General features: G+C 45.7%; 18 protein-coding genes and 2 long non-coding RNA genes across 43 annotated transcripts; 11 read left to right on the plus strand and 9 right to left on the minus strand.

The window, feature by feature from the left end:
• Nucleotides 1-6804: 6804 nt before the first annotated feature.
• WNT4 (Wnt family member 4) lies at nucleotides 6805-59471 on the plus strand. Its single transcript, XM_079987200.1, has 5 exons — nucleotides 6805-6931; nucleotides 48354-48589; nucleotides 54457-54588; nucleotides 56481-56623; nucleotides 58391-59471. The coding sequence occupies exons 1-5, from the start codon at nucleotides 6855-6857 to the stop codon at nucleotides 58856-58858; spliced, it is 1056 nt and encodes a 351-aa protein (XP_079843326.1). The 5' UTR covers nucleotides 6805-6854; the 3' UTR covers nucleotides 58859-59471.
• Nucleotides 59472-83576: 24105 nt separating this feature from the next.
• CDC42 (cell division cycle 42) lies at nucleotides 83577-106118 on the minus strand. 3 transcript variants are annotated; one of them, XM_079987338.1, is made up of 6 exons: nucleotides 105993-106118; nucleotides 95440-95581; nucleotides 91390-91462; nucleotides 89909-90018; nucleotides 89599-89796; nucleotides 83577-84971 (listed from the first exon to the last, which is right to left on the minus strand). In XM_079987338.1, exons 2-6 carry the CDS (start codon nucleotides 95542-95544, stop codon nucleotides 84882-84884), a joined length of 576 nt encoding a protein of 191 aa, XP_079843464.1. In that variant the 5' UTR covers nucleotides 95545-95581; nucleotides 105993-106118; the 3' UTR covers nucleotides 83577-84881. The 3 variants fall into 3 exon arrangements, with proteins under 3 accessions (XP_079843464.1, XP_079843465.1, XP_079843466.1); XM_079987339.1 differs by having other exon boundaries at nucleotides 105951-106045; XM_079987340.1 differs by lacking the exon at nucleotides 83577-84971 and adding an exon at nucleotides 85156-86450.
• A 3013-nt stretch (nucleotides 106119-109131) lies between these two features.
• Nucleotides 109132-114083, minus strand: LOC307222178 (uncharacterized protein C1orf50 homolog). Its single transcript, XM_079987343.1, has 4 exons — nucleotides 113896-114083; nucleotides 112608-112694; nucleotides 111627-111758; nucleotides 109132-110427 (listed from the first exon to the last, which is right to left on the minus strand). The coding sequence occupies exons 1-4, from the start codon at nucleotides 114058-114060 to the stop codon at nucleotides 110242-110244; spliced, it is 570 nt and encodes a 189-aa protein (XP_079843469.1). The 5' UTR covers nucleotides 114061-114083; the 3' UTR covers nucleotides 109132-110241.
• A 1042-nt stretch (nucleotides 114084-115125) lies between these two features.
• Nucleotides 115126-140693, plus strand: P3H1 (prolyl 3-hydroxylase 1). The gene is made up of 15 exons (XM_079986917.1): nucleotides 115126-115654; nucleotides 120057-120209; nucleotides 121580-121769; nucleotides 122642-122773; nucleotides 123527-123666; nucleotides 125015-125104; nucleotides 125416-125468; nucleotides 126626-126747; nucleotides 127278-127405; nucleotides 128746-128841; nucleotides 131594-131744; nucleotides 132066-132183; nucleotides 134086-134161; nucleotides 136805-136945; nucleotides 139901-140693. Exons 1-15 carry the CDS (start codon nucleotides 115163-115165, stop codon nucleotides 140123-140125), a joined length of 2307 nt encoding a protein of 768 aa, XP_079843043.1. The 5' UTR covers nucleotides 115126-115162; the 3' UTR covers nucleotides 140126-140693.
• A 7130-nt stretch (nucleotides 140694-147823) lies between these two features.
• CLDN19 (claudin 19) lies at nucleotides 147824-157640 on the plus strand. Of its 2 annotated transcripts, none has more exons than XM_079987318.1 (5): nucleotides 147824-148207; nucleotides 152527-152691; nucleotides 154565-154649; nucleotides 156723-156869; nucleotides 157049-157640. In XM_079987318.1, exons 1-5 carry the CDS (start codon nucleotides 147985-147987, stop codon nucleotides 157125-157127), a joined length of 699 nt encoding a protein of 232 aa, XP_079843444.1. In that variant the 5' UTR covers nucleotides 147824-147984; the 3' UTR covers nucleotides 157128-157640. The 2 variants fall into 2 exon arrangements, with proteins under 2 accessions (XP_079843444.1, XP_079843445.1); XM_079987319.1 differs by having other exon boundaries at nucleotides 147826-148207; nucleotides 157235-157640.
• A 4955-nt stretch (nucleotides 157641-162595) lies between these two features.
• LOC307222170 (claudin-16-like) lies at nucleotides 162596-171754 on the plus strand. Its single transcript, XM_079987331.1, has 6 exons — nucleotides 162596-162722; nucleotides 165035-165166; nucleotides 167267-167369; nucleotides 169552-169716; nucleotides 170201-170395; nucleotides 171616-171754. The coding sequence occupies exons 2-6, from the start codon at nucleotides 165053-165055 to the stop codon at nucleotides 171702-171704; spliced, it is 666 nt and encodes a 221-aa protein (XP_079843457.1). The 5' UTR covers nucleotides 162596-162722; nucleotides 165035-165052; the 3' UTR covers nucleotides 171705-171754.
• Nucleotides 171755-174246: 2492 nt separating this feature from the next.
• Nucleotides 174247-193473, minus strand: LOC307222167 (claudin-16-like). Of its 3 annotated transcripts, none has more exons than XM_079987325.1 (5): nucleotides 193383-193473; nucleotides 178646-178781; nucleotides 177814-177978; nucleotides 175793-175857; nucleotides 174247-174601 (listed from the first exon to the last, which is right to left on the minus strand). In XM_079987325.1, exons 1-5 carry the CDS (start codon nucleotides 193410-193412, stop codon nucleotides 174407-174409), a joined length of 591 nt encoding a protein of 196 aa, XP_079843451.1. In that variant the 5' UTR covers nucleotides 193413-193473; the 3' UTR covers nucleotides 174247-174406. The 3 variants fall into 3 exon arrangements, with proteins under 3 accessions (XP_079843451.1, XP_079843449.1, XP_079843450.1); XM_079987323.1 differs by lacking the exon at nucleotides 193383-193473 and adding an exon at nucleotides 181583-181943; XM_079987324.1 differs by lacking the exon at nucleotides 193383-193473 and adding an exon at nucleotides 180144-180319.
• On the plus strand, nucleotides 184373-195501 carry SLC45A1 (solute carrier family 45 member 1). Of its 2 annotated transcripts, none has more exons than XM_079986925.1 (9): nucleotides 184373-184445; nucleotides 185533-185941; nucleotides 187091-187183; nucleotides 187665-187889; nucleotides 189284-190023; nucleotides 190619-190772; nucleotides 192297-192473; nucleotides 194150-194355; nucleotides 194582-195501. In XM_079986925.1, the coding sequence occupies exons 2-9, from the start codon at nucleotides 185545-185547 to the stop codon at nucleotides 194846-194848; spliced, it is 2259 nt and encodes a 752-aa protein (XP_079843051.1). In that variant the 5' UTR covers nucleotides 184373-184445; nucleotides 185533-185544; the 3' UTR covers nucleotides 194849-195501. The 2 variants fall into 2 exon arrangements, with proteins under 2 accessions (XP_079843051.1, XP_079843050.1); XM_079986924.1 differs by having other exon boundaries at nucleotides 184407-184508.
• A 3268-nt stretch (nucleotides 195502-198769) lies between these two features.
• LOC307222049 (putative oxidoreductase YteT) lies at nucleotides 198770-221693 on the plus strand. 3 transcript variants are annotated; one of them, XM_079987074.1, is made up of 16 exons: nucleotides 198776-198876; nucleotides 201234-201383; nucleotides 202343-202453; nucleotides 203385-203469; nucleotides 204783-204856; nucleotides 206187-206246; nucleotides 208180-208287; nucleotides 209713-209769; nucleotides 211592-211722; nucleotides 212335-212389; nucleotides 213117-213209; nucleotides 214717-214851; nucleotides 216584-216685; nucleotides 217001-217165; nucleotides 217668-220651; nucleotides 221016-221693. In XM_079987074.1, the coding sequence occupies exons 2-15, from the start codon at nucleotides 201288-201290 to the stop codon at nucleotides 217782-217784; spliced, it is 1389 nt and encodes a 462-aa protein (XP_079843200.1). In that variant the 5' UTR covers nucleotides 198776-198876; nucleotides 201234-201287; the 3' UTR covers nucleotides 217785-220651; nucleotides 221016-221693. The 3 variants fall into 3 exon arrangements, with proteins under 3 accessions (XP_079843201.1, XP_079843200.1, XP_079843202.1); XM_079987075.1 differs by lacking the exon at nucleotides 201234-201383 and having other exon boundaries at nucleotides 198770-198876; XM_079987076.1 differs by lacking the exon at nucleotides 208180-208287.
• LOC307222226 lies at nucleotides 214993-215992 on the minus strand. Its single transcript, XR_013841646.1, has 2 exons — nucleotides 215484-215992; nucleotides 214993-215449 (listed from the first exon to the last, which is right to left on the minus strand). It is a non-coding gene; the product is annotated as an uncharacterized lncRNA (long non-coding RNA).
• MRPS16 (mitochondrial ribosomal protein S16) lies at nucleotides 221529-539422 on the minus strand. Of its 4 annotated transcripts, none has more exons than XM_079987375.1 (4): nucleotides 539419-539422; nucleotides 225202-225226; nucleotides 223430-223690; nucleotides 221529-222349 (listed from the first exon to the last, which is right to left on the minus strand). In XM_079987375.1, the coding sequence occupies exons 2-4, from the start codon at nucleotides 225212-225214 to the stop codon at nucleotides 222225-222227; spliced, it is 399 nt and encodes a 132-aa protein (XP_079843501.1). In that variant the 5' UTR covers nucleotides 225215-225226; nucleotides 539419-539422; the 3' UTR covers nucleotides 221529-222224. The 4 variants fall into 4 exon arrangements, with proteins under 4 accessions (XP_079843501.1, XP_079843500.1, XP_079843499.1 ...); XM_079987374.1 differs by lacking the exon at nucleotides 539419-539422 and adding an exon at nucleotides 226180-226311; XM_079987373.1 differs by lacking the exon at nucleotides 539419-539422 and adding an exon at nucleotides 226067-226182.
• Nucleotides 226377-239936, plus strand: CCDC27 (coiled-coil domain containing 27). 2 transcript variants are annotated; one of them, XM_079986971.1, is made up of 14 exons: nucleotides 226377-226488; nucleotides 227145-227245; nucleotides 228037-228258; nucleotides 228430-228559; nucleotides 229789-229920; nucleotides 230365-230510; nucleotides 231782-231961; nucleotides 233219-233449; nucleotides 234651-234846; nucleotides 235439-235569; nucleotides 237225-237302; nucleotides 238337-238549; nucleotides 239471-239575; nucleotides 239696-239936. In XM_079986971.1, exons 3-14 carry the CDS (start codon nucleotides 228085-228087, stop codon nucleotides 239822-239824), a joined length of 1845 nt encoding a protein of 614 aa, XP_079843097.1. In that variant the 5' UTR covers nucleotides 226377-226488; nucleotides 227145-227245; nucleotides 228037-228084; the 3' UTR covers nucleotides 239825-239936. The 2 variants fall into 2 exon arrangements, with proteins under 2 accessions (XP_079843097.1, XP_079843096.1); XM_079986970.1 differs by having other exon boundaries at nucleotides 239471-239936.
• On the plus strand, nucleotides 241684-260346 carry LOC307222005 (uncharacterized protein). 2 transcript variants are annotated; one of them, XM_079986995.1, is made up of 13 exons: nucleotides 241684-241994; nucleotides 242719-242856; nucleotides 244528-244714; nucleotides 246494-246741; nucleotides 250753-250927; nucleotides 252249-252349; nucleotides 253340-253411; nucleotides 254446-254574; nucleotides 255508-255630; nucleotides 256629-256793; nucleotides 258149-258316; nucleotides 259049-259209; nucleotides 259750-260346. In XM_079986995.1, the coding sequence occupies exons 1-13, from the start codon at nucleotides 241928-241930 to the stop codon at nucleotides 259813-259815; spliced, it is 1800 nt and encodes a 599-aa protein (XP_079843121.1). In that variant the 5' UTR covers nucleotides 241684-241927; the 3' UTR covers nucleotides 259816-260346. The 2 variants fall into 2 exon arrangements, with proteins under 2 accessions (XP_079843121.1, XP_079843120.1); XM_079986994.1 differs by having other exon boundaries at nucleotides 241688-241994; nucleotides 253340-253426.
• On the minus strand, nucleotides 262206-333747 carry TP73 (tumor protein p73). 2 transcript variants are annotated; one of them, XM_079986989.1, is made up of 12 exons: nucleotides 333624-333747; nucleotides 313403-313648; nucleotides 279569-279755; nucleotides 278913-279028; nucleotides 276021-276130; nucleotides 274621-274763; nucleotides 273763-273851; nucleotides 273213-273337; nucleotides 272669-272823; nucleotides 270907-271039; nucleotides 269977-270070; nucleotides 262206-266650 (listed from the first exon to the last, which is right to left on the minus strand). In XM_079986989.1, the coding sequence occupies exons 1-12, from the start codon at nucleotides 333663-333665 to the stop codon at nucleotides 266330-266332; spliced, it is 1761 nt and encodes a 586-aa protein (XP_079843115.1). In that variant the 5' UTR covers nucleotides 333666-333747; the 3' UTR covers nucleotides 262206-266329. The 2 variants fall into 2 exon arrangements, with proteins under 2 accessions (XP_079843115.1, XP_079843116.1); XM_079986990.1 differs by lacking the exons at nucleotides 269977-270070; nucleotides 270907-271039.
• WRAP73 (WD repeat containing, antisense to TP73) lies at nucleotides 367246-390649 on the plus strand. Of its 2 annotated transcripts, XM_079987095.1 has the most exons (12): nucleotides 367246-368547; nucleotides 370209-370361; nucleotides 371695-371811; nucleotides 380048-380120; nucleotides 381926-382029; nucleotides 383264-383350; nucleotides 383913-384047; nucleotides 384159-384236; nucleotides 385003-385108; nucleotides 386369-386494; nucleotides 388330-388521; nucleotides 389715-390649. In XM_079987095.1, the coding sequence occupies exons 1-12, from the start codon at nucleotides 368479-368481 to the stop codon at nucleotides 389828-389830; spliced, it is 1356 nt and encodes a 451-aa protein (XP_079843221.1). In that variant the 5' UTR covers nucleotides 367246-368478; the 3' UTR covers nucleotides 389831-390649. The 2 variants fall into 2 exon arrangements, with proteins under 2 accessions (XP_079843221.1, XP_079843222.1); XM_079987096.1 differs by lacking the exon at nucleotides 383264-383350.
• On the minus strand, nucleotides 391377-396283 carry TPRG1L (tumor protein p63 regulated 1 like). The gene is made up of 5 exons (XM_079987258.1): nucleotides 395953-396283; nucleotides 395068-395159; nucleotides 394093-394269; nucleotides 393608-393761; nucleotides 391377-392805 (listed from the first exon to the last, which is right to left on the minus strand). Exons 1-5 carry the CDS (start codon nucleotides 396193-396195, stop codon nucleotides 392611-392613), a joined length of 861 nt encoding a protein of 286 aa, XP_079843384.1. The 5' UTR covers nucleotides 396196-396283; the 3' UTR covers nucleotides 391377-392610.
• On the plus strand, nucleotides 406477-613316 carry MEGF6 (multiple EGF like domains 6). Of its 5 annotated transcripts, none has more exons than XM_079986726.1 (39): nucleotides 406477-406595; nucleotides 420742-420876; nucleotides 429234-429343; nucleotides 446479-446583; nucleotides 487189-487311; nucleotides 527270-527392; nucleotides 550333-550458; nucleotides 552859-552981; nucleotides 555229-555351; nucleotides 556200-556337; nucleotides 561194-561316; nucleotides 562858-562980; nucleotides 563864-564031; nucleotides 564832-564963; nucleotides 566978-567106; nucleotides 571449-571577; nucleotides 571723-571857; nucleotides 572578-572712; nucleotides 576016-576141; nucleotides 577100-577231; nucleotides 579242-579370; nucleotides 579456-579587; nucleotides 582604-582732; nucleotides 584196-584324; nucleotides 584426-584554; nucleotides 585895-586023; nucleotides 589119-589247; nucleotides 593780-593908; nucleotides 595986-596114; nucleotides 597387-597518; nucleotides 598718-598846; nucleotides 599641-599769; nucleotides 601370-601498; nucleotides 603208-603336; nucleotides 604063-604191; nucleotides 606276-606404; nucleotides 607552-607683; nucleotides 609560-609607; nucleotides 610896-613316. In XM_079986726.1, exons 1-39 carry the CDS (start codon nucleotides 406579-406581, stop codon nucleotides 610958-610960), a joined length of 4770 nt encoding a protein of 1589 aa, XP_079842852.1. In that variant the 5' UTR covers nucleotides 406477-406578; the 3' UTR covers nucleotides 610961-613316. The 5 variants fall into 5 exon arrangements, with proteins under 5 accessions (XP_079842852.1, XP_079842851.1, XP_079842854.1 ...); XM_079986725.1 differs by lacking the exon at nucleotides 406477-406595 and adding an exon at nucleotides 411423-412186; XM_079986728.1 differs by lacking the exons at nucleotides 406477-406595; nucleotides 487189-487311 and adding an exon at nucleotides 411424-412186.
• Nucleotides 613317-615646: 2330 nt separating this feature from the next.
• On the minus strand, nucleotides 615647-652603 carry ARHGEF16 (Rho guanine nucleotide exchange factor 16). 2 transcript variants are annotated; one of them, XM_079986940.1, is made up of 15 exons: nucleotides 652370-652603; nucleotides 645000-645591; nucleotides 637416-637467; nucleotides 636049-636224; nucleotides 633098-633154; nucleotides 631365-631525; nucleotides 630867-631019; nucleotides 630219-630348; nucleotides 629358-629432; nucleotides 628047-628139; nucleotides 627415-627572; nucleotides 624189-624389; nucleotides 622359-622432; nucleotides 617992-618093; nucleotides 615647-617114 (listed from the first exon to the last, which is right to left on the minus strand). In XM_079986940.1, exons 2-15 carry the CDS (start codon nucleotides 645561-645563, stop codon nucleotides 616975-616977), a joined length of 2136 nt encoding a protein of 711 aa, XP_079843066.1. In that variant the 5' UTR covers nucleotides 645564-645591; nucleotides 652370-652603; the 3' UTR covers nucleotides 615647-616974. The 2 variants fall into 2 exon arrangements, with proteins under 2 accessions (XP_079843066.1, XP_079843067.1); XM_079986941.1 differs by lacking the exon at nucleotides 652370-652603 and adding an exon at nucleotides 651611-651717.
• A 15481-nt stretch (nucleotides 652604-668084) lies between these two features.
• Nucleotides 668085-1116454, minus strand: PRDM16 (PR/SET domain 16). Of its 4 annotated transcripts, none has more exons than XM_079986789.1 (17): nucleotides 1116251-1116454; nucleotides 946368-946717; nucleotides 869894-869944; nucleotides 728635-728769; nucleotides 713476-713578; nucleotides 706005-706203; nucleotides 705662-705809; nucleotides 701460-701613; nucleotides 697824-699228; nucleotides 693804-693888; nucleotides 688319-688488; nucleotides 686919-686996; nucleotides 678575-678744; nucleotides 678144-678318; nucleotides 674001-674231; nucleotides 672310-672484; nucleotides 668085-668470 (listed from the first exon to the last, which is right to left on the minus strand). In XM_079986789.1, the coding sequence occupies exons 1-17, from the start codon at nucleotides 1116285-1116287 to the stop codon at nucleotides 668336-668338; spliced, it is 3801 nt and encodes a 1266-aa protein (XP_079842915.1). In that variant the 5' UTR covers nucleotides 1116288-1116454; the 3' UTR covers nucleotides 668085-668335. The 4 variants fall into 4 exon arrangements, with proteins under 4 accessions (XP_079842915.1, XP_079842914.1, XP_079842917.1 ...); XM_079986788.1 differs by having other exon boundaries at nucleotides 693804-693891; XM_079986791.1 differs by lacking the exon at nucleotides 672310-672484 and having other exon boundaries at nucleotides 668085-668413; nucleotides 674064-674231; nucleotides 693804-693891.
• Nucleotides 1116455-1116512: 58 nt separating this feature from the next.
• LOC307222245 lies at nucleotides 1116513-1119470 on the plus strand. Its single transcript, XR_013841671.1, has 3 exons — nucleotides 1116513-1116728; nucleotides 1117382-1118596; nucleotides 1119187-1119470. It is a non-coding gene; the product is annotated as an uncharacterized lncRNA (long non-coding RNA).
• The last annotated feature ends 24652 nt before the right edge of the window (nucleotides 1119471-1144122 follow it).

Genomic DNA, 1144122 nt, shown 5'->3' on the forward strand with positions numbered 1-1144122 from the left:
TAAAGTAATCAGACGTCCACCTTAGCAACCAGGTCTGGAAACCACAAATTAATAATAATAATAATCTTTCATTTCAAGAGGAAGAATATACTGTCATTTCAGGAAGAAATGCCAAGGTATCTCACAAACAAAAGTGAACAGCAAAATGACAGGAATAACATTTTTTTTAAAGAAGATTCTCCCAGTAATTAAAATCCATAGTAAAACAACTGTGTTAAAACATGCATAATTCATGTTGGATTGTATCCAACGAAGTCCATCCTGAAATTAATGGACCCAAGGTAGTCACAATCAAATAAGTTCAATCTGGCAATGGAAGAAAACTGGCTCAGTGGTTAATAGGCTGCCATGGCATATTCCTTAGTGCAAATCACTGCCTGGGCTGCAGCATCCTGCCCCAGCTGTAGCCAATTTTTATTTTTATTTGTACCCCACCCAACACATATACAGTGGAGCCTTGGTTTATGAACAGCTTAGTTTATGAACAACTTGGATTAAGTACACTGCAGACCCGGTAGTAGGTATTTTGGTTTATGAACTTTGCCTTGGAAGCAGAACATGTTTCGCTTCCTGTCGAATGTGTTCCATTTGTAAATTGAGTCCCCCGCTGCTAAAGGAAAGCACGCCTTGGTTTAAGAACTCTTTGGTTGAAGAACGGACTTCCAGAACGGATTAAAGTCCATAAACCAAGGCACCACTGTACTGTAAAAGCATAATAAAACACCAAACATTAAAAACTTCCCAATACAGGGCTGCCTTCAGATGTCTTTTTAAAGTTGTATAGTAACCTATCTCCTTGACACCTGATGGGTGGGTGTTCCCTAGGAAAGGTGCCACTACCTACAAGGCCCTCTGCCAGTCGATAAAAGGAATATGGGCATCATGGAGATGAGAAATAGCCTAAACACGATGCAGAGCCTTTGCAGCATCAAAAGGAAGAAATGGGTGTTATTTTCTCCAAGGTGAACAACTCGGAAGCCTTCACAACAGAGTTAGAGTGGAGATGAAAGGATAGATTGCAGTCTGATAACACTTGAAAACTGCTGACAGGGGAATAAGCCCTAGCGCGCACACACACACACACACACACAAACCTGAAAAGGGACCGTGAGCAACAGTCAGTGTAACTGCAATGCAGGAGGGAGAGAAAGGCCCCAAAATGGTATCTATTTTCGGGTCCTGCTTGCAGGTGTCCCACTGGGACAAGATGAGCCTCTGGCCTCATCCAGCTGGACACTTCTTATGTTCTTATATTCCGTTTTGGTTCACAATTGTGTCACAATGTCCAAAACAGGTTAGACATGAGTAACAACAGGAAGAAGCAAATAATAAGAAAAATGCCATCAACATAAATGTGGCGCTTTGAACCCAGCCCATCATCATTGTTGCCATTATTATTATTATTATTATTATTATTATTATTATTGCTATATACTGAAATGTATCTCTGCTCTGATCTCCCCTGATCCCAGAGCCTTGCACAAAATTTGGCTATTGGGTTAATCATAAATTCTGGATCAGCCTCAAGCAAACCAGACTTGAGTGACTCTCAACCCACCACAAAGGCCTGAGGATAAGCAGAGATTGCTTCTGGTTTTAAATGTGGTAACCGGCTACACAGCACAGCACCCAACCCTAACTTGTGTTCACTTGAGTATTCCTTGCAAAAAACCCTTTAAGGTAGGTCAATGCCAGTTTTGGTACCAATAGTTTATTTGATTCCACTACCACCACCCTGCTAAATTCTTTTTAATATACAGTGACTCCTCTTTCAATTCACCCTCTCACAATCCCCTGCCCACAGCTATATGCATTGATTCTCCTTGAATAATAAATAAATAGACTCTGATAACAGAGCTAAGGAGAATGGTAAAACAATAACATAATAAATGTTTCCGGATCCAGGCAACTTGCTTAATGAGTATTCGTCCTCATTTGTTTCTGGGGAGAATAGATGATCCCAGCATTTTCCATATTGCAAAGGAAGCGGCTTTGTTTCAAAAGAGCCCCCAATCAGCGCTGATTGTGCTTTGATTGAATTTGCCTGGATGTGATTGAATCCCACTCAAAAACAGTGAGAGTCTGGAAGCACTCTGTATTCAGTTCTGCATAGCCACCTCCCATTTCATGGGGACCAGGCATTATTTGACAAGGACCCCAAGGGTCATCAATGCAAGAATCACAGCTAAAGAATCCCTGTCAGATGACCATCCAAACTCACACTGTGGCATCTTCCTTACAAGGAACAAGTTGGCCCTCAGCCTCCCTGTATCCAACCCCTTGGTACCTCTATGCCAATGCCAGCACCGCAGTGAAAAACAGATGATCCAGCAGGGAGGAGAAAAAGAAGAGTTTGGATTTGGTATCCCGCTTTATCACTACCCAAAGGAGTCTCAAAGCGGCTAACATTCTCCTTTCCCTTCCTCCCCCACAACAAACACTCTGTGAGGTGAGTGAGGCTGAGAGACTTTGAAGAAGTGTGACTAGCCCAAGGTCACCCAGCAGCTGCATGTGGAGGAGCAGGGAATCAAACCCGGTTCACCAGATTACGAGTCTACCACTCTTAACCACTACACCACACTGTGGTTGCAGGATGCAACCACAGAGCATGGTATGTAGAGCGTCATTCCTCTGCCACTCTAGGCAGATGTGTTTGTTGGTTAGGATGCAGGCAGCTGGGAAGATTGGACCAGGGGAGATCAAGCTGAAGGTGGTCTTAGATTAGGCTTCCTCAACCAGACGTTTTTGGCCTACAACTCCCATGATTCCTAGCTAGCAGGACCAGTGGTCAGGGATGGTGGGAATTGTAGTCTCAAAACATCTGGAGGGCTGAGGTTGAGGAAGCCTGTCTTAGATTCTGAAAACAGTTTAAATGGGGCAGGAGGACCATCCAAGTGAACCCACTTCTTCTTTTTAACATGGACTTGGGATACTTACCAGTTTCCAGATCTAGTCATGTCAAAGCATGGTAGTCTGCCCCCACCCATTGCCATCAGTCGGAAGGGGGAAGACCACCTTTCCTCAGAGGCCTTCAGAACCCTATCCAGACATAGCAAGAAGGTTTCCACATCTCCAGACCAGTGAGACCAGCCTTCCATATCTCCAGAACAAGATGAGGAATCTTGAGTTGCTGCAGCACTGGCCGACTTAAACGTCAGCCTGTTCCAGAAATGATGGTTGTGAGAGTCCAACTCTCTAACCTTGGTATGGGGGGTGGGAGATATTCAGGCCCAGCCCCAAAGGGGGATGGTGCTCAAGTCTTAAATTATATGTGATCATGTCTCCCTCTAGTGGCTAGTCGAGCAACTGCTAAGAGCCTAAGACCTCAAAATCACCTCTGCGCTTCACTGGCAGTCTATTCCAAGTCTTCCCTTGGAAATAGAAAGGGACGCAGGTGGCGCTGTGGGTTAAAGCCTCAGCGCCTAGGGCTTGCCGATCAAAAGGTTGGCGGTTCGAATCCCTGCGGCGGGGTGCGCTCCCGCTGCTCGGTCCCAGCGCCTGCCAACCTAGCAGTTCGAAAGCACCTCCGGGTGCAAGTAGATAAATAGGGACCGCTTACCAGCGGGAAGGTAAACGGCGTTTCCGTGTGCGGCTCTGGCTCTGGCTCTGGCTCTGGCCAGAGCAGCGATGTCACGCTGGCCACGTGACCTGGAAGTGTCTCCGGACAGCGCTGGCCCCTGGCCTCTTAAGTGAGATGGGCGCACAACCCCAGAGTCTGTCAAAACTGGCCCGTACGGGCAGGGGTACCTTTACCTTTACCTTTACATCTCAGCTAGCGAACATGGATTTCTTAGAGGTCAGTATGTAAAAGGCGCTGGACTTTGACCAGAGAGCTAAGGGGGGAAATGTGGATGTGTGGATCACATGTGTGGATTCTTTTCTTAGCTCCAAAGCGAGTCATTGAAATTAACAGGAATAAGTTGTCTAGGTCAATTAAATTCAGTGGATCTACTCCAAATAGGACTGTTGGATACAACCCACTGCCTTCTAATCTCACCTACTTTACAGGGTTGTTGTGAGGGTGAAATGTGAGGACTCCACATATACCACAACTGCTGGCTCATTGGAGGAAGACGTTTTTTTAAAAGCCCAAATAATAAAGATAACAACAATAACAATAATAATATTGCCGATTGGGAGGGGTGCCCACCTGCCCATGTTTGGCCTTCCAGGGAGGAGGGGAGCAGCAAAAGCCACTACAAAAGCGCGCACACACACACACACACACACACACACAGAACTCCAAGGAAAACAGAGTTGGTAGGGTGGAAGACAGGGAGCCTGACTGTAGGTGGCGCCAGAGCCAATGGCTGTTTGAGCAGCCAGGCTCTTTTTATTGATTACATACAGAGAGAGAGAGACACTGACGCTTCTGCAGCCTAATAACAACAGCACCAGAAAAAATATACAACATGCCCACATCACATCATCATTTCAAGGAAACCACTACATTGTTTCTAAGAAAGAGCTGCTTGAGATGATAATGGGCTCCCTCGGAAGGTGGTGGCTTCTTCTTCACTGGAAAGTTTTGAAGCCGAGTTTGGGGAGTGGGGGCATCTGTCAAGGATTCTTTAGCTGCGACTCCTGCATTGAAGGGGGTTGGACTAGATGGCTCTTAGGGTCCCTTCCAGCTCTACCATTCTATGATTCTAAGTGGCCTATGGACTTTTTAAGAAGAAGAAGAAAAAGGAGGAGGAGGAGGAGGAGGAGGAGCTCAGCATCTGGGGAACCTGCCCAGGGAGACCAATGAAAGTCTTTATGGGTGCTATTGTGCCCATGGGCACCACATTGATGATTCCTGGTGCAGACAATGCTGAGCTAGATAGAAGAATGTTCTCACGCAGCGCAAAGCAGCTTATATGGTACATCTTTTCCAATGACCCTTCTTCTACCAAAATAACACCGCAGGGGTGGGGAGCCTGTGTCCCTGCAGGTGTTGCCGGACTACAGCTCCCATCAGCCCCAGCCAGCATGGCCAAGGGTCAGGCAAGATTGCAGCTGGAATCCGTGGACATCCAGCGGTTCCCCATCCTATTACCAGTGCAAGCCCAAGCTGAGGCTTTTGGGGAAAGGCAAAGGACTTTAAAACAAGTATTGGAAGCCTCTCTCTCTCTCTCTCTCTCTCTCCCTCCCTCTCTCTCTTTTACTGATCTACTGCAGCTACTCTCTCTGGGCCAGGAGACAATGGAAGGAATGCAGGCCTTCTCTGCATGGATTTTTAAAAGTCTGAAAAGCAGAAAGAACCACCACTGTAGGACAGGTCAAGGCCTGCCCGTCGTTTCAGCCCATGCCAGTTTTCCTTGTTCTACCTTCGGCTATATACCCAGTTTAGCGGAATTCTGCTTATTTTGCATAAATTGCTGGTTCTGCTAATCCAGGGGAAGGGGAGAGCTTCAGCTGTCCCTGAACTCTCACCTGCTCAGCCCCACCCCTGTGCAGCTGAGGTTTCCCCTGGCAATAGGGCCTGCAGACTTTCAACCTTCTCTCTCTGTGGCCCTGAGGGCTGGAAACTTGACCTTTAAAAGGAAGGAGGGGGTTGTGTGGGTGGAGCTCTACACCAAACACATTTCACAGCTGAGAAGGTAGTACAGTACAGTTTATATCTCAATCCCTTAAGAAACAGTTAGGTAAAGGTAAAGGTCCAGTCGTGACCAACTCTGGGGTAGAGGTGCTCATCTCGCTTTATTGGCCGAGGGAGCCGGCGTACAGCTTCCGGGTCATGTGGCCAGCATGACTAAGCTGCTTCTGGCGAACCAGAGCAGCACACGGAAACGCCGTTTACCTTCCCGCTGGAGCAGTACCTATTTATCTACTTGCACTTTGATGTGCTTTCAAACCGCTAGGTTGGCAGGAGCAGGGACCGAGCAAGGGGAGTTCACCCCGTTGCAGGGATTTGAACCGCCAACCTTCTGATTGGCAAGTCCTAGGCTCTGTGGTTTAACCCACAGCATTTCATAAATGAGCTCACATAGCAAGCAGACCATTGCTCTTTAGCCATTCCCCTAGCTCATCCTTTAAAGCTGTGTTCACTGCCAGAGCTGTCAGCTCTATTACCATAGGAAGCAAACAAAAGCAAGACCACCCAGGCACCTCTGATCATGCACAGAGTGCCCTATTTCTCAACTTCCACCCTTCCCCAGGCTAAGTCCCTGCAACCACATCCAGGAAGTTTGGACTTCCAAGGCAGAGAGATGGGAGAGGCTTCAGGCAAGCACTTCCCCTTCGAGAAAACACATGCGGTGAAAATAAAAGGAAGAGGGCTTCTCCGAGCCAGTGCAGAATGCTTAGCGCATTTCCAGAATAACCCAGAAGAGCTCTAGTTGCAGGGAGAGAGAACGAGAAAGAAGAGAGATGTGCTTTGGAAATAGGCATAGTTCAGACTTGCTTGCGGAAGATCGCCTCCCCGGACGCCCGCTCTCTTACTCGGGAGTAGCCCGCGCGTGGGCTCCGCTCCGCTTTACTCCCGAGTAAGCCCCCTCGGGCCGCGGACGGCAGCAAGCGAGGCGGCTCCCGGGCGCCGCGCGCTCCGCCTCAGGGGTGTCCCGGTCCCGCCCCGAGAGCCGCCTCCTGGGGCCGCGCCCCGCCCGCCCGCCGCTCCATCCCGGGAGCTCCCGGCCGAGCTGACAGTCCGGCTCCGCAGCTGCCGCCGGCGCATCAGCCCCGGCTGCGCCCTGCTGCTCGAGCCGTCGGGTCGGAGCGCCGGGCGGCCGCGGCAGCAGCACCTGAGCCCGGGCGGCCGCGGGTCCGGCTGCGCTGCGGCCAGCCGCCGACGGCCCCACGCCGGCCCTGCCTCCTGCAGCCGGGGCTCCGCTGCCCCGCCGTCCGCGCTCGCCCGCCCGGCCGCGCCGTCCAGGATGAGCCCGCGCTACTTCCTGCGCTCGCTGCTGCTGCTGATCCTCGCCGCCTTCTCGGCCAACGCCAGCAACTGGCTGTGAGTGCGGGCGCCGCGACGGGGTGGGAGGGAAGGCGGAGGAGAAGCCGAGCCCGGCCCGCCGGCCGAGGAGAGCTAGGGGCCGCCGGGAGCTGCCGACGCCGCCCTCGCTTGCAGCAGGTGCCGGCAGCCGGAGCAAGCGCCAGCCTAGCCGAGCCAGGCAGTCTGCGGGCAGCGGCGGAGACGGAGCTGTCGAGGTTCCCTCTTCCTCCCTGGTCGTGTCGCCTGGCTTCACCCAGCTCGGGAAGGGGGATTGGGACCCCGAGCAGGTCCCATTTGCCTACCTCATCAGACCCTGCTGCCTGGACGGGGTCTCTTTCTGGGAATTATCCGGCGCGCACTCCGTCCCTTCGAGGAGCCAGGGTTGGCGAGCGAGGCGCGCTGCTCTGCTCTTAGCTGCAAACGCACGTTTTGTTTAAAAAATCGTCCTTCTGTAGGCAATAGTATTTCGGGACTCGAAGCAGCCTGGAGATCCAATCCTAGACCACCGGGAGGCTGCGAGTGCGCCTTCTGCACGCGCTCAAGGGCAGTCTTGCCGTGGTAGTCCCCCCCCCCCAATCCCAGCATCGGCCGTTCTTGGCCGTCAGAACCCCTTCAATGAAGCTCCAAGGCGTGTCGAGGCTGTAGGTCTCCCAGGCTAGAATCCTCTGCTCACTTTCCTAGGAGTAAGCCCCATTGAATTCAGTAGGACAGAAGAATTCCCACTGAATTCAGTGGGGCTTACTGTGCTGTGAGCTCATTAGCCCCAGAAGCTGATTTGTGTTATTTTATTTTATTGATGTCTTTGACTCCTGGAACATGGGCAGCAGACAGAGGGCCTGACTTGAAGAGCTGGTGTGATTTTTTTCAGGTTGGCCTACCTTGTGGGATCATTGTGACATGAAATAACCTGATGTATGTTAGCCAGAGTGCCTTGGCGAAAGGCTCTCATGAACAAAAATGAGAACTTATTGTAGAGCAGTTTTCGGAACAGAGGGTGTGGTTTCATGGGAAAATCTGACACACACACACACCCTGCATAATTAAGTTAATATTATTAGCCTTGATAAAACAGTGATTGCTGTGCAATCTCTCTGAGTGAACTTTTTTAATCTCTAAAAGCAATAAAATCCACTAACTTTTATTTTTTAAGTAAAAATGAGCAAGGACTGAAAGTGAAGACCTCTGCCTTTAAAGCCGATTGAGTTAAAAAGTTTTGCAAAATAAGGTTTTATTTTGTTTTCAGTTGGTTTAATAGCTGGGCACCAGGGCTGATAAGATTGTGAATTTAATGGCCACCTGTTGTACTTCCAACTTTGCTTAACCCAAACGTGAATTCTGCTACCCATTCTGTCCTCTGGGTCTTTCTAAATGCTGTTCAGAGTGTGTTAACTCTTGTTTGCTTTATTGTGAACAATACCACTTTTTGTGGAAGGGGGAAGGACCTAGATGTGGTTCCAGGCTTGCAGAAAATTGGGTGCCGAGGAGAGGAATAGCAGACAGTTCCTGGGGCTTGTGTATACTGCAAGGGTTGTGCTGTTTGGCCGCACAAATGTACATCTCTCAAGCTTTTGGAGTCCGTGCAGTTAACTCCCCACTTAGCCTGTTAGCATTTTCCTGTCGAACACCCACGATGCTCGAGTTTTGCTAAAGTCGCTCCGCCCTGTCGATAGAAGCAAATCCCACTTGGAAGCCAGTGCTGATGTAACATTGAAGAATTTGGAGGTTCTGCGCAGCTTGATTCATATCTCTGGGTTCCAGAAGGGTGCCTTATTGTGCTTGCTCATCCAGCAAAATGTAGTCTAAGAAAAATATTCTGTTGCTACTGTCAGAAGCAGTATTGCCTAGGAGTCGCAGGTGAGGAGAGTGCTGTTGTGGTCGGGTTGTGCTTCTGTGATTGGCTGACTGGCTTCTGTGATAGCACATTGAGGGACTAGATGAGCCACCAGCTTGTTCCAGCAGCAAGGCTCTTTTTATGTGCTGGCGCACTCTGTAGCGTTCAAGAGAAGCCAAGCAAGAAACTGTGGCATCTGGTAGTTTGCAAGGGCAATGTCTAAGAGCCCTGTTGTATGTCCTTTGAGGGAGACCCTATTTGAGTCAACTTGGCTCAGTTCATTGGCTTGAAGTTTTCTGTTCTTGGGCTTCTTGCAACAGCATCTGCTACACCATCCAAAAGTAGCTGGACTCATAGTGTGTGTCTTTGCTACAGATCTTAAGAGAGGGAGCTGTGAAAGTCTCCTATCTCCCAATGCCACCCTTTGCTAACCTCCTTGTGGCATTGCAGTAGATAACTGAAGAATGGGATTGTCGCCTGTCACTACCAATCTCTGGTGTTCTCCAGATGGAAGGGTTTTCCTACCTAGTTAAAAGCTCTTGGCTACCTGCGACATTCAAAGCTGCTTTAGCAATGGTCTGATTTAAAGCTGTGAACAAGTCTGATTTCTTTGGGGTTTGGTGCCTGTTTTGAGGCAAGCCATTGCGGGACTTTAAACTGCACCGTAGGCCTATCTGTTTTGTAGAACTGTAGGAACGTGATGGTTCTGCACCCCATTCACTGTGTGTACACGGCTCAAATATTACAAGTCAGCTTTTCGTTTAAAAAGCATCAGTCAAGTTACTAGACCTCATGCTTTGAGAGTGGGTGGGCACAGAAGAAGGGTGAAATCCCAGAAGCCACAGAAATGGACAAAATACATTTATCGGGGGGGGAGTTCTATTTGGGGGGGCACCTGTTAAGGCTTCTGGTTTTCTCCCCGACATGGGCAGAGGCAGGGTGAATCTATTCGTAGTAGATCGAATAGCGTCTAAAATGTTTGGCTTGCATGCTTTATCCAGCTTGTGGTTTACCATGCATAATTAACCATAGATTGCTGATTTGGGTTGATGATTAACTTGAAGAATCCAAGATGGCAAATAACTTGGGTGGCTTTCAAAGACAAATGCGTGGAGGATAAAGCTATTGATGGCTCCTAGCCACAATGGGTAGGCTGTACCTCCACAGCCAGAGGCAGTATTCCGCTGAATTCCAGTTTCTGGGAATTGCAGGTGGGGTGAGTTGCTGTCCTGGCCAGGTGGGCCACTGGGAGAACAGAATGATGGACATAGATAGCCATTGGCCTGATCCAGCAGCCATGCTTGTTCTAAACTTGGTTGTAACCTACACAAGTGGAAGAAATAATATTTTCCTCTTTCTAAAGTTGTAAGTGGGATCTTGGTGCTTTTGCTTATTTGATTCTGGGGTGTAATATACAGGAAATAGAATGGCAGAGTTGGAAGGGACCATGAGGGTCATATGTAGTCCAACCCCATGCAATGCCCAATCTTTTGCCCAATGTGGGGCTCAAACCCACAACCCTGAGAGTCTAATGCTCTACCAGGTGAGCTATCTCAGCTATGCAGTACACAGCAGAAGAGCCCTTCTCCAATCCAGGAGAGGTATGTCTCACCATCTCTTTGCCAACTCTTAAAATGCTTGTTAAAGCTTTACATTCTTTTAATTTGAGCCTTTGTGATGACATTTTTAGGCTGCTGTGGGATTGGGGGGGGGAAATGCTGTGTATTTTGTCTTACTGTATTTTGTCTAACAGTGATACCTCGGGTTAAGTACTTATTCGTTCCGGAGGTCCGTTCTTAAACTGAAACTGTTCTTAACCTGGAGCATCACTTTAGCTAATGGGGCCTCCCACTGCTGCTGCGCCGCAGGAGCATGATTTCTGTTCTCATCCTGAAGCAATGTTCTTAACCCGAGGTACTATTTCTGGGTTAGCGGAGTCTGTAACCTGAAGTGTATGTAACCTGAAGCGTATGTGACCCGAGGTACCACTGTGTTTATTTTCAAGACGCCTTATGTTTGATTTTCAGCACAGGGAAAAGGTGGAGTAGAGATGTCAAATCTCCATAATGGAAATGTAGGGAGCTGTTTTATGCAGAGTCAGACTGTTGGTCCATCTAGCCAATGTTGTCGACACTGACTGGCAGCAGCTCTCCGGACTTTCAGGCAGGGGACATCCCCAGCCCTACTTGAAGATGCCAGGAATTGAACTGGGACCTTCTGTATGCAAAGCAGGTGCTCTACTGCCCTTCCCTTCAGACATAGAAACCTTGGGATCTGCCTTATCTTGAGTCAGATCCATTGGTCCATCTAGCCAGTGTTTTCTACACCGACTGGCAGCAGCTTTCCAGGGTTTCAGGCAGGGGGACACCCCCAGCCCTACCTGGAGATGTTAGGGAGTGGACTGTGCATGCAAAGCAGATGCTCTGTCTACCACTGAGCCATGGTCCTTCTCCAAATAGTGATGATGATAATGCATGGCTTCTTTGACTTGTAGATTTGTGACCAGCTTAGGGTGGAGCTACACATCTAAGAGATGCCTGGAGGCTGCTTTTTCTAAGAAAAAAAGAGGGGTGTGTGAATCTAGAATGCAAAGGCAGTGTATGTGTGTACGTGTGTGGTTAACCCTTTTCCTCACTTGCTGCCTGCTTCATGTCTTTTCCAAACTGCCTCCCCAAAGCTCTTGCCTTCCTACAGAGCCCCCCCCCCCAAAAAAAAAGTGCCTTTGCCATCTACGTGGAGGACTGTTTGTGAGCAATTCAGAGCAAATGAAGAAGGGGGCGAGAAAGGGTTAAAACAGCCCTCTCCCCACCACAGCTTCTCAACAAGCCATTTCATTGCAATACATTTTGCACAAGGGACCTTGGCTGAATTTCCCTGCGGTGCTAAATAAGGCACCTGTAGGAAGGTGGCTCTTCGTGCAACTGCTACAAGTTTGTAAGTGCCATTTTTGCATTTGTTGCAGGAGTTTTTGGGGTGCTGGGTGCTGCAACTAGTCCTAGATACCTCCTCCTTCCTCCCCAAGCCCTAACCCCCTGCAGCTGTTTTTTCTTACCAACACCAACCCATGGCTTTTAAAGCAAACAATCCAATCTTCATTTGATGTTGTTGTGCGCATGCCTGCTGCAAGGCTGCATGGGGATGGGATTGGCCCTGAGAGTTGAAGCGCTGTGATTTCACATGACTCTGCCTGCCTGCCATCTGACCTACAAGCAGTCCAAGACGTGGACCTGATTGTCAGCTTCCCTCTCCTCTTTAATCTCAGTGTTGCCCTTGCAGAACTCAGCAGGGGGAAAGGATGGGGACAAAACTAGAATGAATTCATTTTGCCTGCTGTTGGCTCTGGCGCCACCTACTGTTGGGCTCCCTCCTTTCCATCCTATCAGTCCCAACATGCTCCAGCCAGGCATGTTTACTGTGCATGCTTAATATGTGCATTCTGTGTGACATGCGTGCATGGATTATTTGATGCAAGCTAAAGCACTTGCCTCATGTTAGCCCCTTAGAGTCTCAAATAACAGTGATTACACCTACGTGGTTGAGAGCAAGGCATGAGAAGTCAAGTTCAAGGACTCCTCAGTGTCCTTTGGAGCAGAGCTACAAACAGCTTGAGTGGATATATGTTTAGGGCAGTGGTGTTGTGCTGAAATTTTCTGAGCAGGGATTAACCAAGGCCTCCTATTTCTCCGCCATCACCCTTCCACAGTCACAATTGGTGTGATCCGTACAAGCACAGGGCTGTAGCTCAGCGATTAGAGCATCTGCTTTGCATGCAGAGGGTCCCAGGTTCGATCCCCAGCATCTCCTGCTAGGACTGGAACTCTCCCCCATCTGAAACTCTGGAAAACTGCTGGTGACCAATGGAGAGAATATTGGACCACTGGGTCCAAGTGGGTATAAGGCAGCTTCCTGTTCCCATGTATGGGCAAAGTTGGCATTCTCCATGGTAGCACTCGTGGCAGGGATTTGACCTCACTTTGGATGAACTAAATGCAATTAGACTGGTGTATCAAAGCTGCTAGGAGGTGGAGGAATGAACAGAACATCTCCTATTCAATAAAAAAGATAAGAAGAACCAGAACTGTCCCGCTGTATAAGACCAAAGGCCTGTCTGTGCCAGTTTCTCAGAACATAAAGTCGCTCCCACAAAAGGTAACTATCCTCCTTAAAAGAGGATTTGACAAGTTCACAGAGGAAACGGCTATCACTAGCGACTAGCTATGAAGTCTACGGTCTTCCTCCACTGTCAGAGGCAGAACACATCTGTACTGAATTCTGTTGCATTAGGATCTGCTTGCGGGGGATTTCCCATAGGTATATATATGGCTGGCTCCTGTGAGAACTCTGGGCTATGGCAGGCCTCTGGCCTGATCCAGCTTGGCTCATCTTCTCTTCCCACAGTTGCCAACCAGATGATTCTGGGCAGGACATGTTGGCCCTTGCTCTCTCCTGCTGTTGCTCCCCCGCAAATGGTATTCAGAAACCGCTGAAACCGCTGATGGTCTTGAATTTGTCTGATCCACTCTTAAAGCTGAGCTGGTAGCCGTATAGCACTTTGCCATGAATCTATTTCTAGAGGGGTAGCTGCGATAGTCTGTTGCAGGCAAAACATGAAGGAGCCCTGTGACACTTTAAAAAGGTAAAGAACCCTTGACAGTTAAGTCCAGTCGCGAACGACTCTAGGGTTGCGGCGCTCATCTCGCTTTACAGGCTGAGGGAGCCAACGTTTGTCCCCAGATAGACTTTCCGGGTCATGTGGTCAGCATGACTAAGCCACTTCTGGAGAAACCAGAGCAGCACACGGAAATGCCGTTTACCTTCCCGCCAGAGTGGTACCTATTTATCTACTTGCACTTTGATGTGCTTTCAAACTGCTAGGTTGGCAGGAGCTGGGACCGAGCAACGGGAGCTCACCCCATCACAGGGATTCAAACCACTGACCTTCTGATCGACAAGTCCTAGGCTGAATGCAATTGGACCACAGCGTCACCCGCGTCCCACTTTACAGACACTTTACAGACTAACAAATGTGCAGGGGTGCTGACTTGAATAAAATATCAGGAGAGGCAGGTAAGCACATAATCAGTCACAAGACATGGTGCACACTCACCATTTGAATGGCAACGCCCATCACCGTTGGGGGAGCCCAGCCCTCTCAATTTTTTTTTTTTTGGGGGGGGGTTGAAGGGACCGTGGTCCCTAGGAGTTCACTCCTATACAATGTATGTATTGTGGCAGAAGCTTTTGTGGACTTTAAGAAGTCCATGTTTTCAGGTGGATGAAGCAGAACCTCAGCTGGCAGCTGGAGGCAGGACAGGCCAGAAAGAAAGGAGGAGAATGTAAGGTGGGAGATGATTGGTAATGAGATCCAGACAAGTACAGTTGGTGATAATTGAATTAGGTGATAGCTGAAAGGCAATGAGATGCAAAACCAACAAACAAAAAAGTGCAGTTGGTGATAATTGAGCTGGTGCTTAAATGTATGTGAAATATGCGCAGTTACCCTTTGCAGCAGCAAACCAGTGATGATTCACTCAGCACGGCTAAGATAATTGCATTAAGATCTTCAATGATACAGGGAAACATTATCTTTATTCAGACCCAAATGAATAGTGCTGAGCTTCTTGATGAGTTATAATTCAGCAGTTTTCATGAGAGAGTCTACCTTTCAAATTCTGCTGTCAAAATATAGCTCCTTTTGATCCCAAATTACACTGAATTACAGATTACATCCACAAAGGGATTTTCCTGTTGGTGAATTCACTGACATTGGGGGAAGGTCCTGAGGAAAGCCACCCTCTCAGTCTCATTCTTTTGCCTATAATAGGTATAAAAATAGGTATAAAAATATCAACCTTGCCAAACAGGGTTGTTGTTTAGGAATTTCTAAGATAATGTGTGTGATTCACTTCTAATCTGATCTATAGGTACCGCCTTTATCAATGAAAGGCAGCCTAAGCTGTAGTAGCCACTCCAAGCTTACTTGGGAGTAAGTCCTATCGAGCACAGTGTTTATTGCTGAGGAAGCATATACAGTGGTACCTCAGGTTATATACACTTCAGGTTATAGACTATGCTAACCCAGAAATAGTACCTTGGGTTCAGAACTTTGCTTCAGGATGAGAACAGAAATCACGTGCCAATGGCGCGGCGGCAGCAGGAGGCCCCATTAGCTAAAGTGGTACCTCAGGTTAAGAACAGTTTCAGGTTAAGAACGGAACTCCAGAACGAATTAAGTTCTTAACCCGAGGTACCACTGTATAGGCTTAAGCAATTAGTCAAGCAGAAAGACAGCTGATAAGTACTGGGTCGGGCCCAGCCTTGGTCAGTAGATGTGCCCATTGCCAACCTGGTGCCCATCAGCCCCAGCCAGTGTGCTGAGTAAGCCCCACAGAACTGTGTGGGGCTTGCTTTGTACAGGCCTGCACTGTAAACCATATAGATCTCCTTGTGGTCATTTTATCTGCCCTGGGACTGTGGAATCAGAGAGTCGGGGGTACCCCAGAGGCCATCTAGCCTGACCCCCTGCCAGTGCAGGAAATCCGCAGCTACAGCATCAGCTGGGTGGTCTGCTCTGAAACCTTGCTCACCTGCTTCAGGGCATATTCCAGGTTCCCTCTATGTGAGGGGATGAGTGAGTGAGTGCCTGTCTGTGGCCTCTCTGCCACCTTCCAGATGTCTAAGGGAGAGGAATTTTAATTATTTGTTTTTCACTTCAAGGGCTGCAGTCCCTTTGGGGCAACCTTCCCCGGGGGGGGGGGGGGGGGCAGATGCAAACGTGGGCAGAGCAATCAATGCAAATGTGACCTTTGTGCAAAAGGCTAGTTTCTCCACACGCTGACACACCCCTCTCTATGCACCATCCAGGCCAGTGAGAGATGTTATCAGAGCTCAGGGACACATTCCAGCCAGGCAAAAACACTCTGGGAGGAGATGAAGAACGACTAGTGAGGGGTGTGCTCTGGAGAGAGCCCCCAGGGCCAGATAGAGAGGCCTGGAGGGCCGCATTTAACTTCTGGACTGAGGTTCTCCACCCCTGTTTTAATGTACGAGACTTTGAGATCTCCGCTCCCCCCCCTCCAGCAAAAAAAGCTTTTAAATAGTGCACAAATTAAACATTAATTCTGTGCAACTTCTATACAGGACAACCACAGTTTGGGTCCAGCAGGATGTAAAGACCGTTTTACAGGTCACCACTGTATTCTGGGATCCCGACGATTTCTCTTTCCCTCCCTTATTTTTATTTTATTGTTTTAAATGGACCTGGGCTGCTTTGCGGGGAGACAGATTTTGGGCCCCTCCAGACATCCTTTTCATCACACAGCCATGAGAATTTGCAATGATGGTATCAGGGCTGTTTTACACGATCCTGCTGTCAATACTGTTTTTGCACCTGCAAGAGGTTTGTGGGGCAGATGTGTTGCTTCATTTTCCAGCATGCGTGTGCCCTGCTGAGATCCTGTCCATTTTCATGCCATAAAACTTTCCGGTTCATTTGATTTTTGTTTTTGGCCCGCTTTTGTTGTGCTGTGCTCCAGACAGCACGGGGGCAGAGGGAGCAACGCAGAGCAGTTAACAAAGGGAAAGGATGTGTGGACAGTCCACCGTGAATCCCCTAGTAACACACTATTGTTGCATCAATGGCGTGCTCCAGAATGCACCTGCAGCTCCTGCCCCACCAGTCTGGAAGTGGGGGAAAGTGGGGTATAAAATATAATATAATCCTAGAACTGTAGTGTTGGAAAGGGACCCCAAGAGCCTTCTGGCGGTTCCCTCACTGCGAGAAGCAAAGCTACAGGGAACCAGGCAGAGGGCCTTCTCAGTAGTGGCACCCACCCTGTGGAATGCCCTCCCACCAGATGTCAAAGAGAAAAACAACTACCTGACATTTAGAAGACATCTGAAGGGAAGTTTTTGATGTGTGACATTTTAATGTATTTTTTTTTTATTAAATTTTTTATTAAGGATTTTTTAAATACAACAAACCGAATAAAACATACAAAAATATCATGTGTCATAGCATATTTTCTAATCCTCTTTGGACTTCCTCACGTCTCCCGCTCCTGCATTCCTAGTTTATAAAAATTAAACCAGCAATTTATCACCTTATCCCCACCTTACAGTCAATTTTTACAATATTATATCTTAAATTTTAGATATGTTTGTTTCCTCTTTGACGCATTAAAATTAATCCAATAGTTATCTAAAAATTTGGTTTTTTCATAAGTTTAACATCTTCATAGTTCACTTCATCTGTTTCCATGGTGCCCAATTGTTTATGATCAAACATCCTGCTTAGCATTCATACAATTTACAATACTTTTGCAAATATATCTTAAATTTTCTCCAATCTTCTTCCACCATCTCCTCTCCCAGGTCTCGGATTCTGCCCGTCATCTCGGCCAATTCCATATAGTCCATCAGTTGCATCTGCCATTCCTCCAGTGTGGGTAGATCTTGAGTTTTCCAGTGCTTGGCAACGAGTATCCTTGCTGCTGCTGTTGCGTACATAAAAAATGTTCGATCCTTCTTTAATACCCCTTGGCCGACAATACCCAAAAGGAAGGCCTCTGGTTTCTTAAAAAAGGTATACTTAAATACCTTTTTCAGCTCATTATATATCATTTCCCAGAAAGCCTTCACTTTGGGGCAAGTCCACCAAAGGTGAAAGAACGTTCCTTCATTTTCCTTACATTTCCAACACTTATTATCAGACAAGTGGTATATTTTTGCAAGTTTGACTGGGGTCATGTACCATCTATATATCATTTTCATTACATTTTCTTTCAAAGTGTTACATGCAGTAAAATTCAGCCCAGTAACCCACAATTTTTCCCAGTCCTCAAACATAATATTATGCCCAATGTCCTGTGCCCACTTTATCATAGCCGATTTAACCGTTTCATCTTGTGTGTTCCATTTTAACAGCAAGTTATACATTCTTGAAAGTACCTTAGTCTTAGGCTCTAACAGTTCCGTTTCTAACTTCGATTTTTCCACCTGGAATCCTAATTTTTTATCAAGTTTAAAAACTTCTTTAATCTGAGCATAATGTAACCAATCTCGCACTTTGTCTTTCATTTTCTCCTGACTCTGCAATTTCCAGTTGTCTCCATCTTTTTCTAATATTTCCCAATACTTCGGCCATTTGGCCTCCATATTGAGTCTTTTTCGGGCCTTAGCTTCCAATGGTGAAAGCCACCTTGGAGTTTTATTTTCCAGTAAGTCTTTATATTTTGTCCAGACATTAAACAATGCTTTTCTGACAATATGGTTCTTGAAATTCCTATTAATCTTAACCTTGTCATACCATAAATATGCATGCCAACCAAACGCATTGTCAAAACCTTCCAAATCTAATACATCAGTATTCTCAAGAAGCAGCCAATCTTTCAACCAGCAGAAAGCTGCTGATTCATAATACAACCTTAAGTCTGGCAGGGCAAAGCCCCCTCTTTCTTTCGCATCAGTTAATATCTTAAACTTAATTCTGGGCTTTTTGCCCTGCCAGACAAATTTGGAAATATCTCTCTGCCACTTCCGGAAACACTCTGTTTTGTCCACAATCTGTAATGTTTGAAATAAAAACAGCATTTTTGGCAATACATTCATCTTTACAGCAGCAATTTGGCCTAACAAGGAAAGTTTCAATCTTGTCCAAGTTTCTAAGTCTCTCTTAATTTCAACCCAACATTTCTCATAATTATCTTTAAATAGACTCAGATTTTTTGCTGTTATGTTCACCCCTAGGTATTTTACTTTTTTAACCACATTTAACTCTGTCTCTTTCTGAAACCGTTCTGACTCTGTAACTGTCAAATTTTTTCCCAGCACCTTAGTTTTCTGCTTGTTTAATTTAAATCCCGCTACCCAACCAAACTCTTGAATTAATTGTAATACTTTTTTCGTACTAGATTCTGGCTCCTGTAAGGTCAAAACTAGGTCATCTGCAAATGCTTTAAGTTTATATTGTTTCTCTCCGACCTCAATCCCTTTAACCAACCGGTCCCCTCTGATCGTGTTCAAGAGCACCTCCAGGACCGAAATAAATAACAATGGGGAAATAGGACAGCCCTGTCGTGTTCCTTTTTCAATTTTGAACTCTTCTGTAATCACATTGTTTACTATCAGTTTAGCTTTTTGTTCAGAATAAATTGCATCTATCCCATTTCCAAAACCCCGTCCCACCCCCATCCCTTCCAAATTTTCCTTCATAAATTTCCAAGAAATATTATCAAAGGCCTTCTCCGCATCGATGAAAATTAACACTGCTTTTGTATTGATATTTGTTTGCAAGAGTTCCAAAATATCAATAATGTTCCTTGTATTAGCAAACAAATGTCTACCTGGGAGAAAGCCTGTCTGGTCCTTCTGAATTACCTGGTTCAAAACTTTTTAAAATCTACTTGCCAAAATGTCTGCAAATATTTTGTAATCCACATTTAGAAGAGAGATGGGGCGGTAGTTCTTAAGTTGGGTCTTTTCAGTTTCCACTTTTGGTATCAATGTGATAAACGCTTCTTTCCACGATTCCGGCGCCTTCTTCCCCTCCAAAATTTCATTGCAAACCTCCAGCAATGGTTGTATCAAATAGTCTTTCAATGTCTTATAGTACTTGGAGGTGAGCCCATCTGGCCCTGGGGATTTGCCCAGTTGCGTGTTCTGAATGGCTTGTTCAATCTCTTGTCGTGTTATTTTAGAGTTCAGGATTACTCTATTTTCTTGTGATAATTTTGATAGTCCATTCTTTTTCAAAAATTGTTTTATCTCAACTTCATCTTGCGGCCCTTGAGAATATAATTTTTTTAAATATCTCTGGAAACATTTTCTAATATCCACAGGGTTCTGAATATTTCTTCCTTCAATCTCTAAATTTGTAACAGTATTTAGCTTTTGTCTCTTCTTCAACTGCCATGCTAGCAGTTTTCCACATTTGTTCGCCAATTCAAATGTTCTTTGTTCATTTTAATGTATTTTTAATCTTTGTTGGAAGCTGCCCAGAGTGGCTGGGGAAACCCAACCAGATGGGCGGGGTACAAATAAATTATTATTATTATTATTATTATTATTATTATTATTATTATTATTTTATTATTGCAAAGTCAAAGCAATGATTTAAATGGCTCAGGACCGCAAAACCCGAAGGAACACCTCTCCCCATAGAAACCATCCTGGACTCTGTGTTCATCCTCTGAGGCCCTTCTTTGTGCGCCTTCTCCGCGTGAGGTCCAGAGGGTGGAAACACGAGAACGGGCCTTTTCTGTAGTGGCTCCCCATTTGTGGAATGCTCTTCCCAGGGAGGTTCACCAGTAGCATTCATTTTATATTTTTAGGTGCCAGGCAAAAACATGTCCTCTTCAGCAAGGCCTTTAGCAGGCAAATGATAGATAGATAGATGATAGATAGATAGATAGATAGATAGATAGATAGATAGATGATAGATAGATAGAGTGCTTTTTCTGGGGAGACTCAGGGGTACGCATACCCCTGAACATTTTGTGAATCTTTGTACTTTTGTCCATTTACTGTATTTATTTTTCCCGATTTGAACTGTAAAATGGTGATTTTTCCTGAGTCAAAATGGGAGTACCCCTAAACATTTTTTGGGAAAAAACGGAACTGGATAGATAGATAGATTTTATTATCTGTACCCTGCCTATCTGACCGGCTTGCCCCAGCCACTCTGGGCAGCTTCTAACACATATAAAAACATAATAAAACATTACACGTTAAAAGGCTTCACTAGCCAGGCCTTTTAAATGTATCTTCTGGAAGGGGAGGTTTTGCTGTTGTGCCTTTAGTTATTTACTTGTTTTTATCCTGTGTTATTTTATTCTATGAGCTGCCCTGAGATCTTAGGATGGGGGGGGTACCTAAAGCTAATAAATAAGTAAATAAAATTAAATGAATAAAGCAGGGCAAACTATCCTACGAGCCCTCATTGAAAGGTGTCTCCGGGGCCAGTTTTTGGAGGCGAGGACGGCCTCTCTTAAGTCTGGGCTTCCCAGCACAGCTGTCCTTTTGATGTCGTTCTGATGGTGACCCTCAACTGGGAGTCCCCGAAGAGTGTGTGTGTGTGTGTGTGTGTGTGTGTGAGAGAGAGAGAGAGAGAGAGAGAGAGACTGACTGACTCACCAGGCACAGTTCTTTGAGCTTGTCCTTCAGAAGGGGTGGGAATGGGGGGGGGGCTTGCTTATTTATCAGCATCCAAAGTTCCTGCCGAGCCTGTTCCTTTTAAATCCAGCTGGCCGTGTGGGGGCTACAGCTGTGCGTGGAGGGAGCAGAGCTGTGCTGCCTGCCAGGAAGAGGCAAGATAGGAGCTCGCTCCATGGAGATGGCACATCTGCTGTGACACCTCCAGCACCCCTTTCCGAAATCCCGGGGAACCACTGCCAGGAAGTACGGACAGTGCCGAGCTTAGAGCTGACTCAGTGGAAGACAGCCTCCGAGATCCCTGAGAAGGGCTTTAATAATAATAATAACAATAACTATATAATAATAATAATAATAATAATAATAATAATAATAATTTATTATTTGTACTTCGCCCATCTGGCTGGGTTTCCCCAGCCACTCTGGGCGGCTTGATTAAAAATACATCAAAACGTCGCACATTTAAAGCTTCCCTAAACAGGGCTGCCTTCAGATGTCTTCTAAATGTCAGGTAGTTGTTTATCTCTTTGACATCTAATGGAAGGGCATTCTATAGGGCGGGTGCCACTACCGAGAAGGCCCTCTGCCTTGTTCCCTGTAGCTTTGCTTCTCGCAGTGAGGGAACCGCCAGAAGGACCTCGGCGCTGGACCTCAGCGTCCGGGCAGAATGATGGGGGCGGAGATGCTCCTTCAGGTATAATGGGCCGAGACTGTTTAGGGATTGGCATCCCTACATATTTACAGCAGGCTGTGGTTGAGATGCCAGGGCTGTGGCAAGTGGGAGGTTTGTGTAACTTTTGGAGAAGGGCCATAGCTCCATGATAGAGCATCTTCCTTGGAATGCAGAATCGTAGAGCTGCAAGAGGGACCAAAAGGCTCATCTAGTCCAATGCAAGAATCTTTTGCCCAAACTGGGACTCAAACCCACAGCCCCATCTTCTTGATGGGGGTGTCACTCTCCACTCCCTTGGTCATCTTGCTTGCCCTTTTCCGAACATCTTACAACTCTACAATATCCTTTTTGATAGGATTCCCAGAGGCGCCTGATTAGTCTTTCTGAGAACAGGGTGCTGGGATAGATGGGCCTTTGGTCTGATCCAACAGGCTAGGTCTTCTTACCTTTTTATCCTTGGGATATAAGCAGAGAGAGAGAGTTTAGCCAACTGGGTGGGATACGATTAAATGGACTGCCTTCTCCTTGCCATTAGACTTCCACTGCCTAACCTGGAGATAAACTCTAGCCTCAGGGCAAAGGGAGATGGGGGAGACCACATACCATATGCATTACTGGAGACGAGCATGAAACTGTTGCGACTCGTTCTGGGTGCGAGCTGGAGGAAAATGCGCCAGAGGGCTTCTGTCTCTCGCTCCTGAGTGTGGCCAATCTGTGTCGGCAGGTAGCGACGGAGGGTGTTAAGCCTGCCTTGGGTTTTTCTTCTCGTGGTCTGCCGTCTGCACTCCAGGGATGGGCATTTCTGTCTGTCTAATTTTCTCATTTCTTCCCCACCCCCAACCCCCATCTTAAGCAGAGTTTTCCGCATCGGTTTGCAACTGAAAAACAAGGCCTTGTGAAAATTTGACAGCATTAGAGTACGAATTTTGGGGTGAGCAATTTTGCCTAATATACAGTGGAACCTTGGTTCTTGAACTTAATCCATTCTGGAAGTCTGTTCGACTCCTGAAACCGTTTGAAAACCAAGGTGCAGCTTCCGATTGGCTGCAGGAGCTTCCTGCACTCAAGCAGACGCTGCGTCGGACGTTCGGCTTCTGAAAAATGTTCGAAAACCGGAACACTTACTTTTTTGTCTTTTTTGGTGTTCAGGAGCCAATTTGTTCGTCAACTAAGCTGTTTGAGAACAAAGGTTCCACTGTACTCGTGTTTGCAAAGAAATCCCACCCTAATAGAGAATGCATTTTTAGTATGTCCTTTTCAGGAAGATATTATTGCATTGCAAGGGGTTAGACTAGATGATCCTTGGGGTCCCTTACAACCCTACAGTTCTGATATTCTATTATGTGTGCCTTTATGCACACTTTACACTGTTACATGCATTTTTTTGGTACTCATTGCTGGGCTGGAGAGATGCCTTGCAAAATTCAGAGAAGTGGGAATTTCAAAGGCTGGCCATGTTTCCGAAAGCGCGAATAGGTTTGTCTTGAAAGAGAAGGGAATGAGATTTTCTCTGAATGGCCTCCTTGGAAAGGAGGCACCTCTGTCCATAGCTGTCAACTTTTCCCTTTTCTTGCGAGGAATCCTATTCGGAATAAGGGAATTTCCCTTAGAAAAAGGGAAACGTTGACAGCTATGTCTCTGTCTGAAACTAAATGACACACCCTTTAATACTAAAAAAGGAAACCTCTCTCATTTCAGCTGGGAGCCTCTTGCTCTGTTCTTCCACGTGGTTTTAAGGTGCTAGTCCCTGTGAGGCACTCCTGACGGGCCTCCCTTCAACTTTGCTAGGAATTGTTCATCTAAAAATGAGCTGAAATTCAGACCTGTCTCCTGCAAGCTGGCAGGCATCTTGACTGCTCAATGGCAGCTGGTGCCCATTAAGGCTGCTGTGGCAAAGGGCAAGGAGGCCAACAGTAGGTGGCGCCAGAGTAGGGTTTTGTCCCCATGCTCTTCTCTGATTCCGGTTTTGTCCCCACACTCTTCTCTGATTGACACAGAGACTCTCCAATCTAGTCCCTGGAACTTGTTCCCCAATGTCCTACCTACCTATAGTCCTTTCACCTCGAGAGGCAAGGGATGGAAACATCAGACCCTTCTGGTCAAGTAAGGGTCTTGATTGGCTGCAAGATGAGGAGACCATAGGTGGCAGCTTTTATTACATTTTTGTCTTATTGGATGGAGAGCTTTCCCCCACCCACCCACCCACCCTTCCAATCCACATCTAGGAGGACTTGAGAGACTGCCAGAGGGCCAGCGAACATAGAGTTAGACGACTTTCAGGAGATATCAAATGCTTGGACGGCTTCCGTGCTGGAATGAATCTGGTCTTGCAGCATTTTTCCCCTCTCTCTTCCCCCACTGCTGCCCCATCCTGAGCTGTGATAGGCCTGTGTGGGTCACCTGGGGTCCCCCCAACGGTGGGGTGGGGCCTGCGCTTGGCCCAGATCCTGCCTGCTGCATGCCCAGGTGTGTGTGGCATTCTCTGTTGCTTTAGCATGGCGGGGGAGGTGTTTGCTGTCTCCCCAGGCAGCTTGGTGGAGTCTCCCTTTTTCAGAAAACCTGCCGGATTAGTGGTTAAGCTCAGGGAGCGTTTCACAAGACAAGAGGGTGTTTCTTTGGTTTTTCTTTCTCTACCTCCCCCCCCCTTCCCTCTCCCCATGTCCCACAAGCCCTTTAAAAAAAAAATAAAGTAAAAATAAAGCCTGTAGGAACTCGCACTCCGTGGCATTTTGGAGAAATCAAATATAGAAGGGAACGTTCTGTCAGATTCTCGGTGCGAATGGCACGTTATACGCAGCCGTGCGTTTCGTTTTTCCTCAGTGCTAGAGACATAAGAAGGGACACGGGTGGCACTGTGGGTTAAACTGCAGAGCCTAGGACTTGCCCGATCAGAAGGTCAGTGGTTCGAATCCCCACAACGGCATGAGCTCCCATTGTTCGGTCCCAGCTCCTGCCATCCTAGCAGTTTGAAAGCACGTCAAAGTGCAAGTAGATAAATAGGTACCGCTCCGGCGGGAAGGTAAACAGCATTTCTGTGTGCTGCTCTGGTTCGCCAGAAGCGGCTTAGTCATGCTGGCCACATGACCCGGAAGCGGTATGCTGGCTCCCTCGGCCAATAAAGCGAGATGAGCACTGCAACCCCAGAGTCGTCCGCGACTGGACCTAATGGTCAGGGGTCTCTTTACCTTTACCCTAGAGACATAAGAAGAGGCCTGCTGGATCAGGGCAGTGGATCCCGTTCTTCCAGGTGTCCCTGGGAAGTCCATCAGTGGGCCCTAAGTCCAGCAGGACTCTGCCCACTTCTGATTGCCAGCAACTGGTCACCAGAGGAATAATACCTCTGAAAGCGGAGGTAGAACTTGGCCATCATGGCTAATAGCCACTGCAAGCCTTTGTCTCCATGAATTCCATAGTAATCATATAATTGTAGGGTCGGAGGGGACTCCAGGGGTCATCTAGACCAACCCCTACAATACGATCTCGGCTAAAACGTCCATGACTACCGAACCTTTGCTTAAAAAGGAGTCCATTCCACTGTCAAGCAGGTCTTTGTGTCATAAGGTTGTTCCTGATGATTAGTATGAATAACAACAACAACAACAACAACAACAACAACAACAACAATAGTAATAAATTATTATTATTATTTATTATTTATTTGTACTTGACCCATCTGACTGTGTTGCCCCAGCCACTCTGGGTGGCTTCCAGCACATACAAAAACATAATAAAGCATTAAACCTTAAGCTTCCCTAAAAAATAATAATTTCCTTTCCTGTAACTGGAAGCCATTGATTCGGGCCCGACCCTCCAAAGTAGGAGAAAACGAGCTTCCTCCATCCCCCATGTGGCAGCCCATCTTGTGGCAGTGAGTTCCATAGTTCAGCTTATGGGAGAATGGGAAGAGCCTTGAGGCCGCCCATCCATAGTTAGTGCCTGGAGAGCAGACCCAATAAACACACAAGACGCAACCGGCTGTACTTTTGAATAAATAAGGTATACTATTCATTGTGGGGGACGCAGGTGGCGCTGTGGGTTAAAGCCTCAGCGCCTAGGACTTGCCGATCGAAAGGTCGGCGGTTCGAATCCCTGCGGCGGGGTGCGCTCCCGCTGCTCGGTCCCAGCGCCTGCCAACCTAGCAGTTCGAAAGCACCTCCGGGTGCAAGTAGATAAATAGGGACCGCTTACCAGCGGGAAGGTAAACGACGTTTCCGTGTGCGGCTCTGGCTCTGGCTCTGGCCAGAGCAGCGATGTCATGCTGGCCACGTGACCCGGAAGTGTCTCCGGACAGCGCTGGCCCCTGGCCTCTTAAGTGAGATGGGCGCACAACCCCAGAGTCTGTCAAGACTGGCCCGTACGGGCAGGGGTACCTTTACCTTTTTACTATTCATTGTATCAAATTGTAGATTTCAATGGAAGTCTCATCGAGTTCAATGAAAAAAGCAGAAAACCCAGTGGATCAGTTCATTCTCTAGTCAGTTCATGCATAAGGTCCATACATGTAAAAGTATCTATTCCACCTGTCTGTTCAAAGAGTCCAATAATCCACATGAAGCGTTGTTACAGTTCTACAGAATCCTTTCACAGAGTCCAAGACAAGGATTTCCGGAATATTAGCCTTGTTTTGCCATCCTAGGCTTCATCAGTAGAACAGGCTCATATGTAATATTACAGGATAGTGGATCTTATAGCATAGTAGCGGTTGCAGTTAGACATGCCAGACACACCGTCCCAGTCTTCCTCAGTGTGGGAAGGTGTGTTGCATTTATATTTTAATGGTAGTAATTGTTTCTAAATTGCACACCTGACATCAGCACATGCACATTTTGTGCAAATCTCTTTCCTTGGGAGGGAGGGAGCAATGCATAAGCGGCTGCCTTGATTACTATCAACCAGAGTCATTTTGGACTCACAGCTGTTCATGGAGGCGCAGGTCAGTTCTGTGTCCAGGGCAACTGTCTACCAGCTCCACCTGGTACACAGGCTGTGACCCCACCTGCCCGCAGACTGTCTCACCAGAGTGGTGCATGCTCTGGTTATCTCCCGCTTGGACTACTGCAATGCGCTCTACGTTGGGCTACCTTTGAAGGTGACCCAGAAACTACAACTAATCCAGAATGTGGCAGCTAGACTGGTGACTGGGAGCAGCCGCCGAGACCATATAACACCGGTCCTGAAAGACCTACATTGGCTCCCAGTATGTTTCTGGGCACAATTCAAAGTGTTGGTAAAAAAGGTAAAAGGTAAAGTTGTTGGTGCTGACCTCTAAAGCCCTAAATAGCCTCGGTCCCGTATACCTGAAGGAGCGTCTCCACCCTCATCGTTCTGCCCAGACACTGAGATCCAGCTTTCCTCACTGGTGCTTCCCTCCCTGTGAGAAGTGAAGTTACAGGGAACCAGGCAGAGGGCCTTCTCAGTCGTGGCGCCCACCCTCTGGAACTCCCTCCCACCAGACGTCAAGGAAATAAACAACTATCAGACTTTTAGAAGAAATCTGAAGGCAGCCATGTTTAGGGAAGCTTTTAATATTTGATGAATTATTGTATTTTAGTATTTTGTTGGAAGCCACCCAGAGTGGCTGGGGAAACACAGCCAGATAAATAAACTTTATTATTATTATTAGTATTATTATTATTATTATTACTACTACTACTACTACTATTACTTGGAAACTGCTTTCAGCAAGTCTAGGAGCTCAGTGATAGCCAAGGATAGGCTCTCTACCTGATCAATAGTTACTTTTTTAAAAAAGAAAAAAAATTAGCATGTTATATGCAACATTCTGGAAATATTAAGAGTATAAGGGGGGGGGGTGCAAAAAAGGTAATTCTACCAGTATTACAAAAAGCTTATACAGTAGACCTCAGGTTACAAACACTTCAGGTTACAGACTCTACTAACCCAGAAGTAGTACCTCGGGTTAAGAACTTTAGCTCAGGATGAGAACAGTATTGATACAATGGTCTGAATTAATATCCAACGTACTGTTGAAAAAAATAAATAAATAAATCGTATATCTGTATGGTATTTCAATATATGTCATTGTATTATCCAAGCACTCCAATTAATTTTAATACATTATGCATATCCTGAACTGATCTAATTGAACATTGCAAACCCATGTTGTACATTTGGCAGTAACCAACGTTTCTTGTGATATTTAGGGAATATAATTCAATTAGCCATGAAATTATTCTGGTTTTGGGTTGCGTCTGACTGAGTCCTGCTCAGAGACGAACCATTGGAATGAATGGACCTAAGCTAGTCATGCCCATTAATTTTTAGTATTAGTAGTAGTAGTATTTAGGGTGTGGGGCAGGCAGATGTGGCTGGAGCTTCACAGGCCATATTTGAACCCCTGTCAGATCACATTCCCTGTTTTTGTTTGTTTGTTTGTTTGTTTGTTCTGACTGGGTTGCCCCAGCCACTCTGGGCGGTTCCCAACAATAGTATTGGGAGTAAGTATAGCATTGCATTTAGGGCTATTTTTTCATCCTAAAAACTTTAGGGTTGTATCCCACTCTAGTCCTACTTGAAGGAGAGCCACTGAAAACAACAACTTTAGACATGTTCATGTACTTTAATGGATCTACTCTGAGTAAGACTACTGTGGGATACAACCCAGCAATTTCTATGGGTCTACTCTGAGTACAGCTTAGTCGGGCACAATCTGCAAATATTTTATTTTTCTCTTTTTTAAAAAAACAACAACTCATACTCCAACCACACATATCCCCCCCCCTTTCGTATTTTTCTGGGGGGAGCAATTCTTAATGATTTTATGCATTAGCGCAGAAGTAATATAGTCTCATTAGCTTGTAACAGTTCTCTGTAATTGCCACATTCTAGGGAAGTGCATTCTAGGGTGGCGCAAGGGACGCGGGTGGCACTGTGGGTTAAACCACAGAGCCTAGGACTTGCCGATCAGAAGGTAGGTGGTTCAAATCCCCAAGACGGCATGAGCTCCTGTTGTTCGGTCCCTGCTCCTGCCAACCTAGCACTTCGAAAGCACGTCAAAAGTGCAAGTAGATAAATAGGTACCGCTCCGGCAGGAAGGTGTTTCCGTGTGCTGCTCTGGTTCGCCAGAAGCGGCTTAGTCATGCTGGCCACATGACCCGGAAGCTGTACGCCAGATCCCTAGGCCAATAAAGCGAGATGAGCGCCACAACCCCAGAGTCGGCCATGACTGGACCTAATGGTCAGGGGTTCCTTTACCTTTACCTTAGGGAAGTGCATGGTGTTTTTTTTATCTAACCCCCCCCAAAAAAAAACCCCTTTGTGGGAACCCTAAGCCCAGTTCACCCTATATTCCCTAATTCGTTCTGGCTCTGTATCATGTTTGACAAGCAGCCCATAACATCTTTGCAAATCCATGTTTGTTGTTTTTCATTATTAACTTCTCAAATTCTCTTGCTTCTCTTAATTGCTTGTGTATGCTGAGATATTCCTGAACACAATAGAGAACATAGAAGTGTTCACACCAAAGGGAAGGAATCCCTTTCCATCTGAGTAAGAGAGTATATTCCTCTGGAATATTACATCCTGAAAACACACACACACACACACACACACACACACATCTCCATATTTTAAAGTTTCCACCTAATATCTTCTGAAAGTGTACCTTCATTATATGCTGCTCAAACCTTGAAATAAGAGAATTTGGTTCTCTTACCAAATTTACACAGTTTGCAATGCACACTAAACTCTAATTTGGGATGAAACTAAAGCAGAATAATTAGGCAAACTGAATACTCTGAAACCGCATCCTCTGCTCGCTCATAAATGCAGCACAGGGACTTGGCGGTACCTTAAACCCAACAAAATAATGATGCTCAGAGACTTTTGTGAGCTACAGTCCAATAATGAGAAAGATGTCATGCTTGCCTCAGTTTTCAGGTGTAGAGAATGGGCACATGAGGAGGAAGTGGTAAACTGTGGAACTGGATGGAAATGAGGTACATACCACCTTCTTCTTCGTAGAATAATAATAATGAAGAAGAAAAATGCTTTCAGCTCAATTTTTATCTCTTTACCTGCATGCATATATGCACGCCAACTGGGGATAGCATTGCATATGAGGACATATGCTCCAGATACCTGCCATCATAAATCTTAGTTTTTAATGTAGGCACAGCCCTCTCTCGTGTCCTCACCAAACCTGCCTTTGAGGGTGGCGGGAATGAGAGAAAAGCCCTCCCCAGACAAGTTCAGCATTAGCGAAACCTTTACAAAATTAATATTCACCCTTCTCTAATTCTAACCAAATTCTTTACTATGGTCTTTGGTAGTTAAGTTACTGTTATGAGACTCAGCTGCTTCTATTTTGGCTAATTCTATACCATGCTGCTGTTGCATGGAATCGTTGTTAAAACATTTTTCTGTAATGGTATATAAGCTGTGTTTTGCTCTTTCAGAAAATGTTTTTAATTGTACGATTGTATTGCTGAAACCCACCCCTGGGAGCTTACGGTGAAGGGGGCTGCAGAGAAATCTGACAACTGAATACATAAATTGACCCTACCTTTTTGTTTGTTTGTTTGCTTGCTTGCTTGGTTGCTTGCTTTGGCAAAATTGCTTTGAGGCAGCTTTGCTGCCGGAATTGCAAAAATACAATAAGCCATGCAAAATGAAAGCAAGACGCACACACACACACATCCATATGCACCCACAACATCAGATAAAAACGCCAGTAAATATAAAGACGGTAGGAGCCAAGCAAAGTTAAAGAGAAACCCAGATAAGAGCAGCAGAGAGGTCAAGCATCATTAAAAACCAGTGAGGTTGAACTGAATATTTCTTCTGTGCCTTTATTAATCCTTTGCGCCAGAATTTCCTTGGAGATATATATATATGTATGAAGGTAATAGCACATCCACACACCCCTTCCCACCTCCTGGGTTATTGCTAATAATTTTTTAATGCATAACATTCTGAATAGCAATTTCAAAAGCTTACAGAACTTTGTGTCTGTTTTCTTGCTCCAGTTCCAACGACGACTTTGTAAGGCGGACCAGTTTTGTTCTCGCCCTGTGGCAAATGGGAAGCAGAGGGCGGGCAGAGAGACTGGCTTGCTTTAAGAAAGGAGTAGCCAACATGGCGCCCTCCAGATGTTGCTCCCATCAGCCCCAACCGGCACAGGCAGAGGTGAGAAGTGATAAGGTTTGTGGCTCAGCAAAATCTGGAGGAACTGCCATGGCGGCCCCTGCTTTGAGGCCACCTGATGATGTCAGTGAGCCAGTGTGGTGTAGTGGTTAAGAGCAGTAGACTCGTAATCTGGGGAACCGGGTTCACGTCTCCGCTCCTCCACATGCAGCTGCTGGGTGACCTTGGGCTAGTCACACTTCTCTGAAGTCTCTCAGCCCCACTCACCTCACAGAGTGTTTGTTGTGGGGAAGGAAGGGAAAGGAGAATGTTAGCCACTTTGAGACTCCTTAAAGGGAGTGAAAGGGGGGATATCAAATCCAAACTCTTCTTCTTCTTCTTCAAAATTCGAACTCAAGCTCAGTTTCTACAGTGATTTCAAGGAATGACTTTTGGGGGACAGAGGTGAAAAAGCCAAAGATGTCTTGAGCCTTCCCCCACCAATATAGAGGGTTGTTTTGTTGTTGTTTTGGAGGGGAGAGCAGTCTTGTAACAGCCTGCTTGATGGCAGAAATCCAGAGCTACAGCAGGAACCCTGTGCAATAGAGTTTGACCGGGTTGGGGCAGGACATGTCAATAACGACATATGATTGACAGGTGGGTCGTCCCATCTGCCGCAGTTGGCTTGCTCGGCAGAGCAAAAATGATTTCCCGCCCCCTGTTTTGGGCAATTGATTTGTACAGTCAAGAAGATGCTCAGGCAAAAATCTAGGCTCCCACAAGAGGCAGGGATGGCCACCAAACTGGATCCTGAAGGGTAAGATTATCAATGGCTACTACCCACAATGGCTGTTTCCCATTGCCAGAGGCAGGGTAGGGTGCCTCTGAATACAAGCTTCTGGGAATTGCAAGTGGGGAGAGTTGCTGCTGCTGCCCTTGGGTCTGGCTTGAGGCATCTGGTTGGCCACTGTGAGAGAAGGATGCTGGACTTAGATGGGCCACTGGATCGATCCTGCAGGGCCCTTACTGTCTTATTCCAGAGAGGTGCTTGCCGCCCATTCTGGTTCCTCCCTGGCCTTGGAAAGGGCACCGCAGGACAGGGGCTTGTGGCACCTCGGGCTGGGTCGAGGGCGTGGCGCCACCACCTCGCCTCTTATTTTTTACGAGAGTGTGTGTGTGGCGAGGCAGCCCTGGGGGCGAAGACTTGACTTAGAGAAGAGCCCAGGCAGCGGCGCTTCGGTTGCTAAGCGGATTGGATGTTTTTGTGTAAATGTTTTTCTTACGCAGATGGCCCGAGGACTGTCTGTACGGGAGATACAGTGTCTGCAGAGGAGGGACAGCAGGTTTGTGCAATGTTTTTCTGGCCTGGGCATGCTCGGAAAACATTGTTACCTGGGCAGCCAGCTCCCCTCGTAGGACTGCAAGGGGAATAGAATGGGCTTCTGGCTCCCCGACGTGGCACCTGATAGGCTGCAGTGAGATAGGTCAATGGGACGATCCAGCACCCAGGCTGTTCTTACAGTTCCATTTCTGATTTAATTTTCATCCATCTATTGTTCAGATCAAGGGAAGCAACAGTCCCACTCTGTTCTGCCTTGGTCAGACCACACCTGGTATACTGTGTCCAGTTCTGGGTGCCACAATTTAAGAAGGGTATTAGGGGGCTGGAACTTGTACAGAGGAGAGCGACCAAGATGACCAAGTTGAGGGAGTTGGGTATGTTTAGCCTGGAAAAGAGGGAGATATGATAGCCATCTCCAAATATCTGAAGGGCTGTCTCATGGAAGATGGAGCGAGCTTGTTTTCTCCTGCTTGAACCAATGGCTTCGAGTAACAAAAAAAATGAAATTCTGACTAAACATCAGGAAGAACTTTCTGAAAGTAAGAGCTGTTCAACAGTGGGATGCATATACATTGGGATATATTTTTAAAACCTCCCCTTCAGAAGGCTTGTTGAACAAAGTCTTCAACAGGTGTCCAAGAGACTACAGAGATAGTGCCTGTCTGAAACAGCAGAGAGCTTGCTTCACAGCTGAGTAGGGGTTTGGGCCCAGGTCTGCCCAGTTTGAATCGTATAGTTGGAAGGGACCACAAGTGTCATCTAGTCCAACCCCCAGCAATCTTTGGCCCAATGTGGGGCTCGAACCCACAACCCTGAGATTAAGAGTCTCATGCTCTACCAACTTTAACCACCACACTTACCATTAAGAACAGGGTCGCAATTCAGCTTCTCTTGGTGTGGGATTGCAATTTTATTTAAGCGTAGAGCCATGCGGTTCTGCTTAGAACTGGGGTTAAGACATAAGAACAAAGTAAGCTGTCTTGTACTGCGTCAGACAAACACCCATCTAGTTTAGCACTGCCTACACTGACTCTAGGGATGCGGGTGGCACTGTGGGTTAAACCACAGAGCCTAGGGCTTGCCAGTCAGAAGGTCAGCGGTTCAAATCTCCACAATGGGGTGAGCTCCCGTTGCTTGGTCCCAGCTCCTGCCAACCTAGCAGTTTGAAAACACATCAAAGTGCAAGTAGATACATAGGTACCACTCCAGCGGGAAGGTAAATGGCATTTCCATGTGCTGCTCTGGTTCGCTAGAAGCGGCTTAGCCATGCTGGCCACATGACCAATGAGCTGTACGCCGGCTCCCTCGACCAATATAGCGAGATGAGCGCCGCAACCCCAGAGTCGTCTGCAACTGGACCTAACAGTCAGGGCTCCCTTTACCTTTACACTGCCTCTATCTCAGCTCTCAGGCATGGGACAATCCTTACCTGTAGATGCCAGGGATTGAATTTAGGACCTTCTGCATGCAAAGCAGATGCCCTAACACTGAACTGCGGGTTGTTATTTTTTGAATAGCCTGGGCTTGCAACATCTTTGTAGCTGTTCTCTGATGCACTGTCTTTTCAGCACCCATAGGTGACGAAGAGGCTTTTTTTTTGAAAAAAATGATTCCCCCTCCCCTATGTAGGCAATAGTCTGGTTGTACTGGTAGGGTGAATGACCCAGGGAGCAGGGGGAGGCAGGCTCCAGCAGGGTAAAGCCAGAGAAAAGCTACCACTTAACTCTACAGGAATTTCCCCCCTCTGTTGAGTCCTGCAAGAAGCTAATTTTAGTGTTGCAAGAAAAACAAGAGTGGGTTTAAGGGATCCTTTTCTCCTCCCAGCAGAAGCTCTTGGGCTTAGCCAGGAGTAGGCAGGGCTCCTCTTCGGAGCTGGCAGCAACTTCTCTGCAGCCCTGGCTTGGCGGTACCTCCAAGCGGAGAAGAGGTCTCGCTCGACGATCAGAGGTTAGCTGGCAGGCAGCACCCCCCGCCGACGACTCACCTAGCAAATCTGCAGCCTGGACTTTGGCGGCGTTCCAGGAACACACAGCTTGGCATGTGCAACTGAGTCAAAGGAAACACCCCTGATATTTTTTGTTTTTCCCCTTGCTATTTTGAGGTTTACAGGTTGCCTCCCTGCGCTAAGGGCTGCTAGGCAATCGTTTAAAAAATGCAGTTCCGAAAGCTGCATTTGATGCCATTTAATTCTAATGGGTTTAGTGCTCTCTCTGTCCAGCCCCAGATCTATATGTAAGCACCTCGGGGCTTAGACCTGACTCGTGACTGTGTCAGTCCTTTAAGCAGAGGCGGGTAGATTTCAGAGTTGTGGGAAATAGTTTGGTTCGGAATTTTTTATTTTACCAGAACCAGTTGGAGCCATGTGCAAAAGACATGTAGTTAGAATTAAAGAGCTGAGTGCTTCGTTGGAGCACATTCTGAGCCTCAGAAGTTGTTTCGGTACCAGAATTGACCTGAACTCCCAGCCCTTTTACACCCATTTCATTTCAAGAAACCAATTTCATATTTGTCATTCGTTTTATCACCTTGAGCAAATAGTTGGAATTCAAAAGGTGTTTTATGTCCTTTATACATTTTTAGACTTTTGTGATCCCTGCATTTCACGCAACCTGTACTGAAAGGCTGCACTTTCTTTCTTGTTTGCAAAATAACGCAGTCCTGTACGTTACGACGTGAACCTCCTCTGACATGTTTACGTAATGTTTGTCTTATACGAAGGTTTGGGGAGAAGAAGAAGAAACCACCATTCTGTGGCTAGTCACGAAGCAGGAGCTCCCAATCTGTCTTCTGCCCCAGTGTATATTTCGTTTTTCATTCTTTGCATTTATACCCCACCTTTTTCTCTAAAGAGCTCAAGGTGGCGTTTAGGGTTGTCCCACTCCTCAATTGATTCCCACAACAACCCTGTAAGATAGGTTAGGCTGAGAGGCCAGCAACTGACCCAACACCACCCAGTGAGATTCATGACTGAGTGGGGAGTCTGTCCCAGATCCTAGTCCACACTTGCATGTGGAAGCTCCTACTGAAGCAGCTTAATAACAACTGTTTACCTATACTTTGGATTTATAATTATGATTAGGAACTGCCAGTGGTCACCCAACTACCCTTGATTTTGAGAGCACTTTAGAGTTTGTTTGCTTCTTCATTAAATTTATATCTCTCCCTTCCTCCCAAAGGAGCCCAGGGTGGCATACACATCACTAATAAAACAATACAATCAAACAACTAAAAGAAAGAAAGAATAGAGGCAATTAAAAATCCCACATATAAATACAATTAAAATCAGTTCCAGTACAGATGTGGATTAGGATCAAAATATCTTCTTGAAAGTCTTCTTGAAAGAGGAAGGTCTTTAGCAGGTGCCGAAAAGAGAATAGAGACATCATCCATCTAATATTGAACAGGTGTTCTAAAAGATGGGGGCCACCACACTGAAGGCCCTGCTCCTATATCGTATGGAACGGTCTTCCTGATAAAAATGTATCTGCAGAAGCTGTCTCCTAGAATGCAGTGCCTAATATATAAGGGACTGAGATTACCTTTTAGGTATTAAATTACGATGGTTGCAAAGAGAAGCTCGGAGTTGTGAACATAAATGGGATTCTGGGTTTCTGTTTAAACTGATGAGATGTTTCTGTCTGTGGGGGAGCCTCTTGGCGTTTTTCTGGTCTGATAATGAGTAACCCAAGCATGTCAGGGTCGCACTTTGGAATAGCAGTGGCTGAGCAGTGTCTTAAGATGGTTTGCGCAGAGTAAACCTTTCATGGCGGATGAGAGCCTCATTCACCAGCCAAGCTTCTTGATTCAAAAGCATGCCCATGGAGTCTTGTGCCACATAATAATATAATAAATATTTTTAAAATTTATATCCCACTCTTCTGGCTGGGTTTCCCCAGCCACTCTGGGTAGCTCCCAACAGAATATGAAAAACATGATAAAACATCAAACATTAATAACTTCCCTAAACAGGACTGCCTTCAGATGTCTTCTAAAAGTCAGATAGTTGTTTATTTCCTTGACATCTGTTGGGAGGGTGTTCCACAGGGTGGGCGCCACTACTGAGACGGCCCTCTGCCTGGTTCCCTGTAACAAGCACAAGCAACAAGCAAACCAATAAATCAATAGATTTGTTGTGCCACATGACCAGATCCTGTGTTGAGGATTCGTACGGCTGTGCCCCCCACTGCGCTGTGCAAAGTTGCAAATGGTGGTGGCAGAATCAGGTCATGTCCACGAACCACATACTCCATATCCGGTGTGCTCAATTTGCTAGCTTTTGAAGCCTCGTCCACACCATGTTAGCCACAATCCATATCGATCCCATAGTTTCTTGACCAGGCATAGACAAACTCAGCCCTCCAGATGTTTTGGGACTACAACTCCCATTATCCCTAGCCAGTGGTCCCAAAACATCTGGGGGGCGAGTTTGCCTATGCCTGTTCTTGGCAAACAGAATCGTGGAATTGTCAGGTTGGAAGGGAACCCAAGGGCCATCTTAGTCCAACCCCTGCAATGCAGGAATCATGGCTAAAGAGTCCCTGGCAGATGGTCAACCTCTGCTTTAAAAACTCCATGGAAGGAGAGTCCACCACCTTCCAAGGAAGTCTATTCCACTGCCAAGCAGCTCATATGGTCAGAAGGTTCTCTCTAATGTTTAGCCAGAATCTCCGTTCTTGTCATTTGAATCCATTGGTTTTTGGGTCCTGCCCTCTGATGATCTCATATACCTTACAATAACCCTGAACGAGGCATTATGGCATAGTGGAACCTTCTCTGGCTTGATGTCCTTCAGATGTTTTGAGCTGCAACTTCCATCAGCTCCAGCCAGTATGGCCCATGGTCAGAGATGCTGGGAACCACAGTCCAAAGCATCTGAAGGAGGGCACCAGACTGGGTGGAAAGATTGGCAGAGTGGTTAAGAGTGTGGGGCTATAAATGGAGAGCATTAGGTTCAAATCCCCACTCCTCCACATAGCTCATTGGCAGAACGTGAGCCAGTTGCTTGGGCTTGATCCCCACAGGGTTGATGAGAGGATAAAAGCAAGGAGAGCCACATACGCCATTTCCTTGGAGGAAGGTTGGGATAAAAGGAATGAGTGAGATAACCAGCTTCGAGCCAAGAGAGGGTGACTCAGGAGATTAGTGTTAAAGGCAGCAGAGTCTAGAGGAGACTTGGGCATTTGCTAGGGCTGGCTCCAGGTTTGAGGGAGCTCTTGGCCCCTGAGGGCCGCCATTTTAATATCCCACAATGCCCTGGTGTGCCTGATGCATTGTTGTTGCTCTAGGCCATTGTGGGGAATTTAAATGGCTGCCTGCCGCTGTTACCACTGCCAAGTAAGAGGCCTAGAATAGGCGTCGGTGCTGGCGATTCGTGCTGGGGGACTGGCTTGGGGTCCCAGCAAGTGCTTGAGGGTGCTGGGTGCTGGTGCCAGGCCTGCTCTGCACAGATGGAAACCTGAGCGAGACGGAAACCTGAGTGAGAACGCTCCCGTTCAGTTCTGTGCCAAGACACGTGCCCCAGCAGTTGGCTTCCAAAGGCGAAAAGGATGCTTTCTCTCTCTCCCTCCCTCTCTCTGTTTGGACTCTCCTAAACCTGAGAAGCCGCAGAACATTTATTTTGTTTGTTGTCCGTAAAGAAAGGGAGGAGAACCTGTCAAGCTGTCAGACAGCGAAAAGCTCACGGGACGTGTCGCTGCTCGCATTCCCCCCCCCCCCAATTGGCGTGAGCGAATTCGGCCTAGAGGGAACTAACCGACTTTGCTCTCATAACAATGTTCCCCTGAAAATCTCTCTCCTTTTCTCTGCAATTTATTTCTCCTCTCCTCTCCCTCCCCACCCCACAATCCTACTTTTACCTGCTCCTACCTGCATAAGCACCAGATCTTAACTGACCTGCAAAAGCTATTCTCCACCCCCTTACATTACTTTTGCCACACGGCTGAAAGCTCACTGCAGGTTAAGCTTGTTTCTAGAACATGCAAGGAACTCAGAGTTGCATCTGGTGCTAGAGTTAGCCAGAGCAAAGGTAAACGTAAAGGGACCCCTGACCATTAGGTCCAGTTGTGGCCGACTCTGGGGTTGCGGCGCTCATCTCGCTTTACTGGCCGAGGGAGCCGGCATACAGCTTCCAGGTCATGTGGCCAGCATGACTAAGCCGCTTCTGGTGAACCAGAGCAGCGCACAGAAACACCGTTTACCTTCCTGCTGGAGTGGTACCTATTTATCTACTTGCATTTTGACGTGCTTTCGAACTGCTAGGTTGGCAGGAGCAGCAACCGAGCAACAGGAGCTCACCCCATCATGGGGATTCGAACTGCCAACCTTCTGATCAGCAAGCCCTAGGCTCTGTGGTTTAGATCACAGTGCCACCCACACACCCCTTTTTTTTAACCCAGAGTAGACCGCTGAAATCAGTGGTCATGACTAACCTGCATTGCATGGACCCAACTCTACTGTTCTGTGGTTCTAACTTAGCTCCACTAATTTCAATGGGTCTACCCTGAGTAAGATTTAAGTCAGCTGTAATTCTCGCTGCACTGCTTGTTTTTCATTCAAAGGGAAAATACTTCAGGGGGGATTGATTTGTGAGTCTCTTCATACTGGGCTTTGTTTTGCAGGTGCATTCTGCAACATGTCATCAAAACAGTAAAAATTATACTGGACCATTCACATAACATTTGCTTTATATTTATATGGGAATAGCTGCAAAAAACAATGGAGCCCATTTAAATTATATAAATAAGTACTTGCAGTATGAAGTCTTGTGTTGTAAGAACTGTAACTTTAAGAACTTGGGTTGCGCTTCCTTGCCTCCTCCTCCCTTCCATTCCTTTTTCCTCGTGTGTTATGTCTTTTTAAATTGTCAGCCTGAGAGAACTGATTTCTGCAAGCTGCTCTGAGAGCCTTTTTGGCTAAGATGAGGGCACAGAAATGTCATAAAACTCATAGATCATGTCAGCAGCATGGATATTTATATTTAAAGGTTTGTACAATGGGTTTTAAGGGTTGCAGGAAATGCTAATCTTACTCAGAGTAGTCCCACTGAAGCTAATTAATATGGCTTAGATGTCTGGCTCTTTTAAGGCTATACAGAACCTTCTCTAACTACATAGAAACTTTATTCTCAATAATAATGGATAATACTTTTATTTTTTTATAAAGCTGTGCTATTTGTAAAGGGAATCTTATTCTCCCATAGGAGCTGTGCTGGATCTTTGTTCTTTCATCCTTCCAGGCGACGGCGCTTTGTAGTTTAAATTTTGGACTCCTTGTTATTTTTGCACTTGTTAATAAATCAATAAAAGGGGTGGGTGGGTTACGGGCTAGTAACTTTTGCAGGTTTAATTTACAAGGCTGGTTTCCATGCTCAATATACACTTCAGAGAATCCTTGGTCATCTATGGTGACCAGATGAGTTAAACATAAGGCTATTTGGGACCGTGACTGGGATATCATTAGAGTCTCTGGGGCACCTATTTAAGACATTTTTGCAGAGTCCAGGAGAGGCCCTGGGACTGGTGTGAGCTGCAAGGAGCAACATCTGGCAGCTGTATTTCTAGAGCTGATGCCATGACGCTCCACTCTATCGCTGAAACCACACGCCTTATCTTCATTTTCATCCTCTGGAGCCGCAATAAGTGTTTGTTTGGGAAGGCTCTTATCGGGAGAATCTGTTTTGGAAACGTTTGAAAGGGCTCCTCCTCCGCTTGAGTTTCGGATGCTCCCATCATCTGGAAAGGTCTGGGAAATATCTTGGGCCTTTGAACGGGCGCTCTCGTCCATTGCCAACTGGAATTCTCTCATTCTTCCCTGGCACCTCTTACTGCTGCCGCTGGGAATATCTTATGCTGCTTGCAACATGGTCTTGGGAAAGGGACAGCAGAGGCTGTAGGACACAGCTAGTGGGGGGGCGGGAATCTGTGGCACACTAGGTGTCACTTGGCCTACAATTTCCAGCATCTTTGGTCATACATTGGCCATGCTGGCTAGTCCAACTATGTCTAGAAGGTTGAAGTTCCCCATCTGGGCAATAGGGGGCATCTGGGATTTCCGGCAGGTTGGTCATGGGCAGAAGAGGACTGCCAAAAGAGCCGTGAGCCAGATTTTGGCATTCCGAAGGTCCAGTCTTGTGACTGCTTGCTGATGGTGCATATACAGTACGGATGGGCAAAACTGTCCACTTTGACTTCTTTCTCTTTCTCATTTCCTCCACTCTTAAGGTCATTTCTCCACATTTCTATCTCAGTTTGCATTTTTTAAAAATTGTGAGAAACCACCGGCATTACAGTGTGAATTTCTGCTGAGAAACGCAATTTTTTGTGCGCAATTTTGCCTAATGTTCACATCATTTCAAAGCAATTTCTCCTAATGCGATGTGTTTCCCCCCACAAATATAGGCCTCTATAGGCACACTTTACCATAGTAGGTGTTTTTGTGTACACGCTGCTTGGGGCTGGAGAGCTGCCTTGCAAAATTCCAAGAAGTGTGGGTTTCAAGGGACGCTTTGCGTGTTGTTTCAGAAAGTGCAAATTAGAGTGTTTGCCTTTAAATGCAAACTGAATTCTCTCCCTGTGTCATCTAGAGAAATACAGTTGTCATGATTTTAGATGGGGTATTATTATTTGATACGTTTTTGATTCCCGCACTTGCCTTTAGTTGGACATATTATTGAATTTTTGCTTTTGCTTATTGGTCTATGTGGATCAATAATACAGTCGTACCTTGGTTTTTGAAAAGCTTAGTTCCCAAGTGTTTTGGCTCCCGAACACCGCAAACCTGGAAGTAACTGTTCCTGTTTGCGAACTATTTTTGGAAGCTAAATGTCCGACAGGGCTTCTGATTGGCTGCAGGAGCTTCTTGCAGCCAATTAGAAGCCGCACTTTGGTTTTTGAATATTTTGGCAGTCCAACGGACTTCCAGAATGGATTCCATTCGACTTCCAAGGTATGACTGGAATTCAAAAGCCAATATATATATATATATATATATATATATATATATATATATAAAATACAAACTAAATTGAATTTCTCCTTCACCCCTAATATCCAGCAAAAAGAGAAACAAACCCCTTTGCCAGAAAAAAATGAGTTATATCTCTGAAAAGCATTCCTGCATCAAAGCTGCTCCATTTGGAGACGCTGTAACTTGGAGAAGGAAGGTCTTCCAGGCTCAGTTTTCAGCATCTGCTGTTTAAAAGGGCCAAGCAGCAGGTGACCTGAGACCATGGAGAACTGCTACCAGTTAGAGTAAGTAATGATGAACTTGAGAGTGCACAATGGCTCAGCATGGCCGGTCCGTATGTCCACCTTAAAAGAGGCCACCAGATTCTTATGTGAAATTGACAAATTTCTGACGCCTCCGACAGCCAGGAAGATCAATATGGACCCTGTGGAAAGGGAAGTCAGGGGTGCACAGAATGCTGCTGCCCCTTCAGCTTCTGGTGGGCATTATGGCTACAGAACAGTCAGGAAAGCCATCACCAAGAGCGAGGAATGGAGATATTTCTAGGGTGGGCCATGCACAGTTCAGAGTATAGTTGGAGCCAGCAGAGAACGGCTACTGTTTGGTGGCGGGCTTTGGAATGAGGAGAATCCATAGCATGTTTGAGGAAGAGCTGTGGATACAGCATCCGGATGGCTTGGCTGGTTAGAGTGTGGTGCTGATAATGCCAAGGTTGCAGGTTCAATCCCAGTGACACCTGCATATTCCTGCATTGCAGGGGATTGGACCAGATGATCCTCAGGATCCCTTCCAACTCTACAAGTCTAGAAGGTCCCAACTTCAATCCCCAACATCTGCAGGTAGGACTGGGAGAAATCCCAGTCTGGAATTCTGGAGAGACACAACCAGTGAGTGATACTGAGAGCTAGATGGACCAAGGGTCTGGCTCAGTATAAGCCAGATTCCTCTGTTCCATGTTTGGCTGCAAGAGCAAGAGCAACGGTTCCCAAGAGTTACTTTTATTTTTATTTTTAAAGCAAACAAGTCAGGCAGACAGAAGGCGCTGGAGGTGTCGATGGGTGGATGGACTAAGCTCTCTGTCGTTTGAAGGCTTCTTCTGGCTTGGTCCCATTCCATCCAAAGTTGCTTCTACTCACAACCAAACATGGAAGAGGCCTTTCCTTAGGCTGCTTCCCCCACCACCCAGCTTGGCTTGGAAGAGAGGAGGGAGAGACTTGGAGGTGGTTGGGGCCTCAGGGACCCCACAGGATGTGCCCAGTCCCCAGTGGGTTAGTCTGCAAAAGGCTTCAATTGGGGCTGGGACCCCGTGGTAAAGGGCATCTGCTTTGCAGGAATAAGGAGCTCGGGTCAATCCCCAATGGCCATCTGTAGGCAGGGCTGGGAATGTCCTTTGCTTGCTTGAAATACCAGAGGACTACTGCCAGTCTGTGCCAACCTCATGGTGCCAGATGGATGCAAGCATTGTTGCCAATCAGCTTTCTTCTCATTACAGTGGTACCTCGGGTTACATATGCTTCAGGTTACATCCACTTCAGGTTACAGACTCCGCTAACCCATAAATAGTGCTTCAGGTTAAGAACTTTGCTTCAGGTTGAGAACAGAAATTGTGCTTTGGCGGCGCGGCGGCAGCAGGAGGCCCCATTAGCTAAAGTGGTGCTTCAGGTTAAGAACAGACCTCCGGAACGAATTAAGTACTTAACCCGAGCTACCACTGTAATCAACTAGCTTAAGGAGTCTTCTACATGAGTCTCAAAGCAACCTCCACACAAACACCAGGAAATCATCTGCAAATGCTTACGAAAACATTGCCCCCCCCCAAAAAAAACCCAATTGAAAGGCTGGTTAAAAAATCAGCACAAACCACAGAAAATACCTTTCCACCCAACTGGAAAAGCCTGCTGAAAAGAACAAACAAATATGTCTTGAAATGCTTCTGCTTGTCGTATCTCAGCAGAGATACAGGGGCAGCCACGATGAAAGCCCTGCACCGAGTTAATTTGGGCGGGCTTCCAGTCTTGGGGGGGTGGCAGAGGGGACAAAGGACGGACTCTCCCCTGTCACTTCCTGGGTCTGTAAGGAGCAAGGCAGCCTCTCGAGTAACTTGGGCCTCAAACTATATGGGGCCTTCTATTTCTCTGCCCAAATCTTTAGCTTCTCCTGGCGGCGCAGCCTGGCTTGCCCAGTGGTTGAAAGGCCTGACTCTGTGAAGAGAACAGGGAGCCAGGAAAAGCTCAGCCTGGCCTTCAGGAGGGAAGTGGTTTTGAGGGAGCCTCTGGTGATCAGAACGCTGCCCGTGCTGAGGGAGGGTTGTGGCAGCCAGCGCTGGCAGCCAGTGTCCTTCGCTCTGCTGACTTTGGCCGGCTCTCCACCACTTTGGCTTCTCCTAATAGCCCTTGGATACACTGTGACTCCTCAGCCCTGACAGGGCAAGTCCTATCCCTCTCCATTCTGGAGAGACAAAGGACAGCTGTTGAGCTCGGGAGAGCAGCAGGCTCCCAGGCCGGGGGGGGGGGGGGGAGAGAGAGAGAGAGAGAGAGAGGGAGAGGGAGAAGAGGCAGGGAGAGGAGGGAATACCTCCAAGCCCATGTGTACATCTTGCGTACAGTAGCAGCTAGGGATAAGTGAAATCTGTCCGTTTCAGGTTCAATTCTCCGCTGTTAAGTTCCATTCTTTATGTTTCCACACTGGATTGCGCTTAAAAGACCAGGGGGCGAGGGATAAGGTCCTCACAAAATATTCGTCAGCAACTTGGTTCGTATTCCTCCTAACGGACACATGTTTGCATGCAAGCTTGAGTAATTATACACGTGTTTTGCAAAGCAATTTTCCCTAATGTAATGGGAGGAATTGAGTGTCATAGTCCTCTGGTTGTTCCATTAGCACAAGTATTTGTGCTTGCCAGGCAGAACAATCCCTTGTCTGCGGTTCTGGGGCTTCTCCTGACTCTCCAGAGCAGATCTGGGGGGATATGTGTGGGGAGGAGAGGGGAAATCCCCACCGCACTAGCAAGAGCCCTTCCTCTGGCTTCTACTAGTGCACCAGTTTAGCTGAATGCGCCCCAATGCATTTTCCAATGCCGTTTTCACTAATATATGCATTTTTACGCACACTTGACTGTTGCCTATATATTTTTGCATGCATTACCTGGCTGGAGAACTGCACTGCAAAGTCTGGAGGCGTGTGCATTTAGAAGTGTGCATTTCTCTTTGTGTGTTGTTTCAGAAAGTGTAAATTCAGTAGCTTCGCTTTTAAATGTGGACGGAATTGAATTTCTTCCTAACCAGCAGAGCGCTGAAAGCTGTGCAGTGTGGAATAGTGTGCGATGCTAAGGAGTGGCATTCTAGGACAGGAGTGTGTCGTGCAGATACACTTTCTTTTGCATGCTTCGGGGTGGATCGTAAACGCTACACCTCTTGACTTCTGGGGCCTGTGGGATGTCGGGGGAAGGGATCCTGGCGCCCTCTAGCACCCAAAGTGGTGAAGTACAAGGGGAACTGGCAAGACCAGCAAAAGAAGCTATTGAACAGCGATGGACCAGTGCTCAAAGCTGGGTGATGTGTTTGCAAAAGCATCTAGCTCTTGCAACAGCTTTTTGAACTCGAGTTGAGTCAGGCCACTATCCCGTGGCAAGAGGAAGTAGGAAGCTTGGGTCTATTTCTGCTTTGTAAAACGAAGCCCGTGAAATGAGTTGACTAGCCAAGGGCTGAGATGCCTTTTTTCAGCCCGGGGGCCATATCCCTTTCTGCACAACCTTTCAAGGGCCACAAGCCAGTGGTGGGCAGCAGCAGAGGCCCAAAGTGGCTGGAGCAATGGATTCAAATATTATTCTGTACACTAAGCTAGTTTCTAAGGGATGCGGTGGCGCTGTGGGTTAAACCACAGAGCCAAGGACTTGCCGATCAGAAGGTCGGCAGTTTGAATCCCCACAACGGGGTGAGCTCCCGGTGCTCGGTCCCTGCTCCTGCCAACCTAGCAGTTCAAAAGAATGTCAAAGTGCAAGTAGATAAATAGGTACGGCTCCGGTGGGAAGGTAAACGGTGTTTTCGCGCGCTGCAAGAAGGTGTGGCCTGCTGAGACTCTCAAGGGCCAGACAGAGGTTTGGAGGACCACATTTGGCTCCTGGGTGTGAAGTTCTCCATCCCTGGATTAAAAGAGCGCTATGGTGTTGGTGCCAGTCTTCCTTTTTTAATTCATGACAGAGTCATTTGTTATGAAGAAGAGCAACGAGGGCAATTTGCTGGGGAGCTTCCTGGCATCCACAAAGCGCTTTCTGGCTCATGGTGCAATCCTGTTCACAGCTCTTCAGAAGTAAGTCCCATTGAGTTCAGTGGGGTTTACTTCCAAGTAAGCAGGGTGCAGGATTGTGGCAGGCCTCTCAGGGCAGTACCTCGAAACAGCTACCCAGGGGGGGAAGGCAAGGGTGACCTAATCAGCAAAAGGTCATCCTAGCATCAGGGAGATCCGGGTTCAAGTGCTTGCCCATCCAAGGTGACGCTGGGCCAGTCATACATTCAGGGCTTCGCTTTACCTCTCAGAATTGTTGCAAGGGCGAAATGGGAGGAACTGTGTATATCAGCTTCAGCTTTTTCAGTGGTGTGCGGGGGAACGGCAGAATGAAAATGCAATAAAACTATTTGCAACTTTTTATTTGTCAAAAAGAAATTGTCGTGGTTTCACAGCGATCCACTTCCTTGGTGGGTGGTTATCGTAATCTTTCCTTTTAGAACTTCTCTTTCGTTCTTGTGACAGTAATGGTTTAAGAGTGGGGAGCTGATGAAATCTTTTGGGGGTGACTCGTCAGGTGCCCATCCCCATGGAGAACTCTTTGCAGAGCCGGCCCTGCTGTTAGGCAAATGCAAGCACTGGGTGTTGGCGGGGGGTGGACAGGCAATAGCATCTTGGTGTCTGAAGTCAGAGGTGTGTGGCCTTTATTCCCGAAGTTAGCCTGCTGGCCTGCGTACAGTAGAGAAGGCTGTCTCACTGCAAGCCCTGGGGGCAGCATTTAGCTGCCGGTTGAGTCAACTTCTATACAGTGGTACCTTGGTTCTCAAACTTAATCTATTCCGGAAGTCCGTTCCAAAACCAAAGTGTTCCAAAACCAAGGAGCGCTTTCCCATAGAAAGTAATGCAAAATAGATTAATCTGTTCCAGACTTTTTAAAAAACAACCCCTAAAACAGCAATTTAACATGAATTTTACTATCTAATGAGACCATTGATCCATAAAATGAAAGCAATAATCAATGTACTGTACTATAAAATAGATAAGACGGTATTGTAGATGATAAAACTTAAAATATATTTTTTTCTTACCTGCGCTGATGATAGTCATTGTTTGGATGGGGGGCTTTTATCCATTTCCGCAGTCACACAGTCAATCAATCAGTAGCTCAACTGGGTTCCACACAGTCACAAAAACAAATTAACCGAAAAAGCCTCAAAACCAAAAATGCAAAATAAATAGCAAAAGTGCAAAACTTAATCCGTTCTGGAAGTCCATTTGACTTTTGAAATGTTCGAAAACCAAGGCGCAGCTTCTGATTGGTGCAGGCGCTCTGGAAACAATAGCCGACAGCCGCATCGGACATTCGGCTTCCGAGAAACATTCCAAGTTTTCAGCATTTGGGAACCAAGGTGTTTGAGAACCAAGGTACCACTGTGCATGTATTTGCAGTGCGGAAAGTCTGTTTCTCAGCAGCAGGGCTCCGCTTTGCAAGCAAAAGAGCCCCAGGTTCAAGCCCCGGCATCTCTAGCTGGGCTGGGTGAGGCCCCTGCCCAAAACCTTGGAGTGCCACTGCCAGTCAGTGTAGGCATTACTGGACTAGATGGACTATCAGGATGACTCCGTCTAAGGCAGCTTCCTATGTTCCTTCATGCTAAGCAGCTAAGTGTGAGCTGGCTGCACGGCTGCACACACCCCATATATTTCAAGCACACTTGGAGCGCATCATTTCCCCCAAAGAATCCTGGGAACTGTAGTTTGATCAGAGTGCTGGGGGTTGTAGCTCTGTGTGGGTTAAACTACAGTTCCCAGGATTCTTTAGGCAACGTGATGTATGTGACTCACTTTTATTTTAACCTTTTCAAAGCTGGTGGAGGCAGCTTCTTTTCACTAAGCGTTTGGAGACAGGGTCAGAGATGGAGTAGCCACGGCTGCTGTTTCATTTTTGTGGGTTTTTCTTTTCTTTTCTTTTCTTTTCGTGGGTATTTCCAATGTATTTTACTAGAGTTTTGAATGATCTTATGTGGCTAGCTACCATGGGGTGCTCTTTGAGCAAAATATGGGTTGTATATTAAAGAGAATGAAGTTGTATGGACAAGAGTTGGGGGCCAAAGCAGACGTGACGTTATGGCGCCTTTGCATTTAATGTGCAAGTTTGGGGGGGGGGGGAATGCAAAAGAGCATCAGATGAGGCAGGGGCTATACTGATAAGTATCAGAATCACAACAGATATGGAAGGGGGGAAGGGAGGGGTTATCCCCGCAAAGCAAGCAAGATAAGGGATTTTCATCAGGATTGCAGCCACGGTTATTTACCCCTCCTGTCTGTTGCAATTCTGATCATTATTGCTATAACTCCCTTTGGCAAGATGGGGTACCTCCATCCCATGGGCCCATCTTGGAAAGCCCTGAGGCCATTTGTCAGAAACCACAAACCTCGCCTGCCCATCAGTTGACTTGGTTTGTGATGCCATCTGATGGGCAGGAGGGCAAGGTTAAACCCTGCATTGGATGTGTGCACCTTTTCCCCTTAGGGAACAGATAAGGCACGCAGCCAACACATCAGGATTTAACCCCTTTTTTTGCTCAACACCTGATGGGCCAGGGTTTGACTCCTGCTCAGTTTTGCGAGATTCCATGCAAAAATAAAAACCAAAAAAAAAAAAACTTGAGGACTTCAGAGCACCTTGAACCTGATGTCATTTGGGACCTCAGTTGACTGACAGCTGAGCAGCCTCACCCACTTGTCAAATTTGGCCTCTGGAGGCCGATCCTGATATGCTCCTGGCCCGTGGAGCTGAAAAGGTTCTCTGCCCCCACTTCAGAGTATATATATCCCACTCCTCCATGAAGATTACTGAGGGTTGTGCTAGATGACCCCCGGGGTGCCCTTCCAGTTCTGTGATTCCAGGGATCAGACCTGAGACCTTCTGTAGTCAAAGCCGTTGGGCCACAGCAATGGAGGAAAGGGTTAAATGATCTTTACACCCCTACTGCTATTTGCATTTCTTAAACCTGCATGCTCAGTGCAAAAAAAAAAAAAAAAATATGCAATGAACCTGCAGTTTGGCCTTTGGCTACTGGGTTTGCTGTTAAGTGGCTGGTATCCACTGCTCACTTCACTGTTGTCCTTGTTCCTCCTCCCTTCTCTCCCCACCCCCATATCGTCCTAGCAGATATTTGGCAAAGCTGTCTTCTGTGGGAAGTATCTCTGAGGAAGAGACCTGCGAGAAGCTGAAGGGTCTGATCCAGCGGCAGGTGCAGATGTGCAAGAGGAACTTGGAGGTCATGGACTCGGTGCGCCGGGGGGCACAGCTGGCCATTGAGGAGTGCCAGTTCCAGTTCCGCAACCGCCGTTGGAACTGTTCCATGCTGGACAGCTTGCCAGTCTTTGGGAAAGTGGTGACACAAGGTGAGGTTTCCCCCCTTTGGGTGCATTGGGCCACATGCAGAAAGTTCCCTGGGTAGTGGGAGGGACCTAGCTCAGTGACAGAGCCTCCCCTTTGCATGCAAAAGGTTCTGGGTTCAATCCCCAGGCTGGGAGATACCCCTGTTCAACAACCCTGGAGGGCTGTCACAAGTCGGTGAGCTAGATGGGCCTGATGGTCTTCCTTTGGTGCAAGGCGTCTCCCTGTTTAAGCAAGCTTTTCTCAGAATCATGAGGATCGGGGTCTTGCTTTTTTAATAGAAGGGCCATGGCACAGTTGTAAAAGCATCTGCTTTGCTTGCAGTGGCTCCTAGGCCAATCCCTGTTGTTTCCAGGTAGAGCTGGAAATGTCCCCTGCCAGAAACTTTGGAGGGTGGCAGTGGTCAGTGTGGAAAATACGAAATCGCTGGACCAATGGTAGGCCTGGATGATACATCAATATATCGCCCAGGACCAGTATGAGGAGCAGACCACGATGTCGGTTTCACTCAGCAGTACAGTGGTACCTCGGGTTAAGTACTTAACTTGTTCCGGAGGTCTGTTCTTAACCTGAAGCTGTTCTTAACCTGAAGCACCACTTTAGCTAATGGGGCCTCCTGCTGCTGCTGCGCCGCCGGAGCATGATTTCTGTTCTCATCCTGAAGCAAAGTTCTTAACCCAAGGTACTATTTCTCGGTTACCGGAGTCTGTAACCTGAAGCATCTGTAACCTGAAGCGTATGTAACCCGAAGTACCACTGTATATCGCTGGGGAAATCGCCACCTCTCCTGATTCCCTGTGCTAACAGTGTCTGTGAAAGTTCCTTCCTCCAGCAGCGCTGCTAGCACAGGGACTCAGAAGCGGTGGCGGTTTCAGCAGTGATATATCGCTGAGTGAAACCGCCATCACACTCTGCCCTCATACGACGGAAAGGGAGAAACAAGCTGTATCGGCGAGGTGCTGATACAGCTTGTTCCTCCCTCTGTATCTTTAAACTGCTCAGCTGAGGAGTGTGCAGCAGCCCTTGCCTCAGTTGAGCAGTTAAAGGAGCCCCCAGCCCAGTGCTGGCTCCCACAAGCTGGCAGCAGGGTGGGGGCTCTGTGAAACTGCTAAGCTAGGGAGAGTGTGGTTGCTGCACCTCGCAGTGAGCAGTTAAAGGAGCCCTGATGTTCTTGCCGTTCACACATAAGCAAGGAGAGCTCTGGGGCTGTCTCAGCTGGGGGACGGGACCTTTCCACCCTCCAGCTGAGCAGTGCGAGCAAACTGCATTATCCCAGCCTGCAAGCCTAGGTAAAACTGCCTTGAGGTGAGAACTAGGGCAGTTTCATCCAGTGTCTCTAAGGCAGAGGCCCATGTATCTTGTTTTTTCAGCATCGCGGTATATCTGTGATGTTTGGCTGGCAATGCACCACAATGTTGAAAAGCTGATATCGCCCAGCTCTAAGCAATGGTCTGACTCAGGCAACAGCTATCCTACTTTAAAGAAGCAGGTTGATTAGGAGAGATGCAGGCATCTGAGGCATAGGAAGATTGGGGGAAAAGTTTATATGTATTAGGGGAGAGGCATACTTCTATAAAGGCTTTTGGGCCAAAGCGCCGCGCTCCCCACCCTGGCCTTCAAGGTGGTGATACACAGTTAAAATCATTTTTAAAAAATAAATAAATAATGCAATTCAATGCGTAGCATACTTAACTGACCAACCAGCCCAGCATTATGCATTACAAAGGTGTGTTTTTTTAATTTATTTAAACATTTTTTCAGTACAAACAGCAACTACAAAAAACACATACAACAAAAACCACAATAACACTAATAACACAATTTAACAATTCAGATTTGAGTACTGATATACCTATAACTACACCTTTTTGACAATATTTCCCCACTTCTCTTCCCCCTACTTCCCACCACTTTCTGCCTTATCGCTCAGGTATTCCTTCCAGATTTTTTCATATTTATCCATTCTTAATTTGCGTCGATATGCAATTCTTTCGTATGTAACTAGTCTGTCCATATTGTCAATCCATGTGCTCATCGGGATCATTTTGCGGCTCTCCCAATTCATCAAAACAAGTTTCTTTGCTTCTAATATGGCACAGTACATCCTTTTTTAATTTTTTTTACCCCTTGTAATCTCCCACGTTTTCGGTATATAATTTAGAATTAAATTCAAATCCCCTAAATAACAATTTCTTTTTATTACTCTTGCTATATATATCCTCACCTCGCACCAAAAGGATCTTATCATCGGGCAGTTAATCATGATCTGTACTAAGTCTGCATTTTTACTTCCACATTTCCAGCAGTTGTCTGCATTTGTTATTTCCTTCTGGCAAAGTTTTGCTGGAGTCCTATGCATTACAAAGTTGAAGACAGGCAGGATTAATATCCAAGCATCTCCGGCCATTGTCCCTCTTGAATGAGGCTGGTGGGACCACAAGATAGCACCCCCCCACCTCCGCTCAGTAGTCTCATAGTTCAGGTGCGCTAGATACAGCAGCCAAGCAGGGTCCTCTGGGAAAGGGGCTCACAAGTGGGGCATGAAGGCAGCAGACTCCTCCGGTTGCTTGTTTGCAGCACTCTGGATTCCAAGGTAGACTGCACCTGGATTTGGAGGTTCTATTTCACCGGCACAGCTGATAGCTACCAAATCAGACCATTCATCCTCCCATGAATTTGTACAAGGGTTCAAGGGTCCAGGATTAAGGTCTGGGATTGGTTTGGGGGCATCCTTCAGATGCTCAGTTATATACACACACCACACACACACAAAACAACAACCCAGAGGTCTCTGCCTTTCTCTGTGAACAGCCCCCCACCTTACAGCTACCCACCCATGCTCAGGTTGCCATCCTTGCCACCACTGCGCCTCCTTATTTACCGTATTTTTCGCCCTATAGGACGCACTTTTTCTCCTCCAAAAATGAAGGGGAATTGTGTGGGGCGAATGCAGGCTTTCGCTGAAGCCTGGAGAGCGAGAGGGGTCGCTCTCCAGGCTTCAGGAAGCTATCCGCAAGCCTTGGGAACCTGCGGGAGTTCCCGCCGGGCTCCCAAGGCTTGCGGACAGCAGCCTGCAGCCCGAAACCTGGGGAGCGCAGCGGAGCGCGCCCTGGGCTTCGGGCAGATATCTGCAAGCCTGGGGAGACCGGCGGGAAGTCGCTCCGGTCTCCCTAGGCTTGCGGACAGCAGCCTGTTCTGGGGGCTGGGGTTGGGGGAAGCTCGGGCTTCCCCCGCCCCAGCCCCGCACCTGGGGGGGAATTAAAAAAAAATTCTTTATTTCCCCCCCCAAAAAAACTAGGTGCGCCCTATGGGGCGAAAAATACGGTAACTTTCCTCTGGCCGTCTTCAGAGCAGGGCTGCAGATTTGTGCTTGCAAGGGTTTCGCCCTGGAAATGCCAGAAATACCAGCGAGTGAAGTCGTCTCCCTCTCGGGCGGCCACAGAGCGAAACCCACGGACGCTAGGCCTGCTATTAACCTCGATTAACTCGGAGGTCGCTCGGTTGCTTTGAGTCTCTGGTGCCTGAGCCGTCCTGACCGCCGGGACGTTTTATTTCTCTGCGCCCATTCCCCTTCTCAAACACCCCTCTCTCCTGTTGAGGCTCTGGGATTGGTGTGTGTGTGTGTGTGTGTGTGTCCTTCCCTGCTGGCTGTTTGGGGCTGTGAGAATGGAGCAAAGGCCTCTCGTTGGAGCCTGTGCCAGGATCTTCCAAGACAGAAGGGTCTGTTCCAGTCTAACCACCCCTTGGCAGGGACGGAGTGTTGCAAGACATAATTGAGAACTGCTAAACCAATATTCCTCTTTCATTAACTCCACCCGCATGCACCTACCCACATGAGGGTGACTGGGGGGGGGGAGGTCGAAAGAAGAACACACACACAGCCACCAACATAGCTTCACCTCTTCTTCTTCTTCTCCTCTTCCTCCAGCCCCTGCTTTTGCAAAGTTGCAGAGAGAAAGCAATAAGAGGAGTTCTCAGCCTGGCTTGGTAGATGTTCCCAGCCTGGGAACAGAGCAGAAAGAGTATTAGAGAGGAGTTTGGATTCTACTGAGAGGAGTTTTGGACAGGGGTGTGTGTGTGTGTTTAATTTTCCTTGCTAGGCTTTAATTGGAACCGCACGGGTTCAAATACTGACGCAGCAAGTAAGCATACAGGCTGGGTCTGGAACCATGGTAGAGAAGGAAAGGTTTAAGACACAGGTAGGCAAACTAAGGCCCAGAGACCGGATGCGGCCCATTCGCCTTCTCAATCCAGCCCGTGGACGGTCCAGGAATCAGCATGTTTTTACCGTGGTACCTCGGGTTAAGTACTTAATTTGTTCCGGAGGTCTGTTCCTAACTTGAAACTGTTCTTAACCTGAAGACCACTTTAGCCAATGGGGCCTCCTGCTGTCGCTGCGCTGCCGGAGCATGATTTCTGTTCTCACCCTGAAGCAAAGTTCTTAACCTGAGGTACTATTTCTGGGTTAGCAGAGTATGTAACCTGAAGGGTATGTAACCCAAGGTACCACTGTACAGTGGTGCCTCACAAGACGAAATTAATCCGTTCTACGATTCTCTTCGTCTAGCGGTTTTTTCGTCTTGCAAAGCAAGCCCATTGACGGCTTAGCGGATTAGCGCTATTAGCGGTCTAGCGGCTTTTAGCGATCAGCTGAGAGGCGGCTTATCAGCGGAACTCGCAAGATTTTTTCGTCTTGCGAAGCAACCCCATAGAGAAATTCGAAAGCACGTCAAAGTGCAAATAGATAAATAGGTACTGCTCCAGTGGGAAGGTAAATGGTGTTTCCGTGTGCTGCTGTGGTTTGCCAGAAGTGGCTTAGTCCTTCTGGCCCCATGACCCAGAAGCTGTACACCGGCTCCCTCAGCCAATAAAGCGAGATGAGCACCGCAACCCCAGAGTTGGTCACCACTGGACTAATGGTCAGGGGTTCCTTTACCTTTACCTTTAAGAATCTGGGGCCCATGGCAAGCCCTGTTTATGGAAGTTTTTAATGTTTGATGTTTTATTGTGTTTTTAATATTCTGTTAGGAGCCATCCAGAGTGGCTTGGAAAACCCAACCGGATGGGCAGGGTATAAATTTGTTGTGGTGGTGGTGGTTGTTGTTGCTGGTTTCTTTGTTTGCTCATTAAGGAGCCAATGAACTCAGAGGTTTGGGTAGTGTTGTCTTTTTGTGCAGACTGAAGTTCTAGTGCCTTTTAGGAGCAATTCACCTGAAGATGGTCTTCCTTGCACAGAGATGCAGTCCGTGGGTAAAACTGAGGTTAAGTAAATAAATAAACCTCAATTTTACCCACAGACTACATCTCTGTGCATCTCCATTGCTCGCCATGCTTTGTTTTGTTTTCAAAAGGGGGCTGTGGATCTTTCTCCCAAGAGCAGCAATGCAAAGATGAACAGCAAGCAGAGAGATAAGCAGATAAACAAGCAGGTTTTGTGCAGAACAGCTTTTGCCAGTTTGCTGTCCTCCAGATGTTTTGGTCTACAGCTCCTATCAGTACGACACATCTGGAGGGCACCAGGTTGGTGAAGGGCTTGTGCAGAGCAATGAGCCATTTGGCCAGATCCATGTAACATGTAGGTTTGTCCCCTAAAAACACTGCTGAGTTCCACTCACCCAAGCACAGGTTATGCGCTAACTCGTGCCTCTTTTGGGGGTTGGACTAGATCAGGCTTCCTCAAACTCAGCCCTCCAGATGTTTTTGGCCTACAGCTCCCATGATCCCTAGCTAGCAGGACCAGTGGTCAGGGATGTTGAGAATTGTAGTCTCAAAACATCTGGAGGGATGAGTCTGAGGAAGCCTGGACTAGATAATACCTTGGGTCCCTTTTCAATGCCACAATTCTATTATTCTTCTCTGCTTTCTCCACCAGGGACACGGGAGGCCGCCTTTGTGTATGCAATTTCCTCCGCTGGTGTTGCCTTTGCCGTGACGAGGGCATGCAGCAGCGGGGAACTCGACAAATGTGGGTGCGACCGCACGGTCCATGGGGTCAGCCCTCAGGGTAAGTACATGAGTGGGAGTTCAGGGGGTGGAGGTAGGACCACTGAAGGGCTGGGCGGCCGACAGCTCTCCAGAGCAGGGACGTCAGGACGTTTTCTGCTCTGCGCCAAGTTTGTCACATGCAGAGCTGTTTCCATTCCACCCAAAGTTGCGTTGTTTGCTGTGCTGTCTGCTGTGCCCAAATAGCGTATATTATGTAACTGTTTATGTAAATGGTGTTGCTGTTGTGCTACTCCACCCCAATCCCTGTATGTGCAAAGGAACGGCAATTACGCGCCGTTTTGCAGACTGAAAGTAACAGCAGCAGGAGATCCTGGCCATTGTTCACTCAACTTATTTCCTTTCTGGATATGGGACAAAATAAGCAAATGCTGGCAATTTCTGCCCCCATTGCCACCTCCATTGGAATTCTCCAACTTCCCTGCTCCAGAAGTCACTGGACTACAACTCCCATCTGCCCTCACCACTGACTATGCTGGCTAGACCTGGTGGGAGTTGGAATTCCAGGATATCTGCAATGTGCTCTACATGGGGCTACCTTTGAAGGTGACTCGGAAACTACAAGTAATCCAGAATACGGCAGCTAGGACCCTATAACACTGGTCCTAAAAGACCTGTGTTGGCTCTCAATACGTTTCCAAGCACAACTGAAAGGGTTGGTACTGACCTTTAAAGCCCTAAATGGCCTCAGCCCAGTATACCTGAAGGAGGGTCTCCACCCCAGTCGTTCAGCCCAGACATGGAGGTCCATCTCCAAGGGCCTTCTGGCTGTTCCCTCACTGTGAGGTTACAGCGAACCAAGTAGAGGCCCTTCTTGGTAGTGGTGCCCGCCATGTGGGGAACGCCTTCCCATCAGATGTCAAGGAGATAAACAGCTATATGACTTTTAGAAGACATCTGAAGGCAACCCTGAATAGGGAAGTTTTTAATGTTTGATGTTTTATTGTATTTTTGTATTTTGCTGGAAGCCACCCAGAGTGGCTGGGGCAACACAGTCAGATGGGCAGCATATACCGTATTTTTAGCCCCATAGGGCGCACCTAGTTTTTTGGGGGAAAAATAAAGGAAAAATATATATCCCCCCCAGGCACAGGGCTGGGGCGGGGGAAACCCGAGCTTCCCCCACCCCAGCCCCCAGAACAGGCTGCTATCCGCAAGCCTAGGGAGCCCAGCGGGAAGTTGCGCCGGGCTCCACAGGCTTGCGGAGAGCTGCCCGAAGCCCGGGTGCGCAACGCAGCACTCCCCGAGCTTCGGGCTGCAGGCAGCTGTCCGCAAATCTGCAGAGCCCAGAGGAAGTTTCTGTCGGGCTCCGCAGGCTTGCGGAGAGCTTCCTGAAGCCTGGAGAGCGAGAGGGGTCGATGCTCACCGACCCCTCTCGCTCTCCAGGCTTCAGCGAAAGCCTGCATTCGCCCCATAGGACGCACACACAATTCCCCTTCATTTTTGGAGGAGAAAAAGTGCGTCCTATGGGGCGAAAAATACGGTAAATGATAAAATTATCATCGTCATCTGGAAGGACATTGTTGGCATAGATGAGCTTTTCTCAAACTTGGTTCCCCAGCTGTTGGTGGACTGCAACTTCCATCACCCCTTGACATGCAAGGGGCAGTGTTACAATTCAAGGACACATTCAAGACAGGCAAAAGCATCAAGGTGTGCACAAAGCAAAGCCTCTATGGGGCATCTCCTGAAGACAGGAGATGTTGCCTGGGGGAGTCCTAAGGGCCAGATAGAGGCCTGGGGGGCACATTTGAGTTCCCCCACCCCTGCCCTGTAGCCTCCCAGAGGGAGGGCGTCCCTCTCTTGCCATTGGGCTGCAGCCCTGTGGAATGAGTCATGCTGTCCTCCCCACATAAGTGCTGCCCTTTGTTTTCCTTCACCTCCTTGCTCTAGGCTTCCAGTGGTCCGGCTGTTCCGACAACATTGCCTACGGAGTGGCCTTCTCTCAGTCCTTCGTTGACGTCAGGGAGAGGAGCAAAGGGGCTTCCTCCAGCAGGGCGCTCATGAACCTTCATAACAACGAAGCCGGGAGGAAGGTAAGAGCAGAAGGCTTGTGCATCTTGCTTCCCAGGGTGTGGGACAGCCACACACTGCTTCCTGGCTTTTGGAAGAGAACAAGTTTCTAGCCCTTAAACCTGCAGAGAGAAACTTGAATGTGTGGGAAACAGCCGGTCAAGACTTTCAGATGACAGAGGAGGAATGAGCACTCTGCGTTGCCCTCCTCTGTGTGTCTGCATCATCTCTTCTCTTTCCAGCCAGCAATGGCTGATGGGAATTGTAGTCCAACACATAGGCAGGGCATCAGGTCAGTTAAGACTGCGTTGCCCTACCATGTCTCTCATGGCCAAGTGAACAATGCAACATTTTAAAAAGCTTGCAAAACTGGCAAGAAACGAAAATAGCTGCCATGTTTGGAGGGGGCGTGTCTTCTGTCAAGCATAAGCAGATGTGGACTAACTTTTACTCTCAGTACATTTGGTATATTTCATTTCTCCACCATTAAGGGTTGGGTTTTGTAAGAAGGAATTTGGGGTGTCTGGGGGACTGGAATGGATATACACCCAATGCCTGAGCCAAAAATCCACCGATATCTGTAATCAATAAAGTTGTGGCCCTTTCTAATCCAGAACATTGTCTGCTTGAATTCATTAATCAGACACTACCGGTGTGTTGGGTATGCCACTGCAATTGGGCCTCAAACGAACAAACAAGCTTCATGTTGAGTCTCCCTACTCCCCCCCCCCCCGAACCAAAGTACTTCTCCCATCCCACTCCCACTGACATATGGGTAGTGGATGTCACCTGCCTCAAAATCCTAAAGTGTTTGCAGTTTGTGTAATTCCATTTACAAATCTCTTTCCATGAAATATCTTGAAGCCATTTCACACAAACACGAAAAACCCATTAGCAATAAAAACAGTTTCATATATAATTTAAAACAACAACAATTAAAGACAGTTGAGAACATAAGAAGAGCCTGTTGGATCTGGAGGCCCAACTAGTCAGGCACCCTGTTCTCAAAGTAGCCAACCAAGTGCCCTTGATAGGAATCTCGCAAGCAGGATCTGAGCATAACAGGACTAACTGCCTAACTGCAATTCCCTGCAACTGGTATTCAGCGGAGGTTGATGATAGCGGATTTAATAATAGTAATAATTTTAATATATATAACCTGCCCACCCGGCTGGGTTTCCCTCGCCCCTCTGGGCGGCTTGCAGCACATTGTGACTAGCAGCCATTGCTAGCCTTGCCCTCCATGAATTTGTCTAATCCTCTCTTGATCCAAACTGGTGGTCATCACTGCTACCTGCAGGAGCAGGTTCTGCTGCTGAACCATTTGCTGAATGAACCTGCCCCGAATCTCCCAACATTCAGCTTCCCTGGCTAGCCATGCCGCCTTGATTAAAGACGTCACAAATGTCGGGCATGTCCTCATTGTCGTCGTTTGCCACTTTGTTGTTCGTGTCTTGTTTTATGGGGGGGGGGGGTTAAAGAACGAAAGGAAGAAAGGAACGTGTTTGTAAGCACAGTGGTACCTCTGGTTGCGAACGGGATCCGTTCCGGAGCCCCGTTCGCAACATGAACAGAATGCAACCTGCATCTGCGCGTGCACGGGTTGCGATTCATCACTTCTGGGCATGTGCGTGATGTCATTTTGCGCGCATGCGCGAGCGGCGAAACCCGGAAGTAACCCTTTCTGGTACTTCCGGGTCGCCGCGGGACGCATCCTGAAAGAACGTAACATGAAGCGGATGTAACAAGAGGTATGACTGTAAATGAATTTCTGCTCCTTCCCCACCCAGGCCATCCTGAACCACATGCGGGTGGAGTGCAAGTGCCACGGCGTGTCCGGCTCGTGCGAGGTGAAGACCTGCTGGAAGGCCATGCCCCCCTTCCGCAAGGTGGGCAACGTGCTGAAGGAGAAGTTCGACGGGGCCACGGAGGTCGAGCAGCGGAAGGTGGGCTCCACCAAGGTGCTAGTCCCCAAGAACTCCCAGTTCAAGCCCCACACGGACGAGGACCTGGTCTACCTGGACTCCAGCCCCGACTTCTGCGAGCACGACTCGAGGAACGGTGTCCTGGGCACCAGCGGCAGACACTGCAACAAGACTTCCAAGGCCATCGACGGCTGCGAGCTGATGTGCTGCGGCCGAGGCTTCCACACGGACGAGGTGGAGGTGGTGGAGCGGTGCAGCTGCAAGTTCCACTGGTGTTGCTTTGTCAAGTGTAAACAGTGCCACCGAGTGGCAGAGATGCACACCTGCCGGTGACGTGGGCAGAGCAGACTCCGTGGCCAGAGCAGGGCCCAGAGACCGCTTCTTCGGGGTTGCCCCGCTTGGGAGACGCTTCAAAGGGAAACAGATTTTTTTTTTTTTTTAAGGAAAAATATTTAAAAGTTCCAATAGGGATTGTCTTTTTTATTTTTCAACGTTGTCATTGTCCACTTTGGCCTGCTGTATTTATTGCCCAGAACCAGAAACCTTTCTTCCTGGCTTTGGGGGGGCAGGGGTGAAGGACAGGGGTTTGCTCTGCTCCATGGTGCTGAAGGGAAAAGTGTGCCCCCCCCACCTGCATCATCCCGAAACCCTCCTGCCTCCACCTACAGACCTGAAATGGAAAGGAAAGGTCTCGCCTGGAACAAATCGCCCTTTGCAACGATGCATGTTTGAGACTAGTGGCTGATCCTGGAAAGGGGGGGGGCAATTAAAAAAGAAAGAAAATGTGGTGTTATGGAACGATTTTGGATGCAACTGCTTTTCCACCAGGAAGACATTGGGGTTGGGTTGGGGGGGGGCGTCTGAGGCAGATCATCTAAAGGGCAACGTCCCCCTTCCTTCCTGCATCTCCCCACATAATAAACGCGGGGTGCAATCTGCCAAGACATCTTCCAGGACATGTCTCGTCAAAATGAACTCTTGCATCATTGTGGGTCACTTCTATGGGGTTTGTGCAGAATGAGGTTCGCAACCTGTGAGTCTGTCTCTCTCTCTCTGCCAAAGTAATTTCCCAAAAAATCACAAGCCCTTGTAGCAGTGTTCAAAACTCCCATTGTTCTAGGCGCATTTTGTGACAGAGAATTTAATTAGCGCAAGCAGTTTCTGAGTGCTGGGCGCTGTACTGTGCCTAAGATTTCAGATTAAAAGTGCAGAGCGGAAGGAAAGGAGGACCTTTTTCTGCCTCCCCACTTCCAGCTATTCTCTGAAGAGACCCTCTTAAGAATTTTATGGGGGGGGGCAGGGGAAGGACCAGACCATGTGAAAAATGAACCTAATATTTTAGCTGCGGTTCATTCATTTTCAGCTTTGTATTCTTCTTATAAAAAAATGTGCCTAGACATTGTTGCGCCCATAACCTAGGTGTAAGGTGCCATTAAGTTCCTAGCTTTGATATCTCAGTTTCTAACACTGCCTTGTAGATAAGCTTCCTTATCTCCCCCACCCCACCGACTCCCAGGGCTATTTGTAATACTTGCTGGGGGAGGGGGGTTAATCTAAGCCAGGACTCTGTATGTGGATCACATATGGGGAACCTTTGGCCATGCAGATGTTGCTGAACTACAACTCCCATCAGCCCGAGCAAGCATGGGCTATGGCCAGGGGTGATGGGAGTTGTAGTTCATCCAAAACACCTGTGTGGCCAAAGGTTTCCCTTTACCTGTTGTAGATCCTAGACCAGGGGTGAGGAACCTCTTTCAGCCTGAGGGTTATATTCCCCTTGTGGACAGCCTTCCGGGGTCTTGTGCTACTGGTGGGAATGGCAAAAGTGAGTGTGATCGGATGCCCTCTATCCAGGCGAGAGGTTTTATCACAGTTCAAGGACACACTGCCTTTGATGAGGTTATAGAATAGAGCCAGTGAGGGGTGAGGCCTGGGCAGAGTGTGGGAAGGGTACTTTGCACATGCACAGAGGCACCACCTGACCCCACTTAGTTACAGTCAGGGGTGCCAACTTGAATAAAATACGGGGGGGGGGGGGCAGGTAAGACCTGCCCTGCACAATCAATCAAAGGTGTTGTTTCTACAGCAGAACCATGGAACTGCTGTCCAAACTGAACTAGGCTCATTGCTTTCTTTCCCTGGTACATATTAAAGGCAAACAAAGATGCCACAGACAGACCAGATAGTGATCAGCAGGAGGAATTTGCTACCCACATGGGACAAATGAATAGGTAGGATTGAGATGCTGGTGGAACGGGAGAGAGGAACCGGTGAGGACCAATCTTACCAGATTGAAGATTTGGTTGTAGATGAAGAAATCAGTGTCCACCTCGAAAATGCACCCACGTGGAAGCAGAAAATCTAAAGCAAGGCTGGGGGGAGCTGTGGCCCCTCCAGATGTTTTTGGACTCCCAACAGCACCAGCCAATATGGCCAAAAGTCAAGGATGATGGGAGTTGGAGTCTAGCAAGATCTTAAGGGCCACTGCTTTCCCATCTGAAGGTTGGATCCATCTTTGCTGAGCAGCCTAAACCCTAGTTGGGTCATTCACTTCAATGGCTCCACTCTGAGCAGGGCTAGCATTGGATACAACCGTAACTCTCCGCAAGCCACCTGATGGCAGTCCGTGACAGAGGGCAAGCTGAGACAGCTCAGTTGGTAGAGCACAAGACTCTTAACCTGACGGTCATGGGTTCGAGCCCCATGGTGGGTAAAAGATTTCTGCATTGCAGGGGGTTGTGGTAGATGACCCTCATGGTCCCTTCCAACTCTGCAATTCTTTGGGTCTATATGTACATAGGAGTCAATCCCACTGGAGTGGATGGGCCTTGTTTCTGAGATGAGACATACAGTAAGTCTCCTACCTGCCACTGCTATACAATAGGGGACCTCTATGTCCATTTGTCTTGGGGACATTTGCTTAATAAGGCAGCCAAAGTCCCATGAAAAGCACCACCACCCAACCTCCTGCTGCTTGATTCTGGGACAGTCTGTAGGATTGGTGGATGAGCAGAGCACATTTTTCTTTTGCTCTATGGGCCTCGCGTTTTTCTTCTTCCTAACAGAGTGAGGGGAAAGGTTAGGGAGGGGGGGGATGCAGGCACACATTCAAGGCTGTCTCTGCTGTGGCAGTGATGTGGCGGGGGAGTGCTGTGGTCACTGGAACAAGCTCCAGATGAGGTCCGGCTGGAATATTTTGGCCGCTGAACGACACAGCAGCAAATTCAGTTGTTGGGAACCGAGCTGATTGCCCGGAATGGGCCCCTTTGCTCTCTCTCTGCCAGGAGGGAGAAGGAGGCAGAAGCTTGCTTTGGACCCAACGTCCTGCCCCATCCGCAGTCTTCCCTGTAGACTCTCTTGCCTTGTGGCAGAAGCCAATTCTGCTTATTTTCTGTGGGTGTGCGAAGAAGGGGGCTGAAAAGCATCCCTGCCCTATTATTGGCAGCCTTTTAGCAAATGATGCTTTCTTACTGCACTTTTTTAAAAAGTCTGGATACCCATTGGATACATCTGGCGTTCGGCCTCCGGCAGACTCACCACTAGGTGAGCGATAGATGTTGTGGAATTTGCCCTGTGTGATTCATGGCACGGAAGGAGAAGGTAAAGGTAAAGGGACCCCTGACCGTTAGGTCCAGTTGCGGACGACTCTGGGGTTGCGGCGCTCATCTCGCTTTATTGGCCAAGGGAGCCGGCGTACAGCTTCCGGGTCATGTGGCCAGCATGACTAAGCCGCTTCTGGCAACCAGAGCAGCGAACGGAAAAACCATTTTCCTTCCCGCTGGAGCGGTACCTATTTATCTACTTGCACTTTGACGTGCTTTCGAACTGCTAGGTGGGTAGGAGCAGGGACTGAGCAACGGGAGCTCACCCTGTTGTGGGGATTCGAACCGCCGACCTTCTGATCGGCAAGTCCTAGGCTCTGTGGTTTAACCCACAGCGCCACCCGCATCCCTAAGGAGAAGCTAGCTCTCCTTTAAAAAAAAAATCCACATTCTGAACATCTCCAGTTTAAGCGCCAATCCAAATGTATGGCTGAATGCTCCTATGAGGATGACACATCCTTAATAGTCATGCTCTGGAAGTCAGGGACAACCACAATGTTTATGTCCCTTCATTCACCCTAGCAGTGGGGAAGCCGCTGACAGATCAGGTCAAAGGCTTATCATACTCCTGTTCTCACAGTGGCCAATCAGATGCCCCAGTGGGAAGGTCCCAAGGAGGACCTGAGTTCCATAGCAACTCTCCCGAGCAACTGGCATTCAGAGGCATATTGCCTCTGGCACTGGAGGTAGAACACCACTGATAACCTTATTCTCCTCCATCAACTTGTCTAATCCTCCTTTAAAGCCATCCAAGTTGGTGGCCATCACTGCTTCATGCAAAGCATGTGCTCTGCATAAACAACAACCCAGGTTCAATCCCTGGCCTCTCTGGTTAAGAGCTAGGAAAGACTCCTGGAAACTGTGGAGAACCACTGCCGGTCAACACAGGCCAGCCTTTCCAACGCCTGATGTTCTCCAGATGTTTTTGGACACCCAGTTGCCATCAGCATGGGGCTTGTGAGAGTTGGAGTCAGAACAAAATCTGGAGAACACCAGGTTGGGGAAGGCTGGCGTATTTATTGAGCTAAGTCACAGTGGGTCTCCAGCTGGACTACAACTCCCATCATCCCTAGCTAGCAAGAGCAGTGGCCAGGGACGATGGGAATTGTAGTCCAAAAACAGCTGGAGACCCAAGTTCGGGAACCATTGGCCTGGGTAGAAGTCAGCTTCTAACTTTAGGAAGAGTGGTGTTTCAACGGGGTGCCACCCCTTTCCCCATTCAACGGAATGACATTTTTTTGGGACAGTCCCGCGCTCCGTTTCCTGCTCACAAAACCTTGCCACCAGGCTGGGTATGAGAATGCAGCTCCTCAAGTTGAGGCGCTCTCTCCTGCTTTTCGGGATGAGTCCGGCGATGTGGCTGCCAGCAGGACACTTGTCAGGCTTCCCGCACGGATCCAGCTAGGACAACAGCCAAGAAACGCAACCGAGATCAGCATGTATGATTAGCATTCCTGGACACATCGCTTGAAGAGTGACCCTTGTAAATGTCAGCCTGCTCCAGGATTTGCTTTTTCTTTTATTTATGTTGACTGTTAAAAAAAGAGTTCCAAGTGAAATTAGCTGAGGGATTTGTTTTTCTTGACATGAAACAGCGTTGACACTGGCCTTCCTGCTCCTCATGTTTTCGGCTCTGCAGCATCATCCTGACTCAGACCAGCAGCCCCACTCCCTCAGTCACAAGCAGATTGAGGCTCCCCTCAGCCTCGACAGAGCCTGCATCAAAGATCCCTTATTCCCTCTTCCTTCATCCTCTTAAAAACCTAACAGGCTTCACAGTACTCACTGAAAAAGATGTCACAGTGGCCTCTACTACAAATGACTTCCTTAAAAACAACAGCAGCAGGATTAAAAACCTGTACAATGGGTCTGAAGGCTGCTAAAGCTCCCCCTAGTCAAAAACGTAACTTGTTTTTCTCAACAATCTGAAAGGCAAATTTGGGGAAGGGTCGTAGCTTACCTGTAGAGCAGCTACTTTGCATGCACAAGGTCCCGGGTTCAGTCTCTGGGAATGGCTGGGAGAGATTCCTACCTCAAACCCCAGAAAGCCTCTGTCAGTCAGTGCAGACTAAATGAACTAGATGGATAGATGGATACTCTCACGCAATATACTGAAAGAATGGGATAAATTTGCGCCTGAAACCTACAAGGGCTGCTGTCGGACACTGTCAGGAATACTGAGCTAGATGTACTAATGGTCTGACTAAAGCAGCTTCTGACGTTCATTCATGCCAAGGTGGATTGTACTTCATCACAACAGACCTATCTGCTTTCTTACAACCAATTTAAGGGGTGGCCCTGGCTGTTAGCTCCCTCCTCCTCACTGCCTTTGTATGGCTTAATGAGAAGGATGGGGACAAAACTGGAATCGGTCGGCTCCACCTGTCATTGATGCTAGCTCCCTCTACTGTCTGTCTCCTTGTCTCTTGTCCTATCAACTTTGAGGCCGGTTTGGTTCGGTGTCATCGCTCCAAATGCCATTTTATGGGTGCCTTTGCACACCATAGCCACTTAAAAAAAAGATGGCTACAAGGATGAGGCTTGAGCCACCTATAGTCTTCGTTGGAGAATTTTTCACGGTGACGGGTGGTAGCAGAAAGCAGGGCAGTGGAGAGGTTTCCTGGGAATGCACGACTAGAGACGACATTGTGGGATGGGCTCGCCTGTCAGCTGTTGGCATTGTTCTGCAATGCAAGAGGTAGCAACCACACAGAATGGAGCTGAGGCACCAGCCTCACAACATAAGGGGGCAGCTGGGAAGCTCTGGGTGGCCCTGGCTCCTCTCCGGATACTCCAGCTGGCTGGCGATAATTGGAAGAGTCTGCGGAGTGCTGTAGCCTGCCTGGAACAGGGAGTGATGAGCTGGGTTTCAGTTTCCCAATCTACTGCTCTAGACCAAGGCTGGCCTGCTTATGAATAAACGAAGCCATCCATCACTAGCAGCCTCCTTAACCCTGGTAGGAGGTTAACTCCGGCCTTGGAGTTCCAGCGGCTCTCAAGGCAGCTGCAGAACAGACGACCTGTCTTCCTTTGCGTGCGAAGCAAAGTGTGCCATAGCTCGAAGGCAGAACACTGGCTTTGTATGCAGAAGGTCCCAAATTCAATCCCTGGCATTAACAACGCTGAGGTAGGCCTGGGTCAATGATCAGAGTCAGTATAAGGAAGCTTCCTATGTTCCCAAAACAAAAAGTACCATCCCGATTCCCTGGAGCTATAGGGATCGCTGAGGGACAGGCTGTTGATTCAGAATCAAGTGTAGTTCCTTTCCTCCAGATTCCAGTTCAGATACAAACACAGCAAAGTGTCAGAGTCCAGCTGACACAAAGCCATTCCAGCCAAAGCTTCACAAAGGACCCAGGTGCAGGCTGAGCCTTGAGCAATTCAGGAAGTTTAGCTTAATAATAATAAAGATTTTATTATTTGTACCCCACTCATCTGCCTGGGTTGCCCCAGCCACCCTGAGCGGCTTCCAACAAACATAAAAGCGTAATAAAGCATTCAAACATTCAGAACTTGCCTATACAGGGCTGCCTTCAGATGTCTTCTAAAAGTTGTACTTATCTCCTTGACATCTGGTGGGAGGGATCATAATAATAATAACAATAATAATTACAGTGGTACCTAGGGGTTACATACGCTTCAGGTTACAGACTCCGCTAACCCAGAAATAGTACCTCGGGTTAAGAACTTTGCTTCAGGATGAGAACAGAAATCATGCTCCAGCTGCGCAACGGAAGTGGGAGGCCCCATTAGCCAAAGTGGTACCTCAGGTTAAGAACAGTTTCAGGTTAAGAACGGACCTCCGGAATGAATTAAGTACATAACCAGAGGTACCACTGTATAATTTATTATTTATACCCCACCCATCTGGCTGGGTTTCTCCGGCCACTCTGGGCAGCTTCCAACAGAATATTATGTTTAATAGTCTATTAAACATTAAAAGCTTCCCTAAACAGGACTGCCTTCAGATGTCTGGTTGTTGCTTTTCTCTTTGACATCTGGTGGGAGGGCGTTCCACAGGGCGGGTGCCACTACCAAGAAGTCCCTCACTACCAAGAATATTCCTCCTTCAGGAACTCAGACAGGAAGAGCATAATGGCAGGGCTATTCTCCACTGCTGTGGGTTTGCTGAGTGCAGGATTGGACACGTGGACATTACCAGATTGATTTGTCAAGCAACGGTCCCCCCAGTTGGGGAAGGGTCATGGTTCAGCAGCAGAATACACGCCCCAAGTTCAATCCTCCACTGCTCCAGTAATAAATGATCACGTAGGTAGTGGAAAGACCACGGACAGCTGCCGCCAATTGGTGTGGGCCAAGGCTGGGGAACCTGTGGCCCTCCAGGTATTGCTGGACTCCAACTCCCATCAGCCCTCAGCAACTATGGCCAATGGAGAAGGGTGACAGATGCTGTAGTTCATCAACATCTGGAGATGGGCCACATAGAACCATAGATGGCTCCCTGATGCAGGGCATAGACAATGCAGGGAGAGAAAAATAGGTCGCAGCTTCCTATGCGACTCTTGTCAATCCTCTCTGGAAGGAAAGCAAAAAGCAGGGGGTGGGAAGAAGCAACCTAACTGATGCAAAGTAAATTAAATGCTTCAATTTCATTTTCTTGCTCCCAGTAATAGAACCTGCAGGCATCCTATTCCCCCCCCCCAAAAAAAGAAACATTCTTAATAACTGTTTATGATATTCATGTTCAATCCTCCAGCTAGGAACATTTCCAAAAGGAACTTCTGTTCTTGATTTGGTCCAGGTGGTCTTTGCAACAGCAAACGTTTGATACCCACAGAGGCCAAACTTTACTTTTCATGGAGGTTGCAGTTTTGTCAAGGTTCACTTCCAGCCATAACTACACAGCAGAGCAGGGGGGTGGGAGCTTTTTAGCTGGATGGCCGCATTCTCTTCTGGGCAACCTTCTTGGGCCACGTACCCATGGTGGGAGGGTCCAAAGGCAAAAATGAAGGTAACTTTTACCTTTGTACAGTAGGCTAGTTTCTACACATACCGTATTTTTCGCTCTATAAGACGCACTTTCCCCCTCCTAAAAAGTAAGGGGAAATGTGTGTGCATCTTATGGAGCGAATGCAGGCAAAAGCAACGCGAAGCCTCCGTAGCACAGCGGGAACACTCCCGCTGCGCTCCAGAGGCTTTGGGTGGCTATCCCTGAAGCCAGGAGAGCAAGAGGGATCGGTGTGCACTGATCCCTCTTGCTCTCCTGGCTTCGCTTCACTGGAGACGCGCTGCACAGCTTTCCCTCTCTGCGCAGCGCCCCTTCAGCGAAGTGAGAGAAATGGAAGGGGCTCCGCTTCTCCTGCCACTTCACTGAAGGGGCGCTGTGCAGAGAGGAAGAGTATATATTTTTTCTTGTTCTCCTCCTCTAAAACTAGGTGCATCTTATGGTCGGGTGCGTCTTATAGAGCGAAAAATACGGTACATATCTCTACACTCCCATCGAGGTAAGGAAGAAGCATTATAAGAGCTCAAGGACACATTCCAGCCAGTCAAAAATACACCAGAAGGGCAACTCATGAGGGACTCAGCTCTAGTTGGTATAGGGCCTTGGGAGAGTCCCACAGGCCAGGTAGAGAGGCATGTGGGTGGGGGGGACATTTGACTCCCCAGGCCTGGGGTTCCTCATCACTGCAACAGTGGCAAATCCAGTAGGCTAATCATCCCCTAATCCAGGGTAGAGAACCATTTAGGTTCTACGGACCCAATCCTTATTAGAATAGGTATTGCAGGTAACATTCAGCAGGTGGGCGGGGCCGTCTGCCTGTCAATCACCTGATATCAGGGCTTCAAAGCACCTCGCTGGCAGGAAGGCGCTGGTAAAACGGAGGAAAGAAACCTTCCTTTTAGCAGGGGTTTCAACGCAAACCCCTTTGTGACTCTCCTTGATGGCGTTTCTCCCCCCCCCCCAATCCAAGGGGGAAACAAAGTCAAATTGCCGCAGACAATTTTGGGTCTGCCCTTCTTTGAATCATTTTGGCTGTCACAGCACTCTGCTCTCTGTTGGCAGCTCAGGAGAGGGGAAGGCCAAGGCTGACCACTTCCCTCGTACGTTTCCCCCTGCGGCACAAAATTTTTGCTATGAAGCTGGGCTGGTGCGAGACTTTGGATGCTACTATTCCAAACCACATGGTGCTTTTGACTCTTGTTTTTTGAACCTTGGTCTCCCTTGTTTTTATACCGTATGATTGGCTGCAATATTTCCATCATGTAGCCTGACTCACATTTTTTAGTGGTTCTTTCCCACTAGAGAGAGAGATTTTTTTCTGTAATTCTGGCAATTATGTGTTCCGCTCATTTGAGCTTATATTCCTTGCTAAATGTAGAACTCTTCTGCTTCTCTTGTGCCAGGAACAGAAAGGACTATTCTAGCAAGGCTGGAATATCCATTTGCCAAATCTGAGCTTTTCACTAGAAGCATGGGGCTAGTCCCTGTGCTTGTAGCCTAGGGGCGGGCAACTTTTTGCAACCAGAGGCCATGTTCCCTCATGGGCAATCTGTGGGGGCTGCAGAACCATGGTGGGTGGCATCAAATGCAAAAGTGGGTGAGGGATCAGGCATGACTTTTGCCTTTGCATAGCGAAAGTCAGAGGTTGCTACATAACACACAAACATCTCTCCATCCTGGAAAACAAGAGGGATTATCACAGTTCATGAAAACATTCCAGCCAGGCAAAAGCACTGAAGGAGGGAACAGGGTCGCTGAGAGGCAAAGCCTGAGAACAGAGGGTGTGGACTGAGAAGAGTCCCGACAGCCAGGTAGAAAGGACTAAGGGCCTGGTCTGAGATTCCCCTATTCCACCAGTGGGAAAAGCAGCACCTCTGCTCCAGGTAGTGGCGGAAGCTGTGGCCTTCCAGATTATGTTGGACTATAGCTCCCATGAGTCTCAGCCAGAATAACCAAATCAAGGATGATGGGAGTTGTAGTTCAGCAATATCTGGAACCCCACTGGTCTCTCAGTCTCCCATCTAGAGTACAAGGCTGACCGTTGTTCGAGATGGCAATGTTAATGCTGCATTTTTCACCTAGGTGTGGTCCAGTAGGGACCCCAAATCAGCTTATGTCAGGGGCAGCCGATGCAGCACACTTTTGATGTTTGTTACACTACAACTCCCATCATCCCTGACCATTGGCCATGCTGATGGGCACTGAAGTCCAACCTCATTTGGAGGTCCCGAAAAATCCCTCATCCCTCAATGGTAGCAGATCCAAGGGCTGCATGGCTGCCTCGAGAAAGCAGGGAGCGCATCCCTGCCCAAATGCCGTCATTTCCTGATGATTGAGCTTGGCTGCTTTTCCCAGCAGCTGGGAAGGAGAGAGGGCAGAGGGAAACAGCCAAGCCAGACAGAGAGAAAGTGAGCAAACTCAAAAAAGGGTTCTCTAAACTGGGTGAATGGGGAGGGAAGCGGCAAGTGCTTTTCAATGTACCATATTTTTCGCTCCATAAGACGCACCTGACCATAAGACACACCTAGTTTTTAGAGGAGGAAAACAAGAAAAAAAAATATTCTGAACAAAACAGTGGATGTATGATTTTTTGTAGTTCATGTTGTGATATGTGATTTGACGGTGAGTTTGGGGTAGCCCAATGCAAAAATCCTGAGGATCCATGTGGATCCATGCTTTGTAACCAAGTTTTTGTGCCACTGCAGCCTCACGAAACAGTGGGTGTGGGTGTGTTTTGGTGCAGGCTGTAGCCACGGACATGAATTTGGGGTGACCCAATGCAAAAATCCTGAGGATCCATGTGCTTTTACCTCTTCCTTCCCAGGCAGCCTCCTTTATCGCTAGTGTCCCTCATCTCCCTTCCGATCGCTTGCCAATCAGCTGCTCAGTGGCTTTGTTTCAACACCCCTTTCCCTCTTTCTAAAAAAGCACGATCTGCTTTTCGCCCCTGGGCAATTCAGCTCCAGGGGCCACGCATTCGCTCCATAAGACACACGGACATTTCCCCTTACTTTTTAGGAGGAAGAAAGTGTGTCTTATGGAGCGAAAAATACGCTATGTAAGGGTAAACGAACAAGCAGCTGACATACTAAAATCAGACCTCTGATCCTACCATTCAGTGGTTAGCGGCCGTGAGAAACTAGATGCTGGACTTGCCTCTGGCAGTGTAGGAACTTTACAACATAGATTTTGTGGCTAGTAGCCTTATCCTCGATGAATCTGTCCAACCCTCTTTCAAAGCCTGCCAGTGCCCATGGGAAGAGACAGGGTCACTGCCGGCACCAGGAGGGTCTCTACACACATGGTGCCTCGTCAAAAGTGTCAGCGATCACAGCAAGAATGAGACGAGCTCTCCTGAAAAGAAAGGGAGAGAGCCTGGCAAGAAGCCCCGCAGGACTGACAAGAAGGATGTTCTCAATGCAAGATAAGTTAAGTTGCTGGTGGAGCAATAAAACAAAACAGAAACAGAAACACACTTCTCTTTTACCCCTCCGCAGAGTTGTCCTCAGCCGAGGAATAAACAAAAGGGGAAAGGAAAAGGAACAAAGACGCATGGGGCACCCAGCATGTTCTAAGTGCGCAGGGAAAACAACCAGCAGAAAGCAGAGCAAAACCTGGGGCAGCGGGAAGAGAAGATTCCTTTCCAGCATGGACCAATCAAGGGAAAGGGCAGGGCACAGCCGTGAGGGCACTCCACTGTTTATCCCGAACATGACATGTACTTGAGAACAGTCGGGAAGATGCTTGCCCCGTCCTGGCTGTTGTTCGTGTGACCCTAGGTAGACCCCCCCCCTTGCACTGTGCAAACATCTGCTCTTTAAGTGTCCAGTGACAGGCCTCTAGTCTGATCCAGCAAGGCAATGCTCCAGTTACGCTGTTTCTCGACTTAGAATAATGCCACCTGGTGGCCTAGCAGGGAGTATATTCAACAAGTCGCCTTCTGCTCCTTGCCAGTGCTTGTAGGGTCTATTTGCATTTTTAACTGTTACCACCAGGGTTAAAAGGAAGGGCGGCTGTTCAGGGGAAGAGCACCTGCTCTGTTTATCCGGTGCTAGTCCTACTCGAGAGTAAACAAAACGGAATTAATGGGCATCTCTAACTTAGGTCCATCTATTTCGATGAGTCTGCTCTGAATAGATCTTTGTTGGGCACAATCCTTAGCTCTTTAAGGGATGCATTTGACCACAACTGAAATGCTGAGCTCAATTTTAGAAGCTTACTGTAGGTTCGACCTTCCCACAGCTCTTGCCCCTGAGCCTTCAGCTTGGATTTAAAAGATCGAGTCACTTTATAGACCCTTCCATCTGTTTAAAAGCAGTGTGCTCAGAGAATCACATAACTGGCTGGGACCTTAAGAGGTCATCCAGCACAACCATGGGCTCAAGGCAGGAAGCAAGTACAACATGCCTGACAAATAGCCATCAAGTCTCTGCTTAAACATCTCCAGTGAAGGAGAAACCTTCCAACCTCCTGATGCAGCCTGTCCCATTGTCAGACAGAACTTGCCACTAGGACGTTTCTCCTAACATTTAACTGAGATATACCTCCCTGTAGTTCCCATCAATGGTTCTAATCCTGCTCTCTGGAGCCGCAGAGAACAAGCCTGCTCCATCCCCTTCAGATAACTGAGAAATACCATGTCTCTCCCTTCATCTCTTTCCTTTTCCAGATTTCCTCATCAGCCAGTCCTTTGCCCCCAATGCTGCCATCCCCAAGCAGTCAACCTTAAGAGATTTGTGGGATGCGAAGGCAAGTGCTTATCCACCTGCCACAGGAAGAGATGTGCATGTTGTGATTTGCAACACACAGGCCTTCCAGCTTAAGTATAACAGGCACTGCCAGTAATGCTATTCTGCAAGGAGGACAATTCCTTTCTAAATAGGAATTAGGTGTTGCTGGAGGACTATGTAAAGATATTTACTGTCCACAGTTTGAATTACGCCAGAGCCACATTAATTATAAGCTTGGGAGTATAAGATGAGGACATCTGTAAAAGGACCGTTATCTAAAACTAGCAGAAATTCCACAAGGATTTCAGGAAAGTGCTTCCCACTTGAATATCCATGTGCAACAAGGGCAGCTAAAAAGGTATTTTGTTCCAAAGAAACATGTGGTCAATTCAAAGTTACCCAAATATCTTACGTACGTTCTGACAGCTGTTCAAGGTCTTCTTGCTCATTGCTCAATTTCCCCATCTATCCTGGCCCACAGGCAAATTATCATCATCGTCTTTGGGGAGGTGGGGAGAGAGGACGGTATGTTGCAAGCTTTGCAGACAACTTTGTTGTCACAACAGAGGGTTTAAAATGTGTTGCCTGCTCATTGTCTCCAACCCTTTCAATGAATTACAAACTCATATTGAAGCATTATGAATTTTTGGAGGAGTGAGGGGGGGGGGTTGTGTGTGTGTGTGTGTGTGTGTGTGTGTGTGTGTTCTGTTCTCCTAATAGCATACTACCTGGGACTTGCAAAGCAGTTTGGCCCCAGGAAAGCCTGCGTGTTACAAAAGGAAAACGCTTCTGCAGGAAGTAAAAGCTGATAGGACTTTTGCCTCCGAGCTGTGGTTGAAAAACTGTGCTGCCTTGCAGAAACTGCTTGCTTCCTGTATCTGTGGTTGAGACAGATGCAACCAGTAGTCACCTCTACAAGCGTCAAGGAAGTCCCCATCTCTTTCATAGGAACGTAAGCTGCTGCTTTAAACCAAGCCAAACTATTGGTCCCTCTAAGCCCAGCATCGTCTACACTGACTGGCAGCAGCTCACCAGAGCTTCAGGCAGGGTTCTATCTCAGCCCTACCTGGAAATGGTGGGGATTGAACCTGAGACCTTCTGCATACAAAGCAGAGGCTCAACCACTAAGCTATGATCCTTCCTCAGGCTAACCCAGCAAAGGTTTCCCTATGAATCTTGATTGCCTCCATAAAAATTAAAAGCAGTCACTGAAAGCTACTTATTCCCTCTATTCCATTCATCTAACTTCAACCATTTCTTTCTCTCTAATATTACCTTCCAAATTACATCTCTGATCCTTCGGTAATTCCAACATATTGCGTTGCTCCAAGAATTATGTCATTTTTATCCCTTTCACCTGCCTCTCGGTTTTCAGATAAAACACTTTTATCTGGCATTTCAACTCTGCTTTTCACCACAGCGAAGCACGGAAAGCCTATTCTCTCTTTCTCTTTCTCCTTTCTCGGTGGCAAAGGCCTCAGATCGTTTTACTCGAGTGCTGCCTTAATAAATTTCTCCACCTCAAAGAGCATTATAATCACCCAGCTCCGACGGACTTAATGCGTGTAAAGCTATCTTAATCAGCAATGCCCTGACAAGTGTGTATTGTTTCTCTAAGTCTACCTGATTTCCTGCTCCAACTCTCCCTCTCTGCTGAGATTATCCTCCTGTCCAGCCTTGCAACATAGCTGTTGCCTGGTTATGTCAATGCAAGGCACAGACACCTACAGCGCATGCATGCACAGAGCACACAAGCTCGGGTTGCCATCTGCTAGAAAGGAGTATAGACAGACACCAGAGGAGGGAGAGACAGACAGAGAGAGAGAGAGAAGCAGAAAAGGTCTGTTCAAACTACCCCTCCATGGCTGAGGAGGTGCTAATAAAGACCAAAAAACGAGCCTTTTGTCAGCTACACTCCTGATTTCGGGACCAAGATCATGTCAAGGCTGCTTTCTCCCTGTTCCTTTTTCCAAACGGCAATCAGTTATAGCTTGATTTCCAAGGCTCCGACAGAAGAGGAGGAGCACGGGCTGTGCTTGTTTACACATGCATCATTCTTCTGCAGCTCAGGGCCATAGCTCAGAGGGAGAGCATCTGCTTTGTGAGCAGAAGGTCCTAAGTTCAGTCCTCCGCATGGATGGAAATGTCCCCTGCTCAAAACCCTAGAGGTGCCACTGCCAGTCACGGTTTGCTTATACAGACCCCTGGACCCACCTCTAATCCAAACCTGTGTTTAGGGACCCATTCATTTCTCTCTTAAGAACTGGATTGGGCGGACAGCTCAGTTAGCAGAGCATGAGACTTTTAATCTCAAGGTTGTGGGTTCAAGCCCTATGTTGGGGAGAAGATTCCTGCATTGCAGGAGGTTGGACTAGATTCCCCACGTGATCACTTTCAACTCTACAATTCTATGGATCTTTTTTTAATCATACATTTATATCAAGGGTGGGAAACTTCAGAGCCAGAAACCAACTCTCTCTCTGGCCCCTGGGGCTCTCTCCAGGCTGAAATCTCACCAGCCATGCTTCACACACCCCTTGAGTGTTTTCACTTGCTGGAACATGTCCTCAAACTCTGATGGTATCTCTCTCTTGCCTAGGTGGAGGGGAGAGAGGTGTGAGGGTAGCAACTAGCCTACAGTACAAAGGCAAGACTTCAGTTATCTGCTTCACCAGCTTTTGCCTCTGGCCCTATCCACCATCGGTATGTTGCCCCTGGAAAGTGGCCCAGAAGGAAATGTGGCCTTTGGGCTTTAAAAGCTCCCATCCACCCATCCAATTTGATATGGTGGTAGTGCTGCTGCTGTGATATACCTTAGATCAAGCCATGACTCGGTTGAAGGTCCCGACCCACCAGTCGAAGACCAATGGTATAGCAGGGCTGCCGTATGTCCAGATTTTCCCAGACATTACCGGTATTTCAAAGGCGGAATTGTCATCTGGAGGGAGTTTCCGAAAGGCTCAACAACTTTGGGGGGGGGGGGGACACACATGGTTTTTACTTTTTGAAATATGGCAACCCTATGTATAGGGTGGCGCTGTGGGTTAAACCACAGAGCCTAGGGCTTGCCGATCAGAAGGTCGGCGGTTCGAATCCCCGCAACGGAGTGAGCTCCCGTTGCTCGGTCCCAGCTCCTGCCAACCTAGCAGTTCAAATGCACGTCAAAGTGCAAGTAGATAAATAGGTACCGCTCCAGCGGGAAGGTGAACGGCGTTTCCGTGCTCTGCTCTGGTTCGCCAGAAGCGGCTTTGTCATGCTGGCCACATGACCTGGAAGCTGTACGCCGGCTCCCTCGGCCAATAAAGCGAGATGAGCGCCACAACCCCAGAGTCGGTCATGACTGGACCTAATGGTCAGGGGTCCCTTTACCTTTATATGTATAGACCAGTGTTTCTCAACTTTGCGCCTCCACTGGTCATGGATGATGGGAGTTGTAGTCCAAAAACAGGTGGAGGCCCAAGGTTGAGAAACATTTGTACAGACAATACTGATCTACATGCCACCAACTGCTTGAAATTCTATGCATGAGCATTCTTGGAAGAAAGCTAGTGTAGTGGAACGGACAGAGTGCTGGACTATGACCTGGGAGACAAGGGTTCGAATCCCCACACAGCCATGAAGCTTACTGGATGACTTCGGGCCAGTCACGGTCTCTGAGCCTACCCTACCTGACAGGGTTATTGTGAGGGCAAATTGGAGCAGGGAGAACGATGTGCACCACCTTGAGCTCCTTGGAGGAAAAGGTGGGATAGAAATATGTATGTCCATCACAAATTTGCAGCTGGTGAATATCCTTGATATTTGCAGATCTTCATGTAATTTTAAAGCATATTCCTGCTGTACCGGGATTAACAGCAGGAAAAGAGGAATGGATTTTATGTGCCCTAATGGTCACCAAGAGGGACGCAGGTGGCGCTGTGGGTAAAAGCCTCAGTGCCTAGGGCTTGCCGATCGAAAGGTCGGCGGTTCGAATCCCTGCGGCGGGGTGCGCTCCCGTCGTTCGGTCCCAGCGCCTGCCAACCTAGCAGTTCGAAAGCACCCCCGGGTGCAAGTAGATAAATAGGGACTGCTTACAAGCGGGAAGGTAAATGGCGTTTCCGTGTGCAGCTCTGGCTCTGGCTCTGGCCAGAGCAGCGATGTCACGCTGGCCACGTGACCCAGAAGTGTCTCCGGACAGCGCTGGCCCCCGGCCTCTTGAGCGAGATGGGCGCACCAACCCCAGAGTCTGGCAAGACTGGCCCTTACGAGCAGGGGTACCTTTACCTTTACCTTAATGGTCACCAAGACACTTCTGCTTCAAGCCTGGAAGGATAAATATCCACCGTCAATAATGCAATGGCTTGGTGACCTCAACACCCTTGCTAAATTTGACTGCACTTCATACAAATATATGAAGTATATAATAAATATATATATATATATATACACACTTCATATAAATTCATATATTTGGATGCCATCTATATTGATCTGTATGTGTAAACTGAGACCAATGTACTGACGTTGAAATGTATTGTGAATGTGAGCTGACCAGGAAAGGTATGCGTGTCATTCTCTTTGTATTGTTTTCCTCTTTCTTTTACGAATTTGCAAAAAGGATTTTTTTAAAAAAAGCATATATATTTTAGGACTCTGTAGCTGATGCTTTTGACAACCAGGTTAAAATGGTCCTGTCTTGGCACCCTTCAACCTACAAGGCACCAGCAGAAGACAATCTACTAGCATGCTCACAGTGTTCAATCTAAAATGCCCCCCTTCATTTTGCACACCTCCCCGTCCTGATGATGTTCACCCAAGTCTATACCATCACTCACAGCCACAGAAATTCAGTAAGAATGGCTTTCAAGCCTCTTGGAATAGCCAACCTAACATCTAACTGATATACACTAAAACAGGGGTAGGGAACTTTTCCCTGAGCCAAGTTTGCTAGTGTGCAACCTCTCAAGGGCCACATGGCAGCAGATGGTGGTGCAACGACTGTGCCTCTTATCATTGTACTACAGCTATGTAATGGTCAGAGGTTTCTTCTGCATCGAAATTTATATATCCAGGTAAGTAAGAGGTATTATTGCTGTTCAAGGAGACATCCCAGCTTCAAGGAGGGTAGGGGGAGACTGGAGGAGTGGGGCATGGGGAGGGTGTAGCCTGGGCTGATTCCTGAGGGCCAAACAAAGAGTCTCAGGGGGCCACATTTGCCCTCTGGGATTAGGTTTCTCCAGCCCTCAGCTAACAGAAGGGCAAGATGGAAGGCGGCAGACTCTCCTTCACCAGAGGTTTTTAAACAGAGATTAAATTGGGGATTCTGTAGCTGGCATTCCTGCATTATAGGGGGTTAGACTGGATGATCCTTGGGGACCCTTCCAAATCTATGGCACCTGCCATAGGGTAGCAGCTGCATGTGAACCAAGCAGCAATGAAGTGGGCAGGCCATAGACCCCCAAGCTGAACTCTGGGACCCCTATAAGAGGGTTTTATGGCTGCGGCCAGAGTGCTTCAGCAGTCCACCATCCCAACTTGAAACCCGGCAATTGCTATAGCTTACAAAGCACACCGCTAATGCCCCCCCCGCCTTCTCTCACACGCTTATTGTGTGTTTTCACAGAGCCTTGCACTTCAGGAGCAATTAGCAGCAGAGTTGAACTAATTCCCTGCACCGCAGCTCCAACACAAACAGCACGCGCTGGCTCCCACTCAGCACCTCTGTGCACACTCACCTCTGTGTTTGAAAAGGGCCAGGCCGGTCTTGCCAAGAACAACACAAATAACTCAGGGCTTCTTCAGGTTAAGAGGCGGCCTTGGAGGGGCAGAGTGGCCCGGCCAGCAAGTTACTCTCTCTCTCTCTCTCTCTCTCTCTCTCTCTCTCTCTCTCACACACACACACACACACACAAAACATACACACGAGTCCACTCAGCAACCGGCAGAAAGGCAGCCTGTGTTCCAAGGGCCTGGGGTCAAGGAAGAAGAGGACGGAGGAGGAAACAAGGCCCTGTGTATGGAGAACTCTTCCCCTGCCCCAGATACATACACCCCCCGTCACGACTAAAGGTGGAAGGGAAGGACGGGCGATGCAAGGCCGTGGCTGTGGTTTCAAAACAGCTCCGGCTTTCGAAGAGCTCCATTGAGATGATATAAATACTCTGCAAACAGCACCTGTGTGGGCAAGAGACCCAGGCGTGCTGGCCAACACTGCTTCAACACTTACAGCTGAAACAACAACGGCCGGGGGGGGGGGGGAGAGAAGAAGGGAGGGAGCTCCAAGGGCGTTTCCAGCTTCCAGACTGGGAAGGAGCAGTAGAGCACAGCACCGTGAGGACCCAACGCCAGGAAGCACTTGGGGAGTGGGAAAGCACCAGCTCTCCCTGAGCTGCTCGAACAAAGCAAGGTGTCCTGCTCGGGAGTGTTTCGTAAGCAGAGTTGTGACTCGCCAGAACTGCTTTCTACACAAATTTCTTTCCCCCTCTCCTAACTATGCATACTTAGGTGGTGCGGGCTTCCCATGAGTTCCATAAAGGCTGTGCTTCAGGGGTTGCTAACTTTTTTAGGCCCGTGGGCACATTTGGATATGCTGTGGGCACCACTTCCTCTTGTCATTTCACACCTTCAGATCAGTCCATGACATAAAGACTAAAAATGTGTGTACACACACTTCCCCAAGAGATATGGGGGAAAGTCTAGGAGAATTAACCCAAGCCTTGGAAAGCACAGAGCTGAAAGAGGAAGTGGGAATGAGAGTCAACCTTCCAACTTCGCCTTTATGGGCTTTTCAAGGGAGAAAAAGGCAACCACCCATCACCACTTCATGGCTAAGGGGGAAGTGATGGAGGAAGAAGTGGAGAAACTTCACAGGCCTCATGAGAACAGCAGAAGGGCCCCACTGCCCCCACAAGTGCCGAGTTGGTGACCGCTCATCTACTTGCTCAAGCCATGGGGTGGGTGAGTGGCCGGCGAATTGAGATCTATCGAGGAAAGTTGCCGCGCAGGTTTCCTCACCAAAGATGAGGACCTTGGCTGGCTGTGTAGAACAAAGAAGCAGTTCTAAAGAGTTGGACTCGACCTGCTGGAAATAGTTTTGATCACATGACTCAGGGTTTATAGCCACAAGGCTCTCGCAGGCAGATTTATAGGATGGAAACATCAAGATCTTAGTTAGCTGGCCTTGCTCTTCTCCTCAAAGTGCATCGGTGGTATGACAGCCCTGTGGATTACGCTGCAGAACTTACAACGTAAATTGTAAAAGAAACAAATAACACATTCAAGGCAGTAACAGAAGTATGGGGAGCTAAAACTGTCATCGTCCCTGGCTATGTTTCCTATGACTGATGTAGATCAGTAACATCTGAAGGGCCAAAGGTTACCCATGTCTACTGCAAGGACAGGAGAGGGAAACCTGTGGCCCTCAGCCTAATATCATATAAGTGGTAAAGAAGAAAAATGGGGTGAAAAAGGGAGAGGGAGAAAGAGAAAGGCACAAAGAGAAAAACAGAGATGGATGTGGTCCATTTGCTTTTGGCTCCCACCTGACCCACTGCTTGTAGGTGTCCCCTGGCAGATCACCGAGGAGGGAATGTGGCCCTACATAGAAAGGTTCCCCCTCCCACACAGAGAGAGTAATAAAATCCTGTCTTATCAGAGGCCAACCAAATGCAATTTATAAACCTCTACAGACTTTACAATAACTGGATGGTGGTCTGAAAGGCAGCCCACACACCTAAGTACTTTGGGGGTGGCAACAGACTGCTTACACATCATCCATTTAAAGCACAGCTCCCCACAAGGAATCCTGGGAACTGAATTTTAACTCACAGAGCTACAATTCCCAGACCCTTAACAAACTACAGTTCCCAGGATTCCAGTGTGTGTGTGCGTGCTTTAAATGCATGGGGTGCATACAGCCAGTGTCACACACTTCAGGTTTCAGAGGAAGATTTTAGGCTCTCCAAAAGTCTTTCTCTTTTTCCATTGTTTTAAAGAGCTGCAGAAAAATCGACAGGTTACTTGCCCCCTCACCCACACCCCCGCCATGTCTCGTGGAAACCAATCTTACTCAACAGAGACAGCTAGACAAGAGGATGTTTAAAAGCCCAGGTTATAAAAGAGAAAATTAAAAACAACCACAGCCTGCTCTTCGACTTAAGTTTATTTTTCCTAGTGGCAAAATGCACGTTCAAGGAAGACGAATGGGAAAGTTTGGGTGACGCTAGCTCTAGAAACAGGAAGGATGAGGTGAAACTTGGAATGCTGAACTGCGGTGTGGGCAGCTGTCCAAGGTAGCTCTCCAGATATTCTCAAACTGCCCATGGAGCAGCCTGCAACCTTGGAGACACCGTTGTCTCTTTAATAAAAAGTCATTTGCCCGTCAGAGAGGAGACAACACTTTTGCACAAACCAGTAGGATGTGGACATGAGTTGTACCATGCAGACTTTCTAGAGCAGAATCTGGTCCTCAACACGCCTGGGCCCAGCTGCTCAGCTCTTCAAGTGAAATCTCTGTTGATCTCTTTGGAGCACATTTGTAAACAGCTCGGCAGCTTGTCCGCTCCATGCAGCCAGCACTGAGTTTAACGCGGAGACACTGGAAACATGAATGACTGCATGCAAACCCCAGCCGGAGATTGCTAGGATATGTCACGCCTCTCGTGAACATCTTGTAACAGAAGCCTTCCCTCTTTCTGGGGAGGGGTGGGGAAGCAACAGAGCAGCATTGCTGGCAAAGGCAGTCCACTTTCACCATCTAGTGGCCCCCCTCAGAAATGCGCAGAGGTTGGTTCCATCCTAAATTCCTGCAGAAAGTATACCAATCTGGCTATGAAGGGTCTTGCAGCTCAGAATATGATATGGGTTGGTACACAACAAAGGCTGTATGCTGGGAATGAGTTTTATATTAAAGGGGTGCACAGTATTCTCCAGAAACTGTTCCAGTGGCTAGGGGTTAATATTATTTCATACCGCAAGCCCTTCATTACTTCTGGAGATAGGAACCTGTGATTCTCTAGCTGCTGTTAATACTCTCATCAGTCCCAACCAGCACAATCAATGGTCAGAAATTATGAGCTGTAGCCCAGAAACATATGGATGCCCACAGGACTTGAGCACATCAGCACTGTCTTCTCCTACAGTTTCCAACAACTAGTACAAAACAATCACATCTTGTGCAGGGGTTATAGTCCAGGAATGCCGCAACTACTCTTACCTACCAAGCAAGGCAGGGGCTCTTGCAGGGCCATCCAAGTTTGTGCTTCTTTTTGTTATTTAGATTGAGTTAACTCTTCCATTTTCTAAAGGAAAACTTCTTGTACTACCTACTTAATACAAAATGTTATTGGGACTCTTATCAGCACAAGCCAGCATGGTCAATAGTTATGGATGATAGGAGTTGAAGTCTAGCAACAACTACAGTGGAACCTTGGGTTACGTACCATCCTCCTTACGAACGCTTCGGGTAACAAGCTCCGCTAACCCGGAAGTAGATGCTCCTGGTTGCAAACTTTGCCCTGGGATGCGAGCAGAAGTCGTGCGCCAGCAGGAGGCCCCATCAGCGAAAGCACGGTTTCAGGTTAAGAACGGACCTCCGGAACGAATTAAGTTTGTAACCGGAGGTACCACTGTAAAAAAACACCAGCTCAGAAAACCTGGCTTTCTCACAGGTCCTATTCCCCAAGTTGGGACCAAAGGATTCCAAAGATCAGAATACAGTATCACAGGAATAAGTATTCTAATACATATTACAAGAGGGAGGAGGGGGAAGAGCAGAGTATGCATATAAAAACCACAGCTGCCTTCTGTTAATTTTTCATTCAGTACGGGCCCCACAAATAATTCCTGGGAGCTGCAGATGAAGAAGCAGGCCAAGGAACTAATTATCAGCTGCTGAAGAGACTACTAGTGTCCTGAGAAAATTCTGTTTTATTTGTTCTGTCCTATTTCAGTATTTTAAACTGCAGGCTACCTTAAGTGCACTGACAGACAGCAATTAAATGCAGTTAAAAGTTTCTGGACCCCCCACCCCAAGCCTCTCTAGCCCAAGCTGAAAGACAAAACACAACTGCACTAATATAGAGTGTCATGACAGAAGAAAGAATGCCTAGCAATATTCTGATGTTGCATATATGCACACAAAAGAGAACACTAGCTCTTTTTTCACCTTGCTGATTGGTGGTTGAGGAAAAACTCTTGTTTTTCTTCAGCCTGGACTGAAGGCAAGAAACTCAAGAAAGCCCAGGTAAGTACACCCTTCCCTTTGGCAATTCATTCAGATCTGCAGAGTATATGGTTAAATTATGTACACACTAGCTATACTTGTTGTTGGAGAGGCTTGCCCCCCACAAAAAAAGGGTAATCACTTTGTCATCCAGAACTGTATAATAGGGATTATGGCAGATTGCCCTTTCCAGCTCCCTTTTAACCATGAAGTCTCAAATCACTTTTAAAAAAACCATGCAGACAATGCCCAGTGAAGGCTCAAAAATCAGGAGCAAGGGCAGGAAATCCACCAATCAAAAAAAGCAACATTTAGCGGCCTCTCTTTTCCATTCTGCTTATTGAATAACAATTCCTGTTTGCAAAACAGCCTCTAAATGAAGTATGGATCTTGCAGTGCTAAGCATTACATACTTTAAACTAAACTACTATAGTAAGGCCAAACAGGACACAGATGACTAGCCTATGCGCCCTACCAACGATGGTGGACGCCAACTTCCATCAGCCCTTACCAACAGGACTAATGGACAGGAAGGGTGGGAGATGTAGTCCGGTCCAGTGACATCTGGAAGGCCAAATGTTATACACCCCTAGACTAAAGCATCAGGTCTAGCAAGGGCCCCTACCAGAGCACACTTAGATGAAAAATCCAGAATTGAAATTGCTGTATCAGAGGATGATCAACTCACAGGTTGAATGAACAGATGCCAAGACTTGTCCAAAATATAAATAACACTGCTGTAAGCCAAGTACATCATAACTGATCACTAAAAAAACCCTACCCACAATATACATAGTAAGCGCTAGAAGCCAACACTCACATTTCATTTGTGACCCATTCTCAGGGTGCTACTACTCTAGGAATTTCTTGAAGATGTTTTACTTCAACTAGGCTTTGAGATGTGCTTTAATAGCTAGAAGCTCACAGCGCAAGAAGTTATTCATGGACATCCCAAAAAGTTTGTTTGTTTGCCGTTATTTTACAACAAGAGAACAAACTTCTCTTTTGAGGAAAGGCGCCACATTTGGATACTAAATCCAAACCACAAGCATAAAGTAATCAATGGACATTTTCTTCTACGCTACAGGGTTCTGGAATGCACAAAGTAAAAAGAAAATCTCCAAAATCCTCCCTACAAGGCAAAATAAATCTCAAAACTGGCCAAGAAGCCTCCAGTCAGCAAAGAATGGAGGGAAGTTTTAAACTAGTTGCTGTAAAGTGAGTCCTGAAAAAAAATTATATATATATAATTTATATATATATATATATATATATATATATATATATATAATATATATATATAAAAAGGGGTGTGTGTCCTGAACTCATAGCTAAAGAAGAGGTTCAGGGAGGGAAAGTGTGCTTATTTCTTTAAAAAGACACACAGACTATAAGTTGTCTCCAATCTCAATCCTACTCAGAGTAGACCCATTGAAGTTAATAGACATGATGAGCTAAGATTCATTAATTCTAATGGGTCTATAGTGAGTAATATTTAGCTGGATTCAACTCTTTAGACATAAATCATAAATAAAAGTATTCTCAGTCGGGCTTGTGAAGATACTTTATGTTTAATACATCTGAAAAATGCATATACAAAGAACTTAGACATGGAAAAAAGCATCAGTTCAACACTAACGAGACTATAAGAATTAGAATTTGGGAAGACTGAGAAATATTAAGCCAGAGTATAGTTCTAGTAAGATCCCTATTAACACTGGAGTCAAAGACCCTCACATGGTGTGTTATACTAAGCAACAACCTGGGGAGGCAAGAGCTGCTGACACACAATGCACTTTTAAGGTAATTCCTCTACTGGTCCCCAAGGTGCCGTATTGAACATCTTTCCCATCCATATTTTCTCCTGATGGAGGCGTATCTCCTTCCCCCTCTTCAAAGAGAATGCTAAACCGTTTTGCGGCATAGTCAGCTGGTTAGCTTCAACCCTCCATTACAGCAGGCAAAGGCCATGTGAGTGGGTTTCAAAATCTCACTCATGTGGCTGATCAGAAGCCTCTGCTTGCCAAGAGAGAGGCTGGTTGTTTAGCAAATCCAAGGGACTGCACTAACTTTAAAAAGATGCAGTTCTCCCCTTTCAATTAATGCCTAATAATGTCAAGTTTTGAAAACTAACTACAAAAGAATTAGTAATTGGCAAAGTTAGGTGGGGTTTGTGTAGATGTGTGTGTGCGTTACACACCCAAAAAAACAAAGCTTTTGGCGTAATATATAAACAAAAGACTTGTTTACACATTTCATGTTTTAAAGGGCAAGATGGGAATTTCTGACCTGCTTGGAGAAAAGAAAGGGAAACAGATCGAAGGCAACTTCAGAGGAGGTGCAGGATGAACTACACCCCTCTTCAAAGGAGCACCAGTTTTGGGACATTCTCATTTCCAGAATACGTTCCAAGGACTGAAACCTGCTCCCCCTAGACTGCAAGCTGGCCACAGAAGATCAAAGAATCCAAGCAGCACCAGCCTAGCATGATGGGGAAAGGCTTGGAGGCCAGAGCCTAAAAGTTAGTCTGTTACAGAGAAAAATCACCACAAGCATGCCTGAATTTTAAAAACAAAGAAATTAAACAGTAAACAAACAAAAAACCCTAGTACTGATCAGTGTTTGCTGAAATACAATATTATTATTATTTTTTAAAAAAAATTCAACTAACTGAAGGGCACTGGAGGAAGAGCACTAACATTTGCATCTCACACAGGGAGCGAATGGGAAGAGGGTGCACGACATTTGTCATTATTGCAAAAACAAATGGGAAAATCTGAATCTTTAGTTTGATTTCAACATTGCTTTTAGTATGACATCAACACCAGCTTTGCAGAAGGGGGCCGTGAAGGGATGTTCATAGCAGCACACATCTGCGGCTCTTCTTCGGCTCCGGAGGCTCCAGGGCAGCCAATATCGCCTCGTCAAATACATTCTTTAGGCCTTTCTGAAAAGGGGCAAAGAGAAAGGGGCTGTCTCATTTTCTGGGTTATTAAAAGCAAACCGTGTTTTAAAAAGCCGACAAAGTTAAAGATCGAGTAGAGATGAAGATCCTGCAGTGAAGCAATATTCCTTTCCGAGTGTTTGAACCTTGTTTATCAGTTTTTTAAAATGATGATGATAATAATAATAATAATAATAATAATACAGAGCACTCAACATTTAAGCCCATAAAGCAGCCTGAGGACATTTTCAGCAAGTCTCAATATTTCAAGAAATGAAGTATATGTACTAAAGCAATTCCCATGGACTGTGTGTGTGTGTGTGTGTGTAAGTAATATTACAACTCACATGCTAATGACAATGCATTATCCCCTGTGTTGAAAAAGAAGTAATGATCCAAGGAAAGGGAGCAAGTGACACCCAGGTTAGATTAGCAAGCAAGCAAGAATGGAGAATCCTTTGGCACAAATCAGCCAAGCCTTCATGTGTTACTGAAGCAGCAGAAGTAGACTTGGAAGCAAGGAATGGTAGTAGACTTCAATAATGGGAAAATGAACAGGTAGGTACTATAGTGTATAAATGTTAAACTGAAGCAAATGAATGCAGACAGGAATAATGCTTCATCAGGCATTTATACAAACAACTAATTTTAATTTTGAAATGTAAAGAACTACAATTGTATGTCTTTTCCTTCCTTCAGACAACAGAAGCCAAATGGTATGACTTTGTTTTAAAGAAGCTTTACATTTTACAGTTGCAAGTTTTGAGAATGAGTAAAAATAAGTGATACTGTGTCACTGAAAACAGAAGTTAAGACGTCTGTCAAGCAGTAGCAGGTACACCAAACTTCCTTCCCCTCCCACTTAGAGGACCAACAAATACTCCACTACAGCACAAACAGCCAAAGCAACAGCAAGCCCCACTGCACAGAGGAAAACCAGAAAATCCTTCACCATTTCAGCATCACTTGCAGGTCACTATGTCAGGTACAATCATCATGCAAATACAGTTAACAGAGCCACAAGAGAGAAAATGAATTGCACATCACTTCTCATTTGGATATAAAAACTCTTAACCAGGTTTTCACTTATTCCTCTCAAGTTTAACTTTTGAAATAGACCTTCAGTCCCTTAGCAACCTAACTTATAAAGCTATTAAAGATCCAGCAACCCAAGAAGCAAAAGGTTTAAGCGAGTCCAGTTCATGTTCCATAGCCATAACGAATTGTATAAGCAGTTTCCAATCCAAAAGCTAATACAGAGTTTGCTCTAAGACGTTAAGTAAAGACACAGCTTCTTTCAATCAGGATGGTTTTATTTGTTTTTCAACCAACTTTCTACAGCAGCAGGACAGAGGAAGCAGCAACAAGAAAGGAAAAAAAGAGGAAACTGTTTTAGAATATACAGCATTTCCGTTTGGGTTGAGTTTCCGGAGGCTCGAGGGCAGCTAGGATAGCCTCATCAAACACATTCTTCAGACCTCTCTATAAGACAGAGGGAAGGAGAAAAAAATAGTAGCCAGGTTAGAGGATTAGAGAGAGACACAAACACACACACACTCACACAAGCAGATACAAAGAGCATTCAGGATAAAGGTGGTCAGCAAAGCAGATTTACTTTGTAACAAAGTAGATCTTTGAGGGAAAGAGGAAACAAGACAAGCACGGCAGAGGATTAGCAAGAATGCTACCTGGATACTTGTAGATGTTTTCTTACCCTATGAGTGAAATATTGTATCTCTTTCCAAAAGAAGCTTTGTAAATTAAAAGGAAGAGCTGAAAAGTAGCTGTGTTAGTGAACACCTCAAAGTTGCATGTCCCTCTCAAAATGAAACAAAATCTACTCAGGAAGGCTCCTTCCTGGCACTGCCACCACCACTGCCAAGAAAATCACAAGGTAGTTGCTTATCTAAGGGTATGCCCTGCTCAGCTGCAGTCCCTCCCATTTCACATCCTGATGGCACTTGCTCTGGGTGGCCATCTGCTGCTGTCAAGTTCATTTCAGCAACAACACCTACCTACACAGATCTTTACGAAGGGAGAGCACCACAGGCAATACTTTTGGCCAAATGTAACCTCTAGTTATTTCAAAACTTACTGATATTACAGCAAAGGATGGGTGAGGTTAGAACCCTCATAGGGTGGCATGTCCCGGGAATTTATTTGCTGCTCTCCAATTTCATATTGCTACTCATGAGTAGCAAAATACTCACCACCTACTTTCATGGTTTAACAGCATGCTGTGCCAACTGTAGAAGAACCTAATGGATGTAAATGTAGGCTCAAGTGCTGTTCACAAGCAGTTGGGAGGACTGGCTATCAACAAATCTTTCAGCAATTCTCAATGAATGGGAAAAATCAGTACTGTCTCGACCATGTTAAGAGTTAAGACAATTCCACGCCACCTCTCTGGGGTTGCCATAAAGTCCAGGGAAGCAAGGATTATTGCAGCTCAAGAACACTGGTTTCGGCATGAACACACACCAACTTATAAAATGGTATGCTCCAGTTACTGTGTCAACAACAGCAATTATGGCCCCTGAGGTCACTAAGACAGGTAAAAGAAATCAGAAATGGGAGCTCTAGACAACTGTGTGTTCTGAACACCAAGTGAACAAAAGTTTCTGTCTACAACAGACACATCAATGCACAAACCTGCAGCAACAGGATTTCTAAGAAAAGGAACAGCAACTCTGTAACAGATTTGCCACTGTCACAAATTGACAGATAAATATTTGCAACTGAAACTGAAGACACTGGACTCGCCTAAATCTACTGCGCTATACGCAACCAATAGCCCAGAGAGTGAAAGAAATAGGTCCTGCAAATATACATCTTACCAGCATAAACACCCCACGCCCAAACAGACCATTTTTCATTTATCTGTCTGCTTTAGATAAACAATCTTGCACTGAACAGAAGTTTCGTGGAAAAAAATGATGTAAGTGATTAAGTGATTTGACGTCATGGAATAGGCCTACATGATCATCCAAGCATGTAGTAAGCTCAGCTGAATATCCTCTGGAGAGCCACAGAAGGGATTTCCTGCAACCAGGGACTGCATCCCTGTGCCTGCTGTAATCATTTGCCAGCTCCATTACACAAGTATCAGAGTAATAATAAAGTAGTGTAATGGTATAATCTATTACACCATAAAGCAGCAGTTTCTACCTTGCTTTGTTCTTTATACAGAAAAGCAATTTAGATGATCCTGGATTATGAGTGTGAAAGCAACTGTTCTAAATACAATCTCAAGCTTAACATGCTTGTTAACTTTGTTTTAGATTTGTGACAGGCTAGCCTTTGAAAAGCCATTTCACAAAAACAGGTTGTTTTTTTAATTCACTATGTTTTCTATAAATTCTTGCCTAAAATGGGTTTAGGAACATTTAAAAGGCCAAAAGCGATATTATCATTTGAGACAACTACAGGCTACAGCATACAGTAATGAGATTCCCTACTTTAGCTATCACCAATATGCAGCCCTCTGGATGTCTGGACTACAACTCCCACCAACCGAATGGGAGTTGTAGTCCAAAACAACTGGTGAGCACCAGGTTGGCAAAGGTTGCCTTAACTTGGAAGAATTATGTGGAAGATTTTGGCTGGAATTTCTAGTTAGAATCTATGAAATCTCAGAAAGAAGGGCCTGCTGCAGCAATGGGTGAGAGCACCTGGTGGTCACAGCTCAAAACTACAGTGTGTTTCACCACTTGTGTATACCACCAAGTGATAATGAGAACTTAGGTAAAGCCCTAATGCTATTCACAGAATTATAAGCAGAAATATTTCCAGCCCTACACTTGATATTACAGTTCCATGTCCAACTATGTGTTGGTTGAGATTTGGGAAAGGGATTTGTGGGAAGTCACAATTCCCTGAAAAAGCCTAATTTCTGAAAAGGTGTCGTAGTTTTGCTGCAGTGCCAGTAATATGCAGGAAAAAATAACTCAAAACCTTAAGCCATTTACTATTTTGCAAGTTCATCATGATTCTCATGCATAAAATCAACTGATTAGGTATAATTACTATTGCAGTTCCATAACACCACTGTTTCACCAACATACATGCATTAAATTTAGCTGTAAAGTATGCTATCTCACATATCAGTTTATTTTTATTAATAGGTGTTCCCTGTGCATCAAAGGTAGGTGAAAAACTTATTCAATTCTGTATGCGTTAGATAAGACTGATTTTGAATTGTCAATCATACCGGTGCACTTGTTTTAATTAGTGTTCTTGCATTAGAATCACTCACACTATCACCTAGAACCCTTACAGAATATCAGAACCCACGGTGATGAGATACACAGCTTTATCTGACTATAATTTAGCCGTTTTTCGTAACAATTAACCATCCTGACAAAATTTGTGTTTGTTCTATTATATGCTCAATGATAAACACGTGTAAGGAAAATAATTTGTTTGCAGTAAAAAATGCTCAAGAAAGTAAGTGCAAAATACTTGATAAATTTTTGAAGCTAGTTCTAGTATGTTCAGGTGAAAAACATTTAAATTCTTCTCATGCAGCTAGAATGAAGCATAAAAAACTCACTTCGCCAAAGAGCATGTTTAGCTATTCCACTCTACTATGAAAGAAATAGTCCAGAACACCACAAATGAGAAGCCTTACCTGTGTGAGTGCAGAGCATTCCACATATTTGACAGCCTTCAAGTCCCGTGCCAGCTTTTCAGCAGTCTCAGGAGTGATAGGCTTCTGCTTATTCTTGGCAAGTTTCTCAATTGTTGAAGGGTCATCTCTGAGATCAATTTGGGTCCCAACAAGCAAAAAGGGAGTCTTTGGACAATGGTGAGTGATTTCAGGTACCCACTGAAGAGAAGATAAAATGTGATGGTCATAATGCAAATATCAGGATCCAACAACACAGGACACTTTTTACAAAGCCTGACAAAAATTAGTTTGGGGGTCAAAGCATACTCACCTTTTCTTTCACATTTTCAAATGAAGATGGCGAGACCACTGAGAAACAGACCAGAAACACATCTGTCTGTGGATAGCTGAGGGGCCGTAATCTGTCATAATCTTCCTGTCCTATTAAAATTAAAAAATGACATCAGAAGCCTATATTGAGGGGGAAGGCCTTATAAATGTGCCATTTTTTCCAGATAACTATGCAGGCATACGGGGGCGGGGCGGGGGGGAGAATACTACCATAGATTAATAACTTCTTACACCCCAAACAACTTATCTTCCTTGCACCTATCTATGCTCTCAAGATTATGGGCAGACAACAGAAAACTGACAATTTTCATCTAGTATATCAATTTATCAACCGGAAACCAGATCAAGCAGCCACCTTGATTATTTTATAGAATGGTGGTATAAATACCCTAAGAAATTCAGCCTGAGATTTTCAGTTCCATGTTGGAAGAATTCTTTGATACCATTACCACAGGTGCCATGAGTCTGACTTACTCTGATGTCAGGCAGATAAGCAGCAGCAATTCTCCACTTCATCCAGAGAAAAAGCAGCCTATTACTGCCATGCACATTGCAAATTGCCAAATCACCCTGTGAGAAGTAGACACTGCTCTCCACTGACCAGAATTTGGCAAGCAACAACTCCACTGGAACCATCCTTCCTCCCTGCTGATCTGCCACAGCGCTTACTCACATGCACTACACCATCTATGCATAAGTGCCCATCCCAGCCAGGCAAGAACTGGAAGCCTTAGTCACCCTCTGTGCTTAATTTCACAACCTAGAAATACTGTGAAACATCATGAAAGCTGTATGAATGGCCATGTCCACCCTGCCTAAAGGCAAGAAAGGATAGAGTGCTGCCAAAGTAGCATTCCTGGATTGGAAACAGAAGTGTACACACACAATCCTTAAGACAACATACTGCATAACATAGCCACAAAGGGTGAACTATGTTATTTCATACACCTCAGATGAACTAATACAATAAACCTTCCCCCATTCTCACAAACTATGCTACATCCTCCCTTCTACTCTTCCTGTTACAATGGCTTCTTCCTCTTTACTTCTTTCCCTTTACTGTCCTGTTCATCTTCATTCTGTTCCTTCTCTAGTCCCCCAAGAGAAGTGCCTACCAGATTAGTTCTCAATTCTAGCTGAAACAGCCACTTTTACTAGAAGAGTAAGAGTCTCTCCACTATATTTTAAATCCCTTTCACACCCTCACAAAATGGTCTGAGCTAAAAGGCTGCCTAAGACGTTACGGATGCAGGATAACAAGAGACTGAGCTTCATCACCTGGGGCCAACTGGAAAACACTGCTTTGACCACATAATACAGTCATATCCTGCAATTCTGTGTATACTTGATGGTTGAAAGTTTTTTTCAAAAATCGAAAGCCAGTCTTGAAAATTTAGGTAAGCAGCTAGGAAACAAAGTCACCTGCTTTCTCCATGGGTTTAATTTCAAAAGAGAGCTTACCTGCTGTATCAAAGAGGCCTAAGGTATATGGCTCTCCACCAATCATCACTGTTACAGCATAGTTATCAAACACCTGGGGAATAAGAGAGAAGAGGCAGAGTGAAAACATCACCTTCTAAACATGAGCCATACACAGGCAGGTAAACCAACAGTCAAAACAGAAGTGTGACTTTGTGTTCATGACCTATCAGATGGCTGAGTTCAATTATCACCACTAGACACAACGACATTGAAGTTGGCACACCTGCCAATAAAAAGATGCTTACAAAAACCTTATTATATTCTTCAAAATTTGCAGTTACCACCGTTATGAAGTACAAAGCATAAAGTAAGCAACACAGTAAAACTATAGCCCACTCTTGTCTACTGAAAATCAAATGAAAAAACTGATTGTAACAAGTAGTTAAAATAAATAGCACAATTGTTTCTTTCTCTCTCTCATTTTTAAAGCTGAACAAGCAGATTTGAAACTTTTATTAAGACTCGAATCTTAAAAAGGTTCAAGTTTATGTTAACATTTACATCTTAATGCAGGTAGCACATTGGTCAACTAGAGAAAAATGGGTTCAGGGCTCTGATTATGGTGTAGCAGAATAGGCAAAGCTGAACATTTTACCTACTACACTACATGCATGTGCGAGCAAACATCCACAGAACACAATCCTTTCCTACAGAACATCTTAACTGCAAGCTTCCCATGCTTAGCAAACCATACAATAATGCTTTGTATCATGCCATTGTTTCTTGGTCTCACTGCTGAAACAGTACAGCAGCAGCCTCTCTCAGATGCTAACTGAAATAAAGAATTGTAATTTCAATGATATTCAGTATGAAATAGGGTGTTTGGACAGTCTATTCTGGAGAGCCCAACTTGCAACAGAATTTCCTTTATCAAATGAGATAAGTGAGGATCTTCAGATTATGGCTTTGTAGCAACTCACTTTTATGTTTTATTTAGCTATATAGATACATGCTTGCTAAATGGAAACCAATTCAGTGGCAGAGGGGGGAATGCCCTAAAGGGATACTATAGGTAAAGGTAAAGGTACCCCTGCCCGTACGGGCCAGTCGTGTCCGACTCTAGGGTTGCGTGCTCATCTTGCTCTATAGGCCGTGAGCCGGCGCCGCCTGAAGACACTTCCAGGTTACGTGGCCAGCGTGACGAAGCTGCAGCTGGCGAGCCAGCACCAGTGCAGCACACGGAAACGCCGTTTACCTTCCCGCTATAAAGTGGTACCTATTTATCTACTTGCACTTAAGAGTGCTTTCGAACTGCTAGGTGGGCAGGAGCTGGGACCGAACGACGGGAGCTCATCCCGCCGCGGGGATTTGAACCACCAACCATGCGATCAGCAAGTCCTAGGCACTGAGGTTTTACCCACAGCGCCACCCGTGTCCCTAAAGGGATACTATACTGATCTAAAGATAAGCCTTTAGTTAGGCAGCAGTCCACAGTAACTTATAAGGGGGGTCTATGCTCTTATCAAAACTAGAGGAACTTGTCTTACACCAGAAAGCCCTGGTTCGCTTTATCATGCTATTGTGAGGACCAAGATGTGATAGCCTGAAGGGAAGATCAAAGGAATGCCAAAAGAAGTCAGCTTAAAGCACAGCTGGTCACATCCTTAAGGTATGATATGGTAAGTGAGAACAAAATAACACAATACAATGATTTACTGTAGAGCACAGAAGATCCATTAACTGCTAAGGTGTAGGGGTTAGAGATGTAAAGGTATGGAAGACAACTGGGGAAAAAATAATCTGCCAAAGTCTTTAAGTTTTCCAGTGGAAAAATTAGAGACATAGGGGAAAACACGTGGAAAAAACCCTCTTCTGAACCCTCTTTTTCAGAATGAAGAAAATACTTTTAAGCCTTAAGGTTTAAGGCAAGGTTTTAAAATACTATTTTATCTTTACACTATCAAAATGCTTTCCAATAATCATGTAATTATTCTTTAAGGTAAGTGATGAGTAATTCCACTTTTAGCATACTGTAAACATGGAGATCTCACAAATTCCCTGATTCTCCATCAAGTGAAAACGTTGTCTATGTTTACGAATACCAAGATCAAGAAATAAAATAATAGTTTAGAGTAGAAAGGCTTGTTTCAATCTGTTGAAACCTTCAGTTTCTGAAATTTATTGAAGTAAAATAAGAATTCAGAATTGAATTTCAGTATCTTCCAGACATTGTTACTGAATAAATAAAGGCTTGTGATGCTAGTATTTATAGCAAGTATGGCCAAACTTGGCCTTCCAGATGATCTGGGACTACAACTCCCATCATCCCTAGCTAACAGGACCAGTGGTAAGGGATGATGGGAACTGTAGTCCCAAAACATCTGGAGGGCCAAGTCTGCCCATGCCTGATTTATAGGTAAACATTTTTAAAAGTGGCATGTGGCTTTCATGTGGTTCATTTTGACCACAATTACTACTACACTTACTTTGTGCTGTGATTAGAAATTTATAACACTGTACTACTTAGTAATTTAACTCAACATTCAAGCTGATCATTTTTTTCTGAAACTAAAAAAGGAAAACTCAACATCCATATTTAATTATGTGTGGAGGACTCCTGAATGGGGTTACTGTGCCCCTGAAGGACCAGGTGCACAGCCTGGGAGTCATTCTGGACTCACAGATGTCCATGGAGGCACAGGTCAGTTCTGTATCCAGGGCAGCTGTCTACCAGCTCCATCTGGGTATGCAGGCTGAGACCCTACCTGCCCACGGACTGTCTCGCCAGAGTGGTGCATGCTCTAGTTTTCTCCCATGTGGACTACTGCAATGCGCTCCTCGTGGGGCTACCTTCAAAGGTAATCCGCAAACTACAACTAATCCAGAATGCGGCAGCTAGACTGGTGACTGGGAGCAGCCGCCGAGACCATATAACACCAGTCCTGAAAGACCTACATTGGCTCCCAGTACGTTTCCGAGCACAATTCAAAGTGTTGGTGCTGACCTTTAAAGCCCTAAATGGCCTCGGGCCAGTATACCTGAAGAAGCGTTTCCACCCCCATCGTTCCGCCTGGACACTGAGGTCCAGCACCGAGGGCCTTCTGGCAGTTCCCTCACTGCAAAGCTACAGGGAACCAGGCAGAGGGCCTTCTTGGTAGTGGCACCCGCCCTGTGGAACGCCCTCCCATCAGATGTCAAAGAGATAAACAACTACCTGACATTTAGAAGACATCTGAAGGCAGCCCTGTTTAGTGAAGTTTTTAATGTGTGACATTTTAATGTTGCCCAGAGTGGCTGGGGAAACCCAGCCACATGGGCAGGGTTCAAATAATAAATTATCATCATCATCATCATCATCATCATCATCATCAATACTATGACCTGTTAAGTTAGAGTCAGTCTCTAGTTCTGCTTTTTCTGTTGCAAATAAATTGGAATCTCTCTGAAAGAGGGATTATAGCTTATGTGTATGCTTATCCCACTGCCTCCACTGGTGTTGCAGATTTTCTGTCCCCCACCCCCATCAGCTTGCTACTCCATCTCAAATGCTGGATACATCTGTAATTACAGTTTGAATAAAACTAAGGCTTCTGTCGTTTAAAGAGTCATAAATGCACCTGTTACCAAACAGTTCAATTTATGTGCTATATACTTTTTATGGTCTTTAAAGACTGATTAAGTACTACATACATTTCAAATTTTATTTTTAAAAAATCAGAAATTTTACACCTGTGTAGTGATCAAATAGATCGTTGACAGAGCAAACTAGAGACTTATATAATTACTTATATGAACTGAGAACCAATGGCCTCAACAAAGGAGCCTGCAAATTACCATATCTACATGCTAGGAGAAATACTGATTCCCTCAAACAGAATATGGATTCAGAAACATGGTAAAACATACAAAAATACAATGCCACAGCCACATCATGTATACACAATATCGTTAAAAGCGAAAACTCATAAAATACAGGAATCAACTAATGATATACATGTACCAGTATTTAATTTAACTGACAGGATTAAGATTCCTTATTCCCCACGTTGCACAGAAAAGAAAAATATGAAAATGTTGCTCTTTACTCACCGTTGGTACGTATTCAGAGGGGAATTTATTTGTTGTGTAAGAAATTAGAAGACATGTTTTACCAACAGCACCATCACCCACAACTACACACTTAATCGTCTGCATAGCTGAAGTCTGCTACTTTATCAGGTCCAAGATTAATCTAGAAAGAACAAAAGAAAACAATTGCATATTTTTATAATTTTGTACAATGGGAAATATTTTTTGAGCCCAAGCCCAGCTTCTGTATTAGCACCCCAATAACTTTAGTCAACGCCTGCCAACCTAGCAGTTCGAAAGCACCTCCGGGTGCAAGTAGATAAATAGGGACCGCTTACCAGCGGGAAGGTAAACGGCGTTTCCGTGTGCGGCTCTGGCTCTGGCTCTGGCCAGAGCAGCGATGTCACGCTGGCCACGTGACCCGGAAGTGTCTCCGGACAGCGCTGGCCCCTGGCCTCTTAAGTGAGATGGGCGCACAACCCCAGAGTCTGTCAAGACTGGCCCGTACGGGCAGGGGTACCTTTACCTTTACCTTTAACTTTAGTCAAACAGGTCTATGACAGTTGAAGCAGCTAAAAAGTTGAAACAAAAAATTCAGAGGCAAGAGACTTTCAGGAGGAATCTATTTTCCTTCTCAACATCTGATAAGGAACCACAATTGATTAAAGAATAATTTCAAGTTGGGCTCTAGTTTTATTTCCTCATCACTTGGAAACCCAATAAACCTTCATGGAAGCTCAAAGGGCCTACATGAAGGAGAAAACATTGCTAAAAAGTTACTGGCACGTTATTTAAAAGGTATTCACCATTAATGCTCCCCTACTTTCAAATACTGTAAGGTTAGGAACAAGAAAGAAGCAAGTATTTATGTAGGATCTATGTGCATTTTGTATGATTTTGTCTATGAAGAAATGTGATATATACATACATCTCAACCCACTTCAATTTCTATCTAATCTGAATTTCAAAGTTAGTAACAAGCTTTAAATGTCTTGCTCTTGCCAAGCTGGGGACCTCCAGCCTACATATCCGGTACCACAGCTGGAATCTGCCTTCTAACCACAAGCCCTTTCCTTCCTGTTTTGCAAGTAGACACCCAGAAGTAAGAATGACATCCTAGCCAACCAAACACACACACTAAACAATTGATATTTTAATTTCAGAAACAATTTCTACTACATAGGAAAATTACTATCTTTCGCACCACACCTTTTGGCCTGTTTGAGATCAATAACATTAAAACGAACCCTTCAAAATATGGCTTGACATGGCATCTAATTCCACCCTTTGGTGCTCTAAATCAGTTTCCAGTTATTAAAGAAAATACAAATCAGATGCAGCTCTTTTTGCTATTACTGTGGTGAGAGGTTAATGCGCTTTTCTGAAGATGAAACATTTCAGAAAGTTACATATGCATACATATGCATGCTGCCCACTTCCTTTAAAAAGCCCCATTTAGTACAGCTACCTTTGGGTTGCCATGTGTCCAGGATTTCCCAGAATACTGCAGTCGGAAGAAGTCCAGGTAGAAATCGCAAAAAAATAAGAGTCTGGGGAAATCCAGACGTATGGCAAGCTTTGTTGGCAGTGTTGTTTTTTGCAATTTTCCTTAAAAATAGCTTGAAGACTTTCCTGTCCAGATTTTCACTGTTTGAAATGCTAAGCTAACTACAAAAGTACCTTGGTTTAAGAACAGCTTAGTTTATGAACAATTTGGGATTAAGAACGCTGCAAACCCAGAAGTAGGTGTTTTGGTTTGTGAACTTTGCCTTGGAATAAGAACATGTTTCACTTCCTGTTGAGTGTGTTCCATTTGTAAACTGAGTCCCCCACTGCTATGGGAAAACACACCTTGGTTTAAGAACGCTTTGGTTTAAGAACAGACTTCCAGAACGGATTAAGTTCATAAACCAAGGTACCACTGTGTTTCCTTCATCTAGATAAGTACATTGTTCTTACTTCTAACAGCATAGATACACACTGATCGATGAGGTCACAGCTCCCTCCTACTGTTGGGTGTGTTCTCCTTTGAGTCACTGTACTTTGCCTTGTTCCTTTCCTCTGTGTGCTTTACTATCTCTTTTGCAGAGACACACCAACACAGAAGTAGGACTGGAAAAGTACTGAGGAATATTGGATAAGGTGGGAGGGCATACATCTAGCTTGCCTTTAGCAGTTAAGAAGCATTATTTAGAAAGCTTTGCTAACACTTGTTAACACCCTCTCATCAAAGCATACCTCACTCACTAAAGTCCTTATGCTGATGCTCAGCTATGGCAGCACAACTACTTAACAGGGCCTTCTGATGCACGCCCACCCACTTTGAACACAAGCCACACCTTACTGTGAGATGTAATCTCAGTAGAGCTTTCTTGACTTTCCTTCTCTCACAAGTGTCACATTTTACCTAGTTCACAAAGTGTTCTTACAAAAGTCAACCAACAGGAATGTTACCCATTCTTAGACTTCACCATACCAGCCACCAAAGGAAGATAGGTAGCTCTTCTAATCTTACATATACTACCCTTCAGATCGGAAGAGTAAACTAAAAGGAAAATCCACTGATCATTTTCAGGGTATCCTGGTTCAAACAATTATGCAGCTATGACTAATTTAAATGAATTTTCCATTTTGTAAAGCAAAGTGTAGACTAACAATCTGCCATAAGTGGTCAAACACAAGTACAACCTTTATACTAACCTGTAAGAGTAAATAAGAAGCTTTACTAACACAGTCCATATCCACAACTGCCCTGACCTGAAAATATGTATTTTGCTCTGGAGAGAGCCCATGGTCAAGCAAGACTCTCCAGTATTCTTCGATGCTTGGAAAAACATGAAAGTCTGACTTCAGCAGCATTGGGAAATGGTAAGGGCTGTTCCTGATCCTGTGCTGAGCCTGAGACACAAGACGTCTTGCTGCTTTCTGAAGTTTAATGGAATGGGGACATGGCTCCATTCCTCTCCTCAGCTGTGGCGAACAACACTCAACATAATGTTATAAGACCCTGCCCCTTCCTGAAAGGGGTGGGGCAGGGCCACGATAATACATTTTAGCTGGCTAAATAAGCCAAAATTTGTTGACTCTGATAGCTACCTTTCCAGAACAAGGACTAGCACAACCACAAACATTAACTGAAAGTGGTCATACCTGCAAAATTTAGATAGTTAAAGGGCTTAAAACAAGAATATGAGCTCATATAGGTAGGCTCAGTGGATTATTTTTGTGAACCAGAGATGGAATCTGAACACCAGTAATAAATTCTTTTCTGAGTGGGGCTACTGTTAGATCCCAGTATCAAGCCCACAATACACAAACACTGTGCCATACTTATAATGCTTTGATGCCCAAAGGTAGATTTTTCTCTAATCTCATTACATGTAAAAGTATGAGAAAAGTATTTTAGAAAGTATGGAGTGAGTATCTAGAGATTAACACTAGGTATATATTAGTTTCAACTGTTGTTTTAAACCTGAAAGCACTGGATGATACCTTTTAAAGAAAACAAAAAATACAATCCTGACTTTTTTTTAGTATTCACCCTGGTATTTGCTTTCCTAATTTTGAGGTGAAATGAAAAACATGTTTCCACACACATCATCACCCTGTTCAGATTACATATTCCAAATAGCAGAACACACACACTAGAAACAAGGAGATGAAGAGCACTGAGCAGATGCTTTGCTTCACAGAAGCTCCTAGCAATAGAGTCAACAGACCCCTGGATTATTTATCAAAAGAATTACTGGTGCCCTGAAATCTAAGAAGCTACCTGAATTCCACACAAATAATAACCAGCTGCACTCTTCCTAAACTCACTATGCTAATTTCTTCTGACACACACTAATAGAAAAAAGAGAGCATTGTTATAGCTTGGTTTAAAGCAGTTCTTCATGAACATTTCTAAGCTAAGACTACCTCATCAGTAGTTAACACTGAACAAATTTTACATTTTTAATTTTTCATCTTTAAATATATTTGAGTAGAATTTAAGCATGACAGAGGCAGGGGGAAGCAAGCCTATGTCTTAAAGGAACCACATAATAGCAAGAGAGTCAGTGTGGTGTAGTGTTTAGAGCAGGCATCCGCAACCTGCGGCCTTCCAGATGTTTTGGCCTACAACTCCCATGATCCCTAGCTAACAGGACCAGTGGTCAGGGATGATGGGAACTGTAGTCCAAAACATCTGGAGGGCCGAAGGTTGGGGGTGCCTGGTTTAGAGTGTCAAAACTAGAACCTGGGAGAGCAGGGTTCAAATCTCCACTCAGTTATGAAGCTCACTAGGTGACCTTGAGTCATTCACTGCCTCTCAGCCAACCTACCTCAACAGATTTGTTGTGAAGAGGGGCAGAACAATGGACACCACCTTGAGCTCCTTCAGAGAAGGTGGGATATAAATGCAACAAATAAATAATAAACAGATAGCAATCAGTCTAGCAAAAAAAGGGGAGGGAGCCCCCAAAATGAAAATAGCTATTCATTGTGTGACCCACACAGGAACATGTTAGTATTCACATGGGTCATGACTCACAAGTGTGAGAAACCCTGATTTAAAATGACAAATATAAAGTATAGTCAAGATCTTTAAAGTAGGCAAGTGTGATACTACCAGTCCAATATAGCAGGTTAATTTAGGAATGTCTCATTGAGCCCTTGGATCCAGGTTCCATTAAAATAAAAGACCTCAACAACACGCTAAATAAAACTGAATGCATTGCTTTCATAAGATATGAATTAAAAATTCACATATGCATAATGGACATGACTTTTAACCTTTCCTTAAAAAATAATTGATGAATGTAACACCCATGGGCACCACAGTGTTCTCAGACACATCACTGATGCTTGCCAAGGTCCTCTGCCTATCTCTATTTTATGGTTTTTTAAAAAATAATAATGAGGGTTTATTTTTAAGCTTTGGGGTTGTAATGGGGGGGGGGTTGCCTATCCTTCGTATGCATAGTAAGAGTCTTTCTTTTGTCTGTGTTTTATTGGTTTGTGGGGATGTACATGCTCTGCCTGCTGAAGGCAGAGTCTGCACACTGCCAGTTTTCTTCTCTGAAAACTGTATCTGTGGTGCCCACCACGGTTTCTTAGATTTCCAAATGCTCCTTGGACCCAGAAAGGTTGGGAAACCTGAAAACAATTGCATGGGAAAAGTAATAGGAAGTAGAACTCTTGCAATCACAATTTCGAAAGATTCACGTCAATGAGACACACACACACACACACACACACACACACACAACCATCATCAGATAGAAACCTCAAGTTTATGCAATGGAGATAAAAAGGAATAGGGAAAGGAAACTGTTAGATTAACAAGCACTAAAAATAAATTAAAAAAAGAACAGCTTGCTGATTGCTTTGCTAAGCAAACAAGTAAACAACGATTTTTGCAGACACAATTCAACTAGACTAAAGTGTTACAATAGTTAAAACAGTATATAATTTGTCCCATCTTTCTAGAAACATTGTCCTCTAAAACCAATTGTATTGTAAAGAGGTGCTACTCTCTCTGTAAACTGAGATTTGCCCACATACTCCCTAGGTGGCTACTAACCCACAGTAAAGTCCTCCAAATGCCCTACAGTAATCAATGAGAATTATTCTGGGTGAACATGGCTGACATTTTTCTAACACCATCTATCATCTGTCTGCATAAATGCACAAGAAATATCTGGGTTAACTTCTCTGGACACATACATTAGGGGATTTGATTTATAGCTAACAGGCAGTACATAGCTTCAAGGTCAGATTAAGTGCATCAATTCCTAGCCAAAGAAGACTACAAACACAGAGCCACTACAGAAAGTACCAGGTTACCATTTGCTTCTTTCTTATCATAAAGGAAGCTTCATAGGGAGTTTCTATACCAAAAAGTACTATTACATGATTCAGTCTATGCTGGATGCTAGTCAACATGCACAAGCACACTATGAGAAAAGACAAGTTTGCAGCCATATGCAGAGAGTTTAATTACAAAGTAAAATGGCTTTTATGGCTGTCCTTTTAGTGTCCATGCTTGGAATAAATAGCTGATCCTCGTACTGCATACACCTCATTGCACGCATACAGGCTCAAACAACCTAAGGAGTTTCCATCACAAGATTTCTGTGAACATTCTTCCAGTACAATATTTGTTAACAGAAAGCATGCTTCTGGTGGTCTCAATACCTGGGTACCCAATAACTCACTGTACTTTTACACACAGCAGTAAGACTGATAATAAGGGCTGTAGCTCAGTGGCAGAACATCTGCCTTCAATACAGTAGGTCCAAGGTTCAATTCCCGCCATCTCCAGGGCTGGGAAAGATCCCTGCAAGAAACCGTGGCAGATCACTCACTGCCAGTTAAGTGCTGGCAGTACAAAGCTAGCTGGACCAATGGTCTGATTCGGTATAAGGCAGCTTCTTATGAGCTAGTTGAAAGGAATTACCACCTCACTTTGCAATGAAACCAACAAAACAAATCTGCATTTAGAAGGTCTCAAATTAGTTGTGCAGAAGGCTCAATTATTTCTGGCAGCCACATACACAGATGTGTAGGTGACTACTAGGCAATAGTCTGAAGATCTCAAAACCTTGCTACATTTGAATGCACTTTCTATAAACACCAACTTCATTTTGGTACCTATTGAGAAAATATATATCAAACTGTGTGTGTAAATTAAGATGAATGTTTATTGTATTGTGAAAGTAAACTGTCTTTTTGTTTTCCCCTTTAATAAACTTGCAAGCAAAAAAAAATCACAACAAAATCTCATTCTACTTAACACCATCTTTGATCATGATGGTATTAGCTTCACCACACTGGCCAATTCCTTCTTACACTCCAAGGACCCCAATCTGGACAGATAATAATAAAATCTGAGAATTTATAGTGTCTTCAAAGTGCTTCAAATAATCCTTACAACCATTCTCTAAAGCAAGGGTGTGCAAACTGAAGCCTTCCAGAGGTTGCTTGGACTACAACTCCCATCAGTCCAGCTAACACGGCACACTGTCAGGGATGAAGAGTGTTGAAGTCTAACAACATATAGGTCAGAAGTTGACCACAGCTGCTCTAAAGCAGCTGTATTATCCCCATGTTGCAGATTTGGGGGCAGGCGAAAGAGGAGGACTGATGCTCTTCTCCTAAGACCCACTTGTGCAGAGCTGAAATGTGAATCAGGGTTTTCTCAAATGATAGCTCTCCGCCATTCTGCAACACCAGCTGTACGTAGAACAGTGGACTGACTCAGTACAAGGCAGCTCCATATGCCAATTGTTTGCAACATGCAATTTATTCTGTGAAAGTACTGTAATGTATTCTGTTCTGTGTGGTTGATTTTAAGATTTGTTTAAAAAATGTGAACACCCAGCCACAGTGAAGTTATAGATTCAAGGAGTGCATTAAGAACCTCAAATCTGCTCTTATTATTGTCATGAAACAACAGCCTCATAAATAAGTCACTAAAGTTTCTAGCCTTACTTAAACTTGCCTACTAAGTGGGCTATTGGGCTGTGTTTCTCCTCAGCCAACATAAAAATGTAAGCTAGTGGCCCTTCTAGCAGGCTATAAAATTAAAAATGCGTGCTTAGTTTCCAGGCTGCCCACAAACAAGGAGGCTTCCCCTTCTTCATGGCCAACATGAAAATGAAAGAGACTGGCAGGGGGAGTCTGTCCTCCCCCACTTATTCACCCAGATGCATGGGATCCCTTTCTGTCTAAAGTCAGAGGATCTTCTTAACGCAAGGCGGTGATATAGTACCACTAAAGATCAGCAATCTATCTCCTTGATCTTTCATAAACATCTATATACATGGACAGCAATGTATATCTGACTGCGAGGCTAAGGCAGAAAGGGTGGCTGGTCTATGTGTCACCTAGCCAATTCCAGTCTCCTAGCCACTGAATTATTGGTATTTTAATTCACATACTGCAGGTGGCAGGACAGAGAATACCAATAAAGATGTTCAAGGTACTCAATATATATTAACTTACATCAACCCTGACAACAGTCTTATGAAATAGGCCAGAAATATTAGCATCCTCTTCCAAATATCACAGATGGGGAAAGTCTTAGGTTGGAGCAGCTTCATCTAAGGCCCATCAATCCTGGTCATTGCCCACACTTGCTACGGCAAGTGAATTGTAGATCAGTGACATCTGGAGGGCCAAAGGTTCCCCATACCTTACCTAAGCCCACCTATGGAGTTTCTGGCAGCAGAGGACAAGGGAGAGGAGAGAAATACTTCCTGAATAGTAGCTAAACCTCTCTACTGATTCACCAGCTTTGGAGTGGGGGTGGGTAGGTAGTGATTATGGTTTTCATACTGCAGAGAAGGGAAATATATTACACCAGTTTTGGGTTCAGACTACAGTGGTGCCTCGCAAGACGAAATTAATCCGTTCCGTGAGGCTCTTCGTATAGCGGTTTTTTCGTCTTGCGAAGCAAGCCCATTGACAGCTTAGCGGATTAGCGCTATTAGCGGTTTTTAGCGGATGAGCTGATAAGCGGCTTAGGGCTTAGGAAAAGGGGGGGAGGGGAAAAAACCCCGCAGGAACTCGCAAGACATTTTCATCTTGCGAAGCAAGCCCATAGGGAAATTTGTTTTGCGAAGCGCCTCCAAAACGGAAAACCCTTTCTTTCGCCTAGCGGGTTTTCCGTCTTGCGAGGCGTTCGTCTTGCAGGGCACCACTGTACATTTGCTGCATGTAGCTCACAATGAAATCGACAGGACTTGAGGCAAATCATGGCTAACTTGTCCCATGGATTTCAATGCAGCTACTGTACTCAAAACTGCATGCAATCCATAGCATTTAGAACTCACAGCACTTCACACGTAAACTGGCTGAAATCCTAATTAGGAGATCAGCATTATTATCATCCCCTATTTTAGCTAAGCCTGAATACAAAATAACCATAGAGTATGTTTTCCCTCCATCCTCCATTTTCCTCTCCATGTTGTCTCCCTCCTTTCCGTTTCCTATATTCTCAGTGACAACAACCTGTCTACAAAACTCCATTTCCCTCTTCAACGTATCTCCTTCTGTACTGCAATACAGGGACCTGCCCTGTCACCCTTTGCAAGCCCATCAGAAGAAGAGACCTCTTCCACAGGGACCCCCTTCACTGACATTACAGACCTGTCCTACATTACAGACCTGTCAAGAGACAGGGCCTACCATCCTATCCTCTGTAATCCCTTCTGGAGCAGAGACCTCTTCTCTCACTCTCTGTAACACCCCCTGAGGGCAAGGGTGAGAGGCAGGGGCATGCCAACAGAGATCCCCTTTCCTCCTCCAGCCTCTCTGCTCCACTGGAAGCAGGGGTCTGTCCTCTCCTCCCAAGGTAATGAACCTGTCCTCCCATCTGCTCCCTAAGCCCCTCACAAGATGGGGGGGGGGCAGGGTCATAGTCAATGGAATCCCCCATTTCTCTCCCCCTCCTCCTGCCTCTTTCTTGCCAGTTTCCTGCATTAAGAGGGCCTGTCATGGGGGAGGGTGCTGCTCCCAGCGGGGAGGCAAAGGGACATCCCCACCACCTCAAGAAAGATCCTCCCACCCTGCCTTGTATTCTGGTGGGCCAGAGACCGGGTCTCTTCTGCCTTTTTCAGGCCCAGGACACACTTTACACCCAAACATGCATTTTGGGACCGATTTCTTTTCACTATACACACACACACACACACACACACACACACATATATATTTGTGAGGCAGCAGGGGCTCTTGTGGCAGCCCCCCTTAGATCCGGCCACGAATGGTCTCCAGGTGCTGGGTCGGGGGCCTGATCCAACAGGAGCACCGCCCGCCACTCAAACATATATATAGCAAAATGTTTTTATACATTAGAAATGCACGTTTTAACCCAAACGTGCATTTGGGGGAGCCCTTTCTTTCAAGCGGGTCTGAAGCAGACTAAAAAGGCCTGCTCCATATAGGCCTGGATTGGGGGGGGGGGAGAGAGAGAGAGACCTGTCCCCGGGAGGCCCCCTCCCTGTTCTCTCTCTTCCTCTCTTCCTCTGCATTGGCGAGGGCCCCGTCCACGCCCAGCTGGGGGGGGGGGGGAGATTGCGGCGGGGATATACACGGAGGAATGTGGGGGAGGGGGGAACCGAGACAGGAAGAAAGGGGGAAAAAGACCGAGCGGGGAGGCCAGCCGGTAGATAAGGGAAGCCGGCGGAAAGGCGGCCCGGTGTCCGCCCTCAGGATGGTGCTGGTGGGGAGAAGAGGAACTGTCTCCTCATAAACGGGGCGCGCGGATAAAGAGCCTAACGGACGCCCCCCCCCCATCCTCCGCCAGTAGCCCCCCTCCCCCTCTTCCTTCCTTTCTTCTTCCTCCTCCTCACGGAGCTTCCGGTCGCCCCTCCCCCACCTCGCTCGGGAAACCGTTTCCCCTCCCCCCCGTCAATCAAGCGGAAAAGGATAAAAAAAAAACCCCAGGGCGACAGCGGCGGCGTCTTCCCCCCATCGCGCCGCCTCCGCCCCACCGCCAAGAAGAAAACGCCCCCCCCCCTCCACCCGCGACCCCTCTCCGTACACACCCGGGCCCGTCCGCCTTCGCCTCGGCGGCACCAGCGCCTTACCTCACGCAGGGCGCTCTCGCTCTCCTCCGCCGGGCGTTGGCAGCTCGCTGCGGGGTCTCCTCGCCTGGGCAGCAAGGGCGGGAGGGGGAGGAGGGCCGGGGCGTGCGCGCTGACGTCACCGCGCTCCGCAGGAGGCGGGGCTCCGGGAACGGAACAGAGGCTTCGTCGTTTCGAGTGGGAGGGGGAGCGGATGAGCGGAGCCTATTTCTATTTATTTATGGCGTTGATAGGGCATTCCTTTTCCTCCAAGGGGGTGTACGCCGTTCTCTCCCCCACTCCTCAATACAATACCCCCCCCACAACAACAACCCTGTGAGGTCGGCCGAAACTGATTCCAAGGTCACACCCGGTGAGAGCGTTCATGGCTGAAGGGGTGGGATCTGAACTCAGCTCTCTCTCCCAGGTCCCAGTCCTGGGAACTGCAACCAACGAATCCATCTTTATTATGGTCAAATACCAGGCAGTTCCCAGGAACTGTAGTTTAGCCTGCCTGTCTGCAGCAAGCAGATTCCTGGCTATTATTTATTTTGGCCTTGGACATAGGAAGTAGGCAGATCTAGACAGTTTGACCATGACTCTCAGGATTTAGCCTCCTCAGCATCTCTGGCATAAGAAGTCTGAGCGAATTGTATTTATTATTACGAAATAAAATACCGTATTTTTCGCTCCATAAGACGCACCTGACCATAAGACATACCTAGTTTTTAGAGGAGGAAAACAAGAAAAAAAATATTCTGAACAATGGATGTATGATTTTTGTGGTTTATGCTGTGGCCACAGACATGTGATTTGACGGTGAGTTTGGGGTAGCCCAATGCAAAAATCCTGAGAATCCATGTGGATCCATGCTTTGTAACCACGTTTTTGCGCCCTATTTAAAAAAAAACCCATGATCTGCTTTTTGCTCCTGGGCAATTCGGCTCCAGGGACCACGCATTCACTCCATAAGATGCACAGACATTTCCACTTACTTTTTAGGAAGAAAAAAGTGTGTCTTATGGAGCGAAAAATACGGTATTATTACTATATTTATTCATACCCTGCCTTTTTCCCTGTTGTGCACTAAAGGTTGTTTCGGATAAAGTTAAGAAGAGCTAGAAATATAGCAGGGGAAATCATTAAAAATAAACAGTGATAGAATTAAAACTCTCTATATATTATCTGTTAAAAACATAGAGATAATTACAATAAAAATAGCACCAGCATGGTAAGAGTAAATTGGGCAGGTAAATTTCTGCCTGGCTTGGCAGGGGATGCTTCCCAGTAGATCAGCTTCCCCAGTCCTCCGTTCTGTAGAACCAAGTGCCACCAGGGTCTGTCCATTTACCCACCAGGTGCCCTTCTCTTACCCCCTCCTGGTCCCCATGCCAAGTGGTATTATTGCCCTATTTCACCCTATTCCTTGGAACCACTTGGCAACACTCTTCACAGTAAGCATCTCCTTAACTAGATAGAACTTTAGCGGTCACTAAACAACTTTTGAGCATGTTTGTTGATATTACTACTATGTTTTCCACTTAGGCCTCCCAATACTTAAGATATGGATTGATTAAAGGGGTTTTAAAATTAAAAAATCAATTATGGAAGAAATTAAAGGTAAAGGTAAAGGTACCCCTGCCCGTACGGGCCAGTCTTGACAGACTCTGGGGTTGTGCGCCCATCTCACTCAAGAGGCCAGGGGCCAGCGCTGTCCGGAGACACTTCCGGGTCACGTGGCCAGCGTGACAAAGCTGCATCTGGCGGTCCCTATTTATCTACTTGCACCCGGAGGTGCTTTCGAACTGCTAGGTTGGCAGGCGCTGGGACCGAGCAGCGGGAGCGCACCCCGCCGCGGGGATTCGAACCGCCAACCTTTCAATCGGCAAGCCCTAGGCGCTGAGGCTTTTACCCACAGTGCCACCCGCGTCCGATTAAGTTACATTAATCCAGCTTTGTCTCCCAAGTACTGGAGAGGTTGTCCTGGTTGAGGCTCTTACATGTCGTGGCACTATCCCCATGGTGCCCTTTTCTTCCTTCCTCAAACGTCAGTGGAACAGCCAATAGTTTGCTTCCTTATGCTGCATTATCATTGTTGTCAAATCTCAGTTGATCAATATGTGTCCATTTTTATTGATAACATTTAAAAAATTTAACTCTTTGCAATGCTTTTTATGACTGTATTCACTGGCATGGAGTCCTGTCACCTCTTTTTTTAATTTTGCTGCCCTTAGCAGCCATTTTTTGCAGCCAGCCTCAGCAATTTTATCAAGATATGAGTGCCAACATCTCTTTTTCTAATTCATTAAGAAACAGCACTGGGTCTATGAGTATGCAAGCTTTAGAACTGCTGCCGCTATGATTCGCTCCCCAGTACCTTAAGACAGGAGTGGGGAATCATTTTCAGTTTGAGGGAGGCAGTAGGCCAGTGGCGTGCAGAACAGGAGGGGTAAATTATTATTATTAGCCAGGTTACAGGGAACCAGGCAGAAAGCCTTCTCCGTAGTGGCACCCACCCTGTGGAACGCCCTCCCACCAGATGGCAAAGAGAAAAATAACTACCAAACTTTTAGAAGACATCTGAAGGCAGCCCTGTTTAGGGAAGCTTTTAATATGTAATAGGTTATTGTATTTTAGTGTTTTGTTGGAAGCCGCCCAGAGTGGCTGGAGAAATCCAGCCAGATGGGTGGGGTATAAATATTAAATTTATTATTATTATTATTATTGAGTTTCTGCGTCTCATCCACAAAAGGTTTCTGCATTCACTTACAAACACACACACATACGCATCTGCCTTTCAATACAAGCAAGCACACTTTAAGGACACATTCCAGCTTGGCAAAGAAGTTGTGAAGCAGGGGTGTGGCCTTGGGAGTCCTGAAGGGGCCACATTTGGCCCCCAGGCCTGAGGCTCTCTACCCTGCTGTAATATTTGCAATGGTAAAACATCCTCTGCATTGGGAGTCAAGTCTCCTAACCACAGGACACTTTTATGACCAAGGTGTGTGATAGAAAAGAAACCCAAGTCAGTCGCTCAGCTTCGGGGCAGCTCTGCCTGGCAAGTACCAGCACTCTTCCGGAGAAAGAGTTGCATATCCTTTGTAGGCAAGTGTCAGGGAGGAGTCAAAAACCCACTTCCTAATGCATGTGCTGGAGTCGGTCCTCTTTTGCAAGCATTTGTTTTTAATTGAGGGAAAAACACCAAGCATCAACTTAGTTCAAAAAGAACAACATAATTGTGTTCTCTCTTTGAACAACAGCCAAATGTTCTGTAGGAAGAATCACTCACTGCAGCAGCCTTATGTATAGAGCTAACAGCCTTGCTGGATCAGACCAATGTCCCAGCTAGTCCAGTGTCCTGTCCTCACAGGTACCACCCAGATTCCAGAATTGAGAATAGGTGCACTCTCCTCTCCTGTGGTTTCCAGCAACTAGTATTGCTGCCTCCAATTGTGGCAGCAGAGCATAGCAATCATAGGTAGTTGCGACCGATAGCCTTCTCCCTCCATGAATTTGCCCAATCCTCTTTTAAAGCCATCCAAGTTGTGACTATCACTGCCTCCCATGGGAATGAATTCCCCCGTTTTAACCCTGTGCTGCAAGATTGCCCTCCAGTTCAGATCATCGCCTCTAAAGTCAGACCCTGACAGGGTCCAAACTAGAAGCAACTGACTAGGAAAAAGACCTTGGAGTCGTAGAGTTATAGCCAATGCTAGTCCTACTCAGAGCAGACCCACGGAAGAAGATGAGCATAGCTCTGAATAGGATTTAGTTGGATACAACCCAAGAGTTCTCTTGATAATACTGGCATATTATTTTCAACAGATTTACTATTAATTTCATCAGATCTGTTCAGAGGATAGCTTATTTGGATGCACCGTAAATAAATTAAGGAGTCAGAACCTCTTGAGCTATTGCAGATCTCCCAGCAGATCCTGATCTGTCTTCTGTCCATCCCTGATATAGCAGGATAATTCTTGTGTGGTTTCTTGGTTTTGTTTTAATTAGTCATGATGATATTGGGGTGGGGCCTCCTTGTTCAGCAGTAAGATTGACCTGGTATGCAGCTACAGCCTTCCATGTGCTCCTTTAACCTGGGGCACTGCAGATATATTGGACTACAACTTCCATCAGCACCAGAAAGTAGAACTGGCTGGGACTGATGGGAGTCGTAGTCCAAAAAAACAATTACAACGCTGGAAGTGATGGGAATTGTGGCCCAAAGTGTGTAGAAGGCACCAAGTTGGGAGGAGGAGTTGGTCTAGGTCCACCATTACATAGTAAGGCCTCGGAAGTTGGGCTCGCTGCAGGGGGGTAGCGCCGCTTGCTGGTTTAGCAGCTTCTCGAGAACGTTGAGCTCAGCGTCGCGCTTCTCGATGTCATCCGAAGGAGTCCAGGACATGTCGTGCTGCAGTTTGTAGGCACCAAGGAACTCGCTTGGGCAGCTGGCCCCCCATTCCTATGAAGGGGAGAAGAGAGAGAAGGAAAGAAACACTTATCAGAATGCCAGCAGAGAGTGTCTACACTGTGCTCTTGATGGAGCACCAAATCACTCAAAATTCACATGCAAAACAGATGCTCTCTACAGCTAGGCCAGTGTCCTTCAGGCTTGGGTCCTTGGCTGTTGTTGGACCACAGCTCCCATCACCCCTGAACACTGACTAGGGATGACTGGGAGCAGGAAGCCAACAAACATCTGGGGTGCAAGCCTGAAGAACCCTGCACTATGCTATGACAAGCATGTTGGCCGACCCCTAAAGCAGCCTTCTCCAAGTACACTGGTCCCAGCATATCCTACCCTGAATGATAGCAGTTCTCCGGGGTCTAAGGTCTCCAGCTGGGATCGGGAACATGAGTTCCTGCAGACATTGCTGGACTTCCAGATCCCACCAGCCCTAAACCACCATGCCCAGTGGTCAGGGATGATGGAAGCAAAAGTACAGCAAAATCTAGAGGGCTACAGGCCATGGTCTCCAGAGCCTCAGGCAAGAAGTCTTTCTCCATCACCTGGAGAAGCCAGGGACTGGAATTGGGACAGATCTGCATTGCCCCAAAGTGATGCAAATCCTGAAGCAAAGTTCTTAACCTGAAGCACTATTTCTGGGTTAGCGGAGTCTGTAACCTGAAGCGTGTGTAACCAGAGGTACCACTGTACTTTTTTTCTAATTCCGACACAATCCTTAGGAACGTAAAGAGAGTCAGGCTCGTGGCCCATCTAATCCAGCACCCTATTCTCACAGTGGCCAAGCAAATGTCTCTTATGAAGCACACAAGCAGGAACTGAGCGCAATTGCAACCCTCCCCTCCTGCAGTTTCCAGCAAATGGCACTCAGAAGCATACTGTCTCCAACAGTGGAAGTAGAACATAGTCATCAGGGTTAGTAGCCACTGCCCTCCATGAATTTGTCTAATCCATGTTTAAAGCGATCCAAGCAGATGGCCATTGCTGCCTCCTGTGGAAATGAGTTCCTCCTTATCTGTCTTCCAATATTCAGCTTCATTGGATTTTCATCAGTTCTAGTCTTACGGGGGGGCAGGGGGGACTTTCTTCTGTTCATTTTCTCCACATCAGGCATTATTTTTACAAGCCTCTATAATGTTGCCTCTTACTTGCCTGTTCTCAAAACTCAAAACCCTTTTAAAAGAAGGGGTCAGTACCTTAGGTGAAAGCATGGAGAAGTAGCGCTGGCCACTATCCCGCCTGTACAGGTAATAGACATTGCCCGGCTTTTTCACAAAGTTGCAGGCAACGTGGTGCAGATCAGCATCTCTGTTAGCCTCTTCCAAAACCTAGAACACCAGAGAGAGAGAGAGAGAGAGCATTAACACCCCACAAGAATCTTGGATACAAACAGTTGGCAAGAATGTGGCACTGATAACGCCAAGGTTACAGGTTCGATCCCCATATGGGACACCTGCATATTCCTGATAGAGACCAAATCACTGAAAATTGGCATGCAAAACAGATGCTCTCTACAAGTAGGCCAGTGTCCTTCAGGCTTGGGTCCTTAGCTGGTTTGGACCACAGCTCCCATCACCCCTGAACACTGGCTGGGGATGATTGTGAGCTGGAAGCCCACAAACATCTGGGGTGCAAGCCTGAAGAACCCTGCACTATGCTATGACAAGCATGTTGGCCGACCCCTAAAGCAGCCTTCTCTAAGTACACTGGTCCCAGCATATCCTACTCTTCAAAGTCCCTTCCAACTCTACAATTCTTTGATTCTATGAAATATTGCTCTTTCTCTCAAGCTTGCTGCTTTCCTCCCAAATCACATCACTGAAACTTTCAACTCTAAACTCTGGCTTTGTCCTTCTAACTAGCCTGTGCTGGGGAAGGGGGCCCACCCATTTGCCATCTCACACAGAGTCCTTTTCCTTTGTTCCCCCTTAAGGGCCCATCACCCAGGCAATCACCTCAGGGGACTTTTTTTTGCCTGCAGAGATCTTGTGGACCTCTTTGCATTTGGCTTTGAAGGCACCAGCAAACCAGCCAATTGGCTAGTGTGCTGTAGTGGTTAGAGATGGGGTAGCTGTGAGGATAAAACAGGGAAGTAGAGGAAAAAACCTCTCTAGGGTGCATTATTTTAGAACTTTGCAAGCCCTTTATAATGGAGTTCTTCCCTTCCCCACATTTACCTTTCTGGCTTGTTCCTGCAAGTACCGGATTTGTTCTGCTATGACAGTCAGTCTGTTGCAGGCATTTGCTCGGGTGAAATCATCAGCCTGTAGAAAAGAACGGAAACAGGAATATTTTTTAAAGAAGACTGGAAATCTGGGTCTCCATATAAGCAACAAAAGTTCAAGGGTGGTTTTTGTACAGCACTTTGAGACATTTGCGCAGAAGGGCATTCATAAATGAACAATAATAATGCATTTTAAATTAGTGAAGACCTATTGAAATTAATGGAAATAAGTTAAGTCATGGCCATTAATTTCAAGGTGTGTACTGAGGGGTGTAACCAACATTAGTGTGCTCAAACATTTTGACATATGTGAGTAGCAGTAATGACCCTTTTTTTGGTGTTGTTGTTTAGTCATTTAGTCGTGTCCGACTCTTCGTGACCCCATGGACCAGAGCACGCCAGGCACTCCTGTCTTCCACTGCCTCCCGCAGTTTGGTCAAACTCATGCTGGTAGCTTCGAGAACACTGTCCAACCATCTCGCCCTCTGACATCCCCTTCTCCTTGTGCCCTCCATCTTTCCCAACATCAGGGTCTTTTCCAGGGAGCCTTCTCTTCTCATGAGGTGGCCAAAGTATTGGAGCCTCAGCTTCAGGATCTGTCCTTCCAGTGAGCACTCAGGGCTGATTTCCTTCAGAATGGGACTCTTAAGTCTCCTCCAGCACCATAATTCAAAAGCATCAATTCTTTGGCAATCAGCCTTCTTTATGGTCCAGCTCTCACTTCCATACATCACTACTGGGAAAACCATAGCTTTAACTATACAGACCTTTGTTGGCAAGGTGATGTCTCTGCTTTTTAAGATGCTGTCTAGGTTAGTCATTGCTTTTCTCCCAAGAAGCTGGCGTCTTTTAATTTCGTGGCTGCTGCAGAGTACATGGTTCTCCCCCTCCTAGTTAATCCCCACAACAACCTTGTGAGGTAGGTTAGGCTGAGAGGCAGTGACTGCCCTAAGGTCACCCTGTGAGAGCTTCGTGGCCAAATGGGGATGTGAACCCCGGTGTCCCAGGTCCAAGTCCAGCATTCTAAACACTACACGAAACCGGCAAATGCAATTTGGGGGGCACGCTGACATGCTCACCCTAGGTGTCATCCAGAGGCCACCATTGCCAAGGCCCACGGAACAACCACCGAACATTCAATCAGGCATTAATAAACAAAAAAAAACCCCACTCTGCACGTGCCCGGAGGCTCATCAAACACAGGCGCTCTGCACGCTCTCAGAGGCACCCTCCTCGCTCACCTTTTGCACCTGCTCTGCTAGAGCCACCAAGTCCGAAGGCCGAGCCTTCCGCGCAGACGGCGCCAGCTGGAAGTTGGACTCCACCAGCGCCGCACCCTGAGACAAGGCGGCCGGAGACTCAGCAGCGACACCGGCTTCGGACTCCGCTTCCGCCCTGGCCGCCATTCCTCGTGGCACAAGCCCCTCCCCCTTCGACCTCCCATTGGCCTCCGATCGCCTTACGTCAGAAAGAAGGCGGGGCACCCAGGGGACAGAACGGAGTAGGCGGAGCCAGCCTTTCCGCCAATAGGGAGGCCACGAACGGGGGAACGGGGTGGGTGGACGAGTCGCGGAGGGGCGGAGCCTCAGGAGATTAGAGGCGCGGTTCCCTTTTGTAGGCGTGGCCACTCAGAGCCCCTCTTAAGAAAGTAGGCAGGAAATGGGCGGAGCTTCTGGGAGCGGTGCATAGACTTGCTAAAATTTTAGACTACCACTAGGCTTCTGAAGTGGTATTGCGGGTATCAGCCGAACTTTCTCCCACCTTTTTCCCCCAAGGGGAAATCCAAAGTTTTAAGGTTAGCTGTGACTTAACAAAGTCAGGGAGGAAAGTGCCAAGCGAGTAAAGTCCCTCCTTTTTATGATCCAGGTCTTGTTTCGCTTGTGACATTTAAGAAGCGCAATCGGAAAGAAATCTCACTGCCTTCGGTGTACAGTAGCTGTGCAGCCCTACCCGTTTCTACTCAGAAGCAGGCTATTGAATTCAAGGGGATTTACTCCCATGTAAGTGGACTTAGCATTGCACCTGCCAAGAACATTTTTATTTAGTCAAGTCCATCCAACAGAACACGGACGTGTGTTTTGATTTTTAGCTTTTGATGGGTGAATCTTGAATGTTTTAAACAGCTGCTTCTGAGAGTTTCTTTTTTATTTCTTGAGTCTTCTTCTTTTTTTATAAACCACTTCGAGGTTCAAAGCAGCGCATCAAGCTTCGCAATGAACAAATAAAAATAGCTGAATAAGAATTGCAGGAGAGTAGAATAAAAAACACACAATTTAAACCTAGCATTAAAAATAAAGAGCACCCATAAAAAAATTCGGCGTGGTTATGCACAAAACTGGGAGTACGTCTCTGCAGGGAGGGCGGAGTCTCTGGAAGAAGAGATGCCGGGGGCGGGGCCTCCGGGAGAGGGGCGGGGCTATTTGCTACCGGGGGCGGGGCCTCTTCCCTGTCGGGGTGGGCGTGGCCAGCCCCCCTGCGCGCCCCTTCGCAGCCGGCGAGCGAGCCACGATGGCGCCCCGGGATCTGCTTGCGCGGCCCCTCTTTGGGCTCCTGGTGCTGGCGGCGCAGCTCTCCGTCCCTGCCGTCGGGGCCGAGACGGACCTTTCCTCGCTTCCCGCGGACATGCTGCTGGCGGCGGGCACGGAGGCTTACGCCCGCGGGGACTGGAGCGCCGTTATCCTGCATATGGAGAGGGCGCTGCGGGCGCGGGAGGCGCACCGGACGCGCCTGATCCAGTGCCGCTTGCGCTGCGCTGCCAACAGCACCGACGGAGCCCCGTCTCGCCCGGCGGAGGACGAACAGCAGCACCCGGCGCCTCCCGCCGTCGGAGAGCGGCGCCCGCTGGACGACCTCCGCTTCTTCGGGCAGCTCCTCCGCCGCGCCGGCTGCCTCCGCAAGTGCCTCCCCGACGGCGCCTCCCGCTACCATCTCGGCGAGGAGACGGAGCTGGAGTTCCGCAAGCGCAGTCCGTACAACTATCTCCAAGTGGCTTATTTCAAGGTAGCCTGTTCACTTGGATCGGGGACTGATGACGATAGGATTTGGGGGGGGGGATCTTTTCAAATGGATCGGGACCTTCTCAGGGAGGAAAGGAGTCACGGGAGCCCCTCTGGGGGATCTATCCAGCTTGGTTTGGATTCCTCCTGATCCTCTCTGCGTATTTACCGGGGAAGTAGGCCCCGTCGAGTTCAGTTGGATTCAGTTTTAGCAAAAGTTAGAGGGGGTTGGAAGAGATGGTTTGATGGTGCTGCTTGGAGCCCTAACTAATTTTAATATTCCTTTAAGAATGTGAGAAGAGCTCAAATCTAGTCTAGCATCCTGTTCTCACAGTGGCCAACAAGATGCCTATTGAGACAGCTTTGTCAGCAGATCAGGAGGCTCTTAATCTCATGGTTGTGGGTTCGAGCCCCACATTGGACAGAAGATTCCTGTGTTGCAGGAGGGTGGTCTAGATGACCATTGGGGTCCCTTCCAACTCTTAAAGGTAAAGGGACCCCTGACCATTAGGTCCAGTTTTGGCCGACTCTGGGGTTGCAGCGTTCATCTCGCTTTATTGGCTGAGGGAGCCGGCGTACAGTTTCCGGGTAATGTGGCCAGCTCTAGTGAACCAGAGCAGCCCACGGAAACACCATTTACCTTCCCAGCAGAGTGGTACCTATTTATCTACTTGCACTTTGATATGCTTTCAAACTGCTAGGTTGGCAGGAGCTGGGACCGAGCAACGGGAGCTCACCCCGTTGCGGGGATTCGAACGACCTTCTGATCGGCAAGTCCTCCCCAGGCCTTTTGACGACTCTGCTTTGCACTCCAGATGCTTCCCCATCACTAGCACGTGGCCCTCAGAAGATTTCCCAGAAGGGAATGCGTCCCCCTGGCTGAAGAAGAGTCCCCGTCCCTCCACTAGGCAGTCCTGGCAGTAGGGAAAACGCTTCCTTGCCATCTGACATTGTGTAGGTTGAGGTCGAAGAAACGTTAATAGGTTCGATGGAAAGAAACAGAGAAACTAGGCTACAGGTGAAGAGGCTGGAGGAAGGAGAGAGAAAGAAAACAGAAATTGCAAAGCCGCTAAGAGACAGAGCTGAAAATCTGCACAATCTTTCGCATCTCCACCTGCAAAATTGGGTATAATAATAGTGGTTTATCGTGCAAGCTTGTAAGGATTGCAGCTAGATAAATGCATGTGAAATACGCCAAGTGCTTAAAAGTGCCATACCGTATTTTTTGCTCTATAAGACTCACTTTTTCCCTCCTAAAAAGTAAGGGGAAATGTGTGTGCGTCTTATGGAGCGAATGCAGGCTGCGCAGCTATCCCAGAAGCCAGAACAGCAAGAGGGATCGCTGCTTTCGCTGGCTTCTGAGATTCAGAATATTTTTTTTCTTGTTTTCCTCCTCCAAAAACTAGGTGCGTCTTATGGTCTGGTGCGTCTTATAGAGCGAAAAATACGGTATTAATCGTATCTGTGTAATAAATTGCAGCTGTGGGTGAAAATAATCACACTGGGAGCAAGCAAAAAAACAGCACCATCTGCATCTCAAAACGCATCCATTATCAGAGAAATGGTTTTGCCGTTGCTGGCAATTGCAAGCAAGAAGAGCGCTGTTGCCCTCCGGTCCAGCTTGCAGTGTTCCCATTGAGACTTCTGATTAGTCACTGTGACAGGAGGATGCTGTACCAGGTGGGCCACTTGGTCCAGCATGCATCAGATCTGTCTCACATCCATGCTTAGGACTGGACCTGCCACTGCATTTCAGCCCCAATCCTGCTGCCCCATGAATGAACCTATGGGCTTTCTCTTTTGCCTCATGCACCAGTGACTGGGTCAGTTGCAATGCCATTGACCAATGCCTGGTCTTTGCCCAAGTCCTAGAAGTATCTCCCCTTTGTTGGAAGTCTGGGGAAAGTTGGAGAACTGAATCGGTCATTCCAGATTTCCTGTGGCACAATTGGAAAACGAAGGAATACTTTGTCCTTATATAGGAAGCAGCCTTGTAGAAAGCCCTGGGTCTCGGTTGCAATGTCTGAACAGAACAAAGCAGAGATGGAGGAGCTGATGAGTTTGAGCTGCCTGGATTCAGAGACAGTTATTGCAGAAAGGGTTTTGCCTTTAATCACTTTTCCAGTTCTGAAGAGTTGACCTGGCCTGTCTCTCTTATAGTCTCCATCCATTTGTCTGCCACATGTTCACTCCAGCCACTTAGAAAGTGTTTTTCCTGCTCCTTCCCCTGCGGCCAGAAGTTCAGCCCTTCCTCTCTCGTGTGTCTCTCTCTCCTCCCTACTTCCTTAGGAGGGGCGATGTGCCACGTCCATAGAGGGGCTGCGCAGGAAGACGAAAAAGAGGGGGGCCCTCCCCCGTGGTCTCAGGTTTCAGAGCCAATTCAACAACTGGAGTGGAGAAAGCAAATATGGAAAGAGCCAGGCTCTCTTTCTCCCCCACCAAAAACCAAAACCCTGTTGACTTCTCTGTGTCTGATTCCTAAGCTCTCTCCATTCTTAAAAGGCAAAAACCCGCAGTTTAATCCTCCTGCTTTTCCTATCTATCGGATACCGTGATTTATGTCCTCCAGCTGGCTGCCCTGCCTTCGCAGTGAACTGCTTGTGGGGTGTTTGCATGCCTTCCTGTTAGTTTTGGGGGGCCCTCTCTAGAAATCCTTTTCATTGTGCGTTTGTGCAAAGCTGTGCTCATGATGGTATCAGGACGGTTAGACGCGTTGCACAGACACACGCCTTCTTTTCCGAGTGATGCGTGTTCCAAAACTTCCTGCTGGAATCTTTTCGCAAATGTTCTTGGTTTTTTTTATTTTCAATTACGCTTTATTGTTTTTAGAAAACACAATCCATTAAAACAGCAACAAATCACTACGCAGGCATTAATAACAGCAGCAATCAGGTTTTTCCTCCAAAAGCCATTTAATATATATATATGTATATCTTTTAAAAATTAAAATATATCAATCATTTTCCAAGTAATAAAACCAATTAAAAACCCAGCAACAGGAAAATTTTTACTAAGAAATAGGGGAGGTCTTTTAAGAGGGATCTGGCCAGCTTCTTTAAGATTACTTCTAAAGCACAAATGTTGGAAGCATTTCATTGTCTATATCTCTCAGCAAACTTGAATGGAGTGGCCATAACAAATCTCATTCATTTTTTTTTTCTGCTTTGATGTGCTGTAGCTCCAGAATTGCCCCTCCAGATGGCAATAATAGGCTAACCCTAGGGAAGCATCACAGAACCATGAATAAAGCATGTGTGTGGACTCTTGCAGAATTCACACAAGCAATTTGGAGGGGGCTTTGGTGTGTGTGTTTTTTGGCTGTTCAGGGATGGCAGATAGTGCGACCTGCTGGCCATCAGAGTAAAAAGATTGCCCGCCGAGGGCAAGCCAGCCCAATGCCCTCAGGTGCCATGGAGGTGACTGCAGTATTGCCAGCGTTGTTGTAGAATTCAGCTGCCTCCCTGGTTGGCTTTGAATGGTGGTAGAAGGGGGTGAGGGAGGGGCAGCCTTTTCTGCCTCAGGCAGCAAAATGTCTTTGGCTGGCCCTGAAACTCTCAAGCAGCAGGGCTTGTTGCAATTTTGGTAATCTCAGGTTCAGCACCTCTGCATGTGTAGAAACTGGACTGCTATACAAAAGTAAAACATTTTATCTGCCCAGGCTCTTGGTTTTTAATTGGGAAGGTCACGTGGGTGTAACTTGGCTGTTTTCATGCTCATTTTTTAAAGTGGGGTAGGGAGAACTTGGGTAAGATATATATTTAAAAAGAACAATTTGTTTTGCTGGTGTGTTTGCATCCGATCTTAATGTCTGTTAGGTCTGTTTTTGTTGTTCACTTTGAGACAACTAATCGTCACCATCATTATTATCATTTTCAAAGCTTCACTCACCGGCCTCTGATACAGTGGTACCTCGGGTTAAGAACTTAATTCGTTCCGGAGGTCCGTTCTTAACCTGAAACTGTTCTTAACCTGAGGTACCACTTTAGCTAATGGGACCTCCCACTGCCACTGTGCCGCTGCCACACGATTTCTGTTCTCATCTTGAAGCAAAGTTCTTTACCCGAGGTAATATTTCTGGGTTAGCGGAGTCTGTAACCTGAAGCGTCTGTAACCCGAGATACCACTGTACTACTCTTTACTAGCATACCCTATAATAGCATAGGGATGTTTTAAATATTTAATGCTGTATTGTTTTTAAGACTTGATTGGGAGCCACCCAGAGTGGCTGGGGAAACTCAGCCAGATGGGCGGGGTATAAATAATAAATTATTATTTTTATATACCACCACCCCCCGCCCCACAGAGGTTTGGCTCAAACAGAATGGGACTGTGAAAGGCTCCCCACCTTTGGTCCACCAAATTTCATCTTATGTACACAACACTGTCTTTATTCCTCCCTCCCTCAGATCAACAAGCTCGACAAAGCCGTGGCCGCAGCCCACACGTTCTTTGTGGCCAACCCTGACCACATGGAGATGCGGCAGAACTTGGACTACTACCAGATGATGGCAGGCGTCAAAGATTCTGACTTTGTCGACTTGGAGGCCAAGCCGCACATGGTGAGAACGCCATTGGCCACTGTATGTCACCCATGCCCAGATTCTCCCCCCAACACACATACACACATATGCACAGAGAGAGTACATATTCTGCCCACAGGAGCTAACTCCTAGGGCCTGAGGGATCTCCAGCCCCCCAAATAAAATATTTGAGGGGATTGTCCCGTCCCCCTCAAGTTGATGGGCATTGCCATTCAAATGGTGTGCGTGCACCACATCATATGATCGATTATGAGGTGCGGGGTTTACCTCCCCCCTCCCCAATATTTTATTCAAAATGGTGCCTCTGATTCTGTCTATGAATTATTACCTAAGCTGGTCCAGAATCTATCCTGGGCTACCTAAATTCCACATTTTGAGCCACAAATGTGGTCTCCAAATGGGTCTTTCTGTGGACCGTGTGGCTTTGCACAGGAGACTTAGCAAGTAGGTGTCAGAGTTCAATCCTGCCCAGGGCTGAAACCTGGGGACACCTGTGAGGAGGAGGGAAGCCAGAACCCTCCCCCTCACCACAAAAAAATAAATAAATTCCGGCATCCCTCAACATTCAAACACGGTCATTCCAGCCATAAGAATGGAGGTTTCCACAGCAGCTGCTTGGGTTCCTGACTGGAAAATTCCCACCACAGGGCCTAGAGGTGGCCAATCCTGTTTCACCGCCTGAGGCGAAACAGCAATTGCTGCCGGCCCACTCCCCTTCTATTGCCGGAACCTCCCAGTTCTTGCAAGAGACAGGGTTCTCCCCAAAGTATTGAAGGCAACTCAAGTTCTGGGCTCAGGGACAGGTAAGATGAGTGGCAACACCACATGCTGGAACACCTCATTCTTGCTGACAGTGGCAGGAACAATGGGATGAGCTGGTCCAGACCAGAGCAGCTACATTGCTTGTCGAGCCAAACTACTTCCAGCATATAACACCTTGCTTGTGGGATTTGCATTGCTGGCCAAACTGCAACTGGGCCAAGTTTGGCGCTGACATACAATGCACGGTGCTTCTTACTGAACACCTGAGCAGATGGCCTGCTCCCTTACGTACCTCCTTCCGGTTTCAAAGATCCCAGAAGCCCTCTCCTCATTGACATGCAGCAGGGCCTCCAAGGTGGGTGCCCCATTCTGGGGAATCCGACAGGCACCCACCCTCTGTGCTTTCCAGAAATAACTGAAGGAATTTTTGTTCTGACAGGCTTTGCCAACTAGATAAAAAGGGTCTTTGCTGCGAGCCTTAATACAGTCTGAGAAAGGATTCCTCCAAGCATATGCTATGTGCAGTCTAGCTAAGATTGAGGTTGGTGGACTAGCTTCCAATCTGTGCTTCCTATCTCTCGCACAAGTTCTGACTGCTTCCCATGCTTTCCCCTTTTTTTTTGTAGGAAGAATTCCGCCTGGGTGTGAGTTACTACACAGAGGAGAAGCCCCAGGCGGCCATCTTGCACCTGGAGAAGGCACTAGAAGCCTACTGGGTCGCCGACACAGAGTGCCGAGCCCTTTGCGAGGGGCCGTACGATTACGAAGGCTACAACTACCTCGAGTACAACGCGGACCTTTTCCAAGCTATCATTGGTGAGCCCCAACCAGCGGCCGGAGTGTTGTGGACGAGCGAAAGAAACTCAAGGAATTCTTTTCTCTAAATGCCGAAGCGCCCCATTCAGTTTGTGGCTGGACTGCGCCACTCAGGAGCAGGGGACGTGGGTGGCGCTGTGGTCTAAACCACTGAGCCTCTTGGGCTTGCCGATCAGAAGGTCAGCGGTTCAAATCCCCGCAGCAGGGTGAGCTCCCATTGCTCTGTCCCAGCTCCTGCCAACCAAGCAGTTCAAAAGCATGCCAGTGCAAGTGAATAAATAAGTACTGCTGCAGCGGGAAGGTAAACAGCGTTTCCATGCACTCTGGTTTCTGTCACGGTGTTCTGTTGTGCCAGAAGTGGTTCAGTCTTGCTGGCCACATGACCCGGAAGCTGTCTGAGGACAAACGCCGGCTCCCTCGGCCTGAAAGCGAGATGAATGCTGCAACCCCATAGTTGCCTTTGACTGGACTTACCTGTCCAGGGGTCCTTTACCTTTTTCTTTTTTTTTTAACCACTCAGGAGCTTACGAAGTGAAGAGGGATGGGAGTTGGTTTGCCAATGCAGTCTGGGAAAATTAAATCCAAACCACAGCTGCAAAGGGGCAAAGCTTGCATTGATTGGCAAGTCCTGTTTGCAAAGGAGCAGTCAGGAGCTCAGTTTAAGGTTTGTTCCTTGTAGCCACAGCCTTTCCTGCCCCACACCTGACGTCACATATAACATTAGGTGTGGGGTAGGAAGCCATGGCTTGGTCTGTCCTGGGTCTGATATGGCATACAGCATGTAGGTTACTGCCTCTGGCCTGCAAAACCCCCTCTAACTCTCTGGTCCTGTTTTTAAGAAGAAACCTGGTTTGTCGTCTTTTTTTTGGCAGATCACTACACACAAGTGTTGAGCTGCAAGCAAGGCTGCGTCACAGAACTTGCATCTCAAACCGGAACTGAGAAGCCCATTGAGGACTTCCTCCCATCTCATTTCAACTACCTTCAGTTTGCCTACTACAACAGTAAGTTGAGAGAAAAGGTCCAGGTCCAATCGTTCTTATTTTTGTGGTAAGAAACTGGCCTGCTTCCCCTTTCAGTTGTTTTACCCTGTGCCACCTTTTCCAGGAAAAATTATCCTTTGGACCCTCATGATATCGCATACCTAAAACGCACCACACATTGCACAGTATACAATAAATGTGTTTGTCTAGATAATGTGTTAATATATACACTTCGTAACACCCAAAGAGGCTTCTAAGCGGTTTGCAAGTACAGTGGTACCTCTGGGTACGAATGGGATCCATTCCGGATCCCCGTTCGCATCCTGAAGTGAATGTAACCCGTGCGGGTCGCGGTTTGCCACTTCCGTGCATGTGTGTGATGTCATTTTAACCGTCTGCGCATGCGTGAGCGGCGAAACCCGGAAGTAATGCCCCTTCAGCGAAGCGGGAAGAGAAATGGAAGGGGCTCCGTTTCTCCTGCCACTTCGCTGAAGGAGCACTGTGCAGAGAGGAAGAGAATTTTTTCCCCTTGTTCTCCCCCTCTAAAACTAGGTGCATCTTATGGTCAAGTGCGTCCTATAGAGCGAAAAATACGGTACATTCTCCCTCCACTGTTATGCCTCTGAATAGCAGTTGCTGTTGCTCCCAGGTCCTGCTTGCAGGGTTCCCCTTGGGGGATCTGCCCCTCTGGACCAAATGGGTGCCTAGCCTGATCCAGATGCAGGTCTTCTTCTTCTTTTTGCGTCCTTATGTTAGTTCTCTCCCCTTTTCCAGGCGGCGACTACGAGAAGGCCATTGAGTGTGCCAAAACCTATTTGCTCTTCTTCCCTAACGACGAAGTGATGAAACAGAACCTGGCCTACTACACAGCTGTGCTGGGGGACAACCTGGCCACGCCTGTACGCCCCAGAAAGGTGAGTGTCCTGGCAGGTGGGGTACAGGGGCTCACGGGTACAATGAAAAGCAGACAATAAATACTGAGACTAAGTAAGTGAGCATATTATTTAAAAAGCACTGAATCAAAACAAAACCGTTTTAAAAACACAACAATGCGGTGGGAAGGATAACACACATACACAAACAGAAGGCCTGCCAAAACACAATGGCCAGTTAGTGGCCAAAGATCTGTCTGAACAAGAAAAGAAAGTCTTTTCCCCCACAGGGATTCTTAGATAAATGTTTTGTTTTTTCTTTCCATTTTACATATATTTGCTGATTATTATTTTTTACATCAGTCCATATTCTGCATTTTCTTCAACTTACCTCTCCTCCTTTCTGCAGTTACTTATTTATATCTTTTTATTATTGCCTATCCCATTTATATTAGAAAAGAAAAGAAAGTCTTTGCCTACCAGCAAGAGGAAAGCAGAGAGGAGACTGTCCTAGTTTGGAGTGAAACTTACTTTTTGTAAATTTATTCAGTGAGTGGGGTCTTAAAAATATGCTTTGGGGTGTGAGGAATTCAAACCTGCTATTCTTTTTGTGATCGGACAACATTTAGCTTGGTAAGTCTATATTTGATGAAGAGGCACATAAACTGCTTTCGGGAAACCAAAGAATTGTAATTTTACCTCTTGTAAATGTCAGGTAACCAAAAATATAACTGCAAGTGCTTGGCAGTCATTTTTTATTATTTCTATGCAGTTTCACACACGTTTCGCTTACCAAGCAAAAGTATATTATATCAATTCAACCAAAATACAGTGGTACCTCGGGTTAAGTGCTTAATTCGTTCCAGAGGTCATTCTTAACCTGAAGCACCACTTCAGCTAATGGGGCCTCCCACTGCTGCTGTGCCTCCGGAGCACGATTCCTGTTCTCATCCTGAAGCAAAGTTCTTAACCCGAGGTACTATTTCTGGGTTAGCGGAGTCTGTAACCTGAAGCGTCTGTAACCTGAGGTACCACTGTATGTTTCAGATTCCCAAGTCGTGTTACGACTTTTTAGCGCCCCTCCTTTTTCGGAATTCAAAAGTTGAAACAATTCAACACACCCCTACCAGCCTAGGCTCCCCGTGGAAAGAAGTTCCACAATCTGGGAGCAGCTACTAAGCCCCTCTCTCTCACCAAACATGCCTGGGAGGGTGGCAGGATTAAGAGAAAGGCTTCCCTAGGAGATCTCAGACCCCAGGCTGAGGGAGATCTGGTCCTTCAGCTGAACCACGCCACAAGGTTCCCCACCCCTGTGCTGGCTAATCGAGGAATCTGTTTGATTTGCCCGCTTCTGACTTTTCTGTCCTCCTTTTCTCCCCCTGCCCCTCAGGATGTCGAGCTCTATTGGAGACGCAGCCTTCTGGAGAAAGAGCAGCTTTTCTTCGCCTACGACGTCTTTGGGATCCCCTTCGTGGACCCGGTAAGAGGCGGCTCCTTCGGCCTGACACCCATTCTGTTTTGCCCTTTTTTTAAGGAAAGGCGGATGAGGGAAAAGTGCAAAGTATGGGGCCTAGGGCTTTGAGGTGGGGAGGTGACAGAGCTGGTGCTGTGTGAGTCAAGGAGGAAGGGATCTGCGGAGAGCTACAGTTCCCATCATCCCCAGTTTCTGAGTACAACGACTGGGCAGCTGAGACCAGGAAGCTCAGCAGGCCCAGAATTCCACCACCCCCGGTTGTAAGTTTTCGGTGAATTCCTTGCGCTAAGTTCTTTTTCTCTCCCCCTGTTTTTAAGGACACTTGGACACCGGAAGAGGTGATACCGAAGAGGCTGCAAGAGAAGCAGAAGTGAGCGCCTTTTTCAGTAGACTTTCTCTCCCCCCCCCCTTTTTTTTAAATGCTTTTATATCCCACTTTTTCCTTCAAGGAGCCCCAGGTGGCCCCCATGGCTCCCCTCCTCATCTAATCCCCAGAACAACCCTCCAAGGCTGAGAGGCAGGGACTGGCTCCAAGGTCACCCACTGAGAGCTTCATGGCGAAGTGGGGATTTGAACTCTGGTCTCTCAGGTCCTAGTCCAATACTCTAACCACTGCACCATGTTGGCTCTCTGCTTATGTCTCTGCCTGGCTTGTTCTCTCTGGCTGCCTTATAGCTCGGAGCTAGGCTTTTGAAGCTGGCTCTCCTCCCACATCTGCATGGGAACTCTTCCCCCCAACCGCACCGCCCAGGCCAGCAATTGGCTCCATTCCAAGGTCTACCTGTTAATAATAATAATAATAATAATAATAATAATAATAATTTATTTATATCCCACTCTCCCCAGCTGAAGCTGGGCTCAGAGCAGCTAACAACAGTAAAAGTAACACAGTTTACATAAAATCACAATCAATTAATTGAAATACATTCTAAAATCAGTTCATTCTAAAATCAATTCTGAATCAAATTAATGGCAGCCATTGGGCTAGAGTTCTATGAGGATTACCGAAGGAGGGGGTCAGACTGTACCTTGGCCAAAGGTCTGGTGGAACAGCTCCGTGTTGCAGGCCCTGCAGAAAGATGTCGAGTCCCGCAGGCCCCTAGTCTCTTGTGACAGAGCGTTCCACCAGATCGGGGCCAAGGCTGAAAAAGCCCTGGCTCTGGTTGAGGCCAGCCTAACCTCCCTGTGGCCTGGGATCTCCAATATGTTTTTATTTGAAGACCGTAAGGTCCTCCGTGGGACATACCAGGAGAGACGGTCCCGTAGGAACAGGGGTCCTAGGCCGTATAGGGCTTTAAAGGTTAAAACCAGCACCTTGAACCTGATCCTGTACTCCACTGGGAGCCAGTGCAGCTGGTATAGCACCGGGTGAATGTGATCCCGCAGTGAGGACCCCGTAAGGAGTCTCGCCATGACATTCTGCACCCGGTGGAGTTTCTGGGTCAGTCTCAAGGGAAGCCCCACATAGAGTGAGTTACTGTTGACCTTCCAGCCAATGACGCCGCCCTGTCTCTCCATTCTCTGCAGGGTGGAGCGCGAGACGGCAGCCCGCATCTCGGAAGAGATAGGCAACCTCATGAAGGAGATTGAGAACCTGGTGGAGGAGAAGACGAAGGAGTCCACGGACATGAACAAGCTCGTGCGAGAAGGTGACAGGGCAGCCTGGGTGTTTGTCGGTGGCCAAGGGAAAGGGTCTCTTCCCATGGCTCCAGCTCTTGTTTCCCAACTGCAGGGTCTAATCCATTTCCTCGCGCGTGGGGAACCTGCGGCCCTCCATAAGGACTCCCAACTCCCTTTAACCTTGACTGTTGGCTATGTTGACTGGAGATGATGCAGGTTTCAGCAGCATCCAGAGGGGCCACACCCCTGACATGCCTCTAACCCAGCTTCTGCCGCCTCCTCTCTGGTTAGACTGCTGCAGTGACTTATGCATGGGGCTGCCCTTGAAGACAGCTCCTAAACTGAAGCTAGGGCAGAGCTCGAGATTATTGACTGGAAGGACGAGGCTTAGTCCCAGCTCCAGCTGCACCCAGCGGCCAATTGGCTCCCCCAGAGGACGATGGACTACGGCTCCCAGCATCCCTATCGGTTGAGGGTTGATGGGAGCTGGAGTCCAGCAGCATCTTGAAGGGCCTCTAGGATCCATAACGCCTTGACTGCTTCTTGTTGCCTCACACAGGAGGCCCCTTGGTGTACGACGGGCTTGGCATCACCATGAACTCCAAGCTGCTCAACGGCTCCCAGCGTGTGGTGGTGGACGGCTTTCTGTCCGAAGAGGAGTGTCGGGCGCTGCAGAGGCTGACCAATGTGAGTAGCTGCCCCTCAGGTCCCAACACAGCACTGTGGATGCTCTGGGAGGCTGCAGCTTGCTCTAGAATCTTGGTCTAGGGGGGTTCTTTCTCAGCTCAGCTGCCTTAGCTGTTTGTCTGACCCTAGAGATGCACAGGGATTGAACCATGAGGGGCCAGTTCTCAAGCTCTGCCATTTGGCCTGAGATGAGTCCTGCTTGAGGGACGCAGGTGGCGCTGTGGTCTAAACCACTGAGCCTCTTGGGCTTGCCGATCAGAAGGTCGGCGGTTCAAATCTGCACAAGGGGGTGAGCTCCTGTTGCTCTGTCCCAGCTCCTGCCTATCTAGCAGTTCAAAAGCACACCAGTGCAAGTAGATAAATAGGTACTGCTGTGGCGGGAAGGTAAACGGCATTTCCGTGCACTCCGGTTTCCATCATGGTGTTCCATTGCGCCAGAAGCAGTTTAGTCATGCTGGACACATGACCCGGAAGGCTGTCTGTGGACAAACGCTGGCTCCCTCAGCCTGAAAAGCGAGATGAGCAACGCACCCCATAGTCGCCTTTGATTGGACTTAAACGTCCAGAGGTCTTTTACTCTCTTTTTTTACCTGGGGTTTTCACCACAACCCCAGAAGAAAAAATGGATTGAAATGTTCAGTTTTACTTGGAGTAGACTTGCTAAGATGTGTAAGACTGAATCAGATAAGTGCTGGAGATGCAATGAGGTTGAGGGTACGTGCTTTCATGTGTGGTGGACCTGTAAAAGAGTATTGGGAAATAATTTATAATGAATTGGAAAAAAATGTTTAAAAGCACCTTTCCTTTTTGTTGGGGATGATTCAGATGGAAATTCCCAGGTGTCAAAAATGGTTATTTATATGCCACTACAGCAGCCCATGTTTTTTAGCCCCAAAATGGAAATGAAGCGAGGTTCCCAACCAAAGAAGAATGGCAACTTAAACTGATGGAATACGCGCAGCTTGCGGATCTAATGTATAGAATAAGAGAACGAGAAGAACATTCGTTTAAAGAAGATTGGAAAATGTTTATTGAATACATGGCAGGGAGGGGAATTGTGTACACTTGAAAACATTGGCAGCATTAAGATAAATCCAACAATGTAAATAAGTATCGATGGAAGTAATAATGGAATACGGAATGGTTTAGTTTATATAAAATATGCAGGGATTTATGCTATGTAAAATGAACCATGGAGACAGAAGGGAAGTCACTGCTATTTTAAGGTTGTATAAATGAATATTCTAAATTGTAAAGCACAAAATTTAACACACACAAGTAGAGAGAGAGATAAATGTTCAGTTTTATATATATATCTTCTCTACCCTCTCCCAATGCAGGCAGCTGCCTCTGCTGGTGACGGCTACCGTGGGAAGACCTCCCCACACACCCCCAGTGAGACTTTCTATGGCGTCACCGTCTATAAAGCACTCAAGGTAAGTCTCTGAAAGAGCAGAAAGCTGTGCTCGGACTTCTGGGGGGAATCCAGGACACAAGAATCTAAGGGGGGGGGCCTGCTGGATCAGGCCGATGGTTGACCTAGTCCAGCATCCTCTTTGCACCGTGGGAAACCCACAAGCAGGATTCGAACACAAGACCCCTCTCTCCTCCTGTGGTTCTGCTGGTATTCAGAAGCATCGCTGCCTGCTTGAATGGGCCTGTTTCCTGTGTAAATCTCTGTCTTTGTCATCAAAGACGCAGGCGGAAGTTGCTTTCCGTGATGTTGGGGCTGTAACAAACACAGAAAGCATTGTGGCCTCCTCAGCTAGATCCCAACCTTACTGCGGAATAAAAAGCCATGGTCGTTTGTTCCCTCAACTTTTGGGGAGTTTTGAATTGTCGTTGTTAATTTTTCTTACCGAGAAACGTTTATTATTTTTGTTTTGTTTTTTTATAATAATTTTTATTGAGTTTTCCATATTTGTCATAATCACATTTTGTTACATATATCAATAACCTTAAACATTGCTCGACTGAGCACCGATCTCTTTCTGACTTCCAAACATGTTTACTAAATTCTTAGCATCTCTATAACCCCCTTTTTACTTTCTATCTTCCTTTAACATTTCACCTCATTATATGTAAATCAGCTCCTTCTATTCACATTACAAAACATTCCAACTCAAACCTACAAACGTTTTCAAATGTTTGCAATTTTCTTTCATATAAAATATAAATTTGCTCCAGTCCTTTTGGAAGAGTTCGCCGCGCCGATTCCAGATCTTCCCCGTTTGTCTTTTTTGTAAACAGCTATTGAGGTGGTTGTTTTTGCTGTGTGTGTACCTTCAAGCGGCAGGCCTAGGATAGCTCAGTCGGTAGATCACAGGAATCTTAATCTCAGGGTTGTGGGTTCAAGCTCCAAGTTGGGCAAAAGATTCCTGCATTGTAGGAGGTTGGACTAGATGAGCCTCGAAGGCCCGTCCAACTCCGCCATTCTATGATTCTGCGAAATGTCATGAAATAAACAAATGAACCAGGTGCCTGGGTCAGGGAAGATGGAGCGCAGGACCTGTTGTCTTCGGGGCAGTAGTCCATTTTTAAGCCGGTGAGCCCACGGTAATAGGGACCAGGACAGGCCGCTGGGAGAGCTCATCAGGGGAGTTGGGCTGGGTGATCATCAGTATGCAGATGATACCCAGCTCTCCCTCTCTTTCAAATCGGAACCAGTGAAGGCGGTGAAGGTCCTGTGTGAGTGTCTGGAGGCAGTTGGCGGGTGAATGATGGCTAACAAATTGAGGTTGAATCCTGACAAGACAGAAGTACTGTTTTGGGAGGACAGGGGGCAGGAGGTGTATGGGGACTCCCTGGTCCTGAATGGGGTAGCTGTGCCCCTAAAGGACCAGGTGCGCAGCCTGGGAGTCATTCTGGACTCACAGCTGTCCATGGAGGCGCAGGTCAATTCTGTGTCCAGGGTCTGGTACGCAGGCTGAGACCCTACCTGCTGGCAGACTGTCTCACTAGAGTCGTGCGTGCTCTGATTATCTCCCGCTTGGACTACTGCAATGTGCTCTACGTGGGGCTACCTTTGAAACTACAACTAATCCAGAATGCGGCAGCTAGACTGGTGACTGGGAGTGGCCGCCGAGTCCATATAACACCGGTCCTGAAAGACCTACATTGGCTCCCAGTATGTTTCTGATCACAATTAAAAGTGTTGGTGTTGACCTTTAAAGCCCTAAATGGCCTCGGCCCAGTATACCTGAAGGAGCGTCTCCACCCCCATCGTTTAGCCTGAGGTCTAGCTCCGAGGGCCTTCTGGCAGTTCCCTCCCTGAGAGAAGTGAGGTTACAGGGAACCTTGCAGAGGTCCTTCACGCTGGTGGCACCTGCCCTGTGGAACGCCCTCCCATCAGATGTCAAGGAAATAAACGTTTAGAAGACATCTGAAGGCAGCCCTGTTTAGGGAAGTTTTTAATGTTTGACCGTTTATTGTGTTTTTAGTATTCTGTTGGCAGCTGCCCAGAGTGTCTGGGGAAACACAGCCAGATGGGTGGGGTATAAATAATAAGAAGTTGTTGTTGTTGTTGTTGTTGTTGTTGTTGTTGTTGTTGTTGTTGTTATCTGGAACTTGAACCTCCTCTGTGTGCCTCATAGGGCCCTCGTATCTATGGGACCGCCTCTCCTGGTATGCCTTGCAGAGGACCTTAAGGTCCATGAATAACCATAGTTTAGCAGTCCCAGGCCCTAAGGAAGTCAGATTATCCTCCACCAGGGCCTTTTCAGTGATGGCTCTGACCTAGTGGAATGCTCTGTCCCATGAGACTAGGGCCCTTTAGGATTTAAGCTCCTTCTGTTGGGCCTGTAAGACAGAGCCATGCCGCCTGGCCTTTAATTTGAATTCAGCCTGATCTTTTATTTCCCTTCTCTTCCTTCCCCCTCCCCTTTTATGAAGATCACCTGCTCTGAGACCCCACAGCTAATTCTCCTCTGGCCTCCTCGCTGGCTCAAGTAGGACCAATTCAGCCAGCTGGCCCTGGGGATTATCTAATTGATTTTTGATTTTTGAATTTTATTGTTATTCATGTTTTTATACTATATTTTATGCTGCTTTTATAATTAAGTGTTTTAAAGTGTTTTAAATTTGTTGTTAGCTGCCCTGAGCCCAGTTTTTGAACCGGGAAGGGCGGGGTATAAATAAAAATTTATTATTATTATTATTATTATTATTATTATTATTATGCCTCCGCAGCTGGGACAGGAAGGCAAAGTGCCCATGCAAAGCGCTTACCTCTACTACAATGTGACTGAGAAGGTCCGGCTGGTGATGGAGTCCTATTTTCGCCTCGACACCCCCCTGCATTTCTCTTACTCCCACCTGGTGTGCCGCACTGCTATTGAAGGCAAGTAGGGCATTCTGCACATCCTCTAGCGCAAAACACCCTGCCTCAGGCCACACCCCCTCACCAGGCCACACCCCCTCACCAGCCCTGCCTCACACCCTCTCTGGGTGTTTCTGGCCTGGCTGGAATGTGTCCTCCAACTCTCGCCAGGCCTCTTGCCTGCCTGGAGTTTGCCTTTCCAAAAGCACCATGAGGACTAGGAACGTGAAGGGCTGCTGTCTTTCGAAAGCTGGATCTTTCGGGTAATTGAATCTTCGCTGCCAAGTGTGGCAGGCTGGCCGCAGTGGTGCAAACTTTCAGGGCTGCTTGTCTCCCGTGCAGATAAACAGGAAGACCGGGCGGATCCGAGCCACCCTGTACACGTGGACAACTGCATCCTTAACGCAGAGGCTTTAGTGTGTGTCAAAGAGCCGCCAGCCTACACATTTCGGGACTACAGGTAATGGCTGTGAGGAAGTGGAGAGAATGAAAAATTCCTTCTCCACTGACAACAGCAAGGCACTGCGGTGGTTGTGCTCCTGAGCAGCTTTTTGACCTCTTAAGGAACGGCACAGACCCTGTGCCCCTCTAGATCAGCCTTTCTCAACCTGTGGGTCCCCAGATGTTGTTGAACTACAACTCCCATCACCCCTAGCTAGCAAGGTCAGAGCTCAAACCCACAGGTTGAGCACTGCTGCTCTAGATGTAGTTGGACTACGACTCCCATCAACCCCAGCCAGTGCACCCGCTGGTCACGGAAGATGGGAGTTGTAGTCTATAACATCTGGAGGGCCACAGCTTCCCCATCCCTGGGCTAAAGGCTCCTGGGAGCACCATCTGGAAAGGAGGCTGTGTGTTGTGTCCCTGCATGAGTGGCTGCTCTGCCATTGGGAAACCTGAGGATCTCTAGATGTTGCTGGGCTACTGCAGCAGCCATCAGCCCCAGCCAGCATGACCAGCAGTCAGGGGTGAGGTGGGAGTTGTAGTCCAGCAACCTCTTGAAGGTCAAAAGTCTCTTGCCCTGTTCTTAAGATAGTTGGCAAGGTCTAGCTGCCTGAAGACCCACCCTTTTAGGACAGTGGTGGGGAACCCATTTTTCTGGTGGTGGAGCCAGGTCAATCAGCAAGAGGGAGTTGCAGGATTGCATAGTTCACTCCCTCTATCCCTCCAAGACTTTTCACACACACACACACAGAGAGAGAGAGAGAGAGAGAGACTGGGCTCACGTTCATGACTTCTGCCTTGTTTATTTTCTTTAAGTGTCTATCCCAGGTTTTTCCACCAGGGGACCTCAGAGCCGCTCCAAAGACTTAACGTTACCCAGCATGAGAGTAAAGCGATTAAAATACCCATTTAAAACAATATAAGAGCAGCCTGTCAAAAGACCAGCATAGGGAAGACATGTCAGGCACAGGTGGCCAACCTCTGCCAGGTTATTCTTGAAATAGCAACTTGCCGGAGTCCCGTGTCCGGTTCTGGGCACCCCAGTTTTAGAAGGATATCAACAAGCTGTAGCATGTGTGGAGGAGGGCGACCAAGAGGATTAAAGGGTCTGCAAGACAAACCTTATGAGGAACGGTTGAGGGAGTTGAGTACGTTTAACCTGGAGAAGAGGAGACTGAGAAGTTGATAGGATAGAGCCATCTTCAAATAGGCTGTCCCAAATGAGATATAACAACCTTGTTTTCTGTTCTGTGGGCTGCAACGCTGGCACCCAAGGGAACATGTTTGGTTCACCTATCTCCATACATTTTGCTCAGCCCCTTCTGCTCAGAAGGACTTGGCGGGGTTTCCAATTTCCATCTTGAACAATGAGGACTAGAATCCCTCTTTTTTTTAAAAAAAAAAAAAGGAAGGAAGGAAAAGGGTAGGCAGTTCTGATGAATATTCCCTGCACTATAACAGAGTCTGCCTTTGCTCCATAATGCACTGCAAATTAGAGTCTGGAGCAGCAGTTGCCATTATGGTGCCCACGGGCGCGATGGTGTCCCTGTGGTCTTCCCATGGTGTTTGTAGAGCCTCTGAGGGCCCCACCCCATGGCCACGTGGTAGCAAAAGACCGATTATCTTTTTTCTCCCCTGAGAAGAACATAGAGCTGAAAGGGGAAGTGTGACATTCTATCTCTCTTCCTCCTCCAGCTCTGTGCCCTTTTTCAAGTCTCAGATCTGTGGATGTGCCCACGCCACTCTCTTAAAAAGGCAAATGAGCCCCGTGGCCAAAAACCTTGGCAGCCCCTGGGAAGAGTGTCCTTTAAGGACACTTTCAAAACGAACCAGGTGAAAGTTTGTCTGTGTGTTTCTCCGCTCCACCAGAAGGAAAGGCATTGACATAATATCTCCCCCTCTCCTCTGCTAATTCTAGTGCTATTCTCTACCTAAATGGTGACTTTGAAGGAGGAGCTTTTTACTTCACGGAACTGGATGCCACGACGGTGACTGTGAGTCGGTTGTTCCTCTTTATGTTCTGTGCTCTTTCGTGTGTCTTTGGGCAAAGGGAATCTCCCCCCCCCCCAGGTCATCTTTGCTGGACTCCACAGTCTGTGTGTGACCCTTGGTGCAAATGAGCCAGGCCTGTATTGCCTCCAATATTCGCCCTGCTCAGAGTAGACCCACTGAAGTTAGTGGATTTCATTCGTTTCAGAGGGGCTATGCCCCTTCTGTGCTGGATTCTGACGTCTTTTGTACATTGTGCAAATAAGCATAATTGGATCTGGGCACGTCAAAGAAGCGTTTCAGATTGCAAGCTTTGTACAAGAAATCAGGTTAGCAAAAACGGAACTCCACAGCGCCATCTGGTGTCACGGTGTTAAATTGCATAAACCAACGCATATAAAGCGTTTTCTCTTTGCCAATGTAGCTGAGTCCTGGTTCTGTCTCTTCCGCTTAATGATAGCAGCTATACCAGGGCTCACCAACAGATGCAGCGCTGCCCCCCTGAGTGCCCACGAGGTCTCTGAGCCTCCTTCCCACTCACTCAGTGGCCCTCAGCTGCCAGGTGGTGAGACTGGTTTGCTTTGTCTCCCCTGAAACCTCCTTCCTAGAAGGAGGAAGTTGGAAAAGTCACACTCTTTCCCACTTCCTTCCTTCTCTTTTCTGGGAGTAGACAGAAGGGGTAGGGTGTGGGTGAATCCTTTTTTCTTTTCCTTTTTAAAATCCTTTTTATTTGATTTTACAGATATAAAATTATTACATTCCAAATGCATATCCACATGTAGATATTACTCTGAATCTCGCGACTTCTCCCCACTCCCTCCGTGGGTCCTATTATTAACATTTACAGCTGCATATTATTCCATACTCTATATTTCATATCAGTCCAAATTATCATTACAAGTGAGATTAAAATCCTGCTAATGTTTCCATCTGCTTGTAGTGGTCTCCTAGATCAGTTTTTGTCCTCTTGGTTCCTGAGTTTCCCAGTCAGCTTTGCCATTTCAGCTTAGTTTGCTATTCCTCTCTGGTAGCGACTTTGTCTTCCTTCTATCTCTGGGCTAGTAACATGCAAGCGGCTGTACATAAAAAGTATTTTCTGCTCCTTTGGGATGTCAGTACCTATAATTCCTAATAATAAAGCTTCTGTTTTTTTCACAAAAGTTATTTTAAACATTTTTTTCATTTCATTATATATCATCTCCCAGAAAGCTTTTATTTTCTTACACACCCACCACATATGATAAAAGGTACCTTCTTTTTCTTTACATTACCAGTAGATATTTGTACCTGTTCCATACATTGTTTCAAACAATGTAAATCAGAACCAGTGAAGGTGGTGAAGGTCCTGTGTGAGTGTCTGGAAGCGGTTGGAGGATGGATGGTGGCTAACAGATTGAGGTTGAATCCTGACAAGACAGAAGTACTGTTTTGGGGGGACAGGAGGCGGGCAGATGTGGAGGATTCCCTGGTCCTGAATGGGGTAACTGTGCCCCTGAAGGACCAGGTGCGCAGCCTGGGAGTCATTTTGGACTCACAGCTGTCCATGGAGGCACAGGTCAAATCTGTATCCAGGGCAGCTGTTTACCAGTTCCATCTGGTACGTAGGCTGAGACCCTATCTGCCTGCAGACTGTCTCGCCAGAGTGGTACATGCTCTGGTTATCTCCCGCTTGGACTACTGCAATGTGCTCTATGTGGGGCTACCTTTGAAGGTGACCCGGAAACTACAACTAATCCAGAATGCGGCAGCTAGACTGGTGACTGGGAGCGGCCGCCGAGACCATATAACACCGGTCTTGAAAGACCTACATTGGCTCCCAGTACGTTTCCGAGCACAATTCAAAGTGTTGGTGCTGACCTTTAAAGCCCTAAACAGCCTCGGTCCAGTATATCTGAAGGAGCGTCTCCTCCCCCATCGTTCTGCCCGGACACTGAGGTCCAGCTCCTAGGGCCTTCTGGCGGTTCCCTCACTGCAAGAGGCCAAGTTACAGGGAACCAGGCAGAGGGCCTTCTCGGTAGTGGCACCCGCCCTGTGGAACGCCCTCCCATCAGATGTCAAAGTGATAAACAACTACCTGACATTCAGAAGACATCTGAAGGCAGCCCTGTTCAGGGAAGTTTTTAATATGTGACATTTTAGTGTATCTTTCATCTTTGTTGGAAGCCTCCCAGAGTGGCTGGGGAAGCCCAGCCAGATGGGCGGGGTACAAATAATAAATTATTATTATTATTATTATTATTATTATTATTATTATTAATATTATTATTATCATCATCATCATCAAACTTACTAGGAGTCAAATACCACCAGTATTTGTTCATGAATCCTAATGTGCCCGGTGGCCTAGAAAGGCCATTTGCCTTCCAGGTGTTTGGGACTACAACTCCCATCAGCTCCAGTCAGCACAGCAATCCCGGCGGGGAACAATTCAGTTTGGGGTGTGCTGTCCAAATCAAAATGGTCCTCTGATTATTTTTTAATGTTGCATTTTAATCTTGTTTTTAAGTTGTATTTTAATCCATTGTTTTTATACCCGGTGTTAGCCGCCTGAGCCCGGTCTTGGCTGGGGAGGACGGGGTATAAATAAAATTATTATTATTATTATTATTATTATTATTATTATTATTGTCCCCTTTGTTGGTTTCCAGGCAGAGGTTCAGCCCCAGTGTGGCCGGGCTGTGGGTTTCTCATCAGGCTCCGAAAACCCGCATGGCGTGAAAGCCGTGACCAAGGGCCAGCGCTGTGCCATTGCCTTGTGGTTCACTCTGGACCCCCGTCACAGCGAACGGGTATGTAGAATGGCTGTTGCTTTGCCTCACTCCTCCTTTCTCAACCCCAACATGCCCTTCTTTTTCTCCCACCCCCATATCCAGGCCTGTGTGTAAAATTCTGCAAAAAAAAGAGGGTTTTGCTGGGTTTCACTTCTGCATTACAGGCGACTCTGCCTCAAGTTTTCTGCCTCTGCCCTTTCTCCCAAGAAATTGTTTTCTAAAACACCTGGTTGTTATGCAGAGGGCAGAGGAAGGAAGCCTAGTGGGTAGGCGCCGCATCGAAGGAGATCTTTTGGCTAAGCGTTTGGAGGCACTTGCTAGATGGCAAGAACTGTTTAGGTCCCAGATATGGATTCTGAAGATCCATTATTGGCTAAAACTAATTTTTCTTCCCGGTAGGGTCTGGCACCCTTAACTTTAACAGACACATGCAAAACAAAAATGGGGAAATCCTCACTGCAAGAGAAACCAAGAGAAACGTAGGGTTCACACTGCAGGCTCTGATAACCTGTGGATATGAAAAAGCTGAATCCACAATTAAACAACGAATAGGGTGATGTTGAGCTGCAATACCACATGAGTTGAAAGGACAAGGTATCCAAAATTTTAAGGTTAATTGGAGGGGGATTATCCAAAGGGAGGTATTTATCCAAAATAGAAATACCCAAATTTAGAAGAGCTTTTTATGCTTGCCAGATTTAATGTCCTTCCACCAGCAGGGCAGATTTGAAGGCAAACCATATTCAGAACGAACATGCCTCTGTGGTTTGAAGGAAGTTGAAACTGCTACTCAAGCCCTACTGCGCTGTCATTACTACAAGGTTATACGCTCTATATTTGTCACTCCAGTCACGCAGCAAACCCCCAAGCAGAACTGATGATTATTACTTAAAATACTTAATAGAGAACAGAGAACCAGACACTACCTTCAAAGTGGCTAAATTCCGTGCTGCTTCTATAAAATTAAGGAGACAAGCTTTGAATGAATCTAACGACCAATGTCTAAGTATAATAAGAATATGTTTTTTAAAAAAATTATTTGTACCCCGCCCTCCCTAGCCAGAGCCGGGCTCAGAGCGGCTAACATCATATAAATAATACATTATGCATAAAAACAAGCAATTGATCAATTAAAATGCATCCCAAAATTAATTTAAATAAATTAAAAGTAAAGTTCAAACTGGACAAATGACAATCCTCAGGTTAAAACTGAAAGCGGTTAATACTCACCAGGACCAACCAGTTTCCACTGATATTATAATACCCTGTGAGTGGGCTGGGAAACCTCCTTCGTGCTTGTTCTTATACAAATAGAAAATGAGTCAGACTGAACCCTGACCAAAGGCCTGGTGGAACAGCTCCATCTTGCAGGCCCTGCAGAAGGATGTCAAATCTCACAGGGCCCTGGTCTCTTGTGAGAGAGCGTTCCACCAGGCCAGTGGTTTTAAATTATGTTTTAAATTAGCGATTAAGGTTTTAGTTTATATATTTTAGCTGTTGTATATCTGAATTATTTATTGTGTACTAGCTCGCAGAGCTTAATATTAATCAATTTATGTTTGTATGCTCTCTGCACTCTGGTCAGTGACCGAAATATTCAAGAGCTGTTTGATTGTAGGCCAAGCTGCCTAGGAAGATGGTGTGTTCTCCTTGCCTGCAGGTTGCTTGGCTGCAGCTGCACCCCACAATGAATGGGTGACCTCTTAGGGATGTACCAACGATACATTTCTACAGAAGGCTTGCTAGTTTGCTCACCTTGTTCTCCTCTCATACCTTTCATAATTTCCCAGGCAGCCCTGTGGAGAAATGTGTTGGGATGTAATTAGATGCTAAGGGAGGATATATTTATTAGATATTACTCCTCCTTCCTCACATTTGTGCATTCAGCAGAGTGTTTAAAAGGGAAGCTTAAATAGGCTAGCGTTCGCCTTTCAGTGTTAGCAATCCAGGATGCTTTGAGGCAGAGTGGATTTTCCTGTTATTTGCCCCCTTTTTCTCCCCCTTAAAATAGCAACCACACAGTCTTGTAACGGGTAAAAATCACTCAGTATGCCTCCTGAAGAATAACAGATGCAGCCGGTTTGTTCAGACAGGCTTAAAGTAGCAATTCAGTTACTAAAACATGCTAAAGTCTAGCTTAAGATGGAGTCTGAACTTGCAGGTGTTCTCGTGGCTGAGAAGGGTGGAAAGAGGATGAGCCCAGGCAAGGAAGAGGATATATAGCTATGCCTTCTTCCTGCCAGGACCACCAAGTTCTCCCTAGCAGTTTTTCAGGAACACTCTGTGACCCTCAGCCCCTTCATGTGCCTTCTGGCAAAACATGAGTCGTTGGTTAAATATCCTGCACAATGCGCAGCTGCTTTAGGTGCGGCTGCAGTTTCGCGATCATAGCACCTGCTTTGCATGCAGAAGGTCCCAGGCGGAGCGCATTTTGGGAGCCCCTGTTGTAGAAACGATAATGTCAGATGGCAATGGTGGTTGCTCCTGAGTAACCAGTCAGGACTCCGACCTGTCTTTTGCAGGTTTTATTTCGGTGCAAAACTATTTACAGTGCAGAGCCACAAGTTCGTGTCTGCCTCAATCGCTAGCAGAATCCAGGAGTGGTTGTTTCCGGGACCTCCCCCAACATAAGAGCTTCGTCACCCCCAGCCTTCCTTCTTTGCCTTTTACACCTACGCACAGGGTGGGCGACAGAAGGGGCATGCTTCCCTCCTGGCCAGCTTGGCCAGGAGCGGTGCTGAGGCTCCCAGCAGCATCCTCTGGTCCTTTCCCCTCTTTCCCACTGGAGGTGAGGCTTTCCTCACCACAGGAAGAGGAACTGCATCGCAAGATTTCCGGAGGTTCCCTGTAACCCAACTGCCCCTCTGCTTCCCTACCCTGTTCCGATGGCAGTAGCCTGACAGATAATAATGAGAGCTGAACCCCATCCCACCCCACCCCCTGTAACAAAGTCTCCTTCCTCATCCGCCGCAGGAGAGAGTCCAGGCCGACGACCTGGTGCGGATGCTGTTCAACACGGAGGAAACAGAGTTGCCTCCAGAGAAGGAGACCATGGCGGAGAAAGAGATTGTGGCAGAGAAGGAAATCGTGGCGGAGAAAGAGATTGTGGCGGAGAAGGAAATCGTGGCGGAGAGTTCCACGCCAGCCCCAGCAGAAGACCCTGAGCAAGACGCCACTTTAGGGAAAGACGAGCTGTAATCTCTCGCACGCCAACACACAAATGCACACAACCAAGAGAGCCCAACGAGAGGCACCAACAGGCAGAACTTTTGGGGCACCGAGAAGCATAGTGGGCCACCAGCCTGTGGATTGGGACCGCCGTCCGGCACACAAACAAGACTGAACATGACCACCTCCCAAGTGCCTTACATATGGTTGCTGTGGCCCAGGAGGATTTCTTTGGAAGGAGAAGGGGGAAGCTTCCTGTTTCCATCTGCCTCTCCCCCTCCCCTGATGTTCTGTTTCTCCAAAGGGGGCCACACCACCAACTGCATTTTCTTTTTCCTTTTCTTTTTTTAAGGGTCCGGAGGGGTAGCCAGTTTTGGGGTCGCAGGGAAAGCTCTGCTGCCCAGAGACTTGAATTCAAATCTCCACTCGGCTGCGAAACTTAGCAGGCAACTTGTGGGCCTGTCGCCGTCTCCATATCTAACCTACCTCACAGGGTTGTTGTGAGGATAAAAGCAGAGGCAGCCCAACAGGCCCTGCCCTGAGATCTGTGGAGGAAGAGTGGGATGCAAATGTACCAAATAAAATAAGATGGATACCACTTTCCTGCTCCGGAACAAGTAAGTGTCTCATATAGGTGGAAACCTGTCTTCATACAGAGGTAAAATTTGCATTTGTTCCCCGCCCTCGTTTGCTTCTTGCCCCGCCCACCATGAGCATGTGGCCCCTGGAAGGTTGCCTAGAATGGAAAATGGCCCTTGGCTTGAAAAAAAATATTCCCTATCTTGAAGTAGAGGCTGGATGGCCATCCGTCAGGGGTGCTGCAGTTGAGTCCTCCGTTGAACAAAGGGGTTTTAATTCCGGAATGACCTCCAAAGCCCTTTCCAGCTCTAAAATTCTATGATTCTGAGTGTCCCTCAGTGGCTTGGGCACTGTATGTAAAATGAAGTAGACAAAAGATTCTGCTTGTAGGCTAAAGCAGACACGACACAAGAGGAAACTAAACAGTGGAGGGAGGAGGAAATGAGATGATGTGCTGACACGAAATGGGGAAAAGGAGTTCAAAAAAGGGGAACGTTCAGTGAGATAAAGGAAAATATATGGACAGGGTAGTTCAATCTGCAGCCTTTTTGGCAGCCCTCGGCAACATTCAAGAAAAAAATAACCTTAAAGCCTTAAAATTTTACTTTTTAAGTCATGCACTATTAACAAAAGCGCATGCAATCTGCGTATTAAATTTGTTTAACAATTAAATCTTATTAGTTTTGTATTTAAATATGTATTTAATTAAATACATGGTTTATATTAAATGAGTTTAACTATATTGCAAACCCTTCAATTTTGTGTTAAACAAAACCACTGGTCTGTATTTAGATCAGTGTTGTCTATGTTGTTTGGCAGTGACTCTCCTGAGTTTACTCTCCCAGCCTTATTTGGGAGATCGAACCCAGGATCTTTTGCACGTGAACCACTTGCTTTGCTGCAATAGCCCCTTTGTAACTGAAAGACAAGGGATGCGGGTGGCGCTGTGGGTTAAACCACAGAGCCTAGGACATGCCAATCAGAAGGTCGGCAGTTCGAATTCCCGCGACGGGGTGAGCTCCCGTTGCTCAGTCCCTGTTCCTGCCAACCTAGCAGTTCGAAAACACGTCAAAGTGCAAGTAGATAAATAGGTACCTCTCCGGCGGGAAGGTAAACGGTGTTTCCGTGTGCTGCTCTGGTTCGCCAGAAGCGGCTTAGTCATGCTGGCCACATAACCTGGAAGCTGTACACCGGCTCCCTCGGCCAATAAAGCGAGATGAGCGCTGCAACCCCAGAGTCGGTCATGACTGGACCTAATGGTCAGGGGTCCCTTCACCTTTAACTGAAAGACATTGCATTCCTCCTCTCCAGGCTCCCATTGGGCCTTGTTCTTTCCACTGCTCTCTTCGCTGTCACTGCGTTTATTGTCCTTTCTTCTCTTCACTAGAAACATCCTTTTTCTCCTTAAGAAAGCACTTCTCTCCCCTTCATCTGCTTCTACAGTCCCTTTGTGTGTCTCTAATCTTGCAGGCCTCCTCCCATTTCGTATAACTGCTTATTTTCTGCCGCAGCGCCTTAATTACGAAATGACATTCCTTCAAATATCCCCACTGCTCCACCTAAAAACTACTTTTGAAGAAACCTCCTAGAACAGGGCAGTCCTGCTTTTCATACCAAGGGGACAGCAAGAGTATTTTGGCACAAAAACCTACAGGCTACGTGCCGAATTAAATTCAAGCACGTCAAAGTGCAAGTAGATAAATAGGTACCGCTCCAGCAGGAAGGTAAACAGCGTTTCCGTGCGTTGCTCTGGTTCCCCAGAAGCGGCTTGGTCATGCTGGCCACACGACCCGGAATCTGTACGCCAGCTCCCTCAGCCAATAAAGCAAGATGAGCGCCACAACCCCAGAGTCGGCCACAACTGGACCTAATGGTCAGGGGTCCCTTTATTTTTACCTTTAAGCTGGATTTGGACCTCACCGCACTTCAAATACAGAGTAACAGTCCCTCTGCCTTTCTGACTGTCCTCTGTCTGCTTTGGGGCACTACAACTGAACAAGGGTGTGGGGAGAATCTCTCTCCACTTCCTCCAAGCCAGACACCGTTCTATAAACCTCATATCATATCTACACTGCCTCCTCGCAGCACATGCGAACGCGTCGCGCTCTCCTTGCGAGGAAAGAAGGTGAAAGCCAGGTTGCAAAGCGTGAGCAGATTGCTAATGAGCGGGGAGAGTTAAATATTTGCAGCTTGGAGGTGGAGGAGTGAGGAAGGCGGTCGAGGCCCAAGCCCAGAGGGCAACTCTCGGCCAGGGGCCATTTCTCAGCTGTGGGGAAGGGGAATCGAGATTGTGGTTCGAGTCTTCTCGACAGCTTTTTTGGGTGCGTGATGTTTTGGTGGGCCCCCAAAAGTAATAAGCTCACAACTGGGAATGTTGCAAAAAAGGAAAGGAGAAGAATCCAAGTCCTCTAAGGAGGTGGGGAGCTTTTGCAGCCCAGGGGCCACATTCCCTTATGGAGAACAGTCTGGGGGCCACATTCCAAGGGTGGACAAGGGCTGGGTGCTAAAGGTGGGCAGGTCAGTTGATATGACTCTTTAATAACAACAACAACAACAACAACAACAACAACAACAACAACAACAACAACAATTTATACCCCACCCATCTGGCTGGGTTTCCCCAGCCATTCTGGGCAGCTTCCAACCAAATACCAAAAACAATTCAGCATCAGACATTAAAAACTTCCCTAAACAAGGCCGCCTTCAGTTGTCTTTTAAAAGTAAAATAGTTGTTCATTGCCTTGACATCTGCTGGGACGGCGTTCCACAGGGCGGGTACCACTACCGAGAAGGCCCTCTGCCTGGTTCCCTGTAACCTCACTTCTCGCAGCAAATGAACCACCAGAAGGCCCTCAGTGCTGGACCTCAGTGTCCGGGCAGAACGATGCGGGTGGAGATGCTCCTTCAGGTATACAGGGCCAAGGCAGTTTAGGGCTTTAAAGGTCAGCACCAACACTTTGAATTGTGCTCAGAAACATACTGGGAGCCAATGAAGATCTTTCAGGACCGGTGTTATATGGTCCACTCCCAGTCACCAGTCTAGCTGCCGCATTCTGGATTAATTGCAGTTTCCGAGTCACCTTCAAAGGTAGCCCCACGCAGAGCGCATTGCAGTAGTCCAAGCGGTAGTCTTACCTCTCTAAATGTGGCAACAGACTGTATTCCAGCTGCACAATTGTCACACACAGTTCCACACAACCCTCTCCCTCATAGGAACATAGCTGCCTCAAGCTGTTGCAGCATGGGACCTTCTGCACTCAGTGCAGGTGCTCTTCCTTTGAGCCATGTATGCTCCTAAGGACGTTGCTTTATACCATGTTAGAGCCCAGGTGCCCTTAGCTGAGTGCTGTTTGGCAATAGCTCTCCAGGGCTTCAGGTAAAGGACGTGGTAATGCCAGGTGTGGAACCTTTAACCTTCTGAATGTGAAGTGGGTTTCCTGCTCCTCAACTATGCTCCTCCCTCAAGGAAGGATGCAAGACTGGTGCATTATATCAACTCCGATGATATCTCGCTCACTTTTGTCTACTGCTTCTCCAGATTCTTCCCCAGGTCTGCTAACGTGCCATCCTCTTTCGGCGGAGATTCTGTGGATTTCACCTTCTGTATGCAAGGCAGGAGATCTCCGCCACTGCTCTATAGCCCTTCCTTTGCAAATCGCCCTGAATGAAATGGGTGGGGTGGGGGTGGGAATGCAGTGAAAAGTTTGGAACGAACCAACGACTGAACGTGTAAGCACCCCACAAGCGAATCAGAACATGAATGCAAGTGCTCATGGTTGCATAACTGCCCCGCACACCTATCTGAATGAATGCTCTATAAAGGCTGGATATAAACTAACCTCTGCGTAAGCAGTGTGCAAGCAGGTCAGGAAGAATGCACGACAGAACAGTCAATGTGAAACGGGCCCTCAGAAAACCTGCCTCTCCACACCTATTAGCCTATGAATATATTCTGTGTCAGCTGAAGTTTCCAAGCCATCTGCAACAGCTCAGTCAGTACAGCATAAGACTCTTAATCTCAAGGTCACGAGTTCGTGTCTGACCTTGGGCAGAAAATCCTGCATTGACGGGTTGGACTAGATGACTCATGTGGTCCCTTCCAGCTCTATGATTTTGTGATTTTAGAGGGTAGGCGTACGTTGAGGCTTCTCCAAAAGGCCTTCCTCTTGCGCATAAGAACATTAAGAAGAGCCTACTGAATCAGGCAAATGGCTCCTATACCCAGCATCCTGTTCTCACAGTAGCCACCAGATGCAGCAGGACCTGAGCACAAGAGCCCTCTCCGCCTTCTGTGGTTTCAGAAGCACTATTGCCTCCAACCATGGAGGCAGATTGTGGCCATCATGGCTAGTCGCCATTAATAGGTAAAGGGGGAACATTGACCATTAGGTCCAGTCATGGGTGACTCTGGGGTTGCGGCGCTCATGTCACTTTATTGGCCGAGGGAGCCGGCGTACAGCTTCCGGGTCATGTGGCCAGCATGACTAAGCCACTTCTGGCGAACCAGAGCAGCGCACGGAACGCCGTTTACCTTCCCGCTGGAGTAGTACCTATTTATCTACTTGCACTTTGACGTGCTTTCAAACTGCTAGGTTGGCAGGAGAGCAGTGGCGTAGCGTGGGATATCAGCACCCGGGGCAAGGCAAGTAATTTGCGCCCCCTAACCCGTGGATTTTAGTAGGGGCAGAGAGCTGCGAGTGCGAGCACGCCCCCCCCAGATGTTGCGCCCGGTGCGGCCGGCCCCTCCTGCACCCCCCACACTACGCCACTGTAGGAGAGTTGCCATTAATAACCTTTTCCTATTAATTTGTCTGGTCCTCTTTTACAGCCACCCATGTTGCTGGCCATCGCTGCCTCCTTGTGGGAGGGAGTTCCACAGATTAACCGAGCGCTGCACAACAAAGTGCTTTCCTTTATCCCTCCCCGAACCTTCCACTTCATCCGGTGCCTATTGGAGTTCTGGTGTTAATGAAGAGGGAAGGAAACATTTTGCTCTTTGCTTTCTCTACTCCATGCATACCGACTTCTAAAAATCATGTGTCTTGGTGGAGCGCACCAGCAATTCTCTCAAAGGCAACCCTGCAGAGCAATTTTCTAAACTGCTTTAGGCAGGAATGCGCAGGGCGCGAATTGAGTTCTGGCCTCGGGCCAGGATTCACGCTGGGGGCAGCAGACGCTGCGTGCACTGAACTGCAAGATATAGTCTGTTTGTGACTGTGGTTTTTGTTTTTTTTCCACCAGGATTATTTTAATTTTTTTTAAGCATTCTTTCTTTTACACACATACTTGCAGGGTGGGGAGAGTCAATGTAATCAGCAGGAAGCCAAACACTCCCAACGGTTTCGTGTCAATAAGGTTTTTTGTTTACGGACAGAGCCCACCCGGATTCCTAGCCCAAATGCCAAGCGCCCCCCACGTACGGGGCCTAGGCACAAAGCAAGCCTTTGGACAAGGAGAGGGAAAGGTTATGCTCATTAGCATGCAGCTCAGGGCTACTTTACTAGACAAAGGGCAGGAGTTGAAGAAATGAGAGTGGGGCAGGTCAAACTTTCCAAAGGCCATTGTGTTCGGAGGCCCTGATCCTGCTAAACGAGGCACCTGACACTGACTGCAATGGTGCCCATGTACCACAGGAGCCAGCTCCCTTTGCCCCCCCCAATAAAATATTTGGGAGCCCTCCCCCCCCCTCAGTGCTGGGTTAAACCCTGTGGAGGCCCCATGGCAGTCAAAATCTCAGGGGGCCCCTTGCAAGTTATCTCAAAGCTTCTACTCGGTTTGACTGTAATTTTCTTTCAAGATCAAATCAACGCTATTTCGATTTCTTGTTGTGGGGCCCCTCAAAAGTGTGGGGTCCATAGGACGGTGCCTACTCTTCTAATTTGATAATCTGGCACTGCCCCTCACCCTCCCCAGTTGATGGGTAAAAAGGTAAAGGTACCCCAGACTATTAGGTCCAGTCGTGGACGACTCTGGTGTTGCAGCGCTCATCTCATTCTATAGGCCGATGGAGCCAGCGTTTGTCCGCAGACAGCTTCCGGGTCATGTGGCCAGCATGACTAAGCCGCTTCTGGCAAACCAGAGCAACGCATGGAAACGCCATTTACCTTCCCACCAGAGCGGTACCTATTTATCTACTTGCACTTGACGTGCTTTCAAACTGCTAGGTTGGCAGGAGCAGGGACCGAGCAACAGGAGCTCACCCCATCACAGGGATTCAAATGCCAACCTTCTGATTGGCAAGCCCTAGGCTCTGTAGACCACAGCGCCACATTCAAATGGGGGGGGGGTGCGTGTGTGTGCTGCAACTTGTGATTGATTATGTGATTATGTGATCCCTATGGGTGTAGCCAGGGAAGCAGGAAGGGCAGCCGCCCCCTTCCTAAAACCACCTTAGCTAAAAGTAGAAATTGTAGAAAGGTTTGGACAGATTTTTCTGAGCACTTGGGGGCAAAATAAAGTCATTTAAAACACCAGTTGTTGAGAAATATCGTTCCAAATCTACTAGACAGAGCAAGACAGAGGATGATGACAAGTGGGTGTCCTGCCCCCCCCCAATTCCTGGCTATGCCCATGCCTACCTGCCCCCCAAAAATATTTTATTCAAATAGATCCCCTTGGCATGCACCAGTTTTTGATGCATATCTGTGGGGGAAGCCCTCCGTCATCATTCTACGTGTGCATAAGAATGTTCCTTACAGCCTGACCCTCTACAAATTTACTCACATCCCTTGGGACTTAGAACCTGCTGCCTTGGGGATGGAGGTTCCTTCCAACTACAGTGGTACCTCGGGTTAAGAACTTAATTCGTTCTGGAGGTCCGTTCTTAACCTGAAACTGTTCTTAACCTGAAGCACCACTTTAGCTAATGGGGCCTCCCGCTGTGCCGCACGATTACTGTTCTCATCCTGAAGCAAATTTCTTAACCCGAGGTACTATTTCTGGGTTAGCGGAGTCTGTAACCTGAAGCGTCTGTAACCTGAGGTGCCACTGTACCATTCTGCGGTTCTGTGTGATGCCTTTTGCTCATCGCTGCGAAGGGTCCAGCGGAGCTCAAGCTGCCTGGACTCGAGGGCTGGCTCCTCCCGCTCCGGGGCCAGCCTTGCTATGGGGTGGGGGGAGAGAGAGGACGAGAGCAAGGGAGCGCGGGCGGGCGAGCTCGTCCGCTGCCAGAGCGTGTTCCCTCGCGGGGGTGGCCCCTGGCATCGTCGGCCGCCGCTGCAGTCGCTGCCGCAGATCGCCCCGTCGGAAGAGGCGAGCCCTCTCCTCTTCCTCCTCCTGCCGTCGCTCCCCGCGGTCCTCTCCCTCTCTCCATGGCCAGCGCGGGGCTGCAGCTGGTGGGCTACTTCATGGCCCTGGCCGGCTTGGTGGGCTCCATCTGCTCGTCGGCGCTGCCCCAGTGGAAGCAGAGCTCCTACGCTGGGGACGCCATCATCACGGCCGTCGGGCTGTACGAGGGCCTCTGGATGAGCTGCGCCTCGCAGAGCACCGGGCAGGTCCAGTGCAAGCTCCACGAGTCGTTGCTCTCGCTCGACGGTGCGTCCCAGGGGTGCATGGGGGCGGGGGGAGCGGGCGCACAGGGAGAGCCGGGGCTGCGGTTGCGCCTCGCTGGCGTCCTGCAGGCAGCCTGCGGGTTGGTAGGGGAAGAGAGGCTCTCGCCTGACGGGATGTAGCGCAGCCTCCAAGCGTCTGTAACCCGAGGTACCCCCCTCTAAATCAAGTACAGTGGTACTTCGGGTTACAGACGCTTCAGGTTACAGACTCCGCTAACCCAGAAATAGTACCTCGGGTTAAGAACTTTGCTTCAGGATGAGAACAGAAATCGCGTGGCGGTGGCAGAGGGAGGCTCCATTAGCTAAAGTGGTGCTTCAGGTTAAGAACAGATTCAGGTTAAGAACGTACCTCCGGAACGAATTACGTTCTTAACCCGAGGTACCACTGTAAATGACAGTGGACACTGTAGAAAGATTTGGACAGATTTTTTTTCTGAGCACTTGGGGGGGGGGTCAAGAGAAATTTAAAACTACTGTTGTTGAGACCCTTGATTCCGAATCTGCTAAGAAGAGGTTGATGACAGGTGGTTGTCCTGCCGCCGCCGCCCATAAATCCTGGCTACGCCCATGGCAGCATCCACGGATCTGGAACCCCTTCCCACTCAAATGTGCTGCGTGTTTGTATGTGGTGGGTTTTAGCTACGCAGTGGTGGCGGCTGAGAGCTCTGCTTCTCTCTTCTCATAACATAGAAAAGAAAAGCTCCCCCCCCCCCCAATTGCCTTCGATTGTCTCCAGTGCATTGAATTGAATTTAGGGGCAGCGACCTGTGTTGTTTGTTTGTTTGTTTGTTCTTACGTTACATTTTCAGGCATTGTCATATTACATCACAAAACTTATTATACTGTAATTTTCAACCTGTACGTATACTTTATATGCATAAAGAGAAAAGGGAAAGGGAAAAAAAAACAAAAAGAAAAAGCTATTCCAAACTTATTCCAAAATCATATTCCTGTCTATCCCGTTGTATATTACTTTTTTTTTTCTTTACAAATGAATGTACTCTTATTATTGTATATTTCTTTACATTTTACCTAATACATTCCTATATCAATATGCACCCTTGGTCTTGTTCCTCAACTCAGTCTCTCCCCAACGTCAATTGAATGCTTGCCTAGATAGTGAACCTTTACTGTATTTTTGAACATATATCTTATATCTATCCCGCTTTTCCATAAATTTTTGTTTTGAGTTGCCTCTCAGGCTATTTGTCAGCTGTGCCATTTCAGCAAATTCTTGTAGCTTGACATGCCAGTCCATAATTGTCGGGGCTCCTTGTGTTGTTGTTAATGTGAAAATGCCACACAGTTGATATCTCCTCCTCCTCCTCTTTTGCTTTTATTTTTATTACAGTATTAGCTTTCATATTCTTTCATATCCAAGCAAAACCTTGGCATCATATAAAGGCATTGCGAGTGACCTCTGGTGAGCCTTGTCTCAAGGGAAGGCTCAAGGTGATAGTTATTATTGTTTAACATTTAGTGCTGTTTCGTATCCACGTTGAGCCTTGGCATCATGTAAAGGTGCTGGAAGTGACCCCTGGTGAACTTTGCCTCAAAGGAAGCCTCGGGATGACAGTGGTAGCTGTTTACTATTTGGGGGCTGCCTCCAAGTAAGTGCTACCCATTGCAATTACCATATTGGCCCGAATATAAGTCGCACCCGAATATAAGCCAGACCTTTAAAATTGGAGAGGGGGAAAGAAAAGAAGGGAATATACCCAAATATAAGCCTCTTCATTCCTCCCTGCTCCTGGCTGCATACCGTAATGTCATGAATATAAGCCACACTTTGACTTTCCACAGTCGGAATATGGGGGGAAAGTAAGGCTTACATTTGGGCCAATGCGGTAATGAACCTAAGTTACTACTAACTGATGCCTACTAACTTCAGCGGGTTTACTCTGAGTTGGACTAACTCTGGATACAAACTATAACTATTGATAATTATTATTTTGCAGTATTCAGTATCCATGGTGGGAGGGTGAGTCCCACTGTCATTGTTCTGCAAGAGCACCCCTCCATGCAGTAATGTTGGAGATGCACTGAAGAAGAAAAACAATACAGTGGTACCTAGGGTTAAGTACTTAATTCGTTCTGGAGGTCTGTTCTTAACCTGAAACTGTTCTTAACCTGAAGCACTACTTTAGCTAATGGGGCCTCCTGCTGCCGCCGTGGCACCGGAGCACGATTTCTGTTCTCATTCTGAAGCAAAGTTCTTAACCCGAGGTACTATTTCTGGGTTAGCGGAGTCTGTAACCTGAAGCGCCTGTAACCTGAAGCGTATGTAACCCGAGGTACCACTGTAAAGAGGAGTGGTGTATGGACTTTCCAGAATAAACCCAACATTAATGCCAGGGCCAGGCCGGGATGTTTTGCTGCTAGAGACAAAGTGGAAAATGCTTTCTCCACTGCTGTGTGCCCGCTGTTGTGTGCCAGCCTGCCAGGTGGGCATGCAGTGGAAAAGGAGCCTGACAGTCATGGTGCACATTCCCTGGCAGCTGGATTTGACACTCCTTGTGGCTGTCTGGAGCCTGCCGCCTTGAGGCAACCGCCTCGCTTCGCCTCATGGATGGGCCAGCTTTGACTAATGCAATTTGATTGTGGAAGACCCCCCAGAGGGGGAAAGCTACCAGTCAGTAGGGATGCTGATTCTTCAACAGATTGCTCTGCTACCAGCTCTCTTCTCTAAGTGCTTTGCATGGGCAAAGCAACCCTGAACAGAGCGAAGATCTAAAACAGTAACTGTGCGCGTGCGATGTTCTTGCATGGGTGCAACTGCTTGCTGAGGATTAACTATTATTTATTTATTTAGCTAGCTGGCTGGCAGTACACCTGGTGTTGCCCCAGGAATCTAAGAAACAGAGACCAAAACCCACTCCTCACTATTGGGAGCCCATCACGCCAAACTGGAATTAGGAAATCTTCAGAGGCATCCAAATTGGCAGAGTTTGGGCCTGACAGATGGATTCAAAATGGCGCCCATGTGTCAGTGTGAGAGAGTCTGTTATCCTCTGCATTGGAGACCCCTTTCAGAGCAGATGGAGCCTTTGGCCTGTGTGCCAGTGGATCTGATTCAAGGTGTAGAGCCCGGGTTAAATAGCTCTTTGCCTCTGTGTCAGAGCTTTTTCATAAGTGTTGCATATAACTGTTAAAGGAGCCCTTTGCCTATGTGTCAATGGGCGAGAGTCATTGGGTAGAGCTGTAAAGAGCTTTCAGCCAATGTGTCAAAGAGGCCTTTAACAGGTAAGGGAGCCCTTTGCCCATACATCAGAGGTTGGAACAAGGCACTCTTAATTGGGAATGAAATGAAATGAAATGCCTTTGTTAAAAATTAGTTCCTGGAAGGGTTGCCATGTGTCCTCTTTTTCCAGGTCACATCTTCTTTTTCATGGGTAGAGGTAAAAAGGTAAAGGTAAAGGACCCCTGGAAGGTTAAGTCCAGTCAAAGGCGACTATGGAGTGTGGTGCTCATCTCGCTTTCATGCCAGACAGCTTTCCGCGTCATGTAGCCAGCATGACTAAACTGCTTCAGGCACAACTGAACACCATGACAGTAGCCAGAGCGCACAGAAATGCCATTTACCTTTCTGCTGGAGTGGTACCTATTTATCTACTTGCACTGGCATGCTTTCAAACTGCTAGGTTCGCAGGAGCTGGGACCGAGCAACAGGAGCTCACTTGGTCGTGGGGATTCGAACTGCCAACCTTCTGATCAGCAAGCCCAAGAGGCTCAGTGGTTTAGACCACAGCGCCACCTGCTGTGTAGAGTCATCATAGTGATCCATAGTTAAAAGTAGAAGTCTGCAAATGTGACCTCTTTTTTGCTCTTCAAAATATGGCAACCCTATGGGCCGTTTTGAAGGGATGCGGGTGGCTCTGAGGGTTAAACCACAGAGCCTAGGACTTGCTGATCAGAAGGTCGGAGGTTCGAATCCCTGCAACGGGGCGAGCTCCTGTTGCTCGGTCCCTGCTCCTGCCAACCCAGCAGTTCGAAAGCACGTCAAAGTGCAAGTAGATAAATAGGTACCACTCCAGCAGGAAGGTAAACGGCGTTTCCGTGCGCTGCTCTGGTTTGCCAGAAGCGGCTTAGTCATGCTGGCCACATGACCCAGAAGCTGTATGCCGGCTCCCTCAGCCAATAAAGCGAGATGAGCGCCACAACCCCAGAGTCGGCCACAACTGGACCTAATGGTCAGGGGTCCCTTTACCTTTATGGGCCATTTTAAGCAACTTAACCCTGCAATTGCAGCTGCCTCTTTCTCCCCTTGGACACCCCAAAGACAGGCACATTCTTGTTTTCCAGTTCATATCCAGACTTCCCGGGCACTCATGGTGGTCTCCATCCTCCTGGGCTTCGTGGGGGCTGTTGTCAGCGTGATCGGAATGAAATGCACCAAAGTCGGAGACGAGAATCCCGTGGTGAAAAGCTGGATCGCTGTGTTGGGGGGTGTCTTCTTCCTACTAGCAGGTAAGTAAGCTGAAGGCCATATATACCCTGTGGGCCTTGTCCCAGTCTGGGTGCCAAATGGGGCCCTCTGGGCATCTCCCTCTGACCTGGGGACTCTCTCTGGTCCCTTGCCTGCTGTATTTGTACTCTCCTTGGGTGTTGTTGCCTGGCTGGGTTGCGTCCTCAAACTCTGAGCATCCCTATTGCTTGCCTGGATGGAGGACAGACGTGTGTGTATGATAACACGTGGAAACTGGATTGTGCTGCAGATCTGGAGGCTGGTTGGCTGCCACTGCTGAGTGCCTTCTCCATGCTACTGCTCCTGCAGTATTCAAGGCCAGACTATGTTTCCGGGCATCTTTCACCTCTCTGGTCTGCTCCTCCTGTCATTCTTCCTGTTAATCAATAGCAACAGATTCCAAGGCGGGATGCAGAGGGGGTGGGTGACCAGCAGTCCAATGGTCAGCCTGGGTATCTGAATCCTGGGGGCAAGGCCCTTGAGGCTGGCAGGTGGGGGAGCCAGTGGAGCTGGGTGGCTGCTGCATCATGCTCTTGCTGTCACCCCACAGATTCCCTGGGCTGCCTATTTGCCACCACTCACTACACTGAAGTGGACAGTGACGTCTGTTGGTGGCCAAGGTAACTGCAGCCTGACAACAGTCTTACATTGCTATTATACAGTAAGACGAGAGTAATATTTATTGCTCCACCCACTTTTGCTTCAGGTCTGCTGCCCACCACTGGCACGTAGCCCCCAGAAAGTTGCCCAGAAGATAATGTGGTTGAAAAATACACTCCACCCTTGCTTTATTTGGTGGACTCGAAGTGGCTCATAACAAATACAACTTTGTGGAAACAAGTTAATGAGGTGGATTATTCCTCAATAAGAGGGTTATCGGGTGCACCTGTTCTGGGCACATCCTGGCTTGGAGCATGAAATGCATATCAAAGTTCTTGTTATACTGGTGCTTAAATGATGATTTGGGGAACGCAAGCATGTGTTCAAGATAGTAAAGGAAAAAGCTAGATATATCAGCTTGCTCCGAGGCTTAGTAAGGGCAGTAGGTCAGGCAACATAGCAGTTTCTCCTTGGTCCTATGCCTGCAGATAAGCCTTATGAAGTACACCAACCACTGAATATTGCTTTCGGGGATGGGGGAATTGGAGACATGTGTTACAAGACAGCAGCAGCCATAGGAGATATAGGACTGCAGGGCCCATTCTCATTGGCTCTGCTAAGAGACCATCTCTGTTTGGCTGCTCCTCCCCTCAAACATTTTCCATTCAAGCTGTTCATTTACTACTTTAAAGAATGGGTTCCTGGGCTTGCTTGTATTTCTTCCCCCCACCCTTTTGTTTATAACACAATGCATGGCATGGAGAAAGCAGACAGAGAAAAGCCCTTCTCCCTCTCTCACAATATTAGAACATCCCATAAAGCTGAATGTTGGGAGATTCAAGACAGATAAAAGGAAGTCCTTCTTTACGCAGCCCCTAGTTGAACTATAGAACTCACTCCTGCAGGAGACAGTGAAAGCCACCAACTCAAATGGCTTTAAAAGAGGACTGGACAAATTCAAGGGAAGAGAGGGCTCTCAGTGGCTACTTGCTACAACATCTATGTTCTACCTCCACTGTCAGAGATATTACGCCTCCTAATACCAGCTCCTGGGAATCACAAGTGGGGAGAGTGCTGTTGCACTCGTGTCTAGTTTGCGAGCTTCCCACAGGCATGTGGTCAGAGACTGAGAGAATGCTGGACTAGATGGGTCCCTCCTCTGATTTAGCAGAATGTTCTCATGATGACTCCCAATCCTGGAACATGAGTGTAATGTGTAGTTTGGCCCCCAATTCCTATTAACTGGATCATTTGTGCTGTCTTCTCTGTTCCCAGGTCTGTGCACTATGACGGCTGTTTCATGGTACGCGGCACGGGTGACGTACGAGTTTTTCAATCCCAGCACGCCGGTTAATGCCAGGTGAGAGCAGGGCCTGCGCCAACCCAGAGTGTGCTTTCTTACACCTCTTGTCAAACCAGAAATCACAGCAGCGGATGTGTGCCTTTCAAAACCCAGAGAGATTGTCCCAGTTGTGTACAGCATCCCCCCTCGATCACAGGTGGGGAACGTTTTTCAGTCCAAGGGCCACATTGCCTTCTGGGCAACCTTCTGAGGACCACATGCCAGCTGTGGGAGACCGTAGAGGAAAGGGATGAATGTAAATGTTACTTTTGCACACCAGGCTAATTTCAATACACACTCACAAACCCATCTCTACGGGGCCAGCAACATGCCTTCGCTGTCTGAGATCTCGCTGGAAATCAGTGCTGATTTAATGCACCAGAGCAACACAGCACGTTAACCCACCATAATGGTGCAAACACAAGATCAATCCCTCCCATAAATTTCTGAAACAGGAAGCTGATTGTCACACCATGTAGCTCAGTATTGTCTACAGTGACTGTTAGCAGCCTAGGGTTCCAGACGAGGGTTGTCGCCTAACCCTACCTGGGGGATGCCAATGGATGATCTCCAGCCCCTCCGGCATGCAAAGCAGGTGTTCTGTTCTTCTGCCACTCCACTGTGGCCCTTTATTTTTTGCCATCTTGAGGCAACTGAGTTTGCATGTCAAAGCCCCAAGCCACCCCCAGGAGAATGAAGACACAAGGACACAGAAATTAGGTTAATGTTAATGGGCAAAATTTAGGCCACAACTTTATTGATTACAGAATGTGAGCGGTATTGGCTTAGGCACTGGCATCAACAGACTATATCAGACTCCTGCCCTCCTTGCAGGGAGTCTTTTAGGGGTAAACCACCAGCAGGGGGAGCCTCGCCAATGTGGATCGACTCGAGCATCCCCTGGGTTCCCGCTGGGGTCGTGGCATGGCCCTAGTCCCTCCCCGGGCTTTGGACGAGATCCACACCCCTGGATTCCTTTAACACAGGGGTCAGCAAACTTTTTCAGCAGGGGGCCGGTCCACTGTCCCTCAGACCTTGTGGGGAGCTGGACTATATTTTGAAAAGAAATAATCAGCAAATTCCTATGCCCCACAAACAACCCAGAGATGCATTTTCAATAAAAGCACATATTCTACTCATGTAAAAACACCAGGCAGGCCCCACAAATAATCCAGAGATGCATTTTAAATAAAAGGACACATTCTACCCATGTAAAAACATGCTGATTCCTGGACCGCCCACAGGCCGGATTTAGAAGGCAATTGGACTGGATCCGACCCCCAGGCCTTAGTTTGTCTACCCATGCTTTAACGGAATACTCTTGAGCACGGAGGGGCAGATGATGGCCGCACCTCCCCTCCCCCCCCCACAGCTATTCCAGTGTCTAACCGCCTAACCTTACAAAGTTGTGACGATTGCTATGAGGTAGGCGAAAACCAAGTGGCCAGTGCCAATTTGTCAAGTGGAAAAAGTCCTACCAGGCCCCTCAACGGCGACCAACCGAAGTCCATGGCAAGGCCAATGACGCAACCTGAACAAAGGGTGGGAGGGCAGGAGATCCGCGGTGTGAGGCTGAAAAGGGGCGATTGTGCTGTGGTTTAAATTGACCCCAGACATGCCCCCCAAGCCGCCTGACTGGCCACTTGGCTAACTGGCGTGGCCGGGCCTCCCCAGTGTAAGGCGGGACACAGTCCCGCCCCCCATAATAATGTAATAATTTATAATAATAATAATAATAATTATATCCTGCCCATCTGGCTGTGTTTCCCCAGCCGCTCTGGGCAGCTTCCAACAGAACACTAAAATACAATAACCTATTCAACATTAAAAGCTTCCCTAAACAGGGCTGCCTTCAGATGTCTTCTAAAAGTCTGGTAGTTGTTTTTCTCTTTGCCATCTGGTGGGAGGGCGTTCCACAGGGCGGGTGCCACTACCGAGAAGGCCCTCTGCCTGGTTCCCTGTAGGAGGGGAGGCTTGGCGGCTTGTCCGCAACGCGTCCCCACAAAGAGGTGGAGCCGATTTATCAGGATGTACACCTCAACATGTCTGCTGTTATAATCTACACTTTTTCTTCTTCTTTTTTGGCCTTAGGTATGAATTTGGACCTGCTCTCTTTGTGGGGTGGTCAGCAGGCAGCCTGACCATGCTGGGCGGAGCCTTCCTGTCCTGCTCCTGCCCCAAACCGGAAGAGAGAGGGCAGCAGTACTACCGGCAGTCGCAGCCTTCCACAGCTAGAGAGTACGTCTGAATCCCAAGGGAAGAAAGAGTGGAGACAAGTGACGGGTGGTTCCTTTACGTGTCTGTGGAATGGAGAGGGCCAAGTTGCCTCTTGCAGCTCCAAGCAGGCTAGAAAGTCCAGAGGCACAGTATCTCAGGGGTTGTTGTTGTTATTATTGTTATTTTTGGTTCCTTCTCAGATTCATGCACAAGAAGGGATTTGGAACGTCTTCCCCACCCACAGCTCTGCAAAATGGCATCACAGATGGGCCCGTGTGAGCGGTGGGAAGGGAGTCCCAACCTCGTGATATGTTTTCCACCCACCTGTTGTGTATCTGTGGGCTTGAAACTAACAGCCCTCTTTTTATTTCCCCTTCATTTTTCAGGCCCCCTGTAAAAAGGGGAGATCAGTCCGTGTAATGCCTTCAGGGGGAAGAGAGAGACATGGTTCTGGGCCTGAGCTTTTCAATCCAAGAGACCAAAGTGACTATAGCGAGGACATTTAAAAAAAACCAAACACAAAGCAGACACCTCACTGTGTTTCCCCAAGACCTCTTTTCCTTATTGGGAGAGAGAAAAATGAAAAACCAGAAATGCATCTTTGAAAATGAAAGTTGCTCGTTTTCGAAATGTAAAAAGGTTGCATTAACTTTTCCCCATGGTACTGTTTATACTGCTTGACAATATGGTTCTACCTTTTCAACAACGACAACAACAAAATATATAAATGTTTCTAATGGTTTGTACTAAACATTTGTCCTATTAAAGTATTTTTATTGCCAGCTTTCTAAAGTTTGTTGTATCCCTCCCCAGATTCTGGGGTGCCTTCCAAGTGCTGAACTGAATGGTCCAGCAAGTTCACTACCCATCACATTTTGAGGGGAGGGGGGTAGTAGAGAAATTTATATACTCAGCCAGGCTAGCTCAATATTCTCTGCATTGAGGGCTTCATGTAGGGCACCTTCCCAGACCTACCTGGAGTTGCTGGGGATTGAACACAGGTCCTTCTGCATGCAAAGCAGGTGTGGACTGAACAGAGTTTTAAAAGTCCCATCCATAGCAGCAAAACTGAAGCAGAGGAATTAGGCTACCTTTTCCCTTCTTACTCTGCTTAACAAAGATATAAGAGAACAGACTGGAAAGCAAGTTTAGAATATGGTTTACTTACTACATAGGCTTGTACTGGTTTTCAGTTAAAGGTAAAGGTAAAGGGACCCCTGACCATTAGGTCCAGTCATGGCCGACTCTGGGGTTGCGGCACACATCTCGCTTTACTGGCCGAGGGAGCCGGCGTACAGCTTCCAAGCCATGGGGCCAGCATGACTAAGCCGCTTCTGGTGAACCAGAGCAGCGCACGGAAACACCGTTTACCTTCCTGCCAGAGTGGTACCTATTTATCTACTTGCACTTTGACGTGCTTTCGAACTGCTAGGTTGGCAGGAGCAGGGACCGAGCAAAGGGAGCTCACCCCGTTGCGGGGATTTGAACTGCCGACCTTCTGATCGGCAAGCCCTAGGCTCTGTGGTTTAATCCACAGCGCCACCCGCGTCCCTGAGGGTTGAACTACAGCGTCCAAAATGCATTCAGGGGAGGAAGGTGCTTTGAATGTACTTTAGCATGGGCACATCCCAAGAACCTGGGAATTGCAGTTGGCACATCAGAAAACTACAATTCCCAGCACCTTTAACGAACCACAATTTCCAGGATTCTTTGGAACCGGGGTGGGGGTGGGGAGAGAGAGAAATGTGCTTTCGATGCATGGTGCGTACACAGCCATATAAACATAGGAGTGGCTTTACATTGAGTCAGATCACCCGTACATCTAGCTTAGCCGGCAGTGGCAAAACAGGGTTCTGGACAGCAGCCCTTTCCTAGCCCGGTCTAGAAATGCCAGGGATTGGATTTAGGAGCTTCTGCATGCAAAGTGGATACTTTGCCCATCCCTATAGCTTGAGGGGAAACCCATACAGTAGTACCTCGGGTTACAGATGATTCAGGTTACAGACGATTCAGGTTACAGACTCCGCTAACCCAGAAATATTACCTTGGGTTACGAACTTTCAGGTTAAGAACTTTCAGAAATCATGCTCCGGCGGCACGGCAGCAGCGGGAGGCCCCATTTGCTAAAGTGGTGCTTTAGGTTAAGAACAGTTTCAGGTTAAGAACGGACCTCCAGAACGAATTAAGTATTTAATCCGAGGTACCACTGTATTGGGAAGACCAATAAAGTCAGCAAACCCAAGACTGTAGCTGCAGATCCCTGGTGGCAAAATTAACTCTTGACCCCATAATGTGTCTGGTGTGCCAGCATCCTGCTTTGCCTGGCTTCTGATGGAATCGCCCCCACCCCACTTGCTAGTCGTCCAGTTGCTACTGGGGAGCCTCAGCTTTGCTGCTGCCTGTAACTAGCCACTTGAGCCAAATCGTTCATTCCTCTCTCTCCCCCACCTTTCCTCTCATTTTTGGGGCTGATGAATGCAGGAAACGCTAATTAACCTAATCCGTCTGCACACGCAGGATGCCATGGAAAGGGGTGGGGGCAAAGGAGAGGTAATCTTCTCCCCTGCGGCTTTTGTGCCTAATGTGGGCTAATTGGGGCTGCTTTTCTGAAGTTCTAGGCAGCTTCAGAAGCCTCTGCAAAAACCAGCTGGGCCCAAGATATCACGAGCTGCCAAAAGCAGTGTGTGTGTGTGTGTGTGTGTGTGTGTGTGTGTTCAGGTGTCAAGCCAGCCTGGAACTGGTTTGGGCTCAGTTCTTCTTTAAGCCATCTAAACAGGGGTGTTGATCCAGTAGCGGAGCAGGTTGCTGTTGGATACAGCTGAAGACTGCAGTCTACCTAGCTCAGAGGTTTTCAACCTTTTTGATTCCACGGCTCCCTTGACCAACTGCATTCTTTCTGCGGCAACCCTATGGGGCTCAGGAGCCCAGTTATGTCCCCCCTTGCAGAGCTGGCAGCCTCTCACCCTTTTTTGAAAATCCTCCCTTTGTGGAGTGTTCCTTCAGCCTCCTCTCCCCTCTCCTTGGGAGTCCTCCAGGCAGCCGCTGCCGCCGCCCTTGGTCTCTGAGCTGCCCTCCCTGCCCCATAGAGAGGTGTCTCCTCCCACTGCCCCACAGGGATCTGGGAAGCACCCCCTGGTCAGCCCTAGAGGCACCATTTGCCTGGGGAGCTTGTAGCCAGGGCTACTGCAACAAACAGCTGTGCAAGCCTTTGGGAGGAAGACAAGATAGGGCATCAGAGAAGGGAGGGAAGGAGGGACAGATACCAGTGTTGCCTGCAACAACCTGACCATTATTCAAGGCACCCCAGGGTGCCACTGCACACTGGTTGAAAACCACTGAACTAGCTTATCTCCCTTCTTATGCTTCTCTGTCTTTAAACCAGACTTGGACCCGATAGCCTTTCAAATAGAAGGCTAGAATGATGTGCATTCTTCACCATTTCCCCTCAGAAAATGGCATGCAAAACAACAAATACAGTGGTACCTCAGGTTAAGAACGTAATTCATTCCGGAGGTCCGTTCTTAACCTGAAACTGTCCTTAACCTGAAGCACCACTTTAGCTAATGGGGCCTCCCGCTGCTGGTGCGCCGCTGCTGTGCGATTTATGTTCTTATCTTGCAGCAAAGTTCTAAACCCGAGGTACTATTTCTGGGTTAGCGGAGTCTGTAACCTGAAGCGTCTGTAACCTAGAGCATCTGTAACCCAAGGTACCACTGTACATGGCACACACTGACACCTGGCCCAGGACTCTGAAAATCACACTTCCACCTGTGGCATGTAAGCCAGTATTACATACAGTATACAGTGGTACCTCGGGTTACATACGCTTCAGGTTACAGACTCTGCTAACCCAGAAATATTATATCGGGATAAGAACTTTGCTTCAGGTTGAGAACAGAAATCATGCTCTGGCGGCGCGGCAGCAGCAGGAGGCCCCATTAGCTAAAGTGGTGCTTCAGGTTAAGAACAGTTTCAGGTTAAGAACGGACCTCCGGAACGAATTAAATACTTAACCCAAGGTACCACTGTATTAAAAATGGCAGCATGCTCTCCTCCAAAGGATACCCAAAGTGAACTTTGCTGCACACCCACCATACATGTAAAGGACACCTGGGAACTGTCTTTTCCCCCACACAAAGCAGCCAGCACATACTGTATAATAAGCAACCAGTTCCAGGAATCTTTGTGGGAAGGCATGTGTTTTAAACCTGTGGGGCAAAGGACGTAACGGCGTACAAACTTACAAGTGCTCTTACCCCCCCGTGTCACAAACAAAAGAAGTCAGGGCTGAGAAAATGGTGACCTGCCAACCTTCGCCTAGTGAGTTCATGGCAATGAAAAGAAAAATCAGATTTGAGTCAGGCCAGAGTTCCCAATTTAAGATTTACATCCCCAAATAGCTGGTGTGCACTGTGCTGTCTTTGAGCATCAAAGCTCATCTTGCAGGAGGTTTCGGACTTATCCATCCTTGGTCCAGATAAGAGGAGGGGGAGGGTGGACCTGGTTGAAAAGTCCGATAAATGATATTCTCTGAACCTTTTCGAAACCCCAGGCAACAAAGCAGTCTACATGGCCCTCCTGAACCGGCCTCAAGACTTTGAGCTGTTTGGCAGAACTCCAGAATGTTTCATACCAAAACACAGAAGCCCTTTCTTCCGCTTTAACAGACACTTCTGTTTGGAAGGGCCCAGCAAGCAGCCTCTTGTCTGATGACAAATGAAGCAGCCGTGAGAATGATTTAACTGTTCACAGCAACAATGGAAGCTCCAATCTGTTATCTTAACGCTCAGCATCAAGAGGAGGCACCCACACTTTGCAGGCACTGGGAACAAGCACGTGTGACAATTCCAGCTGCAGACTTGGGAAATAGGAAGAGAGGGAGAGGTTTTTGACCTTTTCTGCACCAAAGCTGCGGTCTTAATCACAGGCCATAGAAGGGGCTGTTTGCATCAATTCTCCAACCCCACTGCAATGCAGGAATCTCGAACCCACAGCCCTGAGACTAAGAGTTGCCTGCTCTACCAACTGAGATATCCTGACATCTTGTGTCTCTCTCTCTCGAGTGCTCTTCCTCTTTAGTCTCAGGGTTACCCCTTGTAGAACTCATCAGGGAAGAGGATGGGGAGAAAGCTAGCATTGCTTGGCTTTGCCTGTCATTGGCTCTAGCGCCACCTACTGTTGGGCTCCCTCCCTTCTGTCCAATGGGCACCAGCCACCCCCGATCCCGCTGGCCACTGTTGGCAACAGAATACCAGACAAAGATGGATTTTGGTCCGATTTAGCAAAATCATTGCATTCTTGACCTCTGAACAAACCCTCTACCAGGAACCCAGGGATCCCGCAGGAAAGGCTCTCAGCCTTTCTTTTGGAGAGGTTGACTGGAACCTCTAATTCCGGAAATAATTGATGTAGCCTTGATCCTCAGTGAAGAAGTGATGGATTTAGTTCTGGAGGGAGGGCACACCGCTGTGTGCCAGTATCGCCTGGCAAGCTCCCAAAGATGCCAATACCTGTTTATGCTTTCTGACCCATAGCCATTTTAATTGCAAGGAAGCCCATCACGCTGTTAAAGCCCAAAGCACAGCTGACATGGCTTGGATTTTATTTTTATTTTTTAAGGAATCTGATCCAGAGACAGTTTCTATTGCTACTGAACAGGCCAGTGGCAGGACTGCCAGGTGGGGTTCAATTCTGCCCCCTGTACTGCCAGGTGACGGTTCCTGGGTTTGGTGGTGCAAACTCATGTCACCTTATTGACGTTTTAAAACTCCTGGAAAAGACTTAACCTGAATTTCTGACTTCTCTTCAGACGTTCTGTGGGATCTCCTTCGCAAGGATGTCAGAAGCAGAGGCTCTTGTGCACCCGACTTAAAGGTAAACTCCTAATGTTGTGATCTTCCTTGGGAGGGTGTTGTGGTCTTTGAGAGAGGCTCTGTCACTGAGTTAAGGGCCTTCCCTTCAGTCTCCTGTTTCCACCTCCAATAGGATGGGGGCAGGAGGATAATAATACTAATAATTATTACAGTCTTATTTTCTTTCTGGAAAGATGGGAGGGTTTTTCTAGAAATGGCGGAGGAATCAGATTAAGTTCACATTTAAAGGAAAACCTAACAAAGTCACTTTCTCCGAAACAATCACTGAATCAAAACACAGAGAATTTTTATTCCCTTCACAGAGCTAACAGATCCCGGAGTTCCCTAGGAAGAGGGATCGGCTGTTAAACCACTCTGGCAGTTTTAGCTCTGTGGGAGGAATAAGGGTCTCCTAACAACTCTCTGCACCCTTAACAAAGTACAGTTCTCAGGATTCCTTGGGGGAAAGCCATCACTGTTGAAAGTGATATGCTACTGCAGTGCAGATGGGGCTTTAGTTAAGTCTTGACTGAATGTTTGTTGTGGTTCGTTTGCGGGGCTGTTATACAACAATGAGCAGTCAGTGAGCAATTTGTTCTGGTGTGCTTGCAGGACTTTTTGCTGCCTTCCCCCACAGAAGTCCGCTTCCCTTTTATTTATTTTTCAAAAGTGGATTCGTTTCAAAAGGGTGACAGAGGGCTTTGATCTGTTTTCATTGCACAAGCCTACAATTATGCCATGCACTAGGATCCCTCCTGCAAAACACTGAGAATCTCAGGACATCCTTTGTCATCCTTTTCATCAACACATCACCAGCTCCCTTCCATCATGCCTCCTTCCCCTGGTGCCACGAGTTGGGTTGGTTACTTTCCTTCCCTTTCCCGCAAACACAACCAGGCCGTGCAGGTGAAAACTAAAATCATTCATAGCTCAGAGGCAGAGCATCTGACCTCCATGCAGAAAGTCCCAGGTTCACTTCCTGGCATATCCAGGTATGGCTGGGCAAGACCTGGAGAAATGCTGCCAGTCAGTGTAGAGAGCACTGAGCTTTTAAAAAGAAAACCCACCCAAATTCCTGTGGACCAAAGAAGCCAGGGCCCTTGAGCGATGTTCTGTGTGCTTCTTTCTAGGTCTTAGTGATGCACATAGAGACCTATAAGCTCAGCTAACTAGCCAGGCTAGAGGCCTTCTGCCTTATCCCATGTTAGGAGCAGCTTTAGTCCCAAGGTTGTAAACAACATCCTTAAGTGTTTACATTTGACAAGAGAGAGTCCTTTGTTTCCTTGCCTAATGAATAGGTAATGAAGGAAAGACCATACACGGTATAATTAGTATTGTGTTGTAACTTTAGATTGGAGGAAGTTTATGCATATGTACAGTGGTACCTCGGGTTACATATGCTTCAGGTTACAGACTCCGCTAACCCAGAAATAGTACCTCGAATTAAGAACTTTGCTTCAGGATGTGAACAGAAATCACGTGGCGGCGGCGCAGCGGCAGCGGGAGGGCCCATTAGCTAAAGTGGTGCTTCAGGTTAAGAACAGTTTCAGGTTAAGAATGGACCTCCGGAACGAATTAAGTACTTAACCCGAGGTATCACTGTATTGCTTTAACAGATGACAGCTATGTATATAAAGCAGGCCTCACCCTTTTGGGCTTTGCTCAGCTTTTGGAGAGTGATTCCCACTGAGCCATTATTGCTAACACCCTTTGTTTTATCACAACCACGTGGAGATTTCCTTCAGCCTCAAACGTTAATTTTGCTACATTAGTATGCCGTTCTAAAATTTTTTTTCTAGCTTACCTTATTCCTTGGGGAACCCTTTTTTATGTGGCAAAGCTGGCAGCACAGAGGACAATTCAGTTGCTTGGAATTGGCATTATTGCACAACCCCCTCACCCTTTTTAAATTTTTGTAAGGGTGGAAGTCTTTTCCTGCTTGCCTAACTCGGGTTTCCTCAAGCCATTGGTCAAGGAAATCAGCATGAAACAATATATATATATGATTCTGATAGTTTCTTGGGAGCAGAGTGCATATATGTGGACTCTGAGCACATGTGCGTTTCACAGAATTATAGAATTATAGAGTTGGAAGGGGCTCAAAGGGGCATCTATTCCAACCTCCTGCAATGTTTGTGTGTCTTCATTCTGTAAGTTGTTTTTTTTTTCAAAGGACACCCATCTCCCCACCCAAAGCAAACAGGGGACAAGCTGGAATCCCTTGTTGGGAGCAAAGTTCAGAGGGTGGCGCTGCAATTTGGGGGGAAGCCGTGGTAATTTGGGGCAGGGTGGGGGTGGAGAGATACCCAGAGTCTTACGTGTGTCTCCTCCTAGCCCTTCATAGTTCTCCCAATGGCGGTGGCTTTGCAACTGATGTCCTTCTGCGTCGCTCTCATTTCAACCCTCTTCCTGGTCGCGGCCACATGGACCGACTGCTGGATGGTTAATGCTGATGACAGCTTGGAGGTGAGGGCGAGGAACAGGAACAGGTAGCTGAGCTCCAGCATGTTTTACTACGCTGGGATAGCCAGCTTGGTGCCTATATATGCAACCATTCCTATTCTATAGATCTGTAATTGCATCCCTCTTCCCTCAGGGCCCGTCCATAATAAGAAAGGTTGCAGTCACCCTTCTCTGCTTGTGGAGTGCTTTCCCTGGCCATGCCCACCTGGGGCCAACCTTTACATCCAGTGGAGGCAGTTCAATCTGCCCTCAGCCAGGATTAGGGTTAGGGTTAGGGCTCTCTCCCACCTCTCTACCAGCTTACAAGTTCAGAGGGTGGCGCTGCCTGTTGGCTCCCCACTCCTTAGTCTCAGTGTTGCCCCTTGCAGAACTCAACAGGGAGGAGGATGGGGGCGAAACTGGAATCACTTTGCTCTTTCTGTCATTGGCTCTGGCACCACCTACTGTCAGGCTCCCTGCCTGCAAAATGGGCACATTTTGGCAGCTAAAGTGTTCGTCTCTCCTGGGGTACCTGATGAAATTTGATTGTAAGACAGCAAGATAAACATGATTGTAAGCCAGCCCTGAATTAGGCAACCAACTAGTTTTAGTAGTAGTAGTAGTAGTAGTAGTACTATAATAAATAATAGGTGATGCAAAGGTACTGGTATGCTTTTGAACTGCTACGTTGGCATAAGCTGGGACAGAGCAACAGGAGCTCACACCATCACACAGATACAAACCACCAGCCTTCTGATCAGCAAGCCCAAGAGACTCGGTGGTTTAGACCACAGCGCCACCCGCGTCCCTAATCATAACAGGAACTGAGCCCAGTTACCTATTGGAGCTCTTTGCCGTGCAAAGAGAGTAACATATGGCTTGAGAATCCAGTTGCAGCAGAGTAAATATTTGAATTATTTGAAATGCAGTTGTAACAAACAGATTACGCTAGTAGGACTGCAAGAAGTTTTGTAAGGAGGATTATGCGAAATGTTGCAGAGAAGATTATGAAGAGAGCTATTAGTGAAGGATAATTAAAAGTAATAGAGAAATTAAGAAATGTAGATTAAGTGATAAAGATTGAAAAATCTTCAGATGTGGTTGATGGAAGTCCACAATATTGTATAAGATAAGAAAGTATGTTATATGATTTTTGGAAATTATTTGTAAAAATCAATAAAAATATTATATAAAAAAAGAGAGAATCCAGAGTCGACTCTACCTGTTGCAATCCAACATGCAGAGATGCTTGTGGAGTAAGAAAAGTAGTTTATTATAGGTAGTACATAACTTGAATAGGGAAGTTTTTTCGTTCTATCCTAACCAACTAATCTGGGCAAGACAAAGGCAGCCATGCTTACTCCTTTGTTCTCAGAGGATGGACCCAAGGTGTCCTCTCATCTTGAGGTCCAAAAGAAAAGTCAGAGGAGGTGGAGGAAGTTGTAAATAGGATGCAACCTAAGATGTTTCAGTCTAAAACATCCAGTCCTTTCCAACTTTGGCCCTGGCCTGGTGTAACGCTCTGTCACAAGAGACTAGGGCCCTGTGGGATTTGACATCTCTCTGCAGGGCCTGCAACACGGAGCTGTTCCGCCTGGCCTTTGGGCTGGACTCAGTCTAACCACCCCTCTTATTATTATTATTTTTTATGGAACCCCATATATGGGATTTTGTATATAAATTTTCCCTAGGCTCTTTTTGCTGGCCCATGTAGGACCAGCATGGATAGTTGGCCCTGGTGAATAGTTGACGTTTTCTTCCCTTATGGCTTTGATCTATAGGCTACCATTAAAACGAGGCTGCATTTTAAGTTGCATTTTATACTGTATTCTAACTTATATTTTTATCAACTTTTTTGTTTTGTTTTAAAATGTTTTTCCTGTATTTATATTTGGTGTTAGTTGTCCTGAGCCCGGTCTTGGCCGGGGAGGGCGGGGTATAAAATATTATTATTATTATTATTATTATTATTATTATTATTATTATTAAAAACCAGTGAGATAAAACAGTAAGCTTAAAGGTACAGCGATAGCCTGGAAATGTGGAGATCCCTTTCTCTATCTGTCTCAGCCCCAAAGCAACCCCCCTTTTTGCACCTAAAACTTCCAATGATGTTCTTTGCAGGTCAGCCACAAATGCCGAGGGCTGTGGAGGGAGTGTGTCACCAACATGCAAGATGGCATCAGGACCTGTGACCAGTATGACTCCATTTTAGCAGAGCACCCCTGTAAGTCTCCAACAGCTGATGGGCTGAAGCATCTTCGGGTGCATTCAAGTTTCTCAGCCTTTGCATGATTGCGACCTTCCCCTTCTACAGTTCGCCCCAATTGTTGGGGGTGCTAGGAGGTGTTTCTGAGCATATTAAGATTGCTAAAAGGGCTGGAACTGATGATCAGGCCTCCAGGGGTGGAGTAAAAATGAGGGAGAGTCCTCTTTAAAGTAAGGTTGGATAGGCTTACGTCCGGGGGTGGAAGAACTGGATTCGGAACTGGTGGGCCAAATCTTTATCTCCTGCCCCCCCCCTCCATGGGCCAAGTTTGACCTGTCAATCATCTGACATCACAATGACATCAGGGGAGCTTTTCTTTAAATACAGTGGTACCTCGGGTTAAGTACGTAATTCGTTCCGGAGGTCCATTCTTAACCTGAAACTGTTCTTAACCTGAAGCACCACTTTAGCTAATGGGGCCTCCTGCTGCTGCCGCGCTGCCAAAGCACGATTTCTGTTCTCATCCTGAAGCAAAGTTCTTAACCCGATATAATATTTCTGGGTTAGCAGAGTCTGTAACCTAAAGCGTATGTAACCTGAAGCGTATGTAACCCGAGGTACCACTGTAGAGCTGTGCACTGAGGCCCTGACCATTGTCTGATCATTGGGGCTTGCACTGTACAAGACATGACTTCATGGGCCAAATCGGGAGCCCCAGCAGAGTTCTCCACCAGTGGCCTATAGTGATGATAATAATGCGCCTGTGATCTGTGGCAATGCAAATATTCTTTGGCAAGCTGTATCTCTCTCAGCCTCAGCTTGTCTTTTGGCAGTATAAGGGTAATAATACTGCCCTACCTTTTTAGAGTTGGACGGGGGTAGTGCTAGCCTGGCACAGGCTTCAGCCAAAATCATACCCTCCAACATTTCTCCAATAAAAATAGGGGTGTCCTATATAACATCATCATCATCAACAACAACAACGACAACTTTATTATTTATACCCTGCCCATTTGAGTGGATTGCCCCAGTCACTCTGGGCGGCTTCCCAACATATATAAAAACATAATAAAACATTAAAAGTTTTTTTAAAACTTCCCTACACAAATGTCTTCTAAAAGTTGTAGAGTTACTTATCTCCTTGGCTTGGGGGTCACGTAACTCCAGGCCCTCCAACATTTATCCGATGAAAATACAGTGGTACCTCGGGTTACAGACGCTTCAGGTTACAGACGCTTCAGGTTACAGACTCCGCTAACCCAGAAATAATGCTTCAGGTTAAGAACTTTGCTTCTGGATGAGAACAGAAATCGCACGGCGGTGGCAGCGGGAGGCCCCATTAGCTAAACCTGGTACCTCAGGTTAAAAACAGTTTCAGGTAAAGAACGGACCTCCAGAATGAATTAAGTTCTTAACCCGAGGTACCACTGTAGAGATTGCCTAAGGAAAAGTGGGACATTCTGGGATTTAATCAGAAACCGGGACAGCTTCTGTAAACTGGAACTGTTCCTGGAAAACGGTGACTCTTGAAGGGTCTGGTCTGCAAAATGGGGCAGGGGCAGGAGGCACAATCTTGGATGGGCTGGAGGTCAGAGGCACCAAATCAGGTAAATAAGGAAGTGGGAGCTAGAGGAAGAGGCAGAGAGGTCGTCAGAAGACAGATCAGGTGCCAGGTAGAGCAGGGAAGAACCAGGGGGGAAGAGCCATAGCTTAGTGGTAAAACATCTGCTCTGCATGCAGAAGGTTGCAGGTTCAATCCCTGGCATCTCCAACTATCCTAGGAGAGACCCCCTACCTGAATTCCTGTATAGCTGCTTCCAGTCAGTGTAGACCATCATGAGCTGGATACACCAATGACTCAGTATGTTAGCTTCTTATGTTTCTATTTAAATCAACTCTATCTGGCACCTTGCTTTAATTTTAGGAAAGGGACCTAGCTCAGTGGTTATAGCTCCTGATATGCATGCAGAAGGTCCTATTTTAATCCGGGTAGAGAAATGGGAGGGACTGCTGCAAGAAATCCTGGAGAGCTACTGCCCACTGGTGTAGACATTGATGGTCTAAGTGGACAAATGACCTGGCTCAGTATTAGACAGACCTTCAGGGTTCCTCCCAATAGAGTCAGCAAGGGAACGTCAGACCAGTGGGATGCTTCTCTGACTGACCTTCAACTACCTTGTATTTTGCTCTCTCTTCTCAGTGAAGATTGTGGTGACTCGAGCATTGCTGATCACAGCTGACATCCTCTTGGGATTCGCGTTAGTCTTGCTGGCGCTGGGCCTCGACTGCATCAAGTTTCTCAAGGACGAGCCGCACGTTAAGCTGAAGATGCGCTATTCATCAGGATTAGTCCTGGGAGTCGGAAGTAAGCGCCTTTTCCATTGGGGTCTGGCTTTGTTGTTATCGACCAGGACAGCTACCGAGGCAAGCCTTGAGGTGGAAAGTGGAGTCTCCTGTACAACCTCTCTCATCCCTCATAATCACACAACGGGATGCATTGTCCCTGATTCTAGGACAGGACCACACTGTTTTTCATCCAAGTCTCCTTTTCTGCTCCTTTAGATAAGACAGCCATCCTGTGTTGTGCCATGACTCACAATGGAAGCCATTTTGTGTTATGCCCCCAAGCCTACAACCAGCAGCCATTTTGTGTTATGTTGCACACCTCAGGGCAGCCATTTTGTGACTGGCCCAAATATGCCCACTGGCCCAAAATGGTTTGCGACCCCTGGCCAGTTGACATGGAGAGATTTTGCCACATATATGAACATATACAGAGGGATTTGGGTAGTGGCCCAGCATATGGCCTCTGCCTTTCTTAAGATAATTGTGTTTTCTTGGCCCACCAGGTGTCCTCGGACTGGTGGGCTCTGTCTGGTATGCCGTCGACATCTATATGGAGAGGACCACTCTTGTCTTGCACAGTGTGTTCTTGGGAGTCCATTATGACTTTGGATGGTCTTGCTGGCTGGGAATGGTGGGGTCCTCAGGATGCTTCGTGGCAGCCATTGTGTTGACTTGCTGCCTTTCTGCCGCCGCAGGAGGTCAGTACGAAGAGTTAAGAGTTCAGAGACAGCAGTAAAGGTGGTGTAAGAGGAAAAATCGTAGTAGTTATCACTGGCTGTGGCTATCCCCCAATTGTCCTAAGGGAGGGGTAGGAAACTTGTGCCTTCCTATAATGCTAGGACCTGGGGCCATCCAAGAAAACCAAACGTAGGAGGACTCAGGACAGAGAAAAGTACTTCTTCACACAACACATGTTCAAATTGTGGAACTCACTATAATAAGAGGTAGTGAGAGCCACCAACTCACGTACCTTTACAGGAGGACTAGACAAATTCAGGGAGGCTATCAATGGCTACTAGCCAGTTATCACTATGTTCTGCCTCCACTGTTGGAGACATTATGCTTTGGAATACCAGTTGCTGGGAACCACAAGTGGGGAGGGTTGCTGTCATGCTCAGATCCTGCTTGGGGCTTCCCCTTATGGGCATCTGGTTGGCCACAGGATGTTGGACTAGATGGGCCTTTGGCCTGATTCCGCAGGGCTCTTATGCTCTTACATGTTCTTACCCTTATGTTCTTACATTCTCCAGATATTCTTGGCCTACAGGTTCCAACCACCCTACCTAGCTACTAGCCATGCTGCCTAGGGATGATGGGCCCTAGCTGAATTCCTCCCACCCAACAGTGAGAATTTGGAGGTGATGTCAGGAAACCCTGCTCACGGTGCTCCCCCCACATGGGTGAAGATAACCTAGAAGGGCTGTTACAAGATAATGTATGCACAGTGGTGTAGCATGGTGGTGGGGCTACCGGGGCGATTGCTCCAAGTGCAAAAATTGTTACGAGTGTGCCTCTGCAGCTTTTGCCCCAACCTTTTGCCTGCCTCACCTGAACAGCACTCCAAGCAGGAGCTGGGAGAGGATGGGCCCTTGCAACCTTTGGCTGTGTAGCGCCCCCCCCCCACCAGCAGAGGAGGCGGGCAGACGGCGAGACTTGCCACGGTGGTGGTGCCCAAGCCCAAGGAGGTGCATGCACATGTTCAGCCGCTGTGCTGAAGCTCCGTCCAGTAGCAACATCAGCGCCGCATGGAAATGCCACTTAGGGGGCACAATAATTTTCTTAGTGGGGCAATACTTTCCTTGCCCCGGGCAGAGGCAACCCACGATATGCCACTGTGTATGCACCACTCTCCAAGAGCACTAGAGAGGGCCACGTCGATTTCTAAATATTGTGACTTCAGTTCTTCTTTCCGATGCAGGTGCTGCCCCCCGCAGGAGACCTCAGCGCCCGACACACCATTCGCCCATAGTCACTTGCAAGATGTATGCCATGGCTTCCCGCGTGTGACACGGAAGCAAGCGGTCCCAGTGAGCGAACTGCCTCTGGGACAGCTGCTCATGAGCTTTTTCTCTCCATGCTGGCTTCGGAGGGAAGGCAGAAGACCACTTTGGGGCCTTGCCCGCACGACGCGTGCCTTCTCCCCCCCCCTAAAAAAACCACAGTCCTGTGTGGCTTAGATGACTGCTGGTGAAGCAGAAATAGGGAGCCCCACCTTGCCCCACCCCTGATATTGTGACTCTGGCTCAGATCCACTCTCTGATGCTTGTACATTGAGCACAGCTGTTTGCAGAGGAAGCCCTACAGACAAACACACTTGTGCCCTAGAGCATGGAAATGCTATTGATCACAACACAGCTTCTCCACACCTGGGCTGCATTCACATGGCAGTTTATTCCATTTTCCTGATCTTTCCCTATCTGTGAATTTCCACATTATATTTGTGCTTCCGCATAATGTAAAAGCCCCTTCCAGAAATGCAGCAGAATATGGTGTAAGCTGAGGACTCATTCATGTGCTACTTGCCTCCAGAAAAAGAAGAAAATCCTTTGCAAATAGCATGGAAATGAGTATGAAACTTGCACTACATCCTACTATAGTTCTTTGTCATGTGGAAGCTCAAATGTGATGTGGAAATTAACAGCTAGGGACATGTTGGGAAACCAGAAGGAATCACTATGTGGTTGCCGTGCGGCCCAAGCTCTTTGGAGAGAATCATGATGCCACATACTGTATATTTATAGCACCCCTAGATGAGATGTGGGGTTGTCATATTGCAACAAGGGCTGGATGGGGGCAGGGGGATTCAATTCATCTCACATTTAAAGGCAAACATATGGAAATTTGTACTTCTCGAAATAGAAGTGCAACCATTATTCAAAATTTACACTTCTCTGAATTTTGTAGTGTGGTTCTCTGACCAAGTAAATGCCTCTATTAGGGGAAAGGGTGTCAAAAAAAATAACACCTGTTAGTGGGGAAAATGAAGTTCAAACTGTATTCTATAGGGGGAGATTGCTTTGCCAAAGTGTGTTTCTTAGGGGAAATTGCATAGGAACCTGTGCATATTAGGAGAAAATTGCACCACAACACTGACAATTTTTCACAAGGACTTTCAAAAAGCATTGGAAACTGATGTGGGAACAAAGAGGACTGAACTTAAGGTTGGAAATATGAGAAACGGAGAGAACCAAAATGGACAGCTTCACCCATCATTAAATACTGGATGTCTTTTGCCAAATCACAACTCCCTTTTTTTATATATTTGCAGCTCCAAGGGAGGATAATGTGTCACCTTTCAGCACTTAAAAACAAATTTGCAAAACTTCTCAAATGCGACAGAAATGGAACGAATGCATGGCTAAATCTGAGCCCCCTTTTGAGCTTGAGACCAAGGCCATGTGGTCCTTCTGGCTGCTCCCCGGTTGGCCCTGCTACCAATCAGTAAGCAAGTGCGAAGACCAGTCTGATGATGCAGAAAAGACACAATGCAATCCAACCAGCCAGCTGCTTCTGGTTTAATTGGAATCTTGCTTTATGGTCACACCCGCTTCATAAACCATATACCGTATTTTTCGCACCATAGGGCGCACCGGACCATAGGGCGCACCCAGTTTTTAGGGGGGGGGGAAATCAAGGAAAATAATATTTCCTCTCCCCCCAGCCCCAAAGAGCAGCGTACAGGCTGCACACAACCTCTCCCTGCCGGAGAGGTTGCGCACAGCTATGGAAGAAGGCGAGGCAGCGAGCGGGATGGATCCCGCTCGCTGCTTTGCCTTCCCCTTTAGCCCCCTGCAGCCTCTCCCTCCCGGGAGAGGCTGCGTGGGGCTAAAGAATCCATAGCCCCGTGCAGCCTCTCCTTGCGGAGGGGTTGCGCGCAGCTATGGAAGAAGGCAAGGCAGCGAGCGGGATGGATCCTGCTCGCTGCTTTGGCTTCCCCTTTAGCCCCGTGCAGCCTCTCCTTGCCGGAGAGGTTGCGCGCAGCTATGGAAGAAGGCAAGGCAGCGAGCGGGATGGATCCTGCTCGCTGCTTTGGCTTCCCCTTTAGCCCCCTGCAGCCTCTCCTTGCCGGAGAGGTTGCGCACAGCTATGGAAGAAGGCAAGGCAGCGAGCGGGATGGATCCCGCTCGCTGCTTTGGCTTCCCCTTTAACCCCCTGCAGCCTCTCCTTGCGTAGGGGTTGCGCGCAGCTATGGAAGAAGGCAAGGCAGCGAGCGGGATGGATCCTGCTCGCTGCTTTGGCTTCCCCTTTAGCCCCCTGCAGCCTCTCCTTGCGGAGGGGTTGTGCGCAGCTATGGAAGAAGGCAAGGCAGCGAGCGGGATGGATCCCGCTCACTGCTTTGCCTTCCCCTTTAGCCCCCTGCAGCCTCTCCTTGGCGGGAGACGCTGCGTGGGGCTAAAGAAGCCATAGCCCCGTGCAGCTTCTCCCTGCCGGAGGGGTTGCGCGCGGCTATGGCAGAAGCCTGCATTTGCTCCATAGGACGCACACACATTTCCCCTCAATTTTTGGAGGGGAAAAACTGCGTCCAATAGAGCGAAAAATACGGTAGCTTTTAAAGCACGTGGCATTTAAAGCATATGGCTTCCACTAGAGAAGCCCAGAAACTGTAGTTTCCCCCCTCACAGAGCTATAATCCCCAGCAGCCTTTACAATCAAATTTGCTAGAAAGCCAACGGTTGGTTTGTCAGTGGAGAGAGGGCTGGACTCCTTCTTCATAGATAGGTTTGTGGCCCTTTGGAGGTCAGTGGGCTGCAGAGAAGGTTCTGCTTTCTCTTCGGCGCCTGGGCATCGAGGCAGTTGGCAGCGATCAGTAAGGCACCGCCGGAAGTGGCACAAGCGGCGCCTGCGGCAGCCATCCAATAGGAGTAGCCAAGCTCGTAAGTCACGCCAGGGATGCCCAAGCTGACCTGAAAGAGAACTGGGATGGTGAGCAATCCCTTTTCTTAAAAAAACAACAACCAGGAAGCATTTTTATTAGGTATAGTAGGTGAAGAAATACCAAAGGGTATCATAAATTGTTCATGTATGCTACTACTGCAGCAAGGACTCCTTTAGCCCCAAAATGGAAGCAACAAGAAGTACCAACGATTGAAGAGTAGCAGATGAAAATGGTGGACTATGTGGAATTGGCAAAGCTGACCGGGAAAATCCGAAACCAGCATGATCAAGCTTTCCTAAAAGGCTGGAGTAAATTTGCACAATATTTGAAGGCTCATTGTAAACATTTACCAACACTAGTAGGGTTGTAAGAAATCTTGTAATGATAATGGTTATTACCTTTTTTATTTATTTGAACATGGAGATAAGTTGAATGAGAAATATGTAAAATGGAAGATGTATGAACGATATGATATATGTGTGAACTTTGAAAGCCGTGAGACAGGAGGGAGGGGAGTTGATTCGGCTCAGAAGAGCAAAAAACAATGTGGATAATAAGATTATGCTTAAATTTTGAAAATGGAAAAGCAATAAAAATATTACAAAAAAAGAGATGGTGAGCGATCCCGGACACTCTGCAGGCATCGAACCGGGTGGGAGCAGCACATTTTAAAAGCATGTGTTGATTACCATAAAAAAATTCTCACTTGTAGGGCTTTGCGGGTAGAAAGTCCCAGGTTCAAATCCTGACATCTCAGGTACTTCTGGGAAAGGCCTGAGACCCCAGGGAACTGCAGCCAATCAAGGTAGGAGGTGGATGGGGAATGCCCTAAAGAATCCATGTAGCTTCCAAGACGTTCTATACTAAACTCCATTCCCATTGGGGAATGGCCACAACTGTGTGGTAGAGCACCTACTTTGCATGCAGGAAGGTCCCAGGTTCAAATCTAGCCATCGCCAAGCTGGGCAGGGAAAGACTCCCTTCATTGAGAGCTGGTGTCAGTCAGCTAGCAGACTCTGGCATAAGGCAGCTTCTGCCATATATCTCAGTCGGTAAAGCTCGAGACTCTTAATCTCAGGGTGGTGGGTTTGAGCCCCATGTAGGGCAGAAGATTACCACAAGGCAGGGGGTTGGACTAGACGACCCTCATGTGGTTCCTTGCAACTCTACAGTTCTATGATTCTTCTGTTCATATGTTCTTTTAGGCTACCTTACTTACCTCAAGCTTATACTTTTGAACGGTGTCGATGCCATACCACAGTGAAGCAACCACTCCAGAGAGCCCTGTGAAAGGGAGACCATTCCACATTAGAGTTTCCAGCTGCCGTGGCTTCCTTAATAATAATAATAATACAGTGGTACTTTGGGTTAAGTACTTAATTCTTTCCAGAGGTCCGTTCTTAACCTGAAACTGTTCTTAACCTGAAGCACCACTTTAGCTAATGGGGCCTCCTGCTGCCGCCGCGCCGCCGGAGCACAATTTCTGTTCTCATCCTGAAGCAAAGTTCTTAACCCAAGGTAATATTTCTGGGTTAGCGGAGTCTGTAACCTGAAGCGCTGTAACCCGAGGTACCACTGTAATAATAATAATAATAATAATTTATTTATACCCCGCCCATTTGGCTGGGTTTCCCCAGCCACTGTGGGCGGCTTCTAACAGAATATTAAAATACTATAGTCTATTAAACATTAAAAGCTTCCCTAAACAGGGCTGCCTTCAGATGTCCTCTAATATCTCCTCTAAGGATAAATAGAATTTTAAGCTTTCTCTTTTTTTGAAAAATAGCTGTGCACACACCTCCGGCTGATGTGTATCCACCTAGCTAACTTTTATTACCACTGCAATAAATAGACAATGCCAACTTGGGCCCATGAATTTCAATGTGTCTATTCTGAGTAGGATCAACACTAGACTGACCTCCACTTCATACAGGGATCAGGGTGGGTTTTTATTTAATCTGCATTGAAAGGTGAACCTACCCACTTTTATTTTTACATTTCTATCCCACCTTTCCTCAATGGAGCTTAAGGTGGCATACATTGTTCTCCAGCTGCTGATCATATCCTCAGAACCACCCTGTGAGGTAGTTTAGGCTAAAGGACAGTGGCTGGCCCAAGGTTACGCAGTGAGCTGAGGGATTCGAACCCAGGTCTTCCAGGTCTTAGTCCAACATTTCTAACCATTACGCTCTTAACCACAATGGCTTTCTAAAACAATTCAAGAATACAGCCATCCTTAGAAATTCGCGCTTCACTGGATCTTGCAATGTATTTCTTGAGCCAAGTAATGTTTACAAAAGTGTATATGATATTGGGAAGGAGGAGAAACCTACAAATGCATTATATTGGGGGGAAATTGCTCTGCAAAAAAAAGGTGCGGATTAGGCAAAATTGGAAATGGTAAAAAAAAAAAAGCGAATAGTAGGAGAAATGTGCACTACAATTGGGGGAAGGGGGAATGAGAGCCTGTAAAAAACCGAAATTGGCAGATGTGCCCATCCTTGGTGTCACACTGAATTCTGGAAGGGCGAGATCTCTTCGTCATATTCTAGAACATCATCCTATGAATCAGGGTCATATTCAGTGCTAGTCCTAATCTGAATAACAGCATGACCAACTTAGTTCAATGGGTCTGCTCAGTGCCAGATTTACGTATAAGCTAAACAAGCTATAGCTTAGGGCCCCACTCTCTTGCCCCTCCCCCCCCAATTTAAAGGTCCATGAACTACCATATAGCATATATTCAACACAAAAAACAGTGACAATTTGTTGTTGACAAAGGCCAGCTGGACATATAAAGGGCCCCATTACCTTCAGTAGCTTAGGGCCTCATCAAACCTAAATCCGGCCCTGGGTCTGCTCTGAGTAGGACTTAGTTGGAGACAACCCTATACTTCCACATATTACTCTCTTTCAACTTACATTTACTTATTTTGAGCAATCTGCACTGCTTCATCATTACAGCTGTTCAGACTGCAAGAAGTTGCAGGTGCAGAGAGCCATAAATGCGGGATTGGGTTTAACCACCCCAATACCATTGTGAGCACAAATCATCATGAATGTGGAATAAAAGGGCATCTGGAGGGTTCCTCTGTTTTTTGGTTGCTGTTAAAGGCTTTAATGCGGGACTAATGTAAAAAGGAAGAGGAAGGAGGCACCCTACAAACAAGACTGTGGAAGGCAAGGTCTAGATCGAGTACTATTCTGCCCCAACCTGAAACAAGGCAAGGCTGTGCTTACCTCCTAAGAGGAACAGGATGCCAGCAGCCAGGGAGAACTTCTGTTTCTGAAGGACTCTGTTGCGCATTAGCTTGGTACATTTCATGCCAGCAATAAAGGGAGGTATGGCAGAAAGAGTCAGAAAGGCAGAGAGGATCACCAAGACCCGAGTGACCACGAGAACAGCTGGTGGGATGGGGTGAAGAATTGAGAGAGAACAAGACTTTAGAACATGGAAGGCACCTTGAAAGGAGATCAGAGTTTAATGGTAGACTGCAGGCAAATTTTGCTGTGGGGTTTCTGATGCTCACTTCTTTAATAATGACAGCAACAACAACAAAACCTCTCCCCCTTCTCTCAAAAACCTCCTCTGGGTTAGAATAATAGAACTGTTGAGTTGGAAGAGACCACTAAGACCATCTAGTCCAACCCCCCTGCAATGTAGGAATCTTTTGCCCAACGTGGGAAACTTCACTCCCAACATGGGTTGCCATATGACTGGATTTTCCAGGACATTTAGCAATTTCCACCTGGAGACTGGTGACCCGCACACCTTGTAACCTGACCACTGTTTGGCCATTGTTGTGACTTATGGAATAAACCCACTGGCAATAACTGAGCTGAGAGTCTTAGAACTGCATCTTTGACTGGGAGCCTCTGATCCCAGGTTCAATCCCCGAAAAACTGCAGGTGAGGCTGGGGGGAAACTGCTGTCTGAAACTTTGGAGAACCAGTGCCAGCCAGTGCTGGTATTATTGAGCTAGATGGACTAATGGTACAGGGCAGCTTCCCGTGTGTCCTGTCCACCTTTGCAACCTGCTCCAACTAGGTGGACCTGGTTTATTTTCCTCACCTGGATGCTCACTGAGATAGGAGATTGGGATGTCACAGGTCCAGAGGTCAGCGACGTTATCAAACACACACTCACTCCACAACCCCCGGCACCGGGCACTCAGCCCTACCGAAGACAGGGGGTCCTTGGCATCTTGCTAGAGAAGGGAAGAGAGAAGAAATGTTCTGTGCAGGAATGAGGCACCGCCGGGGTTTTTGTACAGACAGGTGAGGTGAAGTGAGATGGAGTTGAGTAGAAAGGTGTTGGTGGACTAACTCAGTTGTACCCAGGCTGCCCGCCCCTCCAATTGGTTGGAGCCTCAGGATTGTGGCAGGAGGGAATCTGTCCCTTATTCGAGGATGGAAAGAACCTGAGGCTCTCCAGATGTGGTTGGACTCCCTGAAGCACCCTTCAGCCCCAAGCATGGCTAATGAACTGGGGTGGTGGGAACTGTAGTCAGTGGAGGCTGGTGCCCATGAGGTCTGGTAGGATAGAAGGTAGGGAGGCCAACAGTAGGTGGCACCAGAGGGCATGGCAGGCAGAGCCAACTCATTCTAGTTTTGTCCCCATTCCCCCCCTTGAGTTCAACGCTGAGACTAAGGAGGAAGATGAAGACACCCAGGACTGCACTCTGGACTCGTTGTAAGAAAGAAGGAAGGTGAGCAGGGAGGAAGGATTGGGGGTTGGGTGGAGAGAGACTTCGAGAACTAATTTTTTAATTAGAGGTTCTTAAGCAGGGGCCTGCAGACCACGGGCTGTTGATGAACCCCATTCAGCGGGTCCACAGACCAGGACAGTTGAGAATATCATATTTTTTGCTCTATAAGACGCACCAGACCACAAGACGCACCTAGTTTTTGGAGGAGGAAACCAAGAAGAAAAATAATCTGAATCTCAGAAGCCAGAACAGCAAGAGGGATCACTGAAAGCAGCAATCCCTCTTGCTGTTCTGGCTTCTGGGATAGCTGTGCAGCCTGCATTCACTCCATAAGACGCACACACATTTCCCCTTACTTTTTAGGAGGGAAAAAGTGAGTCTTATAGAGCAAAAAATACGGTAACTTCTTCACACAGTGCGTAATCTGTGGAACTTGCTCCTGCAGGAGGCAGTGGTGGCCGCCATACTTGGATAGCTTTCAAAGAGGATTGGAGAACCTCTTGGAGGAGAAGACGATCAATGGCTGCTATCCATGGTGGCTGCGTTCTGCCACCATGGTCAGAGGCATCAATGCTTCTGAATACCAGTGGCTGAAAACCACAGGAAGGGCGAGAGGGTTCTTGTGCGCAGGTCCTGCAGGGCAGGTTTCCCATTTGAGGAATCTGGCTGACCACTGTGAGAACAGGAGGCTGGGCCAGATGGGCTATTTATTGGCCATATCCAGTAGGCTCTTATGTTATCATGTTCTGACTGTCCTGTGTCTCAGGCACTCTCATCCTCACAGCCCACACTCTCTCTTTTGTCTGTCTGTCTGTCTGTCTGTATGTCTGTCTGTATCTTTCTCACACACAGGCAGCTCACTTTTATAAATATTAGTAAATACGTTTGACAGAGCAGGCTCCTGTGCATCCAACAACCGGAGAAGGTTCAGCAACGAAGAAAGGAAGAAGCGGCGATGGCTCCCGTGGCCAGTGTTTACCCAGCAAGGGCAAAGCTGGGGGCACTGGCCCCTCTTTATCAAAGTCACCAGAAGCAGGTTTGACCTTTCCAGGAGTACACCGGCCCTCGCCGCTGCGGTATGTTTTCCCCAGAGCTTAACGTTCCTATAGCAACCAGGCCTTGGGTCTGACAACAGCACAAGCCAAGCACCCCTCCAGTTCTTCTATCAAGCAAGTTTTCAATTTCTTCAGAGAGGGAAAGGGGGACCAAGAAAATTTTGTATGCTGGGATGAGGGAATGGCTCTGAAGCTGATCCAAGGTGAAGAATTTCCCAGAAGGACTTTGTGTCTTCGTCTTGTAGAACACAGTGCTAGATTGCCCAATGGACTGATTAAGCACATGTTTCAGGTACCAGCAAAGCAGGGGTGCACACACACACACACACACACACACACACACACAAATGTATTTCTTTTGGGAAGTAATTTAACATTTGAGATTTCCAAAAAATAAAAAGCTTCTAAGTAATCATCATGGGGAAAATCAGACCTTTGTTGGGCTTCCTTATACTCCACTACAAATACTTCCCTCATTATTCCTCTTCTCTTTTTATTACTTATCTCCTCCTAATCCAGGGAGTGTTCCTCCTAACACAGATCAAACTAATGAGAGGAAATCAGATCCTGTTGCGTGTCACAAATGACATACATGCATGTGCATTTCGGCATACATACGAGTTCTGTGACATTACAAATACAGTGGTACCTTGGGTTACATATGCTTCAGGTTACAGACTCCACTAACCCAGAAATAGTACCTTGGGTTAAGAACTTTGCTTCAGGATGAGAACAAAAATCATGCTCTGGCGGTGCAGCAGCAGTGAGAGGCCCCATTAGCTAAAGTGATGCCTCAGGTTAAAAACAGTTTCAGGTTAAGAATGGACCTCCAGAATGAATTAAGTACTTAATCCGAGGTACCACTGTAGTACAATTTTATTCTATGTTTCAGTATTGTTTTTATTTTTAATTGCACATGGCGGGGGGAGGCACCATATCTTGTCAGTGCTTGGGACTTCTGCGATCTAGTGTATGCTATCTACACCTTGCATGGAGGAGAACAGCCCTGCAAAATCAGAAGAAGCGCAAAGGTTGGCTACATTGCACTTAACATCTCGTTTCGGAACTTAAAGTTTGCCTTTGGAAATTGAAATCAGACAGGTTTGTGCATCCCTACCCACAGATGAAGCAGGAAAAAATGAAAAGAACCAAGGAAACCAAAGGGCAGGTATTTGGCACAACACAGATTCTGACCCCCCCCCCGCCCCCTTCCCAGCTTTAAAGTCCTCTTAATTTGTTTCTTACCCTCCAGCAATCTGCTCCGGCGCCCAGAACGAGAAGCAAAAAGCCCAGCCCTCCCAGTCCCATCGCCAGGATGTCTGTTGCCACTGCCATGCCCGGGATCTCCATTCCAGGCTCAACTGGGAATTTTCCTTCACAACATCACACACACACACCACACTTTTCTTCTTGGAACCGGTAGACCAGAAGGTGACCAGCAGATCTAAGTGGAAAGGACTTTGAGAGGAAAGCTGGTAAAAGCCAGCATGTTCCCCCTTGTGGAAATGGAAAGAACATGCATTTTGGTTGGCGAAGTCAAACTGCTGTGTTAGCTGCACAATCAGACTGTCTCCAGGTACTTTGAGATCATCTGCAAGTGGTTACACCGGGGTTCAGGTTGCCAGGCTTCATGTCACATTTGCCACCTGCGTGCTTAATCTGGATTACTTCACTACCTAATGAATTTGTTTTGTTGTTGTTGTTGTTCTTTAGTCGTTTAGTCGTGTCCGACTCTTCGTGACCCCATGGACCAGAGCACGCCAGGCACTCCTGTCTTCCACTGCTTCCCGCAGTTTGGTCAGACTCATGTTTGTAGCTTCGAGAACGCTGTCCAACCATCTTGTCCTCTGTCGTCCCCTTCTCCTTGTGCCCTCCATCTTTCCCAACATCAGGGTCTTTTCCAGGGAGTCTTCTCTTCTAATGAGGTGGCCAAAGTATTGGAGCCTCAGCTTCAGGATCTGTCCTTCCAGTGAGCACTCAGGGCTGATTTCTTTAGGAATGGATAGGTTTGATCTTCTTGCAGTCCATGGGACTCTCAAGAGTCTCCTCCAGCATCATAATTCAAAAGCATCAATTCTTCGGCGATCAGCCTTCTTTATGGTCCAGCTCTCACTTCCATACATCACTACTGGGAAAACCATAGCTTTAACTATATGGACCTTTGTTGGCAAGGTGATGTAGAATTTGTTCTAGAGTTATTCAATTGTTGATTTTGTCTTATGGGGATGCAGCTTCCCTCCCCAGCTATGCTATGCATTTTGATAGGAAAGGGTTTTAAAAATGTATTTGTGAGACTCTTTTTTGGCACAGTTTGTTATGGAAAAGGAGCATACATTCCGAATCACCTGGTAAAACCTCCATATGGATGGGGGGCTGTATAATAGGAACACATGAAGCTGCATCACACTGAGTTAGATCATTGATTCATCTAGCTCAGTATTGCCAACACGGACTTGGCAGCAACTGCCCAGGATTTCAGGCAGGGGCCTCTCCTGGGCTTACCTGGAGAAGCCAGAAGGGAATTGAACCTGGGACCTTTGGATGATGCTCTGCCACTGGGCTACAGCTCTTCCTCATCATCATTCTGGACAGGCCTGGATTTAGGTTTGATGAGGCCCTGAGCTACTGAAGGTAATGGGGCCCTTTATATGTCCAGCTGTCCTTTGTCAACAACAAATTGTCACTGTTTTTTATGTTGGATATATGCTATATGGTAATTTATGGACCTAATAGGTATCTAAAGCCATTTGCACGTAACAAAATGTGTATTTTATCAAAGTAATTGTTGAACTGAAATACAATTAAGAAGTATATTAATAGCGATATTTTAGGGAGCAGGCTAGCAGGCAGGGTCTATTACTTACATCATAGGAGCCTTGTTGTATAATTATAATTATAATTATCATCATATATACTCCTGGTATTGAAAACAATTATAAAATTTATAGAGAAGAAATTTAAAACTGACTTCCAATTAATCTCACTGTATTATATTAATCTTCTTATATCTTATAGTGTGGTGGTTTGTTTGATTTTTCTGCTATTTGTTTGATTGATTGATTGATTGTATGTTTGTTTACTTGTATGTATGTCTGTTTTTCATAAATGTATTTATTTTAAATTAATAAAGTTATATTAAAAACAAAGGAGGCCTGTTGTTTAGTCATGTCCGACTCTTCGTAGCTTCGAGAACACTGTCTAACCATCTTGTTTTCTGTCGTCCCCTTCTCCTTGTACCCTCCATCTTTCCCAACATCAAGGTCTTTTCCAGGGAGTCTTCTCTTCTCATGAGCTGGCCAAAGTACTGGAGCCTCAGCTTCACCGTTTGTCCTTCCAGTGAGCACTCAGGGCTGATTTCCCTAAGAATGGTTAAGTTTGATCTTCTTGCAGTCCATGGGACTCTCAAGAGTTTACACAACACAAAACACTGTTGCTGTATGTAGGTTTTATTTTATTTCTTTTTTTAATCTTATATTTTGGAAATGTACCTCTAGGGTTTTTTTTCCCTTTAATTTTTTTGGGGGCCCCCAAGAGAATGGGGCCCTAAGCTATAGCTTGTTTAGCTTATGCGTAAATCCGGCACTGATTCTGGAGTCAACAGAATCCAAACTTTCCTTTTCTTTTTTTAGAAAAAGGGTTTTGTAGGGATACAATCCAGCGATTGCCTCGGTACCCAGTTCTCAGCAAACACCTCCCGTGCTGTCCAAAGCATACCTGAATCTGGATCCTCCCTCAGCAGAGACTTTTCCGTGTGTGTGTGTGTGTGTGTGTGTGTGTGTGCGCGCGCGCGCGCCTCCCCTCCCGTCTTTCAACCAATCCATTTCCTGCCCTCCGCCGTTGGGTACCCGTGCAGCAGGATGCTGAATCGCATCCCTGGCTCCTGCCTCTTTAAGGCACGGGGTGGACGAGGTGGAGAGAAGGCGGATGCGTTTCTGCAGGGCTGGGGGAAAGGCAGGGCAGGAGACACAGTGACATCACCCAGCCTCCTCCCCAGCCAGAAACGCAGGATCCTAGTGCAGGGGGGCAGGAAGAGAGGGAGAGAGAGAGGACGGAGAGCGAGCCTGCCGCCGCCAATCCAAGGATCCCGGGGAAAATTGCAGGCATTATTGTAAATATTATTTTTAATTCTTATTATTATTGGAAGGATGCTCCACCATCTATCCTAATACAGGTAAATCCATTTCCTACTGAATCATTGCCAGCCTGCTTCCTAAGATCTTTGAGACCAGGCCCTCCTTGCTAAAAGAGATGGGGTGGGCGCCGCCTTACCTGCCTGTTTTAGCTCCAAAAGGGATGGAGGGAGGGGGGTGTTTGAATGATGGTGGTTAAGAGAGGGAAATGTGGTGGAATTTTAAGGTGTGCTGTGGACTTTTGCCTTCACAGAGAGTGAACGGCAGTGACTGAGGGTTTTATCCCACAGATTAGAATAATCCACTAGACTGAGCCTTAGCCTATGAGGGTGTCTAGACTACATATTTATACTCAGGGCTCTTTTCGTGAATCTTAAGCTTTTTTCTTTTCTTTTTTTAAGTTTCTACTCTTTTGGATCCGGAGATAGAAGGACAAATGAATTTTCAGGTTTATTTCCCCACCCCCTGTATTGTTTTTATGAGGGAACAGAGGGGATTTACCAGGAACAACCCAATCTGGACAAGCCAGACTGGATTGCTTAACTCAAAAGGTTCTAACGGATCTATCAATTAGCTTCCTGCTACGTACAAGGGAATGTGCCCTGCTACTAGCTCACTAGTGAGAGTGAGGAAGGTTGATACTAATCAATATATCCTCTCCTACTATCCTCAACATTCCCACAGGAATGATGGGAACTGTAGTCCAAAACCAGCTGGAGACCCAAGTTTGGGTAACTTTGCACTAGAGGAACTCATTGTGCTGGCTCAAAGCTAGCACAGCTGTTTTGTTGACTGTGACCCAACGTGCTTTAAAAGTATGGTTTGGATGCGACCGATGCCACGTTGCAGAATACCCCTGCCCAAAACAAAACCCCAAAACCCAAAACCCCACCTGTAGACTTGGGATGGATGTCCACTTGTCATCTAGTCCAACCCCTTGCTCTGCAGGAAGGCAGATCTGTGCAGCTGAAACTTCCACTCCGTATTGCAAGCCTGTCTGATTTAGGGCAGCTGGAAAATGTTGCCAATAATAAGTAAAGATAAAGTGCCAGCTTTTCTTCGTAGGCAAAATCCACGATGATTCCTCCCACCACGGCGAGCCCTTCCAGCGACACCCTCTTCCCCACATTGTCATCTCAGGAACTGTGGAGGTCCCAGTTGGCATGTTATGCCGGATCCGTCACCCGCCACATCAGCCACCGGGCCAACAACTTCAAGCGGCACCCAAAGAGGAGGAAACACATCCGGCCTTCCCCTCCCCCGCCGCCCAACACCCCTTGCCCCATCGACCAGGTCCACTTTAGCGAGATTCACCCGCAGAGGTCCTTCTGGGAACTGTTGTTCAATGGGTGCATTCTCTTCGGGATCGAGTTCAGCTATGCCATGGAGACCGCCTACGTGACGCCTGTCTTGCTCCAGATGGGCTTGCCAGATCAGCTGTATGGAATGGTCTGGTTCATCAGCCCAATATTGGGTGAGTGCTGGGGCCCCGATCCTCAGGAAGAGAGGTTAACTGCTCTGGGAACTGGTGGGACTTGGCAAAGCGAACCGTGGCTGGGTTGTGTCCAATGCTAGTTCTACTTAGTCAACAGTCCATTGAAGTCAAGGGGGCAGCCAGCTCAGTGTCATTCATTCTGATGGGTCTGCTCTGAGAAGGGCTTGGTTGCATGGACTTGCGATGTTCCTAAGGGCATTCCCCTCCTGCTGGTCCCCAGTCACAGGCTGAACTGGTGCCGCCCAACCCAGATTGGCCTTTAGCTGAGACCTCTGTCTTGCTCTCCGTGGTCAGAAAGTGCTGAATGACACTCGTCTTTCTAACTCTCTCTCTCTCCCTCCCTCTCTCTCTTTTTGGCAATATAATTTTTTATTGAAATTTTCAAACATTTCCACAGTAAATTCCATATCCATATTGTTTCATAAATCCCCCCCACAGTGTTTCCACTGAAACATTTTCTACTGTATTATAACTTTATCTATTACTAAAAGTTTCTCCATTTACTGTTATCTTGGCGTTTTCCTTCTGTTGCTTTTATCTTGAATCCTGCTGATGATTTCATTTGACTATGGTGGTTTATTTTAAAAAAAAATTGTTCCCAAAAGGCCTCCATTCTTTTGTGAAAAGTTTGTCATTTTTATCTTTAAATTTTGCTGTCGTATTTGCCATTTCTGCATCTGAAGGCAGCCCTGTTTAGGGAAGTTTTTAATATTTGATGAATTATTGTATTTTAATCTTTTGTTGGAAGCCACCCAGAGTGACTGGGGAAACCCAGCCAGATGGGTGGGGTATAAATAATATAAAATAAACAAATAAATAAGTAAATGAAATTATTTTAGAAGCCATTCCTTTTTTGTCGGAACCTTCTCTTCTTTTCATCTCTGTGATTATAATATTCTAGCTGCTGTTTTCACATACATAAATAGTTTAGTCATCTTCTTTGGAACTTCTGTCCCTATTATACCTGCAAGGAAAGCTTCCGGTCTTTTGGGAATAACCCATTTAAACATTTTCTTCATTTCATTATATATCATTTCCCAAAAGCCTTTAGCTTTTTTTGCCCCCCCTTTTTTTTACATTTCCACCACATATGGGGGAATGACCCATCTCCCTTCTTCTCTCTTCCAGGTTTCCTGCTGCAGCCCCTGCTGGGAGCCTGGAGCGACAGGTGCACTTCACCTTTTGGACGGAGGAGACCCTTCATCCTGGTCCTCGCAATTGGTAAATACAGTCATACCTTGGGTTTCAGCCGCTTCAGGTTGCGTTTCTTCGGGTTACGGACCACCAAAACCCGGAAGTGACCTGTTCCGGGTTTTGGTAGTCGTGCATGAGCAGAAGAGCTAAATTGTGCTTTGCACATGCACAGAAGCGCCGAATCGTAAACTGCGCGTGCACAGATGTGGGTTGCGAACACTGTGGGTTGTGAATGTGCATCCCGCACAGATCACGTTCGCAACCCGAGCATCCACTGTAGATGCTTTGTTTGACCCAACTCCCCCAACCGTTCTTCATAAGGCTTGGTTTCCAGATCCAAGGCAGCATTTACAACTGTTGTTCCATCTGCCACTGGCCATGTGACCCCTGGAAAGTTGCCCAGAAGGGAACGCAACCAATCTGTTGGCTCATGAAAAAGTACCAACTTGAACCCGAGCCTTCTTTGCTGTTTTCTGACTGCCTTGATTTGGTTCCTCCTCCTCCTCAGGGGCGTTGTTGGGCCTTTCGCTGATGCTGAACGGCAGGGATATGGGCACGGCCTTGACCGACACTGTGAGTGACCACAAGTGGGGAATTGCATTCACCATCTGCGGAGTCATTCTGATGGACTTCTGTGCTGACTCTGCAGACAACCCCAGCCACGCCTACATGATGGATGTGTGCAGCCCGTCAGATCAGGACCGAGGACTCAACATGCACGCGCTGCTAGCTGGTGAGGTTTTCGGCATATCAGCAGTGGCAGTGCTGGGCATTTGCTTATTTTCAGGATTTAGACCTGGCCCTCTAGCTGAAAAGACGCCCAGAGCGGCTGCTGAGGCAGTTCTGCCCCTCACAAACTGAAATGTCCACAACAAGCAAGGAAAAAGGGAACGGGAGGGAGGAGGAAAAAGCAAACTGGAGGATAAGATCTTAAATGTACAGTGGTACCTCTGGTTACATACTTAATTCGTTCCAGAGGTCCGTTCTTAACCTGAAACTGTTTTTAACCTGAGATACCACTTTAGCTAATGGGGCCTCCTGCTGCAGCCGTGCCGCTGCTGCCCAATTTCTGTTCTTATCCTGAAGCAAAGTTCTTAACCCAAGGTACTATTTCTGGGTTAGCGGAGTCTGTAACCTGAAGCGTATGTAACCTGAAGTGTATGTAACCCGAGGTACCACTGTAGTTGGTGATTTTTTAGTGTTCTGATGACATAACACATATTATTTTGCTGTAAAGTGTGAGCCAGTATAGCGTATGGGAGATCTGGGTTCAAATCCACACTTTGCTTGGCACCCTTGGGTCTGCTGGTATCTCTGAGCTCAGCCTACTTCACAGGGTGGCTGGGTGTGTGCAGAACCATGTATGCTGCCTTGAGCTTAACTAAATTGAAGTCATTTAAATAATCCTTATAGCCAGTGCTTTTTTTCTAAACAAATGTTTAGGGGTACTCTCATTTTCCTACTCATATTGAAATACTGCCCCACAATGAGGCCAGACTTAGATTCTCAAAATGTTTAGGGGTATGCGTACCCCCAGAAAAGAAAAAAAGCACTGCTTACAGCAACACTGAAAGATAGGTCTGCATTATCAGATGGGCAGATAAAGCTAAGAGGAAGAAAATGTGGGTCTAAGGACATCTAGGCATGTTCATGGCAGAGGTGAGACTTGAGCTGGGCAATTTTATGATTCATCGTAGCTCAGCCTCTTAAGTCTCTGGGCATTTATGTATTACATTTATACCCTACCTCTCCTCCAAGGATCTAAAGGTGGTGTCCGTGGTTCTCCCCCATCCATATTATCCTAACCCTGTGAAGGGGGTTAGGCTAAGAGACTGCATGGCCCAGTCTCCGGGTCCTAGTCCGACACACTAACCACTAAACCACACTGCCTCTCCACGTGCATCTCCAGATAGGGCTGTGAGAGAACTCTACAATCATGGAATCGTAGCATTGGAAGTGACCCAACAGGTCATCCAGTCCACCCCCTGTTTGAAAGCCTGGAGAGCTGCTGCCTGACAGTGTAGGCAATACTAAGCTAAATGGACCAATGGCCTGAACTGTCATAAGGCAGCTTCGTAAGTGCCTGTGAGAGGCGATTTCAACTTTGTTCTCTTCCCCCCTTGGCAGGTCTTGGAGGTGGCTTTGGCTACGTTGTGGGAGGAATCAACTGGGACCACAATGGCTTCGGCAGGGCGGTAGGGGGCCAGCTCCGGGTCATTTACATTTTTACCTCAATCACGCTGACGCTAGCGACTGTCTTGACTTTGGTCAGTATTCCCGAAAGGCCCTTGCAGTCTTTCAGCAAGCTGAAGAAAGTGATGAAGAGCCCCAACTTCCCTCTTCCTCCTTCGCCACCCCTTCTCTTCGAGGACTGCGGGAACGAAAACCTCGCGGCCCAGAACCCCGTCCGTTTGTACGCCAGTTTCACGAGCCCCATTTCCCCACTCAGCCCCCTCACGCCCAAGTACGGCAGCCTCATCAGCCGGGACAACTCCTTGACGGGGCTGAGCGAGTTCGCCTCATCTTTCGGAACCTCGAATATCGACAGCGTGCTCATCGACTGCTTCACGGCAGGGCACGATGGCTACTTGAGCATCCCGGCTAGCTTGCCCCAGCAGGGCATCAGCGTCAGCCTCCCTAGGGCCCCTGAAGGATTCCACTGCCACGAAAGTGCCACCTTGGAAGCAGGAGAGAATGTCGGGGTGCTTGGGCCAGAGGGAGACTGCCTGAGGGTGGGTTCCCTGGACGCAATAAAACCACGGTCGTCGGGAATCCTGAAAAGACCGCAGACTTTAGCCATCCCGGATATTATCACAGGGAATCTCCCCGAGAGCAGTAGGAGAAGGAACGTAACCTTCAGCCAACAGGTGAGTGGTGAAAATGGTTATTTAGTAGTCAAGTTCAGCAAAAGGCCCCTGCAACTTGTTAGAAGCTTCCTTCTTGCTGATTCTGTCTATAATGGTTTCCAGGTTGGTTCAGCTGTTTAATCAACCTCCTCTCTTATCCTTAATAGGTTAAATCCTGCTCCACAGGGTGGAGCTTTGGCCGCTGATTCCCTCCCATTATTCCTGTTCTCCTGCAATGAAATGTTTTGTCCTTGTGGGGAACAGGGACTTACTTAATTATGGGGTAATAAAGGGGCAATTCATCAGTTTACGCTGGGCTGAACTGCACAGAAAGCCATTGAAAGCCAAAGGCGGGTGGAGGAAGTTTCTAATTAAGGGTACAGTATCCCTGAAAAGCTCAACAGCACTTTCCACACAGACATGCTGGGGGCGCACAAGTGCATTTTACTGGGGAAACATCACTGTAAATCAAGTCTGGAAAAAAAGATGAGCAGAGGAGGAGGAATATCTTACTCCGGAGCTATGCCAGAGACGTTTTGCTCTTCCTGCTCAGCTCCCGTTCCATGTTGCTTGTACGTTTTTGTATGCCGACCAGGGCATCCTCTTTGCGGTGCAGGTAGCAAACATTTTGCTGAACGGGGTCAAGTACGAGAGCGAATTGAACGGATCGAGCGAACTGTCTGAGCAGCCACTTTCAATGAAGCTCCTTTGCTCAACCATCTGCCGGATGCCCAAACCCTTGAGGAACCTCTGCATCAATCACTTCCTAGGTAAACCTGTGAGTTGCTCCTGCTTTTGGCTATATTTGCACATTTGTGGTCCCAAGACTTCACATGCCTCCAAAGCAGTGGTTTTGCAGGACCACTTGCTGGTCTTCAACGTTTGCCCAAGATGAGGCCCCGATTTTGGCTGATTGCTGCCAAACAGAGCTACTGGATAAAATGTGTCTGTCTGTATGTGTTTTGAAACCTATTACCCGTAGTGGACAAAATACATTTTCTGGGCACCTGAAACTGTCAGCACAGGGATGGGAGGCTCTGTCCATTTTGATTCTCTCAGTTCCTTATTTTTTTCCAATCTTAAATTCAGTTCTCCAATTTTTTCAGCTATTTGCATTCAAATAATGATTTTTAAAAATGGACACATCTTTAAATGCACACTTTGCCATAATACATGCATGTCTGTATATATTGTTGTGAGAACTGCAATGCAGAATGTGGATAAGTATGAATTGTGAAGGATAGTTGTGTTCTGGCTCGCATATTATTTAAGAAAGTGAAAATTTGGCAGATTCATCTTCAAATGTGTACTGAGCTGAGTTTCTCCTTTATCCTTTTGTTGGCTTTTATTTGCATCCCATTCAAATTATTATTTGCCACTTTCACAGTTATTTGTTGGATGTGTGACACTGGCTGATTTACGGTAGTTTAAGCATGCTGTCTTGATTGTTCTGGAAAAGCCATTTCCCGAATAGCATGGAAGAGAGAGGAACACACGAAAGAGCTGAGGGTTAAAAGAATCTACAGCCTTTTTGGCCTTACAATTTCAAACTAGTGGGGAGAACCTTAGGGATGCAACCTGGTACCTAATTCATAGTAGAGGCTATATTAAGGTAAAAGGTAAAGGTACCCCTGCCCGTACGGGCCAGTCTTGACAGACTCTGGGGTTGTGCGCCCATCTCACTTAAGAGGCCAGGGGCCAGCGCTGTCCGGAGACACTTCCGGGTCACGTGGCCAGCGTGACATCGCTGCTCTGGCCAGAGCCAGAGCCGCACACGGAAACGCCGTTTACCTTCCCGCTGGTAAGCGGTCCCTATTTATCTACTTGCACCCGGAGGTGCTTTCGAACTGCTAGGTTGGCAGGCGCTGGGACCAAGCAGCGGGAGCGCACCCCGCCGCAGGGATTCGAACCGCCGACCTTTCGATCGGCAAGCCCTAGGCGCTGAGGCTTTAACCCATAGCGCCACCTGCGTCCCTCCAGAGGCTATATTATCAATTAGCAAATGTTAACAACAGTGCCAGCATTGTGGAATGGGTGAGACTGCAAGTTAAGCGGTAGTGGTGCCATCAGAAAAACTTCAGGGCAGATGTCAAAGAGCCCCATGCAAGTAGGGACTGGCTTTCTGCAAGGGTTAATCAATTTCCAAAATTTTCTTTTATACAAATCACTGCTTCTCTATATAGCCCCAGGGTTGCCAAGTCCTTGGAAGCAGGCTGCCTTGCATAACCGCTGCTTGATTTTCTCGCCTTCCAAACTGTGCCGCCTCCTTCACTGTCTTCCAATTCCTCCCCCAGGCTGGCTCTCCTTCGAAGGGATGCTCTTGTTCTATACCGACTTCATGGGGGAGGTGGTCTTCCAAGGGGACCCCAAAGCCTCTCACGATTCTGCAGAGTATCAGAAGTACAACGCCGGAGTCACCATGGGCTGCTGGGGCATGTGTATCTATGCGTTCAGCGCCGCCTTCTATTCAGGTACAAAACCTCTCCGGCCTTCACCATGGAGACCTTTTTTTGCAGGGCACATGCTGTCTGGTTTTGGACATCGCCGTGGCTTTGTGTAACATCTGCGCACATTCATGTATGTGAATGCATAAACACACGGGGCTGATGCTCCTACTCAGTTTGCCCTTCCCACCCACCCCTGAACCCCCTGCCCACAGCCCACCTCCCCTTAAGGTAAAGGTAAAGGGACCCCTGACCATTAGGTCCAGTCATGACCGACTCTGGGGTTGCGCCGCTCATTTCGCTTTACGGGCCGAGGGAGCCGGCGTACAGCTTCCAGGTCATGTGGCCAGCATGACCAAGCCACTTCTGGAGAACCAGAGCAGCACACGAAACACTGGAGCGGTACCTATTTATCTACTTGCACTTTGACGTGCTTTCGAACTGCTAGGTTGGCAGGAGCAGGGACTGAGCAACGGGAGCTCACCCCGTTGTGGGGATTCGAACTGCCGACCTTCTGATTGGCAAGTCCTAGGCTCAGTTGTTTAACCCACAGTGCCACCCGCGTTCCCTCCCCCTCCCCTTACTCCTCGCCAAAGATACTCTGCTGAGCCTAGAATGAAAGATGGCCCCAGGCGTGCCTTCCTGGGGAGAGTATTCTGCAAGCATCCCCCTTTCTTCTTGACAAACTTTTGAAGCTTGCCCATGCCACCCTGACACCCTGTCTCTCTCTCTCTGCCCTGCTGCTGCAAGCCCAGCTTCGCCACTCTCCACTTCTGTCAATAGGCAGGGAGTTCCAAAGGGTGGGTGCTGCCACACCAAAACAACAATTTCTTACACACAATGGCAGGGATGGGGGAACTGTTGCCCTCCAGACATTGCTGGGCTCCAGCTCCCATCACCCCATGTTTGAAAGCAACATCTGGATTCCCCACTCACTGTTATGGCAGGCTGCAGTCCAACACGCATGTAAATAGCAGCAGTTTTGAATCATAGGGTTGTAGAGTTGGAAGGGACCCAGAGGGTCACGTAGGCCAACCCCCTGCAATGGAGTAATCTCAATCATATACGAGATGGCCATCCAACCTCTGCCTTAAGAGCACTGTAGAGAAAGTGCCAAAACAGATGATGAAGAAGAAGAAGAAGAAGAGTTTGGATTTGATATCCCGCTTTATCACTACCCGAAGGAGTCTCAAAGCGGCTAACATTCTCCTTTCCCTTCCTCCCCCACAACAAACATTCTGTGAGGTGGGTGGGGCTGAGAGACTTCAAAGAAGTGTGACTGGCCCAAGGTCACCCTGCAGCTGCATGTGGAGGAGCGAAGACGTGAACCCGGTTCCCCAGATTACGAGACTACTGCTCTTAACCACTACACCACACTGGCTCTCATGAATGTTTAAAGGAGAGGTGATGCCCATCATTACTGAACGTTAGTATTACTGGCTGAGGGTGAAGGAAGTTGGAGCCTCACAACTTCTAGAGGGTCTCCCATCTCCCCCTGCCCCCCCGCGTTGAAGTTATATAACAACAACAACAACAACAATTTATTATTTATACCCCACCATCTGCTTGGGTTTCCCCAGCCACTCTGGGCGGCTTCCAACAGAACACTAAAATACAATCACCTGAGTTGCCCCTCAGGCCACAGCAAAACCCACCGGATCTGCTCGAGAGAATAGTCAATGTCCTTCCTTTTCATTCCACAGCCTCCCTGGAAAAACTGGAGGAATATTTCAGCATCCGCACACTGTATTTTATAGCCTACCTCGCCTTCGGGCTTGGCACAGGACTGGCGACGCTGTCGCGGAACGTCTACGTCATTTTATCGCTGTGCGTCACTTACGGGATTTTGTTTTCGACACTCTGCACGCTTCCGTACTCGCTGCTGTGTGACTACTACCAGAGTAAAAAGGTGAGCCTCGGGTTTGGCAGCCCCCAATGTATCGCTTGGGGGGGGGGTTTCCATCTCATGGGTATCAAAAATATACTTGGCACTGTGGGTTGAGGGACGTAGAGGAAGGAAGGGGAACCTGCAGCCCTCCAAAATGGCTGTCCTCCCTGCCTTCCGTCCCACCACTCCCAAGGGGTGCCAGAAACCGTTTTCCAACCAGAGGCTTTTTCCCCTGTCCCCTGAACAGTTCGCGGGATCGAATGAAGATGGCACCAAAAGAGGCATGGGGGTGGACATTTCCCTCCTGAGCTGCCAGTATTTCCTGGCGCAGATCCTCGTCTCCATAGTGATGGGGCCTTTGACAGCTGCCGTGGGCAGCGCCAACGGGGTGATGTACTTTTCCAGCGTGGTCTCCTTTGTCGGCTGCCTGTATTCGTCCCTCTGCGTTGTCTACGAGATCTCGCCAGGCGAGGAAATGGCCGAGGAGCAACAGCCGCTGATTCTGAGCGCGTGAAGCTGGCGCAGGGAGGGGGATCCTGCGCCGCAGTGCTGTGCGAGAGACAGTGGAAGGGGGGGACCACGGAGCTGTGCCCTTAATAAACAAAAACCACACACAAACCACACATGACTCCTTTTGATGTCTTTAAGTGGAGAGGAGTGGCAACCTCAGAAATGCAATCCTGCTCATGTCTACTTAGAAACAAGTCCTGCTGAGTTCAGTGGGGTTCATTCCCAAGTAAATAGGTCTAGGGTTGAAGTCCAAGGATGCTCCTAGGTTGTCAATGCTCTGTGAGAGGGAATCAAGCATGTGAGAGGGTTCAAGTACTCGACAAATCCACTGAAGTTAAGGGAGCTTTTTTGTAGGTTGGAAAGTGTGGGGTGAATAAATTATTAACCAAAAGGGAGCAGTTCCCTCCAGGCATTTTTCTTATTCTGTATTCAATTGTAGAATTGGAAGGGACTCCCGAGGGTCATCCAGTCCAATGCCTGGCAACGCACGAATCCTGCCCACAGCCATCCCTGAGTGGGCTTGAACCACCAACCTTCTGCTTAACAGCTAGGCACACTGACCCATTGCGCTACCTGAGATTTGTGCTCATGATTATACCTGAGCAAACCTGCTTTCAATACCATTTGCATGTGCAAACGTTTTAGGACGGGCATACAGCTTCGTTTCCAATTTGGGCATTTCCTTTCACTTCCTGCTGAAATCCTGGGACTCTTCATATCACAAATGTCCCAGGCGGTGTGGCTGTCCTGATTTTGTTGCGCTACTGTGGCAACACCGGGCGCATTCAGACATGGGCTGTGTTGTCTTGGTTTTCACAGTTGTAATGCTGGCGCCTCTGTCCTGTGTTCCAATGTTCCTTTCCCACTGCAGGGACCTGTTGTGTTATGGAAATGTGGCTTTTTGATCAACATACCAGCTTGTCACCAGCTAAATTTCATTCACAACAGTGGGTGCGGTCGGACACAACGACGAATGTCGTTGGACAAAGTTGCCCCTACTCCAACTTTTCCACACATGCATGGTTCTGTTCTCACATGTGAACAGGGATAACTGAATGCAGGCAGGGTCAGATTTAGGTTTGATGAGGCCCTAAGCTACTGAAGGTAATGGGGCCCTTTATATGTCCAGCTGTCCTTTGTCAACAACAAATTGTTACTGGTTTTTTGTGCTGAATATATGCTATATGGTAATTTATGGACCTAATAGGTATCTAAAGCCATTTGCACATGTTGCCGTGAACCAGTCCATGCAGAATGCAGGCACCCTATATATAGACATGAGCAAAGCAGTGATATTTTAGGGAGCAGGCTAGCAGGAGGGGCCCATTACTTACATCATAGGAGCCTATACAACACAAAACACTGTTGCTGTATGTAGGTTTTATTTTATTTGTTTTTTATCTTGTACAGTGGTACCTCGGGTTAGGAACTTAATTCGTTCCGGAGGTCCATTCTTAACCTGAAACTGTTCTTAACCTGAAGCACCACTTTAGCTAATGGGGCCTCCTGCTGCCACCACACCGCTTCTGCGTGATTTCTGTTCTCATCCTGAAGCAAAGTTCTTAACCCGAGGTACTATTTCTGGGTTAGCGGAGTCTGTAACCTGAAGCGTCTGTAATCCGAGGTACCACTGTATTTTGGAAACGTACATCCAGGTTTTTTTCCCTTTACATTTTTTTTGGGGGGGGGGCAAGAGGGTGGGGCGCTAAGCTATAGCTTGTTTAGCTTATACATAAATCTGGCACTTAATGCAAATATACCGTATACCGCTTCAGATTTTGCCACTTTACTCCTGCAGTTTTCTCAGTTAGTAGGCTGGTTTGTTTGTTTGAAAAATGTAACCCGTCATTTCAAACAAGCAGCCCAGGGGTAAGGAACCTTACTTCCCAAGAGCCATATGCCTCTGGAAGTGATCTGTTGGAGCATCACAGCAGTGCTCAAAGCAGTTTACAGAGATCCACAGGGGAGCTAAATAACTTTAAAAAGCATTAGCCATGGGGGGGGGGGAGGAGAGCTCAGCGTCGAATCCAATAAATGCCACATCAATATCAATATTAATATTAATATTAAAAAAAGCAATAAACACATAACAGCTTCCTCTAGTGAACTCTGTTGGTGAATGAAATGGTCCATTCAGAAGCAAGGAGGCTGTCAGCATACTCAAGAGGAAAAGCACTATTGTGGCACAGGGCAGGGAACAGCACAAGGGTGCTTCTTGGGAAAGAAAAAGCTGAAAAGTTGTGGTTGTCATGGAATATCCTGGAGAAGGAATGGCTAGCTGGTTGGCACACTCCACACTACAACATTTTGTTGTGGGTTCTCACTTGTAATAAAGGTAAAGGTAAAGGACCCCTTACAGTTAAGTCCAGTCGTGAACGACTGGGGTTTTGGCGCTCATCCCGCTTTACTGGCCGAGGGAGCCGACGTTTGTCCACAGACAGTTTTTCGGGGTCATGTGGCCAGCATGACTAAGCCGCTTCTGGCGAAACCAGAGCAGTGCATGGAAATGCCGTTTACCTTCCTGCCAGAATGGTACCTATTTATCTACTTGCACTTTGATGTGCTAGGTTGGCAGGAGCAGGGACCGAGCAACGGGAGCTCACCCCGTCGCGGGGATTCGAACCTTCGACCTTCCAATCAGCAAGCCCTAGGCTCAGTGGTTTAGACCACAGCGCCACCTGCGTCCCTTCACTTGTAATAAGGGTAACAATACATGCCTAGCACATCATTCTAAACATTTCACATGCATGCAGTCTTTACAGCAGCCCTGGAAGGTAGGGGTGTGTATTATTATCTCCATACAGCAGATGGGATTCATGTTACAAGAAAGGAGATTCCGAGTAAACATTAGGAAGAATTTTCTGACGCCAAAAACTCTTTGATAGCAGGAAGAGCTCCCTTGGAAGGTGGCAGGCAGATACAATTAAATAACCACACACTTTGAAAATAAAATTATCAATATGCACTTGCATAATTAAGAATAAATAGATATAAGCAGTAGTTACAGGTAGGTAGCCATGCTGGTCTGCCGTAGCCAAAACAAAATAAAAAAATTATACATGATAAAGCTATTTTTAACCATCTCACCCCTTGCTTTTTCCTGTAAGACCAATTGCAGTTGTTAACAGTCCGTCAACAGGTTTACCACACCTATCAGCCAATCACCCATTCCCACCACCCTTCTGAGTAATACCCCTCCCCACCTCTCACTGTATATAAAGGTCTGGTGACTTCTGTTTCAGTGTATCTGAAGAAGTGTGCATGCACACGAAAGCTCATGTGCTCGTGTGCATGCACACGAAAGCTCACCTTAGAGACCAACAAACTTAGTTGGTCTCTAAGGTGCTTCTGGAAGGAATTTTTTTAGATATAAGCAGCATGTACATATCCGCTGAAAGGAGATTGCTACATAGCTCAGTCGGTAGAATATAGACTCTTAATCTCTGGGTTGTCAGTTAGATTCCTGCATTGCAAGGAGCTGAACTAGATGACCCTCGTGGTCTCTTCCAGCTCTTCAATTCTATGATTCTATATTATTATTATTATTATTATTATTATTATTATTATTACTTTAAAGGATAGCTGAGGCTGCAATGCTACACAAGTATGTTGCACATACTTACCTGTGAGTAAGCTCCGCTGGTCTCAATGATGCTTACCTCTGAGTAGGCACTGTGTGGGCATCTCCTTAGCTCAGCGATAGCCTGGTGAGCTCCAGATGTTCTTGCCTACAATCCCCATAATTCCTCACTGTTAACTAATTGGGGTTGGAGTCCAAAGCTAACCGGTCTAAACGCAGAACCAATCAACAGCTGGCATCCTCATTTCCCCGCCCCAACTTTTCTTGTCGGCCAATAAAATTCCTCCCGTGCGATGTCATCCGCGCCCATTGATTGGCTTGAGTTCGGAGAGCCCCGCGTGAATGGGGAATCTGGAAGTGGGCGTGGCTCCCTGCCCAGCTGAGCTTTCTGTTCTGAGGTCGGTGTTAATCGTGCTCAGCGATCAGATCAGAACAAGCTCTGCTATTGTCCGGTGAGTCTCTCTCAATGCAAACTATAAATCTGATAACACGAAGGGATGCTGTTAGCGGGAGGAAATCACTTTAAAACAAACAAACCAGGGTGATGGTCTCAAAACATTGCTGAAAAGCTTCCCCGACGTTAGTTTCAGGTTTAAGATACTTCCCTCCTCTTGCTGTTTAGCCAGCGCTATGTGGGATGTGCCGGGCTTGCATTTTTAAGCTGTATTAAATGCTTTTACACCCCACGTTTCCTCCAAGGAGCTCAAGGTGGAAAGGTGGTGGGGCTTAAATATTTAAATATTAAATATTTACCAGGATTTGTATTTTGCCTAATAATAGTAATGGTAATATCATCTGTAAGCGGTTTACATAAAATAACATAAAACGTTCATTAAAAAAATAGCTTTTTCTTTATTTTCCATCTCTCTTCCTTCTCCTTCTTTCGATTTATCCTTTTCTTGTATTTTCCTCCTTCTGACTTAGCTACTTAATCTAAAAAAAGAGCAGTTTTATTTCGGCATATCATAAAAATATACTTTGTAATGGGTATGTATCTTTGAATAAGTATCAACAAATAAAATAAAATAAATGAGACAAAAGTTATTAAAATACAGGTAACGTGTTGTAGCCGACGTTCAAATCAAAGTAGACTCGTTGAAGTTAATGGGTTATTAATTTCAATGGGTCTGCTCTGAGCAGGACTAATGTTGGATGCCACCCCAAACTAACAGTTTTAAAAACAAATTGGACACACTTTATTCACAGAAGCATAGAAGATGGCTCTCATATCACCTCTCGGTCTTCTTTTCTCCAGTCTAAACATACCCAACTCCTTCAGCTGCTCCTCATAGGGCTTGGTTTCCAGACCCATGATCATCTTGGTTGCTCTCCCTTGCACACTTTCCTGCTTGTCAATATCCTTCTTAAACTGTGTTGCCCAGAACTGGATACAGGATCTGACTAAGGCAGAATAAGAGTAGAACTGTTACTCCCATTGATCTGGACACTATACTTCTGTTGATCCAGCCTAGAACAGTGTTAGCTTTTTTTTGCTGCTGCATCACACTCCTGACTCTTGTTAATCTTGTGGTCTACTAAGATCCCTAGAACTTCCTTATATGTACTGTGCTGCTGTCAACCCAGATGTCCCTCGTCCTATAGTTGTCCCTATTGGAATTCATTTTGTTATTTTTGGCCTAGTTCTCCCATCTGCTAAGGTTATGTTAAATCCTTGAATCTTGACTCTGTCTTATGTGGTATTAGCTACATTTCCTAATTTGGTGTCATCTGCAAGTTTGACAAGCACCCGGCCCAGTTCCTTCAACCAAGTCATTTATAAAGATGTTGAACAACACCGGGCCCAGGACAGAACCCTGCAGCACCCCACTTTAAAAAAATATATATATATAATTTTTATTGAATGATTTTATGTTACAAAAAAATACAACCATACTACCACTAAATATAATTAAGAAATAAAAATTACATACATCAATATTTAGTTTATTTACCGTCTTATTTCCTCCCAAACATTCCATACAAAAACACACATATGTGCAGCCACCCACCCCCACACCCCCGCACACAAAATGATAATAATGAAAGTAAATATTTTCCCCCTTTTATCTTCCAAAATCTTTTCTTCAACTTTGATTTCCTGTCAAGTCCCTTTGCATATATTTTATCTTACAATCGAATGTACACAAAACAATAAACCTTTCTATATAAATTTTCCAATACATTCTGAAAACATAATACATCCTTAATTGTTGTCCACCTCCTTTTAGTTAATCTATCACTCGAATGCTAGCACGGAGTCAAAACTATTATTTTATTTTTGCACATATCTTCTATAACCATCCCATTTTCCCACAAATTTTTGCTTTGAGTTTCCTCTGAGTTTACTAGTCAATTGAGCCGTCTCCACCAATTCGTGTAATTTGATTTGCCAATCTGTTATTTTGGACCCTTGTGATCTTTCCATCCCTTGGCCACAAGTATAGGAGCCGCTGCAGTTGAACAACACCGGACCCAGGACAGAACCCTGCGGCACCCCACTTCTCACTTTTTTATGAAATGACAAGGAACTATTGGTGAGCACTGTTTGGGTTTGGTCAGTCAGCCAGTTTCAAATCCACCTAACTAATATTGTCTAGCTAGTCTACATTTTACCAGGAAGTTCTACTGAAATCAAGAGACACTACATCCACAGCATTCCCCTGATCCAGCAAACTTGTAACTCAAAAAAGAGAGAAAAGAAATAAGATTAGTCTGGCATGACTTGTTTTTCAGAAACCCATGGTTGGTCTTGGTAATCACAGCATCTTTTTCAAAGTGCTCACAGACCGGCTGTTTAATTCTGTTCTAGGACCTTTCCTGGTATCTACAGCAAGCTGACCAGTTGGTAGTTGCCTTTTTGAAGATGGGAGCAAAACCTTCCTGCTTCCAGCCCACAGGGACTTCACCTGTTCCCCAAGAATTCTCAAATGTTAGAGGAGGAAGCTCTGAGATTCCAAATGTGAGTTCCTTTGGTAATCCTTGAACGCAGCTCAGCAGGCCGTGGATAGGTGTTGAACAGTTCTACCTTCTCTCTGACACCCAATAGCATTTCTTCATCTTCTCCATGCAGAGGACCTACTATTTGCTTGTTCTTCCTCTTGCTTCAAACATAGCTGCAGAAAACCATTTTTTATTATTTTTAACCTCTCTTTCAAGCTCGTTCTGAGCTTCTCCCTGCAAGCGTTGACTACTCATTTCTACATCATGATTTTCCTCTTCTATACATGCCCGTTTTAAATCTAAGAAAAATAAAATAAATGTTTTTATTGATTAGTTTAGGGTAATTTGGAATTTGATATTGAGTATAGAATTCTACTTTGTGAGACTCCCCTCCTCTTCTTCTTTTTAAATATATATATCAAGTTTCTAGACCTTATGACTGAGAAGTAGGCTTGAAATTGTAGGGACATTGTAGAACATTTTAGAAGCTGTTGATTAAGGCCTGAGGCTTCACAACCTCTTGACATTTCCCTGAATCTCTGCCAAGATTAGCAAAAGAAGCCAGGAAATGCAAACAAAGCAGACATGTACGGTAAGTAAATTGTGGTTTGTGGATAGTTTCATTTCCTGAATTCTCTCTGCAAAAGTTCTTTTCATTTTCTTTCTTTCTTTTAAAAAATAGGTCGTTTCGTTACATATAACAGTACAAATGTTTCAGAGGTGCAGAAACAAACAATGGCCTTGCATGTTTGACATCCTGTGGCTCACAATTTAAGAAGGAGAATGTTGCAGAGCAGAGACATGGTTATTGCGGGGAGATAAAAAGAAAGCTATGAATAATATGATCACAATTCCCTGGAAGTACATTGAAGCTGTCAGCAATAAATTCTGGGATGCAGTCAAATCCAGATAAAGCCATAACTCTGCAGGAACTTCCCAGCCGTAAGCTTGTCCTAAGTTTTTGTTTCCTTGACGCAGATGGAAAGCAACACCGAGATGTCTCGCCAAGTCACTGTTCTCGTGATTGGAGCTGGAAGTCGGGGAAGGAATTATTCCTCTTTTGCTCAGCAGTTTCCTGCACGCATGAAGGTAAGAGCTGACCAGGGATCTTCTGAGACTTGTGAACACACCCTTCTACTGATGTCAAAATAGCTCCAGGTGCAGTGGACTTCAAACCAAACACTTGATACTCATCCCCCCCCCCCACCCAGCAAATGTCCCATTTTTCTTCAGTGTGATTTTTGCATAGCACAAACACCCACACCCACACACCAATGATTTGCAATTCATGCAATTCATGATTTTGCCAGGGCAAAAATTATGAAACCGCTATCACAATATGGACTTTAAACTGGTTTTGGACATTACAGTGGTACCTCGGGTTACATAGACTTCAGGTTACAGACTCCGCTAACCCAGAAATAGTACCTAAGGTTAAGAACTTTGCTTCAGGATGAGAACAGAAATCGTGCTCCGGCAGTGCAGTGGCAGCAGGAGGACCCATTAGCTAAAGTGGTGCTTCAGGTTAAGAACAGTTTCAGGTTAAGAACGGACCTCCGGAACGAATTAAGTACTTAACCCGAGGTACCACTGTATATCAATATATCAACCAGTCCTATTTACAGGTGCGGAGAGTATTGCTTTCACTCAGGCTTCCCGTGGGCATCTGATTGGCTGCTGTGAGCATAGGATGTTGAACTAAATGGACCACTATGCTTTCCATGGTACAGTCGTACCTCAGAAGTCGAACGGAATCTGTTCAGCTTCCAAAACGTTTGGAAACCAAAGTGTGGCTTCTGATTGGCTGCAGGAAGCTCCTGCAGCCAACCTGAAGCTGCAGAAGCCACGTCGGACATTCGGCTTCCAAAAATTGTTCGCAAACGGGAACACTCGCTTCCGGGTTTGGGGTGTTCGGGAGCCAAAACGTTCGAGAACTAAGCTGTATTGAAATAGCCTGCATTGGACCGCTATAGTCCAACTATCTGCTTGCGAGATGCTGACAGCTTTCTCCCTTTGTTAGGTGATTGGTGTGGCAGACCCACATCCATTTGCGAGGAAGAGGCTCCAGGAAGCTCATGGCATTGACGAGGACAATGTGTTTGATGGTATGCAATTATTACTCTATATCTCTGCCCTGCCTTTGCTGCCCTGCCTTTGCTGTGGTCTTCAGCATAATTCATGTAGGTGTAGAGAGGGGGGGAATTGAGAAAATTGACCACTATCAGGATGTAGCCTCTGGGTGTCAGAATTCTGGTGAAAATGAAAGAGGCAATTGCTAGTGTGGTATAGTGGTTAAGAGCGATAGACTCGTAATCTGGGGAACCGGGTTTGCGTCTTTGCTCCTCCACATGCAGCTGCTGGGTGACCTTGGGCTAGTCACACTTCTCTGAAGTCTCTCAGCCCCACTCACCCCACAGAGTGTTTGTTGTGGGGGAGGAAGGGAAAGGAGAATGTTATCCGCTTTGAGACTCCTTTGGGTAGTGATAAAGCAGGATATCAAATCCAAACTCTTCTTCTTCTCTTCCAATGTTAGCTTATTCGTCCTATGTCTGGAAAAGTAAACCAACCCAGCAAATACCAATTGTTGTTGCTGATTTCAATATACCTTGTATTTTCTTTGCATTGAAAGGGGGGGGGGTCTGGATAACCCATTGACAATGTAATTTGGGTGATTCTTTATGGAAATAATGTAAACTCAATTTCGGCACAGCAGACCATGAGACAAATAATGTAGTTTTTGGCCAGAGGTGAACTGCAGAGGAACAGAAACGGCGCTTCATTCAGGGCGGAATGGAAAAACGGTGCCTTCTTACATCCCTGTGACATTGCACAGAAGCTAGAAGTTTCTCCAGTAAATATGCTCCCCATCTCCAAAGAGCTTACTGCAACATGCACACTGCTATTTCTCCCCTGCCCCCCCCCCCCCCGCCAGTTTTATCCTCACAACAACTCTGTCAGGAAGGCGAGGCTAAACAAAAATTAATACATCTCTCTGACTGTTTTGGGGCTTGGTTTTTTCTCTCTCCTCCTACCTCTGGAAACATTGGCTGAGATCTTATTTTGCTTTGTTTCACACACTGAGTTGTATCCAATGCTAGTGCTACTCAAGAGTAGACGCGTTGAACTAAGGTAGGTTGATTCATTTCAGTGAGTTTTGTCTGTGTAGAAATTAGTTGTATACACCCCATTATGGTCCCCCCCCCCCAAGATGTGAGAATGTACATTTGTGATAAATGCCTGTTTGTGGGTACGGTGATTCCAAGATAGATAAATATTTTTTAGAATTTTCTTCCTAATAATCATTTAAAGATTATGCTAAATAACAGGAAATGGAGGGGAAGAGAACCCAGCAGCATAATATGTGTAATTTTCTGCTCTTGCAGTTCATCCTTTCACTGTTCAATCTTATTCTTTTAAGACTGGACAGCAGCGGCTGAGAAAGAGAGGTTTGCAGATGCTGTTATCATAGCAACACCCGACAGCCTACACAAGGTACTGCTAACCTTCTCCCACTCGAGGCTTCTTTTGAGTCAAGCCTGAGTCATCTTGACTCTGCTTGCATGCAAACAGTTTTAGTGGCAGTGCTCAGCTTAGCCCTGCGTGAGAAATAAAAGTAGAAGTAGTTTAGGGATATACTTTGAAACAAGAAGGAGTTTAGCTTGAGCACACACAGCCTCTGAATCTAACAGTGTCCCCCATACAGCCATGGGAATGCCCACCAAGGATGTTGGAGAATGGAAAGCAGAGAGGAAATTACCAATGTCAGTTTGTTCCTTCCAAGTCGAGAAATACAATCAGTATTCACTGCTGTTGCTTTTGGTCTGCAAAGGATGTGAAATTGGTTACATTCCGCCTCCCCCATTTCCTTTTATGTTTATACGAGTGGGGTAGAGTAACTCGACGGCAATTTATTGTGCACAGTGAATTAACTCTGCAAATTACCTAAGCCACGTTGTTTCCTGACAGCAGGATGAATAGCATCCATTTTGGCAGAAAGCAAACTGCAGAGGCATAGAAACAGCGCTGCATGTGACGAGCGCAAGGCAGAACAGAAAAGGATGCTGCCTAGTTTCCCTAATATCCGCTTTGCCATATCACACACACCCCTTTCCCCCTGAAGCACCATGTGTGCTTATCCATGCATTTTAGTATGGTTTTTGCAAAGTTTGTTTTACGCATTAAAAACTGTTCTGAAGGAGGAGGCTGTTGGAGTGATCCAAGGGCCAGCCAGTTGCCACTTTCCAAAACCTTGCTTCAGGAAAGGGATGGGGTTATGAGATTGTGCTTAGCGGTGGCTGGTGCCCATGGAGACAGGTAGGGTGGAAGGCAGGGAGCCCACCAGCAGGTGGTGCCAGAGCCAGTGGCTGGCAGAGCCAAGGAAATCTAGTTTGGATCCCATCCTCCTCCCTACTGAGTTCTACCAGGGGCAACACCGAGACTGTGTAGTAGGATGCTGGCGGTCTGTGCCACACCTGGGCTAAGCTGTAAGTAGGAAGGAAGGAAGGTGGGGGCAGGCTGAGGTTGCCTCATGCAACCTGATGGGCCAGCCCCCACTGATTGTGAATGATAACAGGAACTGGCCAATTGTTGCTGTGCAATTCCGTCTTCTGCTGAAAGCCAGAAGACCACCATCCAAACACAGCCAAAATGGAGTCTTTGCGGTTCCAGAGGAGAGGGACCACTGAATAGGATGTCTGCCTTTAAGTTGCTATATATAAAAAAAGAGAACCATGTATTTAGAAAAATCCTTTCCCAAGACACTAAGGATGCATTGAAATGTCAGCTGCTTGATGGTAATTTGTGGTGGTCTCTTCCCCACCAGGCGCCGGCAGTGGCTTTTGCCCACAAAGGATACCACATCTTGCTGGAGAAGCCCATGGCGGTAAGTGTTGCCTGTGTTAGAAACTCTCATATACCGTATTTTTCGCCCCATAGGGTGCACCGATGGTTTTTTTTTGGGGGGGGGGGGGAATAAAGAAAAAAAATTATTTCCCCCCCAGGTGCAGGGCTGGGGCGGGGGAAGCCCAAGCGTCCCCTGACCCCAGCCCCCAGAACAGGCTGCTATCCGCAAGGCTAGGGAGACCGGCGGGAAGTCGCACCGGTCTCCCCAGGCTTGCGGATATCTTCCCGAAGCCTCCCCGCTGTCCCCCGAGCTTGTGGGGCTGGTGGTGGGGAGAAGCGCTGCTTTCCCCACCGCCAGCCTCCAAACCAGGTCAGGTTTGGAGGCTGCTATCCGCAAGCCTTGGGAGCCCGATGGGAACTCCCGCAGAGCTCCCAAGGCTTGCGGATAGCTTCCTGAAGCCTGGAGAGTGAGAGGGGTCGGTGCGCACCGATCCCTCTCACTCTCCAGGCTTCAGCGAAAGCCTGCATTTGCCCCATAGGACGCACACACATTTCCCCTTCATTTTTGGAGGGGGAAAAGTGTGTCCTATAGGGCGAAAAATACGGTATATATTAGGCATTAAATGGCTCCTTAAACCAGGGTTACAGCTAGTTGCCTTTTGGGGGCCAGACAATTCGAAAGTTGTATTTTTCAGTATGACTTTTTGGTTCCTGAAATTCAAGTAAAATATAACGGATAGAATTCGTTATATGTGATGCTAGTGTGTGAAAACAGTCGAGATCCAAGGATCCCCAGGCATGCACCTCCAGGTGCACCTTCACTTGGCTGAAGGCCTGGTGCAAAATTTCCCCTGGAGAATTTCGAATGCTGTGTGCTGGCAGGACCTCTTGCTGGAGGAAATTGTTGAGGCCACAGTAGCAAGTCCAGGGTTAAGACGGTTATAATTGCTGCATGCTGAACCATAAGGACATGCTTTCCAGTGGAAAGGAGAAGCTGTCTCAGAGCATGCCAAGCGAGGGTCTTTCCTTCCTGGGTCTGTTTTCTGGGCTCCCAAGAATTCTTCCTTGGTTTGTTCTTCTGCTTCCTGTTGACTCTTCGACGCACTTCCTCTGCCTTTGTAGCACTTGGCTGAGATCGAAAAATGTGCACTCAGCTGAGCCAAAAAGTGTGCATGTCAGCTATAATTTCTTTCCTCAGGCCAGAATCTCTGACTGAATTCCTTGTGAGCAGTCGAGCATTTCTTTTGTAAGTCTCTGGGCTTAATGGTCTCGTGTGGTCAGCCAGCCGACCTCGCTGTCTTCAGAAGCCCTCCTGCTCATTCTGAAATTCTAACCACTGCTGAGAAGACCCAAATGCCTTCAAGTGTGACTCTAGCTGGTTGTTGCTCTTCTTCCATTGACCGTTTCCATATGTCCACATCCTGGGGGCGTTTTTGGACTACAACTCCCATCATCCCTTACCCATTGACTGTTCTTGGCTGGGGCTGATGGGACTTGGAGCCCAACACTGTCTCTGGAAGGCCTAACCCCTGCCCTGGAGGGATAGGAAATGCTCTATGCTCTTAAAATAGGTAAGAGCAGGGGGTAGCCAAGGTGGTGGCCTCCAGATGTTGAACTACAACTCCCATCAGCCATGGTCAGTAATCAGGGATGATGGGAGTTGTAGTCCAGTAATACCTGGAGTGCATTGGGTTCCCCATCCCTGTGCTAAAGGCTCATCCGGAAAGGAGTCTCCCTGCTGTGTCTCTGCATAAGTGGCTGATCTGGCTTTTATCAATGGAAACAAAGCCAGGGAAGCTGTGCCCTTGGGATGTTCTTGAACTACAGATCCCAAGAGCCCCAGCTGGCATTGCCAGGGATGTTGAGAGTTGTAGTCCGGGGGGGGGGGCAGTAGGTTGGCTTATCCCCAGGTGAAGTGACCAGTGTTGCCTTGGCTGAAACTGATTGCATTTCCCCCCCTTTTGATCGATCAGGTAACACTAGAGGACTGTAAAGAAATAGTTCTGGCCTGTAAAACCAACGACGTCATCCTCGCAGTCTGTCACGTCCTGCGCTACCATCCAGTGTCCTTGAAAATAAAGGTATGCCAGCTAGGCAGACAGTGAGGGGAGGACGTACTCTTAAAAATATCAGCCCTTCTAATTCCAGGTTCCCCCCCTCCAAACCCAGTGTTGAAGGAACCACTTCTCCTTTTTTATATATATAATAAATTTTATTAAAGTTTTGAAGGTTACAGAAAGAAAAATAGAAAAAGTTAAACAAACAAAGCGCAAAAAAAACAAAAAAACACACAAATCCAACCTTTACATAACTTTCTTTCCTTTGCTTATTTCCTTGACCTCCTCACACCTCCCTTTTTTGTATTCTAATTCAATTAGATATTTCAGCAAATCCTTTCCATCTTTATTTTTATCCTAATGATTTATCTTAATATACTATAATTTTACATTCTGTTCTTTCACCAATTAACAATCCATTTTTACTTAATCCTTTATATCATTTCTGCTAAAACCACATTACTTCATTCCAACATCCTTCTAACATTCCTTAATTTTACAATGTTTCTGTAGATAAACTTTAAATTTCTTCCAATCTTCTTCCACCTGAAGGAACCACTTCTCACAGAGACTGAGGACCAGGAGTTTTTAACTCAGAGGTAGCGTTTAGAGGAGCCAACAGGCAACCCGTCTAACGCAAGGCTTCAATACTAAGCCTCTCTCTCATTCACGAGAGGGTGCAGTCCTTTTAAGTGCAAGGAAACAGTGCAGTTCTTACAGGAGTCAAAGGTGGCTTGCCTGCCCTTTATTCTCCTGGTAGAAAGTTCAACGCTGCGGTAATTCACCCAGCCGGCCCTTGACAAAATGCTTTCCTTCACACTATCCATTTTCTATGTCTCCTTCATGTTCTCTTCTCATACCCCTACTCTACACCTCTGCTGGCACGCACAAAGTTTTTCTTTTTTAAGGAGATGGTTAATGAGGGTCAAAAGGCACTCAGAAGCTTGACCTTAATTACATTCACTTCTTTCACAGGGGAAGGTGGCTGAGAGGTTCCTCTGTGAGTTCTCGCCCAGCCTCCTCATTGGGTGCAGTTGTCTCCTGACCCTGTACCGAACACAAACCTCAAATAAACAGAGGAAACCAACTGCATTCGCTGGATTGGTTTCTGTTCCAGGCAGGGGGTGAACGAGTAGACACCCTCGGTTTCTGCTCCCGTTTTCTTTTTCTCTGACAACTCTCTGCCCTATCTGTTTACAGTGGTACCTCGGGTTACATACGCTACAGTTTACATATGCTTCAGGTTACAGACTCTGCTAACCCAGAAATAGTGCTTCAGGTTAAGAACTTTGCTTCAGGATAAGAACAGAAATCATGCTCCAGCGGCGCAGTGGCAGCGGGAGGCCCCATTAGCTAAAGTGGTGCTTCAGGTTAAGAACAGTTTCAGGTTAAGAATGGACCTCCGGAATGAAAATACTTAACCCAAGGTACCACTGTATTTTTGTTTAGGAACTCCTAGACGCTGGACTGATTGGAGACATCTGCCACATTCAGCACCTGGAACCTGTAAGTATAGAATCATAGAGTCGGAAGGGACCTCATGGGGTCATCTAGTCCAAACCCCCTGCAATGCAGGCATCTCAGCTAAAGCATCCATGACAGAGGGCCCTCCAGCCTCTGCTTAAAAAACCTCCAAGGGAGGAGAGTCCACAACCTGTCAAGAGGGACCGTTCCACTGTCAAACAGCTCTTCCTGTCAGAAAGTTCTTCCTTGTGTTTAGTTGGAATCTCCTTTCTTGTAACATGAAGCCCCGGGTTCGAGTCCTACCTCCAGAGCAGGAGGAAACAAGCTTGCTCCATCTTCCATGTGACAGCCCTTCAGATATTTGAAGATGCCTGTCATATCTCCTTTCAGTCTCCTATTTTCCACGCCAAACATACCCAGCTCCTTCAAGCACTTTTCATTAGGCTTCGTTTTCAGTATTACATGCCCAAGTTACACTGAATCCTATGAAACACGCTTCCCTGCACTCATGATGTAATAGCATGCCTCCCCGTTTTCTCCTGCCTGTTTCTCTTTTCCCTTTGCCCCACTAGCCCCATGCTGCCCTTATTCAGCCACTTGCCTGCATGCCTTTGTAATTATATCAGTTCTGGGGAGTGGCACAGTTTGTCAGCTTTCTCCTGCTTAGTCTCAGTGTTGCCCCTTGTAAGACTCAGCAGAGAGGAGGATAGGGATGAAACTGGAATCCATTGACTCCACCTGCCACTGGCTCTAGCGCCACCTACTGTTGGGCTCCCTGCTTTCCACCCTACCAGTCATCCTTTTGGGCAGTGTAAAGGTAAAGGTACCCCTGCCCGTACGGGCCAGTCTTGACAGACTCTGGGGTTGTGCGCCCATCTCACTTAAGAGGCCAGGGGCCAGCGCTGTCCGGAGACACTTCCAGGTCACGTGGCCAGCGTGACATCGCTGCTCTGGCCAGAGCCAGAGCCGCACACGGAAACGCCGTTTACCTTCCCGCTGGTAAGCGGTCCCTATTTATCTACTTGCACCCGGAGGTGCTTTCGAACTGCTAGGTTGGCAGGCGCTGGGACCGAGCAGCGGGAGCGCACCCCGCCGCAGGGATTCGAACCGCCGACCTTTGGATCGGCAAGTCCTAAGCGCTGAGGCTTTAACCCACAGCGCCACCTGCGTCCCTTTGGGCAGTGTACCTGTCCCCAAATTCTTGGTCAAGGACCATGTGTGTGGATGCTGCAATAAAAGACAAATAGTACATTACCGAGCTATTCCAGCCTACTTGTAAAAGTGTTTAGCTAAGTTTCTGAGCGGGTGGGGAAGCTCTCATAATAATTTCTTGCATTTATTTATTTGCACAGATTTGTGTTCAAATATGAAAGTCTGTTGGACAGTATACATTTTTTAAAAAGAAAGAAAAAAGAATGTCCTAAAACACACACACAAAACATCAGAAAAGCTGTGTTTGTTTACGTGTGCCTATACTAGTTTATGATTTGCATTGCATGAACATGTAAACGTTATAATTTGCTTATGCTTTTAAGTAAGTTGTAAGTCTCTCATGGGCCTCTAACAAGTGACCAACAAATCTAATACTTATTATTATTATTATTATTATTATTTACTAAAAGTTCACGTTATTCGTGGTACAGAGTTGGGCCACCTTTGGGGAAAAGTCTGTTTAAACTAAAAAGGTTTTATTGTCATCCCTGGCTGATAGAGCTAATGGGAGTTAGGGTCCAGCAGCTTGTGGGGAGGCAAATTCCCCACCTGAGTTTTAGCGCTTCATGCTTTCCATTCCAGCAGCTCTTGCTCCCTGTCTCGAGACTAACCACGAACTGTTTTTCTCTCCCTGACCCCGCCCCCCACCCAGGTTGGATTCTGGCATTTTGCCCACTCCTTTGTACGAGGAAACTGGCGGAACGAAGCCGAGAGCACCTTTTCGCTGCTCGCTAAATCGTGCCACGATGTTGACCTCATCAATTACTGGATGGGCAGCAGAAGGTACGCAAGGAAGAACCCTTCTCTCTTAAGAAGCTGCTATTGTTTGCAGAGGCGGAAAGGGAGCGAGGTTCCAACTAAAGAAGACTGGCAACTTACGTTGACAGAATATGCACAACTTGCAGGCTTAGCATATAGAATAAGAGAGCAAGAAGAATATACGTTTAAAGAAGATTGCCAAATGTTTATTGAGTATATGGAAAATAACTGCACAGCTGAAAACGCTGGCAGCATTAAGATAAATTCAACAGTGTAAATAATCTTTGATGGGTGTAATACTGGGGAAATGATTGGAATAGTTTTTGTAAAATATGCAGGGGTGTGTGTGTGTGTGTGTGTGTGTGTGTGTGTGTGTTTGGGACGTTGCTCTTGTGGAAATCAGACAGGCCCCTGCAGCCCTGAAAGATGCCAAAAATGCATTTGTTTCAAGTTCCAAGTGTTTTAAAGAGAATGGATCTTGTTCCACGTTGGCCCTTGGTCTGGATTTTATTATGTTTTTATTGTACAAAGTCTTGATACTTAAAAAAAAAAATGTGCTGATGTTTTATAAATATTATTATAAATAAATAAACCTCAAAATGCCTCTTCCCCTTCCCTCCCTGATTCTTCTTTCAGATGTTTGAAAGTGTCGTCTTTTGGCAACCTGTCCCATTTCACGAAAGAGCACAAGGTTGGTCAAACTTTCCAATGAGTACTTTTTTATGTTTTTAAAGGAAGAGTCTTTTGTGCATTTGGGTGACTGCAGAATTTGAGCAGCCTCCTGCCAGCTTTCAACTTTGCCCCTGAAATAAAATCAAGCCTCTAATCCATACTGTGGAAACAATGATGTTCTGAGATGCAGTCTGTGAATTTAATAGTAATAATAGTTTATTTCTTATACCCCGTCCATCTGACTGGGTTGCCCCCAGCCACTCTGGGCAGCTTCCAACAAAAAAACACACACAATAAAACATCAAACAATTAAAAACTTCCCTTTACAGGACTGCCTTCAGATGTCTTCTAAAATTCATACAGTTGTTTATCTGTTTGACATCTGATAGGAGGGCATTCCACAAGGTGGGTGCCACTACCGAGAAGGCCCTCTGCCTGGTTCCCTGTAACTTCACTTCTCACAATGATGGAACTGCCAGAAGGCCCTTGGAGCTGGACCTCAGTGTCTGGGCTGAATGATGGGGGTGGAGACGCTCCTTCTGGTATACGGGGCCGAGGCTTTAAAGTTCAGCACCAACACTTTGGATTGTGTCTGGAAACGTACTGGGAGCCAGTGTAGATCCTTCAGGACCGGTGATATATGGTCCCGGCGGCCGATCCCAGTCACCAGTCTAGCTGCCGCATTCTGGATTAGTTATAGTGCGCCATTGTTTCTCAGCAATGACTTCTCTCCAACTTTCCCTTAGCCGGAAGGTGCCGCAGATCGCTGTTTAGACTGTTCGGTTGAAGAAACCTGCCCGTATTCAGCAAAGAAGATTTATCTGGCACAGGCCGAGAGGGTAGGTACTGAGAGGGGTTCTAACCTTGGAGATAGGTTGATTTATTTATTCCCCCACCCAGCGGCGTAGCATGGGTTGTCAGCACCCGGGGCAAGGCAAGTAATTTGCGCCCCCTAACCCGGGGCAAGGTAAGTAATTTGCGCCCCTAACCCCTAACCTGCCGCCGCTGCCAGCTTCTTCTTGCTGCTGCCTGGGCTGGTCGGGTGTGGTTCTCTCCCACGCTCAGTGCTGCGCTGGGCGGCCGCTGCACTGTCCCTCCCCCAGATAGTCCCTCCCTCGCTCTCTCTCCACTCCGCACTGCAACGCACGCCTGGCACCCTCCCCCTCCACAGTGGGCGGCGACCCGGCAGCTCGGATCGGATTCGCACAGCCAGCACTGCAGTGAGAGAGAGTGAGTGAGCCAGGTAGGGACAGAGAGCTGCGAGTGCGAGCGCCCCCCCCAAAAATGTTGCGCCCGGTGCGGCTGGCCCCCCCTGCACCCCCCACGCTACGCCACTGCCCCCACCACAGGTTAACAAGTTACTCAGTAAGGAAAAACAAAACAAAACCAACGACTTGATCTTTTTTCTCTTTTTTCTGGCTGTAGAGGTGTGCATTGATCAATTTGCAAGTGCCTGGCGGTTTAGAAAAAGTTATGAAAATGATTTCAGTTTGCAACAAGAAAATTTCACACACACAAATGTGTGTTTCTATATCTATGTAATTTAGTGAATAATAATAATAATAATAATAATAATAATAATAATAAATTTTATTTATACCCCGCCTTCCCTGGCCAGAGCCGGGCTCAGGGCGGCTAACGCCAAATCACAGTAAAAACATAATAGGGGAAGGGGAAAACCAATTTAAAATACAGGTTAAAATGCAATTTAAAATGCAGCCTCATTTTAAAAGTAGCTCATAGATCAAAAACATTAGGGGAGGGAAACATAAGGGTCAGACTGAGTCCAAACCAAAGGCCAGGCAGAACAGCTCTGTCTTGCAGGTCCTGTGGAAAGATGTCAAGTCCCGCAGGGCCCTAGTCTCTTGTGACAGAGCCATATATCTTGCCGTTCTCCCAACTTGGGATTCAAGGTAGCTTTCGACATTTAAAAACACCATTCTAAAATACAAAGTAATAAAAAGAAACAAGTTAAACGTGATAATTAAAGTACATCAGGACATATTGGGAACCGGAAGCTAAAATACAGTTTGCCCCGTGGTCAGCAGCCCAGAGGTCAGCATTGTCCACACGTTAGTTTCCAAAGGCCTCTCTTAACAGGAAGGTCTCAGCCTTCTGGTGGAAGGGCATGATAGAAGGAGCCAGTCTAACTTCCCTTGGGAGAGGGGCTAGTTGGGCTGCAGCAGTGTGGTGTAGTGGTTAGTGGGCTGGCTGGGGAGAGCCAGTCTTCAGACTCTGGCTCCAGCGGAGTTCTTCTTGCGTTCCTAAGATCCAAACTTGTTGAGGATGGGCTGGATCCTGCTGGGACGCTGCTGTTGACACAGTCTTCCTTTTGTTTCATCCCAGGGATACTTTGGGTGGCCAGTGTCTGTGGTCTGCCATAGCGGTGAGTACGATATAGAATCGCTGACTGACGCCTTGCGCCACGGCCCCTACGGAAGGTGCGTTTACGAGTGTGACAATGATGTTGTTAATCACCAGGTATGCAGCCTTGCACTAAACCTTCCTTCCTCTTCTCCCCAGCCGCCCTCCTCCGGTTATTTCCTAACCAAATTGACAAGTCACAGAAATGTCAGCATTATTGTCTTGGAAGATGTTTAGTAGGGCAAGTTCTGGGTTGACTTCTAAAACTTAATTAGTTATTTTGCATATTTCTTATATGATTGCTGTCCAGAAGAGTTGGATTTTGGGGCATTCTCACCACATGTGGAGGTATGTGCCTGTGGATTTTGGTGAGGTTCGCCAGCATTTTCGTGAGGTTCCTGGGCATATTAGCGCTAGTTTCCCTGGTGTTAGGTACCATCTGTGAGTTTCAGAATGAGTTCTTTCCTTTCCACTGATACGGATTTAAAGGGAGGTTTAGACCACATTCTAGTCCATTGGGTGGGGTTAATCTCCTAGCCTATGCTCCCCACCCTCCAATTATCCTCTGCACCTTTGCAGTGAATATTTTCTAGAAGTATGAATTGCTTGACTTTAATATAGTACAGGACTGGGGAACCTTTTTTCAAGCTGAGGGCTACATTCTCTCCTGGGTAATGTTCGGGGTGGCAAAAAGGAGGCAGAACAGTGCAGTTTTCTACGCACATACATCTCTGTCTGCACATACGCACATACTTTGTGCAGTTTTCTACACACATACATCTCTGTCTTCCGTTTGGGAAAGCAAGAGGCACAATCAGAGTTCAAGGGCAAAGTCCAGTCTGGCATAAACTCTCAGGGAGTTGATAGTTTAAGAGCAGCTGGCTCCCAGTGAGTCTGCAGGGGCAGTCAGCTATGTGGCAGTATCTGACATGCACCTCTGATGGCCTCCTGACAACTGACACAAAATAGCAAGGGGACAGTTCCTTATATCATTTCATTTAACCAATCAGAAACGTCCCTTCAGATTGGTGAAAATAGTAACGACTCCAAACCAATGAAAGCTGGCCTTGCTTTTGAATTTGAAACCCAAATGTCAATGCTCAACATAAAACTTCTGAATGGTGACATTTTTCATTGTCAGTTTTGGGGGTGGGAAGGTTTGTTACGGCTCTAGTTTGCTAATTTAAGACAGGGTTTCTCCAGCCATTGTTGGACTACAACTCCCATCATCCCTAGCTAGCAGGACCAGTGGTCAAAAATGATGTGCTGAAGTTCTCACCCTGGGCCAGCAGGGGGATACTGTAGATAGTTTTCACTCAGGTCCACGTCAGTTATTTTAGGCGGGAAACCCTGGGTTGTTGTTGCTACAATGTTGACAGCCGGCTGCTTATAAAAGCAGGCCAGCTGAGCTGTTTGCTGTTCAGTTCTGTCCAGCTTACAAATAAATAGCTGCTCTGGAGAAATCGCTGTGTCGCCTGCTATGTTCGCCCACAACCTAACAGAGATTGTAGTCCAAAAACAGCTGGAGACCCAACTTTGGGAAACCCTGATTTAAGATTTCAAGGTTTCATATATTTGTGTATGTGTATAATCTCAATCTCTCTCTCTCTCTGTCTGTCTGTCTGTCTGTCTGTCTGTCTTTCTATTCCAAGTTTGCCAACTCGCAGTTCTCAGATAGTTTGTTCTATAACTTCCACCAGCCCAAGTTGGTGCTTACAGAAGGCATGCTTTGAAACCAGTCTTGAGAACTAGGAGCATCCGTTTAAATAATGGAAATTGAAACCTGCTTCCAGCTCCCTACCATGTTCTGTACACTGGTCTTCACTTGTTGTTTCATGTCCCTCCTCAGGTTGTCAATATGGAGTTTGAAGGTGGAGCCACTGTTGCCTTCACAATGGTTGGCTTCACACACAAACTAGGCGTGAGGAAAACAACCATCTATGGGACAAAGGTAAACTTAACTGCAGGGCTCTGTGCATGAAATTGGCCGCACTCAGGGAATTCCCAATTCTGCAATCTGATCTCCAAGGTACCTAGGCCAGTCACTGTCTCTCTGCCTTACCTACCTCACAGCGTTGTTGTAAGGATAGACTGGAGAGTGGGGGGAGGGAGAGCATCCATTACCTTGAGATCTTTGGAGAAAAGGTGGGGTGTACATGCAATACTGAATAAAATTAAAATCCTTCAGTCAGTTTCACCTTTGGTCATATTAAACACTGGTGGTCTTCATAAAACAGTTTTACCTTCCTGCGTTTTTTATTTTTAGGGAGAACTTTCCTGCGAGGGTTCAGAACCAGTGGAGATTTATGATTTCCTGGAAAGGAAGAAAAGCAGCTTTTCTCCAGATAAAGCAGCCTGTGTCCCAATGTGCTTAAGTGCTCACAGTGGTGCTGACTACTACCTCATGGAGAGTTTCATTTCAGCTGTAGCAGTGAGTTTATTATGTGCATGCACCCCGCTTTAATTCCCCAATAAGTATAGAATTGTATTGTCACACACACACACACACACACACACACACACACCTCTGCGTCTGAGATTGCCCACTATGCTTTCAAACCCATCTTCAGAGTCATAAAGACTGTACTGTGTGTACACTGGTTTCTGATAGCTACAGGGCACAGCCTGCAGTGATTTCAAGACTTTGTGTGTCTTGGAACATTGCTGAAAACTTTTTTTTTTTGCATGCAAATGCAGATTTGTACACATGGAACATTCTGAATTGGCCTTGGGTAAGGCTTCTATCAGCCTCAGTTCCATCTTCTGTACAATGGGTACACCTAATAACAGGACCTACCTTGTAGGCTCACCTTGAGGATTCCCAAGAATAAATGTGAATTCAAATAGTCTGAACGGCTCTACAAATGCTAGGCGTTTATTATTCCTCTCCAGGCCTCGCTAAAACATCTTTTGTTTTTCTCTGAAAAAAACAGGAGAATAACCCATCTCTGATTCGAACCGGTCCAGAAGACACCTTAAACTCTCATCTCCTTGTATTTGAAGCAGAGAGATCCAGAAAAGAGAATCGGGTTGTGCTTCTAGAGCTGTGAAAAAGCTAGGGGAGGTGATGTTGTATCTCATGGGCAATTGCTATGCTGGTTTATGATTAACGCTCCTCTATGCAGCTGAATCACTTATGATGTAGGGAGCAGCTTGCTTGCATACTTAAAATGAAGCAGTTAACAGCTTGCATTCCAAAGATGTTAAGGGCAACCTTATCATTCCTTTATAGCACAAGAACTACAGGAACGTATTTCAATTTTTAAAGTTTGCATTCAAGGAAGACACGCCCTCCCCACTTGATTCTGCAGGAATTTCTCTCCCTGGAAGTCCCTAAGAAGCCCCCAACAGTAACCAGGGAGGGAGGGCTTTCAGTGGGGCTTTCAATATTTTGAGGAACAGCACCACTGCTGAGGTATGGCAGTGTGAATTCTTTGCACTTTTTGGAAACACTCCAGGACATTTTGGTATTTATCATTCTTCCCAGCTGTGTGAAAAGGTCTGTTTTAGGTGTTTCATATTGTTTTCAATGCTCCTGCCAACCTAGCAGTTGCTCCTGCCAACCTAGCAGTTCGAAAGCACGAAGTGCAAGTAGATAAATAGGTACCACTCCGGCGGGAAGGTAAACGACATTTCCGTGCGCTGCTCTGGTTCGCCAGAAGCGGCTTAGTCATGCTGGCCACATGACCCGGAAGTTGTACACCAGCTCCCTCGGCCAGTAAAGCAAGATGAGTGCCGGAACCCCAGAGTCATCCGCGACTGGACCTAATGGTCCCTTTACTTTTACTATTGTTTTCAAGCCGGTGCTTGCACTGTTCTTAAAACCTGTTTTCATTGATTTTACTGTATGTTTGCAAATCGCCTTACAGGAAAGGTGCTTCATAAAACAATTTACCCATAGATCAGTCTTGTATTTGAGGAGCTCCCCTCCAGAGTTTCAGACAACTGCCCGTTTCCCCTTCCTACCTGAAGATGCCAGAGAACGAGATATTTTAATTAAGGATGTTTTAATGCCCCAATAGAAATACACATAAAAATTGTCCAGTAGCACTTTAAAAAGGTAAAGGTAAAGGGACCCCTGACCGTTAGGTCCCGTCGTGGCTGACTCTGGGGTTGTGGCACTCATCTCGCTTCCCGCTTTATTGGCCGAGGGAGCCGGCGTACAGCTTCTGGGTCATGTGGCCAGCATGACTAAGCCGCTTCTGGCGAACCAGAGCAGCACACGGAAACACTGTTTACCTTCCTGCCGGAGCAGTACCTATTTATCTACTTGCACTTTGAGGTGCTTTTGAACTGCTAGGTTGACAGGAGCAGGGACCGAGCAACTGGAGCTCACCCCATCGCGGGGATTCGAACCGCCGACCTTCTGATCGGCAAGTCCTAGGCTCTGTGGTTTAACCCACAGCGCTACCCGCGTCCCTAGTAGCACCTTAGAGGCCAACTTAGTTTGTTCTTTATTACAGCTAGGTAGCCGTGTTGGTCTGCCGTAGTCAAAACAAAATGAAAAAATTCCTTCCAGTAGCACCTTACAGACCAACTAAGTTTGTTCTTGGTGTGAGCTTTCGTGTGCATACACACTTCTTCAGATACACTGAAACAGAAGTCACCAGACCTTTATATATAGTGGGAGGGTGGGGGTATTACCCAGAAGGTGGGAATGGGTGATTGGCTGACAGGTGTGGTAAACCTACCGCTCTCCACCCTCTCACTATATAAAGGTCTGGTGACTTCTGTTTCAGTGTATCTGAAGAAGTGTGCATGCACACGAAAGCTCATACCAAGAACAAACATACATTTCTACTGTGTCAGATCAACATGGCTACCTACTTGAATTTAATGCCCCAATGGAACTGTTATTCCATCACAACAACCACCCATTATCTGGAGTAGCGCTCACATTGAGTTACAACAGTTGCCTAACATCTGCATTTTCTGAAACGAATACATTTTTGTTCCGGCTGGTTTTCCTAGCAGGGTGAATGGGTCTTTGCCACAGGCATCAGTCTTAAGTATAGTTTGAGTTTTGTTTTAAATGCATTTTCTGGTTTTGAATGGCCATTCACGTACATCACCTTGAGACACTTCAGAATGTGATTAACAAATCACTGATGGTAATATTCTGTATGCAAAGCAGATTCTCTACCACTGAACTTCCCTTCAGACAAATTTAGCCCCTCCCCTTCAGACAAATTTACAAAGGATAAAGCAATTAGTGGCTAGTAGCCACGTTGGCTATATACTGTTATTAATTATTAATTTAATTTATATATTGCCCTATACCCGGAGGTCAGTAATGGAGGCAGTATGTGTCTGAATACCTAGTTGCCTGGAAGCAATATTGTGTGATAACCATTTCATTCATCCCCTCCTTGTTGGCATCTAGCTGGCCTCTTGGGGAGGGGGAGACTGAACAGGACCCTGGACTAGATGGGCCCTTTCGATTTGCATCAGCAAAGTTCTTAAGTTCTAACGGAGTGTTCTACCCCTCCTTTGCCAGCTGCTAGCAGAACATCTGCTTTGCACGCAGAAGGTATAATGATACAATTCTGTGATGCTATGAATACCTGGCATCTCCCAGTAGGGCTGGGAGAGAACCTTGCAGAGATGCTGCCAGTCAGTGTGCAGTGTTTCTCAACCTTGGGTCCCCAGATGTAGTTGGACTACAGCTCCCATCATCCCTGCTCACTGGTCCCACTAGCTAGGGATGATGGGAGTTGCAGCCCAACAACAGCTGGAGACCCAAGTTTGAGAAATACCTGTGTAGAGAATGGGCCCAGTGGTCTGATTCTGTATTTTTAAGAATTCGGTTGCTCATTATGGCAGCACCTACACTTTGGGACCCCCTGCCTTCTGAGATTGAGCCTTCACTTTATTCAATGTCTGATAAAAACATTCTTGTTTAGACCTGCCTACGCAGGTGGCGCTGTGGGTAAAAGCCTCAGCGCCTAGGGCTTGCCGATCGAAAGGTCGGCGGTTCGAATCCCTGCAGCGGGGTGCGTTCCCGTCGTTCGGTCCCAGCACCTGCCAACCTAGCAGTTCGAAAGCACCCCTGGGTGCAAGTAGATAAATAGGGACCGCTTACTAGCGGGAAGGTAAACGGCGTTTCCATGTGCGGCTCTGGCTCTGGCCAGAGCAGCGATGTCACGCTGGCCACGTGACCCGGAAGTGTCTCCGGACAGCGCTGGCCCCTGGCCTCTTAAGTGAGATGGGCGCACAACCCCAGAGTCTGTCAAGACTGGCCCGTACAGGCAGGGGTACCTTTACCTTTACCTTTTACCCAGATGCTTAGAAAGTTGAGGTAACTTTAAAACTGTTTTACTGTTCTAACCTTTGTATGTTTTAAAGCGAAGCTGTAAATTTTTATTGATTTTGCTCTATCTTTTTGCAAACCGCTTTGAGGTCTTAAAAAAATATATCATTCAAGCTATGTATAAATTTCACAAAATAAATAATAAAAGCCATTTTGCAAACTGATCTGCCTAATGCACTAAGGAGGAAACCCACAAAGCAAGACTATTTAGATCATGGTGCCGATAGTGCCAAGGTTGCAGGTTTGAGCCCCATATGGGATATCAGCTTATTCCTACATTGCAGGACTAGATGATCCTCAGGGTCCCTTCCAAGTCTATAATTCTATGATTCTTTAGTACTGTTTAGTCTGCTTGTGACGGCCAAGAGGTGACCAGGGCCCTCAAATCTCATCCACTAACCCCTACAAATGATTTTGGGTTTTTTGCCAGACACACCTCTTCTTAGGCATCCTCAGACATTCATATATACAACATACCAAGACCTAGAAACTTTATTTTTTTTTATTTACCAGAAAGCTGAATTTTGCACCTTTTTAGTGGGAGGAGGTAGATCAGCAGGCAGGTGCGTAGATGGAAAACTTCCCTTCCCTCCCATCAGTCCATTAACATTCCTCTGCCAAAGTGGTCCAGGAGGAAAGCCTTTCCCCCCAATAAAGTATCTCACAAGCAGTGACAGTGCAGACACCAGAGAAGCGTTAAATCTGGCCAAAGGATGGAGAAAGAACTGAATTTTTGAAGATGGGAGCAGGAAACCTCTGGATGGTTGGATGATGATAAATGCCCAACTGGCAGCAAAGGAAGTGGACAGGGATCATGGGAGTTGCAGTCCTGCAAAGGCTCCCATCCCATGTTGCTGGAAGTACCTCTCCCAGCAGGTGTTACAACGCTTATGTCGAGTCAGGCTGTGAGCTAGGCCATGGGGTGAGGAAGCTGCAGCCCTCCAGGTGGAACTGGGCTCCAGCTCCCATCATCCCTGCCCACTGGTCATTCTGGCAGGGGTTGAGGAGGGTCCAAGAGCATCTGGCGGGCCGCACGTCACCAAACCTGAAGAAGGCTGTGGCTCTATCATGTTGCAAGCAGAGACAGAGCCTGTATCTGCTCGCTTCTCCTGCACAACAGGCGGTCCTTCATCCTGGCATTGCCTTCTGAGCTGGTAGCGAAAGCCCCACATTTTGCTCTTTATTCATTCCGAGCTGGGCTTGCTTCTTCCTGAGCAGCCCTCTCAGCCTGCTGGGCTTGTGCTTTCCTCACTCTTTCGGCGTTTGTGATGGTCATCGGATGCAGGGGGAGGAATCCAGAAAGCCCTGGGCGGGGGAAAGAAAAGGCACTTTGTTGTTACTGTCTATACTCTTCACGGCAAGGGTGGGAGAACCTCTCTCAGCCTGATGGGTCACATTCGCTTCCGGTCAACTTTCTAGGGGGCATGTATGAATGGTGCGTGAGGCCAGAGGCAGAAGCGGCTGGAGCAATTTGTGTAGTTATTACCTTTGCACAATAGGCTGCTTTCCCTACCCTCCATCCAGGAAGCTAAGCAAAGAGGCATTATCAGAGTTCAAGTCAGACACCTGAGAGTGTGAAGCAGGGGCAGTGAGGGGATGTGGCTTAGGCAGAATTCTGAGGGCCAGGTACAGATGGCTGGAGGGCCACATTTGGTCCCTGGTTCTGAAGCTCTCCTTCCCTGCATTATGTCTCGAGGTCAACTGTCTAAAGCAAAGCACAGTGGGTGGGGAGAGTCAGGACACACAAAATCTGGAGTTCATTGCCTTCAGAAAATGTACTGACTATTTTGCAGTCATATGTTAGTGCTGCTGTTAAGACTACAACTCTCATCTGACCCAAGCCACATGGCCAATGGTTGGGGACACTGGGAGTTGGGAGTCCAAAAAGATACAGCTTCCCCAACCCTTGACTTAAGCGCAAAGCTGTGAAAGAACTGATTGCCTGGTTGCCTGTGGCATCAGGAAGCACACTGTGCTTTCCATTTCACTTGTTTCCCTGGACAAATTTTCAGCTTAAAAATAAATGGGAGGATTAAGAAAAAAATTCCTGCATTGAAGGTAGTTGAATTGGAGAAGCCCTGGGGCCTCTTATACCCCCTATGATTTTACGAATCATCATCATCAGGAACTGTCTTAGTTCAATGGATAACTGTACAATAATCAGAATTTTATTCAGCAAAAAAACCCCCACAGGGATAGGTTATAATAATGCAGGAGTTTGGCATGGTGGAGAAACTATTAAAAGTATAAGCCACATTTAATTTTGGTATAAATGATTTGTTCAGCAAGCAAAATGTCAATCTAAGTAAGGGAACACAGAAAGCGACAACAAAATAGGAGCAACATTCCCCCCCCCCCCAAAAGAAGGAAACCGGGTGGCATTACCCAGAAGTTTCTCGACGGGCTTGGTGAGGTGGGCGCCATTGGCAATCCAGTATTTCAGCCGCTCGAAGTTCACACCAACGATCCTCTCGTTGTGATCGTTGGGAAGCGGGTCGTAGCACCCAATCTGCTCCAGGTGCTTCCCGTCCCGGGCTCGCTTGTTCTGTGCGGCCACGATCCGAAAGTAAGGCCTGTTGGCACAGCCACCCATAGCAAAGCGGATGACTGTATGCGCATTGTGGTACTTTTTCAGGAGGCAGTGCCCTGGAAGGGAGACCGTGCAAAGGCAACGTCAACAGAAACCCTGCATTTATTGAAGATTTCCCTCCAGCGGTTAAAACAAGCTGAAGGAAATACTTCTTTACACAGAGCATAGTTAAGCTGTAGAACTCGCTCCCAATGGAGGCAGTGATGACCACCAACTCCATAGTGCTTTTCTTCATCTGCAATATATGTCACTCATAAATGCTGATTTTTGTTTTTACACCCCACCCCACCCTGCCTAGAAGTACCAAATATCTGTTTAGTTACAGTTAATTTTTAAGTCGTTTCAGTCTTTAAACAATGGTTAAAAAAAGGTAAAGATAAAGGACCCCTGACAGTTAAGTCCAGTCGCAGATGACTCTGGGGTTGTGGTGCTCATCTCGCTTTACAGGCTGAGGGAGCCGGTGTTTGTCACAGTTTTTCTGGGTCATGTGGCCAGCATGACTAAGCTGCATCTGGCGCAACGAAACAACGAAACCAGAGCAGCGCGCAGAAATGCCGTTTACCTTCCCGCTGGAGGTTTATCTACTTGCACTTTTTGGCATGCTTTCGAACTGCTAGGTTGGCAGGAGCTGGGACTGAGCAACAGGAGCTCACCCTGTCATGGGGATTTGAACCGCCAACCTTCTGATAGGCAGGCCCAAGAGGCTTAGTGGTTTAGACCGCAGCGCTACGTGTGTTCCTTAAACAATGGTACCATTCCACAAATCGCCATGTGTTCTTGGGGGGTCTATAAATGGGTTCTATCGATGTTGCACGCGTAATAAAACTATGCCCTGTTGATTGAAGAGTAGTGGCTTTCTTCTCTGTTCAACTCTCTCGGACAAGGGCTGCCAGTTTGTCCATTAATATCAAGCCGCAGAGTTGTGACATCCAGATCTCAAACGTGTCTGCTTTTAGAGTCTTCCAATGCCTTAAAAACCATACAGCAGTCCACTTGGATGGCTTTAAAAGAGGATTCGGCAAATTCCTGGATGAGAAGGCTACAAATCACGATGTCTATCTTGTTATTATTTATTGTTATTGCTATTTACTGAATTTATACCTGACCCTCCATCCCCAAGGAGCCCAGGGTGGTAAACAGAGGCAGAGTTTAAAAAACAAATCTAGCAGAGTTAACACATTCTAAAAACCATTACACCTAATACCGGTCAAAGTTAAAAGCATTTCCACCCCCAGTGATCTAGAGGCTGCCCAGAATAGTATTCTTTAGCCACCAAATGCCTGGGTAAATGGGAAGGTTTTCAAACTCCTCCCAAAAGTTAATAAAGATGGAGGAAGTCACGCAACTCCACTGCTGGAGGTGGTAGGCCTCTAGGAATCACAAGAAAGGACAGCACTGTTGCGCTCGGGGCTTCCTGTGATCTTCCTATAAAGGGCACCTGGTTCGCTGCTGTGTGAACAGGATGCCAGAACTGATAGGTCTTTGGCCTGATCCAGCAGGGCTTTCTTACTGGTTCCAGTGTTGCTCCATCACTACACAAGGACAAAGTATTATTAATTCCACTTACCCAGCTGAACCATGATGTCTGGTTCCTGTGGAGAAGGGGAAACAGAGGTAACAAATCAGATCCCAACACTTAAGTCTCATTTTAAAACAAACAAAAAAGCACCATCAGCTTACAGTTATGAAATGAGGAACCAGGCTACCTAAATTTCTGCAATTCTAAAATAAATGAGGGGGATGTGGAATAGAAGCTAGGCCCAGGGAATGAGAACACAGAATCCTTGTGGTCCATTCCTCAATTATTCCTAACCCAGAAATGTAGAAAGCTCCTTTTATACAGTCAGACCCACCAGTCCATTTACGACTGCCACCTTTGTTCTGGCAAAATATAGGACAGGATGGGGCAGAGCAGTTGGGGGGGATTATTATTTTTTTCCAGTTGGTGCTGAAGTGAATTCAAAGCAATCTATTATAATCTATTGGCGCCTCTGAAATTTGTCACACACACACATCCACGAATTTGTAAATTTGTCTGTGCTTGGCTACCCACAGCATAAATACATGACCTTTCTCACACCCTTTCGAACACATGCATTTGGAGAGGATACCTAACTTGGCCGAGTGTGTGTGTGAGACACACACACACACACACAGAGCATGTTACACTGAAATACGTGGCAATCCTGTATTATACAGGACAGGCGGCGACCCTGAATTTAACACAATTATCATCTATCCGCAGCGGCTCTGCAAGGTCTCACATAGCGGACACCCCCGACCTTGGGACCTTGCAGATGCAAAGCAGAAGCTCAACCACTGAGCTACGCTCCTTCCCCTCAAAATAAAGTAAGGCACTAGTCCACATGGTTCCGAGAAAAGGGGCTGATTGAAAGAAGCAGCCGGCTTCTGCCCCGCGTGGCGAGCTGTACCTGCTGCCTTAGCCCTTAGCTGCCATTCCCCAAACCCGCGCAAGGCAACTGGGCGCGCTCACACGAGCACAATTCCCCTCCAAGCGACAACCGCATACATAGATTCTACTTACAAGGTCCTCGAGGTCGGAAACCACGTGAGGAGCGCGAGTCGGCCCCGCGCATGCGTGCCCGGATGGGATGGGAGGTGCGAGCGGCGGAACGAGCGTGGGAGAGGCGACCAATCAGAACACGGTGTATTAAAAACAACAACGCCGAAGCGTATGCGCCAGAGGGCGACGGGAGCTGTAGTTCCGCTTCCGCGTTGCTAAGCAACCGCATTAGGCCGCGAAGGTGGGGAACCAGCCAGCGCGTTCCTTGGCCGGGCTCCGGCTCGCGCGGCCGGAGAGCCGGGGAGGGCGCGGGCCGTGGCCCTTTGGCAGGTGAGGGGGAAGGCGGAGGAGGAGAACGGAGCGAAAGGCCGAGAGAAGCTTCAGTACAACGACCGAGAGAGAGAATAAGAGAACAGGTCCCGCCTCTGTCTTTTGGCCACGCCTCTTTGGCCGCGCCTTTGTTGCGGTTGCCGGGTTCCGATGCGCATGCGTGCGCTGGTAGCCTACATGGAATCGTACTGTAGTTGGAAGGTGTTCCCAGGGTCGTCTAGTGTTTCCCAACCTTGTGCCTCCAGCTGTTTTTAGACTACAATTCCCATCATCCCTTGCCACTGGTCTTGCTAGTCAGGGATGATGGGAGTTGTAGTTCAAAAACAGCTTGAGGCACACCAAACATATTAAATTGGCATCCTTTTAATGGATTAATAGATGAATTTAAATAACTATGCACGTCATCAAACCTTGATATAGGTGCTTTAAAAAAAAAGTATAGAGATAGTTTGGTATATACGCTGAACTTAAAATTTAACCACCCACACTTAAAATTGTGTGCTGTTGCGTGTTAGGACAGGCTGTCTGTAATCTTGTCCCCCCCCCCTTTCCTGTTGTTGGAACATACCAGCACATCGAAAACAGCTGGAAAAGGAAATAAATGTGGGTCTCTCCTTGTTCACTCAGCCCCACCATTTTATAATTTGTCTTTCCAGACGGATCGACAAAAACGTTTGATTGGTTCATCTAGCCACTAAACCTTGCGGCCCTGAAATAGATCGCTTTATGCCACGTTCCTAACTGCATTTACTCAAAGGTAAGTTTTAATAGTGAAAGTGATGTTATTTGTGGAGGATAAGGTTACCTGTGGCTACTAGACAGCTGTGCTCTGCTGTCGAAGGCAGTAGAACTCTTGAATACCTTTTGCTGGGAGAGAGTATATCTTCACTCAGGTCCTGTTGACAGGCTTCCCAGGGGCTTCTGGTTGGCCACTCCGAAGACAGGACTTTGGACTTTTATTTTTATGAACTCAGTTTTTATATCGCCAGCTATCAAAAGATCCCAGGGCTATGTCCGACATTAAAAACACATTACAGAACATGCATGATAAAAACATAAAAAGCATACTTACAGATAGCCTAATAAGGCAATAGTCATCCTCACAGCCCTCTCCCACACACTTTCCACAGGCTATAGCTTATTTAATGGCTAAAGGCCTGGGTAAAGAAGAATGTTTTTGCCTGGTGCCTAAAGACATGTAATGATGGCTCTGGGGAGAGCGTTCCACAATCGGGGAGCCACCACAGAAAAGGCCCGGCTCTTGTTGTCACCCTCCGAACTTCTCTGGGGTGGGGGATGTAGAGAAGGGCCTCAGATGACAAGCGCATAGTCCGGGTTGGCTCAACCTTTGGCCTGACCCAGCAGCCAGGCTCTTCTCAGCCGGAAGTATGTCCCACGCATGTTCAGTAGGCATGGGGGCGGGGGGGGGGCGGGATGTCTATTCACAGACACAGAGTGCATAGGCTCACAGTCTTTGTTCAGTCCTATATACCCCATCTGACAATAAGAAGGTCTCTTTTTCTCATAACGGGCTTTTAAACATTGCAGGGCTCTTTACCCCTTTGTTGCAACGAGAGCAACTGAGCCGCTGCCCTCATGGAGAAACGCGGCACCTTGATGAGGAAGAGCTTCACTGTGCTGCAGGAAATGAGCAACCGGAAGCAGCGGCAGCAGTCGCAGCAGAACAATCCAGTGTGGACTCCTCCATCGAGCGGCAAAACCATCTCCAGCAAAGCAGGCCAAGCAGTGAGGGAGTACTATGAGAAGCAGGTAGGCAATGCCTTGATACGAGCAGAATCCTAGCACGAATTTGAAAGGGCCCTGGATGTCATTTAGTCCAGCCCTGCCTGCTCAGTGCATGATGCCGTCAACGGCAGAGGTTGCCGACGCTGTGCCTCCTTTCTCTTCTCCTTTGCACCCTCAATTCCTCTCCTTCCCCAGGCTAAGGAAGAGCTGGCGAGCCCTACAAGGTCTCCCTACACGCCCGAGGTGGAGGAACTGCGGAAATCCTTCCTCATGCGCCCTGGGTGCCCCAGGTACAGCCACAGAGCTACTTCAACATCTCACCTTGGTAAGGCTCAAGAGGAAGAGGCAGTCTCTGTGGGAGGCCAGGGTGGTGTAGTGGGCTGGAGGACAGCTTTCCCCAACCTATGGTTCTCCATCCAGGCACTGCTGGGCTGCAACTCCCATCAGCCCCCAGCCAGCATGGCCAATGGTAAGTAGTGGTGGGAGCTGGGAGTACAACAACTTACGGAAGGCAGCAGGTTCCCCATCCCTGAGCTAGGAGGAGCAATGGGCTGAAGTGTTTTTCTGTAGTGCAGAGATGGGGAACCTCAGCCCAGCACCAAAGATGGCCCTTCATGCCTCTCTTTTGGGCCCTTGGGACTCTCTCCAGGCTACATCCTGTTCACAGCCCACACCCCTGCTGTGTACCTGCATGTGTGCTTTTGCCTGGCTGAGATGCATCATTGTACTCCTTTCCTTTCCCTAGCTAGCAGGACCAGGTCAAGGATGATGGGAATTGTAGTCCAAAACAGTTGGAGGCCCAAGTTTGGGAAACTCTGTCCTAGTCCTGCACTCCACCCTCGTCAACACACAGGAAGGATAGAGAGAGGTGTGGGGTGCCTATAGAGACTAGTCTACTGCAAAAGTAAAGTTTAAATTTATTGCTCCACCCAGTTTTGCCTCTGGCCCCACCCACCACTAGCATGTGGCCCCCCAGAAGGTTGCTGAAAAGGAAATGTGGCCCTTGGGATGAAAAAGGTTCCCCACCCTGCTCTGGGGGCTGCACTCAAGCAGGTGAGATGTGTGCAGTAGCTAGGAGCAAGCAGTCATCAAAGTACTTTAATGAGCACCTTTCCATCCATCATTATTAATCAAGAAGGCATCCTAACTGAACTCAAGAAAATCTGACTTGAACTGTCAGGATGTTGACGTACATTCCAGATAACTGACTCCTGAGCTTGCTAAGTGCTGTTGTAACCCTAACCTGCCCCTCTTCCATAATCTTCTCACGTCCAAAATGTCTCTTCGGGTAGGCATGAGAACCAGTGGTCCTCCAGGATGTTGCTGGACTTCAGTTCCCACCAGCCTCAACCATCATGGCCAGTGGTCAGGGAAGAGGGGAGTTGTGATCATCCAGCAACCTGCTGAGAGCTGAAGGTTTTGTTTTGCAATTTGCTGCATGCTGTCTAAACTGAAAAAGTGGTGCCTCCATTGTTGGCGATTTCCATGCATTGAGTGTGTGAAAGACCCATGTAACCGTCTCCTTCCTCCTCCTCCTCCTCCTTCTCTTTGCAGGGAATGAGATAACCAAAGGCCACCTGCCTTGCAACATCAGCACCATAAGTCTGTCCTCCCAGCTCTCCTTGGAAGAATGGAACTTGATACTTCAAAGACCAGATATCTTTGAGTCAAAGAGCTGCCTCAGATGTGAGTGCCTTTGTCTGACTCGCTGGTTCCCACACAGATCCCTCCCCTCCCCTCCCCTTCCTGCTGCAAACCGGAGTTTACACCTCAGGACTATGCAGAAAGGGGTGTGGGGCAGGCAGCTTTTGCTATGTTTAAACAAAACTGCAGTGCTTTCGTTTCAGCTGCTATAACTCGCCTCTTTTCAGGCAACTGAGCTGGACGATTTCTAGCCTTCCGATGCGGTACATCCCAGGACAGCCTTCTTTTTATAATGGCAATGTATTAAATGTATCGTTAAAGGGCTCCATTATTGCCCATGGCACTCTGGGTGCTTCCAGACGATTGCTAGACCCGTGTGGGTTTCAGTCGCATCCCAGCAGATTCAGGACTAGCGTCGGAGATGATCCATAGCACTACCTTGACGGTGCCTTTCTCTCCTCCACTCCATTGCCATTGCGCACACAGATTGTCCGGCCTCATCTACTCAGAGCATGTCTGGGTTGCCTAAGTGGAAAAGTTTCACTGAGGGCTTCTCAGGCGGCGTCTACCCGAAAAGCCAAACCCGCAAAGGAAGCAGAATCCCATGGTACGTCAGTCTGCTTCAGGAAAAGGTAAGGATGTAACTTTCAAAGCAGCTTGGCAGAGGAAATGGAGCAGGGAACTGGGCCGTGCAAGGCTTACTGGAAAGCACTGGCACTGGCCAGGCCCATCCTGGTACCCTGGATGCTGAGCATGGGGGGGACTCATGCCTGTAGCGGAGTTCTTCAGTATAACCACACTGTTGTGATGTTTAAGGCAACTTTACTTGGTCACAGTAGCGGCCTCTAGGGAGAACGCAAAAGTGGAAACTGCAAGCCTATGAATTACGCAGGCTTATATAGAGCCATGCCCTCACCTTAGTTTTACAGGTGCATGGAAACTAAGTCCCGTTCTCAGACGGAAGGCATGCCTGCCATATTGGAACCTGCTCTCCATTGGACAAACATTAATGCAGCCAGAGTAATAGAGCTATCCTTCTGCAGTTACAGGTTTTTATATCATGTGTAGGCTATTTATCAAAGCATATACAGTTCTACAATTTCCAGTACGTGCCCTTCCAGGGAGGCACCCGAAAGTGGGCCTTCTGGTGCAGGTCAATGGATCTGAGTAGGGTTCAACACCAGGAGAAGCACTCTGAAAGATACAGGGGTCCTGAACTACACGGGCCTTTATAGATCCAAGTCAGCATGATGAATTGGGACTTGGGAACATACAGCTGATGGAAAGATCTCTGGCTCCTGGAGATCATCTGCCTGTCAGAGTAAAAAATATTGGGCTACATCAGCAGTCTTCCTTGTATCTGAGCGTGGCTGTCTTTCCTCCCTACCCCATACAACAGTCAAGGGCACCTGTTTTCAGCTCGAGGCCACATTCCCTTGTGGGGAGCCTTCTGTGGGGCCCGCATGCCAGCAGGGGGCATGGCCAGAAGCGAAAAGTAGGTGGGTCAGCAGGGGCAGCTCTTTCCCTTTGCACAGCAGCCTACATTCCAGCAGGGCTTCTATACAGAAGCATCCATTTCTCCATACCCTGCCAAGGCAAGTAAGAGGCAGGAACCGAGCTCTGGGACACCTTCCAGCCAGGCAGAAACTCTCAAGGAGGGCATAGAGTAGGGCCAGTAAGGGGGAATGGCCGAGGAGTGCTGCAAGGGCCAGGAAGAGCGGCCTGGGTGGCTGCATTTGGCCTGTGGCCTGAGGTTCCCCACCCTTGCCATGTAAGTGGACAAAGTGTTTATTGTAGAACCAGCCTTGCCTGCTGGGGCACCCATGTCATGCAACTGTAGGAAGTGTCTTTGAGGTCTCAACCTGGCTGTTCTCATATCTCTCCCCGCCCCCGCCCCCCCAAGGATACAACTTTGCAAAAGATGGAAGCGGAACTCGTCCGCCTTGCCAACTGTGAAGCGGAGAGCGTCCGGAAGGACGACGTGATTTCAGTCCTCCGGGAGGAGCTGGAAGTGATGCAGATGCAGCTGGACCAGGCCCAGCAGGGGGGTGAGCTCGCCCCAGTGGAGAGACCCGCCCAGAAGGTTGGCCCAGTCCTTCTTATTTGTTTATTCATTTACTGCCTTTCTGTCTTGCTTTTCCTCCAAGGAGCTGAGATTGGCGTATACGTGGTTCTCCCCTGCTCCACATTTTACTCTCATAATAATAATAATAATAATAATAATAATAATAATAAATTTTATTTATATCCCGCCCTCCCCAGCCGAAGCCGGGCTCAGGGTGGCTAACAACAATAAAATAATACAACATTCTAAAATCATTTCATTCAAATTAATTCAACTCAAATTGATGGCAACCATTAGGCTAAAGTTCTGTGAAGATTGCCAAGGGAGGGAGTCAGGCTGTGCCCTGACCAAACAACCCTGTGTGGTAGGTTAAGCTGAGAGGCTGAGGCTAGCCCAAGGTTAACCAGCAGGCTTCACACCCAATTGGGGATCTGAACCCGGGCCTCCTGGGTCCTAGTTCGACACGTGAACCACTGTTTTTTAAATTTTCATTTCAACAATTTGCACTATACGTTAAGATTAAATGTGAGTTAAAACTATGAAATCAGCATTCACTTGGATAACCTGCTGAGATCATCTTTGGCCGGCCTGAACTCAACTGGAAGGGAGCGCCACAAAAATTGGATCCAAGGCACTGAACACAGAGAGGCTCCTAGTGGATACGAGCCATAGGGGACCACTGGCAGCTACCTCATTGCAGGGTGTTGGACTGGATAATCCCCATGGTCACTTCCAAATCTATAATTCTCTGATTCTCTGATTCCTGCATTGCAGAGGGTTTGACTAGATGACTCACGAGGTCTCTTGCAACTCTGCAGTTTCAGGAAAAGAAGGATCCTGAACCACACAACACCACATTGGCCGTCTGTGTGTAATTCTGTAAGCCTCTATATGTGCCAGGGGCTCTTACTTTGCAATCTAACTAAAGGGAGAGCAGGGAAAGTGAATGCATCCTCTGTGCTAATGGCAAATGCTTGGGGATATGTTTGGTGGATTCGCCCTCTGTGGTGGCTGGTGCCTATAGCGATTGGTAGGGCGGAAGGCCTGGAGGCCAACAGTAGGTGGCGCCAAAGCCAGTGGCAGGCACAGCCAGAGCCAATGGCAGGCAGAGTCCCTATGCTTCCTATGCTTTGCATCCTCTGTGCCCAGTATTTCCTACAACAGTTCTGAGATAACCTTCCAAGTTCTAGCAGCATTTCCCCAAGTTACTGGAGGGCTGCGCCCTCAGTTTCCAGCTTCAGTGCCTTCTGAATCTTTTATCCCTCTCCTTAAAAGGAACCGGAAGAAAAACTTACGATGCAAGTGAGTGACCCAAACCTGCGCAGGCGAGGTGTCTCTCTGCCGGTCCTTATGCAGCAGAAGAGCATCCCAGAAGAATTTCGGCAGGAATTGGAGCGGTTGAAATTGGAGCTGGCCCAGACAGACAGACAGGTGGACTCCAAGATGGCGCTCCTTAGCAAGACGCTGCTGAAGGATCAGAATGAACTGGAGCAGCTGGAGAAAGAGGTGAGCCTGAAGGCTAGTTGGGGAGAATTTTTTCTACACTCAAAGCAAATTCGTTTCCCAAGCTCTGGTGTCCTTAGAGCCGAAACAGCACTGTCCACACAAAAGAGGGAAGTTTTTGCAGGCATGGGGAACACACAAAGATTTGCAGAAGTACAGAATGTCTATGGGGTTGGGCAGAACCCTGCCCCCTCCCCAAGCTAGAGATGGGCACCCTTTGACCTGTGGTTCAATTGTGGCCCCCAGGATTGCCTACCTGGCCCTTGGGAGTCCCTTTCCCTTGCTATCCTGCCTTTCCCCCAGGCGACAGCAAGACCTCAGTCTCCAGTGTCCAAACTGACCTGGCTGGCACCCTCCTTATCAGGGTCAGAGTCAGCAGTGGTGAAGTTAGGTCGTTTTAGACTCTGGTCTTAAGGACCCTACTACTTTAGAAGGTTCAATCCCCAGTGTCTCCAGGTCACCCTGTTGAGGTGCTGCCAGTCCGTGTAGACAATGCTGAACAAAGTGGAGCAAGCTTCTGGCTTGGTTTAAGAAAGCTTTTATGTGCCTAAGTCATCCTCATCACTTCGCTTACTTCCAAATGTTGTCCGTCCTGCTGCTGCGTTTAACGGGGGCCCACCTGCTCACTCTGTGGGGTCCCAGGACCTGTACTCTAAAGTTCTGCCTCGTTGGTGAGTAAAAGGTCTAATCCAGGCAGGGAAAATGGAGGAAGAAGGGGAAACGTTTGAGTAGAGGAACCTAGCAGAGGCCAGTTTCCCCATTTTCCAGTTGTAAACTTGGTTCTGCACATTTCTGCAGCAATTTGCACTTTTGAAGGGAAAAAACCCCCCAACAACCCCTAAATTCTCATGAGAATTCACCAGTATTTTAGGGTGGATTTCTCCTAACATACCCTTTTTTTTGGGGGGGGGGGATGCAGTTTTCCCTACTATAATGAATTTTTGAATGCTGTTTTCAGTAAGGTATGCATTTCTGTGCAAATCTTCTCCTTAGGGTATGCATATTTTGCATACTTTTCTTGCTTGGAGAGCCGCAGCACAAAATTTGGAGAAGTGCAGATTTCAAAGGCTAATTGCATTCCAGCTCACGTGTTGCTTTGAGAAGTACAAATTGGGTAGTTTCCTGTTAAAACGCAAACGAAATTGGCTTTCTCCCATGCCCTTACTTTGGCATCCCAGTCTTTCTTTGCGCTCTCTCTGCGCAGTACTCTGAAATACAGGAAAAGGTACGCTCGGAGGGCGAGGAAGAAATGCGTGTGGAAAGTAGGTCTTACGAAGAAGTGCATATGGAAGAATCGGAAGAGGAGCTCCTTTTTATCAAGCTTCTCGAGTTCCAGAGGATGAACGACGAGCTGTACGACGAGCTGGAGAAAGTGAAATGCGATTATGACATGGCCACAGGTACCTTTGGAAAGCTGAGATGGTTATATATGGAAACGGGTTGGCTAATATTTTCCTTGGGGAACCAAGAGTCACCCCTTCTGGAGGCAACCTCACATTGTAGGCGCTGATTTAAATGGAACTAAGGTGAGGCCACTGAGAAACAAGAGGGAGTTGTGAGCATGCTCAGTGGAACCCTGAGGTTAGTTGAAATGCAAAACAATCATTTTGGAATCCTAAGCGGGTGACCTCCTCAAGAGCCCAATGAGAGTTGAGCGTGCCCAGCAACCATGGATTGCTGAGTGTCGGTTGGAAAAAGAAAAGAAAACCAGGGAATGGGGAATGGAATGGAGTTTCCTGGGATTGGGCATGGTAGCCCATTGGAAAAAGAAAAGAAAACCAGGGCACAGGGAACGGAATGGAGTTTTCTGGGATTGGGATTGGTTGTCCATTGGACGAGAGCATGCTTGCAAGAAGGCAAAAACAAAACAGCAACATTGGTTTGCAGGTCCCTCTCTTGTTAATTCAGAGGGTTCATGCTAGTGGAGAGTTTCTGGCGATCCATACTGGGTGGCCTCAATCACATTCACGGGCTTTTCTCTTGATTCCCTAGGCGCGATATCTTCCTTGCAAAGGCAGCTATCCTTTGAGGCATCCCAGCTCAGGAAAGCTCACGCAGAGCGAGAATCATTGCAGAAGGAGCTGAGGGAGCGGGGAGCTCAGCTGGAAGCCATGTCTAATAAAGTATGTTGATTGGGGGGTTGCACAGTTCTGCTGGGTTTGGAATGCGGGGAAGGCTGAGAATTCTTTTAATTTTTTAAGGCGTGCTCTGAAACAGCTGAATGCATGAGATGGTGAGGAGGGGGCCATTTCTCAGTGGTTGAGCACCTGCTTTCTGTAAGGAAGGTCTCCACTTCAGGACACTTTTAAAGATGTAGGGAATTAAAATTAATTTGATGTGAATTTGTTACAAATAAAGAATCGAATGGAAAACAACTACAGAGTGGGAATGATTAGGTTTTTTATATACATAGATGGAGGAAAATGAAGGTTTTGTTTCAGAAATAATAATTAATGGGTTAATGTGGATTGATAAACGGATGAACAGTCCTCACTGATAACATTGGAAATGTTAACTAATGCACAAGCAGGAGTTGACAAATGGATGGACAAGGACAAAAGGGGGAAATTGTGAATTAGAGATAATTATGAAATATAAGCAGCAGTAAGGGTTAATTATTGGCACATCTGGGAAGCCATTTTTTTAAAAAAAAATAATGTTGTACAGTGGTACCTTGGGTTAAGAACTTAATTCGTTCTGGAGATCCGTTCTTAACCTGAAACTATTCTTAACCTGAGATGCCATTTTAGCTAATGGGGCCTCCTGATGCTGCCGTGCCACAGCTGCGCGATTTCTGTTCTCATCCTGAGGTAAAGTTCTTAAACTAAGGTACTATTTCTGGGTTGGTGGAGTCTGTAACCTGAAGCGTCTGTAACCTGAAGCGTCTGTAACCCGAGGTACCACTGTATTAAAGTTGTTTAATTCATTACGGATTAACAACTTTTAATTGGAGGGGGGAAAAGGTATCCAGTTCAATCCCCACTATCTCCAGATAAGGATTTGGAACAGCCTCCTCTCTGAAACCTTGGACAGCCACAGGCATTCATGCAGCCAATACTGAGCTAGTTGGACCAGTAGTCTGACTCAGCATAAGATGGCTTCTTAGGTCCCTGAGAGGGCTGAGAGAATGGATTGCCCCCTCCACATGTTTCTAGCAGGTTTGCTGCTAAGATCCTAATTGCCTTATGGTGAGATGGCAGGTCTGTGGCTGGCTGGAGGTCCACGTGGCACTTGGAGGAAGTTGCCATGGCTTAGTGGTAGAGCATCCGCTTTGCAAGCAGAATTGTCCTGGGTTCAATCCCCAACATCTCCAGGCAGTGCTGGAAAGGTCCCCAGCACAAGATCCTGCAGAGCTGCTGGCGGTTGGAAGTAGACATAAGGACGTACCAAGGGCCCTGCTCTTGGATCAGGCCAGTGGCCCATTTTGTCCAGCATCCTGTTCTCACAGTGGCCAAAAGCACAAGAGTACTCGTTCCCTCCTGTGGTTTCCAGCAACTGGTGTTCCAGTAGCATTACTGTCTCCCAACAACGGAGGCGGCGCACAGCCACTGTGGCTAGAATCCATTGACAGCCTTCTCGCAGCCATCAGTACCTCCTGTGGGAGCAAATTCTGCAGTTTAAGTAAAGGCAATACTGAGTTAGGTGCAGCTGTGCTCTGGCTCAGTCTAAGGAAGCTTCCTGTATTATTATGGGCTGTACCTTCCAGCTGGGATTTCCGCCGGGCCACGAACATACTAAATGGGGTTGTACCTTTATCATGCTTGCCTTTTTATTTTAGTTTAGCAACTTGAGAGAGGAGAGGAAGCACGAAGAAATGATGGGCTCCATCGAGAGAGAGAATTACAATCTCAGGCAGGTGAGTTGCTGCTCCCTGCCAGTAGCGAGGGCGAATATCTCAGTTTTGGTTTCTCTCATTTTTTTCGGTCTTAAACTTTGATTCTCCACATTTCCACATCAGTTTGCATTTTTTGTGTGTGTTGGGGGGGGGGGGAGTCCTCAGGAAATTCCTCAGCATTTCCATTTGAATTTCTCCTAATATGCCCATTATTGCATGCATTTCCCCATTATTTCCCCATGTCCATTAATTGATGCATTTTAAAATTATATTTCCCCATATATATGCATTTGCAGGTACGCTTCACCCCAGCCTATGCATTCCCCCCCACCCCACCTTACCTGTCGGGGGAACTGCACTGGAAAATTTGGGGAAGTGTGAATTTCAGTGGATGGACTGTGCTTCAGTTCATTTCTTGTTGCAGAAAGTGCAAATCAGGTGGCTTTGCCACTAAATGCAAACTGAATCCACAAAGCAGGTTCCTAAGTTCTAATTGTGGGTCTCCAATGTGGTGCCCATGGGCACCAGTGTGCTTGCCAGTACCTCCTAAGGCACCTGCGAAAGAAACTGAGCTTTTCGTGTGCCATTCCTGTTTCTACAGCCTCAGCCTCTCTTACATTCAAGCCATTATTCTCTTTTGTCTTTTGCTTTATTTATTACTACATTTCTATCCCACTTGTCCTCCAAGCAGCCCAAGGTGCTGAATACGTGTCTCCCTCTCTCCACTTTTATCCTCACAACAGCCCTTTGAGGTAGGTTAGACTGAGATATAAGGATGGGCCCAAGCTGTCCCCCGACAGCAGCCATCTTCTGATATGCCGTGCCCCCACAGCAGCCATTTTGCACTCTCCCCTCACATTTCAACTATTGCTGCGCACAGTCTTTGGCTGGATAAAAATTCAGCGCAGTGTGAATTTTCAAAGGATAGCTGCATTTTGGTTTGTTTATTTGTCCAGGAACTGCAAATTAGGTAGTTTCCCGTTAGCAAACAAAATTGAAACCTCCATCCTTACTCTTAGTTAACAGTTCTATCTTTATCCTCTCCTGCCACGCAGGACCTCGCTGATCTGGAATCCAAACTAACTGACAAGAGCCAGATGATCGACGACTTGCAGAGCAATGTCAACCGGCTCCAGGCCGAGCTGTTACTGAATCAGCACCATGTTGGGAACCAGCTGAGCCGGCAGAACGATCTGCAGAGGCAGCTGGAGATCTTGCAGCGGGCAGAGCAGCAAACCAGAGTCACTCTGGAGAGCATCAGTGCCAGGGTAATCTTCTCCACAGATCGCAGGGCTTCTTCAACCACTACTACCACCACTGTTACTGCTATTAGGTCCTTGTTATTACCGTTATTAACATTTGCATTTCTTATCGACCCTTCACCACAGCAGTGCAAAAATACGCTACTAAACTCAGTTAAAACAAAGGCAGGGCCATTGGTCCATCTGGCTGAGTATTGTCTACACCAGGGCTTCCCAAATTTGGGTCTCCAGCTGTTTTTGAACTACAGTCCCCATCATCTCTGACCACTGGTCCTGGTAGCTAGGGATGATGGGAGCTGTAGTGCAAAAACAGCTGGAGACCCAAGTTTGGGAAACCCTGGTCTACGTCGACTGGCAGAGGCTCTCCAGGAGTTTTGTGCCCAGTGCAACTTGCCAGGGATTGAACCTAAGACCTTCTGTGTTTAATGCATACTTGCATACTTACATGCATATGTGCATGTAATGTTATGAACATACGTTTATGTCTACACTCAGGCCCAAAGTATTTTCACTAGTATCTCAGGAACAGAACTGAATTCTGTCGGTCTGAAAAACGGCAGTGCGATTCAGTCACGTGCTGGGAAATCCAGATTGTGCAAATCAGGTGGATTTGGTGTTCTTGTGCAATAAACCCACTTCCGAGAAAACCAGACCTTTTGCTGTAAGGAAAGTGACAGGGATATCCCCTGGAAAATGAGGGATAAGGACTGCTTGGTGCGATGTTGTTCAACCTTCTCCCAAATAAATCAGAATAAGCAGTGGTCCTACTCAGAATCTTTGTGCACATGTATCAGGACGAATGTAAACAGGTTGTCTGGGAGTGACCTTGTCTCACTGCATTAGCTTTGATTCTAAGGAATGACATTCTCTAAGTTTTGAACTAAGGCACTGTCCACTTCATTCCCCCGCCCTTCTTTTCACTGAAAGTTTGAAAGGTTTCGGAGCAGAATCATCCAGGCAACTTACAGCACCCCTGGCACCAAGTCTCCCCAGGCCGAAATCACAGACGACGAAGTTTTAGAGTCCTTGCAGGTAAAGGCAACCATGTGGAAGTCAGATTGTCACTGTGGCTGCAGTGCAGAAGTGGGATGGGGGAATGGAATAGCTGCCTCCATTTCTAACAGAAAGCTCCTCTGTGGATCTGTCTTCCAGAAAATCATAACAGACCGTCTAGACTTTTACCAGTTGCTGAAACAGAAAGGGGTGAAAGTCCCAGCTCTGGGCGCCTCCGAACCACCCCCTCCAATCACTACCTCTAAGAAAAAGAGTTCCAGCAGATAGAGATTTGAAAGCTAAAGTCTCTCTTCACATTCTTTCCTAATTGGGGCTTGATCCATTCTTGGTCATCTTTTATAATTCCTTTTCCTGACTCCAATTAAATGATTGCACTTAATGTTTAGTTTTTCTCTCTGCCCCACTTGCCGCTTCCTCTTATTCTTCAAGAAACCTGCTCCTACTATGGTGTAAGATGCTAATAATTTGCATTACCACCGAAGCAGTCATGTCATATCGTTGCAATTTAGCTTGAAGACTCAACAGTAGCAACTACTTCCAAGAACACGTTATTTATTTTAATTTTATTGCTAGGGGCCTCGTACCTGGTGTTGCGCAGGAATTCTAAAAGAGACACACACAAATCAGTGCAGTTTTTAAATCAGTGGTTGAAATCAGTGCAGGGTTCAGTTCTCCATTGTGATTCCAAATGGCTGTATCCAGACATGGAAGAAAACTTTCTCCTTGATCTCAGGAACCATTGTGCCAAATTTGTGACAGTATCTTAAGAGGTGGCAAAATGAACAGACAAGCAACTTTCCAAAATATATAGCAGTCTGCATTTATAGCCTTGTGGCAAGAAATTCTGTAAGTTTTAACTGTGCATCAATCTGACACAAGTGTAAAAATTGCTCAGGAGTAACCCTTCAGATGAGATATATTTATAGGGTTGTATCCAGTTAAATCCTAATCAGAGCAGACCCACTGAAACAAATGGATCTGTTAGTCACACCCATTAATTTCAGTGAGTCTGCTATTGAGTAGGACTAACGTTGGTTCCCACCCTTGATATTGATGGAATAAATATCGATGGGAGGCCAGGTCATTCATTATCTGTGTTCAGTAAGGCACAAATAAATGCACATTTGCTCTGTTCCGTGACAAGAAAAACACAATTCAGTCTGCCTTCCTGATTCTTAATTGGTGCCCAGCATCCAAACATCAACAAAAATCACTGCCACGCCCCTTGGGAACCCTCATGCAAAGTTTGGTGACAGTATCTCAGGAGGCGGTATGAACTCATGCCAAAAAATGGGTGAAGTCACACCCAAAATGTTTCAGTACGCTATGGTAATTCAAAATGGCACCTGGAGTTCAAACATCAATGCACGCCTCATCTTAGAAAGCTTCGTCCCAAGGTTGGCAGTGGTATCTTGAGAGGTGGCCAAACCTATCCCAGAAAATGGGAAAAGTCACGCCAAAGTGATGTTTCGGTCTGCCACCTTGATTCAAAATGGCGCACGGCATCCAAGCATTAATGTAGATGGCTGTCCCCACCTGTGAACAAGCTACATTTCCTTTGTTGCTTTGAAAATAAATTATATTAAATAATAAAATTATTAATAAATTTTAATAAATATCTTTTTAAAAAAACTGCATTTCCCTGGATTTTTGGGGAGAGAAACTGTGATTGTTTTAAATGATATAATACTGCTTTAAATGTTTAGCACAGCTGGGACCTAGGAAATGAGTGATGTTTTAATTTCTCCTGGGATTTGGGGGCAGATGCGAATTTGGTGTGCCTGGGTATGGCCTAGAGAGAGTCCCAAGGGATGATAGACCAGGGCCAAATGAAGAGGCCCCGAGGCCTGAAAAGATTATGGTGCACACACACGCCCGCAATTGGAGTTCAAGATATCAACAACATTAAACTGTGAAATGTAATTTTAAAATAAATTTAAGCATGGATTTGTTGCAACGCAAGGCCGGATCTGATTTCCTTGAGTTATTTCGATCTGCGTCAGTAGGATCGCTAATGATCTCCCGCTGTCGTGGGAGCTGCCTCCATTAAGGCAGACCGGAACCGGAGCCTGTCCTGCAGGATCTCCTAGAACATTGCTTGAAAACTGCCGCTCTGCAGACGGAACGAGGAACTCTGGCCCACAATCGGAAGCCCCCTGGAATCCCAGAAGCAGAACCTTCGAGATAATTTGAAATGAAACGGACCTTCTCTGTTCCTGGACACTGGGCCTGGTGCCTCCTGCCTGCAGATCCCAGAGACATAACAATACCTGCCTGCAGACCCACAGACATGCCGCCAACACCGTCCTCCTAATCCTGTCCGCAGCCAGCAAGATGCGAGCTAACCACAAAGGAGGGGTTTAACTGAAAATGCTAGTGAGCCACCTGGCTTCTCTCCTCTGCCTCATCACCACACAGGTCCTAAGCAAGATCCATGGTAAGACCCTTACGTGATGGGTGGGAGACAAACGAAACCTAGAACCCCTTCTGTGACTGCCATTGTAAAAATAAAAATGGTTCTTAGATTTCATAGAACCAAAGAATTTCAGAGTTGGAAGGATCACTTAAGCCAATCACCATCAATGCAGGAAGCACAACTAACATTTCTTGCCTGCCCGTAAGGTCACAGGATTGCATTATTGCAATGTCAAAGGTAAAATATTAAAATCTGTTAAATGCATGATCGAGGGTGGGTCCCAAAAGTGTGTATCTCAGGTGTTCAGCGTCCTGATGAAATCGCCAGGAGACTTCAAATCAGCTAGCGCAGGAATGTCCAGCTTTTGTGTTAGTTGCCTCTCTTCATTTAGGGATAATTTGTGCCCGTTAGAAGAGGAGGAGCAACATTTTGGGGGCTGAGGGCTATATTCCCTTGTGGATATTCACCCCCCTTCTCTCCTCTGCACCCATCCATTCATTCTGTCTCTCCTACACACACAAACTCAAGGGTGCTGAGGCTTTTCACCCCTAGGGCCTCATTCCCTTCTGGGTCCGCAACTTTCAATGAACTTTACTCTGAACTGGGTAAGTCCCAGTATGTCCCACCCCAGGAAGTGGTGATTTAACATTTATTTGTGCCCTTTCTGACTACTGAAGCCATGCGCCTCCATTTTGAGGGTGGTGGCAGTGATCAACAATTTTGCATCTCTTCCCGGCCTCTCTAGATCCACATAAACAGGAATGTGTCACCAGGAGGATTCTCTGTCACCCGAAGGCCATTTGCCAACTTGACAAGCTGACATCTGATTACTATTGCCGGTGTCTGCCAGGCTACAATGGGGATGGAATAAACAATTGCCAAGGTAAGTTAATACCTGTGTGCACATCTGCCTCTTATGGGGGCAGCAGAGACCCGCAGTGGCTAGAATTCAGTCTTCTATACCACGTTAAAAACATTCCCTCTCATGCACACAGATAGCCCAAGGAACCCTAAAAATGCTTTTAGTGCAGTGTGTGTGTGTGTGATGCGGATGGGTGAATCTGTGGATTTTTGTTTCTCATTTTCCCAATCCTAAATTTGGTTCTCCACATTTCCACATCTCATTGCATTCTTTTTTTAAGTCCTCATGAAAATTAATCAGCATTTTAGTGCAGATTTCTCCTAATATACACAAGCTTCTATGCAATTTTGCCTAATACACACATTTTTTACAGAGCAACTTTTCACCATATGGATTTTTGTAAGTCATATTCACTAATGCAGGCATGTCCAAAGTCTGTTTCGGGGACCTAATCTAGCCCACTGGTTGATTTAATCCAGCCTCCATGGCCCAACAGCTAACAACTTTGGTCGGGCCTCATGCATGTTCACTTCATCAAATCTGGCCCTCTTTGAAAAAAGTTTGGGCACCCCTGCATGCATTCATTTTATGCACACTTTGCCCCAGTATATGTATTTTTGCACTCGGCTGCGGAACTGCACTGCAAGTTTCAGAAAACTGCAAATTTCAAAGGAAGGTTGTGCTTTGGTCCACATATTGTGTGAATTAAATGTGAATCAAATGCGAATTAAATGAGAATTAAATACAAATTTCTCTTGTATCCCTAGTATCCAAGTATCTTGGAACTGGAAAGACCTGGATTCAGTGTGTCTGTGTGTGTGTGTGTGTGTGTGTGTGTGTGTGTGTGATTAATTATTGTTTAATTGCTTCATGATGTTTTCTGGGATGTGATTCATAAATGAAATAAGTGAATAATAATTACTCACCTTTGTAACATTGTGTGGTCTTGGTTGATCACTCTCCCTCCCTCTCCCAGACTCCATTTATCCGATCTGTAAAAGAGGGATATGATTAAACGCTTCCTTCACAAAGTTCTTCTGTGGAAGAAAGAGATAAAGACAGATACTGAAAGATAAATTTGTCGACTGAGATTTGCTGCCTATATTATTAATAGCAAGTGTTGCAGAGACTAATATTGACCAGTTTGAAGCTATTGGAAGCATAAGAACCGACTCCTTTTGGAATAAATCATTGTTCAGACTCTTAAAAATATTATTCAAACTTTTACTGACAGAACTCTTTTAAAATAAAAAAGATATATCAAATCACATCTCCAAAATATCCATACAATGCATTGTGCTGTCCAGCAAAAAGAGTCACATTTTATAAAATATGAAATAATCCAAACAGACCTAAAAGCAAAGGTCTCTGTCTCTGTCTCTCCACACTCTGCATTCCAGCCTCCAGACTGTTTACTCTCCCTTCAGGAGAACTTCGTTTACATGCTCACTCCCTTGAGTTTGGGAGAAAAGACTCAAAGGCAACTTGATTCAGAATTGAGATTTGCAACCCAATACCTCTCACATAATCTAAAGTCACAACACTCACATGTTAGCTACCAGAGAAACAACGATCAGTTAATCGTTAACTTAGCAAGAGCTCAAAGTGTTCTCCTTGGCTTTAATATACTGTAACCTCGTTGAAAAACCTACCTACCTACCTGAACTGACCTCACTCTTTGTCTGCATGCAGACCCTGGGTTCCGCATCACCATTTCCAATGCATCTGTTTGCGATGGGTTCGGAGAGCAGGTCTGTCTCCTCAAGGCAAGAGAGAGGAAAGTCACCTTCAACATCACGGTCTCCATCTTCGGCAGACGCCACCAGCACGAAGTGAGGTGGTACAAATTCTACTCCGGCCAAAGCCCACAATTCTACAGGTATGCTTGCGTGGAGTGCAAAATACAATCTGGTGTGCATCTCTTAAGACGTAGCCCTATCTGTAGTCCTTTTCAAGGCAGCTGTTCACCAGAGGTGAATTTCGGGGAACATGACTGGTTTGCCCGTAATGGGCACCGAGCTGAGAGGGTGACTCGGGGGCAGCGCAGCAGTGACTTAGAAAGCAAGAGGCAGGGAGGGGCTGGATTTTGGCATCACTCCAGTTGCCGCTAAAATCTGAAAGCCCCAAGTCCACCACTATGGCATTTGAGATGTCTTTCTAGTTCTGAGCCATTACAGAAACTTCAACAATAACAAGAGGCTTTAAAACAGCCAATGAGTTGCTCCCTTCAAAACGAGACAATGAACACAAGGCAGGCACCACATGTACAATGTCACCAACAATGACTTATTTCAGAAATTATTGCAGCCCCAAAGGCTGTTGGGCAGGACCACCCAAGGTGTAATTCCGCCCCCAAAGCTTATTGCCCATTCCATGAATATGTGCGAATCCATATTCCAGCTAAACGAATCCTATTCCAGCTAAACTCTGTCAATTCCCCAAGTCCTGTTCCCAGATGGATTTCAAGCCTGAGGAAGGAGCATGTAAGGAGTTGAGAAGCGCTGTAAAATATGAAAATGATGCTTGGATGGTACTTTACACCTAATAAATTATCTAAAATGTATAAGAAGGCTCCTAATACAGCGGTACCTTGGGTTAAGTACTTAATTCGTTCCGGAGGTCCGTCCTTAACCTGAAACTGTTCTTAACCTGAAGCACCACTTTAGCTAATGGGGCCTCCTGCTGCTGCCGTGCCGCTGGAGCACGATTTCTGTTCTCATCCTGAAGCAAGGTTCTTAACCCGAGGTACTATTTCTGGGTTAGCAGAGTCTGTAACCTGAAGCGTATGTAACCCGAGGTACCACTGTAATTGCTGGAAGTGTAAACAGGTAGATATAGATATAGATGTAGATATAGATATAGATATAGATATAGATATAGATATAGATATAGATATAGATATAGATATAGATATAGATATAGATATAGATATTCCATACGTGGGGGACTCGCAAGAAAAGGAGGGTATTTTGGGAAATGATACATGATGAGATAAAAAAAAGATGTTTAAAATGAGTTTGTCCGAAAAGCCTGAAGCATTTCTGTTAAGGATTATAGGGGCAGAAATCCCCACCCCACCCCGCCAAAATGCTATGCATGTAACAACATCAGCTAGGATTCCACATGTGAAAAAATGGAAGGAAGAAGAAGTTCTAGCCAAAGAAGAATGGATAAGTTAGGATAAGGAACTATGCTGAACTGGCAAAATTAACAGCAAAATTAAGAGAATCTAGTGATGAGTCTTTTATGGAGGACCGGATGCCTTTTTCAGACTATTTAAAGAAATATTATAGTATGATGAACTCATAAGCAGGATTTGAGCTACAAGCAGCAGAAGGAATTAGATTACAATGTTGTGATTTGATAGACAGAAGATAGGGGTGCAGCAGAAGGGGAGAAACAACAACTCCATGGGGAAAGGGGTGAGAAGTTGACAAAAAGAAGGGGAAAGACTAAATTGTGCTTTGACTGTATATGTTGAAAATGTTGAAATTTAATGAAATGTAATTGGAAAGAGACAGAGAGAAGCACTGAGAAACCGAATGCAGGCAAGGCTGAAATGGTTTCAAAGCTTGAGAGTGTATCTTGGGAGATGAAATTAAATGGCTTATTTGGTACATTCTCAGCCGTCACTTACCCCATGGATGTTGCTTTGCAGCTATCGGAGAAGATTGGCGCTTGGGAAGAACAGGCCTCTGAGGATGGCTGTGCATGATCGTGGGCAGGCGTTGACACTACTTTCAATCAAAGAGGATGATTTTTACCCAAATCTTTTCTGGGCAGAAGTGAAACCGAGCACACCACCCACCAAGGCGGCCGTGGTTGAGGCCTATGACCTGACAGGCTTCCAGTTGTTAAATCCTTCCAATCTGAGATACTATTTTGCTCTGGATAGCATGCCTATAGGTAAGGCAACTTTTAAATTCTCCCCTAGATTTGTTGCAACTTGACTTCAAGACAGCAGATATGCTCAAGGAAGGAAGGAAGGAAGGAGGAAGGAAGGAAGGAAGGAAGGAAGGAAGGAAGGAAGGCCGATGCTCACTCTATGCAGTGGTACCTCGGGTTAAGAACTTAATTCATTCTGGAGGTCCGTTCTTAACCTGAAACTGTTCTTAACCTGAGGTACCACTTTAGCTAATGGGGCCTCCCGCTGCTGCTGCGCGATTTCTGTTCTTAACCCGAGGTACTATTTCTGGGTTAGCAGAGTTTGTAACCTGTCTGTAACCTGAAGTGTCTGTAACCTAAAGCGTTTGTAACCCAAGGTACCACTGTATAACAATAGTATAACATTAATATGCATCCACTCCTCATGTCAGTGCTGCCTTAAAATAGCAGCAGACATAAGTTTCAAACCTGGTCAGTTCCTCTCCATACAATGAGATGATAATAATAATAATAATAATAATAATAATAATAATAATAATAATTTATTATTTGTACCCCGCCCATCTGGCTGGGTTTCCCCAGCCACTCTGGGCGGCTTCCACAGAAACCAAAAATACACTAAATATCACAGATTAAAAACTTCCCTGAAGATGTCTTCTGAGTGTCAGGTAGTTATTTGTCGCTTTGACATCTGATGGGAGGGCGTTCCACAGGGTGGGCGCCACTACCGAGAAGGCCCTCTGCCTGGTTCCCTATAGCTTTGCTTCTCGCAATGAGGGAACCGCCAGAAGGCCCTCGGCGCTGGACCTCAGTGTCCGGGCAGAACGATGGGGGTGGAGATACTCCCTCAGGTATACTGGGCCGAGGCCATTTAGGGCTTCAAAGGTCAACACCAGCACTTTTAATTGTGCTCGGAAACATACTGGGAGCCAATGTAGGTCTTTCAAGACCGGTGTTATGTGGTCTCGGCGGCCGCCCCCAGTCACCAGTCTAGCTGCCGCATTCTGGATTAGTTGTAGTTTCTGAGTCACCTTCAAAGGTAGCCCCACGTAGAGCGCATTGCAGTAGTCCAAGCGGGAGATAACTAGAGCATGCACCACTCTGGCGAGACAGTCCGCGGGCAGGTAGGGTCTCAGCCTGCGTACCAGGTGGAGTTGGTAGACAGCTGCCCTGGATACAGAATTGACCTGCACCTCCATGGACATCTGTGAGTCCAAAATGACTCCCAGGCTGCGCACCTGGTCCTTCAGGGGCACAGTTACCCCATTCAGGACCAGGGAGTCCTCCACACCAGCCCGCCCCCTGTCCCCCAAAAACAGTACTTCTGTCTTGTCAGGATTCAACTTCAATCCATTAGCTGCCATCCATCCTCCAACCGCCTCCAGGCACTCACACAGGACCTTCACCGCCTTCACTGGTTCTCATTTGAAAGAAAGGTAGAGCTGGGTATCATCTGCATATTGATGGACACCCAGTCCAAACCCCCTGATGATCTCTCCCAGCGGCTTCATATAGATGTTAAAAAGCATGGGGGAGAGGACGGAGCCCTGAGGCACCCCACAAGTGAGGGCCCAGGGGTCTGAACACTCATCCCCCACCACCACTTTCTGAACACGGCCCAGGAGGAAGGAGCAGAACCACTGTATGACAGTGCCCCCAGCTCCCAGCCCCTCTAGACAGTCCAGAAGGATGTTATGGTCGATTGTATCAAAGGCCGCTAAGAGATCCAACAGAACTAGGAAACAACTCTCACCTTTGTCCCTAGCTCGCCGGAGATCATCAACCAGTGCGACCAAGGCAGTTTCAGTCCCATGATGAGGCCTGAATCCCGATTGGAAGGGATCCAAATGGTCCGCATCCTCCAGGCGTGCCTGGAGTTGTTCAGCAACCACGCGCTCAATCACCTTGCCCAAGAATGGAAGATTTGAGACTGGGCGATAGTTGGCCATACTGGCTGGGTCTAAAGATGGTTTTTTAAAAAGCAGTTTAATGACCGCCTCTTTCATAGGATCTTTCAATGTTCCCTCACAAAGGGAAGCATTCACCACCCCGCAGAGCCCATCACCCAGCCCTTCCCGGCTTGCTTTTATTAGCCAGGATGGGCAAGGATCAAGGAGACAGGTGGTTGGTTTCACACGTCCAAGCAGCCTGTCCACATCCTCGGGGGGTAACGGATTGTAATTGATTTCATGCAACTTGACCAGACAGAGCTCTAGCACTCTCCCGCCCCAGCCCTGCTCCCACGAATATGAGTGATTTTATCTGCAAAAAACTTTGCAAAATCGTTGCAGGAGTTCTTGGGGTCTTTACAAGGCCCCGGTGGTAAAGGTGGTTCCGTTAAATTGCGAACCACCTGAAAGAGTCTCCTGCTACTATTTTCTGCAGATGCAATAGAGGTGGTGAAGAAAGTCTTCTTCGCCGTCGCTATCGCCACGTGGTAGGCTCGACGTTGAGCTCTAACCTGTGTCCGGTCAGATTCGGAGTGAGTTTTCTGCCACCGACGCTCTAGCCGTCTCAGCGCTTGTTTCATTGCCCTCAGCTCCAAAGAAAACCACGGGGCTGTCCGGGCTCCATGCAATCGGAGAGGGCGCTTCGGAGCCAGACAGTCGATAGCCCTGGTTAACTCTGCATTCCAGCGGGCCACCAGGGAATCAGCTGAAAGGCCATCAACATGGGATAAAGCATCCCCTACCACTCTCTGGAAACCATTTGGATCCATTAAGTGGTGGGGGCAGACCATCCAAATTGGTTCCACCTCCCTGCAGAGGGGAAGGGTCGCGGAGAAGTCCAGTTGCACCAGGAAGTGATCTGACCATGGCACTTCTTTTGTTTCAAAAATGAATACACACACACACACTTACACACACACAAACTTCTATATTTCTACATACCAAAGGAGGTCCCCTTCCCGTACACACACTGAGTGTGTAGAAACACAACCTTGTTTCTGACCAGCTTCATTTCATTCCAAATTAGCAGCCAGATTCACTGTTAGAAGGAACGATAGTCATTTTGACTGAATTTTGCCAAAAGTTGGACTGTTGGGTGAGCGATGAAAACCCCAAATTCATGTAAATGCTGCACAAGTTATGGAAATTAAAGCAGACTGAGCAGTTCAGCCCTTTTTTTGTTGGATGTTGTTATTTTTAAGTGGTCTTTGAGAGCACTGTAAACACGAGGCAAGTAGCTGTAGGAGCTCAGAATGTAACAGGACAGCGGGTGGAAGGAGATGTTCTCAGTGCAAATGGGGCACTCTTCCAACCACCTGCCTTCCTATTTAAAGCTGGTCTAGAGTGTGGCAGTTTCCTCTTCCTTAGTCCTTGCAAAACGAAGCAGGGAGGATGACAGGGACAAAACTGGAATTGTTTGGCTTTACCATTGGTCTGCCATTAGCTCTGGCTCCATCTGTCATTGGCTGTGGATCCACCTCCTGGATCCATCTCTCTGCCTTCAGCCCTACCAGCTCCTGCAGCAGAGGGGGGGGGGAGCCAGATGTTGTCAGACTCCCAACTCCCATCAGTGCCGCCCGGCATGACCAAATGGTCTGGGATGATGATGGGAGTTGTAGCTGCGGGGGGTTAATTTCAGCAAAAGCAATAAATACAGCGTTGCACTAGCCTATTCACTGAGGAGGTGTACCTGCTCCTTAAGCCAGGAGTAGCCAATATGGTGCTCCTCCAGATGTCGTGAGACTCCAGCTCCCATCAGCCCCAGCTAGCATAGCCGACAGCCAGGGGTGGTGATGGGAACTTTAGCCCAACTTCATCTAGAGCTGGATTCCCCTAACCTGGGTGTCTGGCTCTTTTTGGACTACAATCCCCATCACCCCTGATGACTGGTCCTGCTGGTTAGGGAAGATGGGAGTTGTAGTCCCAAAACAGCTGGATACCCAAGCTTGGGGAACCCTGATCTAAAGCTTTGCAGGTTTCCTTCCTCTGCCCCATAGCCACAAGTCAACACTCTTGACATGGCACCTCACGACCCAGTGCATCAAGAGGTCTCTCTGTTTTCTTCTTCTGCTTCTATTTTTAGAGGTCGGAGAGTTTTTGGAAGGGGACAACGTTGCCATCCAGTTGCCGAAATACCTCCGGCTTCCTCCGTCCAGCTTTGTCCGGTGGATCAAGGAGCCCCGCCCCATGACGCTGCTGGACAGCCATGCAGTGGTGTTGGCCAACGGCCTGGATGAGCTTGAGATCAGAGGATTAATGTACGCTTGCCATCATCCGGGTGCTTTCAGGCTCAGCCTATAAACAGAAAGGTGTCCTCCAACTTCCCACTTTAGGGGAAGGGCTTATTTATTTTGACGGTGTCTGCCATGAGAATCTTTTGGGAACTATGAAAAAAACCCACAGTTTAATGTAAAGGGGGGTGGGGGTGGGATTGCTTCTTGGTGCATTGTAATGCTGAATGTTTATATTTTAATTTTTGCATCCTAGGCTTTTAAGGAAGCCTCTTTGGTTATCAAGAAGTATATATATTTATAATAATCTTCGTAATAAATTGTATGCGTCAGGGGTGGGGAAACGTGTGGCTCTCCAGATGTTGTCAAATTCCAGTTTCTATCAGCACCATCCAGCATAGCCAGCAGGGAAGGTGGGAGTTGTAGTCCAGCAATATCCTCACTGAGAAGGCTGACACCTTGCAGTTCAAAGGTTCTTCACTGGGGAGAACAGGTTCCAGCTGCTCCTAACACAAGAACATAAGAAAGGCCTGCTGGATCAGACGAACAGCCTGTCTGGCCCAGCATCCTGTTCTCACAGTGGCCAACCAGATGCAGGATCCGAGCGTGAGAGTGCTCTTCCCTTCCTGTGGTTTCCAGCAAGTGGGATTCACAAGCATTACAAGCCTTTGCTCACGGAACTGATCTTTGTTCTGCACGTGTAAGGACCTGATCTTCTAACGCAGTAGCCCCTACATTCTGGGAAGGAAGGGTGTTGTGTATCATAAGAACATAACAAGAGCCTCCAATGGCTCACCTAGTCCAGCATCCCTGTGGACACCCAGATAACCCAATGGGAAGCCCAAACGCAAGACCCGTGTTCAGCAGCACTCTCCCCTCCTATGCCTTCTTGCAACTGGTATTCAGAAACAACCTGCCTTTGTCAGGGGAGGCGGTGCATAGCCATCATGGCTAGCAGTCTCCGATATCCTCCATGAATTTCTTTAATCCTCCTTTAAAGTTGGTGGCCATCGCTGTCTCTCCTGTGGGATCAAGATTCACAGCTCATGCACTGCATGAAAAAGTACTTTTAAAAAATCTGTCCCAAATATTCCAGCATTCAACTTCACTGGAGGTCCATGAGTTCTAGTCTTACAGGAGGAGGGAAGAAGCATTCCTCAGTCTACTTTCTCCATGCCATACATAATTTTATAAAGTTTTAACTAGATTAGAGTGTGCACATGTGGGAGAGAGAATGTGTGTGCAAGAGAGTGTCTAGAACTGAGCATTTCTATATATTTTTGCTCTTTGGGTTTCAAGATTTCATGAAGCATATCTCACCATTGTTATCCCTTTCCTCGTCTCTTAGGGACACTGACTTTGGCTATTTCCGAGCACTTGTCTACGATTTTAGCCCTGATGTCCCTGGAAGGGTGTTAAATGCTCAGAGACTCTTCTTAATAAATAGGGGTATGGAATCTCACCCTCCTTCCCTCTTTTTTTTAAATCCTGTTTTGGTTAATGGTTGTTAAAGCGATACACAACAATTCTTTTCTTGCTTGTCAGTTTATGCCCAACCATCCCAGGTTTCGCTCTGCAATAGCGTTGGCTGCACAAATGAACAAACAATGCCTGAATAGCTCAGTTGGTTAGAGCGCAGTGCTGGTAATGCCAAGGTGGCAGGTTTGATCCCCGTATGGGACAGCTGCATATTCCTGCATTGAAGGGGGTTGGACTAGATGATCCTCAGGGTCCCTTCCAACTCTACAATTCTTTGACTCTAATATTATAGGTATTAACTATTCTGTACCAAAGTATGCTCAGAGCAGCTTATGATGGTGTGGCCAAACAGTACCTGCAACAACCATTTCAGCAAGTTTAAAATACAGCCCAATCTCCTTTCTCAATCCATTCACTTCATCTGCTAGATATTTTGGAAAGTGGTTTGTTTGTCTGCCTGCCTGCCTGTTTGTTCGTTTGTTCTCTATACGTTTGGACAGCTCTCGAGGTATCGTCACCAGACTTGGCACAAGGGTTCTTGAGGTGGGGCTGGCAAACTTCGTTACTGTTTGAATTCCAGGCGCCATTTTGAATCAAGATGGTGGGCCAAAACATGACTTTGGACTGGCTTCACCCAATTTTTTGTGTGACGCATCCAAACTCACAAATTGTAGCCATTTTTTTTTAAAAAAAAACACCATCCTTTTTTATTTATAAAAATATCTGGGCAACGCTCCCTGCTAATAAAATATAAAACAGAAGCATAAGAAAAACAAGATGAAGCAATGACACAGTGGAAATGTGATCATTGAAACATTTTGGAATCATAAATATACAGCCTCTATATTCCTAAATACTGTGTCAGTAAGGCCGTGCTTGGTACTCTTTTTAATCTGAAGACCCTGTTGTGGTATTTTGTGTCTGCGTTCAAGTTTCTGCTATTCACGTGTTTCCTATCAGATATCAGCAAAACCTGCAGTGGAGGCCGGGATGAAGAAAACTGCAAATGCAATCCAGGATTTGAGGGAAATGGTATACACTGTGTTGGTAAATAATTGTGAGCTTTGCTTCTTCTAGTCTTTATTTTAGCATAGTACATAATGATCATTATGCTGCTATAAACAACCATTTATTTCCCACATATAGCGTTGATGCATGAATTATTGTGACATACACAAAAACAGAGGGGGACGCAGGTGGCACTGTGGGTTAAAGCTTCAGCGCCTAGGGCTTGCCGATCGAAAGGTCGGCGGTTCGAATCCCTGCAGCGGGGTGCGCTCCCGCTGCTCGGTCCCAGCGCCTGCCAACCTAGCAGTTCGAAAGCACCTCCGGGTGCAAGTAGATAAATAGGGACTGCTTACCAGCGGGAAGGTAAACGGCGTTTCCGTGTGCGGCTCTGGCTCTGGCTCTGGCTCTGGCTCTGGCCAGAGCAGCGATGTCACGCTGGCCACGTGACCTGGAAGTGTCTCCGGACAGCGCTGGCCCCTGGCCTCTTAAGTGAGATGGGCGCACAACCCCAGAGTCTGTCAAGACTGGCCCGTACGGGCAGGGGTACCTTTACCTTTACCTTTACACACAAACAGAGCCATTTTGTGTGGTGCCACACACCCTACAGCATCCATTTTGTGTGTGTGGCCCCACAACAGTACCTTAAAATTCCTATTGTGTCCGTAGGCTGCAAAAAGGTTGGCAAAACCTGTGTTTAGAATACCTAAAGCTCAGTGGTAGCACACATGCCCTGCATGCAGAAGGTCCCAGGCAGGGCTGGGGTGGAACCTTGTTGGAAACCCTGCAGTGCTGCTGCCAGTCAGTGAAGACAATATTGAGTGAAAGGCAGCTTCTTAAATCCCTGTTTAAATCACCGCTGTATTCAGAACCATGAGGACTGGGACCTTGCTTTATTTTTAAAGGAAGGGCTATCATCCAGCTCCATTTAAAAGGATTCAGGTGGCAGGGGAAGGGCTGGAGAGCTCCTGCCAGTCAGTGTAGACAATGCTGGAATTTGATGTGCACAATGTATGTAGAGCATGGTCCTATATAGTCTCGTTTTCTTCTTTTCTGCAAAGACATAGATGAGTGCAAAAAGGAGATGCCCGTGCATTGCCTGGCTGAAGCAACCTGCATCAACACATACGGATCATATTTTTGTCGCTGTCCGAAAGGCTTGGAAGGAGACGGTGTGCTCAGCTGCATAGGTAGAGGGAACGTCAGCGTCTCTGGTTGTGAAGAATAGTTGGGCTGGGCTGGGGAAACTGTGTCGCCTCTGGGTATTGCTGCAGAGTCCATCACTGACTGTTCACCCCAAGGTCCTAGCTCAATTTAAAATACAACATTAAAAACAGGTTTGTTTGTTTGAGATATATATATATATATATATATATATATATATATATAATGCAATCACAATAATAACAGGGTGGGTCCCCAGGGATATACAACTTGAGTGCCCAAGGCTAAGGTAAAGAGGTGCAGCTTTAGCATACAATGTAAACTGCACAGTGAAGGTGCCAGACACATACCTGTGGGGAGGAGTTTGACTACCTGGGGGCTGCCGCAGAGAAGGCCCTCTCCTGGGCTGCCACCGCCTTTGCTTCTGAGGGTGGTGGAATTACCAATTACCCTCTGCCAATCCTAGCACCCAATGGGGGCCTGTAGGAAGGCAGGCAGTCTTTCAGATGCTTGGGGCCTTAGGGCTTTAAGCACTCGAGTAAGCAGCTAAAATTGGGCCTGGAACTGACAAACATTGTGGCTATGTGAGTCCCAAATGGAGCCCCAGTAACCTGACCACAGCATTTTGGAGCCATTGAAGTATACACGTCTTCAAGGGCAGTCCCATGCAGTGTGGATTGCAGTAACCCAGTTCGGCTAACAGATTATCTCTGAACCTTGGCTGTGCCAGCTGGAGCTCATGGGCATTGTGGGAGGGTTCCAAAAATATCTGGGGTGTTATCAGCTCACCGCTTACAGGCCCCCCATTTCTGGTCCGTAATGGGTGGCCTGTAGCTCAGGTGTAGTAGACCTGACTTTGCATTCAGAAGTTCCAGGCTCAATCCCTGGCAGCCCCAGCAGACAAGGAAAAAAACAGGTCTGAGACATTGTGCAGCTTCTCTCTCACCCCCACCTTTTAGACATAGACGAATGCACCAGGGATTCCCATGCCTGCAACCAGGACGCGACGTGCCTGAACACCCTGGGATCCTACTTCTGCGTTTGCCAAAGCGGATTTATTGGTGACGGTGTTCACTGCGATGGTAAGTTGCACAGACTGAATTGAATTCCCCCCTCCATCCCTACGCTCTATAACCAATCAGATTTGTAGAATGGCTCCAAACTACTACGAGAGAAAATGAAACTACCTCCTGCCGTCCCGCTTTCTCTACACCACATTATTAAGACTTTCATGTCTTCCTATAATTGTGGGCTTTATCCCTAAACTGAAAAGTCTTCCTTGGGCAGGGAAATGTCCTCTCCCTTGACCATCTTTGTTACCCTTTCCTAGTCATATGATATTGTTCTGGAAACACGTTGATTATTTATGGGAGAAGTGTGTGTTGGATGGTTATAAATGAGCAGGAGAGGACAGTTTAATTAGTAATTATACCTCCTCTTACTCACTTGTGTGAGAATGCAAATATGTATTTCAGCAGAGTTAAAAACCACCATCCATGCACATCTTATCTCTATAAGCTATTATGACAAGGTTGAATAACCTTTTAGAACAATTATTATATCCAAGGATGCTTTCGGCAGACTTGGATTGCCTTTTCCCATTTTTGTTTTGCTTTGTTCCCCTCTGAACAAAGAAATCACTCTCAGACTGTTTAGTAAACAAGAAAAAGACAAATTTAACTCACATCAAAAGTTTTATCAGGATCCAATATGTTACAGGGATGACAATCAGGCAGGCAATAATCCTTAAACGTTACAGATATCCATAGTTCAAAATGGAGATTGCTACCTGGAGGAGAGCAAAGAAACGTCCTCCCCCATCGCAGGCAGGGGAAAAAATGAGTGTGTGACCCAACAGAAGAGGCAGGGATTAACCCATTGTCTTTTTCCTGTGACCAGGTTTGGGGGTATGACATTATAGAGTCCCCTCTGTACTGGTTCTGAAACTCCACGGTGCCATTGCCTCTGTTTGTGACTGCCTGCCAATCGTGCATTTGAGATTTGGGTTCCACATCCTCCCACATGGTGTGCATGTGTGTGTCTTTTTGCTGGTGTTCACCTCTCTCTTCTGCTGTTACAGCAAAAAGCAACTGGTCCCCATGGTCTCCGTGGTCCGTCTGTTCCGCCACCTGCGGCCTCCAGAACCAGATGCGCATCCGGCAGTGCACTCACCCGGAGAGCGGCATGCGATGTGTGGGCCCTTCCGCTGATCTCAAGCTCTGTCCTAAGACGCAACCCTGCCCATGTAAGCTGGCCTTCACTTCTTAAGCTGGGGCAGACAGACCTCCCTTGCAAAAGCACGTTTCTTTTATAACTTCATGGGAGCCCACCAGACAACCTCCAGTTGTGCTCACACCGCTAAGAGGGTGGTCATATGCAAGTCCAGATTTCAGTGCCATTTGTGCTTGTAAGCATTGGGTGGGTAGGTGGGGGTGACACTTTCATTTCCAGTTAGTGCATATTCCATAACCTCCTCCTGAGCAATCTCACAAATTTCTATGCCGGAAATGTTCTGGTTTATATTTGTTCCACTTTTGCTGTTCTGCAGCCCCTCTGGACAGCAATCATGTGGAAGCCTTGGGGAAGCATCCCAGAACAATTAATAAAGCAGAATAATTCCACCTCTAATGTGGCACCACTCTTCTTGTGTCAAAAACAGGTTCCAGAGCATGCTTGCAATAAAACACCAGTCTGGAGAGGCCCATGGTTTCTTCCAAAGAATCCTGGTTTGTTCTTGCAAGTCTGGTTTCCCTCAGTTTCTCATTTTTCCAATCTTGACACTCAGTTCTTTACTTTCCCAAGCACTTTGCATTTCTTTTCTCTATCTTTTTTTTTAAAAAAAAAATTCCCATGAAAATGTGTCATTGTTTCAGTGCAAATATATGCTCATACACACATTTCTGTTTGCACTTTCCCCTAACAAATGCATTTAAGTGTATATTGTTTTGTTGGAGAACTGCACCACAAAATTCAGAGGAGTGCAAAGTCTGAAGGGCAGTTGTTCTTCATATTGCATCTATGCCGTTATTCTGCATATTGATTTAGGAAGGGTGAATTAGGCAGTTTCTCATTTAAATGCAAACAAAAACAGAATTCTGCCCTGTACCTATTCTGAGATGCCTCTCCCTCTCCCCTCCCCTGCTCCCCCACATCTCTCACTGATCTCACAGCACCTCTTATGTCCTTTGTCACTTGACCGCTTTTTATCCCCTCTTCCCTATTGTTCAACTCAAGTCCAGAGGAAGTGGAACCATTCTCCTCCCACCCTCCCATTCCTATTTCCTTGTGTGTCGAGTATTTTTAGATTGCGAATCTTAGAGCTGCTAAGCTTCTCTTAGACACACTCTCTCTTTCCCCCTTTTTGCTAAAAGGTATGGAATAAATGCTGTGAATAAATAAAGCCAGGGTGGAGAAAAAGCCGAGGAAATAGCAAAGAGTAGAACTGGGAAGATCCTAGCACTCAAAACACATGCACTTAGCCACTGGCTATTGTGCAACACCAGTCATGTCCACAGAAGAAGGAGGAGGAGGAGGAGGAACCTGCTTGTCCAAAACTGATGTCGAGAATTGGTAAACAATTTTCTCCTTTCTTTCCTTTAGACAACGGCCATTGGTCAGAGTGGTCACCCTGGTCCATGTGTTCGGAGAAGTGTTCTGGGATCAAGAAAAGGATTCGAATCTGTGACAGCCCTGCTCCTTCCGGAGGGGGCCTGCCTTGTGAAGGGGAGAAGGAGGAGCTTGCAATGTGCAACGACAGCCAGTGTCCAGGTGCAGCCATCATCTTGCAGAGGGATTGGGCGATCATGAAGGGGACCTTGCTGGGAGAAGCATAAGGCACCCTTTGGGCTTGAATGCTGAATCCTTAGAAACCTTGAGGGAGTTCCCCAGCTGTGAAGCTCTTCCCAAAAGGCGAGGGCGATGGGTTGGACTGGCAGGTGACTCTTACGCCAACACACCAGCAACGGGACAGGGTCCTCTCTTACATCTGAAGGCAGCAGACAAACATAAAGAGCACTTCACTTCCACTCCTTCATCCATCCCTGTGTCTGCCGCCTGAGGCTGCTGCTGCCTCTTTCTGCCTAATACTAGGGCCGGCCCTGTCTGAAAGCATCCAAGAACAGGCTGCTCTACGGGTCTTTGGTTTGATTCAGCAGGGCTCATCTTACATTCTCACATTCCCTTTCCCCAAGACAAGAACATAAGGAGAGCCCTGCTGAATGAGGCCCCACCAGTCCAACATGCCGTTCTCACAGTGACCATCCCACGAATCGCTTGTTCCTTCCACACTTTTCAATGCACTTCCCCATCACTTTCCTAACTGCAAAAGTCTTGCTTCTTCAGCATGATTCTTTCACCTGCCTCCCTTTAATTGTGCAATCCTGAAGTATGCACTTGAATATTTCATAGAAAATACTGACCGTCTGGCTGCAGCGGAATATCATGGACTGACCCAGCTGGTGGGAAGCCCAAACTGAACCCTTTGCTTTCTCTCTGCCTCAGTTGACGGAATGTGGTCTCCCTGGGCTTCCTGGACTCCCTGCCCCGTCACCTGCGGACTAGGAGTCGTGAGCCGATCTCGACAGTGCAACAACCCTGCCCCACAGCAGGGAGGGAATAACTGCAGTGGGCATGGGTATGAGGAAGGCTCTTGCGGATTTCCGGTGAGAGAAGCAGGTTTTTGAAATCGTGGCTACAAAGGACAAGAGAACGTTTTCAGACAGGGCTGGGGAACCTGTGACTACAACTCGCATCACCCTTGGCCATCCTTGACTCAGATTCCGGGAGGGGAGGACCCAGATCAGGATCATTGCACCAGTGGAGGGGGATTTAATTGTTTTAGCATGTCCCCTCCCAGGACAAGTAGCAGTTTTGGAGGAAGGGTTTTAATTTAGATAGCAGGCCAAAGGGAAAGGGCTAAGGGATTTCGCCGCTAGCAAACTACTTTCCAAAAGCATTCTGTCCCACATGGTTGTTGTTGCTCTTGTTGCTGTTTTTAAAAGGCAAGCATGTCCTGTGCTTTCTGTTCTGAAAATTGCAGTGGTGAGGTTCGAGCAATGCACAGGAAATTCAGCATCTCCAACCTGCAGACTGTGCCTGCCCCAGCACAATCTTTCAATATGTTGTCAGTCTGGATATTGACACACTCTTCTGTCTCATCTCTCTCTCTCTCTCTCTCATTTTTATTTATTTATTGCATGCAGGAGGCTTACTGCAAATACCTGCCCAAACCGTCTGAATCTATAATAACAGGGAAACTGATTCAATGAGTACCCAAACATTGGTCAGTGGGAAGAATACCAGCAACCGGCCAAGTATGGCTTCTCTCAGTTTGTGGGCCAAACTTCATGGTGTTGTGAAGGACAATCCAGCCACTGCTTAGTGAGAATTGGGGCCAGTGCAGACAGAACCATTCTCAGGTGCCCAGAAGCTAAGGGGGGAGGAGGAAAGGAAAAGAATTGTACCAATGGACAACTTTAGCAAAGAACGGTTTGGGAAGAAAACTTTGGAACCATATTAATTGCACTGAGAAACACCTGGAGTTGAGTATCTTCTCTGGAATGAAGCATCCTGTGAAATATCATGCACAACTATGTCCACAGTTAATGGATTTTGCATGGGTGCACAAGAGTCTTTGGAAATGAACACAGATGTCGTGTTTGCAGAGGGGCCTGTGCACTGTGGTCATTTGAGGAACCCAGACCACAGTAAAGCAGATGATGGGAGGAGTTTCTGGTCCCAGACAGCAAAGGGCAGAGACTGGTCAATGATGAATGTGATTAAAGTTCCCCCAGCTTTTATACTGGATCAAATTTATTATTATTATTATTATTATTATTATTATTATTATTATTATTCTACTCTTAGTTTTGAAAGGCTTCTGCAGCATCATTATTACTCTGTGAAACAGAAAGGACTTCTACTTCCAGGGGTGTTCAGGGTGGCACAGGTTTCATGCATCCATCATAAACGACCTACCTTCTCCTAGAAGACATTTTGCTGCATGAAATGGAGGAAAATTCAGGACAGATGAAAGAGCACAGCATGTCTTTAAACTATGGAATTTGCTCCCACTAGAATTAATGGTGGCAACCAACTTAAAAAAAAGGTAAAGGGGCCCCTGACCATTAGGTCCAGTCGTGACCGACTCTGGGGTTGCGGCGCTCATCTCGCTTTATTGGCCGAGGGAGCCGGCGTTTGTCCGCAGACAGCTTCCGGGTCATAGGCAGATACTGAAGGGTAAGGCTATCCTTGATGGAAAACCAGTTGAAGAAGGTGGCAAGTGGGGAAAGTCCTGCCTGCAGACTTCCCGTTGGTATCCATTTGGCTGCAGAATGCTGGACGAGAAGAGCCTCTGGCATGGTCCAGCAGGGATTAGTCCTATCCTGCATACCCATCTTTGATGGCTTTGAAGGGGATAAGACAATTGGCAGCTCCTAGCCAGATTGTCCATGTTTACCCTGCAATATCAGAGGTTTTCAGGTCCCGGCTTGTGAGCCTCCCAAAGGCATCTTTGGCTGGGTGCTGAGAGAACAGGAAACTAGACTAGAATGGCCTTTGGCCTGATCCTGCAGGGTACTTCTTATTATGGCAATACAGCACTCAACTGGACTGGTAATAGATCTTACTCCTGCAGTGTTGATGGGATGTTGTTGTTGTTTAGTCGTTTAGATGGGATAGCATTCTTCAAAGCATGTGAGGGGAGCAGACTAGTTTAGAGGGTAAAGGGCAGGGGATAGCTCAGTCGGTTGAGCATGAAACTCTTAATCTCAAGGTTGTGGGTTCGAGTCCCGTGTTGGGCAAAAAATGCCTGCACCGCAGGGGGTGGGACTGGATGACCCTCGGGGACTCTTCCAACTCTACGATCTATGTGGCTCTCACAGCTCCAGCAACTCCCCTAGTGCTGTGTCCACTGAGGTGCTATCTCACCCTGCCTATTGGTAGGGCCACTCCTGATTCAGTAGCCTGTGTCAGAGGCTGTATCATTTCACGCTGCCGATGGGATGGGTCACATCACGGAATGTGCCTGCAGATCAACAGCAATTCCTGCAGCAGAAATGTTAGCAAGTCCAGGAAAAGACCAGGCACCTGCAACGCTTCTCCTGCACCATCTGTTCTTCTACCTGTAATGAGTGGGAAGGATCAAGCATTCTTGCCCTCAGCGTTAATGCTGCTGCCATCGAATTCAGAAACCAGACAGCTTTTCTAAAGTGAAAAAAGAGGGAAGCATGATGTGATTCACAGTAGTGTGCCTAAGCTGTGCTTAAAAGGTTGCTATGCTTTGTCACTCCCCTTCGGGCTAGAGACTGAAGGAGACTCTCCATGCCTCTTTATCTGGCACTCAGGACTCTCCCCAGGGCACACTCCTACCCAGCCACACTCCCTCCCCCCTCTGGTTTGCACCCAAGTGTTTTTGCCTGGCTGGAATTTGCCCTTGCACTCTTGAGAATGCTTCTTGCTTGCCAGGATGGAGGAGAGAAAATGTGTGTAGAAACTAGCCTTCTGTGAAAAGGCACCCCCCCCCACTGGCATGTGGCCAGTGAATGCAACCCTTTGGCTTAAAACAATTCACTTGCCCCACACTAGGAGCATGAAAGAAAGGGTGCGCGTTTATGCATGTGTGTGCAACAGCGATGCATCTCTCCCTTTTGAGTCAAACGACGTTTGAAATCCATTTATTGTGTTACCCCAAGAAAGCTATAAAAATAACACATTTCCCCGCTCCTCCCCCTCAAAGATATCATTACAATAAAAACGAAACGAAACCTCACAATTCATGACAAAGTTTAAACTCCACTTGTGTTTCTTAAGCCCATGTTAAGGTGAATCCCAAAAAGCTCGGGCACGCACACCTGAGAGGGGTCAGGCAGCCACCAGGAGGACGAGATGCAGAGGTTGCCGTATCAGACATCAGAAAGTTTACTGGCCATTTCCAGAACAAACCAATGTAGATGGATTGTTCTTTGCCCTGCTTCATCTGGGAAATACAACTGCATGAAAGACCTGTGCATGAAAGAGAAGGAATCCCCACCCATAGAAGGGGCAATGGGGTCATGGTACTGGTTTGGACTCATGCACAATGCCGCATGGGAGCCCATACCTTGTCTGTGCACTGAGTGTGGACCTCTGAGCATTAGCCAGCGGATATCTAACTTTGCCCCCAGTTATTCCAGAAGGGACTCTCGTTCAGCACCACTTGTTACAGCAGGGAAAATCGAGTCAAAATAATAATAATGAGGCATCATAGATGTCTATGGGCATAGGGAGCTGGGCCACACACACCTGTCCATTAGGGCACTGTCTCACCAACTTCAGCCTTGATTTCTCCAAGCTTACCTGCCTTCTCAATCCTAGCTCTGCCATTGTAGAACTCGGCACAGAGAAAGAGGAGGAGGACAAAAGTAGTTACAGTGGTACCTCGGGTAAAGTATTTAATTTGTTTCAGAGGTCCGTTCTTAACCTGAAACTGTTCTTAGCCTGAAGCACCACTTTAGCTAATGGGGCCTCCTGCTGCTGCTGCACTGCCAGAGCACAATTTCTGTTCTCAACCTGAAGCAAAGTTCTTAACCTGAGGCAATATTTCTGGGTTAGCAGAGTCTGTAACCTGAAGCGTATGTAACCCGAGGTACCACTGTAGTTGGTTCTGCCTGTTATTGGCTCCAGAGCCACCTGCTTTCCTGTCCTAACAGGCACAAGCCCATCACTGTGGACAGCCTGGGTTTTCAGACTGTGTGGAAGCCTGTAAGTGCTGGCTTCCTTCCTCATATGTTCTTTCTCAACATGGGACAGGGAGGAAGGCAGGAAAAGAAAGAGAAGGGGAGGGAAAGAGAGATGCCACTCCAGAGTTCCCTACAGTTATCTAGAGTGCCAACACCTTTCTTTCCCTTTTCACGGTTTTGAATCTACCAGAGTAAGCTGTGGTTTTGGCAGGTGTATATAGGCCTAACTCTAGCTGAAGCCCAGGTAGGTCAACAACATGCACTCTCTCTGTGCATCTTGTGGGTCTCCGCTCTCCAGTATGGCTATGAATCAACAAAATATGATAGGCCTTTCTCCTGCAAACTGTGAACCTTGTATACCTCTAGGTACAAGTACACTTTACATGCATGCTTGTACACATTACTGTGCTGTGCTTCAGTCCTCGTATTTTTCGAGAAAGTGCGAATGAAGGCTCACCTTTGCATGCATACTAAACAAATGTACTCTCCCATCCCTGCTGCTGACTCCAGGATGCTTCCAGAGCTTCTGGATTTTTGCTCAAGCTGCTCATGACGTGTGCCCAACATTTTGAAATTTGCTAGTAACATAAGCATGCAGATGCACATGCACACTCACTCACTCACACACACACAGAGTAATTATATATAGTAATACTGCTCTGGGAAAGCATTTTTGTGACCACTGAAGATGTGAGAGAGTGGGGAAAAGAACATAAAGTGCTTTAACTTGCTGCTACTTCACAAGCACTATTGCATCTTGGCTGTTCCCAAAGTCTCAGCCCCTGCAGGACAAAAACACATGCACAGTTTTCAGACAGGATCTTTAACAAGGTGCAAATCTGGGTGCTCCCTAGAGATAGTCACTGAGTAGTGATGCAAAGTGGGTGAGAGAGAAAAGGAGAAGGATTTTTTTTGCTGCGTAATGAGTGACAGGTCTGTAGCATTTTGGCTGTGCTAGTTCAGTGGCAGGGGCAGCTGATGTATGTGTCCTGTTTTACAGTGGGCAGTCCTCTGAAAGAGTCCTCTCTTTAAGGGATGGAAGTCCAGAAGAAGCCTATTGAAAAATCAAGAAACCCAAACCCAAATCAAAGTGTTTCCCCTTGCCCTGCAAGGGGCTTTTAAACAAACAAACAAAATCACACAGTGTCACAAAAGGGGGCTCTAAAATTCTACCTGGATGCTGCAACAGGATGGGTGAATTGCAAACTGTTCTTAGCAAAGACAAGAAAACAGAAACATACAATAGCAGAAGCATGTGAAACAAGGAAAGTCAATGTCGAAAATCCTGGTCAGAATCAGGAGGAAATTTCCAGAGGTACCGATTATGTGTACCTGGGATAGAATGGGGAACCTCTGGCCTTCCAGGTATTGCTAGGCTACAGCTTGCATCGTCCCTGCCACTTAGCCATGTTGGTTGGGGCTGATGGGAATTGGAATCGATAACAACATCTGGAGGGTTTATAAGAGTACTGTGTCCAATTCTAGGCACCCAAGCTGGAGGGTAGAGGATGGCAATCAAGGGAATCAATAATCTGGTAACCAAGCCTTATGAGGAACCAAGTTCATCTAGTCCAGCTCTCTGCAGTGCAGGAATATGTAGCTGTCCCTTATCAGGATCAAATCTGCAATCTTGGTGTCATCAACAACATGCTCTAACCAACTGAGCTATCCAGATGATTTATTTAACAAAATAAATCCTGTTCCCAAAATGGCCAACCTGATGGAATGAGTTGCTTTAAAGCAAGGGTAACTAACCAGTTGTCCTTCCAGATGTTGTTGGACTACTACTCCCATTATCCCTAACCTTTCGCCATTCTGCCTGGAGCTAGTGAGAGTTGGAGTCCAATGGCATCTGGAAGCTCCCTCCAAAACCTCTTACCTTTCTGGAGTCTATTGAAATGTGCTGTGATAAAAGAAGAAGAAGAAAATTTAAAGAAAAAGAAAGTTTCTTACAAAGCAAAATTTTGCACTCGAGCCAATAAAACACACACATTGCTGAATGCAGCTCCTTATCACCTAAGCATGAATTTGTTCTGAAATCTAGGGAACACAACCCATCTATAGGGCTTCTAAGCAAGAAATAGCTAGCACCAAACTATATATCATTGTGTGTGTTTTTGTGTATGGAGAAGTGTAATGACAGAGAGCCCATTTCTCCCAAAGATGAAAACTATAGCTTTTTTGATGTTTTGCTTAGGAATCCATTACAAAGACCAAATAATGATTTGGATTTGATCAAGCAATAAACCTTTGACTCTAGAAACAGTTGTGGAATTGTTTTCCTTTCTTGGGTAGGGGAAGAACAATGCCATCTTTGCACCCCCTCAGAAGGGGGGAAAACCTTGTCCATCTGTGAACTCTTCACAATAGCTTACATAGAAAATAGACCTTACAACATCATGGCGAGTATACTGTATATACAATGTGTGTGTACAAAGTTGTCTTGCTAGGCAAAGCCTTCACCCAGCTAACACAGATATCCCTCAGGTTAATCAAATCATAAAGAGCCGCTTTTCTGTTCTGCAAAGCACTGTAGAAAAACAAACACTTTTTTTTTTTGGCAGTCTGTTAAAGAAAAGAAGTCCTTAAGTGGTTTGGTTCCAGTTGGCCATGGAGACCTCCCATGATATACGATAGGTCAACCCCGTTCTCACTTAAAGAAGTTAGGGACTCGGAGACTTTTCTGACGAGGTGGAAGAGAATAGATAAAATGAGATACATGATATCCTTAAGGTACTTGATGCTGTGATACACATTTGACCCAGGTTTGCTACACAACCAAGTGCAACACAACACAGGGGTTTTTTTTAACCCAGTGCATGTCCTGCTGCTAAATGCAACTGCCAAATTAGCTACCCTTTGTGAAAAGGTACATCACAAAGGACTGCATTTAAGCTCCAGAGCGCAACCGTCACATCCTGCCCCAAGCTCTGAAAAAGAATACTTTTCGGTGGCTACCCGAAAGGCTCGTTCCGCCTGGCTGTTGTGCCAAATACCTTTCAGGTCCAATTGTTCAGTTCCTTGCCCTTAATTTGCCGGCTTCCATGTGCCTCTCTAGAGACACTCAGTTGATTTCTCCCTCTGTGAATTCCTCTTTGATGGACTGTTTGCGGGACTTGCAGTCCGGGAGGTCAAAGCCGAAGTCTGCCCACTCATCGGCCCCACTGCGGTTCGGGATGGTGATGGTGTGGCGGACGCGGAAGTGAACAGCTTCCATGACACGTTGCCTCTGCAACTCGCCGGATGTGCCGATGGAGATGGTGGAGGCATTGCTGCTGGAGCGGATGAGCTGCTGGGCTCCGTAGTCGTGGCCCTGCTTCAGTTCCTGGAGGCCCCTCCAGATAATCATCCGGTACTGCTCCGGGATCTTCAGTGCTCCAAGATCCTGCAGAGAAAGGTATTTGGGAGATTGGGTTGACAAAAGGACTGGGTGAACTGTAAGAATATAAGATCAGGTTGCCAGATTTTTTTCAATGAATCTGAGGACACTTTTCAACTTCAGTGGATTTTGTATGGGGTAAAAGGTAAAGGGACCCCTGACCATCCAGTCATGGTCGACTCTGGGGTTAAGGCGCTCATCTCGCTTTATTGGCTGAGGGAGCCGGCATACAGCTTCCGGGTCATGTGGCCAGCATGACTAAGCCACTTCTGGCGAACCAGAGCAGCGCATGGAAACGCCGTTTACCTTCCCGCTGGAGCGGTACCTATTTATCTACTTGCACTTTGACGTGCTTTTGAACTGCTAGGTTGGCAGGAGCAGGGACCGAGCAATGGGAGTTCACCCCGTCGCAGGGATTCAAACCGCCGACCTTCTGATCGGCAAGTCCTAGGCTCTGTGGTTTAACCCACAGCGCCACCCGTGTCCCAACTTTGTATGGGGACTGATTTGTAAATCTGGGGACTGTCTCCAGGAAATGCGGACATCTGGTAACCTTAATATAAGAAGAGCCTGCTGGATCAGGCCAACAGCCCATCTCTCCCAGCATCCTGTTCTCACAGAGGTCAACCAGATGCCTTTGGAAAGCCCACCAAGAGCACTCTTCCCTGCAGTGTTTTCCAATGATTCGCATTCAGAAGCATTGCTGCCTCCACATAGCTATTGTGGCTCATAGCCATCGATATCCATCTCTAGGGATTTGCCTCTTCCAGTCCTGATCTCTCTACCTCATGGCTACTATTTCAAGCCAAATAAATAATAAACAAACACGGAAGGCCCAAGTACTACATGTTTAACATAGAAAGTGCTCTGGCCCTCCATGTGTGATTCATGTAGGAGAGAATTTGGGGGAGGAAATGAGGAGACACAGAGGCCCAAACAAGTCTCATGTTCTTCTCAGAGGACTGATTTACAACACAGCCAGTTTTAAGTCCCACTCATGAAAACAACCATGGATTCATGCACAAGTGTTAATTTAGTTAAAACAGAAAGCACTCTATTACAGCTTTCCCTAACTTTGTGCCCTGCAGGTGTTTTGGATTTATTTTGCGGGCAGTTGGAATACCATTGCCTCTCTTTTCTTGCTGATGATGCCAGCCATTTTGTACTGGCACTCAGATAACTTTTATGAAGAAATGAGTATCAGCACCTCATGGGTTTTTTTAAAACAACGACAACATAAAGAGTTGGATACCCAAAACGTCTGGAGAGCATCAAGTTATGAAAACTCTGTTGTGAGTTAGGTGTGGGCATAACTTAGGAAAGATGAAGAGTCTTCATGCAAAAATGGGATCTTTCTTTTTTTTTTAAAAAAAAACCAAGCGAATACACAACACTAAACTTTATGGGGTTAAGCAGCAAGCAGCTTTTGATTCCAGTCTAAGACTGTGCAACTGGCTCCGGGTGTTTGTGGAAGGAAAAGCCCTTATTCTGCGAGTTTTCTGTTCAGTGCTTGAAACCCGGAACGGAAAATGACATACAATGTGCAGACATGTGTGTAGGGTTCCCTTAGAGCAGCCTTTTCCAGCCTGGAACCCGCCAGACGTGACTGGACTCCAACTCCCATCCTAGCATGGCTGATCAGCAAGGATGATAGGAGGGCAGAAGGTTTGGGAAAGGTTGCTCAGGGGACAGTGGGTAGGGATACAGAACTCTGCCTAATTTCTGATCCATACCGCTTTCATATGTTTTTACTATAATTCCCTTGCATCTGCCATTAAAACAACAACAACACCTCACAAAACCCATGATTAATTGCATATTTTCTCTTAGAACATGTGTTTAAATGTGTGCTTTTCTCAGAATATGCGTTTAAATATGTATCCTCTCAGAATATGTTTTCCTCACAGAATACACATTTAAGGTATTTTCTCTCACAACACATATCTAAATGTCTATTTTCTCTCAGAGCACATATCGAAATAGGCCTTCCCCCCTCATGTGTTTAAATGTGCGTTTTACCTCAGAATACATTGTATTCTCTCTCAGAATATTTTTTTCTCGCAGAATGCATATTTAAATGTGCATTTTTCTCAGAAGGTGCTTGAAGGTGTGTTCTTCCTCAGAATGTGTTTTTTGCTCAGAATACATATTCAGTTGTGCGTTTTCCCTCAGAATACTTTGTATTTTCTCTCAGAATATGTTTTTCTCACAGAATTAATATTTAAATGTTCATTTTCTCTCAGAATATGTATTGGAATGTTCATTTTTCTCAGAAGGTGCTTGAAGGTGTGTTTTTCCTCACAATGAGTTTTTTCCTCAGAATACATATTCAGTTGTGAATTTTCTCTCAGAATACATTGTATTCTCTCTCACAATGAGTTTTTTCCTCAGAACACATATTCAAAGGCGTATTTTCTCTCAGAATATATTTTTCTTTCAGATTACGGATTCTAACACATATTCATTCTCAGAATATGTTTTTCTCTCAGGATACATATTTAAATGTGTGCTTTCCCTCAGAATCTAGCTCAGCATCATCCTGCAAGCTTCCTATTGTCTACACTGATGGGTTTCAGGTGGGGGATATTTCCTCCCTGGAGATACCTGGAGATTGAACTAGGGACCTTCTCATCAGATGTCAAACAAATAAATATTTGACTTTTAGAAGACATCTGAAGGCAGCCCTGTTTAGAGAAGTTTTTAATGGTTAACGTTTGATTGTGTTTTTAATATTTTGTTGGGAGCCACCCAGAGTGGCTGAGGCAACCCAGTTAGATGGGTGGCATATTATTATTATTATTATTATTATTATTATTATTATTTGTATACCACCTTTTCCCCTAAAAGAGACTCCATGTGGTTTACAGAGTAAATCTGGATTATTCTGAAAGTTGCATGAAGTTTTGCATTAACTGTTCAGTGCTTGACAGAACTGACCACATTATTTCACCATATTCTGCTATGTGCTCTTCATATTTTTAGAACAAAAATGCAATCGAAGATTGTGTGGGAAAGTCACATTATTATTATTATTATTATTATTATTATTATTATTATTATTATTATTCTGCATGCAAAGCAGATGTTCTACCACTGAGTTTTTGGCCTTTTCAACCATACCCGAGTACCCAAGGTTGTGGGGAAGGGTGCTCTAGGTAATTGTCATTATTGTTGAACTAATATTATCGTCAAGATATTTCTCCTGTGACAAGCATGCATTTCAGCTGCTTGAGATCCCCAGTCCCCCCCCCCCGCAATCCCATCCCCAAAAACGTTGTTTTGAGAGTGACAGCCCCAAGAGAAACAGAGTGACAGATTTTCTCAGTATTTACCTCTAGAGTTAAGTTCTGCAGGTGGTAAAGAGTCTGTAACCCTTGTGAAGTGAAATAGTCAATGCAGTTTGAGCACCCCAAACCTGTTAAAAAACTGCAGAAGAAGAAAAAGAAAAAATATATAGATATATATATGGGGGGGGGGATAGAATAATGTCCTCAGGTACATTAAACTCTTATCAGTAAGGTAAGCTAGGAATGGTAAAATAATGGACAAGCTTCTCATATCCTAGGATGGCTCCAATAACTGATAAGATATTTTGTAATATTGAGGGGAAATGGTTTCCATAACCCGTCCCCTTCCCCCTGCCCTGTTTCCCATTTAATGCTGACAGAAATCAATTTTTAAGAATATGATGGGTTTATAGAAACAGTGGTGGTAGGAAATGTGGCTTAAGGCAGGGATAGCCAACATGGCGCCCTTCAAATGTTGATGGACTACAACTTCCATCATCCATGACCTTTGGACCTGCTGGCCGGAGCTGGAGGGCAGCAACATCTAGGCCACATCTATACCAAATATTTAAAACTCTATGATGCCACTTTAAACATCTTGTTATCCCTTAGCTAAAGAAGACAAGTTGTGAATGGAGCGCTCGCCTTTCTCTCCCACCCCGCTCCCAACAGAGCATTGCCTAAGCCAGAGCTTTCCAAACTGTGTGTCACAACATGTTAGTGTGTCGGCTGAAGTGTTGTAGCACGATAAGTGCCCATATCTCTCATAAGGGGTTAGTTTAACCTCCGGTTTGCTAGCAAAACTGAATTACTGTTTCGCGAAACGATGCACATCTAAAAAGTGTGCCACCGACATGAAAAGTTTGGAAAGCTCTGGCCTAAGCAAACCAGTTGCTACAGAGATTAGTGTGTGGTTAAACAAAAACAAAACCAGGCGTCGCTGAGTTGACCCTTGCTGAGCCACCTCCTTCCTACCTGACAAGGTTTGGGTCTGGGTTGTAGGGCGGAGGGGGCGTGCAATGCGACCCTGAGACCATGGACTGCGAGGGGTGCCCGCCGTTCATTTCTCCATTGGACTGCATGGTGTGGCTGTTCAGCATTCCTGGCCCTGGGTTCAAGAAATGGCAGCAAACCAGCCTGGTGAGTTTGCAAAATACATTCCAGGTACAACCTTACACAACTCAGGGGCTGCCAACCCTTTGGGTCCAATGGGATCATAGGGAATGTTGAGAAAATGCCGCAAAATGGCTGCAGCGTAGCGCAAAATGGATGCCTTGGGGTGGGGTATGATAAAAAAAATGTCTACCCCATGCAAAAGATATGTATTTAGTGGGGACATTGTGTTGGCTCTAAAGTGGGTAAAGGTGGGCACACAGGTATCAATTGGCACCATGTGTAAGTATCACTGTTCCCCAGGCGCATGCTGGGCTTAGAAGGACAGTCTCACAATACAATGGTGCATGTGTGTACTCAGAGGTAAATCCCATTGAGTTCACTTGGGTTTACACCCAGGTAGGGATGTTTGAACATGCCTCAATCCATTCCAATATTCATTTGCCCTTTCACCTGGCAATTTTTGTTCTGCTGCTGTTGGGTCCTTTTGCACATGTCTGTGTTCCATCTAGTCATCCTCTGATGCAACAAGTATGTATTTTTAAATGGTGTGTGTGGTGTGTGTGTGTGTGTGTGTGTGTAGCACATAACAGACACAAAAAACCCAGTCATCAACAGATATTCACAATCCTTCCTTTCATGTTCCCTTCCAAAGTTAATAAATTTCCCTCTTAGAATTTTTGCAGCCAAAACAACAAAGAGCCAAAAATGGCTTTGTGATGGGCCACTAGCCCATTCAAAGCCATCTATGGCTCCAAACTTATCTATGTTCACTCAGAAGTAAGTCCCGCTGAATTTAGTGGGGTTGCCACCAGGTAACTGGGGTTGATTTTGCAGCTCAGTGTAAGCTTGATGTCCTATCCCATTTTCCTCACTCAGGCATCAGGCAGAGACAGTTTAGCTGGTCAGTTACAAGTCAAGAATACATTGTGGGAAAGGAAAGCAATTTTAAATTTTATTTGTTTTTAAAACAGAGACTTAGGGTGGTCAAAAAACGGGCAGCCAAGTCCAGATGTCATCGTCTCTTCTTGGCTGTTGGAGGGGCTTCCCACCCACACATGATAGCCATTATTTTACACTTGAATTCAGTTTGCTAAAACCTTGGGAGTTTTGTAAAAAGAGAAAAGGGAACCACAAAGTAGCTCTCACAAGTTTGGGGAAGGGCTGTAGCTCAGTGGTAGAGTGTCTGCTTTGCATGAAGAACCCCACCCCAAGATCAATCCCCGGCTTCTCCAGGTAGAGCTGGGAATACCCCCTGAGTATGAAACCCAGGAGAGCTGCTGCCAGTCAGTGTGGACAACAGTAAGCTAGATGATCCAATGCTTTGACTCAGCACAAAGCAGCTGTTTACACTTCCATATTCCCAAATCGCCCCATCTCGGTTCCAAAAGGAAGAGCGGGGCTTTCCGTTTTATTTAGAAAACTATATATCCCACCCTATACAGCCCTGAGAGGCTGGCTCAGGTAGCATGCAAGAAGCCCCAAATACAGGAACACTGAAATATTGACTACAGGAAATGAAATGACAGGGTGTCTGTAGGGAACCAGGGAGATTCAGAGAAAGGGTGCTGCACAGACAATAAGAAAACATTCTTGGCCTTTTGCATTAGGTGCCTTGCCTTACCCATCGGCCCAAGGGTGCTCCCAGCACCGGAGCTGTGCTGTGGGGGCTGCCCCACGAGCTGGTTGACGGACGGCAGCTTATTGATCCCTCCCGTATGATGCTTGTTGATTGGCGAGAGAACTGGGCCATAGGAGGAAGGAGGCTGAAGGTGAGTCCTGCATGGGGAATGGAGTTTGGTGGTCAGCGGCAGGGATGAGTGGGAGGGTAGGAGAAGTTTGCTCCAGTTCACATTTATTTATTTAATCAGCTTATTTAAACTTGCGCTCTCATGAGAACTGCTACCCTGCAATAGCTGATGGACCATCCTTGAAATATTTGAAATTTGCTGAATGGTTTTTGAAAACACAGAATCCTCTCTTCTGTAAAAAAATATAAACAAAGCAGCTTGCAACACAGAGAACACAACAGGTGGTGCCAGAGCGAATTAGAGGCAGACCCAACTAAATCTTGTTTTGTCCCCATCCTCCTCCAGCACCCTGTTCACCCTAATAGTGCTGCAAGTTGTTTTGGGGGAAGAGTGGGGGAAAGACAATTGGGGACTTACTGGCGTTGCAAGAGCTGCTGCTGTTGCTGGCGATAGGAGTCGACCAGCTGTTGCGGAACCAGCTCCACCAGCTCCAGGCTCTCCTTGATCTTCATTAGGATCTCAAAGTTCTCTCTGCCACGTACCTGAATCAAGGAGAACAGATGTGAGTTAGAATCAAAAGAGTCGGAAGGGACCCGGGGGGGGGGCGGTTCATCCGATCTAACCCTCCCCCTGTCCAGTGCAGGATCTGCAGCCGCAGCCTCTGATTTCATCCCTCCAGTGTAGGAGAGCCCACCACCTCTTGGACTAGATGACTCTTGGGGGTCCCTTGCAACTCAACAGTTCTATAGTTCTATGATCACAGTTCAAATGTGCTATGGATCTTTTTTTTTGGGGGGGGGGGACATTCATTGAGGCCTTTTGCAGGCATCATAGGAGGCAGTGGTGACTGTGCATGCCATGTTGGAAAGCCATGGTCTAGTTTATCTTAAAGCGTGCTATAGTGGCTTGACACTTGTACAGCATTGCACATGCACACAAAGCCAAACCAGTCTCAGGTGCTACTCACAGGTACGTAATATGTCTCTTCTTCCCCATGCCTCCTTTTCTTCACTCCAGCTCCCAGTGCTGGAATACCTTGAGGACTTTGCTTGAAAGCTGGGTGAGGGGAGAGAAGGAAACAATGACTGCTATTAGACAGGGCTTAATTTGAGCCAAGGTTGCGACAGCGCAAAGGCATCTTTGGGAGAATGGTGGAGAACCTGCAGCTCAAGGTGGCGTAATGCACTGCTGCTTCAACGGTCCATCATGGCTATAGACAAGACTTCTCCATAAATTTGTCTAACCTGCTTTTAAAGCTATCCAAGCTGGTGGCCATTGCTGGCTCCTGTGGTTGTGAGTTCCACCGTTTAACCACTTGCAGCATGAAGAAGTACAGTGGTACCTCGGGTTAAGAACTTAATTCGTTCTGGAGGTCTGTTCTTAACCTGAAACTGTTCTTAACCTGAAGCACCACTTTAGCTAATGGGGTCTCCCGCTGCCGCTGCGCCACTGCTGCACGATTTCTGTTCTCATCCTGAAGCAAAGTTCTTAACCCAAGGCAATATTTCTGGGTTAGCAGAGTCTGTAAGCTGAAGCGTATTTAACTCGAGGTACCACTGTACTTTCTTTTATCTCATGTAGCAATAAATAGGCAGCTTCCAGTGACCTGTCCATGGTCCTGAAAGCCCTGTTTGTACCTAGGATCCTATGGCCAATTAGCTTCAGTCATTTGGGTCATTTTAAGTTTTGGTATATAGGAAGCTGCCTTATCCCAGACCAGTCCATAGGCCCAGCTCGCTCAGTATTGACTTCAGTAACAAGCAGCAGATTGGGGGCAGATGTCCTTTCTTGAATGCTGCCCATGATCCACAACCCAAAGACTTACTCCGCTTATTTGGGTTGCCGTTTTTTGCCACGCTTTCATTCAGGGCCTGCTGCTCTCGGTAATGGTCCTCATCCGCTTTCCGGTCTCTGCCTGGACAAGCGCAGATTCGGCCTTCGAATGACCTCCTCCCCAAGACCTGTCCGCTGAGAAGGAAAAACAATGTCAATTCAGCAGATGTAAACCTCTATACCAACAGTGGGCTGTATCTAATGTTAGTCCTACCCAGAGAAGACCCACTGAAACCTATGGACATGATTACCTTGAGTCCATTAATTTCAGGGGGTCTGCTCTGAGCAGAACATAGTTGGATGCAACCCAGTGACCTTGTTTATAATTATTATTAGACTTGTTGCTGTGATTAGCAGTAACATAAAAACATAAATACAGTGTATTGTAATGTTAACGCATTCATTTTTTTAAAAAAAGTGCAAATCACCAAAATATGCAAAACAATCCCTCCCTAAAATAACGGCCACGGAAAGCTTTAGGAGCAAAAACCATAATCTTCCTAGTTTATCAAAAGCTGGAAGTGGGCAAAGATACACTTTTACTTGGCATCAACATATGTCAACGAAGGTGTCAGGTGGGGCTCACTGGGGAGAGTGTTCTGCAGTCTGGGAGCCACAACTGAAAAGGCCCTCTACCTCGCCATCCTCCACCAAGCCTCCCTCAAAGAAGGAACCCAGTGAAGGACCTCAGAAGAGATCTAAGGGTCTGGGTGGGTTCAGATCAGGAGATATTGAGGTCTCCTACGTGCTAAGCTGATACACTAAACCACTGTACTAGTTGTCAAATGGGAAGGGGATAACTTTGCATACTTTCCTGCGCTGCTGTGTGGTGGTAGCAGTGGGAAGCAGATGAATGATAATAAATGAGGACGGTCCAAAGCCTGACTCTGGGTGTGTTAGGGCCAAACTGGACATAACACAGGAGTTGGTGAATCCATCTCCTGCTGTTATTTCTTCAGTTAATAGCAATTAGAGGGAGGGATGACTTGGTGTGGGTAGTGGGGGATGGGATCCAACCCTTTCCCTCTTGCCCCTAATTCAAATTCTGCCAACACACACCCAGCATGGCCAATGGTCAGGGATTCACTGGCTTCCTACCCATGGATTAGCACATCAGAAGTAAGAACCATCACCTTGGGTTTGGCATGGAAACAGATCAGAACCCAGTGCACTTGACATAAGGCCAGTCTAAAAGTATGTTTCAGTAAGCAACCTGTTGGCTGCACTTCGCATGCATTTCCAAACTGTCTTCAAGGGAATACCCCCTATAGAGGCACGGCTCCAATCTTCATCTACCTTCCCAACCCAACCCAAATCAACCCCACTCATCTGACTGTCCATTGGGGAGTTGCATGTCCTCTAGCAGAGCTGGTGTTCACATGACTGACTCACTCTCTGGTCTCCAAGGTGATGATGATGAGGATGGGTCTCCTGTTCATTCCACCCACACAGCTGCTGTTGCACATGAAGTTGTAGAGGATAGTGGTGAATTCAGTACCCACCTGACGAGGGAGAAAGAGGGGGAAGAAGGTGTGGTGAGCCATGTTTGGGATGTGCATAACATTATTATTATAGCTGGAGGTGGGTGGGGATCTGGCCCATTTGCTGGAAGAGGACGGGGGAAAGGTGAAGAGTAGAAGGGATCGGCTGGATGGGAATGGGTTTGAGGAAAAGGCATGGCTCAGCAGTACAGCATCTGCTATGCATGCAGATGGTCCCAGGTCCAATCTCTGACAGTTCCAGGTAAGGCAGTATGAAACCTTGGAGAGGCACTGCCAATCATTGTAGACAGTACTAATCTAAAAGAAGGTCTGTGCAAGGGCAGGATCCCAAATTCAGTCCACAATTTCACAAACCAAACAGCCAATTCTTATTCTTTAAGTTCCAAGTCTCCCAAAATTATTTGTGTGGAGGTCCAATATGCTGGCATGGTTTAAGAACATTTTAAATGTTGATTTTCGTCTACGTTTTTAGCAGTTCTCATTTTTATCTGTAAGCTGCCTTGAGTCCTGCCAGGGAAAAAGGCAGGGTAATTAATAATAATAATAATAATAATAATAATAATAATAATAATAATAGGTTTAAAGTGACCCCATAAGCAAGCCTCCTTCCTCCACCCAAAAAACAAAAACAGTTTAGAGGATGAAATTTATAAGGGGGAAACCTTTGTTGTTGCTGCGTCTATCGTTAAACAAACAGGAGTCAGAATCCTTGCTGATCTATGGAAGATCATTCAGAACTCCACTAGTAAATCTTCTGCCCACCCCAATGCAGGTGACCTTTTGAGGTCTCAGACCTTTTCCAGAAGTGGAAAGCAGAGGCTTAGTGTGATGTAGTGGTTAGAGTGGCAGACAAGGACTCTGGAGACCCAGGTTCAAGTCTCAGTCATGAAGCTTGCTGGATTTCCCTGGGCTAGTCACTATTTCTCAGCCTGACGTACCTCGCAGGGTTGTTGTAAGTATAAGATGGGGAAAACTACACATGCCACTTTGAGCTCTTTGGCATAGAAAGGCATGAAGCATTGCAAGCTGAGCGTGGAATCAAAGTTGCAGTAATGATGCCCAAAATTGAAGCATATTACATACTGTTGTGCAGAATCAGAGTTGCAATAATTCTGCCCAACAGTAGGGGGAGATCCAAGCCTTCCTATTAGCAGACTTCATTTTTCCTTCTGGGCTCCCCCCTAAAACTCTCCTGCATTTCTCCTCCTTTGAGATGCTGCAGTATATGTGAGTTTAGAGCAGTAAAAGGTGGGCATATCCTTTAAAGAGCGAGGAGCTACAGGTGTGCTTCTTGAGAGGCGAGGATGCAGAGCACACCTGGTAGGTGTTCCCATCCTGAATGCAGATGCAGCCAACATTTGGTTTTTCTTCCTGGGGTTTACAACCATTGGCGGTACATGCCCCCCAGATCCCTAGTTCAATAAATGCAGAAGGAAGGTAAGGCGAAAGTTAGGAGGCTGCTTTGCACCGAGTGAAACCAGTGGTCCAGCTAGATCAGGATTGCCTATGCTGACTGCCAGTGGTTTTCCAGGATTTCAGACACAGGGACTTTCCCAGCCCTACCTGGAGATACCTGAGACTTTCTGCATGCACAACAGATGCTCTGCAACTTAGCTGCAGCCCTTCATGATACTAAGACAGGATACTGATCCATCTAGCTCAGTACTGTCGCCACTGGCTGGCAGCAGTCTTGAGAGTTTCAGGCAGGGGACATTTCCAGCCCTTAAAGTGAAAGTAAGATTCTAGTCCTCATTGTTCCAGATGAGGAGCTGTTAAAGAAGCTGCATTGTATCTAGTCAGACCATCGGTCCAACTAGCTTATCTTTTAGGAAGGGAGACATTCCCAGTCCTACCTGGCGATGCTGGGGATTGAACCTGGTTCCATCTGCATGCAAAATAAATGCTCTGCCACTGAGCTACAACCTCTGTGGTGGATTAAGACTGGGCAATGCTCATGCGTAGCTGCTTTTCCTTCAGAATAAAAACTGGCCGGCTTAAATACTACTTCCTTCCTGCTGCCTTTTAAGGCCTATTTAACATGCTTGGCCCTTAGAAGTGGAGAAACCTGATTTGCACCGGTGTCCTCTTCCTTTCCCACACAGTGGGAGGCTGCACTCTGTGCAGCAGGAATGGGGAACCTCAGGCCCAAGAGCTGGATGTGGCCCTCAAGGGTCTTTCTATATGGCCCTTGAGATTCTTCTCAGGCAATGCCCTTTCCCCTATCCTCACACAATAGCTCTCAATGGCCCTGTTATGCCCTCCTTCTTGACTGTGATCGTAGGAGCCAACTCCTAGGGGCCAAGGGGTCTTCGGTCCCCTCAATAAAATATTTGAGCCCCCCCCCCCAAGTTGATGGGCATTGCCATTCAAATAGTGCACTGCACCACATCATGTGATCGATTATGCAGAATGGAGCTTCCCTGGGCCCCTTCAATATTTTATTCTAGGTGACTGTGATATACTGCCTCTTGTGTGCCTGGATGGAGAGATGAGTGCAGGGCTTGTGTGTATGTGAAACCTCTGGCTGTTACCATATAGTGGTGAGAATAGTGAATTTAAAACTTCAGTCTGCCAGCAGCTGCCTCTACATGAGAAGCATGCTTTTCCTGAAAGCTCCACCCTGTTATCCAATCAACATTGTGAATTCCCAAGCTCCTCCCTCTGGCTCTGAGCCTCAAGAGGTCTAGCAACCTCCACCCACCACCCACAAAAGAGAGAGAGAGAGAGAAATTATGCCTATTGCTTCGAACGTTGCCCCCCCCCCATTAGCAAGTCAGATTACCTGGGGAGGTTCATAAGGAACCATCACGCTCTGCCTCCCAGTTACAGGGTCATCCACATACTGAGATAAGTTGTTGCCTTCCACGCGGATTAAGTGGCTTGCAGGAGCCGAGAGACCTGTGAAGACAAAAAGCAGGCTTAACTGCAAGTATTTGCTCCTTTAGTTGCCTTTTTGGATGAAGAAGCCAGAAATGCCACTCAGCGGAATGTCAACATCAACAGCATAAATTCCTGTGAGGCCAAGAGGCATCGTAATGTAAGCCAACAACATTGTCCTTCTGACTGGCTGCTGGGGGGAAGCAATCCATCTTACCAACCTCAGTGTGCCCTGATGTGCTTGCTGTCTTGCTATCAGTAAGGGATGAATTTTGCCTCTCATTGGCTCTGGTGCCACCTAGTGTTGCTCTCACTGAACCAATTGCAATGGACAGCCCATTATAAGGGGGCAGAGGCCACATTGAAATTAATAGACATGAAGATTGACCAGATGGCCTGTTGGGTCCCTTTCAACTCTAGAGTTTTATTGTCCTATGGATAACTAAGGTCCACTGATTTCAGTGGGTCTGTTCTGAGTAAATCATAGCTGGAGACAACCCAATGCATTCCAGAACTTCTTGAGAACCAACGGCACACACTTCCTGAAGAACCTGATCTCACCGTCATTGAAGTCGCGCCCGAGCTCATGGTTTGGACACCGCTTCACCACTTCTGTCACATGCTCCGCCTTCTTGTAGACTGGCATGGCTCGGATGACAGTCCCCGGAGGAGGCGGCGTTGACACTTTGATCTGGATGGGGCACGTCTTCGCAATCTGACAGTAGAGCTTCTTGAGCAACGGGGAATACTGGAAAGAGGAACAAGGTACAAATGTGAATGGGGGTGTGCTAGCACTTCTCATTTGTTCTCCATGGATGGCCAGCAAGAGGGGACAACCCATCCGCCTTGAAGGTGGATTTGGAAAACCTGTTCCCCTCCCAACCAGCACTGACCTTTGCATTTGCCAAGTGGCAAAATCCATTGTGATGTCATTCTACAAACCTATGGTGCAACCACTTTTGGAATACTGATCACCTCACCTCCAAAGGGGATATTGTAGCATTAGAAAGTGTTCATAAAAAGTTTAGCCAACATTAAAACTTGTGGACATCCAATGAAGCTGAAGGCTGGAAGATTCAGAACAGGTAAAAAGAAAGTATTATGAAACTTACTCCTTCAGGAAGCAGCAATGGCCACCTTCTTGGACCACTTTAAAAGAGGACTGGGCAAATTCATAAAGAATAATGCTATCAATGGTTACTAGAGAATAATGCTATCAACAGTAGCCTTCCTCCATGGTCAGAGGCCATAATGCTTCTGAATACCACTTGCTTAAAACCACAGGAGGGAAGAGCACTCTTGTGCCAGGGTCCTGCTTGTGGGTTTTCGACAGGCATTGGATAGCTCAGTTGGTTAGAGTGTGATGGTTTGATCCCCGTATGGGACAGCTGCATATTCCTGCCTTGCAGGGGGTTGGACTAGATGATCCTCAGCATCCCTTCCAACTCTACAATTGTATGATTCTATGTAGCATGCATATATATATATGGGACGCAGGTGGCGCTGTGGGTAAAAGCCTCAGCGCCTAGGGCTTGCCAATCGAAAGGTCGGCGGTTCGAATCCCTGCGGCGGGGTGCGCTCCCGCTGCTCAGTCCCAGCGCCTGCCAACCTAGCAGTTCGAAAGCACCTCCGGGTGCAAGTAGATAAATAGGGACCGCTTACCAGCGGGAAGGTAAACGGCGTTTCCGTGTGCTGCGCTGGCTCGCCAGATGCAGCTTTGTCACGCTGGCCACGTGACCCGGAAGTGTCTCCGGACAGCGCTGGCCCCTGGCCTCTTAAGTGAGATGGGCGCACAACCCCAGAGTCTGTCAAGACTGGCCCGTACGGGCAGGGGTACCTTTACCTTTACCTTTACCTTTATGTAGCATGCCTAAATCAGGTGTGTGCATTCATAAGTAGGGATAGGCATTCAAAGAAATACAGTCGTACCTCAGCTCCCAAACATCTTGGGAGTCGAACGTTCCAGCTCCTGAACGATCAAAAACCAGAAGTGAGTGTTCCAGTTTTCAAATGTTCTTTGGGAAGCTGAACGTCTGATGGGGCTTCCACGGATTCTGATTGGCTGCAGGAGCCGCGCTTTGGAAGTCGAACATTTCAGAGGTCGAACAGACGTCTGGAATGGATTCTGTTCAACTTCCAAGGTACGACTGTATAGGAAGCTTCCAAGCTAGACCATGGGTCTGTCTAACTCAGTACTGTCTACATGGGCCAACAGCAACGCTCCAGGACTTCTGGTAGAGGGTTTTTTCTAGCCCTACCTGGGACGGCAGTGAATGAACCTGAGACCTCTTGCATGCAAAGCAGATGAGTTATCTACCACTGAGTTATAGCCCTTTACAAAATTCATTTCAGAACAAATGGAAAATTTGGCTGAATGTGTACCTCTTAGTACAGTTTTCAGATATGTTCTGAAATTAATGCAGAGAGAAATGAATTATCGAGTCAGATGTGGAACTGCAGCTCATGCCCATTTGTTCTCCTATCAGAGGCGTGAGGGAAGCACTGTAACCCAAAGTGTTTGTAACCTGAGGTGTTTGTAACCCAAGGTACCACTGTAAATCGCTTTATCTTTACAAATGTAGCTGAGTCCTGTATCTAGTGGCCATCATTTAGTGCCTCCCAGAATGCCCTGGATGTTGCATGGTTCTTTTAGAGGGGAAATGACAACTACTAGTGGGGGCCACCATTTCCCCCCTTCAGAAATGCTGAATTGGGGAGGGGTCTGAAAGGGGGGGGGGTCTTTTGGAATGGCTCCAGAATCCAGCTTTGCTGCTGGATTCCAAAATAAAACTATTTTTTATTTTAAAAAACTGTTTTAAAAAGAACAAAAGAGGAAATGATCGATGAAATGAATACAAAATACAGATAAACAAACAACTAAATTAATACCAGTATGGTGTAGTGGTTAGAGGGGGCTAAGCTAGGATCTGGGAGACCTGGATTCAAATCCTCCACTTGTTGAGCAACCTTGGACTGGTCACAACCTACCTCCCAGGGCTGTTGTGAGGATCAAGATGGGGAAGAAGGGGGAACACTATATGCTACCTTGAGCACCTTAGAAGAAAGCTGGGAATGTAAATCTAATACTAAAGTTAAGTTAAGTTAAGTTGTTAAGTTGTTAAGTTGTTAAGTTGTTAAGTTGTTAAGTTGTTAGTTAAGTTAAGTTAAGTTAAGTTAAGTTAAGTTAAGTTAAGTTAAGTTAAGTTAAGTTATAATGGAACAAATTAGGATCCGGGGAAAAAACCCCAAAGTGATAATGAAATAGAAGAAAAAGTATTGCAGATTACTGATACAAAGCAGTTCAATCTACTGCTCTTTTGATCCACCCATCCAATTATAGTTCCACTTGATCCCAATCAGCTAATAGGTTATGCTTAACAGGGAGAAATTGATTGACAAGTACTCAAAGGCTGCATACGCATGCCATTTTATTCTGGAATCAATAGGGACTGAGTACTTGTTTCATTGACATTGTCCATGCACAATCTAGATTTAGTACGTCTTCTTTCTTCGTTTTTTCTTTTGCCTTGGATGGGCAAATGTTTCTTGAGGAATTGGTTTCATACTGAAAATAAAAGCTCATTGCAGATTGGTCTTGCATTACTCCACAGCATGTCCATTAGAATACAGGTGTAGGCAGGGCCGGCAATAGAGGGAAGATGCATCCACACCTGTCCGATGATACTGTGCAGGTGTGGGCATATACCAAGATCACAATCGCCACTTCCTCCTTCATTCACCTCAGGCAGGTGCAAAGAGGAAAAGGCATGGCTAACCTAATCAAGGGGAGGGTTTTCAGATGTATATCAAGTAACTGCACCAACCCTTGTGGGCAGCAGGATCTAGACTCAGCAGCATGTTGAAGATGAGCTTGAATGACTCAAGATTGAGAAAAACTTCATTTTTGTGTTGCATAATGTGTATGCTGCCCAAGTCAGCTTAAACCATTTCCATAGTTTGATGGGTAGTTAGTTAGTTTTAAATGTAAGCTTCTTTGAACTTTTGTATAAACAACGCGGTATAACTAAGTATAACTAATTAAAATTTGAAATAATAAATTATATGTAATTCTACCTGCTGAACTCCTTTTTGTTTTCAATAGCCACATGCAGGTGTATGATCAGGAGTGAGAAGCTGACCTATGTCGAGTTCAGTCAATAGATACATCACCACCAGGCACAGCTCATGCTAATTATCTACCTGTCTCTCTGTCTACAGAGAAAGCTATCTGAGCAGGTACCACCAGATGACATAAGACAAAGTGCAAATGCACATGGTTGTATCCAGTTAAATCCTGCTCCCAGCAGACCTACTGTAATTAATGCTTTTGACTCAGGTACACACTTCTGCTAGCAATTTTCCCATATACAATGCATTTGTGTATGTCATTTTTCTCTAACATGTTCATTTTTAATGCACATTCCCCCCCCCATATATGCATTTTTTTGTTGCTGTTGCAAACATTGGCAGGAGAACAGCCTTGCAAAATGCAAATTCTGAATGACAGCTGCATTTCGGTTCATGTCGTGGTCCAAGAAGAGCAAATTCGGTAGCTTCTTGTTTGAATGCAAACATCCCTAGCAAAGACCACAGGCCCACTTTGCCACCCATTGTGGACCAGCCTCTATTAGGCACACCCCTCTGCACCCACCAGTGGTATCCTGATTATTTGGTTGGCCTCTCTCTCTTTCATGGCAAGGACTGAGAATGGGAGGGGTTTCTCCAACATGCCAGAGCAAGCACCTTTGCTCAGAGATCCCAAAAATTCACACTGAGTTTGCTCCTTGCATGGATCTGCTGGGACAAGTTGGCTTGAGGTGGAAGCCGAGAATAACAAGACCTCACTGTTGAAAAATCTAGAATACCCAGCTCCAAAAAAAGAAAAAGAGCTTTGAACAGGTAAAGACAATGGCAACCTGACACTGAAAATTTAGCAAGTGATTGCACAGCCCATCATTTACCCCCTGCCACATTGCTATTAGAGCCTCTGGGGCATAAAACAAAATTGGCAACCCTCCTTGTTAATGTTTGGACATCTGGTGGGATATTGGTGTAGTACCAAATCTCCCCTCTGCCTTGATCTGGAAAGAGGCATGGGTCAGTTGTAGAGCACATGCTTTGCATGTAGAAGCCCCCAGGTTCAGTCCCTGGCATCTTCAGGTAGGGCTGGGAAAGACCCCTGCCTGAAACCCAGAAAAGCCACTGCAAGTCCGTGTTGGCAATACTGAGCTGGATGGAGCAATGGTCTGACTCAGCTGAAGGGAGATCCCCATGATGCAGAATACTTTCCTCTTCCACTCCCTTCCCTTTCCTCCTCATCCCATTGTGCATCTGCATGCTTTGTCAACTTCAAGCTTCTAGTCCATAGTTTCTAAACCCTCAACACACCCACCCAACAGAGTACACAGCGGAAGTGCAAATGCCATTTTCCTAGTGGAAAGACTCCAGTTTTGAAATGCAATGCTTAAGGGGTATGGTAGTTAATCTTCTGGGCTTCACAAAGTTCAAGCCACTGTCACAGACAGACTCCAGATTTTGGAAAAAAAAGTGTGAGGAAAAGCCCAACTTATACTGACACTCCTCCTAATTTATACAGTTCGCTTGCTTTGTTGCCTGATTAATTTTTGTCACATTCCAAGCCCATCAGTCCAAAAGTTGCACAAGAGCAGTAAATTTTGAATAATTGCTTTCATGAAAACTAATAATTCTCCCCCCCCACTCCTTTTGTGCCAAAGAAAAAGCATTCTGTATGGAGTTCAAGGTGGAGTCATTTGAGGACATAGGAGTGAACTCCTAGGGGCCAAGGTCCCTTCTGCCCCCCAATAAAATACTTGAGGGGGCTGCCCCCCAAGTTGATGGGTATTGTCATTCAAATCATGTGCATCTGCTGTTTCATGTGATCGATTTTGTGGGGTGAGGCTTACCTGGCCCCCACAATATTTTATTCAAGTTGGCACCCCTGTTTGAGGGGCAGTTTCTGATGGGCTCTACATCCCTTGTATTTACCGAACATGCTGAGATAAGGTGATTGTTCTTTCAGTGTGTGAGGGAGGTGGGGGCTGTCACAGGGTTTTGCTGGTTATTCCTTCCCCACAGGGCTGGCCCTATACATTTTGGCACCTGAGGCGAACCACAAAATGCCCCCCAGCCAGGGAAGAATGGGGTGAATGAAGAGCTACACCAGGAACAAGGGTTGTGGTGGAATAAAGATCTGCATCAGGGGAAAGGATGAAAAATTAAGATCTGCATTGGGAACAATGGGGTGGGGGAGAAAGAGAGAAATAGATAGATAGATAGATAGATAGATAGATAGATAGATAGATAGATAGATAGATAGATAGATATAGATGATAGAGTAAAAATCTACATCTGGATCAAGGGGAGTGGAATCAAATCAACCATACCCGGTGGTTGAAGTGGGAACCAAAGGCTGTTGCAGTGGAGGGTAGCACTTTTAATCACACCAGGTGAGTGCAGAGTCCTGAGGACAGCCCCCGCCATTTCCTCCCTATGAGTGGGAGGAGACCGACAGTGCCTCCTAGTCACCAAGTGTCCATTGTAGAGACAACATGAGGGGTGTCCTGCCAAGGAAATCACAGATCTGGTCTCCCAAGGAACGCGTTGCAGCTGTTGTTTCCAGAAGCAGTAGCAGCGGCCGATGCATTCCTTGGAGGCTGGATCTCCTGCCCCTACGGATCCCGCCACCTGAGGTGGTCACCTCACCTTGCCTCTTGGGTGGGCCATCCCTGCCCCCCTACCCAACATGCACAGCGGGCATGACCCTTCCTAGCTGCTTGTTAAGTCTCTACTTGGGAGGGCTACTTGCACCCATCAATGCCTGTCAATGCGCTCCCTCTCTATGCACAAGGGACCTGAGGTTCCCTTTCCATGCTCCACCGAGCAAAACAATAGGAATAACCAGCCACATAAATCAACCCCAAAGCACCTTCAACAGCCAGTGGCCCATCCAGATTCCCTCCGAACGCGGCAACGCTTTGCATGTGCCACTGAAAGGGGATTGTTGTTTTCGAAGAATCTCTGGAGGCCTTGCAGGAGCTGTTGGGACTTGACGGGGTTATCAGAGGAGGCTTGTCTGTGTGGGGTTGTGGCAGCCTCCCATCCCAGCCCCCTCCAGGCTCTGAGCTGCTGCTGCTGCTCAAGAAAAGGTTTCTTCTCCGTGTCATAACATGGCATAACGAGATAATTTGTACTGAGCGGCTTAGCGTAAAGCACCTCCGCTGTCCCAGAACTTTTTCGTTTCCCAGACATGCTGGGGACGTGCCTGGGAATGTCGGCCATGAAAGGGATCCTTTGACAGGAGTCATCCATGTGTTTAACACCTGGCCAGGGGAGGGGGAAATCCCCCCCCCATAATCCCCAACCCTTCCCCAAAGGGGAACCCCGGAGGGATTATTGGACTCCTCACAAGTGGACAGTGAAGCTGGCAGGGAAACTGGGGAGAGGTTGGAAGCCAAGGAAGGGTCCTTTTTCACATAAATGGGTCAGCGGAGACATTAAGGCAGTTTCACAGGCAGGACCAGAGTTTGAGACTTTAGTTGACATCAGTAGGGATGCGGGAAATATACAGAAGGAGCCTTTTTTGGCAAATTGGTATAATAAAGCCATGCACTGGTTAGAGTAGCAGACTGGCGCTGGGAGAAACCAGGGTTCAAAATCCCACCTGGCCATGAAGCTCACTGGGTAACCATGGGCCAGACACTGCCTCTCAAACCAACCTACCTCGCAGGGTTATTGTGGGGATTAAATTAGGAGGGGTGGGAGAATCACCCACTTTGTCTTCTGCCCCGTCTGACACTGGGATGCGTCTCTTGAAAAGAATGCAGCCCTTGCATTAAAAAAACAAAACACTTTCATACCCCAGGTCTAGAAGTATGCAGATTACAGCATAAGGCATTGATTGATTGATTGATTGATTGATTGATTATGTTGTCCTTTACCTGTAGATCTCAGGGTGGTTATGTATAATGTATAATTCTCTTTATTCTCATACGTTTATGTTGGGCTACATCCTGGCTTCCTAACACATTTGAGTGTAAAAGCAACGGGCTGGCGGGTTGGTTGGAACCTGGACAGAAGCACTTCACACTGCAACATTTTATGGCAGTGCTCTGTTGTCTGTTGTTGGTGTCCAAGCTGTATATCCCTTCTTCCTTATTTGCAAATTCTGGGCAGCTAACAATTGTTTAATGTACGAGATGCTGCAATGATAAAATACCCAACATTCCATTTTTTTAAAAAAAAAGATTTAATTGCATCAAACTTCTTAAACGATACCTTAAAACATCATAAAAACCCAGTTTCCTAAATGCTTCTCTTATCATGTTCAATCTGCAGCAGCAATTTGTGGGCCACCGTGAGAGGCAAAACATGTACAACATAATTTTGCGCAAAGAAAATATGATATTTATGTTGGCTAGCCTGGTTCAAATTAATGATTTCCTGGCTTGTGGGGTATCTCTCCCCCCCCCCTTCTTCTCTCTCCTTGCGTTCCTGTTACCTGTGGCTAGTTGGAACCCACCATGGTGGTGACAGAATAGCATTTACGGTATATATAAAAAAGAGGAAGATAATTGTTAGGATTCCATGTCTAAGGATGAAAGGAATGTAAGATTCCCACCCCCACCCCCAAGTCATTGTTAGGGTGTGTATGTCTTGGTTGTAATTCACAACCAGGTGAAGTGAAGGCAATAACCCCCAGAGGCAGTGCTGACTCTAGACTATTTCACATCTGAAGTGAAAAGTCAAAATAACAGGGTTTCAAATTGAGTTGGTTTTTAAAAAATTAATTTACAGAATTGGTACCCATCTCAGCAAGGACAAATGCACAATTCTTTGAGAGAGCCAACGAGAACATAGATAGTGGTGATCTGGTCGACATAGTGTATTTACCTGGACTTTCACAAAACTTTCGACAAAGCACCTTGCCATCTCAGCAAGGACTATTGCACAGAGAAGGAAACCTTGCTTTTCTGGCATAGGGAGAGTCCTACTTGCATGCTGCCCAGAGGAATCTGGTTAGTTACTGTGAGGATGCTGGACTAAACCAGCCTTTGTTCCGATCCAGCAGGGCTCTCCTTGTAGGCTTATGGGGTTCCACCAAGTGACTATGGAGATGTAAGCAAAGCAAAACTTGAGGTTTTACCTGCCTTTTCTCTCTTAGGTACCACATTCTAAATCCTGGGATATTACCTGGAAGGGCATGTTTAGGCAGGTGATGAACATTCCTTGGGAGCTTTTGATGTGAGCTGGTGTTTTTAAGGGACTTTTTGGTGGTGCGTGTTGTTTTGGTGTTCAGGTTGCATTTTGCGGGGAGATGGGAGGAATGTTTTTGACAGCAAAAACATGCCCTGCCATGTAAGGACTAGTCAAGCCATGCACTTTGCTTCTAGAGGGAGGAAGCAAGCAAAGAGAGAGTAGCAAGAGACCATCTCTGAAGAAACAGGAGCAGGGATACCTTTTGTCAATCCCAAATGCCAGTGGTCTGTGGGGCCAGAGGCAAAAGTGGGTAGACCAGGGGATGGCATTGTTATCTGAAGGTTAAAAAACAACAACTTTTACCTCCCTTGTTCTAGACTAATATGCACAACCAGAACACAGTTATTCCCCAGATTTTGTGCCTCTGGTTTCTCTCTCTCTGAATTTTGTGGTGCAGTTCTCAACTATCAAATATGTTTAAAATGCATATTTAAGTAATTGCAGATTAATGGAAAACCAGGACATACTGGGTTTCTGAATGAACAGGAACAGACTGATCTGCCCACCCATGCTTCATCAGACATGCATAATAATTGCAGCTATTATCTTATTAAAGAAGTCTTACCTGTAACCAACTAATAGACTAGTATCACATTTGCATACATTTGGCTGGCAATAAAAAACAACTGCTCTGGAGCAAAAAAACAATTCTATTTTTGTTTTAGATTACCAGACATCATTTTAGAAGCCCGTATTTAGAAGTACTTGAGTCTGACGCCCAACTAAATCAGGGCACCTTCTAGGTCATCCAAAACGTGTGTGCAGGTGCTATTAAAAAATCGCTCTGATGCCGGGGTCATCAGCATTGGGATCTTTTGCATAGCAGCTGCTCTACCACTTAGCTACAATCGTGTACAAAAGGATCGTTTAGGAACAAATGAAAAAAAAATTAAGCAAATGAGGCCATTATCCACCCAAAAACCCTGTGAGATAGATTACACTGAGAGAAAGTTCTTGGACCAAGGTCATCTTGTGAATCATAGAATTGCAGAGTTGGAAGGACCCCCCCTCCCAGGGTCATCTACTCGAACCCCCTGCAATGCAGGAATCACACCTAAATCACAGTGAACTTTATGGCCAAGCAGGGATTTGAAGGCTGGATACTGATTCCCCAGGGAATCCCTCTTCAGTCTCCCTAGGTCACACATCCTCTTCTCAGCCCGTATCTGTCACTGTTCCTGTTTTGCCTCCTGAATGTTTGTTTGTTTTTGTCTGGGCCAAATGCATCCTTGAACTGCAAACTTTCTTCTCTGGATATAGGATAGACAAAACAACCAATGGTTTGTGCCGTTGCTCCACCCACTTTGGCTTCTAGACCCTCCCACTCCTTGCCCCAATGGAAAGCATAGGACCACAGGAAGCTGCCTTATACTGAGTCAGGCCATTACTCTACCTAGCTTAGAACTGTCCACACTGACTGGCAGCAGCTTTCCAGGATTTCAAACAGGAGTCTCTCCCAGTCCTATCTGGAGATGGCAGGGACTGAACCTGTGGCTTCCTGCTTGCAAGGCAGAGGCTCCTCCACTGAGCCGTGGCCCTTTCACCAACTACATGTTGGCCGTGGGGGAGAGACAACACAGACCACTCTAAGCCCCTTGGAGAGAGAAAAAGAGAGGGATGGGAAGTATAGCAACGCAAGTCAGTTTCAAAATTACTGGGAGCAGATGGGGAGCTGATTCCTGCTTTTCCAGATCCCATTAACCCACTCGGAGCCCATGCTGTTGACAATAATATATCCCTAATTATGACAAGGCAATATTGCAAGAACCTTTTTTCAGCTCAAGGGCCACCTATTCTCCATGGGGCCACATGCCAGGGGAAGGCGGGGCCAGAGGTAAAAGGGATCAAAGCAATAGAGGTGGATTGTACAGTGGTCTAGTTTCTGCACAGACGTCCAGGCACCCCACTCTGTCCTCCCTCAGCCTGGTAAGCAAAAGGCATTGCCAGATTTCAAGGGCACATTCCAGCCAGACCAAGTCACTCAAGGAGGATGCAGAGCAGAGTTGGTGAAGGGTGTGGCTCTGGGAGATTTTTTGAGGGCTGGCTAGAGAGGGCTTGAGGGCTGCATTTGGTCCTCGAGCCTGACGTCCCCCATCGCTACAATATTGTAAGACTGTTTTGGGTTAGTGGTTCCATTTTTGCTTTAAAAAACGTTTCCCTTGCTTTGTTGCAACCTGCCCAGGGCGAGAAACCCTGTAACAAAACAAGTTCCAGGCAAGGAGGGCCTTAGGCTGTGATTTATATCGTCATTTGCAAACATTAATGATGGGGCCCAATTAATGAGGGGTTAGTGGGCTGAAATCAGAGGAAGAGGTTGCGTGTCGAGACCCCGCAGCCACCCCCTCATTGGAAATAACTCACACAAGAACACAGATATTAGGTTTATGTTATTGGGCAAATTTTGGCCACAACTTTATTGAATTACAGAATGTGAGTGGTACTGGCTTAGGCATTGATTGGACCTGACTATATCTAACTCACACAACCCTAACAAAGTTGTGACGATTGCTACGAGGTAGGCAAAAAACAAGTGGCCAGTGCCAATTTGCCAAGTGGAAAAAATCCTACCAGGCCCCTTGGACAACCAAGGCGACCAACCGAAGTCCATAGCAAGGCCATTGCCTAACCTGCATAATAGGGAGGGAGGGAGGGCGACTGAGGAAGCGAGCCAAAGAGGAAATCCTCTGGCTCGCTCCTCAGTTTAAATGGACCCGGCCATGCCCCCCCCCCCCCGGCCAGTGGATTGGCTGGCAGGGCTCTGACGTGGCCCGGATCCCCCAGGCAATGGGGGATAAAGTTCCCCACCCCTAGTGGGGAGTGGGTGGCCATGCGGTCCACCACAACTCCTCCACACTGGGCAGTGGAGCAGGTTTCTCCTAGGTTGCACTCTAGGCTGAGCAGAAAGTAGACTGGGTTATTCTGCTGGATCTCTGGGTGATTTGAAGCAGATCAATAAGTGCTTTCCGGCTCCCAGCTGCTAAACAAAGGATGCCATCCTGGTCTCCTTCAAGATGAAGTATGGGTTATATATAGCCAATAAATAAATTAACAACCAAGTGACTTAACTGGAAACTCTTATGCTCAGACTGTGGAGGCTGGTCCATTTGGACAAACACCTCAACAATTCTTATTTTTGTTTATTTTTTGCATTTATATGCCACCTTTTCTCTAAGGAGTTCAAGGTGGGTTACATAGTTCTCCCCTCTTCCTCATTTAATCCCCGCAACAACCCTGTGAGGCAGGTTAAGCTGAGAGGCAGTGAGGGACCCATAACCACCCAGTAAAATTCATGTCTAAGTGGGAATTTGAACCCTGGTCTCCCAGTTTCTAGTCCAACACTCTAACCACTGCACTAAGCTGGGTCTCCTAGCTGATCTCTAACACCCTGTGTTTATTTCAGTTCGAGGGGCAGCATGGCCCGTCAGCTTCCTCTTCCTCTTTAATCTCAGTGTTGTTCTTATAGAACCCAGCAGGGAGGAGGTTTGGTGCAAAACTGGAATGTGTTGGCTCTGCCTGTCATCGGCTCTGGCTCCGCCTACTGTTGGGCTCCCTGCCTCCCACCCTACCAGCCCTAGGGGGACCAACTAGGCTCATTATGTGGCCAACAATACCAATTATGCATCTGGTTGTGAGATCTTGGGGAGGTTCTAGCTAAAGACAGAGTAGAACTGACTAGCCTGAAATGTGCCAAACCCTGGTCTAGTTATAAAAAGAAAACCATGCTCATTGTTTCGATTTCCCTCTTCCTTTATTGCAAGGAGAAAAGACCAGATCATTTCAGGATCATTACAGCTGACTGGTGTTCTTTGTTGTTTGGCCTTTTGATTTGGCAATTTTTCAAAGGAGCTGTCCCTGGTATTTGTCCTATATGGAGTGAAATGAAAACAACAGCAGCAGCTGATACGGTGGACATTGTGGCTGAGAAGAGGGTGAATGAGAGGCAATAAATAATCATTCTCATATTGTGAAGTATTGTATTATGGCTGACAACACCTATTCTGCATCTGGTTGGAAAAATCTTGGGGGTTCTAGTGAAAAAGCAGAGTAGAACTGACTAGCCTGAAATATGCCAAACCCTGGTCTAGGTGTAAAATGAAAACCAGGTGTAAGACACACTTTTGGGGTGACAGGGACAGATGATGGCTTTGCTATTTTTTATGCAAATGGATGTCCCATGCAATTAGGCACTTGGTTCGGATTCTTCAAATATGGGGAATTTTCTTTTCTCTTTCCTTTGAATGCATTATGTGTATGAAATGTTCACAATAGTCCTGTTAGCCCATCAGGACCAGCACCCTTTTCTCACAGTGGCCTACCAGATGCCCCAATGGGAAGCCCACAAGCAGGAGCTGAATGGAACAGCATTCTCCCCTCTTGCGAGCTCCAGAAACTGGTATCCCAGCAATTGCTTCTGAGACATGCAGGCGGAACATAGCCATCACAGCCAGTAGCCACTGACAGCCTTATCCTTCATGAATTTGTCTAATTCCCCCTTTAAAGATTTCCAAGTCAATGACCATCACTTCATTTTATAGGAGTCCTGTGCATTACAACCAGTTAAAGGCAACTATGGGGTGTTCATCTTGCTTCAGGCCGAGGAAGCCAGTGTTTGTCCACAGACAGCTTTCTGGGTCATGTGGGCAGCATGATTAATCTGCTTTTGGTGCATTGGAACACCGTGTCGGAAACCAGAGTGCACAGAAATGCTTTTTACCTTCCTGCCGGAGTGGTACCTATTTATCTACTTGCACTGGCATGCTTTCAAACTGGAGCAACAGGAGCTCACCCCATCACGCAGATTCGAACCACGACCTTCTGATTGGCAAGCCCAAGAGTCTCAGTGGTTTAGACCACAACGCCACCCGCGTTCCTCTTTGAATGATTCTTGAGAGACAGGGGATTCCACAGATTTCTTTTGGATATCGTTTTGTTATTCCTGCAGTGCCTATATCTATATATTGGATACATCCCTGCCCCAAAGTGGTGTCTTGCACAAAGTCAGTTGGATGCAAATCAATATGTCATAGTAGACCCTTCACTGTTTTTCCTAGACTCTCATGTCCTGAGCCAGCCTGGCCATCAAAAATAGATTAACAACATTTGCTTATTGTGCTAGGGCATCATACTCTCTCTCAGTTGACTTGGGGAGAAACACTTGCAGAGAAAAACTGCCTGGCCATTGCTCCATCTAGCTCAGGATTGTCCACAATGACTGGTAGCAACTCTCCAAAGCTATGGAAGGTGTTTCTCTGAGCCCTACCTGAAGATGTTGGGGATTGAACCTGGGACCTTCTGCATGCAAGGCTTTGAGCTCCCCCCCCCCACACACACACTACAGCTGCAGCCCATACCCAGTTGCCAGATCGGATCTCTCCACCTCCCACTCTGCGACCCTCAAAGTCTCTTCTGGCTGCCTCATAGCAAGATCCAACTCTCCTTATACTGTACATTGTAGAAAATAAAAGAGGGAGATAAGGCAGAGACAAGGCAATGAATATCTCTCTCTCCCCCCCCCCTTTAGTATTTGGAGAGCTGAAGGCTAGCCTTGCCTTGCCCAGAAATATTCCTTCAGAGAAATATCTCTGTGTCCGGAACCGCTAGGTGGATGTGTCTCAACAGAATCCCAACTGATAAGATCCCGTTTATCATCAGCTTTTGACACAGAAGTGTCTAGACTTGAAAAGCACAGGGAGGGGTTTGTCCTCCTTCTTTCTTAAAGGAAATGATCCAAACCATTACTGTTGTTTCCTACTCATTCCTATCCTCATCCCCCCCTAAAAAGCCACACCCCTAATTTTTCTTTTGTTAGGATGATTTTTTATTTTATTTTTTGGATTCCATTCTCCTCATTAGAGTTTTTCCTCCAGATGTGTTTGGGGATGCAGCAGTCAATGGATCCTAAGGAAACTGCTACCCTGGAAAGAGGGAGCAAGGCAAGGGGGGTGGGGGGAAAAGGAAAAAAAATTGCGCCCCGGGCTGCTAATTTCTCTGCGTTCCCTGAGCAAGCAGCTGCAAGGACCCCCTTCCCTGGTTTGGGCAGGTTTGGGCAGATAGCAGCGGAGAGGTGATAATAATGCGTCTGTCATTTCCCTTCGACATGTAGGATCTTGCAAACCGCAAATACCGTTAACCAGCTTGGCCAAATCTGTTAGGACGGATCCTGGGAGATGAGAGCACATGCCTACCGCAAAGCTTGGCTCCTTATTTTATTTTATTTTTTTCATTATTATGGATAAGAGCAAGACTCACCCACCCACCCAAAATCGGGGCGCAGAGGGTGGGGGCGGGAAGGAAACATTCTTGGAAGGAATTGTGGTCCAGAGCTGGCGGAATCTTTACACAATGAGCAGTAGGTTTTGCAGATCTTGCTACCCCTGACACGGACGGTGATGGGCTTGCTGGTTTTCACAGTGGCCGACCAGTTGCCTGTTACTTTATGAGAAGCCTGCAAAGAGGGCAACAGGGCTATCTCCCCACTTGTGATTCCTAGCAACTGGTATTTAGAGGGATCCTGCCTCTAACAATGCAGGTAAAATGTAGCTCATATCGGCTAGTTGCTAATGATAGCCTTATTCTCCACAAATGTATTTAACTCCCTTTTTAAAGCCATTTGGGTTGGTGGTCATCACTGATTCCACAGTTTATTCACTGCATGAAGAATTACTCCCCACCTCATGCATTTCCCCACTACTTTCACACCATGTCGGATTTTATACACTCCTATCCATTGTCTCTCAAACAGTCAGATAACAAAAGCAACAACAACTATGTCTTCTCTTATTTGCCTTTTATCTAAACTAAAAGAGAGAGAAGAAAACCCAAGACCAAATGTTGTAACCTTTCATCATAAGGGAGTTGCTCCATCTGCATGATTATTTTTGCTGTCCTTTTCTGAAAATTTTCCGTGCTCTACAATCTCCAACTATGCAATAGCCAATGGAACAACACAGCTAACGTGCACTTTTACAGTGTAGGGTAGTGGTGGGTGCATTTTGTAATGAATAAAAAGAACGAGCCATTTCATTTTCCAAATACTAGTGAAAATGAATGGACTTTGTTTTCCTGACTCGATCTGTGCTGGGTGAGAGTGCTTAACCATCTCTGTCCACAGTAGAGCTGATGTTAACTGGTCCTAGTAGCTTTCGATTTATTTTCTCAATTGCCCCAGTGGAAGGAAAAACAACATCAAATTAGGCTGAAACCCTAACTCCACTTACTTGGGAGCAAGTCCAATTGAATCTGTGAGGCAGAGGCCATAATGATCTTTAGGTAAAGGTAAAGGTAAAGGTACCCCTGCCCGTACGGGCCAGTCTTGACAGACTCTGGGGTTGTGCGCCCATCTCACTTAAGAGGCCAGGGGCCAGCGCTGTCCGGAGACACTTCCGGGTCACGTGCCCAGCGTGACGAAGCTGCTCTGGCCAGAGCCAGAGCCAGAGCCGCACACGGAAACGCCGTTTACCTTCCCGCTGGTAAGCGGTCCCTATTTATCTACTTGCACCCAGAGGTGCTTTCGAACTGCTAGGTTGGCAGGCGCTGGGACCGAGCAGCGGGAGCGCACCCCGCCGCAGGGATTCGAACCGCCGACCTTTCGATCGGCAAGCCCTAGGCGCTGAGGCTTTAACCCACAGCGCCACCTGCGTCCCACAGAATGATCTTTAAAGACATCTTTAAAACTTAAAGGTTTTCCCCCAAGCTTTCCTTTTTAACGCTGCTCTGTATAATGCTCAGTTTTATTCGTGATATGAAGTTTTGTCTTGTTTTTATCTAGGTTTTAATTTTTTTTGCTAAATTTTAATTTTAATGTTTTTCATAACACACTTCAATATTGCATTAAGCAGTATATTTTAAGAATGCGTAAATTAATAAATATGCGAGGAACAAAATGAATGTGACATTTATGAATGTGAGTTGCATTCAACTTTAATCCTATACAAAGCAGACCCATTGAAAATAATGAACATGCCGAATTTAGTTCCATTAATTTCAATGGATGCTGAGTAGGACGCTGTTGGTTGTCACCCTGAGTGACCAACCCAGTATCATTTCAATTAATGAGTAATAAAAGAAACAAGCCCTTTGATAACATACATGAATGGCCCTGTGAAATCAAAACCACTTTGCCTATAAAGGAAGAAACTTTATAGATATTGCTAGGTTACCAAGATAACAGCCCTGACTACTTTCAGAACAGACTTCACCAACCTAGTACCCTGCAAATGTTTTGGACTACAACATCCATCATCCCCAGCCAGAATGGCCATGCCCTATTTCGCACCTTCCTTGCATGTTTTTGCCTTTCTGGAATGTGTCATTGAACTCTGACTGTGCTTCTTGCTTGTCTGGATGGAAGATAGGGAGTTGTGTGTGTATGCAGAAACTAGTCTACTGTACAAAGGTGAAATTTACATTCGTTGCGCCACCCAGTATAGCCACTGGAGCAACCCATTATTAGCATGTGGCCCTTGGAAGGTTGTCTGGAAGGAAATGTGGCCCCCAGGTCAAAAGAGATTCCCCACCCCTGCTTTATATGGACAAAACTTTCTATCTGCCTGCTATGGCACTGATGTCAACAAACCCAGGTTTAGAGCGCAAGAAGGTGAACAACTATTTCCCCTGCCTACTGATTTTACAGATTGTGAAACTGAGGTATGGGGATGGGTCCCAGAGGGAGCCTGTGTTGAATTCACAGAATCACTCCAATGCGAGGAAAACAAAGCAATTAAAATTAGTGTTGCATTCAAATATGCGAGACTCTTGTCGAAATCTGGCATGAGTATTTGTGGGAGTTTATGGTTAATGCTCTTAATCTGGCCTTAATGCAACAAGGGATCATCTTTGATCCTGCCCATGCAATTGGAGAGCCTCAACAAGCTAAAGGGGGAGGGGGAAAGGCAGGAATGCCTTCCAGGTGAACTCAACAACAAGAAAAGCAACCATTGCACTTGGACTTCTAGCAGTCAGTGAGGTTCCTTGCTGAATTGGACCAAGGGGCTATCTTATCCCTACACTGACAAACCAGATGCCTCTGTGAAGCTCACTAGCAGGGCCTGAGTAAAACAACACTCTCCCTACTTGTGATTTGCAGGAACCAGTATTCAGCGTCCTGCTGCCTCTGAAATGGGAGGTAATACACAGCCATCTTGATAAGCAGCCATTGATCACCTGCAGTTTATCATTATTTCTCCTTTAGGGCATCTTCAGATAGTCAGTATCTCATTTAGGGCATCTTCTGATAGTCAGGGGGGCTTCAAGCACATACCTGTTAATTGGGGTTTGCACGGTTAAATTGGAGTCACCTCTAGCACAACAAATGCACTTTAAAAAAATGGCATTTGGCAATTAGGAAAGTGACAAGGAAATGGGATCGAAAGGCATGGGATGAACAAACGACCAACACAAAGATGTGTAAACACCGTGCAAGCAAATCAGCAGAAATGCTTGATGTCATATAACAAACACTCAATAAAGGCTGGGCAGCAGCAGTGACAAACCTAGACAGCATCTTAAAAAGCAGAGACATCACCTTGTCAACAAAGGTCCGTATAGTTAAAGCTATGGTTTTCCCAGTAGTGATGTTTGGAAGTGAGAGCTGGACCATAAAGAAGGCTGATCACCAAAGAACTGATGCTTTTTAATTATGGTACTGGAGGAGACTTTTGAGAGTCCCATGGACTGCAAGAAAATCAAACCTATTCATTCTGAAGGAAATCAGCCCTGAGTGCTCACTGGAAGGACAGATCCTGAAGCTGAGGCACCAATACTTTGGCCACCTCATGAGAAGAGAAGACTCTTTGGAAAAGACCCTGATGCTGGGAAAGATTGAGGGCACAAGGAGAAGGGGATGACAGAGGACGAGATGGTTGGACAGCGTTCTTGAAGCTACAAACATGAGTTTGACCAAACTGCGGGAGGCAGTGGAAGATAGGAGTGCCTTGCGTGCTCTGGTCCATGGGGTCACGAAGAGTCGGACATGACTAAACGACTAAACAACAACAAAGGGTTGCAGCCAAGGAAGTCATACTCAGAGTAGGCCCACTGAAATGAATGGACTGAGGTTAGTCACATCAATTAATTCCTGTGTGTCTGCAATGAGTAGGACTAACGCGGGAGACAACCCAGTCAAATCTCTCCCTTGTCTGTGCAAGCAAATCTGGATGAAGGCTCAGTAAAGAGGGTTACCTGGAGGGGCCCAAAGACTCTGTTTGCTGGATAAAAATTGGGGTTGCATTCACAGGGCAGTTTATTCCATTTTGCACGACATTTCCTCAACTGTCAGGGGCAGCGCATGATGCTTGAGGTACAGCTCCACCCATTGAGCCGCCTGCCATGCCACCTACACAGTGCTGCCTCTGCCATTGGCATTGGTGCCAATTTCCAGTAAGATCTTCCCAGAAATTGGCACCACTGCTGGTGCCACTTTTCTGCTGGCACCCACAGAGCTTCCACTGCCTGAGGCAGCTGCTTCGCCCTGTCTAATGGGTGGGCTGGTCCTGCTAACTCTTTTTTTCTTCCAATATATTTTAATAAATTTCCATCAATTTCACATAAACATTCCGATACATGACAATGTAACATATACACTCTAATATACCACGATTTTTTTGTTTTGTTTTGTCAACTTCGCAATCCCTTTTCCATTGTGTTTTTTTTTATTTCTCCCCCTTGCAGCACCCTATCTTCTATCTTTTATATCATAACAATGATTCAATAATCTCTAATTCCTTCTGTTGCTCATAGAACAAATCCTGCGAGCGAATTCATCACACTATGGCCCTGCTAACTCTTGAAATTTCACACAATGTAGAAGTCACTTCCAGAACTATAGAAAATATAGTGCAAGTTTAGCACTCGTTTCCATATTATCTGCAAATGAGTTTTTTTTCCTGGAAGCAAATAACACGAAAATGAGCACTAAAGTTGCACTATACATTCCTCTATACTTCCAGAAGTGGCTTTGATGTTGGATGAAAGCTAAAATTTAATGTGGAATGTTACAGTAAGGGGAAAGTTGTGACAAACTGTCATGTGAATGCAGCCTAGTTGAGACTAACAAAGAGTCTGAGCTATAAGGCTGCTTCACATGAGCACTTTTAAACTGGAAGAAACCAATGCATGTGCATGATAGCGATTGCTGGATGGCTGGAAATAATCCCCCTTTCCTTTTCCTCTCCATTCATTTTCCCTCCTCCTCTTTTGCCCACTTCATCACTCCAAACTAGGGTTTCCATATTTCAAATCTGAACAGAAAAGTTGTTGGGCTCGAAAATATTGACATTTTTGAGCTATTTTTTTTTTAGGGGGGGGCACACCAAAAATGATACTGCCAACATGGCTTGCCATAGTTTCAGCTATTTCTGCCCAGACAATGTTTCCGATTGCCAGCTACATCCAGGAAATTCCAGACACATGGCAACCCTACTCCAACTTTTGGTCTGAATTTAGACTTGAAGCATCTCGAGCAGAGAGTTACATTTATTAAGTGTAGTTTACGCTGATGGCAGAATATAAACAATGCAAGCTAGACATGTTCATTACCCCTTCTTTTGCCCAAACCAGGAGATAGTTTGGGTTCTGGACTATACAAGGCCACTTCCTTGCAGAACACCTAGGCAGCTCCCAATGGGAGATCATGATAGAGTTGTATGCAGTTATGTGGAGAAAGAGGATGGGATGAAGTTCGCCCTCTTCCTCTTGTAATACTAGGACCATCCGATGGAGCGGAATGCTGAAAGATTCAGGACGGGCAAAAGTACCTCTTCACACAGTGCATAGTTAAACAATGGAACTCACTCCCACAAGGAGCAGTGATGACCACCAACTTGAATAAGTTTTAAACAAGGGTTAGACAAATTCATGGAGGATACCCATCAGTGGCTACTCTCTGCTATGGCTATGTGCTGCCTCCACAGATGGAGACAATGTGTGCCTTTGGATACCAGTTGCTGGGAATGGCAGGGGATCACAGGATCATGGAACTGGAGAGTTGGAAGGGACCCCATGGGCCATCTAGCCCAACCCCCTGCAAGGCCAGAATCACTTTGTCAATATGGCCACCATCAACCTCTGCTTAGAAGCCTCCAGTGAAGTTTGCATTCCCTGCTGCATCTGGCTGTTACTTGTGGGCTTCCCACAAGCATTTGGCTGGTGACCCTGAGAGCAGGACGCTGGGCTAGGTGTCCATCAGGCCTCCTCCTCTCCTGTGTGCTTATGTCCTCACCTTCTTGCAAGTCTCCACAGCAGCATACAAGGCGTGGAGGGCCAAAGGTGCTTTTCTAACTTCAAGCATCCCCCATGCTTTTTGGGGGAGTGCTAAAGAAGGGAGGCAGCGTGTCCCACAGCTGCCATTGCTGCTGCCACGATTGGACTTGAGAAAAATACTAATTATCTATCAGTTACCAGCTGGCTGGCATGGCAAGGGGAGGGGAGGGGGGGCATGGGGCAGATATGGCAGCTGCGATCAGCTCCCGGTTTTGACACGTCCAGGCAGCTCCTGCAGGCAGACAGCCTGATAGCTTTGCACATGCTGTCGGGCTACTGACATGCTCCATCATGCCCATGGATCAGAGAGCCAGCTTCTCTGGCCTCCCACCCACTATGAAAATGAATCACAAACAGGAGAGTGGTGGTGTGGGGGGGGGGTTGCTGCCAGGATGTGGGGTTTCTATGAGTTGACCCAGGACCTCAGAGCTGAAGGGGAGCACCCACTGGTCCATTAGTCAGGAGGTCAAAGGACACTAGGAGGGTGTACCTGCTGCCTCTCAAGGGGGCAAGACTAGCCAGGCCCCCTCCATCAGCCAGAGAAGGAGCAGATGCAGGAAGTGGACTTCTCCCTCTCTGTCCCATCTGTCAGTTGCCCAGGTGCCTGCCTTCTTATTTAGACAAGCCTACCCAGATGTTTAGGAAGTTCGTAGGAGTTTCCATTTGTCTTTCGTCTATTATATTGCGGTTTTAACTTTCTGTATGTTTTGAATCATGGCTGTATTTATTTACTTTTTACTGATAAGTTTGTTTTTTATATTTTTGGATACCGCTTTCCCTACAATCAAGGGGTATATAATTTTGTTAAAAAAATAAAACTGAACAGAGGCATACTCTGGTACTATTATTTAGAGCATGGCGTCGGTAATACCAAGGTTGCAGGTTCGATCCCTGTATGGGACAGCTGCATATTCCTGCATTGCTGAGGGTTGGGCTAGATCAGGCATAGGCAAACTCGGCCTATGTTTTGAGACTACAATTCCCATCATGCCTGACCACTGGTCCTGTTAGCTAAGGATGATGGGAGTTATAGTCCCAAAACATCTGGAGGGCCGAATTTGCCTGTGCCTGGGCTAGATGATCCTCAGGATCCCTTCCAACTCTAGTTCTATGATTCTGTGATCTTAACAGCTGCAATACCAAAGCTAATGAGAAATTTCACCCTCTGCCTCTCAGGAGGAACATCATAGTTTGGGGGGCAACCAGCCAGGCACCATCCACCAGCCAGAGGACTAAGAGCGTACATGGTTGTGTGGATTTAGGGCATGCTGTTGCAATCTCTCACGAGTCACTTTGATTAAAAGGTTGGGTGTAAATCTCCTTAATCAAGGGTGGGGAAAATTTTCCTGCTTGAGGGGCCACATTCTCATCTGGGCAACCTTCCAGAGGCCCCACACTGGTGGTGGGTTCGGCCAGAGACAAAAGGGGCCAGATCAAGAAATGTAAAGTTTTGCCTTTGTAAAATAGACCAGTTTCTACAAGCACACATAAACACCCCTCTCTCTATTCTCCATCGAGGTCAGCAACAGTGATGGTCAAGGACACATTCCACCCAGGCTAAAACGCCCGAGGAAGGTGCTAAGTGGGGCTGGTGACAGATGTGACCTTGCGGAAGGGGGTATAGGTGGGGAAGGGGTGTAGCCTGGGGCAAGCCTTGAGGACCAGGCAGAGAAATCTGAATGGCCATATTCTGTGCATAGGCCTGAGCTTCACCACCCCTGCTCTAAACAAATACATTTACCCTATGAGGTCCTTGTCCAGGGGTGGATGATGATGATGAGGAGGAGAAGGATGATTATGGAGATGCAGCAGAAGCTGCTAAAGAGAGACCCAAGCAATCTTTTGCTGCAGCGGTCACCATGCCTTGAGGCTGAGGGCTAGCCATGATAAGCTACCCAAGACCTGAGTATGCTCAGAGCACAAAAGGGAATAGTGGTTTGTAATGCCAGAACTTTGATTGGCTGGCAGAGGGGAAGCCTCTGGATTGGGCTGCTATAAATACCAGGAGCTTGCATGGCAGTTGTGAAGGTGTCTGTAGGAAGATGCTAGGGATCAAACTGGAACACTTCTGGTGAGCCAGAGAACTGCAGGTTTGAACACTTCCAGAAGTCAGGGATGGGGAAGCTGTGGCATTCCAGCAGCTGTTCAACTTTAAGGCCTCATCTGCACCATGCAGTTAAAGCCCTATGGTGCCACTTTAAATGGCAAAGAATCCAGGGGAACATTAGTTTGCTAAGGATTCCGAGAGTTGTTAGGAGAGCCCTATGCCCTTCACAGACCTACAGTTTCCACAGTATTGATCCTTTTCTCTGGGAGCTACAGCCAGAGACAGGCAAATCTGTCTGTTTTGGTTTCTCACTTTTGCACACATTACCTGTTTAGATGCATTATTTATTTATTTATTTTATTTGCATATTTTACTCTGCTGGAGAACTGCACTATAAAATTTAGAGAAGTGCATATTTCGAAGGATGGCTGTTGTTTCAGTTCACCCGTTTGTTTCAGGGAGTAAATAAGCTCGCTTTTAGATGCGAACAGAAGTGGCTTTCTTCTCCATCCTTACTGATTGGTTCTCTGTTTCTGACTCTCTGGTTAATTCATTGGCTACACCCTCCTGGTCCTCTTCACTCTCATCTTGGACAGCTGCCTGCAGCCAAGGTTCAGTGAGGTGGCTGCCTCTGGTGACAAATGAAGAGAAGCAGAAAATGGTGGCAGCACGTTGGAAAGAAGTCCTGTAGATGCCACCCACAGTCTGACCTCCATCGTTTAAAGCCCTAAATGGCCTTGGTCCAGTATACCTGAAGGAGCATCTCCACCCCCATCATTCTGCCCAGACACTGAGGTCCAGTGCCGAGGGCCTTCTGGTGGTTCCCTCGCTGTGAGAAGCCAAGTTACAGGGAACCAGGCAGAGGGCCTTCTCGATAGTGGCACCCGCCCTGTGGAACACCCTCCCACCAGATGTCAAAGAGAAAAACAACTATCAGACTTTTAGAAGACATCTCAAGGCAGCCCTGTTTAGGGAAGCTTTTAATGTTTAATAGACTATTGTATTTTAATATTCTGTTGGAAGCCGCCCAAAATGGCTGGGGAAGCCCACCAGATGGGCGGGGTATAAATAAATTATTATTATTATCCTCCAAACTAGTCTGCTGTCCCATCAGCATAGCTGAAATAAGAATCAACTGTCCCCCTGGCCTGATTATGTGAATGTAATTGGGGGAAGGGCATCTTATCCTTTCCCTCATGAAGCAAAATGTCTTGGGTTAGCACTGTCCACCTCTCCTTTGTGTATCTTCCATTTATTTTAGTGAGGTTTATGTCAAAGAACTTCCTCATCATTGAAAGAGCCCTACAAAATCAGGCCAATAGCCTACCTGGTGCATCATCCTGTTTTCCTACTGGCCAAGCAGATACCTCAATGGAAAGCCCACAAGTTGGACCTGAGTGTAATTTCAACTCTCCCTTCCTGCAGTTCCCAGCAACTAGTAGCCATTGATAGGCTTATCCTCCATGTATGGGTTGAAACTGTTGTAATATGCAGTTACTGACTCACACTTGTGTGCATGAAAGGGTTTTTGAGACTTCTTTTTGTCCATTTGTTTTTTACTGAGGGGGATAGGTATCAACCACCATTTTTTTCTTTTCTTCCCCATCCACCAGGTTTGTGTTCAAATCTCCAGAAAGGTTTTATTCTTATTATCAAGCAATTTTTTATTTTATTTTTTGCAATTTTAGTGGGGTGTGTGTGCGTTTCCAGCATTCTGGGAAAACTTGTTTTTTAACCATGACAGCCCTGAATCCAATGATCTGTCATAATTCCACCCTTGCAAAGCTTACAAACTCCACTATTGTCCATTGCAAAATGAGATTGGAGATCCTTTTTAAAGGTAAAAGGCATATTAAATCGCATTGAGATTCCCAGACCCAAAGCCAATGATAAGGAAGCATGCCAATGGGACACAGAAAGCAATTCTGCCATGGGGATTGTTATGCAAAGCCTAGAGAATTGCCGGCTGATCCATCTTGAGCATTGTGAAACTGCAGCTGAAGCTTTAAGAAAGCTAGAATTTCCATTTGGATTTGTTAGCAAGAGACATCAGGCAAAATGGGTGCTAACACCAACTGACCAGCTGGCCCTAACAGGCTTTTTTTAATGACAAGCAAAAGGTCTCAGTTCTGATCAGCTCACTAGGAGATAATTTTGATGCTTTTGCAAAAGTGTTGTAATGATGAGATGTCCTGGACAGAGCCATGGCATTTCTGAAAGAACACTGCTCCCCAAAGGATGAAGCGTTCCTTCCGTCACAAAGCGAGCCTTCTGACTCAAATGACTTCTCCCATTCCAGGGAGAATGCCCTGGCCAAGAGAGAGCCTCTTACTTGCTTCAGATGTGGGTAAGAGGGGCACAAGGCCAATGTGTGCTGGAGCAGCAACCCTACCCATGAGGCAACACATTCTAGACAACAATGGGGGAAGCCCCAGAGGAATGTGAACAAATAGAAGGAGACAGGGCAACATGAGCAATATGCTCTTACAGGATCCCTCGCAGGATTATCAACAGTGGGTGTTCTTCTCACCGTTCCCATAACAGGAATTCATTTAAGAGTCTAGAACCCAAGAGCAGGAACATTCTGATTTCCAACAGTGATGCAATGGAGATCCAAAACAAGGGATCCAGAACGTTAAGACTCAGAGTAAACGACAATCCAAGAGGCCAACAATGTGGTTGATGTTTTCGTACGCTCCAAGTCTGAGCTGCAACATGCTAAACGTCTCTGCATTAGACAAGAAAGAGTTTGCAGGGCACTTTGAGAAGAACAAATGCCATGGAGTTAAAGATGGTGTCTTGTATGCTGAAGCAAACTTGGAACTCTCTTCCAAACCTCTCTCTCCAACATAAATTTATTTGAAGGCCATCCAAGGTGGTGGCCATCATTATCTCTCATGGGAGCAAATTCCATAGTTTAACTATGGGCTGTGTGGAGAGGTATTTTATTTTGTCTGTCCTGAATCTTCCAGCATTCAGATTCATTGGATGGTACCAAAGATCTAGTAGAGGAGGAAGCACTTCTTTCTGTCTATGCCATGCATAAATTGCACACGCCTCTGTCATGAACTCCCTTTGGAGCTGCTCTGCTGTTCTCCAAGGAAGCCAGATTTGTGTGGTCAATCGCCCAAGCCCATCCTATTGTCTTCAGAAGGCACAGCCTTGCTCCAGCAGGTGCTCTCTGGGAACCTGAGTCCCTCCCAATCTTTGCTGAAGAGTTCCAGGGAATTCACCCCCTCAGCAAATGTGATGAAGCCCCCAAGAACACAAAGCTGAAAACAAAACAAAAAAGTGTGGGGAAGAGTACCAAGATGAACCAGAATAACAGAAGGGAACACCCAGGCGCCGAATGATATTTTAATTGCTAAACAACAACAATGAGCCACTATCATCTAAAAACATTCCATCGCGGAAGTAATACTAATGCTAAAACATTCAAAGTCAAAATTTATTGACTCCTTCATACATGCTAGCTTTTTCATTACAGGATTATTTCAGTACTTTGAGAAGCGGATAAATAAAGACAGGATTTATTAAATCTATTTAATTTATTAAATTAAATTTGGAATGTCTTGAGTAGCATATATAGATTTTTGCAGGACACAGTCTCATATATATATATATATATATATATATATATATGATGTTTCTTCTGGGGGAATGCAGGGGTACACATACCCCTAAACATTGTGTGTGTGTGTGTGTGTGTGTGAGAGAGAGAGAGAGAGAGAGAGAGCGCTTAGTAGCAAAATTTTGCATTACATTTTGCCTCTCTGCAACACTCTGCTGATGGGGCATCTGGGGTACTTCAAGACTGCCAATATTTTCAGGTAGGATTCAATCGCACACTACCAAATCCAGGTTGTGCAATTAAAGTTGATTTGCACAGCAAACCACCCGCCCCACCACCCCCAATAAAAAATTATGGAATAAGGAAAGTGACCAGAAAATGAAATGGAAAGTGTGGGATAATAATTGCTTGATGTAACATCTTATAGCCTCCCTGCAAACAAATCATAATGAATGCAGAATAAATAGTTCATCTAAAGGTGATCCTAGTTGAACCCCTATTGAGTTATAGAAATTCAGAGCCCGCATCTCCCTATCAGATAGCTGTCCAGTAAGTTCCAGCTGATAAAAAAGCCCTGGGCAATAGGTATAGAATCACAAAACTACAGAGTTGGAAGGAACCTCAAGGGTCATCTAGTCCAACCCTCTGCAATGCAGGAATCACAGCTTCAGAATCCCTGACAAATGGCCACCCAACCTCTGCTTAAAAACATCCAATGAATGAGAGTTCACCACCTTCCAAGGTACTTTTCTCCACCATCAATCAACTCTTACCACCAGAAAGTTCTTCCTAATATTTAGCTGGAATCTCCTTTATTGTCATTTGAATCAATTGCATGATGTCCTCTCCTCTGGAGCAGCAGAAAACAAGCTTGCTTCATCTTCCATGGGGCATCCTTCAGATATTTGAAGATGCCTATCATATCACCTCTCAGTCTTTTATTCACCAGGCTAAACATGCCCAACTCCCTCAACCGTTCCTAATAAGGCTTGGCTTCCAGGCCCTTTGTCGTCATGGTCACCCTCTTCTGCACATGTTCCAGCTTGTCAATATCCTCCTTAAATATATTTCTCTTCAGAGTAGGAGCAAGGGAGACAGTGGCCTTTGGAAGATCTCTACTCTCCCCTAGGGACTTTCAATAATCAATTCATTCTGGAGGTCCGTTCTTAACCTGGAACTGTTCTTAACCTGAGGTACCACTTTAGCTAATGGAGCCTCCCGCTGCTGCCGTGTCACCGCTGTGCAATTTCTGTTCTCATCCTGAAGCAAAATTCTTAACCCGAGGTACTATTTCTGGGTTAGTGGAGTCTGTAACCTGAAGCTTCTGTAACCTGAAGCTTCTGTAACCTGAGGTACCACTGTACAGGTATCTCTGCCCTAGAATGGGAGGCCCCTACAGCATTCATTAATTTCAATGGGTCTACTCTGAGTATAGCATACTTGAAAGCAACTCTGGGTGGTAGTAGGGGTGGTTTTCTCTTCTGGAAGCACAACCTCTCTCAAACCACCAGGAGGCTGATTATCCCAAACTGCACATTGAGAAATGGAGAAAGATCTGCTTTGGTCCATAGGATTGACTTGGAGAATCTATGTCCAAACTCTTGTGACATTACTGGGTTGCCCTGGACAAGCTGTTATCTCAACTCAGCTTTACCACCAGAGGCCCATGAACTTACAGTGGCTAGAAGCTCCTTTAACCAGATGTGCCAGCTTAACTATAGTACATCAGGTGGTGGTGACCTCCGTACTGGATAACTGCAATGCACTATGTGGGGTTTCCCTTGTGCTTGACCCGGGAACTGCAGATAGAGCAGACAGGAGTGAGGCCCTGTCAGCATGCAATACCTCTGCTCAGAGATCTGGAGTGTTTGCCTGTTCATTACTGTGTCAAGTTTAGGGTATCACAATTGGTATATAAAGCCCTTAACGGCTTGGGGAAAGTTTACTTGCGGGATAGCCTTAGCCCATGTGTGCCCAGTTGACCACTTCAATTAGCAGAACTGGCCCTGTTACAGACGCCACATAATACTCGTTCTACAATTGTAAGAAATCAATCATTTATTGTGGGAGCACCTACACTTTGGAACTCCCTGCCTATTGATACAAGGCAGAGAGGCCTCTTTTTGTCACCTGCTTGAAATATTTTTGTTTTGGCAAGCCTATCCAGACATGCAGAATAATAATAATAATAAATTGTTGTTATTATTATTTATACCCCGCCCATTTGGCTGGGTTTCCCCAGCCACTCTGGGCGGCTTCCAGCGAAATATTAAAATGCAACAATGCTGACAAGTGTTTTGATCTCATTTTAATTACCAATGCTAATTCTCTTTTAAATGTGTTTAGCATTACTTTTTAAAAAATGATCATTTTCCTATTTCTTGAAAACCACTACTTAGAGGTTTATTGCATTCAAATGGTATACACATTATGCTAAATAATAAATAAATAATGTGCAATCCCAGAAAAACTGATCAATGGACACTCTGTCCCTAGCAACACTTACTCAAAAGTATCCCCACTGATGGCAAAACAGTTTACATTCCAAGCAGGTCTTCTTGGGGCAGTCATCATTTCAGCCTAACATACCTCACAGGGTTGTGAACATAAAATGGAGAGGAAGAGCGCCGTGTATGTCACCTTCAGCTCCTTGAAGGAAAGGTGGGAGATTAAAGCATAGATAGATAGATAGATAGATAGATAGATAGATAGATAGATGATAGATATAGATGATAGATAGATGATAGATAGATGATAGATATAGATGATATAGATATAGATATAGATATAGATATAGATATAGATATAGATGATATAGATATAGATATAGATAGATTATAGATATAGATAGATGATAGATGATAGATGATAGATAGATAGATAAGCAAGCCATCATTGCACAGAGCAGGCAACATCTCAGATTCTGAACACAATTGCAATCATGTTCTATGCCTGTTTATTTGGAAGTATGTTTGGTGGGGCTTACACCCTGGTGAGTTTGTCTAGGCATCTCCACATTGAGATTGCAGCTGCCTAACTGTCTGCAGGACTATAGTCAAGGAGATGTGCATCCAGAGTTTGCGTGCATTTCCTCGGGAGTTGGGCTCCATTGAATTCAACGGGGCTACTCCCAAGTGCGAATGGGCAAAACCTGTCTGTTTCAGTTTCTTGCTTTTCCTGCCGCAAGCCCATGTTTTCTCCACATCAGTGCCCGAATTCCAATTTTTTTATATACTTCTCATGAAAATTCACTCGCATTTGTGAATTCCTGCTAGTTCTTGGTATGCAGTTTTCCTAACGTGAGCAGTTTTTGCAAAGCAGTTTCCCCACAGTGCAGCACATTTTGGTACATCATTTACACCAATATATGCACCCTTTATGGATATCTTTACGTCAATATATGCATTCTGATACACTGGAGAAAGACACAGCAAGATTCGGAGACATCCACATTCCGAAGGATGACTGTGTCTTGTTGCAGAAAGTACAGATTAGGTTCACCTTTAAATGCAAACTGAATCATATTTCTTTCCCCATCATACCTGGCTCCCAGGTACTGTAAGTGTGCTTAAGCTTGTGGTGAAAAATCAGTTGAAATCTTAATGCTAGACAGTAGCATGTAAGACTGGTGATGAGCTCATCCTAACACCTTCCAGTATGAGAAGAGTTTTGTGCGTGCCATTTAACTTGGGCTGGTTTATAAATATTACCACGATGATTTAACAGCTAGCGGAACACTTGCTACAATATTTGCATGCGTGTGCAGATAATGGGCTTTAATGCCTGAGTGCCAGCTCTCCTTTTAACAACCACTAGTCAGTGATCATAGAATTGTAAAGTTGGAAGGGACCCTGAGGATCAACCCCTCAATATGCAGCCATCCCATACGGGGATTGAACCTGCAACCTTGGCATTAGCAGCCATGCTCTAACCTGTTGAGCTATTACTAATCACATTAAAGTCTGTGCCATGAAAAGAAATCCTGCCCTCCTGTGGGTTCCTGGTCACTCTGGGCTGGGCTAAGGGAGTTCAGTTTAGGGAAGGGAAGCCTGGTGGTAGACCACCTGCTTTTCATGCAGAAGAGCGCAGGTCCTACAACCCTGCAGAATCACCAGGGGAGGCTGGGAATGTCCTCTGCCTGAAGCCCTGGGAAGTTGCTGCCAGCCAGTGTCAAAAAGACAGAGCTAGATGGACCAATGGTCTGGCTCGGTATACAGCAGCTGACTATGTTCCTGTGTTTTAAGGAAAGGGCTGTAGCTCAGTGGTGGAGCACCTGTGTTGAATACAGAAAGTCCCAGGTTCAATCCCCAGCATCTCCAAGGTGAGATGTTGAGACTCCTGTATGAATTTCCTGGAGAGCCACTGCCAGCCAGTGAAGGCAGTACTGAGTTAGATGGACCAGTGGTCTGATTCAGTCTAAGGTGGCTTCTTATATTCTGTGATGGAGGCTAGGCTTTGCCCAGAGATGGTGCCCTTATCAGCACCATTTTATGGGTTTGAAACAGCTATATGCTGCCTCCTTCATGACAGCTTGCAATAAAACTCAGAAATGCAATGATGACAGTTAGCGAATAGAATACTGAGAGAACAGTAATGGATAAGGCAGGCTGACCCACTCAAAATTACTACAATATTATGAAAGGCCTGAAGCAAAGGGAAACCCAGTAACAACCCTTCGAAGGACAGCCTGCAGAGGGTTGGGGTTGGAGCTGAGTCCCCAAATATCTCAGGAAAGCCTGCAGCATTTGTGGTCTGGCAATGAATTCCAAAGCCACGTGCCTGCCAACGAGAATGCCCTTGTACCCAAATAAACAGTTTACTTAGGAAGAGAAAGGTGCTATGGTGCCCTTGGCATTCTCCTCACCACTCAAGCTGCATTATCCTGACTGATAAGGATGAGTGAATCTGTCATCTTCAGCTTCTCGGTTTCTTTTCTTAGTCTTAAGTTCAGTTCTTCACATTTCGACATCAATTTCCTGATTATTATTATTCTCTCTCTCTCTCTCTCTCTCTCTCTCTCTCTCTCTCTCTCTCTCTCTCAAAAAACAAAACAAAACAAAACCCCACAACCAAACACCCAATAAAGGGCTCATGAAAATTCGCCATGATTTTAATGTGACAATCTCCTGATATACGCATGCTTATCTGCAAGTCTGCCTAATATACACATTTTTGCAAAGCAGTTTCCCCAAACAGAATACAGTTTTGCATGTTGTTTTCACTTAATGTCATGCATTTTCATGCATGCTTCTTCACCTCAGCCAATGCGCTTTTGCTGTCCGTAACTTGGCTGCCTTGAAAAATTCAAAGAAGCGCAAACAGGTAGGCTCGCCTTTAACTGTGAAGTGAATCAAGTTTCTCCTCCATCCCTACTGACAGGAACCATGTGGGAAGGGAGGCTGTGTGTGTCACAGGAGCAGCATAGAAGGATGCCTGTCTATGTACCATGTACCACATGTGTGGTGATCATTTGGAGACTGCTGAGGAAGGGAACTGGCTAAACCTGCTGCTTAACCTGAATGATACCAGAGAAGTGGGTTCAGACCCCTCTCAACCTTGATGCAGAAAGTGGCTAGTTTGCTTTGTCTGATAGAGCTCAGTGGGTGAGACTTTGAATGAAGACAGTTCTGAAGGCACGGTCTAAGAGTTACAGCCAACAGCGTGCTCTCCCCAAGTGTTGTTGGACTACAACTCCCATCAGCCCAAACCAGCAAGGCCAGGGTTGATGGGCATTGTAGTCCAACAAAATCTGGAAGGCAACACTTTTGGCTACTGCCAGTCTAAAGGGATATGACACAGCCAACTTGCCATACTTAAACAGAGTGGCTGGAGCCACCCAGAGTGGCTGGGGCAACCAAGTCAGATTGGCGGGGTACAATTAAATTGTTGTTGTTGTTGTTGTTGTTGTTGTTGTTGTTGCTATCAGGTCTGGTCAGCACATGGATGCATTGCTACATGGGAAACCCAGCCTATGCTGCACTAAGTTGTATGATCAGATATATGTGTAATAAGTGAACAGTAAATGCCACATCTGTTCAGCTATGCCCTGCACCCTTTTGCTTGCATTGCACCAGGTGTGATGGGATTTTGGAACTGGCTTGTTGAGAAAGAGGTCCCATATAATGGACATACCTGCGACCTAGCTCCAAAGTTGGACTGAAGAGCGAAAAAGGCAAGATGGTTGTACGGTGCATTGACACATCTGAAAAGTCTGCTTGCCCAATATGGGCAAATGCATATTTAAAAGAACGCCTATTGTCATGCACCAGCATTTGAGGAAAGGCCATAACTCAGTGGGTTGAGCACATGTTGAGCATGGAAAGGGGCTCAGATTCAATCCCTGGCATCTCCAGGTCCTTCAGAAACCCTGGAGAGCTTCTGCCCATCAGTGTAGGCAAGCACTGAGTTAGATGGATCAGTGGCCTGAGTCTGCACAAGGCAGTTGCTTAGGTTCTAAAATAAATAAATAAGATGGCAACCTATTGAGAGTGCATTCCTGGCTGGCAAATCCCCAGCTGAAGGACATGAGAAGCTGCCTTATACGGAGTAGGACCAGTGCTTTCCCCCCTAGAAAAATAGGTACTGGTACTCACCATGAAGTTGTTATAGTAAGTGCCACACTTTTTAACAACAACAAAAAAAAGGTGCTGCACTTGAGTACCCCTTGAAAAAAAGCACTGAGTAGGACAATTGGTCAATCTACCCTAGTATTGTCTTCTCTGCCTTGCAGTGGTGTTCCAGGGCTTCACTGAATCACAGAATTGTAGCGTTGGAGGGGACCTCAAGGGCCATCTAGTCCAACCCCCTGCAATGCAGAAATCTCAACTCAAGTATCCATGGCAGATGGTCATCCAACCTCTGCTTAGAAACCTCCAAGGAAGGAGAGTCCACCACTTTCCGAGGTGGTCCATCCCATTATCAAACCAGCTCTTACTGTCAGGAAGTTCTTCACAATATTTAGGTTAGAATCTCCTTTCTTGGAATTTGAATCTATTGGTTTGGGTCCTACCCACTGGAGAAAACAAGCTCTCTCCATATTCTATGCAGCAGCCCATCAGGTATTTGAAGATGGCTTTCACCTCTCAGTCTCCCCTTCTCCAGCCTAAACCTTCAGGCATGAGATTTACCTGGAGACACCAGGAATCAAACCTGGGACTTTCTGCATGCAAAGGGAAGCCGTTCCTCCACTGAGCTGTGGCCTTGCCCTCCAAAAGAGCCAAAAAACCCAAGCCATGCAACTTACTGTCCAGGTCGCAGATTTAGCCGTGCTGGATTGCTGGAAGGTGACCTCGAAGTGATGCGGCCCCGGGTAGTCAGTGTTGGACGGGATGACAGGCGCTGGGGACATGGTGTCGAAGGTGGAGCTGGGCTGCGAGTAAGGTGAGAGCGTCGGGACATTGGAGGCGTGCTCGGAGCTATAAGGGCTAGAGGAGGCGGCCCTGCTGTCAGTGCTCTGATCCATGCTGTTGTTTAGCAAATTAAACTGAGACTGGAGGAAAGGAAACGGAGGGGGAGGAGGATGGAAAGGGGGGGAGGAGGAAGGAAGGGATGGAGAGAAATAACACCGCCAGTTTAAACACATGGAAATCTCAACACACTCCTTTTTTTTGCAAAAGAAAAAGTTTTCCAGGTGTCTTGTTACAGGCACCTTTAAAGGGGTAGCCTCACTCCAGAGAAAACCAGCATGGGCCATTCATGGCTCAGCTTCTTATCTTTAGCCACTACACCACCCCCAATTCCAAACAAGCCACCACTTGTTAGAAAAAGAGAAGGATACTCTCTTTTTTGCCTTTTGCATTTTTTTCTAACAAGACTGACCTTGATCCAGGATGGATCACAACCCAGGATATATACATGCATGCATGCATGCATGCATGCATACATACATACATACATAATACATATAACAAATTTAGCAAAATGGAACCCTTGCATTTTGCCCTTGGGAAGAGCTAAAGGTTTTGTGATTTGGGCGCTGTCCATTCTGAAAGTGAGACTAAAGGCATTTGCATAAGTGACTGGCCCTCATGAACTATCTTTAGGTGTAGCTGTGGGTAGAGATAGAAAAAGATGTCCATTTCAGTTCCTCTCCTTTTTCCAGTCTTAAATCTAGATTGCACATTGCATTTTCCCCCCTTTTACATAAGACAGCATGAAAATGTATGTGTGTGCATTTTTACACACGTTTCTCCTTTTTTGTGCATTTTTGCAACACATATTTGCCTTCTGTGAGCATTTTTGCAAGCTGTTTCCCCCACCTTCCAATAGGATGCAAGTTTGACTGTTATTTTCACTAATACTTGCATGCTTGTTTGTATGCAGTCTTTGCTTGGAATATTTCATTGAAAATCTTCTCTTGGAGAAGTGCTCATTTCAAAGGAGAACTGTGTTTTGGTTCACATAGCAGTTTTGGGGGGCAGATTTGAGAAGTTTGTATTAAAATGCAGACCACATGAATTTCCCCTCCATCCCTGAGCCAAAAGTGAGGATGGGAGCTGCAGTTCAGCAACCTCTGGGTGGCCCATAGGTTCCCCACACCTGGAGGTGATGTCCAAGAATCCTTCCAGCTTTATAAGTCTATGGGCAAGTTTACTTGCAATGGGCTGCAGTGCATTCTCATCCACAGATGTAATGAATGAGCACAGCAGTCATCTGTGCAGAAGCATAGAACTATTAAGAGAACTGCAGCTGTGGCTCAATTAAAAGAGCATCAACTTTGCATGCAGAGCAGAGCTTCAAACTGTGACATCTCCAGGCAGAGCTGGGGATTTCCTCTGTCCAAAACCCAGGAGAGCCACAGCCAGTCAATGTAAACAATACTGAACTAGATAGACCAAAGGGTCTGGGCTCAGAATAAAGCAGTTCTCTACTTCCTTGTGCAGGTAAACTTGTCCAAAGAACTGGAAGCAGGTGATAATAGTCTTACACAAAACCCATCTACCCCTTTTCAGCATGAGGACTGTGTGCTGAAGGTCCAAGGGTTGTATGCCACACACACACACACAGCAGATATAAAGCCACACACAGGTCATGCCATGCTCATTGCCACTGAAGTGCTGGGCTGAGTGGTGTAAACCTCTCCATATAACTCCATGCTTTGACTGGGCCATTTCACCGTTGCAGTGCTGAGCTGTGCAGAGGGGCTTTAAGCCTCTCAGCTCAGCGCTGAGATGGAGAAAAGAGGGTGCTGATTTTGCTGGGGGCTGGTGGGTCCCCTGCAGTGGATGTGGCCCATGGGCTTTGGGCATGGAACCCATGAGGCTACCCCACTGATTTCTCCCTGGATGGGCAAATGAATCTTGAAGACTTTGCAAAGAATCTTCCCTGGGGGCAAATAGGGTCCTGGCTTGCCAGCTACCTTTAGCCAACCCCCACCTGCCAGCCTTCTTACTTTCCACTAGTCAACAGGGGGCGGGCACTGTCCATCAGCTTCCTCCACCTTAGCCTGAGTGTTGCCCCTTGTATAACCCAGCAGGGAGAAGGAGGCAGATGGGGCACAGCTAGAATGAGTCGGCTCTGCCTCTGGCGCCACCTGCTGTTGGGCCTCCTCCCTTTGGCCCCACCACTCCCAATGGGCACCACAATGCCACACCTGAAGATGCTGCGCAGAAAGCAAATGCCCTCTTGCTGAGTTACAAAGCCTCCTTCCGATCCACTTTCCTTATTTCAATGTATGCATCTCCCACCTTTTTGAGGTCTTTGAGGCAATTCGTGAGCGTGTTTGAACAAAGTATATTTTTGGTCTTGGCAGAGGCAAGCCTGCACACGTACGTAGGTCTTCCACCCCAGAACAGGCACACAGATTCCCTTGCCCTGTGCTTGGTGTCCAGGCTGAAGGCCCATGCCAGGGCTTCAATAGCTTTCTAGCATCACTTGCTGGGGAGGGACCATAAACTCAATGGTTAGAGCTCCTGCTTTGCACAGAGAAGGCCCCAGGTTGAATTGCTGGCATCTCCTGATACAGCTGGGAATATCCCCTGCCCAGAACACTGAACACATGACAGGCAGGGCCAACTACCACTTAGCTGTGATTCCTGCATTGTAGCGGGTTGGACTAGATGACCCTTGGGATCCCTTCCAACTCCACAATTATAAGCTTCTATGATTCTAACTTTGTCCATGGAGTTTTCTTGGCAGGGCTACTGGAGTGGCTTGCCGGTTCCTCCTCCAGGTGGATCACGTTTGGTTAAAACTCTCCACTATGACCTGTCCATCTTGGGTGCCCTGCTCAGCATAGTTCATAGCTTCTCTGAGTTATTCAAGCCCCTTTGCCATGGCAAGGCAGTGATCCATGAAGGGCAATGACCAAACTGCGGGAGGAAGTGGAAGACAGGAGTGTCTGGCGTGCTCTTGTCCATGGGGTTACGAAGAGTCGGACACGACTAAACGACTAAACAACAACATGATTCTAACTAACTAGTTTCTGCTGCCATTCTCCTCTCTGCTGAATACTTCAAGGTTCTAATGCAGCCTCTCTCAACCTTGGGTCCCCAGAAGTTGTTGCACTACAACTCCCATCATCCCTAGCTGCCAGGGATGATGGGAGCTGTGATCCAACAACAGGAAAGTCTGCTCTGGTGCGTTCAAAAGAAAGCTTGGGTCATTACCTGTATCCACACTCTAGGTCTCAGGCTCAAAAAATAAAGTCCGCTTCCTGGTTGCCATTACAGAACCCTGGTTGCCATTACAGAACCCAGTTGGGAGAAGGAAGGGTGACAAAGCTAGAACCAGTTAGCTGTGCCTGTTGTTGGCTCTGGTGCCACCTGCTGTTGGGCTCCCTGCTTTCCGCCCCACCAGCCTAAACATCCACCAGCCACCATGGCATGCAAGGGAAAAAATAGAGAGCACAACAACTGATTGGTTAAGCCCATTAGAGATCTGAAGTGAATGTGAAGGAGAGAGGGAGATACGCAAAGTGGTCCAGGAAGGAGGGGTTATGATGGTTTAAGGAGGGTGTGAAACCAGCCCAGGAAGGTGTGAGGATGGGGACAGCACTGAAGGTCAAACAGAGAGGCTTGGAGAGGCATATTCAGGCCCTGTAACTGACCTTCCTCACTACTGGCATGAAAAATACAGCCATTTATTTCTTTGGGAAATTCCTAAACTTCACCTTCACCCAGAACATGAATGTGTGAGCAGTGTACATAAGAATCAAACATCAGTATAATATCATCATCATCTACTCATATGAGTTAAAATAATTTATAAATATTTTTTTTTAAAAAAACAAACTTATATGCCACCTTCTATTCAGGGGCAGAGGAAGGGGGCAGTGGGGGCGGACCGCCCCGGGTGTGTTCACTGAGAGGGGTGACATTCGGCATGCTGCCAGCCCATGACTTCCAAGCCTACCCTGAGCCATCGGGGGAAGAGGGGAGCTGCACCACTTTGCCTGTGCCATTCCCCCCCTTCCTCCTTCATTTTGACAGCTCAGGGAGGCTTGGGAGTCATGGGCGGACAGCGTGCTGAATGTCCCCCCATCAGGGACTCGCTCTGCCCCCGTGGGTGGCTTGCTCCGTCCCCGGCGGCAGGCGCTTTTGCCGCTCCATGCACCCAAGTGGCTATCCCATGCCTGGGAAGGCACCCTCCATGCCCTGCCCCCCTCGGGAGTGCGCTCCGCGCCCACGCCCCCCAGAGCTCCCCTGCCCTCCTTGGGTGTGCACCTGCCCTGGGCAGCTTTGGGCATATGCTCCACCGCTGCTGCTTCTATTCAGAAGATTTAACGGCAGTTTACAGTCAAACGATAATACTGGTGATGATAATGTACTATAAAAATGCAATAAGCCAACACTGAAATGCCAGAGCAACAGCACCTACAACATCCAGCAGCAATTATCAGTACAATATCTGTGTCCAGAAAAATGCTTGGGCAAATAAGAGTGGGTTTGTTTGTTTTCAGCATACACCAGAAACTGTTGGAGCTAACCTTACCTTGCTGGTGAGCAGGGCTGTCTTAAGCATATCCGGCGCTGTGGTGCAAAGATCCCTCCGGCGCCCCACCCCCGTTTCGCAGAGTTGTCGACCTTTTCCCAAGCCTCTGTGGGGATCGCTCTCCTCCCAAGGAGGCTTGGGAGGCAAGCTGCATGCCCGCCAGCCGTATGGTTGACAGGGCACAGCTGGCGGGCATGCAGGAGGGAAAGGGGAGGCCGCCGGTAAAGCCGCGCAGCTCCCCCACTCACTGGGGTGCCCTGAGAAGCCAGCGCCCTGGCACAACGTGCCAGTAAGCCCAATAGGAAAGACAGCTCTGCTGGTGAGAGGGTAGTACAGCCATAGAATCATAGGACTGTAGACTTGTAAGGGACCCCAAGGTTCATCTGGTTGGCATGTACTAGGGTTGCCATATTTAAAGAACTAAAAATCTGGACATATTTTTTTTTTGGGGGGGGGGGTTTAAAAACCCGAACATTTTGCCGATTTCCCAAAATCCTCCCCCCTCCAGATGCTAATTCCACCATTGCAATCCCAGACATCTCTGGGGAAATCTGGACGTATGGCAGCCCTATCATATACATTCTTTGGCCACACCCATCAACATCAATGGGTCTACTCTAGCACTGGATTCCACCCAACGACCTGACTCTACACCAGATAAAGCAAAACTCTGAAGATGTGTCTGCAAAGCACCAGAAGCTGGATGGATTTCATTTTGCAGATCCCCAGTTCAACACAGCAATGGAACTTAGTTACCCTCCCCTCCTTACCAACATGCCATCAATCTTAAGATTTTTAAAACTAACCAGACTTTGGAATCAAGGGACAAGTTATAACTTGGGATTCTCGAACCTCACCCACGGATAACTTTCTGATGTTGCACTCTAATAGCTTCCTTTCTTTTTCTTTTTTCTTTTTCTTTTTTTTTAAAAAAAGTACCAACATGAGACATCCATGTCAAGCAAGACCTCCAGCGCGTTGCAACTCCTACAATATCATCAGTGTTCAGTGAGTAACAGTTGGAATTCGGAGCAAGACTGAACTTGCACTGGTGGTGAACACCTCTTTTCTCCCCGAAAATATGCATGCAAAACTCCTTTGTCCTCTTTGATAATACAGTTCCAGGATGCTTTCGCCCTCCGCACTATGGATCTTGAGGTGCCTCCTCAGACAGAGATCCCCAAGAATAGGAATTGAGGAGAATTTTGTTTTGTCTGCATTTTAAAGCAAACCAACCAAATTCACAGTTCTCCAGCTAATATGCAGCTTGAACAGAGTAAGCAGAGTCTGTTTTTTTAAAATGCAGTTTTGGTTCAAAAGACATATACTGAAATCTGTATTTTATGAGGATAATGGGTTATGGCCAATGCTAGGCTTAATGAGACCAGACCTATTGAAATTACCGAAACAAAGGTAGTCATGCCCATTAACTTCAGAAGATCTACTCTGAGTAGGACTAGCACTGGATACCATCTAATGTGTACAAAGGTGTAAGGCATATAAAGTGTGAACTTTATAATAGAAATGCATAAAACGTATGTGCAAAAAATGCATATTTCAGGGGGAAGTGTTTACAAGGATGTGTATAATTTAAGCACAACATTTTCATTTTTAAAAATATATTTTTTTAAAAAAAAAACTATAAAAAACCAGGACAGGACAGACTTCTGGCTGAAAAACACATGAAAATACAAAAATGTGTTTATCAGGAGGAAATTCATACTAAAATGCTGAAGAATTTTCATGATGATGATGATGATGATTGAATTGCAAATTGCTGTAGAAAGAGATAGAACTGAATTTAAGATTGGAAAAATGAGACACTGAGATGCCACAAACTAGCAGATCCTTCCATTGCCAATGATGGGGAACTGAATAGGCATAAGAAAATACTTCGGCCACCTTATGAGAAGAGAAGACTCCCTGGAAAATACCCTGATGTTGGGAAAGATTGAGGGTACAAGGAGAAGGGGACGACAGAGGACGAGATGGCTGGACAGTGTTCTTGAAGCTACCAACATGAGTTTGACCAAACTGCAGGAGGCAGTGGAAGACAGGAGTGCCTGGCGTGCTCTGGTCCATGGGGTCACAAAGTGTTGGACATGACTAAACAACAAGAAGGAGAACATCAGAGGTGTCTTTCTCGATCTGACTAAAGGTACAGCATCCAGTTTCCCAAGCTGGTCAACCAGATGCACATGGGAAGCCCACCATAAGGACATGGCTGCAAGAAGCCCATCCCACCGTTATTCCCCAACAACCGGCCATCAGGGGCATAATATACAGCCATCATGACTTGATGCCACTGATAGCTTCCTACTCCACCACCAAGAATGTGTCTAACCCCATTTTCAAGCCATCACAAGCAATCACCTAATTTTGCAGTAGCAGCTTCCATAGTTTATGCCCTGTGTGCAGTCCTTCCTTTGGGCTGGAATCTCCTACCAATCCATTTCTTCAGCTGATCCTGTGTCCTTGTCTCATTAGAGAGAGTAAAAAAAACCCACCCTCTCCATCCACTCTCTCCACAACATGCCTAACTTTCTAAAAAACCTCTGCCAAGTCCCACACCCACCTTTACTCAAACTAAACATTTCTCCGGTCAAAATAAGGCTGTCCTATTCCATACCCCGCAATACATCTCAGATGAAAATAGGGACATCCTAAGGAAAAGAAGCACATTCCTGGATCAGTTCAGAAACCTGGATGACTTCTTTAAATCTAGGACTGTCCCTGGAAAATAGGGGCACTTGGAGAATCTGAACTTTCTTTTCTTTTCTTGAACTAAAAAGGCTGCAGGGATAGGAGCTTATTAGTTCAAAAAAAAGAAAAGAAAATTATAGGGGTGTTGCTGTGATCATTTTAGTTGCCATTTTCTACTCCTTTTTTCTGATTTGCAACCTCTTCTGAGACTGGGCACAGCATTCCACATGTGACTGCACCATAGATTTCTATAGAAGTGTTGCAATGGGGGCAGAGGGTATGGATTCACTTTGGTTAGGATGCTGTTGTGGACCTTTGCCTAACTGGCGCTTTCTGAAAAGATAAAAGAACACAGTAACAGCCTGTGAGATCAGCACAATGGCTCATCTAGCCTGGGATCCTGTTCTCACGGAAGCCTACCAGATGCCTCAATGGGAAACCCGCAAGCAGGATCTGAGTACAAGATCACTCTCCCCTCCATTGATTTTCAGCAACTGGTATTCAGAAGCATGGCTGTCACCAACTATGGAGGCAGAGAATAGCCATCACAACTAGTAGCCACTGGTAGCCCTCTTCTCCATGCATTTGTCCAATCCTCTTTTGAAGGCCATCAAAATTGGTGGCAGTTCAATAACCAAATAATGTGTACAAAGCTGTGAATATATTGGAGCAGGGGGCAGTGTGCATAGAAATGCTAGTGAAAATGCATATATTAGTGAAAATGCATCATGTTAGGGAAGACTCCTTGCGAGTAAGTGTATGTATGGCATTTAAATTGTGCGTACTATTACGAGTCTTGGGAGAAAAGCAATGACAAACCTAGACAGCATCTTAAAAAGTAGAAACATCACCTTGCCAACAAAGGTCCGTATAGTAAAAGCTATGGTTTTCCCAGTAGTAATGTATGGAAGTGAAAGCTGGACCATAAAGAAGGCTGATCGCTGAAGAATTGATGCTTTTGAATTATGGTGCTGGAGGAGACTCTTGAGCATCCCATGGACTGCAAGAAAATCAAACCTCTCCATTCTTAAGGAAATCAGCCCTGAGTGCTCAATGGAAGGACAGATCATGAAGCTGAGGCTCCAATACTTTGGCCACCTCATGAGAAGAGAAGACTCCCTGAAAAAGACCCTGATGTTGGGAAAGATGGAGGGCACAAGGAGAAGGGGACAGCAGAGGACGAGATGGTTGGATAGTGTTCTCGAAGCTACCAGCATGAGTTTGACCAAACTGCGGGAGGCAGTGGAAGACAGAAGTGCCTGGTGTGCTCTGGTCCATGGCGTCACGAAGAGTCGGACACGACTAAACGACTAAACAACAACAACAACTATTACGAGAAAATGCCATGAACTTGGTCAGCATTTTTATCGCGCTACACCCTCAAGAGCTTTAATATGTGGTACTATGACAGAATTACTAAATGTAATCCAGCATGGATCAGATCAGAAATCTAGACGAGAGATTACCGGGAGCGCAAGATATACAGATAATAAATGGCTTGTTTTAAAAGAAGAAGAAACAAAACCACAACGGTGGCGATTACTGGTGAAGTAAATTAAAGAGACACAGTCACCCTGACTCTGGCAATTATCTCCTAAGGTTACAGAAAACACATGGCCTGTGAGCATTACACAGGATCGGAGGCAGCTACCGTGAGTGACTCACGCCAATTAGCGCAAGTTAAGAGTCAGACCCCACTGAGCACACACCATGAGTGTGTTACACTGTTTGGTAGACAACAAGGTCTAAGGCAGATTACCTTAAATGCTAAGTGATAAATTGACAGATAACTTCTAACTGTGAAGAATCAGATTACAAATCCCTTTGATTTTAGTGGAATTCACTTCCAGGTAATACATTTAGGGTCCAAAATTGGAAACAGGATCCCAATGAAATGGCCAGGATTTAATAAATGCAACTTAGAAGCCAGGCTCTGGAGCGACTTTTAAAGTTACAGCAAAGGGTTTGAGCATGAATTAACATTGCCATTGTTCATATATATGGGAGAGAGAGAGAGAGAGAGAGAGATTGTTTGTCGTCGTAAACTTCATGGAAATTTCTGTGCCATTGGAGATGTTCTTGCGGGTTGTTAATTGTTCAGCAATTTCATGGATCAAAGCAAAAGAGAAATGGAAATAATTACTGTGAAATTACTTTCTTTGCAAGATAGCTTTAAGAGTATAACATGGTGATTTTTCTACATAAAAAGGTATTTACTGTTTGAGATTGTCAAGGATAAATAATGTCAGAAAAGCTAAGAAGCACGCCAACCGAACGTAACATGTTCAAGCAGAAGTCTCATTGAACTCAGCCTTCCTTTCTCGCTTGTTAAGAGTGCTTAATATACTTTCCTTAAAAGCACATACAGTAATGTATGAATGCCATCGGTGAAACACAGAAAACCCATAAAGAAACAAGCCTTCATATCTGTAATCAAACAATAATCCGCTAATTTCAAAGGCTAGGGCACCAACACAAGAGTCTGAGTTTATCAAACATTAGTCCCATTAATTTCAATGGGTTGTATCCAACTAAGTTTAACCTAAAATAGACTCATTGGAATGAATTGGTCTACTCTAGGACTAATGTTAGATAAAGCCTAATGGGTCTACTCTGAGCAAAATCTAACTGACTACTTAATGGAACACTTAAGGACTACTTAACTTACACATACTATTGATTAAAGGCATTAATCTACTTATAATATTTGAAATAAGAGCCAAGCACATTCATCAGTAATTGCCAGTGAGCGCCTTTCTTTTATTCTAAGGAAGCTCGTTTCTGATGCACTGTGGTAAGGAGTCAAATTCTGTGGGCATGCTGACAAACCCTCCTCTATCACTCTTTGAAGACCATGCTGAGGACCAAAACATTGTGTTGCATTTCGCTGGAACCCCTGCAAACAGCTGAACTGTCACAGTGTAGGCTACATCGCAGGATCCCATTCCTAAAAAGGACAACGTGGATTCCCCTGTGGTCTTTGTTGACTGCCATATCCTAAACGTACTGGGTCTTTGGTTTTACAGATCCCTTTTTGTCCCCAGTACTCTTGAGCAGCTTCCTAAACAGCCTCCCTTACAAAGTTATGGATGAATGGGGAAATACCACCTCCAGACCAGCAAGAGAAGCATTAAAAAAATTAACATGTGGGAGTCAAGTCGGAGCCCAACCTTTATCTCAACTGGAGACAAAGGTCAAAATACACCACTGAGCCACCGTACCAGATGCCTTGCCAAACAAGCATCCTGTGCTGTAGGACCCAACTCCATCTTCAATGCAAGCCTGCTAGAGTGAGATCAATGCGTCTCCCCACATGCTCAGAAGTGCAAAGACGGTGGCTGGCAGCGTCCCTCCAGGTTTTCAGACTCTCTCTGTCCTACCTGGGGATGCCAGGGATTAAACCCAGCACCTTCTGCATGCAAAGCAGATGTCCTGTGCCACTGAACCATTTGCTAACAGGCAAAGCAAATGCTCCCCTGTTTCAACCCATCCTGAGCCAGCCCACGCTGGCATTCCTCAAGAATCCACAGGTGCCCTGTTTAGGTCTAGCCAAGCGCCACCGCGTCACGGGAACCGAGCCCCCGGCAGAAGAAAAGTCGACACCTACCGTGGTGTAGTGCTGCATTGGGTTGCTAGCGTACAGCATTTTAGTCTTCTTGGGGTTTAAAAGTAACAGGGGAAATCCCTGTCGCCGGAGTCATGGAGTCAAGGGGTGGATGGTGGAGCCGCGGGGGGCATTTAAACAGCATGCAAAAGTGGGGAGGGCGGTGAAGTGCCTGTGGTGTGCCAATGGGGAAAGGGCAGCGGAAAGATGTGGGGCTGGCTACTTTGGTGGCTGGCTATTTTGCTTGTTTCTCTACCCCCACCCCCAGCACCCTCCCCACACCTTAGTTCTGTCATCTAGCTGCATCTAACAACAAAACTCATACCCACCCCTTTCCCTCTCTCATGACTATTCATTAAAGAAATAGGCAGGCCTAGACTTGCCCGGTGATGTATTGGACAGTACCACTGGTTCTCAGTGGAAAGGGGGGGGGTTGGAGTGTGAGGTGGGTGTCCTTTCTGCACAATAAAACCAAGCCAGACTTAATTCCCATGTCCAAAATATTTTTTTAGCTGCATGAAACAGATTTTGGTGGTACGTTGCCTTGTCATGGACAGAGTGAGACTTCTCTGCATGGGCAAACGGAACGATTTGGAAATTGTCCCCAGGTGTGTGTGTGTGTGTTTGTGTGTGTATATTTGTGAAGCTGGAAAAGGTCTGTTCCCAAGACAGATAGTAATAGATTATAGAAGTCTGTGCTTTAAAGAGAAGGCCTTCTTTCTGCAACAAAAACATGTATCAATCCATCGATGGATAGATGCAGATACAGTAGTACCTCGGGTTACAGACACTTCAGGTTACAGACGCTTCAGGTTACAGACTCCGCTAACCCAGAAATAGTACCTCAGGTTAAGAACTTTGCTTCAGGATGAGAACAGAAATCATGCTCTGGCGGCGCGGCGGCAGCAGGAGGCCTCATTAGCTAAAGTGGTGCTTCAGGTTAAGAACAGTTTCAGGTTAAGAACGGACCTCCATAATGAATTAAGTACTTAACCTGAGGTACCACTGTATATGCAAGAGTGCAAAGCGGGGTACTGATTGTGCTGCTTCCATACCACTGGCATGAATGGATTTTAATATCATGGAGTCTGCAAGCTGGCAAGCTGCATGGAAGCTTCTCTCCGTTGACCTATAAGGCTTCGGTCCACACCATTAGGGCTGCCATACATCCGGAATTTCCCAGACATAGCTGGGATTCGTTTGCCCAAAATAGCGACTGGGTGGAATTTCCGAAAATTGGTCAAAATGTCTGTGAAAACCCGGGCGTACGGCAACCCATGTTTTTTGCAAGAGATTTTGCAAAAGAAGCTCAACAACTTTTGTGTCCGGATTTCTACTTTCTGAAATATGGCAACCCTGCACATTATACATTCAAAGCATATCCATCGCACATTTAAAGTACCTGGCTTTCACACAAAGTACCCTGAGAAATGTAGTTTACGCCTCATGGAGCAACAATCCCCCATGCCTTTAACATACTACAGTTCCCAGGATTCTCTGGGGGAAGTCATGAGGGCTGAACGTGCTTTGAATGTATGGTGTGGATCTGGATAGTTTGTCTTTTGATTGTGTGTGTGAGAGAGAGAGGGTGGGGAGGGAGAGAGAGAGTGTGTCTCAAGGACTGGCGAAGAGAGGATCAGGAAGCATGGAAGGTGATGGGCAGCTGCCTTATTTACTGCATCAGACCACTGGTCCATCCAGCTCAGAATCATCAACGGCAAAGATGCAGAATTTTTTTCAGCTTGAGGGCCACATTGCCTTCTGGGCAATCTTCCAGGGGCCACATGCCAGTGGTGGGTGGTACCAGAGGCAAGAGCAGGTGGAGCAATGAATGTAAGCTTCAACTTTGTGCAGTAGAATGGTTTCTACTCACACTTGCAGACACTCATCTCTATCCTTCACCAGGCAAGCAAGAGGGATGGTCCAGCTGGGCAGAAGCACTCAAGGAGAAGCTGTGCTCCCCCTGCTCTTCCTCCAGTGAGACCCCTGGTTCCAGATCTGAGCAAGAACAAACCCTGACACTGTGGTGATTCTTCAGTGTCCACCTTGTTCCCCAGGGCCTCTGGATATAGTTGTGAGTTGTGGCTTGGGAAGAGTTCCAAGGGCCAAAAAGTGAGGTTTGGAGGGCCACATTCAGCTCCAGGCCTGAGGTTCCTAACCCCTGGCCTATGCTGAACCACATTGACTCTCCACCCTTTCTGACAGGGCCCATTTCCAATTCTATCAAAAACCAAACCTAGGAGCTTTTGCCTGCCAAAAGCAGGACTCCAAGTCGCCTCTCCTTCCAAAGGAATCGTTTCTGTCCTGCGCTTCCTTCTCAAAGGAGCCCAGGGCAAGCAAGCAACAAGTGATAAAACGATAAAGACCACCTTGAAAACAATTCCAATACAGATGTGGACTGGGAGAGATCTCAACTTAAAAGGCTTGTTGGGAGAGGAGGAGGGTAGGGGCCGAAAATACGACAGAGACAGCAGCTCTGTCTCTGGAGGGCATTCCAGAGGGCAGGAGCCACCACACTGAAGGCCCGGTTTCTATGTTGTGAGCAAAGGACCTCCTGGTAAGATGGCATTTGCAGGAGGCCCTCACCTGCAGAGGGCAGTGATTGACTGGGTATATAAGGGGTGAGCTGATCTTTCGGGTGTCCTGGTCCCATGATGCATAGAGAGCTTTGTACACCAAAACTAGCACTTTGAATTTAACCAACCATAGGAAAAGAACTTATCAATGCTCCGGGATGTAGAGTGCACATACTAACAAGTGCTTGCATATCAACCAACAGGCTCATCTGGATCCAAATTCACACTCTCAGGACCATTGGAGATATTGGGATGAAGCCTCCTTTTATCATTCCCTGCCTCCTGCCCATCCCTCTTGCACTCGTTCCTCATCCCTTGAACCATTCACTTTCCATGAGCAATGGAGCTCCATTTTCCCAGCAGACTTGAAAGAATCTGAGGGGCAGTGAGAACGACCACTCACACTTCTCCAGAAAAGAGGGTAAAAGAGGACAGAGATCTACAGTCACATTTGCATAATGCTAATTTATATGTGCAGGAGCAGATTTAGAGATAAAGACAGCAATTTAATTGGAACAATTTAATTGGAACTTCTCAGCATAGTGAGGATGACCATGCTTGGTCAGCTTGAGCTACTGTCCAGGTGAAAATTGTGGCTGGGCATCTCCCAGGTCTCTCAACAGAGAGGCTGTCCTCTGTAAAGTAGGGTACATGACATGGTTTGTGTTGGGTCAAGTGACCTGAACACTGCCCTGTAGCCCACAGTATCTTAGGCTATAGACCAGGGTTTCCCAAAATTGGGTCTCCAGCTGTTTTGGGACTACAACTCCCATCATCCCTAGCTAGCAGGAGCTAGTCAGGGATGATGGGAATTGTATTCCAAAAACGGCTTGAGACCAAAGTTTGGGAAACCCAGATATAGACCCTGGTGCAGAACTTTACAACTCTGGGCAAGATCAGTTCTTCTGTAAACCACAGATTAGATCCTACTCAGAGTATACCCACTGAAGGTCCTCAACATGACTAACTTAGGTCCAATGATTTCAGCGGGTCTTCTCTGAGCCAGACTCACCTGGATGCAACCACATCCTCTGGGCTCCCGCATAAGGGGCTGTTATTGTGGGGTTACAGTGATTCAGCTCAGATATTATTGACAGGGCTTGGCATATTAGCACTCCACAAGCAGAACCTGCAATAAAATATTACAGAGGATCCTTGCTTCCAAGAGGGCTGGGAAACCTGTGGCCCTAGCCATGTCGTGCTCTCCAGATGTTGGCTTCCAACTCCCATCATCCCAAATCATTTGTCATTGGGGCTGATGGGAACCGTAGTCCAACAACACAGAGAGCACTGCATTGGTTATCCTTACCCTAGGCAATGGTAGCTGATGCCTAGTGGGACTGATAGGGCAGCAAGCAGGGAAGTCAACAGCAGGTGGCACCAGAAGCAGTGACAGAGCCAACTGATTCTAGTTTTACTCCCCATTCTACTCTTCATACCTGCTAAATTCTAGAAGGGCAAAGACTGAGACTAAGGAGTATGAAAAAGACAGCCAGGGCCACTCTGTAGGCAAGTTGCAAGTAAGAAGGCAGGTGGACATAGAATAATAGAGTTGGAAGGGACTCTGCAGATCATCTGGTGCAACCCCCTGCAATGCAGTTGTCCCATACGGGGATTGAACCTGCAGCCTTGGAATTATCAGCACCACACTCTAGCCAACTGAGCTATCCAGGCACATCCAGAGGAATCAAGGTTGGTGGGACAGTACACCATTTGCTCTAATGGACCAGTCTCCACTGCCTCTGGGGCTGCATGCACTCAACTTTCAAAACCCCTCTGCAAACTATCAGTTCAGATCTCTTGTTAGAGTGTCTTGCTCCTCTTCCCACAACCAGCTGGCTCCAGGTTCAATTCAGCTAGGTGATGAAAGTGTTGGAAGTTTGGGTGCAACTCCACTTGGGGTTAAGACAGATAGAGTGAGGGGCATCCATATCCCCAGATGATCCCTGTGCATTTAACCCATCAGCTTCTTTCTCTGTCTCCTGTCTGTTTAGGCTGATACATCTTAGGTGCTGTGTTTACAGCTTCCTCCTCCTCCTCCTGACACTTCTTTCTTAGACCTCAAGATGACAGGTCCTCTTTGAACTAGCCTCTGAGAGATCGAAGGAGCAAGCATGGCTGCCTTGTTCTTCTCTGGGCTAGTTAGACTAGAACTAGAAACCTTTCCAGCTGCTATATATTTCCTAAAATCCTTGTGGTGTATTTCCTACAACAAACAACTTTATTATTCTCTTGCATCTCTCTTGGTGTTTCAACATACAAAGTCTATTCTTTAACCAAGCTTCAGTAGACAAACACTGCTCAATATGCATATGAAAGGGCTTCAGTAGGTAATAGGACCCCAATAGAAAGACCTCTAACTGAATCCCTGGAGAACTGCTGCCAGTCTCTGTAGACAATGCTACTCCACCTAGGCATGTCTACTCAGCAATAAGTTCAGAGGGGCTGACCCCCTAAGCAAGTGTGCATAGGGGGTAGGGCCATAACTAAGTGGTAGAACATCTGCTTTGCATGCAAAAGGTTCTGGATCCAATCCCCAGCACCTCCAGGTAGAGCTGGGAAAGATCCTGTATGAAACCCTGAAGAGTTGTTGCCAGCCCGTGTAGGCAATAGTGAAATGGACTGATGGTCTGACTCACCTGTGTCTTCAGGGAACATTTGTAGCTCAGCACTAGAGCACCTGCATTTTGTGTGGAAGGTCCAGTCTCCACAGCATCTATAGGTAGGGCTGGTGAGAAAGCCCTACCTGAAAACCTGCGACTTGGGGCTTATCATCTCCTCTGTTTGTCCCCTGCTTTCTCCAGGGAAAACCTGCGGTTTAGTGCCAGATCAGAATTAACAGCAGCCGGGGTCCCTGCAGAATGAAGTTTTGTTCCAATTTGGGGCTAAAGAGTAGGTTTTCTGGGGCAAAGGCAAAACCACTCAGACTCATGCCTAGAAAGCATGAGACAAGCAGGAATCCACTCAAACCCTGCTTCCTAGGCATGGAACAAGCGGAAGTGTGGATGATCCCTCTGTGCAGACAATACTGAGCCAGGTGGACCAACGGTCTGAGTCAGTATAAGGCTACTTCCTGTATTCCTAGAACTGCAGCATCAGTATCACTGCAGGAAAACATTTTCACGGTTCCTTGCAGCATAACTCTATACCAGCACGAATCAGAGGCTCTGCTTTTGTGCTGTTGACGTGCTCCACCTACTGCAAGAATGTTTGCCTTCCACTTGTCCAGTCAAGCAACAGAAGCTTTAAACCTGGATAGCACAGTTGGTTAGAGCATGGTGCTGATAAACACCAAGGTTGAGGGTTCAATCCCTGGCTGCATATTCCTGCTTTGCAGGGGGTTGAAGTAGATGATCCTCAGGGTCCCTTCCAAGTTTACAATTCTATGATTCACATTCCTACACCTGAGAGACGTTTGGCTGTTCAGCTGAGGTGGATGAACTTTAAAATAAATAAAAAAAGAGGAGAAGGAGGAGCAAGCAAGCAAGCAAGCAAGCAAGCAAGCAAGCAAGCAAGCAAGCTGGTCTTCCCTCTTGGGACTCTTGCTTCATATCCTCCCCCACCCCAGCAGCCATGGCTCCAACCACGATAAGAGAATGGGGAGGGGAAGGAGAGGGAACCAACATGCTGGGGCTAGTGGGGCTAGTGGGGCAGGAGGCAGGAGCCCAGCAGTAGGTGGCGCCAGAACCAATGACAGGCAGAGCCAGCTGATTCTGGGTTGGTCCCCGCCACTTCTCCTTGCTGAAGTTCTACAAGGGCAACACAGAGACACAGGAAGAGGAATCAGCAGGCAGTGCTACTCCCTTGACTGGGTGTAAGCAACGTGGCAGGCAAAGGGCGCACTGATATTGGTGGGACAGTGTGCCACATTGGCCCTAATGGAGTAGCTTCCACCACTGTCTCCCAGAGAGAAGCTTTGAGGGATCCATGGAAAGTTACCAGAAGATGTGTGAAGAGGATGGCACAGAACTCCATGGTAAATTACTCCTTTTTGAATGCAGAGAGTACCTGATTTTCTCCAGCATGTAAAGGAGTGCTGTGCCAAAATCTTCTCCTGCATCCCGCCCCCAATTTTCCCACCCAATAACATGAAAGGAAATTGCATTTGCAAAATATTGAAAGGGGAGATGAAAATTTCAGAGAAATTCTTGGGTTGTTTGTTTGTTTGTTTGTTTGTTTGTCGTGCATACCTTTTGAGAGGGCCAAGGGAGTGGTCTCTGAACGTCCTTGCTTTTATTCTACACATCATCTCATCAGTGGTCTGCAGCCTTCCTGGGTGCCCACGTTCCAATCAAAGCCCAGGGAAAGCCATTGTGAGTGACTCATCCCATAGCTCTTTCTCAAATCGGGGCAGAGGGGGGAACTGGGTAGAAGGCTGCAGAGCCCCGGAGAAATGTTTACTGGGGAAGAAAGTAACACCAACCACCTGTGACCTCCTTGCAGCAATAAAGTGAGCTCCAACCCTTGCATTGAGAGAAATCCTGCAGAAATTCTAAAATGCCTTGAGAATGAGGCAGAAAATCTGAAGCTTCATTTGCGAGGAAAGCAAGCTTTTGAGAAATCCGAGGACACATTTCATCACACTGTTAGTGTACTGAGAGTGTCGGGGGGGGGGACCGAGGTTCAAAACTCTGCTCACTTGTGAAGTTTACTGGAGGACCTTGGATCAGTCTCCCAGCCTGACTTACTTCACAAGGCTGTTGTGTGGGTAAAGTCAAGGGGCTTGAGTTCACTATCTGATGGAAAAGATATCTGCCTGAGATTCTGGAGAGCTGCTGCCAATTAGACGAGACAAAAGTGGCCCAATGGTCTGATTTAGCCAAAAGCAACTCTGGAAGATGGAGCATAGCTCAATGGTAGAGCATCTGCTTTGCATCCAGAAGGTCTTAGGTCAAGCCCTAGAATCTCCAGTAAAAGGGTCAGTTAGAGTAGATAAGACCTCCAAGGGGGTTTCAGAGAATAGCATTGGGAAACCTTTGCTCAGCCTTATGGGAACTGATCTGTGAGCACCACCACCCCATAAAGTTGAACCTTCTCTCCCATTCTATTTAACAACCTCATAGATCCATTGGGACCAGTCCTCAAGAGATCTGAAGCAAAGCATCATCAATATCTATCTCTCTGTGTGTTATCTGGATCAGGAGAGAGAGTGCAGACAGTGAACCAGTGTCTGGAGGGGGTCATGGGATGGATGTGGACCAACAAAGGGTGAAGAAGAAGAAGAATCATCATAGAATCATAGAGTTGGAAGAGACCACAAGGGCCATCGAGTCCAACCCCCTGCCAAGCAGGAAACACCATCAGAGCACTCCTGACATATGGTTGTCAAGCCTCTGCTTAAAGACCTCCAAAGAAGGAGACTCCACCACACTCCTTGGCAGCAAATTCCACTGTCGAACAGCTCTTACTGTCAGGAAATTCTTCCTAATGTTTAGGTGGAATCTTCTTTCTTGTAGTTTGGAACCATTGCTCCGTGTCCACTTCTCTGGAGCAGCAGAAAACAACCTTTCTCCCTCCTCTATGTGACATCCTTTTATATATTTGAACATGGCTATCATATCACCCCTTAACCTCCTCTTCTCCAGGCTAAACATGCCCAGCTCCCTTAGCCGTTCCTCATAAGGCATCGTTTCCAGGCCTTTGACCATTTTGGTTGCCCTCCTCTGGACACGTTCCAGTTTGTCAGTGTCCTTCTTGAACTGTGGTGCCCAGAACTGGACACAGTACTCCAGGTGAGGTCTGACCAGAGCAGAATACAGTGGCACTATTACTTCCCTTGATCTAGATGCTATACTCCTATTGATGCAGCCTATTGATGCTCCTATTGATGCTATACTCCTATAGAAGAAAAAGAAGAAGAAGAAGAAGAAGAAGAAGAAGAAGAAGAAGAAGAAGAAGAAGAAGAAGAAGAAGAACTGGCTGCTCTTTTGCTCCCCTGCTGTGATGCCATGATGACAAAAGTGGTCCCCCAAATTGTTTCCTTTATATATCCATAGGTAGTACGATTAACAAAAATGAGGTTTATTGTGAGGAAATCACATCACGCAAAATTCAAAATGTAAAAGAAAAGGATGTAGCAGCAGTCTACTGGATTGGGGCAACCTTGAAAGAGCTCACCTCCTTCTTCCCTTGAGAATTTAGCTGGTGCAAATGCTTCCTGAGGCCAAACCTCTGCAGGACATGTTGGTAGAGTTTTGAAATGATAGGACAGACAGTACCATTTCAGACTAGGAGTGGGAAATCTCTCTCTCTCCCCCCCCCCCCTGTGTGTGTGTAGTAGTAGTAGTAGTAGAAGTAGAAGGAGGCTGTTCCATTAGGGCCAAAGGGGCCCTATGATCTCCACTAGTTTCCAGCTGTATTGCCTTCTTACTTACAGCCCAGGAGGTGGCACTGCCTATCAGCTTCCACTTCCTTAGTCTCAGTGTTGCCTCTTGCAGAACTCAGTAGAGAAGATGATGGAGACAAAACTGGAATCAGTTGGCTCTGGCTATCCTTGGCTCTGGCGCCACCTACTGTTCATCTCCCTACCTTCTGCCCTACCAGTCCAGACACCAGTGCTTGAAGTGTCCCTTGAACCAACCCATCACCATGTCATTTCTCTGCAGCCTCAACTGAGTCAACAAAGCCTTCCACTTTCTTCCATCTCTTACCATTACGGAGTCATTCATGCTTCTCATCTGGAAGACATCCATGGTGACCTCTGTGCGGTTAGAAGCTTCACTGCTCCCTGCATGCCCCGACTGGGGAAGGTCAAAATAAGTGCTGTCAGGTTCCCTGGTGGAAAGGAAACAAGAAGGCTTCAGTGCATCTGGTCTGGTCTCCAATGAATGCAGCCTCACCTTGCACTTCTACTCATTCATTCATATTTAGCAAGGTATATATACCAGCTTAATCCCCAAAATCTTCAATGGTGCAATCAAAATTCAAGATTCCCTGGGATGAGAGAGTATGGGTTTAAAGGATCTTGTGTTTTCACAACTGATTTGGAGCTACACTAGAGTAAGTTCTCCACCCTCAGCTCAGTCAGTAAGTCCCATATCCTAGCTTAAGCAGGGCTCTTCCAACTGAGGGGTTGGTGTCATCTGGCAAAAGTTAGGATTGCTTGGTACATGGCAGGCGTGCAATATAAGGTGCTCATTAAAATTACCAATAAAATCAGGTGTTAGCTGGGCTGCTTTTTGCAAAATACAGCCAGCAGTTTAAATATACAGTGGTACCTCGGGTTAAGAACTTAATTCGTTCTGGAGGTCTGTTCTTAACCTGAAGCTGTTCTTAACCTGAAGCACCACTTTAGCTAATGGGGCCTGCCGCCACCGCCGCACTGCTGCTGCGTGATTTCTGTTCTCATCCTGAAGCAAAGTTCTTAACCCGAGGTATTATTTCTGGGTTAGCGGAGTCTGTAACCTGAAGCGTCTGTAACCTGAAGTGTCTGTAACCCGAGGTACTACTGTATACATAATGAAATAAATTTGCAAATTTAATAGCATGTCAAATTTACCTGTCTGGGGTACAGAATACAGTACAGTGAAGGCACTTACTTAATATCAATGGGCAATGTGTTCCAAATAAGAAGTGCTGCCACACTGAAGGACTGATTCCTTGCAAGCATAGAGCAGGCATTATGTGGTGCTCTTTGCCTGCAGAAGATCCAATCCCTGGAATCTCTAGGTAGGGCTGGGAGATAGATCCCTGCCTGTAACTCTGGAGAGCTGATGCCAGTCCATATAGGCAGTTCAGACAATATTAAGCTTGTAAGAACAATAGCCTGACTCCGAAGAAGGCTGCTTCCTATGTCCCTGTGATATACATCATTTTGAATGCATGCATTTTAAAATTGCCTTTCGAAACTGTGCATCTCTGCAAACTAATTTCATCTGGAATACAAATGCATGCATGTTGGTTGTTGCATGGCTGTTATTGAAGTTGTAAATTACCCTGTGGATTCTTATTCTTATTCTATTTATTTATTTATTTATTTATTAATTATTTTAAGAAAGCCATTCATTATGGTCCCAGAATCCTGATGGCATAGATCAACCTCCACCAGTCTAGAGCACTCCAGATTGGTGAAGGCTGAAATATTGGTGAAGAGATGATATAGATGATGGGGGGAAACGGTTCAGACAGAGCCAGGCCTGGTAAGAGCCCTGAAAACACCAACCCTGCATTGTCAACTCCCACTGGACAGGGCTCTGACTCTGAGGACAAGTCCCCTTTGGAACTGTCCACAGTGGAGGGAGGGCACTTTGCTATTACCACTCTGCAGTCTGGAGCAGCAGTGGTGGTCCCCAGCCCTGCTTCTGCCAATGCTTAAGATAGGCTTTGTCTCTGTAAGAGCCCACAGTTCCTTTCCTTCTGCTAAAATTAGACTTGAGGGCAGCACTTTGCTGCAGCCAGTTGAACAGTGTGCACCTGTTGCCCTCAACAGTTTCTTCTGTTTGCAGATGGGCCCATGGCCCCCAGAAAGGTTGGCAACCTCTGGCTTAAATAGGGCATGACCTCTTTAAGTGCAGCAGTCCCCCCCCCCAGAGGGGGTGGAGCTAGATGGCTGCAATATTATTTAAACCCCCCAGGTGGCTCTGCACCTTTGCTGGAGCTGCATCCTTAGCTGGTGGTATCTGTGCTTCAAGGAGCTGGCCAGGGTCCTGAACGCCTGTCCTGTTACAGAGTCATGCCAGCTCCTCTGTGGGGTCCAAAAGCACAGGTTACTGTAATGCTGATGTCTTTGCAGGTTGATGTTACCTGCTTGACAATGGGGGTGTGTGTGATAAGCCCTTTCTACTATTTGCATCAGCTAGGTGAAGCTCCTAAATCCAGCTATGGCATCAACAAAGAATACATGTAGGATCTCCTGTTTGCCTGCAGAGGGAGATGAAGTTAGCCAAAACTGTGCATGGAAAGTCACTCAGGGCAACAAGGACATTACTGTAAGCTCTTTGGGGCAGGGGCTCATCATTGCAAAGCTCCGTTCACCTAGACGGTGGCATACAGGTGATACTTACAGGGTGCTCCAAAGGTGCTCGAATGTGGTGCCTTCATCTGCTGGGGAAGACTCAGTCATCTTCACAGCAGGGGTCTCTGATGAAGGATAGATGGCCCTAAAGGGGAGAAGGGGAGGAGGAAATCAGCTTAGCAAGCTCTGAGGTATTTTATTTATAGAAGTGTTCATATACTGTTGCATCATAAAATAAGGTGGCGTACCATGTTAAAACACAAAGTGCCTTAAAAATAAAATAAAATAGAAGTGCAGATAATTATAAGGTGATTTTGAACAGCCATAGATGTTTGACTGTGAAGCTAGATCGAGGTTGGGAAATTTCCAGCCTTCAAACCAGATTAGGTCTACCAAACCTTGGCATTTGGCCCTCAAGGCCATTTCAGCCAAGCCACAGCCATCTGCCCAACACCTGATATGTCATAGAAGAAGTTAGGTATCATGCAGGGGAGGAGCCACAGTTCAGTGGCAGAGCATCTCAGGGCTAGGAATGTCCCACTGCCGGACAGTGTAGACAATGCTGAACTAGATGGACTGGCTCTGTAGCTTTCTCTCTTCCTATGTACAGGTAAAAGTCCTGGTTTAGCCAAAACTGGTAGGACAAGCACCACCAATCAGCTGACCGGCACCTGAAAAGCCCTTTGCAAGACCCCCCAATAAGCTGATTGCTGAATCCTGTGGAGTGCATTTGCCTGCATAGTTTGGTGTCGAACCATGTAGGCAAAAAGGGTCAACCAGGCGTCACTGTGATGCACCACTCAGCTGTCAAATTTGGTTTGCATGCAGGGGTGGGGAGGATAACAATCTGGCTTACCGCCTCCCTCTGCCCCAGACTGCGCTACAATGCTTTGCTACTACATCTGAGGCCAGGTTCCAGTTCTGCCTAGAGCTGAAATGGCAACAATTCAATGTAATGAGTTCTACAGGGCTTTTGTTTCCAAGCACAAGGCCGCAGAGGAGATGAGTGCTAGATCCCCAAGCTCTTGGAACCAGGGGACCAGGCAAGGGATTAAGGAAGGAAGCAACCTGCACACCAGTGAGGTTGGAGGCCCTGGTGTTCCTCTATATAAAAATAAAACATTATTAATTAGCCCTGCCACCAGCTTTATGGACAGATGCTCTTTTCGCTTTCCACATTAGGGTCACAGGTAGAAGTTCAGCAGGTATAGAGTCTCCCCCTCACACCATCATGTCCTCCCCATTTCAGCCTGTTATTTGGCTGTCAAAGGTAAACAGCTTCTGGCATTCTTTTTTTTTTAAAAAAAAAGAAAAAGAAAAAAAAGGCATCAGGCCTATAATTAATTGCCTATTTACTTGGAGTCATAGAATTGCAGAATTGGAGGGACCCCAAGGGTCTTCTAGTCCAACACCCTGCAATGCAGAATATGCAGGTGTCCTAATCTCATCTCATTGGATTTTGGTAGGCAGCTAGTTCACTCTGGCTCCTACCCCAGAGGGGCTGCTGGTTGTTTTCTGGGTTTCTTAAGCTTGTGGCTGTTGGCCTATCAGTTGTGTTTTCTAAACCTTGTTAGGAACATAGCAAGCTGCCTTAAAGTGAGTCAGAACCATTGGTCCATCGAGCTCTGTACTGTCTACACTGACTGGCAGCAGCAGGGAGTCTCTCCCAGTCCTACCTGGGGGTGCTGGAAATTGAACCTGGGACCTTCTTGCATGCAAAGCAGGTGCTATGGCCCTTCTGCAAGAAACAAGAAGCTGCCTTGTGCTGCCATGGTCCTATTGGTCCATCTAGCTCAGTATCACCTCCTACACTAACAGACAGCAGCTCTTCTGGGTTTCAGACAGTGAATGTTCCCAGCTCTACCTGGAGATGTCAGGCATTCAAACCTGGGGAAACAGATTCCTGGGAAAGCAGGTTCTACATGCAAAATAGATGCTTTACTCCTAATCTGTGCCCCTTCCCTGTTATCTGTTTCTGAGGACTCTTACATCTACTGAACAACTTATTGAGCAAAACTGTTAAGAGAAGCCATAATTGCCATGATGCAACAAAAATTGAAAACCCCAAATGAAATGGAAGTAGGAGCAAAAAAAGGGGGGGGAGCCAGGAAGGTATTAATCCACCACATTTCAAGTTCTAGTGGTTCTTCTTTGTTGAAATTTGGGAAAAGATACAACATTTAGAGCTACTACCACTTTGGATTAATAAATATCTCTTTTGTCCCCTTGCTTTTTGTTCCTAATCGCCATGCGCCTGGGTGATGTTCCCCTTCTTCAGGTGGATTCTTTTTGTTTTAATATGATTTTTATTGAAATTTACAATCACCAACCAACCCCCACCACCCACCACCAAAACATCACATCTTGTTACATGTATCCTACTTTTTGTTTCATAGATCCATTAGCTTCCGTCCTTCCCTTCCACCAGTTTTCCTATTCCATTCTATAGTTTACAGATTCTTTAATTATAAATTATGCCATGACATGAGAATTATTTCAATCCTTCATATTTGTATAATTCTCACTTATATAAACCATAAATTTACTCCATTCTTTTTGGTACTTTGTCTCCTCTTGATTGCGAATTCTGTGTGTCAATTTAGCCATCTCAGCATACTCAACCAACTTTATCTGCCATTCTCTTATCGTCGGCATCTCCTGTTGCTTCCACTTTAGAGCTATCAGAACTCTGGCTGCAGTTGTTGCATATAAATATAATCTTTGATCTATCCTTTTAATCCCTTCTCCCACCAAACCTAGCAAAAATTCTTCCGGCTTTTTGGGAAAACTATACTTAAACATCTTTTTTAACTTCTAAACCGCATCCCAAAACTCTTTTATTTTATTGCAAGACCACCACATGTGATAGAAATCGCCATCTTTTTCCTTGCACTTCCAGCAGGTTTTAGGTGGATTCTGAATCCCATGGGGAAGGGCAGACGGTGACTGGCCACCTCTCCCAGAAAGCCAGGCTCTGTGAAGGTCCCACTTAGCAATTTCTCTGAGCCCAGACGTGGCAAGGAGGTCAAGGGGGGAAAGCCAGTAACAGGCCAGGAGTTGGGCCAAGTCCTGGGGCCCTTGGCAAGGGATCAGCCTGGCTGACTGCTGGTGGTAGCCTTGACATGGACAGCCTTGCTGGTGACATCAGCCTCCTTGGGACCCTCTATAAGCATTTGGTGAGACAGCTGCAGCCACCACCTGAAGTTTCCAGAATGCTTCTGGACCCTGAAAATGACCAAAGGCTGGAGCAACACACCTGCAAGGAAAGGTTGTGGTGTATGGGGATTTTTAGTTTAGAAAACAAATATAAGAAGAGCCTGCTGGATTAGGACCGTGGCCTGCCTACTCCAGCATCCTGTTCCCACAGTGGCCACACAGATGCCTGTAGGAAACTTGCAAGCAGGATACGAGTGCAAGAGCGCTCTCCCCACCTGTGGTTTCCAGCAACTGGTATTCAGAAGCATTACTGGCTCTGAACATGGAGGCAGAGCATAACTGTCATGGTTATTGATGATGATGATTTTATTTATACCCCGCCCATCTGGCTGGGTTTCCCCAGCCACTCTGGGCAGCTCACAGCATATTTCAGAACATACTAAAACACCAAACATTAAGAACTTCCTAATACAAGGCTGCCTTCAGCCTTCAGATGTCTTCTAAAAGTCAGGTGGGTGGTGGTCTTGACATCTGATGGGAGGGTGTTCCACAGGGAGGGTGCCACCACCGAGAAGGCCCTCTGCCTGGTTCCCTGTAACCTCACTTTTCTCAGGGAGGGAATCAGCAGGAGACCCTCAGAGGAGGACCTCAGTGTCTGGTTGAACAATGGGGGAAGAGATGCTCCTTCAGGTATACAGGGCTGAGGTCATTTAGGGCTTTAAAGGTCAGCACCAACACTTTGAATTGTGCTCGGAAATGCACTGGGAGCCAATAAAGATCCTTTAAGACCGGTGTTATATGGTCCTGGTGTCTGCTCCCAGTCACCAGTCTTCTCTTCCTTGATTTTGTCCAGTGCTCTTTTAAAGCCATCCTAACTGGTGGCCACTACTGTCTCCTGTGGGAGGGAGTTCCAAAGTTGAAAAGTGTGTTGCATAAAAAAGGACTTCCTTTTATCTGTGCTGAGCCTTGCAGCTTCATGGGATGTCCATGAGTTCTAACATTACAAGAGAGAGAGAGGACAAGTTTTCTCCATTCTCCAAACTAAAAAGTCCCAAAGGCTGCAACCTTTCCTCATAGAGGTGTCACAGTGGATGAGTAACAGTGGACCTGCATATATGAAACTTTGGTGGCTCGTAGGGAAACTGGATAGGATTTTTCTCCTGAGGTTATCATAAGAATCTGGTTCTCAACCACAGCCAACCAGCAACCTCTGGGAAATCCAATCGCAGAACCAAAGAGCAGCCATGCTTTCACCTCCTGCAATTCCCCAGCAACTGGCTTGCTCTGGCAAGACTTTTCTCATGTTCAGAGGCATTCTCGAGAAATTAAGGTGGCAGTCTTCAGCCACCTTGCCCAGCACTTTCAGAGTTCTGGGCTGTTTGCTGCTGTTGTGCTCCACTGCCTGCTCAGTTGTCCCAGTGCTGCTGCCCTCTGATAAGAACTGCTCAGGGCCCCTTCAAACCAGACACCAGCCCTGCTCTTTCTAGACAAACTCTTGCTGCCACACACAGGAAGCTGCTCTCTCACTGTGCTGCAACCCCTTTCTCAACGATAATAAGATTCCAGTTATCATGAATAGTTCTAAATGAATAGTTGTTTAAATAGAAAGCTACCCCCATACCAAGTAGTATTGTCTGCGCTGACAGGCAGTGGCTTTCCAAAAATTCAGGCAGTCCTATCTGGAGATGCAGGCAGGGGTCTATCCCAATCCTATCTGAAAATGATGGTAATTGAACCAATGACCTTCTGCATGCAAAGCAGAAACTCTGCCACTGAGCTACAGCCCTTCCATCGCTCTTTCTTTCCCACAAACCCCCTGCTTTTAAATACAGTGGTACCTCGGGTTACATACGCTTCAGGTTACATATGCTTCAGGTTACAAACTCCGCTAACCCAGAAATAGTACCCCAGGTTAAGAACCCCCAGGTTAAGAACTTTGCTTCAGGATGAGAACAGAAATCGCGCGGCAGCAGCAGGAGGCCCCATTAGCTAAAATGGTGCTTCAGGTTAAGAACAGTTTCAGGTTAAGAATGGACCTCCGGAACAAATTAAGTATGTAACCAGAGGTACCACTGTATGGTCCTTGGTTCATCCATTCAGTACTCCTTCCAAATTCTAAGTACATGTCATTGATTTGACCCATGGGCCAAATCAAAATCACAAATAAATATGCCGTGTAAATAAAACATTGTGGGGGACAGGCTTCTGAGCGGGAGTGGGGGGGGGCAGAACCTCAGATAATCAAGTACATGCTTTTCAATATGCCTCATTCCAAATCCTTACCTAGTTTGGAGCGAGGCATCACTTATTTTTAGTTTTGGATTGCTATTTTGTGCAAGCATGGTAAATCACAAAAGGTGTATGAGCACATGTAGAGAAATACCCATGGATCTCAGGTTTCTTGGCTTGGAGGAACACACACACACACACACACACAGAGAGAGAGAGAGAGAGAGAGAGAGATGGCTGCTGTTTTGTGCAAATCAGTAGACTGAGAAATTTGTATTTAAAAAACAAGCAAACAATGGTTTGTGCTTACAGGTAAACAGATACCAGTGTGCATGCCCATAATGACCTCAGGCAAGTCCAGCCCACCCATGAAGTGGCATGAAGTAGCTGCCTGAGGCAACAGAAACCCCTCCCCCCCCCAGGCAGCACCCTCATGCGTGCCTCCTGCCTGCATCCTGGGAATAACTCTCCTGACAGATGATTGGACTGGAGCCACAGTGTGCAAATAAAGGATGATATAGCCCCTACTACTAGGCCTGAGCTCTCCAATGTGGTTCGCCCAGCCCCCACTCACAGTACTCCTATGTTGTGAAATGTGGGTTTTTGGGGGGAGGAAGACCTGTTTGATTGGGGTGTGGGTGTGTGGGTGTGTACCTGTGACCAGTGCTATTTCTCTAGAAAAAGATGTGTCAGAAATCACCACAAACACCTCCCCTTGCTCTCTTACAATGGCAATGGTGCCCACCTGAGAGGTGCTGGAACTGAGTTTCTGTGAGTTTTGACTGAGGGGAAAAAAATTCCATGTGGTGATGTTTTGCTGGGTGCTGTCACCCTCTGTGCCCCCTACTTCCATTTTGTTCTTCCATTTTTGTTCAAGGAAAGGCTGCAATCTGCCTTTCTCAATGACCAGCTACTGAAGACACATTTATGGTACAGTGGACGCTCAGGTAGCGAACGTGATCCATGTGGGAGGCACGTTTGCAACCCACAGCATTTGCAACCCACAGCGCTGCATCTGCGCATGCGCATGTCGCAATTCGGCACTTCTGCGCATGCGCAAGCGGCAAAACCTGGAAGTAACCCATTCTAGTACTTCCAGGTTCAGTGTGGTGTGCAACCCGAAGCATCTGTAACCCGAGGTATGAGTGTATTTATATTCTTACAGTTAAAACAACTCTTTTTGGGCAGCCCCCATTGTTGAGCTTTTTTTAGCGACTCAAAGTTGTTGAGCCTTTCTTGGGAAATCACAGGTAAAAATAAAAATACCGTATCAGTAGGACATTGCGGGGGGCAAGATTCTGCATGCGAGGGGGCAAAACCTCAGAAAATTTTCAATGCTTTTCAATAATATTTGTGGAATAGGGGGAAGGGGTTGTAGGTGATTTGACCCCTCCCTTCTGTGACTGTTTCTCACCTGCATTGTCCATTTTAGATTGAAGCAATACTTCTCTATTTATGTAACTTTGTAATGCATTTTCATAGGTGGTGCCGCAACAATAACCATTTGCCACATAAACAAAAACTTCGTGAGAGCATTGGCTCAGTCTGGTCAAACTTCAGTATTGGAAATTGTTGATGGTTTCAGTAGGAGACTGAGGCTGTGATTCAGAACACATATATGTTTGGGGGCGATTCAGTTCACATTTAAAGGTGAGCCTGCACAACCCGTACATGCGAACGTATTTGCGAACCAATACGCAACCACCATCTGAAATTCACACGTGTCCTGATTTTGCAATGCAGGTTTCCATCCTAGTAATGTGTACAAAAAAGGGCACATACTGGGGTAAAGTGTGCATGCAAATGCATGTATTAGTGGAAGCTGCTTTCCTGAAATATGCTTATTAGAAGAAATTTGCACTAAAATGCTGATGAGGAGTTGTCGTTTTTAACTGGAAATTGCTGCAAAAACGTGGATAACAGAATTCAAGACTGGGGGGAATGAGAACCCCAGAGAACCAAAATTGAGCAGACCATTCCTATTGAAATTATAGAAACAGTTGAACGCAAACGCCGGCGAGCATCACTCTTCTAGAGCCAAGTCATCCACACACAACTTTTGCCAACCGGTCATGTGTCTGCTGTAGCGCTAATGCCCCATCCAAAAATGCAGACCTATCTTTCCTGCCAGAGGGGGATTAGCCAGGGAAGCAAATCCTACCCCCTCTCCCTTACATCGCAGCCTGTAACACCAGGATCTGATTGTGACCATCAAATGTGTGCAAATCACACCTTCTTTTAAAAGGGGGAAAAAATGCTTCTAGAGCAGAGCGAAGGAGGGGAAGGAGAAAGTGTCCTCTTACCTGTTCGCAGCCCCCAGTAAGTTTGGGTTTCCCTCAAAGAGACAGACAGAGAGAGAGAGGCCTAAAGGGTTGAGATTCTGAGTTATTTAACTGCACCCGCTGACAAAGTAGCGTCCCGGTCGCCTAGGTGATGACATTGGAGCTGTCGAAAGCTATGTGAAATGTGTGGCAAAGGCCCGCGCACTCCTTCCTGGAACGCCAAGTGTGGCGGGGAGGGGCTGTTCACTCCCCCAACTGTGTCCCTGCCTTGAGGAATTAGAGAGCAGGCCCTGAAGCAGAAGCCCTAGACAACTTGCCTCACCTGGTCATCCGATTCTTTCTTTTTTTCTTTTCCTGCAAACTCATCCAACACCTTTTGCAGGTTCTGCGTAGGTATATGACCCTGCTTACACCTGGCTTTGTAACTCAGGGTGCCTCTCTCAGGCTATCCGTATTTTTGCAGAAGGGATTTAAAAAGGCATACCGGGGAAATTCAGGTTTACGCAGCAATCCAAGTGGATTAAAGCACTCTGTCGCCTCAGCGCGACAAAGCCTCTTTGGAAAAGAAACAGACCTCCTTGTTTTGCAGTTAGGAAACTGTTAGGAGAAAGTGCACTGACAAGCGCGAGATGAGCAAATGATTAATGGAATGACAGAATGTGCGAGCAAATTGTGATGAATGCTTATTGTCGGATAACCTCTGAATGAACAGCCCTGAATGCCATCTAACCTCTGCGTAAGCTTTGTAGAAGCAATGTGGGATGAATGCTCAATATATAGTTGTTCTGGAAGAGGCCACTGACTGTTACGTTTCAGCTGACATCCTGTATGTACATACAGTAGTACCTCGGGTTAAGTACTTAATTCGTTCCGGAGGTCTGTACTTAACCTGAAACTGTTCTTAACCTGAAGCACCACTTCAGCTAATGGGGCCTCCTGCTGCCACTGCGCCGCTGGAGCACGATTTCTATTCTCATCCTGAAGCAAAGTTCTTAACCTGAAGCACTATTTCTGGGTTAGCGGAATCTGTAACCTGAAGCATATGTAACCTGAAGCGTATGTAACCCGAGGTACCACTGTACTTAGGAGTCAGCCCGCTCAATTTATTTCTGAGTAAAGGTGCTTCAAATCACATTGTTATCCGATTAAGTGGTTGTCTTTGTTGGTTAAATAGTGTAGGCAAAATTCTGACAGCAGGCACCATCTTAGCCAGGAAGAAGGAACCTAGAATCACAGAACTGTAGAGTTTGAAGGGATCACCAAGGGTCATCTAGTCCAACCCCCAGAAATGCAGGAATCACAGCACTCCAGTTCCCTGACTAGGTTGTCTGGGGCTACTAGGAACTGGTGCCCAAAAGCATCTGGAGGGCTATGGGAAGAACTTTCTGGTGGGAAGAGCTGTTTGATGGTGGAACAGACTGCTTTGGAGGGTGGTGGACTCTTCTTCATTTGAGATTTTTAAGTGGAGTAGATGAATCTCAGGGTCCCTTCCAACTCTACAATTCTATGTTTCTAATTGGAAGGCACTAGGTTGGCAAAGGCTGCCTTAATTGAACACCTGACATTGGACCTTCCATTTCATGCCAACAGCCCTGTATTGTTTTATTGAAGCACACCTGATCTGATTATTTGGATAAGAGTGACCTGTGCAGCCACAGCAAACAACTTTGCTTCCTTATCATCAGGCATAGCAATTTGGCAAACTTGAAGCTTTGGGTCAAGCTGGGGCTAAGGCCTGTTAAAACTTCCGCATAAAGTAAACTCTTTGGAGGCTGCACACACGATCTTGAAATGCACAGACATGAATTGTGCTTCTTTTTCCAGACTGCTTTCCTTAATCCTGCAATGTTCTCCTTATATCAGCACTAGATCCATGGAACCACCATGCAGATCAAAGGAATCCCTGCTCTGATGCTTAGCCAGTTTTACTTCTCCTACTCATGTCCAATGCTAGTCCTACTCACAGCAGACCCACTGAAGTTAATGGTCATGGCTAACTTAGATCCATTAATTTCAGGGTGAGTAAAACATAGCTGGAGGCAACCCTCTGCTTCTGGTCTGTGTCGGTGTCATATGTGCTGAGCCATAAATTCATTCCATCTCATTTTTTACTGGGGGGTTTTAAACACACACACACACTTAAATAGTCTGCAAGGCGGTAATGAGGGGATTTTTTATTCAACAGAACGTGATCAAAAATAAGAACAGAGAGAAAGGGAAGAAGGAAATTTTAAAACAAATAATGGACAGTGAACAAAAGTTAATTAAAAAACCAAATAACATCAAAATAAAACAAAATATTAAAGTTTTGCAGACACAGTTTGCTATGATCATAAATAAAGAAGTCGAATGGAACATCAAAAGACTGAGACAAAGAAATTTTGAATTCGCAAATAAACCTGGAAAATGGCTTGCATGGCAAATTAAAAAAAGGAAAGAGCAAAGTACAATTAATAAAATTATTGTGGATGGTGTGGAAATAGAAAACCCAAAAGGTATCAGAAAAGGATTCTTGGACTTGTATAAACATTTGTACGCAAAACGAGAAAAAAATAATATAAAGAAGATAGAGAAATTTCTAAAAGAAAAAAAGGTGCAAAAGATCCCGACAGAAAAGAAAGACAGACTGAACGCTCCAATTGAGAAGGAGGAGATAGTAGAAATTATAAAAGAGATGAAAAAAGGAAAGGCACCAGGACCAGATGGATTTACAGCCATTTACTATAAAGAAATGAGGGACTCCTTGGCGGTACCACTTAAAGAAGTTGTGAATAATATTTTGAAACAACAGGATATACCAGAAACTTGGAAGGAAGCCTTTATTACACTCATACCAAAACAAGACTGTGATCTCACACAAGTTAAGAATTATAGACCGATATCTCTGCTAAACACAGATTACAAGATTTTTTCGGGTATCTTAGCAAAAAGATTAAAGAAGATATTGCAAGAATATATCCACGAAGATCAGGCAGGTTTCCTTCCTGGCAGACATATGAAGGATAATGTGAGAAATATAATAAACATTTTGGAATATTTGACTGCCAGTAATGAGAGACAAGCCGTATTAATGTTTGTGGATGCAGAGAAAGCGTTTGATAATGTTTCATGGGAATTCATGTTGAAAAATTTGGAAATGATGGAAGTGGGAAAGGACTTTTATAATGGTATAAAGGCGATTTATTCAGGACAAAGAGCAAAATTGATTGTAAACAATGTAATTACAGAGGAAGTGAACATAAAGAAAGGTACAAGACAGGGATGCCCTCTCTCACCACTGTTATTCATTATGGTTCTGGAGGTTCTACTTAGTTCAATTAGGCAAAACGAACTAATAAAGGGGGTTACAGTAGGTCGAAATCAATACAAAGTAAAAGCCTTTGCCGATGATCTGGTAATTACGGTAGAAGATCCGACAAGTAGTTTAAACAAAGTCATAAAAGAAATTGACCAATTTGGAAGGGTGGCCGGGTTTGTATTGAACAAAAGGAAAACTAAATTAACAGTGAAAAATATGGATCAAAGTTTAATAGAAGAAGTGCAAAGAGAAACAGAGATGGAAGTGGCGAAGAAGGTAAAATATTTAGGAATATGGTTAACCCCAAAAAATATTGATTTATATCAAAACAATTATGTAACAATTTGGAATGGTATAAAGAGAGACCTCGAAGTGTGGGGTAGGATGAAATTATCTTTTTGGGGCAGAATCTCCTCAATTAAGATGAGCGTACTTCCAAAGATGTTGTTCTTATTTCAAATGATTCCAATAATTAAAGGGACAAAGATCTTCAGAGAGTGGCAAAGAATGATCTCAAGATATATCTGGCAGGGCAAAAAGCCAAGAATACAATTTAAGTTACTAACTGATGCGAAGGAAAGAGGTGGCTTCGCCCTGCCAGATTTGAAACTTTACTATGAAGCATCTTGTCTCTGTTGGTTAAAGGACTGGATAACATTAAAAAACAATAAGTTACTGGATCTTGAAGGCTTTGATAATAGGTTTGGTTGGCACGCTTATCTATGGTCGGGGAAGAAGAAAGCTCATAAAGGGTTTGTCAATCATATTTTCAGAGGTGCCCTAATAGAAATATGGGATAGGTGCCAAAATATTTTGGAACCGAATGTACCTCATTGCTTATCCCCACTGGAGGTCATGAGTGTTAAAAAGATAAATATGAGAGAGGACTGGATGACTTATGGAGATATTGTAATTAAAGAAGGGGGGAAATGGAAAATGAAGCCATATGAACAAGTTAAAAAATATGTATATGATTGGTTGCACTATTTTCAAACAAACGAAATGTTTAAAAAGGATTGTAAAGAGAGGAGATATATTGAAGGAGGGTCTAGATTTCAAAAAGAGATAATAAATAATGATTATAAGGTATTGTCAAAAATGTATAAAATGTTATTGGAATGGCAAACAAAGGACGAAGAAGTTAAATCGGTCATGATACATTGGGCCAGAGACTTTGGTTATAATATACAATTAGCAGATTGGGAGAAAGTATGGAAGGAAAATATGAAATTCACTGCATGTATGACGATAAAGGAAAACATTATGAAAATGGTATACAGATGGTATATCACTCCCGTTAAACTTGCAAAAATGTATAAAACATGTAACAAATGTTGGAAATGTAAAGAAAGGGAAGGGTCGTTTTACCATATGTGGTGGGAGTGCAAGAAAGTAAAGGGTTTCTGGGAAATGATATATAATGAATTGAAAAAGATGTTTAAATATACGTTTGTGAAGAAACCAGAAGCCTTTTTGTTAGGAATTACAGGAGGAGAAATTAATAGAAGTGACTATAAACTTTTTCAATATGCAGTGACTGCGGCAAGAATTTTAATGGCCCAAAAATGGAAACAAGAGGAACTACCGACACTGGAAGAATGGAGGCGGAAACTGATGGACTTTGCTGAACTAGATAAATTGACAGGGAAAATTAGATATCAGAAAGACCACAAGTTCACTCAGGACTGGAGAAAATTTACGACTTATCTGGGAAATATTTGTGATGAGCAGACAACGCTAGTTGGATTTAAAGAGGCTTTGTGATTGAGAAAGGGTACTGTAAAAGGGAAAAGAGCTGTAAAGATTTATAAACTGGCAATATAATTATAAAGGAAATGCAGAATAAATACAAAAGTATGAGGATTGCGGGGGGAGCGGGGGGGAGTCAAAAATCTGTTATATATGCAATATGATTGTGTTTAAATAATTTGTAAAAGAAAAATTTTCTTTAAAAATTAATAAAAAGAAAAAGAAAAAAAATAGTCTGCAAAAGATGGGGAACTGGATAAGCAATATGATACACATTGCCATCTAAGACTGTGGCAGCTACATAACAGGCAGAACTTAGCTGGTAAAGCTTCTCCATCACCAGTAAGGTAATGCAAAAATGAGCAATGACATACTGTACCTATTGCGTTTCTGCCAGTGTCATGCAGCTATTCAAGGCAAAAAATGTGTCTGTTCTTCAAAAGGCAACAAACTCTCTCTCTCTCTCTCTCTCTCTCTCTCTCTGTGTGTGTGTGTGTGTGTGTGTGTATGTGGTTCAGATAGGTCATTTCACAACCAATCCCTTGAACATTTTGTGGCTGTTCTGGAAAAGAGGGCTGCTAAAGTGTTTTTCTGTTTTCTCCCAACCCGATAAACAAATGCAAGGCTTTATTAATTGGGAGAGATATCTTCAGAATCAGGAACTATGCTGGAGCCAGACTGGGTTGCCAGTCACCATCACTCCATCTGTAAATTACCGTATTTTTCTCTCTATAAGACACACCAGGCCATAAGACGCACCTAGTTTTTGGAGGAGGAAAACAAGAAAAAAAAATATTCTGAATCCCAGAAGCCAGAACAGCAAGAGGGATCACTGCGCAGTGGAAGCAGCGATCCCTCTTGCTGTTCTGGCTTCTGGGATAGCTGCGCAGCCTGCACTCGCTCCATAAGATGCGCACACATTTTCCCTTACTTTTTAGGAGGGAAAAAGTGAGTCTTATAGAGCAAAAAATACGGTAATTCTCCCATTTGTCTCAGGAAGAGGCCATCTTAATCCTAAGGAAATGCCTGGGCAGGGCCATAGCTTGGGGGTGGTGAGGAAGGCCCCAAAAGAGGTGCAGGCTTTAAAATGTGTTGTAAATATGCCTATAAATAAAAATATTTATTAATACCTCATAAGAAAAAGTTTTAAATAGAGGGTCTTTATATGATATGCGGGGGCCCTGTTTTTCCCTATTCATTTTTCTTTAAATAGGGGGTGCAATCTGGACAATTCTGCCAGGGGTGCAAGATCACCTAGTTACAGCTCTGTGCCTGGGTCAAATGCAGAACAAGTGAATTGAACATAGACCCCACTGAAATCAATGACGAAGGATGGACAATGCTGCCATTTTCAAATTCTCTCTGATTCTCATTTTGTCTTAAGTCTTAAGTATACCACATTTCTAGATCAGCTTGCTATTACATACAAAAACCCATCAGCATTCTACAGCATATTTCTCCCAACATACTCATTTTTTAATGTGATTTTGCCTTGTAAGGACATTTTTATCCTAATATAATGTATGTTGTTGTGTGAATTTATCCCTCATCCCTTCTCATCACCTAACTTGCACCACGCCAATTATGGGGTCCCTTTACCAAGGGACGTGGGTGGCGCTTTGGGTTAAACCACAGAGCCTAGGGCTTGCCGATCAGAAAGTTGCCAGTTCGAATGCCCGCAACGGGGTGAGCTCCTGTTGCTCGGTCACAGCTCCTGCCAACCTAGCAGTTCAAAAGCACGTCAAAGTGCAAGTAGATAAATAGGTACCGCTCCAGCAGGAAGGTAAACAGCATTTCTGTGCACTGCTCTGGTTCACCAGAAGTGGCTTAGTCATGCTGGCCACATGACCCAGAAGCTGTATGCCGTCTCCCTCGGCCAATAAAGCGAGATGAGCGCCACAACCCCAGAGTCATCCACAACTGGACCTAATGGTCAGGGGTCCCTCTACCTTTCAGTTAACTAAACCACCATGCAATTCTAAGCATGTATGCTCAGAAGAAAGTCCACTGGAATGCAATGGGCTTTACTCCAAAATGAGTGATGCCTCAGTCTATGATCTAGTCCTGTGACACCCATAACATTTTTTTAAATGTGATGACATATTGCATTGGATTTTACTGTTGTGTATTGTGTTGTTATGGGCATAGTATATAAAAGCTATACAAAGGCCATATATGTAAAAGCAGCCCTGGAGTCTCTATAATTTCCCCTTTTAACCCAATTAGTGACTTGTTTACCTACCTCTCCTTTTGAAATTTGCAGCCTTTCCCTAAAAGCTGAGGGCAACTTCCACAAGCTGTTGTTATTGATTTTCTCTCATTACGTCCCATAATTAGCAGAGACGCTGGCCGTGATCAGAAATTAAGAATCAGGGGACAAGTTGGAACATGCTTTATGTACAAAAAAGGGGGGTAAATATTATAGGAGACTCTTCTAATTACAACGGAGTTTTGTTGACATTTCTAGGCTTTGGGGAATGAGTGATGGGATGGGGGAAATGGAGGTTTAATTGCCTGGTGAAGTGTGTTGCATGTAATTAAGTGTGGTACAGATTCCCTTCCGATATAAAAATATTCAACATCGTTTGCCGTTATTACTGTGTAAGGATGTTAGTCAGCATTACAATGCAGCAGGGGAGCCCCATAACCAGGGGCCCTTTTTCTATCTGCCCCTTCGGATTTTCCCCTGGCCACTCTCTCTCTCTCTCTCTCTCTCTCTCTCTCTCTCTCTCTCTCTCTCTTCTGAGGCCACACCTCTCATGGGTCTTGCCTTCCTTGAGTGTTTTTGCCTGGCTGGAATGTGCCCTTGAGCTCTGATCATACCTCTTGCTTGCCTGGATGGAGGAGCGAGAAGGGTGTTGGTGTAGAAATTAGCCTACTGTCCAAGGTAAAATGAACTCAGATAATGAGTTATGTGGCAGCCCCTGGATAGCTCAGTTTGTTAGAGCATGGTTCTGATGATGCCAAGGTTGCAGGTTCGATCCCCATATGGGACAGTTGCATATTCCTGCCTTGCAGAGTTTTGGACTAGATGATCCTCAGGGTCCCTTCCAACTCTATAATTCTATGATCTATAATGCTGCTTGCCTGTCTGGATGGAGGACAGAGAGGACTATTTGCAGAAACTTCATCTATTGTAACTTCGTCTTGTCTGAACTCAGGAAATGAACTCTCAGCATCACTTGGTGAGGGGCATCTCTCCAACCTACCACAACCACAAAACCACTTTCAGGCTACTACAATGGGTAGGACTAGTGAATAGTATCACTGAGATCATGACAGTGGACTGAATTCAGATAATGCCGCTTGCCTGACTGGGTGGAGGACAATGCGTGGAACAACTAGCCTATGGACAAAAAAAATTTTTTTTTAAATTTAATTGCTCTAGCCATTTTTATAAAGGTGAAATTTGCATTCATTGCTCCACCCACTCTTGCCTCAGGTACCACCCACCCCTGGGGATGTGGCCCTTGGGGTGGGGGAAGCTCCTCGCCTCTGATCTGTTAGCATTTCACTCCTCTGTTGCTGGATGTGTGGTTGTTACATCACATGTCAGTGTTTACTTTCTAGGCTTGGAAAGTGTGAGAACGGAAGTCAGTCTTATCTCTCTTCCGCCGTACTGTACTTTTGTGCTTTCTTTTTTCCCCTCTCTCTTTCTCTCTTGGAGAAGAAGCAAGAGGACACCATGGTTGTTTTGTCCTGTATATAAAGGTAAAGGTAAAGGGACCCCATACTGTTAGATCCAGTCGTGGCCGACTCTGGGGTTGTGCTGCTCATCTCGTTTTATTGGCTGAGGGAGCTGGTGTTTGTCTGCACACAGCTTCCGGGTCATGTGGCCAGTATAACTAAGCCGCTTCTGGCGAACCAGAGCAGCGCACGGAAACACCGTTTACCTTCCCGCCGGAGCGGTACCTATTTATCTACTTGCACTTTGACGTGCTTTTGAACTGCTAGGTTGGCAGAAGCAGGGACTGAGCAATGGGAGCTCACCCCGTCACAGGGATTCGAACCACCGACCTTCTGATCGGCAAGTCCTAGGCTCTGTGGTGTAACCCACAGTGCCACCCGCATCCTGTATATATTGCTTAGAATGCAATCACTTAGAATGCTACACTCACGCTCCACGATCATTTCTGCTATACTCTGTTGAGTGAGCATGCACATGTATTTTGATATGTGCCGCTGGTGCACACCGGGACTGATTTGTGAACATCCTGGGCTGCACATCATCCGGAAGAGGAGAGGTTTGTCTCATTCCAGAGGCTGTGTGTGCCCCTCAGGGGTGTTCCGACATGATCTACTGCAAAATTCCAAGTCCAGATTTTAGAAATTTGGCTGTTAAACCAAACTCTTGGTTTGGGTGTGGAGCCATAAGCTGGAGCTGGGGACATCCGAGGCGACTGAAACAGTGGCGGCAGTTCAAAATGTACTCACACCTGCCCAGTTACGCAGGAAGGTCTCCACCCAGCCCTGGAGAGGTGCTCCTTGGAGAGCAGCAGAACTGCAGGGAGCAGCAGGCAGGCAATTAAAGGCCCGCACAACTGGCAAAGGCAATGAGAGGTGAATTGATTATCCAGCTGGTACCTTGCAGGGAGCATGTTGTTCTGTGGCAACTCAGGGAGCTGAACGGGCCGCAAAGCAGGAGACTTTCCCTGCTGCTTGTTAGGGGTTATTCTCCCAGTGTTGAAATTTAGATTGTATGCTCCTACAGGTGAGGAACCTGGAGCCCTCCATGTGTTGTTGTTGTTGCTGCTGCTATATTGTGATTGTTGATGTTGTAACAACAATGTCTTTCTGTTTCCTATTTGATGCTTTCTAAGGTGCAGTTTACACGGAATAAGAGTTTCTTTGCTGATAGAATCTGTGTGTAAAAGTGATGTATAGGCCAACTTAATACATACTTTTAAAATGTTGTTGTTGTTGTTGTTGTTAAATAATGATTGTGATGAAAGGTTTGCTATGAATTTATTAATAATAATAATTCAGTAATGATGGCAAAGAAGGAAAAAACGATACAGGTGTAATATACAGTGGTACCTCGGGTTAAGTACTTAATTTGTTCCAGAGGTCCGTTCTTAACCTGAAACTGTTCTTAACCTGAAGCACCACTTTACCTAATGGGGCCTCCTGCTGCCGCCGGGCTGCTGGAGCACGATTTCTCTTCTCATCCTGAAGCAAAGTTCTTAACCCGAGGTAAAATTTCTGGGTTAGCGGAGTCTGTAACCTGAAGCGAATGTAATCTGAAGGGTATGTAATCCGAGGTACCACTGTAATATCAAACCTTTTATTCATCACCATCACCTTTTTCATTAAGATTGTTTGTTGTTGTTAATATTTATAATATAATAATATTGATATAGATGTGATATATTACTGTTAAATTACTACTGAAATGTATATAAATTAAAATTATAAATAATTTTTTAAAAAGATATAGATGCAATAATAATAATGTTGATTTATTATTATTATTATTATTATTATTATTATTATTATTACATTAATATTCCACCTTTTTCTCCAAGGAGCCCAAAGGTGGCATACACACTGCTCCCCCCTCCCAGCTTTCGCCTCTACAACAGCCCTGTGATGTAGGCTGGGCTGAGAGAGAGATAGCGGCTGGCCCAAGGTTACCCTGTGAGCATTATGCCTGAGAGGAGATTTGAACCCATAAAACCATGTGTGGAGGGGCAATGGTGGTGGGCTCCCAAGGGTCACCTGGCATCAGCCCTGTACACAATGATGACAGGGCGTATGATGCCAGCTACATCCTGCTGACGTTACACTGCTGTTAAGTATCCACCGTGAAGCAGGGCTGCTGTGATTCATGGCAGAAGTGTGGGTTACACCTCCCCACACCCCCTCCAGCTCATGCACTTAGCCGGTCAAGGATTCGTAGCTCAGTGGCAAAACACCCGCTTTGCACGCAGAAGGTCCCGGGTTCTGGTGTCGCTGTCTCCCTGCTCACTCGAGAACCTTCAAAAGCAGGTTCTCAGTCTGGGGTGGCAACTCTATACAAAGCCAACTTTAGTTATGTCCACTGGGCTTCAAATCGAAGCCACCAGCTCCTCCGCTCTGCTTCTTCTTCTCTGTGTGTTTTTTTGCTGCAGTGGTTTTATTTTTAACTCGTCTTAAGGCACCACAATGGGAAGCTCAGGGAAGATATTCTGGACCAGTCAGCCAGGAGTTTTCAAGCGTGGTTTTAATGAGCCTCCTTCTCAAGCTCGGGGAGAGGAGGCGTGGCAGTTGGGAGGATCCTCCGCCCCAGAACACAGCTCGAAACAGATGCAGCGCTATTGTCCCTCCTCTGGAAGGCTCTTGTTTTCTCTGATTTCACCAGGGACAAACTCTTTAGACTAGTTCTGTTACATTTTGTACCTGTTCATTGCAATATCCCCTTGTTGGTTACACTAGCCTCTATGGCAACCGCCATAGTAACACAATTGCACAATGCAAAGGCAGGGCCGCCAAGCTTTTGCCGGCTGGGCTGGGCGTGTGGGATAACCCAGAGGGCCCCTCTCTCTTGCAGGTAAAAACTTGGCTCACTGTCTGAAAAGTGGGGGGGGGGGCCTCCTGACTCGGGTCCTTTGCTGCTTTGCGCTAATTGGAACAGATCACTTTGGGTGCATTATTGTTTGGGTATTCGTCCAGATTTGTTTTCACGCATTTCATGCATTTAAGGCCCCTTTCTTTCTCCTCCAATGAATCCTGGGAACCTTAGCTTGCTAAGGGTGCTGAGAACTGTATCTCTGTGAGGAGTAAACTACAGCAACCAGCCAGGCTTCCTCGGGGAGAGGACCTGTACTTTGGATACGTGTTTTTGAGCCATAATAGGTTTGGAAAGCAAGGAGATAGATGATTTTCTCAGTTTAGTCAGTAGATGCAGATGTGGTGATGGTTGCGGGAGAGACAAACTCATGAATAAATTAACCAAGAGGACTCATTTTACTGGACCCTGGTGTCTCTCTGTGTGTGTTTTCGTTCTTTCACTCCCTCTGTCTCTCTCCCTCCCTCCCTCCCTCCCCCCTCCCTTGTAGCATCCCACTTTCTCCCCATTCTTCTCACAGTCTCCCAGAACGTTCCCTTTCTCTCTCCCACCCTGCATTCCATTCAGTGCCTCCCCGACTGATCAGAGCCTCCAAAAGCCCATAGAGCTGAAAGAGGAAGTTTGAAAGAGCAACACTCTTCTCATTTCCTCTATTGCAGGGGAAGGAGCTAACCACTCTGAACACCGTGTGATGTGAGCAAGGTAGGACTCAAAGACTGCACAGTCACCAAGGGAAGTCCTCATGGGCACTATCATGCCCACGGGCACCACGTTGGCAACCCCAAGCAGCCGGTATATTGGTAGCATGGCTACCTCTCCAGATGTTGGAAAAAAGGAAGGAATCAGGGGATCAAATAGATCAGCAGTTCCATCAAACAATTTAAGGGTACTGGGGAAGAAGAAATGAATATTTAAACTGAATAGTTCCATCAATCATAACTGTCTGTCACCTATTCCCCCCTATTATTTCTCCTGATTTGCAAAATAATTTATTATATTAGACTCTGCATAGTGGATATTTGCTCAAATCCTTGCCCAACAGTGAATCTCACCCTGATCTGATCCACAAGGTTGTTGTTTGGCAGAAAACCCATGTATGATATTCATTCGTTCTAACTTACTCTAGCAGGATGGTTGTTGAGGGGAAAAGCCCAACTCTGACTGCAAGGTTGCTGCTCTTGGCAAATCATGTTTTCTAATCCTCTGGCCTACCCAACAAGGTTGTTGTTGGACAGAAACCCATCTGTGTTAACCTGAGCTTTTGAGAGGGAAAGCTGGGTGCATCCTTTTGCTCTCACCGTCCTGGACCCGAATTTTTTCTTGCCACAGCTGCTATCAGCGAAAGAGCACATTACTCCAGTAAATTAACAGCAGGCAGAGCTTTGCTCAAAGAGAGGAGACGTCCTGTGATAACTTAGACCAGAGGTAGCTAAGGTGTATTCCAGGTGTTGTTAAACTACAAGTCCCATCAGCCCCAGACGGCATGGCTAATGGGTAGGGGTGATGGGAACTGGAGTCCAGTGACTTCTGGAAGGCTGGAGGGCTCCTATTTCTGGACTAAAGGCTCCTGGGGGCTGACTGAGACCACGATACAGAAAGGAGGCTCCCTGGAGTATCCCTGCATGAGTGGCTACCCTGGCTTATATTTAGACTGGCTTATTTTTGGGGTGGGAGGCTAGTGTCTACACACACTCACACACCCTTCTATTCTCCTGCCAGGCAAGCAAGAGGAATCATTGAGCCCAAGGACACATTCCAGCCAAGCAAAAACTCACCAGATAGTTATGGACTGTAGACTGGAGAATGGATGGGATGGAAAGACCTGGAGGGTGATTTATTCAGCCCCTGGACTTGAGGTTCCCTCATCTTGTGTTAGGGCTTTGTGGAGCTGCTCCTCAGCACAGGACCAGGCTTGGTGGACCAACACTTCTCTTCCTTTTTCAGTACTGGAGGCTAGTCCACTAGGGTGAATAAAGCACTGCCCCACCAAGCCCAATCTGTCTTCACCCAACTCCCACCAACCTGCCTTCTTACTTATATCCAGCCCAAGGGGTGACACTGCCCTCCAGCTTCCTCCTCCTCCTTAGTCTCAGTGTTGCCCTTATAGAACTCAGCAGGCAGGAAGAGGGTGGGAACAAAGCTAGAAATTGTTGGCTCTGCCTATAATTGACTATGGCGCCACCTACTGTTGGGCTCCCTGCCTTCTGCCCTACCAGTCTCAATGGGAAGCAACCAACACTGTTTTTCCAGTCCTAAACAGCATACCATGAAGAATCAAATCTCACTATTGAAACAACCAGAGTATCAAAGTCACATAAAGGCTAACAGCTTTGATTGTGGCATAGGGTTTTGTTTTTCTTCCCCTTTTTTTGGACTAGAGCTTATGCTAGTTGGTGCTATCATCCATCTTTAAGGTACCATCAAAGGCTCTTTTCTTTTTTGTTTGTTGGAGCAGAGGGTTGACCCACCTGTTCCTCAGGAAGGTTTGTAGCTCAAATCATATCCACATCATACATTCAACACACATTCAAAGCACATGATTTCCCCCAGAGAATCCTGGGAACTGTAGCTTCCTGCTCACAGAGCTACAGTTCCCAGGATTCTCTGGAAGCCACATGCTTTAAATGTGTGGTCTAGAACTGGTGTCAGCGGCTGAACATCTGCTTGGCATGCAGAAGGTCCCTGGTTCAGTCCCTGGCATCTCCAGGTATGCTGGGATAGGACCCTGTAAAAATCCCAGAGGGCTGCTGTCAGACAGTGTAGACACTATGGAGCTAGGTAGGCCAATGATCCAACTCTGGCTAAGTTATCCCTCTACAAAGTAAAATTTCATTTCCTTGGGTCCTTTGTCCCCTGTTAAACTGGCATTGGGGAGGAGGTTGCTCCATATAATGGACAGGGGGGAGGGGGGAGGATTGTCCTTTATGGAAAAAAATAGGATGAAGCAAATAAGAGAGTTAGGGAAGTATAGCAGTTGAGAATGTTGGGCTAGGACCAGAGACCCAGGTTCAAATCCCCACTCAGCAAAGCAGCTCATTGGACCAGTTGTTCTCTCTCAGCCTTGCCTACCTTGCAAGGTTGTTACAAAGATAAAATGAAAAGAGTGTTTACCGCCTTGAACTCCTTGGGGGAAATGGAGGGGTATAAATGTAGTAAATAAAGAAAATCAATAAGGGTGGTGGAAAGGTGCCTTTTCCCAAGTCAAACCGTTAGTCCATCTAGCTCAGTATTGCCTACACTGACTGGCAGCAGCTCTCCAGGGATTCAGGCAGGGGAGACTCCTAGCCGTACATGCAGATGCCAGGGACCAAAACTCAGGTGCAAGGTCTTCTAACCACCAAACTATGACCCTCCCCTGAAGACGTAGGTACATTGGAAGCCACATTATGCAAAATCAAACTCTTGGTCCATCTAGCTCAGTATTGCCCACACTGACTGGCAGTGGCTCTTCAGGAGTCTCTCCCAACCCTACGGAGAAGCCAAAGATTGAACCTGGGACCTTCTGCATCAAAGAGATGCTCTGCCACTGAGCTATGGCTCCCCCCTGCTTTATTTGCAGATTAAATAAATAACTGGAATTTTAGGAATTAGAGAAAGCAAAACACCCTAGTCTAGCAACTGGCCGGGCACTCCAGCCATCCTTAGGGCCATTTGCCCCTCTACCCGCCTAACCCAATTCCCCCTTCCCTACCTGGCTGACTGGGGTGGGGGTTCAGCTCTGCCAAGGGGGAACGCAGCAGAGGTTGGCACCCTCGTTCCACAGAGCCAAGCTTGCTCATCTAGTCTTCTCTTGTTTCCCCACTTGGGCCTGGGCTGTGAGGGATGAGATGGAGCCTTCCTCCCCTCCTTCCCCTCCCTCTTTGATTCCAGGTTGATGGGAGGGGGGTGTTTCCCCCAACGCGTTGCCTTTTTAACCCTTCCCTGGCATTCTTGGAAGGGGATGGCCAGGAGGAAAGGCGCCTTTTCGCTCTGAGCAGGCGGGAAGGCAGAGAAAGAGAGGCAGAGGGGGAAAGATGGGGAGGAGACTCACAAGAGGTCCTCAAGGCAACCCTCCCACCTACATCGCCCACACTCAAACTAACCTACGGCAAGCATCTTTTCATTGTTGCAGAGAAACTAACTTCTCCATTCCCATGTTCATTGACAAACAGGCACGATCCTCACTCTGGTCTCTTCAGAAGTTAGTCCTGTGAATGAGGACCGTTGCAGCTCTTACGAATCCTGCTCAGAGTAAACCCATTGAAGTTAATGGGCATGCTTAATTGAGGCCCGTTAATTTCAGTGGGTCTGCTCTGACTGGAAATTGGTTCGATGCAACCCTAGGGCTGCTGCAATCCTAACCCCACACATTCCTAGGAATAAACCTGACTGAATTAACTGCCGTTTACTTCTGCGCAGATGTGGTTAGAATCTCGCTCTAATACTGGCTTCAGCCTAATATCACCTTGTTAAATATCCCGTTGGTTGCATTCAGCGGGTTTTAGACAATGTTAGACTTACACATCGAGTGCAGCCATGTGAAATGACAGCCATGGTAACTAAGGCCCCTTAATAGGTTTAACTCTCTGTAGGACTTAGCTACAGTAGATACATCTCAGTGCGACTTACTTTTGAACTACGGGGTGGGGTTGCATTTCATTCTATGTCAAATAGGTAATTCAGCTTGACAACTGTCACTCAAAGTGGGCACTTGGGTATCTGCAAGAATTTTTTTCGTTGTGTGGGGGGGCAGGTTAATTTCTCTTCCCCCCCCTATTTATTTATTTATTTATTTTAGAAGAATCGTGCTTGCATATTTTGTATTCTACAAATACTAAAAACTTTTTTTTTAAGATGGGGGCGGATCTGGAAATTATGGTTCATGGGTGGGTAGGGGGGTGCCTTCCTTGCACCCCGTGGACGCCCATGGCCAGATACCTCACACACACCGCGTGCCAAGCAGGACAGCAGCAAAAGGAGCAAATGGTCTCATCTTTTGGGGTTTCTGTTTGCGAATTCATGAACTGGAGACCTTCCTTTCTGCGCCATTTATACCTCACGCTTGTTTCAAATTTGGAGGCGACTCAGGAACGACAGAATCCGAAGCGTCTGACTGCACCCCACGTAACCGGGTGGTGGTAGTGGCGGTTTTTTGTTTTTTTTAGGGGGAGCAGGATTTTAGACATCGTATTGACAAATCGAGGCTGCAATCCTAACCCCACTTCCCGATTGGATACAATACGGCTTACTTCTGAGTAGACACTGTTTGCATTGCACTCCAGGGGGGAAAATGCTATCATGTAGGTTGAACGACACCCGATGTTTATATATATATATGGCCAAAGGAATCTGTTTCCATTGATCTCTGCGATCATGCCATCCTCCTGTTCCTGATCCCATCTCATTTCTTTACACACACGCGCGTACACATCATGGACTTTCCTGCAGCACCTACCCGTGCTTGCTTCTCAAATCGCAAAAGATTCTCCCCTCCAGTTTTCATCATTATAAATTATTTAAAAAGTTACCTTACCCTTCCCCAGTTCCAACTCTTTAAAAAAGGCATGGAGGTCCATCTTTTATCATGGCAATTTATTACGACGCTCGGCTCGCCCTCTTGCAAACTAACACACACACAGAGAGAGACACCAACCCACTGCTCCTCCTGGGAATTTTCTTTTAAACATTTCCCCAATGGTTGAATAGCAGTCGAGGGTTGTGATTTTTTATTTTATTTTTTAAAGCACAGAAGAAACGAAAATGCACACAGATTCGTTTGTTTTTAAACAAACGTATATAGATATAGATATAGATGATATAGATATAGATATAGGACAAAACAAAACACGCCATTGTTAATGGGGACCCCTCAACAATCAGGCCATATATAAATATAGATATAGATGTGAATGTACCTTTTCTGAAATTGCTCCGGGATCGCAGGCGGTTTTGCAGCTTGCTGCGGATTCCTAGTGGATCCCTTCCTTTGTGGGTGTTTTTGAGGGTGTTCCCCCCCTTCTTCCTGGGTGTTCATTTGTTGTTTATTTGAGCTTATTATAGAGGCGGGTGGAGGGGTGGGCGGCAGTTGCCTAACTCTGCCAGCGCTGGTCGTGTGTCAAATTAGCCTGTGCGCCGAATGAACCCGCAACCGGAGAGCGCAGAGCCCCGTGTGGATGCAAAAATAAATAAATTGGGAGGGGCGGCGAAGTGAGATTCGAGACATCAACAAAAACAGCAACGCGGGGGGAATCTGTGCGCCAGGGGTTTATTTCCTTTTGAAAGCAGCAACAGCGCAAGCATTGCCGAAATGGCACGCAGAAATGTTCCAAGCTAGCTACGTATTCTGAGACTAAAGGCGATTCCTGGACCCTGCTGCAAGGATCAATCCGAATCAAAGTGTTTCCCACACCAGGTGTAAACGGGGCAAGCGTCGTTACGACGGCGGAGCGAATCCGATCCTTACGGTCGGTGGCGGCTCAGGCCTCCAAGTTAGTGTGTGGCTAGCTAAGTCCTGCTTAGAGTAGACCCACTGAAATTAATGAAGCTGTTGCTCATGTCCAAACGGTCTGCTCTGACGAGGACTAGCATCGAGTGCAACGCATGGATTGCCGTTCGTTCTGTATTAAATCGTATTATCCGCATTAAGATGCTGCTTTTAAAGTTGTTATATTTTATCCACTCCTTCAGATGACTTATATACCTTTGCACAGGCCGCAAGGCGGTTTGCAGTAATACACGAAATCTATTTTTAAAAACAAAAACAAAACGACAGCCCATTAAAAATCACTGGTTATGGTTATTTAGGTAAGTCATAACTAGTAATAATGTCAGGCCCCTGGTAGAACGCTTGATGAAAAGGTGAGACTCTGGCCCTGTCAATATTTTATCAATATTTAGATGTTCCTGTTTTTATGCAGCTTCTTCAACCCGGTGCTCTCCAAATGTTGCGGACTACAATTCCCATGAGCAGGTCTGGCAGGGGGCTGGTGGGAATTGTAGTTCAAATGGCATCTGGAGGGCACCAGGTTGGCAAGGCTGTTTTAAATCACCTGAGCCTCCCTCGGGGCCCTGATGTGGCCAAAGAGGAGCAGAAATCCCGGAACAGATAGCAAAACGAATAGAACAACAACAATTTTGAATGGGAACGCACTTTTCAGAATGCAGCTTTAATTCAGAAATAAATCTGACCCACTTAACTCTGCGGGATTTGCACGCGAGAAGTGCTCTATAAAAATTTGTAGGAGGGTGGTAGAACCCAATTTTCTCCCGGACAAAGAAAGAAAGTGAACAACTCGAAGCCATCCAACCCAATTTTCCTTGGGAGTAAAAGCCATTGAACTCGATGGACTTAGTTCTGAGTCGTGATTTCACGGTTGAACTTCCTGTAATGGGATTTCATTATTTCTCAAACTGTCCTTTCGAAAGAATAGCAGCAACAATAGTAATAACACGAAATAAATAGTAAAATATCACCACTAACGTTGAAGCTCATCATTCAGAACCTACTTTCAACGGTAAGTCAGGCGCCCCGGAACAACGAGAAAGCAACAAACAGGATCTCTGACCATACACAAAGGGCCCCTCTCCGCTAAATAGCCCCTCCTACCCACAGATGTGGAGAATCAGCTTTCGAGCAAAAAAAAGAAGAAGTCTGGATTTGAAGGCAAGTTTGACACCTGCGAAATCAGGTCGAAACCCTGATTAGAAGGGCTACGATGCAGTCACAGCCGTGCCATTTCAGCAGAAGGTGAGCTCTCCCATTTGATTCAATGGAGCCCTATACATGTCTGTTCAAAACGAAGCCCCATTGAGTTCAACGGGACTTCTTTCCGTGTTTATAGAGATCGCTGGCTTCTGGCCCTGCAGTTAGGATGCTATCGTAGAAGTGCCTGGCTAAAGCCACAACCAGCCTGGTTGGTGTCCCACCCTCAGATTTCCCCGTGACTCCAACATCCATAGCCCCTAACCACTGATCATGCTGGCTGGGATTGATGGGAGTTGAAGTCCAAAAACATATGGGGAGAAGCAGGTTCCCCAGCTCCGATTTGGACCGTCACTTGACTTGACTGCCCCTCAGTTCCCTCCATCACTATCTAAGAGGGAGAGTAGAGTACAAGCGAGGCGTCCCTGTGAATGGTCAAGGATGCGGTTTCTCTGCAAAGCTATTAATAAGGCACTTTAGGAGATATGTTTGCGGCATATCACTTAATTCATCTGAGTAGTTTTCCATTTTTCTAGATAAATTTTTAGATATCATTATGACTGCCACGCAATTCTTAGCTTATTTATTAGCTGCTGTTTATTTAACGTTGTTAATATTGTTGCATAGATCATAAATCATATAATATGTCTTCTGCTGTGATTGGGATGCTTAGCTTATATTTTTTTAGTTGCTGTTGTGTTGTTTTACTGTTGATTTGTTATTTTGTATGATTATGTTATACGATTCACTCCGTTGTTATTTATTATTTGTAAGCCGCTTTAGGCTTCATTTGAATGAAAAGCAGCATTGGAAATACAATCAATCAATATAGGCATAACTTTATTACATATGCACTCAGCAAAGACTTAAAAAAAACACACACAAAGGGAATAATATGGACATTTAGACGCTTTAATGCATGTAACATGAACTCTGGGATTTTTATCACTTGAGGATGTCATAATGTGCCTTGTATAATGCCCTGGTCCGGTCCTACTCAGAGTAGAACCATTGAAATTAATGGACTGAAGCTCGTCACAGACTAGAACTCAATAGGCCAGGCATGTCCAAAATCCGTTTCGGGGGCCTAATCCGACCCTCCGGTCGGTTTAATCCGGCCCCTGTGGCAGTTTATTTCCTGGGGTAAAATCCTAAAAAAAACCCCTCAACAATTCCAACCCTAAGAAAAGCAAATTTGGTCGGCTCTTTGGTCGGCCCCCACGACCCTTCACTTCATCATATCTGGCCCTCTTTGAAAAAAGTTTGGACATCACTGCATAGGCACACCGACCTAACCTCAAAGAAAGAAATACAGACACGTGGCGTCAGGAAGATGTGAGTTCACATACCTGCAGCACAGCAGAGTACCGGCTATCATGGGCGAGGGCGGGCGGATGCCCCCATCAATAAAAATAAATAAAAATTCATTGCTAACTGAGGTTCTCCCCCCCCCCCAAAAAAAACAGAAGGCCTGCCCCCCCAAGAAAAAAAATAGTGGCTACGCCCATGTCGGCTATGCACGCATTACCTAGGAGGAAGTGCCATTGATTTCGGCGGGACTTACTTCCGAGTAAGGGGAAGAAGGAAGGTATAAACCCCATCGACTTCCTTTCTTTTCTCTAATAAATATTTATAGCCTACCTCTTTCGATTAAAAAGAGAGAACTCTCTCTCATTTTTGCGAACACTTTTTAATTTTTTTGCAAGACTGGCACAGCCTCAGTCTGGTTGCAGTCCTACGTGCCCACTTCCCTGGGAGTAAACCTCCTCTGAATGTAGGACTTCCAAAAAAAACATGCACAGGACTGAAAAGCGAGTTTATCCTAAGAATCAGATCCAGCTTGTGGATCAATGATCGGAGCAAATCGAACCGAGAGAAGAGAGGAGAGAGGATGGGAGGGAGGGAGGGAGAAGGAAATTTTTGTCTGGGTTTTAAATTGTATTTGGGAATTAAAGGGTGACGAATGGACTGGTGTGTGAGAGAAAGAGAGAGAGAAAGAAATAGCTGGGGGCGGAGCAGCTCTGTTTGCCCAGATGATCGTTAAGAAGGTGGCGCGCTCTTTCCCGGGAATTGCTTGTGTTTTTTCTGTTTGCTGAGCGGGAAAGCAGGGCAGCGTTTCTCCCTTAGGAAAATAACTGGCAGCGGTTTAACGGGGAGGGGGCATTTCAATCCCTGCCTGGAGACTGCATCTGAGACCTTCTTCTGCATGCAACGTACCACATAGAACTAGAAGGCTGGGTCCATTAAGCTCAGTATTGTGTACTACACTGACTGGCAGGTTTCAGACCAGAGACATTCCCAGCCCTGTCTGGATATACCAGGGATCGAACCTGCGATCTGTTGCACGAAAAACAGATGCTTTACCACTGAGCTAAAACCTAATTAGGAACCCAGAAAACTGCTTGATATTGAGTCAGAATTTTGGTCCATCTAGCTTGGTAGTGTCTACACTGACTGGCAGCAGCTTTGCAGGGTTTCAGACAGGAGACATTCCCAGCTCTGTTCAGAGACATCGGGAGCTTCTACCTGCAAAGTTGACGCTGTGGTTCTTGATGAAATGCAGTTTAAACAGGAACAGAGGAAGCTGCCGAATCAGAGCAGGGGTCCAGCTAGCTCTATATTTCCTACACTGACTGGAAGCAGCTTTCTGGGTTTTCAGGAAAGAGTCCTCCAGCCCTTTCTGGAATTGTCCGGGATTGAACCTGGGAAGTTTTGCATGCAAAACAAATGCTCTACCACAAAGCTACAGCCCTTGTTTGAATTGCCATTGAGTAGATTTTATCTGTTTATGGCTGAAACGTCATATTATTCATTTCATTTATTTATTGCATTTCTACCCTACCCTTTTCTCCATACAGCTCAAGGTGGGATACATCATTTGTCCCCCAAATATCTGAAGGGCTGCCCATGGAAGATGGAGCAAGCTTGTTTGCTACTGCTACAGAGGGTGGGGCCCAAACCAATGGATTCAAAGGACAAGAAAGAAGGAGATCCCGACTAAACATTAGGAAGAATGTCCTGATGTTAAGAGCTGTTTGACAGTGGGAAGGACTTCCTTGGAAGGTGGGGCACTCTCCTTCATTTGAGGTTTTTAAACAGAGGTCAGAATCATAGAATCACAGCATTGTAATAATAATAATAATAATAATAATAATAATAATAATAATTTATTATTTATACCCTGCCCATCTGGCTGGGCTTCCCCAGCCACTCTGGGCGGCTTCCAAAAAATATTAAAATACTGTAATACATCAAACATTAAAAGCTTCCCTAAAAAGGGAGTAGTGTTGGAAGGGACCACCCGGGTCACCTGGTCCAAGCCCCTGCAATGTAGGAATATTTTGCCCAATGTGGGGCTCGAACCCATGACCCTTCTTGGGTGGCCACCTTTAGGTGCAATTCCTGCACTGCAGAGGATTAGATGACCCTTGAGGTCCCTTCCAACTCTTACCATTGTAGTAGGCCATGGACTATGATTTTGTGCTTTAGTCATAAAACTCTGCAAAAAGAGCTAGGCTAAGAAGCAGAGACTGCCCCCCCCCCCAAGATCACCCAGGAAGCTTCATGCCCGGGTGGGGTGATTTGAACCCTGGTTTCTCTCCCGGATCTGATTCTCTAACCCATGGGTAGGCAAACTAAGGCCCAGGGGCCGGATCCGGCACAATCACCTTCAAAATCTGGCCCGCGGATGGTCTGGGGATAAGCGTGTTTTTACATGAGTGGAATGTGTCCTTTTATTTAAAATGCACCTCTGGGTTATTTGTGGGACCTGCCTGGTGTTTTTACATGAGTGGAATGTGTGCTTTGATTTAAAATGCATCTCTGGGTTATTTGTGGGGCATAGGAATTCGTTCATCATCCCCCAAAAAATAAATATAGTTCGGCCCTCCACAAGGTCTGAGGGACAGTGGACCGGCCCCCTGCTGAAAAAGATTGCTGACCCCCAGTATACTGCTTTCTACATGACTTTTGTTTTATTTGCTTGAACACAGAGATATATATCTATATCTAGATATAGTATTATATAGTATAGCTAGCTATATTTATACATATATATATAATATTCATACACACACACACACACACACAAACATCTATCTATCTATCTATCTATCTATCTATCTATCTATCTATCTATCTATCATCTGTCTATCATCTCCCCTAATGGCCTAGTGGAATCTTCATTATCATCAACAATAAAAGCAGCGTCCCCTTCTCCGCAAGCCGGCCAGCTGACAACTCCTTGGCCAACCTTCCTAGCTAGCTTCCTAGCTCGAGAGTCACCGCACCCTGCAGAACTACACCTCCCAGCGTGCCTCGCGGCCTCCTCCCTACCCCATACCTTTTCCGGAAGGGAGCGGATAACTGTTTCCGGCCCGGGAAGAGCCGGTTGATTGGCGGGCGTCTTTGAAGCGGGCGCGAGGCCGCCTCTTCGCCTCGGCAGCTGCGCTTTCCCCTCCCCCACCCCATTCCACCGCCCACCCCACCGAGAGAGAGAGAGGGAGGGGGCTCGGTTTTTTGGGTGGTGGTGGTCTTACCCGCTCTGTCAGTGAGGGGTCAGCGGGGGCGCCCTACAAATCAGCTCTCTTTGCTCAGAAGGGTGGCTGGCTGGCTGGGTGGGTGGGTCACCTCTCTCCCTTTATTATTCTCTCTTTTTTTGGGGGGGGGGGTGTCCCAGTTTCTTCCTCACTTCAAAGACCAAATCTCCCTCCCCCTCCCCTTTTTAAAATTGTGGATAATTTCCTAAGTGTGTGGGTCACACACCCCACTTGTGTTTTGAGGCTGGGGGTCCCTTTCTCTCTTCCTCCCCTCTTTTCTTTCAGGGGGGCAAATTATTCCCTTGAAATTTTTAAGGGGCGGCATCTTTTCTTCTGAGGTGTATTCCCGCCCTACCCCGTTTTTCTATATTCCTTTTTTTGCGTGGGTTAAGGGTAGTTTGTACCTCCTTCCTTTACTTCAGGGGACAGTTCTTTGGCATCCCTTGAGACCTTAAGAGTTGCATTCAACAGCTTTGAGGAGGACCTCTCCCCTGTTTTCTTTTATTGGGGATAATGATATATATCTGCCAGGTTGTGTTTTTGTTTTTTTGGCGGGGGAGTAATCCACTCCTTCCTTGGGGTCCTCCCTCCTCTTACTCAAATTCTCACCCCCTCCATCTCCTAGACATTGATGGGCAGCACCTTCTCCTTTGAGGCTGTGTTTTTATTTTGAAAATTTCTTTCCCTCTGTATGTGTCCCCCTCCCCTACTTTCTGAGACTTCTCAAAATACAGCATCCTGTGGGCAAGTCTCTACTATTCTGGGTACATCTATATTATATATTTCCCAAGGCTGGGCTAATTCATATCACCCCTTCACCCACACACATACACATTTCTTTATGGGAAATGGCATCTTTCCCAGTATCCGCTGGATATCTCCTCCACTCCGATTCCTAGGACAGCCCTTACACTGAACTGTTGCTCTCTGCTTGGAGCAAAACTGTAATGTGAAAACTCCCTGTTCCTTAGCCTCTACAACAAGGTAGACAAACAGGCCTTTTGCCCTTGGGAGACTAGATTTGGTCCTGCTCATTTGCTAGGCTCCCCTTCTCCCTTGTTATTTGGTCAACATGAATTTCTCCGAGGTATTTAAACTCTCCAGTCAGTTGTGCAGGTTCTCTCCGGATGGAAAATGCTTGGTGAGCTTAGCCTTGTGGTGTGCCGTGTGTATCTATTTTACAGATAATGGGTTGGTGGGGGGTAAGGACTAAGAGTGGGCGGACAGGGGGGTTGAATGTGGATTCAGGGAAGGAATGGGAGATGTGGGGACCAGGGGTGTTTTGATATTTGATGATAATACACATGATTTCCTTGTTCTAACCCAGTTTTATGTTGGGACAGCCTTAGCCAAACAGTATCTGATTTCTGCTGAGGAGAGCAGCATCCATAAAATGAGCCTTTCCACCTAGTTAGCAACCTTGCATGACATTTGCCCATTAAATTCTTAACTGTTTTTAAATGACACCAGGAAATCTCTTCCCAGAAGATGTGCATAGTAATATCAAATTATAAATTGGCTGTGATTTTAAATAACAATCATTTTAATCAGCGCCACCTCTGAGCCCTCTTCTCTTTCCTACTTAATGTGTCTTGCCTTTTAATTTATAAGCTTTTATTACTATGTTTGGTTCGTAGTTCTAACCACCTGGATTATGATGATGTGAAATCTTTGCCTTGTAGTATATCTGCAGAAGTGCACGATTATTGCGACATTAGTATGCAGAACTGGTGTAGCTGTTTAGAGCTGCAGTCCTGTGCATTGCTTCTTCGAGTGTCAACCCCACTGATCTATTCCAGTGCCCCCAGTTTGGTTTAAATGAACAATTTTGGGTTCCTTTCTCCCCCACCTGCACTTCTTCTTTTGTAGCAAACCATGGTTTGCCCTGTTCAGATGAAATGAAAAACAATGGTTTGCCAAGGACGAGGAAGTTCAAGAGGAGGAGGAGTGCAGGAGGAGTTTTCAGATGTAAAAGGGGAGGGGGCTTCTGCACCTGTAATAGTTACATAGAAAAGGGAGCTTCAGCAACTGAAGCTTGTGTGATCAGTTAAAGTTGGAGAAGCCGCCACATTTATTTCATTGGTTGTCCTGCATAGGCCTAAGGATAGTTTCAGTGTCATTGGCTGAAGTTACGTGTGAACCAAGCTATGTGTATGGGGGTAGAAACTTCCACTGAAGCCATCAGGAGAGCGTCATTAACTACGAACCAGACCAAGTTGGCTTTCTGGGAGATACCTATGTCCCCTGGTTTGAGGGGACGTACAAAATGTGTGATTCACCCTACAAAACCCTGCTAAAAGACTACAAAACCCTACAAAGGTTTGGGAGCAGACTCTAAATTTCAGGGCTTGTAGTTACTGAAGCTCATCAGAAAATCTGTTGGTGCACCTATAAGCGGCTTAGTCATGCTGGCCACATGACCTGAAAGCTGTCTGCGGACAAATGCCGGCTCCCTCGGCCTATAGAGCGAGATGAGCGCGCAACCCCAGAGTCGGTCACGGCTGGACCTAATGGTCAGGGGTCCCTTTACCTTTACCTTTAAGCACCTATATTAATTTGTAAAACAGGTACCTTTAATATATTAATTGGCAATTGACAAATCAGTTATTTTTACTGCATGACAGGCCTGCGGTATGTCATCAGTCTATATTTTGTAGAGCTTTCATTTTATTCTACAGGTTTTCTAATGGTTTCTCCTGTCTCTAATACTAGAGGATTTAGGAATCACATCTGAAATAATTTTGCCCCCTGTCACTGAGCTAAAATGCCACAGCTAAGTTATTCATTTTTTGTTCTATTCAGGCCTCCGGTGTCCAGTATCGTTTGGTGGTTCGTGATGTAAACACTCTCCAAATTCTGCAGCTCTTCACCTGCCTAGACCAAATCCAGCACATTGAGTGGTCTTCAGATTCTCTTTTTATATTATGTGCAATGTACAAGCGTGGAATTGTGCAGGTGGGCACCTATGCAATATGCTTTCTTTTCTGGAACTTGCCAGTTTCTAAACTGATGGTGTTAAGCAGCAAGTATTTAATATAGGTGCTGGGGAAACAAATGCACTTTACCTACAGAATGCCCCCAAGTTCAAACTGGCATCTTTAGATAGGGATGGGAGAGTCTTCTTGAAACCATGGAAAGCCTCTACCAGCTAGTTTGGTTGTACCATTGGCCTGACCTTGTTTAAAGCAGCTTCCTATTAATATCAGGTCTTTATTCAGAAACATGAGGACTAGAATTTTTAATGTTTAGGGGAAGGACCATATCTCAGTGGCAGAGCATCTCTGTTTTGCATGCAGAAGATCCCAAGTCCAACCACTGACATCTCCAGGTAGGGCTGAGAGAGACTTCTCCCTGAAATCCTGTATTGCTGCTCCCAGTCACTATAGACAGTACTGAGCTAGGTTGAAAAGAGCATGTCTTTTCCAGGAACAAACAAACCGCAGAACTATGTCCCCTGATGCAAAAGTAGCTTTAGGGTTTTGCTAGTTTCTGAAAGAAGCAGAGCTGCTGTCAGTCCTGCGGACAATGACTGAGCTGGGCAGCTGGGTTAAGGACCCAGCTGATTTCTAGCCTTGCTTAGTACCATCATTTACAAACTGGGAATAGCAGTGGTGGACCATCAAAGTGATGCTTAGCAAAGCAGACTTGAAAGTAATTTCACCAAACTTCCTAGCTCATACATTTTATTTTAATGGCTCACATGGACTTATTGAGACAACATCATGCTTAATGAAAGACCAGTTATAAAATTTCCCTCCCTGGTCACCTGGAGGTGATTCATGTTTGCCACAGGCAACTTGGTAAGTGTGAGCCTGTTGTGAAGCACTTTGCATCTGAAAAGCACCATATAAATAGGGCAGTATGTAAATTTAATAAACAAAAAACAATTTAAGCAAACCCTTTCAGTTTTTTTTGAAATTTTAATGTGTGGTGGGTCTTTAATAATATCAGAGCTCTGTGATATCTTTAAAGTCAAACAAATATATTGTGGTCCAGTTCTCTTAAAGACAGCCACCATCTTTACCGGAGGCTTATACAATCCTGTGCCACAACAAACCTCTTGATCTTTACAAACACTCTTTTGGAATAGTTTTGTGGATCTGACTGGATGTAAAGAAGAAGAAAAGGCTTACCTCTGTAGTGGGACCCAGCGCCAGTCTTTCATGGTCTTTTGCTGGTGGGCTTGTCTTTTTCTGTTGAAGAGTGATCCTTGAGAGGAAGCTGGTAGGGCTTTGGGTGCCTTGTTCAAGTCAGCCCTGACTTGACTGTTCTTCCTCCCTTGGCTTAGGTCTGGTCCTTGGAGCAGCCTGATTGGCACTGCAAGATCGATGAAGGCTCAGCGGGACTCGTGGCTTCTTGCTGGAGTCCGGATGGCCGTCACATTCTCAATACTACAGAGTTCCACGTAAGTGTGAAATTGAGGCTGCTCTTGTAAGATATCAAATGTTACTGTCTACATCCTAGCCCCTAAAATAGCCTGAAGCTCTTAAAGCTGCAGTGTGCTGCTAAGTTGTACTTGTGGGACCTTTTTTAAAAAAAAAGTGAGGCTGCATGATTAAGGAAAGGCTCCTTTAATATTCTTTGCAGGAGAATACAACAAAGAAAGGTAACAAGTCTCAGATTTTAGTCACATAATCTTGGGTATATAAGGAATCATAAACATTATCTCTAGCTCTCCTGAGGACTGATGCGTTGTTCAGTAGCCAAGAACAGGATTAGTAAGCCATGAAGTCTTTGTTTCCTTGTTCACCACCACTAGTTTAATTAAACCACTATCTCAGCCACCTTTTTAAACTTTTTTTTTGCATTTATGTGCATGTTACTAAGCTCACAAGTAAGGACTATTGAGGTGATTGATGCATATGGACGCTTCAAAGCAATATACAAATTAGAATTGGAATTATTCTCCCACTGATATTTTTAATATAGCACAGTAGCTTGAAATGGCTTTGTGCAGGTCACCATGCACATGGTGACACCCCCCCCCCCCGTAACACATGTCAGAAAATACAGGGTCACTTTCTTACCTAATCTCAGGTAAAGCTTATTTCCATCTCCAAATATGCAGTCAGTTAGACAGATGTGTGAAGTGAAGGTCTGTTGTGGAGTTTCTGCTCTCGACTGTCCCTGATTCCCCAAATGTGGAAATGTTCCAAAATCAAAGGAAGAGAGACAGAACACCTTTCTGTTTTTCTTACTGAGCGAGCTGAAGGGCTAGTTTGTGAAGGATATTTTCCTCCCGTATTGCATTAGAGCCCGTCAGATGTTTTTCCTCAACTGTAATAACTGCCCAGATGTGAAAATAACTGTTGCTGGTTCAGTAAATAAAAGAATAATAGAATCATAGATGATGGCATGCATAGAGCCACTCTCCTTAGAACATAAGAGCTCTGCTGGATTAGATCAAAGGCCCATCTATCCCAGCATCCCAGTCCCCACCATGGTCAGTCCTATGTGCATGACAATCCCACAAGCATGATATGAGAGCAGTGGCCCTGCTAAGAGCATAAGAAGAGCCTGCTGGATCAGATCAGTGGCCCATCTTATCCAGCATCCTGTTCTCACAGCTCAACCAGATACCTGTAGGAAATTGCAAGCTGGACCTAAGTGCAAGAGCACTCCTGTGGTTTCCTGCAACTGGTACAGTAAGCTCACAACTTGCGTGGGATCAAGTCTAAAGCCAAAATCATGTATAGTCAAAACCCACTGGGTTCAATGGGGGATTGGATTGCCCAAGTCATTTTCCCCAGAACCCAGCCACCTTTCCACCCCCTTTGTCATGTGTATAAAGCTCAGTGTGCACAAGTTAAATGTGCGTAAGTTGGGGGCTTACTGTATTCAGTATTGCCTCCAACCATGGAAGCAGAGCATAGCCTCCATGAATTGGTTTAATTCTCCTTTAAAGCCATCCAAGTTGGTGGCCCTCCCTGTGGGGGGTGAATTCCATAGTTTAACTATGCACTGCATGAAGAAGTGTTTTCTTTTATCTGTCCTGAATCTTTTAGCAACATCAGTTATCCATGGGTTCTAGTGTGATGTAAGTGAGAAAAACATTTCTCTTTACACTTTTCCCAGGCCATGCATAATTTTATAAACTTCCGTCATGCCACCTCTTAATTTTCCTTTTTGCAAACCAAGAAGTCCCGAATGCTACATCCTTTCCTCAATGGGGAGTCGCTGCATTCCCTTGCTTATTTTGGTCTCTCCTGCTGCCAGTACTCCCCACGTGCTTACAGTGCTTCACTCACATTTCTCAGCAATAATACCTTCTAGGTTTTTTTGTGGCAAGTAATCTCCCATAGTACAGGTGAATATTATCCTCATGGTGCGGGCTTATCCTCTCCCTGCATCTTTGCCAGTTCATCCGTTCGATCCATGGCTCTTCCGGGGCCATGCGGCAAAAAAGCAGGCACGAGACTTCACTGTATTGGATAGTTTTAATAGGGTGAAAACTATTCCAATTATCCAGCTTCATTTTGTTAGTGAGATGCCTGGCTAACAGCATCTCGAGGAATCGAAGATGGTGGGCTCCCTCTGCATACCTCTCACGGCTTCCAAATGGCACATGTATGTGGGGGCGGGCTGACAAGTTATTTATTACCCGCCATCAGAACTCCATTTGACCCTGCAGGATTTTCATTAAGCCCTTGCCAAGTTGGCATGTGTGTTTGGGATAGACTTTCTCCCCAGCTGTAAACAGGTTGCTAAATTAACTTGTGGCAGACAGCTGGCTGGGATATGTTGGTGTCTGCACTGTTTACTCTCTCAGGTCCTCTAAATCCATCGTCTGCCGGAGCAGACTGTGGACTAGTGTTTTGAGATGAGCACTTTAAGGATACATAATATCCTTGCATTGTGCACATTGCCCATTTCAGGGATCGCTTAGAAGGTTTTGCAAGTTATTCCTCAGCCGCTGCTGCTCACATTCAGAAGGCCGGGTTATGTCCAACACTAGTTCTGCTCAGAGTCGACCCACTAAAGTTAGTGGGCATAGTTTCGGAGTATAAACATAGTTGGCTCTGATCAAGTTCCCATGTATTTTACTTATTTAATGCATCCTGACAATGGAGAGGCTCTGTGGTCCCATCTCTCTCTCTCTCTCTCTCTCTCTCTCTCTCTCTCCTTCTCCCCTGCAGCCTGATGACAGTTGAGAGAGGATCATGACCCAGTAGCCATTGATAGCCACCTCCTGCATATATTTGTCTAGTCCTATTTTAAAGCTGTCAGAGTCGGTGGCCACGGTAATGACTGGCAGGCATTGCAACTGGGAGGGGACTGGAATTCCCATTGCTGCTGGGTTTGTCCCTTCTGTTCACTCAGTTTTGTAGCCTTGGGAGGTGCCTGGGTTCCAGGTGTTGGTGCTGGAACATGGGAAGCTGCCTTGTAATGAGTCAGACCTCTGGTTCATCTAACTCAGTATTGTCTGCACTGACTGGCAGTGGTGCACCGGGCTTTCATGCAGAAGTTTTCCCAAGTCCTACTTGGAGATGCCGGGGCTTGAACCTGGTACCTGCTGCATGTAGATTAGGCGCTCTTAACCACTGAGCTACAGTCCTCCTCCCGGTTTTGCCGGAAGTGGATAGAAGCTTCATGGATAGAAGACTTGCTTTTGCATAGTGGTGCACACCTAGTGACTGTCATGTTGTACCTTCATAGATTTGAGGCTAGCCCACTGTATTAAACATTTTGCAGGACTACCATTCACAGGCTCCAGGTGATGCAAAAGACACAGATCCACTGTCTTCTGATGGGAGAGGATTATTGAGAATAACTTGCACCAGGATTCAAATGTTGGTATTGGCTCCCTTTTATTTCCAAGTGCCATTCAAGGAGCCCAGTGGCTTGAGCTTGACTAGGATGATGTTTAAGATTGGATGGGAATGCTCCCTAAATGTGCCAGATCAGTCTGTAAGGGCCTACAGCAAGGAGATATTATTGGCAGTGAAATTCTGTTTCTTTGCAGATTTGCCTTCTGGAAATATTGTAAGATTTTTTCTTTCTTTTCCAGACTGGCCCCCAGTGGCCAGGGACAGTGTAGAGGAAGCTTGCAAACACTGTTGCCTAATGTGAGTTCTCTAAATAGGGTGGGCTTTAAGTCCAATAGATAGGTACGCTATTCATTATGAAACAGTTGCATGCAATTGTATTCACTTGGCTGTTTAGTCACCCGCTTCTATAACTAGGTTTACAACGGCAAGTCTTAACCTGCGGCAATAAATTGTATCTGAAAGATCATTTTCTGATTTGTCTCCTGGTAAGCTAATAGGACTGTAAAGAAGTGAAGAGTGTGTTAACAAGTTCCTTTTATGTGACTCTTGGATGATTTCTGGTAATGCTAGCTATTTTAAGAAGGCAAGTGATAGCATTGAGGAGAGTTTATATTCCTATGAGGTGCTGATTTTAAAGAGAGGCCCCTTATTTCTTACAGTGATATAGTTATAAAGCTGTGAGTATTATTCAAATAGTTGTAGCTGATTGATGGGGGGTGAGAAGGGTTAACTTTTCCTTTATAAGGCTGAGGCATTAAAATTTGTCTGAAGTCCTCCAGATGTTGTTGGGTTGCATCTCCCATCATCCTCAGTCAGCATGGCTAACGGTCAAGCATACCATGAGTTGTAGTCCCAACAACATCTCTAGGGAAAGCATGGGCTACCCTTGATTTAAACATTAAATTCCCATGCCCACTTAACTTCTAGCCGTTGAATGCCAGCCCAGACAAGAAAAGTCCTTAGAAAACATCTGGATGGTATTTTGCCATGAGCTTTAAGAGATTTGGGAAGCATATTACACACTGGTTGGGCAGCCACCGAGAACCAAATTATTGAGAAGCTGTTTGCGGACCAAAAGATCCGTGTTACTGTTATAAGACATATATTTACTCCCATACATCTGCTAGACACCATGTAGAGCTGAGGAGTCAGCCACTCCTATTTATTTATCATGTTTTGTTTCCTATCCTTTCTCTAAGAAGCTGAAGCCAAAATACAATGGGTTATCTAACCCATTTTATCCTCACATCAACCTTGTAAGGTAGGTTGGGCTGAGAAGGTGGTATTGGCCAAGGCCATTTAGTAAGTTTCATTCTGAGCCCAGACCCCGTTTCAGTCCAGCATTGTAATTCTCCAGCTACACCCCCCTCTGTTATTTTGCAGGACGAGTGTGCACTTACAGTTGTATGATGCTTGTGTTTGCACACTAAAAATGCTCCAGGGTCGCTGCTTGACCCATTACCATTTGGAGTAATGTTTGTGCTCTGAACGGCCGGAGGAGCTGCTAGCGGCAGTTTTCCCTCTTTCGGCGAATACTTGGGTGCCCTGTCGCTCTAATCCTTAGTAACTGTAAATGGCTATATTGGTTGAAAAATACTTTCTGTCGAGGAATGTGTGCTGCGTAATCCCCTGAAATCCTGTGCTGACAGACACAGCTATGTAAGGAGGCCCAGTGACCTAGTCAAGTCTGGGACAAAAGTTGACAGTCACTTGAGAACGCAAGGTTGTTAAGCGTGGGTTTTGTGTAATGAAAATTGCCAGTCTTGCCACCTGCCTGGGGTTGTCAAAGCTTGGGTGCAGCTCCTTAGCCCAGCTCTTCAGACTGTTTTATCGCGTTACTGTCTAAATACCTCTTGTTTCTCAGCTGTTTTTAGGCTATTTGAAAAATGCTGCTTCTGCTTCGCCTCCCACCCTTCCCTGCCCTGTGCTGCAAAACAACAGCTGTATGCTCCTCAGGCACCTTAGCAGTAGGATGTGAGTTTGGAAATTTTAATTAAGTCTGTAACCCCCACATTTGGGGGTGGGGGTGGGCGGGAAGGAAAATCTGTTAGGGAAAAGCTGGCTAAAAGCCCCTGTAGTGGCATTTGCTGGGATTTGCACACACACACCCCAACATTACAATCTGTTGTTAAATTTCTTACTTTCTCGATCTCGTACATAAAAAGAGGGGTGACTAGCGAGAATCTCGTGCTGGTAGGTGTTGGGTGCCTAAGTGCCTTGGCATTAATTGCCTGTAATGCTGGAAGGTGGGAGCAGGTTGACTCACGAATTGCGATCTGCCCGCTTGTTGTTCCTTATCACTGTAAGCAGAAGGGCTAAATGCTTTTCTTTTAAAGTAAATATTCAGGGAAGCGGTGTTGGCACTGGAGCCCGGCATGTTAGGGTGAAGGTGGCACAGCCCCACCAACCTCAGCCTTTCCTAATGCAGCTGCCACTTCACTTACAGTCCAGAGGGTGGCACTGCCAGCACCTTCCTCCTCCTTAGCCTCAGTGTTGTGCCTTGCAGAACTCAACAGAGAGGAGGATGGGGGCAAAACCAGAATTACTTGGCTCTGCCTCTCATTGGCTCGGGCTCCATTTTCTGTTGATCTGTCTGCCTCCCTCCCCGACTTATTCCAGTGGGCATCGGCCACCACTGGATGTTGGTAGAGCTTCATGTCTCTGGAAGACCATTAGTCATTGCCCATACTCCAGTTCTGTCAGGTCCCAATGGTGTACGTCTTCACTCAGACCTCTGGGTCTTGTTGAGGTTGCTGTTTAATTAGGTACGGGGAACATTCAGTTTGTAGAACAGTCTATGGGTGTGCTTTATCTTGCTGGAATGCTAAGGTCAATGTTTATGGTTCTGTTGTCCTGCAAAATCTGGAGCATATATTTTGGAAACTGTTCTGTAATTTTCTGAATGGTTTATAAATGGATCTAAGGGTATCAAATAAGTAGCAGGGGGCCATCCCTTATCACTACTTGTCTACGAATTTGCCTTTATCATCGTGCACTTGCTTGCAGATAGGGCAGTCTTCACCAACCTGTTGCCCTGCAGATGTTGGACTACAACTCCCATTGACAACCGGGGATGATGTGAGTTGTAGGCGAACAACATTCTTGAGTGCACAAAATGGGTGAAGGCCTCTTTCCAGCCTAGATTTGAAATCACCTCTGTAGCTCCCTGATCATCCCTAGATTTTACTGGGCAGTGCACTGCAATCTCTCTTCTGCTGAGATAGGCATTGTGTTGCTGTTTCGAAAGAAATATTCAGTGTCAGGAGTGTAGTCTGAAATTTATATTTTGGCATGACTGCAAACAAGCTGATGAGACGATGGTCTAAAAAGCCTTTCACTGGCTTAGACCCAGAATTAATCTTTTTTTTTTAATGGACATAGAAAATTATTGCTTGCTACCTTGTGATTAATGTTGCATTGCTGAGGGAAACTTCAAACTCAACTGAAAGTATGCGGATTGAAAGACTAGAGTAGGGATAAGGAACCTAAGGTGCAAAGGCCAAATATGGCCCTTCAAGCCTCTCTATCTGGCCCTTGGGACTCTAACTATGCCCCACCTCTTTCTGAGCCACACCTCCTTTTCCCACACCACACCCTTCACTGGCCCTGCCTTACAGCCTCAGTTGAGTATTTTTGCCTGGCTTGAATGTGCCCTCCAACACTAATAATTTATTTATTTATCTCATAAAATGTGTACACCACTTGATTGTAAAAAAATAAAGTAAATAAAAATGTATATGCTACCGATTCCTTCTAGTGAGAGGGCTGAAACAAGGAAAAGAGACCAAACACCTAGGCCCTTGCCCTTGATGGTAAGCAGCCCCTCCACTCTGACTGTACCTCACTCTAACCACCACTGAAATTGGGGCAGCATCTTCACCACTCCTGCTACTTCTCCACCCAGACACTTTAGAGTATCATTATTCACCCCCCTCCATTTACAGCTGGGATATTAGGGCCACAAGATAGTAAACCAGTATTTCCCAAACTTTGGTCTCCAGCTGATTTTAGACTACAACTCCCATCATCCCTAGCCAGCAAGACCAGCAGTCAGGGATGATGGGAATTGTAGTCCGAAAACAGCTGAGGACCTGAGTTTGGGAGACCCTGTAGTAAACTAAAGCCCAGCTGTATGTGTGTTCCACACTTTCAGACCCACAGGTGGGTTGTGAGGCCACACCAAGTGGGTCACAACAAAGCTGTTGCCGCCATGTGGGTTTCCAGCTTAGTCCAAGGAGAGTTAACTACATGTGTGTCTAGACCAGGGCGCATTTTAATAAGGCACTCATTTTATCCATTTCCACAAGTCCTGCAGTGTGGCAGGAGAAAGGCACCAGTTGTTTTTTTAAATAAGATACGTATTTCTGATCGAGCACTTTCTCCTGCCACATGGCAGCACTGGTTTTCCTTTAGTAGTAATGCTAAGTTAACACTGCATGTGTTGTTCTGTGAATTGCCATTTTAGGATTAACAACATGCATTATTACCATAACTAAGTATAAATCAAAAGTGAAAACACAAAAGTGCACCCCATGATGCAGCTTGGGAGTTGGAGATTGGGGTCACAGATGTGTACCAGTTGAAGACCACTTTTTTAGAACTTTAGGGAAGCACCAGTTAAAATGCCTGAGGGATGTAAGTTTGCTTTTGCTTGTGTGCTGGGAAGAAGGTATCTGAAGCAAAACTGCCGTATGTCTTCATGTTTTGTCCCCTAGTTTGGTTTCCCATTCTTTCTGCAGAATGAAAACCACACCGTTGTCGAGTGTGGAGATGAAGCTCAGTGGGTTCTGTATAAAAAACACTCCCCCTGCATGCATTTCATCTGAAAAGATAAACAAATACTTCCTCTGTCTCTTTCTCTGTTTCCAACAGCTGCGGATAACTGTCTGGTCCTTGTGTACAAAATCTGTGTCTTATATCAAGTATCCCAAGGCCTGTCAGCAGGGTAAGTGGAGCTAACCTAAAACAGGAAAGGTTTTTTTAAAAAATATTATTATAGCGAAGATTGCCATGATCTGGGGATATCCCATATCCCCTTCAACTGATATTTATCTACCCGCAGGAAGGGTACTGATATGGCGGGGTAACTGCAGTATATGTTTGTCCCAGTGGATGTTGGTGTTCACAAGTGAGCAATCCCCTCTTGTTCCCAAGCCGTATTCTGTCAGATGCAGGCAACTGTCCGACTGGTGGAGATCTGTGGAATAAAAATCCAGAGTACAAAATCAAATTAGTAGGGCATGGGGGGGGGGGTGAGCTTAAAAGTACACTCCTGATTTCTGTGTGGGTAAAGTTTTGAAGCAGGAAGGAAGTCAGGTGTGGTTCTTGTGAACAGCAGCCTGATATTGCTAAGCCCAACATGTGCAGGCTGACTGGAGGACAGAATGTCTGAGGATGTGTAGCATATCTTTCTGTTACCACTGAATAACCACAACCAGTTCTGCTAACATACATGTCACTATGAATTGGTGCTTTGGGGATATAGCACTGAAGAGAGAATGGTTTTCCCCCCTGGTACAAGTGGGGAAGGCCTTGTCATACACAAAAAACAACAAACGTGTTTGGGTAGAAGAACAATGCCAACATGGAGGATATGTGTGTCAACTTGGAAAATGTGGCTGTTCATTTCTACAGCCCTTGATGATTATGTTCTATCTCTGCTGTTGGAGGCAGTGTGCCTCTGAACACTGGTAGCTGGGAATCACAGGAGGGGAGAGCTGCTGTTGCACTTGAGTCTTGCTTGTGTACTTCCTGGGGGCATTTGGTTGGCCACTTTGAGAACAGGAAGCTGGACCCTTTGGCCCAACTGAACAGTGCTAATTTTAGGTTCATATTCCATTGGGCAGCCCATGCAATTTAATTAAACATGGCTCTTTTCTCTTTCTTCTCTGTATTTACCATGTTCTCGCACACACATGAATATGAATACCATAGGAGAGGCTGAAGATGCTTTGAATGGCATGTGTGGAAATGTTCAAGAAAAGTGGAAGGGTTAAAGAACGCACTGAGAAGTAGCTTTATCTTGCAAAAACAGTATCTCCCTGATATTTGATCTTAGGTTACATGTACACAGTTGTTTTTGATTATTATAATAGTAATTGCATAACCAGTCTCGTGAATCTGCTGTTAGACTGGCTCTCCCCACTCCACAAGATATGGATTCTTTGTACTTATAAGCACCAGTTTGTCCAATCAGTGTTACTCAAATCATGTGCCTAAAGAAATAGGGAAGCATTCTAATATCTCTTGTCTAAACTAGAGGTGAGAATACTAACTTCTACTCCTCCCCTTACGTAGTTCATACCAGTATTTTGAATTAAACATTTGTGGTTTTGTGTGGCCTTTCAGAAAGCATTTCTTCTTACCAAATAAGATGAGGACAGCTGAGAGTCAAGGGTCCTGGGTCAGGGTTCTGTTTTCCTTTCACACGCAGACAGGCTTTCCATTACTTGGTCTTGACAGTAGCGGAGTTTACAATGGTGGTACTTCAGGGCCTTGAAAAGTCGAATGAAAGCAATAGACCTCCACTTCAGAGCAAGTATAGCGTGTGTGTTATGCAAGGCCTCTCAAGAGAACAGGAACTAAGCAGCAACAAATATGCCTTAAGACATACTCATCCATTCTCAAAAAAAAGCCTCTTCTGTCCAGGTTTTGTTTTTCTTTGGGTTTGGCCCATTCCTTGGCTGGTATTAATTGCTCAATTTCCCTCTCTCCTAAGTGCTGCCATTTTTGTGTGTGTGTGTTTGGCAGGAATAGCATTCACAAAGGATGGCCGGTACATGGCCTTGGCAGAGAGGAGGGACTGCAAAGACTACATCAGCCTCTTTGTATGCAGTGATTGGCAGCTTCTGAGGGTAACCCTCCCCCCCATTATTCACCTTCCCCTTGTAGGCTCCCGTGTGCCTTGTAACCTTATAGAGCCTGTGCAGATGTAATGTTCCAAATCCCTTTAGCGATAAGGAGTTGACCACCAGTTTGTGCCTTTTCCTTCCACCTCATTCAATTTGCAAATTCTCTTCGATAGGCTAGAGCTGGTGCTGTCTTTAACAGGTGTTAATGCTAATCCTCTTGGGAATCCAGGCGAGAAGGCAAAGTAAGATAGTGAATTGTAGGGGTGGGGAGCAGGCTAGTTTCTTGCAAAAAGTGAGACGAATAGTGCTTGAATATTTTTGCTTCATGTCTCAGGCTCTACAAATGCTAGAACCTCAGAGCTAGATTCACCTAGCCAGTTCCATTAACCTAAGGCCTGTACAAACACTTCCTCATGCACAATGGGGTTTCCCGCCCTCTGAAATTGGCTCAGGGAGTGTCAGGAAAATATCCCCAGAAGAGCAAGCAAGGGTGTGTATGCTTGCACAGATAGAACAATTGGAAGAGTGAGATATTTAATTCCACTGTTAGGATTGTATTCATTAATGGATACAAGTTGCTCATGTACACACACACACACACACACACACACACACACACTTACTTTAAAATGAAAGCTGGGAATTGGGATTATAGTTCAGGTATGGGGCAGGAGGACACCCTGTGGGTGCCCACGATCATTCTTCTCAAAATGTGGTCCAATATTCATAAAAGAAAATAAACTATTTATTTAATTGGTAATGTATTTAGAATCACATAATTACAGAGTTGGAAGGGACCGCAAGGGTCATTTAGTGCAATCTTCTGCATTGCAGGAATCGCAGCTAAAGAATCCCTGACAGATGGCCATCCAGCCTCTGTTTAAAAACAGCAAATGAAGGAGAGTCATTTACCTCTTCATATTTCAGAGAAATTTTCTAAGCTGTTTTCCACATCCTAAAATATCAAAAATAGCCAAGTCAAAATAATATTGGTTTTTTTTACAGTACCTCATATAACAATTATGTAAGATGCCTTCTTAAACATTAGTAGAAATGGAAACAGCTGTCATAATGGGGACCATACCTATGGGCAGATTCAAGATGTAGCAGTACAGCAGAGACAACCAGCCCCCATCAACCAACTATAGAAGCATAGGAAGCAGCTGCTTCTCTCACTTCTGCTGTTTCCCCACCTTAAGCTCACACTGAAATTATTTCCTTTGTTTCTGTTTGGAAGCATTTTGATACTGAAACACAGGACCTGGCTGGGACAGAATGGGCGCCGAACGGCTGCGTGTTGGCGGTGTGGGACAGCTGCCTGGAGGTGAGGGGAAACTGCCAGTGCCTCAGTGGAGGGATCTTTTGCCAAACCCATTGCAGCGTGTCAGAGCAGCTGCATCCATATTGACTCAATAGCCCACATAGAAATGTGGCTGAGAGGTGGCTTTAATGAGAGCATTATCTAGGTAATGGCCTCTTGAGAACAGGCATGGGTAGTCTGTGGCCCTCCAGATGTTGCTGGACTGCAATGCCCACCACCTCAGACCATCAGCTATGCTGCCTGATGGGATCTGGAGTCCCAAACATCTGGAGGGTCACAGGTTGCCCCTTCCTGTCTCAAGAGATGGCCTTTGCATCAGCTTGTTGAGCGTATGCAATCTGTTGCTGGAATCTGAATGCAAAAACACTTCGAGATTTTGCAAAATGCAGAGAAGATTCTCTTTTTTTAGTGCTTAGCACTCAGCACTTGAGTATGGATAATTGACAGGCTGTGCGTATGCATTTTTGGACTGGGGCGGAGGTTGCTTGCTTCAAGACCTTCAGATGGGACAGACTAAAACTCTTAAGCCATTGCCAGTCTTAAAGATGTAAACCTTTCATTTCAGTATAAAGTTTTGCTGTACTCCCTTGACGGGCGTCTGCTGTCCACATACTGTGCTTATGAATGGTCACTAGGCATTAAATCTATCGCCTGGAGCCCCAGCAGCCAGTTCTTGGCAATCGGCAGTTATGATGAAAAGGTAAGGCTTCTGAATCCCTGCCAAAGTTGAGTTTGTGCCACAGTTTGTTCTCTCTCTCTCTCTCTCTGTGTGTGTGTCTGTTCACCCTGGGCTTTCTCCTCTCTTAATCAGGTGCGCATTCTGAACCATGTGACTTGGAAGAAAATTACAGAATTTGAGCATCCTGCAAATATTGCTAGCCCAAAGATAGTAAGTAGAAAAAGAAGAGTGGTCGGCTCATGCTGCAGGAAACACACTGGGGGGGGGGGCATTGAGACCTCTTATAATGATAATACTTGGTATTTGTAGAATTCTTCAAAATGTTTTCAGCAGTCCTTACAAAAACTCTATCAGTATCATTGTCCCCAGCAATGAGGGTGTTCAGGCTGTGTGGCTTGCTTAAGGTCATTTAGTAAGCATTCAGCTGAGGTGAGATTTGAACACGGGACTTCCTGTTCACATCTCAGCCTTTTAGTCACTTGATGTAAACCAGCCAAGTGCTGGTTAGTATGGACAGCTTTGATAATTATTTTCCTTTTGTTTGTTTGTTTGAACCAAAAACATATGCAGATTCAAGGGGATTGGAACATTGCTTTGTGATCGGAGATTAGGAGAAATGTGAGGCACTGCCTTGGTTCATGTGTTCTTCTTCCTGCTCTTCCTCCCCCATGAAATGGGCTTTTAAAACATGGACACCCATGTTGCAGCTTCTATTCTGTAAATTCTCTTGCATTTCTTTACATCACACAGTCTAGAGATCTATGTTCTGATTTGTGTTAGAACAATAGTTGAGAGGGATTAAAGAGTCTTCTCACCCAAACCCCACACCCTGTTTATTCTTAAATTTCTGTTTTCATCTGATGACACCCCCACCACTCAGACCTTGCTTACTGCCATGCTTTCCAGCCCGAGCGTGGATGTTCTAGCAACGTGTTTCCTATAAAGAGGTGCAGGGCTGACTTGCCTTTCTCTTCAGATTGTCTATAAGGAGGTGGAGAAATCGCCAGCAATGGAAGTGGAGAAACTTGCCTTCCCCCCTACCAAGAAAATGGCAAGCTCTCTCTTCAGCACAAAGAGCAAATGTAAGTCAAAGCAGGGACCGTGTGTACAAAGCTGCGTTATCACTTGTTTGTTTACTTACTTAAAAGTATTTGAAATAACTTTTACTCTCTTCTGCTGCTCAAAAGACCCCCATGGTGAAATACAAGATGTACTGTGCCCTTAGATGCACTGTGTAAAAGGCAAGACATAAAGGAAAAAGAGAAGGAGAGAAGGGAAAAAACAAATATCAAGCTGTATTTCTTATAACAGCCAGCTGGGGTGGAAGCAGGTTAGAGAAAGGAGGTGCCAAAAGGATTTGGTTTTGCCACAGAAAAAGGTTCAAATACATGATACCCAGAGTGATACCATATGGTTCTTGTGAGATCTTGACTGCTTTTGAGACCATTGACTGTAAGGTCTTAGCAGCTTACCTGCTTGACTTGGCAGTTGTTGAGCAACTGCTGTGGACTGGATTCTCTAATTCCTGTCAACAGATACCAAAAGATACTAATAGGTAGTTGCTCAGTTTTCCTAGCCCCCCACCCCCACCGCACCACAAATCTTCTGTCCTGGCTGCTTCCATTCAGCATGTGTCTATATGAGGCAGCTGAACCACATCGTGAGACACTGGAGTTGTGTATGGTGAGATATATCTCATTTTTGTGAGACTGGGCACTTAAAAGAAGGTTGGACTAAGTACTCAGTATCTGTTGATTTATTGGATTTATACACTGCCTTTCTGTCAAGCCACTCAAGGTGATTTACAGTTTTAAAATACTAAAACATATATATTATAGAGTCTTCTCAATGTCATTTGGGAGCTGGTAGTATGTGTTCTTCCTGGCCTGGGCTCCTTCACTTCAGTAGGGCTGTGTACCAGTCCTGGTAGAATCCCGAACTGAATCTGGCCAATTCAGGTCAACCCATAATTCCGCCAGAATGGGTTGAGGTAGCCTCAGGTTGGATCGGATCTACCCAGAGTGATCTAGGGCTGTCAAGGGTGGCGGTGCAGAGCAGTCTTGTAGTGAAGGTTGGGGAGTGGGGAGGAGGAGATCTAGGCAGGCAGCCTGCAGGTGTTTTCCTTCTGCTGATACATGTTTAATTTGGTTTTTAAGTGCTAATTAAACACTTTGCAAGGCCCCCATTGGGGCGCCTGATTGGGCCCCGAATTGAAGCAGTGGGAGGATGTGCAGCCCTAGTACTCTGTGTGCATCATAATATTAAAAGGACGTTTATTCCAGGATCCATTAAATAGAACAATCTGTGGTTTAAGTGACTTTTAATTTTTCCTCTCCTTCCAGATGAAATTGCCCAGGTCCCAGTTTCTTTGCATCATGTCAAACCTGCGGTAGACCGAGCAAATCCTAGAATTGGAGTTGGAATGTTAGCTTTTAGCTCAGATAACTGCTTCCTGGCGACCAGAAATGGTTAGTATCTCAAGAGGGGTGAATGAGGACCAATGTGTGTCCTAGTGACTTCAGGTTCAAGTCCTGCCTCTAGAATGTACTCATTGTATGGCTTTGTGTATATGACTCACTTCCCATGTTATAGTTTGGAAAGTAACTGCCCCATCTTACATGGCAAGGGTCTCCTTAATAGGAGTGACCCATTGTGGAGGTTTCTCCAGTTCAGACTGAGTGGTGTGCTCAGTGGTTAGTGCGTGAAAATGCTATTACATTGAGCACAGGGACCTGTCAGCTGTTAATATTCAGCACTTTGTTTTCATCATGACATTAGCTAGTAACTTCTGTAAAGCTGTGTGTTCTTATCTTGTTTTATAAACATCTTGACTAGCTTGGAATATAAATTTATGTTGATGCTGTATTTTTAATATTTTGTTGAAAGCTGCCCAGAGTGCTGGGGAAATCCAGCCAGATGGGCGGGGTATAAATAATAAATTATTGTTGTTGTTATTGTTATTATATGCTTTTGAGGATGGATCTTAAGAGAAAAATGAAACATGTTTCTCTCTCTCTCATGCCCTTGCACTGATAACACTGTGATTATGAAACTCTTGCTCTGGGAGCATGCCCAGAACATTCCACCCTAAACTTTGTGAGGTCTTGTCCTGCAGACTGGTTTCCCCAAAAATCACTTGAAGACAATTTGGTTGCACAATCTGCCACCTTATTGGTTCTTTTAATTCATGCCCAGGGGGCTGCATAACTTTATTTTGCAAAACAGCAATCACAAAGCCACTTAACAGTATTAAGCTGCTATAAATACTATTTCAGATAGTAAAAATTCAAATAGTGATCAGTAGAATGAAAACAGCTGTTTAAAATAGGATTCCAAATAGAACATGTTAGTTAAAAGGTCTTTTGAAGGCACCCATCAAAAAGCATGCAGGCAGCAGGCTTGGTGAATCTCCTTCAGGACTGAGTTCCATAATCACAGAGCCACTACAGAGCTGCCACCATGGAGCTGCTATTCCCTGCAGATTGATCCTCAGTCAGTGGCAGGGCCAGAAGGCAGGCCTTGGGTGCGGATCCTGAGACTTTGATAGGTTCATGCAGACATAGGCAGGGAACTTGTGGCCCTCAAGATGTTGCTGGACTACAGGTGCCCTCATTCTTGAACACTGGCCATGCTGGCTGGGGCTGATGGTTCCTAAGAACACTTGGGAGGCTACAGCTTCGTCACCCCTGGCACAGGTGGTTCAAGCAATAACCAGGTCCCAAACTTGAGGGACTTGGTCATCCCCAGTTTTGTTTTTAATTGGCAGCAGCGTGACCAATTTGAGCAGAGTAGTAATGTGTCTGCACCACCTTGCTCCTGCCACATTCTGAATCAACTGCAGCTTCTGGCTTGTCTTTAAAGACAGCTCAATTTTAAATGCATTGCAAGTAGTTTAGTATGGCTGTAGCAAGCAGATGGCTAACTGAGGCCCAATGGGCTTTCTCTAGGTTGCAGCCGGTAAACCTAGCCAAAGCTAGTAGAATGCATTCCTGGCTGCAGATGCAACTTGGGCATCTAGAAATAACCTTGGTTCCAGGAGGTATTCTAAACTCTGTGCTTGGTTCTCTAGTATTTGGTGACTAACACAGTACTTGGTTCCAGAACAGGTTGTATATCTTTATCCAGATTAACAAAAGATCCAACTTACTGCCTGATGGGCTTTGCAGTAAGTTTTCACTGTGGGTGGTTGCTGAGGTCCGTCTGCCTCAGTTCCATAGACCAATTATTAGTACAATTGTAAACCAGGGACTGATTGCATTGTGTGCCTGTATTGTACCTTTAATTGCTGTTTCACGTCTAACAGATAATATTCCTAACGCTATTTGGATCTGGGATGTCCAAAAGATGAAGCTGTTTGTGATCCTGGAGCAGCTGTGTCCCATCCAGCTTTTCCAGTGGGATCCCCGTCAGTCCCGGCTTGCCATTTGTACTGGGAACAGCAGAGTGTACCTCTGGTCCCCAGCAGGATGCGTGTCTGTACAGGTACCAGTGGAAGGTAAGGAAGCTCCAAACTGATACTGCAGACAAGTCAGGCCTAGGGGCAATTTTGCTACAGTGGGGAAGGGTATCCTTGAATGGGTTACTGTTACCTACTGGGCAATTAGCAACAACAGGTTTCGTTAACATTTTCTTAAACTGTGAAGCCTTTTTCTAAACTGGGTGATCATTTTCAACACGTCTTTAATAGACAGCTCACATTCTCTAGGTGTGTGATCATTTCAACAACTCTAGGTCAGTGCTTGGATTGATGTTACCATATCAGAAATGAACTGAAAGCAGTGTGCTGGTTGGCCCTCATTTGGTTGTTAAATATGCGGTGCTGATTAAATGCATTGCACGTGACTGTGAAAAAACTGAGGCAGTCACAAGTGGAGATTAACTCTGTGCTAATCTCCAAAACCATATAGATCATACTTGCATTGCTGTCATGAAGCACACGGGGTGTGTGTGTGTATTCTACTCTGAGTAGGCCCATTGTCAACCTTCTCAGAGTAGGACTAATAGTGGAATACAGCCCATGTCAAGGTTCAATCCTTCACATCTCTAGTAAAAAGGAGTAGTAACAGGTGATGAATGAAACTGTCTGATGGAGACTCTAGAAAGTCACTGCTAGTCAGAGTAAACAACACTAGGCTAGATGGTCAATCTGATTTGATCTGAGTCATCTTCCTACATCAGCTGCTACGGCACACATTCTAGAGTGCTTTCTGCACTTTTAAGATACTGAAAAAAACACAAAGGAATCCTAAAATCTTTTAGGATTATTATTCTCTTAATCATCCTTTCAGATTCTGAAGCTGTGACCAAATTAGCATCACCCACACCCAAACGGGGAGATATTAGGAGGTCTATGTATTCGAAGAACCTCAAAACAGCCCAACGAGTTTTGAGCCTGCTTAAGAGGCCACAGGATGTTGACTGCTGTAGGTCAGGGTAGGGAATAAGACTTGAAAACAAGATGGAGTGGTTGAGACCATGAACAGGAATGCTCCATGCAGCAACGTGTTTGAATACATTTTAGAAAGTAATCCTTAAATATTTACGTGTACAGTGCAATTCTGCAAATTGGAGCTAACGTATGCCTACAACTATCTTTTATCTGAAGGGGTGGGCATTATAATGATCGCCTAGCAAAATTTTGTGCTTAAAGGGTATTTGCCAGTAAAAATTTTTGATCCTTGTCCACAGGTGACTTCCAGGTAACTTCTCTGTGCTGGCACTCCAGTGGGGACACTCTGGCTCTCCTGAGTAAGGACAATTTTTGTATGTGTTATTTAGAAAAAGAAGAGGAAGATGTGAAATAGCTACACCCAAAGCTAAGCTGGGTTAAAACGGAAGCCTGGTTTTGTGTACTGGTTCTCCAGCATTGCAAGTGGAGGGGGAGGGGGGAGAGAAACTGCTGCTGGGCTTCGTCTGTATATAGATGTGTGGAAGCTTGTATTTGCCCTTGATGCACTTTAAACAGCTGAGCAGTATAAAATGTTATGAAATAGTGAGGAAACAGGTGTTTTAGCTTTAAACTTCTAGATCCATTTACAACATGTGTATCTTAGTGTGTAAACTACTTAGTTTATTTTGAAAATAAAATAAAACATTTTTGTTACATAATGCATTATTAAAACATGGCTACAAGGCTGCCATTTTTTTCATTCTTCAGAGTATGAACAGTATTTGCTGTCGCCTATGAAAACAAAAAATTGAATGAAGGTGTGCAGTGCTGACTTATAAAGGGAAAGCTCTCAGGTTAAACTCAGCACCTGAAATGTTCCCAGAAGCGGTCTGCCTGAAGCAGGATTTGGCCAGTTTTCAAGGGCCCTGGCACCTGCCCCTTCAGTCCTTTACTGAGGTTTCCACTCACTGTTACGGATGCAGTCAATGATAACCAAGGCAACAATTTGGATAGAAGAGCTGCTTGTTGTCCTGTTGGTTGACTTAGAAAACACAGAACTGCTTGGATCAAGAGCAAGGAGGACAGTGCTCATTTGATTCCACCCCATGCCTCCGCTGCAGTTCCTTGGTAAGTGGAAAACAGAAATGAAGAACAGCTGGGCAGTCTGTATATTAGCAGCTGCCAACATCTACCTGTTTGTTAAGTAAAGCTACCCAATTAGTTTTGATTTTTTTTTAATACTTAGCGTACAGCCTAAAATCTCCAGACAGTTTGTTCTTCCCAGTATGTCTTGGTACTACACAAACTACTCTTAACAAAACCTCATTTGAATGCCTGCTACCCCCTCCCACTCTCTACCTTAAGGCTGTTACCAGATGCAGACACAGATGGGAACAGTACCAGCCAATTCTGCCCCCCCCCCCCCCATTTTTATAATATAGTTGGACAAAGAGGTCTGTCAACGCAACCCTGCACACCATCTTGTAATTATGTTAGCTGGTCTAATAAATTATGATAAGGGCTTTAGGTTAAAAATGCTTTTCTTTGGTATACAAAATAGTGTAACAAGGCCACTGGCAGCACCCAATGTAAAAAGTGTGTGTGTGTGTGTGTTTTACTTGTTTCCCTTCCATTAGAAGAAGAAGAAGAGGAGTTTGGATTTGATATCCCGCCTTTCACTCCCTTTAAGGAGTCTCAAAGCGGCTAACATTCTCCTTTCCCTTCCTCCCCCACAACAAACACTCTGTGAGGTGAGTGGGGCTGAGAGACTTCAAAGAAGTGTGACTAGCCCAAGGTCACCCAGCAGCTGCATGTGGAGGAGCAGAGACGCAAACCCGGTTTCCCAGATTACGAGACTACCGCTCTTAACCACTACACCACACTCGCTCTCAATTATACAATTGTTTGCTCCTCCCTGCCCGACCTTTGACCCAGCCACAAGGAATAAATAACAGTTAAGATTCACATTTACTTCAAGTTTATTAAGCTTAAATATACCTTGCTTAAGACAAAAAAAGGTCATGCATTCGGTTCCATTCCAGCACCATATATTTTGACACAAATTTTCAGAGAGAGAAAAAAATGGTTCAGAGAAATAAGCACTATAAAACATTGGATTACCAGTACCAAAGCAGGATTTCTTGCATATTAGTGACAAACTTTCAGTAAGCATAGAAAGATTCAACCAGCAAAGGTGACACAGGCCGGGAGCCAAAGCTCATGTGCAGGCACTGGGAGGGCTGGCATGGTTGCTATTTCCTCCCTTCTGGCAGCATCTTATCTCACTGAATGCCACCTGGAAAGATCCGTGACCTTTTGGAGGAAGGATATGAGGAGTTTCCAATAAATCCTTATGCACAAACCTCACATGGCCCTTTGGATCCCAGCCACAGAACATTATTCATGCAATAGAGCAGAAAGTCTCTATATACTTGACTTTTAAGAGATACAGGTTTGTCGAGTTTTAAGGAAATGTCCATAGTCTTTTCTCCTAGCCCTCTTATTAGAGAGGTACTTTGGTGCTATTCATCTAGTTTAGATTAAAACAAAGTAGAAAGCTAATCAAAAATTCCCTTTTCTTGTAAGATAAAAAAAAACTTGATCCCATGTGGCAAAAGTTAATATAAAAATCAGACACTGCTGCTTGTGTGTTCACAGTGAGACTTCTTTGGATATCTGACTGCAACAAGAAGCTGTAGGTAGATGCATTTGCATCTGACTATAGAAGGTTATTAAAGGCAACTACCATCACTCAACCACATTTCCACTCAAATGTGCAGTCTCCAAAGATTAACAGAAAATAACTTGGGTTCTGACAAAATAATCACATTAGCAAAACAGTTCACAACCTGTCGAATTGACAGGTGCTCTCTTTAAATGGAGAGAACTTTTATCCCTGCAAAACAGAACCTCAAGCATACGTAAATATGACACTTGCAAAAGTAATATGTTTACTGATAAGAGTTAAAAATGAAACCATGCTTCAAAATATACAGGTGGCTTACTTGAGACACACTGACGGAGGGAAAGAACTTTTCACTGGAATATTTATTTGACTCACCAAATGAATTTTATGACAAGCAAGACTTATTAGATGAGCTGGAAACTCCTCTATATGTTCTTCTCTCTCTCTCTTTCTTCTTCCAGGGAGTTGATAGGCAGTGATCTCTCCACCCTTTTTCTGGAAGCAGACTTTTAAAATCCAATTTTGCCTCTTGTCATTGAATAGCCCAACTTGGCCTCATTATTGATGAAAGACATTAATCCCACATAGGTCTCAATGAGAAGAGGGCGCTCCAGCAGCAGAACTCCATTTGCCCTCCCAGGCAGAGGGCACTCCTTGTGGGCCTTCTTCACAGCTTGGATCAGTTGAGTTTTGAAGTTCTCCAACTTAAAAAACAAACACAAACCATACCTGTTAATTAGACTGAAGTCATGATAGTCAGTAAACCAACACTGCAGAACTTCTGTATCCGTGAACAACTAACTGCAAATGGCACAAGCGCTTTTTTAAACCCCTCACCAGAAGTGTGCCATGAAATAACAGGTTTCATTCTAACTCCATAACAGAAGGATGGAAGAAGCCATACAATTAGCACAGCCAATGGGACTTTGGAATAGGGCTTGTTTCTCAAACAGCATCCCTCCGTGCCATATGGCAAGTTACTTTTGAAACCATGAGGACTCTCAAGAGCAGTTTGTTGGCATAGCAAGAGTCTCTGCAGTATAAAAGAATAACCCTCACAGGATGGGTCCAGAACCTTAGATGTACCTACAAATTTATATATTTGAAAGTCTCAAGACATTTCAGTTGGCTTCAAGTTGTCTCCTGCAAACTCTTGTCAACCTTTTTTGGAAGTAAACCAAACAACTGTCCTTTGCATGTATGCTTAGATGTGTGGATTTTGTGCTAAGAAAACCAAAGAGAAAACACACATTTTTTAAAAAGGCAAGTGGAGAAGGGGTCAGTAGCAATGGAGAACAATATTAAGGCAGCTAAAATCAATCCCAGCCCTTTCTCCTCCAAATCAAGCCTTTACATTTCCATCAAACCCTCAGAAAGGACAAAGTGTAGGATGCTGGTCTGTCTTATGTACAGTGGTGCCTTACTAAAGTTCTGTTATGATTTCTACCTAAAGAACTTGACCTCGACTAAAGTCACCCAAAGAACGCACATATGGCAACACCTTACTTGACAAAGAGATGCAATCTTTTCATCAGCATCAGCCATTGGATGTTCTGTGAAGGTGGCATATGGCACATTTGTGGACCATGGGTTCCATCTATTTATGAAGGAGGCACGGCTTTGTTTATCCCACTGGACTCTGATTCCAAAGCCTTCTCGTCTGAAAAAGGGAAAAATTGTATGCTCACTCAAGCTCCCCCTTCAGCCATGCAGTTTCTGTGAACCCTGCAACCATTTAAACCGTTTTATGGGAAAGCAATGACACACAGCCTATATAAAAATATGTTACACTGTGAAACCTGATAGTTTTTGTAGTAATTAAAGATGCATGAGGAGCTTAAATGGAGATCCGGAAGCTAGAAGCTTAAGCAAAAAGCTTCTATAGTCTATATCTACTAGAAGACAGGAGCTAACAACTGCAAGTCTTCTATAATGCAGTGGGATTTACAAGATAGACAAAACAAAGAACAGGAAACAGAATCAGAACCCACTTGTTCAGTGATTTAGGAGGAAACTCAAATTCTCCAATGGAAATTGTATCAACGGCGTTAAGTGATATTCTGGTCACTTGCTGGCACTGCAGGCTGATGAAGTCATATTTACAGATCAAAAGGGACCAATCAGTAATGAGAACCAAGCGCTCCTTCTCATTGTTCCAGTGATCAATTCTGGAAAGGGAAAAAAAATAAAGATGAGTTAGCATGGTTTATCTCCCTAAACTAAACACAGATGATAAAGTGAGGAGGGCTTTTAAGAAATAAATTATTCGTACGCATGCCCATCCCAGTTTAAATTGAAAGTCTATTTTTGCTGCAGTTAGATACACACTAAAAGGTTTGTGGCATGGTTAGATAATCCTGTAATCAAGAAGTATGGAATGATAATTCACCAGCACCTCTTCTAAATCATTGCTTGTGGGCCACACTTGCACCTTCTAGGGCAGAGGCAAAAGTGGGCAGAGCAATGGATATGATCCTTATCTTTGAACCATAGATTCCAGCTCTGCAAAAGTCAATAGGTCTGTGTACTCTACCCCTGTCCAGATCTTGGGTCAATAAAAATTCTAGCCAGGCAAGAACATGCAAGGAGCGGGGCTTGTGGGAGTCCTGAGGGTCAAATGGAGAGGCCTGCAGAGTCACCTTTGGCCTCTGGGCTTGTGGTTTCCCACCCCTGCCTTACTGCCTGGATCAAAACAAGTCAGTCTGGTTCCTACGTCTGGTCATTCTGTTTACATCTCACCCTGCTTTTGGGAGGCCTGGGGGTGGCATGGTCAAGTGCTTCTTTTAAAGTGGTTGCAGTCAAGAACTTTGTAAAGACTTCTCCTGCCAGATCACAAGATCTTCTGAATGCAGTTTGGCTTGCTTTTCTGATGTTAATTGAACCACCACTCCTAAGTTTCAGCTGTTTTGTTGGAAAGAATGAAAGGAGGGAAACCACTGAAACTGCATATCAGATCTGCTACTTACTCAGTCAGCAGCCATACACTCTGCACTTCTCCATCTTCAGTGGGCATCACCACCACCCGTATCTCGTTCACTGCCTGCTCTATTGTTCCTGGCTAAATTAAAACAAAATGGAAATAATTTTTCCCTCGTTAGAGTAATATTGACATCTTTTCACCCCTAACAGAGCCCCCATACACAATTGCAGTCTATCCCAGGATATTCCTCCCACCCAAAAAATTACATGCCCCTTTCTCCTGTCTGCTTCCCAGAGCTTCCAACCACAGGGGGTGTCTACCCCTAGAATGACGTTCTTTCTCTTGGAAATTGATTTCCGTCTGTCTTCTCACCACAGTTGCAATCTACTCCCTGCTAAATATTCCTCACCGCCCCAAATTATGTGTCCTTTGGTCTCCTCTCTTCTGCCCTCCCAAACAAGAGCCTCCAGCCACAGGGGCGGCCTGCCCAAATATATTTTCATTTCAAAAGTGAATTTCTCTCTGTCATCTTCTCCACATAACGGCAGTCTCAACCCCACCAAATATCCGCACGCCGCCACCCAAAATTGTGTCCTTGGATAGCTCAGCTGCTGACGATACCAAGGGTGCAGGTTCGATCCCCGTGTGGAACAGCTGCGTATTCCTGCATTGCAAGGGGGTTGGACTGGATGACCCTCAGGGTCCCTTCCAACTCTACGATTCGGCGATCCTCTTCCGTTCCCGCTCCAGAGCCTCCAAGCCACGGTTTCCCACAAGAATATACCCCTATCTGCGCCCAGAATCGCGTGCCCGTTTCTCTCTCCTCTCCCTCCAAAGAGAGCCTCCAGCCACAGGGGCAGTCTACCCGCAGAGGAGCTCCCGGGCGCGAGAGGTGGGCGTGGCCTCCGCCGCTCCCTCCCCCCCTCCTCACCCGGAAGACGAAGTACTCCTTGAGGCGGCCCCCCCGGGTGGGGTTTCGGACGCTGAGGGGCCGCAGGGTCTGCCTGGGCGGCGCCTGCGCCAACAGCGAGGCAGAGGGCGAGCTGGGCGGCAGCTCCCCCGTCGGCGTGAAGGGCACGTCGGCCTCGGCCGCGGGCACCAGCAGCGCCGCCGCCCCGGAGCCCTCGCAGGAGCCCGGCCCGACGCCTTCCACCGAGTCCCGCATCTGCAGCATCGCCCACACCGGCGCCTAGCGCGCCAGGCCTCTCTGGCGGCCGCCTTACAGCAGCGCCTTCTGCGCCTGCGCGGCGGCGGCGGCGGCAACGGTAGCCTCTCTCTTCTTTCCCCACCGCGCGCCGCCCAACGGCCGTCCTGAGGGGCGGGGACTCGGCAGCCCGTAGACTCACGCGGAGGGGGAAAAAGACTCAACACCCGTGGAGGACGAAGGCGCAACTTCCGGGTCGGCTTCACCCATACGTTCCACGTGTATCAGCTGCTGGGGATGCTCGGTGCTAGGCGAGTTGCTGCTGCGCTCAGCACCTGCTTGCTGGCTTCCCTTAACGGGCAGCTGGTTGGCCGCTGTGAGAAGCAGGTTGCTGGACTTAGGTGGGCAACCTTTGCCCTGATCCAGGAGGGCTGTTTTGGTTGTTCGCGATTGGGGTTGCCAAGCCAGGGTGGCCACCTGTCACGAATGCCTTCGTTGAGATTCCTGCATTGCAGGGGTTTGGACGAGATGACCCTTCCAGCTCTAGGAGCATCCCAGACCCTGAGATGTCAGGGACCAGACCTGGGACTTAGGGGTGAACCCCTGTGATAGCAGTAAGCAAGGCAATGTTTAAGCATTGCTCACAGCATAGTACCTGGAAAGGGGCAACAGAGGGTGTTGCAGTCTATGCTTGCTATGAAATGCCCTTGCAACAGCAAGTGTTAAGTGCTGCAGGCATTCAGCTCCCTTCTGATTTCACCATCTACATTTATGCTTCACTAAAACCAATGCCCAGGTTTTGATTTGTCTGAATACCCAGAGCTCCGGTTTTTATTGGTTTTTAACATCCTCTCCTTATACTTCTGTTGTATTGTTTGTGTTTTGTGTTTTTGTTTTAATGAGAACGTTCGCTGTTATTTTTAAATTGTACACCACGTAGATTGAAATACAGTGGTGCCCCGCAAGACGAACGCCTCGCAAGACGAAAAACCCGCTAGACGAAAGGGTTTTCCGTTTTGGAGGCGCTTCGCAAAACGAATTTCCCTATGGGCTTCCTTCGCAAGACGAAAGCCCATAGGGAAATCTCCGGGACAGCGGGGAAGCGCAGCGCGTCTTCCCCACTGTCCTCGGACCTCCTCCGAATGCTGGCGGTGGGGCGGAGAGCCCTCCTCCCGCCGCCAGCCTTGGGATGGCTGCTCCGAAGGCTGGCGGTGGGGCGGAGAGCCCTCCTCCCGCCGCCAGCCTTGGGATGGCTGCTCCGAAGGCTGGCGGTGGGGCGGAGAGACCTTCTCCCGCGCCAGCCTTCGGATGGCTGTCCTGAAGACTTGCGGTGGGAGGAGGGTTTTCCTTCCCACCGCCAACTTTCAGAATGCTGTTCTGAATGTTGGCGTGGGGAGGAAAAACCCTCCTCCCACCACAAGCCCCGGGAACAGAGGAGAAGCGCTGCGCGCCTTCCCCTCTGTTCCCGTACCTGTCCTGAAGGCTTGCGGTGGGGAGAAAAGCCCTTCTCCGCCGCCAGCCTGGCAAGCGGTCTCCATAGGAACGCATTAATTGATTTTCAATGCATTCCTATGGGAAACCGTGCTTCGCAAGACGAAAAACTCGCAAGAAGAAAAAACTTGCGGAACGAATTAATTTCGTCTTGGAGGCACCACTGTACTTTATTGTCACTTGTACAACTTGTATACAGTGAGATTACACGAGCACCCGCACTCAGCTCTCTTAATCTTAATTTAAGGTTACCAGACATCCCCGTTCCCCAGGGACAGTCCCTGGATTTACAAATCAGTTCCCATACAAAATCCATTGAAGTTGAAAAGTGTCCCCAGATTAATGGAAAAGAATCTGGAAACTTTATCTTAATTCCCCTTGTTTACTGACGCACACCCACCAAACCCGAAAGTCCATTGCCCTGTTGTTATCTTTTCATTCAGCAGCCTAACAGCCCATGGATAGAAGCTGTTCTTTACCCTGTTGGTGCGACTAATCATGCTTCTATAGCTTCTGCCCAAGGGCAGGAGATAAAGAAAGTGCTGGCCAGAGTGTGAATCATCCCTGAGAATTTTCCTCACTCTCCTGGGGCAACGTTCTTCCACGATGTCATCCAGTAGGTAGATAGATATATCAAGTGCTTTTAAAAACAATTGAAATACATGTATATCACTTTTCTCTCTTTATTTTTTTTATGTTCCTTTTTCTGGGATTGAAAATGTTCAATAAAGAGTAGGCTATAAACACTTCCAATAAATATGACACACCTGGTCCAACCCCCTGCAATGCACAAATCATTTAGCTAAAGAAGGGATGAAACTAGGCGTTGTTCCACCCAGGTCAGAGACCTAGTTTGGCACACAAACCCCACATGCATTTCCATAGACACATATACACAGAGTCTGAGAGCCTTAATGGCACCCCTCTGGGGGCTTCACCTGGGGCAAAAAACCTGGCTAGTCCCATAGGTATGGTTTTGGCTAAAGAATCCCTGACAGATGGGCATCCAACCTCTGCTTTAAAACCTGCAATGAAGGAGTCTAAGGTCAGCGGTTCGAATCCCCGCAATGGGGTGAACTCCCGTTTCTCGGTCCTTTCTCCTGCCAACCCAGCAGTTCAAAAGCATGTCAAAGTGCAAGTAGATAAATAGGTACCACTCTGGCAGGAAGGTAAACAGTGTTTCCATGCACAGCTCTGGTTCTCCAGAAGCGGCTTAGTCATGCTGGCCACATGACCCGGAAGCTGTCTGCGGACAAACGCCGGCTCCCTCGGCCAGTAAAGCGAGATGAACGCTGCAACCCGAGAGTCGTCCATGACTGGACTTAACGGTCAGGGGTCCCTTTACCTTTTTACCACCTTCCGAGGGAGTCCATTTCACTGTTGAACAGCTGTTACCCTCAGAAAGCTATGTCTATTCCTACAGTTTAGTTGGAATTTCCTTTCTTGCAATTTGAATCCATTGGTTTGGATTGTGCCATCAGAAGCAGCAGAAAACTAGCTTGCTCCACCTTCCATGTGACAGCCCTTGAGATATTTAAGATGGCTATCATATTTCCTCTCACCCTCCTGTTTTCCAGGCTTTTTCAACCGTTCCAGACCCTTGATCATCTTGGTTGCCCTCCTATGCACACGTTCCAGCTTGTCCATATCCTTAAACTTAAACATCCTAAATATTTTTACAATAGCTTACGGAAAACTTGACCCATTGGTCAATATCCAAAAAACAAAAGTGCTACACCAACAAGCACAAAACAACCTCTCTTCAGTGCCACAAACCCAACTTAATGGTGTAACATTAGAAAGTGTTGATCACTTTTCCTATCTGGGCAGTTATCTTTCCACAAGGACCAACATCAATGATGAAATCCAGCCTTGCCTGAGAGCTCTGTGAGTGCAGCTTTCTGCTGATTGAAACGCAGAGTGTTTGAGGAATGGGACACCAAATGGGACAGGGAAACCAAAGTGCTTATTTACAAAGCTACTGTACCACCAACTTTACTGTACACTTATGAAACATGGGTCATTTATAAACGCCATCTCCCAATTCCTTGAAAGATTTCATCAATGGTGTCTCCGAAAATTTTTACACATCACTTGGGAAGACAGGCAAACTAATGTCAGTGTACAGGAAGAAGCAAAGATCATCAGTGTTGATGTAGCACCCTGCTTGTGGTTAACGCTTAGCTGGAATGAAATATTCAACGCAGCAATAGAGAAATTAAAATAATAATTTATTTGTCAGACAAATAAATGAAAGGCACAGTGGTATATGGTTACCAAGCTCTGGCCTGGCCTCCTGCCATTCTGGCCAGCACTTATATTTCCTTAACCCAGCCCCCTTGCTCCTCCTTTGGCTGCCTCTGTCCAATCAGCCTGGTTGAAATTCCTATTGGCTGTTTGCTAGAACCAATCACAAAAGATACACCCATTTCCTTTTGCCTTTTATGGGAAATAAAAACTATATTTATAATTGGCAAACAAGTAGCCATTAACCTCTACAAGGCACCTTAATTACCAGATCACCTTTGCCCCCTTAATTCTAAAATAGAGCAGATGGCTAAAACAGATGATGGCTAATTCTATTTTAAACAGATGTCAGAGATCTTTTGTACGCATCATCAATAAAAGATCTCCTTCTTTTGGAGGTTCCTTTAAACAAAGGCCTGGCAACCATATGTCTAGAGTGCTCTGATGGTGTTTTCCTGCCTGACAGGGGGGATGGACTCAATGGCCCCTGTGGTCTCTTACAACTATGATTCTATGAAATAAGAATCTAACATAAGGATCTAACATTTCTTAGTTTCTAAATCCTTTGCATAATTACATTTAAGCCAATATATTTAATACGTAACATATATAGTTTTTTTATAAGCAAAGACGTTTTCAAAGTAAGAAAAAACTTAAAAACACTTTCTTCAGAGAGAAGCCCCCCTTTCCCTATTTCCATTAGCTCTTGCCCTTAGGAAAATGTGGCTCAAGTCTCTAACGGGAGGCACAATAATTCTTACTATTTACCAACTTAATTGTAGCTTAATTGTACTCTGCAACATGCAAGGTCAGCGACCTCACTCTCAGCCTTTTAAGACCGCAATAAACCAGAGGGCCCCTTTCTGCCTAAGCGCTTACCAGCTGCCTGCTGGTTTCCTGCCTCAAAATATTTGTGGATTTTAAGCTAATTTTTAAGATACAATCCTTGATCAAAATATAAGCCTTGATTAAAAATGCAGGCTATGATTAGATGCCTCATTGAAGCAATGATTCTTTAACATCAACTTTGTTGGAATGGTCATGTTGTTTGGATGCCTGATTATCGTCTTCCAAAGCAACTATTCTATTCCCCACTCAAGAATGGAAATTGAAATACCAGTGGACAACAAAAGAGGTTTAAAGATGCTCTCAAGGCAAATCTTAAAAAATCTAGTATAAGCACTAATAACTGGGAAACACTGGCCTGCGAGCGCTCCAATTACCAAAGGTGTCATGGGCTTTGAAGACACTTGAACTCAGGACGCAAGGAAGAAATGTGCTAAGAGGTAGGCATGCTTGGCAAACCCTTACCGTGATCAACTCCCACCCAGAAACCTATGTCCCCACTGTGGAAGGACGTGTGGATGCAGAATTAGCTTCCACAGTCACTTACAGACTCACTGTTAAGACCCTTTTCATGGAAGACAATCTTACTTGGCTACGAGCGATCACTGAAGAAGAAGAAGAAGAAGAAGAAGAAGAAGAAGAAGAAGAAGAAGAAGAAGAATTAAATAGTGGTGCCCAGAACTGGACACAGGCCTCCAGGTGGGGTCTGACTTTGACGACTCATAATGTTGTGACACAGGCAATATGTCATTTTCTTAGGGTCTCACAATGCGTTCCTTATTTGGGAGTTCTTCAGGTGACAACTCTGCAGTTTAATATGTCCTGTCTCACCTGCCCTGATGTGGTTACAGGTAAGTGCTGCCATCTAGTGACATGATTTCGAAAAATTCAGTCCTGAGAGCTCTATCTAAGGAGAGCATTTATTTTGGCTGGCCTGTGGCAGGAGGGGCTAGCAGTTGGTGCCCAATAAATTGTGGGCATGTTCAAGGCAGGGTGGTGGTGGTTTCAGTGTGGAAGAATCTGAGCCCATGCAAGAACAGCAAACAGTAGCTGGGTTTTAAGCCTATTGATAACATTCCTTCTGTTTTATTTGTGTTTTCATTATGTTTTTTTTATTTAGTCATAAAAAAATATGCTTTAGCCATCCTCTGAGGGATGGAGAAACAGGATAGCTATGTCTTAACTGAATGAAATTCTTCCAAATGTCTACCCAGCTACCTGTTCCAAAATGGCAATGCTGCCTGTCTGTATTGCAACAGACAGAAACAGGAGGAAGTTGACAGCTTTAAAACAAAGCAGCGACCCTTGAGGTTACTGATTAGGAAGTAAGTCCCTTTGAACTCAGCGAGAATTACTCCTGAGTAAACGTGGAGGGCTGGCCTGCCAACTGCATTGTAATAGGGGGAGGAGATCACTGCATGTTGTGTTGGACCTCCCAAGTTTGGGAAAAACAATTGCAGCTGTGCGAGAGGCAAATTCCAGAGGCATACCCATTTAAGCCGTGCAGTAACTTAAAAAGGGTAACCGATTTATCGCAACATAACCAGTTATTCACTCTAAACCAGGTCTGGAGAGTGTCAGGTCAGGAATGGGTGGGTAAAGGCAGCCCTCCACAGCTCCCTATCGTGATACTCTCCCAAGCCATGCCCCCTTCTGGCTCTGCATCACACTCCACTTCATGGGGCAAGACCTACCAGAGATGCGTTTGGCCTTGCACTCCTGTTCAGATCCTGTATTTCCTAATGAAGAGTTAAATCCACTTGCTTCGTGTGATTGACCGCTGGCTCGCTCCTGTCAATAAACAACGTGAGTGAGAGCAAACAAAACAGGTGTGACTTCCCCAACTCTGGGGAGCAGATGCCAAAGAAGATTGGATCCTGTGCCTCTCATAGGATGTTGCCCAGACAGTTGCAATTTTCTGGTGGGATTCAGTCACCAGCAAATTCAGGCGCCACAGTTATTATTTACAGTGGTACCTCGGGTTACAGACGCTTCGGGTTACAAACTCCGCTAACCAGGAAGTGGTTGCTCCAGGTTAAGAACTTTGCCCCAGGATAAGAACAGAAATCGTGCGGCAGCGCCAGCAGAAGGCCATGTTAACGAAAGTGCGCCTCAGGTTAAGAACCGTTTCAGGTTAAGAACGGACCTCTGGAATGAATTAAGTTCTTAACCTGAGATACCACTGTATTTGTTTGTTAAATTTGTAAGCCGCCCTTCATCTATAGATCTCAGGGCTGTTCACAACGTAAAACTGGCTTGGCACTCTTGTGTAAGAAACTTGCCCCCCCCAACTTTGTGTGATAGGCAACTGCTCTGGGAAGTTTGGGATAACAGTAGATTGCTGCAATGTCGCAAAGCTTCCCTGCAGACAAATCGGAATGAATGTTTGATAAAGGGTTGATGTTGCCGAATCAACTTCTGCATACTTTGTGCAAGTCCACCACTCCACAAGGATGAATATAAACAGGCTGTCTGGAAGTGACCATAGCAATATATGTGATGGCATGTTTGGTAGGCAGTGAAACACAAGGGGGATCTGCAACGAAATGTGCCTTTTCTTCAACTGTGCTCTACCTCCTCGAATGTTCAGTGATCATCAGTGAAAGCAAAAAGTTCATTTGCTACCAAACTCTTAAAAAAAATCAATGGCCTTTGACCTCCTTCATCTCTGGCCACCATAATCTCAAGCAGGCACCTTCCATTTTATGTGCAGGAGAACGCAAATGGATTTCTTTTTAAATCAGTGGAAGGTTTGTGTATGCAGCTCTCTGAAATAAGTGGCGGACAGCAGTTCGTGAGCTTAGATTAGGGACTCGCTGTGAGGGAGTGGGAATTCGCAACAAAGCACAGTCGCATTATATGCTATACATACCTTTCAACTGTATAGAAGCCTCAAATACCAATATTTATTTTGTAAAGGTTCTCTTCCATATTTACACCAATCATATACTGGGCCACATTCCTCCAAATTCGGGCCCCTTCTCCCTCTTCCTCCCATTGAATGCTGATGTCCTACACCCACCACTAAGCAGACGTCAGTCATACCATTTCCTTTGTGGGATATCAACTTCCCCCGTAGGGAATTTGTCTTACGTGAAGCACCTTTTCCTAGTTGCTCCTCTATTCCAGGCACACAAGGGGGAGCCAATCGCTAAACAGTTTTAACAGGAAATGCATTTATCCCAGAACGGGTTTGCAAGTTATTTCTCTCTCCCTGTTGTTCACTTTATTTTGCGTCTGCATTGGTTCTTCTTCCACTGCAAAAAATATTTGTAATTCATTTAAGCCCTGTCACAAAGACGCAACTGCATTTCTTCCAGCCCCGCGAGGGACTGTAGCTGGAAGCATCTGGAATGAACATCATCGACATGGATGCACAAATCCAGCCGTTGCAGGGGCTTATTTTCAAAGCATTGTAAACAGACTTTCCCGATGCTGTGTTCTCTCTCCGATGATTTCGGCTTCGGTGCTCCTCACAGCTGGCCTGGATCTCTGTCAGCTAGAGCGGCTTGGCAATCAGTCCCCAAGAGGATGTTACTGATCCTGTGAGCGCATACAGGTTCCCCATGATTTCCCTGAGCCATCAGAAGGTGTGGTTCTTCTCCAGGTGGCCTGTTTGTGGAGCATTCATCCTGAAGGTTGGCACAAAGCTAATGCAGAGACAACGCCTCTTCTTTATTGAGTGACCGATATGTCGTTATACATATTCCCATTAATAATCTGCTCATTCCACACTTTGTAGTGTACCCGCCATCACTTTCCTAACTATAAAGGTAAAGGGACCCCTGACCATTAGGTCCAGTCATGACCGACTCTGGGGTTGCGGCGCTCATCTTGCTTTATTGGCTGAGGGAGCCGGCATACAGCTTCCGGGTCATGTGGCCAGCATGACTAAGCCGCTTCTGGCAAACGATGAGCAGTGCACGGAAATGCCGTTTATCTTCCCGCCGGAGCGGTACTTATTTATCTACTTGCACTTTGATGTGCTTTTGAACTATACAAAGCCTTAAAAAAAAGTGGGTTTGTTGTGCCAGACCATTTTAATCCACTTCGATTGCAGAAACCTAAATTTCCGGTATGCGACTAAACGAATCCCTCCAACAAAATGCTGACAGCCTGGAGGCGACCTTGAATGGAACGACTGACCATTGCAATGTGGAAAAAGCTTAATTCCTTGATTCTCATGAGTGGGCCTTGGCTTTAATTGACCATCAGCCTCTTCTGCCTTGACTGATAAGATGGAAGGAGGTGATTCCCTCGATCTTTCCTAGCAGCGACAGCCTGAAAATGACCGATATATCGATCTGTCCATTTCATTTAAGGCATTCATTGCTGTTCAGAAATAGCTCAGCCCCCGCCCCCTTCACGTTTGCTCACTTAACAGCATGTTTTTGTTCCCCTGTGGGCTTGGACCAAGAAATGAAAATCACTGTGTATTTCACTTCCTGAACTAGGCACTCTTTACTTGCAGCACGATTCCAAAGTCAATAAAGAAGAAGTGCTTGTGGCTTTGCCTGCGATTTTTTCTCCTTAGCCAAAACCTTAATGTCTGTTGCAGGTGGAGGGAGCAGTGGCGTAGCGTGGGTTGTCAGCACCTGGGGCAAGGCAAGTAATTTGCGCCCCCTAACCCGTGGATTTGCACCCCCTAACCCGTGGATTTGCCCTAAACCCAGATGTTGCGCCCGGTGCGGCCGGCCCCCCCTGCACCCCCCACGCTACGCCAATGGGAGGGAGTGTTTTCTGCTTTCTGAGTCAGATTTAAAACGACAACCAAATAGTTCTGTAGAACGGTTTGGCTTTACAAAGCATGTTTACAGGGGTGGGGGAGTGTTAGCAAAAGCTGGACTGTTTAGAGGAAATGGGCACTCCTGCATTTAACTTTGCTGTATATCAGGGAGCCTTGCATTTAGGGGAACTTCGCATTCAGAAGAAGACATCTGAAGGCAGCCCTCTTTAGGGAAGCTTTTAATGTTTAACAGACCATTGTATTTTAATACTTTGTTGGAAGCTGCCCAAAGTGGCTGGGGAGACCCAGCCAGATGGGCGGGGTATAAATAATATATTATTATTATTATTATTATTATTATTATTATTCAGGAATCAAATGTGGCCAGTATAGATCTTTTCACATAAGCACTAATTAATTAATTTCAAAGGGTTTACTCCTAATATGGCAGATGTCAGCTTCAATATCTATTATATTGCTACCCTGTTCTTCCTTCAAAGGACTTAAAGGTAAAGGGTTAAGGGACCCCTGACCGTTAGGTCCAGTCGCAGACAGCTCTGGGGTTGCAGCACTCATCTCGCTTTATTGGCCGAGGGAGCCGGCGTACATCTTCTGGGTCATGTGGCCACCATGACTAAGCCACTTCTGGCGAACCAGAGCAGCACATGGAAACGCCTATTTATCTACTTGCACTTTGACATGCCTTCGGACTGCCAGGTTGGCAGGAGCTGGGACTGAGCAACGGGAGCTCACCCCATTGCGGGGATTTGAACCTTCTGATCGGCAAACCCTAGGCTCTGTGGTTTAGACCACAGCAGCTTTAATTGTGGTTTGCAAAGAAACAAACAATCCTTCGGACTGGTAATTTGTTGGGTTTTTAAAAAAATGTTGGTTTTTTTAATATAAAAACCAAATCTAATACATAACGGTAATTTATAAGTCACAATAGATAGTAATGGTTCATGTCTCATTTTCCAACGCTCTTGATGGCTTCCCTTTTTTCTTTAAGATATGCATAAAAGAAGACATCCACATATTTCAATTATCTGACTGTGGAAGCAGGCAAAATTGTGCCAGGTCTTCCAGATTATGATAGGCGGCCAATGGGGTTCAGTTCTTGGTAAATGTACATGGATTTCAGATTCACTGTTTTTTTAAAAAATGTGGTTTTTTGTTTTGTTTTCTGTATTAGGACATTAGTGGGTTTCTTGGGGTGTGTGAAAATCATGTGCTGCCTATGTTTAACTATTTGTGCATGATTGTATATCTTCTCTGGTCAGACCCCCAGGGATGAATGCTGGTCTCCTTTCCCATAATAAAACTGTATTACTTTTGCGGCAGGGGGCGGAGACTCTATTAAATCCTTACTTAAACCCCATTAGACAATTGATTGAGAAAGAGGCAGGAGCATGACACTGGGGAACCCATAACTGATAAAGACTGGCGAGAAATCTGGGCTGGATTTATGCCAGGTAAGTTTCTGCCAGAGTTAGGGAAAACACTTTTAAACTCAATCACCATTGGTAACTTGAAGTCTGCAGACAATAAATGCCGGAGAAAGTGCTGGGCCCCTGGTTCTTCATATCCCATGTCGTGGCCCTGCCCAAAGTCACCTTATTCTGGTGGAAAGCATTTTTGGGAATGAAACATATAACTAACCCAAAGCTTCCACCGCTCAGTCCTAGACACACTTTCCTTTCTTTCTTTGATTCTGAAACATTGTTACGGCGGCAATATTTAATCACACGCCTTATTGAAGCAGCTAGGCTATAGCTGAGCTTTGCAGAACTTGTCAAAAGAATGAACTATTCAGATGGGGACTTTGGCACTGATGGAACAACTGACTCATAAATTTCGAGCCCCAAGCAATGAACATGCTCCTCATAAGTTTTACACCATCTGGAGAAGTTTTATTTTGTATGCAGTAGCAAAGGAACAGAGCTTTCACCCGCCTAGCAGACATGGACATAATGTGGAACAGCACTTTAGGATAGAATCATAGAATCATAGAGTTGGAAGAGACCACAAGGGCCATCGAGTCCAACCCCCTGCCAAGCAGGAAACAACATCAGAGCACTCTTGACATATGGTTGTCAAGCCTCTGCTTAAAGACCTCCAAAGAGGGAGACTCAATAATTTGTATTGAACCAACCAGGTTGACCAGGAAGGTTGGAGGTGGGCCTGTTTGATTTCTCTCTTTCCTTTTCTGTATTTACAAAATTATTATTATTATTATTATTTTAAGAAAAAGAAAGCCGACAGATGCAACTTTATAAGCACTTTTGCATCTTTGTCCTTTGGCAGGGCTTACTTCAGAGGAGAGGTGGTGCAGAACTTCAATTCAGTTCACACTGAAAGGTGACTCTGCCTATTTTGTACTTTCCCAAACAATACACAAACTGAAACGTAGCGCTTCATCAAAATTCATGCTTCTCTGAATTTTGAAATGAGGTTCTACAACAGAGTAATGTGTAAAAAGGGGGGCATATATTAAGGCAACTTGTACATAAAAATGAAAATAACCAACAAATACATTATGTCATGGGATATTGCTTTGCAATAATGTGCATGTAAGGCAAAACTAGTAAAGGTAAAGGGACCCCTGACCATTAGATCCAGTCGTGACCGACTCTGGGGTTGCGGCACTCATCTCGCTTTATTGGCCGAGGGAGACGGTGTACAGCTTCTGGGTCATGTGGCCAGCATGACTAAGCCGCTTCTGGCGAACCAGAGCAGCGCACGGAAACGCCGTTTACCTTCCCGCTGGAGTGGTACCTATTTATCTACTTGCACTTTGACGTGCTTTCGAACTGCTAGGTGGGTAGGAGCAGGGACTGAGCAACGGGAGCTCACCCTGTCACAGGGATTCGAACCGCCGACCTTCTGATCGGCAAGTCCTAGGCTCTGTGGTTTAACCCAAGGCAAAACTGCACACAAACATTTTTATATTCAGAGAAATTCAAGCTAAAATGGTTGCTTTTTAAAAAAATGCAAACTGATGTGGAAATGTGGAGAACTGACCTTAAGACTGGAAAATGTAGAATAGGAGGAAAAGCAGAATTGACAGATATGCCCACCTCTACTTGGGAGCAAGTCCCACTTGAAAATAAAGGGATCTTGCAAGTCCATCACAGCCACCTTGGATGAAGAAGTAAATGATCCCCCCCCCCAAAAAAAATATTTTGTTCCCAGGGACAACCAGACTTCCAGCTGCAGCTAACTCGACACTGATAGCAGGACAGGATCCTCCATCACAACTGAAGGCAGAAGGGCAGGCTGTATGCCATACTCAGCTCTGCCTTCCAGCACTTTGCTGCCACTCTCAACCTCTGTTGCTCCATGGCAGGCAACCCCAACCTGTGGCCCTCCAGATGTTTTGGCCTACAACTCCCATGATCCCTATCTAACAGGACCAGTGGTCAGGGATGATGAGAATTGTAGTCCAAAATTTCTTGAGAGCTGAAGGTTGGGGATGCCTCCTCCATGGGCTTCCGGATGGTAAGAGCTGTTCTGGCAGGAGAACGATCTGCCCCAGGAGCTGGTGGCCGCGGGAGGTATTTAAGCAGACGGTGGTCACCTGCAAAGGATGCTCAAGATGCAAGATCCTGGACTACTGCCTGGCTGGTTGGTCTAGACAGCATCCAGGATCCCTTACAGCTCTTGAAATCCCATGGTGGGGAACCTGCTGCCCTCCAGATGTTGTGGGACTCCAGCTCCCATCGCCAGCATGGTCAGGGACAATGGGGGCTGACTACATCTGAAAGGCCATAGGGTCCCTCATCCCTGAGTAGTTCGCATTTGATAATGGTGGGGGAACCTCAGGCCAGGGATCAAAGCTGCTCTCCCTAAGCCACGCCCCCTCTCCCCAGGCCACACCCTTCACCGGTCCTGCTCTGCGTCTTCCTTGATTGCCTTTGCATGGCTGGAATGGTGCCCTCGATTGCCTCCTGCTAGCTCAGGTGGAGGGTGAGCTGCCTGTACGCAGGGTGTGCACCTCTGGTTTATGCCTAGTAGGGTTGCACTCTGTTGCACAGAGGCAAGACTCTTGCAGTACAGGAATCACAAATAGGAGGCACACCCATGGCTCCGCCCACTCTTGTTTCTGGCCCCACCCACCCACCACTGGAACCTTGGTAGGCTTTCAATGAAAGAAGGAGGCCTTCTGCTGGAAAAAACAGGTCTTCCATCTCTGCAGTAGGTCACTTAGTTTGGGGTGGCCAAAGGTGCCAGTGAAATGGATTGAGAAAACCCTTAAGAGGAGGAGAGTGAAGATCCAGCTGCAGCTGATCTGGCAGGCCTGATACAGCTACACCTGAAAGTTATCATTATTATTTTTTTGCCCAGGGAGCCTTCCCTTCCCAAGCATAGAGCCATTTGGGCTCTGATCCAGATCAGGACTGCAGTGTGTGTGTATGTGTGGCATGGAGAATAAGGATTAAAGCCCCCTTACCTCCCCCTGTCAGGGTCCCAGGCAGGAAAGGGGTGGGTGGGGCACACACCTGCTGTTTACTTTTATTTTTTAAAAAAAAATCACAAAATTGCTGATTGCATGAATGGCATCAGGTTCCAGCCTGGCCCTTGATGAACACAGCTGTGTGAACTTTGTAAGATGAGCTTTAAGAAGAGAAATGAGCACAGGCATAGATGTCCTTTCCTTGCTCGCAACACCTTCCTTCTACAACTAGGGAAAGGATGTGGCTCCACACAAGAGCATCTGCTTGGCATGCAGAAGGTCCCAGGCTCAATCCCTGGCATCTTGAGGTAGGACAGAGAGACACCTGTGTCTGAAACCCTGGGGAGCTGCTGCCAGTCAGTGTAGGCAGTACTAAGTTAGATGGATCAATACTCTTGACTTAGGGCAAGGCAGCCTCTTACATTCTCTTTGTGTGGGTTATGGGCTTTCAAGTGTACATATCCAAATTCCTCCTTGAACCTTTTTCCCGGTTAAGGAGGCAATCCTAGTTACACTTACCTGGAATTGAATCCCACTGAACTCAATGGATTTTATGAGTAGACCCACAACTAAATCGACTCACTCCTTGAGCAGGCTTTGATAAGCTTGCGCTGGCAGGGGTACAATCCTAAATTTGCCCGTTTGCTTACAGAGCCTGTCTACTCAAAAGAAAGTCTCCCAAGTTCAGCGGCACCCCATCCCAAATTAAGTTTGCAGTCTATAACAGTTCAATCCTAGCCACGCCCTACTCAGAAGTAGGTCCTACAGAAGCCAGAGCAGGTTGCTTTTGGGTAAAGAGGGTTAGAATTAGTTATTTAGCGCCTGAATATATAACCCACCCTTTTCCTCCCTGGAACTCAACAATCCTGCCAGGTAGATTAGACTGAGTGAGTGACTGGCCTAAAGCCACCCAGGGAGCTTCACAGCCCAGCGAGGATTCAAACCCTGGTCTCCCAGGTCCTAGTCCGGCTCTCTAACCACTACACCAGCCATAAAACTGCTAGCACATTTGCAAAGCTGAGCAGGATCTGGTGTGTTTCAAATTGGATGGTGGGCAGCATGTTGAGATTCATGTGGCTGAGATTCCGGCATTACAGGCAGTTGGACTGCTTGACCCACGGGGTCCCTTCCATCTCTGCAATTCTGACTGAGGAACAAGCTCTTGCCAGCTTCGTTCAGGGTAAGCGTGCAATCAGATCAGGCTACAAAGTTGGTGCAGAGGGGGAGGTTTTTGTCTAAATCCAGCTTTTCTTTGGGTATTTTAAGAGGGGGAGAGAAAGAGGCACCGATGCAAGCTCCCACCTTGGTACTCGGATCCTTGCAACACGAGCAAAAAGAAAACACATATATTAATTGCCCTAGCCAAATCCTCTTCCTCTTTCCAGCTGGCTCCCCTCCTCCTTCTCCGAACCTGAAAAAGTGGGGTGGGATGGCTTTCTGCTTAACTTGAGTCTCCAAAATTCAGCGGCTTGTTTAAAGGGGAGGGAGGGAGGGGAGAGAACAGCTTCTCCTGCAACGGGATAGCTCGCATTCTGCAAAGAAAGAAAGAGAGACACAGAGAGAATTAATGGGAGTTTCTCCCCATTGTGCGTGAAGGCGCCCTGGAATGCGCATTGTATCCTGTTTGGAAGGAGCAAAGGTGCGCGCGCGCTTTTTTTCTTCTCCCTCTCTTTCACCGTGCCTGGATTTTGCTACAAAAAGACTATACCTTAAGAAGCGTGGATCGAGCTCGCGAATGCAGCTCCCTTTGTCTGGACGGATCCTGCCATCCATGGGCTTCTCCCGAATGCCACAGTCGCAGCAAAGCGCTTTAAGGCTGGGCTGCAGCACACCGGAGAGGGCAGCTGTTTGTTGCGCCTTCTGCCTTTAACTCTCCTTGCTTTCCCGTGGATGTGTGAGGAGGGAGAGGAGAGCTCGGTTGCTCCCCAGAGGGAATGTCACCCGGTGACAGATCTATCTATCTCCCGGCAAGGGGGACAGAGAGTTCCAAAAGTGCTCTTTTGTAAAGGAACAACAGCAGCAGGAGGAACAGCGACAGACAGACCCGGCTGGGTCAAATGGTAGCAATGAACTTCCTTCCTCCGAAAATCGGGGACCTGCCAGAACTGTGACTTCGCTGCAACTTGCTGGAGGCACCTCCATCCTGGGAGAGCTGTGGGGCCGAGGATGGCAGCGATGGCGATCCATGCCCTCGCCCGGTACATCTTTGTCCTCAAGCTGCTTTTCCCTGCCTACGGGAACAAGCTGCTGCCCAACATGTAGGTATTCAAACTTGTCTTTGGATTGGGGCCAAAGCCGGGCGGAAAACTTTTATATATGGGTGCTGTGTGAAAAAGGATAATGGTGGCTGAGAAACTGGACTGTGAAGTGGGAAGTCCTGGATTCAGATTCTGCTCTCTACAGCTGTTCCTCCATGTCCACCTCCTCTACCCATGGGCGTAGCCAGGATTTTTTTTTTTTGGGGGGGGGCAGAACCAACGTGATTGGTCAGTTAAGTATTTCTATTGTTTTACTTGATCTAGGGGGTGCAGCTGCTCATGCCACCCCCCACTTCAAATCTGCAGTATTGGAGGGGGGTTATAATACTGCCCTACCTGGGAACGTTGGTGTAAGAATTCCTGAGTTAATGATAGTTATGAATTGCTATGATTACTCTAAGGTGCTATGGTGAATGCTAAGTATGAGAGTTGGCAAGCTTCTGTATTTCTTTTCTCCTGTTGGACTCCTGTACTTTTATCATTCGTGGGGCAAAGATATTCCTGAAGGAGCGTCTCCACCCCTATTGTTCTGCCCAGACACTGAGGTCCAGCGCAGAGGGCCTTCTGGCGGTTCCCTCACTGCAAGAAGCCAAGTTACAGGGAACCAGGCAGAGGGCCTTCTCAGTAGTGGCACCCGCCCTGTGGAATGCCCTCCCAGCAGATGTCAAAGAGATAAACAACTACCCGACTTTTAGAAGACATCTGAAGGGAGCCCTGTTTAGGGAATTTTTTTATGTTTAACAGACTATTGTATTTTAATATTTTGTTGGAAGCTGCCTAGAGTGGCTGGGGAAACCCAGCCAGATGGGCGGGGTATAAATAATAAATTATTATTATTCAGACGGTGTAGCTTTTTCTAGGCTGGAGAAAGGAAAATGCTTCACCTGTTTGATTTCTGCTTGGTTTACTGTTTTTTTTGTTTGTTTTTTTTTGTTTTTTTTAAGGAGCAAGAGTTCTTGTTGCTGCAGGCAATGGAAAAAGCAGATGGTTTTAATTTTTGGATGATCACCAAGGGTCGTTATGAACTTTCCCCAATATTTTTGAGGAATGCTTATCTGTGCACAGCAGTTACTATCATTGTTGCCATTTAACAGGTGGTGACGCTGAGACTTGATGAGAGCAATGCTGCGATTCCCAACCAACTTACTTGGGAGTAAGCTCCCTTGGGCACTAGGGGAACATTTCCTCCCAAGTAAACCTGCATAGGGTTGTTCTGTTACCAGTTCACCCAATGCTTGCCGATAACACTTTGTACACTCAGCCATGTTCCTTTGCAAAGTTTAGTTTAAGTTGCTCTGGCTTAAAATGTGTTAAATAAGGTTGTTTTTTAAAATAAAAATAATACCCCCCCCCGAGGAAGGGGATTAGTTTATAGTGGTACCTCGGGTTAAGTACTTAATTCGTTCCAGAGGTCCGTTCTTAACCTGAAACTGTTCTTAACCTGAAGACCACTTTAGCTAATGGGGCCTCCTGCTGCTGCCGCGCTGCCGGAGCACGATTTCTGTTCTCATCCTGAAGCAAAGTTCTTAACCAGAGGTACTATTTCTGGGTTAGCGGAGTCTGTAACCTGAAGTGTATGTAACCTGAAGCGTCTGTAACCTGAAGAGTATGTAACCCGAGGTACCACTGTAAATCGGAGGTAGTCCATGTGGGGTCCTCCAGATGTTGTTGGACTTCCCAGTTCCCATTCGTCCCAGCCAGCATGGTTAATGGGGAGGGCTGATGAGATCTGAACAACATCTGGATCACCACAGGTTAGCCAGCCTAACCTGGATAGTGCGTAGTGCTCAGAGCTGCAACCAATTAAACACAGTATTGGGTTAGATGAATAAAGAGACAGTGTGGAGTTAGTGGTTAGAGTTTCTGCCTAGAACCTGGGAGTCCAGGGTTCAAATCTCCCCACTCAGCCATGAAGCTCACTGGGTGACCTTGAGCCAGTCACTGACTCTCGGCCTAACCCACCTCGCAGGGTTGCTGTAAGGATTAATTGGGGAGGGGAGAACTTTGTGTGCCACTTTGAGCTCCTTGGAGAAAGAGCTGGGATATGAAAGCAACGCCATAAAATAATAAATGCATTTTGACAGTCTACTCCCAGCCTTTGCCAGGCTGGTGCATCTGGAAGACACCAGGAGAATGAGAGCTAATCTACTCCATTTGCAAAAAAAGAAGACATCCCAGGTAGTTTAAATAATCTTTTCTTGCTCTCGTTGCAAGCCAGCAAAGGAATTTTAAGTGTAGGAGGCAGCCAGCATTTTCCCCTGTGTGTTGAACACTTTAGTGCCAAGCAGCAGTTCAGTAGGTGAAGCATTTTTCTTATGTTTTCCCCTGGCCCGCATGGGAAAAGCTCTACCAGTTGAGTATCTGTGTATTATGCAGCTGTTAAAAGACTCACAGAACACATGCATGCAGAAAGTAATTGGCGCTCTGTGCAATGGGACCTGTTCACTAGAGCAGAGGTGCAGGGCCTTGGGACTGGGGTCCAAATGTGGCCCTCTAGGGCTTTCTGTCTGGCCCCTGGAAATCTTCCCAGGCTGCACGCCTCTCACTTGCCCTGCTTTGCAGACTCCGAGTGTTTTTGCCTAGCTGGAATATGCCCTTGAACGCCAATAATAGCTCCTGCTTGCTTGGATAGAGGACAGAGGCTTTGTGTGTGTGTGTGTGTGTGTGTGTGTGTGTGTGTGTGTGTGTGTAAACTACTGTACAAAGGCAAAATTCACATGGATTGCTCTGTTCACTTTTGCCCCTAGCTCTACCCACCACTGGCACATGGCCTTCAGAAGATGGTGCAGAAGGGAATGTGGCCCTTAATCTGAAAAAGCATCCCTCACCTCACCTGAGAAAGTAATGGGGCAGTCATGTTAGTCTCTTGTAGCAAAGTCAACCACTTAATGTTTTGTCCCCTTAAAGACAAATTTAGAAGCTTTTATGGGCTGCAGTAAAGCTCCACCTCCGACAGACGTGAACTGTAGTCCACGAAAGCTTCCGCTGTAGTAAAGTTATTAGTCTTTAAACATGCCACCAGACTCCTTGGACTGGTTTTCATTTTTGTGTGTGTCTTCTGCAACATGCCATCTACGCAGCAATAGTGGTGGATTTCTGTTGGACCATCCGCACATCAATTCACTCGGTTGTTCTGGAAGGCTTCTCCGATGTTACTGCATTGTTGCTGTGTAGCGGGGCAATCTTGCAGCATGGGACGCGGGTGGCGCTGTGGTCTAAACCACTGAGCCTCTTGGGCTTGCTGATCACAAGGTTGGCAGTTCGAATCCGTGTGACGGGATGAGCTCCTGTTGCTCTGTCTCGGCTCCTGCTGACCTAGAAGTTCAAAAGCATACCAGCCCGAGTAGATAAATAGGTACCACTGCAGCAGGAAGGTAAATGATGTTTCTGTGCGCTCTGGCCTCCGTCATGGTGTTCCATGTGCCAGAAGCAGTTTAGTCATGCTGGCCACATGACCCAGAAAAGCTGTCTGCAGACAAATGGTGGCTCCCTTGGCTTGAAAGTGGAGATGAGCATGATACCCCATAGTCAAATTTGACTGGACTTAACCGTCCAGGGGTCCTTTACCTTTTTTTTACCTACAGTGCAACAAAAGAGCAACACTCTCTGCCCACCCCCCAAACAACCCAGAACATTTGTGCTATGAGAAGTTGCAGGATTTCATCAGGAAGCTACAGTGGTACCTCGGGTTACATACGCTTCAGGTTACAGACTCTGCTAACCCAGAAATATTACCTTGTGTTAAGAACTTTGCTTCAGGATGAGAACAGAAATCGTGCTCCTGCGGCGCGGCGGCAGCAGGAGGCCCCATTAGCTAAAGTGGTGCTTCAGGTTAAGAACAGTTTCAGGTTAAGAACAGACCTCCGGAATGAATTATGTACTTAACCTGAGGTACCACTGTACAGGACATCTGTCCAGGAACTCTTGCAGGCTGAAACAGTATTGGAAGTGGGATTGTGTATAACTGCCCTGAGCTCAAATCATCGCAAATGCAGAATAAAATGGATTTCTGGAAGGGCTTTCAGTTGTCCCACCCCCACCCTGAGGAAGTCTGTGTTTTAAGGTTGCCATCTTAAGAGCTCAACCAGGAGAAAGTTGTTCACGCTGCTCAGTTGAAAGGATTGCTCATTTTTACGAGCACAGTATTTGCCTCCTGTCTTCCTCTCCTTGCAATTAAAGCTTATAGCTCTGGCGCTCGGCATATGACTGTGTGAATCTTTGGAAAGTTTCCTTACAAGCTTGAGCTCTGGCCAAGAGCGCCATTCTCGACAGCGAAATCTTTGTTTTCCTTTGTAAACTGAACCAGGATTGAACAACATAGTAAATCCAGATCATCTTCTCCATATGTTGTTTGCCCTGTGATGGGATGTGTGTGTTAGGCATTGGGGTTGAGGGGACAGGATCATGTCATCGATGCGCTTTGAAAAACTCCACCATGATGACATTTTCCGTATTTCTGGAAAACTCGTTAAGTTTATAAGCTGAGCAGCTTGAGGCAGGGATAACCTAGGCTGGTTGAGTGCAAATGCATTTTGAGAAAGCCGTTGTTGTAGCCTGAATTACAACCCAGTCAAACCCCAGAAGGCTTGGATTCAAGTGGATTTATTGCCCTTTGGATTGGCTCACCGCAAATCTTCTTCGGCCTTTGTCAACCTGGTGCCCTCCAGATGTTTGCACTACATCTGGAGGTTTATCAGATTGGCTGGGGTTGATGGGAGTTGTAGTCTAAAACATCTGGAGCACACCTGGCTGGCAAAGGCTGGTCTGAGTATTCTAGTCCACTGTAAAGGTAAAGGTAAAGGAACCCCTGACTATTGGGTCCAGTCGTGGCCGACTCTGGGGTTGCGGCGCTCATCTCACTTTATTGGCCGAGGGAGCTGGCGTACAGCTTCTGGGTCATGTGGCCAGCATGACTAAGCCGCTTCTGGTGAACCAAAGTAGTGCACGGAAACACCGTTTACCTTCCCACCAGAGTGGTACCTATTTATCTACTTGCACTTTGACATGCTTTCAAACTGCTAGGTTGGCAGGAGCAGGGACCGAACAATGGGAGCTCACCCCGTCATGGGGATTCGAACCGCTGACCTTCTGATCGGCAAGTCCTAGGCTCTGTGGTTTAACCCACAGCGCCACCCGGTCCACTGTAGGGAGAAGATAAATTGGGTGCTGCAGGATGATTTGCTGTGGAAGGTTTCCTGTTGTCTAACAACAGCAGCAACAAAACATACCTGCCCTTCTGCCTAAACACCCTTACCTGGCCCATTGAACTCAATGGGACTTCTGGTTAGACATCCAAAGACTGTGCAGTTGGAATCCCTGATATATGGAAATTTGGATTTGTACTCTTTGGTCAACCGTGTGTGTGGCTCAAGGAAGGTGTGGTGTGGTTCAAATAAAGGAGTTGGGAGAGCAGATAATGGGAGACAGTCTTCTCTCTCTTGGGGTCTTGGAGAGCTGCTGCTACTCAGAACGGATAATATTGGCTCAATGGGCCAGTGGTCTAACTGGAAGCGAATGCTGTGTGTTCCATTGAGGAAGGAGCCGTAGCTCATGGTAACAGCATCTGCTTTGCATGCAGGCAGTCCCGGTTCAATCCTTGGCATCTCCAGGTAATTCTGGGGAAGACTCCTGCCTCAAACCCTGGCAATCAGCATAGATAATACTGCATGGATGCTCTGGCTCAGTACAAAGGCAGCTTGCATGTTTGGGGCCCCAGCGATCCAATTGCTCAATCAAATGTTTGATGTGCTCAGAATGGGAGTACAGTGGTACCTCTGGTTACGTACTTAATTCGTTCTGGAGGTCCGTTCTTAACCTGAAACTGTTCTTAACCTGAAGCACCACTTTAGCGATTGGGGCCTCCTGCTGCTGCTGCGCCGCCACCGCTTGATTTCTGTTCTCATCCTGAAGCAAAGTTCTTAACCTGAGGTACTATTTCTGGGTTAGCGGAGTCTGTAACCTGAAGCATATGTAACCCGAGGTACCACTGTAAAAACACTCTCTGTACTCTCAGGAATACCTTTTTGTCCTTAGGTTTGTTTTTGTTTTTTGTTTTAAAGGAAGGAAAGCTCTGCTCCATTTTGGATATACTTAAAAGGGTTATATCCAATGCCGGACCTACTTGGAACAAGCCCTTTGAAATTAATGGACACGACAACTTTAGATCCATTAATGTCGACAGGTCTGCTCTGAGTAGGGCTAGCGTTGGCTGCGACCCAAAGCCTTTCAACTTCACCTGCCAAAAGCTCTGAAAGCAAAAGTTGGCAGTTCTGCAGCCCAGCCCAGGACAGCGTTTATCTCTGCACGTCCCGGTAAAGTAGAGACAGGTGGGGAGGATTCCCCCCTCCTCACACACATAGGTTTTATCCTGAGGCTCCCTTGCAGCCTTTAATCTAGCCCTGTTAGCTTAACTCATCATCACTGACTGGAACACTTCTTTTGATGAGCTCTTGATTTAGCTTAGCACATCCTGCCTCTCCATTCCAGCTTCCCTGGAGACAATAGATTTCACTCTCAGGACACGGTTTTAGCTGAATGAAGAACAAAATTAGCCTGGCTGTAAACAAACATTTCTGTTTGGGGGTTATGGAATCCTGGAGAGCCAAACGTGACTCGTGCAATGTCTGTAGGATTGGCGTTTCCTCACCTAGAGTGGCTGGGATGCTGGTGTAGTAGTTAGAGCCAGAGTGGGGGACTTTCTTGGATCCCGAGGGCCACATTCCCTAGTGGACAACAAGGGGGGGACACACACGTCAGTGGCTGGCAGGGCCAGAGGCAAAGCGACTCTTAACTTTGCAGTTTTCCAGCCAGCAAAAAGCAGGTGGGAAATAGGAACAAGGAGAGAGTGGGCAGTCTTTATATTGAGAGGCAGGGGGTGGGGGGTGGAACCTGGGTCGAATCCAGCATTAATTAGAGCAGATGCACCAAAATGAATGGGAGCAACTAACATAGGACCATTCAGAAGGAATTGTTGTTTAGTCGTGTCTGACTCTTCGTGACCCCATGGACCAGAGCACGCCAGGCACTCCTGTCTTCCACTGCCTCCCGCAGTTTAGTCAAACTCATGCTGGTAGCTTCGAGAACATTGTCCAACTATCTCGTCCTCTGTTGTCCTCTTCTCCTTGTGCCCTCAATCTTTCCCAACATCAGGGTCTTTTCCAGGGGAGTCTTCTCTTCTTATGAGGTGGCCAAAGTATTGGAGCCTCGGCTTCAGGATCTGTCCTTCCAGTGAGCACTCAGGGCTGATTTCCTTAAGAATGGATAGGTTTGATCTTCTTGCAGTCCATGGGACTCTCAAGAGTCTCCTCCAGCACCATAATTCAAAAGCATCAATTCTTCGGCGATCAGCCTTCTTTATGGTCCAGCTCTCACTTCCATACATCACCACTGGGGAAACCATAGCTTTGACTATACGGACCTTTGTTGGCAAGGTGATGTCTCTGTTTTTTAAGATGCTGTCTAGTTTGTCATTGCTTTTCTCCCAAGAAGCAGGTGTCTTTTAATTTCGTGACTGCTGTCACCATCTGCAGAAAGTACAAGAAAGTAAAATCTCTCACTGCCTCCATTTCTTCCCCTTCTATTTGCCAGGAGGTGATGGGACCAGTGGCCATGATCTTAGTTTTTTTGATGTTGAGCTTCAGACCATATTTTGCGCTCTCCTTTTTCACCCTCATTAAAAGGTTCTTTAATTCCTCCTCACTTTCTGCCATCATAGTTGTGTCATCTCCGTATCTGAGGTTGTTGATATTTCTTCTGGCAATCTTACCATTTCCATCCCTCAATTTCACTTGAATTGTGTTTTCTTCCATTATGCTGCTAGCTAATTCTAAGTAATGATGCTTTCCTGAAAGGTTATTTCCTCCCCCCACCCAAAATAGTGTGGGTGTGGTAGTGGTGGGGAGGGATTCATATCATAATCACTAGGCAATCCATATCCTCTGTGTGCCAATCCCTAAATTATTTTGAAAGAAGGCAGCCGTGATGCCTACCTTGAAAAGTAGGGGTGCACAACGTGTTTTCAGCCAGAGGGCTGCATTCTTTCCTGAGGTAAACGTAGCGGGAGCGATACATGTAAATTTTGCCTTTCTACGGTAGGCTAGTTCCTACACACACTTTTTGGCATCATCTGTCCAGGCAAGAGGAAAGCATGGCCAAAGATCAAGGACATATTCCAACCGGGCAAAAGCAATCAAGGAGGAGGAACTTTTATGAAAGGGAATTAAGATAATGGACCTAAGGGTTGCTAAAGAATCAATAAACAAGGATGCAGGGATGGGGAGGTATGGGGAAGTCAAAAGAAAGAAGGGTATGAAACGATCAGTTGGAAATCGTGTTGTTTTGTGTTGCTATTGCTATCTGTTTGAAAAACGAATAAAAATTATTATAAAAAAAAAAGCAATCAAGGAGGGTGAGTTACAGGTGTGGTCCAGGGAGAGGAAGTATAGTCTGAGGGCTGGAGAAAAAAAGCCTAGAGGGCCAGGTTTGTCCCCTGTGCCTGAAAAGAACGTCCCACTGTTCAGCCGCACAAAGAAATAACATCTTTCTTTTCCCTCCAGGCCAAACGTCTGTGCAGAGCGACAACTCGCAATGGTCAGTCACCGACAGCCACGCATCAGCTCCTTCTCTCGGTTGGTTAAAGTGTGGAATCCAAGTTGTCGAGGGCATCCATGGTGCTTGGGCTATGAACGGAGGTATGTGCCATCACTGCGCTGGGTCTCCTGTATTTGTTTTGTTGCTCTTTCCAATTGCTACATTGCCCTCATCTTGAAAGCTTGGTGGAGCAGCCTCTCCACCCCTGGACCATAATGGGATGCGTTCAGGGTCGGTTACGTTCAGAGTGGAACCGTTGAAGTAAGCAGACACGACTAACTTAGGCCCACTGATTTCAGTGAGTAGGACTTAGTTGGGGGTGCGTACAGCCGTTGAAGGGAATGGGTCTATTGCAGTTATGCTCACTGATTTCATAGGGCCGTCTCTGAGGCTGCACCCACACCTTCAATTAAAGCACTATTATACCAGTGCTTTAAATGGCACAGCTTTAATAGCTTTCCCTAAGGAATCTTGGGAGCTGCAGTTTGTTAAGGGTGCTGAGCAGTGCTTTTTTTCTTTCCCTAGAAAAAAGAGGTGCAAGAACTCACCATGAACGCCTCCCTTGTTCTCTTATAATGGCAATGGCGCCCACCTGAGAGGTGCCGGAACTGAGTTCCAGCTGGAAAAAAAGCCCGGGCACTGAGAATTGTTAGGAGATCCCTATTTCCCTAACAGAGCTACAATTCCCAGAGTTTTTGGGGAAGATTGATGGTTAAATCACTCTGGGAATTGTAGCTCTGTGAGAGAAAGAGGGGTCTTCTAACAACTCACAAGACTCTTAAACTACAGCTTCCAGATTATTATTTTTGGGGAGGGAAGACGTGCTTAAAGTGGTGTCATACTGTGTTAAATGTATGGTGCAGATGTGGCCTGAGTAGGACCAACCTTGGACACAACACAGTATAAATATATGAAGTTGCTTACAGCTGGGCTGGCTAACCTGTGTGCCTGCAGATGTTTCAGGACCACAACTCTCATCTTCATCCCTGACCATTGGCCAGCAGGCTGGGGCTGATGGGAGCTGGAGTTCAGTAACATCTGGAGGGGCTCCCCACCCATGCTGTACACAAAAATCAAACCATTGGTCCATCTAGTTCTGGATTATTTAATTTTACCGCAGTGGGCAGCAAGATGAATAATGCAGTTTTGGACAGCAGATGAACTGCAGTGGAATGGAGACAGTACTGCATGCAACAAATACAGAAGCAGAAAATGATGGCTTCTTGCATCTCTACTCAGAGTAGATTCATGTCTATCAGTTTCAGTGGGTTCACTCTAAAGAGGACTAAAGAGGACTAAAGTTGTGTCCCTGAAAGAAATGAAGACAGCTCCTTTCTTTCTTTCTTTTTTAAAGAAAGTCCTGTCTTGTATTTAAGGAATCCCTTGCAGCCTATAATTGTCAGCAATTACCTTGCTGATGGAGAGCTGTCCACCAGTAAGGCTGAACTTACTGATTTATTTCTTCTTTTGGTCTCAAAGTCTGTGTCTTTGTCTGGTGCAGAGAGGACACTTTGAAATGTGAGGGGCTTTGTCTGTTGCTACAGCACTTCAAAGGCTCAGAATCCTCCGTCTTGCAAATGTTCGGCTCACTCTCATGCGATGAATCTCCCTCCATCCCCTCTTTTTAACATTGTAAATCAGGAAGCATAAACACAATCTCTCTTCTCTTCTCTGTGAGACTCTAGCTGCTCTCTTCCTGGCTTGAAAAACATGCACGTTTTTGGCACGCAAAGTCAGAGGGGTTTGTGCTTACTGTCAAGTCAGAGCACGGCAACTCGGTAAAGTGGTAGTAAATCCCAGGTTATACCATTGCTGTGTATATTATTTTGCAAGAGTTACATAAGCAAATAGGCAGAGGTCTTGCCCCTAAGACAGAGGCTGTGCTATGAATATTTTAACTGTGTTTGTGTGGGTGAAACATTACCCCCCCCCCCCCGCATTTTGTCCTGGAAATTTGGGGGTGGGGGAGCCCATCTCAACAGTTCCTTCTCGGTCACTTTTTCTCCCTCCTGGAAGCCCATGGGAGAATCCTGGCATCTCCATTAGGGTTTGCCTGAAACCTTGGAGAGCCAATCACTGCAGGAAATACTGAGCTAGTTATGGACCAGTGGACTGACTTGGTATAGCAAAGGGCTATGACTTGGTGGTAGGGCATCTACTTCGCATGCAGAAGGGTCTCATATTCAACCCAGGGAGTGTTCTGTGCGTGAAATCCTGGAGAGCCGCTGCGGGTCAATGTAGATGATCAGCAGTGGTTGGGGCCCATTGAGACTGGTAGGGTGGCAGGCAGGGAGCCCAACAGTAGGTGGCACCAGAGCCAATTAATTCCAGTTTTGACCCCTATCCTTCTTCCTACTGAGTTCTACAAGGGGCAACTCTGACATGAGGGAGGAAGTGGAAGCTGAGAGATCGTGAGGCCTCTTGGACTAAGAGAAGAAGGCAGGCTGGTAGGGGCAGTAGGAGGTCGATGTGGCAGTGCCCCATTTGCTGAAATGGACCAAATTCCACTGTGCTGAGCTAGATGGGCTTACGGTCTGACGGTATAAGGCAACTAAAGAGCTGGCTCAGTCATAATCTCAGGGCTGAGCCCCACGTTGGGTAAAAGATTCCTGTATTTCTGGAGGTTGGACTAGATGAACCTCATGGTCCCTTCCAGCACTGGTGCTCCCCCTGCCCCCCGTTCCTCTGCACTGCTCCGGCACCATTGGGGAGGGGGGTACCATTGCGGCCGCCCCCTGGGACATGCACCATGCCCCCACAGGCTGCCGCCATGCCCCCAGGACGGATGACACCACGCCCCTGGGCAGCATGCCACACCCCCAGGATGCTTGCCATGACCCCGGGACGTGCGACAGCCACTCCCCCGCCTGCTCTCTGCCCCCCAGTGCAGAAAAATTCAGCTTTGCCACTGCCTTCCAGCTCAACAATTATGTGAACTTCCCTGTGTTATTACTGAGCTTGAGTTGGGCTAGATTTCAGTTGAACATCAGGAGGCTATATGTTCTTTTTAGTGCAAGTTTTTAATAAGATATATAAGCTTAAATACATGTGCCAACTAGCATATCTCTATATCTGAAGTTGTCTTCAGATAACTCTCAGCTCAATAAATGAAAGGCAGCACCTGCAGGTGAAGTCCTTTTCATTTCTTTATCCTTCCCTATTGCTGATAACACACCAGAATCACAACAGCTTTTGAAAATATTAATCAACAAGCATGTATTTCACTTGCATTACCCATTTTAATCAACCTTAAAATAATAGTTGGCTGATCTACCAGTTAAGCAGTCAAAGTTTGTAGCTGGGTTCATGATAATCCTTCAGAGCTCACTAGAACCAAAAGAGCATTTAAAAACACGAATAAATGAATGTGAGTGTTACTAATCAACAGGTATGACTGTGACTTGCTGCCCCGTGTTAATCAACCTAAAATATTAGTTGGCTGATCTACCAGTTTAACCAGTCAAAGGTTGCAGCCCATCTATCCATAATCATTGGGAGTGAAAGTTCATAGCTCCGCTGTGTATGGTTCATATCATGCAAAGTATGTTTCCTGGCCTCTGTGTTGGCTTCTGGAGCTGTTTCAATTGGCCAACACTGGGCTGTGGAAGCAGATGAATTGGGAGCTTGGCTGCAGCATTGCGGATTTCCTTGATGGGACCAGGGAGGCACGGCAGCTGCTCCACTTTTTTTTTGTTATAAGCAGTTGTGTGACGAAGATTGGACAACAGGGGCAGTTAGCCATGGGCATGGCCCAAGCAGGGGTTGCAAAATGGCAGGCAAAGGGCACGCACCATGTTGGCAGTTCTGGAAGAAGTCACACATTATTTAATGTTTTAATTTTTGGCAGGCAACTATCACGACCGATTTTGCCTTGTCATTCCAGGAGTATGCTGTTATGTAACTTATGTGGGGAGAACAAATGTGGGGAGCTTCAGGTCCAGGGGCCAAATGTGCCCCTCCAGACCCCTCTGTCGTAAAATTATAGGAAGGCACCAACAGAGAGCCATCCAGCCTTCAATGAAATGTGCTAGGATAGTGAGAGGAGGTTCTTAGCATTTTGAGAGAGCTGGACTTCCTTAGATGCCAGATGATCACAGTACAGCGGTACCTCGGGTTAAGTACTTAATTCGTTCCGGAGGTCTGTTCTTAACCTGAAACTGTTCTTAACCTGAAGCACCACTTTAGCTAATGGGGCCTCCTTCTGCTGCTGCGCCGCCGCCACCCAATTTCTGTTCTTATCCTGAAGCAAAGTTCTTAACCTGAGGTACTATTTCTGGGTTAGTGGAGTCTGTAACCTGAAGCGTATGTAACCCGAGGTACCACTTTAACATTAGGAACAACAATAAATTTATTAATAGCCCTTTCTCTGATGTGCATCAAATTTATGAATGAAGCCCAATACAGTGTTCAAAACATACCCATTAAATATATATGCAGTGGTACCTCAGGTTACAGATGCTTCAGGCTAAAGATGCTTCAGGCTACAGACTCTGCTAACCCAAAAATAGCACCTCGGGTTAAGAACTTTGCTTCAGGATGAGAACAGAAATCTCACAGCAGCAGGAGGCCCCATTAGCTAATTTGGTGCTTCGGGTTAAGAACAATTTCAGGTTAAGAACGGACCTCCAGAACAAATTAAGTTCTTAACCCGAGGTACCACTGTATACGGAGAGGGAGAAAGAAAGGGGGGGGGGGGGGAGAGAGACAGATTTCTTCCAGCCTTACAAGGAGACAAAATGGATTGACTTTGGGACTCTTTGCTGCTGAGCCACAGAGGATGGGGGCAGTGACGGACCTAGCCGCTCGGGCACCCAGAGCGGTGCACATCCCGTGCCCCCATTGGGGGCAATCGGCATGGTGATCAGTGCCCAGGGGGGTGGCGTAGTGATCCACCATGGGGGGGTTTTGTCACCCCCTTAGGGATGACACCTGGGGCAGACCGCCTCCATTGCCCCCCTTCCTATGTCCCTGGATGGGGGAGCTGCTCAGGGCTAGGGGGAGCTGGGGGTCTATTGCCGCAAGGCCCTCAAAACTTGTATCTGACCCTGGGTCAAAAGACGAAGGTCTGAAAAAAGTCTGCCTGTAGCCAAAGGGCTCAAGCTGGGCTGAATGGCTTTTAAGGAACTGTGTGCACCCACATTCTCTCCCTCTCCCTCTCTTTCCTGTGAGCAACACATATCTGGAAGGTAGAATTCTTGACACCCCTCCATCCTGGAGCAGCGGCGGGCTCTGGAGATGAGAGCAGCGTTTTCTGCCAAGCTCAGAGCAAGACGGCCAGAGTGGTTCCACCTGCCCTTCCTCTCCCCCCTCCTCTGGGTCCTGTTAAGTAGGGCTATTTTTCTCCAGCTTAGTTCTCAATGCAATAAGGAGCCATATTAATTTTTATTGGGCTCGACAACATGAGCTTTTATTGGCATCCCTCTTTGAAACCGCATTGCCTTATAGTTCTCCTCCTTGCAGGGAATCCTTCCTAGGTGGATTCTTCTGCCAACTGGCCGCTCCCACACTGTGCCTCTAGCTGTACCACCCGGGCCAGAAAGCAAACCTGTCAGATTTCATCAGGGCACCGTTGCCTACCTGTTGCACGAATAGAAATGTTGGGTGCTGCCATATGCAGAGTCTAACCAAAGTTCCAGTTGGAGAAGAGAAACCTGAGAGGTGATCCAATAGCCGTTGTCAAATATCTGAAGGGCTGTGGTGTGGAAGATGGAGGGTTACAAAAGTTGCGTTCTTCCTCCTCTCTCTTCCGAGCAGTGGCAAGAGTCCATGGGGTTCCAGACCCCTCCCCCCGGGTCTGTGTATCTTTGGAAGACTGAGACACAGTGGAGACTGTCATAGCCATAAGAAATATGGTTTATTTGCCTATTTATACCTTCAGTCTGCATGGAGGGGGTCCAGATCTTACAGCATGGCCATATCAAGAGGGGTTTGTCCCCCACAGCAGTGCAGGCAGCCTTCAGCCAACCTGCCCAAGATGGACTCCAGTCTTTCTTCTGCCGTCTTCTTCCCAGAACCCCTTGCTCCAAAACACTCTTTTTCCTGTCACCTCAAACACCCCCCCATCACCTGGGATACATCTGTCTCCCCAGGCCAAAGGATTCCTCTCTGAGGGACCATCAGCCCCTTTCGCCAGGGATTCCTTGCCTGGCACAGTTCTGCAGCTTGTACTTTTCATCCATATCTCAACTAATCAAAATCCTACCATTTATCCATTTCTAGGATTTTTTTTTTTTTTGGGGGGGGGGTTCCCTCCCAAATCCAGTATGGTGTAGTGGTTAAGAGCGATGGACTCGTAATCTGGTGAACCGGGTTCGATTCCCTGCTCCTCCACATGCAGCTGCTGGGTGACCTTGGGCTAGTCACACTTCTCTGAAGTCTCTCAGCCCCACTTGCCTCACAGAGTGTTTGTTGTTGGAGAGGAAGGGAAAGGAGATTGTCAGCCACTTTGAGACTCCTTCGAGTAGTGATAAAGTGGGATATCAAATCCAAACTCCTCCTCCTCCTCTTCCTCCTCCTCCTCCTCCTCCTCCTCCTCCTCTTCTACTTCTTCTTCTTCCATGACATGGAGCAAACCTTTTTTCCTGCTCCTTCAGAGGGTAGGATCCAAATCAATTAACATTGCAAGAAAGGAGGTTCCGACTAGATATTAGGAAGAATTATCTGATGGGAAAAGCCATTTGGCAGTGGAACGGACTCTCTTGGATGGTGGTGGGCTTTCCTTCACTGGAGAGTTTTAAACAGAAGTTGGGTGGCCATCTGTCAGCTGTGATTCCTGAATCACAGCCAGTTGGACTAGATGACTCTTGGGATCAGCCAAATTCATGGAGGGCAAGGCTATCAATGGTGACTAGTTATGCTGGCTATGTTCTGCCTCCACTGTTAGACGGAGTATGACTTTGAATACTAGGTCCTGGAAATTGCAAGTGGGGAGACTGCTGTTGTGCCCAAGTCCTGCTTGCAGGCTTCCCAGGGGCATTTGGTTGGGCTAGAAGGGCCACTGGCCTGATCCAGCAAAGGTCTTGTTGGGTCCTCCTACCTCCTGTGTGTAAGCAGCTTGGGAAGAAGTCTCTTGTCACCTAAGAGAGTTTCTCAAAGCCCAAATAATTTCTCCTGGTTCTAAACAACTCACACACCCCTCTTGATGCGAACTGTTAACTGTGGAGGGAATGTAACAATGAGTTTTCATTCATTTTTTTCGAACCTCAGCATGCTTTCCTTGCAGGACATCTGCTCCATCACTTGTATTAAACCTGTGGATTTTTTAAAAAGCCGATTGCGTGACGTTGAAAGCAATATCTGTTTTGAGCACAATGGAGAAGGGAGTCTTTTTGGCAGCACGCAACCCAGTTGGACTTTTTGCCAGTTTGCGAGCTGTTTTGCTGTCTAATGACTGGATATTGCTTTCCCAGACACATCTGGGCCCTGATTGCTTTCTCCATGCTTGGCTGAAATGGGCAAAATATTTTCATGTTTTCCACCACCCCGTTTTATTTCTCTTTTCCTCCTTGCAAAACTAGACTGGAGATGTTGTACATTTGGATGAAGCCGGGTTATGCCTTAAGGCTTGTGCCCCATGCTAGCCCTGCTCAAAGTAGACTTTTTGAAGTTAATGGGCATGGCTAACTTGGGCTCCTTATTGTCACTGAGTCTACTTTGAGTGGAACTGAGTTGGATACAACCATGATCATTTGCCCTGCATTGCAAGGGGTTGGGCTAGGTCACCCTTGGGGCAACAGTTGTACAAAACTATGTTTTTATGATTCAGTTTCTTTGTGAATTAAAAGCACTAAGTAACCAGGATTTGTCTGGGCACTTTTTTTTTTTTTTTAATGGATACACCTGGAATTTTCTGCTATGCAGGAAAGTGTGTGTGAGTGCAATGCTCGAATACATGCAGTCATTCTGTGGGCTTTTACAGTTAGTTGTGTTTCATCTCTTGCCAATGGGATGTGTTGAAAACATATGTTAAAACCACCACAATGGTCAAACAGTGAAGTTAGACTAACTCAACCAGAGTCTTAACTATATGTGACGTGAAAGTATTTTTTTCACCTGTAATTTTGGTTGCTTACAGACTTCCACTGGGGTTTTTTTTGGGTGGGAGTCAATCACATACTGAGAAATTCTAGTTGCACAGTGAAAGTTGATCCTGGTAAAGCTCCTGTCTGAAAACCTGGAGATCCGCTGCCAGTCGGTGTAGACATTATTGGCCCAGATGAATCTTTGGTCTGATAAGGCAGATTCCTATGTTGCTCTGGGTTGCAGCCAATGTTAGAGCGGACCCACTGAAATTAATAGACAGAGCTAATTTACCTCCATTAAAGTTCAACAGGTCTACTCAGAGTAGGACAAACACTGGACGCAACTTTCTGCACCTGATTTCTTCTGAATTATGCGGCTGTAGCCTCCAGCTGCAGTAACATTTAACGCTGCTTGTTTTGATGTTCTCTTTTCTCAGGATGCTGTATTACATGGACAACAGGCAGCTCTACAGCATGCAGTACCAGACGGTGTACAGGTGCTGCCCGGGATGGTCTCAGTTTGGAGAGGACGCAGGCTGCCTTTATCGTAAGTGGGCCCTCCTTCATCCTGCCATGCTTTGCCATCTGGGATAGCTCAGTCGGTAGAGCATGGGACTCTTAACCTCAGGGTTGTGGGTTTGAGCCCCATGTTGGGCAAAACACTTCCTGCACTGCAGGTGGGTTGGACCAGACCAGGGACGTCTTAAACATATCCGGCGCTGTGGTGCAAAGATCCCTCTGGCGCCCTCCCTGTTTCCCAGAGTTGCTGACCTTTTTTAGGGAGGACGGTACTGCTGGTGACGTGCCCAACATTGCGGGGCTGGAGGAGGCGGGCAGTGGCTGGAAGGCAACTACTCCGGCAGGGTAGAGGCAGAGGCTGGATGTGGTGGCTCCCGGCTCAGCTGACTGCTTTGTGCTGCGGTGGCCATGGCTGACGGAGGCTCTGGGCACGGCGCAGCACTGCTTTGGCGCGGCATGGCGAAGGTGGTGAGCTGATTCCAGGAGGTGCCACGTTCAGCCTCTGCCTCTTCCCTGGCGCCCTCCAGAACTTGGTGCCCTGTTTCCCTGCACCACTAGCCTCTCTGGATAAGATGCCCCTGGACCAGATGACCTTGTGGTCCCTTCCAACTCTACAGTTCTATGATGTGTCTCTTTAATTGCACATACAGAAACTCAGAGAGATTCATGCATATGCTCGTGATTTAGGCCTTGTCTTTTGATGATGTCCACAGTGGCTTACAACAGGTACGAGCTGTTCCTGCACGTGGGCAAGTGTCTGTGTGTACATTTGTTGATTTGCACACCTCGGCGACTCAGGCGTACAGAGTGCACCCTCGTAGGACTGTGTAGGTGAGCAGCCATAACGTTTGCGTATGCAGATTGTGCGGTGTGCCAACACCCCTGCTGGCCCAATGCAAAGTGTGTTGTGCTTCTTAACAACAGGGTAGCAAATACAAATTCTCTCTGTGTGTGGCAGAGCAGAGGGACCAAACATTTGCTGAATCTCTGAGCTGTTGTATGTGCTCAAAGGAACACAGAGCAAATGAATGGGAGGTGGTGATAGAGTGGAGGACCAAAGAGGCCTTCTCAGAGAGGGTGGGAGCCTCATGAGGGCATCTTTCCCAAATGGAAGCAGACACTGTACTGTATATAAGCTTCTTCCCTGGCCATACAAGGCTAGGAAGCTCTAGCCCGGGGGCCAAATGTGATCCTCGTAAGTCTCTCTTAAGCCACATCCTCTCTCCACAGGCTACACCCCTTGGCAGCCATATTTTGCACCCTCCTCAAGTGTTTTTGCCTGGCTGGAGTGCATCTTTGAACTCCACTAATGCCTCTTGCTTGTCAGGATGTAGAATAGAAAGGAGTGTGCTTTGGTGTGATGTACTGTAGAAACAAGGCGACTGTACAAACATAAAATTTGCATTGCTTTGCCTACTCTTGCCTCTGGCTCTGCTGCCGTGTGGCCCTCAAAAGGTTGCTCAGAAGGGATGAAGGTTTTGGGCTGAAAAAGATCCCCACTCACCTCCTAGGATGAACAGTACCCTTTCTAACCCTCCCACTCCACTCCCACCCTCCCAAAAAAACACCCTGGAATTTTGGTCACAGGCAGCATGGATATCATTGTGCAAGTCTCTGTTTTGGTTCCAGCATCGAGGAGACAACCTCAGAAAAATTACCAGCTTGCATAACCCGACTTCTATACCCATCTGTCTTCCTCATTTGTGGAGAAAACAACAACTAAATTGAGGTATTTCAAGTTCTGAGCTATAACCTCTGAAACAACTTGAAATGAAACTTTTTTTAAAACAAGAATTTCAGCTATGAAAAGATAGAAAGAAGAAAAGTACTATTACATTTTCATACATTAATATACAGTAGTACCTCGGGTTATATACGCTTCAGGTTACAGATGTTTCAGGTTACACTAACTCAGAAATAGTACCTTGGGTTAAGAACTTTGCTTCAGGATGAGAACAGAAATCGTGCTCCGGCGGCGCAGCAGCAGTGGGAGGCCACATTAGCTAAAATGGTGCTTCAGGTTAAGAACAGTCTCAGGTTAAGAAGGGACCTCCGGAACGAATTAAGTACTTAACCCAAGGTACCACTGTACAAATGTGCATATTCTTATTATCCTAATACACATATAATTGTCAGTAACCCAATAGATTATTTGTAATTTCATTCCATATATTGCTGTATTTATCCAAAGTCTGCGTCTATAAGCTGTCTGTTCGTATGTTGCCAATGTTGTCACGTTGTCAAGCCATTGATTAAGGGGGAATCATAACGGTATTCTTCCAGTTCATTAGTACCATGAAACTTGGCGAAGGTGATCTTATGGCCCGGGTGGCATGTGCCCTCCCCAGGGGTTGCCCAGAAGGCTGATAGAAGTTCTCCACTCTTGGCCTAAAGGGGTGTGGGGAGAAGAAGAATCAACTCTGTTTCAGTTTGCAAAGATATTGTGGTCTGGTGGTGATGCTTATTCCTACATAGGACCTCAAAAGTAGGGGGTTTTGTTTGTTTGTTTGCTCCCCACAAGTGTGTAGCAAAGCAAGAGAAATATTCTGAAGAATATTGTCTTTGTTTTCTACCTTTCCATTGTTCGTGGTTGGTTCTTACTTGTTCTTAGCGTGGAAGGTGTTCTACGTTTACATCATTGAAATGCTAGTTGGCTCGAGGTCCATCCCTATTTAAAGCAAAGACCTGCACTGAGGATATTAAACTCTGGACTGTTTTCAAGATCCATCCTCCTCATTTGTCAGAATGTATGTAGAAATGATCAGGCCGCCGGGAGTTGCCTGATATGCCTTTGCGCTCTGCTAGTGCGATGTGTTCTGGAGTTTTTCCTAATAGCTTGGGCTGAAGAAGGTAAATTGGGAATCACTCTATGTACGCTGATTAATTGTGTGGGGAAAGGAGCCAGGCATTGTTGCTCATGGCTGGATAAGACCACAGGCTCATTATAGTCCAGCATTCCATTCGCAAAGTTTAGAGAGATGCAGTGGTGGTGACGATTATTATGAATTTGGCGAGCCCGTCTAGATGAAACCCTGGATTTCTTTCCCCAACCCGCAATCCCGTATCTCTGAGGGTGGAATGCATACAAGCAAGCTTTGCCAACGCAAGTTCCTTTGTCAAGGCAATGGCTTTGGCTGGCCAGCTAAGTACTGCAATTTAAAAGTCCAGAAGGTTGCCATAGAAGCAAATGGGTGGGGCTTTCCCTACCCCCTCAATAGCCAGAGCAGTGTGTGAGAGTTGGCCTGATGCTGAAGATTGGAGGAAGTGAGGCAGGTCTTCCTCTGTTCTGGATTTTGGAAACCTAATGGGGAAGCAGCCTCTGTTGGAGTATTAATGCTGTGAGCCCCTACCTCCCAGGTTGTATTTATGCATGTTGTTGTTTAGTCATTTAGTCATGTCCGACTCTTCATGACCCCATGGACCATAGCATGCCAGGCACTCCTGACTTCTACTGCCTCCCGCAGTTTGGTCAAACTCATGCTGGTAGCTTCAAGAACACTGTCCAACCTCATCCTCTGTCGTCCCCTTCTCCTTGTGCCCTCCATTTTTCCCAACATCAGGGTCTTTTCCAGGGAGTCTTCTCTTCTCATGAGGTGACCAAAGTCTTGGAGCTTCAGGATCTGTCCTTCCAGTGAGCACTCAGGGCTACTTTCCTTAAGAATGGATCGGTTTGATCTTCTTGCAGTCCATGGGACTCTCAAGAGTCTCCTCCAGCACCATAATTCAAAAGCATCAATTCTTCGACAATCAGCCTTCTTTATGGTCCAGCTCTCACTTCCATACATCACTACCGGGAAAACCATAGCTTTAACTATATGGACCTTTGTTGGTAAGGTGATGTCTCTGCTTTTCAAGATGCTGTCTAGGTTTGTCATTGCTTTTCTCCCAAGAAGCAGGCGTCTTAATAAAACTATATATTCTAATTCCGGGCCCAGAAATTGGCTGTATTAGCAAACACTGGTAGATGGCACCCCTAGCATTATAAAACCACGTTGAAGATAAACAAAACATTGCACAGGAATTCCCTTTAAAGCAGGATTGCTTTGTTTTATTGTGTATTTTTAAATTGCAAGAAAGGAGATTCCAACTCAACATCAGGAAGGACTTTCTGACATGGAGATCTGGCTGACTGTGGAATGGACTACCTCAGAAGGTGTTGGGAGTCTCCTACACTGGTGGTTTTTAAACAGTGGTCGGCTGCGATTCTTGCATTATAGGGGGTTGGTCTAGATAGTCCTTGGGGTGCATTCTAATGCTACAATTCGCTGATTCACGATGGATGTTTTATAGTTCAGTGGTTGTGTAACTAGGTTAATACTGCTTAGAAACCTGTCTTGCAGTCTACAGATGAATAAACAGTGAATTTGTAACAACCACCACCATAATACTTAACTCAAGATGTGGCCAGTTTGTCTGTTGTGGAAAGGTGATGAAGAGAGTAAAAAATAAAATAAAATAAATAATATCAACAACAACAGTTCAAAGGAAACTTTGGATAGGGACCAGATAATGGCCTTATCTGAACTCGGCAAAAAGAAGAAGAAGAAAAAAAGTATACCCAAATTGGCAATCGTCCAATTAGCTCAACTCAGGAGGGAAAAGAACTTTCATAAAGGTTTCCTGCAGAGGAAGTGAATAATTCCATTCAGGAAAGCAGAAGTCCAGTATAGGAAAGAGAGACGCCTAGAGCAGCATCTTAGCTTGCCATTTGAACTGCTGGCACGGAGAAGGCAGAAGGAAATCTCTCATTTGTAGCTGGAAAGGGGCGAGAGAGATAATGGGGGCAGACACGAAGAGGAAGAGCGTCTGTGCAGAAGAAAAATGATAATAATAGTCTGTGTCTGTTTATGAACTGGTGTGTAATTTGTCAGAGGAACCCAAAGTTAGGAATGTTTGTGTTTTTGCTTTTTTTTTTTTTAAACTGCCTGCTAACTGGAGTGGCCTTAAAAGCTAATGAGCTTCTGCATTTGCCGGTCTTTGTGTTGTTGCCAGCTAGCAATTGTCACGAGTTTTTGTATGGCTGCAGTTGGAGCAACAACTGGCATGCTGTGGAGAAAGGAGAGAGGGGAAACACCCACCCACATACGCGCCCACCCACACACCCACACTCACACACCACTACAACCCAGGAACCATCCAGTGAAGCTCTGAAGATGTCGACCCACCAGCTGTGAAAAAGGCAAATTCCATGCTAGGGATCATTAGGAAGAGAATTGAAAATGAAGCTGCTCATATCATAATGCCATTGTACAAATCTATGCTGTGACCACGTTTGGAATACAGTAAGCCTACATGTAATGCGTTTAACTTCTGTGCATTCAGCTTACACGCAGGGCAATTTTAAAAAGAAATGTATTCCAGGGAAAATGTCTTTGGCATTGCAAACCACCATTGAGCCCAATGGGTCTTGACTATACACAATTTTGGCTTTAGGCACGATCCTTGGAATATAATATATGTAAGTCACGGGCTTACTGTACTGGGTATGGTTCTGGTTGTCTCACCTCAAAAAGGAGCTGGAGAAGGTTCAGCAAATGGGCGATAAAAACAGTCAAGGGGATGGAGCGGCTCCCCATGGGAAAAAGTTGCAGTGTTTGGGGCTTTTTTGTTTAGGTAAAAAGGGAGTTAAAGATGACATAACAGAAACTAATAAATATACATTCTTCCACCATGCTATGTATCTATACACATGCGTGCGTGCACACGCACTACCGTGCTTGAAATAAACTAGTTCAGTTTCACGAAGCTCTGAACTACACTTGAAAGTAGTTTCTGTAAGTGCCAGGTGAACTGAATATGAATTGAGTTCATTTTCAGGTAGAAGTTTTTTAAAAAAATCTATTTTATCTTCATTCTCTGACATGCCCCCCTTTAAACCCATAAAGCCTAAATATCATAAATATTTGGGGAGGGGGCATAAATTAAACCATTCAGATTCCAGTATATGTGTGTGTGTGTGTGTGTGTGTGTGTGTGTGTGTGTGTGTGTGTTTTGATGTTTACTTAAGTATATTTTGTAGTTTGGCAAAGCTTGTAACATTCTGAATGCTGTTTTTTGTTTTTTGAGGATCATTTGGATAAACCTGAATTGAGCTGTGAACTGAACTTGTTCACAAATTTTCTGTTAAAAAAAGGGGTGGGATGAATGTGACATAGAATTAGTTTCTTTTAGGGCGTATTCAACTAGAACTAGTTTCTTTTGAAAATGAACTTTCCAAGCTCTCTCCCTCTGTGCATAGGGTGGTTTTATGTTTACACAGAGTACATCCATTGAAATGAATGAACATGGTTAACTTAGGCGTATAGTTTTCTACTCTGCATAAAATTTAGTTGAATACCGCCCTTCATGTACCTTGAGAGCTATACATGTTTGTTTATTAGAGGCTAAATCTAAAATTGTGTGCAATAATGCACATTAGACCACTTTGTACGCATTAAATAGTACATATCACTATGCTGTTAAAAACCACTTTAAAATATTTCAGACCCTTTGATAAAATTGATATGAGTAAATATAATTTTATTAACGTCATTCTTTCAGTTAGAGGACTTCCATCTGGTCACCTTTGATACTGAGGGCTGTCCTCTGTAAAGTGCATCATGATCTCCCTCTCTCTCCCCACCCCTATTCCTCGGGACCTTCTCATGATTTGACCCACTTTGAGCTGCCTTTCTATTCCTTGCAAACGTAGACCTTGAACATGTCAATGCAAACTGTGTGAAATTTGCCCAGGAGTACCCTTCCCCTTACAAATTCATTCCTGTTTGACTGAAGGAACTCTATACATTCTGTCAGGTCGGTGCCCCCCCCCCTTTTAACAACCCCGTTGCTGAGTTCAGAATTTCTTCATCCCCATGAAAGGAAAGCTGGGAGATGGGTGGAAAACTTTTCACGGAAAACAGATGGTGAACAAGACACCGCAAGAAGAGGCCTGTATACTTTAAACAGCTCCAAGGGGATCTGTAAAATGCCTTGTGAAATATTGGGCTTCCTAGCGGCTTCTTTCCATCGTGTGTGTGTGTGTGAGTGGGTCTGCTGGATTCATAAGGTCCTCTCATGCTGTCAGATCACACCTCATAAACAGGGTCTCTCTCTCTCTCTCTCTCTCTCTCTCTCTCTCTCTCTCTCATGGTTTCATGTTTATCTTTTTTTCTTTAAACCCCCTTGTCTTTTTCTTTGGGCTGTTTGGCTGGCCAAGGTTTGCTTAAAGGTTCAAAAAAAACACCAGAATGTTCTTCAAGCATAGTTGAGACATGGGGCATATCCGCATGATGCGTTTAAAGCAGCATGGTACCACTTTAAACAGTCATGGCTTTCCTCAAAGAATTCTGGGAGCTGTAGTTTGTTAAGGGAGCCAGCAGGTTTTAGGAGACCCCTGTTCCCCTCACAGAGCTAGAGTTTCCAGAGTGGTTAAGCAATCAGTGAACACAAATGAAATATGCAGATTTAGCTACGGGTGTCTGATGTACCGTAGTTCCAAAGGAACCGAGCAGGTTATAGACTCCTCCTCCTCCTCCTCCTCCTCCTCCTCTTTGACATCTTAAGTAGAATTCTGGCAGAGACTTTTCAACACTGTTTCATTACCTTGGGGATACAGGCGGCATGGCTTGAGTGTTGCCTTTTGTCTGGCTAAGCATCCATTGATGGGGATGCTTCTGAAGAGACTTGTGACTCGCAATTCAATTCAAGCAGGTTCCAAAGTTCAGGCGTGGCTCTTCTGATGCAGCCAAAGTAGTGGTGGGGTTCAGGTGTGGGTCAAGCTGAGATGTAAGCCAAGAGGAAAAAGAGACTCTGGTTCTGTGAGCATTGGCAGGATGCAGAACTGAGGAATCAGCCTGGTCCAGAGTCAAACCATTGTTCTGTCCAGTTCCGTATTGCCCATGCTGACTGGTGATGTGTCTCCAGAATTTCGGACAGAGATCTTCCCAGTGCGACCTGGAGATTCTGGAAATTGAACGTGGGACCTTTTACATGCATAGCAGATGCTCAGCTACGGCCTTTCCTTGGATGACAGCAAACAGACATTTGTGCTGTCACATTGTTTTCTAGGGGCCAAAATCGATGTGATGCTAAACATGCCATTAGGAAGGCATACACCCTTCAATATTTCTCCTATGAAAATAGGGACACCCATCATCATCATCATCATAACCCGCCCATCCGACTGGTTTGCCACAGCCACTCTAGGTGGCTTACAACATATATAAAGGTAAAGGGACCCCTGACCATTAGGTCCAGTCGTGGCCGACTCTGGGGTTGCGGCGCTCATCTCGCTTTATTGGCTGAGGGAGCCGGCGTTTGTCCGCAGACAGCTTCCAGGTTATGCGGCCAGCATGACTAAGTCACTTCTGGCGAACCAGAGCAGCACAAGGAAACGCCATTTACCTTCCTGCCAGAGCAGTACCTATTTATCTACTTGCACTTTGACGTGCTTTTGAACTGCTAGATTGGCAGGAGCTGGGACCGAGCAACGGGAGCTCACCCCGTCATGGGGATTCGAACTGCTGACCTTCTGATGAGCAAGCCCTAGGCTCTGTGGTTTAACCCACAGCGCCACCCGCGTCCCTTTACAACGTATATAAAAGCATAATAAAACATTAAACATACTTTCCAATGCAGGGCTGCCTTCAGATGTCTTCTAAAGGCTGTATAGTTACTTAACTCATTGGCTTGGGGGGTTGCAATAACTCCATAGCCTCCAACATCTCTCAGCTGAAAATAGGGATGTCCTAAGGAAAAGCGGGAAATTCCGGGATCAAATGAGAAACTGGGATGTCTTCTGTAAATCCGGGACTTCCCTAGAAAATAGGGACACTTGGAGGGTCTGGTTTTGGATACTAAGTTGGCTGCATCAGGGCAAAGGTCCAGTACAGTCTCTTTATATTGGTAATGTTTATCCAAAGTCTCTGGGCTCCATTAGGTGACCTATTTATTTAGCATTCATTTTATTTGCTTGTGTGAAGCTCATGCGGAGGCTAGACTATGCCCAACTTTAATTGAACATCCATCCTTATTTGCTTGCAGAAAGCTTATGCAGACAGTAGGCTACAGCTGGCCTATATTGAGCATTGTTCTCATTTGTTTGTGGGCAGCATTCTTTCTAAATTCATCCTGATTTGCTTGTGCAGTGCTTATACATCTTTCCATTAATCGTTCATTTGCCCCATGCTTTCCCTGTTAACTTTCCCAACTGCAAAAAGTCAGTTTTTTAAAAAGTGGGTTTGTTGCGCTAGGACGACAGAGTCCTTTAATCCGCTTAATTCAGCAAACCTAAATTCCTGGTATGCGCTTGAATCTCTCCCACAAAATGCTGGCAGCCTGGAGGTGACCTCAAATATAGGTCTTTTCCTGGAGGTGAAACTGGCTCCTTTATTATGTATGGAAAGAACGAGTGCTACCACTTTGCTGAGGTCCCTCCCTTATTCTTCCTGAGAGCTGAAATTTTAATGCCTTGAATTTCCCATGGCAGAAACAAGAATAGCAGGAAATGTTGTCAGAGTGTAACTTGTTCTGTATTACCGGGGTCATAATTGATGGCACCGTGATAAAATCCAACAAAAGAAGTGTTTATGAATATTATCATCAGTAATATAAAGAGTGGTGCAAAAGTGCTGCTTCCCCTGTGCACGCCCCAAATGTATTAACACAACTGCAAATATATAAGCTGTTGTGGGAAGAGTCATGGCTCAGTGGTAAAGTATCTGCTTTGCATGCAGAAGGTTGCAGGTTCAAAACCTGGCACCTCTAGTTGGGGCTGGGAAAGCCCCACTGTCTGAAATCCTGGAAAGCTGCTGCCAGTCAGTGTAGACAATACAGAGCTGTATCAGTGGTCTGACTCAGTGCTAAAAGAACTGCCCAAGAACTGCCTAAAAGAACTGCCTAAGTCCTTTGTGAGTATGAAGGAAGCTTTGGAAAAGAATCTAAGGCCCCATCTGCACTGTAGTTTGTGAAGGGTGCTGAGACTCCTATTGCCCTCACAGAGCTACAATTCCCAGAGTTCCCTGGAAAGAGGGATTGTTGGTTAAAGCACTGTATTTTATTTGAGCTTTCACATTGTAGGGGAACCAGCCTCATATCACCAGCATGTCTGAGTCTAATTAATGCATGAAGGGGTTAATGCCATAGAGTAAGCTGTCCTGCCAGGTTTTGCCTATGTCACTTCCCCTCACCTTGGGAGGAAACGGGCAGCCAAGCCTTTTGTTCTACTTAGACTACGTGTGTGAGGATGTCTGAGATGCTCCCTCCAGCTGCATGGCTTTAAGCAGCCTCTTTTGTTTCAGACAAGAATAAAGTATGAAACTAATGTTTTCCTATACCAATAGTTTAGGAACTTTTACCATTTTATAACCAAGCAACATTTTACTGCCTGAGCAACTATATCTGACTGCTATATGAAAAAGCACATGAACCTGACCGCTGAAGATTTTTGTGAGGGTACCATTTTATGACTTTCTAAACGTGTGGTCTATTTTTGTGCTAGGGAAATGGGATACATCGAGATTCACTGGAAAGGGCACATGTAAAAGTTTTTACAGCCTATATTCCCATGCTTTCTTTGCTGCATGTTTTGCCACATCAAATCTCAGCTAGGGCTCTCTCACCAAAGAACAATTGCCCCAAGTTTGGATCTTTGCATCTGGGATTTCCAACACACATGACACAAAAGCAGCTTCTGGAAGCTTAACATTCATTTCTTTGTCAGTTGCTTCAAGAAAAAAAAAACTGTTTGCAACCCTGTGGATCCAGAAAATTGCACAATTTGGGGTGGTATACGAACATATACCTTGCCGACAAAGGTCCATATAGGTAAAACTACGGTTTTCCCAGAAGTAATGTATGGAAGTGAGAGCAGGACCATAAAGAAGGCTGATTGCCGAAGAATTGATGCTTTTGAATTATGGTGCTGGAGGAGACTCGAGAGTCCCATGGTCTGCAAGAAGATCAAACCTATCCATTCTTAAGGAAATCAGCCCTGAGTGCTCACTGGAAGGACAGATCCTGAAGCTGAGGCTCCAATACTTTGGCCACCTCATGAGAAGAGAAGACTCCCTGGAAAAGACCCTGATGTTGGGAAAGATGGAGGGCACAAGGAGAAGGGGACGACAGAGGACGAGATGATTGGTTCTCGAAGCTACCAGCATGAGTTTGACCAAGCTGCGGGAGGCAGTGGAAGACAGGAGTGCCTGGCGTGCTCTGGTCCATAGGGTCATGAAGAGTCGGACACAACTAAACGACTAAACAACAACCAACATATAGCTCTACCCTGCTGTTTTTATGGGGAAACAGAAGCATGTATGGAGGAGAATGACATTGTCCAATGACATCCGTTGTTTTGCCACATTATGCCCACTGGTGTGAAAGAAATTTAGCACGACATGCTAGTATATCTGTCCAAAAGTATTGTTCAACAATGCAGCAGGCACTGCAATAATGCAACAGGCACTGAAAGGAACATTAGAAAACAGGACAGAAGTGGCAGTATTTTAACCAGGAACTCTAACACAACATTTCTCACATCCAGATGCAGCCAGTGTCTGGTCTTCACTGAGCTTTCTGATTTATTTCTGGCGAGGTTATACAACAAAGAGCATTCATCCTAACAGAGGTTAGGCAATGTCTAGTCTTTATTGAGCATTTGTTCGGTTTTCTTTGCAGAGAGGTTCAACGAAGAGTGGAGTTTCTTGTGTGGTGTTCACACATATTCCCACTAATCTGCATGCCTCTCATACCTTTCAGTGTGTTTTACCATCCCTTTCTGAACCATAACATATTTGCTAGTTTTTAAAAAGTGGATTTCTTGCACTAGACTAGAGCAATGGAGCGCTTGACTTAATGGAAGAATCCTCAAGTTTCCCAGCGTGTGCTTGAACCACTCCTAGAAAATACCCACGGTCTTGAGGCGCCCAATGTGTCCCTGGGAATATATTTACTCTCCTCCTTTTGTGGCTGGTGTTTTGTTTTGTTTCCCTAGATCCAAGAGATTCTGCAGGTGAATGCAGAATGCATTTTGAGCCCAGGCCCTTATCTGACACCAAGGTGCTCTCTTCTCAGTTTACTCCTTCTCTCTGCAGAAATTTATCTTCTCTCCGGACTGGCGGCGGGGGTGGGGGTCTTTCCCAAGCTCCTCTTTGGCAACTGAGTTGGCTCACAAAAATGCTTTGATCTGCTCTGTGCTGTTGATTTTTCCCTTAAATGCTCTTTAAAAAAAAAAAAAATCTCCGTCACTATTTTGCCAGCAAGCTAAAAGGCTCTGAGAGCTATTTCTTGGATTTAGGCAAATCTGTGTAGATGGAGGTGTAGGGTTTGATGAATCTGTCCATTTTGGTTTGGTTGACCCCATTTCCCCATCTGTTTGTGAATTGCTTTTTTTAAAAAAAACACGCAAAAATTCATGCACATTTATGCATTTCAGACAGAATTTTGCCTAGTATATGCATTGCATCCCCCCTCAATAAAGGTAAAGATAAAGGTAAAGGAACCCCTGACCATTAGGTCCAGTCATGACCGACTCTGGGGTTGCGGCGCTCATCTCGCTTTATTGGCCGAGGGAGCCAGTGTACAGCTTCCGGGTCATGTGACCAGCATGACTAAGCCGCTTCTGGCAAACCAGAGCAGCACACGGAAACGCTGTTTACCTTCCCGCCGGAGCGGTACCTATTTATCTACTTGCATTTTGACGTGCTTTCAAACTGCTAGGTTGGCAGGAGCAGGGACCGAGCAACGGGAGCTCACCCCATCAGGAGGATTCAAACCGCCGACTTTCTGATCAGCAAGTCCTAGGCTCTGTAATTTTCCCCAATTCTCACGATGGGCATCTGGTTGGCCACTGTGAGAGCAGGACACTGTTCATTGTACAGCAACCGCCTTCAACTCGCTGCAAGGAAATCCCCTATCCAGCTGGTCTGTCTTGTGTTATGTCTGGCCTCTCCCCATTAGTTTTATGGCTCCTGTAAATTAACACCCACTTGAGATCGCAGGATCACACCTGCTGTGTCACTGGGCCTCACAGGGATGTTTTCCTTCTTGCAAGAGCTGAAAGGGGTCGACTGTAAATGAAAAGGTACAGCTGAGCCTTTGCAGACAGACCTCTACAGATATGACTCATGCAAAGGAGCAACCCAAGAAGAGACCAGCTGCTGGGTCAAACCAATGGCCCATCTTTCCCAGAATCCTGTTCTCACAGTGGCCAACCAGACTGCCCTGAGTGCAGCAGCAAATCCCCACCTGCAATTTCTGGCAACTAGTGTTCAACTGCCTCCGACAGAGGAGGTAGAACCTAGTGACTGTGGCTAGTAGTCTTTGATAGGCTTATCTTTCATGAAGTTGTCCAGTCCTCTTTTAAAGCAGTCCAAGTTGGTGGCCATTACTGGTCCTTTGCAGGAGTTTAACTATGATCTTCCAGCACTCAGCTTCAGTGGATGTTCCTAAATTCCAGCATTACGAGAGAGGGAGTAAAACTTCCCTCTGTCCACTTTCTCTGGACCATGCACAATTGCATAGGAATCGGCTTCAACCCAAAAATCATTGTATAGGCTTCAACTCAAGGCTCATTTATTCCAGAGGGATTTTATTAATCCTGTATAAATGCTCAGGAGTGAGCAAATAGTGGATTTTGGCCAGATTACTTCTCCTATCCCCTTGAATTTCTTACAAAAGTTCCTGAAATTTGCAGGAAAACAATTCTGCTAATCCTCCTCCTGCTAATTCCCATTGTTCAGATTTCCAGCCTCTGTGGGTGTTCTGAGCATGTTGTTTTACCCAGCTGAGGAACAACTCTTTATCTCTTTTGCAAAGAGGTGTTTTTCTTTCCCACTTTGAAATAAACGTTTGGGGTTAGTTGGCCAAAAACACCACTTTGAGCGTTACAAAAAGAGATTCTTTTGGAATTTTAGAGGTAAGAATACAGGAGAGGCAAATGATGGATTGCCCATTTAATCTCGAGGGCTGCAGATGTATCTGGGTAGATTGTGGTACAACCCTGTTTACGCCTGTTCAGAAATGAGCAGAAGAATGTTTGAGGGAGTTGCAGGCATCAGTTGCTGCTGCCAAAGTTGACGCTTAATGAAGCTGAATTAGTCATGTCTATCAGCTTCATTGAGTCTACTCTGAGTAGGACTAGCATTGGATGCAACCAATGATAACTGGCCATGATCTCCTCTGGCAAGGTGGCTGGAAGCCATGTGAAGGGAATTCCACACACATGCTGATATATGTCCCCAGGAACAGATGAATATGTGAATTCCATCCCCCCAGCATCTTATACCCCCCAAACTTAATTCAGCCCCCCCCCCCAATATTTTAGGAATGAAAATGAATGAAAATTCACCAGTCTTTTAGGGGGCATTTCTTTTAATACAAACCTTTTTTGGTATGCTGTTTGGACTAATACAGTCATACCTCATGTTACGTTTTTTCAGGTTGCATCATGAGGCAACCTGGAAGTACCAAAAAGGCTTACTTCTGTGTTTCACTGCTTGTGCATGTGCAGTAGCGCTAAATCGCGCTTCGCGCATGCGCACAAGCACCAAATTGCATTGCACACCTGCGCAGATACGGTGCTTCAGGTTGCAGGCTTTTCACGTTGTGAACGGGCCTCCAGAACGGATCCTGTTCGCAACCAGAGGTACCACTGTATGCACATTCTAACAGACAGCTTGCTCTAACATAATGCATCTTCTGTATGTTGTTTTCACTAATGTATGTGTTTTTAAAATGTTGTGAGTCAGATGGAAAATGGGCCCCCTTGTTTTCTGTTGCTCCAGAGGGGAATAATAATGGTAGTAGTAGTAGTAGTAGTAGTAGTAATAATAATAATAATAATAATAATTTCTTCATACTCCACCCATCTTGCTGTGTTTCCCCAGCCACTCTGGGTGGCTCCCAACAAAAGATTAAAATACATTAAAACATCAGTCATTAAAAACTTCCCTAAACAGGGCCAAACCAATAGACTCAAGAACCAAACAAATAGATTCAAACTACAAGAAAGCTGAATCTGACTAAACATTAGGAAGAGCTTTCTGACAGTGGAATGGGCTGCTCCAAAAGGTGGTGGAGGTTTCTTGGGAGAGGTTGGTTGGCCATCTGTCAGTTATTTTCAGTTCTGATTCTTTCATTGTTGGAAGTTGGACCACGCTTGGGGTCCCTCCTAACCCCCTAGACTTCTATGAATCACCATCTCCATTAACTATAGTAGGTCTACTTTGAGTCGGGCTAGTATTGGATACAGCTCTGTGTTTGTGGATGGAGTTCATCCATGCGGTGGGGAGATCTGCTGCCCTGCCGTTTTGTATGGAATTCAGAAACATCGCACTGTTTCTGTTTCCCTTGACTTCCAAGCTGAGCAGAGCATTTCTCTGTCATAGTGGGATCTAGTCCAAAGACTTCTGCTCTGGACATCATCCACTGGAACAGACCCCTTGTCAGAGCGCCAGAGCGCCAAGATCTGTGGCATTTTAATCGCCATCACTCTGTATGAGCTACACAGTCTTCGGAGCTAATCACTTCACCGTTTTTGTACTGTGGTTCTTAAATTGTCTTAACCTGGCATCAGACACCAATGGCACTCTCTCGTATTACATGATCTATGCCCCAGCATTGTTGGAGACAGTGTGGAGTAACAGGCACATTTTTGCCTGGGGTGGGAATGTGGGAAAGTGCAAAAATTTGGAGCTCTTTTCAGAGATAGCATGCAGTACCCATCAGAAGCTAATTGCAGAGCCAGCCCTGGCTCTATTGTCCACAGAAAGTGACTCTAATCCTGTAGTATCACGTAAGATTTTTGCATTCCAGCTATTAGCCTCTGCAAGATTAGCATCCCGTTAGAAATCTTGATCGCTAATGCCCTAAGAGATGTGGCTTAGCAACGTATGGGATATAGCTCTCTCGGAACATCTAATTTAACACTGCCATGTAATTCAAGGGGAAACTGAACTTGATTTATTTAATAAAGCATTATATACCTTTAATGAGGGAGGCAGGTTTAGAGTGGCTGGGGAAACACAGCCAGATGGGTGGGTTGTTGTTGTTGTTGTTGTTGTTGTTGTTATTATTAAATAAGGCAGCCTTGAGAGATTAAGTCATATTCATGGTAGGCATATTTGAAAATATAGCATTGTACTTTGGGCTTTTTAAATGCAAAACTAATTGAATATTTTATGTAATTCTGTTGTACCCCATTGTATCAAAGTGGTTCGCCAGAAGCGTCTTAATCATGCTGGCCACATGACCCGGAAGCTGTACGGCGGCTCCCTCGGCCAATAAAGCGAGATGAGCACCACAACCCCAGAGTCGACCACGACTGGACCTAATGGTCAGGGGTCCCTTTATCTTTACCTTTATGTAATTCTGTTGTACCCCATTGTACCAAAGTTGCTCATGATTTTTGGCTTTTGCTACTGCTGAAGAGATCCGCCTCCTCCTCCTCCTCCTCCTCCTCCTCCTCCTCCTTCCAACAATGAAAAAGGTCATTCTAGTGCAGGGGTAGGCAACCTAAGGCCCGTGGGCCGGATGTGGCCCAATTGCCTTCTCAATCCAGCCCGCAGACGGTTCAAGAATCATGTTTTTACATGAGTAGAATGTATGCTTTTATTTAAAATGCATTTCTGGGTTATTTGTGGGGCATAGGGATTTGTTCATTTCCCCCCTCCAAAATATAGTCCAGCCCACCACATGGTCTGAGGGACGGTGGACCGGCCCATGGCTGAAAATGGTTGCTGACCCCTGTTCTAGTGGTATGACACAATATGGTAGGGTTGCCATATTTCAAAAAGTACAAATATGGACACAAAAGTTGTTGAGCTTTTTCTGTTCTGCTGCAGAGAACGTCTGTAAAAACTAGGTGAAATTTGCATTTCTTGATCTGCCCCACTTTTGCCTTTCTGCCCACTGCCAGCAGGCGTTCTGTGGAAGCTCGTCCAGAAAGGATTTTTTGCTCTTGTGCTGAGAATGGCCTCCAATTCATATTCTAGAGTGTCAGTCAATGGTCTCATCGAATCATAGAGCTGAACGGGACCACAAGAGTCAGCCCCCAGCAATGCAGAAATCTTTCACCCTCTGTGGGGCTCAAACCCACAACCCTGAGATTAAGAGTCTCCTACTCTACTGACTGAGTTATCCAGTGCATCCATATCTCATATGGTCACCTGTCTTTTTCTTTTTAAGCTGTCTGCAGTTATGGCATGTGTTTCAATGGAGGCAAGTGTGCGGAAGGCTCCTCTCAGGTCTGCCACTGCCCTGCAGGCTTCCAGGGCCCCAGCTGTCAATATGGTGAGTAGCTGCTTCAAACTGACCCTTGCGCCCATGTCAGTCTTAAGGTGGAGCCGCCTCTCCACCTGAGTCGGAGACCTGGCTTGGCACACACAGCAGGCTGTTTGGAGTGGACTTCTAAGTGGATGATAACTGTTATGTATTGAGGTTTTCACCCTGGCCACCAGGGGTATTGTGTATATAGTTTTCACTCAGGTCCACATAAGTTAATTTAGGTGGGAAACCCTGGTGTGGTCTTGTTACAATGTTGACAGCCATGCGGAAAGCAGGCCGGCTGAGCTGTTCAGTTCAGTTCAGTTCCAGCTTGGAACCACTTAGAGAAATCTCTGTGTCGACTGCTATGTCCACCCACAATTTAACACTGGTGACGAAGGTGGGATTCGAACCCACGTGTGCTTGTGCAAAGCACAATGGATTAGCGCTTTGGACCTTGAGACTGTCTGCCCAATTTTCCAGTGCCTGAAATAATTTAATATATAGTTGTGCTCATATATGCTTGTACAAATGGCAGTTGCTAGTGGCCAGTATAAACATAACCCTTACATACCGTATTTTTCACTCTATAGGATGCACCCGACCACAGGACGCACCTTGTTTTAGAGGGGGAGAACAAGAAAAAAAATATTCTCCCCCTCTCTGTGCAGCGCCCCTTCAGTGAAGCGGCAGGAGAAACGGAGCCCCTTCCACTTCTCCTCCCGCTTCACTGAAGGGGTGCCGGGCAGCTCTCCCTCTCCCACATTGCTTTCGCCTTTAGTGAAGGCAACCTGAAGCCCCCGGAGCGTGGCGAGAGTTCCCTCTGCGCTCCAGAGGCTTCGGGTTGCTTTTGCTGAAGCCAGAAGAGCAGGACTCTCCTGGCTTCAGCGAAAGGAGAGGCGAAAGGAAAGGCTTCAGCGAAAGGAGCAGCCTTCCCGCTGCTCCCTGAGCTTGTGGGGCTGGTGGGGGAAGCCCAGGTCCCCCCTCCCAGCCCCAGGGACCACACATTCGCTCCATAAGATGCACAGACATTTCCCCTTAGATTTTAAGAGGAAAAAAGTGCATCTTATGGAGCGAAAAATATGGTATTTGTCTATCTCTAACCTGGCTTGTGCAACAATGTGATTTTCTTGGTACTGACCTGCTGATTTGGAATAATTCTTACTTCTGCTCTTGCTGCACCGCCCTCTTTTTTACACCCCAAGTCTTCTAGCGAGGTCTCCCTCTTACGTTTGCACGTGTGCGTGATGTCTGAGCGCTGCCGACTGCAATCCTGTATTTGGAAGCCAGACGCAGTCTCCTCTGCCTTTTTGCCAGTTTTCATTGATTCATAACAGCTGGAGAGAGGGGGCAGTTAGGTCATCACAGCAAGAGAGGTTCTCTCTGGGAAAGACCCCGCTAAGTGCTCCTTGCAGCCTATAATTCGGAGACATCTTCCAGTTGGCACGATACATGTGTCTCCCCCTACCTCCAGCAACAAACTTCAGGGATCACCCCCCCCATGATGCACACACACAAACCCACAGCTAGATCACACAATTTTCTTTTTAAGTAACCTGACCTTAGGCATGCTTGCTTGGGAATTTGGGGTCCATGCATTCAATGGGGCACATTTCTGAGCAGGTATGTTTTATGGCTCAGACAGCATGTTACAAAGGAGGCGTGTGAATGCCTCTCTCTCTTTAAATCCCCCCCGCCCCAGCCAAACAGCTGCACAGTGAGTTGAGGGATGGGGGGAGAGACTGAGGCGAATCAGGATTTAGGGAAATGGTCTGGAAGGGGAGGAGAGAGCTTAATTCCACTACATACCACATATCTGCTAACATTTCTCCAGTGAAAATAGGGATGTCCTAAACAACAACAACAACAACAACAATGACGATATGTTGGTGGCTTCCAACGTATATAAAAACATAATACAGTGGTACCTTGGTTCTCAAACAACTTAGAACCCAAACACTGCAAACCTGGGTTCACAAACTTTTTTCGGAAGCCAAACATACTCCGTTTTGAGTGTTATGCTTCAAATTTGAGTGCCACACTTCCATTTTGAGTGTTACGCTGAGATCTGTCAGTTTTTGCTATTTATTTTTTGATTTTGATTTTTCTGCTCTTTTTTGTTGCTTTTGTGACTGTGTGGAACCCAGTTCAGCTACTGATTGCTTGCTTGTGTGACTTGTTTATTGCTTTCATTGTATGGATCAATGGTTTTGTTAGATAGTAAAATTCATGTTAAACTGCTGTTTTAGCGGTTGTTTTTAAAAGTCTGGGACAGATTAATCCATTTTGCATTACTTTCTATGGGAAAACGTGCCTTGGTTTTGGAACGCTTTGGTTTTGGAACGCTTTGGTTTTGGAACGGACTTCCGGAGTGGATTACGTTTGAGAACCAAGGTACCACTGTAAAACATCCTACTGGGAGAATGCAAGGGATTGAACCTTGGAACCTTCTGCGTGTGGAGGAACTGCTCTGCCACTGAGCTATCTCGCTTCCTCTGATGTTAAGTCTTGAGGGAGTATGCAGAGCTGCGATGGGCCTCAGGAACCTCCGTTGCTGAGTGCACACATCCATTTCATGCTTTGGGGAGTCCTGATTACAGGAGAATCGTGAACTCATCTGGTTAGGTGGGTTTTAGCTGCTGATTCAGCATGCTTTCTCCCTCTTTCCCCTTTCTTTCATGGTACATCTGTTTTCATGAACTGTAATTATCATTACAGGTGACAATATAGAAGCACTATCAAGGCATTTGAAGTCTCTTTCAGATAATTTGTTGAAAGCAGATGCAATTCCCTACACACACACACACACAGAGAGAGAGAGAGAGAGAGAGAGAGAGAGAGAGAGAGTGTACGCAAGAGAGAGCACAAATATCATGCTGTTGCAAGAGACCTTTTGTTATCTATGGGTGTGGTGTGTTCAGCAGGGCTCATGATCCTCTCCTGCAAAATATATTCCCCCCTTCTCTCTGCATAACTTCCACTGCGTGCTCGGTTCCAAAATGAAAGAATATCCCAATTTTCCTATCTTTTCCACTGCACGTTTTTGGAAGTAAATGCCAACTGCATAATCCTCTGCATCGCAACTCGAAAGGAAGTTCCATTTTCTTCAGTGGGACTTGCTTTCTGGTCAGCCTGCCCTAGCTGGGCCCCCTCGAGCTGTCAGTGGACTCCCAACTCTCTTTGAGTCCCAGGCCCAGAAGGGTTGATGGTCAGGGCTGATGGGAGTTTTAGCCCGAAGCATCTGGGGGCGCCAGGTTGGGGAAAATTGGTGTACTGGGTTGCCCACCAGGAGAGCTCTTTAGAATGCACATTTTCTCAGAGATAAGTGCCATGCTGTTTTGCGAGATTTATTACTGAGTAGTTACTACAACCGTGTATCCCACAAAAGGCAGCGATTGCCTCTGATTTGGATGGCTTCTAGTGAAGAATGCATGGAGGCTATCAATGACTCCCCTCTCTCCCAAAATAGATTGTACTTTCTGCAATAAGGAAAGTGAGGGGAAAACCCATTAGAAAGTGTAGGATAAGACTTGCTTTACTCAGCGTTGTATAATCTCCACATATAAAAACTCAGATAAACAGCTGGCCTTCTATAGCTCTCCTTCAGACTTCATTCCAGTGGACAAATGCAGGTTGTCATGAGTGCACATCCCAGATCAAGGCTTATGTCCAGTGCTACTCAAGAGTAGACCCAATGAAGTTAATGGACCTAATTTTGGGACTCATTAATTCCAGGGGGCTGGCTCTGAGTAGAATCTAGTTGGCGGTGACTCCAAATGGCCCCTTGGCAGCAGAGCTGATGCAGAAAGTCTTAGGAACATAAGAAGCCCCAGCTGGATCTAGTCCAGCATCTCACAGGTGCTCCTTATGAGAAACCTCAAGCAAGATTCAAGCACAAGAGCCGTTTCCAGCAACTAGTATTCAGAAGCACACTGACAATGGAGGCAGAGCATAGCCATCATGGTTAGTAGCCATCAAAAGCCCTCTCCATGGATTTGTCTAATCCTTTTTCAAAACCACCCAAGTTGGTGGTCATCACTGCCTCCTGTGGAAGTGAGTTCCGAAGTTTAACTACGCACTAAGAGGAGTTTGGATTTGATATCCAGCTTTATCACTACCCGAAGGAGTCTCAAAGCAGCTAACAATCTCCTTTCCCTTCCTCCCCCACAACAAACACTCTGTGAGTTGAGTGGGGATGAGAGACTTCAAAGAAGTGTGACTAGCCCAAGGTCACCCAGCAGCTGCATGTGGAGGAGCAGGGAATCAAACTCGGTTCACCAGATTACGAGTCCACCACTCTTAACCACTACACCACACTGGCTCTACATGAAGAAGGACTTTCTTTTATCTGTCCTGACTCTTTCAGTACTCAACTTTGTTGAATGTTCACAGCTTCTAGTATTATGAGGGGGGGGGGACTTTTGCTATAAACGTAGGGACTCTCAGGGACCCCCTTCCTGGGAGTAGCTTTCAAAGAAACTTGCTCACCTTTTCTCTAAACTCAAATGTTCCGAATGCTGCAACCTTTCCTCGTAGCAGAGTTCCTCCACCCCCTTGATCTTCCCCTGAGGAAGGACCCTTGGATTTCTAGAGTCAATGTGGTGTAGTGGTTAACCTGTCGGACTAGGACCTGGGAGACCAGGGTTCAAATCCCCACTCAGCCATGAAGCTCACTGAGCCAATGCCGCTCAGCTGGACCTACCTCACAGGGTTGTTGTGGGACTAACCATGTGAGCATCTTGGAGAAAAAGATGGGATACAAATGCAAAAAACAACAACAACAAAAACAAATTTCCTACCATGTAGGGGTACATGCAGGATTTATTTTCCTGTGTGCACACTTTGCCCTTAGGGCTGACGCCAAGATAGTCCTAAATTCTGGTATCGGATGGCGTGCAAAACAGCAGTTTCAGGCTGAGCCAAATAGCAATATGCTTTTCTGGCCCTGGCTCTTGTACGTCCCATTAATGACCTGCCTAAAACTCACAGACAGAAATAATGGATCTCCCTTGCTATTAAAACGGGAGTTACATTGGTCCAGGTGCAGATGGTTTGTTCCAGACGATTTTACAGAAGGCTATTTCTCCCCCTCCTATTAAAACCCATGTTCTAGCTCCTTTCAAATACTGGTTTTTTTTCTTTCTGTTTCTTCATTATGTAGCTCAGGAGTGAGGGAAGTGATGGGGAGTGTAATCATAGAGTTGTATAGTTGGAAGGGACCCCAAAGGTCATCTAATCCAAACCCCTGAATGCAGGAATCTCCACCAAAGGGGCCATAACCAACGGCCATCCACGGAGCAGAGGAAGTGGGGGTCTGTCCTTCAGCCCCAGGGCCAGTTCTCTTCTGTGGGTGACATGCCTGCAGTGGGCGGAGCCAGAGGCAAAAGTGGGAAGGACAGCAAATGCAAATATTTCTTTTATACAGTAGGCAGGCAGAAGCAGCCATCCCTTGATAGCAAGTGCAGAGTCTCTCACCTCTCCAGGTTCTTCTTCCTGAAAAAGCTCCTTTATGAAAGCTCTTGGAGCTGGGAGCGGTCTGCAAGCTTACAAAACCTTACCTTTTTAGTCCAAGAGCCGCAGCCCCTTCTGGACACACTTTCAGGGGCCAGCTTCTATCTAGGGTTTTAATAGGTCATAAGATTTTATGGTAACTATATTCGTAATGTATTTTTGTTGGTGTTTGTCCTTTGATACTATGGCCCGTCGGCTACGCAAATAAAGTCTATATATATATACACTTTCAGGGACCGAATGCCAATGGTGGGTGGAGTCTGAGGTCAAAGTGGGTGGAGCAACAACTGTAAATTTTTACCTTTGTACCATAGGCTAGTTTCCACTCACATTTCCATGCCTCTATCCAGGCAAGCAAGGATCACGATCAGATCAAGGACACATTCCAGCCCGGCTAAAACACTCAAAGTGTATGTGAAGCAAGAACAGCGAAGAGTGTAGCCTGGGGAGAGTTCTGAAGGCCACATTCGTATGTGGGCCTGAGGTTCCCCTATCGTAAACGCAATATTTTGCAGCTACCTGTTCCATCTGTACCTTGCATTTCCTTGCAGCCGGCACTGTTGTGATGTATGCAAGGACTGCATTTTCTCAGCCGCAAAAGGTCCCCCTTTTTGCACTGGGGAAAATTCCACCGTCTTGCAAGAGGGGCCTTCCTTTCCTGCCTCCCCCCCAACATTGATTGGGGAAGCGGGTGGAGGTTGGATTTCTCCAAACAGCTGAGTAATGAGCTTGCACGGCTATTGCACCGAGAGAACCATCTGGAGAGGCCCCAAGAACAAGCCATTTTTCTCCTTCTCGGCGAGGCTGCCAGGTTGAAATTTCCTTCCCCAAATGTATTCCCCCCTTTTGCGCTCTCCCTCCCCTTGAAACAAAGAGCTCCTTTAGTCGGAGGCCAGCCCTTCTGTTCTGTTTGATGGCGAGGTCCCTGCAGAGCTGTAACCAGCTTATGGGCTTTGCTGCTGGAATTTGGTCCCGAGCGCAGATACATCTTCCTGAATTCCATTATGTGCTCAAGGTGGCTTTCAGTTGGCTCCGCGGATATCCCCTTGGGCCAAGGGGAGAATGTGGACAGGAAAGCAATCTTCCCGTGCACCCCCCCGAGGGGTGGGGTGGGGGGAGAGATGAAAGCCCTTCTGACTCGCTTGGGGGCTTCCTGGCAAACTAATCTTCATAGCACTTTGTGTAAAAGAAGACCCGAGCCGCCGCACGTGGAGACGTGTGATGCAGCAGATAAGCTACAGATGCTGGGCTCAGCGTGGAGATGAGACAGACAGCCTGACCTGTTTAGTTTGCTGGTTGCATCTAGCCAGGGATCATCCTGTGCTGGTTTGCAGGGACTTCGTCTGTAGTCACTTGCAGTTCATGGAATCCTAGAATTGTAGAGTTGGAAGGGGCATCTAGTCCAAATCCCTGAAATGCAGGAATCACAGGTAAAGAATCCCTGCTTGGAAGAAGTCCCAGAGAGCGAGCTGGGTTGGTCCGTTGCAGCAAAACCCAACCCAGGATCGTGTGGCACCTTGAAGGCTAACATAGTGGCATGTTAGGTTTTATAGACTTGAGCCCATTCTGCCAGGTGCATGAAATATTATAAAGCAGGGCTGGGTGGATCTGACAGTTTTAGTTTCTCTCCATTTGTCGTTCTTCCAATCTTCAATTCGGTTATCCACATTCTGCATTAATTTGTACTTTTTTAAAAAACCCTCAGTGAAAATTCATCGGTGAATTTTTCTAATGTACAGTGGTACTTCGGGTTACATACGCTTCAGGTTACATACGCTTCAGGTTACAGACTCTGCTAACCCAGAAATAGTACCTCGGGTTAAGAACTTTGCTTCAGGATGAGAACAGAAATCGTGCTCCGGCGGCGCAGCGGCAGTGGGAGGCCCCATTAGCTAAAGTGGTGCTTCAGGTTAAGAACAGTTTCAGGTTAAGTACGGACCTCTGGAACGAATTAAGTACTTAACCCGAGGTACCACTGTACACAGGATAAAGCCTTCTCACCTGTGCACATCAAGCAAGCCTCTTTAAAATGCTCAGCAGGGCCTCCCCTGCAGATTTTAATAACTGGACAGCTTTGTAACAAGACAGAAGATCCTTCAAATAGCCTGGCCTCAAGCCTTCTGGGGCTCCAAGAGTTAAAACAAATGTAGCCCAGTTGGATAACATTCAGTAACCAGGGGTGTATTGAAAGATCAAGTGATGGGTTCCTGATCCTATGGACATGTAAGCAGCCTAGCTGCTGACTTTGCAGCGACTGCAGCTACCAGATGCTCTTCGAGGGTAGACACATACAGAGCTCTAGATCACCAATGTATTGAGCATATATCCTGATTGGCTGGCACAAAGCTTAGGGAAAAGTTAGATTATGCCCTGACTTTATTGAGCACCAGTTCTTATTGTTTTGCAGGGACATTATATGACTATGAACATTCATTCTGATTTGCTTGCACAATATTTCTGCCCCCAATATTTGTTCAGTCCCCCAGTTTTCAGAGCATTTTGCTGTCACCTTTCTAACTACAAAAAAAAAAATGATTTCTTTTTAAAAGTGAGCTTCTTGTGCTCATTCAATGGAGTGCTTGAATTCACTTTAATTGTGCAAGTCTGAATGCTGACTATTTTGAAGTGGCCTGGATGTGATGTGGCTGAGACCTTTTATAGATGACCTGTCTGTTGTGCCTTCATCCTGATTTGTTGGCAGGGAGGCAAAATGATGTTGAACTTTCCCAGTGCATTTTCACGTCAAGCTCCTTATCTGGAAAAGTCAGTTGGGTTGGGAGAACAAGAGTTTCAAGCCAACTTGAATTGTGCAACCTGAATTTTCTGGGATGTGATTGGAGCCCACCTACAAATAGTAACAGATTATTATTATTATTATTATTATTATTATTATTATTAATTACTTTATACTCTACCTTTTTTCCTGAGAGGAACCTAAGGCAGCTTACAGATAAAATAGGAGCAGCTAAAAACATAGGAAGCAAACAAACAAGCAACCATTAAAAAACAATGAAACATTAAAAAGAATTCCTATCTGAAATGTAGGAAATCTTTCATCTTTTCATATTTTTACATGTTAAATTTGCAGACAAAAAATTAATAGCCATTGCCATCAAGTGAAAGGGTGTAGCTTGCACCCTAAGGATTGCAGCCAACCAAGTTTTACTCAGAGTAGACCCAAGTGAAATTAATGGACCCAAGTTAGTCATGCCCATTCATTTCAGCGGGCAACAACTCTTGGGTGCAACAGCTGTTGGATACAATCCTGAATGTATTCCTGCAAACATGCTTATTGCTTCCACCACTGGGGAGTCTAGGAGTACCAGAGGGTCAAAGATACACTCTTCAGCTATGAACATAATCTTTCACTGGGAGTGCAACCCCTTCCAGAACAGATAGTATCCCAGTTCCCAAGCCAGATTTTCTAATGACCAACAGCATGTGGTGCGCTGAGTGGGGGAGCAAAACAAGCCTTTAATGTCTGATCCATCTGGCTCCCTGAAGCTTCTGCAGAGAGCTTTGCGTGGAAATAAAGGAGTTGGGGGGAAGTTTCTGGTACTTTGGAGAATGACCTTTCCAAACATAAGAGCATCAACTTTGAACCTTTTTTTGCCAAGGGGAAGAAAGCAGTGGAGTATACTCCTGTATTGTTTTTCTTCTAGAAAATACAGACATTTTTGACCTCTGGACCTTGAATTGGGCCACAGCTCCCCCTTGTTGCTCACCCAAGGTGAGATGTTCCAGGTACCAGGGTGCAGCTCATTGGAAGATGTGGAGCAGCAGCCTGGGCTACCATGGTGAAAGATCAGGGCACTTTTTGTGCCCAGGCGCGGGTGGCGCTGTGGGTTAAACCACAGAGCCTAGGGCTTGCCAATCAGAAGGTCGGCGGTTCAAATCCCCACAATGGGGTGAGCTCCCGTTGCTCAGTCCCTGCTCCTGCCAACCTAGCAGTTCGAAAGCACTTCAGAGTGCAAGTAGATAAATAGATACCGCTCCGGCGGGAAGGTAAACGGCATTTCCGTGTGCTGCTCTGGTTTGCCAGAAGCAGCTTAGTCATGCTGGCCATGTGACCTGAAAGCTGTACGCCGGCTCCCTCGGCCAATAAACTGAGATGAGCGCCGCAACCCCAGAGTCGGTCACGACTGGACCTAGTGGTCAGGGGTCCCTTTACCTTTACATTCTGCATGCATGCCTGTGCCCTGCCCTGATTTGTGTGAGCAGAGGTTACTTGTCCTCCCATCATTTGATCACCAATCCATGTTTTCCAATGCCTTTCCTCTCCAACGTTTGTAATTGCAAAAATCCTCTGCACCCCCCCAAGAGGAATGCTTGTTCCAGGGTGATAGAATGCTTCAATCTGCTTTTAATGGCAAGCCTAAATTTCTGACACGAGCTCACACCCTCTGCAAAATGCAGACTGTCTGGCGGTAACTGAAGTGTGAAAGCTGGCGATCACATTAGTTTGGTTGGTATGGATCAGAATTCACGAAGTTCAAGTTCCTTAGGCACCCGTACTAAAGAAAAACTAGACCTTAGCAGTTCCCTTTTCTTTGAGACAAACATATCCTCACAATGGATCATCTGCTTCCATAGAATAGCTGCCATATTTATTTTTTCCTGAATGAAGAGGTGGAGCGTGTTTGCGTGTGAAAACGAAGAAGGGTACTTATCTCCAGTCTTAGTGCACCAGAAATAGACAAGATTCCAAGAAGAAGATATAGGAAACAACCTCATGTGAATAACTTGCAGCCCTTTAGGACAAAAGTAAAAGAGCTGGGGTAGCTCAGTCGGTAGAGCACGAGACTTGTAATCTCAGGGTCACGGGTTCAAGTCTCACGTTGGAGAAAAAGATTCCTTGCATTGCAGGGTTTGGACTAGATGTCCCTTGTTCTCCCTTCCAACTCTACAATTCAATGATTCTAGACACCTTTCTACTTCTCCATACTGGGACAATCTTGAGTCAACCTTAATATCACTGTAAGTGTTCCCCCCACCCCATTAGTTAAAGGTAAAGGGACCCCTGACCATTAGGTCCAGTTGTGAATGACTCTGGGGTTGCGGCGCTCATCTCACTTTATTGGCCAAGGGAGCCGGCGTACAACTTCCGGGTCACGTGGCCAGCATGACTAAGCTGCTTCTGGCTAACCAGAGCAGCGCACGGAAATGCCGCTTACCTTCCTGCTGGAGCGGTACCTATTTATCTACTTGCACTTTGACGTGCTTTTGAACTGCTAGGTTGGCAGGAGCAGGGACCGAGCAACGGGAGCTCACCCCGTTGCGGGGATTCGAACCGCCGACCTTCTGATCGGCAAGTCCTAGGCTCTGTGGTTTAACCCACAGTGCCACCCGTGTCCCTCACCCCATTAGTTACATTGCAGTATTTCTGGCTTTTCCATTATGGTTATAGTTTCATAGCATATTAGGTGGGGGGGGGGGGAGGTAAAATTGGCTCATGTCTCCGGTTTTGTTCTTGTTGATTTCCCCCTTTGTTCATCCCCTCTTTTTTTGTTTGGTGATTTCCCGGCTCTGACAGGTAAAGTGGGGTGGGGGAGCAGGAGGAGAGAGGAAAGCAAGGCTCCGCTTTGCCCTGAGTTATCTGCTTGTCCATCGGCCAAGTACTAGGTATTTAATAGTTGGCAAGCAGATAGCACCAGACACTTTGATGGAGAGGCTGGGAAGGGAAGCAAGCCAACATATTAGCGGAGCTTATTGAGTTGTGCAAGGAAGTTTGGTAAATGCATTTAAATGGTGGCGGGGTGGGGGTGGGGAGTGGAATGCACTCAGGACAAAAGGAGTGTTTGGAGATTCCCTTTTAAAATTTATTTTTACTTTTTAAAATGGGGATTGGGGATGGGGTCCTCCAGATGTTGGTGGACTCCAGCTCCCATCAGCATGGTTGATGGTCGGGGATGATGGGAGTTGTAGTTGAACAACATCTGGAGGACCAAGGGCTCCCAAACCCCTGATCTAAGGGCAGAGCAAATCTGCCAAGGATTCTTGAGCTGTGGTTCCTGCATTGCATAGGCTTGGACCGGACGGTTCTGTGTATTTGGCTGCAGAAGCAAGGGGTGGTGGAGGAACAGAGTTTCTAAGAGCCAGCATGGTGCAGTGGTTAGAACGTTGGACTAGATTATGAGAGACCAGGGCCCAGACCCTTACACAGGCATGAAGCTCACCTTGGGACCAGTCCCTGCCTTTCAGCCTGACCTACCTCTCAGGGTTGTTGTGTGGATACATGGAGAAGCAGGGGAGAGAACTGTTTGGGCTCCCTTTAGTTCCTTAAAGGTAATAATGCTAGTTAATGATCACAAATTAATGATTCCACTGAACATGAGCAAAAACATGCACAGAGTGATGACAGAGGAAGAGTCTCATTAATCACTTCCTCATCTGGGATGGCAGAAGACCATTGTCTCAGAGGATGAGTGCAACTGAAATCAGGTTTTAAATATTTTTTCTGCTGCATACAACAAGCTTTACCTGGAATAGTTTCACTTCTTACAAGAGTTACATATATATATATCTCACCCATCACCACCATCATCAATTTGTTATGTTAAGAAGAGGAAAGCCAAGAAGCCCTCCAAGTTCTCAGCTCATTAACTTGATTTATACACCTGGAGCAAAAAGTTCAGGCAGCTGAAAAATCTGTTATTTTAGGGTCCTGCTTTTCGTTTGTTGAAGCCAACTGGTCTTTTCTTTTGCTTTCCTCTGGAGCTCTGGTGAGTCATGTTTACAGGGTGAGTGGGAGGTTGAAATCAGCTGGGAGTTGACAAATCCTGTTCGCACCAGGGGTGCTTAGCCCAGCCTTATAAGTCTCAGGATTAGGCAGTTGAAGAGGATAGTCTAGTAGGATAAATAGGGTGTTGCCCCACCAACCCCAGTTTGCCAGGCCTGCCTGCCTTCTTCCTTACAACCACTGAGAGGGTGTTCTGTCTGTCACCAGCTCTGGCTCCCCCTACTGTTCATCTCCCTGCCTTCCACCCTATCAGCCGCAATGAGCATCTGTCACCACTGGGGTGACCCTGGGGATAGTCGTAGGTGGAGCTCATAGCCTTGGGTCTCCTAATAGTAGCTTGGCGAACCTCTAGCTAGCCACTAGCTGTGTTCCCTAACACAACCGCTCTCTAAGTCCCCTGGCAGGTGTAGAGGCAGTGGGAGAGAGGTGAGATCTCTCTCCTCTGAGTTTACAGGAGGGGAGTGGGTGGGAGAGGCTCCTGCTGTTTCTTGTCCAAAGCACATAAAAATATCTCTCCCTCCAGCCCTCTGTGTGTGTGCCAGAGGGCTTGAGAAACAAGCAGTGGGGAGAGTATCTTATCTCACTCACATTGAGCTTTGGAGAAGGTGAGAAACAGGTGCTGGTGGGCGAACAGGAATCCTGTTGATTCTTCACCTCTCCATTCCAACACACACTCTTTGAGTAGATCTACACATTAGATCAGCAAGCATAGGTCACAGGATCATTGAATTGTAGCATTGGAAGGAATCCAAAGGGTCATCTGGTCCAACCTCTATAATTGCAGGAATCACAATGTGGGATCCCCCTCTTTATTCCCCCTCTTGAACGCTCATATTTGCCAACTAAAGTAAAAAATGCATACCCTTAGAATGAAAGAATTCAGAGCCCAGGAGTTTGCCTCAAGTAGGGATGTAAGCAGATAGTAATTTCCATCCCATCTTGCAATCCGTGCAACCAGCACTGTTTCCGTTCTGCTACAGTTCAGCTTCTGCTGAAACCTAAATCCTGCTATCCACTGTGGCTGAAACTACTCTGATTATTTCAATAATTGATTCCAATTCATTTCAGTGGAAGGGAAACATCAAAAACAAAAGGGGTTTGGACTAGGGGATCTCAAAGATTCCTTCCAACTCTAAACTTCTGTAATTCTACAGTAGGTTTTGGTGTGATCTCTATGGCTAAACTATGGAACAGACTCTCACAAGTGGCAGTGATGGCAACCAACATGGGTAACTATGAGATAGGTAAAGGTAAAGGGACCCCTGACCATTAGGTCGAGTCGTGACCGACTCTGGGGTTGCGGTGCTCATATCACTTTATTGGCCAAGGGAGCCAGCGTACAGCTTCTGGGTCATGTGGCCAGCATAACTAAGCCACTTCTGGTGAACCAGAGCAGCACAAGGAAACGCCGTTTACCTTCCCACTGGAGCGGTACCTATTTATCTACTTGCACTTTGACGTGCTTTCGAACTGCTAGGTTGGCAGGAGCAGGGACCGAGCAACGGGAGCTCACCCCGTCACGGGGATTCGAACCACTGACCTTCTGATTGGCAAGTCCTAGGCTCTGTGGTTTAACCCACAGCCCCACCCGCATCCCTTTAACTATGAGATAGGATTAGACAAATTCATGGGCGGAGAAGGAGGCTGTTGGTATGCTTCTTAATTCTAGTAGTTGGAAACCATGGAAAGGGAGAATGCTGTTGTGCTTAGGTCCTGCTTGTAGACATCCAAGAATAGACATCTTGATGGTCACTGTGAGAATAGGCTATTGGACTAGATGGGGCATGGTTCTCCTTCTGGTCCTTCCTTCCTTCCTTCCTTCCTTCCTTCCTTCCTTCCTTCCTTCCTTCCTGGAACACTTTTAATTGTAGCCTCTACTTTTCAATAACACCCCTTCCCCACAGCTCAGAGTGGCTTATGCAACAATTCAAGAAGCCAAGCAATGTTGAGAATGTGCTAATTAGTGATTATGTGTGTTCTGAGAATACCCAACAACACAGCAAGCTTTGGTGGTATAACTAATGAGGGGCATGGCAGAAAGGGAGGCCTCTTTCCCCCCCTGCCCTCCATCCTTGGGTCCCCTTCAGATGCTTTGGAAGCTGTGTGCATTCCAGCTACCCCTGCATTCTTCCTTGCGGTTGTTGAACTGTACTTACTCTGCACAACGTCAAGCTGAAACAGGGCTCCTTGATAGCGGCACTTTGTCTGCTTTCGGAGGAGAAGCTTTTGCTGACAAGCAGTGTAAACGGTTGCAACAGCTGGCAGGAGCTACGCAGGCGGGCCCTGGTCTCCAGAAATGTTTGAACGTTGACTGATTTTGCTTGTCAGATGCAGATGATGAATGCCCATGTTGAGAACGCAGGAGCCAAAGCAGACCTTGATATTTGTTGCATAGAGGTCCAACTGGAGTTAGGGAAGCGCAGATCAGGGCTCATTGACTCTGGAGTTGCTGTTGGCATCCATCTGCCTCAAGAGACAATGGAGTGCACTTTCGAGGGTGAAGTCAAACTGTTGCCTCCCTGGGGCACAAGCCTGGGTGGTGGGTATGGAGGTCCTGAGCTGCCTAGACAACAAGGCCCCATCTTGGCCTCACTGATGTGGTCCAAAGGAAAGCGTATAGTGGTACCTTGGTACTCAAATGGCTTGGCTCCCGAACAAATCAGCTCCTGAATGCTGCAAACCCAGGAGTAAGTGTTCCAGTTTGCAAACAATTTTCGGAAGCTGAACGTCCGATGTGGCTTCCACTTGAGTGCTGGAAGCTCCTGCAGCCAATTGGAAGCCACACCTTGGTTTTTGAATGGTTTCAGGAGTCGAATGGACTGCCGGAATGGATTAAGTTGGAGAACCAAGGTACCACTGTACATCAGGCAGATAGCTCAGTTGATTAGAGCGTGGTGCTGGTAACGCCAGGGTTGCAGGTTTGATCCCCATAAGGGACAACTGCATATTCCTGCCTTGCAGGGGGTTGGACTAAATGATACTCAGGGTCCCTTCCAACTCTGTGAATCTATGATTCTACATATCAGTCACACCTGAAATGGGAGTTACCTGTATATATATGTGTGTGTGTGTGTATACAGTCATACCTCGGATTGAATGTGCTTTGGGATGAGCGCGTTCGAGTTGCGCTCCGCGGCAACCCAGAACTAATGGAGTGCGTTTCTTCCGGGTTTCGCCGTTTACGCAGATGCTCAAAATGATGTCACGTGCATGCACAGAAGTGCCGAAACGTGACCCGCGCACACGCAGACGCATGGGCACGGGTTACGTTTGCTTCTAGATGCGAACGGGGCTCCAGAACAGATCCTGTTCACATCTAGAGGTACCGTGTGTGTGTGTGTGTGTGTGTGTGTGTGTGTGTATGTGTAACTTAGGTTCATGAATTTCAGTTGGTATATTTTGAGTAAGGCTTAGTTGATATGACCCTTAGTTTCTACTCGCCTCTCTAAGCATGACACATTCAGAGTTTAAGGACAGGTTCCAATTGGGCAAAACCATGATATGAGATAGGGCTGGTGATGGTTTGGGCCTGGGGAGATTCCTGGGGGCTAGATGGAGAAGGCTGGAGGGCTAAAAGTGAGATTCTGCACCCCTAGAACAGGACTAAAGAAAAGAGTAAATCTTGGCATCGTGGTATCTTCTCTTGTTCCTTGATCATTTTATTTGTTTCTTCTGGGGTCTGTTGACTATACCAGAAACCTCCTCTATGTGTAAACGTTTCCATGCTCCAACTCACTGCTATATGCTTGGCTGATGGGCCTCCTTTTAGGCTGCTTGCAAAACCTGCGCTTACTAAGTCATGCTAATATGGCAGGTATTTGCACGCATTCCAGCGCCAAAGCGCAGAGCCTACCAGCCACCACCTTCTGCTTATCCGGAATGAAAATCCATATGTTGCTGGCTGTTAAAGGAGAAATGTGTACCTCTAGCCATAATCCATGACTTCACTCACTCCTGGGCGTTAGTGAATAAGATTCTGCTGGGGTAAATGAAGTTTCGAGTTGATTCTTCAATGTTGGGTATCAAGATAGAATACAATTATGCATGGCATGGAGGAAGTGTGTAGAGAAAAGTTGTTCTCCTCCCATAATACTAGAATTTGGGGGCATGCAATGAAGCTGAATTCTGGAAGATTCAGGGCAGGCAAAAGGAAGTACTTCATCACATAGCCCAGAGTTGAAATATTCCCACAAGAGGTGGCTACCAACTTTAAAAGAAGTTTAGACAAATTCATGGAGGGCTAAGACTATGCTCTACTGTTGGAGGCAGTAGGTGCCTGAATACCAGTTGTTAGAAACCACAGGAGTGGATAGTGCTCTTGGTTAGATTACTGCAACACATTATATGTGGGGCTGCCCCTGATGATGGTTCGTAAACTTCAGCTGGTGCAGGATTAATAACGCCAATCCTGGCTCAGCAATGCACTGGCTGCTGATTAATTTCCGGGCCCAATTCAAAGTGCTGGTATTGACCTATAAAGCCATAAATGGCTCAGGACTGCAATACCTCAAGGACTGCCTCTCCCCAGTGGAACCGACCCAGACCCTGCAATCATCATCTGAGGCCCTTCTTCATGTGCCTCCTCCATGAGTGGTCTGGAGGGCAGCAACATCAGAACGGGCCTTTTCTGTGGTGCCTCCCCATTGTGGAATGCTCTCTCCAGAGAGGCTCACCTAGCCCCTTCTTTGCATATCCTTTTCTCCCAGGCCTTTGGCTAATTAAACGATCCATGACTTTTAAAACTGGGGTGGGGCGAGTTACTGTTTTCATTTGTTACTATGATATGTATTTTTGTGTTGTTATATTGTAAACTGCCGTGTGATCCTCAGATGAAGGGTGGTATAGAAATAATAATAATAATAATAATAATAATAATAATAATGCTCAGGTTGTTTTATGGGATTCTTACCAGCAACTGGCTGACCACTCCCAAGTCCATGTATACAATATTCCTTTCCTGTGACAAGAAGCTGGTGTGATGAGTTTGCAGCCTCCATTATTTCTTGGATGGAATATGATCTGGTGCAGGATAGATTTTCTGCACATTCGGAAGACCGCCAGTAATAATAGTTATAGTTGTCAGCTGCTGCTGAATCTCCCATTGCCATTTCATCTGGCTTCATGCAGGAAAAAGAATTTGATATCCTGACCTCCCTTCTTCAAACCATGGGGAGAAGAAGGGGCCATTAATGAAATCCCAAGTCCCCCACCCTGACACACTCACCCCAGGGGTTTTTTGGGGGGTGAAATTACAACCTCCCTCTGTTCTCTCTTTAAAAAAACTGAAGTTTACGGATAGGAAGCTGTCTTATATCAAGTCAGACCCGTGAGTAGGTCATCCAGCTCAGTATTACTCATGCTGACTGAAAGGCTTTCAGGCAGGATTCTTACCCAGCCCTACCTGGAGATGCCAGGAATTGAACCTGGGACTTTCCGCTTACAAAGCAGATACTCTACTGCTGAGCTAAGTCCCTCCTCCAAAGGGGAATGCTGGACGAGATGGGTATTTAGGATGGAACTTCTGGAGGACTCTGAAATCTCAGCATGAGCTGTGTTGGGATCTGGCATGGTTTGGCAGCCCCAGGTGGATGTGGACAATTAGGAGAGATACGTAGCAGGGTGTGTTTGTGTTAAGGTCGGCATCCAGGGATGGAAAATAGGGGTTCTCCACTTTCAATACCAAGTATCAGAGATGGACAAGCCAATCTGCCGGCTCTCTCCATTGCCCTTCGTTCAGAGCCCCATTGGGGAGTGCAGAAGACCTCAGCCAGCCTGGGGGTGGGGCTGAGCAAGAGGCAGTGGCAGCAGAGCTAGAGGGGCAGGATGCAGCCTTGTCACCAAGAGCCAGGTGTCACTTCTGCAGATGGGATCAGGCACACGTGCCCAGACGAAGTGTGCGTCTTGGCACAACTGGCATTCCCACAAAGCAAGCAAGTCTCTTTCAAAGCTGGGCAGGAAGGGTGCGATAACTATTGGGACGTCTTGGTTGCTTCTCTTCAGTCCTGAACCTCTTGCTTCATTTTGTATATTTCAGAATCGTGACTTCTGGTCCCCATGTTTGCTGCTGCGCCAGTATTGGTTAGTACCCCAATAAAGATCTCTTTCTTACAAGGAAGAGCCTCTGTCACTGTGGACAGAGGGGGCTGAATTTGGTCCTGGCGGATTTTTGATGTGCAGCAGCCATCTATCCATGGGTTCAATCCACAAACAACCATGCCTGTATTGTTCTACCTTAAAAACTCTCATTTGCTTCCTTGATCAGACTTTTCAGAATAAGTATGCATAGGCACAAGGACCAGTGCAACAACATCTGTATTTTTGTTCTGACCCCCTTCCCCTGATTTTGCAAAATGTCCATGTTTGTAGCTCCCTCTCCTTTGCACTGGTGGCTCCAGAGCTAGCCAAAGTGCCTTCTCTTTCCCAGAGAGAGCCGCCTGCGAACAAATTCCTGTCCTGCTATTTTTCCACCAGCCAGCCATCCCCTCTGCAATCTCAGCCCATGTACCTCGGAGAGCCGTTAGCTAGCATTTCTGCAAGAACATCTCTTGGCTCGGAAAGCACTTTTGAACTTTACACGCAGCTCATAATTGCTGGCCGCCTGCTGTCTAGTGAGAATGAGTATTATTACTTTTTCCCAACATTATGAGAGAAGGGAGGGGGGAGTCTATAGCTGCCTAATTATTTTGTTATCATCCCACTGGGAGCCATTCAATTTCCTGCCAGTTTCCAATGTGTGGCTGTGCCTTTTCCTCTTTGTAACACAGCCGAGGGATTAAGGATAAGGTTATATGTGGAGGTTTTTATAGTTCGATGGATTGAAACATTAGGTGTGCAAGAGGAGACCTGTTGCTGACAGAGTGCATTTGCATGTTGCAAATAAAGAGTGTGGTTTGCCCTGCCAGCCAAAGGGCAGGTGAGAATCCTTCCTGATTGACTCGCACAGAGCTTACTTGGTGCTTAGTTTATGCCTGGTCTTTATTGAGCATTTGTTCTGATTGTTGTTGTTGTTTAGTCATTTAGTCATGTCTGACTCTTCGTGACCCCATGGACCAGAGCATGCCAGGCACTCCTGTCTTCCACTGCCTCCTGCAGTTTGGTCAAACTCATGCTGGTAGCTTCGAGAACACTGTCCAACCATCTCGTCCTCTGTCGTCCCCTTCTCCTTGTGCCCTCCATCTTTCCCAACATCAGGGTCTTTTCCAGGGAGTCTTCTCTTCTCATGAGGTGGCCAGAGTATTGGAGCCTCAGCTTCACGATCTGTCCTTCCAGTGAGCACTCAGGGCTGATTTCCTTCAGAATGGATACGTTTGATCTTCTTGCAGTCCATGGGACTCTCAAGAGTCTCCTCCAGCACCATAATTCAAAAGCATCAATTCTTCAGCGATCAGCCTTCTTTATGGTCCAGCTCTCACTTCCATACATCACTACTGGGAAAACCATAGCTTTAACTATATGGACCTTTGTTAGCAAGGTGATGTCTCTGCTTTTTAAGATGCTGTCTAGGTTTGTTCTGATTAATTGATCATTAATTTATTCTTTATTGCATTTATATCCCACCTTCCCTCCAAGGCGCTCATGGTGGTGTACGTATTCCTCCTTATTCTCCCCATGTCATCATCACAACAACCCTGTGAGGTAGGTTAGGCTGAGAGGCAGGGACTGGCCCAAAGTCAGCCAGTGAGCTTCATGGCCAAGTATGGAATTTGAACCCTGGCTGCTGAGGTCCTAGTCTAACTCTCTAAACACTGTGCCACACTGACTCCTATCCTGTTGGGGGCTGCCTGCTGACAGTGGGAGGGTCCAGAGCTGTATGTAGGAGGTGCCATCCCTTTTCTGTCTGTCTCTTTCTAAAACACACTTTCCCCTCCCACTTCCTCCCTGGCCAGAGGGCTTCTAGTCACACTTCTTTGATGAGAGCCAGTGTGGAGTAGTGGTTAAGAGCAGTAGACTCGTAATCTGGTGAACCAGGTTCGCGTCTCCGCTCCTCCATATGCAGCTCCTGGGTGACCTTGGGCTAGTCACACTTCTCTGAAGTCTCTCAGCCTTACTCACCTCACGGAGTGTTTGTTGTGAGGGAGGAAGGGAAAGGAGAATGTTAGCCGCTTTGAGACTCCTTTGGGTAGTGATAAAGCGGGATATCAAATCCAAACTCTTCTTCTTCTTCTGGGGGGAGAACAGACCACACTTGCCAGATGTCTGAACCAGTCGCTTGCAGAAGGCTTTTCAGATTAGGCAAGGAGTCGCATGTGTCATAAGGATGGGGTCGGAGAAAGCCTCAGGCCCAAGGGCCAAATGTGCCCCACAGGCCTCTCTATCTGCCTCTTGGGACTCTTTCAAGGCCACACCCCTTCCTTGACTCCACCCCTTCTCCAAAAGCCACTCCCCTCACCAGCCCTATGTCATATCCTCCTTGACTGTTTTTCTCTGGCTGGAATGTATTCTTGAACTCTCGCCTGGATGGAGGATAGAGGTGTTTATGTGTCTCTACTAAGTTGCTGTAGAAAGGTAAAACTGGCACCAATTACTTCACCCACCACTGACACATGGCCCCAGAAAATTACCTGAAAGGCAATGCAGCCCTCAAGGCAAAGAAAGGTTTTAGGGTCACCACTTGCCCATTCCTGCTTCAGTAATTGTGGGGTGGATTTTAATAGGTAGGAGAGAATGTATTAATTGCAATTTATCCCTCCAGGTGCCCGTGTGTGAAGGTTGAGTATACAAAGAGTTTACAACTTTATTTAATATATGGGGCAGAGCAGAGTTGCAAGTCCCATCCTTAGCAGAAATATGGAAATCATAGGAATAGGCTGTGAAGACTTCTTTTAATTAAGTCCAGCTGTGAAGCAAGCTGGCTCCCACTTTCTCGCCATGCTTCTCAGGCTGAGAAGTAAGTTTAACATATGATTTACTTACTCATAATCATGCATTCATTCGCAGCAGCAACAGAAGTAAAATAAATGCAGGCAAAATGCTTATATTTACAGTATAAACATCCTCAGGCATGTAACTGGTGCTGGAACAGTTGTATCCATCGCTGGTCAATAAGAAAGAGAGAGAAGGAAGGAAGGAAGGAAGGAAGGAAGGAAGGAAGGAAGGAACAGGAAATATTTATTTGATTCTTCCTTCCCAAGAGAGGAAGGGAAATGACATCACACAGAGCCTTCTCTACCAATTACATTTCTATGGTTTGAGTCTGCCTATCAGCAATGTGGCCGTGTGGTCTTACCCCCTCACATGCTAACTCACAAGAATATGCCTTGTTAGATTTGACTGCAAATCTCCCACAGTAACTGGTGTGCTGCCGGTTGCCAGCTGTCAGCCTGGGTTTGGTTCAGTTGCGCATTGATGCACTTGGAGAACTCTCATAAGAGCAGCTAGGAGAGGGACATGAATAGAAATGGAAAGGAATGCCAATGGGGACAAGAAGATGCCAACTCCACTTCAAGACCAGTTGAACCTGTCTTTTCACTTTACAAACCTGCCATGGCCTTGTTGGAAGTGTTGGGATGCAACTTGGCTTGTCCTGGTGGCTGATGTGTCAGCATGGAAAATGGGGGGGGGGGGAGAGAGAGAGAGAGAGAGAGAGAGAGAGGAGGAACCTCCAAGCTTCCTAGACTGTCCTTTTCCCTGTGCTGACCTCCCTTCCTTGTAGGCTTGCCAACCTCATTTCCGACTCTCTTCTTCTCCATGGGAGAAGAAGGAGAGGAGGTGTCAATTTTGGATGTCTGTCCATCCAAGCTACAGGAGCAAGCTTGACTTGTTGCCTCTTCTCCTTAGTTAGAACTCAGATCTTTCTTATCTGGCATGCAATTCCTACAGAAACAAAAACAAACCATAGCTTTCTTGTTTCCCCTAAACTCAGAATCTCAACGGGATTATATCCAGGGCAAAGTGTGTGCCTTTGACAATGATCCAGTTCTACGTTCATCTTCTGCTAATGCAGAAGTTCAACTTCCAATGCCATCATGCTTCTCTCCCCAGAATGATGGTCTGCGACCATCCAGTCGGAGCTTGTTAGCAGTTCTAATGCAGAAGCTTGTCGGAGCTTGTTAGCAGTTCTAATGCAGAAGTTCAACTCCCAATGCCATCATGCTTCTCTCCCCAGAATGATGGTCTGCGACTGCCAGTCGGAGCTTGTTAGCAGTTCCCCAGTGATGGTGTTTCAACTGATTAATGTCCTTACGGGAGCTTCAGACCCAGCAAGTCAGTAGGATTGCGGAAGCAAGAGGGCTGGGTGATGGGGAGGATGGCAAACTCTGGCCAAGTTTCTGCGGATGGATTTCTTTCCAGCTTTAAAAAGGATAGGGTAGCAAGCAATGGGAAGGTTCTCTCAACCTCTCGCATTGTGAAGAGCTGCCACCGCTTAGACTAGGTCAGGGGTGCAGAGCCTTTGACATCCCAGATGTTGTTGGTGTCCAGCTTCCATGGACCCTTGCCAGCCAGGAGTCAAAGATGATGGGAGTTCAGCAACATATGGAGGTCCACAAGCTCCCTGTTCCTAGAATGGACAATATACAGTGGAGGCTGGTCCATTAGGATGAATGAGGCACTGCTCCAGCAACCTTACTCTGTCCTTATCCAGCTCCCTGACTTTTTACTGACAGCCAGCCCAGGGTGTAGCACTGGCAAGCAGTTTTCTCCTCCTCTGAACTCTGCAGAAAGGAGGATGGAGACAAAAGTAAAATTAATTGGCTCTGTTGTCATTAGCCCAGTTGATTGGGAGGTCTTGTGCAACAAACCCTCTTCCCCAAAAGATAAGACTTTTTCATGCTGAGGAAGGCAATGGGTGAATGCATTGGATGCAACACCATCTAGCTTCCCCATAAGCAGATCAGAATGAATGTTTGAAGTTCCCAGGTGAGAGCTTGGAGGGTTCACTTTTCTATGTATGGAAAAATGATTAAGATATAATTGTGATGGAGGGCCTGGTGTTTGTTCTGTCTCCTCTTCTCTCCTCTCCTCTTCTCTTTATTCTCTTCTTTTGCTTATTCTTGCTTCTTTCCTATTAATCTTCTTTAGATTAGTTTCACTTTTTTGCATTTCATTTATTTATTTCTTTATTATTAAAGTTGCAATACATATATGAAATCTTTACATAATGATACATATACATTATATTCATAAATTCACATTTTCACATTTCATTATGTACCAATATTTATCCACTTCTTATTTCTTACCCTGTGTCTTCCTTCTACCCATGCATGACTTGTTATTATTTTGTAACTTTATTATTGAGATTGTATTTTTGTATCTTAATAATTAAACATTCAATCTTATATATCTGCTTAGCTTAACCTAACTTTGTGAAATCAGTCTATACATTTCAATAAAATCTTGTTGGAGCATCTTTTGGTCATGTATTCTTCTACACATTTCCATTCCTGTTTGAGATTTTGATTAGATTGCATTCTAATTGTCGCCGTCATTTTTGCTAATTCAATCACTTGAAAAAAATTATTTTGCCAATCTTTCAATGTCGGTACTTCTTCTGATTTCCATCCCCCCCCTTTTATTGTGTTTTATGTTGAAAATTCTTAATAAAATTTGATTTTTCTTTAAATGAATGTTTGTTACACAACCAGCATTCTCTAATCTCCCTACAACGAAATTGGGATGAATGCTGAATAAGCAGGTTGTCTGTAAGTGCCCTGAGGTTAGCATGCTTCAGGGGAGATCAGTGGTGTTGAATGAGACATCTTTGCAGGATGTTGTGGTGTTCAACATCCAAACATACTAGCCTCCTAAAACAAGGCACGGTATTCTTCCTCTTTGTCCCTTAAAAAAACCCAACAATCCAGAGGAAGAAATTTGTGGAACTCAGAAGCTAGCTTGCTGCTTTTAAATATGTAGTTGCTCCTAATAATGGCTTTTATGATGTAGGTACTTGGAATTCTTTCTCCACTGAAGCTTCATGTCTGCGTATTCGTTTGTGGTTTTGTAGGACGTCTTAGGGTAGCAGTTACATCTTGCGTGCATTTACATTTTCTCAATTTTTGGGGGGTGTATGTGTGTATGTAAAATTATTAAACAGAAATGCATGATTAAGCCTGCCAATAGACTCTACAGTTCAGAGAACAAAAGGATGGAAGGGGCTCCGCCTGGTGGCTTTTGCGTAAAACTGCAAATTGTGGAAATAAATCATGACGGGAAGTCAAGGTTCTAGTTTATGAATGAATACTAGCCTCGCTACTAGCGGAGATAGAGAAATTCAGTTTGCATATACCGGTGAATGTACCTAATTCACACTTTCTGAGGCAGTACGTACAGTGGTACCTTGGGTTAAGTACTTAATTCGTTCCGGAGGTCCGTTCTTAACCTGAAATTGTTCTTAACCTGAAGCACCACTTTAGCTAATGGGGCCTCCCGCTGCTGCTGCACCACCGGAGCACGATTTCTTTTCTCATCCCGCATACTATTTCTGGGTTAGTGAAGTCTGTAACCAGAAGCGTATGTAACCTGAAGCATATGCAACCCGAGGTACCACTGTATACCGAAACACAGCCAGCCTTTGAAATTTGCACTTCTCTGAATTTTGCAGTGCAGATTTCCACCCAAGTAATATGTGCCAAAAAGCATATGCTAGGATAAAGCTTAAAAATGGATATATTTGTGGAAAAAGCATACAAGAATATATTATACTGGGGGGGGGGTGTAATTACTGCAAAAAAGTTTATTTGGGGATAAATTTACACTAAACACCTGACAAATTTTCACGAAGAACTGAAAGAAGAATTCACAAACTGATGCAGGGAACTGAAAAACTGAGGGTCTTAAAATAACAGTTTTTCCTCTCTTTTTTTGGTACACAAGAAGTGAAATCTTGATTCAAGCACAACAGTTACCGATCATGTTAGGAAGAGGGAATGAGGACACCTAATCTGATGCAGAAGTCATTGTATGTGGGGTCAGGGTTGGAAGATGAATTAAATGGAGCTCACCTGAAATTTTTTTTATATAAAAAAGGTTTATTCTGAAATGAGTGCGTTGGCAAATGAAATGGATGCACAATTAACTATTCTTTTGCAGGCACTTTTTATGCATTCATTCATTTGAAGCATTATCACCCTGCTCTTCAGTCCAAATAAGGTTTACAGTGGACGTGTTGCAACACATAAGGAAAGGGACTGGAAGGGAGGAAGGGTAAAGAAGCAGCAAATCCACGTACACACTCCTAGTCACATGCTAAGTCTTTGCAATGACCAGATAGGTGCACCAACACCCTGACTCATTATAAAGACAGCTTTCTAAGTTTCCTACAAAGACATTATTGCCTCCTTGGAAACTTGGGCTGTCTGATTCCTGCGTCTTCATCTCTCTCTCTCTCTCTCTCTCTCTCTCTCTCTCTCTCTCTCTTTCTCTCTTTGCCAACAGGAATGTGTCCCATCTGTAGATTTTGGTTGCCAGTGAATCTGATTGGTGGGTCTGTTTACGGTGCCTCTGCAGGGGAGGATGATAAGGGACGGTCATTGTTCAGGAAGCCGGACAGATGCTGGCAGCCCAGAGGAGCCTCTTGTTCTTCTGGAAGCTTCCTCCCTTTCCTCCCTCTCTCCTTGAGATGCTATAAATTCCTACACAATAAGCTTGTCTGTTTGGTGAGGGGTTTTTTTTGTGCCCAAAGACAGATGGAAGAGAGGAAAGGGGAGGGGGGTCGTTATCGGTTTTAAGTCGGCAAACTACTTTCATGTGGGGATGTCAGAATCTCTGTAAATAAAGGACCAGATGTGCCCTGAATCCTTCCCTCCTCCCTTGAAATTCAATTGTACTTCTTGAGCTGTAGAACCAGTTGCAGATGCTGGCCATTCACTCCTGCGATAAAGTGACAAAAGACAGAGATTTTTTTGGGGGGGTTGTTCCTTAAAGACTACGTTCCCTGAGTACAAATTCAACAGGCAGGGCCAGGATTAGCAAGTGCCACAAAAGGTAGTGCTCTGTAGTGGTTAGAGCAGGCAGCCCCCAAACTCGGCCCTCCAGCTGTTTTGGGACTACAGTGGTACCTCGGGTTACAGACACTTCAGGTTACAGACTCTGTTAACCCAGAAATAGTACCTCAGGTTAAGAACTTTGCTTCAGGAAGAGAGCTGAAATTGCACGGCGGCAGCACAGAGGCAGTGGGAGGCCCCATTAGCTAAAGTGGTATCTTAGGTTAAGAACAGTTTCAAGTTAAGAACGGACCTCCAGAGCGAATTAAGTTCTTAACCTGAGGCACCACTGTACAATTCCCATCATCCCTGACAACTGGTCCTGTTAGCTAGGGATGGTGGGAGTTGTAGTCCCCAAACAGCTGGAGGGCCAAGTTTGGGGATGCCTGGGTTAGAGTGTGGGTCTAGGGCCTGAGAGACCAGGGTTTAAAGCCCTAACCAGACCAACCATGTTCCCCTTGCCCTGGAGAAAGGATTCCAATGCAACTTCACGGGTCTCGGGGTTACTGTGGTGTAATGGTTAGAGTGCTGTACTTGGACCTGTGTTCAAATCTGCATTCAGGCACAAAGCTCACTGGGAGGAGGTGGGTCAATCACTGTCTCTCAGCCTAACCTGCCTCACAGGGTTGTTGTGAAAATAAAATGGGGAGGAGGAGAACCATGGGCACTCCTTGGAGGAAAAGCTCATATAGATATGTAAAAATAACAATCACTGAGTTTGGCGGGAAGGAGGCAAATGGCAGGAACCGCAGCTTAGGCGTAGAATGGATTCCTTCCGTATAGAAGTTCCCAGGTTCGATGCCCAGTAAAAGATAGCAGGTGAGGGAGGGGACCTCTGCTGGAGAGCTGTTGCCTGTCAGGGTTACAGTGCTAGTCTCAACAGACATATAACCTGAAGCCACTTCCTTTTGAGCAGGGGAAAGGCTCTCTCTGGCTCAGTGGCACAGTCTCTGCATTGCATGCAGAAGGTCCCGGGTTCAATCCCAGCATCTCCAGGGAGGGCTCGGGAAGACTCTCTGCCTGAAACCCTGGAGAGATGCTACCAGTCAGTATAGACATTACTGAGCTAGGTGGACTGAGGAGTCTGATACAGGATAATGCCACTTCATATGTTCTTAAGCTTATCTAATTCTACTGCATGTTCCAAGGTCAACAGGGCCATTTTGAAATACGTCAGTGAATAAATACATATATGTAAATTCAAAACAAAACAAAACAGTGGCTCCTCCAGTGTCTAGAAGACCCTGATCGTCTGTCAAACCAACAAACCCATCCAGAAGATAAAGGAGAATAACCCAAGAAATGTATATCTTGAAAGTAAAGAATGGGAAGATTTTCCCCATCTCAATTCTTTGTCTGTCTTCTGCCTTCTTCTGCCTCATGCTTCTCTACTCCTAGGATCTGCTTTTACTTAGGAGTTTTCATCAAATGAATTGCAGAACCGGTGCTTCAGGTTTCAGTTCCATTTATATGCAGCATCCCAATCTCACGGCCTGGTACATTGCCAGTGCACATGTGTGCATGGATGACACACCCCCATTGATGAAGCACTATTAAAAAAAAACCCCACAACATGATAAGAATATAGGTAAAGGTAAAGGGAAAAGGGACCCCTGATCATTAGGTCCAGTCGTGGCCAACTCTGGCGTTGCGGCGCTCATCTCGCTTTATTGGCCGAGGGCGCCAGCGTACAGCCTGGTCATGTGGCCAGCATGGCTAAGCCGCTTCTGGCGAACCAGAGCAGCGCACGGAAATGCCGCTTACCTTCCCGCCGGAGTGGTACCTATTTATCTACTTGCACTTTGACGTGCTTTCGAACTGCTAGGTTGGCAGGAGCAGGGATTGAGCAACGGGAGCTCACCCCATCGTGGGGATTCGAACCGCCAACCTTCTGATCGGCAAGTCCTAGGCTCTGTGGTTTAACCCACAGCGAATCAGACCATAGTCTCATCTAGCTCACTGTTGCCTGTACTAAGTGGCAGTAGCTGTAGGAGGAACTTTCTGTTACAGAGACTCACACCAAGTTCCCAACTGGCCGGACTTTATTCAGTAATGTGTTGCAGGCAGAGTCCAGAGAGCATTTGACTATGCACTCTCTCCAAGTCTGCATTTTGGTTTCAGATGCCTGCTGGAACTTTAGGTTTTCACATTTCCAGTGGACGAAAGCACTCTTGTCACCTTAGTACAACAAATCTGCTACCTCAGGGAACCTCCAACCCTACAGTTCTTTGATTCTATTATTCTATTGCAGTTGGGAAGGTGGCAGTTGGGAAGGTGGCAGGGAAAATGCATTAAAATGAGCAATTAATGGGGAGATGCCTAAAAGGTAAAGATAAAGGGACCCCTGACCATTAGGTCCAGTCATGACCGACTATGGGGCTGCGGTGCTCATCTCACTTTATTGGCCGAGGGAGCCAGCGTACAGCTTCCGGGTCATGTGGCCAGCATCACTAAGCCACTTCTGGCGAACCAGAGCAGCGCACGGAAATGCCGTTTACCTTCCCCACCGGAGCGGAACCTATTTATCTACTTGCACTTTGACATGCTTTCGAACTGCAAGGTTGGCAGGAGCAGGGACTGAGCAACAGGAGCTCACCCCGTCATGTGGATTCAAACCGCTGACCTTCTGCTCGGCAAGTCCTAGGCTCTGTGGTTTAACCCACAGCGCCACCCACGTCCTATGGGGAGATGTCTAAGCACCTGTAATTCAGGGTAAGTGTTCATGGTTGTCCATTCCCCCGCAAAAAAAGAAAAGAAGAAAAACAGGAGTGCTCAGTAATGACTGGACATAGTATTCTTGGCAGCTGCCCTCTTCTCATAGATTCCTATGGAAACATTCTTGGATAACAGACTTATTATCAAGGGCAATTGTCTGGAATTATAATGCTGTTTTTGGAATACTTCCACTCCCCTCTCCTCACAGCCTTCACTTCTTTTCCTGCTTTGATCTTTTCCCTTTCTCTTTATTGTTGCCATTATTGCTCCTTGCATATTACAAAGGGGAAAAACAAAAACAATTACAAAAAAATGATGACTGGACATAGTCTAAGCTCCACATAAGCTTTGTGGATGAATATAAGCTCAATGAATCGATTGTTGGAAGGAGTTCACCCTCCTCGCTCTGGGCTTGTTCACACTTCCATTTGTGCTGTGCCTAGAAAGCAGTTTTCTGCTTGTCCAACACTTTCTAGGCATGAGGTCTGACTGAGTTTGCCTTTGCCTCACCACTTTCCCCTGGAAAACTCACTCTTTAGTGCTAAATTAGTACAGCAGCCCGCAGAAAACCCAATAGCCATTTGTTCCGATTCAGCGCTAAAGATTGGGTTTCCCCGGGGGAAAGAGGCAGGGCAAATGGAGGTATGCCCCACCTCTGACATCAGAGCAGCCAAGCCAATAGTAGGGGAAGATAAGCCATTGGACACTTTCTGCTTGGTCAGCCCCAGTGTGACTTCAGATCGGCTAATGGCATCAAGAGTTGTGATGAAAGGAGAGAGGTCAAAGATGAAGGGGGAGGCAGAGTGCAGAGCAGGAGAAGCGCAACCACTGAGACACTATTTTGAGGCACCAGAATATCTTCATTCTGTGATTTGTCATCGTGAGAAACTGTCTGCATGACCTCCATTGGCAAGAACTGCATGGTAGTTTATGGCCCACAAACCACCCATCGGCTAACCCTTGTGATAACAGCTTTTGAGGGGACGCCCTCTGCACTGGGGTTATACAAGCAAGCTGTTAGTCTGGTATGCAGCTTGGATTTCTCCAGTATTTGTCTTGGATGCACCAGAGCACACCCTTCGCATGCAGAAGTTCAGTCCCTTGCATCACCGGTAAAAGAGGACAGAGAGCAGGGAAAGATTTTTGCCCCTGCCTGTTCAGATGACACTGAACTGGATTTCTCCATGGTTTGGATCTGTGTCTATAACATACAAAGAGCCCTGCTGGGCCCAGCTCGTCCTGCATCCTGTTTTCGTAGATGCCTCTGGGAAGCCCACAATTCCAGCAGTACTCTCTTCACCTGTGATACTCAGCAGCGGACAATGGAGGTGGAACCTAGTCACCATAGCTAGCAGCCATTTGTCTCACCCTCTGAGAAAGCCATCCAAGATGGTGTCTCACCACCAGCTCTCGTGGAAGTGAATTCCATCGTTTAACCAAGCACTGTGTGAATAAGTATTTTCTTCTGCCCAGTGGCGTAGTGTGCCGGGGTGGGGGCACAGGGGCAGTTGCTCTGGGTGCAAAATTGTTAGGGCTGCAAATTTCAACACCCGGTGCTGCCTCAATATAGCTGTGCACTTTTGTTGCTGTTGAAAAGGGGTTCTCCATGTGAACCAGGAATTGACCTCTCCAGGCAATGGAATGACTCTTCTTTTCTTATCTCTGTGGCTGTGATCTCCTGGGTGCTGTGGACGCAGTTAGGCAGTTGAATGTGCATACGTACTCTGACTGTTTCCCTCCTTCCCTCCCATTCTACTCCATGCGGCCCTGGGCACTGGCAACCCATGCTACGCCACTGCTTCTGCCTGTCCTACATTCCCCCAACATTCAGCTTCATTGGGTGACCCTGAGTTCCAGTATTACAAGAGAGGGAGGACAACTTCTCCTTTTTTTGCTGTCTCCTCGCTGTGCATGATTTTACACACCTCTGCCTCCCCCATTACTCACCCACCAGGGGCCCATTTAGGGCAGTGAGAGCAGTGCGGTTGCACCGGGTGCGCAACCGAGTAGGGTGCCTTCCCAAAGCCTGGTAAGTGCTTACCTGACTTCAGAGAGGAGGTGCGAGGGCTCTGACACGGTCCTAGTGTCCTCCTTCCTCCTTCCTCCATCCCAAAGCTGAGCAAGTGATTTGGGAAGGAGGTAGGAGATCTCTAGGTCCCTGCCAAAGCCTAGCTTAAGCTGGTGCCAAAAGGGCTGGGGGGGAGGCTGTCAAATGGCCTTGCACAGACTGTGGCATAGTGAAATAATAATAATAATAATAATAATAATAATAATAGTAATAATAATAATAATAATAATAATAATAATAATAATAATAATTTATTTGTACCCCACCCATCTGGCTGGGTTTCCCCAGCCACTCTAGGCGGCTTCCAACAAAGATTAAAAATACATCAAAATGTCACACATTAAAAACTTCCCTGAACAGGGCTGCCTTCAGATGTCTTCTAAGTGTCAGGTAGTTGTTCTTCTCTTCGACATCTAGTGGGAGGGTGTTCCACAGGGCGGGCGCCATTACCGAGAAGGCCCTCTGCCTGGTTCCCTGTAGCTTTGCTTCTTGCAGTGAGGGAACCTCCAGAAGGCCCTCGGCGCTGGACCTCAGTCTCCAGGCAGAACGATGGGGGTGGAGATGCTCCTTCAGGTATACTGGGCCGAGGCGGTTTAGGGCTTTAAAGGTCAACACCAACACAAGGTCTTCTTCTGCACGCACACCTAATGATCTTCTTCCTCTGAAGAATTTCTGCCCGCTGTTTCACCTTGGAAATCAAGAGCGGGTGGGACCTGTGGATGTAAGAGTAGGCGACCCACTCTTGGTTTCACAGGTCAGCAGGGGATGTCGACAGTCTTCTCCCCCAGCTTGCAAAAAGGCAGACATTACTTCACAAGCTCCTGCGAATTAAAAACAGCCAGATGTTGATGGGCAAATCCTCTTTTTCGTTTCTAACTGGCCTGCTGACTCACCAGGGTGGTCAGCTGCAGCGCCAGCTTTCCAAACACCTCTGGCAGCAAGCGCACTTCGAGCCCAGTGGTGCTCTGTTCATCTAGGATTGTGGCCTCGACCCTTTTGCGTCTTGTGGTGGTCTGTCCTCGCCGGCCTCTTCAGCATTTGAGCACACATCATTAATCACCCTGTCATCCCAAACGCTGCACTCCCTTGCGGAGAGTTCCTCGCAAGAGGTGCCCCCGCTGTTTGAGTCTGGATGAAGAACTCTCTGAACTTATTTGGTGCCTGTGTGTGATGTCAAACCATGGCAATGGTTCAAGAACAGAGTGAAACGTTGCTTTAAAGAGCAACCCATCTCAACCAGTTTGGAGCTTTATTTTGGAACAGTCAGGATGGGCTCGGCGTGGTTTGCCTAGGAAGGTTTTGGAATCCAGACCTTTCGCTGAACCTGAGCAGGTTTTCAAAACGTCAGGGAAACAGAAACCTGAGGTTCTCCTAGCTGGAATGCTCTGTGTGCTTTTATTTCGTATTTCAAGGATTGTAGATCTCGGATTCGGCTTGGTTAAAGCAGATGGGGCAGTTGCAAATGGTGGAAGGGTTTTGGTAGAGAGTGAATGGTGAATTTCTTTCCAGTTTTTTAAAAAAAGGATAAGGGAGCTAGCAATGGGAAGAAACACACACACACACACACACACACACACACACACACACACACACTTTGTCTCTCTTTCTCAGTCTCTCAGAGTGTGAAGAGCTGCTACCAGATACAATAAGTCAGGAGTGGAGAACATTTGATCCTCCTTTTCTGCTACAGGTGCTGATCAAGGGTCTGGAACCCAAGCCTGATGAGGAATGGTTGAAGAAGCTGGCTATCTTTAGCTCAGAAAAGAGGAGACTGAGAGGAGATATGATAGCCATCTTCAAATATCTCAAGGGCTGTCACATGGAAGAGGGAACAAGTTTGTTTTCTCCTGCTCTGGAGGGTAGGAATCGAACCAATGGCTTCGACTGACAAGAAAGGAGATTCTGACTATGGAAGTTGTGGACTCTCCTTCCTTGGAGGTTTTTAAGCAGAGGTTGGATGGGCATCTGTCATGGATACTTTAGCTGAGATGCTTGCATTGCAGGGGGGTTGGACTAGATGACCTTTGGTGTCCCTTCCAACTCTGCAATTCTATGATTCTATGATTCCATCGGTCCCAAGCAGCATGGTCATGGAAAAGGAGTTTAAAACTTGCCAGCCCAGCTGATTGCTGCAGCTTGCAGAACACAGGACTTTTGCAAGTGACCTGGAAGTGTCTCCGGACAGCGCTGGCTAGACATTTTGGGGAAAGTTTCATTCATTGCTACTATGAGCTGAATAAAGAGCATGAAATTCACACTCGACTCCGAGTATATTTCAGTTTCCATTGTTGCTGTTTGATTGCCGCTAGTCCTCATTCCTGGCCATTGTGCCACTAACATCTCTCTCTCTCTCTCTCTCTCTCTCTCTCTCTCTCTCTCTCTCTCTCTCACACACACACACACACACACACACACACACACACCATGAACAGCCCAACATCCTAAGACTTCCCCACTCCGAAAACAGTGGACATTGTATAACTTCCTCACAAAATGGAGGGGCAAAGGAGAGAGAGAGAATCCTTTGCAACACCTTAAAACATGTTTTAAAAGCCAAACACGGTACCCTCCCTGCTTTGTGTTCAAATACAGGATTTGGAAAAGCGATCCCTTTAAATCTGACACCCCCCCCCCCCCCCCGCCATTCAACTCTCTTGCCTGGTTCTTTCACTGTGTGGTTCTCTTCATGAACTCCTAAAACATCTAGGTTTTCAAACGCTGAAGCTTTTCAAAGCTTTTGGGGGGGGGGCAAACCCTCAACGGATCGGATTTCTTCACTCTCTTCCTGCTCTCCACCCGCACCTCCAGGATCTTAGAGTACCCCCCCCCACACACACCAGAGTGTCCTTTTCTTTACATTCCCCACATACACAAATAAATCTTGGGGTTTGGTGTCTGGATTGAATAACAACTGTGTGTTTTATGGCTCTCTGAATAACCGTAGAGGTTTGGAGCGAAGGATTCTTTTTGTGTGTGATTGGCATCTAGGGCCGTGGGTGGCGTGTGAGGGGTGGTGAGCAAGAGAACAAGAGTTTTAGCAGCACAATAAGAACAGAATAAAAGCCCTGCTGGATCAGGCCAAAGGGGGGGGGGCACCTACTCCAGCATTCTGTTCTCACAGTGGCCAACCAGATGTCTGCAGCTCTTCCCGCTTGCAATTGGTATTCATAGGCATTTGCCTCTCACAGCAGAGGGAGAACACAGATCATGGTGGGTAGTCACTGATAGCTTTATCCTCCATGAATTTGTCTACTCATCCAGGGAGAGTATGACTAAGAAGGTACCTTAAGCGACTCCCCCCCCCCTGAAAAAATCCATTTGACAATAATATGGAAAGGAGTACAGTGGTACCTCGGGTTACAGACGCTTCAGGTTACAGACTCCGCTAACCCAGAAATAATACCTTGGGTTAAGAACTTTGCTTCAGGATGAGAACAGAAATCGTGTGGCGGCAGCGGGAGGCCCCATTAGCTAAAGTGGTACCTCAGGTTAAGCACAGGTTAAGAACGGACCTCCAGAATGGATTAAGTTCTTAACCCGATGTACCACTGTATCTCAAGGACCGCCTCTTTCCATATGAACCTACCCAGACCCTAAGGTCGTCTTCTGAGGCCTTTCTTCGTGTGCCTCCTCCACGAGAGATCTGGAGGGTGGCAACATGAGAACGGGCCTTTCCTGTAATGGCTCCCTGTCTGTGGAATGTTCTCCCCAGGGAAGTTCACCTGGTGCCTTCATAATACACCGTTAGACGCCAGGCAAAAGCATTCCTCTTTAGCAAGGTTTTTGGCTGATTGACATCTGATGCCCTTTTAAAATGTGTTGGGGAGGGAGGGTTAATTGGGTTGCTCTTGGTTTTATTATGTATTTTGTGTTTTTATATTGTGAATTTATGCTGTGAACCATCCAGAGACCTGAGGGTATTGGGGGGTATACAAATTTAGATACTAATGCTAATGCTAATGCTAATGCTAATGCTAATGCTAATGCTAATACTAATACTAATACTAATACTAATACTAGTACTAGTACTAATACTAATACTAGTACTAGTACTAGTACTAGTACTAGTACTAATACTAAAGTACCTGTGGGGGACGTGCCAGCAGTTCCTTCAGAAACTTACTCTGAATGGTTGGTTACATCTGCTGGAACATATCCCCGTCCTGGTGTCTGAGTCCCATACAAATGTTGGGGGAGTATTTTAGCAGCATAAATATTCAAGCTGAGGGCTTCAAAGGAGCCTCCTTTAAACCTCCCAAAGGTTAGAATGGCTTTTGCTGTCCTCCAACCTAAAAAATTTGTTGTGATTGAACATCCATTTTAATTCACTTGCGGGGAGGTTATACAAGAACATGCCTTTGTCTTGTGTTCATCCTGATTTGCTTATTTATACATTTCCTCAACCATCATTTGATCCTCCCACATTTTTCAATGCATTTTCCTGTCACTTTCCTAACTGCAAGAAGTCTGTTTCTTCTTTTATCACCAAGCGCTTTAATCCACCTTAACTGCACAAACCTACATTTCTGCTAGGAAACCAAACCCCTCCCTCAAAACGCTGACAGCCTGGAAGTGTCCTTAGTTATAACTGACGTCTGGGTTGCATTCAGAGGAGCATTCAAATTCCGAAAGAGCCAAAATTGTCAGTTTCAACACTATGAGGGTGGATGGCAAAGATAGGTGTGTAGCTGGTTTTTAAAAAAAGATCTGCCACCAGGGGGCAGGATCCTTCCAAAAACAAGAGGCATTGTGGGGTGGAAAGAGATGAAAACATGCTTATAAGAGACACACTGTTTTTGGACAAATTTGTTTGGGGCACTGGACAGATAATTAATGCTACTGTTTTTATGGTGGGCACCGCATTGAAGTGTCGTCAAGATGATTTTAGTTTCTTGGAGGTCATTCATTTCACTGGGTACAGCCCTATATCTGCAAACATATTATTTATTTACATCCCTTCTTTTTCTCCAAGGAGCTCAGAGTGCCCTACGTGGTTTTCCCTGCACCTCCACCCCTAAAGGTAGGTTAGGCCCAGAGGCAGTGACTAGCTCTAGGTGACACCCAGTGAGCTTCATGGCCAAGTGAGGGTTTGAACCCTGGTCTCCCAGGTCCTGAATTTAAGGTGTGGGGAATTGAGAAAGTGAGTGAAACTGAAATGGATAGGTTTGTGGATGACAGCTCCCCATGGAAATGCAGCCCAGCAGTCAGGGCCCATAAGTTTTTCAAGAGTTCCCTGGCACATGCATCCACCCCCTGCCTCCTTGAGCATGTTGTGACAGCTGAAGTCGCCTGGAACTCACTCTCCCTTGGCTGGACTCCCAGGTCAACCGTTTTTGAGCTCCCTTCTGAAGCCGCCTGGCAGCCCAGACTTAAGAGCTGCCCGATACCAGTCTTAAAGCTTTCTGCACCAAAGGCTTTTCACCCAAGTCGGATCTTTGCCAGTGTTTCCCTGAAGTCCCTTAACTGCAGTGTCTTCCTGTTAAAGCCCTGGTCACTGAACAGTAACAGGATGGGTCCAGACAACAAAGCACAAGCTACCTTCTTCTGGTGCCCCAGCAAAGTTCCCTGTAATCACGTGAGACGGGTTCTGGGGATAAGGAATAAATTTTATCCGGGTTGCATTTAAAGGTAACCTGTTGAATTTGCGCACACACACCCATTTTCGTATAATTTTTTTATTGAGTTTTGATAACTCCTAAACATCAGATCAGTTTCTTAAATAACAATAACTGACCGTTAATCATTTGAATCGCAGGTACTTTTGCACTCAGCAAATTGCCCTCCTTGGAAAGAAATCTGATAAGCCGAAAGTATCTAAATGGCAGAGCTCAAATAATCATTTTTTGGGATAGAGAACGTGGTTTTATTTCTTACGCAGATATCAAGGCACGTGGTTGCTCAGCCCACCAGTATATGCAAACGTCTGGCTCATCTAAGAACCTTTATTCTCAATAACGATGGGACTCACAGGTGGAGAATACATTTATTTTTGCATGTCTTTATTATTTGTAAAGGGGATATTTGTATTGGTTAATACTTTATTACCCCTTTGGAGCTTTGTACTTTGTACAAAGTATCTTTGTGCTTTGCACTTAGTTGTGATTCCTGCATCGCAAGGGGTTGGCCTAGATGACTATTTGGGTATCTTCCAACTGTGATTCTATGATTTTGTCCTTCTAGACTGTGATGCCTTATTCTTTTACACTTCTGAGTCTTGATTTTCTTTCTTTTTGTTAACGTCTGCACTTTTAAAAAAACAACAACTCAATAAAATGTTTCTTTAAAAAAAATAACAATAATTGACATAACCTAGTAAAAAATAAATCTTACCATAATAAGGGATGAAAACAATATAAACAAAGAGCAAACATTGGGCAGGGATTAAAGAAGAAGTCGTCTGTAGTAGTCTTTAAGGATCATATCCTGTAAGTATAACACCAAAAAGTATCTCTTTTATTTTGCAAATTCAGGAAATGGGTGTACAAAAGAGGGAGAAGACACACAAAGAAACAAAAATAATATATTGATGAACTTCAGCTTTAACCAGATCCATTTAAACACCAATGGTGGAAACCGACCATGTACTTGGATATTGTGGATTGGGGGGGGGGGTCAGTCTGGATGATTCTCCGAGTCCCATCCAATTCTTGGGATTCTGTATCTGTGGATGTCAAATGTATGAGAGCAAGCTTGCCCAACCTGTCCTTTTGTCTAGCTCATGGTTTTGGCTGATTCACTTAAGCGCCACGGTTAGCATAACCAAAGAAGTTGCTCCCTGCCATAGAACAAATGGGCAGGCCTTTCCTCTACCCCCTCACTATCTGCTAGGAAGGAGAACAGTAGACGTAGTGAGAGTTGGGGAGTACTGAGCATAAAGCAGGCTGGAAGCTGGGGACACAGAGACATGCTTGATCTGTGCTGGATCCAAAGCTGTAACTAATGGAAAAGCAAACAGTACTGATTCTTCTCAGACTTAAGCTTGAAATTATGGCTAACCTATATTAAGAACTTTCATTCTCTTGCTAATTGTGCTGTTTGAAATGTTCATTTTATATCTGACTTCCTTTAGTAATGTTTTCTTTTGAAATGTTTAAGATAATAATCATTTGGGGTTAACATTGCTGCATTAAAGGTGCCTTCTGTAGTTGACCTCCTTGGTAATGTTTTATTTTGAAATCTTTAAGATAATAGTTCAGTTCCCTGTAAATTACGTTGCTTTGAATGTACGTATACTTTATATTTTGCTTTCTTCAGTATACTTTCTTCAGTCTATATTTGACTTGATTCTGGATTGTTGTATTTGAGCTTCTAATGTAGGCTGTAAACCTCTTTGAGAGGTTTTTGTTTTCTTAAAAATATAAAGCAGTATAGAAATTAAATTATCCACAAGAAGAAGATCTGTTTGGGTGTTAATGCTGGGAGCTCCTCAATCTTATCCTCAGGTTGTATATATGTGTAAATAAAAACAAAAACATACATCTCAAAGACACCATAATCTCTGCTGACCTTCATTCCAAGGAACCTGGGGTAAGTTTCTGGAGTCTTGCGCTGCTCAGAGATTGTAGTGGCATGTAACAGTATTGACACAACTCATAAACTAAACCTTACCAACAAAGGTCCGTATAGTTAAGGCCATGGTTTTCCCAGTAGTGATGTATAGAAGTGAAAGCTGGACCATAAAGAAGGCTGATCGCTGAAGAATTGATGCTTTTGAATTATGGTGCTGGAGGAGACTCTTGAGAGTCCCATGGACTGCAAGAAAATCAAACCTCTCCATTCTTAAGGCAATTAGCCCTGAGTGCTCACTGGAAGGACAGATCCTGAAGCTGAGGCTCCGATACTTTGGCCACCTCATGAGAAGAGAAGACTCCCTGGAAAAGACCCTGATGTTGGGAAAGATGGAGGGCACAAGAAGAAGAGGACGACAGAGGACAAGATGGTTGGACAGCGTTCTCGAAGCTACAAACATGAGTCTGACCAAACTGCGGGAGGCAGTGGAAGATAGGAGTGCCTGGTGTGCTCTGGTCCATGGGGGCACGAAGAGTCGGACACGACTAAACGACTAAACAACAATAACAAATAAACTAAACCGAAGTGAACTTACCTGTTCTACATTGACTTCTGCACACTTTTAATTTAAATGTTAGCTTTTCCAGCAGTGCAGTATCTCAGACCTTCCTGCACCAGTAGTTCAAATCAGCTCCAGACTTATTTCTCCAAAAACCTTGCAATCCTGGGTTGTGCAGCAGTCAATAAATGTCCAACTAGCTCCCTACTATAAACAATAGCATCATCTTCCATTAAAAAAAAAGATTGAGGAGGGCTAGTTGTAGTGTGAGGGTAAAAGATGATACTTAACCAAAGATCCGATTTCTTGGAAGGCTGTATCCCAGAAGGCTTTAATTGCACTTTCTGGAACAGTACACTAACTGAAACAGAGCCATCCTTCGAAATTTGCACTTTCCTGAATTTTGAAATGCATTTCTCGCACCAAGGAAGGCACACCAAAAAGAAGAAGCAGCAGCAGCCTGCACTGGGATCAAGTGTCCATAAAAATATACCCCTTAGTGAAAATGGAGATGTCAAAATTATTTCTTTGGTGGAAATTAGAATCATAGGATCGAGGGGTTGGAAAAGGTCCCAAGGGCCGTCTAGTCCAAACCCCAAATGGCTGTGCAAAAATTGGTACATTAGGCAAACTGCCTTACAAAGGTGTGTGTATTAGGAGAAATGTGTATCAAAATGCTACCAAATTTCCATGAAGTTTTTTTTTTAATTGCAAACTGATTATGTGGTGCCATGACAATATGCCTTGGACAGGTGGGAGGCTCCACCCACCTCTCACATTTGACCCAGAAGGTTGATCTTCATTTGATATTTGAAGATGACTTAAGAACAACCATACATTTTTTCTACTTCTCTGCCATACCAGGATATATTGTGGAACACACCCACCTACCAGATTTGCATTAATTTGCACTTCTGGAGCCAAAGCCATAAATAAATGTCCAGTATTCAAAGTGGGCAAGGAAATTGGGACTTCCAAGTCCTCCTTGCTTCCATGCAACTGGGGGTTCCATGGTGCAACACTTTTGTTTGCAAGCTCCAGTGGGACAGTGCAGATCAGTGGGGCCATACCTTGGTGGGAGAGCACCAGATCTGCATGCAGGTTCCTTGGCTAGCATTTCCAATTAAAAGGATCCGGTGGTAGGTCAGCTCCTTGGGCCTGACACCCTGGAGAGATGCTGCCCATCAAGACTGGACAACAGTAGCCTAGACAGGCAAAGGGTGTATACTGACACAAAGTATACTGCGTTGCTGCCTTTTGGAGAAGGGGCATAGCTCAGAGAGAGTGCATCTGCTTTGCATGTAGAATGGGGTTTGATCCTCCCTGTCTCCAGTTAGAGATGGGCTCATCCGAAGCCCCAGAGAGCTACTGAATGGCAGTGTAGACAATGCTGAGCTAGATGGACCAACAGTTAGCTAACTTTTCTGTGTTCCTATGCATAAAGGTCAGGCATGGAACTTGGGGAGTGGATTAGCATGCATGGCCCAATCCTTCCTCCACACCCTCTGAGAACCTGTGAACATGAACACGGCCAATAGCTCTCACTGGAAATCGGCATTAAGCACCAGTTAGAACACTGAGTTTCCTCTTCTTCTTCCTTTGCTTGCAGATGTGAATGAATGTGAAACCGGGAACGCAGGCTGCGAATCCCAGTGCTGTAACACAATTGGGAGTTTCTACTGCAAGTGTCCCGAAGGATCCAAGCTTAAAGATGATGGAAAGGCCTGTGAAGGTAATGACAGTCCATTTAACCAATCACTGTATCATTGGAGGCGGTTTGGGCTTCCCTAGATGCCGGTCCCTGTCTGCCTTCTTACTTGCAAACAGTCCAGAAGTTGTACTGCCTGTCAGCTCCCTCCTCTTAAGTATTAGGTTGCACCATTGTATACTCTACATCCAGGTCTTCTATGAGACAACCCTTACGAAATGCTGCATTTTGATGCATTTTTCACCCAAATCGGCTTTGATTCAAATTGAGAAAAGAATGACCGAGCTGTGTTTTAAGCCAGTGATGTGTACTGAGACCTAGTGTAGTCCTTCTTGAGCTCAGCAGGGAGGAGAGAATGGGAACAAAACCAGAATGAGTTGGCTCTGCCTGTCATTGGCTCTGACTCTGTCAGTCACTGGCTTTGGCTCCACATACTGCTAGCCTCCTTGCCTTCCATTCCACCAGTTCCAGTGGTCACTAGCTGTTGCTGGAGGGTTTTATCCCGGTGTGCCCCGTTCAAAGCTCAGTTTCATCTGGGAAGCAATTGAGCTTGGGCCTTCAAAAAGGTTTTCCCCCACCTCTGCTCTAACAATGTTTTGGAAAAGTGTGTTTATGTGTGTTTAATTGCTAAGCCGGATTTAAGTGGATTAGTCTGCGCTGTCTGTTTGAGAGAGGGGTGGTGGTTTCACTTTCCAAAGGCAGAGAGTTTGACTTGAAGGAAGTGAGTTCTATGATTTTGAGTGCCCACAACCAACTTTTCATGCCAAATGCGGCACATGGCTTGGGTTGCAATATTTTACCAAAGAGAAGCAGGCAGATACAAGGCTCCTGGTCTTTATGGTGTGTGATCTGCGGCTTTTAAAACAATAACATAGGTTGCCTTTTTAATTGCTGTTGGCCTTCTTTGTGAATAGATGCAGTCTTCTAAACTATAATCTTGTAAAAACCAGAACACATTTCACCATAGCGGGGCAGATGGCAACCAGGTGTGCTGTGGATCTGCTTAAATCCCATCTGCATTGTATGTCTAAATCAGCATCATACCACTTTAAACAGTCGTGGTCTTCCTTAAAGAATCCCAGTAGCTGTAGTTAGTTGGTTAAGGGTGCTGAGAGCTGTTAGCCAATCCTCTACCAGAGCTTCAATTCCCATCACTCATAACAAACCATATTTCCCAGGATTCTTTGGAGGACGCGGGTCGTGATGTGTTCTAAACCACAGAGCCTAGGGCTTGCCGATCAGAAGGTTGGCAGTTCGAATCCCTGCGACGGGGTGAGCTCCTGTTATTCGGTCCCTGCTCCTGCCAACCAGTTCGAAAGCACATCAAAGTGCAAGTAGATAAATAGGTACCTCTGTGGTGGGAAGGTGAACGGCGTTTCTGGGTGCTCTGGTTTCCGTGTTCTGTTGCACCAGAAGCAGTTTAGTCATGCTGGCCACATGACCTGGAAAGCTGTCTGTGGACAAACATCGGCTTCCTTGGCCTGAAAGTGAGATGAGCACCGCAACCTTTGACTGGATTTAGCCATCCAGGGGTCCTTTACCTTTTTTACCTTTACCCTCTTCTATAGTTTCCCCAATTAATCTGAGACCATGCTTAAATATCTACCTTTGCTCCTCACACTTCATGCCTCTCTGGGTTCTGGGAGACCCAGGGGGAGGAGAGCTTGTTGCAGCAGGAGGGGGGGAGACACTATGACTCTTCACCAGCCTGACTCCTCTCTGCCTCTTGGCCTCCATCCTCCCACTCATCCATTTCAGCGTCTGCCTTTGATTCTGCACTGCTGTCTGCCACAGGCTCTCCCAGCTCACTAAGCCCTATGGCCTCCTCAGCTTCCAACACCACTTTCCCCAGTCTGCTCCCTCTGACCACTCATCGTCATCCTACCACCAGTCCCTGGGCTCTGAGCCTTCTTCTTCTGAGCTTCCCCAGCTGGTTCCTCCTACCATTCCTCTGCATCCAAGCAGTCCATGACCTGATACTGATCCTGTTTGAGTGTCTTTTGCCTGGTTGGAATGTGTCCTTGAATTCTGATAATGCCTCTTCACTTGCCTGGATGGAGGACAGAGAAGGTGTGTGTGTATGTAGAAGCTAGCCATGAATTAAAACTTGTCACTCCACCCACTTTTGCCTCTGGCCACGCCCCCCACTGCCACATGAACCCTGGAAGGAAATGAAACTCCTGAGCTGGAAAAAGATTCCCTATCCCTGAAATAGGATTCCTCCACAGAGAAAACTGTCGTCTGCAAAAAATAAAAAAGGGGGGGCACATTCAGTTCATATTCATAAAAACACACCCACACGCCCCAGATGTGAAATTGTTTCAAGATGTTTTATGGAAAGCGATTCATAAAAATGGAATCAAATAAATAAATACATAAATAAATAAATAAATAAATGGTTCCATACAAGGAGTGTGAGTGCAAATAAACTGAAAGGTATATTAACGGGACACATAAAACATTTAAGTACATTTTTCATACGTATATATTTATAGTCTTTATTGAAAAAAATAAAAAGTACAAAATTACAAGAGTAAGGTAAGACACACACAAAAAAAATCAAGAAATAGTACCCATGTAGAAAACAAAGCAGAGCAATAACAACATCAAAATTATATTGTGTACATTACAAAAAAATAGGGGGGGGGGGACGTTATTTTAGTTAACTAGACCTTAATCTAATATGGTATTTATGAAAATGAATTCCAAATATCGTTAAATTTATCCATGGCAAGTATATGTTTCTTCACAACTTGTTCATGTGCAGCGAGTTTGTACATACAGTAGATCCTCTAACTTTTGGGTTACGAACGCGACAAACCCGGAAGTGTATATTTCTGGGTTTCGCTGCACATGCAGAAGCGGTGCCTCTGACTATGGACTTTTCGGGTTGCAGACAGATCCCCGGAACAAATTTAATTTGTATCCAGAGGGTCCACTGTATCTTCAATGCAATCATTAAAGGGAACAACTTTTTTTTTTAAAGCACCCGTGCAGGATTTAGCAATTCTGCAAACGTCGCTTACAAAATAGAAACATTTGCAACTGACTCAGTTACATAAGGATTGTGTGTTCCTCAACTAGGAAGGCTGTATATACCATTTCTAAAGACTTTCTCTGTTCACTTTTGCCCCTGGTCCCACCAATTTCTGGCATGTGCCCCCGAGGAGGAAATATGGCCCTTGCACTGGAAAGATTCCCTATTCCTAAAATAGCAGATCCCTTCAAATATAGGACTGTCTTGTGTAAAATAGGTCACCTGCTCTTATTACCATTCAAGTCATGTTTCTTACTAGCCCACAGACCTTCAAATTAAAACACACACACACACACACACTCTCCCAGATCTTTGATTTCATGCAAGGAGTGGGACCTCAAATACACAAAAAGGTATATTAGCAGGAAAAGTAAAACCTTTAAATAGATTATTTGTTATTTTTTAAAAGACATTAAAAAAAACCCCAGTGCCCATTAACAAATCTGTAAAGTTGCTCACGACTCTTAATAGTTTGAAACAGAAACTTTTTTTCAGGTGATTCAGTTACATAAAGAATGTGTGATCCATAACACACACCATTTCTAAAGGCTTTCTTGGAAAAGGAAAAATCAAAGCAGAACTAAGTTTGGAAAGTACAGGCTGAAACAACATAGAGAAGGTGGAGCCACAAGGTCAATAGGTTCAAAAATTGGCAGTAGGCCCTGACTAGGTATGGAGCTTGGAGGCTATCCAACAATGGCCCCTGATATTGGCCCTGGCAGCAGGACGCACATTGCCCAATTGCTGGCTGGTGAAAGTCTCTCCATATGGATGGGGAATTTGTAGATCTCTAGATGTTGCTAGACTCCAAGTCCTTTGGGACTCACCCTAGGTGACTCCCACTCTCCCCAGGACACACCCCTTGTTACTTTTGCTTGGCTGGAGTGGGTCCTTGAAATCTGAGAGTGCTTGGATGGAGGATAAAGAGGGATAATTGGGTTTCATTCCATGCTAGTCCTACTCAGGGTAGACCCATCAAAATGAATGGCCAGGACTCACTTAGGCTTATTAATTTCAGGGGGTCTGCTCTGCGTAAAATGTAATTGGCTATGACTCTGTGAATGTGTGTAGAAGCAACCCCACTGGACAAAATCAAAATTAGCACTCGTTGGTCCTCCCATTTTTTGCTTCTGGCTCTGCCCACCACTGATGCATGGCCCCTGAAGGTTGTGTAGAAGAGCACATTGCCTTCAGACTCCAAAAGGTTCTATTCCATTGCATGAGCCAATTCTTCATGGAAGCCCATATTTCACAGGCCCAAGTTTAGGTTGGTGTCTGAACCGAGGCCTGCAAAAACTGGTCTGGTCTGGGGAAACTTCAGCATCTGTCCAGATCACAACTCATCGACCACATCCTGAAAAAGAAACCATGCAAGTGAGTTGTGCCATGACATGGTGAGTCACAGTCTGGAGATGTGTCGGAGGGTTCAACCGTCTGGTTTTGGTGAACTTCACGGCCAATGTGCATTGACTTCACCATAGAAAAATCAATTGGCTCTGAAGCATATTAGACCAGCAAATTTCCTTGTGTCACCTCCTGTTAGGTGACAGAGAGAATCCCCAGAAGGAATGACATTTTCAGGGGTAGACAAACCAGTGTATTTGTGATCCATGTCTTGTTCATTTGCTTTCACCCTTGCATCTAATCTTTCACGTTTCCACATTAACTTGCAGTTTTTCAAGCCATACGAAAATTCCCATATAAGCACCTATTTCCAAACACGGATCAAACCTAGCTCAGTGGTAGAGCATCTGCTTTGCTTGCAGAAGGTCCCAGGTTCAAATCCTGGTATCTCCAGGAAGGGACTGAGATAGAATGCTCCTCCCAGACCCTGGAAAGCTGCTAGTGGTCAGTTTGTAGACAATACTGAGTGGAGTGAACCAACATATTCTTTCAAAATACAAAGCAAGCAAGCAAACTGATGGATATCTATGTTCTGATCCTCATGCTAGTCAAGTACAGATCAGATCAGAGCAAACACTTCAAAGACTGAGTTCTTCATACCTCTCTAGAAACCAGCGTTTGATCAGAGCTACGTCTAGATGGATTTGGTTACAGGGATAAAATGGCACCTTTGCTTATGAATGTTCATTTAAAGCAATCTGGGAGCATGAAATACTCTTGGTGGGCTGGATGTTCAAGAATTTTAGCAATCATTATTTCTTCTTCTTCTTCTTCTTCTTCTTCTTCTTCTTCTTCTTCTTCTTCTTCTTTCCTTGCCATTAGAGTATATTTTATTGGGGGGTGGGGAGATTGAAATATTTCCAGGCTCCTTGCACTATCAATATGTGTGAAACAAACACTGTTGCCCATATCTGAGTCAAGCTAAGCCATTTTTAATTTCCCCAGAATTCCCTGGACAGGGATTAGCCTGTTGAATGATTAAAGGTTTCTCAGCCATCAGGGGGAAATGAACCATCTCTTGCCGACGCTTTGGCGATCCAAACCATGCATCGCTGTTTTGCAATAAAGATTGGCCAGCAGCCTTGGCTAGCATTATATCTGACCCGCGCGTTAGCCTCAGACTGACCTATACCTTTGATCCAAACTTGCGATCACCTCACTCCCCCCCATCCTTCTCCTCAAACAGCTGGGCTTGGAAAGATTAGATGTTCCACGAGGGGATATAGTTCTTTTGATGCTTTCAGTTGTGACTCAGCTGGGGGAAGGGGGCAATAGAAGGTCTTTCATAGCTTGTGAAATCATTTCCATCTCATTAAATGCTTCTATACAGGGAAGAGACATGGAATCTGGTCCATTACAGCAAATGGGGCACTGGCCCACCAGCCTCAGCCTCCACATGCCTGCCTTCCTACTTACAAACAAACCGTTGGCTCTAGCGCCTCCTACTGTCAACCTCCCTGCCTTCCAGCCCCAATGGACACCAGCCACCACTTCCCACAAGACCAGGAAGGCTGCCTAGACCATTTATAAAGACCCCATCTGCCCAGTTTTCCCTCTGGCCCCTGCAACTATTGTGATGTGGTTCCCCAGAAGGTTGACCTGAAGGGGAAAATGGTCCCCCTATCACTGAAATTGAGGATTCCTTCAAATTTTATTTTTTTATTTAGATTGTATGCATCCCTCCCAGAGTGGGATTCTCTACCTGCAGGCTTGCAATCTAAAGCAAAAAAGGGCACACAAGGGGAAAGGGGCAGGGAGAAAAGAGAAGAGGTGGGAATCAAACTTGGCTACCAAACAAAGGACTGTCCTCTGTAAAATTAACCTTCAAATTAACACACACACACACACACACACACACAGAGAGAGAGAGAGAGAGAGAGAGAGAGAGAGAGATTTGATTCCATACATGGAGTGGGACCCGAAATATACACAAGTAAGGGCATATTAACAGGGCAATTAAAACATTTAAATGGATTTTTATTTTCTTTTAAAGAAAAAAACAACAACATTAAAAACAACTGGAGCCCATTAGCAAATCTGTAAAAGTTGCTTACAACTCTTAATAGCTTTAAAAAGTAACTTTTGCAAGTGATTTGGTTACATAAAGGCTGTGTGATCCATAACTGGCATGGTTACTGATACCACTTGTAAAGGCTTTCCTGGAAAGGAAGCAAGCAAAGCAGAAGTCTGGAAAGCATAGACTAGAACGACAAGCAGAAGGCAGAACCACAAGGTCAAGAACTGACTGGGCATGAGCCTTAGAAGATGCCTAACAATGCCCATAGTGTCCAGTCGCTGGTTTCATACCCAAGTGTCCCAGAAAAACCGGGACATCCCGTTTTTCCCTGCGAGAGCACAGCAGCCATTTTGGGCACTGTGATCTCACACAGTTTTGCACCAAGATTTCGTCCTGAAAAAGCACTTTTGGGGGAGCTGCGAACTCACACAGCTCCCCAGAACATGTGCTTTTGGGTCTCATGCTCTTGTGCAAAAGCATAGCCCTGAAGAAAAAAAAGATGCATGACTCAGTTTTGAGACTCAACGTGTTGGAGGGCATGTGGGATGAGGATGCTGTGGATCTCTAGATGTTACTGGGCTCCAAGTTCCATCATTCTAGCTATGGACCATGCTGGCTGCAGCTGATGGAAGTTGGAGTCATTCCAAACCTTTCCCAGCCCTGTCTTGTCCCTGGGCCATTAGCAGATCCTTCCCATCTTCCTTCCTTTTACTTTCACATGTAAGGGCAACATCTGAGTTAGCTAAAGTGGTGCCGCCCACAAGTAGTCGGACTATAACTCCCATCATGCTTGACCCATCAGGATGACTTGGGCAGATGAGAGCTGGGCTTCACATTTTTTGCTCTGCCCATTTCTGAATCTGGGTCCACCCACTGCTGGTATGTGGCCCCTGGAAAGTTTTGCAAAAAGGAATTATTATTATTATTATTATTATTATTATTATTATTATTATTCACTTGCCCTTCAGCCTAAGGTCCCAGAGCAAGTTGCAGCACTAAAATGCAATCGTTAAAACTGTTTCAAGCAATCTACAATCACAAAATAGGGTGGGTCTGAAAACTATACATCTCAAGTGGCAAAAGAGGTGCCAGACACTGTCCAACTTTTTCAGACCCCAAACTACGACGTGTGTCTCTCAGGATGCACTTTCAGGCAAGTCATGTGACCCGCACCTCATTCTTGCCCTGAAAAAATGAACGGTTTTTATGAGGCGAGATTGTGGCATCCAAAATGGCCACCATGATCTTGTATGATAAAACCGGGATGTCCCCCCCCCCCCGGGTTATGACATGAGCACCTTGAACTGGGCCTTGAAATGAACTGGCAACCAGTGTCGCTGTTTCAGAACTGGGGCTATATGAAATTTGAAAGGGACCCTAGTCAGTAATCAAGATGCTGAATTTTGGACTGATGTAGCTTTCAGGCTGAGAAAGGTCCTACTTTAAGGTGCCTGTGCCAAAAACACTGCAATGGATCACCACAACTGTGACAATTCCCCTGCGACCCAACAGGATTATTTAGGAGCAAAGGAAGCTGTCTTGTTGTACTCGGTCAGACTGTTTAGCCAGCAGTGGTTTTTGAGGCTTTCTGACTGGGGTCATTGCTTGCTGATGAAACCTCAGACCTCCTGATGCAAAGCAGTTGTTCTACCACTAGGGGTGCAGGAAGACATTTGATCCAGTTTGCATTTTAATGCAAACATACCTGATTCTCACTTTCTGAAACAATACGCAGACCGAGAAATATCAATCGTTTGAAAGTTGCACCTTTCTGGATTTTGCAACACAATTCTCCAGCCAAGTACCAAGTAATCTTTACAGACATGCATCAGTTAGGAGAAACTGCTTAAAATGATGATGATTATCATTATTATTAACGTGCCCCTCACCAGCAGATTTGTGAGTGGGCTACAACAATTAGTTTAAAACTCAGTATTAAAAACAGTTTAAACATATCACATTCATGGAAATCAGGTGGTATTGACACTAAATTAGGCTGTTTGGTGAAAGTAACCCAAATAAATGCATTATGTTAGGAAACATTGCCTTGCGAAAATGTGTATGCAAAATTGTATGAAATTCATGTGTCTGTTAGGAGAAATTAGTGTTGCTGTGTTGATGAATTTTCATGAAGTGGAGAATGGGAAGCTGAGAAATAAACAAAACAGATAGATTCACTCATCCTTGAGTAATGGTCCCCACATTCTATGCACCAGGAGGCACACAGGGGGAAGAACATAAATTCTCATTCTTCTGCGTTATGCTAAAGCAGGAATCACACTGGACCTTGAATCAAGACTGTCTGGCCTTTTCCAGAAAGCGTGAAGTGAAGGTGTATGACTTATGAAGCTTTAGGACTCTGTGTGGGTGGTGAGGTCATGGGACAGATGGGGGTCTGTGTGTGGAGCTTTCAGACTGTGGATGGGATTCATGGCTTTGTTGGGAATATGTAGGCTGCATGTCTTGGGCTCAAAGATCGCGACTTTGCTCACTCTCGGCACTTTGGCTTGATGGATGGTCTCTGTCAGGCATTCAATGACACTGGATTGCAGGAGACCTCATGTTTGAAGTTCTTCTTAAACAAACAGCTGCATAGTGACAGCCGCAGGGTGCTAGGGAGCATCAGCCAACCCCACTGGGGTGTCCTGTTTGTTTTCCAAATGTTGTACGAAAGAATGCTTTGATCTCAAAAATCTATATGTCCTCCCCCCCTCTCCCTTTCTCTCTCTCTCTCTCTCTCCCCCCCCCCCCAAATAGGTACCATTAATTTAGGATCAGGGTTTATCCACACTTACATCTGAAAACATCTGAAGGCTGCTCTATAAAAGGAAGCTTTTTAAGGTTTAAGGCTTTATTATGTTTTTATATATGCTGGAAGGTGCCCAGAGTGGCTGGGGCAACCCAGTCAGATGGGCAGGGAACAAATAAATCATCGTTGTTGTTGTTGTTGTTGTTGTTGTTGTTGTTGTTGTTGTTGTTGTTTGCCTTTTGCCCCACTCTATCCAAGCAAAGGGCTGCACTTAAAACTTCTTTGTCTGAGTGTTGTGTTTTTTTGCCCTAAACTTTCCCTGTAAAAACCTGCTCTTTAGTGCTCTATCGGAGCAAATGTCAATTCAGGTTTTCTACAGATTGCCATTTGCTCTGATTGAGCTTTAATGTGCGATGTTTCAGAAAATGCATATTGGGGAGTTCCTCATTAAAATACGAACAAAATCGAATCTCTCCCCCATTCCTAAATGCTGAAATCTCAGCTCTGGATGGTTTTTGAGCAGCGTTTAGAGGCATAAGATGTGGTGGTCAAAACTACCTCTCCATGGTGGCTGGGCAGATATTTCTGGAATAAGGCAAGACGAACACCCAGTGTTTTTTTTCCTTTTTTTAAAAAAAAAGTTTAGGGGTACTCTCATTTTGACTCAAGAAAATCACCATTTTATAGTTCAAATTGGAGGGAAAAATACAGTAAATGGACAAAAGTACAAAGATTCACAAAATGTTTAGGGGTATGCATACCCTTGTGACCCCCAGAAAAAAACACTGCAGACATAGCTAAACCCAGAGTTCTCCCAACTTACAAGACGGTCTTTTTCATCCATTGTAGAGATTGCTCGATGGACCGCTCTGTTCAAATTATGGTCTAGAGACAGCAAAGAGCTTAGTGTCCATCTTTCCAATAGCATGTAGTTTTAAGACTGGAATGGACCCAAGAGCTTGTTTGTATTTGACTGTTAAAAAAAAAAAAGACTCAAAGAAGAAATTAAATCTGATTCCCATTAAGGCTGCAAGAACGACAGCTTCGCCGATGTCCGTTTTAATGCTTTCCACCCTTTTGCTCTCTGATCGCTCATCCGAATCTGCTGCCAGGAATCTTTTCCACAGCTCCTGCCCGCTGCTGCTGCTGCTGGGTGTCTGCTTCCAGGGAGTGTAGACAGATCCCGGGTGAGAGCCAGGCAGTCTTGGCTGCGCGGCAGTGATCTTTAGTCACAAGCTCAGAAAGGCTTCCAGTTTTCTGTTTTCAAATCATTGGGGAATTTCTCAGAAGTCTTTGTTCCCCGTTCTCCCGTGAACTGGGACTTGGCCGGCTTCCCCACTTAAGGTCATTCTTGCCAACTCGAGAGTGTTTGAATGGATGAAGGGAGGCCAGGCTGCAACCCTAGGTAAGGGCAAGGGGCCATCGCTTAGTGGTAGAGCTCATGCTTTTCAGGCACAAGGCTCCGAGCTCACCGCCCAGCCTCTCTGGTTAAAGTGAGGTTGGGGAACCACATGTGGCCCTCTGCGTCCCCCTATCAGGCTCTCAGGACTCTTCTCACTCCACACCCCTCCTCTCCAGGCCACACCCCTTGCCAGGTCTGCTTTGCATCCTCCATTTTGCCCAGCTGGAATCATAGAATTGTAAACTTGGAAGCTGCCCCAAGGGCCATTAGTCTAACCCCCTGCAAGGCAGGGACCACAGCTGAACCATCCCTGACCAATGGTCACACAATCTACACCACCCTGGGCAGCTCCCAGCAGAATAGTAAAACATCAAACTTCCCTAAACAGGGCTACCTTCAGATGTCTTCTAAAAGCCAGATGGTTGTTTATTTCCTTGACAGCCGAAGGGAGGGTGTTCCACAGGGAGGGCGCCACCACCAAGAAGGCCCTGTGCCTGGTTAATGGCTTAGGCCCCAAATATCTGAGAGTCCACCTCCGACCCTCCTCCCTAGCTTCCCTCCTTCACTTCCTAGTTCACCCCAAACATAGTTTTCTGTGATGGCCAAAGTGGGAACTATGCTTTGTTCCCTGTTTGCAAACCCGCAATATGAAGCCAGCATTTGCGCTGGGGTTAAATAACCATCATTTGCCAGTTGGGATCCCATGGCACATAATGGTTAGTGAAAATGAGGAAGTGGAGGGGAAAATGTGCGAACACAAAGGAAGAAGGAATTGTGTGAGGTTGCAAGGGGTGGGCTGGGGGAGTCTCACTGCTTGACTTGTCATTATGTCTGATCTAAGCCAAAACTTTCAAAATGCAATGTGTGTATATAAATACACATTTATTCATTACCCTTTACAACAGCAGTGATAAGTGATGAAACATCAGCTTGGCAATGCTAAATTAATTAACATCTGCAGCAGGAAAGGGAGGCACTGTCTCCTGTTTAGATCCAAACTGAATCTGCTTTCAGTTGTCAACTTCTGATTCCTGGAATTATTTATACACACACACACACACACACACACACACACATATGAAAACATCTCAAAGCAATTAGCAAAAACACATCAGCAATAAACGCAATTCAAATTCAATACAGATACTGCTTGGGATAAAAATCTCTACTGGAGAACCTTGTTGAAAAAGGAACCGTAGAATGGTAGGAAATGTAGAGTTGGGTAAAGGTACAGGGACCCCTGACCGTTAGGTCCAGTCGCGGGCGACTCTGGGGTTGCGGTGCTCATCTCGCTTTATTGGCCAAGGGAGCCGGCGTATAGCTTCCAGGTCTTGTGGTCAGCATGACTAAGCCACTTCTGGCGAACCAGAGCAGTGCACGGAAACGCCATTTACCTTCCCGTTGGAGTGGTACCTATTTATCTACTTGCACTTTGATGTGCTTTTGAACTGCTAGGTTGGCAGGAGCTGGGACCGAGCAATGGGAGCTCACCCTGTCACAGGGATTCGAACCGCCAACCTTCTGATCAGCAAGTCCTAGGCTCTGTGGTTTAGACCACAGCACCACCCACGTCCCTTGTAGAGTTGGGAGGGACCCCCCCCCAAAGGCCATCTAGTCAGAGCCGGAATCAAAAGCTAAAGGCTCCCTGACTGATGGCCATCCAACCTGCTTAAAAACCTCCATTGAAGGAAAGTCCACCATTTTTAATGGTGCCTACAATACAATAGAGATGCTGCCTGTCTGGTACAGTTCCTGCATTGCATGGAATGGACCTCCAGATAACATGATATTTTCAGGAAGAGCTTAGTAGTAGGTTGGGTGTATTAGGGGTCTTCTGGACCCAAGATGTATAGAGCTTTGTATCCCTGTACCAGCACATTGAACTTAGTCTGGTACTGGTGTTTAAATTCATTAACATAAAGCTGACCTACATATATAGATATAAATGCAATGTGCACATTTTAAATTCAGAAAGTATAGCTTGACAGCCCAACCAGCTGCAGTCCTAACCCTACTTACCTAGGAATTCAATACAACTTACTTCTGAGTAGACATGGTTGGCATTGTGTTGTAGTTCCAATAACGTACCACATAGGATGTTCCAAACTCTGTCTCTCTCTTCTGTTTTTAAGCCAGTAGTTCTCAAACTTTCTTCTCTGGGCCACACTTTCAGAACAAAAATTTGCACGGGCCACACCACATTTGCTATTGATAATAAATATATCAGAAAACAAAAAGAAGCAATTCATAGTAGTGCTTGATTTAAAACACAGAACACAACCACTTTGTAATATGATCACGGGACATCCAGAAAGTATAAAAGAATGCAGCTACATAGAACAGGAATCATTTCTCAAAATAGAATTACAAACAAGCATCTTACATATGTACCTTAAGTATGCACACCAACTCAATGAGAGGTGTGAGCTTGCTTTTGCCAGTTAATCTCACTTACATTAGGCCTAATTTGAGACAAACGAACTCTCATCTGCTCATCAACACAAAGAAGCCTTTCCCCTTTCTCATCGTCTGTATTTTGTCAGAGTTGAAAATCTCTGTTCACAACAATGTGTCCCTGTTCACAACTCTGTTCAAACAGTGATTCTGGATCACAGCTAGGATTGTCCTCAGCAGAGGCACCAGCTTGCGAGATCAATGGGGGTGGGCAACATCCTGATGCCCCAAGCATGACGTCAGGACGTTGGGAGGAGCCATGGATGGAGCCGAACACAGCGGCCGCATGTCTCAATAGCCAGTGGCTCCTACTCCAGCTCCTCCTGGTGGCACCACTGGCTGCTTCGACCCTTCTCCGTGGTGCAGAGCATTCCCTGTAATGCTCTTGCTCTTATTTTGAAAAGATATCTAGGCATATTCTGCAATTATTATTATTATTATACTACATTGTGCTATACTATGCTTAAATGTTTAAGTGATTCCTTGATTATCCATGAATCTTCCTGCCACACCCTTCGAGAACCACTTGCCCATAAAAATGAGGCCATTGTCCTCCTGACCCCAAACTGAAACCTCAGGTTTTAACTGCAGTTCAGGAAAGAGGGAGAGAAAATGTTTCATGCTTGGGAAGACACATGGATTCTGTTTATTCAATTATCAGCTAATATCTTCCTCTTGAATGTTTTGAAGGGAAGGTGGTGGGGAGGATTGGAGATCTTTCTGGGAGCCATTGTGTAGCACATAGCTTGCCAGTGTATGAAATATGTATGAAATTTCCTGTCCTCTTTGTTTATCTGAAACCTCCAAAGCCTTTAGCATGGCACTATTAGAGGAGAGCCAATTTGCTAATCTCTAGAATCAAGCTCTTACTGCCAAACAGACTGGAACAGCTTCTTCCTCTTAGCATAGACACTAAACACACCTCAAGGCCACCAATTTCCTCGGTTAGACGATGGGTGGTTTTTCTTTCAAGAAACGGCGAGCAATTCCATTTGTTGATTTTCCTAATAGGTAGGCTCCCTCCCCCCCCCCACTTTTTCCTTTGAGAATTCTCTGAAAGAAGGGCCAGGTCACCAAATCTAGCTTCTTACATCCTGAGATTTTGCTGGCATTGAGTGAAGATTGCGTCGGGCTTGGTCAGGAGAGGCAGTTGCTGCAAGATTTGGCCTAAAGCAAAATTTCAAAGCAAATGTTGATGTTCCTGTGTGGCTGAAACCTCAGAGGGATTTCAGAGGAAGCCAAAAATAAGATTTTTGGGGAAAAGTTATGAAAAGGTTCACTATTAAGAGGTGAGAGAACTGCCACGTGCTTGAGCAATAACCTAATTAATTTTGGGAAGGGGTGTAGCACTGTGGTAAGCCATGCGGATATTACCAGTCAATCCCTGGCATCTCAAGGTGGAGCTGAGAAACAGCCCCATCTGGAACCCTGGGTAGCATCTGCCAGTCAGTGTAGGCCAGGGGTTGCTGATCTTTTTGGAGCAGCAGGCATGTTTTGAATTTTGTGAAAGCGCTCAGCGACATGGTATCACAAAATGGCAGCAGTGGAGGCCGAGCCCGACACAAAAATTAGAGAGAGCATTCATTGCTGCATCAGCTGCATCCTGGGCAACATCAGGCTTACCAGGGCTTTGCCCTGATTTGTCCTGCTGGTCCTGATTGGGGAGATTGCACAATATATTGATTTTTCATATGCAATGATGCTGTTACTGTTTAAAACCAACAGGAAAACTTCTCCAGTACCAGGAAAAATGTGTAAGGAGCCCATAGCATGCTCTCTCTCACAAACTGCCTATGTTCACCTCTCTCTGTTGTTGTTGTTTAGTCGTTTAGTCGTGTCCGACTCTTCGTGACCCCATGGACCAGAGCACTCCAGGCACTCCTTTCTTCCACTACCTCCTGCAGTTTGGTCAAACTCATGCTGGTAGCTTCGAGAACACTGTCCAACCATCTCGTCCTCTGTCGTCCCCTTCTCCTTGTGCCCTCCATCTTTCCCAACATCAGGGTCTTTTCCAGGGAGTCTTCTCTTCTCATGAGGTGGGCAAAGTATTGGAGCCTCAGCTTCAGGATCTGTCCTTCCAGAGAGCACTCAGGGCTGATTTCCTTAAGAATGGAGAGGTTTGATCTTCTTGCGGTCCATGGGACTCTCAGGAATCTCCTCCAGCACCATAATTCAAAAGCATCAATTCTTCGGCAATCAGCCTTCTTTATGGTCCAGCTCTCACTTCCATACATCACTACTGGGAAAACCATAGCTTTTACTATATGGGCCTTTGTTGGCAAGGTGATGTCTCTACTTTTTAAGATGCTGTCTCTCACTTGCACACAAATATATACACACACTGCATGCACCCACTCATCTCTCTCTCTGCCCACGCGCATCTCAGACCACACATATGGCCACATATTCATAATTTCTGTCTCTCACACACACCTCCCCTGCAGACCACACATCTGCCCCCCACATCCACACCACATGTGCATCTCTCCTCGAGTGCGTTCCTTCCTCTCTAGCATGCCTGGGCATCCACAGGAATTTTTCCAGGGAGGGAGGCAGTTTCCCCAGGGGAGCAAAGGAAGACACTGAAAGGGTGGAGCAGGCTCATTTTGCACAAAAAAGAAAAATGAAGGCGTGGTGGTGGTGGAGGGGAGGAAATGTGTCCGTATGTTTTGCCTTGTATTTCAGGTTCTAAAAATGCTTGAAACTTTTTGTTTTTGAGAAAGCTGGGCATCTGGGAATTATGGTTCATCTTAGTTGGGGAACCAAACAAGTCCTATGGGAAGACAGTTTGGCAACCCTTGGCTTAGATTTTCTTGGATAATGGACAGGGGAGGGGGAGGAAGTAATTACAGTGGTACCTTGGGTTAAGAACTTAATTCGTTCTGGAGGTCCGTTCTTAACCTGAAACTGTTCTTAACCTGAAGACCACTTTAGGTAATGGGGCCTCCTGCTGCTGCTGCACTGCCACTGCACAATTTCTGTTCTCATCCTGAAGCAAAGTTCTTAACCTGAGGTACTATTTCTGGGTTAGCGGAGTCTGTAACCTGAAGCATCTGTAACCCGAGGTACCACCATAATTCATTAAGTAGCAATGTTCTGGTGATTGACTGCAATATAAGGACAGAAGATCTGCTTAGGTTTCAAAGGTTTTTCTCCTTTCCTTTACCTCCTATCCACTAAGCACAGCCTGACTCTTCTTCATACCTGGTCAGATGCCACTTCCCACCTGTCCTAGATTCAACCAGGCTCTGGCCACCATCTTTTCTTTGCTAGGCTCTGCCCTCTGAATCTCAGAATCTGAGCTTCACGGAACCCATTGTGTGGACATGCCACCAATGGAGAGGGGCTTCAGGGTGCACAGGAAAAAGGCATCAGCGATACACAGAGTGATTGTGTGCACCAGCTTCTAAGACCTATTTTGCATGCATCTTTATGTTTAGGTGTACACTCAAGGCTTTTTCACGTGCTCTCAGAAACACAACTTGTGGGTGCAACAAGTCCCACATGTTTGCAAACACAGGAATCCAAGAAAGTATAGTTGCCAGAAATCAGAAGAGAAAAATTACCAGTCTGGCCTGATCCTGCTGTGCCTTTTGAACAAAGTTATTCTGTATTTGAGTGAAGTGTTTCAGGGTGCAGAATGAAGCATAATTGTCTGCTAACTGCTACATCTAGAGCCACTGCTAAAGGTATTGCTGGAGGTTCCATTTCAAAAATGGGCAGCCCTATCAGGGAGCCAGAATTCTCCTGTGTGTTCACTTGTGGGCCATCCAAGGTGCAGAACTTGTTCTTGGGAGGAAGCTAGAACAGCCCCTGCATATGTCCCTAGAGTCTTCCTTGCCAGCCAAATGCCTGCAGATTGGAAGAAGAATACAAAAGCAAAAGGGTGTGATCTTCTGCAAGTTGGATCACTTCTCTGTGGTTGGCTTCAACTATTCAGGGACATGTGTCTCAATCACTTGTTGATAGATTTATCGAGGAAAATTAGGTCTGCTAACAAGTTGGAGATGGATGGGCTTAAAGAATGAGGAACACCGTCCCACCCAAGCAATCAGAGGAATGGGGATGGGAGACATACCTAACAAGCAGAAGAATCAGTTATCCTCTCTGAATAGCACACCTTTGCTATACTGGCTCTGATCAAGAAATGGTTGAAGCCCAATTGCTCCAAAGGTTCACAGTACCATTAAAAGTGAAGAGTTGTGTCATTAATCCAGGAAACTGCTTTATATTGAGTCAGACTCAAGCTCAGTGACATCTGTACTAACTTCCAGGGTTTCAGACTGAGAGTATTCCCAGCTCTGCTCGGGGATTCCAGGGATTGGACTTGAAGCATTCTACGTGCAAAGCAGATGCTCTATCATTGAGCCACTTTGCCTCTTTGCGTTCTGCAGCCCCTATCTCACTACTCTGGGAGAGGCAAACCACTCATTGCTCAGATCTCGAAGAACTGCCTTGTCAGAGTTTTCCTGATGTTTTAAGAGCATCAGCAAGACAGAAACTTGAAAAGGACACCTACGCACACGGAATCCCTGACTCCAGTTTCTTTCATTCTTCCTTCTACAAGGCTTTCTCAAATACAACAATGAAAGGTGCTTTCCTGCTTGTCAGCCGTTCCTTCCCAGAAGCCTGAAAAAGGGGACACCCATGTGGCGATATTGTTGCTGTAGGCCTCTGAACTTCCTATAGGAAAGTTACTTCCGGCTGAGATGTAATGCGACAGTTCTGACTAGGGATGAATGAATCTTACCATTTTCAGTTTCACTTTTCCTCAATCTTAAATTCAGTTCTCTACATTTCTACAGCGAAAATCCCCATGAGAATGCGTCATCATCTTAGTGCAATTTTCTCTTAAAATATATATTTTCATATGCAGTTTTGAAGGATGTACATTTTTGCAAGCATGTTCCTCTAATAGCTGCATTCTCTCCCCACCCCCCATGCAAGCTTTCCTCCAGTATACACATTTTTGTACGTTTGTTTAGTTGGAGAGCTCCAATGCAAAATTCAGAGTGAGACTTGCTCCAAGAATATTTGCATCGGGTTGCAGTGTGGAATCTCTGTCATTTTTAAAATTAATAATACCACATGCCCATGGGTCTCACTGAAATATACAACAGAAGTGCTCTTTCTTTTTTTGTTCTCACAAAAATCTCACCATCATTTAGTATTTACATCGTACGTATAATATTGTGTTTTACAATACTTACAGCAGTGAATCATCAACAGGGCACTGCCTGCAGGTTTACAATCTGATTTTTAATCTAATCTATCCACATCTACTTTGAGATGGAATTGCAAAATGAAATTCCTCCAAGGAGTTTGTGATGTGTCTTATATAAACATGCTGAAGTAATGTCACTTATTGGCAGAAGGGAAAGGGAAGAATCCAAGGCTGGTAGCTATCTGTGCCTTACTCAGAGTAGGCCCACTGAAATCAATGGGCCTAAGCACAATGGGCATTTCTTGAGGAGGACTGAAGCTGGATACAACCCCAAGGGATCAAAACAACAAAACTTAATAGATTTGTGCAAGCAGGCTGGGCAGCTTTCCCAAACCACCCACCCGAAACCCAGTGATCCTGGAAACAGTTTTACTTTACAACAAGTGAAATTTCTAGCTCTGTTTTCATAGCATGCTATGTGAGTCACGCTTCTAGCTAGCTGAAGTGGGTTTGTAATTTGTACCTTTTTAGAAATGATTTTTTTTTTAAAAAAAAAGAATGAAAGAAGGGGAAATGGAAGAGGAAAACTCGAGGAGACAGAAGGGGGACTTCCAGCTCAGGGGGTCAGATGTGGCCCTCCAGGCTGATCTGTCTGGCCCTTGGAACTATCCCCAGGCCACCCGCTGCCTCGGGCCACACCCTTCACTGACCACTTTGCACCTACAGTGCTATGAATTCAATGTGCCATTGAATTCCGACAATGCCTCTTGTTTGCCTGGACAGATGGTGGAGGGAGTTGGCAAATGTGTGTGAAAACGAGCCCTTTGTACGGAGGTGAAATTTGTATCCATTGCTCCACTCACTCTATATCTCTATATATTTAGGGCCCACCTTGCTGAGATAGCTCAGTTGGTAGAGCATGAGACTCTTAATCTCAGGGATGTGGCTTTGAGCCCCATGTTGGGCAGAGGATAACTGAATTATAGGGAGTTGGGCCAGATGACCCTCGGGGTCCCTTCCAACTCTGTAGCTCTATGATTCCCCTTGTTTCTTCATTGGGGAAGGCAGTTAAACTGCCTCCCAATGGGTTTATATTTAGGGTGTACACACACACATATCCACACACACACACACACACACACACACAGCTCAGAGCATGGTGCTGAAAACACCAAGGTCGCAGATTCGATTCCTGTATGGGACAGCTGCATATTCCTGCATTGCAGAGTATTGGACTAGATGATTGTGATGGCCTGGGATTCGGACTCAGATGCTGAACCTGAGGGATCCCAACCTGCACAGGATTCCCCGCCCCCAGAATCAGCTGAGATGGGGCTGGGGCATGAGCCTGAAGGGTCCTCACCTGTGCTGGATCCTCAGGTGCAGGCACCAGCTGAGTCTGATCTGGCTCCTGAGGTGATGGAGGACCCATTGCCTGCAGGTGCTCCACTCCCAGCCCCGTCAGAGGAAGCTGAGGTTGCCTCTGGGTCCGGTAATCCTCCAGCCTCTTCTGGGCTGCAGAGGCTCAGGGCAGAGAGGTGGAGGGAACTAAGTTCCCGCAGGAGGAATGCTCGCCTCCAGGCCAGGAGAGGCAAGTCACCAGAGGATCAGGGCCACCCTATGCCTTGGGGCAGATAAAAGCCGGCCAGCCCCAGTCCCAAGTTGTGGGAGCAACATTGTTGGTTGATAGTTCCTGCCTCCCTGTCTGATCTCCTGACCTGCCCTGGCTCCCTGCTTACAAGCCTGTTCCTGACTTCACCCGACTCCCTGCTCTGCACCTAGCTTCCGCTACTACGGACTGCCTCCATGTTGCACCATTGACCACGGACCGGACTTGGACCTCGCCTCTTGGGTAACTCATGGGACCAGCACAATTATCCTCATGGTCCCTTCCAACTCATATAGTCTATGATATATATGGGGGTGTGTGCTAGGAAATCTGCCCAAGTTCCTGCTGTCTGATCAAACGTAGAAACTTGCCCATGGGAAAAGTTCCCAATGCCCCCACTGAATTCGAGAATTCGGTTCCTACCTCCTGAGCCAGAGAGCTAATTTTCAGCTCTGAACAAATCTTGTCAAACTTTTCTCTCTTAATTTATAAAGATTTTTTTTTGGCGATTATCATTCACACACCGGGGGACCTTGAAAGAACATATTAACACATCAGGACAGGTTTGTGGGCAGGGATAACCCCGGTGAAATTCCTTTAGCCTTACAAGCTCGGTCCACATGGATGTCAGCAGGCTCCGAAAGAGGTGATGAATAGCCTGGCAACCAAATCGAGGCGAAGATATAATGGTTCCTTGGGAATCATACAAAGAGGTTGCCAAATCTAAACCAACTCCTTCCAGAGCTTTGTCAGCTAAATGAAATCAGGTGACAAGCAAGCATACAGTTGGGCCAATGTCAATAACCTTGCGCCGATAATGTTCCACTTAATTCCAGAAAGTGCTCCATTCTACTGTGAGCCTCCTTTCCAGAAAATGAAATTTCATCCAGTTGGTTAGATCTTCAGATGTTCTTTGAAGCTATAGGGAGAACCTTCCAGCATCAGCCTGACAACTGAAGGGTGATCAAGGGCTTGGAGCAGCTCTCATTTCAGAGAAGTGGTGCTTTTTTGTTTTGTTTTTCTTAAAGGCAAGCAAGGTAGAATCTTGATAGAGGTAGGAAGGTGATGCATGTTCTCTTCTAATATTAGAATTTGGGGACATCAATGGAGCCAAATGCTGCAGCATCCAGGACAGGCAAAATAGAGCAGTTCTTCACCCCACAGCATAGCTGAACTACAGAACTCACTCCCACAAGATGGCAGCAATGGCCACCAACTTGGATGGCTTTAAAAGAGGGCTGGACAAATTCACGGATGATTAAGCTATTAATGGCTATGTTTTATCTCCACTGTTGAGGGCAGGATGGCTGTGAATATCCTTTGCTAGGAGTCACAAGCGAGGAGAGTGCTGTTGCACTCAGGTCTTGGTTTGAGTTTCCCATTGGGGCCAAAAACAAGATGCTGGACTAGATGAGCATTTGGTCTGATCCAGCAAGGGCTCTTAGGTTCTTATTAATCATACTCTCCTCGGAGGGCTTTTTAAAGAGGATTAGAAAAACTCTTGGAGGATGAGGCTATCCATAGCTGCCAGCCATGGTGGTTATGTTCAATCTCCACAGTCGGAGGCTGTATGCCTCTGAACACCAGTTTTTGGGAATCTCATGTGGGGCGAGTGCTGTTGTGTACATGTCCTGCTGGCACATTTCCTATAGACACGTGGGGTGGTAGTCAACCAAATAGTAGCACTAGTCCAAAGATTACTGCCTGTGCAATGGGATTTCCCCCATCTCCTCCCCCTGTATATTCCCCAAGCCACCCCCGTATCTGCTCTTGAGGGTTAGGGAAAACCCCAGAACAGATTTAAGGGGTGCACAGAGGGAGAAGAAGAGGCAGACATTCCAATGCACACAGAGAACTCCTTTTGCCGATGTAACGTATTCCTCACAGCTGCGTCGAGTACAGCCCATTGTTGGCCACTGTGAAAACAGGTTGCTGGGTGAGGTGGGCCTCTGGCCTGATCCATCAGGACTCTTCTTGTGTTTTTCACACAAGGGCTGGGTGGGTGAGTGTTTTGGTCCATCTGCTACAGAAAATGGCCCGTAGAGGCAGTGAAACACCTTCCACTCACTGTGATCTGTACTCCTGGGTGCCTGCTTTCTTCTTCTGCTTACTAACTGGTTTTCTTCTGCAAAATATCCATTATGGAAGCAGCAAACTTCCCTGCCATTAGTCTTAAGTTTACAGTGTGTTTCTTTCTCCCCCTCATTCCAGTTTCTCTTTTCCAGTGGTGAATTTTCACTGCTGTTTTGGGCCATCTATACCATCTGCTCTGTTCCCCCGGCTATTTCATAGACCCATCTCCCCACCCCAGCAACAGTCCGAGGTATTATTTGTTGGACCTTCATTGGGAAGTTACACAGCTAGGGTCAATTTCAGTTTCTGAAACCTGTCAATTTCAGCTTATCATTTTTCCAGTCTGAATTCCAGAGGAAAGCAATGTTGGTGAGAGAGAGAAGTGGAGCAGGGTGCTTGTATTAAGTTGCAGGTGTGAATGGGAACACAGGAAGCTTCCATACCATTGGTCCAACTTGCTCAGTATTGTCTGCCATGATTGGTGGGGGCTCTTCAGAGTCTTGGGCAGGGGTCTTTCTGAGTCCCTTTACCTGGAATTGCAGGGAACTGACTTTGGGACCTTCTTTATTATTACTTTATTTATGATTTTCAATTTTACACATTTCAATAATTCTATAATCATTTTAACATTTCCAAACTTGACTTCCTTACCGCTCTTTCTGTGGTTCCTTAAATTTATTTTTAACATTTTCTGCCTATCCAGATTAACCTAATTTGCTCATTTATTCATCTAGTTTAAAGATACACTCTTATAAAACGGCAGGTTATTGCAATAATCCTCTCTGTATACAGTTTATTTGTAAATCTTCAGTAAACAATTTCCATTCTTTTATTTTTAAAAGTTTATCTTGATTTCTTATTTTTTCCAGTCAGTTTTGCCATTTCTGCATATTCCATAATTTTTTTGTACCCATTCTTCTTTTGCTGGGACTTCTTCTTTCCATTTTTGGGCAAGTAACATTCTTGCTGCTGTAGTCACATAGATGAATAAATTTCTATACAGTTTGGGTAGTTCTGTCCCTATAATTCCCAAAAGGACCTTGGGACCTTCTGCATTCAGAGCATATCCTCCAACCACTGAGCTATGTCCCCTTTCCCAAAACAAGTGAACTCAGATTCAACACTAGCAAGAAAACCATCACATCCCCTTGTATCATATCAGGCACAAGGATTCCCAGTAAAGTCTATTTGTGCTTCCAGCCGGGAGACAGTGGAAGGAAGAAGGTATGATGAGCTTGTCAAACTGCCCATGGAGAAAAAAAACTGTCTGCTGACTGTACAACTTGCTCCTTTTTTTCTGAAACAGTTCTGTGTCTTCTAGGAAATCACTTTGGCTGGGGGAAATATTGTTATGAATCAGAAGCAGCCTCAATGCGGCAGTCAGTTAGCTTTGCAATTCAGAAGGCAGAGGCCATGGGTGCTTAAGAATTTGGTTCTCATTTGATTCAGCCTTGCTAAAAATGACTCGAGGGTGGGTTTATTTCTTGAGCATAAAAGTGTTCTCTGGCTCCTGGCACAGGCCAGCCCAGTGTACCATTTCAAAATGGTATTCATTGCGCTCCAAAACCGCACGTTTTAATTTGGAATTTTTCCGCAGCCAAATCGATACCGCGGAAATGTCTGTGATTCTGAAAGAGAAGCTTTCCTTTCCTCGGCGGCACAATGCGACAAAGCATTCCAGAAAAGCAATTTATGCTTTTATGAGCGTTGCTGCTGAAAAGGAAAAAAGGGGGGAAATTGTTGGGCACACAGAGTACCCCTCAGCTGCCTGTGCCCCCCAAAACACCGACGGGGGGGGCTGACTCCAGGTTTGAGGGGGCACTTGCCAGGGTCCCCCACTCCCATTTACAAGGCCCTTTAGCCCTTACCTTGGTTGTGATAGGCCTGCCTATTCTTTTGCTATGGGTGTCAACACTGAAAATGCTGTTTAAATTAGGATTGTGTACAGGTCCCCTGATTGGATTTGGGGCTTCATCCAGAGTTCTGGAGCAATCTCAATCCAACCTGAACTAGGTGCACAGTATTTAATTTGGGTTTTTAACCCTGATTAAACATGGTGGAAGGGGAGAAGAACATGCACACAGGCTGCCTGGATGTCTCCATCTCCTTCTCCTCCCCTCCTTCTCACTGCCAACCCCCCTCCCCCTTTTGAGCACCCTGGATTGTTCCAGGTAGGTCTGAACAGAGGCTGCCTCAATCCAATCCTGCTGAATCCCAAGTCAACCCAGGATCTAGCCCAGATCTGGTGCAAAACCCTAATTTTAATTCTCTCACAATACACCTGGACTCAGGCACTACCTGTTGTGACAGGGCTAACCTGTCCATTTCGGATTTTCTTGCTCAGTTCTCCACATTTCCACATCAGTTTACAATCTTCTTTTTTTTAAAGTCCCCATGAAAATTAATCAGCAATGAGGTGTGGATTCCTTCTAATAGCGCACATTTTTCTATGCAATGCAACCTAATGTACAGATTTTTATTTTTTATTTTTTTTGCAATACAGTTTTCCCCAATGTAATGCATTTTTCTTTTCTTTTTGGCATGTCATTTTCACTAATACATGCTGCATCAGGCCAAAGGCCCACCTGGTCCAGCACTCTGTTCTCACAGTGGCACTTCAGAGGGCTGGACTAGATGGTGCTTGGGTGTCCCTTCCAATTCTTCAGTTCTATGATTCTATGAAATACATGTGAAGGGGAAGCCTGCAAGCGGAACCGGAGTGCAAGAGCGACTCTCTCTCTTTACATATTTAAATGTGCACTTGCACGTGTGTGTGTGTTTTAAATGCCCTCATTGTGGAAATGGGCCGGACTGGAACACTGAATGAAAATGAGTTGCAGGGAAATAAACTGACCGTACCATAGGCATCCTTTTCCTGCCACACAGGAATGGTTTGTCTCTAGCTTGCTGTGTGAATAAAAGCATTGATGCTTTTGTAAAAGCCTTCAGATGCTCAGGTAACAACTTCCACAGGGAAGGCCTGCCCACCCATGAATGGACTTCAAGGAGTCAATGAGGCTAAACCTCTCCTCTTCATAGAGAACTGAGCCCAGCTAAGGGGGACGGAGCTTTGCCTTGATCTTTATCCATGCTTCCTGCTTCCCCATTCCTTTATCCCATCGTCTCCATCACCAGCACTGAAAAGACTGGGAAAACCATCGCCCCCGCCATCATAACAGAGCAATTTGCCCGATAATCTTGTCTTTCAACAGGTTGTATTAATAAAAAAAAACCAAGGAAGGTTTGCTTGTGTATCTGCCGCTTGGGCATGTGGGTGGGTTTCGATTTCTTCAGCCGCCAAAGAGAGCTTCTGTGACTGATTAATGGGCAGTGGCGGGGGCGGGGGGGGGAGGGAGAGGGAGAGTATATGTCTCAGCGGAGTAACATTTGCATTTAATTGTTCTCGCAAGAACACACAAGAAAGTGCAGCGAGGATACTTGCTGGGTTCCCAGCTCTGGCTCAAGCTCCCGAGGAAAGAATTCATGGTGAAAAAAGAATGAAAATAAAAAATGCCTAAGGAAATCTGGCTCCATCCAAAGAGATTGCTGCGTTGGGGGGCAGGAGCCTATGGGGCAGGGAGAGGGATGTTTTAAGATTCTTAGCAAGGTTTAAGGGCCTTCTCATATGAATAAGCAGTGTCTTGATTTAAAATATCCTGACCATTGCAATGTCATTAAGAAAGCTCAAGGAGCCAGCTGATTCCTTATCCCTGCTTTTAAGTTTTTAAATTTTTAACCGAACCAAGAATGTGCAATTTTTTCTACCCTGAGGGCCACATTTCATTCCGGGCTACCTTCTGGGGACCACGGTCGAGTGGTGGGCAGGGCCAAAGGAAAAGGCGGGTGGAGCGATGAATGCAAATAATCTTTGCATGAGATGCAAACCCATGTGCGGAGGGCAGTTGTTTTATAGCCTGCATTTATAACAGGGACAGGGAAACTTTTCTGTCCTGAGGACCACATTATTTCATTGGCAAGCTATTAGGGGCTGCATGTTGGTGGTGGGTGGGGACAGGGGCCAAAGTGGGTGGGGCAGAAGTCATGCTTCTTATCTTTGTACAGGGCCAATGAGATGCGTGGCCTAGGGAGGGTTGCATTGGCCTGGGCAGTCTCAACAACCTGTTAGAGAGAGGTATAGTCATGGCTTGGTAAAGGTAAAGGGACCCCTGACCATTAGGTCCAGTCATGACTGACTCTAGGGTTGTGGCGCCCATCTCGCTTTATTGGCCGAGGGAGCCAGCGTACAGCTTCCCGGTCATGTGGCCAGCATGACTAAGCTGCATCTGGCGAACCAGAGCAGCGCACGGAAACGCCGTTTACCTTCCCGCTGGAGTGGTACTTATTTATCTACTTGCACTTTGACATGCTTTCAAACTGCTAGGTTGGCAGGAGCAGGGACTGAGCAATGGGAGCTCACCCCGTCGCGGGGATTCGAACCGCCGAGCTTCCGATCGTCAAGTCCTAGGCTCTGTGGTTTAACCCACAGTGCCATAGTCATGGCTTGAGACTAGGTTAAATATTGTCTCCAGTTGTTATGGACTGAAACTAAGTTGCCACCTTTTGGCTTGTCCTTGCATCTCCCTCCTTTTTCCTACGCAGTCTTTATTTACTTACTTAATAAGTATGAAATTATTTCAGAAAATTCATGCACAGCTTAATGGTTAAAAAAAAGAAAGTAGTTTACAAAGAGAGGAAAACAATAAAATTACCAGTAAGAGCAGTAAAGACAACTCTTTTGAAACATTCAGATGATAAAATCAGCAATAAACTAAAAACAGATCAAGCATTCTGCATGTCTGGGTCGGCTTGTCTAAACAAAAACAGTTTACAGCAGACGCCAAGAAGAGCACAGGGGAAAGCGCCTGAAGCACAGGGAAAAGGGTACAGGGAAATCCAGCGAAGGTGCTACCAGATTAGAATTACAGAACCAAACAATTGTAGAGTTGGAAAGGACCCCAAAGCTCATCTAGTCCAACCCCCTGCAATGCAGGAATTCTGACCTGGGCGGGCTCAAACCACCTACTGACCCATTGTGCCCCCGAGGAATAAAATACCCATTTCTTACAAATTAAAAACGAGTGTTGTGTGGCACCTGTAACACTACTGTGCAGATCGATGCAAGGCAAATGGATGCTGCTGTGTTCTCCAAGAAACAGCCTCTTGTTCTGAGCCTATGAAGTGAGTAACCTTGTCTTCTATTACCTGAGAATTTAACAAGGAGCATGCAAGGCCACCTTTTGCCCCTGGGCTGGAGGTTCCCCACCCCTGATCTTCAGAATCATGCCTAGTAGTGTTTTGGGTAAATTAAATCAATGCAGACAGAAAAGGAAGGAATTGTGCAAGTATCTGGAAGAAGCCCAGGGCTGATTAATTTGTGCAGTCAAATCCATGTAGGCTTCTCTGCTTCAGGCTGTTACCTGGAAGTGTGACTATTTTATATATACAGTGGTACCTCGGGTTAAGAACTTAATTTGTTCTGGAGGTCCGTTCTTAACCTGAAACTGTTCTTAACCTGAGGTATCACTTTAGCTAATGGGTCTTCCGCTGCTGCCGGGCAATTTCTGTTCTGATTCTGAAGCAAAGTTCTTAACCCGAGGTACTATTTCTGGGTTAGCGGAGTCTGTAACCTGAAGTGTCTGTAACCTGAAGTGTCTGTAACCTGAGGTACCACTGTATATAATTGTAACAAGAGCAAGTTCCACCTTTACGTTATTCAAAACAGTTCTGTGTGTTCACTGTTCTGTTGCCATGTTCATTCCAGAGGCAGGTTCCTGCATGGCTTCATATTTCCCAAGAGAACCCTCTGTTCTTTGCCGGCTTGCACCAGGGTGCCCATCCAAATAACGTTGGGTGGGTGTGACGCAGGCAGTCACGCCCTGAAAGGTTTGACAGATTCCTTCCTGCATAACATGCGCGGAGCTGTGGGTGTGCTTAGCCAAGTGTGTGCACGGAGCACACAAAAGCCGCTCGTCTTGGCAGCGTACCCTTTCCGCACGGCCTCACCCAACCATGAGTGAGCATGTGGTCAGATGCGTACGATTCAAGGCTGTGAAGCTGGATGACTCACTGAGTGCCCCCTCCGCCCACCCCTGTTCAGAAATATGTGTGGATTGCTGTTCACGCATGGATTAGTGCAGATAGTTGGGTCTTAGTGGGGCAGGCCAGTTCTTGTTGTCAAGGTAAGATGAAAAGAGCTTTTGAGGAGCCAGCGGGGAATCCTCACTAGCACTAGGTAGGACTTGTGGACAGCCAGTGGCGTTGAAGGTTGGAAGATTCAAGGCAGATAGAAGAAAGGACTTCTTCATGTAGCTCATAGTTAGACTACGGAACTCACTCCCACAAGATTCCGTGATGGCAACCAACTTGGAGATCTTCAGAAGGTTGACAAATTCATGGCGGATGAGGCTTCCAATGGCTACTAGCTGGGATGGCTATGTTCTCTTTCCACCATCAGAGGCAGGGTGCTTCCAAGGACCAGTTGCTGGAGACCACAGGAGGGGAGAGTGCTGTTGTGCTCGAGTCCTGTTTGTGGGTTTCCCAAAGGCATCCAGTTGGCCACTATGAGAACAGGATGTTGGCCATTGGCATGATCCAGCAGGCTCTGCTTATGTGGGTTGTATCCTGCTGAATCCTACTCAAAACAGACCTATTGAAATTAATAAGCCTAAGTTAGTCATAGGTCTTAAGTTACTGAATGGGTCTACTGTGAGTAAGACTTGCACTGGATACAACTCAGTGCCTCCCATGAACAGGCTTTGAAGTGGCCCAGTCTGTCAAATACTGCGCCAGATAAATGATATTTGCACCTTGTCTACACAATGCCTTTTGTATCCCAAAGAATACCAATTCAATACCAGTCAACAAAGGGTCTTTACATTCCAAGAACCTAAATTTAACTATGCAACTTTGAGAAAATATGGAAAAAACATATAAAATAACCCGACTGTGTTTATAAGGCTGCAAATGAAATGGGATATTTATTAGTCCATATTTTTATTTTATTTTAAATCCTAATAAGCTACACTCCCAAACCTTTGGGTTTCCAAACTCAGTTGAAAGTGTTGCATTTTGCATTTGAATCCCCAAGCTACTTATTGGACTGCTTGCCCCCACAACATCCCTGCCTGCAATTTAAGGTTTGCTTCAAAGGTTCTTCCCATAGGTTGATTGGGTAGGTGTTCCACAAGGGAGAGAGCCCCAGGGCTGTGGGATTCCCTTCCATTAGGCCCATGTCAAATCTCAAATCTCTACATTTCTAGCTTTTCAGACATACCTGAAGAACTATCTCCCCCCCCTCCAACTTGGTCTTCTGGTCATTATGCAGATTAGCTGGGCAATGAGTCTGACTGAATTATTTTTTTCTGACACTCTTTTTCTCTCTGTGTCTGTGTGTGTTGCTGAGTTGTAGTTTCAAGTTTTTCAATTTCGTATTACTGTTTTAATCCTTGTGTCATTACTGATTGCAAGCTGTTTTGGGTGGACATTTATTTATTTAGAAAATGTACAAACCTAAAAAAACACATACCAAACAAACCTCCAAATGGTGTACAAGTCTTATTTTATATAAAGCGTGATTAAAATATGCAGACCAATTTGTCCAGAAAAACAGAACAACAAAACAACAAAAACAAAACAACAAAAATAGGTTGTATCTAATGTTAGCCCCCCTCCCGAATAGATCAGTGGAAATTACTGGACATGGCTAGATACATTGATTTCAATGGGTCTACCCTGAGTAGGGCTAACTCGATAAGAATGGGTTGTAGCCAACCTTAGTCACAGTGGTGAGCCTGTTTGTCGTGTCCATTATTTTCAATTTGTCTACCTTGCATAGGATTAATATAACCCTTTCAATTTGGTGTGACTTTCTCCCATTTGGCTTTGAAATATTCAGTTGGGGAGTATTTCATTGTCTCAAAAAGCAAAACTCCTTCCCGGAGTGTGTGTGTGTGTGTGTGTGTGCGCGCGTGCGCGCGTGCGCGTGCGTGTGTGGGGAGAGAGAGAGAGAGAGAGAGAGAGAACTTTGGAATAATATTTCACTGATTCTAAGCAGGACTTTCCAAAATGTGGTGTTGATTTAAAGACCGCCCTCCCCTTTCCTCCCTGACTCTCCTGGTTTCTTTTCTTGTTTACATGGCCAATTTTAGAATCCAGATTGGCCCCAAGCCAGGAACTCAATAATGCCCCAGAGCCCATCAGCCAGAATTCTTTTGCTTCTCAGGCATAATTTTGTGTGTGTGTGTGTGTGATGCAGTGTCACACTTTTTTCTTTTCTTTTCTTAGAGTAGCCCAGATAGAATAGGGGAGAGAAAGATAATTTGTGTTGTGAGAGAGAAGAAGGGGGCAGAAAAGCCACTGTGGGTTTGGTCTTTTTTACCTGCAGGGGGCGGATCGAAAGTTGAGAACATTCACTTTTTTTTAATAGAGGAGTCCGTGTGGGAGGGTTGCTCTGAAAAGCCTCCTCCCCAACGACATGTGTGCTTGTAAGCTGTTTCACAGGGACATGGTGTGTACATCAGGGCATCCTCACCGAAGGAATTTGTCTCCAAGCTGCAAACAATAGCAACGTTTGAGCAGAGAGGAGAGGGATTTGCTTTGCAACTCTCTCTCTCTTTTAAAAGCATTTCCCATGCATGCACATGGAAACCTTGCAGCTTAACCATTTTCCTTCTGCTGCGCTGGGGTCTGGCTTTTCTTAAACCTCTCCAGCCCCCCCCCTGCACTTTTTTTTTAAAAAAATAATTAATTAAAATCGGATTAGGTTTTGTGCTATGGGACACAAGCAGCCGGCAGAGTTTTGGATACTGCTATTCTGCTGTGCAGCCGTTTTGCACAGTATCCCCCAAGCTACAGCCCTGCACTACCGCTACCTCTGGAGAAACTGTTACCCGTGCTATTTGGGGCAGGCAGGATACGGCAGCGTGGGCCACTCTGAGCGGAGGCCAGGTAAGGTACAGCTTGTTTTGTTCACAACTCTAGGGGCGCTGTTGGCTGCCTGTACAACAGCATAGCTTTTAAAATGCATGAATCTTTTCTCTCTCCCCTGCCTCGGGACAGGTATAGGATCCCGGCTGATTCTTATAATTTTTTTTTCAAATGACAGCAGGTATGATTGGCCTTCCTTGTCTGGAGGGGATGGGCCCTTTAATCCTTAACTGCATTTCACTAATCAACTTGATTGATAGTTTGCTATTAGCACATATATATATATATATATATGATGAGAGGTGACTTTTGGATGGGGAGAGCTGTTTGAGAGTGGAATGGGCTCCCACAGAAGGTGGCGGACTCTCCTTCATGGCAGATTTTAAAACAGAGATTGGATGGCCATCTGTCAGGGATATGTTAGCCGTGATTCTTGCATTTTCAGAGAGTTGGACTTGATGACCCTTGGGGTCCCTTTCCAATCCTACCAAGCTGGGGTGTTTTCCATGGTATAAAGTCACATTATCCTGGGAGGGTTCACCTGTTACATTCAGGGAGTATACAGTGTGTATACACAGTCGTTAGTTAAGAAAACTATTTATAGATCGTTAATTCATAAAGAAAGCATTGAAACAGTTCACAGCAATGCTACCTAAAACCGTACAATATATATATGTATTTTAAATCATATTTATTAAGTTTTAACAAAAAGAAAAAGGGTTACAAAACAATACACAGTAAACAAAAAACACACAAAGAGGATACAAAAACCAAAATTTAACATAGAAAGAAAAATAAAAATAAATAAATCCCTCATTCTGATATCTTATCATTCATTTGCTTATTTTCATGACTTCCTCATGCCTCCCTTTTTTGTATTCCAGTTAATAGTTAGTTCAGCAAATCCATACCCTCTTTATTTACTCTTAGTTCTTTGTCTTCACCTATTATGACTTCAAATTTTCGTCTAATATCAATCCAGTTTTACATACTCCTATTTTACCTTATTGCTAAAACCACTTCATTTCATTCCAGCCTCATTAACATTCAAAAATTTTATAGTGTTTCTGTAAATAATCTTTGAATTTCTTCCAGTCTTCTTCCACCAACTCTTCTCCCTGGTCTCGGATTCTGCCAGTCATTTCCGCCAATTCCATATAGTCCATTACTTTCATCTGCCATTCTTCCAGGGTGGGTAGATCTTGTGTCTTCCAATACTTTGCGATGAGTATTCTTGCTGCTGCTGTAGCATACATAAAGAAAGTTCTGCTGCTGTAGCATACATAAAGAAAGTTCTACGGTTTTAGATAGAACTAAAACTGTACAATATAAACCAGATATAAAAAGTTAAAATCAGAGATCAGGAAACTATTCTTAATTGCCTGTGTAAGCCTGACAGCACAGAAAAAGTTTTCACCAGGTGTTGGAAAGCTGATGCAGAAGGCTCCTGCTGAATCTCTATTGGCAGAGTGTTTAACAGGACCAGGCCAATAACACTAAAGGCTGGGTTCCCTTTTGTTGTCAAATAAGCCTCACCAACTCTGGCAATGACCAGCAATGCTCCGGCAGATGTTCTCTGTGATTGAGTTGAAATATGAGGGTTCAGGTGATCCCTAAGGACCTAAGTTGTTCAGGGCTTTGTAAATTAATTAGTTAAGCTGTACATTCATATAGGCATTCACACGCAACATCTAAGGAGGTTACTGTCTACGCTATAGTTTAGTAGTACAGCTCAACCACATGTGCTCTTCCACACAAAGACTTAGGCGTGTGTGGAGACAGCTTGTGCATGTGTTCGGTATAATGTGTGAACAAGCTTATTCAGTCAACCCATTGGTTCAGAAAGCCAACTATTATCTGTGCTGACAGGCAGAGGCTCTCTGGAGTCTCAGATAGAGATATTTCCTGCTGCACGTTCCTTTTTTCAAACTGCAGAATTTGGGGATTGAACCTCAAACTTTCTGTGTGTAAAGCAGATGCTCTATCAATGACCTACAGCCCTTAAGATATAGAAGCATTTGAATCTGCCTTGTACTGTCAGACTATTTGTCCATCTAGTGGAGTGTTGCCTACACTATATCTGTGTCACTTCCGCATGTATAGTCTCATCCGTCCCATATCTTCACTGAGCTGCAATATTTCTCTCTATATAATAAAAATGTAAGGATGTCATCATGCAGCCCCATTGGAGTGTGCTTTCGTGCCTGACTGTGTAGTGGCAGCTTCTGAGCAGCTGTAACTCTGTAACTAAGAAAGCCAGGCAAAATTGTTCATGGCTGCAGCTCTGGAACATCCCATTTTTGTTTTCTGTTCTGAAAAGTGCTAAAGAAGCACTGGCAGCTATTGCGGAGGGGGGCACTGTGCCAAGTGTGCCAACCAGCAAGCTTCCTCTGTAGAGTGGTAGAGCGGAATAAAACGCAACAACAAATCATCTTCTGAGGCATAAATGGCCCCTGCTCACATGGAAAGAAAAGAACCAGAGGATTTGCAATGTAAAAGTAAAGTTCCCCCATCTCCGCCACCCTGTTAATAGCTTGGAGCACATTTCCTGCAAGAACAAGCTAAAAGGTTTCGACCTTTATAGTGCACACATGCATGTGCGTGCACTTCTATGTTTTAAAGGTGACTTAGGGCTCCTCCAGTTGACCTATTTACTGAGCATTCCTCCTGATTTGCTTGCACAAGGATTATGCAGCATTTAGATAATTTCTGGTCTCTATTGAGCATTTGTTGTAATTTATTTACTTACTGTTTATTTAAGTAACGTACTTCCATCTCACCTTTCTCCCAAGCTGGAATACAAGCCAGCTTGTGACATTAAAAAATAAAATCAGTTATAAAATAAAGAAGGCTAAAACCAACAAATTAAAAGCATCAATTAAAACACAGCACAATGCAACTAAAACCAGTATTTAAAATGGTGTTTGTCCCAACAGCCGTTCAATTATCAGCATAGCCTGCACCTTCGTTTCCAAAGGCCTATCTGAACAGGAAGGTAAGAAGGAAGGCAGGCAGAAAGAGAATGAGGAGGGAGCCAGTCTGGCTTCCCTTGGGAGGGAATTCAGCAATACAGTCATACCTCATGTTATGTTTGCTTCATGTTACGTTTTTTCAGGTTGCGTCCCGTGGTGACCCAGAAGTACTGGAAAGGGTTACTTCCGGGTTTCGCCCTTCGTGCATGCGCACAAGCACCAAATTGTGACACGCACCTGCACAGATACGGCGCTTCAGGTTGTGAGCTTTTCAGGTTGCGAACAGGCCTCCGGAACAGATCCCGTTCGCAACCAGAGATACCACTGTATAGGAGCAGGAACATTATATAACAATGAGCATTCATTCTGTATCCATTTGGATGTGCTTGCATTGCTTCATCCCGGTTTTCAATGCATTTGAAAATTGCATTTGACGTGTGTCGGACTAGGACCTGGGAGAGACCAGGGTTCAAATCCCTCCTTAGCCTCATAGGCACCGATTCCTATGGGCCAAGGCAGTTCCCCTCATGTATTTTTTAAAGGGACCGGGCTCCCTCAATTTTCAGAGGGTGTTTGGCTCCACCCCCTGGCTCCCTGTGACATCACATATGCGACATCATGCTTCCCTTACATGTCCTCTGAAGAAGTCGTCACCTCTTCTTGACCACGAAGATCACCTTGGTGGCCAGTCACTCACATGGAGCCTGACCTACCTCACGGGGTTGCTGTGGGGATTAAATAAGGAGGAAGAGAAGCATGTAAACCACCATGAGCTCCAGGGTGCAACAAATAAATAATAAACAGAATGCATCTCCCCATCATTCTTCAAGCCTGTTTCTTCTCTTTTCATAGATTTGTGGCTCTCGGGCAACATTGTCCTTGAATCCACTTTAATTGCACAAACTGAAATTTCCCAGCAAGGTTTAGGTTTTGCAGCTCTGCGTAAGTCCTGCGAGCTATATTGATTCTCATTTGAGGAGCGGCTCACAGCTCCAGTGCCAGAGAGGTCTGCGCACCCCTTGGCTGCAGTGGTGCCCCTGGGCCATGGCAGTCTGTGCTGATGTCTGCCTCTGCCTGGCACTTTTGCCACGTTTTCTTGGGTTCTGCTAGAGCCAAAGAATTTGTACAGAGCCTAGTCAAAGAAGTTGATCAACATGATTAATCTGGTTTAAGGGTGTTTTTGTGCCCATGCCTTTGAGGGGCGGGGGAATCACTTTAATTATCAGTTGGCACATCATTCCTGCCCCAGCTCCTTCCCATTTCCTTCATTCATAACTTCAAGCAAAGGTTTCTGTTGCTTCAAGTTTGTAATCGGAGCAGGTGAGCTGAGGACGCCCGTCCTCGCCAGGGATGGGCCAGTCTGTCAATTGTGGTTTCGGTCTCATTTTTTCAGTCTCTCATTTTTCCAGCCTGCAACTCATCTGTCTACATTTCCCCATCATTTTGAAAACTCCTTGTTAAAACAAATGTCCCTGTGAAAACCCAGCAGCATTTTAGTGCAAATTTCTCCTAATATATACATTTTTGGTATGGCATTTTGCTGAATTTGTGCATGTTTGCAAAGTGATTCCCCCCAACACAATGCATTTTGGAATGCTATTTTCACAAATATACACATTTCTTTTTTTACACACTTCACCCCAGTATATGCATTTTTGTACATTTGATTACGTGCCTGCAAGATTCAGAGAAGTACGAATTTCAAAGTGTGGTCAGACGTATACATGAACAGGAGCATGTGCTTATCACGCAACAGGAGGAGAGTCCAGGCATTAAAAGAGCACGGAAGCAGTGTGGGCTAGCCCAGCCACACCCACTGACCATGCAACCCTGCTTGGCATAGAGGTCCTGCATATATTGAGGGACAGTGGTACACATCAGCCACATCCTGCTGCCACACCCATCACCAATGCCCCTCACCAGTCATGTGCCGATTACAAACCTCTCTCATGTGGAGGGACTTGTGTGTGGGGCTCCTTTGCCTGCCCTCCTAGCAGGGTCATGGCTGATGGGTGGCGCTCCCCTTCAGTACATAAGGGGGTGCCCATTCCTACCTTAATCCAAACCAGTAGCCATTATCTGTTTGGTTGGAGAGGCGGATCAATACCGATAAAAAAACCTACCCCTCTTGTTGGCCCAGTAATCATCCGAGCCCTTTCGATGGGCTAATCTTAGAAACTCGTTCACGCCAAACGCCTTTCAGCCACAAGGGTAATGGCATTCTATTCTATTGTAACCGTTTTACTTCTGCCTCATCTGCCCTCACTAATTATCCCTGTGAGCTATCCATGCGCAGCACATTTTAAACATCGCTCTCGCACTCACCGTTGTCGGAATACGCTGCCGAGGAAAAATCCCAACATATGCAAGACTGGCCAATTATGCTAATGAAGATTCGGTTATGAAAATTAAGAGGTGGGAGGGTGAGACCAGCAGCCCGCTCTGCACTCACCCCGGGGGTCCCAAAAGCATCTTTTCTCCGCCGGGAGCCTCTCCTTCAGGATCTGAAAAAGGGGTGATGTTCCCTCTGGTCAACTGGTCAATGAGATATAGTGGGAAGGGCTGCAGCTTAGTGGTAAAGCATCAGCTTTGCATGCAGGAAGTTCCTGGTTCGATCCCTGACAACCCCGCTTTCAGCTGAGTGAAATGTCTTCATGAGACCTTGGAGAAACACGGCTACTCATTGTAGACCAGTGTTCTTCAAACTTGGGTCCCCTGATGCCATTTGGACAACTAGTGCCATCATCCCCTGACCCCTGGCTACACTGGCTGGGGACTCAGTGTTGATAAAGAGACTCTTGAGCCAGATGGACTTACGATCTGACTCTGTAAAGACAGCTTCCTACATTTGTAGCTGCTAGACCACCTGCTTGCTGACAATTGACCCCCAACAGCATTAAGCCAGTATGGGCTGCAGGTGGGTAGGGTTGGGGCTGATAAGAAGCTGCAAGCCTTGTACTGCCTTTTGGTGGTTTAGGAGCCTGAGCAACCTGAAGGGAGGGAAGAGGCCAAGGAGAGACCTGAAGGCTGCCCATTACAGGAGAATAAACTGGTGGAGAGAGGTAGGAGGTCTGTTCTCTTCTTCCCTGTGTCCTCTGATCTGACAAGAAGATAGAGAGGGAGGGTAGTCTGCTCTTGAAAGTAGCCAAGAGTAGAAGCATTAGAAGCTACCTTGGATTGAGCCAGCTGGCTGGTTCAGATACCTCAGTATCATCCACAATGGCTGGCAGCAACTCTCCAGGGTTTTGGATGGAGGCCTCTCCCATTGCTACCTGGAGATGTCGAGGTATTCCAAGCTAGGGGTGGGGAAACCTTTTTCAGCCTGAGGGCCGCCTTCCCTCACATATAACCATCTCGGGGCCATATACTAGCATTGGGGGAAAGTGGACAAAGCATTGACTGCAAATTTTATCTTTCTACATTAGGCTGTTGTTGTTTAGTCGTTTAGTAGTGTCCGACTCTTCATGATCCCATGGACCAGAGCACGCCAGGCACTCCTGGTCAAACTCATGCTGGTAGCTTCAAGAACACTGTCCAACCATCTCGTCCTCTGTTGTCCCCTTCTCCTTGTGCCCTCAATCTTTCTCAACTTCAGGGTCTTTTCCAGGGAGTCTTCTCTTCTCATGAGGTGGCCAAAGTATTGGAGCCTCAGCTTCAGGATCTGTCCTTCCAGTGAGCACTCAGGGCTGATTTCCTTAAGAATGGATAGGTTTGATCTTCTTGCAGTCCACGGGACTTTCAAGAGTCTTCTCCAGCACCATAATTCAAAAGCATCAATTTTTCGGCGATCAGCCTTCTTTGTGGTCCAGCTCTCACTTCCATACAGCACTACTGGGAAAACCATAGCTTTAACTATACGGATCTTTGTTGGCAAGGTGGTGTCTCTACATTAGGCTAGTTCATGTAAACACCCTTGCATCCTCCTCGCTCGCCCGCCTCCATCCAGACAAGCAAGGCACACTATTGGGGTTCAAGGGCACATTCTAGCCAGGCAAAAACACCCAAGGAGGATGCAAAACAGGGTCTGGGGAGAGGAGGTTAGGCCTGGGGAGAGTTCAGAGGTTTGGACAGTGACCTATGCAAGATCACATTGGAGGTTCCTCACACCTAATACATAGGTGCACAAGGATGAAGAGATGTAGTTTGCCATTTTGTAAGACCATGCTAGGATTGCTCTGTCTTCATCATTGTCCATAAGCTGCGTTGAATTCGTTTTGTTTTTAATAAAGAAAAGTGGGGAACATTTTGAAAACAAATGGCCTCCATAGCCCTGTTGAAAAGAAGAGCGCAAAGTTGAACTGAGGACAAGCACACCTTGATTCTGACTCTTGATTCCTGCCCTCCCGCCAACAATCTGTTTGCAACACAATTTATCTTTGTGTTCCTTCTCTTTCTGCCTTTGAACACTCAACCAAACGAAAGCTTGTGAAATGTCTCAATGCATTCCCCCGGTTTCCCTTGAAACATGACAGATGATTCTGAACCTTTTCAGTGCAGAAGTTGAAGCAGGAGGATCTGATCATTTCCCAGCAGGACGCTGGGAAAAGAGCGAGTGCCAACCTTTCTTGGCCGTGCTTTTGAAGTTTCTCTGTGCCCAGTTGAGAGCGTTTTGGACCACAAGGCCGGGTCCCTGTCAATTGAGGGCAACCGGATTTGGACCACGTCCTAGAAGCGCCCCTTCTCATTAACCGCAAGAACCATTTGGGGGAGGTGAGATAGCTTCTCTCAGTGGTGGCTCCACTGACCCCTACAGGGGCAATAAAATAAATATAAAGACACTGTCCATCACCATTTCTCTGCTGGCAGGAAACGCCTTTTGTCTGCATCTTCTGTGTTTGCCTTGGTGCGTTTCTTTCTGGGCAGAAGGCCAAATGGAAGGAGGACATTTGTGAGGAAGCCTCTTCTCCCCGCCCCACTGCAAAAGGAAAAAAGGGGGGAAGCCATGCTCCAAAACCAGAACAGAAGATAAGCATCATGGGCTTGAATGTGCTTGAGACTCATGGTCTCCCCTTTCCACACCACAGAGCTGAAACAAAATCAACCCCAAAGTTTGTCTGTGTGTGCGCGCGTGTGTGTGCACATGTGGAGGGAACTTTTGGATCTGCAGTTTCCAAATTTTGCATGCATATTGCATTACATTGTTTAGACTGCTGGTTAGAAGAAACTGAATGGTTAACCCTGGGTAGAGTCGCTAGCAAGACCTGCTTGTCCAGGGTTTGGATCGGAGTTTTGAGGGGTTATAAAAGAAATGTGAGCATTTAGGAGCCCTGAATTCTTTCCTGGCTTAGATTAAAATCCGAGGCAAAGAATAATTTCCAGCCTATCCATCTCTCACTTAGCCAGTCCAGCAGTCTTCTAACTCTCTCCCCTCCTTCTTCTGTTTTATACCTTAAGAACTTTTTTTTCTGAGCTGAAGAGCTCCATTTCCTTTGGGACAACTTTCCAAGAACCACCTGGTCCTTAGGAAAGGTCTGAAGGCTGGGGTTGGTGCTAGCAGGGAGGGGGACACTGAGGCGAGACCATCAAGCATAGGCCCTGTGCCTCTCTTCATGCATTGTCTGAATGTGTGACAGTGTGTGCCTGTACAGGGCTTTTGTCCTTCCTGTGGAAGCTAGCTGAAAAGCTGCTTCAGGGCTGGGGACCTTGGTTACAATCCACACATAAGCTGATGGGGTACAAATTGGGTCAGAGCTGCTGCCAGTCAGTGTAGCCAGTATGGAGCCATATGGACCAATGGTCTGACTTGGCACAAAGCACCTTCCTATGTTCATTAGGTGCATCTGTAGCTTCATGATGGAGCACATAGCTGCATGGGGTGCTTCCAGACACCTTGTTTATTAAGCATTTGTTCTGGTTTGTTTATGGGGAGGTTAGACAGTGTTGTGTCAAGCAAGTGTCACAAGACTCCAATGCATTTCCCCATCACTTTCCTGACTGCAGTTTTGCAGGAACTGGGCTCATTGTGCAAGACCACCAAGTAAACTTTAACTGTGCAACCTGAATTGTCGATACGTGATAGAATCCCACCCCAGAATAGCCACAACATCTTCCTAAGCCTGGCCCATAGGCCTGGCTGGCTGCTCCTCTGGAGTCCTGCTTCTGGCTGGCACAAATGCTGAGTTTAGCTTGCACCGTGCCCGCTGCTCTGACTGTTTCCATTTTTGCTTCCTTTCCAGATGTTGACGAGTGCCAAGTTCACAATGGGGGCTGCCAGCACAGATGTGTGAACACTCTGGGGTCCTATTACTGCGAATGCAAGCCAGGCTTTCGTCTGCACACAGACGGCAGGACCTGTCTTGGTAAGACGTGGATTTCAGCGGCATCTCAGCTCCTCTGATTACTTCCAGTATCCAGCCCAGCACACGCTGGGAAGACAATGTCAGCCAAAGGGATCTGGCTCTCTTGTGTTGAATCATCTCTGCAGAACAATGCTACGTAATCACATTGACTGCCTTTGATTCACCTGGTTTGCTTAGTTAAGGATGGTGCAGCCAGCCTAGGGGTTTTTACTCATGAGTAAGTCCCACCATGTTTAATGGCCCTGCTTCCAAATACAGTGGTACCTCAGTTTACGAACTTAATCTATTCCAGAAGTCTGTTATTAAACCGAAACCATTCTTGAACTGGGGCACACTTTCCCTACTGAGGCCTCTCATCGCCAGTGCCCTTCCACCATTCAACTTCCGTTCTTAGACCGAGGTAAAGTTCGCAAACCGAGACACTACTTCCAGTTTTGCGGAGCAAAAAACAGGAACAGCTGGTAGGCGGCAAAAGAGGGAGACTCCCGGCCGCGCCTGCATTAAATAGGGCAGGCCACGCCCCCATAGCTAGCCGATCGGCTGACCAGGGGGTGACACAGCCAGGGATTCCCCCAATCGCGCAGGGGCTGGGACCATGAAGCCCGCAACCCCACCTCCTCTGCAGGGCGGAAGTGGCTTTCCTAAACTGAATAGTTCTTAAACTGAGGTACCACTGTAACTGGACATGTGACTGCAGTTTCACAGCTCAATTGCCTGTAAGATCATAAGCAGAATCTGCTGGATCAGGCCAATGGGAGGCCATGCTCCACCTTCCTGTTCTTACAATCACCCCAGCGGGAAGCACATGAGCAAGATCTGAGCACAACAGCGCTCTCATAATACCCTGTTGTATCAGGCCAATAGCCTCCTGTCTTCACAGTTGCCACCCAGATGCCTGTGGGAAGCCCGCAAGCGGGATCCAAGAACGAGAGCCCTTTCCCCTCCTGTGGTTTCCAGAAACTGGTATTCAGAAGCATTACTGGCTCTGCCCATGGAGGCATCATAGCTGGTAGTTTGGGATAGCCCTCTCCTCCATGGAATTGTCCAATCCTCTTTTAAAGCCATCTAGGTTGCTGCCCATCTCTGCCTCCTGTGGGAGCAAGTTCCATACTTTTAAATGGGAAGTGGGTGGTGCTGGGTCTAAACCACTGAGCCTCTTGGGCTTGCTGATCCGAAGGTCGGCGGTTTGAATCCCCGCGAAGGGGTGAGCTCCTGTTGCTCTGTCCCAGTTCCTGCCAACCTAGCAGTTCAAAAGCACACCAGTGCAAGTAGATAAATAGGCACCATCGTGGTGGGAAGGCAAATGGCGTTTCCATGTGCTCTGGCTTCCATCACGGCGTTCTGTTGTGCCAGAAGTGGTTTAGTCATGCTGACCACATGGTCTGGAAATCTGTCTATGGACAAACTTCAACTCCCTCGGCCTGAAAGCAAGATGAGCGCCATACCCCACAGTCTCCTTTGACTGGACGTAAGCGTCCAGGTGTCCGTTTCCTTTTACCTTTTTTACTTTAATTATGTACGGTTATCCGTTCTGGAACTTCATCGGATTTCCATGAGTGGGAGAAAAACTTACATCTAACTACTTCCTCCATGCCATGCATAATTCTATAAATTTCTACCGGTCATCTCTCACCTTCATATCATCACTTGCCTTTTCTCTAACCTGAGAAGTCCCTCTCCCCACAGAAACTGGTATTCAGAAGTACGCTGCCTCTGACAGTGGAGGGAGAATACAGCCATTGAGATCCTTATTCTTTGCAGGCTATTGTTAGAAAATATAGATATGATAGGCATTTGTTAGAGGCAGAGCAAGTATTCTGCTTATGGGTATAGATTTGGCTTGCACTAGGACCAAGGACTGCCAATAAGAAGGAGACAACATGGTTTGTGCTAACCATAGCTTAGAATCCAAATAGTGTTTCCTTCTTCCTTTTTTTAAACAGAAGTTATATATCATTTGATTGTAGCAAAGCCTCTTAGCAGTTCACAAGAAAAAAATATTCACAATATCCATAAAAATAAATTGAAATTAATTGAAATTAACAGCAAAAGAGATGAACACCGAGGCAAACCATGGTTTAGAGTCAGTGATTTAATTGTTTTCTATCCTGCTTACATCAAATTAAGAATTAGTGGGGAAATAGGTGTGTCTGATTGCTCCATGTCTTGGCCTGCTTCTCTTAAGTAAACACCAGTTAGAGGTCTTGTGGAGAGAAACATATTCTTGGATGGAAAGTCTGCGAGGTGTGCCAAGGGAAAAACTTCAAGGAAGTCTCCAAATGATCATTTCTTGTTCTGTTGTTGTTGAAGACTGTAAAGTTTTGCTTTGAATACGACAGTGGGGCACAGTGGGGGGGGGTGTGTCTGCTGTGGCCTAAACCACTGAGCCTCTTGGGCTTGCCGATTAGAAGGTCAGCGGTTTGAATCCCCGTGACGGGGTGAGCTCCCGTTGCTCTGTTCCAGCTCCTGCCAACCTAGCGGTTCGAAAGCATACCAGTGTAAGTAGAAAACGAGGTACCGCTGCGGTGGGAAGTTAAATGGCATTTCCGTGCACTCTGGTTTCTGTCATGGTGTTCACTTGCACCAGAAGCTGTTTAGTCATGCTGGCCACATGACCCAGAAAGCTGTCTATGGACAAACGCCGGCTCCCTTGGCCTGAAAGCAAGATATAATAATAATAATAATAATAATAATAATAATAATAATAATAATAATAAATAAATAAATAATTTCTACCCCACCCATCTGGCTGGGTTTCCCCAGCTGCTTTGGGCGGCTTTCAACAGAACAACCCCATAGTCCCATATGGCAACCCCACAGTCACCTTTAACTGGACTTCACCATCCAGGGGTCCTTTACCTTTTTTAAACTGATCTCTGGACCACAAGCCAAATGTGGCCCTCAAGCCTTCTCTATCTGGCCCCCAGGACTGTCCCTCAGGCCATGGCCCTTAGCAGCCCCACTCTGCACCTTTCACAAGTACTTCTGCCTATGTTTCATTGAACTGTGATATTGCCTCTCCCTTTCTGGGATGGAGAGAGGGTGAAACCTCAGGCTTTTTTTGTGGCTAGAAGTGATGCTCATTATTTCTGACAGAAACGGGAGCAGAAATTGCCAATATTTGCTGATTTATCCCATGACTGGAATATGGACCGGTATTCATTATTGTTGTTTTTAGTCCATAAACAACACATAATTGACCAAGTTCCCCTCATGTGGGCAGGTAATAATTCCTCTGTGTTACAAACTAGTCCAACTACCGAAACGTTTTCCTCCACATGTCAATCAGGTGGGGTGTCCAGCAGCTAATTGGATTATTATTATTTGAGTATTGCATGGTGGCTCCCTTCAGTTTTGAAACAATATACAGTGGTATCTCGGGTTACAAACACCTCGGGTTACAGACTCCACTAACCCGGAAGTAGTACCTCGGGTTAAGAACTTTACCTCAGGATGAGAACAGAAATTGCGCGGCGGTGGCACAGGAGCGGTGGGAGGCCCCATTAGCTAAAATGGTACCTCAGGTTAAGAAGAGTTTCAGGTTAAGAACGGACCTCCGGAACGAATGAAGTTCGTAACCAGAGGTTCCACTGCAGCTGCATTTTATGGTTCTGCAAATCTTGGCTTGCTGCCACACATGCTGACCACCTCCCCCCCCCCCCCAGTTTTTTGGTGGCCCTGTTTGGGTTGTGTATCATTGGCACTTATCACTTGGGTTTGCTATTAGAGGGCAGTGAGTGGTGCTTTGCATGCAAAAACTGCATAGTTCTGGAACTAAAAGTCTCTGTCAACCGGTACCAATCAGCTGATCAGACCTTTGGAGTAGAAAAGCTCTGAAACAGTCTATTTAATCTCCCCCCTCGCCCTCCCCCCCCGTGTGTGTGTGTGTGTGTGTGTGTGTGAGAGAGAGAGAGAGAGAGAATAATAGAATTATAGAATTGTAGAGTTGGAAGGGACCTTGAGGGTCATCCAACCTCTGCTTAGAAGCCTCCAAGGAAGGAGAGTCCACAAACACAAAAACAAACACACAAAACACCTGGAGCTGTAAATTTACCACAGAGTTTTCACACCCGTGCATGGTGTCCACAGGGGTGTCTATCTTCTTGACAGGAAAACCTCTCCCTGTTTCCTTAGCTCACCACTAGACAGAGGAGGGAAGCAGCAATGGATTTGTAAAAACAAGAAGCTACACTGCTTTTTCTTCTCCATGGTTGTAACGTGCAAGTGCGATGTATTGGGATGTCCCAGTTGACCCTGACTTTGTCCAAGCACCTGGCTTTGGGCTGGTTCCTCCTGACCAAGATCAGCTTTCGTCCCTCTGAAATTTGAGAAAGGAAAGCCGTGGTCCGAGGGCTCAGCTTGAGCTCACTTCACGTGGGAGGCCGGCAAAGCACGGGGAATCTTGAGGCTTTTTCAGACAAAGTGATTCCCTCTGGGATGATTCATTTCACTGCACCCTCACTTTGTTCTTAATGGTTTGTTTTGAAGCAAATGGAGCGATGCTTTCCGCCCCGGTGAGACGTTTTCAAGCCACAGCGATGAGCTGTACTCTGCTTTCATTTCCAATTCCAAGAGATTCCTTCTACTACAAAGGCCATTCGATTCTCCAGGTTTTGAAGATATTTGTGGAGCAGAGGGTAGCCAGCAAATGGCTGAGGGACACTTAACAGTTAAAGCACAGGTCACCAATGAAATTTCTGCTGAAATTATGTTTTGATGCATTCTGTTGTGAGCAATGGAAGAGGTTGTGGTCTCTGTGGTGCCTACAACAGTTTCTTCAGTTTTCTAATATGCACATTAGGCCCAGAGTTCCCTGAATTCCTTGGGAAAATAGGCTGGCTGTTAAGCCACTCAGAGAACTGTAGCTCTGAGAGGGGAATAGAGCTTTGTTAACAACTCTTGGCACCCTTAACAAAAACTGCAGCTCCCAGAATTCTTGGCGACGGGGGGGGGGGGGGCATGACTGCTTAAAGTGCAATTAAAAGGTAAAGGTACCCCTGCCCGGATGGGCCAGTCTTGACAGACTCTGGGGTTGTGCGCCCATCTCACTTAAGAGGCCAGGGGCCAGCGCTGTCCGGAGACACTTCCGGGTCACGTGGCCAGCGTGACATCGCTGCTCTGGCGAGCCAGAGCCGCACACGGAAACGCCGTTTACCTTCCCACTGGTAAGCAGTCCCTATTTATCTACTTGCACCCGGAGGTGCTTTCGAACTGCTAGGTTGGCAGGCGCTGGGACCGAGCAGCGGGAGCGCACCCCGCCGCAGGGATTCGAACCGCCAACCTTTCGATCAGCAAGTCCTAGGCGCTGAGGCTTTAACCCACAGCGCCACCTGCGTCCCTAAAGTGCAATTATAGTGCTTTAAATGTATGATGTGATCTCAAACCATTCACTGGCAAGGGGAAAGTGGATGAGTCCTAATTTGGATGGTACCAGTGACATGGGATAGAAAATGTAGCTTTTGTAGCAGAAAAGTTTCTTGGTCTAGATAAAAAACCCCATCAGCCTGCTGTTCTGTGGTTCACCATATATAAGAACATAAGTAGATCCTTCCTGGATCAGGCCAATGGCCCATCTAGTCCAGCATCCTGTTCTCACAGTAGCCAACCAAATGTCTGTAGGAAGCACACAGGCAGGACCAGAGCACAAGAGGACTCTCTCTGCCCATGATTCTCAGCACCAGTGTTCATAGTCATACTTGAGGAAGCCTCAAACAAATCCAAAGACTCCCAGTTTACAAAGATTGCAGGATCTTCCTGCTCTGTTGAGTAATTGCAAGGACCTCTGTGAGGGAGAAATTCTCAGTGGATCGTGAACACATGGAGGTGGGTACCGTCTTTGGATTTCCTCATTCCGTCAGCAAAATGTCTTGGGCTGGCCTTCCCATCCCAGAGGCTGCTGTTGGCCTCCCCTCTCTCCCTGCCACTAGACATGAGGGTCTTTGCTCTAGTGGAGCCTGCGATAGTTCCAGCTGTGCCAATTCCTTCCTCCGGGATTATGCTTGCCTTCTCTCTTTGAGGCGGACGGAACGGTGCAAAACCCCACAGCGTCCCATTTGAATGAAAACATTGTGGTGAGCCAGTATGTGCAGTGTGGGGTTTCTAGAAAAATAGAGAGCAGAGGGGCTTCTAAACCTTGTAGCAACTTGGCAGTAAACCAAAAATATGTTTCTGTAAGTTTTCCGTGTCTGGAAAGTGACTTGTGTCCATTCACACCTTTCAGGGGCAGGGCCAGATGCAATGTGCGCACTGTAGTTCTATGGGGACATTATACACCCGCTTGAAGCAGACGCGTTTTAAGAGGAGATGAATTAAGTTCAGATGGGGAAAGAGCTTGCTCTCTCTGATCCAAAGACACTGTGGCTAGCTTTCATATTTTTCCAAAGTATTAGCAGTCCCTTAGGCCACATTGAAACCTACTTCTGGCACATGTGTGTACACATATACGGCCCCCGAGACAGCTAAAAGGCAACAGGAGTCCTGTTGGATCGAACCAAGGGGCCCATATAGTCCACCTTCATGTTTCTCACAGTGGCCTGTTTGGCAGTAGAATGGACTCCAGCGAGCGGTGGTGGACTCTCCATCCTTTGGAGGTTTTGAAGCAGAGGTTGGATGGCCATCTGTCCTGTATGATGGGCTTGAGATCCCTGCATTGCAGGGGGCTAGACTAGATCAGAGTCTTCAAGTGTGCCTGTTTTCCAGGGTCAGTCCCGGATTTGCAGAATCTTCCCTTAAAGTAAGATTCCAGTCCTCATGGTTCAGAGTTGAGAGCTGCTTAAATAGGGACACAAGAGTGCTGCCTTAAACTGAGTCAGTCCCATCTCGCCAAATCTTGTCTATACCGAATGGCAAAGCTTTCCCAGAGTTTCAAGCAGGAAGTTCTTCCAGCTCTAACTGGAGTTGCCCAGGATTGAATCTGTGACCTTCTGCATGCAAGGGAGATGCTCTGTCACTGAGCTCTAGAAGCTAGGAGCTTTGACTTAATCGGAGAAGCAATGCTCGATTTTGGGGAAGGGAGGGCTCACCATACAAATCGCCCAGGGCCTAGGAACCCCTGACTCCTTTCTCTTGTGCTTCTGCACAGGCATGAAAGGGGCTCATTCAGCCAGCTCTCTGCCTGTGTAAATATTTACTCTGAGGGAAACGGTGAATTTGCTCTGACTTGATCTTTGAAATCACGTGGCTTTAATTATTATTATTTTTTAAAAAAGCAACATTCTTGACAGGTCTTCTGAGTCTGGAGCTTGCCTAGAGGGAGGGCAGCAGTGGGAAAGGATGGGGGAGAAACAACCACTCGGGTTCACATTTTTAACATGGAAATACCTTATTTGCCCTCTTCGAACCAATATGTGAACCAAAAACTCTCTTTTGAAATTTTGCGCATGTTCGAATTTTGCAATGTGGTTTTTCAATCAAGCAACACGTATTAGAGGAAAGTGTTCCTACAGATGTGTAAGTGACCTACCAATATACATTGGGGGAAATACACACAAATATGGCCCCAGGGCTTCAATTCTGGTTATGGGTATTTTGGGTACAGTATTTTTTGGTATGGATTGAAGAGAAGGCGGCTGAGAGGGCATTTAGAAGGTGCTTAAAGGGTACTTTCCACTTAATGCGATTTCATTTAGGTGTCTGGGGGCCCAGAACATAAACCCCACATAAGCGGGGAGTCGTCTGTACTTCCAGTCCAATGCGATGATTGCAGCCCAAAGTGTGTTGTGATGCAGTTGTTGTTGTTGCTGTTGGAAGATGCAGCCTGGGAATTCCACCCCTTACGGATCTCAGTTATCAGAAGTAACTATTAGTTGCTTGATCAATTGGCCATCATTGATTCAGAAGTACTTCCAATTCAGTGTGATGATCACAACTCAAAGGTATGGGGTTCTTATTTTCTCCCACCCTCCCATTTCCCAGGCCACCCATTCTTTGGAAGTGGAAAATTTAGAGTTCATAGGTTGGGTACGCAGCAGTTTCCCCTTCGGTCCTGAGACACCGTCAGTTGTGCAAATTCATTTTTAGGAAGCAGTTGGCAGAACTAATGAGCAAAATAAGTAAACAAATGCAGTGCCAGGAATATTTTTGAGAGAAAGGGGGGGTGCTTTTGTTTTATTCTTAATAATAGAAAAAAGACTGTACAAAAGATTCCAGTTTAAAGTTGGCAACGAGCCACCAATCCAAATGTGTCTGGGCTGCCATAAAAAAACCACAAAAGCTTTCAGGCTCATCAGCAAAAGCTGACTAAAGCACAGTGTCTCCAGAATTGTGCTTTAGGAATTGAGGTTTGCTGTTGTCCCAACGGGCACAAAGGCATGACCACAGAACTCGAGAGAAGCTGGTTAGATTTTCCACCCACCCACCCAGAATCTGCACGGTCACTGTGCGTTTATTCTGAAGGGGCGAGTGTTCCTGGCTGCTGATGGGTACAAAAAAGAACCCAGAGGTCATCTTGGGCTCATCCTCTTAGCAAAGCCACCTAATTAACTCCACAGAGAAAATAAAATAAAATTCTGACAACACTTCACTGGAGGAAACCGAACAAAACCAGTGTGTAATTGGAGGAGGAGAAAGGGACAGAGAGGTTTTGTCTTTCTTGTACACAACAGACACCCAGCTAAATCCTAACCCCCCGATCTGTTTCCTGCAGGGGTTTTAGGGCTGGGTGGAGACATTTTTCCACCATTAGAGAGGAGCTCTTGCTGGCAGGATCGGAGGCTACAGTTACAGCTGTGGAAACCTCCATCGGCATCAGTCGACCACCAGCGGGGTTTCAGTAGGGGCAGAGGCAGATTTGGATCTCCCCAATCCAAAGCCTCTTTGCCACTGGGTTCCCGACAGAGGCCTGAGTATTATGCTCCTCCCCAACCACACCAGCCTTCGTGACTCAGGGGCATATGGTGCCTTGCCCACGTTTGCCCATATGATTGCTTAAATCTGCAGAAATGGCACCGTTACAGGTGACATCCCTGTTCTTCATTTGCAATAAATTGATCTGTTAGTATAGCAGCACCTAAACTTTGGTACTCCCTACCTATTGCTACCAGGCAGGCGCTTCACTGTACAGTGGTACCTCAAGTTAAGAACTTAATTCGTTCCGGAGGTCCGTTCTTAACCTGAAATTGTTCTTAACCTGAAACACCACTTTAGCTGTTGGGGCCTCCCGCTGCTGCTGCGCCACTGGAGCACAATTTCTGTTCTCATCCTGAAGCAAAGTTCTTACCGAAGGTACTATTTCTGGGTTAGCGGAGTCTGTAACCTGAAGCATCTGTAACCTGAAGCGTATGTAACCCGAGATACCACTGCACTCTTTTTGGTACCTCCCCCAAACATTTATGTTTAGGTAAACCTTCCCAGATACCTAGAATGCTGGTGTGGTTTTTTGGCTTATTACTGGCTTTTTGGTTTTGTTTTGTAATGTTTTAAACGGTTGTTTTATCTGTTTCCCCCCAAAACGTTATTGTTTTATTCCTTCTGTAAACCACTGTGAGGGTTGTTTTTTTTTTTAATACAATCAAGTGGTATATGATTTTTAATGGAATAAAATAAAAAGCTTAGCACTCATTCCCATATTATTTGCAAACAGATTATTTCTGGATTCAAGTAACACGAAACTGAGTGCTGAACTTCCACCGTTTCCCACTATATTTCCAGGAGTGCCTTTTAACGTTGTCTGAAAACTCGGATATAACGTGGAACTTGACAGTGAGGGGAAAGTCATGAAAACAGAACAAACTGCCTTTAAATGCAGTGTGACTTAGTTCCGTTAATTTCAGTGGGTCTGCTCTGATGAGGAGCTTGTTTGGATGGGTCCCATAGTTTGGGTTTTTTTTTGGAATCTGTGAGGTTCACAGCTCTGAGTTTATTTATTTTTTTACAATCCAAGTTGCTGCTTTGAAAGAGTGCCTGGACTCACAAACATTCTGTGCATTTGTCTCTAGAGGGAACTTAGCAGGACTGGAATCAATTCTTTTGCCTTTATTTTATGTTTGATGGGCGGGGATGGGGGTGGTGAGCTTTTTTTTTGTGCTGACAAGGTCCACCTTGAAAAAGAGACTTGCGTAGTCAGAAGCTGTTTCTTGACTAAGTTGGTGCCACGATGAAATCAAGCTGGGGCTCCCGGTCTTCCTCCCCACACCTCCCCCCCCCACCAGTGTAACTTTAGCCCTGGCTTCTAGCAACTGAGGTGGGTGGTATGTATTAAAATGCAATTCTGTGTTATTGGTTTGATTCTTCCTCCTTGACATGTGCCATGTATAATTCCCCATCCTGTATCGACGGGGCTGCCAACCCCCCGTCTTGTTTCACATGTGCATATGGCCTGCTGCGTGCCTTGCCAGAGAATGACTTCTGCTTCTTATTACTTGTCCCGAGCTGGAATGTACGCCGTATGGCAAATGCAAACAGAGCGCTTTGCAGTCGACATGTACAGTTGGAAAAGCTATAAGGTTCAAACGGGGTTATTAGCTTGTGGGGGGCGGGGAAGGGTATTCCTCTTCTTACATGCAACCTGTATTTTGGGACGGTCAAAGAAAATCGAGTGGATGAGTTAGTTGGGAGAAGATACCCTAACAGGGACGCGGGTGGCGCTGTGCGTTAAACCACAGAGCCTAGGGCTTGCTGATCAGAAGGTTGGCGTTTCGAATCCCTGCGACGGGGAGAGCTCCCGTTGCTCGGTCCCTGCTCCTGCCAACCTAGCAGTTTGAAAGCATGAAGTACAAGTAGATAAATAGGTACTGCTCCGGCGGGAAGGTAAACGGCGTTTCCGTGTGCTGCTCTGGTTCGCCAGAAGTGGCTTAGTCATGCTGGCCACATGACCTGGAAACTGTACGCCGGCTCCCTCGGCCAATAAAGCGAGATGAGCGCCACAACCCCAGAGTCAGCCACGACTGGACCTAATGGCCAGGGGTCCCTTTACCTTTACCTTTACCCTAACCCTCCTATTGTCCTCAGGCTGATTAAAAAGCAAAACACAAGGCATGTATGCAGTGAATAATTTAACATCATTTTACAAGCTTCTTTTCTTCATGAGTGCGGAGAACAACTTCCTGCCAGTTTTATATATATACTTTTATCCAGCTTACCTTTTTAATCATTTTGATTGTCAGTCATACTTGTATTTCTTTCATTTTAATAAATTATTTTTCACAAAGTTTGCACTCAATTTTAGTCCTACTCAGATCGTTGAAATTAATGGTTATGACTAGCTCGGGGCCATTAATTTAAACAAGTCTACTTTGAGTGAACGGACGCAGGTGGCGCTGTGGGTTAAAGCCTCAGCGCCTAGGGCTTGCCGATCGAAAGGTCGGCGGTTCGAATCCCTGCGGCGGGGTGCGCTCCCGCTGCTCGGTCCCAGCGCCTGCCAACCTAGCAGTTCGAAAGCACCTCCGGGTGCAAGTAGATAAATAGGGACCGCTTACCAGCGGGAAGGTAAACGGCGTTTCCATGTGCGGCTCTGGCTCGCCAGAGCAGCGATGTCACGCTGGCCACGTGACCCGGAAGTGTCTCCGGACAGCGCTGGCCCCTGGCCTCTTAAGTGAGATGGGCGCACAACCCCAGAGTCTGTCAAGACTGGCCCGTACGGGCAGGGGTACCTTTACCTTTTACTTTGAGTGAAACTGAGCCCCAGGGTAGTTCAATGCAACTGACAATTGCCTATGACATTAATTCTGTACTTCTGTTGAGACAGCCTAGAATTGCATTCGCCTCTGTTGCTGCTGCATATCTATTCCAATGTATTTGATAGTTTGAATGGTGGGAGCTGAAAGCAAAATTATTTAGGGGAGGGGAGGGAAAGCAAGCCCAGCACATGGGTAATTAATTTGCACACATTCCTCAGAGTCCAGCAGTCGCATTTTGGTGGTGCAGGGTATTGAATTGGGTACAGGGTTGGTGTGTGGAGAGAGAGTTTTTGGTCGTTGCATCCATCAGTCTTGAGGGACAATGGAGTGTGCGCTGTAGGTGAAATCAAACCACTGTGTTAGCAGTACTGAAGTGACCTCCCCGGGGTGCAGACCTGGGCAGTATGTGTGAAGGTCCTGGGCTGCCCAGACGACAAGACCTCCCTCTTGATGTGGTCCAAAGGAAAGCAGAGCAATACCTTTGGCACCAGCTTGGCTGCAGGAGTTGCCAGAAAGAGGCGTACCAGGTGCTATTCAACCATCAAACCCACTCCAGATTTGTGTAGGGTTTGATCCTTAACTTTTCCTTCTCCCAAAGATATCCCATAGAGCAGTGGAGGTTTTCCTTCTCCTAGACAAGCTGGCTTTCCAGGTTCATGAGCTCCACCTGCCCCTCATTGCTACAGCACATGCAGAAACTGCCTTCTTGGTCGTTGGGCCCATCTTTGGTCTCATCTGCTCAGTCTGCCTGAGACTGTCTTCTCATGCAGTGTGAAATATACTTGGAGTCGAATGTGGATTTCATGCTCTTTATTCAGCTCATAGTAGTGAGGAATGCCAGTTCCCCTGAAATGTCTGCTTTATATACATTATTTACACAATGGGCCCCATGTGATTGGCTAATTCCGGGATTCTCCTGTAGGCCAATCAGGTTGCGGATTCACTTCCACCTGGAGCTGGAATGGGTGCCTCCTGCGGACCAATCAGACTGCTGCATTCTGAATTCTATTGTTCTAGTACCAATCCGACTGCTGCATTCTGAATCCTATTGTTCTAGGACCAATCAGACTGCTGCATTTTGGATCCTGTTCAACTCAGTACATAACACCGTGGAAGTCCCTAACTCACCGAGGGTTTGAGACCTGATGAGCTTCCCTCACCTGGTTTTTTTTTTTTTTTTTGTTGTTGTTGTTGTTGTTTCCCCACCTGCCCTGCCCCAACCTCCAGCCATAGAAGTTTCTGAAGCCTTCAAAATGGAGTTACTGTCATGGGCATTATGTGTATGTGTCTTCGGATGAGTTGAGTGAAAGATTATGAGTCATGGGGGTTGGAAGAGAGAGTGTGTGCATTCAGCAGTGCTTATTTTAATAATAATAATAATAATAATTAATAATAATACCCCGCCCATCTGGCTGGGTTTCCCCAGCCACTCTGGGCGGCTTCCAACCAAATATTAAAAACAATACAGCATCAAACTTTAAAAACTTCCCTAAACAGGGCCCCCTTCAGTTGTCTTTTAAAAGTAAAATAGTTGCTTATTGTTTTTGGTTGTTAGTTTGCTAATGCTGTTTATAGTCTTTTGTGGATTACAAATCCTGTAGTGTTTTGTGAGTCTTAGAATATGACTTTTTGTTGTGGTTGCGCTGTTTAGCTTATGTTTTAATCTTGTCGATAGCGTTTTTTAGAAGGTGGTTGTTTTACTGGCGATTTGTTTTGCTGATTATTTGTTAATTGTTCTTCGTGATTTATGTTGAAATCTTGAGGTTTTATTATGTTATCATTGTTTATTGTTTGTGTGCCAATTTGTGTGAGGGAGAAGCAGCATAGAAATATAATAAATGAAATGAGAAGAGAAGAGTCACAGCTGAATAGCTCAGTTGGCAAGAGCATAGTGCTGATAACCCCAGGGTCGCAGGTTCGATCCCCCTGTGGGACAGTTGTCTATTCCTACATTGCAGGACTAGTTGATCTTCTGGGTGCCTTCCAACCCTACAATTCTCTGACTCTTAAGTTCCCCATGCCTGACCTAAGCAGTGTGTTATACTCAACATTAGGCCTACTCATTGTAAGTAAGGGGCATGACGGCCAAATGCTGCTCTCTCTAGCATTTAAAACAAGTGCTGTGTTAATGACCGCTCCCCACATCATATGGGGAGCGCCTTTTGTGTGGTCATGTGCAGCCCCCACAATCCCATGCGGCTCCCGGCAGTACAGCCTGGATTCGCCCCCCCCCCAGGCTGACCACCTGGAGGTGGCCGCCTACCTCTGCCAGTTACCTAATCCCAGCTGGGGAGACGTTGCCAGGATAGAGTTGGCCAGGTAAGGGGAGGGATCGACCTGCCCGCACAATAGTGGGTGGAACTTACCTGGGAGTTCCTGAGTTCAGTTTGTTTACTTCTGCTTTTTTGCTTTCCCTTCCCTTTTGGCATTCCAATGCTCTGCATTAATAAAGGGGGGGGGGAGCAACTATCAGGCACAAAGTAAGCAGCCTCTCCACCTCCCCCCACTTAAAGGGTAGCCCACCTCATGTGGATTTCGGGAAGTGGGATTAATGTGCAAGCCTGCAGAATGCCAGGGAAAATGATTTTTGTAGAATGAAGGGACATTCAAGATTTCCCCTCCCCCTGACCACCTTGTAAGTAAGTAAGCAGAACAAAAAAACCACATCCCATACATGAAAATCTCACTGAAATTTCCTCCTCCCTTGATATTTTTTTGAATGTAATTTCTTTTCTCATTAACTGATGGAAAACGCGTCAGGGGGAAAATATGTGAAGGTAATTTTTGGCAGAGCGCTACTGGAAACAGTTCTATAAAACCCTCAACCAGTTTCCTGAGTGGGGCAGAATATAATTTAGCAAAGTTGCCAAAATGAATAATTTTTTTGGTCAAAATATGGATTTGCTCAGGTTGTAACGCTCTGAGGTATTGAGAACTGGGCACTGTACCCTAGAGAAGTCCTCCTCCAATTTAGGATTTAAAATGAAATTCTGCAGAGACACAGAATGCCCTTTGAGCTGAAGAAGGTGGTCTTGTTTACCCAAAGCCGGGCAATTGCAGCTCAGAAATCTGCCCTGATTTTCCAAAGAGTGATTTTCAAGATTACTGGGAACTGTTGGGGAACTGTAGGAGCCCTTCAGAACAAAAATGATGTAGAGGGAACAGGAAATCCCCTTCACCCAAATGAGCTATGACAAATCCTGTTTACATACAGAGAAGTTGGCCTTGCTATAATTTATGAAGGAGTGTTATAAAGCTGTATACAACTATACATGTTCGGTATGAAAGCTGATAGGGAGATGTTTTTTCCTTCTTCTATCATAATATTGAACTTGTGGAAATCCAACAAATCTGATTGTTGGGAGATTGAAGACAGACAAAAGGATGTACTTCTTCATCCAGGGCCTAGTAAAAATGTGGAACTCACTCCCACAAGATGCCATGATGGCAACCAGCCTGGAGAGCTTTAGATGGCTGGACAAATTCACGGAGGTGAGGCTGCCAGTGATGGCTGTCTTCTTTCTCCACTGTCAGAGGCAGTATGCCTCCGGGTACCAGTTGCTGGAAACCACAGGAGAGGAGAATGCTCTTGTGCTTGGATCCTGCTTGCGGGTTTCCAATAATAATAATAATAATAATAATAATAATAATAATAATATAAAATAAAAATATTGTATTTATATCCTGCACTCCCCAGCCAAAGCCGGGCTCAGAGCAGCTAACAACAATAAAAGTAACACAACATTATAAAATCAATTCATTTTAAAATCAGTTCAAAATCAAATTAATGGCAACCATTGGGCTAGAGTTCTGTGAGGATTACCAAAGGAGGGGGTCAGATTGTGCCTTGACCAAAGGCCAGGCGGAACAGCACTGTCTTGCAGGCCCTGAGGAAAGATGTCAGGTCCCACAGGGCCCTAGTCTCTTGTGACAGAGCGTTCCACCAGACCAGGGCCACAGCCAAAAAAGCCCTGGCTCTGGTTGAGGCCAGCCTAACCTCCCTGTGGCCTGGGATCTCCAAGATGTTTTTGTTTGAAGACTGTAAGGTCCTCCATGGGACATACCAGGAGAGGCAGTCCCGTAGGTACGAGGGTTCTCGGCTGTATAGGGCTTTGAAGGTTAAAACCAGCACCTTAAACCTGATAGGCATCTGCTTGACCACTGTGAGAACAGGGGGCTGGACTAGATGGGCCTTTGCCATGATCCAGCAGCCTGGCTCTTTTATTGTTCTTATTCACGATACTTTCCTCGGATAGATGGCTTTAAAAGACCAATTCATGGAGGAGAAGATTTCTGCTGGTTACTAACAGCATGCGAAAATTGCCAGGTGGATTTTGCACCTGGCTTTTGGCCACGTGCAACCAAGTGAAGATGCCCGGGTGCCAGGATGGCACCTGACATCTCCACCATCTGGAGGCGCGTGCCTGGCGATATTTAGCTCTTGGCTGCTTTCGCACCCTATCAACACATCCTGTCGAATTCTTTCTATTATATTTTCACTGCGCAGTCAGAACGAATTTCAGGAACCAAAAAGTCGTGTTGGAGAAAAATAGGAATTTCAAACCATCTAGCCCCAAAATGGCAACTGGTTTAAGGAGCCATTTGGTGCCTAGCTTATAGACTGAGTTTCTGACACTGGTTACTAAGCACGATGGCTGTGTTCTCCCTCTGCTTCAGCTCTTTTGAGCCTGTGAGCTCTCCATCTACCAACATCAAATCTGTAAGTGCTCCTTCTGGGTTGAGCAGAGTGGAGCCTGAAATGTGAATGAGGAGGAGGAGGAGGAGAGTGTAGTGGAATCAAACCATTCATAAGTTGCTCCTGGGTTGATCAAACTGCACTGTTAGCTGCTGGATAGATAGCTAGAACCTTGCCAACAAAGGTCTGTATAGTTAAAACTATGGTTTTCCCAGTAGTGATGTATGGAAGTGAGAGCTGGACCACAAAGAAGACTGATTGTCGAAGAATTGATGCTTTTGAATTATGGTGCTGGAGGAGACTCTTGAGAGTCCCGTGGACTGCAAGAAGATCAAACCTATCCATTCTGAAGGAAATCAGCCCTGAGTGCTCACTGGAAGGACAGATCGTGAAGCTGAGGCTCCAGTACTTTGGCCACCTCATGCGAAGAGAAGACTCCCTGGAAAAGACCTTGATGTTGGGAAAGACTGAGGGCACAAGGAGAAGGGGACAACAGAGGACGAGATGGTTGGACAGTGTTCTCGAAGCTACCAGCATGAATTTGACCAAACTGCGGGAGGCAGTGAAAGACAGGAGGGCCTGGCGTGCTCTGGTCCATGGGGTCACGAAGAGTCGGACACGACTAAACGACAAGTTTTATACAGCCCCCCCCCAAAAAAACCCCCACCACTCTCCATCTAGGGAAAAGGATGTACTCTGAGTTCAAGAATACATTCCAGACAGGCAAAAAAACATCCAAGGAGGGCTCGCATCAGGGCTTGGGAGGGAGCATCCCAAGGGCTTGATGGAGTGGAGGGTTGCATTTCCTCCCCTCCCCTCCCCTCCCCGCCAGGGCCTGAGGTTCCTCATCCCCAATATAACATCTCAAAAGGTGTCTGCTTTCCAGTGCGCTGTTCTTCCAGGATCATCTGTGATCCCCAAATAGCCTCCAGGAGCTGCAGAAGAAAACTTGGCTTAGCGTGCAAGAGGGAAAAGCCACAAATATGTCCTAATTTTACTGTAAACGATTCCCCCAGCAAAAAAAACAAAACACGGCCCGAAATAGTAATGTGTGACCTTTCCTGATACAGAGAACAATTTGAATTGGTCTTTTGCATTCAGGCATAGACACACAAGCCCCTGATTAACCAGGCAACCCATTTGGGGACCCAAAGCCACTGAGTCGGGTCAAAATGTTTGTTGAGCAATGCATAAGGGCTGTTGGAACAGGAGCTGGAAAAGTGGTTTACGGTTCTTTTGCAACGAAAACAAAAACACACACATGCACAATCATCTTGGACTGAGGCAATGAGGAGCTGGATATTGCAGAGCCTGGTGGTAGCTATTAAAAAAAAAATCAAATCAAATCACATATATTTAAACAAAGCTAATAAAAACATTCAAAGCTTTCATAAAGAATGCTGTTGAGGTTCTCTCTTTCCTTCCTTTTTTTAAAAAAAATATATATGATGGCAAAAGCAGGCTTCACTTTTGCCCGCCTGGGAGAAAAACAAGACTAGAAAGGTTTAATAAGCGATCATCTTAAATCTAAAATAATCTCTCCCGGTATGAAACCGTATAAAACTTAAACCAGTTCTTGCTATTAAAGAGGACTTGTTTTTGTATTTCAGAATTAAACAGGCTGTTATACCAACACACAAGCAAGCAAGCACACATATGAAAGCTAAGCTTACAAAACTGGATGTTTCTTGTTCAAAAGGAATGCTGGGATAATGGGATGGCCCATTGAGCATATAGCTCAAAGCAACACAGTCCTCCCCAAACAGCTCTGAAAGGACAGTATCCATATAGAGAGATCATGCCATCACCCAACCTCCCACAGGAACATTAACTGCTTTTCGCTAAATCGCACCATAGGCCCATCTGGACCAGAACTGCCTACACTGACTGGCAGCAGCTCTCCAGGGTTTCAGGCAGGAGGCTCTCGTAGCCCTACCTAGAGATGCTGAGGAGAGAACCTGGACTTTCCCCATGCAAAGTAGATGTTCTGCCATGGAGGTATGGCTCTTACGACACTGCAACATGGGAAGCTGCCTTGTATATACCAAGTCAAACCACTGACTCCATCTGGATTAGTAGTGTCTACCCTGGCTGGCAGCAGCTCTCCAGGGGTCTCTCCCAGTCCGTCACAGAGATGCCAGTGGTTGAACCAAGGACCTTCTCTACACAAAGCAGAGGCTCTACCAATTAACTATGGTGGAATGCCGTAGCAGAAGCAGGATTTTGCCCTTATTCCCTTCCCTTATGTCGGAGAGGTTTGATCTTCTTGCAGTCCATGGGACTCTCAAGAGTCTCCTCCAACACCATAATTCAAAAGCATCAATTCTTTGGCGATCAGCCTTCTTTATGGTCCAGCTCTCACTTCCATACATCACTACTGGGAAAACCATAGCTTTAACTATACAGACCTTTGAATAAAACTAGCCTGCTGTTAAAATGCAAAATCCACATTTGTTGCTCCATCCACTTCTGCCTCTGGCCCCGCCCACTACTGGCATGTGGCCCCTGAAATGTTGCCTGGAAGGGAATGTGGCCCTTGGGTTGTAAAAAGTTCCCCACCTCCGACTCAAGAGACGTGGCATTACCTTCTCCAAAAGCACCTCTCTTTTATTTGTGGGGAGGGAGGCAGGAGATGTCTCCCAGAGGGTTCGAGATAACTGCCTTCCAAATAATTGTCGCTTGCCAGAAGTTGTTTATGGAAACCCACTGAAGGGTTTCCTTTCTAAGATAATATTGTCAGCCAGTCTCTTGCGTGAAGAAGCAGGCTGTGGGCCATGAAATATAAATGTCTCCAGAGAATTTAAAGGCTAATGTACACATTCACTAAAGTCAAGTGGCAAAGCCTTTCCTGGACTGTACCACTGGGCTTGGCCCACTGAGGAGGCCATGTGAGGAGCCCACCTAATGCAGTGGAAGCCGCTGGGTGAAGAGGAGGGGGGTAATCCCATGGGTAATCCCAGAGGATGAAGGCTCGGAGCCAGGGGATTGGTGGTGGGACACTGAGGAGACGTCAGAGAGGGAAGATTGGACAGAGGTGATGGATACAGAAGAGACAACAGGGTTTAATGATCAGGAGGAACCTGTGACAGGGAGCAGTTCAGACTCCGAGGCTGCAACAGAGGAGGGGGTTAAGATACTGCTGAAGGATCCTGGGAGTCTCCCTCTTGTGCTGCGAGAAGCTCCCCTCCACCCTGGTCTGCAAGAACACACAGAATAATGAGGAGAGCAGAACAGAGGTCAGAGGCGGGCAGATGCAGTTTGAGACTGCTTGGGAAACAGCTAGGAGAGAAGGCACCTTAGAAGGGGTGGAAGGCAGGGCCAGTTCCACAGGGGCAAGACCTACTCAGAAGTGTGGCTGAGTTGCATGCTGTTTCCTTGAATAAAGAGTTAACTTTACTGACAACTGACTGCTTCTTCATACTGACCTGCATCTGATTCCAGCCCGGGCACCCAGGAAGGAAGAGCTGGGAAAGATAGTGTAGAGACCCTCCCCCTTCCAGTCAGCATAAATTGGAGTTGGGGAAAACCCAGGAGCTACATTCCTTTCTGGGGAACATATTCTGGACATGGGCGGGGCCAGAGGCAAAAGTGGGTGGAGCAACAAATGCAAATTTTACCATTGTACAGTTGGCTACACACCACTCTCTGTCCTCCACCCAGAGAAGCAAAAGGCGTGATCCAGCCTGGCAAAAACATTCAAGGAGGATGCAAAGCAGGGTCAGGTAGGGATGTGGCCTGAGTAAGGGGGCATGGCTTGGGAGAGTGCCTAAGGCCAGAAGGAGAGGGCTAGGGGGCTGCATTTGACCCCCGCGTGTAAATGGACTAAAGTTCTGAACTCTGTACAAAGTAGCTTCTCAAGTTCCATATGTGAAACAAGTCTTTGAAAGTCCAGAAAAGCAAGGCAGATTTTTGCGTGTACCTTTGGGGTGTTTTGAAGCATGACTGGTTGCATAAAATGTTTCTTTCTTTGTTTGTTTACTGCATGGCGTGCAGCCAGAAAACGAGCTTCCCACATCCTTCTTGTCTCACCGAAAGTTATTTGAATGCAGCTTCAATTGCCATTGACTGTTTGCTCTCTTTCTGGTTTGGTCTGAACCACTGGGGGCACTTGGAGCCGCCCCTCCTGCCATCAACACCCCATGTTGGCCGTTTCCTTCCTTAAACAAACCCTCATCAAAACTTGTCCTTCAACCTCAGCACCTGCCGGGCAGGTGGCAGCGTGGGGCAGAGGGTTTGCCACCTGCAGACAAAATTGTCAATTGGATTCCGTCCCTTGAACCACCCCCAGTTTGCAGCCTTGGATTATGTCACTGAAACCGTGTGGCTGAAATTTCGATCCAAGGAGAACATCCCTCCTTTCATTCTTTTAAAAATGAAACAAGATAGCAGATCCAAAAAGAATGGCCTGTTTTATATCATCAGCACATTTTTCTACAGACGAGTCCCATACATGGAGTGTTCTGCTCATTGCTCAGTGACACACTGGTCTGGTTCACAAATGGCAAGTCCAAAACTGTGGCTTACCTCGGCTGGGGAACCTTAGGACTAGGGGTCAAGCAAAGCCCTTCGGGCAATTCTGTGTGGCCTGTTAATTTCTCCCCAGCCCACTCCCTTCACCAGCTTTGCTTTGCCCCTCAGATGTTTGTGCCTGACTGCAGTGTGTCCTGCAAAGCAGATCATGCTTCTTGCTTGCCTGGATGGAGAGGGTTGTGTTCAGAAAATAGTTGTCTGTACAAAGGTGTTGCTCTGCACACTTTTGCCTTTGGATCCACCCACTGCTGCCATGTGGCCCTCAGAAGGCTGCCCAGGAGATAATGGGGCCCTTTGGTCTGAAAAGGGACTGCCCCAACTCTGCCTTCCTTGGACTTTGTGAATGTGTGGACTCCCAGAGAGGACCTTGCAACTGCTTTGCTCCATCCCAGTCCTTTTTCAGTGCCGCACTGAGTTCAGCCAAAGTTTGGCTTGGAGTATCATCACTGAAACTAGGGCTCTGGGTTAAGTTTCCTCTTTGCTAGCTATGAGCTGTAGACAAGAACATGACTGAAGAAAGCATCTGTTCACACATCACGTAGCTAGTGCAAAATGCAGCAGCTTTGCACTGCTGCTGAAAGAATTTGATTGGCTCCCAATTAACCAACAATGTGTTGGCTCTGGTGTTCCAAGCTCAGGATGCTTGTAACCAGGATGCCTAAAATAAAATCATGTCCCCCATTATATACTCAGTTGATCACTGAACTGTTCAGACGAGGGCTTCCTGCAGATACTGTCTTATCAGAAGCTTTGTTCCAGAATTGGCTTTTAGTGTGTCAGCAACTCCCTCCCATTGAAGCACCGGGAAGGAGCCTTTGGCCCTCCAGATGTTCTTGGGCTACAACTCCCATCCTCCCTGATGACTGACTATGCTGGCTGGGACTGATGGGGGTTGGAGTCCTTAAATCAGCATTAGATATTAGGTGGGCACTGTCTTTGTTGTCTTTTCAACACCTATTGAACGCCTTCCTTTTTCAGCAAGCCATTTGCGTGGACAGGCGGAGTCCCCAGATCCCGAGTGGTCCCCCCCGTCATGTGGAATAACGACTCTAGACAACGTGCTATGGGATTAAATTGGCCACAACTTTATTAAATTTCAAATGTGGGTAGACCTTGGCTCAGGCATTGGGCGTTCTCCCTCCCTAGTCCCCAGCCGGGGACCTAGGGAGCATCAGGGTTATCCAGTGTGTGTGTGGGGGATGGGCCGGCTCTGGAGAACATATGTTCAAGCAGAGATAGCCGCCCCCGTTACGCCGCCGCAGGGGAGAGCAATGACGACCTTTCGGCGTACAGCCAAAGCCTCCCTTCAAAAACCCCTTTAACGGGGAACCCTGGTATCGCCGCCGCAAAGAGGAAGATGGACTAAAGGATTCCGCCCAAGGCCTGATACCGCCAAAGTTGTGACGTTTTGCTACGGGAAAGGCGAAACCTGCCAATGCAGGGAAATTCCTTTCCGGCCCTTTAACAGCGACCTTATCGTAGCAGCGCCCGCATACCTGTGGAGAAAGGTTAACCTGCAAAACCTATGAAGAAAAGATAACCTGCAAAAGAAAGCATTAACTGAGGGTGGGTAGGGTGGGAGAAGCTCTGGAGCCAAGTGAGGATTAACAATTAAGATCCACCCTCTATTGTGTGGGCAGGTAATCCCTCCCCCTACCTGGCCTGGTTTCCCTGGCAACGCTTCCCCCAGGTGGGATTGGACAACTCACTGGGGTAGGCGGGGACCTCCAGGTATCCCACCTGAGGGAAGGCAAAGCCTATGCTGATGGGGCCACTCCAGATCCAGGGCTGCACGCGTCCCCGCAAAGGGCGCCCCCCGTTTTAAGTGGGGAGCGGTCATTTTCAACAAGCAGTCGGTATCTGTATTAAAGTTGAAAAGTGGAATTGTCTTTAATTCTCTGTATGTGTGGAATTGTTATTTGTTTTGCATGTTGTTGGTCATTATCATTTTACTGTGCAATTGGTTCAAGATTTCTATGTGAAGTTGATTCATGACTGCAGTCACATTACTGAGAATGTAAGAAAGGCCCTCTGGATCAGGCCAATCGCTCATCTGTTGCAGTTTGACCTAATCATGCCACTGTTCTTTCATTTCCCAGCCATAAACACCTGTGCTATCAACAACGGTGGATGTGAACATGACTGTGTGCAGCTCACCCTCTCACAGCATCAGTGCCAATGCCGGCCAAATTACCAGCTGAAGGAGGATGGGAAACATTGCATTGGTGAGTCTCCCCTGCCCTTTGAGGGCTCGGATCAAGCAGAGGAACATGACAGGCCTGTCTTATACTAAGTCCTGAACCCTTGGTCCATCTAGTTCCATACTGTTCACGCAGCATTTTTGACAAGAGACATTTGCAGCTCTATCAGGAGATGCCAAGGTTTGAACCTTTGACCTTCTGCTCTGCCACTGAGCTATGGATCTTCCCCTAGTAAGTTCATAGTCCTCATGATTATAAATGAAGACCTGGTTTAATAAGAACAAAGGAACATGTCTTATATGGATCAGAACACTAGTCCATGTAGCACAACAGTGTCTCTACTTGCATGCAGGGACTGTTCAAGGTTTCCAGCAGGGGACATTCCCAGCCGTACCTGGAGATACCAATGATGGAACCTAGGACCTTCTGCTTGCAAAGCAGGTGCTCTAGCCACTGGGCTACTGCCCTCTTCCGAAATGCTCCCGAGGGCTATATATTGTCTCTAGGATGAGAGACAGGTCTGCAGAATACTTGCATGGAATTGTGTATATTTAATAAATATAAGGAATTCCACCACCACCACCCTAAAAAAATATTATTGTCAGGGTCAAATTTGTACAGTGGAAATGCAGTCACCAGTATCTATATTTTAATTCAGTTTTTTAAAAGGGGATGAATTGTTTGGAATTAAGTTGGTGTGCGCTTTCACATTTGGTGATTAATTTCACACAATTACAGTGGGGGGTGGGGGGGAGAAGAGAAATTGAGAGCAACCCAAACTGGCAGCAGATTCACCCATCCCTGGCAGTAGCTCAGTGGTAAGAGCTTCTGATTTGCATACAGAAGGTCCTAGGTTCAATAACCAGCATCTTCTGATAGGGTTGGGTTCAGTCGCACCATGATACAGCACCCACTTTGCACACAGTCAGCCCCGCGTCCAAGCTCCAGCAACACCAGGTAGGGCAGGGGCTGCCTGAAACCCTGGGGTGGTCCTGATGAAAACAGGAGACAGTTGTGAGTGCCGTTAGGTGTGCCACCCCCTGGGCTTGCACAGGTGTTCCAAGTGAGATCAACTGGTCGGGAAATGGTTGCTCATTCATAATGATCACCTGGACCAGCGGTTCTCAACCTGTGGGTCCCCAGATGTTGTTGGACTACAACTCCCATCATCCCTGAGCTCTGGCCCTGCTAGCTAGGGGTGATGGGAGTTGTAGTTCAACAACATCTGGGGTCTCACGGGTTGAGAAAGGCTGGCCTGGACTGAGGTTCCCTGATTCAGGGCCGGATTTATGTTTGATGAGGCCCTAAGCTACTGAAGGTAATGGGGGCCTTTATATGTCCAGCTGTCCTTTGTCAACAACAAATTGCCACTGTTTTTTGTGTTGAATATATGTTATATAGTAATTTATGGACCTAATAGGTATCTAAAGCCATTTGCATGTAACAAAATATGTATTTTTATCAAAGTAATTGTTGAACTGAAATACAATTAAGAAGTAGTATATTGATAGTGAAATAATTATTAAGCTTTTTCCCCCTTTAATTTTTTGGGGGGCCACCAAGAGAGTGGGGCCCTAAGCTATAGCTTGTTTAGCAGGCTTCACTTTTGCCTATACGTAAATCCGGCACTGCCCTGATTGCACGGCTAGTTTGTGTTAAGAAGGGAGTGTGTAATGATGTTCTTTCAGACACCTTTTGAGGGATTGCTTTGTCTTTGGAGGAAGAGGAGAAGGGAGGGAAGCGGAGCGAAATGAAATAGAATCAAGCTCAGGAGTCTCCCATACCAGGGAAGAGACAGAATTATCTCTGAGGAAGCGCTCCCCCCCCCTTCCCTGCCCCTCCCCCTTAGTCATCTCTGGTTCCAGCAGAGGAGGGGAGAAAGCCAACGATGGTGAGAGAACCAGCTGGATAATCTCAGCTGGAAGGACTCAGATAAGAGACAGAAAGGGGAGGATGCTGGTGTGCAGATTAACCTAGAACAGGAGCTCACTGGTGGAAAGCTGGAGCTGCAGCTCTTCTGGCATGTGAGTGCTGGCTGATCCCTCTTCAAAATGTACTTGAAAGGACTTGGCCCCTGGCTTCTGTTCCTGAACAACTGCATGCAGGATAACCCATTGCCAGTGTTCTTTGGAAAGGGTGTTTGGCCGTTCTAAGAACCCGCACGGCGTAACTTCTCTTCTGCACAAGATGCGAGGAAGCCTCCATCCAAAGCAGTTGCACCCCACTGTTCCTCTCTCATAAGCAGAACTATTTTGGGCAACAGCCTGTGGGTTTCTGCAGATGACCTATTTATTGAGAATAGACTCCATCCAGCTCAGTATTGACTGCATTGACTGGCAGTGGCTGTCCAGGGGGAGTCTCTGCCTTGGACTGCTTCCTTTTGGACCATTTCCAACTGACTCGCTGCCTCCCTTCTCTTCCCAGTGAGAAACCCATGTGCTGACAGGAATGGAGGCTGCATGCACCGGTGTCAGAGCCGGCGTGGGGTGGCACATTGCGAGTGCCACCCTGGATACAGGCTGGCAGCTGACAACAAAGCTTGCGAAGGTACGGGGTGTCTCAGGAGGCTCTTGCACAAGTTTTGCAGAGCTGTCCTTTTTCTCTTCCCTCCTGTTCCCCCCATGCAAAATGCCTTGCTAATCTCCATAGATGCTATAATTAGTTGCTCCGTCTGGTCTGGGAGGATGATAAATGAGCCTTCAGCTGCCCTAGAAGATAAGTGCTTGCAAAAACAAAAATCCCATTTACTTCTTGCAATTAATACAGATCTTTCTAGTGTTCATGGGGGTGGGGGGACAGCAACCAAAAAACCCTCAGCCACCAATTCTATGCTTGTCCAATATGCTCCATGCATGGGAGAGAGACTCCTGGGACAGGGGTAGCCAATGGGGTGCCCTGTTGATTGTAGACTACAACTCCTATCATCCCGGACTGTTGACCCAATGGTCAGGGATGATTGGAGTTGGTGTTCAGCAACATATTGGGGGGGGGGGGCGATGTGGTGTCCTCCTGGTGTTCCTGGATAACAGCTTTGTGCGTCATCCTTGTACATGGGCCATACTAACCTCGTACAACTGCACTATGACTCCCATTGTTGGGGAAATACTGGGGTTGAATAACCAACACCCTGTGGGTTCAGCCTGGACAGCCAATAAAATCCAGGCTCCAGTTGTCAGTCAGACAGGACGTTTATTTAGGTGTTTCAAAGCCAGTGCAACACAACCTCAGCTAGCAAGTAGTTGAGGGATGGCACCCCAAATATGAAAAAAAAAAAAACCACAAGCATTTATACATTTATAAACAAAAAGAAGCAAAGGGGCGGTTCTGTCCATATATGGCAGTACTTCTGCTATCTTCTACTGGTTCAGTCAGGAGGCATAACATCTTAACTTTCCTTCCTTCCTTCATCCTTAACAGTTACAGCAGTAGCTTGTGTTTTCATGTCATTCTGTGCTTCTCTTGCAAACACAGCCTTCACATTCCAGCCTTTACTTGCTCAGCCCTTCTCTGACATATTTCAACCTTTAATTTAATTATTTCCATAATTTGTACGACACCCATCATCCCTGACCATTCTCCAGGCTGGCTGGGGCTAATGGGAGCTGGTGTCCAACTACATTTAGAGCTGGGGAGTCCATGTGGGGCCCTTCATAAGTTGTTGGGTGGACTACAGCTCCCCTCAACCTTGACTATTAGCCAGGCTGGCTGGGCCCTTCAGGTGTTGGGAGTCCAATGTCTATTGGAGGACACTACATTGCCCACTAGAAAACTTAAGAGTGTGGCGACCAAAACAAGATGGTAAAGCATGCTCTGCACTTGAAGATCTTTGCAGCCAGAGAGAGGGTTGTTATTGTTTAGTCGTTTTAGTCATGTTGGATTCTCCGTGACCCCATGAACCAGAGCATGCCTTGCAAACTCACTTTCTTCCCAAAGCTTCTTTTTTATGTCCATGGAGTGGTTTGCCAGTTCCTTTTCCAGGGGGGTCACATTTAGTCTAAACTCTCGGCTATGACCTGTCCGTCTTGGGTGGCCCTGCACGGCATAGCTCATAGCTTCTCTGAGTTATTCAAACCCCTTTGCCATGACAAGGCAGTGATCCATGAAGGGAAGAGAGAGGGTAGCAATGGGCAAACTTTCCACCAGCACTAGGAACAACAGGATTTTAGATCTGGATAGAGAACAGCAATTAGAACAAATGAGCTAACTCAGGTCCATTAATTTCAATGGGACCACTCTGAATATCCAGAAGCATTGCTTCATCTGACAGTGAAGGCAAAGCATATCCAACATGGCTAGTAGCCACAGATAGTCTTTATCCTCCATGAATTTATCTAATCCTCTTTTAAAGCCATCCAAGTTGGTGTCCATAGCTAGTTCCATAGTTTAACTATGTACTGTGTGAAGAAGCAGTTTCTTTTGACTGCCCTGAGTTGCTCAAAGTTCAAGCTCTCTGGTTCGATGGCAGTCTTCGCCATCAGCTGTTCTGCTCACATTCTCTGCAGTTCTGCTCCAATTTCATGGAACCACAGGACTGTGGAGATGGAAGGGGCCCAAAAGTTCATCCAGTCCAGCGGTTCTCAGCCTGTGGATCCCCAGATGTTGTTGGACTACAACTCCCATCATCCCTGAGCTCTGGCCTTGCTAGCTAGGGGTGATGGGAGTTGTAGTTCAACAACATCTGGGGACCCACAGGTTGAGAAAGGCTGGTCTAGTCCCACCCCCTGCAAGCTGGCGTACGGGGATCTAAATAGCTTGTCTGCATAAAATAGCTTGCTTCTGCTTTCTTTCGTCCAGATATCGATGAATGCGTAGCAGGGATAGCCATGTGTGTGCATGGTTGCCTGAACACCCGCGGCTCCTTTAAATGCACTTGCAATCCAGGCTATGAGCTGGGGGCTGACGGCAAGCGGTGTTACCGTAAGTATTCATCTCCATAGAATCACAGAACCATAGAGTTGGAAGGGACCCCAAGGGTCATCGAGTGCAACCCCATGGTCTTCGCTCTGATGAAAATGCAAGAGCGGAAGATGCTGAGATAAGGCTTTCCTTGGGTGAGTTACAGAGTCTTTTGGTGGGGCCACATAGTCAGCCCACATTAAACATCAAACAGCCCACACAAGCTTGTTCCAGATCCAGTGCCACTTTTTCTAGAAAAAGAGGTGCCAGAACTTGCCACGAACGCCTCCCTTGTTCTCTTATAATGGCAATGGTGCCCACCTGACAGGTGCAGGAACTGAATTCCAGTGAGTTCCGGTTGGGGAAAAAAGCCCCAAATCCCTTTCGGGGTTCTGTTAATCCCTGAAATAACATATACAGTACCGTGATTAATAAAACAAGAGATATAAGTTATCTTGCTACATGTTTTGACTTCCACCTTTGCATTTTAGTCCAGGTAAATAACCCTTGTTTAAACCTGTATTTAGATACCCAGTTGTTTCATATGTGTTTTTATTGTGTTGTGGAATTGCTTCAAGAATCAAAATGCTTCATAGGAAGCGATTCATAAAATAAATCAGAATAACAATAAGAGCGATATAACAAGGGGCAGTGTAGGCCTGCGAATTTCGGAATTCACATTTCAGATCTTCTTTTTTTAAAAAAAAACTCTTAAATTTTGAATGCGTGCAAACTCTTTTACTGAAACGTTGATTTCATGCAAATGTCTGCTTCCGCTTGGCCATGGGTCAATAGATAATTCTGTAGGAAACCAGTCAATAGTGTATCTCTTCCTCCTCCTCCTCCTCCTCCTCTTCTTGCTTTTCTAGGTATAGAAATGGAAATTGTGAACAGCTGCGAGACCAGCAATGGGGGCTGTTCTCACCTTTGCCACCACACCAGCAGTGGTCCCGTCTGCAGCTGCAACTCAGGATACCAGCTGGACGAAGACAAGAAGACTTGCACTGGTAATCCAATAACCTGAGCTGGTAATTTGTTAAGTGAAGAAAAAAACTATGATGAGCATATGAGAGGCAAGGAACCTGGTGCCTTCCAGTCTCTGCTGACCTACAGCTTCCATCATCCCTGACCAGTGGCCATGCTGGCTGGAGCTGATGGGAGTTGGCATCCAACACCATCTGCAGGGCCACAGGCTTCCCCATCTCTGACCTAAGAGGCACCCCTCACTCTCAGGTGGAAACGCCTCTTCGAAATAGAGACACCCCTCCATCTCTCATATGCAGTAAGCAGTGCTGTTACTTAAAGCATGGATGAGGAACCTATGACCCTCCAGATGTTGTCAGACTACAGTACTCATCATCATTGACCACTGGCTATGCTGTTTGGAGGTTTGCCTTGAGAAGCATCTAAGGGGCTCCCCATTGCTATTGACAAAGATGACTGGTTACCTACTTCAAGGCTTCCACATTTTTCACTCGCTGACATCACCTTTCTCAGAAGACTGCTGAGTCCCAGGCTTCCTCCCAACCCTTGAGTTGCAGAGGACGTTGGGGGATCATTCTAGAAGTTGTGTGGTGGTCCCTGTCAATTCTTTTTTCCTGGAAAAAACAGTGGGGGAACTCACCACAAAGTTGTTTGTTTATTGCGGGCTCAGTCACAGTGACACACAAACACACACCGGGCAGTGACTAAATGTAAGATGTGATTAAGCAGACAATGTTCAGGATTAGAAATGGCCACAACTTTATTGATTGCAGATATAGGTGGGGTTTTGGCTCAGGCATTGGGTGTATATCCGTTCCAGCCTCCCTCCCCGCCCCCGCCACCTGACCATAATAATAACAGTAATAACAGTAATAACAACAATAGCAATAATAATGTGGTAAGGGAACTCAGTTCCCCCAAGTTTCTGCAAAAAACAACAACAAGCCTCTGGTCCCTGTACTCCTGTTTGGGAAAGGGCTCTTTGGCCATTGGTTGGTCTAGGTATCCAGAGCACACAAACCAACCAGGGTATGGAGGCAACCATATGGGTTATTTTGGCCTGGCTGCTAAGGGCAGCCAAATAAACTGTGGACCCCTGCATGATACCCTCCATTTTAGGGGTATGGCCTTGAGCAAGCAAGACACACATGTGGAGAAAGCACGGGTCACCTGCCCAATGGAACCCAGGGTGGATCTTTGGCCCATCAGGGATGTCTCTCCCTGAACTACCCCACCTGACCAGGACCCCAGGGAATGCCTCCTTGGTATACCTGGAAGCTTGCAAGGTAGGGTTAGGGAACATTTTTCAGCCCAGGGTTCACATTTTCTTCTTTGCAACCTTCTGAGGGCCACATGCCAGGGACAGGTATGGCCAGAGGCAAATGTAGGTGGGGCAATGCATCTAAATGTTACCTTAATGAAGCCAGTTTCTACACATGCGTGTTCACCCTTCTCTATCCATCCAGACAAGTGAGAAGCACATATATTGCAAATAATAATAATAATAATAATAATAATAATAATAATAATAATAATTTATTATTTATACCCCGCCCATCTGGCTGGGTTACCCCAGCCACTCTGGGCAGCTTCCAACTGAATATTAAAAACAATACAGCATTAGACATTAAATACCTCCCTAAAGAGGTCTGCCTTCAATTGTCTTTTAAAAGTAAAATAGTTGTTTATTGCCTTGACATCTGCTGGGAGGGCATTCCACAGGGCAGGCGCCACTACCGAGAAGGCCCTCTGCCTGGTTCCTTGTAACCTTACTTCTCGCAATGAGGGAACCGCCAGAAGGCCCTCGGCGCTGGATCTCAGTGTCCGGGCTGAACGATGGGGGTGGAGACGCTCCTTTAGGTATACAGGACCGAGGCCGTTTAGGCCTTTAAAGGTCAGCACCAACACTTTGAATTGTGCTTGGAAATGTACTGGGAGCCAATGCAGATCTCTCAGAACCGGTGTTAAGTGGTCCCAGCGGCCGCTCCCAGTCACCAGTCTAGCTGCCGCATTCTGGATTAATTGCAGTTTCTGGGTCACCTTCAAAGGTAGCCCCACATAGAGCGCATTGCAGTAGTCCAAGCGGGAGATAACCAGAGCATGCACCACTCTAGTGAGACAGTCCGCGGGCAGGTAGGGTCTTAGCCTGTGTACCAGGTGGAGCTGGTAGACAGCTGCCCTGGACACAGAACTAACCTGTGCCTCCATGGACAACTGTGAGTCCAAACTAACTCCCAGGCTACGCACCTGGTCCTTCAGGGGCACAGTTACCCCATTCAGGACCAGGGAATCCCCCACACCCGCCCACACCCTGTCCCCCCAAAACAGTACTTCTGTCTTGTCAGGATTCAACCTCAATCTGTTAGCCACCATCCATCCTCCAACCGCCTCCAGGCACTCACACAGGACCTTCACTGCCTTCACTGCTTCTGATTTAAAGGAGAGGTAGAGCTGGGTGTCATCTGCATACTGATGAACACCCAGCCCAAACGCCCTGATGATCTCTCCCAGTGGCTTCATAAAGATATTAAAAAGCATGGGGGAGAGGACAGAACCCTGAGGCACCCCACAAGTGAGAGCCCAGGGGTCTGAACACTCATCCCCCAACACCACTTTCTGGACACGGCCCAGGAGAAAGAAGTGGAACCACCGTATAACAGTGCCCCCAGCTCCCAGCCCCTCAAGACGGTCCAGAAGGATGTTATGGTCGATGGTATCAAAGGCTGCTGAGAGATCCAGCAGAAGTAGGAAACAGCTCTCACTTTTGTCCCTAGCCCGCTGGAGATCATCAACCAGCACGACCAAGGCAGTTTCAGTCCCATGGTGAGGCCTGAATCCCGATTGGAAGGGATCCAAATGGTCTGCATCCTCCAGGCGTGCTTGGAGTTGTTCGGCAACCACCCGCTCAATCACCTTGCCCAAGAATGGTAAATTTGAGACTGGGCTATAGTTGGCCAAATTGGCCACTGGTCCATCTGGCCCAATACTACCTGCCAACACTTCTCCAAGATTTTAGGCAGGGATCTTTCCAAACCCAACTTCCTGAGATTCTTTTAATGGGAGGTGCCAGCAGTTGAACTTTTGCTCCCTCACTCCCAATGAACATCTGAAGCTCTCTTAGACTGAGTCAGGCCATCTAGCTAGGCATTGTCAACACAGACTCCATGTTTTCAGAGAAGAGACTTTTCTAGCCCTGCTTGGAAACGCCAGGGATCAAACCTGAGACCTTTTGCGTGCTTGGCAGGTGCTAATACCACAGGCCCTGGGAGACCTGGCTTCCTTTGCCTTCCCCTCCATCAACAACACTAGAAGAATTACTGACAATAACAAGGTCTCCATCTCCAAGCAAGCTGCCAAAAACTCCGTCAAGTTGTAGGTTGCCTGCTGGACAAAGGCGTGTGCGTAGATGTTTGTGTGTGTGTGTGAATGCCATGATCTCAAATGTCTGCATTTCATTTTATATCACGCCGTGCTGAGTCCCAGTCTGGCAATTAACCTAATCAGAAACTCTTCGCAGATCTTACCAGCCAGGCATTTCCTGGATAGGGAACTGGCTCTGCCTGTGTTTAAATGTTTATGCACCGGATGCATCTGAGCTGCGTGTGTGGAGCGTAGGTCTGTCTGGGTCAGTGCCCGGAGCATCCAGGGGGATCTTCAGAGGACCATTAAGTGCAATTTTGCCTGCATCCTTTCTGCATTGAGGTTGTAGTTGCTGTCCCCCTGCCCCCCACAGGGATTTTCTCAACTTTCCCATGTCCAGGGGCAATTACTCTGGATGATTCTGTTAAATTTCTTAGTGCTGAGGGTGTGTGATGGGCAAGGAAGGTTTAGTAGGGCCTGGAATACTGTTTGCACTTTCATTTCAAGCCAGTGTAATTGGTAGACAGTATCTATGGGCAACCCCAGACTTGTATAATAATAATTTATTATGTATAATAATGAGTTTCCCCAGCCACTCTGGGCGGCTAGCAACAGAATATTAAAAACACGATAAAGCATAAAACATTCAAAACTTCCCTAAACAGGGCTGCCTTCAGATGTCTTCTAAAAGTCAGATAGCTGTCTATTTCCTTGACATCTGAAGGGAGGGCGTTCCACAGGGCGGGTGCCATTACTGAGAAGGCCCTCTTCCTGGTTCCCTGTGATCTCACTTCTCACAGAGAGGGAACCGCCAGAAGGCCTTTGGAGCTGGACCTCATTGTCCGGGCTGAATGATGGGGGTGGAGATGCTCCTTCAGGTATACTGGGCCAATCTGGTTTGAGGCCTGATTCAGCATGTTAGATTGGGCCAGATCTGACCTGGGGTAACCCAGCCCTGGCGCAATCCAGGCCTTGAACTGAATGGGGGTGGGCCATGCACAGCCCTAAACTTAATTAGGGTTTAAAACCCCAATTAAACATGTAATCAGGGCAATGGTAGCCGGGAGAGGAGGTCCAAATAGAGATTCTCACGTGCACCTCTTTCTCTCTCCCCCCCTACTTTCCCCTCCCTAATTTTGGGAAGTGCTGTAGCTCCCCAGGAGAAAATCTGTCTTGCATGCAGAAGGTCTCCAATCCCCAGCCTCTCCAGATGGGGCTGGGATTGCCCCCCCCAACCTAAAACCCTGGAGAGCTACTGCCAGTCAGTGTAGACACTACTAAGCCAGATGCCCCCTTCCCCCACAATATATGCATTTTTGTACACGTCGGTCAGAGAACTGCAGGGGAGCTGGCTTTCAGTTTGAGAGGTAGGAACTGGGAAGATTCCCATTAAAATGCCAGCAGAGCCCAATGCCTCCCCCGTTTCTGTCTTAGGGGGAGGGCAAGGTAAACCTGCTCCTCCTTCACACTGCCCTTCTCAGGGTTGATGCAGGCTGACAACCGTTTCTCTTTCGACCAGATACAGACGAGTGCGGCGCTCATTCTCATTGCTGCCACCAGGACTGCTACAACTACCCAGGGGGTTACGAGTGCGTTTGCTTTGCTGGATACAGGCTGAACGCTGACGGCTGCAGCTGCGATGGTAGGGAGATGCTATGCACTCAGTGGGACTCAAAAAATAGTTTGGCGTTGCACCCTTCCAATCGTTTTCAGCTCCTGCTCAAAGGTCCACATGCTTTTTGTGTGTGTGTGAGCGTGCATCTAGGGATGGAGGCATCTGTCAGTTTCCCAGTCTTACTTAAGTCTGGTTCATCTTATTGACCTGTAGTTCAGAGAAGGGGAAACACAAATGATCAAGGGGGTGGAGCAAAAGGTGGCAGTGCTTGGGAATTTGCAGCTTAGAGGAAAGGGAGAGTGAGCAAGGCGACATGTCAGAAGTCTTATAGAATGTACGCATGGAGAAAGTGGTTGCGTGGCGAGTTCCCGCCTCCCCCATGGAAATAAAGACACAGGACACCAGTATTTTAGGTTAATGGGCAAAATTAGGCCACAACTTTATTGATTACAGGAAGTATTGGCTTAGGCATTGGTCCTATCGACTAACCGGCTTCAGCCTGATTGCTAGAAGACCAGCAAGGGTTAACCACCAGTAGGGGGAGTCCTGCTGATGTATATCAACTAGGAGCTCCCCCGGGGTCACCGCTCAGGGGCGTGCCTTAGGCCCACACCTCCATAGGCTTCGGACAGGGCAACGCCCCCAGAATCCTTTACCGGACTACCCCTTGATATGGGAGAAGGTGATGGCGCTTCCTCCCCCCCCCCACTCATCTGCATAACAATACCCTTAACAATGCCTAACCGCCACTCGAGCAATAGCTCGCCGCCAATACCCTCAAACCTGTAACCAATCCCTAATCCCTGAAGATATGTTGTTTAACCAGATATCACTTCCAGCATCCGAAAGATGCACGCCATCATCTCTGTAGAGGGCCTCCATGCTAAACTGGATGCTGAAGCAGCTGGGGCGCTGGAGTGGAGAAAGAGGGAAATCCTCAGGCGCGCTGGCCCTAAACAGCATGGGCCACGCCTCCCAGGCCAGCCGATTAGCTGGCAAGGGAGATGACACGCCCGAGGATTCCCTGCTCTTGCAGGGGCTGAAGCCCACAACCCCACCTCCTCTCCAGCTCGGAAGTGGCTATGAAGAAAAGTTTTCCTCCCCTTCTCTCATAGCACAAGAACTCGTGGGCATCCTATGAAGCTGAGTATTGAAAGTTTCAGGACGGATAAAAGAAAATAATCCATATGGTGCACAGTTAAAACTATGGAACTTGTTTGCACAGGAGGCAGTGACGGCCACCAAAATGGATGGCTTTAAATGAGGGTTAGACAAATTCATGGAGGCTATTGATAGCTACTAGCCATGAAGGCTGTGCTTTGCCTCTATAGTCTGAGGCAGTTATGTTTCTGAATCCCAGTTGCTGGAAACCACAGGGCTCTTGTGCTCGGGTCCATCCAGCTTTTGGGCTTCCCATTGGGTTGGTCATTGTGAGCACAGAATGCTGGACTAGATGGGCCATTGGCCTAGTCCAGCCATGTTGCTAGATTCTTACATTCTGAAGATTTGTAGCTCAAAATTAAAACTAAAAAAATATATATGCATATATGCCTCCTTTAATTTTTAAGATGTGGATGAGTGCTCTTCAAATAATGGCGGATGTGAACACCTCTGCCAGAACCTGGTGGGGTCCTTCCACTGCAGCTGTCAGATTGGCTACAAACTCGATGAAGACCGAAGGAGCTGTCTCTGTAAGTGACTTCTTCATCTTTCCACCCGTTTCATTCTTCTTCTTCTTCTTCTTCTTCTTCTTCTTCTTCTTCTTCTTCTTCTTCTGAACACTGAAGGCATTTTACTTCTTTAGATTGAGAGCCCACCCAATCTGAAAGGCTTTGTGCACATGGTACAGGAAACATCAGCAACCTCCAAAACAAAACAAAACAAAACAAAACAGCTCCTTGGAGCAAATCAACAAAGAAATTAAAAGCCAACACAGCACAGTGGCTCTTTGTTATACCTACTTACATTTGTTTATTTATTACATTTTATTTCCATCCTACCTTCCTCTAAGAAACTCAAAGTGATGTACCTAGTTCTGCCCCCTTCTCATTTAGTTCCCAATTTTATCCTCCTCCTTGGAGGAGATGATAGGAGCTGAACCGAGAACATTCTGCATCTGCACAGGAGCCCTTTTCAACCTAAGGGCAACATTCCCTTCTAGGCAACTTTCTGCGGGCCGTATTGCTGAAGTGAGCCAGGGCCTTTTACCTTCAGATGGCAGGATAGTTCCTATGTGTACTTGCACTCCCCCAAACTCTGTCCTCCATCCAGGCATTATCCGAAGGGTCAAATAAAGAGGTCCTCCGCCCTGACCTAAAGCACATGCTCTATGATTAGCGACCCTTCTCAAGCTACACCTAAAAATGTAATGCATGAAGAAGGGTCCATATGCGGAAGGTGTGTGTCATTTTGGAAAAGGGCATTTAGATTCTTTACAACATAAAACAATATAGACCATTGTACACTGCTCAGCCCCCATATTGAGTTTATTTCTTTTGGTGAATGATCAGACCATTTTTCTGGGTCCTTGGCGTTCCTTAAATGTCCTTGGCGTGGCTTGCTTTTTCTCCGCAGTGCTCGATGAACCCGTGGAGGCCCTAGATAGCCGGCGTCCCATCTTCCGGCCGCTCCCCCATGTGGCGGTCCTGCGAGATGAGCTCACTCAGCTATTTGATGAAGACTACCTTGATGAGGAGGAGGAGGCAGAAGCAAGAGGAGAGCACACACTGTCTGAGAAATTCAGTAAGCACACATGGGACCCACAGCAAAACATTGCACTGTGTCCTCCTTCCTAAAATGAGCACTCCTGTTCAGGGCTGCGGCCGCCGGCCAACCAGACATGCCCTTTTCCCAGGTAGTCCATTCCATTATTCATTTCCCTGGTTTTCTCTTCCTCCATCAAAACACACACCAGTAACAATCACTATTCCACTGAACATGCGTACTTTTCGTTTCTGTTGTGCGACAAATGTGTATGTCCTGCAAGTTTACTTACTCAGATTTCATTCTATAGGGTCGATAGCTTGCAAACTCCCAAGTTTGTTACTGAACACTTCCCTTTCTTGTGATTATCCTGTAGGAGAACCATAAAAAATCATGCAAAGTTAGGCATTCAAATCTATTTTATTTATTCTGAACATATTGCACTCCAGTCCTGGGAGATGTGAATTCAGTCTTTGTGATTTCCAGCACAAAATGACCTGATTTGCTAAACTGTGGTTTGGAACTTAGCTATCCACAATAGCTTCTGTGCATCACTGAATCTTATGATGCAGATGTTTAAATGAATCAAACGATCCATTTACATCATTATTCCGAGCAAGAGCATTGGTGTTGTTTACACAGACTGGCAGTGGTTCTCCAGGTTGCAGATGGGACTTTCCCCCCAGTCCTACCTGGAGGTCCCAGGGATTGAACCTGGGACCTTTGGCATGTTAAGCACGGAGCTAGAAGCCTCCCCCAGTTAGCCCTCATAAAAGTATTGCACTACTGTTGCCTCTTGGTTCAAGGTTGAGCTCCGTAACAGTTTACCTTTCTTGCAGTCTGCTTGGACGACACCTTCGGCCATGACTGCAGCCTGACATGTGACGATTGCCAAAACGGAGGGGTGTGCAATGAGGACCGGACAGGCTGCAACTGTCCTGCTGGCTGGAGCGGGATCCTCTGCAACCAAAGTGAGTTGGGAAGGCAATGCCCTGGCAAACGATGGGGCCGCCTTTTATGACCTGTCAAAGTGTTTCCTTCCAAGAGGCCATTAAATGTGAAGAGCGTCAGGGCAGTGGTGAGCCAGCTGGCTTGGAATAGCACCAAAGGCCTGCATTTTATCATGTTTACCTTGGACTAGAGTTACCCGGCAAAAGCGCTCAGTAAAGTTGTGCGGAGGCTGTTGCTGCTATCTGCCCCTTGAGATCCCAGTCTGCAGTCCAGGCATTTTTGTGTGCCTTGGATCTGAGTGTTTGCACTCAGACAGCAGCTATAAACCTATCGGCGGTGAATTAGAAGCACTGCTGGCTTTTGAAAGGCTAATGAACTCTTTATATGACACCAGTGGGAACCTTTGGGGATTCTGTCTCCCAGCACAGTGTCTGGCCACTCTGGAAAAACAGAGACCACCACTCCCCACTACTGCCACCTCCCTCAAGGGGCCAATTGAGTCTGTAGGCAGAATTGAGTCATGCCTGTACCTTCCCTGCCCATTCACCTGACACTAAATGAACTGATGCCTATCTAAGAAGGTCTTCTTTTTTTACCTTTCGCGAGAAAGCCAAAGGCCCATCCAGCAGTTAACCACATGTCTACAGGAAATTTGCAGCAGCACTCTTGCCACTTGTGATTCCCAGCAACTGGGAGGCATACATACCTCTGACGATGGAGGGAAAGCATAGGGCTTTTATATGCCTCCCCCTGATCTGATTTTAAGACCCAGGCTGGTGCTTTGGAGCAGCTCCATTGCGACCCAGGATGAATCCCTGCATTGCAGGGGGTTGGGCCAGATGGCCCTTGATGTCCCTTGCAACTCTACAAGTCCATGGGTCTATGTAGTCAGGAAGGGAGGTGCATCTCCTTTGCCCTTCCTTTTAACAGCCCTGGATCATTCCGGATGGACTCGATCCCATCAATGGGATCCAGAGTTGCCTCAACCGGCTTTGTCTAAATCCAGGGTTGGACCCAAATTAATCTGATTCAGTGTGAGATCCCTGAGATCCAGCATTTGATTGAAGCATATCCCTGAAACATAGCCATTGTGGCTGGTAGCCAGCAACAGACTTACCTTTCACGAATCTATCTAATTAATAATAATAATAATAATAATAATAATAATAATAATAATTTATACCCCACCCTCCCCGGCCAGAGCCAGGCTCAGGGCAGCTAACACCAATAAAATTTCATTAAAAACATAATAAGAAAAAAAGAAAAAGAAAAAAACAATTTAAAATACAGCTTTAAATGCAATTTAAAATGCAGCCTCATTTTAAAAGTCAAAACCATAAGGGGAGGGAAACAAAAGGGTCAGACTGAGTCCAAAACAAAGGCCAGGCAGAACAGCTCTGTCTTGCAGGCCCTGCAGAAAGATGTCAAGTCCCACAGGGCCCTAGTCTCTTGTGACGAAGCGTTCCACCAAGTTTTGGGCAGTACTGAAAAGGCCCTAGTCCTAGTTGAGACCAACCTAACCACCTTGTGACTTGGGACCTCCAAAGTGTTGTCATTTGTGGACCTTAAGAGCCAGTGTGGTGTAGTGGTTAAGAGCGGTAGTCTCGTAATCTGGGAAACCGGGTTTGCGTCTCCGCTCCGCCACATGCAGCTGCTGGGTGACCTTGGGCCAGTCACACTTCTTTGAAGTCTCTCAGCCCCACTCACCTCACAGAGTGTTTATTGTGGGGGAGGAAGGGAAAGGAGAATGTTAGCCGCTTTGAGACTCCTTAGGGTAGTGATAAAGCGGGATATCAAATCCAAACTCCTCCTCCTCCTCCTCCTCCTCCTCCTCCTCCTCCTCTTCTTCTTCTTCTTCTTCTTCTTCTTCTTCTTCTTCTTCGTGGGGCATACCAGGAGAGGCGGTCCTGTAAGTACGTGGGTCCTAGGCCGCATAGAGCTTTAAAGGTTTTGAAGTTCTCCTCTGTTTCCACTGGCCTGGCCCATCTGTTTCTAGTATCTCATGGGCCTTCTCTGCCTGTCTCCTTCTCACAGCCTGCCCAGAAGGTACCTTTGGAAGGAACTGCAGCTCTATCTGCCTCTGCCAAAACGGAGGCACCTGCAACCCGGTGACAGGAGCCTGCCGCTGCCCGCCTGGAGTCAGTGGGGAACTGTGTGAGGACGGTAAGGCTCAGACCTCTTTTCTGCTCTCCTGCTAGAGGTTGGAAAGAGGGTTCCACTTAAGGTCACATTCGCACTGCATTTTATTATTATTACAGTCGTACCTTGGGTCCCGAACATTTTGCGTGTCGAATGTTTTGGCCCCCAAATGCCGCAAACAAGGAAGTGAGTGTTCTGGTTTGCAAACGTTACAGTCATGCTTCGGGTTGAATGCGCTTCGGGTTGAGCTCGTTCGAGTTGCGCTCCGCAGCAACCCGGAAGTAACAGAGAGCGTTGCTTCTGGGTTTCACCGCTTGCGCATGCGCAGGCACTCAAAATGACGTCACACGCATGCGCAGAAGCAGCAAAAAGCGACGCATGCGTGCGCAGGCGTGCCGTCGCTAGTTACATTTGCTTCTAGATGCAAACGGGGCTCCGGAACGGATCCTGCTCGTATCTAGAGGTACCACTGTATTTGGAACCCGAATGTCCAACGCAGCTTACGCAGCTTCTGATTGGCTGCAGGAGCTTCTTGCCGCCAATCGGAAGTTGCCCCTCTGCTTCTGAACATTTTGGAAGTCAAACAGACTTCCAGAATGGATTCTGTTCGACTTCTGAGGTACCACTGTATTATTATCATTTAATGAATTTATATACCTCCCTATACCTGGAGATCTCAGGGCAGTTCCCAAGTGCTGGGATACCCCTTTAAACTGTCATTTCCTCCCCCCCCCCCCAAATTATGGGAGCTGTATAAAGGTATAAAGGTGCTGAGAGTTTTTAAAAGATCTGGTTTCGGTAATCTATCTGCTGGTATGATTTGTGAAGGCTTCTGAGAGTTGTTACAGGTCCTCACAGAGCTACCATTCCCAGAGTTTCCTGTGAAAAGGGACTGATGGTTAAATCGCTTTGGGAGCTGTAGCTCTGGGCGGGAAATAGGGGGTCTCCTAACAACTCTCAGCACCCTTAACAAACTACAACCCCATGATTTTTTGGGGAAGCCCTGACTGTTTAAAGACTTATCAAAGTTATTTCAATGCATGATATGAATCTGGCCTCAGCCTCCTCTAGCAGGAAAGGCTTGGAACCGTACGAAGCGGGATGGATTTATCTGCCAATTGCTATTTCCCTCTGTTTCTCAGTTTTTTTCCTGGTCTTAAGTTGAGCTCTCCACATTTCTGCATGAGTTTCTGATATACATTTTTAAAGTCCTCATGAACATTTTAGTGCAATTCAATGCAATGCACCCCCTCTGGTTCCACTTATGTATTGCCTCCCGTAAAACATCTGAAAATGATTTCATGCCAGTAATGAAAATATTACACAACTTCATTTATAAGAACAATTAAAACTAACAATTAAAAACAGTTTTCACAAGGAGAGAACAATTTCAAATCAGGTCCGGGTACAGACTAGGATAAAGGCCTTTGTTTCAAAAGGCTTGTTGAAAAGGAAGGACTTCAGCAGGCCTACAGCTGCATTTTTCTCATTCCCTATTGTAATGCATATTTATTTTCATTCACGTATGCAGCTTCAAGCACATTTTCCCTAATAGGCACATTTTGCATCCATGTTTTGTTTGGGGAACTTAATTGCAAAATTCAGAAAAGTTTGAATTTTTGAAGGGTAGTTCACTTATGCTTTGCATCTCATTTCAGAAAATATGGACTAGGAGTTAACATATAGAGTCCTTCCTCGCTGGGTCTACAAAGTATTCAGGCTGAGACTTGGTATAAAATAAAAATGCTAATGTCTATTAAAGAAAGTGCATTCTTTGTAAGACAGAGTTCTATAGCCCTAGCTAACTACCTAGTTAGAGAAACAAATCAGCCGTGCTTGCACCTTTGTTCTCAAAAGATAGATCCAAGATTACCTCTTGCCTTGAGGTCCAGAAACAGTGTGTAAGGAGGAGGAGGAAGTTGTAAACAGGATGCAACCCAAGACTTATCAGTCTAAACATCAAGGATACAGAGTTAAAGGTACAGAGATAGTCTAGGAATCTGGAGGTCTGCGACTCTATTGGTCTAAACCCCTTTCAGCAAGCTGAGTTGCACCCGAACTTCCAACAGTAAAAATCCAAATCATATTTCATTCCCATTCCCTGCATGTGGCAGATGCTTTGATGTGCTCATAGTTGCTTTCGGAATTTCTAAAACTAAAAAGCAGTCTATAAATCTTGTAAACAGCAGAATGCTATAGCCATATTTGGTTGATTAATGAAAATTCAAAACAGGGTGCGACAAACTCCCTAAGTGAAGATGGGTGGTGAGGCAATGTGACTGAAACTAAGGATATATACAGTAAACTTGGGCCCTTCCTGTATAAATCAGATAAGAATTCAGGGGTTCTCTATAAGTGGTGGCCTACACTATTGATCCGCAACAAGGACTCTTAATGTTGGGACTCCTAAGGCAACTTATTCCCAGTTCTGGATATCAATTTAAGCTGAGGCACATTGGAAACAAAACTGGACTTTATTTAATCAAACACTTAGTGAGAAATGATGCTTAATGGTTTCATTAGTAAAAGCACAATACTAATCAGTTGTAAATGCTGTCACAGGTTTAAATGAAAACTTTACTGATGAGTCTGTTCCACAAAACTATTTCTTTTGCTCTGTAGAATCTGCCTTACAATGCCAGTAAAACAACTCTAGCTATTTTCTAGGACTTTTTCCTCTACCTGATGAATTTACCAGGTTTATTGTACTAAACAAACTCCTAATCCCCTTAGCGACTTCCCTAAATTGTCAAAACCAACTTTTCCCATCCTCTCTCCCTCCTGATTTGACGTTTCCCACTGCAGCCATGATTGGTTAAGGGTCGTCAGGAGGTTGATCGAATGTTCTGTCCATCCTGTTAAGAGGTGAGAATGCACTATAATATTTTGGGGCATCCATTATCAGGACGATATAGCGATTACCATCAACTACATGATCACTGCAGATGGTGACAGCAGCCACGAAATTAAAAGACGCCTGCTTCTTGGGAGAAAAGCAATGACAAACCTAGACAGCATCTTAAAAAGCAGAGACATCACCTTGCCAACAAAGGTCCATATAGTAAAAGCTATGGTCAAACCTATCCATTCTTAAGGAGATCAGCCCTGAGTGCTCACTGGAAGGACAGATCGTGAAGCTGAGGCTCCAATACTTTGCCCACCTCATGAGAAGAGAAGACTCCCTGGAAAAGACCCTGATGTTGGGAAAGATGGAGGGCACAAGGAGAAGGGGACGACAGAGGACGAGATGGTTGGATAGTGTTCTCGAAGCTACCAGCATGAGTTTGACCAAACTGCGGGAGGCAGTGGAAGACAGAAGTGCCTGGCATGCTCTGGTCCATGGGGTCACGAAGAGTCGGACACGACTAAACGACTAAACAACAACAACAAACAGTTTCACATTGTAACTCGCATTTCCAGGCCCTTTGTCTCTGATTGTCCCTCATTTTCACAATATGGGTACCTTGCGTTTTCTGCAGCAAACACATAGCGTCAAACAAGCACACGTCCTTAAGCAGTTGTGACCATTCATCAGGGCTCCTAGATAGGTGTGCATGGATGCTCAAGGATGTACAAACACACTTCCTTGTTGAATGTATGGGAATGGCACCTCTTCATGATTGTGAAAGAAAATACAAATGCTGCTTTCAATGGAGAGAACAGAGATTGAGAGGCATAGGGACTACAATGTTCCTAAGGCCACCAAATGCATTTTCATGGCTGAGTAGCAATTGTCACCCAGGTCTCTCCGATCCTGATCCCTCACTTTTGTCACACAATGCCACATACTGTACTTCCCCCCACCCTGGAGGTTATTTAAGGGGGGGGGGACGGATGTTTTGTCCAAAGCTAAGAAACAAAAATGAAATCCATTAACATGACCTCACAGCAATAGTTAGGAACATATGGAAGCAATTTGCTAGGAAAGGCAACTCAAGAAGAGCAGGAATGAGTCCAAGAGGCACCTGATACTGCATTAATTTCCCTCGCTCCACACAAGAAAAAAGTGCAGCCATTTTTGGCCTTGGGGGCAATAAGATAAGACTAAGCAAGAAGGTATAAACAAAATTCAAAATTGGTCTGATGTCCCAGAGGGTCCTCTGATATCAGCAGCAAATGGAAAGGACTTGGTTTGAGCTGCCGTTAGTGACTGAGATACTAAAGCATCAAGGATTTAGCCCAGCCTCTCTTAGCCTTGGGTCCCCAGATGTTCTTGAACTACATATCCCATCATCCATGAGCACTGGCCAGGAATGATGGGAGTTGTAGTCCAACCACACCTGGGGACCCGAGTTTGGGAAAGAGGGTAGCCTACATCAGCCTATCATTCTGCTTTGACCATCTTCATTTGTTTGCTTGTTTCCAGGCTGCCCCAAAGGATTTTTCGGGAAGCATTGCAGGAAGAAATGCAACTGTGCCAACAGAGGGCGCTGCCACCGAATCTACGGGGCCTGCCTGTGCGACCCAGGCCTTTATGGGCGATATTGTCATTTAGGTAATCAGCTGGGCACCTTGTTCGCCTGGGGACATTGAGAGGGCTCTTGGGGTCCCCCCAATAAGTGTATTTCCCCTCCCCAAGTCCATTTACTTTTTTTTTCTTGATTCTCTCCCCCCTGCCATTCACTCCTCCTTTATGTTAGCTTGTCCAAAGTGGGCCTACGGCACAGGCTGCTCCGAAGAATGCCGGTGCACACAAGCAAACAGCCTGGAGTGCGACAAAAAGGACGGCACTTGCGTGTGCAAACCCGGCTACTCCGGTGACAGATGCCAGAAAAGTGAGTTGCTTTTGTGCAGTGGGTTTCAGGTACTCATGTTCTTGTAGGGGACACTTAGGAAGCTGCCTTCTGCAAAGTCAGAACATTGGTGCACCTAGCTCAGTGTTGTCCACACTGACCGGCAGCCGCTCTCCTGGGTTTCAGACAAGGCATCTGTCCCAGCTCAACTTGTGGAGACCATTTGCAGGCTCTACACCAATCTGCTATGACCCTTCCACTGTAGATGTTGCCGTACTACAACACCCATTATCCATGGCAGCTTAGCCAATGGTCATGGATGATGGGCATTGTAGTCCATCAACATCTAGGGGCCCAGGGATGAAGGATACTGACTGTCTATTCTGACCGGAGTTGGATCTGTATTTTTCTTTCAGTGCAGCCCCCCCTAATGATGGGCATTGTAGTCCATCCACATCTAGGGGCCCAGGGATGAAGGATACTGACTGTCTATTCTGACCGGTGTTGGATCTGTATTTTTCTTTCAGTGCAGCCCCCCTAACCTGGGGGGGGGGTCCCCCAATATTGTACTCCAGCTGCCATCAGCCACAGCCTCAACAGGATCCAAGGCTGGGGAGGACTGTTTCAGTGGGGCATCTTGTGGATTAAAACCCAGGAACCTTTTGCATGCCAAGGCTGTTGTTGTCCACCTGTCAGCTGCCCCCTCTCTCCTCCCTGTCCAGCCTTGCATTAAATGCTTGATGTTGCTATCGCCCTTCTCAGAATGTGATCCAGGCTACTACGGCGCCAGGTGCAGAAGCAAGTGCGATTGCCCCTCTGGTTCGCCCTGTGACCATGTCAGCGGAGAGTGTCAGAAGCAGTGTGCAGCGGGCTACCACGGGGAGAACTGCAGCCAGGGTAAGATCTGCTTTGGGATGTACATAGGAAGAGCCCGCTGGATCAGGCCAATGGCCCATCTCATCCAGCACCCAGTTCTCACAGCGGCCTGTGGTGGACCAGCAAGCGGGATTTGAGCATGAGAGAGCTCTCCTCTTGTGTTTCCCAGGTGCCATCGTTGCCTGTAGGCAGGCGACAGCTTTGTTGCACAGGTGGGGAACCTGAAGCCCAGATGCGGCCCTCCATAACTTTCTCATTGGCCTTTAGCACTCTCCCCAGGCCACACCCCTTCTTCTTAGGTCACACTCCTCCACAGCCCTGCCTTGAGTGTGTTTCTGCCTGGCTGGAATGTTTAATAATCATCCAATAATGCAGGGCCTGTAAGACAGAGTTGTTCCACCTGGCCTTTGGCTTGGAATCAACTTGATTTCCTCCCCCTCTTTCTTTTTTCCTTTCTCCTTCTGTGATGGAACTCCTATTTGGGGACTTCCCTGGCTTTTTTCTGGCCCATATAGGACCAGTCTGGATAGTTAGCCTTGGTGAAGACTTGACATTTTCATCCCCAAAAAAGTTTTTGATTTGATTTCCACTGAAATGAGGCTGCATTTTAATGCTTTAATGTTGTATTTTAATCTTGTTTTTTAAGTTGTATTTCAATCAATTGTTTTTGTATCTGGTGTTAGCCGCCCTGAGTCCAGTCTTGGCTGGGGAGGGCAGGGTATAAATAAAATTTATTATTATTATTATTATTATTATTATTATTATTATTAGCAGGTGGCGCTGTGGTCTAAACCACTGAGCCTCTTGGGATTGTTGATCAAAAGTTTGGCAGTTCAAATCCCCGCGACGGGGTGAGCTCCCATTGCTCTGTCCCAGCTCCTGCCAACCTAGCAGTTCAAAAGCACACCTCTGCAAGTAGATAAATAGGTACCACTGTGGCGGGAAGGTAAACGGTGTTTCCGTGTGCTCTGGTTTCCGTCACGGTGTCCTGTTGCTCCAGAAGCTGTTTTAGTCATGCTTGCCACATGACCTGGAAAACTGTCTGTGGACAAACACCGGCTCCCTCGGCCTGAAAGCGAGATGAGCGCATCAACCCCTTAGTCGCCTTTGACTGGACTTAACCATCCAGGGGTCCTTTACCTTTTACCTTTTTAAAATGTCTTTTACTTCCCTGGAGGGAGGGTAGCATGGGCTGTGTGAGTGTGCTTGGAAATCAGCCTGTTGTACATGGACAAAATTTGCATTAATTCCTCTGTCCACTAGCATGAAAAACCTCCCTACTCCTTTACTAGACTTCTTTTTCTTCAGGGTGTGTCTCTAGTTATAGACTCTGAGTGGGCTCATTTACCTTTCCAGAGTTTAAATAAAAAGAGAGCGCTGTGATTCCTGCATTTCAGGGGGTTAGACTGGTGACCCTTGGGGATCCCTTGCAACTGTACAAATCTATGATTCATCAAGCTGATTTATTTAAAGTATTTGCATTTTATGGAATAAATAAATAAATAGTGTATGTTCTTTTAATTGGGCAACATCGATATCTGAGCATTCATTTCATTTCCTTCTCCTTTTGGATCTTAGCCTATGCCTGATCAAAGGTTTGAGGGTGTGTTTTTTTGCAGAGAATATGTCTTAGTCCCCCAGGAAGAATCTCACTTTCCAGTCACAGAGAAAGCAGGAATCCTTGCTAAGATCTGTCTGGATCACAAGTGCTATGTTGCAGCAATTTGGGCTGATTGGGGTAGGGGGGTAGGCAGTGGTATATAATGATGGACCCGGGTGGCTTGAAAGCAACACAAGCACCTTGGTGGAAATTTCAGGCCCCCCAAGGAAGGAGGGACAGGAAATAACATAAATTTTTTTAATGGCAATATTGAGCTCTGGACTTCGATACAAAATCTGGAAGCTATTAAAAGGGAAGAGGAACATCTGTCACCTATTAGCTTAGAGGAAAGAATGCACAAAAGTGATGCTGTTGTTGCTTTAGATCCTTAAATCAGGGTGTGTGTGTGTGTGTGTGTGTGTGTGTGTGTGTGTCCACCAATTCCTGCCCCCAATGGACTTTTTTTGATTGTGTGCTTGCAGCTCAGGGCTTGCATCTGTGCAAGACCTGCCCCAACATAAACGAGCGCCTCGCCTTTGCACATCCACCAGGCTGCTTCTGTAGTTTAGATCATTTTATTTATTCATTGGTTATTTAAAATGTTTTGGGCTGCATCCAACCAAGGCCTACTCAAGGGGGGGTCCGCTGGATGGGATTCAGCAGAAGTTCTGTCTGCATAAACCTTTCTGCTTGCCTGACAGAACAGTGTCCACTCTCGTCTTCCTCTCCCAAGCACTGTTCTGCAGCGGATGACCCTCCAAGGCAGATTTGGAGAGAAGTCCCGTTCTGCTAGCACAACAACTTAATTGAATCTGGCCTGGTTAATTAATATCAATTAACCATTAATTGATATTAACGGGCCTAAGTTAGACTGTGATTCCTGTGTTGCCGCGTGATTGGATCTGTCTATAATTCTGTGATTAATTTCACTGGGTCTGCTCCGAGGAGGAATAGTACTGGATACAACCCAATCTATTCATTTATGCTGACATGTGCTATTTGTTTTAGGTTACTTTTTATGATTGTGACATGTGCACTATTGACATGTGTCTTAATCCAGATTTTAGTTTCCTTGGAGGCTTTTAAGCAGAGTTTAGATGGCCACTCGCAATGTATTCCTGCATTGCAGAGGGCTGGGGTCCCTTCCAGCTCAACAATTCTATGAGTCTCATAATTTTTTGCATGTTGGTGTTGAGTTTTTATTACAATAAAGTGGTAGATGAATCCAGGGTAATAAATAAACAAACTAAAGAATAGTTGCTAATAGCAGGAGCAATCAGGTCTCTCTTCGTCCAAATGCCTGAAGATGTATCTTAAATAGCCACCTAAAATTATTAAGATGTGGGCTGGGTGTGCCTCTGCAAAGAGGCAGTTCTGTGTATGAGGAGCCACCACTAAAAAGGCCCTTTTGCTGGAAGGGGGCGTTTTGCTTCTTTTTGGGGGGGCTGCCGCTGTCCTCAAACAACCACATTCGTGTTTAGTCAGATTGACCATGGTGACCCCATGTCCTTTTGCTACAGGGTGTCCACAACATAACAGGCAAATGCCACATGGTCACTCTAACTGATCGGATTAAACATTGTTGAGGACAGTGAAGGCAAAGATGAGAACTGGATGGAAAACAAATCTGGGCAGATAATCTTGGCGTCGAGAGTTTCAGAAAAAAATCCCATCCCTAGGGACATGTGCGTTCTCTTAATCACTTCATGTCCTTTGCTTTTCAGAATGCCCAGAAGGCAAGTTTGGCATGAACTGTTTACAGACCTGTTCCTGCGGTGGTTCACAGTGTAGCCGCTTCACTGGGCAGTGCCACTGTGTGGCCGGGAAGACTGGTGTGGATTGCAGCCAAGGTGAGTAAGGGAAGTCCCATGTCTCCACCTCTGAACCCTTGAACGCTCCCTGCGTCACAGGAAGGAAGAGCTAGAACTTCTCACAGCTTGAAGATGTAGGGAAACATCGTGCCCATTGATTTCACACAGTGCCCTATGGCATTTTAATTTAACTAATTCAGCTTAGTTATGGGCAGAGTAGACCCACCGAGGTTAATGCAACTGAGGTTTATGGAGCCAGCGTGGCATAATGTTTAGTGTGTCAAACTAGGACCTGGGAGAGACTAGGGCCATGAAGCTCATCTTGCCTCTCAGCCTAACCTACCTCACAAGGTTGTTGTGGGGATTAAATGAGGAGGAGGAGAACCACATATGCCGCAGCGAGCTCCTTGGAGAAAAAGGTGGGATGTAAACACAATAAAAGAATAAGTTAATCATGCCCATTAACTTTGGTGGGTCTACTCTGAGTAGGACTAAGCTGGACACAACCCTGTGGTTTCCCCCTGCCCTTGTTATGCTGTTGGGGGATGGACACATTCAGCATTATAGGTAGCATTGAGGGCAAGTCCTATTCAGAGTAGACCCATTAAAGTTAATGGGCACAATTAACTCATTCAGTCATTATGTTTGCATCCCACCTTTTCCTCCAAGGAGCTCACAAATGCCCTTGCACACCCTCACACTCACCATCACTCAACCATGTCCTTGCAACAACCACATCACTCCAGCCACTTGATTCTTCCTTCGGTGAAACCTTGACAATGTGTGATTGTGTGGCTACTTCCTCCTGCCTGCTGCTTGTTTAGGAAAGGCCACCCAAATGGCTCTGGTGTTCCCATGTGTGCCACAGGTGCTCAGGACTACCTCATGGGGAAGCCGCTGTGGGTGCAGGGGAGCCTAGCGTTGCCTAGAGGAGAACCTAGAGTCCATTGGCAATCCAGGTCTTCAACATTCATTCTCTCTCTCTCTCTCGATACAGATTGCCCTGAAGGCCACTGGGGTAGAGGCTGCCAGGAGCTCTGCCCAGAGTGCAAGAATGGTGCCCGCTGTGATCCTGCCACTGGCACTTGCTTGTGCCTTCCTGGATATACAGGCAGCCATTGTCAAGACGGTAAGCAGCTATTGTCTTTAGCGGGGTTAGAAGCAACGGCAAGGATACCTGTTCTGCATGCCAAAGGTCCCAAGGTCAATGCCTGACATCTCCAGGTAGGGCCAGGAGAGACTCTTGGCCTGGATCCCCATAGAGAAGTATAGACATAGAATCATAGAACTGCAGAGCTGGAAGGGACCCCCAAGGGTCATCCAGTCCAACCCCCTGCAATGCCATAATCTCAATTAAAACATCCATGGCAGATGGCCATCCAACCTCTGTTTAAACACCTGCAGTGAAGATAGAAGTGCGGCTCAGGACCGCAGTACCTCAAGGACTGCCTTGTCCCATATGAACTTACCCAGTCCCTGAGATCATCTTCTGAGGCCCTCCTTTGTGTGCCTCCTCCTTGAGAGGTCCGGAGGGTGGCAACATGAGACCGGGGCCTTCTCTGCAGTGGCTCCCCGTCTGTGGACTGCTCTCTCCAGGGAAGTTCACCTGGCACCTTCATTATACACCTTTAGGTGCCAAGCAAAAACATTCCTTTTTAACCAGGCCTTTGGTGGATCTTATTGACATCCAACACCCTTTTAGAATGTGGCTTGGGGGTGTTATTGGGTTATTGCTTTTGGTTTGATTTTATATGTTGTGGTCTTGTTGCGAACCGCCCTGAGACCTCCGAGTATAGGGCAGTGTATAAGTTGAATAAATAATAATAATAATAAAATAGTTGAATTTGACATGTGTGGTCAACGGAAGCAACACCCAGTGTGGATTCTTCCAAGTAAGCGCCAGTGAAATGAATGGGTGTTGTGTGAGAGCACAGTGCCAGCTTGGCTCCCTTGACTCTGCCATTCTCAATGGCACCCCCCAAATGCTTATAGGCCCTATTGCCTTTGCATTGCTCCTCCTCCTCCTCCCATCCCTGCCCAGAGGTGATTTGATGTACCGATCTGGAGCATCAGTTACCTTTGATTGTGTGTTTGTGGAAACGGTTGTATGGAGGATTTAGTAAAATGTTTTATTGCACTGCCCAACCATAATGCCTGTCCTAGAAATAATAATAATAATAATAATAATAATAATAATAATAATAATTTTTATTTGTATCCTGCCCTCCCCTGCCAAAGCTGGGCTCAGAGCGGCTAACATCATATAAATAATACAATATACATAAAAACAAGCAATCAAACTATTAAAATGCATCCTAAAATTAATTCAAATAAATTGAAATTAAGATTTGACTGGACAAATTGCAATCCTCAGAATAAAATTGAAAGCGGTTACTCGCCAGGACCAACTATTTCCACTGATATTATAAGGACCTGTGAGCAGGCTGGGAAACCTCCTTCATGCTTGTTCTTATACAAAGAGAAAATGAGTCACACTGAACCCTGACCAAAGGCCGGGCGGAACAGCTCTGTCTTGCAGGCCCTGTGGAAAGATGTCAAATCTCGCAGGACCCTGGTCTCTTATGAGAGAGTGCTCCACTAGGCTGGGGCCACGGCCGAAAAGGCCCTGGCTCTAGTCGAGAAAGAAAATGCAATCTTGTCTGTGTTAAAAAAAATAAAGGAAAGATCAAGGAATCCCAACAAATAACAATGACTGCCTGAGCTTATAGAATTTGCCAATTTGACAGCCAAAATTAAGGAATTGGGATGACAAACGGATAAGGTCTGAGCGGGAAAGCTTTGGGGAGGATTTAAAATGATGTGATACAAAAATCAATTTTCAAGTCGGGGTAACTTTATGAGCAGCGGTGAATTATAACAAAGAGGTAAAAGAAGGGGGGAATGGGTGGATAAAGTATCTGATACGTAGCAAAACAAGGTATATCTAGAATGTCTTGGAATGCTGGGTTGGGGAGTCTGTAAATACCGTGTGATGGAAAAACAGGATGTATAAATTAGACATTGGAAAATGCATTAAAAATAAATAAATCTGTGCAAATAGGCATTTGACTGTGTTTGCAATGGACTCTGGCTACAAGCAATAACTGTTTATTGGATTCCCCCCCCCCTCATTTTGTAGTATGTCCACCTGGATGGTTTGGGCAAGATTGCCAAATGCGCTGCAACTGTGGGAACGAAGGATACTGCCACCCTGAGACGGGGAGGTGTAGCTGCCTGCCCGGATGGACGGGCCACAATTGTCGAAGAGGTATAGGTCTACTCTGAGTAGGACTTAAATGCAACCCAGTGTCGAAGTCACGATGATAACGAGTCTTCCCCTTTCTCCTCTTCAGCCTGCAATGCTGGCCGCTGGGGTCCCGATTGCACCAACACTTGCAACTGCAGCAACAGTGATGGGAGCTGCAACGCTATGACGGGACAGTGTCTCTGTGAAGCCGGCTACACCGGGACCCGTTGCGATCAGAGTGAGTGCCGCCTTCTGGTGTTTTCGAGCCTCCTGCTCACTCTTTGTGCATGTGCAAAGGTATTGTTAATGTCCAGCCAGCAGAGGGATTATGTGTGAGTGTGAGAAACACACACACACACACACACACAGAGAGAGAGACCAACTGACTGGGAAGTGATTGAATCTTGTGAGGTAATTCTGGGATGAGGGCACCACAATGGAGAATGCCCAGTTTCCTGAAGAAATGTGCTGAGCTCCTGAAACCCAAGTTGGAGTTCTTGTTATTAAATATACCAAGAGAAAAGAGCACACCAAGAACTCAGGCCAATAAAGGTTTCAATAGTGGGAGTGGTCCTACTCGCAAATCAATAGTCAATAGTAACAAAAACTAATCCATTCAAAAGTATGTATTCTGACAAGAATTACAAACTCAAATAGAGATTACAAACTCAAACAGAGATTACAAACTCGAACTCATAAGGATATGTATATCCAATTATGAATCACAAACCAGTAAGTTCATGTTAGTCCATAGTCAGATTCGTCGTGAAGGTCTTAGTTTCAATCATTAAGCAGAAGTCAATTACGGATCAGAAACAGGACAGGGCCCTGTTTTGATGTATTCACCTTCATTAGCTAATTTTTAAAGGGTTGTGTAAGTCTGAAGAATTAATATAAATATATCCTGTTATTTTCTACGTTTCTCAGAGATAACAACTACGTGTGGGTAGATCAATGTGTATCTTGAGCTTTTCTGTGCTCCTTGAAACCCACCTGTATCAGAGAATCTCAGCCAGATGACTTGAACACTAGGCGGTTCTAAGTTGGATTTAAAAATCATTTATTGCCATTACTGACAATCTTTATTTCCAAATTAAATGGAAAATTCAAAATGTGAGTTTTCCCACTTATTCAAAGGAATGTTCCATTAAAAAACACAATTCTTTTCTCATTTATTTTATTTGTTTCTCAAATTTTTAGTATTGGGATGAAGTATTAATATAACCTGGAACAGTCTGTACTGGTCACAGGAAGATCACAGAGAGGGGAAGGAGAGAAATTAGGTTGTATTTCTGATTATTTTTTTAAGGCCTATAAGATAGAGACCCTGTGCTCTGTTATAGATTTGGCCAGTCTGTCCGTTTGAAGGAGTAGTAGAAAGTCTGAGAAGTTCATGCCAATTGGGGCAAAAAACTGTCAGCATCGCCCTTGAGCCAGTGCCACCAACTGGACTCATACACTTCAGCCCCCACTGGGCCAGGCGAGCTGGATAGAACTTCCAGAGACTACCTTCTGCACAGGAACAGGTCAAAGTGCTGTGGACTCACAGCTTAGAGTTGTGAGCACCGGATTCACTCCAACAAGAAGACAGTCGTCACACAGCAGAGTATAGCAGAGTATAAAAGACTCAGAGAGCAGCTCTGTAGAATATCTTCTTTTGTTCTATCTACAACTATAATACACAACTATGTACAGAGCTAAATGAGGTCTAAGCGAAAATGCTGAACTGCACTGAGTGTCTGCAGCTGCTCTTAGCAGCAACCTTATCTATACACACGATCTCTCTCTAACACTCAGTCTCTCTCTCTTTGATGTGAGGCTGGAGCGGAATAAGTAGAGAGCAGAAACCGCCCCCTCCTCTCTGGAGAATCAGCAGAGAACATCAGCAGATTCTTGGATATGGGAAGGGTGAAATCGCCTCAAAAACATGGAAGTAATAAGCAGGAGAAGAGCTGGTAGTTCTGTCATGGAAAGCAACAGGTAGTTTATAGGATGTGCACCTCCTTTAAAGGTAAAGGTAAAGGTACCCCTGCCCGTACGGGCCAGTCTTGACAGACTCTGGGGTTGTGCGCCCATCTCACTTAAGAGGCCAGGGGCCAGCGCTGTCCGGAGACACTTCCGGGTCACGTGGCCAGCGTGACATCGCTGCTCTGGCCAGAGCCAGAGCCGCACACGGAAAGCCGTTTACCTTCCCGCTGGTAAGCGGTCCCTATTTATCTACTTGCACCCGGAGGTGCTTTCGAACTGCTAGGTTGGCAGGCGCTGGGACCGAGCAGCGGGAGCGCACCCCGCCGCAGGGATTCGAACCGCCGACCTTTCGATCGGCAAGCCCTAGGCGCTGAGGCTTTAACCCACAGCGCCACCTGCGTCCCCACCTCCTTTAACTGCATCTAAAGCAGCGAACATTACCTGTCTGAAACCAGGCAGATCTGATGCTTTGAAGTAGTAAGAAGCCTGAACATTTCATGCCACATGGATGGGGAAAACACCAACATTACAGGCAGCAGAAAGACCACCTGAGTCTTCCACTGAAAGCAATATAAAACCAAAAGAAGCTGGGGAATAAGTAAAACAAATAAGCTAGTTCTGAGCACAGCTGTGAACTTTTCCCTTTTCTTGTGAGGAATCCTATTCGGAATAAGGGAATTTCCCTTAAAAAAGGGAAACACTGACAGCTATGGTTCTGAGTGAAAAGCAAAACTTTTAAGAATGAACATGACTGGAGCAGCTTGTTGTGAGGAGAGCATGGATTTCAGGCAAGGCAAGGGCTGGTTCAAGCAGGCGTTCGGACTGTGCTTGGGGAGAGCAGACCTCTGATGTTGCCTCAGCAGCTATCAAACCAAGACTGAGCCTTATATAGCAGCCGCACCCAACTAACCCCACCCTGCTGGAAGGTGCCATTTTTTAGTTAAAGGGATTCCATCAGTCTCCCTGGGACCAGTCCAATGGAGTCATCCAAGGGTAGCAGCAGTGCCGCCAGAGACTTGGCCAGTGAAAGTGGTTCTGGGGCTGGCCCTGCACGCCCTTCTGCTTTGGAGTCCTCATCTCCCAAATCAGGGGAATCAAACATCCAAGATTGTGGCCCCACCAAACTCCTTTCCCCTCTTGAACATCTGGGTGGGAGGCAGCGCTTTCCTGAAAGAAGGTGGTCCTTTTAGCAGCATCTGGTTTTACACACCAGCTCTGCATCCTCTTATAAACCCCTCTCTCTCCTTCTCCCCACCATTGTTTTTATGTGTTCTGTTTTTCCCAAGAGTGCCCTGAAGGCTGGTTTGGTCCAAGCTGCCGCCACAGGTGCCAGTGTGACAACGGGGCTGGCTGCGACCATGTCAGTGGGGCTTGCACCTGCACCCCGGGCTGGAGAGGGACCTTCTGTGAACGCCGTAAGTAACCCAAACCCAGGACTTTTGTTACTCATACTGCTACTACTAATAATATCCTCCCCGCCCCTATTCACAGAAGGACCTTTCGATCTGCTCACCTTGCTAGGCTGCCAGTCGCTCTTCAAATGAGGGCTGTGCCAATAGTTCTCCCAGAAACGTTTTCAGCAGGAAGGTATTGTCCCGGGGGGGGGGGGTGTCCATTTAAACTCCAGCTTACTCATTTCTCTGCCTCTCCATTTGCCAAACGACAGCAGACTCTTCATAATCGCCTGGTCTAGGAGGGAATACAATCACTGAAAATGTTACCTTTTTCTCTTTTCTTTTTAAAGAAAAGAACCTACCTGTTTGTTAAGCCTGGCACCAGAGGTCCTTCTCTAAATATCCTTGCCACTCAGTAGGCTTTCTTTATTACTGCTACTGTTGTTGTTGTTGTTGTTGTTTATAAGTCACCACATGACTGAGTTGCCCAGAGAGCCCTATTTTAGACATTTTCAAAAAAAGAAGAAGATTGCCCAGGATTTTAACTGCTTTTATAACAACAACAACAATAATTTATTTATACCCCGCCCATCTGGCTGGGTTTCCCCAGCCACTCTGGGCGGCTTCCAGCAGAACACTAAAATACAATAACCTATTAAACATTAAAAGCTTCCCTAAACAGGGCTAAGGGATGCGGGTGGCACTGTGGGTTAAACCACTGAGCCTGGGACTTGCCGCTCAGAAGGTTGGCGGTTTGAATCCCCGTGACGGGGTGAGCTCCTGTTGTTCAGTCCCTGCTCCTGCCAACCTAGCAGTTCAAAAGCATGTCAAAGTGCAAGTAGATAAATAGGTACCACTCCAGCGAGAAGGTAAACGGCATTTCCGTGTGCTGCTCTGTTTCACCAGAGGCGGCTTAGTCATGCTGGCCACATGACCCAGAAGCTGTACGCCGGCTCCCTCGGCTAGTAAAGCAAGATGAGCGCCTCAACCCCAGAGTCAGCCACAACTGGACCTAATGGTCAGGGGTCCCTTTACCTTTAAACAGGGCTGCCTTCAGATGTCTTCTAAAAGTTTGGTAGTTATTTTTCTCTTTGACATCTGGTGGGAGGGCGTTCCACAGGGCGGGTGCCACTACCAAGAAGGCCCTCTTTCTGGTTCCCTGTAACTTGGCTTCTCGTAGTGAGGGAACCGCCAGAAGGCCCTCAGCGCTGGACCTCAGTGTCCGGGCAGAATGATGGAGGTGGAAACACTCCTTCAGGTATACTGGACCAAGGCCGTTTAGGGCTTTTTTGTATCAATAGCTGCTTTTGTCTCTAAGCTTTTTCATCTGTTTTATATTTGTTTTATGGTTCTCTTTTGTAGGCTGTCTTGAAAATCTAGATTAAGTGAATTTAAAAAGAAAGAAAAAGAAAGGTCGCTTTGCTCTATCACCATCTCATACGAATTGGTGCCAAGACTTATCATGTGGGTTTTTCTTTCCCCAGCTTGCCCTGATGGCTTTTATGGGACGGAGTGTCACAAGGCCTGCCGGTGCCTGAACGGAGCCCACTGTGATCACGTGACCGGACGCTGCACCTGCCCCGCTGGCTGGATCGGTCCCACCTGCAATCAAAGTAGGTGCCCTGTGCTGGGTGCCAGCCTCTCAGCCTCCCCAGCTGGCCGTGGACATGCGTGAAAGTGGCGGCCCTCATTGTCTGTTTCCCTTCCGCTACAGCTTGCCAGGCTCACCGCTATGGGGAGAACTGCAGCCAGGAATGCAGCTGCTCCAATGGGGCCACCTGTGACCACATGAGCGGCCAGTGCCTCTGCGCACCTGGATGGATGGGAGAGACCTGCCAGCAAGGTATTGCTCGCTAATAATAAGTAAGGAGCCTTTCTATAGCTACTAGCCATGATAGCTGTGTTCGGCTTCCTCTGTTGGAGGCAGTGTTCTCGAATCACAAGTCAGGTGAGTGCTGCTGTCCTCTGGTTTCTGGTTGGCTGTAGAGCTTGAATTCCCCTTTCCTTTCCTTTTCTGCTCTTGTTAGCATGCAGGAAGTTTTTCTCTATTTCACTTCTCTCCTGCTAGTGGGTTGCTTCTAAGCAATGACCAGCAAAAATTCCATCTGTGGTGGAGATTTAGGGAGCACACACACACAAGCGCATAGACACATTCCTAAACTACCTAACGAAGACCTCCCAGTTTAGGAATTCTTGGCACTACAGTTTGTAACAAAGTAGACTGGGAATGTGTGTGTGAGAGAGAGATCCTGAAGTTTACAGAAGATAAGGGGGGAGTTCAAACTATAAGTATTGATCCAAGAAAAGGAAAGGCACTTTTGGAAAGATTAAACCCAACTGAAGTATTTTGTGACATTAGCATCCCTTGCAGACCATTTTGGCTGTGAGTCCTGGAAAGAAGACCTGCTCCATGCCTTGCAGGCCTTTTTTCCACCTGGTCTGGGAGGGTGGGCCCCGGACTGACTCCAGCTACAAAAGCTGAGGCTGCTGAACGGAGACTCTTCAGCTGGGCTGTTATCTGAAGGGTTTTGTTGTGTGTGTCTGTGTGTTACTGTTGCTTTTTTTTTGTATCATTATTTTTAGACCTTGTCAATGCATAAACAGTTTGGTTGTGTTTTTCGAAATGTAGTTAAATAACACGTTTGTTATGCTGTAGTTATGTATTGCTTTCATGTTGCAAGCCGCTTAGAGCAAGGTCTGAACTGTGGAAAATATAATTCTGTATGTGCTGGGGTGAAGAGGCAGGACCTGAAAATGTTGTGGGCGTTTCCCTCCTCGCAATCCATGAGGGAAAGAGACCTGCTGTGTTCACAGAAAAACGTTATTCGCACCTCTCCCCTGTTCAGAATGAAAGGGTGAGTGGCTGTGCGGGTCCAATCCAGGCAACCAATGAAACGCGTCCATGCTTAAGGGGATGTGTTCAATGATGGAGAGACCGAACGAGAGCAAGCAGGAACTGAGCATGGAGAGCAAGCAGCTTCTTTTGCGTTGCAGATTTCCGAAGGGGCCTTTACCTTTTGTGGGCTTCGTAGGAGCTACTGGTGTGCGAATTAGTTTCCTATGGGCGCCAAGCCTGTGGCTTAAACAATTGAGATTCTGAGTCCCTTTTTGTTCCCACTGGAAATTTATTTCAGCTGCGTTCTGATCTGGTTGCTGTTCCCTTTTTTCCTCCCCTGCCCTCAGTGTGTCCCGATGGCTCCTTTGGAGCAAGCTGCCAGCAGCAGTGTCTTTGTCAAAATGGCGGGACATGTGATCCAGTCACTGGGAGCTGCGTGTGTCCCAAAGGCTGGACAGGACTGGCCTGCGAACAGGGTAATCTGTTTCTTTTTTGCAATAATAATAATAATAATTTTTTCTCTCATTATTCATAAATACAGTCATACCTTTGAAGGCGAACGGACTCAGTTCCGGAAGTCCATTTGACTTCCAAAACATCCAGAAACCAAAGCACGGCTTCTGATTGGCTGTAGGAAGCTCCTGCAGCCAATGGGAAGCTGCGGAAGCCCCGTCGGATGTTTGGCTTCCAAAAATAGTTTGCAAACCGGAACAGTCACTTCTGGGTTTGCGGTGCTTGGGAGCCAAAATGTTTGAGAACCAAGCTGTTCAAAAACCAAGGTACGACTGTAAATAACAAAACTGCTTAAAACAATTATACGTAAAACCACACAATAAAAAAGCACTGTGGGAATGCTTACTATGTTGCTTAGATATGAGGAATGTGTTAAAATGTTAAAAGTAATAAAATAAAGGAGCAGGAATGGAATGTTGTGGCTGAAGGGGATTTCTTATTTACCAGTCGGACTTTTTCATACATAAAATAGCAGGAGGGATAAGTTGCATTTGTGGAATATTGCTATATAACCAATGATTTTTTTTTGTGGGCTGGCAAAGCGAAGAGTAACCCTGCTTGACGTTTTGGGAATATGTTGTAGTTGAATAAAATTCTATGCGGAGATTGAAATATGTACAGCCAAGGGGAAATGAAGAAGTGATAAAGTGATAAAACGCTAAAATATTTCAAGTATTGAAACAGAATTATGAAATGTATGTTGCACTGGGTAAGGGAGGGAAGAAAAACATAATGGAAGTGGGGTGGGAAGTCAACTTTTAGATTTGTATTAAATGATAATTAATTTGATGTAAAAAAAATTTTGAAAAGCGATACAAATCAATGGGCCAAAAAAGTAATAAAATAAAAATAGAATAAGTTAAAAACTTATCAGAGGAGCAGCTCAAAGGAGCTGTTCACCGGCCATCCTCTTGCTCCTCCAATATGAAGAGGTTAAAATTGGAACCAGCCTGAAGGAAAAAGAAAAATAACAATTGGGCATCTATAATTTGAAACAGAAGGTGCCTTCTGAACTTTTGCTGGCAGAGTAAGCCACAATGCCTTGCTCATGATACTATAGGCTCAGTTTCTTCTTGCTGTTGTCAAACGAGCCTCCCAAATTTGAGGAACGCTCCTTTTTTATTATTGTTTGGAAATCCAACTATCGATCTGGTTGGCTAGACATTTTCAATCAATATATCCCCTCCACAGACACCTCTGGGATGATGATGGGATTAAAACCTCCTGTTCTTCTTCAATAAGAGAGAAAAAGGGAGACCAGATCGTGTGAAAGATACCTTTGTTGGAAATGGCCTTGATTAGTTGTCGATGGTCTGTGCAATGCTCCAGAATCAGCCTTTCTCAACCTTGGGTCCCCAGATGTTTTTGGCCTAAACTTCCATCATCCCTGACCACTGGTCCTGTGAGCTAGAGATCATGTAGGCCAAAAACATCTGAGGACCCAAGGTTGAGAAAGGCTGCTCCAGATCTTATTAACCCAAGCCTCTATTGGTATATATGGGACGCAGGTGGCGATGTGGGTTAAAGCCTCAGCGCCTAGGACTTGCCGATCGAAAGGTCGGCGGTTCGAATCCCTGCGGCGGGGTGCGCTCCCGCTGCTCAGTCCCAGCGCCTGCCAACCTAGCAGTTCGAAAGCACCTCCGGGTGCAAGTAGATAAATAGGGACCGCTTACCAGCGGGAAGTTAAACGGCGTTTCCGTGTGCGGCTCTGGATCTGGCTCTGGCTCTGGCCAGAGCAGCGATGTCACGCTGGCCACGTGACCCGGAAGTGTCTCCGGACAGCGCTGGCCCCTGGCCTTTTAAGTGAGATGGGCGCACAACCCCAGAGTCTGTCAAGACTGGCCTGTACGGGCAGGGGTACCTTTACCTTTACCTTTACTATTGGTATATAACAGGTTTCCTTCCCTTGTTGGGCAAAGTCTAGCTGCTGTGAACAGGAAGGAAATTAATTCTTTAGATTCTTTAAGGGTAGAGTTTAGGGAAAAGCTCCTGAAGTAGATCCCGGCGATTGGGATAAGGTAAAGGTAAAGGGACCCCTGACCATTGGGTCCAGTCGTGGCCAACTCTGGGGTTGCGGCGCTCATCTCGCTTTATTGGCCAAGGGAGCTTCCGGGTCATGTGGCCAGCATGACTAAGCCGCTTCTGGCGAACCAGAGCAGCGCATGGAAACACTATTTACCTTCCCGCCGTAGCGGTACCTATTTATCTACTTGCACTTTGACGTGCTTTCGAACTGCTAGGTTGGCAGGAGCAGGGACCGAGCAACGAGAGCTCACCCCGTCTCAGGGATTTGAACTGCCAACCTTCTGATCGGCAAGTCCTAGGCTTTGTGGTTTAACCCATAGCGCCACCTGTGTCCCTTGGGGTGGGGATTTGAACCGCCAACCTTCTGATCGGCATGTCCTAGGCTCTGTGGTTTAACCCACAGCGCCACCTGTGTCCCTTGGGGCGGGGATTTGAACCGCCAACCTTCTGATCGGCATGTCCTAGGCTCTGTGGTTTAACCTACAGCGCCACCTGTGTCCCTTGGGGATAAGATACCCTGGACCTAAGTTGTTCAGAGCTTTGCAGATTAACGCAAGAACCTTGAATCTGGCTTGGTAGTAGATGGGCAGCCAGAACAGATGCTTTAATGATGGTGCCACCTGTCATTAGCCACACACACACACCCCATAACCTGACGCTCCCATCTGCGGAACTCTCTGGTGCAATAATTTAAGCTGGGGATGGGGAACCTTTTCAAGCATGGTGGCTGCATTCCCTCATGGGGTGGATTTATGGGTAAACAGAATCAGAAGCAATGTGATGCAAACTCTTCAGCCATCCCTAGTCCCACCAGAGAATGTAGCTACAGTAAGCCTCCTTGCATGTAGAAAATAGATCTCCAAGGGAGGTTGAGCTACATAACCTTGATCTGCTACTTTTCTACTGACATGGATATTTATCATGTGTTTTGCATTGGAGGGGGGAGGCATTCAGCTCACGTTCCCACCCTGCACACCTGCGTTTTGACGGGTAGTCTGTGGAAGGCTCATCTGAAAAGGTCTCTTTCCCTTAGAGTGCACCCAAGGTAAATATGGGGTCAATTGCCAGGAGAGCTGCGATTGCCTGAACGAGGGCTTGTGTGACCGGCAGGCTGGGCGCTGCCTTTGCCGCAGCGGCTGGACAGGAGAGAAGTGCCAAAGCCGTAAGTAGAATATTTTGTGGGGGTTTTTCCTATTAAAACTTATGAACAACCTTATAATAGGCATCTCCTTCATGAGGCATGGTGCAAAGTAATGACACAACAATCCTAACAATATGTAGGAAACCAAGTTTAAAATCCACATTGCACCCTCTGAAACGAGCAGTAAACCAACCTTCGATAAATACCTGTATTTTCCGCTCTATAAGACGCACCAGACCATAAGACACACCTAGTTTTGGGAGGAGGAAAACAAGAAAAAAAAATATTCTGAATCTCAGAAGCCAGAAGAAAAAGAGGGATCGCTGCACAGCGATCCCTCTTGCTATTCTGGCTTCTGGGATAGCTGTGCAGCCTGCATTCACTCCATAAGATGCACACACATTTCCCCTTACTTTTTAGGAGGGAAAAAGTGAGTCTTATAGAGCAAAAAATACGGTAAGTGGACTGAAACAACACTTTTATTTATTTGAGGCCTTTTAACATCATTTGATTATTGCTATTCATTAATTTAGCCTCTGCAGAATGATGGCAAAATAACTTTTTTTTTTAAAAAAAACCGGGGCATAGTGTGCCATGGTGGATATACCAATTAAATTGTTTCATGGAATTGCAGAACACGTGAGGGTCATTTAGCCCAACCCAAGCACAGCTGAAGAATCCATGACAGATAGCCATCCAATCTCTGCTTAACAACCTCCAAGGAAGTAGAGGCCACCATCTTCTGAGGGAGCCCATTCCACTATTGAACAGCTCTTAGCATCGGAAAGTTCTACCTAATGTTTGCTTGGAATCTTGTTTCTTCTAATTTGAATCGGTTGGTTCAGGTCCTCCCGATACTGGAGCAGCAGCAGAAAACAAGCTGTCCTATCCTCTCTGTCTCTTCTCCTGGCTAAATGAAACATCTCCCTCTTCCGTTCCTCACAAGGCTTGGTTCTCAGACCTTGTGTCGTTCTGCTTGCCCTCCTCTGCCCACATTCATGCATACAGGGCTGCCTCCATAACTATTTTCAGCGAAGTGGTTTAACAGCAAATAAGCAATTTTAAAAGCAGGTATAAAACAATTCGTGACAGCAGTCACGAAATTAAAAGACTCCTGCTTCTTGGGAGAAAAGCAATGACAAACCTAGACAGCATCTTAAAAAGCAGACATCACCTTGCTGACAAAGGTCTGTATAGTTAAAGCTATGGTTTTCCCAGTAGTGATGTATGGAAGTGAGAGCTGGACCATAAAGAAGGCTGATCGCCAAAGAATTGATGCTTTTGAATTATGGTGCTGGAGGAGACTCTTGAGAGTCCCGTGGACTGCAAGAAGACCAAACCTATCCATTCTGAAGGAAATCAGCCCTGAGTGCTCACTGGAAGGACAGATCCTGAAGCTGAGGCTCCAATACTTTGGCCACCTCATGAGAAGAGAAGACTCCCTGGAAAAGACCCTGAAGTTGAGAAAGATTGAGGGCACAAGGAGAAGGGGACGACAGAGGACAAGATGATTAGACTGTTCTCGAAGCTACCAGCATGAGTTTGACTAAACTGCGGGAGGCAGTGGAAGACAGGTGTGCCTGGCATGCTCTGGTCCATGGGGTCACAAAGAGTCGGACATGACTAAATGACTAAATAACAATAACAACATAAAACAATTTACTACACTGATCAAAACAAGCAAATTTCAAATGTAGACTGTGATTTATTTATTTTTAGAAAAATATCCATGTAAAATGCTTGAAAGGCTTTTTCTGAACCAAGCCTGGAGTTCCTCTTCACATCCATTTGGAATTTCCCGGTGCAAATTGCAACTGGCATTGCCCGAATCTGGTTTCAATTACGCACCCGCCTCCCCCGGCCGCCGTGAAAGCAACTGGGAATGAGGCTGTGGAAGGTGCCATTCCAAACGGCCGGTTCGGCGCCGTTCCCTAGCTGGCCTACCTTGCATTTTACCCTTTCTGTGTTTGCCTTGGACCGTGGCCATTTTCGCCTTCTGTCTGAGGCGAGAGCCAGCTCAGGAGGTTTGAGTGGAGTTGGCGTGCCCTCGGGGCAACCTCACGTGTGTTGTAAGGCGAGCCGCCCGCCTCGGGTTACCGGCTGCCCTGCTCGGGAACTGGCAAGCACCAGGAGCACAGCCAAGCTCCTGAGCCAGTGCCCCAGTGTTGATTTTGCTGCGTTTCAGTTCCGTGATGGAGGCGTTAGGACGGCTTCCAAGCCGCTCTGTGCCCAGGGCAAGGAAACTGTCCTTTCGCCTGGCAAATGTTTGCTGCTTGAAATGGTGAATACCAGAATCTATTTTGATTACCTCATCACCTCCGTCCACTTGTCTTCCAGTCTTCCTTTCGTTCATATAATTTCCAAATCATGACACCAAGGGGTGGGGTAATTCAGGTCTGAGGTCCAACTGTGGCCCTCTGGATCTCTCTGCCTGGCCCTTGAGACTCTCCCTAGGCCACATTCCTCACTGGCCCAGCTTTGCATGTTCTCTGAGTGTTTCTGCCTGGCTGGAATGGGTCCTTGAACTCTTATACAGTGGTACCTCGGGTTAAGTACTTAATTCGTTCCGGAGGTCCGTTCTTAACCTGAAACTGTTCTTAACCTGAAGCACCACTTTAGCTAATGGGGCCTCCCGCTGCCACCGTGTGATTTCTGTTCTCATCCTGAAGCAAAGTTCTTAACCTGAGGTACTATTTCTGGGTTAGTGGAGTCTGTAACCTGAAGCATATGTAACCCGAGGTCACACTGTAATGCCTCTTTGCTTGTCTGGATGGGGAGAAAGAGATGGGGCTGTCTGTGATTGTGTGTAGAAACCTGCTTGCTTTACAAAAGTAAAATTTACATCCGTTGCTCCGCCCACTTTTGCCATTGGTCCCACCCATGGCTGGCATGTGGTCCCTCATAGGTTGCCCAGAAAGGAACATGGCCTATGGGCTGAAATAACAACAACAACAACAACAACAACAACAACAACAACAACAACAACAACAACAACAATTTATTTATACCCCGCCCATCTGGTTGGGCTTCCCCAGCCACTCTGGGCAGCTTCCAACAAAATATTAAAATACAGTAATCAATGCATCAAACATTAAAAGCTTTCCTAAACAGGGCTGCCTTCAGATGTCTTCTGAAAGTCTGGTAGTTGTTGAAAAAAGGTTTTGCCAACCCTCTGTTATGGGCCCATCATTCAGTTCAATTTGTCATTTGTTCCAGGGGGAGGGGGGACATGCTTCCTTTTGGGAGCTCAAGCAGGAAAGGGAGTTATAAAATCTTAGAATTGTTGAGTTGGAAGGGACCCCAAGGGCCATCTAGTTCAACCTGCTGAACTGGAGACTATCACTTACTTATGGCCAGCAAGCCCATGTGGCTGACATGAGATACTTCTCTTTCCCCCATTTGGGAGCTTTGGAGCAGAATGTTCTCCGCAAAAGAATTTTGCTGGGAATCTTGGCAACCAGAGGGGGGGGGGGGGCGCTGACTTGGGCAGAAAGTGAAGAAGCTGCAGAAATCGGAAATCAAAACACTCCCCCACCTTCTTATCCGGGTGTGAAAAGCTCTCCCCAAACAGTGCCAAATAAGATTGGAAGTGTTATTTCTGGCTTGAGCCAGCAGCGCTCAGATGCCAGGACAATCTCACCATGATCCAGAGTATTTAGCAAGAACGGCTCCAGTAGTTGGAATTTGCTGTTTTATCTGTCATCAGAAGTTTAATGCAGAACTTTAAAGAAGAGGGTTCTTTTTAAATCACACACACACATAAACACAGCTCTTGAGGGGCACAGGCAGGGAGAAATTGGAAACTGAATTTTGAAGTTAGGAGTTGCACAAACACAGCAGCTGCTGCCATGACAAAAAGTTGCAGCGTAGCAAGTGTGGCTCCTGTTTCGGCTTCCTTGCCAGCCAACGTTGCTCTTCAAGGATGCTGTAAGTCAGGGGTAGCCAAAGTGGTGCCCTACGAATAGTGTTGGCCAGTGGCTCCTACCAGCCTCAACCAGCATGCCCAATGGTCAAGGAAGATGGAAGTGGGAGTCTAGCAGCATCTGGAGCTCGCCACACTGGCTACCCCTATTGTGAGAGATGGGAACCTGTAGCTCTCCCTTCACCTTGGACCATTGACTATGCTGGCTGGGGCTGATGGTAGTTGAGCATCCAATGTCTGGAGCGCCCCGGGTTCCCGCTCCTGATCTGACCTGTAAAGCCACATTGTGGTATGCACCCAGTCAGTACCTAAGTTTGAGAAGCTGATAACTTTTGGAACGGCTCTGATAAGCATTCATTCTCTGTCAATCACACCTGTGGACTCATCCGCTGCATTTCATACTTGCCAGATTCCATCTTGGCTCTGCCCTTCACCCTTGGAGTCCCTTCAAAACGCTACAATTCTATAATTCTATGTTACGAATTTGGCGTGGAGGGATGCTTTAACAGCTTCTTGAAAGTGGGGGGCTGATTGCTGTGTCCGGTTAACCTGAGTCTGTTTGTTTTGATCAGATTCTAGATCAGAATGCATTCATGAATGAAGCACCACAGCCGTTTCTTCTCTTTTTCAGCTTGCCCCGAGGGCACCTATGGGGAACAGTGCAAGCAGCGGTGCGACTGCGAGCATAGGGTCTCCTGCCACCACATTACAGGGGCCTGCGATTGCCCACCAGGGTGGAGAGGACATCACTGTGATAAAGGTGAGGGAGCTGCCAGCTATTCTGGTGGCAAGGTAGGCGAGCCCGTATGCAGGCGGCCGAGCAGGTAAACGAGGAGATTGTGCTCCGTTGCTGCCTGGTGAGTGACCATTTGCTCAAACTTGAGAGATGGGCTGGAGTCAGTGATTTTATAGGGCCAGCCGGAACTCTCGTTTTCCCTTGTATCTGCAGCCCTTCACTGCCCCCACTGGCTGGAGGTTGTATTGCAGGGTAGGTGCAATAATACCTCCACCCTGTGGGGGCGCTGGTGTGCTGCAGAGAGTAGTAGAAGAAGAGTTTGGATTTGATATCCCGCTTTATCACTACCCTAAGGAGTCTCAAAGCGGCTAACAATCTCCTTTCCCTTCCTCCCCCACAACAAACACTCTGTGAGGTGAGTGGGGCTGAGAGACTTCAAAGAAGTGTGACTAGCCCAAGGTCACCCAGCAGCTGCATGTGGAGGAGCAGGGAAGCAAATCTGGTTCACCAGATTATGAGTCCACTGCTCTTAACCACTACACCACGCTGGCTCTCTAGTAGGCTACTCCACAAGAGTAGGCTAGTGGATGCCTCCTTTGGCAAACTGCTCTGGCGGCACAGTGCATAAGGCCTCTTGAGCCCCTGTAGTGGCAAGGAACCTCCAGCCCACAGACCTAATGCGGCCCTCCAGCCCTCCCCTTCTGGCCTACGATGCTGTTTGGGGCCAAGCCACTCCTGATTGCCTGACATCATATAGGACATTAAGTTTTGGGGCAAATGAGAATGTGGCTGGGCTAAAAGGGGGGAGGGCTTGCAGGCACCACTGATGGCCAGCACCTACAACAATCCTGCACATAATCTCAGCCACAGCATTTTGCAACCTCTAGCATCCAGCACTGTGCCTGCATGGGTTCAATTTCAAGCCATGCACCTGATAATCAGGAATTGACACATGGCTGTCCCCTCTGTTTCCCCACTTACCTGCCATCAATCTACTCCCCGTTTCTTCCTCCTTCCAGTACAACTGACTAACCTGCTGCTATGGTATTTCTGAATCCTGGTTAGGATGCGAGGATTGAATGGCACCATCATAAAATGTTACATTGGGGGAATAATATGTGGGAGAACCTCCAAGTTTAAGAGGGTATGGGCTTTCCATGGAAAGACGTTGGCTTGCTAACATCTTTTCATTTAGGAGACCACCCAGTTGGGAAAACAAGCATGTTCTGGAAAACAAACTGATTCCACAGAAAACTGAAGCCCTTTCCCCCCAGAGGCTCCAACAATAACCCCTCTCTCTCAACCCTCTGCTGCTCTGCTCAGTTTCCTTCCTGGATGGTATGAAAAAGGCTGGCTCAGTTTCCACCACCCCTGGCATGGAGCCTACTGCTTTGGGTCCCACCAGCTGCTGGGAACCACAAATGGGGAGAGCAGCTGTTGCACTCAAGGCCTTGCTTGGGGGCTTCCCGCAGGGGGGCGTCTGGTTGGCCACACGTGAGGGAAGGATACCAGACTAGATGGGCCTGTGGCTTGATCTGGCAGCCTGGCGCTTCTCCTGCTTCTGTGGAATACTAGGCGATGGCCACCAACTTTGATGGCTTTAAAAGAAGGCTGGAGAAGTTCGTGGAGCTGCTAGCCACAATGGCTCTGGCTCCACCGTCACTGCCATGCTTCCGAACACCAGTTGCTGGCGTCACAAGTAGAGAGGCTGCTGTTGCTCTCAGGTCCTGCTTTTGAGCTTCCCAGAGGCATCTTGGTTGGCCGCTCTGAGAACAAGGTGCTGGTCCAGAGAGGTCTTCGTCTAATCCAGCCACTGGACTGTTATAGTTTTATTCTTTGTATTCTCTTTGGAGGGTTACATGATTTCAGGGAGGGAGAGGCTATCCATGGCTGCTTGGCACGATGACGGTGTCCTGTTGCCATTGTTCATTGGAGGTGGTATAGCTCTGGGTACCACAAAGGAGGAGAGTTGCTGTTGCCCACAGGTCCAGCTTTCCCATAGTGAGCATCTGGTTGGCCACTGTAAGAACTGGACGCGATGGGCCCTTTGTCCTGATCCGACAGGGCTTTGTCTTAACGCTCTTATCTGTCCCCATCACAGCCTGCCTGCCTGGGTCATTTGGGAAAGACTGTGCTGCCAGCTGTGACTGCCCTCCAGGAACGCCTTGCAACCACATCACGGGCGAGTGCAGCTGCCCCCCAGGAGTTACGGGCCATGGATGCGAGCAATGTATGTTCCCCAAGTTCCCCAGTGGGGCTTGCAGCTTGGGCCAGAGTGTTGGTGTCCATTCAGCTTTGGATAATATATATCAGGCATGTCCAACTCCCAAGAGACTGTGATCTACTCCCAGTATAAAAAAACTGGCAGTGATCTACCCATTGTCATTGGAGGGAGGAGTGTGCATGGGGCGGGTGGATTGCCCAGAGTTGTTGAGCATTTTTTGGGGTAGGATTGCCCAGAATTCTTCAGCTTTTATTTGTTAACTTTCAGTAAACCTCATTTAATCCTACAATCGATAAGGGTCCCACGATCTACCAGGATCAGCCGGGGCTCTACCAGTAGATCGTGATCTACTGGTTGGACATGCCTGATATATATAAATGGAGTAAATAAAATGGGTGCTCAGCCAAATCCCAGATCGCATCCTGGCAGGTGCCTCATGCTCTTGTAATCCAAACACAGCGGAGGGAGAGCCAAGTGGGAAATGGGATCAGCATCCTCTGTCCAAAGAGGATTAGATTAATAAAGCCTCAAGTGGAAGCCAAGGCTTGGCGCAGAGCGCTGTGGCTCGCTGCCACGATTCATGCACTTGTGTGTTTTGAGGCTCTCCTTCCATGCTTCGAAGGGTTCCTGCCAACTGACCGGGAAAAGAAACCCTGCCTGGCTGCTCCTGTGCCAGTTTGAGAAACTGCTAGCTGACTTTTCACAGGACGACAGGCATTCTCTTTTTCTAAGAGAAGATGCCAACTGATGGAACAGGGCCTGGAGGACCCTGACCTGGCCTGCTCCTCAGCCTTTGATATCAACATGTTCTGCAGAAAAGTGGAGTTGGTCACAGCACAGAGATGAGACCGTCAAATGCCCCAAAAGGCTCAGGGGGATGACCAGGTGAAATGAGTTTGCAGACCTCACCCAGGTTGAGGGCAGACTAATCTGGGCCTAAGCCAGGGTGGAGAAACTATTTTCAGTCTGAGGGTTACATTTCCTCCTAGGGAATCTTCAGAAGAGTGGTGGTGGTGGGGGGACACATGTGTGGAGGGCAGAGCTTTCTGTGAAAGTTGTGATTCGGTGCCTTCGCATGTCAAAAAATAAGATACAGCATCTGCTCAGCTTTCAATTCCGTTACGGAAGAACAGAAAACAGGAATCAGCCACCTCATGGAAAACCTTGCTATGGAATCTCTGCACCACCAATTTGTTGGGTGCCGAAAGAGATCTGGACCCAGCCTTCACCATCCCAGCTCATTGTCCCCCTTTCTTCCTCCATGCCCCCGCCCTTCAGCCTGTCTCCCTGGGACCTTCGGAATGAACTGTGCTCGGATTTGCCAGTGTCCCGGAGTGAACCATGACTGCCACCCAGTGACTGGAGACTGCATCTGCGCACCCGGTTACCACGGCAGCAATTGCCGACAAAGTGAGTTTGCTCTGAATTATTTGCAACAGGATTTGCTTGCATAGCAAGGAATGGGAGATAACGTTGTTTGGTCTGCGGTTTTAAGTGAGCTGATGGAATTCGCACCATCCGGGTGACTTCATATAGATTAGAATGTTACTGCCTTTCGGATTTTGGATGTCTCCACATTCTGCGAGGTAGGATGTATTGCGCTTGTATCTCGCCTCTGCCCCAAGGAGGTATATACATGATTCTTTCTTTCCCCATTTAATCTTCATAACACCCCTGTGAGGCAGGCTAGGCTGAGAGAGATTGACTAGCTCAAAGTCACCCAGTGAGCTTTATGGCTGAGCGAGGGATTTGAACTCAGGTCCTAGTCTGACACCCTAACCACTACACCACACTTGCTCTCCAGTACATGTTTACACACACACACACACAGAGAGAGAGAGAGAGAGAGAGAGAGAGAGAGAGAGAATGTACAAAGCAGCCTTTCTCAACCTGTGGGTCCCCAGATGTTGTTGAACTACAACTCCCATCACCCTTAGCTAGCAACGCCAGAGCTCAGGGATGATGGGAGTTGTAGTCAACAACATTTGGGGACCCACAGGTTGAAAACTGCTGGTATAGAGAATGCAGAAGGGAGCAGGAGGACAGTTCAACTCAAAAGATTTGGGGTGATGAGTGCGCAGCTGATCTCTGAGTAGCTGTCTCCACAAGAGCATAGGAACACAGGAAGCTGCCTTATACTAAGTTAGATCATTGGTCCCTCCAGCAGTGCCGGATTTAGGGTGTTGCGAGGGGTTCCCCCGCACAAGGCACCGATCTGAGGGGGCACCAAATTGAGAAGATCCATTTTGGGGTGACAAATTCTGGCCCTGCGCAGGGCACCATATTACGAAAGATGACCAAATTTCCACCCCTGCATCTAGCTCAGTATTGCCTGTGGGTTTCAAGCAGGGTTCCCACCCCCTTCCTGGAGGATGCAGGAATTGAACCTGGGGGAAAATTGCTTTGCAACACAGCCGCAACCCCTCCTGGCTGGAATCTCCAGATGCAGTCGATAGAATCGCTGCACAATGGCAACAGCAAGTCAGTCCCCCTTCTGTGGCAATGGAGATTTGGTTTGACATGAGCAGAATGTTCTGCTTTGGCACTGCAAACCCAGGCTTATTTTGAATCTTTTCAACTTTTAATGGCTTTTTTGTTTCTTTACCCAGGATGCCCCTCTGGGCGTTATGGTCCGAATTGTGAGAGGCAATGCAAGTGCAAGAATGGGGGGCAATGTGTGACCACCACAGGAACATGCCAATGCCCAGCTGGTTATATTGGTGCCGACTGCGGAACTGGTGAGTAGATTGGGACGGGTTGTATGTAATGCAGCGGCTTCTTATATATTGAGTGGCAAAAGGCTAGGCTGAAAGATCAAATATTTGAAATTTCATCATGAAATTTACACAGGCTGGGTTTGTTTTTTTTTAAGGTGATGTAACTGTGAACCAAAATATCATATATTTAATTTTTTGTCATAAAAATTACAGAAGCTGGTAAAGAGGGGAGATCTTGTTTTATAAAGGACCAGAATATAGCACAAGTTTAGCACTCATTTATGTGTTATTTGTTTCCCCCCTAAAAAAAATCCATTTGACAATAATATGGAAAGGAGTACAGTACTAAATGTGCACTCTGTTCCGCCACATTTCTCAAAGTGGCTTTTGCATCATGTGCAAGCTCAAATATAATACGTACAGAAGTTAACAGTTAGGGAACTGTCAGGAAAATACAATAAACCTGTCTTTATTGGAGACAATTCAGTTTTTAAGTGCCGACTGAAAGCTGGTCACATACTAAGGGTTGTTGGAATGAACCCAACCTGTGTCATTTTTTCTTTTCTTTTCTATGAAGGCCTCAGGAGTCAGTTTCTCCATTCCAGAACTTTCTCTGTATCAGAAAACATCATTGGTGGAAAATAACTTCCCCTCCCTACCTTCCAATCTGTGAAATGGGGTTGCTGTTCCTTACTGTAGGGTTGCAGCCTTGATTACGGAGATGTGCTTTTGGGAGCAAACACTAAGAAGACTCTGCTGTAAATGAAGACCTTTCTTTGTTGCTCTTTATCTCTCTCTCTCCCCCCCCCCCATAGCGTGCCCAGCCGGTCGCTACGGTGTGGACTGTGCTCTAGTGTGTTCCTGTGGCAACACCGCCACCTGCCATCATGCGACAGGCCTCTGCCTTTGCCCACCAGGAAAAACAGGCCCCAACTGTGAGCACGGTAAGCATTTAGAGCGGGTGGCGGGGTGGACAGTTTTCATCCCAGGGCCACGCTCCCTTCTAGGCAACGTCCTGGAGGCTGCATGCCTATGGTGGTTGGGGCCAGAAGTGTGTGGGGACGATGGAGGAGAATTTTACCTTTTGTACACTAGTTTCTGTTAGAATTCCTGATCTATGATTGCAGTCATGGGATTTTTGTCTATCACATGACGGTGTATGTTTTGACTCCACAGAGTGGGAAGTGACAGAAACAGGATGTTTGTGTTACTGTGTTCCGTGAAGTGGGACTATTGTCCTTTGTTCTTTTTCTCTTTGCTGTCTGATGCTAGAGAGGGAGGGAGCCATGTTGCAGTGCTCCATGTGTGTTTATATGTAAATAAAGTAGATTAGCCAAAATGTTGAGTTGCTGAGGTCTGTCACACGAACTGCACAGACTCTGCAGATCCCTAAGTGTGCCGGTGTTGGTTGGCATCGGTGGCTGTGATGTTTGGGCTGAAGAAAGCTGTTGAAGCTCCTGAACGATCGACCAGGCGGGAGAGAACATGCCAGTCGGGCATGTGTCTCTGCCACGGTCCTACTCGAGTGTAGGCTGAACTCCTGACAGTTTCTACACATATTCACACGCACCTCGCTGTCCTCCACCCAGGCAAGGAAGAAGCGCCATCGGAGTTCGGGGATGCATTCCAGCCAGGCAAAAACTCTAGGGGTGCAGTGCAGGGCCAGTGACGGGTGTGGTGTGGCTTGAAGAGAGTTTTGAGAGCCAGCTAGAGGACTGAAGGACCATACTTGGTCCTAGGCCTGAACTCCCCCCCACTGCCTGCCATTAATGTAAAGTGTCATTTTGTCCAATAGAGCCCGATGAGCATAACGCCTTCTCTGTGGCAGTCTCTAAACTGTGAATCTTCCATCCAACAGAGGTGTTTCGGGCTCATTCATAACATACTGTACTCTCCAACATTTCTCCGATGACAATAGGGACGTCCCAAGGAAAAGTGGGACATTCCGGGATCAAATCAGAAAGTGGGACGACTTCTGTAAATCCAGGACTGTTCCTGGAAAATAGGGACACTTCAGTGAAAATAGGGATACTTCTTTACCCTGTTTTTCGACACTTGAGATGCATATTTTTAGGACCCCATCTTTCTTCTGTAATTTTAAGTTGTTTTAAACTGGTTTTTAATTTTGTGTTTTAATAGCTGTAACCCACCCTGTGACCTTGGGGTGAAGGATAGGTGGTGGCAGTAGTAGTAATAATAAAATTGCACATTGAAGTTGGGGAGAAGTTGTGCACTTATGTCCTACTTGTGGGCCTCCCAGAGGCATCTGATTTTAGCCACTGCAAAAAGGACTGTGGACTAGAATGGACTCTTAGCCTGACCCAATCGTTTGGGGAGGGCTGCCGCCCTCCATGTTCTGCCTCTGGACTTCCTGGAGGCATCTGATTGGCCACTGTGGAAAGCAGGATGCTGAACTTTGTCCTTTGGCCCAGTCCCAACAGGGCTCTCTTCGTGTCCTGTCGTCACATTGCTCCGTCAACAGAAATAGGTGTCTGTCCCTGGCTATCCCTAACCACCATGTCTCGCTCTCTTCTTCGCCACCAGGCTGTCCAGGGAACCGCCACGGAGCCGGCTGCAAGCAGACGTGCGCCTGCCGGAACGGGGGGATCTGCCTGGCGACCGACGGCTCCTGCCTGTGTGGGCTCGGGTGGACGGGGAAGTTTTGCGAATTGGGTAATTCTGCATGTGCGGCTCCTATTCCCTCTTGCTACAAAGGTGCAATTGATCCGTCTGCCTTCCCCCGCAACTTGGCTGCGGTCCAGGCTGCTGGAATTTCACTAGAGCCGCTGTGCTAAAACAAAACAAAACCCACCTTCGTTTTCCAGCCACATTTGCAGGTCATGAACGTGGAGGTGGGGGTTTCAGATGTTTGAGAGAGTGAATTTTGATGCGGGGAAGTTAAAAAACTCATAGGCACATCTCCTGACAATTTAGTTTGGTTTAGGTCCTGCTTTAGGCATCTGGTTGGCTGGATTAAATGCGCCTTTGGTCCGATCCAGTAGACCAAACTGTTTTTATTTATCGTAATCTCCTTGGGTGACTTTAAAAGTGCATTAGACAAATTAATGGAGGAAAGGGCTACCATTGGCTACTAGTCACGATGGCTTTGCTCCACCTCCAATGTCTGAGGCTGCAAGCTTCTCAATACAGTGGTACCTTGGGTTACATATGCTTCAGGTTACAGACTCCGCTAACCCAGAAATAGTGCTTCAGGTTAAGAACTTTGCTTCAGGAGGAGAACAGAAATCGTGCTCTGGTGGTGCGGCAGCAGCGGGAGGCCCCCATTAGCTAAAGTGGTGCTTCAGGTTAAGCACAGTTTCAGGTTAAGAACGGACCTCCAGAACGAATTAAGTACTTAACCTGAGGTACCACTGTACTGGGAGTGGGGAGAAGGCTGTTGCACTCAGGCCCTGCTTTCAGGTTTCCCACTAGGACAGCGTATCTCAAACTGGATCCCCAGTTGTTGGACTACGACTCCCATCATCCCTAGCTAACAGGACCTGCAGTCATTATTATTATTATTATTAAATACCCCACCCATCTGGCTGGGTATATAGCACTACTTTAGGGTATTTACTTGGCCACTGTGAGAACAAGATGCTGGACTAGATGGGCCTTTGACCTGATCTAGCAGGTGCTCTTCTTATGTTCAAAAGGGAACGGTACCAGGTTATGGCCACCTGCCTTGAATGGGCTTTAAAAGAGAGTTGGGCAAACTCATTGAGGATATGGCTCTTGGGGGTTAACTAGCCACCATGACTACATTCCACCTTCATCGTCGGAGGTAGCAGTTCCTGAATGCCAGTTGCTTGAGATCACAAATGGGGAAAGAGATGTTGCAGTATTCGGGTTGAATACTGTGAGAACAAGATGCTGTACGGTGGCGGGTCTGATTCAGCAGAGCTGCTCTTTTAAAAGAATGCTTTGTAACAATTCCGAAAGGGTATTCTAGAGAGAATCCATTCCAGTCTGCCTTGCATGCAGAAGGTCTAGGAGTCTCTCCTCCACATTGCCAGGTATCATGGAGAGCTGCTGCCAGTCAGTGTAGACAGTACTGAACTAGATGGCTTAAAAGTGTGCATCAGCCAGCTTCCTTTTTTATGAGAGTAAAGGGGGGGGGGTGTAAGAAAGCACATGACTGTTTTTCTCCTACCATTAGATATGTATGATGTCAGCCACAGATGTTCTCCAATTGGCATACTGTTTTCTTAATTGAGATCTTGCGTAATTTCCCCCGAGGAAAAAAATGTTTATGTTTGAAACAAGGCAGGATCTTTGGGAACCAGCTTGATAATAAATCTCGATTTTGGCCTGCTTGAGCTTGAGCGAGACCACCTCTTTACGAGCAGTGTGATAAACTGAGACATGGTCTTCCCCTGCAGGATGTCCGCCAGGGAGATACGGAGCCAACTGTCAGCTGAGCTGCACCTGCCAAAATAACATGACCTGCGACCCGGTGTCGGGAGCCTGCCGCTGTGGGAAAGGGCACTATGGAGACCTTTGCCAACACAGTAAGTGTGGTCACTCCTGTTGCTCCGGAAATTTATTGCAGGTTTGGTAACGATATGACCAGGTGGATTTAAGCCAAGCCCAAGGCCTGATGCATTGTATCAGAGCTGCTCTTGTCTCCAGAAATAGGGTGTGGCCGTAGCTCTGGGGGTTCAACCAGTCCCCAGTGGCCTCTCCATCTGATGTTTCAGCCAAGTCGGAAAAGCTAGTCATGATCTCAAACTACACTACGGGAGAAATTTCAGCTTGAACTTAGAAGCACTGGGGAGAAAGGGGTTGGTGATGCTGCCCTGGAAAATATTTGTGGATATCAATGCCCACTGAAGTCCATCAGAGCAATGTTGCATCATCACATAGGGGTTTTGAGGAGGAGGAATCCCACCCTTAAATTTCACCCACTCCCCCTGTGTAGGACCTCAGTTTCACTGCCCAAAACTGTGGTGGCAAAATGGTGACATTTGGGAGCTGGGGTGGCAAAAAAACCCACCCTTGTTTATTTTGATAACGGCAGGCTGAGCATGTGAAATTAACTGATGGACCTGAACGTTGGTGAGTTGGCGAAGGGCAATACAATGAATCTAAATCCAAGGGCTGTTTAGTGCTCTTTGGCTAAGTGGGTTGCCAGCTGCAACAAGCCAAATGGAATCCCCCATCCCCAAATATCTTTTGGTCCTCTTTTCACGTGGATGTTTTTAATTTGCTTCCCAATGGCTTTCCGTTTCCCTTAGCTTGTCCAGCTGGTTTTCATGGAGTTGGTTGCCAGGAGCTGTGCGACTGTCAGAACGGAGCCATGTGTGACCCGACGACAGGGGAATGTGTGTGCCCCCCGGGTTTCTATGGCAACCAGTGTCAGAAAGGTATGGAACTTTCTGGAAAGGAAAAGTGGCTGCAGAAAGCAGGCTTGAGTTCCCTTCATGTCAGCCAATGTTGAGGGGGAATTGCGGACCTGTTTGGGCAGCGTCTCTGCCCACCTGCATGGGGCAACTTTGACAGGATGTTGGGGAAAACCCACCTGCCAAAGTTGGGCTGGGGGAGAGAGAAATATCTGGCCCACTTGGCCAAAAAGGTTCTCAACACCTGCTATATATACTATTTAGGAGGAGGGTGGGCCATTCCACCCAGGTCTGAGCCATTCCATCTGTTTTTTTAACTGTCAGTGGGGTGGTACTCTCATTTTAATTTTGATTTCCTTGGCTTGAAGGAGTGCTCTGGTTGAAAGGATATTGTCAGGGACTCAGCGGGAGCGCAGGGAGGAGAGGAGATGGAAAGCGAGGGGGAGCAATCCGAGGGCAGCGTAGGAGAATATGACAGCAGCCCGATAGATTCCATGAGCCTCTCCAGCGAATCGGAAGATTCACAGAAGGGGGCGCCAATGGGCAGGGCAAGGGGCGACCCAAGGGGGACACCCCAGAAGCAAGGGGCCAGCGGGGACTCCCAGAGCAGCAGTTGCAAATCAGGACCAGCTTCCCCACCAGAGCGTAGTGGGGGGGAGGAGTCCCAGGGGTCAGAGCCCACATATGCACCACCAGCGAGAGAAGATGAGTCAGGGTGGACCACGCCTCCATCGGAGAGCGAGTTAACGGTTAAGAGGAAAGTTGCAGGCTGGGCGCGCGCGCCAAGTTCAAAGGTACAGGCGAGCAGCACAGAAGGTAGCCCGGATAGGGAACCAGGTCCTAAAGCCCGCCGGAAGGAGGGGCAAGAATCGTCAGGGTCAGCGTCAGAGGAGTCCAGGAAGGATGAGACCCTAGCGGGCAGGAGGGCCCAGAGGAGAAAGGAACTTAGGAAGAGGTGGAGCAAAGCGAGAGTCTTAAACTGGTGTGGAGGGGGAGGAGACTCAGACAGGACTTCGACGGTCTAAGGTCGGGACGTAGAGCTGCACGCTGCGGCTTTAAAATGGAGACTGAATCTCAATAAAGACTTTTGTACATAACTACAGCCTAGCGTTGGTCCTCTGTGAGCTGGGACCTGGAGGCAGCTCTGACAGATATCTTTCTCTTGCCCTATGGCTGTAACAGTGATGTGGCAGAGATTTGGTTTGGTCCGCACTTTAGCACACTGCCTGAAGCAGTATTCAAACTGAAACTTGGGCTGTCCTTCGAAATTTGCATGCCTCTGAATTTTATGATGCTCTTCTTCAACTAAGCAAGGTGTATAAAACTCCGCGTTAGGAGAAAGTTTGTAAAGAAATGCGTGCATTAGTGAAAATGACATTATATTAGGGGAAGCTGCTTGCAAAGATGTGTATGTTTGAGGAAATGTAGGCTGAAATTTGAATTAATTTTTGTGAGATTACATCAGAGCCAGTAAATAAATACATACACCCATAACACCATAACATTAGAACAAATTGAAAGCAGCACAAGGTTGAACAGTATCATTAAAATCACTATTCAGAAACATTATGAAGGAAACCTATTTTCCCAAGAACCTATTAGGTTGGTTTATGTGTATTAAGATAATTTGATTACTATAGACCAGATTTTTTTGAACCATTCACATTTAGTAGGAGATACATACACCCCCTGCCCCAGTTTTTAGCTACAATAATCTTTACAGCAGTTAAATGGTTGATTACTTATGTCTTGCTCATCTTCCGGGACAACATCCTTCAGATAGCATAGCAGCAGTAATTTACGGTCTAAGGGTGTATAATATCCTTACATGTCAGAAACATGGGCCTGTACAGATTTCCAAATAGTTTGCGTTTGAAAGCAACTCCAAAAAATGTGTTATGTTGTCTGCTCTATTTAAAACATCTGGGGGCTGGGGGGAGGGGAGCAGACTGTAAAGAAGGATTTCTTAAAAAACAAATAATTGCAAACTGCTGCAGAAATATGGAGAAGTGAACATACTGGAAAGATGAGAAACTGGGGGGGGGGGGGATGAAACAGATTAATTTGCCTACCCTTAGTAACAATGGATATCTCTTTTGCGGCCACAGTGTGCAATGTGGGGACGTACGGAGACAAGTGTCAACATCGGTGTGACTGTGAGGGGAACGCTCCGTGCGAGGCGACCAGCGGCCGCTGCCTCTGTCCTCCTGGGAAAACGGGTGCCAAGTGTGACGTGGGTGAGTGCGTGTATCATCTTTACAAAGAAACAAGTCACACCTTGTCAAGGGCAGGAGTGGGCTGGCTTCCATATGGCTGGGCCAGCAATGCAAATAGGCCCTTTTAAGTTGCAGCAAGTCGGAAACTCTGAGCTGTCTGTTAGTCCTTCACACCTCTGAATACTTCGCAGCCTGCAGGTACGCAGGTGCACTAGGCGATCAGATACCTGCCGGCCTCTAGGAACTTTTTGTACATGGAAGTGTACCTGGAAATTGCCCTTGCAGCCCCAAAGTTCTATTAATCAGTAGTTTGCAGGAGTAACGGACTGCTTTGGCTGTTGCAGCAGTGCTCACTTTTTTGCACTAGGGAGAGTGTGAAGGTAGGGAACTTAGGAAGCCACCTGACCCAGAGTACTGGGTCTATCTAGCTCAGTAATGTCTGCACTGATTGGCAGTGGCACTCCAGAATTCCAGGCAGGAGCTTTCCCTGCATCTTCCTGGAGCCACCAGGGATTGAACATGGGACCTTTTCTGCATGCAAAGCAGATGCTCTACCACTGAGCTATGCCCCTTCCCCTTTCGGTTGCTTTAAAGAAATTTCTCGTTCATCATTCATGAGGTTCTCAGAGAGGCAGTGCCCACCCCCTAAAATTTCTTCCATTTTTTTGGGACTGCACAGCTTTAGCACTTCCTCTTTACCACTAGATGCTCCCAGGTTTAGTCTGTGTATCAGCTGGGATCATGGAAAGGATCATCTGGTCCAACCCCTTGCAATGCAGCACGATGCAGCTGTCCCATAAGGGAAGGAACCTGCAACCGTATCATGCTCTCACCAACTGAGCTATCCAGGATTCCCCGCCACACCCAAGGTTAACAATCAGGTTCTCTTGCCGTGGACTGATGGAAACCTGCCAATCTTATGCTAAGGGGGTAGGAGCCAGCTTTGGAAAGTGGGTCAAACCCAACAGGGTCCTGGGTTCCTCACCTCTGCTATACAGGGCAGACCCTGTTGCTATGGGATTACCTCCTCTGCTAAGTCAAGGCCTCCCGGTCTCAGGACATTTTTATGTTTTTAATGTGTGTGGCAGAATCTTCGCTCCCCCCGGGGTGAGATTCCTTCCTAGCATTGCACCATCTGTGATTTGACTTGTTCTTCTTGCTAACCCAGATTGCCCACTGAAGAAATTCGGCCCCGATTGTGCTCTGACGTGCGAGTGCTCCATGTCCAACGCTTACTGCAATGCCCAGAACGGCCGCTGCGTTTGCCTCAATGGTTACATAGGGGCGATGTGTCGAGAAGGTAAGGAGGGCCCAAATTGGACGCTGTCTTAAGAAATCCTGGATTTCTTTGAGTTTATCTATGTGCAGCAGCCTGCTTTGGCCTCCATCATTCCACTGCTCAGCTGCTAGTAGGGAAATGACCTGCTTCCATAATACTGTTCCTCAAGCAGGTGAGGAAAATGAGGGAGAATCTTTACAGCTAGCAATGTGGGTTTGTTTGTTTTTCACTTTCAGTGTGATGTGTGTGTGGTAATATATATATATATATATATATATATATATATATATATATATAAGCACATGCTTGGGGGAAATGGCTGGTGTTTGTTGTAAGATACTAAAAGTATCATTGAGGTTTTGAAAGATTTAAATCTGGCAAATACAAAATGACATCTAATTATATCCAAACATAGGTGAAAATGTGTTTCTTGATCTCAGGAACCATCATGCAATACTTGGTTACAATAACTTAAGAGGTGTCCAAAATCTTAGTGAACAAACAACTTTCCAAAATATATAGGAGAGATATATAAAATCTCTCTCACACATGTAAATACCTATGTTAGGTGTTCATATTCAAGGAGATCATTTCCCCACCAGCACCTGCAGAATAAAGTAGTCAAGTCCAAAAAAGGCTGCAGTACTTGTACTTTATACAAATCCATTGTGTGTATACATACAGAGAGACTGAGAAAAGTTTGTGTAGGTATCTCTCTCTATAATAATTGTACTGGTCTGTCATTACACTGTAATGGTTGTCTGAGCACCTAGGGAGTGCAAAACACACATGCTGAGCCGAGTTTTGAAAGCCAGCCCCTGTAGGAATCCACCTCAGACCCCAAATGGGAGAGGGAAGTGCTGCCATGATATGCTAAGAGGCTTGCCCTCCCTCAATTTCTCTCTCGCTCACCTACTGGGAAAGGCTTCTCTTGGTACCAGAGATAGATAGAAAAATTGGTGGGTTTTGTGTGTGAGTGAGAGAGAATGGCTTTTTTTCCCAGGGGGAAGTCAGTTCCGGCATATCTCTGTGTGAAGATAAGAAAATGTTTTTTTGGAGAGGACACCAAATGTTGTCATCGCTCAGGGTGCCATATCACCAGAGTCCCTCCCTCCCTCCCATTGTTCTTTTCACGGGAAACTGAGGCAGGGAGATGGGGGTGTTTGTGTGTCCCATATATAGGGGTGACACTGCTTAGAAGAGAAGAGGAGAACACCCCCACTGAGAGCCACCTTCCATCAGGGATGCTTTTCAGCCAAGACAAGTGATGAACCATGGGAGAGCATTGTTTGTGTCCCCCAAATAACCTGTGATCATTAGTCCTTCTTAACAGTGCTTTTTTTCTGGGGGTACACAGTACCAGCACCCTTTTTTCTAGAAGAAAAGCACTGTCCAGTGCAGTGGTAGTCAACCTTTTTATACCTACTGCCCACCAGTGCTCGGTGGAAGGAGGATTCAGCTTGTGCTGTAGAACCCCCTACCACCCACCTAGAGTCCTGAAATGCCCACTAGTGGGTGGTAGGGACCAGGCTGACAACCCCTGGCCTAGTGGCTATAGGCTTAGCTTTTCCTGGTTGTGTTTGGGTGGGTGGAAATCAGGATCTCCGGTTCGGATGTAATACTTTGTGCTTTCTTACCACGGTCATGGAAGGAAGGAACCAACTGGGGAGTACTCAGGCTTCATCCCAGTAGGATTTTGGACCTAGGTCATATCCACACTTATGAGTGAGTGTCAGACTAGGACCTGGGGGACCAGGGCTTAAATCCCCACTAGGCCACAGGGATGCACACCACCTTGAACTCCTTGTAAATAAAAAAGGTGAGATAGAATTGTGGTGAAATAAATTTGACAGATAGATGAAGGGACAGAGCAAAACTAACACATCTTCACTTTCAGGTGGCCTACCACAGCTGCCAACCCACACGAGACAACAACCGGAACAATGTGAGTTGTTTTATATATAGATAAATAGCTGGCTGATGTGGGGAGCAAGGGGCATCAGAACTAGGAGCATAGGATGCAGCCTTGGACCAAATTAGACCACGGGCCCACCTAGCTCCATAGGGTCTACAATTCCGTGATGGCCAAACTCAGCCCTCCAGCAGTTTTGGGACTACAATTCCCTGTCCTGTCATGGGAGTTGTAGCCCCAAAACAGCTGGAGGGCCAAGTTTGGCCATCACTGGTCTACATCAACCTTGGGTTCCCAGATAATGTTAGACTACACCACCGACCCTCCAGTGCTGAGGGATAATGGGAGTTGCGGTTCAACAGCATCTGAAGACCCCAAGAAAGGCCTGGGTATTGATACATCACCCAAGTCCAGTATGTGGGCAAGACTGCTGGGTGAAGCAGTCTGGTCCTCATTGTGCCAGCAGGCGACTTCTTTAAATTGCTACACCGAGGGGGTGGGCACGGCTGTCTGCGCCTCTAGGGAGTAGTTTAACAAAAATCCCACTATCCAGGAGGTGGAGGCTTGATCAGCTGAACAGGCGGGCAGTTTAAGGAAGCCTGCTTCTTGGCTGATCAAGCCTCCACAGAGCAGGTGGGGGCTTCATTCATCTGCTCGCTGAGGGGCACAGGCAGCTTGCACACCCCTCAGCAGAGCAATATAAAGATGCCACCCACCTGTACAGTGGCAGTGCCTGAGGCCACCGTGCAAACAGAGTGTTGACGCGGCTGCCTCAGCTGCCCTGCCACCTTCTCCCAGGAGAAAGAGGATGCCCACCCGCGTGAAGACAGACCCTGTGATGGAGCCCAGCAGGTTCCGTGGGCTTGGTTGCCATTGGGCAGCCTGCGTCTTTCCTCCCCTGGGAGTAAAGATGCAGCACACCCGCTTGGGCGAAAGCAGGCAGGGAGCAGCGATCAGTCACTTTCCTTCAAAGTGCCCAACTGGGAGGAAAAAGACTGGTTGCACCTTCCTGCCCGCTACCATCTGGCTTGTGTGAACGGGAGCAATACGATAAAGGGACTTCCACAGCCAAAGGGCTGGGCGCTGTATCTGGCTGTTTCATCCTCCCCTAAGGTGGCAAGGAAGAAGCAGCCAGATACATTTCAGATATCGTGATGTGTTAGTATACTGCAGTATTTAGCTGCTGATATATCACGATGCTGAAAACCAAACACCGCCCAGCCCTAGTACCTGGAGATGTCGGGGACTGAACCCGGGATCCTCTGCATGCATGGCAGGGGCTCCACCACTGAACTAACAGATTATAATTTTCCTCTTACAGCTGCACAGTCTCGGACTTTTTACCGGGCTTCCTCCAGGGTGGTTGCCCCATCTGTGAAGCACTAGTTTCTGGACTCATCACTTCCAGTGCAGACTTGGTTGGCTGCCAAGTATGGAATTAGCTCACCTGACTCGCGACATGCCAGCTTGCAGATCTGACCCCTCAAGAGTGCAACAAATCCTAGGAGCTGTCGTCCTGCACAGACTGAGTGAAAACAGCTCAAAACAAGCACATATCCACTTCGAACCAACAAGGCAGTGTGGAAAACCTCCCCGCCCCATCTCATCCACTCACAAAATCTGGAAACAATTTTTAAGCATAGCCATTTTGTCTCTGAGCTTCTGGACTTAAAAAGAGCAAAAGCTTGTAATTATGAGTTATTCTTGTTTGCCTGGAATTATTAATAGCAGGATTCTGTATTTATGTAAAGGTATTATTTATGGGCAGGTGTATCAAAAGCTGCATCTTCTTACTTGCTACGCAAAAGGCCCTATGGGTCTGTGTAGCCCTGGAAAGTGTGGGAGACAGAGGGTGGAAGCGTGTTTGTTTGAAACACAACATCCCTGGCACTTGAGATAGAATGATCTCAACAGTCCCCATACTAGCTAGCCAAGAGCTTGAGAGTGGCAAGCTGCTGGGTGGTGGTGGTGGTGGGAGGAGAGGATAGCCCCTTTTAACTCCCAGAAGGCCCCAGGTGCAAAAACATGGCACTACAAAGGTGCAGACTGTTTTGCTGCTTTTCCATGATCTGGCCTAAGTGATTTGTAGAAGAATCGTAGCCTGGCACCACAGATGCACCAGCCAGCCTGAGATTATTTCACATAAAAAGTCTGTTGGGTTGCTTACTTTAGGTTGCCGTTTGCATATACAAAGGAGCCATTAAGCCTGCAAATCTAAAGCCTAAAGACATCAGACTTGGGGACAGATGTTTTAACTGCCTGGCTTTGCAGAAGATGAATTGATGCCCATTGCTCCACCTTTTGTCAACCTGGTGCTCTCCTGCCATTTTGGACTACAAAACCCATCACCCCCCACCAATATATCATCAGAGAGAGGTTGCAAGAAGCAGGGGCTTGTGAAATGCTATAGGGACATCTCTTCTGCTATGATCCTTGTTTTCCCATCATGGAAGAGGGAAAAGACCGTGGAACTTGTTCCGAGCAAGAGCTAAAAAGCTTGTTAGATTAATTCATGCATGAGCCCTATGGTTGTTGGGGTTTTTTAAGCATGCTTTTTCCTCCTTGTTTTAGAGTCTTTTATAAGCTTTTTGCCTGGCCTTTCCCTATACAGCCATGAGGGAAAGCCACTTGCTGTTTTTAAACAGAAACTTGGAACTCTGCCGGTTCTGAAACGGGCTTGGTGGCCCACGAACTTTCTGCTGCATCTCTGCCAGCCTACATTGTACTTGCAATGAAGTACTTTTGTGAAGACTCTGCTTAAAAATAATTTGGGAACCAAGACAGGATGAAAAGGACAGGATTTTATCAGCCTGCATGGCACAAGGAGGAGTCAGATCCTGAAGACTGAACACCTAGGGAAGTCTTCCTTTTTAAAGTAGCAATGGCACAGAAACTGGTTAATTACAGGACAGCAACAACCAAACAATTCAGGAATTTCACCCCCAAACACACATCTTCACCCTTTCCCTCAATCTTTATCTTGCGAAAGGCGAGGTAGGTTTGCAGCAAAGGCATCATCTTACCTTGAACATCCACTGCCAATCTGGAAAACAGAAGTTCCCACTGAGAAGAACTCCACTGAGCCAGAAGATATGGGAAACACTCACGGCCCAAGCTCCTTTTTACAAGGGCTAAGTCTTGGAAAATAAAAAGAGAGTCAGTTAAAAGCTGGGCTACTGTAGCAAAGAGAGAGAGAACTCACCATCACAACTGAGATTTTATAAGGTGTCATGCTTAAGAACTTGAACCTGGCTTTAGAAAGTAATCAGAAACTGTGGAGCTGTACAGTGTTTTATATGTGAAAGTTTTAGCTTTCATACTTGTGCTTGGGGACAACACATCAGAAACTTCCCCAGCTAAAGTTTAATAGAGCAGAGTTTTGCCTTTTCAGTTTAATGGAAGCTTTTATTTGCAAGATTAGTGCTCCTTTGTCCATAATGCCCTAGCCTGCTTTCAAAAGCACCACCTACCTGCTATCTACCCTCTTTGCTGTCCCGTCAAGAGTTGTGTTTTATCCCCAAGCAGATCCGTAGAAATTAATGGACTTAAGTCAGTCATGCCTGTTACATTTACTTTGTGTTGGACTAAGACTGGAAACAATCCATGACCTCTGACTTACTCCTGCCATCGGTTTACAGATCTTTGGTTTTTTCCAGCTGCAATACTGCAGAACATCTTGCCATACGTCTGACAAAATTATAATGTTGTCACTTGCTTCTATTAAAATATATATTTATATTTATATACTGTATACACGTTATGCTATCCTCTGTGAAGGTGGCAGATTTTTGGCACACGGTATTATGTCCAACACAAAAATAAAAATTAATTTGGGGTTCCCCCCCGCCCCAAAAAACAATAATCACGTTGCACACATAGATGGTCTCTCTACCCTCCCCAGTTCTATAATATTGAATACCACCAACCTGAATGGCTCTAAAAGAGGATGAGACAAATTCACCAATGGCAAGGTGACTGATGGCTACTAAGCTGTGGTCAGGGGCAGTGAATGCTTCTGCATATCAGCTGTTGCTGGAAACCGCAGAAGGGGAGGTTGCACTTGCAAACTTCCCACAGGGATCTGGGTCGGCCACTGTGAGAACAAGAATCTGGACTGGATGGGCCATTGGCCTGATCCTGCAGTCTCTTATGTTCTCATGTCATTGCCCACATCTTTATCAGGATAATTTTGACATACCTCCTCCCCATCACCAGATTTGGCCTTGAGCTGCTTTTATCATTAAAAATCATCAAGTGCAAAGTGACTAACACACAATCTTATGCACATCTACTCAATAATAATAATAATAATAATAATAATAATTTATTTCTACAGCCACTCTGTAGCCATTTATTATTTCTCCAGCCACTCTGGGCGGCTTCCAACAAAAGCTTTAAAATGCATTAAAACATCAGTCATAAAAAACTTCCCTAAACAGGACTGCCTTCAGATGTCTTCTAAATGTCATAGTTGCTTATTTCTTTGACATCTGATGGGAGGGCGTTCCACAGGGCGGGCGCTACTACCGAGAAGGCCATCTGCCTGGTTCCCTGTAACTTCACTTCTCACAGTGAGGGAACCGCCAGAAGGCCCTCGGCACTGGACCTCAGTGCCCGGGTATACAGTGTTCAGGTATACTCAGACGGCAGCCCTGCAGAATTCAGTGGACCTTACTTCCCAGCTGCAGGGAATAGGAATGCAGCCTAAGAAACTGAGCTTGCACAGCATGATGTCCCTGTTACAAATCCTGCATGTGCCGCAAGTTTGCTGGGTAGCATTAAGGAAGCTGTTCTCTCAGCTTCAATCTGCCCCCCACCCTGCAATAATCTGCAATATGGGGGGGGGGGGATCATGGTAATATTGACTTACCTTACAGGGTGCTTGCGAAGACTGCATTCGGGGCCTGCATACGAACTGCTCTGAATACTTGACAGTGCTATACAGATGTTTCAAGTAATAATATTTTTAAAAAGAAACAACTATGTTAGATCATTTTAAGAAAACAGTCAGCAAGGTTTTTAAAAACACATTTTAGAAGCTTGCAAAAATAAAGTTCTGTCCTGGTGCCTAAATTTAGGAGCTTTAGGGCATTTCCCCATAGCACACACACACACACAGAGATTATTTGCAGATTTATGAACCGCTTCCAAACCGTACGTTCCGACTGCTAATTACAAATAAGATGCGAGAAAGATAAAATGTTAACGATTACACACTCAAGTTGGCTAAGCCCATTTCTACAACTGTGCCAAATAGTGGAATGGGCTGTCTCAAGGTGAGGGTCTCTTCTTTGCTAGAGGTTTTTCAATAGAGGTTGGATGGCCACCTGTCAGGGGTTATTTAGCTATGATAATTGCACTGGTTTGGACTCGATGACCCTTGGAATCCCTTCCAACTCTATAATTATGGTAGTATTTTCCCACAGTGACTGAGCCACACTTTAGGGAAAGCCTCCTTGAAACGAAAACTGCAGGACAAACTACGTAAGAAACACCACTTTAGTTCCAAATATGTTGCATGTGAAATCTAACCAAGGTGGCACACAGACAGCATTTTGTTCCATTTCCTTACCTGAGCCTTTTCACATCTTGTGTGTTCTTTCACGTGGCATAAAGGCCACTTTTGGAAATCTAGTGGAAGTTTAGCGCTCACTTCTGCGTTAATTGCTCCCACAAAATATCCGTTTGCAACTCTGATGACCTGGAAAATGGCAAGAGTTTTTTGCGCTGTAATTTCCTGCAGTAGAAAAGGAATATTAGAAACTGAGACAGAAATGTTGTTGTTATCACCACCAATACAATCCACACCACATCTCAATGCACCCCAGGTATGAACAACTCCTTGGGTACCCTACCCCTTAAAGCAAAAGCTTCAGATCCTGGGTTGAAGTAGGAAGGCTCAGTGGTGAGAGCACCTGCTTGGCATGCAGAAGGTCCCAGTTTTAATCCCCAACATCTCTGGGCAGGGCTGGGAAAGAGATACCTTCCTGAAACTGCGAAGAGCTGCTGCCAGTCAGGGTAGACAATACTGAGCTAGATCTTCCTGTGTAGAAATAAACGCTCCGCACCTCGTTCCAAATCATACAAGAGTTTAATCAGCTTAAATAGATATACAGCAAGACGCACCACTCATTTTCTAAAACTACCCTCCAAGCTCACAGGAACTGCAGGAAACAGGGTTACTACAGCAATGCAATTTGTCCCAATCAAAACCACTCCGGTCCACTTGCTAGACTCATGCAGATCCAGAATGCGCAGGATAATTACAGTGGTCAGACACAGGAAAACAAACTACTTGGAGGGGGTGTATGTTAACGATGAAGTCTAAAAACAGAGTTACACATACTGTATAAAAGGCAGGCGCACTTATTAAAATGCCCCGAACAAAAATGATTTAAAAACCAGTACACCCAAGAGTCAGCATTAGACACTAAACCCAAATTCATTGTAGCCCATAAGCTAGACATACGTCAAAAGGCATCCAAGATAAATAAGGCTGTAAGCCCATGCACACTTACCTAAAAGTAAGCCCCATTGAACTCAGCGGAGCTTACTTTTGTGCAAGACATGTTTAGAGTTGCACCGTAAAGGTCACACTGGAAACCACCATGCTAAAAAGAATAAAATGGTGCCAGCGCAATGTATGCGGACTAGGAGGAATCCATTCAAAAGTTTTCAAAGGCGTTATGCTTCCAACTATAAGAATCACACAGCACTACTGAGGTGCAATGGCTTAATGGCTCATGAACATATATTGGACTCGCCACATCTGTGCAAATTGGCAAAGGAGGGTGGAGGGAGGTGTAAGGCTCTGCAAACATCGAACTGATTGCACAGGAATGTGTCCTCGTGGCTGCGGGTTTGGGGGTGGGGGCAGGAAATTGCAAAATTAAAAGCCAGCTTCTACAATTGGTGGGTCACATAACCCCATTTTCCCTGAGCATTGCAGCTTCCACAATACACACACACAAACACACCACGATGAGATGCTGACATGAATCTGGACAGAACGTTATCTGTACATCATCTGAACAACCAACAACAGACCACAGAAGATAACACCCAAGGAGGACCTTTAGGGCAGGGGCGAAGAATGCCAGCGAAACACCATCTTCAAACAACCAGGTGAACAACTGTGTCCTTTTGTGGAGGGGGAGGGAAGCGGGGAGATGCCTCAACCCAGGTGGTCCCCCAACAAAGGTGCGTCCATTGTGCAGCATGGCTGGAAGTTCATTCATCTCTTTGGACGGCGGCTACCTTACAAGGTAAGGCAAGAGCTCACTTCTGACCAGGAGGGACATTGAGAGGCAATCAGCAACTGAGGTCTGCCTTTCCAGGCCCTACAGCTGGCTTTGTGTCCCAAGTGCTCCAGCGGACTAATGTTCAACATGCTCCAGCATTCACACATCTGTCTCTATGCGCAACCGTTCCATGCGCTGAACATTGCGCTCCACGGCGCTGCGGTTGGTGATCTCCTGGGCACAGGCTTGCGGGAACCAGCCCTTCTCGCCATCACGCAGACGCTCACCTAAGTACCAGCCTGGAAGGAGGAGAGAGAAGGGGCACTTGATCCACTGCTCCTAGCCTGGCATCGCATTCATTATTGCCTCCACTTCAAAAAGAGCAAAGTTAAGCTAAAACATTCAGTTGCAGCTTCTGCAAACATAAACACAAGCTTTTAATTTTCCATACAGGCTACAAACTTTTTTTAAAAATCATCCCTATATTCTACTAAAAGGTCAAACTGCAATCAAGAGTGCTTATTAGATGAACTGGACAGGTGCGTTTCAACATTTTGGCAGCCAAACATCTGCAATCCTAGGCCTTGGTATAAAAAAAATTATCATAACTGGAGTAGCACAATCATGATTATTTTCAAAAATCATTAAGAAGCCATACAGCAGAGTAACTGTACACACTTGCAATTTTCAAAAGTCTATTGTGCTGTATATAGGATATGGAGGCTATCATTCATGGTTTCCTAAACTCAGTCTTTCTGAAGTGGCATTTTGTTAAGAGAGAAGAACTTTTTTCTGTTTATAATATTCACTGCACAGCTGGTGGCGATTTCTCTCTCTTTTCAAGTCCTGAGGGCCACATTCCCTCATTAGTAATCTTCCAGGGGCCAGCAGCTGGCAGGGCCAGAGGCAACAGATGAGGTTTAGATTCCAGGCATTAAAAAGCCAGAGATCTCTACACCCATCCAGGCAAACATCACAGTTGAAGGACATGTTTCAGCTGAGCAAAGACACTTGAGAAGAGTGTGGAGTAGGGTCTGGGGAGGTTCCTCACATACACACCCCACAATCACACCTACAAACTGGGCCTAAAGCCCTGGCAGATCCTACTCCAGGTCCTCTCAAACCGGGCCCATAAATCTATCTCTGGAAACCAATCTCTTTTCAGAACACACTTACCTTCCTCCCTGGTCAGGACTAGGACAACATCGCCTTGCTGGAGGGAAATCTCATCCGTCTGCTTGGCCAAGTAAGCCCGTACAATCTCCACCTGCTTGAGATCTTGGAGAAACAGAGGGACACAGAGTAAGTGGCAGCGTGGAGACAAAAGGGCAAAGAGAGAGAAGAAGAGGAGGAAGAAGAACAATGCAAGCATTCCTTTCTCCCTCCTATTCTTTTAGAAAAACCTTTAAAAACAGTTCAAAATCAGTTCAATGATAAGAATATAAGTGGGAGCTGCAAAGAAAAATAAACGCTGCAGCATGCACTCATCCCCTAGTACAATTTCTCTTGTTCCAGGTTCTTGCCAGTCATGCCCTCCCCAAAGATACTGCAAGGCACAGGTGGATAACCTATATCTGGCTAACAGATTATCTCCCCACGCCCACCAGGCCAAAGCACACCATCACCTGATGTCACAGTGTCATTTAGTGGATGATGGGTGGGACTGCCCACCTGTCACTCACTCAACAATGTGATGACATCAGGTGATGCTTTGCTTTGAAGCCCCGATAGTCAGGACTTCAAAGCACAGTGCAAACAACCCCGTGCTGCTCTCTGAACCTCTGAGAAGCTGAGGATCAAGGAGCAACCCCGGGAGGGAGAAGCGGTCTTCATTCAGTGGAAACTGCTTCCCTTTCCTGGAGTAAGGCATACTCCCACTGCCGATATTATTAAAATATTATTATTTTATGCACTGTGACTTGCCGTTGTTTTATTGATTATAGTTTAGAAATTATTTATTATAATTGTTAATATGCTGATATTTAATATGATTCTATATCATTCTAATGGGTTGTTGAATGTTACTTTATTTGATATAAGTTGCTTATTTTAAAGTTATGTTCTTTTATCATATTTTTGTATTGGATTAGATTGTTATAAGGCGTACATTCTTTGTTTCCTCAGCTTGTAAACCGCCTTGGGTATTGTAAACTAGAAATATGGTATACAAATTAAAAGTGAAATGAAAATCAGTCATTGGGTGGATGGGAATGTGCCATTCGCCAACAAAGGAACAATCAAGAGAGCTCATTTTAAGCTCCTGATTGTTCCTTCAGAGGCCTGCTCTTACCTGACGTCAGGTGCAGGACAGGTGGGACTTGAGAGCCTTGACCCATGGACCTGAGATTCCCCACTCCTAGTCTAAGGAGCTGAAGTAGGGCAAAACCCACCACATCTACTTCCTGTTTTCCTTTCTCCGCTCAATGGGCAACATTCAGCGGCTATTTACAATGCTCAATCCTCATTGGACCTTTCTTTTAGGAGTGTGTGTTTGCACTTTGGTAAACCTTCAGATTATTCCAAGCTCTACCAATACCTCCCCTCCCATCTCTCAGTGGCTCCATTTTTGCTGGCATGAGCCACCTGCGCTTGTTATTAGAGGAGCATCAAAATTGTGGGGATTTAAGCAAGGCAGGTCCCCAGATCTTGAGTTGTGGGGGCCCTTCTTCATCCGGTTGAAATGCATTGAACCAAAGAAACGTGGGAAACATTGGGCAAAGATATAGGGAATGCTTCTGTCACAGTCCCCCTCTCCCTCTCTTCCTTTCCAACCACACAATTTTCAGTTTGGCAGGCAAAAGGCTTTTGAGAATGATAGTTATTCCCACACTGCATTAACATTCAGCTTCTGGCTGACTTCTGAGGAGCAGACAGCTCTCGGGCTAGCCTGCCCTGTAAAGATTTGGGGAAGCTGGTCAAGCAGGGAGACTTTGAGACATTAGTGGATCAATTACATAAGGAGACTCCGGCTGCTGAATCAGGCCAATGGCTCAATTAGTCCAGCATCCTGTTCTCACAGTGGCCAAACAGATGCTCATTATGGGAAGCCCGCAAGCAGGACCTGAGTGAAACAGCAACTCTCCCCGCCTGGGAGTCACAGCGACTGGTATTCAGAAGATACTGTCTTAAATAGTGGAGGGAGAACACGGCTTTTGAGTTTAGATCCATAGCTTGCATTGACATCAATTTAGATGCAACTTGCTTTCTATCTTGATGCCATGGCTTTTGTTTTCTGTTTTGAGGCTATGCTATGGTTTCGTTATACAGTGGTACCTTGGGTTAAGAACTTGATTCGTTCTGGAGGTCCGTTCTTAACCTGAAACTGTTCTTAACCTGAAGCACCACTTTAGCTAATGGGGCCTCCTGCTGCCACCGCGCCACTGGAGCACGATTTCTGTTCTCATCCTGAAGCAAAGTTCTTAACCTGAAGCACTATTTCTGGGTTAGCGAAGTCTGTAACCTGAAGCGTATGTAACCTGAAGTGTATGTAACCCGAGTTACTACTGTATTGACTTTCCATTCCGATACTTTCCATTAACTGAACTGTTTCCTGGTTTGCTCATCAAGCACTTTGGGTTTCCCTTGGGAAGCAAACCAGCATGTTAAAATGAAAAAAATGTCGGTCTGTATAACCTGTTGGCTTCCTGCCTAGCCTGCTGCCAACAAAGGGAGGGGCTGCATCTCAGTGTCAGAGCAGCTGTTTTGCATGCAGAAGGTCCCAGGTTCAATCCCTAAGCAAATCCAGGCAGGCTTGTAACCCTGAAGAGCTACAATGCGCGTAATAGAATCATAGAACTGTGGAGTTGGAAGGCACCCTGAGGATCATCTAGTCCAACCCCCTGCAACACACGAACCTTCTGCCCAAGTGAGGCTCGAACCCATGACCCCAAGATTAAAAGTCTCTTGCTCCACCAGCTGAGCTATGAGTTAGATGGACCAAAGGACAGGCTCAGCATAAGGCAGCATCCCAGGGGCGGTGGAATGAAAGTGCCCCATTTCCTGCAAACACTGAACATTTGCAACAGCAGAAAGTCAACTTGCTATATTCTCTCGAATTGAGCTCTTCCCTAGACAGCCAAACTCCGCATGAACCACCAGAGGGAGCACTAATCTCAGTTCCTTTTTGGATTTTTGCTCTCTGCACTCAAGGGTGGAAAAAGCCACATTCTTTGTTTAGTACTGTCCTCCCCCCCTCCCCTCCCCCTCAGATCAGGGAGAACAGAGGGCAAGGCATCTCTTAAAGGGGCAGAGCCAAGACCAACACCCTCCCTTGCAGAGAACCGGACCTGCCTGAATGGCTCCCCTCTTTCAGGTAAGAGGCTGGAATACTCCCAGATTCTTTTGATCCTTTGCAGTGAGAAGCACCTTCAGGCTGGCTTCAAAACTAGCCCAGCACATTTCCCCTGCTCTTTGAGGAAGCAGATGGGAACACCCAGACAGCGCTGGTTCTAAAACTGTAACTTGAGACATCATCTATGTTTAGGTGCCAGGCAAAAGCCTTTTATTTTAATCCATGATTTGGGCCCTTCATCTGGAGGACAATAGGTATTACTTGTGGCTCCATTTTTTAAAAATCTTCCAGTGGGGTGGGGAGCTCTGTGTCTGACCTGCCTTTTATATATAAAATGGACAGGTGGCTTTAGGTTTTCATTTGGTTCTGGTTTTTATACATCGGGCCTAACATTTGCACCATTTTGTAAGCTGCTTTGGGTCACCTCTTGTGGAAAAAGCAACCGATAAATGCTAACACTGCCAACAACAACATCATTAATAATAATAATTATGATGATGATGCTAATAGCTTGCGACAGGCACGGCCAAGGTGCTGCCCTCCAGACATCATGAGACTACATCTCCCATCAGCCCCCGCCAGCATGGTCAATGGTCAGGGATGATGGGAGTTGTAGTCCAGCAAAAACATCCAGAGGGCAGCATGTTGGCTACCCCTGGGCTTAGGGCCTCAGGATGGGCTATACCCACCCAGTGATCTCCATCCACTAGAACAAGGGCTTTTGCAGTTGAAGAAGGCAAGTTTTAATACTGCACAACACAGGAATCCAAAGGAAGATGCAGGAGCTTGTTTTGCACTCTAGAAACCTGCTTAAATGTTCTCTTGGGCAACATTCCACAGTTGCAAAGGATTTTGCCAGTGGAACCAGCGTACCATTAAATAGAACGGACACCCTTGGAAGGTGGCGGACTCTCCTTCACTGGAGGTTTTTAAACGGAGGTTGGATGGTCATCTGTTGGGGACTCTTTGGTTGAGATTCCTGCCTTGCAGGGGGTTGGACTAGATGACCCCCAGGGTACCTTCCAACTCTACAGTTCTATGATTCTATAAGCACAGCACTGGATGCAACCACTTAATCCAGCCCTGGAGGGGGACAATGACAACTTTAGAGTCCAACCACAAGGGGGTGGAGGGAAGGAGCTCCAGCCCTGTTTTACAGCCGTTATTCAAGACTCAATTCAGCTCTCCATAAATACAGCAAGTTCTTTTTAAGAGAAGCACAAGATTTTCAAATAATAATAATAAGTTGTACCTCCTTTGTTGGCAGTGTCCTTCTCCTTGTCTTCCCTGTGCATCAAAGCCCTGATCCACCGGGCACGGTCGCTCCTGCCAAAAGCACATAATTCAGAGCATTTACAAAGCAAATATATTGTTATGAGTTTGGGGAGTCTGGATGATACCCCCAAGTGCCTTCCAGTTCTTGAGATCCTGTATCTGTCCAGGTAGAATGCATAAAAGCAAGCTTGTCAAACTAGTTCCTTCATCAAGTCAATGGCTTTGGCTGTTAAGTACCATGATTTAGCATGATAAAAGAAGTTGCTATTTTACCATAGAGTAAAACGGGTGGGCTGCCACTTTGGAGAACTATAGGCCAGAGTTGTGGCGACTGAGCATGAAGCAGTCTGGAAGCTGGAGACACAGAGACTTACTTGCTCCATGCTGGACTTTGGGACTTCCCAAAGGAAACCTAATAGATCTGTTGGGAGTTAATGCTGTGAGCCCTTCCATCCTATGCTCAGGTTGTAAAGGTAAAGGGACCCCTGAACATTAGGTCCAGTCGTGACCAACTCTGGGGTTGCGGCGCTCATCTCGCTTTATTGGCCGAGGGACTAAGCCACTTCTGGCGAACCAGAGCAGCACACGGAAACGCCGTTTACCTTCCCACCGGAGCGGTACCTATTTATCCACTTGCACTCTGACGTGCTTTTGAACTACTAGGTTGGCAGGAGCAGGGACTGAGCAATGGGAGCTCACCCTGTTGAGGGGATTCGAACCGCCAACCTTCTGATCGGCAAGTCCTAGGCTCTGTGGTTTAACCCACAGCGCCACCCATGTCCCCAGGTTGTATAGATATGCAAATAAAATAGTATCTTCTAAATGCATCACCATCTCTGGTGACCTTCATTCCAAGGAAACCGAATTCTGGAAAAATCCCTTAGGACCTCTGGTGTCTCTCCCTCCTCAGAGAATGGGGTGGCATGTAACAACATAAGCATTATGGGCTGTATCCTGTGTTAGTCCTACTCAAAGCAGACCCACCAAAAGCAACGGACCCAAGTTAGGCATGGTCATTAATTTCAGTGGGCCTATTCTGAATATTTGTTTGTTTGTTTGTTGCCCTTCTGACTGGTTTGCCTAAGCCACTCTGGGCGGCTTCCAACAGATTAAAACATCAAGCACAGTAGAACATCATTAGTAGGACTAAGGTTGGCTACAACCCTATATATTTAATGCATTTTATCCCACTGGGAATAGGTTCCCAAGGCACCTTGCAAATATAAACCCAGCTACCTTCAGGCTTAGACAAAGATACAGGAATGAGGGATGGAAGTGAAGAGGAAGAAAGCAAGGAATGAGGACCTGTGTCCCCCAGCTGTTGTTGGACAATGACCATACTGCCTGGGCATTGGTCATGCTGGCAGGGAATGATGGGAATTGTAGTCCAACAACATCCAACAACTTCTCCACCCCTGCACTAGCTCTTAGTTACACAGTTCCTGCAAAGACTGGTTGGATTGGTGGTAGAGCATCTGCTTTGCATGCAGAAGGTCTGAGGTTCAATCCTCGACGTCTGCAGGTAGGGGCTGAGAATGTCCCCCGTCCGAAACCCCGGAGAGCCACTGCCAGTCAGTGTAGATGATCCTAAGCTGGATGGACACAAGGCTTCATCCCATGCAGGCACAGAGGACTGAAGGATAGGGAAAGTCAGGTGGAAACAGCCACCCACCCAACAGCAAGCACGGAAATCTCTCCAGTGCCCACCTTCCTCTGCTTGATCACGTGTCCTCTACCCACTGGGCACAACTGCCCTGGAAGGTGCCCAGTGATGCCAGCCCTCTGCACCAATCAAACCAATACTCACAGGGATTCTGCGGCCAGTACTATCGCCTCTCGCTTGCCTTCGCTGTCCTTGTTCATGGTCACACGGAACAAGTGGCCAAAGCGGAATGCACCACTCGAACCCGGCTTGCCGGGGGGAGAAGAGGGAGCATCCGGGTTTTCAATTTTGTCCACCGAAAGCTGGTCAAGCATGGCGTAGTTGAGAACCATGTAGCTCTCCTCGCTGCAAGAAATAAAAGAGAGCCAGTGAAAGGGACCGGGCATGAGACAAGAGCCAGGAAGAATTGTGTACGGCGGAATTGCACTAACGTTTTACTTGCTACAAAATGGTTTGTGAACAATGGAAGTGCCCTCAAGGCAACTGTGACCATTAACTTCCTTCTATAATGGTGGCAGTAGAACCTCCAGATGTTGCTGGACTACAACTCCCATAATCCCCCAACATCTGGGCATGCTGGGTGGGACTGATGGGATTTGGAGTCCAGCATATTCTGGAAGGCATGAGGCCAGGAAAGGCTGTAAATGAATTAATCTACTGGCTGTCTTGTTTTCGACAGCTTGGGACAAAGTATCCTAAAATATCCAACAGTTCCCTCCAAAGTTCCCTTCTAATTATCATCATTTGTTTGTATTCTGCCTTGGCAATTGCGCCCTCCCTGTGGAACGCCCTCCCATCAGATGTCAAGGAGATAAAGAACTACACAACTTTTAGAAAACATCTGAAGGCAGCCCTGCATCGGGAAGTTTTTAATGTTTGATGTTTTATCGTATTTTTAATATTCTGTTGGGAGCTGCCCAGAGTGGATAGGTATAAATAAATAAATTGTTATTATGATTCCCTAATAACATTCCACTCTCAAGGCAGCTTACAACCCGGAAAGATTTACATGATTACAATACAACAAAAGCAGTTGCGAGCAATAAATAAAAACTTATCAAAATGTGTGCCACAAAGTTAAACAATCCCCACACAAGTCTAAAAATAAAGATACAAAAAAAATCAGTTATAAAGAACATCAATATTAACAGCTCGAAAATTAAATCTTGACCCCAACAAACACCCCTAATCAATACCCCACCCCAAATGTCTGCAGGCATCCCAAGAAGCAGTTTGTGAAGGACTCTCAGCCAAGACGGTCTCTGGTCTCTTCGCCAGACTCAACTTTTGGCGATGGAGTCGGTCAGTCAGTCAGTCAGTGCTCCTCCCTCCCAACCAGGCAGAAAGAGGCCAGCAAGGAAGGGAGCTGGTCTTGCAAGATTCACATTGAAGAGCAAGATGGTCCTTCCTTAGGGAAATTCTTTTTTCAAGGCTCTTTGCTTGCTGTAGGACAGGGCTGGAGAACCTGCGGGACCTCCAAGCGTGGATGGACTCCAACTCCCATCAGCCCCAGCCAGCACAATCAATGGTCAGGGGTGATGGGAGTTGGAGTCCAGCAACATCTGGAAGACTGCAGGCCTCACAGCCCTGCTATAGAATGATTCATAAAATGAAATGAAAAATCAGTCATTCTGGCATTCCGCAGTCAATTCCAGAGAGAGTGACTGAAGCCTGATGTGTGAGAGAGGAAGAGTTTTCCCATGACAGACAGAAGCCTGGCTCCTCTTTGTGCCAAAATTCCCATTAAAGAATCATTTGGGAATGGGCAGGCCACAAACCACGTCCCTCTCGGCAGACACTTCCCACATAAATCAGCCGCTCACCATTCTACAGCGAGCAGGCAAGAGGCATTCCAAGCAGGGTGGGGGGAGATTTCCCCCCCAAATGACATAAAAAAAGAATGAGGGAGGGAAAAAAATAGTGAAATAGAGTCTTGGCCAGTACGGCGAATCTCAGAGAAGGAATGTAGGGACAGGGCCACAGTCCCCGCAATCTTGCAAAGAGAAAAAAACGGAACAAAAAACCAATGCGCAGCTTATGATGACTTCACATTCCACAAGGAATTCCTCAGCTCCTTCCTTATCACAAAAGACGGTTTTCAAGTGTTTCTGCACACCAGCGCCTGGCCAGAAACATCCTCGCCACCTGACCCCAAGTGACCGAAAACATCCCGAAACTTCAAAACATCAAATGTTAATCCACTGAAGGGGCAATGGTTATAATAGGAGATTGGTAATTTTTGGGTCCATGGGCACATTTGCAAATCTGAGGTAACTTGTCATGGGCATCACATGACCACACACACACACACACACTACATTGTGCTTGCAGGCTTCCCATAATGAAAGGGCCACAGGATCTCCACCTTTGTGTCTAAAGAGACCAAAACCCAATGTTGGGTGGGGGGGGAGAGAGAAGAGAGTAAAATGCATCCCACTGACACCAGAACATCCTCCTCTGAAGAAGCAGCCATCTCCCTCCATCCAGCAGACCTTCGTGACGCGATTGATGGGGTTTTTTTTCCATTTGCAGTTCTGAGCAGCCCTCAAGATAGTCTGCAAAGCCTCTTTCCGTCAGGGTTTTTTCCTACTGCTGATGCCTCTAGGCATTAACCAGAAACCCTCACACATTAGGCAGGAAATCTACACAGACTTTTCTTGGGTTTTACCTTGGTTGCTGGGAAGCAGGCCTTAAAAACACCCATAGACTCAACCCCTCTTAAAGGAATCTACCTAATTTTCTTTTGTATCACAGAAGGACATCAAGAGTGAGACTAAGAGAGAATTAAACCAGGTTGACTTAGGTTCAAATCCCTGTTCAGCCCTTTTTCATGTGCCCCGTAGCTGTGGAGGGTGGAAACGTAAGAACAGGCCTTTTTAGTGGTGGCTCCCAGGTTTGTGGGATGTTCTCCCCAGGAAAGCACACCTGGCACGATCACTTCAGTCCTGGAAGGATAAGCACCCAGCGCCTATTAATGCAATGGCTTGAGGACTTGCTACATTTAAACATATTTCTTTAAAATATCATGGGTTCATGTGGACAGCCATCTGGACATTTGGATGGCTACTACAGATTTGCATATTTTAAATTAAGATGGATGTGTCAGTGGCTATTGTATTTTCAGCGTGAGATGGTGAGGGTTTTTTTAATTTCCCATTTTCCCATTTCTGTGTTAGATTTGCTATAAATATTAATTTAAAAAGAGGCATCAACAGGGACTGAGATGGTGTTTGCCAGATGAATAAAGCAGAGCCTTGTTGATGCGCATTGCGAGCGACTTCGTGAGGTAAAAATAAATAAATCATGCACAAAATAAAATTCCCCCTACGCAAGGTGAAGTTTGTTCCACTAAAAATGGCCTCTCTCACACCTCTTTTTCTTGGTGATGATCAAGACATCGTTGAACACAAAGAGATAGCAGTTCCCACGTCCAGAGCCCTTTCGGAAAATTCCACCTTCTTCCGCCAGAGGCATGGAGAGTTCCCCCCTTTTCAGCAGCCACCGGGAAGCAGAAATCAGTGGGAAGTTCTGGGGAAAGACCCAGGGTGACATTGGTCAATATAGCAAATTCAACCAAAGGGTTATAACAAGTATATCATGGAACCAGACACATTCAGAGTTAGCCAGGGGCAAATCCAAAATGGCACTGTCCCCCAGACCGCTCCCAACTTGAGAAACAGCCCCTCCTCAAAATACTCCCTTCCTTTTGTCTCCAAAAGGCCCAGGTGAACACAAGGCCTAGCAACAAGGTGGGCTCTCTGGGTGTAAAGGTGAAGTTCTAGCAATGGCCAACAACTTGGATGTTTTTAAAAGGGAGTTAGACACAACAGCCCTGTGAGGTAGGTTAGGGAGAAGGACAGCAGTTGGCCCAAGGTCACCAAGGGAGGCTGAGTGAGGATTCGCAGGGCCCCAAGTCCAACCAGTATGCCACAACTTGCCATCAAGCCTAAGGGGCAGAGCCGCGCTGGGAAAAAAAAGATTTACACCTTCCAAATCTCACACCTTGATCTTTCCAAACTCCAGCTGCTTCTGCAACGTGTACATCTGCTCGGTTCTCTCCATGGTGTGGGCACCCTCGTTGCACCTCTTCACGAGCTGGGGCATAAAGGAGAGGCAGAAACATACTTTTGTAAATGCAACATCGTCTCTATTGTCATCTCCTGCACAAGTGGGAGCTGCAGGAAAAATAGTAATGGTGCAACACGGGGGTGCTCCTGTGCACCTCTCCAGCCTGTCAGTCCTAACCCTCCCTGGTGACACTCCATTCCATGCCTTTGGCTCCATTCTATTTCCCATCCCACCTGGTTTTCTGAGTCTCCCCCCTCCAGTCCATCAGTCAGCATTCCATGCTCACTGAACATGCTTAGTCCTTACTGGGCTGCTTCCCTCCTCCCTCTTTGGGGGGACAGGTACAGGTTGGGTACATCTGCAAAAGTTGGGGTTCCCCAGAGTCTGCTGATCCTTCCACTTTTTGCACATGTGTAATTCAGTTTTAGCTACATCTGCAACAGCACTCAAACCCAAAATGCTGGAATTAGAGCAGGCATGTCCAAAGACTGTTTTGGAGGCCTAATCTGGCCCGCTGGTCGGTTTATTTCCTGGGGTAAAATCCTTTAAAAAGCTCAACAACTTACATCCTTCAATCCAAAAAAAGGGGTCAACAACTCTGGTCAGCCCTCACGGCCCTTCACTTCATCAAATCTGGCCCTCTTTGAAAGAAGTTTGGACACCACTAAATTAGAGGAATGGGTTGCTAAATGGATTGTCTTTCTGCAATCTCCTGTTAAAGGTTTGACAGGAACAGCCCCTCCCTAATTTCAGGCGCCTCTTGAAAACTATTGTGGCCTTGACAATATGAATTTTTCTATCAGAATTTATTGATTTGTTTTGATTGGTTCCAGACCACACATGAGAGCCCCAGCTGTCCAAGAAAGCATCTCCTTGTTTTTTCCTTCATTAGATTAAACATTGAGCAACCAATTCTGGGGCTCCCCCAAACAACCAGTTTATGGAGCATTCATCCTCATATGCTCGTGGGAAGCTTATGTGGAGGTTAGACTATGTCCAGTCCTTATTGAGCCTCCATTCCAATTTGCTCTATGGAGCATTTGTTCCCATTTTCAGGAGGGTTATGCGGCAATAAACATTCATCCTGATTTGCTTGTAAGGTGTTTACATGTCTTCCCATTAACCATCTATCCACCGCACGATTCTCAACCAATTTGCCTCCCATCACTTTCCTAACTGCAGAAAAGCCCGTATCATTCTTCAAAAAATGTGATCACACAAAGAGAGCTGGAGAAAGTCTCTTACCTTACTGATGGCTTTCAAAGCCTGAGTCGCTGCTTCGTAAGCTCTACTATGCATCTGGGTTTTCTGGCAGACAGTCTGAAATGGAACAGAACATCCACACCACTTCATTTCCCCCTTCCAAAACTATTGGCTGCCCCAACCTGCAACCTGTTCTTGACCGTCCGCTCAGCTAAGGGAGGGGCATATCTGCCAATTTTAGTTTATTGGTGTGTTTTTTCCAATCTTGAGGCCAGTTTGCCACAGTTCTACATCAACATGCAATTTTAAAAATAATTCTCATGAATTATTCCTCCTTACTTCCTCTAATATACACTTTTTTGCAATGCATTTTTTGCCTAACAGAAAGTATTTTGTTATATGTTGTTTTCATGAATAAATGTATCCTGATGCACACTTTATCCCAGCATATGAATTTCTGGACATATTACTTGGATGGAGAACTGCAAATTTTGAAGGATGACTGTGTTTCAGAATAGGTCTGATCAGAACACACAGAACATTACTATTAGAATTGCAGGATTTTAGGTATATCATTCAGTCTTCTCTTTGGGAACATGTAGCAGTCTTAAAGAACATGCAGATCAGTGAGGGGCCCAGTAAATCTGGGGCCAAGGGTCAGGTATGAATGAATGAATGAATGAATGAGAAGCATAAGCAGCTTCCTCACCAGGGTCTAGCAGCATGGCCTGTTAATGAGGTTCGAAGGTCAGAGGAAAGAATCCCAGCTTTCAGCCTGATGAATGGTAGACATTAATATTGTGTTTTAATGCTGCAACCCACCCCCCGCCCCCGGGATGACAGGCAGGTAAACAACAACAGATGGGCATATATATTTCCATGTGCCCCTCTGCTTGCTCTTACATCCATCAGAAGAGGCAGGCGAGTAACTCTCTGCATGGGGTTGATAAGGAAAGAGATCAAGGGAAGGCTGCCACACTCTGGTTTCTGCTCAATGTGTTTCAGGGTCTCTTTAAAGGCAGGATTTGTGGTTCTGCAACAGAACAGAAAACACCACTTTAGCTTCTTGTGACCAATGCAATGCATGCTTTTTACACTTTAAATGGATAACCTGAATACACACACACACACAAGGTCGCCTCCTGGTGCAAGAAAGAGTAGAGTAGTAGAGTATCAAACTGGGAGTTTCAATGAATTCAGCTACTACCTACCTTGGATTAAGGGTTGAATCCAAATTAGTCCTGCTCAGAGCAGACCTATTGAAGTCAATGGGCATGACTAACTTAGGGTAATGAATTTCAGTGGGTCTACTCTGAGTAGGATTAAGTTGGCATTCAGTAGCACTTACTTAGAATCATACAATTACAGAGCTGCCGGTGTTATTATTCCCATATCACAGATGGGGGAGACTGAAGGCTAAGGCCACTTGGGTTCATAGCAGGGGCAAGATTCTAAGTCTCTACACCAAGCCACATGGGTTGGACTTTAATACACCAAAGCTTATAAATAATCTTTTAAGTTTGGGGGAGGAGGATGACTGCAGTCACTTACAACAGCTTCTGAAGGGTCCTCTGTTGGTAGACTTCATTCGAACAATAGATGACGTATGGATTAAAATTATTAGTCGCGTGAGTCTCTACGATGTCGCTGATGTCTGGGATCAGGACGTTCTCCTGATGCCTTTTCTCCAAGTCCTCAAAAAAGCTAGAGGTACAATAAATAAGAGGGAGGTTGAGAAACTGAGTTTCATGGTCAGCCTCCTCTGCACATGTTTCAGCTTGTCAATATCCTCCTTAAACTGTGGTGCCCAGAACAGTTAAGCAGATCCAAAGGTGAACAGTCCAAGGATCTCAGGAGGAATCCTCACAACCACTTTGCCAGGTAGGTCAAAAAAGGCCAGTGGCCAGCTCAAGGTCACCCAGTGTTGCTTTCTAGCTGAGCAGGGATATGAATTTGGTTGTCACCAAGTCCAACACTCTTAACTCAGGGATGGGGAGCCTGTTATAACTGCTACACCACACAGGCAGCTGCCTGAGGCTTGAGATTTACCTCTTGCTGGCAGCCAGGATATCCCCAATGTTGGAGAAGAGGTGGTGGTGATCCGTCTGATTCATGGTGTCCTTCAGTGCCTCCGACTTCATGAAGTGGTTCACCAGGATCTCCAGGCTGCGCATGTAGGAATACTCAGAGGTAATGATCTCAAAGATCGCCTGCAGGGGAAAAAAGGATGGAGAGACAGAAAGGTGAACATGAGTGGACAGCCCTTTTAGGCTGATCGTAGATCGTAGCTGATCATGGAACTGTAGAGGTGGAAGGGACCCCCGCAGGGTCATCTAGTCCAACCCCTTGCAATGCAGGAATCTTTTGCCCAATGTGTAAGTCAGACCCACAACACTGAGGTTAAGAGTCTCATGCTCTTCCAACTGATCTGTTCATGCAGCTATGTGGCAGGGGTGCATTTTCAGATGCTGGCAAGTGAAATGTTGGTCTGCAGCCACCAACATCGGCACTATTAATGGTGCCAACTGGATAGAACTGTGGGCAAAAATCTGGGGCTCTAATCTCCAGAATAATGAGGCAGATAGATTCCCCTCCCCCCAAAAAAAATCCAGCAACCCACTTTAGCGATCTGACATTTATTGTTTATGTTCTGGCACTGCATTCTGTATCAGGCTGCCTTTGAAGATGATTTGGAAACCGCAGTTAATACACAATTCAGCAGCCAGATTGTTGACTAGGCAGCATGGTCAGAACACATAACACCGATTTTGGCATGACTGCATTTGTTTCCTGACTCCATTCAAAAATCATAGTTTTGACCTATAAAGCCTGATGTGGCTCAGGACCTCAGGAACTGCCTCCTGCCACATGAACTGAGCCAGACCCTGTGATCATAATCTGAGGCTCTTCTTCTCAAGTGCCCCTCCTCCATGGGAGGTTCAGAGGGTGGCAACACAAGACTGGGACTTTTCAGTGGTGGCCCCCTCCACTTGTGGAATCCTCTCCCTCCCAGGGAGTCATGCCTGGAGCCATCTCTGGTCAATTTTCAGGTGCCAGGCAAAGATTCTTCTCTTTACCTGGGCTCTTGGCCCTCGATATGACATTAGTGGGGTGGGGTCTGCAAGTCCTGATCTGTTTTGTCTGTATTTTTAAATAGTGTGTTCTTATTGGTTTTAATGTCAGCTGCTTATGGTCCCTCCTTGAGAAAAGTGACTAACAAATAAAAGAGAAAGAGAAGCCCTCCATAAGACTATTAAGCGAAACAATCTGAAACAGGGAATAAAGAGACACAGCAGCTTGAAAGGAACTCATTGTTTGGGAGAATTCACAAGGTATTCAAAACCATGCCACTTCTCCCATTACCACAGCACTTTGCGCAACATACTGTACTTTTCCATGTATAAGACGAGCTTTTCTTCCTTAAAAATTGTATTAAAAATTGGGGGTCACGTTATACACAGATAGTGCATTGTGGGGACATGTGATTGGTTGCTGCCATGAGCCGGAGATAGTCAGTGGCTATTTGGCATGTTATTTGTTGTTGCTGCGGCCAGGGATTTTGCGTCGCGTGCAAGTCGCAGCGTAGGTCAGGCAGGTGAGTGAATTTTGACAATTTCCCCTAAAAAAAACTCAACAACTCTGGGCAATCTCCCATTTTATTAATCTGGAGTCCCCAAAAATAGGGGGCGTCTTATACATGGGGGTGTCTTATACACAGAAAAAAACCGGTACTCTTCTAGCACCAAGCAGGAAGCTTGTTTGAGCCTCCTGGCTTCCCTTACCTCCTGCCGTTTGCGCTCTTCCGGGGATATCTGCTCCAGGATTCCGGCTTCCTGCACCTGCAGAAGACAAATTTTGAGTGGCTTGCAGACTCATTGATAGTTTTCAGACATTCCTTCTGTGGAACCACATGACCAAGGACCCCACAGGTGGCCATGGGGGTGCAAGAAGGGCACTTTAAAAAAAAAAGGCAAGTCACATAGAATTCAATGGGGTTTCCTCCCTGGTAAGTGGTTATAGGATTACAGGGTGCCCATTTGTATGTTAAGAACTCATTTGATGATGATGATGATGAAGAAGAAGAATCCATCTTTTGTTTTTAGAACATGGAAAGAAAGTTACAGGAATGAAACTACGAAGTTTTTCCCATGAAGACAAAACAAATCTGCCCCTCTTCACCGCCACTACATATTATCCCAGAGCTAAGTCACTCACACTGAACAAGCCAGATTGAGTTCCCCTTTATTTTTGTTATTTATTTATATAACAATCAAAAATCTCTAACCCAGGGGCTGAGGCTTAGGGGCTGAATGTGGCCCTCTAGGCAGCTCCGTCCAGCCCTTGGAACTCCCCAGGCCACACCCCTAGTTGGCCTTGCTTCACCCTCAGGTATTTTTGCCTGGCTGGAATGTGCCCTTGAACTCTGATCATGCCTCTTGCTTAGCTGGATGGAGGAGGGAGACTGGTTGCGTGTAGAAATCAGCCTATTGTACAAAGGTAAAATTTGTATCAGTTGCTCCTCCCACTTTAGCCTCTGGCCCCACCCACCATATGGCCCTCAGGACATTGTTCAGAAGGCTATGTGGCCCTCAGGCTGAAAAAGCTCCCCCTATTTTTACTGGTTTACATAAAACAATGTAACGTATTCCTTCCAAAATGCCAATTACTGGTATATCAAATGTTAAAAACAAGCCAACATAGAATATAATCAAAATACAAATAAAATCAGAAAAGTTAAAACATATGTAATCAAAGTACATGTTAGAGAAATGCATGCCTGAGGAGGCTAGAAAGGGTTTGGTAGGTGCAGAAAACAATACAGCCTAATAATAATGTGCAGGGAGTCCTGGTGCCACACTAACGGGTCGATTCCTTGCAAATGCAGAACAAACATTACGTGGCAATGTAGAGTTACTAGGGAGCTCCTTGCTCAGGGAGTTTCCACTCTCACCTGCAACGCCCCCAGAGCTTGAAAAGAAAAGGGAAAAAAACATCAGAGCTGCGTTTCAGCAAACTCCATTAATCCTGCCAGGTGAAGCAGATGAACTTTGGAACCATCTCAGGAGGAAATGTTTAGTTGTTGTTTTTTTAAAAAAGTGGAGGAGGACAATACCAGGTCAGATAAGAAAAGGCAGGTGAGCCTCAGGGGCAAAGCCACTCCTTCAGGTCACATCATCCCAACTGAATGTTGCACCATCCATTTCTCCAAGGCAATTCTGTCTGCTGCAGGGGAACTTCTACTGAGAGTTCCACAGTAGCCAAAACACACATGTCGAAAAGGGTGTGGGAGACAGGTGTGCAAATATTGACTGAAGCAGAAGAAATCCACCTGAAGTACATTCCTGGAACACAGGACGCTCCCTAATCCAGAGTTAGAACACTGCAGTGGCTCTCCAGGATTTCAGACAGGGATCTCACCCAACCTGACCTGGAGATGCTGGGGACTGAACCTGGGACCTCCTGCATACCACTAAGTTATGACTCCTCCTGCTCCACTTCTGAGATTCACTGTTGGTGTGTACCAGTACAGCAGTCTGCGGCTTGAGCACATATAGTTTCCACCTCAAACTGCCCATGTGCCGAGGCCATCAGACAAGGAAGGGGGCAAACCATCAAGAGGGTCTTTCCCAGTTGTAGTACTCTCTCCCCAACAAGTCTTGCCTGGCATCCACACTGCTATATTTTCAGTATTAGGGAAGGATCCCAGAGACCCACTGTCAGAAAGAACTCATTTGAGGGAACGGCAACTCATTTATGAACCCACCTGGTCCCCCTACATCATTGGCACCACATTTATATTCAGTGGGCTATGTTGCAAAGGTCCGTATAGATAAAGCTATAGTTTTCCCAGTAGTGATGTATGGAAGTGAGAGCTGAACCATAAAGAAGGCTGATCGCCGAAGAATTGATGCTTTTGAATTATGGTGCTGGAGGAGACTCTTGAGAGTCCCATGGACTGCAAGAAGATCAAACGTATCCATTCTTAAGGAAATCAGCCCTGAGTGCTCACTGGAAGGACAGATCGTGAAGCTGAGGCTCCAATACTTTGGCCACCTCATGAGAAGAGAAGACTCCCTGGAAAAGACCCTGATGTTGGGAAAGATGGAGGGCACAAGGAGAAGGGGATGACAGATGATGAGATGGTTGGACAGTGTTCTTGAAGCTACGAACATGAGTTTGACCAAGCTATGGGAGGCAGTGGAAGACAGGAGTGCCTGGCGTGCTCTGGACCATGGGGTCATGAAGAGTCAGACATGACTAAACAACAACAATGTTGCAAAACAGCTCTGCGGAAGCTAGGAAAGTTGAAGGCTAATAAATGCAAACAAGGCCAGAGCTTCACCGACCAATGGCGCGAAAAGTATTTCTATAAGGTAGCTCCGTAGGTACCCAAAATCGAAGAAACTGTCCTTCAAAAACAGAATGACCCCTCTTGTATACCATAGACCACAGATGGGTGGGGCCAGAGGCCTTTCAATCACCTGATGTCACTGGTATATCATGTGTCCATGTACAAAATCATCAATGATCAGCTAGTGCATTTCATCCTTGCTGTGCCTTTACCTGCTCCACAGCTGTCCTCATCATACGTGGCATCATGTGCAGGGCAGGTGGGCACGTTCTGGCCAAAATGGAGCAACTGGGAAGGCCTACTGGGCCTGATTCAAGGAGGTTCCCAGCTGCTGTTCTAAAAGACGGGATCCCTCACCTTCTAGCGATCTCCCATTCCTACCTCTGGCAGCTGGCTCCAGGTCATGTGAGCAGGCCGGTAGTTCTTCACCACAATGGTGGAGGAATCTGTGGCAGGTGGTTCCTCGGGGATGGTTTCCACCTCCAGGAGGTCGTCATCTGACTCGTGGCTGATGGAGTTGAGACCTTTCTCGCGAATCTCTTGATACAGGCGGGGATCTGGGATAGAGAAGTGGCGCGGATCAGCGATGCTGAGAAACCTCAGGCTGCCCAAAGGTAACTCTTTGCTCCCCAAAGACACACATTTTCCCAACCTATGTGCTAACGCTATGGAAGCGCATTACCAATATGAATCTTATATACCAGGAGTGGATGATGTGGGGCCCTCTAGACGTTCCTCAACAACATCTCCCACCATCTCTGACCATTTGGGGCTAATGGGAGCTGAGAGTCCTAAAACATCTGTGGGTTTCACAGTACACTGGCTGCCCCTGCTATGCAGTAATAGTAAACTCATTCTTCTGCATTGATATCTTTTATGAAGCAAGCATCAGAAGGCTTTGGAGAAAACAAGGTTTGCTCAAGTATATTAAACAGGAGATTTTAGGGGGAAGAAAACTTTCAAGGTGAATACAAGTCTCAGCTATGCAGGCAGAAGGTCCCAGGTTCCATCCCCAGCATCTCTGGGTAGGTCTGGGGATGTCCCCTTGCCTAAAACCCCAAAGAGCTGCTGCCAGTCAATGTAACTAATCCTGAGCTGGACAGAACAGGGGTCTGACTCAGGAAAATGCAGCTGCCCATGTTAACAAGCTAAAGGGGTGTGTGAGAGAGAGAGCGAGAAAGAGGAAAAACAGCCCAAACGACACTTGAGAATGGACCCTGGAATGCTGCCTGACTGAAAGGGGGGATGGAAGAGGGTTCAAATGCCTGGCACCCTTAACAAAATCACTCTGCACTGCAACATTTTGTTGCAGCTTCCACTTGTAATTCCCACCAAGAACTCACATGTTCCTAGGCATGGGGAGTCCTTAGCAGCAGAAAACAACTACCCGAGTGAGGGGGTTGCAGGCAACTAAGTTTTACTCAGGGTAGACCTGTTGAATTTAATGGACCGAAGTTAGCAATTCATTTCAGCAGTCCATTCATTTCAATGGGTTTGAGTAGGGGGCTAGCACAAAACACAGCCCTGAGGATCCCTAGCTGAACTGACGTAAGAGTAGCCAGGCTGCCACTTCCTGTTGCCAAAAATTTGGGCACCTTGGGGTTGACCGCCTGTGTGAAACTGCTCCCATAGGAACCACGTCTTATTTTAAGAGATCCTGTTGTGGAATGGATGCAAAGGGAAGACTCCCAGGATCAATCCAAAATCTGACTAGGGGTGCCCTGGAATATCCTGGTCCATCTACTCACCATCTTTGAAGGAACCTCCATGCCGATTCATACGCTTCCGACCAAAGGTTCTCTGTCAAACAGAGAGAGAAAATGAGGGTGGGAGGCGATCATAAGCAGCTATACAGACACTCCATTTTTAAAAAAAATCATACTGCAGACAGTGGTGGCTGGTGCCCATTTGTACTGGTGGGCTGGAAGGCAGGGAGACTAACAGTAGGTGGCGCTAGAGCCAATAACAGGCAGGCCCAGAGCCAATGACACGGGGAGCCAACTAATTCTAGTTTTGCTCCCATCCTCTTCCTCCCTCCCTCCTGAGAGAGAGAGAGGAGGGGGGAACAAGCCTACTGTATTTTTTATTTTTATATTTATTTATTTATTTAATTTATTTATTTATTATTATTATTATTATTATTATTATTATTAGTTTATTCAGTTTATACCATTAGATCCAGTCGTGACCGACTCTGGGGTTGCGGCACTCATCTCACTTTATTGGCCAAGGGAGCCGGCGTACAGCTTCTGGGTCATGTGGCCAGCATGACTAAGCCGCTTCTGGCGAACCAGAGCAGCGCATGGAAACACCGTTTACCTTCCCGCCGGAGCGGTACCTATTTATCTACTTGCACTTTGTCGTGCTTTTGAGCTGCTAGGTTGGCAGGAGCTGGGACCGAGTAATGGGAGCTGACCCCGTTGCGGGGATTCGAACCATGACCTTCTGATCGGCAAGTCCTAGACTCTGTGCTTTAACCCACAGCGCCACCCGCGTCCCTTATTCAATTTATATACCACCCTTTATCAAAAGATCCCAAGGTAAAGAGGAATGTTTTTGCCTGGTGCCTAAAGACATGCAATGATGCTGCCAGATGAGCCTCTCTGGGGAGAGCGCTCCACTGTACAAAGGTAAAGTCTACTTTCACCCCACCCACCGTCTCCCTATGGCCCCCAGAAGGCTGCCCGGGAGGGAATGCGGCCCTCAATCTGGAAAAAAAAGTTTCCTGCCCCGAAGCACTATGAAATACTAGACATTAGCAATGACTGAACCTTGCCAATCATCATTCAACATTTTTGAGCAGAGGTTGAAAGGCCACCGGCCACGTATGATCTCGTTGAGATTCCTGCAGTGCACGGGGTTGGGCTAGATGACCCTTGGTCCCAACTCCACAGTTCTGTGATCTTGCTCCGTTTGTTTGAACAACTCTTGCTTGTTCAGGACTCCCAGAAGTCTGAACAAGCAACTGAGAGCCAAGCTCCTTCGTAGATTCAGCTGCTGCTGAATTCCCCCCATGTGTTTCTCCACCCCACGGCTGGCTCAGACCTATGTACAAACAACATCCTAAGAGGATCATCCGGATTTGAGCCGAGGGAAACAATTGCCAGCCGGAGAATTATGTTGCAATGGCAGTTACGTACGCAGTCAAGTTTGCAGCCCCAGTTTGAAAACAAAAACAACCACCCAGAAAATGAGGCGTTTCTCTGGATAAATACCGGGCGGCGTTTTACAATGCAAGAAGAAGGTGCAGAGTCCAGAGAGGAAAGGGGCCTGCGACAAATGAACATCACAAAGTTTTGGGTTCAGCATTAAGGAGTTTCTAGCCTAGGCTTGCAGCCTAATAGAGGTGGAACATAGGAAGCTGCTGTAGGCAGAGTCAGACCACTGGCCCAGTTCTCTGCCTGGCAGCAGCTCTCCAGCATTTTAGAAAGGAAGCCTTTCCCAGCCCTTCCTGGAGATGCTGGGGACTGAATTTGGGGTGTTCTGCATGCAAGAAACATGCTCTGCCATGTTGAGCAGGGCATAAATAGAACAACAGCAGCAGCAATGGAATAAGACGCCCCTATTTTCATCAGAGAAATGTGGCACAGTATGCAAGAAAGGATCCCTTGCATTGCTTCTTAAGCCTTAAGAGGAAGCGACACAACCAAGGCCTTTCCCACAGGGCCATAACCTCTTGGTCAATGTGTGTCTTTCACACACACCTTGCAACTTTGGCGTGTGATCTTCTTTGCCTTATTTCAGTTTCACTTTCTCAACGTGTGGGATGGGGGTGGGGGAATCCAAGTTCCAAAATGACTCAAGCTTTTGTTTAGTTTTCCAGGGACCTTTGCCCCCAGCAGCCCTAACATTATCACTGCAGCAGTTCCCCATACTAGACTCCCACCCACCTTGGGTCTTGTTGCAACACATAGCCGATGATCAACCCTCAGGTCAAGAGCTGTCAGGACTCAAACCTTGGTGTACTTGCTGCTGCCTCTTGTGGTGAGAGACTGCACAGCAGCTGCAGCACCTACCTACCTAGGCCAGAAGTGGTGAACCTCAGGCCCAGGGGGTGAAAGTGGTCCTCCAAGCCTCTCTCTCTGTCTCTGATCTTCGGGAGTACCCTCAGAACTCACCTTCCAAGCCTTACTTTGCACCCTCAGATGGATCGCCACCACCTCTTCCACATCATGGACATTCCTGGCTGGGTGCAAGAGGTAAATCTCAAGGGAGCAGAAAGGGCCAGGCAGTGTATAAGCATCTTTTGGTGTTGCTGACTTGCATGTGAGAATGACACAACTGCAAGTGCCAGCGCCAGCTCATCCCCCAGGACATTCCAGGATCATTTCAGAAGCCAATATGACTTCTGTAATTCCAGGAATATCCCGGGCAAACAGGGATGGTTGGAGGGTATGCCGTACTCGGGGTCCCAGTTTACCAAACATAGAGCAAGGGTTGCTAACATGATGCCCTCCAGAGGTCGTTGGGACTCCTGGCTCTTAACGGCTCCTCCTACATCTGTTTGTTTGTTTGTTTCAAGTACAGCAGTGCCTCTGGATGCAAACGGGATCCATTCAGGAGCCCTGTTCGCATCCTGAGTAAAACATAAGACGCGACTGCGCGTCTGCAGGTCGCGTTTTGCTGTTTCCGTAACGTCATTTTTGAGCATCTGCGCATGCGCGAGCAGCAAAACCCGGAAGTAATGCACTCCGTTACTTCCGGGGCCCCACAGAGTGTAACTTGAAAATGCTCAACCTGAAGCACATCTAACCTGAGGTATGACTGTATTTATATACCCTTTTCCCAAGTGCAGGACCCAAAGTGATTCGCAGCATACATCAAAACAGATTCAGCTACAAATGCACAATACATTTAAATATTAAATAAGTGACCCTATTTAAACAACAGCCAGCACTGAAAACCATTTAAAAGCACAACACACATATCCAAAACAAAAACAAAAACGTACAACCTTCCCTTCAGAATACCCTGCCACAACAGTTACTGGCCAAAGACCTGTCTGAACAAAGAAAGTATTTGCTTTCTACTGAAAGGAAAGCAGAGAGGAGACTGGACTAGCCCCCTGTAGAAGGGAGTTTCACTATCTGGGAGCAGCCACCAAGAAGTCCTTGTCTCATGCCTCCCTGGAAGATTTCAAAACCTGGGCAGGCTCATATAAGGAGGTAGGTGCATACAGGGTCATAACCAACACTGTGAATTGCACTGAAGTCAGCACTTTCAATCGGGGAAAAAAAATCACAAATTGGCCACCCTTGCATCCATTTTCTGATTCAAGCCACATCTGCAGCTTGTGGTCCTTCAAAAATCTAAGCGGAGTGTATTCAAAACTCTAAGTGGAGTGCATGAACTCTGCCATATATCCATGGCAAGGTTCCCCTCTCCTTCCAAGTTTCCAGGAGAGAAAAGCCCAGTTACATGGACTCTTGTGCTGAAAACGTCCGCCCCTTCACCCTCCCCTTTCCAATTCATTCCAAATCTCCCTGGAAAAGTTGACAGAAACCCCAAAGTCATCTTCAAATAGAGAGCGTGATTAACTCCCCAGATCCCAAGGATCTATCAAAGGCAGCACCATTTCCTGCATCCAGATGGCAGGCTGCTTTGCTCACTTCTGGAGTGGACAGAGTTAACTTGTTTTGTTTTAAAATCCAAGTTTGAGCTCTGACCCTCCGCTGGCCAGGCCTCAGCTAATCAGGGCAGTAATTCGGGCCAGCTGCGGCCAAACTGGAGCTCTGTATGCATTTGTCCAATCCAGAATAAAAGCATTTGGGACGAGGATGAAAGCTTGAACACTTTGGAAACAAACACACCATTGCTTCAGCAGCTCACAATACAATTTCATTGCGTGGGTTCCTAGAGTTGGAAGGGGCCTCCCTTCCCTACGGGTCTTATCTTCCAGCTGCCTGCAGTGCTGGGATCTCAGCAAATCCTGAGTACTTCTCGGGCTTCAGAATCCAAACTGTGGTCTGAGTGTTATGAAAAGTGTTGGTTAGAAATCAAGAGGGACTTAGAAAGTTGGTCAAGATTGAAGCTTTCCTTGTTGGGCCGAATTGCTGCTATGAAAATGAATGTATTGCCAAGGATGCTGTTTCTTTTTCAGACTTTACAGATAGTGGACAAAATGGAGTGTTTCGGGAGGTGGCAAAGAGATATTTCTAAATTTGTCTGGCAGGGCAAAAAGCCCAGAATTAAGTTTAAAATATTAACTGATGCTAAAGAAAGAGGGGGGTTTGCCCTGCCAGACTTAAGGTTGTACTATGAATCAGCAGCTTTCTGCTGGCTGAAAGATTGGCTGCTTCTTGAAAACGCTGATGTCTTAGACTTGGAAGGATTTAACAATGCTTTTGGTTGGCATGCATATTTGTGGTATGACAAGGTTAAGATTCATAAGAATTTCAAGAATCATATTGTCAGGAAAGCAGTGTTTAATGTCTGGACAAAATATAAAGACTTATTAGAAAAGAAGACCCCGAGGTGGTTATCACCTATGGAAGCTAAAGCAGTGAAAAGACCCAATATGGAGGTTAAATGGCCAAAGTATTGGGAAATATTAGAAAGAGATGGAGACAATTGGAGATTGCAGAGTATGGAGAAACTAAAAGATAAAGTGCGAGATTGGTTACATTACACTCAGATTAAAGAGGCTTTTAAATTGGATAAAAAGTTAGGATTCCAGGTGGAAAAATCGAAATTGGAAACAGAACTGTTAGAACCTAAGACTAAATTACTTTCAAGAATGTATAACTTGCTGTTGAGGTGGAATACACAGGATGAAACGGTTAAATCAGCTATGATAAAGTGGGCACAGGACATTGGGTATAATATCATGTTTGCTGACTGGGAAAAGTTATGGACCACCGGTATGAAGTTTACGGCATGTAATGCCTTGAAAGAAAATATTATGAAAATGATATATAGGTGGTACATGACCCCAGTCAAGCTGGCAAAAATATATCATTTGTCCGATAATAAATGTTGGAAATGTAAGGAAACTGAAGGAACATTCTTTCACCTCTGGTGGACTTGCCCTAAGGTGAAGGCCTTCTGGGAAATGATATATAACGAGTTGAAAAAGGTATTTAAGTATACCTTTCCCAAGAAACCAGAGGCCTTCCTTCTGGGCATTGTGAGCCAGAGGGTGTTAAAGAATGATCGAACATTATTTATGTATGCAACAACAGCAGCAAGGATACTCGTCGCTGAATATTGGAAAACTCAAGATTTGCCCACGCTGGAAGATTGGCAGATGCAACTGAAGGACTATATGGAGCTTGCAGAAATGACCGGCAGAATTCGAGACCTGGGAGAGGAAGCCGTGGAAGAGGATTGGAAGAAATTTAAGGATTATCTACAAAAACATTGTAAATTATATGAGTGCTAGGAAGGATGACAGATTTGACTAACAGGGCCCATTAAGTTAGTTGATAGATATTATGAGAATGAGTGAATTTCATGAGAAAAATAAATTTTGAATAAACATTGTGTTTAAAATTAGATATTTAAGACCTAGATAAAAATTTTCAAAATTAGGGACAAAATATTGGAAATGTGTTCAATAAGAATTGAAACAAGGTGATAAGTTGCTGGCTAAAGTATTATAAATTTGGAACGCAGGAGCGTGAGATGTGAGGAAGTTCAAAGGATGAAGAAAAGATGGGTACTGCAAGATGTTAAATTTTATGCTTGTTTTTTCTTATGCTTATTTTCTGTTTATTCTGTCTTTTCTCTATTGTATTAACAAAACTCTTAATAAAAATTATTATACAAAAACCAAACAAACAAACTGTGGTCTGAGTGACCAATTGCACCGGCAAGCCATGGTTTGGAGTCCCTCAACATCTGGAGGGCACCAGGTTGGGGAAGGTGGCACTGTCAGCTTGTTCCTTTCCTGAGGTAGGGTGGAAGGCACTATGGGGCTTTTGGCATGTCCACCTGAAACACCCCTGAAGTCTCAAGCATCTTCTGGGTGAATGGAAGGAATCCACCCAACTCTACTCCAGTTTCCGACTGGGACAAATCAGCTGCTGAAATGTTCATAACCCAATTAAAACAGGGGTAGCCATGCCCAGGAAGGAAGCATCAGCAGGCTACAACTTCTGCCACCCTGACCGTGGGCCATGCTGGCTAGGGACTGATGGAAATTAAGAGTGCAACAACAACTGAAGACACATTGCTGGCTTCCCTGCTAAATGAGAGCCAGCAGGGTGGAGTGATTAGAGTATCAGACAGGGAGAGACCAGGGTTCGAATCCTGACCCCCTCGGCCATGAAGCTCACTGGGTGACCTTGGGCCAGTCGCTGCCTCTTGGCCTAGCCCACCTCACAGGGTTGTGGTGGAGATTAAAAGAACAGGCCACCTGCTTCAGCAGCTGCTTGAGTTGCAAAACAATGAAGCTTGGAACGGTGCAATGGAGAACTTATGAAACAGCAATGTAATACAGTGGTGCCTCGCAAGACAAAAATAATCCGTTCCGTGAGTCTCTTCGTCTAGCGGTTTTTTCGTCTTGTGAAGCATCCCTATTAGCGGCTTAGCGGATTAGCGCTATTAGCGGCTTAGCGGCTATTAGCGGCTTAGCGGCTATTAGCGGCTTAGAAAAGGGGGGGGGAAGGGAAAAAACTCGCAAGACTCGCAAGACGTTTTCGTCTTGCAAAGCAAGCCCATAGGGAAATTCGTCTTGCGAAGCGCCTCGAAAAACGGAAAACCCTTTCGTCTAGCGGGTTTTTCGTCTTGTGAGGCATTCGTCTTGCGGGGCACCACTGTACTAGCTCCACCTAAGGTATGGTGGAGAACAGCAACAACCGACAAAAGGTGGACATAATACAGTACAAGGACAGGAAGAAACATCATGGACAGAATAATAGCCACACACAAAGAACAACAAAGAGAGAGTTTGAATGCTTTACCTGTAAGACTGTAAATTATTTGATGTGTTAATGTGAATGGAAGTCGTTAAAATTGCAGCTGCGGTATAAGGGTTTGTTATTCTGACTGGTGTGTAATTGGGATTTATAAGTTTTTGGAATGCAGAGTTAAAGTAAATTACCAAGCCATCAATTCTAACATAGTCTGGCATATGAACAATTGGCATTATTGGTTGTATTATAATTTGGTATTGTGACAATGAGGCTTTTATTGGATCATTGTAACTGAAAACTAATAAAAAATTATTACGCATAAAGAGCGGGCCACCTTGAGATCCATCCATGGAGAAAAAAGGTGGAATAGAGATGCAATAAATAATAACAGCAGTGGATTATATACCACTGTGCCCTCTAGAATAGCCTATAATTCTAGGCTATTCTAGAGGGCCAGTGGCAGTACAAAGGCCCTACCTTCTGCCTTCCAGGGCTCCGGGCTCCTTGGCCATTGCTTTCTTCACACAGTGGCTTCAGGCTGCCCCCAATGAACTTGGAAGGCTCTACGGGCTCCCCGTTCCCCAGGCCCTTCATGGCGGCCCGGTACGACATGCTGCGGAGGTTGCGCTTGAGCATCCCTCCGTCCAGCTCCGCTTCCTCCAGGTCGTTGAACGAAATGCCGGGGGCCGACATGCGCTTGGGGTCCATTCGGGCGGCTTCCTTGCTCAAGATGGCCGCCGAGAAGCTCTGGTGCCGGGAGGGGACCTTGGGCTTGGGGCCCTCCGCCAGGCCCTTGGGGATGAGCTGCTGGGTGCCCACCTTGAGGGCGACTGGGCTTTGGGTGCTGAGGACGATCCGGCGGGGCCCAGTGGGCGATGGGGAGCGCTCGGCCAAGAACACAGAGCTGTCCAGCGGGCCCAGAGAGCTGCGCTTGCTGTGTGGGGACACATTGTTGGAGCTGAGGCGCAATTCCGAGCTGACCTGGTGCTCCAGCAGAACGGCCTTGTCTCCCAAGGAGCCGGTCGAATGGCGCTGAGACATGGCGCTGGCGTCTGCAGATTTGTGGGGCCTGGAGAAAGGAAGAAAGAGGATCAGGGATGCAGTTTTCCAGCACAAGAAGCAAACAAAATATGTGAGTCTCTAGGGATCTGAATCTGCCAAAGCCATGACATAATAAACATGTGGAGACCATTTGGGTGGTTTCATTCAGAATCCCTGAGGAAAATATATTTCTTACTCTTTTTGGAGTAGGTAGTAACACTTAAATGAAAAAATTGTTTTAAAATACAGTGGCACCTCGGATGTCGAAAGTTATCCGTTCCGGAAGGATGTTCGACTTCCAAAATGTTCCATTTCTGAGGCATGGCTTCTGATTGGCTCTTGCAACCAGAAGAGCCAATTGGAAGCCACTTGTCTGCCGCATCAGATGTTTGGCTTCCAAAAAACGTTCGGAAACCGGATCTCTTACTTCTGGGTTTTCAACAATCAGGAGCCGAAATGTTCAGCAACGGAGATGATCAAAAACTGAGGTTTGACTGTACCAGGATATTGTCTTATGATATTCACAGTTGGAGCTAAAGTTACTAAGCATTCCAAATAGTAACATTATTCCACAGGCGGCAACTTTTTGCCCTGCAGTTGAAAATGAATACAGTGGTACCTCGGGTTACATACACTTCAGGCTACATATGCTTCAGGTTACAGACTCCACCCAGAAATAGTGCTTCAGGTTAAGAGCTTTGCTTCAGGATGAGAACAGAAATCGTGCTCCGGTGGTGCGGAAGAAACAGGAGGCCCCATTAGCTAAAGTGGTGCTTCAGGTTAAGAACAGTTTCAGGTTAAGAACGGACCTCCGGAACGAATTAAGTACTTAACCCGAGGTACCACTGTATTTTTGTTTGTTTGTTCTGTAATCTAACATCATGTGTGAGTTAATTTTTCAACAATAACTACGCTCCAGACTTAACTATGCAGGAAATCCTCATTTAATTTGTCTAAATGTTTCCTTTTCTTGTGACAACCATAAGAAGGCCATCTGTCACATACGATCTAGTTGAGATGTCTGCATTGCAGGAGACTGAACTAGATGACCCTTGGGGTCACTTCCAAGTCTACAGTTGTATGTTTCTATAAATAAATATACTCAATTCTTTCCAAGCCATCTTCCATTTGGCCCACCCCACATCACCAAGAGAGGAACCTGCATAAATTCTTGCTTTCTTCTTAAATTAATTTCTAGGAACAACATCTCCCCCAAAGCTGCCGCTGAGTGACATTCCTTCAGTAAGTGGAAATATGTACCTTTATGGGGTGTTTTTCTTTTTTAAACAGCACCATCATTTGGCTGGTCAATAGGTCATAAAATCACCTGTGCATAGTGCCCCATAAATATTAGCAAAGCATAATATTAAACCTTTGCTGAGAATGATTTCATAGGCACCTTGTTGCTTATTCATTCCCATTGAAGCGGTCAATTTCATAACAAGACTGTTTTTTAAAAAGTTAAACATAGAGGCCGCAGAACTCTTTCAGCTTGCAAAGACTAGGGGAGAAAAAAAGGCTGTCCAACCTGTTGGATTAGTTTTCAAACTGATTTCCAACTAGTATTCTCTTCCAGTTTTCTATAGCGGGTTGGGGCACAAAAAGGTATTCTTAATTCAACTGTCCCTGTAAAAGGGCGGGGAGCTCCTCTTCCAGATACCTTGCATGCAACTCCTAGTTTAAAGATATTTGGGGATCCCAGGACAGCGTTGTTTTCATGCTGGCTAGGATGCAGTAAGTTTCCTCCTTCGTTCCTTCTTCTTTTGGAAGGATTCTAGAAATGTACAGGCATGCTACAATAACACTATTTATATCCCTCCAAGGGGACGTGGGTGGCGCTGTGGGTTAAACCACAGAACCTAGGACTTGCCGATCAGAAGGCCAGCGGTTCGAATCCCCACAATGGGGTGAGCTCCTGTTCCTCAGTCCCTGCTCCTGCCAACCTAGCAGTTCGAAAGCACATCAAAGTGCAAGTAGATAAATAGGTACCACTCCAGCGGGAAGGTAAACAGCATTTCCGTGCGCTGCTCTGGTTCGCCAGAAGCGGCTTAGTCATGCTGGCCACATGACCTGGAAGCTGTATGCCAGCTCCCTCGGCCAATAAAGCGAGATGAGCGCTGCAACCCCAGAGTCGACCACTACTGGACCTAATGGTCAGGGGTCCCTTTACCTTTAAGGAGATCAAGATGCAGTGCATGGTTCTCCCTGCCCCCACTTTATCCTCACAACAACCCTGTGAGGTGGGTTAGGCTGAGAGATGTTGACTGGCACAAGATAACCAGGGAAATTCATGACTACTAGGCACAATGGCTGTGTCCTGCCTCCATTGCTGGAGGCAGAATGTCTCTGAATGGTAGCTGCTGGGCATCAAATGACAAGAGAGCAGCCGTGCTTCAGTTCTGCTTGTAGCCTTCCCTGGGCGGCATCTGGGCAGCCTATGTGGGGACAAGATGCTGGGCTTGATTGGTCACTGGCTTGATCAAGCAGCCAGGCTCTTCTTAACAGCTGAGTGGGCAATTTGAACCCTGGTCTCTATGGTCTGATGCTCTAGTTGCTACACCTAGAAACCACAGACCCCTGATTATTTAATATGAATGAGGGCATGCAAAGGAGGAAATAATGGATGCAAGAAATGTAGGAGCTGCTTTTGCGCCTAATTCACAAATCTCACTCATCGCTGTTTCTGAAATGCGCCATTGAAAATTGTTCTCCAAGAATAGCCACAATTGGATTTTCACACATATCATAGCACAGATTTTAATCAGGCTGATCCACCTTTCCATGCCCACAGGCAGGTGAGTTTGGGAAAGCGGGCACCAGGTTAAGCAGAGGTTGAATTATTAAGGGCTCTACAGATAAAACTACCTTTAACTCCTAGAAGGAATGATGATGATGATGATGATGATGAAAAAGAAGAAGCTATGAACTGCAGCTATTTGGTGCAATGCCTGGAAATTTTTTTATTTACAACCCACACCTGTTGAGACATGTTATCTAGGGTGCAAGGTAGATTGCATTATTTACTCCACCAGCATTCCTTCCAACCCTGAAGGAGCAGGAACACCCTTTGATTTCTCAGTTGGCAGGTTGGGGCACGGCCGGAGCAGGCAGAGAAAGAGAACACACAAGTTAAGAAAACAAAAAACAGCAAGACTCAAATTCGGGAAACCCTGGACTAGATGATCCTCAGGGTCTCTTCCAACTCCATGATTCTATGATGTCAAGGCCAAGATCAGGATATGGATAAGGTGGGCAAATGCAAAAAAGAGGATCAGGGTGGGGTGGGCCCCTGCATCTAATAGTTATGTAGAAGAACAAATCAGCTCTAGGTAACAAGGTACACCTGCAGAAACTCCATCTTCTGCCCAACTATTAAAGACGCAGGAGGCCTCTGTCCTCTACATTTCCTATCTGACCCTAAAGGTAAAGGGACCCCTGACCATTAGGTCCAGTCGCGGATGACTCTGGGGTTGTGGTGCTCATCTCACTTTATTGGCCGAGGGAGCCGGCGTACAGCTTCCGGGTCATGTGGCCAGCATGACTAAGGTCCTTCTGGCAAACCAGAGCAGCTCACGGAAATGCTGTTTACCTTCCCGCCAGAGCGGTACCTATTTATCTACTTGCACTTTGACATGCTTTCGAATTGCTAGGTTGGCAGGAGCAGGGACCGAGCAACGGAAGCTCACCCCGTCGCAGGGATTCGAACCGCCGACCTTCTGATCGGCAAGCCCTAGGCTCAGTGGTTTAACCCACAGCTCCACCCGCGTCCCATCTGACCCTAGTTGCACATAACTTCAACAGTGGTGGTGGGGACACACAGAGTGATGTTGGCACAATTAGCTTCCTCAATGAGAGCTAGTGCTACGTGCCGGCTGAACACACAAGCGGGAATGTTCCCAGTTCAAATTTCTCATTTGCTATGAACCTGCTGGCAGTTCTGTTGGTATTATTTTCCCCGAGGATCATACTGTTGACTCCTCCTCCTGCAGGGCTGTCATTAAAAAATTACTTAAGTCATGTATACAAAGGTATTTCAACATTCTAAGTGCTCCACTGTGTTGATTATAACAATTTATCTTGTTGGATTTCCAAGTACTAGGCTGCAGTCGAAAGCACAGGAGCCAGGTTGGGAAAATAACATGCAGGCAAAACTGGCTAGCATCAATTCCTGAGGCAGGATGTAATAACTAAAAAGGGAATCAGAGAATCATAAAAATGTTGAGATGGAAGGGATCCAAAAGGCCATCTAGCCCAACTCCCTGCAATGCAGGAATCACAACTAGCCATACAGGATTAGCAGTCAGGTGTGATTCAATAACCACTTTCAGATGAAAATTAAAGCCTGGTTCTATGGGTAGTGCATCTGCTTTGGATGAAGAGAGTAACAGGTCCAATTCCCACCATCTCCAGACAGGACTGAAAATGTTCCCTTTCTGAAACCCTGGAGAGCTGCTGCCAGTTAGTGCAGACAATACTGACCTAGCTGGATCAATGGTCTGAGTGACTCAGGATAAGGCCTATCGTTCTCTCCCAGGAAACTTTCAGATTCACCAATTCCGGGTGTGATTCTATCATGTGCCAGCAAATTAGAGTTGTACCATTCAAGTTAATTTGGCTCTCTCAACAAACCTGCTTCCCTGCAAAATTTGGACTTTTCATGGTAAGAGAAACGAGGTGGAAATGCACCAGAAAGTGCGAAATAGCACTGGGCTTGACTCAATGTCATATAACCTCCTTGCAAAAGAAACAGAATGAGTACTCAACAAATAGCCATTGCTATCTAACCTCCCCACAAATTTTGTGCAAAGGAATCAGGATGGATGCTCATTAAATAGGTCACCTGGAAATAATCAGTTTTCAGGAAGGAGGTAAACTTTAGGGTTATAGCTCCTCTCCAATGTTAGCCCTACTCACTGTAGATCCATTGAAATTAATGGACATAGCTAACTTAGGTCCATTGATTTCAGTGAGTCTGCTCCAAGTAGGACCAACCTTGAACACAACCAGATATGACTAGTTTCACTTTCAAGTCCTTCCGTGAACCTGGGAGAATGACAGCAAGCCTAAACAGCTTGTAAGCTTTTCATTAGTCAACCCGTTTCCAGCCAAAGCACTTTAAATATTGAAAAGCTTGATCCTAACAGTGCCCACGCCCAGCAGTGTCCATGGATTTCAGTCATATTCCTTTGTCTGAGACCTTGGTTTCCCCAAACTATTCTCTGAAGGCTGACCCTATCCAGGTTCACTCTTAAATCAGTCTGACTTAATTTACTCCCAAATATGCCAAGGTGACAGAGAGGCAGCATGGTGCTAGACGTGGTGCTGTGGGTTAAACCACAGAGCCTAGGACTTGCCGATCAGAAGGTTGGCAGTTTGAATCCCCACGACGGGGTGAGCTCCGGGGTGAGCTCCCGTTGCTCAGTCTCTGCTCCTGCCAACTTAGCAGTTCGAAAGCATGTCAAAGTGCAAGTAGATAAATAGGTACCGCTCCGGTGGGAAGGTAAACAGTGTTTCCGTGCGCTGCTCTGGTTCGCCAGAAGCCGCTTAGTCATGCTGGCCACATGACCCGGAAGCTGTACGCCGGCTCCCTCGGCCAATAAAGCGAGATGAGCTCCGCAACCCCAGAGTTGGCCACGACTGGACCTAATGGTCGGGGGCCCCTTTACCCTTTACCTTTAAGTGCCACCATACTCACTGGGCCTGCACAGGATTGCACCATGGGCACCTGCAATCCTTTGGGGGCGGGGGCAGGGAGAGAAACAACACCTAAAGCGAGGGGGGGATAATTACACACACACACAGAGAGAGAGAGAGAGAGAGAGAGAGTAGCGTCTACATATTTTGCTTCATATCACAGATTATACAAACTTACTCTTGGTTTCTATTTAGGATATCGGAGATGGGGGGGGGGAAGGAGGAAGGGGCAAGGGGCACAGTTGCGCCCCCCAACCACAGTGCGGTGGATACACATGGATTACACGCAGGAAGGCTACACTCATCATTTACTAAAAATAAAATAAATTATTACAATCCTCTATTATGCTTACTCGCATAAATCCGATTGCACTCAGCTGGGTCATCACGCACAAGAAGCCCGCCCCCTCCACGCCACACGCGAGCCACAATCCAGTGGGGACTCAGACTCAGGAGTAAGTTCCACTTCGACGATGCACCGCTTACGTCAGAGCAAAAGGTGCCTGTTGCAATTTTCCAGCCAATCTCCTTTTAACCCTTTGTACACCGTGCGCCACGCATGCGATCCTCGGGCCGCCTTCCGCAAAAGGAAGTCCTCTTATCAACAACAGGGGCCTGTATCCTGCGGGATCCCTGCTCAGAGTAGACCCGCTGAAATTAGAAGATCCAGGCCTGGAAAAGGATCGGACCCCTGCTAGCCTAGATTTCGCCCCTCCAGGATTTGCAAGGGGTCGGACTCGATGACCCTCTGGTGCGCCCCAACTCTACAATTCACTGATTTGTTCCCTTAGTGCAGAATGCAGCAAGCGAAGCAGCTTTGCTTTATTAACTGCTGGGACGCCCTTTTCTAACCGGGATACATACGAACCGCGGAGGTGACTGCCTGAACGCCCACGATTTGAAACCGAGCCACGCAACTCCAAATCACAGCTCCCCATAATCAAGGCGCGCGGGGTGGGGTGGGGGGAGAGATGCGAGGAGCCTCCCTCCCGGTAAGGAAGGAATTGGGAAAACTATGCCTTGTCTTCCTTTGACCAGCGAGCTAACTTTCCCACGCGCTCACACACACACCCAAAACAAACCCGTGCGCGCTTGTCTCCAAACGCGCTCACCTTCTTTACGTCTCCATCGGGGCTCAGTCTCCAGCGTCAACGGAGCGCCATCGTCCTCGGCCTGGGACAAGAAAGAAAAGAAAAGAAAAGCACAGGTGTCGCCTGAGAAGGGGGGCTCCACCCTCGGAGGAGGAGCCTGAGATCGAAGTGCACCTGGGCAAGCCCTCCCACTTGGCTCTCTTTCTCCAGCTGGGGCGCAAGAGCCGACCGGTCTCTCTTGCAGCCAGCCAGCCTGCCTTGCCCTTCGGGGCCTGGGCGTCCCAAAGACTTCCTCTGAACTTCCTTTAACTCTTCCAGGCCGGGCAGATTCCCACGCGGGCGTCAAGTTACAAAAGATTCAAACCCCTGCCCGGTTAACCAGCAAAACGCAACGCCGGGAGTTGCAATAAATAAAATAAATAAAAAATTGTTATGGTGTGGGCTTTCCTGGGTCTATATTCTCCTGATACTGTCGAAAAGGGTCATAGTCTTAAAATGTTTTCAAATCAATGTTAATTCTTGTGTTTTTTACAGTGTCCTGTGGGTTAAACCACAGAGCCTAGGACTTGCCGATCAGAAGGTCCGCGGTTCGAATCCCCGCAACGGCATGAGCTCCCGTTGTTCGGTCCCAGCTCCTGTCAACCTAGCAGTTCGAAAGCACAAATTGCAAGTAGATAAATAGGTACCACTCTGGCGGGAAGGTAAACGGCATTTCTGTGTGCTGCTCTGGTTCGCCAGAAGCGGCTTAGTCATGCTGGCCACATGACCCGGAAGCTGTACGCTGGCTCCCTCGGCAAATAAAGCGAGGTGAGCACCACAACCCCGGAGTTGGCCAAGACTGGACCTATGGTCAGGGGTCCCTTTACCTTTACCTTTAACCTGCATAGCTTCGCCTCCAGACGTTTGCCTTATACCTAGTCTATCTAGCTCAGTAATATCCTCACTGACTAGCAGCAGCTCTCGAAGATTTCAGAGCCCCATGCCATCTTTATTTTTCATCCTTCACCAGCAGGCCCCATGGTGGATTGCAACCATTTAAAAATCAGAATTAAAAACAGTTAAAACAGGTTACCCATCCTAGGAATAGGGTGGGTCCTGAAAAACACACATCACAAGGGTCGAAACGCAAAGGTAAAGAGGTGTGTATTCAGCGTTCACGAAAAGCTGCATAGTAAATAAGCCAGATGGTTATTTGAGTTTATGGCAGAGGCAAGATTCAAACCCAGAACTTCGGGATCCACAGCTACACCTTTTAGCAAACAGGCTACTCCAGAGGCTAGCGGAGGTGGGCAGGCCATCGGCCTGGGCAGGTCATCGACCATTCATAAAACAGAGTCCATTCATAAAACACAGTGTTCATTCATAAAGCAGTAACATAAATCTCCATTGCTACATAATGGGTGTATATTTCAGCGGTTGAATGTACAAGTTTATGGCCATGCTATAATGTAGTGCTTATGCAACTGTGAATAAAAGGTGGCTGGGCTCATTGTCTTGGGGTTTGGGGGGGAAAGAGGTGACAAAACTGATTTCCAATAAGTGCCCCCCCCTTTATTTCCATAACAAGTCCTTGAGTCTGTACTCTGAATGGTGACACCAGGGACCTAGAAGGCGCAGGGCTTGTCAGTCCAACCCCTGCACAGTCTCATCAGGGCTGACCTTAAGGCAACTGGGCCAAATTGGGCCCCGTGGGCTGCTCCTAAGGGGGCCCCTTCACCAGGGCAATCTTGATGGATTTTATTTATATCTATAAGATTTTGCAGACTTTGGCTGTGAACTGGGGCCCTATAAAAAAAAATTCAACTTGGGCCCCACTGGCTAGCCCTGAGTCTAATAGTTGATGGGCCTGAGTTGCCCTGCCCTTGCATGAAGTCTTGGGTTTGCAATTTGGGGAGAGGGGAGACTGCAGCATTGGGGAGCGGGAGGGCTGGTGAGGCCCCCCAGATTTAGAGGCCCTAAGCTTCAGCCTACTTAGCCTAGACATGAATCCGGCACTGCTGCAATTAAACCCACTGCAATTAATGGACCTAAGTTAGTAGTGCCCTTTATTTATTTGAACAGTGCATTACCGCTCTCTTTGAAGAACTTCCTTCCCAGAGCAGTGTAGTTAAAAGCAACTGAACTCTGCCTGAGAAGAAGAGTGAAACTAAGCAATAGGTAAAGGTAAAGGGACCCCTGACCATTAGGTCCAGTCGTGGCTGACTCTGGGGTTGCAGCGCTCATCTCGCTTTATTGGCCGAGGGAGCCGGCGTACAGCTTCCAGGTCATGTGGGGAGCATGACTAAGCCACTTCTGGCGAAACCAGAGCAGTGCACGGAAACACCATTTACCTTCCCACCGGAGCGGTTCCTATTTATCTACTTGCACTTTGACGTACTTTCGAACTGCTAGGTTGGGAGAAGCAGGGACCGAGCAACAGGAGCTCACCTCGTTGCGGGGATTCGAACTGCCGACCTTCTGATCACCAAGCCCTAGGATCTGTGGTTTAACCCACAGCACCACCCACATCCCAACTAAGCAATACACCAACATAAAAGGTGCACAGCAAGAATTAAATTAGATTTATTGTTCTGATCATTAATTAGTTAGAAAACATTAAAAACCCAACAAGAGCGAAGATTTTAAAAAACCAACCAGAATTTAAAAGTAGAAATAAAACAGAGTAACTTTGGGTATCTAAGGCTTTTGATACCAGTTTCGGGGAATTGTAGGTTGAGAGATATGCTGTTGGGCTCAGGTTCTGCTTGCCAGGGGCATCTAGTTGGTAACTGGGAGAATAGGCTGTTGCACCCAGTGGTCCCTTGGCCTGATTCAGCAGAGCTCTTCTTACACTCTTATGAAAAGGAAAATGCCATTGGGAGTTCAAATAGCAAAACTCTTAACATTGCATGAAATTTGGAGCCCCATGCATCAGTTAGCTTGGAAACGCTGCTGCAAAGCCCAGATTCTGCAGCTGCAGCTCGCCCTCTGCTGGGTGATGCTGCTCATTGCCTTGAATACACTTGCAACTTACCGTACATGTATTTAACTTGTGGGCATTCATCTTTACAAACTTGACAATTAAAATAAATAAATTGAAAGGGTCCAGAAAGGGATGGGGAGGTGTCTGGGGATGGGGGGTGGGAGAGAATTATGCCAATCCCACTCGCCTTGGCCAATGGCAAGGGATAATGGGTGGAAAAGTAAAAAAAAGGTATATTCAAAGCTGCAACAAGTGAGTCTTAGTTTGGATCTCTCCAAAAGAACCAAACCTCAAACAAAGGAGGCACAAAGCTTTTATATAAGTGTAGCAAACGCAAACATAGGATGTTGTGTGTCACAGTAGAGAACAGCGTGGGTGGGCAGAAGCGAACCGTTATCCTACCAAAAATAGCAAGGGATAGGGAAAGCTGTACAGAAAATAAATCTAGACAGAGGAGTCCAGCGATGAGGAGAGATTCCAAATCCTAGAACTGCTTCCCTTCAGGTACCCACTCACAGAGCATTTCGGTACCTGCTGCCATTGTAAGTATGATATAACCAGGGCTTCTTTCACAGTCATAGAGTATGAAACAATATATAGGTAAAGGTAAAGAGACCCCTGACCATTAGATCCAGTCGTGGCCAACTCTGGGATTGCGACGCTCATCTCGCTTTATTGGCCGAGGGAGCCGGTGTACAACTTCTGGGTCATGTGGCCAGCATGACTAAGCCGCTTCTGGCAAACCAGAGGCCCGTTCACAACATGAAAAGAGTGCAACCTGCAGCGGTGAGTCGGGGCGCACGCAGGTTGCAATTTGCCGCTTCGGCGCATCCGTGTGACGTCATTTTGCGCTTCTGCGTATGCACGAGCCGTGAAACCCAGAAGTAACCCTTTCTGGTACTTCAGGGTTGCCAAGGGACGTAACTTTAAAGAACGTAACATGAAGCGGATGTAACATGAGGTATGACTGTAAATAGTATTCATTATGCATTCAACTTATTTTGTACGCATCCCAAGAAAATGCAGAGAAGCATCCTTTAAAAAAGCACACAGGTTTATTGCATATCAATCTCATGTATAAATCCGTTGTAGCATTGGAAAGATTACATTTGGTATACATTCCTATTCTACAGCATTAACCTCAAAATCAGCGCTTTCTAGTCATTATTTTTTTAAAGGAATTTCTCTACACAAGTACATTGTTTGTTTTTCATCTTTTTATCACAAGCATCAAAGTGAAATTTTTGCAAAAAAAATCGCCTTTTATTTTAATTATATTCTACACATCACCTCTTTTTTATTTTTTTACTTTATTTATTCTCCCAACAAAGCGATTTCATATTAATTAATAACTGCCACTTATTTAAAATTTTCCTTGGCAGTTCAAGGCTTCTAGCCCCAACTCAAAAAAAAAAACAAATAATAATAATAATAATAATCCCCAAACGAAACAACAACGGAGGGGGAAAAAATGAAACAAAACCCCTAATCACATATACATAAGTGCATCTACTGAATTTTTTTTTCCTTTTTAATAAAAATTTCACAAACGGACACAATAATGACTGCTAAACACAAGTCATGCACAGTTTTGTTTTGTTTTTTTTACTTATAAACAGAATAGAAGCAATATACACTCCAGAATGCTAAGGAACTAGCACCTTCCTCTTTCGCAGTGTTTTAAAAACATTATTTGAAAAAACCAGACATTTACAATTGATTAAAAAAAAAAGCAAGAGAGAGAGGGGGAGAGAGACTATACAGTTCTAAAAGAAATGAAATATCCTAGATCAAACGTGTATACTGTAACAACGGCAGGAGGATGGGATAAGAACAGGAAGATGAGGACAGATACACAAATCATAATCCTTGCTACCATTTATATATATAAGGTTCTTTTTAAAAAACATGAAAAAATTACATCTTTTTGTAGGTAGGCAGTGGGCTTTTTTTTTGTTTTGAAAAAAAGCTTGCATTCTGAAGACACAGAGAAAGACAAGCTAAGACAACGAGGCATATCTACACTAGAAACATATGTCAGTTTTTAATTGCATTGGCAGCCTCCCCAAAATCTTGGGAATGATAGTTTACTGTGAACGCTGAAACTTTCTGGTTAGAGACTCTCAGCCTTAGCAGACTACAGTTCCCAAGGAACCCTGGGGAGATGGAACGGCTAGTGTTAAGCCACTGAAAGTGCAATTCTGTCCAATTCAGTCATAAGCCCCATTGATTTCAACCAGAGTTACTCCCAGGTAAACCATATACAGCAGAGGCGGGCAGATTTCAGGTCTGATAAATCCATTTTCCTTCCCTAGCACTTTTTATTTCTTTGTTGCATTCACACGCCAACTTTCCTTCGAGGAGACCCAGACGGCATACGTGGTTCTCCTCCATATTTTACCCTCACAACATACCGGTGAGGGAGGTTTGGCTAAGAGACAGTGACTGGCCCAAAGTGAGGAGCTTCATGGCTGACTAGGGATTTTTTACCCTGTTCTCCCAGGTCCTAGTCCAACAATCTTTAACCATTGCACCATACTGCTGCTCCTGAGATCCACTAGCCAGGGCCAGTTGCAAAATGGCGGTGCTATTAAGGACTTGGAGCGCTCTTGTCACAGCCTCAGTCTGAGGATATATTTCCAGGTCATGCAGGAATCTTTTCATACACAAATGCGCTACTAGTTTTCTCAACAACAACAAAATTAGTTCATCTCAGCAAATTAATTAAAAGCAACTTGTGTGTTGTTACTTTTCCTGTGTTAACACTGATTTACCACCTGCCTGCCTCTGGTGTATAGGATTGCAGCCTTTCAGTGCAATCTGAGGCATGTTTACATGGAGATACGTTCCACTATGTTTAATGGGGCTTACTCCCAGGTAAGTGGGTTGCAGAACTGCAGCTTCAGTCTCTGGTGTAGATATTGCCCTCTAAGAAATGGCTTTAGAATCTTTTGATCTTCTGTGAATTGCCTGTTAGGGAGGAAGAAGCAAAGCTGCCGTTTGTTTTTTTATTTTTCCTTACAAAAAAATAATAATAAATCATACATCGTTCTGAAAGTGGTATCAACGACTGAGGAATCAGAGACAGCGAGGGGGAAAGAGTTGAAAAAGAAAAGAAAATACACTTCAATTAAGGGGAACAAAACCTTTTAATCACAGTATCTGTTAAATATACAGGGAAACAGTTTGACGGGTTTGTGAAGGACACCTACTGACCATTATAGAAGGAAATGTTTCGAGCCCACATTCTCATTGGCAAAGCGGCACAAGTAGATCGTGCCATTCCTTCATTCGTTTATTTTTTGTGAGTTTCTACACCATGATGCATCATCCCCTCCCTTCCCTCCCTCCCCGCTCCCTCAGACCACGACACACACAAAAAAATTACAGCATATTAAAATAATGAATGTTTTAAGTCAGTAGCTTGCAGTACGACGGAGAGAAACTCAATCCAGTGCTTTTTCTGTGGTTCATTATAGTATTTATTGGTGCCTAAATTTGTACATGGGTACAGTCCATCAGAAACGTCCCTTGCAGAAGTTGCCCTGTGGTGCAGCTGTAGTTCATTTGCCATGAGACTTTGGGCAAGAGACCCTCTTTGGGGAGTCAAGGGATGGGGGTTTCTTCCCACTGAGCAAGTGCTTTTCATAATTCGTCACCCTAAACACAGGATTGGGGGAACTCGAAGGCTTCTCCACACACAGAGAAAATAATCTTGCGAAATTCTAAAATGATGCTGCCTCATACTGAGTCAGACCGTTGGTCCATCTACCTCAGGGATGCCAACTTTCCAGGATTTCACCAGGCAGGAGCCTTTCCTAGCCCTACCTGGAGATATCAGGGATTTAACTTGGGATCTTCTGCATTCCAAGCAGGTGTGCTACCCATTGAGCCACAGCCTCTCCTTAAGTGCTGGTTTTATATAGGCGGGCGGGGGGGGGGGAGGGTTGTGTTTGCAACATAAAATGCACCTTGGCAATCACAGTGCTTCCTTGCTGCCAAGCTTCACAACATAACCATCTAATTCCGTTTCAACTTTCCTGCCTTGTTTGCTGGCCCTTTTACTGGCTTGAAGAAGAAGAAGACGACTTTGGATTTGATATCCCACTTTATCACTACCCGAAGGAGTCTCAAAGCGGCTAACATTCTCCTTTCCCTTCCTCCCCCACAACAAACACTCTGTGAGGTGAGTGGGGCTGAGAGACTTCAGAGAAGTGTGACTAGCCCAAGGTCACCCAGCAGCTGCATGTGGAGGAGCGGGGAAGCGAACACGGTTCACCAGATTACGAGTCTACCGCTCTTAACCACTACACCACACTGGCTCTCTTGAAAGAGCAAGGGGTCTAATTTTGGTTACAAAGGAATGCAAATGCCTTGACCCACACTTTCACCCCATCTCAACTACATTTTCAGGTTCCACTGACTCACTTCAGGGACATTCCCCTGCATCCCTCCACCAAATCATTGACATATTATAGACAGCATCTTTTAGCAGGTGTCGAATGCTGCTTCCTATTCCTTGACCCAACCCGACATTTTGGGCACCTTAGGGAAAGAAATCACCAAGCTGTTTGCAGTCTGAGATATATGCTCTTGAAGCACACGTTTGTGAAACAATCCAGAAAAATAGCCAACCAGGTTTTTTGAGGGGCACACTGACAGAGAGGCAACAATGGTGGAATGAACAGGAGATGGAGATCGGTATTATTACGCATACAGACACCAGGATATTGAGCCTGGGGAATGGGGCATTGGACAGAGCAGGCACTTCACTCCATCCAGAATTCTCTGCTCTCTAGGATAGCCCAAATTCACACTCCGGATGCGTGAAAAGTGCCAGTAAACATGAGTTGAAGGGGGTGGTTTCCTCCTTAGATATCCCATTAGCAAGATCATTCTGGTCTTCCAGAGTTACAAGCTTAGCACCTGCCCTCTCTCTCCTATATTCAAACAGCACAGGTGGAGCTGGGCAGGATACATCAGCATCTAAGGAGCCCAGTCTAGACACCACAACACCCAGTTCACGCCTTTCCATGGAAGCATGTCTGTAACAGCATTGCGGGGTGGGAGGGAAGAAACATAGGGCAATTATCTGTCAAATTTAAACCTACAGTGGTACTTTGGTTCTCGAATGTAATCTGTTCCGGAAGACCGTTCAGCTTCTGAAACGTTCGAAAACCGAGGCGCAAAAGGCTGGGCTGCAAGTTCAATTGGAAAAAAATAATAATGGAAAACACGCAGTGGAAGCCATTTGACTTCCAAGGCGTGTTTGAAAACGGAAGCGATTACTTCTGACTTTTCAGCATTCAGAAACCGACGTTCGGCTTCTGAGATGCTAGAAAACCGAGGTACCACTGTAAAAACTTAACAAAAGAATCTTCGACGTTTCACGGGGTTTGAATACTGGTGTCAAAGTTCAGAAAGCTCATGGCAACAGCAAAGGCTCGTCTGCTAGAATTCTGCAGTCAGTGCACCCGCCCAAGCAGTAGTGGCCAGCATGTCAAGAGACCCGTGGGAAACATCACCTCCTGCACACAGCACAGCACGACATGTGGGGAACTTTGGAGGACAGCTGAAAACTGCTCAGATCAGACCAAAAATGGTGGTGGGGAGGGGAGGAGAGGAGAGGGAGGACTTCCTAAAACAATAATAATTATTGGTATCTTCTAATGTAAGTGGCACACTTGAAATAAATGCCATCTGACTTGAATACAGAACACCTCAAGGACTGTTCTTAGGCATTTGCGGTTTGGGTGCTTAGGAGTCGGTGTGTCAAGAGGAGGCCATGGTTTCATCTAACTGCAATCGTCGCTATCTCTTTTCTGCTGCAGTCTGGCTTCCACTAAGTCCTACATTATTCATCTCGCTATGGCCAAAACATACATGATTATTCACACAATTAATTTCAATGCATTTCGGTAAAAGGGAAACAAACAAACAAACAAACAAACAAATGCAGAAAAGAACGTAATTATTTAACTAAGGTTTGTGGAGAAAAGAAAAACCCTGCTAGTGAATACTGCTCATAATTGCTGGCGTGATTTCTGTTTCGGGTGGCATTCTCTGACACAGAACTCACACATGTGTGATTGTGTGGGGTGTTTTTTTTAATATAGATATTTATAATTGCAATTTTCTTCTGCCTCCCGCCTTGTTTTGCCAAACCAAACTACCCTAGAAAATAAATAGAACACTTAATTCTAAATGCAAATATGATAGAAATATTATGATGATTATTTTTAAGAAACCAAATTAGATGCAGCATATGATTGTCTGGGAAGCTGGCTGCCAGATTAGCGCTTTCATTACTTATGGGTCATTTGGCACATTGACAATGATAAAAACAATTAATAATGGAAAACAATGCACCCATCTACGTCCTACTTATTGGTCATATGGCATAATAGCCTTTAATTATACACCATTTTGGTCCTTCACTAGTTACTTATATTAACATTATTATTTTTTCCACAATAATGATATCTAACGCCAAATATATATATATGTATATATAATATAATAATAAAATACTGTTAAGGAAGAAACAAAATAAATGTGTGTGTGTGTGTGTTTTCCTCTCTTCTTTTTTTTAAAAAATTACAAGTTATATACAGATTAAAGAAAAATCCACCATCCCATAGAATACCCCAATAGTCTTTTATTTTTCTATATATAAAAATTTGGCCCCTGTTTGAACACACAGCCCATGTGAATGGGATGATTTGCTTTGTAGAAACATAAGTGCCAAGGAATGGAATGTTAAGAGTGGCTTCTCGCAACCTGTTCATGGATGATTCCCAGATAAGGATGCTCTCTCCCAGACTTCCTGGCCATGCAAAAGTAGGAATGCCAGATGCGTCCCAGGGGAAGGTTTGCAACCCCCCAACACCACTATACTCAGTGGTGGCTAATTGGGACAGGTGGGATTAGAAGGCACAGGCAGTGTTGTCCCCTGGGCTGGTTGTTAAATAAGGATACAGGTAGGTGAGGGCTGGCTATGATCAGACTGAGGTTGGTGGGCCAGTGGCCTCTTTGCCTAAGTGAACCAGCCTCCATTGGTTACACTCAACACTGCTTGGCAGTGTGGCAGAAGAGGAAGCTAGGCATCCACTCTAAATGGCTCTGTGTCTTCTGTGAAGAAGAAGAAGAAGACGAAGAAGAAGAGTTTGGATTTGATACCCCCCTTTCACTCCTCTTAAGGAGTCTCAAAGCGGCTAAAAATCTCCTTTCCCTTCCTCCCCCACAACAAACACTCTGTGAGGTGAGTGAGGCTGAGAGACTTCAGAGAAGTGTGACTGGCCCAAGGTCACCCAGCAGCTGCATGTGGAGGAGCAGGGAAGTGAACCCGGTTCACCAGATTACGAGTCCACCGTTCTTAACCACTACACAAAACTGGCTGTGACTCTCACCTGTAGGGAGGTGCACTAAGGTTGGTGGCACTCAAATTCCCCAAAAGTGGGCAGAGAAGATGCACAAGAATCTGTTTATGTTTTGCAGCATGGCTGACACCAGATGTCAGCCAGGTTGACCAAAAGTACTGGTGACCAGAAGCCTCGCCAAGCAATCAGCACCTGAAAAGTCCTTCCAGCTTTCCTTCAAAGCTCAGCACAAAAGGAGAGAATTTGCCCAGTCTCTTCATTCCTCTTAGAGGAAGGAGGTTTCTTACAGGGAAAGGATTTTCCCTTGGTTTGTATGATCCTGGCTGTCGCTCAACAATTAAGGGTGTCCATTGGTGGGTCTCGCATGATGAACCCAGAGATTCTGGAGCCACATCAAGCTTCGGAAGAACATTCAAATAGCCATTCTGCCAGTGATGTGGCTTTCATCAGCCCTCCGTGCTGATCTAGGAAGCAGAATACTTGACAACCGATAGGGAAGATCTCACAGCTCAGTGAAAAGCATTTACATGCAGCTGGTCACAGGTTCAAACCCTGACATCCCCAGTTTCAAAAACGGCTCTCAGGTGACAAGTGATTGGAAAGACCCCGTTCCTGAGACTGTGGAAAGTTTCTGCCCATCCAAAGGAGACAATACTGGACAAGAAGATCAAATCTGATCTAAGGTAGCTTTGTTATGTGGGGTGAAACATCTCAGAGCATCTTAGCTAAGCAGAAGAACTGAAATCACAATGTTGATGCTCAGAAATAGCACTGCCTGAGTAAGGCTTGAAGTTAGAGGTGTTTTACCCTTATTGTCCCTCCCAACTCTACAATTCTATGATTTTATTCCTGAAATACAGGTGAGAGTTATTTGGTGGCGGTGATGTCTAAAGCAACAGCAGCTAATTAAGCATGTTTGCTAAAATGTGAATCTATCCTTCTTTTTTAAAGAGCAATGTGCAAATGACCTTTTCACATTTTCGACTTTCTTTGCAGATGAAGAAGTTGGAGAGACCCAACATTCATACTGTCAGAATCTGAAATTTTCTTGCTTGGTTATTGGAAAGGCATTATCTTGGAAAACGACCTAGAAATAGCAGTTAATCTTTTAACAGCTGCAAGAGTAGCGATTGCTAAGAAATGGAAGAAAAGTCGATTCCCTACAGAAGCCGAGTAGATAGAAATGATTGGGTCTGTATCAATATGGATCATCAAGTTAACATATTCAAAAAAAGAATTTGCATAAGTCAACCATTATTCACTTTGGGGCAAAATGGGTTTTGTTTGCAATGTTCTGGAATAAATTTAATGACAACATCAAACTTTTACGCTGCTCTGAGTTTCTTACAATGCTATTGTACTTTAGGAAACCCTAATTGCATTTTATTTGTAAAAAAACTTTTGATTTATCTCAATGCATTAGTGAGTTAATAAAGCATTTAAAGGAAGGAAGGAAGGAAGGAAGAAGTTGGAGGAACCATTTTGCCAGAATTATCCAGGGAGAGGAGAAATTCGAAAATGTCTTCTTTTTTCTTCTTAAGGATTTGGGGATTTTTTTTTTACCATTGAAATTTAAGATCTGTGCTGAGAGCATAACCACCACTTTGTACATTCCAAAATACATTATTCTGGGACATTAGGTGGTACAAAGAGTGGTTACCACCAGCAAGGTACTAAAACTTAAACAAAAAAACAGACCTGCAAATGAATAACGATGGAGAATATTTAGTCTCCCCCCCTCCCAGGGAGGTGAGAAAATGAAAAATCTCAAAATATTATTTCTGACAAATGTCCTCTGAAAATTTTCAGTTCAGTTCAGGTGTGTCCTTTGCCACCCCTCTCTGCAAAGTCCCAACTAATTTAGGGTTGCCATATTTTGAAGAGCAAAAAAGAGGACACATTTGCTGACTTCTATTTTTAACTATGGATGTCTATGATGACTCTCATTTTACATACCCATGAAAAAGAGGACCTGTCCTGGAAATAGAGGACCTATGGCAACCCTATTACTGGAGTCATTAGGTTTTAGGAGATTTAGGGTTTTGCGGGAGGGTGTAGGTAGAAGTACTTTTTTAAAAAAAAAATGGCTGCCTTCCAATTTATTGACAAGACTTGAAGTTGTAAGCTTCACTCCCCCCTCCCAAAAAAGCTGGCTTTTAAAAGCAAAACTTGAAAATATATGAATGATAATGCATGTGAGAAGGTACCCTGGCACCTGAAACTTTTATCCAACCAATGCTAATCTTATTCAGACAACACTGGCTGAAATTAATGACTAACTTGGATCCAATTCTGAGTAGGACTTGATTGAGTGGTCCTTAAGGCACCAGATAGACACTTAGCTTCAAGGCTTGGAAATGACTTCTGGGTATTTGTGCAGGCCTGTAAAATGTAAAATCTAGCCATATTTCCTTTCTCTCAGGGGAACACAGTGCTGCCAGGAGACCTAGCAATCTCTTCAACAGAGTATCACCTTGACCAAACCACAGTTCCCAATATCCTTGCGGTGGGAGGTGGGGAGCCAGGATAGGTAAACTGGAATAATAAAGCTGATCCAAGTTTATGCCGTTGTGAGAAACTCCTTTTTACGGGCAATTATGTAAGGAAGGGCCTGGTGCAGAGTGATCAATGGGAAAAGAAAGAGATGGGAGAGCCAGCTATTTGAGAATGCAAAGTCTCCAGTACAATCGTACCTTGGCACCCGAACGTAATCCATTCCGGATGTCCGTTCAACTTCCGAAAAAGTTCGAAAACCAAGGTGTGCCTTCTGAATGGCTGTGGGAGCTTCCTGCACTCAATCGGAAGCTGCGGAAGCTGAGTTGGACGTTCGGGTTCCAAAGAACGTTCGCAAACTGGAACACTCACTTCTGGGTTTGTGGCGTTCGGGAGCCAAAACATACGACTCGCAAGGAGTTCGAGAAGCAAGGTACGACTGTACAGTAACACAGAGGTGGGAAGATGAGGTGGTTTCTGAAGTCAGAGCTTGATGTTATCTACAAGGTGGTGCCTTTGACTGCAATCGGTAACCCTGGCTGTCTGCTTCCCTCTCTCCCTGTAACGCCGCGTAAAACAAAAATTCGGAATGTGGCACTGTCATGGTGCCACAAAGCCAGTGAAGTACAACAGGGACAGAAATAAATGCAGGATGTTGCTTATGTTGTTTCGCATTCTCCCCCATCCATTAGATAATACTGGGATGGGGGGGAGAGAGAGAGAGAGAAAGGGAGAAACACCCGTCTTAATGTTTCCTCCAGTACAATCACTTCTGGCCTGCCACAATGCAGGTGTCACGAAGCTTTGGGGAGCCGTGGGGCCCATTTGCAAGCCAGAGATAACTCACAGGTGCTGCACACCCCACAAGCCAGCAGACACAACATAGCATGCTCTTGGTTACCACAGAATGCTGCTTCCAAGCTGAACTTGAAACTGGAGAGGGGAATCACATGGATAGCAGGAAGGACCTCTGTGGGCAGATGTGTGCCCACGGGCACCTCTTTGGCAACCTCTGCCCTATTGTCTAGTTCCTGCCTTGGCAGCAACTACAGGAAGACCTGAGCACCTGATAATTACCCCTCTTGCCCAAACTTACTCTAAAAACCAACCCTGTACTCTAAAAACCCCTAAACCTGGATGAACCCTAAGCAAAGCGAATGCTGGACTCACAACAATTCAGCATTAAGGTCTCAATACTGTACTATTTCTGTGTCCTGGAACTTGATCTAGAGATGATTTGAAAACATTGGCACTGGACGGGTGGGAATCAGAACTGAAAATCTGCAAACAAAAATAAACAAAAACCAATCAGACACCCTTGTAATACTATTTGTCCTTGTTTTAGGAATGAGTTTAAATAGTGGTTCTGGAATATGGTGGGAAAGGTTGCCGCTTTATACTGAAGAAGTTTGGGGAGAGAGGAATAAGGCTGGCTTTGGATGGTGTTGTCTTGGGACCTTGTCTTCTTGCCAACAGCCTCTGGCCAACTGGGTGCCTTTCAGATGTTTTGGACTACAAATCCCACTGTGCTGGCTGGGGCGGGTGGGAGTTGTGACCACAACATCTGGATGGCACCTGATTGGCAAAGTCTGGTGTTCTGCATGGGAGCTGACCTGGCCACAGACTGGAGGCGTCCCACCTGTTGGCATAAGACTCACGGTTTGACCTCTGCTAGGTCTCTGTGCAAAACTCTGCTGCCACAGTCTGCAAGAGAGGTTGCCAGCCCATCCCTGGGGAGGGGGGGGGGGAAACAAAAATTGTGGAGCTGGACCCTAGCAAGATGCTTTGATTGATGCCCCAATCCACACCTGTGTCGAAGCTGCTGTCAAAGTTCCACCAAAAGCGCAACTGCGAGGCAGATTTGGCAATCTGGCAGACCAAAACAAGAAAACAGAGGAGTTCAAAGGGAAGCAAAGGGAATTTCTGTAAGACCTGTGATGCTTCTCGGGTCAGAGGGAAGGAGGGTCTGTACGCCCCATTTATCAGAGGAGCTGATTTTGTTCTCCCCACCACCACAAAGTCCAGAACCTTAACTACTTCAAGCTATAGGGGAGTAATTCTGTTCTCTGGCTGTGCAACAGGAGAGGGAAATTAGATAGCACCTCTCTTGCCCATTTCAAACTTTTACAGGCTGTTTTCCATCATAAGCACAACCTGGGCAGGTGGGATAGTGAAGGCCATACACAAAGTTTCCTTCCACAGCCCCAGCTGCTCCTCAGCTCAGCATCAGAACTTCACCATGTGTGGCTTGTTCCACACATTATGCTGAACACAGCGATCAGCGTGTGTGTGGAAAATTGTGACTTGCACACACAGACTGTACACTCCTTGATTGTTACATGTGAATAACCGTACAAGCGTACAGCTCAGTAGATGTGCACCCCGGGCCAGAAAGACTGTGCACTCATCGTCGAACGTAACGTGTGAAAACCCCTCAAGAGAAGTGGCAATGGGTGGCTGTAAACCGGAGTTACAGAAGGGGTTTTTTCCTTTAAAAAAGTGTGCCAACAAGCTTTCCAAAAGGCAACCACTGGGGGACAAGAGAGGTTATTAACCACAGCGAGGCCATCTGAAGAAGAGTGCACCTAAGATGAGGGAAAGGAACTTGACACCTTATTTTCTTTTTTTTTAAGAGGGGGAAGGAAGCAAACAAAACTCAACGGAAGTTCTAATCTCAGCAGAACTCCAGTGACTTCATTGGAATGGGACCTGGCCTAGAACGTTGTTTTCTTCTTCTTAGCAGAACTGGATACGAGGGTCAAGGGACTTCATGAGGGGTAGGGTGGGGTTGTTTACAAGGAGGTTTTTGCTGGCTCAGCAACATGGTCTGTAACGTGAGAGGGTGGGGCACGACTGGATTTGCTAACGACAAATGCACCTGGTCTCCCCCCCCCCCAGTTTCGCTCCTGGGATGTACTGTGCATCAGAGAGATGGCAGGCCCCCAGGTCTGCTGCGGTGGTGGTTTCCTAGGTCTGACGAAACAGGGAACGAGCTGTCCGTGGTGGGTTCCTTCTCCCGGTGGTTGGTGGGTGAGCCCTAAGGGCTTCCTGTCCAGTCCTCCGCTGCTGACCAGAAGGTCTGAGAAGGGAGACGTGTGGCACCTCGGGCTCCTTGCTTGGGATCTCGGGCCGGGCGCCTTCTCCTCCAGCCTCTCAGAGATGACCGACGGCGCTGAAGCCTCCTGGCTCAGAAGCAGCACCTGCCATGTTCAACCAAGCATCCAGAGAGTTCTGGGAAGAAGGATGGAGGGGAGTGTTCTCAGAAAGGGACAACATCATTGCATAAGCCTAAGGGGGGGAAGAGAAGAAAAACACAGCGAGGGAAAGAGGGCATCAATACATGCTGGTCAGATCTTTGTCAGCAAAGAAAAGGTGTGTGTGTGTGTGTGTGTGTGTGTGTGTGTGTGTGTGTCAGGATTCTAAGAAAGGCAGTGCAGTGTAGTGGTTAGAGGGCTGGGCTGAGACCCGGAAGCCCAGGTTTGAAATCTCTCACTCAGCTGTGAGGCTACTAAGGTGGCACAGTCTCTCAGCCTGGCCTACCTCACAGGGTTGTTGTGAGGACAAAATAGGAGAAGAGGAATGACGCGCACCACCTTAAGCTCCTTAAAGGAAAGGCGGGGCATAAATGTAGTCATGATAAACAAATGTCACCCCTATTCACTTCAAGGGACTTTGGTGCAAGAGCACTTTCCTGGTGGTGTGGTGTGTTTTTGCATGGGACTAGGGACTAGGGACGCGGGTGGAGCTGTGGGTTAAACCACAGAGCCTAGGACTTGCCGATCAGAAGGTCAGCAGTTCGAATCCCCACAACGGGGTGAGCTCCCGTTGCTCAGTCCCTGCTCCTGCCAACCTAGCAGTTCAAAAGAACGTCAAAGTGCAAGTAGATAAATAGGTACCGCTCCAGCGGGAAGGTAAACGGCGTTCCCATGCGCTGCTCTGGTTCACCAGAAGCGGCTTAGTCATGCTGGCCACGTGACCCAGAAACTGTATGCCGGCTCCCTAGGCCAATAAAGCGAGATGAGCACCGCAACCCCAGAGTCGGTCACGACTGGACCTAATGGTCAGGGGTCCCTTTACCTTTACCTATGGTAGCAAGCACTGTGCTCTCCAGATGTTGCTGGACTTCAAGAGTTGTGTCTGGCGTTCTTCAAACTCAGAATATACCCCCGCTGGCTTGTAGCCAACCAAGTCCTTCTCAGAGTAGACCCACTGGAATCAATAGACCTAATTGGGTCATGCCCGTCAGTGGGTTTCTTTTGAGCAGTGGGTTTCTTTTGGGTGGGTTTCTTTTGAGCAGGGCTAGCGCTGAATGCAACCCAGCAAAGGGACTGGGCGTGACCGGCCAAGGTCTTTTAATTTTTATGCATCTACTCTGATTAAATCTCATTGGCGGCCAAGGTTGTCTTCCATGAACTCCAGCCCATATGGCCAAGAGATGATGGGAGTTGCAGTTCAGTAGCCTCTTGAATGTGCCACGTTGGCTACCCTTGCTTTTGGGGGTGGTGGGGTGAGATGGGAAATCAGAATGGCTCAGTTTACACATCTCATCCTCTGGCACGTGCACACTCTCCTTATGTTTCAGTTCCCTCACTTCCTGACTGAGGTTGCCCCCTTGCCCCGCACCAAATAATTGATTGGATGGATGAGGAAGGGGGTGACCTGCCTCCCACCTGCTCTGGTGTGTCTATGAATGCCAACCATGGAGTGGCCATGCCCATTTTTAAGCCACACTCACCACCTCTGGCAGACAGCCTCTGGGGGCTTGGAAGGTGGCAATGTTGTCCTTAAGCCGGAGAAAGCTAGACCCCCCTCCTTGAGATGGCAATGTCACCACTTGCTTCCAAATGTGGTAAGTGAGCACTGCTGCAATGGGAAGGGGGGAGGCACCCTACTCATTTCTGCTGACTGGGGCATCCCTGAACTTCTGCCCCCTGATGGTCCCACTGCTTGAACTGGATGAGTTCTTAGGTTGTCCTTGCTCTGGAATCCAGGGGGAGAGGGTTTTTTTTCATAGAAACTGTAGAGTTGGAAGATACCACCAAGGGCCATCTAGTCCACCCCCCCTGCAATGAAGGAATCACAGTTAAATAATCCCTGACACATGACCATCCAACCAGAGGATGGTGTTTCCACCGGACTGATTGATCTGAATCAGTATCAGAAAAGTGTGGTCAGGGAAAACAATGTCCTGTGATCCCCATCCTACTGAGATCCAACAGCAAATGTTGACCATGGAATCCAGGGAGATGAGGGCAGGGTTCCTCACTAGGAAAAGAGAAGGATGGACTTCAGAGTGAACAGTAAAAAGGTTTAGGTCTGGGAAATGAAATCCTGTGTTCTCCCTCCTTCTCAGCTCTACTGCCTTTGGCCAAATCACAATTCTGTGTTGGTGTATATACCATTGTAGCAAAGCAACAACAGGAGCCCTCTGTAAAAACCAAGACTGAAATTGCAGGGAAACAGGAACAGAGAACACAAAGTCCATAAAAAATTAGTAGGTTTCAGCTTATTAGTATTAAAAAGACAAAGACAAAGAGACATGCATGGAAACAGGAAATGAGACCTCCCTTTCTTTCTCAACAATCAAAAACATGAGTTTCCCACACAAAACAAAAGTAGGGGAGCTTGAGGTTCTCTGCAGCTACCATCAGGGAGGGTCTTTCCTACAGACTTAAAATGGTTTAAACAGCAATTCTATCTTCCCAGGTAAAAACCTTAATAACTGCAGTTCTCGGAAGAAAGGCTAGGGGGAGCTATGAGAGAGAATTTTCACAGACCTCAAATCTCCCCAGGATCAGGGATGCTGTGACAGGATGCATGAATACTGGGGTTGTGTTGCATAAGGACCATCTTCAAAGTAAACCCATTGCAATGAAGAACATAGACTTGTTCATTTCAATGGGTCTTCTCTGAGCAGAACTCAGCTGGCTGCAACCCGCAAGACCACCACCCAAATTTGTACATGTATCGATGCAGAGGGTGGTCTTCAAACAAGTTGAGAAGGTGGGCAGCTGGGCTCTCAACAGAACTTTGCACTTTGCAAAGCAATGTTTCTTGAGTTTAAGAAAACAGTGGTGATCAGAGAGGCAGTTGAAAGGATCTCTGCCACTTCACCAATGCTCCTGCCAAGGATTCTTGCTTCTTCCTTTTTCAAGGTGAGGAGGAGCATGCTATGGCAGTATGAAACAAGTACTGGGTTGAACCTATTTCTCCATAATTAAATGGCCAGCGAGCATCTTGGTCTATCTAAAGCAGGGCTGGGGAACCTATGGTCCTCCAGGAGTGGTTGGACACCCATAGGCCTCAGCAAGCATGGGCAATATCAAGGGATGATAGGAGCAACATCTGGAGGGCCACAGATTCTCCACCCATGACCTACAGCAGGAGTTGGCAAGGTAGTGACCTCCTGGTTTGCTTGGGCTACGACTCCCTTCATCCTTAATCAAAAGGGGTGATGGAGGCTGGTATCCAAAAACATCTGGAGGGGACCACATTGGCTGGTCCTGCTCCACAGCCTTCTGTATTCCTTCTAGCCGCTAGCAGTTCATGGTGATCTAGTGCAGAAACAGCCATGCGGCTGGAAGGAATTTTGAAGGATGCGGTAAGACAGGGAGGTTTGCTGGCTGCCAATTGCACTTGGCAAGTTCTCGGACTTATTAAAAAAGTGAAATAAAAAAACCCCCCACCAAACCATCTACCCAAGGCTACCTCTCCTGTAAGTAAGGTATGCAACCTACCCCACCACCAAGAAAAAGACCCTCAACATTTCTAGCAACTCATGTCCATGTTTGATGCATTTTCTTGGTACCGCTCCCCAGAGCAAATCTACAAAACACTGGCTCAGCCTATAAAACCCGAGAGAAATTGGCCGTGCAGGTTGACCCATTCGTCTTCCCACCATCGCCTCTGAGGTTAGAGTGGTAGGCAACCCAACCCATAAATCCTGATGAAAACATGCCCCTATAATGTTTTGCGGGACCTGCCACTGCTTGGCTGTGAGTTCCCAGTGTTGGCCATTGCTCATGGGGACCTTCAGCGAGGAGAGGAAACCAAATGGGCTGAACCCCCTTCGTCACCAGTCACCAGAAGAGGGAAAACTGCGGAAAATATCCCAAGGGTACACCTACCTGATTTTTAGCCTGCCTGTACAGAGTATGTTTTATTGCCTCAGAGTCTAAGGTGGGGTTATACACATCTTTAACTTCAAAAGCTTCCTCGGATGCCTTGCGTAGATCCAGCCCCTTCCCAAACTGCGGTAACTGCTCCAAATCTAACAGGCCGGCTTCGTCCTCCTCAACACACCTGTACCAATGACCAGGAGGGGAGGGGAGGGGTGGACCTGTTAGCGCATCTGACTGTTCACAAACGGGGCCAAGGTGAGCGTCGCCAAACTCGGGCAGGGGCTGACAACATGCATGGACCGTGGAGGAGCTGCCCGGAAGCTACATGCAGGACGTGTTAAAGGGAGGGGGACACACACAACACACACACACACACACAGAGAGAGAGAGAGAGAGAGAGAGAGAGAGAGAGAGAGAGGCACATGGATGGACAGACGAGGGGCTTGCAAATGACACCGAGGAACAAGCAAAGCATGGCATGGGCATGGCCGTGTGAGCTTGGATCGCACGCCGTCTCACTGGCGTGTGGTGCTGCATGCGCCGTTTGGTGCTCACTGCCCAGCTGAGGAGCTCTCCCTGGAGATGCCTCAAAGGAGTTCTCAGTGCCCTCTTGCACCAGGGGTGAGGAACCTCAGGCCCAGAGGCCAGAAGTGCCTGCCCTGGTCCTGCTATACAATGCAACCCTTGGGATTCTCCCCAGACCCCATTGTTCCTGCTATGCCCTCCTCACACACCAAGTGCTTCTGCTTGGTGGGATTGTGTCCTTGCACTCTGATAATGCCTCTTGCTTGCCTGTATGGGGGTGTGTCAGCACCAGGTGGTGCCCATCCAGATGGTAGAGTGGAAGGCAGGGAGGTCAACAGCAGGTGGCGCCAGAGCCAACGACAGGCCGAGCCAAACAGTTCTAGAGTTGTTCCCAGCCTCCTCCCTGCCGAGTTTTACAAAGGGCAGCACTGAGACCAAGGAGGAGGAAGCTGCGGGGGTCTGCTTGCATGTGTGTGTGTGTGTGTAGCTGAAAGTTATGGACTTCATAATGGAGACAAAAGAGTCCAAAAGGCCCCCTCTAGGCTCTGGAGCACCTAGTTCCCTCAGGGTAATGCCATGGTGAGGAGCTAAAACAGCAAGGGCCTCACCAACTGCAGGTGAAATATGGCGAGCATAGAGGGTTTCAGATACTGCCATGCTCTTGATGAGTGGATTGAGCCTCACAGTCTTTCCTGAAAAATGCTGGGTGATTCCTACTACACTTGGCTATGCCTTATTTCCCAGCCGAGTGTGTGTCTGCGTGAGGTTGAGAGTTCTCATCCATGCTGGGAAGGACACAAGCTAGAGGGGAACTTAGACGTACCTGCCAGGGCATACAGGGATCCATGGGAACTGCACTTCCCATGATCCCTGGATGCCTTGGATAAAGCGGACATGTGTGAAGGAGCCCAAAGGCTCTCTCTGCAGCCTGCGGAAGCTTGCATGGGATGCTGATGACATTCTGTGGCTTTGCCTGTCACCGCAGCTCAATGCCAATGCTGAGAGCTGAGCTAGACTCCCTTCATTGCAGAGGTACCGATGCACCTCTAGGGCGGATGCTATAGCCACGCCGAATGGATGGTTCACGATTCCCCCCTCCCACGACTTGCCAATGAGGGGTGGGAAAAGCAGGCGTTCCCCCCACCACACACTGAAAGTCCTGTCCCACCCACCTTCGGGTGCGGTCAAAACTCATGGTAAGGGACGTGGCCTCTTCATCTTCCTCATCCTCATACCCTCCTTGTGGCTCTGTCGTCGGTGACGCCGTCTCGTCCTGCGACTTCCCCGTCAGGCTATCATCGTCTTCCTCTTCCAGTTCTTCCTCCTCCTCGTCAACATCCTCCGTTTTGTCATTTGGGAGGCCATGGCACTGGGAGTTGCCATCAGCATTCTGGATTTCAGGCCTGTGGGTTGCAAGTGCAAAGGTTTTGGAGTGGGGTTGTGGTAAACAGAGAGCAAATATGACTTTCAGTTTGTAAAGGTGCTTTTCGGCTGTTGGGTTATAAGAAATACGCTAGGAAATTGTCTCATCCACATGCCTTCCTAACCTCTGCTCCTTTGAGAATGTCTTATGCCCAGGAAAGTAAAAAGGTAAAGGTAAAGGACCCCTGGACAGTTAAGTCCAGTCAAAGGCGACTCTGTGGTTGCGTCGCTCATCTCGCTTTCAGGCCAAGGGAGCTGAAGATTGTCCACAGACACCTTTCCAGGTCATGTGGCCAGCATGACTAAACCACAAAACACTGTGACAGAAACCAGAGCACACAGAAACACTGTTTACCTTCCCGCCGCAGTGGTAACTATTCACTACTTGGACTGGTGTGCTTTCAAACTGCTAGGTTGGCAGGAGCTGGGACTGAGCAACAGGAGCTCACCCCGTCACGCGGATTGCAACCGCCAACCTTCCAGCTGGCAAGTCCAAGAGGCTTAGTGGTTTAGACCACAGTGCCACCCGCATCCCATGCTTTTTACCTGGAAAGTACACATCCCATGGCCTACAGCTTCACTCCTTACAGCATTCCAGGTACTAGGCTCCCTTGTGTCTCTGAAGTCAGGAGAGACCATGGACCAGAAACTCAAAAAGTTTGCTTTTTGTCGCTTTCCGCATTTGCCAGTGACTTTTCCCCATGACCATCAGGGTCAGGTCTGCTCTGTTCTGCCTCCCCTCCTCCACCTCGGTGCAGTCTGCCTTCTTCCCTCCTCCCTCCGTTTACTGCTTTCCCTTCTGCCTCCCTCATTCCAGTGTGATGTAGTGGTTAAGAGCGGTAGACTCGTAATTTGGTGAACCGGGTTCGCGTCTCCGCTCCTCCACATGCAGCTGCTGGGTGACCTTGGGCTAGTCACACTTCTTTGAAGTCTCTCAGCCCCACTCACCTCACAGAGTGTTTGTTGTGGGTGAGGAAGGGAAAGGAGAATGTTAGCTGCTTTGAGATTCCTTTGGGTAGTGATAAAGTGGGATATCAAATCCAAACTCTTCTTCATCTTCTTTCATTCCCTCCTCCAACTCCTCACCCACTCTCATTCTTTCTTCCCCCCAAACCCCACTGGGCACTCCACTTACACATCTAACAGCACCACTGGGAAAAGGGGCAGCTGCAGCTGCAAATTTCTCTGCCAAGGAGCCCAGAACAGCCTGCACACCTTGCCCGGCCGCCCTGAGCAGTGGAAAACTGCTGGGAGAGCTCATAGCAGGCAGGCTCCTAGTCACTCTGACCAAGAGTGAAGAGACACACTTTTTGCACCCCTTTGGGTCTTTGCACTTGGTGGGCTGACTTGACCAGTCCGTAGGTACACCCCTGCTTTTAAGGCTCTTCTCTTTACCTGGGCTTTTGGCCCTTAATTTGAAAGGATTGGAATTGTGGCTTCTTTGAGTGGGTAGGATAACTAAGCCCTGCCTTTTAACTGTATAGCTGGGTCTGTTTTTGTTTTTTTTTAAAAGATTTTAATTTGGCTGCCCTTAATTGTCTTTAATGTTTTTTTTAAAAAATAATCTTGATTCCCACATTAAAAATTTACACATAATCAAACACATTGTTCTGTTATGAAAGGAAAAAGAATTTACACAAAAAGAAAATAGAAAAACAAGAAAAAAGATGGGAAAAAACAGGAAGAAAGTTTAAAGAAGTCTTTAATGTTGAGTTGCTTCCAGTCCCTTGGTGAGAAAATAAGCAGCAGCAGCAACAACAATTTGCACGGTGTTTGAGATTGCCATAGTATACTTAAGTCACTATGGAAAACTTTTATTTTCCAGGGATCTTCGCTGATGCTCTGAAACTGCCTGTATTCTAAGCTGGATGGAAATGACACTCAATCGATATAACACAGCTGAGCTGGAGAAGTTCACAGCCCATGCCAGGTAAATAAGGAACTTGAATGACATCACTCATTTCAAAGTTCTGTATGCTTGGCTGACTATAAACCCGGCGCTGACAGCTTGCCATGCTTAATTCAGATGATATCTTTGCCACAGGCCCACCAGGATCCAGGAACAACATTGTCCCAGACAGAAAATAAGCATCGACCCTCAAGAGCCATCAGAAATGCCGTGATTAGTGTCTGACTTGGGGGCCCCACTCCAAACATGGAATTCTCGATGCAACACCCCCCCCCCAAATTAAGTATTTTTTCTTTCTTTCTTAAATGTCCATGTTCACATTACATGGCATTTGGAAAGATCAGAATAGCCTGATCGTAATTGCAACTGGCACTGCCTAGTAGGATGGAGAGAGAGAGAGTATTTGTGTGCAGGGTACAAAAAGGGCCCTATTTATTCCTTCTCTTGGTCTGTAAGCTGATTAAATATCCCCCCCACCCCCAGTCAATGTGAGGTTTAAAAAAATTAAGGGTAGGGAGCACACAAGCTTCCTGTGAGCCCTGCATCTCATCACATAGTCTAAACAAGTTCAGAAGCTGCTTGTAATTAAAAAAACAACAAAACCCCACACATACGAAAGCCAGGTCCCCCCAATTTCATTCTCCCTAGAGATCAATTATGCCAGTCTGCTGAGGATTCCACCTCTAATTTGGTATCAATTTGTGTGTGTTTGCAACTAACGTGGAAAGATTCCTGATTTTCCACCAAAACTCCATCCTTGACTTTTCAGGGTTTCCTTTTCTCATTTAGATCTAAAGGACGAAGTTTTAAAAGCAAACTATTTCACAGGGTTTTTGTTTTGTTTTGTTTTGGTACTGAATGAGATTGCCATGTTTTCCTCTTGGCTGCAAGGAGATCAAAGCCAGTGCTGGTGTCTGTCTCAGGCCTAAGCCTGTTGTATCAAGCTACTAAGAGGCTCCGAAGCCATTCTAAGGAAATGGGGAAAGTGGGAAAAGGTCACATTCAGCAGCCCTGAGTTACCGTGGCAGGGAGTTCCATACATGCTGAAATCTAAAAGTCAAATTAGCAGTAATGTTTATACAAGGTGAGGCTGAGGAAACCATTTACTTATAGGTTGTGGAATCTGATTCCCGACACTCACAAATAAATCGTTGTACAGTGGTACCTCGGGTTACAGACGCTTCAGGTTACAGACGCTTCAGGTTACAGACTCTGCTAACCCAGAAAATAGTACCTTTGGTTAAGAACTTTGCTTCAGGATGAGAACAGAAATGGTGCGGTGGCAGCGGGAGGCCCCATTAGCTAAAGTGGTACCTCAGGTTAAGAACAGTTTCAGGTTAAGAATGAATTAAGTTCTTAACCCAAGGTACCACTGTATTCAGAAATCTAGCATGTCAACCTTTTCCCTGAAACACTATTTTCTATGTGTGAGGATTTTTTTACTCCCTCTTTTGTATGAAGGAGCACTTACGTGAGCCCCCACCTGCAGTCTGTAGTGAAGCAGCTCGGACATGCTCTATCACCGCACTGTAGAACTGGGTTGTAAATACCAAACTAAGTCAGAAGTGCACTATAATTATAACGCAAGCAATCCATTTCCATAAGGCTGTTTCCTAATTCCTTTAAGCTCTTCCCCCAAAATCCTTGCAGATGTCTGCTGAGGTTGTTACTGTCACCGTAGTGAACGTACAAAGTTGTCTTAGATCAGGTTTTTCCAAACTTGGATCTCCAGCTGCTTTTGAACTACAGTTCCCATCATCCCTGACCACTGGTCTTGCTAGCTAGGGATGATGGGAGTTGGAGTCCAAAAACAGCAATACATGTGCTCTACCTCTGAGCTAGTCTAGTCACCCTGCTTCCCAAAATTAATGTCTAACCAAATGGCTCCTTCCTCATTGTGAGGGTAGGCTCTGATTATGACCCGGAAGCTCACAATTAATACTCTCCCAGCTCCATCACTAAAAGCACATTGAAACTCACTCACCTTTTATCTGCTAAGCCTGACGATTGGTTCATCTCGCTATTTGCAATAAAGTTTCTGATTTCGGAGAAATACGAGTCTTCCTTCTCGTCTAAAAGTGCATGGTTGTCTGATTCTGAGGTCGGCGAGGAGGCGTTGGTCCCCAGGTGGTTCGTGATGACGCCCGTGTGCTGGCTCACTGCGGTGCCGGAAGAGAACAGGCGCACATTAAATAGAGGACTCCTTCAAGCAGAGGAATGTCCTTTGTAAAGAAGGACACACGATCAGTCTAATGAATGAAAACAAGCCAAATTGACCTGGGAACAACACTTATCCATAGATCGCCTCATTGGGTTCTCTGCCTCTGAAAAAGTGTTTAAAAAGCAGTCGGAGGTGGGAAAATCAAGGCTCGCCTTTCACTCGTACAATTCTGGGCCTGCACCGTTCCCCATTACCTGGCACACTCTCGTGTTCGTGCTTTTTCAGGTGTCGGTCGAGATTGGTCTGCTGGCCGAAGCAACGATTACATAGGTGGCACTTGAATGGCTTCTCCTTGTTGTGGATGTTTCGGACGTGGCGCTGGAGGTTGGATGAAATGCTGAAGGACCGGTCGCAATATTTACATCTGGAGAGAGAAAGAAGAAAGACAATGTGGGGGAAAAACCAATAACACAGGAATAAAAGAAGTTGTCTGCAATGGTTGGTTCTCGAGAGAGGCAAAAGGAAGCTTGTGCAAACAGTTCATTAGCTGTGGTTCCTGCATTGCAGGGACTTGAATTGGATAACCCTGAAGGCATGGGTAGGCAAACTAAGGCCCGGGGGCTGGATCTGGCCCAATCACCTTCTAAATCCGGCCCGCGGACGGTCCAGGAGTCAGCATGTTTTTACATGAGTAGAATGTGTCATTTTATTTAAAATGCATCTCTGGGTTATTTGTGGGGCATAGGAATTCCTTCATTTCCTCCCCCACCACAAGGTCTGAGGGACAGTGGACCGGCCCCCTGCTGAAAAAGTTTGCTGACCCCTGCCTTAAGGGCTCCCTTCCAACTCTACAATTCTATGAATTCCTGGGGTGGTGGTGCTTGAGAGGGCCTCAAATGTTGTGGCCCTCAGAATCTGGAACACACTCCCCTCCACAGTTCATCTGAACTCACTACTACATACATTTTGACGTCAGTTGCGCCTTTTTGCCCAAGCTTTTGAAGGTGGACGGTATTACCCCAATTCATTTTGTTTTAGCTATACATAACCCTCCCTGGAATCTCAATGCTGGGCAATGGCTGCATAGAACTAAATAAACAAGCAACCACACTTGCTGCTAGGACCCCAGTGGGAGGCAATCTCCTTTCATTTGCTGACTGTTGCTTTTATGATTATTACGTGCTTTGATATTTGTTTGTTTTGGTTGTGGGGGGGGGGAGAGGGGGGAGGCCTTATGGATATTACAATTATTTTACTGTTGGCCACTTTGGATTGTGTGGAAGTATAAGTAGAGAAGCTAACAAAAATAGCTTAACAAATAAAAACAAGGCCAAACCACGCAGTAAAAGGGAACGATAAACTACCAACTACCCAGGTTTGCACCTGAATAATTTACTATTGTAATAATTACAAGAAGTTCCTGCAACAAAATGGAGTGCTCCTGTACAAGGTTCCATCCAACCACGCCTTGTTTTGGGATACTCCATTCCACCCTTTTCTCAGTTTTCTGAGGCTTCCTTTCCCTTCTAACACTTGGCCCTTATTGGGCTGCTTTGGGGTTTCCTCCCACTTTGGGTTTTTTCTTTCTCTCTCTAAAGATTTTAGTGCTTCTTTAAACCTTGAGGTTTGGCTAAACAGGGACCCAAAATCTGATTAATTGTGATGATGGTGATGACCTCCCCCTTTCTCCTAGGAGCTCAAGTTGGTGCACAGTGGTACCTCGGGTTACAGACACTTCAGGTTACAGACTCCTCTAACCCAGAAATATTACCTTGGGTTAAGAACTTTGCTTCAGGATGAGAACAGAAATGGTGCGGCGGTGGTGTGGCAGCAGTGGGAGGCCCCATTAGCTAAAGTGGTGCTTCAGGTTAAGAACAGTTTCAGGTTAAGAACGGACCTCTGGAACGAATTACGTATGTAACCAGAGGTACCACTGTACATTGCTCTCCCCCTCCTCAAAACAACCCTACGAAGCAGATTAGGCTTAGAGTTGGTGAGCAGCTGAAGGTCACCCAGCAAGCTTCATGATCAAGAAGGAATTTGAAAATCACACTAGTGCCGGGAAGAATTGAGTTTGTTACGGCTACTGTAGCTGCTAATATTGGAGTTGATGCGGTTAATGATGGCAACTATAATAAGCAGCGGTACCAACCTTGGCCCAGGAAGGTTTGTGAGACTGAATTGAATTGAATTGATTATTTTGGTCACAGACCAGTTCTAGCCCACATACAATATCCAGGAAGTCATAAAACACGATAAGGATACATTTGAATTTGCAATTAGGTGAAACAGGGACAATACAGATATAGCAACAGTTAAAAAATGTATAAATTAAAAACTTAGTCACTAACATATAATGTAAAACTATCATTTAAAACCTTAATCATTGTGATAGCACAGCTTGTTCCCTAAGTTTTATGGCAATCACACAGAATTTGGCTACCCTTAACGTGATCTCAGGATCCTTGTCCTCTACCAGGGATTTTAGACGGGTTTGTGAGGCTTGTAAAAAACTCTGATGTGCAAGATCTCCAGATTTCCTGAAGAGGGCAGCATTGGGGCACCCAGAAATGGAATTGGGATTTCAGTGCCTCTTGAAGTCAAGCTTTGTTCCTTCCTTGGAGGCTTCCCCCTCTCCGCCAACAGAACTGCTTATTAGATTTTGCTAGCACTTGTATCCTTCAGCCTATTGATGCAGAGTACACAGAGTTTGTTTTCTTAAAAATAAACTTTCAAAGGAGGGGAGCAATTGTCACAATTCTACATTATGCAGACAGCACATACTTTCCAAATGCGCTACAGCTGGGACTGAGACTAAAAATATCTCCCCTATTATTTTTGGAAACAGCGGATATACATTTATGAAACACTCTCCTTTTTGTTTTGTTTTTGGGACCCCGCATTCAGCTTGCGATTTGCCGGCTTTGAAAAACGAGCTGGACTCAAGGTGTTACATGTCACAAAACACTGTCATTAAATCCTCCATTCTGAGGGGAAGGCAGGCTTGCTGAAAAGCAGAGTCATTTCAAATATTTCTGGAGGTGGTGTTGGCAACTTTCAGGGGCATAATAGGAAATCACAATTTCAGAACAAGTCAGGTTCTGAAAACACAGCTTAACCCTGGCTTGGCCTCACTGAGCCATAGTCTAAGTAAGCCACGGTTTCTGGGCTTTAGACATCATGGGAAACTGTGGTTTGTTTAAAAGTGGAAATGGAAGCTTCTGACCATGACACTTCGCAACCATGAGGTGCAGCAGGAGGACACGTGAACCTGAGGCACGTATAAGCTTGTTAACATAGTGAGAAATCATGGTTTCCTATTACATCTGAACTAGGCTACAGTGGACAGGGACTCTCAAAGCATGTGGTCCGCAACACAGGGAAAGCCATTGCTATCGCCCTCCAACAGAAACACACAGGTGTGTATCAAGTCCTACTCAGAGTGAAATGGGTGGACATGGCTAACTTAGGCCAATTAATTTCAGTTGGTCTACTTTGGAGTAAGACATAGGACTTGGCCATGCAAATATAATGTTTCAAGTGTGTTTTAAGTGCATTATACAGATGTGACACTAGATGGCAACGGCGAACTTATGGCAATTTCAGTATATTTTTAAAAACGCTTTTTTTAAAGAAAAGCATTTTCACAGTTTTTTTAATATGTGTCTAGATTCCACCACAGTGGCTACAAACCACATGCCCTATACCCCAAAGCTCCTAGTCAACCAATCGTCCTGGTCCCATCCCTACTCTGCCATGAAGCTCAATGGGTGACCTTGAGCTAATCACTGCCTCTCATCCTAACCTGCCTCGCAGGGTTGTTGTGGGGATTAAATGAGGGTGGGGAGAAGCATGTCTGCCACCTTGAGCTCCTTGGGGGAAAAGCTGGTACATGAGGCTTTTAATCTCAGGGTTGTGGGTTCAAGCCCCACATTGGGCAAAAGATTGGGCTACTTGTGACCCTTATGGTCCCTTCCAATCCTAAAATTTTACAATTCTATGAAATATATTTCCACCATATCTGTTGCTGAGGTCTCTTTCCTTTCTGAGCTACCAAATTCCTGGAACTGTAAGGACTTTGGGAAACATTTGAGTCACACCTCTGTTCCCGACAACAGGAGTGAGGAGCCTCCTTCATTCCTGGGATGGGTTTAAAACAGAACAGAAAAAATGAAAAGATGTTCTAGCTTCTTTAAGAGACAAAAAAAGCTACGCAGGTCAGGATCCCCATGTCCTTCACCTATATTATTTGCTGGCACCGTGTGCCATTTAAAGCGTATTTTCCTGTTCCTTTTGTTAAAAAAATAATAATTGATGACTTCAAAGAGCCTTGTGCAAATTAAGAAAAAGCACCCATTGCCTATCTGTTCCGGAAGTCTTTGAAAAGTTACTCTGGACAGCCCCTTGCTTGAGCTGTGAGTGATGGGCACAGAAGTTAGGATACAGAGTTTAGATAATTACCTTGCTTAAAAAAATCAAAACCAGAGGAAGATGTTAAGAAGGCTGTATCTCATGGCTGAGCATATGAGGAGTGAGGGAAAACAGTTATTGGGTTATATGAGTTCTCAGAGGGGTCACTGTGCTGCTTTTAATCACTGACCTAGACAAAGAGAGTGGCTGGCTTTGCATTCAGAGACGCAGGAGGCCTGAACTGAAACTTCACAATTTCATGAACAGTTTCAGAAACCTTTCCCATTCTTAAGTTCTTCCTGAACTGTTGGGGGAGAATTTCCAGTCCTCCCCTGGAGAGGATGTAGAGATAGGGTCTACCCCAGATTTGCCACCCATGAATTCGAGAGGCAACTGTGGACCCAGTTTCAACAGAGTTTGATATTATCTTCATCTTATTGCAGGGAGCAATGGGGCTTAGCCTCTACTTTTCCTTACCTAGACCAGTGTTTCCCAACCTTGTGCCTCCAGCTGTTTTTGAACTACAATTCCCATCATCCCTGACCACTGGTCTTGTTAGTCAGGGATGATGGGAGTTGTAGTTCAAAAACAGCTGGAGGCCCAAGGTTGGGAAACACTGACCTAGACCAATAAACATAGGAAAATAGGAAGCTACTGTGTATCGGTCAATCTAGCTCAGGACTGACCACTCTGACTGGCAGTGGCTTTCCACACTTTCATATGGGAGCTGAATTCTACCTGGAGAACAGATGCTCTACCACTGAGCTATGACTTCCTCCACCAATGTATTAGCTGGGGTTTATGTTGAGTTGTAGACTCTGGAGAACACCAGCTTGCAGAATGCCGCTGTCGGGAATCTCCCTGTCTTTCTCTTTATTCACTTGCTTTAATTGTTTTTTTCTCTCTCCAACTGATACAGAACATTGCGTGGCCATTGAGCATGCTCACACATCATTGACTTTTTGAGATTTGCTTCTTTTTCAGAGAGGGGATACTCCTGCAAACCTTGCCAGCAACATCTGGAGGGTCGTAGTTCTCCCCACCTTTGCCTATACACATTTGCCAGGGAGTACACAGCAGTGAAGTCAAAGAATTGTAGAACTGTATGATTGGAAGGGACCCCAAGGGTCACCCAGTCCAACCCCCTGCAGTGCAGGAATCTCAGCTAAAGCATCCATGACAGAGGGCTATTATTATTATTATTATTATTATTATTATTATTATTATTATTATTAATATCCCGCCCATCTGGCCGGGCCTCCCCAGCTACTCTGGGCGGCTTCCAACAGAATATTAAAAACACAATAAAACATCAAACATTAAAAACTTCCCTAAGCAGATGTCTTCAGATGTCTTCTAAAAGTCAGACAGTTGTTTATTTCTTTGACATCTAATGGGAGGGTGTTCCACAGGGCGGGAGCCACTACCGAGAAGGCCCTCTGCCTGGTTCCCTGTAACTTCACTTCTCGCAGTGAGGGAACTGCCAGAAGGCCCTTGGTGTTGGACCTCAGTGTTTGAGCTGAACGATGGGGGTGAAGACACTCTTTTGGGTATACAGGGCTGAGGCCGTTTAGGGCTTTAAAGGTCAGCACCAACACTTTGAATTGTGCTCAGAAACGTACTGGGAGCCAATGCAGGTCTTTCAGGACCAACCTCTGCTCAAAAACCTCCAGAGACATCGTTGAGGTTTAGATCAGAGTAGAATCATCAGAGTTGGAAGGGAACACAGGGTTCACCAACTCCCTGCAACTCAGGAGCCACAGCTGAAGAATCCATGGTAGTCGACATGCCCAGGATTGCCCTGGGAATTGGGATTGGAGCAAAGTTCAACTCAGCTCTGCTTTGCTTGCCCTGAAGTTCACACTCACTCACAGTCAGGTGCTTGATTGATCTCTTCAGATTAAATAGGTCAGCAAAGAAACTACTTAAGCAGCTGAAGTGGGGGGGGGACGGTCCAAATATATGAGCTAGAACCTAGCAATGGGCTTCTTCCTGCCCAGGCCAAGCCAGAACGCTTTCTAAGGAGCCATTTGTTTTGCTAAAATTAGAAGCCAACATTGTGAAGAAAAAAAAACAACCCAACAAGTGGCCCATGCTCTTTGCAAAACGCCACCTTCCCTCTCTGGAGTGCCATTACTATGCAGGATTGCCCAGAAGTCAAACCTTGATTGCTAAAAAATAATAAAAATGCACAGACTTTCCCCAACCCCGTTTCTGGGAGAGGACCAGACCAAATACAACTTTATTTTGCTAACTTATGCTAAGTATCAAAGTCTCCTTTTTTGGAAGAAAAATGGACTGAACAAGCTGTGAATGATCTGATGTGTGCTTTGGGCTCTGGACAAGGGAACACGGCAGCATTCATCTCCTTCAAACAGCAAAACAGCCCGACAGACAGATTGGAAGACCGGGGAGCGGGGAAGCAACTGCAGAATGCACATGGGGGCGAGGCAGTGGCCATGGAAGCAGCTCTTGACCAGAATGAAAAATAAAACTAAAAAGCCTAGTGCAGAGCTGAAAGCTCCCATGAGGACAGGGGCAGGGCTTTGGGGTGAAAATTGGAGACCTCGCTCTGCTGACGGAGAAGGAGTCTCCCCCAAACGCAACAGGGCCAGCTGAAAACATTTTAAAGTAATTGACACATGTCAAGTATAGTCTATCCCTGACCAAGGTCCCCAGGATTCTCAGAGGCCCCATGGTGTGCCTGAAAACCAGACACTCTTTTGTGAGTCCCATACTATGAGCATTGGAACGCGGGTGGCGCTGTGGGTTAAACCACAGAGCCTAGGGCTTGCCGATCAGAAGGTTGGTGATTCGAATCCCTGCAACAGGGTGAGCTCCATTGCTCGGTCCCTGCTCCTGCCAACCTAGCAGTTCGAAAGCACGTCAAAGTGCAAGTGGATAAATACCTTCCGGCGGGAAGGTAAACGGCGTTTCTGTGAGCTGCTCTGGTTCACCAGCATGACTCTCAACGGCCAATTGCCAATGGCTCTCAACGGCCCTGTATTGTTTCTTAATGGCCCTAGCTTGGCCAGGTCATTTTGCATAGGCTAGTTTGGGAATTCTTCTGCAGCCTGTATTTCTCCCCAAATAATAAAAATCCTACCATATATTAGGGACGCAGGTGGCGCTATGGGTTAAACCACAGAGCCTAGGGCTTGCCAATCGGAAGGTCAGCAGTTCGAATCCCCGCGACGGGGTGAGCTCCCGTTGCTCGGTCCCTGCTCCTGCCAACCTAGCAGTTTGAAAGCACTTCAAAGTGCAAGTAGATAAATAGGTACCACTCTGGTGGGAAGGTAAACGGTGTTTCCGTGCGCTGCTCTGGTTCGCCAGAAGCGGCTTAGTCATGCTGGCCACATGACCCAGAAGGTGTACGCTAGGCTCCCTCGGCCAGTAAAGCAAGATGAGCACCGCAACCCCAGAGTCGGTCACGACTGGACCTAATGGTCAGGGGTCCCTTTACCTTTACCATTGATTAATTTCTAGGGTCTCGCTCCCCCTAATCTATAATACTATAATAGAGTGGTCCTCCACAAGCTCTTTCCTTCTCCTCTACCACTTCTTTTATCCTTCCTTTGCTTCAGACCACCTATTTCTTCCTGCTAAAGCTACTTTTATGCCCACTCTCTCTCACACACACACCGGCAAATCGTCTCAATAAATGGTTGAAATCCAACCTCCGTCTCCCCCCAAAATTGGGCTGAAATTTCTCTTTACCCAGCGCCATTATAAAAAACTGCCATTATCCTAATACGTTTAACTCAAGAGTAAACCCATTGAAATTAATGGGCCTACATCAGTCATGCCCATTAATTTCAATGGATAAAACTCTTAGAAATTATCAGGTTTGTGGAGTCCACCCCCCCCCCCGCCTGGCAACAGCAGATATTTTGCGGTTTATCTTCTGCTCCACACCAAACTCTAAAAGGGCACCTGTGGTAGAGAGGCCCTGAACATGGAGGCTCCATTCTGAGGGATCACAGCTAATGCTTATCTGCTGTGAGTCTGCTAGGCTCATCTACGTTGAGTCGCCATCCCATGATCCTGTGGCAATCAGTTCCACAGATAAATCAGGCTCCTTTATATTTGCCCCAAACCTTTCTTGCTCATAATTCTCTTCAGAAAAAAAGTCTATATTGACTGTTTCCTGCTGTTTGTCCTGAGATTTAAAGCTACGTTTTTCCTTACCTGTAAGGTTGCTCTCCTGTGTGTGTCCGCAGATGTCTTGTCAGATTTGCTGAACGCGGGAATATTTTACCACAGTACCTAGGAGGCAAGAAGACAGTGAAGTTCAGACCCTAGTCTTATGGCTATCGCAGGAACAGATGCTCTACCACTGAACGACAGCCTTCCTCTATGGCCCTTTGCTATAGTGGTGTGATCCAGAGATTACTAACTGGCATGAGGGGGTAGAGGGATTCTCAAGCAAAGAAATCAGAAAGAGGAAGAGGCTGTTTGTTTCATTTTCTTGGATCAGGGGTCACCAAGAGGGTGCCCATGTGTGCAATGGCATCCTTGAGGCTTCCTTCTGGTGCCCATGAAGCTTCTGAGCCCCCTGACACCACCGTACCGTGCCTCCTTGTCTACAAGTTGATGAGGCGGCTTACCTTCTTCCCCCTCAACAAGTCCATAGAGCTGAAGGAGGAAGTTGGGAAAGTGATGCTCTTTCCCACTTCCTCTTTCAACTCTATGGGCTTTTCAAAGCTCACATCAATGCTAATGGATCGCTTGCAAAAGGGCAGCGTGTGGGGACACTCTTTCTACCTCTCTCTGGCGATCTGAAGGAGGAGAGAAGTGAACAGAGAGAGTGGGACCAGCGACACACGATCAAAAATCCCAAATGTGCCCACTGGCCTAGAAGGATGGCAATCCCTGTCCCAGATCTTGCATCCCACCTCAAGCTGAGCCTTTTCTCTCTTCCTTGTTCTTTGCAGCAGCTGCTGATGGCCCTTAGTTTCTTCTTTTTTAAAAATAATAATAATCATTTTTATTGATTTTCCAATAATGACAGCCAATCAACATGTCCACATCATAATCCAATTAAAAACAAAAAACTAAAATAAAAAAGGACCAAATTGCAATCCAAATTTTAATTATTATTTTTTCCGGGCTCCCTATAGTCTGGACCTCTGAAGCATATCTCCAAATCTTCAGTCCTGCCTCCTCTCGTTGTTTTCGTATTTCCCACATCCCGATCTTTAAAGTTCTCCATCCCTGGCTCTACGATTCTCAGTCATGTCAAAAATCATATATCCTTTCACCCGTCAAACACAGCTTTAGTTGTGTATATATATTTTTTCAACTGTCTGTTAAGTTGTTAGGTGAACATATCAGACGACACAGCAATTCTTCAAACAGCTCTTGTTTATTCACAGGCCAGAACAGAACTGAACTGAAGGGTTCAGCCAGCCTGCTTATATAGAGCTCCACTAAAACGCAACAGTAACCATTTTCTGTAACTATCCAATCACTGAACATCACTTTCAATCCCTTATTTGCATATGTGGACCTGAACTATCTACACTATCCCCCTGCTGGCCCAGGGTGAGAAATTCAGTACATAACACTGACGGCCCTTCGCTTCTTACCTGCAGGTATAACGTTCTTTGCCCTTGCGCAAAATGGGGTCGGACAGCGTTGGGGGCGGCGACCGGAAGTTGAAGGGATGGTGCGGGAGGGGCTGCAAAGAAGCGCCGGCGTCCGCCTTCATGGCTGCAAAGCTCTCCAGTTTCTCTGTCATGGTTTCTATTGCCGACATCTGTTCAGAGAAGGGGGAAGGTTTGTCACCCGTAGTGGCCAACACAATTTGTTTATAGATTCTGAACAAGCAGGGTGGCGGCGGGATTCTAGATACTACCAACCAGGCAGGCCTAAAAGCATCCAACCTCTTTTCAGACAGAGATAATTCTGAGTGGGGCCTAACCACTCTGCTTCCTTGATTTTAATGAGATATTGCTCGGGAGTTCTTCTGCACATTATATGATGTAAGGTGCAAATATTTAGATCAGACCAGGCTGTAGGAGCCTGTCTGCTGCTTTAGCGTCACCTACGGGTTGGGTGAACATGTTTCAGTTTCTCTCATTTTCCTATTACTACTACTACTACTACTACTACTACTATTACTATTATTAGTAGTAGTATTTAAAGTCTCAGGGCGGTTCACAGAAAAGATCAAGATAAAAATCGCAATATATATAACAAAAATAAAAACAACAACCCAAAATAAAAATAACACCCCCTTTCTACCTTTCAGCTCTCCACATTTCCACATTAGTGTGCGATGATGCTGATGCTGATGATTATATCCTCATGAAAATTCACCAGCACTTTAGCCATTTATCTTAATATAATGTATTTTTATTATACTAGTTTTGCCAATGTACGCGTTTATGTGCACACTTTCTCCTAGTACATGCATCTTTTAAAAGATGTTACTTGGCTGCAGAACTGCATTGCAAAATTCAGAGAGGTGTGTTTCGGTGCACACATGCTTTCAGACTCTGCAATCTAGGTAAGTTGGCCTTTCAATGAGAACCATCCTGTCCCCACTCCCAACTTGTTTTTTCTTCCAAATGTTCCCCCCATGTAGAAACCTGCAATAACTAGCACACTGGGGTCTGTGCTAAACATCTCTTCCTTATAGCTGGTTAACATTGTTCTGTAGGGGAAACAGCCCAATAAAGTAAAGTGAAATGGTTGCCCTGTAAGATAAGTCTTTGCTGTGTTATGCCAAGAGCTAGGCGATTAAAAACTGTCTTAATGGTATTGTTATGCGGGAAGGAAAGAGCAATGGAGGCTGAGCAGGGAGGGTGCAAGGCTCAGAATTAAGAGTCCAATGTTGTGGATGGGAGGTCACACTTTTGATGGCAGGAGGGATCTCTCAGTCACAAAACAAGGTGCTCTGTTGGGTACCTGAGAGAGCTGGCATTTGCCATGTTCCTACTCCGTTGAAATGGGACTGGAGATAATGCCTAAGAATGCATACCACTTCTAATGACAGACGGATGTGCCAAATTCAGTTTCTCTGAAGTGTGAAGTCAGTGGCTTTACATTAAAATGTGGGACCCCCCCCCCCGATTCCCTCCTATCTCTCTCTCTCTCTCTCTCTCTGGGTGTGTGTGAAAAGAGAGAGAGAGAGAGAGAGAGAGAGAGAGAGAGAGAGAGAATGACTAAGAAAATAGGAGAGAAGGGAAGGGGGGAGAGGCAGAGACAGAGAGAATGAGTAAGAAAAAAAGGAAGGGAAGGGGAAGGGGAGAGAGAGAGAGAAGGAAAGAAAACAAAGGACAATATTAAGGAAGGAAGGAAGGTAGATAGAGAGTGCTGTCCTGATCATTGAAGAATAAATTGCAGAAGGCTGACAACCAATCATAAACCTTAAAAAAGAAAATAAAAGGAGTCCCATAAAAGCCATTTTGTGTTATTTAATAGAACAGATCCCAGGACTGTATGATAATAGCGCAAGGGAACAGAGGGCCAGCCCCCGCTGCCAGTCATGTAACAAAACCGAGCGGGTTGCAAAACACTTGGTGGATCTCGTCGAGGGTTCTTTTCACTCAGCCCTTTACCGGAGTACCTGGTGGCGGCTTTTGTCGCTCCCCACTCTTTTGGCACTTAATCACAGAGGGTTTGCCAGTGTGAGATGTCGTGGGCTCATTCTACAATTCTAAAGGCAGGCCCTGGCCTCTCCGTTTGGCAGGAGCATTTGCTATTTAAGGCAGGAGCAACCGGTTCGAAATGACAAATAAAGATGAGGAAGAAAAGAAAAGCAGAGAAGAGGAAGAAGGAGACAGTCATCAGGGTGGGTGCGGGGGGGGGGGGGGGGCCTTGCCATTAAGCAATCAGAAAGGCTTGCCAATGATTTGTGCAGGCAGAAGTTCATTCGAAACAGATCATGCTGGAGTTGTACAAAAATCAGTGAAGGGGGGGAAAGCCTTCTTTTGTTTATACCCCTTCCTGCCCCTTGCAAAACAAAAGAGAGATGCATGTCATGTTTTCAGAAATGCCAGCATGGGAATCCAGCATATATTTATTTTTTATGTTATTGTCCTTGGTTTCCAAAGGCTAATGGTCTCCAAAATGCCAGATTTGTACAAATCTGCATTTCGTTTCAAAAACCCCACACGGCCCAGTAAAACTAAATGACAAAGCATTAGGAGCTGGGTATCAAAAAGAGCTGTCCATGGTTAGGTAAGCTGTGGTCCTCCAGAGGTTGTCAGACTACAACTTCCATCATCCCCGACATTTGGCCTTGCTGGTGGGGGTGCTGATGGGAGGAGGAGACCAACAACTTCTGCAAAGCTGCCCCATGTTGACTATCCCAACCTTATGCTGATATTTTGCTGTTGACAAATAGCACTTGCAAGGAAATGCCACAGCATGGATTTCAAGGGTTTTAGACAGATAGACTTGTCCCCTTCTAGGAATGTTCCAGGAGTGGGGAACCTTGGTCCCAGGGGAAAAATGTGGCCTTCCAAACCTCTCTCTGTGGCCCCTGCACCTCTCCTCAGGCCACACCCCTCCCTGGCCCTGATTCATACTCTCCTCAAGTGCTTTTGCCTAGCTGGAACCTGTCCAGCTCAGGCTGAAATGGTCCCTACCCCTTGAACTATGGGCACACAATTTAAGCAATTAATCTACATTGCACTGCAAATTACAGCCAGGAAATGGTGTCAGGAACAGCTGGGTCTGTGTGCTGCACCCCGATGTGGTGAAGCTTTGAGATGCATATAGAAGCTACCCGGTGAAATAGCTTCCACCATTGACTGTGCTCACTGAAGGTGTATATTGGACCTTCCTGGACAGGAAGTAGTTTAAGAGGACTTCCTGTTCTTGTTGATCCTTGATGGAACAACAGTCTTCCTGAACTCTGCTGTGTCCCTGTGTCTGGTTATGCTTTAGTCTCGACTTGGTTTGCTCTTTGCTCTTGCCTCCTTGGTTTGTTTTTTTTTTACTTGCTTTCTAGTCCTGACAACTAGCCACTCTTCTGGCTCCCAGCTCCCACTACTCTGCTTCTCACAGTTAGGGATGGGCAAGTCTGTCCATTTTTGTTTCTCTCAATTTCTAATTTGTTCCAACTTTAAGTTCAGTACTCCACATTTCCACACCAGTTTGTGTGATGATGATGATGATGATGATTATTATTATTCTTAGGCCTTCGTGAAAATTCACCAGCAAATTTATTGCAATGTTTATGTACAATTTTGCACATTTTTGCAAAGCAATTTCCCCTAATACAAGGCACTCTTAATGTTATAATCACAGATATCTGCCTCTTTATGGACACTTTGTCCTAGTATATGACTTACTTGGCTCGGGAACTACACTGCAAAATTCGGACGAGTGCCAATTTCAATGAATGGCTTTGTTTCATTTCACGTATTGTTTCAGAAAGTGTGAATTAGGTGGGTTCACCTTTATATGCAAGCTAAATCAAGTTTCTTCCCCATCCAGGCCCACAACCTAGCCCCACCATTCAAGAGGTTCACAGCATCACTCAGTCAAGAAGCTTGTTGAATGACCATGAGATACACACTATATTTTAGCTTACCCTACTTCACAGGGCTGTTGTGAGAATCGAATGGGTGGGTGAGTGTGAATGAGGGATTCATACATGCTGCCCTGGGCTATTTGGAGGAAAGGTGGTTTGGAAAAAAATAAAGAACTTGTTGATAATTGTGATGGTGAGAACGACCACCATCATTGTATATATTCTGTTGACAGATACTAACTTGACAGACAACCAATGTGACAGATGTTTTCCACGGTCCAAATTTTATGAGATTGACTTTTAGACCCTTCTGTGCCCCCAGCACACAGTCTTTCTCGGAGCGCATAGCTTTCTCACCAGACTTTCTGGGACAGCTATCAGATCATTTCTCTCCTGCTATTCTAACCCACACAAACACAGGATGTCCCTGGCCAGCCTGTCACCATTGTAGGACCTCCTCAAATGGAAAATCGGGGGAAGTTATTAACCAAACTCTCAGGCTGAGACAAAACAATGAAGGAACTAAGTTTAGCTGTGAAAGCAAAACCATATCGGGCGGGAAAAGCTCCAGCCGCAAAACAATGGTTGTTGAGTACCCTGTAAATGAAACCACAGGGTAGACTCTTACTGTTTCCAACAGAAGGGAAACTGAGATGTGACACTGATGGCTTGTGCTTTATCACTAGCCCCTCTGCTTAAGGGATAGCAAAGGTGCTTAAAGCTGAGAGTGAAGTAAGGGGCCCCTAATATGGTGGGACCCCTGTGCAGGGGCCTTCTAGATCTTTTACCAAAGTCATGGAAACACACAAGACCCTGCAGAAGCACAAGCCCCTGCCAATCTGCTCTTGATAGCACTAGGCCAATGGTCTCATTCAATGAAACGTCATTTTTGTGTGCTCAGTTATGAGGGGCCCTAGAATAGAATCATAGAATTGTAGAGTTGGAAGGCACCATGAGGGTCATCAAGTCCAACCCCTTGCAATGGAGGAATTTTCCTCCCAGCCTTGGGCTTGAATCCACGACCTTGAGATCAAGAGTCTCATGAGAACTTGGGTGCTCTGAAAAGCCCTGGTGTTCAAATAAGGCTAATAATAATAATAATAATAATAATAATAATAATGTTGCTGCTGATGTTGCTGACGTCAGGCTAGAAGCAAGTACCTGGCTGGGGTAGAAAATTTATCTCTGGTGTGCTAGGTTTGTACCTGGGGGGGGGGGACACACGCACCAATAATATTTATTAAAAAAATAAAAAATAAAATTTATTTTATCTCCACAAATGAACTTTTTTTTTTCAATGCCTTTCTGGGGCCGATTTTCTGAGTTGGAAACTACTGCAAAATCCAGGGAATTGCAAAATGATGAGCTGTAGTCTCTGCCAGTCCTACTAAGAGTAGAAGTTAAGGAACGTGATTAACTTAGGCCCAATCATTTCAATGGGTCTACTCAAAGTAGGTCTTAGCTGGATACAGTCCTCTGCTCTGATCCACACATCTGTCCGGGAGGTTCCAGACAAAGTCGATTCTCATCAAACTGCATCAAAGTCAAATATAACATTATTTTTTTTTAAAAAAAAATGGTCTTACCTGGGGATGAAAAAGCAGCGGGGATGGTCTCAGATACTTCTCCTTCAGTGCGCCCACTGAGTCTACCACCTTCCGCTTCTCCACCCTGCTGGACAGCAATACAGAGGGTTACATACCTCACAGGGCCTCCAGGGAAAACCAGAAGAATCATAGAATTGTAGAGTTGGAAGAGACCACGAGGACCATCTAGTCCAACCCCCTGCCAAGCAGGAATCTTTTGCCCAACATGAGATTCGAACTCACAAACCTGGGATTAAGAGTCCTATGCTCTACCAACTGAACTAAGAATACATGTATATATAATCTACCCTTCCTGGTTTCTGCCAAGGGATGCCTTACTGTTGTGCCAGGATTATAACAATGGGCTGAAACAAACATTAATCCAACTCAGAGCAGGCCCATTCATGGTTTAAGAGCATGAGTGAACAACCTCCAACCCAGGGGCCAAATGTGGCCCCCAGGGCTCCCTATCTGGCCCTCACAACTTTCCCAAGGCCACACCTCTCACTGGTCCTGCCAAAGTGTTTCCACCTTGCTGGAATGTGTCCTTGGGCAGCAATAATATGTTGTGGGTCCAACTTGCATTTCTCTATTTTCTGAGCTTGCCAGACTGCTAACTCATGGGATCCTCAGTTGGATTTACAACCTTTGACTTGTTTCTAACTTTGAAATCTATTCCCCCCCCCCCAAAAAAAGAACCCGCTACTAATCCTTCACATCTCCCAGGAACTCACTGAGCATGTCTCCCCCGTCCCCTGATCCATCTCATTCATCTGTCTTCTGCTCCTGTGCCGTTTCCTGCCTTTCTGTTTTGACTGGCAAAGCTTCCTCCAACGTCTGTTATTTTGGCACGTTTTCCAGCCCTTACGCAGAGGTGCTGGAATCCCACTGGAATAACTTCCATCTCTACCGTTACCGTCGCCATTTCCCAAGGAACAAAGCCGAAAATGGTCAGGGCCATTTTTCATACCTGGAATGGCATTCCTAGACGAGCATGATTGGGAGAGGCAACATAAAGCTTTGAGCAAAGTGCTTAGGATCTCAAGAGTGAGAACAAGGAAGCCCTCCTCATGGAGTACCAATCTGAAAAGGGATCTTGAGAAAACTCGAGTTCCTCTTCCTTACCCACCCCCTCCCGGTTTCTCAACATGCCCGGCCAACATCACCGTGGCTGACAGTTCCTTGGCATCTTCCCATATTGACTTCATGGTTTCCCAAACTTCTCCACCGTGCATGGTTTGCAGATCACGGTTTCTGGTTTCCTAATTTTGGACCCACTTGTCCTATACTTAAACCTGACACAATTCCCTCAAACAGTTGGATGGCGTCTTGTACACCACTTTCTGGCAACTCCTGCAGCCAAGCTGATGCCAAAGGTACTGCTCTGCTTTCCTTTGGACCACATCAGCGAGCCCAAGAGTGGAAGTTTGTCATTTGGGCAGCCCAGGACCCCCCTTCTCACTGCCCAGGCTTGTGCCGCAGGGAGATCACTTTGGTGCTGCTAACACAGTGGCTTGACTTCACCCCTGGAGGAGCACAACCATTGTCTCTCAAGGCAGATGAATGCCAACAACAATACTTAAGAACAACAACAACAACAAGGTAAGAAGAGCTTATCTAGGCCAGTGTCCTATACAGCTGTACCTTGGTTTTCAAACAGTTTAGTTCACGAACAACTCAGAACTCAAATGTCGCAAACCTGGAAATAGCTGTTCCGGTTTGCGAACTTTGCCTTGGAAGCTGAACATCCAGTGCGGCTTCCACAGTTTCTGATTGACTGCAGGACGCTCCTGCAACCAATAGGAAGCCACGCCTTGGTTTCTGAATGCTTTGGAAGTCGAACAGACTTCCGGAATGCATTCTGTTCGAAAACCAAGGTACGACTGTATCAGACCAAGAACGATCAGGAGTGCATGTGCTGTATGTTTGATCGGAATAGATCCATTTAAATGGGTGGACCTAAGTTAGTCGTGCTCATTAATTTGCTACAACAGAAGTTAAGGTAGCCTATGAGTTACAGATACACCTATTACATAGGCAAAAAAGCTTTAAGATGATAACTTGATGAAAACAATCTCCTAGCCCAACAGTCAGCTTGTTTTCAAATGACTCTATCCTAGCCAAATCCTAGGGTCTTCACGCCCCCCCCTATAAAATGTTTGAGGGGGCCACGGCCCCCCAAAGTTAATGGGCATTACTATTCAAATAGTGTGTGTGCACCATGTCATGTGACCGATTGTGTGGGGCGGGGCTTACCTGCCCCACTCCAAATATTTTATTCAAGTTGGCACCCCTGACTCTATCTTCTGGTGGTGGGGATGGCCAGTGTTGGCAGAAGACTAAAATGTCTTCTTTTTTCAATTTGGAAAGAAATGTTTGCTGCAGCAAATCATAAAAAAAGCAATGACATTTTCAGAGTCGTGCTCAAGTTGGTGTTCTGTTTTGTTTACCTGCCACGGAAGAAACCCTATTCATCAGAGCATGTCTGGCCACAGATACTGGCTTTGGAAAATATTTGCTTCATGTAACTGCACATTTTATTTCATTTTAATTGATCCACGTGTATTCTGTTTGTCAATGGCATTGGATATGGAGGTGAATTTATTGGCCACTGGGCTGAGGAACTGAGTTGTTGTTTTTAACTACAGTTATTGCTTCAATGTTAAGGACCTAGCGCCGTTCATTTCAATGAATAAAATGGAAATTAATGGGCCTAGTTCAGTCATGTCCATTAATTAAAGTGGGTCTACTCTGCACAGAGTTTCATTGGATACAACGTGATATATCCGCTCCACTTCCCAGTGGGGAGGAGTTGCGGTGGACTGCATGGCCACCCACTCCCCACCGGGAGTGGGGGACCTTGTCCCCCATTGCCTGGGGGATCCCGGCCACGTCAGAGCCCGGTCAGCCAACCCACTGGCCTGGGGGGCATGGCCAGTTGTGGCATTGTTTGACTTAGTGTGGGGGAGGGGAGGTGTGGCCATCACCTGCCCCTCCATGCTTAAGGGTATTCCGTTAAAGGAATCCGGGGCTGTTGTTCTAGTCTGAAGCCCGGCTGGGGGGCTAAGGCCTTGACAAGACCCCGACGAGAACACCAGGGGGAGCTTGAGTTGGTCCGCATCGACAGGGCTCCCCCTACCGGTGGCTTACCCTTACTGGGGACTTCCTGCACAATGGGCAGGAGTCAGATATAGTCAGGTCCAGTCAATGCCTAAGCCAATACCACTCACATTCTGTAATTTCAATAAAGTTGTGGCCAAAATTTGCCCAATAACATAAACCTAATATCCGTGTCCTTGTGTGAGTTATTTCCAACGAGGGGGTGGCTGCGGGGTCTCGACATGCAAACAACATAACCATGTTGCAGCCACAGGTAACGGTCAGCTTTTGTCAGGATGCTGTCAGCGGCTCCTGGCTGGTTGCCCAGGAAAGTATAAAGTTTCTTACCATCCTTTTTTATTTCAATCTTTACAGAGAGAGGCTATAGAACCCAGCCTCTTGGAAAATGGCGTTGTCCCAAGTGAATCTCCACCCCCCCCATCTCTCCCACATCCTTGTCATTCTCATCGCCTCCTCTACCAGTGCTGCTACGGGCCCTTTGTTTTTGAGCTCTTTGCTCTCCTACTTTCAAGGCTCTCTGGGTTCTGGGAGATGGAGGCTCTGAAACGCTTTCTAATGACAACGTGTCAGCTGGGTGTTGCTCTAGCTCTCCCATGATTTCCCAATTTCCCCCCTCATCTGCCTCTGAGCTCTGACCTCCCTCAAACCCCTGTAGCAAATCTACTGTCTTCCTCTTCCTTAAGTTAGGATGGGGAGGTGGTCTCCACCATTCCTCCTCTGCTCCGTCCCTGAGAACTTTGCTGGCAAGTAGACCAGACCCGAGTGATTGCTTCACACACCAGGGTTGGGGTAACTCAGTAGTGGTGGCAACCCCAACCACTGCTTGCCACCACTGTTGTCGCTGGGGCTCAGTTGGCCTCAGTTGCAAACACGTGCGATTAAGGCAGGCTATGTTAATACCTGTATATGGGGTCCATGAAAAAAGGAGACGGCTTGGCGTAATGCAGTGATGGCTGTGGCGGCATCTGAGCCTGAGAGATCTTGGGTAATACTTCACTGGCCAACAACTTCCTTTCTCCATACACGTGGTTCCTCCGGGAGTCCCGGCTCCCATTCTGACTGGCCCGGATACGGTTGCCGATGCTGAGATCCAGCGGCTGCTCCTCCCCGGACGGGTGAGCGGGTGGGACTTTGGGGGGCGGCAAGGCTGGCTTGATTTCTTTTGGCTTTGTGGTAAGGTCGAAGGGCGACTCAGAGCTGGTGCTGCCCAGTTTGTGAAGGTCCCTGGGCGACTTTGGTTCTGCCTTGACCAGCAAGCTGTGGTTGAGGGTGCGGTCCGTAAAAGGGTACAGCGAATGGGGGAAGTTGGGGAGGAACTGGAAGGGGAACATGGAATGGTACGGGAGGGAGCCCATCTTCTTCTCCTGCATCCCCATGAAGCCGGGCCCAAAGTACTTCTCCGCGATGGAGGCGATGGCCTTGATGGAGTCGTTGGCTGCTCCCGCCATGGGGAGGAGCTGCTCTTCGGGGGGAGGGAAGAAGGAATGCTGCGAGTAGAAGAGGGGGAGGTCGCTCATGTTGTTGGCGGAACTGGTGGGCACTGCGCCGCTACCGAAATCTGGCTTGCTCTCGGACGGCTTGCTCTTCTCCTTCATTTTGTCCCGGTCGCTCTCCGCGTCGCTCTCCAGGTCAGACCCTGTCCCGGTGGTGGTATCCAGGTCCGTTCCTGTGGTGGTGTTGACGTCCTCGAAGTCGCTCGCGTCTGACATGTCACTGGTCCTGGCCTTGAGCTTCTCCAGGTAGGAGTTCCCCAGGTTGCTGCTGTTGTAACGCTCCTCCCCGGAGGCGGGGTGGCCACTGTTGCTTACGGCCGAGATCAGAGGGAGGGCTGGGTTGCCCAGAGGGCTGGGAAGTTTGGCATCTTGAGTGTGGTTGAGGGGGCTTTTCAGCAGCGGCGTCGGAGGTAATAAAGGGGGCCTGGGGTACAGCGAAGGAGGGAAGATGCCCGGGAACCCAGGGGCGAGGGATGGGAACGCTGGGGGAGTGGGGGAGAAGGGGAGCCCTCCAGGGTGCTGCCGGGATGGGAAGTAATCGCTGAACCCCAGGCTGGCATGGTTAAGGGCAGGAGATGGCTTGGATTTGTCCATCATTGAGCTGGGAGTGAGAGGCAAGCCTGGCCCAAATATCCCCCCGGGGTTGTAATGGTTCTTCCCCTCGCAGAAGCGACGGTGCTTGTTGAGTGAGGAGGTGGTGCTGAACATCTGGCCGCAGTCCTTGCACTTGATCTGGGTCCGGCAGTCGGCATGCATGCGCTTGTGGCGGCACAGGTTGGAGAACTGCGTGTAGGACTTGTGGCAGACCTCACCTAAAGCATCAACAGAAACCAAAATACCAAAACCCAATATGAAATTAATATGAAAGAACTGGTTGGAAATCAGGTGGTGTTGCATAATAAAGTAATGAACAGGACTTAGTTGGATGAGTGATTGAGTGATATTTGTAAAGAAAAAGATCACAGGAACGTATATAAAGCAGAAAGAAATGATATTATACAATGTAAACCTGTGTAAAAAAGAATGTTATATCAAACAGTATAATGAGAAGGATGGGAAGGATTGTGCGGATGAGTACTTTTACTATGTAAATAACTTTGTTTCTTTAAAAAAAAATTGATTTCTTTGTTTCTTATCTTTGTTACTTCTTTATTTCTTTATAAATATTCTATTTTATATAATTTTCTTCTTTCTTTTACTTGTTAAAGAGATAGTACATAATGTTTGTATAGACATGTGAATCTTTTAATCAATAAAGAATTGATAGTTTTTTTAAAACTATCAACCTGAAATCATGATTGTTTGTTGTTATTTTTTACTGGTTTTGGGTGCCACCCTGTTGAAGCGGAGCATGGGGGGAAGGGAGGAGTAACATCATTTTACATATAAATTTAAAACATAACCCCTTAGCCCATGTAGCCCATGTAGCCCAGTGCTGCCTTGCCCTGGTGAGCCAGCAACTTCCCCAGTTCCCAGCAGGAAAGGATTTCGCAGCAAGCAAATTTGCAGAAATGCTGCATCCTAGAATTGTAGAGTTGGATGGGACCCTAAGTGTCATCTAGTCCAACCTCCTGCAATGCAGGAATCTCAACATGGGGTTCCCCATCCAATTTGAAACCACACCGGACCCTGCTTAGCTTTGCAAATGTGCTAACAGTTTGATTGCTGCCCCTCATGTGAACCCGAAGTAGTACTTTGGCTTACCAAGCCTATTACCTCACTGGAAATATTGGCTGAGACAATTCCTTGTGTAGAAGATGATGGTCACATCCACACCATATGTTTAAAACGCATCCACTGCACATTTAAAAAGCATGGGGCTTGTCCCAGAGAACCCTGGGGGCTGTAGCTTACCCATCACAGAGCTACAATACCCAGCACAGTTAACAAACTACTCAGCCCTGAATGCCTGAAGGAGCGTCTCCACCCCCATCGTCCAGCCCGGACATTGAAGTCCAGCTCTGAGGGCCTTCTGGCACAATAAAGTTACAGGGAACCAGGCAGAGGGCCCTCTCGGCCTTCTCTAAAGAATGTAACACCGGTCCATATAACACTGGTCCTAAAGGATCTTCACTGGCTCCCAGTATGTTTCCGAGCACAATTCAAAGTGTTGGTGCTCACCTTTAAAGCCCTAAATGGCCTTGGCCCAGCATACCTGAAGAAGTATCTCCACCCCCATCGCTCAGCCCAGATACTGAGGTTCTCCTCCGAGGGCCTTCTGGTGGTTCCCTCACTGTGAGAAGCAAAATTACAGGGAACCAGGCAGAAGGCCTTCTTGATAGTGGCACCCTCCCTGTGCAACACCTTCCCATCAGATGTCAAGGTGATGGAGAACTACACAACTTTTAGAAGTCATCTGAAGGCAGCCCTGTATAGGGAAGTTTTTAACGTTTAACGTTTTATTATGTTTTTATGTGTGTTGGAAGCTGCCCAGAGTTGGTTATTTCTGCCCAAGAAAGGGGGCAGGGATGAAGTGGGGAAGGGCTCATTGCACAGACACAGGAAGAGCCTTGTGGATCAGACCAAAAGGTCCCCATAGCCTATGACATCTGCCTTGCATGCAGAAGGTCCCAGGTTCAAAGACCGGCCTCTCCAGGTAGGGCTGGGAGAGACGCCCCCTGATTGACAGCCTGGAGAGTCCCTGCCAGTCATTGGAGGCATTTCTGAGCTGGAGAGATCAATGGTCTGACTCTGTATAAGGCAGTTTCCTATGTTCCTAGGATTCGGGGGGGGGGGATGGCGTGTGGGTGTGCGCTTGCTGCAACGAAACGCGCACAGCCAAATTGGCCTGACTGACTGCGGAGTTCAGCTTTTAACCTGTCAAAAACAAAAAACCCTGCCTCAAATGTTTACTGAAAAAACAGGAGCCGTGCGTGAAGTGGGGGGTGGGAATTGCGGCAGAATTTAATCTGGTGCTCTGACCTATAAAATTATAGCGGCTGCTGCTGGCAGAGGCCGGAGGGGGTGGCAGTGGAGGCTGCAGCTCAGGATATGTGCAATTATAGAGGCTGGCCCGCTCTCGGAGGCAGCCATGACAACTTACATATGAAAGGTTTGACAGTGCTGTGAATGTGCTTGTGCTGCTTTAAGCCGGAAGAAGTGGCAAAGGTTTTCCCACAGTCAGGGCAAGCGTGCGCCCGTGCGCCGACGTGCTGAGAACGGATGTGCCTCTGGAGGTTGCTGGGGTCAGTAAACACCTGGAAATAGGGAGTGCAGAAAGAGAGAGAGAGAGAGAACTTTTTTGATGAACAAAGCCACATAAATTCCTCTCACTGTGAATTTCTGTTTACTGGCGACTTACGCTAAGACCAGACCATGTCATTACAGAGGAGGCAGGTTTAGTCGTTGTCTGAGGACTATCCCTGCCTCCGGGTCTGGTCCTGACCGGATGAATACTGGAATCAGCAAGGGATACCCACATGACCTGAAAGTGTTGCTGTGCAATGCCAGGTCAATGATTCATAAGACCACTGCCATCCATGACTTGATCATGGATGGAGGACTTGACCTGGCATGTGTAACAGAGACTTGGTTGGATGAAGCAGATGGGCCTGTCCTTGCCGCTGCTTGTCCACCAGGTTTCTCTTACGCACAGCAACCCAGGTCATGTGGGCGGGGAGGGGGGGTTGCAGTGATTTTTAGGAAGTCATTAGTTTGCACCAGGCGTCCTATTGGGAAGACCCAGTTTTCTGAGTGCATGTTCTGGAAGTTGGGCAATAGGGGCAGTACAGGATTCCTTTTGGTGTACCGACCTCCCCGCTGCACCAAGGATTCCCTGCCCGAGCTGCTTCAGGTCGTGGCAGATGTTCTCCTGGAGACACCTAGCTTGGTTGTCCTAGGGGATTTTAACATCCATGCCGACACGACCTTACAAGGGGCCGCTCGGGAATTTGTGGAAAGCATGGCCTCCATGGGGCTGTCCCTGAATAAGTCTGGCCCAACCCATAGCCGCGGACATGCCTTGGACCTGGTGTTTACCTCTACGGATGTTGGTGATCTGACACTAAGTAAAAGTGAAACGAAAGAAGTGCCATGGTCAGACCACTTCCTGGTGCAACTGGACTTCTCTGCGACCCATCCCCTCTGCAGGGAGGTGGGACCGATTCGGATGGTCCGCCCCCGCCACTTAATGGATCCAAATGGTTTCCAGAGAGTGGTAGGGGATGCTTTATCCCATGTTGATGGCCTTTCAGCCGATTCCCTGGTGGCCCGCTGGAATGTGGAGTTAACCAGGGCTATTGACTGTTTGGCTCCGAAGCGCCCTCTCCGATTGCATGGAGCCCGGAGAGCCTCGTGGTTTTCCACAGATCTGAGGGCAATGAAACAATCGTTGAGACGGCTAGAGCGCCGGTGGCGGATAACTCATTCCGAATCTGACCGGACACAGGTTAGAGCTCAACGTCGAGCCTACCAAGTGGCGATAGCGACGGCGAAGAAGACTTTCTTCACCGCCTCTATTGCATCTGCAGAAAACAGCAGCAGGAGACTCTTTCAGGTGGTTCACAATTTAGCGGAACCACCTGTAACATCGGGGCCCAGTACGGGCCACATGTTCTCCTGCAATGATTTTGCAAATTTTTTTGCAGATAAAATCGCTCAGATTCGGGAAGAAGTAGACTCCACCGTGGGAGCAGGGCCGGGGCGGGAGAGTGCTAGAGTCCTGTCTGGTCAAGTTGTGTGGGATCAATTCCAATCTGTTACCTCCGAGGATGTGGACAGGCTGCTTGGACGAGTGAAGCCAACCACCTGTCTCCTGGATCCTTGCCCATCCTGGCTTATAAAAGCTAGCCGGGAGGGACTGGGCGATGGGCTTCGTGGGGTGGTGAATGCTTCCCTCCGTGAGGGAGCCTTCCCAGACCCGCTGAAAGAGGCGGTTATTAAACCGCTTCTTAAAAAACCATCTTTAGATGCGGCCACGATGGCCAATTATCGCCCAGTCTCAAACCTTCCATTCTTGGGCAAGGTGATTGAGCGAGTGGTTGCTGAACAACTCCAGGCACGCCTGGAAGAAGCGGACCATTTGGATCCCTTCCAGTCGGGATTCAGGCCTCATCATGGGACTGAAACTGCCTTGGTCGCACTGGCTGATGATCTCCGGCGGGCTAGGGACAAAGGTGAGAGCTGTTTCCTAGTTCTGCTGGATCTCTCAGCGGCGTTTGATACCATCGACCATGACATCCTTCTGGACCGTCTTGAGGGGCTGGGAGCTGGGGGCACTGTCATACAGTGGTTCCGCTCCTTCCTCCTGGGCCGTGTTCAGAAAGTGGTGGTGGGGGATGAGTGTTCAGACCCCTGGGCTCTCACTTGTGGGGTGCCCCAGGGTTCTGTCCTCTCCCCCATGCTTTTCAACATTTACATGCAGCCACTGGGAGAGATCATCAGGAGGTTTGGGCTGGGTGTTCATCAGTATGCAGATGATACCCAGCTCTACCTCTCTTTTAAATCAGAACCAGTGAAGGCGGTGAAGGTCCTGTGTGAGTGTCTGGAAGCGGTTGGAGGATGGATGGCGGCTAACAGATTGAGGCTGAATCCTGACAAGACAGAAGTACTGTTTTTGGGGGACAGGAGGCGGGCAGGTGTGGAGGATTCCCTGGTCCTGAATGGGGTAACTGTGCCCCTGAAGGACCAGATGCGCAGCCTGGGAGTCATTTTGGACTCACAGCTGTCCATGGAGGCACAGGTCAAATCTGTATCCAGGGCAGCTGTTTACCAGCTCCATCTGGTACGTAGGCTGAGACCCTATCTGCCTGCAGACTGTCTCGCCAGAGTGGTACATGCTCTGGTTATCTCCCGCTTGGACTACTGCAATGCGCTCTACGTGGGGCTACCTTTGAAGGTGACCCGGAAACTACAACTAATCCAGAATGCGGCAGCTAGACTGGTGACTGGGAGCGGCCGCCGAGACCATATAACACCGGTCTTGAAAGACCTACATTGGCTCCCAGTACGTTTCCGAGCACAATTCAAAGTGTTGGTGCTGACCTTTAAAGCCCTAAATGGCCTCGGTCCAGTATATCTGAAGGAGTGTCTCCTCCCCCATCGTTCTGCCCGGACACTGAGGTCCAGCTCCGAGGGGCTTCTGGCGGTTCCCTCACTGCGAGAGGCCAAGTTACAGGGAACCAGGCAGAGGGCCTTCTCGGTAGTGGCGCCCGCCCTGTGGAATGCCCTCCCATCAGATGTCAAAGCGATAAACAACTACCTGACATTCAGAAGACATCTGAAGGCAGCCCTGTTCAGGGAAGTTTTTAATATGTGACATTTTAGTGTATTTTTCATCTCTGTTGGAAGCCGCCCAGAGTGGCTGGGGAAACCCAGCCAGATGGGCGGGGTACAAATAATAAATTATTATTATTATTATTATTATTATTATTATTATTATTATTATTATTTATTTCATTTCATTTATATCCCACCTTCCCCCCCACTCCAAGGAGCCTAGGGCAACATATGTGGTTCTGCCCCACCTCCTTTAATTCCCACAACAGCCCTGTGAGGTAGGGTTTATTTCTGAGATTAAAGTGTTTTTTTCGCTTTTTTGCAGAACTGTTGCCAAGAGCAAGTCAGCAATAAATCATATGGAGTAAGTGAAGTCAACGCTTCATTAGAAGTATAAGGTCAGCTCAAGAGCACCAGGCCTAATGACACATCAACTCTTCTCAGTAGGTCTTGCGCCTAAGAGGCAGTTGTGGGGACTGAAGGTCCCTGCCTTCCCAGCAAGTCTCCTCCTCTCCTAGGCCCTTCCCAAGCAATCTGAGACAATGCCTGCATGCCTGTCTCTGTTCCTCCCTCTTCATGCCTCTCCTAGTACTGCAACTCCAGTGGTGAGGAGAGCCTGTTGTGGCAGGAGGGAGAGAAACCCTGGATTCTTCACCAGCCTGACTCATCTCTGCCTCTTGGCCTCCCTCCTCTCTGCCTTCTGCACTTCTCTCTGCCACAGACTCTCCCAGCTCACATAGCCGTTGCCTCCTTAGCTGCCAACCCCTCCACTTACTCCCAGTCTTCTCCCTCTGGCCACTCATCTTCATCCCACCACCTCTTTCAGGGCTCTGAGCCTTCTTCCCTTGGGAGTTCCCCAGTGCCTCCCACCATTCCTCTGTGTCCAGCCAATCCATGGCATTTGTTTTATTTCAAAATAGTCTTCCTCTGTCCCTTTATTTCCCCATCTTCAAAGGGAGGTAGGGTTGATCCTCTTGAGTGGTTGGGACCACAACCAGAGTCAATCAATGGTGCCCATCACAGCCATACCTTTACACAGTTTTCACATTCAAATCGCTTGCCGCTATCGTGCGACATCTGGTGACGAATCAGGTTTGATTTCCAGTTGAAGGCCTTCGGACACTGGTCACATTTGTACTCCCGTTCCTCAGTGTGGATGATCATGTGCTGTTCCAAGCTGAAAGAGAGAAATGGGCGGACACGTTGCACGGATACTACAGCTCTTCCTACCGCTACTAACTCTAGCAAGCCTAATTTTGAAACAGGGTAAGAGAGCTACAGAGTAAACCTGGTGCCCTACAGGTGTTCTGGACCAACTCCAACCAGCCCCAGCCAGCATGCTCAGCAGCTCACCGGTTCCCAGGTGTATTACCTGTATTTGTTTGGGAACATCCTCTCACAATCCTTGCACTCGTGGACCTGCCCATCAGAAGCCCCTTCCTGCTTGATCTCCTCGCTGAGGGTCTCGTAGAGGGAGCTGACGGCATTGCAAGAGTATTTCTTGTGCCGCCTCATGTCCATCTTTGACTGGAAGAGTTCGTCGCAGTCCTCGCAGCGGTACGAGTGCACTTCTAAGGAAAGAAGGAAGAAGAAGCGTTTGGATTTGATATCCTGCTTTATCACTACCTGAAGGAGTCTCAAAGCGGCTAACATTCTCCTTTCCCTTCCTCCCCCACAACAAACACTCTGTGAGGTGAGTGGGGTTGAGAGACTTCAAAGAAGTATGACTAGCCCAAGTTCACCCAGCAGCTGCATGTGGAGAAGCGGAGAATCGAACCCGGTTCACCAGATTACGAGTCCACCGCTCTTAACCACTACAACACACTGGCTGGAGCTGAGAACAGGACAACATCAGAAGAGCCCTGCTGGATCAGGGCTGTTCAGCCCAGTATCTTGTTCCCCCAATGGCCAACCAGATGCTGAAGGAGACAGGGCTGGGGTCACCGACCCAGATGGATTAAAACTCACGGAACAGAGGGCTGGCTACTAGCCATGATGGCTATGCTCTGCTCCCACATTTGGAGACAGCAATGGTTCTGAACCCCAGTTGCAGAAACCACAGGAAGGGAGAGCACTCTTGTGCTTGAAACCTGATCGCTGGCTTCCCACAAGCATCTGGTATGGTCACTGTGAGAACAGGATGCTGGACTAGATGGGACATTGGCCTGATCCAGCAAGGCTCTTCTTATGTAAAATGCTGGTTCATTTTCATGAGGACTTCCCTGCCCCCTGCATTGCCAACTGATGTGGAAATGTGGAGAACAGAAACTTGAGGCTGGAAGAATGAGAACCCCAAAGGAGTGTAATTGCGTTGAGGCCTTCCAAAGCCATCTGGTTGGTCTCTGGGGAAACAGGATGCTGGACAAGAAGGGCCATTGGTCTGATCCAGCAGGCTCTTCTTATGGTTCTTCCTGTATCATAGAAGCGAGGAACCTTTTTATGTCATGCGGCTGGCAAGTGGGGCCAGAGCCAAAGCGATATGCAAACAATATGCAGTTGATTACACCCCCTTTTTTTATTTGTGTTGAAATGAATGGGGTGAAATAACGGAATGACAATGCATCTTGCATTATTTACGCAGTCAGTTGCGTAATTTGTTCTGCAGATTATGCAGTCTGCACAATGCTGCCGCAATGGCCAGTGAGAGAAGTAACGATGGTCTTGGCAGAAGTCAAACTGCAGCAGGATGGAGACAGCGCTGCATGGGACGACAACAAGGCAGAATGGAAAACCTCCTTACCTCCCTAGCCCAGAGAGTTTAATCTGAAGGCAGACTTAAGGTGGGGGTGAGGAGGAGGGTGAAGGAAAAGGCAGACATTGTCAGCAGCACTGACAAAATGCAGAGAGATGCTGAACTAACCATTCACCAAGACCAAGATTAATTATGTCTTTCCAATGAGGAAAAACCAGCCTTTTAGGTTTTCCAGGGATTCAAATATACATGTAAAAGGGGGAAATAAAAAATAAAACTCTGTCCTCTGTTTAAATACGAAGTCGATTGCTAACCAGCCGCCACATGAGCAACTGAAGCCAAAGGGAATTCCGAGGCAAAGCTCTCTCCGCGCAGTCAAGGGGAAGAAGCCAAATTCTTTGTTTTAAAGAAAAGTGACGGGGGGAGGAGGGAGAGAGAGAAACCTTCTAACGCACATAATAAATTATTGTAGTCAAGGTCAAACAAATTAAAAGGAGGGCAGCTATTATTAAGTTTACAAGACAGCATCCTGACCAGAGTGCCAAACCAAACAATCAGCTTAGCGTTGTAAATTTTCCAGCAGAGCGGTTTCTGGGAGGAGAGTCGGGACAGAGCAGGATTTCTTCCTCCTCGCTTGAAACAGAAGCTTTGGTAAATTTCTTCTTCTTCTTTTTTCCTGCTTTTGCTTTACGGTTTCCCACCTTCCTCAGCACTGAAATCCTCCGTTTCAGAAGCTTGCTTTGTAATTAAAGCCTCTTGCTCACTGGCTTCCTCTAACAGTTTTACTGCTAATATAAAGCCTGTAACTGTCACTACTTTTTAAACTGTTCTTATTCATATTTACAGAACAAACCATAACATTCAATTTAAAAAGATGAGCAAATAAACAGAGGTGTTAATGAGAGAGAGAGAGAGGGTTGTATCCAACGCCAGTCCTTCACAGAGTAGACCACTGAAATGAATGGACCTAAGTTAGTCACATCTATTGCTCCCCATGGGTCCATGTTGCAGAGGACTACATTGGATACAACCCTTATATAAAGCCACTTTTGCATTGCCCGAAAAGAGAGACAGGGATCTTGAAAACAGAAGGCGAAAGATGACAGTGATTTCAATAGGGATGTATGCAGCTAGGTCCTGTGCAGAGTAGACACATTGAAATTAATGACCTAAGTTAGTGATGTCCATCAATGTTAGGTAGGACCAGCCCTGGATACAACCCATAATGTTCACATGTTCTAATTCTTGAAGGGGCGTCTCCACCCCCATCGTTTTGCCTAGACACTGAGGTCCAGTGCTGAGGGCCTTCTGGTGGTTCCTTCACTGCAAGAAGCCAAGTTACAGGGAACCAGGCAGAGGGCCTTCTCGGTAGTGGCACCCGCCCTGTGGAACACCCTCCCACCAGATGTCAAAGAGAAGAACAACTTCCAGACTTTTAGAAGACATAAGAAGGCAGCCCTCTTTAAGGAAGCTTTTAATGTTTAACAGACCACTGTACTTTAATACTTCGTTGGAAGCTGCCCAGAGTTGCTGGGGAAACCCAGCCAGATGGGCAGGGTATAAATATTATTATTATTATTATTATTATTATTATTATTATTATTATTTACAAATGCAAACTTAGAGAGAACTATAATCCTTTAAACAGGAATACAAGACATCTCACTCTAGTGGGAACAACAGGGCTCAGGTGACTGGTGTGTCTGCTCAGTTTGTGTTCCAGGTCTTAAAGGGTTCCAGGTCTTACAGGGGTCTAGGTCTTAAAGGGTTGATGGGCAGGTTCAATGCTGCACTCTCTTTTTATGGTTCCTTATCCTGACACTGGACTGAGAAGACAGTTCTCTCTAAACTGGGACATGTGGTCACCCTATTAGAGAGGCTGGTTGCTGGGAAGTGGGGTCAGAGGATAGGGGGTCTCTCCCTGTTGTGCTTTGACTTCAGCCACTTCAGAAGGGAGTTCCTGGGTGCTGGCTCCTCCCCATGGTCTGCAGGAAGAGCAGAGGTTCTAAATGGAGGCCGGGGGTGTGTGGCTTTGGGCAGCCAAGGTGGGAGGAAACTCTGAAGGCAGCAGCAAACGATCAGGAGCATGAATGAGAGGGCGTAGTCTTGCTGCCCAGAACCAGGCATTGCCTCCCACCCACCCTGGATGAATGGGCGCTTGCAATCCTCACATCCCTTCCAAGTGAGCGAGCCTCGTGGTCGAGTGCATCACACCTCATACTTAAAAGCTTGGTGGGCAGGGTGGGGGGGACTGTTGGGACATCTTCAGTGCTTCCCCTCAGTTCTGAATATCTTGCCTGTTTTCTGCATGATCATGCTTGAACTCTATGTCTACTGCCGTGCCTCAAGAATGAAGCTATCCATTAGGAGTCTGTGTTGGGTGCAAAACAGGACACCTACTGCAGTCAGATATGTTACAGTTCACCCTGCTCAGTGGGAAATAACCAACCCCTATAGAGCTCTAAATCTCTCTCTGACTTTATGGGGAAGGGAGCGCAGGATCCTCAAAGCAGGTCTGTGCAGCCTCAGGTTTGTGGGCTGACCCTCCAGATCTTGGGAGTCTCCACAGGTCACACACACTGGGCCATGCCCCTCATTGGCCCTGTTCTGCATCTTCCCCTAGTAATTTTACCCAGAAAGCAGTGTGTTGTCTGGCCATGCCTGTACTTTTGCCCCACCCACAGCTGAGGAAATGGGGCCCCCTGGTCTGGAAAAGCTTCCTCACCACTGCCCTAAAGCATGTTAGTAGAGCTGGTTCACACATAACGCCAAGCCAAACCAGAGTTTAGTGTGAAGGCACAAGTGCAACGGTTCTGTGGAGAGACATAGATCAGTGGTAGAGCATCTGCCTTGCATGAAAGGTCCCAAATTTAATCCTCAATATCTCCAGGTATTGGGCTCAGAGAGATACTTCTATCTATCTATCTATCTATCTATCTATCTATCTATCTATCTATATCTATCTATCTATCTATTATCTATATCTATCTATTTATCTATCTATCTATCTATCTATCTATCATCTATCTATCATCATCTATCAATCATCTATCATCTATATGTCTATCTATCTATCTATCTATCATCTATCATCTATCTATCTATCTATCTATCTATCTATCTATATCATCTATCTATCATCTATTTATCTATCTATCATCTATCTATCTATCATCTATCTATCATCTATCTGTCTAATCTGTCTATCTATATCTATCATCTATCTATCATCTATCTCTAACATATATCTATGTCTAACATCTATCTATCTATCTATCTATCTATCTATCTATCTATCTATCTATCTATCATCTATCTATCATCTATCTATCCATCCATCCATCCATCCATCCATCCATCTTTTTCTCCATGGAGCTCAAAGTGGCATGTAAGGTTCTCCCCCACCCCAATCAATCCCCACAATAACCCTGTGAGGTAGGTTCGGCCAAGAGTGAATTACTGGCCCAAAGTTACCCAGTGAGCTTCAATGGGATTTGAATCCTAGTCTCCCTAAGTGCAACACTCTAACCCAGAGCTTACCAAACTTTTCATGCTGGTGACACACTTTATAGACATGTATCATTTCATGACACGGTAATTCAGTTTTACTAGCAAACCAGAGATTAAGCTAACGCCTTTCCAGCCCTGCAGCCGACACACTAACGTGTCGCGACACATAGTTTGGAAAGCTCTGCTCTAACCTCTGCACAACACTGGCTTTGGCCTGAAATCATAATGGCAGAAATACTTGAGAGAGGCTGCCCATCAGTGTAGACAGACCACTAGATGGACCAATGGCCGCACTTGTTATAAGATGGCTTCCTATGTTCCTTGGGGTTAGATTAGGACTCATGGCATTAAGGGAGGGGTTGAATCTCTCCAGGCAATTCTTTTCCGTCATTCTTTCCTGCCCTCTTTGTCAAATTTGTGTTACACGCTTCTGCCTTATGTTCCATCAGGAACACTTAGGACATAGTGAGAAAGCAACCGGGGGAGAAGAGGAAGGGGAGAGAAAAAATTACATCAGGCCGTAATAGCTTTCAAAGAGACCAAGGGGAACATAATTGTAGGATCTACATGCTAATCTACCAGAACCGTATCTCAAAGGAATTCAAGAGCCCTGCTCAAAATTCCTGCAGTGATAAGGGGGTCTGCCACATTTGGCTGCGGCTTGGAGAAAAAGATTTTAATTATCTTTGTGTGGAACATTTTAACATTTCCTTTCTTGTGCAATTCAGAGTTGCACTGGAAAAGCAAGGTGGGGGGAGAGACCGAGCCTTGTCGAAGGCAAAAAAAAAAGGGGGGGATAAAAAAGAGGAAAAGAAGAAAGACAAAGTATTTAAAAAGTCAAATGTTTGATGATGATAGGTTATTATGTTTGGGAAGCAATTAGCCGGCAACTGCCTGCTACTTGATACGCTATTAGGAGGTGGTAGATAAATACTGTGGCATGTCAAAAATGGAACATTGTTGGAAGCAAGGTAAATGGGGTTTTTTGGGGGGGTTCGCCCCGCCCTGGTAGATTCAGAAATGTGTCATTTTGGAATGAAATGAAATGTATGATGCTCAACAGATCTTCCAGAACTAAGCAGTCTTCTTCTCCCATTTGTTTCATAGCCTCCCTCAGTATCATCACACTTACAGTCCAGGAAGGACCATACCACGTGGTTGCTGGGAGCATGCAGTTTGGCTTAAGAGCCCAATTCTGAGGATGGGTCAGTGGCCAGGAAGCAGTAACACCGTGGCTTCAACCCAGAGGAAGATGTCTTTTCCTTTGTCAGACCCGCTGTTCCATCTAGTTCAGTATCATCTACACTGACTGGCAGCCCTGCCTGGAGATGATGGGGATCAAACCTGGGAACTGCTGCATGCAAAGTGGGTGCTCTGTCACTGAGCTATGGAACTTCTCTTAAGACATGGGGAATTAGGAAGGTGCCTTATACTGAGTCAAACCCATTGGTCTACCTACACTGACTGGGGGTGCTGGAGACAGAACCTGTAGCCTTTTGCATGCAAGACAGATGCTCTGCTTTTGAGCTACAGCCCTTCCCATGCCCACAGGGCAACATTAGAAGCAGAAAGGTCCACACCCAAGGCTGCTGATGCAGCCACCATGCCTGCAGAATCTCCCAGCCCTCCCTACCAAAAAGCATTCCATTTTACAGAACAGAGAGTAGTGTACATGCCAAAGGTCAGTTCCTCAGCATAGCTCTCCTGCAATGAGGATGAAGAAAACGAATTAAATAGCTGCCAACTCGTCACCCTTTGCAGATGCAGATACTGTAGTCCACTTCTTGGCAGAGCTCATCACTCTTATGATGGAAATGCTGCAATCAGACAATGGGGCAGAATAACAAGCCGAAAAGAAACACTCTAGTGCATTGACCCTCTTGGCTTGCCATACCAAGAACTGTGGTGCTGGCTCTCAGTTTCGTTTCAGTTCTGCATTGCAAGCTGCATAATTTGTTCCCTCCGCAAACCGCTTGATAAAAAAAGGTGTCGATGCTTTGCATCCCCTCTGCGGACTCCTCTTTATGATACATTTCATGAGCCATGCTGGGCCAAGGCAGTGTCTAGTCCAGCATCCTGTTCTCACAGTGGCCAACCAGATGCACATTATGAAAAGCCTACAAGCAGGAGGCGAGTACAACATCTCCTCTACCCACTTGTGATTCCCAAAAACCAGCATTCAGAAGTATATTGCCTCTGGTAGTGGAGGGAGGACACAGCTATTGTGGCTAGTAACACTGATAGCCTTGTCGTCCTTGACTTTGCCTTCTTCAAAGCCATCCAAGTTGGCGGCCATCATTATATATTGGGGGAGAAAATTCCAATGATGGAAGGTGTGTAAGAGTCCAGTCCTGTTTTCTGACCTGAATTGTCCAGCATTCAGCTACATTGGATCACCCCAGTGTTTTATAGCATTGTCCATTTTTACCAAACCATGCATGATTTTAATTACCTCTATCATGTCCCCAATCCCTTATTCACTCCTAAAACTAAAACACACCACATGTTGGAACCTTTTCTCACAGGTGAGTTATTCTAAATACTTCATCATTTTTTGTTCGTTGTGTGCGTGTTCAGGGAGCTTCATGTCTTGAAGGAAATGGGACAAGGTTGCAGAGTGTGTTCGTGTAAGAATTCTTACCTTCCAAACTGGGTGGGATGTTCCCAGTCGGATAAGTACCTTCTTTCATATACATCAGCAGCTCTTCTCCGGGTTCAATTTCTTTAATAACTTTATAATAAATCTAGACATTTGCAATGAAAGAGAGAGAAGAGAAAATATTAAATCTGCACAGTCACTTTCGTATGACTTAAAGGCCTTTTTTCCCCCAGAGGGAAAAAGAAAACTGCCCCTTGATCTGTTTGATCTTGGCTCTTTTCAGTTTTTACCCCACCCCCCATCCCTGCTCCCGGCTATTAGTCATATGCTAAGTTTGCCAGATTTTCATGGACTCAGAGGGGGGAAAGTCACAGTTCAATATAGCTCAAAGTACATGTCTTTTTTTTCCTGATTGGCAAATACACCTTCCAACACAAACTTGCATTGTTTGGAGGGGGGAGTTGGTCAGTGGCCTTGCAAAAGTCTTCCCACTTCCGCCCGAGTGAAGATCACAGTGCCCCAAGGGTGTTGCCTGCAAGGAAGGGGTTTTCAACACACCCCTATATGTGGAATGATCCAAAGGTCTGCATAGCTTTGATGTCTTCACAGAGCTTCGGGTGAGAAGGAGCTCCTAATTCCATTCAGCACTGAAGGATGGCTCTACTCTGAGAAGAATTAGATGCAACCCCAAATATCGGTCTCTATCATGCTTCTTGTACTCTTCTGGTTTTTGTTATGCTTGAAATCTTCCTCTCTGATGCATGGAGCAATATCCCTCATGGGTACATGCAATGCTCCTCACTCAACCAGTCTCATCCACTTCAGCTGCAAGCCAAACTATGAGCGTGCAATAGTGATCTGTGGGTCAGCCACAAAGTGAATGACGGAAAACCCATTTGCCCATATGTAGGAGCTATACAGTCGTGGCAGAGCCCAAGCAGTCATGAATATCAACAATCCCCCACTTCTGCACCAACCACCATCTCCAAAGTCACACATTCCTGGTAATAGAGAAGTACATGGAACAGGCAGCTGGTTCAAGAATGTTAGCTAGCACTGGGTTTATTTATTTGTAAAAACAAAACAAAACACCCCACCTCTATTCTGCTGTATCATAAAATATCAGGGTGCTGTATAGTGATAAAACATAAAAGATCATTAACAACAGGGTTGTTTTTGAGTAGGAACTTGGGGAACTGAATTCCCTAACCTTTTTTAAATTAAAGAATTTTTGTTATTGTCGGGGGTGGGGGCTGGAACGGATCTACACCCAATGCCTGAGCCAAAACCCCACCTATACCTGTAATCAACAAAGTTATGGCCATTTCTAATCTAGATAACTGTCTACTTGAGTTTATTAATCACATCTTACATTTAGCCATTGCCTGGGGTGGGGTGGGGGTGGATGATCTCAGAAATTGAGCTGGGATAGAAAGGGTCGAGCAATCCTAAAAGTATACCCATGTTTGTTTGTTTTTCAAGGGTTTTTCATATCAACACAAGAACCTTGAAACTCGTCCAGTGGCACATTGGCAGATGATGCAGATGTTTTAGCAAGAGGGTCATATCTGGTTGACCATCTGCCCACCGTCTTGTCTAGCAGCCGCATCCTGTACCAGCTAGGGCTTCCACAACAGGCCCAAGATTTGTAATGAAAACGATTCCCAAAGTAGACAGTTGCGCAACCAATGTGCAGCCATGATACAGGTCTGTGTTGTACTACTGATTTTGTGCTTCAAAAACAATTGAGGCCATCATGGATAACATTATGAATTCATGTTGTCCATGTATTAATTTTTTTGTCTTTGAGGGGGAGACGGAAATTAATCTTGACCACAATTCAACAAATCACAGGACGCCAGTTGTGAAGTAACTCCACCACAAAAAAACAACAATACTGTCAGTGTCCCTTTACTTTGTTTCCCAAAAGAAGAAATCCAATCAGAAGATCCACAGCTTATAATTGCGGCAGAAATGTGTGTCACTCAGTGTTGAAAATGAATCACATAAGAACACAAGAAGAACTTGCTGGATTGGACCAATGGCCCATCTAGCCCAGTATCCTATCCCCAGAGTGGCTAATCAGATGCCTGTGGAAGAACCACACTTAGGACCTGAGGACAAGATCCCTCTCCGCTCCTGCAATTTCCCCTCTTTCATTACTGCTGCCAACTGTTGCAGCATGACTGAGTCCCAGAAATATATCCAAACTTATGCCCTTTCCCTCTGCATTATAACTGGAAATTTAAATTTATAACAATGCTAGTAGTTATGGGAGAGATTTTGTTATTGTTGCTCAATCTATAACCCTTGGGGGGGGGTTAAAATACAGGCGCCCCCCTCACTTATGCACTCTTCCCTCGTACGCAACCATGTATATGCATAGTGCCAGGATAGAAATAGATTCAAAGCAGGAAATGGCAGGAGAGAGCTGGAGAGCCCTTGTGGCTTGTGAAGAGACCCTTCCTGAGATCGGAGGAGCCTGAAGAGGATGTAGGTGAGGGCAGAGGAAGCCCCAAAGAGACCGAAGGTGTAGCAGGGCTTTGCTTAGGCTGCTCAGGTAAACATAAAGGTAAAGGACCCCTGGACAGTTAAGTCCAGTCAAAGGCAACTATGGGGTTGCAGTGCTCATAATAATAATAATAATAATAATAATAATAATAATAATAATAATAATTTATTTATACCCTGCCCATCTGGCTGGGTCTCCCCAGCCACCCTGGGTGGCTTCCAACAAAGTATTAAAATACAGTGGTCTGTTAAACATTAAAAGCTTCCCTAAACAGGGCTGCCTTCAGATGTCTTCTAAAAGTTGTTCTTCTAAAAGTTGGTAGTTGTTCTTCTCTTTGACATCTGCTGGGAGGGCATTCCACAGGGAGGGTGCCACTACTGAGAAGGCCCTCTGCCTGGTTCCCTGTAACTTGGCTTCTTGCAGTGAGGGAACCGCCCGAAGGCCCTCGGCGCTGGACCTCCATGTCTGGGCCATACGATGGGGGTGGAGACACTACTTCAGGTATACTGGCCTGAGTAGGTCTAGCATTATCTACAACCCCTTATGCTGTTCACTGGGGGGGATACTTTTCCTTAACACTGGCAGTATGAAAATGTTTGCAAATAATAATAATAATGACAACTGAACCTTCTAAGACCATGCCCCTGGTTTATATTTGATGCATTCCTTTCCCCTCTCGTTCTTTTGCTGCTTGTAAATATCTGTCCTGACTTCAAAAAAATAAGCTCATGTGTTTTGTGCAACCAGCCTTGCAAAACCAGCATATTAGCTTTTGACGCAAGTGTCCTAAGGCTGCATTGTCAGCACCCGCGGTGGAGGGGACCTTTCCACAGAGAGGAAGGGGCAGGTGGCTTGACACATCCCACAGTGTGATGTTTCACAGCCTGGTGACTGCAACTAGAGGCAGCAGCTGCATTGGTCTTTCAATACTCGCAAGTCTCTTTCTAAACAGAAATCTTCACTAGAGTGGGGAGCTGGGAGATATAGCTGAGCCTAACCTGCGGCCTATGACATGGTGGAAAATGGCAACCTCCTCAGAGATGGGGAAATTTCTGCTGAGAACTTATATAGCTAGATATCCATGCTATCTTGCAAATTAATGACCAATACTTCAAACAAGCAAGCAAACCTTTACTCACCAAAATAAAGGGTTGCACCCAACTAAGCCTGACTCACAGTAGACCTGCTGGACCATAAAGAATTGATACTTTTGAATTATGGTGCTGGAGGAGACTCTTGAGAGTTCCATGGACTGTAAGAAGATCAAACCTCTCCATTCTGAAGGAAATCAGCCCTGAGTGCTCACTGGAAGGACAGATCCTGAAGCTGAGGCTCTAATACTTTGGCCACCTCATGAGAAGAGAAGACTCCCTGGAAAAGACCCCGATGTTGGGAAAGATGGAAGGCACAAGGAGAAGGGGACGACAGAGGACGAGATGGTTGGACAGTGTTCTCAAAGCTACCAACATGAGATTGACCAAACTGCGGGAGGCAGTGGAAGATAGGAGTGCCTGGCGTGCTCTGGTCCATGGGGTCACGAAGAGTCGGACACGACTAAACAACAACAACCGTAAACACTGGACACAGTCCAAAGTTCTTGACACTGCATTGGTTCCCATTCACCCCTAGTGCTCCCTCCGGGCCTGGCAGCAGGGCCTGACATCACTGGGCACCAGCCAAGGCCCCCACACCAGTAAGGGCCCATTGCCAATCCCTGGAGCTTCCTGGTCCACACTTTCCTCAATGTGCTGCTTGCTCACCTCTGCTCTCTGCATATGAGTAGCTGGGGAATGGAGCAACAGCCTTTGCCTGCTTTGGGAGTTGGTGTGGAATGGGTGGAGAGAAAGATAGGAGGTGGAGAACACATTCAGGAAACGAGAGCCTCTGAGAGCACAATGCCCACCTGCCCTGGAAAACCAGGAGCCAACAGTGGTTTCCTCCCCTTTCCCTCCCCTAAAACATCCATCCCCAACCTGAGGCCCTCCAGATGTTTCTGGACTCCAACTCGCATCAACCCCAGCGAGAACAGCCAATGGCCAGGGAGGATGGGAGCTAGAGCCCAATGAGAGAAGTTCCATCTACACTGGCATTCCGCCGGCTTTAGAAGATGCACCTATTTACACAGGCATTCCTATGATCTCTCCACCTTTGACCTCTCATCTCTTGTTTTAATTGGTGTACTGTTTTAATGGAATTGTCCCCCCCCCCAATTTTAATTATGGGTGCTTATATTTTAATGCTTTAATGGGATTGTTTCAGTGTGTCTCTTAATTATGGATGTTTATATTTTAATATCTGAGTTGTTGGCTTTCACACTTGTAAACCACTTAGAAGCCAATATTGCCATTATGTGGTACGTAATTAATAAGTACCCGCAAGGGCATTTGGAGGGCAGCATGTCAGGGAAGACTAGTTTAAGTTTCTTAATATTAGAATCCCATGTGAGGGATCTGCTTTTAATTTTTGCTCTGCAAAGTGGCACTCTTAGAAACAGGTAGCTATAAAGGTGTAGATAAAGGGAGAGAAAGAAACAAACTTGCATTAAGAACCTAAAGCAACCTGCAATATTATTGATTTCTCATTCTTTTATCCTGTCCTTTTTCCTGGAATGCTTAACAACACACATACGTTATAAAATATTACAAAACAAAGATTAAAATGACGGTGTGCAATCCACACCGACAATTAAAACACAACACAGCAGAAGACAGAATAAAGTCTATGTGACAACATAGGCTGCACATATATCGTTACTACTAATCTTATTGTTCCTCAGAAGCAAAATGACTTTGGTGGCATGCAGCGGTCCTGGGGATAATCTATAATCTTTTCCCCCATCACCACCACCAAATGTTCCCTTGAAAATCACACAGCTGTTTCAGAAGCTTTGAATTCGCTCTGAATTTGGTTTTAGCCGATATTTGGTGATGCCTCTAAGCAGCTCCCGAGGAAATGCTGAAATTCCGTTGTGCTCAAAGAATGATTCATTTAGTGTGTGATATATACCACCCCGTGCAAGACAGAAGGAGCAGTATTTCATTCCTTGTTGGCCTTATAGGCACAAAACAACTATTGTTTCTCCTCTGCCTTGGTTTACCCTCTGCTTTTCAAAGTGAACCCATTTCTGACACATCTCACCCAGATTTACCCAAATAGCCTGTCAGATATAATTTTAATAAATGGATAAGGCTGGATCACGAACTGCTGCTTTTTAACTTGTTGGATTTATGGACCTTTATTTTGAAAGGCATTCTCACATTCTCTGAGGGGGTGCATCCGCGCTTTTCGTTCGCCCGCTAGAGGGCACAGTTTACCAATGAAAAGGATGTTGAGCAGCAAGGGAATCACTTCCCCAAAACTGGTATACTGTATATCCTACCGCTTCCTTCCTTCCTTCCTTCCACCTAGCAAGAGTTAGAGCCATCTCTCGAAAGCTTCCTTGAAGGTGGATACATAAAGGAAGGACCTTATTCCTCAAATAAACCTAAGTGCTAAACCGAAGCTAAAACAACAGCAAAATCCCTTGTAAGCATCTTTTAATGCAGCAAAAAAGAATGAATAGAAATTTATTCCAGAAGGCGCCACCCGCTCAGTCAGATAAGAACGATCACAACCTCATGGCAGGCAAGGTTGAATCCTTCCTCGCACACTGTGGGAGAATGTGTGGACAGGTCGACTTTTAAAGAGAGCTGAGATTGAAGGGGAATTCTGCAAAGTTCATCTCCAACTTTCTTTTGGGAGCAGGAGGGAAAGTTGATCAGTCCGGTAATCTAAATCTCATGAAGGTTGAATTTCAGAGCGGATGGGTTATCTCCAGCTAAGTTTTACTCGGGAATAAATCCAGTGAAATTCATGGGACCTAAGTTAGCTATGTCCATTAATTTAAATGGGCCTACTCTGAACAGACGCAACATTTTGTTAGGGGGACACATGTCTAGTGAGACTGTCGGTTTTGGTTTCCTCCACCTTCTCATTTTCCGCATCAGTCCTCAATTCCTCAAGAAAATAAGTTAGCGTTTCTAATAATACACACCTTTCTCTGACGCAACCTTTTCTTTCTTTTTTTGCAAAGCAACATTCCTTGATATAATGCATTTTTTGTATGCTATTTTTACTAATATGTGCATTTCAATGCAGACTTAACCTTAGCATGTGCATTTTCTTTTTTTAAAAAACTATTATTTAGTAATTTTTTACAGAGAAAAAAAAACACTTTACAAATTTTAACCTAAACCATAAGTTACTCTGTCAATTGGTTTCCCGTCCTCCCCTTCCATGGTTTCCTTAAATGCTGCATATTTTGCCTATACTATTCCATTCATTCAATTTAACCTATTTATCTTAGTAATACATGCTGCTGTTGCTGCTCATATTTCAAATCCTGCTTGCATTTTCTTTAAATACTTAATGAAAAGTTTCCAATCCTCATTGAATTTTTCATCATCGCATGTACACATTACTTGGCTGGAGAAGTGCATTGCAAAAATAAAATAAAAATAAAATCAGAGAAAGAGCACCTTTTGAACAATGGCTGTGTTTTGATTTGTGTAAATATTTCGGAAAATGAAAATTGGGTGGGTTGGAATTTCAATTAGAAGCAAATTTAATCTCTTCCCCCATCCCTACAAAGAACATGGGGAAGGTCTGTAGCTCAGAAGGATAGCATCTGCTTTTCGTGTGGAAGATCCTAGGATCAATCTCTGCCATCTCTCTAGGGATATTTCCTAACTGAAACCCTGGAGAGCAACTACCTGTCAAGGTAGACAGTACTGCACTAGATGAACCAATCATTTCATTCTGTAGAAAGCAGCTTCCGATGGCCTTTTGTTCCTGCATCTAAAATTTCATTAAGTTTCCCGAGTGAGGTGGAGGAAAGGGGCATGATGCTGGGTCATGATGAGTTGGCAGTTGTACTGATTTCAAGCTTCATTGGAATTAGGTCCGCTGTCCTTTAGATCCTGGCCCAGACACGATTCAAAGTTAAGAAGCCCCTAGCAGCCCCTCTCCATATACACTGCATTGCAAAGCAGAGGTTTAAAGGCTCCACAGAATGCAGGCATATTGACAAACACAAGGTGACAAAAGCTGGGCTGAGGAGAGGGAGAGGGAGAGGAAGAGAGAGAAAAAACAACAATGAAATCGCTGACCTGCTTCTGCTGTGCAAGATCCCCCATCGGACAGACCCAGGTTAAATTTAGAGGGTCCCTGTGCTTTAATCCGGAATCAAGAGAGCTGACCACAAAAACCATTCTGTACGCGATTAGAGGGAAACAGCAGATATTATGGGCCTCAGGAAGCTGAGAGGGCGTGTGTGTGCAGAGTGTGGGGGATACTTCTATCTGCAACACAGCATCCTCAGTTCAGATTATCCCTCTCTTGCAAAAGTCTTCCTTTCACTTCATCCTCTCTAGGTTACCTAAAATCTTCACATCTGAGACACACCCACAGCCCTTATCAAACCAGCCTCCTTACCCTAAGAATGTAAGAGAGAGATTGCAGCCCCCTTGCAATTTGAAGGAAAAGGATGTTTGGGTTATGGGAGTCAGGCGTCCAGAGTTTCGAAACTGCCTGAAAACTTCCTCAGGTTTTTTTTTTTTTTTTTGAGAGGTGGAGAAAACAAAAAGAAAACAGATAAAAAACCCCACAAAACTTTAAACTCAGCAACCAACAAGAACCCAGTTCCCTCTTCATTATAATTCCTGGGATTAGAACACATTCAACAGAGATAAATATATCAGAGATGAATGCTACTAGTAGTACCATTAATATTTTGACTCCAATGCTAGTCCTACTCAAAGTAGACCCACTAAAATTAATGAACCTGGCTAACTTGGCTCAACTGATTTCAGTGGGTCTGCTCTGAGTAGAACTTAGTGTGATGCAATTTCTATTGCTGCTATTATTATTTCTAGGCATAACATTCTGTTGGTTTGTGAACTGCCTGGGCAAGGTGCTTACATTTTACTGGTTTCACTCTGTTTTCTGCCATTTCAACATCCTCCTCCTTACAGTTTGAAAAAAGAGAGAAAGAGAGAGAAGATTTCTATGGTGGCCTTAAGGATGCCATCTGTGACACACTTACCTGGGAGCAAGTCCTAAGATTTATTTCAAGTCAGCATCTATAGTTTTGTGCTACACAAGCAATTCATGGCTCAAATAATCTGTTCGCTGCTAGGTGAATCTGAAAGACTAGGTGCTTGTCAAAGAAAGCACATGCTAGGCTCAGTGCACTAGCCTTTTGAGGAAGCTGGGGTCTCTTTATAGTTTTCACAAATTAATGTCACCTCACTGCAGCTACGAGAACGTTTCATTTCTGACAATGTGGATGAGCCATCAATATTCTGTCTTCTTCGGCAACTAGCGAACTTGAATTTTTTAAAAAGGCATTGGAAATTATTGAGGATAAGTATGTGTTGCCTTCTCTTTTTAACTACAAAGATTTTTTATCATTTGGATAATTTGCTAATTCCACAGTAGGTGTTACAAATGTTTGCTCTTGTCGTGAAAAATAAAAACAGCATTTCTGAAGTATGATACGTTCTCTTGGATGCTCATACCAAGTTCAGAATGCCGCAAAAAGCCTCACCCCAAGATTTGAAAGAAGAAAAGTACAGAAATATAGGTAAACGCATTTAGCAAAAACTGGGGGGTCAGAATGCCAGAACAACCTCAGGACGTCTGATTTCCCGAGTTTGCAGTTGAAACTGATAAAAAGACTTTTAAAACCCCAGAGCGTAATTATTTTAGCTAGTGTCAATATCAGAAACACACAACCAGTCTAAGAACTGGACCAGAAATGATTAAAGTGTAGAAATATGAATGAATGAAATGTCTCAGAAGCACGTGGGAAATATGCATCTTTGCTGAATAATGCCTACCAGTGACTATTGGAAATATATAACAAAGCTCTCAGATGCAGCAACTTAAAGAAAATTCAAGGGTGAATGGGGGCGGGGGGGAATACAACATGTAACAGAGGAGTACCTTGTCTTACCCGATGCAGAACAGCTTGCCAGACATAGTCAGGTTTCAAAAACCATTCACTGCCAAGTAAGTATGCAGTATCCACTAATTAGTTCTGAACCTCCCCTTTACGGCATTTGAGATACACATTTTGGAGATGGACGAGACTGTGGGTGGGTGATATCACTATTTGGTGGGGATGAATGGAGATTCAGAAATTCTAGAAGCGAGCAAAGGGATTTATCAGAATGCTTAGAAATGTAACATAATATCTCATGCGTATATCTCCCCAAAATGGTGTCTGTTTGGCTAGGTGGTTTGTTTGTCTTTTGAGCCATGTTTGGCTACATAACATATTTTACAATTGAGAGGTTGCCAGAAAATCCATTGTGCATATGATAATAGCAAGAGATGAAACTATGAAAGATGAGTTAAACAGAACGTTGAATGATGTGTTTATGGTGAAACTGTATTCACTTGGGAAGGTGATAAATGCAGATATTATTAATGCATAATATCAGTACTCTCAAATACATTGCTAATCATAATGAATAAAGACAGGTATTGTTTGCTTCATGAAAATCTCTCGATAGTTTAGCGGAATAGGCGATTTGATCAGAATGTTCTCTTGCAAATGCCAATAATCTGAAATGCTTTGTGAAGGAGAAGTAATAAATGTAAGTACCATTTGGTTACTGGGAATATGTTTGTAAATTTGCAGAACTAATTGGAAATATTATTTTGAAGGTACTTTAATCTTGAGTTTAGATGTGTGCATATATTGCCTGTGATACTCTTACAACTCAAAATGTAAATGTGAATTAAAAGACCCTTTGCACAAATATAGTTCTGAACCAGATTTTGGGTATAAGAGCTGGTCCTAGAGTTATGATCCAAAGACAAAGGCTATAGTAACTTTGCTGAAGTTAGGCAGGTAAGGGAAATGAGTAAGAAAATGAAGAAAAAGAATAGTTACAGCTCGTAGTGGAATAAGCCTGGACTAAGAAGCAGACAACGGGGCCTTTCTTCTTGTGACTGTTATCCGCAGTGCAGTGACAAAAAGAGGACATGTTTTGTAGTGGCACCCCAAATAATTTTCATAGGAAAGTCATTTTGGCTCCAGGCAATTATTATTATTATTTAATTACTAGGCTTTTAATCTATGCTGCTTTTATCTATTAGGTTTGTTTCAACCATTTTGTTGCATTTTTAAAAATTATAATTTTGCTAATATAAGCTACCTCAGTGAAATTGTCTGAAGGGCGTGGTGGATGTTGTCAAAATCCATCAATAGAAACAACAGATTGCCAGAGACCAGACATAATTCTGGGGAACCAGAATTCCGCAGAAATTCCCTTCTCCACATTCCCACACGAAGTTTGTGAATTCTCTCTCTCTCACTCTCGATCCTCATGAAAAATGATCAGAAAGTTAGTGTGCACTTCTCCTAAGATACACATTTCCCATGCAATTGTCCGAATATACTGTAGTCTTGCATGCTATTTTCAGCAACATATGCATTTTTCTGGACACTTTGCCCTAATGTATCCATTTTCGGACACTTTACTTGGCTAGAGAACTGCATTGCAAAATTCAGATAACAGCAAACGGCTGTGTTTTGGTTCGTGTATTGTATCAGAATGCATGAATTAGGTAGGTTCCCCTTTAAATGCAAAGTGAATCTCCCCCCACACAGGTGCCAACTCCCTGGGGCCCTAGGTGCCCACAAAATTCCCCATGAAGGGGCTGGGCACCCACAAATTTTGGTGCCAGGGCCATGCAGCATGCACAGCCATGGGCTCAACCTGGCACTCCTGCCCCCCCTCCATCCTTGATTCTGAGTAGACATAGCTAAGATTGCACTGTAATGGGCAGATACAAACATCCCATATTAATTGATTAAGTTATTGTATTTCTAGCCTAACTTTTTCAAGGAGCTTGGTGACAAGGAGCTATATGGCTGAGTGGGGATTTGAACCCTTGTCTCCCAGGTCCTAGTCCAACACTCTAACCACTACACCACCCAAGCAACGCCACAGCTTCCACTATCCACTACAGCCCCTTAGAGTTTTGGCTTCTGGGTTTAGGTAAATATAGACACTGAATGATGTTCTATGCAAATGTTATTGGTCCAGCCTGGGATCCTGTACCCAGCTGGCTGCACTAGCTGGGGATGATGGGATTTGTAGTCCCAAACGCCTGGATGGATTCTTGAGGGCACCAGGCTAGGGAAGGCTGGATTAGATAGGCAGACACATATATGAAGTATTCAGAGGTTATTTCTCCCCCAGTATTCATTGTTACAGCAGCCCTCCCAAAGTTCTGAAACTGAAGAGATCTGAGGAGAGGAAACGACAAGAGCCTTGCTGTCGGTTCACTTCCAAAACAATTTCCAAAAAGAATTAAGTAGTTTAGGCAGAGAAATACCTTTTGGAACCAAGTGGTTAAGAACATTGTGACGTCATTTCATTTCATTTTTTTGCAGGGGGGAGAGGAAAGGAAGAAGAAATACAGAAATTGTTTTGTTGAAATGGGTTTCAGCTAAATAACACACCTAACATATCCTCCTCCTCCTCCTCCTCCTCTAGAATCAATGAATTTCCTCTCTTGCCAGCATGTCACTTATGTTTCAAAATTAAGAAAGCCACTCACCCCACTCTAGGGTTGTACCTTTTAAAAAGTGCTCTTTATTTTCCTACCTTTGCTAGCTGACCATACAAACAAGCTGATGATATTGAACAGAATTTCTATCTGAATGCTCACTTTGGGAGCCTCATTCCAGCTACAATAAATAAATAAATAATAAAACCCTGAAATCATATTTTAATCATCTATTTACCGGAGATTCCCGCCCCTCCCCCCAAAAAACCTGGTCATGTCACAAAACAACTCAGCACTGGTCATAGTGGAAGTGCTTCCTGCTGATTCAAGAATGCTAGCTTTCGGTTTTCAACATACATTTGAAAAACACTCGATATCAGAAACTGCGTATCTATATAATATATACACATGCATATATTGACAATAGTTATGTTTTGCCAAGTGCCGGAAACAAAACCAGAAAAAACCCTGAAGCGTAAACAGCTTAATAAGATATAGGGGTGGGGGAGATGGACAGCTCAGGCTTCAGTCAAACTAAAAGCTATTTAACGCTCTGAAACTAAAACTGCAGTTTGAAACATCCACAGCAGCAGTGACTTCTGTTATGACTTTGACTGCTGAAGCTCAAGCACCGATCAGGGTTGGTTTTTTTTTATGACTTAGCATTTTGCTGTTACATCTGAAATGAGCCAAAGTGCCACCATTGCCACTACTCAAAAGGCGCTTTTGGTTGCCAAACCTGTCCCCCCAGAGTCTACAGCGGCATGGGTGCTCACACTGCAAGCCGCTTTGGCTCCCATTAGCTCTTGTTTCCAGTCAGAGAGAAAACACGTGGAAGGAGCTGTTATAGAAGAGAAGAAGAAGAGTTTGGATTTGATATCCCACTTTATCGCTACCTGAAGGAGTCTCAAAGCGGCTAACAATCTCCTTTTCCCTTCCTCCTCCACAACAAACACTCTGTGAGGTGAGTGAGGCTGAGAGACTTCAGAGAAGTGTGACTAGCCCAAGGTCACCCAGCAGCTGCATGTGGAGGAGCGGGGAAGCGAACCCGGTTCACCAGATTATGAGTCTACCGTTCTTAACCACTACACCACACTGGCTCTCTATACCATTTGAGCTGCTCCCCTGCCCATTATCCAAGAAGACTGTGTGTTCTAGAAAGAGCAGAGTATCAACAGGTTGCAGGAAGGTTGCCCTGCCTTTTTTGCCACCCTCCCTCCATAGGCGCCCTACAGGAACGAAAAACCACTGAGTCAAATGATCCAGAAAGTTGGACCTGCCATTTGCCCCAGTCTGGGAGAGAGAAGTGAGGCTTGCCCCCATCCAAAACACACCACAAGCTTCTTTAAAAACCATACAGTGTGATGGCAGGTATTTTGCCTTGCAAGCCGAAATCAAGGGGTAAGTAGTTTACCATGCTCAATTCTCAAGAATGGCAGTAAGCAGATATCCAGGGTGAAAGGGCCAGGATTTTAATTTGATAGGTGGAAGTCTTATCTCTGCATTTCACTCAGGATCATCATTTGAAATCAACAATTAACTAGCGCAGCCTTTGTGCTTGGATGGTCTAGGTGCCATTTGCACTGCACATCTAAAGGACTGTGATACTACTTTGACAGGCATGGCTTTCCCTAAAGAATCCTAGGAACTATAGTTTGTTAAGGGTGCTGAGAGTTGTCAGGAGGCTCCCGTTCCTCTCTAAGGTTGCCAGATCAGGAGCAACCTAGGCCCTGAAATTCCAGGGCCCAAACCTGAGACCTAGGAATGGCCCTTGGTGATGTCATGGGGGCAGGTCCTGGAGATGGAGGTTAATTGGAAGAGGGGAGCAGAGGAGGGCAACCAAAGTACCTGTCTAACAGCTCCATCTGGTACGCCGGCTGAGACCCTACCTGCCCACAAACTGTCTCGCCTGTTTTTCACTGGCTAGGTTCAATTCTAATCCTTCTAAGGATTTGCCCATGGGATGCCCACCTGGTGGAAACTCTAGCTCACATGGCCCTTAAATGTATGATGATCTCCGCCAACAATTTCTAGACCATCTATGTATTCCAATATGGAAAGCAGAGACGGAGGTTATACACTTCTTATTACAGGGGAGAGACCAGGAGCTCACTAAGACAGTAGCTAAGTTCCTCTATTTGATTTTTTTTCTCGCCAAAGTACGCTACAGGATTCTGCCCTTGCTGGAGACCCACAGAGATGAAATAGATTGCTCGCCTCTTCTTCCCTTTGGCAAATGACTGTACTGTTGAAATGGTGACAAGCACAATTCAAAGTGTTGGTGCTGACCTTTAAAGCCCTAAATGGCCTTGGCCCAGTATACTTGAAGAAGTATCTCCACCCCCATCACTCAGCCCAGACACTGAGGTTCTCCTCTGAGGGCCTTCTGGTGGTTCCCTCACTGCGAGAAGCAAAATTACAGGGAACCAGGCAGAAGGCCTTCTTGGTAGTGGCACCCTCCCTGTGGAACGCCCTCCCATCAGATGTCAAGGAGATAAAGAACTACATAACTTTGAGAAGACATCCGAAGGCAGCCCTGTTTAGGGAAGTGTTCAATGTCTGATGTTTCACTATATGTTTTATACATGCTGTTAGCTGCCCAGAGTTGCTGGGGCAACCCAGCCATGTGGGCAGGGTATAAAATTATCATTATGAATTATTGTCAGGTAAGACCTGGAGGCCTGGGAACCCTATTCCCCTAATGCACAATGTGTTCGCAACCCTTACAACAGCTGCAAGTTGGCATCATTAATTATTACATCCCAAGATAACAAGGAAAGTTTGATTACTCGCCAGCATGGAACCACTTCTAAAAGTGCCAGTTCCTCAGGCCAATGCACACAAGTGGGTAATCTGGTCCCACCTTGAATCTGGCGTGGTAACCAATCATCAGATCTTGGAGAATATTGTTGCGTGTTAAACTTGGGGTACTTTGTTGTGGTGTTCTGGTTTTTCTTTTTAAATGCAACCATTTATCAATTCAAAAGATAAATCATCAGAACTTTCTCCTGTGATACACTTAACTCCACTCTTACTGCCCAATTGGCCCCCAAAGGTTCATCACAGCAGCAGAGACACAAGATGACATGGGGAAGAGAAGTGGATTCCATGGAGCCAGATCATACCTGGTCATTCACAGGACACACGGCTAGGTTTTGTTCTTCGCTGGAGCAGGCCACCCGGATGTACTTCAGCCAGTTCCCGTTTCCTGTCTGGTTGGCATCGACGCAGAATTTCTCAGTGCCCAGGTCATCGCCAATCTGAAAGAGAAAGCAGTGTTAAACAACCAAATTGGAAGACCATAAGCCAGGGGTTCGGTAGCACGTCAAAGTGCAAGTAGATAAATAGGTACCGCTCCGGCAGGAAGGTAAACAGCATTTCTGTGTGCTGCTCTTGTTCGCCAGAAGTGGCTTAGTCATGCTAGCCACATGACCCAGAAGCTGTACGCCAGCTCCCTCGGCCTGTAAAGCAAGATGAGCACCACAACCCCAGAGTTGGCCACGACTGGACCTAATGGTCAGGGGTCCCTTTACCTTTACCTTTAAGCCAGGGGTTGGGAACAGCTTTTCAGCTGGAGGGCTGCATTCCTTTCAAAGCAATCTCCAGAGGGCCACATGGCACCAAGGTCAGAAGTGGGAAGAACAACCGTGGCAAAAATTTACCTTTGTGCAGCAGTTTGCTTTGTACACATACCCACACATGGATCCCCTCTCTATTCTCCATCCATGTAAGCATGGGGCATTATCAAGAGTTCAGGGACACATTCAAATGCTCAAGGAGAATCTGAAGCAGTGCTAGTGAGGGCTGTGGACTGGGGAGAGTTCTGAGGGCCAAATGGAGGGGGTTGAGGGCTGCATTGGGCCCCAGAGCCGGAGGCTCCCTACCCCTGCTATAAGTATTTAAGTAAAGACATAAGCAGGGTGGGAGGGAGAAAAGCAGCCCAACATTTATTGGCCAGGTCAAATTGGTCTGGAAAAATCATTTGCGTCTTGGAACTCACAACCTCTCTTGGCCTTGCATATTTCCTGCCTATGGCGACATCCACAATTTTGATTCCTCTGGCAAGGGAGCCATGCTGCCATAACCATACCAAAGGCCATAGCTCCATGGTAGAGCATCTGCCTTGAATGTAATGGCTCCAGAGTTCAATCCCTGGCATCTCCAGGTAGGGCTCAGAGAGGCCTCTCTCCCTGAAATCCTGGAGAGCTGCTGCCAACCAGGGTAGACAATACTGAGCCAGATGGACTGACTACATGTTCCTATACTGTGGGCTGCATCCCTGAATCAAGCAATTTATGCCCGAGTTTCACCCTGAAATCCTGCACACAGAAGGGCTTATGTGGAAAAAAATGAATAAGCCAGTAGGTGGGTTGCTTATGAAAACCAGCCCCTTGAACAAAGTATTTCTGGGCATGCACAGAGTGCCTTTAACCTAGCTACAATTGCAATCAGTCACTACACATTTGGGTTTGAGGTCAAAGTGTGTGACTTCTAGGCAGAGATGGATCCAGATTCCTCCCCCCTTTTAATAATAATAATTTATTATTTATACCCCGCCCATCTGCCGAGTTTCCCTAGCCACTCTGGGCGGCTCCCAATCGAGTGTTAAAAACAATACAGCATTAAATATTAAAAACTTCCCTAAACAGGGCTGCCTTCAGATGTCTTTTAAAGATAAGATAGCTGCTTATTTCCTTCACATCTGAAGGGAGGGTGTTCCACAAGGCGGGTGCCACTACCAAGAAGGCCCTCTGTCTGGTTCCCTGTAACCTCACTTCTCGCAATGAGAGAACCACCAGAAGGCCCTCGGCGCTGGATCTCAGTGTCCGGGCTGAACGATGGGGGTGGAGAAGTACATTGAAAGAGAGAATGGGGTTGATTAAAAGGCAGCATGCTTCATTGTCAGTCTAAGCAACCTTCCCCAACCTGGTGCCCTCCAGATACTATTAAATTCCACTGCCCCATGCTGATAGAGCCAATCACCTGGGATTGTGGGAGACAGAGTCCAGCAACATTTGGAGGGCACCAGGTTGCAGAAGACTGGGCAAAGGCAAGTTATCTCAACTGAAGCCTAAGAACAGAAGCCCAGTTGTGATTAACAGAAGCCCTGATGACAGACATGCTCACAGATACTTAGAAGATACAAATGTGCAAGTGTGGGAAATAAAATGATGGCGGTGACCTTTTAAAAATTCGCGGTTGTTTTCTGTTTCTCTCTCTTTCTCTTCTCAAAGAGCCTCTACTTTCTTCACACAGGAAAGCTAGCAAGTTATGTGAGAGTATCTGCAGACAGGTAGCAAAGATTTTTCACACACACACTCTTCTTTCTTTCTTTTTTGCAGAGGCGAGTGAGTGTTTTCTCAAGAGCTTGGGTACTTCCCCAGTGTGATTACTGCAACGTGGTTCAGAGTTGTGAGTACGGTTAAGGAACTGCAGCTGGGATAGGACATGACTCCCAGGCTATTGGCTGGGGTTTGGTGCATGGTGGTTAGGGCATCACTGTTGTAAACCTGGGAGGTTGCGCAGGAGCAGGACTGTTTGAAATTGGGACCCAGACAAGTCTGGCCTGGATCCCTTTGTTAGACAAACACAGGTGATGTATTGCATGGGGTGTTAAATAGATAGCCAATTGCTTCTACAGTGGATGCTTGGGTTGCGAACGTGATCCATGCGAGATGCATGTCCATAACCCACAGCATCCGCAACCCGCAGCGGCACGTCTGCACATGCACGGGTTGTGATTCGGCGTTTCTGCACATGTGCAAAGCGCAGTTGAGCACTTCTGTGCATGCGAGACCGCCAAAACCCAGAAGTAACCCATTCCGGTACTTATGGGGTTCGGCAGTACGCAACCTGAAAAAATGCAGCCATCTGTAACCCGAGGTATGACTGTATTGGGGTTTTTTTTGGGGGGGGGGATAAAGATGATCCAGGCTTGTTGCAGTTTTAAGGGGGAGGTGAGTAACACAGAGAACTAAACATTGAGCTCTGACTGCATTTTAGGGTACCAGCCATCGCCCTAGAGACCTGACATAGCAGCAACTATGCCTTTTGGAGTATTTATTGTGTAGGCACACAACTTAAGTGCTCCAAAAGGCAGCCTGTTGCTCCACACCCCACCTGTATATTTGTAAATAAACACAACTACTACAAAATGCCAGGGACCTCCTTCCTAAGGAAATAAAATATTTTTTAAGTGTTGGGTCTTCAAAACTTTTCGCTGCTTTAAGAAGTGGATCAGGCTTAACAGTACTAACTTGGAGTAAGTTACTGGGATGTTCTGGGCTCCATTCAAGGTGTGGAAGTGTTAACCTTCAAAGCCTCCTGCTTTGAGAGATGTCTGGGGTTTTTTTATGGATGATGAATACAATGTGCAATTAGCCGGATGTGGAAAAACCCAGTGCGTGCGACAATGATTTGCGTACCTTGCAAGAATGATTTGGACCTTTGGCAAGCAGAAAATGACATCTCCGCTTTTGCAGATAAGGATCTCCCAAACCCGCAAAGCTAGTGAATGGGAAAGGGGGAGGGACAGGGGACGGGAGTGTCCAGAAGAATCTCGGACAAGATGGTCACCCCACTTCTGTTTCAAAGCCTCCAATGAAGGAGAGGCGACCACCTGCCAAAGGAATCCTTCCCACTTTCGAAGAGCTTTTACTGTCAGAAAGTTCTTCCTAACGTTTAGTCAGAATCACCGTCCTTGCAATGGGAACCCATCAGCTTGGGCTCTACCCGCCAGAGCAGCAGAAAACAAGCTTGCTCCATCTTCTGTGTGACAGCCCTTCAAATATTTGAAGATGGCTAAGTCTTACCCAAGGGACGCGGGTGGCGCTGTGGGTTAAACCACAGAGCCTAGGACTTGCCGATCAGAAGGTCGGCGGTTTGAATCCCCGTGACAGGGTGAGCTCCCATTGCTCGGTCCCTGCTCCTGCCAACCTAGCAGTTCAAAAGCACATCAAAGTGCAAGTAGATAAATAGGTACTACTCCAGCGGGAAGGTAAACAGTGTTTCCGTGCACTGCTCTGGTTCAGCAGAAGCGGCTTAGTCATGCTGGCCAAATGACCCGGAACTGTATGCTGGCTCCCTCGGCCAATAAAGCAAGATGAGCGCCGCAACCCCAGAGTCTGCCAAGACTGGATCTAATGGTCAGGGGTCCCTTTACCTTTACTTAAGTCTTACACAGAGTTGATTTGTAGAAATGGACAGGCCCTAGTTCATCACGTTCGTTCATTTCAGTGTGACGACTCAGGGTAGGGTTGATATTGGGTGCAACCCAATGGGTCTACTCTGAGTCTACCTTGATACAAACCACAGTGTTTTCAGAAAACAACAACACATCTTCCGCTTGGGTTATTTCTGTATTATCAAATCCTCCTGTGTGGATTCAGATAGGGAAACTGGGGAGGTGATGAAAGGGAAGGCAGCTATCTGCGTGGAGCTGGGGGAGGGAAAGGATTCTACCCCTTGACAAGAGGTGACAATGCAATGCTTTGCTGGCTGTCTCTGCATTTCTTCACTCATCACTTTCGTCTGGGCTCAACTCTGTCCACCTCACCCCCCAGCCCCCCCTCCAGGCATGTTGTTTTGATCGCCTCACTCTTCTGCATCATTCTTTAGGCTGGCCATTTCTGCTTTCTCATGTTCAGTTATCTTATGGGACTGAGGCGTGGAATTCGCTGGCATGGGACGTAGAGATGGCCTTTGGTTTACATAGGGTTGTAGCCAATGCTAGTCCTACTTGCAGAAGACCCAGTGTGATATATGAGGACCTAGGAGACCAGGATTCAAATTCCTAGGACCTAGCAGACCAGGACTTGAAGCTCATGGGGTGGCCCTGGCAGTGGCGTAGCGTGGGGGGTCAGGGGGGGCCGACCGCACCGGGCGCAACATCGGGGGGGGGGGGCGTGTACTTGCACTCGCAGCTCTCTGCCCCTACCTGGCTCACTCATTCTCTCTCACTGCTGTGCTGGCTGTGCGAATCTGATCCGAGCCACCGGGTCGCCGCCCACTGTGGAGGGGGGGGGGGTTGCCAGGTGTGCGGGTTAGGGGGCGCAAATTACTTGCCTTGCCCCGGGTGCTGACAACCAACGCTATGCCACTGGGCCCTGGCCAGTCACTGCCTCTCAGCATAATTTACCTCACAGGGGTTGTTGTGAGCAGTGGCGTAGCGTGGGTTGTCAGCACCCGGGGCAAGGCAAGTAATTTGCGCCCCCTAACCCTGGATTTGCGCCCCCTAACCCTACCCCTAACCCTACCCCCCAGATGTTGCGCCCGGTGCGGCCGGCCCCCCCTGCACCCCCCACGCTACGCCACTGGTTGTGAGGATAAAATGAGGAGCAGGAGAAGAACTAGGTATGCCCCCTTAAGCTCCCTGGAGGAAAGGCGGGATGTAAATGAATAAAATAGAATTTTTTTATTACGGTCACAGATCAGTTCCAGGTCACTTACAATATCAGGAAAATCATAAAACACAAAAGGAATACATTGTATTGCAATTGGGTATAACAGAGACAATTCAGATATAGTGGCAGTTAAAAAAAATATATTAAATCTTGATCACTAAAATATAACCTAAAATTATCATTTAAAACCTTAATCATTTTGGTAGTACAACTTGTTCCCTAAGTTTTATGGCAGTCACACAGAATTTGGCAACCCACAGGCACACAGAATTTGGCAGGATGAAAATGTAATAAAGAAAGAAATAGATTCGAATTAATTGGCATGGCTCACGTATGTCCATTAACTTCAGTGGGTCTACTTTGAGTAGGACCTGGATACAGCCAGTGACTTTTAAGGGGAAAGGGGGCGTTGTGGTGGGATAGGTTCTTCAACCATGACAGTGAAATGGGACCTTCCATGAGGGGCTGTTTCCTTCATGCCCTGCATTTGGGCTTCCCAAAGGTTCACCACTGAGGGAGTCAGGATTAGATGGAGCCCTGGTTCATTAGATGATGCAGGGCCCTTCTTACGTTCTTAGTTCAAAGCCTTGGGTTGCTTTAAAAGAGGATGGGGCAAACTGAAGGACGGTAAGCCTATCAATAGCTCCTCGCTACAATGGCTGTGTTGAGAACATAAGAAGAGCCTGCTGGATCAGGCCCATCTACTCCAACATCCTGTTCTCACGGTGGCCAACCATATACATTTGGGGAGCCTGGAAGCAGGATCTGAGCACAAAAATACCTCCCCCTCCTCTGGTTTCCAGCAACTGGCATTGAGAAGCATTGCTGCCTCTGATCATGGAGGGACAACAAAGTGGTACCTCTGGTTACGTACTTAATTCGTTCCGGAGGTCCACTCTTAACCTGAAACCTTCCTTAACCTGAGGTACCACTTTAGCTAATGGGGCCTCCTGCCACTGCTGCGCCGCCGACGCACGATTTCTGTTCTCATCCTGAGGTAAAGTTCTTTTTTAAAAAATTCTTTTTTATTAAATTTTTACTTTAACAGTCCAATCCAATCACATGAAATATTCCAAATTATATATATACATATCAAATAATCCAAATATTCTGCCAAATTATAATTTTTTTAAATAGGACTTCCCATGCTTCAAGTTTGGAGGGTTCTCATCATCTGAGGTAAAGTCCTTAACCCAAGGTACCAGTGGCATAGCGTGGGGGGTGCAGGGGGGGCCGGCCGCACCGGGCGCAACATCTGGGGGTTAGGGTTAGGGGGCGCAAATCCACGGGTTAGGGGGCGCAAATTACTTGCCTTGCCCCGGGTGCTGACAACCAACGCTACACCACTGCAAAGTACTACTTCTGGGTTATCAAAGTCTGTAACCTGAAGTGTTTGTAACCCGAGGTACCACTGTAGCTAGTAGCCATCAACAACCTTTCTCTCCATTAACTGTCTAATCGCCATTCAAGTCAGTGGCCATCATTGCCTTTTGTAGGAGCAAGTTTCATAGCTGAAGTGTGCTTTGCATGAAAAAGTACTTTCTGTTATCTGTCCCGCTTTGGGAGGCCCTACGGATACCAGTCACCAGGAATAAGTAGAAGAACAGAATTGTAGGGTCTAGTCCACCCCACCCCCCGCAATGCAGGAATGTGCAGCTCTCCCATACAGGGGTCGAACCTGCAACCTTGGCATTGTCAGCACCACATTCGGACCAACTGAGCCAAGTAGGGAGAGCACAGTTGCACTCAAGGCCTGCTTGCTGATGTTCCACGTCAAATGTATTGCCTGTTCTTATAGGACTAAATCATGTGCATCAGAATAAAGGAAAGCAATCCATAAATACAGGAACAAAATTTAAGTATCCAACAGCTGAATAAAATGGAGGCATAGGGTGTGTGTACATGAAGCACCACTGATGACATTGTTCACCTGGGGGGGGGGTGGCACCCTTTGATCTAAGGCCAGCCCTGGAAATGGGTGTGGATTTGAGCAGCGGCACAAAGCGGTGGCCCTCTCCACCCACCCAAAAAAGCTTGCCGGGTTCTCCTTGCTGGTTTATAGTCCCATGTCAGCAAACCTCACAAGTGCTCCGGCAGTTGAAATGAGAAAACATTGGTCTGAGATCCGGTGTGGGTTTTCACTTTTTAAATGTGCTACCATTAAACTGCAGGAGTTCACAGGGCAAAGGGTTGCAGAGCGAACCACAGAGCTGACCACAACTTTACACGTTTGAAGCAGAGAGTTCTGTGTTTTGAAACTGCCAGCAGAGGGAGAGGCATAAACTGCGCCCTCCCAGAGCAGCTACTGAGAGCAACAAGGAGAGTGGGGTTTTAGCAAAGCAGGAAATTATGTTCGGCAAGGCAAAAAGAGTGCTACAATTGTGGAAAGAAGCCGTGTCCTCGTCACCTTTAATGATTATTGTTATTTTGCAAGATTATTGCCATCGCCTCCTCTTTTTTTTCCTGCCAGCAAACACACCTTCTGCTTTTTTCAGAAGGTGCAAAGAAAGAAAGCTTCTGAGTACTATTTGCACCACAAGGTGGAAAACCTGTGGCCCTCCAGATATTTTTGGATGCCAGCTCCCATCAGCTCCAGCTACAAATGGATGAATATGTCAATTTTGGGTTCTCTTTGGTTCTCATTTTTCTCCTTCTCCTCTATGCCCCCGGGTCAGACTTGACCCAGGAGTGGAGCTGCAGCCGGCTAGCGGTGTTGGGCCGTCACGCAAGGAAGCTGTCTCCATAACTCCCTTGTTCACTGGAGCCAGGCTCCAATGAGGGAGCCTGTCGCCAGGGCGTCTTGCTGCGTGCCCCCTCAAAAACATGCACCCAGGCCACAGACCCCCGGCATCCCCCCCTACTATGCCACTGACTGGTCCAAGGTCACTCAGCGAGCTTCATGGCTGAGTGGGGATTTGAACCCTGGTCTCCCAGGTCAAAGTCCACCACCCTAACCGCTACACCGCACTGGCTCTCTTATTGAGAAGGACTGCCAGGGTCTTGCCCTGTGTCTTGTCTAGCTGCAGACATTCCCACCACCCAGCAAACACTGCTGTGACTGGGCGCTGATCCTGCAAGCATGCAGGAGGCAACCATACTGTGGGGACGATGACAGTGGGGAAGTCCTTGGTGGTCCTTCACAACACTAATAATAAACCCCATAAAGTGCTGCTAAATCCAGGCAAAATAAATTCGCCTTCTGGGTTTCCCTTCCTTTGCCCATTGGGTCGCTTGTCCCCTGCCTTACGAACTCTCCTCTCAACTTCATACAAAGTCCCCATTGTCAATGGACAGTCGTCTTAAGAAGGCCTTTGCTGAATCTGAGTGTGCAATAGGATGTCAGGCTTACGTTCCAATAAATAAATCAAACATACTTAAGACCCGTAAGACACCCCAATCACCTTCTTATTTTATTTTTAACCCTATGCCAAGCTAAGTTTTTATTGGATACACTCAACTGATCCTACAGTACGGTAATGGGTCTCTCTCTCTCCCTCTCCTCCCCAGCCCCCCCCCCAATTTTACGGACAAAAGACCTTTTCTTGTCTTCAAGGGCTGACAAGTTTATCCAAATATTCTCGGCTTAGTACTAGCCCCTTTCTGAATTGATCAGCTCAGTAAAAGGACACTTTGTACCTTTTAAAAAAACCCACACACACACGAGGGAGACCAGCAAAGGGCAGTTGGTAGGGGGTGAGGAATGTGCTTAAACCGAAGGATGGTGTCAGACAGACAGAACTGGGGTATAACCACTCATCTCTTCCACTTTTCAAACTACTTGGGTCTCCCACAGGAGGAGCAAATGGTATAATCAACAGTTCCCCTCCCAGCAAAACTCCCTTTTACCTTTCAGGTTGGCACACTGCAGGTGTGGCCATTAAGTGTCAAATATATACAGAGGTACCTTGGGTTACAAACACTTCAGGTTACAAACTCTGCTAACCCAGAAGCACTACCTCTGGTTGAGAACTTTTCCCCAGGATGGGAACGGAAATCGCGTGCTGGCAGCATGGTGGCAGTGGGAGGCCCCATTACTGAAAGCGCGCCTCAGGTTAAGAACGGTTTTGGGTTAAGAACAGACCTCCGGAATGAATTAAGTTCGTAACCCGAGGTACCACTGTATATATATTCTGGGATGAGAATTCTAGCCCTGCCTTCCTCTTAGAGACGTACAAATGTATTAGTTTCAGTTTCTCATTGTTCCAGTCCTAACTTTAGTTCTGCGCTTCTGTGCATCAGGTTTTTCTTTTGAAGTCCTAATCAAAATTGATCATCAATTTTAGTGCACATTTCTCCTAAGCTACATGTTTTTGTATGCCGAACATACCCGTTCTTGCAAGCACTCCTCTTCCCCCAAAGGAAAGCATTTTTGCATGTGATTTCCACGGACGTGCCCATTTTTTGGGCTCACTTTCTCCTAATATACAGTACAAGCGCATGTTATGTGCAGTTAAGTTGCGCGGTTTCAACCACACGCAGTTGAAGGCGGGCTGGTTGAATCTGTGCACGCTAAACCCAAGCCAGGCTGACAGCTTAAAAGCTCTTTGTGCACTGAGTCCACTCACACAAGCGTCCCAGAGCCCTGTGAGATCTCACGCGAGCATCTCAGAGTCAGAGTGCTGAGCAGACCTTACCCCAAGCTGAAGGCAGAGAGGTCCCCTTGGGTTACCCAGTGTGCAAACAACGTGTAACCTTTTTGCCCTGCTTGCTGGGCAAGGCCTACTTGCTACTTGAGCACTGGGAGTACTAGCCCTACTTGCTACTTGAGCACTGGGAGTACTTCACCCACTAGCCGTGAAGGTGCCTCTGAGGGTTTGGGTACCCACAATTTTCATGTATACATGGAACCCTTGGAACAGAATGCCCATGTAAGATACAATAGTACTGAACACATGTTTTGTATGCAGTCTTTGGAGAACTGCATTGCAAAATTTAGAGACCTGAGAAATCTTATTGAGACACTTGGCTTCCCTGGAAGTTCTTCAGATGCTCCCCCCAAGCAGGAACTTGAGTCATTTTGCTGTAGGGAAGCAAAAGCAACTCAGTATTTCCCCCCAGCTTTCTCCCAAGCATGGAGAGTCACTCCACCAGTCTCAGAACCCCAAGGCAGTCCTGCCTAGACTAGCAGCCAACCAGTAGCCAACCAGATGACTATGGGAAGCCTATAAAAAGGACATAAGGGCAGCCACTTTCTCCTCTCATGTAGTTCCCAGCAACTGGTCCTTCCAATACAGGAGAAAGGATATAATCATCAATTACAAGTAGCCATTGATAGCCTTATCCTCCATGAATTTGTCAATTCCTCTCTTAAAACCTATCCAAGCTGGTGACCATCACGACCTTCCGGGTGGGTGTGTGGAGTGAATTCCATAATTTACCTATGTGTTGGGTGCAAAAATATTTCTTTTTCTCCATTCTAAATCTCCCAGTCTTCAGCTCCATTGTATGCCCCCAGATTCTAGTATTGTGAGAGAGGGGGGGAAACTTCTCTCTCAGACCTTCCAAGTGTCCCTATTTTCTAGGGGCAGTCCTGGATTTATAAAAGCTGTCACAGTTTCTGATTTGATCCCAGAATGTCCAGCTTTTTCTTAGGATGTCCCTATTTTCATTGGAGAACTGTTGGAGGGTATGGAGTTACGCGACTTCTGAGCCAAGGAGGTAAATAACTATACAACCTTTAGAAGACATCTGAAGGCAGCCCTGTATAGGGAAGTTTTTTTTTAAAAAAATGTTTAATATTTTATTATGTTTTTATGTATGTTGGAAGCTACCCTGAGTGGCTGGGGCAACCCATTTAGATGGGTGAAGTATAAATAAAATTATTATTATTATTATTATTATTATTATTATTATTATTATTGAATAGGACACCCCTATTTTCATCTGTGAAATGTTGGAGAGCATGCTCTCTGTCCATCTTCCATACAGCACACATAATTTCATATACTTCTACTGTGTCCTCCTACTCCCATTCCAGGGATGAGGGTGGTGCTGTGGTCTAAATCACTGAGCCTCTTGGACTTGTTGATCAGAAGGTTGGCAGTTCAAATGCCCATGATGCGGTGAGTTCTGTCTCAGCTGCTGCCAACCTAGCAGTTCGAAAGCACACTAGTGCAATTAAATCAACAGGTACCACTGCAGCGGGAAGGTAAACAGCATTTCCATGCACTCGGGTTTCCATCACGGTGTTCCATTGCACCAGAAGCGGTTTAGTCATGCTGGCCACTTGACCCGGAAAGCTGTCTGTGGACGGCCTGAAAGCGAGATGAGCACTGCAACCCCATAGTCGCCTTTGACTTAACCATCCAGGGGTCCTTTACCTTTTTTTACCTTTACCTTACTCCCGTTCCCCTGCAAACAAAAAAAAACCCCTAAACGCACCAATGTCGAAACCTTTCTGTTCTTCCTGCCTTAAGAAATATGGCAAATGGCTTTTCTTTTCAAAAAGAAATTGAACCTGCTTCATACCAAATCTATGCGTCAGCAGATAAATACCCATAAATCTCCCTGCCTCTGCCTTATTAGAATGGTTGCTAGGTAACTGGAACCAGGCCAGCCTCTCCTCCGGTACGTGTGCTGCCTGTCAGGGTCGGTCAACAGCATGAGTTGTTGGCAACGGCGCAGGGATATCCCTGGGACCGTGGGCCACAGGTGCAGCCATCGAGGCATTAGTCAATGATTAGGCCTCGTAAAATATATGAATAGTGTTTCTTTAAGAAGCTATAAAGTTTTATGGAGGAAAAAATCCATGTGTAAAGCATTTCGGTCTGCTCCATGGCTGGTCATTCAAAATTTCACTCGTTTCTGTCAGGGCCCTGATAATTAAAACTGTGGCAAGGGTCTGGTTTCTATAATGTCGCCCATCTGGCTTTCGAAGATGAAGCAAATGTAATTGCCGGGGCAGCAAAGAACTGTTGTTGGGGTGGTGTGAGGGGTTTTTTGGTGTGTGTGTGTTTTTTGCCATTTACTGGGCTTTCATTTTGTCTCTAAAGCCGGAGGCTTGGGGCGTGTAGCATAAACTTACAGAGCACCAAAGATCGTTAATGGACGTTGCGAAGCAGCGGGGAGGGCAGGAGAGGTTACGCCATGTGCTTTATAAGTTTGACACTAGAAGGTCCATTAATGAAAAAGTTAGATTTCAATCTGTGGGGCGGGCGATAATTGTTTGAAACTGTTTGCTAAAAGGTATGTGTGTGTGTCTGTATGGTTTTGTGCATGTGGTTTAGGGACTTAAGAGGTGTCGCATTGTCCTTCGGGGTACCTGAAGTAATAAATAATGGCCTATCATTAAGGAATCAAGTCATCTTCTGATGCCATCTCTCCTTGAAAAGATAAAGGCATTTGTGTGTAACTGTTGTTAGATTTTAATTGTGGCATTTTTCTAGCTTTATAATTTGCAGATTTGCCTTCAGTTATCATCTTCTGCATGTTTTTAGCTTTTCGATATTTTATTTTTATTGCTTTAATTTATGTAAGGTGCCTTGAGTCCTGGTGTAGGGAAAAGGCAGGGCATTAATAATAAGAATGCCTTGTGAAGTTGAGGTGAGAAGAATTGTGAAATACATTGAAAATAAAGCAGGAGATCCAACGCAAAGCGAAAAAGCCAGAGTGGTGTACGGCTGGCTTTTGTTTTTGTTTTTTTCTCCACAGAGCTTCTTTCTGTAAGGTCAACCCGATGTCTTTGGAGGGTAAAAATCCCCAACCCGTGCTGCCTACTTGCTGACTACAAAACGAGATTGTACAACACAATGCCTTGCCTGATTGTCCCACGCAGCTATCTCACATCATGAAAGGCTATCTGTGCTCCTGAATGGCAACACTGTGTGACAAGACAGTGTCGGGATTGTTGGAGCCGTGTCTTCACTAAGTCAAACAGAAAAAGGTCCCCCGCCTTTCCTCTTCTTCTTCTTTGACTGGGAGAAAATGAGCATATGGAAAATCCCAAGCGGACAGTACTTTGCTTCCCCCCCTTTTTTCTTTGACCCTAATGGGAACATCAACGGCACATCTGGTATCATTTTAGGACTTTCTGAAGATGTTCCACTTTGGAAAAAGGCAGGAACACCTCCGGGGTGGATGGAAAACAGAGAACTGAGGGCTTCTGTGTAGAAGTTCAAGAATAATGGCAACAGCGGCTGTCAATGCACGTCTAAGGATGTGACCAGACAGTGGTGTTGAATGGGGAATAAGATATGCACACAGAGAGAGTGCAATCCCACACTTGATAAACCCCACTCTACTTTCCCCTCATTTTTGCACCATTAATTTATGTCAGGGGTCACCAATGTTTCACCCTCAGGTGGGCCCATTTGCAAACTGAAGAAACCATTGTGGGTACCACTTTCACACTGCGCCCTCAGAGGCAGGGCAGAAGGTCCCGGGAACAATCTCCACCATGTCTAGGAGGGCTGGGGAAAAGACTTGTGTCTGAAAGCCCAAAGAGACACTGCCAGTCTGAGCAGACAATACTAAGTTAGACAGACCAACAGCCTGACTCTGTAAAGGACAGCTTCCGAAGTTCCTCTGTAGAGTTGGTTTCTGTCTCCCTTCCCTGAACACGACAACAGAAGCTCTTATTTGAAAGTATGGAAGAGATATTTTTTAGGCTAAAAGTGCAAGGAATTTTGCTTAGTTTAGGGTGAAATTGAAAAGGAGATTGAATTTATATTTAATTGGCTAAAAGGGTTGTTGAACAATTGTAAAAAAAAAAGGATGCAAAAAGGGGAAGGTATGGGGAAGTCCGAGAAAAGAGGCTTATGGAAATAAGGTTAAGAAATTAAGATTTTTTGTGTTTGTTTCTATATTGTTTTCGTTGTGTTTGTTAAAAATTGGCAAATTAATAAAAATTTTATTAAAAAAAAGAAAAAAAATAAAAAATAAAAGTGCAAGGACCAGAAGCCAACATTCCAAGGTCCATGAGCAAGGCAAATGGTTCATAACTGAACAGAAGGTAGGAAGATGCCCCAACAATTGGCATGCCCTGCTTGCCAAGCTTTTAAATGAGGTGGCGTGAGCTCATTCACAAGATTCCGTCTCTCTCGGGTTGTGCACACATGCGCTCCATCTGGGTGGGTGCATCTGATCCCATGTGCCAAGGCGGTGCCTGGTTCTTGGCAGCAAGACTGTGCCTTGTCCCTTTGTCTCCAGCTCCAGCACCACCACCTCTTGTGGTCCCTCTTTCTGGCTGGCGGATGTCCTTCTCACTCTCTGATGGGGCTCTGCACTCCACAGGAAGGCCAGGAGAGAAAGCAGATGATCTACTTCCTCCTCCCTAGCGTAGTCAGTCACAAGGGGTGGGGCCTACATCCCTGGGTGACCAACTCCCAACCTCCTCCAACTGGTGGAGCCAAGGGGCCCATGGCAGTTGGCAACCACCGTAGGTACAAAACAAAGTTATCTCTGTAGCGTAATAGATTAGCAACATTGTTGCTGAAGGCAGAGGCAAAATTCCCACATGTGGTCCTCGTTATTATACTCGCTCGGAGATGAAAGCGGACAGGAACATGATAAATTGGACCATGCACTCAAAACTGACGAAAATATTTTCATTGCTGTGTTCTCAATGCAATTATGGGGCAGCCTCCTTGTTGCCCACTGAATCGCTAACATTTCTAATTAGACGTGCTCGCTTCATTCAACTGGCAGCGGCACTTAGTTGGAAAAACCGGGATTCTTAAACTCTGCAAAACGGCCTGCCAAGACAGCGGTTAATGGGCTAACCTTTATTAATTTGTCAACATTCTCTTTAAGTAGCCATTCATGAGCAGGGGGAGAAACACGGTCTGCAACCAAAACAGAAAGTATGCAGAACAGTGCAAGAAATGTTAATCTTTTCATATCTTTTTCCATTTGCAAGCCTATTTTCAAGGATTGCAGGACAAGGGAAGGACTGCAGCTCATTGGTAGAATATCTGTCCTGAAAGTTCCAGGTTCATTCCTTGGCATCTGGAAAAAGCTGTTGTCTGAAACCCCAGAGAGTTATTGCCATTCAGAGTAGACAATTCCAAGCTAGATGGACTGACTCAGTATAAGGCAACTTTCTGGGTTCCTATGAATTTAGGATTTAGCCCATTCAGAAATGTAGGGCTCAGAAGGGCCCACTTCTCCATTCTCATTTTGCCACACTGCTTTTGAGAAGGTCTGAGCCAATGGCAGTGACAATGGCTTGGGTGGAAGGACCACCATTTTCCATGCCGCACGCCGATGCAATGTTGCATCCCCAGCACAGCAAGAGACATTGCTCTGCCCTCTTCATGAAGAAAGCAGGATTGTTTAGGCTCATAGGAAGCTGACTTAGACAGAACCAGAACCAGTCCAGCCAGCTCAGTGCTGTCTACATCCATCTGCAGTGGCTCTCCATGGTTTCAAGCTGGGGACATTCCCAGCCCTACCTGGATATGTCATTGGAAAATGAACCTGGAACCTGGGCTCTGCCTGTTTCCCCTGAAAAATGGAAAATTTGATGGGGGAGGGGGAAATAAGGAAGCCTAGAATGGCCTTCCCCCCCCATCCAGATGTTTTGGGACCATGTTTTGGGAGGAGAAAGAGGCTGCCAGGAAGGGGGGGGGGATGCTGGGAGTAGAAGGGAGTGAAAATAAAAGTTGGCATGAAGGTGAAAGAGAAAATAAACCAGCAAGGTTTATGAGAATCAGTGTTGATAAGTGGAGCAGGAGCTGAAACTCAAACTCAGAAGTTGCTGCAAATAAGGATTTGCTACACATGGTTTTGATATAACATAACACTACAACACCATCTAGAGTATCGTGTGTGTGCGTGTGTGCGCGCGCACTATTATTATAAGCAGGACACAAAGCTAATCATATAGTTATGGAAACACGTTGCCCTAAAGCAGATGCACATGAAGAAAGCACTCCAGTAAAGGTAGACCGGTCTCCAAGGAAAGGAAAAATCATATTAATATAATATTTACAAATGAGCAGGCTGGCTTCAGCACTCACAGGGGTACTGGAGAAGCAAGGAGACACCCAGATCCATGGCTTCCCAACACGACTGAGCTCTCCATGTATGCTGAACTTACTTTGCCAGGTTGCAACAGGCGAGGGTGTCCCTTCCAGGAGCAGTGGGGAAGGAGAACCTCACACAACCTATCTCTCTGTGCTATCTGTTGGTGTTCAGGTGGGACACTTCTGAAAGCTCTCTGAGTATTCCTAAAGGAGTTACCGTACATTTCCTAAGCATCTTTGTATGAGCAACATCCAAGGATTCACACACACACACACACACACACCCCAACCCAGGACACCATGGTGGGAGAGGCAAAACATACCTAACTTTATTATTCTACTTGCAGTGTCCAACTTAGCTGCACAAGCCCACCTACTGGCCTTTCTGCTTATATAATGGACGCCACCCCAGGCAGAAAAGGGTCCTTCGCACCACCTGTTGGCTGGTCTGCTGTAAGGTGACTTCCTACTTGCACAGCCCCTTGAGTACAAGAGAGGTTACTCCTAGGTAAATGCATTTGGAATTGCAGACCTCCTGTGTGAGCCTCCATGTCTACTCAGACATAAATCCTACTGAGCTCAATGAGACTTAGTCCCAGATAATTTCATTTATTTACGTTTATTGGTGATAAGGTACTGCAAAAAAAAAAAAGGCATTCTGCACGCAAGCATGTGTACTGTTCTCATAAAACTTGGTATAAATATATAATACTCTCAACTTTCACTGCTCCATTGGAATACTTTAACTTCAAAGATGTATATTGCACTTCCTAAAACTTTTTCTTTTTAAATGTGGGATATTAATTTCTGTCCTTTTAAAATTCTGCTATGATGGTTATACATATTGTTTATTGAGAAATCATGTACAGTGGTACCTCAGGTTAAGTACTTAATTCGTTCCGGAGGTCCGTTCTTAACCTGAAACTGTTCTTAACCTGAAGCACTACTTTAGCTAATGGGGCCTCCTGCTGCTGCTGCCACACGATTTCTGTTCTCATCCTGAAGCAAAGTTCTTAACCTGAAGCACTATTTCTAGGTTAGCGGAGTCTGTAACCTGAAGTGTATGTAACCTGAAGCATATGTAACCTGAGGTACCACTGTATATAATACACTATTCAGTTCTGTGTGGAAGGGGCACTATTACAGGGGCTACATAATATCCATTTGGCATTTGTAAGAAATCAATCTCTTCATGTGGAAGCGCCTGCACTGTGGAACTCCCTGCCTATTGAAACCAGGCAGGAACTTTTCGCTGTACTCTTCCAGGCACCTGCTCAAAACAATTTTGTTTAGGCAAAAAGAATGACTCAGATACCTAGAATGCCAATATGTGCTTCAATCCGATTTCAGTTTATTGCCAATTTTATTTTATTTTTTGGAATGTTTTAAATAGCTGTATTTAACCAATGATTTTATTCTTTCATTCTCTTTGTAAACCAATTTGTTGTTGTTGTTGTTGTTGTTGTTTGTGTTTTAAAAAATCTAACCAATCAAGCAGCGTATATTTTTAATGAAGTAAATAACATGGTTATTTTAACAACTTTTTTAAAAAAAGATTTCCCTGACAAAGGACCAGTAGAAGCTGAAACATGCTGGACTAATAAATATCTCTCGTTGCTTTTTATTCCCTATTCAAGTCATCAAAACATATGAATTGCTTGCAATGCACTGAGATAGGAAAGCCAGCAGGCTATTCCATGCTGATGTCCATTTTGCTTGTGCAAAGGCCCAGAATGCTAGAGCCTTACAAAGACAGGCGCATGGGGCCATCCTGAGTCTGGTTTTAATACGGAACCAGCCAATCTCTCTCTCCCCCCGCGCTTGCAGCCCCAACCCCCTCCTGCCCTTCTGGGTGGACATATTTGGCTCCCGAATGGTTTGACAGTAATGATTAATATAGTGTATTAGGAGATTCCAGTGAAAATATTCGGGATCAAGCTGTGTAGTTTAGTTCTCATCAGCTGGTCGGGTCTACAGGCCTATTAAAAACAGCAGGGGAACTGCAGACTTAATCACAGAGGCTGTGCCCACGGAGGGGAGATGACACACAGACAAGCCGAAAAGATGATGGAGCCGGCCCAAGACATTTGGTGTCTAAATGTCACTCCCTTCCCTCTCTCCCTCCCGCTTCCAATTAACACAGGGCATAGGACATAGGAACATGGGAAGCTGCCTGGTACCGACTCAGAGCATGGTCCACCTAGCTCAGCATTGTCTACCATGACTGGTAGTGGCTCAGATAGGAGACATCCCTTGCCCTACCAGCAATTGAATCTGGGTCTCTCTGCATGCAGAGGAGATGCTCTCCCCACGGAGCTGTGGTTACCCCTCTAAAGTAATATTCTAGTCTTCATGGTCCTATATAAAGAGTGGTTTGAAATAGGAGCAGAGCAAGGTGGCTCAGACCATTGGTCCATTAGTTCAGCATTGCCTACACTGACAGGCAGCAGCTGTCCAGCTTTTCAGGGCAATCGCAGCCCAACCTGGAGACACCAGAGATTGAACTTGGGACCTTCTGCATGCAAGGCAGATCCTCCAGCATGCAGCTATGGTCCACCTCCAAAGGTCCACCTCCATTTAGGATGGTCTCCTTGTTCTCCCCTTAAAAGAAGGGAAGGTATGCGCGGGTATTGTTTCAGGGGTAAATCTAAGCCAAATGAACAGAGGGACAATTGCAGGCTTCCCTTGCTCCTCAATTTGCTGGACAGCTGAAGTAGGCAGAGAAGAATCTAAACCTCCCTACAGTGGGATGGTTCCAACTGGGCTTGAACTGGAGAATCATAAAATTGCAGAACTGGAAGGGACCCTAAGGGCCATCTGGTTCAACCCCTGGCAAAAAAGGGACCACAGCTAAAGAATCCCTGGCAGATGATGATCCAATCTCTGTGTGTCGCTTCGTACACCAGATAATGTTTTTGCTGAGGGCTCCCTCAAACCTGAAGCCTCGGAAATGGGACTTGGGGAAAGCTTCAAGCAATGAAAGCCAATATGGTGTAGTGGTTAGAGCACTGGTCTAGGACCTGGGAGACCAGTGTTCTAATCCCCACTTGGCCATGAAGGTCACTGGGTGACCCTTGGGCCAGGCACTTGCTCTCCACCTAATCCATCTCATAGGGTTGTTGTGAAGAATAAAATGGGGTGGAGAAGGAGTATGCATGTCACATTGAGCTCCTTGGAGGAAAGGTGGAATAGAAATGGGATGGATGGATGGATGGGTTTAGGGACATAGGATTGGGGACATTTTGAGAGATTATGTCTGGGGCAATCCTAACAGGGGCTACTGCCACTTACTGGGTCTCATGCAAAGAAAGGAAATTATAATTATTTGATTCATTGAAAATACGTATGCCCTGCCTTTCTGTTCAACAAAAATAAAATAAAATAAAAATGACAAAATGACAACAACCAAGGGTTGTATCCAGCTAAGTTATACTCAGAGTAGATCCTTTGAAATTAATGGGCCGAAGTTAGACACACCTATTGATTTTTTAATGGGTCTGCTCTGAGTAGGACTAGTGTTGGCTACAGTCCCATGTCAGAATCCTGCAGGATTAAAACAATCCATTTTGAAGCACATAGAGATGCTGGTAATAGAATAAAAAAAAAAAAAGTGGTAGAGCCCACTCAAAACATAATCTCATGATGGGATCCATTACAGTAACCAATATATAATCAGTATAATTTGTACTAACAAAAAAAGAACCCTTTAACGCTGCAAAAATGGCAGGTAAAATAGGACATTGGCAGCTCCACTTTCTGACATTCTTCATCTGCCTCCACTGGAATTGTGCCCATTCTTTTTTGATAGACTAAACCAGGCATGGGGGCCATGTTTGGCCCTCCAGACATTTCTATGCAGCCCTTGAGATGTTGTCCCGGACCACACTCTTGGATGTCAGAGAATTCCAATGGAAACAGAAAAATGGGAATTGTCAAGGGTCACGTATTTGTCCCGTGTCCGGAACAGCAGCAGATCTCCAGGGTCCCAGCCTTGCCAAGCGCTACCTAGGGAGTTCCCTCCTGTGTGGAAAGCGAGAGCCATCTCTCTCTCTCTCCCCCCCCCCCAAACCAACATCTGCTCTGACTGTCAGTCAAGGGACATTTCCTTGCTAGCGAGGACAGCTGTTCCCCATCCTGTGAGCAAACTGCAGGGGCAGTAGCCTGCAGAAGACTCAGCCCAGCTGGAGATCCCCCTGCCACCGCGCTCAGGTTTCAAGCGCAGCTTCCTAATCGTGTGTAGATGCTGGGAAATTCAGTCTTTGAGCCATCCAAGCAGGCCATAAAACAGGCACAGGCTCAGAAAAGGAGGGCGAGATGTTGGTGGCGCCTGCAGGGGAGCAAAGCACGCAAAAGAAAAAAGCAAAAAAGCATTAGATTGCCCTTTACTGGGCCTGTGTGCCCAAACAAGGGTGGCTGAAGGAGTCTAATTCCAGGCTATGTCACTCCTGCAGGTGTTCCACATTTCTGTTTCAGGATCCTACTTTGGCACCGGTCTGTATGTGTTTTAAATTAGCACAGAAATCCACGTTTCAGTCTGCATGCAGTCTCCCAAATTGAGCATCGCTAAATGTATTTTCTTTTGCAATGTGTGTTTCTCTCAAAACGTAGCATTTCGAATACGTTTTCTGGAGACAGTGTTTGAGCCAAGAACATTATCCGAGAAGTGAGAAAACAGGCAGGTAGCTAAATTCAAATACACACAATTGCCTAGGAGTTGCAGGGCAGGCTAGTTCATGAGTAGGGAATGTATTCCAGCCCAAGGGCCACACCCCCTTCTGGGCAACATTCTGGAGCCCAGATGCTAGTGGAGGGCAGGGCCAGGTGCAAAAGTAGGAGGAACAATGCATGGTAAAATTCACAAACATCTCTCTATCCTCCATCCAGACACCCAAGCAAAAACACTAAAGGGGTGTATGAAGAAAGGCTGGTGAGAGGTGTGGCTGGGTAGAGTCCAAGGGGCCAGATGGAGGGCCTTGGGGGGCCACATTTGGCCCTGGAGCTGACAGTACCAACCCTGGTCCAGTTCATATCAGACTTCAAAAATAACAAATTCCTCATACTGTACTTCTCCCAGTACGTTTCCAAGCACAATTCGAAGTGTTGGTGCTGACCTTTAAAGCGCTAAACAGCCTTGGCCCAGTATACCTGACGGAGCGTCTCCACCTCCATCGTTCTGCCCGGACACTGTGGTCCAGTGCTGAGGGCCTTCTAGCAGTTCCCTCACTGTGAGAAGCCAAGTTACAGGGAACCAGGCAGAGGGCCTTCTCAGTAGTAGCACCCACCCTGTGGAACGCCCTCCCAACAGATGTCAAAGAGAAAAACAACTACCAGACTTTTAGAAGACATCTGAAGGCAGCCCTGTTTAGGGAATCTTTTAATGTTTAATAGACTATTGTATTTTAATATTCTGTTGGAAGCCGCCCAGAGTGGCTGGGGAAACCCAACCACATGGGCGGGGTATAAAAATAAATTATTATTATTATTATTATTATTATTATTATTATTATTATTCTCTAGTTCTAAACTATTACCACTGTCATTTCAGCCACTATTCCTTTTCTGGATTTCTCATTTTACACCTGCACAGTGTGTGTGTGTGTGTGTGTGTGTGTGTGTGTGTGTGTGTAAAGTCAAGTACATTTACACAATTCAATCACATTTGACTTACTTACAAACAGAAAAGAAAAACTTGAAAGCTATAGGGTGCTTGTTTCATTACCTTTCTAAAAGTTGCGGAGATTTTTCTACAGAACTGCATTCTAATCATGAATATATCTGTCACCCACCCCCCCCCAAAAAAAAAACCCCTCAGCCTTGTGAAGTAGGCCTCTGTGCTTCCCGTTTTTACAGATGGGCAACTGAAAATGGAAGGCTGTAACAAGTCCAAGACTGCGCAGCACGACCCGAGCAGGTGTGGGATTTGAACAGAGGTTGAAGGTCAACTCTTCATCAGATGAGGCTACAAAGACCTAGTGAAGACCTTCCACATATATATTCCACATTGGTAGAAGGTGGGGCCACCATCTGCCTATTGCATGAACCCTTATTCAGCCATGGCAGCAGAGAGAGGTGAACATGTTCTGGTTTCCCCAGGAGGAAAATCAAAATGGCACACACATACCACCACTGTCTCCTGGTGGTGGTGGGAAATGGGCCAGAGGAAGGGGTAATTTGGTCACTGTGAATTGTGATCCAAACCACCACCAGCCCCGGTCTAATGTGTAGATAGGAACTTAAGTTATCCGTTTGCTCTTGTACTTCCCAAATGTTTTGACACAGATCTCTGCTCAAACTTAAGACAAATAAAAGTACAATTAGAAATGTGCATTTGGGGAGACAACAGGCTTTGGAAGATAATTTAAATGCATTTTTTGAGCAGATAGATTGATAGATGGGTAGATAGATTGGTAGATCTGATAGATAGATGGTAGATATAGTTAGATATAGATAGATAGATAGATGATAGATAGATAGATGATAGATAGATGATAGATGATAGATAGATAGATAGATAGATAGATAGATAGATAGATGACAGATCATAGTTTATACTGTAACGGAATGGTTCAGAAAGATGGCAGAACACCTGGAAACATGATATGAACCAGAAAGTGACTAATTCACTTCCCCAGAGGTTGGGCTGGCCTGGGATAACAAGGGCTGCCCCATCACTTACAGCCCAGCTTTCTTCTCCTTAGTCTCATTGTTGCCCTTCTAGGACTCAGCAGAAAGGAGGGTGGGGAGCATAACTATTGGTTGTGTCATTGGCTCTGGCGCCACCTACTGTTGGCTGTTCCACCTTCTGTCCTATCAGTTCCAATGGTCACCAGCCCCCACGGCTAGACAAAATGCTCAAGACTAGTCCTGACATGAGTTTGGAAGGATGTCTGTGGGCATGCCGGCCAATCAAAAGGCTGGGATGGGAACAATTCAAAACCTGGGGATATCTATGATGTAGGAGGGTGGAAAAATATATCTGGGAAGTCTCACTACTTCCATAATTGCTGGGGTCTCAGTGCAAAATTTGGTTGTGACTTCAGGATCCTGACAAATTCTACTTGCTGAGGCTCCTAGAGGGTAAGTAAGCAGCAGCCAGACACACCTGGAATACACCTCAAGCTGAGAGCTACATTCCCTCTCCCTACCTGCTGAATTACTGCCTGCCATGCAGGTGTGAAGTGCTTTGGAGAACATGAATGAAGACAGTTTAACCAAACCTGGAAGGGAGAGGTGTTGAAAGTTTAGAATTTCTCCATCGTTAGTGCAAAGGTTCCGTTGTTAATTTGCATTAAGGTGTCACAAAGAGACTGAAAAAGCAATAAACTAAAATAACAAAGACATTAAAACCAGAAGGCTGGGGAGAACTCTGGAAGATAATCACTGCAGTGCTTCCCCTACATGAGAAGACAGGCTCTTGTGGATTGAGCGGCCGAGAACAATAGTGGGTCCAACGGTCAAGAAGGAGATTTCTGTACATGCTGAGGGAAGTGAGCGGCAAATGGGGCTCGTCAGCTTGGGAAGGTAGTCCTAAACCTCCACTGCCTTGTGGGATATATTCGGGAGAAGAAAAGGCTAAGGAGTAAACCCTACACAAATCTGGAGTGCAGACCCTAAGACAGTTGGATGGCCACTCCTTCTGGCCACTCCTGCAGCCAAGCTGGTGCCAACCATATTGCTCTGCTTTTCTTTGGACCACATTAGTGATGCCAAGAGGAGGGACTTGTCATCTGGGCAGCCCAGGACCTTCAGACACACTGCCCAGGCTTGCACCTTGGGGAGATCACTTTGATGCTGCTAATGCAGCAGTTTGATTTCACCCGCAGTGGCACACTCCATTGTCTCTCGAGACAGATAGATGCCAAGAAGGGGTCACTGGCGGATGGGTAAAGATCAATGGGGGGAACAAAGGAGCCTAGGAAGATGTCTCATACCAAGTCAGATTATGGGCCCATCTAGCGCAGTACTTCAACCCTGAGTGGCAGCAGCTGTCCAGGATTTCAGAAAGGGGTCATTCTCAGCCCTACCTGGAGATGCCAAAGATTTGAAACTGGGACCCTTTTTTTGCACACAAAGTGGATATTGCAGCCACAGCCCTTCCCCTGCATCTATTTATTTGGTCCACCTAACTCAGGACTGACTGGCAGTGGTTCTCCAGATTTCAGAGGAGGCTTTCTTCCGTAATGACCAGGAGATCCTGGGTATTGATCCTGGGAGTTTCTTGCCTGGTGCTGAGTCACCTCCTGCCTGAGAAGAGTTTGTGGAGCAGATGGTATGAGGTGTAGGAAACATCAGGGCTTCAGAACAGAGGTCCTCCCCACTGCACACTCATTTAAAATCATAGAAGATGGGTAGAAAATGGCCGTAACTCAGGAGCAGAGCATTTGCTTTGCAGGTAGAAGGTCATAGGTACAAATCCTTGACATCTCCCAGTAGGATTGCAGATAGACTTCCACCTGAAACTGTGGACAGCTGCTGCTGGCCAGTGTAGATAATATTGAGCTTTGTGGACCAGCAGCCTGACTCAATATAAACAGTTTCCTATTTAAATCAGAAGTTCATTCAGTATGCTGAAAAGAAAAGAAAAGAAAAGAAAAAGTCCTACTGCAGAATGCAAACTGGTGATGATGATATTCCTCTGGTTTTTGAAGCCTTTGATGTCTCCCCCCCCACCCCCATAAATATAAAAGGTCCAAAGAGCAAGGGAGCACAAAGCACAAATTAATTCTTCTCTGCCGAACACACTTGGATCAGAAACAAGGGCTAAAAATAGCTCTGATCCTCTGGGAATAAGACAGAGGTGCCCTGGACATTTTGCTGCACTGATTAAGTAAATTAAACCTGAGCTGCTAAGAAGGAAAGGACAGAAAATTCACAACTGGCCATGATGAAGTATGGGCAGGCAGGGAGCTGTTTATGAGGAGAGAAGTACACTAAATGGTAGCATAACAGAGCCATTTCTGTACACGTTACACGACTGGAAAGGGGCTGATTACGAAGGAGAATTGGGCTTGAGTTCTGTGTGCTGGGTTGAGAACTGCAAATTAGGTAATTCCTGATTGAAATGCAAACAAAAGTAAATTCCTTCCCCATCCCCACTTATATTGTTAAGATAACATTTGCTTTCCTTAGTGGCTAGGGTTATTCCCTTCAAATAGCCCTAAGATTCACTTTGAATTTTCACGGTGAGTGAAATTTGGTGGTAACCCTAGATTTGGGTCATAAGGTCTCATTGTTTGGAAAGTTTCTTCTCTAATCTTAACAAACAACCCAGCCACTGCTGGTGAACACCCATAAGGCAGCTTTAATATTTTTCTATGAAGCAGTGGCATATACATACTTTAAAAAAAAAAATGAATAATAACCACTTGCATTGATGTGCTCCCTGGGTCCCAGGCAGGAGGCACAGAAACTCCCATATGCAATTTTATACAAACTCTTTCCGCTTCCTTTGAAATGCATGGGACATTTTCATCCCTGGGCAGAAACCTCAAAACTCAAGGCAGAATTTCACTGTGAAAGTGAAATTCCCCAGCCGCAGCCCTCAGCGACGCAAGTCACCCTCTTTTGACAACCATTTTACCGGTTGCCAACGCATATGGCAACAAAGGCTGCATTATGTCCGACCGGAATGTTTGGCTTCTTTGGACAGCGATTGTTACGGACCTCATCGCAAAGGCGTTGCTTTCTCATCGTCTAAGAAAGCAGCTCCCGAAAGCTGTGCAGGGAATGAGCGCAATGCAATGGGAACATTTGTTTTGTTTCGGATCGTGAGGGGTAGCTGCTCTCCTTCTTGAACTGGGGCTGACAAGCGAGAGAATGATGAAGGACAGGATTTTCTGAACACCCTCCTGTGCTATCTTCGCATAACTTTGGATTTGCAAGGTTATCAGCAGGGGGCCGTGACTTCAGCGATGACCTCATTAAGTTGGCGTGGCCACGTCAGCACCTTTCCAGAGGCTGGAGCACTCATCATGTGTCAGGGCAGCGCTGGGCAGAGGGAGTCTTCCCATTGACACCTTCTCGGCCAAGGAGATTTGTCTCTTCTTATCTCCCGTGGAGAGAGGTCCCCAACTGGGGAAAAGAGGAGCTTGGTGTCTCGGAATGCAGTTCAGAGACAAGTTCAGCGGCACCAGTTGACCGGAGAAGATTAAGCTAACAGTCTGTGAAAGTGAGGGAAATTATAAATGGGTGCCCCCACCCCGCCCTGCACCTCCTGACAACACATTTACTTACAACTGCTATAATTCGGGAATCGTTCCTATAATTTCAAACAAAACCTCGCAAGTTCCCCTCCCGACACACACCCCAAGCAGGGGCTCTTTTTAACTCTCCTCTCAGGCAATGTGACGCGAGCAAAGTTGAATCTGTTTAATTTGCCCAAAATACAGTCTTTATTCTCTCAGGGTTGGGGTGGGATGACAAGGCACTCCCCAAAGGTCCTTTTTTTTCTTTCCCCTTCCTTTTTTTGAGCATGGAACAACAACAAAAAAAAATATTGCTCATTTGCACCTATTATAGGTTGGACACTGGAAAGAAAAGGCCGCTCTTAAACAGCTGGAGTGCCGCGTGAAACGATGCCAGGCCTTCTTACCTTAGTGAGGATCTTGTTCCAAAAAGTGCTCTCTTTTTTTGTGAAAGCTATGTTTTGCAAGAAAAATGGCCCATTTAAGTGGCAGAAGCTGTGCATTCTCTTCTGGGGAAACAAAAGAGGGCTCAGCGTGGCACTGAGTCACGCATTGGGGTAAGGCTGGCTTTATGTCACTGCCACATATATTTTTCGGAGAGGAACGGGGAACAATGAGCCCCCTTCACCAGTCATAACCCTCCCCACCCTCCTCCTTTTTCCTATCACAAACAGGCACTGGGCATAAATATTAACTTCAGTTCAGCTGCTTTATGCTAGCTCCCCCCCTTTTTTTGTCAAAAGCATAAATGCAATCACTCAGAATCATACAGAACACAATGTCCAGGAAGAGACATGGGGCTAACCTGACAGCATAAGCACCCCTAGCAATTGGCCTAGGCGGCAACATTTTTAGAGGCAGTGTTCAAATGGGGGAGAACCCCCATCCAGCTCCTTTGCAATATTGCAGAGGACATACCCTCCAGTGTTTCACGGATGAGAACAAGATGCTCCTGCTTGCGTGGCAGCCCCCCATGCTCTGTCCGAGCACCTGCTTCCCCACTTATGCACTGCTGCATGACTCTCTCTACTAATCGGGGTAGTTGGTGCCTGGTGGGACTGGTGGGGCAGAAGGGCAGGAGCCTGACAGTAGGTGGCGCCAGAGCCAACGACAGGTAGATCCAACCCTTCCAACAAGGGCAACACTGGTCTGGTGTAGAGAACCCTACACAGCTTGGGGCCAGGATGCCTAAGAGGCAATCTAATACAGTGGTGCCTCGGGTTACATATGCTTCAGGTTACAGACTCCGCTAACCCAGAAATAGTACTTTGGGTTAAGAACTTTGCTTCAGGATGAGAACAGAAATCGTGCAGTGGTGGCAGAGGGAGGCCCCATTAGCTAAAGTGGTACCTCAGGTTAAGAACAGTTTCAGGTTAAGAATGGACCTCCAGAACGAATTAAGTTCTTAACCCAAGGTACCACTGTATGCCCAAGCAATCTCTCCCCCCCCCCAATTTTTTATTAGTTTTAGCAATCTTTGCACTGATGCCATCTCATCAGAAGTCCATATGATATAGGAAACGGGCCTTCAGTGTAGTGGCACCGAGCCTCTGGAGCTCTCTCCCACGGCATTCCATGATAGCTCAGTCGGTAGAGCATGAGACTCTTGATCTCAGGGTCATGGGTTTGATCCTGACATTGGGTGAAAGATTCCTGGATTGCAGGGGTTGGACTAGATGAATCTCGGGGTACCTTCCAACTCTACAATTCTATGGTTCTCTAGTATTCTATGACACACCGGACAGGCACCTTCTCCATGGTCTTTCTGCATAATATTTCTTATAAAGTTTTCAGTTTTACATTTCAAAATAAACATTTTGCAAACTTTAAAATATCCAGTAACTTCCCTTCTTCTCCTTCCATGGTTCATTTCACATACCATACATTCCTGCATATTTTACTGCAACCATTCAAATCAGTTTGTCACTTTCACATCAATCAAATATTATTTACACTGTTGAATTTGTTTTAATGCTGCCAGCATTTTCAACTGTGTACAGTTATATTCCACATACTCAATAAATGTTTTCTACTCTAAATATATGTTCTTCTTGCTCTCTTATTCTGTGTGTTAGATCTGCAAGTTCTGCATGTTCTGTGCACTTAAGTTGCCAATCCTCTTTAGTCTCTATGGTCTTTCTGGGACTCACCAAAGACCTTCTGTTTCCAACAAGTCTTTCCCATGAAGATTTTTTTCCCATTCCAGTTCGTTTCTGTGCTGGACTTGAAATTGTTTTTTATATGTGAAACGATTTTAATTACTTTCATATCTGAATTTGTTTCAATGTTTCTTTATATGCAAACTTGTTTTCCATGTGCATTTATCATGAAATGTTTAATGGGAAGTGATTCATAATTGGTGCCTATGTTCTGTCTCTGCTCAGAGGCAGTAATCTCCCGAATCCCAGTTGCTGGAAAATCACAGGTGGGGACAGTTGCCCTTGTGCTCAGATCTAAGCATCTGATTGGCCACTGAGAGAACAGGATGCTGGACCAAATGAGCCACTGGCCTGATTCAGAAGGCCTCTTTCTTGTGCTCTGATGTAATAGAAGCACAATGTCTTTGCTATAACTGCAAAATGATTTGAGCGTGTTTCATTTAATCTGAGAAGCTTTGCTGGATATGCTTCATGAAAATTTGTGTGGCCTTAACATTTTGCTAAGTGCATTCCCCCACCCCAATTGGAGAGGGATTTTTTTTTTAAGTGAGTATCAAAAATGAAAGATCCTGCATGGTCACTCTCAGGTTGACACCTCATCTGAATATGAACCTGAGTTATGAACCGATAATAAATGTTGGAAATGTAAAGACAATGAAGGTACATTCTTTCACCTTTGGTGGACGTGCCCAAGGATTAAGGCTTTCTGGGAGATGATATATAATGAAATGAAAAAGGTACTTAAATATATCTTTTGGAAGAAACCAGAGGCCTTTCTCCTGGGCATGGTCGGCCAATTGGTGTTAAAGAAGGATAGAACTTTCTTCATGTACGCTACAACAGCAGCAAGAATACTAATTGCAAAGTATTGGAAGACACAAGATCTACCCACCCTGGAAGAATGGCAGATGAAAGTAATGGACTATATGGAACTGGCGGAAATGACTGGCAGAATCCGAGACCAGGGAGAAGAGTTGGTGGAAGAAGATTGGAAGAAATTTAAAGATTATTTACAGAAACATTGTAAAATTAATGAATGTTAATATGATGTTGGAATGAAACGAAGTGGTTTTAGTAATAAGGTTAAAAAGGAATATGTAAGAAATGGATTGATAATAGACGAAAATATAATGTTATAATATGTTAAGATAAAGATAAGATAAGATAAAGAGCTAAGATAAAATAAAGAGGGAAAGGATTTGCTGAATTAACTATTTGAACAGGAAAACAAAAAAGGGAGGTGTGAGGGAGTTATGGAAACAAGTAAATGAATTGTAAGACATAGAAAGAGGGATTTATTTTTAACTGTTTTTATTTTTTCTGTATTCTGCATTTTTTGTATTGTATTGTTTTGTCTCGTTTAATTCTTTTTCTTTTCTTTTGTAATCTTTAAATTGTTAATAAATATTATTATTATTATTATTTTAAAAAAGAAAGGGACGCGGGTGGAGCTGTGGGTTAAACCACAGAGCCTAGAACTTGCCGATCAGAAGGTCGGTGGTTCGAATCCCCGCAACGCGGTGAGCTCCCGTTGCTCGGTCCCTGCTCCTGCCAACCTAGCAGTTTGAAAGCACATAAAAGTGCAAGTAGATAAATAGGTACCGCTCCAGCGGGAAGGTAAACGGCGTTTCCGTGCGCTGCTCTGGTTCGCCAGAAGCGGCTTAGTCATGCTGGCCACATGACCTGGAAGTTGTACACCAGCTCCCTTGGCTAATAAAGCAAGATGAGGGCCACAACCCCAGAGTCGGCCACCACTGGACCTAATGGTCAGGGGTCCCTTTACCTTTACCTATTATTACTACATCGTCTTCAGACTTACAGTTGCGGCTACCTACAGAGAAATTTGTTAAACCTAAGAAGGCTGCCCCTTCCTCACTGCAAAGAGTTCAGGTTGATTTGGACATAGGGCATTCCCCTAACACATTCACCTTCATAGTTGATGACGAGAATGAGGATTTTCCCTTGCCTTCCTCCCCAACCCTTTTCCGACCCTTGCTGTGATTTACAAAAAAAGGGCCTTCTCTAGCTCTTTCTTCAGACGTTAAACCTGATATTTTTATTAAACCACAATAACCCAAACATCCTCCCCTTTACGTCTCCCCTGCCGGTTCAATGCCATGTTGAAACAGAAGCAGCCAGAAACAACCCGGGATCTTGCTGTAATTGGCACAAGTTGACTCTTCCTCTCTTCAACACACACCATGGAACTGAAGGCATAAACACATTAGCTTTGACATGCTTTGGTAAGAGAACAGGATGAAACCGCTCAGAGACATCCTCCTGGTGACGTTCTCATCTATGTTATAAACAGAACCCCAAATGACACTCTACCTCTTCCAGCCTTGCAGAGATCACACACACAGACACACACAAACACAGAGTTCCCAGAGTTAACTGATAATCAGCAAAATTAATTGATTCACCCTTGCAAACATCACCCTCTCTCCAAATTGCTATGTGTCTCTATCAACTTAAATTGCAATCATCCTGATGGATTTTCATCCCTGTAAGCTGCAATGGGAGTCAATGGTGATTGAAAACTGGAATATAAACACGAGTGATGTTTGGAACTCCTTGCTTATTGATCTCAGGCAGGTACCGCCTGTGTTTCTATAGATGCCTGCTGAAAGATTGCTTTTGTTTTTAATTTCAGCTTGCCTGCCCATATGTATATAATTCACCAAACGCAACCACCAGTGCTTTTTCTTTCATCCAACCACTCAAAAGGGTGTGCATGGTTCCAGTACATATGTTTCGACTGGATAAGAGGAGACCGAGAGGAGCTATGATAGCCATCTTCCAATATTCACAGGCCTGTGACAGGCCTGCTCCGGAGGGTAGGACTCGAACCAATGGATTCAAGTTACAAGAAAGGAGATTCTGACTAAACACCAGGAAGAACTTCATGGTGGTAAGAGCTGTTCTGACAGCGGAATGGACTCCTTTGGAAGGTGGTGGACTCTCCTTCATCTAAAGTTTTTAAGCGGAGGTTGGACGACCAACTGTCAAGGATGCCTTAGTTGAGATTCCTGCACTTCAGGGGGCTGGACAAGATGACCCTCAGTGCCCCTTCCAACTCTACAATTCTATGATTCTGAATGCCAGTTGATGGACATTTAATCCATGAAAAGGCAGGTGATTCTTTAGCTGGTTGAAAACCACGATTTAAAGCATTTTAGTTCATGCATTATGTACAAGGACATATTGTTTTGAAGATGCATTGCTCCTTTGCATTCAGCAGGGACACTATAATCTAAAAGAGCACATTGGAGAGCAGATACTAAATTAGTTCCTCATTTTTCGGTTAAACCTGTGGGGTTTACACACAGACACATTGTCATCACTCAGACTCTCTCCACATGTAGGTTTTAAACATGGTGTGCAATTTATGGGAACAGATGCCCCACTCAGTCTAGGTCACATTCGCACATGGTCACTCGTAAATCCCTTCAACCCCACTCGCACACTAAGCTGCAATTCCATAAAAAATCCACACTTCTATACTATCTTAAATGTAGCTCCAAATGTATGGAGATACACTTGTTGAACCAGGAACTGCAACAGAACATCTAGGGGTTGCAAATAATAGTGAGAAGCCTAAGATCTAGGAGATGAGGATCAAGTCAACCAGTGCTGATGTTCATAAATACTGTATTCTTCAGGCATTCCCTACTAAGAGAGGGTAGACATCTGTTTGTTCCCCACTTGTCTTGCTTTCCTGAACATGCATTCTGATTCTCATTCATTTTTTATTTTATTGTTTGTTTTGTCCGTGTGCACGCACACACACACACACACACACACACAGAGAGAGAGAGAGAGACTTAAATGAGTGCAGGAGCTGCATACTTTTTGGATGTCAACAAGAAAACTACAATACCTACTCATACCATGTTTCAATGTTATCTCTAAGACCTTCCTCAATAATATTGCTGCTGTTGTTTAATGAATCCCTTTTCACAAAAACCTCAGGGCAATTTACAATCTTCTTGAATTGTTGTATGTGTTATGTATTTCCTACCCACCCTTTCAAGATTCATCATGATACTGGGGAAAATAAAATGTTGTCCTCCAGCTGTTCAGAGCTATAATAGCTCTACAAAAATGCAAAATAATAGAGGGGAGGATGGGTTTCCCCTCCCTCTCCTTCTACTTTTAGTGCTAGCCCAACACTCTTCCTGAAATGCTAGTTTTCCACATGCAAGACATTTTGTGTTTCTTTTACAAGAGGCAATATCTCAACACTGAATCATTGCACTCAGAGTTTGAGGGGGCAAGGCCCATCAATACACACAACAAGTCCTACTGCCCATGGTGTGGCTTCATTTTTTAAGACTCATCACAGATACAAGTCATCCCTCAATATTACAGTACGAAGGGCACTCCCAGGCATTTTGTTCACTCACTTTTTGGAAGGCACCTACATGAGGCTGTCATCAAACTGCTATTGCTCTGCTTCTCTGGAGAGCTCAGAAAACTCTACCTTTGGAGAAGGAGGTACAGCATCAGTACAGGGGCAGCTCTAGGTGTGTGGAGGCACACAGAATGCCCACCATCAGTTTGGCAGGCCCTCCAAGGCAGTTTGCGTGGGGCAGAGAATATCATTCCCATTCCCATTTCCCTTCCATCTCCTTTCTACCCCTTTGTCCTCTCAAGTTCACTTTCCAGGAACAGGCAGGTGTCTTGGACCTCTCTGTGAATGACAGTGTCACAATGCTGGAGTCAGGTTCCTATTCACCTGGGGACAAGATTAGGGATGCAGAGTGGAAGACGGAGTTGGCCTGAGGGAAAACTCCCAGAAACTCCTAACCAACCATAAGCATTTTATTTTTATTTTTCAGATTTGGCATTGCCTTCCTCTGGCTCAGAAAGCTCCAGATCGGAAGCCCAACTGCAATCAGAGTCTCCCTCACTCTGCCACAATATATGATTGCTAAAGCTGGCTAGGGCCCCTTTAAATGAAGAGGCTCATCTCAGGAAGTGTGGAGCTGGCTACTGAGATGGAGCTCCCATTCAGGGATCCGTCTTGAGGATGGCTGCTGCTGAAGCAACATCTGAGCCCTGCTCTCCTTAAGTATTCAGCCTGAGCCCTGAATGGAGCTGTCCAGGGTACTGCTACCTCAGATGAGGTACAACCCAACTTTTTTTTGGGTGGTATAATAATGAAGGCACTATTATAAAATGAGCTGCTTTGGAGCACTGTTCACAGATATACGCACAAAAATATGCATCCTGAATTGTGAGGAATCTGGTGCAATCCTGCATGTTCCATAGTAACAACAACAACAACAACAACAATAATAACAATAATTTATTATTTATACCTCGCCCATCTGGCTGGGCTTCCCCAGCCACTCTGGGCGGCTTCCAACAAAATATTAAAATACAGTAATGCATCAAACATTAAAAGCTTCCCTAGACAGGGCTGCCTTCAGATGTCTTCTAAAAGTCTGGTAGTTGTTGTTCTCTTTGACATCTGATGGGAGGGTGTTTCACAGGGCGAGTGCCACTATCGAGAAGGCCCTCTGCCTGGTTCCCTGTGACTTGGCTTCTGGCAGTGAGGGAACTGCCAGAAGGCCCTTGGTGCTGAACCTCAGTAGAACGATGGGGGTGGAGACGCTCTTTCAGATATACTGGACCAAGGCCGCATTAATATCCCCCAGTCCGGAAGCACCATAAGCAGTGGAGGAGTGTCAATTAGGGCAAGAGAGGCACTGCCCTCTCAACCTCAGCCTGTCTACCAGTTACCTGCCTGCCTTCTTAATTCCAACTAACTCAGGGGGTAGCACTGCCTATCAGTTTCCTCCTCCTTAGCCTCAGTGTTGCACCGGAAGTGCTTGTCATTGGCTCTGGCGCCACCTACTGATGGCCTCCCTGCCTGCTGCTCCACCAGTCGCAATGGGCACCAGCCACCACAGACTCAACACTGCTGGAAGTCAGCCGAGCTTCTCAGCAAAGACTCCAGTCATTTTCGGCTGTATCTGTCCCTGTGATCAAAATCACACAAACAGAAAATGGGAAGGTGATCCTGAAGAGTTCTAAACTATGAGGGAGAGTACATATATAGAGCAGACACCTCACTTCAATGCTTTGGCTCCAAGCATAGATGGTGGAGGCATCAGGAGACACAGTTCTGGGGCTGGGGCCAGTCAGCATGACCCCATTCTGCACAATTAAAATCTGTAAGTTCAGGATGAATGAAGGGGACATCATTGCCCAGGATCAAGCATAGGAAGCTGCCTTAATCTGAGTCGCACCATCAGTTCATCTAGCTCAGCATTGTCCACACTGACTGGCAGCAGTTCTCTGGGGTTTCAGACAGCCCTACCTGGAGATGCCAGTAATTGAATTGGGACCTTCTGCATGCAAAGCAGCTGTCCACCTCTGAGCTACAACCCTTAAAGTGAGCATTTCTTTCTCTCCATGCAGTGAGATGAGCATGTGTGAATCTTCACCTCTAATAAGAATAACAGTAATAATAATATTAGGTTCCTGTTTGCTAGCCACACTTGGATTTGTTCTCGCAGCTGCTCGGGGAGTTTCGGCTTCTTTATCTGATGACATCCCTCAGGCTATTAATTTCATAAAAAGATCATTGTTCTTCCAGATGATCTTTACAGAAACATGTCCCTGGAGGACGGAAACATTTAGTTAATAATTTAACACTGCGCTGTCTGCAGATTTTCTCTCTCTCTCGCTCTCCTCCTTCCACACACCCCCAACCCAAAATGCGATCGATGAGGCAAACAATTGGTTTATTGAATCTCCCGCAGGCTTTTTTTGTTTTTCCAAAGACACCAAAAGAGAATGTAAAAAGGATAACTGCTCTTGGAAAATATATACATACACATACATACATACACGTACATAAATCAATGCAAGTTGCCAAAAATAATTGTTTTATTTTCTAAGGGAACGTTCAAGACACTATCGGATGCGATGACCCATAACACTGGTTTCTGAAGAGTATGGGGAACAGCTCGGCATTTATTGACACTTCGTTTCCAACCTCTGAGGGGTTTTTCTTCTTTCTTTTAATGCTGTTTGCAAGTGAAATGCTTATAGCTCATGATTCCATTTTAAAACTTCTATATTATTTGTAGATGATGGCTGGGAAAAGGTTGGCCATCTCCACAGAATTAACAATGAACCCCAGAAAACTCTATGGACTGATGGGAGAGGTCCAGCTGCCCTGGGAAGCACCAGGAGGTCTCGCTCTACCACTAATGACAAGCTAAGTTACACTCTGGGCAGAAAATTAATTAATTAATTGAATTTCATAACATTTGCACACCTCTTAACCTAAGTTAGTCATGCACATTAAGTTCAATGGTTCTACTCTCAGCAAGACACGGGATACTCTCTCATTCTCTCTCTCTCTCTCTCTATCATCTATCTATATCTATATCTATCTATCATCTATCATCTATCTATCTATCTATCTATCTATCTATCATCTATCATCTATCTATCTATCATCTATCTATCTATCTATCTATCTATCTATCTATCTATCTATCATCTATCTATCTATCTATCTATCTATATCTATCTATCTATCTATCTATCTATCTATCTATCTATCTATCTATCTATCATCTACCTATCTATCATCTATCATCTATCTATCATCTATCTCTATCATCTATCTATCTCGTCTATCTATCTATCTATCTATCTATCTATCTATCATCTATCTATCTATCATCTACCTATCTATCATCTATCATCTATCTATCATCTATCTCTATCATCTATCTATCTCGTCTATCTATCTATCTATCTATCTATCTATCTATCTATCTATCTATCATCTATCTATCTATCTATCATCTATCTATCTATATCTATCTATCTATCTATCTATCTATCTATCATCTATCTATCTATCTATCTATCTATCTATCTATCTATCATCTATCTATCTATCTATATCTATCTATCTATCTATCTATCTATCTATCTATCTATCTATCATCTACCTATCTATCATCTATCATCTATCTATCATCTATCTCTATCATCTATCTATCTCGTCTATCTATCTATCTATCTATCTATCTATCTATCTATCATCTATCTATCTATCATCTACCTATCTATCATCTATCATCTATCTATCATCTATCTCTATCATCTATCTATCTCGTCTATCTATCTATCTATCTATCTATCTATCTATCTATCTATCATCTATCTATCTATCTATCATCTATCTATCTATATCTATCTATCTATCTATCTATCTATCTATCATCTATCTATCTATCTATCTATCTATCTATCTATCTATCGATCATCTATCTATTTATTTTCTAATAATAATATTATTATAAGCTTTGGAGAACTGACTGCTTTTAAGGAAAGGGCTTTTAACAGTGCTGCATTTATTACCTGTTTTCATGCCATCGTAGTTTAATTACTTCACACACACACAAACACAGCTTTTTTTCTATAAAGAAATATTTAGGGGTACTCTCATTTTCCTACTCATATTGAAATATTGCTCCTTAATGAGACCAAACTCATTGTTTTAATTTTCGTGGATCGCCTTGAGTCCCAATTCTGAGAGAATGGTGGGACATAAATATTACTGGTATTACCATTACTACTACTACTACTACTACTAATTCTACTACACATAACATGGTTCTCTGACTGATGTGCAACAGAAGTTTAAAACAAATGGCAAACATCTAAAATAATAATAATGCAATTTTAAAAATCTACTATAAAATCTGAACATACTTAAAAAAAACCCCTGCAACAACACTTAAATTCATTTAAATCACACTGAGAGCTCAACAGTCACAATAACCAACCATTTCTATCCTGACTCTAATCTACAGAGCAAGGGGACTATTCAATTAACCTGCCGCAATGTGGCTGCTTAGAAATGTACAAAGCGGTCTCCGAGAAAATAGTCAGGTCTTGGTAGTTAGGTCTTTGGACCATCTGGCTCAGCAATTTCTATTCCAGCCGATAGCATCTCTCTTCCCAGCCCTTCCCAGAGGTGCTGGGGATTGAACCTGGGACCCTCTCCGTTCAAAGCAGGTCCTCTACCACTCAGCCATGCTCCTTCCCTTAAGACAGGGGTCGGCAAACTACGGCCCAGGGACCAGATGTGGCCCACCAGGCTCGTAAATCCGGCCTGTGAACCCTGCCACCCGCTTGGTCAATCCCCGCGATGAGCTAAACTGGTGTGCTGTGGCGTTTCCTTGAAAAGAAGCCGTGGACGCCTCGCCGCACGGGGACTGACTTCCATAACACTGGCACGGCTTCAGATTGGCTGCAGGAAGCTCCTGCAGCCAATCCGAAGCTCTGGATGCTTCTGGGCAGGTGGGGATGTCGGCGTGGCTTCCTGCAGCCAATCTGAAGCCGTGCCAGCGTTATGGAAGTCAGTCCCCGTGCGGCGAGGTTCCTTCGGCCAATCGGAAGACTTGCCGTTTACACGCTGAGGTAAACCTGGCATGGCCATGGATGGAGAGGTCAGCGGGTGGGTAGCAGGTCTGGGCCGCACCATGGGCATCGTGATGGGTGCGTCGAAGGGCTTCAGGCAGAGCTTGGTGCGCCTGCTGGCCCCATGCCTGGGGCTGCTGCTGGTGGTGTGCTTGGTGGCCGAGCTGGAGCAGCTGGAGGGCGAGCTGCGCACCACCTGCTTGGTGCTCTGCATGTGCGGCCTGCCCGCCGACCTGGCCTCAGATTTTGGGCCACAGTGCATGGTGCACATCACCTGGTAGCTCCGTGGCGATGGGCCAATGGAGTGGTCGCTGCTCGTCCACAATGCCAGTGAGCAAGCGGCACTCTCCACATGCTCCTGAGCACGTGGAGAGTGCGTTCCTTCTCCAGGTTCGGAGGCAGCTGCAGGACCGGCTTGCAGGGTATTTATATTTTTGAAAAATATAGTCCGGCCTCCAAAACACCCACCCACCCCACTCACACATGAAAACGAAGACCACCACAGCCAACCACAAATGAACAACCACACCCTAGGCCGACCCCAACCTCTCTCACCACCAAAGGAGCACAAGTGAACAGCAGAGAACCTGCACAAGCAACGCTGACACAAAACCCTGCATATAGTAAGTAAAATAGAAACATCACCACCCCACCCCCACCCCCACTCATCTGTTCCCCCTCCACCTCTTTCCCCCTATTCTTCCTAATGTGCCAACAAATGAAACTGATTTGTAAAAATGTTACATGGAGGGGGGGAAACGAGAGAGTGACATTGCACATACTTTTGTAAATCAAGAAAATCTTTAATAAAAATACATTTTTTAAAAAAAAGTCCGGCCCCCCACAAGGTCTGAGGGACAGTGGACCGGCCCCCTGATGAAAAAGTTTGCTGACCCCTGCCTTAAGATATAGGAACATAAGAATCTACTGAGTCCAACTCATCAATTCTCCTATCTCAGTATTGTCTACACTGAGTGGCAGCAGATGTCCAGAGTTTCAGGTGAGAGCTTTCCCCAGTCCTACCTGGAGATGTCGGGGATTGAACCTTGGACCTTCTGCATGCAAAGCAGATGCCCTACCACTGATCTGCAGCCTGGACCCCTAAGTGGCTTATTTAGCATCCATGTCTGAGCCAAGTCTGATGGTCTGTGAGGGGAAACTAGACAAGTGGAAAAAGAGGTTGCCAAAGTTCCTAGGGAAGTTCTTCCTGCAATGATCTGGGAAGGCATCAAAGTGCTTAGACCACAGTTGGGAAACCTGTGGCCTTTCAGATATTACTGAATTACAACTCCAAACAGCTCTTTGTTGGCTTTGCTAGTTGGCCTGTTGAGAGCTGGAGGTTCAACAACATCTGGAGGACCACAAACTCCTCTACTTTTTTAAAATGCACATTGGTCATTTAGGGCCCATTCTTGGACACTTAAGTCCAGTCAAAGGTGACTATGGGGTTGTGGTGCTCATCCTACTTTCAGGCCGAGGGAGCCGGCATTTGTCCACAGACAGCTTTCTAGGTCATGTGGCCAGCAGGACTAAACTGCTTCTGGCACAACGGAACACCGTGATGGAAACCAGAGTGCACGGAAACACTGTTTACCTTCCCGCCGCAGTGGTACCTATTTATCTACTTGCATTGGCATGCTTTCAAAACTGCTAGGTTGGCAGGAACTAGGACAGAGCAACGGGAGCTCACTCCATCATGGGGATTTGAACCACCAACCTTCCGATCACTTTTACCTTACTAGGTATGTGTGGAACCTGCCCCCAAAATCCAGTACACTTTCTAATTCCTTGGAGATTGTTTTTACCTTGACTAGGGACTCCCTTCAAAAACATCAAAATTCAGGAGCAACTCTAGTTCCATGTCTTATCAGCTTTATACTTGCAGGAGATTTTAGAATAAGGGAATTGCAGAGTTGGTGATGAACCCCAGGGTCATCTAGTCTGACCCCCCTACAATGCAGGAATCACAGCTAAAGAATCCCTGACAGATGGCCACCCAACATCCATTTAATGGAGGTTTTCCCAAGGCTGGTATGAAGCCTAGATTAAGAACTGACATCCACATTCCACACATGCATGCATTAACACCCCTCCCCCCCCACACACAAAAAAGATTGTTCTTCTAGAGCAGGGGTCGCCAACGCATTGCCCGTGGGCACCAGCGATACCACTAGTTAGGCTACCTTTAAGAGCTAAAGCCCTCCTAAACTGTCTTGCATGATAAACATATGAAACGAACTTCAGAACGTAATAGAATATGACACTTCACTCTCATATTGCTTCCCGCCCCCCAAAAAGTCTATTTCAAAAAAAATAATTTAAAAATATACAATAAACAAATAAATAAATAAACAAATCCTCCATTCTGATTGTGGCATAGTCTCACTCTGAGTGTCGATCTGCTGCATCATTTTCTTTCTCCTGCCTTTTTGAGCAGCACCACTCAACCTGACACAAACCACACTGGTGTGCGCGCGCGCACACACACACACACGTGCACACACACAGAAACACAGAGAAACACACACACACACACACACACAAACACGGCATCCCAAGCACAACAACCTCTTGCTATTGCTCTTTTTTAAAGACAACTTCTTTAATTCCACCGATCCTGGCCAGGCTGCTGCATTAATGATTGAGGCATTGCGTTACACACCTGATCACATTAAGCCAAAGCACCGCAGCACATTTTCTGATGCGTCGCAGCCTCTGAATAATTTAATTGCCTGAGCTGCGGACTGAAATTTATTAATGGTGTTGCCGTTGCAACCTTGGTGTTTATTTATGCAGGGTACAATCCAGCCAGAGTTAAGCACCTTAAAGCCCAATGTTTCGTTTCAAAGGGAGGGGGGAGGAAAGAGAAAAAGACGTGCAGACAATCTAGCTTTTTCCTGTTGTTGCATTTGTATTCAAACTTTTGCCCAGGGAGCATAAAATAGGGGGCATGGTTCCTTGCTTGCCCAGTGCCCATCTCCTCAACAACCCTGTGAGGTAGGTGAGGATGAGAGACTGACTGATCAGGTGTGGATTTGAAACCAGGTCTCCCACATCCATGTCCGACACAGGTCTCCCACATCCATGTCCGACACACTAACCACCGCAGCACTCAAACCACTACCTTTCTGTTTTTAAGCACAGCTGGTGCCAGTGATAAGCAGGTTTGGGGAGTTCCTAAGAATATCAGATGATATCAGGGGATATCAGAAGATGTTGACTATTCATTGAGCACCCACACTGACCTGTTTTCAGGGACGTTAGATGACGTGGCATTAAGCAAGTGTTGTCTCACACTTTCTAGAAAACTGTTTGCAAAAGCAGCTTCATAGCTCAAGAGTGCCAAAATCAACATGCATTGCGCTACCTGGAAATAACCCCAGCAAGGCAGGGCCCAATCTGAATGAAACACAGGGCCTTCTTAAACTATCAATTCATGTATCTAATGGGTAAAAATGTAAGTCATATAGCAGCTTTATATGGCAAGAAAAGAACACCATGGAAGGTGTTCAGCGCCTCTCATGCTTCATTCTAAATCATAGTTGTGGCGTCCCCTGCAGGCACCCCCATGGCTTCGTACCCAGTGAGACCGAACCAATGGTGCTGGTGCTGACCTTTAAAGCTCTAAACGGCCTCAGTCCAGTATATCTGAAGGAGTGTCTCCACCCCCACCATTCTGCCTGGACACTGAGGTCCAGCGCCGAGGGCCTTCTGGCGGTTCCCTCCCTGCAAGAAGTGAGGTTACAGGGAACCAGGCAGAGGGCCTTCTCGGTAGTGGCGCCCGCCCTGTGGAACACCCTACCACCAGATTTCAAGGAAATAAGCAACTACCTGACTTTTAGAAGACATCTGAAGGCAGCCCTCTTTAGGGAAGCTTTTAATGTTTGATGTTTTGTCGCATTCTTCTTCTTATTATTAGTATTCTGTTGGGAGCTGCCCAGAGTGGCTGGGGAAACCCAGCCAGATGAGCAGAGTATAAATGAATGGATAAATCATCATCATCATCATCACCATCATCATGCTTCCCTACATCCCCGTCTGCCCCATTCCTCAAAGTTTAGGAAGCATCTCTAGGTGAGAAGAGTACAACCCTTACCCCATATAGGCTGCATACACAACACACATTTAAAGCACATGACATCCCCAAAGAATGCTGGGATATGTAGTTTGTTAAGGGTGCTGGGAATTGCAGCTGTGTGTGTGTGTGTGTGTGTGTTGGGGGGGAGGGTTAAACTACAGTTCCTAGGATTATTATTTTATTTTGGGGGGGTGGAATCCACGTGCTTTAAAAGTAGCTTTAATGTAAGGCGTATTTGCAGCCCCCGACCAGCAAAGGACAGTGCGCTCAGGAAGCGGAGGCTGCCAACTTTGACTATCTCGATGTGCGAGAGCTGCCTTTCTCGCTGGGGAAGGGAACGCTGAACGTTCAAGGGGTTCATTTATGCAAAAAGGAAAACAAGGGGCAGCCACATGAAAGCCTGTTTGGGCTCCGTTTCCAAGGCAAAAACTGAGAGAGGCTTCAGTGTGCGTCGGCGGTCTGAGCCAGCAGCGAAGCAAATGACCCACAGAAGGTGAACCTGATGGCCGGTATAAGGGCCTTTTTATATACTTTTGGCTTGGCTTCCCGGCTGCCAGTGATATAATGTAACATAGCCGCGCTCCTCGCAGAAATAATAATAAACTCTCACCAAAAACAAAAAAGGATATTTGGTTATGATACATCCCTCAGGTATATGGGGGTCTAAAACCAGAGACTGCATTAATGGTCTGTATTAGGGATTCTTTGGCTGTGGTCCATGGAGCAGTCAGCTCCACTGAAAGCAGCGGGATCAAGGATTTATTTACTTAATTCGGGGTGTGTGTGTGGCGGGGGGGCAACCTCGGTTCTCCTTACAAAGCTCAAAGCAGCTTACATTATCACTTTGACATGAAGCTAGGAGACTAAAAAAGCATTTCCTTTTTAAAACACACACACAAAATAAAACACCACTCAATACGTTCACTTAAAGCCTGCAGATTGTTATTTTTTTAAAGCATTTTCATTCAACATTGTTTGAAGGCAGCCAGATAAGACCAGATAGGATCTATAAGGAAAGAAATCAACCTCAGAAAAGGCCCAGCTGCATGGCTCAGTCCTTGCTGAGGTGGGCTGTACCACTTCATATTATGATATCTCAATGGAGTGAAAGCTCTTTCACACACACACACACACACACACACACACACACACACACACCACTTGCAGAAAAAAATGAAATCTTCTTCCTGACATTGTAGCCTTCTATATGCAGGGAGTATGTACTGCTGTCCCCTTGGCATTGAGAGCATTCAGTCATGTTATTATCACCAATATATTCCGTTTTACGCCCCAAACTATATATTTGTGTAAGTGTTAGTTGGAGAACTGCATCACAAAAGCTGGATAAGTGCGGATTTTGAAGGATAGCTGTATTTTGTTTCTCATATTGTTCAGAAAGTCCAAATTTGATAGAGTTGGATTTAAATGCAATCAAATTTATCCCCCATATCTAGATATCGACACTCAATTTGCATGTTTGCATTGTTCTGCCTTTAGTGGAGGGGAGTTCATTTTTTAATGCACATTTATTTATTTCATAAAACCTATACACTGCTTGATTGTAAAAAAAATGCACACAATAAAATCGAGACAAATCCACAACCATACTTTAAAACATACAAAATTTAAAAACAGATCAAAATTACATTTAGTCTGCCTTTGCTGCCCAGAAGCAGAAAAGGAAGCACTGAATCTCTTACACTGAAGATGCAAAATTCCAGAAATGCACCTTCAGAAGCAAAGCAGGCATTTTGAGTTTAACTCCACTAAACATACCCAGTACATTAAAACTGCAGTATCCACGTTAAAATATGGGAGATGTTGAACATCCCTGGCTCAGATCTGCACATAGCCATGAAATACACTGGCTGGTGTTGGCCATATCACTTGAATCCCTAAGAGGTTGCCTGATGTTGAGCTAGACCATTGGTCCACCAAGTTCAGCACTGACTGGAAGCAATTCACAAAAAAATCTTTCCTAGCTGTACACAGAGATGCTGGTGCTTCAGAACTTTTGCAAGCAAGGCCATGACCCTTCACAAACCTACCTACTCCACAGAGCTGCTTAATCCAAAGCACATGTACTCAGAAGAAAACCTGCCCCCCACAAAAAAAAAAAATAAATCAATGGGGCTTGTGCCTAGTAAAAATACCTAGGATTGCAGTCAGTGATGATAAAGTATTAACTCCATATATGGACCTGATGGAAGGATGGGATACAAAAGCAATGACTACCTTTGGCTCCTTCCTTCTCTTATTTCCAACATTATGATTCTGAGATCAACTTGTTGAATGCCTTGTCTGAGCTAGCCCTACTGAAGCGGGATGGATATATAAGAGGGCCGAATGGCAGTAATTTGGTGGATTGTTTTGAGGTAGGTAGATAGAAAAGCAGACAGGCAGACAGGCTGGAAAAAGGGGCATTTGGAGGGTCTGGGCCAGTTGCCATTTTGTTTACAGGCCTAATTGAAGGTGCTCGTGTTAAGTGTTGAAAGCCCTAAACAGCCCAGGCCCCAAATATCTGAGAGATGGCCTCCTTCTGTGTTGCCCCACTCAGCTGCTGAGATCGGCAGAGGGGCACCTCCCAGTAGTTTCCCTGCCCTCAAAGGGGGGCAGCCCAGGGACATCCCTAATTTGGAGAAGCCATCCTGGTTTCGGATTTGATCCCGGAATGTCCACTTTTCCTTAGGATGTCCCTATTTTCATTTGAGAAATGTTGGAGGTTTATGGAGTTATTGCAACCCCTGAGCCGTCTGAAGGCAATCCTGTATAAGGAAGGATTTTTTAAATGTTTAATGTTTCATTATGTTTTCCTATATGTTGGAAGCTGCCCGGAGTGGCTGGGGTATAAACAGTAAAATTATCATTATGGAATGGGACGTCCCTATTTTCATCTGAGAAATATCGGAGGGTATGCAATCATCAAAATCAATGAGCATGTGAGAATGAGCATTTCTGCAAATTTCAGTTTTTCTCCCTGTTCTGTGTATCCAATCCTAAATTCAGCTCTATGTATTCCCCTATCAGTTTACATTAAAACAAAACAGCAGAAAAGCCCCCATGAAAACCCCTCAGCATTCTAAAACAAATTTCTCCTAATGCAGTATACATGTATTTGCATACAATTTGGGCTAATATGCCCATTTCAGCAGAGCAATTCCCCCACCCATATTAAAAATGTATGCACCCTGTTTTCACTAATATATGCATTCGTATGCACATGTCATTCGGGTACGTGCATTTTTGTACACATAGCTTAACTGGAGAACCGCACTGCAAAAATCAGAAAAGTGCAAATTCCAAAGGATGGCTGTGTTTTTGTTCGTGCATCGCTTCAGAAAGTGCAAATAAGGTACCTTGGGTTACATACGCTTCAGGTTACAGATGGTTCAGGTTACAGACTCCACTAACCCAGAAATAGTACCTCGGGTTAAGAACTTTGCTTCAGGATGAGAACAGAAATCATGCAGCGGCGGCGGCACAGCGGCAGCGGGAGGCCCCATTAGCTAAAGTGGTACCTCAGGTTAAGAACAGTTTCAGGTTAAGAACGGACCTCCGGAACAAATTAAGTTCTTAACCCGAGGTAACACTTTAGTAAGAATGGAAGCAAATTTATCTGCCGTCCCTATAAGCAATTTACATAAGATATACTTTAAAAGTATTGATAAAACCAGATTTTAAAAGCAAGCGAACCCATTTCCCCACAACACACACACACCCTTATCCATGCTACCAAGCTGTGGGAACAAGGACTCCCCCCCCCCACCCGGCACTGTAAGAAAGGAATGTGAATTTGAGTCCACCCCAATGAATGGGAGGTGTGCTCGAGAAGAGTTCATGAGATTGGGCCTCCAGCGAGCGCATTGTCTAAAGACAACTCCTAAGGTTTCGTACCATTGAAAGGACAGATGCCGTAATGAGAGCCGCGGAAGATTTGGCTAGGCCGTTTCGTGCAGGTGAATACCTGTAACCCCCCCCCCACCTACCCACCCCCCATTGTATCTGGTGGCTTCCGGAGGTAATCAAAACAAGCATTCAGATAAGGGAGGTGGGAGGTGGGATCTTCTCAGCTTATTCTCTGTTGCAGCTTTGCGTTTTCCTGGGGAGTTGTGTTGTGTTGTCAGCAACTCCTTCCATGAAATACCAAGGAGAAATTGGAGATTCCAGCTTTGGGGAAAACACTTTCGAAATTTACTGAACCGTCGCATTATGACTATACATTCTTTCCTGCTACCCCATAGAACACATTAATAGAAATTATCAGTTATGCTGTTCTGTGGCTCACGTTTGCCTTTTAAGTGCCCTGTTTTCAGTCTAGGGCAACTGACCGACCTTTCCAGGCAGTAGATTGCAGTTAGGGAACCCATGGCTCTCCGGACGTTGCCAGATTATAACCCCCATCATCCTTGGCCATGCTTACTGGTGATGATGGAAGTTGACTCACCTTGCCTCATGGGCGAGCTCTCCCTGAATACCTTAAATTGCCACCATCACAAACTTTTCACAGTAGCAGATTGGTGTGATAGTTGCTGAGGTCATTGCATTAACACCCACAGTTGGGCAGGAAACCATTTGCAAAGAAACCGTCATGGGAGAGCACAGGTATCATGACATCAGTGAGCTAATTAATACTTGCCATGTGACAGAAGTTCTTTGTCTCTGTTCAAAGCACCAGTGGTGGCATTTTCTGAATGAGTTGTGCTGGCCTCAGAGATTTGTTGCATCTGAAGGAAAAAGTCGGAATGGATACTCGGAATGGATATGTGACGGTCAGGTTGCTTCATAGTCCTGCCACCACTTGGTGGGCTATGCAGGCCTCATCAAAAGGTTGACTGGGATTGGCTGGTAGATCTCAATATTTGGTTCTCCAGTTGTTTTTTTGGACTACAGCTCCCATCATTCCTAGCTAGAAGTCCCAGTGGTCAGGGATGATGGGAGTTGTAGTACAAAAACAGCTGGAGAACCATGTTTGAGGAACCCTGGACCAGCAAGTAGGGATGGCATTTGAGAGATCTGTTGCATTTGAAGCAATATTGGACAAAACCAGATTAACAACAGACTCTGTAAAATAGAGGAAGCAACCTAAACTGGTGTCTGTATCCATGTATGGGGGTTTCCTCTCTTTTTTTGAGGGGGGATTACAGTATGTGCAGATGTGGGTGGCGCTGTGGGTTAAACCACAGAGCCTAGGACTTGCCGATCAGAAGGTCGGTGGTTCGAATCCTGCGATGGGGTGAGCTCCCGTTGCTCGGTCCCTGCTCCTGCCAACCTAGCAGTTCGAAAGCACGTCAAAGTGCAAGTAGATAAATAGGTACCACTCCGGCAGGAAGGTAAACAGCGTTTCTGTGCACTGCTCTGGTTCGCCAGAAGCAGCTTAGTCATGCTGGCCACATGACCCGGAAGCTGTACTCCATCTCCCTCGGCTAATAAAGCGAGATGAGCGCCGCAACCACAGAGTTGGCCACGACTGGACCTAATGGTCAGCGATCCCTTTACCTTTACCTTACAGTATGTGCACATGATTTTGTGTGCACACATCCTCCCCCCCCAAAAAAAGCTGAGGTTCTCAGTATGCTTTGGACACCACCCGATCCTACTCTGCCGACTCTGTTGCAGCAGCTTCAGCATGAATGCCGTCGCAGCGGCCCTGTTCAAAGGAGGCATAACATTGTAAAGCTGCAGACTGCTATTTTGAAGATTCTTTCCTCTTTCTCCAGAGGCTCAGAAAGCCGTAGAGATAGACCAGTAGCCGGCCCTACTGCTATGTAATTAAGGAAGTTCAGCAGCGCAAACATTTCCTCCCGTCTCCAATTACATTTAACAGCCCCACATGTGCTTGGAGCCCAGCACATCCCAGCAGTGTGGAACTCGTCCCCCCGCCGCGATCTTGGGCTGGCCCAAGCTGACCATTTTATGAGAGATTTGCTCGCAATAAATCCCCATCTTGCTTGCTGGTGGTATATCAAGGAGTAGCTTAAAAGCTGTAAAAAAAGGAGGGGAAAGCCGAGGGGGAGCAGGAATGAAACGTAGGAGCAAGTTATGAGACAAACTTTATGGGCAAGATTTGACAGCTGCTCCTCCAAAGACTGGTGGAAAAGGAAAAGGGGAAGGGAGAAAGAAAAGAAAAAGACTCCATGCCAAATGTGTTTTATTGCCTCATTGAAAGAGTTGCTTCAACAACAGCAAAAAGGAAAGAGCATATATATTAAAAACGATGTTGCAATTTCACTATAACCAAGGTACTAGCATCTCTGGACCAGTTCCAAAACAGCCATTTTTTGTGATTTTGCAAGTGGAAGCTATCTAGAAGGCTATCTGTGCGTTGCTGTCAGGAAGAAAATAATGCATATTCTGTTCTTTTTTTCCTTTTTTAAGAGAAAAGCCATGTCCTCACTGAGTAAACACCAGCAGCCACTATGCAGCTGAGTCTGTGGACAGTGATGGGCTTAGAGTCCCTGTGAGGAACTGAGAACATTTAGCATAGGAAATTATTATGATTGTTTTCCTTGGGTATTTCTCTCATTTTAACTTTATTCTACTACACTTCTTTATTTTATTCACTTATTCGGAATGGGCAACCTTCTTTAGCATGCGAGGGCCACACTGCAGAACCTGAGAAATGAAGCAAAATGCATGGGCACTAGTCTCCGCATTTGTCCAGACGCTAGCCTGCTCCCACTTTTCAATTTTGCATGTATTCTTGTTTATTGATTTGGAGTATTTGTCTCTCTCCAGAAACAATTCCTGTGGATGCCCGTGGTAACAACTTTCAGATACAGCTTTCTCTGTGTGCATTTCTGTTTCTGGATCCCACCACCACCCTCCAGGAGATTTATCTGACACAAACTATGTTGCTTTGCCATAAGCACTTAATAGGTAATGTGTTTTAACTAGGTTTGGTTTTTTGGTTGCCATTATTATTATTATTATTATTATTATTATTATTACCAACGATACAAGAGTGGCAGATGAAAATGATTGAATATGCAGAACTAGCAAAGCTGACAGGGAAACTCTGAAACCAGCATGATCAAACGTTCCAAAAAGACTGGAGTAAATTCATACAATACTTGAAGGACAATTGCAAGCAATTAACAACACTGGCAGGACTTACTGTATTTTTCGGCCCATAGGGCGCACCGGCCCATAGGGCGCACCTAGTTTTTTGGGGGGGAAATAAAGAAAAAAATTATTTCCCCCCCCCAGGCACGGGGCTGGGGCGGAGGAAGCCTGAGCTTCCCCCAACCCCAGCCCCCCGAACAGGCAGTTCTCCACAAGCCGTGGGAGAGCTGTGCGACTTCGCACAGCTCTCCCATGGCTTGCAGAGAGCTGCGTGAAGCCCGAAGCCTGGGGGCGCCCCCAGGCTTCGGGGTGCAGGCAGCACTCCACAAGCCATGGGAGAGCTGCGCAAAGTCACACAGCTCTCCCACGGCTTGCTGATAGCTTCCTGAAGCCTGGAGAGCAAGAGGGATCGGTGCGCCCCGACCCCTCTCGCTCTCCAGGCTTCAGCGAAAGCCTGCATTCGCCCCATAGGACGCACACACATTTCCCCTTCATTTTTGGAGGGGAAAAAGTGCATCCTATAGGGTGAAAAATACGGTAGTTAAGAAGACTTCTTATGTTGACGATATATACCTTTTTACATATTGCTTAATTTTTTGACAGTTGAAGGGACATCATGCAAAGAGGAAGAAGTACAAATGCTATGATGAATTGATTTTAGAATGCTATATTATTTTACTGTCGTTAGCCACTCTGAGCCCGGCAGGATATAAATAAAATTATTATTATTATTGTTATTGTTATTGTTATTGTTATTATTATATAAAAAAAGAATTAAGGTAACCATGAGGTGGGAGGGAGAGAGGTCGATAGTTTATTTGAATAAATAATGTGGAAAAATATGAATGTACATTTATAAAATGGAAAGTTAATAAATATTACATTTTTAAAAAGAAAAAAGAAAAGCCGGGCTGCTGATTGGGCTGGAGGCCCACCTAGCTCAATCTCCTATTCTTGCAGAGAACAATATGTCTCTGGGAAACACACAAGCAGGATTCTGCGTGCAACAGAGACCTCCCCACTCGCAGTTCCTGCTGATGGTATTCGAAGGCATGCTGCCCCTCCAAAACTGGAGGCAGAATATAGCCATCGTCTCTAGCAACCACCGATAAAGGTAAAGGCAAAGGGATCCCTGACCATTAGGTCCAGTCGTGGCCGACTCTGGGGTTGCGGCGCTCATCTTGCTTTATTGGCCAAGGGAGCCAGCGTACAACGCCCGGGTCATGTGGCCAGCATGACTAAGCCACTTTTGGTGAACCAGAGCAGTGCACGGAAACGCTGTTTACCTTCCCGCCGGAGCGGTACCTATTTATCTACTTGCACTTTGATGTGTTTTCGAACTGCTAGGTTGGCAGGAGCAGGGACCAAGCAACGGGAGCTCACCCCGTCGCGGGGATTCGAACCGCCGACCTTCCTATCAGCAAGCCCTAGGCTCAGTGGTTTAGATAGATGCATATAGATGCACCACTCGTGGGTTCTGAAGAAATATATTTCACAATTCGTCAGGAATCTCCTGTATGTGGCAAAGGAGCAGATCACAGCATCCCTATTCTGGCAGCCCACATGGTTTCAATGCTAGCCTCTTGCCAAAGAAAATCTATTCCTCCCTGACTGGCATGGGAATGCAGGCTACTTGCCTCTTAGTAGATGAATAGCAAAAATAAATAAATAAATTGCAGGCTAATAACTTGGTGAGTCTTTGCAGGAGACTCACTATCAATAACATGGGAAAAATTCAATCAGGTTCCTATTTAAAGACAAATCTATCTAAAGTCACACTTCATGAATCCACGTGGGAGCCCCTCAAACAGAACCATCCCCCCAAATTCTTACTTCTTTGAAATTTGCAATGCAGTTCTCTCACCAAGCAGTGTTTACAAAAAAGTATGAAACTGATGAACTGGAAGAATAAAGATATGATCCCCTTTAATAAAGGATTGACGGTATGGTAACAATCGCAACTTATGAACGGACTGCTTACAGATGTAGATAAATATGACAATATTTGGAATGAGTTTATACAAAATATAGCAGGCTATTAATATTTACACATATATTAGGACAATAATATAAAATGTATATAAGAATGTATGGTTTAGGGTATTTTTCCATATATTGTATATTCTTGTATATTGTTTCTTTCTATGCATTTTTGTGCTTTTTTCTTCTTTTTATCTCCCCCCCCCCCGCATCACTTTATTTCTTTATAATTGAAAGCTTTTCAATAAAACATTAATACCAAAAAAGCAGTGTTTACAAAAGGGGGGGGAGATTAGGGGGAAGTTTGCATAAAACCCTTATATGGGGGAAGACAACAAACAAAACTGTATTAGATTAGGGCAAATTTATCAAAACTATGCATCAGTTTAGGCAAAATCGCATACAAATATGTGTATTTTAGAGGAGTATGCATAGACTAAAACTCTGACAAATTTTGCTGAGGACTTTAAAAAAGGAAGAATTCCATCCTGGTGCAGAAATGTGGAGAGCTGACCTTAAGATTAGAAAAGTGCATAACTGAAACTGGCAAATTTATTCATCCCTACTTACTGCACAACCCATATCTACTCAGAAGTAAGTTCCATTGAGTTCAATGGGGCTTACTGTGCAGCCCTGGGAACCTAAGGAATGGATGATCTGCCCCGGATATTAATGGGAGGACAGCAAGGTTTGGGCTTTAGTTTATAGACAAAAGTAATAAAATGCACACCACAGGCTCTCTCTGCTCAAAACTATGTGGGCTCAGAGCTTCCTTTTCTGCTTGGCTGCTGAATGGAGTCTCCCTGTCAGTGTTAAGTTTAATGTCTATCCCTTATCAGATCAAAGCAGGTTGGAGTTTCACTGTTCTGATTCCTGCCATTCTCCTCTCATTCATTCCTACTTCCTGTTCGCTGAAAGTCAAGCTCCCATTCACAAAGAGCCAGGGGGGCCTTATCTCCTTACCTCTTGACCCTGAATCATGGCTGCAAGGAGGGGGGGGGAAGGTTTAATTTCTTGCCAGGGACCTAACAGGTGACAAAGTCCTTGGTTGCAGTGCCTTGAAAGGAGGAAGAAATGTCTTTTTTTCCCTGGGGTAGAGGACGGCGATGAGGCTGGCAGGCCCCTGCAGCATCTTTAAATGCTGTTGAAAGAAAGAAAGAAAGAAAGAAAGAGAGAGAGAGAGAGAGAGAGAGAGAGAGAGAGAGAGAGGAGGGAGGGAAACCTAACATTCACATCCAGATGAAGCAGCCACTTCTATTTTATTTGAGTGGTGTGAGTAGCCTCCAGGAGGGCTAGGGAATGTTTAAACCCGCACACCAGCCCCCCATCTTTCATTTCATTTCATTATTTCATTTCATTTCATCATTTCATTTCATTTCATTTCATTTCATTTCATTATTTCATTTCATTTGTTGCATTTATATCCCACCCTTTCCCCCGAGCTGCTCAAAGCTGCATACAATGTTCTCCCCCTCCTCATTTACCGTATTGGCCCGAATATAACCTGCACACCCCCCCCCCCCCAATTCCGATCATGAAAAGTTAAAGTGCGGCTTATATTCGCGACCGTACGGTATGCAGCCAGGAACGTGGGGCAAACAGCAGTGCCCGTCTCGCACGTAGTCTCCCGTCCTCTCTGCCAAGGCCGGGAAGGGAGAGAGCGAAGAAGCGGAAAGGCTTATATTCCGGTGCAGCTTATATTCGGGCCAATACAGTAACTCCCACAACAGTCCTGTAAGATAGGTTAGGCTGAGGAGTGGTGACTGGCCCGAGACCACTCAGCGAGCTTCGTCGCTGAGTGGAGATTTGAACCTTGGTCCCCCCAAGTCCTGGTCCAACACTCTAACTACTACCCCATGACTGGTCACAGACAGCCTTACTGAACTCAGAAGGGGGTGGGGAATCTGCAGCAATAATGCATATATGTTGTTTGTTTTTAAGATATTGGCTCTTGGGTCATAGGGGATGTGGCTAGAGGGCCTTTGAGGTCCCTACCAACTCTTCAATTCTGTAATTCTAGGAACTCTGCATAGCAGGTTATGCTGGGAGATACCAAGGTCACCTTGACAGACAAGTGATGTTTTGGGGTGTGAGTGTCGAGCCAATGGCTCAGGGGTTCAGGGGAAGACACTCAAATTGCATGGCCTGTAAAGGACGGAGAAACAGACATTATTAGAATTGTGAGTTTAGAGGAGGGATCTGAAAGATTGTTGTTTGGGTAAAAATTGGGTAAAAATTAGAGGAGGGATCTGAAAGATTGTTGTTTGGGTAAAAAAGATTGTTGTTTGGGTAAAAATCATTGTTTGCAGTAAAAATAATAATAATAACAATAGTGCAAACAATTTCACAAATGCAAAAGTGTGCAAATGACAAAGAGCTGTCTCGTGGCCGTTCAGGGTGTTGAGTTCAGTATACACTGCACCAGCTCTTTGTTTTATTTTTCCTAATATTATTCTACAAAAACTTGGCTGAAACTTTGCAAGAACTCTCTCTCTTTTTTATCAGGTTTCACAGCCAGGCCACTTGAGTGAAGAAATGTCTGGTGGGTTGAGATTCTGACACATACTTTAAGCAACGGCCACGTGAGGAGTGCCAGCATTCAATTAAAGGAAGAGAAAAAGGGGGAGAAAGGGGAGGGGGAACGCAACCTCTTTAATATCAATATCCACACATTCTTCTGGGGCTTTTGGTGCAACAAATTGCAACCTTTCAAGCAAAGCACTTGCTAGAGTGACGATCATTTGCTTGCGCATTATCTGGGTGTGCACGAGCTGTTTGTGTGTGCGACTCTTTATTTTAAGAAGAAGTAGTTTGACTTAAACAAAGCACTCCTAACTAGCTAGTTTGCTCCGCCAAGGCGAGGGTTAAGAAACCCTGCCGCGCTTGACAAGTACAAGGTGAAGTGGGTGGTCAGCGAAGTCTGAAAGGCACCCTTAACCCCTCTTGGCTGAGAATCCAGGCTCTTGTTCTTTCTGCTGAACCCGCACATCATCACTTGGTGATAGGAATCAGAATGAGGCGGCTGGAGCCGGCCAAAGCTTTCCTTCTTAAAGAGACAGTCGCTTCAGGCAGACTCTTTCATCCAAGGAGAGAAAGAAATAAAGGAAGGAAGAAACAGTGCTTCCATATTCTTCTGCTCCACATTCCCCTTCCCCTGAAACTGGAAAGATTCACCAGTATAGCACCAGGCTTCTGATAAAGGCCCAGGAGTGAGGGCTGCTGCTCAGAGGTTTGCATGCCAAAAGTCCCAGGGTCCAAACTCCAGCATCTCTAGGAAAGCCTGGGAGATGATGCCTCCAAAAATCCCTTGAGATCCTCTGCAGCCAATGTGGATAATACTGAGGAAGGTGGGCCAGCGGTCTGACAATACAGGAAGGCACACTGTACAAGAGTGTTCACTGGTTAAAAGACATGAGTGTACAATCAATGCATTTGTGGTGGAATTTGGAACATTTTTTCTTGCAAAGCAGATGCTCTGTCAATAACCCACAGTGCTTTCCTAATTCCTGAAAAACTGAGTGTTCTTAATATCTTCTTGTAAGCCTCGATTTAAGGGCTGATGTTGCACATGCACACATTATTATTATTTATGTATCACCCTTCATCATAAGATGTCAGGGTGGTTCACAGAATAAAATACAAGATAAAAACACAAGTAAATAATTAAAACAACACAGCAAAACAATAACCGCCCCCTTCCCACAGACACATTTAAAAGGCTGTAGAAAATTAATCAGCTGAAGGTCTGGCTGAAGAGGAATGTTTTTGCCTGGCACCTAAAAATTTATAATGAAGGTGTCAGGCGAACACAAAATCCTGTGCAGGGATTTGCTTGAGTTAATTGCCAATAATGTTCATAGTTCAATCCCACAACTTTTCTTTTTTTTTGTAAAGGGGGAGGTGGAAGGACATTACAAAATTAACATTGGTTGAAGCAAGATTGGAGCTGGTGTGTTTTTGGTTGACCACTCGCGCTTTCCATAAACTTACTCAAAGGCCTTCTGCTACCCTTTCAGCTTCAACGTCTGCAATATGGGGATAGTGATTCTGGCCTGCCTTACAAGGTTGTAAAGTTTGCCAAGCTACAGTAACATAGGAAGTTGCCTTAAACAAGTCAGATTCTATGACTACTTTGTCCAAAGGTTCTTCTAAGAATCTCAAGCAGAGCAAGTCCTCTCCTCAGCAAGTCCTCTCCCCACTGTTTTCTGATCCTTTCAGCTTGTAATACTATGGATTGAACCTGAGATTGTTTGCATGCTAAGCAAATGCTCTACCACTGATCTATAGCTAGGGATGTGTGGCGGGTGGGGAGAAATCCCATTCAGTTTGCATGCAAGGGCATACCTATGTGATTCAAACAGTCCACAACAACACAAGAACTGAAAAACATCAATCTTTGGAAAATTGCACTTCTCTGAATTTTGCAGTGAAGTTCTGCAGCCAAGTAATGCCTACGAAGATGCATATACTGGGGTAAAGTGTGCATAAAAACGGATACATTCGTAAAATTAATATGTGAAAATGCACTATATAAGGCAAAATTGTTTTGCAAAAAAAGTATGTGTTGCACAAAATTGCATGTGAACATGTGTATATTATTAGATCTACACTAAAATGCTGATCAATTTTCATGTGAACTGTGTGTGTGTGTGTGAAAAGATATTTGCAGACTGATGTGGAAATGCAGAAAACCGAACTTAAGATAGGAAAAACGAGGGGGATTCAATTTGGAAGATTCAAAGATTCTCCCATCGTTAACTGTGTCCACTCTAAAGCACCACTGTGTCACATTTAAAAAATGTCTGCACTGTGTTCCCTACAGCCAGTGTGGGCTGCAAATCACAATAATGCAACCCCAGCAACAACTAACGGTAATTAAGACTATGAAGCGCCTACGTAAATCCTATCCATCCCGTTCGAGACTGGAGAGTCCAGGCCACAGACAGACTGTAAAGGTGGTTCCAAGATGAGTCGGAACGGCAACTGTGTGGGCCTGCCGATTGCTTCTTGACCTCTTTGGAACGATTAGGCGTCTCGCTCCAGCTTTGCTGCATGACATGAAAGCTTTTCTCCTTCCTTCTGCCTTCTGAATTGAGCGGGTGGGCGGGAGGGCAGGAAGCAAAGAGCTGACAGGGCACAGTCATCACTGGATTGTTCTGGGAGGTACCTCATTTGCAACAGAGGCACGGCGGGCACGCATTTCGCATTTGGTGGGCCTTTGAACTTCCTAGGCAGCTTCGCATGCATGTTCCCGTCTTTGTTTTCACCGCTGATCCGACTATCAGGGGAAGGCTCTGTGTGTGTGTGTGTGTGTGCGCGCGCGCGCACACACACACATGCGTAAAGGCTCACATCAGAAGTGGGTAAGAGGGAAAGGTAGACATTTGGAGTCATAGAATTATAGAATTGTGGAGCTGGAAGGGACCACAAGGATCATCTAGTCCGATTCCCTGCAAAGCAGGAATCTTTTGCCCAACATGGGGCTCGATTAAGAGTCTCAGGTTCTACCAGCTAACTCTGGCTTCCGCCCTTTGCTTCACCTTTGAAGGAAACCAGCAGAGAAGATCTTCATGTTGAACGCAAGGAAAGCACAGCAGCTGTATCAGCCCGCAGACCCATCTAGTTCAGCACACTGTTCTCTCAGTGGTTGACCGGATGTACGTGGAAACCCTGAAAGCTTGACATGAGTGCAACAGCACTCTGCCCACATGCAATACCCAGAAACTGCTGGTCAGAGGTGTAAAGCCTTTGATGGGGGAGGCAGAACACCTTTGTCCTCCATGAATTTATCTAATCCTCTTTTGATGACCATCTGTCATGGATGCTTTAGTTGAGATTCCTGCATTGCAGGGAGTTGGACTAGATGAACCTTGGGCTCCCTTCCAACTCTGCAGTACGTTTCCGAGCACAATTCAAAGTGTTGGTGCTGACCTTTAAAGCCCTAAACGGCCTCAGTCCTGTATACCTGAAGGAGCGTCTCCACCCCCACCATTCTGCCCGGACACTGAGATCCAGCGCTGAGGGCCTTCTGGTGGTTCCCTCATTGCAAGAAGTAAGGTTACAGGGAACCAGACAGAGGGCCTTCTCGGTGGAACACCCTCCCTTCAGATGTGAAGGAAATAAGTAGCTATCCTATCTTTAAAAGACATCTGTAGGCAGCCCTGTTCAAGGAAGTTTTTAATATTTAACGCTGTATTGTTTTTAATACTTGATTGGGAGCCGCCTAGAGTGGCTGGGGAGACTCAGCCAGATGGGTGAGGTATAAATAATATATTATTATTATTATTATTATTATTATTATTATTATTATTACAATTCCATGATTCTTTAAATCCATCTGAGCTGGTGGCTGGACCTGCAGAGGCCTTGAGGGTGTCCATTTAGCACCAGTGGCACAAAGGTCATCTCAGCACCTTCTCCTCCACACTGATGAGGTCCATTTCCATTTGAATGATAGGGCAGTTCTAAGCAACCTGTGGACGTTGAGAGGCCATTTTGCACGATACAGATGTGTGTATGCACATTTCTGTTTCCCCCAGGGTGGGGTTAACTCCACGGATTTGCTTTGGATAAAGCTCTTCTCTGTAACTTTATGCCTTACTTTCCATCCTCTCTTGCTCTACCAAGAACCCATCCTTTCTGGCTTCTTCCCCACCTGACAGCATCAGTGCTCAGGTGATAAGCCAGGATTTCAGAGATCTGATATGCCAGCTATCAGTAACATGATCAGCTTGGAGGTCAAATAACTTAAAGTCAGGCTAAACAGACTATTACTATAATAGGCCTATCTCTAAGTACACTGCCTATCCCTATCTGCGCAGAGCCTCAATGGAAAAGTCTAAGCATCATTATTTGTACGGCAGGAGCAAAGGCAGAGAGGTGGACGGGAAGCTAATTCTCCATAAGTAGGAAATGGGCAGGAAAGTTAGCTGATGATACACAGCGCTATTTTTCTAGCAAAAAAGGAGCCGGAACTCACCATGAACAATGCAATGGCACCCACCTGAGAGGTGCCAGAACTGAGTTCTGGAGAGTTTGGGCTGGAAAAAGCCCTGATGAAACATGCTCAATGCAATATTAAGACCACTTTAGCTCAGGCAGAGAGGGCTTTCACATTTGTGGGTCCCTGGTGATGGAACTCTCCCCTCAAGGAGACTCCTCACTGCATTATCGTTCACATTGTTTCACTCAAACACTTTGATGGTTTGTCTCGCTGGTTAAGACAGCTGAGATACAGTGTCCTTTCCTGGGGATTGCAGGTGGAGAGTTACTGTTGTACTCAGATCCTGGCTTGTGAGCTTCTCAGAGGCATCCAGTTGGCCAACGGGAGAAGAGAATGCTGGACTAGATGGACCTTTGGCCTGACCCTGCAGCCAGGATCTCCTTATGTCTTTAGATATTTTTTAATATCCTGGGCTCCTGCATTTCTCCTGTTACTGGTGTCCAACTGACTGTGTTCTTTTTTTTTTTTAAAAAAAATCAAACATAAAGCTCTTGAGCAGTTGTATTCACACAGAAGACCACACTCTGCTCTCCTCCATGCTCTGTACAGTGGTACCTCGGGTTACATACGCTTTAGATTACAGACTCCGCTAACCCAGAAATAGTGCTTTGGGAAGAATTACCGGCAATTGAAGAATGGAGGATGAAGTTAATGGACTATGCAGAACTGGATAAACTAACAGGAAGAATTCGAAACCGGACGGACCAGAAATTCACGGAAGACTGGAGTAAATTTACGGACTATTTGAAAAGTATTTGTAAAGATCAGACGACGTTTGTAGGTTTGCAAGAAGTTCTGTGAGGAGTATTGTTGGAAATATTGCAAAAACAGATAAGGGGAAGGATAATTTGTTAAGAGACTTAAAGGCAATATAAAGTTAAGAAATGTATAAGAAGTGGATAAAATGGTGGATTATCAGGGGTGCTGATGGAAGTCTAAAAAGATTGTATAAGTGACACTTTATAATTTATATGTTAAAATCAATAAAAATTATTATATAGAAAAGAAAAGAAATAGTGCTTTGGGTTAAGAACTTTGCTTCAGGATGAGAACAGGAATCGTCCTCCAGCGGCGCGGCGGAGGCAGGAGGCCACATTAGCTAAAGTGGTACTTCAGGTTAAGAAAAGTTTCAGGTTAAGAACGGACCTCCATAACAAATTAAGTACTTAACCCGAGGTACCACTGTATATACTATCGGGAAGGATCATGGCTTAGCAGTAGAGCCTCTGTTTTGCATGCAGAAGGTCCCATATTCAATCTCTGGTTTCTCCAGGTGGGGCTGGGAGAGATTGCCATCTGAAACCTTGGAGAATGACTGGCAGCCAGTGGAGGCAATACTGAGCTAGACATACCAAGGGTTTGACTCAATGTAAGGCAATTCCCAGTGTTCCTACAGCATCTCAGCACATGCACCGGCCTACAGCTCTGTCCAGTTAATCAATAGCCTCAACTGAATTTCATGCTTGGCTTGAAACATAGCTCATTAGAAAGGAAACAGAAAGGTTGGCCTATCCATGCAAGACACATTTGTACATACCACCCAGTTCAGGGATTGCAGGGGTGGTGGGGCCAGAAATTTGCCCAATTCACATTTTAATGCAAAGCTGCTGGTACTGTGATAGATCCAGTCTTGTGATAGATCTCCAGCCCCAAAATGTGTGGACTGGGGAAAGTACACACAAAAACCATGTACAGAACTTCTTCTCCAAGACTTTTGGTGGCTATTGGTATTTTTGCTGCTGTCACATTCAACTAAGTTTCAGTCAGGGCAGACCCATTAAAAATAAGTTATGTTCATTAGTTCCAATGGGTCTACGCTGCATAGTACTAACATTGGATGCAATCCGTGTAAGAGGAGCCAGCTGGATCAGGCCAATGGCCTGCCTACTCCAATGTCGTGTTTTCACAGTGGCCAACCAGATACCTTTAACACATTTTATTTTTTCTAACTGATCTAATGCCATACTTTATGCTTTTTAAAAATTCTGTAAGTCACCTGGAGATTTGTTATATGTTGAGCAACTAATAATAATTATAACAGTATTGAAATCAGTGTTCTACTAACTCTTGGGTAGGCAAACTAAGGCCGGATCCAACGCAATCACCTTCTAAATCAGGAATGATGGTTCGGGAATCAGCGCATTTTTACATGAGTAAAACGTGCATCTATTTAAAATGCATCTCTGGGTTATTTGTGGGGCCTGCCTGGTGTTTTTACATGAGTAGAATGTGCCCTTTTATTTAAAATGCATCTCTGGGTTATTTGTGGGGCATAGGAATTTGTTCATATTTCCCCCCCCTCCAAAATATAGTCCAGCCCCTCACAAGGTCTGAGGGACAGTGGACTACTCCCCCCCCCGAAAAAGTTTGCTGACCCCTGTACTAACTGAACTAATACATTTTTGCCCATTTCGGTCTACTCTGAGCAAAATTTCATTGGTCTCGAACCTATATTATATGGGAAACGCAAACAAAAACGCTATTTATTTTTTAAAAAACAAAGAAATGCAAATGGCTATGAAAATAGGGGCTGCAGACTAAACATAAGGCTGAAACAATAAGACAGAGAAATGGAGAGAAGCACAAACTAACAGGTTCATCCATCCTTACTCTCTTTAGAGATCTTGCAACGCCACGTGCAAGGGGCTTATTTATTTGACGGTTTCCACATGGAGAGGGCGACAGCCACCACCACCACCACTGCCCAATTCTCCCATCTCCTCAATGATAACAGGTAGGTTATCTGCAGAACAGCCTGCAGACCAGGCCTCCCAGAATGGGAGAAGCCCTGGTGGCTTGACTGAAACCCGATTCCTGTCAAGAGCTATTTTCTCTGGGAGACAGAGGAGACATTGTAACCCCCTCGGTGCTCGAGTGTGGCCTTGGCTACTGCCAAAAGACCACCTTTCCTCCCCCTTCCTTCCCTGAGACAAAACAGAAACAACCTGCCCCCCCCCACCCACACCCACCCCAGCTGTCAGTCCTATCGAGAGCTGTTGAAAGGAGGTGTATAAACCCAGTAGCGCAGCTGAGGAGATAACTGTCAAACGGCATGAAAAGCCATGCCTATCTTCTCGGCAAGAGGAACTGGGGCACCAGCAAAATTGTAGTGTGAGGCCAAACACTCTTCGGCATCTGTGAGGTCCTGCTTTTATTTTAATTTTAAATTTCTTTTAAAGTCAATTCCTTAGTACTGCTATAAAAGAAAATGGCGGGCGGTATCAATGGAACTCATGTGTTTCCAAGCCATGTGTGAGAGAGGAGGCCGACTGACTCATTTGAGGGCAAGGGAAGTGGGCCTGGGTTTTTATTTTTTATTTTTGGAGCGGGGAGAATACATGAACTAACCCTGTTTTGTGTGTGTTTGTGTTTAATTTTTATCTTTAAAGCAAGACAGAGTAGAAGCAAAAGGAGGGAAACTCAGAAACATGCCATGTAGGGAGTGCTGGAGGCTTCTGACGAAAACAGAAACGGGAGGAGAAATTGCCAATGTTAGCAAATATGGTTGATATCCACTGCTGTTACTTTCAGTCTGAAAATAGTATGTACTTATTACATCCATTTCCCCACATTTGTACTGTTTCATTTGCAACGAAATGAATGCGGTGGAATAGCATGACAACAATGTGATTTACGTAACTGTTGTGTATTGAGTCAAAGGATTTTATATCTGTATTATTATTGTCTGTATTTGCATTAGGGTAAAGTAACTGCCTTTTGGTTCCAGAGGGTACAGCTACTATTGGTTCATTTAAGCTGCTGTATTTGGATCCTCTGTCTTATTGGTTTCCTCCAAAAGGCAGGACTGTGATTGCCTGATATTGTTCCCTCCAAAATGTATCCTTTCTAGCTAGTTCCCTGTCCCTATAAATGTAGCTCTCGCCTCCTCAGGTCTCAGTCTTGTTGCTTTAATAAAGAAGTGTTACTAGAGAACTGTCTCCAGCATATTATGTCAAGAGAGCTGAAATCACAAACCCCACGTCACAACAGTAACTAGCTATGCAAAGCACATAAATGTACATTACGTAATTTCACCATAACAGATAGTGAGATGAATGGGGTCTTTTTTTAGCAGAAGGTGAACTGCAGCAGAATGGAAGCAGTGCTGCATGTGATGAACAAAAAACGATGCCTTCTGACATCCCTACTAGAGTGTCAACGTACAATGGATTTGTGCCCAGTTCCTCAGTCACCAGCCAGTCAGGCCAGAGGATGGACCTGGCTTTGAAAGCCACATTTGTCCCTCGGCCTGAAGTTCCCCAACTCCTGCAACTAGGTAGACAACAGGAAACTATTACGCATACTTGTGAATGACCCTTGCCTGAAAACAGTACAGAGCTGGATGGCTCCAATGGTCTGACTTGGAATAATCCTGTGTTCCTAAATGCCTATTGGATTGAAATCCATAGGTTAGGTGCAGCCTCAACAGACCCCAAATCCACCACCTGAGATGGCTATGTCTCTGCCGCATGGAAGGACCCTACTGTAAAAGAAACCACAATGGTAACTGCTGTTGGATCAGATCAAAAGCCCACCAACTCCAACATCTGAAAGTACCAGTCACTGTAGAGAAAATACAGAGCCAGATGAACCAGTGGTCTGACTTAGTATAAAATTCTTATGTTTCATTTTGTCCCATCTACAGAGAGCTCTAGTGAGGGAAGGGAACCATAGAGCTGTAAAGTCCTAAAACTCATCTTTCCAACCCCAACAGTGACAAATAAAAATAAATCTCTCACCTTGGTTTTAGAGTCTTGGTGCTGTCTCCAGTGGAAGTCCTATTTAGAGCAAACCCACTTAATGTGCCCAAGTTAGACATGTCTATTAACTTCAAGGGGTCTACTCTGCGTAGGACTAGCATTGGATGCAAACCCCTGGATTTCCCCCAAGAAAAGGCTTTCCCTACATTTCCACATCTGAAGACTTTCCTGGAGCTTCCCCCTTCCCCTTCTCCATCTTTCTGCTTCACTGAAGTCATTTATGGGAATAGGCCATAAATCTAGATAATTTATATGCCTCGTGCCTGCATGGGCCCTCTTCCTCCTATGCCCCTTTCCAAGGACTCAGCAAGTGCAATTTGAAAGCAATTCAACAGACAGCAGCCCTGATCCAAGAACAACCTCTGAGCAGAAGGAAGTCCCTGAGAGCCTGCAGGATGCAAACAAGGACCTGACTGCCCAGGAGTAGCAGTCGCTGGAAGCAGCCTTCATGCGACCAACCATCAATGCTACATTGCAGATCAAAGCTCTGCTTTGCTATGATGCAAAGTGCTCTCTAAGCACCAGGGGCAGGAAATTTGAAGAGAGTCAGTGAGGTGTAACAGCTGGAATGGTGGATGAGGACAGGGGTGGTGAACTTCATGCCCAGGGGCCAAATGTGGCCCTCCAGACCTCTCTTTCTGCCCCTCTGAACTCTCTCCAGACAACCCCCCTCACTGGCCCTGTTTCACAATTCAGCCTTCTCCTTTTTTGTTTTTGCCTGGGTGGCATGTGTCCTAAAGGTAAAGGTAAAGGTAAAGGGACCCCTGACCATTAGGTCCAGTCGTGACCGACTCTGGGGTTGCGGCGCTCATCTCGCTTTATTGGCCGAGGGAGACGGCATACAGCTTCCGGGTCATGTGGCCAGCATGACTAAGCCGCTTCTGGCGAACCAGAGCAGCACACGGAAACGCCGTTTACCTTCCCGCTGGAGTGGTACCTATTTATCTACTTGCACTTTGAAGTGCTTTCAAACTGCTAGGTTGGCAGGAGCAGGGACCAAGCAATGGGAGCTCACCCCGTCGCGGGGATTCGAACTGCCGACCTTCTGATCGGCAAGTCCTAGGCTCTGTGATTTAACCCACAGCGTCACCCGCATCCCTCGCTTGTGTCCTAGAAAGCTAAAAATGTCTCTTGCTTGTATGGAAGGCAGATACAAGATGGGTGCTTGAGTATGTGTGGAAACTCTCCTTCTGTAGCAGAATAAAATGTATACTTGTTGCTCCACCCATCTTTGGCTCTGGCCTCTCCCACTTCCCGGCATGTGGCCCTTGGAAGGCTGACCAGAAGGGGATGTAGCCCTCATGCAGGAAAAGGTTCGGTACCCAGGGAAACCAATCTCTATTCAACCATGAAGCTCATTGGATGATCTTGGGCCACTCATTCTGGAATTTCACCACCATTCTGACTTTGACAACCTGCCCTGGGGATCTGGTGGCAAACACACACACAAAAAAACCATGCTTCCCAAGCTCTACCCTGTCCCAGGTGTTAGGGGTTTGCTTAATTCATTTTCCAGTCCAGAATCTGAACTGATAAAACTTCGCTGCCTTCCTGCTCCGAATATTCATTTATAGGATTTCTGACCTGCCGTTCATTATAAGCTCCCAGGGCAGTTTGCAACAATATAGCAATCAGTTAAACCAATATACAAGCAGAAGGATAGGGTGGGTCATCAATATCTCTATCTATAGATCAGCTGTCAAAGGCCAGGATCAAGAGGCTTGTGACCAGGCTATGTAAGAGATGTACAAAATGAAGGTGGCCAACCTGCCACTGTGAAGAGGGAATTCCACAGTTTAAGGATGACCCCACCAAACATCTAAGGTGGTGGAGCTCCCAAGAGCCTCCCCCTCTATTGATTTTAACACCCAAGAGGGTCTGTACCAAAGGAAGAGGAGGAGCTTTCAGATTTTGGGGGCCTACCATGTTTAGGGCTTGATGCACTAATGTGGTCACCTTGAATTGGTTCCGGTCCTCCTATATCTCGCTGGTGTTGTGGCTGACCCCACACACATCTGAGGAAAGGCGGAAGAGTATAGACCTGTTACCCAGTGCCATTTTTCTAGAAAAAGAGGTGCTGGAACTTACCATGAACTCCTCCCTTATTCTCTTATATGTTCTCTTATGGTGCCCACCTGAGAGGTGCCAGAATTGAGTTCCGGCAGGGGGGAAAAAGCCCTGCTGTTATCATGTCCTATGTCCACCATGACCATTGAGTAGGGGTGTGTGTGTCTCTCCTGCCCCCCTTCTTGCAGATTTAAGGAGCCCCTAATAGGCCGGGCCACCTCTGGGATTGCTGACACGCATTGTATTATCCTGCTATTCAAATACGGCCGAGGAAAGAAATCAAATTTAATTCCCCATTCCCCTCAGATGGGAGACATTAAAATGAAATTAATGAGCACTGCCTCAAGCTGCTGAACAATCAAGCTGTTTTCTTTTATCCTCACCCCCTCCCCTTAAAAAAAAAAAATTAAACCCTTGGAGTCAAGAGAGGCTATAAATTTTACGATAAGCCCAGAGAAGCTGCCCTTTCCTTGGGCTTCATTTTAAATAAAATAAAATAAATAATAGCCTCGGCCTGTGTGTCTTTGATCAGAAATATTACTGAAGGGGAGGAGGTGACGGTGCTGGGTGGGGGGTTGACTGGGAAGGAGAATGGCTGCGAATGTGTGAATAAATGGCTCTACAAGTTGACAGCCAAGCCAGGAAGCCAGCTATTTAAGTTAAAGCCCTGCGATATGTACGCGGGGAGTGTTATCTCAACCGCTAGGATGACTATAAAATATCTTAACAGTTTTTGGCCGCTTGGCTGGAGGGCGGGGGGCTCCCCGACTATCTGAGGCGCACCGAGCCCGTCCATCGTCGTGAAAGGAGACTCTGTGCTGGGAGTCTGCTGGGCCTGGAAGCCGAGGGGTCCCCCCCAGAAGCTCTCAATTGTTTTTAAATTCTGTTTTTACAAGGAGAGGGAGATTTATAGGCTCTTGAGGGGAAGAAAATGATGTAACCTGAGTAAATCAACAGGCCATTTATTCCTGGCCCTGTTTCCTCTCTGTCACTAAAGTTCTCGAATTAGCCCCCAGTACTCTGTCTTTTAAAACACACACACACACACACAGCCACAGACATCTTGCAGAGATAATTGAAGGTATGGCTTCTCTTCCTCCTGCCCCCCGCCATGCCCACCCCCCACAAAGCAGGGGCCAAGATGAAGCCCTGCAAGTCACGTGGGCCTTTGCCAGAACCAAGAGTTCAGCAACAGAAACAACGTCTAAATGGGCCAAATTCTGATCTGAATCTGATTGTGCAGACCCAGTCATTTGTCTCTCTGCCATAGGAACCAGTGACATAATGGGTGCTGTGGATGTTTCGGTGTGTGGCACAAAATGGTGTTTGCATGTCCCCTCCATCCCCCATCTGAGGTGGGGTGAAACATGTACACCACCCATCAGCACAATCAGAGGGACACTCTTTGCACCTCTCCTCTGTTCCGAATGGATGCAAAATTGGACGTAGGGACACATTTGAGGAGGCATGGCCAATGTAGGAGAGGCAGAGCCAGCATAAGCAGGGAATGAGCAGGGAGCGCAGTGGAGTTATGATGGAATATTTACTGAGGTCTTTTGTGTCCAATGAGATTCTGGCAGCCACAGCACTACCAACGGGTGTCACGTTGATGACCCATGTTCCAAGGCATTGCAGGGAATTAAAACAGCAACTCCTGGACCCAGGGACTTTTTTCAAAAGGGTGCACAGCTAGCTCCCACTGGTTCTTAGCTGCAGCTGATAGATACCATGTTGCCTGCATTGTGGAAGCCTAAATCTGTATGCGAGGTTCCACTCTGTTGGGGCATCAATGTTCTTTGCATTCTCTTCCGCAAAAAAAGAAGAAGTTCAAAACACTTGCTATTCTCTCCAAGCTCAGCCGGCTTTGATGTTTCTCTGCCTCTTCCCCCAGATTTTTTTTTTTTTAGGAAAAAAACAAAAAACCAACTCTCAAGGAGAGGGAGTGCCAAAAGGGGCTGCAAATTAGGAGAGCGTTTTAACCTTTGCCCTAACTAAACCGCAGGACTTGTTGTCGGCATTGAACCTGGCCCTAAAATCTCTGTTCGGAGGAGAGAGATTTTTACAAACATAATTTGGATTGAAATGCGCTCCAAGCAGAGTTCGTTCTTCATATCCCCCCCACCCCAAGAATTCAAATGCAGAAGGTATAACAGCAATTGTGCTGACATCTTGCAGCCATTGAGTCAAAAGAAAACCAATGCAGGAAATGAGGCATTTTTGAAGATTTCGGGGAGTGAGAAGCTTTGACCTCTCACCTTTCGATATTGATATAAAGATTCTGCCATTACTGTTTATGCCCAGGAAGGTCAGGGCTGGTGGGGAAATCCTTTAGCTTGACATTTATCTTAATTCAATGGTGGTTTCATTCATTTCAGGGATTCCATGTCTGCAATTGCCAGCCAAATTTAGTGAGGATATGACAGAGGGATATATTTATACAACACACACACGAGAGAGAGAGAGAGAGAGAGAGAGAGAGAATAGCTATTAAAATGCAAACCTTCCTCTTTTGCCAAAATCAAAGGGGTCTGTGTGTAGAAACCTTGCACAACTTAAAAATCTCAGACGGAACAGTAAAGCTTCCCCCTCAACTTAGAATGTAAATGGTCTTACATAATTTCTTTTGAGTACAGTAGCACAATAACATATTTCTTTTTGCAGTTGGAAGGCATTCAAAAGTTAAAACAATAACCTCAGACCAATTTTTTTAAAAAAACAAAAACCCCAGACTGGTAGCGATTCTAAAATGAGAAGTTAAATCTGCAATACTACAGCTGCTTTGTAGAAGTAAAAGATCCGTTTAAATCAGTAGGACTTGCTCCAAGAAAATGCACCGGCGATCAGGCTTTAAGGCATTTGCAATTTGTAATTCTCTGCATGTTTACTAGGAAGCAAATTCCACTGAGTTTAGTAGTGTTTACTTCCAGGTCAGCGTGCATGGGAGAGTAGCCTTAGGCAATGGGGGGGGGGCAAATTTTCTCTTTTCCTGCCTATGCACACACTTTGAATACATGAGGGGGCAGGCCTGTACCCAATCGCTCCCTGAGGGTGACACATCTGACCCCCCCAATGGCTTTGAGTTTTGCATTAATGTGTTTGAATCTGGTTAGCCAGTCCCAGGTAAAATCCCAAATACAGTGGTACCTCAGGTTACATACGCTTCAGGTTACAGACTCCGCTAACCCAGAAATAGTGCTTCAGGTTAAGAACTTTGCTTCAGGATGAGAACAGAAATCGTGCTCCAGCGGCACGGCGGCAGCACGAGGCCCCATTAGCTAAAGTGGTGCTTCAGGTTAAGAACAGTTTCAGGTTAAGAATGGACCTCCGGAACGAATTAAGTACTTAACCCGAGGTACCACTGTAGATCCCGCAAGTCTGAAATCCACCTATCTCTTCCCTGAGGGAAGGCAAGATTAGAAGAGGAGGGGCAGGGAATGAGGACAAAAGCCCCATCTACACTATCCATTTAAAGCCGGATCATACCGCTTTAAACAGTCATGACTCCTCCAAGAATTATGGAAACTGCAGTTTGCCAAAGCTTTGAGTGTTGTAATGAAACCTCTTTTCTCTTCACAGAGCTACAATTCCCCAAGTGGTTTAACAACCAACTCTCTGAGAGTTGTAGCCAATGTTAGCCCTATTTGAAGAAGACCCGTTGAAATGAATGGACCTGGTGAACATAGGTCCATTAATTTCAATTGGTCTACTCTGAGTAGGGCTTTCTTGAATGAAAGCTGAAGAGAGTAATTTAAGGATTGCTGTGTACACCTCTATTGCTGTATATACTTTTGGTCTCTGATACTCTTCCCAGAACTGGTGGATCAAATGTTCAAAGTGCAAATGAATCAATCTCTGCATTATTGACAATGTCCCATCCATTTCTCCATCTGCCATTTGGACTGCCAGTGAAAGGTTTCTTCCCCTCCCCACCCATTTTTTTTTTAAAAAAATGATTCTGATAAAATGACTTATTCTTCCTAGCCATTGATTTTTTTTCTCCCAGTGCGCAGTGTGGCTGGAATCACCACCATCGCCACCAATACTAAACCACCCCCCATGCAAAAAAAGCAACAACCCAAAATTCAACCCTTGCAGTTGAAAAAAAAGGAAAGAAAAAGCCAAGGGTATAATTTTCTTCAATCAACTGCAGCTCATGACTGCAATTATCCAAAATCTTTCCGAACCTTGCTGTGATATGCGAGGGACAGGTCTTGGAGCCTCAGTGGGTGGCTCCCTTTCATCTGGCTTCTCAAACTGTTCTTTATTGTATGGTTTCAAATTAGTGCTAGCAGCAATGAGCAAATTTGATAATTCAATCTCAAATTAGTTAATGTAACGGGCCAGGAACCACTAACTAGGGGCCTTGCCTTGCAGGATGAAAAACGCATCTTTACCATAGTTAGGGAGACAAAAGTTAACCAACCTGTCCTTTCAGGACTCTGCATAGGCGTTCGCATGTGTGTATGTGTGTTGTTAAGAAAGGACAGATGAGCCTAGTCCCTTTTCTTGTCACATGTTCAGCCATGAATAGCTTTCCATCCCATTTCCTGCAGAAAATGTGCAGCATTTAAGTCATTTACGTCTCCCCCCTAACATGACTTGGCCACTGTACTCCATGCTCTGGTAATTTCCAGATTGGATTATTGCAATGACTTCCATGTGGGGCTGCCCTTGAAGGCGACTAGGAAACTTCAATTGGTCCAAAATGCAATGGTCTGATTACTGGGCTGGGTTTCCTTTCTGATCTCACACAAAGCAGGCTGGCATGCCCTCCAACATTTCTCCGATAAAAATAGGGACATATTATTATTATTATTATTATTATTATTATTATTATTATTATGCCCTGCCCATCTGACTGGGCAGCTTCCAATATATATAAAAACATAGTAAAAACTAAACATTAAGAAAAAAACCCTTCCCTATGCAGTGGTACCTCGGGTTAAGTACTTAATTCGTTCCGGAGGTCCGTTCTTAACCTGAAACTGTTCTTAACCTGAAGCACCACTTTAGCTAATGGGGCCTCCTGCTGCCACTGCGCCGCCGCTGCATGATTTTTGTTCTCATCCTGAAGCAAAGTTCTTAACCTGAGGTACTATTTCTGGGTTAGCGGAGTCTGTAACCTGAAGCGTATGTAACCTGAAGCGTATGTAACCCGAGGTACCACTGTACATGGCTGCCTTCACATGTCTTCTAAAGGTTGCATATTTACTTATCTCTTTGGCTCGGGGGTTGCAATAACTCCATATCCTCCAACATTTCTCCAATGAAAATAGGGACAGATCCTGAAGCTGAGGCTCAAATACTTTGGCCACCTCATGAGAAGAGAAGACTCTCTGGAGAAAAACCTCCTATGTTGGGTGAGATTGAGGGCCCAAGGAGAAGGGGATGACAGAGGACAAGATGGCTGGACAGTGTTATAGAAGCAACCAGCATGTATGGTCCATGGGGTCATGAAGAGTCAGACACGACTAATCATCTAAACAACAACAAGAAAGGAAAAGTGGGACATTCCGAGATCAAATCAGAAACCGGGATAGATTGTAAATCCAGGACCGTTTCTGGAAAATAGGGAGACATGTTAAGTGCTGAAAGCCCTAAACAAGTCAGGCCCCAAATACCTGAGAGACCACCTCCTTCTGTGCTTACCCTCTCAGCTGCTGTGATTGGCAGAGGGGCACCTCCCAGTAGTTCCCTTGCCCTCAAAGGCTCAGGTGGGGGAGGCAGCCCAGGAGAGGGCCTTCTCTGTGGCTGCCCATAAGCTGTGGAACTCCCTCCCCATGGAAATGTGCCTGGCATCTTCATTATGCCTCCTCTGGAGGACAGCTAAATACACATCTCTTTACCCTGCCTTTGACACCTGAGGTATCTATTTTTAGAACCCACCTTATTTTTTTATGATCGGCGGTTGTTTGATTACTGCTATTAATGTCGCGTTTTAATGCTGCAACCCACCCTGGGACCTTGGCAATAAACTGTAGTAATAAAATAATAACCACACTCCTCAATTTGCCACACTTATTGTCTGGATAGAAACAGCACATTGAAAGCACCTGCTTGCACCCAAATACTCTTCAGCAATGCAGTCAGTTAAGGATACTGGGAACTGTAGCCCTGCAAGGGGTAATCCACAGTTCCCAGGATGAAATTCACAGTGTGAATGCAGCCACTGAGCAGAAGTGGCCTCGGTGAATGCTCTGCAGTCTGCGTGGAGAATTTATCTGCATGTGGCACTGACAGCGGCATGGTGCCTGGTGCCAGGGTCTGTATATGCACACACAACTCCTTGGTCAGTCCTCTTTCGTTTACCTTACAGTGTAAAACTAGTTGGATTCATCTAGGCCAGCTAGGACCTATATGATTAACAGACTGCTCAGCAATTAAAGGAGGCATTTCTGCCTACACTATACGGTTGCCCCAGGACAAGGTTTGTTAGTCCTTATTTCTTACTACAGTGGTACCTTGGTTCTCCAATGCCTTGGTACTCAAACAACTTGGAACCCAAACACTGCGTTTATGAACGCTTTTCGGAAGCCGAATGTGCTCTGCTTTGAGTGTTATGCTTCCGTTTTGAGTGTTATACTGAGGTCTGTCTGTTTTTGCTATTTATTTTGCGTTTTTGTGCCTCTTTTTTTTGTTTTTGTGACTGTGTGGAACCCAATTCGGCTACTGATTGATTGACTGTGTGACTGCAGTACATTGTTTATTGCTTTCATTTTATGGATCAGTGGTCTCTTCAGATAGTAAAGTTCATGTTAAATTGCTGTTTTAGGGGTTGTTTTTAAAAGTCTAGCATGGATTAATCCATTTTGCATAACTTTCTTTGGGAAAGTGTGCCTTGGTTTTGGAACGCTTGGGTTTTGGAATGGATTTCCAGAACGGATTAAGTTTGAGAACCAAGGTACCACTGTATATTTGTGCTTGTTTTATTTTATTTTTAAATATTTTTAAAACATATTTTTATTAAAGGTTTCTATGTACAATGTCTCTCTTTTTTCCAAGTTACATTTTCTACAGTTGACACAAAACACATACACGAAGTAGAATAGACCCCACCCACCCCCAATCACCGTGCTTGTTTTTGTTTTTAGGGATGGAGAGTCTATTTCTGTTCCATGTCAACTTCTCATGTGCCAAATCATCAGTATAACCTATCCAGTCTTCTGTCTTTCTTTTTTAACACAGAAAAAACCAAGATATACTGATATGCATTTCCTCCTAATTTTTTTTTTTTTTTGGGGGGGGGGGTTGGTATGCAAGTTCCCTTAAAACACATCTCAGTACACATTCAACTCCCAAATTGCACATTGCTGAATGTGTTTCCATTTTACCCTAAAGTTGGCATTTTTGTATGGATTTCCCCCATAAATGTACTTTTTGGAAGCAAAACTGTGTTGTAAAATTTAGAGAAATGCACCATGCAAATGATAACTGTGTGTTGATCCACGGATTAGTCCAGGAACTGCAAATTAGGTCGGTTTGCTTAAAAATGCACACCAAATGCATATGCCTATATTTTCGACATTGAACTTGTGTGTGTGTGTGTGTTTGGTGGAGAAAATTTCCCTCCCCCTGTGCATATGAGTGATTTGGGGCTTAAAAAAAAAAGCTTACAACGGCCAGTTGTAATGGCAACAATGGATGCAATCTATCAAGTACAGCTTCTCTTTATTTCAATGGAAAGTTGCGTGGGAATAACCCTTGATGGAATACGCTGAATACTTTCAAGTCATTGGCAATCCTGCATGAATTTTGTCAGTGTGCTGCTGTGCCAACCCCAGATAAGATGTGAGATGAGTAGAAATCAGGAGGCTGACCATTTGCAACGAGACTTGGGTTTGGGCAACAGGTTGTGATGCAGCAGGAAGAGGAGAAATGCAGGGTTTTTGGTGCTTCAGCAAAGGATGACAGCAAGGTCACAGAAAAAGAGAAGGCTGCCTTTTCCAGAGTCAGCCCATTAGTCTACCCGGCTCAGTTTTGCTGGTAGAAGCTTTCCTGGGTTTCAGACCGGAAATTTTCCTAGCCCTACTTAGAGATGCTGGGAATTGAACCAGGGACCTTTTGCCTGCATGCCACATGGCTCTACCTCTGAGATACACTTCATACTTTAAGATTAGGAACCTAGGAAGCTGCCTTTCACTGAGCCAGGCAACTGGCCCGTCTTGTTCAGTCCTTTCCATACCAACTGAATGGTGGCTCTCCAGAATTAGGGAAGGGGCTGTAGCACAGGGGGGAGAGCATCCGCTTTGCGTGCAGAAGATCCAAAGTTCGATCCCCGGCTTCTCCGGGTAGGACTGGGAATGTTCCCTGCCTTTGAACCTTGGCCAGCTGCTGCCAGTCAGTGTGGACAATGCTGAGCTAGATGGCCAATAGCTTGACTCAGTATGAGGCCAATGGTCTGGTCAGAATATCAGACAGGAATCCTTCCTAGCCCCCCCCCCCCCCTGTAGATGTCAGAGTCTGAGCTTGGATTTTTTATTTTTTTGCAGAAAAGGAATGTGCTAACCACTGAGCTATTCTGTCTAATGAGAAAGAGGGGTGTTTTTAATTGAGTGGGGTGGGGCAAAGGGTATAGCACACACCTTCCTTGGTAATATAGAATAAAGAGAAGAGAAATCCATTTTTTTTTTCTGCAAGCAAGTTATAATCAAGAGTTCTGATTTTCCCCACCCCCAACTATATATATATATTTAAAAGATGCTTAAATGCATTTTGGCCCTTCTGTCCGAGCTTCTGATCCCCAACATTAAAAGCCAGAAAACACAAGCACTAGACAATGAGTCAGTAAAGAAAGAGCTGGAGCACAACTAATGCTTGCGAAGCACGGTTCATCCTTTCTTGGGAATGAGAATGCTATCAGTAATATATGAATGCCAGGCGGTTTGCTTCAAATTCTGGGAAGCTGTGAAGTTGAGATGAAGAGAAGGATTGGAGAGAGGCTTTCAAAAGCGCCAGTGTTGTGTTGAACTCTCTACTTTAATCAGAGCTGAAAGGCCTCCGGCCTGGAGCCGAGTGACAGATGATTCTCCCCTGAAAATGTTTTCAAATGGAACAGAAAACGCTGTTTATCTGTGTGGTCTGAGCTCATTTACTCCAATAGGAACCTTCAGCTCCTCTCTGACTGAAAGCCAGGTCTTGTTCTCCCATCTGATGGATGAATTGAATCTGGAAGTTTGATCCCGTCCCCTGAGATGTCATTTAAGTCCACAGATACGTCCGACAAGCAGAGGGACGCGTCAGTCCCTTGGCTCATCTCTCTCTCTCCCTCCCCGCCTGCCCCCACCTCCTTCATTCACTATAAGATCCTCTCTATTCACTACTCTCCCCTCACCCTTCGCTTTTCTGATTTTCTTTTTTTAAATTAAGTGTCGTATTCTTGCACTGCAGGGCTTATTAGACTTGTATGCAGCACACATCGTGACACACTAAGATGCTTCTCTTTTTGGAGGGGGGAGAATAAATTAAATGTACAATTTTTGAACTTTGAAATGCTCAGCTTTTGACTTTTCAGGACATGAAATCTAACTCAATCTGAATAATAAAAAATGAATGAATGAATGAATTCAGCTAAAGTTATTTGCTGGTGCGGATATGTTGCCCAGGTCTGGTTGTTCCCTAGCTAGCAGCCACACAGCTCCCAGAAAAACAAATGTACCCACAGGACTCTCCATCAGTGTTGCCTTCATGAATGGGAGCAGACCCACCCCGAGGGACTGTGTTTCTGCAATCCTGATGTTCCCACAAGGTGAGAGAGTCTGCAGGTGAGCTTACCACACCTTGTCTCTCAAAGCTTGGCAGGTAGGGGCATGGAAACTTGTTGGGGCATCTTCACCACTTCCGTTGGGTTCTGAACTTCTTTCTGAACTCCTGAATCATGACTCCGGAGCTCTGTGGCTGAGTTGCCCAATGACTGGGGCCTTTAGGGGAACCACAGAACTTTGGATCCAATTTTTTTCATTTTTTTCTGAAAAAGCTTATTTGGCATTTTTTCTCTCTCTCTAGGCTGCTTTCAGCAATAACTTCCTACCTGACTGGGAGACACTCCGGTCTTTGCTGCAGCAAAGAGGTTGCCACATGCCATCTGATTCCCCATTATACAACAACATTCCTGTACAAGCTACAGCGCTAGACTGTGTCCTTTCCTAATATTACCAGAGGCTAACATTAAACCACTTGTTGTGGACTTAGGACTGCAGGAAGCTACCTTAGGCCAAGTCCGAATTGGTCCATCGAGTTCAGTATTGTCTGCACTAACTGACAGGAGCTCTCCTGGGTTTCAGGTGGGGCACAATTCTTAGCCTTGGCTGGAGATGCCTGGCTTTGAACCTGGTAATGCAAAGCAGGTCGCGACCCTTCCCCTTTTGGTCTTACCACATTTTTTCTTTTGGGTGTCCCTGATTATCTGTAGCCAAGGCTTCTGCTTGGCTGGTATTTAAATCTGCATACTTATCTGACAATCATAGCCTGCATGGTGTGACTCTTCCTATCCATTTCCCTTAGTTCCGGCTTCTGTTCTCTGTTGCTTCTTGCCCTACTCCTGAACTGCCTCTTTGAAACTTGACTCACTTAACCCACAGACATGGGCTCACCAGCAGTGGACTGGTAACGGATGCCACCGATCTTGCTCATCTGCCAGCTGGTGGCTCCCTCCTTCCCTCCAGCATTTGACAGCAGAAAAGGACACACTTGCCAGTTTCATTGTCAGATGAGTAAAGGATTCACCATACGATAGCGAGGAAGGGAGATGAATAAGAGGCTTCGGTCAAGCCTTACGGTATTCTTTCCCTGTATTAATTTCTCATAAATGCCAAAGGCACTGATGGCATGTGTGCATCCCCTAAAGATATACGGACATTTCAGAGCTCTAAAAATTCAGAGCTAAGGATGTGGCAGAAATTGGATTCAGTTCACGTCTACATTTCCCAAAACAGTACACAAACTGAAACACAACACAACACACACACACCCACTTCAGAATGCACACTTTTACAAACTTTTGCAGTCAAGTCCTTCCATCAAATGATGAGAACAAAGATGCATATACTAGGGGATAGTGTGCATAAATGCGCAAATTAAAAAATATATAACTGTCAGGTGCTGGTGTGGTTGCTTGAGAACAAACAGGCAAGACTCCAACCTGTCTTTTCCAGGCTTTATTATTAGTGCAAACTATTTACAGTGAAGAGCATCACAAGTTCATGTCTGGCTCACTCGCTAGCAGAATCTGGGAGTGGGCGGTCCTTATACCTCCTCCAGCATAACAGTTGCGTGACCCCCAACCTTCTCCTCCCTTCCCTGCACCTAAACCTACTGCGCAGCATGGGCGCTGGCAAAGGGGTACTTCCCTCCCCTCCGGTTTGCTCAGGCTCAGTGTTGAGGCTCTCCCTAGCATCCCTTGCTCCCATCACTTCCTCTCCACTGGAGGCGGGGCTTCCCTCCTCACCAGAGGAGAAACTGCTTCGCAAGATTTTCAGAGGTTCCCTATAACACAACTGCCCTTCCACCTCTCGCCTCTGAGCTGATGGCAGTTCCCTGACAATAACATTAAAAAATGCATTTTATTAAGGGGATCTGCTTGCAAAAAATATGCCTACTTTTACATGCCACCCCAATCTCTGAGCCGTGCAAGATTCCAGGGGTTACAAGCACTTACCCAGGCACTTGTTTCCTTTTGGGAATGAGGCACATTGCCTTGAGGATATATGATTTATTTGCACATACATACAACCTGAGCCTGTGGTGGAGGGGTGCACAGCATTAACAGTCTAAAAGGGTCGTTTCTCCCACAGCCGCAGCCTTGGATTCAAACAAGAAATCAAACCTTGTGCTCTGCCTCTCTGTCTTTTCAGCCTGCAGCTTTTACACCTCCAGCTTCTCACTCACATAACATCTAACTCTCAACTTTGGCTTTATTCCTCTTCACTATATCTGTGAATCGAGAGAGGGGCCTCATCCATTTGCCGTTTCCCACAGAGCCCCTTCCTTTGCTCTCCTTACACCTCACCAGGAGGCTAGTCTGGCTATTTCCCAACATTTGAAGGCTTGATTAGCTGGCTGGGTCCAGGGATTAGGTGCCTGGCACCCACAAACTCATAACAATACAGTACAGTTGCAATTTGCACACGTTTAACATGCACAATTTCAACTTTATGCAGCCAAAGGCTGACCAGTTGAAATTGCACAATTTAAGGCAGAGAGCTTAAAAGCTCTTTTTGCACGGGGCTTTCCCAGCATGTAAAGAGCTTTTAAGCTCTCCGTCCTGCTGACCAGACTCTGGGAGACTCTCACACAAGACTCTGGGATACCTTTGAAAGATCTTGTAGGAACTCAGTATACCCATTGTGGCATATACATGCCATCTCCTGAACATAACCTCCATGTAATACACAATCGTAGTATACTGAGCAAAAAAATAAAATAAAAATGCCTACAGAAATTTGTGTATTAGGAGAAATGTGCCCTAAAAGGCTGGTGTATTTCCATACATACTTTTGAAAATTTGCAAACTTATGTGGGCATGTGGAGAACTGAACTTAAAACTGAGGAGCTGAGAGAACTAAAACTGAAAGAATCCTCCATCCCTAGAAGCAGGTGATGTGGAAAACCCCAGAGAGACCTACTATTATGGGTTAGATGAACCAATGGTCTAATCTATTATAAAGCAGCAACACATTTTGTTGGAAAACAACTGTGTGTAATACCTGCATGTCTGAACTACAAGGATCAGATATGTGAAGGAAGTTCTGATCTCCACCACACGCACACATGCACACGCACACACATATGAACATAAGATGATCTTGCAGGATCAGGCCAAGGGTCCACCTAGTTCAACATCAGGTTCTCAGAGTGACCAAGAAGATGACAGCAGGAAGCCTGCAAGCAGGGCATGGGTGCAACAGCACTCTCCCTTCTTCCTGTTTCCAGCAGCTGGGATTCAGAAGCATCTGACAGTGTTGGCAGAGCATAGCCATTTGGCTAGTAGCTATTGGCAGCCTTGCTCTCCATGATTCTGCTCAATCCTCTTTTAAAGCCATCCAAGTTGGTGGCCATCACTGCCTCTTATGGGAGTAAGTGATGCTCTGTGTGAGCATCTTTTACCTGTCTTGAATCTCTCAACATTCAGCCTCATCGGGTGCGTGCTATGAGTACATTTTCTCTGTGCTGTGCTCAGTTTAATATACCGTATTTTTCACTCTATAAGAGGCATCCGACCATAAGACACACCTAGTTTTAGAGGAGGAGAACAAGAAAGAAAAATATTCTCTCCCTCTCTGCGCAGCATCCCTTCAGGAAAGCGGGAGGAGAAATGGAAGGGGCTCCGTTTCTCCTGCCGCTTTACTGAAGGGGCTCTGCACAGCTCTCCCTCTCTGCGCAGTGCCTTTTCAGCACTGAAAAGGCCCTGTGCAGAGAGGGAAAGCTGTGCAGCGCCTCTCCAGCGAAGCGAAGTCACAACAGCAAGAGGGATCACTGTGCAGTGAAAGCAGCAGTCCCTCTTGCTGTTCTGGCTTCTGGGATAGCTGTACCCGTTGCCCTGAAGAGGCTTCGCACAGCTATCCCGGAAGCCAGAGCAGCAAGAGGGACTGCTGCTTTCACTGCGCACTGATCCCTCTTGCTCTCCTGGCTTCTGGGATAGCCACGCAGCCTGCATTCGCTCCATAAGATGCACAAACATTTCCCTTTACTTTTTAGGAGGGGAAAAGTGCATTTTATAGAGCGAAAAATACGGTACTTGCATCATGTAGTCTCTCACTTGCCTCTTCTCAAACCAAAACGTCCCAAGTCCTGCAACTTCTCTTCACTCCCTTGATAATTGTGGTTGCCCTTTTCTGAACCCCTCTATTGACATACTCTGTGTCAGATGCATCTGCCGTAACCAGGTGTGGCACCCTTTTATTCAGGGTTGTTGTGAAGTTAAATGGAGCTGGGGGGGGGGGGTAGAACCATGTATACCACCTTGAGCTCCCTGGAAAGAAGGTGGGATAGAAGTACCTTATTTGACAGGTGGAATGTCTTACCTAGGAAACTATTATGGCCAGACTGGGAGTGCATCACAACTCCCAATGACTTAGCTGCACTTACGTCTAGGACTGAGGCATGCAGCCAAAAATATTTGCTAACAATTCTGAAAGCGGTGTTAGTGTGTGAAATGTTTGCGTTGTGCATGCAAGGCTAGTGTGATTTCAAATTGTTTGTTGTTGCACATTTGGCACCGTATGCCAACGACGTGTTGATGGCTCGGTGTAATGTTGCAAGAGAGGAGAAGCTTTATATAAGAAGCTCTCTCGGGAAATGCTGGGAATGGACTCGCCTTCCTTAGGGAGGCTGTGTGATTGTAATCGCGCTCCAGATAAATTCTTTACAGTTGCTTGATCCAATTTAATGAAAACCTCACTGAACACCCATACATTAAACATGAGACATCAAGCTCTGCTTGTAACACATCTCAAAAATATTTGCCATGAAAACAAAAGCAGACCAGAAATTTCAGGCACAGTCAAAGGGAAAAAGAAAGAGAAAAAGTTGAGTTTCGGTGATTTGCAAGGAACATGCACTGGTGTTCATGTCTAAGGGTTTGCTTGCACAGACTCTATCCTGAAATAACCTCCTAACTCTCCTTGTGTCTCAGTCTTAGAGGTAGGGAACCTTTTTCATCCCAAGGCCTGCATTTCCTTCTAGACTACCACCCAAGGGCCACAAGTCTCTTGAGCAAATAGGTTACACTGGACATGACCATTGTGCAGAAAGGAGGTTTCCAGGGCATAGGCAAATGTTTAAACTGGGATAAGGGAGCTTTCCCATCAACTAAGCATGACAGATAAATAGGAGGAGATTTGATGGGTGCTTTGAGATGTGGTTCTCTCTCTCTCTCTCTCTCTCTCTCTCTCTCTCCACAGACAAGATCATGTGCAGCTTAGGAGATACTCAAAAGCCTGACAGGTGGGAGGGATGTGGATGGTCCACTGTATCCAGAAGTTAAGGGGTTAATGACCAACACACACACACACACACACACACAGAGAGAGAGAGAGAGAGAGAGAGAGAGATGTGAGCATACAGTCCAGTGCTGAAATTCAGCCCATTGCTGGTCTCTAATGAAAGCCAACAATCGTCCCACTGTTATGAGACACTCTTCCTGGGCTAACAGGCACACGGTTGCCTGTGTACTCACAATAATGTGCATGTACCCCCGTGTACCCAGTTTAGAAGGGTTTTGAAACCCTGTTTTACGTTCTGGTGATGGAGTGGAAGGTGAGGAGGGGTCATGGCAGCAGACTGCAGCACTCCTAATTCCACATTCTCTAAACAAATGGCAGTGGGCATCTGTTAAATACTTTTTCCTCTGCTGGTTTAAAAATGCTTGGCATAGCCCTTTCAGAGCAAACAGGACTCACCGTCACAAGCGCCAAATAATTATTTGGAATTCCTGCCAAATGCATGCTTATTGCAACCAGTGGTGATGGTCAGGGTTTGGAAAGGTGGGAACAGGTCTTGTGGAAGCACCAACCCAGGTTCAGATTCAGGTTCTTCACTTCCTTGACTCTTCTGCCTAGCAACAACAGAGCTGTAACGCAACCAGTGTTGATGCTATTGTGGATTAGGTAATGGAAGAAAGTTAGAAGAGCCCTCCTGAGACAGTCCAAGTGTCCATCTAGCCCAGGTTCCTGCTCTGTCAGTAGACAATGAGATGACTCCAGGCATGGATAAATGAGTCTGTTCAGCAATAAAACTGCTGGCACATTTGCAAAGCTAAGCAGGGTCCAGTATGGTTTCAAATTGGATGGGAGACCATGTGTTGAGATTCCTGTATTGTAGGGGCTTTCATTAGATGACCCTTAGGGTCCCTTCCTTAGGGTTTACAATTCTATGTTCTATGAAGTCTGTTAGGAAGGACTTTAATCCCTTTAACTCCATATTGCCGACTACACTGACTGGCAGCAACTCTCAGAGAGGAATCTTTCCCAGTCCTACCTGGAAATGCTGGTAGGAATTGAACGTGGGACCTTCTGCATGCAAAGCAGATGTTCTACCACCAATCCCATCCTGCCCAGTTTCTACATCCCTCTGCGGTTTTCGCGCATTTGAAAAAGCATTTCAATATCCGGAACTGTCGAATGTAACTTGATATGTTGCAACAGTTTTGTCTGTCCGGAATTGGTGAAAGACTGAAATGTGAGGCTTCAGGTTTTCAATTTGAAGACATCCCAGAGCATTCTTCTCCAATCTCCTTCCCTCTGGATGTTACTGGACTACATTTCCCATCGTTTTCTGAGGCTGTTGGGAACTGGAGTCCAACAAATCTGGAAGGCATCGAGTTGGAGAAGACTAGACGAATCCAACATCCTTTAGCACAGAAGTTTCTACTACGTTATCCCTGAAACTGGAACTTTAGATGTTACCCAGAATCCTGTGCTAGGAAGCACTAATGTGAGCCACATTATCTCTCCCCAAACTGTGTTTTGCTACCTATAATAGAGGCTCATTTCCATAATGCATAGAATTTGGCTACTGAAAACACAGTAAATGGTTTTGTGAGTCAAGTCTGATGAATTCCAAATGTGCTAATGTACCATCTATTGTGTACAGTATGTCCTGGAAAGAATTTAGCCTGTTCCTACACAGTATGACTGTGTTGAGAATTTGTGAGTTCAAACATTTTTCGACTGACATACATTCCCACTCTCTCTCTCACACACACACTCTCGTTGAAACAAAATACACACACAGCACGCTCCTCTGATCTGAAACAGTAGGTGGCATCCAACTGAGTTCTACTTAGAGTAGACTGATTGAGATGACTGGATCCAAGTTTGTCATGTTCATTACTTCTAATGGATCTACTCTGAGTAGATCCATGTTCATCACTTCTAATGGGTCTACTCTGCTGGATACAGCCCAGGCTGCCTCCCACAGAATCATCAAACATATCTGGGGGTGCCAATTTGAATGAAATATTGGGGGGCAGGTAAGTCCCATCCTACATAATTGATCACAAGTCGTGGTGCAGGCATGCTGTTTGAATGGTAATGCCCACCAAATTTCAGGGGACCTGGCTACCTCAAATATTTTATTGGGGGAGGGGGAAAAGGACCTCATCCCCAAGGAGTTGGTTCCTATGTATCCTTCGCCTATCCAACTGAAATTGACTGAGGATGCTCAAGAGCAAAGATCTGGTGTCCTTTCATAAGAACCAATGTTTGAAGGCAAAAAAAAAGCCCCAGACACCCTCCTTTATGACATGGGCATTAGCAACAGAAGAAGCATGTTGATGATCGCATTAAACAGAGCCGGATGCATAACCTCCCAAAGATCATTTGAAATATTTTCTTTCTTTCTTTCTTTCTTTCTTTCTTTCTTTCTTTCTCTCTCTCTCTCTCTCTCTCTCTCTCTCTCTCTCTCTCTCTCCTTCTCTTTCTCTTTCTCTTTCTCTTTCTCTTTCTCTTTCTTTCTTTCAAGGTGAACATTCCCCATAAACTCATCCATTTACACAGACAAGCAGACAGGCACTCCGGTTTTTGATTCGATCCTGAAATGTCCCACTTTTCCTTAGGGCATCCATATTTTCATCAGAGAAATATTGGAGGGTGTGGAGTTATGTGACCCCGCCAAGCCAAGGAGATAAGTAACTATACAATCTTTAGAAGACATCTGAAGGCAACTCTATATAGGGAAGTTATAAAAAAATGTTTAATGTTTCATTATGTTTTTATGTATGTTGGAAGCCGCCCAGAGTGGCTGGGGCAACTCAGTCAATAATGGAATAGGATGTCCCTATTTTCATTGGAGAAATGTTGGAAGGTATGAGTTCCTGAGCCATAATATAAATATACTGGTCCTTCCCCTTTGGTCTTCTGCCATTTCCTCCTCCTCCTTCAAGGAAAGGGTCACAGTTCAGTTCCTTACACTCAGAAGCCCCCAGGTTCCATCCCTGATGTCTCCAAGTAGGCCTGGGTAAGATTCTGGCCCAAGACCAGCTGGAGCTACTGCCAGTCAGTGTAGGCAATAATGAGCTAGATGGGCCAATGGAAGCATCCCATGTTCCCATGAACATCTTTCCCTGTCTTAGACCTCAGTTTCTTAGCTTCATCAGCCACTGCATCCGCAAGCCAAACTGGAGACTGAGTCCACCAGATCTTAACACATCAGAGCAATGTCAGCCTGCTCCACTGCTGGACTGCCATTTCGCTTAATATATTACTGGCTGCCTTTACCCACAAAAGTGCCCCTGGCCGATTCTGTGAGTGGGTGGATCAAAGAATGGTGGTTAAAGCAGACATTTAAAAATAAGGCAAGATGGGCAGAGCTCCTCAATTAAATTCTGCAAAGGCAAACACAAAAGTTCGGAGGCATCTTATCAGCTGAAACCCTCCCATTGTCCCACAGCCAATAGAACCCGTAAGATTTAGTGCACACTTATTACCCTGCGATCAGCACTTTGTGGCTTGGCAACCCGAAACCTTTTATTTATGGAAGAATAATGAAATTATATTTTAACCGCCTCACATCAAAGTTCAGCGCTTCCGATAAGTTTCCACTACAGCTTCGCCCCAGGGCAATGCAATCCCTTTTATTAATACTTTGTCCTGGTTCATAGATGGATGAATCACTACATGGATATCAATACAACCTTTAGCCACAGACTATTATCAAAATCAGCATCCATGGCGATTTTAGAAGGTTTCATTACACCTCCGTGGGCAAGCACACCGCAGAGATGCAAATCTTTCAGGCACTGATTACAATAATTTCGTAGCCGAGAGCCCAGAATACCACAGTCCCAATTTATTATATTTTATTTTAACTGCCATCCTAAAATGGAGGACAGAAACTTTGTTGGAAAATATCCACATTTACTATCACAATTTTTTTTTTTTTGGGGGGGATCTATTATTTTCAATAAGGCTCATTTAAATTAATAGACCAAATGTCACTGACTTTAGTGAGTAGGATTAGCATTCGGTGCTACACCCTTGGCGTATATGACAAACCTGTATACAAAACTGTGCATGCAATGAGAAATGTGCGTGAAAATGCTGGCAAGTTTTCATGAGGTTTTTTTAAAAAAAGAATAGCAAACTGATGCAGAAATGGGGCAAACACGTGAAGAGGAGAAACAAAAAGTGAGATTTGTCCATCCTTAATGCAGGCAAGCAGGCAGGAACACACATGTTCCAATCTTGTCTGTTCCCATGTCCACTTAGGTTCTCTAAGGACATCAGAGGAACCCAGCTAGACTTGACCAAAGGTCCATATATTCCATTACCTAAGCCATATTCTAAACCATATTCACACTATGACTTTAAAGCAGTGTTTCCCAAACTTGGGTCTCCAGCTGTTTTTGGACCACAACTCCTTAGCTAGCAGGACCAGTGGTCAGGGATGTTGAGAACAGTAGTCCAAAAACAGTTGGAGACTTGTGTTTGGGAAACACTGTTTTAAAACAATATGAATCCACTTTAAGTCATAATTCAGTCCCCCCCCAAAAAAAAAATCTGGGGTCTGTAGTTTGTTAAGGGTGCTGACAGTTGTTAAGAGATCCTCTATTTGCAGAGCTATAGTTCTCAGAGTTCCCCATGAAAAAGGATTGGTTGATAAACCACACTGGGAACTGCAGCCCTGTGAGGGGACTGGGGGGGGGGGGGTCTCCTAATAATTCTCAAGAGTATTAACAAGCTACAGCTCCCAGAATTCTTTGGGGGAAGCCATGGCTACTCAAAGGGATATCATAGTGCCTTAAATGTGTGGTGTGAAGGTAGCCTCAATCTTCAGCTTGAGGCATCTGGGAAGCCCAGCATGAAGGCAGCAGTGCAGCCCCTTGTTTGTCCCAAAGTTATCCAGACGGGAAACGGACAGGTCCATCCATCTCCACCTGGGATGGAGAACCTGATGCCTGCCAGATGGGCCTGGTGTACAGCTCCCATCATTCATGACCATTGGCCATGGCTCATGGGAGTTGCAGTCCAACAACATCAGGAGGGTACCAGTTTGGGAAGGCTGAACAAGCAGATCCTCCAACTGTCCCTATTTTCCAGGGACACCCCAAATTTACAGAAGCTGTTCCAGTTTTTGATTTGATCTTAGAAGGTCCCGCTTTTCCTTTGTTGTTGTTGTTTAGTCATTTAGTCGTGTCCGACTCTTCGTGACCCCATGGACCAGAGCATGCCAGGCACTTCTGTCTTCCACTGCCTCCCGTAGTTTGGTCAGACACATGCTGGTAGCTTCGTTAACACTGTCCAACCATCTCGTCCTCTGTCGTCCCCTTCTCCTTGTGCCCTCAGTCTTTCCCAACATCAGGGTATTTTCCAGGGAGTCTTCTCTTCTCATGAGGTGGCCAAAGTATTGGAGCCTCAGCTTCAGGATCTGTCCTTCCAGTGAGCACTCAGGGCTGATTTCCTTCAGAATGGATAGGTTTGATCTTCTTGCAGTCCATGGGACTCTCAAGAGTCTCCTCCAGCACCATAATTCAAAAGCATCAATCAAAAGCATCCATCCCCTTCATGGATCACTGCCTTGTTGTGGCGAAGGGGCTTGAATAACTCAGAGAAGCTATGAACTATGCCGAGCAGGGCACCCTAGATGAACAGGTCATAGTGGAGAGTTTTGACCAAATGTGATCCACCTGGAGGAGGAACTGGCAAGCCACTCCAGTATCCCTGCCAAGAAAACTCCATGGACAAAGACAACACACTTTTCCTTAGGATGTCCTTATTTCCATTGGAGAAATATTGGAAGGCTGGAGTTATGTGACCCCCAGAGCCAAGGAAATAAGTACCTATACCACCTTGAGAAATAAGTACCTATACCACCTTGAGAATACATCTGAAGGCAGCCCTATATAGTTTTATTACATTTTTATATGCGCTGGAAGCCGCCCAGAGTATTATTATCATCATTATTATGGAATAGGACGTCCCTGTTTTCATGGGAGAAACGTTGGAAAGTATGAGCAAGGAGATCTGCTGAAGACTGCCACCACCCTCAGCTTCATAGGCCTAAGCCATATTTATAGCTCCTTTGCCACGAGATGCATTTAGAAAACAAGAAAGAAAGCAATACCCAGTGTAGACCATAACCTAGTTCTTACTGAGATGGTTACCCTGTGACCTGGTTGTGCTAATTTCTGGACTCAGGCTGGAGCTCATGTGATTCAATGGTCCTCCGTAAAATAAACAAATCTCAGCACATAGAAAGCTAGGGTGAAAACCCTTCTCCCTGACATAGTAGCCTTCTGTAGGCAGGGACTTTTTCTGTCATTCCTACAGGCCAGACACAGCTTCACTATCTCATTGAGAGCTGAGCGCTTGAGGCAGTCACTCTTGGAAACGATGCTCTTCCATGCTCTCCACCAGGTCTCAAGTTGCATTCTTCAACTCCTTCAAGGCCAGCGCAACAAGGAACATTCCTTGCCTTTCTCCGTGTCATTATAAGATAATCTAATACAAAAAGGTCTCCTATTTTCATCTAGGCATTAAACTATCTACAGACAGTGCAGTCAAGAGTGAAGGTTATTTATGTCATGCTTGTTAAAGAAGTACCCCTTTCAACACACAAGGAACACAGTTCAACTGGAGAGATAAGGAAACAGCCAGAAATGTCCCTTTTCTTTTTCCACGAATTATCTCTTCACTCCCTCTTAAGGTGGAGAGGCCAGGCAAAGCTAGCTAGCTTTGAAAGCTAGTGGAAATGGTTGTGCTCACAATCAGATGGCTTTCATTCTGATGGTGATTCACAGAAATAAAAGTGGCTGTTCCAGAATGGGAAATAATAATTTTTAAAAATGCATTTTTCAAGGTCAGATTGAAGACACCAGCCTTGTAAGAAGATGGAAATCTCAAATGCAGCAGTATTTTTATAAACAATAACAACAAAAACCTATCTGTCCCCATCCCACCCCAAAGTTTGTCATTTTCTGGATCACTGGGGGCAGTTTACACTGCAAAGCTCCACAGGACTTCCACAAAACACGCATGGAGGCAGGCAGTTCCAAAACCGTATGGTATATTGAGGGCTACAGTACCAGGTAGGGTTACTGCAGCCCTTACCCCAGAGGTTTACAACACATGGACATATCCTCCAACATTTCTCTAATGAAACTAGGGATGTCCTATTATTATTATTATTATTCTTATTATTATTATTCTTATTATTATTATTATTATTATTATTATTATTATTATTATCCTGCCCACTCTGGGCAGCTTACAACTCACATAAAAACATTTTAAAAAATTAAACATAAAAAACTGCCTTCAGGTGTCTTCTTAAGGTTGCGTAGTTATTTATCTCCTTGGCTCGGGGGGGGGGGGGTTTGCATAACTCGATACCTTCCGAAATTTCTCCAATCAAAATTGGGACATACTAAGGAAAAACAGGGACGCAGGTGGCGCTGTGGGTTAAAGCCTCAGCGCCTAGGACTTGCCGATTGAAAGGTCGGCGGTTCGAATCCCTGCGGCGGGGTGCGCTCCCGCTGCTCGGTCCCAGCGCCTGCCAACCTAGCAGTTCGAAAGCACCTCCGGGTGCAAGTAGATAAATAGGGACCGCTTACCAGCGGGAAGGTAAACGGCGTTTCCATGTGCGGCTCTGGCTCGCCAGAGCAGCGATGTCACGCTGGCCACGTGACCCGGAAGTGTCTCCGGACAGCGCTGGCCCCTGGCCTCTTAAGTGAGATGGGCGCACAACCCCAGAGTCTGTCAAGACTGGCCCGTACGGGCAGGGGTACCTTTACCTTTACCTTTAAGGAAAAACAGGACATTTTGAGATCAAATCAGAAATCAGGGCGGCTTCTGGAAATCCAGGACTGACCCTGGAAAGTAGGGACACTTGGAGGGTCTGAATGGGCAGCAGTCTGCCCACCAGAACCTCTGGCAGGGCACAACATAGGAGCCAATCCCTGGGCGGTGAGGGGTCTTCGTCCCCCATAAAATATTTCAGGGGGGCAAGCCCCCCCCCAAGTTGATGGGCATTGCCATTTAAATGGTGTGCATGCGCTGTGTCATGTGATTATGTGGGGTAGGGCATACCTGCCCCCCTCTCCAATATTTAATTCAAGTTGGCACTCCTGGGGCAACAGAAGGTCTCCATAAATCTCCCTTCAAAAATCCATGATGCATGATGGACTCTTTGCCCTTCCTAGCTCAGTTCCTGTTTGGACTGATTTGGTAATGTTGCTGGAGAGCTCTTAGCAATATGTCCTTGGGATATGTCTATTGAAAATACGTGATCTCTCCAGGACTGGTGCTCAAAACACGAGCTAAGTCCCAATAATCAATGTACTAAACTTCAGCCACTAGAACGAAGTTCCACCTTAACAGCCATGCCGAAGATCCCCGAAGCATCACTTTTTCTGCATCTGTGGGTCTGAAGAAGCCCTTTTGCAGCTGCCCATGTCACTAGGCTGGGCCCACTCCTCATAACATCACTAAGACAGCTAATAAGGCTCTCGATGAATGATTAGTATGAATTTCTGCACTGCTAATTTCCGTAACTATCACTCTCTGAAAGACAGCTCAAGGGATTTTCGGGTGCGGGGTTTGCCTCTTGTCCCTGAAAACAGAGGGCTGCATTATTTGACAGAGCTCAAATCGGCGTGTCCGGTTTCAGTGGCCTAATGTGGGCTGCATTTTAAAATGATACAATATTTTGAAATGTGCAACTGCCTCGCTGATGCCTCCCGCTTCATGACAGGCCCTCGGGGACTCTGCTTCCTGACTGAACGAGGCACCTGATGTGATGCCTCACTCTGGACATAAGACGAGCCCGGCTGGATCATAGAAATCATAGAACTGTAGAGTTGGAAGGGACCCTGAGGATCATCTAGTCCATCCCCCTGCAATGTAGGAATACACAGCTGTCCCAAACAGGGATCAAACTTGCAACCTTGGCATTATCAGCACCATGCTCTAACCAACTGAGATGATAGTCCACAGGCCCATTGTAGTTCAGCATTTTGCTCTTACATTAGCCAGCCAGACACCCCTGGGCAACAGCATCACTCCCCCCTTGTGATTCTCAGTGACTTGTCGTCAGAAGAATTATGCCTTTGAAAGTGGATGGAGAATGCAGCCATTGTGGTTACTGGCCACTGAAAACCTTCTCCTCCATTAACATATTGAGTCCCCTTTTTACATCTTGAGTCCCCATTGAATGAGATTCCAGCGATTAAGAGCAGAAGTCCAACATTCTGTTCTCACACTGGCCAACCAGAGGTCCAGGGATCTACAGTACCTCCAGAGTTGCCATATTAAAGATGAATCTACCAGATTCACAGTCCCTGAAACATGTAAACCGAAATAAAATAATAATAATAATAATAATAATAATAATAATAATAATAATAAAATAATAATAATTTATTATTGGGTTTCCCCAGCCACTCTAGGCAGCTTCCAGCAAAATATTAAAATACAATAATTAATCAAATATTTAAAGCTTCCCTAAACAGGGCTGCCTTCAGATGTCTTCTAAGCATCAGATAGTTGTTTATTTCTTTGACATCTGATGGGAAGGCGTTCAACAGGGTGGGCGCCACTACTGAGAAGGCCTGTTTCCCTGTAACTTCACTTCTCGCAATAAGGGAACCACCAGAAGGCCCTCAGCGCTGGACCTCACACCCATCCTTGAAAAATCACATTTCTCAATCTTGCAATGCAATCAAGCATTGTGTTCAAAATACAAAGACTCATAGAACTGTAGATTGGAAGGGAGTCTTCCCCCCAATAAAATATTTGAAGGGGCCAGGGGGCCCCAAAGTTGATGGGAACTGCCATTCAAATGGGGTGTGGGTGTGTGCCATGTCATGTGATCCATTATGTGGGGTGGGGTTTGCCTGCCCCCCAAATATTTTATTCAAGATGGCACCCCTGATCCCAAGGGGCAGCTAGTTCAATTCTCTGCAAGGCATAGATCCCTGACAGATGGCCACCCAGCTTGGTAAAAATAACACACCAAAGGGAAATTGCTTTGCAAGAAGAAGTGGTGTGTGGTGAATTTTCATTCTTGGGGGGGCGGGAGAGAAAAAGGGAAACCAATGTGGAAACATGGAGAACGGACCTGAAGACTGGAAGACTGGAAGAAGGAAAAAACCCCGAGAGAAACCTACACTGACAGGTTCACCATTAGCCTTACTCAGAGCAGACCCTCGGAAATCAATAGATGTGGGCAACTTATGACCACTAATGTTGATGGATCTACTCTGAGTAGGACTTGGTTGGCTTCATTCCGAAGACACACACCTCCTGTGTAGCCTTGAGAGTGATCTGTCTGGAAGCAAAGGACACCTGGAACTTCAAACAGTGTTCAAACCCCTGTCAGACTGGAATGTAATTAGAGCAAGTTCAACAGCATCCTGAAGCAGCGGAGGTCAGAGAGCAAGAGAGAGAGAGAGAGATCTGGCAGAAGGACTGAGCTGGGTCATTACCATGGGGGGAGAGGGTAGGACATGTACGACAAACCTTTAAGTCCCTTAATGACTGCAAACATTTCAGTTTGGGTTCCTCATTGGAGACGATCCGCCCTCAATTGCAATACGAACCATCTTAAACTTAAAACCTCTAGTATTGATGCTTTGATAGAAGCCAGCTTTGTGCGATGCTCGATTTCGAGAGCTGCAGCCAGTGCTAGCCCTACTCAGAATAGATCCATTGAAGTTAATGGGGTGGCTAAGAAAGGTACCCTAATTTCAATGGGTCTTATCTGAGTTGAAGTTAGTTGGATACAAACAATATTTCTGCAAGCAATTTCACCTAATATACACATTTTTTAAAATGTACATCTTCCCATCATATATGGATTTTTGCATTTTTAGAAGGACTGTGGGGAAGGGGTAAAAACAGGGCCAGTGAATTTTTGGTGAGGGTGCTCTCTCTCTCCCCCCCCCCCCATTTACAAGTGACCACATTGCAGTTGTGACCAAGGGTGCCAAAATAAGTAAAATATTGGTGGGAGGCGGGTAAGCCTTGCCCCACATCATCCATCACAAGACGCAACATGCACACACCATTTGAATGGCAATGCCTATCAACTTTGGGGGCCCCTGTCCCCTCAAATATGTTATTGGGGAGAGGTGAAGGGACCTCAGCCCTAGGTGTTGGCTCCTACGGTTGTGACATTTTGCTCAATTCTCTCTGTGGTGTGCGCGTAGAACTCTCTCAACTCTTTACAAAGAAAATTCTCAGGAAATCAATCTGAACATGTCTTTTGAGAAATTTCAGCCCAGCCAGCCACAGTCGCCTCCGAAGACAGGATCGCTTAGAGAAATCGGCTGCACGCAATCTCAATATTCAGCCAGGTTTGTGCTGGAGCACCTGAACTAGAAACCTTAATGATGCTTAACTGTGATGAATTACTATATGATAACACCATAAATAATAAACAAACCAATTTATGTTGTGTGTACATTAGAATATTTGTAACTTGCCAAAGGCTCCCTGGGGCGGCTAACAAAATTGTAAAGCAGGTGCATAATGAAAGCAACAATTAAAACATAATTGCCCCCAGAAGCAATCAATTAAGTAAAAAAAAAAAAAAATGATAACAAGGCCAGCAGGGGTTTTGTTTAAAGGAATCTGTATAGAAGGTCTGAGGAACTCATAGCCCTTCAGGTGTTGCTGAACTACAATTCCCATCATCCTTGGCCATAGGCCATTCTGGCAAGGGGTGATGGGAGTCGGAGTCCGACAGCACCTGGAAGGCCAAAGGTTTCCCACCCGTGGTGAATAGCATACTGAATTATTATTATTATTATTATTATTATTATTATTATTGAATAGGACATTCCTATTTTCATCTGAGAAATGTTGGCGGGTATGAAACAGGATGCTGGACTAGGTCCTGATCCAGGAGGGCTCTTCTTACTTGCAAGCAGTGCATCAAAGCATCAGCGCACATGGAAATAGTGTAGGAGGCAGATTAATATGCCAGATCTACATCCAAGACTGCTGACTCAGTTATTTTAAAACTCCAGTAATTGACTTTGTTGGGTTTTTTTTTTTTTAAATGGCATTAGCATTTAAATGGTAACAGCATTATAAAGGTGAAGGTTCAGCAGAATATGATCAATTTATTGAAATTTGCAAATGTTCCCTTTGAGTGTGTGTGCGTGCGTGCGATACGCACACAGAGACAGCTTTTCACGCTGCTGGGATTTTATTTGGTGTTATGTCAGGAAAAAAGTCTATAGTATCAAGTAGCACTCTTGAGTTGGCAGCTGCTAGGTGGAGACAAGTAAGAATTTTACCCTTCAATTTCTCACCCTCCTTCCAAAGCTTCATTTCCTTCAAAGCTAGTCCCGTGATTATAAAAAAAAACCCAGAGCTTATCTATTTGCAAAAATGTGGGGAGGCTTGTCCCCCATTGATCCACTGCCATGAGAATTATTAGTATGCAATTATACAAGCATATTCGTATACACTTACTAGTATGCAATTGTGTTTTTTTCAACTGAGCATTGGAAATATTTGACATGAGAATGCAGTTGCATTGCTTATTATTATATTTTATGTCCTGCTTAAATGATGTCAAATTGGCTTCTGAGCCATGTACAAGTATAAAAAACGAATGGCATAAACATCCAAATATAAAGACCCATGATAAAAATGCACAATAAAGCAATTGCCTAAGAACAATAACATATAAACATGCATTATTACGATATGCCAAAAAAAATAGCAATCCCATCAAAATGAATCAGCAATTATAACAGAAGAAGAAGAAGAAGAAGAAGAGTTTGGATTTGATATCCCGCCTTTCACTCCCCTTCAGGAGTCTCAAAGCGGCTAACATTCTCCTTTCCCTTCCTCCCCCACAACAAACACTCTTTGAGGTGAGTGGGGCTGAGAGACTTCAGAGAAGTGTGACTAGCCCAAGGTCACCCAGCAGCTGCATGTGGAGGAGCGGAGATGCGAACCCGGTTCCCCAGATTACGAGACTACCACTCTTAACCACTACACCACACTGGCTCTCAACAGGAGACTAGGACCTGAGTTTTCCACAATTCATGGTCTTGACCAGCTGGACTAATCTCAACACCCTTTCCGGCTTTATGGACAGCATCACATGAGAAGAAGTGTGGTGTAGTGGTCAGAGTGTGGACTAAGCTGGGGAGACCCGAATTCAAAGCCCTGTGAAGTTCACTGAACAAAGAATGCCTCAGTATGTATCTGGTTTTTTTCCCTCGGAGAAATGGGCAAGAATCAGCCCTTTCAATAAAACAAAATCGTCTCACTGAGCAATAACTCCAGCCAGGAATGGTGGATCGGAATTAAGCAGAAGAACTAAAACCCCATGCCTTGTGCCTTCTGCAATGGAAGGCTTAAAACTGGTGGTTATGTCCAACGTTTTTCTATGGGACCATCTCCAGGCTGGTGCAGAACAGGGGTTAGGATCCTGGCTCTCCACGGGACATGGTCCAGCTTTGGATAGGGTTGCCATATTTCAAGAAGTAAAATTCCTGACACCCACAAAGTTGTTGTTGAGCTTTTTTTGTTTTTTGTTTTTTTTTAAGGAAACCACCCAAATTGTTGATAAAATAGTGATTTTAAGCTTTTGGAGCTGTTTCTGCTGTTTTCTTCCATCACATTGCCATACATCTGGGTTTTCCCTGACATTATTTTTTTTTTTTACAATATGATAATCTTTGTTGTCATTGTCCATACAGAACAACGAAATTGAAAAAATCTACATCAGACATTCAGAAACCAGCAAGCCTGCTATCCCAGCTATCCCAGCCTGGTTAACCCCCTAAAAACTCTGATACCCCATAATTAAATACAATATACTCTCATAGACACTATCTTACACTGCGTTTAAAACCAAAATTGCATTTGGGTAGAAACTGTTTCTCAGGCGGCTAGTCCTAGTCTTTATAACCCTGTACCTTCTTCCAGAAGGCAGAAACTGAAAGAGATCATTTCCGGGGTGCGCACTATCCTGCACTATCTCTGCAGCTTTCTTATGACGAACTCCACCCCTGTGCCATTTTTGCACCAGAAAACCAGGACATGTCAGGAATTTTCCTGACGTATGGCAAGCCTAGCTTGGGATCCAGCAGATTCGTGCTGGACCTGCTCTCCCTCCCCAGTGCTCCTCTGATAGCTGCCAATGAAGATAGCACACACTCCCCTGTATTTTCAGTGATTGTAGGGTTGCCATATCTTGAAGAGCCTGAGCCACTGCCAACCCAAGCCCAGGAAAGAAGGGCACGGGCATGGACTGGCAGCAGCCATGGTGTGCAGAGCTGCCTGTGCCCCTCGCCCCCCCCAAACCCCAGACATTTCCTTTAAAATGTGGAAACCCCCCTGGATTGGCATTTTGGCCCCCCAAAAGAGGACATATGGCAACAGGAGCCCTGCATAAGTGGAGCCTGTCCCTTCCAGCTCATCCTCACCCTTTCCAGCAGCATGGAACAGCGGTTAGGGTTGCTCTGCACAGTCCTAGAAATTGCATACTAGATCAATAATCACCAGTTATAGTTATATGCACAATTTTTCTGAAAAAGGAGATTTTTTTAAAAAAGCAAATTTGGCCCAATGGAAAAGCAAAACTAAATAGGTACATTGCGTTTGTGTGGCTGATAAATTTGCAAAGGTACACATTTCTTTATTTGGTAAGGCTAGAATTGCACTAAAGAAAACGAAACAGGAGGCACACTCCTCATTCCAGAATGTCGCACATGCATTCAAATGCTTAAAAAAAAATGCTTCGTTTGAAATCCAACTTAGGTCACATTTTTTAAAAAATGACTTTTTTTAAAAAAAATGCATAATTTTAAGGGAAAGCAAGACAGGGCACATATTAAAATATTTATTCCCAACAATCATGAAGTGCCCCATCTTGCAAAGCAAACCAGAAATGGTGTTTCTCGACTGGATAATCCAGAGTTAGGTATTTAGTTTGCAATCCTCTTAATGCTTACCTGGCAGTAAGCCTCACTGAATTCAATAGGACTTACTTCTGGGTAAACATGGCTAGGTTTCCACCAAGGTAAAGTTTCCTTTGGAGTTTAAAATTTTAAAAGGCTTATGTCTCATAAATCGCTGGATGAGACTGTGCTTTGCCCACTACGTCCCTGCCCGGCTTTCAAATGTGGGGCCAATTCCGTTTAAAGAAAAGTCCCAACAATATGTCACACCCCAAACGTCTAAGTCTTTTGTTTTGTTTTTAAAGCCACTCCTAAACTGGTTTGGAGCATTCATCTTTTGTCACTTGGGAGTTAAGAGAGATTCACACGGCCTGTAAACAAGGCAAACGGCGTTCTGCCTTAACCACAAAATTAGAACCCATCTCAACTTTCTTAAAAATAATAATAATAAAGCAACAACAACCTCTGGACTGTTTCCTGAATTGGAGAAGCTCTTAATATCGCAAGGAATCCATCTCAAACTTCTGAAACATTTGTCGCTACCAGAAGTGCCAGCAATTTTTTATGAGCCTGATGTTTTCTCGTCCTTACTGCAGCCTCCTGTGCCAGGAAATCTTTCCAGCTTCGGCTCATGTTAGCAGAGGCCCAGGGACCGTGCCAAAAATTAACTCAAAGTGTATCCTCCCCTCTGTTCAAGAAAGGTTCATTAGCGGCCAATTACACTATACAAGGGACTTGCTATCATATAAAGCTATGTCAACGATCCAAGCCGGCAGATTTTGTGAAGGCTTTTCTCGGCATTTCCCCAGAAAGGGGGAGACACACCCGCAAGAGGAGCACTCAGTAGCACTTAATAAACTTGGTCATCTGAGCAAAATGTAGCCAAAATATAGTGTGCATGCACTCACACACCCTTGCGAATTGCATGCCCTTGAAAAAGTTCGCAGCTGGGAAAAGGGACATGCACATAATGGCCTTATATTCTCATACCAGGGATCACTGCCCACGCTCAGCCTGTCCTAGGATTTTATTTATTCTGCAACAGCCAGTTATTCTGCAACAGCCAGTCCTCAGGCCTATATACTAGTAGGGAACACATTCTCTGGATTCCGATCTGTGCATAGTTAAAACAGCATCATCCGCACACGAGTGGGAAGATATTGGCACACTTGTGGGACTCGCAATACATTTTCAGAAGTATGGAATTTCTTGGGGAGGGGGGAATCCTAAAGCAAGGGGAGGACTAAACAGCTCAATTATTGCTGAGCATGTTCAGCGAAGTCAGAATGCTGAATGATTGTTGCAGGGAGGGGGCAATGGAACACTGGGGAGGGGAAATGGAATGGAGTATTCTGGAAATGTGCATGGCCAGCTGAAAACTTGATGCCAGGCTGGAATGTTGCACAAGATCATGTTTCATTTTGTTTTCCTTTTGGAGATAGATAGATAGATAGATAGATAGACAGACAGACAGACAGACAGACAGACAGACAGACAGACAGATAGATGATAGATAGATAGACAGACAGACAGACAGACAGACAGATAGTCTTAGATCCTCATATAAGTTAAGGAAATAATAATAATAATAATAATAATAATAATAATAATATGTCATTTTACTCACAAGAATAACTGAAAGCAATTTACAAATGCAACAGAAATGTCAAAATCAATTACAATAAATGTAATCAGTAAAACCCTTACAAGCACAAATGCATACAAACAAAAGGCAAGTCTACTACTCCATCAAAAGAGGCCATGAATATGTAAAACCCTTTGAACTAAGGGCCAAAAACCTGCGTGAAAACAAAAGTTTATGCCTGGTGCCCCAAACGAGACAAAGATGGTGCCAGGCAAACCTCCCTGGGGCCGAGCATTGCACAAGCTGGGAGCCACCACTGAAAAGGCCTATTCCCATCTTACCAGGCCTCCAATAGAGGAGAGGGGCACACAGAGAAGGGCCAGGTCAGTTCATATGGATGGGAAGTTCATGGAAGGAAAGCTTCCTGTCGCCCTCCACTCTGAACCAGCCCCCATTGTTCAGGAGAGACCTTCAACTGTTCAAAGAGGCATTTTGAGTGTGGGAGGTACAGATGGTCCCAGAGGATGTGAAACTTTCATTGGCTTCCTTATCTTATCCCGAGGATCTAAGATGTTATCCCTCACCCATCCAACAATGATTTAAATAAGTGAAGGATTGCATCCAACAATAGTCCTACGCTGAAATTAATGGATGTGATTGAGGTCCATTAATTTAAATGGGTCTGCTTCAAGCAGAACTTAGTTTGATACAATCCAGGGACTTCTTGGCTGAACACAGATAGCAGAACTGCATGGGGTTATTTAAAGCTTTCATTTCCCCTTCCTTTTACATTTTTCAAAGAACAGAACAGAAATAGCTAGGGTGTGGAAGGGAAGACACTGAAAATGAGAAATCATCAATAAGCATATTCCTTTAGCTACTGTACAGCCTTTTGTCCAAATTGCACAACACTATGTCAGCAGTGTTGAATATCAGAATGACTGGAATGCATATTTTACAGCTTATTATTATTATTATTTAAATGCTATGTTCTTTTATCTAGTTTCCACTGTATTTTCTTGATGGGTACTGTCAGGGGCTCAGGAGCAGAGGCACAGGGAAGAGAAGAGATGGAGAGCGAAGGGGAAGAATCCGAGGGGAGCGTAGGAGAAGAGGACAGTGGACCGAGGGATTCCATGAGCCTCTCCAGCGAATCGGAAGATTCACAGAAGGGGGCGCCAGTGGCCAGGGGTAGGGGGTTCCCAAGGGGAACGCCCCAGGAGCAAGGGGGCAGCAGGGACTCTCAGAGCAGTAGCTGGAAATCAGGACCAGCTTCCCCACCAGAGCAGAGTGGGGGGGGAAGAGTCCCAAGGATCGGGGCCAGTGCATTCCCCACCAGGGAGAGAAGATAAGGCAGGGCTGACCACGCCTCCATCAGAAAGTCGGACAACGGAGGAGAGGTCAGATCCGGCCAGTGTCCCGGAAGAGGGAAGCAGTGACCGAAGTAGTGTAACGGTTAGGAGAAAGGTCACTGGGCTGGCGCGAGAGGCAAGTTCAAATGTACAGGAGCGCGGGACAGCAGAGAATGAGGATTGGGAACCGGGTCCTAAAGCCCGCCGGAGGGAGGGGGAGGAGCTAAGCGACTCAGCGTCGGAAGAGTCCAGAAAGGGCAATGCCCCAGCGGGCAGGAGGACCCAGAGGAGGAGAGAGCAGCGTAAAAGGTGGAGCAGGGCTAGGATCTTAAACTGGTGTCATAGGGGAGGAGACTCAGACGGGACTTCGCCGATCTAGGGTTTAAGACGTAGGGCTGCACGCTGTGGCTTTGAAATGGAAACTGAACTTCAATAAAGACTTTTGTACATTACTACAGCCTAGCGTTGGTCCTCTGTGAGCTGGGACCTAGAGGCAGCTCTGACAGGTACATTTTCTGGTTCTTTTAAACCGTCTTTATTAACTTTCCCAGAAGAATCTTATATATTTCTGCTGCTTAATGCTGACTAGCCAGCCAGAAATCACAAGTGTTTGACTTTCTTTTCTTTTTTTTTCTTTTTTTAGAGATTCAGCAAATATTTGGCATCTTTCAAGTATCGTTTTTCAACAGAGGAGCATGGGGGAGACAGAACCATCATCTCAACCACACAGATTTAATCCAGAAGGCCATCTCTATTAGAGGCTGCAGAACCAACTTTTAACAACAGAGGGCACCTTTATACAGTAGTTATATTACATTTCAAATGACTATACTTAAAAGATACATGATAATCAAAACATGTTCTGGACCATCAACGAAGCCCTTTTAAAAAATCCTGTTTTTAAAACTCACTCTCTGATTATAATATGAGTATGCTATAGGTTCTACTGTTAGGAAGATTTTTTTAGAGTTGATTTTTTAAAGAAAAGTTGGCTTAAAATAGAAACCTGTCGATGAAGAATTAAACACTGATTTTAAGGGCAGGGGAAAGATATTTACATGCATATTCAATTCTGGATAACTTACTTTCCTTTTTCTTGATCTTACAAAGAAAACACCATCTTTAAATCAAACATGCAGAATAAAGGGCATAAAATATCCTACCCAAATACCAGCCCTAATTGGTACACCTTCCTGGAACAAATCTGTGTCTGCACTTGCGATTCTAAAGCAACAACAACTAATGTGGCTTTCCAATACTGCCACATCTGGCTGTTCAGGACTCCCCAAGTCAGGATTTGATGGATACCATTCTCACTGAAAGTTAGTTCACTGTTTTCTCGGCCTTTCCCCTTGCTACCTCAAAATTATGATGGTATGGAAAATCATTATCATCATTATTTTTAAACAGAGGGCATTTGAATGCAACTCATCTAACTGTCACTATGCCAATCTAATTTCCTTTTCAGCTCCTGCATTCCCTTTCCTTGGCTGGAGAATTGCATCGCAGTATTCGGAAGATTGCAATTTTCAAAGAGCCGCTGTGTTTCGGTTTGCGTAGTGTTTTGCATCACACAAATCACACAGATTTGGAAGATTTGCCCTAAAATATAAAGTGAATCAATTCTCTCCCCATCCCTAATTAAGATGAGTGCGCACACAAACACACAACTCCTCCATCCCTCATACTACATGCATGTTAGGCCCTCTCACCCTCCAGCTAAGCCCAACTGCCTCATTGAATCATGTCCTGTGTAATTCTTTTTATAGCATTTGTATGTGGACTACCAACATGGTTTATTCTGAAGAATGGGTTTCCTGAAAACCCAGAATGAACCAATGGTGGTCTTCCGGTATGCTACTCTACAAAACCTTCAGCCCCCATGACTGTTTGCATTGGATTGGATGGGACAATGTACACACATGGAGGGCTTTTCTAAAGAAAAGCGTTCAGAATAACCTTCATTCATGAGGAGTTTGTACAGGTGTGAAAATGACAGTCATTCCATCACATCAAATGCCCGGACAAGTTCTATTTGAGAAGAGCGGAGACTTTTCCCCTTTCCTTGTCAGCTTGAACACAGAAACCATTTGAAAGAGAAAAATGAGGGGTGGGTGGGATTCCTGATACTAAACTATACAGTGGTACCTCGGGTTAAAAGCTTAATTCATTCTGGAGGTTTGTTCTTAACCTGAAACTGTTCTTAACCTGAGGTACCACTTTAGCTAATGGGGCCTCCTGCTGCCGCCACACAATTTCTGTTCTTATCCTGAAGCAAAGTTCTTAACCCGAGGTACTATTTCTGGGTTAGCGGAGTCTGTAACCTGAAGCGTCTGTAACCCGAGGTACTACTGTAGTTCTTGTGTGATTTCAGGGCGATAGGGGACTAATAATTGCTGAAAAATGAAAAATAAACCCCATGGATCATATCTAAACACACTTTGAAATGCCGTTCCATACGTAAATGAAAAGCAGGCCTGCAGACAGTCCTATAGCTGGTTTCATGGAAGTAACTCAATGGACACACTTCTGAGTAGACAAACATAAGATTGCCCTGTTCAGCTCAGTGCTCCTCCAAATTATAGAAAGTTCTCTTCCCATGCAAAAGAGGCTTCTCCTCTTCTGTCTAATTCACAATACAAATTGAAAATATCTCAATGGTTTTAGTGGGTTAGGGTTAGGGTTAGGGTTAGGTGATGGGAGAAACATCTATTGCTAAGTAGGTACAGTGGTACCTCGGGTTACAAACGCTTCAGGTTACAGACTCAGCTAACCTGGAAGTAGTACCTCGGGTTAAGAACTTTGCTTCAGGATGAGAACAGAAATCGCGATGTCTCTCTGAAGACATCCAGGAACCAGTTCCTGAAGTCTTCCTCTTTGGTGCATTTGTGTTTCTGCGTGGTTTTGTTTTTGTTTTCCCCTCAAAGGGAAAAGGAGACTCCAGAGGCCACCAAGTGCATTACTATTCTTCTGGTTCCCGAGGTGAGATCATGGCTTGGTATCACATGCAGGCAGCTCATTAGCTGTCTCCTGGAATTGTTTCTTTGCCCAAGCCAGTTCCTTGCTATTATTATCCTCAACTGAAGGCAGGAGATTTCAGCTGGTTCCCTTGTTTGCCTAGTGATTTTTGGGGACACACACACACACACACACACACACACACACACACACCTTTCTTCTTGCTTGCTTGCCTGGGAGCCAGATGCTATTTCCCCTTCACCTAATCTATTCCTCTCACATCTCCCAATACTCAGAACATAGGAAACTGCTCAACAGTGAGTCAGACCATTGCTCTGTCTAGCTCAGTCTTGTCTGCAACCCTATGAACCACCAGATATTCTTGGATTACAACTCCTGTTCTCCCTGAACACTGGGCACGCTGGCTGGGGCTGATGGGAGTTCAACAACATTGTGGAAGGGGCTCTCCAAGCCTAGTTTAAGTTCATTGGGGGTGGATGTCCAGCCTCTGTTTGAAGACCTCAAGTGAGGGACAGCCCACTACCCCTCTAGGCGATGCACAAACTGTTGTCAAACTGCCCTTGGCATCAAGACGTTTTTCCTGAATGTTCAGTGAAAACCTGTCTTCCTCAAGCTTAAACCCATAAAATACAGTCTCGCATTTTCCATCGGCACTGCCCTCTTCTATCTGGCAGCTCTTCAGGAATTTGATGACTACACTCATATCCTCCCCAGGTCTTCTCCTTGTCAGGCATAGCTAGGGTTGGAGGATAAATTCACGCGGTCCACTTTTTATAGCACAACAATCAGAATAATCAATGCTGGGCTTAACCTGCTGGTTTTGAATGGAACTGTCAATCAGATTATGCACACCTCCAGATTTTACAGTGAAGTTTCAGTCCCCCCCAAAATTGCACACATTAAAATGTGCAGTTTGGTACTTTTCTTTTTAATGTACAAAAATGCACATTTTAGGGTAAAATGCACTTGAGAAAGAGACAAAGATGCATGTTTTAGGAGGGATCTGTACCAAATGAACACACAATGTGTCCTGTTTTAAACGAAAAAATTGTCACAGGGTTGTCGGTGCACAGATACCTAATCTTTATTTGCTAAACAACATCTACAGACACTTGCAATAGGTCCTCAGTCTATGTCAGCCAATTTCTGCATCAAATTTATATATTAAAAATTCCATTTTGATGCACATTACATTCTATAACCACACATTTGCAAGCAATTTCTGTAGGCTATTTTCAGACTATATCTGTGTGTCTAATGCCTGCTCCCCCTTCTTAAAGTTCTTTAATTTTAAAATCAAATCAAAATACTACTCCAAAATCCCGCAAATCCCCTAGATGCAATCAAAAAACAATGGGAGAATGACATAGGCTATGAGATTAACCCCACTCAATGGACCAGAATGTGGTCTAAACCCCCCTTTAAATCCATATCAATGAAAAGAAAAGAACTCACACTGAAACTCACCTACAGGTGATACCTAACACCAAGGAAACTAGCGCTAATACACCCAGGAACCTCACCAAAATGCTGGAGAGGGTGCACCTCCACAGGCACATACCTCCACATGTGGTGGGAGTGTCCCAAAATCCAACTATTCTGGACAACAGCCATACAAGAAATATGTAAAATAACTAAGCAAGTATTAGACTTCACACCAGAATTGGCCCTACTAAACATCTTCCAAGACAACAATGCCCATTTACACCACAAAGAACTCATAACCCACCTTCTTTCAGCAGCCAGAAACACCATAACCAGACACTGGAGAGACCTGTCAGGAGTAAGCATGAACCAATGGTACCAAATAGTATGGGAAACAGCCCTACTAGAAAAATTAACTAATAAACTGAAACTGACACGGGGACAAACAGAAGAAGACACCTTCACCCCGGTATGGCTCCCCTTTATCACTTACACAGCCCAACAGGACAATGACAATAATCCACCAACAGCATACAAATCAATATGGCTAACCTGATCCAAAACACCCACCCACCTCACTCACACACAAAAACAAAGATCACCACAGCCAATCACAAACAAACAATCACACCCTAGGCCAACCCCAACCTCTCTCACCACCAAAGGAACACAAGTGAACAACACAAGCACGCTAACACCAAACTCTACATACATTAAGCATAATAGAAACACCGCTACCCGACCCCACCCCCATCCATCTCCCCTCCCTCCACCCCCTTTCTTTTTTTCTTTTTTTTCTTCTCCCCCTAATGCCTCAACAAATGAAACGGATTTGTAAAAATGTTACATGGAGAAAAAAAAAAACCCGAGGCATTACACTCACACTGTAAAACAAGAAAACCCTTAATAAAATGTTTTTTTTTTAAAAAAAAAACTTAAAACCAAATAGAGACCTCCTTCAAATAGAGGACACCTAAGTCACCCTTGCTAAAGTGTTTTCTGAGCTTGCCACACAACCCAGGGCTAATTTATCTCAAGGAGTCTCTGTCAAAAGGAGATGCAAAAAGGATATACAAAAAGAGGAGATGCAGTTTATTGGATATTAGTGCTCTAAATGTTTTTGTTGTTGGAGATCTGTTCCATTTAATCACATGGATAAGACAGACACCTTTTAAAGGAGTATTTGAACTCTTCTGGAGAGGAAAGAAAACGTATGGCTTTATTTTATTTTTCCAGCATCAAGAACTTGATAGCTTGGCTGTGAGGTTCTTTGGATAACCTTGGCTGTGAATGAAAGCTTACTCTTATTTTTAAAAGCTCACTCTGTTTTAAGCAGAAACACCCTCCCCACCCCCACCTCAAAGTAAGGGATTCCCTCCTCCTGAGTCGTTCAGCACAGACAGTGATACAGAGAGGGCAGACTGCCCTCTGAAGTGGGAGAAGGAAGCTCAGCCGTGAATCCGGGCATTCATGCTCACTTTGGGTGGACAGGGTTGAAAGCACAGAGCCACCCAATGTTGTCTTCTCCCGCAAAAGGGCTGCCCCACTTATTCTCTCTCTCTCTGAAGCAGGGTCCGCTAACCTCCAGTGAGAAAACTACCTTGCAGACTCCCATCCCTTAACCACAGCTGCAGGCCTAAAACACTGTCAGCCTTTATTCTGCCACGCATCCCGTGGCCTCCTGTCCTCTGAACATCCTGTTCACTCGGAGCTTTGATCCAGCCACATTTGCCAACACACCCCAATCCACACAACCACCCTGCTCAAACAAACCCTGCTCCATGCTCCTCAAGGGAGCCCAAACTCAGGGATATGTCAGTATCTCTGGGGACAATCACTTTTGCACAGTGATTCCAAGTGCTCAGGGGGTTTCACATACAGAATCTCGGTGGTTCTTACTACATCTGGGCAAGGCGAATCAGTATTATGTCCCTAAGTTAGGTGGGGGGTGAGGAGACGGGAGAGAAGAGGTCTGGACGGTGGCAACACGAGAACGGGCCTTTTCTGTAGTGGCCCCCAATTTGTAGAATGCTCTCCACAGGGAGGTTCACCTAGCGCCTTCATTATATATTTTTAGGGCCAGGCGAAAATGTTCTTTTTCAATCAGTCCTTTGGCTGATGAATATCCTACAGCTTTTAAAATGTATCTCTGGAAAGTGTGTGTGTGTGTGTGTGTGTGTGTGTGTGTGTGTGTGTGTGTTGTTTTGTGGTTTGGGTTTAATTATTTACTTGTGTTTTATCTTGTATTTTATTCTGTGAACCACCCTAAGATCTTTTGATGAAGGGTGGTATATATTTATTGGTGTTAGCCGCCCTGAGCCTGGCTCTGGCCGGGGAGGGGCGGGGTATAAATAATTTATTATTATTCTATTATTATTATTATTATTATTATTATTAAAATTAAAGTTAAACAAACAAACAAAGAGAACATTTTTGGACAGACAAAGGGAAGTACTTCCTCACACATTGTGTAGTTAACGTATGGAATTTGTGACCACAATATAAAGTGACGGCTGCCAATCTGGATGGCTTTCAGAAGAGATTGGGAAAAAAGAATATCAGTGGCTACTAGTCATGATGGCTATAGACTACTTTCTAGGGAGCAACAGTGGAGAGACTGCTGCCATGTTCTGCTTGGTGGCTTCCCATAGCCATCAACTTGGCTCCTGTGCGAACAGGATGCTGGACTAGGTGAGCCACTGGCCTGATCCAGCTGCAGGTCTCTGCTTATGTTCTTCTGACTTCCCAGAAGCTACCTGATGTTGAAAGCCCTGAGCTGGATTCAGTGGTCTTATCCAGCAAAGCAATTGGGAAACACGGGGGCAGCGAATTCAAAGTTCTTAGAATCATTTTCCATCTGCTGAATGGACACAGCCAGGCCTCTAATGGCTTGTGCAATGAAAATACACAGCTGATCCACCGTAATTGTGGGATTTCCCTTATTCATTCTATGGAGTCTTGAACCACTACTACAATCTATGAGTTTTCCATAATGGCTTTTAAGCCTTGTGTTGCAGGCTGTTTATGACACACTTGTGCTTGCTTTAGAGATTTGTTTTAATGCTGTTGGTGTTATTTAGAGAGGGATTAAATTCAAACAGCTTTATGGGTGCTAATAAATGTCTTTTATTATTACAGGCATTTTGATATAAAAACCTCATACAGGTACTTTCCCTGTGAACTATGTAGATTTGATTGATTAGGCCGTGTGTGCAACACAGTGGTTTATTTTACACTTCAGCGGGCATTAAATCTTTTGTTAAGATTAAAACTGTACTTCCTACAAGAAAGAAATCACTTTGCAGTTATTGGAAGGGAAAGTTGTTTCACCCAAGATCCAATGGAAAGGGGAGAAAAACTCAGGACAAAAAAAGAAGGAGGAAACTGAGATAGTGGTTTTCAATTATGTTATTCAAGAGCTTTTGCCAATGGTTATTACATTGTGTCTGTCATCCCTAATCTCTAGCCTGGAATAAACTCACATAACATCATTGGCAACTCCAGTTGAAGAGGATCGGGTAGCAGGTCTGCTTGAGGTTCTGGAGAGCTGCTGCCAGTCAGAGCAGACAGTGCTGGTCTAGATGGACAAATGATCTGACCTGGTGTAAGGAGGTGTCCTGCAATCCTCTATAGCCTATGCTTTGTTTTTAAGCATTTGCAGGTTCCGTTCCCAACATTGCCACCTAAAAGATTTCAAGAATAGAACCACAGCGTCTTAGAATTGTAGAGTTTGAAAGGACCACGAGGGTTATCTGGTCCGGCCCCCTGCAATGCAGGAATCTTTTGCCCAATGTAGAGCTCAAACTCACAACCCTGAGATGGATAGTCTCATGCTCTATTGACTGAGCTATCTACCAGTGGTGGCTGGGACATTAGGGCAAGTGGGGCACTGCCCCACCAACCTCAATTATTATTTTTATGTATTACAGAACCAAAATATCAATAGCCACTCCCACTCAAAAGATGGAGTTCGTATAATATAGTAAAGTCATGGTCCACCTCAAAATCTCAGTCTCAGTTATCCACAAAAGGAGAAGCAAATCATGCCAAAACTAGGCAAAATACTTTCCTTTCTTACTCATATCCAGTCCAAGGTGTGGCCCTCCATCAGCCTCCACCTTAAGTCTGGATCTTGCCCTTGTAGAACTCAACAGGCAGGAGTGTGAGGCCAAAACCAGGATTATTTGGCTCTGCTTGTCAGTGGCTCTGGCTCCACCTACTGTGGGGCTCACTGTTTTCTGGCCCACCAGTCCCAATGGACAACAGTCACCAACAATACCAATACTGGCAACAGTGGTGCTTTCTCAAGCAGATCAGGAGGCTCATTCCTATATAAACGTCACCTGACATCTGATGATGCTAATGGGGCTGTGTTGAAGAGACCATCACAATAATGTCCTCCCAGAAGGTTGTCATTGCTGGCATTGAAATACCTCCTAGATGTAGGCTGAAACCAGAATAGAACCTAGTAAAACAGGACTATGAAACCTTTGGCCCTACAGATGTTGTTCAGCTACAACTCCTGTCATCCTTGACCACTTGCCAGCCTGCCTGAGGTTGGTAGTAATTGACATGTAACAGCATCTAGGAGTCCACAGGTTCCCTACTCCTGCAGCAGAACCTAATCCAGTGTCTGCCAACTCCTCCTACTAACTGCAGACTCTGCGGCTTCAACATCACCTAACATTAATATTCCTGTCCCCTCACATTTGCTACATATAGTGGTACCTCGGGATGCAAACAGGATCCATTCCAGAGCCCTGTTTGCATCCAGAAGCAAATGTAACTAGCGATGGCACGTCTGTGCACACGCGTGTCACTTTTCACAGCTTCTGCGCATGCGCATGACGTCATTTTGAGCGTCGGCGCATGCATGTGCGGCGAAACCCGGAAGTAACACACTCCGTTACTTCCAGGTTGTTGCGGAGCGCAACTCGAATGTGCTCAACATGAAGCATATTCAACCCGAGGTATGACTGTACAGAGTTTCCCAAACTTAGGTCTCTAGCTGCTGTTGGACTACAACTCCCTCATCTCTGGGTAGCAGGACCAGCTGGAGACACATGTTTGGGAAACCCTGATCTAGCATGATGGAAGATTCTGTGGAATTCAGATGCACGCTCATTTTGAGTCAGTCCCAATGAAAGCATTGTCCTACGATGGATTTTGGAGCCACCTAAAGAGAAGTTCCTCCTCAGTCAAAATATTTGAGGAATGTCACATGAAGCCCAAAGAATTTCATCAAGGCTAGCAGACTTCCACAACGTGGTCAAGTCAGGCATCCCTTGAGCTGGGTCACATCTTAAAGCCATTTTATCAGAATTTAAAATACAGCATTTGTGCTTGGGAGTTTTGATTCAGCCAAGGAGTCAGTTAATTACTGTGCTTCTTGCCTAAGCGCCTTGCGGAGCCTTGAAACTGTTCCCACGAGCAAGGCTCTTGGCTCAGGCAGAACGGACAGGCCGGCCGGCCTGCCTCGCAGCCTTCAGACAGGCCACCACCAGGGAACACATTGATGAATGGCCGGTTTATAAGGCTGTCATGCCACTTTTGCCCTCTGGGAAATGCGGGAGTCTCTCAAAACAGCTTATTACCAACCTGTGGCCAAGGCAATGATCAATCACGCTGATCAGATATGGCAAACATAGCAACTGATACAAAGAAGATGCCCGGCTGCTTTGGCTTGAGGTTAACATGACAAATGATAGCGGGGAGCAAGAATAACTAAAGTGTGTGCGTTTGGGAGGGGGGCTGGAGGGAGGTCAGGCTGGAGTGGAGCCCAACTGGCAAACCATTGTAGAGCAATGACACCACGAGTTAACAGCAATGCCTCAGCCCTTAGCCCCCAGCTCCCACACACAAATATTTCTTGCTTTGCTTCTATCAAAACAACCTACAGTACAAAGTATTCACTACAATTCATGAGGTACGCAGGGGTTTTCTTTTTAAAAAAACAACAACACCAAAACAAAACCAAACCTGTGGGTAGCCCTTGGACCTTGGCTTCATATGTGCATTTTGGAGATGAACTTGATAACCCCTCCACCACCCAGGGCCACCACCATTGCTGACCAACAATTCCAACTAATCCAAGTGAGCTGAGTGAATTTGCACACTCTTGCTTCTGGAAAACATGTAAGGAATCTCCAGAGAGTTTTAACAAAGGTGGGGCCAGAACCAGAGATGAGGAAAGGGATCGATTAATCTGTCATTTTTTGTTTCCCTCAGCTTCTCATTTTCCCAGCCCTAAATTCAGTTCTCCACATCAGGTTGCTCTTCTTCTTTTTAAGCCTGCATGGAAAATTCATCAGCCTTTCAGTGCAAATTTCTCCTAATATAGACAATTTCACATTCAGTTTTGCCTAATATGCTTTTTTAAACAATTTCCCTCTCACATTAACACGTTTTGTTTCTTGTTTCCACTAACATATGCATTTTCATGCAAATTTCCCCCCTCATTTATGCATTGCTGTACTTGGGCTGGAGAAAGGCACTGCAAAATTCAGAGAAGTGTGAATTTCAAAGGACGACTGGGCTGCAAGCCTTACTATATACATACACATTTGATTTTCTTTGTAGGCCACATTTCCACAGTTCAAGGTGGCTTACAAAATAAAAAAAATACACAACTACAACATAACAAAAGTAGTCACAAAAAATAAATAAAACATTAAAAATACACAACCAAACCGAATCATTTCCACATAAATCACAAGATTTAAAATAAAAATGAGGGGCAGCAATAACCGCCCCTCGCAATAAAACCCCAAATGCCCAAATCCAAGTCTGTTCAGAATCCTCAGCTTTTGTAGCTGGAGTCAGTCAGGGCCCTACCTTCCCAGGCCAGGTGGGAAAAGGCCTGCAAGGCAGGGAGCAGTTGTTCCAGGACTCATCGAGGTCGTTCCACAACCTCACAATACATGAAGGCAGTCCTGTTTAGGGAAGTTTTTAATGACTGATGTTTTAATGTATTTTTAATCTTTTGTTGGAAGCCGCCCAGAGTGGCTGGGTAAACCTAGCCAGATGGGCAGGGTATAAATAATAATAATAATAATTATTATTATTATTAGCTACCTTAGACCAAGTCAGGCCATTTTGCTCAGTGCTATTTACATTGCCTGGCAGTTGCAGTAGAGGGTGCAGAATAGCAAAAGAAAAAAACAACACCTTCCCAGTGGCAGGGCAGGGTTCCTTAAGCAGATCCTTGGAACTAAGCAGGTCTGGACCTGGCCAGAATATAAACTGAGCAGTGGTTGCAGTGGAGAGATTTGCACGTAGACTTGCTTTGACTAGGGATGCTGGGCAATTTCATCTGGCCCATATTTTTAAGCCATTTGACTTAATTTGCACATTATATTTGTATACTGCTCTACGCCTGCAGACCTCAGACTCCTCCTCCTCGTTTGATCCATTTTCCACAAAAGTGTCCCAAATAATCGAAACATTAACACCACTTATAAAACCCAAAACAAAGCAAAATCCTAAAAAGCGCAACCCTAACATGTCGCTGAGGTGGAGCTTTCTCTTCACAACCTTCCTGGCCCCTCCCAAAGCATTGAGCCCCACCTCTGGATTGGTCCCCAGTCTCTCATCCCATTCCTCCTCCCACTCTGACCAGCCCTGCCAAGAAGTCTCTATGGGGTTCATGACACCCACTTCCTGGTCCTTTGAGATGGAGATGCAAAGAGTTGAACCCAGGGCATTCGACAGGCACAGCAGCTGTCTGTTACTGAGCCAGTGTCCTTCCACACTGCAATTCGAATTATTCCTTGTACACCAAACAAACCAAGCAATTTCTCTCGTTGAAGTCCAAAAATGAAGTCCAAAGCTTGGTTTATCAGCCATTTCACATATTACAAAATTCAGAGGTTGCCAGTCTTTATAGACCCCTGAGTAGATTTGGATTTTTGAATGAGTGCCATTGGTGCTGCCCCATCTGGCACTTCTCTCTCTCTCTCTCTCTCTCTCTCTCTCTCTCTCTCTCTCTCTCTCTTTCCCTCCCTCCCTCCCTCCCTCCCTCCCATCCTGTACCCCCAATGGATCAGTCTACCCCCAAGAAACAGAAAGACAGAATATACATATGCACACACAAATCGTATCTAATAAAATTAACCTGAGCCTTGAAAAGTACATAGAGCTGAAAGAGGAAGTGGGCAAGAGTGTCACTTTCCCAACTTCCTCCTTCAACCCTATGTTTCCTTCAAGGGAGAAAAAGATAACTACTTATCATCACTTCATGAATAAGGAGGCAGTAAGTACACGGGTGGGAGGGCTCAGAAGCTTGTGGGCACTAGGGGAAGACCTCAAGTGCACCCTATAAGTGCCACACTGGCCATCTCCGCCAACGATAGCAAATCTGAGTTTGCCACCACATTTACACTTGACAGGGAGCTGAGCCAAACCCAGCTCTTTGCTATATTTAGATGTATTCATTCCGACACATTTCCCATCCTGCCATCCCATTAAGCATTTCCAAGGTGACATGTGAGATTGATAGAAGAAAAATAAAACCAAACAATCCAATACAAAAAGCAAAACAATAGAACAGCAGAGAGCAGTCATAAGAGCAAAGCCATCTGCAGGTGTCAAACAGCATAGTCTAAAATACAATGTCATCACCTGGTGCCCGAAACTCATAAAGGCAAGTGCCGGGTGAACACCCCTGTGGAGGGCATTCCAGACTGGAACACCTCCACAGTTGCCACATTCTCCAAACATTCTGGACCTTTCCAAATGATAACAAGCTTGTGTGGGAGCACACACTCCTTAACGCACCAACATTCCAAACCCAGATTTGACTTATTCGTACACCACACTCCTAACTGTAGACTTTGGAAGAGGAGGGGATCTTGGGTAACCTAGGACTTCAAGATGCAAACCCAACAGTCCATCTACACTGGATCTCTATGTGGCTTCCTAAATATTTGGGCAATTGTGGTATGGGCCCTGCTAGAATCTCGATTTCCTTGTGATTAATAAGCAGTGGCATTGCTTGTTATGAAACGACAAGGTATTTAAGAGGAGCTCTGCTGAGATGCACTTCACTCGATGTATTTACTAAGTACATCTAAATACACATGTACGTGTGTGCGTGCGCTTGTGTGTGTGTGCATTCAAAGTTAAGAGATCTAAATTGTCAAGCTGCAGGTGAGCAGGTATAATGGGCCCAAATTCCAACTCTCAAGGGCGTGGAAAGTGCGGACACCGCAGTGCAACAACGCCAGACAAGCTCTGTCGACCTGCATTGTTGGTTTTTTTCTGGTGCTTTTAAATGGCAGGATCCATTTCACGGAATTGTAAAATCACAGGGCTGAGAAGGAAGCAGAGTCAATTTGCCGGGAGAGTTCCCTGTTTGGACTTCATTGGGAGTGTAATCTCCTGTTTAACAACAGCGGAGGAGCAGGGGGGAGTGATGTCCGTTATCTTCTTTACGCCTGGAGGAGGAGACATTCATCACTTTATCATTGGATGTATCTCGGTTGTTAACTCTCCGACACTTGTTAGAGGAGTCTTTTTTGTGCCTGTAGCTAAGAACTGATGCTTTTCTCTTTTCTCTTTTGGTTGAGTGGCTTCATGGGGGGGGGGGGAGGGAGGGCGAGCTTGTTTGTGAGCAAAATTAACGAGCAAAAGAAGGTCCTCAATGAGACAATAATTTATTACTTCTGGAATTGGCAGGTTTTGACAGTGGAACTCATTTGATAATATATTTCAATTGAGAAAAAAGGACAAGCGAAGAAGGGTTCTTTTTCTAGAAAGACTGAAAACGTTGGTTTACTTAACATTCAGAACATGACACTTGGGCACCAAGTCTTATTTTAAATAAAGCCTGAAAACCCCTCAAAAGTTTACATTAAAATCACCACCACCACCACCACCATTATAAATTTAAAAACATGCAAAATTCAATTCTGCAGCTACATTGCACCCCAGAAATGGAAAACAGGATAGCCAAAATAATTTGCTAATTGTTTGTGTATCTCAGTTTGGCTTAGGATCGTGCATGCTATTCAGAGAAACAGATAGATACAATATTGTTTCATATATTTATACCAGGGCAGTCTAAACGGTATCTATTATCTGTATCTGTATTTATCTATATAGCTATAGCTATATCTCACAATGAACAATGAAACCTAAAATGCCAAATAAAGCAATAACATACCCCCAAAGGACATATTTTACACCTACTCAGAATTTCCCTGCTCCAGAAACCCAAATTAAGTAGCCTCCACTAAACATCCAAAATCACTCATCCCATTGTACATCCACCAACACCCCACCCAATCGCTGCAATATCTCCAGTGTCAATATGTAATGGATGGGATGACAAAATAAAATGTAGGTTTGACATGGGGTGTTGCATCCTTGCTTCAGCGGCAAACATTTCCCCCTTTGCATATGCCAGTGAGGAGCTGTGCACTGGTGCGTGTGTGTGGCGGAACGACGCACGCAAAATGTATCAGGGGAAGGAGGAGGAAAAAAGCTCTGCCTAATGGCTACCAGACTTGCAGAGTGTCAGTTCTAGTGTTTTCTACAGATAGATTTTCAACTCTATAATAATCATGCAGCTAAGATACAAGGTTCCTTGTTGGCAGTAACCTACATGACATGACTCAGAAGGCAGGTGTTATTCTAATTAGCTATTGTTGGGTTATCAAAAGTCAGAGCTGATTAAAGCCACTAAGTACAAGCGCAGTATTTTATTTCAAAGAATATTATAAACTCCATGCTGGGACCCTTTCAGTACGGACCTACCTTCCGGAGTCAGCTAAGAGCCCATGCCAGCAGTAATCAAAACTGAAATCTGCATAAACCTTCAGGGTTTTTTAATTCAAGCAGAGTCATTTCATTAGAAATATGTTACTTTATGAAATCTGTTCGCCAGCAAGGGGAGAAAAATGTGACTTCTTAAGAAAAGTGAATGGCATCTCTTTAGTGATTAAACCAAGATTAATGGAGGCTCCCACTGGTGGGCCTAAGTCCATTTTATTGCTAATTCATTTAGGTACTATTTCAGATGTACTTGATGAAAGTCACCTGCTAGGAAGTCATGTTTTGGCAAGTAAGGATAGCCATTATGGTTGAAATCCCAAATAGATTTTTTTTTTTATTATTAAAGAAGCTTTGAAAAGTGTCTTGAATTAGGCAGTCTTCTCGGGGATGTATTATTTAATGTACTCAATTAGTTAAAAAAAATAAAACGAGAAAGAGAGGGATATTTGGGTCACTGATGAACAGTGCACAAAGCCACTGAGTACATTTCCATCCACCCGCTCCAGCATAAGCATGGACAACAAGGAGGGGAAAACTGTGGCCCTCCAAGTGTTGTTGGACACCAGCTCTCATCAGCATCAGCCAGCATGTCCCATGGTCTCAAGGGTTGATGGGAGTTGTAGTCCAGCAACACCTGGAAGGACAGGCTGCTTGTCCCTGATGCAGAACACAGGGCGATCCAACATCTGGAAGAACCTTGAGCATCCTTGGTCTACTCTAAGCAAGGAGTCTGTTTTGAGAAACATGGTCCAATACTTGGGGGAAATGGATCCTACTTTCCCCATAAGGTATTGGAGACAGTAGCATATGGCTAGGGGTGTGAATTTTTGACATAAATATAGTGGGCTAAGGGCTGGTGGCAGTGCAGAACTGGTGTAATGAGGACAGAATGTGAAACTCATTGGTTCTCTGGAGCCCAGTAATAGTTACCTAACAGAATTGGAGATCTGATCTTTGCAAATTATGAGATGAACTAACCTTATCTGTGCCTCTTGAATGGATGTGTGGATCGGAACTTAAGTTATCCATGGGCTTCTGCACTTTCCAAATGTTCCAAAGTAGCTCTTTGCTCAAAAGGCATTAAATGGCAATTTTAAAAGGGCATATATTTGAGAGAAAATGCACATAGAAATGCACATTCTCAGAGAAAAGAACATTTTGAAGTATGTGTCTAGAAGTGCACCGTTTGTGTTTGCAAATTTTATTCATTTTACTTGCACAGAAACAGGATTGAAGAGATTTATGGTGAACTAATGCAAAAGTGACACAGGCACATGGTCTGATTTCCCAATCCCACACAGGTCTTTTTTTTTTTTTTAACCAGTTACCCCAATCTAATTCATGGCTAGCTGGCCACCTCAAAGTTCAGCCAGCAGTCTTTATTCAAAGCCCATCTAGGTGTCCTGATGCTGAAATCTTGAGATCCAGGGAGTGGAGCTAAAGAACCAAATTTATTATTTCTGTTTTAGACCACTTACTAGCAGATAAAATAAAATAAAGTCCAGAGTGATTTACAAAAAATATAGTAGGAAAGCACAAAATGAAAGCCAAGTCATTTAAACCAGTGTTTTTCAACTGGGGGCCATATGGCCCCAGGATATTCCAAGGGGGCCACAGGTGAAAAGCATATAAATGAGGGGCCACGACACAAAATTTGGGGGCCACAGAGGGAAGTGAGAAATGAAGAAAACAGAGAAGTGAGCGAGAAAAGAAAACAGAAAAGAAGAAAGAAAACAGAGAAGTGAAGAAGATAGAAAACAGAGAAGTAGAGTGAACAGAGAAGTGACCGTGCCTCCAACTGGATTTATAAAAATTATAAATAAAAAAATAATAAATGAAAATAATAAATAAAACATGTTCTATCTGCAAGCAATTTAAATAGCTACATTTCTACCGGTAGGGCAGGGGGGTCACAGGAAGGAAACAAAGTCGGAAGGGGGCCATGGTCAGAAAAAGGTTGAGAAACACTGATTTAAGCCATAATAATCAAGATTCCACATGAGTCTTTTACAGAGGTTGGCTAGGAAAATGCGATGCTGCTGAGAAACAAAGCGTCAAAGGACATCGACACAAACTACTTTCTCCCTCCCGGGAATAGAGAACAGATATGATTTGGTTCACACTTAAAAGCAATTTGAGCTGATTCACACTTTCCAAAACAGTATGTGAACTGAAGCACAATCGCCCTTTGGAATTCACACTCCTCAAAATTTTGCAATGCAGTTCTCTAAACAAATAACGTGTTCACTGTGTAAAGTGTGCATCTATCTATCTATCTATCTATCTATCTATCTATCTATCTAAGCAAAGATATCATATAAAAATGCATTATGTTAGGGAAAACTGCAAACACACACAAAAATGTGCAATATGCACGAAAATGCTGACAGATTTTCAAGAGGTGAACTTGCAACCAGGAAACCGAAAGAAGCCAAAACTGGCAGATTTTGCCCGTCTCTACTTCTCTCCACAGACCAACTTTTGAAATGAATTATGCAGGAAGAAGGGGGAGAGGATTCCCTTCCCACGCTGACAAAGTTCCCTGAAATCAGATTTGGAATCCTTGGGTGTGCAGAGACATGTGAAGACAAATCTCATCCTCCTCCTGTTTGACTCTGTTGGTTCACCCCCTTGGCCTTCCAGTGATTCAGTCTCTCTTTACTATCCCGGAATGCCCTTGTTTTACGGTTCCTTTTAAATGCATGTGTTAATTATCTTGCCACTGCTGTAATTTCTCCCTGTAGTCCATTAATTAAGAGGTCACAATTTAAGAGCATGTTTACCCAATAAGCTTTCTTTTTTAATTATCTTAATTGCTTGGATAATGACAAAGATTCTGTCCTCCCCTCCTCCCTTTCTCCTTCATTGGATTAGCAAACAGCTTTTGGGGAGGAGGGGTGAAGCTTACAAGAATGGGTTTGTTAAATGTATAGGGACGTCTACCCTTGCCATGTCTTATGGCTCAAGGATCAATATAAAAGGGCTTTTTTTCCTGGGTGTGGGATAGGGAAACCCAGAAAACTTCAAGAGATTTGTCTCATGCTTTATCAGTACATAATTAATTAAGGATGTCATTTATACTGTCCTTTTGCAGAGGGGGACAGGAAACAAAAATAAATGTGTTGGGGAGGGGAACTGTATTTGGAAACATCATTTTCTGTATTCGATTCTGATGATACGGTGCAGTCTTCCGTTCAGAACCACCAGTCGGGCTTAATAGCTTCTCCCCTCCTTTGCAAAAAGGAGCCAAACAAAATTTCCAAGCTTATTTGAAGGATTCATAAGAGGGTTTTCTGAAATTGAAGAGAAGGTGTGGGGCACCAAGTAGAAATTTAATTGTTAAATGGGAGGGAGGGAGGAACTGCGTGCAGAGAAAGAATTCCTGCCCCCCAACATCATATAGGACAATATTTGACATGCAGACAAAAGGCGATTCCTTGGGTGGCTCTCCCCCCCCCCCCCCAATTTTAATAAAGCAAAGGCTTCGTTCAGATTAGCTATCTTAGGGAGCTGTCTAATCTAAAAGTAATATAAATTAATTAGAAGCCACTTAGGGGGAGCATGATTGATGCATGGAAAAATAGATGTGTGTCCCGCCCGCCCCCCCCCACATTTTTTTTGTTTCTCTGACGGATTACGGATGAGTGTTTAAGAGTTCGTTTGACCAGCCTGTCCACGTGTTTTGTCGATTGTGGCGGTGCCAGTCCGCACCAGTGGCTCCTTGGTAGTTAAAGACTCTTTAATAAAGATTAAGATGTCAAAGGGCCCTGCACTGAACAAAATCCCAAGTTTATTAACTTCTCATTATCAGCTTGAAATATGAAGGGCATTTTCTGCCCGCCCCCTTCTTGCCACCATCCTTGCTAGTACTAAAATATCCCCTTGCAGTGGGAGCATGACTAGGTAATGTGTGTTTTGGAGGAGACAAAACAGCTAGCCGTTGACGCCGATGTTTCCCCTGTTGGCTTCAGTGGGGCTGCCTTCACAAGATTACACATTTGGGGACAACTTTTCCAACTCCGTGGCTGCTTTCGGCACCATAAGAAACAAAAACGTGTGCCAAGAAATCTGAATTCTGTTAATCATATTTGCAGAATTGCTGTAATTACATATCCTGAAGCTTTGTACCAGGGATGGGGAACCAGTAGCTCTCCAGAGGTTGCTGGAATCCTACTCCCATAATTCCTCACTGCTGAATATGATTGTAGGGGCTGATCGGAGTCTAACAACATCTGGAGGCCCCATAGCTTCCCCCCACCCCTGCTTTATACTGTTTTGGATAAGGGCATTGAGGACTCTGATACAGTGGTACCTCGGGTTACATACGCTTCAGGTTACATACGCTTCAGGTTACAGACTCCGCTAACCCAGAAATAGTACCTTGGGATAAGAACTTTGCTTCAGGATGAGAGCAGAAATTGTGCAGCAGTGGTGCAGCGGCAGCAGGAGGCCCCATTAACTAAAGTGGTGCTTCAGGTTAAGAACAGTTTCAGGTTAAGAACAGACCTCCAGAACAAATTAAGTTTTTAACCCGAGGTACCACTGTAGTTCGGGACGCAGGTGGCGCTGTGGGTTAAAGCCTCAGCGCCTAGGACTTGCCGATCGAAAGGTCGGCGGTTCGAATCCCTGCGGCGGGGTGCGCTCCCGCTGCTCGGCAAGTCCTAGGCGCTGAGGCTTTAACCCACAGCGCCACCTGCGTCCCGAGGTACCACTGTAGTTCGGGACGCAGGTGGTGCTGTGGGTTAAAGCCTCAGCGCCTAGGACTTGCCAATCGAAAGGTCGGCGGTTCGAATCCCTGCGGCGGGGTGCGCTCCCGCTGCTCGGTCCCAGCGCCTGCCAACCTAGCAGTTCGAAAGCACCTCCAGGTGCAAGTAGATAAATAGGGACTGCTTACCAGTGGGAAGGTAAACGGCGTTTCCGTGTGCGGCTCTGGCTCGCCAGAGCAGCGATGTCACGCTGGCCACGTGACCCAGAAGTGTCTCCGGACAGCGCTGGCCCCTGGCCTCTTAAGTGAGATGGGCGCACAACCCCAGAGTCTGTCAGGACTGGCCCGTACGGGCAGGGGTACCTTTACCTTTACCTTTACCACTGTAGTTCACAGGTTATTGGAGATCTTTCATCAGCATCTTTCCAGTGTCATGGGCTTTTATCAAGCCTGCCTACACACTTTCTCAACTATGTTTCCCACAACTATAAGGGAACATTGGGGTGATTCGGTGCGCACATGCAGGCTCCATAGGCCTTCCCAGGAAAGCACCATGGATGTGCAAAGCTGTACCTTTGCACTGAAGTCACTGCTGCTGCTGCCGCCACCTCTGAATTTTGCTGCTCAGCGGCTCAGAGGAGCATGAGTGCAATGGGAGAGGAAGGTGCACAGAAAGGGCCATTCCCATATACCTGCCTGGCAGGCTAAGGTAAGCATGGGAAGTCTATTGCAGCATGGGCCAAATGTAGCCCTCCAGGCCTCTCTATCTGGCATTCCAAACCTCTTCTAAGCCACACCCACTCCTTAGCCACACCCATTCTTCACAGGATACGCCCCTCACTGGCCCAACACCTTCCTTGACTGCTGTTGCCTGTCTTGAAGGTGTCCTTGAACTGTAACATTGCAAACAGAGTCTGGAGAGATAAGTGTGTGCATGTGAAACTCTGTTGTTTTAAGATGTAGCCAGCTGTAGGAAATGTACAAATCACTGCCCCACCCACAATTGGCTCAATCCAACCACCCATGGGGGCAGGTGGCCCCCAGAAGGTTGCCAAGAAAGAATGTGGTCCTCAAATTGAAAAAAAGGTCCCCACCGCTTGTCTAAGGCATAGGGACTAGTAACTTGCTGCTATCAGAAAAAAAAACCCACCTGTGTTCTGCATTTTCACTCACTAGGCCACATTATTTCCTTCTTTCTACTTTCCTGCAGGACCAGACAACTGGCACACCCAAACCTGTTTGGAGAATGGAAACTGGAAAGGGATTTCTCAGCAAGCAAATGTTAAGCCCATAAGAAGGGCCTGCTGGATCAGGCCAATGGTCCACTTATAGCTAAGCAACAGCACTCTCCCACAGTAGCCAATCAGATGCTTTCAGGTAGCCCACAAGCAGGGCAGGAAGCCAACAGCTGTCCCTTTCTGATGCTTTCGATCAATTCAGGGGTGCTGAAGAAACTTGAATCCTTCCGCACAGCTAGCTGCTAATTTTGGGCTTTCCTTTAGGACTGGGGTTCTCTATAAAGAAGGGTGATGCTTTTGAATTATGGTGCTGGAGGAGACTCTTGAGAGTCCCATGGACTGCAAGAAGATCAAACCTATCCATACTGAAGGAAATCAGCCCTGAGTGCTCACTGGAAGGACAGATCCTGAAGCTGAGGCTCCAATACTTTGGCCACCTCATGAGAAGAGAAGACTCCCTGGAAAAGACCCTGATGTTGGGAAAGATGGAGAGCCCAAGGAGAAGGGGACGACAGAGGATGAGATGGTTGAATAGTGTTCTCCAAGCTACTGGCATGAGTTTGACCAAACTGCAGGAGGCACTGGAAGACAGAAGTGCCTGGTGTGCTCTGGTCCATGGGGTCAAGAAGAGTCGGACACGACTAAACGACTAAACGACAACAATAAAGAAGGGATGGAGAGCCTCAGGCCCGGGAACCCTATGTGGCCCTCCATGCCTTTCTAACTGGCCCTTGTGACTTTCTATAGGTCCCCAAGACCATACCCATCACCAGCCCTGCTTTGCACCCTCCTCAGTATGTTTCTGCCTGGCTGGAAAGTGCCCTTGAACTCCAATGACGGTTCTTGCTTGTCTGGATGGAGGACATATGTGGAAACAATCCTACAGGACAAAGGGAAAATTCACATCTCTTGTGGCGCCCACTTTTGCCTCTGAGCTTGCCAACAGCTGGTACTCGGCCCCCACAAAGTTGCAGAGATGGAAATGCAGGTTGAAAAAAGGGGTTCCCCATCCCTGCTCTAGAGCAAAACTAAGTCTTAGCCTGTCACTTGCAACTGCCTCAGAAGTGGAAAGCCATTCCTACTTCTCTCTTCATGCTTCCCCCTGCCCCCCCCCACCGCCTTGACAAAGCAGGAATGGTGGAGGCCGGCCTCCCAGCATTCAAGAGGAGGTGGCAAACATGAGCGGCGAGATGTCTCTTTCAAAAGGTATGTATGTACAAAAGGCATGATAAGTGGAGCCGAATGGCTGGGAGTGGCCAATTATCAGGCTGACGTATCGCTGTAGTCCCTCGAACTTTCTCAATAGCCGCAGAGTTCCACAAATACTCTGTTTACCAGGCCAGGTAAAAAAGGGGACTCTTAAATGCTGTGCAAATATGACTTGCCAGAGGACTTTGCTTTCTCACCTACTCTTGGGCTTTTCAAATCTGTATTATTAATTGGCCAGCTTATCGGTAAAGTGCTGTCTGGCAGTTAAAGGATGTTTCCACCCATCGCGTCACTGCATAGAAACTGAGTAATGTCAGCTGCAAGGACAAATAGCTTCAGAGCTTTGGATGGATAAAGATTTCCACCACCCCCCGATATTATTTGATTAGTGGGTTTTTTATTTCAAAAATCTTACTTCCCATCTTTTACTTGTTTCCATTTTTCTATCTGACTATATCACAATGGTTTATCTAAAAAGTGCCTGTTCTAAATGAAAAGTTAAAGAAAAGTCTATTGAAAGCTACGTCAACTGAAAGGTCTTGAACCAAGTTTGGAAGGTGCATACATGAGTTGGGTTTCACAAGTGTTCGATGGAAAGTCTCCAATTATTGGTGGCTACCAGAGTCTGGACACAAACTTAGTCATCCTTACAACAGACCTATTAAAATAAATGAGATTTAAGTTAGTCAGAATGTAAGGCTCATTTATTTCAATGGGTCTACTCTAAGTCTGAACCCAATTTGTACTTTATTAATAATTGCCAACTCAGGTCTCTGTACTTTTATACACATTGGGGTTTTTTTCTTCAGAGGATGACCTTTCTCTCATTTTCAGAACTTAGGTATTGCTGAAATATGTAAGCAACTTAAGCAAGTAAGCAATACAAGTCCTGCCTCTGTATCTGGCCTTTGGAACTACTCCCATGCCAATGCCCTCTCCCCAGGCCACACCTCTCAATGGCCCTGCTATGCACCCTCCTTGAATGCTTTTGCCCAGCTGAAATGTGTCCTTGGACTCTGATGCTCCTTCCTTGCCTGACTGGAGAATAGAAAAGGATGCGCTTGGGGTTGTGTGTAGAAAATAGCCTACTGTGCATTCGTTGCTCCATCCCATTTTGCCCACGACTCTTCCTACCTCTGGCATTTGGCTGGCATAAAGCCCTAAATGACTTGGAGCAGTATACCTGAAGGAACATCTCCACCTCTATCATTCTGCCTGGACACTGAGGTCCAGTGCTGAGGGCCTTCTGGCGGTTCACTCGCTGCGAGAAGCCAAGTTACAGGGAACCAGGCAGAGGGCCTTCTCGGTAGTGGCACCCGCCCTGTGGAACCACCAGATGTCAAAGAGAGAAATAACCACCAAACTTTTAGAAGACATCTAAAGGCAGCCCTGTTTAGGAAAGCTTTTAATGTTTAATAGGTTATTATATTTTAGTGTTTTGTTGGAAGCCGCCCAGAGTGGCTGGGAAACCCAGCCAGATGGGCAGGGTATAAATAATAAATTTATTATTATTATTATTATTATTATTATTATTATTATTATTAGGTCCCTGGATGTTTTTACAGAAGAAAATGTGAACCTTGAGCTAAATAGGTTTCCCTGCCCCTTGCTTTGGAAGCTCAAAGTGTTGCGTTGCTTTTGGAAGCAAAAGTGTTGCTTTTCATTTTTCAATCTCTTACTAGAAAAGCTAAATGTCTACCGATATTTCGTTTACTGTTTGTCTCAAGCATAAAACGTATTGCAGAAAGATGCTATATGAATACTTTTGAGTTCACGGATTGATTAGTTGCACAGGGAGGTGGTAGAAAGAGAAGGGCAGGTTTATACCACCACCACCCCTCAACCAAATATCCTGCTTGTGCACCCATGCTAGCTATTGTTTCTTTTTTGATGGCATAATTTTAACATTCAGAGGTACACAAACATTCGCGAAACAGATGCTTGCAGACTTGGCTGTAACTCAGGAACAGCCCAGGCACAATTCCAGCACTGAATAATACGTCTTGCTCTTATGACCTAATTCATCAACACTGTGTTCTGGGTGGGGAAAAGAATATCTTGTTAACCGGAAAAGAGCTATATATTGAGGGAGGGAGAAAAGTCTAAATACAGACTTAGCTTTCTATTTTCTGCAAACCTCTGACTTTTTGAGAGCCACTGATAAGGGCTGCATGGCATGGACATAGCCTGGCTCCTCGGTTGCCCAATCTCACCTTCCACTGACAAGTCACAGAAACGTAGGAGCCGCTGTGATGTAGTGGTTAGAGTGTTGGACTGGATAGAACCTGGGAGAGCAGGGTTTGAATCCCGACTTGGTCTTGAAGCTCTCATTGGATGACCTTGGGCCAATCACTGTGTCTCAGCCTTACCTACCTCACAGTGTTGTTGTGAGGATAAAATGGGTAGTTGGAGCGTGATTTCCTTGGAGGAAAGGTGGGCTAGAAATGTTGCAACAGACAATATAAAATAAATGGGTTTGATGTGGCACCATCCCTCAACTGTCTCATTTGCCCTGGCATCACCTCCAAAGCCTTCTGGGTCACTATTGAGCTCTTGGCTGAGCAAGGGGGCTTCTGGCAACCCCTTTCTTTGCCTTCATTAAATGCTACAGCTGAAGTTAGGCATGTAAGTGTCATTCAGTTAGGGGTCCCTGCTTGCTTGAAACATTGGATATTTTTTGGGGGGAAAACAAATGAGTTTGAGAAGGCAACAGAAAGGGCACTAGCTCTGTTCCAGAGCAACTGCTATGCATGGAGAAGGTCACAATTTCAACACCCAGATAGGCCCCTGCCAGAAACCCTGGAGAGCAGCGGCCCGCCAGTGTGGATGAATGGGAGCTAGATGAACCAATGGTTTGGCTTAGTAGAAAGCAACACTTTATGTTCTTAGCAATTTCTTGCTTTCACGAGGCTCTTTTCCTCTATTGTCCTTCTTGTCAGTACTTAGAACTTTCCCACCAGACAAATCCACACTCTGACTTCACATCCTGCTTATATTGGTCTAACACCTCATCCAGTTGATGAATGTGGACCAGTTATTTGTCTACTCCTCTCTCTCACTCACTTCCCTCTCTGTCCTTGCCCTTTTCTACACAATATTTATAGGTGTGTTCACACACTGGGGGCCCTTTCCCACTTACTTCTTTTATAGTGGTAGAGTGGCCATCTGATCCAAAATCTTTAATAGTGGATTTGTAGCTGATTTGTCTCCATCACTGATTTTATCTTCCTTTATGAACCTTCCCTGGTGTCAAGATCCTTAGGTGAGCACCTTTTCTCAGTCCCATCAACATCAGAGGCAAAGTTGGTGGTGACATGAAAGTGCCTTTTTCTGTGGCTGCTCCCAGTTCATGGAATTCTCTGTGTTCAGTGTGAACGTGTACATGATGCTGCCATGACTTACTGTGGTTAACAGTTGGCCAATGGATCCCAGTGGATCAGTGGATCAAATTTGACCAACAGACCACTATGTCCTTGGATACACATTGGACTGGATCCAGAATAAGTTGGACAAATTTACTTTCCACTGAAATCAATAGGACTTTACTTACAGCTAACTTGCTTTATTGATTTGAAACAAGACTTTTAACCCATTCTAACCAGATCAACACCAAGCTCAGCCCACCTCAGAGCTTTCCGAAGACTGGCTCCTCTATCCCAGCATTTTAGAAACATACTTTTTGATCACCATTGACAGTTCATTTCATCTCAATACAAAGACATTTCGTTAGATCTAAAAAAGGATAGGCACATCAGTCTATTTCTGCAGTGTGTCAATTTCAGACATTTAAGGCCATTCCATCGTATTGCTGCATGAATCTAGGAATTAAAGGAAAGACTGCATGCAAACATTTCTGTTTAAATATTGCAAAGCAGCATTTAAATATGTGATTATCTCAAGGTATGCACATCTCTAAAATATTATTTTAATGTACAGTGGTACCTCGGGTTACATACGTTTCAGGTTACAGACGCTTCAGGTTACAGACTCCGCTAACCCAGAAATAGTACCTTGGGTTAAGAACTTTGCTTCAGGATGAGAACACAAATTGTGCTCCGGTGGCGCAGCAGTAGCAGGAGGCCTCATTAGCTAAAGTGGTGCTTCAGATTAAGAACAGTTTCAAGTTAAGAACAGACCTCCGGAATGAATTAAGTTCTTAACCCTAGGTACCACTGTGCCTGTTTGCTTATTTTTGAGCCATGAACCGTATCACAAAATTCAGAAAAGTGCAAATTCTACATCTTTTGATCTGGGTGGTGCAGCTTAGGTTAGGATCACTTAAAAACAAGGGCCAAAAGAAATTCTCCCTTCTTACTCTGAAAAGCAGTGGTAGGAATATTACTACAGTGGTGCCTCGCAAGACGAAATTAATCCGTTCCATGAGGCTCTTCGTATAGCGGTTTTTTCGTCTTGCGAAGCAAGACCATTGACAGCTTAGCGGATTAGCGCTATTAGCGGTTTAGCGGCTTTTAGCGGATCAGCTGATAAGTGGCTTAGGGCTTAGGAAAAGGGGGGGAAAGGGAAAACCCCCCCGCAGGAATTCGCAAGACATTTTCGTCTTGCGAAGCAAGCCCATAGGGAAATTCGTTTTGCGAAGCGCCTCCAAAATGGAAAACCCTTTCTTCTAGCGGGTTTTCGGTCTTGCGAGACGTTTGTCTTGCGGGGCACCACTGTAGAAGAATCTAATTGGCTCAGTTTTTAGCACTCATTTTCCTGGAGGAGGAAAAAAAAAAGTCTCAATGTCTTCCCACACCCCTTTCTCCTTCTGCAAAACTCTGGTTTAAGAGATCTTAATAGGCCTTTCTGATGATATATATTTCCCTCCAAATGGTGCAGCACAATTCAATTAACTCAATATCAGGCACGCCTGATGATAAGTGACATTATTGATGTCACCATCTGGCTTGGATAATGCACTTATAAAATATGTACACTAAAACAACCCTTCTTCCAAATGCTATACTGGCCAGGAAAAAACAAATAAATGTTGCTCTGCTCCGTAGCCTAATCTCAGAGCATCTAAATAGGTTTTGCATTATGCAAAAGACAGTCGTTCCCATGCTGCTTTCTAGAAAAGTCTGCTCATTAGGCATATTCAACTTATGTCTCTACTCAAAAGCACCCCATGGAAGGAAGACCAGGAGCTGGCTTTGGGGAGGTGGGAGGGGGGAGCTATGGCTCTATTTGATAGAGCACAAACATGGTAAACTTTCAGTATGGGCAAGCCTTTCTAATTATCCAGTCTTCACAGAAGTCGGGCAGGTCACCAGAGGGTGACCTTCCTCCACCCACCCTCTTGAAAGCCTGAAGGCATTCACAGACACTGTCCCAATCACTGGCGCGGGGGGACAGGACCATGCTATAATATTACACTCCCCCCCCAGGCAGCATTGCCCCAAAATTAAGAACGCATCAATTCTAAAGGTTTAGACTAGGCATGTGCTAAGTTATTAATTTTAGGCGTCTTCATCTATTTCCTGTATATTTACAGATTCTCAATTTTTAATGATAATGCACCATTCCAGGAGCCTCAGAAAATGGGAAAACCTTTTGCTAGGCCATTATGGATGACTGAATCTATCCAATTTTTGTTGTTGTTTCCCTTGAGTTTCCTATACAGTGGTACCTCGGGTTAAGTACTTAATTCGTTCCAGAGCTCCGTTCTTAACCTGAAACTGTTCTTAACCTGAAGCACCACTTTAGCTAATGGGGCCTCCAGCTGCCGCTGCGCTGCCACTGCACAATTTCTGTTCTCATCCTGAAGCAAAGTTCTTAACCCGAGGTACTATTTCTGGGTTAGCAGAGTCTGTAACCTGAAGCGTATGTAACCCGAGGTACCACTGTATCTCCAAGACTTAAAATCAGTTCCCCACGTTTCCAGTTTGCAGTTTTTTTTCAAAAAATAAGCTCTCATGAAAATTCGTTGGTGCTTTTGTTTTGATTTCTGCTCCGAAACCCATTCTTCTTTGCATATTTGCCTATCGTACACATTTCTGCAAAACAGTTCCCCTAATATAAATGCATTGCTTTATTCTATTTTTCATTAATACGTGCATTTCTATGCATGCACCATTCTAGTATATACTTTTTTGTACACATCACTTGGCTCGAGAACTGCATTGCAAAATTCAGACGAGTGCAAATGTCAAAGGATGGCTGGGTTTGGGTCCGTGTATTGTTTCGGAAATTGTGATTACAGCCACCTTTAGATGCGAACTGGATTTCCTCACCATCCCTAGTCATGATGCTCAGCCCAGAGGTGTTCAGAGGTGTCAAGCAGTGGGGGGGGGGTGTTAGCACCACCTGGCTCAGCTTTTGCAAACTGGAAACGTGGGGAACTGATTTTAAGTCTTGGAGATACAGTGGTACCTCGGGTTACATATGCTTCAGGTTACAGACTCTGCTAACCCAGAAATAGTACCTCGGGTTAAGAACTTTGCTTCAGGATGAGAACAGAAATCGTGCTCTGGCAGCACAGCAGCAGCGGGAGGCCCCATTAGCTAAAGTGGTACCTCAGGTTAAGAACAGTTTCAGGTTAAGAACGGACCTCCAGAATGAATTAAGTTCTTAACCTGAGGTACCACTGTACTGTCCTATACCCAGAGGTCTCAGGGCGGTTCACAGAACAAAATCAAAATATAAAACCACAAAATACACAATCAAAATAAAAGCAACAACCCAATAACCCCCCATTAAACAATGATGACAACTAAACATTTCACATTTAAATCTGTATTTCTTTTTCTCTCAAGGTGCATATTTCTAAATATGCTTTAAAATGTGTTTTGATTTTACTTTTTTATCTGTGAACTGCCTTAGAACATTTGGAAAGGGGGGGAGAGCAGATGCATAGCTATAAAGCTGCAATTCTAACCCCACTTACCAGGAAGTAAGCCCCATTGAATCCAGTGTGATTTACTTCTGAGTAGACACAGGTGGGATTACACTGAAAGTTTTGATAATTTTTTTTAAAAAAATATTTTTTTGCATTCATCAGGGTGCCAATAGGGCCAGAATTTGTGTCAGAGTTCTCAAAGATCAACCTTCTCAAGCACTGCTTTGGGTCAAGCCCATGGATAAGTCTGCATTTTACCTCCAATGAAATGTGTCCTGTGAAATGTGACCCTAACCCTAACCCATAGAAAATATTACCGGAACATACTATGAAACACCATGTTTCGTTAAAATGCCCTTTTGTTGCCTATTATTATTATTATTATTATTATTATTATTATTATTATTAAAAAATAATGAGTTTATATACCGCCCTATACCCAGAGGTCTCTACCCTGAGCAGACCCATTGAAATTCACCAACCCAACTTACCCATGGGCACTGAATCCAATGGGTCTACTCTGAGTAGGACTAATATTGGCTAAAACTCTGTTAGAAAACATTATGTCCCTCTCAAAAACACATTTGCTCTCATTTTTGCAAGCTTCTTTTCATTCAGCCCAAGGGGCCAGGACCTGATCAACTTTGGCAGAAACTCTCAGAGTTCAGCCCTCCCTCCAATCCTTTCACTGCCATGCCAATATAGAGACCGTTACGTCACCCGCCAGTCCTTGCCCTGCTGCCTAAGTTAGAAATGCAGTTTTGGAATCCCAGGAGGGGCAGCGGTCCAAAATTTGTGGTGTTTTGTCTGCCGCTGGGGCTGGTGATTTAAGGTTTGTCAGAGAATGTCAGAAAGGCCAGGAGGCCGAGGGCTTCCTGATGATGGAGGATTTTCTTTCACATGACCTTCCTGAAGTTGATTTCGGGCCCCAGACAGCGCGGCCTTCAGCTTTGACAGGGGCCGGCTGGCAACAGACTCCTGAAAGCTCTCTGGGGGCTTTCTAGCATTCTTAAATGAAGAGGCTTGGGGGTGGGGGCTGTGTGCCTCTTAGGCATCCAGATTATTATTTCACAAGCAATCATCTGGGTAAGTGGGATAAGAGAGAGATGCGTCCATGTTAATGCCAACCATTTTGCTGTTCATTTCGTTTTGTGACTGGCATGGCGGAAGGAATTTGTTTAGTTTGCCTTTTAGTGAATCTGCATGTCCCAAACTAATATGCAAACTGAAGCACAGCTCTCTTTTGCAACTCACACCTTTTACAAATTTTGCAATGCATTTCTCAAACTAGGCAAAAAAATTAAAAATACTTCTTTTGGTTTCCCCCCACTTTTACCAAAAATGTATTCTGTTTGGGGAAATTTGCTTGGACAGATGGATTTGCTAGGCAAAACTGTATACAAATGCATGCATGTTAGAAGAAATGTGCATTAAAACACATTTATGAAGGAATTTTTGTATGAACCATTCCAGTTATGTGAGCATTCATTTGCGTTTCAGCAGGCAAATGCTCAGTTCAACCACCATTTTGAATCACACGATTTTTGAGCCACCGTTTTCTTTCAGTAAAGCGAGTCAGATAATCTGAGCGCATGTGTGCATCAAAGGAGAGAGGAAGAAATTATATAGAAATAGAGTGCTTGAGTTCCTTGTGGCAGAAGGAGCAAACACCAAGTGGGCCTTGCCCAATATGAATGAAAAAAGCCAAGCCAGTAGAATACAAATATTTCTTTTTAAATCCTAGTACATAGTCCCCAATATTGTGGGATTCTTCTGCCCACCCCTCTGAAGGGGACTCAAGAGAGTGATGACAAGCCAGAGGGCCTTTTCACTTGTGGCTCCCTATTTATGGAATGCTCTCCCCAGTGAGGTCCACCTAGTGCCATCACAGACTCCTTTTCAGTGCCACTATAAATATATATGCATGCAATTTTTCCTAGCATACATATTTTTTGCAAGCTTAAAGCACACTTTCCCCGAAAATGCATTTATACATTTATTTTGGTAGGAGAACTGCACCACAAAATTCAGAGAAGTGTGCATTTCAAAAGAGAGCACTGTTTTGATTTGCATATTGTTTCCAGAAGTGCAGATTAGGGAAGGCTGCATTGAAATGCAAACAGGTCTGAATTTCTTTCCCTTCTCTAGCTATTTGTGCTCATATTTTTTTTCTTTGAGTGCTTGGGGCACCCTCAAAAGGCAACATATAACACTGAGCATCAGGGAACAACACAAAATGCATCGGTGTGTTCAGGAACAAGGGTGGAAGCTTCAATTTCGGTCAACCTGGGCAGTCCAGGTCCATGAACTTTCCTTGACCAGCTTCCGTGCTCCCATTTGGAATGACAAGGCCAAATATCCAGTAATTAAGAATCAATAGCTTCTTAGTGCACGTGCCAATTAATCAGGCCGTGGTAAGGAGATTAACACTTCTCCACAAGAGTTTTCTCCCATCTTTATCTCCGAGAAACTCCACTGAATCGAGCAGAAGCAGTTGGTGGCTTGAGTCCTTGGTAACAGCTTGGGTTTTCAATATTGTCAATACCATAATGATGTAGGTGATTAACTGTCCATTGGCAAAGCCCTTTCCCCTCTCGGTTAATGCAAATAAATGGATGAGGGCAGAGCACCCTTTAGATCATTAGCATGGCAACCTTTTTGTAAAATCAAGTTGATCATGCCTGCTACCTCTTTCCCAAAGCCCTCAGACACTCTTGTTGACCCCCCCCCCTTTAAATTGCCTGGGTTGGCAGAGAGATGTGAAGCTAAATCAATTCTTCATTAGCTTAGAACCCAGTTTATATCTGCAGATTTATGTAAGGCTTGTGATGCCAAGGGAATGAAGGATGGGTGTCAACACCATGCGAGTGAGATAACCGAAATGAACAAGCTAAAGGAACACAAATACAACATTACTTTCTTGTGGCATACCAGAGGGGTGAGCAGACCTCAGGTCTGCGGTATCTAACGTGTCACATTTTGTTGCTAGAATTGACTGGTGCATGAGGCATTTGTGGTGACTGAACCAGATTCAAAATGGTGACTTGGAGGTGGAGCCAGTTGACCTACTGTGCTCCATGAGTCATACAGGGATAGCCTCTGTAAACAAGCATCTACCAATGTCTTCTTAGGAACCAGGGATTCTAGCACTGCTTTCAATACTGGATCTGAGTTGGCAATCCATTCACATGAAAATTCACCCTATGTTCCCCCACCTAATGTCTAGCAATATGAGAGGGAGGGAGGGAGGGAGGGAGAATAGACTCCTGTTAAGCATCAGAAAGCCTTGCAGATCTACTGCAAATCACTCAAAGATCTACCAACAGATTCCTTTATAGCAACACTCCCTGCTGGAGGTGTGGGTGTCATAACTGCACCAGAAGTCATATTCTTAATGGAAACAAGAGAACTGGAACTGTAAAAAAGATATAATACTGGCATGAACTGCTCAACCTACAATTTCTTCTGGGGGGCAGGACTTACCCCCCTTCCTGTTAAGACATGCACTGCTCCGCTCAGCTTTCAAACTATGCTCAAAGACTATTTGACCAGTAATTTCTTTTAACAGGCCATCAACTAGCCATCTTGGTGTCTGTAGATCAGACCAGAGCTATGACATGGGGCATTATATTATGTTTTGCCCTTGATATAACTCCTCTAGGCATGGAATCCTCTATTCATTCAGAATCTTCTAAAAAGTCAACCAGATTAGATGGAAATTAGATGGTTCCTGGCCAATGTAGTGAAGCTTGTTATCTGTCAGGTAGCTTTCAAGCAGTGGTAAAATTACAGACTAATTTTTTGCCCCCAAACAGCATCAGCTGCCATGACTGAGTAAAAAAAGTACAGATGTCAAACAGATGTCAGGAGGGTTGGATATTCTTGGTGGCCACCTTCTGGCTGCCATATCCTACCCACAACAAGCGCTGTGTCATTCTGGGACATTCAGTGTGTGTTTGGAAATGCTAGTACCCACATGGAGTGGTTGCTAATGATGTAGGAAGACACAGTTTTCTGTTTTGCCGCATGCAGCACTGTTTCTTTTCTGCTGCAGCTCAGCTTCCACCAAAAACTACATTATTCGTCTTGCAGCTTGTTGTGGTGAAACTATGCAACTTAGGTAATATACGTGACAAATTATGAAGATTACATTGAAATGAATGAAGTAGAAAAGGCTTCCTCAACCACGGCCCTCCCGAAGTTTTTGGCCTATAACTCCCATGATCCCTAGCTAGCAGGACCAGTGGTCAGGGATGCTGGGAATTGTAGTCTCAAAACATCTGAAAGCAACAACATCATGTACCATTCAGAAGGTGGTGGACTCTCCTCCTCTGGAAGTTTTTTAATAGAGGTTGGGTGGCCATTGATTAGGGATGATTTAGTTGTGATTCCTGCATTGCTGGGGGTTGGACTAGATGACCATGGGGTTCCCTTCAAACTCTATGATTTCCATTCTGGACAAGGGATGAATAAGCGAACATCAACAATTTATGTTTCTGTTTGTGTCAAAAGTCTCCAACATCCCTAGTGGCTACCATGTCATTCTTTTTCTGAATTCCCCAAATATGGGGAACGTTAAGGAGGAGAGTTTAAAACAAAACCCCCATATGTATTGGAGGGGTTGCCCTTTACCTCCCCTCCCATACCCCCCACCAGAATTATGAAAACAGACTCTTTATTTCCCTTTTAGGAAATAGGGTTACAAAAACTGTTGTGGTTTTTTGGAGTGGGGTGGAGAGAGATTTTGGTTCAATCCCACCTTCAGCCCCAGTGTAGGACATTTGCTTGGGAATTGCCAGACATGTAAAGATCAAGATGGCAATTGTCGTTTGTCCGTTAAACTTTGTTCTGCAAGGCGTCCAGCGGCTGTTTTGCTCCTGCCTCTGCGTTCCATGCTTCATTTCAGGAAAATCAAGGATGCAAACTTCTTAGAGGTACTTAGTTTCCATGGTAACCTAAGCTGACCTCAACATTATTGTTCTCAAGAGGGGAACTGACTTTACTATATGTTCATTCACTGAATTAATGGACTCCTCGTTCTTTTACTAACGGTGGCCTAACAATGAAAAAAAGAGAGGGAGAGAGAAATGCTGTTTTTTAAAAAATAAATAAATAAATAAAGACACACACTCTCTCTCTCTCTCTCCCTCAGACAACTGTCCAGTCTTTTGTTGAAGGGCTTATTGCAATGAAGTGAGTCTATTTAAAGGGGGGGGGAGAGAGAGATTATAAAAATCAACTCAAAGCTGCCTCTGTTGTGGCAGCTAAACACACTTTTATTTCATAGAGTCAGAAACTATAAAACAAGCAAATTGAAGTGCTGAACGAACCTGAAATACCACAGCAGAGTGTGTTGAAAGTGGATTTGAGATATAACCGATAGATATTGTTATACAGAAGGCTGTGATTCTTAGCCACTATTGTTCAGTTTGTTTCTCAAACCACAACTGGACCCTCACTCATTCCTCCATTTTTTTGTTTTTATTTTTGAACACAAGACCGATGTAAGAAATGTAAATAGACTTGGGAGTGAGATAACATAACTGTGGGTCACCATTAGGGAAGAGGAAAACCCCGTACTGCCCACATTTTAAAGTGAAACCACCTGATTTTTAGCTCCCGGACTAGAATGCAGTTATCAGGTGGAATGTGCACTTCTCGGCAGTTTCGATACAAAAGGCAATGTGTATGCTATGGGGGAAATGTATCACTATGCATCTTTTTTTTGGGGGGGGGAATGTAAGTCAGATAGACAGATAGATAGATAGATAGATAGATAGATAGATAGATAGATGATAGATGGATAGATAGATAGATAGATAGATAGATAGATAGATAGATAGATAGATGATAGATGATGATAGATAGATAGATAGATAGATGATAGATAGATGATAGATAGATTATTTACAAAATGCTTAATAAGGAAAAGGCATGACAAATAAATGCATTTCAGAGCATTTTTTATTTTAAAAATCCAAAAATGTGATGGAGCAGTGCATGTGAATTAGTGCATGGTCGGGCCTGCATAACACATAGCTCTTCAACATTTCACAGTTATGCTTTTGGGGAACGGCCAGGGTTCGTTGTCGGAGCAACTGCTCTGCATGCAGGAGTTCAATCCCCAACATCTCCACTTAGGACTGAGGGGAGACCCAAAAAGGTCTTGTTTACCCCATAGCTGCAGCCTTGTATTCAAGCAGAAATCATCTCCCTCTCTCTCTCTCTCTCTCTCTCTCTCTCTCTCTCTCTCTCTGCTTTTCCAGTATGCAGTTTTACCTCTAGGTCACACATCACAGCAAACCCTACCCTCAAAACTCAGGCTTTGTCCTTCTAACTATCTCAGAGCTGGAGGAAGTGCCCCACTCATTTGTCGTCTGACCCAAAGCACCCCCCTTTTTTTGCTTTCTTAAAGGGGCCTGTCACCTTTCCCTTTGTTCTCTTTTAACACTTGCTGGCTCCAGGGGTTAAGTGTCTGGCACCCAGTCTAATACCCTATACCTAGATTAAATTATAACACTTACTGGAGCCAGGAGTTTAGAGGAGTCTTGCACCCCACAAACCTATAAAGTTATTTTAATCCTCCCCAGGGACAGATTTTGCTATTTATTCAAGATTTTTTTAGCATGCCAGTTAAGTGGTTTCTAAGTCAGAGGGTTTGCTGGCCAATGCAGACAGGCTTGTTACCTCTAGGTAAGGATGGAAGAAGGTTTCTGTTTTGCCGCCTTCATCGTCCACAGCACCGTTTCAGTTCCACTGCAGTTCATCTCCCACCCAAATCTACATTGCTTGTCTCCCTGTCTGCTGTGACGAAATCGCACAATTTGTGTAATTTTTGTAATTACGCAAATTGCATTGCCGTTACACTATTGCACCCTATTCATTTCAAAGCAAAGGAAATGCAATGAACTATGTATTGTCTGTGGAATGAAAACTACAATAACAGTCAATGTGAATGATATTTGCTAAATACATTTCCATTCTGGACGTGGGATGCGGAAGTAGACATGTGCAATTTCCTCTCCTGTTCATTCAGATTTCTCCAACATCTCTACTTATAGGAGCACCAGCAGTGAGAAAATCGAGGTGCTTTAAACAAAAAACCAAAACAAAAAACCACACTAATTCATTTGAGGAACATTTCAGGTTTTGACAGCTTCTGAAAACGGATATGTTTAAACTCACCCTTTGACTGCCTTGTTTTGTGTGTGATTTATATGGCAATAGCCATTGGCTGCAAACACATAAAATCTGCCCGACTGATATTTTTAATAACACACCCTTCCCCAAATGGATATGTTCACAAGCACCATAGCTTTGAATGCATACTTAAACCAAAAACCAAAAAAAAAGGAGAAGAACTGAGAACATTTGATGCCAATAAGTGCAAGGAGTTTTTCAGAGGATACAAAATAAACATCATGGTTTGCTTCGCACTGCATTGGAACTGCAGGGAATCTGTGAACTTTGAGCAACTCAAGTTAAAATCTCCAGACCAAACGTGTGTGTGTGTGTTTAGTACTGTTATTATAAACGTGGCAAAGGCCTTCGGCAAATTGGCCCAAGTCATAATTGCTCCACAAAAGACAGTTAACAGTTCCCCTGCTCTTCTCTAACTACCTTCCTGACTTCCCATTGAAGCCTAATTTCCCACTCCTTGAGGTCATCATTCATCAGCCCCTCAGATCCCACTGGGGAAGGCCCAGCAGACCTTTTCTCTCTCCCTTATAACCGGAGGCCTTTCCTTTTTTTTTTCTTTTTTTTTTTGGATGGCCCTGTCCTCTATAAAATGTCTCCACTCTCTCCCAGTGGGGTGAGCTATGTTTATAATATCCAAATAATGATTTCACAAATTATCATAATTATCAATCAATCATCTTCTTTTGAACAATGCCTTGTGCAAGTATCAGATGGCTTGGGTGACCTGTAGAGTGTGTGTGTGTGTGTGTGTGTGTGTGTGGTTGCGCAACATAAACAGAGAGAGATTTATTGGTTCCATGGCTGCTAATGCTTCTCTGCAATGACATTTAGTGAATTTGGGAATAAATCTGCCCCGATAACTGCCAGGCTTAGATATGGGATGCAGTTTCTCAGTGCTAAAGGATTCGGCTCATCAAAAGAATAAAAGTAACAACAACAAAAAAAAAATGTTCCAAATTTCTATAAAGATGTGCCCCCCTTTATTTATTTGCAATACAGTCTTCAACAGTCTCTAGTGCTCTTCAGGAAAACAAGGTCAGCATATATCAAAAGGGGCTTTCCCCGCCAATGTGTTCACTGCATTTTGCATAGCCTTAATCACATTTATTACTTTAAAAAAGTACTCGAGCAGAAAGGAAAGGTCTATCATCTTAAAGATTGACTCTGTGTATTATTTTTTAAAAAGACAATGTTATCTCTTGGTCTCCCCACAGAGTTTCTCCTTGTTAATGGATAAATCTGGACTCGCCAGAAAGTCACAGAATAAATTCAGAGCCTCCCCCCACCCCCACAACCTTCTTGGGCAAATGTCTATCCTATTTGATTTTGATAAGACGGCTATTGAGCTTTAATAATGTTGCCTATCCATTTCAGCTGGCCCTTAACATGTCTCTTTATTTGTCCCTAAAGCCTCTTCAAGCAATGCCTTTTTATTACAAGTCTCTCCGCATGGTCTCTGGGGAGACGGGGTTGACAAAGAGTGATAGATAGATAACTCTATAGATTATCTCCCACAGCTGTTTTCCCTCCAGTAGCCCCCTTAGGCGATTCCCTCTAAGTAAACAGAGGCTAAAGGGGGGGGGGAGCATACTGGAGAAAGATGTCTTCCAAGGTTCTTTAGTCATCATGCTTGGGAAAAATAAAATTAAACAGCCCACACTAGACTGGCCTGTATGGATGCTTCTTTCTTCCATCTTCTCTGCAATTTTCAACCATTTTTTTCCCCAGGGGAAAGAGGTCTTGCCTTGGAAATGGCTTATCATGCACTAGAAAAGTAGAGAGTGTGGTACCCTTTCTGACATTAGAAACAGAGAGGATACAAAGCTGCCTTTAGGTTTATTTCCTCCCTCCCCAATTTGATCTACACCAGGGTTTCCCAGTCATTGTTGGACTACAACTCCCCTCATCCCTAGCTAGCAGGACCAGAGGTCAGGAATGATGGGAATTGTAGTCTAAAGAAACACCCAGAGACCCAAGTTTGGGAAACTCTGATTTATGTCATTCACTGGAGGGACATTATTACCTGGACCCTCTGCTCTTCCCAGCATTGCTCTGCAAGGAGCACACCTTGATAAAAAAAATCCATACAAAATGGGTGAAATACAATAGTAACCTTACTCAGAACAGACCCACTGAAGCCAGCGAAGAGGATTTAAGGATGTAAGAAGAGCTGTGCTGGATCAGGCATCCTGTTATCGCAGTGGCCAACCTATGGGAAGTCCATATGCAAGACCTGAGGGCAATGCCACCTCTCCCCACCTCCAATTTCCAGAGGCTAGTATTCAGAGACAAACTGTGTCCAACAGTGGAGGTAGTAAACATAGCCATCATGGCTAGTAGACATTTCATTAAGTCTTCATCTCTATAACCTAAGCACCGCTTTGTGGCATCCCTTGCAGAAATCAAACATGACGGATTCTGCTCACACCTTTAGGGCAGAGAAAGGCACTGGTACAGGGTGATTTTTCATTCTTTACTCCTCTCCACTGTCTGGCGGTAGTTCCTTCGGTTTAGCACCAGGTTCCTTCACAAGCCATTAAGCTTAGACTTGAACTCTTTACCCTACTGCTTTGACCTCTGTTGGCCTGGCTTCAAAATCCGACTGGCCTTCAGCAAATTTATCACCTCATAAACCGCCGGTAGTGCTTCTTTACAATGTGTTTAGGCTAGAGCCTATGTCAAATATTATAATTGTCATAGTTTATGTTTGCAGTTGGTGGGGTGTGTGTGTGTGAATTAAGGCAGGAAAATGAGGAACCAACCCAACTGTGGATAGTGAATGTCCAGTTGGCCTTCTCTCCTCCCTGCCACCTCACTGTTCATTTCAGTTCAGTTCTGCATCCTTCTGCACACCTGCCCAGAAAAAGGCAACCAAACTTATCAAGGCCATGAAACAACATCCCTAAACGAAGAAAGGTTGGAGCATTTGGGAGTTTTGAGTTGAGAGAAAAGGTGTGCAAGAGATGACATGATAGAAGTGTACAATATTATGGATGTCATGCAAGAAGTAGGTAGGGAAACATTTTCCTCCCTCTTTCATGACACTAGAACTCATGAGCATCCAATGTGAATTTGCTGTACCATAAGTCCTGTACTTTTATTTCACTAATTGGTTTAATTGGTTTTTGCAGATCCTCTAAGTTGTTATATTTTAGCAGACATAACCTGTTTCACCACATTCATGTTGCTCAAATCTTTTTTATGGGCGTCATGGCAAAGTCTACATGAATATTTGCATGCATTTCTGTGCAAATTTCTCCTTTTAAAAAAAAGTCTTATAGTGTGCATTTCTGCTGCTACTGTTGGAGAAGAGCACTGCAACATCGGGAACACTGCAAATCTTGTTAGATAGCTCCGTTTATTTATTTATAGCAAAATAAATAAATAACTTGTATGTGGCAATTACATTTTTTAAAAAAATCAAAGCGGTTTACAACAATTGTACACACACAATAAAAGCCACATGGTTATAGATCACTGACTAGTTTATCTTAACTGCCTCCATAATCCCAATGGCAAAGAAAAAAAGTTTTCAGCAAATGTTTAAAGGCCAATGTAGAAGACACCTGCTGAATCTTTACTGGAAGATGCCTGGACCAATGACAGGAAAGGGGGTCTTCTTGATAGTTCCACCTCCCTCAGAAGTTTCTAGGGGTTTCCTGGAGGAGGGCCTTCTCTGTGGCAGCCCCCTAGGTCATGGAATCCCCTCCCCACAGAGGTACATCTGGAAACTTCGCCATATAACTTTTGCTGAATGGTGAAGAAATGCATATTTACCATGACCTTTGACACCTAAGATGTGTGCTTTGACAGCCCAACCCTATTCCTATAAATGCCATCTGGTGATTTGTTAATTCAGTATGAGGAATTGTTGATTATTCTATATGATTTGTGTTGTATTCGTAATGTTCTATTATGTTCTATCATGCTATTCTTATTTATTGTTTGTAAGCTGCTTTGGGGTTCATTTGAATGAAACGCAGCATAGAAACGGAGTAAATCAAATCAATCAATCATTTTTAATTTTTAATTGTTATAACCTGCCCTCAGACCTGCTGATCAAGGGTAGGTCATAAATTTAACAACAGCAGCAGCTCAGTTTCATGTCAAATGAACCATCACTTTGAGAAATGCAAATTAGGTAGGTTCACATTTTAAAAATTGTGAGACATTTAAGGAGGATGTTCCCCCCCAAAAAAACATCAAAATAAAAATTTTTATGTGTGCCTCATTGCAATAACAAGCATCTAGAAATGAGCTCACATTGACTGGGTACAAATGGAATGGGACTTATTGCTAACACATCATGAGAAAGTCCAGGAAAGCTGCAAAGTGGCTTCTAAAACAAGGAGGATGGGATTCCATTTTGGGGGGTGATAAATGAGGTTATGATAATAAGGACTGTCCCCACATGGCTTGGGATAATAAGAGCCCTCCGAGGTCCAGACAAATGGCCGATGAGTTATGAGATGAACAAGGTAAAAAGTTCAGCACTACTGCAAGGTCACAGGGTGGTCAACAGAGGGCATTTCATGTGGGACATCCCCCCCCCCAGCCCTCAAGTTTAGCTTCTAAAGGAAAAGATTATTTGCCTCATCTCATCCTGGAGAGAATTGGAATAGACTGTGTTGCGTATAGATATGTCTATGTATCTCTTTTCAAACTGCCTCTGGAGCCAGCCAGATCTAGAGTTTCACAATGTTTGGCAGAAGCTGCCCGGGTGTTTCGTTTTAACTTTTAGAGCTCAGAAAGTGTCATTAACAAGACAGCCATACAAAGGGGGCAGGGAAAGAGTTGCTCTAGTTTTCAATCTGAAACAGCAATGGTTTCTTAAAAGGAAGTCTCTGGAGGTATGCTACCGAAAATATGAAATCTCATAAAAAAGAAAATAAGCTAAATGAAGCACAGAAAGAACACCTTTAGGCAAACACATGTTGCCATTGCCTAGGTAGGTGATGCAATGAAGCGCGCCCTCCAACTCAGTTAGTTGTTCCACTAAAACAGCAAACTGGATAGACTTTGGCTGGGATAAGTGTAATGATTTGGCCTAATTCAATAAATAGGCAATGGTAAGCAGGGCTGCTTTGAGATCCCATATAACCCTGCAAGCATTGTCAGATTAGAATATATTTTGGGCACATTCATACTGCTTTAAAAAGTCATGGCTTCCCCCAAAGAGTCTGGGGAGCTGTGGTTTGCTAAGTATTGAATTGATGCTTTTGAATTATGGTGCTGGAGGAGACTCTTGAGAGTCCCATGGTCTGCAAGAAGATCAAACCTATCCATTCTTAAGGAAATCAGCCCTGAGTGCTCACTGGAAGGACAGATCCTGAAGCTGAGGCTCCAATACTTTGGCCAACTCATGAGAAGAGAAGACTCACTAGAAGAGACCCTGATGTTGGGAAAGATGGAGGGCACAAGGAGAAAGGGACAACAGAGGACAAGATGGTTGGACAGTGTTCTCGAAGCTACCAACATGAGTTTGACTGAACTGCGAGAGGCAGGAGTGCCTGGCGTGCTCTGGTCCATGGGGTCAAAAAGAGTCGGACATGACTAAACGACTAAGCAACAACAACAACAAGTATTGTAGTGCTGTAAATGCATGGTGTGAATGTGGCTGTGGTGTGACCTCTACAACTCATGTCCAATTAAAAACAACAGCAACACAGTACTAAGGGCTAGAAAGACAGTAAGACAGTAAGAATCAGGATTCTCTGTCACCAAAATCTGCCAGGCGTGATGCCTGACTCATCGGAATCTGCCAGTCCCCGTCTGCAGATCACCCAAAGCCACAATATTCCCACAACTGGTTCAGTAGCATATTCCAGATTCTGCCCATGAATCATCAACATCTGCAAAGCTCCACACATGATACAGCGGAATCTGCCAGGCCCTGCCCATGGTTTGAAAATCTAGCCTACAAGGAAGTGCCCTGGCCCCAACTCCCTCAATTTCAAAAGCTACCACACTGAAAATGCAGACTCACTGCTACCCGGACATTTGTCAAGAGGGATGTTCTGGGCTGGAGCTCTGCATCCAGATTTCCATCCTCCTGGCTTACTGCAGTGACCCTGTTACCAGCAAAGTACCCTTTGGAAGGGGCTTTGCAGCTGATTTTCAGTTGTTTGGGCCTTGGGTGGAGAAGGTTTTCACTGATACCAGGTCATGGATACAGTTGTGGCGATCACACAGGGTCCCCGGACGTTTCACCGTCTATTGATCCCTGTGCCACCACTTTATTTCTCACTGCCACCACCCAGGCCCTACCTGGTAAAATTTTTAGTCCAGTCAGGGTTAAATTGGAACATAAACTTCTGTTTGTTTATTGCAGTTTAACAAGTGTGTGGTTTCATAAACGGTATCAGTCAATTACAATCATGGGGTGCCTATCCAGACCTATAACTTCCGCCACCTGCTCTCACTCACTAAACCACCTCTCAGATATTTACTTGTCTTCCTAGCTCCTAACTGTTCCTGACTCAGCTTATTTCACTACACTAACTCAACCTACCCACAGACTCTATCCCCATTCACTCCCACTCCAACCAACCACCCAACTCCCAACGAACTTCTCCCTTCGCCCCTCCCAAAGCTGGTTTTATAGTCCCTCTGATTGGGTAACCTGTTTAACTGTTTCACCTCCAGCACTCTCATATGTTAACATCACAACAGTCCCCTTCCAGCATGTATAGCTGACCACATGGTTTCTAAGAGTTCCAAGAGATGAAAATTTTAGGCAACGCATTCGCTTCCACAGAGTGGACTCAAAACCTATTTATAACAAACAATTTTATTTTCAGTGCCACAGAGGATTTCTGAACTTTTGTCCAGCTTGACCCAGAACTGAAGCCTACATCCTACCTGAAAATCATGCTGAGCCCACAAACTAGACATAAACGGAACCCCCCGCACAATAAGAAGGGCATTCCTGTTCCAATATGCAAACGGCAATATGCAAATCAACAAATTTAGGTGGATATTCAGGAGACATATATCACACCCACTTCCTCGCCCCTGGAACAAGGAAGCAGTCTAGGTCCCGTCATAACCAAATACAGAAGTTGCACAACTTGGACAAGATCAAAAGGCATTTTTTTCTCTCTCCTACCTTTTTAATGCAGCCAGCTTGCAAAGCTGTCTCAGGATCCGTAAGCATTTGCTGAAAGCAAAACAAAAACAAAGGTCACTTGGCAGATCTGGGGAGCAGTGAGACAATGCAAATCATATTGAAATAATACAAGTAAAAGTATGATTTTAGACTGGGAAACAAGCATACAATGATTTGCATACAGCGATGGCACTAGGAATGGGTGAATCTGTCAGTTTGGGTATCTTGTTTTTCATAACTTAAGTTCTGTTTTCCACATTTCCACATTTCCTCTTAATATACGCATTTTCATTGTGTGAAGTTTTGCCTGGTGTAAATGGGTTTTTTTTGGCAAAACCATTTCTCCTAACATGCAACACTGTTTTGTATATTATCTTCATTAATATAGGCATTCATTTGCAAGCTTTACCATAACATATATATGTGTGTGTGTGTTTCTGCAGGCATTGCTTGGCTAGAGAACCGCATTACAAAATTCAGAGAAGGGCCAAGTTCAAAGATGGCTGTGTTTCAGTTTGCATAGCGCTTCAGAAACTGAATTAGGTTGATTCACTTTTAAATGCAAACCGAATTGGATTCCTCCCCAGTCTCTAGATGGAATGCAAGGAGGGTAAAACCAGGCATTCAAACTGAATAGAGAATTCCAGGGATGGGGGAATCAATCTAATTTTCATTTGACATATGTTCCCCTCCCACTGCAGTCCATTCCATTCAATTTCTACATCAATCTAAAATGCACACTAAAAAAATAAATAAATCACTCCATTCAAAAGCACCCTCATTAAGGGGATAAGCAGAACAATATGAACATGTCAACTAGCATGTTATCTCTCTCATGGTATATACATGCATGCAGTTTGTTGCTTAAAGACTCCTGTCCCAAGCTTGATTTTCACCTCTGCCATGACCTACCAAGTGGTCTTCAGAAAGCCCCTCATTCTCATACTCTTTCCTATCAACACAAGAATGACAATATGTTTGGAACTTGGGGGATTGCAGGAAGGATTATTTGTTTATAAGCACAACAGGGATGTTGTGATAAACTAAACAGGTGATGGGCAAACATGAACTATCCCAATTGATTGCTTGCAAAAAGGGTCAGGGCACCAGAGATGTGCTGCAAGCATGCAGAATCATGGCAGAGCTCAGTATGACTATGGATCGTATCCAATGCTATTCCTACTCAGAGGAGACCCACTGACATTAATGGACATGACTAACTTAGATTCACTGCTTTCAACAGGTCCACTCTCAGGAGAGTTTTGTCAGAGACAAACCCATGTTGCTTCAGGAAAGAACAGGAAGCCCTTTATACTACAGTGGTACCTCGGGTTACAGACGCTTCAGGTTACAGACACTTCAGGTTACAGACTCCACTAACCCAAAAATACTACCTTGGGTTAAGAACTTTGCTTCAGGATGAGAACAGAAATTGTGCAGCGGCGGCATGGTGGCAGTGGGAGGCCCCATTAGCTAAAGTGGTACCTCAGGTTAAGAACAGTTTCAGGTTAAGAACGGAAACGGACCTCCAGAATGAATTAAGTTCTTAACCCAAGGTACCACTGTACTTCATTGGTCCAGGTGGATCCAATGGTGAATATGGATGGGTGAAGTCGGTCCAGAGTCTCATGGTTCTTCACTGAAAAGCAGCCACCTACAGTTTGGTGACATGGGGAATCTGTACAGAGCCAACAGTTCCACACGCACCCTCACTGCCACATACTGAACCCATGCAGTTAGGAGCAGATTTGATTGTCACAACTGGAGAAAAGAAACAGGCAACAGCCATTTGAGGCACTTGGAATAATGTGCACTTGGAATAATGTGTCCATTCTAGTTGCTTTGCCTCTAAAAGGGATATTAAAGAGCTGGGGAAAGGTTCAGAAAGGGATAGCCAAAATAATCAAGAGGTTGGACCAACTCTCTTATGAAGATAGGTCACAACATTGGGGGTTTGCTGGTTGTTTGTTTTTTTAGTGTAGGGAAAGGTGAGTAAGAGAAGGCCTGACAGAGGTGGGCAAAATTAAATATGGTGCTGTGATTGTGGAGAAAGTTTACCTCTCCTTATCCCTATACTAGAACTCAGGATATTCTGTGAAGCTGAATGCCTGAAGATTTATGGCAGGAAAAAGAAAATGCTTCTTCACACAGCAGCACACAGCTAAGAGAAGTAGTGTTGGGTGCCAACTTGGCTGGCGTTGAAGGAGAATTAGACAAGTTCATTGAGGCTATCAATGGCTGCCAATTATGATGGCTGTGTCCTACCTGGAGGAATCATGCCTCTGAATACCAGTTTCAGGGAATCACAGGTAGGGACAGTGCTGCTCTCCTCAGACCCTACTTACAGACTTCCCATCAGCCTCTGGCTGGGTAATGTGAGAACCCGAGAAGAACATAATAGCCCTTCTGGACCAGGCACAATTAGTTGAGTATCTTGTTCTCACAGTGGCCAAGCAGATGTTTGTGGGAAACCCAAAAAGGTATGTTAGTTTAGATGGCCCAGTGGCCTGATCCAGCAGAACTCAGGTTGCATCCAACTAAGTTACCCTCAGAACAAACCCATGTAAATTAATGAACCTAAGTTAGCCGTGTCTATTAACTCGAAAGGGTCTACTCTGAATTGGACTAGCAATGACTACAACCTTTTCATGCTTTCACAGGGCCCTTCAGACACCTATTTACTTACTCTCTTGCACATAAATGTCTGCCATTTATTTCCATGGGGCCGATAAAGGTCTTCAATCAACGGAAAAGTTGTGGTGGAGCAAATCTACTCCCTACACCTAATCATGGGTGGTCCAGCCTCCACCAACATGGATTCCTTTGCCCCTCCTATCCTATAGATCATTGCCATACACAGGGCCCACGTGTAGACATTTCCCTGGTTTCTTAATATTAACAGTAATCACTCATTATCATCGTCAGGATTTCAGACCTAAATATATTCACTGTATTTTTCTTTCTTTCTGTTCCTTCCCTAATAACCCTCAATATTCTCTTTCCTTTTGGACACATTTGCACAGCTGTTTTCTGGGAAGCTCCTGCAATGGTTCCAAGATGTCTTTCTGGAGTCGTAGTAGCTAATTTGGAACTCACAGACTACTCCAGCTATTTCTTCTCTCTCTCTCTCTCTCTCTCTCTCTCTCTCTCTCTCTCCCACCCCCGTTTTCCAGGGTGGAACTCTGAGCTACAGAAGTCCTACACGTTCTGCCCAATAAATGTGCCAGCTGAGTGGGTCTGGCTCCATCGCTGTGTTTGCATGACCCGGCCTGGGTAAGGCCGCCCAATTTCCTAAGTTCAAATATGTTGGCAGGGCTTTCCCCCGAGCTCAGCTGTGACAACAAAGTGTCAGATTTTAAATATGAAGGGTTTTCTAACCCCTCCGATGTTTTACGTTTCTTTTAATAGACACCAAAAATTGTGGTTTTGGAAAGCTGCGAAAAGCAAACAGGAGCGAAAGGTGAGCACCGGAGGAACAAAGCAAAGTTTGTCGGGGAAAAATCAGCACTCCAGGCTGCATGCTAAATAGTTTTGCATGCCCCAATGCGAGCAGATGGGGCTGGTTCGATGGAGCAGAACTGAGCTGGGGTTTTAAAGGGAAAGGGCAGTCCTTCTGGGCAAGGCCAGCAGCCCACACTCAGCTTGTCAGCCCAATCAGGATATACGGAAATTTAGGGAGGGTGTGAAATTTCTTCATTACAGTCTAAAGGAGGATTTAGCTACCTAGCGCAATATACACTAAGATAACAAAGCCAATTTTGATCCTGAATGAGTCTCTCTTTGGAGTTCCCACCAGGCTGAAGGGGCAAGGATCCATATTGTCTGAGAACCAGGAATGTACGAAACCGTCAATATCAGTTTCTCACCCGCTCCCCCAATCTTAATTCAGTTCTCCACTTTTCTGCATACATTTGCATTGCAGAAAAACTCCTCCTGGAAATTCGTTAGCATTCTACTTCCTAATACAATGGTACCTCGGGTTAAGAACTTAATTCGTTCTGCAGGTCCGTTATTAACCTGAAACTGTTCTTAATCTGAGGTGCCACTTTAGCTAATGGGGCCTCCCACTGCTGCCATCGCACGATTTCTGTTCTCATCCTGAAGCAAAGTTCTTAACCCGGGGTACTATTTCTGGGTTAGCAGAGTCTGTAACCTGAAGCGTCTGTCACCTGAAGTGTCTGTAACCCGAGGTACCACTGTATGCACAAGTTTGCAAGCAAATTCCCCAATGCAATGCATTTTTGGTGTGTTATTTTTGCAATAAAATGCATTTTCATATATACTTCCCGCCTGATATATCCAGTTACTTGGTTAGATAAATGCTCCATGACATTTTGAAGGATGGCTGTGTTTCAGCTTGCAAATCATTTCAGGTAGTACTAACTAGGTAGTTTTGCATTAAAATGTGAACCACTGGACTAAATTTCAGAGGGAGAGAAAGAGAGAGAGAGAGAGAGAGAGAGAGAGAGAGAGATTATTTCTGTCTCCATGCCATATGCCATTTTATATGTACCAATCATATCACCTATTACTCCCCTTTTCTCTAAACTTAGAAGCTCCAAACAATGCAACATTTCCTTATAGAGAGACCAAGACCACAATGGAACTGCCAAGGAAGAACTGAAGAGAAAGTCCCCAAGATGTGAAATATCAAATTCTGAGTGGTATTCAGCACAGTCCTACATAGAACACACCCAATGGTGTTAGTGGGCATGGCTAACTTAGGTTCATTAATTTAAGTGTGTTTCCTCTGAGCAGGACTGAGCAGAATGCTACCCTCTATCCCAGCATTGATAATTCTAGCAAAAATCCACTCCTTCTTCCTGGATGAACAGAGAGAGAAATAAAAATTTCCAAAGGAGTTTGAACACACACACACACACACACACACACACACACACACACTCTATCATACAAGCATAACAACATTTCAGCAGCCACTGCTGAAGGACAGCTTTGCATTAGCTGTTGCTCTAGGGCTGGCAGCGGCGGGGAAGGAATCCTGTCCCTAGATTTTCCTTCCTGGAGTTGGGAGATGGAAGAGGTTTTGTTGCTGGCGCACTGGGGTTTGTGCAACTCCTCCCCACTTTCTACAACCAAACATGTCAGGAGACGCCATGTGAATCTTTTTCAAAAACAGTTTACAAGTTGGCATGCGCCATCTGCGCTTAGCCCTAATTTGATTACATTCCCCGGACGGATCACAATGAGCTTATGTAAATAGTAATATTATCCATTCATCCCATGTGCTTGGATAAATGGTTATCCCGTGTGTGTGTGTGTGTGTGTGTGAAATTAAAGCACACAGGCATGCAAAATGGATGGATATATTGGATGTATAGTTACTGTATCTATTTGGCCAAACCGCTGTTTTGCTGTGCTCAAAATTGCATATGGCATCCAGAGTTTTTATTTCCTTTTCCAATATCTTAGGTTGAGGCTAGAATCAATAGATTTAAGCTTGAAGACAGGTAATGGGTTGCACCAAGTGCTAGACCTACTCAGAGTAGACCTACTGAAGTTAACAAACATGACAAACCCAGGTCTGTTGATTTCAGTGGGCATATTCTGAGTATAATTTAGCTGTAGAGACTTGCTCTCCCGGCTTCAGCAAAAGGAACCTGAAACCTCCGGAGTGCAGCGGGACCTCCCGCTGTGTTCCGGAGGCTTCAGGCGACTATCTCTGAAGCCTTCAGAGCTCAGCGCAAGTTCCCACTGCACTCCGGAGGGCTCGGTGCCAACCGACCCCATTCGCTCTCCAGGCTTCAGCGAAAGCAACGCGAAGCCTCCGGAGCGTGGAGGGAGCGCTCCCTCTGTGCTTCCGAGGTTTCGCGTTGCTATCGCTGAAGCCAAGGAGCCTGCATTCGCTCCATAGGACGCACACACATTTCCCCTTAATTTTTGGAGGGGGGAAAGTGTGTCCTATAGAAAAATACGGTAAGTAGCTGAGGTGTATTTCTCAATAACAGGCTTACAGCAGTCCAAGCTTCCACAACTCATCCTTCCCCGTCGGAGTCAGTTGACTCGACTGGCTTCTGACCTCTCCCAAGGCCAGATATACACTATGTCCTCCACTGCCTCATGCTAGCCCACCTCTGCTCTAATCTCTTACTCCGCCTCCTACTTCTTGGCGACTCAGGTGAAGCCAATTCCTCTTCCTCTGGAGATTCCTCTCTGCTGGGTGTGTCCCTGACAATGGCCAGTAGGGTCTTGGTCCCCACTGGTCCAGAAATATATGGGTGATCTCTCTGTGTTGGCTGGGGTTGACGAGAGTTGTAGTCCAATACATCTGTATGGCACCAGGTTGGCAAAGGATGAGTCAATAAGTCAAGGGACTTATTCCTCTCTAAATTAAAAATTCTGTATTGGTTCTTGGAATGCATAGATAGATAGATAGATACCCCCCCACTCTTTAAGAAAGGAGAAGGAAGGAAGGAAGGAAGGAAGGAAGGAAGGAAGGAAGGAAGGAAGGAAGGAAGGGGTAGAACCCAACCATAAGCTCACATTAAGATGCAATAACCACCAGTGCACCCATTTTTAATTTAAGCACATGAATCCAATGTCCAGATAGGTATCCACGTGAAATTGCCATGCATAAGAAGCATGTTCAAATGCGACAAGGAAGATTAGGTCCTCAGACCACTGCACAATGGACAGCAGGTGTTTATCCTTCTAGGCCAGGCATAGGCAAACTCAGCCCTCCAGATGTTTTGGGACTACAACTCCCATCATCCCTAGCTAACAGGACCAGTGGTCAGGGATGATGGGAATTGTAGTCTCAAAAAACATCTGGAGGGCCGAGTTTGCCTATGCCTGTTCTAGGCTGATGGTCTTGGGGTGACCATAAGGGCTTGCCAAATCTGTGCAAGTTGTCCTGGAATGGTTAAACAGTTTTGTACTCCAAGGAGCCAAGGGAGATATACATCCCCCACAAAAGAAAACCACCACAGATTGTATATCCCCACAACACCCCCGATAGACAGCTATCAGGCAGCTGCCGCAAGATCACTCAGCAAGCTTCATGGCATGTGTGCATGGTCTCAGCACTTTGCACTATGCCAGCTCTCAAAGACCCGGCGAGGGCCTTTGATGGGCTGAAGATGAGGCGTTTGATCAGGATGTGTTTGATGTTATTTGAATATGAAACAGAGAGGGGGGTGGTGGGGAGCTGGCTTAATATTTAACCACAGATCAGATGCTTTTCTGCACTAGCATTCACCTCCAAGCTGAGTGTCTGTTGTCTCCCCAGTATGCAGAGTTGCACTCTTCACCCTAATCCCTCCAGACGGTCCTCAAACACAGCCATGATTAATCGTTTTGTCACTCTGGGCTATGGCACCAGGCAGATACTGTGGAGAGAGGCCACACCCAAGAGCCCAGCTGTGATAACTCCCAGGTGTGGGAAAGTTCATATATAATGATGATAACATGGTTAAAATGAACTAATGGCAGGGCGAGTAGAGATGTCTGACTCCATAGCACCTGACTCCACAGAACCAGCCTTGATCAATGACCAATGTTCGATCAGTAATTATCATCCTTTATCTGTTTATTAGATTTCCTACCCAACCTTCAACGTGAGATTCCAGGGCAGGTTACAACAACTTATAAAAAAAAATATTAAAATCAGTTAAAACAATTACAATCAAGAGCATAGGGTGAGTCCCTAGATAGATAGATAGATAGATAGATAGATAGATAGATAGATCATCATTTTGGTCATTTATATACAATTTCATACTTTAAAGAAGCCTCTGATATCCTAACAATATCACAAATGAAAGTAAAATACAAAAAATAAAAATCTATGTTTCAGAGCAGCACAGGGCAATTAGGTAAGATGTTCTCTTAAACACAGACAGTATTTAATGGGGAAAGGGTCAAAGATATGCAAGTAACATGCATATCCCATTAGACAACTATTTTTGCAAGGTTGTTCCATAAGGAATGGGCAACACCAGTGAAATGCAACTGAAAGGGAAAAAGTTGAAAGTTCAAAAGTTTTGTGCAGCTTCACAACCAGGTTTACCTTTACTATTGAAGCTTTAGATTTGTTCTTTCTCTACGAACGGCACATATTAAAAGCGATTGTCGACTTTGTTGAGAGATGAAACCAAGATGAAACTGAAAAATATATCAAAACTCCTGGCTTAAACACACACACACACAGCAAGAAGTAATAACCTCCCCCCGCTGGCTTTGGTGTGATCATATCCCACGATAAATATCAGGAAGTTAAACACGCCGTCTAATGGGGATCATTTGTAAGAAGTTCAGTATGCAGAGGACTTAAGACTTTTGGCCAAGACAAACAGAAGACAAGGTAGAGATTGCAGAATGGCACCTTTCCCTTTGCCAAGTAATTGGAGGATGGTGATAGGAGGATGTTAAGTACAATCCCACAGTCTTCAGGGCCTATTTGGTTTTTATATGGCGTCCTTATCAGGCTTTAAAAGTCCAGTGTTTGTGAGCTGATGAAATGTACTTCAAGCTTTGGCAAGGTTTTCCCCCCTCAAGGAGAAAAGGGGGGAAATAAATACTGTAAGCTCATTACATGTGTTTCTGTGTGTAGAAGAAATAGAAATCTAATTATGAGGTGTATTCTTTTCCTTTCATGTAGCAATCTCCCTCTTCTGGGACATTTCATTTATTTATTATGTCAGGCCCTCCAAGTGTCCCTATTTTCCAGGGACAGTCCCGGATTTACAGAAGCTGCCTCAGTTTCTATTTTGATCCATGAAAGTCCCGCTTTTCCTTAGGACGTCCCTATTTCCATCAGATATTCTGTTGGAGGGTATGGAATTAAGCGACCCCCGAGCCATCTGAAAGCAGCTCTCTATAGGGAAGTTTTAAAATGTTTGATGTTTTATTATGTTTTTATATATGCTAAAGTGGCTGAGGCAACCCAGTCAAATGGATGTGGTTTAAATAGAATAACAATACAGTCGTACCTTGGAAGTAAAACTAAATCCGTTCTGCAAATCCGTTTGACTTCCAAAACATTCAAAAACCAAAGCAAGGCTTCTAATTGACTGCAGAAGCTCCCTCAGACGTTCAGCTTCCAAAAATAGTTTTCAAACTAGAACAATCACTTCTGGATTTGCGGCCTTCGGGAGCCAGAACGTTTGAGAACTAAGCTGTTCAAAAACCAAGGTACAACTGTAATAATAATAATACCGTATTGGCCCAAATATAAGCCACACCCACAAATAAGCCAATTTTTGTAAGGTTGCACATTTAAGATGCACTTTAACTTTTCATTGTGGCTCGAGGACCCGAACCCCGCACAGTGGAATGAAACACAAGGACACATGATATAAGGTTAATGGGCAAGAAAAGGCCACAACTTTATTGATTACAGCAAGTGAAAAGGTATTGGCTTAGGCATTGGATTACGTCAGCTGACTCCACCCACTTGGAGAGGGTGAGTCTAAAAAACAAAGGGGGGTTTATTCACCAGTAGGTGGAGCCTGTTGATGCTAATCCAACTATAGGCTCTCCCCTGATGTCACCGAGGGTCGTGCCATGGCCTCCCGCCAAGCAGGCATCGGACAGAATACACGACCGCCGGATTCCTTTAACGGAATACCCAAAAATTTAAGGCGCAGGCGATGGCCACACCTAGCCCTTCGACACCACAACACATTATTCCAATGCCTAACCTACCCACCAATACCACGAAAGTTGTGACGATTGCTACGAGGTAGGCAAAAAAACCAAAAAGCCTAATGCCAAATGGAAAAATTCCTACCAGGCCCCCTGGACAACCAGGCCGACCAACCTAAGGTCCATAGCAAGGCCAAAAGAAAACTGGAAACCCTGCTCTAAGGGAGTGGAGGGTGGGTGACTAGCGACGGGACAACAAAAAGAGAGGGCTGGAGGCTGGCGCCGCAGCAATTCAGGCTGCTGTACATGCCCCCTTGAAGGCACCTGGTTGGGTGCCCGGCCGAGGGCATGGGCACCAGCCAGGTGAGTGGGAGGCAGGGGGCAAACGCCCCCCTGCTTGAGGCGGAGTCCGGCTCCCAGCCACAACCACTCCCCTCTCTTGCAGGGAGGAGAGTCTCTGTCGGAATTTTGGGGAAAAAGTGCAGTTTATAATCAGGTCAATATGGTAACAACAACTATTATTATTATTATTATTAAATAGGATGTCTATTTTCATCGGAGAAATGTTGGATTGCCATCAACCGATTGGACTCAAATCAGGCTCAGTGACAGCAGCAGGTCAGCTTTGCCTTGACTCATGAACCATCACATTTTGGAATACTCAGATCTCTGTAGACTTATTCACGGCATTCTTATATTTTTAAACTCACCCCCCCCCCAATCCAAACAAATATAACAAAGTTGTACTGTACAATTTTCAGGAGAAACTAACATTATTTTTTGTTCTTTGGAGGGGGTCCCTCTTTAATATTGGGGGTTTTTTTCAAAGCCTCACTTCAATAAAACAAAGTAGGCACAATAAATCATGGGTAGGTTTTGCCTGTACACATATGATCCATCTCTTCATTTCATGCAATCCTTTTTCGTTATAGAACTGACCTTGTTATTGACAAAGTGATAAAAGGGAATGAATTTGTCTGGTGCTTTGGTTATTGATAAGCTGTTTGTTAAGATGATCTGTAATAATCATAAGTAAATAAGGGCTGCCCATATATCTTCTGTAATGGTAATGCACAGGGAGTGAGGGAGACAGCGATAATTGGCAGATCCAGGTTAGATATATCTTGCTAAAAGGTAGCGTTCAGCTTTCATTCTTCACTCACAAGGAGTGTTGAATGGGGAAGAGGGGCTTCACTGCCCTGAAGTTAATGAAATGTTAATAATAACAATAACAATAACAATAGCAATAGCCATAGCAACAATAATTTATTTATACCCCACCCATCTGGCTGGGTATGGCAGTTATTTCTTCAAATGAGATATGTACACTTTACTCTCAAAAGTGGGGGTTTCCAAAGGGACTTTGAAAATGCTCCCCTGTCATTGTGGGCCCAGTTTGTATTGTGTGGCTGGAATAACAATTCAACTGACCCACTTAGCTTGTTTATTTCTTTAGGACACTGGTAAACCTGAAAGGCTCTCCATGAGTCTTACAAAAGATGTCAGAATTTTGAGATGGCTAGCAAAATTTCTGAAAGGGGGGGGGGGGATGCTTTGATACTGGGTAAATACGATAAAGCCAGTTTTTGATAAAGCCAGTAACAGATTTACAGGGGAAGCCTCCCTAACCAAAGGACATTTTCTAAGTTTCTTTGGTGGCTAAACCTTCTCTCTTCTTAGGGAGTGTAGTAATGCTAGCACTTTACAGCCCAATCCTATGCAATTTTCCTGAGACATTAGCCCTGCTGTGTTGAGTAACTCATAAGTAAAATGTGTGCAGGATTGCTATGCTACTTGGCTTTGTGCTAATGCTATGGAAAAGGTATTCCACGCCCCCCCCCCATCTCGTCACTTAAGTCAGCCACCTATGTGGTGAAAAGACACATGAAACATCCGCCTTTTTAAACACTGCTAGAGTCCAGGGGGAAAGCTGGTTATTTTTCCTACACTGTCTGGGAACATAACCCTTCCTGGTACCCTGACAGAAAGGATGGGATATGTCAGTTTGAGACCCACCAGCCACCGAGCCAAATGTCACTTTAACATGACAGGGTCTTAGTCAGTCTGCCTGTTAGACGGAGAAAAATGACCCCCATTAGTGCCGTGGAAGAAAATAAAGTTGCATCCTGAAAGGTGAAGTAGAAAAAAAACACCCACCCACAAACCCCACGCTGAATTGGAACAGGGTGACAGGTACTCAGCGTCTGTCATGTTGAGACATCCCAGCAAGGTGAAAATGAAGATCTGTACCTGGTATATTAACGGAGAGTGTCTCTTACAGCTTCAAACACAGTGGTGGGGGAAAATGGCCAAACAGAAGCAATGCCCATTGAGTGGAATGGGGTTTGCTTCCGACTAAGGCTAAGGGGTGGGGAGGGTTTTCAATAAAGCAGAACTTCCTTAAGAACTTAAAAGTCCTGGTGTAGACTTGAATTTTTGCCTCGCAGGGGCCAACTAGATGTGTATGGGAAACCCACAAGCATGAATGCAGTAGCACAGACCTACTCGTGTTTTCTGGCAAATAGAATTCAGAGACATATTGCCTCTGATACAGGAGTAACCAGTGATTACCTTACCATTCATGAATTTGTCTAATCCCGTCCTAAACCTGTCCAATGTGATGACCACCACTCTATCTTTTTTTAAATTAATAATTTATTTACAGCATAGTCCACAACAACTCATACATACATACAAACAAACCCACCACCATTGACAATTTAATTATTGAAATTAAACTCCTATTCCCTTACATAAAGAAAACAAACATAAAAATAAAAGACTTTCTTTATCCTGTAAATAGCCTCCTTATTTACTTCTTGTATACTGTTTCTTTCATATGTGATTATTACAATTTTTCCTAGTTATGACTTAAAAAAACCACAAAGTCTCCTGTAGAAATTAATCGAAACAAGTCCAGGTATATATATTGGGGCACTGTTTGGTAAAGTATTCTCCGCATTTTCCCCATTCTTTTCGAAATTCTTGTCTGGGTTGACCCCTAATTGTCTCTGTTAATCTGGCCAGTTCAGTATAATCTAATAATTTATCCTGCCATTCCGTTTTTGTTGGTACAAATCCTTTTTTCCAATTTCTGGCAATTAAGGTCCTCGCCGCACCTGTGGCATAAAGGAATATTTTCCAATCTTCTTTTGTTATACCTGTGTCTGTTATTCCTAATAGGAAAGCTTCTGTATTTTTCACAAAGTTATATTTAAACATTTTTTAAAGTTCATCATATACTATACAGAAGCTTTTGATTTTTTTCACAGGTCCACCAGATATGTACAAGTGTCCCTTGTGCTTTACTGCACCTCCAACACAGGTTTGCTTTTGTTTTATATATTTTCGCTATTTTGGCAGGTGTTAAGTACCATCTATAAAACATCACTCTATCTTGAGGGAGCATATTGTGCAATGTACATTTCACACAGTATTATACCACTCTAAGAAGTCATGGCTTCCCCCAAAGAATTCTGGGAGCTGTAGCTTGTTTTAAAAAGCTGAGACTTAAAAAGCTTTGTCTTAGAGAGCTCTGATTTCTAGACTTCCATTGAAAGCTCCATTGAATCGTAGCTCCATGGTGGGAATAAGGGTCTCCTAACAACTCCCAGAACTCTTAACAAATTCAGTTGGGAAACCATGAGACTCTTACTCTCAGAGTTGTGGGTTTCAAGCCCCAGGGGCAGTCATCCCCAACTTTTGGCCCTCCAGATGTTTTGGACTACAATTCCCATCATCTCTGACCACTGGTCCTGTTAGCTAGGGATCATGGGAACTGTAGGCCAAAACATCTGGAGAGCCAAAGGTTGGGGATGCCTGCCCAGGGGGCCGCACTAGATGACCCTCATGGTCTCTTCCAACTCTATGATTCTGTAATACCCAGGACTTTTTAGGGGGAAAGCATGACTGTTTATAGTGTCATGATACTGTTTTAAATATGTGGTGCAGTTTGGCCTATGGTTTAACTAGGTGCATCATGGTATCTGTTTTTAATCTTCCCACATTCAGTTTCACTGGACGACTTTCAGGTTTTAGTATTATGAGAGGAGGAGAGAATACTTCTTTTCTGGATGAATTTGCAGAGAACTAGGCTGCTGTATGCTTAGGGTTGCAGCCTTAATCCCATGGAAAACTCAAATTATTAAGAGGTACGTGAAAATATATACAGCATTCTTGCATAAGCTAATGTTCAGTGCCATTTTTTTTCTAGAGGCAAATTGTGGTATTGTTTTGCCACAACATCGTAAAGACTTCTGCTGCTCAAAAACAGGATATATATATAAACACATGTTAACTTGGGAGAGAATGACTGCTGGCAGTAATCGTTTTGAACAGGGGAAAGAAACAATAGAGGGAATTAAACAGAGCCCCATTTCTTCTTTTCTTCTGAACTAATAGTGGGCCATTGATATTCACTCCAGAGAAAGGTTAACACAGCAATTCCGTGGATTAACTTTCGTCATAAGCATATAATCGCTTTCCTATTTTTAAGAAAGTGCACAATGTTGTTTTATCTGAACAGATGGGGGTACCAGGTGAGTTCACTTTTAAGAGCTGTTGAAACAATCTTGGGCACAATTTGATAATATTATGCTTGGAATGATAATATTATGTTTGGAAAGACCCAATATTTTATTTCATCCGCCAGACGACGGAGAGTGGGTGGTAATTTCGTCGCTTTTTCTTGAGACTGGAATTCCGGGAGACCAGTTCTGTAAGGGATGACAATGCCTTCCATGGGTGGGAATTAATGTGTTCTGGAGCCATTAAAATGTTACATACAATCTGTGCTCATTGTGGAATACCCGTCTCCAGAACTCTGTTTTGTTAAGGTATTTCAGTTCAAAATAAGAGCATATCCACCCTTACCTTTTGCCCCACACATTCTATGCACAGATGAACACCTTAAAGCTCTGCATCTGAGCTCTCATTTTTGTCCCAGAACTTTCCCCATGAAAACCCACTGTTTAAGGCTGAAGCACAACAAATGACAATGCATTTTCTGTGCATTGCCATTTGTTCTGATTGAGTGGTAAGGAGTACATTTTTGCAGGGAAAGTTCCAGGGCAAAACCCCCCACAAACGTTTAGATACAGAGCTTTAAAGCATGGACCATGTCTCGAAACTGCAGCGGAAAGTTGTGTGACTAACCACTAAGAAACTCTAGGACATGGGTTGTATCCAATGCTATCTTACTCAGAGTAAGAGTGGAATTAATGGACATAGCTACCTTAGATTCATGAATTTCAGTGGATCTAATCTGAGGAGGACTACCGTATTTTTCCGTGTATAAGACAATGCTTTTTGCTATTAAAAAATAGGCAAAAATTGGGGGTCATCTTATACATGGATAGTGAACGCAGAGGGGGATGTGCGATAAATGACAGCAGCAAGCAGGAGATTGGCAGCGGTGATTGGGCGGGTGATTGGTGCTGTGGCATGGTCTACTGGTGATTGGCTGTGGCTGTGGCAATTGGGCGGGTGACTGGTGGTTGTGGCAAGTGGGCAGACAATTGGCGGCTGCGGCAAGGTGTGCGATTGGCAGTGGCTGAGGCAAACGATTGGCAGTGGCTGGCAGGTGGATGAGCAATTGGCAGAAATGACTCCCCCACCGCCCAAAAAAGCTAAACAACTTAATTTCTTAATGTTGGGTTAAAAAAAATAGGGGTCGTCTTATACATGGGGGAGTCTTATACATGGAAAAATATGGTAATCCTGGATATATCCAGTGCTAAGAACTCAGATGTATAAACTAGGTGCCACATGGAGCCTTAAGACCAGGTTACAGTCACCACAATGCAATGTCTAGGCACCTTCCACCCACCACGGTCTCTGAAAATTAGTAGGGACTGTGCCTGCCTGATTCCCAGTAGAAGGGAACTGGATTGAGTTGGGCCCAATACAATGAAGGCATGGTCCTTGTTAACCCGAGACTATGGGGGACCACCAGTAGTGCTTCCTCAGATATCGGGTTGGGACATACTGAGTAAGGTGGTCCATACCTGGGTAAGGTCAGCCCAAGTCATTCAGGGCTCTGCACACTGGTGCAAAAATCTTTCATCCAGCCCAGTACCAGATGGAAAGGCAGCCTAGGTTTTCTCTCTCTGGTGTCACATGTAGATGTTACTCTGCCCACACCACCAATCTAGCCACAGTATTCTGTACAGTGGACCCTTGGGTTACGTTACGTTCGAGTAACATAATCCTCGGGTTGCAAACGTGGCAAACCCAGAAGTGTGTACTTCTGGGTTTTGCCGCGCGCGCATGCGCAAAAGCGCTCAATCGTGCTGCGCGCATGCATAGAAGGGCGCCCCTGGGTACGAATTATTTGGGGTGTGCACGGACCCCCAGAATGAATTAAATTCATTTCCAGAGGGCCCACTATACTAGCTGAACCGTGCTAACCAGGCTCAAGTCCACACATAGAGCACATTGCAATAATCCAGCCTTGAGATTGTCAGTTATGGACTACTGTGGTCAAGGTGTCCCTGGCCGGGTTTTGATGCAACAGCCCAAAGATGGTGATAGATCATAGGACTGGAAGGGAAGACCGATTAATGTAGTAACGAGCATGCCCATGTTTCAATCTCCCTTTTCCCCCTTCACTTTTCCTTGAAGAATGTCTCTGTTCAGAGAGTGAGCACATGATGCCACATTCTTTTAACCTGCTTTCCCTGCTGAGCTAAGTGAGGCATAATGAAGATCTGCTGACCCAGACTGAGCCAAAGTCACAAAATAAAAACAAGACGTCGTTTGCCCTATGCTAGGAACCGCGTAGAAGATTCTGAACATTTGCTCGTATGCATTGTGCCAATTCCATCATCAATCTGCATCTCTGCTTATGAGATGCAGGTTCCTGAAGTTTGATGTCCTTGTGGTGGTTATTTTAACCAGCCATAGGTCAGTTTTACACATTGGTGGTTTGCCTTCCCTAGTCTTGGTGTGCCCAACAGCTAGGGCACATTTTTGGGGGGAAGCCCTGAATGCAGCTTCAAGATACAGTGCAGAAACTGCGATCATGTTGGTGTGATTAATACCACTTAGGAATCTGCAAGACTGCATAAAGGCACCAGGTGATGAATGAAGCTCACTACATGAGTGATCCTAGTCAGCCAGGGATTATTCTAGCACTCTGTTTTTAAAGTTATTTTGCAATTATCTCTGAAAAGTGACCAAAAGGCTGCATGCACACCAACCTGTCTGTAGTGCAAAATGCAATGGCACACCTGCCCCAATCCAGAATTCCTAGTACTTGTCCTCAACATACTGCTTTCAAGCTAGATTGTTTTTAGATCTTGCTAACCTCAAGGGATATGTCAATGAGCAGGTGTGGATACAGCCCCTATTGCTGGGACTGCTTACATCTGTTTTCAAATGGACCCGCTGCCGGGTGATGCAGACTCCTCTACAGTGTGCTTTTATTTTTGCAACGAAACGGGTTTCTCAAGAGCTGCGTTGCCTGCATTGCAGGGGGTGGGACCAGATGGCCCTTGGGGTTCCTTCAAGCTCTACAATTTTCTCTAATTCTAGGAAGCGTTTTCAGAGCAAAAAAAGTAATACATCTAGACTGCGTATAACTATGGTAGAAAAAAACAAGTATTTAGCCTCCATTGCTTCTAGATGAAACTGGAGTGTATGTGCAGCTCAAAAAGAAGATGGTTAGATTTTGGCACATATTTCCATAAAATCTCTCCCCCCCCCATTTTAGGTTCAGCACTACTGAAAAGACTTGGAGAAGGTTTTCTTTTATATGGATTTGCTTTCCGCTGTTGCCGCCGGCAAAGATTTCGGCTGTGGGGCTGGGAGACTGCCAAATTCACAAGTACTTTATTATGCTTTGAGCTCTATATTAGCAAGAGTTTCCTTGGTGGTGCGTCCAAAGTTTTTGGCCATTCATAGAATTTGGCTGCCTTCAGATAAATGATTATTTATTTTGGATGCCTCAATCCAAAAAATGTACTTTAATAAACCCTCTTCAACAGCGTAAAGAAATTTCCTCTCTAGCGTCTGGCTGCATTATGAACATTTGTGGTGTCCATGAAATATTGGTCATAGTTTTAAGACATAAACAGAAGTGCCTTTTGGCAACGCTGCGCAGACAGAAAGAGAGATGCATCTCTTACCATCAATGTTCCTTTTGGCATAATAGAAGGAAGCAAAGTCAGAAAGGCACTGAAATAAAAACTCAGCGTTGAATTTTCTGCAAAGCTGCATTCAAGGAACATAGCAGAACCACAGACATTCAGCTACTTTTCCAGGATTGTGAATAGCCTTAATCAAGGTGCTGAAAGATGGGCACCTCTGAATGAATGTGCAAACAAACTGGGAAGACCTTGTAGCCCTTGATCAAGATTTTCAGCCATTGTACTGGAGGTTAATTTTCATCTGGAAAGAGTTGCATTCAACAGGAAAACAACAATAGTTTGGTTGGATCTGAACACTGGCATGTGTCCAAGTAGAAGATGTTCCACAATGAACATAAAGTAATAAGGATTTAATGTGTGTCTTGCTAGAAGAGACCAACATCCTCATAATCCAGAACTTTTGTTTCCAACTGGCACCAACTAAGATGCCTTTGGAAGCCCAAGAACATACAATGTCGTGTGCCCTACCAATGAGCTATGGCCCTTGCCTTTATCCCACAAATCTTTCCCTCTACGTTGGAAAACTTTTCCAAGAGCCCATGGACAGCTTTGGGTCCAATATTACATTTGCTGCATGTCTCCTGAATATTCGATCTCTGTGTTTGACATCCTAACGCAGAGATGGGCAACCTGCTGCCAGAGATCTGTGTGTGATCTTCAGCCTAATATCAAGAGCTCTCTGCGAGTGAGCCATTTGGGAGAGAGAAGGAGGTGTCAGAAAGAAAAGGGGTGTCAAAGAGGGAGAAGGAGAGGGAGAGGGAGAGAGAGAGGGAGAGAGAGAGGAAGCAGGGGTGACATAATGAGATAAAAGGGGAGAAGGGATTGAAAGAAAGAGAGAAAGGGGGTGTCAAAAAGAGAAGGAGAGAATGAGAAGGGGACGCCTTAACATTTTTTACTCTGGCCCTGCCAACGGTTGGCTTCAGATATGCCCACCATATTATCCCAAGGGAATTCAGTCTTCAGCAGGGCGAGCCCTGTAGCTGCGTCCAAATTTTCTCTGCATTTTTTTTTAAGCTCACAGATTTAAATAATAAAGAAACCAGTGTCCAGCTCATCCAAAGTAAAAAGAAGAAGGAGAATGTAATGGCAATTTGGACACAGAGCTGGAAGCAAAGGGCAGAACAAAGTGCTTGTAACAGAATCATAATATCTTGAAGTTGGAAGGGATCCTGAGAATCACCTAGTCCAACCCCCTCTGATGCAGGAATCTGCAGCTATCCCTTACAGGGATCAAACCTGCAACCTTGGTGCTATTAGCAGCACGCTCTAACCAACTGAGCTATGCATGTGAGCCAAGCCTTTGGGTTTTGAATTTTGGAGGCATAGCAGCACAGTCTCTGCCTTGTAATAAGGCTGCTGGACTTATCCAAAGCTCTGCTATTGGCTTCACCCGCTGCTTTAGAAATACAACAACTTCAATGTGGGCATGCTTAGACTCCTCAAGACCACCATTCCAAATTTAAGCCCAGGGGGACCTTTGAAAAATGACAATCTGTTGTTGTTGTTTAGTTGTTTAGTCGTGTCTGATTCTTCATGACCCTGTGGACCAGAGCACGCCAGGCACTCCTGTCTTCCGCTGCCTCCCTCAGTTTGGTCAAACTCATGCTGGTAGCTTCGAGAACACTGTCCAACCATCTCGTCCTCTGTCGTCCCCTTCTCCTTGTGCCCTCCATCTTTCCCAACATCAGGGTCTTTTCCAGGGAGTCTTCTCTTCTCATGAGGTGGCCAAAATATTGGAGCCTCAGCTTCAGGATCTGTCCTTCCAGTGAGCATTGAGGGCTGATTTCCTTAAGAATGGGTAGGTTTGATCTTCTTTCAGTCCATGGGACTCTCAAGAGTCTCCTCTAGCACCATAATTCAAAAGCATCAAATCTTTGGCGATCAGCTTTCTTTATGGTCCAGCTCTCACTTACATACATCACTACGGGAAAACCATAGCTTTAACTATACGGACCTTTGTTGGCAAAGTGATGTCTTTGCTTTTTAAGATGCTGTCTAGGTTTGTGTTCCACTTGTTTATTATATATATATATATATATATATATATATATATATATATACACACACACACACACACCCAAGGCGGCTTACAGCTACAGAGAGCAACCAAGCCTGTGCCAACCTGTGATGCTTTCACATAGGTCAATGCAACAGCAACTCTCCTCGCCTGTAGTTCCCAGAAGCTGCCAGTTCTGTCCTCCGCACCTGCCTTAGCTTCTTGCCTTCACCTTCAAAAGCTTCCCATGACCTTGTTTCTTTTTAGGTCTCTCTCTGCTCATTTTCTGACACATTCCCCCTGCCTGCGACCTTTTTGCTCATCCAGATCTCATCCACCCAACAACAGTACAGATAATATGATATGCTGCTTGAGCTGAAAACTGCATTGGATCATTAGGGGAATGGGAAAGGCTGCGGACAACTAAGTCTCCTGCACATAGTCCAGGAGATGCAGACCAAGTCACCTTCTACCAGAAGTGCCACTGCCTTCTCTCTTCTCTCTCTACGTAACTTGCTTCGGAGCTGGGATGAAATGCTGCTACCATGTTCACCACAGAAAAATATATCCAGAATTCATGAAAACACACACACACACACACACAAACCTTTGGAATCACAATTTTTAAAGGACATTTTTGTAACCAGAGTCCAGGGGATACTTAAAAAAATTCTTAAGGATGAACGAGAGTCAATGATAGTAACTAGCTATGTACAGTGATTCTCCACTTCCTGTGCTTTGTTGCCAAATCCTTAACTATAAACTAATAATTGGAAATATTGGAAGGAAAGAAAAATGCTCTAGAATGTTAGTTGTTGTTTTTTTAAAAAAGCAAAGCTTATGGTGTTAGTGCTCCTCAGAGAAGACTCCTTGAAAATGACAGGCATGGCCAACTTGGATCCCTCAATTCCACTGGGTTGTATGCTAGTCCTACTCGGCGTAGACCCATTGAGATGAATGGGCATGGCTAACTCGGCTTTGATCGCATCAATGGATGCGGCTCAGAGTATTAACTCAGTTGGATACAATCCTACCTGCCCAGATTACTACTTAACTAGCAAAAACCTCCAAGCGTGCACATAAAACTAGACAAACTATGCATAAGATACGACTGATAAAATCAAACTTTAAAACAAGCTCATTCTGGCCAAGAGCATGAAAATTCCCCACTCTCATTTTTCTTTCAGCTCCAGCCTGCATATGCTTTCAATTCCACAGCCCTAAATCCATTTCCACTTGTGCGCCGGCTCGAGTGTGCCGAGTCCTGAATCTCTGGCAGACGCTACTCATGCGTGTTCAAGCATTTCTCCATAACCATGATAGCTGAAGTTCACTCCAAGTCTGAAAGGCAAGCACAGAGCAGATTTTCAGGCCCGCCTCCCCTCCGCCTATCCCCCTGGCTAAACCGCCAGCGTTTATTCAAGCAGGCAAATGTCATATTTATATCCCTATATACTTTATACTATCTTGTTCAATTATGAATGGACTGGATTGCTTCATATATATTTCTATAATATTAAATCCTTTACCCCTGTGCCATTTAATTGTCTTCTGTGACAGCCTTGGCATTTGTCATTGCCCCTGCTGTCCCTCTTAGCCCCAAAGATAAACCATCCAGAGGGTCATAAACGTCAGGCTATGATTATTGATGCCTTCATGGAAATTGATTATCTATTTGAGAGACACAGGCCCGTGATATACAGCTGCCCCTCTGAATTCACACCAGCTCCTTGGAAAGATAAAGAGGCTTTGATTAGATTTTTCTATTAATTCAGGGTCTTTTTTATTATTATGTTATTTTACAAAAGGGATTCCAGCATCGTATGACCCATATCTTAGGAAATAATAAAATTGTCTCTGTTTCTGGTGTTGTGTGCATGCATATTGTTAAGCGTAAAGAGGTGGGCAACTATTTGACAATGTAGCCGCTCAGCCTACAATGCTTTTAGAGGTCTTAATGTCTAAGGCATCTTTTTCTCCTTAATGTATGCAGTTTTGTGAGCTTGTTAAAAAAGATCCAAACAGAATCCTCTCAGAGTTTGTGTTGGCATTTATTGATTTCATAGGGTGACCTGCAAGTCTCGGTGGTTGGGTGCAGAACATAGAAAGCTACACTAGGGAAAGGTATGCAAAGCATATTGTGACCTTGTACCTTCTGGAGCAAGGACGCGGGGGGGGGCAACTTGAATAAAATATGGGGGAGGCAGATAAGCCCCACCCCGCATAATCCATCACAAGACATGGCACACTCACCCCATTTGAATGGCAATGTCCATCGACTTTGGGGGGCCCAGCCCCCTCAAATATTTTAGGGGGGGAGCTGAAGTAACCTCGGCCCTTAGGAGTTGGCTCCTTTGCGCAGGGAGGAAGAAAGAGTATCATTCATCGGTGCAAGCCATCAGATCACAGAGCAGGGTGGGTTAGGATTCCTGTCATGGATGATTTTTCTACGGTCAAGGGATTGTTTTGTCTGGATAGGGGAGCATTCAGCCTCACGTTTCCCAATCTGCAAGCCTATGAGAGTGCAGCCCAAGCATAGTTTCTCTGCCTCAGTGAGCATAGGGCCGGCCCCACCATTAGGCAAAGTGAAACAGTCACCTCTGGTAGTGGTTAATGTGGTTTGGGTGGGGGCCAGTGGTAGTGTGTGCCGCCTGAAAAGAGCTTTGTGCACCTGCTAAGATTGAATCATAAAACCATACCATTGTAGAGATGGAAAGGACCACAAGGGCCACCTAGTCCACTGCCTTCAATGCAGGCTAAAGAATGCCTGGCAGGTGGCCATCCAACCTCTGTTTGAAAACCTCCAATAAAGGAGAGTCTCCCACCTTTTAAGCTAGTTCTTTTCAGTGTTGAACAGCTTGTACCTGCAGAAAGTTCTTCCTAACATTTAGTCAAAAGCTCATTTCTTGTAGTTTGAATCCATTTGATCAGGTCCTCCACTTTGGAACAGTGGAAAGCAAGCTTGCTTCCATATGATAGCCCTTCCGATTTTTGAAGATGGGAACACCATCTTGCCCTTGGCCTCAGGCAGCAGAACATCCCAGGCTTCCCCCGACAAGTTCACCGTAACATAAATATTGAGCTCTGACTCAACACTGCGCTGTCGTTTTCTTAATTTCAGACAAAGGAGTTTATGGACTGCAGAACAATTGACTGCAAAAGGGACAAAGCCAACAGCCTCTTTGTCAGCAACACAATGCAACCGTGAGCCACACAACGGTGAAAACGATTCAGCTGATCACGAATCTGCTGAACATGACGCGACAGAAATCAAAGCTAAAGAACTGCGGCAGCGACATGGAAGCCACTCGATGCCACAGGAGGTCAGGAGGTGAAGTTCCTCCTTACACCGACCTGTTCTACCCACCGCACTCCTGACTGGGTGCCCTCAAAGGCCCAGTCTCAGGAGGTGTAAGCCCCTTAGCAAAACTCTTGCCAGTGAGGGCAACATTGCAGGTGCAGCAAGGTCAGTCACAGGGAACTACTTAGGTCCAAAACATGATTCAAAGAAAAGGTCAGGAAGCAGCCCAGAGTTCAATATTACAGGATGTTCAGGCAATGTGTAGCACTGCAAGGAGGAGGAACCAGAACAAGGAGCCAGAGACCTATTTCTCTTCCAGCAACAGCACAGCTTTAAGAGGAATCTACTCTGGCCTCCTAGACCACCCCGACTGGTAGGGAACGAATTTCAGGGATTGCTTTTTCCCAAGCCACACGATGACTGTGGCTCAGTAGAGGCATGCTATGTCACCCTTGGGACCTTTTTTTTCTGGCCTTCTTGGAGATAGGGAAGTGGCTCCACCACCTCTTCTGACATCTCCATGGGTTCTTCAGCAAGGCTCCTCCATGCTGGTTCTAGGTTGGACCCTGCCAGTTCCTCAAGGTCCTCAACCTTTTGTGGTGTTTGGTTCATCCTCTGATAACTCCATGTCTATTTGCAGTTCAGACTTTTCATTAATGCTGGGGGTTTTTTGTGCTGGCTTTTCTGCATGCTTTATTATTTTTATTTATGCTCAGAAACCATCTTTGTATTTTTGTGTGTGAATAGTTGCAAATTTAGATGGCATAATTTGTTCCAACCTTGCATTTCCATTAATTAATGATGCTTTGTTTTTTAAAAGGCGCACAAAGAAAAACATTGGAAGTTGTGTACAACCAAATTAAGAGAGGATGACCAGGAGCTTGCCTGCTTGCTTATTTATTTAATTACTTTTTAAAAAGCATATTATGTATTGGATGTTTTGAATTTTTTTATTTCTTTAGTACCACAATGCTTATCTTCACTTGATGCACTGTTTTGTGAAGGTGGGGCAGGCATACGTTGATTAAAATAATTCAACATACAGTGGTACCTCGGGTTAAGAACTTAATTCGTTCCGGAGGTCCGTTCTTAGCCTGAAACTGTTCTTAACCTGAAGCACCACTTTAGCTAATGGGGCCTCCCACTGCTGCCGCTGCGCCGCAGCTGCATGATTTCTGTTCTCATCCTGAAGCAAAGTCCTTAACCCGAGGTACTATTTCTGGGTTAGTGGAGTCTGTAACCTGAAGCGTCTGTAACCTGAGGTACCACTGTACTTTAAAATTGTATTTTATTTATCCATTGCTCACTGGATGTCAGCGATGGGGTGGGTGTAACAATGTAGTAACTAACGAACGAATAACCTTGTTGGTAAAACAGCTATGGCGACACGGAAACTATATTGTGTTTTTATAAGGGGGGGGGGAGCAAAGCCATTTCGCTGTCTACAGCAATTACTTGAGATTGCCACCTGGATATGGAATAATTTTGTACATCTATTGAGAAACCTTTCCCTCCAACCCCCCCCCCCACCTTCTTGCATGGCAGAGTTCTGGGTTACTTTCCACTGATAGTCCCCTCAGGACCTCTTGTTTTCCTGATAATCTTGAATTCCTTCTGCACAATCCAAACACATTAAGGTCTCCCTTACACCCTTAGCCCTCAGCTGAGTTCTTTTCAGATGGCTCATAGCTTCCTGTGCATTAAACAGAACAGATACCTATCCTTGTTCTCTCTCCAATGGAATGGAACACTTCAACCCTCTCATATGGCAGGACTGCTATCTAGACACAGCTTAAAAGAAAAAGAAAAGAAAAAGATAGCTGAACATTTGCAATCCATCTCTCTTTAAAGAGAGATATAGGCAGCAGCTGGCATTAAGTACAATAAATTTCTCCAAAAGCCCCCCCCTCAATCCGGCCCTTATGGAGAGACTATATAGTTCAGCTGTAAAGCCTTACATGTGGAAGATGAGAGTTTCAATTCCTAGGCTAGGGATGGGGTAGAAATCCAATTCAGTTCACATTTAAAGGCCTGTTTATGTAATTCTCACTTTCCGAAGCAATATGCATACTAAAGCGCAGCCATTCTTTGCAACACGCCACTTATCTGAATTTTGCAATGCAGCTCTCTGGCCAAGTTTTGTGTACAAAAATGCACAAACCAGAGTAAAGCATGCACAAAAAGAATTTACATTATGTGCGAAGAATAACAAATATTAAGGCCAATTGATTTGCAGAAAAAGTGCGCACTAGGGGAAAACTGCATACAAAATTTGCACGTTAGGAGAAAATTGCACATAAATGCAAATAATGAATTTTAATGAGAACTTGGGGGGGGGGACCCAGCTGATTTGAAAATGTGGAAAACAGAACTTAAGAATGGAAAAATGAGAAACTGGTAGAAATAAAAAAACCCACAGTAGATTTGTCTATCGCTACTGTCATGTCATATCCAGTTAAAACGATTAGGTAGCACCTGGATCATTGAGTTGTTGGGTAAACTGGAAAAACTGATGCTTCAGCTGCACATGTATGCCCCCTGACCACGCACATCCGTCCACACTTACTCCTGAAAAAGTATCACCACTCTCCTCAAGCTTATTGGGAGTCTGATCTTCTATCAGTTGGGGAAGCAAGACTCAGCTTCCCAAAGTCTAAGTGCAGGGAGGGAAGGGTGACTGATGAGACCCTGGGGCTGCCAAGGAGAACCTCTGAGGAAACATCAGTGCCCACGGGCACCGTGTTTGTGACCCAAGAGATGGGAAAGACCTTTCTCTGCTTGAGACTCGAAATTACCCTCCCCACACATGGAAGGCCCCTAGCTCAGTGCCAGAGCATTTGCTCTGCAGGTAGACTGTTTCAGATTAAATCCCCACATCTCCAGGCAGGGCAGGGAGCAAGCTCCTGTCTGCAACCTGGGAGGGCTGCTGCCAGTCAGTGTAGACAATGCTAAGCAAGATAGACCAATAAAAGTTAGCTTCCTATGTTCCCAGCCAATAGACACTCGACATTCTGTGCCCACTAGGCATGCATAGTTCTCATTGGGATGTTTGGGTTTTTTTCTGCCCTTTTAGATTTCATCCCCCTGCTCAAAATAAAGGTTTTCTTCGCCTTCTGAAAATCTTGGGTCTCCCCCAACCCCACTCATGCTTCTCTCTTGTTCCTCACTGGTCCCATGTTGACAACAACCCTGTTAACACTCACCAGCTGAAGATGCTGTTATGCAAACAAAATTGGGGGGGGGGAGCTGGAGTTTTTTTAATGCATTTTTCCTATGGTTATGTCCAAGAGCAAGGAATCTTATTGTGCTTCTCCATGTGGCCAACTCTAAAATGATGCCCATGATTTCAGGAGGGGGGGGGGAATAGCTTCTTTTTTAAAAAATAAAATCCATGGACTTGTCAGTGAAGAGTTCGAAATGTGACCAGAATGCTAAGATTCAAAAACTCAGAGCCAAATTAAAACACACACGGACACACACACGCACTTTCGAGCCCAAAGACTACTGTGCAAATTGGGCTGGGTGCTTTGTTCTTCTAAGATGTGCCTCTTCTCTGGCCATTTCACACCTTATCTCTGATAACCTTTAAGCAGGCAGCTTAGGTTTTGCTGTTTTGTTTTGTTTTCTTAAAAATCAAACTACAGTAAGAATTGCATGAAAGGGGTTCTGGAGCTTTTTTTGTCCCCTGCTCACCCTTTCACTCGGACTGTCCCTTCCTCCTCCTCCTCCTCCTCGCCTCCCCCCTCGCCGACACACACCGAGGAAGCACAGAGGGAGAATGCGAAAGTGAGTCCACCATCATCGCTGGCACCGCAGACAATGTCTGTCTTGTGTGAGTAATTTAGCGCTGTGGCCAGTCAATGTGGTTTCTGGGCCCGGTGCCCTGACCCTCTTTAGAACGGCTCTGTCTCTCCGGCACAGTGTGAAACATTTCCTTTCACAGCGCTGACACTTTGCAGATTGAGACATCAGCCCTGTCCAACTGCAGCAAATTAGCAATTTTTCTTTTCCTAATTGGAAATAAAAATGTTTTGCAAAGGGGTGAATTTGGAAAAGGAGGGGGGAAATGCAGGAGGAGGTCAATGGCTTTGCACTATGGTTTGAGATTATATTATATTACATTAATTTTTTAAACATGCTATTGTTTTCCAGATTCATGTGTTTATTCCCTGAGACACACATTTTAACAGTGTACTGTTAAAACGTTCCCGGCATCAGCCTCCCAAAAGATTAGCTATAGTTCTTCATTTATCTCCAGTTCCTATTAGCTATAGTTCTTCATTTATCTCTAACTCCTAAAAGCCACTGGGGGCTTCTTAAAATTTCTATTGATTTCCCCCCCTCACATACACACACACTTTGCTGTGAACAGTCTGCAGAAGCAGGAATGGGAGAGCGCTGATCACTTTAGGGAGGACTGCTGGGGATCTGCACATATGATATTGGCAAAAACTAACAAGACCACAAGATTCTCCATGGGGCTTACTGGGATATGATATATAATGAGTTAAAGAAAATGTACAAAAGTATGTTTGTTAAAAAACCAGAAGCATTTTTACTAGGAATAATAGACGAAGAAATCCCCCCCCCCAAAAAAAAGGCCAAAAGCTGTTTAAGTATGCAACAACTGCAGCAAGGATTTTACTAGCTCAAAAATGGAAGCATCAGGAGATAACAATGATACAAGAATGGCAGATGAAGATGATAGAATATGCTGAACTGGCAAAGCTGACAGGGAAACTCAGTAATCAGTGTGATCAAACGTTCCAGAAAGACTGGAGTAAATTTATACAATATTTGAAGGACAATTGCAAGCAACTGACAACATTGGCAGGGCTCCATTAATAAGACTTATAATGTATATATATATATATATATACCTTTTTGCCTATTGGTTATAACTTTGATATATGATGGGATATAATGTAAGGAGGAAGATGTACAAATGCTATGATATAAAAAAGAACTAAAGTAACTGTGAGATGAGAGGGAAGGAGGTCGATATTTTATTAGAACAAATATTGTGGGTAAATGTGGTTATATCTTAATAATATGAAATGGAAATTTAATAAATATTATTTTTAAAAAACACAACAAGATTATCCAAGGGGAAAGCTTGCTATGGCGCTGAACATTCTTATGCTTTGGTTTCTGGATAGAAACTGGCACTTACAGCATGATCAAAGTTCCACCTTCCCCAAGCGGATAGATTGCGGGGAAATCCCACTTTGAAAATCTCACCTAGCATCACTGTTTCCCTTTCAATAGGGAACATGGAAAGCTACTTTTGCTGAGTCAGACTGTGGGGCCATCTAACCTAGCATTATGTGTGATGACTGGCAGCAGGTCTCCAGAGTAGGGATACAGGTGGTGCTGTGGTCTAAACCACTGAGCCTCTTGGGCTTGCCGATCAGAAGGTCGGCAGTTCAAATCCCCATGACGGGGTGAGCTCCCTTTGCTCTGTCCCAGCTCCTGCCAACCTAGCAGTTCGAAAGCACGCCAGTGCAAGTAGATAAATAGGTACTGCTGCGGCGGGAAGGTAAACAGAGTTTCCGTGCGCTCTGGCTTCCGTCACGGTGCACTAGAAGCGGCTTAGTCATGCTGGCCACATGACCTGGAAAGCTGTCTGTGGACAAATGCCAGCTCCCTTGGCCTGAAAGCGAGATGAGTGTCGCAACCCCCATAGTCGCCTTTGACTGGACTTAACGATCCAGGGGTCCTTTACCTTTACATTTAGGGGGAGCGTCTCCACCCCCATTGTTCTACCCGGACACTGAGGTCCAGCCCTGGGGGCCTTCTGGTGGTTCCCTCACTGTGAGAAGCCAAGTTACAGGGAACCAGGCAGAGGGCCTTCTCGGTGGTGGCGCCCACCCTGTGGAACACCCTCCCACCAGATGTCAAAGAGAACAACAACTACCAGACTTTTAGAAGACATCTGAAGGCAGCCCTGTTTAGGGAAGCTTTTAATGTTTGATGCATTACTGTATTTTAATATTGTGTTGGAAGCCACCCACAGTGGCTAGGGACAGGACCTTTGTGGTGACTGCCCCTGTACTATGGAATAGCACACCGGTCAAGGTACGATGGGCACCACTTATCTACACTTTCCAAGAACCAATTGGAGACAGCCCTTTTTGTTTTGACAGCCCTTTTCAGCTCGAGAAATGGGTCTCTGCCATCGGTGCGCTTATTTATTTATTTTTGCATTTTTAAATCTGTTGTTATTTTCTGTGCTGTTTTTAACTGTTTTAGGTGCCGTGTTGCATTTTATACATCACCCTGACGCATGTGCTTGGAAACAGATTGATAAACTCAATTATTACTATGATTATTATTGGTGGGAAATTGGGGGAGGAGGCATTTTGTCAAATTTCCTTGGGGGAGGGGGATGAAATTCTTCAATAGGTTTCTTTTTCCTCAGGGGAGGGGGGAAAACATCTGAGCAAAAGGTAGAACTCTGGATCTTAGTTCAGCTGTCATTCCAAGCCATAGCTTTGAGGCCTACTAAAGCTTACAAACTAACATAGATCCTGATTTAGATTTTCAGGCCAACTGCAAAATATTTTAAGTTAGGTAATAGGCCCGTCTAGTTCCCTGTTGTCTGCACTGACTGGCAGAGGCTCTTGAGAGTTTCAGGCAGAGTTCTCTCCCCAGCCTACCTGGAGATGCTGGGGATTGAACCTGGAACTTTCTGCATGCAAAGCAGATCCTCTACCACAAAGCTATGGCCCTTCCCCAACAGAGAAGGTGCTTGTCTGATAAGACAATCGTGGCATCCTGGGAAACTGCCTTATACTGAGGCAGGCCATTGCTCCATCTAGCTCAATATTGTCCACACTGACCGGCGGCAGCTCTCCAAGATTTCAGGGGACACTGCCAAACCTACCCAGAGATGCTGGTGGTTAAAGCCAGAACCTTCTGCATGCAAAGCAGATACTCTGCTACTGAGCTACAATACTTGCTGTACAAACATTGGATGCAAACCTGGATTTGCCACTGAGCTGGGCTTTATTTGAGCGGTGAGAGGTGAAGAAATGCAGTCCCCCCTCGAAATATGTCAGACGTTTCAGCTATGGAGTGAGATAGCCTCACATTTGCTTCAAATATAATATTTGATGATGTTTCAGTGGCAATTCATGTACTGTTTTCCCCACAAAGGAGGGGACAAAACAATAGTTAGCTGGGAATATTTTTGTTTCATAGACTAGACTAGGAAGGCTCCACAAGGGCCATCTAGTCCAAACCCCTGCAATGCAGGAATCTTTTCCCCAATGCAAGGCTTGAACCCATAATTCTGAGATTAAGATCCTCGTGCGCTACTGACTAACCTGCTCCATAAATTGCTCAGCACCACTGAGCACTGGCACACCATTTTTTCCTTTAAATAAAGTCCCCTTCTTCAGTAAACATCCCATACAATAACATACTTGCAAACCGGACAAGTCATTTCGGATAATCAACATGAAGGGATTTTTTATTCTTATTTTATTTAGTTTCCCTCCTTCCGGAATTCGTTAAGGAGGGCTGGCACACCGGGCCGAGGCAAAAGTACATTGGCTCTGGAAACAATGCAAGGACATGGAGTGCACTGAATCCCCCACAACCCACCCACCCACCCCCACCTTCCGATAAAAGCATTTGACAGCCATGCCTAATAATTCTTTCTGGTGAGTTCCCCTTCTCTCCCCCTCCCCTTTTTTAAACTTGATGTCTTTATGCGAATATGAAGCTGGAATGAAAAGCGCTGGCCTGACCCCCACGAGCGAGGGGGAAAGGAAAGAAAAAATTAAAAAACTACGTACGAGAGGGAGGAAGGAAAAAAGAGTGAGATACAGGCTCCCTGCCGTGATGCAGGCATCTTTGATGGCGGCTTCAGAAGGTCGCTTTGTGAGGGGGGTGGGGAGGAAAGGGAGTCTTCTTCACCGAGACTTGCGACAATAGGTGTTTTGTCTGAGAGGGATAGGATAAAAAAAAGCCAGAAAGTGGGCAATGGGTTGTGTGCGAGAGAGAGAGAGGAGGGGAAGATCAGGGTAGGCCTTTGGGGGCCTGCAGATGTTGGAAAAGGGATGATTTATGAGTCCAGTGTCCTCTGTGGCATTTGGCTGCCATCCCAGACCTTTGCTTTGGTGGCTCTGGGTGGGAGGGAGAGCAGTGGGCAGAGGCGACTCCATAACTGAAGCAATCTTGATATTTACCTTGTATGGGCAAACTGAAGGGATGGTGGGTGGGGAGAAGGGGGAGAAGAAAGGGCAGCGGAGTAAAAAAGCAGCAGCAGCACTGCTCTGATGACTCAGAGACATCCCAGAGATGCCGGAAGGACACTCAGATTGGCCCAGATGGCATCATGAACAACAACAAAAACTAAGTACCTAAAAAGAAATAGCTACCGTTCTGATTTTATCTGGAGTCTTCAAATGTTTGGGTGTCTACGGAGCACCTCCGGCCAGCAGATGGCGCAATATGTTTCCTTCACAAGTTGCCATCTTGTTGTTACGTTCGGAGAAGTGCCTGGATGTTCTAGCCATGTTCGGACATGCATGAGTTCATCAACAATGCAACGTTTGGTTAAAGTACAGTGGTACCTTGGTTCTCAAATGCCTTGGTACTCAAACAACTTGGAACCCAAACCTAGAAGTAAGTGTTCCGGTTTGCGAACATTTTCCGGTTCCACCCTGTTCCAACTGTTGCTCCTTATGATCCCCTAGTTTGCACTGAATGGCAAACCAACCTAATCTGAATTTTCTGAAGTGCACAAATGAAATCCGTGTCATCTCCTGCAATTCTTCTGCAATTTTCTGAATTTTGCAGTGTTGTTCTATAACATGTACAAACATGTATGCATTAGTGTAAAGTGTGCATTCGAATGCATCTATTGGTTAAAATAACATGCAAAAGTTTATTATATATTGGGGAAAATGTGCACTTTAGAATAAACTTGCACTAAAATGCTGGTAAATTTTCATGAGGGTTGTTTTTAAAAAGCAAACTGATGCAGGCATGTGGATAGATAGCTGAACTGAAGACCGGCAAAACTGGAAAAATTTACTCAGAAATCAATGGCCATACCCAGTTGCTGGGAATCACAAGTGGGGAGAGTGGTGTCAAGTCCCACTTCCTGGTGTTTCATAGGCATCTGGTTGGCTTCTGTGAAAACAGCAGGTTGGACTAGATGGGCCATGCTCTGCCCTGTCTTCTTCACAATTAGCACTGTTTCTGTTCTGCTGCAGTTCAGTTTCCACCAAGCACTATATTATTTGTCTCACTGTCCACTATTTAACATAATTTATGTTATCAATTGCACAATTGATTAATTAAATGTAATTAATGACAACATTATTTCAATGGAAAGGAAACACAATTTAAATGGGTCGATTGTTTTCTGGTTGACAAACAAGAAAAAGAGCTTGATTTCCTTTCCGGAAATGGACAAATAAGTGAACAGCAGTGATTTCTGCTATTATTACCACTTTTGTCTGAATTCTTTGATATCCCTACTCTCAAGTCTGTTTTATCCTGCATCAAAGCAGCAACAACAAGAAAAGAAATCATACTTGAACACATTTTTCTAAGGCTATTCTTCTCTCAAAATTTCTCTTGAAAGTTTCTAAATGTGTTTCCTTTCCAAATAATGTATGGTGGTGCTGTGGTCTAAACCACTGAGCCTAGGGCTTGCCAATCAGAAGGTCGGTGGTTCGAATCCTTGTGATGGGGTGAGCTCCCGGTGCTCGGTCCCAGCTCCTGCCAACCTAGCAGTTTGAAAGCACATCAAAGTACAAGTAGATGAATAGGTACTGCTGCAGCGGGAAGGTAAATGGTGTTTCCGTGTGCTGCTCTGGTTTTGCCAGAAGTGGCTTAGTCATGCTGGCCACATGACCTGGAAAAACGGTTTGCGGACAAACATTGGCTCCCTCGGCCAGTAAAGCGAGATGAGTGCCGCAACCCCAGAGTCGCTTGCGACTGGACTTAACTGTCAGGGGTCCTTTACCTTTACTGCACTGTAAGATTTGGGAAGTGTGAAAGCTGCTGAGTAATTAACTGTGCAATGCAGGGGGTGGACTAGAGGACCCCTTTGGTCCCTTCCAACTCTACAATTCTATAATTTTATGCATATCTACTCAGATGTAAGCCCCACTGAGTTTTTTTAAAAAAAACTGCAGTTCTGATCCACCTTAGTTCAGGAGGTGTGGATTTGCACTGCAGGAAAAGATGCAATGAAAAGACTGCAATGAAGGAAAAGATCAAATGCTTCAAACTTCCCCGGTGAGAATAATAGTATGGAGTGAGACTTACTTAAAGTTACTTATGGGTAAACATTCTCAGCATAATATGGTAAACATGCACGAAACCTCTCTGTGCCAAACCAATAGGAAGCACGGAAAGCAGTAGCCTGGCGAGCATCTTACGCAAACAACCTCAGAAAATCAGGATATTAATATGCACTCAAATTAATCCCCCAAGCCTTCTGAAGTCTGCCCATTACTTCATATAAACTATACATAAAATTAGCCTGGATTACCACTAATCCGAAACCGTGAGCCAAGGGAAGATCCAGAAAACTTCCAAGTGTGTGTGTGTGTGTGTGTGTGTGTGAGAGAGAGAGAGTTTGTGTTCACAGCCAATTTTTAAATAAAAAAAAAAAATAGTAGTAACATGCAGCCAAATATCATATTGCCAGGAATATGATTTAGGGATATTTACTGCCCTTTCCATTTTTCAACATATGCTCTTCCAGATTGCCTGAAACACATTTGGTTAAATAAACACTGTTGCCTGCAATGTAGGTTCAACTGAAAAAAGCCGAATTATGAACAAACAGCTCCATGATAACAAAACTTGAGTTCAGATTCGCAAGGTGGCAGAACACCACAGTGTGTGTTTGGGTGGGTGGGTGCCTGATGCCAATCTGTTTCACAGAGCGAAGCAGCTGAAGTGAGAAATTGGAGTATGCACTTTTTCTGTTCACAACTACTGTGCTCATTTCAAGCTGAACCCAAGCCTATCTAAAATTTGGAATCAGCCTGAAATTGGCCCCCCCTTCCCTTTCTTAGTAAAAAGAAAAAAAAGAAAGCAAGAGTTTTGCTGCTGCATTCTTTGAGGGCACCAAAACTATCCAGGAACAAAGTTCTCTGGGGCACCTCGGTTCTTCATATCTTTGCTGCTGCTGTTGTTGTTGTTTAGTTGTTTAGTAGTGTCTAACTCTTCATGACCCCATGGACCAGAGCACGCCAAGCACTCCTGTCTTCCACTGCCTCTCGCAGTTTGGTCAAACACTGTCCAACCATCTCGTCCGCTGACGTCCCCTTCTCCTTGTGCCCTCAATCTTTCCCAACATCAGGGTCTTTTCCAGGGAGTCTTCTCTTCTCATGAGGTGGCCAAAGTATTGGAGCCTCAGCTTCAGGATCTGTCCTTCCAGTGAGCACTAAGGGCTGATTTCCTTAAGAATGGGACTCTCAAGAGTCTCCTCCAGCACCATAATTCAAAAGCATCAATTCTTTGGCGATCAGCTTTCTTTATGGTCCAGCTCTCACTTCCATACATCACTACTGGGAAAACCATAGCTTTAACTATACGGGCCTTTGTTGGCAAGGTGATGTCTCTGCTTTTTTGCCTCTGCAGTAGGAGGTAGCAATGCTTCTGAATACCAGTTGCTGAGGCCACAGGAGAGAAGAGTGGCTGGAGCAACCCATTCAGATGTGTGGCATACAAATGAAATTATTATTATTATTATTATTATTATTATTATTATTATTAAGCTTGAATCCTACTTGTGGATTTCCCACAGGCATCTGGTTGGCCACTGTGAGAACAGGATGCAGGGACAGAGTGACCATTGGCCGGATCCAGCAGGCTCTTCTTAGACTTTTTATGACTGAACCTAGGCAAAGCAGATGTTTTTGTGGCTGAACTGTGGTCCTCCCTGTCTGACCTTAGACCTCCTTTGGGAAAAAATACAAGGCGGACAGAAGAACACAAAGCCTAAAGAGAAAAGCAGTCCAAAAGGTAGAATATGCTGAGTTTAAAACAAGGTTTCCCAAATTTGGATCAGATTTGGACTACAACTCCCATCATTCCTAGCTAGCAGGACCAGTGGTGATGGGAATTGTAGTCCCAAAACACCAGCTGGAGCAGTGGTTCTCAACCTGTGGGTCCCCAGGTGTTGTTGGACTACAACTCCCATCATGCCTGAGCTCTGGCCTAGGGATGATGGGAGTTGTAGTCCAATAACATCTGGGGACCCACAGGTTGAGAACCACTGAGCTGGAGGCTCAAGTTTGGGAGGCCCTGGTTTAAAAACGCTGAGTTTAACTCCCTCTCCTCCATGGGCTCTTCACTAAGAATATGCATCTATTCCCACTTAAGCAGAGCAAACCCCAGCTGGCTAGCAAGTGCTGTCCAGGCTCTTGGCGCCTGAGTCATTCCTTGTGCCAAGCATGGACAACGTGAAGAGCTTGCAAGCGTGCTTTGTACGCCTCTGGCCGGCCTCGTACAGGCAGATCTTGGCCTTTGGCAACGGACCAATCAAAGGCTCATCTCTAAGAATCAGCAGCATCAGCACAAAATACCTCCACTCAAAACGGTTGCTCCCCTCCCTTCTTTCATTTCGATCCGACAAAACATATTTTCCCATGGAAGGAAAAGGCCGGCCTTTGTGAAAACGCCACAGCCTGCCCAAGTTACAGTAAAGGTTAATCGCAAACAAGAGACAAGAGGGGGGAAAGACAAAGAGCATCATAGACTTCCCGTTTCAATGGATGTTTTCAGAAATGTATGAATAATTTAAATTATCATTGCCAGAGTTATTTATTCGAGAGATCGGGGTGGGGAAATGCCTGCTCTCTTTTTAATTTGAGTTATTTATTTTATAAATCTCCCCGCGTGCGCACACACATACACACACACACTTTCAATTCTTTCCATTTTTGTCTCATCCCTTTTAAGTGCTGCATTGGCTGTTTTGGGGCATTTGAATCAGGTCTTTTCCCCCTTCTTCTCCGCCCTCCGGAACAATGGGATGTATGAAGACTGAGGGGGCAGCTGAAGAATACCGCCCTTGTTGTCCTCTCTGCTAGTTGACGTTGATTAATGAGGGTGCGGACATGGGCAGAATGTGAGAGAGGGAAGGGGGAAATTAAGAGGACCTGGGGGCACCAGAAGGAGGAAGACAAGGAGGTGACAGCGGGGTGCCAGAACCGTGCCAGCTTCATTGCAAAGGCACGGCAAAAAAGGGAGGGAAACGAGGGTCACCCAGCTGTATATTCCACCCTACAAGGTTGCCACAGCCCTGAAGATGTTACTTTGCAGCAGGAGTGGCATTTATCCCTGAGAGGTCACTGCTCTCTCCAGTTAGCATTCCAGGGTTCAGAAAAGAGATGTTGTAATATCTGCTCCCGAAACAAAAACCGTGTACAGTGGTACCTCGGGTTAAGAACTTAATTTGTTCTGGAGGTCCGTTCTTAACCTGAAACTGTTCTTAACCCGAGGTACCACTTTAGCTAATGGGGCCTCCCGCTGCTGCCATGCCGCCGGAGCACGATTTCTGTTCTCATCCTGAAGCAATGTTCTTAACCTGAGGTACTATCTCTGGGTTAGTGGAGTCTGTAACCTGAAGCGTCTGTAACCTGAGGTACCACTGTACTTGATTTTATAGGTAAGCCTCCCAACCACATTGCAAGCTAGCAAAGGTTTGGTGTGTCCCCCCCCCCCATCCCTGCTGAGATCTTGGGCAGAGGGGAAGCAGTGATTCTATGCATTAGAATACAGTGGTACCTCGGGTTACAGACGCTTCAGGTTACAGACTCCACCAACCCAGAAATAGTACTTTGCAGGTTCTTAACACAGAGCTTTGCTGGCAACCTACCAACCTACTGATTGCCAGTGTCTGAATAACTGCTTTTGGCCCAGCCATGCCTTCGCCAGCCCTCCACCTGATATCCTATATGACATCAGGGGTAGGGCAGGTGAGCATGGTTTGGCCAAGATGGTCTCACAGGCCAAATGGGGAAACCTAGCAAAGCTAACTGGGCCTGTGAGCCAGAGGCTCCCCATGCCAGTTCTAAGCAAATCTTGATACAGTGATACCTCAGGTTACATACGCTTCAGGTTACAGACGCTTCAGGTTACAGACTCCGCTAACCCAGAAATAGTACCTCAGGTTAAGAACTTTGCTTCAGGATGAGATCAGAAATCGTGGGGCTGCGGCACGGCAGCAGCGGGAGGCCCCATTAGCTAAAGTGGTGCTTCAGGTTAAAAACAGTTTCAGGTTAAGAACAGACCTCCAGAACGAATTAAGTACTTAACCTGAGGTACCACTGTAATCAAGGGCGGCCAACTCCCAAGAGACTGCGATCTACTCACAGAGTTAAAAACTGACAGTGATCCACCGCCTATTTAGGGATTCAGGTCAAAGTTCTTGAAATATTTTTTAGGGAAGCCAATGTCGTTGAGCTTCTTTGGGGGAGCCAGTGATCTACCAGTGATCTACCACAGACACCCAGTGATCTACTGGTAGATCACGATCTACCTGTTAGATGTGCCTGCATTAGATGATGCACAATTCAGGCAGTTGTGCAGCCACCATTTAGGTTGGCATTCATCTGGGCTTTTGAATGAGAAACACAACAAAATAAAGCCAGGTCCACATTTCTGAAGGTTGGGGATCATGGGTGATTGAGCCAAATGTGCCTCTGATGTGCATCACGAGGCACAATAGCAATTGCAAAAAAAGAAGCCAAGAACATGTCATTGAAAGGACTGCCTATACAGTGGTACCTTGGGTTGCATACGCTTCAGGTTACATACGCTTCAGGTTACAGACTCCGCTAACCCAGAAATAGTACCTCAGGTTAAGAACTTTGCTTCAGGATGAGAACAGAAATCATGCTCTGGCGGCGCGGCAGCAGTGGGAGGCCCCATTAGCTAAAGAGGTGCTTCAGGTTAAGAACAGTTTCAGGTTAAGAACAGACCTCCGGAACGAATTAAGTTCTTAGCCCGAGGTACTACTGTAAATGTTTGTGAAGTTTTTTTAAAACCAACAAACATGCAACCCATCAATTAATACAGAAATGGAATGGACTTACTGGTGAACATAAGACCCTATGATTCTTTGAAATGTGAAAACAGACAAAATAGAGATATTCATCCACCCATGGAAATAGCTGCAATACATCTGGGGAATCATAGCAGCAAGAACTATAGAAATATGACTATATAAATTTCCCCTTACAAAATGCAATAATCTATGCCCCACCGACCCAAAATCTTGATAATTCTGTCAGGCAGGTTCAAAATCTGGCTAGGATTTCACTTTTATGTGAAAATTGGTGGCCAGCTTAGTAAATATGAGAGAAAGCTTAGCTAATGGCACAAGTCTTTAGTTCTCCAAAATTCCTTTGGACCTTTTTGTTTGAGGAGAAACAGTTGTGTTGTTGTTGTTTTTCCCTTCATTTTTTTTTTGGGGGGGGATTACCTATTTACTGCTAGAGCACCTGTGCTTTGATGTCACAGGGACACAATAGGCAGAACTAGGAGAAGCACAGAATATCAAGGTGAGAGATCTCTCTGTTATGCACAAATACCCTTTGGAAACGGACTTCCACACCACACCTTGATCAAAGCTTGACAAAACAATTGTAGGCAGCAATGTACAATCTCTTCACTTTATTTCCTCTCAAGTTTCTCATTTTCCCACTCAAGTTCACTTCTCCACATTTCTCCATTAGTCACTTGTTATTATTAATTGTGATCACTACTACTACACAAGAAAGAACTCGCTGAAATGCAGTTAATGTGCATCTTCCCTAATATGCACATGTTTGCTTGCAATTCTGCCTAATAGAAGGCACTTTTCACAAATATATGTACATTGCATTGCACATTTCCCCATAATAAATGCATTTATGTGTGCACGTTTTAGGGGGTGGAGAACGACACCGCAAAATTCAGAGAACTGTGAATTTTGAAGGACAGCTGTGTTTGACTTTATCGGTTGTTTTGGTCAGTGCGAATTAGGTAAATTCGCCTTCAAAATTTATCCCGCAACCTCAATTTCTAGCAAGAAAAACTGCTCTATGGGCAGATCAAGCCCATAGTCTGCCAGCTCCTCTGCTTCTTTAGAAGATAAATCAGACATAGTAATGACTCAAAAAATCTCCATCCATCAGCTCTAATGCACACATAGAGCTCTATCCTACTAAGGACTTCAGTCATTCAGTCATTCATTCATTCAAAAGGGAAGCTTCTTGCTTACAGTTGAGATGCAGATGAAGCTCCGTACTGAAAATGAAGTTAGAGCCCCTGTTTCTGCGGAGCTCAGGGTATGCATTACAGCCCAGTAAAGACTGAATTGGGACCTGCACAGGCCAAGGCTAGGACTTTGTTTGGTAAGCTAACAGGGGTTGCCTCTGTGCATACTTTGATGCTTTATTCAAGCTCAGGGATGTGCAATAGACACGTGCTAGAATAATAGTAACAATCACAATTTAGTGACTTCATTCGTTTTCATTATTGAAAGTGTCAGTTGTTTCATGGCTCATTCGCTTATTTTTCATTTGCTTTCATAACTGATTCAAAACCAGTTCATTTGTTTTCATTATTCCCGCACTGTTTTGCTTCCCTCTGCTTTCGATGGCAAACTGATGCATAAATCTGCTGCCTGTAACTTCTGTAATCTACGACCAAGTGGCATGTGATTTTCAGATGATTACATGCCCATTCAAGGCATCGGACCTGTCAGATTGCCAACAGGTTGTCGGAAAGGCCCCCATTTTATAGGCAATTCCACACACATCCCATAAGCGTTCCCCTTAGAGTTCAAAGAGAGGCACAGCTGCTCTACAACTGCTGCTACCTTCTGTGTTTGCCATCCAAGAGGCACAACATTTCTGAAGGATGAGGCCTTCTAAATTCCAGCTAAGGCAAAAGGTTCCTTCATTCCATTCACAAATTTTAACGCCACACAAATGCACCCTAACTGCTCTTCTCCCCCTGCTACATACTTTGACCTATCCACACTGCTCTAGCAGAGCTTGAATTGAACTGAATGAGAAATTAATGCTTCTGTATGCTAAATTCATTTGCTTGTATCCCCACACATTTCCATAACTAACGCTGCATAGCTCAATCAGTAGAGGATGAGACGCTTAATCTCAGGATCATGATTATGGACAGCTTTTAACTGGCCTTCTAAAATTTGATTATGTAACATTTTCTGACCATGTGATGACTGTGGTTTCTGTGCTACCCTGTTTAAAGGGACTATTTTGAAAAGTTTAAATAGCATTTTTGTATTTTTTTTTGGGGGGGGGGGTATCTTGTTTCTAAGAGCAGGGATAGAAATCTCTCTTTTTTAAAGTGTCCTCACTTCCTTCAGTTGTCTGAGAGATATCCCAGTGGAGACGAGGGTGTGGATGAGGTAACACTATCCCCTCCCCCAGAATCACCTTTTTAACTTTCCCAGTACTCACTGTGCACCAAGAGCATCTTTGTGTGGCATGTGGGAGTCTGTGGCTGCTTGCAACATCATGTATTAATTTGGGCAGGGGGAGAAGAGCAATTAGGGTGCATTTGTGTGGCATTAAAAATTCATTTTTAAAAATAATAATGCAAAAGTGAGATATAAATGCAACAAAAAGGGTCAGAAAGCAGCAGCTGAGACAAGACAACTAATGCATCAGGGTTTATTTCCTGAACTCTGACACTGGCTTAACCCAGACGAACAACAGGCCTCAGGCTGCAGTCCTCCAAGCTCTTAGGCACGTGTATTGTGTTCTCTTGCTAGAGATCCTCTGAGACTTGGAACTCTCCTGAGGTCACGCCTCCTCTTCCTAGGCCACACCCCTCACTGACCCGTTTTCCCCATCCTATGACAAGTTTTTGCCTGGCTAGGATTTGTCCTTGAATTCTGATAATGCTTTTCATTTGCCTGAGTGGAAAATAGAGAGGAGTGTGTGGGTATGTGCAGAGCCTCCAAGGGTCTTGGATTTACAGAAGCCGTCCCGGTTTCTGATTTGATCCCAGAATGTCCCGCTTTTCCTTAGGACATCCCTATTTTCATCGGAGAAATGCTGGAGGTTAGGGAGTTATATGACCCCCCGAGCCAAGGACATAAATAACTATACAACCTTTAGAAGACATCTGAAGGCAGCCCTGCATTGGAAGGTTTGTTTAATGTTTAATGCTGTATTATGTTTTTGTATATGGTGGAAGTGAATCAGAGTGACTGGGGCAACCTGGTCAGATGGGCAGGATATAATGATGATGATGATGATGATGATGATGATGATGATGTCCGTATTTCCATCAGAGAAATGTTGGGGTGTGTGTGTGTGTGTGTGTGTGTGTAAACTAGCTGCAAAGGTAACAATTGCATTCATTGTTTTGCTGATTTTGTTCTGGTTCTGGTTCTGCTTCCCCTCTCCCCCCAACCCAGGCTTGTGGCCCATGGAAAGTTGCCCAGCAGGGAATGTGGCCCCGGTGCTGAAAACTTTCCCCAATCCCCATGAAGCAAGCTTGACCCAAAGAACCTTAAGGACTGCGGAGGAGAGCAAAGACGCCAGGTCTGGATGCGGGTGCTGCGGCTTGCAATTATGGCCTTGCCTCGTCAGGACTATCGGAGCAAGGCTTTTCTCCCCCTACTACTTCTGTAAATCTTTTGTCCCCGAAGTCTCTTCCCCATTGGTTGTTTGGAACCTCTGTGATGGCTTGATGGCAGTCCTTTCTCGTCGTGACAAAGTCTTCAAACCCCCTTAAGTCCCATTCTCTCCCCAATCGGGTCCTTCTGAGGCAGCCACCTTCTGCTTCCAATGCCAGGCCTCCAGCTATCCTCTTGCAATGGCACCCCAGGGAGGATCTGAGCCCCAATGCGATTGAGGGAACAAACGCTGGAGCTTAACTACAACACGGCCTGGCATAGAAAGAAGGGAAGGGACGTGTGTGTGTGTGTGTGTGTGTGTGTGTGTGTAAGATTAGAACAAAGATTCCGTCCAATTTGCTCTTTTGGGCATTGTGGAAACTGGCTTGTTTCCCAGTATATCACTCTGCCATTCAATAAGGTCAACTGCCGAGCAACCCTTCAGTCCTCCTGATGGGTTTTGAGGAGAAACTGAATGGAGCGCAAATTAGCCAACGTCGTGACGAGCTTTTTCACTGTCACTCCAGACCTGACAGTCCAAAAAGGGAAATAAGGATTAATAAAAAAACCTAACGGACTTTCCTCTTTCCTTTAGCTGAGCAAAGGTTTCTTTCTTTTTTTTCTTTCCCCTCTTTTTTAAAAAACACACACCATTGTATGTCTTTCCCTCCACCCCCCTTCTCTTCTCCTTTTCCTACAATATTCCATGCATTTTGCCCACTGCAGGGAAGCTTTTAGTGAAGAATGGATCTGTGGATGAGGAGCTTACATGCACCACACAAGTACCCCCTTAGCTACCCGTGCCTACAAGACTCCAACCATGGACGGAAGGGATCCTCATCTGCATAATTATTGTCTGTGCTATATAATTCAATTTCCCTCAGGAAATTACCCCACCCAGGGTGTATCATTTCATACCTGTCTAATGGCAAGCACAACAAAGGCAGGAAGGAACATTTGTTTGTCTTCCTACTCCAGGGATGGAGAACCTGAGGACATCTGGATACTGGTGGACTCTGGCTCTCATTAGTCCCAGCCAGCTGGGAGTGATGGGACTTATAGTCAGTCCACCATTGAAGGAGCATAGGTCCTCCATCTCTGGTATATGTTAAGAGGTGGTGACCCTCCAAGGTTTCAGGCAGCAGTATTTCCCAACAGGCCTTGGTGTCTGCCACTTTGTGACCAACAAACAGCGGGGACTGGCATGTAGATCAACCAATCAGGAGAGAGGGAGAGTTGGAACCTGACAGTTAACAGTGAGACAGGGACTGGGACTGTCTGACAGAGCAGGCAAGAATTGCCTGTGTGTTGGACAAGGACCTGGGTTTTAGATTTAAGGACTTGCTCTCTGGGTGGGCAGAAGGAGTCTCTGTATATCTTAGCAGACTTAGGTATTAATCTGTTAGGGAAAATAGATTGTGAAGTGGCTCTCCATCAGTACTGGGAATTGTTCGGAGCCAGGTAAGGTACCATCTATCTGAGGTAAAGGCTAGGAGAGCAGCTGGGAGTGTTTTACAGATAGGGTTAAACAATAGCCATCCTGGAACAGGGACAGCTTGAAAGTATTGAGTTAAGACCAGTGCTATTTTTCTAGAAAAAGAATGCCTCCCTTGTTCTCTTATAATGGCAATGGTGCCCACCTGAGAGGTGTCAGAACTGAGTTCTAGCAAGTTCCAATTGAAAAAAAAGCCCTGGTTAAGACACTTATCAAACAACACTGTTAAAATTGTCTAATGCATAGGAGGCCCCCCCCAATCTTTTGACCACTCCCCACCCCCAAAGTTGATGGATATTGCCATTCAAATGGTGCCTATGCACCACATCACTTGATCATTTATGCGAGAAATGGCTTACCTGCCCCCCCATATTTTATTCAAGTTGGCACCGCACCCTTTGTATTGCGCCTCGCAAAAATAGCCACTAAGCTACAACTTATTTGAGTGTAAACAAATAAAGTTCCTGTTCTGTTTTGCAAGTGCCTCATCCACACTCAGGATTAGTGGTCATACCTTGTTGCTGGTAAATAAGAACGCTACCACAACCAGTTAATACCAGAACCTCCGTTGTGGCAATACAGGGAGGAGTTAACAAATAACACACCCTATCCAGCAGACACGTTACGCAGCACCCATTCTAAGTGAGGGTGTCTGTCACAATGGCAGCGGCTGAACCTTGGACTTTCCAAAGCATGTACTCTCCCACTGGGCTATGGCCCTCTCACAGGCAAGAACGTTTTCTTTGTCTACAAAAGAAGGGGAAACTCAGGTCCCTTCATACTACCATCTTGCCTAACTCTGAACGTTGGTATTCCTCAATCAGATAGAATAGCAGTAGGCTTTGGACAGTCAAAAAAGACAGTCACTAAATATGTAGAATGTCTTCAACTTATGGAATGCAGTGGGATAGGATGTGGAATGGGTCTCAAAGGAGACCAAGACAAAGCAAAGGGCTTTTCCGGAGAAGAATTTGTACCCTGCATGAGAGGAGCTGCCATATACAAAGTAGAAGGGATGTGAAAATGGTTGCATCCATTGAAAGAGGTCATAATAAGAGCATAAAAGTGCCTTCTGGATCAGCTAAAGGCCAATTTAGTCCAGCATCCTTTTCTCACAGAGGCCAACCAGATGTTTGTGGGGAAGCCTGCAAGCGGGACCTGAGTGCAAATGTGCTTTTTAAACTTGCATTCTCAAGCAACTGGAATTCAGAACCCTGCCTCTGACAGTGGAGGCAGAATGTAGCCATCTAGGTTAGCAGACCTTGGTAGGCTTCTCTTCCATGAACCTGTCTAATTCCCTTTCAAAGACATCCAAGTTGCTGGTCTTCACTGCCTCTTGAGAATGAATTCCACAGTTTTAACTATGCACAGTGTGAAGAAATACTTTGCATTGGATGACCCCAAGTTCTAGTGTCATATGAGAGAGAGAGAGAGAGATTATTTCTCTCTCCACACCATGCATCATTTTATATGTGCCAATCATGTCACCTATTATTCCCCCTTTCCTTTAAACTAAGCAGTTCCAAACTCTGCAACATTTCCTTATAGAGGAGTCGCTCATTCCCACTGATCATTTTTGTTGCCCTTTTCTGAACTGGTAAGAAGGAAAGACAATGGCAAATGTTGGTTTTGTGAAGAAAGGAAGGGGGCTGTATACATGTATGGGAGGCCAGAAACTTGTGGAATATGGTAACATAAATCATACATGAAATATCTGCTTTCAGACTGATTGTCGTGCATACTGAGCAATGCGAACAATCTAAGTTTCCAAATAAGTTATAATTTTCAAGTGCTCCATACCTTAACCTTCACAAGAATCATGTGCTCAAAAACCTGGGAAAGTAGCTAGAAACCATAGATGTAGTTAGAAACTTATGGTAATGGATGGCAATTTTTCTACTGACAATAACGTTTTAAAATGTGGACATTATAAAGAAAGATTGAAAAGCTGGAATCTGGGATTGCTATATATTAAAAGAGAATTTGGGACTGAAAGTGTGGGAATAGATAATATGCTAATATATATATTAAATTAACAATTTTTGCTAATGTAATATTAATACAGCTCCCCCCCCGAACAAAAAAGGGTAGTGATTTTTCATTCCAGACTGTCTCATCTATCTATCTATCTATCTATCTATCTATCATCTATCTATCTATCTATCTATCTATCTATCTATCTATCTATCTATCATGTCTATATCTATCTATCTATCTATCTAATCTATCTATCTATCATCTTTAGCTATCTAGCTATCTAGCTATCATCTATCATTCATCTATGCAAAAGGTAGCATTTGCATTCATTACTCTGTCTCAGTATTTGGAGAGCATCTGTGTCTCAGTGGCACAACACATCCATTGCTTGCAGAAGAAGAAGAAGAGGAGGAGGAGGATTTTGGATTTGATATCCCGCCTTTCACTCCCTTTAAGGAGTCTCAAAGCGGCTAACATTCTCCTTTCCCTTCCTCCCCCACAACAAACACTCTGTGAGGTGAGTGGGGCTGAGAGACTTCAGAGAAGTGTGACTAGCCCAAGGTCACCCAGCAGCTGCATGTGGAGGAGCGGAGACGCGAACCCGGTTCACCAGATTACGAGACTACCGCTCTTAACCACTACACCACACTGGCTCCAAGGTTCCAAGGACCAGCCGTCCCATCTCCAGGCCGACCCATTCCCCCCAGTGGTTGGCATGGGATGTTAGAAAATAACTCCCCATCTCCCTCTAAGTCTATTTCCATTAGCACAGGAGTAGCCCAAGTCCCTGCTGCGCAACCTTCTTAGGGCCACATGCCTGTGATGGGCAAGGCCAGAGGAAAACTTGGGTGCTAGGCTAGTTTCTACCCAGGCTGAGACGCACCTCTCTCTCTGTTCTAACCAGGCAAGCAAAAGGCATGATCAGAGTTCAAGGACCCATTCCAGCCAGGCAAAACCACTTCAGGAGGGTGCAGCCTTCACAGGGCTGGTGAGGGATGTGGGTCACACAGAGAGACCCTGAGGGCTGCATTTGGTCCCTGAATCTTAAGTTCCGCCTCCCTGTGCTAAGTCTTCCCAATCTTTCCTGCTAATGAATGAGGGAGAGTGCATCATTTCTTATTTACTGTCATTTCCAATGTCATCAGACACAGAAGGAGCCGTTCTTGTGCGATTCCAATTTAGACCCTGCAAAGATCCTGCATGCAGCAACTTTTTTTTGAAGAAAAAAGAATGCTATGATCAAGCTGCTCTGTATATTTGCTTTTGTAAACTTTCAAGTACTCTCTGAGTACTGGGAGGCATCCAGAAGCTTCTACCTGCTCACCACTTCAAACTGCTGGCATTTTAATCTCATCAAAGGATCTGCCTCCTCCCTCCTCCCCTTTCCTGCTGTTTTGACTTTCCCCGTCTCTCACTCCTGTCACATTTGCTAGCTTGAAATGAAAGCAGAACTTACATTTACAGACTTTGCAACCTGCAAGGCTGCTCTGAGCGATTTCTCAAACAATGTCACTGAGCGACTCCTTGCTTTTCTGAGCCTTGTTGCAAATGAACAGCTCTAACGCAACCCTTTGAAATGGATAAAGATTTGAATTGTGTGTGTGAGAGAGAGTGTGTGTGAATGCATCATGTGCAGTCCGCATTTATGAGTTGAACGAAACCCTCAAGCAAGTCCCGTGGGAAGAGGCCTGTAATGGTTCTAGGGGTTGCTCGTGCGTAAATCGACGCCACACCTGGCTGGGTTGCCTGAGTGAACCCTTTCTGTCCGGACAGCCACTCACCCGTGGCTGTCTCAATCACTGGCAGAATCCATCAGTGGGCGTTTCTTGAACTTCTTCCAGCAAAGAAGCTCTTTGACGCCTAGTCTCCGCCTACTCTCCCTGCGCGGAAGCCTTCTGCGCAGGGAGGGTGTGGGCAGCGGAGGACCCGTGCTCTCCCCGCTGGTCTCTGGCGAGGAGTCATGGAGCCACCTCGCCGATTCCCCCATCTGCCCCCCTTCTCCACTGGTGCTACGCTGATTTCCTTCCCCAGAAGATGGGCTGCTTCTCTCCCTCCCAGGACGCTCTCTGGAATCCCTCTGGAGCCCTCCCTCTCCCTCTGGCTCTGATGGCAGTTCCCTGACAAGGCCCATGTGAATATTGTCAGTTAATACACTAGCAGATACCAAAAATAATGGCAGTGAAACTCATGAATCAGATTCTATGTTTCCTATATATCCCATTCCTTCCACACCCATGGGCAATACTGGAGAGGTGGGCAAGACACTTGTCAAAACCCATAATTACAATGATGTCAGAGGACTTGTTTTTTACCCATATGGCTTGAAACCAAACCGTGTCAACATAGACACATAGCCTTGTGCTTTGTGAGATCCAACCATCAGCTGATCATTAGGTCTTACAAAGCACTTTGCAGGGTCTTAACACAGGACTTTGCTGGCAACCTAAAAACCTACTGACTGCCAGTGTCTTGAATAACCCCTTTTGGCCCAGCCATACCTTCGCCTGCCCTCCACCTGACATCCTATACAACATCAGGTGTAGGTTAGGTGAGCATGGTTTGGCCAAGATGGTCTCACGGGAAGCCTAGCAAAGCTAACTGGGCCTGTGAGCCAGAGGCTGCCCATGCCAGTTCTAAGCAAATCTTGCTGGTGGCAACAGGAATCATTTCCCAGAGCCAGTTTTGTCAACCGACTGAACAACAACAACAAAAGTTCGCACTGCTTATAACTATCAGCATTTCTGCAGCACAGATCTCAACCCAAAAGTCTGGAAAACACTCCAAAGTAGAGGCCAATGAGGCATTTTGTTCTCTGAAATAGGGACCCTACCTGCAACAAACGCCTTGTTGCATTGTTTTGACAACAATCCCTGCTTTCATCCCTTAGAATCCAATAATTTAAGCCATACATGAATTAGGAATGGGCGAATCTGTCAATTTTGGTTTCTTTCTATTTCTCATCCCCCCCCCCCCAATATTAAGTTTAGTTCTCCACCTTTCAGCATGGGTTTGCAAACCCCTTTAAAGAAAAAGAAAAACTCCTCATGGACATGCATGCCAAGTTCTAATATACACATACTTGCATGCAATTTTGTCTAATGTCCAAATTTCTGCAAAGCAATTTCCTTTAATGCGATGCATTTTGTATGTAATTTTCACAAATATGTGCATTTTTGTACGTATTAGTTTGCCGGAGAACTACCCTGCAAAACTCCAAGAAGTGCTAATTTTGAAGAACAGCTACATTTTGGTTTGCATTTTTGTTTCTGAAAGGGCGAACTATGCAGGTTCGCCTTCAGGTGTGAACTGAATCAAATCTCTCCCCCATTAAAATGCACACAGATTGAATTCCTCAAGCACCCCTTAGTCTCAAGTAAATTGCAATGCAGGAACGCAGCCTGAGAGCACAAAATTTCCCCTTTCAAACTCCAGAGCCCCTGACATGCATCTGAGTAGTTCTAAATGCAGAGGAAGAGGCTTGTTGCCAAATAATTTTATACTGGGTTGCAAAGGGGAGGGAATTACAGACTTTCATTGCACCATGGAATTAATTTCTGCCTTCTAAAGTCTGCTGTGCAAGTTCATGACACGGAGGGAGATTGCTGTCAATGCTTCTTCGAAATCCATCTGGGATAATGCGCTTTCAGCGCTCCTGGCTGTAGGTAAGTACATCCTTTAAATCAGCCACTAGCTCCAAATTCAAACAAAGTAAGCTTTCCTGCCCATTTTCCCCCAAGAAAGGAAGCTCAGCGTCCCCTTTATGCATTGTGAATGGCCCACCTAATTTAGACTGAATTATACCCTAACCTTCATTTCCCCTTTACGTCTCTGCTCCATTCAGGGGTTTCTGACTTCAGTTAATTCACTAACAATCCCGGCTGGTTCTTCTCAGCTCCAGCTTCTTTAGCGTATTGTCCGTGGGAGCTGCATGCTCCTATCTGTGCTCCTATTCCGCTCTCCAATTAACCTACTGCTGAGACGGCTTTACCTCTCTCTCCTTTGCCCATTCCAGTGCACTCTTCTCCCCACCCCCTTCCTCTTTTTTAAAAAACCTTTTCAACTCTACAAGATCCCTTCCCATTCCCTTCACCCCTGGCACAACCCCCTGACACAGGCATATATATGAAGATGAGCAATGGCTAAATCGCACGCCAAGACAGACACTTGTTCCCACAGTCTGGCACAAATTTATAGCAATGCAACAGATATTGCAATGCACTGAGTGTGAACTGGGACTTGAGGGATAGTCTTATCCCATAAGAACAGCAGGAGAGCCTGCTGGATCAGGCCAAAGGCCCACCTAGCCCAGCAACCCTGTTATCTCCAGGGGCCAACCAGACACCAGCAAGCAGGCTTTTCTGTTCCCTGCCTACCGATACCAGGCAGGAAAACTCCAGTAGTGAGCCGCTCAACTGTACTCCCTCCATATGAGTCACCTGTGCATACTAGAATGGAGAGGTGGAGAGGTGAGGTGACTGGCATGGTAGGCATACTGCAAATGCATTGGCAAAGCCGATCTGGCGCTTCTGACAGCACGTTTGAATTTGCCACTGCCTCCCCCTCCACCGCATCCTGGCACACAGCTGCAACTCAGCCAAAAGGAGGTCGAGTGATTGGTGCTCCCAACAATGAAGAAGAGTTTGGATTTTATATCCTGCTTTATCACTACCCGAAGGAGTCTGAAAGTGGCTAACAATCTCCTTTCCCTCCCTCCCCCACGACAAACACTCTGTGAGGTGAGTGGGGCTGAGAGACTTCAGAGAAGTGTGACTAGCCCAAGGTCACCCAGCAGCTGCATGTGGAGGAGCGGGAAATCGAACCCGGTTTGCCAGATTACGAGTCCACTGCTCTTAACCACTACACCACATTGGCTCCCATATGCTACTGATGCCAACACTATGTTCTTTTAAACACCTGCTGAAACCTTAATATATTTATTTCAGCAAGCCTACCCAGTTACCCATAGTCATTTGCAAAGTTTTACTGATTTGTTCTTTCCTGCTTTAATAATTATTATTTCAACTATATTAGTTTCTTTTTCTAAAAAAAAAAAAATGTATGGATTTTAGCTGTGTTTTGTTTACCATTTTAGTTGTACAATAATTAGAGATCGCTTTGATTAAGCATTTTGCACCTCTTTCCAGGTGAGAGAATGGGGTTGCAGCCAACTCAGAGCATCCCTGCTGGAATTATTTGGTCTATGATAGCCATGTCAATTAATTTCTTTGGGGCTGCTCTGAGTAGGGCTAGCATCGCATGTAGTCGTAGGTGTGAGGCGTTGTCGAATTTCCATTTCCTCTGAGCTCTAGTGCATACACCCTCTTCCGCAGGTCCTTGACTACCTGTTGGCCACAAAGTCCTGAATGCTGTTAAGAGAACTGTCCGGCATACTTAATCTCAGACAACTTAACCTGTGCTTAACATACACTCAGGTCCTAAGCCTTTATGCATTTTGTCCAGCTGCTTACTACTTGAGCTAGAACATATAGATTGGTTGATACACATTGCCCTGGGCTCCTTTGGGAGGAAGAACGGGATAATAAATAAATCCTATGGATGTATGCAATGCTAGTCCTACTCAGAGTAGACCCACTGTAATTAATGAGTATCACTAACTTTGATCCATTAATTTCAACAGGTCTACTTTGAGCGGGGCATCATTGGATACAACCCTATGTTGGCAAGAAGCCTCAAATAAAATTTAAGATTTTAACTGACGCTAAAGAAAGAGGTGGATTTGTCCTGTCAGACCTGAAGCTTTATTATGAATCAGCTGCCTTTTGCTGGCTGAGAGAATGGCTGCTTCTTGAAAACACGGACATTTTGGACATAGAAGGTTTTAATAATGTCTTTGGGTGGCATGCATATTTGTGGTATGACAAGGTCAAAGCACATAAAGCGTTTAAAAACCATATTGCCAGGAAAGCACTGTTTAATGTCTGGATAAGATATAAGGACTTGCTTGAAAATAAAACCCCAAGGTGGTTGTCACCAATGGAAGCTAAGGCTCTGAAAAAACTCAATATGGAGGCAAACTGGCCGAAATATTGGGAAATTTTGGAACAAGAAGGAGATAGATTAAAACTGCAGAGTTTTGACAAATTAAAAAACAAAGTACGAGACTGGCTTCATTATTATCAAATAAGGGAGGTTTTTAATCTGGATAAGAAAATTGGTTTTCAGGTGGAAAAATCAAAATTGGAAACAGAATTGTTAGATCCTAAAACTAAGAATTTCTCAAGAATGTATAACTTGCTGTTGAAATGGAATACACAGGATGAAACGGTTAAATCTGGCTGACTGGGAACAGTTATGGACCACAGGCATGAAGTTTACGGCATGTAATGCCTTAAGAGAGAATATAATGAAAATGATTTACAGGTGGTACATGACACCAGTCAAGCTTGCAAAAATTTATCATCTGCCCGATAATAAATGTTGGAAATGTAAAGAGATTGAAGGTACATTCTTTCACCTTTGGTGGACGTGCCCAAAGATTAAGACCTTTTGGGAAATGATCTATATTGAAATGAAAAAGGTATTTAAATATACCTTCCAGAAGAAACCAGAGGCCTTTCTCTTGGGCATGGTCAGCCAATTGGTGCTAAAGGAGGATAGAACTTTCTTTATGTACGCCACAACAGCTGCAAGAATACTTATCGCAAAGTATTGGAAAACACAAGATCTACCCACCCGGGAAGAATGGCAGACGAAGGTGATGGACTACATGGAACTGGCTGAGATGACTGGCAGAATCCGAGACCAAGGAGAAGAGTCGATGGAAGAAGATTGGAAAAAATTTAAAGTTTATCTTCAGAAATATTGTAAAATTAAGGAATGTTAGAAAGATGTTGGAATAGAATTATGTGGTTTTAGCAGAAAAGATATAAAGGATTAAGTAAAAATGAACTGGTGAAAGAAGAGAATGCAAAATCACAATATATTAAGATAAAAACAAAGCTGGAAAGGATTTGCTGAAATATCTAACTGAATTAGAATACAAAAATGGGAGGTGTGAGGAGGTCAAGGAAGTAAGTGAATGAAAGCAAGTGATGTAAAGGTTTGATCTGTTTTTTTTTCAATTGTTTGTATTTTTTCTGTCTTTTTTCTTTTTCTTTTTTTCTTTTTTATTTTTTCTCTTTGTAATCTTTAAAATTTGAATAAATATTTTTTTAAAAAAGAAAGAAAGAAAGAAAGAAAGAAAGAAAGAACAGGATAATAAATAAATCCTATGGATGTATGCAATGCTAGTCCTACTCAGAGTAGACCCACTGTAATTAATGAGTATCGCTAACTTTGATCCATTAATTTCAACAGGTCTACTTTGAGCGGGGCATCACTGGATACAACCCTATGTTGGCAACCCTGGATTAATCTATTTTGATTGATTCTGGTAGCTATTTGAGTTCTGCCTAGGAGTGTGGCACATCTACCTCTATCTCTTGTATTGCTTGGCTTAAAAAAAACAACAAAAACCCCATCACACTATCTACTCCACTTTAATAATAATACCTTTATTGTCAATGTACAACCTGTGTACAATGAAATTAACTAAGTCCCCCCCCCCAAACACTCAATCTCATTGCGCTCTGTGTGCTTGTCGCACAACACACCATCCCCGAAAGTAAGTTGCACTATATTATTTTCCATTCAGCAGCCTAACAGCCCACGGATAGAAACTGTTTTTTAGCCTGTTGGTACTACTGATTATACTTCTATATCTTCTGCCTGAGGGTAGAAGATTAAAAAGGTGCTGGCCGGGGTGTGAATTGTTCCTGATAATATTTCTCACTCTCCTAAGGCATTGATCCCTTGCGATGTCATCTAGCGAGCTCAGGGGACAGCCCATGATATCATGTGCTGTGTTCACCACCCTCTGTAAAGACTTTCTGTCCGTGGCTGTCAAGCCAACATACCACACTGTGATACAATATGAGAGGACACTTTCTATTGTGGACCGGTAGAAGGAGGTAATCAATTGTTGTTTAACATTGTTCTTTCGCAAGACCCTGAGGAAATGGTGTCTCTGTTGGGCCTTCCTAAGCACCTGAGTTATATTGTTTTTCCAAGTGAGGGCTTCACTAACGTAAACTCCCAGGAATTTAAAGGAGGAGACTCTCTCCACACAACCCCCACCCCATGTCCTCTTCCCTAACCACCTAGGATGCCACTTCACACATCTGAGAAATGCCCACAAAAAGTTATGCCAATACATTTATTAGTCTTTGGGTTGCTACAAGCTCTGCTTTCCATCTGATTATATGTGCTGGTACAGAGCATCAACATCTCATTTTATACACAAAGACACACACAGAGAGCATCACAACTTGGCAAGCCTGTGGTGAGGAAACCCTGCTTTAGACTTCTTTCACCCCAGGGGCATTAGGAGGGTACTCACCAGCTTTTAATTCTTAACAACAATGTTTTGCTTGCCAGCATATTCCTCTTGCCCAAACTATGACAGCATCCTTTTTTTTTAAAAAAAATCACCCTGTCCCATGTTGCTTGGAACAGTTAGGCCAACCTGTTACAGCCACTCTAAAGGTTTGGGGGGCAAGACGAGAGGATGTTTGAAGACCTGGGGAGGAGAAGCTTCCTTATGGAAAGTTGTAGCCAGCTTGGATTTTTTTCAAACCAAATTGTAAGCCAAAATTCAGTAGAGGAGTGGGGTGGGAGAGGCATTTTATAATTTGTCAAAGCATAGGTACCAACACCTCATTTTATTTTATTACAAAAAAGAGGCTACAAAATTCTCTTTTTTTCTGAAATAAACATGCCCACTCCCCAAATTATGGACAACGCACCGCTAAAAAGATGTTTTCAGAATAATTCTGAAGAAACCAATCCTGAAACAATGCCAGAAAACAGATCATGGCACAAAGATCTAAAAACTCTTCCTTGAGAAATAATGGAAAGCTCTCTTTCTCGTGGGGAGCTTGTTCTGTCAATTTATGGTGCCAGCTGAACTTCCATTCCCTAGTGGAAAACTCAGCATAAAACAGTTGCTGGAGTCATGATCACAAAATGTTCCATAGTTTCCAAAACAAGCAATGCTCTGAAAACCACCACTGTCTTATGTAAAATCAAGTCAGGAAAGCAAAGTATCTTTGAAAGAACAGAGCAAGACAGAGACGAGTGTTGAACTATTTTTAGACACATTTTGCTCTGTAGTCTCAACCTTCCAAAATAATGGAAGTGCCCATCAGCCAGTGGCTTGGTTAAAGGATTACTAACATCACTCCTAATGGTGTGGTACTGTGCGTTTCAATTTGTTTATTCAACTTTTGCCTAGCTCTTGCTTCAAGATGCTTGGGACAGCTTGCGTGTGGGTCTCTCTGTATCACACTCAGGCGAGGGCTTACATGCATGAATAAGACACCGCTCACATAACACAGATAATGTTCTTGTTACTCCACATCACTTCCAGTACAAAGTTTATTCAGTTCAGGCAATTCACAGAATCACAGAGTTGGGAGGGAATCTAGTCAACCCTGCCACAGCAACCATAGCATCCTTGACAGATGTCAGTCTAGCCATCACCCATGGCAGCCCATTCTACCATCAAACCATCCATGCCATTAAAACATTTCTCCTAATCTTTAGCTGAACTCTGCCTCCTTGCATCCTGCTTCCCACTCTCAGACACAGTACTCAGACTCTCAACTCAACTATTCCCCCCAGACTTTATTCCAGAAGTTGCTGCATAGTTTAAACATAGTTTAGGTTGCAGGTTGCATGACTCAGAAATTCAGAAGCAGGACTCTACAGTATGGTACATGATACCAGATTTACCCCCTGGCCTCCCTTTTTGAAGAGCAAGGTGGGCACAGACATTTGGGTGGTTCTCATCCCATATGTTGGGACTGGGCAAGCAAGCAGGCACTCCCAGAAGTGGGTTGGGTCTGCTTACCCAACAGTACATCCTTGGAGACAGGGCCTGAGTCTACCTAGCCAACTTGTTGTGCAACAAGTTGCCAGGACAACCTATTGTTCCAGGGGTGGAGCTGGGGCTCACTCCCTGGTTAACAGGCTCTGCCTGGAGACAGAAAGGCACACCTGTGCTTCCGACTCCATCACATCAATATCAGCCCTGTATGGGAGCTCTCCCAGGTTCTGAAAAGCCTGGTCCTCCTCCTCCTTTTACAGCCAGGGTAGCTAACCTGATGTTGCTGGCACTCCAACTCCCACCAGCCTCAGTGATCATGATCCATGGTCAGGGATGGTGGGTGCTGTAGTCCAACAACATCTTTAAGCCTACAAGTTAGCTGCCCCTGTTTTACAGTCTACCTGGAACTGGCTTCCTGCATCTAGCACTGGGCAATTTCTGTTGAGCCCCAAGTACTTTCCAGGCTTTGAACCTTTGTGGGGGTCCCGCTTGGCCAAAACAGAAGATGCACAAGCAGTCAATCTGTGTCAGGAGTGGGAGTCAGGAGCAGGTCAGAAATAAATCGCATGGCCTCAGTGAATTTAACACTTTAATCGAGGAAACAAAGTCAACCCAGAAGGCCAGGTGACCTAGTGAGCACAGCCACTCATCCTGGTAGATCTTGCCTGTATGAGGCAGCTGTGGGGACTGAAGGTCCCCGCCTTCCCACTGTTGCTTAAGTCTCCTCCTCTCCTGGGACCTTCTCAAGCAATCTGAGACTTCTGCATCATGCCTATCTTTGCTCCACCCTTTCCATGCCTCTTCTGGTTCTGGGAGACCAAGGGGGGAGGAGAAGCTGGTTACAGCAGAATGGGGACACCCCCCCCCCGGATTCTTCAGCAGCCTGCCTGATCTTGGCCCCCTCCTCTCCAGCCTATGCTTCTGGACTGCTCTCTGCCACAGACTTTCCTGCTCACTAAGCCCTGTCACCTCTCCAGCTTTCAACACCTCCTTCTTCCAGTTTTCCCCCTCTTCTCCCTCTGACCATTCATCATCATCCCACCACAAATTCCCTGGCTGTATTGGCTATATCCTCATATGATCAGTACCGTAGGCCCAATTTTGTGAAACTCCCTTCCAGTTCAGATTTGATGAGCCCCCTCCCTGTTGAACCACTGGCACCTATTGAAGAGTGCTCCCCGCCCACCCATAGCAAAATTTTAATTGAACGCTGGTTTTATAATTTTAATCCATTTTTTTTTACCTTTTCTGTATTGTATTTCTCATGCACTGCTTAGAGATAATTGTAGTTAAGTGGAATATAAATTGTTTAAATAAAAAAGGGGGAAAAATAAGCCAGTACAGCAGCACACCGTTAAATTAACCTCTTGTAACCAACATTAAGCATACATTTTATTGTCTTGAAATCCCTACATTCAAGCCAAATCTCTCCCCAGACATAATAAGAACAAAAGTCGAACAGGATGGCAGAAATATATAAAAGACAGCCCGCCCGCCCCTCAAAACCCCAACCCCCAGCCCTCATGTGCAAATTGGCTCAGGACCAAGTGAACATAATATTGGTGTAGTTTTCCGAAAGTGGTTTTTCAAAATCAGTCAGTAAGAAAGTCAATATGGTGCATAGTATCCATTTGTTTTGATTTATCTCGCTAACTTCAATTGACAGTTAATTCATCAGAGGAGGAAAATGTCGGTCTAGAGAAAACACAAATCATGAAGGATAAAGGAACAGGGTAGAAAATGTAACAGTGATAATACAGGTAATAAACTAAAAGGCACATTATCCCCTGAACTCCATCTGCAGTTTTACTGATTATAAATTAAGAGCATATCCATTGTTATAAACAAGACCAAAATGAAATGAACCAATATAAAATGAAAATCTGCAGGGCTCTGCATGGGCTTAAATTCATCTGCTCAGACCAATGGATCTAAAGGAGAAGGAGAGGTGAATATTCTTGAATTGACAAGTTACCTTTTCAGATGTTGTGTCATTGGAGTGAAAATTCACATGCAGTTTCAAAATGTGATCATTAAAAATGAAAAGAATAAAAGCTTGCACATTATATATATATATATATATATATATATATATATATATATATATGCATGCTTATAAATGTGTGTCAGGGAAAAGTTGGTGGGACCTGGCAGCCCCAGAGTCAAAGGCCAGAGCTATCATTAGAAGGCATATTGAGAAGTGTTTGTGATCCCAAGACAAATTGACTTGATCAACACCTCCACATCTAATCTGTGGGTCATAACCTTGTTCTTAACCAAAGTTTGTGCTTCTCAAGTGTTCTGACGCAGGTTCTCAGCTCATTGAGAAAAATCAAAATATATTTCAAAATGCCTATTTGGAGAGAAAATGCATTTGGAAATGTATTTTAAGACAAAGCAAACATAAAAACACATAATGCACCAGGCTATGCTCAAGGTCTTCTTAATAATGTATAAAACTACAAACAACTTGTGGCCATGTTACCTGAAGAACCACCTGCCCCTGTGAAGATCACTTAGATCATTTCAGGATTTATTTATTTTTACCTGTGACACATTTACCCTAAAACACATCACAAGTCAATGCCCCAAAAATGCATTTCTGCAAGTGCCCTGATTTCTAGTCTTTGTGTTACTTTTGTATACTGCTTAGAGATTATTTATTAAGCAGTTTGAAGACTCATTCAACCAACCAACCAAACAAACAAAATGTGTGCTGGAATGCAAAGTTCCACGCAACTTTTTAAAACAACCACAAGTTAATCCAGAAATGGAATGTGATGGGCTTACTATGAGTTAACATATACGATAAGAAACAGGTGCTGGAAATGCAGAGATCTATCCAATCACACACAACAGAGAACTGCTTGTAGGTTAGAAAATGATACAGTCGGTTACTGTAGGAAATGCAGAACTCGGACACAGGGCCGGCCCACGCATGAGGTAAGGGGAGGTAATTGCTTTAGGAGGCAGAATCCACAAGGGCCTCCAAGGAATAGTTAAAGATGGCCTCTCATCTTGAGGTCCAAGGGAGAAATGGCAGGAAGAGGAAGAGGAGGAGGAGGTTGTGAACAGGATGAAAGCTAAGATGTATTGGTCAAGACAAGAAGGAGGTAGAGAAGTAAGCTGACAGCTTAAAGGTACAGGGATAGTCTGAGAATATGATTGCTTCTCACTCTGTTTTAAACCCATGCAAACCCCTGTTCTGCATAAATGAACCAAGACTTCCAACAAAACCCAAAAACCCAACCCCAGTCCTAAAACACTATACAAAATTTATGAATCAACAAACAAATGGAATGTAGGGGAACAGTACATTGTATACCTTTCAGAGGCCAAGGAAAAGAGGTGCATCTTCAAAACCAGCTACAGGGAGGGATTTCCACAGTACTGGGAATATTATGAAAGTGGTGGCTGGTGCCCCTTGGAACCAAAGCCAAAGAAAGACAGAGTCAACTCAATCTAACGTTTTCCCCATTGTCCTCCATACTGAAGAAGAGAAAACTGACAGACAGCTCTACCCCCTGAACTGGTTGTAAGTAAGAAGATAGACAGATGACGTCTGGTTGAGAGCAGGCTGAAGTTGATGGGGCAGTGCCCCATTTGTCCAGAGTATTATAGAGAAGGAAAGACCATAATCCATTAAAAAGAAAAGAGGAAACACTATTTCTATGCCGTGCAAGAATTTCTGCTCCTGACAGGTCTCCCCCCCCCCCCAAAGCTGAATCCAAATCCAGAGGGGAGGAGGGGGAAGAGAGGGCTGTCACAGAAAAGATTTTGGGCAAAAGACAGATACACTAAATAGGACAGGTTATCTTTGGCTGGGGTCCAGTTTCCTGGGAAACAAGCAGAGAGGAGCTTAGCTTTCAAGGGCACTGCAGCTGTGCATAGATTTTAATGAGCACACAGGATTTTAACAAAAAAACAGCATCGAGGGTCCCAGAGATTCTACATACTCTGCAAGCTCCTTGGGGCAGAACATTTTGGTTCTGTGAGTTGTTTTACGAAAGGAGGAAAAAGCTAGCTGCAGAAACCTTGGGAAAAGAAGCCTACCAAAGGAATGGCCTTCCTTTTAACATTTCCCTTCCACACAATTATCACACTCGCATTTATCCCACTGATGCATCAATTACAAACTTTTCTCCTTGTGTGTAAGATGCCAACCCTACCAGCTTTTCAATTGCAATGGCCTTGGAGGGAGGTGGCTTGGCTCAGCTGTAACACTCCCTGCTCAACAACCATGGTTTGCAGGAGTGAGGGATGATGAGTTCCGGAATCACCATTTGCCAGCCTGGTTTATAGGGAGTGCTTAAGCCACAGTTTCCCAGTTGGGACATCAGAGGTAACTGTAGTTCAAACAAACTGCAAGGACTCTTCTGAAGCTGGGCAAATGAGAAGGGGAGTAGGGAAGAAAAAAATGCTTAAACTCGTTGCTTGTTTCAATTCTGACAAACCATGGTGAACAGCTGAACTCTGAGCCTTCTAAGGCATTATGCAAGTGCAGCAAATCTCCCTCGTTTATCTTTCTTTTATCCATGTCTGCTTGTGGACTGAAGCCCTTCCTCCAGCCAATGGAGATCTTAGTCAACCACCTCATTGGCTTCTGAGAGTTCAGCTAGCATTGCCTACACACTTTGAACCCTAACTTTTCCACCATAAGTTCTAGAAATTGCTTTTACAGTGGTACCTCGTGTTACATATGCTTCAGGTTACATACGCTTCAGGTTACAGACTCCGCTAACCCAGAAAAAGTGCTTCAAGTTAAGAACTTTGCTTCAGGATGAGAACAGAAATTGTGCTCCTGCAGCGCGGTGGCAGCAGGAGGCTCCATTAGCTAAAGTGGTGCTTCAGGTTAAGAACAGTTTCAGGTTAAGAACAGACCTCCAGAACGAATTAAGTACTTAACCTGAGGTACCACTATATATATATATATATATATATATATATATATATATATATATATGGCAAGCTGAGATTCTTGAGAACCTAAATTTTATACAACTCCGTACCATAGAAGCTAACTCCTAGGGGATGAGGGGTCTTCTTTCCCCAAAAACAATATTTGAGCGAGCCAGCCCCCAGCCCCCCAAGTAGATGGGCATTGTCATTCAATAGGTGTGCATGCACCACATCATTCATTCGATTCGGTGGGGTGGGGTTTACCTAGACCCCCCAATATTTTGTTCAAGTTGGCACCCCTGCTCAGTCCCACACTCTGTGCTTTGCCCTGTAGTCTCTAGGCTGAATTGACAGCACGTTGGACCTTCGCCTGGGAGATCAGAGTTCAGAATATACATCACCTTCCAGGCTCGACAGACTGCACACAACATTCAGCCGTAACGCCACCCAAACCAGGGAAGCACGGCAATCTGTAAAAGAGTGGCCATGGTAGATAGCCAATTGTGTGAACGATGCAAGAGTGAGCTGGCTTTAGTATGGGGAGGTGTTGCATGTGTCTGTAAGGGAAATGGCAAGCAGGTATCTGTTTCAGGGTTTCCATGCTATAAAAATGTGCTATGCCTCTTGAAAGAGATGCACCTGCCATTTCAGTTTGTTACGATGTGCAAGGCTGCCTCAGGCCAAACAGTCAGGAGCTGCTATGAGATAAGGAGAAACTTGGCTCTTTCAAATGCTTTGGTGCATAGGTGACCGAGCTGTGGGGAGAAGATGGTTAGCTTCTCCTTTACACATTTGTCCCGAAACATGTGTCTAGTGTTTCTTATGTCATCAGTGTCTGTTATCCCAAGTTTAAGGCAGTTCACAACTTATGGTCGTTTACAGCTTACATCCATCTCAGTAAATCCAGAAGGTGTCTGATGGAAAGGGGCAAGAAGGAGAAGAAGAAAAAGAAAATAGAGGGGGGAGACGCCAAGCATCTTAATCCCCCTGTTCATTCATGCTCTCCGTAATGTTCTTTCAGGCCTCTGCTGAGAATCTAGGCTTGAAATGAAGGCTGATAAATTAGTCTAGAGGGAAACAAGGCAGATTCAGCTTGTAAAAGGTCATTCCAACTTTGTTCTGGGTGAGGGTTTATCTTGACTGCAGCTGCGACAGACAATGGGCAAGACCTAAATGGCAGAAAACTTAAGCTCTGCTCGCGAAATTACTGTGCTGATAAGGTAGAATGGACTTTAGTAAGATCTAAATGGGAAAAAGGGGAGGTGGGTGTGAGTTTGGGGGGGGAAGGCCGGTATTTTTCTAACATGATTGAACAGGGATGACACAATAAGATGTGCAATTAAACCAAAGATTTCTTTTTTCCTGGGCATTATCTCAAAGTGAAGAAATATACTGCTGGCTAATCAGATAAAGAAAGGTAGGAAGAAATCCAACCTCCCTCTCTTCACAGAATGAGCTGCCCTCCGTATAAGCTTATTGTGAGGCAGGACATAAGAACCGCAGGCAGCACAAAGGCCTTCTCTCAAGTACTTACAAACACCGTTGTCATTCATCATAAATCTGTGCTCTTTCACAAAGCAGGAGGGGCCACAGATGAATTTTCAAAATCAGTTGCCCGTCAATTCTGCAGGAGTGAAATTTTGAAGCTAATCTGGAGGTTTCTGCTCAAGTAAAATGCCAGATAAATATTGTGGTAAGCCCCCCCCCCAAAAAAATACTTTGCTTCAATAAACCTAGCAATATTTCACAGGAGAGTCCTGCCATCCCAAATTTCAAATTAGAAATAACTCACGGGCACAAGGCCAAGCAAATTCCAGCTCTGGAGGAGAATGAGGGGACGTTTTTGAAGAGAGATGTTCTCCTTTCTCCAAAGACACTTTGAATTTCAAGAACATTGGGGCAAGTAACATAGTCCAGACAGATTGGGGAGGGGGGAAATGAGTTGTGAGGGAATGGGCTCTTCAGAGAGGTGCCCCTGCTTTTTTTCCCCTTTTCCCCTTTCCACTTGAACCTGCATTTCCTCACTCATTGTGAACCAATTTAATGGTTATCAGTCTGGATCTTAATTAAGTCTAACCAGCATCCACTTCTAACCTCATGGTCTGAACAGGAACCTCTTATCTGTTTGCTTTGTAGAGGGTTTAAGGGAAGAAAAAGAATGAAGAGCTGCGCGAATGAATCTGTGGGTTTTTTAGTTGGGATGAAGAAGAATTTTGTTTTGCCCAGATTTTCAAACCAGCAGAACCTAATTCACACCCCCTGAACTAATAGACAAATCGGGATGTAATCATGCATTGAATTTTGCACTGTTATAACAGTTCTCTGCTCAAAGCATATACCAAATGCATTAAAATACACATTTTATGATGAAATTAATTCATACATGCATACATCAAAAATACATGTGCACTGAATGATAAAATAAAAATTTAGCTACAGGAGTTGTTGTTTTTGTTTAAGATAAACTGGTTGGTGAGGAAATGGCATAGAATGAATGAACACCTGCAACACTGACACAGGTTGCTTCCAGACGACCGCCCTTTTGAGCATTCATCCTGATGTCTTTGGAGGAAAGGAGTGAGATGAATCTGGCTATTTATTTGGGGCTCATTCTGATTTTTTGGACAGATTAAGTTACATGATATTGCACGAAGCAAGCATTTAGTCCACACTTCTCAGTGCACTGACCCCCTCACTTTCATTATCACAAAAACCCCCACAATAGATTGCATTGTGCAAGAGCACCCCATCAAATTAAGTTGCATGACATGAATTTGCCAATATGTGACTGAATCCCACCCCAAAATGAGGACAGTATGGAAGCTTTTAGCTTACAGGAAAGACTAGATATGGAGGCTGTGGGGGAGGGGTGGGGAAAAAACCTGTCAAGGATGGAAAAATTTGCCATGTTTTGGTAAATGGGAGAGCCAACCTCTTAAGCTCATCAAAATGGCGCAAACACCACTATGTCTTCATATCAGTTTCTTTTAGTTTCTCATTTTTTCCAATCTTAAATTCATTTCCCGACATTGACACATCTATGTGCAATTTTCCTTTTCCTTTTTAAAAAAAGCCATGTAAATTGATCGGCACGTTAATGCAAATTTATCCTAATATACGAATTTTTGATTGCAATTTTGCCAAATTTACACACAAATTTCTCCAATAAAATGCATTTTTCAGGTCGTTTTCATTCATATGTGCGTTTTACGCACACGCCATCCTGTCGCATGCATTTTTGCATACATTTCTTGGCTGGAAAGTTGCTCTTCAAAATCCAGAGAAGTGCTAATTTCAAAAGATGGCTGTGTTCATGTGCTGTTTCAGAAGGTGTAAATTAGGCAAGGGGAACAAAAATGCATTCTATTACCAAAGTGTGCATATGAAACAAACATGCATACAGAAATGTGTACGTTGTGAGAAATCCACATTAAAATGCTGATTAATAATAATAAGAAGAATCACAAAGTGATATGGAAATGAGAACTGAGAAATAACAAATAGTGGTGCTGATAACACCAAGGTCACTGGTTTGATCCCCATATGGGACAGCTGCATATTCCTGCATTACAGGATGTTGAACTAGATGGTCCTCAAGGTCCCTTCCAGCTCTACAATTCTATGATTCTATCCCTCTTGCATTAGGCAGCTTCTCTGCTCAGACTATATTTTAACTTGGTTAAAATGGATTACTTATTTTGCAGAGCCTCTGAGACGCTCGATTTCAATAAATAGAACCTTTCTTCCATAAGTTTGTGCCCTGAGTCTTCTTTAAGGGCGTGATGGCAAAATACCCTTCTGTACTTCAACGTTCTTTCCTGACCGGACTTTCCAAGGGGAAGAAATCCAGATTGTGCAGAAGACTGCATTTGTAGAAAGGATAACATTCCAGGGAAAAGAAAACAGGGCCCTGTATTCTTGCAAGCTTTCCCTGACAAGGGGAAAAGGCTATTTTTCAAGCCCCATGGTCACAAATGGGCTATTCTTGGTTCTCTCACTCGTTCTCAATTTTGTTTTTAATAGAGATGATAAAATACCAGGTTCAGAGGCTGGTATTCATAGATGTCTCTCAAAGATGAAAAGAAAACATTTATTTCCTATTTCTGCTTGTGAATCAGAGTGTTCTATTTTAAGGAAAATGCCCTCTGTCGGATTACCGATGAGTTATTACCCCTTATGGAAATAAATGGCGAAATATCACAGAGGTATTCTTAGTCATTCTTTCATTGGGTGTGCACACATCCTCCCCCCTCCCTGTCTGTCTGTCTCTTGCTTCCCCTCTTATTCCTTATATACCCATGTTTCCAACTCATTCCAAGCACAGTCCCGGATTTCTTGGCACACGGGGGCCGAGAGTGACCTCTTAGCCTGCTTCTAATGTCATCCACGGGTTGAGCATCAGAGAGAGAGAGAGAGAGAGAGAGAGAGAGAGAGAGAGAGAGAGAGAGAGGCAGCTGGAAAGACATTTGCTTTCAGCAGTTTGGACATTTCATAGCCATTTCTAGGATGAAGACCAAGTTCTCTTGAAATGAGTCGGGAAGGGCCATAACTTAGTGGTACAGCATCTGCCTTGCATGCAGAAGGCCTCAACATCTCTAAGTCTGAAACACTGCCATCCACTAGAGACAATAGTGAGATGGATGGACAAATGATCCGACCTGGAATAGGCAGTGCCCTGCATTCCTGTGCAGTAGGGCATCTGCTCTGGGTTCAGTCCCAAGCAAAACAGACAATACTATGCTGACTGTGTAAGGCAGCTTCCAGCATTCCTTTGGGCAATGGGAGACAAACAACAGATTACATCAGGAGTTGATACAAGCAGGACTGGTCTTTTAAAATAAACCCTAGACAGTGCCGCTTGGCTAAGGATCTCTACCAATGTCACTTTTGAAAGGTCAAAGGTGGTGCTTCTCTTTGAGTCTTGACTCACTAAACATCACCCATACGTGGATCTCAGATCATGCAATGAGATAACAAAGGGTATCTGTGAACAGTGCCATTTAAGGCAGCATAGATAATAAACAGCACTTTCCATTATACAACACCTGCATTTTAAAAATGTAAAAACATAAAGGTAAATGAACCCTGTCAGTTAAGTCCAGTTGCAAATGACTCTGGGGTTGCAGCACTCATCTCGCTGTACTGGCCGAGGAAGCCGGCGTTTGTCCGCAGACAGTTTTTCCGGGTCATGTGGCCAGCATGACTAAGCTGCTTCTGGCGAAACCAGAGCAGCACACGGAAACTCCGTTTACCTTCCCGCCACAGCGGTACCTATTTATCTACTTGCACTTGACGTGCTTTTGATCTGCTAGGTTGGCAGGAGCTGGGACCGAACAATGGGAGCTCACCCTGTCGCGGGGATTTGAACCGCCGACCTTCCAATCGGCAAGCCCTAGGCTCTGTGGTTTAGACCATAGCGCCACCCGCACCCCAATTTTAAAAATGTATGGATTTACAAAAAGATAAAAGAAAAAAAGAAAATCAAGTTACTTGGAAAATCCCCTCCATAAAGGATCCAATTATTGTATTTTAAAAAAAAATATCTCCAAGGAAGCAAGACTCCTAAGACAGTTACACTCTGGTGGTGTAATCCTGCACACATATTAAAAGTAGGTGAATCCCACTGATCTCTATGATGGCAAAAGCCATGTTCTCTGCAAAGAGAATCACATGCTCAGCTTCCTTCAGGCTTTTAGTGATGCAAAGCCTTCCATGATTTTGTGGCCAATATTACTCTCCAGGATGTCACTTCTCAGCCTGCTCTTCATTAGCAAAATAAACAATGCTGTGATTAATGTCATTATTTACTCAATAAATGATCTAGATCATTGTGCATGCATGTGTCGCCCCCCCCACCTCTGCTCCAGGTTTTGTTTTCAAAGGACCCAGGGGTAATAAAGGGAAAACACAGTGTGATTTATTTCAGGGTGCCGTGACTTGGACGTTCTGTGTCAGCAAGCAAGGGAATAATAAGCTTGAGGGAGGAGGGTGTAAAATGCAATCCCATCGTGCAGCATAACCGAGCGCATTCTACATTTTGGACTGAGTTTTCTTCGCAAGGAAAAAGATAGGCCAATGTAGGGATCCAAATCGGCTCACATTAATGCATGCCGCTTTTTGAGCCAAATCAGGCATTACTCACAGGTAGGGACAGTTTGCAAATACCTGTATAAACCATGCCACTCCTGGAACAAAGGAAGGTAACATGGTGATGTTGGACCACAGATCACATCATCTGGGACTGAAGTTCAATATCATTGGAAGGACACTGCATTGTCTATCCCAGTCCAGGAGTTGCAGATCATGTTTGTTTAATGGAATTTGCAAAAATCAAATTCCACAAGTCTTCCTAGTATGCAGACTGGAAGTGGAGTTAATTATCAGCTTTCACACTTTCCCCAACACATTCCTCAGTGACGACAAAATAAAATAAAAATAAACATACATTTTAGAAGGTGTATTTTAACATAAAATGCCATATAAAATCTGGGTTGTAACCAACTACAGTGGTACCTTGGGTTAAGAACTTAATTCGTTCTGGAGGTCCGTTCTTAACCTGAAACTGTTCTTAACCTGAGATACCACTTTAGCTAATGGGGCCTCCCGCTACCGCCGCGCCACTACCACACAATTTCTGTTCTCATCCTGAGGTAAAGTTCATCCCGAGGTACTATTTCTGGGTTAGCGGAGTCTGTAACCTGAAGGGTCTGTAACCTGAAGCGTCTGTAACCCAAGGTACCACTGTATGTCTTGTTCTGAGTAGGTCCACTTGAAATCAACAGTGCTGATTTAGCCATGACCATCAATCTTATTGTATTTAAATATGAAAGTGGATTTTGTTCAGATGAAAAAATAAATAAATCACAGATTCTCAGAAATGGATGGAATGGATGTCTGGGTGAACATGTGCAATACTGTGCAAAGAACATGTGCACATTTGTTCAAAACACTGCCCTCACCTGCCCTCAGTGATAGCATCATATAGCCAAATTATGATTTGGTTATGTCAACCCATTTGGTTATATTTACTGTTGTCATGCCAGGTATAGTGTCATGACATCAGCCTGTTCAGTATGTGGTCCCTGATAGGTTGTGCTGTTCTAAGTGATTCTTAATTCAAGCAGCAGCATAGTGAACAAACAACATATATTGTTAAAACAGTGAATAAAATCTGGTGAACGTTTGGTGGAGCCCCAGTAATGATCACTGCTAATAAGGAGAACGGAAGATGGAAGTCCAATGGGTTTTTTTGGGTAGCTGAGAATTGTTTGCGTTAGGAGACAAAGATTTGTTGCTTTCTGTAGTAGCCGAAGAAACAAAGAGCTTTGAAGAAATGTGAGGTGCTCCTAGGAAAGTGTGTGTTCTCTCACGTCCACTGCGAAAAATAAAAATTAATAGCATTGGAAAGTCAACAACATTTGTGACAGATAATAGAAAGGGCCTGTACTGAGTCTGGCGTTCAGGAAAGAAAGGAGATATGAAGCATTACCGAGTATGTGAAAATAAACAAAGACTTTTATCAGAAGAAGAAAAGGACAAAAGTTTGCTGCAAGGTTATGGAGAAGTAATATAGGTTCTTGTTAGCTTGTATGGAACTTCCAAGAATTAAGAGCAATTTAGGGAATCTCAAACATCCAGGATTTTGCAACCTTGACACAAAACCACATATATTTGCTATGGCAGATGTCCCAAAGAGGGAATGGGTTGAGAACCTTATACAATATGACCTTACCCATTTGCAAACATAATTGTAACTAACTTTTTCCATTGAAATCAATGGGAGGTAGCTGTGCTTCCTTGAATCCTGTCCATATATGCTTATTCCAGACAACCTGCTAAGTCAGCCCAAGAGCCCAGAAAGAGCTCAGCTGAATTATGACCGAAGCTCAGCCTTGTCCAGTTGCAAGGGATCCTTTTTCAACCCAAAGTCCACATTCCTTTCTGGTCTACCTTGTGGCAGGCAGTGGAGAAGGTCACATGCCAATGGTGGGTGTGGCCAGAGGCAAAAGTGAAGAGAGAAACAACTAGAAATGTGACCTTTATATAGTAGGCTAGTTTCAGCAATCACACCTCTCTATATCCTTTAGCCAGGCAAGCAAGTGAGTCGAGTCCAGGGACGTACACCACTCAGGAAAAACACTCAGGCTGCAAAGGAGGACCAGTGAGGAGTGTGACCTGGCGACAATCCTGAGGACCATATAGATCAGGCCTGGCCAAACTTGGCCCTCCAGCTGTTTTGGGACTACAATTCCCATCATCCACTGGTCCTGTTAGCTAGGGATGATGGGAATTGTAGTCGCAAAACAGCCAGAGGACCAAGTTTGCCCATGCTTGATATAGATAGACCATAGGTCCTGGGCTTGCAGTTCCCCACTCCTGACCTAGTCCAACCACTTGTTTTCCACAGTGGCCGCCATATGCTTTCAGAAGCCCACCAGCTTGGCAATGAAGGCACAACAGTCAGACAGTGCCCAGTGCTGTCTGTTCCAGGGATAGGCAACATAGCTTCCTTCAGATGATGGAGGCTTGGAGCAATGGGAGTTGGAGTCCAGCAACATCTGGAGGACACCACATTAACTACTCCTGCTCTGCTCTAACTGGCAGCAGCTTTCCAGGGTATCAGATGGAGAAGAGACTTGTACACCACCTGCTGTCTCGTCCTTTTAACCAGAGGTACCAAGCCCCAAGCATGGGACCTTCTACATGCAAAACATGTGTTACCCTAATAAATTATGGTCTCTTTCCATTAAAAACAACAACCCTCAAATGTTGTATCCAAAGTTAGTCCTACTCAGCCTAGACCCATTGAAATAAATGGACCTGAATAGACATGTCCATGAATTTTAATGTGTCTACTCTGAGTAGGAGTAGTGTGGGCTACAACACCATGTTGCTGCTGTTATTTTCTTGGAACTTTGGAATGTTCCATTGAAAAGCATTTTTAAAAAAGGTTTATGTGTATATACAATTTAATGTTTACTGGTGGATTTAGAGGGCAGAGTAAGGACTAATTTAGGTCCCGCTGAAACCAGGAGGACAAATTAGTTATGACGGAAGTTCCATTTGTTTTGAAGACCAGGCTAACCTAGCCTGGATGCAACCCAGGGATGTCAGAAATGCATGTACACAATGGATACTATTTATTGCCTCAACATCCATCAGGGACAATTTAATGATTTACATTTTTAGAAGTATCTGCCAGGGCTGGGCCGTGGGAAGCAGTCTGGAGCCGAAGTCAGAAGGCTGGGAACTAGGATTCGGGACTAGAGAGCAATTGGGCAGGACCAGAGAACGAGCAAAAGAGGCCAGATTGAACAGTAGGCCAGAAACGCAGTACACACACATACAGGTATCCACAGGTGAACAGTGCCTGTCTCCTCATCTGATCTATGCAGATCAGTTGAGGGAGGGGTTATCACAGCAGCTGCTGGTGCCCACTGGGACTGGCAGGGCAGAACAACAGAGAGGTTGAGCCAGGGCCAATGATAGGCAGAGACAAGTCATTCTAATTTTGTCCCCAACCTCCTCTCTTTTGTCCCTAACCTACTCCTCAGCTCTAGAAGGGCAACGCCAATGCTTATTTATTTATTTTTCTTTCTTTCTACTACCACCAAAATCAGTGGGGTCTTATGAAGATGGGGGCAGAAAAATTGTTTGGGGAAACAGATCAGCCTCTACCCCAGGGCTGGGGGCGGGCGGGCTACCCACCTCTGCTTTAGAACCATGAGGTTGAGAAATTCTCCATCCTGTTTTAAGTTTCTGGAAACAAGAAGAATTACTGACAAAAGAAGAATGGAGGATGAAACTGATGGACTATGCAGAATTAGATAAATTAACAGGAAGAATTCGAAATCTGCGGGACCAGAGATTCACAGAAGAGTGGCATAAATTTACGGACTATTTGGAGAGTAATTGTGATGATCATATTACGCTTGTAGGTTTGCAAGAAGTTTTGTAAGGTGGACTATTTGAAATATTGCAAAAAAAAAAAAAAGGTAATGAGGGGGACTGTTAGTTAAGATAATTAAAGGCAATAGGAATTTAAGAAATGCAGAATAAGTGATAAGAACGGAAGACCATCAGAGGGGCTGATGGAAGTCCAAAAAGATTGTATAAGATGTGAAGTTCTGTTGTATGAATGATAACTAATATGTTTCATATATATATATATATATATATATATATATATATATATATATATATGTGTGTATATATATATATATGTATATGTATATGTATATGTATATGAGAAATTCTCCATCCCAAACTGAGTGACAGCCAGGAGTTTTAGGGAGAAGAATTTTTTTTATAAAAAATATGCACCAGGTATCTGACTCCACATGAAACCCTCTGAACAATGAGCAGCCTAGAATATCTTTTCCCAGCCTTGAATCCCTAGATGTTGTTGGACTATGACTGCTATGGTCCCTGACCACTGCCAATGCTGGCTGGGAATGGTGGGTGATTTTGTCTACCAAAGGGGAAAGCTGGACTAAAGCTACAGTAAGTCTCTAAAGGGGTTGCATATGCGGCCTTCAGAAGTTGCCTCTGTTTAGCAGCCAACCAACACTCTCTCCCCCCACACACATACAACTGACGTGCTGCGCTCCTTAAGGAATGTTTTCCTTCATTCCACAAGGTGTTTCCGTTTAGCTCATAAAATGTATATTTTAATGTGTGCAAATCCAGGCCTGCCTTCATGTCCACACCCTGCTTGGAATGGCCTGATATTTCCAAGGCTGAAAAAAAAAAAGAGGAGGTGGGAAGGAGGATGTTTCTGCAAGCAACTCCGTAAGGTGGTGCTAATCAAACATTCCGAAAGTTATGAGATTCACGGTTGAAGTATCCCAGGGCAGGAAGATCTTCTGAGGCACCTTTGTTAAATGCAGTGGAAAGCTGTTGAGAGATTTGGCAAAGGATCCTTTCCCCCCCCAACCATTTTTTTTTGGGGGGGGAGTGGGAGGAGGTAGTTTTGATAGGTTAATGATATTTATTCCTCCATTCAATAATCCATTCACATGTGTGGGGTGGCTGCGTTGCGTGTGATTGGTTCTTCTTGGGCAACCTGAGCAGAAGTCCTGATTCATTGACAGATGGTGGGAAGGTTAGGGATGGTGTGTAAAATTCCAGAGATTGCAGCCATCTAAGTTCTACTTAGATGAAACTGGCTAGAATGAATGGACCTAAGTTAACCATGCCTATTAATTTCAACAGGCTCACTCTGAGTAGGATTATATTGAATACGAACCCAGATTTGGCTAGTTAAACCTGTCATCTGATTAAATGACTGATGGGAAGCCTGTGGCCCTCTCAGACTTCATCTCCCATCAGCCCTAGCCAGCATGGCCCATACTCATAGAATCATAGAGTTGGAAGAGACCACAAGGGCCATCGAGTCCAACCCCCTGCCAAGCAGGAAACACCATCAGAGCACTCCTGACATATGGCTGTCAAGCCTCTGCTTAAAGACCTCCAAAGAAGGAGACTCCACCACACTCTTTGGCAGCAAATTCCACTGTCGAACAGCTCTTACTGTCAGGAAGTTCTTCCTAATGTTTAGGTGGAATCTTCTTTCTTGTAGTTTGGAACCATTGCTCCGTGTCCGCTTCTCTGGAGCAGCAGAAAACAACCTTTCTCCCTCCTCTATGTGACATCCTTTTATATATTTGAACATGGTGGGAACTGAAGGTGCAACAACCACTGAATGGATTTCCATTTGTGTTGAGTATTTGATGAAGTCATAAGTGTTAGTAGTGGAGAATGGGTAAGGAGCTGATTTGTTGTTGAATTAAACATGCATGGTTTTGTATATTGGGGTGGGCAGGCTTCAGCATGAAATGATGGGACATTTGCTTTGCTTGAACAAACATTCACCTAGTTCAGTATCCCATGTCCTGATCCATCCACAACAGGCACTCAAAGGGCCAAGTGATGCAGTGGGTGAGGGGCTGCAGGACTATGGAAAGCTCCAGGTGAGCAACTTGCTCCAACAAAGGCTTTCTCATGCCCTCCCACCCACCTGAAGAGTGTGAGCCCTTAAAGCAGTGGTTCTCAACCTGTGGGTCCCCAGATGTTGTTGGACTACAACTCCCATCATCCCTGACCACTGGTCATGCTGGCTAGGAGTGATGGGAGTTGTAGTCCAACAACGTCTGGGGACCCACAGGTTGAGGACCAATGCCTTAAAGGCTGCTCCCCAACCCAAGCACTTCTTCTCCTAACCTCCCCCTCTTTGCCACCGGGCAAGCATAGTAGAGCAGGAAGTACTTAAACCTTCAGGTGACTTGGCCTTAGGGGAACTCACCTGTTGGGGTCCTGTCTCGCATTCCAAAGCACAGGTGGATTGTCACAAACCCACTCCAATTCACAAGTAGATAAGAGCGTAAGGAGAGCCCTGCAGCTGCATCAGGTCAAAAGCCCATCTGGTCCAGCAGCCTTTTCTCACAGTGGCCAACCAGATGCCCATTATGGGGAAGCCTGACAGCAGGACTTGAGCGCAGCAGTTTTAAATGTTTTGAATTACTGTTCCAAACTCTTTTTCACTGATATGTGGTTTTACCCTTTTTGCAAACCACTTTGCGGTTGTCGCTTTGTGTTCGTGGTATATTAATTTTATGAAATAAATACGAAATAAATGAAATGCTCTCCCCTCACCTGTGATTCCCAGCAACTGGTCTTCAGAGGACTGCTGCCTCTGATAGTGGTGGTTTAACACACCTAACGTGGAAAGTAGCCACTGATAGATTTATCCCCTGGGAATTTGCCTAATACGCTTTCAGACCCACCCAAGCTGGTGTCTGTCATTCCCTTTTGTGACAGTAGCTTAACCATGCAAAATTCTGTCGTTTTATGCTTGTCCTGAACCTTCCAATGCCCAGCTTCACTGGATGCCCATGAGTTATAGTCTAATCAAACAGGGAGAAATGCTTTTCTCTGCCTTCTTTCTCCCCTCCATGGATTCCTCAGCCAGTGGCACAGGAGTCTTAAGACTTGGCTGCCCCGTCCTTTTTCCAGGCCTGAGACTGGGGCCACGCCACAGCCAGATGCCTCTGGAAGTGTCCAAAGTAAACTGTTTATGCATCGCATTCAGGATGTGAAAAACCCTTGCCACTTCATGCATCTGACACTTGGCTCGACAATAAATCAGCCAGATCTTTTACATGCCACAGCTCTCAATGCCTTTTCCACCGGCACCTCGCTAACAAGGCCGCTCTTCTGGAATCTGTCCCCATGGAAAGCATCACACTTTTGCCTTGTGAAGAGGAAATCCTCCACCCTCCCAACACCTTTGGGGTACAAGGGAGGAGGGAGGGGAGATGTACAATGGCAACAGGAATGCCAGCCTAAGAACACGGAAAGTCACACATGTAAGAGGAAGGAAGGTTGGGAGATGATCTGGTTTCTAGCCAGATTCTTTTAACAATGCTCAGATTAGGAGAAGAGCAGGATCCGGTGATTGCCAGGAAAATTATTTATCATCACAGGTGAAGAGGACCACCACAAGTGCCAAGCGGGAAGATGTCTATCCTTGCAGATCAAGTACTATATACAAAGACATCACCAATGACAGTCAGCAGTAGGTACATGCAGTGGTGGCTGGTGCTCACTGGGACTGATAGGCTGGAAGGCAGGGAGCTCAACAGTAAGGGGAGCCAGAGCCAATGATGGACAAAACCATTGCTTCCTCCCAGCCCATGCAAGTTTGCAAGCCCTCCATGGCAGATCATGTGGATTCTAACCTTCCGCATGAGATGAGAGGACCTGGCTGAGATGAGAGCAGACTGGCATTGCTGGGGCAGTTGCCACTGTGCTCTAATGGACCAGCTTCCTGTGGATATATGGAATCACTATTCAAAACAGAGGTGCTCAAAAATGTGAGCATCCATGCTCGATGCAGAGGTGGCCTCATCCAAGATAGGCACAGACCACCTGTTGAGTTTGCAGAGACTCAAACCACAGCTTGCACTTCTATCAAGGGGTCTACCAGCCTCACAACTCCCGCCTGTAAAGGACTGCTCCATTCAGCCCAGGAAATGCAGGAGCTGAATGGTGCTGCCTGCTCTGTTCCTTCTTCCTTCTCTCCCTCTCTGAGGTACACCCCCCCCCTTGGGGAAAAAGGGGGTCAGGAGGAACTGGGCTGCAAGAGTGCGTCAGCCGATGCTTTAAAATGGGGTGGTGGTAAAGCTGTGGCCCTACAATTCCCATCATCCCTGGTCATCAGTCATGCTGGCCAGGGCTGATGTGGGTTAGAGTCCAATAACATCTAGTTGGCTGCAGGTTTCCTAAAGTAAAGGTAAAGGGGCCCCTGACCATTAGGTCTAGTCGTGACTGACTCTGGGGTTGCGGCGCTCATCTCGCTTTATTGGCCAAGGGAGCCAGCGTACAGCTTCCAGGTCATGTGGCCAGCATGACTAAGCCGCTTCTGGCGAACCAGAACAGTGCACGGAAATGCCGTTTACTTTCCCACTGTAGCGGTACTTATTTATCTACTTGCACTTTGACGTGCTTTCGAACTGCTAGGTTGGCAGGAGCTGGGACCGAGCAATGGGAGCTCACCCCGTCGAACCGCTGACCTTCTGATCGGCAAGTCCTAGGCTCTGTGGTTTAACCCACAGCACCACCTGCATCCCCAGGCAGGTTTCCTACCTTTGCTTTAAAAAGTGTTTTCTATGAAGCAGCCCAACAGAGGTTTTTTTGGGGGTGAGAAAGTGGTAGCTTCCCATAGATTCCCATACCTAGCTAAGAATGTACAGTGGTACCTCGGGTTAAGAACCTAATTCATTCTGGAGGTCTGTTCTTAACCTGAAATTGTTCTTAACCTGAAGCACCACTTTAGCTAATGGGGGGGGGGCTCCTGCTGCCGCTGCACCGCTGGAGCACGATTTCTGTTCTCATCCTGAAGCAAAGTTCTTAACCCGAGATACTATTTCTGGATTAGCGGAGTCTGTAACCTGAAGCGTATGTAACCCAAGGTACCACTGTACTTATCCACGCAGAATGGCCAGGATACAGAGGTCTCAGCATGGTGACAAGAGTCCCCTGCTTAAGAAAGCTCAGCTGTGTGAGTTTGGGTTTTTTTTTGTGTTTTTTGAGGTTAACACAGGTCCCAGTCAGTTTTGCTTTTGGACAGCTTCCCTGCCTGTTGAGAGAAGAAGTTCCTAAAACTAGCAGCGCCTTTCCGACAGGTTTAGTGGGAAGCAAATGCAACCTGTCAAGCAGCTACATCTCGTGTTTGCCTTGACTCTCACCCAGGACAGGAAGCAAAAACACCAGCAGTTCCATTTATTGCCTGACCAAAAAAAAAAAAAGGAGCTCTCAAATATGTTCCTAGAAAGTGAGCTGCTTTTCTAGTTCCAGTTTTCCTGTCAAAGTTAAGAGAAAATTGTCCATCATGTTTATATTTTGTGAGGAGAGGGGGGGCAGGACTTCTCATACCGCTAGAGATATTTAGCAGTGAGTTCAATAACTATATGAAGACTGTTTACAAAATCAGGTTTTAAAAGCTTTGCTGTCAGAAACTGAACATATAACTAGGTCTGTGGGCACAGCATTCTATGCAGTGTTGCTGTTCTTAAGACACCCACACATTCTGTTCCAAGTATATTCAGATTCTATGCATCTGGAAAACAGAGAAAACCTGTCTTCCTTTGCAAGAGTTTCTCAGCCCTTCTGCTAGCATGGTACAGAGTACTCAGAATGTCAGCATAGGACCGGGGAACTAGGGTTCAAATCCCTGCTCAGCCATGAAGCTCACTGGGGTGACCATGGGCCAGCCACAGTCCCTCTGCTTAACCTACCCCACAGGGTTGTTGTGATGGGGAGGGGCAGAACCACATAGCCACCTAGGAGAAATGGTGAGATAGAAATGCAAAACAGTAAAGAAGAAGAAGAAGAGTTTGGATTTGATATCTTGCTTTATGACTACCTGAAGGAGTCTCAAAGTGGCTAACATTCTCCTTTCCCTTCCTCCTCCACAACAAACACTCTGTGAGGTGAATAGGGCTGAGAGACTTCAGAGAAGTGTGACTAGCCCAAGGTCACCCAGCAGCTGCATGTGGAGGAGCAGGGAATTGAACCCGGATCACCAGATTACGAGTCTACCGCTCTTAACCACTATACCACACTGGCTCTCAAACAAATAAAAGGGGGAGGTTCTCAAGGGTCTGATGCTAGCAAGTGGACATTTGCTTCCCCACCCCCAAATGCCAGCAAGCCCAACCCCTGACCACTACCCTCCTTTTAAACCAGCATTCCCATCAGTGCTGAACTTTGAATTTCCCACAAAGCCCTTAAAAAAAGCCATTTCTCAAGAATTCAATCTTATGAGGCCATGGACCCTATAAAGAATGGCTGTGGAACTTCCAAAAAGTGTGTTTGTGGGACTGAAACCGAAACATTCATAACAATAAATAATCATTGCACAATAAAAATCAGAATATCCACGAAGACATGAAATCAACAAAGCCACTCTTCTTCCCGGTCCTGGAGGTCCTCCAAAGCCAAACCAATCACCATCGTATTAGTCAAAAGCCTTCTTACCTCCCATCCAAAGTTTGCTTCTTTCAACGTCGTCCTTGGAAAGGTTATGTAAGGCCCGAATCTTTCCCCAATTTCAATCTTCTTTTTGGTCCAGATGCCCAGCCCTGCGCCTGGAATGGAAGACTCCCTCAGCTCAAAGTCGGGCGGGATTGGAATGTCATCGGGGATGTAGACGGGAGCTTCATACGGAGAGCCTTCCTTGGGGTTGAAGTCCTCTCCGGCGGGGAAAGGGGATGGCGGCCCCACGGGGATGGGGGACATGATGCTGTCCTCGGTCTCCTCCTCCCCGCTCTCGCCTGCTAGGAGGTCTGCCTCGGTTTCGTACATGTTGTTCACAATCTCGTTGTCACCTTGAAAACACACACACAAACAGAAAGGGATAAGCGGTGAAATCCTCTTCTCTTGGGCAAAGGGAATCGTCAAGCACTCCCTGGGTACCAAGGCAGTGAGATTAGCCTCAGAAACAGGCCTCTGTGGAACCAGGGGAGGACCTGACAGGCTTCATAAGGACTGCTGCTGCCCAGCAGAGAATACTGCTTCTTATGCCCTTTTAAAATGTGTTGGGGTGTGTGTGTTATTGTTATCTTAGAGCCACCATATGTCTGTATTTCCCCGGACATGACCAAGATTTCAAAGGCGGAATTGACATTGGGGAGGGGGGATTTCTAAAAGGTGGTGCTTTGCCCTGGATCTTAGGCAAGTCAATGGAAAAATTGTGTATTTTTGGCATTTTTGTTAAAAAGAAAAGCACAACAACTTGGGCATCTTCCTACACAAAAAGCTCAACAAATTTTGGGGTGTCCTGGTTTTTTATTTTTTGAAAAATGGCAACTCTTGTGTTATGTTTTTTGTGCTTTTATATTTTATCCTGTGAACTGCCCTGAGACCTGTGGGTATAGGGCAGTATATAAATTCACTAAATAATGATTTAAAAAATGCTAGTTGAAGATTCTGTTGACTCTATCAACCACTGACATTGTTTAAAGAGATGGAAAGGACCAAGTTTTGCATGTGGAAGGTCCCATCATCTCCAAGTAAGGATGGGAATGTCCCCTTCCTGAACCCCTGGAGAGCCTCTGCCAGTCAGTGTAGACCAAGGGTCTGGGAATAAGGGTAAGGCTAGGGATGAATTTGAGCAAGGAACACATGGGGACAGTGTGCTACATTTACTATTTCCCTCTAATATTTCTATGTATTTTAGCAAAGCAAAAGCCATGCATATATCAGCTTCGCAGGCCAAGATGTGTGCATCTGAGTGAACTATGTAAGGCCATGTTTATTTTTTGCAAGCAATGGCAATTCCTGAGTCACAAGCAGCTCATCTTTGCAAACTTACTGGGAAAAGTACCGTACATATTCCTTTATTGAGGAAAGTTGTTCAAAAACAATATGCCTCCCCCCCTCTCTCTCCATCTCCCCCAACAATGTTATAGTCCTACCATGTTCCTGTAGTATAACCATGCCACCCGCAGTTCAGGCTTGGCCACAGACGCCATTCAAAATCCATGTCTGGATCTGGTTCAGTGAGTTACTCAAAAGGAGGTGAGCAGCCAACCTGCCCTTGAAACCATGCCTCTCGCTTTTATGCCCTGCTCGGCAAGCCATAGAGAACAGTTTCTCCTTGAACACAACAGCATCACCAGCATATGCACAACTGTACTCAGATGTAGGGATAGGTGAACGTTTCCGTTTTAGTTTATCTCAGTTACTTATTGTTCTAATTATAAGCTCATTTCTCCACATCTCCACATCAGTGTGTGTGTTTTTTTTAATGAAAAGTCCTTGTGAAAATTCATCAGAATTTTAGTGTGAAAACACAGATAGGTAGGTAGGTAGGTAGGTAGCAATTTTGCCAAATATACACAGTTCACAAAGCAATTTGCACTAATATAATGCATTCTGGTATGTTATCTTCACCAACATATGTTTTTATGTGCACACTTTACCCTGGTATATGCATTTTTGCAAGCATTGCTGCAATGCGCTCTATGTGGGACTGCCCTTGAGGTTAACCCAGAAGTTGCAACTAGTCCTGAATGTGGCGGCTCGACTGCTAACGTAGAAACTGAGTAGGTAAGTCAAAGGTTTGGTAAAGGACCTGGGCTGCAGAACTGTCATGGAAAGGTACTGAGTTCAATGAAAATTGGCTTTTTGACCATGAATCTAATTTCATTCAATACAGCAGGTTGGGTTAATAAGCTGACGGATAGGAATTTGTCAAAAAGAAACCGGGAGCTAGCTAGCTAGATATACGACTGAAGTTAAATTCGTCTCTCCGCTGCAGTGTACATATTACTCGATTAAAAAAAACAAAACCCTTCACATCAGGAAGAAGGTTTGCCTGTGATTGAATCCTGGGTTACGGCAGGGTGGTGGAAATGTGCTTCTCGGTTTAATGGCTGCAGAAAAATAGATTCATAATCCGCTTACAAACAGAGCCCTTCAGGAACTATTTCAGATCTATTCTCTGCAGAGAAAACAAAAAGACCCAAACCTTTAAAAGTCATGTGGCTAAAACACTTATTTAATTTAGGAGCATTCAGAAGAGTAATTATGAGCCTACAAGTGGGTAGGGGTGTCTTTTATTTCTTCTTCCACTGATTTGTGCCTTCCGCTCACAAAAGCAGCAAAGAGCCGCAGCTGTTTCCCTCATGCACTAAAGTTCTATGTTGTTTGGGAGCAGAGGGAGAGAGAGAAAACACCCCCAGAAAACATTCAAATAGGACATATGCAGAACAAACGTAAAATTGCAAGGGAGAGCAATTAGCTGAATTAGTCAGAGTAAGTGACCACATCAAGGAACCAACAATGCATCCGGTCAAGAGGGAGCATGGCACCCTTGGTTGCAAGGGAGCTGTAGCACAGATGGAAGACGCTCAGCACCATACAGGAATGAACCGTGCACTGTGTCCTCTGTTGTTACTTTTAAACACACACACACACACACAGGCTAAATACCCTTAATCTTGCGAAGCCGTTTTCCCTCCGCCCAACCCCAAGAGCAATTAGGAAATTAGTGTGATTATTTTAGCAGGCTGCAAACTGCGACACTTAAAACTGGGTTGCAAAGGAAGGCTGTAATTCCGCAGTCACCCGTTACATCCCCTTTCTGCTCTTTCGCTTGCTTGTTTGTTTGTTTTGCTAAAATGCATAGAAGGGGGGGATGGGAGCAACCTGTTCGATGAGCTTCTGAAGAAAAGTTTAAAATAACAATACAGTGGAAACCGCTAAATGTCTCTAGCTAGATTTCTGCGTTCTGTCGGATTCTCGAAGATGCTGGGTTGTCTGCAACTAAGTTTTACACAGAGCAAACCCACTGAAATTAATGGACCTGTGTCTGTTATAGGACTAACATTGGATACAAAGTGCTAGAACTCCATCGCCTACCTCTACCCCTGTTGACACAGACAGGCCATTTCTGCTACTCAAGACAGTGGCTCCAAACCACACAATACCTTTAAAGCACTCTGGTGCCACTTTGAATGGTGGTAGAAGAACCCTGGGAACTGTAGCTTGTTAAGGGTGCTGAGAGACATCAGGAGACTCCTGTTCTCCTTCACAGGACTACAACTCCTAGAATTCCCTGGGAAGACGGATTGGCTTTCAAACCATTCTGAGAGCTGTCCTAGGCGGAGATGTTACCAGGGATTGAACCTCGTATGCAAAAAGTGGATGCTCTACCACTGAGCTATGGCTTTGAGATAGCATGTTGCTCTATGAGCCTGGCAATGTAGAAAGGTACAGGTAGGGCTACAAGACCCGGACCAACGGTATATGTTAAGTTTTTAAATAAATAAATAAAACCCTTTCATATGTGGCAATCGGCTGGGTTGTTTCCCTCCCCTTTCTCACTTTTTTTGGGGGGGGAGGGTGGGGGGGGGGAGAACAAATTTACCTTTCCCCAGCCCAGCCATCAGCTGCAGGCTCCCTGCTTTCTTTGTGCCATATTTCCCTCCTCGCTCCCCGCACCCCCCTCCCCAGAATAACAATCCAACAACTGCCTCATTGTGGACTCTGGAGCAATGTGCGGGACTCCTAGCGAGAATATTAATGGCTGACCTCTGATGTAATCGGGGAAGGGGAGGGAGGGAAATAGCACCCGACCGAAATTGCAGTTTTCACTTCAGCGTGGAAAGGCATTTTTTGTGCTGCCGAATAGGAGCAGAGCAGTTATAACAGCAGGGCTCGACTTTTAAGGAATGAATCTTTCATCCCTTTTATATTCTCAAAACGGGGCCTCTGGCCTCTGAGAAATATTCCCCTCCTTTTCTTTTGAGGCCTCATAAACGCTTATTCTGAAAATCATTGCTTTGGATCACTAAAGGGATAGGAAGGAGGATTTTTTTGTTGCGTGCATTCCGGGGCGAATGCATCTATCGCTTATGAACATTTCCTTCAGCGAGAGAGAAAAAGAGAAAGAGAGTGAGAGGGAGGGGGGGGAGAGAGGGCAATCTTGCTTACGCAAACATGCCCCCAGAAACAAGCCTTTCAGAAGCATTATACACCATAATCCTGAAAATACTTGTGGTTGCAGTAAATGTTTCTCCTCTGGGTATTAGCAAGTCAAATTATTTTCCACTCTATGATTAGCCCCCTTTGCACTTATGAAACAGGGATTCCAACCAGGCTGAGGAGGGAAGGCTGAGTTTAAGAGCAGAGTGAGACCATCGAAGGGGAACTTGACATGACAAGCTGCCCGGCTCCTGAGCAGTATCGAGGGTTCTTTTTGTCGCTGTTCCCTCTGTACTTAAGGGTGCCTAGAGGGTTGTGCGGCAACCTGCCTGAGAAATATCACTTCTCAAAACCAAACCTCTACAGCGATGACAAAAGCCAACAGCTCCACCTGCTTCTCTGACCTTAACATTTCACGTGGTGTCAACTCCTGTCCCAAGTGTAATCTGCTTTCAGAGTTGGAATCAGGGGTTGGCATCATTAGCCGTCTGCTGACATCCACACCCTGTCAGGGAAATAGAGGTATCTACCTTATACCAAGGGACGCGGGTGGCGCTGTGGGTTAAACCACAGAGCTTAGGACTTGTCGATCAGAAGGTTGGCGGTTCGAATCCCCACGACGAGGTGAGCTCCCGTTGCTCAGTCCCTGCTCCTGCCAACCTAGCAGTTCGAAAGCATGTCAAAGTGCAAGTAGATAAATAGGTACAGCTCCGGCGGGAAGGTAAATGGCATTTCCGTGCTCTGCTCTGGTTTGCCAGAAGCTGCTTAATCATGCTGGCCACATGACTCGGAAGCTGTACGCCAGCTCCCTCGGCCAATAAAGCGAGATGAGCGCTGCAACCCCAGAGTTGGCCATGACTGGACCTAATGGTCAGGGGTCCCTTTACCTTTTACCTTATACCAAGTAGACCACTGGTCTATCTAGCTCACTACTGCCTAGATGCTCCTGGGTTTTATGCCATGAATAGTCCCAGCCCTACCTTGAATTTGGGACCTTCTGCATGCAAATCAGGTTCTCTACCACTGAGCTATGGGCTTTCTCCACTGCCAGCCTCCAAAGCCTTTTGGTCCTGCTCTTCCTTCTCCTCTCTGTTGCCTCCAAGGTGAGCCCAAGACACTTTGCGGCCTGAGGAGAGGGCACCACTACTCCTATGGCATGTGCAGGACTAGTCTGGTCCAAACATTGGTGACAGGATGGCATCCTCCATCACACCTGAAGCCTCTTCTCGTTGAGGTGTGTAAAATGATGCATGGTGTAGAGATATTGGATAGGGAGAATACTAGGACCCAATGGGGCTATACAACGAACCTGAATAGCAAGAGACAAAGAGCAGACAAAAGGAAGCACTTCTTCACATATGGATTTCCCTCCAACCGAATGTTGCGATGGTCACCAACTTGGATGGCTTCAAAAGAAAATTAGGCAAAGTCACTGAGAATAAGGCTATCAATGGTTATAATGATGCCTACGGTCTACCTCTGCTGTTGGAGGCAGTATCCCGGTTGCTTGGAATTGCAGGTAGGGAGAGTTGCTGTTCCACTCAGGTCCTGCTCATGGGCTTCCCAAAAGCATATAGTTGGTCACTGTGAGGACAGGATGCTGGCCTGATCCAACAGGGATTTTCAGATGCTCTTAAACCACCAAGGTATCTGAGAGGTGCAACTAGATGGCTGCTTGGTACTCACAGATTTGTCCTCCAGCAGAGGGGAACCATTGCCCTCACTTCATGCCAGCATCCATCATTTCACTCTGCTTAATGGAAGGCCTGCCCTCCATCTTTCCTTTGCTCTCGACCTCTGGATAGCATTGCAAATTCGGCCAAGAGAGAGAGTCAGTATCGGTAACAATGAGAAGTGAGTGGTAGTCATTGGCCACTATGAGTAGCGGAAACTGGACTCTTATTCTCAGGGAGGTCCCCACTCAGGAGTGGGTCACTTAAATGAAGGGCCCTCCAAACATCATTTTCATTTTGTATCCACAATGTGTTTTGCTCACAATGGTTTGGTGCAATTCCACTTTCAATACTAATGGTGTCAAGAAAAGTCTTGCGGTGGACATACCGCTTTGTTTCCTATCAGTGCATGTCCTACAACTTCCTGTTGAAATTCTGCAACTTTTCATTCTTCAAACGTTCTGGTGTTTGTTTGCTTTTTATCCCACTTATGGTGCAAGAGTGCTGCTCCAGAAGGCAATAACGCAGGGACACTGGAGAAGCATCACAGAACAACTTGTAGAGTGGATTGATAGGTGGACGGTCCAGTATAAATCCACCACAAATGCCCTATTGCTTGCAACAGTGACATGTTGCAGAATGCAGCAGCAGCAGCAGTCTGTAGGAGCCCGATGCCATGCTTTGGCACAATGTATTTTAATTACGTGTGGATATTTAATCATTGATTTTTATACTCATAAAAGACCGAGAAGCCGTTTTCGGCATGTTAAGTGGCATATAAATTAAATAATGATGATGCTTTGCACTAAGGGCTAAGTATGATGACTGTGGATGATTGCATTTTGGGGTCATGCCACCGACAGCTTAGGATCTGGCCTGTAGCAGTTTTGTGAAATTCCGTCGCATTATGCGTTTTGCCTGACACATGGCAGTCCTCCAAGGCTCAGATTTGGCAGACAGCTGGAGAACTGGATGTTCACAAGAAAGAAAGAAAGAAAAAGAGGAAAAGAAAGGGGGCGGGGGGGGAGGAAAAGGAAAACGGGTCATTTTTACTTGGGCATAAAGTAGCAACTGACTCTGTGGGCTGCACAACCCTGACAGGCAGGAAGAGGATTCCCGGGGGGTGGGGGTGGGGGAGGTTGTTGGCTTAGGAATCGTACGGAGGGAGGTGGGGAGATAGAGAGAAGGTGTGGGGAGTACAAACAGCCTGGTTAGAATGATGTTGGACAGAAATTAAGTGGTTACCAGCTGTAATGCAAAGGTTGAGTAATAAGCTAAAATAAGTTACATTAAGTTACAATAAGGATTTGCTGAATTAAGAATTTGAACTGGAATACAAAGGGGGGAGGTGAGAGGAGGTCCGGGATATAAGGTAATGGAAATAAGTAACGGGAATTATATTTGTTTTGTTTTGTTTTAATTGTGTATTTTTGTATTTTTGTTATTTTTTGTGCATTATTTGTTTTTTGTTGTTTTTCTTTTTGTATTAAATTGGAAACTTTAATAAATATCTTAAAAAACAACAACAAACAGCCTGTAAAGGCAGAGAGAAGGATTGCTGGTTCTTGTTTATGAAAGGCAAAGTGTGACATTTTGGACTAAGGAAGTGAACAACTGAAAAGAAACAGTACATGATAGAGGCAGGTAAGACTGGGAGGCGTAGCAGTGAGTTTCACTCATCTGCACCCACCCCAAAGACAATTCAACTCAACATTGCTGAAGGGTTGCCATCTTTTACCCATCATGCTCCCCGCTCCATATATTTGAACTGAAAGTTTACAGCCCAAATGGACAGCTGCTAGCAACATTTATGATAACAACATCAACATTGATCATAGCTGTCAACGTTTCCCTTTTTTTAAGGGAAATTCCCTTAAAATTCCTCACAAGAAAAGGGAAATGTTGACAGCATTGACACTGATATCTATCTATCACCTATCTTCTATCATCTATCTATCTATCTACCATATTTTTTGCTCTATAAGACTCACTTTTTCCCTCCTAAAAAGTAAGGGGAAATGTGTGTGCATCTTATGGAGCGAATGCAGGCTGCGCAGCTATCCCAGAAGCCAGAACAGCAAGAGGAGTCACTGCTTTCGCGGCGCAGCAGTCCCTCTTGCTGTTCTGGCTTCTGAGATTCAGATTCCCCCCCCCCCCTTGTTTTCCTCCTCCAAAAACTAGGTGCATCTTATGGTCTGGTGCATCTTATAGAGTGAAAAATATGGTGTCTCTCTCTCTCTCTCTCTCTCTCTCTCTCTCTCTCTCTCTCTCTTTCTTTCTCATCTATCTATCCATGCAAATATTAATAATAATGCTGCTTCTGAAGGCAGCTGAGAAGTTGCACATGATTGAGAAATCTCAAAAAGCTTCTTCTTCTTTTATGTCTAACCCTTACAATTCTGAACGTGGCATTTATCCTGTAACAGAGGTCAGTGCAGAGAAAGGAAAACCACAGCAGAAAGAAAAACGACAGTGTTTAGCAAAGCAAATTACAATTGTTACAAAAGTCAGTAAGTGGTCCAGCAAGACCCTTAGTAATATTGAGGTGGACCGCTGATCTAGGAGAAGCACTGGATATTTTTTATGGCTTTCAGGGATGTAAATTCTTTCCTTTGTAACTTAATGGAACAAACCCAAAGTCAGGGGTCATAGACTTCTCCCTCGCTTGGACACAAATCATTTTGGATGAGGGCTGAGCACACCAGAAAAAAAAGAAAGAAAAAAGCACGGAACATTTCACACCTTTTGCAAAACAGTGGGGAAAATAGTGAATTGTGTCCTGTTCTTGGTTTCCAAGTGGGGCAGAGGGTTGCAGCAGGCCGCTGCTTCTGTCTAAGCAATCACTCCAAAATGCTTCCAGGCGGGGAGGGAAATCTGGTTCAGTGCCGCACAGAACCATAAAGAGAACATATTTGGGGAATAGACTTAAGGGAAGAGCAGAGACTTGCTCAAATCTGTCAATTTCGGCATGGCTTATTTTTCACTTTCTCGTTTTTCCAATATTAAGTTCAGCTCTCCACATTCCTGCATCTAATTGTTGTTCAAAGTCCTTGTGAGAATTTGCCAGCATTTTAGCTCGTATTTTCCGTAATACGCACACTTCCCCCCCCCCACAAGCAATTCTCCTTACTATAATTCATTTTTGTATGCATTTTCGTGAATGTACGTTGGCATGTTTACACACCCTTTCCACTAATACACATGCATTTTCTTCTTGAACACATCGCTTGATCTGAAAACTGTGCTGCGAAGCCTAGAGAAATGTGACTTTCCAGGGATAGCTGTGTTTCAGTTCAAAAACAGCTTCAGAAAGTGAAAATTAGGTTGCATCGCATTAACATCCAAACTGAGACAGCTTTCCCCTTCTCTCTAGAAGGAATTACATGCAGCTGTAGGCAGTGCTGTGAGCATGCTGCTTAAGTAAGAAAATCTGAACAAAGGAAGCCAAAATTCTGCAATGAGAATTCTTTATTCTGCAATCCATGCTCATTATGCCAGAATTAAACACAACTGTGTGATTCCACAGACTCTGAATCATTTATCTGATTATTTTTTTACAGCTTTGGGTATCTTGTTTTTGAATGCCATGGGGTGACCTTGGGCTAGTCACAGCCTCTGAGCCTCACCTACCTTGTAGGGTTGTTCTGGGGCTTAAATGAGGATGCTTGGCTGTATGTGACAACAGCAAGTATAACATTAAATGCACAGACATGGAAAGAAGAGAAGGTGCCAATGAAAAAAGAGTGGCTTCTGAAAGCAATGGACTATGCAGAAATGGCAAAACTGACAGCGAAGTTATGAGATCAGAATGACGGATATATTTTATGGAAGAATGGAGGCTTTTCGTGATGTTATTATTGTTATTATTATTATAATTGCAGCCAAATGAAATTGTGGGCAGGTTTTGAGATAAAAGCAGTGGAAGAAAAAGGATAAAATTATTGCAATTATTTTTTTGCAATAGGTAAACATACAACGCAGTAGAAAATGTTGGACAGGATTGACAGAAGTCAAAAATTTGAATAAGATGTAAAAGTATGTTTAATTACTGTTGAAAATGATATGTTAAAAAAAACTATATATGTTGGAATAAGAACACTGTGCAGGTGAGGGTGGGAAGTCAAGTTATGAAACAATGTATTTGATTTGAAGGTTATTGTGAAAATGTGACACACACACACTTGACCACTGAGCCACTTGACCACTGAGCCACAGACCTTCCTCTGTGTGCACTGTGTGATCACATAGCGTTAATGTGTCTGCATTTACATGGATGTCTGCTAGGGATGGTGTGTACCCATTTGCACACTTGGAGACTTAACTTCAGATATCCTGAGAAAAGGGACTGGGACCCTGAAGAAGAACAAAAATGCTAGCAGCATTCATTAGCAAAAAAGAAAGAAAAGAAAAGAAAAGAAAAGAAAAGAAAAGAAAAGAAAAGAAAAGAAAAGAAAAGAAAAGAAACAGAGGACCAATCCAATGACAAATCTGGGGACCTTTGGATCAGGTCAAAGGTCCATCTAGTCCAGCATCCAGTTTTCACAATGGTGAACCAGACACCATTGGTAAGCCCAGAAGCAGGACCCAAGTGCACTAGTATCCTCCCAGGAACAAGTATTCAGAGGCATGTTGCCTAATCAGTGGAGGGAGAACATAGACATGGCCCTCCAGATGTTTTTGGCCTACAACTCCCATGATCCTTAGCTAGCAGGACCAGTGGTCAGGGATGATGGGAGTTGTAGTCTCAAAACATCTGGACGGCTGAAGGTTGAGGAAGCCTGGCTTATAGCCATTGTTAGTTTCATCTCCTGCACAAGGGGTGGAGGACCTGTGGTCCTCCAGATGTTGCTCCACAGCAACTCACATAGTCTCTGACCATTGACCATGCTGGCAGTGGTGGTTATAGGAGATGGGAATCCAAAAGCACCCAGGGGGTTGCAGGTTCCTCAGTCCTGCTCTGTAGGATGGAGAAGAACCCTGCTGGATGAGATCAATTGCCACCTAGTCCAACATCCTGTTTTTACATTGACCAACCAGATGACTATTAGAAACCAACATGGAATTGTGAGTGGTGCCCATTGGGACTGATAGGAAGGCAGGGAGGCCAACAGTAGGTGGCGCCAGAGCCAATGACAGATAGAGCCCACTCCTTGTAGTTTTGTCCCCATTCTCCTCCATGCTGTGATCCACAAGGGCAACACTGAGGCTAAAGAGGAGAAAGCTGCCAGCCCAGGCCAGCTCTAGGACCCTAATGACAAATAGGAAGGCAGGCTGGTGGGGTCTGGCTCAGGGCAGACTAAGGCTGGTGGGGCAAGTGCCCCATTTGACTGAACAGTCTCACTTCCACTGCTCTCAAGAGGCACCCGAGTGTAACAGCAAAACAAAAGCAGTGGTGGAGAGTTGGTCAATGGCGAGAGCTGGAGTGCATGTGGGAATCTGGCTGGTTTGATGCACTGCTGAAGTAACAGAATGCCTACCAATTTCATGTCAATTGGATGGAAACAGACAGAGCTACATGCCGAAGTAAGCAGGAAGGGTCTCCATTGAAATCCATAGTGGAAGGAAGATAAAATCCAAAGGAAGGCAAGTGAATTGAAAGTGAATTCAAACCAGAATGGCATCAGAAACTTAATTGAAAAACATTATTTTAGAAATAAAATAAAAATAAAATACAAACTCCTAAACTTTGTTCAGATTCCACCATCCCCTGGCTTAGAATAGAATTATCTTGAGAAAGGGTTTTGAACACACAAGACCACAAGGAAAATAAGTGCAGAAGAAAAGTTTTTTTACTCTGAAATCCATTTACAGTATAAAATTTCTCCACAACGTTATGTAAAAGTGGGTCATATGGATTAAAATGAGACGGGGGGAGGGAGAGACTTCGAGAAGCAAGGGGAGGGGAGGCTCCACGTGCCTTCGCTTTCTAAAGATTAAATTAAGGTATTTTATTTTATTAAAAGGATTTCTGCTGGTGGAATGGAGACTAAAGCCTGTAACAATATTTCAAAGTGTTTTTAAATGCACATTTTCCCCTAGTAAAAGCAGCAGGGAAAGTGTCCAAATACTTCTCTTCTAAATGCCAGTATTATATTTCTTGTGAAAGTTGAGTTCAGCCAGGCATAAAATATATTTCCCCACAGAAGTCTTATTAGAATCATTAACCAGAGGCTGCTGTCCTTTGCACTTGCTTAACCTTCTCTCGATATTCAGGTCGTAGACATGCAAGATGTGTCAAAACCCGATAGGATTGGAAATTCAGCATAACTCTCTTTCCCCACCCACCTGATTCTGGAAAATAACAGAGGACATTTAGGGTGACTCCAGATTGTTGCTATTTTCAGATAGGATTCAATCACTCACCGCCAAATTCAGTTTGTGCAATTATAGTGCCGTGCAGCAAACCCACTCCCCCAAGAGATGAGGCTTTTTTTTTTTTTGTAATAAGAAAAGTGGTGGGAGAGTGTGGAAAACAAACAGAATTAATGCTAATCAAAGAGCCAATGTCGTCTAATCGCCCTGCAAACAGATCAGGATGAATGCTCAATAAATAGGTTGTCTAGAAGTGCCCTTAATTTAGATCATTTAATCATGATAACAGGCTCCGATAAAACCTTGGATCTGAATGCAGTTTGGCAAAAGTATTAACAGGACAAATATGTTGCAACCGTATGCACACAGGCATGCATGTGTGTCCCACTGAATGCAGTGGAATTTAGTTCGGTGGAAGCATGGTTAGGATTGGCACAACACAGCATTCTGTTATTTATTTTTTGCTTTGATTCTGAGTAAACACGGACAGGTGGAGTCCTCCAGGTGAAGTCCGCTGGGATTTCAGCTGAAGGGAATTGCAAGCTATTTGCTTTACAACTCAAGAAGAAGGGAAAGGGTGTGTGTGACTATTACTGCGGGAAATTAAGGAGCACTGCAAGTTGATTAGTAAACAGCAGCAACAGCAACAACATAAATTAGGATGCATGACTTCTGTTGGATAGATGGATGGGTTGCTTTTTAAAATATAGCCAATCTGGATGCTTTGAGTACAGAGCAATTTTTTTGAGGGCTCTGAGATTATTAAAAGATCAATTTGCATTTTTATTCTTGGACCGCAGGGAAGTTTTTAAGGTGCGACATTTTAATGTATTTTTAATCTTTGTTGGAAGCCACACAGAGTGGGCGGGGTACAAATAATAAATATTATTATTATTATTATTATTATTATTATTATTATTATTACTATTACTACTACTTTCCTGGAAGTAAACCTCCCTGTGTTCAATGGGACTGACTTCCAAGCAGACATGCAGAGGACTGCACTGCAAGGCCACCGTTCTCTGCATACTTAAATGGGAGTAAATGCATTCAGACTCAGGAGAACTTTCTTCTAGATCACCATGTGCATGGAGTTACATGAGAAGTGTCCTAAGCAGTGGGTAATCCATCGTCTTTGGCACAATTATTACAGGCACAGGAGTCCTGTCCAGTTTCCCGCCTGGACACCGTAATGCTCAAGATGCCTCTGAAGATCAGCTGCTGTTGCACCCAAGTCCTACTCATGGGCTTCCTAACCAGGGATGGGAGAAAACTTCATTTCCTGTCACATTTAAAGGCAAACCTACTTAATTCGTGCTTCCTGAAATAACGGTGTAAACCAAAAACACAGCTATCCATCGAAATCTGGACTTCAAGGGGTGTGTGTGATGAATATCCTAGTGTGCATGTAAATGCATATATTAATGAAAACGACATGTCGAAAATATGCATTGCATTAGAGAAAATTCCTTTGCAAAAGCAAATTTGTATGTTGTGTACTAAAATGCTGGTGAATTTTCAGGAGGATTCCTTTTTAAAAAATATTGCAATTTGATGTGGAAACGTATAGATTTGAATATAACACTGCTTAGAGAATTTGGGTGTTAAGCAGTATATAAATGCCTGAAATAAAAAAATAAATGATTGGGAAAATGAGAAACGGAGAGGAACCAAAATTGGCAGATTAATCCATCCCTGTTCTCAGCAGAGGCATCTGGGTGGCTACTTTGAGAATGCTGAATTTGATGTGCCTTTGGCCTGATCCAGCCCCATGGCTCTTCTTCTGTTCAAATACTGCATGCAAGGAGGTTGAACAGTCGGATGCAGTGCATATTATAATTTCTCCTCACCAGATTTTTCAAAAATGAAAATTGAATTATAATACCTATATAAATTCAAGCAGCGTCATGGATTATATGTGTCAAAACAAAACTGTCAGAAAACTCCCTTCTGAGAAATTTCAGCTCAGATCATATGGAAAGAAAAAAATGTTGCTAGTTCAGAGAAAGTCTAGAGATGTTCCCCAGAAAATTCTTTTCCTGGGAAATTGCAGCTCAGGTCTAGATTGCAGGTCTGAAATAAATGTAGGGGAAATTCCACCCCCCTCTCCCGGAATATCACCTTCTTTTAAAGACTGAATGCCTTCTCCTGCTTCTTTTTGAGGAAGGAAAATATAAAACTATGTTACTGTATTTGTTAAAATTGCTACAGGGACACAGGCACATATATTGGCAGATATAGATGCCCACAATGGGGAAGAAAGTTGATTGGCTTCTCATTTAAAGAGGAACCTACCTAATTCATGCTTTCCAACACAATACTTGAACTAAAACACAACGATCCTTCAAAATTCGCACTTTTCTGAATTCTGCTATGCAATTGTCCAACCAAATGTTGTGTACAAAAAAATGCATATATCAGGGTATAGCTTGCATAACAAGGCATGTGTTCTTGAAAGTAACATACCAAAAATGCATTATGTTAGGGGAGATTGCTTTGCGAAAATGTAGCTATCAGGAGGGATTCACACTAAAATGCTGATGAATTTTCATAATAAAAACAACAACAACAACAAACTGATGTGGAAATGTAGAGAACTTAAGATTAGAGATATGAGACACTAAAAGATTGTCCGATTTCACCATCCCACAAACAATACACAAACATACAATTCACATAGCCTTGCTAGCAAAGGGCCACTAGTGGACTGTCAAAAAGACTGACTTCTGAACAGTGGCTGAAGACAGATAAGCAGAGAGAGATGTCTGAAGTGGGAACTCACCCTCATTCAACCCTTACACCATGATGAAAAGGGATGCTACGTAATAAATTCTGGAGCTTTCTCATAGAAATGTTCATTAGCAATTTGGAGGAAGTACAAAAAAAGTTTCAGAAAACGCACTGGGGGTGGGTGAGCATACACATATGAAGAAGAAGAGGGAGAAAAGACACAGAGAAATCGTGCTATTTTCTTTGGAAACGCTGCCATGTCAGCTTTGATAAAAGCATGGACAAAGTTTCCAGTTCAGCGAGAAGTTCTTTCAGGTGGAAATGTACGAAAATAATAGAAACGGGAAAGAAAAGAGAAAGAAACAGGGCGGGGGAGGGGAGGATGGAGCTGGGAAAGGGGGAGGGAGAGAAAAGATGCAACCTAGCTAAAATTTGGAAAATATTCCCAAAGGGATGGAATGTGAAGGCTTTCGAAATATTAGATGAAAGATGCTGAGCAAATTAGATTTGCCTCCCCTTTGGCCTTCCAAAGAAAGGAAGAAGAAAGAAAGGAAAATGGCAGATAGTGTAAAGTATGCCTTTGAATCCTGGCCCTCAAAACTCCAGGAAAAAAGAAAGAAGAATAAAGAATTTGAAACTCTCCCCAAAGAGAGCCTGCATTGGGAATTCGCATCCCTGCCAAGCGCAGGCATCGCCTCTGTTGTCATTGCCTCATTGTCATTCTCCTCACTTGCGATTCCCCGGGGTCCAGAGCAGGAGTCTTGGCGCTATTAACATAGTAGATTAATAGGGTGGGCTGGAGAGGGGGCTAAGGCATGTTCACAAACATGCTAAATATTAAAAATAATCGATAGCAACTTATATCTCCTAGAGGGCCCTGCACAAACATACCCCCTGGCACTAGGTGAGAGAAGGGGAGTTAGCGGAGATATCAAAACGGACCCCAGCAGCCAGAGGCAGTGCAGGATAAAAGGGGAGCTGGGAGGATAAATGCTGGACAGAGGGCTGAGCCGTGAGGTGGATGTCAAAAGCAGAACTCTTTTACAAGAGGGAAGGGATGCATTTTAACCTAACAATGTGGGACAGATTTTTTTCCCCTTCCCAGATCAACCACCCACCCCTGCTTGTTCCAACTTTACAATTCCACACACACACACACACACCATGTCCTAGAGGGCTGTGTAAAAGAAATTTGAGGCCATTTCTTCTCTCTCTCTCTCTCTCTCACACACACACACACACAGAGAGAGAGAGAGAGAGAGAGAGAGAGAGAGAGAGAGAGAGAGTTTGATACTTTCACCCACGGCTAACTCGCTTCGTCCCTGACATTAGCTTCAGTGGGAGTTTCTGGGCCCAAATTATCGCAGAGCTTTGACACCAAAATACGTTCGCAAGGGAAGCATTTCTCAAAGCTCACGGTTATTTGCAAAAAATTCTCATTTATATTCTCCTAATTCATCTCCTACCTACTCTGCCACCGCTCCCCACCCCAAAATAAAACCTCTTACCACAAAGCATTTTCAATTAGAGATACTGCTGGATTTGGGAGTTTTAGAAGAAGAAGAAGAAAAGCAAGACATTTATTGACTGTAGCAAGTTGATTGCTCTAAAATGAATCGCCAAGAGCCGAGTTGCAGTGGTGGTTTTCTTTTAAAAGATCTTTGTGACCTAATCCCCAAACCAAGATATATATATATATATATATATTTTGGGGGGGGATTCAGAAATTCTGCAAAGCCGCTGAATTTCTAACTTGTGCGATATTTTTAACTGTGTGACGTGTGCCATGTGGGGAGGGATCAGAGCTCGGTGGGAGAGACACCCACTTTGATCTTTGCTTGCCTTGTCCATTAGGACTGGTGGGATGGAAAGGAGGGAGGTCAACAGTAGGTGGCGCTATAGCCAATGGCAGGCAGAGCCAAGTGATTCCCTGTGGAGTTCTACAAGAGGCAAGAATGGGGCTAAGCGGGAGGAAGATGGAAGGCAGTGCCATTCCTTGACTGGTTGTAAGGAAGAAGGCAACACAGGTTAGGACAGGCTGAGATTGGCAGGGCAGGGCTCAATTTGCCCTAATGAACCAAGCTCCACCGGTGGCAGGTGGCAGGACATGGGAAAGGAATTCTCTCTGCCTCAAGATGCTGAGCAGCCGCCCCAAGTCAGAATAGAGAATGGCGGGCTAGTTGGACAAAAAGTCTGACCTGGTGTAAAGAAGGCTTCTATGTTCCATGTCTGCCCTTCAGATGTTCACCACTGAGAAAAACAGGGGAAACCCAGATGTCAGGATCAGATCATGACTTAACAAAAAAACAAAACCAAATTATGTCTGAAACTATCCGGGTGAATTTTCAAGCTCTATTATTTTACAGAACAAGCCTATCCATGTCTACTGGGAAGTAAGTCCCACTGCATCCAATGGGGTTTAGGTAAATGGACTCAGGATTGCAGCCTTATCAGTTGACACAATGTACACGGGTTGACTCAGAAGGAAGCCGGTACGCGTAAAATAACGCTTAGTCCTGGGTGCATTGGGAATGAGATTGGACCCTTAATTCAGTCTTAATTTGGCCAAAATTAAAGTGCGCAGGGTAGCTGGATGAGAGCGGGCTTTGCCAGTGGTGCCCCCATGTGCATGATCTGCTCTTCCCAGGGGAAACATGCCTGGTGCCACCACTGTGTTTAGGTGCCAGACTGAGACTTTATTTTATTCTGGTGGTTTAGTCAACATAGGCTGTGGCGCTCATCTTTTAATGGGGAGGGGCAGGGCTTCTCCTTTTCACTGTATTGCTGAATCAGAATTTGGGCATTTCATCTCATAGAGTCATAGAGTTGGAAGGGACCCTGAGGATCGGCTAGTCTAACCCTCTGCAATGCAGGAATATGCAGCTGTCCCTTATGGGGATTGAACCTGCAACCTTGGCACTGTCAGCATCACGCTCCAACCAACTGAGCTATGCATGTCTTTTTAAACTTTTAAAATGGTTTTATTGTGTTGCTAAGTTGCACTGAAACTATTTTCTTCCATAGTTGAATGACTAATACAGTAAATACTGCTGCTGCTGCTGATTTCTCATAGGTGAAGAGACTCCAGGGCCCATGCTAAACTCCCTTTTCCATGCACAAGCCTTGATTTATCTGTATCAATACAAGGGGCAGCTGGGCACTTGCAAATGGGGGGAGGTATGTTGGAAATCTTAAAAAGCATCTTAAAAAGCAGGGACATCACCTTGCCAACAAATGTCCGTATAGTTAAAGCTATGGTTTTCCCAGTAGTGATGTATGGAAGTGAGAGCTGGACCATAAAGAAGGCTGATCACCAAAGAATTGATGCTTTTGAATTATGGTGCTGGAGGAGACTCTTGAGAGTCCCATGGACTGCAAGTAGATCAAGCGTATCTATTCTTAAGGAAATCAGCCCTGAGTGCTCACTGGAAGGACAGATCCTGAAGCTGAGACTCCAATACTTTGGCCACCTCATGAGAAGACAAGACTCCCTGGAAAAGACCCTGATGTTGGGAAAGATGGAGGGCACAAGGAGAAGGGGACAGCAGAGGATGAGGTAGTTGGATAGTGTTCTTGAAGCTACCAGCATGAGTTTGACCAAACTGCGGGAGGCAGTGGAAGACAGAAGTGCCTGGCGTGCTCTGGTCCATGGGGTCACGAAGAGTTGGACACGACTAAATGACTAAACAACAACAAAATGTTGGAAATGCCCCTTCCAGTGAAGTGGATCAATTAAGAAGACTGCTCTGTTTAGCAGGAGCTCTATATACACAGATGGAGTCTGGACAGAGCTATAAATGAAGGACCAGCCCATCTCCCCCATCCATCCTTCTGGCTCTCTGCATGAGCTGACATCTTGTCATACCCTGGCAAGTCAATGGGCTCCAGTTCTGTCCTGATTCAGTAGACTGCATCTAGAGATAAGCACACCTAAGTCCCCATCTGCACGGTGCATCTAAACCAGTATCATACCACTTTAAGCAGACACGGTTTCCCCCAAGGAACTGAGTATCTTGGGAACTGTAGTCCGTTTAAGGGTGCTGAAAGTTGTTAGGAGGCCCCTTTCCAGCTATAATTCCCTGGAAAGTGGAGTTGCCTGTTACACCGCTCAGAATGGTAGCTCTGTGGATAGGGGTTCCCTAACAAACTGCAATTCCCAGAATCCTTTGGGAGAAGCCATGTCTGTTTAAAGTGGTATGACACCGCTTTCAAAGTGGTATGATACCGCTTTCAATGTTGAGACTGGATGAGGCCATAGAGAGCTCCAGGAAACTGACTTCCCAGTCCCTACAGCAGCCTCCCTCAACTCCCCCCAAAATGCTCCACTGAGGGTTGGGAGCCTATTCTGAACGGAGAAGGCTGTGCCTAAAAACCAGGCTCAGGGCCACATGAAACTGCGATTGCAAGGTGACCAGTGGGTACACATGGTAAACTGACATGGGCACATTCTCTTCCCTCCTATTTCGAATCAATTTAGTTTTTATTAGCTTTCCTGGGGGAAGGGAAGTGTGGAGGCCAAGAAAATCAAAGCACCCACCTGTTTCTAAGAGTTCTTTTCCAGATCCTCATCAATATTTCGTGTGCAGAAAACCCTAGAAACACCCCCACCAAGTTTTGTTTTATAGTTCAGCCGTTTCCAACCTGCTGCCCACCCCAATATGTCATTGGACCAGCTAGGGTGACCAACAGAAGTGTGGGGTGGTAGGAAATGGAGTCTGGCAACATTTAGAAAGGACCAGGTTGAGGAAGGCTGGCAGAGTGGACAGTGAAAATGTGATTGTTATATACTGAGTTGAATAGGATCCAAAAGGCAGCAGTCTGATTGGTCCTAGAACAATAGGATTCAGAATGCAGCAGTCTGATTGGTCCTAGAACAATAGGATCCAGAATGCAGCAGTCCGATTCGTCCACAGGAGCCACCCAATCCAGCTCCAGGTGGAAGTGAATCCGCAATCTGAATCCCGGAATTAGCCAATCATGTGTGGCCCATTGTGTAAATAATGTATATAAAGCAGACATTCTGGTGGAACTTCCATTCCTCCTCACCACTATGAGCTGAATAAAGAGCATGAAATCCACTCTCGACTCCGAGTATATTTCAGTGATAATGCCACCAAACGTTTTCTCTATGGATGTTGTCTTTCGAAGAGGGCTCCCTATGCTCTTGCCTTTAGAACCAAAGACTGGCTTTTGTCACCAAGTCTGCCTAAAGTACACATAGAGACATAGGAAGCTGCCACTGCCAGTATAGTTGCCACTGGCTGGCAGTAGCGCTGGAGGAGAAGCCAGGCATTGAATCTGAGAGTTGAGTATGGAAAATTCAATATCAATTTGAAGCTCATTGGGTGGGTGGATGGGGGAGCCATGGGAGGATTTTAAATTCTGCACTGAAAATGACACTTGAACTAAGTTTGGAGGTCCTTTCCTAGACAGCATGTGTGAATGACTTTTGAGAAAATCTAAGCTCTCCCACCACCACAAAATTTGACAAGTCTAGCAAAGGTTCTCAGGTGGGTTTCACACAATCTTAACTGGAATGCAGAGTAGTTTTAAGTCCATGACCTACATCTTCTGATGGGACACATCTGGTGTATGTGGCCAAGGTTAGGACATTCATCCAATGTTTGGTTGACCTTCACTAGGCAGCAAACCTTTAGTGTAATGGGTCGTGATCTATGGAACTCCCTGCCTGTAGACATTAGGCAGGAACCACCCCTGCCTTCTTTTAGATGTCTCGTAAAATCTACTTTTTAGACACAATACTGTTTTTGTTCTTGCTTGTAAACAACTGGTACATATTGCTCATTTCCCCCTACATTTTCCCCTTGCTGTTTTGTTGATTTTGTAAAAGAAAAAAGTTTTAAATATATTAATTGATTTATTTAATTGTAAGTTATCTTGTAAGCCACCTTGGTACAACAGTGTGGATCATAAATATTCAAATAAATAAAAATGATAAATAACATGCCTAATGCTAGCAATAATAATAGCGATAACGATACCATCGCCATCCACTGTTAGGAGGTACCCGGAGAACCTGGCTCTGTTTAAAACTAGTGCATTATTCTAAAAAGGATTATTTATATGCAAAAGGCTCCAGGGACTCTTCAGGGCCTACTGCATCCCCCTATTTCCTCATTGCTTTAATATTGCCTCGGGCTGGGTGGGATGAAATGGCTAGCAAAGACGCCGTAATTTTGATCAGAGCATGTTTCTTGGGGTAGGGGGAGGGTGGGGGGGGGGAGAAAAGAGGCTCTTTGTTTCAAAGAAATGTGATTTGGCCTTTTCCCTCTTTCCCTCTGTTGCTTGGTTAATATACTACTTCCAGTCGCCCTGGGGCTAGGAAAGGTATTCCATGGAATGGCTGAAATCTCTGTGTTCCACCCCCCCATACCCTTCCTGACACACACACACACACACACACACACACACACTCCCACCACCACCACTACCACCCTAAATCTTAACCAACTTCTTTCCTCAACTCATGGCTGAGCACCACCTAAGCTGACAGTAGGAACTTGAGATTTGATTTCACCTTTAGCTCTTCAACAACGGACTACCCTCCCCTCCCCTGATCCAAATGGAATAAGTGAGCACACAAAAATAGAAAACCATGCTAGTCCTGCTCAGAGTAGACCCACTGAAATTAATGGGGATGACTAACTTAGGTTCATTCATTTCAGTGAGTCTCTTATGAGTAGGACATAGCTGGACACAACTCATAGGAAACTGCCTAATACCTGGGCGTACCCTCCAACATTTATCTGATGAAAATTAATACTACTACTACTACTACTACTAATAATAATAATAATAATACTTTTATTATTTATACCCCACCCATCTGACTGGGTTGCCCCAGCCACTCTAGGCGACATTCAACATATATTAAAACATTAAACATTTTTTAAAAGAACTTCCCTAAATAAGGCTGCCTTCAGATGTCTTCTAAAGGTTGTATAGTTACTTATCTCCTTGGCTTGGGGGGGTCGCATAACTCCATACCCTTCAACATTTCTCTGATGAAAATAGGGACGTCCTAAGGGAAAGTGGGACATTCTGGGATCAAATCAGAAACTGGGATGGCTTCTGTAAATCCGAGACTGTCCCTGAAAAATATGGACACTTGGAGGGTCTGAGATTGCCATGCCTCTTGCTGATTTGCCACTGGGCCATTTTCAAGGTACTTGTGTTAATTCACAAAGCCCTAAACAATTTGAGCTCAATGTACTGCAAAGAACATCCACCTTGATTGCCAAGACCCTCGGTACTTCTGGTAGTTCCTCATGCCCTTGAAGGTCCATGTTGCCTTCAGTAGGGACTGAGCAGACTCTGTCCTGCAGAAATCACAATAGAGGTTTGGCAGAAACCATCTTCCCCTTCTTTAAGATGTCTTTGAGAAACTTAGTAGGAAACTTAGGCCTTCGCAATATGAATTTTCTCTTTTGAACCAACCAGTATTTGCCGATGTTTCATTATAACCCTGCACATTGCATGCCACCGTGTCATACTTTTTCTTTAAATGGAAGTGCAGGTTATAACTGCTTTAATTAATAAATAGTAAAACAAATTGGACAAGTTCCTTGGTAAAGATGGGATGAAGGCAATGAACCCCATGAAAACTAGAAAGTGAAGGTATGGCTGTGAAACTGACTAGCATTCACAAGAGGGCGAATGCCGCTCCAAGGAGCCAACACAAACCGCTGCAAATATAACCTGGCAAAGTTGCTGCAGATCTCTAGTATGGAGGATGTGAAGAACTGGAATAGGTGGAAAAATAGATATCTTTATGGGACCCTGCAATTGGTAGACACCCACCGCACCCTGGACTAAAGAATAGCAGACGGGCTGCAATGTCTGCCTTGTTGATCCTATCATGGAAAGGGTGTGTAGAGTTGTATCCAGCTAGACCGTACTCAGAACAGACCTATTGAAATTAATGGACCTAAGTTAGTCAGCTTCATTCATTCCAATGGTTTTCCACTCACTGAGTACCCTAGAACTGGACACAATCTACAGAGTCTTCTTTTCAAAGCTGCCCAGGGAGGCATGTCTGATGGATACTAAAGTCTGTCCCCCCCCCCAAAAAAAAAAAAAATCCATTGTAAAAATACTGAGATGGAAAGAGGAAGTGGAATATGAAATGTTGAAGAAAAGGCAGGAACGCGCGAGGTAAGTGAAGCCACTGAGAAAGCAAATATCAGCTCTTAGTGGGGTCACTTGTCCAAGCTCCTTGTCACCTCATCTGACACATACCCAACAAGGAGCACCTAGTACATTTCAGTCAGTCGTCTCCAACTCAGTTTTATTCAGAGTAGACCGTTTAAATTCATGGCCCTAAGTCACCCATAGCATTGGATACAACCTAATATTTAGAAGCAGAACCAGGACTGGCAAATGAACTGCAGAGCTCCATGAATGGAAGAAGAAGAAGAAGAAGAAGAAGAAGAAGAAGAAGAAGAAGAAGAAGAAGAAAGAAGAAGAAGAAGAAAGAAGCAGCAGCAGCAGCAGCAGCAGCTATGCTTCAAGAAGGGAATGGGGCCACAAGAGAGAGCAAGGACTATTTTAGTTAGCTGTGTAAAGAAGATGCTTCCTAATAAAATGGGGGAAATATATAAGTAATCTTTGAAAAGAAGGATTTTCGGCTCTGGCGTAGGAAGTAATAGAGCAGTTACTTATTTAGATGTGTCCCTTTGCTATGATCTAGTGCAAGTCTATTCCTTTCCTGCCTCCCAGGTGTGATTAAGCTTCTTGTGAGGTTGAGGGGAGGGGCTTATTTAGACAGGACCCACCCCCTTTGTTTAATCCTGTCAAAGTGAGAGAAAGCTGTGATATTCCCAGGCAGATCTTGTGGGATTTTACCCATGAATAAGATGCTGGTGGAAGGTTGTTCAGGGGAGCGGGTACCATGGTTCTGAGCGGGTAACGATTTACAATTAATCTGGTTCCGTGCAATTCACCACAATGAGGCGCAACAACTGTTTCAAATGCCCACAAGTGTTTGGAGAGGTGACAATATTTACAAAAACAAAGTGGGAGATTTCGTACAAGCCATACATGAAAAAATAAGATGAATCCTGCTGGATCAGGCAAAAGGCCAGACTAGGGCTAGACAGATATGCCAAGATCAGTTCCTCACTCATATTTACAATCTCCAGCTCACTTCACCCACTTTCTTGCATCAATTTGCATTTTAAATAAATAAATAAAGTTGACTTAAATATTCAAATGCACATTTCTTCTAGCATACACATTTGGGAACATAATTCCACTTAAAATGTACAGCTTTGCAAGCAATTTTGCCTAAAATGATGCATTTTGCATTATTTTTTTGTTTGGTTGGTAGCTTTACACACAATAGTGCCTTGGAGTGATTTACAATCGCACACATGCACACACACACTCATTGCTGTCTGAACTTTCCCCTTTTGTACACAATTTTGGAAAGAGAAAAGCATCACAAAAGAGTGTGAGGTTCTAGGATAGTTGTGCTTCTGTTATTATATTGGTTGGAAAGTGTGTTTTCATGCCTCTGCCACTCATCCTTAGACCAGACTACAGGTATTTCTAGTTTTTAACTTTTGTTGAAGACCTACGGATCATTGTATAGTGGCCAACACTGGATTAACTTCTGGTGGCCCAAGAGAACCAGATAAGGGGGTCGGCAACGCTCAAAACTCCCACACTCCTCCCCAAAGAAAGCTACTTAAAAATATATCATTTTACAATGTTTGCATTTCTCACTTCCATAACTCTTGCCACCTCAATAACTATCCACACCTCTGCGCGTACAACACACAGAGAAGCTGTTTGTGGTGGGGAAAGCAACCTGGGATATGTCTGCGCTACAAATCTAAACATGTTTCAGGTTGATTTAATAGCCAGGCCTCAAATTGTGGAAGTTTTAGAAATGGCTGCTCTACAACGGGGACAGTGGTCTGCAGCAAGACGCCTGTGCCCGAATTAAAACTATAATTCCCAGGACTATTTCAGCGAAGCCACAACAGTTCCTGGCTTTAAATCTGCACCATTGCCATTCCCTTAAACTGCATGTTATCAAGTCAATTTGAATGATCCAAATCTTCAAGATCTTCTTTGAATGGGATCAGTTCAGCCAGCTAATGATCTGCTCTCTGGTTATTTACAGAGCTGGGGCAGGGACTGCATCAAAGTTGGGTGCAATGGCACCTGCGAGATGCGAGGCATTTGAAAGCAACAGCCTGATATTGCTCTCTCTCCCTCCGATTTCCCCTTCCCCCAGACCCACACCTCTCCCTCTCTCATATTTCAAACCTTTTCAGCTTTCTAGATTCCCCCCTGCTTCCCTTTCCCCCATTTAAAGAACACCGGCACATTTGAGAAAATAGCTCAAACCAAATTCCCTTGCACATGCCACGTTCTATTGCAACAGTAATAAAGATGTTTATAGTTTTAACCATCAAATAAAGTGCTTAATTCCATAGAGCTTGTCCCCCCCATCCGCTCAGGCCGTTCGACGGCTTCATTTAGCAGGCTGGCGTTTAAAGGTGGGGGGGGGGAGGGAAAAAAATTCATTAATTTTTATTAACAGGGAGAGCCATTTGTTCCCTGTGACAATATTTGACTTGTCGAAATGATTTTTCACCTCTGCCATGAGGTGCGCGCTCCGTCCATACATCACCCGATTACTCTGAGAGCAGACGGAGTTGCAGTCATTAGCTAGTGAATTAACGACAATCCACAGCACTATTAATCACGCTGACAAAAGCGTTAGCTGGCTGCTGACCCGAGCGCAGCTCTGGGACGCAAGCCGTAAGAGGGGAGTGTGCAAAAGCCTAGGAAAGAAAGGGATTTTCCCTGCCTCTCTCTCTATCTCCCCCCCCCCCAATTATGGAGGCAAAGGAATTTATTTCGTTCGTTTATTTGGTTTTGCTTTTTTAGATAAAAAAAAGTGAAACCAGGAAGAAAGCAGCAAACGGAAGTGATGCACCTGCTGTGAGATTGCTACAAAGGTGATAACAAAAAGTAGGTTGGGCGGATTCCTATGGCTTCGTCCCTTTGCAATGCAGAACCTCTGCAACCTTGGCGAAGGACTGGCAAAGGCTGCTCTCTCACAAGACAGGGTTGTGTCCCTGCTTCACTTCCAAGGGACTACAGGAAGCAGCACCCGGTACAAAATTTGGCTTCCTAAGAATCACAGTTTTCAATAAAAATAACTAGAAGAAGAAGAAGAGTTTGGATTTGATATCCCGCTTTATCACTACCCGAAGGAGTCTCAAAGCGGCTAACATTCTCCTTTCCCTTCCTCCCACACAGCAAACACTCTGTGAGGTGAGTGGGGCTGAGAGACTTCAAAGAAGTGTGACTGGCCCAAGGTCACCCAGCAGCTGCATGTGGAGGAGCGGAGACTCGAACCCGGTTCCCCGTTCTAACGGCCTAGCAAAGATGTTTTTTTGTTTGTTTGCTTGCTTGCCCTCTTGTCTGCCTGTTCCCAGCTTATTTCGCACATTTGCAGCCAAACGGTTCTTGGCAAAACGCAGGCAGCGATAAAATTGTCTGTGTGGAAGATCAAATCAAACCGCCACTGGAAAGGTGCAATGAAGAGCAGGTCTTTGACTGGTGTTAAAAAGCAGAACAAAACTGGGTGACAGGCGGGTCCTTATATGATGTGCCGCCTACACACCTTGGCTGCCAACCACCTTGCCTCAGATGGCGGATGGCGTAGGCAGTCCCAGAAGTGGGGGGCTAGGAGGGAAAGTGTCCCCCAAATGCAGAACATAGGCAAATAGAGGCGGGAAGGGGCGTTGATTGTGGCCGCCATGCCTGAAGCTATATGGAACTTCAAAGATATGTTTTGAATTGTGCTCACTGGGTGACCTCAAGCCAGTCGCCATCTCTCTGCCTAACCTACCTTGCAGGGACATTGTGAGGATAACCTGGAGAGGAAAGATAGGGATATAGGAGCAAAAATACCTGAAGTAAATAAGGCAGCTTTTTATTTGCCAAGCATTCTGAACCTATAACTTTATGCACACAAAGGCCAGGCCGGGGGGCGGGAGGAGGAATTCAATTTTGCTTGCATTCTAAGTCTCAAATCTTCCTTTCTTGGGCAAGGTGATTGAGCGCGTGGTTGCTGAACAACTCCAGGCACGCCTGGAGGATGCGGACCATTTGGATCCCTTCCAATCGGGATTCAGGCCTCATCATGGGACTGAAACTGCCTTGGTCGCGCTGGTTGATGATCTCCGGCGAGCTAGGGACAAAGGTGAGAGTTGTTTCCTAGTTCTGCTGGATCTCTCAGCGGCCTTTGATACAATCGACCATAACATCCTTCTGGACCGTCTAGAGGGGCTGGGAGCTGGGGGCACTGTTATACAGTGGTTTCGCTCCTTCCTCCTGGGCCGTGTTCAGAAAGTGGTGGTGGGGGATGAGTGTTCAGACCCCTGGGCCCTCACTTGTGGGGTGCCTCAGGGTTCCGTCCTCTCCCCCATGCTTTTTAACATCTATATGAAGCCGCTGGGAGAGATCATCAGGGGGTTTGGACTGGGTGTCCATCAATATGCAGATGATACCCAGCTCTACCTCTCCTTCAAATCAGAACCAGTGAAGGCGGTGAAGGTCCTGTGTGAGTGCCTGGAGGCGGTTGGAGGATGGATGGCGGCTAATGGATTGAGATTGAATCCTGACAAGACAGAAGTACTGTTTTTGGGGGACAGGGGGCGGGCAGGTGTGGAGGACTCCCTGGTCCTGAATAGGGTAACTGTGCCCCTGAAGGACCAGGTGCGCAGCCTGGGAGTCATTTTGGACTCACAGCTGTCCATGGAGGCGCAGGTCAATTCTGTATCCAGGGCAGCTGTCTACCAACTCCACTTGGTACGCAGGCTGAGACCCTACCTGCCTGCGGACTGTCTCGCCAGAGTGGTGCATGCTCTGGTTATCTCCCGCTTGGACTACTGCAATGCGCTCTACGTGGGGCTACCTTTGAAGGTGACTCAGAAACTACAACTAATCCAGAATGCGGCAGCTAGACTGGTGACTGGGGGCGGCCGCCGAGACCACATAACACCGGTCTTGAAAGACCTACATTGGCTCCCAGTACGTTTCCGAGCACAATTCAAAGTGCTGGTGTTGACCTTTAAAGCCCTAAATGGCCTCGGCCCAGTATACCTGAAGGAGCGTCTCCACCCCCATCGTTCTGCCTGGACGCTGAGGTCCAGCGCCGAGGGCCTTCTGGCGGTTCCTTCATTGCGAGAAGCAAAGCTACAGGGAACCAGGCAGAGGGCCTTCTCGGTAGTGGCGCCCGCCCTGTGGAATGCCCTTCCAGCAGATGTCAAAGCAATAAATAACTACGTGACATTCAGAAGACATCTTAAGGCAGCCCTGTTCAGGGAAGTTTTTAATCTGTGATATTTTAGTGTATTTTTGGTTTTTATGGAAGCCGCCCAGAGTGGCTGGGGAGACCCAGCCAGATGGGCGGGGTACAAATAATAAATTATTATTATTATTATTATTATTATTATTATTATTATTATTATTCTAAGGAGAAAATGCACTTAATTCCTGAGCGAATTGCCCTTGAAATCTGCCTTTCTCGGAATTTTATGCAGCAGTTCTGCAACCAACCAACGTGTACAAATCACATCATCCTAAGGGAAAGTGTGCATTTAAAAATGCATACGGTAGCAAACAAGACATGCACACCATAACACATTATATTTGGGGGGGGGGACTTTGTTACCAAAAAAAATGTGCCTATCAGTCAAAACTGCATACAGAAGGGTGCGTACTAAGAGGATATTTGCACCAAAATTCTGGCTGATTCTCATAAGGTTCGCAAATTGCTCCCGAAACAAGTGGATTAAAATCACATAAAGATGAGAAGCGAAAATTGACAAATTCATGCATCTATGTGCTCACATATCCCTCATGTCATCAGGAGGGCACCACGTTGGCAACCCTTGATTTTTAAGACCTGCAGGGCAGCCAAAAACCCACAGCTTCCCTTTCGGTGAAGGTGCAACATTGGTGGAGGGCATCACCTGTTGAACTTCTGCCTTGCATGAAGCTAGAGGAGACTTTGTTAGAAGGGAAAGCAGCAGTTCTTCAACCCTCTTGCACTCCGCCACAGGATTTGATCAGGTCAAGCATATTTTCTTTTGCTCTACGGAATAATTTTCTGATCTGTTTCTAGTTACTTGCTTTTATCGGTTTAATTCTCCTTTTTTAAAAAAAAGAAAGAAAGAAAAGGGAGGGGGAGAAAGCCGGCGCTGCAAGGGAAGTTAGGTTCGGAAATCCATGATTTCCTGTCAGCTAACTTGAATCAGCCAAACAGGAGGCAAAGTGATATTCTTCTTTAATGTTGTTACTTAATATATAGCAATAAGCAGGGGTTTAAAGCAGGTTTTGGACACAGCCCCACTGGGGAAACCCCGCTGAAATGAATTGGTAGAGTGGGGGGGGGGGGACTGTTCACCGCATGTGCCCACCTTGAAATGTTTGCCCCTCAGCTTGCATTCTCAGCAACACTTGATACCTTCCACCATTCAGAGATTTCAATAGGGACACGTCTTGTGTGTTTAGAGAACACACAAGGATTCGTAAACTCGTAAACCCAAGGATTCATTGGGACATAGGAAGCTGCAGAGTCAGATCATTGGTCTATGTAGCGCAGTACTGTCTGCACTGACTGGCAGTAGCTCTTGAGAATTCCGGACAGGGAACATTCTCAGCTCTGTTTGGAGAAGCCAGGGATTGAACCTGAAACTTTCTGCAGGCAAACCTGGTGTTGTACCACTAAGCTACGACTCTCTCCCTGCAAGAGGATTGTCCCTTCTCCCAGTTGAACATTACAGTCGGACCTTGGTTGACGAACGCCTTGGTACTCAGACCTTTTGGCTCCCAGACGCCGCAAACCCAGAAGTGAATGTCCAGTTTGTGAATGTACTTTGGAACCCAAACATCCAACGGGGCTTCCGCCACTTCTGATTGGCTGCAGGAGCTTCCTGCAGCCAATTGGAAGCCGCGCCTTGGTCTCCAAACATTTTGGAAGTCAAATGGACTTCCGGAACGGATTCCGTTCGAATTCCGAGGTACCACTGTACTGCTCTCTGCCCGCTGTACATTAAACTGACCATAGCAGCTTGCTCTAAAAAAGGAAGAAGTAAACAAAGGATGTTTGATAGAATGTTTCACTTCAGAATAGTACTTCTTTGAGCAGCGGTTCTCAACCTGTGGGTCCCCAGATGTTGTTGGACTACAACTTTCATCATCCCTGAGCTCTGGCTAGCTAGGGGTGATGGGAGTTGTAGTTCAACAACAACTGGGGATCCACAGGTTGAGAAAGGCTGTCTTAGATGCTCTGGGTTGTATCCAACATTACTCAAGGTAGACCCATTGAAGTTAGAGGGTGATAAACTGAAGCCTGTTAATGGGTGCACAACCTCATGTTCCACTCTTATGGGTCCAAATGGGAAATGTTAGAATCACAGAATTGTAGAGTTGGAAGAGACCCCAAGGTACGTCTAATCCAGGCCCCTGTGATGGAGGAATCATGGCCAAAGAATCCTTGATAGATGGTGATCCAACCTCTGCTTTAGAAAATGTAGACGAGTCCACCACCACCCAAGGTACTCCATTCCACTGCTGAGCTGCTCTTTACATCAGAAAGTCCCTCCTAATGTTGAGTCAGAATCACCGTTCTTGCAACTGGTTCGAATTCTACTGTCTGGAGCACCAGAAAACAAGATTGCTCCATGTTCCATGTGTGACACCACATAGAGGAGGCACAGGGTCATGTATGTCAGCTCCACCCCCTGTGCCCCCCCGGCACTTCTCACCCCACACTCCCTGTTCCAGCCTTTCCTGCACTGAGCAGGGCCTGAATGAAGCTTGCACCCATGCTTGCTTGCACCCATGCAGAACCCTCCTTCAGACATTCCCTTATCAGCTTGGGAGGAGTATGGGACTGAATAGGCAGGGGAGGAAGGTTGGGGGCATGGCCTGCAGGCACACTGCCAGCACCCTGAACACGGACTTCCTGTGCAGACGCATGCTGGGAAATGGAAGCAAGTTGACCACAGCTCAACAGCATCCTCCCCCCCCATTGCGCATCCTCACTGTTCCAGGTGGTGAGAGAAGGAATATTGCCATGATGGCACTGGGGGGGGGGTGACACACACACAAGTGACCCCTTTAAGGAATCACATGGTCCTTCAGGACCATCAGTGAGTGGCAGAACACTTCTCAACTGGAAGTAGCCTGGTTTGCATATGGGAAGTTCACAAAGTCTTGTGTGCAACCTGGGCACTATTGCAAGATGGGGCTGCTTGATCCCATGCCTGTTCCCCAAGTTCAATAGCATTCAAAACAGCCAAGGTGGGAGCCAGCAGAAAGACATTCTGCTATGTCTGCTGGGTCTGGAGTACTCTTATCTAGATAGGCAAGGGAAAGGAAAGGACAAAGGAGTGGGCATGAAAAATCATAATAATTTAATAATTTTATTATTTATACCCCATCCACCTGGCTAGGTTTCCCCAGCCACTCTGGGCGGCTTACAGAACATATAAAGCATAGTAAACATTGCATCCATGTGGAATGTGCTCAAGATACATCCAGCCCCTTTCAGAAGGTTGTAGCCAATTTAAACTTGCTCAGAGTAGACCCACTGAAATCACAGGACCTTAGTTTGCCATGTCCGTTCATTTCAACGGGTCTCTTCTAAGCAGGACTGACACCGGATACAACCCAGAGATTTAATATGAAGGAATCAAGAGGGGAGGGGAAAACCCAAGGAAATAAGAGCAGACACATACACATACTGTTTTTTTTTGAATGCACTCTTCCCCTCCTCCACATCTCCCGCACTCCACCCCAAAGCACCCACACAAGCTTGGGCAGAATCAGGGCAGTGTTGTGCCAGTAACAAGTCCCTGGTGATTAGGGACAGTTGTGGGGGATGTTTCCGAACATGAACGTTCCTTACACAAGTCTGCATAATGGATACAGTGGTACCTCGGGTTACAGACGCTTGAGGTTACAGACGCCGCTAAAATAGTACCTCAGGTTAAGAACTTTGCTTCAGGATGAAAACAAAAATTGCACGGTGGCATTGGGAGGCCCCATTAGCTAAAGTGGTACCTCATGTTAAGAAAAGTTTCAGGTTAAGAACGGACCTCCAGAATGAAGTTCTTTACCCGAGGTACCACTGTATACCCTTTCTGGGCTGATAGTGCTGTTTGGAAGCCAAATAGGTGTCCTTTGCTCCTGAGACCTGGAGAATGATGGGGGGAGGAATATAGAGATTAGGGTGCAGCTCAGAAGTGGTGGTGGGTGGGTGGAGGACAAAGCATATCTGAGATGGGGTTTCCTCAGTTGCCTTTGGAGTGGTGCAGGTTCCTGCACGGCCTCCATAAGACTGGGGTTCCACAGGTCCTTCTGGGAGCTGGGAGACACCTGCGCATATAGCTTTGCAGTCTAAAATTGCTCGCCAAGTAACCTGTTTTTCTCCCCCGCATATCTGCCGGTGTGTGTTTGCACACCCAGAGATACAGGATTACCACTTAAACTGATTTGTGAGCCACTGAAAATCGGGTCCTACATGTTTTTCTTCCACCCCACTTCCTTCAATCATTCTCCCCCCTCCCCCTCCCCCTTACCACTTACTGGCTCCCTTTGTATTTTTGCCCAGCAGTGCATGTAAAACAAAAACATGAAAATGTTACACAGACTTTTCAACTTAGGGTCTCCGTCCCCCACACATTTTTCACATTACCAGATATTCCCCTGCCTGAGTTAAACTTAAGCGGGTCTGGAACAACTTCATTAACATAAAACCACATGATAATAGAAAGCAGAGCCATTTAATGGTTTATTTTCTTATTATCTTATGATATATTTCATCCCTTCCCTCCCTGCTGCCCTTTCCTCTGAGTGCTACTACATTCTTTCTGGGGGTTTTGCTCTAGTTACTGGTTCCAATATTACTCCAGCTCAGCCACAGAAGTGATATAGAACAGGACAATGGAATCCATACCCCTGGGAGACTGTGCAGGCCCTGCCAAAATTATGGGGTGCCAAACAGCATGCCCACACTTCCATCTTCTATATTACTGGACAAAAGCCATTGCAGCGCTGTACGTGACCAAGGAGATGTCCTGTCCAACCCCAAGCACTGAAGGGATGGGGAAATCGGTCAGTTCCGGTTTCTTATTTTTCCCATCTGAAGTCCAGTTCTCCACGTTCCCACATCAGTTTGCATTTTTTAAAAAAACAAAACCCTTGTGAAAATTCAACAGCATTTAAGTGCAAATTCAACCTAATATACACAATTCTTTTGCAAGCAATTTCCCCAAATAAAAATGTACTTTTGTATGTTATTTTCAAAGACACGGGCATCACTTTGCACAGTATACCTTGGCACACGTTATCCGGTCGGAGAACTGCATTGCAAAATTCAGAGAATTGCAAATTTCTACGTAAGAGTATGCTTCAGTTTGTGCAATGTTTTGGAAAGTGCAAACTAGGGAAGTTTTTCTTTAAATGCAAACTGGATTTAATTTCTCCCCCACCCCTAGGAGAACCCCGTTTGCAAGAAAACACAGAGATTGTAGTAAGGGTGAACAGAGAAGCCTACTTCCAGTCTATGAAAGTTTAATATGTTTTATGTGTATTGCTTTGTAACAATTTGTTTGGGACCGTAATAAAGATTGTTGTTGTTGTTGTTGTAATATGTTTTATCCCTATACTCTGATTACTCTCTCTCTCTCTCTCTCTCTCTCTCTCTCACACACACACACACACACACTGCATGAAAATTTGCATTTTACTTGCACTGAAGAATATTGAAGAACAAAAAATCAGGAAGATGAGGTGGCTGTGTTAGGTTGGCTCACTGGAAAAAAAAACCAAACCAAACAAAGATATCCAGGATCCTGAATGTAACTCACTGGTAGACCACATCCCTGATGGATGTGGGTTCATTCCTTCCAGTTATGGAACCTCAGGTTTGTAGGACTCTTCTGCCCAAGATCACGGACAGCCACTGTGAATCATAGGAGCCAAATCCTAGGGGCCAAGGGCTCTTCGGGGGCCCCCAAATTAAATATTTGAGAGGGCTGCCCCCTTTCAAGATTGATGGACATTGCCTTTCAAATGGTGTGCATGTGCCACCTCATTTGATCGATTATGTGGGGTGGGGCTTAGCTCTCCCCCCCCACAGTATTTTATTCAAGTTGGCACCTCTGCTGTGAATCAACAGAGACTAAATGTAAGAAAAGCTTGCTTGCTTGCTTGCTTAGGCCTATCTGGTCCAGCATCTGGTTCCCACAGTGGCCAACCAGATGCCTGTGGGATGCCTGCAAGCAGGACATGAGTGCAAAAGCTCTCCCCGCTTACAATTGCCAGCAACTGGTGTTGAGAAAGTAGAACATGGTCATGATGGCTGCTAGCCTTATCAATGGGTTAGAAGGACCAACAGCCTTGACTCTGTATAAACCAGTTTCCTGTTCTCATTGGGGACATGCATTCATCTATCAAAACCGACAGGAAATAAATTGAAGCAAATGCCACGAGTAAAGGAATTGTCGAATTGTTTGGCGGATGTTATGCAGCCTCCCCATATACTAGTTCCCAACCTGGTGCCCTCCATATGCTGCTGGACTGCAACCCCCATCGCCCCATCGCTTGCTGGGACCAATGGGTGTTGGAGTCTAACTATATCTGGAGGGCCAAAAGGTTCCCCACATCTGGGCTACCTGATCATTTCCTGATTGGAGGTTCTGCACAGCAGCATAATGTAAGCACCAACACACACAGGGTGGGGTGTCCGGCTGGCCAATGCAGCCCTTGGCAAGTGGAGAGGAGAGGAGTACTGGGTTTGGGCCATTCTGGGGTCACCTGTGTAGGGTTGCCTGGTTTGTGCCCCCTTAAAAACTGTAAAAAACAACAACAACCATTGTGCCCCTGGTTCTGCAGACAGAATCTGGGACATTCTGTATACAAGCCATGTGTTCTAGCACTGAGCAACAGCCTTTTTCCATAGTGTAGAAATCAGATGGTCCATGCCTGGAGAGGCTCCATGTGGTGTCTTGCATTCTGTGGGCCCCCCTTACAGCTTCCACAGTGTGTTCTTTGAGTTTCTCACTTCACGGTTACTGAATGGGTTGTATACAAACACAGAAACACACACACACACACACACACAAAAGCACCACTTCTTGGGAACACCGCCTCCTCCCCCCCAAAAAAAATCAGCACAATTTTGAAATAAGTGCTTAAAATCAGTGCAGTTTTTAAAAGTTCCACCTGCCATCTTGATTGAAAATAGCACCCAGTTGTATTCAAAAAGACAAAAACCTGCTCCTCGATCTCAGGAACCACCGTGTAAAATTTGGGTATGATGTCTTAGGTGGTTCAGATGCATAGCCTAGAGACAAACAATGCACAAATTTATGTATCTACACACACACACACACACACACACACACACACACACAAACACAAACACACAATGGTATGAACTAGTATTCTGCACTTGAGCAATAGCATTATAGAAGTATTACCAAAAAGGAGGCGCCTGAAAGTGATGGGCCTGGATTTTCCATCTTCCTGTGACCCTCAAGCGCCTATAACCATCTTCATGTAACCTTGTCTCCCTCCCCAATGCCGCCCCGCGTAATGGATTTCTTTAAATTAATAATGCGTAAAAGGAGATTTACGCTGCCGTGCTAAAATATTGTTTTTTTTTTGCCTTTTATTCATGCATTTGTCACTGTAGTCTCTAATAGAGGTGTTCAGCCTGGGGATAAATAATGAAGAGGCAGGAGTGGGAAGTCTGTCATAATCCAGAGGCATTTGCAAATTCATCACCAATATTCTTTAGGAAGGTAGAAAAGAAGGAGGTGAAAAATATGCCGCGCAGCTAATATATCTCATTGATTTTCCCTTTCCCATTTATTTTGAGAGCCCACTTTGAGCTATGATAGAATGTGGATCCTCGAAATAGCCATTGCTTTTAAAAGACAAGGCTGGAACAGCTTCCATCAGGATCTCAGCAGACTTCTGGCAAAGGGGCGAAGCTAAAAACACACACACATACACTGTAAGCAAGGGGTGCTCGGTTGTGGTTCCATTTGGTTTTGCTGATAATTTAATTGCTGCAAATGCCAAGAGGGAAGGGAGGTCTGTGCCCAGCCATTTCCCTGCAAAGTAACTTAAAACATGGTTTTCTCTTGCTTGTTTGTTTTTGCCAAACTCGAAATAGCAATGGAACAGAAAAGAAGCCGAACCAATTTAATTCGCTTTTAGCTCCAGCCCAGAAAAGGGAAACCAAAATGATCAAGGGGATGGAGCAGCTCCTTAATGAGGAATATGGATGGGTTACTGTCAGCTTCTCATTTTTCCAGTCTTCCCTTTAGCTCTCCACATTTCCATCTCAGTTTGCAAATTCTTCTTTTTAAATCCTCGTGAAACTTTGTCAGTAGCATTGTAGTGCAAATAGCTCCTAACATACACACTTTTGCGGGAAATTTCCCCTAATAAAGATGTATTAATATATGTGCTTTCCTTCCCACATTCCCTAGTATATGAATTCCCCTCTCCCCTACACATTATTTGGTTGAAGACCTGCATTGCAAAATTCAGAGAACAGCAGATTTTGCTTGTGTTTAGCTTTGTGTATTGTTTCAGGAGGTGCAAGTTTGGCAGATTCATCTTTAATTGAGAAGTGAACTGGATTTCCCCCCCATCTCCAATGAAGAAAAGGGTACAATGTTCGGAGCTTTATAAGTTTGTTATGGGGTGGGGAGTGAATAAGGGGAGGACATGACAGAGGCATATAGAATTACACATGTCTTTGAAAAAGTGGACAGGGACTTCTCCCTCTTTCACAATACACAAACTTAAGAGTTGTCAAATGAATGTAAAGGGTGGGGAATTCAAAACAAATAACATGAAGCATGCACTCTTCACAGAGTGTGTGGCTAAACTACGGAATACACCATTGCAAGCTGTAGCAATGGAATATTTAAAGAAATATTATCATATGATGAATTTGCAAGCAGGATTTGAACTATGGGAAGCAGAAGGAATTAGAGATCATGGTATGGTGGCTAAGATTTAAGAGAGAGATGGCAGGGTGCAGCAAGGGGGAGAAGTAACAAACACTATGGAAAACAGGAGGAGAAGTCAATAAAATGAAAGAGGTCCGGAGGATGGTAACATGAGAATGGGCCTTTTCTGCACTGGCTCCCCGTCTGTGGACTGCTCTCCCCAGGGAAGTGCGCCTGGCGCCTTCATTATACACCTTTAGGTGCTAGGCAAAAACATTCCTTTTTAACCAGGCCTTTGGTTGATCTTATTGACATCCAACACCCTTTTAGAATATGGCTTGGGGGGGGGGGTTATTGGGTTATTGCTTTTTGTTTGATTTTATATGTTGTGGTCTTGTTGTGAACTGCCCTGAGACCTCCGGGTATAGGGTGGAGTATAAGTTGAATAACAGAATGATGGTGGTGGCGGTGATATTTTGCTGTGTGTATGTGAAATTTTTGAAATTTAATGAAATATAAACGGGGTGGGGGTGGGGACAAGGTGTAGTAATGGCCTCGGTCCAGTATATCTGAAGGAGCATCTCCACCCCCATCGTTCTACCCAGACACTGAGGTCCAGCTCCGAGGGCCTTCTGGTGGTTCCCTCGCTGTGAGAAGCCAAGTTACAGGGAACCAGGCAGGGGGCCTTCTCGGTAGTGGCACCCGCCCTGTGGAACGCCCTCCCACCAAATGTCAAAGAGAACAAAAGCTACCAGACTTTTAGAAGACATCTGAAGGCAGCCCTGTTTAGGGAAGCTTTTAATGTTTGATGCATTACTGTATTTTAATATTTTGTTGGAAGCCACCCAGAGTGGCTGGGGAAGCCCAGCCAGATGGGTGGGGTATAGATAATAAATTATTATTATTATTATTGTACCAGCTTGGTTAAAGCCAATTAGGAAAAAAAAGAATCATGGAGGATAAGGTTACCCGTGACTACCAATCATGATGTCTATATGTTACTTAGGAGCATAGGAGGCAGTCTTATACAAAGTTAGATCATCAATGCATCTAGCTCCATATTGTCTACATGGGCGGCAACAGGTCTCCAGTAATTCAAACCCGAGTCTCTCCCAGCTGGAGATGCCAGGGATTGAACCTGGGACCTTCTGAATGTAAAGCAGATGCCCTATTACTCTGTTCCCCCAAAGATATTTGCAGACTCAGAGGCAGAATGTCTCTGGATGCAAACACCTTAGCCTTAGATGGCCTGCTCCCATGAAGTTTAAGATTGGAATGCAGCTTTTCATGCCAGATCCACTCCTTTCTTGAAGAGTGGAAGTCCGGAAACGGGATGGTGTCTTGATGGGAATCCAGCACTCTCCCTGCCAGTTAGGTCATTTTGGATGCAGAGGCCTGGCATGGAGGGTGGGGAGTCAACTCATCAAAGGTGTCTAGAAGTCCTGATTCAGAGGTTTCTGGCTCAAAACCTCATGATGACTCCAGATTGCTTTGCAGAAGCTTTGCCTCCAGCGCAGGCCAACTGATCTAGCCAGCCGCATCTCATCTAAGTCACAATTCCAGGCTGATATTCAGGGTGCATATAAGGATTTGAAAGCAGAGAGACCCAGGGACTGCAAGATCTGATACAGGTGCAGGGATGCATGAACTGCCTTATTCATTCCCTCTCCCTCAAAGTTCCACAATAGGCTAAAATCTTGGAAGAAAGCATAGCTAAGGGGTAAAGGTAAAGTGACTCCTGACAGTTAAGTCCAGTCACGAACGACTCTGGGGTTGCAGCGCTCATCTCGCTTTACTGACTGAGGGAGCCGGCGTTTGTCCACAGACAGTTTCTCCAGATCATGTGGCCAGCCTGACTTAGCCGCTTCTGGCCAAACCAGAGCAGTGCACAGAAATGCCGTTTACCTTCCCACCACAGTGGTACCTATTTATCTACTTGCACTGGTGTGCTTTCGAACTGCTAGGTGGGCAGGAGCTGGGACAGAGCAACAGGAGCTCACCCTGTCGCAGGGTTTGGAATTGCCGACCTTCCGATCGGCAAGTCCTAGGCTCAGTGGTTTAGACCATAGCGCCACCCACGTCGCAGCTAAGGGGTACAGCTATGTTTTCCAAATGCAGAGGGTCCCTGGTTCGATCCAAGAGAGCAAGTAACATGAAAGGCTTCTCTCTGCTTGAGATCAAGAAGACTTGCTGCCAGGCAGAGGAGAGGACATTATCGAGTGCTAGATGAACAAGTAGCCTGATGACCTGCTGTAAGCCTGCTTCTCATGTTCCTAAACTGCATCTCCCTGTCTCCCATGCTTGCCCCCTTTTAATGCTCCAGTTCTGTTTGTTTCCCCCCAAGGTTTGAAGAGACTGGATTTCCCCCCCTTTCTTTTTTCAGAAATCTTGCGCTCTGATCTCCAGCGTAATGAGCTGTTTCTCGGGGCTTGTGCTGCACCTCGCTCCCCGAGAGGAAACGCGGCTTGTATCGAGAGAGGAAGGAAAAAGGAAAACAGATGGGAAGGGCACAGAATTGGAACAAGTGCATTGGCCAACAATAAAACAGGTTCCTTTGGCTTCGGAACAACAGAAAGCGCCTGCGAAAATCTGTACACAATGCGAGCCCAGACAACAAAGCTGAAAAGCAAAATAATTCTGTGAACCTAGAGCACAGCCACTTTCTGTAAGGAGAGATGGTAATCGGCAGTCGTGCTTTCTATTGATCGCATGATGCAAAGCCAAGACTCTAAGGGTTGGTGTGTGCTGGGGTTTTTTTTACTCTCTCTCTTGGTCCCCCTTTGAAAATTATTGTTATAAATCCACTACCAGGAGAAGAAGGGAAAAGAGCTCAGCCAGAGCTGAAAATGCCCAGTGCCAGCAGGTACTCTGTCCAATGTGCCAGTTCGATATGATTAATTTAATTTGCTGGCAACTATTCACATTCGATCTGCCTAAAACACTAGATGAGGGTGTGTGTGTGTGTGTGTGTGTGTGTGTGTGTGTGTGTAAGCTATTCTACCTAAGCTATTCTATCTTGTGTTTGTGCATGTTGCATTTAGCATCAAATGGTGGCCAAGCAAAGACACTGAGTTCGCCCGATTCAAAAGAATATTGGGAATTTAAGTTTGCACAAATAAAGGGGGGTAAGGCCCTCTGTCACCCTGGGGCAACAAATCCACTTTAAAAAATGGAAAATGTCCTTTTGAAGTTATTAAAGAAATTCACTGAAAAGTGTGGGATGAGCAAATGGATATGGTGAAGATGTATAAACACCACACAAACAAGCCAGAATCAGTGCTCACTGTCTTATAACCTCTGCACAAATGAATCAGAATAGTAAAGGCCGGACATAGTCTAACCACTGTGTAAGCTTTGTGTAAGCAAATCAGAAATGTCAATAAACAGTTTGTCTGGAGGAGGAACAGCATGACACCTTTGGGTGGGTAGTGGGGTTAATTTTAGTACTCCAAACCAATTCATTAGAAATTTGGGGGAAGTAATTGGGGGGGGGGGATTTTGGGATAGTAAAAAATTCCGTAAGAATGAAACCATGAGCATTATGTCAGAAAATGGGCATCCATCTGCTTTCCTTGATCTGTTTGAGTATGAAAAATATCACACAGGGACTTTTTTTACCTAAACACTTTAACATTGGCCAGAACAAATGTGCAGATCGGGAAGATATCATCAAATATTGCAGCTCCTTGACATTTTAGTACAGTTATTTATTATTATTATTATTATTATTATTATTATTATTATTATTATTAATCATCACTTGATTGTTGTAAAACCTCTAAGATGTTTACAAGAAATATTAAAGTTATCAATAAAACAATTAAAAGGATTTAAAAATAATCAAAATAAACAGTTAAAGAGATTAAAGCTGCCAGATATCAATAGTTCTCAGCTAAAAAAATAAATAAAGTCAAAACAGATTTAAAATGTGAGAGAAAATATGGGTTTAGAAATATGTACTTTGTGGAAAATTATGGTCAAAAATACCTATTTACATGCCTGTGAATTTTTCGTGCATATGCAGAGTAATGCAGAAATTGAACAGATATTAGAGTTTGAGAAGAAGGGTGGGATTTCAGTTTAATAAGGACAATTAATGTTTTTCCTCCCAAAGTAAAAATGCCCTCTTTGCTTTTTTTGATCTCTGGAGGACAGACCATTACAGAGCAAATAGGCTCAGCGGTGGAAAATAGACATCAACAATGCTTCATGATGTAACATGGTGCAGTTCAGATGTGGTCAGGACCACAACTCCCATAATTCCTGACTAGCAGCCGTTCTGGTTGCGGCCTATGGAAGTTGAGGAGAGGGACAATAGTGAATGTCAGTTGGTGGTCAGCAATAAGAGTTGCTCCTGCCACCATCGCTGGTAAGCCCCTCCCCAAATCACCAGTATGCTTGACATGCATACATCACAACTAACCATTAGCTCGAGGCATCTGGACTCACAATTTAAGCATAATTGATTCATAATGAACTAACATGGCAGAAAGTCAGCATAGTTTGATTATTATTTTTTCCATGGGGCTGTCATGAGTTGTTTTGCTCGTGATCAGCCTCGACTAGAGATATGATAGATGCAGGGGTGCCCAAACTTTTTTCAAAGAGGGCCAGATTTGATGAATTGGACATTTTTTTAGGAGGCCGGGAGGCTGGATTACACCCCCCAAAATGGACTTTGGACATTTTGGACATGCCTGATTTACTGAAAGGTGGACAAATCTATAAATTTAACTTTTTTCTCAGTTTCTCTAATCCAGCTTGCTACATCAGTTTACATATTTTTTTAAAAAAGTCTTTGTGAAAATGCACAGCATTTTAATGCATACTTTTGTGTGCTAAATAAGCAGTTTCCTGCAATATAAAGCATTTTTGCATGCTATATTGAGTAACATACAGTTTTTAAAAACACATTCTTCTTTAAAAAATGCATTTTTGGGTTGGAGAAATGTGTTGCAATATTTGGAAAAATTTTGTGGAACTGTAGAATGACTGGCAACACTGTGTTGTGTTGTGTGTATGCACGTGCACATGTCCCAGCATTGTTGATGGATCTCGCATAAAGCAACAAGCAAACAGAGTCAGAAGATTCTCTGCAGACAGAACCTCTGAGGAATCAAAGCAAAGCCGAAAGATGTCAGACAAACATAAATTCCCATGAAGGCTTGTTTGCAGAGCAAATAAATCAATTGCATCTGTTTTGATCAATCCATCAGTTAAATCTACATGAATTTCCATTTGAATAAAACAAGAGTGTTGTGAGGGGAGAGGCACATTTGTTTTGTACCATCTTAGAGAAGCTGTTCTATGTCTTCCAAGACAGCAGCTGCCAGCTATGATGTTTACAAATTCTTATATTATAGATAAGTAGTGTTGTTGTTTTTAAAGCAACCCACAAACTACCACTGCTTACCTATTCGCCAACCAAGCAGGTTTTAAACCAATTACTATAACCAATCAATCAGCTAAACCATCCCTGGTTTGCACGCTCCAATAGATCTGTAGAAGGAGTAGGATGTTCCCGAGAAGGGATCTGAAGAGTGTCAGAGAAGAGATGGGGGGAAAATGCCCTCAGAATTTGCCAACACAAACCTCAAAATCCTGCCCCCTCCCCAATTGCTTTGACAACAAGTCAGCCAATTCCGTTAGCAGAGCTGGCAGCATTTCTCATAAAGGGCTGCTAAAGGGAAGACACAACGACTTTATCAGTGTTGTTTTAGGCATAGACGTTTTCCTGCCCCCTCGTCTTCTGAGTGACTTAAAACTGAATCTACAGCACTTGTGTTCTTTGTAGGCCAGGAAGTCATGGGAGTGGGGGGAGCGCTTTCCCCTGCCTTGTCTGTCACAAAGATTTAGTCATGGTGTGGCCCAAACATGGAGGACCACCTTCGCTGATGTCTGAAATCAATGAGCTTTGGCGGGCTTCACTTTGGAGTTGGATTGTGAGCTGTAAAAAGACCCCGGTTCAAGTCTCATCTTGCTAGGTGACCTTTAGCTGGTCCCCCCCCCCCAGCTCCAGCTCCAGCTCCAGCTCCAAACTGGTCTAATTTCCCAAGTTTACGTTTAATACTACCTTACAGGTTGGAAAGGGATGCGGGTGGCATTGTGGGTTAAACCACAGAGCCTAGGACTTGCCGATCAGAAGGTCGGCTGTTCGAATCCCCGCGACGGGGTGAGCTCCCGTTGCTTGGTCCCTGCTCCTGCCAACCTAGCAGTTTGAAAGCACGTCAAAGTGCAAGTAGATAAATAGGTACCGCTCCAGCGGGAAGGTAAACGGCGTTTCCGTGCGCTGCTCTGGTTTGCCAGAAGCAGCTTAGTCATGCTGGCCACATGACCCGGAAGCTGTACGCCAATAAAGCGAGATGAGCGCCGCAACCCCAGGGTCGGCCATGACTAGACCTAATGGTCAGGGGTCCCTTTACCCTTTACCTTTACAAGTTGGAAAGATTACTGTGCCAATTAAATAGCAACGATGCTTCACAGATTTCACAAGCCTATTGAACAATACCCCGTTCTCGCAATTTCTTTGCTTCTCCCAAAGACGTCCTGCAAGGCAGAGGAGTGTGCAGTTTATGGTTTAGTCAATAGCACATCATGTAGACTCTGCAGTTCCTGGTCCAGGTCCCAACTCAGCCACGAAGCTATATATGTGATCTTGTGCCCATTGCTACCAGCCTAGCTTACCTCTCAGGGTTATTGTGGAGATAAAAGGGGCAAGGGCCATGTACGCTGCCTTGAGCTAATTGGAGGAAGGACTAGATAAAAAATGCTATGTCTGAATATGAGATCGCAATGTTAAACACTGCAGCCTCTAGTTGGAAATTAACGGTACTTTAAAAAGTGCTCAACCTAGGCTAGATTGCATCCATTGAGCTTTCTCTCACGTCAGAACTTTGTGGTAGATCACTACTGTTCCCATTTTACAGATGAGAACAAAGGCTGAGAGACAGGGAATTGCCAAATGCAGCGAAAAAGGAAACAATGACACAGGATGTGAGTAATCCAGGTCCTCATATCCAGGTGAATAGCACACAGGTGATAGCTGAATGCAAGGTAAAAGCTTCTCTCTCCCTCCCTCCCTCTCCCCTGAGTTCTCAGCAACATTTCAGCAGTGCTGTCCCCAATAAAAAGGGTAATTAGTTTGTTTCATAACAGTGCATAATGAAGATTGCAGATAAAAGGCCTGAATAATTTGCTGGCAATTAAGAAAGGTCAAGAGGTCAATTTATGAACAACTCAATCGCTTTACCTGAGGGAAGCCACTTATGTAACACAAGAAGGTCCCTCTCCTTTGTCTCTATTATCTCCCCATTTGTACATTGACATTTAAGTAAAGGTGTAATTTATCAGTCAGGAGGAGAGCATGATCAAAAACAAAAAAAGGATTGGGAGCCTATTATAAAAAGAAGAGGAACCCAACGAACCCTGTTGGCATTTTCAAGTGTCCCCCTTGTCCGTCTTGAAACAAGGCAAGCCAGGAAACTTTAGGTTTTCCCTTCTTTTTTACACATAACTTGATGAACGTGGGCGGAGGAAGAATGGAATGAGTTGCTCCATCCCTACACGCAACTGCTGTGCAGTTGAATTCTGCTGTGCAGTATGAATTCTGCAGAAATGATCTTTCAAAAAATCAGGACCTCCAATCAGGAACCCCCAATCTTCACATGCCGCCAAATGCTGTGTTTGATGGATGTGATTACATTGTGCAAGTAAAGGGTCATTTGCTTGAAAGAAAGGGAACTCTGTGTAAATTTAACTGGACCCCACTAGCTCTTAGTAGTTGTTTTCCCCCTCACTCCCAAATCACTTTTTAAAAAAATTCCTAATGAAAATACTCAGCATTCTAGTGCAAATTTCTCCTTATGCACACTCTTTCCTTTTCATTTTTGCAAAGCACCTTCCTATTTTTATGTTATCTTCACTTACATATGCATTTTTACAGACTTGACACCAGTACAGTGGTACCTTGGGTTAAGTACTTAATTCATTCCGGAGGTCCGTTCTTAACCTGAAACTGTTCTTAACCTGAAGCACCACTTTAGCCAATGGGGCCTCCCGCTGGCTCCGCAGCACAATTTCTGTTCTCATCCTGAAGCAAAGTTCTTAACCCGAGGTACTATTTCTGTGTTAGCAGAGTCTGAACCTGAAGCGTATGTAACCTGAAGTGTATGTAACCCAAGGTACCACTGTATATGCATTTCTGCGCACATTTCTTGGCTGCAAAACTTCATTGCAAAATTCGCAGAAGTGCGAATTTTGATGGATGGTGGTATTTCAGTTTACGTGTTGCTTTGGAAGGTGCAACTTAAGGAGGTTTGCCATGAAATGCAAATATAACCAAATGTCTCCCCCATCCCTAGTCTGGACTCATGCCCAGGGTGGAGCTCAAATTTGTAACTGGAGAGACAATTCAAGCCTGGGTACCAACTGCAAGCTCTGAGACCAACAAGTAAGCTTCCTTATCCCAATGGGCTAGAGCAATGAAACCTTATAACAGCTTCTAAACTGTATCCCCCATTCTGGTCTGAGCAGTTAAGAGTCGCTGCTCAATCTTGATGCTTCCCCAATGGGTCAGCCTCTGTGCTTGGAGTGGAGGGCCCCTTCTTGCACTTCACCAGATCTATTTGGCTGACTCTGACAAGGCCTGAACAGCTTATGGAGAGGGCTGTAGCTCTGTGGTACACCATCTACCTTGCATGCAGAAGGTCTTAGCTTCAGTCCCTGGCATGTCCCCCATCTAAAATGCTGGACGGTTGTTGCCAGACAATATTGAGCTAGATGGGCTTGGTATAAGGCAACTACCTATGCCTCTGTGGCAGAGCCTTACAAAAGAATCTCCCTTTTCTTCTCTAAATAAGAGCAAAACTATTTCCTTATGCAATGTATCAGAATTTTGTCCCTCCTTCTCCTCCCCCATGCAGCTAATAGCAACTCAAAATCTTACTCAGGCCCCGAATCAGGTAGAATGTCTGCTTCAGAAGACCAGATTCTACCCAGATGCATTGGCATTATTCCAGTGGTCAAGGGAATTTGAACTGGCCGCAATGATGTTGTGACTCAGGATCCAAGGAATTCTCATTTCTCTCCCCCCCCCCTTTCATTTTCCGCCTCCCCCTGCAAAAAACCCACCTCCAGCTATCCCTTGAAATAATTAAATTGGATGAGGCAAGATACCTGATCGGTTTAGCTTTTCAGCTCCTCCATTCTCTCTCTCTCCCCCTCCCCTTCACACAATAAAAATAAAATAAAAATCGAACAACAAGTCTGAGCGCGAGACGGTGCTTGATGCCAGCGGGTCAATGGCCAACTTAACCATAACAAATACGAACTTAGCCTTTCAAAGATGTTTAAAAACTTGAGTGCTAGAAGAGGCTTTGGATTTCCTCTGCTTTTCCCACCCTGCCAAGTCACAAACTCATTATCCCCATCCCCCCCTTCCCATTCCTCATTCTTTGGCTGAAAAGCCTCCCCAGCCATCCTAAGGAGGGCAGGATTTACAGATACGATTCCCTCTAAAACACCGGCCGTTTCTCCCAATCATCCAGGTTCGCAACCTATACAAGCAGGAGATCTCGCCAGCACCGGAAGAGTTAAAATATTTCACCTCTGAGTTAAGGGAGAGTAACAGCTCCTTCCCATCGCAGCGATTGGCTTCTGTCCTCTCCTCTTGTTTTGAGAATCTCAGAATGTGCGGCCTTGTGTAGAGAGGAGATTGCCTCCAATTTAATTTGGCTGTTTTGTCTTTCTTTTATGGCGGCAGAAATGGATTCGGGATCCTTCTCAGGGCTTCGTGTGCTATATTAAAGTTCATGTATATACACATATCACCATAAATGCCCTCTGAAAAGGTCAAAGAACAATTGCTTGGGTGTTAGAGAGGACAACTAAACACTCGTCTAGCAAAATTCGTTAGGCTAAGCCTCAAGAAAACACAGCCCACCAGAACACACACACAATCTCGCCACTCACTTTGGGTTGTGCCTAATGCTAGTCCCACTCTGAGCAGACCCATGAAAATGAATGGAAATGATGGTCGTAGGTTCATTCATTTGAATGCATCTACTCTAAATAGAACTTATTTGGATGCAGCCCTTGGTTTTTTCTTTTTGCAGGCTCACCAGTGGTTTGTTTCTACGAATTGTGAAGTCCTAAAATGGGGTGGGTGTGGGCAAAGGGGTCTGATTTACCAGAAAGGCTCTTGGAGGCCAGATCTGGCATGGTTCAACAAGCTCTTAAGCTTGGCGTAGAGTTGCCATCTAAAAACATCACAACTGCACAGATCACACCAAAGGCTCATCACGTCCGACATCCTATTTCCTGCAGTGTCCAATCAGATACTGCTGGGAAATCCACAAGGAAAGCATAATGGCCACAGCACTCATGCACACACATGTGTGAATCCACACACACACATAGACTGCCTCTGAATCCGGAGACTCCATTTGGCTACCAGTGTCTCTCAACAGCTGCCAATAAATTCAAGGAGTGGGAAAGATCAATAAATTAATGGCAAGGACATCACAATCAGTGGGCATTATCCAGTTTGGTGACAGCAAACTCCACAAATTAATTACAAGCTGGGCAAATTGCTTCAATACCTTTTGAATGCAATTTTCTATGTGGGCTTTCTTTCTTTAAATTAAAAAAAATTGCAAAATTCATGTCATAAAGGACCAAATGAACTTGAATGAACATGCATGAAACTGAGAGGACAAGGATGGCAAACAGGAAAGCTGCCTTATAGAGTCAGACTTGGCCCTCCAGCTGTTTTTGAACTACAACTCCCATCATCCCTAGCCAACAGGACCAGTGGTCAGGGATGATGGGAATTGTAGTCCCAAAACAGCTGGAGGGCCAGGTTTGGCCACCACTGTCATAGTACAATGCATCACTGGTACATAGTACAATGCTCACCCATATCATAAACTTCCTATGTGTGAAGCTTCCTGTGGGAACTGGTGAGAACTGAGCATGCTCAGCTGGCGCGGAATGTGGATTGAGCATGGGGGAAAATGGAGGTGTGGGTGGGAGGGGACATAGAATGAACCACATTGGAGAAGGGCACGGCTGACTGCCTGGAACATTCCAGACGGAAACATTTTGTTGCAGATCCTGCTCGTATTAATCGTTTTAATTTCTAGTTATGAAAACCATGTACCATCAATGCTGCAAAAAGAAAAGTATCCCAAATGCAGGTTTTCAAAGATTTCTTGCAGCTCCAAAGGGGAATCAGAGAAACAAGAGAAAAACCCATTGTACAATAAAACCTATTGCACAGGATGGCGAAAGAATGTGAAACAGCAAGCTTGGAGAGCAATCAAATGGGAAACTTTGACGGGCATTGATTGGCTGAACCGGAAAAGATGCACAATAGTTAACCAGTCTCTATGCCCCTGAATGAGGAACAAGAGATCTCAACCAACATGCAGTTATTGAAAATCCTGACCTCAGAAAGCTTGCATGTCTGCTTTTCTAGATATGTGTTCTGAAGATGAAATATGCCTTCGGTTCACTAATTTATTTTAAAGATTTCTATTCCACACTTCTAAGTATTCCCAGGGTTGCTTATTGCAATACAACAAAAAACACACGATAATAATAAATCACAGTTGTTGTTTTTTAAAAAAGAATATGTGTAAGATTTAGATAGCCTTTAAAAATAGAAATGTTACTCAGATGGAAAGAGAGACCATTTTAACCATATATATATATATATATATATATATATATATATATATGAAAGAAAAACGGGGGCTTTAAAAAATAAACACTGCTCAGCGTTTATGCAAGAAGAAGAAGAGAAAGAAAATAAAGTCACCACCGGCATGTGGAGTGTAACAGCGGATCTGCACAAATTAAGCAACTGCCTTCTTGGCTTGCATCGTGTGGTTTTCCCAGAAAAAACAAATTCTACTGCCCTGCAGAGCACTCATGCTTTGTGATAGTGAGAATCATAAATATGTCTCACTTTGTGTATAAATTGAATACCCAAGGTGGGTCATCTAGGGCTTTCTGCTGGCATCAGCCACAATGCTGGTATTAGAATTATTTGGTGGGGGGGAGTGTAGATGAGCTTGAGCATAGCATCCTCAATGGGTCCCCAAAACCTGGAAGAGGCAGGAGATACAACCTCAGTCTTGGGATACTCTGCAGGAAGTTGGTATCGTTAGCTCTGTTAGGGTGGTGGTCCTTCTGTGAGCCCCTGGCAAATGCCCAACCTGGTTTCCCTCTGGGGCTTTGCCCCATTTGATGGAACGCAACTGTGGTTCTTCTGCGACCGAGAGATCACAGACCGTGTCCCACCAGTTGTACTGGGTTCCTCGACCACAAGCTACCTCTGCCCCTGAGGAGCAAAGCAGAATCGCTACATTTTCCCTGACGAGTCAAAAATTATCCTGAACAAGCAAATGAAGAACGTTGCTTCTATTAGCACTGGCAAGGCGACAGTCAGATTTCTCTCCTGCTTTTCCAGTGCTTCAGGCGCTCATCCAAAAGCGTGGGAGAGAGGTAAGACTTGGCTCACAGAGTCCACGCTACATACTTGGCAGGGTTTTTCTTTTGGTAACTCACAACTATAAAGTGGCCCATGTTTTTTCCTCCATGGGGTCATGGTGTGGGCAGTCTATAGCATTGCTTTGCATGCAGAAAGTCCCAGCTTCCATCCTCAGCATCTCCAGGTAGATGCATCTGTCCAAAACCTTGGAGAGATGCTGCCATGGACATGGCTGAGATAGATGGACCAACAGTCTGATTTGGTATAAGGTGGCTTCCTACGTTCCTATATTGGTAAGGCATATAGGTCACATGTCAATTTTGCTTTGTGGGGGAGACAGGGCCATTTACAGGTAGAACATAAGGATATTGGAAGAGCCCAGCAGGATCAGGCCAAGACCCATCAGGTCCAACATCCTGGTCTCACAGAAGTCAATGAGATGCCGCAATGGGAAGCAAGGTAGGGACAGATGAATTGAGCTAGTTGTCACCTGTATCACTTTTGCAAGTGTTAAACCATAAGTCCAATACATCAGAATTTTCCATTATTATCATTTTCTGAAGTGCTCAAAAATGTGCATTTATATACGTATTTTCTCTCAAAATACCCAATTTGTCCTGTGACTTTGTGCAGAATAACTAGTAATAAACCATAAGCACAATTCTGAAATAACGTGTTGTTGTTTTAATAAGAACTGTGACAGACAGTGTGAAATAAACACAGAACTGCATGTTAGTCCAGGAACTGCGGTTAGGCCTGTCCCACAGGGAATTTTCAAAGATAAATGTTGTATTTAATGCCAGCCTTACTCAAAGTAGAGCTACAGAATCTAATGGGCACAATCAACTTAGCTTCATTCATTCCAGTGCAGTTTACCTGGAGGATAACTTTTCCCTGTATTTCTACTGTATTTTGCTTCTGAAACAGTTTTTTGTAGGTCTTTGGACTGTAATAATAAAGGATAACTTAGTTGGATACAACCACAAACATCCTCTGCTTACAGGTTTGCCAGATGCTAAAACTTCAGCCAGGACTTACCTGGCTCCCACCAAAGACAATTTTCACATATGCAATGATGGATTTTAAATATTTGTACTTCTGTAAATCTTTGCAGATTCACCCCTTCCTCTTCTGCACAGATGTTGCTCTTTTAGCTACATAAGGATCCGCACTCAGCCCTGAACATAAGAAGATGTTGGATTAGGTCAAAAGCCCATCTAATCCAGCATTCTGTTCTCACAGAAGCCTGCAAACGGGACCTGAGTACAACACCAACTCTCTCCCTCCTTGTGACTTCCTGTGGTCAGAGACGAACTGCCTCCAACAGTGGAGGGGAAATATAGCCATCAGGGCTTGTGGCCATTAATAGCAGTGAACTTCTCTACTCCCCTTCTAAAGTCATCAAAAGAGATTATGATAAAGAAGAACATAGGAAGAGCTTGCCTACTAGTTCAGGCCAGTGGCTCATCTAGTCCAGAGTCCCTGTTCTCACTGTGTCCAAACAGATGCGTCTGGGAAGCCCAAAAGGAAGACCCAGAGTGCAATCATGCTTTCCCAAATTGGGAATCCCAAAAGCTGGTATTCAGGGAGAGTGCCTTGGACGTTGGAAGGGGGAGCATGTCCATCACTGCTAGTAACAACTGAACTTTGGAATTAAATGGAATGAAGTTCTTAAGAAGGGTAACAGCAGCAGCAATGCAAAAATGGATGAACTAGAATCTCACATCTCACAAAAGATTACAATTTGGCATGCCCTCCAACATTTCTCTGATGAAAACAGGGACGTCCTATTCCATAATGATACTAATATAATTTTATTATTTCTATCCCACCTATTTGACTGGGTTGCCCCAGTCACTCTGGGCAGCTTCCAACATATATAAAAACATAACAAAACATTAAACATTATATTTAAAAAGCTTCCCTATACAGGGCTGCCTTCAAATGTCTTCTAAAGATTGTGTAGCTACTTATCTCCTTGGCTTGGGGGTTGCATAACTTCATACCCTCCAACATTTCTCTGTTGAAAATAGGGATGTCCTAGGTTGAAATGGGGCATTCTGGGATCAAATCAGAAACCGGGACGCCTTCTGTAAATCCGGAACTGTCCCTGGAAAATAGGGACACTTGGAGGGTCTGAGTTAGCTTGCTTAGATAAAAGATTATTGTTCTTCTAAAGCATTCAGTGTTTTCTTCCTCTTCTTCAAATTTGTTTTTGCTGCTGGGATTTTAGAGAAACTGCTCCCCCCAAATAAACACAAACATGATCTGGCATGACAAGTCCCAGTAGAGAGATTTGTCTGCAATACCGAGGCGAGAGGGACAAAGCGAGACAGGAGATGATAACAAGCCCCACCCATTCACCCATTCACCGATATTTGTCCACCTGCTCACATCATCCAGGGCTGTAGCCAAGCAAATAAAATAGTACAGCCATCAGCAGATAGCTAAAGTCACGGTTAATTTCAGGTAGCACTGTTTGTGTGTGCCGAGGATGAATGCAGGCTCTTCAGAAATGGGACCTGACAGATCAAAAGCAAACGTTTACTAAAGGACACCTTAGGCAAGGCAGGACGGACACCAAAGTATCCAGAGTTGCCAGGAAAACAATGTCAGCAAGATAAATGGATGCACAGCTCAAAAAGTCAACACACACGTTGACGGAGAAGAGGTGAAAACTTGACACGTCGTGCCAGGGAAGTTCTGAAGCTGTGTCACGTACATTTCTGTGGCTGCAAGCCACCTGAACAAAGGTAAACAGGTACTTCTGAAGGGGCTATTCAAGAGGGTGGGTGTGTCCTACCCTTTGCCCCCCCCCTTTTTAAAAAAACAGATCTTCAAAAGAGGGAGGGTCCAGGGCTCACCTGCTTTTTGCATGCAGGAAGTTCTTGTGTTCAGTCCTGACAACTCTGGGGAAGAGGGGAAAGAGGAGGACCTCAGGAAGTGGGGCTGGGAAGGACTCTGCTGGAAATCTTGGAGAGTTGTTGCCAGTCAGAGCAAGGGACACTGGGGTGGGTGGACTGGCAGACCGTGGGGCAAAAGTGGAGAATCTCAGGCTTGGAAGCCACCAGAGGTGGACAGTCTGCGTCACATTATTATTGCTAATAATTATAATGGTCAGCAGGCAGTGGTTGAAGTTGTATATGGGTTTTCGAGACGCAGCGATAACAGCAAGAGACTTTATTGAGCCGATGGCTAACAAAACAGAACAGTCAAACAGGGGCAAAGCAACTGCTTATATGCATTTCTAAAGGCCTAGGCCACTCCCACTCTCAACGTGATTGGCTGTCAGAACTGCCCAAGCTGTGAATCGTAACCTAGAGCCTATGCCAGTAACCCAAACCCTGACAATGCTACGTGATTGGATATCATGAATGGAATCAAAATCAGAGGGTTCTGGATCCTTGTCCAGACTCAAGCCCAGGCGAAGCCAGGCCACTGCAAACATCACAGCAGCACTGGCATTTATTCAATGAATAAATTCATTCCAATTTGAAGTGTTTCAAAGCAGTGTACAGAGATGGTATTAGGCTCCACCCCTGGCTCTAAGACCTCTCTACTGAGTCAGAAAAGATCACACATGCAAACACACACCACATAGACTTTCCTGAGCCTTAGGAGACCACACACACACACACACACACACACACACACACACACACACAGAGGTCAGCTAGCTGGAGAGCAACAATACAATGGTAAGATTTCACTGCACATTTCAAAAGGAGGATTGAAAGATAATGGGCCAGGGGCTGGTTTTAACAAAAAATAAAAATCGAAACCTCTTTTTCCTTTCTTTTAAAAGAAAGAATATAGACTCTCTCCCCCCCACCACCACCCCCATTTTCTGGCAAGCTAAAGGAGAATAGTACTTCAGTGCCCAGCTTAGATCTATTTTCCCCGATGATGATAAAATACGGGAATGCAGTGTAATCGTTCCCTTCTCCCACCTTCCTGATTTATAAGTGTTTATGACTAAAGGGTCAAATGAATGAAAAGCACCTGGGGACCCCTGAAGCAGGAACAAGCCGTCAGTGTGATAGCGGTTCCTGAAGTGCCAGGGATAGAGATAGCTAGTCCGGCTCAGTCAGACAAATTAGATAATTAAATGGAAACAGGCTAGATAAATTGCACTTTCCTAATTGGGTTATCAGGAAACAATAGCGCTCGGAATGACCTCACTGTCTGTGTAGCCCGAGACGCTACGGTCTCCCGAGGAAACTAGAAAGGAGTCGCTCGTCTCGGCCAGGGTTATTCTTGGCCTCAAAAATGAAGCTTTTCGGGGTGGGGGGAGATGTTGCATTCCCCTGGCTTCCCCCACCCCACCCCATCATCACCACCAGGGCCTTCTCCGGGCTACTAAAAGCATCTGCTGATGGGAATCAGGTTTGAAATCACTGGGGTGGGGGTGAGCAGAGGGCGCAAAAGCCATGAACTCTGCAGGGGTGAGGGAAGCATATTCAGTAGGAAAGGCATCTTACATAGAGATTTTTGCGAACCAACCCGGATTAAGAAATAAAAAAATAAACATTGAAGGACTCCATGTCCCATCATCCCTGACTGTCAGCCATGCTGGCAGGAGCTGGTGGGAGTTGTAGTCCAGCAACATCTGGAGAACCACAGGTTACCACCATTGTTGGAAATCAATGGGAGCCCAGTTTGAACATAAGGTTCGTTGACAGGTCATGCTTGCTATTCAATGCCTCCTATGTACAAATGTACAGCAGGTATGGGGCAGGGACTGCAGCCTGCTAAATGTTGTTGGGGATCTCCAGCTGCCACCATATTTGACCACTGGCTGTGCTGGCTGGGTCTGATGGGAGTTGGACTCCAACATCTGGAGGGCCCCAAGTTCCACAGGCCTGTTCTAGAGTGTTCCAGTGAGCAAACTAGCCAGCTTCCATCTGTGTCAACTAACATGCGTATGAAGGTGCAGAAGTTCAGTGCATGGTTGAATGAATATTGAGATCTTCACGAAATCATCTCATGGAGAGGCAGCTCCCATCTTCATGCCAATGAAGGGAACTACTGTATGAGGAGATAAGAGTGGGCTGGGAGGAGAATTGGCTGTTATTGAAACAATTCCTACAGATTTAACACATTTATTGCACAATGGTTTTTTCCACAAATGCATCTTTGATTTCTTCTGTTTTGATATATGCTCCGGATGGAATTCAGGGTAGCGCTGAGGAGATCATTAGGTCAATGCAAACATTTCTCCTTGCCCAATGAAACACTCTCCCCATTCCTTCCCAGGCATGTTATTCTGGGGGTATTCCCAACCCTCCAGAACAGATTTTGGGAAGGGACGGGGGCACATAGTGGGGAGAGAGCAGGGAAAGCCCAGTTGCTCCAAGCGGAGTCTTTGTTCTGGTTTCCACTAATGGCACACGTGTTTGAATCCAGCCTCCTGTATTGTTATATTATTTTGATATTTGGTATTAATGGAGTTATTGCTGCTAGCCACTCTGGGGCAGAACATGAAATATCTGTTTGTTTGCTTTTGGGTCACTTGCCAGAAAACAAAATTCTGTGACACTCGCCTCCCAAGTTGTCTTTTTTAGGTGAACAGGCCGGTTTGGGAAGGAGCTCTTCCTCAGGCCTGTCCTCAACTGCTGAGCCCCACTCACAGAATCACTGCAAGCAACTAAGCTCTGCCCCAAATGTTCTCTGCTCCTTATTTTGACTAAGTACAAATTATTCCCCTGAGGCTGCTTTTCAATTAAAAGTAAATGGGAGTGCCTATTCATGGAATTCATGTAATGCATGTAGGTTGGGCCTGGGATTATTCTGTTCCTGGACACTGTGATCAATGTGTTCTTAACCTCACAATTAGACTACTGCAATGCTCTGTATGTGGGGCTACCTTTGGGCGCAGTTCAGAAGCTGCAGCTAGTGCAAAATGCAACTGCTCGTGTGCTTACTGGGTGAATGGATGGGAGCTTTTTGTTATGCCACCATTGCTGAATTCCAACCCCCATCAGCCCACCAAGCCTGGTCAACTGCTGGAGATGATGTAGTTCTGCAACATCTGGAGGACCAGATGTTTCCTACTCCCAGCTTACTAGGACTCCCAGCTTCACAGATATAACACCAGTGCTCTACACTGGTTTTCTATCAGTTACAGAGCCAAGTATGATCTTCTGGTCTTCACATTTAAAGACTTTACCAATTTGGGCCAGGATACCTAGCAGACTAACTGCCTCTCCTGGTACAACCAAAGCTATTTATTTTTTTAAAAGACATTCCAACGAGACCCTGCTGGTCATGCCACCGTCAGAGAGTTGCCACTTGGTGGCGATGTAAAAAAGGGACTTCTTGGTGGTATCACCCGCCCTCTGGAATGCTCTCCTTCAGGTAATTCACGAGGCAGAAACAGTAATGACCCATGGATTTCTCTTTAAAATATAGCCCAAGCTTTCCTAGACTCTGAGTTTTAAAATATTTATTTTTAGGAAATAAAAAACGAAGGAGTGTCTCCACTCCTGAGGTCCAGTTCTGAGGGCCTTCTGGTGGTTCCCTCACTGCAAGAAGAGAAGTTACAGGGAACTAGGAAGAGGACCTTCTCAGCAATGGCACCACCCCTGTGGAATGCTCTCCCATCAGATGTCAAGGAGATGAATACCTATACAACTTTTAGAAGACACCTGAAGACAGCTCTGTATCAGGAGGTTTTTAATGTTTGATGTTTTATTTTGTTTTTATAAGTGTTGGAAGCAGCCCAGAGTGGCTCGGGCACCCCAGTCAGATGGGTATAAACTATTAAATTAAATTGAGGGTTGTGAAGCCATGGCTTCTAGGCATGATGGCTATCTTCAACCTTCACTTTGTGAATGCAAGTTGTTGGCAAGCACAAGTGGCAAGAATACTGTTGCACTCAGGTCCTGCTTGCCAACTTCCCAGGGGCTTCTCTTTGGCCACTGTAAGAATAGGGTGCTGGGCTTTGATGGACCTTTGATCTGATCCAGCAGCCAGGTTCTTCTGATGCCCTCATGGGCAGTGCCAGAATTTGTGTGTGTGTTGAAAAACATTATTGGTTAATTTGTATAGTTTAGTCTGATGCACCAAAGTGAGTATGTGTACATTAGAAAGATGGGGGGGGGAGGAGGAGGAAGCAAGCAAGCAATAAAGAAAGCAAGATCAAACATTTTAAGGAGGACTTCAGCATATTGCTTATGTCTGAAAGCCTTTCCCAAATCACTAGCCCTGAGGCTGTGAACTGCATGGACCTTTAACTTCAGCCTCTAGTTTTCCTTCATTTCACCTAACTGGTTTAAAGAAGTGGGGGATTGAACCAGTTCACCTCCAGTTAAATTAAAGGCTGTTATGATCTGACTGGAAGTCACAAGTTAATTTCTGTAAATTGGTTACAAGCCATGCACTTTTCTTTTCCTTTCTCATTTGCAGCATGGGACAAAGTGGCAAACATTTTAATGGGGCGGCGGGGGGGGGAATGACCAGGGCTTTATTTAGGTTTGATGAGGCCCTAAGCTACTGAAGGTAATGGGGCCCTTTATATGTCATGCTGTCCTTTGTCAACAACAACAAACAAACAATTGTCGCTGTTTTGTGTTGAATATATGCTATATGGTAATTTATGGACCTAATAGGTATCTAAAGCCATTTGGACATGTTGCCATGCAACCAGTCCATGCAGAATGTAGGCACCCTATATATAGACATAAGCAAACCAGTGATATTTTAGGGAGCAGGCTAGCAGGTGGGGCCCATTACATACATCATAGGAGCCTACACAACACAAAACACACTTGCTGTATGTAGGTTTTATTTTATGTGTTTTTTATCTTATATTTTGGAAGTGTACATCCAGTTGTTTTCCTCCCTTTAAATTTTTTTGGGGGCCCCAAAAGAGTGGGGCCCTAAGCTATAGCTTGTCTAGCTTATACGTAAATCCACCACTGGGGATGACAAGTGGACGACAAAGCATCGTGCAGAAAGTTTGCAGCGTGTCTGCTTTTATTTCCTCTAGAAATGATGCTACTACCTAAAGCCACTTCAGCTCAAGGTTCTTATTAAGATACCACATTCCCTTATTCTTATTTTGATTTGAAATGACAGGAAACCAAAAACACCGAATGCAGACTTCTTGTTCGAAACCTCCGCAAGATCTAATGAAAACCATTGCTTGAGGGCTCTGTCCAAAGCAATGTTTTAAGATTCTCTGACTGGAAAAGCGCTACTGGTATTCTCAAGCTACTTACCAGGGACAAAGCAGGCATGAGCTATGATGTTACTGGCATGACAAATAGCTTGATATATGTCCGCCCCATGCAATTGCTTCTACGTCAAAGTAGGAACAGATGGATCTATCAGTTTTGGTTTCCCCTAGTTCCTCAGTTTTCCAATAGTACGTTTTCCAATAGTACAAAAGTTCTGCGTAAATTCATCTGTATTTTATGGTGTGCATTTCTCCTATGTGTGCAACTTTGCCTAATATACACATGTAGTTTTCCTTAATGCAATGCATTTTTATTGTTACTAACACTGATGCCTGCATTTCCAGACACACTTTGTCCTAATACGTGCATTTTTGTACACATGATTTGAATGGAGAACTACATTTCCAGAAGTACAAATTTTGAAGAAGAGCTGCGTTTTAATTTGCAGATCGTTTCATAAAGTGTGAATTAGGTAGGTTTGCATTAAAATGAGAACCAAAATTAATTTATTTCCCATCACTTAGATTAAAGTACTTCAGAGAACATTACATTACATTACACCCCTCTGGCTCCCTCAGATTTAAGGAATCTATAACCTGCTTGGGTGACAGCCATGCTAAAAATAAATACGGTAAATGTGAAGATGCTTCAAAATTATGTAATTACATTTTATATGGCTCAGTTCATCAGCAAGTTAAGAATCATGATGGGGTCAGTTTCACCCATCACTAATTAAAATAAGGAAGCTGGGGTGACAGAGACTTGTGGGTGGAACTCATTAATCTTATGGAAACTCTTTCAGTTCCATTCAGATGTTTTGACCAAAATAGAACCTTTGTTTTGAATTTCAGTACGAGGGGGAATTTTTGATAGCAACCTATAAAGCCTCATGCAGCTGAAGACCCCAGTACCTCAAGGACCATTTCTCTCAGTGTGAACCAATGCAATCCCTGAGCTCATCTGAAGCCCTTTCCCACATGCCCCCTCCAAGGAAGGTGCAGAGGTTGGCCACAGAAGAAACTGGCCTCCTCAGTGGTGGCTCCCCATTTCACATTTTCACTTGCCCACTAGGGCGGTTCATTAAAAAACTTTTTTAAAAAAATGCCTGCTCCAAAGGTCTTATCATACTACACTAGGGGTTATATAGCTATATCTGAAATTTCATGCATATCAGTTAATATCTTGACCCTGCTCCACTGAATTGAAATTTCAGCCTTTACGACGTAGGAAAACAGCCAAGTAAACAGCTATTTTATGAACCACCCGGTTGCCCATGTTTTCGACCCTGATTTGTAGGGTATTTAAGGCATGGCTGTGGTCTCTTTTAGTGCACTTTGTTACAGTGAGAAAAGTTGGGTTGGAACTGCCCAACCTAATATACATATTTATAGATTGACATATTTGGTGCTTATAGTAATCTTGCTCTTAAAAGTAGTTCTAATGGGTTATAGCCAGCTCTGTGCACATGGAGTTCTGCTCATGAAATGGGACTTCCACTTCCTTTCACTGTGTACCCTCCAAATGTGCTCAGAAGGGTCCTCCTGGAGCAGATTTTGAGGGTGTCCAGGGAGGGGCTATAGAGAAGTGGCAAGGAAGGGAAGGGAAACTACCATCCCACAAGTGGAAGTCTGTTGCCCGTCCCATATGATGCAAAGATGTTTCATTTCAATTTGTTTTGCACATTGTACAGTGGTACCTTGGTTTAAGAACAGCTTAGTTTATGAACAACTTGGATTAAGAACGCTGCAAACCCAGAAGTAGGTGTTTTGGTTTGTGAACTTTGCCTTGGAAGCAGAACATGTTTCGTTTCCTGTTGAGTGTGTTCCATTTGTGAACTGAGTCCCCCGCTGCTATGGGAAGGCACGCCTTGGTTTAAGAACGGACTTCCAGAATGGATTAAGTTCATAAACCAAGGTACCACTGCACATCACTTTGAGATACTTTCATGGGAAAAGTACCAAAGGAATAGAGCAAATAATGCAGAATTAAAATGCACTTAAACAAAATCAAAACTTTGGATGAACTTGACTCCAGCTGCATGAATTTGTCCACTCACAAATGAGTTTCTGCTAGCAATTTCACCAGTTCGGCTTAAAGAACACGTACAGCGTTTTGTAGCTAGACCTTCCTTGAGCCCTCCTTTACCCCCAGAGCAAAGCTATGATGACTGACTTAATTACACCTCTGGAATTCATCTTCTGGAGGGATATTCCCCCCACCACCCTCTTGGTGTATTATTTACACAACTTGATAATGAACCTCACTCTTTTCTCCTTTCCTCCTAGGGAGTAGCAATCGAAGGCAGGGGGGGAGGAGGGGGAGGCCTTGAAATGAGACAACGAGGCCAAAGGCCACATCCTACTTTGATATCTTTGTTGATAACGTATTGTACAATTAGATCAATTTGACAATTTCCATTATGGCTGATAAAATATTTATCGAGGCTCGGAGATGATGTCCAATCCCCCCACCTCTCGTGCCATTTGTTTTACTAATGGGGGCGAGACGTACCGAGTCAGTGAGAGGCAGTCAAGATCTCCCAACCTCCTGGCATTCCACACACACACACCCCCACACACCCTGCAACACACACACACACACACACCTCCATCCTCCGCTTTCCTCCCTCGAATTCTTGCATTAGGTTTGCAAATTGTCAGAAAGGGTCATAAATTACCAGCACTGCACAGCCAGATGGATGCCCAGCTGACAAGGTAGGTAGATGGCTTGCGATGACATTGTTTCTTGGGAGCATTAATCAAAAGCAAAGAAAGAAAATATTTCTGAAATTGGGCCATAAGTCTAAATATTAAGGAACCAGGAGCCAGCTGTTGGAAGATCGCTCGAGAAAGAGCTGACAATTAGGAAGTGAAATGAAACCAAGAGTGTGTGTGAGGGTGGGGGAGGCGGGGAGACACCCTTCTTTTATTTAACACATCAATTTAATCAGGTTTCAATTGTGCAAGAAGAAAAAAATACAGTTCATCTCCTCTTCCCCTTTGCTTCTGTGGCTCTGGAACAGTAGCATGTTACCAAAGCTTCGGAGACACCCTCCAAAAACATTTGGTTGTCGCCAACTAAACCCTACTCAGAGGAGACCCTCTGAAATTAATGGAGCTAAGTTAGTCATGGCCCTTAACTTCAGTGGGTCTACTTTGAGTCACACCAGCGCTGGATGCAACCGCCAAGTAGCTCCAGCTTGCAACAGTGGCACATAGATAAATAAAGAGGGTTGCATCCAACCCTGTGTAAGTAGCATTCTGCTCATGCAATGAGACTTCCCTGTCCTCTCCACTCCTTGCATATTGTGTCCTTTTCTACTCAGAGTAGACTGACTTGAATTAACAAACCTAAATTATGTTCGTTAACCTTAATGGGTCTACTCTAAGGAGGACTAGCATTGGGTACAACCTATAGTATCTCTACTATAAGATGGGTGAGTTTTTGGTTCCTGTTTGTCTGACTGCTACCACTGACAGGGCTCACACCTCCTCAACTGGTACTGGCAGGTTAGCCAACATGGTGCCCTCTAGATGTTGTTGGACAACAATTCCCATCAGGCCTAGCTAGCATGGCCAGGGGTTCAGGATGATGGGAGTTGCAGTCCATAAATATCTGGAGGACAATACATTGGCTATTCCTGTGGCACTATGTTCAAATACAGCGCAAGTCAGACTGGTTGAAAGCTCTCATATCATTTAATGCACAAATGTGACATAATTCAGAAGCTTATATTTTTAGAGGGAGAAAGGGGGCACTTATTTTAGTGGATTAAACACTGATCCTATTGTTTAATGGCTTAAAATTACAGGTTTATCAAAACTCTTTGGAGAACCCCATGATTTCTTTCTTTTGCACTCCTTGAGCACTTACTAATGTATTTGCCCTCACTTGCTATGGCCCTCACTTGCTCTTGCCCTTAATTGCCTCCTGCTAAATCGGTTCAGCTGCGCAATGCCATTTTGGTCCCTGATAGGTTGGGATCGCCATGAGACTTAATACACTGGAAGTCAGGGGGGAAACATTGCATGTAACTGCCCAAATAGCATCATGAGCACAAGTCAGCGAGAATACACAATGCAAGGACCTCTGGAAAAGGCCTCTGTCACTGTGCCTGAGGGTGATGCCCTTGTGGTTCTCTTGCTTTGTCTCCGGGGTTGTGGGCAGATGCCACTGGCCCTTTAAGATCAAAATGTCCAGTGCCGCTGGGCAGCCTTTGTCTGTCTGCGCCGCAATCGCAAAAGCTATTGTCCTCTACAAATTCGCTGGCAAACCTCTCTGTGTCCCCGGGATTTATCTCATACACATGATGCGGCTTTGTGGAAGGGGATCGGGAGCGACTTTGCATTCCTCCAGTAGGATGATACGGGTTTGTATCTAAATCTGTTTCTTATGACCCACCTCACATGGCCAGTGTCTGCCCAATGCACTCACAGAGGTCACAGGAGGTTGAAGCTGTCAGCGCCAATGGGGAGAGAGATGCTTTGCGGGGAGGGGGGAGAACCTGCCTGCTCTGTGCCCAGAGATGTCAGAGGACCACAACCATCACTTGAGATTGGGTGGTGGGAGATTCTGGCTGCTTACACTTGTCCGCTCGCCTTTCCCAACTCAGCCCTCTCAAACTTTATACAGAGAAGCAATTAGAGGGTGTCAAACTGTTCTCTAAATTCAGAGGCTTTGGAGAAGAGGATGACAGTGGCTGTAAGCTGCTGCAGACCCATCGCTTTTAAAGAGGCCTTCTGGGCTCAAGGCAGTTACAGCTGTTGCCAGTAGAATCGTAGAGTTGGAAGGAACCTCAAAGGTCATCTACTCCAACCCCCTGCAATGTAGGAATCTCAGCTAAAGCATGTAGGACAGATGGTCACGCAACCTCTGCTTAAAAACCTCCAGGGAAGGAGAGTCCACAACCTCCTGAGGGAGACCGTTCCACTGTCAAACAGCTCTTCCTGTCAGAAAGTTCATCCTGACGTTTAGTCGAAATCTCCTTTCTTGTAACTCGAAGGCACTGGTTCAAGTTCTACCCTCCAGAGCAGGGGAAAACATGCTTGCTCCATCTTCCATGCGACAGCCCTTGGGCTATTCAAAGGTGGCTATCACGGCTCATATCATTCTCCTCTTTTCCAGGCTAAACATACCCAACTCCCTCAACTGTTCCTCATAAGGCTTGGGTTCCAGACCCTTGATCATCTGCAAGACAGAGCTGTTCCACCAGGCCTTTGGCCAAGGCACAGTCTGACCCCCCTCCTTTGGTAATCCTCATAGAACTCTAGCCCAATGGTTGCCATAAATTTGATTCTGAATTGATTTTAGAATGAATTGATTTTAGAATGAATTGATTTTAGAATGAATTGATTTTAGAATGAATTGATTTTAGAATGTATTTTAATTAATTGATTGTGATTTTATGTAAACTGTGTTACTTTTACTGTTGTTAGCCGCTCTGAGCTTCGGATGGGGAGAGCAGGATATAAATAAAATATTATTATCATCATGATTACTATTGGTTGCCCTCCTCTGTACACGTTCCAGCTTGTCACCATCCTTCTTACATCGTGGTGTCCCAGAATTGGACACAGTATTCCAGATGTGGTCTTCCTTATCTCCAATGCCCCTGGGTCCTGCTCCGATGGGCCCAGAGGCACTGAAAGACAGGAAGGAGGGAGGCTGACATAGCTGCCATACTGAGCATTTTTCCACAGTGTTGGATACTTGGAGCCACACTGCTATCAGCTTCGCCACTGGTCCCTGCTGCTGACTTCTGCTGCCTGTCTCCATCCAGCCCCTGGTAACCTTTGGGGGCCCACCAGGAAAGTGTGGAGAAAGCCATCAGCAGGGACTTTGCACAGAAATCCATCAAATGTGATCCCAGCCCTACATATTATCTCTGTAGTCTGAAATGATGTGGGAAAAGTAAGAAACCTTTTCTGACTGAGGTCCACACACCCATCTGAGCCACTACCCGGGGGGGCCACATGGCAGTGGTGAGGTGAACCAGAGGCTAAAATGGAGGATACAAAAGATGTGAATGTTACCTTTGTACAGTAGGCTGGTTTCTACACCTTCACACACACACACATTTCCAGTGCTATTTTTCTTTTAAAAAAGAGGTGCCAGAACTCACCATGAACGACCCCCTTGTTCTCTTAGAATGGCGATGGCGCCCACCTGAGAGGTACATGAACTGAGTTCTGGTGACTTGTAGCTGGGGGGGGGGAGCACTGAAAGTCTATAGCCTCCAACCAGGGAACAAAGAAGTGATATCAGAGTTAAAAGCCATATCTGAGCGAGGCAAGAAAACATTTGAAGAGGGCATGGAAGACGAGGAGAGGGATGTGGCTGAGGAGAGTTCCGGCAGCCATGTAAAGATTGCAGGAGGGGCACAGCCAGCCCCAGGGCTTGATGTCCCTCAACCCTGCGCCACAGTCAGTTTGAACATTTCGGGAATCTACCATTGCAGCAAGGGCACAGTAGACATGGCTTCCTCAAGGGGAGCCCCAGAGATGATGCTCTGCCACTGAGCTCGGGGATAACAATTGCAGTCTTAATGTGCAGGGCTGCTGTAAGACCACTCCTCTATTGTCCGCACAGCACCTTCTGTTTCAGCATACCTGGAAGACTCAGCATTCTTCAATGCAATCTTATTTCAAAAGGTCGGGGTGTGTGGAAATGTAACAATCACTGTTCAGACCACGAGCCCCGACAGCAGAGTCTGAGGGGGGGTGGGAAGGAAGCCCACAGCTGACTAGTCTGGGTTTCCCAGGTATTAGAAACAGAAGTTGCAGGTCAGCCGAGAGTGGCATTAAAACAGGCCGGTGTGAAAAGGCCTGCTGGAAGAATAGGCAGGCAAGCGACATAGGTCAGGACCTCCCGAGCTGCGCCTGTCAGAAAATGATCATAAGAGTTATATTTGCCCAGAGGGTGTGACAGACAGGCCTACCTGACAAGCAAACAGACAGGTCCATATATTTTCTTGCTTTGCTTTGCTTTTCTGTTTTTTACCCCCTGTGCGCTGTGAAAATGAAGGAGCTGTTATATACTGGAAGTTCAGGATGAAGGAAAACAAGAACATATAAGAAGAGGGGGATGTATGCCTTATGCCAGTTCAGATAATTGGCCCCTTAAGTTCAGTATTGTCTACCCTGACTGGAAGCAGTTCTCTAGCATTGAATACAACCCAGTGAGTCTACTCTGAGTTAAATTTAGTTGGATTCGGTGTTTTTTTTTCTAGGGGGACGCAGGGATATGCATACCCCTAAACATTTTGTGAATCTTTGTACTTCTGTCCATTTACTGTATTTATCTTTCCAGATGTGAATTATAAAATAGTGGTTTTCTTGAGTCAAAATGAGAGTACCCCTAAACATTTTTTTAGGGGGGAAAAGCACTGGTTGGATTCAACCAAATTACTCTGCTGATCACAATGTCTGGTTTATTGAGGGGCTCTGCAAAGTATGGAATACTAATCTTGCACAATCAAAGGGAACTTTTAACTTTTATGTATGAAATTCTAACTAATTTGGAATCATTAAGAGATCAATACCAAATAAAATGGGAATGGATCTTGAAAATAGTAAATGGACTTGGGGAGGAAAAACATTACTGGTCCTGTTTGTGTGTTTTTAAATTAAATTTTGTGCAGTCTTAAAAAAAGTTGCAAAATCTGACCAAAAAAGGAATGGAATAGACTGAGGAATAAATCAGGGTATAAGTGACATGAACCAGCCACTGATTGATTGATTGATTGATTGATTGATTGATTGATTGATTGATCCATCCATCCATCCATCCATCCATCCATCCATCCATCCATCTCTACACTGAAGGGAAATATTTGGACAAGGCATCAAGACTTCTAGGTTTTTGCACGCTTGATGACGAGTACATTTGGGGAAAACACCTCTAGGGATGATGGAAGGAATGTGAGTGGGGAGTTATGTTCAATTTGTTATTATGCCATCCTTTTCTCCCTACTAACCTCCTCATTCTTTCAAAAATAAAATTTGGAAATGTCCCTCCCCCACAGCACTATCCCACTGCTCTGCCAGCATCCGAAGGGAACCCCCTAGATGGGAAATAGCACGCCCCAAACCACAAGCCACTAATCCACCACTTGAGCAAACCTTAGCAGCCAACACGCTTGCATTTTGAACTCCATCCACGGGAACATGGAAGTGTTCTGTTACCACCTCTTCAAACCACCAGACCTCTTGGAGGGTTGGCCGGGCCAACTCCAACTCGCTTCTTAAAGCATACATAAAGACCGAATTCATCGGCTCAGCCCTCAGTCGTGGTATTTAAAAAAGCATTCAGCTAGTTAGGTGAGGCGTTATTTTTCAACCGGTCAATAAACATTCCCTTCATTGCATTGCATAAGAGCAACAGACCAGCCTACTGGGTCAAACCATCTAGTCCTGCATCTTGTTCTCACAGTGGCCAAACAGACGACTGTGGAAGGAGAATGGAGGTCTCTGAACAGCTCTCAGCACTCTTAACAAGCTACAGTTCCCTGTATTCTTTGCGGGGAAGTCATGACTGTTTAAAGCAGGGGTCAGCAAATTTCTTCAGCAGCGGGCTGGTCCACTGTCCCTCAGACCTTGTGGGGGCCGGACTATATTTTGAAAAAAAAATATGAATGAATTCCTATGCCCCACAAATAACCCAGAGATGCATTTTAAATAAAAAGACACATTCTACTCATGTAAAAACACACTGATTCCTGGACCGTCTGTGGGCCGGATTTAGAAGGCGATTGGGCCAGATCCGGCCCCCGGGCCTTAGTTTGCCTACCCATTGTTTAAAGTGCTATCACCATGAGAGCTGGCACAGTGTAGTGGTTAGAGTGTTGGACTAAGACCTGGGAGATCAGGGTTTGAATCCCTGCTTGGCGATGAAGCTCACTGGGTGACCTTGGGTCTGCCACTGCCTCCTGGCCTAACCTACCTCACAGGGTAGTTGTGCAGATTAAATGAGGAGGGGGAGAACCATGTATGCCACCTTGAGCTCCTTAGAAGAGAAGGTTGGATATATAAATACAATAAAACAAAACTGTCTTAGGATGTGCCTAAGACAGTTACCATTACCACAATTTACGGCACCGTATTCCACAAACAACTCATAAAAATATGGCGGAAACCATTAAGCTCGATTGTAAATATTATTATTATTACAGTAGTACCTCGGGTTAAGAACTTAATTCGTTCTGGAGGTCCATTCTTAACCTGAAACTGTTCTTAACCTGAGGTGCCACTTTAGCTAATGGGGCCTCCCACTGCTGCCACGCAATTTCTGTTCTCATCCCAAAGCAAAATTCTTAACCCGAGCTACTATTTCTGGGTTAGCGGAGTCTGTAACCTGAAGCGTCTGTAACCTGAAGCGTCTGTAACCCGAGGTACCACTGTATTATTATTAATAATAAACAGATTTTATTTCTTAAACAAATTTTACAAGTTATTCTATGTATATAGTTTAGTTCTATTAATTTGACGTCTTAATCTGTTAGAAGCTTCCCAGAGTGGCTAGGGCAACCCAGTCAGATGGGTGGCATATAAATGTTGTTGTTGTTGTTGTTGTTGTTGTTGTTGTTGTTGTTGTTGTTGTTGTTGTTGTTGTTGTTCAACTGCATTTTAAACCATCAATTTTTTCAATGCTTTCAGGGCTTCTTGTCTTCATCTGCAAGCTGTCTTGAGTCCCTCCAGGGGGAAAGGTTGTTTGTATGGAGAAAGAAAAGCTGCATCATTTCTGCCACCAGTTGCAAGAACCTTCTGCTGACTAGGAGCTCTGCTGCACCTTGTGGGTGGCCAGACAATTTTCCTCTCTGCTAGGGACTCTGACTTCTAATCCTCCCGCGAACGCTGCTGCCTGATTTGCTTTCTTGGCGACAGATAAGTCATGTTCCAGCATCCCTCACATGGTGACCGGACACCACCTCTCAGTGTCTTTGCGGGCAAGAATTAGGGTGAAACAAAAGCCTGCCTATTTGGTCGCCCTTCCTCTGGAGAGGCTTAAGGACATTTTTGTCATTTTTGAACAGCTAATGTCTTGCAGGAACAGGGGTGGCTGGGATTGTCTAATCTCTTTAAACTTAATCTTTCCTTCAACACACACACACACACACACACAAATTAAAAAGTTGGGTACAGATGCCCCGGACGGGTCCGTGTTTCACTAATGAAACGAATTAGGTTAAGATTTCCTCAAAGTTTTCAAGCCTGCCCCAGATTTCTCTTTCGCCTTTATTATTTTTCTCCATCACCGCTGGGCCTCATGTCAATATTCTTTTGCTCCACGTAGACCAGTGCTTACAAAACGCACAGAAGCATTTCAAAGGTTTCAGGGCAGAATTATTAAGTTTATGTTATAGAGTGTGTGTGTGTGTGTGTGTGTGTGTGTGTGTGTGTGTGTTGAAGTATGTGTGTTGTGAATACACACACACACACACACACACAATATTAACCTTTATTAACAACCCCAAAGTGCAGTAGCAGGATATTGCATCCTACCATATACAAAGCAAACAAACAATAGAGTCAGGAAAAAGAAATCGTGGCACACCAATATAAATCAATACTTCTGTATTTCCTGATCTGGCATGGATGGTGAATGTTCAAGCGTCTAAGTAGGAAGCATGGGAAATAAATTCCTACCAGATGACAAAAAAGTATTTTGGATCCACCACACCCCCTGGAAAGACACAGTTTATATGCATTCCCCACCCACCCACAACAGCCAAAGTCCATAAATTATTATTTTCATTACATATTGACAAATTAATGTCATATATTGTATTTGCTCCATTATAAAGTATTATTACACTTGTACTTTGGTTCTCAAATGCCTTGGTACTCAAACAACTTGGAACCCAAACACTGCAAACCCGGAAGTAAGTGTTCCAGTTTGCAAACTTTTTTCGGAAGACGAACGTCCTCCGTTTTGAGTGTTACACTGAGGTCTGTCTGTTTTTGTTATTTATTTAGCATTTTTGTTTTTGCAGCTCTTTTTTTGTTTTGTTTTTGTGACTGTGTGGAACCCAGTTCAGGTACTGATTAATTGATTGTGTGACTGCAGTACATTGTTTATTGCTTTCATTTTATGGATCAGTGGTCTCGTTAGATAGTAAAATTCATGTTAAATTGCTGTTTTAGGGGTTGTTTTTAAAGGTCTGGAACAGATTAATCTGTTTTGCAATTACTATCTATGGGAAAGCACGCCTTGGTTTTGGAATGCTTTGGTTTTGGAATGGACTTCCAGAATGGATTAAGTTTGAGAACCAAGGTACCACTGTATTGAGATGAACTGCAAACTATCTTCACCCAAGAAAGGGTACGCCAGTAAGACTAAACTCTCAAAAGGGATGCACAGTTACAGGCAGACCCCCATTTATGTGCATGACCACGCATCATGCTAAACCCAGAAGTGACCTGGAAATGTCATAAAGATGTTACTGAAATGTCACTAAAAGGGTGGAACGGGGATGGAATGGGGTGACCAGCACAACAAGGGAGGAAACAAGAGAGGTTATTGTTTTGTTGTTTTGGTTGAATTATTTACTTGTGTTTAACCTTGTATTTTATTCTGTGAACCGCCCTGAAATCTTTTGATGAAGGGCAGTATCTCAATTTAACAACAACAACCAGTTTAGCAACATGAGTGCTGTTTGATCCCTTCTTTGATAGGAACTGATCTTCCCCACCCTCTGATTTTCTATAGGTTCCTTCCTTCTCTCCAGCACAGGAACGGAAAGAACCCAGGAGAGTCTGCACTGGTATCCTGATTTGTTTCACGGCTCCTAGGCCCTTTGCTACATCCATTATAAGCAGCTAATCCTGACACCAGTTCTTCCTCACTCCTCAATCCACTGATTTCACTCAAATCATTGTGCACTCTGGAAAACTGATGCACTCATGCTTCAGTGAAAACCTTCTTTGAATAGCTTGGTTGGTTAGCAGTAGGTGGAACAGGACTGACATACATCCGGATTTTCCTGGACATGTCCAGGAATTGGGCTGTAGAATGATATCAAGGTGGATTTTCGCTAAATCAGGAAAATGTCCGGGGAAACCCAAGCATATGGCAAGGAGGGTAATTTTTTTATTATTAAAAAAACAAATACACAAAAAATCCAAAAAAGCCCCAAAACTTAATTTTTGGGCAGAGATGTTCCTAAATAAAGCTCAATGACTTTGGGGTGGGGAGCTCCCAACAACTTTATCTGGACTTTTGCTTTTGGGAATATGGCAACCCTAAGGTGAAAGGACTGATCTAGAGGATCAGAGCTGGGTGGGGAAATATTGCTAACAAGCAAATCAACAGAGATCTCAACAGTTCTTAGTAATGTAGACCCTCCAAGTGCCCCTATTTTCCACCGGCCCACATTTACAGAAACCATCCTAGTTCTGATTTGATCCCAGAACGTCCCGCTTTTCCTTAGGATCTCCTTGTTTTCATTGGGGCATTCATTCATTCAGCCTTTCATTCATTCAGCATCTTAAAAAGCAGAGACATCACCTTGCCAACAAAGGTCCATATAGTTAAAACTATGGTTTTCCCAGTAGTGATGTATGGAAGTGAGAGCTGGACCATCAAGAAGGCTGATCACCGAAGAATTGATGCTTTTGAATTATGGTGCTGGAGGAGACTCTTGAGAGTCCCATGGACTGCAAGAAGATCAAACCCATCCATTCTTAAGGAAATCAACCCTGAGTGCTCACTGGAAGGACAGATCGTGAAGCTGAGGCTCCAATACTTTGGCCAACTCATGAGAAGAGAAGACTCCCTGGAAAAGACCCTGATGTTGGGAAAGATGGAGGGCACAAGGAGAAGGGGACGACAGAGAACGAGATGGTTGGACAGTGTTCTCGAAGCTACCAGCATGAGTTTGACCAAACTGTGGGAGGCAGTGGAAGACAGGAGTGCCTGGCGTGCTCTGGTCCATGGGGTCATGAAGAGTTGGACACGACTAAATGACTAAACAACAACAAATTTTCATTGGAGAAATGTTGGAGGGTATGGAGCTATGCAACCCATGAGTCAAGGAGATAGGCAACTATGCAACCTTAGAAGATGTCTGAAGGCAGCTCTATATAGGGAAGTTTTTAAAAAATGTTTTATTGTGTTTTTATATATGTTGGAATCTGCCCAGAGTGGCTAGGACAAACCAGTCAGATGGGCAGGGTATGAATAAAATAATAATAATAATAATAATAATTATTATTATTATTATTATTATTATTATTATTATTATTGAATAGGGTGTCCCTATTGTCATCAGAGAAATGTTGGAGGGTATGAGTAATGCTAATCTTAACTCTGGGGCTAGGCCTGTCCTGTTACCTTCAAGGTTAATATCGCCTTAGAGCTTTGCAGTGGAGACAGAACATCTGAATACCGTGCTGCCTTCATGCCCCTTCAGAATTATCTCACTCTCGGTGAGTTGGTTCCAAGTCTCCTTAAACAGTTAAGTGCACTGGGGGTGGAGAGAGTTTGCCAATATGTAAAGGAGGCTGTATTTCCTGAATCTCCAGAGTGGAAGCATTGTGTTGATTAGAAGTTGAGGTTATGAAAGTGTTTACTCGGCAGCTCTGTAAACACGGCTGCCTTTAAATTAAACTAAATCACCGGGAGGAAGCCGGTAGGGTGAGAAGCTGGGCAGCAACAAAGCTCAAGTTGGCCCAGTGAAAATATCTAAATCTGAATCACCTTCATCATTCCCCCCCTCTTGCTTTCCAGGGTCAGCACTGACTCCTCGCAAATGGGTCTCCTTCCAACACAACTTTGTTGCTTCACAAACAGAGGTGGAAAACCCTCCCAAGAAAAGGATCGGGGCCAAGGGTGAACCAATCATTCAAGGTCGGCTGACTAATCAAAGGCAGTGTTGACAGGCAGAGGTCTGTCAGCACTTGTTCCCTTGGCTAACTAGCAATGCCACATCCTGGTTTTCCCTAGTCAACTTCATTATGTCAGATGGCAGGCTTGCATTGCCCTCCGGGATAAAAAGCTTACACTGGTATGAGACCCTCCAAGCGTCCCTATTCTCCAGGGACAGTCCAAGATTTACAAAAGCTGTCCCAGTTTCTGATTTGATCCCAGAATGTCCCACTTTTCCTTAGGACGCCCCTATTTTTACTGGAGAAATGTTGAACTTGGAGTTAAGCGACCCCTGAGCCAAGAAGATAAGTAACTATGCAACCTTTAGAAGACATCTGAAGGCAGCCCTGTACAGGGAAGGTTTTTTAAATGTGTTTTTATGTTTTTATATATGTGAAATGGGATGCGGGTGGCACTGTGGGTTAAACCACAGAGCCTAGGACTTGCTGATCAGAAGGTCAGCGGTTCGAATCCCTGCCACGGGGTGAGCTCCCGTTGCTCAGTCCCTCCTCCTGCCAACCTAGCAGTTCGAAAACACGTCAAAGTGCAAGTAGATAAATAGGTACCACTCCGGCGGGAAGGTAGACGCTGTTTCTGTGTGCTGTTCTGGTTCGCCAGAAGTGGCTTAGTCATGCTGGCCACATGACCCAGAAGCTGTATGCCGGCTCCCTCGGCCAATAAAGAGAGATGAGTGCCGCAACCCCAGAGTCGGCCATGACTGTACCTAATGGTCAGGGGTCCCTTTACCTATATATGTTAAAAGCTGCCCAGAGTGGCTGGGGCAACCCAATCAGATGGGCAGGGAGGAAATAGAAGGGGAGGAAAAAGAAGGGGAGGAAGAAGAAGAAGAAGGTGATGATGATGATGAAATAGGGCATCCCTATTTTCATCAGAGAAATGTTGGAGGGTATGCGGTATGTCCCCCACTAAACAAACATACCAGTGGTGGGAATTTACTAAATTGGGCAACTCCACCTCTCCATACCAACACTGATATTGCAGTGGGGTAGCTATTGAATTTGAGTTTGAAGAAAAGGTAGGTGAAGATAACTGCGGAAGCCCGGGATGGTGAACTTTCAGACTGAGAACCATAGTCACTTCTGGGCAACCTTCAGATGGCCACATGCCAGTGGTAGGCACAGCCAGAGGCAAAAATGTGTGTAGCAATAAATGTAAGAACTAAAGAATGTAAAAATAGCCTGCAGGATCAGAGCAATGACCCATCTAGTCCAACATCCTATTCTCATATGGGCCAAACAGATTCTTCCAAGAAGCCTACATGGGAAGCATGAACGAAAGAGCCTCCCTCTCTCATCCGCAAGAGCACAAGAGGCTGCTGGATCAGGCCAAAGATCCATCTAGCCCAGCATCCTGTTCTCGCAGTAGCCAAAACAATGCCTGTGGGGAATCTGCGAGCAGGACCCAAGCGCCAGAGAAACTCTCCTCTCCTGTGTTTTTCGGTAACAGGTATTCAGAAGCAGGACTGCCTCTGACCTCTCCTCTGTGAATGTGTCCAGTCCTCTTTTACAGGCTAAGTCAGTGACCTCCTGTGGGAGGGAGTTCTACAGTTTAACTCTGCACTACATGAGGAAGTGGGATGCGGGTGGCGCTGTGGGTTAAACCACAGAGCCTAGGACTTGCTGATCAGAAGGTCGGCGGTTCGAATCCCCGTGATGGGGTGAGCTCCCGTTGCTAAGTCCCTCATGGTGCATTTAATTTTTATTAAGAATATAAAAATATATAATTTTTATTAAGAAAAACATGAAACAATGCAAAGAACGAATACTGGGTATTGCTCACCAGGTACAAAGTAAAATACAGCCATGATGTGTATAAGGTAGAAAACAAGAGTGGGATGTTCAGTTAAATAACCAAGCCAAGAAGATTAAGGAATTACAGGGGGTGGCTAGGTTGTCCTGGGTGAAACTTAATAAAAGAAATAAACATGAACCATTCAGAATCAAAAGTATATATATTTTGTTTTGTTTTTCTATGCATTGCTCTATAGTGTTGTGTAAGTTTATCAGTCAAAACCAAGTACAGTACCATCCGCTATGGTGTCACTTGTGGATAGTACATTTGCCTGCATCTTTTCAATGTGTGATGCCTTTTTTGCATGTTATGCTATTTCCTCTTTATAAACCTCTTTGAGGGACTATAGCTATAGATAGATAGATAGATAGATAGATAGATAGATAGATAGATAGATAGATAGATATAGTCAAACAGTGTTTACATTTTATTAAACAAACAAATAAATACTATATACATTTTTCTAAACACACTTTGCCCAGGTATATTAATTTTTTTCTACACATTACTTGGCTGAAGAACTTCACTGCAAAATTCAGAGAAGTATCAGTTTCAAAGGACGGGTGCGTTCCACAGAATCACAAAGTTGGAAGGGATCTGAAGGGTCATTTAGTCCAACCCCATGCAAATGGCTACACAGTTCTTAACAGGTGGCCACCTGACCTCTCCAATGATGAAGAGTCTGCCAACTTTCCAAGGTAGCCTGTTCTACCATCCAGCAACTCCTTAATTTCGCATACACATTTTTGGCTCTCGTATCATTTCAGGAAGTGCAAATTTGGCCAGTTCGTCTTTAAATACAAACTGAAAAAAAATTCTCCACCATCCTTAACTATCCGCATTTTTTTAAAAAAGTATTGCAGGAAGGATTATATGTAAGCAAAGTTGCGTAACGTCTGAAAAAAGCTAGGCGGGGGGATGCCCTCACCGGATCAACTAGCCCAGGCATAGACAAACTCTGGCCCTCCAGATGTTTAGGCCACTGGTCCTGTTAGCTAGGGATGATGGGAATTGTAGTCCCAAACATCTGGAGGGCCGGAGTTTGCCTATGCCTGCACTAACCAATCCTTCATCCTCCCCCTCTAAATAGGAAGGCTACTCACAAACAAATGAATCTTTGGTACTCATTCCATCAAACCCTGCACCAAATACCACCCCACCCCCTGCAACAAACAGGAAAAGAAAGCTTTTTCCGGGGGGGGGGGAAGGCTTCTCCTATCCCCCTCCACCCACATCCCACCTCGCAATACAAAGCGTTCTCTTTTCTTGTTTATTGAGACAGTTTGGAATATTTAAACAGTTGTATATTCAAAGATTACAATGATGGAAGTGGGAAAAGAATTACCTACAGACTGGGTTAGCCTGTTTGATCAATGCATAATCAGATAACTGCTCCGTCTTACACACACACACACACACACACACAAGCACAAGACGTGTCTTTAAGCAAAGATCAGCCACTCAAATTCTAATTCCTTTTGCTAATTAAGCAGCCTGTTAATTGCTCTCAGGGTCTCTAATGCCATGTCATTATGCTTTTTAACCGCCTGCTTGACATCAATAGGGTTTCAAGCACATGCAAACAAAGAGGGCATCTGACACTTAATAAATTAGGTTAATGCTGGTGCTTTTAACTGGCCACTGGCATCTTGCCTTACGCACAGATCTCCCCCCCTTCCCCCCCCCTTTTTGGGGGGTTGTTAGCGGAATTTCCTCACCTTTTCCAGCAAAATAATAATATTTGATTAATAATAATAATAATAATAATAATAATAATAATAATAATAATAAAAATGTAACAGGGGGGAGAGAGGAAACGATTTATCAAGGCAAAAGCACCTGCCAGATCAGGCGATAAAAATCTTGGTTCTAATATGGAATAAGGTTAGGGAGCTCTGTTTGCTCTGGCTCTGAAATGGGCTACCTCAGAACCATAGAGCTGGAGAGTTGTAAGGGACTTCAGGGGTCATCCAGTCCAGCCACCTGAAATGCAGGAATCACAGCTTTAAAAAAAATCCATGGCAGACGGCCACCCAACCTTTCTTTAAAATCTCTAATTCAGGAGTGACCACCATCTTCCGAAATAGTCCATTCCACTGTTGAACGGGTCTTCCTAATGTTTAGTTGGAATCTCCTTTCTTGTACAGTGGTACCTCGGATTAAGAACAGCCCTGTTTATGAACTATTCAGTTTAGGAACTCCGCAAAACTGGAAGTAGTGTCCCGGTTTGCGAACTTTACCTCAGTCTAAGAACAGAAGCCGATCGATGGAAGGACACCGGCGGTGGGAGGCCTCATTAGGGAAGTGTGCCTCGGTTTAAGAACGGTTTTGGTTTAAGAACGGACTTCCGGAATGGATTAAGTTCATAAACCGAGTTGCCACTGTAATTTGAATCCATTGATTCAGGTCCTACCCTCTGGAACAGCAGAAAACAAACTTGCTATACAAAAGTTATCTAAGACTTGTTCGCACATCACCACTGAGCACAAGGTGTCTCTGCAGTGTCCAAGTATTTGTGTGTGTGTGTGTGAAACTTGTTGATTTGTACAGCTGAACAATTGTGCACACTGGGACACAGGTAGTATAGCTGTTGAATACTACCTGTGAATAAATGTCAAATATTTGTAAATGCAGGGTCATCACAAACTAAGTTTTACCCAGTGAGCCTACTGAAATCAGTAGGCCTAAGTGGATCTTGTGCATAAATTTCGGTGGGTCTACTCAAGCAGGACAAAATGTTGGACACTCAAACTGTACACTGGTTGATTGGTTGTCGTTTTTAATCTGCCCTTCACCATAAGGTCTCAGGGTGAGCTACCACAATTAAAACACAACACTAAGAACAGTTTAAAACAATCTACAATCATAGAAATAAGGCGTGCACCTTTTATTTTCTTCACAGAGCTAAAAAATAATAATACCAGAGTGGTTTAACAATAAATCCTTCTTTCTAGGGAACTCTGGGAATTGCAACTCTGCGATGGGAATGATGGGGGGGGGGGTTCCTCCTAGTTGCTCTCAGCACCATTAACACACTACAATTCCCAGGATTCTTTGGGAAAAGCCATGACAATTAAAGAGGTATTATGCTCTTTTATAGGGGAGCATGTGGCCTGAGTCTTCTTGGAATATTTTTGGATGTTTTCTAGATTGTAGTTTCCTGGAGATATCACACCTGAATATCATCACTCAGAGGATCGGCAGCTATATTCCAAAAGGTCTGGGGGTAAATCACACACATTGGAAAATCCATGTGTGCAGTCTGTGCCAAGCGAAGAGTAAACAAAACGTTTGTGTACCCCTTTTGCATGTCATTCCCCCCCTTTCACCTCTCCTCCACTGATGCAGGGCGGTAAGAAAACATGTGGCTCAAGTTGAACCGCTCCAGCTTCCTCTCTCCATTAGTCCAAAATAAATTCCCACTGACAAAACTGATGAGTGAGAAGTCTTGTCTGCCTGTCATAGATTAGTCTCAGAGAAGAAAGGGGGAAAGAAGGTGGTGTCAGAGACATGGCACATTTGGGGGGAGGACCAAGTGGCGCATGTGAGCATGCACACATTAGACCACAACTCCTACAAAAATACCCAGTACAGAAGAATAAAGCAGTAAAGCTTTTCCTGCAGTAAAACACTGGGGGGGGGGGTGTTAATAGGATTTACTTAATGTTATCTCATCTACTCCCCTCCACATTTGGGGGGCAGCATGTTAAGGGACTGACCATTAATTATTATCTTTATCACACACACCATTTGAATGGGAATGCCTGTCAACTTTGTGGGGGCCCAACCCCCTCAAATATTTTATTGTGGGGGCTAAATCCCCCATGGCCCCTAGGAGCTGGCTCGTATGATGATGATGATGATGACGATGATGATGATGATGATGATGAATTAAATCTGTATACCGCCCTCTATCCACAGGTCTCATTGCATTAATTGATGCAATGTTATTTTTCTTCATCTAGGAACAGCTAAACAGGCACACACAGAATCATAGAATTGTAGAGTTGGAAGGGACCATGCGGGTCATCTAGTCCAACCCAAGGTGGGGCTTGAACCCACAACCCTGAGATCAAGAGTCTCATGCTCTACTGACTGAGCTACTCCAGAAGCTTCCGCGTTCAGCCTGTGCCATTCCTTCCACTTGATTTAGTGAAGAGGGTATAAAGAAGTTGGATCCAGAGAGCTTTGTTAGAACTTAGGTTCTATTAAAATCAATGTCACAAGTTTGTCCTGCCTTAAGCCTCATTCGTAGCACTAAATTTAACTAATGGGCACAGCAAGTTATGGAGTTGCATCGAACCAAGTGTAGATCCACTGGAATTCATTGACCCAAGTTACTCGTGGGCATTAATTGCAATAACCTACCCTGAATAGAACTAGCACTGGGTCAAACCCCTGCTCTGGGGAAGGACTATAGCTTAGCACATCCTTTGGGCCCATAAGGTCCCAGGTTCAGTTCCCAGCTTCTCCAGGAAGGGCTGGGAGAATCTCCCTGTCTGAAACCCTGGAGAGCTGTTGCCCTTCCTTGGAGACAGTATTGAACTAGATGGACTCTGTGGTTTGGCTTGGTATAAGTCACCTTGTTATGTTCCTGTGCTATGTTTCAGGGTTGGGTAGGGTGGCCAAGTGCTCTACTTTAGAGACTACAATCCTATATAGATGAAAGCCGCAGGAAGAGCCATAGGCGCCTTGACATCACCCATCAACAACCAGCACCCGGACAGCAGATTGAGCAGGCACACAGGTAAACTGGTCACTCTCTTCTCCCCCACGATGCTGAGACGTGCTGGGAATTCTGTTATAGCATCTCTTTCTAAATCTGCATCTATTTGTATAAATTAGGCTCTGCAATTTTCACGCAAATGAAAATCTTGGCGATGTGCAAGCGGGCACTTTAGGCAGTGCCCAAATGCTGCAGTTTGCCTTCCAGGCCAGCTTAGCTACCCCTTTTCTGCTCTCCTTCCATTGCCGGGTTGAAGTTCTTCCTCTTTCGACAGGCCTCTGACCTGCTCAGGTATCTGCTGCTGCTATTTTTGTGGTGAACCTTTTTATGTGCTCTGCTGTATTTTTTCATAAAAAATAAAATCTCTCAATTTTTTTTAAAAAAATTAACTGTTGATTTAATTGTGGTATTTCCCCCGTTATTTATTTACCATTCTTTTATATCCCTCTTTTTCCTTCAAGGAGCTCAAGGTAGCATACGTGTTCCCCCACCCCTTCATATTATCATCACAACTTCCCTGTGGCTCAGCAACCTTAATGGGAGAGTGGAGATTTGAACCCTGGTCTCCCAGTAAATTTGAACTCTGGTCAATCCAGTCCTCCAAACAGGACCTCAATACAATTGCATTATATTTACATTGTACTGATGATATCTTTAGTGTTGTTAGCTGGCTTGGCTTGGCTGGTTGCATAAAAGACGGGGTAAACATTTAATAAGGAAATGCTTATCACTATCTCAGTTTTGGTTGGTGCCAATACAAAACCTTGTGTTACTTGCCGAAATACCAGATATCACCGTATGCATGTCAAGAGTCAAATGCAGTCAAACATTGTATGCAACTGTGTTGGTTCATTATGAAAAGGAACTTGCAAGCCACACTGTTTGATCAGGACCAGCTAAAAGTGGTACAAAATAGGGAGCAAGCTTTTGTGTTTGTAAAACTATTATTGCATGCCAACTGTCATATGCTGGCATGAAATTGCATAATATATTCAGCAGTGTCACAGATCAAATATTGCCAATGTGGTGCCCTCCATATGTTGTAGGCCATGACTCCCATCAGCCCTCCCCAATGGCTGGGTGTGTTGGGACTTTGGAGACCAAAACATCTGAAGGGCATTGGTTAGCTGTGAAATATGAAAATCAAGTGTCAGTGGATGTTCAATACAGATACCAAATAGCTGGAAAATATTCAGCAAATAGCTGAGCATTTGGGAAACAGAATATTCACGCTCATAATTTATAGGGGAGAAGCCGAGCAGATCAGTTGTCACAAACAAAAAAATAACTAAACCGCTGAGACATGATTGAAAGCTTTAATTTCTGTCCTTTGACCATGGCAATTGTTTCCTATTATATTTGGTTTTCATCCTGTTATGTTTTAATTATTATACATTATGTACTTTCTGTTTTCTGCTGTGACCTTTCGCCTGAAACATTTGTTTCGGTACATCACAAATATTCTAGAGAATGTTTTGGAGCCATTATCTGTGCGTCACAAGCAATGTGGACACCCTTTGCTGGGACAGGGATGAGGGGAAATTCAGTTTGGTTTGCTTTTTAAAAGCAAAACCAACTAATTCGCACGTCATCTGAAACAGCACAGGAACAGAAATACAGCTATCTTTCAAAATTTGCACTTCTCCGAACTTCGCAATGCAAATAGACAACTAAGTCAGGTGCACACAAAACAATAATGCGTATGGGGAAAGCCACGAGAAAATAACATGCAAAAATGCATTCAATTGTGGGAAAGCGATTGCTCCTAAATGTATAAATTAATTTAAAAAATGTGCACTGAAATGCTGGTGAATTTTCGTTTTCATTTTTTCAAAAATGCAGTGTTGCAGAAATGTGGAAAAAGAATAAACTAAAACTTACAGATCCTAACCACCCCATGCTAGAGTCACCTGGATTGATGCCTTACGTTAAGAAATAGCTTCGGTCCATCGTAAGTAACAGCAACTGTAAAAGAGACAGTAAGCCCTTTCCCAGACGGCAACTTGAGCAAGCAGCTTCAAACCAGAACTTTCAGCGGCAAATGCATAACTGGATACCCACAATGGGCCGAGGTGTATTCAGTTGTCTGGGATAAGTGTTATTGGGCCTTAGCACCGTCCAAGGAGCTAACAAGCAATAAATACACCACAGCACACCCGCATCAATTTAAATAGTCTCGGTATGAAAAGAATGTAATTAATTAAGATATGTTGATTTACAAGAACCGGCATGGCTAGCAAGATTGATAGAAAACTCCTTCCTGTCCAAATCGGTCATGCTTAATCTCGACATCAGCTCCCTGCGTCGGGATGCTAGCTCTTTGTCGGCTCTTAAGGAGGAAGGGAGGGGAACTGAAGGAAGCCAGCCTCTAATTCTTCACAGTCTAACTAGTGTAAGCCCCTGGTTTGAATTTGGCCTTTCGGCACTGAAAGGAGGAAAACCATGTTCCTACCGACTTACAGGAAGGATTCAGGCACAAATCAAAGCAGGGGAACTCCGAAAGGGGTGGAGGTGGGGAAGACGTTCTTTATTAAATTATTTTTACAAAACGAAGCTGAAAAATCGTCTCTCTCTCCCCCACCCCCTGCCACCCACTTTCCCTTAAATCTGATTTCTTTTCCTCACCAGGCACACAGCATCTGGTAAAAGATAGGATTGTGCCATTTGCGGGATGGGATTTTTTAGAAAGGGGAAAAAATATCTCTCCCTTCTCCGCTCCCCTCTTTCTATAATGATCTGCTTCTCCTTTCAGACATTCAAGTTTTGTTTATGCTGTTTTAGCCCTGAAGTAATGGCAAAAATCACTGGCTTGCCAAGAGGTGGATCTCAGACCCAGACAGGATGAGCCCCAAACGTTTCTGCTTTTCATGAACGCCTGATTTAATTTTACTTTTTAAAAAGAAAAGAACAAACTGACCTGTTGTGTAGAGATTACTGGTCTCATTTTTTTATTATTTGCTTATTATTTACTTTAGAGATTTCTACCTCAGCCTTCAAACCTGTCCCTGCTGTGATTCTTACAAGAAAGCCTCTTTTGTCAGCCAGAGACATTTTTCACAGTTTAATTTTATTTTTTTGTCTCTGATATAGCCTGCCTTTCTCTACAGAGTAGATACAAGGTGTTTTACAGCTAAGTAAAACAATAAAATAAACTGTTATTCTTAGAACAATGAAGAGTAGACAGAAGACAACAAATTCTAAAAGTATGTAACTTTTTAAAAAATCCAGTGAAACAATACAGTCTTAATCGCTTGCTTAACCATGGAAAACAATGAGCCAGAGTAGGGGGGGAAAGTTCCATAATCTGTGTGCCATAATAATAATATTAACAATAATAAAAGGTCTGCTAATTGAGCATATCTCAGTGGGGAAAATGCAAGATGGGCAGCAAAGGGGAAGAAATTTTATTTTGGTTTGCATTTTAATGGGAAACTACCTAATTTGAACCAAATCGTGAAGCGAAGCACATTTAACCTCTGAAATTTGCACTTCTTGGAATTTCACAATGCAGTTCTCCACCCAAGCAATCTATACAAAAATGTGCTGATATTAGTAGAGAGACTGCATTTTAAAAATGCACACATTAGTGAAAGTAACATAAACAAATATCAGGAGAAATGGTGGTGGTGGGAATTCTTATATTGGTCAAAACGACATACCAAAATGTGTAGACTGGGAGAAGTTTGAACAAAAATACTAACGAATTTGTATGAGGATTTTTTTAAAAAATTGAACATTTATGTGGAAGCAAGAAGAACTGAATTTAAGAGTGGGAAAACTGGGAAACTGACAGTATTGTCTATCCCTTGTCTCAAACTTCCTACATGAGTTCTCAAGGGAGCAAGTTAAATTTAATCCGTGTGATGGTTTGTTTGGGGTTTATTTGCTCATTTTTTATTTTTTTTTTAAGTTTTAAATCTCCTGATGGTGGTTTTTAACATTTGTACTACAATTTATGGAAGGGTGTTTTTTTAAATATGGCTGTCATATTTGTGTGGTTGTTTTTTAAAAAATAAAAATAAAATATTGCTCTTATGGCTGTGCTCTTGTATCTTAGAACTGCTAGCTTCCTGAACTCTAATGAAAGGTGGGATATACATTTAAGAACTTAAGAAGAGCCAGTGACTCATCCAGTCCAGCGTCCTAATCTCACAGTGGTCAAGAGCAACTTTCATTTCCTACAGTTTTCAGCTACTGATATTCAGCTTGTCCTTAAAAAATAATAATGCTTTATTGAATCCAAAAAGAAGACAGTCAACAAAAGAATAATACACATTACCAAAAGATAAAATATTTTCATCGTACATAGCTTCTATAGTGACTTACAATCACCCCATCATGGGTCCTAAGTAGTTTTAGCATATCACACTTATCTTTATCAGTCAAAACAAATCTCAATTCTCTTAAATTCCCCAAATTTTCTACTTTCCTACAGAAGTCACTCCAGACCTGCCGACGAGTTCAGGTTTTTACAACTCTCCCTGAGATATTTTCTGCACATGTCCCATTCTCTCATAAACGTTTGTTCTGTGTGGTCCCTTAATTTTTCTGTCATCCTTGCTAATTCTGCGTATTCTAACCGTTTCGACTGCCAACTCCGGTATTCAGCTTGTCAAATTGGTCAAACAAGCAACCCTAAAAAGGGATGTTATTTTCTAGAGGTGACCGATGATGGCACAAGAACCAAAACAAAATACAGGCATTGTTTATTTATGTCTCCCGCAACCTGTAGATTCCTTGGTATCCACAGTTTAATGACCATGTAGAAACAATGCAGTTAAAAAGAAAAGAAAAGCAATGCTTCAAAACCCATACAGCACAGTATATAGCACAATGAGAACCAGATAAGACATCCTTCCCTCAATTCTCAAGGTTTGGGGCTGAGTATTGCCACTAATCTAACCCAAAGGATATTACCCACACACAACAGCGAGGTAGTAGCAGGATCAAGGGTATCCCAAACTTTGCAAAAGTACCAACAACAACAAAAAGGCAATCTTTGGATCACACATTCCTCACCCCCAGTGAGTTGGGCAACCAGTGCTTTTTTCAAAAAATAAAAATAAAAAATGTTTAGGGGTACCCTCATATTCCTACTCATATTGAAATACTGCCCCTCAATGAGGCCAAACGTAGATTCACAAAATGTTTAGGGTTATGCATACCCATAGCTGTCAACTTTTCCCTTTTCTTGCAAGGGGTCCTATTCAGAATAATGGAATTTCCCTTTTAAAAAGGGAAACGTTGACAGCTATGATGCATACCCCTAAGTCCCCCCAGGAAAAAAAGCACTGTGGGCAACCCTCTTAAAAAATCAACCAACAGTCTGGTAGGGACTAAGCATTGGAAGGGGAGGAGAGAGAGAAAACAGGGAGCATAATGGAGTATTATATAAGAGGGCATCAGCTGACTGACTCGAACCCTAATCAAGGGCAATTCATACTTCAACAGGATGATGATGATGATGATTTCCATTTGTGTAGTGTGTATATAACCTCAAATTCCCTATAGAATATATGTAGCTTCAAATGGACTTCCATCTAAAATGTATTGTAGAATGAGTGAGACAAGTCTCACTTGGAAGGCTGTTCCCCAGCTCAGGCACTCTCACTGAGAAAGTCCTGTTGACCTAAGTGAACATGTATGGGCGAAGGCAATCTTTAGGGTATCCTGGACCCAGAATGTTGAGAATGGCTTTCGCCCAACATGGCACCCTACAGCTCCCATCAGCCCCAATGGTTCATGCCCAATCAGGGATGGTGGGAGATCTTATCATACTTTGGATGAGATCCCCAAAGTCTAAAATGACAGTGTGGACCCATTAAGGAATCCCAAAGGGCATTACATGGAGAGATTGGAATTCTATTGCCTAAGTCAAACCATTGGCCCATCTTGCTCTGGCCTAGAAGTTGCTCTCCAGGGTTCCAGGCAGGAGTCTTTCCCAGCCCTACTTGGAGATGCAAAGTAGATGATCTACTGCTGACCTGCAGAACCTCCCGATAAAGCATAGGGAGCAACCTGAGTCAGAGCACTGGTCCATTTAGGTCAGTATTGTCCACTCTGACTAGCAGCAGCTCTCCATCAGTTCAGGCAGGAACCCTCGCCCAGTCCTATCTGGAGATGCCGGGGATAGAACCTGGGACCTTCTGCATGCAAAACAGATGCTTAACCACCGAGCTATGCCCTTTCTGAGAAATCTCCCTTGCTGTATATGTGTATATATTCTCCTGGCTTCCCTCTTGAGCAGTTTCCTGAGAAGGGATGTCCAAATGTGTTTTAAATTTCAGCTGAGGTGAAATTTCAGAGGCTGCCAGTCCTAATCATTTTGCCTTTTCACCCAGTCCATCTTCCTTGGAAGGCAAATGTGGCGCGACAAGCTCAAGAGAAAGGTTGCTCGGGGAGGTAGTGACAGATCAGAAGGGACCTAAGATGCATCACCATCAGCAAAGACTGGAAACCATATTTTGTTCTCTTCACACAGCATTTTGACTGCAGTGGCCTCGGCCAGTGATCATTCTGGTCATCATGGGATGTGGGGCTTCTCTCTCAAGGAAGGCTGGCTTCCTTGACCACGAGACAGATCTGAAAACTAATGCAAGACAGTATTTCATCCCTCTGAGCCATATCCCAACCCTGCTATTGAAGCAATGAAGTGGGCTAACAGGCACCGAAAACATAACCCATTCAGGCAGGAGAGAAGAGGGGAGCTGCACTCCCCCCCATCCCCAACCATGTTTTACACCATGGGGGGGGGGGGGAGCCAGTGGTCCTCCAGATGTTGTTCGACTCCAAATCCCATCAGCCCCAGCCAGCATTGGCCAAAGGTCAGGGATGATGGGAGTTGTAATCCAACATCTGGAGCGTCACAGATTCCCCATCCCTGGGTTAAACAGGGTCACAGGTACAGAGGGGGAAGAAATTTCGGTTCAACAACAACAACAACAATTTTATCGGGTTAAGTACTTAATTTGTTCTGGAGGTCCGTACTTAACCTGAAACTGTTCTTAACCTGAAGCACCACTTTAGCTAATGGGGCCTCCTGCTGCTGCCGCACCGCCAGAGCACGATTTCTGTTCTCATCCTGAAGCAAGTTCTTAACCTGAAGCACTATTTCTGGGTTAGCAGAGTCTGTAACCTGAAGCTTATGTAACCCGAGGTACCACTGTACTTCTGTCTTGTCAGGATTCAACCTCAATCTGTTAGCCACCATCCATCCACCAAGCACCTCTAGACACTCACTTAGGACCTTCCCGTCCTCACTGGTTCTGATTTGAAGGAGAAGTAGAGCTGGGTATCATCCGCATACTGATGAACACCCAGCCCTACCCTCCTGATGATCTCTCCCAGCGGCTTCATGTAGATGGGTGCATCTACCTAATTTGCACAATAGGAGAACTGAAACATAGCCATTCTTCTTAATTTGCACTTCTCTGAACTGTGCAATGCAATTTGCCAGCCACATTAAAGGTAAAGGTACCCCTGCCCGTACAGGCCAGTCGTGTCCGACTCTAGGGTTGTGTGCTCATCTCACTTAAGAGGCTGGGAGCCAGCGCTGTCCGGAGACACTTCTGGGTCACGTGGCCAGCATGACGAAGCTGCTCTGGCGAGCCAGCACCAGTGCAGCACACGAAAACGCCATTTACCTTCCCGCTATAAAGCGGTACCTATTTATCTACTTGCACTTAGGGGTGCTTTCGAACTGCTAGGTGGGCAGGAGCTTGGACCGAAAGACGGGAGCTCACCCTGTCACAGGGATTCGAACCGCCGACCATGCGATCGGTAAGTCCTAGGCACTGAGGTTTTATCCACAATGCCACCCGTCCCCCCAGCCACATTACGTTAAACACACATGTTAGATGCATTACGTTGCAGAAAAAAACTTTTTGCATTTATTGTATGTTGTGGGAAATTGTATATAGACCTTTATATATGAGCAGAAGAATAACTCTAAAATGATGATGAATTCTCATGAGGACCTTTTAAAAAATATTGTGAAGTAATGTGAAAATGTGGAGAAGTGAACTTAAACTTGGGGAAAACAGAGACACTGAAATAAACAGATTCACACATCTGTCTACAGGCTCCCTAGCCTAGTATTTAAATAAGGTGTTAATTAGACCTTAGGCTTAGCCAGCTCCCCCCCCCCAAAGTCTGCCCTTAAATATACTGCCTGCCATTAAATATGTCCCAGAAATCTCTGCAATGTGGAAGGGATTCATAGCAGACTAGTTAACAACAGCAGTAATAAGGGTAATAATAATAATATTTGCAATTGTAGCCCATTTGTCCTCGAAGGAGGCATATATTGCTCGCCCATTCACATCATACACCCTCAACAACAATGTGAGGTAGGTTAGGCAAAGACACCCAAGTGAACTTCATGGCTGAATGGGGATTTGAGCTCTCGCATCCCAGGTCCTAATCAAACACAATAACTGCTATGCCACACTGTCTAAATATGAAAAGAGGCACCTTGAAAGGCAGTGGCCAAAGATTGACCCAATGCAGACTTCTCTGAAATCCCAGGTGGACACTGTGGGCCTTAAACATATGTAGAATTACACTGTACGTATATATATTGATCAATTATCATGGAAATAAAATATTTATTCCATTTTCTGGATACGCTGGCACAAGGCCCTTGGCAGGAAGCAAGCATATAAGGCAGGCAGAAACAAAAGTTTTCAGTTCATCTGGAAGTTCCGAGCTTTGTCCGAAATCTCTCTGCTGTGCTTCTTGCTTATTGAATAAGTGAGACAAAGCCCTTGCCGAGAGCTTGAATGTGCAGGACAAACGGGCAGTGGTGAAAAATGAATGCAGTTTCAAAATGCAGAAAAACAGATGTGAGTCCTCAGAAGAGGAAGGGAGAGAGCCCATCTCAACGTGTGGATTTAAGCCACAGGTTGCTTTGCTGACTTCATTTTAAAGTTGTGTGCCCCAAAGTGGAAGGGGTTGGGGGATATTTATATGCATCTAATATCTGTAATATTAACAGCACTTTTCAAACTTTGTTTGTGGAAGATTGCACTGGGCAGGGGAGGGGAGGGGAGGGAGGGCTTGGGTACGCTTTCAAGTTCCAAGAGCTGGTGTGGAGCAAAAGGTGGACCCTCATTAAGGCTCCACGGACGGTTGTGATGTATAGAGTGAAATATTATGGAGAATGAAAAGCCAAATCCTAGCTTAATCTCTACAGAACAAAAGACTTTCGGGGTTTTTTTTTATTTTTTAAAAGCAGAAAATTGTGAAAGGTGCATATATCAAAACGTCAGTTTTATATTAAACATGCATGTGGCGGAACCCTGGATTGCATGATCTGAGTTAGAAGGCTGGATTACTGGACTCGTGGGGAAATTGAATAGCCATGGAGACAATGAGGCGGGACGGTGGGAGACCTAAATTGGGACATACCAAATCTAAATAAAAAGGGGTAGTTGCAGATGGAGAGAACCTTTTGCCCAGCCATGTTTTTCAACCTGAAACCACTGTTTTCACCTGTTGTTGTTGTTGTTGTTGTTGTTTTAACCACCAGGTCAACTTTGCTTCTGATGCTGGAGTTCCACCAGGAGAAACAAAAGCCAGCAGTTATGCAATATCCAAAAAGCTAGACTCACAGGAGACCTACATTGTTGCATCTGAGGGGCACCAACTTGGCTGCTGCTGCTGTACCAGTTGAGGAGCTGCCAGCCTGGTTAGCGGTAGCAACCAAACACATTGGACTGAATCCAACTAAGTCCTCTGAATAGACCCACTAAAATTAATGGACCTAAGGTGTCTGTTTTTTAATGTTTATTTTTACATTTATACCCCACCTTTTCTCCAAAGAACTCAAGGTGGCATACATAGTTCTCTGCCTCCCTGTGTTATCCTCTGTCAGGCTTCAGGGAACCTGATCCTCCCCCCTACACACACTCACGGCAGGCTGCCAGTACTATAGACAAGAAGCTCTTACCAAGTTGTTTATTCAATATTCACAGAGAGAGGCTTAGAAATGCTGCCTCTAGGAGTAATGGTGTTGCTCCGAGTAAGCTCCACCTGCCTTCCCTTGTCAGTCGTCAACAGCACCACCACCCCTTACGGTGGCTGCTTAAGGCCAATTGCCTCTTAGCTCTTTGCTCTCCTGTTTTCACTACTCGCCAGGTTCTGGGGGAAGGGGATCTGGAATGCTTACTAGTGATAATGTGTCAGCCAGCTGCTCGGGCTCTGCTTCTTCCCCCTCCTCTCCTCCCATTATCTCCCAGCTTTGCCCCTCTTCTGTCTCTGAGTTGTGACCTTCTGCAAACCACTGTTGTACATCTATACTGTCTTCCTCTTCTCTGGAAGGTTGAGGAGGAGGAGGAGGGAGGAGGAGGAGGCGGTCTCCACCCTTCCTCTTCAGTCCAGTCCCTGACATCTTCAGACCAATCTTGTGAGGTATGTTAGGCTGAGGAAGACAGTGTGATTGGTCCCCAAAGTCACCCAGACAGCTTTGCAGCCATGTGGGGATTTGAACTCTGGTCTCCCAGGTCTTCGTCAAGCACCCTAACCACTACACCACACTGAAGTTGTCCATCAACTTCAGCGAGTTTACTTTGAGTAGTACTAGCATCAGATACAACCCATGCAAATTAGCAGTCTACATTAGCCATAGCCATCATTTTTAAGGGGTCTACCCCTGAGCAGAACCAACTTCCACAGAGCACAACTTACGTCGCATATACATGAGTAGTTAAGCAAACTATTTTTCAAGGAAACTTTTCTGTCATTATGGATCTGACTCAAGATTCCCCCGAAGGCTTGAACCCCATATCTTCCCAATACAGAATTTTTAGACCATATTTTTAAAGATGAAAACGAAGAAACAGCCCCGTTTGGAAATTTCCCTCTTATGTCATCTTCTGGCTTGTCAACAGTCAGTAAAAGCAAGCAATAAAACTTCTTCACAAGAGTCCAATATTAGAACGTATGCAATAACATAGCCATCGGTTTGGGGTTTTCTAAAAAAAAAGTTAATATTGTTCTCAACTACCGACTTCATGGTTATATAGTGGTACCTCTAGTTACGAACTTAATTCATTCCGGAGGTCCGTTCTTAATCTAAAACTGTTCTTAACTAGAGGTGTGCTTTTGCTAATGGGGCCTCTTGTTGCCGCTGCACCGCTGGCACACAATTTTCGTTCTCATCCTGGGGCATAGTTCTCAAGGTAACTCTTCCAGGTTAGCGGGGTTTGTAACCTGAGGCGTTTGTAACTCGAGGTACCACTGTATAGATATGTAAAAGAAGACTTCATGAAACCCGGCACACTCAAAGTACTGTATCTGGAATTCTGTGCCACAAAGTCCAGAATTCAGCAATTTAAATAATAACAATGGAAAAGTAACTCCCGCCTCTTAACACACTCCCTCCCAAGACACACACCCCCCCCCCAACACTGCTTGGCACCCTTTCCTCCAGCATTTTCCTTCTGGCCTTGAACTCTGATGATGCTTCTCATTCCCCAGATGGATGCACAAGGGTGAAGAAACTAGTCTACTCACATTTCTTGCTCTGCAGTACAGTAGGTGAAATCCGTCTCCATGCATTCACACACACACACACACACACACACACCCTCTCTATATGTGCAAGCGAGAGGCATTACAGAGTTCCAGGGATGCCGTCCAACCAGGCAAAAAGCATTCAAAAAGGGTGCAGCTTCTGGGAGGTGGTGTGGCATGAGGAAAGAGCCCTGGGGGCCAAACAGAGAGTCCCAGAGGGCCACGCGTGGCTCCTGAGGTTCCCCAGCTGTGTTTTAGATCATAGCAGCTGGAAACTCTCTGTGAGAGCCTGTGGCTGGAGGGAAATTCAAGAGGTCTGGAGGGACCCATTTTGGACCCAAGGTTTCCCACCATTGCTCTACATGAGCGCTACATTCATCTGTGGATGAATCAGGATTGGTATGGTGGGTGGACAAAGAAAGAAGGAGGTCTTGTCATGACTTATCATGAGCAGAGGAACAACCAAGGAAGGCAACTTCCTTGCTGGCCTTTGGTCCTGCAAATTTGCAAGCTGCACTTGTTCCAACGTTCCTTCGTGGACCTCAGAGGTCTCTCTCTGTGTCCACGCATTTCTGCTATTATACCCAAGATGCTAATTGCAGGGTTTTGCCCTGTGGTTTTGTGTGTGTGTTTAATAGCATGACAGCAACGACCGATGCAAAGAACAACAGCCCCTCATGCATTTCCCCGAGGCAAGGTTTTGACATGTCGACAACTTTATTATACCCCGCTCCTGACTTAAAAAACAAAAACCCCTTTTAAAAGGATGGGCTCTCTTTCGGAAAAGTGGAATAAAACTCCTAAAAGTGATTGCTACGACTTAAAAACTTCAGAAAGAGAAATAAACTCACGGCCATGTTCATTATGTTTGGCTGCGCACTGAGTCAAAAAAAGTCTGGGTGATTTTATTCGATTTTGTTGGCAGACATCCTGATACGGTTCCAGCATCATAAATAATGTAAAGTTAAGAGGTTTGGGGGAAGTTTATGCTGGGAGATTGTTTTGTCTCTCTCTCTCTCTCTCTCTCTCTCTCTCTCTCTCTCTCTCCCCCCCCCCTTCGCCTCTTGTTGCTGTTCCTTATTTGCAACTCATTTCTCCCTCCACCACCATCCGGCCCCCCTTGCTACAGTCCTTCAAAATGCACTTAAAAGTGTCCACAGTTGATGTTCATCATCTCCGAGTGTCTGGAGCAGGCCTGGCCTCCTTGCATGTGTTTCATCAGGATTTCTGTTCTGTTTTACAACCTTAATTTTAAAGGGCTAAGAACATAAAAGTCAACAAAACATGTACTTTTATAACCGCTATATCTAAAAAGAACTCGGCGGACGACAGGCTCATTCTTATGAGCTTACTGGTTTCTGAATCACCCCTGCTTTGCGTTGCTCCTCAGCCAAGATCGTTTCAGCAGGGAGCAGGTCAGAGATCTTGCTGCCTATTGCACACGGGACAAAATTCCTCACACAGAACAGCGTCGGCGAAGCAATCGGTTTTATGTGCATTCACTTGCCCCGGACCAATAAGCGCAACCATAATCCTTCTCTATATGTGGATCAAAGACTCCCCTATGGCAATCCGCAAACGAAAACAGAAACAACACGGCAATTCTATGCATGCCTTCCTATAGAACGACACTGTTTAAGTGGCCGCTGGTTTTTACAAACTCTTATTCAGTCAGGTTTATATAACTTCTGTTTCATGTTACTTTTATGCTGTGAAACTTTGCTTTGCAATGGTCTAATGACAGAAACCACTAAATTAGGCTAAAGCTGAATTTACTCAGAAGCAAGCCCCCCTGTGTTTATGCATAAAATATATTTGTATACTGCAATTTCATTTAAAAAACAACAACAAAACAAAACCATCAAATCCATTTGCAACAATTATAGATACAATAAAAAAATTGCTTCTACATTATTCTCCATCTCCATACTATTAAACCAGACTGCAGTCATTTGAACCCTTCCCATTGAATTCAGTAAGAATATAAAGGATTGGATACACCATCTTCAGTACCACACACTTATTTCAAAGTAAATTCTGTCCAAACCAGTGGGTCTTAGCAGGCTTTACATAGACTTAAAGCACTCAAGATTTCTGGTCTTCTATTTCTAAAATGCTTTTTCACATTCCTGCCTTTCATCTAGAACTTAAAAATAAATAAATCGAGAGACAGAAAAGTTTTTATAAATTTCATTTTATTTTAGTTCTCCTTTCAGTGCTAGTGGGACTTACCCAAATAAGTGCAAACATTGCTGCAGCCCTACTGTCTTACAGAAAGCCTACTGAAAAGTTATGGGCACCAAATTTTACGGGGGAAATTAAAAAGCTGGAACGTGTGCAGAGGCATGTGATCAAGATGATAAAAGGTCTTATGAGGAACAGTTGAGGGAGTTGGGTATGTTTAGCCTGAGGAAAAGAAGACGGAGAGGTGCTATGAGAGCCATCTTCAAATATCTGAAGGGCTGTCAGATGGAAGATGGAGCAAGCTTGTTTTCTGCTCCTCCAGAGGGTAGGGTGCAAACTGATGGATTCAAATTACAAGAAAGGAGATTCTGACTGAACATTAGAAAGAGCTTTCTGACAGTAAGAGCTGTTCAACAGTCGAATGGACTACCTTGGAAGGTGGTAGGTTCTCTTTCATTGGAGGCCTTTAAACAGAGGCTGGATTACCATCTTTCGGAGAGCTGGATTAGATGACTGTGCTTGCTCGTCCCAGCCTCTGCCCAGCATGGAGATCCAGGTGTCATCATGTGATACATCACGTGACACATCACATGACCACACCCCCTCAATGTGGAGGGCAAGTTGGTGCCCCTGGTGGAGGTAGAACATAGCCTTTATCCTCCATGAATCTTTCTCATCCTCTTTTAAAGCCATCCAAGTTGTGGCCAACATGGCATCTTATTGGAGTAAATTTCATAGTGGTGTGTGAAGGAGTACACTCTTCCAACCTCCAGCTTCATCCAATGGTCCCACGGTCTTGTTTCTCCATACTATGCATAATATTATACACTTCTATCATCACAGCTCCGCTCCACCAGCCTCTACCTTCCTTCCCCCATCTTTATACACAGGGATAGGCCATCCAATTCTAGCCTACATGTGTAGACATCACACAGTTGTTCTGTTATTTTACTCAATAGATTGCAACTGCGTGGTCCCCATATGTGCAGGAAGGAACGGCAGAGTCCAGCATTCTGGAAAAGGAGAATCCGTGTGCACTCTGTCAGCAGGGAAGCAGGAACAGGGGTGCAAGGCAGCCTCACTTGACACCCTGCCATCCATCCAATGCACACAGCACTGTTTCCCTTTCACTGCAGTTCATCCTTTGTCAAAAACTATATTACTCATGTTCATTGCCCACTGTGGTAAAATTATGTAACTTATATAATTAATTGTCTTTTTATATAATTCCACTATGGGAGAGCCTAAACAATTACCTTATTTTTCGCTCTATAAGACGCACCAGACCACAAGACGCACCTAGCTTTTGGAGGACGAAAACAAGAAAAAAAATATTCTGACTCTCAGAAGCCAGAACAGCAAGAGGGATCGCTGTGCAGTGAAAGCAGCAATCCCTCTTGCTGTTCTGGCTTCTGGGATAGCTGCGCAGCCTGCATTCACTCCATAGGATGCACACACATTTCCCCTTACTTTTTAGGAGGGAAAAAGTGAGTCTTATAGAGCAAAAAATACGGTACATAGTGAATTCACAACAGTGAATACTAAGCCTATCCACTAGAGCAGGCTTCCTCAACCTCAGCCCTCCAGATGTTTTGAGACTGCAATTCCCATCATCCCTGACCACTAGTCCTGTTAGCTAGGGATTATGGGAGTTGTAGGCCAAAAACGTCTGGAGGGCCGAGGTTGAGGAAGCCTGCACTAGAGTAATTCTCATCCCCATTTCCATCAGCATTTCCCCACTTCCCTAGGTAAGAGCATTATCGAAGCCAGCCCTCCCGTCAACAGTCAATGCAAATGCACATATTATTCAGCCACCAGCAGCATCCCACAACGTTTTTGTACGTTATTGTAATATTATATTCTCAAAATATTGTTTTATTTTGGCCTTGCCAGCATACCAGAGGGCAGGAAAGAGGTACTCAGTTTTGACTTGGCAGCAAGCCCTCTGTGTCTTAAACCAGAGAGCTATATCCTCCCCATCAAATTTTTTAACACATCCAAACCCTGTGTGTGCAGCCTCCTATCTACCCCAAACAGTTTGTTGGCTGTAAGGCAAGTCCCCCACCTCTGTTTTTAACGCTACAGAACGCTACAGAATTTTAAAGACCTGCTTGAATTTGTTTACTTTGGGCTCGTTTTCTGGCAATTAAGGCCCCATAAGTGAGCAACCAGTGACATTAATGAGGTTTCGGTAATATACATCACCCAGTGGCAGGCTTGCTTCTCGGGGTGGGGTGGAGGGAGAGGGAACTGAGGATGCTAAGGAGGGAGGGGAACTTGATCCCTATGAAATGGAACAATATTGGCTAAGACACACTCGTCTCTGGCAGACTGAAGCCATCACCGAAATTATTTGGCACACTCTGCTTCTGCTCTGTTCTTACAGGCTCATAGCAATTTGAACATTAAGTATTTTGCGGGCAGAGGGGGTGCAGGTTACGATACTTAACATTTATACAGCATTCTCTGATCCTCCAGAAAGAGCCTGCCTCTGAATTGCAAGATCCTGGGGAATAACAATAGGAGAAGGTCACTGCCCTCTAGTCCTGTTTGTGGACTTCCCAAAGGCATCTGGCTGGCAACTCAAGGAGGGAAAAGAATGCTAAACTAGATTGGTCCTTAAGTCTGCATCCAGCAGGGCTTTTTTCAATGGGTGGCTCAAGTCCTTCACAAGCATGGCCTTCCAGAGGGATAGCAGTGCCAAGTCTGCCACATCAATGATAGCAACAAATCTCATGACACCTTCAAAGGCCAATACATTCATGATAGTGGAAGCTTTTGTGGATGAGAGTCCATTTCATTGGATATGTGTGATAAAGGAACCCTATGTGAAGATATATTGGTTATATATTGTTTAGGGAAGCTTTTAATGTTTAATAGGTTATTGTATTTTAGTGTTCTGTTGGAAGCCTCCCAGAGCGGCTGGGGAAACCCAGCCAGATGGGCGGGGTGTAAATTATTATTAATTATTATTAAGATTGGAAGGTACCACACAGGATTCTCGTGTGCCTCTAGACTGCTATTTTGTATGGAAGACGCATTCAAGCACATATTGGAAATTTATGTTTGTGCAACGAAAGAGGAATACAGAGCTCCAGTATCCTGGGAGAACAAACCCACTTGCTTCAAAAAAGGTAATTTTTGCTGTTTGGAAAAAACGAGAGAGAAATGCATTGCAAAATGTAAGGAAGAATGGGAAGATGTGTGAATACCACCACAAGCAAATTCTAAACTAGAATTCTAAATAGCAAATTTTATATCTGCAAGTTCATTGCCATAAAAACTCCCTGCAAGTCAATCAGAATGAATGCTCAATGAAGCCCAGAATTAGTCTAACCTTTAGTTGAGATTCCTGCATTGCATCGCAGTGTTAGACTAGATGATACTCAGGGTGTCCCTTCCAACTCTACAATTCTATGGTTCTATGAATGTCCAATAAATAGGCCATCTGGAAGAAGGGAAGTCAGAGTGTTCTGAGAAAAATAGAAACAGGAGTGGGAACTGCCAATGATCACTTATTCGTCCCATGTCCAGATTGGAAATCAATTCAGCAAATACAATCAGTATTCATTCTAGTTGTTGCTTTTAGTCTGCTAATGATACCTAATTTATTGCATCTCCCCTTCCCACTCCATTTGCATTGTGTTTCCTTTGCAAGGAAATGAACCGGGTGGAATAATGACAATGTAATTTGCGTAGTTAACTGCGTAAATTGTGTAAACTCACCACAGCAGACAGTGCGGGGGGGAGGGGATAGCACAGTTTTGGGTGGAAGGTGAACTGCAGCAGAATGGAAACAGTGTTGTATGGGCCAAAAACAAGACCGCCTTACAAAATATCTGGAGGAGGACATAGGCTGCAGGAGCAGGGCAATGGCGCTTGCAGTGACAGGGATGGGAAGTAGAGAGAATCTTTGCTAGTTTGGACCAAAATGCCAATGGAAACCCAAACCACTCTTTTGGGGTGGAAGATGGTCACATGACCCATCCCAGTTAATCTCGGTTTCAGAGACGGAGAAGTCATCTTCAGTTCCTCTCTTGGCTCATCCTGCATGATGCTACCTGAGCTCAAATATCTGGTTTCAGAAAGTCAGCATCTCCTGTTCAAGTGCTGGCAGAGTAAGGCTTCTTGCCAGATGCTTAACAGGTATAATAGTTGGGTTCTCCCCCGCACACCTACCTCACTGAGGACTAGATATTCCTAAGAGGGAGGGGAAGTTCAGCATAATTGTTTTCTCACCAAGGACTAGAGACTTGATATTTGGAGTGGGGAGAGTCTCATGATGATATCAGCTTCTGGGGGAAGTGGCTAGCTATCTTCTTTGCAGCTCTGGGGCATAAGGGAGGAAGCTGTCTCACACTAAGTCAGACCATTGACTCATCAAGATCAGGATCATCTACATTGAATGGCAGCAGCCTTCGGATTTCTAGAAAGGTTTTCTCCCAGCCCTACCTGGAGATGCCATGGATTGAACTGGGAAATTCTGCATGCAAAGCAGATTCTCCATCACCAAACTATGGTCCTTCCCCTGTTCATGGTTTCCCTTGTCATCAATGCTTCCCAGAGGCCAGCTGACAGTATATTTTAACCTCTTTGCCCTGATCAAACAGGCAATTTTAGATTTGCTGCACACAATAACACAAAGACACACACGTTTCCCAAAAACAAGTACATGGATGCCTTTTCTTTCTCTCTCTCTCTCTCTCTCTTTTGCAATTGAAACATCAAGTCGGGAGAATGTTAAAGGTAATTAAGAAGGATTCCGAGGGGACCAGACCATCACTGGCTCTCCCGTATGGCAAACACAATAGCCCACCACTGTGAGGGCCAGAAGGCTTGATGGCACTTTATTTAAAATGTCTATCTTGCCTTGATGTACAGCTCATATTGCGAAATCGCAAGGAAGACCTATTATGGCACGGAGGAGCTCTGACAGACGCAGCCTGGGACTGCTCCATGAAAAGGGAAACAGCAAGAACTCCTTCACACTGTCCAACTGCAGCGCAGCATGGAATCAATATATTTCTAGATGAATTCGTGGAGGAACTTTTGCTCGGGAGGGCAGGAGAGGAAGAACAGCAGCGCGCACACACACTCTCACATGCACAAAAGAGAAACTGCAGAGAGATGAGAGAGGAAGGAGCACAACCTCCTCTGGCAAGAATGTAGAGATGCTAAAAGAGGCTGCTAAATTCCATGGATATGTAGGGAAACATCTGCAAGTCCATTTCATACAGTAGATTTCAGATAATAGATATAAGCAGACACACGTAAATATACCTTGCAGTATGCAGCCATAAGGTTTCCACTTAAAATTCAGTCCCCCTACCCCGCCCCAATCTGAGGGTAGTGATTAAAAACAAAATATATGGCATTTCTATCCATTTTAGCTTCCCCCCATTTTTGCATTTTCTCAACCTTCAGCCCAGCTTGCCCCACTTCTGCATCAGCTTGTGATTTTAAAGTCCTCACAAAAATGGGCACGCGTCTTCATGCAAATGACTCCTAATATGTTCTTTTTTTGCACACCATTTTGCCTCATGCACAGATGTCTGAAAGCACTTTGCTTGGAGAGCTGAATTTCCAACCAACCCTACCAGGGGTTAAGATAATCAGAGGGGCGCCTCTTGGTAGTTCCACCTCCCTCAGAAGTTCAAGGTTGTGGGCAGCGTGGCCCAGGAGAGGGCATTTTCTGTGGAGTTTCCTCCAGTGGCGGGCTCTGGGCTCTCAAATTTCAGTGGTGCCCCGTGTGACTCTAAAGTCTAGCGCCCTCATGCTCTGTTCTACAGCACTGTTTGGGCACCCCCTGCAGTGTGGCTCCCTGTGTGACCATACTGGTCATACCTCCCTAAAACTGACTCTGTTCCCTTCCCCACAGAGCTAATTCTCGTGTCTCCACCCCCATCATTCAGCCCGGATGCTGAGGTCCAGCTCCGAGGGCCTTCTGGTGGTTCCCTCACTGTGAGAAGTGAGGTTACAGGGAAGCAGTCAGAGGGCCTTCTTGGTGGTGGCGCCCTGTGGAACGCCCTCCCCTCAGATGTTAGAGAGATAAACAACTACCTGACTTTTAGAAGACATCTGAAGGCAGCCCTGTTTAGGGAAGTTTTTAATGTTTGATGTTTTAATGTGTTTTTAATATTCTGTTGGGAGCCGCCCAGAGTGGCCGGGGAAACCCAACCAGATGGGCGGGGTATAAATAAAAAATTCTTCTTCTTCTTCTTCTTCTTCTTCTTCTTCTTCTTCTTCTTCTTCTTCTTCTTCTTCCGGAGAATGCTGACGACACACTTCTTTGCCCTGGTCTTTGACACCTGAGATGTGCATTGCCAGGGCCTACCCTATTCCTGTGACGGTAATCTGTCTTAACTGTTTGTAAAATTAAATTGTTCTAACCTGCCCTAGGACCTGCTGGTGAGAGGCGGGTAATGAATTGAAGAATAATTGCAAAGTTTGGGGGAAGTGGGAGCTTTGAAGGAGAGTCTGAGTATTGGTTTGTGAAGTGAGAGTTAGGTCTCTGGATACCCTGCCACCGTACTGGCGGTGTGTGTTTGTGTCTGTGAGAGAGAGAGTGAACAAGTGAGCGAGAGAAGTGGGGAGATTTCATCCCTTTCCCAATTTAAGCATTGTTAAAAATCATGTGAAAAGGACCAAATCTTGTGTTTTGGACATCCTTCCACAAAATGCCCCCTCACAGATCCTGCTGTGGGTTAACCTGTGGACAACAGTGCCTCTAAGAAGCCCAAAAGCAACTGGGGGGGGAATTATTCTTTTCATTGAATATATTTATTAAATATATTTATTGATTTCCTTTTCTCCAGAAAAGTGAACTCAAAGTGACTAACAGAAACCAGTTCTTTTCTTGTCTATCTCTGCCTCCACTTCTTCTGTGTCAAATTTTAGATTAAAATCCCCTCAGGATAGCTACCTGTACTCTTATTAGAGATGGGGGAGGGGGCAAGTAATTTCACCTTCACTCATTTTTCCATCCTTAAGTTCAGCTCTCCACATTTCCATGTCAGTTTGGCCTTGTTTTCTTCAAGTCCTCCTGATAATTCGCCAGCATTTTACTAGAGACTTTTCTTTAACATACGCATTTATCTATGCAATTTTGCCTAATATACATGATTTGGCAAAGCAATTCCTCCATTATAACGCATTTTTAGTATCTTGTTTCCATTATGTGCAATTTTTAAATGAAGATTTCCCCCTAGCATACACACTTTTTAAAACACATTACTTGGCTGGAGAACTGCATTGCAAGATCCAGACGTTTGCAAATGTCAAAGGGTGACTGTGTTTCGGTTCACGTACTTGGTTTGGAAAATACAAATTAAGTGGGTTTGCCTAATCCAATTTCTTCTCCATCCCGGCCTCCTACACTTTGCAAAGTCCTATTGCACACTGATGGTACGATATGAAATTATATATCGTTCAATTAGATGTATCAACTGCTTGAAAAGCTCTCCAAGCGGTGTACAAACAATAATTATTCAAAGAATAGCTGTATTTAATATTATTTAAAATAACATTTTAAAACTGTATTATTATTGTTATAGCTGTAAGGTAATGTTTTCCTAGAAAATGGGTTTTAAGTACCAAGTTTCAGTTTTCTGTGTCTTGTGGAAGTACATAAACTTTATTATTATTATTGCACATCAGTAAGTCGCAGGAAAATCTGTCTCTCTCTCTCTCTCTCTCTCTCTCTCTCTCACACACACACACACACACACACACAGTCACCCGCCACCTTACACCTCTATTAGCAGCTGCTTTCGTTCCAATTAGGCCACCAATAAAGACAAATGACTGTGGCAGACTCAATGCATTTTTTCTTGTCAGACAGAACCCATGCAAGCTTTCTGCATGAGCAACCAACTGCAAAGGAAACCAGTTGCTGCAGCCTTCCGTGCTAGAAGCATGCAAAGCACCAGCAGCTGGCCTTGCCAGGCACTTGCTGAGGCCCACGTCACATCAGTGGGTCCACTGATAAGCCTTCCCCAGACATCTCTTGGCCCTGCTACTTCCCCTAGTTGAGAGTGCTATTTTTCTAGAAAAAGAGGTGCCAGAACTCGCCATGAACACCTCCCTCATTCTCTTAGAATGACAATGGCGCACACTTGAGAGCTGCCGGAACTGAGTTCCAGCAAATTCCTCCAGGGGGGAGCCCTGGCGACCAGACATCTGCTCACCTCTCCCTCTTCCTAGGATAGGACAATATTTCATTTCTTGGAATTTGATTCCATTAAAAAAAAAAAAACAGTCGTCATCAAAGTATGCAGCTTGACAAATCCTTTATTGTGTTCCTAGTCAATGGATGTGAACTGTGCACTTGGAAATTGCTTTGTTGATATGATTACTTTAAATTGGTTTCTAATCATTCCTTATTAAAACTGGTTAATAACATATAGGGTTAAATGAGAATGATCTCAAGGAAATATTGGGGGGAAGTGGTTCCTGCAACAAATGATTGTGTGGCGGAGTGCTCTTCTTCAGGGTTTCAGCCAGCCAGTCATGGTGGTTTTTCCCAGGACGCTCCATTCCAGACTATTCCTAGCCCCATGCCAGCCAAAGAGATAATCAACATTCTGTGCCTACGGAGCATATTTAGTCCACACAGGGCTGTTTGGGTTGGGCAAATCTGTCCATGCCAGTGTCTCGTTGCCTCACCAATTTGCAAATAATAATAATAATAAAAAATCCCCCCTTTTTCAGGTCCTTGTGAAAATTCAGTAGCAATCACCCTACAAGCACATTCTTGCAGTCAGTTTCCCCTAACGCAATGTCTGTGAGTTCCACAACATACGCATTGTTACAGACACTTTTCTGAATATTCGCACTGTTGTAACCATGACTTGGTTGGAGAACTGCCTTTCGATATTCAGAAAAGCGCATAAACTGAAAGATAGCAGAATTCACAGAATGATTCAGGAAGCTCAAATGAGAGGGTGTCATCACTATGCGCAAACTGATCTGAATTTCTCCCGATCTCTATTTGGGGGTTCTTGCCATTAGCCTAAGTTTCTCAACTTTTGCAAGACCTGGCTTTCTCCCACAGGAGCCAACTCTATGAGGCCTGGTTCCCTTCATGCCCCAATAAAATATGTAGGCCCCTCACAATATTTTCTGCAAGTTGGTGCCTCTCTCCATCCCTTTGTTAGAGTAGGCAGAAACTTTTGCACACGGTGGAGGAGAGGCTAGAGGGCATTGGAGAAGGGTGGCCTGAACCCAGTTGTCTGTGGCAGAGGAAGGTACACTCTGCAGAGCTGAATATGGAACAATATTTTTTGGTTATAATATTCAATTTAAAGACTGGGAAAAAATGTGGAAAGAAAATTTAAAATTTACTGCATGCACGGCGCTGAAGGAAAATGTTATGAAAATGTTTTATAGATGGTACATCACACCGGTAAAACTTGCAAAAATGTATAAAACATGCAATAAGTGTTGGATATGTAAAGAAAAAGAGGGAATGTTTTACCATATGTGGTGGGAATGTAAGAAAGTAAGGAGCTTTTGGGAAGCAATATATAATGAACTGAAAAAGATACTTTTGTTAAGAAACCAGCTTTTCTTTTGGGGATTACAGGAAATGAAATAAGAGGGAAAGACTGTAAACTTTTCCAGTATGCAGTTACAGCAGCAAGAATTTTATTGGCCCAGAAATGGAAACAAGAGGAAGTACCGACGATACAAGAATGGAGATTGAAATTAACGGACTATGCGGAACTGGACAGATTGACTGGGAAAATAAGATATGTTCGAAACCAAAAGTTCATCGAGGATTGGGGAAAGTTTGTAGATTATCTGAAAAATGTATGTGATGTGCAAACAACGCTAGTGGGGTTTCAAGAAGCACTGTAAAAGATTGAGATGTATTGTCAAAAAGAAATAGAAAGGGGAGGGAAGACAAATGGCAATACAATGAAGGGTATGCGTATGCGTATTGAATAGTAAACATGGATGATTACCAGAGAAGCAGAAGGAAGTCAAAAAAGATTAATTTGTTAAAACACAGATAAAAATGTATAATTGTTCTGGGAAACTAATAAAAATATTTATTAAAAAAAGGAAAAAGAGCAACAACAAAAAAAGAATATTGAACAATATTTTGTTTAAGTTGCCATATTTTTTTTTCTAAAGGCTGTTGAAGCTTTCCTCTTATGCGTGGAAGCTGCTGTTTTGACTACATATGGATCCATATTCAGATTATACTAGTATACAGAATGCGAGGAATACAATAAAGGCACGCTATACATTGAAAAAATATTCAACACACATTTAAAGCACATGGCTTCCCCCCCACCCCCCAAAAAAACTCCTGGGAACTGTAGTTTCCCTCCCCTCACAGAGCTACCATGTACAGCACACTTACTAAACTACAATACCTGGGACACAATTGTGTTTCATTCAGTATTAAAAGAAGGGAATATACAGTGGTACCTCAGGTTAAGAACTTAATTCATCCTGGAGGTCCATTCTTAACCTGAAACTGTTCTTAACCTGAGGTACCACTTCAGCTAATGGGGCCTCCTGCTGCCGCCGCACGATTTCTGTTCTCATCCTGAAGCAAAGTTCTTAACCTGAGGTACTATTTCTGGGTTAGCGGAGTCTGTAACCTGAAGCATCTGTAACCCAAGGTACCACTGTAATTAGATTTTAATTTCCTGGTCAGCCCAAAATGGTTGAAGAATTGACCTTCCCTGCTCAGGGAACATTTGGCAAATCCCTCTCCACCCACCACACAATTTCTCCCTCTGTAAAATAGGGACATGGGAAGCTTCCCTTATATCAAGTATGGCTATTGGTCCATTTATGATCTAGTTCAGTATTGTGTATACTGAGTTTTCCAGGATTCCCATGTAGGGGCTTCTCCCAGCCCTACACATTGGCTGAGACTGAACCTGGGACCGCTAACACTGTGTGACACATAATGTGCAAAATGGCCTCTCTAAAATTTCTCTTAAGTGGGGCCCCTGCAGGGCTGGACACTTGCCCATCTCTGCCACCCCCCGGCACCAGCCCTGCACCCGAGAAACCTCCCTGCGATGTGCAGAACTTCTTCAGAAGATCTGTTTTTACCCTGGCAACTTGGAAAGGGTTTCCCGATGTTAGGAAAGTTTGAAAGAGAGAAAGGAAAACACACCAGCAACAGAGAGTGTTGCCTGGAATCGAAAGTTCTTCCCGCACCCAGCCTGCCTTTATTAAGGCGCCGTTTTATTGTGGTGGGGGAGATGACACTCTTGCAAGCTGCACTCAGGCCTATCAGCAGAAATCTCCCTTTTGTCTCACCGAACGCTATTCACAAGGTCTCCAGCTCTCTGGCCTGAAAGAGTATTGATCTCCCGGCGAGCAAAGTCCAGCGTTCCATTAGTCCAATCTGTTTTCAAGCTGACACAATCTCATCATTTGTCACCCAGGCCTGTCCTGCTGTGTTTGTTTAGGAGCAAGACATTCGCTTTATCTGTCACTTTCCAGTTCTCGCTGTATCTTTTTTTTTTCCCTTCCCCTCCCGATACAGAGTTTATTGGAGCCAAGGTCCCCCCCTCGCCCAAGTCATTAATAAAAAGAGATTATGATATGCCAATAGGATTCCAGAGGAATCTGGATATTTTTAGATGTGGCTGTCTGCTCAGCTGCAGTGGGGGCAAAATTCTCTCATGGCAATGGGAAACTGGAAACTGGAGAGAAAGATGGCCCTGTTTGCAGCCAAGTGCTGGTGCTACTCAGAGTAGACCAACTGAAAATGATGTGATGTAACTTAGGTTCATTCATTTCAGATGGCTTTGCGCCAGATACAACCCAAAGCCACTGGGACTCGTGGTTTGCTCACGTCATCCAAGGTCACATCAAAAAGCAAGAAGACTGTTAAGACTCAAAACTTTATGTTAAATAAAATGAGAATTTGCTATGAAAACTGGAGATAATTTCATATCCTATGGGAATAGACATTGTAGTGCCACCCTCCCCACAAAATGGGGCTGCCCTCCACGATAATTCAGAAACCTTCAACAGGTCCAAAATGCAGCTGCACACTGTGTGTATGCAGAAAAATTTCATGAGATTCCTCTCTCACTGTTGTGTGCGCCTTAGATGTAACAGCCCAACAGGCACACTGTGGCTCCATTGGCCAACATTCACCCTGATGTGTCCGTCAAACCAAAGGGCACTGCTTCCCTACCCAGCACCCACAGGCCATACCTGAAAACAGTGACTAAGGGATGTCCACAACCCAACACTGCCTCAGGTAAGTGTGCCACTATTTCTGAAATCTCACCTGCCAGTAAAAGGTAAAGGTAAAGGGACCCCTGACCATTAGGTCCAGTCGTGACCGACTCTGGGGTTGCGGCGCTCATCATGCTTTATTGATCAAGGGAGCCGGCGTACAGCTCCCGGGTCATGTGGCCAGCATGACTAAGCCGCTTCTGGCAAACCAGAGCAGCGCACGGAAATGCTGTTTACCTTCCCGCCAGAGTGGTACCTATTTATCTACTTGCACTTTGAGGTGCTTTTGAACTGCTAGGTGGGCAGGAGCTGGGACCGAGCAATGGGAGCTCACCCCATCATGGGGATTTGAACTGCCGACCTTCTGATTGGCAAGTCCTAGGCTCTGTGGTTTAACCCACAGCGCCACCCGTGTCCCATTCACCTGCCCAGATTGCATGCCAAATAACTGTGTTGAAGGAATGCCACTCCAACAGACAAACATCACCCAACAGCCTTGAATAGGTGAGATAGAATAGACACACAGCAAATTAGAATCTCCCCCCCAAAAATAAAAATAAAAAATGCTACTCAGGGATAGTGCAGGGAAGAGCATGCTTAAGTAGCCTATCCCCATTAGGCGAAATCACCCTTGTGCCATAACGTTCTTCTACAGGGAGAGGGGAGGGGAGGAGGGGTGTAGCAAATTTCCCCTCTCAATAAACAGGTGGAATTGCAGAATTGAGGAAGAACTACCAACGAAAGAAGAATGGAAGATGAAGTTGATGGCCTATGCAGAATTAGATAAATTAACAGGAAGGATTCAAAACCTGTGGGATCAGAGATTCTTGGAAGACTGGAGTAAATATATGAACTATTTGAAAAGTAATTGTGATGAACAGATTACACTAGTAGGACTGCAAGAAGTTTTGTAAAGTGGATTATTTGAAATCTTGCAAGAAAGACTATGAAGAGAATTATTAGTTAAGGATAATTAAATGTAATACAGAAATTGAGAAATGCAGAATAAGTGATAAAGAACGGGAAATCATCAGAGGTGTTGACGGGACTCTAAAATATTGTATAAGATGAGAAGTTATGTTGTATGACTGTTGGAACTGATATGTTAAAAAATAAAGAAAAATGTGTGTATGTATATACATATATATATAAAAGGAATTGCAGAATTGAGAACAATTCCCTTCCAACGGTACAATTCTATGATTCTCTGGTTTGCAAATGTGCCCAGAGGCCCAGAAAGACCAGCAGGACCAGAATACAAAGTCCAAATAATATTATAAACCAGTTAAGCCTACTTTCCCCCATCCTAACAGCAAGCATCCTCCCTAGAACGGACTATCAAAAAGAACTCAGAATCTGGTCCTGTGGGTCACAGAAATGCACTTATGAGATGCCGCAGCAGGGCCTGCTGTTTACTGTGAGAAGTGGTTGCAGGAAAACCCAAGAAATCGGATCGTTCAGGGCAAACGTGATGGGGTGCCGAAGACCTCTTGCTGTTCAATATCACAGAGAGGTTTGGATTAGGGAGGTAATACATCACAGGATACACTCCCCAATAAAATTTTAAACACTCTCATTAACTAACAGAAGTCTATACACAGAAAACAGCTGTACAGCTGTTAAGGATTGTCTGCACTCATTTTGTGTCGTATGCAGAGCTCCGTCAGCAAACCAGGAGTGAGTGGGGAGAGGGGGAGGACAAAAGGGGGTTGGAGTTACTCGCAATGGAAAATTCACACCGGACTCCAGATATTGGTCATTTCAACCACACAGATGTTAACCAAGTTTTCGAGCTGGCCTGCTCTGTGGGTTTCTTGCAAGATAGAATGGGTTGCAATATCTCCTTAACGCCAAACAACAGTAAAAGCAGTTTGCTTGCGACAATAAAGATAGAGAGAGAGAGAGGAATGAATGCATCCCTTTTTCATGAATATGGTTAGTCTTCATGGACATACAGGAAACCATGTTCTTTCCTTTATGTAGAAGGGATAAGGTTACGTTTTATTTGCAGAAAACTTTGCGGCAGCAAAGCCAATTCTTTAAAACACACACACACACACACGACTGCAACTCAGGAATTCTCATCAATCAATTTGCCACATCGGTATGGAATTCCATTTTTGGGGCCAGATAGTCAGGGCTGTGTCTAACTAACTTTGACTCAGAGTACATCCATTGAAGTGAATGGACCTAAGTGAGCCGTCTTCATTAATTTCAGCTGGTCCAGCATTGGATACAACCTATAATCCCTTTTTTAAGAGAAAAAAGGAAAAGGAAAAAAATACTCTGTTTGCTACTCAAAATGTGAGGGTGTGTGTGCTATTTTTCTCAAGGTGAAATTCAGAATACATATAATACACACACACACACACACACACACACACATATCACATTTGGGGCATTTTTTTTAAAAAAAAGCATCAACAATAATAATAAATATTTGGGGCAATTTATTTATTTATTTATTTATTTGGGAAGGGAGAAAAAATCGCAAGTTCATAAAGCCCAGATTCCCTGGGCAGGATATATATATATATATATATATATATATATATATATATATAATTATTACGTCTTTTCTATTTACTTCCTACCTAGATAAGATCTTAATCGCAGCCCCCAAATTATCCACCGTGACATTTATCAACTCTAGTCATCTTTTCTTTAGCAAGCTCCGCCTGACCAGCCAGCATTTTATCCACCCCTTCCTTTCAATGGAAGTTAATTTCGACTACACGATTTATCTTGCTGGGCTAACAGTGCTGAGGCAGCCCACCTTTTCAAAGGGCTGGCCAGGGAGTGAATTATAGCAGAGTTGTCCGGTGATTGCGTTCCAGAGGGAAGGAGAATGAGAAGCCAGTGTGTCGTCCCGATGTGGCGCTGGGACCTTTTCAGCCCGCGAAGAAGAAAAGATTAAACCTCTGACCGCGGGGCTGACAGGCAAGTGTTATATCAGCAGACAAAGGCCCGAATACCTGAATAGAGCCGAGCTCCATGTCCTTCCAGATCAGGTGGTGTTTACAAGGCTAGCCACTGACCCTAACCTCCACCCCCTTCCCTCGCATTTACATGATATCAGTAGGGCAGCCTTTAGCCTCCTCAGAATCCGGCCTGTCTGCGTCGCCTTCCCATTAGCATAACTGAGAATTAGCAACAGGCAAAACATTAAAAAGGCCAGAAATCCGTTTGCACGCAAAGTGTGGGCCCCAAAAATATATGTGTGTGTGTGTGTGTATTAATATCAGTCTCTGTCCTGTCTGCACCCATGTAGGCTCCTGTTTAGCTTTGCCATGAGGTTCATTCCGTATCGTTTCATGCTCAAGCTTTAATTGTTAAATATATAGATTTAAGGAGCCTTGCAGGCACGGCCCACTCCAACACATATTTGGCGCAAGCTCCAGTCACTGAGTGTTAGCCCAAGAGTCCAGCTGGTGCCATCTGGGGTATGATAATAAGATGCCTTCACAGAGGGCCTCCCAAGTTGCGTTTTCCACATTCTCCCTGCCTTCTCTCTCTCCCCCACCAACCTGGTTCACACAACTGAGCAAGCCAGGAAGATGCTTCAACAAGACAAAGTTTTAGGAACACTGGGCTTTGAGAAACACAAGCCAGGAAGTGATTCACCAGGGAAGATGTGCTCTCAATATATGCCCCCTAACTAGAGGTGCCAGTTGGCCAGCACTTAACCCCTTCCTCTGGACCTAGATCAGGGGTGGGAAGACTTTGGCAGCTCAATGACCATATGCCAGTGGTGAACAAGGCCAGAGCTAAAAGTTAGCAGGTTTACCTCTTTTTTTCAGTTTTTGCACACATACACCCACACACCGACACCCCTTCTGTATCCTCTATTCAGGAGAGCAAAACACATTACCAGAGTTCAAGGACACATTCAAACTGGGCAAGAAACACTCAAGGAGATTGTGAATCGGGGCTAGGGAGGAAGAGTCTGGTGGGCCAGATAGAGAGGTCTATGTGGGATAACCAGCCTCAGATACCTAACATGGTTAAGTCTAATTCAGGCATAGGCAAACTCGGCCCTCCAGATGTTATGGGATTACAATTTCCATCATCCCTGACCACTGGTCCTGTTAGCTAGGGATCATGGGATTTGTAGTCCCCAAACATCTGGAGGGCCAAGTTTGCCTATGCCTGGTCTAATTCATACATGAAGGGGTTAAACCATAGAGTAAGCTGTTCTGCCAGGCTTAGCTCACCTTGGGAGGAACTAGGTCATCAAGCCTTTGTTCTCCAGTCTACCTGAGAAGCTCAATGTGTGAGGTCTAAACAGGTTGCTCTAAGCTCAGACTGCATGACTCTTAACAAGTCTCTCTTAAGTTCCTATTCCAATAAATTAGGAACTTTCATCACTTCGTCACCATCATCATTTTATTTGGAACAGAGACTGACCGAATAGGATTCTCCAATGAAATTGAACAGGAAATCATCTCACTTATTTCGCAGAGGCCGATGCCTAGTGGGTTAGACAGTGTGTGGCGGTCACCTCCAAGCAGTGCCAGATTGCCTATGGGCCCCACGACAATGGATCAAAAAATATATATTGATTTCATCTTGAAATAAAATTGGTTTATTAAAATTGTTGGTCGGCAAAATCAAGAGCATATTCGGAGATTATTTGCGAGGGCGGCAGCCATGGGGCCTCCACAAGGTTTAGAATCATAGAATTGTAGAGTTGTAAGGGACCCGAGGGTCATCTAGTCCAACCCCCTGAAATGCAGGAATTTAATCCTGCACTGCCTCCAAGGCATCTTATATTAACGTAAGCATTGCCTTTTTGGATCTGGCCAAAGAGCCATATAGGTCCAGCATGCAGTCCTCACTGTGGTCAGCCAGATGTCTCTGCCACAAGCAAGACCCAGACGCTGCAGTGCTCTCCCCACGTGGGGTTGCTAGAAAGGGGGAAATCAGAGGTAGCAAGACTTCCATTGCAATTGGAAGAGAGTATTCCACTAGAAAAGGGGTGCAGGTGGCACTGTGGGTTAAACCACAGAGCCTAGGACTTGCCGAGCAGAAGGTCGGGGTGAGCTCCCGTTGCTCGGTCCCTGCTCCTGCCAACCTAGCAGTTCGAAAGCATGTCAAGTTCAAGTAGATAAATAGGTACCGCTCCGGCGGGAAGGTAAACGGCATTTCCGTGCGCTACTCTGGTTCGCCAGAAGCGGCTTAGTCATGCTGGCCACATGACCCGGAAGCTGTACGCCGGCTCCCTCAGCCAGTAAAGCGAGATGAGTGCCGCAACCCCAGAGTTGGTCACGACTGGACCTAATGGTCAGGGGTCCCTTTACCTTTACCTTTATTCCACTAGAGGGACCTTAGGCCTGATCCTGCAAGCTGTTCTTATGCCCCCCCCCGCCCCCCATTTGTAGAACCAACAACGAACAACTATGGATTTTTTAAAAAACCATTTTCTTCAATTGCATATTCATTCCCTCCTTCATGAGGGGCAAAGCTGAGCTCGCAACAGCTCTCTTGACAGATGTTAAAATGCTTTGCTTTTGCAAAGTTTCAAGAAGTCAAACATCTTTTAATAACCTTGTAAGTGGCCAGTGTTCTTTGTTCCCTGGGGGTAAAACTCTTCGTGAACCACAGACTATTAGTACAGGGTCCCTGCCAGACAATTAGCCAAGGAGTGATTAAATGAGGAATACATATTTGGGTAGTGAACAGAGTGTATTATTTTTCTCTTTTCTTTTTCCCCCCCGATTTATGTCATGCTAAATATATCTGTTGCTTGGCATGCGTCCTGAAGATTTGGTTTCACTAGGGATGAGCACTCCCCCCCCCAAAAAAAAAAACACCCCTCTGACTGAGAAATATATCATACACATCCGCTCTTATTATCTTAGCTTGCGTTTTTTTAAGAAAGAGAGAATGCAACTAACTTAGGAATAAGGTGAAAGCACCAATCCATTTTTTTATAAAAGCAAAAATAACTGTTTTAAAGTGAGTAGCTTCACTTGCTGAAGTTTTGCGCTATGAACAATTATTTTTCTTTTCTTTTCTTTGAAGCAACCACTGTAGTAAAGGCAGTGAAAGGACCAATCACTTTTTAAAAAGGTAAAACATTAACTGCTTTAAAGCTAGAAGCTGTATCAGCTGAAATTTTGATTCCTATGGAAGTGTTTAAAATATAGGAGTCCCTTCTTGCTTTGAGTCTGGCTACTCTGCCTTTAGGGACGCGGGTGGCGCTGTGGGTAAAACCTCAGCGCCTAGGACTTGCCGATCGTCAGGTCGGCGGTTCGAATACCCGCGGCAGAGTGCGCTTCCGTCGTTCGGTCCCAGCGCCTGCCAACCTAGCAGTTCGAAAGCACCCCCAGGTGCAAGTAGATAAATAGGGACCGCTTACCAGCGGGAAGGTAAATGGCGTTCCGTGTGCTGCGCTGGCTTGCCAGATGCAGCTTGTCACACTGGCCACGTGACCCGGAAGTGTCTGCGGACAGCGCTGGCTCCTGGCCTATAGAGTGAGATGAGCGCACAACCCTAGAGTCTGGCAAGACTGGCCCATACGGGCAGGGGTACCTTTACCTTTTTTACTCTGCCTTTAACAACAACCTGTGCAGCTCACACACACATCTGCCCTCATGGGAAAAACTTCATCTGCAAAATGGAGATGAGCCAATATTCTGTTGTCATTTTTAAAAAAACCAAAAACATTTATACTGTAGCCAAACTTCTTAACTGATGAGTGCAGCTGTGAGATGCAGGCATTAGCAAAGTAATAATGCTTATCTTCATGCTGCTGTGATAGCCCACTAAGCTGTTGTTAAATGCAGAAGAGCAGAATGGGCTGGTTTTCCTCAGGTTAGTTGGCAACCCTGCCCTGCAGAGTACAGTGGTACCTCGGTTTTAAGAACAGTTCGGTTTAAGAACAATTCAGTTTACAAACTCGCAAAACCGGAATTGGTGTCGTGGTTTGAGAACTCTGCCTCGGTCTAAGAACGGAATCTGAACGGTGGAAGGGCACTGGTGGTGGGAGGCCTCATTAGGGAAAGCATGCCTCAGTTTAAGAATGGTTTCGGTTTAAGAATGGACTTCTGGAATGGATTAAGTTCATAAACTGAGGTACTAACTACTGTATTGCAAACCGCCAGGGGGGAATAAAAGATCTGGAAATTTAAATTTGATTTGATTTTTGGGGCCAGGGCTCAAAAGAGCAAGAGGTAATAATGGTTATGTGCTCTTCCTTTGTTACTGTACAACACAGAACCATAGAAATGTAGAGTTGGAAGGGACCCAAAGGGTCATCTAGCCCAACCCCCTGCAATGCAGGAATCACAGCTAAAGAATCCCAGAGAGATGGCTATCCAAGCTCTGTTTTAAAACCTCCAGTGAACGAGAGTCCACATAAAACAGAATACTTTTCTTATAGAGCAACCATGAACAGCATGAACAGTCCCAAAGCCTGACAATTGCTGAACTCTGACCTGGCTCTTGGCTCCTCCCCCTGACCTAGATGGCTCCGCCCCAACAAGTACTCCCCCCCCTTTTTTTTGAAAATCCTATCTACAAGGCTCTTGGGAAATTAAAAAAGAAATGACTACCCAACATATACTTGTCTCAGTGCTTCAAGAGAGGGAAACAGATGTGATGAATAAAATCCTGATTTTACTAAAAACCGAGACCTCAAAGCTGGGACCTGTTCCGAACTAAAAGTGGGGGGAAGTTAAATCCAAAGCATCCTAGCACCTGAATGAATCAAAAGCATTCTCTATTGATTTAAGCAGTAAGCAAATCAGGAGGTCAGCAGCAGCAGCGCGGATAGAACTGTTACATCCTTGTGGAGGCCCTTGTGCAGGGCCTTGGTTGTGATGAGCAGCCTAAACTTGACCAGATGATCAAAATGTCCAAGGGGAATCAAAGGAACACAGGATGCTGTCTTACACATCGGTCTGTCTGACTTAAACTGGGTGGTAGCAGCTCTGCTGGGTTTTGCACACTCCCAGCCCTACGCGGAGATGCCTGGCACTGACTCTTGGACCTTCTGCGGAGACCTTCATTGTGTGAGTAAGAGTGGTGTTCCTTCTTCCAAAGACTGGCGGTTTTTTTGGAGGAGGACCACCACCAGGTAATACAGTGGTACCTCGGGTTAAGAACTTAATTCGTTCCAGAGGTCCGTTCTTAACCTGAAACTGTTCTTAACCTGAAGCACCACTTTAGCTAATGGGGCCTCCTGCTGCCACCGCGCCACTGGAGCATGATTTCTGTTCTCATCCTGAAGCAAAGTTCTTAACCCGAGGTACTATTTCTGGGTTAGCAGAGTCTGTAACCTGAAGTGTATGTAACCTGAGGTGCCACTGTATTTCTGAGATGCCTATCCTATCCTTCCTCCAAGGCAGAGCAGGTGCAGTGATGTAGAGGCAGCTGCCCCTCATGTGGTGGATGCCCCCGAAGGTGGCACTCCTTTGGGTGCCCCACCTGCCCCCCAACCTTTACCACCACCAGCACCTGAGAACCGGTGCTAGGATTGACACCAACTCCCACTGTCAGGGGCTCAGGAGCAGAGGCACAGGGGAGAGAGGAAATGGAGAGCGAAGGGGAAGAATCAGAGGGCAGCGTAGGGGAGTATGAAAGTGGCCCGAGAGATTCCATGAGCTTCTCCAGCGAATCAGAAGATTCCCAGAGGGGGGCGCCTATGGCCAGGGCAAGGGGGGTCCCAGGGGGGACACACCAGAAGCAAGGGGCCAGTGGGGACTCCCAAAGCAGCAGCGGGAGATCGGGACCAGCTTCTCCACCAGAGCGTAGTGGGGGGGGAAGAGTCCCATGTATCAGGGCCAGCTTCTCCTCCAGCAGGGAGAGAAGATGAATCAGGGCTGGCCACGCCTCTATCGCAGAGTGAGGGAACGGAGGGGAAGTCAGGTCCAGCTAGCCTCTCCGAAGGGGGAAGCAGTGACAGGAGCAGTGTAACGGTCAGAAGGAAGGTTGCCAGCTGGGCGCGTGAGCCAAGTTCGAATGTACAGGCGCGCGGCACAGCAGGAAACCCGGATTGGGAACCAGGTCCTAAAGCCCGCCGGAGGGAGGGGGAAGACTCAGGGGACTCAGCGTCAGAAGAGTCTAGAAAGGGCAAGACCCCAGCGGACAGGCGGACCCAGAGGAGGAAAGAGCAAAGGAAGAGGTGGAGCAAGGCTAGAGTCTTAAACTGGTGTCTGGGGGGAGGAGATTCAGACGGAGCTTCAGCGGTCTAGAGTTTAAGACGTAGAGCTGCGCGCCGCGGCTTTGAAATCGAAACTGCCTTTCAATAAAGACTTTTATATATAACAACGGACTGGCGTTGGTCCTTTGTGAGCTGGGACCTCGGGCAGCTCTGACACCCACCAAGATCTCCCAAGATTTCAGTCCGATATGATCTCACCCAAAATTGGCGCTACAGCAGCAGCCCAATGTCAGAGGAGGCATGGGTGAGCAGAGTGGCAGAGCACAGCAGCACTTCCTGTTTGGGGCTGCCCGCAGGTGAGGCTTTCCAAGGGTGGGAAGGCAGAGATTGTGCAAAGGCATTGCTGAATCTTCATCCTCCCCACCCCAAGAGGGGTGGCAAGGCTTCTCCTTGAAGGGAAGCCCTTGAAGAGCCTCATGCCCCCATCAACATGGTCTCCTAGTTGAAACTGGATGCTCTTTTTCACTACAACCCAGTGGCTGGCATAACCTTCCCAGAGACACCACACCATGCATATAAAGCTCCCGCCCCCCACCTGCGCTGGGTCAGACAGTGGTCCATCTCATCTAGTACAGTATCTTCTGACTGGCAGTAACTATGTTGGAAGATACTGCTGATCTTTCTAGGCTCAGTAATGTCCACACCGACTGGCAGCAGTTCTCCAGGGTTTAAGGCAAAGAACAGCTTCAAGTGCCTATCTGGAGATGTCTGGAATTGAATCTGTGACCTGCTGCATGCAAGGCTCTACTAGTGATGGACGAATCTGTCAGTTTCTCCAGGGTTTTTTCCCCACACCCCATTTTCCCGATCTTAAATTCTGTTCTCCACAGTTTTGCAGCAATTTGCCATTTTAAAATAGTCTTATGAAAACTTGCTGGCAGCTACAATTCAGATAGTATTATCAAATGTATAAGAGCATTTCAGCATCTTCAGAGTCTTCCTAACTCCTAACTTCCAGTAGACACACTTCCCTAAATTAGAGAAAGATCTATCTAGCTCAGCATTTGGTTTCCAAAACAGCTGATCAGATGCTGCTGGAAAATTCACCTGCACAAAGGTTTTGGTATATAGGAAGCTGCCTTATACTGAATCAGACTCACTGGTCCATCTAGGTCAGTATTGCCTAGGCTCTCTGGGTTTTCAGTCAGGGAATGTCTCCCAACCCCACCTGGAGATGCTGGGGATTGAACCTGGGACCTTCAGCATGCAAGTCTCTAACAACGAGCTACATCCCTTTCCCCAAACGGCTCTCCCTTGATTGTCCAAATATTCAGAGGTTAACTGCCTCTACACCACAGGTAGGCATGCAGCCCCTGGCCTCATTGCAAACAGGCCTCTGCCTGTAGAGAGACAGGAGACATTTCCATTGGTTCTTAATGCCAACCTTCCTAACCTGCAGTTTCCAATACAAGAAGCAAATCAACATGTAGCTGTCCTCTGAATTTTGCAATATGGTTCCCCAGACAAAGAATGCTTGCATACAATATAAGCACACATTTAAAATGCATTCATTGGTGAAAACAACGATCCAAAATGGCATGTTCTATAAAGCAAAATTGTGTGCAAAGGTGGGTAGGAGTAGGCAAAATTGCACACCTGAAAACAGGCGTATTCGGATAAATCTTCATCTGACTGCTGGTAAATTTTGTGGGGCCTTTTTAATGCAAACTCACGCAGAAACAAGGAGAACTGGAGTTAAAGTTGGAAAAATGAGGAACAAGGAGAAATTGAAAATGACAAACTTTGCAATCCCTACCTGCTATCATTCAGTTCAGATGTCTGGCACAAGTGACCTGCCCTCTGCTGACATATCAACTGGATGGGAAGAATGAAAGGGGGGAGAAAAGCTGTCTTCCCCCTCCTCCCCACTAGCTTCCCCCCTATCCAGAGCCAGCATGCTGCCCTCAAGCAAGGAAAAGCTTCCCTCTTTGTTGTACATGCTGGTTCCCTTTTGCTATTGTAATAGTGCCATGAATTTTGTTTATTAGTCATGTTTATATCTCACCTTCCCTCCATGGAGCTTAAGGTGGTTTACATGCTTCTCTCCCCCCACTTTTTACTCTCACGACAACCCTGCAAGGTAGGCTAGGCTAGGAGACTGGCTCAAAGGTCACCCAGTGAGCTTTGTGGATGAGTGGGGATTTGAAACCTAGCCTCCCAGGTCCAAGTATACTAACTACCACAGCAGAAGCAGGAAACCTTTGGCCCTCCAGCTGTTGTTGAACTCCAACATTGCTGTCCATTGGATGTGAGTTGGTTTTGCAACATCTGGAGGACCGAAAACCTCCCTGTGACTGCACAACCTTCTTAACCTTTTAAGAAGTCAACTAAGTTAATGGTCAGGGTACGCAGGTGGCACTGTGGGTTAAACCACAGAGCCTAGGGCTTGCTGATCAGCAGGTCGGCAGTTCGAATCCCTGCGAATGGGTGAGCTCCCGTTGCTCGGTCCTTGCTCCTGCCAACCTAGCAGTTCGAAAGCACATCAAAGTGCAAGTAGATAAATGGGTACCACTCTGGCAGGAAGGTAAACGGTGTTTCCATGTGCTGCTCTGGTTAGCCAGAAGTGGCTTAGTCATGGTGGCCACATGACCTGGAAGCTGTACACCGGCTCCCTCAGCCAATAAAGCAAGATGAGCCCACAACCCCAGAGTCGTCCACGACTGAACCCAATGGTAAGGGGTCCCTTTACCTTAAAGTTAATGGTCATTTTGGCTCAGGCCAGTCACCTGATTAAAGAAATCTCAGTTGATTAAGTATGTGGATTTTAGTTGATTAATTGGTTGGTTAAACAAGCACACAGTTGCACGGGGTAAAAAAAACAATGGCACCAAAGCAAGACAACATGCTTTCTTTGCTTTTAGATGACATAGCTGGGTTTAATGGCAGCCTTGAGCAAGTCAAACTCCTGGCTATTCATGTGGATGGGTCTACTCCTAGTATAATTATCACTGGGCACAACCCATCACTCTGAAACAGACTTGACTTCTGTCGAGCCAAGTTTTCTTGCCTGCCCCCTCCAAAAACCCTGACAGTTTTGCATCCTACCAGGATGCAAAAACGAAGAAGAAGTGGAAGGAAATGTCAAGTGTAATTACGAAACACCATCCATCTTGGGCAAATCAACCTTTTTATTGTTATGAATATTATTTCAGGGCTCCCCACCCCACTCCAAAAAAGAAAAAGAAAAGCAACGTGCATATTCCCCCTCTCCCCAGGTCACCCCATTCAAGGCTCCCCCACCCTGCTAATAAGGAGCCGTGGCTGGTTAAGCAGCTAATTAGCATGCCGTTTGTTAGACGAGTTAAGAATGTCATTAGAGAGAGTAGGCAGAGCCCGCCTGAGGAATGCAATGTGAAGGGTTACCATAGGGATCTTTTTGTGGTCTATTCATTCGGAGGGTTAGTCTAATCACTATCATAAGGCAAGGATTGCTTGGATATAAACTTCAGGTTAACATCTGATTAGATCACCGGGGAACAAAGCAGCTCAAAAGCAGTTTGTTTGTTAATCCTTTGGGGGTCCAACTCAAATTCTCTAACTTGAGTAAAGAGCTTTGGATCTAGATTTGGTGATGGGGTTTTCCTCCTCCTCCTCCGAGTTTGAAGTTGAAAGGGAAGTTTGAGGTGACAGTCACAAGTGTGGATTCAGCAGTGATCATCTACCCACGTCCCCAGCAATAAGTGCCACCGAACTTACTTCCAAGCAGACACACACAGGGTTGCTCTGTTAAGACACACCCATGGAAGAGAGAACAATTAGCAGCCACAATAAAAAAAAAGTTAAAAGGTGCCTCCGTGTTGGAAAGCAGCATAACTCTGGAAAGAAGTTGCCGAGGGGACAAACCAATGGGACAGTTAATCTACCTTGTTGATCTACCTGGGCTCTATCCCTCCTTTCTTCCAAGGAGCTCAAGGTGGCATACATGGTATTTCCCTTCCCTGTTTTATCCACACAACAACCCTGTGAGCTAGGCTAGGCTGGGAGACAGTGACTGGCTCAAGGACGCCAAGTTAGTGGGGGTTTGAAGCCTGGTCTCTCAGGTCCTGTTCCAACACCCTAACCACTACACCATATATACTGTGCTGAAGGTTTCCCAAAGCTACCTACCTGTCTTTTCTTTGGAAATAGGATGCTATGTTACAATGGTGGGGAACCACAATGCCCCCCATCAGCCTACGAGCCAAAACACTAACCCACCAGAGGTTCCAATTTGGCCTGGGAGACTGTTTTTCCAAAACCACACCCACCTGTCTATCAGGTGATGTAAGCTGATGGAAGAGTTCAGTCTTGCTCGGCTCAGCCATACGAGTTCCCTGTGCTTACACAAAGCAGGATTGAACCCTCCACCCATCAGCTTATGGGGTGGAGTGCTGAAGCTTTTGCTTGGTCCAGCTGTCTCCTTTCCACACAGGCCAACGCTGACAGGTGGGTGGGACAACCTGCCTGCCAATCACCTGGCACTATTGTGGCATCAGCTGATATTGGAGTTGATGCTCATGGAGGATCTAAGGATATGGTCCAAAGGGAAAAGAGAGTCCCTACCCTCTGCTATACCAGATAAACTCCATGATGTTAGAAAAGCAGGAATAGTTGGATGGCACCGGGTAGCACTGGCAGCAGGAGCATGAATTTCACACTCACACACATGGATTTCACCAGAATTTTCTCTCCCCTTTGGTCATTACTGAAGTGCTTCTCAGAATGAATGGAAAGAACAACAAAGTTGGGCACACTAGCCATTCACCTTTCTGGCTCCACCCATGCACCAAGAACAGCTGAAGGAGCAGAAGAGTGGTCAGCAACTAATCCTTAAACTTGCTACTATGTCACCAAAAAGTGCAGTTCCTCCCTCTCCAGAGATAAGTATCAAGGAATGGGGAGTTCTACTTGATAAACGGGAGCCTTGCTCTGTGACTAGGCAGGTTAAAAGAATTCAGATATGCAGCCACAGACTCCAGGTTAATTAATCTAGAATGATTTTAGCATGGCACCATTTCTACCATTGCAAATGTGAATTTAAACCTCCCAGACCTGGTCGTAAGCAAACAGCAATAGACTGGCACCTGTGTGTTTGTTCTACAATTAATTCTTCGGGGAAACAAGGAACAGAATATTCTGTAGGGCAGAAACTTACCTTTCCAAGGCCTTGTTATAAGTGGTGTTCCTCTTTGCCCTTTTTCCAGCAACTATCTCTGCTCCATACATCTCCCTGATAAGCAGAGTTTGCCAACCTTTAAAGGAGCACTTTGATCCAACAGCTATTAGCAGGTGATAACAATTTAGCTTCATACCATGAAAAGTTGCACCTGCTGATGTCTGCATGCCAAATCTCTGTTAAAAGGGCAGGAGATCAGTATGTTCTGGGCCTCCGTTCTAGCTTGTTGACAACCCTATTGTTAAGAATCATCGGAAGCTGCTTCCATCCAGCTCATTTGATCCCAGACTGTCCCACTTTTCCTTAAAGATAAAGGTACCCCTGCCCGTCAGGGCCAGTCATGACCGACTCTAGGGTTGCGCGCTCATCTCGCTCAAGAGGCCAGGAGCCGGCGCTGTCCGAAGACACTTCCGGGTCACGTAGCCAGTGTGACGAAGCTGCATCTGGCGAGCCAGCACCAGCGCCACACACAGAAATGCCGTTTACCTTCCTGCTAGAAAGTGGTCCCTATTTATCTACTTGCACTTAGGGGTGCTTTCGAACTGCTAGGTGGGCAGGAGCAGGGACCGAACGACGGGAGCCCACCCCGCTGCGGGGATTCGAACCGCCAACCTTTCGATCAGCAAGTCCTAGGCTCTGTGGTTTAACCCACAGTGCCACCCGCGTTCCCACTTTTCCTTAGGACGTCCCTATTTTCATTGGGGAAATGTTGGAAGGTATGGAGTTATGTGACCCCCCATAAGCCAAGGATACAACCTTTAGAAGAACATCTGAGGGCAGCCCTGTATAGGGAAGTTTGAAAATGTTTAATGTTTTATTATGTTTTCATATACGTTAGAAGCCGCCAAAAGTGGCTAGGGCAACCCAGTCAGATGGGTGGGGTACAAACAAACAAACAAACAAACACATAAGGAATAAGGCGCCCCTATTTTCATCAGAGAAATGTTGGAGGGTATGCCCTTCTGAGGACGCGGGTGGTGCTGTGGGTTAAACCACAGAGCCTAGGACTTGCCGATCAGAAGGTCGGCAGTAGGAATCCCCATGACGGAGTGAGCTCCCGTTGCTCAGTCCCTGCTCCTGCCCACCTAGCAGTTCGAAAGCACGTCAAAGTGCAAGTAGATAAATAGGTACCACTCTGGGGGGAAGGTAAACGGCGTTTCATGCGCTGCTCTGGTTCGCCAGAAGCAGCTTAGTCATGCTGGCCACATGACCCGGAAGCTGTACGCTGGCTCCCTCGGCCAGTAAAGCGAGATGAGCGCCACAACCCCAGAGCTGTCTGCAAATGGACCTAATGGTCAGGGGTCCCTTTACCTTTACCTTTATGTCCTTCTGAACCAAAATGAGATGTTTTTAGACGCCAAGCCATTGCTGAAGTGTCCACTCTCTATTTGCAAGGGAAGAGGTTGGAGACTTCACAAGCAGCCCTGCCCATGTGACTTCCTTAGCTCCGCCCAGGTTCCCAACCAGATCCAGGTACCACCAGTCTTCCCTGATCGATAAGCTTCCACTAACCCACCAGTCACAGGAATCACGCCCCCAGAAAGCACTTTACAAGAGACCTGTGTTTGCCTTCTTGACGAAGGTGTTTCCACAGCACCGACTGAGGCACAACTCTTGTCCCTGTTTTGAACTACAGCAACTTTAGCCACCTTTTCCCTCCCCACAAGCCATTTAAACATCAACATCATTTCGCCGCCTTGTCCGACATCACCAAGGGATGCTACTGCTCTTAAAAGATGTTCATTAAATCACCCTGAATAATTTCCTCGCAGCTCTTGGAGCTGCCTACCAAAAAATTTGACAGTGGCATTTGCTTGTTACCCCCTTTTTTAAAAAGAGAGAGGGAGGGAAAGAGAGGGAGAGAAGGAGTGCAATAAAATACACCAATCACAAAGCATTTTGCGGCCCGCACCATGCTGTTCACTACAGACGCAGCAGGTCAGAGACTCGGTGGGAATTAACAGTTCATTGAGGACCAAATGATTTTAATGTTATCAACACATCTTTCCTTCTGGCATAGGAGTGCACGACTTATGAGGAGAGAGAGGCAATTTGTTTGGTGAATTTCATCCTTTGTTATTGAAAGCTGCTGCATTTTGATGTATAAAGACTCTTGCCATTAAGCCGCAGGACATAAACGTCCCGTGGGCTTGCCAGGTTGTTTGCTTCTTATTTGATTTTTAAATAAAATTGACTTTAAAAGTAGCGTGGCATGATTTTTTTTTATTTTTCAAAGTGTTTTCCTGTTCCTCTTCCAAGATATTTCAAATTTTTAACCCAGAAGCAAGCCTCGCCCAGCTACTTGGAATGGGAAAAGAATAGAAAGGAACTACCTTATTATTTCAAGTTGAGGGAAGAAAGTTTTCCAGTCAGTCTGGAAATGATAGGATGATTTAAGGGTACTTTTTCTAGATAAAAAAAAGATCCAACGCCATCTACACCTCATGTGTGCACACCCAATACATTAAAAGTGCACCCCCTTCATATAAAATAAGAATCCGGGGAGCTGTAGTTTGTGAGGGGTGCTTGGAATTGTGACTCTGTGAGGGATAAACTACTGTTCACAATATATAGCGGTTTATTTGAAAGACAACGTGTGTGTTTTCAGAGGTGTTAACAACATATTTCCAGCGCAATCCTATACATTCCCAATGAAAAGCAAGCCTGGTTCAAATATACTTTCCCCAAAAAGCCGGAAGCTTTTCTGCTAGGCTTGATGGGAGAGGAAATAGGAAAAGCAGATCAAAGGTTATTTATATATGCTATGACTCCTGCTAGAACTTTGTTAGCCCCAAAATGGAAAGTACCAGATTTACCAACAGTTGCAGACAAAGATGGTGGATTTTGCAGAATTAGCAAAACTGAACTGCAGGATCCTAAACCAGGAGGAAACAAAATTCCAAAGAGATTGGAGTAAAATTATGGATTATATAAATAATAACTGTAGAAATTTGAAGACTCTAGCAGGACTGAAATAAATCTTACGACGTGGACTGAATATAATAAGAAACTGTGGAAAGGAGACTGAAGTAAGAAAACCTGTTGAAGGGAGGGAGGGAAGTCAATGCTTGGCAGAGTGTTGGGGAAGAATGTGGGTAGATGACTGTTGAATATTACTGCATTTTGTTTGTTTGTGTGAAATGAAAAATCAATAAAAAGAGATAAGAAAAAAGAAAATCAAGCCTGGCTGAGTTCATTTTAAGTGAAGAACTGCAGCCATGAATATTGCTTGTATTTTTGTACCGGGAAGGGGGGGGGGTGAGCCCTAAGAATATAAGAAAAGCCTGCCGGATGAGGCCAAAGGCTTATGCTAGTCTAGCATCCTGTTCTCACACCAGCCAAACAGATCCCTGTGGGAAATCTGTAAGCAGGATCCAAGCACAAGGGCAACTGGTATACCAGCAAATTGGTATTCAGAGGCATTGCTGCCTCTGAAAATTTGCCCAATCTTGCTTTAAAACCATCCAAGTTGGTGGCCATCACTGTCTCTTGTACAAGTGAGTTCCACACTTCAGCTATGTGCTGCATTACGAAGACTTTTTCCATCTGCCTTCAGTCTTCCAACGTTCAGTTTCCTTGGGTGCATTCTAGTGTTATGAGAGGCGGATAAAAAAAATTCTCTATCCACACTCTCCATCCATGCAATGTATCGTTTTACAAACTTAAATCATGTCACCTCTTACTTGCCTTCTAGTCAGTTCTGTGTGAGCCCACAACCTGCTAGGGCTAAGTTTGGTGTTGATTTAATGCATATTCTTCTGTTGACTTCCATCCTAATGATGAGGCACTGGTGGCTTCAATGCAAATCTTCCCAATTCATTTCCCAAAACGATATTCAGCCTGAAAGCCAGCTATCCTTCAAATTCTGCACTTTCAAGGATTTAGTGATGCCGTTAACTGACAAAATAATGTGTACCAAAAAAAATGTCTTTATTGGGAGACAGTGAGCATAAAATGTACGTTAATAGTGAAAATAACGTAGTAAAATGCAATATATTAGGAGAAATTGCTGGAATATATGTGTGCATCAGGCAAAATCACATACAAAAATTGACTCAATGTGCAGTAAAATGATGGCAAATTCTCATGAGACCTTTTTTAAAAAAAAAATCACAAACAGGTGCAGAAATTTGGAGAAATGGACTTAAGAGTGGAAAAATGAGAAAATCTGAAATGGATAGATTCATCCACCCATGGGCAGATGCATGAAAACCCAGCCTCAAATTAGGGGATGGCAATGATAGATAAACCTCTTTCTAGACAGTTTCCACTGAAACATCAAATTGGCGACCTCCAGATGTTGTTGAACTACATATCCCATCAGTGTCATCAAGCAGGGGGCAGGGAAGATGGGACTTGTGGTCCAGCATCATCTCTAGGGTGTCACATTGGCAATCACTGCAGAGGAGAAAATGAAATGGGATGGGGAGAACCAATGTATTATTTAATTGGCTATTGTTTTCCTGCCAGCTCTTTTCAGTTTATTTCCAGATAATTAAACCAAGCTGCTAAACAGGTGTAAGCACACTTGTTAAAAACAATGGTTTTTGGTTGCTAAAAAGGAGAGACCTTTACAAAGGCTGATCTTGGGGGGGGGGGAATCCTTAAACCCCAACGACAAAAGGGTCCCTTCTACAGGATGTAAAGAATCCTATTTCACCCTTCGGAAAATCTACCAAGTCCTAAAAAACAGAGTCCACTTAATCCAATACACTCGAGCCCTAGGAAAAGTATAACCAGCAGGTTTCCTAATGCTAACACCCCAAGGTGTGTCCTTGCCTAAACAATCCCTTCCATGCCATTTTCCGCATGGTGTTTAGCAAAGGCTGCATAGAAAGCTCTCTGTGCCTTAAACAGAATTTGCAGGTGCACCACCGTTCAAAAAATCTTTGGTGCTGTTCAAAAAATCTTTGAAAAACTCAGCCTGTTCATTGGGGATTTCCCCACAAAAAACCCACATTCAATGCCGTGGAGAAACTTATATCGAACACCAACCTGAACGTCAATTAGCAAAATCTTGCAAGGATTAGACCTTTAAATATAAAATAACAATGACTCCCAGTGACCTATTTAGTGAGTATTCCTCCTTATTTCTTTACAAATAGGATGGATTATATCCACTCCATATTGAGCATTTATTCTGAGTTGTTTGTTAGCCGTGGGGGGTTCTTATACAACAATAAACATCCTCATTTTCTTGCAAGACATTTGTTTGCTTTCCCATTAATCGTCTGATCATCCCGCACGTTTCAATGCATTTCCCTGTTACTTTCCTAACTGCAAAAAGACAGTCTCTTTCTTTCTTAAGTGGACAGAGCACTTTAATGCACGTTAATTGCCTCAAACCAAAAAGGTCCAGAATGTACTTCAATTGCTCCTACAAAACCCACGAGTGTGGACTGTAGCCTGGGGCAGCATGTCCCATTTCACCGTTTGAGGTGAAACAGGAAGTGCTGCCCCATCATGCTGCCCCCACATCTGCTCCGCTGAAGCATCCCTTACCTAGGTGACACAGTGGCAGGTTCCCAAGAGATCTCTCTGGAAATTAGTGGCAATGCTGGTGCCACTTCTCTGCTGGTGCCAGAGGCAGTGGGGGGAGTTGGGAGCCCATGGAGGCACCACCCATGGGGGTTTCTGCCACCCAAGGTGGCTGATTCACCCTTCCTCATTGGAGGACTGGCCCTGAGTGCAGTGGATTGATTGTGGAATGGGACATCTTAAGTGGGCATCTTAAAGAAGCTTCATCAGACCTAGGTCCCTACCAGCAAACTGCAGAATAAGGGACCCATATGAGATCAGCAAGTTGAGGGGGTGCACTTTGCTGTGAGAAATTTTGGAGTGACATGGGAGCTGGTTTAGGTCCTGGGGACGACAGCCAGGAGCTTGAGAGGTATTGAGCCCTGTGAGATGAAGGGGTTACCATCAGTACTCCAGCACAGTGCAGATATTCAATGCTTTTGAATTATGGTGCTGGAGGAGACTCTTGAGAGTCCCATGGACTGCAAGAAGATCAAACCTCTCCATTCTGAAGGAAATCAGCCCTGAGTGCTCACTGGAAGGACAGATCGTGAAGCTGAGACTCCCATACTTTGGCCACCTCATGAGAAGAGAAGACTCCCTGGAAAAGACCCTGATGCTGGGAAAGATGGAAGGCACAAGGAGAAGGGGATGACAGAGGACGAGATGGTTGGACAGTGTTCTTGAAGCTACTAGCATGAGTTTGACCAAACTCTGGGAGGCAGTGGAAGACAGGAGTGCCTGGCATGCTCTGATCCATGGGGTCACAAAGAGTCGGACACGACTAAATGACTAAACAACAACAACAATTTGTGTATGGGGGGGGTTAATTGCTGGACATCACTCAGATATATTTCATGTACTAAGTGGTATAAAAATGGTCTTAATAAAGAGTGATGTGAACCCTTGCTGACCAATGGGGCACAGCGGCCTTCAGTTTGTGTGAATATCTGTTAAGTAGAATTTGGTGAGGAATATTGCCTTTGTATAATTCTCAGTTCAGAAATAACAGACAGGGAGACATAGGGTTGCAGCCAGCCAAGTTGTACTTGAAGTTGACCCATGGGCCAGGCAGAGAAGCCCAAAGGGCTAGATTTGGCCCCCAGGCCTGAGGTTCCCCACTACTGTGGTAATGGAATCAATCGTTTTAAGAAGGCCAATAACTCTAGAGGTTTTCCAAGCAGAAGATCTCCACTGATGGCCATGTTGTTGACTAGCTCGCATGGTAGTGGTATTTGCTTCTTCATTCCAACAAACACATGCAAAAGACTTGTAGTCTAGATATTACTTTGGGTTAAGACTCAGCCCCTCTGCAGATGTTATTTTCCTGTACCCTCTGCCACCATGCTGTCACCTGGCCCCACCACCCTCCATACTTTGGAGGGTAAACAATTGGAGAAATTAATGGAAGGGAAGACTTTCAGTGCCTACTGGCCGCAATGGCTATCTTCTCCCTCCACTTTAAAAGGCAATATCCTTCTGAATAGGGACATGGGTGGAGCTGTGGGTTAAACCACAGAGCCTAGGACTTGCCGATCAGAACGTCGGCGGTTCAAAACCCTGCGACGGGGTGAGCTCCCGTTGCTTGGTCCCTGCTCCTGCCAACCTAGCAGTTCAAAAGCACATCAAAGTGCAAGTAGATAAATAGGCACTACTCTGGCGGAAAGGTAAACAGTGTTTCTGTGCGCTGCTCTGATTCGCCAGAAGCGGCTTAGTCATGCTGGCCACATGACCCGGAAGCTGTACGCTGGCTCCCTCGGCCAGTAAAGCAAGATGAGCACCGCAACCCCAGAGTCGTCTGCGATGACCTAATGGTCAGGGATCCATTTACCTTTATCCCTCTGAATATCATTTGCTGGGAGTTCCAAGTGGGGAGGCAGTGGTGGCCACCAGCTTGGATGGGTAAGAGGACTAGACACAGTCATGTAGGAGAAGGCTATCAATGGCTTCTAGCCATGATGGCTACACTGTGCCTCCACAGTTGGGAGGCAGCAGTGCTTCCAAAAAAAAATTGCTGGAAATCACAGGAAGAGAGAAGACTCTCGTGCTTGAATTATGCTTCTGGTTTCTGACAGGCATCTGGTTGGCCACTGAGAGAACGGGATGCTGGACTAGATCCAGGAGGTTCTTCTGATGTTCTTATGAGAGTGGCTGTTGCACTCTAGTCCTGCTTGTGCACTTCCCCTTGGCATCTGGTTGGCCACGCTGAGAACAAGATGCTGGACTGAGTAGATATTCGGTCTAACACAACAGGCTTTCCTTAATTTAGTGACTGCATTGATATCCTATTTTATTTATGCCTTCAGTTACCTGAATTGACTTGCGTAGACCTGTAAGATCACTTAAGTCATTTGGGGTATTTTTATTTTTTATTTGGGGCTCCATACTCTACAGAGCAGAGCAGTGACCCTAAAACAGGCAAATTTTTTGCTATTTTTAAAGATCAAAGAGAATACTCCCCCTTCCAATGGTTCTGAAACGACATAGAAAGAAAAAGGAAGCACTTTAGAAAGCCGGGGGAAATAAATAGGAAATGAACAGGAATTCTGATGGGATGGAAGAATCGGGAGCTAAAGAGGATTTGAGGACTGCCAAAAATGAGGTCAAGGGCCCATGTACATGCACACACACACACACACACACACACACACACACACACAAACCTGGTCAGGACCCATTGGCTCCTGGGTTAAAGGCTGGCCTAAATGAGTCACAACAGAAATATCTAGTAAAAAATAAAATAAAAATGAAGGCACGGGTCACCTCCACACCCGTCCATTTAAAGTGCATTGCTTCCCCCAAAGAATCCTGGGACCTGTGGTTTATTCCTCACATAGCTGCAATTCCCAGCTTCCTTCATGTGCAATCTAGAACCCCAGTCATGCTCCTCTGATGAAGGCAGATGAATGGGGATAGGTGCCTGAAGCAGAGCTGGCATCATTGGCGAATAGCCACAGCTCAGCAGCAGCGCTCTTGTTTTGCAGTCAGGCGGTCCAAGGCTCAATCGTTGGCGTTTCCATGTAGCGCTGGGAATTGCCTCCTGCCTGAAACACAGGAGAACTGCTGGCAGTCACTGGAGACAATGCTGAACCAGGTGGACCAATAGCCAGATTCAGTATAAGATAGCTTCCCATGCAATGGATGCTGCATCCACCATACGCACAGACACACACCGGGCCTTTTCTGTCCTCCTTCTGAGCCATGCCAAAGGCGCATGCAGAGACTACCATGCTGGCATCTAGAAGGACTCCTCGTCCCTTCCTCTCCCCCACCCTGACATTCTTATTTGTGAAGGTGCCCAAGACAGGAGCTCACTTAAAAAAATGTTCCCTTACGCTTGTGGCGTAACAGCCCATTCAAGACAGATAAGCCCCTTTAGAAATGAAGGGGAATTTAATTCAGTGTTTGAGTGACAGTAGGAAGATTTATCCGCTGGCTAGACAATACGGCCTTTGCAGCTTTAATCTTGCCCAGACAATGGGCTGTTTCTCGGGCCTCATCTTGTGCTTTTCCCACGATGGTCGGTGATTAAGCGGCTACTTCATTGGATGGAAGCCACTATCTCTCATTTAAGAGTGTTTGCGGCTCTGTCAAGGCCTACGGAGGGAGGGCAGGAGGTGGGAGGAAGAGGAGAAGAAAGAGGGAAGAGGAGGGGGAGATTCAGACCCATCTAAGAGAGACTTCCAAGAACCCAACTTGGTCTTGACCTGTAGAAGGTGGGTCATAATGAGGACGTTATATGCTTTCTATCTACGGCAGAAGTGGAGGACCCTTTTCAGCCTGCATAAGGCTGAACATTCCCATGTCTTACAGAAAAAGTCATAGCTCAGTGGCAGAGCATCTGCTTTGCATGCAGAAGGTTCAAGGTTCAATCCCCAGCATCTCCAGGTATGGCTGAGAGATACCTCTACCTGAACCCCATGGACTGCTGCTCCTGGTCAGTATAGACAGAGAGGGCTGGTTCATTAGAACAAGTGGGGCACTGCCCCACCAACTTCAGTCTGCCCTCAGTCAGTCCCCTGCCTACTTACTTACTTACTTACTTACTTACTTACTTAAAACATGTACAGAGGGTGTCCCCACCTGTCAGCTTCCTCCGCCTTAGTATCAGTGTTGCCATTGCACAACTCAACAGGGAAAGGGATGGGGACAAAACTAGAATTAGCTGGCTCTGCCTGTCATTGGCTGCAGCTTTTCCTATCATTGGCTCTGGTGCCACCTACTGTTGGGCTCCCCGCCTTCCACCCCACCAGCCACCACTGAGTGTAGACAATACAAAGCGACATGAAACAATGGTCTGACTCAGCATAAGACAGATTCCTATATTCCTACTCCCTTCTGGACAATGTTCCAAGAGCTATCTGCTGGGGTAGAGCAAATTTTAACCTGTGCAGTGCTATACAAAGTATCTACACACACACACACACCCCTCTGTCTTCCAACTAGGCAAGCAAGTGATATGACCAGAGTTCAATAATGCAATCAAACCTGACAAAACCCCCCACATGCTTAAAGTTCAAATGAGGCTGGTGAAGAGTGTGGCCTTTTCAAGGGTGAGGTGTGGGGGTCTGAAGGGCAGTTTTTGATCCCCAGACCAGAGGTTCCCTACTCTTGATATGTGGTGCATTGAATCCTGGGCTGTCCTGATGGGCAGATGCCACAGCCATAGCTAATCAATATCACACTTATGGAAGGCACCCAGTTAGTTCATCATTCATCCCTTCTGACATCTCCGTGTGTAATGAACAGCTGTTGGACCACACTGAAATTTAGAGTTCCCATAGTTGCTCAAGTAGCATTATGCCAAAAAAGAAAGGGGTGTGTGGAATCTGCTAGTTGCTATCACCTTGTGTCACATGACAAAACTCCAGTTTTCTGTTCCATTGCCAGTTGAATGTGCTGTGCAGTGTTAGGCTGCAGGCATGGGCCAGTTCGAAGTGTCTGCAATGGTATCTTGCCTGCTAATCTTGCAAAGCCCCTGAGCAACCATACCATCAGATTATGGGTTTCACCCAACTACGTCCAACCTAGAGTAGACCTATTGAAACTGATGGACCTACATTAGACATGTGCATACATATCAGTGGGCTACAACTCTATTCTAAAACCTGTCAGTTCTACTATATTATACAGTGGTACCTCTGGTTAAGAACTTAATTCGTTCTGGAGGTCCATTCTTAACCTGAAACTGTTCTTAACCTGAGATACCACTTTAGCTAATGGGGCCTCCTGCTGCCACTGCCACATGATTTCTGTTCTCATCCTGAAGCAAAGTTCTTAACCTGAGGTTCTATTTCTGGGTTAGCGGAGTCTGTAACCTGAAGCATCTGTAACCTTAGGTACCACTGTATCTGAAAGTCACATGGAAACCCTGTAGGGCAGCTGACCCCTATCACCATGAAGGAAACAGAACTAGGAAGGACAGATACTATGTAGAACAGGGATGGGGAATCTGGGTCCCTCTGTGTGTTGCTAGACTTCACCCATTAGTCTCAGCTAGCACAGCCAATATCAGGGATGATGGGAGCTGTAGTCTAGCAACATCTGGCGGCAGATCTCTCTCACCTTGATACAGTGCTGAACTTCCTGATTAGCATTTGTCCAGTGCCAAACAAGGGTTTGCCTTTGTCTGTATGATGTGTGGAACCTGGTCCACAGTGACACAAACTTCCTTAACAGAGAAACCCTGCTAAATTTTCACAGTCGAGGGAGAAGAAGGGAGGGGAACTACCTGTCAAGCACAATCTAAATCAACCTCAGCTTTGCAAAATGCCAAACACAGCTTAAAGGATTTGAGGTTACCCCGCCCCCAACTGCCCAAACCACACCCACTTCTGTGTTATTCTGAAGAGAAGAGGGGAACTTGTCAGAAATTGACAAAAGGCTGGATGAGATTATTTGTGTTTCTTTTCTCCTTCCAGGGGTATCTTTCCCTTAATTCCTGAAACTAGATTCATGGATTATCCTGAACTCTAAGCGATATCATTTTCCTCTTTCTATCATAATGCCACAGTCAATGCTGAACAGGTGGAAAGCCACAAACTCAACAGCACCAATGTGGGGCACCTCTCTCTATTTTATTTTACACCCTAGTATAAGATTCCAGAGGATGCTTTGAAAGCTCCTTTGGAATTAGTTGAAGGGGTGTGTAGAAAGAATTTATGGTGAGGTGGTTATCAATGAATTCACAGCTACAATTATCTCAGTAGCTCCATGTGGGAAAATAAAAAATCCTGTCCCCCACCCCGCTCCATCTGATTGCATTTTATTCAGGATATGGGATTCAGCTATTGTTATGAATGGCAAGATCACATATTATATAAGAACACACGAAAACTAAACAAAACCTAATTCAAGGGAAAATAATCAACATTTGTAATGTTCTGTAAGGATGCAATATCTCTCTATCTTCCTATATACATAAAAATGTAATGCTGTCATCAGGGGTGTCAACTTGTATAAAATATTGGGGGGCGAGGTAAGCCCCACCCCACATAATTGATCACATGATGTGGTGCATGTACACCATCTGAATGGGAATGCCCATCAAATTTGGGGGGGCAACCCCTTCAAATATTTTATTGGGGGAACCGAAGACCCCTTGGCCCCTAGGAGTTGGCTCCTATGGCTGTTTATATAATATGGTTTATATTTTGAATTAGATATATATGGGGACATCCAAATCTTTTAAGTGCTTAGGACCTCTAAAGGTCTTAATCTGGCCCTGGCTGGTTCATTGAGGCAAAGGGGGCACTGGCCCATCAGCCTCAGCCTGATCTCGGCCTGCCTGCTAACTTACAACTAATCCAATGATTAGGGAGGAGTTGGGGTTCCTAACTCTACCAGCCCCAAAGAGCACCAGCTACCGCTACATTTATCTCAGAAAGAAAGTGATGAAGTATATAAAATGAATATAAGGCTATCTGGCCACTTGGCTAACCTTAAGTAGATCAATAAGTTACATTTTTGTGGATTAAATTAATGGGCGTAATTTAAAAAACAACAACAACTGCAAATTGGGTTCCTTGTTTGGATTTTGAGCAAAAGCAATTCACTGTCCACATTGGGTCTTTACATGTAAAATGGGAAGGGGTGCTTACCCTGAAGGGCTATTGTTCGACACAATACACAACACAAGGAAGAGTAACATAAAATGAAGAGGTGTCTGCTAATGTAGCGTTGTAGCTAATGAAGTCCTATTTAAATTCATGGACTTGAGGTATTCAAGTCTGCTCATTTCAGTGGGTCTTCTCTGAATAGGAATATTGCTGGATACAACCCAATGGGTTTTTATTATTGTACGAAAGATCTGGTCAAGCCACCAATTTCATACAGAGCCATTGAAAGGAACAATGAGGAACCATCTATCCCATTTTGGGAACTATCAATCAACTTTTGGCTTTCCTCTTTCAACCTGAGCATTCTCCTCCAGCATTACAACAAACAACAACAACAACATTTATCCAGAAAAAATACTCAAAGTGCTTCCAAAAAACATTAAAACAGAAGCACAAAAACAGGAATAAAACAACCCAAAATACAACAGACATGTTTATCCAAAAAAGCAAATCCCACTTAACTCAACACCCTCCTGAAATTTAAGCAGGAAATGAAGATTATTTTGTTGTAGATTCTAAAGTGTACTGTTCAATCCTAGTTCTTTTTCCCAGTGGACTGGAACGTTCCTGGTCATCTTACTAAATTATTCTAAGTGCAATAAGACACTGGCAGTGTATGTTTTATTTAATTTATTGCAAACACTGCCCCCACCAAAATACCCGAGGTGGAAGGAGAGTCCTCGGAGGTGATAGTGCTGGAAGCTCCAATAGGGATGAGGGATAAATTTGGTTTGGCTCATTGTTTGCTGTCAAATTCCCTAATCCACACCTCCTGGTGCAATACAGGAACCGAAACACCACTACCTTTTCAAATTCACCATTCTCTGAATTTTGAAATGCAGTTTCCAACTAAAGAAGGCATACAATGATCTCCATCAAAATGCCTATATGACTGAAAATGGCATACAGAAATGCTTATTATTAGGATAAATTGCTTACATATATGCATCCATTAGTCAAAATGGTATACAAAAGTGTGTGTGTGTTTGTGTGTTTAAAATACGAAATATACGAAATATATGTATTCAAAATACATATATTTAAAATATGAAATGTGCACTTAAAATGCCCTGGTGAGCTTTCATGAGGGCATTAAAATAAATACATAAATGACAAAGTCTGGAGTAGGCAACCTAAGGCTCATGGACCGGATGCGGCCCAATCGCCTTCTTAATCCGGCCCGCGGATGGTCCGGGAATCAGCATGTTTTTACATGAGTAGAATGTGTGCTTTTATTTAAAATGCATCTCTGGGTTATTTGTGGGGCATAGGAATTCATTCATCCCCCCCCAAAAAAATATAGTCTGGCCCCCCACATTGTCTGAGGGACAGTGGACTGGCCCATGGCTGAAAAACGTTACTGACCCCTGGACAAAGTGGTGCAGAAATGAAGATGTAGGGGTGGGAATAAAACAAAAACGGACTGGCCATTCCATCCCAACTCAAGTGAGATTTTAAAGCAGGTCTTCATAAATGTGAATGGGTCAGGAATAAGGTTTTCTGAAACTGATGCCATGTTCTGTAAATAGGATTGGCAGACAGGGCTCATCCTAAAGAGAGGCAGCTGTCTCAAGCACTGCTTGATGGGAGTGGCTGCAGCCACCCTCTCTGTCATTTTTCCAGAGCTCCACTCTGACCCGATTGATTCAGCTCATAGTAGTGAGGAATGGAAGTTCCCCCAAAATGTCTGCTTTATATACATTATTTACACAATGGGCCCCACATGATTGGCTAATTCTGGGATTCTCCTGTAGGCCAATCAGATTGCGGATTCACTTCCACCTGGAGTTGGATTGGGTGGCTCCTGCGGTCCAATCAGACTGTTGCATTCTGAATCCAATTGTTCTAGGACCAATCAGACTGCTGCATTTTGGATCCTATTCAACTCAGTACATAACACAGACTACATTGTTTAATAGAGCAGTGCAGCCTTAAACAGAGTCAGACCCCCTGACCCCATCTAAGCTCACTGTGGCCTACACTGACTGGCAGCGTCTCTCCAGGATGGGAATCCCTCCCAGTCGTACCTGGCGGTGCTGGGGATTGAACCTGGGACATTCTGCATGCCAGGCAGAAGCTCTTGCCCTGAGCCACAGCCCTTCCCAGCCATCACCATGGTCGTGATCCATTAAGACCCTCCATGCTGGCCTATAGCAAGCAGAAGCTGTACCACAGTAACTTCTATTCATCTCTACGGGGGTCGTTCCTATTGGACTCCTATTGGACCACAGCCTAAAGCTTTTCAGGAAGTTATGGAATGCCCCTGTCATTATTTCCTGATCCAAAATGGCAGGTAAGGTTACCGCATCGAGAGTCTCCAGCTCAGTGGAAGGAAGTATTGAAAATCCCCTCACTATCCCCTTGTTTCACGCTCTATAATGTGATGCTTATACATTCTTTGGTAGCAGATTAAATGGCTAAGAAATAAAAACACCAAGAGAAAGCTGGGAGGGGAGAGGGGGAGAAGGAATCAGAAAAAGGGAACAAAGCCCCTAAGTGTCTAAGGCGAGCGGTTCAATCTCCAGGAGGGGTTTATGGGCTCCAGCACCATGTGCCACACAATACAAGATAAACATCTGTTGTTATTTCAGTAAACCTAAATCAGATGTTATATATATATTTCTCAGAAGGGGGAAAGTGGTACAAGAGGGAGGCCTCCTCCTGTCCCCAGTTTATCAACAGCAGCTTTATCCAGTGTGAAGGAGTTCAGATTAAAGGGAAAGGGGGGGAGGAGAAGATGGCTGGCAAAGCCCTACTCAGAGTCGACCCCTAGGAATCAATGGACATTACCAACTTACGTTCTTTGATTTCAAATGGTGTACTCTGAGTAGGGTTTAGTTTGGATACGACCATGATGATGATAATCTGCTAGCCATTGTTAGTTCATAATAACAATAACAACAACTACAACTACAACTACAACAATAATAATAATTTTATCATTTATACCCCGCCCATCTGGCTGGGTTTCCCCAGCCACTCTGGGTGGCTTCCAACAAAGTATTAAAATACAGTAGTCTGTTAAACATTAAAAGCTTCCCTAAAGAGGGCTGCCTTCAGATGTCTTCTAAAAGTCTGGTAATTGTTCTTCTCTTTGACATCTGGTGGGAGAGCGTTCCACAAAGTGGGTGCCACTACCGAGAAGGCCCTCTGCCTGGTTCCCTGTAACTTGGCTTCTCGCAGTGAGGGAACCACCAGAAGGTCCTCGGCGCTAGACCTCAGTGTCTGGGCAGAACGATGGGGGTGGAGATGCTCCTTCAGGTATGTTTGGGAAGTATTTTATCCTTGGGAAGTTTGGGAAGTATGTTATCCTTGGCCCCATTTTACAGATAGAAAGCCCATGGCTACCTAACAGTGTGATTGAAGAGAGATCAAGGTCAATATTTCCTTGTTCTGGAGCACAGGCACATAATTGGAGATGGGATGGATGAGAGAGAGATGAGAGGAGGGGGAAGAGAGGGGAGAAGGGAAGAAGAAAACCACCATAGAAGGTCAAAATGGACATGCCACAATGTTTCAAAACATCATGTTGATCCCAGTGAGCAAACACCTGATTACTCTACTCTGTAGTGACCCCCTCCGTAGACATATTGACAATTCAGGAAGCAAAGTCATTTCTCTTGGAAACCGTTATGGTGCAACTCAAATCAAAGGTGGTTGTTCATTTTTTAACAAAATAACAACTGAGATGGTCCACCAAAATAACCAACCCAACCAGGGTTTGTCCTTGAGGTATCTTGACCTGAGAGGTCTGAACAGTTAGGAAATCACTACTGTACTTGGCATTTAAAAACATGCGCGCACACACATGCAGAAAAGGGTTAGTTTGCTTAATTGCCAACCCTGACAGCTTGTCTACTTTTCATCATTATACCCGTGGCAGCGGGAAAAGTCGAGCTAAGTTAATATTCCAAGCTGTTTCTGTTTTCGACATATTAAAAGGCATATTATAGCTCAAGCACCAGACGGCATATGGAGTTCAGAGCTCCAAAGCCTGAGGGTAAAGCTGTGAGGGGTTATGGTTGACCACGGGAGATGTTGTAAAAAGGAAATTTTGCAAGGTATGGTTCCAGGAGCTGTGGATTGCTGGGGCTTCTCAGCCATAGTACTTACCAGAAGCAACAAATGAACTATAGACTGACTCCCGGATGAAGTTAACAACGATCAGCTCTCATGTCCCGTTCCAGATGTGGCTCTCTGCAGTTTTTTAATTTGGAAATTCTGCAGCGTGCTCCAATTTAACAATGCGCTTCTAATGACCCCAAAACGTATGAGCCGTTTTTGTTTCTTTCCCCTTTTTTTTATTTACCTTAGGAACATAGTGGGGGGGAGAGTAATGGACATATTTCAAGTTTCCTTTTATTAGATTTTTAATTAATGTGCAATTATGGGGGTGCAGGGCCATGTGGGTACCTTTAAAAAAAAAAAAAAAGCAGAGAAACAGACACACTGTTTTTTGCAAGATCTGCTCTCTCCAGCAGCCCATTGCAACTGTCTCAAACAATTCTGCTGAATGAACATTTATTGAGGCAGAATTGAGGCAGTGTACACAATATATACATTTTAGCGCGCACACACACAGAGACCCCAAATAATCCCGGGACCTGTAGTTTCTTAAGGGGGCTGGGAATGTGCTCCACATTTTTCCCACATCAGTTTGTGAAATGCTATATTGGTTTATTTATTCATTACATAAAAAACTATACATGGCTTGATTGCAAAACAAACAAACAAACAAACAAAGCAGTTCTTAAAAAGAATAGAATAATAGTATTATTGGGGGGGGACAGTTCAAAACATCTACAGTGGTACCTTGGGTTACAGACGCTTCAGGTTACAGACGCTTCAGGTTACAGACTCCGCTAACCCAGAAATAGTACCTCAGGTTAAGAACCTTGCTTCAGGATGAGAACAAAAATCACACAGCTGAGGAGCGGCAGCATCAATCTCTGGTGTGCAGAGATATAATAATAATAATAATAATAATAATAATAATAATAATAATAATATGGTTATACTTCGTGCTTCTGACTGGGTCTCCCCAGCTACTCTGGGCGGCTCCCAACAGAATATTAAAACACAATAAAACATCAGACACTAAAAACTTCCCTAAAAAGGGATGCCTTCAGGTGTCTTCTAAGAGTCAGATACAGTGGTACCTTGGGTTACATATGCTTCATCTAATCTAACCTTTTTATTCAACCATCAGTCAGAAAAAAGATACAAATACATTTGTCAATACACAGTTAAAACATCCAGAAAGCTTTTAGAGCTTAGCCAAAACACATATGCTTCAAGTTACATACGCTTCAGGTTACAGACTCCGCTAGCCCAGAAATAGTACCTTAGGTTAAGAAATTTGCTTCAGGATGAGAACAGAAATCATGCTCCGGCGGCGCGGCAGCAGTGGGAGGCCCCATTAGCTAAAGTGGTGCTTCAGGTTAAGAACAGTTTCAGGTTAAGAATGGACCTCCGGAACAAATTAAGTTCTTAACCTGAGGTACCACTGTAGTTGTTTATTTCCTTGACATTTGATGGGAGGGCGTTCAACAAGGTGGGCACCACTACCGAGAAGGCCCTCTTCCTGGTTCCCTGTAACCTCACTTCTCGCAATGAGATAAACACACCCCAACCTTTAAAATCTCCAGTGCAGGACTGGCCCAAGACATTTGAGCACCTGAGGTGGACCTCAAAATGATGCCCTCCTCCCCACCAGGGAAGAAGAGGTGAGGGAAGATCTACGTGGGGAACAAGGGGGAAAGAAATGTCCATACTGGAATCTGCTGTCCTAGTGGATCATGCTGCTTGAGGCAGTCGCTTCACCTTGCCTCATGCCCTGCTTCAACGAGTTTATCGTGTTTGCTTAAGTGACAGTGACAACATTGTGAAGTGGAAGGGGGGAGATGTAAAAATAAATGCCTTGCGCACACCAAAAATGGCAGAAAGCAGAAAGATCCCAGAGGATCTGGCTTGAATGAAATGCAACTTGTAAAAGTCCTATTACTCTCCTCCTGGCTGCCGCTCACAGAATTATTTGTTTTGATGTCGTCGGCAGCCCTGCCCCTTACTTGCAAATTGCTTAGTCAATACTGTTTTTAAATATGTTGGAGAGAAGCATTCTAAAGCTTTTACACACACACACACACACACACACACTTAAAGTCCGAATTAGCAGTGACAGCCAAGGGGTAGTGGCAGGGGTCGATTAAAAACAAAAAAGAAGAAGTTAACATTCTGGATATTATAAACTTGTTCTTTTATGATGGAAGCCTGGTGCTCTCAGTTCTCGTTAAGGGTCTATAAAACATTTCCATTAGAAGCACCAGGTAGGCAAAGGGGAGGCTCGTTTAAAATAAATCCTGCTAGAAACTTCACCCTGAGGCATTGGTACAAAGCTGACATCCAAGGTTTTAAACCCAGAAGTGCTTTGTAGATGCTCTGCCACGAGAGACCATTAAGAGGCACATACTCTATTGAAAGTCTGAGAGGCTCTCCCTGATACAGACATTCTCAATGACTTCCATTCATTTCAATCGTGCTTTCTCCTCTGTGGGTCAGGCCTAAAGCCATCTGGTTTAATAGCCAAATAAATTAAATAATAATAATAATAATAATAATAATAATAATAATAATAATAATGTTGCTGCTGCTGTTTCATTGCCTTTCACCAACATCTCAAGGCAATGCACAAAATTCAATAGAAACGGCTTTTAAAGGTTTAAAACAACACAGAAAATATGGGCCACTAAATAGACATTCATAGCAAATACCCATTTACCCAGCTTGGAAAGCCAGTCTGAGCAAAACTGTCTTCTGTTGTTTCCAGAAAATGCAAGGACAGGAAGCTGTTCCACAGAACAAGGGAAGCCACACTAAGAAACTTAAGGAGTGGGCTTCTGAGATCTTTGCAAACATCACACTTGTATATGTGGTGCTCAGGCAGTAGAAGGTCATAGAATCATAGAGTTGGAAGGCACCCTGCGGAACATCTAGTTCAACTTCCTGCCATATGCAGCTATCCCATGTGGGGATTGATCCTGCAACCTTGGCATTATCAGCACCACTCTCTAACCAACTGAGCTATCCAGGCTGATGGAGAAGCTCCCCCAAAGATCACAGTGACCTGCTGGGTATATAAGGGAGAAGGCCACATCTTGTTCTCTTTTAAACCCTTGCAGCCTATTCATAGTCAAGCCCGTACATACACACACACCACAGGTGTGTGTCACAACTTGTTCCATTGGCTACAGCAGAATGCTCATTTCAGGGCTAATTTCAGTGATGGGAGGGGAATCTATAAGTGCCAAGGGAGGTGTCTATGGGTCCATGTGTTCCTGCAGGTGCCTAATTGATAGCTTAGCCTAAAGCAAGGATATTCTTTCTGCAACCCCAAACAGAGCAGGGTCAACTTACCACCTTCCAAAGTAAATACACATGGTCATATAGAAAGTGTGTGCGTGCGTGCATGCGTGCGTGCATGCACAAGACCATTAAGCTAGAGCAGGGGTCGGCAACCTAAGGCCCATGGGCCAGAAGCAGCCCATGGAGGCTGTTTAACTGGCCCTTAAGCTGCCCCCCAAACCGAGCCACTACACCGGCGCAGCATGTCACAGGGACTCTCTTCCACAGCTCCAGAAATTGCTTCTGCACATGCCCAGATACTGAAAATCGCATCTGCGTATATGTGTGGCACTGGAAATCACTTCTGCACAGGCACAATTTTAGCATCTGGGCATGCGCAGAAGCGATTTTCGGTGGCACAATTTCTGGTGTCACGCTGTGCCGGTCCGGCCCACGGAGGATCTCTGCAGGAGTGATCTGGCCCATGCCTGGTTAGCCTTGGCAACCCCTGAGCTAGAGACTAAAATAAGCTAAGAACACATCACTAGATTGCTGCAGAGATTACAGGGGGGCATAGAAAACAAGGCTTGTTCCAAGGATGGACTGGAGGAACCAACAGCTGGACAGCGAGCCTTGCCCCCAGGTGTGGCAGAAGTGGGATAAGGTTCAGAAGATTGAATGCACCGAGGATGAACATGCAGTAACCCTGTGCTGAACGCATATTTTCACATAGTATTGGAACATGGGGACCTGCCTTGTTCCAAGTCTTTCATTCATCTAGCTCAATATTGTCTACACTGACTGACAGCAGCTCTCTGGGGTTTCCAAGCAGGGTCACTCTCAGCCTTACTTGGAGATCCTGGGGATCAAACCTGGGACCTCCTGCATACAAAGCAGATGCTCTACCACTGAGCTATGAATCTTCCCCAGTTGATGCTCGCTCTGATTCAGACCATTCTTCTGTGTTCATCAGAGGAGAATATCTATCCATGCCTGAGTGGGCATCTAGACTGGACATCATGGAAGCCTCAGGAGAGATGATAGAGGACAAGGGGGAAGTCTTTGCGCCAAACAAGTTGCAGAAGACAATGACCAGTATTTGTCCATCTAGCTTGTCTACACTGCCACCAGCTCTCCAGGCTTTCAGATCCTTCCCAGCCCTAGCTAGAGATGCCACAGACTGAACCTAGAACCTTCTGCATACATATATACATATGCATACATATATTCTGCCCCAGAACTATGGCTGTTGTTGCCAGTTAATATGGGAAGCTACCTTATACTGAATCAAACCATTGGGTCTTTCTACCTCAAGTGAGAAAAGGACCATCCTTTGTGGAATCAAGCCCTGGGAAATTATGGGATAACCAAGCACTGAAAACATATGGAATGTGCATGTCTATATGGAAGTGACACTTACATTATACTTTAATAAGCATTTAAAATAATAGGTTGTTAGCAGCATGCCCACTGGGACAGATAAACTTTTTTTTTCTAAGAAAACAAAAAAGCCATATCAATTCTCTCCTTTCCTACCTTGATATCAGTTCCTGGGAACAGTAGTGGGGAGAGCCACTATTGTCCTCAGATCTTCCTTGCCAGCTTCCCAGAGACATCTGGTTGGCCTCTTTGAGAACAAGATGCTGGACCAGATGGGCCTTTGGCCTGATCCAGCAGGACTGGATTGCAGAGGGTTGGACTAGATTGTCCTTGAGGTCTCCTCCACCTCTACGATTCTATGATTCTACTACTCTTCTTACGTGCTTGTAGTTCCCAGTTGTGCATTATGTATCCAATCTGGGAGAAGTTCTGGATTCCAGCACAAAAGCCAAGGTGGCCAGTTTTGGGGGGAAAGTCCCAAGTGAAATTTGGGCAGTTTTTCATGCAACCGATCAGTGATAGGAGATCAGAGGTAAGTTCTCCTCTCTCCCCTCTCCTTTCTCCTAAGCATGACTCTGCCTGAACTGGATTCTCCTTGCAGCTGTGGCTTGCAGTCAACTCATTAACATTACTTAGGCATCATTTTTTATAGCTGAATTATACTATGTTTATACTGCCGAATTCCATTACTTAATTGCTTCACTACTGGAAATTTCAAGGGGGGGTTTCTCTCTCTCTCTCTCTCTCTCTCTCTCTCTCTTGCCTAAGTCGCAGGGATAAACAAGTTTCTGTACTCTGCTGCCCTAATTAACTGCATATTTCATATGAACGGCTGGCGTAGACAAATTAAGCAGAAGAGCAGTTGTTTAATCAAACTGGAAACTCACCCAGCATGAAAGTGGGTAAACCTCAGAAGATATGTGCTTCAGGTAAGGGGCTACCCATGGCTCTAGGATCATTAAAAAAGAGAAAGAAAAATGGCCTACAGAAATGACAATGACAAAATCCGCACACTTCCACACGCCGGCTGTAAAAGCAGACACTGCAACAGGTTTATTTACTTGGGAGAGTTCTGGTACCAGCCCCAGGTGAACCACAGCTTAAGACCATGGGACCCACTGCTGGGGCTCATCCTGTCCAACTTTAAATTCCCCATAATGCTGTTTGTCCCTATTACAATGCTGGGGGGAGTTTGCCACAACCTCCTCCCCTAGGGTTCCCATATGTCCGGAATTTCCCAGACATAGCTGGGACTTGGTCGTCAAAAAGAAGTGCCCGGGCAGAAATGGCTTAAATATCCAGGATAATCCAGACATATGGCAGCCCATGTCAGAACTGAATTTTTGGCAAATTTCATTAAAAAGAAAAATAGCTCAAAAACTCAGTCATTGTTCTTTTTTGAGATTTTGCAAAATAAAAACCTCAACAACTTTGGCAAGAAAAAAGCCCAACACGCAACTTTTTGGAATATGGCAATGCTATCCTCCCTTGAAAAGGAGAGAAGAGTTAGTTTGGGGGGGGCATGGCTTACCACATGGGTTTCCCCCACCTCAATAAGGAAGAGGCGAAGTCCAGGCTATTTAATCCAGTGCTTTTTTCTTTAAAAAAAATGTTTAGAAGTACTCTCATTTTGACTCAAGAAAATCACCATTTTATAGTTCAAATTGGGAAAAATAAATACAGTAAATGGACAAAAGTACAAAGATTCACAAAATGTTTAGGGGTATGCGTCCCCCTGTGTCCCCCCAGAAAATAGCACTGATTTGATCCAGCTCCACCCCACACTCCTCCCTCTTTTTCTTGCAATGCCCACCCACCTGCCCCTTGCAGTATGGGCAAATTTTGATTTGGTGGGGGTCTGATAAAGAAACTCAGATATATAAGTTAGGCACCAAAGGGCTTTCTAAACCAGGGTTACCGTCACCAAAATGAAATGCCTAGCTGCCATTTGGGAGCCAGGCGGTTCAAAAGTCATATTTTTCAATATGACTTTTGGGTTCCTGAAATTCATTCTCATGCAGACAAGATATAATGGATAGAATTCTACAGGATGTGTTGTTAGTATGTGAAAATAGTCTAGCTCCAATGATCTCCAGGCATGTACCTCCTGATGGGGGAGATTGGTCGCAAGTGGCTCATAAAGGTAAAGGTAAAGGGACCCCTGACCATTAGGTCCAGTCATGACCGACTGGGGTTGTGGCGCTCATCTCGCTTTATTGGCCAAGGGAGCCGGCGTACAGCTTCTGCGTCATGTGGCCAGCATGACTAAGCCGCTTCTGGCGAACCAGAGCAGCACATGGAAATGCCATTTACCTTCCCGCCAGAGTGGTACCTATTTATCTACTTGCACTTGATGTGCTTTCGAACTGCTAGGTTGGCAGGAGCAGGGACCGAGTAGCAAAAAAACAAAAACAAAAACAAATCCTAGGCTCTGTGGTTTAACCCACAGTGCCACTCGCGTACCTTAAGTGGCTCATAGCCAGGTGCAAAACGTGCCTGGCGCCTGGCAAATTTTGACTTTACAGCGGAAAGGAAAAACACTTCTCAATCTCAGCCCAAGAGGCACATTCTGCCGTGTACACCTATCCCCCCACATTCCAGCAGGGGGTGGGGTCAAAAGTGGGCACAGCAATGAAAGCAACTTCTCTTTTTGTTCAGCAAGTTTCTAAACACGCCCCTTTCTGTCCCCAACAAGCAAGAGGCGTGGTCAGGGTTAAGGACATGTTCCACTGGAGTGCAAAACAGAACCAGTGAGGGGTGTGGCCTGGTGAGAGTTCCGAGGGCCAGGTAAGAGAGACCCAAGGCCCTCATTCAGACCACAGGCCTGAGGATCCCCAACCCAGTTTTTGAAATGAGACAGTTGTCCATTGCTACCAAATCACCCCCGAATGGGAAATAATCCAGTGTTCGGAGGATGGCAAGTATTTTTCTGTCACCATGCAGCTTGTAACCCTATGAGGCTCCTCATCTCTGTGGGCACCTCACCCAAATAGCAAAGTATGCCAACTTTTATTTACATCTTGGCTCATTAGCTTAAGAGCCATTTAAGTGGGAGGGACGGGGGCTTCTTTAGGCAAAAGCAAAATGAGCCAAAAGACAGAGAACTAGCTAAAGCATCTCAAAGCAATTCTGTTTTTGGCCGAATAAACACAGTGAGGATTCTTTGACAGAGGGGAGAGGGAAAGCAAAGTCAAATTCCTTTATCCTCGTGTCTTCCTCCTCCACCACCACACACTTTCCCTTCACAATGTAATACACTGTTTGGTGGGCCGGTGAGGGGCACATCCCCCGAGACCCCGACAGAATCCAGGCCTTTGGTAATGGATTCCTAATACCCAACGCTCCTGTCAACCTCTTTCCCATTTCCCTTTGAACGAGGGTAGTCTGTCGGGAAAAAGCAATTTAAAACCCCTGGTAAAGGGAGACCGTGAGGTAAAGAGGGAAGAATGATCCCTTATCAAGGCTGCCAATGGAGATGACCCCACTGGTGCGGTCAGGATGCCCTTCAATGCCTAACTTACCCCATTATTAGAAGATGATATTCTATAACCAACAAAGGCCTTTTTTTTAAAAAAAAAAGTATCAGTCTGACTTTTTTTTTTTTTTTAAAGGGGGAAGATTAACACCTAGGAGGGAGGGGAGAAAGGGAACTCCATTTGGCTCGTCTACCCTGGAATTCCTTGGGATGAAACACGAGAGTTCTCAGCTTCAGTTGACTGGACCAAGTCACTGGAGGAGGTAGATCTTGCGTCTCAGTGCTCTTTAAGAAGTGAAAGGAACACAGCCTAGCATATAGGCTATGGGGTGGCTCCTAAAAAACAGCAGAGACTGGTCCAGGAGGGCAAATGGGGCACTGCCCCACCCATTGCCGGATTTACGTATAAGCTAAACAAGCTATAGTTTAGGGTCCCACTCTCTTGGGGGCCCCAAAGAAATTAAAGGGGAGGAACTGGATGTACATTTCCAAAATATTAGGTCCATAAATTACCATACAGCATATATTCAACACAAAAAACAGAGACAATTTGTTGTTGACAAAGGACAGCTGGACATATAAAGGGCCCCATTACCTTCAGGAGCTTAGGGCCTCATCAAACCTAAATCCAGCCCTGGCCCCACCAACCTCAGTCTGCCCTGAGCAGCAGTTACCATGGCTAACATTCCCTAAAGATTCCATACCCTCCAACATTTCTCTGACGAAAATAGGGATGTCCCATTCCATAATGATAAGTTGATTATTTATACCCCACACATCTTATTGGGTTGCCCTAGCACTCTGGGCAGCTCCCAACATATATAAAAACATAATAAAACATAAAACATTTTTAAAAAATGTATACAGATCTGCCTTCAGATGGCTCGTAGGTCAGATAACTCCATACCCTCCAACATTTCTTCAATGAAAATAGAGACATCCTAAGGAAAAGCAAGGGACGTGGGTGGCGCTGTGGGTTAAACCACAGAGTCTAGGACTTGCTGATCAGAAGGTCAGCAGTTCAAATCCCCACAATGGGGTGAGCTCCCGTTGCTTGGTCCCTGCTCCTGCCAACCTAGCAGTTCGAAAGCACGTCAAAGCGCAAGTAGATCAATAGGTACCGCTCCGGCGAGAAGGTAAACGGCGTTTCCGTGCGCTGCTCTGGTTTGCCAGAAGTGCCTTAGTCATGCTGGCCACATGTCCCGGAAGCTGTACGCCGGCTCCCTCGGCCAATAAAGCGAGATGAGTGCCGCAACCCCAGAGTGGGCCATGACCTAACAGTCAGGGGTCTCTTTACCTTTACCTTTAAGCAAAAGCAGGACATTATAGGATCAAATCAGAAACTAGGATGGATTCTCTAAATCAGGGACCTCCCTGGAAAACTGGGACACTTGGAGGGTCTGAGCTTCCCATTGCTTCATGGTCACAGCTTGATCCATGCTCATCTAAATCAGTAGCTTCCAAGCTTTTTCAAGGCACTGCCCCCCCCCCCCCGGTTCAATGGAACACATCCCGTGTGGCCCTTACCCTACAAAAAGCATTATTCAGAATAGCAGCTAGCATGACCCACTGCGGAAGATAATAACAGAATGACGTTCAAAACAGTAGCAATTAATCAACACGATTATTCAAAACCCAACCTGAACTATTTCGTTTAATTAATTCAACAAAATTGATGGACTTGGTCCAGCGATGCCAGCTTTTCCAACCCCTGTGCCCTCAGCTGCCCCTTGATTTCCCACCCACAGTAACACCCCCCCCCCGAGGGCAATACAGCCCACTTTGGGAACTGCCGGCCTAAATCAACCCCTATCATTTCACTTGGCCTTTCTGGAATCTTACGGAGGTGAAGCTAACAGTTGTGAAGATGTTGCCCCTCTGATCCTATACACAAAATCGAAGTTTACACTTGGAGGCCAGGGAGAGGTGTGACCAGGAGAGAGAGGATATTGTCAGAGAAGGAGCTGTGGCTTTGGAGAGAGTCCCCACAGCCAGATCGTGAGGCCTGGAAGGCCACATTGGATACCCGGACCCGAAATTTGCCACTTTAGCCTTAGATATGCAAATTGTTTGGCAAAATAAAATAAAATATTGCAGTTCTTTGTGTGAGGAACAACAAGCTACAATGTGGCCTTAAGTGCTCATCCAAGTGCATTTATACACACAGCTGCTGACATGCCTCCACCCCAGATTTAGGGCAAAACTCCAGAATAACATTCATACACTCAATTTATTTATTTTTTTAAAAAAGTCTACTTAACAACTGGCTGCTTTTATTCCCAAATTAGACACAGATCTGGGCCCTTGTTCCAATTTCCTGCTAAAATTACCCCCATCCACTCATATTCACCCTCAGAAAGTGCTCTTCCTTGTAAACAGCACCTTTGCAGGGGAATTAGCAGCAGGAAGGCAATGAAACTAGCGTCTGTGGTTCTCCCCCTCCTCAGTTAATCCTCACCATAACCCCATGAGGTTGGTTTGGCTGAGAGGCAGTGACTGGCCCAAGGTACCCCAGTGGGCTTCATGGCTGAAGTGGGGATTTGAACTCTGGTCTCCCAGGTCCTAGTCTAATACTCTAAGCACTGCACCACACAACCTAAAAGACTGTTCTTGGTTATGGTGGTGGCTGATGTTCAAAATAAAAGTCAGTTTAATTACACTAATATGCACATTTTTGCAAGCAACTCCACCCCCCACCCCCCAAAAAACAGAATGCATTTTAATGTACACTTTCCCCTAATATCCACATTTTTGTATACTGGAAAAAATAGATTTATCAGACAATTGTGCAATAATATCCTTAGCATAAATATTAAACAGAAAAGAGCCTTATTTTACACCGTCTGTTGACTGCATTTCACCTGACAGTTGTCCATCTTTGCCATCACTTTTATTGCAATGCCTGTGTATAGATTCTTGATAAGGATTTTTGAATGTGTTATTTGGTTGGAGAATGGCCTTGCAAAATTCAGAGAAGGGCAGATTTTGAAGGACAAGCACATTTTGGTTCCTAGAACTATTGAATTTGGCGAGTTTGCATTGAAATGCAAACCAAACCTAATTTCTCTCCCATCTAGTTGGGCTAGTCTGTACTTGCAAATAAAGGTAAGGAAGAAATTGATTCAGCTCACGTTGAAAAGTCAGGACTTACCTAATTCACCGTTTCTGAAACAATGTGCAAACTGAAATGCAGTCAACCTTTGACATTCACACTGAATTCTGCAATGCAGTTCCTGAATTTTGCAATGCCTACATTAGAGCAAAGTGTGCATTTATATGCATACATTAGTGAAAAGAAATACAAAAAAATGCATTATACTGAAGGCAAAAATGTTAACATTAGGAGAAAATCATACTAAAATGTGGGTGAATTTTCATGAGCACCTTAAAGCAACAACAACACACAAACTGATGCGGAAATATGAAGAAATCAATTTTTGCAAATTGAAAGAAACTGAAACGGACATATCCTCACATCCTAAGTTGCAGGTGCTGAAGTAGCAGACGAAGCAGTTGTCTCTATGCTGTTTTCGGATCTCTGAAATTAATACACCATCATTAAACTTGTATAACTGTTTCATTAAAAGAAGATGGATGGGAAAGAGAGAAGGAGAGTGGAGAGGTATCGCACAGAGGAAAAACTCTAGAGATCCGAAATTCTTCCCCCGATGTTCCAAGGCACCATTCGTACCCTGTCACTCACTAGATGGATGTGAGGTCCAAGCTGTTAACTGACTCTTCCATTCAGAAACATCCTCCCACTACACATTATTGCAATTTAATATTTTCACACAGAGACACATCATTATCTTGGAACCTGACACTGCAAGGATTATTTTGTAATTTCCCCCCTAGAACATCTATTCCCTACCCACCCTAATGTGAGCTTCAAGACACAGGCATGAGCAAAACAGACTTCCTTTTCCTTTGCCCTTTTATTGGAGAGAAATCCAGCAGCCTTTCGGGTTTTTTGCAGACTTTTTATTTATATAATAGGAATCCTTACATAGTAGCTTTTTCATTTTAGAATCCATATTAGAATGCAATGAGAGCCCTGTTGGGTCAGTCCATGCACAACCTTTGTGTAAACCAGGATTTTCCAAATTTGGGTCTCCCGTTGATTTTGGACTACAGTTCCCATGATCCCTGAGCACTGGTCCTGCAAGCTAAGGATGATGGGAGTTGTAGTCCATCAACAGCTGGAGACCCAAGTTTGGGAAGCCCTGGTATAAACCTCTGATTTATCCTGCACAAAGGTAACAGTTGCATTCATTGCTCTGCCCATATTTTCTCTGGCCCCACCCACCAATGGCATGTGGCCCCAAGATGATTCCCAGAAGGGAATGAGGCCCTCTGATTGATAAAAATTCCTCACCATTGATTTAAGTCAAGGGCAAAGAAATTTGTGTTGGATGGGGACAGAAGTGAATTCTGACCTCATTGAATTAGGGTGGGCAGGTGAGGAAAGGAAATCTGGGAATGAGGTTGTGGCGGAAGCCTCATATTTGACATTGCCGTGGTCCAAGGTTTCCAAAAAGACAGGCAAATGTTAAGGCTGAGGAGCGTCGCCCTCCCCTCCTAAGTGTTGTTTACCACTTGCCATTAATTACGCCTTTCAAGTCAAAACGAGCAGGTTTCGTTAACTTTGCCGATGCCAAAGCCCTGCCATTGGACGCAAACTCATTTCCTTGCCACGTTTGTTTTGATAGGTTTTAGATGTGTTAATAGCACTTAAGGAAAAAAGAAAACATTATAGCAAAGCCCATGTTTATTTATGAGCGTTCTGAAGGCTACAGCACATTCCCCTAAAGAGCAATGAAGATGGTGGTTCTTTTCCTTGCCATGAAATCAGATTAGAGGAGAGGGATGAATTGATTATTTCATTTAATGGAAGTATTTGGGGGAGGGGAATTGTTTTAGAATTTTACGTGGCGCTATTTTTAAGTGAGACAGGAGGAAAGGCAGTGATAAAAATCTAGAGATTGTGGGTTGATTATGGACCAGCTCTGTCCTGCTCAGAGTAGGCAAGCATTGCATACAACCCATAATTAGGCCAGAAGCTCAGTGGTAGAGCATCTGGTCTGCATGCCATGCAAAAGGCTCCAGGTTAAATTCCCAGCATCCTCAGGTAGGCCTGGGAGGGAGCCTTACAGAACCACGGCCAGTCAGTGTAGAACAGGCATAGGCAAACTCGGCCCTCCAGATGTTTTGGGACTACAACTCCCAGCATCCCTGACCACTGGTCCTGTTAGCTAGGGGTGATGGGAGTTGTAGTCCCAAAACATCTGGCGGACCGAGTTTGCCTATGCCTGGTGTAGACTATGATGGCTAATAGCCATGTGTCCTCTTTTTCCAGGACATGTCCTCTTTTTCATGAAGAGAGTCATAACAGCGATCCATGGTTAAAAGCAGAAGTCGACAAATGTGTCCTCTTTTTTGCTCTTCAGAATATGGCACCCCAGGACCTATGAACTGATTCATTATAAGGCTGCTACCTATATGCTTGTAAGACCCCTATCTAAATTGACCACTGATGCATCACTGTAAAGAGATGTCAAGAGATGACCATAGATGGGCAGAAAAATGTATGGGGTAATTTATATGCATAAATGCAGATTTGGACATAATTACACTCATTCAAATAAAAATGCAGTCCATCTCACTCTAGTAAAGCTTTTCTCAACCTGTGGGTCCCCAGATGTTGTTGAACTACAACTCCCATCACCGCTAGCTAGCAAGGCCAGAGCTCAGAGATGATGGGAGTTGTAGTGCAACAACATCTGGAGACCCACAGGTCGAGAACTGCTGCCCTAGTAGGAAAGACTATATCTAGGTGACATTTTTTTGGCTAGCTGCTCAGTCTGCTGCTGTCCAGGTTCTTACTCTTGATGGGAAGTTTAAACCCTGCCCCAGTATCCTCCTTCTCAGGGTGATCTGTAAATTGGATTTGGACCAGGAAGTCCTTCAAATTGCAAAGCTATCCCTGCTCACTCCACGTATGCCCTCAGCTGGCAGTGGGTTATATTAATAGATTCGTGGAACTGTAGAGCTGGAAGGAATCCCAAAGGTCATGTAGTCCAGCTCCCTGCAATGCAACTCAGCTAAAGCATCCCTGACAGGTGGCCATCCAACCTTTGTCTGAAAACCTCCAATGAAGGTCCACCACCTTCTGAAGAAGTCTATTCCACTGCCAACCAGCTCTTCCTGTCAGAAAGGTCTTCCTAATATTTAGTCAGAATTTCCTTCCTTTTAATTTGAATCCATTGGTTTTGTTTGTACCCTCTGGAGGAGAAGGGGGGAAAAGCTTGCTCCATCTTCCATCTGACAGCCCTACGGATATTTGAAGTTGGCTCTCAGTCTTCTCTTTTCCAGGCTGAACATACCCACTCCTTCAATTGTGCCTCATAAAGTATCAGTCCTACTTAGAGTAGGCCCATTAAAATTAACAAACCCAAGTTTGGCATGTCCATTCTCATCAGTGAGTCTGCTCCAAGTGGAACTAGTGTTGGATGCGACCCAGTGGTTGCTCTCTAGAGAGGCGGAAGAATGCATCTCCAACGCACAGAAAAGGGTTATCGTTCCCTTGGCAAAACTTTTTGCATAGCAGACTTAGCAAAGTTCTCCACAACTCATCGTCTACGCTATAAAAAGCCAGCTATTTTAAAAGATAGTTCTGCCATGTTCAGCTTTAAAGGTCCGTTTTATTTCTACTTGATCAAACACAGGGAGCTCTGATCATTTGCTTAATGTGTGTGTTTCCTTAGTGCAGGATGCTGCTATGGAGCATAACATGGACATAGTGTTTACCTCTAAACAGGAAGTGAGTGAGTGAGTGCAGTGATGGATCTTGGCATCTCAAATTTCAGCGGTGCCTTGTGCAACGCCAAAATCCAGTTACCACCCACCTTTCGCCTTCCATTGGACGTCATAGTTGCAGCACTTCAGAAGTTCAACCTCTGGTGTGACTGAATTGGTTGTGCACCCCTAGATCCACCTTTGGTGTGTGTGTGTGTGTGTGTGTGTGAGAGAGAGAGAGAGAGAGAGAGAGAGAGCTCATGCTTTATGGGCATAGCATCTACAACACAGCAATGGTGAAGGTATCATCTTGGCGTGGAACACACTTTACTGAGACCTGATGGCTTCCTCATCAGGTAGTATAAACAAGAGTTCAGATTTTACACAAAGGTTTTTAAATGGTTGGGGCAGAGGAGGAAGTGTAGAGGCAAAACGACCCAGAAGCAAAGCAGCATTTCTAGATTGGCAATGCTAGCAGCTGACTGATTTGGCCACCTTTCATCAGCTGATCATTCCTGGACTATGGACAATCTAGTTACACGTTCCAGATTCCAACAGTTTCATAGAATCACAGAACTGTAGAGTTGGAAGGGATCTCTTGGGTCATCTATTTCAGCCGGCTGCAATGCAGGAATCACAGCTAAATTCAAGTCCCTGAGCAGCCACAATTCCCAGCCACTATCACTGCAACTCACCTAACCTACCTAACACGATTGTTGTGATGATAACATGGAGGGAAGGCAGAAGACAACAAAGGAGGGCACCTGTGTGCCTTAGAGCAGGAGTGAGAAGCCTGTCACAGCCTGGGAGCCACATTCCCTTCTGTGCAAACCTCCAGAGGCCACATGTGGAGCCAAAAGAAAACTGGGCAGAGCAACCAATGTAAACTTTAACTTTGTACAGTAGGCTGGTTTCTACACATGCTCACCCACCGCTCTCAGTCCTCCATCCAGATAAGTGAGGAGCATTATCAGAGTTCAAGGACACATTCCAGCCCAGCAGGAACATCCAAGAAGCCTGGGAGCCTTTGGTTCTCTAGCTGTTGGCCATTGCAACAAGTTTTAGTCCACCCGGAAATTTGGATTGGTGGAACTCACCAACCAAACAAGCGTTTGGGATTTCAGTAGCAAAGTTTAAGAGACCTCATGGTAGACCTCATGGTGCATGTGCAGAAGCCATTCCGGCAGTGCCGGATTACCAAATAGACAGAGTAGGCACCATCCTATGGGTCCCATGCCTTTTAGAAACCCTGAGGCAACAGATCAAAATTATATTGATTTGATCATGAAAGGAAATTGCAATAGGATATTATTTGCAAGGCAACCCCCCAAAAAAAATTTTTTTTGATTGCCTAGGGGCCACCACAGGGTTTAATCCAGCACTGCATTCTGGCCTCTTTTCCAGAGGTCATACTAGACAAAGAGACCTCCAATTGATTCCTTCGACAATCTGTCCTAACACTGTGGAGTAGACCTCAGCACTACATCCATCCTTAACCACAGGAAATGTGTATATTCTCTGATTTGTGGTAGAGGAAGAGCAATGTGTGTGATACCTGCCATAGCTGCCACAACTCCCTGGGGTCTGTGGCACCAACATACTTGCCCTATATGAATTTGTAGATTTACCCCCAGAAATGTTGGGCTCCATCTTGGAATGCATTTACAGGACTCAGCTCCAGAAAAGGTGGCGTAATAAGATTGGCTTTTGAGCATGTGCCGAGTGCGTTTTCTTCACCACACATCTTGGATTAGGAGGCAACAGCGTGTGAGCCAGAGGGTGGAGTTGTAAGTATTACATTTGTTTGGCTGGTAATAATAATTGATATTCTCCTCTGGATGCTGAAGGATAAACTCAAACCTCTAAAGGAAATCCACTATGAATCAGTCCACAAAACAGGATTCTGAAAATGAATAGCTTTCTTTGGGGGGTGATAAAAATGTATTTAACTGAAAAGCAACAAGCCAGGCATAATTTTTTTTATAAAAAAGTAAAATAATAGTAATAATAAATTATTACAAATTATCTTAACAGTACATTTGCAACCGCCTTATAAAAACAGCGATAATATTTTTGTCTCGGATTCTAGAATTACTGGTGTGACAGCTAATGCAGTAATGATTTGTTTCAAACGCTGGTGTTTAAGCCATAGAAAGCTGATTTTTATCCATTTTTTTTTCCAGTAGGCTGCATTGTCGTTAATGAAATTAAACACACCAATCGCATTTGTCCCCGGGGGACGAAGAGTCGTACACGCCACTGGTTTACTTTTTTATTAAAATAAATTGCAGCCAGAAAGATGGACTAATTGCATGCAGAATTGAAAAAGAAACATTCCATTGATATAATTAAGCCAATTTTCGTGGACAGAAAGAGTTAGCGTTGAGATAGAATAAGCAGAGCATTCAACAGAGACTGACATGCACACCTCTCTCCCCCACCAAACCCGCACCAATCCTGGCATTTCTCTCCCCCCCCCCAACACTTTTTAAAAAGAAAAAATAGCAGACAGTTAACTATTAGACAAATATTCCCCTGCTCCAGCCTTCCATGCATTATCTAATAATGGTGGCTAAATTGTCTCTAATCCTTGTTACCAGGGCATAGTGTCTGTGTGAAACAGTTGACAAGAATGTGTGTGTGTCTGTCAAAATAGGGAGGAAAGAAACTCACAGGTCTGTTTTTATCCGGCCTTTTGACTTCAAAAAAGAACTGGACACTCCACTCAAGGAGCTGGCAGACAGATTTTCTCCTACCTCGCTTCCAATTATATTTAAATGGTTCTCCTGCCCTCTCTCACCCTCCCTTGGGACTCTCCCCAGGCAACACCCTCTCTCCTCCGGACAGGCCCCTCTCCCCAGTGACACACCACTCTCTAGCTGTGTTAAGCACTCTCCTTGAATGTTTTTAGCCCGGCTGGAATGTGTCCTTGAACTCTCGCTCGCAGGGATGGAGGGCAGAAAGGAGGATATGCAGAAAGGAGCCTAATGTACAAAACGTACACACAGAGAGAGACCCTACGTTATTTGCTCTGTCTAGTTTTCCCTTTGGCCCCAAGACGGCTATTCAAATGGAATGTGGCCCCCAAGCTGAACAAAAGGCTCCCCCCACCCCTAGGTCAAGCCTGATCTAACGCCAACCACCTTATCAGGGTTCAAACCAAAGTCCCCTTCAAAGTGTTTGTTTCTCAGGAAAGCTAATTCTTTGTTTGCCAATGCCTTCGCCTCCCCACTCTCTCCTTCTCTCTCCCCCACCCCCCATTTCCTCCCCTGGAGACACCTGATGAATCACATCAAAGACTATTTCAGCATCAGGGTGCGAGGGGAAATTGGGGAGGGGGGAGCACTTCATTTAAAAATAAAGATTTCTTAATCCTGGATAATTTGGATTCAGACTGTAATTATACATCACTTCAATTACCAGATCAGAACCCCCTAAGTATTTCTAATTGCCTAATTGAAATAAATTGTGGTTTTTTTGGTGGGGGGGAGAGAACAGCTAGTAGCAAACTTTCCTTCAAAGAAGTTGATTGTGATGTGGGGGAATAGGAGTTGGATGTGGTGGGTGTTTCATGAAGGAAAGTAGGCAGGCAGGAGGGCTGGAATGAGAATGGTCAGCTCCTGATTTTTTGTTATCTCCTGTGGCACTAAAGTAAGTTACACGGGGAGCAAGCCCTGCAGGGAATGAATCCTGTAGAGAGACCTGCCTAATCTGCAATCAGACTACAAAATAAGGGCATTCATATATGAGCATCTAATAAGCCCAGGAAGAGGGAGTCTCAGGAGGCAAGTATGGTCCTCCAGGACTCCCTATCTAGCTCTTGGGACCGGGGGCAAACTTTGGTCTTTCAAATTTCAGCAGCGCCCTGTGCAAGGCCAAAATTCAGCACACACACACCCAATCTCTCGCCTTCCATTCTGCTCAATTTACTATGTCATAGCTGCCATGCCCTGCAGCGCCCCCTAGACTCAGTGCTCAGTGCAGCAGAACCAGTCATGCTGCCCTAATTCCACCTCTGTTGGTACTTTCCTCCCCAGGCCACAACCCCTTCTGAGCCACACCCCTCACCAGCACTGCGTCACTCCGTCCTCGGGTGCTTTTGCCTGGTTCTGTTGATATCTCTTGCTTGTCTGGAAGGAACATTGCAAGCATAGGAAGTGTGTAGCCTGCTGTGCAGAAGTAAACACACACCTAGGTTTGTTGCTTTGCCCACTGGCATGGGGTCCCTGGAAGGCTTTCCAGGAGAGAATTGTGGCCTGCGGGCTGCAAAAGGTCCCCCACACCTGACCTGAGGAGAAATTTGATTTTAAGCCTTGTCCAAGGTGATGTTAACATCCCCAAGAGTCCTGCTGAAAAGAAACGACTCCAAATAATGGGAGATGTCAGGGACTTTTTCTGGCGTGGGTTCCCCTCAGAGAAGAGATCCCTAAAGACTTCCAAAAACATGTCAATTTGTATGTGTACTGCTTGATCAGGTGGTAAGAGGGATTCAGAAGCAAGCACACAGATTTGCCTTGTCAATTAGTCCAGCATCTTCCCAGCTCAATGCAAAGCTATAGTTTTCCAGGTCCCTACTTAACACATATAGTTGACTTCATCCCTTGCCACGCTGATGTTCAGGCCTGGGCAGGTGGTCAACTCAGATTCTACGTCCTTGGGAACGGCCATTTGCCTGCTTTCCCTCATCACTCAGAGAAGAACTACAGATCTGTGGGCCTCCAGATGTTGTTGGGACTCCAGCTCTCATTGACCCCTGGTCAGCATGGCTAATGGTCAGGAAAATGGGCATTGTAGTCCAGCAACATCTGGAGAAATACAGGTCCCCCACCCACCCCAGATGTAAGAGGACAGAACAACCCACAACAATTTACTTGGGCACTCTGGAGATCATGGAACTCTCACAAGTAAGGCTACAATCTTAACCCCACTTTCCTGGTATAGGAACATGAGAAGAGCCAGTAGCCCATCTAATCCAGCATGCTGTTCTCACAGTGGCCAACCAGATGCCTGCAGGAAACCCACAAGCGGGACCCAAGCACAAGACCACTCTTGCTTCCTGTGGTTTCCAGAAACTGATATTCAGAAGCATTGCTACCTCCAACTTACTTCTGAGCAAGCATGGTTAGGGTTGCACTGTGACTCCCCAGCCTCACATGAAGAGATTACCCCTAGGAACTGGTGCACAGTCTCTTATAGTGACTCCTTCACTAAATGGTCTTCAGCCAGGATTCATCTTGTCGGCATTTTGCAGAACCCTTCAGCCTCTCCCATTCAATTCTGCTGGCTCTCCTAGTGGTCTGTGCTGGAGAAGGCAAAGGGCACCCTCTGGGAAGCAGTTTCACGTCACCCAGATGCATGGCTCTGAGCCAGTGCATCGCCCACTTAAATTCCCTGAAATTCAAGCAATGGGATTCCGGAGTTCTCAGGCTCTTCTTAGTGGCAACAAATGGGCCCAGGAACCTTCAGAAGTCAGGATGCCCTAAATCTTTCGGCTAAAGGTCACCAAATATAATAGGGTCTGCTCTGCTTCTAGGTATGCTTGTGAGCAGTAAGGGGTAACTTGTTGGATAATTCCTGTGCAAACAGAAATGGGAGAAAAAACCGAAATGGGAACCCATGTTTTCTTATTCTTCCTGTGTCCAAAAAAAGGAAATCTGTTGTTGTTGATTTCAGTCTGCAAACGATGCGTAATTAGTTATGTTTCCTGGCCTCTCAATTCACATTGTGTTTCCTTTGCATCGAAATGAATGGGACGCAATAACACAACAACAACATAAATTACATAAATTATATAATTTCACCACAGCAGACAGAGAGGCCAATGACACAGTTTTAGCGAACAAACTGCAGCAAAACAGAAACAGTGCTTCATGAGATGCATGTAGGGCTGGATGAGATGGGTCTAAACTACAGAGCCTAGGGCTTGCCGATCAGAAGGTCGGCTGTTCGAATCCCCGCAATGGGGTGAGCTCCCATTGCTCGGTCCCTGCTCCTGCCAACCTAGCAGTTCAAAAGCACATCAAAGCGCAAGTAGATAAATAGGTACCACTCTGGCATTTCTGTGCACTGCTCTGGTTCACCAGAAGCGGTTTAGTCATGCTGGCCACATGACCCAGAAGCTTTACGCCGGCTCCCTCGGCCAATAAAGCAAGATGAGTGCCACAACCCCAGAGTCGGCCACAACTGGACCTAATGGTCAGAAGTCCCTTTACCTTTAAGGGGGAAGTTTTCTGTGCATGCCCAGAGACACTCTTTGCTTGCTATGGCCTATATGCCATTGCCAATCCATGGCACTGAGTGGGGAGAACGGGCCCCTAGTGGTACGTTAAGTGCCCCAGAGAGGTTCATCTGCTAGCTGGCTATGTCGAGGTTGTTCTGAAGCTGCCAATAACTTTAGGGTGGATTAGCAGAAGAGGTGAGAGATTATTTTCTGGGTGGGGAGCCACCCACAGAGAATAAGAGTTTTCCTTCATCCTTCTCTATTTCCTAGGCCTCCCTGTACATTTTGGAAGGGAGAGAGAGAGAGCGCTCTGAAAGCCCAGGGGACAAAGAGCTCTTTATGCCAGAAGTAAGGTGACCTCAATGGCATTTGCAGAAAAGAAAAAGAAGGGGGAACATTACAAATGCATGCCCAGAAGAGTTTACAACCTGGGGAATGATCCTGATCCTGGCTGGTCTTTGCTTTCTTCTTCAGAGCACTGATACTTCCCAATATATCGTAACGGGGGGGGGGGGGACAACATACACTCCAATCAAATGCCTATCTTAGGTTACATCTACAATATATATTTAAAGCCATATCATACCATTTGACAGTCATGATTTCCCTGGGAAAATTCTGGTAGCAAGCTTTTCTTAAGAATGCTGAGAGTTTTTAGGAGACCTCACTGATGCCCAGAGTGGAGCAACAATCAGCCCCTCTTCCCAGGGGCCACATTTGTGCCCAATACACACATATTTCCAAAGTACCCTAAAACAGCAATGCATAGCACAGCTATTTATTAAAATTTGCACTTCTCCGAATTTCATGATGCCGTTCTCCAACCAGAGGAAAAGCAGGAGGAAGGGCTGCAAAAGGTCTCAAATTCAGTCCTTTGCATTTCCAGGTGGGGCTGGAAAACCCTGCCTGAAATCCTGGAGAGCCGCTGCCAGTCAATGTAGGCAATGCTGAGTTGGATGGAAAAGGCAAAAGGCATTTTCCTATGTATGCACATGTATTAGAGGAAAGTGCCTGTGGAAATGTGTATTTTCACTAATGTGCAAAGACATGCCGGGAGAGCTGGATGGCAAAAAAATGAATACATTAGGCAAAACAAAATGTGCATTTCGGAAGAAAATTCCATGGAATCATACAGGCTTTTGAAGACAATCAAGCAACTGCTGAAATAAAGCAGACTGATCTGAGCAGGAGGAAAATGTGATTTGTTAATCCAAAAGCTCTTCTTGCAGCCTGAGCAGGCTCTGTCCCAACCTTCTCATGAGCATCAATGTAGGGAGGTGTAGAGATGTGGCTGGTGAGCCATGTCCCTGCCTTTGCAGGTTGCTATTCATGGAAATGATCACATGAACAGGGCTTTAGGCCACCAAGTCGCCACTTACAACTTGCACTTCTGCTGCAGACCCACCCAGGTCACTGCAAATGTAGCATAATGCATATAGGACCATCCCTTCATCAAATCCCAGAATTGTTTTTAAGCCACCACAACTTCCCTCTTTGCCTCCCTTCCCACAAAAACACCCTGATTTGAAGAAACCATCTCTAGTGGAGGGCGGGGGGGTGTGCTTCTCACTGCCCCTTAAGCCAACTGTAGCTTTGATCACTTGCATTCTGCTTAACTTCTGCAAATACACCATACATTTGAAGCCCATTTCACCTTCCATCAAAGAATTCCAAGAACAAAAATAAAATTTTCAGCCCACTTACCAAAGCCCTTAGCATCCTATTTGGTGGGAGGATGTGCCTTAAATCTGCATTATTTTTATTATTAGTAGTAATAGTAGTATTAATAGTCTACCTTTCCTCCAAGGGGCTCAAGGCATTGTATATGGGGTGCCTCTCCCCCATTTTAGCCTCACACCATCCCTGTGAGGTAGGGCTAAACTGAGAGACAGCAACTGGCCCAAGTCCTCCCAGTAAGCTTCATGGCTGAGAGGGGCATTGAATCCAGGTCTCACAGGTCCTAGTCCAGCACTCTAACCTCTGCACCAGACTGACTTTAAATGTGCCCTAAATGTATGGTGTGTAGACAGCCCTAACCCTAGCACTGGTATTTTTTCCAGAGTCAGGTTCATATTACCTCTGATTGTTATTACTATTTTCTTTATAAACGTAATGCTGTTCCATTTCCTCACCAGCAGAGCTAATATCACGTAGCGGTTAAAGGACTGAACTTTGAACCAGGAAGCCCATGGTGCAAACAGGTGATTTCAGCCTTAAACTCACTACCTCTCAAGCTTCAGGTGTTTTGTGTGCACAATGGAGGTTAGCCTTACATGCCTACCTTATGGGATCCTTGTAAGGATCACCAAGATCATACATGTGATGCACTTTGAACAGTGCAAAGTACGAAATCAATGCTATCATTCTTTTCACATTTCTAAATAAGCCGGTCGTCCCATTTGCAAGGCAAGTTCAGACATCGTTCCCCGCTCCCTTTTTTAAAAGAAGCATTGGGTTGTAAACAATGCTAGTCATACACAGAGGAGACCCATTGAAGTTAATGGGCATGGCTAAGTTAACTCCATTAATTCCAGGTGGTCTACTTTGAGAAAGTCTTAGTTGGATACAGCCTATTCTATTTATTCAGTTTCATTAAATATACATTTCAAATCACAAGCAACTCGGGTGTAAAACCTATGACAGGGCTTGCGACCCTCCAGATATTTGCAGGACTCCAACTCCCATCAGCCCCAGCCAGCATGATCAATTACTAGGGATGATGGGAATTGTAGACCTGCAAATATCTGGAGAAAGACAGGTTCTCTAACCCTGACTTGGGGTATAAAAATGTTTGATTTTTTTAAAAAAATATTAAAGTTTATTGCCATGTAATGTAAGTTTGAGAAAACAATCATTGATGGCATGGGAGAAGCTTCTCCAATCAGAAAGATACATCCTAAAACAAATGGGGGAGGGACCTGTGGTACTCCAAAAGCTGCAGAAATATGATTCCCATCAGCCTCATCAAGCATGACCAATGACTACAGATAATGGGAATTGTAGTTCGACAACATCTGGAGGGCCAAAGATTCCACCCAGCAATGGTTTACTTTCTCTTGATGATAAGATTTTAAGACTCCAGAGTGCTCCCACCTTGAACTACATCCTCTGTGGTGGCTGGGAAGCAGCAGAGAATCTATTTCAGGACACTGGTCCCCATGGAGGGTGGGCATGGAAGAGAACCCTTCCCTAGAATGGAGGAAGCCATGCATCCGCAGAGGAAGTAGTGTCTGCGATTCAGGGCTGCTGTGGTTTGTTCCACTCCTTCCTCCTTCTTCTTAGCTCTTGTAGCTTTCCAAGTTCATCAGGATGCAGTCTGATGGGACCATGAATGATATGAAAAAGGTGGTCAGGCCAACAATTATCTCCACCAGCCCTATAGGATTCTTAGGGGTCTTAGAAATGGCACCTCTGGCAGGAAGTCAAACTGGGAAGCCTTAGCACATACACTGTCCTCAGCAACTGCAGGGACATGAGGCTGCAGGGACATGAAGCTGCCAAAGGATGCAACCTTCCTCCTCTCTTCTGCTTTGAAGTTAGAACAAGATGGCAGCTGAACACCTTCTTAAACTTGGTTCACAAATACTTGTGCATCTCAGTGTGTTTTCTGTTTCTTTGGGGGAGAACTGGGCCTGGTGAAAAGACTGTCGACTCTTCAGAGTCCTGGCCTCCCAAGCCAGACACATATTATGAAGGACTATAGCTCAGTGGCAGAGCATCAGCCTTGCATGCAGAAGGTCCCAGGTTCGATTCCTGGCATCTCCAGGTAAGGCTAAAAATGTCCTGGTCTGAAACCGTGGAGATCAGCTGCCAATCAGAGAAGACAATACTGAGCTAGATGGACCAGTGGTCTGACTCAGTATAAAGGCAGCTTCCTACATTTCTGTGTTCTTCCTATGACAAGTTATTTCCTCTCCACTTTTGCTATCGAGTCCTCACGACTGGGAGAAGATGGGAGTTTGCTTATATCAGGAGCTCTTCCACTATCTGAGTTAGACGTGTTACAGATAGGTAGCCGTGTTGGTCTGCCATAGTCAAAACAAAATAAAAAAATTCCTTCCAGTAGCACCTTGAAGACCAACTACGGTAAGTTAGTTCTTGGTATATATGTGTGTATCTGAAGAAGTGTGCATGCACACGAAAGCTCATACCAAGAACTAACTTAGTTGGTCTTCAAGGTGCTACTGGAAGGAATTTTTTTATTTTGTTTTGAGTTAGACATGATACTCACACCTGCTGGGGAAACTCTGCCTATTTTTTTGTGCTTAAACACAACAACAACATCATATTCCTTGACCACAATGACTGATGGGTGGAAGGTGCAATGGAATAACCTCACAATCTCAAGATCAATTCTGCTCAGACATAAGAGCTCTGCTAGATCAAGCCAGATGCCCATCTAGTCCAGTATCCTGTCCTCATAGCAGCCAACCAGATTCCCCAGCTGGTACATGGTTGGCCACTATGAAAACAGGCCATTGGTATTCATAGACACGCTGTCTCCAACAGTGGTGGAACATATCCACTGTGTCTAGCCCTAGAAGGGCTGGTGAATCCCAGCCTGTTCATTTAACTTATGGAACTTTGATGTATACATCTTATCAAGAACGGGAGGAGAGGAAAATATATATTTAGGGGTGGCAAGTCAAATAACCTTTCTCTCTAAGCTTTTGTAAGTTCAGTTGCTCCCTGAATTGGCACTGGTTGCTATGAGAGCATCAGTGGCAATGGAACACCCTCTACCTGCTCAGGTGATGCCTGGAAAGAGATGGGTGGCTAGAAAGCATTCACAGTATTTCATCATACCTTCTCTCAGTAACTCAGGGGTGGGGGGAGAGTTTTGCCTTGCAAAGTGGGTCCATATCATCACCCTGTGCTCTACACGGGAATGAAGAAATTAGTGTTTTCCCCAGCAGCCAAGCTTCTCGACACACAGAGATACACCTCTCCTTCCTCTAGCAGGAGGCTATACTAGAGCTTGAGCACATACTCCAACCAGCCAAAAACTGGGGAAATGGGGGCACAGTGCAGGATTTGGCTGCAGAGAGTTTTGAGGGTCATACAAGAGAGGCCTAGAGAGAGAGAGATTTGGCCCCCAGAGCCTGAGCTGCCCCCCCCCCATTATAAATGTGTCTCTTTTAGATTATTAAGGTAAAGGGACCCCTGACCATTAGGGCCAGTCATGGCCAACTCTGGGGTTGTGGCGCTCATCTCGCTTTATTGGCCGAGGGAGCCGGCATACAGCTTCCAGGTCATGTGGCCAGCATGACTAAGCCACTTCTGGCAAACCAGAGCAGCGCACAGAAACGCTGTTCACCTTCCCTATTTATCTACTTGCACTTTGACGTGCTTTCAAACTGCTAGGAGCAGGAGCAGGGACCGAGCAACGGGAGCTCACCCCGTCGTGGGGATTTGAACCTCCGACCTTCTGATTGGCAAGTCCTAGGCTCTGTGGTTTAACCCACAGTGCCATCCGCATCCCTGATTTTATTATAGTTTGCAAAAAAAAAAGCAAAACAAACTCTTAAAAGGTCAGAAAGCTGATTTGCACTACAAATCCTCTTTTCCACGTTATCGTCTGCATTCACCATCATCACCACAAACATAAATAGACACACACCCAAACCAAGAATTTAAGAGGGGAACAAACACACTTGTTGCCCAAAGTACCTTCAAGTCGCCACCTTCTAGCAGCGCTTGCATATACAGAAAGGTGGTCCTCAGGTCTGTATTGAGCTGCGTAAAACTCAGAACACTTTTTCATTTGCATTTTGCCCTGCATCAGTATCATGGTGCAAACAAGCAGTGTGTGCGAAAAACAAACTTATAAAGATGACAGGGGACAGATTGTGATTCCCAGCACAGATAATGTTCCTGCATGTTACTAATGCAAAAGAAAGAACTTTTTAGGCATGTGAAAAATACATGCAGCTGGTGAGTGATATACTGTATTAACCTTTGGCACACGATTTTTTAAATGTAGAGTTCTAGGGGAACAAAGAAAAGGGAAAATTCTTATAGACATTGAGGCATGGCTCTGTTTGGAAGAATGCATGCAGTTCTGGACACCCCATCTGGAAAAGGCTACTCTAGAACTGGAGGATCTAAGAACATTGAAGGAAGAAGGATATTGACAAGCTGGAATGTGTGCAGAGGAGAGCAGCCAAGAGGATAAAAGGTCTGGAAACCAAGCCTTATGAAGAATGGTTGAGGGAGCAGGATATGTTTAGCCTGGAGAAGAGAAGACTGAGAGGTTATCTGAGAGCCATCTTCAAATACCTGAAGGGCTGTCACATGGAAGATAGAGCAAGCTTGTTTTCTCCTGCACACGTGCAGAGACATTTTGTGCTCAGTGGTGACATGTGAACAAATCTTAAGTAACAATTGCATTTTAAACTTGGGTCCCAACTCTACAATTCTATTATCCCCCCCAAAAAAAAGGGTGGAGAAATCAGCAGCCAAAATGAAAAACTGTGGGGGGATGCTGTTTGACTTGGGGGGGGGGGGAAGGAAACATCATGACTGTAAAGTCATTGCTATGGAAGACAAAATTTTTCTCTTTCTCTCTTTCTCTCTCCACACAGCTTCTCTCCAGACTGATGTTTTATTGGGACTTATTCTGAAACATGTTCACAGTAAAGTGATTTATTCCTCTTTGGTTTATTATTTGATACTTTCCCAATGCTATCATATAATAGGTTTCCAGAGGTGCTGCAGCACAACAAAAATGGAACAGCAGCAAAAGCGAAAACAAAAAACCCCATACACACCCCTGAACACTGGGGGTATGGAAAGTGACAGAATTTCAGCAGAAAGTGACAGGATAGACACCAATTGGAAACGAATCAGCCAGGATTTGGGGAAGCAGGCCTTTTGTTAGGGTAGGCAAAACCTCAGTTTGCAATGTATTTTTATTGAATTTTATTGATTGGGGGGCAGCTGTCCCTCCCTGTTCCCCCCCCGGCTACGCCCATGTGTCCACTCCAAAACTTTTGCTGGCACTAACAGTACTGAAAGCATAATCACGGTGCAACTGCCCTGATAGCATCCTGAGTGCAAATTGTCATGAACGTGCAACAAAAAGGATGGTTGGAGAAGCACATGGTGAGGAAGTATGGCATTGGAGTCCAGAAACCTAGGAGTGCATGCAACCTTAGATGACATGAGAGGGAGGAAACAGGAGCATTTTAGTGCAGAAAGGCAGGGAACTTCTAAGCTGCCTTCCACAGTCAGAGACAGTATGCAAGGCCATGTGTCGTTTTTGAGCTCTAGTGGCGGTCCTTCAGGATGGGGGAGTGGGGAGAAGGAATTTGCTGAGAGAAGAATGAAGGACTCACTAAATGGGCTTCCGTTTTACCCAGGCAGGCAGGCAGGCGATCCTGACTTATGGGGAGTCGCAGGTCAGAGGCTGAACAATTCTCAGAGCTATCGCTCCTCCTACAGATCTGCCCAGCTTAGACACCATCCCACAACTGCCTTATTACACACACATACAGCATCTCCACTTAGTCTCCCTAGCTCTTCAGAATCTCGCGATCCCAGGCAGAAGCAGGAAGGGTGGAGGGGTTTTTTTGGGGGGAGGGGTACCCGAGAAGAGAGATGAGTAGCCCGTGGACCGTCTCTTGTCTTCAGCTTGCTAGACAGAACTCTAGCTGCCTGTTTGAAGGAAAGAACCGAGTTGATGTTGAGAGGGTATATACTATACTGTTCTTAGTTTAAAGGGGATAACTAGGAAGGGGGGGTGTATGTATTCGCAGCCTTGTAGAGGCCTCGATCCAGTGCCCCCCTACCCCTGCAGAAAGAGAAAATTGTTTATATATTTTGGACACATCTGAACTACAGTATATATGAATGCTTTTTTTCCCCTCCCAAAGGGGGAATAGAAGCAAACTGTTCTTGCTTGAACTGCATCTGTGAAAGCGGAATTCCTAATTGGGGGGGGGGGGGCGCCTTTAATGTCTCCTTTAAAAAGCAAGCTCGCGTTTTAAAAGTTCTCCAAACCTGTTGAAATCAGCCATCTGATTTATTTATTTATTGCAAGAAAATGACGTAGCTCCCCGATCCAGGTGGGAGATTGCACCCCCTTTAGTCGCCCGCACCCCCCTCCCACAGCACCAGGCCAAGCCAGCGAAAGAGGGTATTGCCTCAAAAAACTAACGCAAAAAAACGGTCCCGTCCCCCCCCCCCTTTGCGTTTCAAAGACGGTTTAAGGCTGCGACCCTAAACTCGCCTGTCCGGGAGCAAGCCCCGATGAATCCAATTGGACTTGCTTCCGAGCAGACGCGGTTCAGACTGCGCTGCAAAGGACCTGGTGCTGAGAAACGGCGAGAGCAAGATCGGAGAGCTTTTCGCGTATATCGGGCGGGCCACTCTGAGGATAATCTCCCCAGCCTTTCCTTCCCGGGACTGGAGAATCTGAAACGGCGCAGCCTCGGCACAGCCTCGGCCCAGCCGCTCCAGGTTCGGTTCCTGGGGAAGCCGGTCTCACTCGTTCCCTTCCTCGCTCCTTAACTTCTCCCTTTCTTCTCCTCTTACTTTCTTTTTCACACAGAGACTCAAACGGCTTGCCTCAATGTTTTATTCCATAATCTGGCTCTCGACGGTTAAGGAAGTCACTCGGGCTGCAATCCTATATACATACATATACATACATATATATATATATATATATATATATATATATATATGTATGTATATGTATGTATATATACACACACTTCCTTCTTTCTTTTTGGCTAAGAGTTAAAGCCAGGATCATGGCTGCCGGCCTGGCCGTGCTTCCTCAGAATCAAGCCCTATTTAATCCGATGGGGCTTGCTCCTGGGTAAAGTGGGTTTATGAGTGCAGCCGGGCTCTATGGGCTTTACTTGCAAGTAGACACGCAGAGCCTAGCACCGCTATCTAAGACATTATTTATTTTTTTTATTTATTTCCCTATCTGTTCCAGTGTAAAGGCATCTCCCAAACATCACCACGTTTTCTCCTGCAACGCACGCAGCCCAAACCCTTCGCTGCAAATGGGACTCAACTGCAGGAGCGGTTTTTGTTATTTGTGTATTTATTTATTTATTTAAGCGGGACAGAATCAAGGGAAGTGATCGTAGTACAAAAATCAGGTATCACCTCCCCGCCTCACCCTCTGCTCCATCTTGGTGCTCATTGCGCCTGCCTTTAAATAATATTTTTTTATTAAAAAAAACACAACACTTTATAATTGCATTTGTTCTGGAGTTGTTTAATCCAGAGATGCAGCCCTACTCTTGAGGAAGAAGCCACAAGTTGCTTTCTCAGCTCAGCGCGCGTGTAGGACGGCAGTTCTGTACGTGTCGACTGGGTTCTGAGTTCAATGGGGTTAAACGAGAATAGGATTGCAGGGCCCAGGATGAATTTATTCAGCTGTGTGTGTTTGAGGGGGGGGGGGTGTCATTTAACTTGCACACACACACACACACACACACAGGCCATCCCAGTTCATGCCAAGGGACTGCTGTCTGGAGAAGTTAAAATTTCATCTTCACATAGGTGCCGCGGTGAAGGGCTCCATTCAAGAAACGAAACCCACACGCATTCACACATCACATTCCTCGTAGCGAAAACATGTCGTGGAACCGGGAGTCTCCGGAGAGGCCCCTTTCCATCTGCTGGAAATATTGCCCACCGAAAACCAAATCCTACTACAGCACATTCAGCCAGACGTTGATTCGCCTTTACCTCCTCGGCTGCATCAGTCACAAGGAAGCGAGGATGATTTTCAATTTTTATTTTGTCTAAGATACCCGATCAGCATTTCAAAACGCAAACAAAACTTGACAGGCATTTCATGGCAAGGATGAGGAAAGCGAACGCATTAGGCCCGTGTTGGAGAGGAATGGTTATTTGAGGGCGCGTTTGATCCGGAGATAAATGCGAAAGCAACGATCGCTTGCAAATCAGGACCGAACGTTTTCCGTGCAGAAAGCCCCAGGGATCTGGAAACCCGGACTACTGTATTTAGAGGGGGGGGGAACCTTAAAAGCATCCTCAGCTTCAAAGGGCTTGCCCCCCCTCTTCCTTCCACGCGCTGTAAACTGTTGAGTCTGGGGTTGGTATCAAAACAGCTGAATTTAATCAGGACTTTCATAACAGACACTTCCAGGTTGGATCAAGTGGTAAACGGCGGGGGCAGAAAGAAATTCTCCTTGCGCGGCTCAAAAAAAAAAAAAAAAGTTTTTGAAAACCATTTACATTTTTAAAAAATCATCTCCCCCTCCCCATGTACATCCAGAACCCCAAAACACAGAGAGTGGAACTGCCCTCCTGAGGGCGGAATGAACTAAACTCTCCAGCACACATTTGCAGCGCAAGGTTGGGCAAGTCTACTCAGAAGCAAGTCGCTTTTTATTTCAGTGAGGCTTATTCCCGTGTAAGTGGGCACAGAACTGAAGCCTTTAAGACTGAAATTATCCAAAGGAAGCATTCAACCACACCTGAGGTCTCGTTCATTTCAGCTCATAAGGGGAAAATGACAGCGACGTTTCCACTCCGACCTGATGAAATGGACAAATTTTAATTTACGCTTTTAAAAGACACACACACAGAGAGACAGAGAGAGATATATAATTTACATATATCACCTGAGTCATTCTGGATGTGATTGTTTTTAATGCAGCAGAGACAGATATATAGGGAAGGGAGCCGATATTTCTGTTTATTGAAAAATTATAGTATTAATTACAAAAAAGTTGCTGTACCAAAGTCCAGCCGTTCCCCAAGTTTGATACAGCGGTAAAGAGACACGAGGCGGAACGAGGTCCTGCTTGGAGATCAATTTTTCTTCCCTTCCTCGATTCTACCCAGTAGTGGAAAAGCGGGCTGGGGGGGGAGCGGTCCGGGGAGAGAGAGCTGTGAAAACAGGAATTTGTTCCTGTTAAAATTGCGGGGCCTGTCAAGGAGGACAAGCGGCTGCCTGCGCGCCCTGCGCGCTTGTTCCTTTTGCGCCTTGAAAAATTATCCAACTATTGATTACGTTAAAGCAGCAGGAGGAAGACCGCTGCCTTTTCTTTTCTTTTCTTTTCTTTTCTTTTCTTTTCTTTTCTTTTCTTTTCTCTCTCTCTCTCCTTTTTTTTTTTTTTTTTAACTCTCGCCCTTCCGAAAAAGTAGAGACTAAATCAAGGGAGTTTGAAAGTTGGTGTTGGACGGATCCTGCCTGGAGCGGAGGGGACTGCTCCATTAAAACCGCAGGAAACGTGCTTCTGTCCATTAGGGCTGCGATCTCACTTATTGGAGTTGCATTAAGTGTGAGACATTCAGCGTTGCAAATCTCTATCTCCACTTGTTTCCTTCGGGGTGATCTGGAGACGAGCATGCAGGGGACTGGAAGGAGGAAGGATTCAGAACGGGGGGCGCCTTGACCTTGAACTGAGTCTGGAGGGGGTGTCCGAAATCGGGGATTTGAATCGTTAAGGCAGGAGAGAGTCGCGGGTTCTTAACTTGTCTCGGGGACGGCGGTGGAAATCCGCTGGAGTTTTGTAACGATCGGCAACACAGCTAACACGCACACACCAAGACTTAAAGGCAGGAGTTTCAGATCCTCGCTCTCTCGAGAGAATCAAAACTTAGGTGAGCTTTCGAAATCTCCTGGCGCAAACTGTTCATGGTTGAAAATCCATTAGAACTTTCACTACCGAGTAAATGTATTTCGGAGTAGAGAGACAGACTCCCTTCCCCTTTTTAAAAAGTATTTAAACGTATTCAGGATTAAAGCGCCAGCTCCCAACTTCCCCTGGATAGCTTTCCGTCACCTTATATTTGCAAATATATTTACAGGTATTTTATTTTTACAGCTTTACGGCATTCCTCCTCCTCCCCCCCCCCCTCCAGCCACCCGCGCGCGCGCTTCCACCTCAACCAGCCACAATCTCGCGTCCGGTTTCAGCATGGAACTCAGCGAGGGGCGGGGGAACAAAACAAAACAGACCGTTTCCAAATGATAATTAAGATTAAAACAAAAAAATCAAGACAGACAACAGCGATTGTAAAAACACAAAATAGACCCTCCCGCTTTCCAGACAAAACAATGAAAAAATATCTGCCAGAATGAAATGCACGCGGTGTTAACTTCGGAGTTTAAAAGAGCAGCAACAACGCAGAAACAACTTATATTATTTTTGCTACAAAAATCCTGAAAGTGGGAGATGGGGCGGGGGGAAGATCTATCGTCATTTGACAGCTAAAGTATCTTAGATCGCGCAGCAAACAACCTGCCCCCCCCTCTTTCTCATCCGCCCACCCTCTTTTCTCATTGCCATCTTTTAATATTTCATTGGTAACCGATGACAAACGTTGGAGAATGATGAGGGTTCTCTCTCCTCCTCCACTCCCCCCCTCCCCGCCCCCGGCAACGAGGGATCGAGAAATTGGGGGGGGGGGGGAGAGAGGAAGGAGACACGAATATATTTGCAAACTTTCCACATCCCCCTCCCCTTTTCCAAGCGTGCGCGCGAGAATCGGGGACAGAAACTGCTCCTGCAACAGGGCGCATGCAGGAACCCCACCATCGCTCACTTTCAAAACACGACAACCGCCAGAGCTCCAGAAACTTGTCCATTTCACCTCCTGTCAGTTTCACTGCGTATATCTAGATAGATACACACACACACACACACACACACACATCTATAACGCCAAGCTGCATTTGGGGTTCCAGTTTCTCTGCCTCTTTCCATCCAAATCTCTCTCTCTTTCTTCGCCTGGCTGGTTTTATAAATATATATATTTTTTCTCTCTCTTTTCCCCCCTTGTCTCCTTTTTCTCTCCCTCCCCTTCTCTCTTTTCCACGGTCTTCTCTCTCTCTCTCTCTCAAGCTCCCCATCTACTCGGGAAACCTCGCTTTGCCTTCCCAGCCGCGAATCTCTAGCGCCCACTATATTTCAAAAGCTGGGAACTAAAAAAAAAAAAAAAAAAAGATTTCACAAGAACTTGGAAACGACTCGGCGAAGAGGAGAGAGGAGGAGGGAAAGGGAGAGAAAAAAAGTTGCAGGCTTCAACTTTGTAGCTAACTTTCGCTTCGCTCTCGTTAGCTCTCCCTGTGTCCCCCCTACTTTTCCTTTTTTAAAAAAACCGATCCCCCCTCCTTCCTCCTCCTTGCCATCCTTGATCGCCTCGAGATCCTCAGACGGGTGAACCCCACCAATCGCGGGGTGCGGAGCACAACTCTCGGAGCGCAAGGAGAGGCGGGGGGAGCCTTGGCCAGGCTGCCCCGATCGTCGCGCAGAGACCGGCGACGGCGGCTGTGGCGGCGCGGAGCTCGCTCCCGGCTCGCCCAGCTGCGCTCATCCGGCCGCGGCGAGGCCAGGGCGGCCGAGGAGGAGGCGATCGGCTCGTCTTCGTCGTTGTCGTTGTCGTCCCCCCACCCCAGGGCCGACCAGCCAGACACCCATGGCTCCCCCCCACCTCTGCTCAGCGCGCGCCCCCCCCTCTCTCCCTCTCTCTCTCACCCCCCTCGCCAGATCTCGCCGGGGATCTCCCCCTCGCGGGAGAAAGGGGACCTACTTTTGGGCAGTTTCCTCGCTCGCGCCTTGGATCTCATCTTGACGGCGGAGCGGATCCCTCCTTGAACCCGCAACAGCTCTGCCGCGCTATCTTCATCTCCCAAGCATTGTCAGTTTGGACACCTTCGCACATGCGCACAGAGCATTCAATCTGACACCCTCTCCGGGGCCAAAAAAACTTTCCAATGTATTCATCACCATCAGGGTTGGGGTTGGTGTGTGTATGTGTGTGTGGCTTTTTTTTTTTAACCTCCCCCCTTCTCTTCCGTGGTCCTATCCTCTTCTTCAGATCACTTATCTCTGCCCCCACCTCCTCGGAGCGCAGCACCATCCCAGCCTTTCCTCCTCCTCCCCCCCCGCCACTTCCCCTGATCTGCCCCTTTAAGAAAAAGCGACCTTTCTCTCTCTCCCTAACCCTTTACATGCTGCCCTTCCCCAGTGGACAATATTTAAAGATGGAAGGTAACATCCAGGAAGAGGTGACTTTGCCCTTTTTTTTATTCGGACGATGGTTTCTATGCTATGCTATGCTGGGGTGGGACGGGGAAGGTTGGGGGGTGTATGTGGCTGGAGTTTTTTTTTGGGGGGGGGGGGTAACTGGTCCATTGCATGCTGTACTTTACAGGTCTAATTATTCTTTTCCTAGCAACCGGTCCGTTGCAGCTGGTCAATTGCACGCTGCCCTTTCGCAGATCTGTTATTATTTTCTGGTCACTAGTTAGCCGTCTCTTTCAACCAGCCAACTGCACGCTGCACTTTACAGATCTAATGATTTTGCTATTATTTGGCTATTAGCTGCTATTCTCATCAATGGGGCAGTCGCGATGGGCTCTTCCCCCCCCCCCACGCCTGATATATTATATATATATGATATATCATGATATATTATGATTATATATATATATATATATATATACATACACACACACACCCGCTTTCTTCTCGCATGATCCGCAGCATGCTTACTCGCGAGTAAACGCCCCACCTTCTTCCACAGGGGCTTACTCTTCTCCCCCCCCCCCGCCCCCCCCCCAGCCACCCATTCCGGGCAATTGTGAATATCTGGATGTCTGATCTCCCCCACCCTTCCTTAAGGCCAGGTTTACTCGGAAGTTTTTTTTATTGATTACAGTGGGATTTACCTCCAGGTAGGCAGGTTGAGGAAGATCGCAGCCGCGGCTGAGGTTGACTGCAGAAGCTGTGGCCGCTTCCCTACTCGGCGGGGGCTTATAGAATTACCAGGGGTGCACAGACGATGTTTAGGTGCACAGACTTCTTCTACCTTTTACCATGTCTTTCTCCCAGTTTTGCGCCGTTACCGAAAAACGTGCACCCCATTCCACTCTAGTGCATTTAAGCCAATCTGGCGGGCAAAATGAAAACTCCCCCTGTACACCCAAACGACTTTCGTTTTCCTAACGATCGGCGCATTCTTTCCCACCCTGTCCTCAATCCATTTACAATAAAAATTGGGTGGGTTGGGGGCTTTCGGTTCTCTCTCCTCCCAGCACCCCCCTCTCCACCAGCCGGCTTAAACGATTCTGTCTCCATCGTGGTGCTTGTTTAAAACACGCTAAAACCTGATCCTGGGTCCTCGAGATGTGTGTGTGTAGGGAAGCATCTGGGCTGCGACCCGCTGCTGAAGCCTGGGCTTACTCTGAAGTAAGCTTCCGCCAAGCTGAATGGGTCTTGGCTCCCCAGCGGGCTAGCACTGCAAAGCAGCCTTCAGGGTCGAAGCACTTCAGACCAGAACTTCGCAATACGACTTCCCACGAGCTCAGGAACCTTGCCAGCCCCCAGGAAACGTTCCCAATGAATCGCTGTGGCCTTACTCGGAAGTAAGGAGTAAGGGGCTCCTTTAACGCCTAGTTAAATGGAGTTAGGCTGGCCGATCCCACGGGCAGCTGGACTCGGAAGACATTACATATTTGTTCGTTTTTTACCCAATGGGCCGCATTCCTATGCAAGCTTACTTGGGAGTAAGGCTCAATGAACTCAAATGTGGCAAGCTGCTAATTCACAAGTAAGTATGCGCAGGATGGAAGAGCTCAGCCACTCAGGCAGCCTGGGCACCGGCTCCTTCTCTCTCTGATCTCTGACTTACCTATTTTGCCACAGCGATGAATGTGTCCTGCTCAGAAACAAAAAACCATGGGGTTCTGATCTAAGCAAGTTCACCTGCTCTACGGCGCTTCCTGTTCATACATATATATGTATTTACACGCTATTCTCTATTCTTACTCCTCCTTTCTTCCAACTAATTTTTATTATAACAGCCTTTCCACTTGAATGTTGGACTCTGCTTTTTACAGGTCCGGGGGGTGTTGCTTTAGAAGGGATCAAGGTGGTAAGTATCATTTTCAGGTCCTTTAATTAATATATATATTATCATCATTATCTATTTAAAATGCTTGGTTGTCCTTTATAGAAACGATCCTATTCTCCTGGGCAATGGATGGAAATGGAGGAAGCTGGATCTTTGGATTCCTGAATTTTTCAGGAATCCCCGGAAATGGGAAAGTGGGTGAAGGACACTAGCCCCCCTCCCCGGAGTAAATAGCCTGGCTGGATCAGTATTAATTAATTACTCCCTTTGGGAATTCAAGGGCCCGGGAGAGATGGTGACTAGAAAGGATACATTGCGTGGCGTGTTTAATATAAAGGGAAAGGGAATGTCAAGAAGCCTTCAAGAAAATAAACCAGATTTTTTTTAATGCGGGTGGGGGGGGGGGAAGAGAAGAAACAGGACAAGGGGCGTTCACACCCCACCCCCCAGAAAAATAAAAAAGCAGCTTAGCAGCCGACCGGCAGATGGGAGATATGAGGAGAGAATAAAGTTTGAGGTTGAAAACTGCATACTTTTTTACTAGAATGAAGTACAATGAAATAAATTATTATTATTAAGATTATAGAAGATTTTCTCTTTTTTGTATCTAGATTTATATTAATCCTGTTGTGGTCAGGGCAAAGGAGGTCTGAAAACATTTGTTATATTTCCAAGTGGGGGACGGGGACGGAAGAGAAAGGTAATAAACCAAGTCCCCTTCTCCTTTTCTTCATTTTGTACTTGAGGTTCAGTTACTCCAACCCCTCGCGATTTAACTCTATCAGGTTCTGGGATTCCGCCGCCCGCCCGCCCACCCCGTTCTGTTTCCACAAACTTGTAATAAAGCTGGTAATTTTAAAAGCCATTCAAATAATAAAACAAAGCCTGCCGATTTTTTTTTTTTTAAAGCGTTGCTTATTTATCAAGTAATTCATAAAATGGGATTGGTTTTAAATGTAGGCTCTCAAAGCACGGCGTGGGGTGGGGGTGGGAGAGTTATTTGTCCAGAATTATTTATAAATGCGTTTGAATCTGGATTCTGATGATAAGGATTGTAAGAGTAAGTTGGGATTTTTTTAAAATAATAAGATTGGAAGGGAACTTCCGAGTCAATGTTTTCAAAGTGGGGAAACCAATAGCTGCCCCTTCCCAGCTAAAAGCAGATTGACTTTTTTTTTCTCCAAATGCGAAAACATCCTTGCGTTGCACCTGTGCGTGTAAACGAACACGTGTTCTTAATTCGCACTCTTTTTCCGCGTGTTTTTTGCGCATATATATATATTCTGCATGAGTGTGCTTACTCCTGAGTAAACCTACTAAACGCAGTCTACGCTGTTTCTTCAGTTAATTGCTGCCCTACATTGATTTGAGGGCCCCCTAACCTCAAACAGGTTAATTCAAGAGTCAGTCTCGCCGTAGCCAATGGGATTTACTTCCGTGTAAAAGCAAGCATGGATACATCGGGCCCTTGAATGAGAATAACTTCCTTCTCGGGTTTTTTTTTTTGTTTTTTGTTTGTTTTTTGTGGCGGTTGTTTCTCCACAACATAACATAGAACAGCAGACAGGTTCTCTGCCCCGCGGAATTCGCAATCCACTCCAAGATCAATACCGGGTGAGGAACTCGAGGGATGAAAAATCCAACTAGGAGATCTTAAAAAAAAAACAAAAAAAACAAGGAAGGGAGGAAATGCTTTAGGAAACTCCCCAAGATTGTTTTAGAAATATTCAGCTGTATCCAACCCAACTGGAATTAAATATTTCAAGGCGGGGGGCGTCGCTCGTGGGGGTTGACAGCAAGGCTGAAACGCTAAGTGGGACTTACTTCCGCGTAAACAACAACTGTAGGCTGTGCCAAGTGTGTCTCTTAAGCAGGCCCTAAACGATTTTTTCCATTGAACACCAGCAGATCCAAAAAGTCTAGTGAACAGAAGGAGAGGCGGGGGCGCGATCCATATAGACAGTTACCCTCTACCCCCCCCCCCATCTGCCAGGGAGAGTGCGTCCGGCTGGATCCGGTATGATGTCCTACTGTTTAGGATCGCCGTTGGTGTCCCTTGAAAGTTGGAACCCGATCCTGTAGATGTTGCTGCACTCTGAAGGAAATTCCCCCCACCCACCCCCGCCACCAGTAAGATTTTAAAGCAACAACACCCCCGGATTTTTATTTTTTTTCTAGATTGCACCCTACGGTTAACGAACCGAACTTTTCAGGGCTAAAAAGTGTGAGGAATGATTGGCACATGATGTGAAAGTTTTACCCTTGTGGCGAGTTTGGGCTGAGGGCTGCTGGGGGTTGGCCTGGAGTGACACCCCCCCTCCCCAAGGAGCTGCCTAAGAGGGTGGGGAAGAGGAATTGAACTTGGGTGTCAAAGCTGCAGCGCTCTGGCCACTAGGCCTTATTGCCCCCTTTAAAGGTCAAGTGACTGTTTGCAGAATAACCACATCACGCTCCTTGTGTCCCTGACCCCCGCTTGTTTCCAATTTGCAAAAATCTCTCTCTTTCCATTACCTCCCCTTAATATTTATAGGGCAGGTTGATCTCAGGTGTGTGGGTCTGGCAAAGCGACCGAGCATGGCCCCGGTGAGGGTTAGGAGGGAGGAGAAGTCAGCGACGTCTCTGGCAGCTTCCAAGAGATGACCAGGGCAGAAATGGAGCGATTTGGCTCTTTGGGGCCATCTCAAAATCCGCCCTTTTAATTCCTTTCAAAAGAGTATCAAAAGTGAAGTCAATTGCGCAACGCGCAAAGCAAACCACCCTGTCGCTTTAAGTTTCACCTTTCCCGGAGTTCGCTCACAAAGCGACATTTATAGCCCAGAGACCAGTGGCTAAGGTGGGTCCTGAATCAAAGGGCCTGCGCTTCGGATCCGCATTGGCCATCTAAACTCCCTAGGGAGACAATCCGGCGGTGACTAGCTTGCGTGGCAGGTCTCCAATGGGACTTGCTTCCGAATAAACCAAGTTGGGACTATTTCTACTGCTTTTTCTTAGAGGGCTGTGGCAAGAATAGCAACAGGATAATGGGAAGTATAGTTCTTTTGAACACGGATGACTCTTATTATGTACTATCATTTATTGATAATAATTAGCACCAACTTAATAAATGGAACTTAATAAATTTAGGAGGTTCGCTTCTGGGTAAACATAAACCGAATTTCCTCTGCTAGGTTCCTCCTTTGATTGGTGCCCTCCCTCCCGCCCTCCCTCCACCTTTTTGAAAAGGTTCAGAATGGTGGTCCCGGAAGTGTCGTAAGCGCGGTGCTTACGCGCGCCAAGTCAGAAGTAAATCCCTTGGAGCGAACTTCAACGAGTTTTGACTACCGCCCGCGTGCGGATAAGGTTGGCAGCCTCAAGCGGCCCGTTCCGATACAGAGGCAGAGGATCGCGCTTGTTAAAGAAACAGGTTTTGAAAATTCAGGGAGAAACGGGAAGCGGGGAGGGTGTTGGGATGACCACCCTCCAAGGGCTGGTTTGGTTTTTTTAAAAAACAAAACAAAACCCAAAGTGACACCAAAGAATTAGTATTAATTGGGGATCCAGTGGAGAAGAGGGGGGAGCTTTCGAAGAATAGGTGCGCGTCACTGAAATGAGATGCTTTGAAAGATTTGCTGAGAAGCCATTTAAAAGAGGTCACACAGCAAATTTAAAGGCAGGTGTTTGTGTCTACATGGCAGATTGCGATTAATCGAAGTATTTCTTCGGTTGTGTGTGAGTTATATTCTCTCTCTCTCTCGGTGTGTGTGTGTATCCCCTTCCCCCTGTCTATCATCTCAACTCCGTATTTCCTGCAGATTGCCCCCCCCCCAATACATTATTTTTTATACAATCAATGATCTACTTTATTAGCAGTCAAGAAACGGGCAGGAGATGGTAGAGGAATTAGAAAAGCCCTCATCTGCATGATGAATTAATTTCTCTCCCTCAAAGTCCAGTCACGTCCTTTCCCGATAATCTAGAAATCAATTTTAGAATAGGGCACGGATTTTGGGTTGGCTTTTTTGTCAGTTCAAAGGGGGGGTACTTATTTAAGGGGGAGGGATGGGGGCGTTACTAGAAGAAGGGATTTTACAAGAATAGGCTTTCTCCAGAACAGATGAAAAGTTGGTGACTGGCAACGCATTGGATGAAACGCAGCGTTTTGAAAAACAGCACCTGTGGTCATTAATCAGATTATAATAAACTCGCAGTCCCAACCGGGTTCGGACGAATGTACCCCCACGTGGATACACAGGCCGGCATGTTTACTCAGGAGTAAGATTTTAATGAGTCCAATGGAATTTATTCTCAAAGCAGCTCTGTAGTCACCTCGATGATGCCAATAAATACAATCGCAGTTTTACCATATAATTAACTACTACTACTGTTGTTATTATTATTCCACCTTTCCTGCAAGATAGCTGCATAGTTCTCCGCCTCCCCATTTAATCTTCACAACAACCCTGCTAGGTACCTTAGGCTGAACAACCGGATTCTTAAACCGAAGTCAATTCGGTGCCAGAGGCATCCGTCACCCCATCTCGGCGCATTGCCATGACGTTCCATCTTTGAATTGTTTCGGTCTAAACTTAATTGCGTTGCGGATCACAGCTGAAGGCCAAGCCACACACATACAGGAGCGATGCTTGCCCGCAAGCTTTTGTTTCTTGCGTACAACCGCACTCCTCAGAAGTCGCGAATTTAAACTTTAGGTTTTTGTTCTTTGAAACGCGCACACTAAAAAGCAAAGCGAAAGCAATTAATTCCGCGCGGCTGGTTCGGATTACGAATTGCGAACCGAATTAGGAGCAGGATCAGAGCTATCACCGGATTGGGGAGGAACTACGCCGCTTCTTAATCCGCCCCTCGCCACCGCCCTGTTTACATCTAAAATGCACACAAACACATTTATCACTGGGGTGTTCCTAGCTGCCTTTTAATATGGAAAACCAGATAGACCAGTCCTGGTAAAACTAGGGGGAAAACACTTACAACGACCCCCCCCCCAATTCGGTCTTCCTTGTTCCAGAAACTGAAGAGGGAGTTTAGATCAACCTGGAGGAGCAAAGCGATTCCTTGTATATGGTCGCTGCTCTCTATTTCCAAGGTATCTGCAGAACTCGAGTCTGTGCTTGGCTACTCCAAAGTAACACCCCCACCCCCAGTGTTCAATAAGGCCTGTTCACAGGTAACGGTGTCCTTTCCTTCTCCCCCAAATGATTTGTATCCATTTCCGCCGACTTTTGCGCTTGGTAGATTTTTTTTTTTTTTACTCCTTTGACCACAAGACGAGGCAGAATGTGGGTGACCTAAAGGGAGGTTTTAAAGACACTGCACTTGGATGGACACCTTTGGTTAGAGTGTCCCTTTCAACCCGTTTTGTTCTCCTCTGTCCTTTCAGGTCGAGAATGCCATTATTAACTAGATTTCGCTGTGCATGCATCTGCTTCTCCTTAAGAATCCCTCCATATACAAATATCTAGCCCTCAACACAAGCACGCACGCACATATATATTGTGGACTAGAAACCTTTATCGATTTAGTCTTGAAGACTAGAATGTTACCACCCTCCCGTTTTCTTTAGGTTAGCTTGGCTTTTATGGAGGGCAAGGGAAAGGGGTTAGCCTCACTCCCCTTGGGGGGTATTTACTCTGCCCCACTCTTGTAAATAAATAAAAATAAAGTCAGGGCTGGGGTGTGTGGAGATCATAACGTGGATGAAGTGGTTTTCCATGGAGGGAGACAAGTCTACCAGCCCTAGAATGATTCTTCTGCGCTAACGCTGCCCAGACGACCTTCCTCCCTGCCTGCTTTTCCCGATCGATATTCTTCCCACTACCCCAAAAAAGGGGGCAATTCATAACAATTCGCAGAGAGGCGATGCCTAGTAATATCGCCTCTCAAAGTGGAGGGCGTCGAGTTTCACCTTTGACAGCGCGTCGGTTCGGACTCCACGTCTCTCCACAATAATGCATGTGTGGCTCCATCAATCTGCATCTTAATTCTTAAGCACTTGTCTTGGGTGTGAATGGGCGAAAAGCTCTCCCAACGAGATCAAGGGGGCTTGATGTACACCTGCATAGGGATCGCGCCTACATTTGGAGCACTTCCCCGCCCCCCCCCCCAAAAAAAGAACGATGGGAACTGTAGCTCGTATGTGCTAGGATTTATGAGTAAACTACGGTTTCCAGGCTTCGATGTACGCCTTAAAGGCATGGTGGCTACGTAGCCTTTTTCCAGTGAATCATGTGGAAATCACTTCCCAGGAAACAAACACAGGATCGGGCTGGATTTTTTCTTTGGATCGAGGTGTCCCCGCCTTAAAAACAACATACACCTCAGCAGTGTCAAATGGTCTTGCGCGGGACCCATTTCAAGGAAGTAAACTCTTGACCCCCCCCCGGCTTCCTCGCGAGTCAGATTTTCAGAGCTGGTTGTTCCAGGGTCCTCCAAAAACCGGACTCAAAATCTACAGTTCCTTTGCTTGCACTTACTCGGAAGTAAAGCCTATTAAATGAAATCGGTGCTACTCACTGCTTTCGGGGTCGGGGGACGGGGGAGCCTAGGAAATGGGGATTTTCCCGAGGAGAGAGAAATATATGTGTTGGGTGAACCAAAGGAACGAAGCGCTTACTGTATACGTTAAGAAGTTATATAAAAATAAATAATTGCGGGGGGAGCGGGCGGGGGCGCTGTGTGTCTTCGGCTGCCTCTGGCCTCAGAGTTCCGTAGAATTAGCACAGCTTAAAATACTTGGGGTTTTATGGACAGATCAGGAGGCCTTGAGTTCATGATTAAAAAATAAATAAATCTCCTCCCCCCCCTCCTCCCCCGGAGGATTTGATGGCATAAGCACTTGATTCTTACCATACCCAGTTCTGCAGGGAGAGGGCATTAGGCAAGGGCTTAATTACGTTTTTAAGGGGGGGGGTCCATTCAGGTTGCCCCCACCACGTGCCACTCCTGGCTGCGGGGGAAAACGCTCTTGCACTCAGGTCTTGCTTGCTTGCGCGCTGCCCGACATAGGCGCCTGGGGAGGGGCACTGTGAGAACTGGTTGCTGCCATTATTATTATTATTATTATTATTATTATTATTATTATTATTATTATTATTATCGACCAAGGAGGAAACGTATGTTATCTTCTTTTTATAAGCGGTAACGCTTCCTCGCCGAAGGATTTCAATGGTGTGTGTAGATAGGAGGCACGCTTGTCCACACGCACACACACTTCGCTCCCCCGACGCTCATCTTGCAATCGCAAGGGGGCAGCTGGAGACAGGAGTGTGGGAAATCGCAGAACCACCCACAGCCACCGGCTGAAGGAGAAAATGGCAAGCTGGATCCTCCATCTCTCTCCCGAAAAAGATCGCGCAGGCAGCTAGCTCCTTTGGCCGCCTGGTCCTAATGGAGGGGTGTATTTGGGCTTCCCGACTCAGACACCTATTCCCCCACCCCACTTCCCATTGTAAAGACAAATTGCAAACATAACTATTGTAAATAAAGGTATATGGTACTCTGTGCAATGCCATGAATCTCAACCGTGTTATTAGTGTGGTGATAGCAGCAACTTAATATCAGTGTAGACCCGTGGATATTGTTGGACCCAAGTCAATCAGGTCTATTTACTTCAAGGGGTCTAACTTTGACTAGAACAATTATCCTATTAACTTTACTCAGCACAGGCCCATAGACATAAAGGAGTCTAAGTTAGTCGTGCCCGTTCATTTTAGTGGGTCTACTCTGAGCAGGACTCACGCTGATGCAAATCAACAGCACTACATCTGATAACAATAACGCTTTGGAGCAGCAACAACTGATATAGTAAATTTCGTTCTCCTGTTTCTGACCATCCACATTCTTGTTGAGCCTAAAGAATACTTGTTGACAATATTATATATTAAATATATACACAAGGTAAAATGTTTGCCTTCCCAACCGGCTGAAATATCAACTCTTCCTTCCTTCCATGTTTCTCACCAGCTTTCTGTTCCTACAGCTACTTATAATAGCGGGAAGGACCAAGCAAAGAGACCAAGGCTGCCTCTCTGCCCATTTACTTGGAAGTAAGTCCCACTGAATTCAGTTAATTTTACTTCGGAGTAAACTTGCACTTTTGGGAGTATGTACTCCAATCCCAGGCACACTTAATTGGGAGTAAGTCCTACGTGGGACTTTGGCGTATACTCGCTTCCGACGGGGCTGGAACTCTTCGGAGGTTTTACTTCCGAGTAAACATGCAACAGGCTCGGTTTACAGAGTTTGAAAATGCCACTGATTTCAAGCGCTTTAACTCTCTCCCATTTCAAATCGAAGCGATTGCCAGGACGCTTAAAAGTGCGGGATCGTGCCCCTTTTCAAAGGAGTCTTAACTGAGAGGATGGAGACCTACCGACGGCTGGATAGCGACAGTCTCCGGCAAGAGATTGTTCAGAAGCTGGTTTCCTTCTTTTAAAACGATTTCCACTTTCAGCTAATAAGCTATATTACGCGTTGGGAGAGTTTGGAAGACTCGAGAAGGGCTAACATGCATTAACCCATTTTTTAAAGTTTTGATTTAGTATGCCTTGATGTGCAGGTTTGCACGAAAGCGGGGCATTCCCTTGTAGCCGTTTCTTTTAATAATAAAAATAAAAATCCTCCAACGAAATACTGTGGATGCGTTGAACAAACGCACAGAAAAGCAAGAGGAAGAAAAGAAGGACGTTTGGAAATCGATTACACTCTTTTTTGTTTTGCTTTAAGGGAAGGGCAGGCAGAAATTTAGTCTCGGAATACATCCTTTTTTTTAACGCAGAGATGCCTCTGTTCAAAACTGTTCTTTAATCGGCTTTAGAATAAACGGGGGCGGCGGCGGGGGGATCGTCTAAAAGGGTCCATCCGGTGTTAATTATGGCTTCGAAAAGCCTGGAAACGCCTCCAGATTCGTTGTATTCTTCCCCCTTTTCAAAAGCAGGAGCAGGCAGTCTGAAGTGGCTGCGGGATCGCGGTTGATTGCTAAACGTTTCTTGCCCGGGCGTTTTGCAACAGAAGAAGAAAAAACCCGTTTATAGGACTATTTTAAGTTTTTCCATGCCAGATCTGAAAACTCACCGCCCTCCTCCCCTCCTCCTCGCACCCCAAGGACATAAATGCACACACGCACACAGAAAAAGGTTGGTCCGGGTTTGTTCAAAGGTAGCTACTGTTCCTTTTTTCCACCAGCTTTCTGGCAGCTGAATTTTTTTTTTTTTTAAGTAACATTGTAAAGGTTCGGCTAGAGAGATCCCTCCCCAACCCAAGACTGCAAACCCGATCTGCTTGTTTTGCCCCCTCCCACCCTGCCCTCCGAAATATTAAAGCCTCCGGGTAACTCTCTCCCACCCACAAGCGAACAAAAATTAACCTAAATCGGTTTTTTCTTTTCTTTTCTTTTGCTGCATTTTTAAAGCCATAGATACGTCGTCGTGACAAAGCGTTGATTTTTTTTTAAAGGAGAATTTTATTCACAGGTACTAGTTCACAAGTTATTAGGATGCAGCCATGATGCCCTACTCAGAGTAGAGCCATTGACATCATTGACTAGCCGTGTCTATTCATTTCATAGCTCCTACTTCTGAGTAGGACTGAGGTCGGCTACAGACCCATGATTAGGTTCCCAATAATGACAATTATGCAGACAATCGCCTAATTTATGGTAATTAACAGTCACGAGAGCGCAAATATTATAACGAGCTTCAAACGAGCCCAACACGACCGCCTCCTTTTCCCTGCTGTTGACAGAAACGTAATTAGCCAAATGCATCACCCGAAAAAAGAGGGTTTTTATGGGGGGGGGGAGAGAAACAATCATTTCTTATGGGATGTGGAAAATCCACCAGGATTTTAATTTTATTTTTAATTAAAGTTTTAAGGGACCAGAAAGGAGCAATGGAAAGATGGGCTCCATCGGAGTGTCGCTGCTTCCCCCAGCTGGTTTAAAACCGGCATTTATTGCAGCAAACAATAATACTGTATCTATTAGAAGAATACAGAGCGTTTAAGCCAAAGCGCGCTTTGCGTCTCCAAAAGAGCCCCCGGCTGCCTAGCCGGATTTGAAAAATAAATGCCGCAGCGGTGAGGCTTGCCTCCGAGTAGACCCGCTGCCGGCCAGCATCCGAAAATCTGTAACGACGCTCAAGTTATTTCCAGCAAACGGCTGCAGAGAATGGTTTAAAATAAAGTAAGAAGAGATGAAGACATTCTTAAAAGGCGGGGGGCGGTAAACTTTTGGCTTGGTGATCCAAGAGAAAGTTCCACTTTACTCCAATCTTACACAGAAATCTTCCCAGTCTGCCTCTACTCGGCAGTGAACTGAGTTATGTTGGGGTTTATGACCAGGAAAGCGGGTACAGGATGGAAGCCTTAGAGCTCTGATCTTAGAGGGGCGTAAAGGTAAAGGGACCCCTGACCATTAGGTCCAGTCGCGGACGACTCGGGGGCTTACTCATAAGTAAATCTGCATTGCCTTCAATGCGCGCCTAGGTATTTTTTTTTCTTTTCTTTAAAATGGGGTTGCAGCTTTAAAGGGAAAAGAGAAACCAAACGCACAGAGAAAATATATATGTTCAAGGAGTCCCAAGAGAGCAATTACTCCCAGAGAGGCAAGTTTTTAAAACAAGGAGGCGACGGCCCTCTTTTTAATTCGGATTAACACCTCCCGCCAACGAGCAGCGACGGAATTCGCGCTTGACTCCTTTCCAAAGATCCCGCGCCTCCCTCCTCCCGGAGGCAGTTTGGCGAGCCGTCGACCAACCAGCCAACCTGGCGCGGAATCGGGGCCCTTTCTCCCCAACTTGCTCCCACCATCCGCACCTCCCTCCTTTTCTCCTGCTGCCTGTTCTCGCTCGCCCCTGCCGCCTTTGCGCCTGTATAATTATTAGCCATTAATTGGGTTCAGGACCTCGTTCACCGGCGGTGGGGTGGGGTAGGGAGGATGGTGACCCAAGAACTCCCCAGAAGAGACGTGGAGGAGGGAGGGGGGAAGAAGAAGCGAAGGCAGGATCCAACGATTCCTTTGAGGGCAATGCCCAAGTATTAAAGGGGTGGGTGGAAAACTTCTTCAGCTGCAACAAGGGACCAAAAAAAATAATAATTTAAATTAAGGCACCGCTCCTGGCCAAGGAAAAAGGGTGCTTTGGGTCTCCCCCTCCGCTTCCTTTTATTTTCAATTCAGGTTGTTCCGTGCCAGGAGCTTACTGGAACAGCCTGGCCGAAGGGGGAGGAGGAAGGGACATGAACTATACAATCAAAAAAAGGGCGTGTGGAGAGAAAAAGTTTCGCTAGGCTGCTCTGCCGCTTTGCCAGGAGGGTGTGTGCGCGCACTGCAGAAGATAGGAACATAGGCAGCTGCTTTGGCCTAAGTCAGACCACTGGTCCATCTAACTCATTAGAGTCTACACTGGCTAGCAGCAGCTCTCCAGGGGTTCAGGCAGGGAGTCTCCACCTGGAGGTGCTAGGAATTGAACCTGGGACCTTCTACATGCAAAACAGGTGCTATATTATTATTATATATTATTATTATTATTATTATTATTATTATTATTATTATTATTATTCTCTACAAGACCCTCCCCCAAACACACTTAGAGCCACACTTAGAACCCACAACAAGCATCCCTGTAATGCTATTGTGTGTTCTTCAAAGAGCATCATGCATTTGTGTTCTTAAACAACAACTCCTCTGCAAGTTTGTCTATATTAAAGGTAAAGGTAAAGGTACCCCTGCCCGTACGGGCCAGTCTTGACAGACTCTGGGGTTGTGCGCCCATCTCACTTAAGAGGCCAGGGGCCAGCGCTGTCCGGAGACACTTCCGGGTCACGTGGCCAGCGTGACATCGCTGCTCTGGCGAGCCAGAGCCGCACACGGAAACACCGTTTACCTTCCCGCTGGTAAGCGGTCCCTATTTATCTACTTGCACCCGGAGGTGCTTTCGAACTGCTAGGTTGGCAGGCGCTGGGACCGAGCAGCAGGAGCGCACCCCGCCGCAGGGATTCGAACCGCCGACCTTTCGATCGGCAAGCCCTAGGCGCTGAGGCTTTAACCCACAGCGCCACCTGCGTCCCTAGCGTCACCTGCGTCCCTTGTCTATATTAGTATCCCTTTATTTTATGCACACCTATCCTATTTGTAGGGATGCGGGTGGTGCTGTGGGTTAAACCACAGAGCCTAGGACTTGCCAATCAGAAGGTTGGCAGTTCGAATCCCCACGACGGGGTGAGCTCCCATTGCTCGGTCCCTGCTCCTGCCAACCTAGCAGTTCGAAAACACGTCAAAGTGCAAGTAGATAAATAGGTACTGCTCCAGCGGGAAGGTAAATAGCATTTCCGTGTGCTGCTCTGGTTTGCCAGAAGTGGCTTAGTCATGCTGGCCACATGACCCAGACACTGTACGCCGGCTACCTCGGCCAATAAAGCGAGATGAGCGCCCCAACCTCAGAGTCGGCCACGACTGGACCTAATGGTCAGGGGTCCCTTTACCTTTACCTTTATCCTATTTATATGATATGAGTTCTCTGCACCTAAGCCCCCAGTCCTATACCCCCTTAACTGAGAGCTAGCTCCACTGAAGTCAATGAGAAAAGGAGGTATGTATAAACTAAAACTGCTAGCACATTTGCAAAGCTAAGCAGGATCTGGTATGGTTTCAAATTGGATGGGGAACCGTGTGTTGTGATGCCCACACGGCAGTAGCTTCAATTAGATGACCCTTGGGACCCCTTCTGACTCAGCAGTTCTATGATTCTAAGTGTATGGGTGAAGCCAGCAAACACTGTCCATTGAACTCAACAAGTCTTACTTCAGAGGAGACATTGGGCTGTCAGTACAGTGCTTATTTGCTTGGTTACTCCATTCATTTGTGTTCTTGAGCACTTAATTTTAGCTGCACTTATTCCATCTGTAAATCACCTTGAATCTCTACCAGTGAAAAAGGCGAAGTATAAACAAATACAGTGGTACCTCGGGTTACATACACTTCAGGTTACATTCGCTTCAGGTTACAGACTGCTAACCCAGAAATAGTGCTTCAGGTTAAGAACTTTGCTTCAGGATGAGAACAGAAATCGTGCTCCGGCGGCACAGCGGCAGCAGGAGGCCCCATTAGCTAAAGTGGTGCTTCAGGTTAAGAACAGTTTCAGGTTAAGTACGGACCTCCGGAACAAATTAAGTACTTAACCCGAGGTACCACTGTATATAACAACAGCAACAATTTGCATCATCATCCAGTAGGTAAAATTACATATGTTGTGCTACTTGTGTTCATTTTAGTTTCCGGCTTTAAAACCAAAACAAAACAAACCAACCTATTACTTGATACGCTGGCAGCAACACTGAGCATAAGAACGTAATGAGAGCCTGCTGGATCAGGCCAATGGCCCATTTAGTCCAGTAACCTGTTCCAACCAGAAGCCTATGGGAAACCCCCAAGCAGGGTCCCAATCCTCTTCCCTGTTGCGGCTTCCAGAAACTGGCATGCAGAAACATTGCTGCCTCCAACTGCAGAGGCAGAGCACAATCATCATGGCTAGTTGTCATTGACAGCCCTCTCTTCCCTGGATATGACTGGCCCTCTTTTAAAGTCATGTAAGTTGGTGTCCAGCATCACAGCCTCCTGTGGGAGCGAGTTCTGTAGTTCAACGACGTGCTGCATGAAAAAGTGCTGAGCTGAGCAGTCAAGTTTCTCCATCCCAGATGCCATGGGCATTTCACTGCTCCATGAAATTTGGAGGAAAGCAAATGGTAGATGCCACACCCACACACAAAGGTCACCCATCTGTTGAGGCCACCATTTCATCTGCAGATAGCAGAAGGTCTTGGGGCTCCAGAAGAGCCCCAGAGCAACATGATGTCCTGGGCCTTAGGGTGAAGGTGACTGTCAAAATCAACACAGTCCTAGCTGCCATTGGTGGCATAGGGAAGTGGAGGCTGGTGGTACCCATTATGACTTGCCAATGAGAGGCAAAGATAACTTCTGGCTTTGTTCCCATCCTCTTCCTCCTCACTGTTGAGTTCTGCAAGGGCAACACCGAAACTAAGGAGCGGGAAGCTGATGGACCGTGCCACCCGCTGGACTGGTTGCAAGTAGGAAGGCAGGCAGGTGGGAGCTGGCAGAGAGCAGACTGAAGTGGGTGGGGCAGTGCCTCAGTTTCCCTAATGGACCAGCCTCCACTGGTGTAACATCCCCCTTCTGGCAGATATGAATCATCAGTGGGGCTCAGAATCGTTCTGGTTCCTTTTTTTGTTTGGGAACAAACGGATTTCCCCCCTGTTCTGAAATGAATTTGTACCTCGGTTTACTTGCTTCAAACACACACACACACACACACACACACACACACACACACACACACACCATGTTTTATTTATCCCACCTTTCATTGTAAACGCCCTCAAGGCAACTTACAAACCATCACCAAAACAATAAAAGTACCCTATCCAAATTAAACATCACAAACTTCAAATGAAAAGCGCAGTAAAGCCCACAAATGAGAAGCGGCAAATGGAACAGTTCTTAGCAGCAGCCGAAAACCAAATACAAGAATGTTAAATACCACTCAAACTAAGAGGGAGGGAGCAGGGCTTGACTTGGCCCACTGTCTGAACAGCAGTGGCATTAGGCAGAGGGCAACAGGCTGAAGGGCAAAGGGTGTAGCGTGGCTCAGTGGCAAAGCATCTGCTTTGCATGCAGATGGCCACGGGTTCAATCCCAGCAAGCATCTCTGGGTAAGGCTGGGAGAGACCCCTGTTTAAATCTGTTTCTAGCCTACTTTTGAATTTAATTATTTCTTAAGGTTTTTTAAATAGCTGTTTTTAATTGCTTACTGTTTTCTTATTTTTGTAAATCACGCTGAGGTCTTTTTTTCTTACTCTCAAGTGGTATGTGTGTTTTATGAAACCAAATAAAGACTGGATGATGGTGAAACTGACATTCCTTGCTCTGCCTACTTTGGGCATTTGGCTCCCAAAAGGTTTTCTGGAAGGCAATGTGGCACTTAGGTGGAAAAAGGAGCTCACCCCATTGAAATCAAACAGGCATCTATAGGATTGTATCTTTCCCCTAAAGAAACAAAGACCCAAATGTTTTCAGCTTTCAACACCCCTAATAGTTAGGACCGTGGCTTTCCAATGTGTTTCTACCTTTTTTAAAAAAAGACATCCCTTTTGCACTGTAAGTGCATGCAAAGGATATTCTATTTTGCACATCTAAAAAGCAATGCCCCCCCTCATTATGTACCAGAAAATAGGGATGATCCAAAATGAATGATAAACATGAAAGTTCCTTCCCCCCCCCACTTTCCCTTTCTTTCTGAAAAACAGAAGTGTGGAATTGGGGTGAGGGAAGGGGGGGGGGTACAGCTTCTGATTAACTCCCCTTGGTTCCAAGGTGAGCGGAGCACAAGTCTCTGATGGGCTGGCAACATATTTTATTCATTTAAGACACAATGAAACTCTCAAACGCAAGCTGGTTAGAGGCATAATTCAAGAGAGGTGGAGGAAGAACTTATGGGGTGTGAGGTGATTTTGCAGTAAGCTCTGATTCACTGGAGGAGAGTGCTGTAGACAGGGCGGGGGGGGGGGGGGGAGGGAAGACTAGAAACATGCGAATGGAGAAGTACTTTTGAGATTTCTCAGAAAATAAGAGAGGGGGGAAACCTCATTGGATGGGAAATATTTTGAAAAGGAAGATCATCTTCCCCCATGGATATTGTTAATATCAGTAGTACTGTTTCATTTATAATGTGAAAATATCAGAGAGAGAAAATAGCTAAGGATGGATAGGTTAAAGGGTTGGATTGTCTAAAATGGAAAGGGCCGGTTTTGGAAAACTTTCCTTAGCTCCAGAGGAAGAATCTGACGCGGGGAGAAGTTTGATTCAGTCCACATCTAAATTTGAGTCCGTCACACTGGCATTTTCTGAAACAAGGTGAGAACCAAAACACAACCATCCTTTGAAACTCACCCTGATCCGAATTTCGTGATGCAGTTTTCCAACTATGTCCACTGAAATCCACATGCCAGGGTAAAGGGTGCATGTAGAAGCATTGATTTGTGAAAATACAAAAACACATTCTGTTAAAAAAAGACAGCTTGCCCAAACGTGTAGACTGGTAAAAACTCCAAGCAAAAATTAATTTTTAAAAAGAGCTTCGCACTTAAATTGTGGATGAGTTTTCAAGAGGATTTTTCTTTTTAAGAAAAATCTACTGTGGAGATGTGAAGAACTGGATTTAAGATTGGAAGAAGTTCAAATAGAGAGCATGGAAATGGACAGAAACTTCCATTCCCCAAAGCATCTGCTTTGCATGCAAAAGGTCCCGGGTCCAGTCTCCCCACAACCTCATCCTAAACCTCCAGGTCAAGCTAGGAGAGACTCGGGTTTGAAAGCCTGGAGAGCCACTGGCAGTCAAAGTAGACAATACTGGACTTTCAATCCTTTTTGACAATTTTTGTGGATCTTGGCTACGCCCATGTGGTCAGATAAGGCAGTTTCTTGTATTCCTGTTTAACCCACTCTACAGTCTTCTATTGGCTCAGTTTGACAAAGAAGTTGATCTTTTGAGCATAAGACGTCTTTATGAAATCCCCCCCCCTTTAAAAATGATCCAGTTTATTTCAGCTGAACTATCGTCACTTATTTTCGCTCTCCACCCCATCATTTTCTTTCACTATTTTCAAATTATAAATGGTAACACACAGTAAATCCCATGCGCTAAGCTTGACACATGATCCAGACAGTTAACAGCCATGCTCATTTTGATTACAGTTCATTAAATAATGCAAAGCCCACAAATATCATGTTTGCCTTTGTATACACCAAAGTTCAATGTGGAATAAAATTTGTTTTTAAATCAAGAGATGCATATCTACTTTTTTCATGGATATAATGTGTTATACCTGGACAGAAGTCATTGAAATCTTACATATATTTTCTTGGGAATATGACCTATTGAATTCAGTGGAACCTGCTCTCAAACATGCAACTGAGCCAGGCTTTCTTCCTGCCATCCTATGTATAGTTTCTCAAGATTAAATTTCATTGGAATCAATGGGACAAGCAGCACAACTCTGTGTTTACTCCGAAGCAGGTCCCACTACGTCCAGTGGTGTTTATTTCCTAGCACAGGATGAAGAACCAATTACAGCCCCAAAGACACATTCCTTTCTGTGCATCCTTCAGGGCCACATGCCAGTGGCTGGAGGGGCCAGGGCGAAAGTGGGTGGAGCAATGGATGCCTCAGTCCAGTATGCCTGAAGGAGCGTCTCCACCCCCATCATTCTGCCCGGATGCTGAGGTCCAGTGCCGAGGGCCTTCTGGTGGTTCCCTCATTGCGAGAAGCAAAGCTACAGGGAACCAGGCAGAGGGCCTTCTTGGTAGTGGCACCCACTGTGCGGAAGGCCCTCCCATCAGATGTCGAAGACATAAACTACCTAACATTTAGAAGACATCTGAAGGCAGCCCTGTTCAGGGAAGTTTTTAATGTGTGACATTTTAATGTATTATTCATCTTTGTTGGAAGCCACCCAGAGTGGCTGGGGAGGCCATTATTATTATTATTATTATTATTATTATTATTATTATTATTTTATACCTCTGTACAATAGGCTAGTTCCTACACAAACACATACTCCTCATCTCCATCCAGGGAAACAAGATGCATTGAATGGGTGCACACCATACACTGAAAGCGCACACGTCTCTCCAATAATCCTGGGAACTGTAGTTTGGCTAAGTACAGGGAATTATAGCTATGTGTGGGCTAAGCTACCATTTCAAGGATTCTTTCGCAGGAGGGTGGGTGCTTTAAAAGGATGGTGTGCTCACAGCCTTAGTCAGAGTTCAAGGACTCATTCGAGCCCTGCCAAACCATTGAAGGAGAGGGTGGAGCTGGGCTAGTTGGGGTGTGTGATTGGGTGGGGAGAGTTCCAGGGGCCAGAGGGAGGGGCTTGGAGGGTCATATTTGACCCCCACACCTGAGGTTCCCCACCCCTGCCCTGGAAAATGAGCTTTCTTTCCGAGCAAGCACACTAAAGAGATGGCTTAGTCTCATAATGTAATGAACCCCTTTTCTTTCGTAATTATGTTAATCATAGCACTGCACATGTTACACAGTAAGAAACCAGGGTCTGCCACCAATTGTACACTTGACAAGAAGTCGCAGCCAGATCCATTTCCTTGATGGCTGGTAACATACCTGCAATTATGTATTAGTCGCTCGCATCTTCTAACGTCAGACATCAATCATCTCAGGAGGGTTTTCTGCAAAAGCCAATGTGTGAAGGGCCCCGGATCGCATTCTCCTATGAACATCTCTTTGAAAGCACATCACATTGGATTCAACGTGAAGGGGAGAGGCTGCAAACCTATGAATCCTTTTTGGCTAGTCAGATCCATAGAACATAGGTTTTACATGGGATTATGCAGCATGCCTGTCTCCAAAGCTTGGCCAATACTGCTCTTGCTACAACCATCTTATTTAAGAAAACAAATCCGCTTATTTCTTAGGTGTGTTGTCTTTTGAATTCCCCTATGAGAAAAGGGCAAAACATTTGGGGCTTTGAGTTCAGAAAAGAGATGAGCTGTGTGTGTGTGTGTGTGTGTGTACACATGTATAAAGTATCCATGATGTGGTGGATTTTCCTCCACATCTCATATTATTAGAACCCAGGGTCATCCAATTAAGCTAAATGCTAGAAGATTCAGGACAGACAAAAGGAAAGACTTCTTCACACAGCACATAGTTTAAATATGGAATTCAGCCCCAAAAGATGTTGTGATAGCTTCACCCTCCATGAATTGTGCCAATTCTGTTTCAGAGCCACCCAATTAGGTGGCTATCGGTGGCTATTAGCCATGTGATAAAAGGTAAAGGGACCCCTGACCATTAGGTCCAGTCGTGACCGACTCTGGGGTTGTGGTGCTCATCTCGCTTTATTGGCTGAGGGAGCCAGCATACAGCTTCTGGATCATGTGACCAGCATGACTAAGCCGCTTCTGGCGAACCAGAGCAGCGCACGGAAACGCCGTTTACCTTCCCGCTGGAGCGGTACCTGTTTATCTACTTGCACTTTGATGTGCTTTTGAACTGCTAGGTTGACAGGAGCAGGGACCGAGCAACGGGAGCTCACCCTGTCGCGGGGATTCAAACCACCGACCTTCTGATTGGCAAGTCCTAGGCTCTGTGGTTTAACCCACAGCGCCACCCACATCCCTAGCCATGTGATAGCTAGGCTTTATTTCCACTATTGCAGTCAGTATGCTTCTGAGCATTAGCTCCTGGGAACTGAAAGTGGGGAGAGCCCTGTTGTGCTCAGGTCCTGCTTTCAGCTTTCCCATAATGGATGCTGGTCTAGATGGGCCTTTGGCCTGATCTAGCAAGCCTCTTCCTGTGTGCTCTGAGCTTGCCCAATAGGCTGCATCCCAGCCACACAAAAAGCAAGTATCACATCCGTTGCTCCACCCACTTTTGCCTCCAGCCCCTCCCACCACTGGCTCGTGGCCCACGACAGAATGAGGCCCCCGAGCTGCAGAAGCTTCCCCACCACTGGCCTAAACTGACTGGCCGTAGGTCTTCAAATAGGAGGGTATCTCAGCTGCACCAGGGGAGACAGAACCTAGGGCATTTTTCCTGCAAAACATTGGTCTCCCACTGGCCCTGCGATCCTCTCCTTCAGCACTTTTGTGAATGAGCAGCCATTACTCTAATCCCCTTTGTCAACCGTTACACCTGTCTACATGAAGAACCACCAAGGCATCTCAGGCTGAGGACAGGGGGCAAAGGAAGCCTGTGCTCAACAGACCTGGAAGCAAAGGGTGAAAGAATGAAATGTGGGTGCAGATATGCCAGAGGCTTGCTCACCAGAAGGTGCGCAATTCCATCAATCGACCAGTCAAGCCATACACCTCTCTCCTCACCCGTACAGGTTGCCTACCTACCGACAAAACCTTCAGCTTTTTTCTTTTCCCACCAACCCCCTCTCCTGTTTAATCAGCCCAGGTCAATGCTCCTCTTTCTTTGACAACAAATCACTTTTCCAATAGGAAGAGAAGCAATCTACGTCTGGAGGCTCAGGCTGGCTGGCCAGCCAGCCAGGAAAGGGCAGAAACCAGGAACACCCTGAGGCCAAAGACTCTTAGACGTGACCTTAAAGAAGATGCAATCAATCATGTTTGGCTATCAGGAGACCTCAGGGAGGGCTGCCCTGCTCCAGAAAACCCAGGCGGAGGAGGGGGATCCTTTTAATACCTCCCTGCCCCCACCCCCCCAGCCATGCCTGATTCCCATCAAGCTGTATCTTCTTCAATGACTCAAGCTACTGAGTTGATTGAAGGAGGCTGTGGAAACCTGCAGGGCATTTCAGATAGCACTATCAAAGGCTGAAAGCTCTTGACATGTATCAGTAATCCTTGCCCCTAACTCGGCAAGATAGGTCAGTGTTATTACCCCCATAATGTAGACTGTGCAGCTGAGGCTTAGAGAGAGAGAGAGAGAGAGAGAGAGAGCTCATTAATGCCACCAAGTGAACTCAGAGGAGCACTGGAAGCTGCCTCATTATGCCAGGTGAGTCTACTTGTCCATTGTCACCTAGTATTGTCAACTCTGACTGGTAGCAGTACCCCAGGGTCTCATGCAGAGGTCTTTCCCACCTCTTGCTACTTTGAGAATTATCCCCAACCACCAGTATCCTTTATTTTGTCTCTTTATGACTGGGTTGGACTTAATGTTAGACCTACCCAGAACAGGTCCACTGAAGTTAATGGATATTACTAACTCAGGAGGGAGAAGTCTACTTCAGGTATAACTTACGATACGATACGATACGATATGATACGATACGATACGATACGATACTCTTTATTGTCATTGTCCCATACAGAACAATGAAATGGAACAATCTACATATGACATTCAAAACCCAACAAGCCTGCTATCCCAGCTATCCCAACCTGTTAGCCCCCTAAAAACTCTGATACCCCATTTTTAAATACAATATACTCCCATACAGACTCCTTACAATGTGTCTTTATAACCCTGTACCTTCTTCCAGAAAGCAGAAGCTGAAATATCATTTCCAGGGTGTGCACTATCCTGCGCTATCTCTGCAGCTTTCTTATGACACCTGGAAGCATAGATTTGATCCAAGGTGGGAAGAGTGCACCCAGTTATTCTCTCTGCAGTCTTTACAACCCTGGACAGCATTGTTTTCCCCCTGACCATGCAGCTCCCAAACCACACACAGAGACCATAAGTTAATACACTCTCCACAGTACAATGGTAAAATGCCATCAACTGGTCCTTTGAGAGATTGTTTTTCCGTAGGATTCTCAGAAAATATAACATCTGCTGTGCTCTCTTCATCAGGTCTTTGCTGTTTTCTCCCCAGGTTAGGTTATCTCTTAGTTGGCTAGAACCCATTTTATTTATATGATAGCTTTCTTTCAGGATAAAAACCCAAAGAGCCTATATGAGACTCCAAGATGGTCTTATAAACAGACACTGTCCACACCCAGAACTGCTGAGCTTCAGTACAGTAGACTTGTATGCTTGGCAGGACTCCCATTTGGCCCATGAGATTGCTTTGGCAATGCCATGCCCACCTGCCATCAGGCGCTGGGCAGGTAAAGCCACGGTATCAAATTCAAAAGGAAGAATTCAGTACTCTGAGCAGGCTCCAGAATCTTCATTTTCAGTGGTGACTTGAATTCAGTGCTTTCTGAATTTGATGCCCTTGTCACCTTTTTCTTATCACCATGGAGGGTGACAAACTCAAAACCCACTTACTTCAAGCAGCAAAAGAAGAGTGTCCTTTTCAACCACAGCTTGAAATTAGAATCACACGATATTAGGTGTTCAGCAGGCGGCCAGCCCCGCCCATCAGTCAAAAGTGGCCCAGACAGGATTGGTCAAATTCTGGATTCATCTCTGACAGTATTCTGTTCACCATCTCTGCTTTATATCATAGCCATAGCACATTAACTCATGATTTCAATTGATACCAAGTTATAAATAAACATGTAGCCTTTCAATTTGCTAATAGTTAAGGGGAAACATTTTAAAACTGCCCTGTTGCATCAGAACAAAGATTCAGAGAGCCTCAGTATCCTGTTCCCAGCACAATGCGCCATAGATGCTTACAAGAACAGCTTAAACCTTACCCAACTGTTTCCTCCCTCCATCAACATTTCATACCCATGAATATATTGCTTTTCTGCTTCCTTGCTTCCCAGGGTCTTTCAACCTAAGCCAGAGCTCCAAAATTCAGCTCTTAATCTCTACTAGACTAACTAACCTGTTCCCTAACAGAAGTTACACTGCAAACATTCTGAAAGCTTTGTTCCCTGGACAGTCAGAATGCCCACACATTTTACCTCATTGCCGCACCAGCTCAGCCAATCATGGCCAGAGGTTTCACAACTCCAGCACCATTTAACAAGATGGTTCAATGCGCAGATTTGCTTGTGTGTTGTACCCCAGGGTCACATAAAAAAGAAGGCATACTATGTATCTTACATGGGCTACACCTAACATGAAGGGTGTGTCAGTGTTTAAAAGAAAGTACCAACTTACTGCTAGGTCTGTTGTAAGGAAGACTCAGTTTCAGGAAAGCTGCTCCATGAATTTGCTTCTGCCCACATCCTGGAGGTCTTTCGGCAAATTCCTCTCCAGAGTGGCTACTTCAGAGTAATGGTTCCTTTCAGAACTTCCAAGGCTCCCTTGTCCACTCCAGTCTCCTCAGGAGTAAATCCCCAGATCCTAGAGGCAATCCAATTCTAGCACCAGATTTAGGGCAGTGTGGGTGGTTCCCTCGCACAGAACACTGAGCCAAGAGGGCAAAAAATTGAGCAGCTCTGTAATTGAGAAGATCCATTTGGGAGTGCCAGTCTTTTGCCTCACACAGGGAACCTTATTATGGAAAATTACTGAAGTCCACCCCTTCGAATTCTCTGAGTCGTTTCAGGGATAGTGGGGTATGGGGAGCTCTTCAAAATGAGGGCAGGAATGCCTTGCCTCAATGCCTTTGACAGGCTTAAGTCCAGAACTCACATGGAGACTTATCAGGGAAACTGGATAAACATAGGGTGCTTATATTCCTTCTTTAGCCCCATCCAGCAGAAGACCTAAGGCTCACTCAGCTATTATAGTATGCCTCTTACCTCTCTCTACTGAGCTTCTCCTCTTTCTTGGCAAGGCCTTGAGGCTTTTTAGAAACCCTGGCTGCCTCCACACTCTTCATTCTGCTAGAGATGCAGCAGCTGAGCTCCATTTTGCCCATCAGGCAGACAAATGAAATTGCCCAGTCATCCTTCTCCCACAGGTGTAGCCTCTTATAATCCCTTGCTGGTGCAAATCAGAGTTCACTTCAAGGGCCAGGTGCTGGCAAAGCACTGGCAAAGTCAATTGGTCCATCTAGCTCAATTTTGTCTCTATGCTGCACTGGCTCTCTAGAATTTTCAGATAGGAGCTTTTGCTAGCCCTTACCCGGAGATGCCAGGGATTGACCCAGTGAATTTTTGCATGTGAAGCAGATGTTCTAACCACCGAGCCATGGCCATGCACTTCTGGCATGAAGTACATGCTGGGGAGTCAATAAAGGGAGCTGAATGAGCACCTCACCTTGAAAACTGCCAGTACATATGAAAAGATATTAAGATGGTAATTTGAATAAGTTAAATTTGTTTGAAAGTGGATATTGGAAAACTGCTACAATGAGATTTATGGAAACTCAGTTTGGGGGGATCTGAGGAAGTCACCTAACAATGGTAACTAAATTGGGATTTTAACAGTTAGGATACATGTTTGTTTGTTTGTCTTTTTAATAATGCAATGTTTTCTTTTATGTTTGTTTAAAATTTGGAAAACCAATAAAAATTTTTGAAAAAAAGAAAACTGCCAGTACATAAATTACAGACTTTTACACCCTACTTCTCTAAGCAGTGAAACATTCCTGGCGCAGCTCAATTAGGATTAATTAATTTTGCACTAGAGAACCCAGATCCTCCAAATGTCCTTATTTTCCAGGGACAGTCCTGGATTTACAGAAGCCATCCGGGTTTCTGATTTGATCCTGGAATGACCCACTTTTCCTTAGGATGTTCCTATTCTCATCAGAGAAATGTTGGAGGGTGTGGAGCTCTGGAGAAGTTTGTGATGTTTACTTGATTGATCAGGAGCAGAGTATGAGTGAAGACATTCAGGACAGCCTCCTACTACCAAGGTGGCACGTCTTCTAGTCCACGTTCACCCCAAAATGAGAGACTAGGGGTTTTGCTTCTTCCCCTCCCAATCTTGTCTCAAATGCCAATTGCTCTTCTCACCCTCCTAATCTTCAACTACATCTTCTCCAAGCCCTTGATGGGCATCTCATTCCAATGTACAGAGAGATCCCCAGCAATCAGGACACCACCCTTTAAGGGTTGGTACCGTTGCTGAAGCACCAGGTGAACCGCCCTAACCTTTGGAAACACAGTAAGAGGGAAAGAGCTAGTTAAACAAATTGTAGTTCACATGTGGGGAACCTGTGGCACCTCCAGAGGTTGTTGGACTACAACTCCCATCACCCCTGGCCATTAGCTACTGACCCTGGCCATTTAGAGCTCTGTAGGATGAAAGGTGAAATATAAATGGAAGAAAGAGGATTGGAAGAATGAGAAGCTGAAATTGACAGATTTCCCCATCCCTAAATACTAGCAGGATGCAGGTGGTGCTGTGGGTTAATCCACAGAGCCTAGGACTTGCCGATCAGAAGGTTGGTGGTTCGAATCCCTGCAATGGGGTGAGCTCCCGTTGCTCGGTCCCTGCTCCTGCCAACCTAGCAGTTCAAAAGCATGTCAAAGTGCAAGTAGATAAATAGGTACAGCTCTGGCGGGAAGGTAAACAATGTTTCTGTGTGCTGCTCTGGTTTGCCAGAAGTGGCTTAGTCATGCTGGCCACATGACCCGGAAGCTGTACGCTAGCTCCCTCGGCCAATAAAGCAAGAGTCGGCCACGACTGGACCTAATGGTCAGGGGTCCCTTTACCTTTTTAAATACTAGCAGAGGAATCTGACTTCCATTATGACTGAGTTGTATGACTGATGCTCACAAACCACCTGAATTCATTTCTTGGTTATTTTCCCCCTACCCCACTTTTATTTTCATAGCCCCACGCGATCCCCATTTGCAAATGCACAAGGGAGGAAAAATCCCCTTGACTGTGCTGCAGTTGCCATTTTGCATCAACTTCATCCTTTTATATTGTCAGAGGAAGCAGGACAAAGAGTTCCATTTCCCCATAGTATAAAGTTAAATAGAGTGAACTGGGAAGTTTCTAAAAAGTAATTGAGTGAGATCAGCCATGCGGCTGTTTTTAAGTGACTTAAATGCAAGCGGCTCTCGTCTCGAGTCGGAAACGGATCTTTACAATATCGGAGGGTAATGTACTGGCTCAGCCACAGTTGTAATCACATCTGAGATGGCATTGGCACATAGGAATGTGTTTTTTAATAAAATTATTATTAGCCTCCTTCCCCCCACCTACACCTTTTCAAGGCAACCACCCAGAATGCGAACCCAT

Source organism: Podarcis cretensis (genome assembly GCF_951804945.1).
Source record: "Podarcis cretensis genome assembly, chromosome: 8".
Classification (NCBI taxonomy): domain Eukaryota; kingdom Metazoa; phylum Chordata; class Lepidosauria; order Squamata; family Lacertidae; genus Podarcis; species Podarcis cretensis.

What these genes read in the sequence shown, in the direction of transcription:
- SLC45A1 (XM_079986925.1), top strand. Translation starts at nt 185,545, where the DNA reads ATGATTCCTCCCACCACGGCGAGCCCTTCCAGCGACACCCTCTTCCCC. An exon ending in CATCCTGGTCCTCGCAATTG is followed by an intron (nt 187,184 to 187,664) that starts GTAAATACAGTC and finishes CCTCCTCCTCAG; the next exon opens with GGGCGTTGTTGGGCCTTTCG. An exon ending in CATGCACGCGCTGCTAGCTG is followed by an intron (nt 187,890 to 189,283) that starts GTGAGGTTTTCG and finishes CCCCCTTGGCAG; the next exon opens with GTCTTGGAGGTGGCTTTGGC.
- MEGF6 (XM_079986725.1), top strand. Translation starts at nt 412,095, where the DNA reads ATGGCAGCGATGGCGATCCATGCCCTCGCCCGGTACATCTTTGTCCTC. An exon ending in AGACAAGAAGACTTGCACTG is followed by an intron (nt 556,338 to 561,193) that starts GTAATCCAATAA and finishes TCTTTCGACCAG; the next exon opens with ATACAGACGAGTGCGGCGCT. An exon ending in GGGCCATGGATGCGAGCAAT is followed by an intron (nt 596,115 to 597,386) that starts GTATGTTCCCCA and finishes CCCGCCCTTCAG; the next exon opens with CCTGTCTCCCTGGGACCTTC.
- TPRG1L (XM_079987258.1), bottom strand. Translation starts at nt 396,195, where the DNA reads ATGCTGCAGATGCGGGACTCGGTGGAAGGCGTCGGGCCGGGCTCCTGC. An exon ending in CCTCCTAAATCACTGAACAA is followed by an intron (nt 393,762 to 394,092) that starts GTGGGTTCTGAT and finishes TCCCTTTTTCAG; the next exon opens with ACGAGAAGGCTTTGGAATCA. An exon ending in AGATTGCATCTCTTTGTCAA is followed by an intron (nt 392,806 to 393,607) that starts GTAAGGTGTTGC and finishes TTGTTTTTTAAG; the next exon opens with TTGGAGAACTTCAAAACTCA.
- LOC307222170 (XM_079987331.1), top strand. Translation starts at nt 165,053, where the DNA reads ATGGCGGTGGCTTTGCAACTGATGTCCTTCTGCGTCGCTCTCATTTCA. An exon ending in CATTTTAGCAGAGCACCCCT is followed by an intron (nt 167,370 to 169,551) that starts GTAAGTCTCCAA and finishes CTCTCTTCTCAG; the next exon opens with TGAAGATTGTGGTGACTCGA. An exon ending in CCTTTCTGCCGCCGCAGGAG is followed by an intron (nt 170,396 to 171,615) that starts GTCAGTACGAAG and finishes TTTCCGATGCAG; the next exon opens with GTGCTGCCCCCCGCAGGAGA.
- WNT4 (XM_079987200.1), top strand. Translation starts at nt 6,855, where the DNA reads ATGAGCCCGCGCTACTTCCTGCGCTCGCTGCTGCTGCTGATCCTCGCC. An exon ending in TGGGAAAGTGGTGACACAAG is followed by an intron (nt 48,590 to 54,456) that starts GTGAGGTTTCCC and finishes TTTCTCCACCAG; the next exon opens with GGACACGGGAGGCCGCCTTT. An exon ending in CCATGGGGTCAGCCCTCAGG is followed by an intron (nt 54,589 to 56,480) that starts GTAAGTACATGA and finishes TCCTTGCTCTAG; the next exon opens with GCTTCCAGTGGTCCGGCTGT.
- LOC307222178 (XM_079987343.1), bottom strand. Translation starts at nt 114,060, where the DNA reads ATGGCGGCCAGGGCGGAAGCGGAGTCCGAAGCCGGTGTCGCTGCTGAG. An exon ending in TGCAGGAACAAGCCAGAAAG is followed by an intron (nt 111,759 to 112,607) that starts GTAAATGTGGGG and finishes CTGGTGTTCTAG; the next exon opens with GTTTTGGAAGAGGCTAACAG. An exon ending in TCTCCATGCTTTCACCTAAG is followed by an intron (nt 110,428 to 111,626) that starts GTACTGACCCCT and finishes TCCCCTTCATAG; the next exon opens with GAATGGGGGGCCAGCTGCCC.
- WRAP73 (XM_079987095.1), top strand. Translation starts at nt 368,479, where the DNA reads ATGAATTTCTCCGAGGTATTTAAACTCTCCAGTCAGTTGTGCAGGTTC. An exon ending in ACAAGCGTGGAATTGTGCAG is followed by an intron (nt 370,362 to 371,694) that starts GTGGGCACCTAT and finishes CCCTTGGCTTAG; the next exon opens with GTCTGGTCCTTGGAGCAGCC. An exon ending in ATATTGCTAGCCCAAAGATA is followed by an intron (nt 384,237 to 385,002) that starts GTAAGTAGAAAA and finishes CTTTCTCTTCAG; the next exon opens with ATTGTCTATAAGGAGGTGGA.
- LOC307222167 (XM_079987323.1), bottom strand. Translation starts at nt 181,687, where the DNA reads ATGGAGATCCCGGGCATGGCAGTGGCAACAGACATCCTGGCGATGGGA. An exon ending in CCGGAGCAGATTGCTGGAGG is followed by an intron (nt 178,782 to 181,582) that starts GTAAGAAACAAA and finishes TCCCTTCTCTAG; the next exon opens with CAAGATGCCAAGGACCCCCT. An exon ending in CTATCTCAGTGAGCATCCAG is followed by an intron (nt 177,979 to 178,645) that starts GTGAGGAAAATA and finishes CCATCCCACCAG; the next exon opens with CTGTTCTCGTGGTCACTCGG.
- CCDC27 (XM_079986970.1), top strand. Translation starts at nt 228,085, where the DNA reads ATGGAGAAACGCGGCACCTTGATGAGGAAGAGCTTCACTGTGCTGCAG. An exon ending in TACTTCAACATCTCACCTTG is followed by an intron (nt 228,560 to 229,788) that starts GTAAGGCTCAAG and finishes TTCTCTTTGCAG; the next exon opens with GGAATGAGATAACCAAAGGC. An exon ending in TGGAGCAGCTGGAGAAAGAG is followed by an intron (nt 233,450 to 234,650) that starts GTGAGCCTGAAG and finishes CTCTCTGCGCAG; the next exon opens with TACTCTGAAATACAGGAAAA.
- CDC42 (XM_079987338.1), bottom strand. Translation starts at nt 95,544, where the DNA reads ATGCAGACGATTAAGTGTGTAGTTGTGGGTGATGGTGCTGTTGGTAAA. An exon ending in CCTCTGAATACGTACCAACG is followed by an intron (nt 91,463 to 95,439) that starts GTGAGTAAAGAG and finishes CTTATTCCCCAG; the next exon opens with GTGTTTGATAACTATGCTGT. An exon ending in TTGAAAATGTGAAAGAAAAG is followed by an intron (nt 89,797 to 89,908) that starts GTGAGTATGCTT and finishes TCTTCTCTTCAG; the next exon opens with TGGGTACCTGAAATCACTCA.
- CLDN19 (XM_079987318.1), top strand. Translation starts at nt 147,985, where the DNA reads ATGGCCAGCGCGGGGCTGCAGCTGGTGGGCTACTTCATGGCCCTGGCC. An exon ending in AGCACGCCGGTTAATGCCAG is followed by an intron (nt 154,650 to 156,722) that starts GTGAGAGCAGGG and finishes TTTTGGCCTTAG; the next exon opens with GTATGAATTTGGACCTGCTC. An exon ending in CAGCCTTCCACAGCTAGAGA is followed by an intron (nt 156,870 to 157,048) that starts GTACGTCTGAAT and finishes GTTCCTTCTCAG; the next exon opens with ATTCATGCACAAGAAGGGAT.
- MRPS16 (XM_079987375.1), bottom strand. An exon ending in GCCCGTCGAGAAACTTCTGG is followed by an intron (nt 222,350 to 223,429) that starts GTAATGCCACCC and finishes TCCCCCGCCCAG; the next exon opens with GGCTTTCTGGATTCCTCCCC.
- LOC307222005 (XM_079986994.1), top strand. Translation starts at nt 241,928, where the DNA reads ATGCTAGTGAGCCACCTGGCTTCTCTCCTCTGCCTCATCACCACACAG. An exon ending in TGGAATAAACAATTGCCAAG is followed by an intron (nt 242,857 to 244,527) that starts GTAAGTTAATAC and finishes GTCTGCATGCAG; the next exon opens with ACCCTGGGTTCCGCATCACC. An exon ending in TCTGGATAGCATGCCTATAG is followed by an intron (nt 246,742 to 250,752) that starts GTAAGGCAACTT and finishes TTCTATTTTTAG; the next exon opens with AGGTCGGAGAGTTTTTGGAA.
- LOC307222049 (XM_079987074.1), top strand. Translation starts at nt 201,288, where the DNA reads ATGGGAGCAAAACCTTCCTGCTTCCAGCCCACAGGGACTTCACCTGTT. An exon ending in CAGTGTCCTTGAAAATAAAG is followed by an intron (nt 208,288 to 209,712) that starts GTATGCCAGCTA and finishes ATTTTTGTTTAG; the next exon opens with GAACTCCTAGACGCTGGACT. An exon ending in CAACCATCTATGGGACAAAG is followed by an intron (nt 216,686 to 217,000) that starts GTAAACTTAACT and finishes TTTTATTTTTAG; the next exon opens with GGAGAACTTTCCTGCGAGGG.
- TP73 (XM_079986989.1), bottom strand. Translation starts at nt 333,665, where the DNA reads ATGGATGTCTTCCAGATGAGAAGCATGAATGACTCCGTAATG. An exon ending in CTAAATCTGCGACCTGGACA is followed by an intron (nt 279,756 to 313,402) that starts GTAAGTTGCATG and finishes TCCTCTTTCCAG; the next exon opens with TATTCCCCGTTGCTCAAGAA. An exon ending in TGCAGAACTTAACTCTAGAG is followed by an intron (nt 266,651 to 269,976) that starts GTAAATACTGAG and finishes CTTTCTCTGCAG; the next exon opens with GATCTTGGAGCACTGAAGAT.
- P3H1 (XM_079986917.1), top strand. Translation starts at nt 115,163, where the DNA reads ATGGCGCCCCGGGATCTGCTTGCGCGGCCCCTCTTTGGGCTCCTGGTG. An exon ending in CGCCTGTACGCCCCAGAAAG is followed by an intron (nt 123,667 to 125,014) that starts GTGAGTGTCCTG and finishes CCTGCCCCTCAG; the next exon opens with GATGTCGAGCTCTATTGGAG. An exon ending in TGGATGCCACGACGGTGACT is followed by an intron (nt 134,162 to 136,804) that starts GTGAGTCGGTTG and finishes GTTGGTTTCCAG; the next exon opens with GCAGAGGTTCAGCCCCAGTG.
- ARHGEF16 (XM_079986940.1), bottom strand. Translation starts at nt 645,563, where the DNA reads ATGTCTCAGCGCCATTCGACCGGCTCCTTGGGAGACAAGGCCGTTCTG. An exon ending in AGGACCCTTCAGAAGCTGTT is followed by an intron (nt 630,349 to 630,866) that starts GTAAGTGACTGC and finishes GTTCTGTTGCAG; the next exon opens with AACCACAAATCCTGCCTTTA. An exon ending in CTTTGAAAGCCATCAGTAAG is followed by an intron (nt 628,140 to 629,357) that starts GTAAGAGACTTT and finishes TTTATGCCCCAG; the next exon opens with CTCGTGAAGAGGTGCAACGA.
- PRDM16 (XM_079986788.1), bottom strand. Translation starts at nt 1,116,287, where the DNA reads ATGAGATCCAAGGCGCGAGCGAGGAAACTGCCCAAAA. An exon ending in ATGTTCCCAAACAAATACAG is followed by an intron (nt 705,810 to 706,004) that starts GTAATACACCTG and finishes TCTCTCTTTCAG; the next exon opens with CTTGGAACAGCACATGATCA. An exon ending in CACTGTCAAACCTTTCATAT is followed by an intron (nt 699,229 to 701,459) that starts GTAAGTTGTCAT and finishes TTGATGCTTTAG; the next exon opens with GTGAGGTCTGCCACAAGTCC.